General features: G+C 40.0%; 1 protein-coding gene across 20 annotated transcripts; it reads left to right on the top strand.

The window, feature by feature from the left end:
- Positions 1 to 395,780: 395,780 nt before the first annotated feature.
- On the top strand, positions 395,781 to 1,079,314 carry CELF4 (CUGBP Elav-like family member 4; the record flags this gene model as incomplete). 20 transcript variants are annotated; one of them, XM_080362002.1, is made up of 12 exons in its annotated part: positions 395,781 to 396,060; positions 486,930 to 487,012; positions 795,371 to 795,419; positions 1,000,683 to 1,000,808; positions 1,005,606 to 1,005,685; positions 1,021,283 to 1,021,426; positions 1,032,807 to 1,032,951; positions 1,038,119 to 1,038,268; positions 1,049,932 to 1,049,997; positions 1,051,630 to 1,051,710; positions 1,057,728 to 1,057,811; positions 1,079,187 to 1,079,314. In XM_080362002.1, 12 exons carry the CDS (start codon positions 395,781 to 395,783, stop codon positions 1,079,312 to 1,079,314), a joined length of 1,416 nt encoding a protein of 471 aa, XP_080218128.1. The 20 variants fall into 20 exon arrangements, with proteins under 20 accessions (XP_080218128.1, XP_080218139.1, XP_080218129.1 ...); XM_080362013.1 differs by having other exon boundaries at positions 1,057,728 to 1,057,871; XM_080362003.1 differs by having other exon boundaries at positions 1,032,804 to 1,032,951; positions 1,049,932 to 1,049,994.
- Positions 1,079,315 to 1,153,433: the final 74,119 nt, after the last annotated feature.

The following is a 1,153,433-nucleotide window of genomic DNA, read 5'->3' as shown; positions in this document are numbered from 1 at the left end:
TGCAGGTGTATGTTTAAATAAGCTTGACTGAGTTGTACCAAAAGGACATAGCAAAACTATATCAGCTCAAATATTTTCCTTATATCATATAGAATATCAAACTTTGCTTCAAAATGATTAACTTGTACATCCAAAACTAAACACTTCAGCAAGCAAACATGCCCTCTGCAAAACCCATAATAAGAAAGACTGAAATTTGTTTACTTAAAAAAAACAAAAAAACCTCCTGAAGATTAGAATACTCCCATGGGAAACTGTATTCAAAACCAAATATGTGTCCTAGCTCTTGGGTACTCTAGACTTGTGCTTCTGACCATAAATTATCCTGGGAATTAAAATATTTTTAGATTAAAATGTAATTGAAAACTGCATATCCTCGTGCAAAGTTTTGTATTTGACCAATTAGTTTATTCTGATTAAAACCAAACTAAAATGAAATAATTCTAAATAATTGTAGTCAGGTAGCTGTTAAACTAGGACAAAAAATAAATAAATAAATAAAAAGAAGGTGAAAAGCAGGAACAAATATGTGATCGCTTAGAACCAAATCAGAATGTTGAGAAACAAATTAATCAAGACACTGAAGGACATGAGGAGAAGAAATTATTTAATTGCCTGTACACCACTGCTTGGAGCCTGGATAATAAACACAGGGAATTGGAATTGCTCATTTATGAGCATAAATTTGACCTAGTTGGTATTGCTGAAACCTGGTGGGAAGAGTTACATGACTAGAATTTTTAAATAAGGAGATATAACCTTTTAAAAGAGGATACAGTGGACAAGGGAGAAAGGAGAAAGGCAACCTATTAAAAAAAAAAAAAAAAAGGGAATTGTAATTGGCTAGTACTTATGCAACACTGTATCACTGTATATATTTCTGCCCTATAGCTGTTGAAAAGGTAGAATTTGTTTCCAAATGGCTAAGTGATGGAACTGAAATACTTTTCATTCAAACAGTAATTACAGAGAAAGTGAAGCAGGAGATCCCCAGAATCCCAGGACTGACATTCAGGAGTTTCAAAAGAGCTGGATGAAGTTTCCTCTGGAATGTAATGGATAACAGGGGCTCTTGTGGCACAGAAAAATCCCCAAAGACCCGTAAAAATTCAAGGTACAGAAACATTTAGAAAGAAAAATTAGATGATCATGATAAATGCCCTTTTGTCAGTTTAAAGTTAACCTAAAGCAAACAATAAAATGGCTAATATGAGATTTAATTAACACAGAATTAAAGGAAGGTAATATAACCAATATATCATAAAATTGGTTTATAAAAATAGACCTACAGTAATTTGATTTTTTTCTTTTTTTTTTTTTCCTGGTGAAGGACAAATGAAGAGTGATGAAGCAAATTTTGATTATCTAATATTAAACATCCAAAATTTCAGTCTGATATCAGACACAGTTTTGTCAGGAAATGAAAACACTACAAAGTCAATGTTATCTTCCATATAGGCTAGGTTTCAAACTGAAATGAAGTCCAGGTACCTCCATACATCAGTCCTGCTTTTGAGTAAAACGTCATCACTATACACATTTTCTTCATAGGCAGCATTAAAACACAATGAGCGAAAGCCTTTGGAATTTGTCACTTGACAAATGAATTGCATCTCAATGCATTTAAATGTACATATATGTATAAATATACAATATGAAGCATAAAACTATACTTCTAGACATTAGGAACATGAACTATTATTAAAGAGCAGAAAACTCAACTTTGAGAATGAGTGATTCTGGAAAAGACTTAATCATAGTGGTCAAAAACGAAACATACAAAGAGGGAAAATTAGATCAAGCCAATTGCAATAGTTTTCTGTTTAACACTGGTATAACTGCAGTTGGAATACTGTACTCATTTCTCTTCAGATCAATAAGGAGATCTGCAAACTGGAAAGTAAAGAACCACAAAATTAAGTGAAAGGCTGTTTTGATTGCTAGACTTAAGGAGTTCCATCTGGTTAGGTGAACAGGAAAAGGATAAAGGTATGACTGGGCCTAAGACCTTTGATCTACACTTCTAACAGTTATCAAAGTCTAAGACTGTTTTCTTTATCATTGAGGTGTCTCCAGTAGTGATTCACTAGGCTCTACGACAGCTGAAATGAATCACCCTCCGGAGCATTTTCCTGACTGCACTGACTACAAAGGGAGCTGAGCCAATTAGCTTTGGCTAAGCCAACACTTAAAGTTAACTGAGATTAATCTTGTTTCAAATGTCCTTACGAGAACCAGAAGTTTGCTAATAGAAGACTCTTCAGCTTACTTAATAGAGCTATGAAATCCAGAAGCTGATTGCTGAGCATATGTATTTTCCATCCACCCGATACCTTAACCATTTTTGTTAGGTCTCTGCATTTTTCTTCCAACTAATGGGTAAAACTAAGGTAATTACACCTGGAAGTATATAGTTATGGCACTTGAAGTTAGGCCAGATCACTTTAAGCTATTTAGACTAGTAGTTGTGTAGGTTATTTCCTACCATTTTGTTCTATAAATGCATCTGTCCACCATTCAAGAAATTTACAGTGCATGGTTGTGTATGCTCCCTTTCTAAGAACTTCTAAGTGAAACCAGTAAGGTTTGGATTTGTTTGTCTTACCTAAAATAAATAATCTAATTTAAATGGCTATTGATTTAGTGAATTTCTATAGTTTATGTTTTTCAATTTGTGTTATTACACTACTCCCACTTGACTTTAGAGAGCATTATGAGACCATTTCTCTGGAGATACATACACCAGGCAGTGGAATGTGACACAAAAATATCCGATAATTTGGTGATCAGATCTGTTATCCTGACATAGCTCAGTGTCAGAGATCTACCAGCTTTAGCTCAGGTAAAGGCTAGCCACATCTGTCAAATTATTTTTTAACCTTCATGGGGCTCATTAGAGGAGACCTCACCCTAAAATAATCTCCACTTTTCTCACCCTGTTGTATCCTATGAATCAGGTCAACATGGAAGACTTCAGAGTTGTTTAATCCAACCTACTACACTACCCTTTCTTATTAAAGGGTAAAACGAGCTGCTGTAATTTGTAGACCTCTCCCAGAAGCAAAACGAAACAATGAATTACTTTTTTAGAGGAACTCCTCTAATGTCTTAACAGAGAACATGTAAACCTATTTGATATATCTCAATTAAATGCCAGAAGAGTAAATAAGACTAATTTCGTTCTAATGACAGGCCAGAAGCTCTTAGAGAAACCCCTCAGTTCCCCAATCTTGCTCCTCACTGGTAGGAAAACTGGCAAACTTTGTCACCAACTTACCATTTCCTTTCTTTAGACCATGTAACTGACTTGATTTACCTTTCCAATTCAGTCCAAAGAATGATATTTTTTTTTTTTTCCATATAAGAACTGTTCTATTTTGACATAGTATTTCTTGTATCAGATGTGTGGTCAAAAGTATTGCTGTGAAAACTGGTACTCAAAGTATTCATTTTGTGAACAAAAGATCAGGTGAGGGTGAGTTTTTTATGATCTTGTATCTCATAAATGGATTCATGAGAATTAGATGAGGAGTAAAGCGAAAAGAAGTTTGGTTGTTGTGGAGTTCATTTTTTCAGGACTGATGACACCTGTCTCCCCCTCCTTGTCTGTGTCTCACTCAGATTTCTAGGTGTTTTATATGGAGTGAACATTTTGTTCAGTAAATGTTAAGGAAAAAATGTTTTATATTCATTGCCTCTCCTCATGACATTTGTAGGATCTGAATTATCTCTCAGACATCTACATTTTCTGTCAAATTTGATTGAAATTGGACAGTGGCTTCAGTGATATTGTGGAGACATGGACCAACTCAGTATCAAACAGACAATGTGACCATGTCAACCATAGTGACTTAGGAAAGAAGTAAGAAAGGCATTAATCAGATGCAGAGTGAGGAAAATCATTGGGATAAATCCAAAACAGTAATTAGATATTCAAAATAAAGTTCACAGTGTTTTGTGCTATTTTAACTCTTTCACTGTCCATTTCAAATTTGGTGTGTGTCAGCTGGAACTTTTCACTAATTTAAAAGCAGCTTGAAGAAGGCTCCTAAAAAAAAAGCAAAATAAGAGCTTGGAAATTCAAATGTAAATTATAATGACATTGACTTACTGCACGTGCTGTATAAGTACCTGAGTAAAAACTGCATTTTCTTATTTTTCCGTCTACAGATTTTTCATCCTGGACCTAACAACATGTTATATCATAATGCAATTGTTTCTGATAGTGACTCAAAAATGATGTAGCAGCACAACGCAGCAGAAGATAATTAGCATGTGGCTTATTCAGTGATGAAGTAGCACTCCAGTTCTCCAAGGTTGAGAGCCACTGCTGTAGATATTATCTTTCTAGCATAAGAGTCACTTTTCAGTTTCACCTGCAGGAATGTTTTCTTGAATTACTCAAGGCCTCACTTCAAAAACATCTGTTTGCCCCATGTGCCAAAAGTCTTTCTTCAGGGTCTTAGCACCTGAGTTATTGATCAGGAAAACACACAAAAACAAAAACCAAAAACAAAAACAAAAAACCCAAAAAAAACAGCCCTAAATAGTTGATTTTTAATTACAGAAGTAAGGAAGGGAAGAACAAGGGATATTAGTGGAAGTAGACTGTAATGGGGAAGAATAAATGGTGAAAATACTGGAATTTTAGGATTTACTTTTTATATACAACTCAAGCTGCAGATATTAAATGGGAAAGAATGAGTTTTGTCATCAGCTGTCAATGAGATGAAGATGCTTGATTGGATCATAGTGTTTTAAAAAGTCTATGAATTTTAACTAGAAATGTTATTCTGAATGAGAAATAACTAGCCACATCCCTTCATGAGACAGTTATGCTTATTCCACAGAGAAGCACAGCTGCAACTGTAGTACATTAGGGCACTTTCAGTTTAATAGCCCTGTCTTCCTTAATAAAGTTCAAATACCTGTCCTTCATGGCTGCTGTTCACAGACCTTTTTGTGTATGTGAAAAGAACATCCTCACTAGTCTTTATATAAACTGCTATATGCTGCTATAGCAAATCTGTAGCAATTTTGGACTTCAGAGTCATCTCTATTGCACACCTGTAGCTGTTCAAACCTCCATACTGTGAGCAAGGATGCTATTACTGTGTTAAAGGGTAATATTTCTTCTTCTGTTATTTACATTGCAAGGGTTTTTTTGTTTTTTTTTTTTTTTGTTTTATTTTATTTTGTTTTGTTTTTGTTTTTGTTTTTGTTTTTCATTTTAGCAGAATACTAATAATATCACATACAGGAGCAATAAAATAAGGTGAGTAGTTTGTGGGTTGGTCATGGTTTAACCCCATGAACCAAGCACCACACAGCCACAGGTTCCCTCCTCACTGGTGGGATTGGTGAGTGAAGCTAAAGAGTTCAAGTGAGAAAACTCATGGGTTCAGATAAAGATAGTTCAACAAGACATAAAAGGAAAATAAGAATAGTAATAATAATGATAATAAAAACAAATGAATACACAAAACAAGTGATGCACAATGCAACCACTCACTGCTCACTGAACTGGCACCCAACCAGTTCCCAAGCAGTGATCCCATCAACCACTTTCTACCAAAATTAGTACTGAGCATGATACCATATAGCACGGAACACCTTTTTTGGTCAGTTGGGGTCAGCTGTTCCTGTAGTGTCTCCTTCCAGTCTTTTGTACTCTCCTCACCTTCTTATTGGCAGGCCAGTATGAGAACCTGGAAAGTCCTTTACTACCTGGCAACAACTAAAACATCAATGTATCAACATTATTCTCATACTAAATCCAAAACACAGCACTACACCGGCTGCCAGGAATAAAATTAACTTTGTCCCAGTTAAAACCAGGACAAGGTCAAGCATTGTGAGTGTTTGGGTGGCAGGTATGTATCTGACTATCTCCCTCAGTAAATATTAGGAAAATTGGATTGTTTTCTTGTAGTGCCTTCCTAAATAGATAAATATGTTCGGTCACACTGCTTAGCATTTCTGTGTTTCTCTCTGCTGTCTGTGCAATGCTGTCCAATTTTTTCTCAAATTATTGGTGAGCTTGAACCACAACTGACAGAACAGCAATCAAGTAAGAACCAGTTTCTATGAAGTTCAATTATATTATGAAATGACACTTTAAAGAAAAAACAGTCCAGTAAATGGAAATACTGCTTTTTATTTGTTTGTTTGCATCAAGACAAATAACATTATCACTGTAATAGATATTTTGAAAGGGCATCTTGAATTTTTACTGCAAATTTCTCTTAGTGTCTCAGGCTGTAATTAGTGCTAATCATCCTCTACTCCTGGTAAAATAACTGAGCAAAATTCCATTACCTTTCCAGCCAAAAAGGGTTTCTGCCTGCCAGCTTCTTTATACTAATGCTTTCAGCCTTGTAAATGGAATGGAAGCCACACAAATAAAGTGTAAATTTGAGGAGAGCACTTCTGGAAATTAAGGGTGGTTTGAAGCAGTTCCATAAATGTGGGGGCATGTCTCCATGGGCAGAGGACCTACTTGAAACTTAAAAGACACAAACCACCACAGGTACAGAAGCTATGTGGTTGCATTAACACATTGCAGTAACCAAGATAACATGTAATTTTCTAGGTACCAAGCTATTGCAGTGAGATGCTTTTGGGTCAGATTTGGCTGACAGTCAGTCAGGTGGGAACATTGCTAGCTACTGCACAAGACTGTCTCCAGGACACCATGGGGACATGACCTTTGTGGTTGTTTCTTTTCATGACAATATGCAGGAAAATTAAGGAAATCTAACAATGTGTGTGAAAGCAAAGAATGTAATTCATGTTAGAGCATTACTTGGTTTTGCAAAGATGCTTCATTTCACATGAAGCCTCCATTTGCAGTGGTAACTTATTCTGTTAATGGAGAGTTCTTTTAGCAAAGTAGAACCTTCTAAACTTGTTTCCATGTCTGTCTGCAGTTCAGTTCAACACAAGTTGCAACAATTATTAAGGCCACTGAAATGTCTGATGATCATCGCAGCTCTGAGTTCTGTATCTTAGTTTGATTCCTTCAATTTTAATCTCCCTTATAGCCTTTGATTTCTAGGAAATGCCATTATTTTAAAATGACAAAAAAAAAAGAGAGTGGAAAAGTTAAAGTGTCCTTGCATAACAGTTGGATTAGGTTCTTATTTTAAATTTAGGAGCAACATTCAGCAAGTTTACATTAGAGAATGAGAACATATCTCTTTGGGCAGCTCCAGCAACAGTACTGCAAACTTATCTGGATCAAAAATGTTAGATTTTGTCCCAGGCAAGTCTAGACAGCCATTGTTTCTAATGCAGTTGGCAAACTCCCGTGTTTCAAAGAGCTTGAAAAATTTCTTAAGTATACAATAAATAATTTCTATTTTCTTTTTTTTTTTTTCCCCTATAAATATTATCCTTCCTGAGATCAAATATTCACTTCTGCAGAAACATGAAAATCAAAATCTTCCTTGTTACCACTGTGCTCTTTTATAAACTCTCAATTAAAACTCTATTTTTTCTGTGATGCCTACAAATCACTGCCATCTAGTATTGTTTAGACATCAATAAAACTGTGGCAGATTAAGGAGTTACTGCTGGTCAACTGAGGAGAGTAACTGTTTGCTCATATATTCTTAGCCTACTGCAAATGAAAAGTAAGTTAACATAACTTTCTTTGGTGAAGTGAAAATTAAGCAGCATTACGTAGCAATTTGAGTACAGAGAGAATACAAGCTTTAGATACTTACAAGTAATAACCTTGTTACTTTACAGTGAGCAACCCAAGCTGCTAGTATAATTCTACCTATATTGAATTCCTAAATCTGGTGCTATTTACAACCACTTAGACAAGAAAAGAATTTAAATTAGGAAAATTCTTTTTCTTATTGTGATGTATTTTCCTCCGTCTGAACTTCATTTTATGCTTTACTTACCTGTCTGGTATTATTGAAATCTTCATTTGAGAGTTTTAATAGATCAAGGATTGGTTCTGTATCTGTATTTTGTTTGATAATTATGCTCCAAATTATCAGCAATTAAAAGGGAATCCCAAAGAAGAAAAGTCGCTATTTACCATCCAAAAAGAAAGAGATGGCCTCAGAAACAGAAGTAATAGAAATAACAGTGAATCAGAGATTGCATGCTGAAGGACTGAAAAAAAATACAACTTTACAAAAAGCCAGGAATTTATTTGGTTGGTAAATTCCAAAGGAAGAAAAAAACTTACTTGTCTTACTTGATTATAGCTTGACTTTGAAGCATCCATGTGGCTATGGAAAAAGGAAATGCAGTCCTAACAGATGTGAAATGAATTTTCTGTAGTAGTAGTAAGGAAGAGCTAATGTTGTTATACAAGTCATTTATGTGAATTCCTCTAGAATATTGAATTCCATCCTTGCCACTTCTACTGAGAACAGGACTTGGATACAGAAAGACAATTGCCACAGCAATAGAAAGACTGTTTAAACAAGGAGAGAGATTTTTGACATCAGAAAGGAAACCTGTGGATGATCCACAGAAAATTGTGGACATCTCTAAATGCTCTGTATATCTACTTCTAGTTTCTGGAATTAAAAATTGACATGCTAATTCATCCTGGGTATTCAGCACCCTGATAGGTGCTTAAGCTCACAGAAGATACTTAAGTCTGGGGGAGGATGCTTTGATGGACTCTACTAGGCAGATGGTTCTCCAGCAGACACTGCCCAAATATAATTCTCCTTTCATCTGGATTCTGGCTTCTATTCCAAAATACCATGCATCACAGCTGAATGATGTTTAGTTGTAATATTAACCTTTCACAAAACCCAGTCTATTCACTAAGTGGATGAAGACGTGCACACATGAACTGGAAATCTTTCCACAGAAAGCTATTAAACTACATCACTGCATCACCAGGAGAGAGACATGTTGAGGCTTTGCGCACACCCTTTGTATGCAGTATTGCAAATATGGACCAAAGTGAATGTGATGAATGTGGTGCTGTCATATAAACCTAGAAGCCAGGGCCTTAATCAGAAACTGACATTATTTGTGCCTGTATCCAGCTGAAACTTGGTGTAAGGGAAAGCTCCAGAAGTACTCTCCTGAGGTGCCAGGCTCCTCTTCCCCACAGCTGTGACAGTGTTAACAGCCATGCAGCTAATCCTTTCTTGGACTGCCACTTTACACTCTCCTATTTCTTCCTTTGTCTTTTTTAATTAATAATCATCAAAATGTGTCCGTATGGTTCTCCCCGCTCTTTGCCACTCTCCCAACACCCACACTCACTCAGCAAGGGGGAGACAAGAAAGGGGTGTGGGGTGGGGGAGATGCCAGCTTGAAATTAACAGAGACAATTGCAGTTGACATAATGATACCACATAATCCTAGCAATTAAGTCACAGAGCAGCACAGCAAGTTCATTCTCGATGTCTGCAGCGTTGCTTCCCTCTTCCCCTCTGTGCCTTGTGCTGCACATAGGAAATAAAGGATTACAGAAGGCACTGCTCTCTTTAAGGAGCCCATTCTCAAAGACTTTAGCTGTCTTGGCTGTCATGTATGGATATGCAAGCTAGGCACAGACATCTATCCATTCAGTCCATTGGCTGACAGCGGATAACTTTGCACAGGAGTGGCACTTGGATTTACCCCAGGGGGGAGGGCTGAGTCTGAGGCTGCACACAGCTGTGCCATCTGTTCCAATAATACCACATTACTCTCTAAACTCAGTAATGAAGGCTCTTGAGTAATCTTTCATCAGAATGACTTCACAGCATTAAAAATGCATTTCAATACATAGCTTGTTTAAATATTTAACCCTCTTTGGCTTTGAGAGATTGATTCAGATCCACGGTGTTTATATGTGTAGGAAACGTTGATTTCCATATGTAGGCCTGCATTAATTTATGGAGACATGAACATGCACTGAGAAAGAGTGACTTGTGATAAATAGTCTCTCAAACTTTGGAATGTGATTGGAGACAATTGGTCTTCTCGTTTTTATTTTCCTCTGTGTGAACTTTTCCTTCGTAAGAGATTTAGGTTGGACTAAATTAGCCAAGCACACCATGGACAGGTACCCAATTAGATTTAATGAGAGGTGTATTATTCTCATTTACCTGCCGCCCTCTTTTTCTTTCATTCACTGTCTGTCCCTTGTCCTGATTTTCAACCCTTCTGGCATTGTCAGTTGAAGCAGTCTGTTTTATTAATACTTTTTTCCTTTATTTTTTTTTCTTTTTTAGAAGTGCTTTCCTGAAAAGAAAGGCAGGTTTTGTGGCAATTTCCTTTAGGTTTCCGACATATTTAGCTAACAGAGATGCACACTGTTCTAAAACTGTCAGGCTGTATTACGGCACGGAGGACCTGATGCATACAGGGCTGTCAGCTCTGCTATTACTGTGGAAGGATCTGATGCTGCGCACAGTGTTAAGGCTTCCCCCACTTGTTGATAAGTCAAGGGTGAGAGCTCCTTGGTGCTGTCCAGGGCTAGCAGTGATTATGAATGGCATATCACTTTAATAATCCCCTTGGCTCTTTGGTAAAGAAGTTTTGGAAAGATAAAGCATGGATATTTGTGAGGAACCCCATAACAAAATCACAGGGGAAACATGACCTGTGACAAAGATGAGGTATTTTTCTCTAAGATATGCTCTTACTAAATAGTCATTATGAGAATAAGTGAAGAGAAAGCTGGTCAAAATCATTGAAGTGTTTGCCATATAGATACTTAGACTAAACATAAGGTACATAAAATAATTTTACTTAGATATCATCATCAGTGTCAGTTTTCATTTATCACTTAAAATTTTCTTGCATTTTAGTAGCAGTACATTGTGCAGGTTTTGACTCAAAGAGAGTTCATTTTCTCCATAGTATGTGGCTATGTTTTGAATTTCTGTTGATAACTTTTGATAATATAGACATGTTTTAGTTATTGCTGAGCAGTCCTTACAAAAACTCAAAGCTTTTGCTGCTCCTCACCCCACCCCATGAGTGAGTAGCATCAGTGGATTTGCACAAGAAGCTGGGAGGGGACACAGCTGGGACAGCTGATCCAACCTGGTGAAAAGGATATTCCATACCATACGATGTCATGCTCAGCAATAAAAGGTAGGGAAAGAAGGATGAAGTGAGGATGTTTGGAGTGATGGCATTTGTTTTCCCAAGTAACTGTTACACATGGTGGAGCATGGCTTTCTTGGAGATGGTTCTAAACACCTGCCTGCAAATGGGAAGTGGTGAATGAATTATTTGTTTTGCTTTGTGTGCATGTCTGGCTTTTGTTTTACCTTTTAAACTGTCTTTATCTCAACCCATGAGGTTCTTTTTTACTTTTACCCTTCTGATTCTCTTCCTCATGCCCCTCCAAGCAAGTGAGCGAGTAGTTATAGGATGTTTTACTGATGGCTGGGGTTAAACTACAGCATACATTCATCATGGAAACTCTGAATTATTTTGCTCCCAGAATCTGTGGACATGTTAGTCTGTATGAGTTTGTGTACCAATTATATACCAATATATTCTGCATTAACTCAAAGCAAAGCACTTGAGCTTTATGTTCCCTGCTTTTGCCAAACATGAGCCAGTTCCAGAAGGAAGTTGGCAGCTATGTTTTTTAACACTTTAAGTCCAAGATAAACACTAGAAGTCAGTTAAGAAGAGTCTGCAAAAGCCCACCTAGAGGGCAATGACAGTTTTGCAGAGGTAGACATATTTCTGTATTAGCTACGTCATTGTCTTGCAAGAACATCATCTACTTTATATACAGACATAATGATTGTGCAGACTTATCTTTTCATTGCTGTCCCATAAATGCTATCCTGCTATTCCCCCTTCCTGTGACACACAATGTGGAGTATTATCTTCTGGTGTGCAAGCTAGCAATATTCATTAAAGTTATTGTGAACAGTAGTAGGTCCATTCTTTTACTTCTTCGACTGAAACATAAATGATAAAAGACATTGAAAACATATGAATCATGGACCAGAAAGTTCAGATTGCAGATCAAAAAAGAGGTGGGAAATGACAAGGCAAAAGTGTGATATCGAAAGGTATTTCTGACAGAAACAGTGAGCTTGCTATTTAATACAGTACACTTATTCTTTAACAAATCTGAGCAGAGCTGTTCTTTCCTAAATATATATATCTCCTCTTCTGTGCTCACATACACACACAAACACATGTATATTTATACATATATTAACATATATATGCACTCAGAGACACACGTAGGAGATAGAGATAGATGCAAGTGTATCCATCTATCCATATATAAAAATTGAGATGTAACATCATCTGTCTCCATGAGCTGACTACCACAATTGCCTTATATCAGCAAGTGCCTGCTGACTCTCATTAAACATTGTTCAGTGGGCCACATAGAGTAGCTCCCAGCTACAAGGGGTTAAGGAGGCATTTGTGGGAAACTATGTTACTGTGTAATTTGGTGGACCAACACCAGTTTTTAGCAGATATTAAAGCAGAATCTGAAGGAGGTATCAAGGTTATCTGACATGCTGGTTTTTTCTTTTGTTTTTTTCCTCCCTTTTTTTAAGTGTACATTACATATATATTTATAATTACAAAATGATAGCAGTTTTTTCACATTATTTTCTGAACCGCCTTTTAATTTCCCTTTTGGTCTTGTGTAGTTATTTTACTCTTCTTTGCTCATCCATTTCCTATGTTGTACAAGTGCTAATAATAATAATTCAATTTAATAACATCAGTCCTTGCAAATCACTCGAGCCCATCCGCTCCTCAAGGGCACCTAACCCTTCATGTCCTCAACTTGCAGCTTCTTTATCACACTTGAACCACCCTCATAAACTACATCTTCTTCAGACCTTGTCAGGGAGGGCGAGTCCAACATCATGGAAATGAACTGAGAAAAATACAACCTTCAAATATGTCATCTCTCGATATTACAATTTCTCTTCCTTTTTACTGTGGAAACTGAAGCAGGTGTTCTTGTCTTTCCAGTCAGGCTTTTAGGATCTCAATTTCACTGTCACTCTTCTATCACAGTTTGAGCTAGAAAAAAATGTCTTTTCTTTCTGGAGTTAGTGGAATTCTTTAAAAGCATTTTACTTTGCACAAACTTCTGATATAAATACAATCAAATTTCTGATATAACTCTTATGACTTTAGTGATTTTTAGATCAACGAAGGCACTAAGAGGTTTTGTTGTTGTTTTTATTTCGAGTTTTGCCTCTATTTCCTCTTCACGTGAGAGAAGCTTGGGTGTAAGATCTGAGACTCTCCATGGGACAGATCTCCTAAGGGAATTAGATTTTGTGCCAAGTCTTACACTTTTTCCAGTTCATTCAATGAAAAATTGTAAGTACTTCACTAATGTAGATAATACATGAATTTACTAAGTTTAGAGAAGAACAAAACTGTCTGGATCCAACCTGTTCTGCATTTTTAGACTGTCTTGTTTAGTTTGGCTAATATGTGAAATAACCTTATAGTGTAAAGTTAAAGACAAAGGACGTGGAGTGTAGTAACAATTAGGGTAGCCTTCATTTTGCCTACAAGTATAGGCTGCCTGAAAATAAGCACTTACCCTCCCACTATCACTTTCACCTTCTAAAGAACCCCATTTTCTCCATTAATAAAAAATATCAGTGAAAGTCTTCAATTTATTTCCAAAATCCTGGTCTGAGGAAGATATTTATTATTTGTACCCAACTGGGATACTAAGGTATGGAAACTATGACTCAGGTTGTGTTGTACCATTATTAAAACCTTCTGCTACAGCATGGTTGGAATATTTCTGAGAATGGCAAGTGTGTAATCCCACAGTAAGTAACGTTCAGCCTGGAATATAGGACAAACAATTCTGAGAGTAAGGTGGAACATTAAAATCTGTTGCAGTAGCCACAGCAACCTAAAGGCAGAATGTTTATTTTAAATTATATATGGATCTACCTGACTGATGTATAAAAAGAAGGACGAGAACTTCTTCAAAAAATCAAAATTTCTCCATAATCTCTGATTGATAATGTTATGGATCATTCATTTCATCTGTTAGATGATATTCCAGCTACAGTCCTTGTGCAAATATCCTTTTTAAAATTTACAGACAGATCTATTGATCTAATTTAAATACCTGAAGTTAGATGTGTAAGTCTGACCAGAAGTCTATGTTCCTGTTGTATTCAATGGTGAAAAACCAGTACTTTTCAAGGATAATAGTGTCTCGATGCACCTGACAGCTGTCATCCACCCACGTTACAGAATAACCCAAAGTTATGCAAGTTCTTGTTGTAAGAGAGTGACTAGTTCAAAAATTGTGCATTGAATTAATGACAGAATAAAACCCAGGTTCCTTAAATTCTACATCTGTATCATAGTCATTAGGGTAGGCAGCCTAATGACTACTTAGTAGAATAGAATGCATTACCAAACAGTCTTATCCAGACAAATCTGTTGTTGAACTAAATTATTAAGATGTGTTAAAGAGTAGGGAACTGGAGCAGAAAATTCAAATAAAATTCATAAGACCCATTTTGCTTGCCTGAAGGAACTCAGGGTTCTGTTATATATAGTTGATTTAATCAGGTGGAAGGTACCTGAATGTTGTTAATGGTGTATATTTGAATAAATCTCACCTGCAAAATTTTCGAATGTATCTGCTACTTCAGAATATATAAACGTAATTCCACTTCATCAAGGATATGTTTGAGTTTGTTGTTATGGCTTGTAACACTATAATGCATAGGAATACACATGAAGTGAAGGGATCTCTATCATAGAATTCAGTCCCCTGTTGTCATAGGAAACTAAGGTATGTAATGTCATCAGCAAACTGGTCGCAATCTTGAAAAAATCACAAACAACAACAGCAAAAAAAATGAAGAAATTACAGATTACTTAGGACATTTGCACTCTATTATTCCTGTTTAAATGTTATTTCAGAATAATTCTTCTCTGATGGTTAGCAATTTCTTTAACTTCCAGCAGAAATAACTTTAGTTCGTTAATTTTATTAAATAACTCGTTCTACCAGGATATTAGTAAAACTAAGTGAACTACTATGATGGTGTTTATTTCTTTAACTAATAATAGTTTATTTCCTCTCTGCCTTCATTTTGCTTATCTAAACAAATAAAATTAATTTAATAAAATAGATTCTTCTTTCCTAGTTCATTACTGGATATTTGCAACAGCTTGATCAAATTTGGTATTTATTATCCTTGGACAAGTGTGGTCACATTTGTGAGCAGTGGTCCCAAATGCTGCATGAGTTGCATTAATATTGTCTCTACTTGGATTTCACTTTTTTGATTACAAATGTGTAAGCTCAGCCTTTCTCTTTCTCTTTTCAGAGTTTAATAGCATTGTTTTGGGATTGTCATAAACATCTTCTCATCTTCTTTATGGATTCAGCCTTAGACCATAGTAGTCCTTCCTTCTTTCTTAAAATAAGCCTGGTTTAGGCCGTATGTGATTGGATGCAATAAAAGAAAACCATTGAGATCTCAGTGAAAGAGGTAAGTTTATTGGGAATCTGGGGTAAAATTTTAAGCCTGGGTAGAAAGATATAAATGACTGGGCAGAAAGATATAAATGAGTTTCAGTAAGAGGGTGTGGGGATTCTCAGAATATGAGTTAAGGGCTAGAGAGAGAGCTGTGACTGGAAAGGCAGTTCTTCCAGCTCTAGTGCACCCGGTACAAAGTTCCTGATGCCACCTAAAACTTAGTGTCTATCACCACCATGGTTATCAATTTCTCCTTCAGTTTAAGTGTTTACACACTCTTGTGAGTGGAGGAAACATCGTGTGAGTGGAACCATTATCCTCCTGCTTTACCAAAAAAAAAAAAAAAAAAAAAAAAAGGAGAAAGTTTTGATTCCTCTATTAGAAACCAAGACACACAAACCTCACAGTTGGACGAAATAGTGAGGAAAAGAGATAAAGCAAACCCTTTAAAGTTTCCTCGTACCTTAGACAAGCTTGAAATCTTGACTAGCCTTCACTCCTGACTGCACAGGGAGGGAACACCTAAACACTATATGAGACCCTATGCATGTTGTTTTTTTCAGAGAATGTCTGAATTTCCAGCAGATGCCTAGCAGGTCATTTCAGTTGTCAAACCCAAGCAGGTAATGGGAATTTATCAGCTCCTCGTTCACATTCACATCTGATCTTTCACTAGTGCATTTCTATAAATACTGCTCTTATTTATCTGGATGTATTTTGAATTAGCAGCTTATTTTATTTTGTTTTATTTGTATTTATTTATTTACTTGGTTTACACAGGCTGGCTAAATAACAAGATAGTGTCTTTCACTCTGTCCTTACAAGTGACACCATTAATGAAGACCTCAACATAGCCAATGCTTCCATTGACGTCAACAATGATAATTGCATTAATAGCAAGTCATGGCAGTCTATCGGAAATTTGCCCAGGAAATATAGCATGGGAGCTGAGAGCTATTGTTTCATAAAAAATAAATAAACCTATAATTTTATTGAAAGTAGAAGGGCACAAAAATGATATTGTTTAGAAATTATTCAAAATAATAGCCATTATGTCACCAGGCTTGTCAACCTTTATGTCAGCTCAAGAAAGCTGCAAAGAAAAAAAAATCTATAAGTGCTCAGACAATTATAACATTCGACTTGAAAGGTTACACAGGGTTTTAGGAAGAATCTTAAAGCTTCTGTCTTTTTGTAACACTTCTCTCAACTAAGTTTAAATTCAGAGCTGGGGGAGACAGACGATAAGATTCTTAAAAGATACAGAATAGATTATATAATAAAATTACATAAAATTATATAAAATTAAAAATTTTAGATTAGTGTTTCTATGCTAAGGAATAATTTTAGTTCTCAAGTCTGCTATTCTGTTTCTTGGCCAATCTCGAATTATATTTGGTTTGCCAAAAAAATGATCATTTCACTTAATTCTGCTAAGCAAGAATTTGCTTCCTGTGAGAGTGGTGGGTTGTTTGAGTTATTTCACATGAAAAAAAAAAAAAAAATAGATTCTACACAACGGATTCTCCAAACATTTCAAAGGTCACATTTGATTCTGTTCTTCAGAGTATGATTTAAAAGGACTGGGATATGTAATAGATTTTTCCACTCTCCTGTATGCCACACTGATACAGTGATTCTAGAGATTAACAGAAGGGAAGCATGTACTTTCCAATAAGTGAAGAAATGGAAGAGGAAGAGAGGTACATACAAAGAATTAGAAGTATTTCTTGGTTTTAATGCAAATCTTATTGGAAATGAAGAAATTATGCCTTTTAGTCTTCATGCTCATTTGTTTTGTTTCTCTGTTGGCATTAAATATAATTCAATTAAGCTTTGGAATCTATATCTTTCCAAAATTTGTATTTTTCGTCCATTGACACGGGCACCAGCCACAATCTTTTTCAGTATCAACACAACCTGTACTGCTTTCTTAGCTGCTGTAATGGCTGGATGGGTGTTTACCTTGTGTTGGGGAAATGAAATGACTCTTTGTACACTTTCTATGTAAGCCTAAAGATTGGCTAAATCTCACTAGCTTACTCCAGATTCACCATGAACTTGGCCTTGAATTTCATCAAAAAAGTATTTTCTTGTGACTTAACCCAAATACGATGGATTTTATGGTTTGGGAGATTAAAACCAACAACTACAACTACAACAACAACAACAATAACAACAAAACAAACACATAAACCAAACCAAAACCAAACCAAACCAAAAAACTTAAACAAACAAGCAAAACAAAACAAAACAAAACCCACAGAATGACAGAAAAGTTGGGATTGGAAGGGACCTCTGGGGATCATCTTGACTAGATGATCCCCAGAAGTCCCTTCCAACCCTAACCATTCTGTGTGATTCTGTGTAATCCTGTCCAACCCCCTGCTAAAACAGGTTTACCTAGAGCAGATTGCACAGGAATGCATTCAGGCAGGTCTTGAATGTCTCCAGAGAAGGAGACTCCAGAACCTCTATGAGCAGCCTGTTCCAGGCTCTGGCACCTTCAAAGTAAAGAAGTTTCTCTCATATTCAGATGGAACCTCCTGTGTTTCAGTCTGGGCCTGTTGCACCTCAGCCCAGTGTTGGACACTACTGGAATGAGTCTGGTCTCATTCTCTTGGCACCCACCCTCAAGATATTGATTTAAAATAAATGCTTAAATAAGAGTCTAAGAGTTTGTCTTCAGCAAAACAAAAATGAAAGTATAATGTGTCTTTCTTTTCAGAAACAAAGGCACTTGAAGAGGACTAAGAGAATCATCAAGTGCTGTAGTTTCCCACTACAAATATAACATTGCACAAGCCATTTAAAATAAGTTTATTTTTCTTTAAAAAGTGTTTAGGGTTTTTTGTTTGTTTGTTTGTGTGTTTTCATTATTTTCTATCCTCACTTCTCCTGTTTGAAGACTGTCAAAAACCTTATTGTAATCTCCAATTTCACTGTGTTATTACCTTCCTTCACAAAATGATGGATCTTTCTCTGTGACCCACCAACACATCCCAAAGCCTTGGTAACACTTACATATCCAGAAATACTCACCAGGAAATCAGCATAAAACTGAGCGATCGCTGCCATGGAACTGTTTCATTGACGTAAATCAACAGTAGAACCAACAGTAATTGTGACATGTCATTCTCAGGCCTTGTTATTAGAGCAGTGTCACCATATCCACTGAAGCCACCCCCAGGCTACTGTGGCTCCATGATTTCCTGTTAATTCCATTTTTGTAATGATACTGGGACAAATTTAATCACTTCAGAGGCTGGGGATGGCAAAACTTTATTTAACCTAGAGGCACAGTGATCTGCATGTCTCAACTTCTAGCTCTCAAAAGAAGCTACACAGCTTTTTTTCTCAGCTTTGAAACATCCATCTGCCTGCATGCCTTGCTTTTGTGTGCAAACAAGAATTAGCACCCAAGGGTCCCACTCTTCTACTGCCCCCTCATCAGTGATGGTCAGTGTTCTATACTTGAGAGCAACAGACTTTGACATGCAGCCAGAAGAACCAATTGTTCAGTATTATACTTCAGGGAAAAAGTGGTGAAAATGACTTTCATCTTTCTTAAACAATTCATGCCCTGAAGCAGGAGGGTTGAGGTCCCCTGTTGTTTTATCCTTGCTAGTGTCACTCATTCATACCTACTGGATTTTTCATGATGCCTCATGCTGTGAGATTACACTTTGGCTTTCTAGAATACACATCCTACTCTTGCAGAGTGAGGTGTTTACTTTGAGCACCCAGGTGATGACTTTACTACAGCTGATCCAGGCTCTCACTCAAGTATTGATCCTAATAACCTTATTCCAATCACACACACACAGTTCCTATGTAACTTAAACTGAGTTTTGTTCTTTCAACTTAGTTCAGTCTATGCATGTTAACTTTCATGTTCAACTTGCATGTTAACACTCAGAAAATTCATGTGTTCTTACCTATCAGAATTGACCTGCAGTAGAATTGTTGCTTTGTGTATATTCTAGCCTACTTTTCTAAGTAAATTAACCTGATAAAATAACATTATGTATTTATGTCAGTGTGTGCATGTTTGTCTGTTTCTCTATGTATCAACTATCTCTCTTCAACAGCTTGTGAACCTGTTACTCAGTTTTGTGCACAAACAATAAAGAATAAATTTATAGCTATTAAATTTTAATATGTTCTATGAAAATAATGGTTAAAAAAAAAAATACACCTTATTAAATTATATCATCTTCTGAGGGGTAAAATCAGGAAATTTGTCCTTAATAGTCACATTAGAGCTCTCTCTCATGGGAAAGAGGAGTTATGAGACTTTTTCCAAATTTCAATAAAACCCATCAACAAGAAGCACTACAATCAGTGTCTATACTTTACAAGACATCAGTAAGTTTATCAATGAAACACGAAGATGTGACAGTGCACAAGGTTCCATTACTTATGGCACTCACATTTTTTTACTGTGTCAACCGATGCAGTATTCAACATCAGATCTTCACACCCTTCCTTCAGAGATCAAGAAACAGAAGTGTGGCGGGTGCTTTCATAACTGTAGAATGGGAGAGCAGCAAGTTATCTGAGCTGTCATCCTTCTTTAGCCTGGTGGGGATCAGATCCATTATAGTAATTCTTGGTCTTTATATAGCACTTTTCACTGTTAGATTTCACAGCACTTTTAAAGAAAGTAGAGTCATCTCTGAAAAAAAAAAACCAAGCCCTATTCCCATCAGGAATGAACAGTTCACTCAGAAATTAAACACTTTACAAAATTGGGTCAGCTTCAATGTAATATTGTTCTGAAGAAAAATGGAAGAGAAGCTATCACAATTCAAAATACTACATTTTGACATTGTTGAAATAAGCTATTTCTTTCTTTTTCTCTCTTTCTTCTGAAATTACTTTCCATTCTTGTTTTTTAAAATAGTATAACATACCATGCAATACCATTCCATAACATACTACATCATAATACAGATGATAAAAAGTCAATTGAAATGTTTCAAATATGTCATAATGATCTAAACCATATTTTTTTCTTGATGAGAAATTAACAATTTCAGTTCTCCTTTGAAGCCATATGCAGCTGAAATTGGCAATTCTATCAGTTTTCATTATATTGTAATTACATCTTCTGTATAACCAGAGCAAGTATACTTATTCCTGCTTTACAAATGAGAAATTTGAGTCAGGAAGGAAAAAAGAGCTCAAGCTGAGAAAATAGATTTTAGCAGAGCTGGAGGTAGAAGTTCTAGCTCTGAATAGAACTAAACATCTGTAGGTTTATCTGTGCAGACAGATTTTTTTTCCAAATATTTTTTGCAACCCATAACAATAAAAACAATATCTAATTATATATTTATTATTCACTTATTCACTAAATGGATCATATCTAGAACCTCTAGTAGCTTGAAATCTGGGGCTGATCTAAGAGGTCATAGGATGTAAGTCCATAGAAATTCTGTCTGGAACAAAGATGGTTTGCACAAAAGAATCTTTGCAAGACCTCCAAGATTTTCCAGCTGATGTATCAGCATTTTCAAGTGAAAAATAATGCAATATGAATATTTTCTTCTTTATTCCTAAGTCTTTGTTCCCTACAGAATTTAAAATCACTAATTGTCTACATATAAGTGGAAAGAAATAGGATCATTGAGTAAAATATGCAGTAGAAACTTATTTGAGGGTGGTATAGTAATTTCCAATAATGTAATTCTCATCCATGTAGATTAGATATAAGTCAATTGCATTTCAAGAAAATCCAGAAAGGCAAATCAAGAACAATTTAGTGGGGTCATCAAAGTTCAACAGGTGTTACTGAGAAGCCTGCTGCTTAGACTGTGGTGAACTTCTTGAGCTTTTATGTTTAGAAGAGAATTCAGACTCTCCATTGCCATCATTTCATTTAGCCTTTCTTGTTTTTTGGTTGTTTGTTTTTTGTTTTTTGTGGGTTTTTTTAGAAAATTAAATCAAAACATTTTTCTTTATTTTTGATTTTTAATACAAAAGTGTTGCACTTTCCCTTTTAAAAAACCTTTTCAAATTAAAAAAAACCCAAAATTTATTTGTTTAAAATTTTATCATTAAAAAGTGTTGAAACGGTAGATAAAAAGTAAAATTTACTTCAAATTAAAATATATCTTTAATATTTCAATCTGTTAATATTTTCAAATAAAAGCTATATCTAGATCACCAAAGGTATTTTGTTTTTCACAAGATTTGTGGATATATTATCCAAGCAAAAATTAAATCTTTTACTTCACTCTTTTTGTCAAGAAGTTCCTTCCATCCTTCTATTTTTACATGTCCTCTAGGATGTTTATACTGAAGAGTAAGAAGAGGAAGAAGTCTCTCTCTTTTTAAATTTGAAAAGAAATATGCTTTTTAAGTGCGTGTCTGTAATGTGTCTGTGCTGAATACATGCAGGAAAGTTATGTGCATGTTTTACTGAATGTCTCTGACTGTGTGTAGATCCCAGATGTAAAGGTGCAGATGTGGATTTCAGGTTGTTTTTTGTCCAGCATCTATCTAAGATACAGTTCCTAATGTGGAGGCTGCTATGGACAAAGAAGAATGACCTCCGAGAGGCTAAGGGTAGCGTCTCAACTTGTGTAATTTTGGGTGAATCGACTACTGTGGAGGGATTTGAGTTTGAGGCGTGAGGGAACATGTTTCATTTTGAATTTTGCGTATGGAAGTAGAAGATTTTCCAGCAATTATTTTTAATTCACGTACATGCAATGTATAAAGGCTCTTGGCAGAATATTGTTTGACACCTACATTTTTCATTGGAGCATAAAGAGAAGAAAAAAAAAATATATTGTCCTTTATCCTTTAGATGATATTAAACTCCCTATGTTAGAAAGGAGTGTTAAAGCTGTCCATTTCAAAACCTACTCTTACTCGTGATGTAAGTGGTATTTACAGATTAAAGAATGGTGACATTTACAGAAGAATGATGTTTTAGCCACACATAAAAGTCATAGGTTGGAAGACATTCTTCCATTCTGAAGTCACCATGAACCTTATCCAGACTGCCTAAATTCAGTTTCAGTCCCAGTCCTCTACTTTTCCCCACAATAAGCATGCTACATTGGAAAAAGTTGCAGTCTTCTGACTACTGAAAAGATGGTGGTGCCCATAGCGAAGACTTAATTAATATTCTAATTCAGACACTCCCAGGACTTAAGCATCTTCTTACATAGTGTTCAGGGTTCTAGAAGTGTCTGCAGGCCTTACAAAGTCAATAAAAAGAAGTAAATATCTCAGTCGAGTTCTGAATTGCCTGTGTCACAGTATCACAGTATGTTCTGGATTGGAAGGGACCTCAAAAGATCATCTAGTCCAATCCCCCTGCTGGAGCAGGAACGCCTAAGTGAGGTTGCACAGGAACATGTCCAGGTGGGTCTTGAATGTCTCCAGAGAAGGAGACTCCACAACCCCCCTGGGCAGCCTGTTCCAGTGCTCTGTCACCCTTACTGAGAAGAAGTTTTTTCTCAAATTTAAGTGGAACCTCTTGTGTTCCAGCTTGATCTCATTGCCCCTTGTCCTATCATTGTTTGCCAACGAGAAGAGCCTAGCTCCATCCTCATGGCACTCACCTTTTATATATTTATAAACATTAATAAGGTCACCCCTCAGTCTCCTCTTCTCCAAACTAAAGAGACCCAGCTCCCTCAGCCTTTCCTCATAAGGGAGATGCTCCACTCCCTTAATCATCTTGGTTGCCCTACACTGGACCCTCTCCAGCAGTTCCTTGTCCTTCTTGAACTGAGGGGCCCAGAACTGGACACAATATTCCAGATGGGGTCTCACCAGGGCAGAGTAGAGGGGAAGGAGGACCTCTCTTGATCTACTAACCACCCCCCTTCTAATACATCCCAGGATGCCATTGGCCTTCCTGGCCACAAGGGCACAGTGCTGGCTCATGGTCATCCTGTTGTCCACCAGGATCCCCAGGTCCCTTTCCCCTACACTGCTCTCTAATATGTAATTTCCCAGCCGATACTGGAACCTGGGGTTGTTCCTGCCCAGATGCAGGACTCTACACTTTTCCTTGTTAAATTTCATTAGGTTATTCCCCGCCCAACTCTCCAGCCTGTCTAGGTCTCGCTGGATGGCAGCACAGCCTTCTTTTTAAGGGCTGCAGAGTCTGAATAGGCTGCTAATATTTTTCCTCCTAAATACAGCTTATCTTGCAGACTCCCTGATGAAAACAATATTTTTTTCTTGTGAAAATGCCTATATGAAGTAAAATAGTCTCATATACTAAGCCAGTAATTACTTGTAACGCATGGTCTAGGAATAAGATTGAAATTTCATTTTTTGCATCTGACACATTTTTCTCTTTCTTCTTCCCAGTCCCTGGAATCAGATTTGATTCAAAACAAATTGATACAGATGATTAATTTTCAAGATTTCTTGCAATGCCTCCTCTAGTCTGTTTAGCTCATAAGAGCTGAGTAACATGTGGACTTCAGTTGGATCTACACAAAACTGAGAGTTGTTGAGTCCTCTGAAGTCTAAAAATCTCTGGGGCTGGTCATGATTAATAATGTGTTTAGGAGAAAACACTTGCTTTACAGTTTTATTAAGTGACTTCCTCCCATGGTCATGTTGCCATTCAGTAGCATGGGGCACTGCCTGTGCTGTCTGTCAAAGCAAAGGGCTGAGCTTGGGTAAGTTTCTCCTCTGAACGCTGTTCCAGCGCAATAAGAATCTCACTATAGAAAATCCGCTGCTGACTGGACCCTAAAGTTAAGTGTATTAAGAGGGAAGAATGGGATCAATCTGTGTGATTCTTTAAAACAATTCTAAAATTGTCCATAGAACAAGATGAAGCTCCACAATCTTTCACTAAGGTAATTCCTTATCATTGCTTTGTTACTTTATCATCTTTTCGTAGCTAGCCATATGGCCTCCTTGCAAAAGATTTGTCACATAAAACATTACAAACTGAAAGTCAGGTGAGTAGAAAAAGCCACAGGTATTTCAATTTTTGAAGGGGGGAGAGAATGACATGTAGAAAGTCATTTCTCTACTTTAAAATACATTTCAAAATTAAATCATTTTCTGAAGGAAACCAGTTAGCTCCATTGACCACATGTAGAAATTTTCTTCTATTTATTAATACTAGATATAGAACTCCAATGACTAAATTTATGTGAGATGATACATGCCTTCCAGAAACTCTATGATGATTCTGTAAACAGTATCCTTCTGTGCACCCTCTCTCCCCTGCTGTTTCTTTTGTTCACTTGTCAGTTCTTATTTCCATGTCATGTATCTAAACTTAGACAGTAAGCTCTTTGAAGCAGAAATCAGACCTGAATATTTGTCTCAACACTGAAAAACCAGCTCAATCAACTAGTAGGATAGCTAGAGTGCTTAAGACACTCTAAACAAATTAACCATGTATGATTAGGTTTTTATTAGAAAATCTGCTCCCCCTCTCCAGCATACCAGAAGAAATTCCACCAAAGTCAGTAGAATATAGTCTTTTAGTTTTTTAAACTGAGTATACCTCCTTTAATTGCCTAGGCTGGTGGGTTTTGGTGGTTTTTTGTTTGTTTTGGTTGTAATTTATTTATTTATGTATTTATTTATTTGTTTGTTTTAATTTGAGCTTAGCCATAAACCCATAGTTTTATATAGCTGATAATAATAAACAACAAAGGATTCCTGATCCTGACAGCTCTCTATAACACTCCACTACAACTGAATGAAGCCAGTGACCTTGGGACCAGGAAAAACAGTAGAAGAGTTAACTTTAACCACATGAAGAAGTAAAACCTAAGTGTCATCATTATTGAAAACTTTTCTGCACAAAAGTATTCTTTTTCTGTAATAATTAGATCTGAACTAATAATTATAAGACTGATAATATTTCAGATATGCTAACTAAATTCTTGATTTTATATAAAGATAGAAAGAAAACAGGACTTTCTCAGTGTTCAATTTTTCTTTAACTGAAAGTGTTGCTATAAACAAAACTGTGACTCTAACCCAGATAATCACTGGAGTATTTATCTGAAAATTCTTAGAACACCTAGCAAGTAATATCCAGAAAAACTGAAACTTGACCAAAGTGAAAGATCTCACAGTGTCTTTAGGGATTTTTTCGCCTCCTTCTAGTACTATTTTTATTGTAAGATTCGTCAGAGACTTGTAAAGACCTGTGCTTGGTTCAGGTAACATCTAAATGTGAATGTAAATATCTTTTTTTTTTTTTTATCAATAAGGTGTTTTATGTCAACATCTTGTGCCCAGAAAATACCTTTAGGATCTAGACTTTGTTTAAAGAGCAAACAAAATAACAACAGGACCTTTCTGCTCAAGGTTTTATAACTTTTTCACTGAATACAGGCTTCTAAATCATTAAGATCGTTGTTTCTCTGATAAACAGTTCTTGTACTTTTATTTGTGAGACAGAAGTCCTACAAAATTCTCCAAATCTACCCCCACATACCAGAATCTGGGCTAAACAATGTGTCTTATGGTGCAATTAGAAGAGGAGTCTGGAATGATTAGTTAAGCCTTAGCCACCCTGTTTTACATGCTTACATTTAGGTGAAAGAAACTCTCACATAAGTTTTGAGGGTTTTCCCCCTTGTTCCATCTTTCTTGAATTCTCAGTTGGACTCAGGGGTAAAGAAAGCTACCTCATCTGTAAACTGGTCCAGATAATAATGTCATCTCTAGGAATCAGGAAGACTATTGCCACCTGAGCACAGAAACTTTGCGGCCTTCTGACAGGTTTATATTCCAGACATACTTCAGATAAGAAGTTAAACTTTGTATTCTTATTGAAAATAGGTACGTGTTTCTTTTACCTACGAATATACTTTCTCTCTTAAAACATCCTCTTCCCATTTCTTGCTGCCAGAGACCACAGGCAAATGGTTAGATATGGACAGAATGTCATACAGAGGGACCTGGACAAGCTCAAGAAGTGGCCTCATGTGAGTCTGATGAGGTCAGGCCACCTGAGTTGGGGCAAGCCCTGATATCAATGAAGGCTGTGGCATGAAAAGATTGAGAGGAACCCTGCTGAGAAGGGCTTGGGGGTACTGGTGGGTGAAAGTTTGGACATTAACTGACATTTTGCATTCATAGCCCAGAAAGTGAATTGTATCTCGGTCTGCATCAAAAGAAGCATGGACAGAAGATTGAGGAAGGTGATTCTGCCCCTCTACTCTGCTCTCGTGTGACCCCACCTGCAGTTCTGTGTCCAGCTCTGGGGTCCTCAGCACAGGAAAGACATGGACCTGTTGGAGAGGGGCCAGAGGAGGGACAGAAATGATCAGAGGGCTGGAACAGCTCTGTTGTGAGGACAGGCTGAGAGAGTTGGAGTTGTTCAATCTGGAGAAGAAAAGGCTCTGGGGAGACCTTATTGTGTCCTTTTAGTACTTAAAAGAGCCCATAAGAAAGATGAGGACAGGCTTTTTAGTAGGACCTGTTGTGATAGGACAAGGGGTAATAGTTTTAGATTGAAAGATTCAGACTAGATATTATGAAGAAACTTCTCATGGTCTGGGAGATAGAACAAGATTCCCAGAGAAACAGTAGATGCCTCATCCCTGGAAACATTCAAGGTGAGGCTGGACGGGCCCCTGAGCAACCTGATTTGGTTGAAGATGTCCCTGTTCATTGCAGGTGGGTTGGACTAGATAACTTTTAAAGATTCCTTCCAACCCAAACTATTCTATGATTTTACGATTCTGTTTCGTCAAGGCTTAAAAAGCCCACAATAAACTTCTAATCTGACCTTCATAAGCCAAAACATTTTACCAAGTAATTCTAGTATCAGGCCTTATTCTTGGATATGCTAGAGGCAGTCTTTTGGAAAGACATCCAGGTTACATTGTCACCAGCGTTCCCTGAGGCTCCTCACATACCCAACTCCACAGGACATCAGCAACAGCTTTGGAAAATCATCAGAAAGTGCTTTCAAACCTAGATGCTTACAGTGTAATTATAGCTTCCAAAAACAATGATAAGGACAGCAAGCAAGGGTAGCAGATCCACCATTATCATCTGAAAGTCTTGCAACAGAAATATTAAGTCATACGAAGTCTCTTCACTGAAGAACAAGGGATGTAATTTTGCATGTAGCACTCACAGGAAGGCAAATGACTGAAAACTAATTGTTTTTCCCATTACAGAGAAAATCAGTGATTGCACCAGTGTCAGTCTCTTTCAGAAAACATTCTAGACAAATATTATTTGTAATGTGCCACAATAATAATTGTAATGATACATTGCATTTTTACAGTGACATCCATCTTGATGGTTACCAAAGTGCTCTAAAATCTTGGTGATTTGTTCCTTTCATGTGACTGACCCATACCTTGTGTATTTGGATTAAAAAAATGTGATAATAGATAACAAAGAACTGAGCAAACCTCCCTAAGTTTGCTGAATTATGTCCAAAAGCTTCTTGCTGAGGTTCACTTGTTTGTCTTCTTCTGTCAAGTATTTCCACTTTTTAATACTTTTTTTTAAAAAAAAAAAAAAACACAAAACAAAACAAAGCAAAACAAAACAAATCTGGATCTTCCATGACTAGAGAATATTTATTCAGTTCATTCAGTATTATCTTGGTTCAGCTCTAGGTTGTAGTATAGTCTGATTATTTTAATTACTACTATCAGTTGTTATTCACAGCATTGCTATCAAGATATACATGTGGATGAGTTTCTTAGGTACACATCTTAGAGGCTGACTTGTCAGTGCTAGGTTAACTTCATGACCTTAAAGTTCTTTTCCAACAAATATGATACTGTGATTCTATGACATACAATGATCATTGCTATTATTTCAACAATGTTTATTGCTGTTATTCAGCTCAAGTGTTTTAAATATTGTTTCTATAGTGTGAATGTTAAAATTATAAAACTATGAGTAAAATTAAAGATAATGATAATCATATTAATATTCTACAGAAGAGCATACTTCATTATAGAATCCTAATGTACTCTCTTACAATAAGTGTTCTCAACAATCTAAATGGTAAACATGCCCTCAACTTACAATAAAAAGATACCCAGGTTTGGGTAGGAATATAGTAAGTTTTCAAATCCCAGTGAGAAACTCCCATTAATTTTGATGATGTAACTCTATTATTTACTAAAGGAAATAATAATTTGGAAAACAAAAGGAATAAAAATTGATTTAATATAACATAATATATAAGCTGGTATGTACCTTCTGTAGGTAAACCAAAGAAGTCAATTATGTGTTTTATTTCACCTATTTAACTATGTAAATTCTAGATGTTGAGTCTCATTTGGTCACATATGCTCCCTATGTTTGCCATGGAGACATATCCTGAGAAAGCTGCTTAAGATACATAAGCTGAAGCATCTCTGAAAGTTTCTTCCTCTATTAATTTACTACAGAGCCTATGTATAGACACCTTATTTCTGCAGAAGAAACAACTTGAAAATCTTGTCAGTGACAGGTTTTCATGTGGATTTAACAAGTGTTGTCTGTATAATTCTCCTTTTTACCCCATGTTTTGTATTACTACATAGAGGCAAATTAATATGACAAGGTGTATGTTCCTTGTGCATCTCAGAAGTCCAAAGTATTTAAGGCAATGCAATGCAATGAAAGGTTTCCAGGTAAACCAATGGAGTCAGTAATCAAGAAAGAGGTCTCTAGGAGTGATTACCATCTGCAGCACCCATCTCCAATACCACCTGGGTCCTTATTTTTTTTTCCATTGAAGTACTAATCCAGCACATACTTGAAAGTGAGAAGGAACAGAGAATGGAGCAATGTGACCTCAGTTCAACAAATGAGAACATTTCAGACTTCATAACATTTGATCTTAGAGGATGTTATCAAGACAAGAACCTCTTCAACATGAATTTTGTATGTGCACATTGATATATCTGCATCAGACAACGTCAAACAGAACAGAAATTGTTGAGATAAAAGCCCGTAGGGCTCTCAGGTGTCTTGATGTGGGACAGAATTATATAGTTTCTCATGACCCAGTGCAGATGCAAAGCTGCTCCATTTATTTGATAGTGGAGTCTTTATTTTGGACTTTAAATGGTTCATAAAGACCAAGTATTGCTATGCCTTTGATGAGCTTTCAGATCCAGGAAGGGCTGTATGTAATTTTGTTACCTAATGCCTATGTCCAGCTTGCAGTTACATATAAACCTATCCTGCCAGCATTTACCAATCACCTTACCAGCACTCTACCTCTTGTTTCACCTTCTCTGTGTGCTTATATTTAAGAGATCTCAGGATCATAGTAGAAATCATCAGTTCTCAGATAGTCAAGAAGCTTGTAGTTGAAATTTGCCCTATATGTCATTCCAGTCACAATCTTTCTGTTAGAGCAAAATGGGCAAGAAAAAAGACACAAGGTGCAAAATGGGCAAATAAGAGGAATTCAGGATTAAAAAATTACAAAAATATGAAAGGCTAAGTGAAAAAATATTGTGGTTTTGTACCTATACTAACCTGGGTGTAGAAACACTGCAGAAAACAAAACAAAACAAAACAAAACAAAACTCTAAAAGCATTATGTTAAAAAAAAAAAAAGAAAAAAAATTAAAAAAAAGAAAAAAGACAGAACAAAAAAATCAACAACCAATAACCAAAAACCATGAGATAATCTTTGCTTTTATGCTAACATTTCTGAATTCTAAATTTTAGATAAATGTGTTATTGTTTCAATTTAAGTCTTGAATGTGAAATGTACAATTTAGGTTAGTTAAATGCACTGAAGCCTCTGAAACATCACTGCCAGAGCTTTAAATGGAATTAACAAGTGCATGTACAAATTACATCTTATTATTCAGTAGATGAATTTTTGCAAGGTTGAATTTTCAGTTATCAAGGTTATCCATCTTTCTGCCTAGACTATTTGTGAAGGAGATATAGAGCTCCTATTCTTCAGGGATTAAAACTTTTCTGATGAAAGGAACATCACCTCTAAACTCAGCTAACATAAGAATGTTGTGGTCTCAGGTTATCTTGATGCACAGATGAGACTGAGATTACGGAAGAGAATATGATTAGAAAAACCTTATTTCTGTCTGCACACAAGTGCAAGGAACAAACCAACGCTGTCTGAAACTCGCAACTCCATATTATTAAAAAAAAAAAAAAAAAAAAAAGTATGTGTGTGTTGGTTTGAAGGCAAAAAAATTCAGCACTTACTGCAGAAAGGACTCTCTTACTTTAGCAATCAATACACTGATGTCCTAAGGTGGATAGCTTAAAACCAGAAGTTTGAAAGTTTTGGGACCACTGGATAAATTTAAGGCTCCCAGACATGTAGTTACCCAATGGTAAGCCTTGAAAAACTGAAAAGCTGTCCAAAACTGCCAGTGAGAAACAACCGCAATACTTTATGCTTAATCTAGTTTCCTTTTATGTTTATGTCTCCTGAATTCTTACGGAGAAAATGAATTTAGTGATACTACTGTGACTTTTTGAAATAATTTTTAAACTACAGAGTGGTACAACTAGATCAGATGAACTGTGAATTGGCTTAGGATGCAACAGAGAGATGGAAGAATCCAAGACTTTCAATTAGAGATAAGAATCAGACAAAGGGACCAAGTGCAGATATTTGCACAGCCACTGAACTCTGTGAGTAAACAAGTGCCTTGGTTTTCTTTCACTACTAGTTTTAATTAGGTAAGTTTGAAATCAAACTACTGTGAGTTCCACTAAAGTGATGAGTTAAATAGAAAGCAGAGGATTTTTTTATTTTTTTGGATACTCAGCCCTGAAATGAAAGAAAGTCCCATGTTAGAAAGTCCTACTACACTAGGGTTCTGATGCATGTACACAGGGCTCTGAGGGGTATACTGACCACGATGCAGTTCAGAAAAGCATGCTTCTGCCAGAAGTAGCAGTTGTTAGCTTTGTCTTCAAATTTAGTACATGAAAGTCACTTTCAAGCAGCAGGCTCCATTGGTAGTCTCAAAACACAAATCTGTCCTGTGTAGTGTAACAAGAGTAATTGGGGAAGCTTTGTGACTGGTGCTTGTGTACTGTGTTGGGTGACACCTCAGTGAATGAGTTGGTCTCTAACAAAATCATTATGGAGATTGAGTCATTCCTCACTGAGGGCTGTGCAATGACTGTAATAATCAGATTTACTTTTGTGATAATCTCACCAAACATTAAAGTCTTCTTTCAACTTTTACTATGGATAGAATAAAATTAATTGATCATTTTGTTTACTATGCCTGGTGACAAACATGAAATTATACAAACCAGACACATGGCAACAGTTAGGTAATGGACAGTCTGATATGATACGTGAGTGCCTTCCCCACAGCAAAGTTCATTAGAATTGGGCAGACAGATGGAACCACATTTTTGGAGGACTAGTGGGACAAGAAGGATATTGGTACAGACTGGTGTTTACGAATGAATCATCTAATAGACTCTTGAATGGACACCAGGAAGAATATGAAATAGCCAGTAACAATTTTTATTTTTTTTTTTATCATACTAGAGTTCTCTGATCTCAGGAATGTTATTTAAGTTCATAACTAACAAAACAGGGCTACATGTAGTGGAAGTTTGATGAAGAGAAGTGTTTCCATGAAAAAGTATTGGGAACAATGTGATGCCAGAAATTGGTGCCCAGCATATTGATAGCTAAGAGCAATAGTCAACTTTAAACTGCCTCTAGACACTGGAGATAATCAAGATGAGTTGTACTCTGAAACATGTCACATAAACATGCAGTAATGTAGACAACTTCAAAAGAAACAAAACATAGGAAAGTTTTCAACCAAACATTTTAACTTTTTTGTTTGGTTGGTTGGTTGTGGTTTTTTTGTTTTGTTTTGTTTTCAGAGAGATCCAGAGCTGCCTGTTGCTCATCTAAGTAAAAAGGCAAAAATCCCTAGAAAATACAGAGAGAGCTCAGGTCTAAGGCACTGCTGCTTCTTCAGCAGCTTAGAGGAGGTTGTCAACAGAGGAAATTCATGCATTCTTTGTTGGACATGTCTGCACATCAGAAAGTAACTTGATGAAAATACCCTTAGCTTTTCTTTCAAAGAGGATTCAAATGCATACCCATCATGCTCCAGATTAATTTTTAGGCACATAATTTATATGTTTAGTAAAGTAAACAGTCATCTAAATTCCTTTAAAAATAAGATGTTTAAGGGGAAGATTAGTGTACTGAGTCATCTTCCACAGCTCCTTTCCTTTCTGTCTCTTTAGAAAGAGTTTAGATGACTTATTTAGATGAGTCATCATTAGACAGATCTTGCTCAGACTTGACTAAACAAAGTCATCAGTCTACAACATTAAATACAGATGGAGGCCAGAGTAACAGTGTGTCTCTGTTCAACACTCAAATTCAAACTCTGAATTTGATGTTGATTAAAAAAGTCAGCTTGGGGACCAAGGTAAAAATAGATATTCCCCTAACTGGCAAAACATGCCCATCAAAAATGCAATGCAAGTACCAGCATACAGGTATTCTCACTTATTAATATGCTTATACATATGTAGGTACTTAGATATGAGGGTTATGAGCATGAGATATAATCATACCCAAGTGCACTTACGTTATTCCTCCTAGTCAGTGAGCATACATATTGGTTAGAAATGTGACTTTTGTTTCTCCACTAAATTGCTAAAGTTTTGTCTGTATTTAAACAAATTAAACAGCTTTATAGATGCGACAGTGATGGTGGAAGCATGAGTCTGTGAAAAGACAAAGTACGTGTGTTGTACTGGGCATCTGCATGTGTCAATCACATCAAAAGTTGTAAAACAGACAAGGTTTCCGCATGACAGTGTAGGAGTGGGACAGGTAGTTCCTATAACTACATATGTGCAAGGAATTCTGTGATGAGCCAATGCATAAAACCTGAGAGGCAAGCTGTTTGTATATGATAGTTTGCTCATGCATTAAAAAACAGGTTTTTAGGGGATTTCTTGTAACAAAAAAAAAGCAAGCACATCTGGATTAGTCTGTGAGTGCAAGAGTGTGTGATCATACATGTGTGTTCTACAGAAGGAAGAAGCACTGCATGTGACAGAAGGAGATTCTGTGTATTTATTTCTGTGTGTGCACATGCACATCTTTGTTCTAGGCAAGTTCAGCTTTTAGTTGGAAACTTGAAAAATTGACTTTACTGGGATTTGAAAGAGATCTCAGGTGAACTAAATTTGCCTGCTTTCTTTTCCCACTAGTGCAGCCGAAATGGATTCTCAGTCTAATAAGGTTTGACAAGACCTGGCACTGGAGGCAGATGCCAAGGAATCCAACTAGTCGAAAGCATTAGAGACACCATGGGCACCAGAGGATAGAGGTGTTGCCATGGGAACAGAGTGAAAGATGCTCCATGGTGACTGGTTAGGAGGTTTGTTTAAGAGGGAGCCAAGCAGCTGCAGCCTTGCTATCACCCTATGCTTGAACAACAGTAGGTAAATTCCAGCCTCCTCCCTGCTCCACCAGGAGCTGAGGAATTTAATTCTACCTCCTTACGTGAATAATGCTGAAATTGCTGACATTGCTGACATCTCCCAAAAGGTATGTGATGCAAAAGAAGATGTCTGGCTGAGATCTGCAATGGGCTCTTGAGGGTATGGAAGATATTTTTTAAAGGATTTGAGGACATCGTTTTTACATTCAAACCTATCAGTCTCCCTTCCTTTGCTTTCCTCTCCCTCTCTCCTCTTCAATTTCTAGCCCCACTCCCTGCAATACGTGCAAACCCTTCTGAGGAGGAAGAAAGAAAAACTTATTACAAAATCAAATACTTCTTCAAGAGGAATTTATAAAAGTACTGTCCCTTCCAGAAAACAATCACAAATTTGATTGTTGTTTTCCTGTCTTCTTTACATCTGCAAATCTATAAAGATGGAAATAGGGTGTGAGGAGAGGAGAGGTGAACTTTTTTTTTTTTCCTCTCCAAACTAAAATACCAGTTGAGCAGCTGCAATACTGTAATTATCGTAATTTGTGTTTCAGTAATGTCTAGAATCCCATGATAATTCCACATCTCCATGGTGTTAAGTGCAGTACATAATGTAATAAGAGACAACGGGTAGCCTGCAGTGTTTGAAAGGAAGATTAAAAAGAAAATAGCAACATAAAACTAAATACTAAATCTGAAATAATGCATCCTTGTAAAACCTCAGAAAAGGAAAGGAAGGAATTAATAGGGAAGGGATTAAAATTATTTATTAAATATCACTTAAAGATCATGTAGTAATGTTAAGCAAAAAACAGGTTCTAGATACAAACTCTGATCCAAGTTGTCTCTGTCAGCAGCTAGAAGTGTCTCAGTTAATGATCGTGATACATGTATGTATATATCCATACTTCTCTCCCTCTGTGAACATATTTGTGTGTGTTTCTGCCTATCTGCTCATTTGGTTTCTGACAATTACTGCTTCAGCATTGACCACTATCAAAGACAAGATAACTTTTGTGCAAACCAGTGCAATTCTTTTTAATCAAATGGTTGTAGCTTTTGTTTATGAAGCCCTACTCTGTACATCATGTTGCTGTCTTCATTTAAACAGATGTTTGTAAGTGAGCGTAGGATCTAGAAAGGTATGACTTCAATAATGAGTAAACCATAGAGTAGAAGCATGATGCTGAACTGCCTATATGGTTAAACATAAAATTGAAGAGTTGCTCTGAAGAGAAAATGGTACACGTACTCAAAAATGAAAAGTCTTTCCTCCATGTACAGTTTATCTGGTTGAAATGTTTAAGCATGCTTTTAGCTTTTGTAACTATTTTTAGATCTTAAAGCCTTGTGTGATTTCTACCTCCTAGATCTTTTTAGATCTATATCACAGTTTAACTCCAGCCAGCAACTAAGCCCCACAGAGCCACTTGCTCACTCCCCTCTGGTGAGATGGGGGACAGAATCAGAAGAGTAAAAATGAGAAAACTTGTGGGTTGAGGTAAAGACAGTTTAACAAGTAAAGCGAAATTTATACACACAAAACAAAGAATTAATTCACTACTTCCCATGTGCAAGCAGGTGTTCAGTCATTGTCAGGAAAGCCAGGATCCATTGTGCAAAATGGGTACTTGGGAAGACAAACCTCATAAGTCATAACCCCCTTTCTCCTTCTTCCCCTGGTTTTTATTGTTGAGCATGACATTATATGGTATCAAATATACCTTTGGTCATTTGGGGTCAGCTGTCCCAGCTGTGTCTCCTCCTGATGTTTTTGTGCACTTGCCATCTTCTCATTGGCAGGACAGTATAAGAAGCTGAAGATTCCTTGACCAACTGTTCCCCCATCTTACTGCTTAGCAACAACTAAAACACCAGTGTGTTATCAATGTCATCCTCATACTAACTCTAAAACATGACACTATATCGGCTACCAGGAAGAAAATTAGCTCCATCCTAGCAAAAACCAGGATAATCTTTTTATCAATGGACTCATAACCTTAGCACTCTCATGAACTTCAACTGTTTAATCACAGTGACATTTTTTTTTTTAATTAATGTTATCTTTTGACATGACATTCCCAATATTGTTTAAGGCAGGTAAGTGTATAGTAACTCTTATATGGCAAAGAGAAATATATATATATATATTTTAGCCTAGATTACAAATTGTAAAATAATCTATTTTAGCATAGGCATCCAAACTTGCAAATGTCGGCCAGATCGAGCAAGTTGCCAGTGTAGTTCCAGTACATAAAATGTGGACTAAAAAAAACCCTGGGTAACACAGAGAAGGAGAATAGAAAAAAAAAAAAAACAACTCATAGTCTTTCCTAACTTATTACACCTTAAATTAAATTCTCTATTATATTTTACAAAATTGTGAATTTTTATACACATAATATGCATGTGAGAATGAATTAATGAATCATTAAATTTTACAGAGTTTAAAAAGACAAGTGAAGCAGAATGCAAGAATAAGATTTTTCAGAGTACTAACTACAAAGAAGCCACCTCTCTCAAAAGATCAGTTTCTAATATTTGGAGGCTGGAAGAATACTGTGGGAAAGTGCCATTCAATGACTGACCTATTCTTAGGGTTCTTATCAGCTACCTACTGTCGACTAGAGTTGGAGACAGTATGAATGAATGGTCTGACTTGGTAGAGTTGTTTTTAATGTTCATTTTGTTTGTATGACCCACTAATATACAACAATTCAGAGCTTAAATACAGTTACTGAGATTATGCATAGCTGCAAAGAATTAATGGATCTCACTACAGACCCTTCTTTATGAGTTTGGCAGTGGACAATAATTTCAGAATTTTCTGAAGATTAGCTCTTCTACAGGAATTGCAGAAGAATCATTCCCTTTTTATGTAAAGAGTCCGGGTTACAGTTCTTTTCTTGTAGACACCTAAATGTAGTCCATTTACTGGCATAGGATAGGGTCATTTTTGATCCTTGAAGTTTTCTTCATACGTGTTAAGAGATATGGCTCGTGAGGAGAAAATGGCTCAAGCTGTCTTTGAGTGAACTTGTTCAATTAAATTCAAAGCTAGCAAAATAAAGAAAAACTCCCTAGCATCAAAACTTGTAAAGGAGTTTGAAAGTAAAAGCAAGCTATTTGCAAGTCATTTCCTATATGTGTTTGGGGAGATGGGATGGGAAAAGTGATTCAGAATTAGGTTTATAATGAACCGCTAGTTGCACTTTGGTAGTGGAGTCACTACTTCAAGTCCATCCCAATGTGGTGACTCAATGTCTGGGTTATGTTATTACTGCTAAATAATGAATATGCCTGTGTTTGTGATAATATGGAAAGGGTTCAGTTTCCATTTGTGTATTTTTTTCTCATTTTGGAAGCCTGATTCATAAAAAATTAATGTGCCCTTTATGTAGACAGTATTCTATAAATAGTAGAGAATTCATATGTCTGAAAAAAAAAATTTAGGAAAAAAAAAAAAAAAAGTTGCACTAAAGTAACAATTTAAATTCAGTTTCGTTCCAAAACAAATTCCAGCTCATTCATACACTTCATTCTTTCCTCATTATTAATGGCTAAGGCTGAGCACAGGATGGTACAGGGCTACATGCAGGCTCTGAACTTCAGTGACAGGTACTTTTTAGTTGCCAGACTGGAGAGACTATGAAAGGGATTTAAGCATATCATTTGCAGGAATAAAACACAGGTAACGTTATCTACGAGTAGTTCAAACAGGTTGCCAAAAGACTCCAACTCTTAGAAAAGAGGTTAACGGATAACTCTAGGATTTTCATGAAGTTCTTGGCCAAATAGATAACTGTACAGTTACAGTTATTTGTGAAATATAACTATTGGCATCAGTATCTATTCTATTTATCCATTCTATCCAGTGTATTTGTTTCATATAAGTTAATAAAGAGGTAATTTAAATTAACCCACCACAAATATTTATTTAAATATATTCTCAAAATCTTTTTTCTGAGTATTTTTTTCCTTTTTAAAGGACTTATAATTTCTTATTTGTAAACCAGTATTGATAACATTTCTTTGCACAGCTAGATCTATTTATGATTACATAAGCACAGACTGTTTCAGGCTGAGTAGGTAGATATAATAATTGTCACTATTTCATCTCTCCTGGCTCTTCTGCTGCTTCAGTTACCACTACACTGGACACCATCTCAGATGCTCTCTCATCGGCATTTTTATGCATGACAAACCAGGGGATTTGTATTATTTTATGAAGCTGAGGTATGAAAAGATGAAAGATAATTGCTGCAGGACATAGAACGTCTGGAAAGAGATGGAAATTAGATTCCTATTATCAATGCTCACCTTCGTGCCTTTATCCTCATCAGAGAATCACAGAGAAGAACATGGCTCAAAGAGATGTCACAAGGTGAGACAGGCTCACTCTATGGCCCAGGCATGTACCAAATCTGACACTACCCTTATTGTTTTGAGTTAACAGTTGTCTAAACTATTCTGAAAGTCTTTCAAAGTTGGAAACCCCACAATTTCCCTGTGAAACTGTATTCCATCCCCAATCACCCTCGCCCTTGGAAAAGTTTCTTTACTCATAATTGGTATCTCCCTTGTAGCAATTTAAATGAGCAACTTTTTGTCCCATCTGTCATAACAGGAAGAAGGGATTATTTCCACCTTTCATAGAATTTGACAGTGCTATCACACATTAAAGACGTATTTCTAAGCTCTCCAATAATTCCTTCTTCCAAAATCTCTACAGATGGAGGACAAAATTCCTGGAGTTAACAAAAACAAGGTAAAAGATTCAGCTAAACTGCAACCTCTGGCCTTATAGAGAGAAAATCAGCGACCTATCTGATTTTTCCCTGACATATTGCATTATGAACAGGTACGGAAATCATGAGATTCACATATTTCCACAGTATCAGTGCAAGTGTTAATTCTAATGCATTTTCTATTTTTTTCGTATCTTTGTTCTTCATATTTCATATAATTTCCTTACATCTCCGTACATGAAACTCATAATGTGATTTGACTCTCCATTACGGGGGGAAAAAAAAAAAAAAAGAGGAAGATTTGGGGCAATCAAATCCCATTATTAAGTCATTGTTAAATTTTGATCGAAGTATAACAATAAGGTAGGTGAAAAGGACGGAAACCTCGTTAATATTCTGTTTAATTTTGGTTTCTTTTTTTTTTTTTTTTCCCAACTAGAAAAAGTGGTTCACTTAAAACATAACTGAAAACTCTCTAACTCTCTAAAACTAAAACAGAAAAGACCTATCTCATAACAGACAAAATGCTTCACTAAAACCTTCATTTTTTTAATGATTACCGTATCTTGCCTTACCATAAATGCATGCTCTAGGTAAAAAAAGTTTATCAGTTCCAATAGTATATTTGAAAATGTAATTAAAACATTTCTTAAAAATAGAGATTTCTAAAAATAAAGCTTGCAGCTGGCTTTCTTTGGCAATCTGCTTTATCTTGCTTATTTCTGTTCTTAAAGGAAAAACAACAAATAACAATGTTCCTGGTTTTCATTTTTATGTGTTTTAATGAAGCCCTGGGAGTGTTTTCAAGGAGCTTCTTTTGTAGGGTCCCAGGAGACATATTCATCTGAAAGTAAATTCTAGACATTCATTGACAGCAATATCATAAAATATACACAAGATTTCTTAGTCTTGTCCACCAGTCACCATTAATTCATTGCAGAGCTGGTCCATCAAATCCAGAAGGCTTCTTTGCCGGGGGAGCTGCACTGTAGGGACTGTTTGCAGAGGTTATTTCTGGAGCTTCACCCTGTGTTTTGTCTTTGTTTTCCGCATTCTTCATACAGAACAACTGGAGTGCTCTAGAGAAAGTGCAAGCTGAAGGAAGGCTCCTGGTTTACATGGTTGTCAGAGGAGGAGAGGAGGGAATGAGACACTGGGATCTTTTTTTCTTTCCAGAAGTCTGACATAGATTTTGCTCTTGCTATTGATTTTGGCTTGGACTCATTCTAGCTAGCTATGGGATCCTAAGTGAGATGCCTAAGTTAGAAACACAGCCACAGTAGACTCCCTCCATAATCAATGAAAAGAAATATGTGCCTCTGGAGGGTGGACTGTATCACCCAGGAACTGAGAAGTATTTATTTCTCTCCAGCAACAGTGGGAAGAACCTAAAATACTACTATTCTTAGTTTAAATAACTCAGATATTTAAAGTTATGTCAATGGAATTTGAGTCTTTATATTCAAGTTCCTTGGAGAGCAAAATAATGAAGAAAAAAAGAAAATAATGAATAAAATAAAATTAAATAAAAAATAATGAAAAAATAAAATAATGGAAGTGTTTGAAGCACATTTTAACACAGAACTGTGGAGTTTTGAGCTGCACTTGCTTTTTTGTTGTTTTTTGTTTGCAGGTTACGTTTCTCACCCAGAGATTATTAAGTTTTCACTGTTCCCTCATAGCTTAAGAAAAAGATTGCACAACATTTTAAATTGCGTTTGTATGCCAGTTGAAGTTAAATCTGTACACCTAACATGACCAACATCTCTTTGAGTCTATTGGGTTTGATTTGTCTGCTCTAGTACTTTTTAGGAGACAAATGAGAGTCAATGAAGCTGCACAGGCTCCTGGAAAAAACAAAACAAAACAAAACAAAACAAAACAAAATCTCATTGAACCAAAAAGAAACAAAAAAAGGTATAGTATTACAAATCTGACTTTTAGTAAAGACAAATCATTGTTTAATTCTGTGTCTTGAGACTTCTGCAGATTTCTGTGGGAAGCTTTTGAGTCTCTTATACTGGAAATTCAGCAGAATTGTGTCTGCAGATGTGTAGCCTTGACCCCAATGCGTTAGGAACCTTGAAATCATATCCTAAAGTAACTCCCCATAAATAAATGCAAGAAGAACTAGAAAACTGGAAACATCACTTCTTTTGTCTCAAATACCATTACAAGAAGCAAAGTATACCAAAGGCTTGTTTTCTTTGTGGAGAGCCACATGCTTTAGTACAAGCCATACTGTGCTGAGGCTGAATTAATATATTGCGATGCTGGGCTTAGTGCAAACTGAATAGACCAAGTAGCAGAAGAAGGGGAGAGAGAGGATCTCAAGGTGGAAGGGGGGGCTTTATCATTTGTTTCACATACTCTAGGCTCAATTAACACATTTTGAGGATTCTTATGATACTGCCAACAAGAATTAATGCAGAAGTTATGCATTTTACCTTTTATCTCAATTGTGTTGCATGAGTCTGGCAAAGTTGAAAAGCTGCTAATTTAGTAGTCAGCAGTGTCAAATAAAATTTCTAAACTGTATGTCTATAAAAGAACATCTTTGCAATAAGGCATTGCAAATATGCTTGCAAAACAGTTCAGTCAGCAAACCTGTTTTAGGTTTTGAAATATTTGGCAATGACATTTATTAGAATGAAACTATAATATATCAGTGATATAAAGAGCTGTCTCTTCATCACTGGCGCTTTATTATAGGCACTAATTTTGTGCAAAATCCTTTAGATTCTTTGCAAAACACCTGCTGAACTTAAAGAAATATGGTTACTGCTTGTGCTGAGACAGATGTAGCTTAATCACATAATACCGAATTTGACTTTTCAGTGCCTCACAATAAATGAACTGAACATACCAGCACAGGAGATTTAAATCTTTTTCCGATTTGAATATTGTGTTCACTGACTAGAGGGCCTGAGCTACAGCCAGCTTCCTCAGGTCTCCGATGATATAGAACAATTTTGTTTAAGCTACCGTATCTCTACTCCAGCGAAAAAAAAAAAAAAAAAAAAAAAAAGCTTTACTTTAGCCATATTGTTTCCTTTAGGCATTGATTTTCATCCTATTTTTATTTTTCTGGGATTTTTTAAGATTCCTTGTTTATTATAAAATGAATTTTGATCTAGAGGCAGCTATGGTGAACATCTTGAGCTGAGATGCAATAAGGGCATTTTCTTACTCTGTCATGAACTACACATGATTAGTTTTACATGCTGATTGGTTTTTGGTGGCAGGATAAGTTGATCTCTATGAATTTCAGTCAACAGGTAGTGCCCCGATTGAAATCCAAACTTGTTTAATCTTTTCTAATTCTGGGAATATGTGCCTATGTGCTTTTGAATGTGACAGTTTCACATGTGGTTACTCTGTACATGCTTGTAAAAGTGTCTAATAATCCAATTATACAATATCTATACATATTATAGAGAAGTACATAATACTGCATAAAGCACACAAATTTAAATGCACAAATACTCATAAACATATTCACTGAACATGCATGTTACATTTTCTTCTGCATATATTTTTATCTCTTTCTATTGAGTCTTATTTATACTATGATGTTAAATAATAGTACTTTAATTTTACTTCTTCAGATAAGCTGTGTGCTTCATAAAAACCATAAAACAATGAAACCTTATGAATATTTATATCAATGGCTACACAGCATTATAGTCATAATCTTTGGAACTGGTTCTTACCGGTTCAGAATTAATTATCAAATTCAGTTTTAATTGCATTCTTCTAAACTACCAAAAAAAAAAAAAAAAAAAAAAAAGAAAAAACACCCATAATTAATTCGATCACAAGTACTCTTGCTTTCTGCAATCTCATTCTTCATGTGTAATGATGAGTCAAAGACACGTGATTCAGAGGCTCCTCGTTAAACTAATTCACTTAAATGTTAATGCTTCACCCACTTAAAAGATAAAATAAAAATACTATTTCTAGCTCCTGCAGCAGATATGTTGAGATGACTATTCCTTTAGATAACCTGTTGTTTTGGTTTTTTTTTTCTCTTTGGCTAGTTTTCATATATGATTACATGCTACCTACACACAAAATATATTTCAGTAGTGTTGGTTGAAAAAATGTGGGGGAAAAGCATCTTTCTGGAAACAACCCTCTTGAGCTCTGTGCATCAGTTGTCTTCTGCATTAAACTACACTTGATCTCTTCACTCAAATATTCAAAATGCTTGATATCCTTCAAATTTAATCCATAATGAAACAGTGTGTAAAAATCTCTATCAAATCCTTTAGTACAAAAGACAAAATACACTGAGTTCCCAAGATTTTTGGAGGATTCCCAGATGAAGGAAGAATCTGTAACCATGCATCCCCCCAGCTCCTGCCCACCCCTCCAGGACATAGTCTATCTGATAAAGATGGTAGTCATGTGTCCTCACCATTACTTTTTCTTTCCCTCTCCTCATCCACCCACAACCAGTACTGGGGTCACTGATTATCCCATCCTCAAATAAGATGCTAAGCACTCTATAGCAATATCACACCCCGAATTAGCTGAATTTCAGCCCTGTACTTATCATCTTATCTTCTTCTTGTCTGGAGAAGGAATATAGAGCCTTTCTTCCTTTAATTTATCAGCTCCAGTGTGCACACAAGTAAGCATCAGTAAAAATCAAATGCTTTTTTAGTTCTCAGTCATCCGAAGATCTTGTGGCCTGTTCCCCAGCTGTGTAATCACAGAAAGTTTGCTACTCATTTCTTGCAGATGAAGGTCCTGACAGAACCTCAAGCTATTACCCTGTTCAGGCAGAGTGTGAAATGGAAGATTCAAGATTCATGTTCTCTGTATATCTGTATCCAAAAGTCTTGCAAATGATCTGAGCTCAAGTCCATCATTTAAAGAAAAGAAGACAGAAAAAAATTAAAAAAAAAAGTATAAAATAAAAACAGGAAACATTCTGCATCTTTCCCTCAAGTTTCTATTCACTTTCTGAAGTCAAATCCTATCCAAGAGGAGTCCCACTCCCCCTGACTGAATATAAGGAAATTGTATTTTTGAGGCATTAGCAACTATTCTGGAGATAAATCTGGATATTTGTTCTTCAGGCTGTTCACAAGCCATTTCACTCACTCAGCTGCTCACTAGGCAGACAGTGTAACCAGGTGCATAATTCTATGCTTATGAGTAACATGCTGATTTGATCAGGGCTGCTCTGGCACCCAGGATATACAATCAATCTCTGTGAGAAAAAAAAAAAACAAAACACACACACAAAAACCACACACACACACACACACACACACACACACACACACAAAATAACAGCAAAACAAAACAAAACACAAAAACCACAACTTGTAAATTATAAAGAGTGGAGCAAGCACTAGTCAGTTTTTACTTTTAAAAAAATTTGAAGGAAGCTGAACATGAGTTTACATAGTAAAATTTAAATCCATATAGGGATACCCAAAACAGTGTCAATTCTGAAAGCAGTAGCAGCACTGAATTTGTTAGAAATAAGGAAGGACAACAGTAAAACAGAGAAATAACTGAGTGGTTGCTGGCAGATTTTGATGATCAGAAAAAGAAACCTAGAGAAAAACACCAAACCATGAGTCTAAATATCTCGATTAAGTATCTTAAGAGGTAGCCAAATTACCTCTTATCCTGGAAGCAGTCTGGCAAAAGACAGGTAGAAACAGCATGGATATCTGCAATCTAATGACGTGGTATCGTTGTCCAATGACCTGAAAAAAAAAAATAAAATAAAAAAGACTATGAGCCTTATTTATCCGCATCAAAGACACAACAACACCTATTTAAAACTACTCTTTATTAAATTCACCTATTTAAAACTACCCTTTATTAAATTCAATTTTCCTCAGCAGAATAATTGCTATTTCTTTCCCTAATTTTAGATTACTCAGGCTGCTTATTTTTTTCAGATTTACTGGCTGTTATTATAAAGTAAGGTACTCTTTAGAGCAAGACAGAGGCATTATTTACATTCTTGAAGAAACACTTGTTAGACATATAGCATAACAAGACTTTTTTCTAACTGCCTGAAATCCCCAGACACTACCACAGTAAAAAGAACAATTGCAAAAAATGGTAGGATATGAAAAGAAAGTATTAGAGCAAGAGTGGAAGAACAGTCCAAAATAAAGCTCTATGTGAAGTTGCATACAGGGAAGTTGTGGCTCAGGAAGAATCAATCATGTACAATCAACACTTATGGGGATTTAAGTCACATGACTCTAAAGCTTAAAACAGAGATGCATTACAGCAGATGTCAGCCTGTGGAGGAAAAGCATTGGTGCAAGAAGTGCTGCCCTTTGAGGAGATTTCACAGAGGTGTTATTGGCAGGGAGAATACTTTTTTTTTTTTTTCCCCCCTCTTCCGGAAGTGAAAGAGGTAGGTTTCTGAGAAAATCATGGTCAGAGACGGAAGTAGTAGGGGTGGTATAAGCACAGTATTTCAGAGAAGTTTAAGTGCATTTATATATAGTATGTCTGAATGAGGAGGAAAAGAAAGAATAAGAAGTTTTAAGGCCTTCCTTCAAGCAGTTCTCCTTCCTTCATTTCTTCTTTTTTTTTTTTTTTTCCACCTTTCTTTCACAGTCAATTTGCTGCAAGTTGGATCTTGAAAAGAACATGCTGACATCTAGCAGCTTTGCTTACCTGTTAGGCAGCTTTTCAATATTTATGTACTGTAACCCCTGATCAGACTGCCTTCTTCTGAATAAAGTCCTGCATCTCTCCTTGGGGACATTTTAGAACCTTTTTATAACTTAAATCTGCATTTATCTCTACATTTTTGTTTCCCTTCAGTAGTCACTTTCTCTCACATTCTTTCTCTTTCTTTAATGCTTGATATTTCTTTCCCTCTGTGGAGTTTCATCTACACAAATAGATCAAGCCTGTTGTTCTCTTGCATTTTAAATGTGAAGAGAATAACAAAATAGCTTCATTATGATGGGGGAAACCTCATAGAAGTGGGTGTGCCTAGCAGCCACCTCCTCTTGGAGCTAAATGAGGGAACAAATAAATGGTCTTTTGTTTAGAGGCAGCTGAAACAACGGGAACCACTGCACCAAATACAGGTCACATATAAAATAAATAAGGGATCTGGACTATGTGGGCACAAAAATTCACAGTGTTCTGAAACGAAACACAGCAGTAGTGAGGAGGGAAGGAAAGTGGACTTTTTGCAGCTGTACAGAGAAGGGGTGGGAAGAAAAGGGTGAAGGGGCAGAAGCAGAAATAGAATAGAAAAAGGCCAGACAGCCAGAAAAGGCCTGCAAAAATGGCTATGAAAAAAAAAGAGAAAACAAAGGCAGAAGAGGGAGGAAGAATACAGCTATGCCGTGGTAAAAGAGAGGAATTACCAAAGTTTCTCCTGTGACTTAAGTTCAGAAGTCAAGCTTGTGCATGTGTTCAAGTCAATAACCAGGAAAAAAAAAATTAACATCTTATTCCTTCTCCTCTCTGGACTTAAGCAAGATTCAAACCTACTCTGTTCCATTCTGTGCATATCCTCATTAATTGTTCGGATGAGAGGAATTATCTTTTCGATCTCTTTACAGAGGATGGACATGTGGGTCTCTGTCTATAGCATATTTCAGTGACATGCAGAGACCTACTTTAGGCAGACAGGTTGGGCTTCTTCCATCCCTGAGATGGCTCTGAAGGAAAACCAAATGTCAGCATTAATGTAGTAAAATTCTCATCCTTGGTAGGTCTGTCCGAGTTTGTCTGTTAACAATGGATGTTGAAAAATTTACTCCAAACTGCTTTAACAAAGCAATTTTTATTCATTAAAGAAATAAAATTGGAGAGGACCTTCTTGGCCCCTAAGGTCAATTCCTTATTTTCCTTTGTTGTTTTCTTAATTAAATTGTTAAAAATCCTCACGACCTGCTGAACATGTTTGTCTGCACTTGTTTGCTGCACTGGTCTGACTGTAACACAATTTCTGAATTTTGATAGTTTGATACTATTCATTTTTTAATCTTGTTAATTTTTCAAGCTTTATCTGCAAAACAAACGGAACCATTATCTATTTGATTCTTTCAATTAGTTTTCCAGAGATTTCGAGTCCAAATATAATTTTGCCATTTTTGAATATCACTTTTCAGTCTTCTACCCTTAGATCCAAGAGTTTATTTTTTTTCCTCTTTTTTATGTTATGTGAGAAATTTCTTACTTTTGTCACTGGGAAAGTATATCTGTGTTAATTTCTCACAACCAGCTTTGTATTTAGTTTTGGCTGATATGTTCTGTATTCTTTTTTCTCTAGTGAAGTTTAAATTACATTAGAAACAAAGAAATATGAAGTAAAAAAAAAAAACAAAAAACAAACAATCAAACTCAAAAACTTTCCAACAAATTATAAATGAGAGTTTCAATATTACATAACACTATTGACAATACCTGAGAGTTACTCATAGTCTTCTTTTAAGCTGTTAGCCTTTGCTCTCAAAAAGTAAATGTCAACCCAGAACATTAAGAACAGAACAAAACTTCCTGCTTATCCTACCATTAACTTGAGTTTCTTGTTTTTTTCTGTGAAATTTTTAATAGAGATTTTTCTCCTCAAATTGAAAACAAACAAAAAACAATACAAAAAAACAAAAAACAAAAAAAAAACACCACAAAACAAAACAAACAAAAACCCCCAACCCACCTCTGTGCTTTCTTTCAGTCTTCTTTCTTTCAGCTTTTTTCTTCCTGTTACTCACTTTCCCCTTGCTGTGGGGGATGGAAAATGAGGAAGAGTAAATATTAAGCACAGGTGAAAAGAAATAAAGGACAGTAGTTCATATAATTATTTCTTTGTTTTTCAGTAACACCTCAAAGATGTCACACTCTTCACATCACATAGCTCAAAACCACAAGCAAGCTTCAAACTATACTTTTAAACACTAAAGACGGACCGAAGGTGAAGAATCAGAGGTAGTATTTCATTTAATCTTCACAAAGTGCTCAAATACCAGAGCCCTGTAGGTTAGTAACAGTATGGCTGGTAGAGGAGATACCACACACTGAGCACCATTTCAGGACAACCTCTGGCTGAGGAATTCAGATGCATGTGAGGAAGAGCCCTTACAGGAGAGTTGCTTCTTTGACATACAAACAGCTACAACTTAATATCCCCTTTGCATAATGTGGAATCAATGCCTCAGCCTCCTTTAAACTTTCAGGGAAGCACTTGCAGTGGTGCACTGGCCATTGTCTCCCTCACAGGAGCTGGAGCCGAGGGCACATGGAGTCCCCAGGGATGTGCTTTCTCTCCAAAGGAAGCATTTACCACAGCTAGCCCTTTGCAACAAGCAGGGGCTGTGTTTCCATTTCACTGCCTGTTTGACCAGACACTAAGTCATAGTGTGGTTCCCCCTGCCCAATCACCTCTTTATCCAAAGCATGATAGATTTATTGGGCCAGGTCTTCATCTGATGTAAATTGGCATTGCTGCATTGATTCCTGTGGGTCTGTGCCAATTGATATCAGCTGAGCATCTGGTCCATTTTTGTGATATTTGAACATCAGTCTTTGCATCCCCTATCTGTAGGCTTTTCCCGTTGTGCCTCTGAGGAGAAAACACAAATGAGTTAAGGGTCTGTCACTGGCCCAGGGAAGAATTTGCTTTTCTTTCTTTGTGACTAGGGTCTCTCCTGTTAATTTCCATGGCAGGTCCCTCACAAGTTTCTCCAAAACTTGTTACCATGTTCTCCTGAGGATGTCAGCTCCTGCTGCAGACTGAAACATTAACAGGGGAAGTTATTAGCTATTCTCTTTACATACTGTCTTTCTTTATATCTGAATTATTAGAAGGATGAATGCTCATCATCACAAGAAATAATGAGTTTTAGAAAGTGAAAATGAAACTGGCAAAAACAATAGAAATCTGATCTTGGCAGAGGGGTCCACAGAGAAGAAGAACAAAGAAGAAGAAGATAAAAAAGAAAACCTGAGAACCTAAAAGGAAAATAAAAGAAAGGAGGGGGAAAAAAGAAGAAAAGAGAAGAAAAGGGAGTTTTGAACTGAGAAAGAGCAAACTAGTTCCTCAGTAGAACTGGAAGTAGTCATGGTGCAGGCAGAAGGAAGAGAACTTGTCATCAGATTTGAAAGATATTTTTCTTTCTTCCCCTCTGACTGAATAATATTAATATCTGTCATTAAATCTCCATACTGAATGGTCTCTTTGCGTACATGACTTTGATGGTTCCAGGCTGGATGTAGGACTATGCACTCAGAGGCAAAACGACACAGAAGGACAATGTTCTACACCCACACAGAGCCTAGACAGCCCCCTGCCTTTCTTCCCACCCCCACCCCACCCAAAAAACATGCAGAGAGTAGCTGTCAAAATTGTCTAACCATGAAACAGTGCTGTACATCAGGTGTGCATTCACTGTAGCAGAACTGCTCCTAGTTGAGGAAGAAGCACAAGAACAAAGACAGTGAAAGAAGAACTAAGAGAGGGGGGAAAATATTAAAAACAAAACAAAACAAAAGCAAACAAACAAAAAAAAACAAAACAAAACAAAAAAACCCAACCAATCAAACAAACAAAAACAACAAAAAACAACCAAAAAAACCCCACAACAACCTGCCAAGTGTTCTTCTTGCCCCTGTCTTTATTGATTTATAATTGATGAAGCCTTGTTATAGCTTTTCTTGGAAAGAATCTTTTTGATCACTCTTAAGACAAAGATTTATTTTTCCCTTTTCCTTCATTCTGCTGATAAAATAAAAAGCTGAAAGGAGTTAATAATTAATGTGAAGACTTTACCTATACTTATCCATCTGCTTTCAGCAGTTTAAGTAATTGATTTCCTCAGCTTAAGACCACACATAATCCTCTTAATACATTGTGTTTGTAGTTTGCTTGGTTGATACCTGTCTGTCTGCTGTTTTAGGAAGCAGAAACAGTTAGATTACCAATGCTGTAATGGTGAGATCCTCATTCAGATTCCTGCTTTGCCACTTACCTTCTCTGTGGTCATGACTATGCCACTCAACTCTCTGGTTTGAGTTTCTTTTTATCAAAAACATCATGGGACTTTGCTCCGTTTGGTGAAGTCATATGAAAATGGTCTGAGGGTGCATGTATCACAGGGACATACAAGTTAAGACCACTTTATAGAACCAGCAATGACCATTCCACTTCTGAACAATAGGTATATTTTGATATTCCTCTGGCAGAATTTTTCTTTTTCTGCAATATGCAGAGAAGAAACCTCTAACCCATATCATAGTACATGACTAATAACATTGGAGTAGTTAATGTTGAGACCATACATGAAAATGTAAGAGTCTCAGTGAAAACAGCAAGGCAACACTAAAAAAAAATAAAAAAAAAATAAAAGTGTATTATTTTTGCATGAACTCGGGGCATTACACTCCCCATCTTAAATTTTTACACCATTGCCCACTTTAGATTGGTACTAGGGACATTTCAAGTGGTGGAGCATGAAATTTCTTGTTCTTACCTAATTTGGGATGATCAAAATTCCTCCTGAAGGGCTCTCCATTTGAGATTGCCTATGCAAACGTTCACTGCCTTTACTTGGTATTCAGCTTAGAATGTCTCATGTTTTTAAACTGTAAATCAGAGACTATATATTTTTAAGTCTTGGGAGGGTTGTTTGCCTTGGAGAGATAGGAATACGGTGTGCTTTTTCTAAATCTGTGAACATAGAAATAAGCTTGATTCACACCAGAGACATTCAGAGGCAGATGTAGTGTCTTTGACAGTCACGGTTCTTCATCACAGCTTCATAGTCCTGCAGGGTAATTCAAAGAGGACATCAATGAATCTTGAGGAGGGGTTATTTTGCGTGTGTTTTTTTTTTTTTTTACTTCTCCCCTTGACAAGCTACCAGATATTTCTGGTGTCTGAGTGTACTAATTGATGTAAATTTGTGTGACGTCCTCCTGGGAGTCACTTACCTTATACTACAGATGGTCTCCTGGGAGATGTGGATCTCAGCTGCAGTCCTGTGAAGAAAAGCTAAGTGATCCTCTACCTTAGATGAACTGTGATCAAGACACACTATAATACAAAGAGAAAGAATCTCAGGACACCTGATACAAGCTGCACAGAATAATGAAATATGGAATTGCAAAGTAACTAATGTAAATGATAAAAAATATACTCTTAAGACTGTTTGATACCTCCCTTTGAAGGTTTCAAATGAATAGAGATAAAAGCTTGTTAGGGAAGTCTGCATTTCCGTATGACTGATTTTGAAAAATAGATATTTTATTACACTTTTCATCAAAAATCTTCTTCAGAAATGTTGTCTGTAGTACATTATGGAAAAATCCATAAACTTATAGTCTTTTTGAATGATCAGGAACTGAAGAGGTAAAAATAGCTGGGTTTTTGGCAACAAAAAATAATTAATTTTGTAAAAAAAAAAGAACTAGTGGTCTTTTTATAATATTGAACTGGTAAGTAACATTTCAAAATTTTAATATTTTAGGAAAAATATTATTGATAGAAAGGAATTTTTCTTCATTAATTACATCCAAATAACGCTAAACAATATTGCAAACTAGAAGAAAAAAAACAAAACAAACAACTATCTCTTGTTGGATCTATTTCAAAATATAGCAAGTAGATTTACATAATCGTAGATCAGTTTGGTGACCTCCTTCCCCTGATAAAACAATGACCATCAGCCAATGAAAATTAAAGCTTTTTGACTCTTTGACCCTTTCCATTCCCAAATTAAATACAAAACCTACCATTGTACTTCAGAACAATATGTACTGCACAAAAAAGTATTATGTTGATGACTGTGTAGTTCTTTATTTCCTTGGTAGGGCTATTTCCATTTTATTTTAATTATTACTAGAGAAGCATTTCACTGGATGTCTTATTGAGATGTTGACCCTTAGCTTGCAAACAACGTGTCATGATTTTCATGTTTGGTAGGAGGTAAGATAATAAAATGAGGCCAGTACTGACTTCTGACTTGCTTCAAGATATATGATAAGTTATTATGAGGTGTCACTTACTTAATCATACTCAAGGATGTTAATATTTTGTGCCATGCCATGAATGATAAGGTACTGTAACTCAGAAGTTACTTTCTGTTACAACTGTCAAGCAGGACATGAAATCGCGTCCCACCAGTAAAATGTACTTATCTACTTAGGTAATTTAGGACTAAGACTACAATGTCATTGCTGCAGTATCACAGGGTAGTATCATGTTGATGGAGCTGAAGAGGAGAAAATTTGGTTCTATTTATTTACACATCACTTGTGAATTTAGCCACTGAATTTTATTGTATTGTTTCATGCACCAAATTATTTTCGTTCACCATTTAGAGGAAAAATATACTTATCAGAGCAAGAACATATACTCCTGTTGAAATCAATGAGTTACAGATTTCACTGACACCACCAATGTCAATCTGGCAAAGAAGTACAACCAAGCACAATAATATTAGATCTCCACAGATAAAAGGATAAGAATCGGAGGGCTTTAAAATAAAATTGCTACAAAGGGATATAAAGAAAATTATTATTCTTCTCCTCAATACAAGAACCATATGATAAACAATGAAATTTTTAGGCAGTGGGGTAAATATATATTTTTTTCCATTAATAATATAACTGTATTGTGTAACTCTTTGCCATAGAGTGTAATAGAAACCAAGAGTATATATTAGCTATAAAATAATTTTATTCATTTCTAAAAAATACGTTTGTTGATAGTGTTAAATTGTTTATGAATATAATTGTAAGTCCTGTTAACAAGACCTAATTTCTACACCATTTCAAGGCAACCAGACAATGCTAGTGATTGATCTAACCACTGGGTGCTACTCCAATAAGAGGAAGACAGAAGCTCCATTTCCTCTAAAATAATTACATTTGCTGTATGGGAGGACTGAGGGTACATGACATACTAGTGATCTGCATAAAGAGATTACCAAAGTTTCTGTGATTTCAGGGTCATGAGTATCTTCTGAATACAGGTTCTTTGGTTCAGCTCATGGCATTGGAAAATAACTTTAAATACATGTCAGTCTGTATGTAACAGAAATTTTAAACTCTGTAGGTGTGGCACTTGCATGCACCCCAATAATTTCCAGAGCTTTCAATGTGACAGTTGATGCCTCTTTAGCACCTTTTGTGTCCCACTGTGGGTGTTCTCACGTCCCCTTCCACCTGGGCATGGTGACTCCAGTCACATACAACCAGTCAGTTGGAGGAGCAGGAGGGATGGGACTCTTGGTCAACAGACAAAGTCCTTAGCCAACGAGGTTCCTCAGGCCCAGAGTAACTTCTTGACCATGTTCATAATGACCACAGCCAAGTTCGACTAGACTATAAAATGTGGTCCCTGTCAAAGATCCCTCTTGAGTGGTCTTCTTGGAGCAGCGGGACTGTGAACGGAGCCTTCCCCTTAGAGTAGAATGCCATCTAAGGAGACTTCGTCGGTCTGAGAGCCCTCACCTTCTCCTTGGTGAGTGCTTATTTCTCCTGGATATTTCTCCTTTAGTGAGCTCTTGTCCACACCTGAACAAAAGACTGTTTCTTCTGGCTACCCTTGAGTGAGAGACATTTCTCTTTTGAGTGGGTGTGTGTATGCTGTGGATCATCATTCTCGTGTGGTCGTATGGTAATAATATCCTCAACCTGTAGTTCATTAAATGTTTTTGGAGTGCTGATGGAGTTTGGGATTGCTCACCCTGTTTCTCTTTGGTTTTGATCCATCATTTTGTTTTGGTTCTGCATTAAAGTTGATTTAAGCCTATTTGCTTGGAGTTATTTTGGTGTGCCTTTGTGACATTTTGATTCCTAAATTCGACAGATAAGTTTTTCAGAGGGAGAGGAAAGGTGTGATTAGCATAATCATTTGTGTCTTACAGTGCCATGGATTCAACAGTTTCTCTGTCAAAACCAGTAAGAATAGCTCCTCAAATATCTTTGAGCATATAACCTAATCTTGTGTATTCTTCCTCCACAAATCCAAGCTTTCCTGGATGGATCTGCTAAGATTTAGCATTGAATTTCTGGCAAATTTCTCCTATGTAAACATCTGTACTTCTCTGAGCTACTAATGTCTCACTATTACCTTTGTCACTGAATAAGAGGTGACCTTGCTTGAGTCACCAGATAGTTGTGGCCAGGTAAGTTAAGTTCAGCAAACCCTTTTTGACTTTGATCAATTTGATCAACCTGCATAACAACTCTAGTAAAAGGAAGTTTCTTTAAAGTTTGAATGATGTTCTAACTTTTACACACGGCTTTTAACCTTACTGTAGGTCAAACAGAAGTCCCAAGACTGTATGTTTTCCTGAGGCTGTCAGGGCATTAGGATACGGTTCCACATTTTCTGGTCTACAACCACCTCTCTTCCAAATACATAAAGAATAATAGAAGGAGGTCAGGGGCCAATTATTCTAATTAGTCACCAAGGTCAGAACAAGAAGTAATGGGATGAAGCTGCAACAAAGGGGAAATTTAAGTTAATGATTAAGACAAACTTTATAACTATTAGGATAGCTAGAGTCATGGAACAAACTGCCAAGGGAGGTCACAGAATCACTTTCACTTAGAAGCTTTCAAGGGCGGACTTATAATCAGTCTAACAGTAATGGCTTAAGGAAAATGAATTCATTCTTGCTGTGAAGCACAAGCACAAGATATGCCACCCACTAGGGTCCCGATTCCAGCCCTAATGATTCAGTGCTGAACCTATGGAAAAAAAAAAAAACAACTCCCTGTTATTATAGAAAAGATGGTTGAGGAGAGAAAGGTGCTGATGTATATCTTGACTAATACTCTGCTAATGTTTTCAGCATGTATAACTGGGTGCCTCTACACCTGAGAGGTTTTAAATAATATTAACAATGATTTCACCCAATACCACTTTTATCCAAGCATCTCAAACCTTGTTGCAAGCTTTGTGAAGCCGAGTTAACCTATCAAGCTTCAAAACAGGAACATGTTGTGCTAAGGTGATTATTGTGACAAAAGCTGCTGCATTATGAGACTTCAGGATTTATTTCTAAATCATAATAAATAGCTTGAAGCAGTGCCAAATTCAGGATTGAGCTGAAAATTTTGAGTGTATCAGGGAAAAGAGGTGCAACCTTAAAGGACAGAGACAATTAATAGTGCACCCTTGATCCTTGGGTCATGTCTGCAGATGCAGCTGAATTGGGCTTGGTGTAAAATACATGTGGGTGAATACCTCACAGTCACTTTTCTAGTTGGTTAAATCTTGGGCTAAACAAGTCATTGCTGTCAGTGTAATTTCTTTAGATCTCTGGATAAAGGAAAACCTCTTTTCACAAAGCAAGCCGTGGGAGTTTCTCATATTAACTCCTACATTGAGCCCAAAATCAGTGCTTGAAGTAGGAAAAGAACAGCAAACCCATTTTAAGTACACCCAGAGATGGAAAATCTATCATCTTCTTTGGTAAACAGTTCCCATGGATAATCATGTTACTGTTTAAATCTAGGCTTTATTTTCAGTTTGAATTTCTATAACTTTAACAATCAGACTTCAAACATTGCTAAAACTTTGTCCACAATGTTCTTCATGTAGTTACTTACAGACTAAACAAATCCCCACATGTGTTTTACCTCTGTTAAGTCAAATCAAATGAAACACTGAATTCATGTGGGGACATATAAGACAAAAATATGTCTGAACACTAATGTAAAAAGATTTTACAAAGGAAATCTGGAAAAGTAGCATTTATAGCTGTGTTTAAAAATTGGGTCACTACCTCCTTGTATTATCCTTCTGTTTGTATAGTCAGCTTTAATTCTTTTTCCTGGATTTGTAATGATACACTTGGTCCCAATTGTTTGCTTACACTCAGCTTACCAAGCAATCCAGAGAGCTCCAAGTCAGTCATCTATTTTTGTCATTATTTATTACTATACCCAAATTTATGTCATCTGAAAATACCCTCAGTAATGATTTTTTTTTTTTTTCCCAAGTTCCTTGTTAAAACTATTTGATACATATGAACCATGACTTCTTTGGAATTCCACTGAAAGGAGTTTTTGAGGGCTGATTGCTCATTTTATGTGATATTTTGCAATATAATAGTCAGTATTTTTTTCATCTGTGCAAAGTAAGCTATATTAATTATTAAAAGCAGCACTACCAACTCCCTCTTCCACTTCTTCTTAGAAAACCATTCTAACTTATTTTTGTAAGAATGTTCTTATAGTCAGCCAACCCTTGTCCAGGACTTCAAAGTTCTGTTTGAGTACCACAACATCAGTCTTTTCAAGCCATAATGACTGATATATTAAAAATTAATTTAGTCTATTTTACAATGTCTTCTCATAAAATATCAGTTTTTAGGGTTTTTTACATGGAGAAGTAAAAAAAAAAATATATGTGTCCACCTTTTTATACAGTTTTTCAGCTTTTTTAAATGCCTTTATTTTTTCCAGAACAAGTCAAGTGCAGATAAGAATTATGGAAAGTATCAAAAGACAATTTTATCGCAGCTATTTCATAGCAGCAGCAAAAAAACAGGGAAGTAGCATCCAGAAACAAAAGTTCTGGTAAGCATCAAGGGTGGCCTATAAAAATAAAAGGTCTGGAAAATATAGACCATCCTTAGACCAGAAAAGGCAGAAGTTACATCCTTCCCTATCACTGTAAATTTTTTATCTTCCTATGGTCAGTTCAATTACATCAAAAACATGCTGCAGCTCCAGGTCAGGATGAAAAAAAAAAAAAAAAAAAAAAAAAAAAGAGAGAGAGAGAAATCACATTAAAAAGATAGGTATAGCAGGCCTTTCAACAGAACAATTATGTCAAACTTGAGAGACTGGACACCAATCAGCAATGTGACAATTGAATCCATTGCTGCAGACAAAATGCTGTAGTAAACGTTCAAGAGACAGGGAAGGGAGAAGGAAGGAGGAAAAGAAAGAGGGAGATATTCAATTTGATCACATTAGGATTGATTTAAAGATTGTTTGGGAGCTACTTTCATTTTCATTTTAATATTATTAGGAGATAGCAGCATGTAACAGGCTTTGACACTGAATGCTATGCTTTGCATCGGTTGCAAAAGTTGCCTGGGGAAGCAGGGGGGAATGGGCAGGAATTGATCAGATTCTTTCTTTTTTCATACAGGAGGGAAAAAGCTGTGTGACATTTACAAAGTCATCTGTCACCTGAACAATGGTCTGGAAGACAAGTTCCTTCATTTCATGCTTTATATCTTTTTTTAACCCATACATATCCATTTTTTTTTTGTTGGCCTGAAGTTAAAGGGAACACTCTGTTTACTTCCAGTGATGAAAATCAGATCTTTGTACTTATACACCCACTGTTTGTCTCTCTCACCATTAGTTAATTCATTTACCCCTCTAGTGTATTGTGTTCTCTACATCTCAAACCCACTGTCTGTAGGTTTTCCGATCAAAACATGTAGTTCATATCTGGACTATTACTAACCTACCAGCCCCTAATGAAACTTTTTCAATAGTTTCTAAAGCATTTTACAAATAATTCCAATAATGAGATTTGAGATTTATAACCTATCTTGTTTTGGGGTTTTGATTTTCCTTTTGATGAGGAATCTGACAGATAGAGACATGGAAGGTATCAACTGGTGTTAAATGGTGAAATAACAGTCAAACAGGAACTGCTATATTGTAATTCTGTGTTTTATATCAGAGATATGAACATATCTGTACAAGATATCTAACAGTATCATGATTTGACTTCATGCTTTTAAGGAGGCTTGCATTAAATTCCTTGTTCTGTTTTGTTTTGTTTTGTTTTGTTTTGTTTACAGTGATTCATCTTTAAAGGCTGATTAGGATTACACTGCTGGAGGAGGAAAGGAGGTGTCTAAGGATGCTGGTGGCTATCTGAGATGGTTCTATCAGAGCAGAATATTACATGAGAGCCTAAAACATTGGGGGATGAGACCAGGTGTGAGGTATGTGTCATTATGCAACACCTCAGGTTGTCCAGTATGTTTTAATCTGCTGGTTTTCATGTCTTCTTAATGTAGAAGGTTTTCAAACAGTATTTGGTGATTCACCTGTACATCAGCTTAGGCCTTACTATTTGCATTGGGGAGTGAAAAGTTTACTTCTTCCTCTATTTGGAGACTACAGAGAGTAAAGAGGAGGCGGAGGAGAGGGTCTGGGATGGAACAGCCCTTTCTCTTACATATTTTCATGATCATATTTTCATAACTAGAAGAGTGCATAGGATTGATGGACCTCCCAAAATGTTGAAATGAGTACAGTATAAGCAGCTGTAAGTTTCTGAAAGGCATTAGCTTCTCTCCTTTTCTCAAATATGACATCTAGGACATGAGATACATTTGTGACCTCCCCCACCAGAGCTGGTCTGTAGTGGCTTCTTGCTCTAAATGCAGAGCTACTGCTTTGGTGATAACACCGTGCATGGCAAGCAGGATAAGAAATCAGTCGGTTTACGGATCGATGGCACATTGCCAGTCGCATCCCAGCCTGGGGGAACATGCATGTTTCTGTTAAAGTCAAACACTTTCCCAGAGGGAGCCTACATGTCTCATTTTCTCGTGGAAATCATAGGTCTCATCAGTGCAGTAATTCAGTATGTCTCAAATATTTCAGATTAGACAAGACAGCTGTAATCTATTTTTTTCTTCTTTCCCAGAGGAGGAAAATTGCTTGATTTGCTGAGCTGTGTCTGTGACTGTTTCTCTATAGGTACTTATGTGAAGAAATTATCGAGGTAGAGTTGAGTTTGACACTTGGCTTTGAATGTGTTTTGTCTGAAAGTACTGGCCAACCTAGAAAACCAGCATAATTCGAAGGAACTCATTGGTCAGACAAGATGTGAATAGAGCAACTTCTTAAATTATTGTAATTAGTAGTGGACAGAAAGCTAATTTCTTAACTATTTCTGCATAAGCCAGGTGCCTGGGGTTCATGGAGAACAGAACAAAAGACCCAACCTATTGCTTTCATTGTCTGACAATTTAGAGTTTTCTTGGATGGATGATATTGTTACCAGGATGAATATACATGTTTAGTTTTAATCTTTCTCTCACTTGTCTTGGCTTAACTATGAATAGCCAACTATTTATCAGTCTGGTAAACACTGTCAAGTCTAGTATAGCAAATCAATTGATAGAGGTGGATTTCATATTAGTAGGATTTGTTTTGAAAGTATCATCTAAGAGGAAAGTATGGCTAGAGCTAAGTAGGTCTAACCACAAAAATAGAAGGGAGTGAAGCCTACTCTGTTTGACTTCTGAATAAATAGATTTTTCCCTTTCTGACTTTGATTAAGGAAAAAAAAAAAAAAAAAGAAAAAGAAAAAAGAAAAAAAAAAAGCAAAAGCAAAAGCAAAAGCAAAAGCAAAAGAAAAAGAAAAAAGAAAAAGGAAAAAGGTGTTGGTACCTTAGCTGCCTGACTACAGCAAATATTAAAACATTTAAGTCCTGGTTAAGTGGACCTCTGTCCTTAGCAGTTTTTTAAGTAGTTAATGTGTTTCTTATTCTGGATGATGGAGATACTTAGTTTTCTTTGCCAGGTCGAATACCTAGGATCATAGCTCTCAGCTGTACTTTCACTCTAAAGGGCAGGCACCTAATCCTAATTCCGCTGGATTGGTCAGGATAAACCATGTCGCCATGTTGGCTACTGCAACACTGCACTAGTTTGAAATCTCTGGTAACTTAAGTAATTAATTTTTAATTGTAGGGTCTTTAGAGCAGCTCTGTGATCAGTATTAAACTGAGTGAGTGGTAAGAATCATGCCCTGGGCTTGAATGAGATCTAGCATCTGGCTGAGCCACAATGAGCTCTGATTCAAGCTTCAGCAATGCAGAAATATTTACATCAAGTTTATGCTCTTGTTACCCAAACTGCAGTCTATCTGACTTTATTCTTACAAGACTCAATCCTCCTTACGTTTACAGTTCAGATGACATCTTTCCAATCTGATGCTTTTGTTTCTGCCTTGACTTATTGCTTTTCAATAGAGCAGAATTAGCTAAGACTCTCTCTGTCAAAGCTCATTACAATTGTTTTACAAACCTTATCTGCAGACACATCCAAGCAAATGTAATAATTTACGCTTCTAACACTTTGAATTTAGAACCACTATAAATAATTATCATTGTGTTAAATAACTAAAGGCAGTTCAAGCTCAGTTTTTACAGCTCTGGATCAAATCTGTTGCAGGTGTAAATTGAGGAAGAGAGTAAGAATTACGCTAGCTAAATAGTGGAGCCAACCATGCCAGTGAGTCTTGTTCCTGAGAGCAGCGACAAAAGCCTCAAGCCAGCTGTTCTGTCTGGTTTATCATGAACCACTGCCTTTGATCAGAAAGGAGAGGCTGAGATGTGCTGAGGTTTATTAACTGCAGGTGTAACATCCAAGTGTTCTGTCCCCTGAGGAACTTCACAGTCTGTGGTGACACCAGTGGGATTACAGCAGCAATATATGTGGCCCACCACCTTTCAAAGTCATCACTAAATACCAAATTTCATTGCTAAAATAGGTTACCCTCACAGAAAGACCAGGAAATGTTTATAGCTTCACATGTCTGTTTCTTGCCCATGTTTTTCATACCCTTTTATCATGGCTACACACTTTCCATTTGCTGCTTCTCCCTGTAGTACAAATCTTTTCCCTCAATTTACTCCCTTGAACCTCATTTTCTACTGTTTTAACTTCTACTCTTAGCTTTATCTATGCTTCATCAATAAATCTCTCCTACTCATTTATCTCCCTGAGAATCTCACTTCCTATTTCTATCATTTTTGCCTCTACCAAGAAGTCTTTTTCTAGTTTGACATCCCAGCCCACTTAATCACAGCATGGAACAGGGAGATGCCTTATTTCAGTGTGGTTGGCACAGCACAGCGAAATTTTTTTTGCCAAAAATGGCAGTGAATAAACCCTTCCAATGATTGTTATTCTGATAAAGTGGATATTTAACACATCCCAGAGGCCCTAACCCACTTCAGAAAATTATTAAGGAATTGTTGAAATTGGAGATGGCAGTTGGGTTGCCAGATTTAGGTTCTCTCTGGTCTGGAAGGACTTCTTTTGGAAAAGTTAAACCTGCAGACTTCTGCAAAGTGCCAAACCTGTCTTCTTCCTTTTCCGGATATTGCTTACCCTTTGGAATAATAGGGAACATGAAAATGCAGCTACGGAATGAATAGCTCCTGAAATAACCATGCCATTATATTCAATACATTGTGTAGGTTTCCCTCTTTTTTTAAAATATATGGTTATCTAGCTCAGGTACATAGTAATTCCATTTTATACACAATTTGAAATTCACTATGCATGGCTTACTAAGAAAAAGGCAGCAAAGACCTAGCCCTTACATTTGCGCACATAAAGAAAAACTAAACACTCACTGATCTGCATACACACATGCATACGTGTATTTTCCTTACAATCAACACTCTGGGCTGGAAAGGCTTGACCTATGACATCATGTACTTCATTTAGGAAAAAATACATTTTCTATCATCCTCTTAATCAAAAGATCCAGGATATTTTAGATGAGTAATGCATACTATGCCCTCAACTGAATTTGTCCAATATGACATTCCCAACTGTTTATTGCACATGCATGAAAACTATTTGGGCATTTTCAATGAACACAAATAGTATTTATTAAAAACATTTCACTCACTAGCTGACACATTTGTGTGGGCTTAGGGCAATGCAGTGATGTTTTCTGTTAAACTGATACAAGTGCTACCATGTGGAGTCTTAGACTTGTTTTCATTTACTGTAAAAAAAACAAAACAAAACAAAACAAACTTATTTACACAATATGGAAGTCACAACAAGGAGGACAGGTACACTTGCATCTTTTGTGATAAAAGGAAGTTCATCTATATGAAATTTTGATACTGCTGTAATATGCAGGACCATGGACATTTTAAAAGGAGGATATTTATCCAACAAAGCCAATATAAGCTGAGGTCTACATAAAAAGTCTTCCACACCTCTTTAAATCCACTTTTGTTTCCTTTGTTTACTAGAGATTGAATTGGCTTGAGACTGTGTGCAATAATCAGAGACATCTAGTGGCTGACTGATAAATTGCGAATAAGGGTATAATTGCATGCAGCTCTTTTTTAAAGTGCTCAAGATGCACAGCTTCAGCTGTCTTGACGTTTTAAGGGTCCCTTTCTCCCAGTCCTTTCAAGTGGGATACTAGGGATTCGTCTTGTCGCAAGAAACCTTTCCCCACTCACAAACCTGCCTGTGGTGTTTCAGAGTTCCCTTTCTATAATTCTATCCTTCAAAAAAGTTTAAGTTTCATCTTTTACCTTCTTGCTCTATGTTTTGCTTCATGTACTCCTGTCTAATCACTCACAATGCATTTCAGTGAACAAAAAATTAAAAATAAAAAGACAACACTGAAGCAAGTGATGCTTATTTTCTCTGACCCTTAAAATTTCTCTGAGATTTATTGATGAAGTTTCTTGCTGTAGAGAAGTCAGAGGGCTAAGGTTAGTCCCATAGCAATATCTTTGGTTTCCTGCTCTCTTTGACCTTGATTTCTAATACTTGGACACTTCCCTGTCATTGTACTGCCAATGAGAAGAGTAAACAGAAACAGTGTTTTTCTTAATTTTTCTTTCATATTTTTCTTTGCCACAACTACTTCTAAAAATTATCCAACTTATCTGTTCAGGTTTTGTTGGGTTTTGTTGGTTTTTTTTTGTTGTTGTTTTCTTTGTTTCTCTTTTTTGTTTATTTATTTTGTTTCTTTCTGCTTAAGTCAAAAAAAATAATAAATTAATATATCCAGTTTGTTTCTCTAGAGAAAACATCCAGGAGTTGTTTAGAAATTATCTCAAAGGAAATTTTCTCCTTCCTTCCTTCCTAAAGAATTCCTATTGCAGTGGACCTGAAATAATAGGGGAAAAAAGTGGTGACCCCTTTCTACGTGAGATACCTCTGCTTGCATAGAGGAAAAATGAGGACAAAGGCCCAGAGAAAGTGATGCCCCAGGGGAAGAGAAACTCCTCATGTGAAGCAGCTGGCACAGGCACACCACGTTTCAGTCTAGACAAATCCTCACTTTCCTTTAAAGCAAACAAACTTCAAAATCACTCAGAACAAACACACTCCAGTCCAAACCAAGTCAAGACAGCAAGCAAATACACTCCAGAAAACACCAGGCAATTAGACTCCTAAAGTCAGTTTAAACACAGGCACAGCGGATCAGCAAACACTCCCATCCCCTTATGGAAAACAAACCCAGGAGGCAGCCACTCTGCTCTTGCTGGCATCCTGGCCCCCGATTCCACAGAAGAAGGAGGACCATGTCTGTCCCCTGTTGTGTTGCTCTCGATATGTCTGGCTTCCTAAGTGGGAAAGAAAATATTGATGTAACTTTGCTTATGAGACGTCTCTGTATGCTTTTCACAGAATCACAGAATGGTTGAGTTTGGAAGGCATTTCTGGAGATTCTCCAATCCAACCCCTCTGCTAAAGCAGGATCACCAGAGCAGATCACATAGGTATGTGGCCAGGTAAGCCTTGAATATCTCCAGAGAAGGAGATTCCACAGCCTCTCTGGGCAGCCTGTTCCAGTGCTCTGCCACCCTCAAAGAAAAAAAAAAAAAAAAAAATTTATTCTTATATTTAGACAGAACCTCCTACATTTCATTTTGTGCCCTTTATCCCTTTATCCTGACCTACTGTTTCACCATACAACAACAATGTGCCCTTGCAGTAAAGAAGGCCAGCAGCCTCATGGGCTACATTTGGCAGAGTATTGCCAGTAGGTCAAGGGAGGTGATCCTTCCACTCAGGGCTGGTGAAACATATCTGGAATGCTGTGCTCCCCAGGACACAAGAGGCATGGATAGGTTGGAGAGAGTCAAGCAAAAGACGACTAGGATTGTCAAATTATGGAGAACAAGATGAATACAGAGAGGCTGATGGAGGCCAGTCTGTTCATCTTGGAGAAAAGATGATCGAGGGGATATTTTTTTTTTATGTCTGACTACCTCATAGGTACTAACAAAAATGTGGAGTCAGATGACTTTTGGAAGTGTCCAGTGAAAGAATGAGAGATAACAGACAGAATTTAAACATTGGTCTCTCAATTTCTTTATCAGGATAGAGTATTCAACTTTCCTTTCAGACTCTTTCCTTTGTCCATGCTGGAAAACTTTTGAGCTAAATAGATGAGGAAGGCAAAGGCCAGGATCAAAACAGAGGTCCCAAACTAGAAATGCAAAGTTAGCAATGTGTGTTTCCACCATCTGTCTAATATATTTTCTACTACAATTCCTTCTTTATGTTCCAGATTAAACTTTCTGAAGATAAACTGAGAGAAAAATGCATTGCTTTCAGATGCCACTATCAACATGAGAGCTTCAGTACTGGATGTAACAGGCGCACCTGCTTCATAGTAGCATGTCATGCACAACAGTACCATGTATTTGTAATGGCAGCCTCAAAACCTTGCATGGGCTAACTGAAATATTCCCACTGAGAAGCAAGAGTCTCTAAAACAGACAGGGCAGCACTCAATTTTACTTAACACATTACAGTCACAAACTTCTACTGAAGCTGCTAAAAAGCCTTTTCTCAGAATAAACATTGTAGTGTCAACCATTAAGGCTGAAGAAGAAACCTTGTGTCTTTATTTTCCAAATTCCTTTCCTCTGACCTTTTTACAGACTTCTGAAATCTGCACTGTGACAGAACTCAGTTAAGTGAACATTCACAGAGCTTTCATACTGGGTTTAGACCATAATTTTCTCATCTAAGGCTATTTCTAGGAATGATGTTGCTAATGTGAGTAAACATATAACAGTAGTTTGCATTAGCATGTCTACTTTTAGATATATTTCTTCATTATACTTTGGAAATCATACCTGAGCCAGAGGGCACAGGCATTCTCTAAACTAAGAGAAAACAAACCATCTTAGCTATTATGCTATAAAGGCTTTACGAACTCAAGCTCAGAAGTGTGCAGGTTTATATAGCTTCCTGCTGGCTCACCTTGCTTGTCCATAACTTCCAGTAGATAACTGTGTGGATAAACCTATGAAGTAGTTATGTCCAAATTCACCCAGGCAAGTTGCTTCACTATGTTCAGCATTAGGTGTGGAAGCAGACTTTGCATGTATGTTTTTCCTTCAACATTGGAAAATCCTACTTTCAGCAGAAGAAAATTCACATGCTAAATTTTACACATGAGCCAAGCATCTCTCTGAATGATATCTTCCTTTTTGTGTCCTGGATAGTGTAGTGATTCTCATGGTCACAGATAGCAAATAGAGAGACCCATATTGTAGTGAAAATAGTCTGGTTTCCTAGGAGTGCAAACTGATACCCACAAGGAATTTTCTGGTTCCTTCTTGTCCTTCTTTTTTTAATAGAAAAATTAATTTCTCCAACAAAATGTTCGAAAGAGTTATTCTGGTGTGATTTATGCAAGACTAAGCCTTTCATATTTGCCAGCTAAGGAGGGAAAAATGGTAGAAATTTGATTTGAAGTTATGATGCATGTTATTTCCTTAAACAAATTCAGATGACTTGTGTGTACTAATTACTCCCAGGTACTAGGATAACAGTGGCTTCCATTTAAATCAGTTAATGTTGAAGGTGCTGGGAAAAAACAAAACAAAACAAAACAAAACAAAACAAAACAAAACAAAACAACAAAAAACAAACAAAAACAAAACAAACAAACAAACAAAAAAAACACACAAAAAAACCCCAAAAAAACCAAAAAAACCCCACCAGGTGATAATTTAACAGTCCTTGCCTCAAAGAATAGACTATCAGCACCTCAGCTGTTCTGTGTGGTGAAATAAAGTATAAGGCACCTCAAAGAGTGTTTTCACAAAGAAAAGTCAAAGGAGGAGAAAGGAAGAAAAAAAAAAAAGCTTACTGAATACTGTCAGAAAATCTTGGCTATATATTGAGCTCAGACTCCTCATTGAGACTGCAGGTAGCTGCCTTCAAACATATAGTATTTGGTAGCCAGGACCACTCATCAGGGGCAGTCTCATACATCTCTTCTTTGAACTAAAAGCATATGGCTCACTTCTTTTAAGGGAGGTGAGAGGTGTTCTACCACACATCTCTCTTCTGATCTCTCACTGGCTATGACATTCTCCAGAAGCTTAAGGTCTCCATTCCTGTACCCTGACAGAGTGTATATCCCTTCCTCTTGGGCTGTGTAGGGTGGACTGTGAGGGTCCCCACATGTGAGGTGTGCAAATGAGGAACATGATATGCTTCTGAGGTGAGAGCTCTGGTGTCTAAGGCTATACATATAATTTGCCATTTGAATGACAAACTAAGGTAATTCTGGGGTAAAGATTAGAGCCAGGAACAAATAGATGGATTTATGCACATGAGCACCTCCAGGGGAGTGACGCTACAACTGTGTCCTTTGCAGGAGACCAGGATGTGGGAGAGGGGTTAGATATTTCCAGCATTGCTTCAGGAAAATGAAGGACTGTTGTGACAGAGGAGAGCACAACTATGGGTGAACCTCCTGATCAGACAGGAAGGTTCAATGATTTTATGCATTTGAAGAGTGTCTTCCACCAAGGCTTCTCTATCCCATCTGCACATGTTGCTTTATTTCAGTGAAGCTAATTCATAGTAACTTATGACCAGAAACTGGTAGTTCAGAGTCTGAGGCTAATGTCAGAGTTTTCAATGGTTTCAGGGATGTCTGGAGCAGAAACCAAGGTTGGATTCCCTCCTTTTTTCATCAGTCTGTTTTAGGGACCAATCCAGCATTCACTTAAGTCAATAGCAGACGTTTCATTCATTTCAGTAGGGAGTAGTTTACACTTCCCATTTTGCAAGAATATTAATTAGCTTTGTATCCATTATCCAATGAAGCAAATGGGGATGGTTTGGTGTTCTACTGAAAAGCTATTTGTATAGGAAACTTTCCCTTTAAGTGAAAATTCTCACTTTTATACAACTTTCTTGGTTTTCTGCTGGGTAAAGAAGATCCAAATAAAAATTATACTTTGAAATCCTAAGAACTTTAATGAAATTTAATGATTTAAAAAAAAAAAAAAAAAAAAAGCAATACACAAAAAATTAACTTGTTATCCCATTCCAAAATTTTTGTTTGTTCATTTTGAAAATTGTATATTATTTGTATTTTAGGGTTAGATGAAAGTAAAAGGGGGTTTTATCATATCGAACATTTTTACCAAAATCCAAAGACACAAAGGAAAAGGCCTTTATGTGATTTGATTTAGAAGTGAATGCCTATGTCAGGAATTTAGGGGAAAATTTTACACTAAATCCCATGATAATCAGTGGTGGTTTTGATTAGCTTTAGCAGTGAGACAGATGTGAATTTGTTTGTTTTGTTTTGTTTTGTTTTTTCTTTTTATTTAATATGGTTTACTAGTGAGCTGTGGCTTTTGTCTTTACTATTTGGGGGAATATTTGCTTAATGTTTCACTCTTCTTTTTCTACCTGCTATGTCTATGGTATGCAGTGTTAGTGACTTTCTGGGCTTGTCTGCAGTTGTTAGTGCTGTTACTGTAATATTTCCAAGTGACGTATCAGAACCCCACTGTGCTACATGATGTACAACTATTGAAACAGAATATGGGCCCTGAAATATGAGGCAGGAGAATACAGAGAGAGGGGCACAAAATGAACACACACAAAAAAAGCCGAACTGAAACAAAAACATACAGCATTGGTTGACATGATAGACTGCAGTCTCATTTAGTTCTCGTGGTAATACAGTCCCATTATTAAAAATATAATATAAAGCACTAAGTTCTAGGAGAAATGCTACACAGCATGATAAAAACAAGTTGAAATGCTGCTTGCAATGAACAGACACTTTTGCTACATTTCATGGGTTACATTCCTGCAAAGAATGGATTGGTGTGGCACTAATGTGACAGGATCCATTGATGCCTCAGTAGGATCTGGCTGTCAGGTGCTTCTATTAGAACATACATTAACCTTGTGGCACGCTATTTAACAACTCACACTCGGTATTTGACAATCAGAGTTGTAATGCCAGCAAAAGACATAAATTTGATTCTCAGTTCAAGCACCACTACCATAGTGGGCTCTAAGATAGATTTACACCAATCTATACCTAGTCCAACTTGCCTTCCTTCAGCAAAGGCTGTAGTTAACTCTCCATGCCAAATTCATGGGCTTACTGTTCTCCTTCTTTTTCATTCTGACATTAAAAAGGATTTGGAGAGGAATTTCTACCTTAAACTTACAAAACAAAAGAACATCTTACAAGGGACTCTGTGTTGATGTCTTTTATGTGTTACTGGGGAGGAAAAAGAAAGAAAGAAAGAAAGAAAGAAAGAAAGAAAGAAAGAAAGAAAGAAAAAATTGGCTCTCTTCTTGTTTCATTATTCTCTTACTTTATTTTGCTTTGAGTATCAGCCCAAACCAGTGACTGTGATTCCAGGGGCCAGAAGGGTTAAATCCCTCCTACTTTGCCCAGTCTCTCTTGAAGCTGGAGTTACACTCATCAAAGATCTAACATGGGGAGGGATGGATTTCTTAAGACAGCCTGAGGGCTCCAACAGCAGCCTTCGCTTTCAATCAATGTCGAGAAGCTTGAGTGGAAATTCATTCAGTGAACAGTCGGAGGTCTTCGCCTGTCCATACAGCCGCCTGGCACACAATCCCAAGCATAAACTGGTGGCGTCTCAGCTGGAGATCTGACATTTTGCCGAACCATCGTTTGTTTGAGAACTGATAATTAAACACTCCTTCTCCTTTAAAAAAAAAAAAAAAAAATAAAAGGGTAGATAAAAAACAGAGTCAATTCCACTGGTAACCTTGGAGGCTTCCTTTTGTCAAGGTCTCAATACATGTCAAAATGTATTCTATTCAGGATTGGTCCTGGCCATACAATTGCCTTTTCTGTTACCTTAGCATATTATTGCGAATGTTTTCATTTGACTTGCCTCTGGGATGCTGTGCTGCTCTGCCAGAGAAATCTGCACGCTGGCAGGGTTTGTGAACTTATGCTTGCAAACTGATCTTTGCCCTGTGTGTTTCTAAATATTTTGGTATGTAACATGACAGAATGTGACTTTGCACTGAAAAGCCAAAAAGACACAAAGAGGAAGAAACATCTCACATGCCCTCCTTTCCCATATCTTCCCCCTCCTCCAATCCTGTCAAGTTTTATTATACTCAGAAGGCAACCAGGTGAGTCATAATATTTAACCAATATTGGGGGAAGGGAGAGTTTTTAATTAATTTCATTACACATTAACAAAGTCCAGCTCATGACTCAGTGGAAGTCTATACAGTCTTTTGCAGACAGATGGGAGCTTACCCTCTCTGTCCTCTGAGCTTCCTGGATGAGGTGGAGATGCATTAACACAGCTTGTTAGCTGTTCTGCAATTCTGCTTTAAGTGCAAAGCCATTGTAAAACAACCAGGCAACCCATAGCTTGAAGTTGGCTTGGATTTGGTCAACTGATATTGAAGGTGCTGATTTTTTCATTTCTATCCACAGGGAGAGAAAAAAAAAAAAAAAAAAGTGTAGATGAAAATTGTGAGCATATCCAGAAACATCTCTGGTTGTACATCTGTACAAGCAGATGTCATCTGGTATCATTCAGCTATGGTCAGAGCATGAAGTCTGGTTTTGGTTCAGAAGAGTAGCCAGTCCTAGCTACTAAAAGGCAGGGAGCAACTGATATTCTCCATAGCTTCATGTCAGGAAAGGAATTTCACAGTCAGAGCAGAGGATGGGAGAAGAGATTCTGCACTCTGAGAACACCTCTCATTTGTGGCATATTGGACATCCTCACCTAATGGTGGTCCTGGTCCACTGATTCCAATTTTTGTTCCAACACTGGCTGCTATTTAGTTTTATGTTGTTCTTTGGTTTTTGTTGTTTTTGTTAGGTTGGAGTTTTTCTTCTTTTTTATTTTTATTTTTTTTTTAACTGCAAAAAATGAAAGGAAAAGGTCAAAAGATATATTCCCACCAAGGTCACCTCATAAGGAGCAGGCCTTATACCTGTACTCCAAGTTTCTTAGAGGTGTAAGGTGAGAGCTAGCTCAGATTTTCCTTCTCATGGTAAGAAATTTTTATACAGTGCACATTCAGTTGAATCTCAGTTTGTAAGAAGGAATTGCACTGATGATGCACTGGGATGCAAACAGAAGCAAGAAGAGTTCAGAATGTTTTGTAGCTAGGCAGAGGGGCCAAACTAAATGTTTTGACAGAACAGAATTTTAAAGTGTATGCCTCTTTCCTCCTCTTTTATTTGTAGGTAAATGAGCACTGAACTGATATTCCTATTACTGACTGCTCTTCTCACCTAATATTCCTCTGTCTTTCACTGTCTTCTGTTGCATGAACAAGCCCAACCTCAGGCTAAGCATTTCTGGAGCTCTGCACTACCTAAGCTAAACCCGCTGCACAAAAACATTCAGGGTCAAGCCATGAAGTCAAGCTTCACAGCCCAATCTCATGCCGGGAGTCATATTAAAATTAAAATAATAATAATAATAAAAAATAAAATAATAAAAAAAAATCCTGCTTAAAGGTTCCTTTCTCACTGTCTGTGCTCTGGACTGGCAGAGAAAAGAGGAAGGAGCATGGCTTCAGACCTGTCTGACCCTTTGACTCCATATGGCTGCAAAACTTCTGCTGTTGCTCTCCAAGGCATCCAGAGGCAGCAGTCAAACTGAGGGAGCAGAGAGAAATGAGAGTACTCATCTGCACTGCCATTTGGAGCTGAATCAGATGGGTGGTGGTCTTCACTTCTCCAGATAAGAAGTTTCTCCTTTTCCACTTGCTCCTCCACTTGGCAGATCAAGCAAGAAACATCAGAGAGACAGCCCTTCAGGGAAATGTCTCTGAGGGTCAGTGCCTCCTGGGTCAGGAAAGCTTGTGCACATACCATTTTCCAGAGCAGTGCCTGATGTATTACCTACTCAGCAGTCAAATCACCTCCCTTGGTAGTTCTTCAAGACTGTAATCTGTTTTCTAACCTGTTATTTGGGACTCCTGGAGGCTCTCCTTTAGGAAAAAGGGGATAATGAGGATGAGCAAATAGAGCCAAAGACACATCATTAAACAGCAAAATAAAGAGTAGTATTTATGAAAGATACAGTGGCCTCAGAAGTGACCATCTCTATTTATTTTTGTTTTAAATCAGCATTGGTTACCTCCAGTATTTCACAGAGTACTATGGGCAAGGGAGTCTTTTTTCACTTCACCACCCTGTTTCTCAGCCTGTTCTCTCTGCCCTTTGTGCATTTCAACAGGCTCCACCATTCAATATTCTTACCCCTCACATCCCTGTGTGACGCTGCACACAGAACAAATAGCAGCACTGCACTAAGCCAAACATATCTTGTCAAGTAAGTGCCATTACAATATAAGGATTAATTTGCTGATGAAGGTCTTGCATAAAAGCAGACACAGAAGCAGCGGCCAGGGTTAACAAGATTATACATGAAGAATGTATTAAGAGCACAATAACAAAAGGACAATCCTGTTGTTGCCTTTTAGGTCCCATATACTGCAGATTTGTGTTGGCCTCAAAACTTCTGGAGATGAAACAAGAAGTTATATCAACACAGGCATTCCTCTCAATCCCTGTGCCTCTTCCAGGCAAGGGATTCCAGCATGTAGCTGTCTCTTTTACATTAACACTCACATACCCTCATTCTTCTTGTCATCTTGGGCCTTTAGCAACCTGTGTCTGGTGATAACCTTGCTAGTACTCCCTGGATCATCTGGGAGGAGCATTTTTTGAATAGAAGATACAGTGACACCCCCCAATCTTATGGGAAATGTTGTTGGTGATGCACAAGTGGCATCCACTTCTCCCCTGCCCAGTATATCTGTCACCAGCACCAGAATCTTGAGCTTTGAAGAAACACTACCTTCCAGATAAGGCATTGAAAAGCAACAGGTTTTCTGGCTCTGGTAAAAGCAGAACGGAGTTATGCTTTGAACCAGCCTCTTTTAATTTCATCTGGATGCAAAACTGACTTGAGATCTTTGCCACATATTCCCTGTTTCTCAGCGTGGAGATCTCCTTTGTTTTTCCCTTTTCAGAAACAAGTGGAAGTTCACATGAGTATTTGACTAAGTGTGCACATGGTGTTGTGTAATGGGTTCTTATTGGATATTGACTGTACATTTGCACAGAGATGGATTGGATTGACATGAAAGATTATTTGCAGTTTTAATATCTATTATTCTAGAAGACCCCTTATGGTTAAATTGAAACTGAATTGACTCAACATGATGACAACCCAAAAATACATCATCATTTTTAATTAGTATTTTTTCAGAGTAAAAAAATGGATCTTGAATTATTATGTTTTCCTTTTTTAAAAAAAGTCACATGACCTTTGAATTCCATAGGGCCCCACAGCCTTGAGGAAACATTTCCAAATTGATATATTCAGTTTTAAACCAAAAACACAAAATAAAGATTTTGATTGATAGATATTGTCAGAAATGCTACTTCTTAGGAAAATATGGTATTAATAAACTACTTATTTTCCATTTGGTTCCTTTCAGATAGGAAGCTTTCATATTAATGCCAATATGTAAAGAAAGCAGCATTTCTGTGACACTAATCTCAGGGTTGTAAAAAAAGGATAGGAGTAAAACATCATAATGTAAGCCTTGCATTGGAGAAACAGGCACATTTTGTCATTGGTTGCCCAAAGAAATATTACTTTTTTCAATATAAAACGAGGATGTTAATTTTCTTGTCATGGCTACATTAATTTATTTGAGAATTCTGTACTTCTTAGGCAGAATTTCCCCCATAACTTCCATCTGTCTACAATCCTCTTTATCTACCTTTGCACAAACATGCTACATAGCCATGCTCTGAACTCTTTGGGTCAATATTTGTCACAGTCCATTTTAGAGCAGACTTAAAAGCAGAGACGAGTTAAACAGCATTATTCATTATGATCCAATTCTGTGAAATACTCAACACAAAGTAAACATCCTTCCCTATTCAATGAAGCATTTAAATCTGGCTTACAATTTTATAGGTGTTCAAGACTCTTGAGGCTACAGGCAGCCCAGCATTTTTTTTGAGCATAAACTTAGGTACTTTATTGAATAGGGAGCACAGAAGAATTGCCATCACAGTATAAGTCTTTGTGGAAACATTAAAAAATTGACAGTCATTACTTTGCAAACAAATTGTAGGTCAGTCATGGTGATTAAAGGCTATTTCAGAGAATATTATTTTTTCTCCATATTTATTTAGCATTGTCATTTTCCTGAAAGCTCAAACTAGCTAGACATCATTTAGTCTTCCAGGCCTGGAGGGAAATATTCACAGGACATCCCTTTCAAAATATTAAGAGCAAAATTGCATGAAACCACTTTAATTCAAGGGAAAAATAATCATTTTTGAGAGAAAGCAATGTTGAATGTTCAAAATTATAAGTGTTCATTATTCAGTTGGGTTTCAGAATGAGTAGCCCCTTTGCACATATTTGCCATTAAGAATGATATAACGATGTTGTTTGTTCTTTAATTAGTTTTCTAAACACATGACAAACTAAAATGAATAAATCAAAATGACCTTTAAATTCCCAGAATTACAGTCTATTTAAATAGCCATAATAAGGTAATAACAACACAAGCTAACAGTACTTCTACTTACCATACTCTAGGACTCTCCATGTGATATGCGACATTACTAACTTCAGTGTGGTTACGAATTATTCCCATAGTTCAGGTTTAATACAGTATTGATATTGTTATTAATATAGATTTGTCAATAAAGATACAAAGAAAAGCCAGTCCTACTTAATGTTGGTTGATGAAGTCAAAATAACTAAAATAAATAGTAACAATTAAAAAAAGAAAAGAAAAGAAAAGAAAAGAAAAGAAAAGAAAAGAAAAGAAAAGAAAAGAAAAGAAAAGAAAAGAAAAGAAAAGAAAAGAAAAGAAAAGAAAAGAAAAGAAAAGAAAAGAAAAGAAAGAAAAGAAAGCACCACCTTACAGCTTAATCCACACGTGGGAAAAGAAGTACAAGTGAAAATAGTTATTTAATTTCATTAAAGGTGTAGTTAATCTGAATTGGAGAAAATAAAGGGGAAGAAATGATACACACAGCAAGTATCTGCTATTACTGCCTTTCTGGAATTAAAGCAAGTATTTAGTGTTCCTGCTAAGTGCTTGTGACTGATGTTACACAATCAACCATTTCAGTGGTATGAAATCAGTAAAATTTAGTGTACTTCTCTAGATTTCTATCATCTACTTAAGAGCAGATTTTGATGTAGAGGTATTTAAGACAGTATGGTTACTTATTCTACTAATTATCTGGAAAAACATAACAGTTCTGCATAATTTGTGTTTATGCTGGGCTTGTGGCCCTTGGTGTAACTAGTTTTGCTATTTGCTGTATCTACAGCACACACATCTCTGAGCTGAAATACAGTAGGCACCATAATCACCGGAAAATTATGTTTTCAGTTGCTAGATCTCATCTGAACACCGTAGCTGGATGTAAAAGCTTGTCTCTCCTGTCCCATTCTAATTTGAAGACAAACAAGTTAATGCAAAGCACAGATAGTTTGAGATAACCTGCTTGACTTTGCTCTGGATCAGAAGATAAAAGAACAGACATCCATTTACCAGTGCAGAAAAAGGTAGTCACTGCACTGATTGTCCGTTCTTACTTTCCCAAATTTCTGCCCATGCCATTGACATTTAATTGATCAGAGAAAAAAACTCCTCTGGAGGAACTGAATTTCCTGCAATTTCCTTATCCCTGATGTATCCCAGAGGCAATAATAGACATTGCATAAACTAGGGTGAGGAGCTTTAATTATCCTCCAAAGTGAAGTATACTACAACTAACACTGTAACATTCCTTACCTTACTAAGAGCATTGTAGTGAAGTGTGTAAAGGCTCCAAGATGTAAACAAGAAGGGGTGACCCTGTGTCAGCTCATCTGTGACAACTCACATATATTTAGCCTGTAGCAAATATGAGGCAATATGCACTAGGCTTTTAAAAGAAAGAAAATTTACTCTACTTACCCTGTATTCACCCTGAACTAAGAGTGTCTACATGGATTTGTTATCACAGTTTAGCTCACGTTTTAACTAATTGCATAAATAAATGATTTGTGCACCTGGCACACTAGGCCAGATGTTGTTCATATGTATAATAAAGAATCCTGTCTTCTCTGCATAACTTGCTGTTTAAGCAAAGCAGGCAAAGGGTAGTTGTTATTCCCTATTTTGCAAGAGGGGGAACAGAGATGACATATGATTGGAGAGCAGCCTTGTCCCAAGTAACAGAATAAATCTGTGTAAAGAAGCAGGACTGAATTCAGGTATCAAATGAGCTAGCTATGAGCTAGCTATGAGCAAATGAGCTAGCATCTTTCTCATCAATAGGTAGCTTTTCCCACCAGAGCAACTGCCTGTAGTATTTTTCTCACTAACATATCCCTGAGCCCATCACAAGATTTCACTCCTGATGCCTCACAACAGTCCTATCTGACATGTATCTTTCAAACTCAGCTTTTGGATATAGTATTCAACATGGTTTATGGACAGTCTCTTGCAAATCATCGGACTTGGGTCAAAGGAGAAGAAAGCTCATTGCTAGCAGTGACCACAGCAGAGGTTGTGATCAATGCCTGCTAAGAAAGTATTTAAGGGACAACACACTGAAGTGGGTCCTCTCACATTAAGGCTTTTGCTTACACAGGATTCAGAAGAACTGAAAGAAAATGTCAAAAAGGGACCTTGTCCTTATTTAACATATGTGGCAGTTGCACACCACCTGAATGAGAGCCAGATCCTTCAATAGGGCAGTTGATGGATCTTTAGCAGCTTTTGTAGACCCATTGTGCCTGTCCCCATGTACACATCCAGGCTAGTGCCAAGATGTTGACTGCCACATCTTCCCCCACCCCAGGGCAGGGTGATTTCACCTCTGCCTGGCTGGGGGGTTAGGAAGGGTGAGACCCTCGGTCAATTGATAAGATCCTCAACAAAGGAGTTACCCAGTGAAGCTGAGAAACTTCTGGGCCATGCTCATAATCAACACAGCCAGTTCTGATCAGGCAATAAAATGGTGTCCTTACTGAAGATCCCCTTTTGCCTGGTCTTCTTGAAACAGTGGGTTTGTGAATAGAACCCTCCCCTTAGACTGGGATGCCATCTGCAGAGACTTCTCAAGATTGAGTGCATCTTGCTTCCTCTTCAGTGGGTGATTTTCCTTCTGGCTATACCCTTGAGTGAGCCCTTTCCCACCCTGGGCAAGGGATTATTTTCCACTGGGTACCCCTGAGTGAAGAAGGCCTCTAGTTCTGTTTTTGTGAGTGAATGCATGCACACTGTGAATGCTCATTGTTTTTGTGTGGTCATACAACAGTAATTTCTCCAGCTGGTATCCCAACCTGTATTTTATGTTGTCAGAGTGCTAAATAATCTGGATAAACCCCGTTTCTAGTGGCTTCATTTGCTATACTGTTCTGGCTAGAATAAATTCTGTTTGGAGCTTGTTTTCAATCTAAATTAACTTTTGAGGTTCCTCTGTGACAACAAATTAAAAATACCACCTTAAATGTCCTCTGTAAAGATCACTAACAAAGTCTTTTCCAGTGATGAGAATCCAAGAAATGTGATTTACAGCTCTCTGTGCTCACTACTGTAAAAGATCCCCAGTTTATAAAACAACCTGTGCATTAATGTGATTTTTATTTATACTCGTGTAGATCAATAAATAAGTAGTAAGGTTATGGCAGTTATGAGGAATGCCCAGTAGTCGACTATGTGCTGTGTGACCCAGAAATTCTACTTAAGGATCTTTGAATCTTCATCTCATTTTTGAAAATAAAATAAATTAATTAATTAAATCTGACAGGGATCAAGAGCAAAATCATATGATGGGGATACCATGCTAATTAGCTTTGAACTTAAGGGAAGTTCTTTGAATTGATATTGGGCATGCACTGGATTTAAAGCAAATAATGAAAAATATTGAAAAAACATTTATTTTTCTCCTCCTTCCACCCCAATGCCACACTGCCTTTATCCCACAGATTACAAGTTCCTAGTAAAGAGGCTTATGCATAAAATACAGGCCAAGCTGCCTGTCATCTTAAACTTACCACTCCTTCAAGGACTACATATAAAAATACATACAAATTCCCTATACAAATATTCCCTAGACAAACTCATGTACATTACTGTTACCTTATTCAAAGAGCACTGTAACAAATCTTTTGAAGGGGTGTTTTTCCATAGAGTTGGTCTTTGTGGATTTTGCCTCCCATCCTTAACTGAATATCTGTTTGCATATAGAAACCTGTGTTGATGAACTCTTTACAGTAAAGTGAAAAACTGGAGAATCAAGTGGAGGGAGCCAACATGGCCTAGTGAATAAACAACAGACTTGAGGGGATCAGGAGACCTAGATACTATTCCCAGCTCTTCCCTGCAGTGTGACTTAAGGCAAGTCTCTGAGCAAGCTTTCCCTCCCCACTCTGTTGTCTATTCATATTGTAAACTCTTCAGTGTAAGTGCCATGCCCTGCTGCATGTTTATACAGCCCCAAGTGCAAATGGGCTCTCTTCTCTGTTGGAGCATCCTACAAATAATAATTGAAACAAACTTCCAGGATCCATGTGTCAGAGATAATGTTAATCTACCTTTCTGCAGTCAGTGTGGCTACAGATGATTCTGGGTTATATGCAGTATCTAGATCATAGAAATAAACAAAACTATTCCCTGGCAACAAAGAATTTAAGTATCATCATCAATTCCGGTACAATGTAGTACTGCAAAAACCTGGATCCTGGTTAAAATATCAATTTAGATTTTCATAAGTCTACAAGCACATGGTGTTATATCTAAAGTACATAAAGTACACGTGACTTCTAAGAAAAAAAAAAAAAAGGAACATCCCGCATCCTGGTGTTCAAAAAACATGGTATGCCTGAAAGACGGATTTCTGGATTTCTTCTAGATTCTCCTGGATTTCTTCTCAGGAAAGGGAAGGAAGGGATCAAGGTCCCTTCTTCCCTTCTGTTAGCACTTCCTTGTGTATTGTGTGTGCATTTGCTTCAGATAATGCAGTGGTACCTGTATTCACCTTGACAATTCGTCCTTCCCTAAAAGAAATTACTATAGCCAGAGAGTGTGAAATTCTGTACTCTGTCCTTGGGAAAAAAAAAAAAAAAAAGAAAAAAAAAAAAGGTGGAACCTGGAAAGAAAAAGCTAGCTACATACCTCTAACATCCAGCACTATGAGGACAGGAAGTTAGATTCTTCTGGCACGGCACTTTAAGTTGAAATGTGAGAGTTTTTCTACATAGGACACAGTTGTGGATGCTCTCCTCTGAACCCTCAGAGAAGTACAGGGGTTGAACTACACGCTGCAACACAGAAAAAAAAAAAAGTTAAGTAATCCTGCAATATTGCCTTAAGGGCTTTTCTTTAATGCAGTCAATTCTGACATCTACCTGTGTAGACATTTCTAGTTTTAAATTAAAGGTTAAAACTACATTGTAATTGATGTACCAATCTGAGTTTATTCTTAATTCAGAGTTCAACTACCTTTGACATAGTGATTTTTCTCACCTCGGTGAGTGTGAGGCACCTCAGTATAACTTTTGGAACTTATGTGGAACAAATTCTAGACTTTCTGAAACCCTAAAATCAGACCCATGCATGCACCATGAACTCTGATCAGAGAAGGCATGAATGGAGCCTGACATATGACATCTTAGCCCTACATCAGTCATCACCATCTTTGCTCTTCCTAGGAGAAATCTGGGTTTATCAAGCACAGGCCCCAGACTGGTGACAGCCAGCATGTGTCAGAAAACAAAGGAGTCTTGAGACTCCATATATATAATTCGATGCTAATGCTGTAGATAGGCACGTCCCAGTGGACTTAACAGTACTTTTGCAACAGTGTTGAGCTCAGACCTGGCTAATCATCAAGCACTGACTACCTTCCCAGCTGGATTTCGCAGCCTTTGCTGCAAGTGATGAGCAGCTGTGGTGGGTGGATCACTGCCAGAAATGGAGCACCCACCTAGATTCTTGCTCACTCCTGTCCCCAGCAGGATGTGGGAGAAAATAGGAATGAGAAGAGCAATAAAACTCATGGTTCAAGAAAACAAAAGAGAGAAAGACACAATTGACACAAAAGCAACTGCCACTCCTACAATTAGATTGATACGCTGTCAGTGTCCAAGCAACAGCTAGCTTGGAAGACAACCCACAAAAACACTCCAGTTATTGCTGAACATGACATTATACGGTATGAAATATCCCTCTGGTTAGTTTGGATTGCTGTGCCAGCTATGTCCTTCCCAACTTATTTTCCAACTCCAGACTACTCAATGCAAATGAGTAGAATGAGAAACAAAGAAAACCTTAACACGGCAAACATTGTTCAGCAACAGCTAAAAGATTGGTATGTTACCAACTCTAAGTCACAAATCCAAAACACAGCACTATCCAGGCTGGTGTGAAGAAAGTTATTTCCATCCCAGTCAGATCAGTGCAACAGCTGAAATAAAATCTCAGTTTGATATATTTGCCCTCATCACTGATTGTGAGTGTAACCCTTCAAATACCTTGTGTATGAGAACGGGTAAAATACAATCTTTTGACTAGCTCATGGTGAGTTTATTATATTTGTTAAGTTTCTCTGAGATGCCTTTAACATAAGTGTAATTCAGTAAAATATGTAAAATAGTGACTTTCAATCGAGGATCTAAGAATGGATTTCAGAGGAGTCAACAAAATCTGAGGAAATTAAACTTGCATAAACTATACAAAAATCTAACCATGCACCAAAAAACTTTAATAGTCTGAAAATAGATAGTGGGGAGGGGGATAAACATTGATGTTAGGAATATTTCATGATCATGCTGATAATGAAAACTACTATGAATTAGAATAACAATTTCAATTTAATGTCAGAAAGAAAATAATCAAGGACATAAACAATGCAGATGTACAAAAGGTTTCTACATTCCCAGTGAAGTATCTTGCCAGCTTCATTTAAAATTATTTCTTTCCATTCTTTGACATATTTATTTGTCTTTGATTTTTATTTTTTTTCTTTTTTAATTTACTTGTTTAAAAGTTTTCTGCCTTCAATAGCAGCTGGAATCCCAAAATGAAATTAAAACCATGTAGGTGCCAATATATATATTCAATAGATGTGAGACTAAATTAAACTAATTGACATTTTATTAATATTCTGCTGTTTGTTCCCGCAGAGTTAAAACTGTACTCGAGATCCTATTACATGAAGATATACTCTGGACCATCTGGTAGGCAAACATTTCTGATTATAAATAAGTCATTTTTTGTTAATTATTTATTTGGGAGTTTTTGTTTATTATACTAAAATCTAGAAAGCAAGAAGAAATAGAAAAATGTGCTGGGTTTTATATTACATCTTTCATTAAAAAAAATATTTTTTTGCAGAAAAATCCAGCTGAGACAGGAACAAACACTGAATATTCATTTGAATTAGAAAGCAATTTCTAAAGTGATTTTTGTTTGCAGCACTTTTGTCTTGACTATGTGTGAGCATGCAAGCACTAGTTTCAGCAGAGAAAACACTCAGAAGTACTAAACGTTTAGCTGTAATTTTAAACTTTAAAAAGGGTGGAAATCATCTGTTCATCACTGAGACAACACAAGAGGACAGAGACATTTTAAGAAAAAAGAAAGGAAGAAGAGAAATCCCTGACATAACAATAGTGAAGTTCTGGGACTCTTAGTGAAGGAAAGCTGTAGGCTCTTCATCACTGGATGTCTTCAAGAAATTATTAACATTTATCAAGAATGATGTAGATAGAATTGATCTTTTCTTGAGGAAGTAGATTTGAATCCTTGAGGATGGACTACTTGCTTTCTCAACATATCTTCCAGCTGTGTTTTCTGTATTATTGATAACTGATAGAATTTTTAAGTTTAGCCTTCAAGCAAAATCCTTAACACTCTGAGATATAAAAAATCATGAGATTTGACTGGTGATTGGTTTCAAAAGAAATTAAGAAGTAACTATCAAATAAATAAACACCAAAGTTCCTTGAGTTCATTTAAAACCCTAAATTATTTGCTTTGTCTGGTATCCAATATTTCCACCATTTTCAATAATATCCATGCTGGAGGAAAAGAAAAGTCTACAATGTCCAAGAAGGCTTAATAAATTGCACAGTTATTTATCACTGGTCTTCGAAACAAAGGGAAAACCAGTTTCTGAGATTTTGACAAAACCTAGATGAACCATATGGATGTGTTTTAGGAACTAGTTAAATCCCCAACTGATTGCAAAGGGGACAACATGCTACAGGTTTAAAAATTGCCTAGTCATTGTAGCTGAGTCATCCAACTTTTTCTTCCAGAGACTTTTGAATAAAAAGCACAAGTTACAGTTATAAAACTGAAGAAGATCTTAGTAGATAGAGACAGAAAAGCTTAGCAGGAGTGCTATAAGAGTAATAAAGTTTGAAAGGTAATACTCGTCTTAGTGGATATGAACAGCAAGCAAATACAGAGAAGTAGAAATTCCTTCACAAAGGTTGCTACTCACTAGTTAACAAAACAAACTCTCAGAAGTAGCCCATGCTATCAGTGACAATCCTCAACAAAGTAGACTAGAGGAATAGAATATCATCTAAGTTGCTTCCAGTCCCTTGTCAGGGTGGAGTTCTTCCCCGTGGCTGTTCTGGTCTTGTTCCATACCAGTTTTGAGCTCCCTAGATGAGGAGGTTTTCATAGCATTTTTTGTCTGACTATTTTTAATCCTAATGGACCTTAATATCATGAAATTACCCTTCTTACTCCAAATGAAAAGATTTTTTTTCACTTCTCACATTGCTCATAGTTATGAATACAGGTGCTTTCTTTTGCTTCAGTGGGGGTAGGGCACAGTGTCTGATGAACTGAACAGTGTACTGTACTGCAGATGTACATCCATCTGATTCTGATGTATGACTGAAGTTCCCAAGAATTACTGAAATATAATGCTAAGTAGCATCTATCAAAAAATCATAACAATAAAAATGAAATGAAGTTTAGATATTAAGTTGTCCCATTGTTTGGGTTACCTGGGTTATCTTAGAAAACAAGGTACCATGATTAGTAAAAAATGGAAAGAGAAAGGGAAAGAGGTCTGTTTGGTTTTAGGTTGTTGTTTCGTTGTTGTTGTTGTTGTTATTCTTGTTGTTGTTTGTTTTGTTTGTTTGTTTGTTTGTTTGTTGTTTTTTGCTTTTTCCATTTGATCTAGCTTGTCAATGGACTTTGGGGAAAAGCTGCACTTTGGATGAGGGACACAAAGAATCTCACATCACTTTATTATTCCTACCAGCTTCAACAGTCTTGTAAAGTAAAATAAACCATTCACAACAGCCATTAATATCATCCTACATTATAAATATTTATACAATCTATAATGTAAGCAGGGTATCATAGCCATGCAACTTAATCTTCTATAGAACACAGAAGCAGCTCATGAAGCTTTCGAGTTAGTTCTTCATGGAATTAGAACAGATTTTAAGCAAAGAAGAAGAAAGAGAAGAAGAAAGAGAAGGGGAGGAGGAGGAAGAGGAGGAGTAGGAAGAAGAAAGAAAAAGTAGAAGGAAACTGTACCTTTTCAAATTGCCAACACTACAAAGCTTACCACTGACACCATAATTTTATTTTTAATGTTGGGGTTTTATTTGTTTTTTCACTGTTCATTGTTGTTTTTGTTTTGATTCATTACTGTTCAAGTGTTAGCCACTGGATATTTTCAGTCCTGTATCTATTAAATGGAAGAATCATCAATTTCCATTTTTCCTGCGAACATTTACAGAGTCAGTTTTATTCTTCTTCCTAGTATAATCTAAAAATGTTCATTATTTCCTGTAAAGTTTGAAAATCAATAAAAATTGTGGTGTGTACTGGAATAAAAGTAGGACTGCAAACATGGAGCAGTTTAAGGGCAATATGGATTGCTAGTGTGAGTATTAAGAAACTTGGTAGAGAAATAACTGTCCTCCTGAGGGATGTGAAAAAGGGAATGATATGTACATTTTCCCTGGGAAGAAGTAAAGGACAAGGGAGGAAAGTAAGAATGAGGGAACAGAGATTTGAAGTTGTTTGTGTGGCAGGCACAGAGCATCCCTACTTGACAGGAAAACCAGAAGAAGATAGACATGTGACAGTGGAGAATAAGGGACACATAAAGACTCTGATTCAGGCAGTAAGAAGGGTCTCCAGTGTACTAAAAGAGAGGAGCTGGTGCAGTGCCTTGGACTAAGCCAACAAGAGACAAGCCAAATGCAATGCTGGCTCTGATGGCAGAAACATCCCAGTGGGAAAAAGTGAGTTGTATGAAAAATGAAAAGAAACAAAAATCCTAAACAAAGGAAAAGCCTGTGGAAATGCTCATTGGTTTGCACCACTGCATGTTCCAAAAGTTTTTTAGAGCAGTGTTTACAACCTAGCTAACCCATTTCAAGACGAGTGTGTGCGTGGGTGTGTGTGTGCAGAAAATAAGCCGCTAGCTCTTCCTTACAGAGCTGCTAGTTTTCATAGCAAAATGTAAGAAACGCAGAAGGCAGACGGCCAGTATCACAGATCTCTCATAAACAGCTTTGAATAAAGTGACCTGCTCTTTATTCACCAACCTAGGAGTTTTTTCAGATAAAATTTCCACCTACTTCCTCTCACATTTTTTTCAAATTCTGAACTAGATCTTCTAGTCCAGCCAATATCACAGGGAGGTATTGTTTAGGATTTAAGAGTATTATCCTTCTTCTCCCACAGACTGCAAGGCTGGTTCCGCTTCCTCCCTACAGAGCTAAGAAACTAATTTGCATGATCTTGAAAAAGAGAAACTTTTTCTGATAGCTTTTCCCTTGAATGCTTGATGTGTAGAGCTGTGTTTCTTCCCTCCACAGGGGTGAAGATTCAGAAAATCTGAGCAACTAACTGTGCCTAAGTATTTACATTTCAATATTTTATTAAATGATCACTTAGTATTATCCACTCAGTACAACAGGAGCCAGCTACAAGACTCCCTGAAGACTACAAGAGACAAATCTGCAGAATGTTGCATTTCTTTCTTTAGGACCAAGTCTAACCATAAAAGTGCATAGCCCAACATGGACGAGTTGTGTTACATCCACCTTGGAGCAAATACAACCAACCTTCCTGCTTCAGCATAGTTGAAGCATAATGCTGCTGGCTTTTGGGTCTTGCAAAATTTTGAGAGGTGCTGTTGCTAAGCTAGAGAAAGGAGAAATAGCAGCTAGGAATTTGGAATAATTTCTGCTTCACCGTGTTCATTTTTTGTTCATCTGTTACACTGTGAGCACCTCACTGCACTGCTAGCTTATTTTTGTGTTATCGTGGTCACAGACAGCCAACAGGGACTGTGTGTCTCAGTTTTTCAAACATTGTATGAAGCCAAACACATTTCCATTGCCTTCCTTCAAAGATCTAATAGTTTATCTCATGGATTTTCTTATATTTGAGGTAGGTACAATGCCAAATATGCTAGGGGGCCGGCCTTTGCCTACAATATGTATTTTAGGATCCCTAAAACTCATTTCTCCTAATCTCACCCTGGTCAACAGGAAGAACTGTGCCTGTCCTTAACAGGGCTGGACAGGTTTGGTGAGTTATTCTGTGCTTTCAAAGAGCTGTGTGCATAGCAGATGTCGTTACAAAGCGTGTGTGCTTGATCATACAGAATAGGAAATAGTGACCAGAGCTAGACTGAAAACCTGGCCCTATCACTTCAAAGGAAAGAAGAAGAAAAGAAAAATAATGTTACCTTCTGAACAGCTTTTGTACTTGCACACACTAAGGTTAATCAAATCTTATGCTTCAGAGTATATATTTGATTACCTCGTGTGTCTGGAAGCACTTCCTCTTATTTGCCATTCTACTCTTAGCTGCAGAAAGAAGAGAGTTCATGTTGGTTCTAGGATATTTTTGATATTTTTTCTCTGTTACTCACCACAGAAACTTTGAAAACCAGTGGCAGTGCTGAGAAATGGTCTACACAGAAAAGCTCTGTTTCAACAGAGAGATTGGGAAGCCTGCAAGGTTTGATGTGTACCAGAAAATAAAATTATATTCTCCTTATTATGGTTAAGTGCCTGCCTTCTTCTGAATCTTTATGACTGAAATGGATTATTTTTCTATGAACTCTTGAGGTAGAGAGGATCTCACCCTCCTTCAAACTACAGAATGTGAATTAGAAGTTATTTTTGCATTGTGATTTAACTCATGGAGAAACTAAACTAAAGCAAGTGTTGTATTTTGTTTTGTTTCTTTAAACTCTCATAGATAAGTAAGAACAGTCAGAAGGAAATCTGGGTTCTCAGAACTCAAAATCCTCAGCCTTCTTCTCTCTCTCTCTTGTTTGCGAGATATTCTTCTTTCTGTTAATCTTCAAAGTCCTGTGTTGAACTATCTCTTTCTTTTGGAATTTATTTATTTTCTTTTTAGTTGTTATGACTTGTAGATTCTGAGAGGCACTAACTCTGTCCATTCAGTATAGCACTATCAACTTCATTAATTTTCTGGTAATTTACTCGTTGGGGTCTGTAAAAATTTATGATAGCAAGGTCATGGAACTACAGGCATTTGTAATTTCATGAAGAGTTTAAGGTGTGGGTAATTTGCAATGTAGTTATTAGGGACATAAGCACCTGTGTGCATACCTGGACTTACTGACTGTCACAGGTGTGAAGCACGTACCAGAGCTGCCCATCTTATCTAACAACATATTCAGCACTGTCAAGGAGGCACAATCTGTTGAGAACACTGCATTCCTTCCAACATTATGACCTGGGTTTGGCCTATTTCAGCTGATTCATGTTTTGAAGAATTTTGGAAAGTAGATTTTTCACTAAAAATAATAGCAAACAGAAGAGTGGGTTGGATGATAACCTTGGAAATTAAATGGGCAAAACTGTAACCTTGAATTGAGGGTATATGGAATGTGAGGTTAATGTATCAGAGAGACCATTAGGCTGTGTGTATTTTGTAGCTGTAGATATCATGCAATCTTGAATAGTACCATGGGTTAATTATTCTACCCTGGTAGAAGTCTCAAAGGAAACGTATTTTGGCTTTCTGAAGACCACTGTGGGAAACAGAGGGAGAAGCTTTAGGCAAGATACAGTTTTCATCACTTAGATAAACTTTCTCATTAAGCATCTTGGAGAAGTCAAGTTTTATGTTATGTCTGACCCTTGTTATTTTCTTCCTATCTGCTTAAAAAGAAGCAGCAATCAAATGTCACATTGCAAAGTCCAAATCCAACTGAATTTACATGGAATTATGACAAAGGATTGGTGGATTTGTACCTTAAACTACTTACCTCAAAGGATCTAAAAGTCTTGTAGCCCCAAATCACTTTGCATAAAAATTACACAGATCTGGTCCCTGTTGGGTGTACTGCCATCACATATAAAAATGACATTCAATAGCTGTATATTTCTTGATGAAATACCTAACCAAAACAAACAAACAAACAAACAAACAAGAACAAACCCAGAAAAAACCAAACAAACGAACAACTAAACAATGAAAGCAAACAAACAGTCTTGACTTTGTGAAGGAAAGTAGTCAATGTAAAGTAACTACTTAGATAGCAATACATCTGATCGTCTCAGACTGACCTTACTGTTTTAATAAAAAAAATATATATGGATCACAGGGCTTTTTCTAGTTACAGATGGGATGATTTTATAGGTTTAGTCCCGCTGCTCCTGCAGGGGGATTGGACTGGATGATCCTTTGAAGTCCCTCCCAATACCTAACAGTCTGCGATTCTGTGGTACCTTGTGCAAGAGAAAATGACTATTTCATCTAACTTGTATAAAGCAGCACAGAGAACCTTTCTAGTTCATTTTCCTTAGTAAAAATGTCAATAGCAATTCTCTCCATTATGAACTGTAGATTTATTTGGAATAAAGAATTTTCCTTAATTAAATTACATTTCCAGGTTTTAATATGTTTGTATTTTCATTGCAGTGATGAGAGCAGCAGTTTACTCTCAACTGTCTGCTCTCAACACTTTCTTAGCTACAAGAAATAAGATGAAATTTAGTGGAGCATAGACTTTTATTTTATGTTACATTGGATTTTCAGAATAGTTTTTGTATTTATTTATAAGGTTTATCAGAACTTGCTAATTTAATCTCTTTGAAAAAATGTGTCATCAGGCTTTTAATGAATGATACATTGGGAAATAGGGAATTGATAATGTTTTGCCATTTCAATACGGTCTGAAATTCTAGTTTAGATCTACACTTAGGAATTATTTATATCCTCTTATGTCATATCAATTTAAATAATATTCCACTCATTGAGGCATAAAGAATAATGTTAATATTAAAGTTTCTATTTAAAATTTGCTAATTGCACATGAAGGGGTTATATCTGCTGCATTCAGGGTTTTTTAAATTTAATTTTATTGTATTAGAAAATCTATGAGGTTAAATCTGCAGAAATTATTGCTTTTAAATGTTGTATAATAAGAATCTTGCTGCTGTTATGAGCACTGAAAAATGTGCCTTCATCTCAAATAAGCCTTGTTAAAGCTACAGTTCTGGAACTGCCAGGATTTAATACTAAATTTGGGCCCAATCCAGCCCAGCTTTACTCATGTGAGTATCTCCATCTCCTCTGAAGAAATTTGTGCCTGAGAATGGGTTACTGCAGATCTCTCTGCAAAGCTGTTGATGTGGGGAAAAGCTGAAAATGGGGAAGAGAAAAGGGTGAATGTACAATTGCCACCTATTTATATATTGAACCCCCAAAGTATTATGTCTCCAAAATGTCTCTTTTAGAGGTGATCTTGGCCAGGGATAGAATGACAAAATGAAGTCTCTGTCAAGGTATTGAAGGAGGCTGAAGACGTATTTTGTCCCTTCTCCACACACCTGGATCAAGTGGACAGTATCACAGACTTGCAAGAGGAACAAGAACTTGACAGCTTTATGCAGGTTTGAGGAGGCTCCTCTGCCCACTGCCCACTCTTATCTCCTGCTCTGTGATGCAAAGGGCCAAACCCAGGAAAGCATATTGTAAATAATGGCTTGCTTGATTTGAGCCCTTAGGAGAAGTCACCAGAAGCATTCTGGTCCCATGGGAAACAAAAATATTAATGCAAATACAAGCCTATTGACTACTGAAGTCAAGTGGAAAACATTCATTGACTTCAACCTCAGTAGGAAAAGACCTAATATTACTGTAAAACTTAGGGACTTAAGTGAGTGACACTTTGCGTGTTGCAATGACAGACAACAAATCAAATTATCTTGCTTTATGCTTTAAACACAGATACTGAACCTGATTATCTTCTTACATTCATGCAGTGACATAAATCTGGAAGAAATCTCTTGATGACAGCAGAATTACATCATCAGCAAACTGATCAGAGAGAAGACTTAGTCACATTTTTGTGACTAATATTTTAAAAATGCAGATATTTAAAAAATGTGGAACCTCAAATGTTTCAGGTTCACAGAACAGTGAATCTCCTTCTGCCAATGTGTGCTTTTAAATTTAGCCCTAGGTTAATCTGAACAAGTTTAATACTGCATTTTAGACAACATCAAAGAATGAGGATCCTTATCCTAGTTTGAAGCTGCTGAGTTTGAGGCATCTAGTTGGGAACCTTCCCAGGACAACCTACCTTATTAGATCAATTTTGCATCCTAATTGGTGCCATGAAAAGAAACAATAATCAATTAAGTTGTCAAATAACTAACAAAGGGCTCTTGAGTTTCCAGAAATTTTTTTTTCAAACATGAAGTGGGAACTTCTATATAATTTCCAAACAAAATAGCCATTTTTGTATATACATGAGTATGTGCGTGCACACACACATAATTAAGGTTCTTCTTAATATTATTGCAATTATTTCCCTCCAATATTTAGTACTCCTTTGGAAGGAACACTACTGAGTTCCAACGATGACACTGATAGCTGAGAGGCATTCATTTCACACTGGCTAATTAAGCATGTGAAGGCCACGTAAAGGATTGGTTCTATCAGCACAGATTCACCATCAACAACCTGTCCCCTGCAGGGTTAAGAAGAAGACATTAAACGATCATCTGTCCCATCCACCAAATGACAGTTTCAAGGTAGTAAATGAAGGCTGAGGTATTGAGGGATAAACTTCATTTTTAGCTTTACTACCAAAGGAAGAAAACTGTTGAGGAAAATCACCTTCTAAAAGCTTGGAGAGGTCTAAGCAGAATTTTGCATTGTCTCTTTTTTAATGTGTTTACCAGAGATGCTCCTTGGGAGAATTCTCATTTCGATGAATGTTCAGGCTATGCAAATCTTGAGCTCACAGCTGACACCCCTTGTAAGCCCCGCCTGCCCTCCTCTAGGGATGAATTACCCCTCCGGTACAAATTACACATGCACACCAGATGGGGTGAATTGAACACTCTAACTAGAAACAGAGGGAGGATGATCTTGTGTTTAATATGAAGGTCAGGGACTCAAGAGACTTTGATTCTATTCCTGGCTCTGCCCCAGACCTTGTATAACTTTGGGTGACTTGTTTAATCGTTCTGCCTTGGTTCTTCTCATCTATAAAAGGGGAATGGTAATATTGTACTACATTGCCAGGGTGTTACAAAACTAAATGACTGCTTATAAGACGTACTGCAATCTGTAACTGAAAGAGAATGCAGACAGGCCATTTATTTCTGTTAATAATAATTTGGGGCAGGAACTTTCTTTATGTCTTCTAAAAAAAATCTATCTATCCAGCTTTATGAGTTTGTTTTTAGGGACAGTTTGGGGTAATTTCTCTGTAAGAATCAAAATATGATGCAGAAAGAAAAACTGTGAGAATATATATGTGTGTAAGTGCATGGGTGTGCATATAAATATATATGAAGAAATACTAGTGGATTAGCTTTAAAAATGTAGGTGGGATAGTAAGGAAGGAAGAACTACTTTGTGGTGCTCACAGTTATTTTTCTTTTCAAACATTACCAAATAAAACAAACAGGAAGCAAATATTTTATCTTTTGGAATTTTTTTTTTTGTGATGGTAGTATAGTTTTTTATTTTTTTAATCTATGTTATGTGCATCTCAGCTCTGGAAAGAAATAACCTACTGATCAACTAAGTATGTTGCACACACACACACACACCCTTTTTCAGAGAAAAAGCAAAGTGTTTGACTGTTTCATGGTATTTATGTCACATTTCATATCCAGATAGACTCATTGATCAATTTTTTTTTACTAAATTCCCTCCCCTTTTCCCAGACTACTGCTTCTGTTGTTGATTAGACAATTAAAACCCTAAAAATATGTCTCTGCCCTAATAGAATGAAACAAACAGATTTACTAAATTTACATGGATGTATTCTGGTACCGATGAATGACAGCTCTCTAAACTTCTCTCTGGATTACTATGCTGTTTTGCCATTATATAGAATCTCTATATTAGAGAATCTGGAAGTATTTTCTGGAAAGTATTTCATTAATTAACCCTAACTCTCCTATCTTCCTTCTGCTGGAGTAAAAATGTATTTTTTTTTTTCCACTAATTTCAATGGCAGCTGGAGGTCGGGCTATAAGATTAGTACCCTTGTAATGTGTCCATGGTCAACTCTGCCCAGAACAAAGAAGCGACACAGCTCTCTTTTTTTGTAGACTCCTCTGTCTAACAGTCTTATCCAGGTAACTTTTTGCATACTGATGTGCTCCTGGATTGAGTAAGACAGGATCTGGCCCTGTGTAATCAAATGCCCTCTCTGATTTGCTCTTGTTGGTAAAGTTTCAATTATCAAATATTCTGATACAAATTCTCGCCTGGATTGAGAAGTGATTTATTTTAATGGAACAGTATCAAGCCCCCTCTTTGTTCCTGCCCTCGTACACCTAGGAAAGAAAGGACATCCTTTTTCTCCCTCAATGAGCCTGCAAATCACTATTCCCCCTGGAGTCTGAATATCTATTCAAAAAAAGTAGCTAACTCAGAATCTGTTCTCATCTTCTCGTTCCTATAATTAAAGTTTTAAATCCTCAACTGTAGAGGTCAAATAGCACATGTAGAACATTTGTACTCCAGCTTACTGACTGTCAGTATAGGGCCAAATCCTTAAGGTTTCTTTTGCAGCCAATGAAGCTGACAGAATTTTTCCTGGAGTTAGTGACAGAATCAGTCTATTCCCATTTTGAAGATCAGTAAACTAAGGAAAAGAATGATTATGTACCTACCTGTGGCATAAGAAGGAACTGTCTAGACAGACTCTTTGAAACATTTGCTTGTCAAATCTGGGGCTCCAAACATTAAAACCACCATCATTTTTACAAAACTGAAGAGTGCAAGACTAAAATAATCCATTTTGTGGAAGCAAAAAAATCGTGACTGAAGAGACCTGGGTTGACTCTGTTGATTGTATCAAAGATTTTTGATCCTGATGAATTCAGGTACTTGTCTGGTACGTTAGACTCCCGCTATGCAATAAGCTAAAAAATGGATTTCCATAATTATTTGCTGAAGACAGGGTCTTCAAGACAAAATTAACTTGCCATGAAGAATGCCATTTACATGCATGTGTACATAGATAAGTACCACGAGAATGGTCAGAGGGATGGAACACCTCTCCTACAGTTGTTCAACTTGGAAAAGAAAAGGCTCTGGGGAGACCTCATTGTGGCCTTTCAGTACTCAAAAGTACTAATACACTATAAGAAAAATAAAGACGGACTTTTTTATCAGGACCTGTTGCATTAGGACAATGGATGATTCAGTCTAGACATGAGTAAGAAATTTTTTACTATGAGAGTGATAAAACACTGGAACAGGTTGCCCAGAGAGTTGGCAGATGCCCCATCCCTGGAAACATTCAAGGCCAGGCTGGACGGGGCTTTCAACATCTTGATCTAGTTAAAGATGTCCCTGCTCATTATAGAGGGGGTGGACTAGAAGACCTTTGAAGGTCATAGAATCATAGAGTGTCCTGAGTTGGTAGGGACCCATGAGGATAATTGAGTCCAATTCCTGTCCCTTCATATGAAAACCCTGCAGTTCACATCATCACAGTATCACAGTATCACAGTATGTTTGGGATTGGAAGGGACCTCAAAAGATCATCCAGTCCAATCCCCCTGCTGGAGCAGGAATGTCTAGATGAGGTCACACAGGAACATGTCCAGGCGGGTTTGAATGTCTCCAGCGAAGGAGACTTCACAACCTCCCTGGACAGCCTGTTCCAGTGCTCTGTCAGCCTCACTGAGAAGAAGTTTCTTCTCAAATTTAAGTGGAAATCATGTGTCTGAGGGTGTTGTCCTGTCTCTGATTGAATACTGACAGTCTTGGGACTGTGACATCTCTTTGGGGAGCCTGTTCCAGTGCTCCACTACTCTCTGGGTAAAGAAGCTTTTCCTAACGTCCAGCATAAACTTCCCCTGGCACATCTTCCTGCCATTCTCTTGGCTCCTGTCCTTGCCCACTAAAGAGAAGAGTTTGGTACCTGCCCTTCCTCCTCTCCTTGTGAGGAAGCTGTAACCATGATGAGGTCTCCTCTCAGCCTCCTTTTCTCCAGGATGAACAAATCAAGTGACTTTAGCTGCTCCTCATACGACTTCTCCAAACCCTTCACCAACTTCGTAGCCTCTTCTGGACGCTCTCCAGTAACTTTGTATCTTTTGTATCCTGTGGCATCCAGACCTGCACACAGTGCTCCAGGTGAGGCTGCACCAGTGCAGAGCAGAGCGGGACAATCACCTCCCTCACCCAACTGGCAATGCTATGCTTGATGCACCCAGGACATGGTTCCCCTCTTGGCTGCCAAGGCACACTGTTGGCCCATGTTCAACTTGCTGTCAAACAGAACCCTTACATCCCTCTATGCAGAGCTCTTTTCCAGCATTTTGTCCCCCAGTCTGTATGTACAGCCAGGATTGCTGTGTCCCAGGTGCAAAATCCAGTGCTTGTTCTTGTTGAACTTCATGCAGTTGGTGAAGTTCAAACACAAACCATTCTGTGATTCTATGATTCTATATGTGAATTTGCATGCTTGAGTTAGTTCAGCAAATTGTGTCCCACTCATGACTGCCCAGGCATATATCCTGCAGGTTATGAGTCCACCACGTAGCTGGGAGATGGTGGGGGTTTGTGTATAAAACTGCTCCTACACTCTCACATCAGCTACAGTGTAGAGACACTTAGTCTTTTGTATCCTTTGATTATTGGCTATGCAGACCATAATATGTGAACAAGTTTTTCTTCTGTATATTTACAGCACAATGAGAGACAGAGGGTTTCTGAACACTAGGAGCCATTGTATATCATAAATTGCAGACAAAGTAGATTGAAACAGGATGAAGTGTGAACCTCAATGTCATTATAATCAAATATAACATGGGTTGGTCATTATTACTCTTAAACTTTCCCTTTTCAATCTAGAAGTTAAAAATCAGATGCAAACTTTTAGATTAAAGCCCCCCCAACACTTCAACTCTTGCCTCTACTGGAAGTGAGAACAACATATTTAGTTATTGCTGACATATATTAACTTGCTGCTAAATGAAATTTAATTTGAAGTGTTGTGTTGGATCATTTATTTTGTTTTCTTTTTCCTACCGTCTACATGGAGTTTCCGCGTCTCCATAAACTAACTCCTCTAAAAACTACTAGCGTGGCCTTGTGGTGAATCAGATGTTTTACCTGTTGCTCTATTATCATTAATGTTGCACCTACTGAGCATAATCTGCTAGTTGATGTTGAACCTCACATAATCTTGCCAACATTTCTTCTGCTGCTTCTCTCTCTTTCTTGACTAGGGATGTGTTTTCTGGGCTAACAGTCACTCCCTAAATATTTGCTGGGAACACTGGTCCGAATTAATTCCTCTTGTCTTCATTTGACTACCTAAGGACCTGAGTAAAGAATACCTACTCTGTGAAGTCAACAAAGAGGAAGACAGGCAGCTTTGCTGGTGCTGAAGATTTTAAGTGGCCATCACTGTCTTATTATAATTATGCTTGTGATGAAGCTCTCCTGTGAGCAGAGGAATAACACTGTATGTGATGAAGACAGGCAATTGCAACAAGAGAAGAAAGATAAACAATATACCATCATCTCAGCTGAGTAGTATAAGAGTAATTTAATTTTACTTACATGACAATGTGGGCCACATTTGGGTGTTTAGTTTCTTTTGCACTTCACTTTGTCCTTCCATATCATTATTAACAAATGCTGATGTGTTTGGTCAGCATAACACAATCTATTTAGCAAAATACTAAAATAAAAAAATAAAAAGGGGGGCTTGCATAGAGATGGTGTTTTTACTAGCATAGGTATGGATGAAAACAGTAATACAATTTCTGCAGACTTCAGAAGAATAGGCTTCAACAATTGTTCTACCTTTCATACTGCAGTTTATTTGACTGCAAAAATGCAGGCAGGTTTGTAGAGACACCTACAACAAACGAACACACAAAGCAAAACAAAAAAACCCAGCCCAGGATTACATTAAGTTTTATTATTAAAAAATGATTTTTAAAAAATCCACCTCTCCCTTCCCATAACTGGGAATCAGAACACAAATCTCTGAAAAATAAAAGCTTTTTGTTTGATTATTAAGTGAAATATTCAGTGACAAATTTCATTATATGTATCTTTTTTTTCAGGCAAGCGGTATCACTTATGTTATACAAACAAGGGGATTTGAAAGGAGAAGGTTTCAGTCCACACAATCAATATCCATAAGTAAAATTTACTTTAGACGTGTATTTTATTTGGTATTCATGTGGAATAATCTATTTATTTTCACACAGAAGCACAACAAACATCGTAAATAGGACAATCTTGTCACTTTTTTACTTTGTAGAACCCCTGGAAACAAAAAGAAATTTTGACTCATCGCACATTGACAACAGCACATTAGGTCACATTTTCCATTTCTTTTTCCTTCAGAGCTCTAGAGGTGCATAAAAAGTGATGGGCTCAGGCTACACTGTGATAAGCAAAGTCTGAGATGGAGTGAGAGGAAGAGTGAGTATGTGGCTCCATCCCACACAGATCTGCATCACATTAGGTAGATGCAGGAGCAGCTTGCAGACTGTGAGATACACTAACTGGACCAAGACTTAGGTATCATAACTCCCATTATACCTGCATTAAAGTCTGAGCTTCAAGAAAATGTATCTCCACTCCTCTTGTGGAAAGTAGTAGTAGAAACCCAGATTATATCACCAGATCAGGTAGCCTGTCTATCTTTTGACCCTCTGGTGCATTCAACATCTGATATGTGAATACAGCCCATTGAGGACAAGTCATTCATAAGCATTTTGGGAAAGTGCGCACCTGTAGTGACAGCTGAGTTGGATGAAAAGGGTGAAATTCCCTCATCAGTTATGTCAAGAGTGAGATCCCCACTGAGACACACTGGGTGGATGGTGGCAGTGTCTAAACTGTGATCCACCCAACCATCTTGCTCAAGGCTCTGTACTGGAGCACATAATGTCTCACATAATGTCTCACATAATGTCACACAAATATGAACAGATTCCAAATACCATACTGATCTCCAATTACCACAGAAGAACTGCTTACAATTAAGAAAAGTAATACATACCTACTTCTTTGAAGATTACATGGACAAATTGCAAAAAAGAACAGACAGCTAAAATTAACCCCATTTATATGTAGACAGTAGATCAGAACTCCTTCTCCAGAACAATTTGCCAAGTTATTACCAAAACACACCCAGATATTGAAATTAAACATTTTAACATAACACTGTCTCCTTGTATGCTTTTTTTTTCATAAAAAAGAGTATGCCTTTTTTTCATTTAAAAAAAAAAAATATATATATATATATTATATATATATGATCTCACAAGTGTTTACAGCAGGACAATGTTTCCTACCCTGTGATAGAACTGCATTACAGAGAGATCTGGCAACTTTTCCAAGGTCATTCATGAAATGCAAACTGTTTTCCCATTATCTATTATGACTTTTGAATTACTGTGAAAGCACAAAGGAGGACATAGCCCAAGACAAATTATTTTTCTTATTTGAAAAAGGTGTGTGCATATGTTTTTACTTTTATTATCTCATAAATCAGAGTAATCAATAAGGTTAAGTGTGTATTAGAGCCTGCGACTTCTGCTTACCAGAAACTTTGGTATTCTATGTTTTATTATCATAATCAATGGCCTGAAATCAGAATAGCACAGCACTAACATTCTGCCTTTTAATCAGTTAAACTTCTCTACTACAATAAGTAAATTGAAATATTTGGCTAAAAATGAATGCTGGTGCTGGGGATGTGAGAAAAGGAAGACATTTTTTCTTGTTTTTTAACCTCCTTGTCAAGGTTTCCACTGGTACCACACTTTACATTTTCAACTTTATTGCACCTCCAACTGACATGAGGACCGCTAAGTATTTCTGATAAAATCTTGTTCTCTGATGCTGCTGCTTTTCTGTTTGCATAGGAACCTTGCCTTGATGGATACATTTGCCATTCTGAGACTGTAAACACAGTCAGGTCCCTGCAGCTCATATTATAACCAAGCATCAGCTGAGATTCAGATGTGTTCTATGGGCACATAATGAGTCTGTAACAGAGGAGTCATAAGGAAAGTTATCTCAAAGTCCTTTCAGTATTTCACTTTTGCTAAGTACTTATGTAAGCAGAGATACAATGTGTGTTAATTTGTTAAACTTTGGTAATTTGATGATTGGTCTGAGTCTACCAATGTAACGGTCTCTTATACAGAGGATGCTTGAAGGCAAAACTGTTTTGAATATGGAAAATCGTATAGGACAATGAAGCTGGTGAAGGGCCTGAAGCACAAATCCTGTGAGGAGTGGTTGAGGGAACTGGGGCTGTTTAGCTTGTTGAAAAGAATTTTGAGGGGAGACTGTGTCACACTCTACAACTACCTGAAAGAAGGTTGCACGGAGGAGGGTGTTGATGTCTTCTCCCAGGTAACAAGTGATAGGACAAAAGGAAATGGCCTCAGGTTGCACCAGGGGAGGTTTTGCTGGGACATAAAGAGAAATTTCTTCATAGGAAGTGTTGTCAAGCACTGAAAAGGGCTGCCTAGGGAAGAGGTTGAGTCACTATCCCCTTACATGGGGTTTAGTGACAGACTTGGCAGTGCTAAGTAATGGTTGGGCTTGATGATTTTAAAGATCCTTTCCAACATAAACAATTCTATGATTCTACAGACAAAAAAGTTATTGGACTTTTTAAAGTGGAAGCTATTTCTCTATTACTAATCTTGCAAGTTATTAAAGTAAAATTGATATAGACAGAATTCATATAACAACAACTTAAAAAGATAAAAAGATGCCTATTTGCCTTTACCTTAACTCTGCACCAGCATTTCATAAGGGAAACAACCTTGCTTTATTTTATGGAACTTGTTCTTCTTGAGATTTTTAAGTTATAATCATTATTCAGTGAGAAGAAAAGATATTTCAGACTTGGTCTATCAATTTTTAATTCTTTTTCTTTAGTTAGGCACCTTCACCTTTTCAACAAATTAGTGCCTCGGAATTTAACCTTCGTCTCTAATCCTTCTGAGGTTTCTTCTCATAACTCACTTCTGGAAGAATATTAGTGGATGTGAGTTTTCTCCCAGGGAGGGATATGCCATCCTTCTATTTTAAATCAAAACCTGTTTTTTCAAATTAGCCAAAGGAGACTGACTTAAAGTGTCCTGCAAAAATTTTTCAGTACAGTCCCTGAATATTTTGCTCTGCTTGCTTTAAAGTATGTGGGTTAGAAGTGGACTTAAAGGGAAAGGAAGAAGCAAAAGGAACATAATACTTGAGTGTGTCAGACTTTTCACTTGCAACAGAGGTGGGCAAACACCATAGTCCACTCTTCATGAAATAATTATTTTGATCTTATAATAAAGTAAGCTGGATACAGATAGGAGCAAAATAAATTGACCAATCCAATATCCAGAATGGTCCAGCTAATTTTTTGTAATAATGAATACTTATACTACTACACATGGAAATATAAAAATGTCATCTTTCTAACAGACTGAAGTGAATTGACAGTTGTATTTTCTGATTGTACATCCAGATTAAGCCCATACAGACTGAGTTTTTGGTCCATTTTCAAAGTCTCAAAATTCTTCCTCAAAGAGAAAAAAGCAAAAAACCAACCAACCAAACAAATATATATATATATATAGAGAGAGAGAGAGAGAGAGAGTCTAGCTATGTGTAGGGAAAAAAAAAAGAAAGAGTTACAGACAGGAATGACTTGTCCACAGTTTAAAAAGTAAAGTGTGACAGAGTAGGTTGTGTGCACCATGCTTGGAACGTTTTCATGTCATGTCTGCAAGTCACCATTGCTAAACCATTATTGTCAAGTAAATATATCTTTCATTGTTATTACCAAGAAAGCGCATTGGGTATAAGTCACTTTTAGAAGAGCTGGAGAATCTACAAAAATGGAAGATGAGGATGGTTGGATGTCTGGTAGGACTTTCCAGATGGAGAGACTGAAACCATGTGGGAATCTTCAGGCTAAAGAGTGGACAGATGGAAGGACATATGTTTGTTCTTTTGCATTCATGCATAATCATGAATGCTAAAGAAACTGATATCAAGAAGATAATTTCTCACATGAAAAACATTAAAGGGCATTGAGTGTCAATTTGAAACTTTAAACCAAGTTAAAATATCTGAAAAAAAAATATAATGCAGATAAAGAATAAAAAGAAAAATCAAATAAAAAGAAAAGTCTAATAAAAAGTCACAAAACCTAGGAGATAGACGGAAATGGGGTGAAAAAAAAAATGCATGAAATTTTTTGATTCTTTATTTCTATTGATTAAAATTTAGGGAATGTCCACTGTATGCTATTGTGCATAAATGATTTCTTCCATTTCTACATTAAAATTAGAATTTTGTTACTTTTGGTAACTACGGCACACACAAAATAATAATAACAACTTTTTTTTTAAACCTTTTTTTTTCCTTTCCTTTTTTTTTTTTTTTTTTTTTTTCTCTCTCTATTTTAATACCATCCTGAATGTGAAATGAAGGCTTTTACTTCTAAGTAAGTTAACATATCCCCTAGGGCTGAAGGTTGGCTTGTTAACTTTGGCAATACTCAAACTCTTTTTTTGGTGTTTTACCATGGAAATAATCTTAGTGAACTTAACTGCTGAATTGCATATTTGGAATATCTGTTTTTCTATCTGAAGCTACCAACTGGATATTCAATTTTAAGGGGATACATTCTTCCATGTTGTCTCATCTATTCTATAGTGAAAGTTAACATAGATATATAGGCTGATGGATAGACTGATCACTAAATGAATATTTTAGGTGGATGAATTAAGGTATTGAGAGATAGATACTGCAGATAAATTTTTAGAATTTGTTTTAATTCTTTTTTTTTTTCCTACCCTCTATTAAATGTTTTAGTGATGATGAGAAGTGAACTTCTGTGAAATTTTATGAGTGAATGTATATGAGATCAATAGAGAAGAGGAGAAGGCCAGCTCTTTATACTTCAGAACTCTGTGAAATATTAGAATTGGAAAGGAAGGGCTAACCACAGTCCCAAGTGAAAGGTCCTGGATTTGATTAAATATTTAACAAAAAAAAGTCTTCATAAGAAAGTTATGGTAGAAAAATGAGGAGTGGTTTTGCCTTTTGACTTTCAGCTGGTAGTAATGTACTCCTTGGAAAGTGCTTTTCCAAGAACATCATTAGTTATCAAATTTCTGATTACTAAAGTGTCCTAAAAGAAAACTCTACATCAGGAATGAACATGAAGTGTAATAGTGGTGCTAAAGATAAAAAGAGTATTTACCTGTAGAGGATACAACATAGAGAAATTCAGGTAAGGAAATACAGTGGGAAAACCATCATGTCTGGAAGATTAGTTATTTTCTTGTCAGTTTCATAGGAGAAAAAATACCAAAGTTTGACCAAATTTGGTCAATGTCTATTCCCATTAAATAACTCTCAGTTTTGAATAAAGATTTTATTTGGTTCAGAATATGAACTGGGGTCATTTTCACCAGAAAAAGAGACTAGCAAAATTCTTCATCTACCAAAGTTACACCTTGCACTATTTGAAATCCCAGTATTCTTTCTTTTTCTAACTCACAAGCATGAAACTTATTCTTTCTGACCTCTTAATTACAAAGTATCTGCTCAAGACCAGGTCTAGTCTCTGCAGTACACCATGCTTCACAATGCTTCAAAACTTGATCAGCAGCAGTCATAGCCCCATGCAAAATGGAGTACAGTAATTTCTATTTTAAAATGTATGCATAAATAAATGGCAGTGGAAAGCTCAGATACATTTAGTTGTAACTTCTAAATGCTGTTCAGTTATAATCTCTAGCAATTGTTCTAGAAAAGCAATGCTAGACTCTATCTACAGTTTATTTCTGGTGACTTTGAACTAGCTGCCTTTCAGTTTCAAGTGTCCCTTACCCTTTTTTATTTTGTTTTCTTCTTAATAAGTATTTAATAAATTGAGGAAGGAATGAAAGAGAGAAAGAGGTGAGAAAATTAGATTTCATTTCTCTAACCAATACTCTTCCACTTTGCACAAACTGCTGGTGGCCATTCTATGTAGAGTCTTGTAGCAATTTTAATGGACAGTAGGTTCATGTTCAGAATTGTTCTATTTTATTGTGTATTGTCATTTATCCTTTGTCTAAAAATAGAAAGTATGCTTATCATGATGACTGTGGGGGGAAAAAAAAATTAAAAAGAGAGAAAATAGGAAGGTAATTAGTTCCAAGAAGTTAAATCTCTTATTTATTTTTGCCTGGATAAGTTTTTCACTTCCAACTTTCTACTGTGCTTCTGGTTAAGTAGAGCTTGATTATTGGTTCCAAGGCACCAATAAATAGGAAATTTTTAATCTATTGCAATAAACCCTGTTTGAATGTGTACCTATATCCTACCTAGATTCAAGGCCAAATGTCAGTATTAGATTACTTGAATACTCAGATACTCAAAAGAGAACACAGAGATACAATATGTTCTGCAAAAACCCAAAGACTTTTCAGCATATTTCTGAACATTTTGTCTTCAATAATCTCTTTACAAACATATATTAATTCAAAGCACACTTGCAATATTATTTTTTCTCTAGTCACAGTAGAAACCACATGGGAATGAGCAAAATCAGGAAGACATACTCAGGGTTGGTTTTTTTTTTTTTTCAGCTGAAAAATAAAAACATAGTATTAACTCAATAGGACAAAAACAGAAGAAAAGGAACACATGACACAGACCAAAGGGCTGATTATGAAAGATTTTTGTCCTTCATTCAATTACAGATTTCAGGATCTTAGGAAAGTTAGTTTATTTTTCCCCTAATTTACCACTCCCTAAACTGTACTCTATAACCTTTGATAGCCTAGGAGCTATGGTCAGGAATCTCTAGCCACTACTCAGCACGAGTGTTCTTAAAAGCACTGTAAATTGAATGTTCATTTGAATAAAGATGCACAGCCATTTACAGTGTCCAAAGTCTTTGGTAACCTATGTTGAAGGAATACAGTGTAGGCACTAATGTCCTGTTACTTCAGGGAGGAATTTAAAATGCAAACATATGTTTCAGTATTTTCACTCCAGGCAGATTAGCCTTAAGTGCCTTATACAATCCTTATTCCTGGATCCAATCTTAATTGAGTCCTATTTCTATTAAATAATGTTGTATCTTTCCTCTTTGGAAGGAAACTTGGGTGAAAGCATAAGAAAAAATAACGTAACAGTTCCTCTCACCAGGAGCTTTCACAGACCAGGACTTGAGTTCACCTCATGGGAAGATCCTGTCTCAAAGACAGACAAAGCCCATAGTTTTACACTAGGTTGAACTAATTTTCAGAGAATCTTAACTTTCATATACATAGCCCAAAATGGGATGTTGTTACATTTCATCTTTAGAATATAATTAAAGATACATGCAGAGCACAAAATTCCAAATCCTTCTCTTACCACTACATTATTTTGAGTGTCATTCAACCCATCCCTGAAGAACATGTTTGTATGATGGTTTTGTTCTGTGCAAGCATATTGTACATCAATTTTATTTCAGTATCACACTACAACCTGTACTGATTGTAAAGTTACAGATGCTTGTCTAATCATATCAAAATTTTTAATGTTCAGATTATGAGTAGTTTTCTAGCTTTTTCAATTTCTCCCCACTATCTAAGCCTCCTTTTTTATATAAAATTTGCCATTGTATTGCATATTACAGAAGTGTTTCTCTAATTTGATATCATATTTTTTTTTTTTTTCAGTTTAACTGTTGTGGCTAATTATAAGGCAGATTCAAATCTGCATGAATTTTGCAGGCTGCTGCTTGTCTCTCCAGTTCTTTGATTTTCTATTATCAGGCAAATTACTCTAGTGTTGATTGTTAGTCTCTTTCCCCTATGCCTTGCCCTCATATGCAGATTACAATCAGACAAGGTCCATCCACTGGGTCATTCTATAAATCCTTTCTCAAAAGATATTTCTTTGTGCTTGATGGCTTCCATTTAACTCTTCCTTCAATATCTACTGCACCCTATGCAACATAAATCATTAAAAACAGTCCAAATTCTTACATTAGCTATCATGCAAGTCTCAGCTTTCTGTAGCTTTTGAGTTACTCAGAAGTCTAAACTGGGGAGACTGGATCTGCTCAGTAGAATTTCAATATTGTCATGCAACTGAATCATTTGGTATCTGAATCACAGCCATATGATCTTCTATCTTTATAGTGTTATATATTTATATAGGGAGAGACAGGCTTGTCTGGTGGAGTGCAAATTTGTTGATCCACAAAATAACAAGAAAGCACTTCATCTTCTGGAGAAGTGACTCAGCCTTTCCATAAGCTCAGGCAAATATTAACACAAGCTATGACTATTTTATATTTCTAAGATTTTTGTAGAAAAAAGTCTTGTCAGTTCTGCAGTATTAGTATGCAACAAAACCTATATGATCTCTCTTTTACATTCTCCCTCTGCTATTACTGCTTGGATCATAACTTTCTTAAAAGAAAGACAAAGCAGGAAAGAAGCAACAGCACCTGGATCAATTTGAGCCCTGCATAAAGCTTTCTATAACCTATCTTCCTTTTACTTTTACTGTGGACTGCTGTTTGTGTCCAGTAGACTTGATTCCCCATAATCAAGAGCTCTTGGTGGACACCCAGCAAAGGACAAAGAACATTCTAACAGCTATTCCCATTGCTGTTCACTTTGCTCTGGCTGTGAATAGCAGATTTAATTCAAAGTAGATATATTGTCTTACATGTTCTTGGAAACCTGGCTTTCAGCTCTAGTGATGTCATGAGAACTGTGTGTGTCGATGTGCATGTTCAGTGTCACCTATTCACGTGGTCACCTTGTTACAACTGATAGAAACAACGGCTGATTCTTTGACAGATGCACCTATCCAGCAGCAACAGGATTGAGACCTACAAGTACAACTTGATAAAATATCTGAATACTCAGTTTTCTCATTCCAGTGAAGCAAATTCTCACATAACCAATTGTAGCTTCTGGATCAGTGCAAAGATCTTTTAAGGCAGACCAGTTACTTCCAGATAATAAATTTTGGAACCACTCAGAGCTCCAATTACTGAAAATTCTATGGAAAAAAAAAAAAAAGTGCTGGGGTTTTGCAGGTAATTCTGGGCTTGGCTATATAAAGTTTACAAAGGTTGAAATAAACCCAGTATACATAGTTGGGTCATGCAGTGGTTCATTTTTCTTCCAACCCAAAATATATTATTGTCAAAGAACTCAAATGTGTTTTGATGTGCACATGTTATACAGAGCCCTACAGGATGTAACTGCATCACACTGAGAAAAATAAGAAGCATGCTATTCCCCCCATAAAATCCTCACTGAAAGAAAATTGTCCAAAGTACATATAATCAACATGAAAGCACAATTTACCTTGGTTGTTTAACATGTCAAGCTCTATTAAAACTGATGCTTATTTCCCAAAGTTAAAAGAAAGAGCAATTCACTATGCCATTCTTGAAAGAAGGAAAAAATAATAAAATAAACAAATGTATTTAGTCAGACTCTTTCCAGACCTAACTTGCCTCAGAGTGGCATCAGACTCGTGGGACACTGTGGGTAGTTCTCTCCAGCATTAGGGAGTGTAGTGGAGGTGCTTTGCTAAGTGGGCTTGTGTTCCAGCAGTGTGCCTGCTTAGTTAAACTTTACTGTGTTTCAGTTTTGCCATAACTGACAGTAAGGCAAAAACATCTAGTGCTGGACAAATCTTGCTTGTTGCTGAGCTTATCAACTGAGAGTCCTTTGTATTCCATGGAGGGAAAGAGGCACTACTGGGAGGTGATTTGCTAACTTTGCATTTGGTGTCTAAAATTGCTTGTATCAGTTATGCCATAAAAGTGCTATTCATTTCCACTACTGTCATTGAATATAAGCTGTGATGTCCATGAACAGCCTGGTGCCTGTACTACCCAGGGAGGTGTCACAGCAGGCTGGTGCCTGACAATATTCAATAAGTAATTGGGCAACGCCCTCAGACACATAGTGTGAATTTCGGGGTTGTTCTATACAAGGACAGGAGTTGGAATTACTGATCCTTGTGGGACCCTTCCAACTCAGGACATTCTGTGATTTTATATTTTTATGATTGTACTCTTCGGGTATAACGTCTATGCTGTGCTAAAATAGTTTGAAGAGGCATCACTGGGCCAAACCTCTGCCTGGGGTAAACTGGATTGTTCACAAACTTCAGTGAATGCTATTGCTTTTTAGCAGAGGACAATCTGACTCATATTTGTCAAAGTCACTGACTTTACTTATCTGTTTCTCTTATTTTAACAGTAGAGATAGTTTGAAATGTAAAGATACCACTGGGCCTATGGTTATTTAAAGAGCACTCCAGACTGTTTTGAAATGATTTTGAGAGTTACTAGTTTATGGCTGGAATATAAACTCCTTGTTCCTGCACTTGGTGTAACATACAGATATAAGTCTCTCTCTTTGCTAGGTCTGTGGAAATTTAGCTTTTCATATCTACAGCCAGATATTGGAGAGGCTTAACCTGTAGCTCTACTTTTGAACATTTGAGTTTCTTCTTTCCAAGATTTGCCTGTTTCATTGTTCATTGCACTGACAATGACACTGACCACCTTAGCAGCACAAAAGCACATTATTCTTTGCTATAGCTGTTTTGAATGCTAAATTTCAACAAGGTACACATTTTCAAGGGAGACTGGGAAAGTTCCTGAGAGAGAAATCCTTCTCAGACCACTGAATACTGAGACACTGCCCCAGTTCAGGAATCTCTAGAGATCAAGAAGGATTTAGAGACACTTTATTTGATCTACTTGTCCTGATCTTTTTACCCTTCACAAGACATTTGCTTTACACCTCTGCCAGAGAGAGGAGACTGAGCTGGGCAAACCTCTAGTTTGATTTATTTTAGCTGCCCTGATGTTCGTAAGTATTCAGGTCACAGGTTGTGTTTGTGTGTAAGCACTAACAAACATGACTGTTGTCTCTGCAGTCTGGATAGAACATCCACAGACTTTCTGAGTAGCATTGTCTTTTTCAAAAGGTTATAATTCTGGGAACAAAGAGAGTATGCATGTCTACCTGCATTTTGACACTACAGAAATATTAAACAAATAGTTTGGTTACTACTATAAGAGTTATCTGCATGCTATCAACTCTGAATTTTAATCACAAGATTAAATGCAGGTATCCTGATGGTGCAAATCCATTTCACTAGTTTCTCCTCTCAATTGGCCTGGCTCAAACCTGATGAAAGCATAAAAAAAATACTTTCAAGGGTGGTTACATGCATAGAGATTCACAATTATAGGCAGAATGGAGGAAGAGAAGAAAGAAGGTAAAAATCAACTACCAATTACAGATATTTGATGGAAAATCAATACCAGAACACTGCTGTAAAATAATATTTTCACAATCAGTATCAAAAGTGGATATTGAAGACCACTGGATTAAGGAGGGCTAAATTTCCTTTTGTACACAATCTGGAGAAGAAAATTACTGTCTCTGATACTGAGGCTTCAAGAGTCAGAAGTAGACTGAAATCAAAGAGGCTTCTCGGTCTACTTCTGAGTAAGACTTCTTTCATCAGTGTTGAAAATTAGATTAATCTAGATATTTGTCCTGGTTTCAGCTGAGAAAGAATTCGTTTTTTGTCCTCATAGTTGGTATAGAGCTGAGTTTTGGATTTAGTATGAGAAGAATGTTGATAATACGCTGATATTTTGGTTGTTACCAAGCAATGTTTATACCGGGTCAAGGACTTTTCAGTAAGATATCTGGAGATGGCCAGGAAGCTTGGAGCAGGTACAGCCAGGATAGCTGACCAAACTGACCAAAGTGATATTCCATACCATATGACATCATGCTCAGTATAACAGATGGGTTTAGAAGAAAGAAGGGAGTGACATTTGGAGTGATGGTGTTTGTCCTCTCAAGTAACCATTACACATAGTGGAGCCTGGCTTTCCAGTCAATGGCTGGACACCTATTTGCTGATTGTTTTGCTTTGCTTGGGTGCATGGCTTTTATTTTACTTATTAAACTGCCTTTTTCTCAACCTGCACGTTTTCTTACTTTTACTAGTCTGATTCTCTTCCTCATCACACCAGAAGGGAGTGAGCAAATGGCTGCGTGGTGTTTGGTTGGCAGCTAGGATTAAACCACAACAATGTTGATTTTAAATAGCAAATTGCAAATAATTCTATGGGAAAATATTTCACCAGAGTGGCATGGAATTGGACTTACAGAAGGGATTTTAGTGTGTTCAGAGTACTAGGAGACTAGAATTACTAGACCCTCAGGGGTCTATTCAATGTCATGTTTCTGAAGTAAGGAAACATAAGAATGTATGTAATGCAATTCATGCAAAGTATCTATCCATATTTCTATGACCAACCCCTTTTCTCTCTGGAAAAAAAAAAAATCAAATCAATAGTGTTGTTTCAGCAACAAAACAGGTTTTATGCATATATGAGCAATACAAATGAATATTTACTCTAGATTATTTCTGTCTATTTCTGTCACCATTGCTTCCTTGTCTTTGATTACCCCTGCCTCTAGAGCCTTATTTCAGTTTTCATAAATCCCAGATTCTCATGATATCCATCGCCTTGCTTCATTTTTGCTGATGTGGTTTTAAAATTTATTTACAAACTCCTCTATGTAGTTTGTTTTTTGTTTGGTTGTTGGGTTTTTTGTTTGTTTTGTTTTTGTTTTTATTTTTTTTTTAATAAAGTAAAAGTTATATATTTGTAAATATAATAATCACTGAGAAACATTTCGTTTTTTCTTACTAACTTAAAGCAATTCTTTAAAGTGAAAATAATACCTTGGCACCAGAAATCATAAGAGTAAAGTTCATTGTAGAACATGACAAAGTATTCAGGCTGTTCCAATAACTGTTATTGTGAAAGAGATCCTTCTTTGGACATATAAAGGAAGATAATATCCTGGTACATTTACCCACATAGTCACATTTTCTCCTGCCCTTATGTTCATTCAGATATGGATCTGCCTTTGATTGCAAGATTTTTGGAATAACTTCTATCAAGTAGAAGTGCAATAATTTTTTTTTTATTGTATTTATTTATTTTTTTTTAATTAGAGTTTCTAATTGTCTCTTGATTGGGGAGGGGAGGGGCGTGACTCAATACATACCATCCTAGGTTTGCTTTTTATTTTCTCTTGTCTTTCTGTATCTTTGACTTCACTGGTGAGGGCAAGAAGTTGTGGTGGGCATACCATGTAATACAGCTAGTAATAAATTACATAATAGTAGACTTCATTTACATATAGCCGGAGTGAGGTCATTGTGATGACGTGACTGCTGCCCAGAATTTGTTTGCTTTTTTCTGACTCCTGAAATACAACACTACCAGTGAACAACAGCCAGTTCTGGAGAAATAAACCCCAAATGGAGAGATGTTCCTTATTGTTTCTACTGGAAATGAGACCTAAATCACTTTCTAGCATAATTGCTATAAAGTGTTGCAAATATTCCCTGTTTTAGAAACATTACTGTGATAAGTGAGGAACACTAAATTACTTCACCAAATCTGAGTCTGAACTATCTGTAACTCTCCTTGCAATTCACAGATAAAATAAAAATCTTTCCTTTGAGGTTTTTTAGATCTATATAAATCATCAGTTACTGGATAGCATTTATGCACATGATAACTGCAGTGAATGTACTTTGTAAGGCCTAATTTTAATTTTACCTGGAATCTTCTATCCAAAACAATTCATAGATGACTAGTATCTCTATTATGGTGCACTTCACTTCACCCTATGGATTTCTCTATGGAAAGCTATAGAGGTAAGCAGTATTTAAGTATTTCTCTGGCTTAAAAACACTTCAAGAAATAAGTATTTTCCAGGTGTTCAGCAATGAACTTTTTTTTGTTTCTTTTTTTTTTCTTTTTTTCTTCTTTTTTTTCACCTTTTTTCCTTCTTTTTTTTTCTTTATTTTTTCTGTTACTTTTTTCTTTTTCTTTTTTGTTAATATTTTATTATTTCTTTTCTATTATTTCTTCTCTTAATTCTTTTTTTTCCCTTTCATTTTTTCTTTTTTTCATTTTTTAATTTTCTGTTTTGTTTCTTATTTTTCTATTTTTTATTTTCCTTTTTTCTTCTTTCTTTTTTCCTTTTTTCTTTTTTTTCTTTTTTTCTTTTCTCTTTTCTCTTTTTCACTCTTTCTTTTATTTTCCTTCTTTTCTTTTCCTTTTTTTTTTTTTTTTTTTTTCTTTCTTCACAATGTGCCAATAGTTCCTCTTAGCAAGAAAGAACCTATTACCTAATGCTTTTACAACGACTTTGGATAGTATCACTCTACCCTATCTGGTACAGTTATCTCATCTTATACTTGCTGAAATTTTGCCTGTATTCTAATAAAGAGATAGTAAAACATACTCACTCATGTCTGTACTGTCTCAGGACCCAGAAGGTGAAAATCTACCTAGATCCTGAACAGTGTGAAGAAGACAGAGTGTTTAATTTCCTAGTGTCCCCTACACCAGTGACTGAACACTACAAAATGAACCTTTAAAGGTAATTAAGAGCATTAGTTTGATCACAGAAACTCATTCTCATGTCTATACTTAGTAGGAGGCATCTAGCAGACAAAACTACAGTGGTGGTTAATGGTTGCAGGGACATATTCATCCCACTTAAAACTCCTGTATCTAAAATTTTATGTTGCCTGGGTTTCTCACCTTGAGTAGAAGTTGTTTTTTATGAACCAGTGAGTGAACTGAATTTGGCTTCAGGTTCTGTTGACTCAATGTGAATTAGATACCAAAACGTTTTTTGAAAAAATGGATATACATAGTAAATGGACCATATCTTTAATTATATTTTTTCCCAAAGCAAAGGAAATATTGCTTTTACAAGCAAAAATGAAGTCCAAAGTGATCTTACTGAAAAATTAATTGTGCTACTCTGAGATGCATCGATCCATGTGTGATCACTGTGACTAGACTCCATACGGTTATACAGATTTGTAAAATTCAAAATGGGAACAACGTTTGAAGAAATATATATTTCTTACAGTTTATAAACAAGCACCCCCATGAATTTAAAACAAATAAGTAAAAATTACATGTGCTTTTCTGATCGTCGGCTTGTTTGAAGCCATCATTGAAATCTGAGTGCTTCTTTCTTCTGGTATCCCAGTAAAATCTTTTAAGCCCCATTCACTTTTACGTTGCCCACAATCATTTCCCTGTCTCCAAGGGATCTTGCTTTAATATTTGCATACGGTTGTTGTTCAGTCTTCATTTTATTAAGCTGATACATATTGACTTGTCACAGAGACAACAGCAATAAGATTTTATGCAAATAGTGTTCTTGGACCTTTCATGATAGCATCTATTAGCAGAAATGAAAGTTTTAGTCTTAAAGTAGGAAGGGACCTTTTCTCTCTGGTACTGTAACATCTCTGATTTGTCCTTGTGGCTTCTTAATTTCTTCTAAGGAAAACTGGGAAACGAACAAATAAGCACTTCCCTCAAACAAACAAAACCAATCACTACTTTTCAAAGTGCTGTATTTTTTTCATAAATGCAAATTTTGTATAATTTCCTTTATTCTGTTTTGCATTTCGCTCTTGACTTTGACTGCTGTGGCACAGGCTGCAGGAGCAAGGCCCTAGCTCCCACTTGTCTGGACCTGTTCATGACTTTGAACAGCATGGTTTTAAAATAGGAAGAAATTATGGCCCACTTGAGGCAGTAGAAATCTTGCGCGAGACCTGAGATATAGCACCGTTTTTGAAAATCGGCTTCGACAATCTTCCCCTTTCCCAGCTCCAGTGTCTTGAAGGGTGCATTTAAATTTTCAGACTGTCCTAAAATGACTTGTGCTATGTCTGCCTAATTTACTTCCTTCCATACACAAACAGACATATAGACATAAACACATCAGCTTTGCTTTTTTTTTTTTTTGTGCTCAGAGAAAACACACCACTGTAAGCTGTAATAGAACTGCTAATGAGCTGATGTTATCTACCAACCTATTTAAAATTCTGTACTCTTTCTGTTTTGCATTTGGTGGGGTTGTAATTTTAATTTTCAAGTGCATTCTCATTTCTTCTCTTTAGTCTTCAGCTTTCTCTTACCACCATACACAGTCCACACATCCACATAAGCACACAAATCATAGTGCCCTGACTGGAAAATAATTTATGCTTCAGTACTCTATCTGGAGTTGCTTCCATTTTGTGGTAGCTGGCCTATGTTTATTTTTCAGGGGACAGAGACCATAATGTCTTCCAGAAGCCTAGAGTTGGCACAGGGGTATGAAAAATCAAAACATTTGCTGAGTTGGTTGTTGTAAAGATAAGTTACATAGAGAAATACACTGTGAAAGGGACAGCTGAAATAACTTCTTTCTTGCACTTTGTGTATATATATATTTATAAAACATTCAGTATAAAGGTGATAGACACTAGTGAACTACGTAATAATCTGGACAGTGATTTCATCCTAGTATTAGTTTAATAATTCTTAGTTAAATATGCAAAAGACATCATTTACTGATAGATTTGAATTAAATCCACATTCCTAGTGTTTATTACATTTGGTAATGTCTTAAAAACATACAACCAAGTTACAAAGGATTGTAGGGTATGTTAGGATCATAGCAATCAAATATTTAATATTTAATAAGGCACACTGAATCAGTTCATTTGTTCTGTTAACAATCTAATCTATTTTTGAATAATTATTCACTGCATTTACTTTGCTATTGCTTTTCCTAATCTAGTTTTAAATGTCTGAACAATGAAACATCTGCTGGACAATATCCCAACATTCCCTGAGAGAATCATACAAGATAACCAGATATTTCCACAGTATATATTTCAGCTGATTTTTTTCTCTGTGTAATGCATTGTGTCTTCCATCATGACTACACTCCTTTATCTACCATAACTTTTTAGGGGTTTTTTGCATTGGCTTTATTTGGCCAAAGCTTTGTTCTTCAGTACTATTGGTAATGATTTTCTGTAAAGGCTACCTCTGGATTTGGACTGGAGTAAAAAAAAATATAATTTTCTATTATTTTTAATTCTTATAGCTAAAAACCAAAGCCAAAACAAAAAAATGAAAAATAATTTAAATAAAATGCTATTAGAAAGACTTTGGAAATATTCCTCACCTTTGTAGACATGCAGGCTGTTTTTCTAGACTTCAATAAAACAACTAGTAAAATGAATTCTCCCTGACATGGGATTTGTTTGTATTTTGCAATAACTCTAATTATAGATGTGCTTTCATGACAGCTACACACAAACAAACTATCATTTCAGTGCATTACAACCAAAGTCGATGACTTATGTCAGAATTCAGGAATCCGATAGAAAGCAGTGTGTAACTGTGAAAGAACTTATATTTGAGTAATGGATTTAACTTTATTTAAGTAACAGATTCTCTTCTGTAGGGTAACAAAAGGTGGCTATGATGAAGAGGCCATGAATATAATCTATTTTTGTGTGTGTATGTGTATATATATCACTTTTAAAAATTGTTCTGGATAGGTGGTTAACACAGAACCATAATCTCAATCTCACTTAAACCTTTGGATGAAATAATTGTAACTGTAAAGCAAAGCCTAGAAATGGAGAAGGTCAAGCTAAGAGGAGAAAAAAGCAGGTGAGTGATGGTGGTGAAATAATCAATTTGCAGTGAAGCATATGGAAAATTAAACAAAATGGCTTGACTAAATCTATCAAAAAGATAAATATGGAGTGCTTGGCATTCAATCTATAGGAACTTCAATAAGTCCTTATGGAAAAGACTTGTTTTCTAAAGGAGGTGGATGGAGATGAAAAGGAAGTCCATCTCATGATAATGACCTTAATGGTTAAATATTCTCTTAAGCTGACAAGCTTTCTGCTCTCAGCCTTGAGAACAGGAGGCTGAGGGAAGACCTTACTGCTGTCTACAACTACCGGAAAGGAGGTTGTAGCATGAAGGGTGTTATTCTCTTCTCTCAAGTAGCAAGTGATAGGACAAGAGGAAATGGCCTCAAGTTGCCCCAGGGAAGGTTTAGACTGGATATTATGAAAAAAATTATTCATGGACAGGGTTGGAAGAACTGAAACAGGCTCCCCAGGGAAGTGGTAGAATCACCATCCCTGGAGGTATTTAAAAGCCCTATAGATGAGGTTTTTAGAGACATGGTTTAGTGCCAGCATTAGGTTATGGCTGAACATGATGATGTCAAAGGTCTCTTCCAGCCAAAAGAATTCTATGCTTCTATGATTCTACGGTTCTTTCTTCAAAGAGCAAAGCTAGTCTGTACACAGGAGTCCCCTCAACAGTAACGCCTGTCACATGGAGATAATTCAAAATGTGGAACTATAACCTAGTCAGGGAAAAATAGTTTCATTTCTACCCTAAAACACTGGATGCAGCATCAAACACCTTGGTTCATGAGCAGGCCATTTGTTTCCACTTAATGGACAGCAAGGATGGTTAGAGCTCAGGAAGCGAAGGCCATAGTCAGGGTCAGTACCTTAACTGCTGATTTATTGAAGGACCTGTTGACCCTGAGAAGGCTCTTAGAACAGTAGGAATGAGTAAACTACCTTTCAGATAACAAAAGGATAAAAAAGAAAAGAGAATTCTCCAGCTGCAGAACATGAGGTAACCTGGTTGGCTGTTTTTATGGCCTTTCATTTTCTTATATTATTTTTATCAAGGAAACGTTTCTCCTGCACACATTCATTCCACGTTATCTTGAGTGAGATTTAACTCACCTTGGTATATTGGGTGAGATTGAACTCACAGACTGAAAACCTAAATGTAGATATTGAGATGTAAAGGTCTAACTGAACTATGTTTCTAAACTTCTGTTACAGTCAAAAGAAATCAGTCATTTGATTGAGCTGTTTAAAAGAGGTGTTCAATGTCATTCAATATGCTCTAGATAATTGCTTCTGGCTTCCAAATTCCAGTCCAGTGAGGTATGGTGTGTACACATGCCACGAATGCATTGCAGAGAGCAAATTTTATTTTAGTTACCTCTCTACTGGGGGATCTACGAAGTAGCACCTAAGCTCCCAGGCAGAGGTGACACAAGCGGGGACACAGACACTGGTAAGTTCAGCCCTGCTGGAAGATCGCCGGGCCTGCTGAGCTCATCTGTATTTCAAGGCTTCAAGCAGGCACAGTCTCCCACTCTTTCTCACAACTAAGTAGGAATCTCAGACATAGTGATGAGGTGCCTAGATTTTCTCACAGGCCTATCTTATCTAACACAGAGGTTCTACTCATCAAGCACGCAAGGTCAGTAAAACAATTAGTGGGATGTATGTGCTTTTTCTACAGATAGGTGCAAGTCACTTGAGCGTATTTACATTTAACTAACCTCCTCGCCAAATCTTTTGCTATATCCCCATAAATATGGGCATTGTGTAATCCTGCCAGACTGATATGGATGTTTCATACTTTCTCATCATCTCAAATGGCAGTAGATGTTTCATTTTAGACGGCTGAATCAAACTGCTAGTTCACAAACATAATTGAGCCTACTGAGCTATTCAGCTTACAAAATTTAGATGTATGTTTTAGGACCAGGTATATATCTTTCTGGACTACATGTATTTAGAATAATAAAATCATCTAGTTCCAACCCCCCTGCCATAGGCAGGGACACATTCTACTAGATCAGGTTGCTCAAAGCCCCATCCAACCTGATCTCAATACTAAATCCTGAGGAACACCACTCATCACTGGTCTCCACTTGGACATTCAGCCATTGAAAGCAACTTTTTGAGTGCAACCAGGCAGCCAATTCCTTATCCACTGAGTGCTCCATCCACCAAATCCATGTCTTTCCATTTTAGAAACAAGACTGTTGTGTGAGATAGTGTCAAATGCTTTGCACAAGCCCAAGTAGATGGCATCAACTGGTCTTCCCTTTACCACCAATGTTGCAACCGTGTCATAGAAGGCCATCAAACTTGCCAAGAACAACTTGCCCGTTATGAAGACATGTTGGATGTCACCAATCACCTCTGTATTTTCCATGTGTCTTAATGTTATTTCCAGGAGGATCTGCTCCATGATCATGCCAAGCACAGAGTTGAGACTGAGTGGCCCATAGTTCCTTGGGTCTTCCTTTTTTCTCTTTTTAAAAATGGGTGTTATGTTTCCTCTTTAGATCAACATCTGTTGACTACTACAAGAGCTTAAATTTATAGTCTCTGTGTGGACAGCTTAACACCAATATCTTTGCCATTTCTGGGGCTCTTCACTGAACTTGGTCCAGTACACTCGTATCTCTCTTGTGCTGCGTAGCCCAGAAACACAGACATTATTTCAGATGTCACAGCAGTGCCATGTAGAGGGGAAGGATCATCTCCCTTGATATGAAGGCAATGCTTTTCCTAATATAGTTGTTTTTATTTACTGCAAAGTCACATTACTGGCTCATATTCATTTTCTTGCCTACCAAGACCTAGGTTCTTCTCTGCCAGAGCTTCTTTCCAGCCAGCTGACCCCCAGCACTTATTGTTAACTGGAGTTATTTTTCCTCAAGCCTAAGAGTTCATATTTTCCTTTCTTGAACTCCTTAAGCGGTCTCATGATGCCTTCTTCATATTCTGGAAATATTTATTTGTCTGGACTTCAGAGTTACTATCTTCCAGACTTGAATACCTTAGTAAATAGACAATACTTCATCAGGCTTGTCTGATGGATCAGCATTCTTTTCATTGTGTGTGCCCAGAAATATATGACTCTGACATGTTCTTTAACTTCCTCATACTTCGTGCAAGGAATACTCCTTCCATAAGTCCTTCAAAGAGTCTAATGTGTGAAAAGTACTCTTGTAGTGTTTATTGAATACTAAAAGATAAAAATATCTGGAAGCATTCAATTACAGTTAGACAATGTCAGTTCTATGGTGGCATAATGACTCAGAAGAATCACTCAAGCTATTTTATCAAAGGAAAAACTGGGTGATGTGGCATCAAGTTACAGAGATTTTCATACTACACAAGATCTAGCCTGTTCATTCTCTGTCTTTGGAATAGCAAAAATTACTTAATAATGATGTATGCATTTCCTGTGTCCTGAACTGTGCATGTCTTCATCAATTATCTTGTGACAATCCACAGATGTAGTAGGTAGCCACTTAAAGCATATTATTTTCTCCTTTTCCCTGCATTCACTCTCACCTTCTTCTGCTGCCTCTGCAACTGCTTGTCTCCTTCCCCTTGGCTCATATCAAGGCATTAGAGCCAAGAAAGTCTCAGATTTATAACAACTGTGTGATACCTACTCTACCACCATGTCAATTTAATTTGAACCAATTTGACAACCCTGATAGTAACACAGGATTGGAACCACAACGATAGTACAACATCCATCTCTTGTTAAGCTTCCTGCACCTGCTATTGCTTCTCTCTGTAATTGCCCTAGATCAAGAGACCGATTGTAAATGCGTTAAGTTTTGCTGACAACACAGAGCTGGGGAGACGCAAGAACTCAGGCTTAAGAGGCAAAGAAAATTCAACAAGATTTGCTGGGCTCTGAGCTGTTATGCAGCAAATGAAATTCAGTATTGACAAACACACATTAATGTAATTGGCCAAGGGAAGTGTGGGACTAAAAGAGAAAAACTGCTGACTAGGAAAAGGAACGGTTTTAAAGGGATGCTAATATAATGTTCATCTCAAGAGTCCACACCAAAATCACTGTGCAAGTGCAGAGAAAGTCTTTGAATGTGGAATAGCTCTTTACCTGCCTAAGAGTTCTACACATTCCCCATTTCTGAAGTATTTAACAGTATTTCAGTAGGTGAAGCTCTGGCCTAAGTGGGAAACTAAGGCCACATCACCCAAACAATATAAAACTCTGAGAATGTTTGCAACAAGTAAGTTTAGTCACTTGCAACTAAAGCACCAATGTTTTCTGTGGGATTTATGCTTACTAAATCAATGTCTATATGTTAATTAAGTAATAGGTACTTTGTTGAGAAGCAAAACCTCTCCACATTTTTCTCTTTTTGATAGAGTGATTGCCATACCCTTGACTACCTAAATGTGTTGTGAGTGTCCCTTTCAGCTGGGTTATTCGAGGACTAGTTTATCACAAATAAGTACGTGATTCATCTCCACTGACTCTAGTTGTCTAAAATTTAGAGGCCTAAGTCTGATCTCATTACTTAAGATTTCCTTCATGAGAGTCCAGAATAGAGAGGAACAGAGAGATTGATTCATATTAATCTAGCTTTGATATATATCTTAAAGTGAGTCCATCACTTCTAGAAGCATTTATTGATCCATTCATCTATGTTTGGACAAATGAACCCCACCTATTAATCCAACCTGTTCTGTAATAAACATAGCTTTCTAATTATTTCTTTTTACATTCCTTCTTGTACTCTTTGCCAGCTTTCATTCACAGCAAACCACAATTTTTCTTCTGAAATGTATGTGTCAGATGAATTTCAGTGCCATGAATCCCTTGAACTGAAAACATGAAGTCATGCATATCTCTAAAAATGCAAGAAAAAGGACTTCTTTTGAATTGTGCTCTACAGTTCATAAGGATCAATGACTCTCATTCTCTTTTTGAGATTGTTAAATTTTCTTGCCAGTTTGGAAACTTCAAATTTTTTGCAGTGCTTTGCTACAGTATCACAAGCCCTGCCCTGTAGCTGTTTTCATTTCTTTTTTAGTCTAGAGGTTTCTTCATAAATCTTCTGCTTGCTGACATAGGTGTGTTGAGTTTACACTGTGTTTTGTTAGGGGCTTGTCTGTTTACCACAGTATCTCATGCTTGCTTGCAGTGATGGTCATGTTGTCTTTTACACATGTATTTGCAGCATTGGTCCTGAGATTCACATGTTATTTCTTTTCCCTCAGAGTCCTTGAATCTGGACATGAATATGAAATTTAAAGGAGATGATTATGTTAACTTCAGTACAGCACACAGATACAAGAATATTTTGAAAACTACAAAATTAGCTATGATTCTACAGTCTATGAAATAAATTTCTCTAAGTAGGGGAGGTTTTTGTTGTTTAAAATGAAATCTCAGTGACTGAAATTGGGCCATCATTAAAAGCTGGCTATGGAAACCTACTCCTGTTGCTTAATAGTGTTCTCATGCTCAGAGTGTAGCTCTGTTTTTACACTTGGTACTCAGACTCACGTTCCAGACTGTACTCATCTGCTATTCACACAGATGTTGACTTGATTCACATTTAGAATGGAGGTCAGCTAGGTAGGATAATTCAGGCACAAGAAGCAACTCAAACACATCTCTCTGTAGGAATCATGGACATGACTGATGAGAGCTGAGTTAGTGTGAAGATCAAGCTAAGCCTAGGACCAGCACTGTGGTAGGGTAAGCACAACCGAACCCAGTCCATCTCTCCACTAACATTAACACCATATCCTGAATCCTCTTGCACATCAGACCTTGTACATAAAGTGTGAACAAAGCCCTATGACGTGAATGACAGGAGGGCTTGAAAAGGCCTGGCAATTCTCCCCTTGTGTGAATAAGGGGGCACATAAAAATGATGTTAATAAAGGGAAAGTAAAGAAAATTTGTCTCCCTATCATCACTGCTCAAAATTGCTCCATAACCATAATACTTGTTTCAGACCTTCATGTTTTGTAAGGTCATGTCTAAGGGTGTGCAAAATAAGCTTTTGCCTACTTCAGAGAAAAATCAAAGGTAAGGGAAAAAAAAAAAAAAGTTATTTCAATAAACATGAAACATTCATTGTTCACTAATGGTCATTTTTTAATTGAAAATACCAGCAACGTATCAAGGCTGTAGACTGTCAGTTTCTTGGCATTTTAGATGAGAATGATGAAGTTAACAGGGGAAATGACAAAATATGCTTCTGTATGCCTCTAGCAATTAGAGTCAAGACTGATGGGTTGGTATCATTTGATGGTAAATTCCTATATCTTAATCTTTTTGAGGACTCTAATCCTCCCTGTTTTGTTAACCCTATCATGACTGAGAGAATAACTGAAAGGAAAACATAAAATTGATTATTACAAGGATTCCACATGCTTGCATAGTTTCTTCTGTTTGATATTCTCAAATCCTTTTATAAAAATAAACCTCAAAATCTCCACTCACTCCTAATCCCCTAATCAGTGCTTTTGCTTCACTTACTAATTTGATCAGTTTTGGTTTCAGAATAAATAGCAACAGCACAAGGAATGGTTTAGGATAGGAAATGTGCTCTTTGGAAGATGTCAGCAAGCTGTGAAAATCAACTTTTTGGCCTGGAGTAAGAGTTTACTTTTCTATTTCTCATTTTATATCACGGAGGGAGGTGAGGCAGCATTTCCCTTAGAACAGAAGAAGATAATTTATCAGCTGGATTTCTACTGACTCTTCAAACAGCCTATTGTGACCTTTGGTTATTAAACCTTTTGACTGTTAGTTAATTTTGGCAGTGGGGAGGCTATTAGCTGACCTGTTAGATTCCCTGCCTAGCATCTGCTAACCAATGACCTATGATCTGGGTAATAAAACTGAAATTACATCTGGACAATAAATATATTTTGGCTTCTAACACAATGAGATGTCTCATCCTGCCTCAATTTCTTGACTTTTTAAAGGCATGCCCGAAGACATTTTGCTGTGTCCTAATAAAATAACCTGATTTTGGTTTTTATCTATCCGTTAAATGTCTTTATACATAAGCAATTGATGCCAGGGATTTGTGGTGGTCCTGGGGATAGAAAGGAGGGAGATGGGAGGAAATAAATAGCAACAGTAACACAATGTGCAAGTCAACAGAATAAAAACTATAATTTCAATCCTGTTACTAAAAGGAGAAGAAAACTTACCTTTGGAAACAACAGCCATCTTAATAATTATACCCTGAATGTTCATGTGTGTATAAAAAAGTGAGTGAACTTGTTTATCAGAAGGGACTCAAACAATCTGTTCAATACTGAGAGAATAGTAATTTAGCAGTAGAACTAGAAATTATTCCAGTCAAATATAAGAAACTCAAAAACTGTCATTTCTAGCAATGATGGTGGCTATCAGAAAGAGTATGGGCTGAGATACAACTACTTCCTAGTTCTGTGGCAGAAGCATTCTTGTAGCAGGTTTCAAGTGGTTGCTCAGAAGGTCTTGGCTTCAAGATGTAAATGCTTATTCAGCAGTCTGACATATTCATAGATCTGTAGTGAGAGCTCAGAAATTTGTAGGAATCTGAAACCTTTTGAAATCCAAGGTGATTTAGCAACCCATATTCTTTAAACCTCTTCCCCCATGCTTAACTACTATAATTATCTCTAAGTACTCAAATCTTGGAAGCAACAATTTTGGTGGTGTCTGGATGATATTTCATGGAAATTTCATACATATAGATATTTAGGATTTTTTTTTTTTTTTTCTATGTAAACCTACTGATGCAATTGTGCTTGATTTTATTATATTTTTATGGGTTATTACATTTTCATGACAAACACTCCTCTGAATGAAATTATATGGCATATATATGTATTTGAATTATGTATTATATATTATCTATTATGTCACACATATGTATATATATAAATCATAAATTATTAGCAATAAAAAGTTCAACTTCTTAGAAAAGAGGAAGGGTTTTTTAACAGAAAATTGTTTCTAAGGGAAAAAAGCCTTGGTTGCCTTGTAATTCTTAAAATACTAAGGTTTTTTGGCTAAAGTTACAGTCTCAAACAACCAACCAAAACACTGAAACAAAAAAGACCCAAAGGAGAATTGATGTAGACAGAACTGAAATAGACTTTCTTTCTCTTTGCTTTGTAAGAAAAATGAAATATGCATACAGAAGATATTTAGATCAGCTTATCATTACCCCAAAACTAAGTATTCAGTTCTTCCTGCAATTATTTGGCCATTTTTTTTCCTGTCTCCTAATTTTGTATGGTTAATCAGAACTAAAAACTTGAGTTTTAAGACAGCTAAGAAGCCTACATTAAAAATTAAAAACAAACAAACAAACAAAAACCTTAAAATTTCAAGGATCTCCTGTCATTAAAACTTAACTCTAGTTTTATGAACATTTGAGGTTTTCAAACTGCACCTTTTTTTTTAACAAAAGGCAAGGTAAAAGCTGTTCTTAAGTATATTAATGTATTTGCTCAACCATCTTGAGTAAACGAAACTCTTATAAGATTCATTCACAAAGCAAATGCCACAGTGGAATAGAGCTCTAAATCAGGGCCCTCCAAAATCAGTCTGACTTCAGAAAAAGAAAAAAGTGATTGCAAGTTGCCAAGTTACATTTAATAATTCAGTGCTTAAAATTCTGCAGTCTGGTTCCTCTTGTCTAATCTATTTGTCAGAGTTATCCTGGCATTTAGAGAGCACAGATGGAGATGATAACCTTCAGTGTAGCAAGTTGGTGGTTAAATTAGTGGTAATGGATTACCTCTTCATTGTAGGAAGTAAGATTGGATTCAAACACTGTGACTACAACAGAGACAAACATGGGCACTATAGTCCAAAGTTTTTCTAATCCTTCACTTTTAAGATTTTGAGGAAGGAGGGAGGCGGGAGTGGGAAACGAAAATAAAAAACAACAACAAAACAACTGAAACCCAAACCAAATGGAAAGAGAAAGATAAAAAACCTTTACAATGCTTTATCTCTGCCCTTTATGATTCAGATATGCCAGCACTGTGGTTTAAAGTCAAGAGGTCTGTTATAAGAGGCAGGGTCTGAAGATGAGTAAGCTTTTACTTAGTTTTGATGTTTCTACAGAAACTAATGAGATCTTATAATATAGTTCTTTGTTTCTTGTACGTGCATAAAAATATGTCTTCCACTGAGACCTTCTTGTGGTATGTTTAAACTGTGATTATTCAGCCAGTTTCATTAGAGTTGACTCTTGTGCGTGCCAGAAGGATGAAGCTGTAATCTAAATCCAGTCCATGTAAATTCAGTCCATGTTTCAATTCATCAATTTAAACTCCTTCAATCCATGCTGTAAGAAGGTTGTGAGCTCAGAAAGTTCAGACAGCCTAAGATCTCTGTGATGCAGATTTGCTTCTCTTTATAGAGAGTCAAGATTGCTGGCAGTTCTCATTAAAGTCTTTCACACAAACAGATGAACCTCTGAAGTTAGGGGACAGGATATTGGGCCCTATGATAAAACCAAACCAAACCAAACTAAACCAAAACAAAGAAAGCCTCCAAAATTTGGAGTTGGATTTTATCTGTTTTATTTCTTATGGTGAACTTTTCCCTATTCCCTTCCCCATTTTTACTTTCATACCTTGCAGACTTTCCCCTAATTCAAGGTTGATGATGTAATTGTGACTGAAGTAAACCAGTATTTAACTTCTCTTTAGAGGTTTTTTTTTTATTGGTAACACACCACATTATATTTCTTGCTTGTCATTAGGTCCTGCCAGATTTTTGGCACCATTTTTTTTTTCTTACTTTGAATTTACTAGTATGCATTATTCATTGGGGAAAAAAAAAAAAAAAAAAAAAAAAAAAAAAAGAAGAAAAGGACAGAGAAGAATAATTTGCATTTCCTGATTGGAAGCCAGGGATTATTCATCATTGCCCTGTACATCTCTTATAAAGATGATAAATGAATGTATATTAACTGAACCCTAAAACAAAATAATGTGTTTTTCTAAAAGTTTTGCAGAGCTGCATTTCCATTGTAATTAGTTTACTTTTTTTAATCAAGTGCTGTTAAAACACTATCAAAATGAAAGCTGCATTCTGAACCTCTTAAAAGAGGTAGAAGAACATAATGGACTATTCAGTGAGCTTTTCCTTCCTCTTTTAGTGCTACAGAAAATAAATAATTTTAACTTCTACCTTTAAAATGAAAACAGACAAAAATACCCCCACACATACACACAAGCAAAGACACAAATCCGGAAAAATTCCAAACCAGAAATGAAATAAATAAAAAACAACAACAACAACACCAACACAAAAAAACGAGCCAAATAAACAAACAAACCAAAACAGATACAAAACAAACACAAGAACAAACAACAGAAAAAAAACTTATTCAAGGAAATAAAAAGCTTTGCTGATGAAGAGTTATGATAAAATGGCTTACTCTGGAGAAGTGGATGATGGCAATGGCTAGAAACTTGCTACACAGATTTCCCTCCCAGGGGACTTCATGGTCATTTATACACCTCAGAACAGAAATGGGGAAAAGATGGGCCTCTTCGTAATTTTTTTGCTGCCTTGATTTACTAAAACTGGTCAAGGTTTAAACAAGACATTTGGTGTCTGGCACAGCAGGAACTCACAACAGTATTGTGTCTAGCCATCCCCTTTCCTCGGCTCTGCCTCTCCTGACATGTTGTACAGCTGATTTTTGCTCTAAGATAAACAGGCAACTATCCCATATGAGCAACAATCTTTCAGTGAAATAGAACCCCTTTGTGAGGGCTGGGAATGACCTGTTGGAGAACAGTGCAGCGGAACAGGACCTGGGTGTCCTGGTGAACAGCAGGATGACCATGACCCAGCACTGGGCCCTTGTGGCCAGGAAGGCCAATGGTATCTGGGGTGTATTAGAAGGGGGGTGGTTAGTAGGTCGAGAGAGGTTCTTCTTCCACTCTACTCTGCCCTGGTGAGATCACATCTGGAATACTGTGTTCAGTTCTGGACCCCTCAGTTTCAGAAGGACAAGGGAACTGCTAGTGGGAGTCCAGCACAGGGCAACAAAGATGATTAAGGGAGTGGAGCATCTCCCTTATGAGGAAAGACTGAGGGAGCTGGGGCTCTATAGCTTGAAGAAGAGGAGACTCAAGGGTGATCTCATTAATATTTACAGATATATAAAGGGTGAGTGTCATGAGGGTGGAGCCAGGCTCTTCTCGGTGATAATCAGTGATAGGACAAGGGGCAATGGGTTCAGACTGGAACACAGGAGGTTCCACTTAAATATGAGAAGAAACTTATTCACAGTGAGGGTGGCAGACACTGGAACAGGCTGCCCAGGGAGGTTGTGGAGTCTCCTTCTCTGGAGACATTCAAACCTGCCTGGAAACCTTTCTGTGTAATCTCATGTTGGTGTTCCTGCTCTGGTGGGGGATTGGACTGGACTGGATGAACTTTCAAGATCCCTTCCAATCCCTAACATTCTGTGATTCTGTGAAATCATAATAAGGAGACAGCTGGACCAAGTGCAACCCTGGGGACAAAGAAATAATGAATGTTTTTTCTTTGTAAATATTTTGAAGTAAAGCCTAGTCTTTAGTTAGTTAGTTAGTTAGTTAGTTAAGTGTGCTTCACATATAAAACATTTTGTCCCCTAAATGATCTCAGTTTTAGCAAACAACAAATAATATCAATAAACCTAACCAAAACAGGACCATTGATTATTTTTTCTGTTTCTTTCTTGTTTGTTTTTGCGTTCACTTTTTTTTTTTTTCAAATGTTCCCTTATCTTTCCTTCCTTTTTCTGTACCATTTTTTTTTTAAAAAAAGGGGGAAAGTAAAGGAGAATACATAATAATAATAATAGATTTTTTTAATAATTGATTTTTTTACAAATATGATAAATATTTTTATTATAAAAACTAAGAGACATAAGTTTCATTAATATCATTTGTCAGTCAGGACCAAGCCTGAATTACTTTTTCTCAGATCTTGATGACGAACTGCTGTCATTTATTTTTCTTAAAATGATACAGCATTTCCATCCTTGAAAGGAAGAACTGCTGAGAACTTTCAGTGTCATTGACATAATCTCACTGTTTTCATTGTTTTTCAAAGAATAAAAAAAGAAACTCAAAGACTGTGTTCCCAGCACCCAAATGGAAAAAGCTCAGTTACTATAAATGGTTCCCTGGAGAAGCTCAGTTCAGTACTCTCACAAAGCAGGACATTTGCAGACTATTATTTCCCTTAAACACTGAAGTAACTGCCTGTAAACTTGTTCAGTTATTTGTTTTTACTGGCCTGTAAAAGCATAAAATATAAATGCATAAATAAATATTTATACTACACAGATAACGGTGCTAATATATGCCGTAAGCCACGCCACGAAAAAGGGAATAAAACAAGCTTATTAGTTGAGAGATGTCTCTTGACTTGATTTGTAATATCTTATCATTGTGCACCTTATTACTATATATTATTTTGTATTACAGTTTTACTCAGAACTTTCCATCGTACTAGCCACTCTTCAAGGGAAAATCATAATCTTTAAGGACTAGATCATGCCATCCTAATTTAGACACTTAGCTGTAGCACCTAAATCAGACTTTTTCTGTGGTCATTGCAAGTAATTTAAACAAGCCAAAGGCAGCTATGCTGCCGAAGCTGAGCCAAATTTGTACCTCAGTCAAATCTGGAGAAAAGTCTTGCCATTTAGATGAACAGGATGGCCAAACACAAACTTCATTAGCCTGAAGGTACACAAGAACCATCCTCTTGTCATGATAACACCAGAACTAATCCCCTCTTCAATTATTCAGAAATCCCACTGGTTTGGATAGATTGTACAGACCAGAAGACCTATTGAAACAGTTATGTTTCTCAAGATCAGCTTATTATTGTATCTCAAGTGTGCCAACTAGCCTACGTGTTGCCATGACTAAAGAAACTTTAACAAAATTAAACTTTTCTAAGTATACAAATGGAATTTTCTATTTACAACCCCTCATTTGAACATATTTGTACCCTCCTGAAGTAAAGACTTCCAGATTGCTTGAATCTTGCATTTTTCCAGAAACTGAATTTGAGATTTTTTTCCTCTTTTGGAAAATCTCCTTCAAATGTGAATTCTTCCGCAAAAGAAATGTAGTCACAATTCTGCCAAGGAAATACCTAGCCAAGAGAAAAACAGAATAACATCTCATGCCACTCTTAAGGGATAACAGGCTGGAATGCAATAAGCAGGGAGTGTCAGCTCAAGAAATGTGATATTGAGCTTGCTATTTTGAGAGGACTGTCTCTGGAGAACACCTAAGGGCACTCTGTGGAATGACGTTTGCAAAGCCATGTTCAGAGGAATGCTCAAAGGAAAGCAATTACCAAACCATTGAGATCTGATGCTAATTCATGGTGTAACCTCCACTATCTCCTCCTTCATTGTTGGCTTTATTTCATGTTTTCCCTCTTATTTTCCTAGTTCCCTGGGGTCCAGTTTGCCAAATACAACTTCTCTTACATCTGTAGTCAAGGAGTGGTCAAGGCATTGGAAGGCATTTCTTCTTCCTCCCAACCTTAAAGCCAGGAAAACCTGAGTCAGCCCTGGATTGTGATTGGTATGGCTGACAGTCACTGTAATTTAGCCTTTTTGTGCAGTAATGTTTCCTAGAGGTAGATACACTATTTTCCTGCAGGAGTGCTTGAAGTGATTCATTCCTTCTTATGTGTGGCACACTGGGTAATATAGCTTGAGTACTTTTATTATTACTTCCACGGGAAAAACACGAACTGATTTATCTGATTAAAATTTGAGGTGGCAGCCATAAATAAACAAAATACTCAATACAATCTCATTAATTTGGACACTTGTTTCTTGTGTTAATTTTAAAGCCTTTCTTGACATCGTGTAGCACCAGAGAGCTTTGAAAGAGGAAGTGGTTTTGTTTTTGTTTTCATTTTTGTTTTGGGTTTCTGCTACTGCTTAGCGCAGAATAATTTACTTCACCCCATAGCTAGCTAGTTTCATTCCACTATTATTCCACAAAATCTGCAGAGGTCTCTAAACATCATCTGTGGTCATTAGGTCATTTCTTCCACAGCTTTTCCCGTAGTTACTCACAAACTGATGATTGCTACCAAACAGATGCACTGCAGTGCTCAGCTGTCATTTGTTTGTACTTCCCTTTTGCTTACTGCCTTGTGGTCCTCTTTCAGGCTCTGTTTGCATGCCAGTATGCTGTAATGATAAATAATATTATTGACCTATAGGTATGCATAAAACATATTTTCAGGACTGCTTTCATGAACTGCATTTCAAGTTATTTTGAGCAGGTGCCTTAGCTCTGACATCATAGGTTTAGACTGAGTAGAGGAGTACCATAGACTCAGTAAACCAGCAACTCAGTAACTCAGTAAAACCAGATATATCTATATTCTCTCTTGTTATAACACATTATAAACAAAACACTTGTTTCAATTAATTTCTTAAACAGCTGTTAGAAAACTGAACTAAAACCTAGTTTTTTAAAAAATAAAACCACATATATTTTGATGAGCTTAAAATGTTTAAAACGTAATTTTTTCTTCTCTAAATTTCATTAAACAAGCATAGCAGAGCACTTAAGTTTAATAATGGAAGAGCTTCATTTTAACTCTTCTTAACTTGTCTAAATATATGTACACTTTAAACAATTGAAGAGTTTGGTTTCATTTGTTTTTCAAAATGCATAAATGATTTAGGAACCCAAATTCAATTTTCAGTGGTAGCCTAGTAATCAGAAGACTAAATCCTTTGCATTTCAACTAAAACAAGACTTTAAAGCATGAAAGATACAAATGAAAATTAAGTTGGTCTCTAAACCTTAGCTACTTGACTTTTTAAACATATAACTTCTTTGCACCTAAAAACTATTTGTTTTATCTCAGACTCGGTGTATCTATGTATTTGCATATGTGTGTGTGTATATGTATATGTAACACATATAGGCAAGGGTGTGTGTGTGTCTGTGTGTATAGCTTTGTTATAGGGAAAAAATATTCTTCATTTATTTGTTTTTGAGAGTAACAAAGTGCTAGATGTGCTTTAGTTTTACAAAATGTAGAAAATGTAATGTAAAATAAATGTCCAATTTATTTTTGTCTAGTTGCAACTCAAGTTTATTCTTCTCATGCAAAATTCACACATCATTCAAAATGTAACAACTCAGGATCAGGTGCTTATTAACTAAGTGAATGAAAAATAAATAATAAAATTAAATAAAGTAGGTGGAAAGTCTTTAGACAAAATAACTGCCAAACAAATAGAATAATTTGTGCTAGTGAAGTGCGAGGTCATCTGGCCCAGCCCTTCACTCACAGTAGGAACTTAACATAATGTGAATTCAATATAACACGTGGTCAGTAACATACTTTTGTATTAATTCCTTTTGAAAAATAAATTAGATGTGTCTAGGAAACAGTTCTGGACAGAGCAACTCTTGCATATGCAACAGCAGATAGCAAAATTTACTCCTAAGCTGACATAATAACTATTCAAAAATCAACCAAAAATCTTACATGTGCAGTTTCCTACCTTAAACAAATCATTAGATTAAAAGCTTATAGTCAATTACCATGGCAAAAACATTGTTAAGAGATAATTAAGGTGAAGAACTGACACATAATTTCTTATTTAAAATTTCAACACCAACCCCAGCAATATCTTTGAGTAAGAATTGAAAAGGGTTTGTTCATTAGAAATTCATTAAGGAACTCTTACTCAGCTACTCATTCTGTAGCAGTATATTCCCTACCCTTCATGCAGTAAAATAATTAAACATTTTTTTTTTTACATTTTTTACAACTCTGGAAGCATTTTGTGGGAAATCTGAGACCCTCTTCTCTAATCAAAGGCCTTTTTTTTTCCTTTTTTTTTTCCCAATAAGCCAGGAAAATTGTATAGCTCATGTTGAATTTGGAATTTATTCAAATACCACCTTATTCCTCTCTGTAGCCCCCTTACTAATAAAAAATACTGTATCACTCCTTTTCAACTGAAGAATCCATCAGATTATATAAATATTCAAGCCTAAATGAATGAAATGATACTTATGCCTCATATTTGTATATTAGGTAAATAGGAACAAATGTTGTTTTTTAGCTTTGTTGTTTTACTTCTCTTCCTCTCTCTCTCTCTTTCGCTGCCAAAGCCCCAGTAGAGTATGAATGCAGAATATCAGTCCATCTTCTAATATATGCAGCATAATCTTCTTAAAATGAGTTTTCACTTCAAGGAACAGAAGGGCTTAGAGATGAGCAGCATGGCTTTTCTTGTATTTGGCATCTCATTATACTTAGTACCATTTTTTTTTTTCTTAGAACAATTGAATATCATTAGTGAAGGAAAATTCTCTCTATATATTAATAGTTGTTTGTTTTGTTTCATTTTCATTTTGAGGGCATGGAGAAGGAAGTAAGAGGTAGAGTAAGACTTCTTTTTCATTCATGGAGGAGGGGAAGGTGGTTTTATATTACACATTCCTTCCTCCCAACATAATGTTTCCCCACTACTTGAAATCTACCCCTAAATAATTACATTTAAACATTAACACATGGAAGTAAAAATATTTTTGCCATAATTTGTTGTTGAAGTGAAATGGCTTGAAACACACAAATATATGAAGAAGAGAGAAAATCCTCAGAATGTTTGAGTATAGGTTTAATTCATCATGGCTCTTTGGCCAAACTCAAACACAGCATCAGTTTAAAATCCAACATCTTCCCTTGGGAAGCCTCAGCTGTGTTCTTTACTGATTAAAGCCAATGAAGCTGGACCAGTAGACAGTTTACCCAAATATCTATTTGCATGGATAGTTTGTACTATATTAGTACCTAGCAGAAATTCAGTAATTTAACATGTTTATTACATATTTTAATTATTTATTTTAAATAGGTTGGTTGGAGAAAGCAGGGAGCATACTCATGTTCAGCATGATATCGTTTGGTTGCAACCAGTATAAAAGTAAGGAGTCGATACTGATAGAGCCATAATAATTTTTTTCATCTTATCCAATATAGAGTGTCATAATCCACATCATGAGTTCTCCGGGCCACTGTGTTACAAATTATCACTATAAGAAAGGCCACAGAGGTCATCTTATTTTATGTTGTCTCTCTAATAAAGATGGCATTAAGATACAATGCTGAAAGACTTTATTGTCAACGTCTTTTAAAAATAAGATGACACTGGAAAGAATGGGACCACTGACACACTTGTAAAGATAAGCACAGAAAGATCTTAGCAACAGAGATTTAGCTGGTGGAACACACTATTTTTATGTTTAATCCCTTCAAACCAATGTATAACCTTCCTGTACTTTGGAGATCTGCAAGCTGTGTGAGATCTACTGCCACAAACCACCACCAGATGCTAGGTTACACTAGGTTCCAGTTCAGCTTAGCTTGTTTCAAACAGTCAACTAGCTAAAAATGGCATCAGATTAATTCCAGAGCTTGAACTGCTCTACTCACTGGTCTTGACACACGCTTTACAGTCAGGCAGCAGAGGCTCAACTGGTAATGAAAACCACCGCTGAACTAACTAGTTTCTGTTTTTTTCCCAGCCACACCTGCCTATATTCATTCTTCCAAAATGTAGACATCTAACAAGTTTGCTAAGCTAAATACCATCTAGGGAGCTTCCTAGAAAATATCACCTCCAGGAAATTATTTAGTCCTAGTTTTGATTCAACATTGAAATATATGTAAATTCTCCAGTGATTATAAGGATAGGATACTTGTTTTATAGAAGTGAGATTAAATTCACAGTTTAAAACAAATTAAGACACATGTAAGTGTCTACATGTGAGCTAGAGTTTTCAGTGCAGTTCTACATAATACATTTAGTGGAGCTTGCTTAAGCTTTTAAAGCACAAGGCATAGAAACAACCATGATACCCTAAGGCACCCTTACCTTGTCTCCAAATAATGACCTGGAAAGCCAAGGTTATCCCATAGTCCCACAACATATCTACGAGTCCTGTGTGCATAGTTCTGATACTCTAACACCTCTTAAATGCTGCCTGATACACATGTGGTTAGATATAAGTAATGCCTGTATTGACTAGATCTTCCAGGAACTGTAGCAAAATCTTAGACATCTAGCTTATGTAGACAACTGAGCTTGAATATCTGAGTCTGGAAGCCCAATCTCACTCTGAATAACAAATGTTTGGGGTTTTTTTATTCCTAATGGAAGAAAAATCTTACCTGAGAAATGTTTTTTTTTTTTTTTTCCCAATTCTTACATTATTTACAAGGTCAGATCAACAATGCACAGGCGTCTTGTTTCTTCATCTTGTGTGCTAAGCAAAGACCATCAGAAACAAACTACAGTGCTGCAGTCAGATATTCTTTATCTGATTTAATCCAGTCCACTGTAGGAGCCCGTTTCCGTCACGTGCCATTCACTGGAGTATGGCATGTTTGCATGGGGTAGAATGGGAGACCTCACTTTCTCTTTCACTAGGGAGTGGGAAAAGGCTGAAGAGGTTGATTACTGCAGTATATGGTAAAGAAGAGAATGTTTTAAAAATATCCACCTATCTCCAAGATTCTCTGCATGGAGCAAAAAGGAGGAAATTGCACTCAGGAGCTGACAGTCGGATTGCAGTAAAAACTCCAGTAATGATGCCTTTTTACATGGAGGTTTTACCAGCATTTTCTGTAACCGAATGTCCTGACCTTCTCAAGCCCCATTCTGCAAAACAAATAAAAAATAAAATAAATGAATAATAATTCCATTTTTACTTTAAAAACATATGGAAAGTTAGATCAGTTATAATAAAAAAAACGCATCCTTTAAATAATACAATAATTGGAGATTGTTTCTCTCTTACCATTTGAAATAAGCTGCACAAAAATAGGAGACAGAATAGAGCAAAAGTAGCAAAACAAGTTGACAATATGAAGCTCTCTCTTTTTTGTTTATTTTTTTGCCTTTTGGTGAAGTTCTAGGAGAAAACTGGCTACTTGTATGTGATTAATTTAACTGCTTACTCAAAATTGTTTGCCAGGTTTCGTAAAAGGTTATGAGAGTATCAGATTATATGGAAGCAGGACTAGAAAGAACAAAGAGAGAGAGTAGCACAGTGGTTTGTGTATGTAGTCTGTATAAAATCTTCCTGGACTTACTTCAGTCATTGCTTTATACCATAAAGAAAAAACAGCTTGAAAATACAGACCTCAAATACAAAGAACAACAAAAATAAGATGCATGCATCTTGAAGACAAAAATGAAGTAAGATCAGAATACCTGTTTGTCACGAAATACCATCATTTTAAGATATTTCTACCTTCTCTAGTTTAGGAAAACAAACAAACAAACAAACAAACCTTTTACTTGAAACATTTTTTCCTGCAATTAGTTTCAAAAATATTTAGTCTGCAGCCAAACTGAATGCTCTGTTTTCATTAAAGTGGTTCCTTTTGTGTTTATTTTTTTACTTTGAGTGAGCAATAAAAACAAACAAACAAAAAACCACAACAAAAAACCCTTAAGAAAACCCTGAACCTATAACGTGATATTTTCAGTTTGTTGAAACACTTCAGAGTCATATCCTTCTACATGTTTTGATAAAAACAGAAATTTTGTGTGAGAGAAATGCTCAGTATTGACATTTATTATATATGTTCATTGAACATTTTTACTGAAAGACAAAATCCAAACTGTGTTGATAACAGTAGTGATCTACCACTGCTTTCATGATATCAAATTATTCCAGATTAGAGCCATTCCAGCTAATAGTTTTACCTGTGTTTATGTCAGCTTGCTCTCAGATTGGAATCTGCAGAGAATTAGTTTCTCTTCAGTGCTAAACCTGCTCATTAGACTAAGGAATGGTGAGTAGCAGAGTCAACATTTGCTCAATGCCACCTGGCCCACCTAGGCTGGGAAGTCAGTCACTCTTTCTCTAGTTTAAAAATAATGTTAATGAAGTCTCTTTTTCTAAATTTATCCTTAAGTAGTCAGTTGTGGTCTTGGGCTGGAAGACTGTATTGATGAATGTAAACCTCTGTTTTCTCCTTGGTGGTTCCAAAGATTTTCTATGCAGCTGTGAGTATGCTTTCACTTTTTGCACTTTTTTTCATTCTGTTTGTTTGTTTGTTTTTTTGTTTTTCTGCTATGCAGACCTTAGAGTTTTCAGGATGAGTACTGTATTTTTATATGCCTTTCTACACTATGTAACATAATAGAGCCTCTGGGGCTTAGAGTAGAATGAACAATAATTGCTTTAATTCATTGTGCAAATAGAAAAGAGCTTCTCAAAATGGCTGTCTGAATAGGATGAAGTCTATTATGCATATTTATTTCTGCTAAGATTTGTAAATATTTTAATAGGCTTGGGTTTTATCTGGGCAACATTTAGTTATCAATTACTATAGTTCATGTGCAAAAATATTGTCCATAATACGTGTGCAGGGCAGTATTAAGCCCTCTTATGAAGAATGTAAGCAAATCAGTTGGAAAAAAAAGGATACATAGTAGTCAGGGTTATTCTGTTTTTATTTTTATGTATTATACAGTATATAATTTCTCCAGTTATATAGTTTGCAAATAGGACTGTGACCTAAAGTTAATCTTATTTTAGAAACATGGGTATTGGAAGATGAGCAAATTGGTTTGGCTAATAACAAAAATAATTCTTACTGCCTGTGCTCAGACAAGTAGGTTTGATAACACTGGTATTCTTTTGATTTGTAATTTTCAAAGTGTGTTTATTTTGTTAGGAAAAAAATACACAAAACTGCTCTTAAAAAAAAAAAAAATATTATGAATTGGCAAATAACAGCAAAACCTTATGTTTAAAAAATAAATAAATAAAATATGTTTTTGGTCTTTCTGAAAATTCTAGTCCAAACTGTAACTAGAATTGGGGAGAATTTTAAAAAATACCAATTCTAATGTTATTCAGACTTCAATAGATACATAAATAATATTAGCACTAAAATTTGGAGCCACTTTGCTTTTAATTTAATCCTAACTATTTCCTTTTCTGGTTTATAAGTTATGCAAATAGTTCACTTTTTTGTAACATTTATACATATTTTAAGGTTTATTTAATTTTACATTTTTTTTCATTGCATTTTAAGATCATGTAAGTATCTAAGAGTTGCTTCATGAGGTGTACACCTTGTGCATAAACCTGTCCAATTATTCAATGTACACCAAAGGTAAATTAAAAATTATTTTAGCAAGTCATGTGATTATATTAAAGTCTTTTTTAACATTCCAAATTTCTCTTCAGAATTTTATAGCAACTTTATTTATTTAATTTTAAGAATAAATTGTATTAGTTCAAATAGCATTTATGTGTGTTTGAAAATTCTATCATAACTATTTTTGATGAATACACCATGTCGGAATGATAAAAAACTATTTCAGAAATGAATGGGTACAGAACACTGATGTAGCTTTAGTTTTTTTTCAATTAAAACAAAATGTTTTGACAGGTTAATTTGAAACATTGAATCAAAACATTGATTTAAAATGAAATGTTTCTTTTTGAAAAGTTGATGTGAAGCATAAGTTCTGTATCAAATTGGCATCATAAATTGAAATGCCACTCAAAATCTACTTTAATTCAAATGCCAATTCAAAGGGAGAACTGTTCTCTGAACAGAGAACTTAAAATAAATATATTATTCTGTTCCAAACTATTGTTTCCCAAAATCAGAAAGATCATCAAAATGGACAGTCTTTACATACAAGTTTGAAAATAATGAAAACTCATTTTTCAAAGGAAAAACATCCAAGCAAGCAAACATTTTTCATCAGAACATTTTATCTTTAGCCTGATTCCTTACATATCCATCTTGGATGTGTCTGAACTAAAGTCTCTGGAGCAGAGATACATATTTACCAGAGTTCATATGTTAATAACACTCCAGAGAGCTCTGTTTCATAAACAGCTGCCTCGTTAAGTAGATTGTTCTTAGAATGTTATAAACAGGTTTAGACAACTTAATATCAGGAGGAAAAAAAAAAAAAAAAAGGAAAAAGGAGAAAAAATAAGGAAAATTGTACAATAAACAATTAAAGGAAAATGCTAGAAATTGTTCAGGTATTGATTAAAAAAAAAGGCTCCTTTGTGATAAGAATTTGCAAGTAAGTATACAAAAGAAGAATTATTAAACCGATCTTAAGCGATGACAAAGTGTTCATACAGAGGAAGGAATGTTTTGATTGCATTGCAGTTATATTATTTAGGTAGTTTTGAACATTCCAGAAACATCATTGTCTATTAAACATTTGATTAAACAACAAACTTGGATGACATTTGTAAATAGACTCTTTGTGTTTTGATGACAATGTATCAAGAAAGAAAAGGAAATAATGGTAGATTAGATTATATCTGGGAGTTACTGTATGCTGCTCTTGTAGAGTGCTTTCACTTGTTCTACATCTTCAAATGTGTAAGAGTGGTTTCCTGTGGAAATGTTCACAGTCAGCCATACTGCTACATTTTTTTAAAGATGTTACATATATAATCAGAAATATTTGTACTTTCTTAAATCTGTATCTGATTTAATATTATTCTAAATTCCAGAGCCATTGTGGATGAAGCTTAAAAAATAAAAATATTAAAAATAATAAAAAATAAAAATAAAAATGTAAACATCTTAAAATAAACTAAATACAATACAATAACATTAAAATAAATAAAATAAAATAAAATAAAATAAAATAAAATACGAAATAAAATAAAAGAGCACCCTTCAATGCCATAACAATAGAGACAGTATTTAGCCAATCTTTTCTTTCTCTAAGTGCTATAATGGTATGATAATCAGGAAATCTACTGCAATGAAGAGGAAAATGTGATCAGTAAAGGCTGGTATATTTGCCTATAGCATACATTGTCATTTTTCTGATGTGCAGTGCTCTGTTTTTATATAGTTCCAGTTATACGTAAGATTATTAGGCACAAATAAAGTATTTGTTCACCTAAGAGGAACATAGTTTCAGAGCTCTCTCTTCACATCAACTTAAATCTGTGATGGTTTCAAGTAAAGTTATGTGGGGAAATGCAAGGGAAATTATTTACTCATCACTAGCTCTGTTACAGAACGAGTAAGGTATGTGATGGTGGAGATAAGTGCCTAAATGGAGGTACAAGGCAGAAAACTTAGCCTCTTTCACTGATAGCTCTGCAGTTAATGACTATAATAAGTACCTTTTCCCAGGCACCCAATAGAAGTGATGTTAGAAGTAAAAGAAGATCTCTTGATCTCTAAGAACCCACCTGGAAATCAGTACAGAACTTACAGATTTTGGATTTACTTTTAAAGGTGCATTTACCTTTTAATTTTTGCTAGGGCCTTTTCTGGACATGATTACCAATGTGTAAATCAAGGCATTTTTTTTTTCTTCACCCCTTCCCTCCCTTTTTTTCCCACTGAAAGATAAGGATTTCCTCTCCAAGTATATCTATATTGTATTCTAATGAGGCAACACTCCCATGCAGATATACATAAACTACATAATGCAAACAGCAATCAGAAGACAGTCACAAAGACATGGAGGTGCTTGGCTTAAACACATTTACCTTCACTGCATTTTACAGTCTGCACTGAAAACTTCTCTCCTATGGGTTACTTTTTCAAAGTAATTAAGTGACTATATGTATGTATATCCTCCACTGCAACTTAGCTGGGCTGTTGCTGAAGATAAGTGTTTTCAGTGCACCAAGTTTGTCTTATATGTATTTGCAAGAACCTTTTATTCTCAAATGTGAGAGGAGTAGAGAGGAAATACTGCATTGTGAAAGAGAGAAACCCATGGATCACCCTGTACTGAAAGTTACCCAGAAGAAAATGCATCTAAGGCAGTCTCTTACATGTATTGGAAAGAAAGAACAAGAGTAAGAGAGGCAAAGGGAGAAATGGAATGACTTGGATTGCTAGTAGAAAGAGACACAAGCAATGTCTAAAATGTTATTGGAGAAACACTATTTTTAAGTACTAAAATATTAAAATTGATTGAGGTTGTGAAATAAGTGTATTACTTAGTCCTCTATGCAGTAGAATTAATTTTTCATCTTCTTATCTAAGCAGCTTCCCTATTGGTTTTTGCTGAGCATTCTTAATATTTTATATGCTTAAGGGAAAAAAGCTGCACTTTGACATCTCAACATTCCTGAAAATGTTTAACTTTATTTTTTCTGCTCTCCCATGCAAATGATTTTCAAATCATGCATGACCAAAGGAAAGGAGAAAAAAATATTCATAGTTTTGCTGCACCAGTCTTGGCTCTATTTCCCATACGATTGCATATGCAAGTGCTAAGAGCTCTATTCTTCTCTACATTATTATTTTTGTCTTATTTGTTTCCCTCTATCTCACTCATGTGGCTTGCATCATGCAGTGGCCTCAGCAATGTTGAGAACATCAATAATTTGATTGTAACTGAACAAAAATAAACGATGAAGCAACTTCATCTGAGCTGCAAGATCTGGACTTAACCTCTCTCTATTTACAGCTCTGGAAGGCTTGTATTCAGGAGAATTTAAAACAGCAGAGACATGCCAGTCCTTATGTATTACAATGCTGGCATAAACATAGCAAAACTGCTGCTATTAGGAGATAAGTTCTTGTTTTGTACCCCCACAAACAAAAGGGTTTAGTATATCATCATCGGTGCTAAAAGCAGTATAGGCAAATGGTCCTGGATAAGGCAAATGAGTGCTTAAATCACTGCAGCTTGGTCTTTGCCAGGAAATGAAATACGTAAAACCTTCAATATTATGGTCCTTATATTCACATGCTGAAGCTGTATCATTTGATACAGCAGGGTTTTATGCCCTAAGGGCCACTCTAGGCATTGCAGTTCTTCCAGTGATGCTATAATTTTGAACCATTCAGCATAAAGTTATAGGCAGATCTGTGTATTCTCCAGGAACTGTACCAGTCCCAGTGCCTTCATCCTTGCCTTTGAACTGATGTGGGTGAATCCTCACATGGATACTGATAACTAGATCTGGACTCAGAGGTATATGTGCATATTCATTTTTGCAAGTATTAATGGTCTTAGTATCACAGAATCATAGAATATTTTCGGTTGGAATGGACCTTCAAATGTCACCTAGGCCAATGCCCCCTGCAATGAGCATTTTTAACTAGATCAGGTTGCTCAGAGCCCCATCCAGCTTGGCCTTGAATGTCTCTAGGGATGGGGCATCTACCATCATTCTGGGCAACATGTTCTAGTGTTTCACTAACCCATTTTCCCTTTCCTCTGTTTTACAGCTATCTCATACAAAGTTAGATCTCTTTCCTCCTGCTGGAAAGACTGCTAAACCCCCTAGAACTAAAACAGACTGTAGAATTATGTAAGTTATTAACATGGTCTCCATTTGATTCCAAATAAATACCAAAATTACAGCAGGAAATGCAGAAGGAATAGAAGCCTCAGTGAGCGTATCAACTTAAATAAACTGATACCAGCCACATGCCTCCAACTATGGGTACTTGATGGGTAAAGTCATTTTTCCCCAGAGCCTTTCTGGGCTACATTGATTGTATCACTTTCAATATCTCTTCTTTGGTTACAGGAGACTCAAGAGATTTCTCTCTGTAAGTTGCCTAGCTTTGTCAATTCCAATTTATCTGGATATTCTTTTACCTTTTTCCTTGACAACAAAGGTTTGTGATCGATAGTAAGGCTCATAAAAGCCCCAGAAGGTATTGTTAACCCTTCTTTCTTGCATTACCAATTTCCCTCTCAGGTCTACAGAAGAGTGTTATCACACAGCTTGACTGGTTGGCAGTTACCATCTATACCCACCATTTCCTTCCTAGCAGTGGCTTTGTTTAATGTAGGTTTCCTGTCATGTTTCTTTCTCCTCCTTGTCCTTTTTATGTATTTGAGAAAAATTAAAGGTCTGTCTTGGTGTCTAGGCAGCAGTCCAGTGGCATTTTAACCTTTGGAGATACCTTTATATTTTATTCCCACAGAAAATCATATACGAACCCTGGTTGTTGCAACCATTTGGCTTCAAAAACTCCTCTCCTTTTGTTCCTTTATCACTGAAATACTCAAAAAACCTGATGGAGAATCAACAGGTAAATTATGCCCTTACATTCTGTCTGAATTTGGAATTGCTATGGTTAGCAAATCTTTTCATTAGCCACATTTATGTTCAGTGCTCCCTAGTGCATTCAGTAATTCAAAAAGTTCCAATTTTGGATCAGTTGTAATAAGCCAGGAAAATCAAAAATATGAACTCCCTGTGGTATATACTAGCTTTCATGCACAGAAATTCAATTGAGCAGCTCAAATAGTGTTCTGTAAAATTTGGTGCTCCAGAAGATATATGCAGGTTAAATGAAGTTAACACTTCTCAAATATATGAACTTTGGTTTACTTTAGATGACAACATCAGTATGCCAGAAAATCTTCTTTCTACTTTATGGCCTGAGAGAGATCAAAAATCTACGTTTGGAGTGAGCCAGAAAAAAGCATTTTAGACTAATTTACCCTTGTCAAGGGAAAAACAAAACAAAATAAATAAGTTATTTCAGATCAGATCAAGATGTCATAAAACTACTGAGATTGCTTCAAAATGTTGTTAATTTAACTTCTCAAAAGTGAACTAAATCAGAAGAGAGTAAGAAGTTTGTTCTGAAATGAATGGAAACGGAACAAGTATCACGTCTTTGTCTTCAACCAGGAAAAAAAAAAAAAAAAAAAAAAAGGATTTCTTATTTCACACCTAATTCTTATACATATGCTTATACTTCCAGTCCCATTCTCATTTCATATAAGGAAAACATTTAAGACAACAAAATTTGTTGAGTTTTATTACTGTTGCAGACAGATAATTGTGAAGCTAAGGGAGCAGTGAAAAAGAGAAGGTGTTACCACTGGCTGTGGTTTGGAGATCCAGTTCCTAGATTTCCTATGGGACATGTATAGTACTAAACCACATACAAGGCAACAAAGGAAATGCTAGTGAGAGGGAGCTTCTGTCCAGCACTGTTTGGTAGATTACTTAGTCTTCTCACATTTAAAATGGAAACTGTAAACCATGTCCTTTCTGTTGGCTTTAACCACTGATCAATACCAACAGCTTGTTATAAACAATGCAGTCATTGAAGAAATGCAGTCTTCCTTCTCCCAGAGCAGTTACATCTTAGGAAGAAAAAAGAAAAAAGAGTAAAGATATGTGTATGTGAATGAGTGTATGTAAGACAGGGAGACATTCACTGTGTTCCACTCATCCAAGGAGTGAGGTTATAGTAATTCTCCACCATAAATCCAGGGCTAATCAGCCTGTTTGTTCTCACTCGAGTCATTGTCAATCATTGCAATAAGTTGAGGTCTTCTCCCAGCTCTCTTCCAGTGACTGATGGGTCTGATCCTGTAAGATATTAGCTCCCCTCCAGTCAGAAATGACGGTCCTCTAAATCCCAGCAAAGATCTTAGCACCTGGAATGCTCAACTCACATTTACAAGCTTCTGCTTTATTACTGTGTCTGGGATTGGATCCTAAAAAGCAGCAAGCTCTGACACACTGTCAGCTAAGCATAGGCTGAAAGCCACCAATGACAACATGTGTGTACACATATGAACATATGCTTGTCATGATTTCCAAATCTGTTTTTGTTTTTATTTTTATTTCATGCAAACTGAGACACTTAGAATCTGTCCTTTAATGAAAAATCTTCAGAAAATGAGGTAGACAAGGTTTATCTGTAAGAGGGAATGCCAATAAGTTCAGCCCTGATTTGCTAAGGATAGCTCTGTATTAATAAACATGATTGTTTATTGTTTCATGATTGTCCATTCAGGTCAGCTGTCAGCATACTCTCTGGTATTTGGCCTACGAAGCCTAGGACTCTTCCAAACAGTCCTCAGGAACATTTCAGGGAGAACATGACAGTTGCTGGTACTAACACCACAAATGAAACTCAGAAGCCTGAACCTCTGTTTCTTGTATGTAGCTCTTCATGATACAACTATCTTGGAATCACATTTTTCTAAATGGTTTTCCCCGACTCCAGATATGACAAACTGTTTCAGTCAAAATTTACAAGTGATTTTGGTGAGTATTCTCAGCAGTCTGCAGCTAAAGTTACAAATGTCAGCCTCTGGTTATCGAGAAAGCATAACAAGTCAGATGCTTTCTGGAGCTCTGTAGCCATTTTGTGCATTTCTACATCCCTGGGCATTTTGGACAAAGGGTGGAAACTCTGGGATATCACTGGACAAATGTTCTTGAACAGAAGAAAGACAGATAGAAAAAATACATCAGTCTCTGGGACAGCCCTGAGTAAAACAAATGATAAATGACTTAAAGATTTTGTAGCCTTCAGAAAAGCACATATTGTGGTAAATGTTTTTGTTTAAGAAGTCTGTCACTGAATTTGCAAATTATGCTAGTGTTCATGCCTCTTTATTGCTGCTGTTTCAACTGAGATGACTCAGTGATCATTTTGCAAAAACGTAATTACACACCTTATAGCAGACTTAGGAAATAGGAATCCATTTTCAAGGTCTATATTGATTCTCATTTTTTAATTATACTATTAACTAAGGTTAAAATTATAAACCAAATGAGTGTAACTTTTGCTCTAGGAATTAGAAGTGGAGCACAGGAATCTGATATCTAAAGGTGATTATTTCTTTGCACCATCTATAGTAAAAGCCAGAGGGCAAGTGTGTTGATAATTTAGGTAGCTCAGTAAGCTGCCAGAAGTCAGATGGAGGAAATTGTTATTCAGCTGTGACAAGAGTCTGCTGGGAAAAGAGCATCTAATACCTTGCAGGGTCATTCTCCTAAGTCCTGAGAAGGGAGATGACGCCAAAGAAGCTAGGTTTCTTCACTCCAAGCCACTTTTACTGCTCCCCATTGGGAAAAAAGAAACTGCCTTTGCATGGCACTGAAGAGTCAGAGTCTAATTTATTATTTTTTATTTTTATACTCTCCAATTAAAGCATAAATATAATATCCAGGAAAACTGATTGGGTTCTGCTGTCAGTGAAATATTTCAAAAACTAGTTAGCTGTCCAGTGAAACATGAATTTTTGACAGGGGAAAGCTGCTGATCACTAACCAGCTACAGCTGTCCTTCAGCAAGTCCTCTAGAAGGATTCCAGTGAACTCTGAGCTAGTTTTGATTTTGTTAGGTTAATTTTCCCTTCTCGAATTTTAGTGAAGACTCAAATTTGAATTATATTCTTCCCCCTCAAACAACAGATAACTGGAGCAGATGCTTTAAGAACAAGAGGAATAGTATCCTTAAAAGTTAACACTACATCTTCACTGACTGCACTGTGTGTATATATCAGGACATCTCTTAGTCTGAACACTTGCAATGATGATAAAGGTTCCAGTTTTTGACACATTGCAGAAAGTGCAGTTCCAAACTGTGATTTCCTGCTTTTCCCCAAATAAAATTACATTGTTTCTGACCCAGATGTTCCTGTTGGTCTTTGAGTGAAGCCAGTTTCAGTAGCTATGTTTAGACAAATAGTTCTGGATCCAGATTCAGAGACAAAATTAGCAAGAAAAAATTCACCGTGAGGATCCTATCTTGCTTTAGGCTGGATATGAACATCAGGAAGCATCAGAAATTGTCTTGAGCTAGGTGTGGCAAACAAGAGTACTTAAAGCCATGAGATTCAAACCAGAAAAGACAGCTATTGGTCATTTAGCATCCCAATAAAAGCTAAAGACTACTGCGTACTTAAGTTTTACCTGGGAGTTAGTATGCTTTATATATGAAAGTCTTGGTGTTAGTATGCTTTATATATGAAAGTGCATGAAAAACAGTGAGATGAAAATAGACTGGAGAGTAGAGATCTAATGCAATAGGAAATGTGATTTACAGGAAAACTAATTATTTTTTGTCCTGATCAGAGGATGCCTGCTTGCCATTTGTGATTTGATCTTAATTTATTGTTATATCTAGACATAAAGACAACAGAAAAACATTTTTATTGTTTGTTAACAAAAGAAAAATACAATACAGTATAAAGTGGGTTCATTGTACTTTTGGATCAACCAGGACTTGCTTTTTTCTCTTTCCTTTCTTTCCTTCCTTTCTTTCTTTCTTTCTCTCTTTCTCTCTTTCTTTCTCTCTTTCTCTCTTTCTTCTCTTTCTTCTCTTTCTTCTCTTTCTTTCTTCTCTTTCTTTTCTTCCTTCCTTCCTTCCTTCCTTCCATCCATCCATCTTTCCTTCTCTCTTCCTTTCTCTCTTTCTTTCTCCCTTTCTCTTCTCTCTCTCTTTCTCTCTTTCTCTCTCTCTTTCTCTCTCTTTTCCTTCCTTCCTTCCTTCCTTCCTTCCTTGCTTCCTTCCTTCCTTCCTTCCTTCCTTCCTTCCTTCCTTCCTTCCTTGTAAAGAGCAATAATAGAGACAACTAGCTCAAGTATTCTTCAAAGTGTTAATGGTGATGTAAAAAAAAAAAAAATCATGAACCAGGGAAATCTTTTCTGTCTTGTTAGGTCCTCTGGAGAAATGGGGATTCTTGGATTCAAAATTGAATAAAATCATAAGTATGTTTTTCTTTGCTGGAAACCTTCAAATACCACCAGTGGATCCTCCTTCTAGGTCCCTGTTAGTGTTTTTCAGTAACAATGAAAAAAACCACAAAAACAAAACCAAACAACTTTAGCTTCCTTCAGATTTTTAGAAGTGAAGTACAACCCACAGATCTTATCCTTCTGCTATATTCTCATTGGAGGAAACTCACTGGTAGCATGAGGATTTGGGACTATGACTGTCCTGCAAAGAGGTACAAGGTTGCATGAAAGTGGTAGTATACCTTACATGCTATCTCAAGGCTCATCAACTTTCTGATAAAATTTCAAAATTGCCTAAATATCTCTGGAATGGGATTAACAGATTGGAAGAGGAGTTGCATACTCATCTTTTAAAGCTAGATAGTTTACATATTGCTCTGTTGGAACTAGTTGTCTAACATATGATACAGAAGCCCAAGTGCCTTTATGAGTCAGGATCTCAACTGAGCACTGAGTACTGAAGTACAATGCAGAACAAAGACTACTGAGTTCTGCTGCAGCTGTTTGCATGGATTTCTATGGCAATTCCCAATTTGTTACTCCATTTCTAAAATTTAAGGATTACATCTGGAAAAACATGCTCAAGGAACTTGCCTAGGGCACCATCCTCTTAAAAGTTAACTTTACTGTGTCCAATGAATGAAATACTGAACAGCAGGTATATTATTTTTAAAAGGGATATAAACCAGTAGTGAAGCACTGCCTGATTATATTACAGTATCTATCTTCTCATGTATCAGCAAAAACTAGCACTGAAGTATACCTAATTATCATATTTACAGTGGTACAGGTAGTAAAACAGTTATGTTTTGCATTGCTCAGGATGTTCAGGGCTGAAATAGATAAACTATGTGGGAGATTAGTAATAGGTAATTATTCTCTACTTACATATTCAGCTTCATATTTCTAAATTAAGGTAAGTGGAAAAAGCTTATAAAATATTCAGGGCTCTTTTATCTTTCCTCCTCCCTCTTATTAGAAACTGTGCATGCATTTGCATAGAATAAACTGAGCCCATAAATCATAGCAGAAACTGCAAGAATGCTCTTTGTAAGTTATAATTTAAGGTTAACTGTAGCACATTTTGCTTACTGTATTATTAATGACTTTAGTTCACTCATGACAAGATTACATATTAAAAATTGTTGGTAGACAAAACTCCAGTTCATAATCAATTTGCTTCCTAACCTTAGAAAGCCACTCACCATGTTTTCATACTTCCAAACAAGAAACCATTAGGGAGAAAGTTTAACATGTGATGTGTTATATTGGCCTTATTCTTCAATGGCTCTGATGAATCTGATCAAGAGGCTTATGTCCAAGGACTTGCATGGAATTTGAATTGTACCCACAAGTCACACAATAGGATAGGAAACTTCACCACTCTATTTTGCGGTCTGGAACTTATGGATACAGCCACAAAGCAAAATGTCAGCAGAAACACCTGGTGAACATCAGAAGATAAACTGTGATACCTGCAGAATATCTACATGATTCTCTACCTTGACTAATGTGAAGTATTGAATGATAACATGGCTACAGTGTGTTAGTATCCTTGTATGACTCTAAGCTACTATACATTTGCAGGGAATTTGAAGGGAATCCACATTTGCTGGGCACCAAGACTCCCAAAGGATGCTATGATTCCTCCCCTGCTTGCTACAGTCAGGTAACCAGGTAGTCCCCAGACCCTCAGTTCAGCCAGAAGCGAGGCTGAGAGTGTATGTGATCAAATGCAAACTAATCAACACAAACACAAGACCACCCTTACAGGCACCACATATGCACAAAGAACACTCACACCAAACATGAGTAACACAAATGAATTGTTCCTGTTTGTGCTTGCTAGCTAATCAGGCTCAAAGATTACTTTCAGATTTTGAAGGCATGCCTATTCAAACATGAAGGTATCTACACCATTTCTGTGGAAGAGATGTGTGGTGCCTTCAGTGGCCAAACCTCAGACCCCTGGTGTCTCTGGAAGCTGGCTCCCAGAACTCTTACTGTTCTAGCTATTTCATCTTGAAGTTCACTGTCCTCTCACACACAGAGAGCAAAGAACACCCCCCCTGGAGAAAACAGGTCAGACTAGAGTTGTATAAGAAGATATTAAAAGGAAGACCAGACTGGTCATTGGGCAGAGGGATTGGCTAGGCAAAAGCACACTGATTTGGACCCTCTTTACACTACAACTTTTATCCCACTTTGTCTTCATTTTCCACAGTTTCTCCCTGATCCACTTTGCTCATTCATTTGCCTGCTTTTTCCCTTTCTCTAAATATCGCACAATAAGTTTTGTGCAACGCCACAAGCTTTTTCAAATATCTCGCAATAAATTTGCTCTTTTCCCTGAAACACATGATAATCTTATTTCTCTCTTCATATCAGTTGCTGATGGTTCTGACTGGACTTCCTCAGGGCTTTGAGGGATGCCTTCAACCATCTATCAATTGATTAGTTACATGAGAGTGTTGGTTGTTGGTAATAACTTCTTTAACTACTTTTGTTAGGATTAGTGTCTTTGGGTGTTCAACATGCCACTTCTGTTTCTCAGCATATTTTTCTACGCTGAACTGGCATTCTCAGAAACCATGCACATTTACACTCCATATATTCTCACACTATCTTCTGTTCTGTCTGCTAAGGGAAATCACTGGTACCTGGACAATAACTAGTTCACTCCAGTATTCACCACTGTCTTACCATTACATGTCATGCTGAAATCCAGGTGCTTCTGCCATTGAATTCCATGCTGAAATCCAGGAGCTGCTGGGTTTAACACTTCTTATGCTTGAAATTTATTAACAACTGTCAGACATTCAGAAGACTTGGACCACCGGCTGCACATGCATTAAGTTTTAAGCCTACGTGACAGCATGATTTTCCTTTCTGGGTGTTGTAGAATCATGTTACAGGAATCCAGTAACAACAATTTGATAATTTAGTACATCATCATAGGTGTTCTTCAGGGCTTTCATTAGCTCATTACTTTGCTCATGACTGCTGATTCTAAAGATATTGGTTTTGATGTTCAGTGGTTCAAAGGAGTAGTTTCTAATGTCTAGAATGATTCAACTCCAAGTACATCGTCTTCCAGGATCCACAATGGAATGGCAGGGTGCCAGGTAGACTAAAAGAAAAAAATCCAATTAGCATAGACGGAGTTTACTATGTGTAATCCTATTATTCTTATTTAACACTACCTTTCTGATAACACCTTTGCCGTAGCACTCTTTGTTTTACTTTTTTTTGTTTGGTTTGTTTGTGGTGTTTTTGTTTTGTTTTGGTTGGGATTTCTTGTGTTTGTGTCTTCCTAATCAAACCTTTTATAGTGACTTAATATTTCAGTCATGGTAATAGTCTAAGCCGGTTCATGGCAATGCAAGAATTAGTCCTTGATATTGTCCAGAACAACAGCTTCTTGACATCAACAAAAGTACTGTTTTATCCTTTGAATTTTACAGGAACTAGCTAGTTCATTTGATAAACCTGAAAGAGAAGACTATATGCCATTTTCCCTTCAGAGATCCTTTCATTATCAAATAGATATTGACAGATTTTTGTCCTTGAAACCAGTATTTTGTTTGCCAAATTTATTTATTTGGAAAATACATACTTTATGTACTTTAATAATGATTTACTAAATACTTATCACATTAAGATAATTTTTAAAAAGTGTTTAAACTTTCTTTTTTTCTTTTTATTCTCCTTTTCATTTTTTTATAAAGAACAGTTAATATTCAGATGAAGTAAGTAAAGTTAAGTAAATTTTTTTAAATAAATGTTCCAAATGTCCCATTTTGATGTTACCAAATTGAAAAAATTCTTTGTTCCAGATAAGAAATTGCTTTTATTCAAAAATTAAGTGAAGTATTACAGAAAAGAACTGAAGGTCAAGGCAAAACATTAATGTTTAAATAGTTTGATAGACGCAAAGCCTTTTTGTCTGCACATTTTAAATTGGGAAAAGATCTCTCAAAATGTTGACTTCTTAGTAACACTCAAGACAATAAATGTTTCGATATTTTTCCCTTTTTATTGAATACAAAATAATGTTGATGATCACTTTGTAAGGAAGACTATTCTTTCTTTCAAAAAATCTCTTTGTATGTTTTGATTGTTTTAGTTTCTGAATGGCTTTAATCATAAATTCCTGCAATTTTCTGTGTCTTTCTCATGTTAGGAAAGCACAGAGTAACCTATCAAAGTCAGGTGTCTTCAAAAATCTTATTCCTTTGTAGTGATGTTAAGTCATGCATCGTAGTTTTAAGAAAATAAATAAGTAACTGAAAGCTTTCATCAATTACACACATATACACACACACAAAAAAATAATATAACCTTCCACTAAAATAAAAGTCATCACTGACCTGCAGACAAGTTGTTTAATGTTTGTAACACAGAAAATGGACATCAAAGAATCAATTACACTGCAAGTAGACTGGAAATTCTAATAACTTTAATGTGTATATTCCAGAGGAAAAAAATGATCTTGTGAATAAGTGCCCATCATACTACACAAATAATAGAGTTGCAAGGCTTATTTATTTATTTATTTATTTATTTTTTACTGTCACTTTTTTTCAGAAGACAGATTTATTTTACAGACGTGTACTTTGGTTACTTAAAAAGGCACCATATTTTATATGGATTTTTTTCACAACAAAAGGATGATTAAAGAGGATATTCAATAGCATTCTGATGGTAAATCATCATTGCTTTTATAACATGACACATTGTTTTACTTGTTCCTGATTAGCCCTTGTTGTATCTCACATTAATGGTAACCTCTTCTGCAATCACAGCTCTGTAGAGTCAAGCCAGGTAAAGAATCTTTCATATTGCTAATTAGAATGGAGAAGCTTCTAAAATATTCCAGATCTAATATACAGGCAATCACTGGTGTATTTTGAAATGCATATTAATCCCAGAATGTGGTATGTTCTTTACAGGCAGATACTGGTCTTTGTGGTTGAATTTGAACAAAATTAACATAAAGTGAGAGTAAGACAAACTGCATTATTTCATACAAAACATTACCCATTACTAAAGAGTAAAGTGAGAAAAGATTGCATTTATAACAGAACGTGCAGGTAAGATTAGTGTTGATTTATGTCAAATAAAAAACACAGAAAATGGTAAAAATTTGGTTTCCAGTCCTATTTATTAAATTTCTCCATAAACTGGGCTCTCCTGCATCTGTAGCAACACAACAAGATTATTACAGAACCAAATACATTGCCAAAGCTTTCTTAGTACTGTGAAGAATGTATTAGTTCTTTCTTTTTTTCCCTTTCCTGTATTTAGAGAAATTCCCATCTTAGACAGAGTTCTCAATATTTTAGTTAGTAATTCAAAAGTAATAGTGTATTGGATTTTTCTAAGATATTGCTGTTCTTTCAAATAAAAATAATTGTGGAAGATATTCTTTACTGAAAAATGTTGATAAGACAATAATAAAAATTGTTTCTAATGCACAAATGATATTTTGAAGCAGACCTGCTCAGAACTTCTCCAGTTCTCTATCTTCTTCACTGTAGTGACTATGATTAATTATGTAATAATAATACATGATAATATAAGCACAAATCGTACAGTGAATAATAAAGATGCTGTATTATTGACTAGTTTAGCTGAGGGCTTACAGTTTGGAAAAGAAGAAAGAGCTGTATTTTATTTCCTTAATAAAGTGTTCAAAGACTGAGGTTCTGGGTGCAGATCTAGATAGGCAGACATATAGAATGAAGTGTCTGAGCTTCAGCATTCCAAAAAGGCCACATTGTTTTATTCTTGCATTAATAATTAAAAAGTACAAGTGGACCTGACAGCTGAGGAAACTTTGGAACTAGGCATTACTAAATTAATTTCTTACTAAATTATTAAATTAATATAAGAAATATTTAAAATTTTCCTCCAGCATTGAATGTAACTTGCAATCCATCTTTTGATTATGAGGTGTGTCTCCCCACTATTCTTATGAATAGGGGCCTCTAAGTGTTTTAGTTTATAGGAAAAAAGCAATACAGAAATAAGGTAACAAAGTCAGTTGTCTTAAGTTACCAGTCAAACTTTGTGAAAGGTCCATGATGGGACACCAATAGGCTATACACACACCAACATTTATCTTGTATATGAGGAATATTTATTAAATCTATATTTCATGTACACACACTCGCTCCCTTGTTTGTCATAGTGAATTTACAAGTGATGGTTTATTCAGCCTGGAGGATTTAGGCTTTGGAAAGGAAAACTAGTTGAAAAACCTCTTTAGCATTACAGGAAAATATCAATTTAGGACCATTAGAGCTGTTGTAGTGGTATATATCCCGCCTTTGGTCTTCTTTTCTCAAGCGAATTTACTGTGGCCCATTACAATGACAGTTGTACCAACTAAATTACAATAGATCTCCATTAAATAACAAAGATATGATTGGTAGTGTACTTTGCATTCTCAAGGCAGTTTTCTAACCCCCTAAGTGGATAATTGTCAGATATTGCTTTTAAACTGTGAGTCTTGCATGACTTTATTAAAAGTTTCTGAGATCCAAAACATGACTAAGGTAATAGCAATTTATCTACAGGACTGATATTGATACCACTTCGGTACAGGGAGGAACAAAATCCAGAAAAGTTTGAAACAGGTGTCAGGCTTTTAGTAGGGTCATACACATGCCTTTTTTCAAGTGCCTCAGCCTTCAGATGTCTGTGGGATGAGAAGAATTTTAACTGAAAAATCCTGTTTGTATTACTCATCTCTTTCCTCACTAGATTCCTCCAAAAATGCTGACAATCAGCAAGTAATACCATCTATTCTTAAGAAGCTGTTTTGAATTTAATAACCATGGAGTTTATTGGAATACATGGCACCTGAAGACAACAAGCAAGGAGGGAAATTCATCAGATAACTTTATCTTAAATGGTAAATTATCAATGATATGGCCACAAATATAATTGCAACTAGAAATAGGTGCTCATATGCAGGAACACCTGATGTCACAGACTGGCTCCAGAGCCATTCACTAACCTTGAGTCCAAAACCCACTGTGTGATGTCTAAATCCATGAAGTGAAAGAGTATTTTACAGTAGTCATAAAAGAGTTCCTCTTTTTTAATTTCTCTCTCTCTTTTTTTTTTTTTTTAATTTTCATTCAAGATCCTAGCTGAAAATATATTCTGTAATTTTCTGTTTCATTCCCTTAATGTGGTATTGTTTCTGTAATAGGAACCATTCTCTTTTTAATCCCATTTTGTGCTCCCTTTTCTGCCCTTTGCCATATTTCACTGGCAGATCTGTTATACTTTGCAATCCTTTTTTGCAAAGTACTGTTCCAAATCATGGTCCCTTACAAGAGTACAGCTGACATTCTGTTGTAGGTGTTAGCCATTCAGGGATTCAATGAAACCAGAAGGACATAACCTGCTGCTGTAAATTGGGCTACTTAGATTAAAGGAGATTTCAAGTTGACTATTTATGTCAAGACTACTCTGAGCTATCCCTCTCTGTGTCTTAACCCACTCACTTGAATAAAATGAGCTGCTCTTTCCTCAATCCCTTTGTTACTTGTACTTTTTTTGGAAATCTGTGTTAAACTCTAATTACCTATGTTTATGCTATTCTTCTCCCAGGTGTAACGAGAAGAGGGAGTCTTGCTGAATCCTTTTACTTTTTGTTGTTGTTGTTGTTACAAGAAGCAGTCTGCTGTGCATTATATAAATTATCATTCCTCAACTGTAAGAAACTATCACCACCTGCTGTTACATATGAATATGTGGAACTTATTTATGGCTCAGCTATGAGCAGAAGTTGCATCAGGGACATGCGCCAAATCATAGAACAACATAATCATAGAGGCTGAAAGTGACCTGAGGAGGTCAGCTCAAAGCAAGTCCAATTGAAGAAGAGTATTCAAGGCATTATCTGTCAAAGTTTTGAGCATCTCCAAGGATAGAGACCTGTGAGCATCTCCTATGTTGGGAGGCAGGAGGAGGGGTGGGGAGTGGAAATTATCCTTACGTCTAGTTAGAGTTTCCCATACTTCAGTTTGTGTCAATTGCCTCTCATCCTTCCACTATGCATCTCCAATAAGAGTCTGGCTCAGTTCTCTCTACAGGCTCTCAATAGGCAGTTGTAGTCAACCTAGTCTACAAATCTCCTCTGCCTTCTCTGAAGGCTGGAAAAACACAGTTCTTTCAGCCTCTCATGCTCATGAGGTTACTATTCATCAGTAAAATTAGAATAGGCACAATGGGAGGGAGCCAGAAAGAGATGTAGGAGATAGGCTGGTTTTTTTTTGAAATCCAAGTTTCTTTCATGTAAGGTAGAGGTGATGATATATAACATTTGGCTTGTAGTGTTGCAATCAATACTTAACTATGAAAGAAAGTGACGAGAGGCAAATGTGATTATTTTGGAATAGTATGTAACAAATTCGAACTGTACAATGACCGCTTTCATTATTGCAATATCCTCAGTACTATAAATGTTTATTGAAGAAAAATGTTTTGGCATGACGAAATGATATAATTTTAGATAACTATTGTGAAACAATGGCTTCAGAACACCCACTCATGAAAACTACCTTTACAGACTTGAAAAGAACATGCTCTATTTGAGAAAAACAGTCAGCCTACAGAATTGATAGAGAGCTCATTTATCTCTGAAAATCATTATCTTAAGCTGTTAAAGGTCCAGACTTTGCCAATGTTTCTTTGGAAAATCTTCTAGACGAAGATATTTGTGTATAAAGGTATTTTGAAAGTTATTTGTCTGTCAGCTGAAAGAGCAAAAGAGAGGATGAAGAGAATCTGAATATTATAATGTAGGCAACCAGAAAACAATGATTCAGTGTTTCTCACAACGCAAAAATGAACCAATGAAATAATTATGAAGTCAAATGAAACCAAATATAAAGAAGCATGTCATTAGAGTATGAAATAAATTGCCATATGAAGCTGTGGTGGCTAAAGCCAAAAAAGTATGGAACCAATTTTTGAAAGGTAGAGACATTAGTGGCTATTAAATCAGTAAACTTGAGAAGTTTGTCAGAAGAATGGTAGAAGCTGAAGCAGGAAAATAATAATAATAATTCTGTACTTATCCTGTTTTTTATGTTATTTCCATTTATGCTGTTTCTGCTGGTAGCTTTCAGAGACCAAATACCAGGCTAGAAGAACCCATAATTGCAGGGTTGATAATTATTCCAGAGATATCATTGAAAGATTGCCAACTCCAGACTTTGGTAGGGCAATGTGTCCTGAGCTTGCAGTCTGTTGCCATGCTGGACAAGGACTACAATTTGTTCTTCTGCAGACCACTCAGGATGCTGAGGCATGGCAATCAACAGCAGGGCAAACTGGCAGGAGACACTGCCAGTTTTTCATCCAACTGTACTTTATGTGAGCTGTGTATCCAGGTAATGACAGGAAAAAAGAGGAATAAAAATGCCAAGCTCACCTTATGAAGAATGAGCATGCTGACATTAGAAAACTGTGACGTCTTTTACTTAATTACGTAATATATGTAACAGATTGATGAGTATTTTGTTCTCCCATCCTAAGCTTCATGAATGTATAAAACCTGGTGAGTCTAATGAAAACACACAGGAAACTCCGGAGAGTCATGATTTGATCCTTCATAGCCACCACATCCAAATGTGGCCTCAGTTGCCTTCATAGTAGCCAATATCAAGATAAGTACTACCTGACTTTGAATGCTACTGGTTTCCTATCTAAAATGTGGATTTCTAAAAAGGAAAATTAACCTTGCCAAGCATCATTACATGACAGAGTTACCAAGAACCTCTCCTGAATCCAACTTTCATGATTTATGAATCTAGCTGAGTTCAGACACCTGGAAAATAAAAACCACCGTAGTTAGGTCTTGTACAGTTTGCTAGTACATTAGTTATAATATTGTCATTGAGAAGCACATGTGTGGTTATGCTGTGGAAATGACACTTATTTCTATCAACCATTTTTATTTAAATTGTACATATCAAGAAAACCTCGTGAATTATATCACAAAGGTGTAACTATTTGGCTGGGAAAGATTGCCTATAAACATATGAAATTTAATTCAACAGCAAACTAGAAGGCTACCAAATGCAGAATACTGTCTTTTTCTATTGACTTTAATTGTTTATATGATTGTTATCACAGCTGTATTTAAGAACCTTCTATTAAAACATTACATAAATTTTGTCACCTTCATTGTCTCTTTTTATATGTGTGCAATATTTATGTTAAATTATATGATAGACTATGATTTGAGAAGTGGTGGACAACCTGTTATAAAGCTATGTCAAGGAGCAGGCTCACAACCAAATGGCCTGGACAAGTGTCTGATAGTGCTGCTGCTGTATCATGACCCTGAATTTACTGAAGACCATTTCTTGCAAAAAAACCCTAAAATCTTAGATTTTGCCTGTACACTACTTACCATATTACAGAAAGCCAGGCTCTACGTCAGGCCGTGTTTCTGGACAGACATGCTTCTGATATATGGGCAATGCAGAGTCTTCTGAACATTGATGTTGTCATTCCTGGGCACGTAATATTGTTATTTATAATATGTTTAAGAAAGAAAAGATTTTTAACTTCTAGAACAGGATGGAGTATTTTAAACAAACAAACAAAGAAACAAACAAACAAACAAATAGCAGATTAGAAGAAGCTATTAATAAATCCTGAAAATAAACCAGACTTTTGCATATCTGAAGGATCTGGCAGAAATACTAAACTATTGTCTTCCCTTACATGACTGTCTGCCAAAAGGAACTTACCTGGGACACTTCTCTCTTCCAAGTATTTTCTTCTGATGCCTACACGTGTTCTAGCACTCAGTCATCAGAGTAGCTGCATTTGAAACAGTGACCACAATGAACTCCAGTAGAGAAAAAACGTTTGAGCCAGCTTTTACAGGTCACTTCAGTACTCTAAGTTATGTGGGAGATCAAAATGGAAAATGGATAATGAGAACATTGTACCATCACAAAAAATGTTTACAGCTTTTTTTCACACAGACAAAAAAAACAAACAAACAAACAAACAAAAAAACTTTTTGATTAAGAGTATATTAAGAAGCCAGGTCTGGGTATTATTTAAAGCAATTTTTTTTTTCCAAGTTCTTTGTTTATTTACATTTGGAATTAAAGTGACATTCATTAAAATAATATTCTGCTACCTTTTCTGTGAAAAAGAAAAATTATCTGTAATACAAATAAACATCACTGACATTTTTTCTATAATTATTTTCAGTTTACATTGCCCTTGATTTGTCTGGTTGAAAAGGGTTTGTGAAAAATCTGTATATGTACCTTTTTTCGCAAAAATTTTAGAAATTGCACAAGATGTACCTTTGGAAATTTTATTAATTTACAGACTAGCTTCTGCTGTGCTTTTAATATACAGGTTGTGAGTTCCCAGTAAACTCCACGGAATTACTGAGTACTCCAACTTTTGAGTTTCATCAGAACACATAAGCACATAAATGATAATTGCTTTAAAATACCAATCTCAAAACATTGCAAAGGTGATTCATATTTTTGCAAAAGTAACACAGTCATTGATTATCCATCATTTGCATCACAATTGTGGTCACATTTCACACCTCCATTCACCTTTGACTTTTTGTTTAGTATTTTGCACAAGAAACATTAATGATAATAATTCTGATTTTCTGAAACAATTTTAATCTTTTTCTTATATCTATGTAAACCAATAGTAGCCTGTAGTATGTAAAATCATGCTCCAACAAAATTCATATTCAGAGGACCCACAGTACATTCGAGATTGTGTGCTACAGGCCTCCTTGTGTGTTCAGTTTGCAGATCCTCTGAGCCTATTCCAGTCCTAACAAAAGAACCCTGGAACTTACACTCCAGCTGTAACAGTTTACACTTTCAGTTTGCCTATATCTAGTTCAAGCATCAACTGTCAGCCAAGATGGCAGCTATTACGTAAGTGAGGATTGAAACAAAGGCCTTTACAATAAAAAGCATAGGCTTTACAATTTTGAATAAATCAAGCTTTTTAGGAGAGCCTTGAGTGTACATAATTATACAGTGATCCATGTAATTATTTGGCAACATGCTAAAGGAGAGAATTGCATTCCCAGTTGCACGATTCTACCTTTATAAAAAATTGGAGATGAATCTTTAAAAAAAAATGTATTCTTTTTCTTTTCTTCATTAAAGCTATAGTTTTTATGACTCACTTTGAATATTTCTCCACTTCTTTTTTTTACCAATTATCCTTTAAGAGCTTTCAGTCTTTTCAGAAAATATTTTTTTAATTTGATATGGAAAATTTTGTCCACGCATTTACCATTCCAAATGTCATTGTCTAGTGTATAACTAATTTTACCTGAAAAATACAATTCATAGTTTGAAATACAGCATTAAAAGACTGGGACCTTGCATTGTGATACGTTTCTTGCACAACAGAGCTCAGTTCTTAATAGAATGAGTCTCTGGATAAGGAGATCCATTTAAACTAGGTCTTAACAGAGCAACATAAGTTTATGCAAACAGATTCACTTACAATCAAATTACAAATCTTAGTCTAGGTCTGCAACCAAGGTTTGATTAATTAGTTGTTTCATTTTGGTTTTGTTTGTTTTTTTTTTGTTTGGTTGGTTGGTTTGTTTTGGTTATTTTTTTTTTGTTTGTTTTGGTTTTTAGGTTGTTTTTTTTTTTTTTTTAAGTTTTTTGGTTTTGTTTTCTTTTGCCTCTACCATAGAGATTCATTTAATTCTAAATGACTCATTTTGGGTGACATCACAATCCATATAAACATGTGGGTATTTTTTCCTATATAATATTCTCTGTAGATCTAAACAATTTCTGTACATATGTAGACAAATGAAGAGGCATCACAGAATTATAGAATAGTTTTGCTTGGAAGGGACCTTAAAGATCACCTGGTTCCAATCCCCCTGCCATGGTCAGGGACACCTTCCACAAGATCAGGTTGCTCAAAGCCCTATCCAGCCTGGCCTTGGACGCTTCCAGGGACGAGGCATCCAGAGCTTCTCTGGGCAGTCTGTTCTAGTGCCTCATCACCCTCATGGGGACTTATTTTTTCCTTGCATCTTGTTTAAATCTACCCTCTTTCAGATTAAAACCATCTACCCCTTGTCCTATCACTATATGTAAGAAGATCTTTAGATTTCTTGCAGGCCCCCTTTTGGTACTGGAAGGATGCTCTAAGGTCTGCTCAAAGCCTTCTCTTCTTCAGGCTGAATAAGTGCAACTTTCTCAACCTGTCTTCATTGGAGAGGTGCTCCAGCCATCTGGTCATCTTTGTAGTCCCCCTGTGGATCCACCACAACAGGTCTGTGTCTTTCTTATGTTGGGGACCCCAGAGCTGGACACAGTACTGCAGGTGGGGTCTCAAAAGAGTGGAGTAGAGTGGAAGAATCACCTCCATCTTCTGGGCATACTGCTTCTGTTGCAGCCCAGATGCTGGCTTTCTGGGCATCATGAGTTACAAATTGAAAGAAATGTTTACTCAGTGCTAATCATGAGTGTGCATCAATGACTGAGGTGCCCAAATAAATCAATAGCACTGGAATAGGCAAGCACCCCCTTCTGGGCCACACATACTTCAGGACAGTCAAAGCAAGGATGACGGAGCCCTTATTGGTTACCTTTCCAGCATGAAAAATCAAACCCAATTTGTCCATATTAGTAGGCCTAGTCTCTGATTATCTGGTGCCACAAAGATGTGACCCATGCCTATGCCTCTGATTTTTAATAAACACATTTGCTGGGTCTGATAGTTCAGCAATTTGTACAGAAAATTAGATCTAATTTGCCCTGAATGCCACTGATTTCCCAGATAGTTCAAAACAATACCAGGCAGCTCAGCAAATAACTTCAGCATCTCTGCAACAGAATCAGACTGGAGACTCAATTTCTTTGTTGGAGCCCTCTGCTGCCTGCTTCAAATCTGGGCTCTCCAACACCTCCAAATTCCATAGCATCCTACTCATACTCTTCAGCCTTCCACCACATTCCTCTTCTCTGTCCTCTTACTCCCATTCTCCCTTTCCCCTCTTCCTTTGAAAGGTTCAGTATAAAGGGTCTGATGCAGTGATAAATAAGCTTGTTTTTTGCATTGAAGTCAAAGATGTCGGTACAGACTCTCCAACAAGAAGCCTTGCCATGATGGCCTTCACCTGCTCTGTCAGACCTATCCTCCCCTGCCTCTCCCCTGGCATTTCCAGAGGTGCCAATGGATTTATGATACCTGTGACTTTTAATCACTCTGTCCTGAAATCCTAATATAGATATGGAAGTTGTGCTTTTTTTTTTTGTTCTTTGTCATTTGGCAGTCTCCTCCTCCCTCTTGCTGTCCAGTAAGGGACCCAGATGGCTGCTGCCTGTTCCAGTTAGCTTGAATAGCTGGTGGGAGATTTGGGGCTCTTAGATAGCTTCTTTCTAGGCTGTGCTCAGCCCCATCCCTAAATAAAATTAAATAAAACTTTGAGATATTTTATTGAAAGGTTTCTCTGAGGCATCCCAAGTTCATGCAGGATCTGTGTGATCATGCTCTCCCTCTCCTGTCTCTGTTCTTTTTCTTTATTTTCTTCCTCCTCCCTCCCAGTTTCATTTTTTTTTTCCCTTTCCTTTCTTTCAATTCCTCTTCTTCTGCCATCTGCTACCGGGTTTCATATTTTGGTTCCTCCTTCTCTAGCAGCAGGAATAACTCTCAGTCTCCTCCAAGAGCAATTCACTGCCATGTAAAATGGAGTTTATTTCTCTGGGCAGCATTGAAGCAGCTTTCTGCAACAGTTTAAAGAGAAATTATGACATCAATATAAATATTAAGATTAAAAAAAAATAAAAAGAGCACCTCACAGAACAGGCATCTTTTAATTTGAAATAATAGCGGTAAAGTTCACTTAAGTGACTCGTCATGTAATAGGAACCCCATGAGATATCTGTAGAACTGAATAGATGAAGAAATAAAAAAGACATCACACCCTTTTTTTCTAGGTTATTTTTTTCCTATAATTACCAATAACCTGCTATTAGGCTTCAAGGACAAAAATAACTCTTAGACTGTCTAGATATCAGATCAGAACTAGTCTTTTTCCCTCTGGCAGCAGTTTGGAAAGATGATTCCTCATGGCACCTGAAGTCTGTAATTGTCAGATCACTCATACCCATGGAGAAGTCCAGGCAGGTGGTATCTGCCATATGATTATTTCTCTTCTTTTTTTATCTGCTTTCCACACCATCCCCAAATGTCAGATGTGTTACAGTGGAATATCGGTATTTTTGAGAGGGAAGGAGAAAGGTGTTGGAAGGGGTTAACTCTAGCTACATTGGTGCAAGTAATGTCAACTTCTGTGTCTAAACTCTCATTTCCAAATGGTTGCTGTGTGGTTTTTCATGACATGCAGAGGCCCCAGGTGGGAGATGGGTCCCCGTGTGCGAGGTGCTGTACAAACACATTAAATTCCCCGACTTGAAGATCTTGCAGTGTAAGTAGAGAAGACCGGGGAGAGGCTGGAGGGTAGAGGCAGAATGAGCACAATCTTTGTTTTACAGCAAACAGCTAAATTAAAAGGTGTCCCCAGTGGGTTGAAAGAAAACTGAGGTAAAAATGGACATTGAACATCGATTACCTGAACCTCAGTGTTTTGCTCATAAAGCAGTTTGGTCTTCAGGCAAAATCTGGCCTCAGGTTTGATCTTTCAATAACATTCTTTACTTTCTTATCATTTTAAGAAGCAATGGGCTTTCACACTGATGCATTGTAAGGTAGACCAGGCAAAAAGGAAGAGCAATTCACTGCCCATTCATATGCAGCCATCTCTTGAGCAGAGCACAGCAGGTATATAACAGCTACCTAGCCATACTACTGAGAATAAAGAAGACAGTGTTTAGCAGATACCTGGGCAGAATGACTAGCAGGTGGGGTCTAACCTTCATTCTTGAACAGAAGTGTTATCAGATTTTTAATGATCACAGCATAGGCAAAGGACACGCGTTCTCTCTTTTTCTCTGTGTGCATCTGTATGTGGGTATAACATCAGGCCTGTCTCTTGCAGCTGGTCTATGCCTAGGAGAGTAGAATAAGTGATCTGTTAGTAGAAGATAGTAAAAAGCTCCTTAAGACCAAAAGATAACAGTCTGTGCCTTTTTTTTTTTTCCCCCAGTAAGGAGAAAAAAAAAAAAAAAAAAAAAAAAAAAAGACAAAAAACCCCAGGGTTCTATTCTCAGCTTTGCTGTTGAAGATGGATGATTTGTCTCGTAATTGTGTTCACTGACTGCAGTAGATGGATTCATTACTAGGGCTGGTCAGAAATCTTTCAACACAATGCGTTTTTTTGTGTGTGTGAAAATGATGAATCATCAAAACTGAAACTTTTCATGAAGATATGGCAGTACAGGGGAAACTTTTGTCATAGAAGTTTTCTCAGTTCACCACTAAGGCCTGTGATTAAAACCAGGGTAACCCAGAAGACAGTTATGTAGGCATTGAGGTTTTGAGCTTCTTTTCTACTTATTCTGAACTGTTTCCTTTCTCAAGTAATTGTGTTAGTTATTTTTCTATCAATTTTTTCAATACATTTCCTTATATATATATGTGTGTACACTGAGAAATGTAAACAGAGTAGAGGAGCTTTAATAAGAAGAATGGAGAGAATATGATGGTATGCTGAACACTGTTAAGTGAATGCAGGTCATGTCCCCTGTTAAAGCCACCATATGCCTTTTTGGAGTCAGAAAAGCATTTGTGATCTCCAGAGGGAAAAGCTTGCTCATTACAGATCCTTTCACCCAAATCCACCAGATCCCATTCCTTTTGTTTCAACAGAAATTACCAAAATAATCCAAAGCGACTAAAACTCAAAGGGAAAAGTCTTGAAGGAAAAGTCACTTAGTTCATAACCACAACTAAAGAGTAACGTTTTACAAGGAAAGGAGGTCATGAGCCTAGTTATCTTCTCATGTTTATACTCTGTAAAGCCTTTTCCCCTCTGAGTGTTTGTTTAACTTGTATGTAAACTATTGCTGATTGTACTGCTGCCTTTGGGATCCAATCTTATGCATGACTTACCCTGTGCATAAAGAAGTTTGTCTTGGACCTCCTTAGCAAATGTTCAGCCTAGGCTCTAATGAGCACAGAGAGAGACACTTCCAACAGGAGCTACAGCCAGCAAGAGGCCTATTTAAAAGACAGGCAGGACACCAAATGCCTTTTTTAAATAGGGCAAGGCAGCTTGCTAATGGGCAGGAATTTGGCCCTGAGGTTTCAGCGTATGACAGTTGTGTAAATGCAAATCCCACTGTAGTAATGGGAGAAGAAAACCAGTAAGATTGTCCTATCAGTTTGAACAATAATAAGGAACAAATAAAGGAAAACTGAGCAGTAAAACATCAGACTGGGATTTATGTAGAGCAGAGCAGAAAGGAAGAGAAGGGAAAGATGTCAAAAGTTCTTTCCTAAAAAATAACACAGGAGGCAATGAAAAGACATCTCAGTAATGGAAGAAGAGCAAGAAGACATAGATGAAGGTGGCAACAACAGTGAGATAAACCTCACTACGGCAAAAATAGGAATAGTCCCACATTATTACAAAGATCCATTCTATCTGTTATCAGCCCTACTCTTCCTTTGAGCTTTTCTTCCAGGCCAGTCCTAGCACAGTTGAAGATTTTTCATTTCTGGACTCTATCACTCCTTCTGCAGTGACTTGTTTCTGATTTAAAAATATTTTCTCTTTAAGGAAAAGTAACACTGGAATAGTCAGGAACTCTCCTTGAAGGACGTCTGACAGATAACATTTATTTTCTGGACAATTTGTAACATTCAAATTGTAGCAAGTTTATTGTCTATGTTCATTAACAAACTGCAACCCACAAAGGTCCTCATGTATGTAATGTTGTCTAAGGTGAACAGAATTCTATAAATATTTGTTAATTTTATTTGCAAGCAAGATTTGCATCCAGTTAAATTCTGCTCCTTCCTACTGGTTTCTTGAGACACTGAAGAAAAGTATATCCACTATCTCATGAAGATTATAGGTATACCTTTTAAGTCATTTATGCCAGTATTTTCAACCTTTCTTTTTTTTAGTTTAAAACCATTCATCCATCATGTGATACAAGTTATGCAGAGATGCTACAATGGTTTTCATCTTACAAATGAATAAAAAATAGACTAAATTGTGAATGCTTGATGATTGGTCACTCATAGCACATTGTTTTCTTGCTTATATGCATGTACAAGTTTATATAATACAATTATAAAAATGTGAGTTTTTTATGGCCCATCCTTTTGATGTTTTATGAATCAGCTCAGATCACAGAAAAACACAGATTTACTGTTGCTCTTTAGCTTTTACCATAAAGTCAGTACATGATTCCCTATCCCCCTGCCTTGTCCCCTAAGGTATATTTTTATAGCTATGTCCAAATTTAAATGTCACAAGGTATTTGGCTTTCATCCATATTATCTTTCTGCTAGCCCCTTTATAGTTAAGGGTGCCATCTAAAGTCTGATTCCTTTCCATCATTTTATGTATTTATTTTGGCAGAACTTTATTAGTATAGCCTGTCAGGACAAAACTTTGCACTCTTTGATCGCTCCTTATTTGCATTTTTAAAAGTCACCATTAGACAGAATCTGAAATAATTAGCCAAGCATCTGTAATAGAAAACTACTTTTTCCTATTATCAGAACTAAGAAACTAATAGATAAAGAACTACTAGAACAACTAAGTAATAAGAAAAATACTATGTGAAGACTGGCAATAGAACGACTACCATAAATCACTGAAGTAATGACATGCAAGTCAAAATTCTTAAGTAGATAAAAAATTAACCTACACACTCTTTCTGTGATCTACAAAATACAAAGGTCGCGGATTTATTAAAAAACAACAACAAAAAAATAATGTATATTAAGTTATTGCCTGTTTGGGTGGTTCTTTTGTTTTCTGTTGTTTTCTTTTGTTTGTTTTGGTTTTGGTTTTGTGTTAGTTTGTTTGTTTGGGAGACTTTTTAAGCTTTAATATGATGAAACTCTCCTGAGGACAAATACACCAAATTCCAGCTACCAAATTTTTACTATGTTTATATAACTTCTAAATGTATGGGTTAAGTATCAGTGAAAAATGATGAAATGTAGGCTCCTTACCCTAATCTGTAAAAGCCTCGAACTGCTTTATTCCCCTTGATTTCAACACAGACATTTGGTGCATAAGTAATTTCAAAGTCATGGATCTTAGAACTGTGATTCTATTCACCAAACGTTGATCACTTTCTTTGGATATCAGAAGTTATCCCACCTCTATCGAGCTACTACTGCAAAATGGATTAAAGAGCATTAGACACGCATTTTAAGGCATATTTTTGCCCCAAGTAATTTCTATTTCTTTTCAGATCTCAATTCAGCTTTTACTTTTAATTTTTCTATAATCTAGAATGACAGAAGTTGCCAAAAGAAGTTGTTGTTGTTGTTTTTTAAAGTATCACTATCACTTTTTTCTTCAACAAGTAGAATGTGGATACATTAATTGGCCAGTACAGTCTTTTGCAAATGTATCCAATCTGAGATATCAGCTCAGTAAGACAATCATTAGAATGGAGAGATTCCATATAATGGATTGAGGTATTAACGATGGCAAATATCCAAATAGAAAGACAGTGTTTTGTGGTGGTGGTTTTTTGTTGTTGTTGTTGTTTTGTTGTTGTTGTTGTTGGTTTTGTTTTTGTTTTTACAGGCATTTCAAAATTCTCAAAGAGTGAAAAATTAACAAAAATAAAGTCAACGTTTTCTATTGAACATTAACAGATGTTCTAAATTCCCAGTCAGTTTAGGAAAACTTTAATGGTTGAAATGGATTCTTTTGAATATAAAGGTTTCCTCAGGACTAATTTCCACAGAAGAATTAAAGTAACAACCTAACATTGGTAAGTAGGGATGAAAAATGTCCCTCTCTGAAACACTTTGTAAAATAAATGTTTTTTTTCATTTTTCAATCCACCCTTCAGAAGAGTCGTTTGTATCTTTCTTTATCTACTTTTTGTTACTATCTTTATGTCCTCCAGAATTCATTTCCAGTACCCAATGAAGTCAAATATTTACCTTATAATATTAAAATTTAAATCAAACTTCATATTTTTGTTCTCAGTTTTTAGAAAATACATTGAAAAAAAGCTTAAATTATCTTTCATCTGAAAAAAAAAAAAAGTGGAACAAAATAGTACTTTCTAAAAATCCATGACAATCTTTTAGGTTTTATTTTTAACTTCTAGTAACTGAGCTATTGACTTATCCAAGCCATTGAAGATTGGATTTTTGTACACTGAGCATGGGAATGGTAAAATTTAGTTCCTGAAAAAAAGCTTAACATCTTCCTTTACTTATGTCCGTTACTACTATGAATTTAGTTAACATTGTAACGAAACTAGTAATATGCTTAAAGCTATGGATCTAAATAATGATATATTTATAAAAATAACAGTACTACTTAATGATAAGAACAAGTGTTTGAAAATGTTATCCTATTATCCAGCTAAACACCTTCAAGAGATATAACATCTTTAAATATCTTTTACTCTAGAAGACATCATGTTAACTACATGTCTGTATTAGTTTGCCATTGAAAAAAGTATCTTAGGATTTATTTTGTACTTAAGTTTTCTTTATTTTGTTTTGTTTAACTTCCTTGGTGTCTTTGTAAATTACAAGATTCTTCAAAAGAAGCAAGCATGAAAAATCCTTTAAAGAAATTCAGGTTTGAGGGTACATAAAAACATAGCTGATCTTCAGAAAAGTTCCCTGCAGAACTGAACATAGCTCTGTGCTACAGAAATAATAATAATAATAATAATAATAATAATAATAATAATAATAATTTTATTTCGTAGTTAAGAAAGACTTGTTTCTGATCAAACTGTAAAACATTCTGCATGTTCTGAAAATCATACTGGAGACATAATACATTTCAGTCCTGTTTTATACCTTTCTGCTATGCCAGGTCTACACCCCTGCATATACATATTGTCTATACCCCAAACTTGCCTGATAGTCTCTGTCTTAACCTGACCTTGTCTCTTCACACACTGTGTTCTTAATATAACCCTGTCCCGGCCTTCAGTACATAGTTATTCCAGGACTTTTTTCGAGCACTTCAACAGTAACTTGAAGCAAACTTCACTTGAATGCACCAGTCATTGTCGCGCTGAAATGTGCATAAATGGGGATGTACTAAAATCATTCTGATGAGTGACTAGAGCCAGAATTTGAGCTTGGGTTTGGATATGAAAGGCTGGTGAACTAGCACATTGTGCTTGCCCATTACACCGCCTGCTAGGAGACAATAACTTTCCCAAAACTTGTTTGATGCAGCCAAAAAAACAATGACACAGAAGCAGTTGTGTTTGTTTCTTATCAGCAGGGATCCTATTGCTGCAAGCTCCACAGTGTTTTGTACTCCAGCTCTACTCATCAAACCATTCCTCTTGCTCTACTCGCCAAGCAGCTTATAGAAGGCAATTAACTATTGCATAGGCATTTGACTGTAAACAATTATGGAACTCAATGTCCTGTAACTTGGGGTTGCGGGGGACTGGGTGGGGGGAGGGAAGGGGGAAAGCCTCCAACATTGGCTGAGTTGATAATCAGTGACTTTGACGGTGGAAAACTCTGGCTCTGAAAAATGAATGAAGCTGTTTGAACAACTACCCCATCACCATATTCCACCACAAACTGTCGTCAATTGGGAGATTATTTCTTTTGCAGGGTCTGGCAGTCGATGAGACAGAAATGCCAGAAAAGAACTGGCATGCACTTTTCACTGTTCAGCTTGACCACTGCAGTCTAAGCAAATGCAAAAAAACATATCGTGCTGTGTGCTTTTTTGAAGCTGACGATGAGAGCTGAACCTCGGTGGGAGGCCAATGATTGAGCGATGCGGCATGATTCAGATAGCCCATGTGGTTGGATTGTACTACACAGTGTACAGAAGATGAGATCCAGGCATTTAAGCTTTGAGCAACATGGAAGCTGCATATCAAGAAACAGGAGTCCCAAAAAGCAGACCAGCAATCTGCAGAGTTTTGATAACAGCACAAAGTTTAGCTGAGAGCTTTAGGGGGGAAAAACAATGAATGCAGCATTTGATGCAAGATATCTGGGCAAAACTTAAAATTCTCTCCATTAAATGTCATCATGTTTTTGGAGCTCACACCAGACATTTCTCTGCTGTGACAAGAAGTGATCTCCTGGGTCAAAACAGCTGCATTATTTAGTTTCTTTCAAAAATCTGACATTGTTTATAGTTAGCAGATATGAATTTGTCATTTGCTTACTGAATTTCAAAAATTTTATTCTTATCACCCAGCCACAAACACCAATCCTTCACTTAAAGTAAGTGACCAAGTGCAAACTCTGAGGACAAAAGGAAGTTCTGAAATCACCTTAGTGGTGAAAAAACTTGTTTTGCTTTTACTTAGAAATCATAAATCAAGCCTCATTCCTTCAGATGAAAAAAGGAATACAATAATTGAATTACAGAATAGTTTGGGTTGGAAGGGACCTTCAAAGGTCATCTAGTCCAATGCCCTGCAAAAAGCAGGGACATCTTCACTGAGATCAGGTTGCTCAGAGCCCCATCCATCCTGGCCTTGAATGTCTCCAGGGGTGGAACATCCACCACCTCTCTGGGAAATCTGGGCCAGTGTCTTACCACCCTCATTGTAAAAAATATCTTCTGCATATCTAGCCTGAATTCATCCACTTTCAGTTTAAAATTGTTACCCCTTGTCATATCACTACAGGTCTATTAACAGGCCTGTCCAATATTTCTTATAAGACCACTTTAAGTACTGAAAGGCCACAATAAGGTCACCTTGGAGCCTTCTCCAGGCTGAACAATCCCAACTCTCTCAGCCTGTCCTCATAGGAGAGGTGTTCCACCCTTCTGAACATTTTTGTGGCCTCCTCGGGCCCCTCTCCAGCAGATCCATATCTTTTCTGTTCTGAGGGCTCCAGAGATGGACACAGGACTACAGGTGGGGTCTCACCAGAGTGGAATAGAGGAGAACAATCACCTCCTTCAACCTGCTGGCCATGCTTCTTTTTGTGAAGCCATGAATACAATTGGCTTTCAGGGTTGTGAGTGTACATTGCCAGCTAGTCTTTCATCCACCAGTACCCCTGAGTTGTTCTCTACAGGACTGCTGTCAATCTCTTTTTCCTACAGACTGTGTTTATATCAGGGATTGCCCCAATTCAGGTGCAGAACCTTGCACATGGCCTTTCTGAATCTCATGAGGTTCATATGGGTCCACTTCTCCAGCTTGTTCAGACCCCTCTTGATGGCATGCCATCCCTCAGGGTGCACTTGATCCCACTGTCCATGTCATTAATTAAGATAATAAACAGTACTGATTCCAGTATGGACCCCTGATGGACACCACTTGTTACTGCTGTCCATCCAGGCATTGTGCCATTGACCACCGCTCTCTGGGTGTGACCTTCCGATCATGTCTGGTTCATGTCCAGCTTTTCATCCGCCAGTACACCCGAGTCCTTCTTTGCAGAGCTGCTCTAAATCCCTTTATCCCCCAACTCTTAATGATACTGCGGGTTGCCTTGACCCAGATGCAGGACCTTGCATTTGGCCTCATTGAACCTCAGAAGGTTTCCATACACCCACTTCTCAACCTTGTCCAGATGCCTCTGGATGGTATCATGTCCCTCAGGCATGTCAGTTACATCACTCAACTTGGTATTGCCTGTAAACTTGCTGAGGGTGAACTCAGTCCCACTGCCTATATCATTGATGAAGAGACTAAGGGGTACTGGGCCCAATACAGACTCTTGAAAAACACCACTCACCACTGATCTCCATCTGGATTGACCACTATGCTCTGGACGCAACCATCCAAAAAAGTCCTCATCCACCAATCAATCCACCCATTAAATCCATACAATTTAGAGAAGGATGTTGTGGGAGACCTTGTCAAGGCTTTAGAGAAGTCCAGATAGATGACATCTGTAGCTCTTCCCTTGTGTATTGTTGCAGTTACTCCATCACAGAAGGTCACAAGGTTGGTCAAGCAATGTTTGTCCTTGATGAAGCAGTGCTGGCTGTCTCAAATCACCTCCCTGTGCTCCGTGTGCCTTAGCATACCTTCTAGAATAATTTGTTCCATGATCTTCCCAGGCACAGGGGTGAGGCTGAGAGGTTGGTAGTTCCCAGGGTTCTCCTTTCTACCCTTTTTAAAAAGGGTGCAATATTTCCCTTTTTCCAGTCATCAGGGACTTCACTTCTCTGCCACATCTTCTCATATATCATGGAAAGTGACGCACAGCTACATCAGCCGATTCCCTCAGGACTCTGGGATGTATCTCATCAGGTCCCATAGATTTATGCATGTTCACATTCCTCAAGTGGTCATGAACCTGATTTCCACTTACAGTGGGAGGGAGTTTGCTACCCCAGTTCCTGTCTTGCAGTTCATTTTCCACTTGAGAAGTGCAGGAAGAGAGCTTGCCCATGAAGACTGAGGCAAAAATGTTGTTCAGTACCTCAACCTTCTCATCATCCATTGTTATCAGTTTGCCAGTCTTGCTTATCAAGGGGGTACACTTTCTTTGACCTTCATTTGCTGGCTGACATACCTGTAGAAGTCCTTCATATTGTTATTTGCATCCCTTGCCAAGTTCAGCTCCAGCTGCACCTTGGCCTTCCTGACACCATCCCTACACAACTGGGCAGTGTCCTTAAACTCTTTTCAGGACACCTGTCCCTGCTTCTTCCACCTGTGCATTTCCTCCTTGAACTTTAGTTTAACCAAAAGGTCTTGACTCATTTTTCTTTCCTTGCCTGATTTCTTACACCTGGTGATGGAGAGCTCTTGTGCTCTATAGAAATTATTCTTAAAGATCCACCAGCTCTACTCTGCTCCCTTGTCCATGAGAGCTGTTTTCCAGGGGATCCCATTGACTAACTACTTGAACAGATGGAAATACACTTTCCTGAAATTCAAGGTCCTGACTTTACTCTTTGCATGACCCACATCCCTTAGGACTTCAAACTCCATTACCACATGATCACTACAGCCCAGGCTGCCTCCAATCTTGATGCCACTGTTTAGCTCTCTTGTGTTGGTGAGCATCAGCTCAAGTATAGCATGCCCTCAGGTCGTGCTGTCTATTACCTGTCTTAAGAAGTTATCCTCAATGCAACCCAGGGGTCTCCTGGATTGCCTACACTGTGCTACTTTTCCAGCAGATGTTGGTGTGATTGAAGACCCCAGCAGGAAAAGAACCTCTAGAGATGGTATCTCAGACTTTCATGTATTTCCAGATTTACCTTTAACCACCTGCATTTCATAGAATCATAGAACGTCCCGAGTTGGAAGGGACCAATGAAGACCATAGAGTCCAATTACTGTGTTTGCATACTACAACCCCAAAATTCACACCATGCATCTGAGGGGATTGTCCAATAGCTTCTTGTATATTGTCAGGCTTGGGGCTGTGACCACCTCCCTGGGGAGCCTGTTCCAGTGCTGATCAGCACCTGCCCCTCCTTCTCCCCTTCTGAGGAAGCTGTAGGCCGCAATGAGGTCTCCTCTCAGTCTGCTCTTCTCCAGGCTGAACAAATTAAGTGACTTAACTGCTCTTCATACAGCTTCTGCTCTAAACCCTTCACCAACTTCATGGCCCTCCCCTGGAGACTCTCCCATAGCTTTATATCCTTTTTCTCCTGTGGCACCCAGAACTGCACACAGTGCTCTGGATGAAGCCACACCAGTGCAGAGCAGAGCAGGACAATCACCTCCCTCACCCAGCTGGCAATGCTGTGTTTGATGCACCCAGGACATCGTTGCCTTCTTGGCTGCCAGGGACAGTGTTGGCTCATGTTCAACTTGCTGTCAATCAGAACCCCCAGATCCCTCTCCACAGAGCTCCTTTCCAGCCTTTCGCTCCCCAGTCTGTATGTACAGCCAGGGTTGCCATGTCCAAAGTGCAAAATCCAGCACTTGCCCTTGTTGAACTTTGTGTTGTTGATCATTGTCCAGTTCTCTAGTTTGTCCAGATGCCTCTGCAGGGCCTCTCTGCCTCTGAGAGTGTCAATGGCTCTTTCCAATTTAGTGTCATTGGTGAATTAACTTAGTATTCCATCTAGTCCTGCATCCAAGTCATTTATGAAGATATTAAGGAGTACTGGCCCTAAGATGGATCCCTGTGTAACCTTGCTAGTGACTGGTTGCCAGTCCAACATGAACGTGTTTACTAGAACCCTCTGAGTGTGGCCCTTTAGTCAATTGGTCACCCACTGCATTGCATGTTTATCCAGTTGTATGCTGGACGTCTTGTTCAGGAGGATAGGTCATGTCAACAGGTTTCCTTTGTCAAGTAGGTGGGTAACCTTGTCATATAAAGAAGTTAAGTAGATCAGGCAAGAGTTTCCCATCATGAACCCATGCTGTCTGGGACTCATAACTGTGTTGTATTTCAGGTGTTTTTCAATAACTCCGAGAACAATCTTCTCCATGATTTTGCCAGGCATGGAAGTGAGGCCAATGGGCTTGTAGTTGCCAGGGTTATCTCTGTTGCCCTTCTTGTACACTGAGACAACATTTGCCAGCTTCCAGTCAACTGTGACCTCCCCAGATTCCCAGGACTGTTAAAAAATCATGGAGAGAGGTGTTGCTATGACATCTTCAGATATTTAAGTATCCTTGTATGAATCCAATCAGGCCTCATCAACTTGTAGGGATCGAGCTGGAGTAGCAAATTCCACACAAGTTTCTGATTTATGGGGAGTTTATCATTCTTATAGCCATGGTTCTTCAGCCCAGGGCTCTGGGGGCCCCAGAGACCGTCTTCAGTGTTGAAGACCAAGTTGAAGAAAGCATTAAATGTCTCAGCTTTGCATATGTCCCTGTGATGAGACCATGCTCATCAAGTATTTCTATGGCTAATATGGTAATATAAACTCTTTCTGTGAAGAAAAGCTTCCACAGGGTGATCCATCCTATTCTAAGATAGAGATGTACCTAAAGGAGAATGAATCACCCTTTTGTCATTTATTTTCATTGTCTATAAAGGAATCTAAAATTAAATAAATAGATAAAGAGACTAGATGTTTGGAGCTAAGAGAGGCAAATATCTCCCATAGTGATTAATGCAAAGTCCTGTGAGATTATTGAAAAAATAAACATTAATGTCAGGGATCTGCAAACTGGCAGAAAATTAAGCCAATGTCAGTGCCTGAACAGAAGTTCAGGATGAGATATTTGCTCCTGATGTTATCTGAGATCCCCACAAGTCAGCAACATTCTGCCATTTACTTCAGTGAGGACAAGTTTTCACATAGACTTGTCATCTTTCCAGAGCTAATCTATTAAAAGTTAGACAGATAAGCACACCAAATCATGAAAGCAAGGGAAGGATGTCTTTGTGGGGTCACCTGGGAGCAGGGGGCAGGGCTTAGCAGAGGGAGAAGGTCTGGGCAAAAACAGGACATGATGTGGGGCACAGAGGATGGGCCTCAAAGGCAAGTAAGCCACATTGTGTGGGGAGGAACTCCAAACTCAAGTACCTAGCAATGGTCTTTCACAGCCTCACTCATCTTCTCCCATACACACAACGGGGTGTCTGTGTCACACATAGGTCCCTGTGATGAAACATCTCCCTTCAATGCCCCCTTCCTCTACAGAGCCACCAAGTGTCCTTCTCACAGCTTCAGCCCTGCCTGTCACCAAGCAAGGTAAGGACAAAGCAAGTTCTTTTGGGGAATATCCCTCATGAGAACTTTCCCTTGAAGGTGCTGAGTGGTTGTGCCACTTTCTCTCTTCCCTCCTGTGTTCATGATGTTTCAACTGACAGCTATTTATGGCCAGGAAAGACAGGAGGACTGTGTCTATGCACATAAGATTCACCTGGTAGTCTTCTCTGTGTTTGCCTCCTGTTTTACCCCGGAACCCAGCCCAGCAGCCCAGGCTCTCCAACCTCAGCCTCTCAGGGTAAGGGTGTAGGGGTACACTGAGTCCTGTGGGAAATCACATCCCCCAGAGCTCCATAGCTGCCAACTCCACAGAGCACCACCAGAACAACACCCTTAGAATACCTCTCCTGAGCTATGTTTTATTTCTTCTTGCCTATCCCAGCCTGATATCTGCTGAGCTGTGCCAAGATGGCCAGCTCTGCAGGAGCTGCAGATAAAAAACCTGAAAATAGTATAAACTGTTCCTGCAGATGTAGAAATGGTCTCGTAGGACAGTCTTCTGTATATAGTTAAGACAATCAGGCGAGATGTAGGTACTATGGGGAGTGACAGATCTTGCTGGAGTGATCACATAGCAGCACAGGTCAGATGGATATGTGAATTCACCTTAACAGTCTTTAATATTAGTAATAGAATTGTGAACAGTATATTATTTTAACAGATTATTTAAAGGCTTGTTTATAAATCAGTGAGTCTGTAATTTCTGGAGGCATGCAATGCCTAAAAATTGTTTTAAATGTCCTAGCCATTTCAGAACCTGTTTTGCCTTTTAGAGAAATGGTCCAGATACAAGTGCATAATGTTTACTGGTTTTAAGCAGAACTTAACATCACTGTGTCTTTGGAAAACACAGCATCACCCTGGGCCACCTTCTAGGACATGGCTGTAGCTCTCAGACATGTTCTAGCATGTTCATACCTCCCCTGCCAAATGACACTTACCCATACTTTTCCTCATCCCAAACATGCCAGGGTTTGTTTAGAAGACTTGCAAAACAGTTGGCCCCAAAACTGCCTTTTACTTTAGATCAATTAGTTTCTATTCACATTTAAACTTTGATTATCCATTTTGATATGTTTTATTAAAGAATGTTTTATACATTATATCACTACACTTTTATTAATTTATATTTAATTTAAAAATCTTTATGCGTATATTTACACAAATGTGCTATACATACATATACAAATACAAAATTATATAATGTGTATCTGTGTATAAATAAATGACATAGGTGTTCAAGCATATATGCACATACACACATAGTTATGTAAAATGTATATGTTTTATATATGAGGTCTTCTTCATCCAAAGGAAATTGGCAGCTAATCAAATGGTGTTCTGAGATTTTACAGGTATGGCATTGTCAAGACAGAGCAATCAGTCCACCACAATGCATTATAAAAAGAGATGGGACTATGACGCCAAAAAAAGGCAGGCTCCATACACGCAGCGGGCAGGAGCTTCCTGTTCTAATGTAGTTCCAGGAAAAGCTAGCCAATCACAAGGCAAGATGAAAACATGTGGGTCATGAAGCTGAAACAAAATGGTAGAAAGAGATGTTGTACACAGACCACATGACTGAAGGGTTGGGGGACACTTCTGGGACAAGCGTGATAAATGACTTCTGGAAGGGGAGGTACTTCTTCCCAAAATTGGGAAACAGGTACCTGTTTCCACCTATCAGATTAATATTCTTCTCATAGTACTGAAGAGCTACCACCAAAACCAGGTGAGGTCTGATACATTTAGAGATCCACCCCAAAGGATAGGAAGAGGCAAATGGAGACTGCAGAGAAATGAAGCTGGCTTTTTGATGAGAGATCTTCAAGTAGAGGCAATCACACTGAAGTGGACTAGAAAAGGGGAAGCAATAATAGCATTTCTTAGGAATACTAAGTCTTTAGTGGAGAATTACGATTTTCTGAAACCAGTAGTAGGTTAACGGCAAGACTGGGATTTCTGGATGTCAAAAGAGAAAACTGTTACCAAGAAGGAAATTCATCCTTTTTTAGGAGTTAGTAGAAAAATACTATTGTGATATTCTTGGTTCTGGATAATTATGACGTGTTCATGGGCTGAGAGGAGGTTGAGATAAAAAAATGTGATGTACTGGAAGTCTAATGGAGCAATAATAAAAGCAAGAAGAAACATGCTGTTTTCATTAATCCTTTATTAAGATTCACCTGGTATACCTGATAACATTAAGTAGCTGTCAATAAGATGTGAATTAGCATCCACATCACTGGAAACTGTAGTAGCTCCTCCAAGTGCTCCCTATTCAAAATGGAAGAAGAAACATGCATATCATTTTCAGAAAGCTGTAAATCTGTTAAAGCAGCTGCATAAGGCAGGTCTGGTGCTTGGAGATACTTTCTGCTTTGAATCACTGTGAATCCTTAGTCACTAGTTCCTAACTGATTTAGCACTCCAATCATGTGAAATGGGGAAGATATCATTAAAAAAAAAATGAAACTTAGAGAGACACCATGACACACATGGACATTTAAAATTGAATCTATGGTTAACTCCAGAAGATTGAAGCCTCATGAACTTCCTTTCCCCATCCTGTAGTCCAAGCAATTTACAAACAAACCAATCTTACCCACATTGTCATTCTTATTTGTAAAGTGGATCATACCTGGAAATTACTAGGTATTTTGGTGGGTTTTGTTGTTGTTTTATGTTTTTTTTTTCTTTGTTTGTTTGTTTTGTGTTAGTTTGGATTGGTTTTAGAAACAAATTGGAAAGCAGAGAACGGATCTAGAAGGGAAGGAAATTAGGGGTAGAAAATGTGTTATTGATGAAGGACTCTCTGCTTTCAGAGATTGCTGTGAATATGAAGGTCATAAGCACAGTTCAGACAGGGAAAAACTAGGAGAAATATGGGAACAGGACCAGCATAGTCAGAAGTGAAACAGAGTTTCCAAATTGTCATGGTTAGCTTCTGAAGATAAAATTGAACATATAGTTTAGATGTTCAGGAGGAGTGATTTTAGGACCACATTAAAGTGAGCTTTAATTCCTGGCATAAAATTAAGCTAAGGATTTTATCAAGTTCATATAACAAGTTCTTTAAATAAAATCCTTGCTCAGATCCTGATCTAGCAGAAAATCACATAGAACAGAATTACACTGACCTCAGTCAGCCACATTTCTGCCCCAATATCAGAAAATCAGTTACATTTACTAGATGGAAAATTCTATCTTGAGAAGCTCTGATCTTGTAAAAGACTTGAAGGAGAAAATGAGAATCAGTCGTAGCTCATCAGCAGAATATGGGATCCAATGAGATGTCATGCTCCAGAGGACCAATATGATCCCTAAACACATAAATTAAAATATATCAAATACAAAAATGGAATATTTTTATTAGTTTGTACTTGGCATTGATATGACCATTATAGGAAAACTGTCCAGTCTTGGTACCCGCAGCTGTGAAAAGATATTGAAAAAGATTGGAAAGAGTTCAGAAAAGTTCCATAGAAATTATTACAGGTTTGAAAACACTATGCAATGAAGTACTCCATGCACTATTTAATTTTTCAAAAGGAAGATAAAGGCATAACTAGACATGGTCTATAATTATCCACTGAAGGAATAAAAACGTGATAATAGAAGTTTCTTCAGTTTTAGAAGGAAAAACTTCAAAAGATCTAGTGGTCACGAACTAAAACTTGGCAAACTGCTTCTGCAAAGAAATATCATTTTTAGCAAAAATTATAGAAAACTGTAGGATGACTCGTCAAGAACTCTAGTAGGTTTTTTGTCATCTGGCACTTTCAAATAAGGGAATAGAGATTTTGTTTGTTTATAGAGTGTACTGTAAAAGCATACATTTTAGAATTAAAACTAGAATTTGTTCATGGAAGTCTTGCTTCTCTGAAATGTACTTAGGAGTTCAAATACAATTAACTTGTCTTAAAAAAATGAAAATTGGGCATTTTCTCTAAGATGGTTATATAAAAATAGTTTTCTGCATATTCAGTAGAGAAAAACTAACACCTTCACATGGCTATTGACTTTCCTTAGACATCGATCTTAGGTGGGATGAATTATCTTCTGAATGTACCTATTTCCATTGATTGTACAAGGAGTTTACAAGTAAGAGTTGTCTGAACATAAGCATCCACAGTAAGTCTTACCCTTAGTCCATCTGCTAGTCAAAACCAGAAATTTGTATTTCTAGGACATAATTAAGGTCATTCTAAAGTGAACTTCTGAGTAGACCCAAGGAATCATTCCCTAAAAATGCCTGTTTATTGTACTACACTGAAAGTGCTATTACCCCATTTGCAAATGTTGTCATCTTTTGAAACTGTATGAGATAAATCCCATCCTAAATTAATACAATGATTTATCATGGCCTTTAGGCTAACAGGAAATCCTGTGAATAATTAAATGTTCCGATATCACAATGATAGTCAATTTTACAATATCTGTGAAGATTCCTAGCTGGAACTGAAAGAAAGAGAGTTGGTCTCTCTGCCTCATTTAAATTTTGCTGAGTAACCGACATTTTCCTACAGCAGTTCTATTTTGTCATTGAGTGGAACCTTATTTTAAAGGACCAGGTCATGACTTTGGGTTATATTACTTTATAGTAGGCAATCTCAGTTCTACCCAGAATGCTTTATGTGTCTGAGGTCAGACTCATGGACACCTCATTAGCATTTTCTTAATTTAAAGACGCAAAAAACCCATAGGTAAGATGAGACTCTGCATGGGTTAAAGGTGGGAAATCAGGACACTTAATAAAGATTTAGAAATCATGTTACTGTCTCACGCCTTGCATTCTATTACCCTAGCAGCTGCCTTTGGTACCATAAATTATATACCTATTTTGACTAAAAGGAATCGCATGATGAGTTGTGAGGCTTATAAAAATCTAGTCAACATTAGAGAAAGTGTCTGAATGATAGACAGAGAGACAAAGTGTAATCTCTGTGATTCCCTGATGAAACATACACTGAGGCTTAACCTAATCCCTGAAGGAATGACAGCAAAAATAAGGTGAAAGACCAATTAGCCTTCTCCCATACTAATCCTGGTTAGAGCAGCTTATTCGATTTTATACTTGTAGAGACGTTCCTGGCACCATGGAAAATCAAAAATGTCCTGGCCATACCTTTTCTTCAGAATAATTTCACTGTGATAGCACATCATTCCTAGCTACCTACAGGCTTGTCACATGCCAGAATTGAAAGATTTTTGATCCTACTATAAGATTTGTTAGAAGTAAATCAAGAAGATGAGCCAGGCATGAAAATTAACCCTGGATAGAATGAGTTTAAGTCAATTCTATTCAAAAATTAAATTAAAGGATTAAAGTATGTTTGTAACTAAGGTTTTCAGTGATAAAGGACAAAACAAAATTAGGTGTAGAAATCAGCTGGATGAAACAGATCCAGAACATTAATATAAAGAAGGCCTGTATCTTTTCCTCTACCAACACAGGAAAACTACTGGAAAGTTCTATCTCAAACAAAAGTTAAATTTGAATAAAGTGTTGCTAAGCTATACTGAAGGAAAAAGAAAAATCAGTAAGGGAAGAAGTAAAACTAATAAGTGATGAAAGCCGAAATATGTATAAATATAACAAAATTGTATTAGACATTGAAAGGATAATAAAATAGATATTCTTGAAGTTGTTCAGAACTCGTTAGCATAAGAAAAATATATATAAAGTGAAAGAGGTAAAGATTAAGGAAAAAAAAATATCAGGCTTCAATAGTAAATATGTATTTTATTTTTCAAGAGAAATGAAAATGTTCAAGGAGTACTGAGAAAAAATAGAATAAATATAAAATCAGAATTGTTCAATTATATTTCAGCCATACATTCTATTAATTCAACCTAACTCTGAAGACAATAATATTTCCTGATTTCAAAAAAGAGTGATATAGCAGAAGATAAAAAATCAACAAACACAAAATCCACTTTAATAAATTCCAGCTGACATCAGTACAAAAAAATTGGAGAAAACAGGACAATTGACTGCATGTATTTGAATCTTCAAAAATTTGTGATGGATTTAAGTTTGATTAATGGTTGACATGAAGTCTGATAGAAGTAATTTTAATGAGTGGTTTGCTTATTTGTCAGGGAAATTCCATAAAATAGCTTGTAATATTTACATAATCTCTCGAAGTCTGACAGCCGTCTTTTTAACTGTATATTTGCCAAGTACCTCCTTGTAATTAAATGTTAACAGAAAAAAATCTGGTTTTATCAGAAATGTTTCTTAACAATGCCTCCTAGGAAGCTTGTCATTCAGAGTTTCAGCTTCAACTTCTACTCTGCTTGATGAGAAGCAATAATCTGCATTGGATTCTTTTTAACCTTTTGCATGTGTTGAATACTGACAAAACAATGAAATTGAAACTCTCTTGGTCAAACAGTGCAATATATTTCACTTAATAAATGCATCTAAATGAATTATATTGTTATAAATTATATTGTTCATTAATCCTCACAGGCCAAAATAAATAAGACATATCATAGCCTGCCCTTTTGTGTGAGAAGAACCAGTGCATCGTGACATTCACATGATCTCAAAAATGTCTTTGAGCTAGAGACAGAATAGAAAAGATGGAGAGTATGCAGCATCCAAACAACGTCTGTTGGAATTAAAATAATGCTACAGAATTTGATTGTTTAGGGATTAGAGTGAAAAATACCTCCATGAATGGCTGACATTTTTAGCATGAAATATTCGCTCTTATGAAAAATTTTGGGTAATCAAGATATTTGCAAGGGAATTTTTCAGCTGGAGCAGTTAATTATTCTGTCATCAAACAAGAAATCAGTATTATTTTGGAAGTGAAAATAAAATAGGAAACTCATCTAACTCTACAGCAGATGCATAAGACTGATAAAACAAGTCACCTCTCAAAATGAATATATCAGTCATTAACTGTACTCAGTCTAAAAGTGTGCACTAAACATTAAGCTTCCAGATGGATAGAGACAGTTGAGCTGAATACACCTCCCATCTTCCAATTCTGAGCAGTGAATCTATAAATATATATATATTTTTTTTAATTTAAAATGAAATAATTACGGCAACTGTTAAAGTCACAAGGAAACTAAACAAGCTGTGTAGAAAAATAGTTTGTCGTGTGTCATTGCTGCTTGAAAAATACTCTTCAGCCCCTGAAAAAGTTTCACATTTATTTGTGATATGAAAGTAGTGAGAAGAGACTGTCTTTTGGGTGCCCTGTGCTTGTTACTGCAGTAAATCTAAAGATCTGAGATATTTCTGTAATAAGAAGAATACGCTGAAAAATTCTTCCAGATTTGCTTCTTTAGGTTTCAACAACATATTTAAGCACATATGTAAATTTGGAGTACAAAAAAGTTTCACAAGCTTAGCATACAGTTTACTATCTTGCCTGAAGGTAAGACTCCATGAAGCAAATTTAGTAGGTGTTAAATTTGTTCGGTACTTCCCAAAATCCACAGCCTCTCTGCAGGGCTCACTGGTCTTGTTCAATGCACAGCAAAAAGCAGGCAACTGCATGAGTTTTAACACACTTTACTATTTGCCTTTGTTTTCCCACTGTAATCGCAACTATAGCGGAGTCACAGAATTGAGATGGCAGTGAGAAGATCAACACAGATAAGATACCAAATCACTGAGAGACAGCATATTTGTGAATACTTCAAAATAATGTGGATGAAATGGTGATCTCAGTGGCTGTAGCTGTGTACAGAATTACTGGCCCTGGTAGGAGTGGACTGGTGTGGATCCAGAGAGATAAGCTATGTAGAACTGGTTAAAGGGACATATACTAGACCCTTTCTCCAACCCCCTGCTCAAAGTCAAACAAACAAATCAGGTTGCTCAGCATCTTGTCTGGCAAAGTTTTTGATATCTACAAGGACAGAGATTTCCAAACCTCTTTGAGCTTCCACTGAGAAATTATTGGTAGGGGAAAAGAGGGGGAGGTTAGGAGAAAATTATTAGAAAATGGAAGAAAAAAAATGCATCATGAAGAGGAAGGCCATTAGAACCAAAGCAGAAAACGTAAGAAGGGTAAAAACATATTCAGTCTTAGTTATGCCACTCTTACTGGCTCTGGGGTTTAATATGCCATTTTATTTGAATTGAAGTGTGCAAGTTCAAACATCTAGAGATTCACTCCCCAGAGTAGATTTATCAATTTTGTCTCACTATATAGGTACTGTACTCAAAATGGGTCACTGTTCTGACAACAGCACTTATAATAGTGTACTGAGTCTGGCAGGAGTGGAGTTTTTCTTCATAGGAGTCCATATGATGCTGTGTTGTGGATTTGTGACCAACAGGGTTTTGATAATCCACCAACAATTTGTCTGTTGATGAACAGTGCTTGCATAACATTTCTGATTACTATTTCACACTCTTCCTTCCTGCAGCAAATAGGCTAGGGGTAGGCAAGAGGTTAAGAGGGGACACAGTCAGAACAGCTGACCTGAAGTGACCAAAAGGATATTCTATCTCATGTGATTTTGTGTTCCACAATTAAAAATTGAAGTGGGGCGGGAGGTGTTTTCCAAGGTCACTGTTGGTCAGAGACAGACAAGGAATCAGTCTGGTTGTGGGAAGGGGTGATTAGGAGGGGTAAGTCCTGTCTGACCAACCTGATCTCCTTTTATGATCAGGTGACTCACCTGGTGGATGAGGGGAAAGCCGTGGATGTGATCTATCTGGACTTCAGCAAGGCCTTTGACACTGTCTCCCATAATATACTCCTGCAAAAGCTGGTGGCCCACGGCTTGGACAAGTGCACTCTACGCTGCGTTAAGAACTGGCTGGAGGGCCGGGCCCAGAGAGTGCTGGTGAATGGGGCTGCATCCAGCTGGCAGCCAGTCACTAGTGGTGTTCCCCAGGGGTCAGTGTTGGGTCCAGTCCTGTTTAACATCTTTATTGACGATTTAGATGAGGGGATTGAGACCATCATCAGCAAATTTGCTGATGACACCAAGTTGGGAGGGTGTGTCAACCTGCTGGAAGGCAGGAGGGCTCTGCAGAGGGATCTGGATAGACTGGAAAAATGGGCTGATTCCGATGGGATGAAGTTCAATAAGGCCAAGTGCCAGATGCTGCACTTTGGTCACAACAACCTCCTGCAGCGCTACAGGCTGGGCGCAGAGTGGCTGGAGAGCAGCCAGGCAGAAAGGGACCTGGGGGGACTAATTGACAGGAAGCTCAACATGAGCCAACAGTGTGCCCAGGTGGCCAAGAAGGCCAATGGAATCCTGTCCTGTATCAAAAATAGCGTGGTCAGCAGGACAAGGGAAGTGATCCTTCCCCTGTACTCTGCATTGGTGAGGCCACACCTGGAGTATTGTGTTCAGTTCTGGGCCCCTCAGTTCAGTAAGGACATTGAGGTGCTGGAGCGGGTCCAGAGAAGGGCAACACGACTGGTGAAGGGACTTGAGCACAAGACCTATGCGGAGAGGCTGAGGGAGCTGGGGTTGTTTAGTCTGGAGAAGAGGAGGTTCAGAGGTGACCTCATCACTCTCTATAACTATCTGAAGGGAAGTTATAGCCAGGTGGGAATTGGTCTCTTCTCCCAGGCAGTCAGCAATAGGACAAGGGGGCATGGGCTTAAACTCTGCCAGAGGAAATTTAGGCTGGATATTAGGAAGAAATTCTTTACAGAGAGTGTGGTCAGGCATTGGAACGGCCTGCCCAGGGAGGTGGTGGACTCGCCGTCCCTGGAGGTTTTTAAAGTGAGATTGGATACGGCACTTAGTGCCATGATCTAGTAAACAGACTAGAGTTGGACCAAGGGTTGGACTCGATGATCTCTGAGGTCTTTTCCAACCCAGTCGATTCTGTGATTCTGTGATTCTGTGATTGCCTCAGTATCACGTGGGGTTGTGTCTTTGTTTCTGCTCTTTTCTTCACCTATTAATGTGTCTTTATGATGCACTACTTCTCCCCACAAACTTACTCTTCCTGTTTTCTCCACTGTCCCACTAAAGGCAAAGAAATGAGTGAGCAGCTGTGTGGATTCTTAGTTGCTATCTGGGTTCAGCCCACCACAAATGGCCAGAAAATAGGACAGACCAACAGCATGAAAAATTGTCTGTTTTGTTTTGTTTTGTTTTGTTTTCCTTCTATATAAATATTTCTGAACAATCATAACCTTGTTTTTGCATCTGAGTTTCACCACTCTCTCCATATAATATTATTTATTTTCCTTCACTAACACTCAGATACCTTAATTATAAGGTCTCAGACATAGACGTACTCTGTTTTATTCACATGTGTACTATTTGAGTTTATACATTTACTTCTTTGTGCCTAAGTCTTTCACAGCAATTTCTTTACAGGAGAAAAAGTGAAGTGCTGATGTTACATATGAAACAGACAGGTAGTGTTTCACTCAAGGGAACACCTCCTCTAACGATTATAATTTATAAACCAAAATATCCTGAGTATGACACTAGCCAATTTAGTCTGATATAAAACAGGGTCTTTGTTTTCTTTCATTTATACTTTTATGATACGTAATGTCTTTATAATTTCCACCACTCACATCAAAGCTGCCAACTGCTGAGTGTCTAAATAAGTAGCATGTGAAGAAAATGAATGAATTGCTAAATGTCCCATTACGTCCATGGAGAATACCCTTGCATTTGAAGTCAGAAATCTTAACATTGAGACGACAAATGAATGGTTTTCAGTCCAGTGGAGTGAGGGGTTTGGCAGTGGCAATTCTATTATGTTCTGTGTCTGAATGGAAAGAGAAAAACAGAGGGAGACAGAGGAATGAATAAAATACCAAACCAATACAAACCTATTGCAATATCTCAGCCCCAGGACTGAATGACAATTACTTCAAGAGAAAGAAAAAAAAATAAATCTGGTAGAACTTGATGCATCCAGAGGTATGTTATCTCAAAGGGCTGAAATTATTTTGGATATGCTGGGGTGAAGATATGAGTGGGGACATGGGAAGATGAGAATTTTTACCATTTCTGTTGTCTAAATTAGGAATGTTTATCTGTTAATGCCTACCCACATGGCTGGATTCCTAGGCACTTAAGCTATGGCTGTTAAACGAAATAATGCCCAGAAGGACCCTTGACCATGTCTGACCATACTAATGAGATACTGAAATTGTCTCTGGTTCAGTTTTGGTTCACAACAGCTAACACACTGCCAACACCTGGGGTCATTTTAGGAGTTAGAACCACCCACTTCAAATAACTACTCCAGGTGCACTCACCCTTTCTGGAAGCTTACAGAACTCACCAGCACAGACCCAAATGTATTTTGCTGTGTGACCCCAATGACCAGAAATGTTCCTGGTCTCATTTAATTTCTCAGTATAGATATATCCTTAATGATTGTCATAAATTAGCACTAAGAATAAAGTAAAATTGCCTAGACATAATTATCTAGTGTCATTTAATGTGCCCTTGGGTGTCCCTTTTGGTTGCCAATCCAAAGGAACAGAAGGATTTTACCCATCTATAGATTGTGTTACATCTGTCAACCTACACATATGTTTTAGGTACACTGTGACATCTCAAATGACATTACACACTTACATTTCAAGCCAACAAGATTGAGTAGTAAGGGTGGGTTTCAGCTCCAGATTCAGAAACCTATGTATGGTAATAACGATATGTTGATTCTCATTGCAGTCAATAGAAATTCAGTCAATGCCCTGAAAAATGCCACTTGGCTGAAACAAAACAAAACAAAACAAAACAAAACAAAACAAAACAAAAAAAAAAACAAACAAAAAACAAGAACAACAACAAAACAGTGGTTGTCTATTTAAAAGTAAGGTGTCCATATTGACCCTTTGACTATAGCAAGATATCAGATAGTCATCTCACATATGACATTTGCAATGAAAACACCTATCTTTAAGTAATGGAATCCTATGTAGCTAACACCATCTTGGCTTGCCCTGTAATGCTGTCACTACTAATAAAGAGCCAAACATGTACCAAAATAAATAGTTTGTATAACAGGAAAATAACATCAACAGTGTGCCCTGGCAACCAAGAAGGTCAGCCATATCCTGGGGTGCACCAAGCACAGCATTGCCAGCTGGGTGAGGAAGGTGATTGTCCCGCTCTTTTCTGCACTGGTGGCGCCTCACCTGGAGACAGTTTTGGGTGCCACAGGATAAAAAAGATGCAAAGCTACTGGACACTGTCCAGAAAAGTCTATGAGGTTGGTGAAGAGTTTGGAGAGGAAGCCATATAAGGAGCAGATAAAGTCACTTGGTTTGTTCACCCCAGAGAAGAGGAAACTGAGAGGAAACCTCATCATGGTCTACAGCTTCCTCACAAGGGGAGGATGAGGGGCAGGGACTGATCTCTTCTCTTTAGTGACCAGTGACAGAACATGAGGGAATGACAGGAAGATGTGCCAGGGGATGTTTAGGTTGGAAATTAGGAAAAGGTTCTTCACCCAGAGGGTGCTGGACACTGGAACAGGCTCCCCAGGGAGGTGTCACAGCCCCAAGCCTGACAGTGTTCAAGGAAAGACTGGACAACGACCTCTGACACATCGTGTGAGCTGTGGGGTTGTCATATGCAGGGACAGGAATTGGACTTGATGATCCTTGTGGGTCTCTTCCAACTCAGGACATTCTGTGATTTGATGAACACCAGAACTCCAGGAAGAGGAAAGCCTGACTTAATCTCTCAGAACTCTCCCATATTATGCTCTAGTTCAAGACACTTTCCTCCATAAGAGAAGAGGTCATCATTAAGCTGTCAGACTGTAATTGAAATTGCCTAGTCCTGTTGCACAGTGTCACTGTTGGAATGAATGCTGCCAAAAGAAGGCAAGAGGAAAGGTCTGGCTTTTCCCACAGGACATAGGTGAATATCTTAATACTAAACCTGGAAAAAAACCCTGAACATATTAGGTTATAGTAAGTAGCTATCCAGTGGGTGAGGAAAATCAAGTCTTAAATTGTAATTCATGAAGTAAAACCAGGATGTCATGTTGTGTTAGGATACTCTGGGTTATTATGTCTTGTACAGTGTATCTTAATGTGAATTGACACAAGAAAACACTCATTGATTTATGTCACTAATTTTAAGACATGATGATTTTTAGTTTTGCTGCTGCTCTTGTTTTTTACTATTATTGTTACTATTATCCTGATCTATTACTGCTTTATTTCACACCAGTATTTGACAGGTGGATTATGAATATTGTCTATTGTGCCATTACTATGATTAGAAGTGGATAGCAGTTGCTCTGCTATTGACTCATTTCAGCTATTGACAAGCTAATTGTGAATTGTTTTTAGCTTATCAAGATACATTGTCAGCTGAAGTGTATGTGTCTTGTGGTTAGCAAGCTGATGTTCACTAAAACTGTAGGATCCAGCCCATTAGTTCATCAGTCAATGTATATGATACTTTTTGTTCTATTCAATTATTTACCTATATTATGGCAACATTCTAAGTCATCAGTTGTGACCAAGGATGAGTGAGGCCCATACAAAGAAAACATCTTGGGATAATCATGTCATCCTCAACTAACCAGTAGTCTGTGTAGTCAAGGTGAAGTGCCTGGCAGTATAATTATTTTTAGCCATCTGTTAATTACCTAATCTAGGTTAATCTCCTGGGTCCCCACTGTAGTGGCTTTAGAGAGCATTTCTTCCCACTTGTAACTGACATTTATCTTTTGCTGAATGTGACCTAACTTCTGTAACTTTCTCTGTCTCTCCACTGAATAAAGAAAGAGACTGTGTAAACTTTTAGAGTGATTGAGCTTACAGGATCATAGAAGAATTCAGGTTGGAAGTGATCTCAAGTGGCCATCTTGACCAAATTCTTCATCAAAGTAGTCAGATCAGGTTTCTTAGGGCTTCCATGAAAAACTTTGAGGACTGTACAACCTTCCTGCACAACCTGTTCGGCTGCTTGGAGCAGGCAGAGTTAGCTGAGATAGTTCCTACATCAAGGGTCCCAATCCCTTACTAAGGATGCATAAATGAGTAGCAGTCAAATTAGGATTTAAAGTCCAACCTCAAAACTGCTGGCAATGTCATACAGCATGATAGATATGTAGGAGGTATCTTTTTGTGTCTGTACCTAAATGTGTTATTGACCAATTCTAAAATTAAGAAATTTTAGTGAGTCACTTAAGATCTTTTGTTGTTTGTTTTTTTTTTTTTTAGTGTCTGCTATGGTAACATAGGATATACTACTGCTGAAGTTACAGCTTCTATGTAAAGCACATTTAGGGCAAAAAAGCGTTATTAAAGTGCATAGTAAAAGATATAGTGAGCCTAGAGTTTTCAGTTTACAGGGCAAATTATTGTCCTGATACATGAAAAAGTAACCTCTAGTGGGCAATAATGCCTGAAGCTGAATTATATCCACTTTTTCATACCATAAGTCAATAGCTTTCCACTATAAACATCAGCTCTAGTCAATATGATATGCTGCATACTGATATATTGACTAATGGTACTATTAAAAGCTCACAAAATGTCAGCAGCTGGGAATTTCTCATGCATATACTTCTACATTTCAGTAAATAAGGGGGCTCTGTGTAGCTTACAAATCCATGCCCAGTTGGGAAGAGTCATTGTAATACTCCCCTTTTTGTATCCTAAACAATGCAAAAGTTCCCTTATGCCTCCACTCCACTGAGTATTTTGCTTCTTTTTGTAGAGCAGACTTTCACTCTTTGTAAAAGAACCCATCCAGAAAATTCCCTATTGCAAGGTAACCATAAGAGGTAACATATAATTGTTCTTCTTCACATAAAACATGCCATAGACTGAGGTTTTCCTTTTAATTTCTTTTACAGTGAAGACACTGACTCATATCTCCTTTGCTGACAGAATGTCACTGAAGAATGAATTTAGATGGTGGGGAAATAAAAAGCAACCTCATAAGTTTTCAAGGTGTGTTTGTTTAAGGAACCGTGATCACAATCAAAGGTAACTCGTGGGGATTAGTGAATTGCTGAGAGAAGCTGATGGCCTGGTGAGCACCTAGAGAGCATTATCACCAACTGGTCACTAATTCCAAACAGATGCCTTATGTCAAGGTGATCTCTTCTGTCTAAGGCAGAATAGAAAGGAAAGAGGTACTCATTATGGCTAAGTCACTTTCCTTTAGTTTGATTTGAACATTTCTAGAGAAGCAAAATTTTTGAGCATTGTTGGTTGATTGTTTAGATGGCTTTTTTAAAGGTTTACCAAACTAAGAAAAGTTATGGGTGCCTAGAAGCCAATTAAATTGATGGGAGAATTCACATATATATGTGAATCAGGTGTTTACGGCTCTTAGTACACTTCTGGCATGTGTCTTATTTGCACCTGCAGTTGTATTAACAACATGTGTAAATTAGGAATGAAAATGTACATGCATTTGTGAACCTGGTCTGAAGTGTCTGACAGTTTGTCAATCACTACTTCAACATCTTGCAGCCTTGTTAGTCAGACAGATCATTTGAATTTTGTTCAGCTATATAGATGTCACTTTCCATCCCACTAGCAGGTGCTCACCATGCATGTTATGTGACAACATTTGTTGACAGTCTAAAAAGTCCTTCAGGATCAGGAACAGCAAGCAAAAAAAAAAAAAAAAAAAAAAAAGGTGATGTTAGTTTTGTTATTAACTATATGCGTTTTTCAGATAAACAAATAAAGGGTGCAAACAAATAATGGCATTCTCATGAAAAAAAAAATGAGTTAATTTCTCTTTTTTATAGAATGTATTCATTTTCTCTAATCATTTCTATTGCAGGTTGGATAACATTTCTCTGTGTGTTTTTAGCTCTGTCACTTTTCCTGCAAGGAGGCCCTTTTTCCTTTTCATGGAAAACATTGTTTTTAATAGCATTTATTTATTAGAGTACAAGCTTTCATGCAAGCCTAGGACCTAATATCATGTACCATTTCAGAAACTTACGTGCACCATGTCAATTCTGACAAACCTATGTTAGAAGATCTTTATTCTGTGCTTCTTGTTCATTGACAAATTAACTTTAAAAGACACTCAAGAGGGAATAGCAGTTCACCACAGAAGTTTTAAATTGGATGATCAGTGTCTTGGAATGTTTAACAGAAGTAGCAGCAGTCAGGAAAAAAAAGGTTTTATCATCGTGACACATTCAGCATTTGTGATACCCCACTTACTGAGCATGATTCGGCACGGGAATGCATAGCCATGGGAGAATTGGGGAAATACCGTACATTATCAGTACTCAGATGTCAGAGAATAGTGAAAAAGTGAAGAATATGAACTATAAATCCTACTAGGTGACCTGCAGACTTTTTCTAAATTCAAATTATTTCAAGATTATCTGAATATTTTTGAAGCATTAATGTTTGCTTCTTTGTTTTTATTTGAAAATATTTTTTTCCTTTCTGAAAAGCTAATGTTTATGAAGAGAAATATCTCAATTTCTTATAAAAAACATCTTAATTATAAATCCAGTTTCTATCAAAAGGAGATTAAATATATTTTTTCAGTCTAACCTATAAATAGCCATGATTTATCCTGATGCATTTAACCTCACTTTATTAGTTGAGAAAATAGGCATAATGATAATTCTTATTATTCTCACAGGATCTTTGAGCATGAATGGACATTCTTTAAGTATACTAAGATGTGAAATGGCAGATAATGGATATGTCCAAAGTATCCTTGCTTTGGGTTATACCTGCCAGAGGCAAACGAAGCTGTGGGAATTATTATACACAATATCTCATTTTAGTATCAAATTTTCTTATCAGCATGGTTTATAAAATAATTATCATAGACTTTAATTTTATTACCCAAGAAATATATTAAAAATGTAGATCTTTTATAATTCCTTCAATTAACAGTAGACACTTCTTGATTACTTTCTAATTAAATCATTTCACTCCAAGACTTGGTAATTACAACAAGAAGTTATTAAAATTAGAAAACATTTGCTAACTCAGTACTTTTGATTATTAAGCCTTTATCGCTCAATATTGCCAAACAGTCTATGAAGATATATGAAGTTGGAAACTGATTTTAATGTATTCAGCTATGATAATTAACCACAGGTGTTCCAAACAATGCAATGCTTCTTTCCTGTCACATAGATTCCCATGAAATCCATTGTTCCTATCGTTGAACGGACTTCTCATCTTATTAAGGTATCTTTCTATTGACAATATATTATTGTCCCTACTAGAGGGATGAATGCTCTTGATGCTACTCTATCAATCCAGAAGAAACAGCAAGGAGCACTATAATCTAAATTAATGAGTCTATATATAGGAGAAGATGCTTCATACGCACTTACATACAGTATGTAAGGTGTGTCCCTGAATGTACATGAAAGGGACTAAAACCAGACCCTTTGAACAATATGCTTAATGAAAATAAGAGACAATTCTTTTCAGAGACAGTATCACAGAAAATTCTGTATTGAAGTAGTAGTACTATCTAGTATTCAGAGTGCTCAGAGAGCAGAAAGGTCAGCAGTTTTCCAAAACTTCACAGCAGAAAGAAAGGTAAGAAAAGATGACCTAGAAAATAAACTGCTGACGTGCAATTTAACAATATTTTGATTTGGGCTGAAGAGCTGAGGTGACCCAGGACTGTTTCAAATGGGTCTTCACTGATAAACAGGGTGAAGTCTTGGCTCTACAACAACTGATAAAGTTTCTTGCTGGAAATAGAGGCGCCAGGCTAACACCTTGGGCTTTTAAGGCTACTGTCATCTTTCCAGATAAATTTTGCTCTACCGAGCTTAGTTTCTATGGAGAGGACTCCATAGAACTCTGTAGATTTGACCATCACTCAAGTAATTTTCAGTTAGATGCATACACTCTTAAACAGGTTTTCTGATGGAAAACATTAGGTGAAAGATAATTTGTGGAGCAACAGAGAGCTTTTAAGTTGGAATATAAAGGGGCTGTTATGTTGGAATATAGTTACCTTCAGCTCCTTGTCTTGTCAATGAAGAGAGATAAGTCCCTTCACTAGTTAACTGAGATTGGAGGAAGGCTGAATTATCCTCTAGAGAAATTAAGCTCCTGCTTCTAACGCCATGGAGTATTTTGTGTGGTTATAACCCATGAGGTGCTTAGGGAACAATGAATATAGGCCTTTGATAATGTGCTCCTCAGTGTTTGGAGACATGATCCGATAAAGAAAACAGTTACAGAAATCAAGGAACAATATATATCTAAAGATTGCTTTAAAAAAGAGAGAAATTCATAGATACTTGAGTTAACTAGAATTTTGATGCAAACCTCTTAGTGAATGCTGTATGAATTAACACGACAAAATATTTGAAATTATGAAAAATATAAGACAAATCATTATATATGAATTTTCTTTAAAAGAGAATCCAGTGTTGCTTTTTTTAAATCTTTTTTTCCTCCCCCAAACATCCAATTTGCCATATATTCTGTATTTTCTTCATTATGAAGAAATGCAGAGCTTTCTTTGCCTCCCATGTTTTACAGGTTACCCACAGCAGCACAATATTGCCAAACAAACATGACAGTGTATAAATTCCTTATTTGCACCTCTCTGCCTACAAGACATGTAACCAGTTCCTTCTTTTTCAAACCAAAATATTGCTGAATTCCCAGGATATACTTTTTCTATTCTGACATCATTTAGCTGATAACATTTTTGTACTCTCTACTTGAAAATCCAGAATGGATTGATATTTCTGAAAGAAGCTACAGACTCCTGCTTGAAGGTGAATTCTCACTTGCCCGTATGTGGGCATCCAGGACTTCACATCCCTTTCCTCATTGATTTTTTTTTTTTTTTTTTTTTTTTTTTTTTTTTTTTTTTTTTTTTTTTTTTGTGGGAGACAAAGTTGGACAATCACACTCACTTTTAGTACGATCCAGTAATCTCATTGAGTCCCATGGCCCAGATTTCTACAGGTGCTTCAAAAGAACAGCTTCTAGATGAGTTAGTAGAGCACCAAATCTTGCCTCCTACTTCCCATCTCTTTGCTTTGACTAGTAGGCCACCTCTTTGAGAATGGCTTGAGGGGGCCATGATTGGAGTATTACTGAAATGCACCTTTGTTTTGCACACAGATTCCTCACAAAATCACAGAATCACAGAATGTCAGGGATTGGAAGGGACCTCGAAATATCATCTAGTCCAATCCCCCCACTGGAGCAGGAACACCCAGATGAGGTTACTCAGGAAGGTGTCCAGGTGGGTTTTGAATGTCTCCAGAGTTGGGGAATCCACAGCCACCTGAGCAGCCTGTTCCAGGCTCTGTTACCCTGACTGAGAAGAAGTTTCTTCTCAAATTTAAGTGGATTTTTTTGTTCCAGTTTGAATCCATTACTGTCCTACTGTTGGTTGTCACCAAGAAGAGCCTGGCTGCATCCTCATGACACTCACCCTTCACATATTTATAAACATTAATGAGGTCACCCCTCAGTCTCCTCCAAACTAAAGACACTCAGCTCCCTCAGCCTTTCCACTCCCTTAATCATCTTTGTTGCCCTGCACTGGACTCTCTCGAGCAGTTCCCTGTCCTTCTTGAACTGAGGGGCCCAGAGCTGGACACAATATTCCAGATCTGGTCTCATCAGGGCAGAGCAGAGGGGGAGAAGAACCTCTCACAACCTACTAACCATCCCTCTTCTAATACACCCCAGGATGTCATTCGTCTTCTTGCCCACAAGGGCACAGTGATGACTCATGGTCCTCAATTAATTTCAACATAACCAGCCATTTCGGAAGGCCTTGCTATACGTCCATAATGCTTATTTGAATTAGGGCTTTGTAATTTCACCAAAACGTTGATGTTTCAATCCAGGAAAAAGCACCAGACACTGATGAGCTGCTTTTTATATGCCACTGAACTTGTAGCAGCACTTAACACTGAATTATGAAGTTCTAGGGGGAAAAACAAAACAAAACAAACAAACCAAAACAAAACAAACAAAACAAAACAAAACAAAACAAACAAAACAAACCAAAACAATGAACTGAAACAAGATCTAGAACAGAGAAATATTTGGGTAGTTGTTTCTGTGACATCCATTCTCAAAAACTATCCATGTACACCAAACAACACACTGTTAAAATTGTTTCTAAGAAAATAATATACTTAAAAATCTAAAGTGCAGAATAAATTCCTCATTTTCTCAGTCCCATAACAGTCTCTTGCTTAAAAATGTCTAATCCCTGCTGAGATGCACTTAATGCTTCTCCCTGCTCTATAAAACATTCTGCCCTGGTCACCAGTCTTTTGCAGCCAGATACTCCCTTGCATGATTTTTGGAGCTGATAGGAAATTTTTCAGCATTTATTGTCATTGGTGTCAGAAAATACTGATTCATTGAAATGAAAACCTTACATGGGAACTCAGCATATTCAGTGAATCTTAGTTGTGTCAGAAAAGAGTTCCAGCTGCCCTGTAAAATTCAATATCCCAATAATGATGGAAGACTCAGGTGCAAATTCCTGCTCTCCTAATTTCCCAAAACAGACTGTTTCTCACACAACATAGGAGGCATTCACATGCAGTATGCTGTGCTTTGGAAATGGGAAATATTAATCAGCTAGGATAGCTAGTAGTTTCTTATCCTATCTTGTGACAAGTGACTCTCAGGACATAACTTCTAAATGTTTTATATTTTCCAGACAGTTGTTCTAATATGATATGCTGGAAAAAAAAAAAGAAAAAAAAAAAAAGAAATAATAAGTAAAATCATGGGCTAGATCCTGACCTCAGGCTGCATCTTAAACAACACCAGTAAAATCAATAGAATTTCTCCAAATTTACACGAATGTAATTGACAACAGAACTCAGCCTCTTATCTCTCTATGTACATCACTCTCAGCACCCCTGAAGTACTAGTGCCACCACACTGCTACTGAGGCTAGATCGTCATGGTGAAATGAATTTCCTTGTGATTTATTATGTGATCTCTGCTGAAATACAGCTCTCTGATAAAGAAACGAATCTTCCTTCCAGAGACGCAGATCTCAGCTGTGATGCTGTGGCCTCCAGACTTTCATCAGTATAAATTATTTGATACAATTTAATTAGTCCAATCAAAAGACCCATCAGTTCTTACAACTCTGGTCAGGAAAGAGGAGAGAAAAAAAAAAAAAAATCAGTGCTTTGTTTACTTACAGTGTTGCCCCTGACGCATGAAGATACACCAAAATAACTGCTGTTTATTTTACAAGATGGAAAAAATATTGAACGCCCTCTGGTCATAGAAGCCATTTTCTTTTGGGATTACAAGTGCAGAGATGAATTAGGTACACTTAGGATCAATATCTGTTTCTCTTCTTGGCTCAAGATGGGATTTGTCAAAATTCGAGAGCAGCTTCTATTGAGTGTCAGCTACAAATCCTTCCAGTACTGAGTCATATACTCATTGAAAGTTGAAATATAAATGGCAAAGGGCTTTTTCAGCTACAATATCCGAGGTCAGAATGGTAGATCACCTTTCTTCCTTCTTTTTAATGAGCTTTGGTTTGATGAAATGACCTTGTGGGTCTGGAATCTAAGGGTGTAAAGGGTCTTTACAAGCTCTAGCTATGTCAGGTTCTGTGTAGCACAGCTCTGGGAAGCAAAAAGCACCACACAGTATAATGAAGGTTTCAGGACCTGGTCATTAGTGTTGATAAGTGAAAGATCCAGCACATGCTGAGAAGATTTTAATTGAATCTTGAATGTGGTCTGAATACAAGGGAAAGAATTAGCTATGGATAACAGGTTTCAGTATGGTCAACAAGTGTTAATCAGCTGCATGCCATTCCTGGACATTGCATATGAAAAATGAGGGTCTGTGTTGGAGTGTTGAGAATGTTAATGTCTATAGGTATATTCACTTCTTTAGGTGAGGTGGGGCCCTAGTCCACAATACAGAAATCCAGGAGTCTCGAAAGCAGATCATGCTCTATCACCTATTTGGAAACTGAAACAAAAACTGAAGGCAGAACCAGGATGGAGAATTGAAGAGGTTACTCAAATATTGGATTTTTTGGTGCAATGTGGAAAAAAAATATATTTTTTCTAGAAGAACAAAGCACTGCCAGATACCAAATGAACATGGAAACTAGCTCTTGCCATTTGACTTCTTGGACAGGGCAAAAGCAATAAAAATATCTAGAGACAAGACCAAAACCAAACCAAACAAACAAGCAAAAAACAAACAAGCAAACAGAAACCTTAATTCCCTATGAATTTGAATAGTTTCTTATTTATTTTCTTTGGGAAGCATGTTCAGTACTGACTTTATAAGAACCCCTTCTGACTTCAAATGTCTTAGTTTGAGGGCAACTACATGCTATAGTGAGGGTGACCATACCAAACAACAGGTCATTACACAGATAGATGTGTAATGTAAACTGACAGTTTTTTAAGGGCACAAATGACTATCAGGTTGTGTGGTCTAATGTTCTGTGTAACACCATAAAATTCAACCAGTTCAGCCTGAAGATGAAGAGACAGAAAGATTCTTCCCTGTAGAGCACTTTGCATGATTGAAGAAATGTTGAATTACCTTTTCTGTGTAAGAAGATAGGATTCATACCCGGGCTATCTGTGTGTCATAAGGCACTCAGTTTTCAGAGGAGGTTAAATTTTCAGCAAGTGTGCTGGGCTGGCACACCTCTAATTGGCAAAAAAATTTAGTCTGTGTCTTTTGTATGCATTATTACCTTAAAGAAATTAACTAGGGAATTTGGGTTGAAGGAGCTGATTCTTTTTATTAAGTGGAAAAAAATACTGTATAATTAATATTGAAGCCAATAACAGAAAAACTAAGCTTCTCATCCTTGAAACTTCACTGACTGGAAAAATTAGACTACTCTCTCTCTCTCTGTCTTTTCCTTTCTCCTCCTCTTTTTCTTTTTTTTTTTTTTTTTTTTTTTTTTTTAATTATAGCTTGCTGAAGCACTCGATAATACCCTTTAATCTCCTTTAATAACTACCCTATCGTAGATTTTTTAAGCATCCTTTTGCATAGCATCCACAAATCCAAGAATGAATTGGTTTTAAGATTGACTGACTGACTTATCTCTGTGCTCTGCCAATTTACCAATCCATAGCTTGTTCCTGTAGTTCCTCAAGTTCAGTGTAGGCTAAAGAGTGGGATGGGAATGGGCAAAGGCAGTTGTCTCTCCTTAAGAGCTCCCTGTAGAGATGCTCTAAGTATTCAACTTATTGAACTCAGCCTCCTGAGCTGACAGTAGCACTTTAAGGAGTCCACTGAACTGAAAGGTAGGCTGACCTTGTAACGTCCAGAGGTAGCAGAGTCATTTTTGCATTTCAATAAAGGTGTAGAGTAAGATAATGGAGGCAGAAAGATGAAATAACTGACTTTATGGGCCTTAAGTCCTCTGATTGCAATTTATCTGATTACACAAGAGGGAGGAGGGAGGGAGGGAGGGAGGGAGGAAGGGAGGAAGGGAGGAAGGGAGGAAGGGAGGAAGGGAGGAAGGGAGGAAGGGAGGAAGGAAGGAAGGAAGGAAGGAAGGAAGGGAGAGAGAGAAGAGAGAAAAAGGGAAGGAAAGAGAGAAGGAAAGAGAAGGAAAGGGAAAGGGAAAGGGAAAGGGAAAGGGAAAGGGAAAGGGAAGGGAAGGGAAGGTGTGGGAAGGGAAGGTGCGAGAAGGTGCGGGAAGGGAAGGTGTGGGAAGGTGCAGGAAGGGAAGGTGCGGGAAGGTGCGGGAAGGTGCGGGAAGGTGCGGGAAGGGAAGGGAAGGGAAGGGAAGGGAAGGGAAGGGAAGGGAAGGGAAGGGAAGGGAAGGTGCGGGAAGGGAAGGGAAGGGAAGGGAAGGTGCGGGAAGGGAAGGGAAGGTGCGGGAAGGTGCGGGAAGGGAAGGGAAGGGAAGGGAAGGGAAGGGAAGGGAAGGGAAGGGAAGAGAAGGGAAGGGAAGGGAAGGGAAGGGAAGGGAAGGGAAGGGAAGGGAAGGGAAGGGAAGGGAAGGGAAGGGAAGGGAAGGGAAGGGAAGGGAAGGAAAGGAAAGGAAAGGAAAGGAAAGGAAAGGAAAGGAAAGGAAAGGAAAGGAAAGGAAAGGAAAGGAAAGGAAAGGAAAGGAAAGGAAAGGAAAGGAAAGGAAAGGAAAGGAAAGGAAAGGAAAGGAAAGGAAAGGAAAGGAAAATAAAAGCATTTATATTTTTCAATATTTTATGTCTTATCTCATCAAATAATACTCAGGTCAGCTTACTTAAACAGTCCTCAAATACCATTCCTGATGGCTTTCATTCTCTCAGGTTACTCATATTAGTTAAAACATCTCAGAGTAAGATACAAAATGTTGTTTTTGTTATATTTGTCTACATTTACATGATCAAGGGATGGCCATATTTATTGTTGGTCACATTTCCTTATCAGTTGTATTTCTTTTACCTATTTCTTAGTGTTTTTGTAAGAGAGACATTTTCCAGCAAGGACCTTACTGAGACACACTGGGTGGATGGTGGCAGTGTCTAAACTGTGATCCACCCAACCATCCTGCTCAAGGCTCTGTACTAGCAAATAACTCAGGATGGATGCTAAAACTGAGGATCTCAGCTGAAGATGCTGAAGGGAGTGGAGCATCTCCCTTATGAGGAAAGGCTGAAGGAGCTGGGGTTCTTTAGCCTGGAGAAGAGGAGACTGAGGGGTGACCTTATTAATGTTTACAGATATATAAAGGGTGAGTGTCATGAGGATAGAGCCAGGCTCTTCTCGGTGACAACCGATGGTAGGACAAGGAGTAATGGGTACAAACTGGAACACAAAAGGTTTCACTTAAATTTGAGAAGAAACTTCTTCTCAGTGAGTGTGCCAGAGCCTGGAACAGGCTGCCCAGGGGAGTTGTGGAGTCTCCTACTCTGGAGGCATTAAGACCTGCCTAGATGCCTTCCTGTGTAACTTCATCTAGGTGTTCCAGGCGGATTGGACTGGATGATCTTTTGAAGTCCCTTCCAATCCCTAACATTCTGTGATTCTGTGATTTTGTGGTTTGAGCTTGTCTGGGTTTTTAAAAGAGTGAGTTTAAGCCAGTCACACAGCTGACAAATAATTATGCTGTCCATTTAGAGATATTTAACAGAGATGCCAAGGTTAAGTTGTCCCTGTAGACAACAGAAGAGAAAGAGATAAATAAACAAAATAAAACAAAAACTCTCAGTGTCTTAAAAAAGAAATAAAATCCTGGAGACTAATTAAAGAACAATGCAGTACAACTAAGAGATGAGGAATTCATATGCAACATCTTCAAGGCTTTTCTGAAGTGATTGATTATATGGATAATTAAGGACAAACAAAACTGATGTTCAAATTCAAAACTTAAGTGTTATCTTGAATTTTACTCACAAGTGGCCAGTTTATTGCAGAGAAAAAAATCTTACCTTATCTATATATACTTGAGAATTCCAAGGAAGATTTTGGGATATTTACATATGTGAACCATAGTATAAGCAGATGTTCAGTGTCAAAGAAACACCATTTCAAACCAGAAAACTTAAAGAAAATTCTTAGCATAAAGAAAAAGAATTTTATTTTTTAAATAATTCTAAATTATCTTAATAAAAATGTCTAACAACCTATCTTGAAATGTTTACTTGTAACCAGTATAATATTACCTTATTGAACAGAACGCAAAAGAAGATTAGTCTTTAAGCATGCTTTCTAATCACAGCCCATTGAAATTTTCTAGCTCATTTTCTCAGTTCAGAGAAATTTCTTGTTCTGAACTTCCCTGTCTCAAAAAGCAGTCACTTTATTTTACATTATTATGACTACTAGGACAGGGCATATACTGCCTGTAGTTTTACTCTCACTTTACTAATCTATCATCTGCATTGTTGGCTTCTGATAGTTTTAGTATTTTCTACTATTGAATAATTTAATATTACTAACTAGAGTAAATGGCTTAAAACAAGAGTAGATCAATAATAACGATGAGTATTCCCTTAAAAAGTGTTAGGTCTAGCATGAAATATTTGAGAAACAGAGGAATTTTACATAGGTGGAGGGCATGGGATCCACTGACTTGCATCCTAGACTAAAAGAAAGGAGATAGATTTATTTTCTTACTTTTTATTGTTGAACGGTAATGGACAAGCTGCTTCACTGGGTCAGTTCTCTGTATGTTTGACTATATTCAGACTTGAATTCTTCAAGGACATGCATCAATTCTGTATCTGTACAATGGCACCCTGAAACCACTCATGGGCTTTCAGAAATGACTGAAATGCAGATAACAAGAGAAAAAAAAAAAAAAAAAAAAAAAAAAAAAGGAGACTTAGATCTTAGTGGAGTGGGTTTAGTGTTCTGCAATGCTTGGCTGCCTTATTATTAATTAACAAACAGCAGCACTGTGTTCCTTCTTTCTTTTCCCCTCCTTGATATGAGTTGCAGCTTGAAGGCAGCTCCTACCAATACCACTTTTTAATTTCATGGTATAAATTGGGGTATTTACGCTAGTTAGCAATAAATAAACAAAGACTTTCTGAATGATTGAAATGGAATTTCTGAAGGAAAGAGCAACAAATAATTAGACTTCTATATCACTAATTATTACTGGTGGCTTGAACAAAGTTATGTTTCTGGCCTATAGAATTTCTAATCAGTAAATTCAGAGCATCATAATGTGATCTCTTCAAACAGATTTATTTCTCAGATGACTGGTTCCTAATGCCATTTTGGCATTGCATAATTCTGCTATTGGTTATATTTGTCTCCTGCCTTTAAATATATTGTCTACTACCACTACAAATTATTATTTGTTGCATGATAATAACTAGAAACTATAGTCATGGATTAACGCTGCACTGTACCATGAATTGTACTAAAGTGGAGTCAAGGCTGTCCCTGATGCAGACATTACAATTTAAGAAAATTATATAACATATAGATATACTACAAGCCTTCATGTCTAGCCATGCTCACCTATTGCACTTCTTCCATTTATTTGTAAATGTCTATGGAAATTAATGAAAACAAGAAGCCTGGGCTTGATGACATTTTTGCACTCAACAGCAAAGTAAAGTAATTGCATCTAAGAGGTTTCAAACATAGTTAAAGGTGTAATCCTGGTTTAATCATGGTTGACTTTAGTCAGTTAGGACATCTAATTTAGAATCTTGGTTACCACAGGTGTTTAATCAACCTTGAGGAGGGTCCATGCATTGTCAGATCTTTTCCTAATGTGACAGATTCACCACTAAGGGAGCAGGTAACATTCTCACTTACGTCTTTTACATAGACGTAAACATGGAAAAACTTCAAAGATTCATATCAAAATCAACCGTCACATTAAAGATTAATGGCATTTATAAAGGTCAGTCAAAAAGCTAAATGTGGTTTGTCTCCCTTGATAATGTCGTTCAGCCCATTTTAGTTGCAACTGGAAACTCAGAGTTTTCTGCCTGGTAACTTAGTCTTCTCTTGACTCTGCTGAAACAGAAAGCTATATATCTTAAGTCTGTGCCTCTATTATGAATGTGGAGATCAGTGCAACCAGAGACCATTGAGACAAATAAATAAGAAAACATGGTAGTTAGATAATAGATTTTGAGGTGGCGCATGAGGCTATGTCTTGGGATGATAAATATTTTAAATGTGAAGCTTGTGTACTTAGACATGTATAAGAAATGGCATGAATGGCAATGAAAGATGGTACAAAGGCAAAAGAATGGCATGGATTGAAATATTCACTAATTATAGAAAATAAATAACTAAAAGCCATCAACTACAGGCCATGTCGGTGGATGAGGAATACCATCAAAATGCTGGAGTCTAGAAGACTTCTGAACAAGTTTTGCTACATGCTGGGAGAGTATTTGAGAGAGTATCCAATATAGTTGTCCTGCTTCTATGTTCTTCTCGATGCATTTGCTTTTATTCACTTTCAGAGATAATACACTGACCAAGCTGGATACAGGTTCTATCTGGTCTTGTCATTTCCATGTTTCTGTTGTCTGGTCTAAAGGTGCAAAATATACAACATGGAGCTTCATGCAGTGGAAGACTGGAGCGGAAGAAAGTTGAAGGCACATGAGGTCAAGAACAAATCCTTTTACTAGGAGGTTCTGGTAAGGAGGTAGAGACGGGGCCACATGGAAAAGCACTGCTGTGCCCCAGCACGCAACAGAGAAGGAATGGCAGAGGGTTTCATGTCTCAAAACCCATGACACAGAGGTCCCACTAGGCAGAAAAGCCAGCACTTGCACCAGTGTAGTAGGTGCTATAAATACAGATTGCAAACTCAAAAACCTTTCTAAGGAGCTTCCTAAAAATGCAAGCAAACACCACCAGCCCATTCCCATACAAATGACCATACCTGGCTGTGCTACAGTATACTAAATGGCAGAAAGCAACAAATCAGTCTGTTTGTGACAGGCCATCCCAGCTAAATCAAATTGTCATTTATTTTTGACTTGCTCTTGCCCCAGGATCAGTAGCTGTTTCTTTCAGGTTTAGAATGGAGCAATTTGAAAGTGCAAAAGCCTATTAGAAAAAAATGGCATGAAGGGTTAGTTATAGCAGTGACAGTTGCACTTTGTCATCTATAGTTAACCCTTTTGCCCCAGGGCATCAGAGAGTTTCTGTATGGTTCAGAGGTCACTCAGAAGCTTTGCTGCAAGTAAGCATTTAAAGGTGAAACCTGGGAGCAAAGTTTCCTTGAAGGCATGGGTATACATCTGTGTGGCAGGGAGGAACTGCTAATACAAAGAATATTTTTAAAGCAAAACAGCTCCCCCGGAAAAAAAAAAAAAAAAAAAAAAAAAAAAGGCAAATTTTCTTCTTGTGTTTGGTAGTAGCATATTGCAAGATAGGAAAGATAGACACTTTCACGCTGTGTTTCAGTAAGATTCTCTGCTCTGTTGCTGCCCTTCATAGTCTAATACAAACCAGAGACCTCTGCTGAATCCTGAACTCAGTTGTATCAGGGTCAATGGTTCAAAAAACCCCACAAAACTTATTTGTACGAAGCTCTCCCCATTTCTTCAGGGACAAGAGGAGGAAAGAGGAAGAGAAATGAATTGCTCTGTCAGAAAATGCAACAACTCTTCTATTCATCCAGATTCATGTGCAGAAAACCAGTACAGAATCAAGAGTTTAAGGGAAAGGTTACTAAAATTATGGCTGCACTATTTTGATTTAAACTAGGCTTTCTGCAGAAGATGATGTTTGCTATATTTCTAGTTCTGGTAACTACTTTGTAGCTTGACTATATTTGCCTCATACCAGTGGCAGAATTTTTTTCATTACTGTACTAAAGGATGGCCAGCCAAACTTGCTTGTGCACTTGGAAGGGTGTGGATGAAAAACAGGATTTAGGAAGGAAGGAATTAAGACTTTTCTTCGTGTGTTCTGTTAGCCACTGGACTAGCATAGATACGTGCGGCTGTAAGGCCAGCCTCCAGAAAAAAAAAAAAAAAAAAAAAAAAAAAAGGCACATTTTGTGCATTTACGTAAGGCCTGTCAAAATGATATGTGTATCTGAGATGCAAATTAAGGCTGAATAAAGCAGTTCCAACTACTACACTATTTGTTTACTCAAACATTTCTGCAAAAGCACATGTCAGAAGGGCTTACCTTAACAGTGCTAGTATGCTATTCTCTGTTAAGGGATGCAGTCATTCCAAAAGACTGCATGGTAGTAATCAGTAACAGTGTCAGAATAATTACAAATTTGCCCATGATTAGTGTTGTGTGTGTTTATGCTTTTCTTCTTTTTCCCAAGGCTTCTCTGGTCTGCATAAATGTGCAATTCTGCTTCTTACTCTTCTTGCCTGGGACATCAGTAATGTCTTGGATTTCCTAATGAGAGGAACTGAAATATTTCCCTTTCTCTCAACCACTATTCCTGAGATCATGAAGGCCTATTCTGTGACAGTCCAAGGGTCTATAGTGTTCCCTTCATGGTCTCCATGGAAGTTTACTATTACTTTTCTCATCCTTTTAAACTTGGCTTTCTAAAATTCCTTAGGCATCTTTACTTTCAAAATAAAACAAAGCTGACAGATTTGGACTAACCTCTGATATTGTAAGGAAGCATTAAGAAACAGAAAAGTCCCTTTGATTATTCAGAACAAAGACTTTTCGTTGCAAGCTTGGTAATGACGTGAGCGCAACTTCAGTCTCTGCTGAATATTTGAAATGTAAAAAGCAACTTACCTAAATGGGCAGTGAATGAGGAGAGCTGGATTCACTGTGCAAGCAAAGTGAAAACTATCAATCACCATCTATTACTCTACTCTGAGCAGTATTTCAAATGTTCTGGAGAGATTAGCTCATAATAAGTAAATGCCAAAATGGAAACTGTCTACACATATCCATCCAGTGTGTCACCCAGGCTAATCAGATTGAGCTTTATAGACTGACCAGTTCAGTCCCAGATCTAGCAGGGGTGTCTCAGATGTAAATTTATCAAGGTAGATGAATCTGACATGCCTTAGTAAGAAGTTTCTTATCTTTCAAGCAAGTTGTCATGCAAATACACAATGAAGATATCTGACTTGAACAGCTGAACTTCTAAATAGGCAAAGTAAATGAGAAGCTATGATGATTTCCTGCAATCATTCCCCAGATTATGCTTTGATTTCTAATACTTCATGGATCACAGACTGAGAAGAACTGGACTAGTTTAACATGATAGCTATCATCTATAAGCAAAACATTTTCTGAATTTCACATGTGATAAGAGGGGATATCCTCAGGCCATAAAGACAATTCCTAGTCATTTTACAGAACTTCTTTAGTAAACAATTCCTGATTCCTCATATTATACTACAATTTTGAAGAATATTTTGCTTAAGCAAGTGAGACATCTCTTCAGCATAGATGATCACAATGTTCCAACTCAACACAAAAGGTTCTCAACCCACCCAGGTCCAGAGAACTGAAAAGATACCTGGTTGCTCTGAGCTCTTCCAAAGCAATGCTCCTTTGAATCTCTTGTTCAATGAGGAAAGCCCAGCCACTATAATCACCTAAACATAAAAAAAGAAAAAGGCAGCATAAGAACTGTGAGTTCTGTTATCTTGAGGAAGGTGCAGTTGGCACATGAGTAGGCAGAGTAGTCGCAAAAGGTCAAAGGCAAATGTCACTTGTTAGGGCATGTTTTCTCGTGCTAAAGAGATACCATGTACAAGTAATCACAGTGACAACTCTTAGCACAGAAAGTGTCAGTGACTAAGCAGCATCCCCGGGAGTTCAGGAGAAACCCTCAGGGCCCAGGCGAGATTCACTTCTCATTGTGAAACAGAAAACAGCAGCAGTAGAAGAGAGACCATCAGTTGAAGCAGGTATTGTAAAAATAGTCCTGGAGGTAGAAAGAAAGAGTGATGGCTATGGAAGCTAAGACCTAAGAGGGTACCAGAGATACAAGAGAATAACAGAAGTATTAAAGAGTATGCAGAATCTGAGGACTAATAGAAGAATGGTGCATTTATAAGAGAAGGTGCGTAAGAGAAGCAGAAGTAAGGTAGATCTGGCTGTAAGTACTCAAAAGAAATAAAAAATTTTTAAACCATAGAAAGCAGCAAGCTACAGCCATGGAAAAGGGGGAGAATTTCTTCCTCAGAAAGAACAGAAAGTATTCTGACATTTAGAAGATGAAGGAACTCAACCAGAAGAGGAACAAAAGAAAAAAGTAGGCAGTGAAAAAGCAGGGCCAAGTCTGTACAGGCAGCCACTTCGGGGAATTGCTCATGTTCTTTTTCTCCAAATAATCATAACAACCACACTCATAATGTGAAGCGTGAGTTCATAATTGCTATCCAGAAACTCTTCTAAAGGAATATGTGACAGCTAGGAGAACCCCTTAGCTGCATTTTAGCAACACATGCACTTGAGTCTTGCAGCCTTTATCAAACTTCCTTGCAAATGACTTTGGCATCAGTCATGCCTTTAAAAGATGGGGAAGTGGAAGTATGAGAAGTAGGAATTAAACTTGCTTGAAGTCAGAAATTTTAGGGTAAAGACAAAAGAAACAAAGATAGACTAAGTCCAAACCTATATGCATCTCTCAAGAAGCAGCTACAAATAGAATACAAAGAGGAAAAAGTGTGTTCTTTGCTCACAGCCTATCCTTGTTTATGAATTAGTAGTATGTCAGTATTTCTTCACAGTGGGTTTTTGTTGTCTGAGCCTTTAAAATATGGAGCTTTGAAAAGTTAAGGGCAAGTAATGGCAGCACAAGCATAGCTGTGAAGTGTAACTGTAGATCTGAGGACATGATGAGGCCAGTCTCTGCTTGGGTATTCAGTGCACTGCAAAAATAATTTAGTGACTCCTTCCGTTTCAACTTGGTCTTACTCACTGAATGTTGACATTTGACAGTCACTCTGCATGATTTCTGCACTGCACCATTATGTGAAATATCACATTTCATTACCTTCCTACCAGCCAGTCACTCTCTGTTTTTACCAGGTGAATACCACTCCCGAGCAGTGTCCTTACCTTCACGGGGGCTGAGTGCATTTGCCACATGGAGGATTTTGAAGAACAGAGTGGGGGAGGTTCAAGGATGGGTGACTAAGTCCTGATGCATTGTAAAGACAGAGCTTTTCTTTGTGTCAGAGCAAAGTTTTTGTCTTTTTTGCTTTTTCCATTCCATGCCACTCTCTGATCTCAAAGACTCCAAACTGGTATTCACAGCATCATACACACATGTTACACATCCATGCACTCCCATATGCATGTGCAGACACACACACACACATATTCACATACACACAGATTCAAAGACCATCTGAATCAGCAGGATGAAGAACTGAATGTGTAACATGAGGCAACAAGAAATGAGGGGCTCTGCTTGCATGAGCATTGTACTGCTGAGCCAGCTGCCTTTTGTATTGCACTGGTTTTACATCTTAAATGCTATTTCTTATTGTAGTTGATTAGACAAAATGAGCAGGGAACCAGACACATTGGCATTAGAGCTGATAAAAGATATAAGGTAACAATTTTTTGAAGGAAAAGTTAAATTTAAATAAAACATTTATATTTTTTCCCCCATTGTTTTTTAAAGACGTTTTCACTTTCAGGTTTTTTTAATGCATTTTTCTTTAGTGTTGTTTACACTTCCTGGAAACAGTTTTTCTTACTGGTGTCATTTGTTTGCTGTTTGATCACTTCTCAGTAACAAAGCGAAAATATATTGAGTGGCAAATACATGCCTGTATTGTCAGCTTGCAGTGTCTCCTCCCTTGACCTGCTGGCCATGCTTCTTTTGATGCAGCCAAAGATACGATTGGCCTTCTGGGCTGTAAGCTCACATTGGTATCAGAGGTTGCCCTAACCCAACTGCAGGACCTTGCATTTGGCCTTGTTGAACCTCATCCTTTGGTCTAAATTGGAGATGCATGGATTTGATGAGTGGACTGTTTGGTGGATGAGGGGCTGGCTGGAAGGTCACACCCAGAGAGCAGTGGTCAATGGCACAATGCCTGGATGGATACCAGTAACAAGTGGTGTCCATCAGGGGTCCGTACTGGAACCAGTACTGTTTAATATCTTAACTAATGACATGGACAGTGGGATCAAGTGCACCCTGAGGGATGGCATGCCATCAAGAGGGGTCTGAACAAGCTGGAGAAGTGGACCCATATGAACCTCATGAGGTTCAGAAAGGCCATGTGCAAGGTCCTGCACCTGAATTGGGACACAGGACTCCAAGGCTGACCCAAAAGTAGCGTGACCAGGAGGCTGAGGGAGGGGATTGTGCTCCTCTGCTCCACTCTGGTGAGACCCCACCTGGAGTCCTGTGTCCAGCTCTGGAGCCCTCAGTACAGAAAAGACAAGGACCTGTTGGACAGGGTCCAGAGAAGGGCCACCAAGATGATCAGAGGGATGGAACACGTCTACTGTAAGAACAGGCTGAGAGCTGGGGTTATTCAGCCTGGAGAAGGCTCCGAGGTGATCTTATTGCAGACTTTAATTACTTAAAGGGGTCTTATAAGAAAGATGGGACAGGTTTTTTATTGTAATAGACCTCTAGCAAGAGGACAGGTAATGATTTTAAATTGAAAGTGGGTAGTTTCAGGCTAGGTATGCAGAATATATTTTTTACAATGAGGGTGGTAAAATGCTGGAACAGGTTGTCCAGAGAGGTGGTAGATACTTCACCCCTGGAGACATTCAAGGCCAGGCTGCATGGGGCTTCGAGCAACCTGATCTAGTTGAAGATGTCCCTGCTCATTTCAGGGAGGTTGGACTAGATGACCTGTGAAAGTTCCTTCCAACTGAAACTATTCTATAATTCTATTAGGTTCACACGGGCCTAATTTTTAAGCTTGTCCAAGTCCCTCTGAATGGCATCCTGTCCCTCAGGCATATCCACCACATCACTCAGCTTGGTGTCATCTGCAAACTTGCTGAGGGTGCACTCAATCCCAGCGTCCATGTCATTGATGAAGATACTAAGGAGTACCAATTCCTCATCCCCCCATCAGTCCACTCATCAAACGCATATCTTTCCAATTTAGAGAGAAGGATGTTGTGGGGGACAATGTCTCAGGCCTTACAGAAGCCCAGATAGACAAAATCCATAGCTCTTTCCTTGTCTATTTATGTCACTACATCATAGAAGGCGACTACATTGGCCAGGCAATACTTACGCTTGGTGGAACCATGCTGGCTGTTTAAATCACCTCCCTGTGCCTCATGTGCCTTAGCAGATCTTCTAGGAAGATCTGTTCCATGATCTTCCCAGGCAACTTACCTTGGAAACATACCACTTCAACAGAACTTCATGCTGGTCCAGGATGGAATCTGCAACAGTGAGTGGCAGCTCCTTGCATAGATGGTACAATAAATCACCCTTTTGGAGTTGATAAAATACATCTCAGGTCACTGATCCACTATATTCCGACACAGACTGGAATATGGCTTTCTTTCTTCTAAAAGAGACATAATACCTATTACGACATACAGGCTCTTTGCCACAATAAGAAAAAATATATTCTGAAGTCTAGGAGAATCAGAGATACAGTTGGGATGTAGAATATCTTCCTTTCAGATAGTGAGCTTGATGTCCCACTGCTAATCTACTGGCTGTACGAGAGAGAGAGAGGCACCCAAGCCTGTGCTATCTCCCTAGGCTCCCACTGGCATAATGAGTGAAAGCGCCTGTAGTACAAATGGGCACCGCTCAGGGTTCAACTATCCCACTTAATAGAGGTAACTGAAGAGCTAGCCTACTTATGAAGAGGTGTCTCATTTAGCTAATAATAGCCTAGATTGATCCTATCATCTGTTTTCCCTGTTCTGAAGAAAGTCACCACAAACCCTTGACTGAAGGTTCAGAAGTTTATAGATTTTTTTCCTTTTCTTCTTATCTTGTATCACCTCGTTTCCCAGCAGCAGTGAATATACAGGAAGACTTAGCACACCAGAAAGTGCAACTCAGTGCCTCTTGCTCCTCAGCACCCATCATGTTGCCCTACAAGATATAAATATGTGACCTTATTTTGAAAGGAAAATCCTTCCTAGCTGCTTTGCAGCTCCATCACTTATGCATTATAGACTTTCTACTCAATTGCAGCATAATCTCATAGGAATTTATTATGCATCCTGTATATAAAACAGTATGTACCCTCTACAGAGAACATCAAAAGGTAGTTAATAGAGATGTTAAATTATTATTGGTTGAAAGGAGCTGATGCCCTAGAGTAATCAGATTCTCTCTTTCTCCCTCTCGCTTCATATACTATATATAATATATACAATTAATAGTGCACATATATCAGTCTCTGAATAGATCTCTATAAAGCCTGCTTGAATTTTAGAGGAACTGATGTATAAAACATGTGGAACCAAGCAAAGATGTCACATTAGGGCGTATTACAAATACTAGTAAAAGAATTGATGGATAAGACAAAGGAGACACTGCTAGTCCCAAGGAAAAAAAAAATAAAAATCTCTGTGTTATTTCCTGCTCTCACCATTTATTTGTGGAGGAAGATAATCAAGGTAATACTGACTGGAATGAATAGCTGCACTGGTTTTTATTAATGGTCAGGAAAAAATGTCAGATGCTAATACTGAGCTAATTAGTTATTATTAAGGATCAGGAAAAGGTGTAATATGGAATTTACTATCCAATGATTAGATTAATTGAGATGAGATTGAATTAGGGTTGTGTTCTCTTGGAGAAGGATCTGAACCAGGAACCAGGAAATCTATTCCGTACTATGAGTTTATTATGAACTGTTGCCTAATTCCATTCATCCCAACTTATGATATTCTACTCAGAGTCTAGACTCTTCTTTTAGAGAGTTGACGCTTTCCATGTATTTATCCAAAACACAGTGACATCTCAAACAAGGCTAGTACCCTAAAATAGTATTTGCATTAGTAGTAAATATCACTAGTAATAATACTTAAACTTGGAGGAACTGGTGAAATCTAAATAATAAGTATGGAGTTTTAAGTGTTTCTCTAGGAGGTAGTTTAAAATTTGAGAAGTAGACCAGGTTAATCCAAAATGTGAAACGGGGGACAGTAGGGAATGGAAGATGATATTGTAAATACATATATGCCTATATAACCTTAATGTACAGAAAATACCGCAACTCAGTGAAACTTGTGTATCTGGCTCCCTTAATAATGCAGTGGTCTATAGAAAGATCTAAATTTGCCTGGGGTGTTACACTGTTCTCTTCTAAATTAACTGGGGCTATCTCATACCCCATAGGTTCATTGCCATGTAAACCACATTGCTAGAGAGATGAAACATGTCAACAAGAAAACAAAGCAAAAAACAAACAAACAATCTTGCAAAAGATTTTCTACCTGCTTCACTCAGGAGTTCCAGAAGGGAAACCCCAAATGTGTTCAAACTCAAACAGCAAGCTTGGAATCAAGTGACATCTGTGTGTTAACAAGTCTTACTCCAGGTTATTGTGATAAATGACCAGAAACTTTGTCCTACTTCAAGACTCGAAGTGGAAAAGGTGTGTTTGAAGGCAACTGTCTCAGCTCACAAACTGACTCACTGGCTCTTATTGAATCTCCAAAGCAGAAAACATTGAATATTAGAACATGAGCCAAAAATGGCTCACATACACACAATGACTCCTCTTACTAAAACATTCCAGCAATACAATTTCACGTTTGATTAGGACTGAAGGTCCTACTTTAAATCCTATTAATAATCTATGTTGACTGATAGAAGATGGATTGGTCTCATCTAGCTTGAGATGTATACAACATAGATATCTACGTTTGACTCCATCGAAAAAGGTTGACACACTAGGCAATAAGTTATTTGTCCTTTCTTTTTTTTTCCTTTTTTTTTTTTTTTTTCCCCTGAGTTAGAATGAAATGAAATACATTCAATAAAATCTTATATCTGACTTCTAAGATGATCAGTAAGGTTAGACAATAAACTCAGCTGCAGATATTTACCTTGCAGACTTTTGAATGAATCCTATCTTCTGTATCAAATGAGATGTTCAAATGGCTTTGTCCAAAAGCAACTGAAGTGTGTTTAATTGGTGTTAGTTACACTGACCTTCCTTTGATGTCATGTTAATTTATGAAGCAAAGCAAAAAGGACTCTTGAAGATCTAAGAATTGCTAAGATTTCTATATCAAGTTAGAATTCTTTTTCGTCGTGGTTTTGCTCTTGTATATGTAACATATGTTTGGTGTCTTTAAACACAATTACTTTTGTATAATAAAAGTGTTGATTTGATGATGCAACATTTTCTGCAAGTGTGTTTAAGACAGTTTGTGTTTTCATAAGTTGCAATGAAACTCAATTATGTATGTGTAATAAGGCTCTTGATTGTTACACTTCTACTTTTCTGTATAATGAAGTCAGCAATTAGAATTTGGTTGCTCTATGGCATAGGCAAACATGCTTGTTTTGTAGACAAAAGATCTTAATGAGCATCTTCTTAAAAAAAAAAAAAAAAAAAAAGAGTCAATAACTCAAACATATAATCAGATTTCTTGATAAAAGGATTCATTTCCTGGAAATACAACAACCTAACTTAAAGGGAAAAACAGTCCAAATTACATAAATATAAATGTAGTTTTTACTATGGACAGAGAAATGTATACGAAAAAGATTTCACCATTAAGCTTATGGCCTTTACATTGTTAAATTATATCTGCAAAATATGTCTTCTTGACTGCAGGTAACTGCACACAGCTAGTATGGTAATAAGTCCTAATCACACTTATTAGTGGATGCATCTACATCAGTGTTTTACTTTGGACCAGAAGTGTGATTCTAAAGCAAATTTCCCAATTGTCTTAATTTACCATGCCTTAGTTTGCATTATGTGGCAGTCTTGGAGCATGCAAAGTATATTCCTTTTAGATTAAATTAAACCAGAAGATATATTCCAGTTTTTCAGATGCATTACATCTGCTAATGAGACTGCAGTGTGTGGGTTCAGACCAGAGCTAGTCCCAAGCAAACACTCTTGAATTGTCAATAGCATAGCCATCAAGTATTTAGCACCAGCTGTTTTGCTTATACAGTTACATTTCACTCATATAGCCCTCTTAGACAGTTTAGATACAGATAAGGTCTCATCAAGGAGCAGATTTACCAATAAGTCTCCCCAGCAAAGGTTTATTTTTCCTTCTTAACCTTTTAGGTTTAGGGCTATAGAGTCAAAATGAGTCCAAACCAACAGGTTGAAATCACTAGGTTTCCTCGAACCTTAAGCCATACCTGAGCTCATTTATCAACACTGTGTGAAACAAAAACAACCAAGGCAGAGCAAGTTTCAGTCACTTCTGATGACTGGCACAGCTGAACCTGGGCTGGAAAAAGAGACTGGTCATGGTGTAGTGCAGTGACCGAGACAACAGAAGAGGTAGGACTCATCAAGTGTAATTATAGTTATCTGGGATTGATAAACACTGATCCAATTGCCCTTGTGTCTTTTAAAATCAAATAGAGAAATAAGCAATTTTAAGGTACAGTTCATCTGAGAAATTTTAGACATTTACTTTAGGGTGAGATGGACTGTGAACAAGAGTTTCTCTTTCTGTCCAATGAGTACAAGGGAGCATAGATTACTAGCTCAGATGGAAATATCTACATTTAGCCTTATGAATAATGAATTAGCCTTATGAATTTTCTGGTTCTAAGCAAACTAGAAAGAACAAATGAAGATTTCTACCTTCTCATGAAAGAAAGGGAAGCCTAAATGAAGAAGTCTGACAGGCAACTGTCCGCTTGAAAATCTGAAGACAGAAAGATTGAACAGCAAATTTTTCCCTTGATTTTAAAGGAATTTATGTTTTGCTATTAAAATTAACACAGAAAGCACAGGTAAAATGATGACAATGTGCATCATTAAGGCATCACAGTCACACACAGCAGCCAAAGTGTATTCATATGAACCTATGACAGGCTCTCAAGGGTTATACATAGTCATTCGAATCCATTCATGCCAGTTACAAAGGACTAGACATTTTTACAGGTGGAATGCTTATGTCAAAAATGTGCTTTAAAACGTTTTTATTTCTTCAAATAAAACAAAATTAGTGTTGCTGATATCATGAGAGTTTTTGTTTGATTGTTTCTTTATCCATATTTTCAAGACAAAAAAAAAAGAAATTACAGTATTGTAAATAAATTTCACTGCAGCTTAATTTCTCTTTGAAATACAACATTTTTAGAGCATAATAAAAATACCAATAAAAATATACCCCAGATTAGGGTTGTCTTTGAGAACTTTTTTTAGTCTGAAATGCAAATTACTTCCAAATCCTGAATTAGCTGGTTTAAAATAATTCTCCCTTTTTAAAGTAGTTTTGTAATTGTGCTTACATTTAATTATGATCCAAGAGGAAAAAAGCTTTTTTAATTATCTTATTTTTATTTTCTTAAAAACATTGCTGAACCTACTGTTTTTCTGTAAAGGCCAAGTGCTTTGATCTTCTTGGTTTTTGTTTTGTTTTGTTTTTTCCTGTCACACTGCAGTGCCTGACACAGCCATCCATCGTGGGAGTGAAACGTTGCACTCTGGTTCCTTTGTGCTTGGTTAAAGACTAAAAATAGTACAAAGGAAACCCCAAAGCCTGTAAATTATGATGTACTTACTCTTCTTTTTCAGGTTTTGTGAACATGCATGTGAGATTACATTGAGCACCACACTGCAAGTACTAGTAGAGTGGTATATCAGGATGGATGTAGAGGTGAGGCTGGAGGAGTGGAAAGTGATCTTTTTGCACCCAATCTTGCTACAATTTGTGTCAGCATGGGGTGTCCCTCAGGCATTTCCACAAAGGAAGATATTATTATGGCACCAGCAGGTAGCCCAAGATAAATGTAAGGTAGGCACCTCAGGGAAACATAGCTGGGAATTGTTTGGATTTCATGCACCAAAAACATGCTGTGGGTCCCAGATAGGTGTCTGCATTATTAGTACTTCAACTGACCAAATAAACTTGATCATGTCTGCCTGTGTGTAGCAACTGACCCACCATATGGTAGTGTCACCACAGCCTTAAACAGGTGTTTGGGCCTGACTAAATTTAATTTGGGTCCAATCCAAAAGATATTTTGGTTGCATAAGCATGTGTTAAACTGCTTAGTCTCTTTACATACATCCACATACATGAAGAATATAGTTTTCTTTGCTGTGGCTTTTATGTGATTAGCACAGAACATTATGCACTGGTTTTAAATACAGTTTCTGCCTGCTCTTTCTCAAATAAATGCAAGGAACATTTTTAGCTGTTGTTGTTTTGTTTCTCTTGTTTCATCTTTTTTACTTTTTTTTCCTCCCCTGCCATCTGGGTTTCCACAATTAGAGATAGGATTCATCTCAACTAACCTTCGCTGTCTGAAAGGTGAATGGCCTAAAATAATCACCTAGGGTCTCTCTGCAGTCAGCAGAGAAAAACAGACAACGCCAAATAGTGATTTGTCCCAACTTAAGCCAGATGTCTGACATAGGCAGGACAAATCAGTCTCTGAGGGTGCCCATTTTTCTCCACTGACTATAAAGAGAGTCCAGCTATCTAGTTTAGAACAAGTACCTAATATTTAGGCAACTAAAGGTAGGTGAGATGAATCCTGCCCTTAGTATCTTATGATACTCTTGCATGCTATTCTTTATACATCAGAGTAAAGTAAGTACTTATGTGAAATGTACTACTTACATGGGGACTATTCTAAGAAGGAAATATAATGTTCAGTAATAGAGAAAACGGAACAGTAAATGAAGAGATTTAGAATTAAATTGCAAGATGAATTATCAATGACTGTAAGACTGCCTGTTTGGCTTGGCAATACAATTATACAGCTGCAGATTAATACAGTTAAATACTTTACACCTGGAAACATACACGCTTTTTGTCAGCTTACAGAAAAATTCCATTTTCCATTTCTGTGCACTTGTCCAATTAGATATATAATGATAGTAACATGCAGTATAAATTTTGCATGCAGATTCTCATTAAAGAAACATCTTAACAATATATTTTAAAGAAATTGCATACATACTTTGTGGAAGTAATATTTTCTAAAGACATTTTGAGGTTAGGTCACATGAAAAAATAAAGTAATTATGCTTTTTCATACTGGAAGCGACATGGTCAAACAAGAATTAATATGAAAAATTATTCCTTTTAAAAATTGCTCTGTATTTCTGAGAATCAGCTTCTGAGGTACTGTAACAATAAATTACTGTTCAGAGAAGTATCTGTTTTAAAAAATATCTTTTAAATGTACAATACATGAATGCTGATGACATCATTAAAATTGCACACACATAATGGTAAAAGAATATTACCAAATTGTAAATTAAAAAGTTAGTACTCCAAAAAGTATCTGAACAACAAGGATTCAGCCCCCTTCTGGGGACTCTGAAAGCTAGATCTACCAACAAATTTACATTCCTAGGTAACAGAAACTCACTTCAGAGAACACTGAAACCAAAAGTTTAACTTCGGGAACATGTTCAGCTATCAGTAAATTAAATGGATTTTTATGATGTGTGGAAAAAACTTTAACATAATCTAAAAGATTTTTCTGATAAGAAACATACTGTCCTGAAACAGTGACAGACCTCATGACACTTATATCAGTATATAAACTGATCGATGAGGTGATACGAAACACAGCTGGTCAAAACGTTCATCGCAATCTTCTTTAAGATAAGAAATTTTCCCTTATAATAAGAAAGATCTTTTGAGGTGTCTATATGGGAGCGATGGGAGAGAAAGAAGGCTTAAGGGAAACATAATTTAGTTGTATTTCTTCTGCAGAAGAGTTTTCATCAAAAAACTGACCCTTTCCTTCCTTTCCTTCCTTTTTTTTTTGTCTTTTTTTGTTTGCTTGTTTGTTTGTTTGTTTTTGTAATGGCTTACATGAATTAATTTACAAAAGAGCACAATTCTCTTACAGCTTTTAATATACCTACAGAATCTAAATGTGTTTATTTCTGCCCATTGACTGTAAGGAAGTCTTGAACTGACCACCTCATATATAAACATCTACATTTTGTGAAATGAATTACATCTTCTCTGCTGGCACTAACAATATTGTGATGTAGGTATTTCATTCATTAATGGTTGCAAAGGACTCAGTCACTGCAGTGACATGGGAGTTATAAAAGTCTGCAGATGTTTCTAATACTGAGAGACAGCCTGAGGAGGATTTGCAAACTTTAACCAATATGTGGACATGTATGATCATCCATTTGCAGCTAACAACCTCAAATAAGACACCAGCTGCCTTGAACAGCTATCAGCAGCAGCTTCCTTTATGTAAGGTATAAAAATATATTGAGCTGCTGATGTAAGTTTCTATTTAATGAAAAGTTTTTGAAGTATCCTCCCCCAAACGTACATATAAATTGCCTCCTTATTGCATCTAGAAAAATGGCAAATGCTCCCCAATCCTCTATGTCCCTAGTGTAACCCCTCAGAAATTAAATAATTATACCATCCAATAAGTAAGTGAATGAATAAACAAACTTGCGAGTCTTATTGTAACAAGTGGTTGCATTAAGTAAAGGCCAAATGCTCCTTAAGGAACAATTTCAGGTAAAATTGTGTAGTATCATATGTATTTTACCTTTTCACCCATTATCCAGCATTATGGAGAAGCTGTTTTGTTTTCTGATGCCTTGATTTTCAGGACATGACAGAATCGTGTAATGTGTGTGCCTTCAGGGATTTTCAAGTCAGTTTAGGAGGTCTGTGTGCTAGCACCCAAAGCAGCCTCAGAACATGATAGCTCCTCAGGTTTTATCTCCACAGAGCATGCAGGCATGTGCTTCAGAGCCATTGGCTTCAATAAGAGCTGAAAATAAGTGGGCAGTTCTTATTGAAGTTGATGGCTCTGAAGCACATGCCTGCTTGTTTGGTGAATCAGTATCTCCTGGGAACCCAGCCCTGCCCCAGAGGTGTTGGGTATTTCACCTTCTACAGAGTCTAGTGGGAGCAGAATGATAATTTACTACAGGAAACATGCAGAAGTCGAAAGGACATTTTACTTCTCAAAGCCCTGTTAAACTCCTGTGGATTGTATCTCTGTCAGCTCCTGAAACTATGACTCCTTCAGACATCTGCCAGTTTGCAGTAACTGAATTTAATCTTCACATGCATTTACCTTATGGCCCCATGACCTGTAAAATATGACATGTGATGAAACCATCAAGAATACAAAGCCTTGGGAGAGCTTATTTATACTTGTCTGTGCATGGATGTTTATATGTGTAGATGCATGTGTACTTGTGTGGGTGTGTGGGTGAGTATATTTTTATACACATCTTTGTTTTAGTTTTCTTTAACACCTGCCTTCTTGGGCTGTTTTAATTAGTATCTTACTTTCAAGAACACTGAATGTATTGAAAATAATTGTTAAAGAAGAAAGCTGGAAAAATAGTCCTGAGAACATCAACAGCAGAAATGGCCTCGTCTCACTTAAGAATATAATGGCCGCAAGGAGCATTATTTTATAATTATTTCAGAATAATGTTAATGTTTAAAAGTTAATATTTTAATGGAAATGTTTGATCCTGATGAAGCACAGAAATTGGCTGCGGCTTTTAAGTTTCCTTGCTCATACACCTCACATACAGACAGTAGACAGAAGCATAATCCTCTCTGGGGCTTAGGAACAAAACAAATCATTATAGTTTTCCCATGTATGCCAAGGTTAAATAAACACCTGTAATGCTCAGTAACTTCAGCTCCTCCATACACTGTATTAGTGGCAACTTTCCTTAAGTATTTGACTAAGTATATGTCTACCAAGCAAAATGGAGACATGACTTCAGAACAGATTGCCTTTAGCCTACTTGATACAGGTAAAAAGAATAGCAATGACATGTTAACACAGGCTAGAAAAACTCAGATGCACCCACTAGAGGCCCTGGGTAAATACCCAAATGCCCAGTCCTCACAAATGGACAGGATGCCTATCAACAATGACTGACAGGTAACAGCTGACACAGCTTAGAGAAAGGCAATATAGTCAGTATTGCACTACAGGACCATGAAAGTTTGTGACCAAGTAACAACAGTGTCATTCAGCAGCTTTGATACTGACTTGCATTTGTTCCTCAATTTTGCCACGTAACCCCTTTATATCTTTTCACCCTTTCATTTGATGTGTCTGGAAGACCCACAAACTCCGCTGGGCAGTGGCTGCCTCTTAGGGTGCAGGGTCATGTTCACTTTGCAGCTATCATCAACAGGTCAGATCTATCTTAGAAATTAGTGGTAAAGGTTGATACATTTATTGACAATACTGCCTGTAAGCCTTTCGTGCTATACGAGGCTTGATATCATCTTATCTATTTTTACTATTTTATCTTCATTGCAAAATCCAAGGACCCTCTAATCACAGTCCAGACACACCATCTCACAACAGGCTGTCTGATTAGAGGCTAAAAAACCATAAGCAAGGCCTGCCTGGATTGTCCCTTTTCCTTTCCAAATCAATAGCAAAATTTTTGGTAATTTCTAGGAATCACCACCTCAAAATCACTGCCTTTTTCTTTGTATTCAACACTTTGTTCTTATGCCTTTTAGTCCCCTGTAGCCCCACACCAAACTGCCCTGCAGATTTGCATGTTTTAACGCTGGCAGAAAAAAAAAAAAAAAAAAAAACAAGCATGATGGGTGATCTTTTGCATAACACTGGTGGAAGATTTTTTACATTGAATTTTATACATCCAACACTTTTTTAAAAAAAAAAAAAAAAAATGAAATTATCTGTGGAAGGGCACAAAAGAGCACTACTATGTAAGTAAACTTCAGTTACTTGTTTACCTTTACAATGCCTATGGCAGTAGATTACTGATGGGGGTAGGTAGTAGGAGCAGTGATCATCAGTCTACAAAGGAACTAACATTCTGTAAAGAGAGAGCCACAACACAATTGTTGTACCAGGTATTTACTTTAGGAGAACAGATACAGCTCCAGTGACTTCATTAAAGCAATAATCATTTACATCACCTAAAGGTCTGGTCCCCAGGGAAACTAACCTATTTATTATCCAATGGTATCCTTCAGTCTCCCTTTCACTGTTCTAGCCTGCAAAGATCCGCCTGCACAGTGTATCTCTTTTTTATTTACCTTGGTTCTGGTAGTGCTGCCTAATTTAATGATCAAGTTGTTAAATTTTCCTGATTGGGCTGTATCTTCCCCTGATTTAGTGACGCCCTTCTTGAGTGCAGTTGTTGCACACTTTGTTGATTGAGATGCATAATTTAATTTAATAAATGGAGACAGTTTACTATCATTTTTACATATTTTATTATTAGGGAAGATTCATATTTTTCAGTCCCAGTTTATTCATTCCCCTTATTTATTTATTTTTGGCAAAGCCAGCTGCACAGACAACGCTTGTTCAGCTGCAAAACTCCGCTGACCAAGCTGTACAATTCAGGCGTTGAACTTTTGAATCTTTTCCTTTTTAAGGTGCATATTCTAGCAGCAGAAATTCCAGATGCTTTTTGCTTCAGCAGCTCTGGCTTATGTGTTAAGCTGTCAAAAAATCTGTTTGGGATATCATTTGTTTTATGACCACTAAAGTGCATTTTCTATAGTTTCAGCTATGATTTTAGATTCTTTGATAAAGCAAATAAAGATGCAATCAGTTTCTTTGTAAATCTCCCTATTTTGCATATAGTAAGTGGCACAAGCTTTCCATAACCAGCAGCTTCAATCTTTGGAGAAGCGTTTATCCCACTATTTGAAAGAAAACCTAAGCATTTTGCTATCTTAGATTCTGAAGACACAGCAGGTTGGAAATACTGTAATTCCTGTTCAGTTTATTTTGCATAATATATTGGGGGAAAAACAAGCTTGAAACTGGACTGGCAAATGCAGAATGTAATAGCTATATAAACAGTGATAATAGGTGGCTCAATCAGCAAAGAATGCAGCGTGATTATGTATAAAATTTCATCCACTAAAGTTCACAGCGTGATCAGGAAAGGAGGCAGCCAATCAACAGAGCATAGAGCTCTACTGGGAATGAATATGTTTTGAAAACTCAGCTACCCAGAATATTCAATGCGATCAGCAAAGTTCTAAAAGGGGCATTGGAAGATAATAATGGATATGGCATTATTAGTAAGTAGCATGACAACCCTTTGCCATGTCTCATTTCCAGCAGTGTGTTCAAAAGAACTTTAGTATTAGGTTCCTGGGAATGCAAGTTAATGTTGTGCACATCATTCATGGTGAGAGACCTTGGTAGAACTGGTATAAAAATCTGTTACTGTTACATGACAAAGAATTCACTTCTTTACATCCCTACTGTGTTTTTCCTCTGTTGATATTTGCAAAGGCTGCCATCTTGACCAGCACCCCGAGAATTAAGTGAAGAACTAAAAAAGGAGTATGTGAAACCTAAATTTTTCTCTGTGAAGCAATAAAAAGTTCATTGTCCTTGAGGAAAGGGCAGTCAGAAAAATTGCTAGCAGTTATCTGTATGCCACACAAGGTACATCAGTCCCACTTAATGCTCAAAGCCTTGGCTGGCTTGCAAAGCACATTCCTCACAGCATCAAAATGTCCGTCTATGTCTTCCCAGCCTTTAGTCTGTGTAGTTTGTTCAGTATACATGGCCAGATGACCTAGAGATGAATTGCTAGGATCACCAATCAGGATGTCATCTGGATGCATAACCCAATATCCTAAGAAACAGAGTGAAGAAACACACTTCATATGGGCCACTCAGTGAGTACTGGAATAATGGTTTTAAGATACTATTAAATTGAAAATCTCGTTCTTTTTCAGGTTTTGAAGACCCCTGACCTTTCACCTCTTACTTTTTAGTGTAAAAAGCAGGTATTAGAAACAAGTTTCTGAGTACCCTAGAACATTGCTAGTCAGTGCCATCAGGTTTTAGTCTGGAAAAACAAATTCACACGCTCTAGATATGTGTCTTCATGTATGAGATAAATGGAAGTATTCAGCTTCCTGTCTGTGGTACAGCAAAGGTGATGACATTGAAGCACTGTTGTCTGAAACTATGTATCATCTGAGGATAGAAAGGTACCACAGTAAAAATTCAGCTTTCATTTATTGATGAGATAATTATTCAGACTGAAGATAAACCATGCCCTCCAGCTGAATTCAAAGCAGGTTCCTCCCAGTGCAGGTTGAGACCAATGTGCCCTCTTGGCTTAGAGATAAAGCTGAAGGAGCGCTTCTGGATTGGGGCTGACTCTCACTGTTTACAAAGCAGTGTGCTTATCCTCAGAGCCATTGCACAGTGTGGGGTGATGTGGAGATATCTGAGGATGCACTTTCATTAGCAAGCAGGACAATGCAGCTTGAGTAGATATGCAGAATCACCTGCTCAGTATCTGCACTATACACCCTTCAGGTTTTGTTGTTGTTTTTTTTTTTTTTTATTCAGGCTGGCGCTTGGCTGGTCCTGTAAACACCAACTACAGGAGCACATAGCTGTTCTGTTAAAGTTCATTACTGGAATCAGTTTTGTCCAAAAAGGATCCTGTTCACATGCTCCAAGCTCACTCTGTGGTGTGAACTTAAGTACAATAATTGAGAAAGATCCAGAAGATCACTTCAGAAATACGCTTCTGATCCAAACTAAATTGTCAAGGTAGATATACCCTGAGCCATGTCAAGTCCTTAGGCTTTTCATTCAGCTAAAGCATGAAGCATGCTATCTCTCCAGAACACATTAATTTTAATTTATGAGACAAAAAAAACCAGAGACATATGAGAGATTTAAGTCTTAAACAATGGAAGTGTCCTGAGACAACAGAAACAAAGGGTCCAGTACAGAGCCCAGCCCAGTACAGGGTCTGTGTGGCTGGGGAGCAGCCTTGCTGAATGGGATACGGGGGTCCTGTGGACAACAATCTGAACAAGAGTCAGCAGTGTGCCAGTGCAGCAAAAAGAGCAAATTGAATGCTGGGCTGGATCTGCAGATCCGTTACTTGCAGAGATACAGATGTGATCATCTCACCCTAGTCAGCACTTGTAAGGCTGTATCTGGTCCTGTTTTAGTCCCCACAGTTAAAAGAATATATGGACAGACTGGAGAGGATCCAAAGAAGAGCCGTGAAGATGATGTAAAGGACTGGAGAAACTGCTCTGTGAGGAAAGACTGAAAGAGTTAAGTCTTTTCACCCTGGAGAAGTGAGAGTTCAGTGAGGACCTCATCACTGTATTGTTGTACTTAAAAGGGTAACTACAATGAAGACTGATGCTCTTTCTTCACAAGGAGCCCCATGGTAAAGACAAGGGGCAACAAGAACAAGTAATGTGAGGACTAGTTTCATCTCGGTACATGAAATAAATTTTTTACAGTGAGAACAACTATTCACTGGAACAGCCTCCCCAGGGATATATAAAATCACCATCATTAGAGGTTTTCAAGATGCAGTTCAACAGGATGCTAAATAAGCTTATCTAGGCTCTCGCTAGAGGTGGAACCAGATGATCTTTGGCAGTCTCTTCTAACCTGGGCCGTTATATGATTCCACAATTCTTTCAATCTATGTAACATATATATGCACATAAATGAATATGAAATATTCTACCTTCCCTTAAAAAATAAATGCTTAAACTATATATTATTTCACAACCATTTCCATAACCACGTACAAGTTAGCCCCAAACTAATACTGAAAACAATTGACTCTTATGTAGGTAGCACCAAAGAAGTCTGACACTTGCTTTAGTAATAGGCTGTTATGCATTACAGGATATTGAGCCTGAGGCAAGAATTACTGGCTAAAATTCCGTGACTGGCACTATGCAAGAGGTCAGAGCACATAATCATAATGTTCCCTTCCAGCCTTAAAGTCTATTAATCTAACGATTTCATTCTAGTGGGCACTAAGCACAATTTGCTATAACAAATGCCAGATTCAGTTCACTCAGGTCACACAGAAAAACAGTTGGGTTTAAGATCACAGTTAGAGTTTGCTTGTGGTATCAGATGAGTTAAAGTACCAGAGGAAGGATGACAACAACCTTCTCTTACCTTTTGCTTGAATCTGCCTAGTTTCCAAAATCTCTGACAAGTCCCAGTGACTTCAAAGGTTTGATGTTCTAGAAAGAAAAGCCACTTGATACAGCAAATAGATGTAGATGGAACCTCTTAGGTTGACAATTCTTTTTGGCTGAAAGGGCCAATAAAATGTAAGACTCCTTTCATCCTATCCTTTTAAAAAAATATGTTTAGATACATCTTAGTACTGAAAAACAGTCTAATTCAAAAATTATCACCATGCAATATGAATAAAACATATACTAAATGGATTAAGAACTGGCTGTCAGATCTCAAAATGTAGTACTTAATGTTACATGATTCTAGGATTTAGGAGGGAGCTGTTTCTAATGTGGCTTGGTAAACAGTGCAGCATTGTTCAATATTTTCATTAATGACCTGGAAGTAAATAAGGAATCTCTACAGCTAAACTTTCCAATGGCACAGAGATTGACAGGCTGATAAGTAACGATGGAGACAGGGCTGTCTCAAAAAATGGTAGCCATATAAAGATAAGTTTCATCGTAACACAATGACAAGGTCATACCTTGAAAAGGAAGGTCCAAAACCTCTTTGCATTCTTTAGAAAGAAGACTCTGAACACTTTTGAAAACGAGAAATTCATCATGGATTCCCAAGTTGATTTTTTATACATATATGTAATACGCCTATGTAAACTTTCATTCAGAGTCTAAACTGTAGAATGAGGAGTAGAGATTGGGAAATTATGATATTCCCTGTAAATGGCAATAATGAGACTAGAGTCATGACAGTCCTGGGAAATCAAGGTGCTGACATAAAGCAATGGATAAAAAAGCCTTAAAATTATCATGAGAAAAAAAAAATAAGAAAAATATTTAAAAATATTCTTATTAAACATTACAATAACTCAATTCACATAATTTTCTGGAATGAAAGCCAGGAGCTGACTTGATTACAATACAGGTAGGACAAGGCAGGTTATATAGTTCAATCTAATGCAATATGACAGAGCAAGCACAAACGATTTGCCACATTCAGACTGGCAGACAATCAAATTTGGAAGTAGGCACAACTTTAGAATAATAAGAGTAATAAACTATTGGAACAAATTACCCAAGTAAGTAATAGTTTCCCCACATTTTGATGTCTTCAGAAGTATTACAGTATGGATGCCTTTTGGGAAGGTATGTAATCAAGTACGTTGAATCCAATACTGAGTAACTCGGTGACATTTAATAGATTGTGATATGGAGCTATCCACAGTAGGAGTAAACGTGAGTGTCCCTTCTGGCTTTATCATCTCTTCATGTATTATTTCAGATTATAATGGACTTCCCACAGGATTATTGGTTACAATCCTACTCTTCATTTAATGAAAGAAGGACATGTTGCAGACTAACTTAAATAATAGAAACAAAAAAAGGAATCTAAGTTCTAGGATTGCTTTTACTACCACTTCCTTCATTCCCATCCCTCACAACCATAATGGGACACATCTAGGTGTGTGTTACCACAAGATAACTCTCTTCTTGGGTCATTGAAGGCACTCCTCTTTGCCTTCTGTTTCACACTTCCCCGAAGGTATGCGTTATCTCAGCATAACACACATCGTGTCGTGTCTTATTTCTCAGCTCCAGGAGAGACCTTGAAAATAAATAAATAAGTCACCAAACAGTATGGGAAGAATTGAAAGGTATTTTTCCCCCAGTGTTTCTTTGTGTTTATGTGTGCTCCTGCATATGTGTATGTGATGCATGCCTTTTGGAGTTCTTCAGTGGGAAGGAAGAGAAAAAGGACTGGGAGAAAGAGGGAGAGATAATTAAGAATTGAAAGAAGCACAAACATAAAGCAAAAAACAACCACAAAAAAAAGATGTTGAAAGAGCAGCACGGTTTTGTTACATAGCAACAACATAGGTTTGGGAGAATAGGTTCTGATGAAAGAGTCCCAGGAAAATTATAAACGCTTTTGCACATACACAGAAACTAACAAAAAATATTTTAAGATAACAAAATATTCACAAAGAGGGAAAAAAAGAACAAGAAAACAAAGGGATAATAACCAGCAGCCATGTAGAAAAACAGTGCATATAAAACCTAGAAGCAGAAGAAAATAGAGACATTGGAGAAAGCATGATTAAGAAACACAGGCAGAGAATACTGATGTCATATATTCTAGGAATGTTTTCTTTTCCCCTCTTTTCATATGCTGGGTTTCAATTGTGACAATAGGCAGCCTGGATCATACAAGTGAGCAAGAACAGGAGTAGAAGAGAGGCACTCCGGTGGCAGATTAATTTACATGGCTAAAAGAGTGAAGGCCAGAGGTATACTTGCAGCTCATTTCCTCACAGTCCTTATTTCTTAAACTAGTTAGAGATGCCTTCAAAGGTCCTGATATCCAAACATATTTGTCCTATCAAGAAATATAATCAGGTTTCAAAGATCACTGAGCTCAACTTTTGGATGCACAGTCCTGTTCTGTTCTTCAGAATGACAAACACAGGAGCCAGTCCCAAGTTTTCAGAGCATTTTAGCTGACCCCAGACTACCAGTCTGGAGCAAACCCCATTGTTTTGTTCCATGTTTGCAAAATGCCTAGAATGAAATGGTCCTGGCCCATGAGTATTATTCCTCGAGTACTGGTGATCACTTACATACATCTCTTTAAATCTAGTCTACTCAGAAACTATGTCTTCCATTTTACAAGCACAAACAGGAGATTAAGAAAGATTGATTAAGAAAAAAGGTCTATTCTCTGCTTGAAAGACTAATCCACATGTCAGACTGGTGGTAATGATGAAGACCTTTCTTCCTTGCTGCACTGAGAGCAAATGACAAGTATCTGTCAGGGTCCTGAGGCATCGAAGGGTCATAGTGTCCCTAACCAACCTCCGCTGCATGTCCTAGAGACAGATCTAGGTCACTTTTCCAAAAGGTCAATGCATGGCAAAGGTTATGAACAACCATTTGTGTGCTGGACCTCCAACCTTTTTGCTTACTTAACTCAGTGTGACTTGCTACAGCACTTAGGCATGATTTAAGTCAGCATAAGCTGCTGCTTTCGTAAAGAAGACCCATTGCATACTCATCCAGTCCCTTCTTGCATATCCTGTAGTATACCCTCCCCATCCTTTGTCTGGTCACACTGAGAATCAAGCCAAGTAGCTTTTTTTGTTTAAGATAGACAAGGAAAATACATGTATTTCACCTAGCAGTTCTATCTCTCCATAGCTCTATAGAAATGTTTTCTTCAGAGCCAAACAGGGGAAAACAAGGGAGCAGGAAAGAAAAGCTTAGAAGGGTGTGTCAGCTCTTTTTCCATGTCAATGTTGTCCTGATAGCATCTTAAATTATACATGAATCTGCAGCTGAAGTCAGTCCTGATGTCCACAGCTAACAGCAGCTTCATGTGTGACCAAAAACACAACAATGTGCCTATAGACTATTTGTATGTCTGTCAAAGCCGTGGTGAACAAGAACACGCTGAAGCCATGGGAAATGATAATAGTATTTGTCAGCTAGATCCACCAGAAAAACAGGATAGAAAATGGCTGTACTGGATGTAATATTTGGAGGTAGAAGGTGATAACAGATAATAAGATGCAATGCAAAGCTTATTAGAGATAAAAAGGTGTCTTTCCACACATCTCTGTTGGCTTTTGATTGTGAGTAAGCGTATCTCCTGGGTATTAACTGTTCTTTTCTAACTAGCACATAGCTGCACAGACCAGGTCACAGATGAGTCCATTTTCTGGGTCTTGAGAGCAGGTGCAGTACTTCTGGGGACAAATCACATGTTTCTTGCAGACAAAGGTTTCAGATGTTAAGGCTATAGAGGAAAATACCACTAGTTTTAGGCTTCTCACGGGTTGCCATAAGTGAAAGAACTGGAGGCTCAGAGAAAAAAAAAAACCAATGACTAGCAGTCTGGGAGATTTCCCAGCATTGGTGGAAAAGCACTCGCTTCGGGCCATTGTAGACCAATAAACAGTTCATTTTTTTCATTGTTCTAATTAATTTAATTAAGTTAACTTCCAAGGTGTGTTAAGAAGCAATGCCTTGGGTGATTAACTGTTCCCATATCAAGGTGTTTTCACAAACACATTTACCTTGATTAGTGTACACATTATTATGTAATTAAATACCTCACACAGAGGAATTTATTAGTGCCTCCTTGTCTCCTAACAAATAAAGCAGCCCTTGAAATTCTCTCTGAAAAGAGCTCTCCTAAGCTAGGTGAGAAGGACAAGCAGAAATGTGTGGAGAGAAAGATAATCATTGATTCATCATGCAAGCAGGTCCCTCATTGTCTCAGCAAGACTCTGTATCTCTGTTATTGCAAGGACTGCAAATGTCTGCCTGGGTCTCCTGGAAACTTGCTGGTTAATTAAATCACTTTTTACTGATCTAATGTTCATTTATTTGGCCAACAAAACCTCCTGATCACTTGCCTATCATCACTGTCTCAGTTCTGTGGGACAACTCTATTTATTCAAAACTTGATTCAGTACAATGGAAAATCTTAATTTAAAACATATGCTTAAGAACATTTCAAATCCAAAGAAATTTCTTACAGAGGAGACTTAAACAGTACTTAAAAGCACTTGCTACAGGAGTTAACGCATTGAGCGAAATGGCCCACCCTATCCAGTTACAGTGAGAATTTACTTCTAATTTCTTTCATTTGTAGCCTGTAGCCACTCTAACCACAGTTCTGCACTTAAGCATGTGCTTAAATATTTTGTTGAAATGAGGCCAAGTTTACTCCCATTGGCTTCAGTGAAGATTAGTGCATGAAGCTGAGATTAGTCTTTGCCCTATCTGCAGACTGTACCTGCTATTTTATTAGGCATGACCACAATATTTCAGCATTCTCTGCTGGGTTTGTCAGTAGATCATAAATTGCATTCACCATCTGATGAAGCAATAAGATTTGCTTTATGCCTCATTGGCCACTTTTCCAAGCATTAAAGCTTAGAATGAACAGAACTCAGTTGGTTCGGAGGTTCAGTTTAGAGACTCATTCAGGCTTTATATAAATGTATTTTGAAATCCTTGTGTTTGTAAATATAAATGATAAATTGTCATTAAATTCTGGTAGTACTAATTTTGTATTCTACATCAGCAAAGAGGCTGAAACAAAAATACTTCTAAGGAAGTGAAACATGATCATCACAATCCCTGTAGATTAGGAATTTTGTGCCAGAGTAAGAACATGCAAATTCACCAAAATTACCCCATTAACTTGCGAGAAGGGAATTTCAGACCTATATGAACTGCCCACAAAATTTCCCCATACTATGAAAATTGCACTTAAGCTAAATTTTGAAGGCTAAGTTGCTGCCATTATATTCTTTAGATGAATTTCATCTAGACTGAACATGATCCTTTTAATCCTAAATCCACCCCCAAAAAAATGGGGTATTATAATGTTATTTCAGAGTATCTTACCCTGAGAAATGACAGCAAGAGAATCTGGGCTCTTTACAGTGCTTAAATGCTTAATACATTTATTATTTATTTGAATTATTGCCAACATGCCTTTAAACATAAAAAAAAAAAGAAAAAAGTAAGTTGAAAATAAAAAAAAAACCTTTCTGCTTTGTAGGAAAAGGAAGAAATGGAAAAAATGAGAAACAGGGTTAGACATCTGGCAAACTGTCCAGTAAATGGACAAAATAACAACTTGGATGACTGTCAAAAAAAACTTTACAACACCTTGTACTTCCAGCAAACTTTGAAGTTCTCTAGACTTCTGAGGCCTCCCACATCATCTTACACAACCCACTTATAAAAGCATTAATTTGTTAGTCATGAACACATAGTAGTTCAAATGTGAGTATTGGGTCATTTCATGATCTAATGTAGGCTGTACCTGAAAGAAGTCAGCCATCTTTTCCCTCCATTCCATTCCTGACCTCATGTCAGATTTAGCACACTGGTGACTACAAGGTGAGTCTCATCAGTTTGCTTCTCTGACTGAAAATCAAACATTTAGTTGTTTTTGTTTTTTTTTTTTTCCTGAATTCATTTTCAGTGAAAGCATTGAACTGCATCACCTCACTCCATGGTTGCATGATTTCTGGAACTCATGTAAGGTAGCAGTAGGAGATCACAGTCAGAAGCATGGGATGGTTGAGAGAACCCTTTTAGCCTGTAGCATAATGTTAGATCGGTTCAGGCCAAGTGGAAAGCCATGTTTCAGGAGTGAAATGTAACCTCCTGAAGCACTGCAAACACTGGTGATTGAGACTGGTTTTCGTGGGGGAGGAGATGTGAGTTCGTATTCTCCACACATCGTAGGAACACTGAAAAAGATCTTCTGTTTCCTGGGAAAGTGTTCTTTCCAGCAGATTTTGAGTACCAGCACTTCTTCCAAAGACAGAAATGTGATGCATATTCTTAATTATTGGAGCACTTCTAAGCACCAAATACCAGCTTTAAAGAGGTCCCAGATTATGATAAGAGCCTATGCAAAAAAGAGCATCATAAATGGACTGTAAGGCCCAGCCTCCATTCAGTGGTTAGCACAGCTCATGGCTCCAGTGATGTCATAGTTCAGAATGATGCCTTTGAATTGCCATTGGAATAGAAATAATAAAAATGATTAACCTACCTGATGACAGACACAAAAAGTCTGACTGAGTTAAAAGCACTCAAAAGCTTTTAACAGCCATCCTCATGTGTCAACTACTCCCCCTTTTCAAATCACGTGCACGAAAAGCAACATGGGAGGCAACAGGATCTTGTTTTCCATTCAGCTCTTAGAGTGTAATATACTGCTGGGAAAACAAGTATTGGGATACTCTAACATACAAGCATCACCACCCCATTTAGAGAGGATGAATTAGGTGAGATTTTCTGGGAATCTGGAAAATACTCCTAAATGCCAAGTGAATCAATGTTGAAATAAGAACAAATACACTCCCTATAAATGGGACAGGAGCTATCAGGTCTGTGGCAGTGAGAGAGAATTATGTTTGCCTGGGGCCAGCTCCTCAGGGAGTGAAGATTGATTCTTTATGATTGATGACTCGGCACTTGAATGCCAAGTCATCAATTCCCTGTGTTCATGGCATTGACTGCATCAAGATAACTTTTCCCTTGTGCCTAAACGCGGATATGGTTCTCACCTAGAGTGTAGCCTCAGAGGACTCAAGTACACAACCTGAGTCAGATGCTTTAAATAAAAGACAGACTTAAACTTCAAGCCTGTGGCTGTGAGGAATAGACAACACTGAAAGATGAAGTGGGAATGGTGCATGGAAGGCTTGGCTTCCTCTTTGCTCTAACAGGTTCCAATTACATATCCTAAAATGCTTGGGCTTACATTGTGCAGTGATGTACTCTGAAACACCAAGTAAGTGTTTTTGTTTTTGTTGACTGTATGTTATGGCTTGAGCCTTTGTCTTGGAGAACTGGGTGACCAATCAACACCTCTCACTGTGACACTGTAAGGTGTGCAGCTCAAAGCATACGGAAAAGTAACAACTAGAAATATGTACCTTTATCTGTATATCTGATGGAGCATCATTAAAATGCACTTGTCCTATGGGTCTTGATGCCTACTTACAGGCTTTGAAAAACACGTGCAAAATGACCAACCAAAGAAGGGATTCTAATTTAATTGTCAAAAATAATCTAAAAACAAAACAGCCTGAAAAGCACACTTCATGCTTGGAAGAAAGTCCATTCCTTGTCCTATTTGCTCTGTCCCTAAAGATCAAGCAAATAAGTTAATTTTTCCAAGCAAAATTTAGGACGGTCGTGATTAACCCTCACTTTCCAACTGCTCTGGCATTTTAAAGGAAATCTCCAGTTGCCTTGAACTGTTCACTAAGGATTTAATCCTCAGGGAGAGATCCCCAACTGACATAAAGCCTCCCCAGGCTGAGGGATGTGTCAGTAGTATAGAAAGGAGGAGGAAGTAGAGCAGGACTGCAATGCCTCTCAGGTGAATCCAAACTGACAGAAATGTTCAATCGGAGTATGTTAGAGGAACTGTGTGGCTGTTCTCTCACAGGCTGCAAAATGGTTAAGCCTGGATAAGTCTCCACCAGTGCACGAGAAAGGAACACTCTGCTGTAAAGTCCATCTTTGGTCTTTTTTCAGGAGGAACCATTCTACTTTTTGTTGTTGTTGTTGTTTCTGTTTTGTTTTGTTATGGTTTGGTTTCATTTGGGTTTTCGAATTGTCTACCTTTAGTCCTGAAGGAACATAATGCATTTTCACTAGGTACATAGAAACCATTTTTTCTTAAACAACACAGATTTTGGTGAACTCAAACTTTGAAAACACTTAGCTCAAGTTCAGTTTGAGTTTCAGAAATGATAACATAAAAAACTAGGAAAATGTCCTTATTCAGATCATTCTTCTATCACTCCTTGTTCTTTATACTAGCAGGACATACATGATGCATTTAAAGAAGGTGTTAAAAAATTTGTCGAGAAATAATTACAAACTTCTAATCTTGAAAGATCTTACTAGTAATGTTTTTACTTTGCTCTAAAACAAAGTAAATTTTAATCAGAAAAGCAAATTCTCTCTTCCATTTCCCCCAACCAAAATTAAAAGAAGAAGCTCTCAGAATGCCCAGTGATGTAAGCCAGTCAGAAAGGCAAAGTAGTAACAATAATAAAGAAATATGCTTCAGATCCCAAGATTCCAGATCTCGTCACATGTGAGAACACATTGTTCCTTCCTGTGTTTACTAACAATCAATGATCACTATAGCTTAATGTTTATCTAGTGATTCTTCTTCCTTGATTAACATTTAATAGTACTGATGTCAAAACCAGTTACAGGGAGCATTTGTAATGCCAGCTTATTAATGTTTTGGGACATACAATATTAAAATCATCATTTTAATCACATCACATTGCACTTGTCCTATTCAAAAGCAAGGAGTTATTTCACACTTCATGCTAGAATCTTTTTGATTCAGAAGTTATGTGCCGTATACAAAAGGGTCTACCTATAGAAATAGATGTGGGCTATTTCCAGCCTTCCCTCAAGCTTGGGTTGTTTGATGTCTTCTCCTGGCTTATAAATATATGATGTGTTGTATGTTTAAGTTGCTTTCGAACTTGTTTTTCAGTGGCAAATACTTGAGGATGAAAGGCTGAGAGTTATACAGCGTGTTTTCCTCTATAATGGAATAAAAGGGGTGATACCTTTTAAAGGTTGTGAAACTGCTGCTAATGATTTTCCTTGAACTTTTGATGTAAATATAGAAGGAAAAAAAAAAATAGAATTATACTAAGAAGAGAGAACCTGATTCAGAAAACTGCAGCCCTGCAGCCCTTTGTAGTCATTCATAGCCTGGCCTTGCATACTAACCAAACCCAGTCCAATACCTTCTGAAATGTATCAGTTCCATTGTTTTTCCAGGATTGGACCTTTGATACAAATAGATTGCCTTTGTTTGTTTGTTTGTTTGTTTGTTTGTTTTAATTTAATTACCCTATTTTACAGAGCCTCTAGAAGACTTTGAGATCCTTTCTGCTACCATTGCTACCATCTTATACATGCACAATGTTAATGTTACACATCAGCTCTTCTGTTTGCTAAAGCAAATCATGTACATAACAAGCTTTGCATGGGTAGACTGAGATATGGAGGTGCTTAGATATGCATACAAGCATAGACGTAGGTATTTCAGCTCAGAAAAAAGTGGCCTTCCCATGTAGGTCTAAAAATATCCTGAAGTTTTAGGTGCTTGGAAATGTACAAAAAGTCTTGAAACTGTGTATGGCCAGGAGAAGCAAAGAGCCAAAGCATTACTCTGTGCTCGCCCGACTTACACACTTTCATAAAAAAGATGCAGTTGGCCTGAAGCAGACTTAATGCTTTAGGCTAACAGCGCCTCCAGCTTGATTCTGTCTATGGGAAATTTCCTAAGGAAAAGATCATCTTGAAACAAGGCAATACTTCAGCCAGTGGCCTTAGTGTATGGGCAGATACTCCCAGTTCCAGTTTCCTAGCAGTTTCAGTACAAGTCACTAAGAGTCTTTGTCAATTTGTTGACAATTTTAATTACAAGACCTGATTATAACTACTTTGCAGAGTCTATTCAGTGCTTCTCTTCATTAACATCTTATCAGCAGTATAATTGCAGGCAGGAGTGAACTCACATTGTTTTTTACCTTCTTCAAAGCTTCATTCAAAATGTGGAGACAACTTCCAAATCAGACTTGCGAGGCTCAAGCAGATACATTCCTTCAAACATTTCTTCAATCAACAAAGCAACAAAACTAGAGCAAGCATCCTTTTAACTGCCAAGATCATGTTAGAATTGTACTGGTGAAAGAACTGCCCTGATTTAAAGAATAAGAATTTTTCCAGCACTTTAGCAACTGTATTTGCAATAGAAAATGAGACTGAGTTCTGTTTCTGAAAGATGACACATTTCAAAATTTTACTGTTCCAATTTGAGTGGAGACCAAATAGAGCGAAGAATTACATATACAAAAGTTAATTTTCTTTTCTGAAAGTCAATAATAATTTTTGTAAAAATTCTGTGGGCCTGTCAGCTTGTTTGTTTTGTTTTTGGGTTTTTGTTTTGTTTTGTTTTTTTTTTCCTCTATGTATAGCAAATTTTTTCGCTCTTAATCACAATATGTATTACCCTGGTATCCTTGGAGCAAACACATCTTATTCTTCAGAACTACCTTGGAGGACACCAAGCCTAGCTTGTTCTGAGTGCATGAGACAGGATTGAGTCTCACAATCACCATTCTTCTCTGAATACCATGGTGTTTAGCTACAGCATAATCTGTAGCCCTAGTATTTAACAATTGTGATGGAAACATCTTCTATCCTGGTGTCTGGAGTTGTGTGCCATCCTGAAGGATATGGAAGAAGATAGCCCTTTAGTTTCTGTCAGCCACAAGGAAAAACCCAGTGAGAGAAGAAAATAAGTGGTTCTCCCCTGTCACAGCTTCGCTGAGAAGAGATACAAACCCACACTGATGAGTACCATACTGCCTCCAGTCAGTTAACCCCCTTGACTAGCAGGGAGATGTTGTGGTGATGAGAATTTAACAAATAGTGAAGTTCTGATCTGGGATTCTTCTATTGATATGCAAAGAGTGTTAGATAGAGCAAAAAGAACCAAGGCACACTCTCCCTTTTCCTTCATTATTTCAACCAGTTTGTCTACGCAGGTCTGCTATTCCTCTACCAAGAAATCTGATTCTCTGATTCTGAGTCAGGATATTTATTTATCATATAGTAATTAAGTATATGCCTAGCTAACTGCACTTTAGGTCACTTCTTAGAAATTTAATTACCAAAGAAAGTTAATCACATCTAGGCAGGCTTCCCTAAGCTTTTTTTTTTTTTCTTTTTTCATTTTTTTTTACTTAAAACATTTTTCCTCTGTGTTCAAAGTTAATTAGTGCTAGTAAAAAACAGAGGTACTAGACTGACACCACTGAGCCTGTTATTCTTCCTCTTTTCATTGAACAGGCACAGTGTGAGTAAGACAAACCTTTTCAGCCAGGCATTCATTGTTATTGACATTCTTTTGTGAAGTTTATTTGTAAAGGTATGTTTTATGTGTACAGATTTTGAGGTCATTAGATGTTGTTGTTCTTACTCATGCTGCTCCCAGAGTCAGGAATATGAATACCAAAACTCAGCCCTTCCTTCCAGCAAATCATGAAACGTTGAATATTGTGAGGATGTGCTAACAAACACTTCCCTGGTTCTCTCTGTTTGATTTTGCTGGTGGTTTTTTTTAGGATTATTCTTATGTCATGTCCATAAACTTAATTTTGCAGCCACAGAGAGTACAAATTACTTAAGAAAAGACAGATATAAAATCAGAAATTCTCCAAGAGACATACCTCCAAAAAGTAGGTATTTAAGGGAAAGAAAAATTTATCATGAGAAACAAACCGAAATTGCTGGAGTTAGCAATCAATTTGCAGAGTACAGCCAGTGGAATTTCATCCAGTAATTCATGTACAACATCCAATAACCTGTGGTAAACATGTCTTCTAAGACAAATGCCTTATTCTGGCTGAACAGCGGGTTTGCCCACAGATAAATCCGCTGGAATCCGTAGCCCTGATTCACACCAGTGCGCAACGAGGAGATCAGACCTTTCAGATCACTGCCATTTTTCACAGCTTCTGGGATTATTACTAAGGGTGACAGTCAGGTAAAGTTTTGTTTCTTGTTTCTGCTTGGGATTCTTTCCATCTAGAAAAACAGGCACTTGTAATCTGTTTTCATGCAGTTGTCTTGGCATGAAAGGAAATTTCCTGATGAGGTATTTTAGTTTTTTCATTTTGTTTTATGTTTCTGACACAATTATAATTTATTTTTATATTTATTTTCCACAATTATCTTAAACTCATGCCCAATTTCTTGTGCCAATTACCAGACACTTGAATCAAACTTTTTTTTGTTTGTTTGGTTTTTTGTTTGTTTTCCTCAGTAGAAATAATGTAGAAATATTGATGAAAATCCATTTAGAAGTCTTCCCCCCCCGCCTCCCCAGAAAGCTGTACTCAGTTTTCCTCCACTACAATGTATTGTGTGTGAAGGTGAGAAAACACCACTTTTAAGTCTGCCCTCCAGGGTCCTTTTGTCCTTTATATTCAAACAATAAAAACATAAGGGGGGAAAAAAAAAAAAAAAAAAAAAAAAGAGGAAAATCAAAGATGAATAAGAAAATCAAAACAAAAAATGGACTTAGAAAACATTCTCTAAAAGACCTTTAAATTGTATAAGGAGCTTCTGTTTCAGATAAGCTCTTCTGACACATGCACTGCATAGTCACTGATACCTTTTAAACACTCCACCTTTCTTAAGTAGATAAATTGTTCTGGCCAATATTGTCACGCTTGACAATTATCTGGGCAACAAAATAGCTGACTAATATTCACAGTTACATTTTTCAGTAGTAAAGTAACTTGACCAGTTGTCAGCTCCCTATTAGTCAGATAATAACGGTACTATGAAAATCCTTAGTTAATGTTCTACACAATTATGACAGTTCTGAATAAAATAGTTAAGAAAAAAAATCCAGTGAAAGGAATAAGAAAAACCAACAACACCAAAACGAACAAAGAAAACCAAAACCAACCAAACAAAAGCAGTTACTACATCCTGAGCCATGACTGTGTGCTGTGCATTTGAAACTTCACCAAAAAGCAACAGGCACAGATCCAGCAAAAGGAAAAAAAAAAAAAAATAAAAATATATATATATATATATAAAAGCTATAAGAAATATCAAAGGACACCTTTGTTGGTGGAAGATTTTTCATTACAGCTTGACATTACAGAAGGCAGGATGGTGATCAGTAAAAATGAGTACAAGTGTGAAACAAATAGAAAAGTCAATGAACACGTAGAATGCATCAGGTATATTCAATAGATCATCAGCAAAGGAAATCAAAACACATTCCAGAGTATTTTCAACTCTCTGTCACTCCATTTATGTATATATCTATCTATCCAAACATTATTCAACCAGAACAGGAAGGTCAAGAAACCCAACAGATTTAAAAAGAAACCTGTTGGATGTACAGGGATGTATTAGTCACATGTATTTCAACAGTGGTGGACAGAAAGGCTCAGTGACTCAGTCGGTCCCTTCATCTTCTTTGTTTCCTGTGCTACATACAAGATCCTGAGAAATGCTGGTAACACTAAACTCATTTTGCTGAAGAGATCCAAATGCATTAGTCCATATCGGGATGTAACATCCAATTACTCCAAGCAATAATTAGTTTCTTAGACTGTAGGCTCTTAAATGATCAGACACACCATTGACTGTAGAATTAACCAAATGGATAAAATCCCAGTGAATTCCCAAATGTCTCAAAAAAAAAAAAATTGTTTTAAAGTGGAAGAAAAAAAACCTAAATTTGTGAATTGTGGTAAAGCAGATGGGAAAACCAGTTTTCTATACTAAACAAAGGTCCTCAGAACCTTACAATTAATATTATTTTTTTGTAGATTAATTACTTCAAATCAGGAAAGTTTTCATTAGAAATCTTCTGGTTTACTTTGCTCTTTTGTGTTTGTGCCACAGACATCACAACGAATGGAGTAGGGCCTTGACCAACAACTAAGGGGTAAATATATTCTCTTAAGATAACCATTCACTTCTGAAAGCCATTCATGATAATTAAAGTCTATAAAGTGCACTGTAAGGTGAAAATCACTTATTTAATCACCAACCCTGCTCTAAACAACATTCTTGTTGTTGACATCAGTAAAGAGATATTAGAGAAAATTGAAAGGCATGAAGAACTTGAAAGTCTTTTTCAAGGTTCCTCAAATGCTTACTACTTTGCTCTGGATTAGTCTTTGCCTATTACTATAAAACTGGTTTAAAAAAAAAAAAAAAAAAAAGTGCTTGTTCTCTCATTTTCTGAACTTATTTTATGATGCCTATTTGCCTTTCCACTAACAAAATGTCCTGTCTTTATGCTGGAAGAGACAACATGAAAGTATAATCTGAAGTCATAACTATATAAATTCAAGTCAGTGATGAGGTTGAATCTATGCGTCGTTGAAGTGTCTCTACCTGTTTCTCTGCTGTCCTTGTAAATCACTACTTAGTGTAGGGTGAATTTTCTGTTACAGGTTTCCTAAGTCAGTGAAATCCATTTTTCCTGCATGGGAGTTAAGAGTTCAAACCATTCTCCATGTCCTCTTCTTCTTCTCTGCTTCATGTCTCTCTCCTGGAAAGCTTCCTTTTCCTCAATTCCCGCTTAGTATCAGAGCTGCAGCAGAATAATGTGACTTCAGTGACCATCCGTCAGTCCTGGTTAAAGCTGTAGCCCTGACATGACAGGCCTTGAGTTTTTTTTCTTATTCTCCTGATAGTTTACCATGCTGAGTACTGCCCAACCTCTTCTTCTGCTGGTTCCTTCTCCTTGTCCTCCTGCCACATCAGGGACCTTTTCTTATCAACCTGTCTCTAAAAAAATACTTGCAAACAGAAAAGCATCAGGTTGCACATGACCCAAAGAATGCTGTACAGTGGTGTGACTATGCTCTTCAAGCCATTCAGCACCCCAGCCAGAGATACTTGTGAGTGGGAGGAGAGTGTGCTAATTATTATTGTTTCCAACACCAGGGGTACCATCTAACCCAAGATGGAATGTGTTTTCACCGTTGGAGCAAAAGAAGCAGCCACTTGACGTGATGAGGGCTATATAATGCCTTCTGCACGATGGGAAATCTTAGTATATGTCACAGAACAATGCTAGTGTATGAGAAAAGAGGTTTAAAAAAACCCATCAACTTGTCTGATTTTACAAATAATGAAAAGTTGTTTTATTTCCAAAGCTTTCCAAGAATATTTATCAAAGAGATGATTAATAATATAAAAACTTTCCCATTTCCCACCTGATTCAGATCAAAACTTCAGGGTTTACAGTCAAGATAGTTCTGGTCAGTTTAAAACTATTAATCAGCTGAAGACTCTGACACCTTTGAAGAAAAACCAGCATCTTTAAAGAAAGAATCCATATACTCATGTACTGTCATTTTGACTTGTGTCTGAGATTGTGTTGGATTCAGCTCGGAACCATTCTTCTCAGGTACTTGCTCACCCACAACTTTAAGCTTCTGGATGGGACAGTCTGAGCCTGTAGGCAAAAGAGGAAACCAATAGGTAGACAGAATTGCAGGGGCCACAGATATGCTTATGCCAAACTTGACAGATTAAGAAGATAAGTTGGCAGTTTCATTTATTTTTATCAGACCTTTTTAGTATACAAAGTCTGCATGGATGTCCTAACAAGGCCAAAAGAGAGAATTTCTCTCTGGTTAGAGTCTTGATTTTGTTCAAGTCTATTGGTTAGACAAGATTGTGAAATTAAAATAAAAAAATTCCACCTCACCTGTTGCAAAAGGACCTACTGAGTTAAAAGACAAGACACTGACCTGTTTTGGAGATAGAGATTATACCCTGTGTGTGCTGCAAAAGAAGGTCTGAACTTCTCAGGTGTGGTCACTAACGACTTCTTCCTCATTTTCTGGTGCCTGACTTCAGGCCCTGGGGTCTGATTTTTGAAGCTGTGTGCTGGGTCACAGCAGTAATGAAAGGAAAGAGGGACTGTGCACTCAGCATGTGAAATGGTTATGTGAAGTAGTCTAAAAAAGAAGTCCTGGGTGAGAGAGTTATTCAGTTCACTTAACTTTAAGCACAGAATACATCCCCGTACCCTCTCTCATGAGCTGGTGGTGAATCGTTCTCTGGAGAGGACTCTCTCCTTCCATTGATTACCGATGGTGTGAGGTTAGATGGGCTCGATAGCTCTGCTAGCAAACACTGGCACTGAAAGCTGGGTCATTTGAACCCTCTTGCCTACAGTGAGAATGCGTTAGAGGATTCACCCAGGTGCTGTTACAAGGACCACCAAATTACCCATAGGGCTCATAATATCTCTTTGTTTGAAACAGGTTTTAAAGACTAAGTGCTAGGTAACAGCTGGGGTCACATGCATTGAGATGCATCAAGAGTGCAGAGGGCTCTATCTGAGCTAGTCAGAGTCTCTTTATAGTCAAGGGAGAGAAGTGCTTTTCCTTAGGGGGTGATTCATTTCACTCTAAAACACACATTTAAAATGGGTCAGCTCTTAAAACGCCTCTTTCTTCCCCTGTTTAGAGGGAGACCAGCTAGCTCAGATATAAACATCTACTTGTGGGATCTCTGTAAGGAGGTGAGGTGAATCCCATGGTTGGTAATCAACAGTGGGAAGGCACGTACAGGATCATTATGTACAAAATGAGGTCTGTTCAACCTGAGTGTTGAATGAGGCAGGACACCCATGGAGTGAACAACTTGTCTTCATGTAATTAAAAGTGGCTTCATAATCAACAGCCACAATGAGAGAAAAGGCAAATAGGACTGCAACCTTGCTTTCAGTGTTTACTGATGCCTGAGTGCTTGACTTTATAAACTCAATAAGCAGTGCCTAGGTGTACATTTATATGTATGTAAATAGATGCAAATATTTGAAATTTTTGTTCAGCTTTTTTTCTGTATTTATCATAACCCAGTCCTTTTGCTGATGTAAACAAGGGTAGTTCTATTTTCTTCCATATGTTTATGACAGATTCCCCTAACAGATGATCTGGTCTAGTTTATGCTGTATGTCTTCTGTTTTTAAGTACCACAGACATATAAAGTGAATCAATATTTCTGCAGTTATGCTGATGCACTAACACTTATAATTGCTGACAATACCCAAAAATTAGTGACAATCTCCTGGTGAATTAGAACATTTTTCTTTCTGTTTTGCCTAAACTTCTCTTAGCTGTGTGACTTAGAAATAAGTTCAGACTGAGTATAGTAAAACCAACTCTCACTTGTATTGGAGAGCTGACTGATTATAAGCAATGTAACTTCTGGATAGGAGAAATTGTAGTTAATACTGTTTTGAGAGGAAGGAAGGAATTTTCTTGCCAAAGGACTAGAAGAGTTGAATACCATTATGAAACAACTGTATGGTATATTTGTCTTGCTGGGTTTTAGAAAGTAAAAAACTGGAAGTTCTTTAAATTCCCCAAAAATGAAGAAATGTTATTTAATGCTTTCAAGCAGCCCTAGGCAGAAAATAGAGTTGAGCACTTAAATGTTTCCTTGGAGGACATTAGATGATGTATTTTATATGCTGTTTCTCAAAGTCATGAATCTCATGGACCTAGAGAGAGTTTGGTCCTCAGCTTTCGTTGGACTTCTGCACAAAAAGGACTACACAATACCAATATACATTACTTTTTGGTGGCTTAATTAAATATATTCTTGTACTCTTGAATGTGACAGAGAATAAGCCTTAGTCTAAACTAAACTGCCCTGTAGCTACAGACACTGGCTTTACGGTCCTATGCTTAATTTTGCCTCTAATATTTTTTAAGGGAGTTTACTCATTTCAGCCTAAAATCCAAATATTGTCATTGCTTAAGGGTGTTATACAAACAAATCAATGCTAGAGATTTCTTTGAAAGCCTCTGGCTGCAGAAAAGTAAAAACTCTAGAAGAACCAGGTCACAGCACTGATAATAGGCCTTGTATGGGTGAATATCTTACAGTGGATGAGAGAGGCAGGGAATACTGTCTCTCTCTTATGTCCTAAATATGGTTCCTAGTAAAGGGACAATGATGGACATTGTTGGTAGTGACTATACTGAAGTGCAAGCCTGATTCCCAAAGAAGCTCCAGTCTACCTTTTCTAGTCACAAGGTAATACTACTCATGAAGGATATGGTAGGAGAAATATTGACTCAACTTGGAAGATGAGGGGATATTATTATTAATGGTAGTCAGGGGAGTACTTTGCTTTCTCCAGTTCACACAGAGAAGGGAAGTCAAATCTTTAATAACAGTTGAAGTACATTGTCATCCTTCACCAGCAATGCTTGTAGAACACAGCAATAAGATCTTCTTGGAAATAGTACATAACCTTACTCTGCCTTTTCCACAGACAAATCATTGAAAGATAAACCCCCTTATACCTCAGCCTGGCCATGCTGGTTTTAATCACTGCAGCATTCCAATGAATTCAGTTTAGAGAGCTTCCTTCTTAAAGAATTAATGGGATTCTGTCCACTGACATCATATCTGCTGTAATATGAAATTTCACTCTTCCAAGTGCAGTCTTTAAAGGCAACTGATAGTATTTTTCCTGCTCAAAGAATGTGCTAGTGCTATACAAGACAAAAATTCTCCTAGATTCTTGGTCCACAGCCAATTTACTTCAAAGTGGCAATGTATTTCTTACCATATACTGTCCATTCAGCAGGTCCTTGCATTGTGTTACAGATAATTTCTCCAAATCCTCTGTTATGATTTATTTTCATTTTAAAAACCCCTGAAAAACAGAAAATGAAAATATAAAAAAAAACCCATGCAGTTTTCTTTCCCAGGGACTCCATTAAAGTTATATTTCCAAATGTGTTTTTTTTCTTGTTTTTTCTTTTTTTTTCTTTTTTTTCTTTTTTTTTTTTCCCTAATAAAAACAACGGTGTGGGTTTTTTTGTTTTTTTTTGTTTTTTTTGCTTTGATCTGAAGATTTAGCTCTTTTTAGTTTCTCCTGGGAAACTTTCTGCTGTGCTGGGAAAGTGCTATAAATTAATGAGGAATTCTAGGTTCAGTGTTGTTAAATATGGTCACATCTAGGTCTGTCTTATTCTGTACAAGAAAGAATTGGAAAACAGGAAGTTTAGGGGCTTTTGTAAAGGATTCCATTATAGAGCTGTGTTTCTTGATCTGGACTCTTCCTTCTCTGATGAATGGTGGATTATTTAGAGAAAGGAGCAAGAAAATCTGCAGTAGTAAGGCAGGGAAAGAAAAGGTCCTTAACAGCCTTCAGTTTAAAAAGGATAGTCTGACCATTTGCTCTTCTTTCCACTTTCATTCTTGCCAGGACTGCTGCCAGTGTATATCTATGGTATCTCATTAATGGTAATGAAAAATGACAAGTTTTGATCCCAGTAAGGTCCAGGGGAAAACCATTCATCTAATTCAATTAGCTCAGGAATTCAAGTTACACTTTGAGTGTGAAGTCCAAGACTATCTTTTGCTCTGAATATAGCTTTCTTAACAAAGCACAGTCTGGGTGAGTGAGGACAGGAGAAAATAAGCTTCATGCTGCCTGTTTTTAAAGTGATAGGTTAAATCCTCAAAGATGCTGCACGCCTGCAACTCCCATTGAGGTCTTGAAAGCGAAACATATCCTACCAAATACTTAGCTTCTGGTTTCCAGGGTTTGGACCTTTCCCTTAAGATAAATCTGTGCTGGTAACACTATCTTTAATTCTGCTGAAAGGAAGGCAATGTTTAAGCCTGGAGGCCTGAATACAAGATGTTTTTCTGTGCCTCAGTGTATGCAAAATAAGGATGATAATACCTGTGAGATGTTGTGAAGATGAGTTGATCTGAGAATGACGTATCATTTTATCTAATTTGGTTTTAATATGCATCTCTGGAGGTTTTAAGCTGCATCCAGTCTAATATACATTTGCCAGTGGATAATTTTCCCCTTTCTGTTAGGTGGTTTAGCATCAACTGCTGTGTTGGACATTTTTTGGTGTTATGGTTTTCATTTAAATTCTGTTAGAGTGCTCTCTTATTCCCTTATCTGGCATAGGATTTGCCCAAGAAGGACTCCTCTGAAGCATTTTTCAGTGGTTTAATCTCACATTCTATATCCACAATTTAAACATTTTCCAGAAATGTTGGGCAGAGAGTGGAACCATGAAAATTCACTAGTCGACAATTTGTTGCTGTTGCTGTTGTTATTTTTGCCTAAGATCCTATTAGAGTTAAATTTGCTATGACAGCTGGAGGTCTAATCTTTCAGCTAGAAACTGCCAGATTTGAATATAACTACTGTAAAGGAGGAGGTGAAAATACAAATCTGAGGGTTAAATCTCTGATGCTGAATCTCATCTCAGTGACAGAATGCATCCATATTAGCCTTGTGAAAATTGTTTCACCTTCCTTGTTCACCAAAAAAAAAAAAAAAACCCCAAAAAAACGCTCAACAACAACAACAAAAAAAAACACAACAAAACCAAACAAACAAACCAAGCAAACAAAAAAATCCCAAACCAACCAACCAAAAAAAAAAAAAAAAGGTGATGATGGGGCATTGAATGCCAAAATGGTCACCTTACAAAAGAATACTTAAAAAGTAAGCAAAAAAGGCTCCCAAGGTCCTATTAAAATCGTAGTTCCAAAACTGTGCTAGGAATTTATCAGGATAATTAGATCTGAAATTCCAGTTTGTGAATTGTATGCCACTATGACTATATCACTATTCAACGTACCTTCCTATCCTTAAATTCAACATGCTTAATTAGAAAGGTTTATCATGGCATCTAAAGAGTCTTATTAATTTGTAAAACACTCTAAGTAATGAAATTCCAACAGTTATGCACTTCTTTCCCAGAAAAACTTAAAGCAGAGAATATAGTTTCAGTATCCCATGTTTTTCAAGGACTTCAAATGGCTGTTTTTAAATAGCCATCCCAACTCATCACTGACATTAAGTACAATTAGAGGAAAGAAGAAGAAAAAAAAAAAGTAAATTTTCTCCTCTGTCTTTCCTTAAGGGCTTGGATAGATCACAATAGTGACTTCACCCCTCTATTTCTTCATGAATAAGGAAGGATGGAGGGATCTTTAAATTCTCTAACACCTGGAAGAAAAGAAGAAAGTCAAACAACAAGATAAATAGAAGCCACGTAAGATAAAATATCCAAAGAGTAAAAAGATTTTTTTTTCTATATTACATTTACCAAACATCAAACTAAAGTAACTGATGGATTGAAAATGTCAATATTTTACATCATGATACATCAAACTACTTAGCATGTGTGAGACCATTAAATGTAGCTATTTTTACAGAAGTCTATGGAACAGTCCTGCTAGTTTAGAGAGTTGAAACAATGTGCCACAGTGGTTTGTTAGACTGGGTGGTGCATGCCATGAGTAAGGGAACTAAATGTCTAGTCAGAGGAAAATATCAAGTAAGATGTAAATTGAAGATGTAAAAAAAAATAAAATACCTATACATATTTGAATTCTATCTGAGCTCAAATCTTCCTCTGCAGTTTTAGACAGTCATTTTATTTACTCTGCTTCTGATGTGGAAACAAAGATAATAATTTTCCCACAATCTTAAAGTGTTATCAGGATAAAATCCCATAATGTCCAGATGCTATATTGATAAAAGACCAGGTCTATTGTATCTGAGCTTTTATTTTCATTTGGCAATATTCTTTTTAATTTTATTTTTCCATTTAAAGTGAATCATTCCCAAAACAGTCAACATTACCTCATTTATATTTCTTTTTGACATTTTTAAAGTCCTTGACACTCAGAGGTATTTGTGAATTTAAAAAAAAAAAAAAAAAAAGAGAGAGAGATAGAGAAAAAAAAAGGTGATTTCCTTCACATTCTCTTTGTAAAATCCTCCCCTTTGCATCATGTTCAAAATATAATGAATGGTGCATTATGAGTTTCAAAGGTTCTGCTTTTAGATGTAGTACTTTAGGTTAGTAATCAGAGTCTATTTTGAATATGTAGTGCCTACAGTACATATGAATATGCTAATCAGTTAAACTTAATAGTTCTCATTTGTATTAATGCAAATTAGTTGGCTGTACTTTCCACCAAATATTTTCCTCGGTATTTATTAGAGAAATCAAAATCTCTTTCTGCCCATAATAAGTTCTAATATTTCATCTTAACACTTTAAAGGACGTGTTTTATTTTAGCTTAATTTGATTTCATTGAACAAAATTGCATTTAAAGGCAATATAAAGTTACAATTTGTTCCATGTCAAATAATAAAAATGGCCTTTAAATTTTACATGAATTTGACCTTTTAGTGTGTGCATTTCCATTAACACCCCCTTGTAAACCAAATATTATAATGTATCTTGTGTACATTTGGCCTTGTATGGATGTAGCCACCATACTTTTGTTGTCTCCTTTTACATAGCCGTTGGCCTTTCTTAACCCTCCATCTCATCCTGCTCTCTTTAAGAAAAGTAGGGAATTTTTTCTGTTTGCTACAAACAAATCTGCTATGCATCTTGCACTAACTGGAGCCAGAACTGAAACCTTGTGTGTTTGGATGTGTCCAGTTTTTCAAGAGGAGCAAGGAATGGTAAACACTTGAAAAAATCTCAGCTTGTTCTTCGCTAAGTGGCTGGTGGACCCTGAATCAGCAGCTGTTAATCTTTCGAGTTACCTTATTGGTATCTAAGAGAGCCCTAGAGTTGAGATGAAGCCCAAAAGGGCAATTCGTAAGAACTGTGTTCTGAGCACAGCAGTATGTCAGGCCATACCAAGGTCTCTTACAGTCTTTGGCCAGATAAATTGTGCTTATTATTAATGGTAAAAATATTTTTAATGTTAGTAACATTCATTTCTTCTTGGAAGAACTATAGAAAGGCAACTTACTACGTCATCCTTCAGAATTATACTCATTTCATTTCGTGATCATGCCACATGCATTCTCTTCTGAAGCAGAAAAGTGGAAGGAACTTCACCATCCAATATGTAGAATGTTTTCAGCATACTAATGCCCTGTATGATGAAGAGAAGGACCTCAGGATAGTTATCTACATTCTCAGCACAGATGAGATAGATAAAACTTTGATGGGGACACCACCACTGCCATATCCGACTCTCCCCATCCTCATATGTGACTTGCCTGATAAGATTAAAAAGCTCTCCAGGGTCAGGACCAGCTACTATTTGGTGTTTATTCAGTGCTTAATTGCACCGTGGAGCCCCTCATTTGATTGGCCCATAGGCACTGTTGTAATTGACATGATTAATAATTTGAGTTCTGTAGAGAAATAACTGAAGGTAGTTTTCAAGGCTTGAAGTCTCGAACTTCTTGTGCAGCTTTAAGTGTACTGTTAGACTCAATGGCTTAAAACCAACTCCTTCTGTGATCAGTGGAACTAACAAAGCCTGGTTTTCTCTGCCTTTGTGTCTTGTGGCTAGACTGTGCTGTGTCAGGCAAGGTGCTGGGATGTTCAAAACTGCATGATCCTGTGTGGGTTCTTTCGTGTTTAATGAGACTGGACTCATGCTGCAGCCTGCCTTTAACAGCCATGCTCATAGAGTGTTTCTCTGCTACTCAGATGTCTCTTCTCTGACACTCATAGTAATTTAATATCCTTGACACCTTCAACCCTCAGCTAAATTTGATTGAAATGAGCTAATCAGTCTGTAAAGTGAGACAGACAGACAGATAGGCAGAAGCGTGCGTGCTCTTTGACCATTATAAGGCTCATTTCCTTCACAAACCAGGATAAAAAGGAATAAAATCTGTGATGCTTTCACTTTAATTTTCCTTTGTTTTTCCCAGGACGAACTAACCCCAACATTAAAACCAGAGCAGTCTCTAAGTCAGACTTTGGGAAAAATGACAAGTTATTCCAGGAAAAATTCGTCTAATTTTTAACTGCAGTAGAATTCACACTCCAGAGCCGTAATGGAAAAAACTTACATTTTTCTGAGAAGAAGGATAAGACGGGTGGGAGGGGGGGCAGAAAAAAAATGCTAAGCACTGTCAGATCAGCTCAGGATCTCCATTAGAATGCAGAGTGCTCCAGAGTAATTACAAAACAGCTGTAATGGAAAATTGGTAGTCAAACCCATTTTCCACCAACTAGAACGGTGAATGGGCTCCATTATGTTCCTAATTCTCATTAACTTAATTTGCATAGGAAACAATGAAGGAATACCTAATGAGTTAGACTCCACTAGCAGCAGATCGATACCCCTGTGTACAGGGGTTCGACCCATAATTACAGGACATGTGGCAAAGTCAGAATATTTCTCTTCTTACATAGAGGAGACAGAAAGTTTGGCCTTGCTGCCATTATTTATTTAAAGGCTGGAAATGTGGTGGCTACACAGGTGGGGATTTGTTGCTGTTTGGAGGTGGTGTGGCAGGGAGTGTTATTTTTTTTCTTTCTCACTTTGTTCTGTGGCTTTTAGAGACAAATGTGCTGTATGACTTTCTACCTTAAAGAAGTAAATTCTTAAAAGCTGTTCTTGTGGGCAGAGTTTAAGAGCTAGGATGTGTGGCGCTGTATACTGAGGGCTGTGGCAAGCCCTCTCACTGCATATATTCCAGGCCAACTAAAACCTGTATAAATACACCTCATGTATCAGCATGCCCAAGCCTTTGAGCCCTGCCAAGAGGCACAGCCTGTTCACCTGGGCTCAGCTCTGTGCAAACACAATCACATGGTATTAGAGGACCAACAGATGTAAATGCCTCTGACTCAAAGTGTGTGTGTGTCTCTTCACAGTGTAATCCGGGGAAGGTCTGAGTTCAATTCCCATTCTTGGCAGCATGACTGTATTTGCAGTTTTGAACATCAGCTTTCAGTTCTCTGGACTTTAACTCCTGTCTGTGGAACAGGGCTAGCAAATGCCTGCTCTGGTTTAGACCCTAAGTTTTCCAGTAAAGAGTCTGAATGATCAAAAAATTAAGGTAATCTGAACAAGGAATATTTTCTCTGACAAGGAAAGACTCTGATGCTACCTCTTCTGTAAGTTAAGACAATTTTTCTGTTTTTCAGGATTTACCAGTCCTATACCACTGTAGCTAGGTCATGCAGATAGATATCAATACAGTTGCTTGAAATGGTTGAATCTCTCTCAATGGTCTTGCAGTTCAATTTAGTCTCTATTGTACTTTCTGAGTGAAATTTCCTCTATGAAGATTTAAAAAAGAATAAATAAAAAAATAAAGACAAAAATCCAAAACCAGCATTATTTGAGTTCTCAAAAGAGTTTTAAATTAATGTTACCATATTTTTATATGTACTGCAGCTGTGCATTCCTCAAAATTCCAGAGGGAACATGCTCTGGAAAATTCTGTAAGAAGTACATAAAAAGAAATAGTACCTGCCTTAGCAAGTTCACAATCACATATCAGGCAAATGGAGAAAATATTCTTGTCCCCGTTTTACAGGTAGAGACCTGAGTCACTAGATGTTTCAGTGAAAAGCCAAAGGTCATGTGAGCAACCTGTGGCAAAGCTAGGACATACAGAGCAGGTAGTTCAACTGCAGGTTGATACACTTAATGCTGTAACATCATTCATAAATTATGTAAGGAAAATTTAAAGGATGTATAGATTTTTGTGTCCCACTGTGCTATTTTTTTGCCATATGACATAAGAAGAAGACATAGTACTAGGAAGGCACTCAAGACAGAAAGTGTAGGTTGGATGTTGGAATAGGTATTAAAAAGCAATTTCAGCATAGAGTGGTACAAGATTGTGAGGTCTTAGGGGAAGACAATAATTGGTAATAACTGAAAAAGCAGCTGCCCTATGAATACATTAAATTATGGGGAAGGGTAACAGGTTTGCTCTCAATGTGGTGAGGAGCATTTGCAGGCCCAAAGAACAGTGAGGAGACCACTGGGTTTTGCTTCTTTTTCCCATGGCAGGGGTCAGCAGATGGCACTCACACACAGCCTCAGGAGTTGCCAACACTGCTGGAGTAGTGGAAAGTTTCTCTTTTTAGAAATGCTGCATCATCCTTAGATCTTTGTTGCAGTTTGTTTGTGGGGAGTTGTGGCAAACAACTCAGAAAGGTTTTTTTTCTGTCATAGCTTTTCTAATTTAACACAGAATTGCACTCAAGGAAGTGGGTTGAAGTTCCTGAAAGTGGTATTGTCCAAATTCCAATTTGATTTGTTCTGTTAGAGAACTAACATATGTAACATCAATAAGTTATGTGAGCTGAACCCTTTTATATGTAGTCACAGTTTTCTCCTTCAGCAGAAGACTAGCTGCAAGACCAAGATATCTGTCTACAAGGAGAAAGGAAGTGACACTGTTCAATGTTAATCAATCCCTTTAAAAATTCTTAATTTTATATTTGCAAATACTTATTACTGTCTAGTTTCTCAAATGTTTTAAAATTGAGAATCATCTTGGAAGTCAACAGTTTGTCCCATGAGATTATGATAAGTTTTTAGCTTAGTCAACAGTAGTCTGGGCCTCCAGAGAACTGAGGTCCATCTCCTCTGTAACTGACTTGGTGAGGGTCCTTGACCAACCTATTTTGTGATTCTTCGCTCCTCTTCTCCTTTCCAATTGTTTTTCATCTTTTCTGTTCAGATTTTTGCTTCACATTTTAATTCATTCTTACTTCATCTTATTTCATTGTTGCAAATAAAAATTAATAATGATATTTTTAAACAAATTATTCTAGGGTTTAACATAGGGAAAAAATATTTTATCTAGTTTTAGGTCATCAGCTTTGATGTGAAGAAACTCTAAGCAATAACTGCTGCTAAAAAGTTTACAGAAAGTGAAAGACCAAGCTTTCTGCAAAACTAATCCATGAATTGAGCCTTCAATGTTTAAACTAAAGGCAGATTCAATGGCCAGTACTTGAGAATTTTGTTCCAAATAAACATTGCTCTGTATGACTAGCAGCATTTGTTTAATTAAAGTAACACATCTGTACAGTAAATAGCCTGTGATCAGGCAGTAACATAATACTGTACAAGCACAGCAGTAATTGGATAATGTAATGAAATGCATGGTGAGTTTTTTAAAGAAAATATAATGAGATTTCATCATTTTATACACACAGGTAATTAGTTCTTAGAAATACTGTGAGAGTAAATTATCTGCAGATTTGAACTATCAGCAAGTATTTTAAATGGCCCAGCTGAAGAGGTAAAAATGTTCTAGTTTAAATCTCTTGAAATTCGAACTAAAATGAGGAAGGTACAAAAGTAAGGTATAGTAAGAACTGAAATGATTTTTGGAAATTAAGACCACCAAACCATCTGTCATAATGACTGCCAAGCTTGCAGGTGACTCTGAATAGATGAAAGCATGTTCCGCACTTGAGCAGTGCTGCCCACAACTGCAAGCTATCACCCATCCAGATCACTGTGTATGAGCTTCCTTTGCACTAGACTTTCCAGATTATCCTCTTTTTAAGCCCATTCATCTAATGTGCCACAATTTGGAGGAACTTCCCATGAACAGATTTTTTAAAATCTGGTGTATGTGGCAATATGAATATGGTGGAAGAACAAAACTATTTGAAACACTTGTGTTACCTAATCATAGGTTTATTTATGTGTTATCTAACACATGATAGCTAAGCTAAACCAAGTAATTAGAATAGTTAATGGGGGAGCTTCTTGTCACAGGGTACCACGTGAGTCAGAAGTTCATGTGCATTCAAAGAAAAAGAAGTTCACGCAAAATAAATCAGTTAAGAGTTACTAAATATATAGAAAACACCTTACATTCAGTATGTCATTCAGGAGGCTAGGAGACTGTACAGAAGAAATATATATATATATATATATACACACACACACACACACTTATTCTTTTCTTATACTTACACCTAGGCACCCATTATTGACAGCACTCAGAATTTGAGGCTGATGGATATTAACTCTGACCCAATAAGTTATTATTTTTAAGATTAGTTAAGTAAAGTATTCCAGTTCAGCCAGATTAGAGTCTTCTTCTTGGCTTTGACACAGGATTCCTTTGCCACACAGCAAATACAGGGTCCTCAGCAACTATTCAGTTGTTTGATTTGGACTCACTAAGACTTATTTTGTATGTCCCTTTTCTACATTGCAAAAAACACCTGACAGCTTGGGTGAAGACACTGCAGAAGAAAGGTGCCAGATTCTGGTCTGGAGCAACAGTCAACTTAAGTCTGCTTTTGAATTAATATTGGATGTCTCTCCCTCACTTTTGAAAAATTAATGTTTTCCTTTTCATTTGTCGCAATCATGTCCTGAAAGGGAATGGTGGGAAGGGAGGAAAGACATATTAGCATTGGTTAACATTCAGAGGGTTAAGTAGCAAGAAACAGAAGTCATGGTATGCAATTGCCTGCATTGTGTCCTGAAAACAATCCATTTCCCTGCTTAGACACTCCTGATGTTTAAATGAAACATTTCCACCTCCTCCCTTGAGTTAATATTTAAGCAGGTGAGCACAGCGGGCAGTGGGCTGCTCGCAGTAGCCAGGTGGCCCTGCCAGCACCCTGCCGCACTATACACCTCCCCTGAAATTTGCATTGCTTTTGTTCTTCTCCTCTGAACGTGCACAAACAGCCCCAATTTGAAAACGTAAACAAACATATATCTAAACTTTCTCTGAAGGAAACCTAACCCCCTTGAAGGAAGTTCCCCTGGGCCATTGCTAACTTCTTTTATTCTTTTTTTTTTTTTTTTTTTTTTTCCCTTCTGTCTTTTTGTTTGGTTTTCACTCTTATTCTCAGCATTGCTTTCTTTCCTTTGTACTTTGATGTTTCTTTGGGGACTTGAGGAAGAAAAGCAACAACAAAACAAAATAACAACAACAAAAATGAACAAACTCTAAGGCATTTACTGTTTGTTTTCGCATGGACTATACCTGCCAACAAACATGGGGAAGTGTAGAAAATGAGGTGAAGAAATATAACTGATTAATCTAGAGACAGGAAGACTGGGATGCAGGGAAGCATTATCCTCCCCTGGGGCCTGTGCCCTGGGAGCGCAGCTTTCCAGTCCATCCAGAGCAAAAGACTTAGTGCCTGGATCATTTGCTTTTCTCCCATCCCACTCTGGCTCTTTTCCAGAGCAGCAACCGGGTTGCAGGCAACTGATATATTTGCTCTTGTCTAAGGGACAGCTGGTTCAGGCTAAGAACCTTCAGCACTCAATGGTCAGCTGCTTGACGCAGAGTTAGATTAATGAAAGGAGTTTGTGGTTAGTCTTTGCCCAGTTATCACTTAAGTCACCTGGGTCCAGCTTCACTGTTGTACAGCACTTAGGCCCATTAATTAAGAATCTGTCCTATGCTTATCTCCTAAGGCTGTAGCCCAGTCACATGTCATTGGGTGTTCTGAACAGGTGTGAGCTCAAGTCTTCTGCTAGATACTGTTTCATTTTGTATATTAAAAATAAATAAATAAAAATATTAAAGGGGTTAAGCAGGTGCCAAAATGGGCACTTGGATTATTATTTATCTAAGGAATTTCACTAGTATCCCTTTTTGTTTGTTTGTTTTTTTCCCAGCATAGATAAAATGAAAATACTGGCCTGAAGCTTTCTCAGATCATTGTACTTTCTCAGCTCATTCATGAACACCTCTGAGAAATCTTGGGCACAAACATAACATCTCCACCCGTGCAACAATGTGTTATTTTGGAGTTAGTGCAGTCATTCACAGCTAAGCAGGTCTGAATTTAACTCATTATAAACACAGAGTTGAACTGTGATCCAACTGTGGTGATGGTAAACCAGCTAGACTAGACTTGAAAGAGCATTTTCAGCTATAAATGCCAAATGAAATGTGGTAATCATTCTGCCAACCCCGAGCTAGGCACTTGTCTTCCTGATATGGGCAACTTTAAGTCTACTGGCTAGTTTACATGCATTCTGCTCTGAGCACATGAACTCAAATATTCATCTTTCTTCAATTATTAATTTAAACTTATTAAACCCTGTAACCTCGATGCATGCTGCAGTTTCCAGTAAAAGCTATGTCCTGTTGTTCTCATCTCTCCAGTGATTGTATTCTTTGAAGGTCTAGAGCCCTGAAAGAAGCTAGAATCAGTTTTAAAGAGTCCCAGTGCCTGAAATCTTCTGTTTTGAGGACAAGGATCAACCAAAGACCAGAGTGTACCTTCAGTTGCAGACAGCTGAGTCTGTTTTCTGCTGTGGTATATCAAGTGTTCTGGTAGAATCCTTGTCGTGAATTATCTGTTGACGTGAAAGTCATTACCCTTGTGAATCTACTGGTTGGGGTTTTATTTGTGATGATATATAGCTTATTATTTAGGAAAAAAAAAAAAAAATCGCTTTTTTCCTGCCCTTGTTTCATGTAAGACACAATTGGTACAATATTTTCCTAACCAATTCTGTGGATCTACAAGGAGACAGAGAAAGTTACACTCACCCATGTCTCCCTGTGGCATGCCAGATCATGACAAAGAGGTTCCCATGAGTGTATTAAACTATATGAATCTGGAACAACAAAAGTGTGGGAGGTTTTGGCTTGAAACAGTCTCAGTTAGAAAAATCCCAAATTTTAATCTTCTACAGTATTTTTTTGCTTTGCAACATAGAACTCATAGTGTCATATAGTTTGGTGGTAGTAACAGAGGTACTCTGACCTCTGTGGTTCCCTTGATGGAGCCACAGGTGGTTGAAAAATAGATAGAAGAGGGTAGGAATCAATCTGTGGGTTAGAGAATGGACTAAATTGGGATAAAGGAGTATCCTTCTGTAATGATGAGCTTGAGGAAGTAACTTTCAGAAAAGACAGTTGATCAACCCACACACACTCACCCAAACACTTTTGAATTTTCTCATTGGGAATGAAAAATTGGAAACATTTCTATGAAAAGCAGACACTATGAATGTCCACTGAACTGGACATTCTCAGCCTGCTTACACCATAATCAATGATGATAACTGCCTCTCAAGCAACAATCATCATGATTTTATGTGTCTGCTGTGTTTAGAACAAAGAGCTTCACACCTGAACATCACTCTCACCACAGATCCAATTGCAATTCAGGCACTGGAGAATCAAAGTTTCTTTTGCATTCACATTATTGAATCTTTTGCATTCTGTAGTTTTTTTTGTATGATGGCAATTTTGCCTGTGCTTTGTCTACAATGAAGTATCTTCCCCTATTCTTATGTTGGGCTACATTTTAATGACCTGATTTCATCCACAAAGAAAGAAAAGAAGTAATAAGCAGGAAGTCATTTATTTGTATGGACAAAATGGTTTGATGTTGTTTCTTGTTGACAGACTGATCTGCCTAGAATTATGTTCTATTGATAAAATTGTGAAGGAATGCCATTCATTGACTACACGCAGTTAAGGGGTGGGGGGAAATGAATTTGTCCATAGAATTTTCTTTCCCAAGCTGTCAGTTGCTTCTAGAGATTTTAACAACCTCATACTCACAGTTGCACAAATCTCTATTTTATCTTTTCTTGATTATTTAATCATTTTGTTCTTGCTGGCCCACGTTTCTATAAATACAACAAAATTTAATTTTTTTTAGCAGCTAACAACCAAGGTCTAATATTTGAGGTTTTTTATCTCTGTGGCTCTCCAGCATATTTTGTACTTTTTCTACCACTAAATAAGTAAATACTTGTAGAATATAGTGATTTTTTGAAACTGCAGAATCTTTCCTTTTTCATACACCAGAATATACAATTCAGACTTCTGACCAGTGGCTTCTACAATAGATTTCGTCCATGTATACCATCATTCTCCATATCTCATGTGATTTTTAGGGTTATTTTGCTATTCTCCAAACAGGTAAAATACATCCTCATGAAGGACAAGAGGGACAGAAGCACTTCAAAAGGGTGGGAAAGTCAAACAAGACTTGGTATCTGAAATCATCCATTACATCTATCTGTTCCTTTTCTCTATTTCTCCCTTGGGTTCTGCTCATGATCCTTCAGTAACACACTTAATCTCACAAACACACACACACTGAGGGACCTGTCATCTTTAAATGAAGGGCCCGCAGGGAAAGGAAAGTAGTTTTAATTTAGACCTGTCTTAAACAGAATTAAACCAAGCTTTAGATCCCATGTGGTGGTGTAAGTTTGACATTTGCTTCTTGCTTTTTTCCAAGCTAGCGAGCACAAATGTGCTTCCTCTATAAAGTAACAGAAAAACTAAGATTGAATGTAATTAAAATAAAATACAACAATATTAAAATAATATTAAAGGAAGGAAATGTAGTGCATAAACTAGTCATTAACCCCAGCATCCTCAATAGATTTAAATCTGAGTAACTGCTGGTTGATTTGCCTACTTATAATTCCCACTCTAGTTTAGCTGGATATTACATTCTTTCTCATTCATTAAAGCTTTGCAGCTGCTTCCCACTCCAGTGAGGGGTGCACTGTCATGCCGAAGGGAATGATTCCTAGACATAAGAAGTTTTCAGTCCTTTGGGAATTTCTACATTGATTCTAAAGGGGTCTAGAATTTTACCCATAGGCTCATATCTATGCTATAGATTAACCTGGTGTATTGCATCTAAATTCTCCTGAATCCTAATGAAGTCGGTTAAGTGAACTGTTAGTGTAAATAAGTCCACAGAGTATCAGAATACCCTGAAGCTGGATCTTTTACAGCTGTGACCCAAATTTGGATCCAAACACTATACTACTGGTCTTTCTCCTCTTTCTAACTGTGTGTGTGCATGTACGTCAATGTATATATGTATATATGCATATACATAAAGCCTAGCAAGACTTCCTAAAATGGTTTAGGATGAAAGTTTCTGGATAACATGTAGTAATAAGATTTTATTTATTCAGTTTCCTCATTGGAAGATTACTTGGGCTGAAGTATGTACACTAGTGCATGAGTCATCTATGGTACCACCACTGCAGATACGTGGCTGATTCAGATGATTTAAAACATACAGCAATAGCACAAAACAGCTCAGAATGGGAAGTCAAGAATTATATCAAAGCCAGCAGATACTGCAAGAGAAATCTGAGCTGGTAGAATGTAATTACACCAGTCAGCATGTGGTCCAGACAAGTGAATGAGTATTCTCCTTTCTGTGTGAGAGCCAGAGTCTTCTTTCAAATATCCATAACTCCAAGTTTAGATGTGATTATGAGGATACTTTTTATTTAATATTGATTTAGAGAGCACAAGATACTTGATGGAGTCCTGCAAAGTAAATCTAAGCATCTGACAATCCTGATGAATGCTCTAGACACCTGAATGAGCTCTGAAAACTATTCCTGGAGCTGTCCTCTCGGTCTGTAGGCTCTGCAACTGTAGTTATGGTACTTGCCACACTTACAGCACTTCCAGAAACACATCTGTAGACCAGTAGCCTCCAGAAGCTCAAGAACAGAACCCTGTAAGACCTGTATGAAATGTTTCAACCACAACACTAATAGACAAGGCGGATAAAGAATCTGTAGTCCCTCCTTGAAGAATGAAGGTTGTGCAAAGTGACCATGCAGAACCATCAGTTATTTGAAAAGATGTTTCTGGATTCATCAGCCACTGGCAGAGCAGAGAGAAAACCTGGGGCTCCTGAATCTCCAGTGGTTTAGTCACAAAAATAAAAATAAAGATAATGATGATGATGATAATAATAATAATAACAAAACAAAAAACAATTTAAAAAACAAACCCCTCCTCCATGGCTTAATCAAGAATTACATTTATTGAATTCATGCTGAAAACTCCTTTTCACGAGTTCACAGTCTGGACAGGAGAAAATACCATGGGAGATGTGGGGACAGAGACACAGGAAGGGAGAACAGTTTGTGCAAGGGTGCAAAGTTTCTCAAGGAGACCAAAGCCCAGCCTAAGTACTCAGCCCTTTCAGATACTTGAACCAATAAAGTTGTTACATCCTTTTATTTAGTTAACAAGAAGGCACTTGTATTCTTCTCCCCTCCCATCACACACCTTGCTGGCAACCCCTTCTTGCTTCATTTCATACCCAATCAATATTATTTGACAACATACAGGTCAGCAAGGATGGCAGTTTTATCAGCAGCATGGAAATTACAAAAGAAGGTATTGTTTGTCTTGAAATTAAGGGCTGCTGAAATCAATAATACATTTGAAAATTGATATTGATCACTATGTGTGTGTGAGAGATTTTGTGTGTGTTTGCATGTGTTTGTGTGCATTTGCATGTTTATGTACAAGAAGAATTTTGGGGGTTAAGTCCTCTTTCAGCCACATAATTTCTGTTTCTTTTTGACAAAGCCAATGAAATCAACCTATAAATTATAAACATATGAGTCTTTTTGAAGCAATTGAAAGGAGAACAATATTGACATCTCATAATTGGATTTCCCCACTTACAATGGTAACAGCTTCTGGTTTTGTGATTGTTTTCAAGGGCTTGGATGTTGGCATATTGTTTTTGAGGTTTGCTCTGGCTTTTGTTTTATTTATTTAAAGGTTTCTATTCAAGTCATATCAAGGAGAGGGGAGGAATAATGTCTGCAAATGCCATTTGGATAAAACAAGACAAGAATAGTAATAGTTATTGTTTGACATGTTTGAGAGCTATTGTGAGACAAATAGATTTGAAGTCATCATTTGTTTAAAAAGGCAGTAAATGAAACTTTATGAGATGAGGACAGAGTAACGACACAAAATTACCCATCCAGAACTCCTGATGGTGATCAGTAAAATAAAATAGATTAACTGTTTGTTTTTTTCCCCCCCTCCAAGACACCAAGAAAATAAGATGCAATCAAAAATATTTATTATCCTTGACCCACAGGGAACCAAAAAATTGCATGGTAGTGGCTCATGACAGCAGAGTTTGATGGCTAATGACTGGATAACCAGAAGCAGATAAGAATGTAATAAAAGACCAACCAAGTATTGTCACAGTCAGAACAGCAAGGGTTTTTTTGATGAAGGAAATGATACTGACAGCAGTTATGGCAGTTGTCTCCTGGTATATGCTAATACCATGCTTCATGGTTTCTTCTCACTACCTGAATGGTCAAGGAAGTATTTCTCCCTTCAGCTTTTTCTACACCCTTGCCTGATGAATAATTTAGTTTGTTCACTTTCTCTGAACATCAGCTACAAATCACAAGTGAGAGCAATTGTAGGAAGCCTGTGGAGGGTGCTGAAGCACCTCTTAATTTACTTTTCTTACAAGTGGGGTATCAAACTCAACACCAGATCGGGAGCCAGGAACCTTTCCTCAGGAAGGTTGCCACGGGCAAAATAAATTCTGGTTTAATACTAATTAATACTAATTAAATACTAATTAATACTGGTACAATGATCTGTTAAATCTTATGAGAAATGTGTCTACTTATATCTTCATTATCAAGGTAATTATTTTCACAGATATTGTAAATATCATCATTTATTGATTACATAGCATGTATCACCTGGCTAGAAGCACTTTGTCCAGAATTGTAAGCTACCTGGCCAAATTTTGATCACTCTTACACCTTGATGTTATAGATCCCCAGATGGAAGACACTATAAAAAGGGTGTTAAGTTTGAAGAATATTCATTTGAACATTGACAGACAGTAAGAAGACTCTTTTCCAGGCTGTGGGCCAAACTGCTAAGAGACTCACTGCTCCAAGTCTGGTGTAACTCCACTGAGTCATCATCACTCTCAGTGTTTCAAGTCTTGAGTTTTTCCCCTTAAGGTCTATCTGCTGCTTTTGCCTAATGAATTATTTCCTAGCTTTTCTTTGCCTTCCTTGGTAATCCCAAATCTTCATACTTTCCCCTCAAATTAGAAGAAAACTATACAAAATGTTCCCTAATCTGAATAAACATCCATCCCCCAAAAGAAGGAGATCTTAATTTAATTATATAATTTTAAAAATATCAGATCACTAAAACTGATGTCACTATCTCAATTTGCACCTATAGGAAATCTGTCCCATAAATAACTTTAATAATGCTGAAAACCTATTTTGCAGAATCACCAAGGAAATTCTCTTTCAGTAATCTAACTCAAATACGTTTAGGCAACAGGTGCACCTGCCTATTTCAGCAATTCAGAATTTTCTTCTTTTTTTTTTTTTTTTTTTTCCTATTGCTGTACAGTTTTTCTACAAAAGAACCTTGTTCACCTTGATGCTACCTATTTATTGTAAAATTTCTGCTGAAAACATGTGGACATTCCTACAGTTCGTTTTCTAGTTACGTTGTGATTGAAATATGAAGATGTACCAATCAGTGAAAAGTTGGAATATTAAGTAGGAGATGAATTCTAAGAAAAACTTGTGTATCTGCAGGAATTAAAAGGTTTTTTTTCTTTCCTCTTCAGGATCTCTTTTTCTATACAGGACCTATTGTGTTTTTTGAAGGAAATCAAGGAAACTGAATATACATCTTGGAATACAGGCCACAATATTCAGGCTTTCTCCTTTCAAATCCCTGAACTAGAAGATTTAGGAACCTGGCACTCCTGATTTCATTTAGGAACAGATTTATCTGTTCTAGCATTTACAATCTAAAAGAGGGATCTCTACACCAAAATGGTTGTCTAAGTCCACCTGGTAGTCAGTGAGAAAGGATAAACTCTTCTTTTTTAGTGTCCTTCATTTGGAGCATACAATGGGGGCAAGAAACTCCCAAGTTAGGAGATCAGCTGAGAATTGATACCCACACAACACCCAGCTGGGCCAGCTGGGTTAAGTATAATAAATCCCATATCTAGGGCTTTCTATGACATATAGCAAGGGAATCCTGCCTTTTGGATTTGCAGTCATAACTTTTGACAGAGACATTTTCCTGCTACTTCCTGCAAAAATATACTTTCCCTAATAGGAGATATATCCCACTTACAGGAATTTCATATATATTGCCTTTTGGATTTTAACATAAGTAAAACATAATGTTACATTAATGTTCACTATGATGCATTTCATTTAATATTGTATCCTAAACGGTGGGTTGGTTAAGACTAATGACCTTAGAAAGTATACCTAAATGATATTAAAAAAAAAAAAAAAATAAAATCAAGACTAGTAATGGAGGCAGCCTAGGAATTTTTGGTGGATTGTTCTCTCTCTTTTGTGTGGTTTTTTGTTGTTTTTTTTTGTTGTTGTTGTTTTGTTTGGTTTGGTTTGGTTTGGTTTGGTTTTTTGGCTCGAAGAATTCAAGCTATAGAAAAATAATGGAACGTGATCCAACTTCCAAATAATAATAATAATGATAAAAATAAAAATTAGGTGGGAGAAATAGAGAACAAAAACGTTCGGCAGAAATGAACGAGCAGCAGATTGGAAGTATGAACAAACCTGTCCAATGTCATAGCATGCCAATTTCTTGAAGATGACAGATGGCAGAATTTTCTTTTGCTGCACTCTGCAGAAATACACAATAAAGCAAAACACACCTCCTTCTCCTCCATCTTCTAGCGGGTCATAACTAGTTTTCTTGAAACATTACACCCATTCTCCCTTAGTTTTCCCCGACTTACCTTTTTTAGCATAATTTCTCTTAACAATTATACTGTACTTTTTTTCTTCTCCTTCTTTCAATATCAAAATGTTGATGTTTTGATCCTGTCACCTTTCATTAGGGTTTTCTTTAAATATATATTTAAAATATTAGTTTTTTAATGAAAACTTTCATCAAAATGGTGAATGTCAATAGCTAAGGGAAAATGTTTTAATATTTAATGTGGTCCATACTAATATTTTTATATTCCAGAGGTTACAGAATCACTTTCACAATAACTACCTTAGTCACGTACCCACCCTAGCAATGTTTTATTATCTTTTTACTCAGATGATCTTCCTCCTATGCATTTAATATAACTCACCTGTATACTGATGCTCTTTCACTGGCCATCATGCAGATCCCCTGAGGGGTGACATAGGGAATGGCTAAGTGAATGAATAAAGTATGATCTGGGAACATTTGCAGGCACTAGAACATGATTACTGATACTAATAAATAGTTAGAACAGTTCCTGATATGGTTTTGGCTTATGACAATCATTAGTCTGCAAAGATGTTCCTTGATATGGTGTGGGCATCTTTTATGGGTCAGGCACCATTCTTAATAGGCAGTTAAAATCTTGTTTTAAAAGCTATGAAAGTGATATGGTATGGATGAGGGCCATTTAATGACATTCAGAGTTAGTATCAAGGAATGGACCAATAAATGTATAACCCGCTTGTATTGACATATCCAGAGTGTCTCCTCATGCTATTGGCTAAGAAGAGTTCTGGAGCACCTCCACACAGAACACTATGGGGTATAACCACAGACACACAGGGATCAGAGCAGAATGAGAAAATGGTTGCACATGTGGTCAGAATCAGTTCGTATCCTCAAATTTATGACAGTGATTTTATTGCATAGAAAACACACTTTATTTTTGCTCTTGGTGCTTTTTCTCAATTTTTGGCTACTTTCTGCTGTTTAAAAGTAAGTTGCTCAGGTCAGAGACTGTATTTCACTATGTTTATGATTAACTCTTAGCACAAAGCACCATATCTCTACTGCAGACCATGGTGTTATGACAATTCTCATTAAGTTACGGACCTTGATCTTGTCCTCTCATTGCCAAAATAATGCAAGTATTAATACAAATAAAACAATCCTTCTGAAGATATTTATGGAAAAGTCTACATTAAGAATCATCTTATTGTTCTTTGTTTCATTTAGTAAGAAAATACAGTTATTCTCAAAAATATTTCTTAGTTTTTACACAATGACTAATTTGAGAGCCTTATATCTCTTTCTAGTAACAAAATAGCTCTTCAAGATGGATTGCCAGCTCCTTCTTTCAGCAAAACAACAAGAGGTTAACAGAAATTCAGAGAAAAAGAGGGGAGAGAAAACTTTTGCTGAAGAATTTCCAAGAATATAATCCTGGTAAACTAATTTTAGGAGAAAGAATGAAGCATAGTGGTACGACACACATATTAGAAAGTTGCCACATAAAGAGAGATATTTTTTATTTGTTTGTTTCTCTCCTTCTTGTGTCATCCATGGTCTGTCCAGAGGCAAAGAGACTGACACTTGTAATATCCTCCCTCTCAAGCCGTCTGTCGGCTGGGAAATAATGAAGGGAATTGAGCTTGTTTCAGCAGAGATCAAGATTTCTAATGGGAAAGTGGTGATGGAGATTGTCTGAGTGCTTGTGCCCTGAGCACGGATGAGTTAGTCAATGTCAAAACATAAACCATCACTCAGAGAATGTGGTTAAGCTTGTTTGGCTCCACAGCTGCATGCTGTGTTGAGAAAACTCCATCATGTGTTGTGCTTTTTATTATTATTATTTGTTTTTAAAGACATCATTTTCTTTTCTAAACATGCAGAGACACAAAACTTTCATGACAGATAGAGAAGGCTTTGATACTATTTTGAGGTGTGAGAAATCTGGGTTATACAAGTAATGACATATGGACTCTTTTTCCTTTTATATATGTTCTCTGTGAAAACTGTAGTGCCTTTTGTTAACTCTAGTTGTGGTCAGCTGGAAGTTTACTAAAAGTCTTAAGAAAAGCTGGGTTGGGTTAATGCTAAGAAGTTAGAAATTCCATATTAAATAAGCATAATGATATACTATTTCTCTTTCCCTTGGCTGCTTTGTCTACTGGGACTGAAAGCTGTTTGGAACTGAAATTGCTGCTTCTTATGAGTTTGCAGTGTCAGCAAATGGGACTTTAATCTTACCTGTACTCTGCAAATTCTGGAGTAATACATATAAGTACATGGTTTGCAATACATCACTGGTCATTACTGAGAACAACAAACAGACAATCTTCTGCAAATAGCTTAAGTAGTTGATTCTTCTTTGGGGAAAGAACTACATGGATTACAGACCCTCTAAATATTCTTCATAATGATATTTTTATGTGATTGTGTCTAATAGCTACTCTGGTGGTATTAAGCAATTTTGAATTTAAAGTAGGACTCCTCTTTCAGCATACAGGGGATGTATATGTAGGTCCAGTTGAAAACAACAACAACAACAAAATCCACAATCCTCTGTTTCTGGATAGATTTATTAAAACAACAACAACAACAAAACAAACCTATTCCTGAGTCAGATGTTGTTCAGAAGCAGCCTTTCTGGATTGGATCTGTTTCCAAATGTACATCTGTTGTTCTTCATTCCATAGAAAATGTTTCAGAAATAAAAATCACTTGCTGTGAGTTTGGTTAGGAAGGCATGTGTCAGAAAGAAAAACACTGGGGAAACACACTCTTCCTTTGAAGGAAGTAATAATTCCTAAAAGCATCTGTAAGTCACTAGCGTCGCTGTCATAGTTACAGAGATGATTTTGTCTGTGTTCTCTCTCTGGTCTCCTCACGTGCTTGGCTTAGAGGTACTGCATGTGTTGTGTAGTTTCCAGGTAGCATTTTGTGTTTCTCCAGTTTTAGACCAAGCTGAATACACAATTTTTGATTTATATCAAGTACCTGTTGCTTCTGTGTGAAGATCAATAAATTTTCTCTTAAATTATCTAATCAAAGTTCTATAATGATGAACAGCTATCTGCTTAACAAATTGAAGGGGGAATTAGATAAATAAATATAAAACTTACAAGTATGTCTAGATCTGCTTAAGCTTTTATTTTACCACTCAAATAGAGTGCTTCCATTTTTAAGTTGCAGAATAAAACAGATGTCCTTCTCTGTTCCTTGGAAAAACAAACAAACAAACAAAACCAACCAAACAAATGAAACAACCACAATGACAATAACAAACAAACAAATAAACAAACAAACAAACAAACAAAACAACAGGAGATGTGGTGGGCTAGACTTTCAGAGAAGGCTTCTTACTTAACATCAGACTTCCTGGAGATAATGTTTCTCAAACCACCACCCTCTATTTCTGAGCTTTCATCATCCTACATAACAAAAGCCTTTTTTGCAAGTCTAAGATGTGAAATTTTGTTTTGGACTTGGACAGTCTGCTGTGCCAGTCAGACTATGCTATGACCTTGCATCATCTTGGGTCATTACTCTAAGTTGTTTGGTATTTGAACTCAGTGTCTCCTACTGGCTTGTGAGCTCTGATTCTGCATCTGTAGTTATAACATCTCTCTCTTATCTTCAGTCTAGCCTGAAAAACTTGCATAATAGTGTACACTATGAGCTATGGTTATTCATTCAGCACACCTGCATCTTTGTGACCAGGCATTTCTCTGTCCTCTGGAAGACATAAAGGACATCTCCTATGGAAAATTAAACTATACTTCGTCAACATCTTCAGATACTGATCTGTATTTTGGATTATTGTACCATCTACTGTACTTTTGTTTTTTTATCAGCCCACCCTGGTGTAACCTTCTGAGTAAGAAGTCCAGCCATGTATAAGGACTTCTTATTTTTTTACTACATCCATTTCACAGCTGCTCTTGCTAAGTACAGCTCTTCTCTGCCAAGGTCTTCTCACTACACAGGGGTCTGAAAGTTCAACCACAACTCCTGCAGGATAAGGCTTACATCCTCTTCTGTGCTCTGTGAATTGCTGGAAACTCTCATCCTTCATTTAATAATAAATAATTGTAATAATTAGTATTATTAATAATGCAAGACCTCAGAGGGCATAAGCACTGGTAAAACAGAGCATCCAAAAGGTTTCTGTGAGTGTAGAGATGCTCCCCCAAGGAAATAAAATAATCAGAGGGAAATATCTTGAAACCAATGTAACTTTGAGATAAATGTGGTGTTTCTAATATGTGTTTGGTGCTCTATGGAAGAAAAAAAACATCCCATTAATTACTATAATTGTTGATTATTTGTTAGGCACTAAAACCACAGCCAGGTTAATTAATGATTTTTAATTTTCAAAGCTTTAGGATACCTAGGTGAAAGGAGCTTGGTGAATTTCAGTCTTAGACTGGAGAGGTCACAAAACACCCAGCACAGTGAACACTTCTTTCCACAGTGCTATCTATAAACTGTAGACCAAACAAGACTCAGCAATTAATTTTCTCTATTTTGCTGCTTGCCAGGAATACTTCATCTTGGAACTCATTCTGTCCAGAATATCAGTGTCCACACTATTTTCAGCATCTGAGCATAATTGGTAAGGTTTGAGCATCTATTCCTTGAATAGATGAATTTCATCCAAGAGAAACAGGTACAAAATTTTACTTTCAAGGTCAAACCAATCATTTGTAGAAAATATTCCAGGAGAAAACTACCTCACTAGTCTAGAGATTGCTATGAAGTTCATGTTCACATGGCTTCCCAAGTCTTTCCAATGGTCACAGCCCTTCAATACTGTGTTTTATCTACCACACAGAATAAATCTTTCATCAATCAGGAATGCACACATCAGACCTAAGTAGATTTAACAAAGAGACTAAAGAATTCCAAAAGATTACCACATGTTAACTCTAATCTCATGAAACCATGGGGAGACAGGTAGAGACAGAGGGCCTGAATACATCTTGGAGCATACAGTAACACTGGAAGAAAGGATGAGAGATACAGGAACCCTCTGGATTTTGGTGAAGACCAAAAGTATGTTATTCCTCCTGTTGAATAAGTCACCAACATGGCTCACAAATCAAGGCTGGAATCAGGAAAACTGCACAACAAATGAAACTCCTGTGTTTTCAGTAAATATCTCAATTTCGTTACCTATTTATTGAATCACCTCTTCTGAACGGCACAATAACATTTTCATACACAAATGTGCATTTTCTGTTCAGTGATTAGTTGTACCCTTAATACCCATCCTCTTTATGCTTTGATCTCATGCTGCATGCATTAATTCTAACACCATGCTTCTTCTACCATCCTCTGAGCTCCTGGGAAGAGCTTTTTTACAGTAGAAACTCCTGTTTTAGCTGGCAAAGTGGTAATGCTGGGCCCGATTGTCAGCCTTTCTGGGCTGGTGAGGTTTTTATGAAATTAGACATATTTGTCTTGATGTTTAGTAGAGAGTATGAAATTCAAATCTGTGTGTTTGGCATTCCACAGGCCAACACTTTAATATTCAATGACATAACTTCATTGTGGTTTTGACAACACTATATAGGAGTTGTGCTTACCATTGAAAATTAAAGCTACTGAAAGAGTTGACAACAGCAGAATTGTGAGTGCTTCCAGGCTCCTGAAGTGATTGTTATTCCAGTTTGTCTAGAAGTGCTTATTGTGTTTGTAATACCGTCAGTTCCACTTAAGGGCTACTTGAAGTCAATGCAATACAGGTAAGTATTACAGAATTTTTTCTTTCTTCCTGAACATTTATATCTCTGTGGCTCATTTGCATTTTCATTTGCCCATATGTTTATTGATTAGACTATTGCTTGAAATCTTATCCAGGGTTAGTGTTTTTATCTGTCTGTCCTATCTACCAAGATTCTTATCTGGTCCTTGTCTCCCTCACAGTTTAGCGCCTCAGAATCACTCACAGGCTTTTGTCTTCATCTGTGATAGAAGGAAGTGCTGTCTGCATTCCAGAAATTGGAGATTTGTATGCAACCCCATGAATTATGAAAACTCTATATCCTAATTTTCTGTACATGATATTTAAACAGACTGATCTTGCTATGGTTTCTGCAGTGACAAGACATTGTGTACTAAGTATCCAAACTCCAATCTAAAACTAATAACAGTTTAAAACGTTATAAAATGCAACCTCCAAATCATTATAAATTCAAAGTAATATAACTGTAGAGTTATAAAACTGGTATGGGTAAAAGCTAAGAAATTAAGAATTTTGCTTTTCCCAGTGACTTTAACATGCACATCACAAAGTAAAATTGTTTGCTCAGATCTACTCTGCTGATCTCATTTCTTCATATTGTATCACGCAAGATCTCTGCACTGATATGTAGGACCAAGCTTAAATTTATCCTTAACCAATTTGAGGCATGTGAAACACCCCACCTTATCTCCATCATACCTTGCTGTTCAGTGCAGAGCTTTCCTGTCAGAGTTTATTTCTCAAGAGTGGTACTAATACATAACCCATGATCCTTTGTGTCATACAAGCCCAAAACCTTCTAGAAACGAATCTGCAACCTGATTTTCTTATTTTCAGTAAATATTCCTCCTGTAAGTCTGGAGACCCTCAAAAGCAATGGTCATGTGGCACAGAATAGGAAGGTTATCCAGATCCTTCTATTAGGAAAGATGGAACTTTCAATCGCCTTGGCACCCTGAAGGCTTTTACACACTGAGACTCCTGATTTTGAATGCTAAAGTTCTCACAAACTTAATTTAAACTCTTTAAAAATTCAGTGAATATTTTTACTTCACTTAATCTAATATGGTACTCTACCTGACTTTGTTGCAGTTATATAAACATTTAAACAGTGAAATAAAAGCAATATGTAATGAATATTCACACTAATGAGGAAAAAAAAGAGGATTAATTCCCATGAGATGTGTGAAATACATTGAAATAAATTTATATGAAATTAATTCTACTTGCACTGTCAGTGTCACGGGAAAGTAGGGACTTTCTGGTCACAAAGTGCAGGTACTGCCTCAGAAAATTACTTTCATTATATATTTAAATAAAAGATAATTCGTTTCCTTTTCCTGATTCTCATATAACAAAGCTTGAAGATCTGTATTCTGAACAGCATTTTTTCTTTTTTTTTTTAGATTCAGAATTTTCTTTCCCTTTCCATGCCACATTTACTCGTTGCCAATTTATCTCCAGATACTCTTGTGTCAATATTATCTCTTAAACAAATAATTTCTTCTTCCTCATTGGTACTTATTTCCCTTTCCACTCATTGCCAGGCATTTAAAAAAGCAACTAGATTTCTTATCACTCTCCAATATTAAATAATTCCTGGTTAGACAGTTATGCAAGTTTTGTGGTGGATTTAATATCACTAGCAATTTAGTCTATACTAATCACTAAAGCAGTCATGATATCAATGGAAGGAACAGGGCAAGAGTAACAGAGGATTCAGCCTAGGTTGGCATCACTATCCAAGACTGAACCTATAGATCACTGCCTATGTCTTTCTACTGAGTACTGACAGAAACTAGGTAAGCCATCTGAGACATGACATTTAAATTTGAAAAGGCTAGATAACCTGAATCCACCAAAAGAATATGACCTGTTCCATCTGCAGAGCACAGATAATTGCACACACTTTTCAATGGGTTTGTTTTATTTGGACAATCTATATGAACAAAACCAGATAACTTTGTAATAGAGGAACATGAGACTCATTCTTCTGGGTCAGAACAAGAGTTAATGAGTTCAAAATAAACCCAAACCAAAATTAATTAATTTAAAAAAAAAAAAAAAAAAGAAAAAAGTGCTGTTGCAGGTTACTGAATAACTTGCTCCCAAGCCAATATTCTTTCTTATACCCTTAAAGGTGGTAGTTGCCAAATACTTATAATTCTTGGTATTCTTCTTATCTTCGTATGTGTTTCATTCTTTGCATCATGACATCCTCTAGGAGAAACAGGCTATCCAGCCCTGTGGCTTCAATATTTCCTTTTTGTTATTTCTGCTCCTTTTATTCCTCTCTTTGAGAGGCTAGTCTCTTGCTCCTCACCCTAGATGATCTTCATACCAGGTTTTTGCTTTCCTAAACACTGAATTCTTTGTACACAGGCAAAGCATCTGAAATGGTCATCAGGCATGAAAAGTACTTACAGTTCCTCAGCTGCAGGTAACTCAAACCCAGAGATTTTGAAGTATTTTGTGAAAAAAAAAAAAAAAAAAATCTATTCAGCTCAGAGACTGAGATACATTTCAGCTTAGAGAAATCTTTCCCATCCCCAAAAGTTCTTTAAACTCCTAAAGGAGCTAAGGCTACCCTATAAGGGTCTTATTCAGAGTTTAGCCATACAATAGTCTCCTGAAAGGCACTGAAGCTCTTTGCAGCAAAATATCAAGTTCAGAGCAACTGAACCCCACGCTTACTGCTCACTAATATCCCTCTGCAAGATCTGAAAAACATGGAAGCCTCAGAAATTTTGTTTTCTCAACTAACTTCTTTCCAAAAACATTTTAACAGAAAGTGAACACTATTTTCCTTTGTTGATAGAAGAGCTGCTCACATGGCTTTCACTTTCTTTTTCTCTGTCAATATTTTCTCAGTGATTATATTGAATTATTTTAAATCATCCTGATAAAAGCCTATAAAATCTTGCTCTACAGGGTTTTTTTTTTTGCTGTTGTTGGTTTGCTTGTTTGCTGTTTTTTGGGTTTGTTTGTTTATTTGTTTGTTTTTTGTTTTGTTTTGTTTTCTATTCAGAGACCTATTGTGGTTCTAAAGCAAAAAATGAAGCAGGGCCATATCTGGAGGACTGGGTCCAGTTCTGGGCTCTCCAATCCAGAGACATGGACATGCTGGTGAAAGTCCAGCAAATGGCTACAAAGATGATGAGGGATCTGGAGTATTTGGCATATGAAGAGAAGCTGAGAGAGCTGGGACTGTTCAGTCTGGAGAAAGGAAGGCTCAGAGGGATCTTATATCAATGCATATAAATATTTTAGGAGGGGTAGTAAAGAAGGTCTGGTGTTAGGACAAGAGGCAATGGGCACAAATGGAAACACAGGAAGTTCTATTTAAACACAAAAAGTAACCTTTTAATGGTGAGGGTGGTCAAACACCACAACTAGTTTCCCACAGAGGTTGTAGAGTCTCCATCATTGAAGATAATCACATCCCAAATGGACATGATCCTGAGCAACCTACTCAATGTTACCCTGCTGTAAGCTGGAGGTTGTACTAGAGAGGCTCCAGAGGTGCCTTCCAGTCTCACCAGTTCTGTGATTTTATGATTATGCCCTGCTTCTAATCCTTAATATACATGCAGAGAAGAAATAGGTTTCAATCTGTTTTTCTTCCCTGGCATAATACTATTATTCCTCCAGAATGGTTGATTCTGTCCTTGGACATTCATCCCCATGCTCATACTCTTCAGAAATATGGTGGCCCCCAGCTGTTAAATCCTAACTAGAGAATTATTTTTATGTGACTTTGCTGACAGTTTCTCTTTCTCAAAATCACAGTGTCAACACATCTTTCTTGATTTTTGTTTTGTTTTGTTTTAATTCGTCTTTCAATAAGCTTGAGATTTCACTAATACTATCAAGATTTTAGTCTTAGTATTTGTGTAAGACTTGATCCTATCTGTGACCTTTAATCCCCTGAGTCTTTCTTTCAGCATTAATGATTCCTTCTCATTAGTTCACACAAGGTATGCAGGATTTGGTTCAATTGAAAGCTCAGAAATAAATCCTGAATTGTTTAGAAGAGAGTCCTTATGAATTAGCAGAATGTATTTCATGAGTAAAGGCTGAGTAAATGCTTAGTGAATACATGAGAAGTCTTTCAGGAATATGTGAGCTGTCTTACTGGTTTCAGATTGTTCTCACAGGAGCTACTTGTCATGAATTCTAGTCAGCAAGATTGTGTTTGTATTTCATGTTGGTACATGTATGGTGCTTATGGAAGAAAAAGATCCCTCTTCTGACACCAATCTCCAAGGCTTTGGTTTCCTGTCCAAACACTGACATGTTGACAGATATAAAGCTCCCCATTTCTCAGGTAATATTGTTCTGATCATGATGGTTTTGACGAAATTCCAGCTTTATCCTCAATCCATTTTATTTTTTATCATGGTGATTGCTTCCTAGTTTCCCTCAGATTACTTAGTAGCTCAGCATCAATAGACAGTGGTACTAAAGGGAATACACTTTAGTGCTTGTACAAAGACCATCCATCATGGAGAGATGGATTTGGGTATTTTTATAGGATTTTCCTCCATGGTTGGCTGAGTGCTGTTCTGCTGCTGTGTAACATGGGGGGATTATAGGTGTCTCACTGTCGTACCTGCTGCTTTCATATTGCAAAGCAGGGGGGTTATTAATAGCAATTGTTTTCAGATGGAGCTTTTAAAGCTTGTAATACCAAGATATAGGCTTGAAAGTTGTTAAATGAACTGCCAATTCTGCAGCAGAGATGACAGTGTCTAGCTCTGGGCATTTTTTTTTTTTGCCTCAGTTTCTTCTTTTTCCCTGGGTAAGCAGACTTTCTTTCTGTTGAATGCTTTTTCACCATAGTGCTCTTCTTTAGCACACTCTTTTCTAGACGTTTGTTTCCAATCAATGTTAATCTTTCTTTAATTATTTTTTTTACCTTTTCCCATCCTTTATTATCTGGCCATTTATAGCCTTGGCATTGCATTCTTCATCATCTTTTAGCTCATTCAACCTTTCTTGTAGATAACAGATTTCTATAACAGTCTTCACCCTGAGCCTGTTGCCTTGTATTATTATCTAGAGGTATTACTACATCCTAGGATGTCTTGTTCCTTTTTTCCTTTTTCCCTACCTAAAGAACTCAGTCCTAGGTTTCACTGATGAACATGGGAACAAAAATCTTCACTTTGTTTATGCCATGACGGTCTCAGAACTATTTAGAAATTGAGGTCTTGGATGACAAAAGATAGTGCTAAGAAAATACCAGCTCACCCATAGTTAAATTTAGGAATGCAAGAGAGATAAAAACATTGCAGGTCTGTGGTGTCCCTGCACATAGTGCTGTGTGCAGTTCTACTTTTTCACATCTCTTAAAACCAGCAAGAGAACTGGAGAAGATACAGAAAAAAAGCACCAAGAAAGATCATGGGTATAAATTAGCCTTCATGCATGAAACCCTGAAGCTTAAAAAAAAGGCATGACTGATAAACGATATGATAAGGGTCTATGAAAATAAAATATGTTCAAAAAATGAACTAATGTTTGAAATGAAACTGGCAAATGGGAATTGATAAATGACCAAAAGGAAGTAGTTCTTGGAACTCCTTGCCACAGGCTGTTGTGTATGATAAAATTCCTATGGATTTGAAAAAAAAGAAAGAATGAGATAAAAGCTGTTGAGTGTTTCTATGCCAAAGGATACTGATTTTGGACCAGGAACAGCCTGAAACAAGAAGTCCTTGGGGAATATTCTGGAAAATAGCACTACATGCTTATCCTCATCTCATGCAAGTTTCCTCACTTCGGTGGAACTGGTCAGAAAAAAAAAAAAAAAAAGAAAATGTTTGAAACTGATTTCCATAAGCAACAAATACTGTGTGTGTGTCTGTATGTATGCATTGCATATGCATGTACATCTGTATGAAATACTGCTGAATATTTTTTCTTGAAGTATTTTAGGAGAAACTTTGATCATTACATGTTCTCTTTAAACATCTTAATAGAATATTTAAATTTAACGTTTCAAAATATCACTGAACAAAAAATATTTTATTTCATATCAAATACATAAATATGCACATAAACAGAAATATATATATTCTTTTAAACAAAATGTTTTGACAGATTTGAAGCAAGAATGCATATGGATGTTTGTAGGGGGACATTCCTAGATTTTTTTTTCAGGTCTTGTATGGATATTATATGGCACTGTTTCTCCATCATAATATTTTGTACAGTAAAAACTTTCCACTTGTTTCTGCATCAAAAAATGTTATTAGCATATAATCATAGCAGCCGGAGATCGTAAGGGCCTCACATTACTAAAATATTACATTTTTCTCTCAGGGTAGGATTATTATTCACACTTACGTTATCTAGTGATTTTCTCCTATCCCTAGTTTTAAAAATCCAAGAAAATAGGTTTACTGAAAGAAAAAAAATAAAAATGCCAAAATGTCATACAAATGCTCAAACTATTTTTATATAACTTTTTTTTTTTTTTTTTCTTCTCTGCTTGGAATGCCATTTAAGCAAAACCAAAATGTTTCTGGAATGTGCTAATTTTGATAAAATTCTCCATGGAAATTTTTTAAACAGTTCCAGGTGGTTGTGATAGCTGTGTTTACTGTGCTTCTGACATTTCCCTCTGCAAATATTCTCTTTTGCATGATATTCCAGACTACATTTTGTTCTATACTAAAACGAAAAAAAAAAAAAAAAAAAAAAAAAAAAAGAAGTTTGAGACACGGAATCTTTCTGAAAATTCAGTTTTCTGGTGAGCTAAATATATCACTTAAAGAAGAAAGAATATTTGTGAATGCTTTCCTTTTCATTGATCATGAAGCATGGTGAGAAGATGAACTGCTCAACTGGCACAAATATGAGTGGCACCTCCACTTCACATGCATAAAAACTCTTTTCCAGAAGGTTTCATTCTTCATATTATCATTACCAACTTTGTGTAGAAGGCAAATCTTTTAATACTTATATTTCTATTTTTGTTCTTATTCTTTCTAAGCACATCCGTTCCACCTTTGCTACTCATGCAATCCAAGTTCACTGAAACTGAAGCTGTGCTGAGCCAGACTAGAGCCCCAAGTTAGAGGACATTACTTGGTGGAGTTCCCAGACAACACTCTAGCATCTCTTTGACCTCTGAGCCTTGAGTAGAAATACTCCTGTACTCAAGAGATATCAGGAAAAAAAATAAAACAAAGTGGCACAGGTTACATGGTACAGGCTATAGTCTGTTCAAAGAGAGGGGATACAGTCGTAGACTGAGACTTTTGAGTACCTGGCTCAATAGTGACTGCTGTTAGAGAGGAATACCTCCAGATGAATAGAGACTAAGCAAGCCTATAGTGTGAGCTGGCACTCTGCTCCTCTCCAAGTGAAATCTCTCTCATCTCAAGAAAAAAAAAAAAAAAATAAAAAAAATATATAAATATATATAGAAAGGGATGCAGAGAGAGGAAGCTAAAGCTTAAACAGAGAAGTAGCTGCAGCTACAGAATCATAGGACACAGACCTAGCTGCACCCAAGGGAGGATGAGGAATGCAGTCTGGTGCTGACACTGTCTAATCTCTTCTTCAAAAGCTCTAGAGCAACAAAGTTTCTCGACATTATGTCTCCATCACAATAAATAATGACCTGACATTCACTGAATGATTGTATCCCCATTCCCTATCCCTTCCGATCCTTCATGTGAGATGGTGAAGTGCTGTTGGCCTTGCTTCAGAGGGGACACTGGAAAAATAAATATCTTGTCCAACATCACACATGAAGGCAGAGCAGAAAGCTGAAGCCATTTTGCCTAAGTCCCAGACTCTGATCCTCCTGTCCCTTCACAGCTCTCCTTGCCTTTGAAACAAGACTATTATTATTATTACATTTTCTCCTTTCCTGCTGTTATCGGTCTCTGTCATGAAAGGAAGTGTTTCACTATTTTTCATTTGAGCATCCTCACCACGTTCCATGAGTGGCCTCCATAGCCCGGAGGGACCCAGCAAAGAAGGAGCTCAGTCCTGTCATCAGCTGGAAGACGCCAGCCACATACAATGTTCTTGGGTCTCAGGCAACGGCTTTAGAATTAACTCTAATTCCTCTCCTACCTTCAGCTGAGGCTTTCAGAGGGAGATGAAGTATCAGGGTAGGAGGAGGGGAAAGGTGAGGCATCTTGTCATTAACCATATAGCCTCACTTATTGCTTACAACTGGAAGTAGAGATAGGAGTTATTAAAAGATGTACCGTTAGTACAAAAGCTTATTACCATGCTGTAATCCTTGTAAGCATTTGTGACTGATACCAATGGAGTTGGCAGCATGTAGACTTTTTTTTTTTTTTTTGTTTGTTTGTTTGTTTGTTTTTGTTAAATATATCTGGGACTGAAAAATTAACCGGAGATTCAGGGATTGAAACAGTTTAGAGAAAATTCCTAACTAAAAAGGATGTTTATGTGTCTATTAAGGGTCTGAAGAGACTTGTATGAGCACTTTGCTTCGTCTTCACAAAAATAGAACTGAATTCCTCTTCTAATAAGAGATAACATCACCCAGAATGTTGTTTTGCAGATTTTTTTGTTTGTATTTGGCTTAATTTCTCCAATCACTTTTGAGTTTCCCTTAGGTCCAGGTTTTTCTCTCTTCCTATGTGTTTATGTGACAATTGCTCTCCACCCATTAGCCCATATTTTTCTAATCTGAAACAGAGATTTCTGGCTTAAAGAACAATTGCCAATAGACAATTGACAACAATAGACATTTGACAACCTTACTGGGCAAACTCCTAGTCTACCATATTGAAAACTGAACCATGCCTTATCAGAGCTATGGTTTATTTCCAGCCACACCAAGCTCCATTATAACTGTTGCCAAATGATTTCATTTTCCTGTGTATTTTAATGCCTCAGAAAAAACAAACTAAGAACATTTCCTTGTTTTATGAAGTTTTCTAAGAAATATACAAGAAAAATAGCTATAAAAAGCTAAATATTACTGCTGGTAGTAATAATAACAATCATAATGGAGCTAAAACAAGCCTGTGTTCCAAACTTTGATGTTTGTTTGGTTTTTTTTCCTTGAAAATATAATTACAGAAATGGAAGGAGAAATAATGGCAGAAAGGAAGATGAGAAATGGTCATAGAAATCTGTATTTTCTGCTCCTAAATCAGAAAAACAGATTTACGTAAGATCGGCTATTTAAAGTAATATTTTGTTCAGTTTGAAAGAGTGCAGGTGGCACTTGTGCTCTGTATTCAGACACCTAGATTTAGGTGTTACAAAATGGGGCTTATATCCAAGCGGGATGAGCATGTTTTTGTTATAGTCCTTACAGAAAATGGATCTTAGAGAATGATTCAGCTCACACAAAACAAACAAAAATTTGGTCAGCCCAATAGCCCTGTGTTAATGAGACTTCCACTGACCACAGGCATACAGAACCCAGGGATGAGTTGTTTTCCAAACACAGGCACCTACTACCATTTGAGATGTCCCAGGGTGTCCTGTGAGGCCTCCAGTAACCAACTGGTAAAACTGTGTGGATTTCCAGTAGGTATTACATTATGAAGTCCACGCTGAACACACTGCTAAGATACCTTGAAGACTCTCTGCTGCCTCTACCCATCTACATTTAAGATACTGAACTGAACCCTTGGCCACGTGTAGTCTCCTGCACTGGGAAAATTTGCATCTAGGTGTTCACCCTGGAGTCAAGAGCATCCTTGCCAGAGCCGAGTCCAACTATCTCACAGATTTATCAGAACAGTTACCTACAACAACAAGCAATGGCTACAGTGCTCATTAACTCTCAGGCCCAATTCTAAGCTGCCTAAGAGGATGCAACTCTGTCCAGCACTGTAAAAAGAGGATTGTAAGGTTGCCTAGAAGAGAAACATCTTATATGGAATTTTTATCTTCACATAAGTCACAAAGAAAATAGAAATCTCTTGATTTCAAAGAGTTCTCTGCCCTGCAATGTAAGATCAATGGGTTAATTGAGTAAAACCACCTTGATATGAAAAGAATGTATCTGTTTGTTTTTGTTTTGGTTTGGTTTTTTTCATTCTAAGGCCACAAATAGGATCAAAAAGAGAGAGGCTGTATGTCCAATACCCACCTGTTAGCTGCTGCTCATTTCTTTCCTATTCAGGAAAAAAAAATAAAAACAAAAGAGCACATTTTTCTTGGCTATACACAAGTCAACTCCAAAGCAATATTAAATTAATGCCATCTTAATGGGTAGAAACACTCTTGATGAGCTTGAATTTCAAAGAAATAGTGAAGACCGCAAGGCTACCAACATCTGACTGAAAGGCTGAAAGGCCACCATGGATGAATTTTGGATGCAGATATAAATCTCATTAAATGTACTGATGTATTAAAGCTAATGTTTTGGCTAAAAATATCCTTCAGGCTCAGCAAAAAGAGGAAACAAACTGTTCTTTACGTTATAGCAGCTGGATTGTCTCAAAGCCCTGAAACTACAATACTTGACAGGTTAGGAGTATGTAACACAGAGGCTTTCCTGTAGGTAAAAACAGAAACAGGAGTTGCACCCTATAGTGCTCTTGAAACAGAAAGAAGTAAGTGAGCCCAGGAAAAGGCAGAGGGGCAGTACTTTTTTCACAAAGAATTTCCCAGAATGCTGGACATACAGGTTTCACTTGGGTAACTGACTGTTATTTTTGGTCCTATACTGCTCTAGAAAAGCCTATGGGAGTTACATGTGAATAGTCTGCTCCAAGAGTTAACCTGGCTTGGATTCCTGAGACCTCAGATCAGCCCTGGAGGGCACTGCAAGGCCCCAAAGGCTTTGTAATTCCAAAGGCAGAGTATGAGAGGTGAGAAGCATGCTCTGCTCTGATGTGGGACTGACTGGTAGTAATGAGATGTTCACCTTAGAGACGGACCCACCATAGGGAAAAGACTCCAATACTCCAGTGACATCAGCATTGCTGAAGAAAACTGAGTGATTTCAAAGGAGACATCATCAGGCAGAGACTGAAATACCCCTTGACAGAGAGCAAAGCCCAGGGGCGAGCCACTGTGTGCTCCTCATCTCCCAGCTTGGTAGGTGTGCTCACAGATCCCCAAGAACTGTCACGTAGCATCCTAACTTCCTGACACAGATGGCTCAAAAGCTCTTTCTACCTTATCATCAGATCCTGCTGCTCACACTTCTAATAATTCTTATGAGAGTCCTTCTCTTTCCCTCCCCTCAGAATTTCCCCTCCTCCCCCCATTCCTTTGAATGATTCATGTTGAAGTTAGAAGAATTAAACAATATGTTATCTCAAATGCTGGTAATAGCTTCAGGTTAAAACCATGCAGTCTGCAAGAGGCACCTTGTTGCTTAAGTTATGCAGAGACCAGAGGCTGCAGAGCAATAGAATCTTTTTGCAGACTTTTATCATGCCCACTCTTATTATGTATTATAAATCATTACCTTCCCACTCAGCATCCTGAAGCCACCAATATTCAACAGCATGCTGTTCTTTTCCTAAAAATAAATTAATATATATTGGGAAAAAAAAAATCTGAGAGACTTTACTGCTCAGAAAAAAGACCATCTGAGAAATGGTGTGAAAGGATGTGTGTGTGCTCACACACACATCTATACAGTCACCTTACAGCCCTGATGCCTGCTACAACATACCTTCTTTGCTGTTTCTTGCTATTGGAGTCTGCGTCATTCACTCCAGTAATGCTTTATTTATTATTCTGCTCTTTTCCATCCTTTCCCTGCAGACCAGTCAAAGTACTTGAACACAAAGTGCAATTTGAAGACCACTGAAGTTAATAGGCAGGTTTTCCACTGACTTCTGTGGGCTTTTGATGAGGTCCTTGGTGCTGATTCCCCTAACTATTTTGCCAGCATCCCCTATAACCTATTTGTTTATACCTAAGGCTCCTTATCTCCTTGGAGCTACAACAGCTTTTAAAGTGGTAAAGAATTCTGTTTCCCATTGCTATTTCCAGTCATCATTTTTGTTAGTTCTTGATGCATCTGCACCGCATGGAATCTATTCAACATCCGTTTATGTTTTTATCATTAACTGAAATACTTAATGATTGTGCAAAAAACAAAAAAGCCTCTATCCATTTATCTTTTTAAACAATAAAAAAATATTATTTTAATTCAACCTCATAATAATTTGAAGACTATTGCCTGGCATTAGAGGCAATGTAGGCCCACTGATTAATAAGGTGGGTACCCTGGTAACAGAAGATACAGAGAAGGAAGAGTTACTGAATGCCTTCTTTGTCTCTGTCTACTCTGCCAGAAGCTGTCCTGAGGAGCCCCATACTCCTGAGGCCCCAGAGGAAGGCAGAACAATGGGGGAGTTTACCTTGGTTGATGAGGACTGGGTTAGGGAGCAATTAAGCAAACTGGATATCCATGGGTCCAGAGGGAATGCACCCACGGGTGCTGAAGGAGCTGGCTGAGGTCATTGCTAGGCCAGTCTCCATCATCTTTGCCAAGTCTTGGAAAATGGGAGAAGTGCCTGAGGACTGGAGGAAAGCAAATTTCACTCCAGTCTTCAAAAAGGGCAAGAAGGAGGACCCGGGTAACTATAGATGGGTCAGCCTCACCTCCATCCCTGGGAAACTGATGGAACAACTTATCCTTGGCACTATCTCAAGGCATATCAAGGATAAGAGGGTCATTAGGGGCAGCCAACATGGCTTCACCAAAGGGAAGTCATGCTTGACCAACCTCATAGCCTTTTATGAGAACATAACCAGGTGGATAGATGATGGTAAAGCAGTGGATGTGGTCTATCTTGGTTTTAGTAAAGCATTTGACACAATCTGCCACAGAATCCTTGCAGCTAAACAGAGGAAGTGTGGCCTGGATGATCGGGTAGTGAGTTGGACTGTGAACTGGCTGAAGGAAAGAAGCCAGAGAGCTTTGGTCAATAGGACTGAGTCTAGTTGGAGGCCTGTGTCTAGTTGAGTCCCTCAATGGTCAGTATGGGACCAGTATTATTAATATATTCAACAACTTGGTTGAGGGACTAGAGCGTATTATCAGCAAGTTTGCTGGTGACACCAAGCTGGGAGGAGTGGCTGACACGTCAGAAGGCTGTGCTGCCATCCAGAGACCTGAACAGGCTGGAGAGCTGGGCAGGGAAAAATTTCATGAAATATAACAAGGGCAAGTGTAGAGTCTTGTATCTTGGTAGGAACAACCCCAGGTGCCAGTATAAGTTGGGGAATGACCTATTAGAGAGCAGTGTACGGGAAACGGACCTGGGGTCCTGGTGGACAGCAGGATGACCATGAGTCAGCACTGTGCCCTTGTGGCCAGGAAGGCCAATGGCATCCTAGGGTGTATTAGAACCCATCCTAGGGGGTGGTTAGTAGGTTGAGAGAGGTTCTGCTTCCCCTCTACTCTGCCCTGTGAGACCACATCTGGAATACTGTGTTCAGTTCTGGGCCCCTCAGTTCAAGAAGGACAGAGAACTGCTGGAGAGAGTCCAGTGTAGTGCCACAAAGGTGATTAAGGGAGTGGAGCATCTCCCTTATGAGGAAAGGCTGATGGAGCTGGGGCTCTTTAGCTTGGAGAAGAGGAGACTGAGGGCTGGCCTCATTAATGTTTATAAATATGTAGAGGGTGAGCGTCACTAGGATGGAGCCAGGCTCTTCTCGGTGACAACCAGTGACAGGACATGGAGCAATGGGTACAAACTGTAACACAGGACATTCTGTGTAAATTTGAGAAGAATCTTCTCAGTGAGGGTGACAGACACTGGAACAGGCTGTCCAGGGGAGTTGCGGAGTCTCCTTCTCTGCAGACATTCAAAACCCACTTGGACACCTTCCTGTGTAACCTCATCTAAGTGTTCCTGTTCCGGTGGGGGGATCGGACTGGATGATCTTTTGAGGTCCCTTCCAATTCCTGACATTCTGTGATTACAATATCAATTTTTACTTCTTTTTTTTTTTTTTTTTTTTCCGTTATGGATCAAATTAGTTTTGTGATTTTTGGGTCATTCAAATAAGTCAGGCCAACTTATTTTTCTTTTTCTTTTCTTTTCTTTTCTTTTCTTTTCTTTTCTTTTCTTTTCTTTTCTTTTCTTTTCTTTTCTTTTCTTTTCTTTTCTTTTCTCTTTTCTTTTCTCTTTTCTTTTCTTTTCTTTTCTTTTCTTTTCTTTTCTTTTCTTTTCTTTTCTTTTCTTTTCTTTTCTTTTCTTTTCTTTTCTTTTCTTTTCACCAGACTTTTCTGTCAAAACTGAAAAAGAGAAATACTGGTAACAAACAAGGAAAATAATTATTAGAGCTTACATTCCTAGATAAATTATAAAACTCTCGAAAAACTCATGAGGTAGTAGTGTCAATAAACTGACAAAATTCAGTCCCAGTAAAGACAGTTAAGCATGTTTGTATACAGGTTGTTTAATAAACCCAAACTGTGAGACATTCTAAGCACTCACACAGACAATCTTACATATTTTGAAATACTGACTAGCATTTGCTGGTGCAGTCTTAGTCCATGACCAGTTTTTCTACCTGCTATGATCAGAGATGTAACACATCAATAGTGGATATGTTGAAAGTTCTGCACTAAGCATCAGTGAAAGAGCAAGGAACTGGAGGTTTTCTGTCTCAGGCAGATTCACTGGTGTGTGGGCTATCACAAAAGTCTTTTGGACACAGTGGCAGATTAGAAGAGCCTCTGAGCTCATCCTATTCATTCCAGACGAATTCAGCATACAAGGAGTATTTAATGAGACCCACATAGTAGAATAACCATAGTTTCTTAACCATTTCTCATTAATATCATTCCACTGTTTGAGATAGGTGTATCTATGAGGCATAAACCTAGCTCCAGTTGTCTTAGACTGCTTCAGGATTCCTTTACACAAAAAGCCTTTCCAGTCACCTTGCTATATCCCGAGATCCACTTACATTAATGGATTTTATGATACCTCTGTTACAAAACAGGAGAAAGAAAGGAGAAGACAAATGGCTGTAACCAAAAAATGAAGTAAAATCTACTCCAGAGACTGATAAACCGTGGCATAGTTTGAGGCCTATCATAATTTTACTTTTTAATTGTGGGTAATGCCCTTGGGCCTAAGTTATCCTCTTTAATTTTAGATATTTATCTTCTCTAAATTATTAACTACCTCATTTCCCCCAAAACCTAACACAGAGAGAAACCTCTGGAACATGGTCCAGATCTGAGCTAAACTCTCAAGTTCCACCTTTATCTCCAAAGAAGCCCATGGGCAATTCCACTTCTCACATGGCCATATCCTCAGCTAAGTGCATGGATCCTGGCCACTATCCTCAAATTCCTCCATTCCCCTTCTGTGAAGGGGACTGACCAGCTCCTGTGTGTGCTGCCTAGTGCTCCAGCACTCCACTGGTTCTGCCTTGCCCCAGTGTTTTCTACAGTGTTGTTTATTTTTTTTTTTTTTTTTAAGTGCTGTTGCACACAACTCTGAGAATGGATTGTTCCTTGTTAGGAATTTATACAACACTCTAAGGGTACCTTGATTTGTATTGTAGGACATCTCATTAACAGATCTCAGCTGGGACCTGAGAGCTACAGAGTGATGCTGAGCAGTTGACTTCTTCTAGATGAACTGTGAGCAGGGGACTTCAGTGATATACAGAGAGAAAGGCTCACTGCTAAGGGGAAGACTTGCAGGAGTCTCTTCTTAAGAGACCAGCAGAGAGAGTGTTCAAAAAATAATGTTCAGTTCTAAATGTTTCCTTTGAGGAAATAACACCTGTCCAAAAATACATAATTCTCTGTAAGCAAGCCTGTAAATTAAGGAAAAAAAGACGTACTTCACAGAGCTCAAATGACAGCCATTCCCTTTCCCTACATACATACTCACCAGCTTATGGCCAAGGAGCATGGCTGAGTGGGTACCCTCAGAGATCAGGGAGAACCTGTGGCTGAGGAGATGATGCAACAGCTGATAGTAGGGACTTGTGTCTGCTTCCCCTTCGTGTGACCATCCAAAAAGGAATAAACCCACTCTGCTGAGCCACAGCCTAACACTGTCTGCAAGCTAGAAAGCCTTGAAAAGTAAAGCTTATCTATTTGGACTCTTCCGCACAAAGTTTAAGTTGCACAGCTTCTGAATACAAACTAATGGAATTTTGTTCTCTGAAGACATGCCCTTAATGCTATGTGCAGAAGCAGTGTTGCACTGGGAGTCAGGCAACTGAGTTCTTCTGCCTGAGTCTACTTTGTGTGTAACATTATGTCCTTATTTACTCTCTATCTCCACTGTCTAACAGGTCTCTAAACTCCTCTTGAGGACATGGGCTGTCTGCCTCACAGCTGAGCTCGATTGTCTCCTTTGGATATTGATTTTCCTGTAGGCATTGCTTGCTAAAATCTCACAGAAAAGTGGAGATGCAGAAGACCAAAACTGGTATATAATTCCTTGAAAAATGACTGTTCAGTAAGACTAGAGTCATGCTTTCTTCAGCAGCTGCTAGACAGCATAGGAAAAGTGATGACACCTCTCAGCAAAGTGTTCCTAGTTACGGATTTTGTTACTTTAGAAAAGCTGGAACTTAGATTAACATATTGTAATCACCACGTCTGAATGCAAAAAGCTTTGTTAATAAAAGGACCAGGTTAACCAGGACAGATAACGAGACAAACAAATAGTGGATTTTCTTTTTTTTTTTTTTATTTGGTTGGTTGGTTGGGGTTTTTTTGGCTGTTTATTTATGTCATTTTTAATTATAGTAGAGGTTTTTGCCAAGTTTTGGAGGTAGATCATATTCCGTCATATTGATATCCAACATAGCTGGCATAGACCAAGTTCCCTCCTTCTCCAGGGAGAAATGAATTTAAAAAAGCAGGCTGGAGAAAGAACAAGAAGTTGAATTGAAGTCTCTGATATTTCAGATGCTACCAACTTATGCAAACGCTAATGCCCCTACATGGAAAAATAAAGGAGAAATGTCTCTCATCCTCCTCTCTAAAAGATGGCAGAAGAGTCACACAGGGTTTCTGCTTCTGAAAGGGCTTTTGATGAAAGCAAGAGAGGTTAAAGGGAAAAAAAAAAAAAAGAAATCTTGGTGATACATTAGAATGAAAGTGTCATGTCCATGTGTTGAATATATTCTCGCACAACTATTATCCTCACTAATGATATTTCCATGAGAACATAAAGATCAAGGAAAGGAAAAGGAATAACAACAACATCTTTCATTGTGTTGCTATGTATCTGATAAAGTCATTAGGGAAAACAAGAAAATGGCTTTTTGATGCTGATGCTGCATAAACATGCTTTCTGGAGGAAAATATTTTCACATTATCCTAAGAGATGAAAAACAGGAGAGATTAAACTCCCAGACCTCCCACACTGAGGGGTGATTTCTCCATTGCCAGAGGAGCAAAAGACTTGGATAAATGGTGATAAAGGTGAGTAAAGGGGTAAAATAATCCTCCCTGTCTGGAGGATGTACAGAACAGAGAGGGGAATGATTCACAGAGTCTGAGGAAAAGCAGAGTTTGTGAAAGGAGCTACAGAGAATCCAGTACTTCACCTGAAGTGATTACTTGAACCAGAAAGATTGTCTTGTCATCATGAGGCTGGTACATGAGAGAACTTGATTCAGTTCCTGGGACTCACACCTATAGTCCTCTGCTGAGAAAGGCTAGGTTCTAACACAGACTTTCCATTTTACAGATGGACTCCATGTGGGCCTGACTGAGGCCAAGATCTGCAGTTCCCACTTTAGAGAGCATCTAGCAATATTTTGTTCTCTCAAACCAAGCTCTCAGAAGTCACACTGTCTGATCAGAAAAGATGTAGCCAGGACCACATGCCCTGTAACCCATCCATTCTGTGCATGTCCTGAGTTCAAACCATTTTGGTCGGTTTATATGCTTTGAGCTCAAGCTACAGCCACAAACTAGTAGTGGAAAGACGAACTCTCCCAGTGATCAGCGTGCTGAAGGACACTGCTAAGACCACAGTTCTACATGAGACCAGTGTTAAAGGCTATGTAGACTCCTAGCTTTATATATCTGATCTTCTGTCATTCTGTGACAGACAGCCATATCATGACCTCTGGAACATGGAATAAATTGGCTGAATAGTTACTTTGTGCAGTTTTTCTGTGCAGAGACTCCTGGTTGATGCATGTGCTACAAAAGGACACAGCTCCAATCAATATGATCATCGTCTGTTTTGACTCCATAGCTTACATATTTAATGCATTGTAGACATAGTATTTAAGTCCCATAACACTGAAATGTATCTTTTACATACATAAATCATACCACATTGTGAAACAAATGTGTCACTTCTCATTTTATGTCTACTTTGCTTGAAGCTGCTATGGAGAAACTTTGTACCTCACTAGTAATGATGGGACTTCCTACTGAGAAAGCTGACATATGTAAAAGGTTTGCAATTTATGGAAATTTATTACCAAACCTAGATTTTCAATAGCACTTAAAATGTACATGCATCCTCAAACACAAAACAAAAAAATGGATGAAAATTGGCATTTGTATTTTAACAAGCTGGCCTAATTCTGCTACACTGAGTAACCCCAAGTGCAAGGTAAAAAAAACCCAAAAAACAGCTTTTAAAGCATTGGCTGGCCAATTAAACGGAACCAGGCACTTTTTGTTTGGCAGTAAGAATGAGATGTGGATGGGATCAGGTGAAGGAAGTCTCTTAGGGGATGCTAAAAGAGTTGATCTCATTAACTTTTCCATGGGGGACAGAAGTTTTCTGTGTTATGTTATCTGATGCCCACAGTCCATGCCAGAAGTACCCTCTTTGCCACCTGCAGCCAGTAGGCTCTTTAGATCTTTGAAGGCACAAATTAGGTCTCTCACATTATAGGGGGCTCTAGGAACAACTTTTCTTTAAAGGCATTTTACCTTTTACTTTTTTCTTTTTATTTTTTCACCAAACCAAGCTTTAATTTCCTTTCTTTTCTTCCTTTTTTTTTTTTCTTCATCTTTAACCCCTTTTCTCTGTCTCTCTTTTTTTTTTTTTTTTTTTTTTTTTCCCTTCAACCTCATTTCGAGGGTCTGGCAGCTCAGATCTGTAATGGGTTTTCCTGCTGAACAGCTTTATAATTGGGACTGCAGAGTTCTGAAAGTGTGCCAGATGTGTCGTCATCAAACAGCAAAGCCCTCATTAGAGTCCAAGTTGTAAGTGCATGTGTATGTTTTCAGAGGAACTTTCACATTAATGGCTAGCAGGTGTCCAGCAGTAAAGATCATTGTCTCCTTTATAGCTGGCCTTCAAATTTTACCTAGTGATGTGAAATATTTTGCTTTGTCCCACTGTGTTGTCCATTGTAACAGGGACCTCTCTATATCATTTGACTGCTGAAGTGGTGCTTGATACAACAAGAAACCACTCATCAAATTCTAATTATCCTTGGTTCGTGTTATTTATCCAGAAGAAGAAAAATTAGGATGTTCCATTATTTCTTTATCCGCATAAGTGTTTTTTTGACCCTTCAACATGGTAGGGCAATCTCTCCTTTCATACTGCACATGGCTGACCCGTAACATTTGTGCACAAAAGATGATTTTTTAAATTTTTTTTTATTTTATTTTTTTTTTAAGAGAGGAAGAAATGTCTAATGTGGCAAAACCTCAATCTAGATTCTGTATGAAACTCAAGTTTCATTTTTTCAAATCATTTAAAATCATTATATGTTAGCATCTGAATGGGAAAATAAGAACAACTGTATTAGACTACCTTTTGCATCTTATTTGAGAATAAAAGTTTGTATGCTAGTTAAATATCCATTAATTAAAAAATATTCTTTAGGTACAAAGTAATTAAATCTTTCTGTGGAAAAAACATATTAGGTAAGTCTCCAGAGAGAACCCAAGTGAACTGATTAGCCATTTTTTGGTGAGGTTGCTTTTTTATTTTTTATTTTGTTCCTTTAGTATGATATAAAGATTTTTAAATAAAGCTAGCAGGATGTCCTCTGCCAACCTTTCTTTCTTTTTTCTTTCAGAAATGCTTGTCAAAACTGCATGCTTGTGTGAAAACCTATCAATTCTAATAAAATTTCATTATGAAGAAATCTGAGAAGATTGTTCTGATGAGCTTGTAATGGAACAGAATGTTCAGATATTTCCATTTCAGTACAACCTTTTTTGTGTCATTACTAAGCTTCTTATAGTGTATAAAATCAAACATGAGTATTGCAATGAATCATTTAACTTCCTTTGAAAAAGCAAGTTTCAAATAAAAATCATTATTATTTTATTTCAGACCCTCATTCCCAGCTAAATTTCATATTTCTTCTATTATTATTATCTAGTTAAAAAGAGTGAAAACTATGGAAATAATGTAAGTTCTGTTAAACAGGAAATAAATTTGCAGCCAGGCTGAACTTTTACAGATAGATTGGTCAAAACGAGAGTGGACAATTTTGTAGATACATGAAGTGGGGTTCATGTCACCTACTGTTAGACATGAAGAGTTCTGAGAAAGTATCTAGACCATCTCTGTGGAGAATAATAAGTGCCACCAGAAGATTCACCTCAAGAATCTTAAAATAGGATGAAGTTCTGGTGAGAGGAAGCGCACTGTCCTACTACCATGTATATATTCTCTTTCTTCATCACAGAAATGAAAAGAAAGGATAAAACTAAGATTTATATTTTTATATCTATCCATATGTGTGTATATATGTACATATGCATATATATATGCAAGTGTATAGGTCAGGAAGGTTTCTGGATATTTTATTTTCATTCTTGTTATAATTCTTCTCAAAACTCAACAAGCTATACATTACTTGTATTCCTGAGTACCTAGTGCTGTTGTTTAGAACCAGACCCCACACTCTGCTTGATGCTGAATAACAGAAGTCAGACTGCAGTTACCCTGTCACTAAAAGCATACAATACTAGATGGCAGCTGTGTGAATTGCCAGGTAGCAATGTCAATTTCAGAAACCTTAGCTAGATTTAGTTTTACCATTTAGTACATATTAAATACAAATGAAAATGTCACTCCTATTCTCAGCCAACAGAGCAGGCAGAACAAGAAAGAGTCTCAGCGTACAAGAGGATGTGTGTCATTCATTCCTCCCACATGATCCTGATTCTGACCTCAGTTGTAATAACACAAAACTGCCCTATAATGATCTTGGATTCACACAACAGCAAATAGTACCAGAAACTTGTCTATATTTGTTAAGGAAAAGCATATGTATGATTCAAAACAGTGAAAGATACAGTCTATTGCTTATGTTATCATTGTCCTTTTACTTTTCTTTCTTCTGTCCTTTCTCCTTTCTCTTTCTCTTCCCTAATTCAGTTGTGTTTTAGATAATTATAGTTTTATGGTGTCTTCTGGATACTAATAATTCTAGTAACCTATCCAGCAATACAACAAAGATTGCTAGTTGTAAAATTTTGCTCAATACAAGGATAAACAGACTTTAACTGTATTTAAAAAAAAAGCTGTTTTTTGAAAGCTATCTTGGTAACAACATGTTCACCTCATCCCCTGAGGAAAATAAATTAAAATAAAAATTGTTTTTATTTTTTTTTAAAAGCCTATACAAATGAAGAATGAATATACAAAGAAGACGTATGTTAGCCTTTATGGTTTTCCTTTCATAAAAGGCACTTTATGAACCTGTACAGATATTTAGTCTCCAAATGTTCCTGAAGCATGGAGTTCAACAACTCATCAAGCTTTTAGCCCTTTCAATAAGAAGAATACCCTTCATTTTTAGTTTTGCATTTGCCTTTTACTAATTAAATTTGGTGTCCTCTGTTCTTTGTGTTGAAAAAAATGGTCATCAGATGTAATCTGTAGAGCATAAAGTCTGACAATCTTCTTGCTGGCCTTCATGTCCTTTGGACTGTGTTCATAATAATTTCTGCTATGGCATTTCAGAAGAGCTCTAGCATTAATATACAGGGGAAAGCTCACTACTCATCATTCATTGTATTTAAAACTGACTCTTCAATGAGACAGATTTGGACACTAGTGAGGAAGAGTACTATACAAACAGGTGAAGGTTAGAGGCAGATTGACTGCAGTGACTATGAGATGGTGGGGTTTGGGACCATGAGAGCAGGTAACACAATAAACACCAGGATCACAAGCCTAGACTTCAGTTCAGTGGACTTTGAACTGCTTTGGACTAGCTTGGAAGAATACCATAGGATACAGCCCTAGAGGGAATATGAGACCAGGAGAGCTGGTTGATTTTCAAAGGCCACCTCCACAAAACACCAGAGTAGTCCATCACAACTAGCAGAAAATCAAACAAAGGTGGCAGGAGGCCTCCATGGGTGGACAAGAACCTTCTGAAAAAACTCAAATATGAAAAGGAAATGTTCAAGATGTCGATGCAGGATCAGATGACCTGGGAGGAATCTAGAGACTGAGTGTGTAGTGCTATGTTTGGAAAGCCCACTTGGAGTTGACTCTGGTAAGAGACATGAAGGACAATGAGAAGGCTTTTTTATTCAACAAAGGAAATTTTATAGAATGGAGCAGAGAAGTTGCAACATGGTAAAGGGGGTTAGATACTCAATGCTTTATTTGCCTTGGTCTTTAGTGTTCTAACATCAGGAGTCCTAAGTCCCTTTAGGAATCACCCAGAGCAGTGGGAAAATCTGGACTAGAAATGTTTACTTTTGAAGGAAGTGGATCAGTTTAGAGAACATTTTAATAGACTGGACATACAGAAGAATATCAGACTTGATGGGATGCACGCACAAACATGGAGGGTCCTGGTAAATGTCATTGTGAGACCACTTCCCAATAGTTTTTGAAAAGCTGTGGCAACTGAGGAAGATTAGTGAGGAAGGAAGCATCACTCCTGTTCTTCAAGAGTGGCAATCAGGGAGATTTGGGCAACTGTAGGCTGGTAAATATTATGTCTGTCCCTGGGGAATGATGGAGAAAATAATCATAGAAACTAAACACATGAGTGATGGGAAGAAAAGTAGTCAGTATAGATTTACAAAGGGGAAATTGTGCCTGACAAACCTGATAACCTCCTATGATGAAAATACTAATATGATGGGCTAGGGAAGAGCTGTGGAACTTGTTTCTCTTGACTGTAGCAAGGCTTACGACAATGTGTCCCATTTACGAGAGGTTAAATAGACAGTGAGGTGGTCTGAAAACTGCCTAACTGCTGATCCATATTAATTAGTTCATATATGGGACAACATACCCTCAGCAAATTTACACATGATAGGGCAATGGGCACAAGTGGTAATGTCAGAAATCCCATTTAAAAATGAGAATAAATTTTTAACTATGAAGGTGACCAAACTCTACAATAAATTGCCCAGAGAGGCTGCATAGTGTCCACCCCTGGACATACTCAAAATCTCTCTGCATATGGTTCTAAGAAACTTGCTACGAGTCACCCTTATCTGATCAGGTGGGGTTGAACTGGGCAATCTCTAGAGATTCTTTCCAACCTCAGCTATTTTGTGATTCAGTTAACCTCCCAAGTGAGTAGGGGCTTGTGTTTCCTTTTTTTTTTCCACCTCTCTCACATGTAGGTTAAGGGGCTGAGCAGGGGATAAACAGACCACATAATATGCTCTGGAGTGTTATTAATCCCCAGTTCATAAATGTTAATGAATTTCCTGCTCATGACTAATCCAGACAGAGAAAAGTGGTTGTGAGATTAGAAGATAAATCCTTACCTTCATGGCAAGCCCAAAGGACTCTGAAGCATTTGGTAAAATGACATGTTAGCACCAACATCAATTCTGCATCAGGATGCACCAGCACAGATTTATGTTCCTGAGACACAAACCAGTGATCACATGATCTGTGCTGTAAGATCCCACTTTGCATACGTTTTTTCCACAAAAGTTAAAGACGCATTAAGGCTGAGAATATGAAGAGGAAAAATATCAAGAGAGATTCCGTAAGGTAAAATGACAGATACCTCCTGTAACTGTTCTTTCATCCCCATTTCAAATCCTTTCACTGGTTAGTTTGCCAATGTAGACCATGTTCTTGCAGTCCCTCAGACAGCCCTTCATATAGTTGTGACAGTTTGGAAGACACCTAGGTTTTATAGTCTTCCCTGAGCAGTCCAAGAAGCATAACTGATAAAAGTTTATTCAAGAAGACAGATGTGTATCTAATCGTACTTTAATTTACATTTAAATAATAAATAAATAAAGGTAATTCTAGCCAAGAAAAGTCAGAATTTCCCAATAATTCATGAGGAAGGAGAGAGAGAAGGAGAGAGACATCAGATCGATCCACATTCAAGCTGTACTTATATATGTGTACATATTTGTGTATGTATAACATACATACAAATATAGGCAGATACATATAAACATTACGTTTGAGCATTAAGGATAAGGATTTTATGCACTTTCATATCTAACCTTCTCTTGTCTCTGTCAAAAAAGATGAATGTTTTACTGGGACAAAGAAAGAAGTGTGAGAAATTACCACCGCAAAATTAAGGCATTCCAAACACCTTCAGTGCCCATGCCCAACAGCTGGTAACACAGGAATGGCTTTTGTCTGCACTGCAACTTTAGGGAAACGTATTGTGGTGATAATAGTAATAAGTGGGGTCAAATTCTTGTACAAATGGCCATATCTTCAACAGGCTTGTCCATACAATGTTCATGCAATGTTCAGAGTTGTTCATGCTTTGGGGTTTCCAGCTAATGCCAATATTTACTTTTCTTAATATTTATGCATGATTTTCAAGGGAAGAAGGATGATGAAGAGTAAGGATCAGGTAGGAATCTGGAGATATTTTCCAATTTAACCAAACTTACTTGATATCTGGGACAGAAACTGAGGCTGTTTTCTGAAAAATGTTATGAGTTGGTCAATTACAGGTTTCCAGATAACCTTACAAATGACTGTTTCTAGTAACCCAGGACCGTTTCACTCCATTAATAAAGGTTAATCCCCTGAATCTTTTGCCTTTGTTGTATTAATTAGGAAATGTCTGTCAGACATAAGATGAAAATTTGGTCAAAACAAATAAATAAAGTGTTGCTAGCCATAAAATATCCATGGCATTTTTTTTTTTTATTTTAGAACATATTTTGCAATTTAAAAACATCACAGTCAAAACCCCTATGCTTTTGCATGTTACAATATTTTTTCAAAATGATATATTAGCAATTGAAAAGCTTGAAAGCAGTATATCTGGAATGGCTTAATCCTGGAGACATTCCCAGTGCTTGTAGGAAACTGAATTTCATCTCAACCAGGTACAGCCAACACTAACATTATGTTAACTCAGTATCTCAATTGTGAGTATTCTGGTTTGCCTAGAATAGAAGTTAAAATGTAAAGAAAATCCATAAAGACCTCAAGGAAAAAATATGCTGCTTACAGGGCTTAGAACAACAACAACAACAACATAGTTTTTTCAAGTGTAGTAGGATTAAAAGAGTTCCTAGAAGTGGTGTATTTCCTTTACTAAAAAGTAATAGACAAAATTATAATAAGGAAGTACAAAAAAAGATATTTTCTACAAAAAATTAGCTTTCATATTTGAAAGAGGCAATATGAAGCACTTGTATCAGAAGAGGTCAATGAAGTACTTTCCAGTTTCATAGTAACTAATAGAACTAGAGAAATATTATTTCTAGGTAGAGACGTTTACAAATCAGGGAGGCTGAAATTCTCATCTCAAGAACCTGAGCATGGACCATAAGTACCTATCTTCTTGTTAATGTGAATTTGTTTTTTGGAAAAAAAAAAAGAAAAAAAAAAAAGAAAAAAAAAAAGCCCTAGCATTCTAGAAAGATAACACTATTGTTCCATTGTTTAGGAAAAAAAAAATAAATATGTCATTTCTTGGTAAGACAATGGAAAATTTTACAAGACTCTCAGTAAATAGAAAATTAAAGTGGGAGTATATAATCAAAACCAATGATGATGATGATGATGATGATGATAATAATAATAATGTTTGATGGAAAATAGGTACCATAAAGCAAACTTTATTTTATGTTTGGAGATACTTACAAGTTGCTTGGTAAAAGTAATTCTACTACTATGCTATACAAGACGATATTCCTTACCAGCACATCATTTTGATTAGAAGTACGTAATTCAGAGTATCAATAAAGCACACGGAGTTCTCTCTAATAGCCTGAGTGCTCATTAACTGACAGATGTGGAAAAAAAGTATTATCAGTATAGAATCACCAGTGCACAGGAGAAGTTTAGAGAAAGGCCTAAATCTCCTCAACATTTTAAGCAGGGAGCTGGAAGGAAATATAAAATCATTACTGATAAAATTTGTAGATGACACAATATTTATTCTTCCATTAGCTGGCACAGGGATAAATACTAACAATATCCAAGCAGTCATACAAAGGTATCTGGGCTGCTTGATAAACCAGTGTCTGCCACTCATGATGTTTAGTTTTGCTATGTTTGGTTCTCTAAATGCAATTATGTATATGGCAACAACACATGCACCCCAGTTAGAGAATGAAGCATAGGATGCTGGAAGCTGAAGACTTTGAAAGGATAAGTGTAATGACAGTTTTAAGAGTGACACTGAGAGAAGCAAAGCTTGTGTGATCCCAGGCTGCATGAACCGGGAAGAAGGGGGAAGAAGTGAAGAAAATATTTTATTTCAGCATTCAGCTTTCATAGGGCTGATACTAGAATGCAATTGTGACATCTGAATAATAATAAGGAGTTTATTTTAGAAAAAAAAATGGGCTGGGTGCAGAAAAGAGCCATGGAAATGATTTCAGGTCCAGAGAAAATGCTTCACAGAGAGAGACTTAAAGAGCTCAATCTGTTTAGCCTATTAAAATGAAGAGTGAGAGGTGACTGCAGTACAGAGTATCTGTACCTTCCTAGGGGAAGAATGCTGGGTATTAATGGGCTCTGTAATCTAGCGGGGAAAGGCACATCAAAAACTAATGCCTGGGAGCTGAAGCCAGACAAATTCAAATTAGAAATTAGACACAACGAAGGAGATGATTAACCAGCGGCACAAACTACTGAGGGAGTGTTTTCTCAATCACTTGATATCTTCAAAATCAGAAAATATTATTTCTTTTAGATGTATTTTAGTTGAAGTTTTCTTTCTTAAGTAAAAGGCATAACTAAGGACAGGTTTGTGCATGATTGAGATGGTACAGGTGGTTGGGGGATCTCTCTTGACACACATTGAGATGACCAAAAGCTGAGTGAATATGGTTTGCACAATGACAACTCTGAGCTAATGATTCTGGATGCTTTATTGCTGCTTCAGTCTCAATGGTCTCATTTTTGTGCTTTCCAGTTGGCACAAGGAAACACAACTTGTCTTTTTTTCTGTGAAGCACCTTACAGAAATACTCTTTCTTGTAAATGAGAAGATGTTTTATGCCCCTGAAGAGTTACAATAATAGCATAAGTTTGTCCTGATACAGCATGAGAAATTTTGTTTCAGGGTTTACATTTCACAGATTGCAGCCTGACAATTATAATGCAAATATTCTACTTAAATATATTATATATTTGTATACATTTGTGACATTAAGTTTTAAATCTGTTCTCTGAGATTTTTTTTTTGCTCTGTTTTGTTAGCTTTTAGTTTGGTTTTTTGTTTGACTTAAATGAAATTCAGAGTAAAGTGGGAGACAAAACACTAAGGAACCATAAAAAGTGTTACAGGTCAATGTTTTTCAAAATTCACCAGACTGTAAGAGACTGAGTGGACTCCTTTATGAAAAGCTTGACCAGATGAATAAAATGTTAGCTGTGTTGCCAGAATTTTGGATTTGTGAATCCCAGAGTCATTTAGACATCCTGAACAACATGACTACAACCATTACAGTTATTCTATAGGAAACATGTGTAGTCCTATGCACAAGTGTGGCATGAGTTTTAAAATGCTACTAGGCACATGTTAAACTTTCTTTACAAGCAGACATTTCCTAGAAGTTAAGACGTATTCAGCTAACCAGCCTGGAAGCTAACAGAGGCTACCAGCAGACTATACCAGGTGCAAGCTTAACCAGCAGTTGAGGAGAACTTCAATACAACACAAATCACATAGCAAACTCATCAATCACTGCTGTTCATTGCCAATAAATCAACCAAAGCTGGAATCCTTTTCTTGGAAACTAGTGCGCTATATGGACTGCATCTTGTGAGGTTTTATAGTTGCTGTAATGTCTCCTTCTTCTATTATTTCTAGGAGGTTGGTTTTTTTTGTTTTTTTGTCTTTTGTTTTTTTTTCTCAAAATGAGGATGGTGTTGAGGTCATTTACCATGCCAAATAAGAACAGTAGTCCAAATATATCAAGCACCACATACCTATCTTTTGGAATAAGTCCCTTATTCCAGGGATCCTGCAACTGATAGTGAAATACAATAGATTATAACAACAAAGAAGTGCAAAGCACAGAAGAAACGAATAGGATTGCTTTGATTAATCTAATGAAAAGTGCAAAAGCATTGTGTGGCTTTTGTTTAGGCCATTTCAAAATATCTTATTAGTAGTACGTGCTTTTTGGTTTGTGGGTTTTTTTGTTTGTTTGTTTGTTTTTCCTTTTATTAAGCACAACTCCCTTCTTCATATCTGGATTCAATATTTTCGGAGTTGAACACTATACTGCATCTTCCAGCAGATTTCATTTTTTTTTCTAAAAAAGGACAATATAAAGAAGTACAAGCGAAAAAAGAAGTATAAACAAATATATACATCAAGTTTACAAGCATTTCTTTGTGCAAATTTAAAGACAACACACACTCCCATTTGAAAGTGCCTTAAAAATCATTCAGTATATTTGTGATTTAGTCCAGTTGTTTAATTAGTTTTTTAGAACTGTTCACTCTTTATGGTTACCATTTCAATGAATGGCAGTATCGATGAAATTTCAGATTTGTGGGCAAGCAAAGTGTAAATGAATCTGACCTCTTTTCTCCCCTCCAACTGTATTGGAAGTAATCCTGTTTGCAGAATGACCTTCTAAGATAAATAATGTTTTTCATATTTTTTCTGGTATTCAAGGTAAACTGTTTGGGAAAAAAAAAAAAAAAAAAAAAAGTCAAGTTTAGACAGAAATGGTAAACATCAAATTATGAATATGATTATGTCTGGAGTCTCCAGTTTGGTCTCAGTCTCCTCTGTGCTATACTCAGACTAAACACACAATGCAATGGTGGTAAAAAAAAAAGAGTTCACAGATGAAATAGAATTTACTCTTGTTAGACCTTATCCAAAGACCAGCAGTTTCTACAAGAACAAATCTTAGTTATAAAAAGGATTGGATCAGAATTTCAGCAAAAATTTACAATTATAGGCTTTACTTCTGTGAAAAAGAGGAGTCTCTGTGCCATGTGGACCCTCAAGAACATATTTTCAAAGAACTAAAGCTTGAACACTTTCAAGACCAGGGTAGTAGATAAGCCATGCCTGACCTAATACAATATTGGCAATTAAAAATGGGCAGCTGGATTAGAAATGTCTGAAGATGTCTCCTCAATAATATTTTTATGATTTTTTGAGTAGGTAAATAATTACCACATGTAATGGATCATTTGATTTTTTAAACTAAATCTGTTAATCAAGACCCACTAAGTGATTAGAAATGTTACTGAAGAACTCCATAATTTGTACATTAAAGACTATCAGTCCTTCCAATACAGTACTCTGTCTCTTATTGCTTCATAGAAAGCATCAATATTTTTTTTTTAACTATTATTAAAGAATCTGGATATACAAGGAATTTCTAAAGCCAGTAAAAATCTTTTTGCATGTGCTTATGTTTTTTTTATTAAAAAACAACCAACCAACCAACAAAAAAAGAACCTAATGACAACAACACCAAAACCAAACAAAACACAGACATTAGTCTGAATAATAAATTTTTAGTGTCAATTTTATTATGATACCACATTTTGACATATTTGAGAATGAAACATTATACCTTCCTGTTTCCAAAATATCATTTTCTGTAATTCTTTCTGAAGATTAATCCTCTTATTCCTGCTGCATCTTCAAATGAAAGAAAAAGTTCACCTTTTTCTTTTGAATAATTTCTTCAATCTTCAGTTTGCATTTCATTTCATTTTATATATGTATATGTGAATGAAAAGAAATGAAAATAATGAAAACAGTTTCACACTGATACTTTTTCCTTCTTCACAACTTTGTACTTTCCATTTCAACCTGTAAGTAAAAACAAATCAAGAATAATGGGTATTCTTGCTCTTTTACCAGTAATTTACTGATTGCATTATTCCAAAATACTATTTATTGTCCTAGATTTCACAAAGAGTAGTTTCTTTACCAGACTGATTTGGAATGTGACTTCAAAGCACCTGAATCCATCTTAAAAAAAAAAAAAAAAAGTCCTTTTGCAGCACAATCTTTGAAAATTTATGTAGAGTGCTTAATACTATATTGAGTTATTTCTAATTTACATCAGTAAGAGTCTCCTAAATTCAATGGGTTTGCTAGTATTTACCCCACTGTTGCTGAGCTCGGGATCACAAGCATGCCTATACTTACATTTTACACAGTCTCTGTGGACGTATGTGATTTTTACAGTTGAATAAAAATAGCAGATCCCTACTTAAAGCACCTTATCATCATAGTTCCTTAAGTATAGCTATGTTAAAGTAACCTCCATGGTGGCCCATGAACCAAAGGAACAATAAATAAAAGGAACTGTGTATTGAGTAGCTTCTTCCAAAGGGAAATGTCAATCTGCCCATGGAAATGTCACCAGTGCAATAAAGTTTCTGGCTGCAGCACAGGACACTGAGTGTGAACCAAGCAGAAAGAAGAGCTGGTGTCTTTGTGAAGGGTGCACATGGCGAGAGGCTCTGGACAGACAGAGCTGGGCAAAAGAGGAGTCATCTGCCAGGTGGGTGATCAGAGCTGTCTGTGGAGGACATAGACTTCCAGAGTGAGCCAAACTACACACCTTGGGCTTGGCTGCTGGAATAAAGCTATTGCACCACTTTGACATCAGTACCCCTTTTAGGAGTTATTTATTTTAATTTAGACACTGCACATTCTTCTCTGAAAGAAGGAGAGATTTTCTTTCCCCAGATGAGTTTCCTATTTCTGCAGCCATTACCTCAGTACTGTCCATGGGGAGAGTGGACTTACTAGATTTTCACATTCCTCTATATTCTGGTTTAGATGGTCTCAGATGTTTTTGACTGTTAGGATGAGAACGTGGTGGCAGAAACCAGGTACCCTGTGGTGGAAGCCTTGTACAAATAAAAAAAAAATAAAAAAAGAGCAGTCATCTAGGTGTTCCTTTTCCGGCGGGGGAATTGGGGGATCGGACTCTATGATCTTTCGAGATCCCTTCCAATCCCTAACATTCTGTGATACTGTGAAACCTCATTTTCCTGCAAGCAGAGAATGTATCTGCAGGATTTTGTTTCTTTCTAAAACCCCTCTTGCATCTGCTGTAAATTTTAAATTGTGGTTTTGATTTTGCCCTGGATCCAGTTTGATTTTGCCCGGGTTCCAGCCACATGGGCTACATGCACAACCCTTTGGTCCTGGGTTTGCAGTGGAAGAAGCCCATGGTCCAGTCAGCTGCCCTCTTTTGCCTTTCATGCATTTGTCTCTTGGAACTTTAGATCTCTAATCTCGTGTTATTTTTATTGCAGAAAAAGGTCGTCTTGCTCCATTTGTTAAATATGGAGACCACGGCTAACACAGTGTATGGTTTTAATGAACTTGATGATTACCTCTGACCTGAGACCAGCTGTGAGAGCTCTTGGTATAGTGACACCAATATACAGACCACACAAACCTCAAAGAAAAAGGGAATCTGCTGATTGCAAACATTCATTAAACTTAGTACCTGCAAAAAGCAGTAACAAGGCAGGTGAAATTTAGGGAATCATCTGTGACAAGGACTGAAACATGCTCAGCCACAACCCTAGGAATGTCTGTTAGTTCAGGTAGTTTGAAGGAATGAGACTTACACAGGGATTTCCAGGGTGAATATATGAATCTACATAGTGAAACCTAAACAGTATTGTGTTATACAACTGTAAATTACAACATGTAAATGGCAAATAACACACCCCAACCTCTGAACAACTGCATAAGGCATGTCATTCCCTTTGCAGGTGGCTTTATCAGCAAGTGTGAAAAGGTTTGATGAGTGTTTCTTTCCTTTCCCTCCACTAGATGACCTTGTTCAAAGGTGCAGTGAGAATCAAACGCTGTGCTTAAAGGGAAATCAAAGGGGAAATCAAACCCAGCAAATGCCTCTGGCCCTACCCTCCAGTCTCCATCACATCATATTACTAAAAGTTCCCACATTATATCTGAGAACTAACCTTTTGATGTTGCTCACAGATGATATCTGTTACCAATGCCTTTTACCAATTTTAACTACCAGACTCATAACCCAAAAGAAAGAGCTGCATTTCCTAAGAAGATGTGAAACTTCTTTATTTCTTCTTCCTCCTCCACCAGCGCCTTTGCATCTTTTCAATTTACAAAATGCTTTGGGATCCTTCTGAGAGAAAAGCTTCACATAGTGTAATCACATTAGCTTGTAAAGAAAACACAGAAAAAAATGGCCTGTTGGTCATAAACAAGCTGTCTGCAAATTTGTCATCTGCAATCTCTGCACTGGATCTTGTTCAGGACTGCAAGATATGGTGGTTTGTTTTATACTGATGGGTACCGTTGCCAGGGATTCCAGCCCAATATAGATGTTTGTAATACACATAGTGTGTCAGTCTTTTCAATCAGTTGTTGATAATAGAGTTTGAAAGGCATATAGTGGCAGTATAAATGCATATGGTATATCTGAGTATTTTGCTAGAAGTCTAATGGGTCCTGGCTGCTTAGGGTGGTACAGAGACTCTCATGCAATCTGAATTTTTACAAATTCTGTTTCCCAAACTGGAACAGAGACTAGTCATACTAGGTTCCCTTTATTGTCAGCTTAGGAAATTCTGGAGGGCAATTCATCTGCCCTGGCTTTGACATTTATCTTAGAATGAGATGAACTTTGCTCTGTATTTCTCTCCATTGACTATGAAAACAAGCCTCAGGAGATTAGCTTAACTCTTAGAGCTCAATTCAATGGTTTAAACACAGACCTGGGCTATTCTGTCTGACCTCTAGCTTCTGGGTGCAGTGTCCCGTTCATCGTACAGGGTACCTGCCAGTCCTTTTTAGCTGTCTCAGATGGTTGAAGACATCTCAAGTGGCACTAGATACTTGTGCACGGGCAGCTGAAAGTCCTAGGGCTCATTTAGGGCAAGCTCAGTGGCTTGGGGACTTTTTCAGTAAACCACAAACAGGCAATTAATGTCATTTGAAATGTTGTAGGGCATGACATCTGGCCTCCAGTGGCTGATGCAAAAAAGCAGACATCACCCCAGAGTCCTGCGTCACACAGACCAGCCCTGTGTGGATGTCTCCAAAATACAAGGACACTTCAAGTGCTGTCAGACTTCTATTTTCAGGCAACTGACTCAAGCCACTATATGTCTAAATTTAGGTGTTTACATATGAGCTAGGTATCTGTGCTTGGAGAGCTATTGGTTGACCAGATATAGACATTTGCTTCATCTCTTTCTAAACCACTAATTGTATTGACTAGACCTCTACTCTCTATAATGGGAACCTGAGCATTTATCTTACATGCAGACATCTAAAATTAGATGTCTAAATCCTTGAGACAAATCACACCACTTTTAGATTCCTTATAAGGACAAATTAATTGAAACCTATAGGACTTTCATGCAATTTTTGAGCCTTCTTATTCTTCCATCTGCCCTTAGTTGGAAAAAGAAGATGACCATTCAGGTTCCTTTTGTACAGAACTTTGACAAATTGCAGGAATAATCAAAAATCAGGAACTCTTCCAGGGCTTCCTTGAAAAACGTATAATTTCATGTGCACGGAGACTTGCTTGGTCATTCTGAACGGTCGTTAAATACCAACCAAAACTTCAAAACATGGATTGTTCTGTGTTCCTCAGCAGTAGTGGCTAAGTAGTGGAAGTATTAAGAGATATATACACAATAAGTACGATGGTGGCTTATTTACTCCACCCGGCTCACAGCATTTGCCAGACCTGGCTGAGGATTTGGGTAACCTTACAGCCAGAGGTTCATGCTAACACTTGGAAATCCTGCTAAGCTTAAGAAATATCATCTGAATCAGACCTGCTTGGGCTAATCTGCAATAGAGTGTGAGCAAATGTAATTTTCAGCTCTTTGCAGTTGCCAATGTGGACTTCGCCTTCTTGAAAATGTTTGTTAATGTTTTTTGTTTTGGTTTGGTTTTGTAATAAAAAATACCAGGAGATCATTTATTTTCGCAATAAACAAAGGAGATAGAAAGGATTGATTACCAGCTACAAACAAGTCAGTTAAAGTTGAAAGACTGCAACTAAAATATTAGTACTAAAAATGTACAGGAAGCAGAACAAGCTTGAGACAATATAGGATGGAAGAGACAAAAATTTTTCAAAAAACTGTATGAGAACTGAAAATGCTCATTCTTGCCTAATTTGAGGTAAATTATGTCTTTTTCCAGAAAAAAATCACTCTGAATATTGGTGATGCCAAAACTAAGCAGTGTTTATCTATGTAAGTTTCTTATGTTCCCTGAAGTACGGGATATGACTTCTTCAAAATGTCACATATTTTCCATTTCAACAACTGTGGAAGGTAGTGAAAGTATGTCTGTCTCTATTTTACATCAAAGAAATTGAGACATAAAGGTCCAAATCAAAAAGGTATTTAACCTCCTACTTCCTTCTGAAATCATCATATAACAGTATCTTTGGAGATGTAGCTATAAAGTTCAAAAGCGAGACTCAGAGGACTCACTTTCCCATCATAATGGCCAAAAGGCAAATTCATTGATTCTGTGCTGGTTGTTAAGCAGGAAGAGCTCATGATTCTCATGTCAGAGGCTCTGTGGGAACCATTCAAGAGTCAACTACCACCTGTAGACTTTTTTGAGGATATGCCTTCATTGTAAAAAAGGTTCACTCCTTACATTGGGACCTAGCCCTACATTTATCACATCAAGTATGCAACCATTTGGTCCTACCTGGAGGGAGATGAAAAGTCTCTCTCCAACATATCAAGAAAGTTTCTGAGAGGACAGTCCATTCACAGGTACTGTTCTTAAAAGATGAATGATGTTAAATCTTCCAGGTTCCCTTCCAAGTGATAATGTGAATGGTCACAGACAGACCTCTCCAGAAAATACAGTCACAGACCAGTCTGTACCAATTAGCTAATTGCCTCAATTTGTTGTTGGTAGTGCATTTTGTTTGTTTGTTTGTTTTCCTTTGATATGGACAATAACTGCATTTCAAGTTGTACCTTAAATAACAGAGGGATGAGAGGGATTTCATGTTTAGAAATTGTTTGATGAAGTCTGTGTATGTGGTGGGCCTGACTGCACTCCAAAGCCTCAGGCTAGGCAACTTTCTGAGTTCAGGCATCATGGAAATTTGCAGTGAGATTTGTGAGACTCTAAGCTTAGACAATCCCTTGAAAACAGCTTCCTGGAATTTAAGGTTTTAAGTTCATTCAGAGCCCCATTTGGACACTGAAATAAACACTCTGGACCACATCATGAGTGCTTTGCTCAAGGTCATCTAAGAAGAGTTCAATGGAGCTTGGAAATGAGCCCAGATCTCTGCTTAACTCTAGCCATAGATCCATCCATTTTCATTCCACAGCAGCATAACAGGGATTTGGAAAACTATTCTAAAACCTTGAGAACAGAATAGATATCCAAATCCTTCTGTAAGTATTTGGAACCATCCCACAGATTGCAGTGGAGGAATATATTCTTTCTTATAACAAACTGAATTGTTAAAATCCTATAGAAATCCCTCATTACTTGTTAAAGTAAGTACAGCTTTCTCATAAATATTGTAGAGATACATGCAGAGGGTTAAAAGTGACAGCTCAGTGGTCTGGAATTAAATCTGTTGCAGGTATATAATTTAATGTGACGTTAATTGGGTAGTGGGGAAGCATAAATGAGGAACACAATGTGTATACATTGGAATTTTTTGTTGAAGAAGGAACACTGCAAATGCTAACCTCAGCAACCCAAAATCAAAGAGGTTGGGGAGGAGGGGAAGGAAAGGAAGGAGGGAAGGAGGGAAGGAGGGAAGGAGGGAAGGAGGGAAGGAGGGAAGGAGGGAAGGAGGGAAGGAAGGAAGGAAGGAAGGAAGGAAGGAAGGAAGGAAGGGAGGAAGGAAGGAAGGGAGGAAGGAAGGAAGGGAGGGAGGGAGGGAGGGAGGGAGGGAGGGAGAGAGAGAGGGAAGGAAGGAAGGAAGGAAGGAAGGAAGGAAGGAAGGAAGGAAGGAAGGAAGGGAAAAAGAACAACACACAAAACAGATGACAACCCAACAATTGTGTGTCATTTCTTCAGGAAGATGTTTAAGTTAGTTACCATTTTAATCTGAAAGAGATCAGTTTAGCTTTGAAGTTCTACGTTAATTCTAAGTTGCTGCAAATAAGCTCACCTTTATAACTGTCTGTGTGTTCTCTTGATCTGAGACAAGCCAAAGGCAACTGAATTTCATATGCATCAGTTGTGGTCTATGCTACTCACCAGCCAGGGAGTAAGACTGTGGGAAAACATGTGCAGACTGGTTGGTACTTACACAAGGTGAGAGAGGGAATCCGCACAACCAATATTCATATGGGTACTCCAGCCTACCATGACACTTCAAGAAACAAATAGTGACGCATGATGTCACAAGTTACACAGTCTGTGACTTTATTGCCAGTGTGACTTTATTATTAAAAACTACACGACGATGTGCTGAACTGTTACAGCATCTGTTGCAAAAAAGCAATAATACAGACTGTGAAGATGCAAGGAATGGTTTTCATGACATCTCAGGGGAGTCGAGGCCCTCCTGTCCTTTTTTCATGGTGTTCTGTCTGTTCTTTGATGATGTTGGGTTAGGGTCTTTTTTTTTTTTTTCTTTTTTTTCCACGCCCCTACTGCCATCAGTCATCCCTTATAGACTATGCATGCTAACCTAAGCTACTTCATTTCATATGTCACAGGTGTTATCAGGGTCAACACAGACAGAAAGCCTTCATTTCATATTTCTTCCTATTTGTTGCAGATTTCAGGCTTGCTCAATTTTGTTCTCATTACCAATGAATTAATTAAAATGCAAGTAACATTTTTTTTTGTTACAAGATCAGTTTATTTTTAATAGTTTGTTGCACATGAGCTCTCTGTTCAGGCTGTTTTGGGGCCTAGAAGTGCCTCCCATTGGTTATGCAAAGAACACTGCAATAAATGTGCTACAGAAGACCTGTGGGAAATGCTACATGCACAGTGGAGCTTAGGTTTCTGTACAAGTTTGCATCACTGATTCATATCTGCTTTCATTTACCATTGAGTAAGCTGATGTGGCAACAATCAATAAGAAAATTTAGGCATCATGTGGTTAAGTGTTAGCATTTTGACCATGAGACTGAATCCGTTGGTGATCAACATCAGTGATAGAGTTGTCTGTGCCAATTCACAGCCACTGAGAGTCCAGACACATCTTACTTAGCTCCATGAGGTGTTGCTGGTGCACCAGGAACATCTCTCATGATATTCAGTAATCAGCACTCTTTAAATTTTCCCATTCTCTATTTCACATTCACCGGCTAACCAATATTGACTTGCAGTAAGTATGAGATGCACAGGTAAGAGTAGAGTGGGTGAGATCTTATGACAACTGTGTCAATGGGAGCATAGTAACTGGAGAGTACAGACTACATGAGGACCATGAGGGACATATACTTCAGAATCCTTTTGTTTTGGAAAATTTTGTTCTACTCATTACATCAGAAGAATTAACAAAACATGTACTTCAAATGTTAAAATGAACAAAAATTTCACAACATCCTTATCTAGCTAAACAAATACTTCCAGTGTCATAAGTCTCTTTTGATGTAACTGTACGTGACTCCTGGGTTAGGATAGGCTTTGTTGTGTTGTTTATGATTCTCTCTCTCTTTCTCTCATAATTTCTTTTTTAAGGTGCTAGAGGTAGAATGCTCTGATTTGAGCGTTCAGTTGAGTATTCAGTCACTGACCTGGATGATTAAGTGATTTCACCTGTCTGATATGCCTCTGGGTTCTTTCTTGACTGTTACGTTTGGGGAAAGTTCTGTCTCATGTGTAAAAGCTACTGCTATGGGACCTTAGTCTCTGCTAGAGATATTAAATGCTGCTAAAATACAGTCATTTAGTGTGCCTGAAGTTAGGCATGGGTAATCTTACACTGAAAAGTAAGGAATAGAATAAATTTGATGCCTTACCATATTAATTTGCATAGTCACAATTTTGGAGATTAGTTCTAAATTGTTTTGAATTGCAAATCCAACTGTACTTTAATTATGATTATGACCTTTACTTCGTGGCACACAGTTCAATATATACAACCACAGCCTATGGTAAATTACTGTAATGCTGCTGTAGAAGATGCACCATTACACAGAACCTTGCCCTATATCTGTAGGCAAAGACATGCATGCACATGAACATTTTGACTTACAACAACCTCCTAATAATACAGATTTATTCTCCTCTGGTTTTGCTTTTTTTGGCTTCCCTTCCCTCTCCAGATAGGGTAGCAAGGACTCCGTGACATGCTGGATGAAATCTGTAGAGTATGTTAATTTCTGTGGAACTTAGGCGGCCTCATAAGTCTTAGAGATTAATAAGAATCTGGGAAGTATCTATCTTCTGGTGATGCTTTCATTTGTGCAGTAATAAAGCTCGCCTTTCTTGTTTAATAAAAACAATGAGGAAACAAATGGGTGTGCAGGCATTGGAACTTTTGAGGAATTAATTCAAAAGCACGAAGGAAAGTTTTTTATCATGCTCTAAGCACCAGAAAGGTGAAAATTACTCTTCCTTGGAGCTCTTACCCTCTGTGTGCCTTATCTCTAAGTTATACTAAACTTAAGGCAAAATCCTGAGAAGGTACTAAGTGTCTCTTGGAAAGTGCTGATCATTATCCTGAAAGGTGATGAGCAGTTTTCACCGAGACCATCAGGAGCTTGGGAGAGTTCTACATGATTCACTTTCTTACCTTTCCCATTGGAAATGTTTGCTGGTTGAACATGCTCTTTTAACCCAAATGAGATTTCTGTGGAAATTTTTAACTTCAATGACAATTTTTGAGACTTTTTCTCTCTCTCTCTCTCTTTTTTTTTTTTTTTTTTTCATTTTCCTTGGTTTTGGAGAGATGGCAGTGATTTTTTTCCTTTTCCTTGGTTTTGGAGAGATGGCAGTGATTTTCCCTGGCTGTTCCTTTTATCCTCCCCCCAGAAGGTTCTTGTCAATTTAACTTTCAGTGCACAGACAGGCAATTGACAAAAGCAGGAGCCTTGCAGCAGGCAAGGGGCCAGGGGCTGAGCACCCAGCTCCCGCCCAGCTCCCTACCTCCCTACAGCTCCAGCTGCCAGGGAGGCACAAGCCCAAGTTGCTTAGCATCCCCACATCTCCTGCAACTCTGGCTGCCAGAGAGCTGGAGCAGAGTGAGAACTTGTAAAAGCAATTTTCTTACCCCTCAAAAAAAAAATAAAAAAATGAACTTCAGAAGTTAGCACAATTTAATTTTGTTTAGGCATCAGGACTTGGAAAAAAACTGTTTCAAAACTTTGTTTTCCTTTGATATACATTAACACACTTATTATATTAAAAACGATTTTCAGCACTCTGCCTACAGAGCAAGGGGATTATGACACAGATCTTCATTCAGTGCTAGATTGCCTTTATACCTAGCCATCTACAGGCTCTATTCTCAGTTTTCTTGTCTTCCAGTAGATGTGTTCTTATGGCAGTCATAAGGACTGCACTCTTCAGACAACCAGGGATATGCATTGAGACAGTCCTCTGCCTATGGTGAAGAACTGCCCAAGTCTCTTTACAGCTACCAGTTCCTGTGCTCAGTTTCAGGATGAACACAGCTGCATACAAGGGCCATACACATTGCCAGCAATGAAAGGATGGTGCAGCAGTTACTGATGGTCCTGATTCTCCTTATATTAATGCAAAGGCACTTGGAAATCCACCTGCTTTTGGATTTCTACATGGGGAATTTCTCTTAGAGAATACAGACAAGTCTAATATTTACCTTCCTTCAAGAAGTCCATAATTTTTATCACTTGTAGCACACATAGATGAGACTATAATATACAGAAGGTTGTTGCTTGATTTGTGCTGCATGCAGATATTGCTGTCTTTCTGGTTCAGGATGGCCCACATGCTTCAGTTCTGCTTCTCTCAGTGGCAGGTCATCTGATATCGCTGTTCCTGAACTGAAATTTGTCTAAGTGGCAATAAAAGTTCCTGTTTATCTCTTTGTGGGTAACCCTTTGATAACCTGAGAAATAAATTCATTGGGACGTTATTTTTCCCTGCAGCAGCTTCATCCAGATTTGCTCTGTACACTTACAAGGTTTATCTAATGGCTAGGCCTGTCCTGTGAGTTACTGAGATTTGTTCTCATTTCTTTGTTTTCAGCAGCTGAATCCCGTATTACCTACAGTGTTTATCTTTCACATAGTTCTTGTGGTGCCTTTAAGGATGCTCCAGCTTTGTCAGTGTGGAGAATGTGCAGAAGCCTTTACGCTGGTAGGGACACAGTTACAATCAGGAAGTGTTGTCTTTTGTTCTGTTTTGGACTTGATACTGTGGCACAGGTCTGGGTCAGGATGTTTGTAAGTATATTAGAGTGGATCTGTTTTGGCCCAGACTTTAACCTTCACTTAATAAAAATATGTTCTAGCCACAGGCTATGAGTTCTCATGACTAGCAAAGGCAGGGACCTTTGCAATGCAATAAAACAGGAAGGAAATATTGTGACAAATATAGCATAGCTAGTGCTCTGCCCCCTAGTCTTCATACAGCCTGAAGTGAAACCTTTATTTTAGAAACAAGCACTTTGGAACCTTAAATCAGTTTTTCTTTAATCAAAGCCAGTTTTAAAATATTCTTAAATAAAACACTACTTTAAATGGGTAATTTTACATGAAGTGGGAGAGAGATAGTGCAAGAATCTACAGTATATCAGACTGAATTAGTTTTTCATGCTATGAGATGTAAACAAATCTATTTAATTAGAACACCTTGTTCTTATTGCATCCAGAGTCATTTTTTATAAAGGCAGAAGGAAAAAAAAAAAAAGTTTTGGCAGCAAATTTCTGCAATATAACAAAAAAATATCTAAACTGTGGATTTCCCTTACTAAAATGGACTTTGTTTTTTTTTTTTTTTTTCCCCTTTCATTCTTATTCTTGTTCGTATTAGGATGTCAAAGTCAAGCCCCCCATCACAAAGGTGATCCCTCAGCCAAGCACACACATTCCTAAAGATCAGCTTTGATTTGAAACCCTTCCATTCTACTTCAACAGAGGAGAGAACGTGTAGTCTTGCATGGGAAAACTGGTCCTTTAAGTGTCATACATACCAGGACCAGAAGTCCACCCCCAATATCTCTTGCCTGCACCAAGGCTGTGAGATCCCCATGCTTTCTCACCTCTGGTGCAATCTGTCAAACCTTCTCCATTATCCCATCTGTATGACCCATGGACATGAAAAGATTTCACCTCGTTGCTGTTGTTTTCTCTCCCTTATAGGGTAAAATGAAATCTGGAGCAGCAACAGGAGGAAAAAGTGAGGCCGTGTGCTCAAGGCCTTTATTCAACCCCATAAACTCTAAGATCACCTTTCTCTGTAGCTGTGCAGGGAGCCCACTTGGCTATACAGGCTCATTAGTCACAACAGAGAGGCAGCACAAGGTCCCACAGTGACAAGCTGCAGCCTAAATCTACGTAATGTGCCATGTTAAAATGCTGTACACTGGCTTGCAGCAAGGCCTTCATTCCTTGCTAAAGTGATGTTTCTTTCTGAATTCTAGACCTGGATTTACCACCCTTGTGGCCCATCCCTTCATGGATTTGCATTTTAAAATGTGTAGTTTCCTCACCGCACATATCTAAAGCCTCAAACAATCAGGAGAGGCACATAAATGGTATCTGGACCTCTAGATCCAGTGGCCACATGGATATTTTCAGGCGAACATTCAGGTATGTTGAGTTATTAAGTACTAGTGTAGGTGTCTTTTGTCTCCTCTCTACATGGCAACCAGTTCTGTCCCACCAGAGTACTGTTACAAGAAATACTTTTTTACCATGTTGTGGTGGAAAGGTCTTATGATAGGATATGGGCAAAGAAAGTGGAGAGTTTCACTTCCTGAAGAACATGAGCTCCAAAATAATGTTTATCTGGGAGTGTCCCTGAGCTACATGAATGGCAGATGTACCATGAATCTAGAATCATATTCCTAAGACAATGTTATTTTTTTTATGACAATCCAGCTGCCCAATAAAGACCCCAGATGCTGCACACTGTGGCTGTAGTTAGTGGTGGGCAACATTAATATTTTTCAAAAGGGAAGGTGATAATTTCAGATTCAGACAAGAACTGGCATGTCACATTGGTGAAGTGCTACCAGATCAGACCAGTGAAATAACCATTTTCACTGGAACTCTCTTCTCATTTTAATAAGATCCCTCACATCTTTCTTGTGCCCTGTATTTCCATATAAAGCATGATTGTTTTTGTTTTTGTTTTTGTTTTTGTTTTTGTTTTTGTTTTTTTCCCAGTCCTTCCTTCTCACATGACAATCATCCAAACTTACCCTCCATCAGAAGAACATGAAGAAAATAAATCATCTGAGTGTCTTCATGGAGCTGCACAATGCAGTCGAGGAAGTACATCTTCACTCCATAATGCAGTCCTGAATTTTTCCTAGTACACTAGGCAGTCCTATTACAGCCCAGTGCCAGAAGTCTGTAGAATCAGACTAAATATCAGTTTAGTTATCAGGAGATTTAAATATTGTTCCGCTCTTGGCCAGACACTCATTGTGACTCCTGGAACAAATCGCTTCTCTACATTTCTTTTTCTCCTCCCACCTTTCCTTTGCCCTGCCCATTTATAAGACCAGCTCTTCAAGGCAGTTTGTTTTGTTCCATACAGATCACCAGTGGACTTCAATCTCATCTGAGCTGTCTAGACACAATCGTTGCCGAAATAATAATAATCACACTGAAAGCAAAACGCCAATATTTTTGTACCAATGTGACGCCTGTTTTGTATTCCTCTGGCTTTCTCCCCTACATTAGTGATGCTTAGAGGCAAAACAAAAAGCTGATCATTTTACAACTGCTAAATGTTATTAATGACTTTTAAACAGTTGTCAGAGAACTTAAGTGCTTGTGTAAGTGAGGGATTAATAGTGTCGACCTAATAAATATCTCAGATGCTGGCATACCACTTATGGGCAAACTGTCAGTGACGCCTGGCCTCAAAAGTCTCCATCTGGAGAAGCAGCCAAGCAGTACACAATGACACTCTTGTCTCAGCCATCCTTCCCGCTTCCACTTAGGACCCACAGCTCACTTTGTCAGTCCTCCAGTCCACTCTCTGTAATGCAATCTTTTCTCCTCCTTCATTCCCATCCCACTAATGTTTTCTCCCTACTTGCCTCATATGCCTCCCAAAATATACTGTCCACATCCTGCCTAACACCTTCCCTTCTTTTCCTGTCTCCTCCATCAGATACATTTCCCAGGGAACACAGCCACAGCAGTGCTCTATGCATCAAGGACAGAAAAGATTTACAGGATCAGTATGATATCGTCAAACAGGACATTATGCTGAACTGCAGTTCTGATAGAAATCAGTGTGAGATTATGGTGAAATCTGGGGCCTGAACGACATCCTCTATTATTAAAGTGACTCAACATAATAGGACAATGACATCAATAGAAAAGTAGTGCACTTATACTGGATTGTCCCAGTTTGTGTGCCCTTTTCAAACTCTCTGGAAAGGTAAATAAGTGTTGTTATATCCATTTCACAGGACTCTACCTGTGAAACTTTGGTGTAGAAGTTTTGAGTTATTTTGTCTAGATGTATAAAAAACATGTCTATGGCAGAACAGACATTAATTCAAATCTTTTTGAATCCTGATCACTGGTCTCTGTAATTGCTAGTCTCTAAATTTTCATTCATTCCAGGAGGTGAGATTTTTTTGAGAACAAAGCTCTGTGTTTTTATTGGTTGTGTGAGGAATGTGACTTATCAGATGATTCTTAAATCCCAAGTGCCTTCTAGTGACTTATTACCCTCCCTATGGTCTTACTGATCTTCTGAGTATTTGCCTCAGAAAAAAACCACCCATTTGCTCTCTTCTCAGATATCTCCAATCCTTGCTCCATGCTGCCTATTCTGCTTGGACAACATCCAGGAAATCTTTTTATTGTCCCATAACTGTCTACCCATACAAACATAGACCTCACTTCTGTATTACCTCCAAGGATGAAAATTTCTTTTCTTACAAGCACAGCAAGAAATAAAACCCAAAACTGAACAAAAGCAAAGGTCCTTTCCTACTGTGATGTGCAAAATACTTTCCTGAGGCTGGTATTAACTTCCTCCATTTAAATGAAGCTCTTTTTCATGCCCTCATCTATTCATAGTGGATGGGCAGGGAGCAAAGCCAGAGCTGCCTGTCACCAGGATGAATGGACAGATGGCAGGGACTAAAATGGTCACATTTGGTCTGAACCAGAGATGCCATTTTTAAGGTCAAGCCTTCATCTTGTAGTGGCCAGGAGGAGGTCTGTGATGATGATGATGATGATGGCAGTACATTTGGAACAATACTATTTGTTTATTACAGCTTTTGCACAGGAGGCACCAATTTTAACAAGCACAGGAGGAAAGCAATTGAGCTAGCCCTGCAGCAGCATCTGAGGATCTTCTTATCTGCATGAATAACTCTCTTTTCACCCACTGCACATCAGAGTTTTGATACTGAAATAAAAGATGTTTTCTTTCCTGGAGAAACAACAAGTACTTCTTAGCGATGACTGAATTTCTCTTCATCTCTTGTTGGAAAGAAGAACTACATGTAACTCCATCACAGATTCACCTACGAGTTTAAGCCGTGCATCAATCAGAATACCTAGATCCTTCCCTGGTACTTATCCCAAAGTCATAAATCTTCCATGGAAGTGGTTTTGTTTGGCAGTTTGGCAAATATCACTGTCTCCAGATGACTTGACTTCGTTTTCTGTAGTTAAACTGCATACATTACAAAAATGGCCTCCTCCTTCTTCTTTAGCATTTCCAATCCTGTACAGACTGATGTTAGGGCACTAACACATTCTTCAGGTGGTAAAAATCGTTGCAGTTTCTCAAAACACAAGCACGATATGTTGATTTACCTTGAACAGAAACTCGAAGTGTAAACAAGTTCTAAACATCTCCAGCAAACGCAAAGACCAGAACATAATTAAATTTCACTTTATCAACAACCCTAGAACAGGGCATTAGAGTTCAATGCATTTTCTTCATTAACTGGAGACTAAAACTTGACTTGAACTAGAAAAATATTTTTATTTACAAGTTGGAGATATGCTTTAAATAGGAAATTAAAAGCAGATAGCTACACAATCTTAAGAGAATAAATGAGCAAAAAGGCTGATACAAAATGGAGAAAAACAAATTCTTGCAACTGTTTCACGTATTACCTTTTCAGAATGTGATTAAAAAATAAAAAACAAACAAAAAACCCCACCTTTCTTCTGGTATATGTGCTCATAAATAAAGAGTAATTTAGATTAGTGCTCATCAGGACATTGCAAAATGCAGTTCTGTGTGAGTGTGTGTTTGGTTTTGAATATTGGAAGTCAAGTGCAACAATGTGATGTCAGAAAAAGGGTCCCCTTCCAGAATGAGAAAAAAATCAAGTTGTTGTGGTTTTAACATTATCATAGTGCTATGGTAGCATAGAATTTAAGACTGGAAAGAACCAAAAGGTTGTGTGACCTTTTATACTTTATAACACAGGGTAAAGAACGGAAAAGAAAACATAGTCTACCTCATTGTCTGCATATCTATTCCAATGACTTGTTTAACTGGACAGGTACCTACAGTCTCTCTGTTTGTCTCTCTTAACTGAAAGAGGAACCAAGAACACCAGCCTGCACAGACAACACTTAGTCTCTTACTGTACCAGGGATCATTTCTGGAGTTCATAGGAAGTGAAATAAAAATAAGAACACACTTCTTGTGCCTTATGGTTATTCTGGCCTTCATTTCTCACTCTTCTGCTGACACAAAGAGTAAATGGAAGAGGGGACTGAGTCCATGTTTGCATCCTCCATGTGGAGCAGGGAAATTCAGTGCCCTTCTTCTAGTGCAAGTCTATTGCCTTTGGTAGTGAACTCCTTCACAGGACAACTCCCTTTACCTGTGCGATACTATGATTAGCTCAATGGACAGATACCAATGGAAACCCAGGGTGGCAGGGAGCAGGGGCACTCAGTCCCTGTTTAACTATTTGCTTCCCAGATCATTAGATGTTGCATTTACTTCCCCTCACCCTTCCTATCCAGTGAATAGCTTCTTCCAGTTCTTCCTACATTTTTGGGCTGCAGAGTTCATCATAGCAGCTTCTCCAAGGAAGCGTGAGACCCTCCGGCTGCATGTTGCCATGACAAAGGGAGGAACATCTCAAGGAAGCCATTTCCTCTGTCAGTTCACCTGACACCTGGTGGCACCCATTCTGATGTGCATCTTGGCTACCACCTCCTGGTGGGAAAATGTTTTTATACTGAGCATAAACCACTTCCTGGAGAGAGCATTATTGTCTCATTGGACAGAGTCCAGTACCGGAGGAGGCTGCAGTTTATCAGCTCTGTCCTCACCACTCCACTCAAAGTGTCTGTGCCATCAGGGGGATTGATGGAGTTGGGAAAGTCCCCAAAACCATATAACTTGACATTAAAAAGAGGCTGTGAAGCTCTCACAAGCAAAAGTAGCTTTCAGGGAGACGTGCAGAGAAGGTTGCTCTGTCTCTTTGGTGGATGACTTTTATTGTGAAGCTGCACAAAGCCATTACTGAAGAAAGGGAGAAATTTGCTGGACCTTGGACGCAGGGAGGAAAGGAGAAAGAATCAACAACAACAAAAATAAGACACTTGCTGCTCTTTTCTTTTTTTCCCTCAGTGGTTTTTGGAGAATCTCCTGAGGACTGGAGGCATCTGCAGAGGTGTTGTGAGGAGGGGACAGTGCATAGGATCCCCTGTAAACTGACGCATTGAGGTAGCATTGCAATGGGCAGTACTCCTGGACAGAACGACACATCCCACCTTGATAAATTCACCTTGATATTTCTTCCAAGAGTCTCTGCATTACAAAGTAGTTTATTCTGTGAGGCTTAAGGCAGATAGCAAGGAGTGGGGACAGCTGGGATCTGATGGCAGCACAGCTAGGGAGCTGCAGCATGAACTCCTGTCTGGCCTCTGAAATTATAAGCAGAGCAGAGCAGGAACCAGCTGTCCCTGCAGAGGTGACTGGTGTAGTGTGGGTAGAGCTGTACTGGCAGACTAGGTTGTTGCTCGATGAGACTGGCACTGTCATGGTCAGTTTGCTAACCATGCAGGACCTTGTAGCCCATTCAGGTGAATCTACATGGAACTGTTGCAACCAGCGCAGGTGGATCTTAGGTGGACCTTGTGGCTTTGTACAGCACCCCACACTCTGGGCAGCATCATATAGAAATATGCGCTGTCAGTAACATTGTGGTGCAGCAGTGTAGGTGAGTAAGGGGGACTGAAGGATTTTCTTTTTTTTTTTTACCCACTGCATAAATAGAATCAAGGAAAATATAATGTAATATAAATAAAAACAAATGGCTCAGTCAACTCATCTTTAATGCTTTGCAGCATCACATCTCTTTTGTCTAATAGAATACGACTTACATACACCAACTGGAAATTTAACCTTGGCCAAAAGTTATGATGTACATTACAATACACTTTTATTATGTTACACTGTATTGTTGTTGTTTCTTTAATCTATTGCTAAGCCCCTAACAGTATGTCTGTGTCGATGAAACCCATCTGTCAAAAGCACAGTAGGGACATTATTATGTAAATGTACTTGGGTCTTCCTTTTGTGGAATTGGGGGTGGGAATTTAATATACTGTCCTAATATTCCAGCCAGAGGGAAAAAAAATGTTTATGAAAATATCTTTTTTTTTTTTTTTTTAAGTGCGAAAAAAAGAAAGTCTAGCTGAATTTGGCTTTTAAAAAAGTCAGATCTTTCTCCTTGCCCTTCTCAGTAAGATCTTTTAGAGCTAATGATACAGTTTCTAATAAAAAATAAAATAAAATACATGAGAGACTTTTTTAAGTGCATCAGGAGACAGATAGGTCATTAATATCAGCACTGCTATCTTTTCTATATTACACTCATATTTCAATATCCTACATTTTGGGGTTATTCTTTTTTTAACAGGTGCCATTTTGGATTATTTCTTTATTAAGGTTTGTTATAAAATATGCACAAAGGTATGTAGATTTCTGGGAGAGGCGTGAGTGAGGAGGAGATTATTTATTGCAGTTCTTAAACATCAGCCAAAATCTATCCATCTAAATTGTCTTAGATGCATTCTGCCATTATTGGTAAAATTAAGCCATTTTTCCCAGTGTAGGAAAGATGCTAAAATTGAAATAGCCACTGTGTGAAATGAAGTATCTACACAGCCCTCCCCTGGGCAAGCTCCCAAGCTGAAGAACAGGCACCAGGAGGTTTGTCCCAATGTGATGCATGAAATGAAGTTCATGTCTCTCTCTAAATCCAGATTACCAGCTGATTTCCTCCCCTAAATTCCAAGGCACCATCTGTTGAAATCATGAAGGCCTCCACTATCAGGCTCTCTTAGATGGGAAAGTGTTGTCATCTCCATCTCTGCAGATGGGGTGCTGAGGAGCAGAACAGCTGAGGGTGTGTTTGCACGAAAAGTTTAAGGTATATTCACAGCATAAGGAAAGGCGCACACATGCTGGCTACATTTCCTTAGCACAGGTAATGGCAACAAGGAGCATATGACAGCAGAAGGTTTAGCATAGACAACAAGTATTTATGGCCCCCTCACAGTCTGGATCTTCCTCTGGATCCTGAGTCTTTCCTCTTGCTTCAGTGAAGTTTGATTAAAGTTCCTTTTTCATCCTCTTTCATTTCTTTGCAAGGGAAACCATACAAGTGGCATGATTTGATTGAGAGACCTTATCAAAGCCCATAGATAGCATTGTGCGCTATTACATTTCTAAGGAAGGAATAGCTGGCACCAGTAATAGGTCTGAGCATGTCCCATAGGATTTACAAGGAATTTAGGTGTCTAATTCCAAAACAGCAACTGAAAAACATGACTCCACAGCATCTTTCTTGTGAAAGCAGTTTCCTTTTTTTTATGGGATAGTTTTTGAAGTCTGTGAGGAAAAATCTTTTGTTTGGTGCAGTCACATGGGCTGTGGGAAACACCATGTTTTCTTCATACAGACTGGACTCAAGGCCTCAGCTACCACTCAAGACAAAAGCACCCTTAGCCCCAGGCAAGCTCAGCAGCGGAAACATCCATCCCTGGTCCCAGAGGAGTCACTGAAGAAAAAGAAATAAACACAGGTATGGTATTACCTATTTCCACTTTTGGTAGAAAAGGGAAAACATTTAGATTTGGAAACCCTTCTCTCAGTGTTGGAGATTTTGGAGGTCTTGAAAGAATCGGGTTTGCTAATACAAAGGGTCACTGGATGCCTACGTGTGTTCCTAGACCTTACCCAAAACATCTAGATCCTGGGAATACTGTAATAAACAGCTGAATGTCTGTTTCACATCTAAGTCACATTCTAGTTATCCTCAAAGCATTTGATGAATTCTTATGCTAGAGAAAGGTCTATTTTATCCAGAAGTTCAGAAAATAAAGTGTTCACACAAGAATGTAGTACAGTAACTAACTTTTCAATCGTCAGTCTTTTGAAGTGGTTTCAAGCAATATCTTTTCTTTCCCTGAAGCATGCACTAGAATAGGGCAATTGGAAATAGGTTGGATGCCTAGTGTCCATGGTGGAGATATTCTGTATCCTAGAGACTGAGAAAATCACTGAGAAAAACAGAAATCCTATTTTGTAGGCCTTATCCCTATCCTTTTTAATTAAGTTATTGTGTGGGCAGGAATTTTATCTCAGTATTTGCATATTATGGTACACAGAAATGGCAAAAACATTGTGTTTGGCTGGCTGTGCCCAGGTCTCAGGTCTTGAGTGTAAGTTCAGCCTTTCTCTCATTTAAAATGTATTATGGAGAAACAGCCTTCAGGTGAGTGACACCTTACACCTAATTTTCCTTATGTTGACAGTGTTGGCTAGCCTGACTGTATCTGATAATGAATACCAAGGTTCTGATTTAGACTGATGATGTCATAGATTCATAGAATGTTTTGGGTTGGAAGGGACCTTTAAAGCTCATCTAGTCCAACAAAATACCAACAAGGTGTTCCCTGTGAAATAGGCTTTCAAAAGCATTATCAGCCTGTCCTCTCTACTAGGTGCTTCTGCTGCATATTATATTCTCTTCCAAGGGAAGGTGAAGCACAGGGCTGAATTAGGATAAACATAATTACTGGGTTTAATTGGCAGCATACTGTAGAGTCAAACATAGTGACTTTTCCTCATCCATAGCTAAATCTTGCCACACTCAGATGGTAACATACTCAATTTGGTCTGTACATCAGCTGAGCTAATTTTTATTAGTTGATTGAGCAGACTTCAAATATCCCGCAGCTCCTATTGCTCTCAGCTCCCTGATAAGGGAGATGCAACAGTGTACAGGTCCCATCTCAGAAAGTTCAGCTCAGAGGGGAGCTACCTCAAGAGAAGATAACCAGAGTTATTCCTTGTGCATGCCTCTCTCTCCTGCTTTCCACAGACACTGCTTTTGCAGATATCTTGTAATTTAAAGTTTAATCAAATTTTCTTTTAACATCTAAACCCTTATGTGACATTAATATCTCTAAAGACTATAATCCAGATCTATAGATATCTCCAAGTCTAAAAATACTTACCCATTGTTAGTTCAAAAAGTTAAGTAACTATTAATTCTCCTTCAGGGCCACGTATTAAAGCAGGCTGTAGAGATGCATTGTGTAAAGGAGGATGTGAAATGCTGTCACATGTCACTCATGGGCATGGCACCAGACAGAGAAGACAAAGTATCATATTTAGTAGTGGTAAGACTCTGAACAATGACTTGCAAATCTTTTAAAACTCCCTACTAATCAATGGGGACCTATTTGGAAGGTGATAGTGAAAGAAATGGCAGGGATGGTAGAATCCCCTTAGTGCTACTGAAGCTAATAAGAAAAATAGATTATATGCTGTTCTTTGTGTATTGTGGTTTTTTTGGTTTTTGTTTTGTTTTGATTTGGTTTTTTTTCCGATTATTTTTATAACTTTTAAAAAATGAATATCTGAATAACTTTGATTCAGAATGTCCTTTGGGTGTTTCATGGGATTCACAGGCTTCACAGGTTTTACAAGTGTTCATTCTCCTTTACTGGCTGAATTGTCAGCTTGAAATACATTTCCCACTGTACCTTAGAGAATCTACATGCTAGGAGAGAACATACCATGGCAAAAAACTCTCTGAAAACTGCTAACCATGGCAGGCACAGTCCAAAAGAAAGATTTGTCAATTAAGATATTTATATTTCTTGATATAATAGTTTGAGGAGGAGGGGTTGTTCCAGATAACTATTGGTGAATTAAAATTCAATGTTTTCTTTGGAAAGAAGACTGCCTTTGTAAAGTATTATATTGTGATGCTCAATTAATAGATGTTTATTGTTACTATTAGTAGTATTTAGTAGTAATATATTTTTATAACCATTGCCAGATAGTAACTTTGCTGCTATCCCTGCATCTTAGATGGGAAATAAAATCTAAAGCCTTGCTTATGGAAGCTGGTAGAGATCCAGTAGCAAAATTCATTACCCTGGTGCCCACCTGAACTTTTCAGTAGGTCGTTTCTCTACCTAAGTGCCTTTTGCACACCCAGGTAAGTGGCACCCCATCCACCGGTCATAGCGCAGTGCTGTCCTGAGGAACCCAGCAATGCCTCCCCAATGATGATCAACAGAGAGGGATGGCCAAGCGGTTTCATCCTACATTTGCCTCCCCATCAGTAATTGATGGGCAGGGATGTCAGAGCAGCTTCATCCTACGGTGTATGAAGTTTTCTGGGATACAAAGAGTGCCTCAAAGACTTTAATGTTTACATGTGGGAGAGAAAGAATCATGCTGTCTCCGTCTGGAGAGAGGGGACAGCTGCTCTGGTTTGGCAATAGAGATGAGGCAGATTGAGAGGCGGATCGGTCCATGGGGGAAGGAACATCTCTCCAGTGGTCCTGCCTTTCGGGCCTTTGAAGATTTGTCTGTACCCGAGCAAGCTGCAACAGCCAACAGCTGCTGAATATCCTGAAATCCCCCTGTCAGAGCAGATCTTGAGCATCCATACATCTTTTTAAGCACTTCTGAGGCACATAGGCCATAAGGAGGTGGTACAGGGACAGTGCTAGAAGCAGGGATCAGCTTTCATATGGTCAGCTGTGCTCCGTGATCTGCAGCAGAGCAGTTTCTGATCAATAGCTGGAAGGGGTTATTGATTCATGCACTAATCTGAACTCTTAATTACTGATACTAAATGTCAGAAACTTTAAAAGTTTAAGTCATATGACTGTAATCTCTTATTCCAGAAGCTCTGCTGTGGAAAGCACTCATCAAACTTTGTATAGCAGGGGTCTGCTCTTGGCTTGGCTGCTATACATTGGGAATGACGTGGCTGGTTTTTGTCTGTCTCTTAGGGGTTGCTTTAGGGGAAGGAGATTGCAATCTGGCTTGTTGCATCTTTCTCCTTTGTGTCACTCAAAACTAAAGAAGAATAAAAAAAGAGCCCTTTTCTTCCACTAGCAGAAGCTGGAATCCTCTATCCAGTGCAATCTTTGTTTAAAGCACCTCAGAGGACTGCTGAAATTGGGAACTGAATCTTTCCTTGGTAGCCCCAATACGAATGTATGCATGAATAAACAGAAATGCCACGGGTGTACATTTCAACAGATATATATTTTTCTTATGTATGCATTATGGACACTTGTGCAGAAAAAGAAAATATGTCACCATCGTACTTTACATGGACAGGTACATGTTTGTTTGCATGAGTTAAATGCACACAACTGCTTTGCAGACACTGCTATATTTTCTAGTGACTGCTTAACTAAGTTGTGTTTCTTACTCTTAATAAAGGCTTGAATCTCTTTCCTAATTGTATAAGTTTTTGTCATGTAGGTCCAATACTGTGAGAAACTCTGAGAATTCACGTCCATTTTCCATTCTCCATGTCACCCACATTTTTTCACAGAATCATATAATTGTTTAGGTTGGAAAAGACCTTTAAAATCATCAAGTCCAAACACTATTTACCACTGTCAAGTCCACCTCTAAATCGTGTCCCTAAGCATTACATCTAAGCATCTTTTAAACATCTGCAGGGATGGTGACTCCACCACTTCCCTGGGCAGTCTGTTCCACTGCCTGGCAAGCACTGAAGAATTTTTTCCTAATATACAATCTAAATCTCCCTTGGCACAACTTGAGACAATATCTTCTTGTCGTGTCACTTGTTAATTGGGAAAAGAGACCATCACTCTCCATGCTACAGCCTCCTTTCAGGTAGTTGTAGAGTGAGAATGTCTCCTCTCAGTTTCCTTTTCTCCAGGCTGAACATCCCCAGTTCCCTCAACTGCTCCTCATCAAGCTTGTGCTCCAGACCCCTCACCAGCTTCGTTGTTCTTCTCTGAAATCTCTCCAGCACCTCAAGGCTTTTCTTGTAGTGAGGGACCCAACAGTGAACATAGGATTCAAGGTGTAGCCTCACTAGTGCCCAGCACAGGTGGATGATCACTGCCCTTGTCCTGCTGGCCACACTATTCCTGATACAAGCCAGGATACTGTTGGCCTTCTTGGCCACCTGGGCATACTGCTGGCTAATATTCAGCTGGCTGTCAACCAACACACACAGGTGCTTTTCCAGCTTTCCAGCCACTCTTCCCCAAGCTTGTAATGTTGCATGGGGTTGTTGTGACACAGCACGTGTTGAACTTCATACAGTTGGCCCCACCCCATTGATCCAGCAAGTCCAGGTCCTTCTGTAGAGCCTGTCTACCTACCAGCAGATTAACACTCCCACCCAATTCAGTTTCATCTGTAAACTTACTGAGGGTATGCTTGGTGACCTCATCCAGATAATTGTTAAAGATACCAAACAGAACTGTCTCTGATACTGACCTCTGGTGAACACCATTTGTAACCGGCCACCAACTGGATTTTACTATGTCACAATTCATTGTACACAGCCATCCAGCCAGTTCTCTACCGAGCGAAGAGTACATCTGTCCAAGCCATGAGCAGCCAGTTTCTCCAGGAGAATGCTGTGGGAAGTAGTGGCAAAGGCTTTACTAAAGTCTAGGTACACAACATCCACAGTCTTTCTCCCAGCTGCTAAGTGGGTCACCTTGTCATAGAAGGAGATCAGGTTAGTCAAGCAGGACCCTCATTTCATAAACTCATGCTGACTAGGCCTGACCACCTGGTTGTCCTGTATGTGCCACATGATGGCACTCAAGGAGATCTGCTCCATAAGCTTCTCTAGCACCAAGGTCATGCTGACAGTTCCCCAGATCCTCCTTCCAGCCCTTCTTGTAAATGGGCATCACACTTGCTAACTTCTGGTCAACTGTACCATATCTACCTTATCAGAAGGCAGAAAAACAAGTTTCTTTCACAGTTCTTACCCTTTCTAGTTGCCTTTATGCTTTCCTTTTTTATTTACTACATCCCTTTTTAGCTTGGAGTGGGGAGGAGACAGAAATGTACACAGGACTCATAACACAGGTGCACTTTATATAGATAATGACATAATTATGTTTTCATTTTGTTTACATTTTTTATCTCTGCTGAACAAAATGCTGATGTTCTGGTGATACTTTCTTCTGCACTTCCCAGATCACTCTCTAGAGAGATGACAACCTAGAACAGTGTCTGTATAGGTAGGGTTTTCTCCCTCTTTTTCATTAGTTTGCATTTAATGGAACTGAATTTCACCTGCCATTTTGTTGCCTGATCATTCAACATCACGAGTTTTGCGCTCCTGGCTCTCAGATTTGTTTGTTATTAACCTGCCTACTTCAATGGCATCAACAGCTTTTGTCTCCACCACAAAAGAAAGGATCTCTGTGGGACTCCCTTGATTACCATCCTTCATTAAGAAAACTGTTTACCCCTACACTTCAGATCTACTTGTTTACACAGTTATTAACCAAAGAAGTCTTTCCTATGTCTTCCTGTAACACGCTAATTTCAAAAATCCAAGTGAGCTTTTATCCATATGCTTGCTGACTCTTTAAAAGTACTCTAATAAATTTTATAAGGGATAACTACCTCCTATAAAAGTTGTTTTGCCTCTTTCACTTTACATCATACCCATCTACTTGTCTGCCAGCTCTATTCTTGATCACAGTTCTTTCCAGTTTTCTTGATATTGTGTCAGATATTCTGGTTTGCAGCTCTCTATTTCTCAAACTGAAAAGAAATCTCCAATAAAAAAAGCTTCTGTTTAACAAGAACTAGTAATCAAATTAAAGATGGTAATGAAGTACTCTTGATTGCTAATAATACTGTGAAGCTAGAAGGAGTTATTTCAAGTTGCCAGGTATCATTTAATTATATTTAAAAACTTGTAGGCTGTTTATTATCTGAAGAAATTGTAAAAGGTAGATGCTAAATCTTAATACCTGGCTCCTAGGATGGAGAATCATGGTTGATTCCCTTCATTTAGTCTATTGAACTGATTTCTTTATCATGTCATAATTAATGGCAAAAAAGAAGAAATGGATGATGCTTTGCTATGATAATTTTATTCTCAGAAAAAGGGACCTAAATTAAAAGCAAACCTGTACACAAACAGTGATTACTTCAGTCTCCTGCATATTTCTCTAAAAAGTGTTTTTGAAGGATATTACACCTTGGAGAGTCAGCTAACTCTTGAGGGAACCAAGTACTCTATTATCAAAATTAGTAACAGACAAGTAATACTATATTACAGGTAATTAAAATAATTTATAGATGGGCGAAATTCATTAAAGCATTGGTGAACCTTATTTGGTGTATCATGGAGAACCTAAGCAATTTATAAGTGGGCCAATGTGACTAATCTTAAATAAATCCTATGGAACCAAAGAAACTCTTTAAGTCAGTTAATCAAAAGAAGCCAGTCAAGCCGTTGTCTTGACACAAGCAAATCAATGAACATCAAGAAACCTTAAATCTGTATTAAATCCCATTACTTATCTTTGTTTACCAAATTTTAGCCTCGGTGTCCTCTCCAGGAATGTATATTCTAAAAAAGCTGGCATTCAAGAGTAGAAGCCCTCAGCCATTTACGTGACAATAGCATTTCAACACTCTGGTAAAATTCTTCAAAGAGAATTTAAATTAAGTTCTGTGGCGAAGATTCCCAGCTGCACATCACCACTTCCAATGTCATTTCAGTGATGTAATCACATAGTAGGAACAATCTGAGTTAGTGAATACTCCTGGTTTATGTTGAGTTGTATTGTTTTTTGTTCATAGTCCTTATTCTTAGACCTCTAATTGCTATAAACTCCCAAGAGTTACCTGGAAGAGTTTTTGGGCATGTTACAAAGCTGAGCAAAAAGAGACCTGCCTTTCTGTTTCAGAGGGTTTTGTAACTTCGTCTCTTATTCTAGGCAAAGAAAAATGTACATCTCTTTCAGTCTTGGGTGGATTGAAAATTGGCTCTTCTCATTCACTTTTCAACATCTCCATGGCCTTGAAATCTAGCTCAAGACTATGCTGTCAATTTCATGCATATGTAGTACTCTTCTAACTGGCTTTTGTATGTAGGTGTATCTTGTAGGAATAACAGAGTTCATTTCAAGGCAGCATTTTAACTTTTTGCATTTATTTGAGCCACTTCATTTCATAAGGCTTAATATGACCTAAAATTCTGTTTCAAATAAATTGCAGTGAACTTCCTTTTTATAAAAGAGTAAGGGAACAGTTTCTTACTTCTCAGAAAGTCTTTTTAAAGTGTTAGTCTTTAAGAAGGTTTTCCAAACTGAATGACCAGGAAAAGGAAAAAAAAAAAAACAAAAAACAAACACCATTTTTCTTTTCCCTTCCTTAGTAAGCTGTGTGTACAAGCTTTAGTTTTCCATTTATATAGTTTGTTTGTTTTTTATTGTTAGGAAATCTATAGCTAAAACATAAGTTGCAAAAATGAAGAAAGGTTTGATTTTTACACTAGGTTTGTTGGAACCTGTACGAATTTGGTTAAAAAACACTAAAAATCAGTACTAAAAAGAAATGCTAAATTTTGTTCAGTATAGAAACAGTTGCATCACTGTTCTGCTATGCCTCAACAATGGGCATAACAAACTCTGATCAGCCTAATCTTCAGCATAGATATACTTTAATTAGTATATCTAGTGCTAAGTATAAGTGGTCTTACTGTTATTTCATACTGTATACACTATATGTATATGGTCTTATATTCCAAAGGTTTGCTGTTAATAATGAGTCAGACTCCAAAATTACATGAGACAAGACAAAGCTTCTGTGATCTTCATAGGTAAAAAGGATTCAAATAAGCTCTACATTTTCCTAAATTTGCACACTGAACAGTCTCTCATTTCTCTGATTAAGTGAAAAATAAGGCTTTGAAGGCTGTCAGAGAAATATAAAGTCTATATAAGTTTAGGTGTTTAAGGTACCTGGACACAATCTCCCTTCAGAAAGAATCCTATGAATATATCAGCCTTTTCCTATTGACTTGCTGGAAGGTCCATGATATTTGTTTTCAGCTGTGTAAATTTCGCATCTCATTCAAACTGCTCAGGTAAGATGTCCCATTCGTCAGACAGGTCGCTGCAGAACATTGTGCTTTGGTTGGCTTAATTTCATTTGCCACACATTTTAAATGACAAATGTCATGAAGGATGAAAGCATCAATATTCCTGTACTCACTACAGGGGGAGCCGATGAAGCTGGTTTAGATTAGGTTTCTTTCTGCTAGGTAGCAAGAAGTAGCAAATTGAATCACATTTTTATTTTATGATGACTGCCTTAGTTACTGCTACAGGTTAGTCTCATATCACGCACAAACTAAAATCTAATATTTACAGATAGATATCTCAGAAGAATTTTACTATTTCATGGTTATCAGGAGATCAAAACAAAAAACATCTATAAGATTAAGAGAAAACACAAGTAGTACAGAAATAATCGCCTTCTCCTCTAGAGCCTTTTCAAGCCATAAATATGTTTCTTCAAGTTCAAAAACTTAAAGCACTTTTAGAAGAAAACACATCCAATAGGAATTTATCAGGAAGTTTTGATTTTATTTAAAAAATATCATTTTTTAGAGTGTGGAATGAGAGATGTTTAGGATATATTCTGTTAACATACCCCTACATTCCTCTTTGCTCTTTAAATTTTTGAAAGTCAGGATTCTTTATAAAGCATATTTTATAAAATCTGGTTTTTTGTGAGATTATGATAATGTCTATACCAGCTGGATGTCTAGCACAAGAAGTCTTGTTCATGTTAGTTGCTTGATTCTTGACCAAATGGTTCCTAGCTTTACAACTGCATTGCATTTACAAGTTTCCAATTACAGGCTCTTATGAAATACTCTATACAAAGCACAAAATGTAATACTTACATCATTTCTAGTTTAAATCCTAGTTTAAATCTACTAAAAAGATGTTAATTATTTTCTTATTGAAAGTGTTTTCTTCCATAAGTGCTATAAAATATTAAATATTTATAAATATATTACCACGTATAGCTGAAGATAGGGAAAGCTAAAACACATTATAATAATATAAGCTGACTTTTAGACTTCATATAATACAGTCTGTTCTATAGCCTGTCATATTATCTCCTTTAACGTGTACAGCTGATTCTTGCATGAAAGAAATAAGAACAGCGTGGACTATTTTTATTAGCTTGAATATCTGAATAGCCTGAATATTTTAGCAAAATACACACCCAGATACTTTTGAACCTACTTTAAATATATGAGATTTAAAACAATTACAAAGCTATCTTAAAATTTCCCAGCAAACTACTAACTACTTAGAGTAAATTCTTTTAAGAATATGTTTCAATGTTATCTACAGGTATACAAGGATCAGCAGTAATTTCACTCTCCTTCTAGCATTCTGCTGTAGGCTTCTGTGTCTCCATGTCCTTTAGTACTGGTTTCAAATTCATTAGGAACAGCTGGGAAAAACAAAACAACAAAACAACAACAACAAGAACAAAAGAACAACAACAACAACAAAGCCCACACCAAACAGAAAAAGAAATTATGTGCCAAACAGAGACCAGAGGCAAATCTAGAAATTTCCTCAAGAGTAGCTCCCTGTTTTGGTAACAAGCGTAGAAGAAACTGTTGGCATGGGGTCACAAAAGAAGTCCATACTGGTTCTGTGCAGTGCAGTACAAGTCTGTAGAAACATAGAAATAATGTCTCAAAAATGCTACTGTTGTTTTTCCCAGTGCAGGGTAAAGTATTGGAAGAGTTACTCAGGGTGGTGCAACAGCAACAGAACAGTGTCCCCAGCATGTAGTATCTAGGCATTTTGCTTATTTAAATATCTATTAAAAGGCCAGAAAAAGTTACATTTTATGTTTCCTGACAGATCGAAATTTTAATGCATTCCTCTTCTTGGATACAATTAAAAGTACACTAAAATTACTAGAGTACCTTGAAGAACTAAAGGTAATGATTTCATTTCTGGGGAGAAAGAAGGAAACATTGTAGCTGGCAGAGAGGAAGAATACTAAAAGTTTTAGCTTGTTTGTTTGATTGTTCATGTAGAAAAGTATGTCAGTTCAAGAAATCAAATGTACTTTTTGATGTTTTTAATGTCCGCCTTGAAGAAAGAGCCACCAATGCATGTGGAGACTTAAACAGATATGCCACCAATAATGCTATTCCTAGAAATACCTTTTCCTCTTGCATATATGTACCTGATATTATCTGAAGCATCCAAAAATGTGTTGGTGTACAGCAGCAGTATAATAGGATTTTGTGAATTGTTCTTATCTAAGTGTTATATATGCATCCAGTGGGAAAACTTTACTTTAACCAGGTACATTATCAGAAAATAACAATCTGGGGCATAAACATCCCAAGTGTGCACCTTTTTTATGGTGTCAAACAGAGCAAACAATACACATATTTTCTCATTATTTTATGTTTGATTTTTTTATTATTATTTTTATTATGTTAAGCTGCCTGTGTTGGATTTGTAAATGGGCTATGACTGTTACATTATGGCACATGCTTATCCAAACAAATCTCTGTCCTGATAATGGTGCCCATCGCTGCAGGCCAGGAAGCAGCAATGGGAGATGCAATAAAGGGTTTCTCTCTGACAGTGGCCACAGGTTTCATTTCTGACTAATACATAATAACCAGTTCAGGACAGAATAGTTTTTCAAAAAGCCATTTCCAGTGGGGGAGCACGAATAAAATCTCCCAAAACATCCAAAATTAAGATCAGAGAGAATACTGAACACTCTAAAAACAATGATCCCTGCTATTAACATTCACAGTCCTGTGAGAGCAATGCACTGCAAAAGACGAGAAACAGGAATCAGCAGTGCGAGTAGGCAAAGGTAACGTACTTATTCTTACTATGTTCAGGAAATTTTTATTTTTTTTCTTTGATTTCAGCACTTCTCCACTGCAGTGTTTACAAGTACGTTCCCAGCTGTAGAAGAAGCAGTTGAGATGAGCTTAGCAAATTTTCATTAAAGAAATTTACCAGAACTGCAGTTGCAAATGATGGAAAACTAGATCTAACTACTGAAAGAAAGACACATTTTTGTAGAGAATTTATGGATAATCTATTATCATTTTCTTGGCGACAATGTTTTTGCTTATCCATTTTCCATCTGACCTTGGATTAGAGGCAGACTAGTCAATAGTTTAACTAAAGAACCCTTCAAAAAAGTGATTTCTGTGAGGTCCAGTAATCAGATGCTTGAATCTGCTTAATCCAGATACTGACAGAAAAGAGATATAGAGATGTGTACATGCTCAAAAGTGGAAAGAAAACCCTGAAGATCATGATAAACATTGGTTTTCATTTAACACTCCTGCTAGAAAAACTTTATGCTTGGCTTGAACCATAGCTGGCAGAACCCTGCTATGATATTTCTTTTCATTAGTTGCAGAGGCAAGTTTCCCACTTTTCACAATGAAGGTAGGATGAAGCCTTCTCCAGCCCCAAGGGATATATTCAGTGTAAAATGAAAAAAAAAAAAAAAAAAAAATAGATTCTCCATGTTTAAGAAAGTGCCCTCTTTTCAGCCAGTTGAAGTAAGGAATACAGTAGAATAAGAAAAGACTTCATGCCATAGCTTCTAAAGGTACCTATTTCACTGTGTAAGAATGTTTATAGTCATTAACTCTTTACACTCAGGAAAATTAACAAACACCACTGGAAAATTCTACAATGCACCTATTTCTGAATTTGCAGAAAACCACACAGTGTAAAGATTGGCTACCGGGATTGAATTTTTTACCTCTGTCAAGTAATATTTCTGCATATAGCTACCACTAGGTCAAGTGTATAGGCATTTGCAGTGTAATGTTGCTTGGCAGATAACTTAGGCAATGCCATCAGCTATGATATAAGAACTTTACAATATCCTGATGTTCAAAGGTGTTGAGCTAACTCCCTTTCCTTGATGTTGATGTTCATTATGGCAATCAAAATCCTTTGAAAATCAATGCTCAGCTGCAGTAAGAACAGTGAAGATATAAGCAACAGGCTATTTGCAGAAACTAATGTTAGTAAAGCAGTCATGATAATTAGAACTCTCGCTGATGAAGCTGCCAAATTTTTCTCTATATTTTCATTTTTTTGTTTGTTTGTTTAATTGTTTCTTCGTTTTTACTCCTGAAATACTCTAAAAATGAGTAAACAACTAATTGAGGCAAACTTTAATTTTTTGCCCAACTCACTGTACAACCTCAGTTACAGCTGGTGTTTCCTGGAGAGTCCACTTGTCACAGCAAATTACTAGTAAACTCATCACCTTTTCATAGCAGAGCCTATGCTAGGAAGCATCACTTGGGAGAATAAGCTTAGTATTCCTCCTTCCCCTTTGCAGTGAAATGTTTAGAAAGTACCAAGAAGTGGCTGCACGTGGACCATTGAGCAGTAATTTGTCACCTCTGCACAACAGTATGGAGCAAAATAATAGTATGCAAATCCAAGTCTAGTTGTAGCTTGGTTCTTCAAGCTGCCATGATTGTTCAGTCCTGAGGCTGAGGAAAAACATGAAGGTAATTTGTTACTTCTCATTGCTTTTTTTTTTTTTCCTGAAGGGGAACTTTTACTCCCACAAACTGCTTTTAGGTACCTACCAGTTCTCTCTGTCCAAAAGAGGAGTTAAATCTTATGTGGTGCTATCCAGAAGTTAAATCCTTTTCATTTGATGAGATGGACCGTAGTTGAACTGCACTCAAAGCATGATGATAATACCTGGCATGAATCATTAGCTCTGGAGAGGAGAACCACCTTGAGAGCTTCCACTGCATGTTAATAAGTCCTCTGGAGTCAGTAAAGTAGTTTGGCTACCACAGGTTTTGATTCCACGACCCATGTTCATGTCACAGTAGCATTGATGCCTCTGTTCATTGACTTCAGTAACGCTACTTTCCCAAGTAATTGTTATCTAAGCTGGATGAATTCTGCAGAATATGATCAGTGGTTTGTGAAGCTACCAAGTGCTTTGCAGTGGAGTTTTAATATAGATAAGACAAATGATGTAACAAAGGTATCTATTTACATTTAAAAGTGATACAATAAATAGTTAATGTGTTGCAAACTTAGGGAACATGGAAAATAACCTGATAACAAGCAGGCCTTTAAATCCATTAAGTGTGATTGAATGTTGCATCCCAAATGTCCATCTCTGTTACAAGATTTTATGTGAAAGCATAAATATATAGGACTTTTAAAAAAATGTACACTGAATAAAAATATAGTAATAAAATAAAAGCTTACTGAGTTTCTTCTTTGACTACTCTTTCTTCCTTTTAATCTTTATTTGACACTTTATTAAAAGTCCGGAGCTCAGAATTTCAACCCCTGGTTAATCACCACTTAATCACTTGGCATACGTTAAATACACATCTCTGCTGCATTGCTTTTCCCCCTATAATACTCCTGATTAAGCATCAGGCATTACTGTTCATTAACATTGGCTAAATTGGTTCTTTGAGAGCAGTCCCGACAAGGTATCTATCTTGACTTTAATATATCTTAGCCATCTGAAGAACAGTTCATAACAAAACCTACTTTAAAATAAGTCATAGTAAAATTGTTTGGGGGACAATGATTTCTCCACAGCTCAGATACTGAAAAGGACACTGTTTTATTTCTGTTATGAAGGATAATACTTTTTGTTTCTTAGTTCCTAGATCCTTTGATATAAATTACCATCTTTTTTATTTGATGTCTCCTCTGCTACTCTACCTTTTCCCAATTGTGTCTCTAACTTAAATATGGTCAATCCACCTTCTAAATTAATGCCGAGCACAGATGCTAAAAAATTACATGGCAACATAGGTCAACCTTGAAACAGAAGTCATCCTAAATAGTTTTGTGATGCCTGGAGCATGTGTACAAGAATAATGCACACATGGATAACTGTCTAATCTTGCTCAAAACATCACTACATGACTAAGAGGCTAAACTTTAAGGAGCTCCTTTGTACCATGATCTATCTGGTGACTAAGCTAGAGAAATGGAGAAGCTCTCTGACACTATGTGGTATTTCAAAACTGCATGATTACATCTTGGAGTAATTGTTCAGAGATACATGTTTGGTGTTGACTACAATTAATAGTTGGATGTAAAGAACAATATTTTCCCCCAGCACTGCAGAATTAGTGCTGTAACAGTTTTCCTTCCACCTAAATTTTATTGCATCATCTACATGCCATTTTATCCTCCTATGAATTATAGAATTAAACACAGCAGCGATATACAGGCAAGGATGCATGAAATCTTTGAGCCAAGATGGATGCTTGATGTAACGAGTTGTACAGGGACACCACAGAACCCATCAACTGTGATCATCGCCTGGGCACTGACAGCAGCCTGGGAATTTGGGATATTTTCTGTAAACACACACGTCTTTATTTTTCCATGTGTTTTGCAAACCCGTATGTGGAAGGCTTTTCGCACTTTCAGTATTCAGACTTTTATTGAGTGTGGAAGCAGAGTTTATAAATGGCCTTCTTCTCTTTTTTTCTTTTAGTGCCACTTAGATCTCATTTTAACAGAGTTTATAAACAAGCTATATTTGTTTTGTTTATTGGCTCAAGAGGACAGCTGTCTATCAAGTGTTCCTGTTTACATGATCTTCTATGGTAAACCATGCTTAAAGACCTTCTGTGGGTTATCAGTAGCTTTTATATAAATAGTAGTGTTTTGGGTGGAATCTGTGATATTATTTCATGTGAATTTTCTTCACTTATACTGAAGTTCCCTGGTAGGCAGTGGTCCAGAACAAAATCCATTCACCTCTAAAATGTCTCCGAAGTCCTCTTTGAAGGCCCTATGTTATATGTGGCAGACAGTGCCCTAGGGTTACGTAGATCGTATGCTGGTAATCTGCAGAGTACTGCATTTCAGTCATAATGACTTAAGTGATTTCTTTCTTCAAAAAGCAGGAGACATTTGACAGAAAAGCTAAGAAACACAGTGCCAAAGAGGGAGGTCTGTGCTGTCAAGAGGTGTCAAACTGACAGAGCTGGAGAGCTAAACCTTCTGTTCCCCAACAGGGAAAAACAGATTTCAAACTACGTCACATTTGAGAAGCACTGGCAATGGAAGCATTCATGTATATTAGCCACGATATAGAGGCACCAGATGCAGAGATGTGAGGAGAGTTTATCTGCCATCCCAGTTCCAGCTTCAACTTTAGAGGTCTCGAATTTAGTTCCCCAGAACTTTGCCAAAGACTACACCATTTATTTCCATAACACTCCCCAACACTCATCCCCAGTGCTCATTAAATGCAAGATTTTGGTTCCAAAGCAGTTGAAGATTCACCTTTCCTTTGCCCAAACATCTCCCAATTATACCGATTAAGGAGAATTTTCAACACATATTTAACTCCATCTTTTAAAAGTAACAAATGCTCAAATTCTTACAGGTATGGACCAAGTTAAGTGTACGTTTCACCCCTGTCCTGACACAGTTATTGTGCTGCATGAAGGGTCTGAATGAAAAAAAAAAAAAAAATCCTGATTGCAATCCTGACTTTGGGTCAGGATTTAACTGCAAAATTTATAAATAAAGACATAATGCATTTAATTATTTAAGAAACAAACTCGCTGTGGAAATTTCAGAGAGTCCTTGGATTTGTACAAGAGTTTAAATCCATCCACTTTCCTGTGATTAATATACATAGTACAGAAAAAGAGAAGGCTGAAGGTACAACCATTTTTGTTCATAACAGGAACATACAATATTAAGGAAACCGAAAACTACATTTCTGAAATTGTTTCAATTTCAGAGTCCTTCTGCCTAGGTAGAATCAATACACCAGAAGAGCATAGCCTTAAACGTTAATATTACAGAATAAAATTCATTGTTGATGGATTGATGAGCACATTTTCTTAAGGCCAAGAAGTAATGAATACAAACTTTTTTTTCCTGGTAGTCTATCTTCGCTCAGTCCCTGCACAGAGGATGTTGAGAATAATAGGATACCACTTGCCTGTATATAGAAACATCCATTATTAGGCACCAAGAGATTTTACTAGGATGCGTGTCCTCACCCCCATATATCCATTTGTAACAGCAAGGGGAAATCAGGATAGAGAAAAACGCGCTGCTCTGCTGCAGCCTCAGAAACTCAGTGAATCAAGAAAAGGTTGGCTGATGTGATGTTGACTAATAATTCCTAGGGGATTTTCCTCTGCTCTAACTACATAGTCCCTAAACAGGCTGAGCTTAAAAGCAAATCCATGTACACCCTAATTTCAACATGCAGTTTTACATCATGTCACACTTGCTTTTCTTTCTGATGCAGCAATAACTAGCCAGTGCTTCCTGAGTAATTCTGATCTTAGATACGGACTGAGTTTAAAAAATACTCATTTAGTTGTTGTTCTGACATTTAGTGATTCTTTGCAAAGAGGCAGCATTGGCCTACTCGTTCTGAAGTATCTCTAAATTTCTATGGCTCAAAGAGATGTTTCCAAGATCACTGGGTAAGTATTTAAGGTGACTTTCAAATTATGTGTATTTCACTGTCAGGTAAGTTTTTATTCTCTTTTATTCTTACAGATGGGTAACTCTGGTTCCTCAAACTCTTCTTTTCCTTCCTGGTCTCTTTCCTACTTATTTATAACATATTTGATACTTGAGTCAAATCCTATAATCTTTTAAAGAAAGAAAGTGCCACTGGACCCAAGTAAAAAGAGATTGCCTTGAGATTGTTTGTCTATTCAAAAATATTTGTACAGAGGTGTTGATTATGTGGAAAAAACCAGTTGTGCTGTATTTTGGACAAGTCAAATATGTGTAAGATATGATGTTTGTATGCTTGATTATATCCAGCTTTACTCTGTCATGACACAATTTATGCAGAGTTTCAATAAAAGACTGACTTTTCTTTGAATGTCACATTGTAACAACCCATTTAATCAGATTTTTAAATGAAGAGAATGGAACAGTATCATCAGTCTGAAATATAGAGGCTCTATCACAAGTCCATCCAGCATCCTTAGTTTCACACAGACACTCTGACAAAGCCAAAGTCAGTGACAGAAAAAAAAGGATAACAAAAACCTTCTAAAATCAAAGGCTAAAGTGAGTATTAGAGTTCAGTTAGAAATCAGGATTGTATGAAGCCCATAGCAACTTGGCCATCCCCTGAGAGTCCTGACAGCTTATCTAACATCTCCCAGGATTCATGTTCGCAAGTACAGAGCAAAATACTGGAGTCATTGCACATTAGTGCAGCAGACAATGAAACCTGACTTATCCAAAACTTCTAATTTTCTTGGATGGAGCTGAAGTTATCACCATAAAACTGATTGTGTTACGTTGCTGCAGAAAAGCCCCAGGTCTTTGGCAAACTCCAGTGTTTTGGCTTGTGCATACAATAGAGAAGAAACTTATGAGTAAGTCCCAAAGAGCTTACAACCTAAAGCTTCCTTAAGAAGCCTACAAGCTAAAACTTAATGCCACAGTATTACGTGTTGATTTGTCATGATATCAGTATTTGGACACTGAAATATGACTTAGGGATATATTATTGAATTTCTTTCCTAAGCACTTAGTGATCAACATTTCTGCTAAGGCTCCTTCATCTTCCACATGCTGTACAGCAAGTCATTGTGCTTCTACAGAACTGATCTCATTTCTTTTTTAGGTTATTGCAGCCCCCACACTGTGTCAAGTGCTGCCCAAATAACAAAGCTTGGAAATAGCTTTGACATGTATACAAAACCTCATTAACATTATATATTCTTCAATCTTATTTATATTAAACTATGTCTATCAACTAATGTAAACTGGCAAAGTTAACAGCTTACACTGAAGAGTAGTCATTTGTTAAAATTTTTCAAGCTTTCTTCCTGTTTTGAGTAGAATGAGATAGAGGTTCATTGGTTGGTTGGTTAATGAGATTCTTTTCATTGTGCTATCTTTTCTGGTTTCTATTTTTTTTCCTGGAGAAGAAATGGATGTGTTTGTAGCTAAAAATATAATTAATGTGATGGTGTATAATATCATCACAGAACCACAGAATGTTAAAGATTGGAAGGGACCTCAAAAGATTATCTAGTCCAATCCCCCTGCTAGAGCAGGAATATCCAGATGAGGTTATACAGAAAGGTGTCCAGGAGAGTTTTGAATGTCTCCAGAGAAGGAGACTCCACAGCCTCCCTGGGCAGCCTGTTCCAGTGTCTGTTAGCCTCACTGAAAAGACATTTCTTGTTATATTTAAGTGGAACCACCTGTGTTCCAGTTTGTATCTATTACCCCTTGTCCTATCATTAGTTGTCACTGAGAAGATCCTGGCTCCATCCTTGTGACACTCACCCTTTACATATTTATAAACATTAGTGAGTTCACCTCTCAGTTTCCTCCAAACTAAAGAGAACCAGCTCCCTCAGCCTTCCCTCATAAAGGAGATTCTCCGCTCCCTTAACCATCTTTGTTGCCCTGCACTTGACTCTCTCCAGCAGTTCCCTGTCCTTCTTGAACTGAGGGGCCAGAACTGGACACAATATTCCACATGTGGTCTCACCAGGACAGAGTAGAGGGGCAGGAGAACTGCTCTCAACCTACTAACCACCCCCCGTCTAATAGACGCCATTGGCAATAGATGCCATTGGCCCTCTTGGTCACAAGGGCATAGTGCTGGCTCATGGTCATCCTGCTGTCCACCAGGACCCCCAGGTCCTTTTCTCCTAATAGGTCATTCCCCAACTTATACTGGAACCTGGGGTTGTTCTTGTCCACATGCAAGACTCCACACTTGCCCTAGCTATATTTCACAATTTTTTTTCCCTGCCCAACTCTCCATCTTGTTCAGATCTCGCTGGATGGCAGCACAGCATTCTGGCATGTCAACCATTCCTCTCAGTTTTGTGTCACCAGCAAACTTGCTGACAGTGCACTCCATTCCCTCATCCAAGTCATCAATGAATATATTAAATTATACTGGTCCCAGTACTGACCCTTGAGGCACTCCGCTAGATACAAGCCTCCAACTAGACTCTGCCCCATTGACCATGGCTCTCTGGCTTCTTCCCTTCAGCCAGTTCACAGTCCAGCTCACCACTTGATCATCCCGATCACACTTCCTCAGTTTAGCTGTAAGGATGCTGTGGGAGACTGTGTCAAATGCTTTACTGAAGTCAAGGTAGACCGCATCCATTGCTCTGCCATCCTATGTCCACCTGGTTATATCCTCATAAAAGGCTATGGTGTTGGTTAAGCATGACTTCCCTTTAGTGAAGCCATGTTGACTGCACCTAATGACCCTTCTGTCCATGATATGCCTTGAGATGCCACCAAGGATAAGTTGTTCTATCAGTTTCCCAGGGATGGAGGTGAGGCTGACCCATCTATAGTTACCCGGGTCCTCCTTCTTGCCCTTTTTGAAGACTGGAGTGACATTTGCTTTCCTCCACTCCTCAGGCACCTCTCCTGTTTATCATGACTTAGCAGTGGTCCAGCAATGACCTCAGCCAGCTCCCTCAGCACCTGCGGCTGCATTCCATCTGGACCCTTGGATTTATGGATGTCCAGATTGTTTAATTGCTCCCCAACCCAGTCCTCATCAACCAAGGAAGACTCCTCCATTGTCCTGCCTTCCTCTGGGGCCTCAGCGGTACGGGGCTCCTCAGGCCAGCCTCCGGCAGTATAGACAGAGACAAAGAAGGCATTCAATAACTCTGCCTTTTCTGTATCTACTGTCATCAGGACACTCACCTCATTCATCAGTGGGCCTACATTGCTTCTGGTGTTAGTTTTATCTGCCACATATTTGAAAAAGCTCTTTCTGTTGTCCTTGACCCCTCTCACCAGGTTTAATTCTAAGGAGGCCTTAGCTTTCCTAGTTGCCTCCCTACATCCTCTGACAACAGCCTTATATTCTTCCCAAGTGGCCAGCCCCTCTTTCCATGATCTGTAAATTCTCCTCTTCCACTTGAGCTTACCCAGCAATTCCCTGTTTAACCAAGCAGGTCTCCTAGCTCCCTTCCTTGACTTCCTACATGCCAGGATGCTCTGATCTTGAGCTTGGTAGAAGTAGTCCCTGAATGCTAACCAACTATCTTGGGCCCCTTTACCTTCAAGCAGCCTTGCCCATGGGATTTTCCCTAGCAGTAGTTTGAAAAGGCAGAAGTTCACCCTGTTAAAGTCCAGGGTTGCAATTCTGCTTGGTATTCCGTTCCTTTCACATGAGATCCTGAACTCCACCATTTCATTGTCGCTGCAACCAAGGCAGCCCTCAACCTTTACAGCTTCAACCAGACCCTCTTTGTTAGTAAGGATTAGGTCCAGCAGTGCACCTCTCCTAGTTGATTCCTCCACCATTTGAAGGAGGAAGTTAACGTCAGTGCACTGGAGGAACCTCCTGGACTGTTGGTGGCTGGCTGAGTAGTCCTTCCAGCAAATATCAGGGTAGTTAAAATCCTCCATGAACCATATCACATAATGTAAAACACCTCTGGTTCAAGTCTTCTGAAACACATTTTTTCTTATTTATTTCTCTACAAAACCATAAAGATCCTGAATATTTTACAGGAATAACAGCTGACTTACACCTGGAAAAAGGGAAAGTAAATGGATGTCTTTGTAGGTCTTTCTTTCTTTTTTTACCTATTTTGATTTTCAAGTTTGGAAACTCGAAGATAAAATCTCCATGAGCTCTTTCCTTTGGAGTCTTTGTTTCCAGATCTTTTAGCTAAATGGTTATTTATTTCATGAAATAATAACTTTGACTTTCAATGTCTTAGAAAAAAGAGTTTATTTACTGTTAGCAATCATTCAGTTTCTGTCTGGCTCCGTGATCCATTTTCTGCACCCCATAGGCCCATCACACACTGAAATGCAGGTAACCATCAAAGTGCAGTTTCTTATGACCCTGAAAATTAATTGAAAAGTAAATTATTACCTTTTTCTTTCTTACCCAAAACCACATAGGACCAGAAAAGTTGTTTTTTTGTTCAACTAAGTACATTCCTAGTGTTAGCCAGTTAACTTGGGTGGAAATAAAGCAGTAGAGAAATCTCTACGTTGGAATATATCATATGTTCATACATACAGCTAATTATTTATTTACTTCTCACTATATTTTTAAGAATCCTTGCATGTGCATAAGTTTCTTATTATGGGTATTGTTAATCCTATGTTTAAAGAAAGGGGTTAGAAATAATTTCATCTAGCTTCTGCAACAAGATTTATTCCATGACCTTTAATAAATCATTTCTTGATGGTCAGTTTCCCCATCTGTCAGATTTTGATTAATAATAACCATAAATATTAATAACACTTATAGTACAGAGAGGGATGGTGAAAGTGAGGACCCAGTCACCACTTTTACTTCAACAGGTAGCACTTACTCCTGAGAGTAGTTTTATCAACCTTAGTAGATTTACTCAGTTGAGTTTACATGGTTTAGGATGTCTTGTTTAATATCTGCAAAGTGTTTCAATTTCTGAGGTTTAGGATGGCATTTAAGTGAAAAAGTTTGTTTGTTTTTTTCTTTATGAAGGTGTCATTTTAGCCCAGACTTGCCAAACCAAATGATTAAGCACTCTCTATGAGATTAAAAGGGATGTGAAAGTTTTATGCAACTTGCCTATGGTTTAGGTATTCTTTCATTTGCAGGTGGAGTGGGGAAGGACTTATTGCATACATGTCATTTATGTCAGCACATGTCTATACCTCCAGGCAAAGACTCAAGTTGACTGATGACATTCTCAGCTAAGGTGAACAGCAAAAGCTTTTCTAAAATCTAGCTCCTATAGAGTCAGATAAATTCAATATTACTTATTCTTTATTGTAGTGGTGTGCAATAATAATACAAGGGCTATGGCATTGTCCCAAACAAGGGTTACCAATCAAATTCATTTCTTGGAGAGTACAAAACACAATTATGGCAAAAATTAAAAGGTCTGAGAAACATTCTTACCATCTCCTGGCTGTTTTCAGCACTTCAGAATATCTCCCTTTCCATACCAGGAACCAAAAACATTTTTCTTAGCATCTGAACAGTGACAGACCTCAGATAATGTGTCACGTTTCTGTTTCAAAAAATGCATGTTCAACTGCTTTATCAAAATGCACAGCAGAAGATTTTTTATGTAGGTTCCTCCACAGCTTCAGGACATCTCCTCTGGAAGGCTCTACAGACAATTGAGAGAAAACTCTTGACTTACTAGTGGCACAAATCTATTTTTCTATATCTTTGTATAGATACTGGAAGGTATATTGGGTGCAATACAGTAAGGATCCAAGCTATGAGTCTCTCCACTACTTTCCTTTTGTAAGCCCGCTGAGCTTATTGTGCTCATAACATTATCTAGAAGTTTTCTAATTATTATTTTGTAGTATTTGATCCATTATTTCAGTGTACTTTTCAGCTGAGTCTAGGAAATGATAACTACCATGCTCATTCTTTTAATTTTTCTTTTCAAAAAATCAATATTATACTCATTTTTCCCCTTTCTGTTACTTCCCCAGATTTTCAATTACTTTTCAAATGTATTTTTCTTGGTTAAAATTTGGCCAATTATTGCTGATCTTGACAAGCAATGACACATGCCCTATGAACTGGTGGTTCTTTTTGTTCTCTGAAAGCAGTCATTCACGGAACAACTGTGTTTAGTTGTTCTTTTAATACTTCTTTCTCCAGGAAATAGTAAGCTTAACTACCATGCCTTTTGACATGTCATAAACTTCCTCTTCTGCTGAGCTGTCAGTATTAATTGCTATCAGATTGTGTTCAGTGCTGTTGATTTGGACTACTAGATTTTTTTAAATCCACAAAACTTGGGGGTTTTTTGTTTTTTGTTTTTTGTTTTGTTTTGTTTTGTTTTGTTTTGTTTTGTTTTTTTTTGGTGTTTTTTTTTGTTTTTTTTTGTTTTTTTTTTTTTTACCCAGAAAAGCTCTTAAGCACTTACTTAAATCATATAAATACTACTGCTTCTAGTAATCCTGTCTCACAGACTTTGTATTCTACACATATATAGATGCTTTTTGAAGTTGAATTTGATATCCTTGCCGTGTTGCAATCAGCCCAATATATACCATCATAGAATCACATAACAGGTCTTCTTTTTTTTTTTTTTTTTATTTTTTCACCATGATCTGTCTGGTCTGTGGTGACAGGGCAGGGCTGAGCTCATGGGTTGGGGGAGTAACAAGTGTCAGACACAGCCCTAGGGTGGCCAGACAGGACCCTGAGGACAGTATGTGATGTCAGCCTATGGGCTGAGATGCTGCAGTACAAGAACTATTTGCACACCGAATCATAATAAACAAAACCAATTTCATGCCTCCAGAACAGGCAAAGTCACATTATTTCTGCTTCATATTTTCAAACAAAAATGAAACTTTCATTTTTTACAGATGTCCTTCAGTAATTTCAGACAAGTTAAGAGATACGAAAACAAAACAAAGTGGTCTTTTGTTTCTCTCCAAGGGGTTTTTGTTTGTGTGTTTTGTTTGCTTGGTTTTGTTTGGGTTTTTTTGTTTGTTTTCTGGATTTTTTTCAGTGAGGAAAACAAAAATCTTCTTGGCTCTACCAGCCAAGTGAAAAATCAATTAGTTACACAAGTCTGTCCATTTGTTAGGATTAGCTATCAAACAATGCATGCAATTTGGTAGTTATTTTTCCCTATAACAGGACATGCCATGGACTATAATATCATTGGATTTTTGTTTACACCTCTCCACTCAAGGTAACATTTTTAGAATGATTCTTCCATGTGCTGACAAAAAAAAATAAAAGAGAAGAAAAAGGAGAAGCAAGTCCATCAATATTTAAAGAATATATGTACAATTTTGGGGAAAAAAATTCCTATAAAATAACCCACAAAATCCAGAAGTTCTTTTTACATGAAACTTAAAAGTGAAACCCCATTTGACCTCCTCATTTAGTGGAGTCCTGTTTGGTCTCTATCAAATTCAACTGCCCACACCTATGTTGGCTGGGTTTTTTGTCTTTGTTTTATCTTTGTTATTGTTTGTTTGTTTGTTTCCTTCTGTTGTTGTTGTTGTGTTTTTTGTTGTTTTGTTTTGTTTTGTTTTCCTGCAAGAAGCTAATTAGAGGTCAAAGAATAACGTATTGTCTCCTAACAGGGCTTGGCTAAGTATTATGTATGATTTTTCTGTGTCCTTTTTTATAATAGCTACAAATCCCTTCTCAGAATACATTTCTTTTCTTGGACACTTCTAAGCTGCAGCCTATTAAGCATTCTAGTGTCAATATAGTCAAGTAACCCCTAAATAAGCAATTAGTCCTAGTTATACATGTGTCTGATAGGGGAAGAAATAATAACATGTGGCTAAACCATCAGCTGCTACGAATTACTCCAGGTCCACTGAGTCCAGTGTAAGAGTTTCTGTTGATAATAGAGAAGACCATGATGTAAAATCTTTGTTGGGAGGCACTCAAGAAGAGAGAGAGGGAGAAAAAAAATCCTGTTCAAGAGTAGCCTAAGGAAGACAACTTACAGGTAAATGTTCAGATAAGAAATACTTCATGTCAATGCTTCCACCTGAGCCATTCACTATGGAAAAAATAACAACTGGTGCACAGGAAAGTTGCCAAGGAAGATATGGAAGCACAGCTTCTTGTGAATACTGCATTGGACTAGTTAATATTCATCAGTAAAGGTCAAGTCCTTAAACAGAAAATGTATTTCAGGAAATTGTATGGAGTACCAAAAATCAGAATAGCCCAGAAGTGTTGAACTTAAAACTCAAGGGCTGAGGTTTCTAACACCTGAAATTTCACATGTGAGTGGATGTTCAGGTGTTAGATTGTTTTCTAATTATTCTAAATTTTCCATTTTTTTTAACCTGTTGTCTCTGAAAAGCATAATTATTAATTACCAGAAATCTCAAGTATTATTAATTTATTTAATACTGCTGGACTGAATTGTGTGATGGGTAAAGACAGTCAAGTAGCAGTGATTGTCAGAAATAAACCAGCTTCCCTGAATGAAGCCAGGAAGGATTGTACTCAAGGAAATGACAGTGAAACTCATCTTAATAAATAGCTGAGCTGAGTTGACTTAAGCACTTAGAATGCCAGTGTCTGTGATAAGCAAAGGAAACATTAATATAAAAACTTCACCATAAACAAATACAGTAGAATTCAGAATGATATATTGCTGCACAACCATCCCTAGCATGGCATGCTTTTAAAGTTATGTTTATAATCATTATTATTTTGGTAACAATAGGGGGAAAAATAACAGAACAGCAAAAAATTTATCTGCTGAAGGGGAACTGCAATAGCTAAGTTTCCTGATAAGAACCTACATAAGAATTTAACCAGAGTGAGAGAACAACTGTGCTCAGATACAAATGTAGTAACTAAGAACGCGGTTGTAGCTTGTTCATTTCTAATTCTAGCTGTATGTTACAGCAAGATGGTGAAAGCAGTCATTTCATGAAATAACTGAAATTTTCAGATATTTCATGAAATGACCGGCATTATGGCTGTTCTATTACACTCTTTGACTGTTTCACTCCATCATTAAGTTAAATGATTGGTGTTATTGTGAGAGTCACATTGGTGTGATTTTTATCGCTTACATTTAGGCATCTGAACTTAGAAGGATAGGTCAGTTTAGGCTCTTGTAGTTATTGAAGGAAAGGTGGCATGTCCATATGGCAATCCAGTTGATCTACCTGAGCTGCCTGGTTTTGGATAAGATCTTTTGGGTGTACTGATCTCTCTTTCCCTTAATTGTAAAACGGTCCTCAAGGGCAATTAAAAAAGACTTTGTGGTCTTGGAATGATTGATGAGGGAATTAGGTGCTCAGGTTATTTTCTCCTCCCTTCTTCCAGTCATGTGCTGTGACATTAGAAGAAACAGATGGGTGCACTCTATTAACACGTCTCTGTGGTTGGTGTCAACACCAAATTTTTTTTTTTTAATTGGTTTTTATAACGGGATGGCCTACATGGCACTGGGTTTACTGGCATCAGATAGAGTTCACCTTACACATAAAAAAAAGAAGGTCTTCACACAAAAGCTAGCAGGGCTCATTGACAGGACTTTAAAATAGATATGATGAGGGATGGGGATATAATCAGGCTCATCTGTGACATTCTGTGGGATGAGACAGCAAGCATGGAGTTGTGAGGTGAAGCAGGCTCTAAAATGATGAGCTTGGGGGGTGGGGTCAAAAATGGTGATGCTGATGCCATCACAGCCAAATGCGCAACATGCCATACCAACCAGAACAGCGACAAATATTCCTTAGCTGCCTCCCAAAATGAGAACCAGAAAGCCCTATGAGGAAGAAGAAAAGTAAAAGAAGTAAGAGGCCAGCATGGATGAGTAAGGAAGTCCAGTCAAAACTCAGGTGGAAGAAGGATGTTTATGCAATGTGGAAAAAGGGACAGACTGCCTGGGAGGAATACAAGGAGGCTGTTAGAGGATGCAGGCACATGGTGAGTAAGGCCAAGTTCCACTAGGAAGTAAATCTGAACCTGGATGTCAAGGACAAAAAGAAGGGTTTCTCCAAGTATATCAGCAGCAAAAAGAAGGTTAGGGAAAATGTAGGTCCACTGCTGAATTAGGAGGGTGCCTTGGTAATGGATGATACAGAGAAGGCAGAGTTACCGAATGCCTGCTTCGCTTCCATCTTTACTGCTAAAACTGGCCATCAGGCATCCCAGACTCTAGACACAGGAGACAAAGTCTGGCAAAAGGAAGACTTTCCCTTGGTTGAGGAAGACCAGGTTAGAGGTCATTTACACAAACTGGACACTCACAAATCCATGGACCCTGATGGGATGCACCCACGAGTGCTGAAAAAGTTGGCAAATGTTACTGTCAAGCCACTCTCCATCATCTTTGAAAGGTCTTGGAGAAAAGGAGAGGTGCCTGAGGACTGGAGGAAAGCCAACGTCTTCAAAAAGCGCAAGAAGGATGACCCAGGAAACTACAGGCCAGTCAGTCTCACCTCCATCCCTGGAGAGGTAATGGAACAACTCATTCTGGACATAACCTTCAAGCATGTGGAGGAAAAGAAGATTATCACGAGTAGTCAGCATGGGTTCACCAAAGTGAAATCATGTTTGACCAACTTGATAGGCTTCTATGATGGTATGACTGGCTGGGAACTAGGGAAGAGCAGTGGACGTTATTTACCTTGAATTCAGCAAGGCTTTTGAGACCGTCTCTCAGAACATCTTCATAGCTAAGCTCAGGAAATGTGGGCTGGATGAATGCACGATTAAATGAATCATGAACTGGCTGGATGGCAGAGCTCAGAAGGTTGTGATCAATGGTGCAAATTCTGGTTGGAGGCCTATAATTAGTGGGGTTCCCCAGGGGTCATTGTTAAACCCAGTCCTGTTCAATCTGTTCATCAGTGACCTAGATGAAGAGGCTGAGTGCACTATCAGCAAGTTTGCTGATGATATCAAACTGAGAGGAAAGGTTGACACACCAGAAGGCTGTGTTGCCATTCAGTGGGACCTGGACAGGCTGGAGGATTGAGCAGAGAAGAACCTGATGAAGTTCAACAAGAGCAAGTGTAGGGTGCTGCACCTGGGTAGGAATAACCCCAGGCACCAGTACAGGTTAGAGTTGGACCAGCTGGAAAGCAGCATCAGAGAAGTACTTGGGAGTTCTGGTTGACAACAGGTTGACCATGAGTCATCAGTTTGCCCTTGTGCCCAAGAAGACCACTGGTATTCTGGAGTGCATTAAGAAGCATGTGACCAGCAGGTCAAAAGAGGTTGTTCTCCCCTTCTACTCTGCCCTGGTGAGGCCTCATTGTGAGCACTGCATCCAGTTCTGAGCTCACCAGTTTAAGAAGGACGAGGAAATACTGGAGGTAGTCCAGCAGAGAATTACAAAGATGATTAGGGGGCTGGAGCATCTTTCTTATGAGGAGAGACAGAGAAAGCTGGGTCTGTTCAGCCGGGAGAAAAGAAGGCTGAGAGGGGATGTCATCAATGTTTATGAGTATCTCAAGCGTGGGTGTTAAAAGGATGGGACCAGACCCTTTTCAGTGGTGCCTAACGATAACATGAGAGGCAACGGGCACAGACTGAAGCACAGGAGGTTCCATCTGAATATGAGGAGAAAATGTTTTTGCCTTGAGGGTGCCAGCACCTTGGAACAGGCTGCCCAGAAAGGTTGTGGGGTCTCCTTCTTTGGAGACATTCAAAACACACCTGGACACATTCCTGTGTGATCTGCTCTGGTGAACCTGCTTTAGCAGGTGGACTGGACTAGATCATCTCCAGAGGTCCTTTCCAACCCTAATCATTCTGTGAGTCTGTGATTCTGTAATGTGATAGTTTCTGATAAAGATGCTTACCCATTGTTTAACCCTTATGTGGCTTAGCACTATGGAAGCTCATAACTGATGTTATAAGTATTTCTATTAATCCATACTTTTGGAGACAGTCTTATTCTATTCTCTGGGCTCTCTGCCACAGGACATTTAAATGCATTGGAGCAATTTATTCCTTCCTTTTAGCTTATATTTCCCTTTCCCAGTGTGCTATGTGGCCAAAAGGGTAGAATTAGTATTATATTCATTTTTTTTGTTTTGATCAGAACTAATAACTTGACACATCTTTCTTTACCCAGTCTGGGACATTTATTAAACCTCTCCACAGTCAGCTCTTTCCTTAAATCCCTAGGCTTAGAATTTTGCCTCTGTTGTGACAGTCAAATTCTAGTGACAGATGAATGTGTTAAATGCCTCTACTGCCTTGAAGAAATTCTGTCTCATATTCCTAGTAAATGCAGCATTTGTTGGGCCTTCCCCTTCCAGGCCAGAAAAGACTAAGAGCCTGTCTTTATAACTGCCTCTCTGGGAAGTAAAAAGTTCTGTCTTCAGACAGCCGTGATAAAGTGGTATCATTCAGAGGGAAGACAATATTAGTTGAAGTATGGATGTGGAGAATGTCCATGAAGTTATATGACAGGTTCACTCTTTCTTAACGAGAATCTGAGAAGTGCCAAGGGATTCTGCATATAAGATTAGGAAAGTCCAGTACAGTTCTGATAGAACTGAGAGGCTGGAAACTACATCTAAAAACAAGTTTCCTGGCTGTGAGCACATATCATAGCAGGGGAGGTACATATGTGGATTTTTATGGGTCCTAGGAGGAACACAAAGTAGGTCCCTGCAACTCAAAGGAGAGTCTGTATCTTCAGGAGATGTACCTTATCCCCTGAAATCATAAAAAAAAAAAAAAAAAAAAAAAAAAAAAAAAAAAAAAAAAAAAAAAAAAAAAAAATCCCTGGAAAAAGCATAATTTAAATGAATAGAGTTCAAACTCTGCATGGGATCAAAGTTCACCTGCCAGTCTTAGTCTTTCAGCCTTTCTAGTCTGCAACGTATGGATAATGTAAATATTAGTTCTTACTTCATCTGCATATAAAATCCAGAGCATGTCAGAAGGCACTCACTTTTACATCTGTTCACACAACCGGGTGCTCTGAATTTCTTAGGAACAGGCTTTTCAGTGTGTTCTCTTATCTGTGCTTTTGGCTCTGGACTACTACACAGAAGAACAGTTGAGAAGAAAAGCAAGACTCAGTTGTTGACATCTCTTGCCCTTCCTGTATAAAACTTTGCCACAAAGTGGCAAAGCGGGAGTGGGGAAGAGCTGTAATGACCTAATGAGAGCCCAAATGAGACTATTATAGCATTTCACAACTTCTAAATGGAAACTCTGGACACTGAGACCTAGGAATTAGTGGTCACTGCGTGGAATTTTTTCATTGACCTTACTTCACACTCTGTTTCGCAAGCTGCTGGTTGTTATCATGAATATGTGCAGATATCTCAGAACATTTTTGAACTGCTGGAATATGTATCCATGTCAGTAAATGTTGTACAAGTAGTAGAGCTTAGCAATCACCCCACTCAACACAATGCCCACTAGGAGGTGGAGAAACAATTTGAAGTCACCTGACAGAAGTCACATAATTCTGAGGCAAAACACAATTCCTTTTCATTCTTTTCTGGTCCTGGCCCCATAAATCTTCAGAAGTTTCCCCTTTCCATGCTCAAAATATATAAAAAGGAATTTTCTTCTCATTTGGGCCTTTTTTTCTTTTATAGTCTGCCTTGAGAGATAAATGATAGCTGAAACAACCCCTACAGGCTGCATGGCTATGAAGAAGTTGAGAGACTTGTCCTGAACTCCTGCAAAACTAGAAATTAGAGAGAAGTGAATTGCTGGGGAGGAAATAAGAATGTGATCTCAGACAAGAAATGCCAGTTGTCTTACTGGGTTTGCTCCAAAGGAGGTGAGAAACTTTTTGTTGCTGGTTTTGTTTTCAGATGTCATCCAGACATTTCAAAAATATTTGCTTTGTAATTATTTTTTTTTTTTTTAACTTGAGTTTTCTATGATTTTTTTTTAAGTCTTGACTAGTTTATTTACAAGTTAGTTCATTTAAAGATTAAACTGTATTTTTTTTTAATTATTTATTTAATGTAATATTTATAATCTTCTTCCTGAGAGGTTTTTTTAATGAAAATTTATTTAATTCTTTATTTTTTCTTTCTTTTTTTTTTTTTTTTTTTTTACTATTGCTTTAATTTTATTCTGATATGGAGAGAATTTAACCATATGGGGTTTATGGTTGTCATGGTTTCCAGTAGAACATCTACAATTAGACCTTTGAGTCAGTACCTGTGAGGCCAGATAACCTGATTTTTTAACAGCTTCCTACATTTAAGATCAGAGAATAATACAGTAATCTCAGTTTTGAAGAACTCCTGAAGGCTCAGCATGGCTCCAAGCTGGGCAAATTTAAAAGCCACATAATTTGACTGAGGTCCTTGTTCAGCCAAATTTTTGTGTATCGCCAGGAATGAAGATTTTACCTCCTGTCTAGGCCTCTGCTTTGATGTTTGACTGCCCTGATTGTGAGATTATTGTTTTCCTAATTTCTGATCAGAATTTCACTTTCTGTAACCTCTATCCATTACCTTCTGTCCATTCTATGTCTACCTCCAAGAGGACTATGACTCTACTATCTTTTTTACTACCTAATATGTATTTAATTACGTTTACTTATTTTGCTTTTCTTAAGACTGAATAAACTCAGCTCTCTCAGTTTCTCATTGTATGTCTTACACCCTAGGTACCCATACATCTTGATAGCTTTATGCTACACAAGCCTGAGTTTTCTTCAATATGTTTCTCATACAGAGGAAATTCAGTATTCCAGATTTGGTTTTGCTAGTGCTGAAGGGAATGTGTTAATCACTTCCCCCAACCTGCTGCCAGTGCACTTGCTAATGCAGCCCAGTATGTGGTTAGCCATCATCTCACAAAGGGTGCATTGCTGGCTCATGTTCAACTAAGTGTCTACCAGGACTCCCCAAGAACTCTTCTGCAAAGCTGTTCCCCAGGCAGCCAGTGCCCAGGTGCTGGGAGAATGCAGAGGTGCCTTCATTTTTGTTGTTAACAGTCACTAGGATCAAAAAACTCTTGACCTGCACGGAACCACTCCAGTCTTCATGGCATTCAGTGTTCTCTTCCAGAAACAAACTCCAGATAGAAATGGTTTCACCTCTTTCAGCCCAATGCACTTCCATCAGATCAGGGCCGAAGGTAAGGTAGTGGAAATTGTATTCCTTCAAGGAACAGCTGCCTTGAGATGAGATGAGATGAGTTGAGGGTGATGATTTTCTTGACAATAATTTAAAGCTTCAATACTGAGCTTCACTCACAGTTGGAGAGAAAGAGATTCAGTGAACTGGGATTGGGAGGATGACTTGCCTCAAAATAAACTGAATGTGTGACAAAACAATTGTGTATTTCCACATGGTAATGAAATGCAAATATATACTTTGACAGAACAGACATGTTATATAGGAATTGTTTCAAAACCATTAGAAATTGTCCAAGACGGTAAGAGTGTCTTAAGCTGCACCTTGTTTCATTTGACTGCTCAACAGCAACATAAAAAATAAAAACTTAGCTATACTTGAATATCCTCAATGGGTGAAAAAATAAACTTTCACTAGCAGGTAGTTAAATTATCTTGGGTAATAATTCCAAAATCAGGATGTATCTATTTTATGAATGTTAGTATAGTCTTGCTAACTTCCATGATAACCCAGGAGTTCCATGATAACACTCTCTGCAGCTAAATTGATGACCTTGAATACTGATCCAGAACTGAAATATATCACTAGAAATCTTTGAAACATAAGATAAGGTTCTTATATTATTCTTACCAAAGATTAAACCCTTAATACGATTTTAAATTAGGAGATTAGGTGGTCCAAGTTCCATGTGAAGTCAGCAGAGACAGATCTGACCCTCTCCAGTGGGTGATCTAACCTTGTGCCATGTGAATTGCTGAATGGTGGTCTTGGTCTGTCCAGTGAGAGAGCAAGCATGAGTGACAGAACATCTAAATGAGACATTGTTTATATGCAGTAATGTCAGATGAAGTAAAATCTTACCTTCTGTAGCTGATAGAAGCAGGACTTATCGAGTATGTATTATGACTGCATCTGGTCAGAAATATGTTGACAAATATTATAAAGTGAGGGTACAGGGTTTCATTGAAATGGAAAAGTTTTAGGAAGTAAGACTGATTTAATTTACAGTTCAATTTAAAGTAATACAGGAAGGACTCTGATGGAATTGTAATGTCTCTTTTCATTATTTGTGGAACAAAACCTTGATATTTGTCTTGTAATAAATTTTTTTTACATTGTTATAACATTCTGTCTTAGATTCTAATATATAGACAAGTTTTTAAGGACTTGAATAAAGATGGAAACACATTATTTTGTTAAAGGAAAGTATTTTGAAGTGAAATATTATTTATTCCTGATAAATATTTTTGGTATATTTTATCCAGTTGAGAAAAAAAACCCAAGTTCATCATCTCAGAAAATGTTCATAAAATTGAATTTTCTTTTTTGCACCTTTAGGTTAATATTATCCATTTATTCACTATCTTTCTTTCAGCATCTGGCACTCATTTTCAGTTGAAACTTTCATTGTTGTCATGGTTGATTACTCATACCAATTATTGCTGTTCTTCTGCTTGTACTCCATTTGACAGAATAGGCACAGCAAGAAAATGCATTCTTATCAATTACATTTGTTATTATTATTTATGTGTATAGGAAATATATGTAGATTATTATTCATATGGTAGGCAAATGGTTCCAGAATCTTGACAATTGCTATCTTTGAGAACAGGCTATACCAGTTCCCCTGTTTCATGTTTTAGAGATGAAAGGAAACAATGATTTAAAATCTTGCCCAAGATTAGGGACAGCAAATGAGTTGGAGCAGAGGCACAAGGTCTTCTGGCTCTAATTGTTGCTAGAGCAATATGTTTCACTGGATTAATGAAACTAAACAGAACTAAGAGTCACAGAAGAAAAAAAGTCCTAATAGTAGAAATTCAGTTTACTCTTGCAGCCATGTCACCAAAATAGGTCTTTTTTGAGATCACCACAGTCGATTTCAGTAATACTTGTCTGAAATCCAGAAAGCCTGAATACAGTAATAAATGCAGAATAAGCCAGTTCTCAGGGAAGCCAACAAGAGCTTTCCAGACAATTTATTTGGGTTGGAGGATTGCTGGTTTTGCCTTCTTTTCAAGTAAATTGACATGGTTGAATCTGAGGGCAATGAAAGAAGCTTGCCAATGTTGAAAATGAGGTGGAAAGACAGAGTAAACTGAAGCAACTATTTTCAGAAAAAAAAACAAAACCAAACAAACAAACAAACAAAAACCCCCACAAAACAAAAACAAAAACAAAAAACAAAAAAAAAACAAAACAAAAACAAAACAAAAAACAAACAAACAAAAAACTTCTCATATTTCCTTAAAAGTCTGGGATCTATATTACCATAATGAAAGCACAGGGAATTGGTGGGATAGTCATGCCATTATATGTTAAGCATTGCACTAAACTAAGAAGCATAAGCTCCTTCTGTAGCTGGTGCCAAAAGAAGGAGTTATAACTCTCATTAAGTGAGAAAGGCAAGAGCCTCCAGTATGTAATTCAATCTATACCATTTAGGCTGCTTTTTAGTCCTTTGGAAGTGCTTCTCTCTCTCAGTCAACAGGTAACCAATGGGGAAAGAAGTGAAGACTGTGAGCTCAGTGAAAACAGGTTTATGGAGAACAAAGACAGCAAAGACCAAGTATCTAACATATGTAGAACACATTATGTATAGTAAACTGAGATGTAATATGAAGCTGCAAATAAGGAAGAAAGACAAAGGTGCATAAGCATGTTAGAAAATACAAAAATAACCCATGCCAATCCCCCCAAAAAGGAGGAATGAGGAAGAAAGAATAAAGCCCATTAGCATCACTGTTTTCTCATTAAAAAACTTGGAACCTGGTCCATATGTTGTTTTTCTTGAGGAAAACTGATATTGTAGAATCCACAGGGACAGTGGAGGACTGAGCATCATGGTCTTAAAAAGCATAGGTACTAATGTGTGTGGAACAGTTATAACTGCTTTGCTATATTACTGACATTTTTTTTTCATGCTTAAAGTATTCTTTATTTGCTTATTCTGTAATACATAAATCCTAACTAATAATATTTGTCTAGTTATACTGTTAAGATTTCAATTTTATTAATAATAAATTCTTAACTTCATGTATTTGCTACATTTCCCTTTGGCCCATAACAGGATCTTAAGTATAATAAAAGGTTTACAATTTTAACAGAAAAACAAGTTCCCATTTGACTAGCTTTCATACAACAGCTTCAAGAAGCAGCTAGGACAAACAGCAATGTTTCTTTTGTCTCATTTTTATTTCTTAGTGGAATTTACTGCTAACTAGCATGAAGTTTCTGATCATAGACAGTTACTCTGGAAAATATGTTTTATTACTTTCAATTAAAAAAAATCCACTTAAATAAAGGGAATTTTAAAATCATTTTTACAGTAGTCTTCAGATAATAAATTGTCAAGTCTTAAGTATCAGCAGATTCTTTTATCTGAGTTTATCTTGTTGAGATGGATCAGAATGCTCTAATCAATCACTCAGCTTAGCCGTAAAATGGCTTCATCATACATGTGTATTCTCTTCAAAATCAAGTTGTAACATTTGCACATAATAACTTATTGGGTTGCAAGGTTAGTCGAAGCCTGCATTCAATATTATCTGACATTTTATTGGCTGCTACACAAACTTTTCCCTAATACAGTCATTTTACTCAGAAAAGTTAATTGAAAGGTTGCCTGTAATAAACCATTTTTCTAATGTAGGAAGAGTAAACTAGAAGTACTTGATACATGGCAGGAAGAGGTGAGAGAGTAAAATGTGGGACAGAATGAAAGAGAAAAAGGAAACATTTTAATGAGAAATGGCATTGAAAGAACAAGTTTCATAAGGGTGGATTCATTCCCTAAGGGAGCTTAGTCTGCATTTGGTGCCTGGATCAGCACAACTGAATGAAAGGTATAAATCACACAGATAGGTGATGGATGATGTTTATTTAGAATGAGGCTTGTTAAAGAGGTACTTAGCAGGAAGCAGGCATATTTTCTTCTTTCAAGGAATGAGGTCTTGATGCAGGCATTTAAAGAGTACAGAAGGGAAGGCAGAAAGTCTTGGACTGGTAGAGGAAAACCTCAGCATAGTGGATAAAAGGGCCGTCTTCAATTTGTGGGTATCACGGCTTTGTCAGAGGTGTATGAGAGCTACAGAGAGGCCTCCACAGGAGTCAGGGCATGGCTCTAGTTTTCATGTGGAACTTACACTGACCTGTTTCATTTTAAAGGAATGAAAATAAAGGTAAATAAAATAAAACAGTAAAATAAAAGCATTAGTCTGCCTGAGGCTGCTTAAAAATCTAATAGATGTGTTGGCTGATAGACATGCAAGAAGGAACAATCTAAACAGAAAAAACAATAATAACTAAAACTCATCTTTTGTTATGTAGGTGTATTTTTTCTATTTTTTTCTTCCCATGTCTTAGAGGTCTATTACTTTGTTGAAGAAACTTCCATTAAGCCTTATTTTCAGAAAGTTTTTTTCTGTCTATTCCCAGTTACACATCTAGCACAGAATGTGGAAATTAGCTTCTCAGTTCTGAAAAAAAAAAAATGTCTAAATTGACCTTGTATCTGACATCAAATGTGTATGCTAGTAAATGTATACCATAGTAAAATACTGTGAAAAACAAACTAAATTAGACTAAATAAGCATAGAAGTATTGCTAAAGATGGATCAAGATGGATCCCTGTACCTCAGGTGGCCTCTAAATTTGTGTTTAGGCAGCTTACATGGAACAGAAATAAATTAAAAAAAAAAAAAAAAAAAGAGTCTAACGTCTAGAAGTGCTGTATCCTCATTATTGCTCATTGGAAACTCCCTGAGGTAGGTTTTTCCTCTGGAGGTGATGATTCATAAAAACACAAATGTTTTATGACAGCTCTTGAATGTTGACAGAGTTGTGCTGGAATCTATTACTGGGTTCCATCAAAAAACTTGTCTTCTTATTGGTCAGTTACTCTCTCCATTTTCTCCTTAGTTGGCTATGGGGATTGCTGGAATCCCACTGTGCCTCTTTACATGGAAAAGGAGATAAAACCTTGGAAGCTGTCAGAGCTTCTGTTCTTAAACACCTTGGCCCCTCCTCATCTTGCTATTCATCAAAGTGGTTTCCAATTTGAATGCATAGATTAAAAGAAACAGAAAACTTGTGGAACCTCTGTACAGCCACCTTCCCAAGAGCTTCCAGTATTCATACCTTCAGGATGGCTCTTCTTGTGGATTTCCCAAGGACCATGACATTTTTTCTTTTACACAAAGAATTTGAAATGTGAGGTTCTCCTTCAGTTCATAACAAAGTCAGCTATTCTGAAATATCAAAGCCCTTTGTGAATTGGAATGACCTTTCCCTGGTTAGCTCCTGCCCTTTAGCAATGGGTGTTGCCGGTTCCTCGAAATTCACATACCTGACCACTTTTTGCAAAAAGGCTATGAGAGGGCAAACTTTCTCCAAAAGATCTTTAACTTAAAAAAGTCAACTCCAGTCATGAAAAAAAGAGAACAAGTTCTGCAGGCTATTCACCTCTTGGCCTCTTTACTGAAATTGCCAACAAGGAGAGGAGCTGCGATGGAGACTATTCATTTATCTCTGAAAATAATGTTGAATATCTGTCACTGCTTTGGGAAATGATTGACCTGATAATGATAGGTTTTATATCAGCACGTCCTCAAGTGTAATTCTCAAAGTCACTATATGGGGTTTGAAAATTGACTTCTTAATGGTGACAATCCTGTAGAGCAGAAAGGAATTGCATGACAGATGAATTTTCTGATGTAAATGTGTTGTCTTTCCTCTACCCAGACTGATGCCCATGTGCTAAGTATGTTGCCAAGAACAAAGCTTAAGGAAATTTTAGTGCTATGACATTACATTAAGTCATATACCTTTCATGTCATGCCATAATTTATTCTGGAATGTTTTATGATGGTGAAAATGATTCTCACTAAAAAAAAAAAATAAAATTAAAAAAAAAATAATAGAGGTGAGTTTTATTTAAACTTATAAGTATATAGCTTGGCCGTAAGAAAAAAAAATACCTTAATTTTCCTATTGTTTTCAAGTTTCATTACAGTAAAAGTTTCCTTCCAGAGAAACTTCTCACAAAGGTCAATAGAAATTATTGGAGATTAAGGATGGAATTTTCAAAAGTGATTACTGCTGGCCTAAGTCCGATCCCACTGGCTTCAATGAACTACAGTTGACTTTAGTGTGAACAGAGCTAGTCAAATGTCAAGAGCTTTTGGAAATCCACTCTGAGTGATGTGGTTATTCAGCTGACTGTAAGACAAGAATAGAATACAGGATCCTCAAAGAGGTTTATTTGCCTCTCGTGTCCTCTTTCTTTTCTATAAAATGTAAATATTCATTTTTTAGGAACACATAAATGCAATAATTCAAAATAAATAAGCAAATACAGAAAGAGGGTAAAAAACCCCCAAAATTAATGAAATTGAAATTCCAAGAAAAAAGGGGTTAACAAGGATAAATATAGATAAAAGTAAACAAATATAAATCCAATGAGATATAGCCTTGGAAAATTGCTACCTAATTTATTTCCTCATTAGCATTTTTGAAACTTAACTAGGCCCAATTTCATAATAAACAAGACAAATGAATTGCAGATCCCAACTCTGTTTATGTTCAATTTCTATGCTGTGTTTTGTTCCCCCTGAATTAAAGAAAAAAATCTATCTTGTTTACTCTTGAATTAATATTATAATCAATGCAACTTTCCATGGTGTTTGCAGTTCATCACTATTATTTATTAGATACAGTATGATAACACCTAAAGAACAACCAAGAGAGGTACTGCATTATGATAGGCAAGACTGAGACACTACCCATTCTGAGTTTTGCTTATTTAAAGAGTTCATTTTTAATGAGCAAAGCTGGCAATAGGTTTAAGGGGCAGTGGAAAAGAACACATATAACACACAAGTTAAGAAGTAAATGTAATGATTTGTAGACTTCAAACTATTCTTACATTTTTTGATAATTTTGAGCGGTAGTAGAAGTTTTTCATAAATTTTCAAAGGAAATCCAATCTCTGTTTCAGGAGTTTTTTAATCCACTAGCCAGTTTTAACCAATTTTGCCAGAGAGATAGAAATAACAAAAAAATACTAAGTTTCCCCATAAAAATGATTTTTTGACCCAAATACAAGGAGGCACTGCAAGTGAAAACTTAGTAGCACCACCACTCATTAAACACCGGGGAATCCACACCAGGCAACATATAGAACAGCAACCTTTGTCACAACTAATCCTCTTGAAACAACTCTGACAGACAAATGTATTTATTCAACGATGATAATTAAACAAACGTAAACTTTTTCAGTCAATGACTTTGTCACATATCACATATTGCAGAGAGATTCAATAGAAATGAAGGTGGAACTTCCCCATGGACAGATAGATACCTCCATCTCTATAGGTCATATGACCTCTCTCCACTGTCAGTGCACAGATATAGGCACTTATAGGGTGTTCCTAAGATCTAAAATATGGCAAAGCAATTGCATCTTCAGCATATTGCTCTCTATTGACTATACAGCCTATTCAGATAAGTAGTTCAGATGAAGAAGCCCATAGTGTAGATACTACAAGTTCAGTGAAATAAATCCCACTTGCTTACTCTTTTTTTTTTTTTTCCTATAAAGTATAGTTAGTATATGAACTTAGTGTGAATGGTTATGCTAATATATACATGTTGTACAAAAAAAAAATGTATGATTTTTTCTTAGCAAGTATACATTTTGTTGGTAGTATGTGCAGTTGTCATTGCACAGCAAGCCAGGTGAAGGAATGGCTGCATATTTATGCAGCAGGAGCTCCCTGTGAGAACCAGTTTAGCAATCAACCTGGAAAACTCAGACTGTGCTCTGTACCTATCCCAAATTTGTTTTGTTCCCCTATCGGCTGTATAAGTTTTTCATTTAGTTGGATACTTCACTTATGGATGATAGGATACAAACTGGAGTTTGTATAGTTCAGATAATCCTGTGACAGTTGGACTTTGTGTTCAAGTTAGGACAGCATGGAAGTCCGATCCTGTTCTTAAACAGGTGTTTGAGTCTATTACACCTATTTATGTTGTGGCCTTAGGTCACAGTCCTGTATAGGTGAGTACAAATGTATACACATAAATTATAAATTACACAATATTGTCTGATCGAATCAATTACATCAGCTCTTGATCCATAAATTCAAGCACCAGTCTAGAGTTTTCAGCATCAAATCTTTGGACTGAGATCTACTCCATCTATGCTCCTATATGATTAACTTAAACTGGCATTGGCCTGTTGTGCTGGTTTTATTAAGACTGACTTAATTTTCTCCATAGTAGTTAGGATTTTTTCTTTCTAGTAGCTAACACAGTCTTTTGTTTTGGATTTAGAAGTAGAATAATGTGATAAGACACTGAATTTCCCTGGGGCAGAGTTAATGTTTGCTTTCCAGTAGCTAGGCTACTGTTTTGAAGTTGGTATGAAAACAATATGAGAACTCAATGATGATTTGGCTGTAGCCAAGGTGACCAAGTATTTTTCAACTTTCCAGTTGCAGAAGCATATCACACTTGGGATGAGACACAGGCAGAACAGTACCTTGACTGACAACCAGGCTGGTTAATGTGATATTCCCTACCATTAACATCATGCTCTACATATAGCTTCAACCAGCTTTTCCACCTCACTAGTTTTCAGACTTTTGCCGTTTTGGCCTTTTGCCTTTTTGCTCTCTTTCTGGGATAGGCTGTTCAGGTCCAGGACTGGCTGTTTGATGTGATTGTGTTGGAGAGTGAACTGGTCTTTGGATTGCTCCTCTTCCGGGATCTGCTCTACAGGACTAGTGTTTGTGGACAATTGCATCGCACATAATTTATTTATTTATTCATTTATTTAGATTTTTATTATTATTATTGTTGCTGTTATTATTGATTTTGTTCTCTTATTAAACTCTTCTTTTCTCAACACATGAGTTTCTCCCTTCCCTTTCAATTCTCTTCCCACTCCACTGGGGAAGGTAGGGAGTGAGCAAGCAGCTGTCTGGCACTTATTTGCCAGCTGGAGTTAAACCACGACACATGTCTAGAGATGGCTATTCAAACATGTTAAAACACTGGAAAATATCAGGTAGTGACCTATAATTGCTAGTGCTGACTGGCTATAGATTTCCTATTATTCATTTTGTTTTTCCTTATCAACCTCACATCTTTATTAGGACAGTTTTGTCACATATTTTCTTTCGGGCTGCAAATTCTGTGGAATAGAAACCGTACCATTTGAATTATTAATACAGCATCTAACATAACATGATTTGAAATATGTTTGTGTATAATCAGTGCTATATTAGTGTTAATAATAAATAATAAAATCCATGTGAGATTATTATCTTCTGCTCAGGTAAAAAAACACTGAAACAAGTAAATAGGCAACTGCCTCAGGATCCTTTACAAACAAAGGCCAGAAACAACCCAAGAAATCAAAGGAGATTAAGATTAACTTTCAAAGCATGATGGAAGGATGTGTTTCCTTAAAGTACTATTACAATATTGACATCATCCCACATATGCAAACAAGGGTGGAATTCACAGAAGATCACTTAATCTGTCTTAAAATTTAGACATGTAAGTTTCCTTTATGCTGAAGAGTGAGCAATACTTACCTCTCAAAGACAATTCTTCCCCACTCTTCCTTCTGACTCCAGAGGGAACCAAGGCAGCTCAGAAATTTCTGGAGGTTTAGGGCTCAGCTCAGTTACAAACACTGACAACTGGCTATCCAAGACAGCCACGCTGGGCTGACAGATAGGATACAAGACTTCCAAGTGGTTTTTGTCCTGCAATATGAGCTTAGCACTTAGGATTATTTTCTGGGAACAGCCAAAGTATTCTGGAGAATAATCAAGTTCTGACTGAAGTAGGCACAGTGTTTGGTCAGAGGAATCCCTCTGTAGAGTTCCACAATCTTAGCAACTAGGGCTCAGAAAACAAGCTTGTATGTAGACACCCTGCAGATAACTAAAAATAGGTGAAATTAATCTCAAATTCATAATTTTTAAATAGCTGTAGTCATATTAAGTGCAAATGAGCCACTGAACTATGGTCTGCAGTAATTTCTGATCAATAATTCCAGAGCTGTCCTCGAAGATGATGGCTGCTGAAGTTCAGGAACCAGTTGTAAGACAACACTGGGAACCTCACATAGGACGTAAAATGGTACAAGCAGGCACTTTCAACAGACGTGCTTCAAATCCGTGTGACAGAAGGTATTAGGGGTATATAAAAATATTATCCTAGTACGAGGATTATGCAAACAGGACTGGTTGACATTTTGCATATTTTTGCCTTTTTTGAGAACTGTGTATCAAATTTCCACCCTTGAAAATGCTTTTACTAATTCTAGAAAGGAACTCTATGTACTTAAAAATCAAATATGTTCCTTACTCCAAAGAGCATAAGGCAGAGATCTAGATCAAGAAATACTTAAAGAGTTATTTTTAAAGAAAGCCTGACAGAGAAAGACTGTTAGACTGACAAACCCTTGCATGTGTTCCATCTGTATAGAATAAAGTACCGAGCAGTAAAAAATATAATGCACATACATGAGAAAAAAAAACATGTATATAATAAAAAGTCATAATGAGGAGCATTAGAAAGAAACATGAACACTAGACTGATGCAGCCAAATAAAGAGTAAAGAAAGACAGCATTTGGATGTACCTCAAGGAAGAAAGATAAACCTTTAAGCAAGTTCAGTCTTAGCAAAGATTTTTTTTTTCAGTTAAAACTGGCTGAAAAATGAATAAGCACTGTTCACAAGAAATTGAAAATGGGGTTTTTTGTTTGTTTTCTATTTTTTGTCCTTAAGCATAATGGAGATAAAAATGTTAGATATAGATGTGCAGGTAAATTGTTTCAGCAAATTAAAAAAAAATAATAATAATAATTTAAAAAAAACATTTATGGAAAAAAAAAAATGGGGCAATTTTCACCCCCAAAATATTTGTAGGTGTTGCTTGGTGTTGGTTTCGTTTTTTTGTTTTGTTTTTTGTTTGTTTGTTTTTTCATGTTTGGTTTGGTTGTTTTGGTTGGTTGAGGTGGGCTATTTTGTTTGTTTTGGTTTTGGTTGGTTGGTTTTGGTTGTGTTTTTTGGTGGTGGTGGGTTTTGGTCTCGTTTTGGTTTTGTTTCCCAAACAAAACTTGCCTGGAATTGCTAAGCACAAGAAATGGTGACTTGTGATTTCAATACAGACAATGAGAACTCCTGACTCTTGTGTTTTTCACTCTGACCATGAACACCTTGAAAAGGAACAATCACCTTAAAAAAAAAACTATAAAAGCTACAGGTCTAATTTTGTTACTTATGTAAATCACTGTGACATTTCCTGACTTTAATGGAGTTATGACAATCAACATCAGCTGAGAATTTAGCTAAACTGAATCTCTAGTTTATCTGCTTGGTAATCCAAAAATCTGACTCCCTTTCTGTGCATGTAAAGTTAAACAGCTTTCTGCTAAAAACTTCACTCTAAGCTCTGAAGCCTAGTTCAAACCTGGATAACTAAACATTTGAGTGTCTAGTGTACTGGACATGGCTGCTGTTGTTGTCCAATGTCAGTAAGGTAGTTGCCTGTAACTGTAAAACTAATTAATTACACACCTTAGGATTGCAGATAAAATATACACCTATAGGTGAACTTCTTTCAATATTTCCAAGATGCAGAGAGCAGGAAACTGCACTATACTTTACACTTGGCCTCATGTACTGCTGTGACTGTCGCTATACATATTAAAAAAAAAGGCAAATGAGAAATGAGATGAAGTCATAAGAACAGATGTAGCCAAAAAAAGACATTTTGCAAGCCTTAATTACAGTTAAAAATATTTCTATCATCCCTGAGTGAAGAATTTCTGCATCACTAAGATATAATTTTAGACATTTCATACCTACACTAACAGAACATCAGTTCCTGACTATCTAAAGGTAGCAGAAGCCATGTTTTCCTAATCCTGGGGTTGTTTTTTTTTTTTTTTTTCCCCCAACAAATACAATTGAAATAATAACAAAGCAGCTTCATTCCACCCCTAAAACCCAGCAGCAAATATAAATCCATCAGGATGACAATAGGATTAAACTGTGGGCACTGTGTGCTTGTTAGTCTTCTCCCTTAAATAACTTCCATGTGAGATGAGAAATTAATGTTGCAATAAGTTGGTTCCTGTGGTGGACCCAACAATAGAGCCGGCAATCCTCTTACTGTGGAGCATTACTTCCGCCTGTATGTCGGTTAGCTAAACTGTTCAGTCACTCTTTGTCTCCTTAGTACAATGTCCTTGTTGATTTGCCAAGTCCCAAATCCTGTATTTAATACAGTGCCTTGATGTCATGTGAAAAATAAAAAGTCTGATTCTTCCTGAATACCATTAAGAAAATTGAAGGGGAGATGGGAGAAATAGGGGATAGAGGTGATATATAGAGATTTCCAAGCCCAAATCACGGACAAATACCCAAGCCGTGCATTTAGGAAGGAGGCATGAACAAAAGGTAATGTATTGATTGCACTACCTCAGGAGGAGGTTTTAAGCTATCACGGCTCACCTTCTTCCACTGCTTTTTCCTCTCTTTAATGTGAGACCGTTTATTTGCTGCTTAGCTACATCAACCCTGAACACCAGTGAAGAAAGTGGACAGAGCCAACACTATATCTTTTCCTAACAGATATTCCTATAGCTAAACTCAATTGTACCAGTTTTCACTTTTTCCTAGCTATTGAATCCGAGCCTGAGTACATCCAACAGAATTAAGTCCATGACTAAAGACTATCTGTCTTAAGTCTTCATGAAGCAAAAGGCCACACTGACAAAGTACTCTAGTGTTTTCACTGTGACTTGTGCATCCATACCTTTGTTGGTCTTCACCTGGCTGGTCAAAACAGTTGTGGAGTTCATGTGGGCTCCACACGTCTACCTGATCTGATGGATGCATGTGTGATAACTGAAGCTTGTATTAGTATAGCTTGCTTTTTTGGAGGCATCTCTTTCCCCCTCTCTCCACTGAAAACAGAAGTCCACAATAACTGTATTCCTAGTTTAAATGTCTTAAATTAGGTATAGTGTTTTAGAGCCAGAATCACCACCATTTAAAGCTGTTCGAAGCAACGTTGTCAGACTGCCTGCCTGCTGATGAAAGTGACATCTTTCAAAATGCCTAAAAAAATGTATTATTTTCAAGCAAATTTCATGTGAGGGTAGAGAAACAAATGAAACAAAATGAGGAAGATGAAGTATTCTGTAGCAATACTTTCCACATGGAATACTTCTTTAAAAATTTCAAGAAACTTTAAAAAATCATTTGTTTAGTGCATTAAAAAAAGCCATATATAGTTTTACTCTGAATGAATGCTCTGAATTTATCGCAGCAAAACATTTGGACTGACCTTCACCTTCCTCATTTTTTTTTTTTCCCTCTAGGAAATCTTGCTTTGCAGTAAGAGGTTTATTTGTGTGTTCTAGGTTTTACTTGTATTTTGCAAATGAACAAAGGAAAAATCACAGTTGTAGACTTTCCTATCACACAATAAAATCTGTGTGTTCTCTCCCCAAGTCTACCAACACCTCACAGATTTTCTACAGGAAATGAATCTGGTGCCCTCAGTTTGGCTCCCATTGAACAAAAGTAATGCTCAGAACTGTCTCAGCATGCAACCATGAGGAAAAGGTGGCATTTTGAGTGGCATAATTGTGGGGTTTACCTGTGTTCCAATAAACTCCTTGAAATCGCTGTATAAAGAAGTGAGCTCTGTGGGTATGTCACTGCTCACACAAGTTACAAAAATTCCCCTGAATTTATAGTCTAGATGCACAAGAGAAAAGATCAGGGCAGGTGGACAAGGCAGGATCAAGGGTAATAGAGAAAAAGGTCAAACTTTGACTGGAAAATGATCAAGCTTTTATTGCTGACTGCACGGCCAGTGGAGTTACAGACACTATGTCCTCATCTGAGGCCATTCCTTCAAGTTAGAGCTCATGGGACAGGAGGGAATCTTGGGCTGTCACTGCCCTTTGCTAGAGGTAAACACATGAGTTCAATTACCAAGGCCATCAGTCTGCTGCATCTCATCAACACTAAATTTACTTTAAAGAGAGAGAGAAAAAAATCGTATGTAATTTATTATCCAGAGGGGGTGAGGAATGCAAGCAGCGTGACTCTCAGCCCAAAACACAGGAGATAATTTTCAATGTGAATAAACAGAAGGTTTCTGGAGCAGAGGTGCATTCTCAAAGTGAATTTATAAAAGCTTTCTTCTCACTCCAGCCTTCTCCCCTGCTCAGCAACCTCCATGAGATCTCATGTATCATTGTTTTGTGCACACCGCTTTCCATGAGATAGGTTTAATAGCATTATAAAAGTCACATTGTGCACAAATTGGGAACTTCAGCGCCTCGGTAACTGCTCTGATGCATACACACTTGCAAAGTTTTCAAAGCAGAAATGTTGAAGGCACTTCAAGGCACAAAAACATCCTTGGGTAAATTACTTCCTATTAGTATGTCACATATATCTTATATATGACTCTGGTTTCATGAAGTGACAGCCGCGTTTGACAATAAAACTTTGCACTCTTTTTTATTTATATTTTCCCTGATTTTTTTTATTTCTTCCAAGTATATAATGTCTGATACTAAACCACTCATCTTCTTGCTACCAGTGAGACCACTGCTGCCTACTTTGCTTACCAATAAGCTAAAGCATTTCCACCCCACTCCTCTGCCTGAAATATTAAGCAATTCTAATCACTGCTGGTTATCTCAGACTGCAGAAGGAATCATGAATTGTTTTAAAAGGTGAGTAGGTTGTAAATCCTCCAACCGATTTAGCATTAAAGGGGAAGAACATTAAAGTAAAGTTGAGAATCTAAAAAAGAGCTTTTTCCTTGTCTGGATAAATTCTACTTAGATCACAGAATCTCACCCTTTTTCCAGTATTATGAAGCTACGTAGACAGGGCAAAAATACTAAGCCTTCTCGGTCACCTATAAAGAGGAAGACACAAAAATAGTTTCTCCCTATATGAATCCCCTAAGTTGTCTATAACTTTCTCTCTTTCCAAACAGTGACTCCATTATGAGTAATTTGGTTCTCAATTTTTTAATGAAGAATCTGATCTCTTTTTTCTGTTGTGCTTTATGCTTCTGCATAATGAGACACTGAAACTGGAAAATCAGTTTCAGTTCAGGTTTACAATCTATTTCACTTCCTCATTTCCAGTGACAATTCTGGAATATTTTGTTGTTTGCATTTAAGACATCATATGGAGATATTTAACACTTCAGATCTAGTAGGTTAAATGACATTTTTAGGAAAGTTTAGAAATATATAAAAACTAGGGGGAAAAAAATGGTGTGGTGTGGTTTTTTTTTGTTTTTTGTTTTTTTTTGTTTGTTTGTTTGTTTGTTTGTTTTTTGTTCCACTATTCTGCCTCACACTTTATATATACATCACTTTGAAACAGGGACAACAGATCTTCTTAAAAAGTTCTGATCATTTTTATAGTGCCTGCTTAATTTGCACTACAGTATATTTGTCAAATGTTAAGACTGAGAGAAGGATGGAATGTATTAGCTAAATTACAAAAAATAGCAAATGTATCAAACCTACATATTAATCCTGAATTAAATTTACAGTGTCCATCTATCTGGGCTACAAACACCAGTTTTACAAGTATGAGGAAGGTTTTATAAATTGAACTGTTTACAATTAAACACCTACAAATAGTCACATCTAGTTAGAGGAAAATAAAAATAAAGAATAAGTAAAGTATATTATTTATATCTGTTTATATTTTGAACACACCATTTTAATATTTTAAAACACTAACAAAATTAGAGACCATTAGTACTCATTCAACTAAAAATTACAATGTAGAATTAATGTGTTACAACTGTTTGACTTTTTTTTCTCTTAATATTTTTTTTTTCTTTTTTTTTTCTTTTTTTTTTTAGGAAGTAGACAGCTTTTCAATCCCAGATCTTGATCTGTTGGCTTTTTATTTTTTTAAGACTATATGACATCATAAATCAGATAGAAACCAAATACCTGAAGCATAAATCTCCTGTTAGACATACTGGACAATATAACTTCCTTCACGTAAGCTTCAAAGACCTAATCAATAGTATTTTACCAGAATTTTAGTTCTGATTTAGGTAGCAGCTGTATAAATAAATCTCAAATAAATTGTTGAAGAAATCTGGGTTTAGGGAAAGGGAAGAAGACAGACAAAGAAGAAAGAGAGCAAGAAAGAGCAAAAGAGAAAGGAAGGAGGGAAGGAAGGAGGGAGAGAAGGAGGGAAGGAGGGAGGGAGGGAAGGAGGGAAGGAAGGAAGGAACGAACGAACAAACGAATGAAGGGAGAAGGAGAGAAAGAAAGAGAGATAAAGAGAGAGAAAGAAAGAGACAAAGAGAGAAAGAAAGAGAGAAAAAATTTTAGAGGCAAGACTGAATGAATCCATGGGGATTGCAGTGGCCTATAAGGCTAAAGCTCATCAGAGAAAACTTTAGTCCCAATGGGACTTGCATTGAAAGGGAATAATTGACTACAGAATAGAAAGAACTGATTCATATTCTTTGAAGTCAAATCAAATTCCTCATTCTAAAAACTTCCTTCCACAGATTAAGCGCCAAGTTTTCTTTTGCATTGTGTGAAGTACAATAAATTACCCCAGTATGAATGAGAGGAAAACCTGTCTACAGGCACTTGATTCTTTAATCAAAGAACTGAATATTTTTATATGCATTGATTATTCTACTCACTTTTTCACTGTAGCAAATCTCTATGTGGCAATTCCAAACCTATGTTTTGCAGTATATTTATACTTATATTCCCCCAAAAGCATTTTTGCTTATTCCAGTATCACCTCAAGGAATGTGGACACCAAGTTTAGTTATGTCTAGGTCTTTCTTCATGTCACTGCTGATAAGAAAATTCTAATTTTTATAATTCTCATATCAAGGCAGTGCAAGTTGTTTCTAAGAACAGCAGCAGGCATCCCAAAGTGCACTTGACACCCAGAGTGGAAAGTGTTATGATTTACACAATGGCTCTTTCTTCTTACAGATATTTTTCCTATAATCACAGTGTGGTTTCTAAAAAAAAGTCATGTTTTCAGTACAATAAACATCTTACCATACAATGTCTCTGTCTTCACTGAGAAAAGCTCCTTCTTTCACAAGGAGAAAAGGTTTTTTGCTAATTAGCTTATGGTATTTATTAGTGCCTGTTTTACCTTTCCAAAATTTATGAAGTAAAGTTCAGGACTCTGAACTCAACCTGATGTATGTAAGAATGGAGAGTGAAGAGACAGGACAGAACAGATTTCCTCCTAACAGCTAAGAGACAGATGGGGTAGTGGTCGCAAGCCTTCTTTATCAGTGTGGGTGGTAACTATCAAAAAGGAGTTGCTTATGTGTTCTGGAAATCAAGCAGAGTCTTACCCACTGTAATCTGGCACAATTTCCTGCACTGACTTCAGCTGGGCATCTCGTGGTATGGGACACTGCTCTGTGCCAGCATGTCAGAATCTGGGCCAGCACATAACAAGGAAAGAAATGGGAGACAGCTGTCTTCAGTAAAGCCAGAACAACATTTCCAGGCTTTGGTGTTTGGGAAAATCAGTCCTTTCCCTACTGTTTGTGTGGCCTTTGATGATACAGGCTCACCTTTGCAAAAGACATTTTGTGGCAGACACTTCAGATCACTGTCCTTTAAATCCAGACATTACAACCAGCTGGAAGTCTGCAGTGACCTCTTCCATGGCAGAGCAGAATAAATCAGTGACAAAGTGCTAGAATCATTGCAAGAACAAAAGAATTCCCTCTCTCCTGGAGCCTGTGAGTATTTTAACCTCTTTAGCTGAAATTCTTGTTTCCTTACATGGTCCTCTAAAAGTTAGACACCTAAGTCTAAGCTAGCCATTTAGGATTCCTTAAGAGTCAACAGAAAGAAACACATACCTCCAAAAGGGCAGTTCAACTCGCCTTCTGGAATGAATCAGCAGTACTGCCCTCTTCATTATCGATATCTGTTCTTTGACTATAATGGATAGTGAGGGTACCTCATACCTGTGAATTTTAGACACTTAATTCATATATGAGGACTCCCACTCTCTTTATGGTATTCCACTTTTTGTCCCTGCAGAATTATGCATCAAAAGTCTTACCTCTTATAAGTACTTGGCTAGGTAACATAACCACAATATGAGTTGAGAACTGATTTGAATGGAAAAAAAGACTTATGCTGGTCACCTTAGTTATTATGGAAAAAATGTACCATAAACATAAAGCAATAATATCAATCTCACTTTTATGTTCACACACACAAAGAAAAGGAAACAAGGTAAATTTGGTCTCAATTTACGTAGATGGATAATAAGACTTTCAATTATTGTTGCATTATTTGTTAGTATGTGGATGAAAGATTAGGTGACAATATGCAAAATATATTTTCTGCATATTATAATATTTAGTAATGTCATTTGATTTTTTATATGTTTCATTAAATTGTTTTGTGGCTTTATTATCTACCCAGATGCACAGCTCAGAAATACAATTATTCAGATTTAGAAGCAATAAAATTTGGCATGCATTTACTTGTATTCAGAATTCCTGCATGTTAAAGAGAAATTACTGCATTCTCCCCACATAGCTCTGTTCTCAAGCCTTCACCGAACCATTCATTAGATGGAGCACATTATAGAAAATACACCATTTATGTTAAGGAACTCTCTGATAACAGATGTATTTGTACAAAGCAAATATTTCAATATATCACAGCCTTTTGATCATGACTATAATAGAAGCAAACCTATACACATTTTCTGTAATGCATATCTCTGTTATATGGTTATTGGGGGGGGTGGGGGGACTGGAATGAGTGCTATAGATTACATGTTGTAAGAAAATGTACCTGCAGACAGAGGTTGACAATCCTTTGAAAACATTATTGAATACAATACAAATTGTTCTGTTTTATAATAAATGTTTTGAGATTGTAGTTAAAGGCATGTCTCCCAGCTGAAGCACAGGGAGTTTTCCTATGGACAATTTGTTCCAGCTTTAGTTTCCCTTTGCTGTGTTTCATAAATCAAGTACTCAAATATACGACACAATGTCCTGAAGTCGTCCCCTGTCCCCTGTAGTTGTGACTGAGTCTGCTGCTGATGGATAGCAGGGCAGAGAGTAAGTCAGTGGTCGTGTCCTAACAGGAGAGGTTTCAGTAATGGCATCCAGTGTGCTCTGTAAGGCCAACCACAGGACCTTGGTTGTCTGTGTGGACCTCAAACAATGATCCTGGACAAAAGCATCCCACATGGTGTGGTATAGACCTACTAGGTTGAACTGAGCCCTAGATATTTAAGAATGTACAAGTAAATACACTAAGAAGACAGCACTACTGCTCCACCTGCATCTCCTTCCTTTCCCTCCACCTTCCAGCAGGAACTGCAAGACCACCATTGAGTAAGTTCTTTGATTCATCAATGTTTTGCTTCTCACAACATGCCCACAACCCGGCAGAAGAGCATTACTGATCTCCCATTTACTGCTTCTTCATTGACACAGTCCCCCAGCACTAGCTCCATTCTGGATCAGGTCATGCTGTCTGCTTGCTCTCAGGGTTCAGCTTTGCTCTGAGGAGGAAAAAAACCCCACATTTTGCATTTTAGGGAGTCCCTAAAAGCACTCTTGTGGGCTACACTGGGGACCCTCAGCTTTTTGTTCCTTGCTTTATGACAGTAGGACACTAGCTGACAAAATGACTGGTGTTATGGCAGATGGATGCCTCAAAGTTACATGACTCTCATTGGTTCAGCTGTCTTCTATATCTACCTACTCATCAGATGCATAGAAAAACTATATCTTCCAAGTGTACCTATCAGTAGAGAGAAGGCCAACCTGTGAAAGTGTGATTTAGGCTTTGGGTAACTGAGCTCAACATGGACAGCTATCCCTAGCGATGTGAGAAATTTATGGAGCATCAGCAACTGAGGATACAGGAACTGCTTGTTTTTTCTACCACTTCCTCCTAAAATAAGAGGGGCCTGAAAACAACAAAATTGGTCTGAATATGTCTATTTTGCAAAAACCACAGAGCTGGTCCTTCATTTTTCTGCTAGAATTATTAAAATGTAGAATAGCATTTTTTTTAACTGAATAATTCCTGCTTGAAGGTTTCTGGTTAGGGTGTAAGAGCTTTATTACACAAATGAAATCAGTATTTGTTTGTTTGGTTTTTTGTTCGGTTTTGCCTAAATTTACACGCACATTACAGATCACTTTGCTTCTTATTTCTGTAGAGGTATAGAATTTTTATTCCTTTACCCTAATGGACAGAATTTCAGGCAATTATGTATTTTATATTTCATAGGTCAAACTCTATTTATTTTTTATGCTAATTTAGAATAACTCTATTGACTTCAACACAGTTGCACTGGATTTACATTACTATAAATGGCAGTACATGTTGGTCCTTAAATGACTGTGGGGATTTTGGATTACCCAATGGATTTGGAAAACCACATTCAATAATTCTGCTAAAAATGTCTTTATACCTGAGGCCATTTAATATTTATGTACTTGTTTCAAGCTTGTTTCTAAAGAGTACAATGATTTATTATCAACCAACCCTTACACAATAAACTATAATAAAGCAGCTATTTAGGTTTGCTCATGTTTACCACAGAATCAGTTCAAGGCAGCTGAGAATCTTCCTCAGTTAAAATCAACGGAGTCCAATACAATGGAGAAATCTGATTTGATACAACTCAAGCTGGAAGGACTGACAACAAGCTGCCCTGGTTTGACAGATGCCAGTGGATATTCTTTCTCCATCATATTTTCCCTTCCTATGACTTCCTTTTCTTTTTCTGCTTCCAAATACATTATCTTTTGAGGCTGGAGATAAATCTTACCAACAGCGAAGAGGAAGAGATCTCTATCTGTCTCTCTTGGCTCACATCTGACTTATTTTATAATACTCAGGGAGGAATGTTCTGGGTGTTGCTAAATCATAAGAGAAGCAGATGTCCATCATTTTCATAAACTTTTCAGTTTCTATATTATAGTCTTTTCATTACTAATTGGAAAAAAATAAATCCAAATAGCTCTCAACTTCTTCAAACCATGAATCACCTCTTCCAATGCAGCTTTTCTTGGGCAAGTACATTGTCTCAAGGGAGAAGAAGCCTTGTTATTCAGACATGCATCAACCCTCCACTTACATCTTTGAACATTCTTTCATTTACACTGGATAACTGAATGAAGGTTGAATGACACCCATAACCCAGAGACCACAAAGTTTTAAAACTTTTTTTTTTTTTTTTTTTTTTAAAAAAAAAAAAACCAGCACAGGCCTCTGAATCTAATTCTATAGATCCAGGAAAATATCATATTGATGTTTGACAGTTAAATTAAAATCTAGGAGCTCCCAGTTTCACAATGTATTTCCCTACTCATGAATGCTGTCTTTCAGTAACCACAGATGCCTTTGATTTAACTTTTCACTGTGTTTTACCCACTCTAGTTTGCTCTTCAACAAGAAAGAAACATTAGTCATCACTCTACCAACAACAGAAAAAGTGGCCAAAATAAATAGAGGCCTTGATATATATCAGCTGGTGTTATTCTTGTTGCAAATCAAAAGAATTCCATTTCCACAAGTTTGCTCAGACTAACATTATAACATCTCATGCTCAGAGATACAGCTGGGGTTTTCAAAGGCACATCATGGCAGAAGCTCCATCACTGCCATGAGATGAGAAACAGCACGAATCATCAGCACTTGCATCATGTATTCCTGCTTCCCTCACTTCAAATACAGCAACAAGATCAAAACTGGTTCAACTTTCAGAGAGGAGTATTGTGCTTCAGCCATAGGTGTTTAGGCCAAGTAGAGCAATCACAGGGAGAAACTTTCTAGCTTTCATTTACACAGTAAGGCCACATGGTCATAACTTAGTTTGCAACCTGTATATATAAAAATTAGTAATTCTGAATTTCTGTACTGCTGAGAGGGAAGAATTAGCTTGGGCTTAAATGTCATTAACCAACGACATTTGTGAGGTTTTTACTTTGCATTATGGGTATATACCTTGTGAACTACACTTTTTTGTTTTTCACCATATAAGCATTTATAACAATCAAGCAGGAACAAAAATAAAACAAACAAAAAACACCGAACAAACAAACAAACAAACAAAACTGAAGAAAAAAATGCAGTAAGAAGTAAGTATTAGTTCATCATTTCTTAAAAGGTTTCCACTTTCCATGAAGCCACACAAGCAAAAGATTTATCATTTAGCAAAAAAACCTGACAGCACACTCATAATTTGGATTAAAATTCAAGGTTTAAAAGTCATCAGGAAAGTACATGCAGCACAAAAGCAGGGGACTGAGAAAACTTTGGAAATGCAAGAAGGAACAGAGAAGCTTTTAGGACACAACTGAACTTCATGGCCACTACAGCCTTCAGGAAACAGAGTTATCTGTTAAAGAAGAGGCTAAAAGGAAAGCTAAGGCAGCCTTATTGCCATGAGACCTCTCAGGTGAGTACAAGGCTAACTGGGGAGAATGGAATTTTTCCTGTTCATAGGTGCTTCCAAACTGAACTAGAGACACAAAAAGAAAATGCCTCCTACGAGCCTTAAAGAGAAAATATAACAGTGCTTAAGATCAATGCTAAATACTCTTTTCTTTAGAAGTCAGAAAAGAGCCTGTATCTCTACAATAAATGCCATACATTTCTGCACATTCAGTATATTTTTTTGGAGGCACCATTCCCATACTCAGCTGTTTAGGTTGGTTCCAACACCTGAACCAGTTCAATAGAAACAAGCCACGTTCTAGACAGCAGAGAGATCTGCGCACCTGGCCGTCATAGTTATGGGGTGGGACATTAGAACAGCATAACCAAAGCCTTTGGGCAGCATTAAAAGACTGTGAACAAAAAGACAAATATATTATTTGATTCAACATGGTGTTCAAGTCAATCCCGTAAGACATCACTAGTCACCCTGTTGCAAAAGAAAGTAAAAATGTACAGATAAGCAATATAGAAAAGTAGCCAGCAGTCTAACTATCCAAACCAGCGCCAAACAGAGATGCCCACTGGATATGTCATGGATATATCAGTAAAGAAATGCAGTCACAACACATTCATTTAAAAGGACCCAGCTAAAAGGTGCTATTACTCTAAGTGTAAAAGGCAGTTGCTCAGGAAAGGCACCACTACATGCTACATAACATGGTAAAAAACAAAGGTAAGCAGCACAGAGTTCATCATACTGATGCACTTAAATGGAGAACAGGCTTTAGTCTTCGTGTACTGACGTAGTAAATAACATGTACTTATTTACAAGAGGTGGTTATTCTCCATCTTGACCATAAACCATATGTAAATATCTCATGGCCTCCCATCACTGTAGCATTTGCAAGCTAAAACCACACTTGAGAGAGCTAAAAACTTCAGTCCCTCTCTCTGAAACATCTCCTGGAAGTGCAAAGGAGCACGAGTTTTGTCTGGGCTTATTCTTTGATGTAACACAAACTAATTCCTCATAAAATTAATACTGTACTTGTTAAAGCAAAAACTCAGAAGGAGAACTTGCAAGTCTGGAGCTGTACAACATAATATCCCGGTTTTGAGAAGCCATCACCAAGATGGCCAAGGTGGATGAGATGCCTGATGACGAGCACGTAGGGCAAGAGTACCCAGCCTGTGCTGCTTTCCATTCATCCCAGTTCATGGCTGCACCTAGAGGCTGCAACTAATTCTGGGGATCTACTAAGGCCAGTTAAGAATTGAAAAATCTAAGAAAAACAACAACAACAAAAAAAGGCTCTCTGGAGTAAAGCCTACAAAGGTCTGATGCTGACAGGAAAAAAAATATACTTGTTCTAGAATATTATTCTCACTTCCCTGAGAGCTTACTAGGAGACACTATGGATTAACAGGTAATCAGGCATGCTAAATCTATTTTTGCTAAATATAGTACACCTGTCATCATACAGTCTGACAGTGGGCTACAGTTTAGTAATTTACTGATGGGAATTAGTTGTCTTAAACAGCAAAGATGCCCCGAGCATCCATCCTGTGGTTTAATGAAGCTGCCACCTTGGGAAGGCTGAGCAGGAGACATTTGTAGATGAAGGGGACAGGGGCTGGAGGAGAAATAAAAGGGACATTTTGCCAAGGAAGTCACATGAACCCAAAAAGGCAGCTCTCCCAGGGCAGCTGGGTCAGACACCTTTCAGCAGCAACGTCACTTGTTAAGGGAGTCAGTCCCAGATAGGATGGGAGACTGGCAAAAATAGCACTAGTGAACAAACACAATTTTTAACTCCTGATGAGAGTCCCGAAAGCACTGATATCTTGGGAGAAAATCAGTAATTTAGCAGCTAGAGAGAAATCAATTAATTTAAAATTGTTTATGTATTGAAAATGATGGTCACAGATTTTTATGACTGTATATTCAAGCATATTTTATGAAGTTATTCTTATTTTTTGGCTAGGAAGGGAAATCAGAATGAGTGTTGAAAGCTATGTCTTTCAATGGCATTCACGAATATTGAGTAGAGTTGAGGTCAAAATCTAAGCAAGTCAAAGATCTTTTTCTTGTCTGCAGAGAGAAACAGCCACCTTCACAGACTGCTTGGTTACACCTCAAGTCAGGAACCAAAGCTTGGGAAAAGTTTTTTCTCTCTCTTGAGGTCTCTGTCTGGCCATGAGAGATATGGGGAATGCAGATGAGAAGTCAAGCTTAGGTGCCTCACTGTTTGATGTGTAAAGTCAGGGGCACCATATCCTCTCCTCAGCTTCCAGGATGACATGTGACTAACAGTATCCATAGCAGAGGGCTGTTTCCAGTGACCTTAGGCCAGATCTTCAATAAGAAAGCTTTTTATCACTTCACCAAGGACTCCTACATGCTACAGGAGTCCGCTCTATCACCCTTCCACGAGATTGGATCGATTTCCCTGAGAGTCTCTACTACAGTGAGTTTCAAGGTCCCAAGTCAATTTTCTCGCTACTTTTATGTCTGCACCCCTTAGAGTCCTTCTTTGCAGCAAACCAAAACCTACTGAACAAAACCAGGGACAGGACATCTGCATTTCCCTTGGGTTTCATCTGTTCCCTCATGCATGTGGCTATTGGCTACAACTCTGTGCATATAAGATCAGATTGCTTTACATAGTGTCTACCTCAGCATTATAACTCAGATCTGCGGCTTTTGTGTCCTCTGAAATACTAACATGAGAGCACTCTCAGAAGGAGACTGGGTAGCTGCAGAGACTGGTGACAATGGCCTTGATTTCTGCATCCCAGTTTGAATCTAGTCCACAGTAGACAGCAAACAAGCATTGCTACCATCTGATGGTTGCTTGGGGAACTGAGTTTAGATGCTGCAAATGTTCATCTCGGAAAAAACACCATTCCCGCTGCATCAAGAAGCACTGTGCTGGCAGCTTTCTGGCTTGTAACAGAAAAGCTTCACAGACTTAGATTTTATTTCCAGCTCTTCTCACATGACTCTAAGGAAAACAGGCAGCATATATGAGTAGAACTGAAAACAAGAGTCTTTTATATAATGAAATACTTGTGTGAAGAACAGAGGTATGTTTTTAAATTGGTCAGATATTTTTCTCCCAGTGAATGTATAAAACCACTATATTAATTTAAAAAAAAAAAAAAAAAAAAGAGTATTATTTTCATAAAATAGCTTAACTGGGGCAGGGGAGGGAGCGAAGCCAACAACAAACCTTTCTTTTAAAAAGTTGGTTAAGAATTCTTCCTCGCTTTTCAGTGTGTGTGGGTAGAACAGGATTTACTTGATAACTCTTCAATGTTTTGATTGCTTGTCCTATACAGTGAGAAACTGAGGCACTGAGATATTAAAGTTTAAAACTGCTTTTACTGTACTAAGATGGCCAGTACATGATCTTTCAAAAGTAGGTCATTTTATACTGTGTTTTGCATGTTCAAAATCCAACTATAGTGAATTAACCTGTCACTGAAGACTCAGCATTTTTGTCAAGTAAAATAATTGCGCTCCTTACATATATTCTCTGCCCACAGTGGTTTCTGTCCCCAACATGGCATCCATCTTCAGACCCTTCTTGTCTTCTTGTCCCACAGCCCATTTTTTTTTTTTTAATTAGATCCATCTTCCTACTTCCTTCAGCTGTGCTGTGCAGTCCAGCTCAGTTCTAGTTTCCCTCTTCTCCCTCTCAAAAGCACCCAATTGCAGTTTCTTTCTCCTTTTTCACTCCTTCTTTTGCTCTCTTCCTCCTTCCTTGTCCTGGGCTGCTTCCACCTTTCTCAAGCTGAATCTTCTCTTTCGCACATTTGTACGAAGCAATTTACTCATCTTCCCCAGGAAGACTGGTCTAAAGAAAGGAGACAGGAGGGAAGACCAGACAAAGCACATTGCATTTGGGTATCAAAATGATGAAAGTGTCACAGCCAAAAATGCTGAACTGTAAATGGAGCCAAAATTGAATTTAACAGTCAAAATTTAAGATATCTCTTAGAGCTCAGTGAAATCCTAATCACAGCAAGGAGTCCATCTCCAAAGGCTACCATCTAGGTCTCAAATCTTTAATGCAGCTTATCAGAGCTTTAGAGCTTAATTAATAAAATATTACCAGAAATTTGTAGATAGGAGAAGCAATGTATTTTTCTCTAGTCTTGTTCCCCAAAAAAGCTAATGGTTTAGGGGGTCTGGGTTTTGTGTTGGTTTACTCTTTTTTTGTTTATTTATTTGGTTGGTTTGTTTCGGTTTTGGGGTTTGTTTGTTTGTTTGTTGTTGTTGTTTTTTTTTCTTTTTTTACTACAAAGACAAGCAAGCACCCAAGATGTCAAAGCTGGAAGAAAATGGATAAAAGGCCTTATAGTGGGAAGTGTCATGAACCTTAGGAGGAAACAGAGCAACCAGAGCTGCTTATCTGTGAGGAAATTACCTGCTTTTTAGAGGCGATAACATCTCACAACATCTAATGAATCCTTTATCTGGGACTATTATCTGCTTTACAAAATGCCAAACTCTCCACTTAAGGAACATTTAAAGTTGCAAATTGCCATCGTTTGCATAGTTAAAAATCACACAGTTTAAAAATTCTACCTATTGAAAGCACTGTGACTTCCACATTGTCCACAGAATAGACAAATATACGAGTAGATATCAGGAAATGGACATTTAAAGTCGTGCTACAATAAGAACTCAATTTTAAAATTTATTTCTCATACTGATTTTGATACCTAAGCTTGCTCTTTACAAAATAAAGAGCGTATACAGAGTAAATTCATCGTAAAATTAATATGTATGTGAAATCTCATTGAAGATAAAATGACGTGTATTTTTATACATATAACGATTTGTTCCTGGAGCAAATGTATTTTTTTATGAGTTAAACAGTAGAAAGGAGAGTCATTGTAATGTATTCCTTCGCTTTTATATGTCTAGATCTCTGTGCATAATCTGAAAGGTGTCACTGCTTCACAGTTTGTTACAGAGTGGTTGTTCTTGCCATAGTGGTACTTATGCATCTTATAATTTTTTAGTACTATTATACAGTTTTAAATTCTTTTCTCCTTATGAAGCCAAGAAAACTTTTTTTTTTTTTTTTTCCCCTAAGTTCCAGGGTGAGGAAATTTAGATAAGAGAAAACATAAAACACTTACCCATAGTCATACAGGTAGCACAGAAGATAACTGAACAGGATTTTCTGTGTATGCTGTCCATGGAAATGAGGACAATAATTGTTCTTTGCTCCGTAAGTACTAGAAATAAAGTGAAGTGTTTGCCCACTGACAGGGCTCAACGTTTTTTCAGGGATACAGTTATGTCCTCACTTACTGGGTGACATGGCTTGGGGTATTAAACAGCAGTTGTGTTATGGAAAAGTTACAGTCACTGTGCTGAAACCTGCCGTTATTACACACAGACTAAAGAAAAGTTCTTAAACTCCTCTCATCTGCTAGTACTGGAATTACAGAAAGAGCCACCACTAAAGATGCCATATGCAGTATCATTTTCTCTGAACTATGGTCAGATTGCAGAGGGTGACATACAGAGGCAAACAAGGTCAAATATAAAATCATTCCCATTCCTATTTGCATTGATATGTGAAACAGGAACTAATAAAAATATGATCCTAATGAGCAAAGAACAGAATGGAATATTAAAATCAGGTCCATGGACATAAATATGTTGCTACATCGTTAAGTTATACGAGTCTTATTTGTTTCCAAGAGAAAGACTGAAGGAACTGGTACAGTTTGTCTAGAAGAGAGAAGACTAGTGGGAGGCAAGGTAATTGTTCTTCAGTTCAAGAGCTGCCAAGACAAGTGTGATGAATTATTCTTCAGAGTCACTGTGGATAGGAAAAGAAGGCATGGACTTAAATTACAGCAAGGAAGATTTAAATTAAACACCAGGAAAATGTTCTTCTGATGGACAATAGTTAAGTAGCTGAGTAAATTGTTTGGAAAGTGTATAACATCTCTGTTGCTAGAAGTTCTTTAAGATACAGCCAACAAGTATTATATGAGACCTTCAATAGGCAGAAAATCTGCCTTAGAAGGACAAAGGAATAGTTTGATTATTCTACCTAAATTCGTTATACTGTAACCCTGAGTTAGTCTCATGCATTACTAAGCAAAGTCAACTTTTTGTTTCTTCCTAAACAGAAACTCTCCATAACATACAAAAACAGGAGATAAGTGTATTCCAGAAACCAAAAAGGATGACTGCACTTCATCAAACTTGCTTGTTTGTTCTGTCTCCAAACTATTGTTCTCCAAAGTGAAGACCAGCAAAAAGAATAAAAGAGCCAGTTCCAAGTAGTAAAATTATCCAGTAAAGTGAAGACCTAATTTGGAACCTACTCGTAAGACATAAAGGCTAGGATATTTGAGGCAAAAATAGAACCATTCTCTTCAATGATTTATAAGATTGCTTTAGAGAGACAGGGTAGAACATACACAGTGATGTAGTGAGTGAAAACATAAGTAATTGTTGACATGTTGCATTTTAAAGAGTAGTGGCACCATTTGCCCTCTTGAATTTTGTATCAGTACTTCCATGAGCACTTCTGATCAGCACAGATGTGACTTTGGTGGGCATGGAAAAGGCATGACCTCAGTTCTTCCCTTGACCTAGAAATGTCAGGGTTAATCTGATCTTCCACTTAATATCTAGGTTGCCTGCCCTCCTTCCTGGGAATACAGCTTTGAAGACAAATACTAAGCAACCATGATCTAACCACTAAGCTCTCAATTCAAAACTCTCAGCTGCTGTCTTATCCTCTATTTGCCAAACTCATGAGTTTTTTATGAATGTAAGTCTGACTTTGATTTTTACCTACTGCATTAAGCCCCTCAAATTAAGGGTTACTATTTCATGAAACTAAAATAGCCCTATAGGAAATAGGTTTGCAGTAGCACAGCACAATCAAAAGGGCAATGCTCTCCGTATGCCCAGTTGAAGGAATACAGTTTCCTGGTCACATTACTGTAAGATGGTTATGAACCACTAGGTAATAAAATTAGATGATGCCTCATGCTACCTAAGGCAGTAAAAAAAAATGGGGGGATTTTTTTAATCTTAAACTAATAGTCTTAACTTCCACCTAATTTGCTCCTTTCTCATTTGAACAGTACTTTAGTATTATCTCAAGTGAGAACACAAAGAGTTACTGGAAGTAAATAGCCTTGTGTTTTGTAAGCAATTGGAACCATCTGTATGTTCGAACAACTAGTAATTAAATTTCCTTATGGTAGATGCGCAGAGAAGACTTCTGTGATTTCTGAAACTCTGTGTTAAAGGTCCTTCAGCTTTTTGGGAGGACTTCAGGCCAGTGGTAAGTGCATGTGAACATTTCTTCCATAGCTCCCAGCAACATTACAAGAATCCCTGTTTCAAGTTTGGGATAGAAACATGTCTTCTCTCAAATGTTGCTTCAATTGGTTTGAAAAGCAAGACTGGAAGAAAATGGTTTTTACTGGTTATGCACCCCTAACATTCTGCAAGTTTCTTGTTGAGACTATTTTCTATGCAAAAATATATGACTTTCTAAGAGTCAGAATAGGCCCATTTCTAAACGGTTGTTCAAAAGAATTGTCGCTGAGGACTAGGAAACAGAGGAACATTGGTAGATATTGAGATACTTTCTTATAAATGTTAAATCTCACTGTCAGTCTGGACTCTGCAGCCCTCAGAGACTCTCATGTTTCCTCAGAGATCAGTTAGCTCTGTTGTTCCTTACCCTTTCCCTGAATTTTCTCATTTGCTCTACATGAGCCCTACAGTAGTATCCAGGACCTCAGATGGTTCAAAAAATTTGGAAAGTCTGCCTTGTGCTCCTCAAAACTCTCAGATATCTGTCTTGGGTCAGTAGTTCTTCACCACTGTGTTCCATCTCATTTCATCTTCTACAGTTTTGTAATTCATTAAATGTTATTGATTCCTTTCATTGCCATGGTGGGGTTCAACCAAGAGAAGAGCTTCACTGAACTTTATGAACAGTTTAGGAGAGTTTCTGTTGGTGAAAAAGTTTATAGGTGACAAGAGACAAATAGTGGAGGAAACAATATTTTTGTCATATTTTGCTGAGGCTGAGTGGGAACATCAAACTATTGCCTTCTGTTCAAACAAGAAATCTCTGGTATATTTAAAATACTCTAATTCTCTGCCTAGACTCTAAAATCACTTTCCATTTCATCAAGGTTTTGTACTATGCAAATTACATATATTTAGAAGACACTCATATTTTAGAAGTTCCATTTCATTCTCAACCTTTAACTTTAAACAGATTTAATTTTGGGGTGGTTTGTTTGTTTGTTTGTTTTTTTCCTACTTTCCAAAATGTTTTGCTTTGATTTCATGTTGTCGGAAAAAATTCCATGATCCCCTTTGCATAAAAATTGGTGTGTGCTCTTAAATTGGCTGTTTTCTTTGTGCTTTGGCCACTAGAGGGTAGCACAAACAGCCTCCTGGAGAGAAGGTCCAAGTACCCCCAGGACGCTTATGGAGGACGGACAGACTTAGCGGGGTGGTGAAGCAGCAGTGGGGGGCTGTGAACAGAAGATCAAAGTTAACTTCTTAACTCTGCTCAGCTCGACAGTGAAGCCACCTCTGAACTGACTTCATCTAGACATGCATGATCATGTCCATTAACCGAGTATAAGTGTGGTTTGCTGGAGCTGAGGAAGGGCACATAAACATTCATAGTAATGATCTGCAAAAGAAGTTGGTTTTGTTTACATAACTGTGTATGTTTAACCTGTTTAACCCTTTGAGCAACACACATGTGGACCTTCATGAGAGTCCACAGAACACCAATTGTAATATTTACAGGAACAGACTATGTATACATTCGAAGATTTTGGAATTAATCAGAGGTATATCGGGGAAAACAGACAGACAAAAAAAAAACCCAAACAACAACAAATAATTTAAAAAATCTCATTAAAAAGGTAGGTGTAAAAATGGTGTGCCTTTGTAAATTCAGGTGTACAATAGCCTGGATCCTCTCAATTTTTCAGAAACTTTACTTCCAGTGATAACCTTTTGGATTATAATTCACATAACTGTCACTTGACTTTGCCTTAAGAAGTTTTTTACATCTCAATCTGGATGAAAGGTTTACTAGCCTACCTAACCTAGGCCTGAAGCATAACCCAAGACCGAGAAGAAAGACTGGAGACAGATGCTCTGTAGATAGAATGAATTTAATGTGCAGATGCTTAAGAAATAGGTCAGATCTAGTGTAATAATTTTCTACTTCCTACTGAAAATGAAGGACAATAAACTGCAACATCCCAACTAAGATTCTAGCTGCCTTGGCTTTCCACAGGAGAAAACAGGGTGAAGAAGCCAAGTCCAAGAGGGTGAAAATGCAGCAGAGATACTGTGCACACTGACCTCAAGGTAACATGTAAACTGTAACTGCCGTATGGAAGTACAGAAGGCAGAAGCAAAATACTTAAGGAGAGATCCAGTACAGAACACGATGCAACAGCTGAGGAAGGCCTATTAAAAAGCAATTTTTATGAAGGCCTTACAGTAGGCCAAGGAACTGGAAAGAAAAAAAAAAAAAGAACATCAGACAGGAAAATTATATAACAGGTTGTAGATCATCAGTGATTTTTTTTTTTTCTCAGCAGCAATGAATCTGGTAGTAAAATCAGCAGAAAAGCAGTGTACAGGTCCACTGATGGCAGGAATAAAGCAGACCCAGGGGAAAGCCTAAATGGACAATAATTGCGAGTTATTATATACTGTGCTACAGTACAGTGGAAAGCTGGTCAGCTATTAGCAAGGTTGGAAGGAATAATCAAGAGGATAGAGAATAAAGTTTATAATCTTTCAGAAACAGTGAAACAGAGGCATGGCTCTGGAGCTGCAAGATGAGGAAAGAAGCCAGTGATAGAGAGGGAATGACATTATACACCAGGGTTATATCTCCACTGGTGAGGAAGGAATTTGTTGGAGTTTATATATATATATATATTTATATATATTTATATATTTATTTATATATTTTAAACCACTGTGGCCTGCACTACTCTAACTTAGATGGGGTACTTAGGTTGGGAGTAGAGGTATTCAAAGCCGATGGAGACAGAACCTCAGGAGAGCAATTCAGCCCACCTTAGATCTGAATCATGACTGGGGCTGTCTCTCCTCATTGACTTTACAGGGAGCTTATGGCAACTAAATAATTAATTTTAATTTCTTAAGACCTGCAACCATCTGAGATGAGGGGGATGTTCAGAAGCTAGAGCAACGAGGACCATGGGTAAACCCACAGGAAGACTATGATTATGAATTACATGCTTAGGAAATGTTGGTAAGGAACACCTCCATGGCATCCCTCCACCATCCCTGAAGTTGTTTAAAAGATGTATAGATGAGGTTCTTAGGGACATGGCTTAGTGCCAGAGTTAGGTTATGGTTGGACTTGATGTTCTTGAAAGTCTCTTCCAATCAATATAATTATGTGATTTTTCAGGGATGAACTAGATTTTTCTACACAGTGTCTTTACTGTCTCTTAACAGAGCTGCAAGAACACCCATACTTTCACAAGCACAGTGAAACCTCCTCAGAGACGAAGCAATGCCCATGTACACACAGAGCAACCTCCAGCCTGAGAACAGAGGTGTAGAAAACACTTCCTTGGAGGTTAGTTGGGAAACGTCACTGTTTTAACACCCCATTAAAAAAATCACATGCAATGTAACATAGTATTACTCATTATCCCTTTTACCTATTGTTATTCCTAGCAAAACCTATAGCTAACAAACAGTTTAGATGAAACTGAAAACTGAAAGAAGAGAAGAAATGGAACAGGGAAGGTACCTTTGAGGTTCAACACACTTTCCAAGGCAGCCACAATATACACTCAGCAGAAGTCTTCAGCTGGGTGTTTCTATATCTAATACAGTTTGCCTTTTTAATTCCTAAAAGGCTTTCACTAGAGTAGTCCTAGGGCCAAATTTATTTACTTATGTTAAATACTTCATGCAAAATTCAGTTTTTTCAACACAGACATCCAATGTCATGGGAAAAGCTGTGGGACATCTCACTCTGTCCTGGAAGTCCTATGTCATATCTATCTGCCCTAAGCACATGTCTTACCTACTGTAGGGTATTTGAGAGATCACTGGACACCCTTGTTCAGATAGCTACATCCTATCCCTAGGTACATAGTTGCTATGGGACAATAAAAAATGATAAACAGATCTTGAAGGTGACTCATATCTCCAGCAGGCTGAATTGCCTTCTGCAGATGTCCATCCTTCTGCCTCAAGTTTATATATACTTGAATAACTAAACTTCTTCTTGCTTTCCTCAGACAGGTGCCAGAGTTAAGTGGGATGAATCTGGACCTAAGCGTCTCCCAGTCCCCAATGTATTTATCCTATCAACGTTCCTGTGAAGGAAAGAGTTGCTGTAATTCTTCCCTGACATATGGGCAACAGAAACAGTCATGCAGAGAGCTGGTGCTTGAGGAGGAAGTTGACTTTCCATCTCCTAGATTGTAGCTGTTGAATCGTCCCCTCTTATGTTATTAGAATTAGTTGCCTCCACAACAGCCAAAGGTGTAAAAACAACATTATTATTAATTTGATTCTTCTGCATTCATTTAATTCAACATTGTAGCTTATTTGTATTTTTTTTTTTTTAAATGCATTTTTGTCAAGTCCTTCATTTTTCCCTGGCATATCTTGATTCAGTTATGACATTAGGAAAAAAAAAAAAAAAGAGAGAGACAAGAGCCCAACTTTTCTGCTGATTATTTCAACTCCCACTACACAGCAGATGACTGAGAAATCCTAAAGATGAGTCAGAGGGTGGAATAGGAAGTGTGGAAAGATTGTCTTAAATTAATGAGGGTGCTGAAAAAATATGTGGAGAAAAAAAAAAATCACATTTTTAGATAAGTTGTCTATAAAGGTTTTCTTAGTAAAAGTATATTTTAATGTGGAGGAGAAAAAAAAAAAAAAGTTAGAAAATGTATTTCTTTTCAGTGAATTTGTGCCAAAAATTGGAGAAAGAATTCAATCGCTAAAGTGTAATGAAGGAAAAATTTACATTATAAGGTATCACAAATCAGGTTTAATTATGGCATTGCCAGTAATGTAACCTTAGAATAATGCTTAGATGGAGACCTGCAAGGGAAACCCGAGTGACTCAGGAAATGGGAATGAGTCAGTAAAAGACTTCTTTCCTTTTCCACTTCATGCCAGTTACCGAGCTGGGCTCTGCTGAGGTCATGAAGGATATTGAAATCTTGCAGATGCCTTTCTTCAAACAAAACATCAAATCCAGTGATGCTTACTGATAGTTATTGAAGATCCCACAGCCTGTACACAAAGTCCAAACACAGTAACCTCATAGACATTCCATGGTTTAGTGCTGGATCTAGGTTATGGTTGGACTCGATGATCTTAAGGGTCTCTTCCAGTCAAAATTATTCTATGACTCTATGTATTGATGCTGCATTATCAGTGAAGGAGGGATTTTTCCTTCACTTCCAGATCTAAAACCTTACCTGGTTCCTAGCTGTTGTTAAGCAGACACTGTTCTCAGCAATCTCTGGCCTCTTAGGACCAGTTTCACATCCCATCTGAGAAAGACATGTCTAACACTGTACTGCCATCTAACACTCTTCTGGGCTATTGATCCAACACAGACAGCTGCTGAGGAGATTTTCCAAAAGACCTGGCATGTGAAAGGTGGTATTTTGCACACAAAATTCAAACATTTCAAGATGTTCATTTTAGAATCAGAAGCAACAGTTTAGTACAAGATTTTAGTTTGTACTCAGGTGGACGTAACAGTGAATGAGGGTGGATGAGAAATCTTATGTGATTCATGGGATACAGTGTGTAGTTTGCCAGAATGCACTCTGCCAAGAGAGTGTTTTTCATCAGTGAGTACCTGGAAGGGTCTGGGAGACACTAGGCAGTGGGCAAGTACAGAGATACGCTGCTGCCAGTTGTGAGAGGAGTGGAGGATGTTGTTGGCTTTGTAGTATGTTGTTTTGGAGCCAAGTCTTGAAGATCTTACTCTGAGGTGATTGCTTGTTGCATAGCTTGGATGAAATCACAGGCTGGTTAGGGCTGGAAAGGACCTCTGGAAATGATCTAGTCCAACCCACCTGCAAAAGCAGGTTCACCCAGAGCAGATCACACGGGAATGTGTTCAGGAGGGTTTTGAATGTCTGCAGAGGAGGAGACTCCATAACCTTTTTTGGCAGTGTATTCCAGTGCTCTGTCACTCTCAAAGTAAAGAATTTTCTCCTCATATTCAGATGAAACCTCCTGTGATTCAGTCTGTGCCTGTTGCTCTTCATCCTGTCATTGGGCATCACTGAAAACAGTCTGGTCTCATCCTTTTGACACCCATCCTTGAGATATTTGTAAACCTTCTCTTCTCCAGGCTGAACAGATGCAGTTATCTCAGTCTCTCTTCATAAGAAAGATGTTCCAGACTTGTAGCCCAGCCCTGGACTCTCTACAATAGTTCGTTGTCCTTCTTAAATTGGGAAGCCCAGAACTGGACACGGGACTTCAGATCTAGCCTCACCAGGGAAGAGTAAATGGGGGATAAAACCTCCTTAACTTACTGGTCACACTCTTCCTAATGCACCCCAGGTACCATTGACATTCTTGGCCTCAGGGGCATATGGCTGACTCATGGTCAACTTGTTGTCCACCAGGACTCCCAGGTCTTTCTCTGTAATACTGCTTTCCAGAAGGTCAAGCCCTAACCTGTACTAGTGCCTGGGGTTATTCCTCCCTAGGTACAAGGTCCTACACTTGCTTTTGTTAAATTTCATTTGGTTTCTCTCTGAAAGGTCCATCATTTAGCCTACACGACTTCTGAGACGGATCATTGTCCTGAGTTTTTTGCATGGGTCTTATTTTGCTTATTTTGCTTATTTTGCTTATTTTACTTATTTTGCATAAAGTCTTATTTTAGATCTGCCTTGTCACGTGCTTTGATTTTTTGAATTACCGCCTCCAAAGAGGACAGAAGAACCTTTGTCTTCGCCTGCTGCTGGATTCAAAGGAGTTTTGCTTGGTTGGACACTGGGAAGATAAGCTGATAAAAGACTAGTTAACTGGTTTACAACAAATAGGATAGAGCTGATAATGACAGCAAGTGAGAAGGCTGGCAACTGGGCAGGGATAACAGGATTTATTGGGAAAGTCAAACATGAGTTGAAATGCTTTTAGGCTACCAAATGAGCTACAATGATAAAACAAGGGACACCAAACTATGCCAAACCAAACTCCTGGGCTGAAGATTACAGAAGAGAGGAGAAAGAGAAGAAAGATTGTAAAGAGACTTAACAAAACAAAAAAACTATCCAAACCAACCAACCAACCACCCAAACAAACAAACAAACAAACAAAACCAACAAAACAAAAAAACCCCAACAAAACAAACAAAACAAACAAACAAAAAAAACCCTCTACAACTTAGCAAGGGAGTAGAATGATGACATGAAATGATGAATGCTGAGCAGGAAGGGAAGAAGTGGAGCAAGTCCTTTTACTTGGGTTTTGAGCCAGGCTATGGGAAACAGCTAAACATCACATTGCTTAAACTTGAACTGGCCTTGTTTCATTATCTGCATTTTTTTTTGACCACAGTCATGCTGAAAGTAAGGCACATGTATGAGAATACTACTCATGTATTCATATAATGAATAAAATCTAGCTTTGTTCTTCAGCTCTGCACAAGCGCTTCTTCCTTGCAGGTCATCTGGGTCCACTGTTTCTGCAGCAAGAACAGCTGATATCAGCTTCCTTAGCATAGACAGAAAATGGCAGGCTGCAACACATACTTTGTCTGCATTTGTAGTTTTGTAGGTTGAGAAAAGTTCATTTTCTTACAAACTGTTATACAGATCTGAGGATTACTAGCTTCTTTTTCCAGAGGTGCAATACAAAAACAGTGGTACTGCTTTTGTAACGAGGGCAATTTAAGCATAGGAATCTGAGGAGTTGGAGTATTAGCCATATTGCTAAGGAAAACAAAACAAAACATTAAAAATAGATACTTCCTCACCCAGCAAATTTCTTCAAGGTCTTCTTCAAGCTCACACAACTAATTTATTTTGGCTTTAGGTTTTGGTGGTTGGTTTGTAGTTTTTATTCCAGCTGCATCTGTTGATCTAACATGACTTCCTCTGGTTCTAACGTTACAGAGAAGACCTCAAAACTGAAATCCAGAATGAGCTACACAATCAGAGGAAGATTTTTCATACTTGAGGAGTGTGGCATAGGATCACAGTCTGGAGACCACCAGTAATATTGTATGAGCAAGTATTTGTCCTTGAAAAAGACAATCGTTTCCTGTTAAGTTTCCTTCAAAGATGCTGTGTGTGGGAACAAGGTAAAAGGACAATAGTGCCATTCCCATTTTAGAACTCATGAAACACAGAGCAAATTGGCCCACAGCCACGCCAGAGATTAGAACTAAGGAGTTAGTCCAAACCATCAGACTCCAGGTGTGAGACAACAGGCTGCATTGCCTTGTCCTTTTCCTAAGACTGTTTCACTGGTGTCTCTCACCAGTGCTAAATGCATAAGGAGAAGGATAATAAAGAGCCTAAGTGGAAGGAAATAATGAAGAATTGTGAGGTTTTGTTCAGTTGTAACAATCTCACATGTTTATTAATAGAAGGTTGCCATGTATAAATATATAATTTTGGCTGGATATGGGCAGCATCTCTTTAATTATCTGAAGAAAGAGGGTACTCATTATGTAGATAGTACAGGAACATCATTCAGCAGAAAAGCAAGAGAAAATTTCAAGGAAAGAAAGACATGAACGGATATTTTTTTCCCATCTCTTGCATTTCATTATGAGTCATTTCTACAGTCTGTGTGTATATATTTTTACATATAAACCCCATAATATCTGTATGACTTATATAAAATCATGCGTGTGCTTTCTCAGTTACTCTGAAGGCAGGCAGAAGCTGTAAATTCTGTGGAAAAAAAAAAAAAGAAGTGAAATGTATGCAGAGCTGACCCAGCTCAGTGTGCAGTGACTGAGGGTAGAATAGAATTTGGTTTCACAAATTGAACTTCCTTTCATAGCAAATGTGTCCCAAAGTGCTTTACATACAGTACAATGAGAGTGATGCTGGGAGTGGAGGCAAACACAGCAGTCATTGTAGGCACAAAAATAGCTCACATGTAGCCTTCTATATTAGAATCTGTTTCAGCAGGAGAATGCTGGCCTTGGAAACGTTATTAACTCTATATTTATCTGTTTCCTTGTTGCCAAGGGATGCTGAACTCTCCCCTGGACAGCCTCTGAGGATGGTTTCAAGAGTATCACACCTTCCATCCTCTTGAAAAAACTCTGCTATTATCATCCCCAAGTCTTCATATTGCACACTTCATTTCTGACTGTATTGGTCTTTCTTTTCCTCCATCTTGAACCTTGGCTCATTGGGTATCTACTGGATTCCAGACTGTTGTCAGTCAAAAAACAGGATAAGAGCCAACAACAGCATTACATTCAGTCCTTTATATTCATTTCAACTACAAGGACTGAGTTGTATTGCAGAAGAGTGTTTCATTGTTGCTAAGATTCCCAGGCACCTCTTCCATTATCACACAAATTATCTCCCAAGAAATTATTATGTCAAGGAAAACTGCCATGTGTCGTATGGTATTTATGCACCACAGTGACCTTTCCTCTGTGCACTCATTGTCCACTTATGAACTTAGGACTGAATCTTTCCCACTCAGTTTTAGAAGTTCACTTGAGTTAGTGGTTAGTTGTGCGTCTCGTCCTGTTATACTGTGTGTTTGTTGAATAGACAAAAGTATGTCCACCAGTTAATTTTGACTAGTCAGGAATGAAAATGTCATCCAGAGATTCAGGTGGACATTCACCTCTTGTTTTCTGGGGTCTTGCATTAGCCAAAATCAAAATTTGTTGATATGAAAAGCACAGAATGACTCTTCATTACCGAGTCCGCTACTCATTATAAATGAGAAACTGGAGGTCAGCACAGATACATGATGTCCCTACTGACAGCACTGTTAGACTCAGGAAAGAAACTGTTCTTATCATTGACATTCCTCAATTCCAGCACAACGCAAATAAGGGGAACCCTGGAAAGTCTACTGAGTGCTTTAGCATTCAGATTAGGCTAACATGTACAAAGACCGTGTCCAAAGTGACCAATAAATACTTTTTTGTTGCTGTTTTGGGGGGTTTTTTGCTTGTTGTTGTTGTTGTTGTTGTTGTTGATTTTTGGTTTTTGTTTGTTTTGGTTTGGTTTGGTTTGGTTTTTTGTTAAATCATTGTTGTTCCAGTCCCCTGATTGTCCAAATGAGAGGGATGTGAAAAAAGCATGAAATAGTTCCCATTCAGACTGCATGTCTCACTTTTCCTTCAATGGAAATCATAGCACAGGAGTCTTGACATGGTCCTGAATCTCACCCTGAAATAAGCTCAGGGACACAGAAACACTGTTAGGTCTACAAGCTGTTCTGTACTCAGTTAAGTTTGGGAACTAATACTGCTCAGCCTGGCCTCAACTTGCATGTAAATTCATTGATAACAGTGTCTTCCAGTTTACACAAGCTTAAGTACAAGAAATATCTGTTGAGATTATTCAGCTGAGGAGCTGGTTTATCAGAAGGCACATCGTCCTCCTGAGCTCACCTGACATTATTGAGTTCTGATTTTCAAACCTTCAATATGCTCTGTGGCAGGTATAGCAAAATCAATGAGATATGATAACAGGGGATGATTTGGTATATAATCTGCTGCTGGCCAAGTTGAGTGTTTTCAAAGAAGGGAAAGGGAATATGACAGCCAAAAGAGTTATTTAAAAATGTATACTTATATTTGAAGTGTATATTTGAGAAGTAATAATAAAGAATTCCTTGCAACCATCAATGCTTAGAAACATTTGAAATGAATCTTAGTGTTTTGAAACCAAGGAGTATGCTTGGGGCTATGGTAGTTTTGGGTCTTATGTACCTAGGCAGAGGTTTTTCCTTCACACAGTTCTTATTTTCATAAAAAATAGAATAGAGGAACTGAACAACAGCAAATTTTTCTATTGAATTGTTTGTCATGAAAGAGCAGGTCCTCACCCAATATAGACAAAAGTTATTTTCTACCAATCATTGGGACAGAATTTACATTTCCTTGAAAGAGTCCTTGCTTTCAGATTGAAAAGTTGATGTTTTCTGGAATAGGGTGTGAAACCTGATCTAGGCTTTCTGTAAAGCTCGCAAGAGTCGAAACTAGAGGGAACTGATGGCCTTCAGACAGCAGCACTTGCTCCCTTGTGAAGAAAATTCCCTGCAGAATACAGTCACCAAACATTGTACTTGCATCTTCAAGTTAAGCACAAACTCCTATGTGTTCTGAAACCCAGACCAGTCCACTTTCTGTAATGGAAACTCACAAGCCACCAACAAGGCTCTTGCCTTAATTTGACCTCTCGAGATGACTGTGGAAGCTTTCAGGCTCCTACACATGGATCACATGTCCGTAACACAAGTTTGCTCACATCTGAGGCTCTCAGGCCATGTGGAGTTGTACAAATGCAACTGACTCAGCTGTGAGTTGTCATTTCGTGACAACTGAACCCCAAAGATCATGAATATGTTGATATATGCAGGGGTGTAATCTCATTAAATGAGGTTTTTCAGCCATGTAAAATCTTTAAGCTAGCTGATTTCCAAATGGCCTGATTCTGGTTCTTCAAGGGAGCAGAATTGTCTCTCAGGTGCATTGCTAAGGAAGCCCATTAATTTCATAGACAATAGTAAGGACACACATGGCTGCTGTTTGCCATGCATTTCTCTCTGATGAAAGGACGGTATAGCCTCACCATCATGTCCCACTCTGTACAGTCTTGATTCTGTTCAAGCTGTGTTACAGGCAGACACCATGCAACCCTCTGATTAGCCAGTTGAACATTGCCAATGGTTAAAACGAAGAAGAAAAATAATACTGTATTTCTTTCCCTCTGCACAGACCAGGAAGAATAGAACACTGGAACAGGCTGCCCAGGGAGGGTTGTGGAGTCTCCTTCTCTGGAGACATTCAAAACCCACCTGGACACCTTCCTGTGTAACCTCATCTGGGTGTTCCTGCTCCAGTTGGGGGATTAGACTAGATGGTCTTCCGAGGTCCCTTCCAATCCCTAACGTTCTGTGATTCTGTGAAGAAGAACAGGCCTTTTCTGTTCAAAATCAACTGCCTCTGGAAAACAAGGTCTGATTCTGTCAGTCTGGGATTTTGCAGGGCTCTCCTAGGCCTCTTCTTAGCACCTCTCTGGCTGTGCATGAGCAGAAGCATAGCATGAACCAATGTGCATGGAAGCAGACCTATGGTATAGTAACTCTCCCATTTTGACTCTGAGTCTTCAGTTGATCCTACTTTGGATACCAGTACTTCATTTGACTCTTTCCATGTGCTTAAGGTGACTTGTCATTTACATTGATGGGAGATCTTCCAGTCAGTCCAGTGTAAGGAAGCTTACACTCATATTTAAACTTGCCTCATGATTTCACACAAGAAAGCTGACTTCTAATTGTACGTGAAACTAATACTGGCATATGCTAAGTTTCAGTGTTAAAATACATCTGTAAAAGCATGTACAAAATTCTCTGTTCACCTTATGTACTTTTTGATTTTGGTGTAGGTAATTTCACAAAGGTCAAGACATCTTTACACTCATTACATTATTTCCTGTCACAACACCATAGCTGATAATGATAGGTTTCCAGCCTCCACAAGAAGCCACTGTGGATGGAGCTGGAACATTTTGCCAATCTCCTAGATGAATCTGAAAACTGTGGAAGTATGGTGAGATTCAGAGACCTTTTATTCCACTACGGGCCCTGGAAGACCCTACTTTTATTTTGCCATTTCTTCACACACTTGACCCCTTTGACTTTAAGTTTTTACCCCTTCAAACCATTGCATCCAGTTTCCTTAAGTGTGTATTCAGAGCTTCCTCAGAAAGACCTCAGTTTCCTTACCTACCTAGTTATTTTCTGATTACTTCTGGATTTCTTATCCTAACTCGTTTCCTCACCAAGACATTTCTAGTTTTTCCAGGACTCTGTACCTCTCCTGCCTTCCCTGTGAATCACTGTTCTCAGTTTTCTCTTCATTTCTGAATTCCCTCTCAATTCCTCTTTCCCCTTTTTCCAGCCTCTCTTTTGACCTCTTCTATGTGTTTTTTCTCATCTGCTGCCTCCTCCTAGAGATCTGGCACTTCTGCTTTCTAAATTCAAATCTACCATTTCCTCTTTAGCTAAAGGTCTGGAGGGATGAACAGCTCTCAATAACACCTATATTTCAGCATCACCCACAGAGGTAATGTGGCTCCAAAATTGAATGGATACATGCAGAAAGCACAAAGGATTAAAAATTGTCTGTTCTAATTTCAGGGCTAGCACAACCCACCAGCTGGAAATACAGGAAAAGACCTCTTCACCCTTCTACTGCAGTCAACAGAACAAATGGAGTCTGAATCTTTGTATTACAGTCACTTGTACTATAACTATTACTTTAAGATCACAGGAAGGTACATGCAAAGTGCAGTTTTCCTGAGACGCTGGAAGGGTGTCAGAGACAAAAACAGCTCCCAGGTAGAAAAGTAATTTTGAAGTGACCAAGACCCCATGCTTTCTTAGAGAATACACACTTGTGTGCACACACAGCAGCCAACTGCGCTCTGGTATTTGTTCTATAAGCTTATTAATGTTGGGTTGGCTAAACAGTTAGCTGGAATCATGAATAGTCTCTCCTTTTGCTGTCAAAGCCCTGGACTGTTTGTTTATCCTTGCTTATTTCCTTTACAGTCCCATCTGCGTGTCTGGCCTTTAGAAGACAGCCCACAGTATAGGTGATTTACTAGCCTGGGCAGAAATAGACAAAAATAATAAGAAATAGAAATTTAAAAAGGTATAAGACCAGATCTGAAGCTTATTACATTCATAAATTCTAGGATGGATTTAGAAAATTGGCCATTAAGGAAACTGAGCATATTTGCAACACCAGTAACAAATAATGCATGTAGAGATATCATCTATCAGACAGCAGAGAACTGATAGATTAGTAGATATATAGACAGACAAATAGAAATATAGTAAAATAGGCAGAGAGATAGACAAAGAGATGTAATACAAAATCAGAAAAATATATTTTCTTTAGGTATACTATGAAATTCTAACAGAAAGCTGATTAGAAGCTTTTTTTTCAAATTTGGCTGTAGAGCCCCCTCCTTCTCCATCTACGGTATTTCCATACGTGTATATGTTTGCATACACACATACACGCATGCACACACACATACACTGCCAACACTCGGTCATCTGCCATGCATCCTTATTAGAATGAGGTATATGAAATCGGCAGTGTTGATGCCGGACCCTGACTGACATTCCCTCTGGCTACTTGGAGAATAAAATAGGAGCAGGAATGGGTTTTGTAAAACAAGCATTCATTCATGCAAACAAATCCAATATTGAGACTGTGCCCACAACACACATCGTTCAAAGGGAGACTGGGCATGCCTTCAAAAGTAAAACATGCCACAGGATATCAGAGAGTTCTGAATCTGAGCACTGACTTTGTCATTGTTTCCCCTAAGGCTGTAAACCTCAACTTGAAAAGTGACCACTGACTTGGGATGATAACGTTACACACCTAATCTCTACACTTAGTTCTCTCTAAAGTTCAGCAAGCAGCTGGGTGCCCAAATATGAATTAGCTGCCCTAAGTCCTTTTCAGAATTAGGCTTGGTTTTCAAGAATATGCACTGACTGTGACTACAGTTATGGAAGGACAGCACTCCCAAAAAGCTGGTTTAAAATACGTCTTTAACTTAAATTAGGTTCAATAGCCCTAATGCCAAATTTGAGAGACAAAAAAAACCGAGAAAAAGTAGTGATTTTTTTTTTTCCTTACAGCTCTTTGCATCATGTTTATCATCATAATTAGCAAATATAATTGTGAACACACATATGCACACACATATATGCAAGCACACATGCACACACAAACATGCACAGAGGCCCTAATTAAAAGGAAATTGTTCTAGTTGTGAAGACAGGCACTTAAATATTAAGAGCCCCCAGAATTGAGGTTACGTGCACAACCTGGATTTTCCTTTGTTGTACAGATGCATTCTAATTCAGCTTTTAATTACATGATCATTCACAGAGTAGATGGCATGTGCAGTGCCATTTGTTGACTACGGAGAACTGGAGGATTCTGCTTCCCATTTCAAGCACACAGGAGGGGCAAATATTCTCCTCCAGGCATGTCCTTTTGTTCTTTTAACTCATTCCTCTCTCAGACCCATCCCTTCTCACTCTGTATTCCCCCTCTCAGTTCCAGTCCCATATCTAGTTTCCTTTTTTTGTCTCTCTCTCAATGTCTTTTTCCTGCCTTAGCTTTTCATTGCCAGCGTCACAAGCTCTCAGATCCACTATGCTTTCCACAGTTTATTTTCCAATGTTTTCTTACCTTCCTTCTATTAATTCCTCCTTTTTTTCCCATTATTCTACCACAAATGGTTTCCTGTAGATTCATCTCCCCTACCATTTCTCACCATTTTCCCAGATTCTTCCTACCGAGAGGCAGACTACTGTATCTCAGCACAATCTTTCCTCCCAAGTTCTCCCTAGCTAAGTGTATCAATGCAAATAAATAACTGGGGAATTCTTTAAACCTGGGTCCAAATGACATGGCACCATGTAGCTATAATGCTAACCTCTGTTTTTTAAAAAAAATACACCATTATTGTCTGTAGTGCCTCCTGGAAACACCCAACTGGTCTGGGACAACTTCTGAACTGCAAACAGGAGGTGCCTGGGGAGCTGATATGAGCCAAATCCATCCCAAAGACTGTGCTAAGATTAAGGCAATTAATAAAAACCTTAAGCCCATGTTCAGGACCCAGTTCAGTTGCTAGTAAAGACACTATACTTGACTGTGAATCCCAGTCTGTTCCCCATTCTTGTCTCTTCTCAATCCATCCCAGTTTACTCTGACCTCCTTTGTCCTTCCAGGTCTCATAAATTCCCCCTAGCTGCATCTTTTCAGTTTCTGCTCTGGCCACACTTTTGGATCTCCCTGTCAGTCCCCAAAAGCACAGGAAAGACAGAATCCCTGCTTTTGTCTCAGGTATCCAGGCTCCAATTTTTCCTAGTCTGTCCCAGGGCAGTGCTGCAATGACAGGTATAACCATTGTCTCTGCTGGGGCATACCTGGTGAGAGCCAAGTCACTGGGGAATCTGGTTTTGGAAATCTGCATCTCTAGTGAGTGTGTCAGAACTACCATTTTCCCAAGGCTTTTAATTGGCCACTTTGGGGCAGATTTTCCCCAACATAACAAAAAGACTTGAGAAAGAGCTTCACCTCCTGTCAGCTCTTAGTGTCATGCTGTAAAGCACTGGGACAGGAGAGCTTTACAAAGCATCTCATTTGACTGAGTTCAAACTAGTCCAGTTCTCCTCTGGGCTGTTCTTGTGGACAGATAAATATCTCTAGCTGAAATTTTCAATAAATAAAAAATTTGAACTGAATGCAGGCACCCAACTTGGAGAATTTCAGCCAAAATGTGTGCAGTTTATCAAAGCTGAACAGGATTTTATTATAGGGAGTCTCAGGCAACCTTTGTAATTGGCGGTGCTACCAGATCCTATTAAGCTGAAATCTCCCTTCCTCACAGGGGCGCTGTGAGCATTAATTTGTTAATGATCGCACAATGATTTGATTATGAAAAGAACCACATTAACATGAAGCATTATTGTCCCTACAATACAAGCTTGCCTGCTTTCATTACTCATTATGTACAGAGGCATACGTATTATGGAAAAGGTATGAGGAGATAATAAACTTGGTATTCTTTTCAAAGGACTAATAGAACATGTTTACAGTGTTCACAGCACGGGCAACAGGAATATTCTGGAGAGCTCTGTTTAAATAGCAGAAGCCATTGGGTGGAATGTAATTATGTGTATGTATGTGTCTGCACAAATCCTGTGTCTAAATAGACATGCAAACACACACATACAAACACTCTTTTCTATTTTTCTGTCCTCTATTAACCCCCAGTTTCTATGCAGCCTTGACTTGACCACCTGAAACTCACCAGTCCTACTTTAATAACAAAAGGCCTCCATAAACAAAGCACCCTTTTTTATTACAGTGATACCTTTTGTTGCCTACACTAACTACAATCCTCTGCTAAGCTGCTTTGGATGCGAATAGTTTTTCATTTTTCTCCTCAGCCAACCTTTCTGATTCTAAGATAGAGGAAGGGAAAAAAAAATAAAAGAACAAAACAAAACAAAAATCCCCACACTGATTCACGCATTAATTCAGGGACCAATCTTTCAAATGTTCACATGAGTAATCCTTCCTCAAATGAATAATCCCTCTGACCACAGCAGACTGATTAATAACAATGCAGATTAAGGTTTTCAGGATTGGGCCCATGCCCTGATGCTTGGGTTCTCACCCGAAGTTTAGTGGATGATGGTCCCTCTCCTTTTGTTAGATGTATTAGAGGCCCACATGCAGCTCTCAATTATTTTATTTGATTATATATCTAATAGGGCCTGATCCTGTCAGCGCTCTCTGGAAAGCCTAACAAGCTGAAATAAACAATCCCAGCCGAGTTAGAAGTCTCGGCAGGACCAGGCCCTTTAGTAGTAGCTGAGAACTGTGTCTTTGAATTGTGATCAGAAAGTGTTATCTTTGCTATTAAAACATCGTATGTTTTATTTGGAAAATCTCAGCAAAATCAGCTAGCAGAGAATCTGGGAGTATATGGGCTGATTTGGCTACCTAGGTCTAAAGAAGGATAAATTACTATTTAAAACCCAAATTCACACAAACTGGTGGGGTTTTGGTGGTTTTTTGTTTGTTTGTTTGTTTGTTTGTTGTTTTTTTTGTTTTTTTGGAACAAAACTAGCATGCAATTTATTTTATCTATTTAAAAACAAAATTCACATGTATTGCTTATTTATTTGGAACAAAACTTGCCTGCAATTTTTTTCGCATCATTCAGTGAAGGATGGTTCTGTGCGCTAGGTCCAGGGTTTTGAAGTTCAGCAGAAGAATCTCCCTCCAGCAACCTTTCGGCCTATTCCTGCCTTTCTTCTTTACTTGCTCGTTTCCTGGAAAATGAAGATATTCAGGACTGATGTATCACTACGCCCCCCTTCCCTGCACCAAATGGTGTTCATTAAAAACTTGCTGCTAGCAAGGGCCTGATCCAGCCCTCCTAGAAGTCATTGGAAAGCTGTCTATTGACGTCGTGGGGACGAGGAGCATACTAATGCATGCAAGTACCTTTACTAATGCGGGCAGTCCTGTTAACAACACCGAAGTTGTTCACAGGATTAACAGCAATCAATCAAGCCCTTTGAAAGGCACATTAAAAGCCAAAGCCTGGTGCTGCAAACCCTCTCTCACATGAGGTGTGTGTATACCTGTGGCTGGTCCTGCTGCATCTCTCTGCTCCTGGTCCAGCAATGTCAGTGCATTCTTCCAGCTATGCTGATTTGAGGAAGCATTTCATCTGAGGAGATAAGAATTACTGGAAGAATTACTGGTGATCTACCCCAAAATATTGTTTGTGTTTCCAAAAAAGGATGCTAACTTAAGTAAGGAGCAGGAGCAAATGAGGCTGTAAAAGGGCTTGGAAGGGGGGTATTTTGTTTTGGGGGCTGGTTTTTTTTTGTTTTTTTCTTTTGCAGGTAGACACAAAGTGAGGGGGGGAAAGGTGAAGGGAAGAGAAATTCAAAGTGCTTTATTTTGATTCCAAGCTGATAAATAATTTTCACTGTCCAGAAGAAACTGAAGCCTGTTACAACAGACTTTATTCTTATAAAATTCCTGTGGACTCCCTCACTTATGGATTGCTGAACTGGACCCATTGTGATTACACTGGGAACATTTCTCACTTGGGAACTGTTCGGCAAAGGCTGGTTTATAGATAACAATTTCATTCCTCCTTTGCCTGTATCTGTTTAAAATCTAGTACAGCCCCTTGTACATGTGTAAAGGTGCTTATGGGGTACAGCTTATTTCCATCCACTGCAGCAGCTGTGTTCATCTCAGAGCCCTTGTAGCAGTATTTGTGTCCATATTATTTCATCCTGCCACCCCTCACAGCTGTGCCTGTGCACCAGGGGGCTGTACTTGAACAGCATCCATTTCTAAATGACTATACTTAACAGCACTGTGAAAATGGGGCGTGGACCAGCTCAAAGTTTTTTTTTTAAATATATGTTATTATAAAAAGGACTCCCTCTCAGCAACAAAATTACTCTTTTCACTGCCCTGTTCTTCTAATTGTCTTTCATTTAGGATAAACCATGATTGCAAGCAGAGTGGCCTGCTCATGGACAAGGTGTTAACAGAGCTATCCCTAGGATGGATCAGTGCCGGATGATGTTTCACTTTTCACTACAGTAGATATTCCTTCTCTAAAAAAGGTTTAACAAGTCTCCAGCACGGATGCATTTTTAAGGTTCAGAAGGAGCAAATACTAAGGTTTTTAATGTCCTGGTTCAGGGTGAGGGGTACCAGAAGATTTTGTTTCATGCAGATTTTGTTGTTGTTGTCATTCTTTTATCACAGTCCAAGGCACAAGGCAAGATTTGAAAGCGGGTGAGTCACGGGGCTGGGAATTCGTGAGAGGGACTGTCTGAGGGTTTTACCCACCCGCAGCTTCTGCGCTGTCAGATCTCCGTGTCTTTAGCCTTTAAACGTTGTAAGTGTGTGCCTGGGAAGGGAAGACAGACAGATCCCCCCCTTAGACCCCAATAATAGCTTGCCTGGTCAGACAGCAGACAATGCGCGGTGCCTGCCACCATCCCGGCATTAGGTGTCTGACAGCAGCTGCCTCACCATTAGCGGCAAAAAGATATTTAAAGAGCCGTAATAGGCGGTGAGGGCTGCCGCGAACCGGACTCGGCTGTCCCTCCAGGTGCGGGCCCCGGGGGAAGCGGGGCGGGGGGGTGATCCGGAGGGGCCGGGCCCGTCCCCGCCCCGCCGCCCGCAGCGCTCCCCCCGCGGGGACCGTCGGTCGCTCAGGGGAGGGGCGCAGCCCTGCCGCACCCCCGCCCCCCCCTCCGCCCAGGACCGCCCCCCCGCGCCCCACTATCGGACCCCTCCGCTCTCGTCTCTTGACAGGGGCGCCCGTTTAAGGTTCGGAGGGACTCGCAGTCACAGTAGTTGTAATAGCTGAGACACCTGCATTGGGTTATTATTTTTTTTTTAATTATTTTTTATTTTTTTTAAGAGCTGGGGTAGGACACTGCCTTGCTACTCTGTTATTAAAACAAAAGCCAAATAAAGTGAAAACTGCTACACAGGTGCTGTGGTTTTGTTTCTTTTATTTGTTTGTTTGTTTTTAAAACATAAATAAATTCCGGTCAATAAAACATGCAGGAACATTGCAAATCTAAGCTAATAATCTCCCTTCTCTACGGCTGCCCCTTCCGTTTACCGTCACACGTGTTCCCGGCGCCCTGCCCGGCGCTCCCGGGGGACGGGCTGCCGGAGGGGTCCCGCTCCCAGCCCACCCCTCCCGGGTCCGCCGCCGCCGCCGCCTCCGCCCCGGGGAGCAGCCAGTGGCGCCGGGAACAATGGTTGGGAGCCCCCGCGGTGCTTGGGGGCGGCCCGGGCCGGGCGTGCGGGCCGGCGGGGACTGCGCGCACCCATGGGGTAGAGGAGGTATTCGGGTGCCGTGTGGCTTCAGCCTGGCCGGAGCGGGGGAAGGTTCCGAACAGGTAACTCGCAGGCTGCTCCGAGCTCGCCTGCTGGAGCTTCTGCGAGGTTCATCCCCGCACAGCTCGCACGGAAGCCGGGGGAAAGAGGGGGGAAAAAAAATCAGAAAATTTGTTCCGAGCGCACGCAGAGTCTTGTTTTGTTACTGTCCGGATTGTTGTTATTATTATTTGGGGGACAAGGGGGAGTTTTGTCCTTAATCCGAGCCTCCCTGCCCTCCCCACCCCCAGATGCTATGAAAGGAGAGCTGACTTCATTTCCACCATACAGTACACTTTGTCTAGAGAGCATTGTTCGGACAAGCAACTCCCGATCCCTGATGACTACAAAATACGATTTATGTTTCCATCAGAGAGGGACAGAATATCCTGATGGCTTGAAAGTCGGGCAAGAAAATCTTATCTGATCAATCCTTTCCCAATACACACACACACACGCACACACAGCTAGTAATAGGAGATAACGCCCGCACTGATCGTACGTAAAATAAATATCGGCAGCATGAACATTAACAACAATCATCTCGATATTTTTCGTCTCCCTCCAAAGAGCTACAATAATATAGTTTGTGCCTTTCCTAGCTTGATGTGATCAGCAACAACATATTTTTTGTTAAAAAAAAAGGAGCTTAAAGAGCATGCATTTTTTTAGATGCAACAAGAACATATATAGTAAAGAGAGCTTGTAACATCACGACCACAACAACAACACCAAAAGCAACCTCTGAGCTCGAGGATTCGTCCGTATCTGAACTGCTTTTATTATCAATTGCGAAATCATAAGAGTAAATAAGAGACATCATAATAGGAAGAAATAAGAACACCTTGGGTTTGGTTTTTTTTTTCCCCTCTCAAATAAAAAGGCAGATTTCCCGATGATCACTGAAATTATAACGACAGCGATTGATCGGAGGGCTTGCAAAGGAAAAGGAAAAAAAAAATCATCATCATTGGTCCTAAAAACGCAACCGTTCCCCTTTGCTCACTTGGCACAATAGAAATTGACTGTGTCTCAAAGAGCCATGCGCCTAGTGCTATTTATAGCCAGGGGCTGTGTTGGAAGATACCATTAAGCTTCTCCCAGGCAGACAGACAGGGGGGTGGTTGGATAGGAGGAGGGGGTTTAGCCAGAGTAGAGGCACAAGCAATCCCCCACCCCCAGCCTCCCTTCCCCGCACAGACACACATCCACGCACTCACACCCCACCCCCTAGTCTGGCTGGGAATTTGAACCGATCCAGCCTGTTTAAACGGAAAGGACACAGATCTTCAATGTAAAAAAAAAAATCAGATCAGACCCAGAGAGAGAGAGAGAGAGAGAGAGAGACACGGAGAGGGAGGAGTGTGTGTGTGAGTGTGTGTGTGTGTGTGTGAAAGAGGGAGAGGGAGCGAGAGAGCGAGAGAGAGGGAGAGAGGGAGAGAGAGAGAGAGGGAGGGAGAGAGAAAAGAAGAGGGGGAAAAAAAGGAAAGAAGATTTTCTCTATGTATATAAAGATGGCCACGTTAGCAAACGGACAACCAGACAATACCAGCCTGAGTAGCAATCACAGCAACCCCAGCACCAACGGGCATATGAACGGATTAAACCATAGTCCCGGAAACCCATCCACCATCCCAATGAAGGACCACGATGCCATTAAGCTCTTTATTGGGCAGATCCCCCGTAACCTGGACGAGAAAGACCTCAAACCGCTCTTCGAGGAGTTCGGGAAGATCTATGAACTGACGGTGCTGAAGGACAGGTTCACTGGCATGCACAAAGGTGAGTTACCTCCTGAACTTTCCCGGGAGAGATCGGGAGAGGAAGGCAGGCTCCCGCTCCCTCTCTGGGTCTCTTTTTCTCTCTTTCCTTTCGATTTCATTTCATTTTATTTCATTTTCAGTTGGCCCGGGGGTGGAGGCAGCAGGCTAGGAGGGCAGGGAAAGAAATAATAGAATCTCCTGTAAAGAGAAGAGAGAGAAGGAAGGGGGTCAGCTCCGTTTGGTTTATTCATTAGTATTTTTATTTCTTTCCTCCCCTTTTTTTGGGGGGTGCGACGAAGCCACTTGCGAGCGCCGGGCGGGCGGCGGGGCTGGCAGGCAGCTGTCCGCGCGCTGGTGGTGCTGAAACCGGGATTTCTTTATTTATCTTTGGGAGCCGCACATTTTCCACCCGGGGGTGTGTGTGTCCGTGTGCTTGCGCGGAGCTGGGGAGCCCCTATTTTACAACTGTTGTGTAGCTGGCACCGACGCCTTTTCTTTTTCTTTCCTTTTTTTAAAAAAAAAAAAAAAATTTTTTTTTTAATATATATATCTATATATATATTTTTTTTTACTGCTGTTACAATAATTATCTGTAGCCTACTCCAATGCCAGAGGTGGAGGAGAGTGAGTTGCTCCGGGGGTATTTAATTTTCCTTTCCTTCAACATGGGAACAGGGATATAAACAACAATAAAAAGAGCCTATCTATCTTAAGCGGGGCTGGGGGGGGATGTCTGTACGAAATCACAGCATGAGTGTGAGTGTTGGAGAAGATGATCCAGGAGAGACGGGTTGCAGTTTAGTTATAGAGCGGAGAAGTCTCTGAGCAGGCATATACTAAGCACTACTTTAATGTGCCTAAAGTCCATCCCGGGAACTTTTTAGATTTTCTTTAAAGGCAGTGAAGACATACTCCTCATGCGATGCCTCACTCACTCCATCTCTGCCTGCTCCTTTCCCTGCTTAGGTTAGGCTCTCCAGAGGTGCATTTCAGATTAGACGATGCTACATTTTGGAGGTGGGGGAGGGTGTGTGTAGTGGGGGAGAGATGCTCAGATCCTCGGATAGGAAAGTAGGACTCACAGGAAAGAAGTTGAATATAATTTGCATGGTAGCCCTGTTTAGGAGCACACGAGACCCAGGAGTGAAGCAAGCCACTTTATTAACTCAGGTTCTGTATATATGTGTGTGCTTATTTCATTAGATATGTAGCTATTAAAAATAACAGCAAAAATCAGATCAGAAGTGATTGGGGTGTGACTCCGAATCTAGTGCAGAAGAAGAAAGGGTTTTGCAGGGGGCCACAGGGGGAGTGGAAGTTGCATGTGTTATAGGAGAGGTTCAGTAGCAGTGTCTACTCCAGCTAGGTGAACTGCTGGCAAGGAGAGCCACTGGTAATAGCATTACTGTCTTCCCATCTTTCCAGATGCCTTGGCGAGTTGTAAATCTTAAACTTAATGGCATGTTCAGCAGGCATTTCTTCCCCCTTCCCACTCACTCTCCTCTTTTCCACCCTCAGGAAATGCAAATGAAAATGTACCCTGATAGTGCAAAGTAGCAGTTTCAACACGAGCTAGAGAAAATGTTCAGAGCTCGGGGACCAGGGACTCAGTCGAACTTATAGGGTATTTCTTCCTTCCTTTCTTGTCAGTCGCTCCAAACACCCTTCTCATATTTACAATGATCAGCGTAGCCCGTTCGAACCTTGCTTTATTTTCAGACAAGCTTCCTAGAAGCCACATCAAGGTCTGATGGGCATCATTTAAACATGACATCTGTATTGTAATAGTTATTAATAATAATAAAAATAATAGTAAGAAGCACAAGGAAAGAAAGGTCCTGGGAGATTTCATCTAATAGATGAGGCATAGTGAGAGTAGCCACTGAGCTTGTGTGTGCGCACATGTGATTGCAAAAATTATCTAAGGTTTCTGTAAAATAAAAATTATAGCAGTTAAAAGCTACACTGAAGAGAATCACTCAACATAATGTAGAGGAAACCTTTGAGCTAACACCTTGCGAAAGGATTTTTGTGGTGGAGAGAGGTTATTTTTATTTGTTGATGAGATTTTGTTCTTTTGTTATGTTCTATCAAACCTGTAATTAATCGATCTATATGCTAACTTGAATTTCTGTTTCATAGAAGTGAATCCATCCTCTTTCAGTTCAGTTTTGCTTTTACTGCATGCCTGTATTCACAGAGACAAACTCAAGAAGGAGGGGAGGGAGGCAGAGAGAGAGAGATCATTTATCTTGCTTGGATGTGTTTAACACATATTCCTGAATTAAGCAAGATACTAACTTCATTTCCCTTCATTTCATTTCTGTTCTAAAGCTGCAACCTAGGAAAAAAGCCAGATGGGAAATCTTGTCACCTCATCAAACTAAATTGCATGAGTTCATCTTGAAAGAAACAGTCATTTTAAACCTCCTAGAAGTTTTGGACTTTGGAAGGAAAAATGATGACGATTATTGTTATTTTGCAGGCTAGGGTTTGAGAGAGGCTTCAATAGACACCGAGTTGCCAGCATTTCAGAGATCGGTTTTATTTAGTACATCTGAGAAGAGTTTGAACTCCTTTCTAGCGATGCTGCTGATTTATTAGCTAATCCTGATAAAAATGTGCCTCTGGCTACCTGGAAAAAAATTACTTTCTTGCCAGTAGTGATTAATTACTATTAAGTCAAAAAGCATGATGGGGCTCTGAAGAATGAGGATTGCATCTGGCTTTTTTATTATTTTATTTAATTTTATTTCATTTTGAGTCTTTTTTTTTTTTTCCCTTTCCCTTCTCTATATGCTGTCATGTGAAGAATAGTATTCACTCAGATCTCCTTATTTTGGCTCTGCTTTGCAGGCATAGATGAAGAATTGCACAAAGATAGTCCAACTTGGCTCTCTGTGTTAGGATGGCAATATGAAGCCCCAAGATGTTTTCCATAAGTGATGCATAATGCTTATACATTAATTGATCCATCACTCTCAGTTGATTTCATTCCTAATCCAGGGGATGAGGCTGTGACAGTAGTATACCCTGAAGGGTTAATAGTGGGCTGTAGTTTATTTAAGTGTACGGAGAGCAAACCTTGGGTGTGGAGAGGGAGAAGGCAGTTTTGTGTTGGGAGGAGGGAAGAGAGAGGCATTAGCTTAAAGTAAAAAATGTAGCAATCAGAATAATTTCAGGTGTAAATCTGTTGAAATGAGAGTGCAGGGTGTATATACCTGAAAATATTATTAAGAAAATATATTGTGATACTCCCCTGTAGCGGGAAGAAATTGAAAATTAGCAACCTGACGGTAAAGTACATGACTATGTCCCCCTCCCAGAAAAACTATCACCAAAGGAGTGAGAAGTCCCAGGTTCTCCCACCAGCAGCCCTGGATGATACCAGGTCAGATGCCAGGGAAGAGGCAGGGGAGCATGATTCTTTTGCAGACACGCAAAGAGAGAAAAGGGTAGGGGGGTATCAGTGTGTGAGGAAAGGTAGAAAAGGCTTGCCAGATCCCTGAGAGATGCTTTTGTGGCATGAGCGTAGCTGCAGCATCTCTCCCCCATCCTCGCTTCTCTCCACACGGGGCAGGAACACACTCCTGCCATGGTACTTTGCTCTAGGGTTGGGAAGAGGCTGTGTGCTGAGATCCGTGGGTAGAAACCTACCGAGGCTGAGCTGACCCACCCACGCGCTCACACATACACACACATATGCACAGAGTTAACTAATCACACTTGAACAATTTAGCAAGCCATTCATTCATAACTTCCCCCCTTCTTATCTAACAGTGGAGTATGCTTAAAGGCTGAGTTACTGGGAGACATAAAGGTTAGTGCTCTCAGGACAGCCATATTATAATGCATTATCTTTGAAGTCATTTAAGGCCAATTTAAGTGGTATTTAGTATAATATTTATGAATTAATGTAATCTAAATATAGGACTGTTCCCATAGGTTTAAACAGCCTTTTCTATTGAAGCATGCTTGTACCCAAGGCCTGGAATGTGTTTTAATTTAAAACACACAGGTCTCCATAATATTCTATTTAGGAAGTCAGAAGAAATCAGCATTCCACACTTAACTGAGATTTACTGAAACGCACGCGGGTGAGTGCACTTAAAGAGTGGAGATAGTGTGCAGTGGGAAAGCAAGAGTCTTCCACAGACGCGAGAGCTACAACATTCTTTCAGCCCACATGTAGGGAGGGGAAAAAACACTAAACCCACCAAAACTCCTTGAAATCCACCATTGTAGTCCCCTGGTTTAGACTGTGTACCTACCTGACCCGAACCTCACTCAGTAAGCATTTGATGCAGCTAGAAAAATGCAGCATGGAAAGAATAGTTTAGTTCTTTTACTGCTGTATCTTCTCAAAAGTATAAATAATTTTTAAATTTAAGACACCTCGAGGGTAGGTAAACGCCGCTTCCATTCATTATATTCTGTTCCATTTGATTACAAAGGTTGATGATAGGAAAATTAAAATCTTTTTAAGTCTAAGAATGTTTGTTAAGGTTTTGGATGTCTCAGAAATTCAAAGGTGCAGTGAAAACGATCATTCAATCAAGATGATATATTTGTATATAAGTATAAATGCATAGATTCATGTGTATGAATACATACAGAAAAAAAAATATACACATTCATGCATATAGCCTTTGGGAAATGGAAATTTAGTTGAAAAGAAGCACAATGCAATACAGGTGCTAAATGAACTCCTCCATAATTGAAACATAAGGCTTGCCTGGCTGAAAGAAACACATACAGCATTTAGTATGGTAGTAAAACAAACAAGTTTTAGGGAGGTAAATGCGCAAATAAACTGGAATAAAACAGAGGTGGCTTTATGCCTTAGGTCTAAAGAGTAACCCCTTAAAACAATCAAAATGCAATTGGATAGCCTGATCGAAGAGAAAGGAAAAAAAACAACCCCCTGTACTTTATAATCTCCCGTACAGATGAGCATGCATATGTATTTGATAATGTCAAAAAGATAGCTCAAATTGCTTCATAAATTAGAGGGATATATATTAACTCTTTTTCAAGGGGTCTGGACATGGATTCTGGTTTCTAAAAGCAGCTGCAGCCAGTTATGAAGCTGTTGTTACGGTTGTGTCAGCATTTCCAATACAAACTCCAATTTTCTGGGATCTCTCGCTTGGCTGTTAAGTTTTGCACTGAAAGCTGTTCTCCAGCTAGCCCCACTACCATATCAACTAATCATCCTTACAAGAATAGGTTTGTTTTAAAGTTACATAATGTGGATGAAAGAAATTAAAGTTTGTGTTTCTAGATCTTTTATTTCTTCTCCTACCTATCTCCAGGTTAGACTCATATTTCCTACACATTTATAGATTATGATCGCTTTTGTCCCTCGGTATCTACATATACTGGTGTCCTTGGGCATCTTAGGGAAGGAAAAAAAGTACTTATTATTTTCTTAAAAAAAGAAAAATAGTGAGAATAACCGCATTTCATAGTATCTGATTGGCCAAAATAAGGTTTTAATTCAAGCGTGAATCAGGAACTTACTAATTTCTGAAGTATAACAACAGAAACAGGGGATAGATTGTTTTCATTTTATTTTATTTTTCCCCGTATTCAGCCAGAAGAAATTGGGAACGTCAGCACTGAAATAGGGGGAAAAATGGAGGATCCTTGTCACCTTGGATGAAAAGCGTGGTTCATCTGGTCCCGCATTGTACATTGGCCAGTGGCCCGTGTCACAGACGGGCTTTTCTTTAGTAGAGAATTCAAATTGCAGAGTATAATAAAAGCCAGGCAGCTGATAGAATAGTCTTTTGAAGGAAGTTGTCAGAGAGTATCTGGAAATTTTATCTGGGTAAAGAGTGAGTGAGATTGCAGAAAATGTTTTGTGCTCAAACAAAAAGTGGATTGTACCTGTGAAGGAGGGCAGGCAGAGGAGTCTTTATGCACAGTGGTCAAAAGCAAGGGGCAGAAGAGGCTGGATGACCAAGAAGGGTCTCCCTGAACCTTAAGAGCTGAAAATAGGCAGCCACATTTTTCAGCAAGACGTCAGGGTGCTTTTCATCATGCATACCCCGTGCGTATGCATACCAGTCGTACTGACCCGACAGACCATAACGACACTAAAGGAGCTGTTACCATCCCTCCCGTCAATCAAGTGTGAACTGAGGCGGGTTTATGCGACAGGCGGTAATGATTCCAAGGGCGCAAAAGTGGGGGAGACGATCAAGGCTTTTGGGCCAGTTACCTGCATTTAAAATAGAGAAAAATGATCAGATGCCCAAAGACTCACATGAATGTCGGCTATAGCTTTACAATGAAATCCCACAAAAGCAGATTCCTGCAGGGGTCTCCATGACGTGTCCACCAAGCACTATCTGGTTTCTGCCCTGTAACACTTTGCACTAAACAGGTGAGGTGTTAAGCGAGCTAAATTTGGTCCCAGTCTTAACAAACAGGTTGGTGTTTCATTAATCCCAGCATCATCTTTACTTAGGGATCAAAGGCTGGTTGCCTGTTTGCTGGGCAGAAGTCAGCGAGATTTTTGCCATCACTTCGGTGGGTTCGTGTTTGGAAATGCTGGTGTAGGCTTGCACTTATTCAGCATTTCACATTCCCTTTAAAATTGTGAATTTACATAGCAAATCACAACACTTACAATTAATGCTACGGGCTTCTAGTCTTGCTGAATTGTCCCTTAACTTAGCTTTCCGTCTGTAAGTGAAATTAAAATTAAAACAGAGCTGAGGAACTGAGAAAAGTTTACCCCTGCCACATTTCTCACTCATTTAACTGCTTCACTGATGCCCGTATGACTGTTGCTGAGGTTTGTCATGGTGGACTGACCCTTATGTATTAAAATCTGCAGAGGAAAAAGGGAAAAATAATAACTATGGCAAGTTAAAGTTATGGCTTCCTTCCATCACTGCTTCACTGGCTGAACTGGGGTATATATTATAGGGGCCTTTGTCTCTCCGTAACTCCTCGAGATGCATCATCACATTTTGGGGACCGCGCAACCTATTGAATCACTTTTTGTGCTGCAGCACTTGGTGTGGGCTGGAGTCAAAATGTCACCACACATATTGCATTTATTTGCTTTTGTCACCATGAGACACAGAGTGAATGCACGCACAGGTGAATGCAGCTTTTAATGTGCATTCATTATATCCAGCTGACATCCCCTCGAAGGAAGAGAGGGCTTATTATTGTCACTTCTTAAAATAAAAATGGATGAGAGCTCTAAACCTCTCAAATAAAGTACCTGACCATACGTAGTATCTAAAAATAAATCATACATGGCCATCTATTCCATGTAAATGAATGGCAAGACATATAGATATAGACATTGTGTTAAGTTTGTCAAGCAGAAGCAGCCAAAAATATTGATCAAGGTAAGGGGGAAAAATTGATAATGAACTGGACTCCAATAAGACTTTAATTGACAGTGACATCTGTGAACCAACTTAGGACAGTATATATAAACTGACCACGATGTAACTTTATTGCAATGCACTCTCCTTTAATTAATTGTCACCTTTGTTAAGACTGGCTACAGATCAAAGGTTTAAAGATACTTAACAGGTTCTTAGTAACAAAGCCTTCAGATGCATTAGAAATATCCGACAGCTCAGCCAATGAGGCATGCAGATTTCGATCTACCTCACCCTTATCTGTTTATTTCTCCCTCCTTTGTTGAACATGGACAATCATTGTTTAACATTAACTACTTCATAGACAGCTTTGTTGGCTATGCTGATGCCCCCAGGGATATATTGTTGCTGGTTAAATGGTAAGACAGGACTTCACTGTTCGGTCTCTCAAAGTATTTTGGCACCAGAAAGTTGCTTACAGTTTGACAGACCAAGGTGCAGTGCAGACACAGTTTGTAATGCAGGACATTCTTTTCCCTGTTCATAATTGAGATCTTTAATGCCCTTATTTAAATCTGGAAATCATGAAAAGACATCGTTTACGTGAAAGGTGCAACTGAGAATGAACTTTTACATGAAAAGTGCGTATGCAGAGAGATAGAAGTGTGACTGCCACATTTGTATATCACACACATACGCAACCATTTATTATATATGCATATTAATGAAAACATGCATTCAGTACAGACAGGCTGATATAGGTCTCTAAATAATTACTTTCTAAAAGACAGTACGGGGATCATACTCTTTGCATGAAAGTGTCAGGTGACTTAACAGGCTATTCCTGAAATTATATGCAGAGTTTAATATGATACATAGTGGTTTGTTCATTATACTAATTTAATGATACAGTCACACTTAATTAATCCATCTCTGGTTTATTTGTACATTGTGTCTGAGTCTCCAAAATATCTTAAAGGCAACCCAGCTGACTTCCCAGTGCACTAGGGCAGATAGCTGTGGACATGAAGATTCTTCAAACAGAATAAAAATGGAGCTTTGCAGACAGAGTGGGTGTGATGGGGTCTGACTGCATATTTGGTATGTTTCTAATCCAAATACTTGTCTATATAACACACAGAGACTGCATATGCACACATGTATTGAAAGGGCAGACTTACATTTGCACATAGTTCCTCTCCTTTTCAGTCCCTAAGGGTAGATTCGCATCACATAATATGCATCACTCACTGCAAACGCACACAAATATCTTTGTCGGATTCAGTAGCTTCTTGCAGGTAGATGTATAAAGCAGCATCAGCCTAATAATATCCCTATAAAACAGTGCTTCCTTCCTAGGATCCAGGGGGATGAAGGTTGTCAGAAGATCAAAAGATATATCACAGTGTGCTTGTAGAAATCCCCTGATTATGTTTCCTCTCTATAATGCTCTAATTCACTATTTGATCAATTGTAAAAGGGCCAATGCTTTAGGAGGAAAAAAAAAATAGTATTAGGTTACTAGACGCTTCAGGGTGAGTGAAAATCACACCTAAAATTATATGTAGCGATACAGTAATGAGCTTATCAATACTTCTTTAAAGAATCTGACAACCCTATAGGAGAGATTCAGTTCTGTGAGCAAAGGTCACAATATAGATACTGCTTATTAAGACTATCAATAGCCTGGTTGACCAATCTAACCAGAGACTGTATAATGTACCTGCTGTTAACAGGCAGGGAGGAGAACTATGAAGAATTTACAGAATTGCCCACATGTAATATTAATAATATTGATTGATTCTAATAATAAAATAAGGTAAAGATGCACTTCTTTGAAATGGTGCATGAGCCAGGGGGAGGAAGGGAGGGAGGTACCTCTGCTGAGTAGATTGAACTGGCTTGCACCTCTCTGAATGCTAACCCCGAGAAAACTCTGTTTCTTTACTCTTACAGGCAGGGCTCTGCTTATTGCCCATTATTTCACCTGGTTCAGACTGAAACGGGATACTTCTTTCTCTAGGATCGGATCTTTGCTTGGCAGCTGCCGAGAAGCCAGGGGTCAGAGAAATTCGGAGCAGCCAGGACCATTTTAGTCAACCAGTTCATCCCCTGTCAGAACACAATTAATCCCTGAAAGCCCTTTTTCAATGCAGCAATGCAATGGAAGTGCTTGATTTGTTTTAGTATTTTCCACACCTTTAGCAGCATTTAAGAAATGTTGTGTGTATGGGGGGGAGAGTGTGGAAGTAACATATATTCTATGATATGCATAAGCTATAACTGACGAGAAAGGACTTTGCAGAGCAGTGACAGACCCGCTCCAAAGCCTACTGAAGTCTTCAGGAAAGCTTTGCCTTGCCTGCAGCAATGTTTGGATTGGGCCCTAAGTTACGGGCAGTTCTGCAAGATACCGCTCCTTGAGACAAGAACGACGATAATATGCAGCAGTGTGACTGCCTTAAGGTTGTTACTCGTCTAAATCCAGATACATAGACCTGCTTGCTTCTGGATTTCCTAACTACTCCCTCTTAAGCTTCCTTATCTAGGTACACTGGTTCACTCCTTCCACTATACCATTCAGCTTGAAGTGCCTCCTTCCAGTTTCTGTATGTTAGTTTCAAGATGGTTTGCATTTCATTACGCATTTTCTCAGTTTACGGGGCAAATGTTTTTCTTTTGTGCACATTTAATTGCTTTTAAAAGCGATTTATTTGATCGTATTCCATCTTCAATAATACATGGATGAGGATGCAATTTTTCACCCTCTTTTATAAAGATCTATTGTTATTCAGTTATGCTGTTCTGTGGGTTTTGTTCTGTTTCATGCATTCGAAGGGAGTCTGGTCATATTTTTGCTTTGTTTTCATTCTTCCTATCTTTTTTTTTTTTGGATTATGGATTTTTTTTTTTGTTGTTTTTCTTTTAAGAAAAAGAAATCTCATTCAAGATACTGGCAATAAATGAGAAAAGTAGGAGTGGAAGTGAGAAATGGGCAAGACAACCAACAAAAATCCTTTGGCAAAGTCTTTAAAAGCGTAATATTGCTGCATATTTATTTTCAAGAGTCTGGTTCTAGCCAATTTTGATACCAAAAAAAAAAAGAGTATCTTGCAAATTATTTAACTCCAAGTTTAGCCATTGACAGAGAAGGGAAAGGAAGAAAAAAACACAAAACAAAACAAGGCAAACCAACCATAGACACACTGGAAGGAAATGCACGTAAAGATCTTGCAGAAGATAAGGGTGATAAAGTGGAGCTAGGTTTTACATTCTACTATTGTGTTAATAAAAGTTAACACCAAATTAAATAAGCAAATAAATAAATAGGATAAGCAAGCATTGCCTTCCTTCAGGATTATTTACTAGTGGCTAATACACTTCAGAGATGCCCCTTTTAAATTGCTGCTTGTGCCTGCAGCTTCATTCAAAGGGCATTATCTGGTGGGTGAGGGCGTCAGTGAGGATGCCTGGGTTCTAATCACTGCCTGGATAATTACTTACCAACACTCTCTGATGGAGTCACTTAAGCTCGGTGCCTTCAGGCCTGATCTGAAACCTGTTGAGTCAATGGAAAGATTCCCATTGGCTCCACTGAGCTATTGATCTTTCGTTTCCTCATCTGCAATATTAGGCTGGTCAGATTTATTTTATTTTAATTATTTTAGGAGGGAGAAGTTAATGGTAAAAATTTGACATTTACGTTTTTTTTCAGCGTAGGTTTTGGTGCATCCCTGATGACAAATGTGTTACATCAGAGCCCCTTTCAGTGCAGATCAGGAAAACATGCTTTCAAAAAACATGTGGTGGGGAGGTGGAAAATTAACTTTGCTCACTTCACTTGTAAATACGTATTTGTCCCTGCTTTGCCAAGAAAGGGTCAATGGCAATTTTGCCAGTTTTCTTTGTATGAGTAGGATACAGTTATTGTAACTTCTCTGTCTACAGGAATATCATCATTCACTGATTCAGGATCTTTTTTTTTTTTTTTTTTTTTCCTTCTTTTAGTGATTCATATATATACTCTTCATTGTTATGGCAACTGAGGGAGCTGCAAAGCTCAAGGATTTGATGAAGGGTTGCATCCCACCTTTCTTTTCTAAGGGTCTGATCCAAACCTATTGTTTGCAATACGGTTTGGACCAAGCTGAAGGTATCTGCCTTCCCTGGCTCAGTAAAATCAGCAAGTTCCCTCTAGACAAGCATACTCTTGCCCTCGGTACGGACAGATGGAATCGGCAGTCGTCATCCATTTGCTGAGGACCGACCCAACACTCTCTGAAGTCAATAGTTAGACTCTGACCCAGCCTCACAAACAACAGACAGACGCCGTGTGAATCCTTAAGCAGGGACTTGAACGTTCCTGACTTTGGCAAAGCAAGGTAGTCCAGACGGAGTTTTTGCTGCTGCTACCCAAGAAGTAGCATATTGTGAGGAATAAACAAGATTCCAGTGACCTCGAGTATATAGCCACAGCAAAATTAATTTAGAAAGGGCTTTTTTCTACAGCAAAGATCTGACAAGCAAATGAAGCACGCTTCTTATTTTTTTTTTTTTTATTATTTCAGTCGCAGTTTTAGTCAGTTCATCAGTAGCAATGTATGTGTGTGGGGGGGGGGTGTTTGTGCTTCCATCCCATCTGTGCTTGTGTCTTTTGTGAAATAAACGGAGGAGCTGGAGTGTGCATGTGTGTACATGTGTGTGTGGAGTTGATTACCTAACCCCCAGTCTATTTGAAATCATCACAGTGCCCTCAAGTCAATGATATTCTGTCAAAGGTGGAGAGGAAACGTGCATGCAGTGTGAGTGTGAGAACGTGATGCTGTTTGATTGCCTGAAATCCAACTAAGTCTCAGTTTCAAAGGCCCAGGGGCAGCAGGGAAAGTATTTGTTTGTTTAATTATTTATATATTTACTCAGCTTTACTGACTGTGTTTGCAGATGGGGGAAAAAAATTGGAAGAAAGAATGTTGGGTTCTTGTTTGGAGGAGAACGTGTGTTGTATTAGCCTCAATCTGTTCTCCTATATAATGGCTGCTTTGTGCTGTTAAATGACCATTTGTTACTGACCGGCTCATTGAAAAAGGCCAGAGAGGTGCTGGTAGAATTAGATTTTACAAGTTTATTCATAAAAGGAATTGCACAATAGGTATGGCATTCCCTTGTCTTCTGCCCTACGCTGATCCAGGGACAGGACTTCCAGCAGCAGCTTCTTAATCCAAAAAGAAATAGCTGAGCCACAGCAAGGCAGATGACCCTGCTCCGTGTTACCTGGCAAAAGACATCGGTCTGATTGCCGGGCCAGCAGCTTTCTCCCCAGGCTCGGTTCTCCACTCCTGGCACCTGTGTTTGCTGGGTTTGCATCTAAGATCAGCTCCTCATCCTCCCCCCACTCCAAACTTCCTCCCCTGGTTGCGAGGGCAAGTGTGGGTGTGTGGACCACAAGCTCAGACCAGTCCCCAGGGTCAGGTCCCTTTCCCAGGTGCTGCTCCAGGATCACTGCCTGTTTCCCACAATGTGCTTGCAAGTTGTTTGTTTCTTATAGCCAACCTCTGCCACCACAGACCGGTTTCCCCGGCTCTCGCCATCACTGTTCACACTTCTCTTCCCTCGCTTCGGCTCTGCACCGACATTTTGCCCTTGCGCTGTTGCTGGCTGTCACCCCTGTAGAGAGCACTTCACTGGTTCATGTTGCGAGTCGCCGCTCAGATTCTCTCAGACCATGTTAATGATCTCTCCTCTCCATTCTCAGCTCTTCCCTGAACACGGTTTGGGAAAAGGGAGCCATACCAAACAAATATTTTTGAAAACAAAAAAAGCTATGGGTAGTAGGAGAAAGACCCACGAAGTATACAAACACAGATACGCAAACATACATATTTCTGTATGTAAGCTACTGAGAGAGTAGACAGAAAAGTTTTGTGTTTTTTTTTTTCTTTGAGGTTCAAAGCTTAACATCCTCTTTCAAAGATTAAAAAAAAAAAATAAAACAGTGCAGTAAGTCTATAATTTCACCAACGCAATTGCACCTTTTTTATTTTTTTTAACTTTTCTTGTTTCATTAAATCAGCAGCAGATTTCTCACACCTGAACAAAAATCCTGCATATATTTTCCTTTGAATTCTCAAAATCGTGATCTTATTCTTAACTATTCCTGGCAGTCTCTTCTGGGACTACAGTTCACCTTCTTGCAAAAATATTTTTCCCTGCTGTTTTGAAACATAACTACCCTTCAGCTCCAGGACCCTTCTCTTCCAACCTCAAATTCAAGCAAGAAGGCAAAATAAGCCTTTGATGTAGTGCTGCATCAGAGTATTCTTCATTCAGAGGAAGGTAGGCAGGGATTAGGAGCCTATTTCTAGTCCAGCCCTCTTACTAACCTTCTCTGTCCCACCAGATCCCATTCCTAGACCTTGCTCTTCCTCAGTTTGCCATGTGTAAAGAGGAATTTGTGATATCCAGCTTTGCAAAGAGCTTTGTGTGTACTTAAGGTAAATGTCGTGCTGTAGCTTTAGCGGTGATGGTCTAAGGTTATAAATGAGACAACATTTGTAAGGAGAGGTAATATCTTTTATTAGTCCAGCTGATATAGCTCGGGAAAAAACGACAAGACTTCCCTGAGTACCTGAAAGCTTGTCTATTTTTTTCAACTGTATCAGTTGGCCTAATAAAAGATATTACCTCTCCCAGCAAGCCTTGTCTCATTTGAGGTTTAAAGGATGTAGGCTGATTATTTAGACCTGTTTTTTGTCTATGTTGAGGGATTAGACATTTCCTCACCTAGGTGGCCAAGGGAAAGCAGCTCGGGTTGGTGTTCCCTTCTCTCTCCTTCTGTGATCAGCAGCAGTGGCCATCTCACAGGCGTTAAGAGGCACAGAGAAACTCTGACAGCTCCTATTTTCTGATCCTGGAGATGTCCTTTCTCTTTTGCTGCTCTGCTCCCTCGCGGAGCACCACATGCCCTCTCCTCACCCCTGTGACTGTGATTTATTTATAAAATTGCTGTATGTATGTGTGTGTGTGCGTGTGTGTGGGCAACCACACAAACGTCCCCAAGCTGCCGAGCAAGCTGATGAGCATTTTCTCATTTATTTAGCAAGTAATAATGCAAACCACGGGCAAAAAGTAGAGTGAGGAGAACAGGTAAAACACTTAAGACAGAGAAGACTTCGGAAAGAAAGGATTTTTTTCCCTCAGCTACAAAATAATTGCAGCCTGCTCCTTGTCTGGAAGAAGCATTTTATTGGGTATTTTTTTGTTTGCTTGATTTCATAAGACACAACTGAAAATACCAAGCAGCTGAAAAGAATCGAGAAGCAGGTAGCAGGTTTTCAAACGCAGCAAAATCCTAGTCGTATGCATAAGGCAGCAGTAGTCAGAGGACAGCTATTACTTCTGCTCTGCTTTACTACCAGAGAGAGCATTGGATCATCTATTCAGATCAGGATAGTCAGCTATGCCAAAGGTTTAATCAAATATTAAACATGGTCAGTAAACGTAAACCAATGTTGGATGTGCAGGAGTTCTGCTCCTTTTCAAGCAAGCACTCTAACAGGAGAAAGTTTTCTCCTGTCTCTCTCTGATTGGGATTTTTTGTGGCTAGAGATAACCCTTTTTCAGACAGGGACCCATCCTGGTGTATGTTTAGGTAAATACAAGTGCATGCAGGGATTTGTATGTGTGTCTCTAACTCCATTAAGTAAACTCTCAGTCGTTTTTTTCCTGCAAGTTCACATCTTTCTCGCTCAGATCATTTCCCGTACGCTTCTAATTGTTTACCCCACACGCTTTTCTGTGTCCATCTGTCCCTCTACAAATACAATGCTTTCTCCCTCTCTCTCCCTCTCATCATCTGTTTGAATTAAAAAGGTGAGTGCGTGTAAATGTGTATGTGTGTGTATTTGCAAACCCACACAAGTAGATACACATATCTAGCTGTTTATTGATAAATAATACACATGCAAAGCCACATCTGCCTCCTTCCTATTTACATTTGAGCTGTATTTACACCCTCCAGCCCTTATTTATTCGGACTGAGGGCACTCAGAGGCAGAACATTTTGCAGGGAGTTACAGTTTACGATGTTACGTCTCCCTTCTATTATTCATTCTCTCTGATTTTTATCTAATCTCTCTTTGATTGTCCTGGTGCAGCTTAAGAGACAAAGTGAATTTTTATTACATCATCAATATAATCTCCAGCTAATCAGCATCTGTGTGCATTACCATGCCCCCTTTGGCTTTTCATCTGTGTCCATAAATAATACGAATAAAAATCAGGGCCATTTTTGTGTGTGTGAGTGTGTTTGTGTGTGTGTGTGTTGGTATCAGGCAGAGTCACAGCTGCACTTTTTCATTTCAGCCAGCTTGTTTTAGCAACACTGGACCCAGCTTTGTGCAGATTGTCTTGACTGTTGCCCAGATTAATTTCCTCATGCCTAACGCTTAAATCATGGAAACAATTAAAGTGAACAAATCCATACGCATCTTCTCGCAGAGACTGAACTTTGCTGTTAACTTCTACACACATTTCCGTGGTGTTGCAGGCAACATGCTCGGTGCCAGTGGAGTGTGGAGCAGTTGACATACCTCCCTATACAGGTGCTTAAACTCCAAATCTGTAATGCATACTTGCTATTCTTTCTTGGGCAGAAGGATAGTACATTGCGTGTCTTTGACTGGGAAGCTCAGAGACCAGATTTTTGGCCTTCGATTGCTGATACTTTTCCACAGCTTGCTGTGTAGTGTTTAGCCTGTCACTCAGGTCCACAAATTCTTCAGAGTTGAGCTCCTAGGCATTTTCCATCCTCCCTTTTCAGTTCTGGAAAAACAATGAAAATAACACTTCCCCATAAATTAAGACTAGTGCCTTACTTCGAAATTTTCATCCTCTGTACATATGTCTTGTGGATTTTAAACAGAATCACACTGCTTTTTCTTTAAAATACCCTGATTTGGCAGAGCAAGGCAACGGCAGTGCCTCTCTGTTAAGCAGGCAGATTTCAGATTGGCTTCCTAGGGGTTTAGGGTGAGACTCACATCCAATACACAAACTGTAACGCTCCTGTCCTGTCCTGCAGTGCCAGAATTAGTCCTTTCTGAGTTGTCCAAGACTGATCACAAATACTATGGCAGAGTTCAATCAGGTACAACAAAGTCTTCAATATAAAAGGCAAATACATTCGCGGACAAATTTTAGACCAATGTACTAAACAGCAGTGAACCCCTTGGGAAAGGGCTTGTATCTCTTCCAGATGAAATGTAGTTATGGTATAGAGCCATGCATCCAGCAAAGTGTGCACTTAATTCATATTGTGGAAAGCCTCCCAGAACGCAATAGGTTCTTAAAGTTGAGCAGGTGCTTAAATGCTTTGCTGGATCCATGGAAATCTGCAGTTCAGATGAAATAATTAAGCGTAGGGGTGAAAAGCAGAGTTCTGTGACTCAGAAATAACACTCCTTCATAGCTATGGCAGAAGACTGAAATAATGAAAGAAACACCTTGTACTTTGCACACTTTGCAGCATGGATCAGGCTTAGACCCTTCCTATATTTCAAAATATTTCCTTCCTGACTTTTTTTAAGGACAGATTCTGATTAGATTTGGCCAGGAAATGGGATTTGCTCTGAGCAAAGAGAAACACAGAATGTTTTCAGTTCTCATCTTCAGTTTTCTTTTTTTATACCAAAGCCTTCTCCCTGGCCCCTCCAGCTCCACTCCCTGTTTTGACAAACCAGCTAATTTATCAGATGAGAAAAGAGGAAGGAGGGAACAGGAATATTTTTTGGTTACTTCTGTTTTGCATGATATAATCCCCCTCTCCACTTAGCACCTCCGTAAATAGGAGCTCCGATCTGAAATTGGTCACAGTTTATCACACTCAGGGCTAGACCAGATTTGGTCCTAAGTCTCTGTCAACCATGTAATAAAGAGACCAGAGTTTTACAATTTGGACAGATAAAGCTGGCACTTTGTGTAACATGTCTTGATTTTTCTGGAACTGTCATTGTTTTGCATTTAGATTTTGGAGTTTTATTTGCATGCGTATTGCTAGGCCTCTCTTTATTGTTTCACTATTTATTTATGCCCTTTTTCCCCTCCTTACACCCCTTCTTGCCTAGCTTCCCCAAACCCAGCAGCTAAATCCCCTGGGCAAGTATGAAACCAACATCATTCCTGGATAAATTCTACCTTGAAGGATGAAGAGCATCCCCCGTTTGTAACTGGAAGGCATGAAAAAGAACACATCACTTATCTGAATTTGCTGTTCATCCAAGCACTGTTTATGGAGATTTACAGTACCTTGCCTGTGCAAAGAGCTCTATTGCATGGTGACTGCTGGAGGATTTTAGGTGGCGGTATTAGCTGTGGTATTAAAAATGCATCGGAAGGCACGGGGTGGGAGATTAGTTGGATAGAAAGACCCATGAATGAAGGGTTAATTACATTCAAAGAGGCCATCGTATGGAGCAGAAGAGGCAATAGGTTTCTTTTCTTCAAAATTTACTAAATAGCTGGAAACACGGTTTAATGAATTTTAATGGGATCTTTCTGAATCCTATGCATATTGCATCTGCTGACTGTAGGAAGTCAAAGTATTGTTGAAAGGAAGGGTATTGCCCTACTTTAGGTTTCACAGTTCAGTATTTAAAAAAAATATTCTGCAACAAGCACTTTATTCAATATATATTTTTCTCCTTATTTAATTCCCCCCCTCTTGCAAGCGGAAAATACTTTCAGGATCCATGAGACCTCAATACCATAGATTATTCTGCTGTTATATAACACGTGCTTTACATTTATTGAGCCATCTTGTGCCGTCAAGATAAAGGAGGCCTTAGTATTTTTCTCTGCTTAGGAGCCATCTATGAAGACGTGGTGATGAATTCTGCTCTCCGTTATACCCATGTAAATCTAGAGGCACTGACTCCTGTGAATTTCTTCCAGGATTACTGTGATATAAAAGAGATCAGGATTTGGCCCAGTCTGGTGGGAGGAAGAAATAAAAGTATTGAAGTTCTCTTTTTTCCTTTGCAGTGTGCATGGGCTGGGACCATGTGCCACACAACCCATCTCTGTGCGGGCTCCAGCAAGGGCAGCAGAAAAGTTATTTGACTCCGACACAGCAAAAACAAGATATGCATATTAGAGAGAGCGGGCCATTTAACAGCATATTAGAAGATGTGACAGCAACATCTTCATCATGCTGACTTGTGGAAAGTTAGCAACATCTTTCACTTCAAAATGAAAGGGAAACTGAGGCAGGGCAGATAGTAAGCCTGTCTCAAAGCAGCTGTGTCTGGCTCCTGCCTGTATTTTTGCATCTATCTTCACTATGTTGAGGTAGCCCATTGCCTTGGTAACTTGAATTTTTCTGTCGCTGTTTCTCAAAATGCCAGGCACCCTCTCAGACAGCTGACAGTATAAGGCTGCCCTACTTTTCATCAGCCTGGGGCTCAGTTCTCCTTTGGGGTGCAGAGACAGCTACTGAGACCCTCTCAAAAGAGGCTTTGAGGTTCACTCAAAGCCAGCAAGAACTGACAGGGCTTAAGACTTTGCAGGACTCTGTTAAGGTCTGTTGAAGGAGAAAAACTGCACCGTTTTAACTACAGCAGCATGATCAAGATGACAAAACTTCTCTAATAGAGGCATTACAATACTTATTTAGAAATTGTTACAGTGACATATAAATACACACATAAAAATAGCAGAAAGAAGGTAAAAGCATGGCCGTATCAGGCATTTTTACACCAGTATGGCTGTGCCCACCCTCCACAGTCTACTGGTATAATATTTTCCATAACAAGGTGTGTTACGCTGGCTCAGGGCTGTGGACACAGAGGGTATCTTAATGCAGGAGACAGAGCTTCCTGAGAGGGGAGACAACTTCAGATCTGGATCTGGAGTCAGACTATCCAGACTGAGAACAGCAGGAGGACTTTGTACCTGGACTTTTGTAAAGAAAATGGGTATTTAAATGCAGTTCTGCAGGACTCGAGGCTACACTGCTCCCCAGTATGGAGTTGTTGCTTTTCCCCCTTGTCTCCCCATCCTTCCCTCATGTGTTTCAGATCTGTCTCTCCTTACAAGCAGACGTGATGCCTTGCTTGAATGGCACAGATGAGTTAGCCATGCAGCTTGGAGCGCCAGCCCTAAACCATCTAGCCTCCCTTTGATCTAAAATCAAAACAAAAGACTTCGGCATCAAAACGATCCTTTGCCAGGTAACGGTTACTTTGTGCGTGTTGCCTTAATTCAGCTGCAAGGAACTCTCATCTCTTTGTATCGTGCCCAGATCTGCGCTCGTCTTAATACTTTATCAATGTGCCAGCATGCTGCTTCTATCGTGGATACAGCTGTGCAGGAGCTGTCAGCGTTTTTAAGTAAAGTGTTAAACAATACTTTAGGTGACAGCAAATTGTTATTTCCTTACTCCCCCCTCCAATTCTTCCCTCTTGCCCTCCCTCACCAATCCCAGATGCTGAAGCCCTTATTTTTATGTCAGCTTCGTGCTCAAATTATACAATTCAAGTGTTGGATTTTTTTTTGCCTGATGGTAGATGTTCTCTCTCTAAGAGGTGGAGAAATAGAGGCACAGAAATCCTTCCAAGGAGCTGCAAAAAAATTGAACCTCATGAGCAAGAAGCCTGTCTTGGTGGTTCATTCCCTCTGTTTCAGATGAGCTGCTGGGGTGAGCAGAGAAAAGCCACCTACCTTGCCCAGGTCCTGCAAGGAGGACACTCGTTGATTCACAGCCCTATCTAGACTTTTAACGCACCATTATGGTGTTGAGAGCTGGGAGTTAGGAGAGATGGCTTTTTTTTTTCCTAGCTCAGCTGTTGGTTTACGCTGTAGACGCTGAGCAAGTCATTTCTAGAGAAAAATTAAAACTGGCTGTCACTTTTTTTAGTGCCGACTTGTTTTGTATGCTTGTTGTGTACACACTTTGGAGAGGGGGGTCCATACTGCAGTTGGTGTTTCGAGACGAACACTTTAAATTAGGGATTGATTTGAAAAACTCAAGATATGTAACTTGTCAACATTGCGTTTCTGATTCTTTCTCTACCAAACTGGATTAATAAAACTTCCTCATGGAGAACTTTGAGATTTTCCAGAAAGTTAACAAATTGACATTCACTTGAAGTATCAGGCATCAGACCTTGTTGGACTTACACATACTGTGTTAACAGATATTTCCTAACAGGCAGAGCTTTGCCAGATTCTTACTCAGGGGAATCCAGCCTGTTTTGGTGAATAACAATCAAGCCACCCTGTTGTTTGCGTTGTTTATTTTTTTTTTTTTCCTTCTTTTCCCTCTTCTTCAGAGAAAGGTAGTTACCCAGGCACCAGTACCTGAGAACAAACTTTACTCCTTGTATGTCTCCTTCAGCACTGACCTGCTCCTAATAAATCAGCTCAAATTTGATATAGGCAAGACCAAGGTCAGCCGAGCTTGACTCTCGCTGTCTCCTCAACACACCAGATACAATGCTGCCACGATGTGGCTCCTTCCGATCTCTTCTGCCTCACACACTCGCCCGGCACTCGGATCTTGCAAGAGAGCTTCCTGGTTTTCTCTCCAGGGAGGGCTCATGGCACTTCAGCTCAAACGCTGTGCAATCGGGGATGCTGCCCAGCCCCACTTGCCTCCACAGAGACCAAAAAAAGATGCCCTTGCCGGTGGTCATAAATTATAAGTCATTTGCACCCTCTCATAGTTTGTCTTGCATGGCTGCTGGTGCTTTGTACAAGATGCTCTGAGATGAAAGGGAAGGTGTAGAACTGCCAAACTTCATTTATCTGATAGACACCCTTGCTTTAGGTTTTAGCCCCCTCTCCAGATCCTTATGGAGGTGGCTCATCCTTTTGTTGCAAGGAGAATATACTCGTGGAAATGCAAGCAGGATCAGGCCACTCTTTTCCTGAACATCCTTCTCTTTATTGGCTGTCAAGTTCTTGATGCTCTTTATTTTTTCTCTCATTAGTTTTTTCTTTATTTCCTTTCCTCCTTTGGGGAAAAGAACAACACACACACACACAAGAACACAGCAAGGCAGGATATTAAACTTTTCTACAAAGATGCTTGGTAAGATGTCAGCTTTTCACTATTTTATTTTGCACTGTTTACTTTTATACAGGAAAAAGGAAGGAGTGAGTGTGCAGGATGTGACAGAGAGTAAAGTCCGTTCCTTTAATTTATTTGGAGAGCTCTGTCATTGGTTGTTGCTGTTTTTTCCTCACACATATGAGGAAACCAGAACAGCTTTAAACCCGTCAATAGCACTCACATGTTGCAAATGCCAGGTGGAACTACTGCCATTTTCATGGAAGTGATAAGGATAATGGTCTCCTCCTGGTGTGATTCTCCCCATTTCCTCCTGATTAGGCAAGTTTTAGGTGTACTGCAACACCACTAGGCATTCCAAGGCTCCTTTTAATTCAGGAAATGAATTAATTTCTTTATACTGAAAGGTTGTTTAAAAGTAAAGCCACAACATTCCCCTCAAATCCCTCTTGCTCTTTTAGGATGATATGAACTACTGCAGCCAGGAAGCCCTGGATCACTTGGGTTCCTCATTCATTCTCACTGCTCCCAAGATCTGCCTCCATGAGGGGAAACCTCAGAGAAGATCTGACCCTTGGGTATATTGAACTTCAAAGAGCAGGAAGACATTGCCATGAGTCTAGGAATTTTCACTTTAAAAAAAATACAGGACTATCAAGGATAGCTATTATTTTGTGCGAAAATGTATCCCAGACAAGAATAATCTAGTGCTCATCAGTGGAAGTGTCTTATCCTTCCTGGAAGCAGGGTTAGATTTTGAGGTTGGCTTTTCATGTTCAAATGCGATAACATCCAGCTGTGCTTGAGTCCCTGCAAACCCCAATCACTGACTGCAGGAGGGGAATTTCCCCACGTCTCATTTGCAATGTCGGGTAGCCTGGGGGAATGAGAATGGAGAAAACTGTTGTTTCTCCATCTCTCTCTGGTGTCTACTAGCAAAGGATACACTTGCAGTCCTCATGCTGTGCAAATACTGCCAGACACCTGATGATGTATCTGGTACAAGGTTTAAACAGTTTTCATTTAGAAAGGCTCCACAAACCTGAAAACAGTGGTTTCTCTGTGGTTGCTTGGTATTATGTTCTCATTGGCATAAAATCACATGAAGGACCACATTGCTCACTCTTGCTGAAGGAGAGGGACAACCTTAGAGTAAAGAATGCTCTTATTAGAAGAACAAACCTAGTGAGGGAGAGGAAGCAGAAAATAGTGGTTAATAATGAGAGGAGTGGAGCTGGGACTCCCATTCCCAGAGATCTGGTTAAAGTTGGGATACTCATAACTCTGGTTGAAACAAGGGAATTGTGGGTGTGTTCCAGGGCAACATTCAATGGGATGTTTTGCTGTTTCAAGACCTAAATGCTTATTTATGTACATTTCGTTTAAGGCAAAGCTCTGTGACTCAGTTTCCTGAACCACAAAGTAAGCAAGATAATATCTCCATGTCTGGAAGGGTAGGATGCAAAGCCTAATTCACACTTATAAAATAATTGAGTCGTTTTGAGGAAGGGTTGCTAGAAGGGCTGAATAATTTAAAAGGCCACAGGATATCAATGTATAGCAAAAGACATGAGTTTTGTTAACACTTTTTAAAGTACAAGAGGACATTTTAAAATAGACTGTAATAGTAAGGTCCTTAGATTATTTTCCTATAGTGTAGGTCTTGGGTTTGTTTGTATTTGTGATCACATTTGTATTATATTTTTTCCAGCAACAGCCGAGATCAGGACCCCTTTGTGGTAGATGTTGTACAGGCACATACAGACCTACCGTATTCCAGATGGACACAAACAAGCACCTATCCCGTAGGAGAAAAGAAGAACCAGATCGTGATCTAATAGATTTGGTTCCTAACCCTCAGTTGCACTGAGATTAAGATTCAGATCCTTAAAGGCACTTAGAGCCCAAGTCCTATTGAAATCAATGGGTGTTAGATACCTAAATAGCTTTATGGATCTGAGCATAAGTGACTTATCCAAGGGCAGAACAGCAATCTACAGCTGGGTTGGGAATTAAACACAGATTATACAAGTCCCAGTTTGATTTCTTAATCACAAAATCATCTTTCCTCTCCATATTTCATGCAATAAATCCCTGGTATTCGCATCACAACACGGATATATAATGCCCATCCCATAAAGTCACTGAAACCTGCAGTGACAAAAATAGTTTTCCTCAAATCAAGCCCAGCTACAGACATACCAATACACTTTGTCTGCACTTGGGGTTGGCTTCTGCTTTCTCTTACACCATAGAAACTGCATGGCCTTCAGGGTTGCCTCCCTATGTTTACACCCAGGTGACAGAGAGCAGAATCCAACCCTAGTGCTACAAGTTCAAACATTTTTCACCTGACTCTAGGGAAGGGATGGATTAGACAAACTGAACTTTCTGAAAAGATCAATATGGAACATCTCTTTCAATTACTCTCCAAGGTACTAAGCCTGTGAAGTCGGTTATGGTGCATTTATAAATCTTTCCAGGAGGGGCTGTCTGACATCCTCCTCTTCAACCTTTACTTCTCGCAGCAATCCCCTATTACCTGGGATGGGCTGGCAGGGCAGTGTTACAACTGGCAGAGAAGGATCAGGCCCAAGTGTCTCAGAATTAGGAGAGGTGGAGACCTTTTTGATGTCCCTTCCCCAGACAATAACATTCACATAATCACACACAAATACACTGAATAACAGGAGGGGATGGATCCAAACCTTGTGAAAGCCACTGCAAAGTCACCAGGGCCAGAAGGCATTTCAGAAGCTGAACACATGTATTATACACTCCAGAATGATCACAGCACTAATGGATAACTAGTTTAGATGCAGTTATAGAGGGGGATAGGGTGGGGGAGCCCTTATGCCGATACAGCTTGTTCAATTCATGGAACAGGTTAAAAGCATACCCAAAAAATTATGCTGAAGATGTTAATTTACGTTCAGTCATCTCCTACAAGCTGCTGTCTCCTTTCTGATACTGCGGGGTTGAAGTGAGGGTTTGGCGCAGGCAGGAAGAGTTTTCTAGAGGAGCATGAGTCACTATACCATAGCTATGGTTTTCTGTGCATTTACCTGCCAGGATGATAGGAAACCTGCCAGTTAAAAGAGCATCTGGGTCACTTGAGGTGTAATCTGCAGCCCTCACTCTCCCTCTCTAAGCTCCTCTGCTTAAGATCAGGCTGTCTGAAGTTTTGTTTTGTTTTCTGTCTTGGTGTCTGGTTAGGACCTTCCCTAGAGGCATTAGCTGAAAGTCTTGGCCAGCAAAGTCTGTGAGTGTTTAATACGTATAAGCTATTTAGATGTTGCTTCAACAAGGCTTAAGGATAAATGCATGCTAATTCCCATCTTCCAAATCCTACTGCAGACCAGGACTGAAGACACCACTGCTAGGGGAACTGGCTCCATTTCTGCGAGGCTGTTTGTTTCCCACAGGGTGTAGACAACCAGATTTTGGGATGCACCCCAACACCCAGGATGAGTCTGCAACTCCTCTTAGGGTGAAAGAAAATCCACACAATGGTGTAGAGAACAAATACAGACATGGCAGTCCAGCATTAAATGCACCTTCTTGCTTCACACAGCGTGGTCACATTCTGTGGTTGCCTTGGCTCTGGGCTAGAGCTGTGCCCCATGTCACCTTCGATGGGGTCCCCTGTGCTGGGTGCTGCACAGATGGGGACAAAAACACACGTCCTGCCTCAGGGCACTGTGATGCTGAGCAGGAGACGGGAGACAGCAGATGGATACCAGCAGACGGGGGAAGTGTGAGGAGATGCTGAGACATTATTCGGCAACCTGGCTGGCAGCCGTCTCAGTGGCCTAACCACTCCAGGTGCCCAGGCAAGAGCCAGGAGTGAGAAGGTGCTCAGTGGCAGCTGAGGGGATGGCTTTTGGTTTTGGTTAATTAGCCCAGCCATTGTGACAGCCACCCTCATATGTCCCTCCGCTGATCCCTTCTTGCCACTCCAGCACTTTTTTATCTCAGCCTGAGAAAGGGCAGGAGGAAGGGATGTCCTTGGACCTAAGGACACTCTGACCACTCAGACAGGAGTGCTGGGGACACACCTGGCCTGGGAGGGTCTGCTTTACCTGTGTATCTTCACGCAGTGGATTCCTCTACAGCCCTTCACACTTGTTTTTAAAGAATCAGGAGCTGCGGGATGGGGCAGGGAAGAAGGAGGAGCTGACAGTGTGTGAGAAAGGTTGCAAATACAGCCAGGGAAAGCATTTTCCTCCATTTCTTTGCTTCAAGATGACCAAACCCTCAGCAGGTAGGAGAGCGGTGATCTCAATTTTTCACCCACTGAGGATTTAGCTCTGTGAGGATGGCCAGAAGGGACGTTTAGGCACCAGTGTGACATCCTTTCCCCACCAGCCCAGAAGACCTCGTCACTGCCGCTGGGTGGAAATAATGTTGCAGGGCGGCAGTGAGGAAAGGCGCTTGAGGAGTAGCTGCTGATTATGGCAAGTAAAACTGTCCATAACCTGATCCTAACTGCAGGATCAGGCTGCAGAGAGGCTGAAAAGGATCTGGCATCCCCCGTGACAGCATTCGGTATAAGTGCCAGCCTTATTTTAACTCAATTGCTGCTGTTAATGAGGGGATGTATAGGCACCAAGGAATATTTGCATGCAGTGACTGCAGAAGGATTGAATCTTTCAGAGTGAAATTCCTAGTGTGAGACAGCCTTGGTATATGTTATGAAGAATTAATATTTATAGACAGTCTTAGGTGGGAATTTCTGTACAGAGGTACATTTGCATTTTTGGAAAAGAACTTTTTAAGAACTTTTTTTTTTTTTTTTCTTTCTCACTAAGTAGAAATAACTTGTTGATATACAGCCTATAATATGAAAGGGTGATTACTGTCACATTTGCAGATATTCAAGCAAAGTGCACATAATAGATGTATTATTACGTTGTAGTGGTTACATTATCTAGAAAAAAAAGACATGCACATGACTACATTAAAGATTTAAGGCTCTATCCTGCACCATTTAAGTCAATGGGAGTTTGTCACTGATTTTAATGGAAGCTAGATAGGGGCTTATGTGCCAATGTAATGCAGCTTCTAAGGAATAAAAATCGACACAAATGGGTCAATATTGGTGTCTTTTAAGTGCTAAAACTGTACTTTGTGATACCTATTGCAATTTTCTGCATGTTCATTGTAACTGCAGTGCAGCCATCCTGCTGAGAAAGAACAGGAGGTGGAGGGTACCAGTATTCATTGTGTAGTAGTGACACCTTCAGGTCACTGCCAAAACCAGTCCCCTTTGTGCAAGGTGCTGCACATGCGTGTGTGGAGAAATAAATCTTAAGTGAGAGATTTGATGACTTGACCAAGGACACAGGGCACATCAGTGACAGAGGTGGCAATGAAAGTCAGGGACTGCAGCTGCAGGGAGAAATCAGAACTACAGACCTGCAAACAGTTAACAAAATCTGGCTTGGAAGTTTTGAGATATTTTTTACTAATGGGGGAAGAAAAAAATAAAGTTTAAGCTAAAAAAATAGTTTGTTTTCTTTTCTAAGGAAAAAAAAAATCCCAACATGTTTTGCTTTTGAGCACTTTCATGTTGGGCCATCTTGCATCTATACCTTTCTCAGAAATATTAGCAAAACCAAATCCTGGCTACTTAAGAAAATAAATTATTCCCATGGATATATAAATATTTTTTTTAGATAATCAAAGAAAGCGCTTTGACTTTATCCTTTTTATGTCCTGCTTGAAACAACTTGCCAAATTTTCTCCAAATCTGCAAACAGCTTTCCTTCCTGCTAAGCTATTTTTCCTCTACAAATATCAGCTGACAAAAAAATCATGCAAGTCTAGTCATCAAGCTAACAGTCTGTTCTCAGACTCTCCAAACTAAGCAAAAAGTAGACAAAATAGAAGAGAAATTAAGAAAGAGCCAAAGAGACCCAAACAAAAGCAGAAAGGATTTCTTCTTCTCTTAAAGCAGCAGCCTAGAGTACAGGGATATTACTCTAGGATGCACAAGAACCACTAGAAACAGTCACCTCCATATGAACAGAGAGAGTGCTGTACTCTGCCTCCATCTAATACGTGAGATTTATATGTGCTTCAGCTCCCCAGAGGCACTCAGGCATATTGCTATATATAGGACTGTTCCCAGATTACAGAACACCCTCCCTTGACTGTAGCATTATGAGACCACAGAGGTTTTATTCTTATTTTTCTTATTTAAAAACAAAAACAAAAAACAAAACACAACACCAAAAAACAAAACTAAAAAAATCCCCACAGCTCACTCCAAGCTATTTCCTTTTGTTTGCTGTGCCACCAGTGTTAATCATTGCATGGAAACGGGTTCAATGTCCAGTTCAAAAGCAATCCTAGGCAAATACAGATAAATAGCTCCTCCTGGGAAGCGACAATATTTGTGTGACACATAAGGCGGACAATAGATTTATTTTCTGAATGAGTTAGCTGGAAAATCAGCTAGAGCCCTGCCTTGCATTGAGCTGTGCCTCCAGTGGGACCAGGGCTGGGCAGCAGCAGGGTTTGTGGATGCTGAGCTGGGAGATGGTGGAGGTTCCCACAGGTGGCCATTGTCACCCATGGCTTGCGGTATGCAGTAAGTGTCCTGTCCACAGCTCCCACCTCTGGCTCAAGCTATTTAGCTGGGAAGTCTGTGTTTCAATCTGAAGCATTTATGGGGACAGCAACCATTGCCCCAGCAGGAACAGTGAAGAGGAGGATTGAACATGTCCTGCTACCGTTCCCGCATAGGATGTGAGTTTATACTTTTTGGGGAAGGCAAGGATGGATCCTGCAAGGGTGCTGAGTTCTCCCTGCACAGAACTGGTTTCCCTTTCCCATTGACTTGTGTGGAAATTAGGCTCTTTGCCTTCCTGCACTTTTAGATTGGTGAGTGATTTCATATGTGTCTGCTTCTACCATCACTGCCCCCTCCTTCATTTCTTACATTTTTTTCACGCTTCCCTTCCCTGTCATTATTTTTGTCCAACAGCTATTTGTTCAGTAATCTCCCCCAAGAGATTAGCACACTAATAGGCAGTCAACAAAACAAGAAAGAAAGAAAGACACAGTACTTAAAAGATGAATACTTAGGAGAGAGCATCAGTCTTTTGATGTCCTGATTCTAGCCTGGTTTATTTGCTATATATATGTCTATAATAACTATACATCTTCGTACAGCTGTCCTACCACTCAAACAGAGATTTCTAACTGCTTTGCAAACCTTATACCTCCCCTTTGCTTGCAGGGAGGAGGAAAACAGCAGCATTCCCAGTACCCAAACAGGTATCTGGGGGCTCAGAGCGACCCACGTATTTCAGGCAGTAGGACGGCTCACCTGCAGAGTCAGTCCACCCATTGCACATGTTTTCCTGCCCTCTACACCAGCAGCCCTCATCCTGAAAACATCTCCACACCTTCCACTTTAACCCTATGGTTGTTTCCATTCAAGGCAACAGGAGTCCGTGTCTCCTGATGGTTGGATAAATAACACGGTGCAGAACTCGGGCCCCATCTCCAAACATAGATACTGTATTTCGCTCAGTCATGGCTGGCTAAAAGAATATCATCCGATATTTAGTGACCCTACCGCGCTGAGTGGATAACAGCCAAGCATTTAATACACACATAGAAAAAGGCAGGGGAATTCAAGGGAGAAAAGATGGCTGTAACTGTGTCGCATTTTGCAGCGTGGTCTGACATGGGCTGCAAGGAAGCTTTTTAGAGAAATTTGGTTTTGCAGCCGTTCTCTTTCTTTGGTGGCTGCTTTTGCTTTGCTTTTCCTCAGACAAATTCTTCTTTTAAACTGGCAGTGAAGACTTACTTAGGACTGCATTAGGTGCTCTTGAAAACACCCTTTTTTTCTTCCCTGAAAATTGATACCACACACTTGGGCGATTTTATTTTTTTTTAACAGATTGGTAGGCATTCTTTTCATTTCCCCCTTGTGATTTTATACAGAACACTTTTTCAGGCAGATCTTTTTGCACCCCTCCAAAGCAGTCAATGAAACCATTCACATGCATACAATTAAGCACAAAGGGGGAGGAAAAAATAAGCTACAACAGCTTAATAATTTCATCTGAAAAGTCCTCCAGATTGTTAATATTCTGAAATAACAAATCCTTTTGAACAGAATTTCAAAAAGTCATGCATGCCTTTAACAGTCATTTTAAATACCCACAAATTTGGGAACATATGGAAGCTAATAATTTTAAAGTGATAATAACATCATACATTCTGCCCCCAGTTCGTCCCCAATTCTGCATAGTTGAAGTCAGTAAGAGCTTTATTATTGACTGTGTTGAGCATTTGATGAAGTGCTTAATGGGGTACAGCCTCACTCAAGTCAAATGGATTGCTAGGATCTAGCAAAATTTACCCCCGCATTTCTGATAATTTGTAACACAAAAAATGCTGAATAGCCAGAATCCATAGACAGACAAGAGGGGGACCTCTACTTGAGGAATGAAAATGCAGGAGGGTGGATCAGCAGGAGTAAACATCAAATCTTCACAGTGATATAAGTATCTTGTGTGTCCAATATCTGAGGACTCCTCCCTAAAGACCAGTGTAGCACAGCTAGACCCTGTGATTCCCAGTGTACACAGAAGAGGGAGTTGCTACTGGAGTTTGGAAGGCAGTGAAGTTACTACTTTGGATTTCAAGGAAAATGAGAAATTGGAGTTTAAAGGTTAATAGAGCTTTATTCCCAGCTCTGATGCATTCATAAAAATGAAGGAGACTCTCCAAATTATAATGTTGGATTAAAAATCTTGAGACAAAAGACATTCAATCATTTTGGCTCAAAACAGTACATTTTGAGATTTCTAATTGTTGGTTTGCAATATTTCAGTCTTTAAGATGCAGATTTTCTCAGTTAACACACAGGATGGAAAATGTACCTTAAAAAAAAAAAAAATATGAGATTTTCATACATACTCACACATTCTGGAGCTGGTTTTAAGGATGCACAGCAGAACACACCAGGCTTGTAGAAACTGTAAGAGATAGCAATACCAAAAGAAAAGAATGGCAAAGTAGTTCTTTGAGTATGCACATGGTTCATTCAGTTATTTTGAGGTTCAGGTCTAAAAATTATCCTTCAGATTTTGCTTTACTTGCTCCTAATTCCCATTCACCTTCTCCTAGAGTCCACTGAACACAGGTACCAGCTTTTTAAAAAACACTTATGTCTTTGAAGGTTGTTGGAAAAGCTTTTAAACATGAAAGATGAAAAGAGAAAAAGAAAGAAAAAGGAAAGAAAAATGTTGCGTTCTTAAGAACATAAGTACAGCCATACTAATTCAGACTGCTCTGTAGCCAGCAGTAGCCATAAGCAAATGCCCAGAGAACAGTAAGAACAGGGCAAATATATAAAATACCTCCCTCAAACATTCTCCCAGTCTCTCACCATTTTCAACTCAAGAGATTTTCAAAGCCTGATACAGTTTCATTTTTTTATCTAATAAAATATAATGAGCAATTTCATCATTGTGTGATTTGATCCACAATTCTTGAAAACTTAGTACTGTATGCACAGTGCACCTTCCAAATGAGTTTGTGCATCTTGTCAACAGAGAGAAGAAAATTAATTTAGAAGGCACAATGAAGCCTTGAGAAGAGTCTTTTATGAGCAACCAAAAGGAAATACCAGTCCAGAGACCTAGCTGGAACATACGAGATTTGAATATGTCTTTTAGGACTGACTGTAAGGATATATACCCCTAGTATAAGAAAAAGAACTATCATGTAATTCTTTTGAAGAAAGGTAGATCTGGAATCAGATCAAATGTCTGCAATAAAAGTTGAATCCATGTAAAATTCACCCCAGTTTAATGTTTCACCCTAAGCTTCTGGCTCGGCTAGATTAGATTTAAAGTCCATCCAACCTTTCAGATGAGTCTGGAATTTAAGAGAAACAGGAGGACTTGTGCTTTTGCAACATTATCCTCTGTATGAAATACTGGTGAGCCTTTCACTTGGAAAGAGCTATCAGTGTTCAAACCAAAATTTGAGTAAGTGAAGAGAAAGGAAAAAGATTTCTTTTGTTACTATTTTTATCATGCCTGTACAACATTTCCCCAACGAAAAGTTGGGGTATTAAAAGTAGTGACCAAATTTATGAGCACTTCTGTAACAAGATCTTTACACAAACCAGCATCCTACAAAGACAGAATCATTTCTATCTTTACCTTCCACAAACTGCTTGTTTAAAAGTTTAATTCCCACTTTGTGCCTATGAACAATGCAATAACATCCTCTTGCTATTTGTGTTTTTCTGGCTCAGGCCAACATCAAAGGCAGCAGCACAAAACTAAGGAATGCTTTAGATTTCTGTTCAAACCACTCTGTATTCTAAACCTGAGCCCCTGCCTCCCCTCATCCCAGGTAGACATTTGCATCCTTTAAATGATCTTGTTTATTCTATGTGTCGGAATATAGTTATCTGAATATTAATTATGGTTTTAGTGAAGTTCATCGGTTGAGTGCAGGAATTGAGAATTCTTCCTTCAGTCTCAGCCACCTGCTTAGATTTCTGTGTTTATCTGCTTCACTGAGTTTAAATCAGTTTCTGTAAGTGAAAGTCTGTTGCTTAGAGCAGATGTTAATGCTCAGAAATAGTGTACAGTCTGCCATTAGCATATGTAGCATAATGCTAATAAATAGAGGCATGTACCACCCTTGAAGGTGATTCTGATTTCAATGGAAAATCTCCCCCCCACCCTGCCAGCCCCTTTCCTTAGGGAAGCCTCTGGCATATGCAGCTGTTATAAGTGGGGGACCTTCCTCCCACCCCCGGCAAGACCTTAGCAAATGGTCCATTCTGTTTATGCTACATTTGGATGATTAATGATATTGTATATTGTAACTAAATTGTACTGCTATTATCATCAGGTCACTGCTGACAACTAGATATATCATCTCTGGGGTTCATATACAGATAACAGTTTTAACTATGTGGATAAGTAAAGGCTTGATGGTGTCCTAATGCTAATGTAAATATTACCACATATTGGAAGTCAGTAATGCACCATATATGAGGATTGCATTACACAACAGCAGCCATCGAGTAGCTGAAGCTGGTGTGATGGTTGCTACAGTGGTTTTCTACTTTACCCTCCTTGTTAATTTTTTCCCCCCTCCCTAAGGATTTGAAATAATCCCTCTGTGAAACATCACAATCATTTAGGCTCAAGGGAATCCAGCATATTTCAAGCAAAACTGTAATCAAACTAATTTGAGATGTCTTGGGTGTTAGGATGGAGTTAGGAGTTGAGCTGCCTCCATACTCTCCCAGCTCCCTGATCAATGTGGCACTCTTAGCTCCAACACTAAAGCAGAGTCACTGGAAGAAAAGTTGTTACTAGAGCATGGCCAGCTTAGCCAAAAGGAGGAGAGCTGGAAATCTTAGAAAACCAGGTCATGAAAGCATCTTCATGTATTGTCTAGAGAGGAGATCAATGCTCCTAGTCCTGACAGCTGTAGGTAAACATTTGAGAGAGGTATCATACTGAGTCAAGATGAAAAATTTGAGAAAGGACTTATTGCAGAAGTGTGACATTGCAGTTCCTGGCTAAAGTTGAGAGTATACTGAAAAGGTTTCAAGGAGTGAGAATTCAAATCGAGAAAGGGCTCTGCCCCTTTTACTGTTCATCCATCAATAACTGGCATATGTCATGTTAGGGCTCAGACTAGAAATTAATTATTCTCGCTAATATTGAGGAACATTATTGCAACAACCTTTATCTTCATAAATCCCGATATATACCAGGAGCAAAGAACGCGGAAGTCATTGCAATAATACCAGCAGAAAACTGGAGCGTGATAAGAATCAGCTTTACATGCCTTGCATTTCCATTAGTCTAATTCCCATTTCATAGGGAGGAAAATGTAGCAATCTCCACTCAAAAAGAGGAGAGAATAGCTGGATCAGAGCCCCCAACTGATTTATACTCACAATTTCCTTCTGAGATAGCAGCAGCGGATGTGAAAAACAAAGTCGACCAATAATTCTGTTCTTCCACTAGCACGCAAAGGGGAAGATTTTCTTAAAACCAAGAAATTACTTGAGTCAGATTTCCTTGTACAGTGGTTATTTATAAGTTGTTTGAGCTCCCCACTTCCATAATTTCAGGTAGGTGATGTTTTCCATTTTCCACAGATGAAGGCATTAAGAAGTTTTTGCACAGAAATAAAGGTACAAGCCTATCTTCCCAGGTCAGTAATTATAGCACATCTTGTCTGTTTTTTGAAAGAAACAAACAAACATACAACACAAACAAAAAAGAAACAATTAAAAATGCAAGTTCATCTTCATAGAGATCTAAATTCATGCTTCAGGAACAGATCTCTTGTTGCTACATTTTTACACATTCTCAGAATCTGAACAAATAAAAACAAAACAACAACAACAACAAAACCCAACCAACTAACCAAAGATGACAAAAAACAGAGCAGATGCTGAAGTACCCAGGACTATTCTATGTGAAGACAGGGGTAGTGGCAATTGGAGCCTTGTGATATTAGCTCTCTACTAATCACAGACCAGTGGATCATTTCACTCAATTGCCTGCACCTCCTGGGCAAGGAATTCATCTTCAAGACAGTGTTTGGGTCTCTGAGCAGGAGCACCCGATATCTGCAGGCCTCAGAGCAAAAAGCAGAATTGCTGCTTCCTCTCCAAGCACACCTCTGCTGTAAAATCAGCCCATTCAACAATTTAAGAGACATAAAATAGGGACTGAGCTGTATCAATTCATTTTTATTCCACTGATGTTCCCTTGCCCACTGTTTGCACTTATTGATCCACAACTAAGGGAGAAGGCCAGAAACAGGAAAGAATAAAGGTAAGCCCAAAAAACGCTGCTGTTCTAGAGCGACGTAAAACAAAACTTGAAGCTGGAGGGCAGAGGAGGGACAAGGAAGCAGAGCAGCAAGAGAAAAGGAGAAGAGAGAAAGGAAGAGAGAATTAGAGACAGAGCAAACAAGATTAAGTTTCGTCTGGCTTATTGGATGTACACTCAAAAAGCAAAAGGAAGGGGGAGAGGAAGGGTAGAGGGAGAGAACATGAACTGCAGCAAGTTCTTTCCTGAGGCTCCATGCAATGGTTTTGTCGGAGACTCTCTGAGGCTGATGCCACTTTGTATGATGTGCAGCTTTAATGAAAGAAGGAGGGGGGCAGGAGCAAAGGGAAAAAGAAAAAGCAGCTGAGACTCTCTGTCTCTTCCTCGGTCTCCGTTTGCAGAGACCTATTGGCCATAACTCTTGCAGGGCAAATAACAAGTGTTCCCCATCCAAATGTAAGCACATTGGCACTTAATCCTATTTTATAAAGGTTATAGTTTTACATAAATCACTCGCTCTAAATGCACTTTAGTCATCCTCCTCGTGTTAAGTTTCCCTTTAAGCCTAACTAGGCAAGGAGGATTTCTCCCACTGGTCCCCTGGACATGACGCCACCAAGATTGAACTATGCTCTCCATCTTTAATATCCCTGGTGGGATTCGTCTATAATGATGTCAGGGGCTAAGCATATTCCCTTGTCAGGGCGGGGGAATTAAATCTGTCCTTCCCCTGTCTCACTCAGGTCCAGCAGAGCTAAAAACAAGTTGTTCGGAGAGCAGAGAAAACTGGTGATGCTTCACTTTTGATGTCTCGCTCTCCATGCAGATTCCCTAATGTCTACTAAAGGGTGAGCTTAGTAGCCTTTTCTTCAGTGATTTCACTATCAGTCATTTTGTTAATGAAGTTTATAATAGTCTTCGAGACCTCTCCTCTCTATCATATTGTGCTGAATTTGCCCAGTGAATTTCAGGGTTATAGAGGAAGGACAGACTGACAGAAAAAGCCACTTCTAGGTAGGCAGACAGCATAGGTGCTTGAAAAAACACATTTCCTTAAGAAATAAGCTTAAAAGATAGCCACTGGCATAATTGTTGCAAGGCATCTTTTTCCTGTTTTCATACCAATGCATCCCCGATGAAGAAAACACATTCCAGATCTTGTACATTTTATTAACAAGTTCAGAGCTTATTTCCTTTCAGGAAATCATCAAGCACCCAAGGAACTTCATGAGCTTGGACTAAGTTAGATACAATGATTTTATGAACCTCAGAGCAGAGGTAGAGTACTCTGGCTGCTGCCTTTGCTTTTTTAGAGAGTCCATCAGTAAGAACTGTCCTGCCGTGGACACTGGAATGTCATGCAGTAATTTGGAGTCAGAGGAAGAATTTGAAACAATAGTCATGAGAGAGTAATGGAACTGAAAGCAGGGCTTGTGTTAGGCAGGGGGCAATAGTGAAGCATTCATACACTCAGAAGGAGACTGCAGGACATAGGGTGTTTCTTGTTTCTGTAGATGAAATCCGTGCTGGTCTGTCCAAGCCCACATATGACCTCATCTGGCCATCAGATGAGCCCTTCCCAGAAATTCCTAAGTTAAGATTGAGACCACAACTCTTGTGTAAGATGGTACTTGAAACAGAATGAACTGAAGCCATGTAAGAGCACACAGAAGACCATGATGTAGACAATCCCTACCCATGCCTGGAGATTAAGTTGACCCTTGAGTATGCAGTACAGAGAGCTATGGGCCTGGTGGACAGCGTGGCTGGCTTCACTAACTTGTCTTTGGAGTCACCCAAGAGAACCAAACTGTCTCCTTTCTTATTCCTCAGTTCTTTTGGTATGAAATACCTCACTAAGATAGTTTCTTCAACAGGTGCCATCTGAGACAGATAAATGTGCCGGGAAATGCAGAAAATCTGAAAGGTTTTTTGACCAATAGAACTTGAATTCCTTCAGCTAATATGGTTGAGCAATCCCTGTGGTCTCTCTCTAGAGCATCTTTAATTTAAATGTTTCTTCTCTACCCAGACACTCATTTTCATAAAATTCTTCCAGTTTAGTTACTCAGGTATTTGACCTAGTCAAGTTATCTGAGGCTGGGTAATAGGTTTAGAAATCATTGGAATGGAGAAGTGGAGAGTCAGAGCCAGTGATATCACCATTACATAGACCTTGTCTTCTGAAAACTAAACTAAAAATATACCTGCTTTCCATGGAGAAAAGGTTAGTAACACCAGCTGCCAATCAGGCTGCCCACTCAAGCTGTCTTGATCCCTCTCCATAGAATATTTTTTGGTAGTCTGCAAAGATACACACCACCCTGAATTTCCTGTGAACAATGCAGAAATCTTCTTCAGTTTTGCACTAGCACAGAGTTAATCTAGCCTTTGAGTTCAATATATGATTAGAGAGGTCTGGGTCTAAATGAATGTCTCCACCTAGAATTAGAAGAGAAGCTGATATGCAAAGGGAAGCAGATCTTTTGGTCTTTCTGGCCTTACAGCAAGCAGGAAACAGTACATGACTTCAGTCAAATGATGTAAAACCGAGTCATACAGCTTAATTACCAGTGTCTGATTCAGGACACTGCTGCAAATAGATGGTGCTCTGCTGAAATCAGTGTTGTTTAACTCTTCACCTCTAATTCTCACTCCAAATTCCAGATGATTTGAAGAGACTTCCAACATTGCCAACACACAGCCCATCTTGAAGGAAAGCTAAGAGCAGATAGGAGATTAAAAGCTTGAACTCCTCTGTAGAGAGCAATTGCACATGTGTGCAATCCTTAAGCCCTCCACATCAGCCTCTGCTTAAATAACTATATAAGCCTAAACACAGAGGAATGAGTTTCAGCCACAAACAAGTATGAAGGAAAATTCTACTTGCCAGTGAGTGATGATTCGTGCATTAGCAAATTCAAGGGAAGTTAAAAACTTCCTACTTCTGTCACCAGCTTTGCACAGCTGGGAGAAACTTCATTTCCTTGCAATAGTAATGACATTCCACTACAAGAGTAAGAATAAATTTGTTTTCTATCAGACAACCAATAGAAATAATTCATAAGTTTGCCTTATACGATATGGTTGTGTTTGGAAAGCTCAGCTGCAATCAGTGTCCCACAGTGCAAGGTGATGTTCATGCTTCAACATAAATGCAAACCAAAAGAAACAGGAGAAGAAGTCATACATTCATGGCCGTACAACAACACAGCAGCCAAGGGAAAAAATGAACATAAGTTTTTTGACCACCAGCTCAGTGTTCCTTATGCTGCACCCTGCACTGTGCCATGTGAGGTCTGCAAGAGTTTTGTATACTTATATGCTTTACATCATCGTGATGCAAGAAAACCTCATAAACTATATTCCTACCTTGCCCCTAGAAAGTAAAAAACAAAAACAAACACCTGTTTCTTTTCCCAGTTACATAACAGGAATTGAGATATAGGAAAAAGTTGGAGCTACACCCACAAATAAATAAATAAAGCAAAATGCCTAGACCATAATTTGTAGTGCTTATGTCTCAACCTCAAATGCCCTACTCAGCTTCTACTGAACCCCAAAAGCACCTATTCCATCAGCATAAATACACCTTCCCTAACAAATCCATATTTTGGAACAGGGCCCAGATCTGAGGTCTCCTCTGAGCCACATAAATTCCCTTACCAGAGCATCATTCTCTTAAATTCTCTGTGGTCCAGAATTAAGATACAAGAGGCAACAAAACATCTTTATCCCCTGCTAATGCAGCATCCAGTGCACCATCTTGATTCTTTTTGGTAAACAGTGTTTGCTTTGGGAACAGAAGCAGCTGTTATATCAAATCACTGCCATGTACTTGGTGGCATATTTACTCACCTGTATCTTTCCAGAGAGCCATCTCCAGCACCAGCATCCACTAGCTATGCTTAGGGGCTCCAGGTAAGCTGCCTACCCTTCTCTGTACCTAAGATCCCCAAATAAAACCATTCTCTCTGCACATACACACGAGACAATTGTTTGCCTGAAACCTTTAGGGCACTGGGTTTTTCAGGATTTCCTGTTAAAATCTCCTTGGCACTAAAAAACAGGCTAGGTCATGGAAACACAAAGCTTGTAGTTTCTTAACAGTTGACAGAAAAAACATTGCTTCTTTGCAGAGAAAAAACAGACTGGTGTCAAGGACAGAGAATTAAGGTGCTATTTTCTAAAACATTGATTTGAACCTGCCTTACACTTAAGCAAAAAAAAAAGAATGACAATAAATCCTAAGAAGGAATCAGCAAAAAACACACCCATCATCTTAAAACTTATAGAGTTTTACAGTAAATCTTAACTGCTGGCATTAAGGTCCTCCAGCTGAACCAGTCTACAAGGGCTTTTCTCCTCAAGGGGATTCCAGTGTCACCAAGGTTATTTTATCTCCTTCCTGCAGACATCTCTGGAAAGTATCACAGCTGGAAGGTTGACTTAAATTTAAGACATACAGATACGTTCATGCAAAACACCCAGGTAGTTATAGTGACATGTCACACCTGCTCCATCTTTGTATGCACAAGTCCCAGACTGCATCTGAGCTACATGGAGACACTTCCATGTTCTGGTCCCCTGTTTGACTGTACAACCACAGCTCAGAGCCATGAGGCATGGAAGACAAGTCCATATGACATTTAGAAAACAAAGCAACAAACCACATCATCAATGAAAAGCAGGAGATTCTTCAACACTGCTGAAAGGTAAGTGACAAGAAAGTTCTTCCTTCTCCCTGTGTCAAAAGAGCACTGGTGCCCTCCACTGCCACCACAGCAACCCAAGAACAGGAAATACCAGTTTTATGCGGTCACAGAGTAAATACCAGGTTTAGAAGACATTGTCCAAATGTTGTCAACAGTTGTTTCTTGTTCATGCTCCTTAACACTAAACACCTTCATAGGCCTCTCTCATCAGATACCTCCACCAAGCCAGGTGTACTCAGCTTTTAAAGTCACCTCTTTCATTTTTTTCCTTCTTCTTCTGTTTTTTTTTTTTTTTTTTTTTTTTTTTTTTTTTTTTTTTAAATCATCAGGTAACTTCATCTCACTTCTGGGAAGGCAATTGCTGTCTTTGCTACTCAAGCACTTTCTACTCTTTCCTCTAAAAAACAACAAGTTAGTTTCTGAAAATTGCTCTTCTTCTGATAAGGATTACCAAAAAAAAAAAAGGGGCAGCAGTACAGAATTAGGACAAATGGGGTTTCTCTCACATTGTTATGAGAGGGGATGCACCTATTTCGCTGAGAAATGAAGGCAGACCTTGCAGGCTCCTTTACAAACTTCTGCTCCTCTCCATAGTGGCTCTCCAGGTCAAAGTGGTTCCATGTGGGGCAGGAGCTCCTTGCAATATCAGACCTGGTTCCCACTCACCGAATTTATCATGCAGGTTCCCAGCTGGTGTAAATTAGCATTACTTTACCAAAGTCAATAAAGCTACACAGACCTCCTACAACTGAGAGTTGTAAGGCCATTTTATTTTTGGGGCTTTTCTATGTGAGTGGATGACCTATGCACAATGAGAGTGATGCACATAGTAAATCTGTTACTGAAATCTCTTTGGAGATTTGTATCTGACTCTGGTTTTGAATTTAGCTCTTAGTCACTTAGAAGTGAGTACTTCCTGGTTTTTACTTATGACTGTAAGATTTTACCCTAAACATGCTACCTAGAACATAGTACTCTAACTTCTTTCTTTGAGGAAAATTTTGAACTTCCCTTAAAAAGTCAGAGTTATCAGGTAGTAATTGTTTTAACTGCTAAAGAATGTATAAGCTTTGAAATTCACTTTCAACAGAAATAAACAACATATCAGAAAACTGAGCAAGTGGAAAACATATTTGCTGTTTTACTGGGAGTAGTGTTTAAAAAGCATGATTCTTAGAGTAGCCCCAACCTGCTTATAACCCTTTAACCTCTGTTTATGTAAGAAGTTAACAAAAGCTTTACAAAACTATACCAAACAATCTATTGCAGTAAGTCCAACTTATAAGCTTAACAGACTTTCTTGTTGTTTGAGTTTTTTTTTAGCTTTGTCACTACACAAGTATCTATTTGTGTTTCATTGGGGAAAAAAAAAATAGCAAACCTCAATTAGGAAAAAAACTCTTAAACCCATCCCCTTTATTTCTTTTATTAGAAATAATATCAATCATAGCAAATGCCTTCTGAGAACACTTAAAAATAATCTTTCCAATGCTTATTAATTGTTTATATTTAATTTCCCCTAAAGACACTTGGAAAAGCAATTTGCTCAAAAAGCAGGAGCACATAAGTTCAGGACAACCCGAGAAGCATCACATAATAGCGTCTAAACAAGCCCCCAATGTCCTCTCTTTTTATAATTTCTTTCCCCCAAGCTGTATCTTGTTAAAGTTTCCCTTCAATGAGAGCAATTACTAGCCTGCTTTTTTGAGGGGATGACCCTTTAAAATAAGGAGCAGAAGCATTGGAAAGGCCTTAAAGGGTCCATTTTGCAGTAGGCAGTAGACTGCTAAATCTTTTTGTTCCAGATGGCAAGTATCCTTAATTCTTGTTTGTGAGCTTTGAGTTGGATTGTGTGTTCTCAAACAAAGCTAGTTATGTCTTTTTTTTTTTTTTTTCCTTTTTAAAGCTTAGAAGTTCTGTTTTTCTTTCCTAGCTGATTTTTTTTCCTCCTGAAAATTGTTACAACCCACCTCCCTAACAAATCATCTCTGAGCAGACTTCAAACATGGAGGGTGTTTTTTTTGTTTTCTGAAAGCTATAGATAGACCTGTTCTTGCACAGTCGCTTGAAAGTAATTCTCATTAATACAGTATGTTAAATCCTGATCTTGAGAAGACTTTGATGTGCGGGCTTAGGAGCTCTTCAGGATGGGATCTATCCATTAAGAAGGGCTTGCTTGGACAATGAGTTTGTGTATTAGGGCCTAGAGCTGTTAGTTTAAACACAAGTAATAAGATGAGGTTATTCACATACATAAGTCTATATATAGGACCACATTTCCAGGCTGATGCTTTTACCTGTGCAGCTGTTTTATTCCTAAATCCCTACGCCCCGTTCCTGAACAGTTCTGGGGCACTGTTGTATCCTTCTAGGATGTTAATAAGCCTCACTGGCAAGGAACAGAGCATTAGTCTTTGATGGGTAGATAGATTAAATATGCACGCATAATAGTAAATATTTATTTAGGTACCTGAGGTATTCTGATTAATGGCTGCATTTTTCTTTTAAACGATTTGAGTACTTTTTAATGGCAATTAATTAGTATTTATGGCATGATTATTTAATTTATTTCACTCTTCTGCTGCTAGTACTGTCAGAGAAGCTGGAAACTCCAGGATTTTACAGTTTTTTTCAGGTTGGTAAATATTAGAGTTTGCTTCTGTCTTCCGTATGCCTGGGGATGCACAAACCAGCATGTCTCTGCTCTATTTCCTGGCACTTATTTACCAGCAGCAGAACTACCATCCAGGGAAATAGGACTCTGATCCTGCAAGCACTTCATGAAGTTTTTTAACTTTAAGTACACAAATAAACTTGTTGTGGTCAGCAGTGGCATAAGGATTACATGTATAAGTTTCCAGAATTGGGACCTCTAGATCTCTCTAGTGACCTGTTTAGCTCACAGTAATAATGGTGTAGCTCTCAATGGACTATGCACAGAGATACCTCATTCCATAATCTGGCTTTGTGGGCCTTGTGTAAATAATGGCAATACAATTTATTTTTGTCCCTGATTGTTGAATTGCAGGGAGAATAAGCAAGGCTTTCATGAAAAAGAAGGCAAACAAACCCCTCTCTGTCAGCTGTGGTAGATGTGTCCACTGCTGAAACTATGAGCAAAGATGATATCGCAATATATATCTCCTTTCTTTGGCCTGAAAGTTCCTTTGTGATGACTGCAGTCATCCATCTCTTGGTCCTGCACTGTTGTGCCACTTACCTTGACTGTTGAGGCTGGAAAGAATCTCCAGTGTTGTTATCCTCACAAAAACATACTGAGTTCAAAAAACATTATCATTTCTACTTTGGGTGGGAGTTTGCAAGTCAAATGGGATTCGCTGTCGGTCACAAAAGCAGTTGGAGTTCTCCCTTGCCTTTGAGGCATGTTTTGGCAGTTTAATTTTTTTTCTTTTTTTTCTTTTTTTTTTTTCCCCGAAGCATGTGCGTTTAAATGAGACCAATATAGTAGGAAGTTAAAACTTTGGAGAGCCCAGTTCTGTTCCAGATTTATCTGAGACAACTTCAGAGATGTAGGGTTGATCATATTACAGAAACTGCTAGCAGCTGTGGGAGAATATTTTCTCTCTATGAACAGTAAGGAAAGACTCACCTTAGCACCTTGCCTGTATTCGGCAGAGTTGGAGTCTATCAACTGGGAAAGAGCTGATGGGAGAGGTCCTAATGAAGGAGTGGGTGAGCCAATTAATGCCAAGGGATAAATCTTATACAGACAGATCTCTTATTCTCTCATCCCCTACACCCCCTTCCCTTGACAGCCCCTAGTCAAAGCAGAGTAAACAGATGGGGAAAAATACGATTAGTTGCAGAGATACCAGAAATCCAAACAATATTCCATCACGGGTTCTAGGCCAACACACTAATTTATCGAGAGTGCAGTGCTATTGGAAGTGGCCTGGTGTGCTAACTTGGCAATAGATCATGATAAAAAATGTAAGTGATCCGTTATTGTCAGGTTAATGCGCTTTACTATGCAACTCTGCCAGCTCGACAGAAACATCATTACATAATGATAATGATGCTCTGCAAGGAAAAGCTGGAGGAGGGAAGGAGATCTCAGGCTCTGGGATATTTTAGAAATTCCTGGGCAAAAAGGGCTGGGTTTTCAATTAATTTGAAAATAAAAATAGGAAACTGAAGAGAGTCAAGTCTCAAAAAGCAGAGACGTTAAGGAATCATTAGTTCAAAGTAATGAATGCTTTTTTTTTTTCCCAGTTTGTCTGCCTGATTAGAGTGTTGATAACCATGAAATTCACCAGATACCTGCTATTGTTTCATTTCTCAAGAGCTGACAGGGCTATTCAGATCTGGATGCATTTTGCTGATAATGTGAATGAATTAAAAAAAAAAAAATAATAAAAACGAAAACCAAAAACCAAAACCAAAACAAAAACAAACAGACAAACAAACAAAAAACACAAAGGAAAAAACGCAAGAAAACACAAAAAAAATCCCCCCAAATTAATGTCTTCCTGCTTGGCTCTTTTAAGCTTGGAAGAGAGGCTGATGTCAGGAGGAAGGGAGAAGATGCACACATTGCACACAAATTTGGGGACACAGGGGGAACACATCAGTGTGTGCAAGTGTGATTGGCAAGGTCATGCAGGATGTTGGACACTAAGTCGGTGACACAAACAGGGAGAGAGGCAAAAATAGAGTAGGAAAGTGAGGTACTGATGGAGTGTGTGTGGGCTGAGGGTGAGGCAGGACACAGAGGCAGTGGCCTGGGTGAGACAAACTGCTTCTGTACGGAGTCCCTGCAAGTGAGGAGGAATACGTGCGTGACAGCAAGCGAGCACATCTCCTGCTCCAAGGGATTGCACAGGCGTAGTCTAGTGAGTGATGCGGGGGATGCTCACGTGAGAGGTGGCACAACCATGGTGCCAGGAGAAGGGAGTGTGAAAAATCATTTCATTAGCAGAGGCAAAGAGGGAAGTTCTCCTGTCTCTGTCTTCTCCTTTGTTAGGCTCTGGGTGCAAGATAGAGGCCGTGCTCTCTTGTAAGCTGCATTGCTTTACTCCTGTCTTGCTTTGTATCTTCTGGGTGTGACATGTTTGTCTCCGGCACTGTGGAGAGCTCTTGCAGTTGGTATGCTCGCTTGGGTATTTTTAGCAGGTGCTTTGCATTATAAATCCTGCTGGCTTTAACATTGCTGGGTAGGCTTGGTATAATTTACCTTTGGTTTAACAAGAAATAGGAGCTGACTCAGGGATTAAGGCATGTCAAGTCAACACAAATAAAAAATAAAGCAGGGGAGGATTACCCAGAGATGAGTGCAACGCAAGAGCTGAGTGTTAATTGTGAGAATGGTGCAGGGGAAGAAGAAATAAAGAAAACTCTTTTATTAGCCCTCTCCTTCTCTGAAGACACAACCTGTCTTGGGATCTGTCCTGTTGATAGGTGCCTCTGTAGTTTGCAGAAATTGCAGCTCTTCTCACAGAACGCACTTTCTATGTAGCTCAGGCTTTGGAGTTTCATCTCTTAACCTAGGAAGTTCCTGCTTTGGTTCCTAGATGGCAGGCAAAGTGGCAGCCCTCAAACACATCTCGTGGCGTGCAGCTGCTGTGCGCTGTGGCTGAGAGCAGATGTTGACTGCTGACAGGATGAGTTGGGAGATGACTTATTTGACACAGATTTGCTTCTCCAGGAGCAGGATTCCCCTTACAGGTTCCAAGTAATTTGGCCATACTGGGAAATTGAGCTTTTTAAAGCAGTAAAACACTCCATGCAGGGCTGTCCGGGGAAGATGTTGTTAAGTAAGCCTAGATGTCTTTTAAATACAGGCTCCTGTGACTTTAGTGAAAGTCAAATAGCAGTATCTACAAGGCAACAGCACTGAAAAATCTATGGAAAAAGAGACTGGTCTTTCCTGGACAACTCCTACCCCTTTTTATTTTTAGGGAATAAAAGTCCCTGAAGCTTTCAACATCCGAACAAATAAAAAAATATTTTGTCTTCCCTGAGGATGAAGGTGGTTATTCTGTGCAAACTGATGGGGTTCATGCTTTTGCTATAGGTTCAGCGTTTAATCCTTCAATATATGTAGGGTGAGCTACCTTGCATTATTATCTTCTGTTCAGCACAACTGTCCATATACACATATGGACTCTACGGTGAAGCCCTTTTTGGTCACTTCAGGCTTTCATGTTGCCCTGTTTATATCCTACACTTCATGGCCAGTGCAAGGTTTTGTCCAGAAGATGATGGAAGTAAAGATGGGTCACTGTTTCTTGATCTTTTTGTTCCAGTTCTACCTGTGCCCTGCCCTTGTCAGAAATAAACAGTTATAATAGACCTTGAAACAATAAATTTCATAGCCTCGGGTTGTTTTCTCATGGATTATTGTCCTCATTGAAAATCTCTTTATATTTTCCTTCAATTCTCTTTTCTACTGACAAGAAGATGCAAGGACTAATTTAGAAGGAGATAATGACAGCAGTTGTATGTGCACATGGACATGTAGGCATCCTCTCTCAAGGTAGTGTAAAAATTGCGATTAGTTGTTTGAATTAGTTATGCTTCAAATTCCCAATCAAAATTAGATGTTTGTTGTGCTAGTCACAGCAATTTCACATAAAAAACCCCACTTTTCCTTACACTGTTGTTTGGCAGCAGCCTCTGATAAGGAGAGTGGAGGTAGAAAAGGGCTGAAGACTGCAAAATGCATTAAAGTCAGCACAGGACAGCTGGGTTGGATCTCTTCACTGCAAGTGTTTTCTTGCAGCCCAGAACTGGCATTGCCTCACACTGCATGTGCAGAGCCCTAGCAAGCAACAGAGTGGAAATGAAGAAAGATCATGTTGCTGGACTTCTGAACTTCCGTGATCAGAGAAGCATGAGATGCTGTGTACCAAGTTATGTGTTGGAGTTGGGTATCTGTGGGTTGGCATTGCGTGACTGTTGGTCAGGAACAGGCATAGTACTGCTCCAAAATACTGCTTCCATGAGGGCTGGGCTTCTAAACTCCCAGTGCTGCCTGTCTGAGTGGGGTGGAACTGTACAGGACTGAGGTTCCCTCACAGGTAGTGACAGCTGGCATCTTGTCTATTAACTCATTGAATTCTTCTCTTGGGCTAAAGTAAATTTTACTGTGTTGAACTATGTCCTCTGGTAATATACGTGACCCCAAGTGAAGACGTTGCTGAGATGCTTTCAGATAGTGTGTTTATTTTAAAATTCATTTGCTGCAAGAAGGGCAAAAAAAGAGTGGAAAAAATTCGTATTTTTTTCCCTACCATGATGTGAACAGTAGAGAGGAGGAGGGGTGCTGCTGGTGCCAATGGAATATGAAGCTCCTATCATTGTGCTTGAAGACTAAACCAATGAAAATCTCAGTCATACAAAATGCTTTATATCTGATCTTTCACTGTAAATGTCATATAAAGAAAGGATCTCTCTGATATTTCAAGGAGCAGCAAAGTCTGTGATGACATGCTGGTATCAAGATTTGCATATTTATTATAGATAAGCTGTCAAAATGTATGTTGTCAATTTCACCTTATACTCAGAATTTAATGATGCACATAAAGGACAGAAAATCTTTAATATTAATATGATTTTAGATTATAAGACTTCATTGTGGATATCAATCACCTAACCCTTAAGGACATGTCACTCAAGTTGATATAGTTAATAGAAAATTAATGTAGTCCATTCTGTATGATCTATTGCAGAATTGGGGGGCTTGGGAAGTGGTACCAGATATAGGCAGGGGGTTGGAAATTACTAGCTTGAAATACTTTCTTAGACAGGTTAAGTTCCTGGAATAGATTAACTCTCACTGACCTGGGGCTTGTTTGCTGTCTTTCATGTAACTGTTGAGATGTTGTGCAAACTCTAACCTGGAGGAGAGTTTGCAGCTTTGCTGATGGTGCTGTATTGTGTCAGTGTTTGCGTAGGCAGATTGTATTTTGTCAAAAGTCTTACTCGTGGAGAAATATTTTGCTTCCACTGGCTACTTAATGGCTTTAAAGGGAATGGGCATTGTATCTTTCAGGTTTCTGAAGGGAAGAGAACACAGGGAAGTAGTTGAGAAGTGTAAGCAGCAACTGTGATTGGTATGGCTAGAGGTAGCTGCAGGGGTGAGAGCTGGAAAAAGAGGGCCGAGGCCACCAAGTTTCTTCAACTTGATCATTGCTATATTATGAAAAATCATCCTGATGATGGAGGAAAGCTTTAAAAAACAATTATAGGTAGGCCTTGTCTTTTTTTCATATCTTGTTCCTCATGTTAAAAAAGGTTCATTCATTCAAGGCAATACTAAATCAATCTCTCTCACCTCCTTTGCATGGACAGAAGTTGCTAGATAGTATTCAAAGAGGATAACCAAGGTCTGGATCTCTTACTAGTGTGTGAGGTATTTCTTGTGGTCTGTTACCTACTGCAGTTGACACCAGCAGCTCCAGTAGAGTTCACATTCAGGAACCTTAGGAGAAGATAAAACATGGACCAGGTTGCAACAACTAAATCTATTGTCCTTTGAGCAGGGAGGCAGAACAAAATCATTGCAAGTTCTCCTCTGCAACTCTTCTATAACTAGAATAAATAATTTGTGGGTGAACAGTTCTAGCATCAGTTTCAAGGTCCAACACAGATGGGGTAGAAGTTAAATACCATAACAATGGTGTTCCTCCTTGTGTGAAACTCTGCCATCCTGTCCTTTCTTTGCAAGACTTGTGTTCAGACTATAACTGTTCTGGGACATAGCTATCTGTGCAAGTATGCACAACATTTAAGTGTAACCACTTGATCTTATTTTAACTTGCTAGTGATTGCATAGGATGTCTGATCATCTCCCATTCCAGTTCTGTTTCATTTTGGTTGTGGTCTCTTCAGGAGTTCTTTTAGTTCAGCCTTTTGCCGTTCTGCCGTTTTGTAGAAGGCCTCTGGGCCTTTCAGCCCTTTCAGCCGTTTCTCTCTTTCTGGGACTGGCTGTTCAGGACCAGCATGTTCTCCTTCTTCCTGGGACTGGCTGCGTGGCACGAATAGAGCTCATGAGGAATTGCATTTGAGTATCTCTTATATTCTATTTTCCATTTTTACATACATTATTGTTATGGGTATGTTAGTATTACCTTGTTATTTTATTAAAATGTGTTTATCTCAAGCCACATGTTTCTCACTTCCATTTTGATTCTCTTCCCTCTTTGCCAGGGATGGAAAGACAAGGAGTTGAGCAAGCAGCCATTGCGGTGATTGCTAACTTGGGCTAAACCGTGACACTATGAAAAAGACAGCATACACAGGCTCAATAACTCAAAAAAAAAGGCACGTGGGAATGAGGAGGGAGCAAGGATGGCCTGAAAACTGCAGCAGCAGGGCTTTAAAAACATCTTCCTTTCATTGTGTCTTTTAATGGAGCTTAATTTCCAGAGATCTTGTGTTAGTATCTTGGTTTTTGTCTGATATTGAGGTGGTAATTGAGAGATTGCATTGCATCTTGTTTATATAAATCAGTTGATGGATGAACACCCTGAGCATGTTTCCTTCTTTTAAATAGTACCAAAACTTCACTAGTACAATCTTCTAAGCACGTTAGCAAAATGCTGAATAGGGGGATCTTTCTCAATGTGTTCATGCCTCTAGAGCAACTGTGAAAACAATAAATTCCAAATTCTGTCCTATTTTGACTGCTGTTTATCTTTTCTTTCTTTTTCCCTTCCCCCTCTCTACCTCTATTCTCTTGCTTGCGTATTTAGGACACTTACTCATCTGTGTAACTGTCTCATCTATTTCCTGTAGGCCTCCTGCATAGTAGTATAAGCAATGAAATAACCTAATCAGCCAAGCACGTGTGCTCTTTCTTGCCTTGTGCATTTTCTCCTAGTTGTATCTGTTTATCTCCTTGTCTCCAATATCTGCTTTTATCTATTAGTATGTCTTCTTTCCCATGTTTTATCCGTTAATACCTCTTATTCAGCTGAGGATAAACTCAGTAATAATTGCACTATAAAATGAAGAGTACACTACATGTCTCTTATTGCTCAGGGGTCTGTTAATTGGAATTTATAAAGTTCAATAAACAGTAATCCAATAAGACCTAAACTCTTATTCATTTATCTTAGAGGTAATATCCAGGCTGCCAGCAGCAAGCTGGAAGTGGCTGAGGCACAAACCTCGGTCGCACATGCAGAATAGATTTGTCTTTTTACCTCTCTGTAGTAGGTATCTGCAACTGTGAGTCTCCCAGCAACCATGTAACCTTGGTGGAGCCTGATAGTGGGAGATGTTTTTCTCTCTCTCTGGGAGGCTTTGAAGGAACGTGGTAATAAGCAACTCAAGTAAAGCAGAAGATAATAATGTTTTCCCTCAAATCTGGGCCTGGCTAGCAGATCGATGCAGAGGTAGTCCCGTGACTCCAGGCATTTTCCCTTTTTTCATCTGGACACTGCTAACTTTGAGCTAATTTAAAAAACTATTTCCGACCCCCATTGTACAAGTACTAGGTTTTCTGCAATCCACTATTGTTGTACCCAGTACTGGAATTCAGAAGACACAGATCAGGTACTGTCCCTAAAGCTGTCCAGGTAAGCAATGCAGATGTAGGGTGAGATTGGGTCATGTTTTGAGGCCTCTTGTTGACTAGTGTGGAGCCGATTGAATAGCCCCACATTTTGGTAGCAAACAATTAAGTGTTTTACAATTCAGTCCCTGTGGATGTTGTACCCAATATATCTTGGTGATAATGCAATTTAAATAGCAAAATATTGACTGGACAGGCTAAACAGATAACATGATACCTGATTATTGGATTGGTATATGAGTTTGGGAGCAAACAGCGATAGAACCTGAAAGTGTTTTACATGGGATGGTGGGAACTGTAGCCAGCAAATGGAGATATAGAGATGTCCAGCTGACTCAATACAAGCTTTTTTGGGAGTGGTACAACTGTGTGCTTGCTGCTAGCTGAAAGACAGTGTGGAAAAACAATTTGTCAAATTGTTTTTCTGAAAGTCTTCCATGGTATCTGTGGTGTGTTTTGTTTGTTTGTTGTTTTTTCACACCCTATAATATTTGGGGCTTTTAAGCTGACTTTATGAGTTTATAAAGCTAAATATATTGATTAGAAACCCCCTTTGAAAATAGCACTTCAATATCCAAGTGTTTCCCAGGAAGCCCGACAGAAACCTTTTGAGTGTGCAGCAGTGTCTTTGCTTCTTTCCATAAATAGTTGCTGTAGATCTGACAGAAGATTCCTGGACTGGGAATTACACAGCTCAGCTGAGGGTCTCATTGTTTCCTAACTCTTCTGCAACTTGAAGAAAGACACTCTGTCATCACCCCTCCAGCAAAACAAGATGAATGGTGGTGGCTCCTCTTACTAGAAGTGACCATAGCACTTCTCCTTTATTAGGCTACCTGGATGCTTGAAAAGTAACTTGATCTTGGTTCTGTGTCATTGCTACCTCTACTTCCAGATGCTGCAGTTCCCCTGATTGTTTTTACTGATGCCTACTTGTATCTTGCATTGGGATAAGAGCATCCTCCTCAGATTTTGAAGCAGCAATATTATGGCAGTGGTTTCTACATCATTGCCTGTGCACTGATGAGCTATTTGCAGCATGATGGGGTTGGCAGAAGTTCCCCAACTCAAAGTGACTAGGCAAATGTTCAGATAGCTCCATTCAAGTGTTTTTTAGTCTAAGGTTGCTACTTGGGTTCAGCAAGTATTTGAGATGCACATAGCAGATGTTAAGGGAGTATACTAGGAAAAGAGCATACATATTTGTCCTGTTCTTATGCTTTTTCACTTAATAGCCATTACTGACCACTGCCAGAGACAGGATACTGAGAGAAATGGACATTGGGCCTAATCCAGTGGGCTGTGGTTGTAAACAGCCCCCCCTGAGGCCCCTCTCTCTGCATTCTCCGGCTTCATAAATAGCTTTGGGCCATCACACTCTTTTCTGAGAGCCTCAGCCATATACCTGAAGTGAGGTGGGAGGAATCTCTGTCTCCAGGTCTGTTCTAGTCAAATAAAAACTAAAACCATATTGGTGAATGGCAAATGCTTTCCGACACCCAGAAGTGATGTTGGGAAAGGCAGTATGTTTGGTGTTCTTTTCCTTTGCCAAGTTTGGTAATGAAAAAAACATTTACTGAAGAAAACTGGACTTGTGTAAACCCTTAGTTCATCAGTGTGGTAACTACAGCAGTATATTTGATCCTTTCATACTTCAGTGTTGTAACAACTTAATATTAGGTGTTAGAACAACATATGTCCCTGATTTAAGAGTATTCACTTTATTTAAGGCTGTGAAAAAAAAAAAAAATGCAGGCTCTGTGCTGAGGAGCAATAGAAGAACTCAATTTTAGCAGCTTGAGTACAGAAATGGACAAAAATCCTACCCTTGATTCAAAGCTTCAAAGGCGTAAAGTGAAAGCTCATTATGACCTGTTCTGTCAAATGAAGCACGGTAGTTGTTCAGAGGTAATATCCTCATATATTATCATGCTTAAAAACAGGCTATGTCATAAACTTTTTGAAGCACCTAACATACTACAGAAGCTGTGCAGGCTGGTAAAATCACTAGTTAGCATCTCTAAATCATGTAAAGCTGACAGTGCTATATTCTTTTCTGATGTTTTTTAAGGTGACCTGTCATTCTCACTATAGACTGGATTTTTTGTTTTTGTTTTGTTCTTTTTTTGTTTGTTTGTTTTTTAAATTTTTTTAAGAAGTGAAATTTACCGGTTCTGGAGCATAGCAGCTTTTTAACCATGTTGGGGCACTGTTCCTTAGCTAGTAGCTAGGGCCATGTGGCCTAGCTAGGGCCATGTGGACTGAAGACTTGTGTTGACCATCCTCAAAATATTGACTTATTTTTTTAGTAATCCAGGCAGGGATCTTTATTTCCACACACTTTAAAACCATGAGGCATTGGTTCAACCAGAACACATGTAGGCCCATGGTATCTTCCTGCAGGGTTTTTACAGTCACAGCAACACATTGAATGCTACTGTTCTGTGGAGGGAAAAAGGACTTGAAATGCCAGAGGCAATGCTTTGCCCCACTGTGGGCTTCACTTTTTTTCTCAAAAACAGTACTTTCAGGAATGAAAGTTGAGATTTCTGTAACTTATTTTTGAACAGGTACCTAAAGTTATTGTTTTAAGGCTATATACAGGCACCTAAGTGTGGGCCCAGGCTTTCAGAGATACCAAATACACACTGAAATCAATGGGGGCCTCTCTGTGTTCAGCATTTCTGAAAAATCATGACAATGTTTTAGTGGGAACATTGATTTCTAGTTCCAATAATGTGTCATGGTAAGATATACCTGGGCTAGGGCCACATGGAGCTCTGTGTTTTAAACAGGAGCTTCTCTCCTGCTTATTTTACTCTGAGTACACTATGGTTTGCACCAATCCATCCCCCAAACCTCCCTCCCTTTCTGAATTGCAGTACTGCTTCACTGACCATGTCAAAGATTCACTTTGTTCTTGTAGAAGTCTTTTACAGCCTGGTTAACGTCATTTAGCATTTGGCCACAGTGTTTGTTTTGAATCAGATTAATTAGGTTTTCCATGACTGGTGTTTTAAGAGCTTCTTGATACATGTGCTCTGAATATTTTCTCTGGATGTGTTTGCTGGACAGTCCTTAGAAATTTTTGTGCTGTGATGGTGTTTGGTGCTAATTGCCATGATTTGCTGAGGCATAGGACAGCTTACTGATTTCACTAGGAGCTAGAGTAGGCAGAAAAATAATAACTTTTATTCTGAGGAGAAAAAAAGAAGTAGGAGACAAATTCAAATCTCTAATGAGATTTTCTTTGTTAAGTAATAAATAATTAGTTTGAAAGGCAACTAAACAAAACAAAATTTTTGGAAACTGGACAGAAATCATGTCATGTTTTAGAAATAATAAAAGAACTTACTAAGAAACTTAGTTATCCCCTGCAGCTGTGTTAAAGGTGAAGGGTGCCTTTAGATGGAACTTAAAATGTTTAAATGTGGGTGTCAAATTTTTGACAACACCATTGTCTTCAAAACTCACTAAAAAAAAAAAAAAATCTTGTTAACAATTTATTTTTACTAAGTACGTCATTTCTATCATTTCTAAAAACCCCAATGTTTCCCAAAGAGCTTTAAAACCGTATAGCTACAAATGTAGATTGTGGCAGCCCTGTTGGCCTTTGCTAAACTTAAATGAATCTGTAAGAAGTTGCCTATTCCTTCTACTATTGAGAATGCCTTCCCTTAAAGATCCTTCATGTACTTAGTGACGACATTTCCTTGTACTAATCAGACTGTCAAAACTGTGCCTGAAGCTGAGGTTTATCTCCAAAAATGTGCTTATTCCATCAGTGAAAAGGATCTGGTTCTCTGACATGTTTTCTCTCCATGGATCAGTATTCTCCTTAACATCTGAAAGCTGATGCCTTCTGACTGAAGGTTTGGGATATAATCTGGATTACAGTGCAGAGAAACTGGTGGGAAAAGTGCTATTTATGGAGCACTGGGATAAAGAGTGAGGCCTTCTTCCAAAAAAAAACCTTGCACGTTCCAGCTGCTGACAGTCATAGAGATTATGTTCATAGCATAATAGATACAGACATGGAGCTGGATATCCAAAAAGTCCAGAATTTCAATTTGGCAGATTGCTATGTATTAGTAGCTTTTTAATTTGGTCATATTGTTGTCTGCTTGATGTATGTAAATTTGATAGCATGCATCTTTCACACTCTCTGCTAGCTTAGGGCTGCTGCCAGTGTGGTTAGGGTGATATACTGCGATGATGTTCTGGGATAGACACTATTGTGAAGTTGGTGCTTTTTTAGCCTGTCAGCAATTCTTGGGGTTCCTGGTCTTGGCATCTTGCCCAGGTTCCATCATTTTGACTGCTGAAATACCAACTTTGTTCAGGGATGTGTTCATACACCAGCTGTTGTTTGGAGACTGTTTCATCTGAATTGTGTTGCATGAGCGTTGCTCAATTTCAGGTAAGCCTGAACTGTTGTGTGGATGTCCCCTTACACAATGTGGAAGAGACTTTTCTAATAGGTAGCAATAACAAAATATGTGGAGACTTCCACACCAACTAAGACACATCAAGAGATGGGGTGGAAAGCAGGAATCCTGTCCTTATGGGGTTTTTTCCATATTATAGAAGTTACACTAGCTTGCAAATTTACTGCTTTCAACAAAAATGTAACTGCTTTTCTTCCTCCTCTTCTACATGCTCCCTCTAGTGTTATCAGGTACATATGGCATATCTGCCACTCAGGTAAGAGTTGTTACACTGGAACGAGTGTTAAATGTCACCAATGCTTTGTGGGGTTTTGACTCTGGAAGAAATTCCAGTGGTAGGATTTGCAAGTGTGCTGGGAATACGATACTAGCCTTCTTTCCCTTGCCTTTGCTGCACACCTGCATGAAACTCACCCTACCCAGATAATCTGCAACTCAAATCTCTTTTGTGTATCTGGAACAAATTGTTCTGGCCGTTTGCCATGCAGTGAAATCACACAGTTTTTCATTACACTCTCAGAAGCCTTAATTAGTGAATAAGGCAGCTGTATGCTCTCAAAAATACATCTATCAGTACAAACTGCTGCCTGATGGTCCAAACTAAAGCATGCCAAAATTTCTTTCATGCTTTCTGTTCTCTTAGAGCTCCTGGGCAGGTAATTGAGGGGGAGGGGGAGTGTCGAGGATTTTGTTACCTTTGTGATTTATGTTCATTACCAATAGAGAAAAAAAGACAAAACACATATTCAAATTGTCTGGTTAGAATGATCTGTCTTTGTATGAAATTACTCTCCTTTCTGTCTCTTATAGTTGTTCACCTCGTACCTCGTAACTCCTGGTTTCATGGGCCCTGCCTGTTTAGAGAAAAAGTTTTCTGGTCTCCACCCCTTTCTCAGTGCTGTTTGTCAGCAGAGTGGAAAAAGAATACTGTTCTTGAGATATCTCTAAAGAGAGTGAGGCTTTGGCCTAGGGAATGGACCAAAATGTACTGTTGTTCTATTAAAAAAGGTGTTAGTATGTATCTCTTCAAATGCCTCATGATCTTTTTTGTTGAATAAATTTGCTTGGAGTGAGACAGTTGGGTGATAATGTTTTTTTTTTTTGCTTGAAACTTTTGATGGAACACTTACTTCCCTCTCACAGCAACCTTAGAAATGAGTGTGTGGAGGTTTTTTGTGACTTTGGGGGGCAAAATAGCTCCCTTCTCCCAGTTCCAAAGTATTTCTAATAGAAAATTTCTATCAGCTTTGAATCTGAAGTGCTGAAACATCACTGGGGTTTTATTCCCCCAAAGTCCCTGTGGGGTGATGAAATACAATGCTTGTTTTATAGAGGGAAAATAAAACCAACCTGCCACCTAGGATGCTTGTGGTGAAGATGGGAATTGAACGCACATCTTCCACATCAGCAGGCAGCATGGTGTTGATCTTGTGCAATGTTTGATTGGCACGGATTTGAGGATGAAGAGGATTGGTTTAAGATGGCATCAAGGGGATGCAAATTTAGATTGTTTCCCCTCACCTCCGTTAACTAGGAAATTACCGAATGATGCAGGCTCACAGAAAGTGACAATAAGCCCAGGGAAGAGGTCTAGAATTGGTACAAATATTTCAAACTTTCTTGTAAAGTACTGGAAGGGTTGGGAGACATCGGTTATGCTGTGAGTATTTTGTCTTATTTGTACTGTTTTCTACAGCAGAGGCTGAAATATTCTGCTTGAGAGGCAAGGGGAGAAAGTTGTTTCTTTGGGAGACAGGGAGTGATGTGTAGTGTAGTGGAATGGTGGAATCTGACCTTTCTGCTTGGATGCATCCAACATGTACTTGTTCACTGTCTGTCTTTCTCCACTCTGCATCCTCAGAACATCCATGCACCTTTGCTTCCTTGCTCATCCAGAGCACTTCTGATCCTTCGCCAGCAAAGTTCTAGTAAAAATCTTGGCCTTCTGTGACAGTGTAAGATTCAAGGGTGAGACATAGATCCATCTGGGCACTGTCTAGGTCATCTGCAGAAGACTCAAGGTTCAGCCTATGAGTCTTGCTAGCCTGAGTTGTTGGTATTTCCCTTGGCTAGTTTACACCTCAAATCTTTTGTTCTTTTTGGAGATTTGTGGTTAGAAAAATGTTTTCTGAGTGTTAACAACAAAAGAAAGCTCAGCCTTTTTCTTTCTTTTCACCTATATTAAGTGTATATTTCTAGCAGCTTCTAACTCAGTTGCAGATCATGGGAAATCTAATGTTCCTTTTGAGTACAGTGCAGGTAAAAGTCATCAGATATCTTCAAGTGAACAAAACATACCAAACAAGACTAGACCTTAACTTCCCCCCTACCCTATCCACTTGTCATCCTTCTGCTTTCTCAACAATACTGTGAGGTTTTAGCTGTGGTTATATGATATGAACAAAGACCTGTGGTAGTCAACAGGGCTGATAAATAGAGGACATTGATAATTGTAATGTTCTTACCATTGAATTAAATAGTAAATTAAATTTAACTCATCTGAACTTCTCAATGTGAAAGAAATACAGCCTTCTGCTCTTGTTTTCGGTCCCTTGGCAGCCTGGTAACATCTCTCGAGTGTTATGTTCCTGCTCAGAGGTCTTCAGTGGTGCTGGGAGGAAAGACACAAGTAGACTTTTCAGACTTTTATTTTGGCTGCAAATTTGATCTTCGTCATGCCTGAAGAAGAAGCAATGTATAAAATTGAGGTTATTCACAGTGGCAGTAATAATATTAATTGCTGCCTTAATAGCCTATGGGAAATGAGTGGGTGTATTTATGGTGAGCAGAGGGACACCATGAAGAAGCCTTTGACAGCTCCAGTGGTTTCTGCGGTTTACGTGGTCTGGGGTGTGCTCATCTGACCTCAAAATGCACTTTGGCTGGGTTAAGAGCTGAAGGAAATATGTTACCTTCTACAATGGAAGGTTGGGTGGGTGAGTTGAACAGAGGACTGAACCTGAGGGAGGTGGATTGCATATGCAGCTTTGCTACACCTCTCTTGGTTGACCTTGGGCAAGTAATTTCGTATTCTTCCAAGGCTCTGTTGTCTCCTTGGCAAACGGAATAAAGATACAGACCTCCTTTAGTGCATTGAGATTTATCCATTAAAAAATCCTTTCCAGGAACATAGTAGGATTAACACAGTAGGTAGAGAGCTATGTTTTCCTCTACTCCTTTTCTGGATAAACAGGATGTCATTCTCTCAGGGTGTCAATCCAGTAGTTGTCACTTGTCAGAAGCACTAAATTCAGATGCAAAATGTGTAATTGCAGAAAAAGTTAAATGTACGAGGGTCAAAAGAAGAGGGTGGTAGGAAAATGAAAGAAGTTGTATATGTGGAGAGGGAAGGTGTGTGTGTGGAGAGAAGTGCTTGGTGAACTTTGTAGACCACTTTTTCCCTCTTTCTGAGGGATAGAATTGCTTTGCATGAAGATTTCAACTGCTAGCTCCTAGCAAAAAGCATTAGCTGCAAGAGAAGCAAAAAAAGATATATTATGGAGCAGCACTTTCTGTATTTTTTTTTGAGGCACACATTTGTAAACACATCTAAAATTAGAGTTCAGCATCAGAACAATGAGTACTAGCTCTTCATATTCTCTACTCTCAGAGATTTTGATGTTTTTTCCCCTCTCTGGATCATAATATAAGTGTGTGTATATAATTTATTTATATTTTTAAAAGGAACTTTCTGTATTTCCATCTGTTCCAATTAAACTGAATGGAACAGCTTTTGTAAGTAAATGGAGGGAGGAAGAGAAAGAAGAGAAGGGAGTAAAGAGGAGAAAATGGCTTAAAAGACAAACCTTGAATGGAAGAGGAGGAAACATTTGTTGCTTAGCACCAAGATGCTTCTCTGAACTAAAATCAGAAATAAAAATTCTTGTTCCTCCCCCTCCACTTTCCTTACTCCCTCAAAGCACTTCTAGTCATTAGCAAGGAATTTGGGTTAAGCGACTTTAGTACACAGTGTCACATAGGAACTGGACATAGCACTGCTTCTGTGGCAGACGGGATTTTCCTAAATGGAGGATGTCTTTGGGCTTAGCGTAAACCTTACATCAACTGTCCACTTTTTGAATGAACTGTTACAAGTGAAAGAGAGGGAAGATCTTGCTCATCCTGGAAAAGATGACCTCCAGAGGTCCCTTCCCACTTCAAGGATTCTGTGATTCTGTGAACATGGTCATCAGCATGAGTACTTTGGTTTTGAGAGGGTTTAGTTTTGCCTCCTGTCTTGGTGACTTGCTAAATCCCCTATATCCTGTGGAAATTCCTGGCCAGAATGGTGTTGAGAGCAGGCCAACACTACTATTTTTTGTTTGGTTGGTTGGTTTTTTTGTGTTTTATTTGTTTGTTTTTCTCCCTCCCTCTCCTCTAAATTGAATGCTTTTGAGTAGTTCTAATTAAAAACTTGTACTTCTTTGCCCCCAGCCTTCTGGCTGCTTTATAACTCCACTTGAAGGTGAACCGATGTTTCTAGATGTGGTAGTATCTTCTCTGCATTTGTGCCTTTTTAATCTTTGTTTGAAGGCTTTGTCAGAAAGCTGAGCAATGAGCAGGGATGGAGAGCGTTCTCATCCTGTTTCTCTCCTGGAGTCGTGACTCGCAACATGGTACTCCAAAGGTGCGCTCATGCTAGATACCCCATTCAGCCAAAGGAGAAGCCGAGGGCTGTCCAAGGTCTTGTGACTCCAGGAGAGTGACCCAGGCCTCCTTAATGGCTGGAAGTTGTATGTAGGTGGGAACTCGTGTGTTTTAGGTCCATAACCTCCTTCTTCCTTCCCCCCATGTTCCCATGTCAGTGTTTTGTTGCCATGGAGACAGTAATTACTCCAGGAGGTTTCTAGACTCTGCTGAAGCTCCCATCAGTCTTGACTCCCACCTGGGGAGCTTCTGACATTGAGTTAAAGGTCAAGTCCTCATGTAAATGTTTTCCTTTCTGAAATGAAATATTTTACCTATTTTGGGTGACTGTGGCGGCAGCACAGAAAACAATTTGTCAAATCACTTAGGAAGCCAGAGCTGGGACACTTAAATTCTATTCCCTTCAGGTACATGGGAGTAAGAGTGGAAATGAACAGGCTTGTAAGTCATATTTTAGTCCAAGTTGAATGCTTGCTTTCCCTGCACCAAACATTGCACATGTACTTTGTCGTTCTCTTCCATCCCCCTCCCTCCAGTTTTTCTGAGCTTCTTGTTCTCATTAATTTGATGTTTGCTCTACTGCCTACACATAAAAGCTGGAATGAAATCATTTTTATTGACATTAGTCATAGGCTGACAAAGCCCTAGAAAGGACTCCCTGGGTCACTGAGTCTGTCCCCCTACTATTACAGGAGACCAGGTTATTTAATTCCTTTCATAAAATACCTGTTAAAATCCAGAACAATCTCTTTTTAAGTGATTGTGAGGAAGGTGGGGGAGGGAAAAAAACCCTCAACCCCTGATGTTTCTTATAGAGAGTAAAAAGAAATGGAGATGTGTTGTTATAGCACTTAGAATAAGAAGATGGAAGATGTGACTCTCTTTGTTTTATTTCCTCAAATAACCCATGCAGTCACCTGCTTGGAGATGTTATCTATGTGTGTCAAAATAGGCAGGACCTAACAAAGGAATACTGAAATACCAGCCCTTTCACAAGAGAAGGACAGTGTTACAGTCTAAGATAGTGCACTGAGATTCATGTGACCAAGTTCTGTTTCTGACTTTCTAAGTAACCCCAGACACAGCGTTCTCTTGTTAAGGTCTACACTGTCAGTCCATCCATGCTGCAGATTACCTTCAGAAGGATAAGGTCTGCCGAGCAATCCTGCATCCAAGCTGCTGCCTGCGCTCTGCGCCACTGGCACGAGTGACACTGAGGTCACCTGCGCTCTCATCAGGGGCAGACTGGAAAGCAGCAAGTGTAATTTATGAAGGCTTGGCATGCAGTTAAGTGTAAAGTGATGGAAAGTGTGGTGGATCACTGCACTGGTGCACTTGACTTGTGCATCAGGCACATATCTGTGCAAGTTCATGCCCAGTTCAAAGCCAGTCCTGAAAACATAAAAAATGGAAGCACTCCCAGCTACAGTATTGTCAGTGTCAGATGATGCCATGGGGTTTTGCTCTTGATACCTTTCAGAGGTTCTCAGCAAAGCATACAACCATAATTAGTTGACAAGCTGGCTGTGAGGAAACTCTGGGCTTTTATAATACGCTTGCGTTCTACTGGCACCTTTGATCCTGAAGTGCTTTGCAAAACTCTGCATACACACAGAGGAAACCTTTAGCCTTGGCATTGACATTCAGCTACTGCTGGGGAGGCGTGCAGTGGGTGGGTAGGCAAACAACAGTGCTGCCCAGCAGCTGCAGTGAGTGATGGAGAAAGAAGCAGCAGTGCACTGAAGTGGTGGAAGGGTTTTGAGTAGGCAGCTCAGGTGAGTCTGAGTAGCATGCCTGAGTGACTGCCTTTCAGAAAAATTGAAAGAGGCTTTCAAAGTATGTCAGTGTGTTGTTTTTAAACCAGTGCATTGAGCTAGGAAGCTTACGATCAGGAAAGGTAATTCTAGAGGATCAAGTGTACTTGGCTAGTTTCTTTGAGATGGTGACTCAAGGAACAGAGGGCTCTTTTTCAACAGCTAAAGCTCAGGATATAGTGTAAGCTCAGCCAGTGAAGTTCAGATGCTGGAGAAAACAGTCTGCAAGCAGATCTAGGCTGGGCTGTATAGATAGTCAGCTTTAGCACTGGCTGAGTTTAAAGAGCATAGGACTGGACCCCTAAAAGGCTAGCTGTTTAAGTTAATTTTTTGTGTGTGTGTGAAACTAGTGCCTCACTTGCTGTCTCTGTTGTGGTTTTGTTTTTTTGTTTATTTTTTTTTTAATGTGTGTGTGGTTTTCTTAGTTTTGTTTTGTTTTGTTTGTGTTTTATTTTTGTTTTGATTTTTTTGTTGTTGTTTTATTTTGTTGCAGCTCACCTCTCTAAAGAAAGCCTGCTCATGGGATAGTGTTTACCTTGGAACGTAGCAGCTTCCAGAATGATTGTGATCAGTTTAGACCCCTGTTCCCACCTGCAAATCCACATATTGCATCTGGTTGTTCTGGCCACACATAGGCATGTTACAAAACAATGTTAAAGGGAGTGTAAATGTCTGTCTTGAAGTCAAAATATAGTCTGACCTACAGATGACCTCCTGTCAAGAGGAGCTTGCATTGCCAGAGGTCAAGGTTTGCTGGTCCAGTCAAGCAGACTTCATGCTCATCAGTCAGAGACAAACTATCTGACCCTACGTATCTTTCTGCCTAGTTTTTTAAGACCTTTGAGCTGTCAAGGTGGGGAATGGATGCAATAGTTACAGAATCACTTTCCCACAACCTCAGCCTTTTGTGTAACAATCAGTGTGCTGTCCAGTTAATACCTACCGTACCTTGGTTTCCCATTTAGCAAGCTAAAATAACCTCTTGTCTTGCCAGCATGCTCTGAGGAAAGAAAAAGGGACTTAGGTATGAACAAATGTTTGTATTGACTTGTATTGTTGACAGGGAGCATCCTTTAGCTCTATTGAGAAGGTTTGCATTTTGAAGCAGAAAGATGAGTTTAGTCCCTGAAGGTTGAGCCACAGCATTAGTTAAAAGCTTGAGTTGTGTTGGTGCGGAGTAAAGACATTTATTGGTAGGCAGATCTAACACTCTGGGGAGGTGGGCACTGAGGTGGATTGTGACTTGCCTGGATCCAGAGAATATAATCATCAGCATTGCTGGCTTGGAGATTTTTGAGTTCCCAGAGCTGCATTCTGAAACCTTGGTCTCTCCCTAAACACAGTGTAAAGTCATTGGACTGGACACAATATTAAACTCTCCTGCTTCACAAACCATGATCTTCTCTGTGGTATGGAGCCACAGTGCACCACAGCAGCATGCTGCTGTGTAGTAAATTCATTGTGTATTGTGCAAGGGACCATTAGTTAGCTTATTATTAATACATGTGTGGGCTTTAATATACCGGTACTGTATCTGTCAGCATCTCTACCAGGTTTGCTTTTGTCCTTTGTGTTTTCCCCAAACAAGCTTATACAATTAGTTTCTTCTTGTTTCCTAAATTATTTTTGCTGTTCCTAATTATTTCACACTCCATATAAAAGAATTATTGGGGTGGGTAATGGGAGGCGAGGGATCACCTCACCATTGCATTGCAGGCAGTGTGATGTTAAGGCAATTTGGATTTGTTTTTATACTTGTTTTTATTTGGTTGGCTGCTTAGGAAATAGGGGCTATCTGGGATCTGATTTTGGAGGTCAGGGTGTGGGCTTTTCAAAAGAGAACTTCAGAAGAGTTCTATCAGGTTCCTATTGGTCTTTATGCCCAAGGAGGATGTTTGTTGAAATAGGCTTAGGCCAAATCATTGGAAGTTCATTCAGAGAAGAATATTCTTGCCTGAGAATTCGTTATTTACCAAATTTCTATTCCTGTATAGCCCATCCTTCTCTTTTCCCATCTTCAGATACTTGTAAGTAGCATCTCCAAACATCTGTGTCTCTTTTCATCAATGACAGAAGAAAAGACATGTTTCTGTTGAAGATCATCTTCTCAGCCTCATGCAGATATTTAATGGAGAAGAAATGTGTGAGGAGGGTGTAGGTAGGAAGAAGTTTACAGCTGGGCATAAAAAACACATCCACATCCCTGGTTTCAGAGAAGATAATCAGCCCCTCAAGTACTGGTTGGCAGAGCTTGTATAGGCCAAATATTTCTTATTCCTCAGATGCTGATGTACATATAAGCTATCCTGGTTAGGATTCAGTGTTCAAATCAGCAATAGAGAGTGTCCAGAGAGCTTATGCACAGAGTGCACTACTGAATTTGAGACAGTGCCTCTTGCCCATCTAGAGGAGTGATCCTAGCCTCTCACCAAGAATACCTGTGCTTGAAAATTTCTACCAGAACTGGAGCAGCAGCTGCACTGTCCAAAGCTCTAGGGTAAACAAGGCCTCTGGTATATTCATTGCCAAGTCATGCTTGGATGACAGTGGTTAAATGCTCAAACACCATCTGCTTAAATACTCTTGCTGCCTTCCACAGAGCAGCACCCTTGCTAACGTTTGCTTTCTGGTAGAGATGAAGCTATGAACTGCAGCATGTTTGCCTGTTCTTCCCAGGTTTAGTTGGATCAAATACATCCACTTATTTTCCAAAAGCCATTGGCATCACAAAGATTCTTGCTTAAAATTTGAGGAGTTCTTCTCCTCTCTATGGACCCTTTTCTTCTAGTGATCACATCTTGGCTTCCTCCTGCCTAAACTTATGCAGCAAAACCTTTGAAAAAATCCAGCTACTGAGAGGTGGGCTCTGATCTGGGGTTCATAAAGAACTAGGGGAAATCTTTGATGAACATTACAGAAGTCAAGAACATACTATTTAAATCTGACAAATACATTTCTCTTACAGAAAAAAAATGGCAAGTTTTGTTTTGTTTTCTTTTATTTTCTTTTTTGGTTGGTAGGGAGGTCTTGAAAAGGGGGGATATGAATTTACTTGTCTATCCATACCACAGTTGAGAATTGTGGGGCACAGTTCTGCACTAGCAAGGTGATAGTTTGTGTTGGGTGGCAGGGCCACCCAATAAAACTCTCGTGTCCCCAATGTGAATGAGCCCTTGCCACTAGGAAAGGGAACACAACAGGAAAAACAAGAACATAAGCAAAGTCTCTCTAAATAGAATATTTGTCAGATTTCCATGAGACACTGGTGGGTTTTTAAGCTCTTCCAAGCTTTGAACAAATTAAGACTGAGTGTAAAGTGTAGATATATTTATATCTGTTCCATCTCTTTTGGGTAAGTTAAGGGGCTGGAGGAAGACTCATCAATTCAGTGCATGTTCCATTAGAAACTTCTTGGGATTAGATCAGGTTAATGAAAGGAATAAATAGGGCTTTGACATGTTGTTTGGTTTTACAGGACTGTATTGTTTTATGATGTTTTATGAGAAGCTCTTATACTACTTTTCAGGTGAGAGATTATTGTGTCTTTTATAAAAAATAAAAGAAAACCCACTTGTCTTTCTTTTTCTTTCTGTTGCTAAGTAGATGCTGTTTGCTTGCAGTCGTCATTTCCTAGTAGAAATGCTATGTTCTGGAGCACTGCCTAGAATGAAATGGCTTCAGAGCAGAGATTTTGGAAGCAAAAGTGGTAGTGTGGTGGAAGGTACCCAAATCATGAACACCCAACAAAATTTTGGAGTAAATAAGTTGTCTTGGAGAGATGATGAATGACCAGAGTCCCAGAGGAATGCACCTAAATCCCTAAAAACCCTCAGACACAGTTCTGATATATTGCTCTGATAGTACTCTCTGCTTCTTTAGAACTTTAATATCTCAACAAACAATAGAAAATGTTATTCTAGCACCTCTAATGAAAACATCTGTAGTGATGTCAGTGTTCAGTTTGAATAGGTTAAGCTTAAGCACCAAAATGTTATAAAGCCTACTTTCAGAGCTGGTCCTTTAGTCTTTCAGCATCCTGGTTAAAATAGGACAGTTGATCTTTTAATTTGTTTTAAGGGTTCGGAGATCATCATCCCAAATCAACAGGGAGTACTTGTTAAGCTGCTTTGCCTCTGACAGCGTACTGTTCTGCTAGGGTTTTAATCTTTTCTGTTAGCATTTAAAATGAAAACAGAGTAGAAGTGTAAAACTGTATCCTAAGCTCTATCCTCTCTTGCTGCTTTACTCTCTAGCTCAGCTGCTACATCCCAGTTTTCACCCACAGTGACACCAGTATTTTAGATCGTGTCTTTTCCACTTCTAATATCTTCTCCCTTCCCCCATAATGACAACCCCCAAGCATTTGGTTTAACTTGCTAATCTTTCCAGACTATGGTAATGCACAGGAGTTACTACTCCCTTGCAGATGAGAGGCAGAGCTAAAGAAGCAGAACAGTGTGCTCAGTACCATACGCAGCTTGGGGATGCACAGAATTGAACAGGGTCCTCTCATAACCTCAGCTTCATCTAAGGCTGTAGGTTGTACTTGCCAACTGTCACTGGTTTTGTGATATGGACAAATGTCTGTTAGGCCTGTATGACCCACTTATACTTGTAACCTAATGAAGCTTTGAGAACAGACCTTTCCTCAGAGGCAAAAGGCCAATGCAGTCGCCCATGAAGTCTCTTCTCATTCTCCCATTCACCTTTAATATTTTGTTGTTAATGGGTCATGCTAAAAAGGATTAGCCCTTTCAATTTACATTCTGCTGCTTTCTGCATTTAACATTCTCAATGTAAGAGATGAATTATTGACTATTTAAATGTGACTACAAACAGCCTGAAAAAGAAGGTCTGCTTTACTGTTTGCAATGATGAACTTGTACAGCACAGGTCAAGGTTTTCCTTTCTCTTTTTGGTTACCCATCAATGGGCTGCATTCCCAGTTTTCACTTCCTATCCCAGTAGCATGGCTGGTGCACTGACTGGTGTTTAACAGCCCAAGAAGAGGCCCCAGGGTTAAATATTGTTAAGCATGTGAAATTTAACCTATATTATTGATATTGGGTTCAGACCAAAGTGTCTGCAAAGTGGCTTAAAAGGAAGAGTTCATTATAGAATAAAGCACTTTGGCAGAAGACCAGATCTACATGGACTTAAAATTGCTCTTGATTCCTCCTTCATATTTAAATGTACATAATTACAGAATCTGCCCCTGTTCTGAAACCAAAATTTGTCCTTTGAAAACAAGTCAAAAGAGATTTGGGTGTGAGGTGGACTGCCATTATTTAGGACTTGATACCCTGCCATCTGGGCAGCCATGGAAATGCACTAGGGCTCAGAGATTATTGTTTCTCTAGAGCTGGAGTGGTCTTGTAGTGACAAAGAGGGTACCCCTGAAAGCAATGATGATACCAGAGGCTTCATGTAACAATTTTATAAACTGTAGAGAGGTTCTAGATTTCCCCTGGAGAAGTTAAGGAGTCATCCTTACCTTGTTCTCTGCAAATCTCCTGAATGAGACACAACAATCAGCTCTTCATGGCCATCTCAGAGGTTAGAGCTGAATCATACAACTCCAAGGAGAAATACTTGTTTCTGTTTGTTTGGTTTAGGTTTTTGTTTTTGTTTTTGTTTTTGTTTTTGTTTTGTTTTGTTTTGTTTTGGGATAGGGGGGAGAAGGAATTGGGAGACCTGGATTTAGCTTCCACATTACCAGATCTGGAGAACAGCAAAACTTTCTGATAACTGTTTAGTTCCTACCTGTACATCATGAAGTTGGAGGAGCTGGGCAACCTCCTCTTGCTGTGGATATTTAGTATATTTGACATCAGATAGCTAGTTTTTCTAACTTTGTTATGTGTAACTTCTGTAGCATGTTTCTTCAGCTGGAGGTGGGGAGAGAAAAGGGACAATCTTTCAAGCTATCAAACTGAGAAAGCTCTAAACTCCCTTCTGTCAGGCCACTTGAAATTAAAATTTTGCCTTCCCAAGTTCTGCTTCCATAATTTTCCTCTAGGCTCTGAACCATGGGAGACTGCTCATATCTGGAAAGCAGCCACTGAGAGGAAGCACAACTCAGGCGGGCAGAAAACTGAAATATTTTTATAAAATAAGCTGCAGAAGCCCCAAGATAACACTAAGATGGAGGCGTGTGTTGGTGGCGTAGGCAAGCTTTTACCCTCCGATGTATTCAGTCATTTAAAAATAAAACAACTTTCCCAGAGCAGATCCCCATGTCGCATTATGGCACTTGTGCATCTGCTGCTTTTGGAAGATCTGTGTAAGGAATGGGAGGAGTATGGAAAGAAGCCACACATCAGTATGTCAATTCAACTTATTTTTTTCACTTCTTCATGGTCTTGGAAAAGGAGCAGTGCATAAATGATTCTTCGGTTTTGTAGATTGATTTTGTAAGACCCTTTCCAAGTGATTTGGGCAGGTTGAGGATGTGAGAATAAAGGGAGGGATGAAGGAAAAAAGATATTTGTGTCTGTCAGAAGACAGTGAAATGGTTAGGTATTGATAGGAGAAGGGCAATTGTTTTTAACTAAAAAAGGGAAGATTCAGGCTAGACAAGAGGAGGAAATTTTTTACAATGAGGGTGGTAAAATACCGGATCAGGTTGCCCAGAGAGGTGGTTGATTCCCCATTCCTGGAGACATTCCAGGCCAGGCTGGATGGCACTCTGAGCAACCTGATCTAGTTGAAGATGTCCCTGCTCATTGCTGAGGGGCTGGACTGGATGAGCTTTGAAGATCCTTTCCAACCCAAACTATTCTATGATTCCATGGTTTGATGAACTCTTTAAGCACTCACTCTGGTGTGTTCTCATCTTCCCACATGTACCTGAGAAACAGAACTCTTGGTTAGAGGAGAAGGTGGCTGGTGGACTAGTGTGGACACAACCATAACCACCACATGGCTGAGTACAGCCTAGCAGTTGTCACTGAGTGTGGGACTTTTGGCTCCTCCTTCTACCTGTGGTATTTATGCTCTGAGGCTTCCTTTAGCTTTGCAAAGTTTTTCCAATTTTTTTTACTAAAAGGCACCATTTAAGTGGTGTGTTAATGATAATCATGCAGATTCGTGCAGGGTCTTTTGTCTAAGGAGATCAAAACACTTAAAGATTCTCTCACTCACATAGAAAGCTGACATAGGAAGTTAGAAAAGTGTTGACACAGTTTGAAATAACTGGATTTCGTTTCTGGAAAGGTTTATTTTAAATTAAAGAAATAATCTCCAATGAAAGCTGATAACGTTTCTTGAAACCGAATGCAATCAGGTGTTCTGAGTACAACAAAATATAAGAAAGGATTTGAGAAAGCGTGCTTTAATGTTGGCTTTCTTTTAGTGTTTTAACATATCAGTTGATGTCAGTGTACTATCTGAAATCAGTGGGCCCATGGCACTAGCTACTAAACAAAATTAATTCTAAAATAGTTGTTTAAATGGAAGAGGTGAGGAAAGACTGGTCAGAGACTTTGCTTAAAATGTAAAATGATGTGGGAGTGTTTTTGTAATAGATTCATGGCAAAAACTGCTCTTGTTGCTGCGGGTTTGTGTTTACTTCCAGCTGTAAGCAATAGTTAAAAATGAAGGTGAGAATTATCTACATGGGTACTTTTTGGGTGGGTTTTTGTTTGTTTGTTTGTTTGTTTCTTTGTTTTTGTTGTGTTTGTTTGTTTGTTTGTTTGGTTTTTGTTTTTTTATTTTTTGTTTTTTTTTTTTCCTGGAAGAGGAATTGGATCTGATGGAGGAGGTAGATCATTATTTTCAAGAAACATGCTGGCAGAAATGACTCAGTTCTGCAAAATCCCCTTTATTGCTTGCTTTTCAAAAATCTAAGTTCTTTTAGTAATGGGAACTTATTTTAAGAATTTTTACAGTTGTAAGAAAGGAAAAATGACAGACCTTCAAATCAATCTGGGCTTTTCAGAGTATGAAGCGTAATTTTTTAGCATATGGCTACAGGAAGAGGGTCTGGGTGTGTTCTGCAAAATAATTTTTCACAAGCGATTGCCAGCTCTGCAGAAGGACTTCCTGAGTGGAGACTGAAAAGATGCTTCTGATTCCACTCAGTGTGTTCTCTTTAATGGAAATGTCTAACTTGCTGCAGTAAACCTTGAAGTTCCCATGAAAAATTCATGCAGGAGAGAAAGAAAGCCTAAAGACCTGCGTAGTGCTGATGGAAAAGACTGGCACTAAGGTTAGGTGACATGAGAAGTTCTCCGGTTCTGCCAGGTGGTGCCCTGGAAACAATGAGGAATCCAACTCCCATCATGCACTTGAGCACTGCTGAGTTGGGAGCAGTGTGTTTGATGGTGAGCCCAACCAGGCCTTGTAATTTAACTGCCTTCCTCTCAGCATTGCTTTCTGTCTCGAGGAAGTCCAACAATGGGTAGATCTCTGACATTTGTTGTGAATAGTTTATTCTCCTTTTGGAAGGAAGACGGACAAGAGTAATTCCTAGCTTCTAACCACCGACAATCTCTGTGCCTTGGAAAGAAAATTGTCTCTCATCTCTTCTGGACAAAATCTCAGTTCCAGATGAGCATGCAGTTGAATCTACTCCTCACAGAGGTGAATGAGAGTCTTTTCTGTTGGAGAATAAGACAGGCAGTAGTTTAATTTAGCTGATCCTTTCCTTATGCAAAGTGACTATGGCTTGCTCTTTTTCTTAGAGATGGAGTCTTGAGAGCAAAGTAATGATGCTGCAAGGACCAGTGGGTAATAGTATGCAAACAGCAATAAGGCAATAAAATTACTGGAGTAGCAATTTGAGGAGTATGACCCTTACATTAAGGAATCTGCCTTTAAAACTTAACCCAAAGAAAATAAATCTAACTGTTAGAGGAGGACTGGAGTAAGATTTGAAAATAAGTTTAAAATAAGTAAAATATTTGTCTTCTGTCTTCATTTATGAGCAGTTGTGGGGACTGTGTAGGGCTTGCTTAGTAACAAAACAGTTGGTGTGGTCACTGGCATCCAGAAGCAGGAGAAGACAGGTTTCATTTGTGGTGTTCTGGCACATGAGAAGTTAAGAATATCCCTGAGGTCCAGTGATTGACATCATCAAACGCACTTGCTGTTCCTAAGCTCTTGTCTATCTCAGGCCTGTTTGACAGCACAGCCAAAGGTCAGAGGGAAATTAATCTGCTGTAAATGAAACTAAATGGATTGCAGAGTGCTGTTTGTGACAAGAGTAAGTGGTGGAAGACTTCAGCATGCGAAGGGCTGCAGTTTAGACCTTGCCAGTGGACTGGGTCATTCATCTTTCCCATGTAAAATGAGATGAACCTAATCCTTCCAACAAAATGAGGATAACAAGCAAGAAGCGTGTTTTTGGCAATTTCACCCTGGGACAGCTACTATCTAAATAACTATTAATGTGTCTCCCCTACTCCCTATAAGAAGGAAGAAGAATAATAATGCTCATGTTAAAAAAAAAAAAAAAAAAAAAAAAATAGCTGAGGGGTACTGTGGATCAGTGCTGGGTGACAGAAAATTTTTAGTGCAGTTCCCTGGTGGGTGATTTTGGCTGATGAATCCTGTTTCTCTTGTAACATTAGAGGACCTAGTGCAGGGATCTCTCAACAATTTGGCCATGGTCTGATTTCATATCCTTCTCGACTCAATCCTTCTGGCATTGCAAGTGCTCCTTATACACTGTCTTCATAATCTTATTTGGTCCTCTGAAAAGCAATTGAGACACACAATGTACGAAAAAGCTTTGTGTTCAGCCTATCTGAATGTGGTCCCAAGTATACATACACCTCTTAACCTGAAGAAAGTACTGAGTTTGGTTGGGATTTCTAGCTATTATAAGGTATAACTAATTCCTCTTGCAATGAAATAAATGGGTGTACTTGCAGGGGAGCTAGCTTTCTATTGAGAAACATATATTGATCCCAGCTTCTGTGGCAGCTGAGCCAAAATGTGTGTGTGTATAAATGAATGTATATCTCAGTGTTTAGATACTGGTGTGATGAATGCTCCAGGAGAAGGTAAACTAGCATAAAGGTATGAATAAATGTCTTGCCAGTGCCTATCAATAGGCAGCGACTGCTGCTGACATGCTATGTCTCAGTGGGCAAACTGTAAGGGCTTTAAGTAAAAACAATTATTGAATGTATGATGTCTAAGTCTATTAGTTGTATACTATTATTGACTGACGTTAGATTAAAAAGCATGTCCTTATTACTCTCTCCTGTCATTAACTTGCCAGGAAAGGTCAGTCAAGAAGTATATTATTACTAAATTGTAGACTCACACATTTGTAGCTGCAGCAGGAATAAAGCCACGGAGGACTAGAGCCAAACTTTGGGCAGGCCCAGAGCCTAGTTTTGTTCTCACTCCCCACACTTTGTAACAAGGCCAACTGCTCCCCATCCAGATCTGCTGTCATTTTGTCTATATTCTGTTCTGGAAGCAAGAGGATTTTTCTTACTGTAGGTTTTCCTCAAATGCCTCAGGGTACCTCTGTGCTATGTAAGGAATCTGGATCTAAGCCTGCACTCAAGTTCCAACCCACTGGCCATCAATACAAGGCGTATTCAAGCGCATGGTGTGCTTGATCTAAGGGATAGAGGGAAGAGAGAGGGAGCAAATGCTTTCTACTCAAAGTGTATATTTACCTGTGTAATAGAGGGATTAGTGTGCTTGTTTCTGGCCTCTCTGTTATTTAATGTTTCCTGCAGCCATGCTAGTTGATCATCACCAAACAGTGGACAAGATGCTGCCAAATCCTTCCTGAAAGACTCTGACACTGCTGCTGCAAAGCAGATGGGATCTGTAAGCAACCTGTCCTAAAGTGAATCTGTCAGTGGACATCAGGAATCAAACCCCAAGCAAGAACTTGGAATGATAGAGAACGGGCAGGGAAGGAATCAAACTTTTTGCTGATCCAGACATTATAGAGGCAAACCCATAGTTTCAGTGACAGAAGGTCCTTGTATCTTCACTGATTTCATTGATTCCTGAAAATCCTAAATTTAAGTGTATTAACTCCTTTCATAGAGATATTGTTGAAGTACAGAGAATGCCACTGTGCAGTGACTTAAGAATTTTGGGAGCCTTTGCTTGATATTTCATGTCATTGGCATAAAATCGTAAGAGTGGGGTTGGGTTTGACTCAACTTATTCCTTTTCCAGAGCTTTGTTGGAATGGTCCTTCAGCTGCTCTAAACTTAACACTAAGATTTCAGCATGAATCCGTCTCAGAGGTGAAAATGAGAATTATTCTTGGTCCCAACATTGTGGACTTACAGATGCAGCAGTAGGTTACTGACAAAGACAGAAAAAAGCAACTCTTGCTAAATCAAAGCTGTATTTAGTTTTTGGTCCCTCTGCTTCCTGCTTTAGACAAAAAGATTTATTACATTTTTTGATTTAGAATAAAGCTCCTTACAAACTTCAAAACTGGGACTTTCAGGAATAATGTCATTGTTCTGGCCTGACACCCTCTTCCCCTTTCTTCCCCATTCCCAAATAACCTCCCTGAAATTGTCTGTGTTACTGTATGTTTTTATTCTTTGACCCTTGCATGCCTAAGGGAATTGATTCACAAATGGCTTGTGTTCACAAAATTGGTGGAATGAAACCCACACTTTAGAGATGCGACTTGGAAGCTTTTAAAAGGGCATAAGTGAAGGAATAAAACATTGGGTGAAGTTTCCAGAGTGATTTGAGAAAGTGATTCCTAAGTGAGTTAGGAGAATATAAAGAAGATTCTGACATTTATTGTTCATCTCTTAAAGATACAGAATGATGGGCCATTACACATACATTTAAGCATCTTTGTAAGTGTGCTTCAGGATATATGTTATTCTACTTTTGCAAGAATGGTAGGAGGCAGGTAGGGTGTGTGTGACTCCAGAACCAGCTCATCTTTAAAGTAAATCTCAGGAGTACTGTGTGGCAGAAGTAAGAGGAAGGTAGAAAGAGACATTGACATTGCAGTGGGAGGGATGGAAGGAAGGAACGAGCTGTTTGCCCTTCAAGAAGGGGTTTAAATATTCAATAACCATTTAGGTATTTGGAAGTATCATCCCTTTCCACAGACAAAAATAAGAGATACTTGGGTGATACGGTGAATGAAGAGTGAACATGCAAGCTGAAAGTGAGCTGGAGAGGAACCCAATTCTCTTAATGTGCAAAACCAAAGCAGGGGAGACAAGGTGGGAAGATATTAGTATCTGCCACTGGGTCATTCTGGCTGCTTTACATCCTTCCTACTGACTGTGCTTTTTTCCAGCACATCTGTATTTATTTTGGTCTCAAAATCCTCCTTCCTAGCAACTATCCTATCTCTAGTCTGCTGTGTTTCAGAGGTGTCGCACCAGATCCTGAAGCAAAGAGTGAGAACACCAAGCTCTGCATAATGCAGGTGCCCAGGAGAGCAGTAGGCAGGCTGGTTGCTATAACAGCTTGTAGCTGTGGAACATCTTCAATTCCAGAAAAGATCCCAAATCTCTTTATGGACAAAGTTGAGAGAAGGTAAAATGCACTATGAACAAGTTGGGAAAAGCTGAAAGAGGTAAAATACTGGTTTTAATGTGGTATCTAGGATAAACAGCACTGACCTACTAAGTACTCTGTGTGCATAGATGGGAAAGGTAGTGAGACTTTTTCTCCTTTATTTTTAAATATTCTTTCAACATCTGTGAAATGGGGATGGCAACTTCTCCCTTTTTTCTAGCACTGGTTCAGAAGAAGAATCAAAATTGCAAGAGACTCTTGCAACATGGCTAGAAAACCCTGTGGTTTAGGAAGTTTACTACATTGTACTCATCAGCTGTATGTTTCTTTATAGAGGACAGTTATGTTAGATGAAGGCTGAAATGAGAACTGACACTGGACTGTGTCTGTGCAGCCCGGTCTCCTTCTGCTAATGATAGAAATGAGGAGGTCTATCCTTGTGGCCTTAATAGCCATGATTGTGGTGATCTAATTCAGGAAACATTTAAGTGTTGGAGCGGTCAGGCAAAACCCCCCTGTGAATTGTTTGGTGAATCTAAGACATGCTTAAGATCTCTCAAGAGTCCAAAGGTATTTGCTCTATATTCTTATCAGAAAAAAATTCCCCTTGCAGTGTGACACTGCTTTGCATATCAAGACTGATCTTTCCTGGTAAATTTATCAGTTATCTTAAGGAAAAAATAATGGCTAGTATCAAGACTACTGTTATGGTAATCCTGGGACAGCTTTAACTTTGCAGAAGTAGAGCATAAGTTGTTTTTTGTTGGTTTTTGTTTGTTTGTTTGTTTGTTTGCTTGATTTGTTTGGGTTTTTTTGCTTGTTTGTTTTTGTTTTGTTTTACTGAAAAAGGAGAAATGGTTATATTCTAAATCTCCACCACCTGCCACCGTAATGTTCAACAGCATTCAAACAAGGCAATGTGTATTAAGTTATGACTCCAAAATACAGATTTTTTTTTTTTTTTTTTTCTGAAGGTTTCTGGGAAAGGATTGGGCAAAAAAAGGTTAAATGGCTTACGTATGCCATGCATTTTGATAGCTGGTTGAATAGGCTGACCTCCCAAGCTCCATTTCATAATAACTGGTGTGAATTGATAGTTCTGTGATTCACTTACTGCTTCTATGCAGGCAAGAGTGTTGCTCTCAATTTGTAGAGTTGAACAGAAAATATAGTTTACATGACTAATGTGCTTATCTATATATGCTAACTCTTGCAACAAAAGTTAAAAATATATGGATTTATTTTTAGCAAATATCAAAATAGTATTTTGCTTATATGATTATTTCTCAAAATAATGGAGTACTTTGCCCAAGTTTCCAATAGAAATAATCTTTCCCTTCTTCGCCCTCCTTAATTTCAAAGATAAATTTTTAAATTTATCATTTCACTCCTTCTATAAAGTTTTCTAGTTTTTGTTTGTTTGCTTGCTTGCTTTTTTCTCTCCTACTTATTTCTTGCATTTTAAGCCTAGAAGGAAATATTTCCTTTCAATGTAAGTTGAAACCTTTTTGGAAAACAGAAGCCAGTCCTATTTTAGAATAGGGTTTCTTGTGATGCAGGGTAAATCACTGCACTGCAGCTGAGAATTTAGGTTGACAGGATGCATCCTGGAACACAGGACTGGGGGGAAATCCTGCATCATCAGGATCTGTTCCCTACTACTGCAGACAACCACATCACATAATCCCTTTCATAAGTTTATCGAGCCTCATCTTTAAACTAATTAGGTCGTTTGCTCTCACTATCCTTGTTGGAAAGCAGTTCCAGAGCATCACTCCTCTGATGGTTAGAAACCTTTTTCTAATTCCCAAATCAAATTTATTCATGGTCAATTTATACTTATTTGTCCTTGTGCAATATTGTCCTTTATTTTAAATGCTGCTTCTTTCCTCCTTGATATTTACTGTGGGGATGTAGCTAGCAATCTTATCTATGCTGAGCTTCTTTTCCATTTTGCTAGACAGACAGAGCAAGCTCTTAATTCTTTCATAAAACACTAACTTGGTAATATCTCTTTGGCTCAAGGTTTTGTATTCCACCTTGTGGAACACAGATGTGGGGAATGATACCCCCTGTACATGCTGAGGCTTCACAACAGCCTTGTTAATGACAATGGTACTCTTTTCCCTGATCTTGAACATTCTTCTTGGCATGAGCTTTGTTTTAACTGCTGGAGGCAGCATTAGAGCAACACACTGATATGAAGCCACTGTCCTTTCCTTTTTGCACTTGAAGGAAGAAATGTTATGAGATCTTTAATGACTGGTTTGGGATGCTGACATCCCTGGACATGCATTTCAATGTGTCATAAGATGTCCTGTCATGTAATGCTCACAGGATGACCACTGACTTGCTACCTTTCCAGGCATTCTCTGACCTCTCAAAGACCTCCATGGACCTTGAATGCAGAACAAAACCAGAAGAGTAGCTGCAAGTCACTGTGACTTGCTCCCTCATTCACAAAGTAATATACAGTGCAAAACCATGTGTGAGGGAAAAGACTGATGGCATGTAGTCCTTACTGGTGTGGGATGTGAGCTGCGAGGAAAGCCTTTGCAAACAGAGTCGTTTTGGGGAAACAGAGTTTCATGAGTTCTGCAGGAATTGTAGCCAAAGGGGTGGTGGTATGACTGCAGGGCATTTGCTGAAGAACTGTGAAAGTCTTAGACATGGTAATGCAGAGCAGATGAGAGACTTTGTAGATATCTGACTGTATTCCATGGAGGGCAAAGACAAGAGGTAGAGTAACACGGTCATTATCTATAAAGATAAGCCACCAGTCCAGTGTGTCAGGGGACTGTCACTGAGGAATGCTTTTCAGTTGGACAGACCTGAGCATGAATCATCAAATGTCATGCTATCACACTGCCATGTTAAATCATAATATATGGATATCAAAGCAATAAATTGATGTTGCATAAGCTCTGGATGCAAAATTGTGTCCATTTATTGGTTAAATTCAGTAAGACACTTAAAACTGAAGCACCTGTCTACAAAACATGTCCTTATAGTCTCAGAGTATGAAATTCTTACAGGATGCATCCTGGATAGTGCATCACTGAAATCTCATTGTAGAGAGAAGAGAGGGAAAAAAAAATGAAAAAGTACTGCATGAGTGGAGTCTGAGTGGTGTGAAGAAGGGTTGGATGCATGTCTGGGGTTGAAAAGAACAGAAGGGCCTTCCAGAGGCATCTAATATTGGGGCTGTTTAATAAGAGCTAGGACAAGAGATTTCTGCTTTTCACTATTTTACCACTTTTCCAAGGTAAAGTATCCTGCCTTCTTAGCTATAGGATGACATTCTGTGTATCCTGATAAACCTAATCTGTTGCAATTAAATCATATGGTGATCATATCACATGTTTGAATTCAGGCAGTGAATTACTTCACGTATACTGGAGAAAGGAACTGCATGCATTTATTTTTATGAGGATGCTGATTTGCTACGATCCATACAGGTACAGAACAAAGACAGTCCAGTGACAGAAGCCAGAGCACAGGCAGTGGAGAAATAGTGTGTAATGATATAACTGACAACTCCTATAAAGCATACATATATTAAGGTAGTTTTATTATAGGCGCAATTTAAATTCTAATCTTTTGTGCATTCTCATTTTCGTTAAAACCAGAACCAAACACATACAAACAAAAAACTCAGATAATCTTGTATTTTCACTCTTAAAAATGACTATGCATAGATTTTGTAGTCTTTGGAGGGTGGGTGTATATGTAATCTTTTTCTTGCAGTTGGGGAAATATTATTTAGTATTCCTATTGGCATTCTCTTATTATCATGCAGAAGGTATCATCACAAGAAATCTGGTTTATCAGCAGAGGTAGAACTATAGAAGAAATCCTGTGATAAATTAGTTCCATATCGAGCAATGTTGATTTACTGGAACCAAAATATTTAACAAACGCTTCTACTCAAAGCTTCTGTCAGCTGATGTATTTGGATCTTGAAAGGTTCCCTGTATTTCTGTAAATGAGATGGTAAGATACTTGGAGCCCTGTGGGTCACACTTCTAAAGCTGTAACCTCTTGATTCACCCTTTGGACTCAGTGAAATCAGATTACAGATGATCCTGGAAGCAGGCTTTTATGGTGTATGTTCGCTAGTCAGGAGCGTATTACTTTTCCTGGAAAACTTATTCACAATAAATCATAAAAAAACTGCCATAAAACAGACAAAGCCCCTTAAGTCTGTTTACAGGAAAAACAATAACTTAAATGTTAAAATGTAAGGAATGGCTGTGAAAAACGGAAGATTCAGTTTCATCAAGTAATTACTATATACACAGAGATTGCATTTGGCCCAGAAGTCCCTGAGCCACAAGGCTGGAGACTGAGAAGAATACCCAGAGGAGGCATTATGCACATCCTCTCCTGATATTCTTCTTGGGGCATCTGCTTCTGGCCACTGTTGGAGACAGGATATCGTATGAGATGGACTTTCTCTGACCTAGTACCATCATCCTTACATAATGTCCTAATCCACTCCATTTAAAAACAACACTATTTGTTGTTTGGTTTTTTTTAAACTCATTAAACTCTACTCTCCTACTTTCTGACATCAGCAGGGATTCTCCAGTGAGTTTCAGCCTCCCAGAGATTCTCAGCAGCTGGCTCACTATTTTTAGCATTCGTGATGGAAAAAATAATTAAGTGAAATCACATCATTGATGTGTGTTTGTTTCCAGGCATCCACTAGCCAGCGACTCATATACTGGTAACAGGAAAAGTTTTGGTAGGCCACTGTATTCAGAAGATATCCTAGAAAGTCTCCTTCATCCATCTTTTAATGTCTTGGGCAAAATGGCTTCCACTAGTCTCTTTTGAGGAGTCTGCTCTACAGTCTGAATGCTTTCCCATTGGGAAATATTTGCTGCTACTGTGTTAGTACAGACATGGCTTTGTGTTCATTCTTGGTTTGAGATTCTCTCATCTGTATTAAATCAGTAGAGAAATAAATATAAAGCAACATGTCATATTAAACCTAAAAAAAAAAAAAAAAACAAAACAAAACAAAAAAAACCAACAAAACAAAACAAAACCTAGTAGAATTACACTTGCTTTTTTACAACTGACTGTCATTTTTCCCCTGAAATTGATCTTTATAAAATAAGTATACTACTTAGAAAAACTTAGTGGGTGGCTGGCTGCTCAGCTCTGTGCAACACCTTAAAAATTGTAGACAATTGCCCAGCTGACTGCAGATGTATTGCATTTTAATATAACTTTCCATGTCAGTCAGTGGACGTTCTGACTTGTTTTCTTAAAAGAATTGTCTTTCTCTTCTGTTAGACAAAGTGTTAAACTGTTGGATAGAATTGTAAAAGTTAGAAATAGGGAGAGGAGGGGGAATGGAGGCCCACTGAATGCATTTGTTCTTGGATCAGTATTAACTTTTGTTTATGGTTTCAAGTGACTTGAGTAATAAAAGTTCCATGAAAGACTGATTTACTCTAATGGCTGGGAGAGACATTTAGTTATGTCTACTTTTACCTTCTGTAGGGTCATAAACTTCCATCTTATAATTTGCAATTGTGCTATATTGTGTGAGAATCCGTGGTCATTATTCTGCTCTAAGGTTGCAAGCATCTCTCTCTCCTTATGCCTCACAGTGGAATAAGAGGACAAAAATCTTACAGAACTGTCATATAAACAGTGACATTCAAGATGTTGGAATATTGCTGGGTTAAAAGTCTGTACTTGTGGTCGCCCCCACCCCATGTTGATTTAACTCTTCTTTCTGCCTTTTTCCTGCCTCCCTCCAATACACACACACTTATAGACAGTCCTTAACCATGTTTAAGGGCTTATTCCCCTATTGTCTATAAACTTACAGGATCTGGCAAAGCTCAGGTTGTGTGGTCATGAACTGCACTCATACATGTAAACTTAAATAAAAATGAAATTAAATACACAAAAATGGACACAATTTCGAAGCAATATACTTCACAATGGCAATATGTTACAATTACACAAAATGTACACCTGGTTTAATGAGTCATTTAGCAGTAATTATTTGAAACTTTATGTCCTGCCTTTTCAAGTGGTAAGAGTTTAATTCATGGGTGGCTCATGGATACAGATATAGAGTGGTTTCAAATTGGGTCCATCTTTTCAAAACACCCTGCATATTCTTGACGAACAGATCAATTAGATGCAAAAGCCACCTTGGAGGCTGTGTGGGGGTAGCAAACACCAATATTCTCAACAGTTAGGAAGCATTGCTGATGCTTAGCCTAAATGTTCTGTTGTTGAATTTTGTGTTATTATTTTCTGGAATCTACCCTGAACAACCTTACTCCATACTTTGTGTTTGCACCTTCAAGGCTTGTAGCTGGTTATCATTTATCCTCCTGAGTCATCATTTACCCAAGTTGTACATATGTAGTTCTCTTAATCTTCATTCTTAAAGTCAGTTTTTCCAGACAATTAAGAATTTCTATTACTCATCTCTGAACTCCACCTTTTCTCTTCCCTTCCCCTTCCCCTTTCCCTTCTTTCTCTTCTTTCTCTGTTTTCCTTTCTCTTTTTTTTTTTTCTCTTTATTGTTTTTTGTTGGGTTTTTTTTGTTTATTTGTTTGTTTGTTTATTTTCCCCTTCCATGTGTTTCTTAATACTTACAGGTGATTATAGCTGGCAGGATAATTGTAGATGTGGGGTTTCTATTGATGTCAAAGAAAGGAAGTGTCTTTGATCTGGAAGTGACATACACATCATTGTATGTGATGTTGTCCATTAGCATCTGAAAGTGTCTTTTGACATTATTGCATTTCAGCTTCCTATGTCCTGCTGAACATTCAGACATTTGCCTCTGTGCCTATTCTTTGCCTGTATTTTAAGAGCTGAATCATGCAGGATGCTAGGCATGGCTAATCCTCCCCAGCAGGGATTCAGGTGACTGGGCACACTATTAAGGGGCTCAGCACCCTCTAGGATCTGTTGTGATTTATTCTCCATCCCTCTTCATGTGTGAAATCTTCGTTGCTGTGCTGTTTAAATTTAAGATCAGATCTCCTGCTTTGCTAGATAGCTCTTCCATCTTGATGAAACTGACATTTATCACACATATTCCTCCTGCCAGTCCTCAGTGCTTTGGGAGCTACACTGTTCATCCAATCTAATTTCCTTTCTCAGAGCAAAAATTTCTGTTAGAAGCCTTATCAAATTTTTTACTGAAAGAATCTACTTTATAATCATTGTTCACTAATTTTTAAGTTGATCAACAACAACGAAAAAAAAAGTGATCAAAATACCTCTCTGGTTGTGATTACTACACACTTCACCTTGTGTTCTCTATTCATCAGGAAATTGTACTTCCTTCACTTCACACTGACAAGAGCTCTTTTAAACCTTGTGCACTGAACCTTTTAAAATTACACAGATCTTGTTGTAATTAATTGCTCTGTTTCTTTTTCACTTCAAAGATTACATCCTTTTACCTTTTGTAAAAACTGGAACTTTTAGACTTAAATTCACACACTGTTTGTTTTTAACTTCTTAACCAGGAACTCATTTCCAAAATAATGGATGGGAACATATACCTGGATGCAAGGGACGCAAAGGATGTGTTTCCAGTTTGGTTTTGAGACAACCTACTTGGGACATAACATCTTAGTGAATTTATGCAGGAATTTGTCCAGGTTTATGGAATGCAGCCTGATAGGTGTTCGTAACTCTGAGTAGAGTCTTTGGAGGTTTTGGTTCAAGGCTGGTCTTCAGTACAAACCATTTGCGTGGCTTTGGACAGATGGTTAAATCTTCTTCCAGTCTGTACATGCCTGATCATGTTCCTAAATGTACACTTGAGCCAAGCTCTTAAAGAAAGCTTGTGTAATGCAACAATGGGTGAACTTAGAGCTTTTTGACAGAGAAGCAGTGGAAGCCCATATTCTTGGGACCTACCTCTCTTGCTCTGTGCTATAATAGATGCGACCTTTGAGAAGCCTTTACCATCTTTCTTGGCCATGTTCTCAGAGCAACTAATTTCACCTTGCTTTCTCTCTTATGCACACATGGAGTATGTGTCTTGTTGTTCTCAGCCATAAGCAGATAGAGGTCCATTAATTAAGAAGATTACTTCATCTCTGGCTGCTTGTAGAAGGTGATCCTACTCCATGCTATTCTATGGCCTATAGTTAATGAAGAAATCAGATTGAGAAAGAAGGGTAAGGAGAAATAGGAGATAAGAGACAATACTTGTTTGCTCCTAGCATCACTTAGAGGATAGAAGAAACTATTCAAAGTCAAAACATATGGAAAACAGCATCTGGTTATGGGAGCCTGGATGTTAATTGCCCTGACAGCTGAAATTTGTCTCCAGAAATCTTATGAAGCCAGCTGGTATTGTAGAGTTTTCTCTGGCTCATATTGTGACTCTTACAAGTTTCTGGAGACTTCCAGTCTCAGGATGATAATCTTGCAGGAGCAGCTGCTGCTTAAAGATTTTAATTTCTATATCAGCTGGAATCAGAAAATACATTCGTTGTGGATTAGGATTTGATTTCTAATATAAAAGTGGCTTCAGATGCACTTACTTGAATCTAAACAAAACCTTCTAGAACTTAGCAAAGAGATTCTAATGTTGTCCTGTTTACAGCTCTTGCATACAAAGTGAGGAGAAAAACTTGATCATAAGTAACAGCAATGTATTGACGTTGATTTTGAGAGGTGTCTTAAAGGTTTCATTCTGAATCAGAGTTCTTCAATTGGAAAAGCATGGACTTGCAAACTTGGTAAGAACAATAACTCCAGAGAGATAATTACAATAGTCTGCTTCTGAATGGGCTAGAAGTTGTCTAACAATAGCTCTTTCCTGAAGTCATTTTAATGCCTTTTGCTTTCAACCTTGAGCTGGAAATGTCAGAAGTCTATGTTGATACATGTGCCCTGTCTCAAGAGAAGAAAGAATATGAGGCTTTTTGGAGCATATGGAAGTTTGTACTTAGAACAGTTTACTTGCATGTACCTGGACAAAACTATAAATAACTAAACATTTGATGATGCTATCAACACGACATTCACTGCATGGCCCTGACATTTTTTTAAGGGTAGAAAATATTGACTTTTCTTATGTTTTTAAGTACAAACACATTTCTTGCAAACAGAGTTGATTTTATGTTACAAGAAATTTTTATTCCTCACCCTGGTGAAAGATAATGATCAGTAAGGAAAAAAAAAAAAAAATCAACTCTATGTGGATGCAGAAAGGCAAGTCTTTGAAAATGTTGTATGTGGTAGAACAGTGTAATTTATTTAGAGATGGTTTTTCTTTATGTTTGCTAAGATTCAAGGTGTGAAAGTGAATATTGTTTAACAGTAGCCTAACCTCTGGGTAATAGTTGAGAATACCTGAAGAAGGGTCCTCAAAAGAAGTGAATCCAAAAGTCAAAATAAAATTAAGAAGAGGAGGAAAAGTTTTTGAAATAGCTAAGTGTTTCAGAAAATCCACTGAGTTATTGATATGTTGCTAACAATAGAAATAACTTGAAAGGCAAGACCCACAACAGCAGGTACAGAGTCTAATTAATGCACATACTCTAAGGAGGTTTAACCCATAACTGTTTCAACAGCATGATTTTTAAATTCCTGACTTTCACTAGTGAATCACAGGCAAAAAACCCACACCTTTTTTTTTTTTTTCCCTGAGGCTGTCATGTAAAGTGATAACATAAATATGATTGAAGTAATAGGTAGGTTGAAGTGAGCCAATCTGAGAGGTGATCAGGATTTTAACTTAAACTTGATGATTCGTTACTGAGTAAAAGCTAGAACCTACTTATTCATCCTCACTTGAGTGATTGCTACAGTTTGGCTATGACTTTGTCATCAGTGTCTGAGTTCTGAAATACCAGGAACAGTGTTGCTTGGTCCAGAATACTAGTTGATCATGAGTTTCACTTTAATGTCAGGCTTTTTATACTTTAAGATCAAAAGCATGCCCTAATTATTTGATGAATAGCACCTGAGATCATGGATCTCTCCTTACAACATGGAGTCCGCAGTTATTAGGCAACAAATGAGAAGCTGAAGGGAGACTGGTCTGTATAAAAATAAGTTGTTTACTGTAATTCAAAGCATTGACTGTTTGCAGTCTCTATTAGGCACACCAGCAATCTTTTTCGGAAGACAACTACCTTAATCAGTAATGTACGTTCTTATTTCTCTAATGGGGAGTCCATTCATTGGAGATTTGCTGTCTGTATGGAAAACAGACACTTGTTCTAGGAAGTAAAATGTTCTGGCTAGCTACACTTGCAGAAACCTGAGCAGTGAATGTTGGATTGATATGGGCTCAGATGATCAAAAGTATCTCAGAAGTTTCACTATGAAATTTAAAGCTAAAACGTAGGCAGTTATGGGAAAACAAGAACTAGTATATGCTATGTCAAATCAATTGTTCATTCTGTACCGTACTTTGAGTGTGCCAGTCAGCAAACAACAGTTCAAAGCAACTTGCAAGGAACTTTCAAGACCCCAGGAGAAACTTGTCCTTGTGTGAATCAGAGCCGGAAACTGTTCCCCTTGTCCTGAAAAATAAAAAATAATAATAAAAAAAAAAATATAAAAAAAAAAGGAAAAGGGGGAGATCAAAAGCTTTCCAGTTCTGCAGTGGGATGGAGGTGAGGTAGCTGTGGAGTTACTTAGAAGAAAAATAGATGGACCCTCAGACATCTGCCAGTGACAGTGCACTCTGTTCTGATGTGCAGAAGTCCTGGGCTCAAGACCCTGCTTGCCTGATATAGATTGAGAGTCTGGACTACTGACTATCCTGGAATGAGATTCTCTTGCTGTAGGCTTTGATCAGAAATTGTGTCATGGGGCTGAGAAACACTTATTGATGAAGTATTTCATTGAAATTTCCTATGAGAAATTTTTGCTCTTTAAAATTGGTATTTTCATTAAAAACCCATTTGTTATAAAAAATCGAGATTAAACCATTGTCTGTGTTTTGTTAAAATGCTTATATACACCGACAGTTACTCAAGTCTCTCTGTTGTCTGCCTGGACAAAGCTAAATGTAATTAAGTACTGCTTAGTCTGAGGAGAGACTCTGATTTGGATTATGTATATCTATGTCTCATTTTGAAATATCATAACTGCATTTTAAGTGAGCTAATATTCTGGAAATATGGTTAACTGCATTTCTAGATTTGGACTCTTAACTTGTTATTTTTGTTGGTTTTGTTTGTTTGTTTTTAATATTGGTTTATGGGTGTATATGAGTGTGCCTTATGTATGCTTTTACATACAGATCCTTGTCGAGTTATCTATAGTAGGAAAACAACAACGTCATAATAGTTAATGAAAATAACATGAGAGGTAAAAGAAAATTAGCATTCCACACAGCAGGGCTTTTAGGATGTTAATCTGCCTTGCAATGTAATTGACAGGGAAGCTGATATCTGGGAAGATTTTTATTCCTATCTTTTTCTCTAAACAGTTAGCATTCAGTAGTTGTGCAGCAGGGGAGATGATGAAAAAAAAAAAAAAAAAAAGAAAAAGAAAAAAGAAAAAAAAAAAGTTCTAGCCAAGTGAGTGTTCTTTACCAGCAAAGATGTTAACTTTCATCAGAAGGTAGTTAATCACTGGGAGAGCAACAGATGAAGAAATTGGATAAAACATTTCCAGTTCCAAAAGTCTTTATTGATTGTGTCCCCCTCAAGAAAATTCAGCTCAATCTCTGAAACCCTCAAGTGATTAAACCTTGGGCAGTTCACTGTAGACAGAGCAAATGAGAATTGTTTCAAAACCAGACATGTAGAGCTAGGATAGTTAAAGTGAAAAAAGATTTCTTTCTCACTTTGAAATCCTAGCTGGGAGATGTAATCTGAGATGTTGATTTTAAGGTAAGAGTTTTCTTGAGTGTTACAGTCTTTCTCTATGTAAGAGATCCCTGAGTCTTGGAGCAAGGAACTGTTTTATTTTCAGAGGAAGAGCTCTCTCAGACACAAACCTGGAGCTTGGAAGATGTGGGATAGATCTGTGGTCCACCATAGATAATTTGTACACCTTGATCTGAATGTTTCAAAGAAAATTAAGGTACAGAGAGACTGAAGCACCTCTAAGCAAGATGTTCAGACCTGTGACCAGTTGAGAGTTCTTATTTCCCAGAGATGTAAGTGTTTTGCTCTCAAAGCATCTCCTCTACAAGTCTATAGCTATTCTGAAGTTGGAGCATGACCACTAGCATGTGGTCTAAGGTATGCAGTAGTATTACTCTTCTCTATTTTCTGTAAACAGCGTGAATGTCTTGGAGAGCTGTGCCTGAATTGCACTTTGCTTTCTTGAACTCCACTGTGTTCTACTGGAGTAAAGCTCTTAGTTTCTCTGTCTTGGGGTTTTGGGAAGTCAGATACATTGAAGCTCGTAGGTGAAAAGGTTCCATACTAGCAGATATTATAAATTGGTTTCTTTGTTTTTTCTTGTGTAACTGTTAACCGAAGGGTATCTTGTTCACCAGTTCATGTGGTATCCAGGTGTCTAACATAAAACATGGGAAGGCCAATTTAGGAAACCTCATTGTTAAAGTCAATTATTATTATTTTAACTAAAAACATGAAGCCAATTGACTCAATGAAAAACAAGGAAACAACTGATAGCATTGCAATATTCTCATCTTTTCTTCAGCAATGATTCTGGATTTAGTCTTACAGGTATCAGAAGGGCTGTAGTTTTGGAACTTATCACCTGTCAGCTGAGCTGCAGCAACTGGTGGATGCATACTCTACAGTCACAAATACTTGTGAACCAAAAACTGACTTAGACCACTTGAGACAAGTTTCACTAAACTTATGGTTATCCTAACTGTTCTAGATTATCACCAATTTAGCTGAGGTCAGTGTCTGAGCCAAGGATTCTTCCAAGAGAGGCAATAGATTATGGGTCAAATAATGAACCTAATTTTATGTTGGTGTAATTGCATACCTCTGCTGAGTTACAGGCAAGCTCTCCCCTTGACTGGATTTACACTCCTGAATTCAGAATCTGCTTTACTTCATGGCTTTCATCCAAGACTCTTAAAGTACCTAACAAACATTTTAATTTTCCCTCAGAATACCAAAGAACAAATATAGGCCCAGAAAGATTAAGGGTCCCTTTCCCATAATCTGTTGAAGTGTGTAAGTATTTTGTCATCAGTTTTAGATCGGACCTTTAATGCCTTGTTCGGACAGATAGTAAATACCTGGAAATGATCATGATTATAGTCTAGCTCTTAAACAACATCAACATCTCTGGATCTAGATGTACGGGAAAGCTAAAGGCATATGTTCTATGAGGTTATGTAATTCTAATAAAATCAGAGGATGTCACCAAAATACATCACACAAGTTGTAGATATTTGATCTAAACAGTGGGTAAAGGGGAGATACTGCCATGATACCTGTGGCTGTCTGCCAAAATAAGACAAGAAAGAGGGAAAAAAACCCTTAAACTTATTAATAGACAGCCAGTATGCATCAACTTCATCTCCTACCATGGATAACAAGGATTGATTATGGTACAGGTAATGAATATACTTGAGGTAACTGGGAGGTTAGAGGGGACAGGTGGAATGTGATGATGTAAACGTGCAACCCTGAAGCTAAAAGCCTGCACCTGAGGTGGCTGTGCATGGCTCTTACACCCCATATAGAAGGTAGGCATCTCCAGAGGTTTATTCTTCTCCTGTATGCTAGATCAAATGAATGTCTTGCCATTAACGAATTTTAAATAGCTAAATTTGAGTTAGGTGACCAGTGTTTTTATCTGGCCAGAACAACTTAACTGGTTTAAAGTAACTGAGAGTCAACTGATTCACTGAAGTGATAAGCACTGAGACGTCAAGTGAAAAGTTTGCTTTCCTCTGTCCCAGGATGAACTAAGTACTGGTGGGGTGAAATAATTCTTGGTTTTCAGAATTATTCTGTTCAGCTCAGACTGTGTCCCCTGACTCTTTTACCTCCCAGGCTTGTGCAAAATCTTCAGGAGACTTCCTGGTATGTTGAAGTTGCCATAGGTGCAATCATTATCCATCTGTATTCCATGCAATTATTATTTACGTTATTGAATTCCCTGGAGGTAAAATTAAAATAGAGCTTTTATTTTTTATTTTATTTTTTTTTTTCCCCCTTCTCAAGCTCTTGTTTTTGTTTCCCACTTCTCTTTAACAACCTTGTTTCCCAGGAGACCACTTGATACATCCTCATGTTTCCAAGAGACTGCAGTTCAATAGGTTGAGAGTTAATTGCCATCTGGGAGTTTCCAGATGTTTATGCACTAGCCCAAAGACCTGTCCACTGGTAGCAAATGAACAGCTGGAAAGATACAATCCAAACAAAGGATCTTTTAGATGATTGACACATTTGAAAATCTTGGCATGTTTGAGAGAAATGGAATTTAAATTAGGAGCAGTTAGGAGCAAGTCCTTCATTATCAATAATTAGTCAATTAGATTTTTTTGTTTAAATTCAGATATAATTCTCAAGCACTGTACTCAGTCAGTCACAGTCACACATACAAATAGATGACAGAAATAATGCATAGCCTTCACTCTATCTTTCCTTAAGTGAGACGTGTTCAGAAATATTAATTGTACTAATGAACATAGGCTGTTCCAGGAGGCTGGATGGTGCAAATAATTAGTAATGGAATATGAAGCTTTTCACCCAGAAGTCAGATTCACATCCAGCCCAAAGAGCTATTGGTAACTGAGTTGAGCTTAAGTTGATCTACTTAAGCATTTACTATCAAAATGGGTTTTTCTTTTTCGTGTGTTTGGTTTTTTTTTTTCCTTTGTTCCAGTGAAATAAGTAGTTCTGTACACAATCAAAAGTTTTAATGGGGAAAATTGGTTGTTCTGAAATTGTTTTGCATCTGAGTAATCAAAATTTTTAAAAATAACTTTTTTCATTGGTTTGCCTTTTCTCTGTGAAACCTAGTATAGCTGCTTCATATGACATTATTTCAAGACTCAGCTGTTTAGGGTGCTGTATCCTGTAGCACTAACCGAAGTGTTCAGTGTTCTGTTCTTTAAACAGCATTCATCAGAAACTAAGAAAATGAAGAATCCTTTGGAGGGGTCATATGGACATTGAAAGAGGTAGCCTAGGAGAAGTAACACCTGAAAGAGGTGCTACACTTGTAGTTCCATTAAGCATCACAATACAAAGGACAGATTAAGTATTTTGGTGTTTCTAAGTAGGGATGGGGCAATAAATCTTTCTACCTTTCATTCTAATGCACAAGGAACTGAAATATATAAATAATTGCAGGATGGAATAATATGTATGTGTTGTTTTATCACAAGCCACATATTAATGTTTTCGAAGAAATACTGCTCTAGTTGATGGCTGATGCTGAGTCTTATAGAGAAATCCAGTGATAAGTAAAAGGGAAACAAAAAAACTCCATGCACTGGACTTTTCAAGTTCAGGTTTGGGGCCTACTATGAACGATTAACTCTGGTTTATTCCAGTTTGCTGTTGCTAGGATGGAACTTCTTACTGTCTCTAAGCAATCAGGATTTACTTGAAGTAAATAAGGTATTATTTTACCTAAATAAATTACTTTTTTGCCCAACAGGAACAGTGTAGACTGTAATTCATGTGCATGGTCTATTTTTAAGGAGAAACAGGAAAATAAATACCTCAACAAAACACTCTTTTGTCCCTGAATAACATGTTTTTTTCTTTATCTGACCATATGAGAGACTAGATTTCTTCTTTTCCATTCCAAAACCTTTCTGTTCTTAACACCTTGTTTGGGAAACCATTGAGTTTGGATGCATTCTACTAAATACTGTTTCTGGGAGATTGTTGCTTCTACCACTTTCACAAATGTTTTTGGAGAGGACTTAATGAAGGTTTCTTCCTGATGAGAACTTGCCTCCACATGCATTTTGTGTGGATCTTGGAAGGAAACTTTGTTCCTTCAGAGAGAAGTAGACTTCTGTCTATTTAGTCTGAATTACAGTCATGATACGGTAGGAATTGCAGGACATTGTTACCCTGAACTGTCGTCATGGTCATCACAATGAGGAGAAAAATATAGCTATCATTATGGGAGCTTTACACTGCATAGTTTATCTCCAGAACAGTGCACTATGATGTGCCTAATTAGAGTGTATCAGCTGCTCCAAGTCTGCTACTAAAAGGAGACTTTCTTATTGTGTCTAGTCAACAGAGAGTTCTCAGCCTGTGATTTAGCACTGAAATTAAATTTAAGCATAGTTTCCCATTTGATTAGCAAGCTATGGGTGACTTTTAAGGGTCCTTTTCAATCCATTACTTCCACTAGCTGTAAACTCTTTGCCACAGTTTCTTCCTCTTCTCTAGTAGGTGCAGACTAACTGAAAACTCTTTCATTCAAAGTTAGAGGGGAATGAATCCAAATAATTCCAGTTAGAATATGAAAACTTATGTTCTTGTTCAGTCTCCTTTCTTGATTGTCAACTTCTGATTCCGATTCTTAGTTATAAAGACATAATAAACATGATTGGCTTGAATAAACCTTCAGAAAGCAATATAGGGTAAGAAACAGAGCAAAAAAAAATTATTTTCCATGCCAAATTGAAATATTCATCTAGCTTGTAGCTTCATCATGAGAGGAGTGGAGTGACTTTCACAAGACAATCTCTAAGAAAATATATAAATTTATGTTTATAGGAAAAAATAAAATCTCCCTAGTCTCTTGTGTGTATTAATCTATTTAAAACATTGTAAAGAAGAAAAGAACAAGTGCATGTTTCTTCAGTAATATTGTCTAAAGAGCCAGTTTGGACAAAACAGTGAACATTTTGTAGACAAAAACATCACAGTGGTGATTAGAGCTGAAAAAAGTGTTCACAGTCTGCTGTTTACTCACCTGTTGCATACTTTTTTGCATGCATGGGAAGAAGGTGGGTGGGTCAAGATGAGATTATGGGACAAGTTTGTTTCCTTGGCAGTCTCTCTTTGTTCTTATGCTGCTCTTGGAAGATGCCCACAGTTTAATAGACATGCTGCCTGAACCTTGAAAGATGAGATACCTCAATTTCAAGGAGCTGATGAGGTTGCAGACATTCTGTAGTAACTTCAGAGAAAATGTCCTTTGCATAACAAGCACTTCTTTTGCTGCAGGAACTGGCAGGTTTTCAGTATACTGCAGTAAGAAGGAATAACCTGATCACATCACACACACACATAAATGGTGTAAGAGTTTGTAACATCGGCAAATTTTACCAAAAAGTGAGTATGAAAGTGGAGAGAGAAAGCAGAGCAGGGTTTTTGCTCTCCTCTGCCATGACAGGGCATGTAGCAGCCTTTGTAGCTGATGAGACAACTTTTTGGAAGAATCAAACACATGATCCATTGAAGCATCTCTGAAGTTCTAATGATCTGCAAAACAACATGGATGTTTTGGATTGAATGTTTGGTACTTGCTGTGATTATCTTTGTATGTATGGCTGGAAGCCAAAGTGCTCTTGCAGCAGCAAGTGCAGGGTGGTGGCTTTCTGATGTGTTGCAATCAGGGAGACTACTTGTGGATGCAAGTCAGGCTAAACAATAGCCGTAGTCCTCTGCAGTAGGAAGTCCCAAGTCCTTGGATAACCTTTACTTGAAGTACTTGGTACGAAAGAAGGTCACAAGACCTTCAATATGGTGGTAGGGTCCTTGTTACCAGTGCTGTTGCTGTAGCAGGAGTGAGATCTCATGCCCTTCCTTGACACCATGTAGGTTCTTCGAGATCCTTAATCTTGTACAGTCCTCTGTATCTGATACTTAAGCATGTGTTCAAATGAAAATAAGGAGTCATAGACACGTTGTTGCTCACATTTCATCAAGGCTTGGAGGAAGTGGTGATAGCTTCATTTCTTGACTCTTTACTACTGACCTACTAAGGAGAGGTTTTCATGGCTGATGACTGATTTACTAGGCATGGGGTGATGGTGGGCTGTCTCAATTTAAAACTCTGAAGGACTGCTTTTACTGAGGTTTTGCCTTTTGTTTACAGGCTGTGCCTTCCTAACGTACTGCGAAAGGGAGTCTGCTCTAAAGGCCCAGAGTGCACTGCATGAGCAGAAGACTCTGCCGGGGGTGAGTCCAGATTGATTTTTTTTCTTTTAATTTTTTTTTAAATAAATTAATTACATGTGGTGTTCTTGTCTTGGGCTTAGAAGCATAATGTTTCCAGATGATTGGATGATTCACTATTTGCATTGTATTAATAAAATCAAGATACCACCAACCCACCCAAATGTGTTCTATGCAAAAATAAACAAATAAATAAATAAATAAATAAAATAAACAACCTAAAATCCTCTTTACTCTTACCAGAAGTCAGGAAAACAGTGATTAACTGATTATGGGCTGGCTTCTACCAGCCTTACTCAGCTGAGGAAAGGTTCTGACCACTACAATGAAATATTAGAAACATTCAGTATATGCTATCTCTACTATTTTTCCTCTTTGAAGCAGGGTGTGGCAGCAAGAAATCAAGAAACAGATCGCATTATTGAGTTATCACAGAATGAAAACATATTACTGATGACAAAGTGGTTTGACTCAGTTACTTTAGTATTCAAGCAGCTGTAGCAGATTGGAAAGGCAGTGAGACAAGGAGAAAAGAGAGAGAGACGAACACAAGATAATGAGGAAAATTATTCACATGCACAAGATCTAAGGTTCAGACAACACAAGCAGAACTAAAAATAGAATCAGGATTATGTGGGGAAGACCTGCCCTGCTGGGACATGTTTCCAGTTTAGCAATAACCAGGAGGAGGGATTGAGATACTGTTTAGATTCAGCGAGGGTATGTGGATTGGAAACAGCAGAGTGCAGTACTCCTGTGGCCAGAATAGGGTTGGTTTTACAATGACACAGAAGTCAGTGATCAAGTAATTAAGAGTGAGATCCTGATGTCTCCAACTGCATATAAACTAAGATGAAATTGATCCAAGTTCTGTCTTTATTAGTTGGTGTAGAATGACTGAGTCCTGTGTACCCATAACCTACCTTTCCAAAAAGCTTGAAACACTTCAGTTGCTCTGTGTTCATGAAGAAAGTTTTGATTCTACTCTGCTTTTTTCCATCATCCTGGGTCTATTTACCTATCTCTATGACACCTTGCGAGTATGGAGATGCCCACGCACTTGCTCATCTACATCCATCTTTGCTTTAAAAGCCATACCTTATGTAAATATATACACATACTTCATTCTCTAAAAATATGTATCTGGTAGCTGACAACTCCCTCTGATTTATCTTTTTTTTTTTTTTTTTTTTTTTTTTAATATATGTATTTTTTATATTCTAGAAACTTGGTAGCTGCAGATGTTTTCCTTTTACTTCTTTCTCCTCTAAATAGTAAAATTGAATGTACAGAAAATGAAATATTTTGAACAGGGATGTTTTACCTGAAATTTTCTGAAATATGTTTGAAATTACATATGTATTTATCAAAAATAGAGATATGCTTGTGTTTAATAGATTGTTGTGTATTTAAAAGATACTAACTGGAATTCCAATTGTTTTACTGATGCTGTTTGTTCTCCTTATTAGGATCCAGACCACTCACTCATATATGGAGCTCATATCTTACCCTGAAGTTTTATAACGGTAGTATCTTCTAGAAGACAGTGGATCAGTGAGACTAAGGGCTCAGAGTTGGGGACAGAGAGCAGCTGAAGAGTTAGTTTAGTTTAGTTTTGTTTTATTATTTTTTAATCTTAAATTGCTTCTTCATATGAGTGTAGTTGTGAATCTCGATCCATATTTTAGGGATTTTGATCACAAAACTCTTAACTCAAAACTGTTGTCTTGGACAGTGGCAAAATACAACCAGTGTTACAATCCAGACTTCCTTCAGAGGTTATACTGACTGATTCTAGACTACAAGCAAAATATTTCTTCCTTGATTTATGTCATTTCTATCACATATAGGCTATACTGACCACACTGACTTCAGAAGGCTTTTTTGTTTTGTTTTACACTTTGAGGTGATCCATCAGGAGCTGATTGAATCGGGAAGAGTGAAATAGTAAAATAGTAAAATAACAACCAGGTTTCTGAGAGTTCTGAACAGTGACTTCTTCCATCCCTTTTGATTCCAGTTCTGTTTATTTCTGGCTAAAGTTTTATTTTCCTCCAGAAAACCCTCTGCATATAGCTTTCTGCCAAGTTTCTGAACTCATCTTCTGAATGATGTCACTGCAGTTTATTTAGGGAAACCAGCTTTGTCTCTTGATAAACTATCATGCCTGGATACTATTTTATGGTTCTGATGTGAGTAACAGAGAATTATTTATGACTTACCTGACTGTTCTTGATAACATGCACCAACAATATCAAGCATAGTTCATCACCATAAAATAAAAAGCACTTGTAAGGTCAGGGGTCTAAGTCCTCATTCACATGAGTTCACAAATGACACATACATAACACCTTCTCTTGAACGTCTACTGTCTGTGACACAAACAGCACTGTTGGGGAGATATGAAAAATAATTAACAAGCCTGGTATAGTAAAAAAGAAAACAGTGCTACATTGGACCATTGAATCAAGACATCTCTTTCCCATCCCCCAGCAAATAGTGTATTTGCCTGCTCTTGCAATATTGCTGCTTGTGTTCTTTGTACTATAAAACACAGAACTGAGTCATTTTTAATAATATGCACATGGATGCTAATCTATGTAAATGGTGAGGCATGAGGAGTTTGTGTCCAGATTCAAATGCCTTGCCTCTTAGCTATGTATCACTTTGTTTTTAGTGGAGTGGCTACATGCACATATTTTACAGTAATTACTTTCTGGATGTGCTTTGTAAGATGACAGGAATATGTTTCACATATTTATGTATTATATGTGGGACATAAAGTCATCTTGTGGAATAATCAAAAGACTTCCAAGCAGGTATGTGTTGATTAATAAAGTCTTTATGGCACTTTCTTTTTGGGCGGGAAGGAATCATGATAGATATTTTGAAGCAACTAGAATGGAATGTAAAACATAAAATTATTAGTTGAATCCTCTTCATCTAGATGAATTAGGCTGTTTTGGGCAGTTTGAAATTGTCTTGCTTAAAAGGGAAGGTTAACGTAACTGGGTTTGTATGTAAAGAGCACTTTGCAAGTGTCGGACAATTCAAATTCTAGCGTTTACTTGTGATTGTTTATTTTACATATAATAGAGTAGCTGGATGATGAAGTATATTAGTTCTTTAATAATTTATAGAAATGCTTTGATGTTGCAGTAATTACATTAAAGGTCACATATCAAAGGTAATTTGGTTGAGCAGCTGTGATGGTTTCTCAGAAGCAATCAATATTGCTGTCCGTGGCGCTGATTTCACCAAGGGGACTGCCAGATTAAAGGAGGCTTATTACCAGCCAGGCAGACACGGGGGAAATCAAGAACAGATTGGAGAGATGCACTATTCTCTTTCCCTACCTATAATTAACACTTTTCACCATAATCTGCGCTAATCCTTCATAGTGGGAAACCACTGTTGGTTGTTTTTTTTTTTCTTTCCTCTCCAACATTATAAAAAGCAAATTAAGCAAGGGAAGAGTAAATGGGGGAAGCAAGAAAGTTGAGAAAGTTTGAGGTCATTCACCTTTGGGATTTCTGATGCCAATATATCTCTGAATGATAAAGTGCCATATCAAAAACAGAGTCCATGGTCTTGGGGAAAGCATGGGGAGGAGGGAGAGTGATCTAGACAATGACAGTGCAGGCGATGTGAGAATTATCTGCCTGCAAATTTGGTACAATATTATCTATTTGCCCCACAAAGCACCACAGGAAATGAAATCAGTGAAATAAAATTATGCTTTAAGTGTAGTCATTTTGATTACAAATTATAGTGAGGCCAACTTTTTCTCCCCTTTCTCTTTTTCTCTCTGAAGTGAATGGCGGAGGATAACGTTGAAAAATGTAATTACGCTATCAAGATCTACTTTTATTTATAGCACAAATAAACTGAGCTCATGTATGATAAGCACAGCAGCATTTTTTTCCTCTAATTCTTTGTGACTCTCTCAGGCAATGGGAGTGAATAGTCCACGTATACTGGATGGAGGCACTGCCTCTTTGCATAATGTTGGAAAACTCCTTGTAAGACTTGCAAAGAATAACTATGAAATTAAGTAACTAAGAAACTGTTAACCTCAGCAATCTGCAGGGCTTATTCAGGCTGGGAAATAGACTGGATTTTCTTACTATATCTGTTCCTATTAAAAGGGAGAGTGGTGCTACTGGTATGCTAAATTTCTCAGTCCATAACATAATTAGTTTTCTTCCTAACTGCTCTGACATCCTTTGTTTCTTCTGCTATCTAGAAAAAAATGTATTCTGCTTTATTCATTATATGCAAAAATATGCATCTTTAACATTGGAAGACAGGTGAGCTCATAAAACTCATATTAAACCCAGTTTTAAACAAACAAACTGAAAAACCTCTCTAATGAAACTGAAGTTGTGCTTAGGTTTTTAGGGTGTTTTTTTTTGTTGTTCTGTTTTTGTTGTTGGTTGTTTGGTTGGTGGGTTTTTTTGGTGGTGTTTTGTTTTTGGTTTTTTTTTGTTGTTGTTGGTGGTTTTTTTTGTTGTTTTTGTTGTTGTTGTTTTTCAGTTTTTCAATGTTATTGATCTTCTCTGGCTTAAATTCTTATGTATATATGAGAAAAGACACCTGAGCATGGGGAAGCGTGGAGGAAAGAATGTCTCGCAAAATCTAGCCCCTATTGAATCCTCTAATGACTCTTAAAAGAGACATAAATGTCATGTGGGCTTCAGAAGTCCTTGCACACATCAGACCACCAAGCTGATCTACTGGAAGGTGTCCTTGCCCATGGCAGGGGGGTCGGAACTAGATGATTGTTAAGGTCCTTTACAATCCAAACCATTTTATGATTCTATGTAGCATGGATTTCACTGTTCAAGCAGACTGCACTGTAATTTTACAGTCTTGTAGTCTGTAATTTTACAGTCTTTAAAAAAAAAAAAAAAAAGTTTCAAGGATTTTCCCAAAAGCTTGTTAAAATACAATTAAACCACATATCACCCTGCATATTATGTTATGCCAGAAATGGTATTATATTCCTGCGCCTTCCCATTTCAAAAATTTTCTCTACCAATGTAAATTGCAATTTGGTCAGCAGTGGCAGGCTGGATAGGTTCCATTGATTTAAGTAGCCTGCTGAACACACAGCCTGCTCACCATGCCCTTTAGATTTTGAAAGAAAACACATTTAATTGTTCCCTTGGGAGAAACATGTCTGTTTTCTGAAGTTAAAAATGAAGATGAAAAGGAATAAAACCAGATTTGAGGTAAGAGGCTTGTGAAAACCAGTCCTGTAGAAATTCTCTAGTTCTTAAAATCTTTGGGTGTCAATGTCATGGTCAAAAAGATTTATTCTTTTTCTTTCACCTCTTGTTTCCTCCTTCTGACTGACCAGCTAGTAAAAGGACTTTTGGATCTTGCTTTGGGGAAAGGAGGGGACAAGAGAGGGAGGAGAAACCACATGCACTTTCCATTTGCTAAAAACCCCTGTAGTTTGAGTGCGCTGTTGTATTCACCAGATGAGATGAAACACCTGGGTCCTATCTGCTTGGTAAACATTAAAGTTCCATTTCACTAGTTAAAGATTGGCTTCTGTATCCTTACACAACAGCCTCTAAAATACAAAGGAAACTGTCTTTCTGCCACCCAGTCCAAAGAGCTTTGGAGGAAAAGGACACAGTGCAAGTGTTCTGACAGAACCAGTGTGTTGGACATGTGGTGTTATCTCAGCTGAGACTGCTGTATTCATCACATTTGTGGTGGCTAACCAAGCTTAGCTTGATATGCAAAATGGGAACAAGGCTCCTCAGTTGTGTTTGAAATTTGATGGTGATTGAAAAATGGTGTGCAAAAAATAAATTCTAAAGGTAGCATTGTCTTACTTTCAATTTGACACTTTTTGGTTCTCGAAGGATGATTTCCAAGTTATTCAACAAAAGCTTCTGGACCTTCATTCGCTTTATGTGTTATTCAATGACAACTTTTCTCTCTGACGTGTCTGCCATAGGAGGATCAATCTAATTTTATGTACAACTGTAAAGATGAATGATAAGTAGAAAGGATTCAGGCAAGTACAAGCTGAATAAATTATAAAGGGCAAATGATGACAGGACTGGGGGTCCCAGGAGACAGTGATATGATAACAGAAACTAAAGACGAATTTATGATGGATGTAGTTAGCATGTACTGAGGCTGTTAATTCTTCAGGGTAGTTTTACAACTTCTTGTGATTGGAGCAATCAAAGTATTTCATTTTAAAGAGATGTTGTATATTTTCACTTGTCTGTTCTGCATATTTGTATGTATGGCCTCATTTATATGCGTAGCAGTAAACTCCCATAGGCTAGTCAAGCTTACCCCCCATCAAAGGGCCCCTGTTCTCCAAACCATAATGCCACTGTTTATGCATAAATAAATAGATAATGTGTAACGATTTGAGGGCAAACCTGGATCTCAGAAAAAAAAAAAAAAAAGTTTCCATTGTCATGGAACACAGCAGTCAAATCTTCAGATCTTGCAAGTAGCTGAGCACCTTCAGCTACCTTCAAAGCCAAGCCTAGGGATTGAGTTAGTTCACAGATCCCTGATGAAAAATTATATATAACAAGTTTCAGGTAGGTCAAATTTTGGGCTTAAGCCACTTTAAGAGCAGCTGATGCAGCATCATAAAGTGAGAAGCAAATCTGATCTCTGAGCAGTTCTTGATTGCATTTCATTCATACTCTTATTTCTATCTCTTGTTCCTTATTATTAAGGATATTTGCATGAAAATGATCTTTTTTCCTTCCTCTGAAGGGTTGTCTCTTGTCTGTGAGTAATGCTTACTCTGGCCTACATTTGTGAATGCCATGGGTTTGATTCTGACTTCATTTACACAAGTGTAAATCAGCAGTGATCTGATTGAGGTCAGGGGATTTATATGGCATAGGAAAGAGCAGACTCAGCTATATTTGTCACTGCTGAAATGATGTCATCGTGAACAGTACCATAGCTCTAAATGAGGAAACATATTTCTACCAAGAATCTTTGCATCCAAATATCTGATCTCACAAAACACTGAGCATCTCTGACACCTGCTGGGCCATTCAGTAGCTCCTGTGGGCTTTTTACTGGAGAGACATCCCAGCTACAAACTACAGGAATTAAAGATGGTTAGTGTCTTGGTGTCTCAACTATCTTAGCCATTAGGTACTAATGAACGCTAAACACTGGGGTTTCCATTTGCGTCACTCTACCGATTCAAGCCTATATGGGATCTACCCAGGAATAACTTGCAAGTGACAAACTTTCACTTCCCATCCCATGTTCTCAGTCACAGGGAGACAGAGGAAGAGAAGAAGAGGCACCCTTTAACACTCAATTCATTTTTAATCTGTTCAGTCATATGAATGATATCTTGTGACATTACCTAGTCCAGTGGTCATTGTTCATAGGCTAGCCTTTCCATAAACACCCACTTCCCGTACTTGCACTATAGAGTGATAGAGAAACCTGTGCCAACTGTGATCTGTAATGAAAGGCCAATGTAGTCTTTCAAATAAAACACTTAGATGAGGTTGCTGTATAATTATGTGATTTGGATTTCCATCTGTGGCAATAAGCCCATCTATACCATAGGTTTACCAGTGGCAACTGTAGTACTCATAGCTTACATTGATGCAAGCTATCTTCCATGCATTTCTTGATGCAGAGTATATGTTTTTAAATCCTTCTATACTGAGTGAAACAAAAGTAATTTTTTTTTTTTTTAAGTACAGATGTTGAACACCACCTAAGAGTTGAACACCACATAAGAGTGTATTTGATCTGTAAAGATCAAATACATATGTCTACCACCAAAATTGTTATCATTGAGGTGTGTCTTGCTCTAGTTTAATTTAAATAGCACGTATAATATCAATGAAAACATGAAACCACAGACTTGGATTCTGTCTAGCAACTACATTCCTTAACTGTAATTCCTGGATGATTTTACAATAAGGACTTGAATCTTACCTGAAACGTTATTTCTCTTAGTGCTACTTGTGCTATGTAAGGTAGGAACATCTATGGATGAAAACAGACTTTAATTTGCAATGTAGACAGATTGCAAGTCTTGCCATGTGAAATCCAGCCACTGACTGCAGATCTTTTAGTAAGCTGTGTATCCTGTATTAAATAGTCTAAGAACATGAGTCGTGCATTAGGTTTAAAACTATGCTTAAAGTTAAGAACACCTTTTAAATAACTAGCTGAGCTGGAATGCTTTGGGGATTGTCACAAACGGTCCCATCTTTCCACTTACAGATGACTTTTGATAGGACTTGACATGATGTAACTCACTTAGCTTCTGTGCTTCACTTCTGCTGTGCTTTTACCTTGGCAGAGAGAAAGTGGTGGGAAATAACTGACCATGAGATTGCACTATCAGTTCAGGCAAGTAGATATCTGAAGTGACTTTGCTCTGTTGAGGAGCTGCAGTGAGAGACTTACATGCAGTGACACTGCATGTACAAGTTGCTGCACTTGGCAGATTCCCAGCAATGTCAAATCTCTCTGATTAGTTTCTGTAAGTACAAGGACAAAATTAAGCCTAACCTATTTTTCAAAGAAGAAATGTGCATTTCCATTTTTTTCTCTTTAATGGGAGCTTCTTATATATTGTTTCCCATACTTTTTCTTCCCTTCCATTCCCACCATTAAAAAAAAAAAAAAAAATCCCACTTTTTTTTAAAAAAATAATCTTTTAAAAGTAAAATTCCTTTTAAAAAGCGTGTCTTCAAATTTGAGTTCTGTAGTATCTTTTAACCTCAATATGCATGCATTTTCAGCACCAAATGAATCTTATGGTGCTCGAATGAAGTTGTTTCCTTCCTTTCCCCTTAGGCATGGTAAGTTGCAATCCTCAAAGCCTCTGCTACTTTCTAGTGCATATTTCCTTTGACATGTTGCAAAAGATTACTGTTTTGATCACTGGCTTTGTAGGCAGGCTTTGGCACAGCAAGCCTTGTCCAGCTATAACTAACCCATTCCAAGCTCAGGTTGCTCCTTCAAACAGATGGAGTGAATTTATTTTTCTCTTGTTCTGTGAATGGCTCAGTCATTTCTGTGCTACTATGAGGACTTTGTGTGGTGAATAAGTAACTTATAAGACATTCTGGCATGCATTTCTGATTTCATTTATAACTTTGATTAATGGAGTGGCATTTTGTTGCCAGGGTGGTAAATTCAGAATCAGATTTTCTGGATCTTTTTATTTATTAGTGACATCCTGTCAGGATCTTCCTTGGTAAAAATCAGAGACATAGCTTCTCTCTTATGTATTACTTTGTGGTGTCCTTTCTCAATAAAGTTACACTAGCTCCTCGTGTCTGGCTGAACAGCATTTTGTCTTTCTTTTTCTCCTCTGTCCCATCTCTTCCTGCATGTCTGTCCTTGCCATCTCTTATCTCCTTTGTAGATTTACTGGAAACATTACCCTGTGTTGACATAATGCCTGCTTAGTGAAATGAGGTGCGATTACAGCTGCTGAGGAGGAACACTGTGCTTCCCAACTACTTCTGCCTGGGAGATCACCTATTTTTTATCCAGACAAAGGGAGAGACTTAAGTTACTGATCTTTTTCACATTTTGTGACGTTACACGTATAAAGATAGTAGAGCTGGCTTGTTGTAAATCTGATGTTTCTTGCAATCTTTAGGCTTGGTGTGTGTGAGCTTTTCAGTGTATACATTCATGTTGCCCAAGAGAAACAAGGCAGCCAAGAGAGGTTTGTTCATGCTGTGTCCTTTTGCCTGTTCTTTGTTAGAGCAACTGGGGAGTGACTAGGGAGGGATATCTGTGCCCCAGCTTACCCTGCACAGGGGAAGGGAGGTGGGATGTCTGCCATGGGGGATGAAGAGGAGTTTGCAGGCTATCTGTTTTGGTGGGAGCAGCCTGCTGCTCCCAGCTTGTTTTTCTACAACTGCACTTTCACGTTGCTTGATACTACACAGAGTTTCACCTGAGTGTGTGGAGGGTAAGGCATTCCTGGGGAAGCTGGGCAAAACTTGTCATTGACATCCAACAAGCAGCTTGCTGCTGAGAGTATCCTGAGAAAATGTTGCGGGCTCTATATGGTTTTTGGAAACTATAGTACAGGTTCTACAAATGTGGATAAACTACAAAGAGTAAAATACAGATGTGACACCCTTTGTGGACAGCATCTCATGTCCCAGTGAAAGTCCCAAATTTATCTATATTGCTATGTGTTTCTCATTTATTTTTATTCTATTAAGCCTTAAACCTTTTCCATCAACACTCTGAACCCAAACTTCCGTAGCACAATGGTAATGCTTCTAAAGGGAGCCTGTCCAAACAGATTTCATTGCCCTTATTGAGTGAAGTGCAACAATTAAGAAGACAGCACAAATGGGTCCAGATAAATTGGGTATTTACAATTATTTTACTTTAGATAATCTAATGTGATGTTCATTGTGCATCTAAGCAATATGCTTCCCAGTGAGGGGGATGTCTCATTCTCTACTCTTGTCTGCTGAGTGTAAATTCAGAGTAACTCCATGAACTCTTGCAAAGTTTAAGCTTTTTCACATCAGTGCAGATCAAGTGAGAATCTTATCCTCTTTCTTTAGATGCCCTGTAAAGCTGCCTCCCTTCAGCTGTGCTTGCACTTTAGAGATACAGCCAGGGGAGCTGGAAGGGTTTTTTTGTTTGCTTGTTTGTTTGTTTTCCCTGGACCAGGGTTGCGTTGTTGAACTCGCTTACTTTGGGGAATCCAGCTTTCTTTGAGCACCTTTTTGCTCTTCAGCACTGAAACTCTGACTGACAACCCAAGTTACTCTCCAGATCTGGCACTGCTGCTGACTTTCTGGGTAACATTGCAATCAGATCCCCTCATTACCAATGCCTCTTTTTCTCAGTATTAGCACTTTGGGGCTGTAGTCTGGCTTTCCACCAATTCCAGCTGAAAACTCATAGCAACCCCAGTTGAAAGGCAGGGGATTTATACCAGCAGATTTATGCTAAATGGCAGATCACTGCTACTTTCTGCTTCATTTCTTTGCAGACACAGTGCTTCTCTTTCCCTCCTCCTGGTAGCCCCCCCACCCTGGCTCGAGCAACACACTGCGTTGCTGGGCAATCTTCACCAACTTAATCACATTTGGGCCCAGTGTTTTTCCTGCAGACCCTGGAGTGTGCAGTGCTTAGGCCTTGGTTATTAGTTTACACAATAAATGAAGCCCATTAGAAGAGGATAATCAGGGCTCGGAGAAGGCCACCTCACTCGTTATCTGAGGAGGTTATGTTAAGCCTCTGTAGTTATTAATCATACTTTCCCATGCAGATAGCTGAAGATTAAGAGTCACATTTATCCTCTTTGCTCCTCATTCTTTCGCACTGATGTGCAAAAGCTCTTAATAATTGCTGTTATGGTTATTCATAGCCCATCCAGTCAGCCACAACTGCTCCTGAGATGTTGCTTGAAGTCTTGCACCTATCTGTGGTGGCTTGATGATGCAGACCAGAGCCACTGGAGGTCTCTCCATTTATATCTCAGAATACATCCTTGAGAGTCCTAGAAAGTCTCTGCTAGCTGTTATTGAATTCCAGTATCTTGTCCAGAGGCCAAGAGAGTTCTTAACAGAAGCTGACACTATTATAAGAGCCAAGTTTAACAGCAACCCTCTTGATTTCACTTGCCTTGCCTTTTAATACTAGCTCTAACCTTGAACGTAGACTAAGATGATATGCTACCCTGTGGCTTTTTGAAATCTACCCTAATGCCCTTTTAATCAAAGTGAATGATCCTTTTTTACTTACTTCATTTTTAAGGCACTTAAATCAACTAGGAAAAAAATCAAATCTGTACCAGGTGGACTCAATGGTGTTTAAAATTAAAAAAAAAAAAAAAAAAAAGTGTAAAAATTGAAGCATTTATTCCTTCAGAGAAAAATATCTTTTCAGTTGTGTGAGGTTTGTTTTTGTTTTGTTTTGGTTTTGTTTTGTTTTGTTTTTCTCTAGGCATAATTCTATTTTCTGTCATTCTCTTTCTGGTAGCCTGTGCAAACACACACACACATATGATCTACCCAGAAAACCTTCAACAAAACCCAGGTACTCGGGGAAGACAGCTGGAATCTTTTGTCCCTAGAAAGATTTTAGTCATGGAGCATTTACTTAAATAAAATTACAGTTAAAGCAACAGTTAACAACTAATTACATTCAGCATATAGTGACAGCACAACCATCCAGTTGCAGACCACATCAAGGCACAACTACTTTAATCTGCTTGAACACCAGTTTCTTTTCTTTGTGTCCACTATCAGCTTTATAGAAGATGTGCTCTAATTTTCTTCTTGTTCCACTTAAAGAAAACTGCTTTTCTGTAAGTGGGTTTAGCTTCTGAAGCAGGGGTCAGGTCAGTGATATACAGAAATCCTGAGCCAGTAAGTCCATAGTATTTATCATGCAAACTTAAAATCACCAGTTCATCCGGTTGCTAAAACCTGGATTCATTCTTTTGAACCTGGAGTCTAAGTTACCATTTATGTCAGTTTTTCCATCCTAAAGTTACTTTTTAACATGTGAGTAAAGGCACATTTACAGAATGAACAGTTCATACCATTTCTCCTTTGACTGTAGGAAATAAAACTCTTAACCCTGATTTCTGCTTAAGAAGCCTAAGTACAAGTGGGTCTGTTTTCTTCACACTTGCAATAATCATAATTTGCAATGGTTATGCATCCCAAATGCTTTGCTTAGATACTGATTTTGCCTATCTAGAGGAAATCAGCCTTGCTGTTTTGGTTTGGAGGTCTGCTAGTCTCTGTGATCTTGTGATCTGGACCCTCATTTCTTAAATATTTTCTCTAGAAAATGTCAATCCAAGACTTTTCCATTTGAATCATTATGATGGTTTTGGTCATGCATTTATTTGAGACTGAGTTTTTGGATCTGTTAAAAAATTCTCATTCAAATGAAAGTGCCAGAAACGCAGAAATCAGCCCAAACAGGCAGGCATGACATTTGCTTGACATATGGAGCTTCTCTGATAAAAATCCCTGCCTTACCTAATTCAAATTAAGAAGTTAACAGACACTGGCTTTCCTCTGCCCACCTCAATTAAGCTTCCTACTCGCCTGATTTTTGGGTATTTGAAGAAAGCTTTTGCACATGTGCTTTCTTTATGTTCTCCTCTCTTTTACAGAACTTATTTAGTAATTTACCTGAAATACTAAGCATTTTTTTTTTTTGAGTGGATGAAACCTTTTGTATGGATCACTGAGGCACAATACCAGATCTGGTTGATTATAAGAAGAATATATAGGATCTTGGCATGGTATAATGAGAGGGCACTAGGAATACAGACTTGGGATTTACTGTAGCTGACCTCAGATTTCATTAAGATGTTGGCAGCTCCTCTGTTGTCTATCATCTCAAAGCTAGTCTCCTTTGTCTTCTCTTAGGTGGGAAAGTGAAGTCATGGGAAAGTGTAGGGAGAAAATACCTATCATGAGTCTGGCTTTGAGGGCTGAAACAGAACCAGCATTAAATAAATCTAGATTCAATACCTACCTGTGTAACAGTAGTCAATGAATGCACCTTTGTCTTGATACCCTGATACCTTTCCTACAAAACAGAACTCATGAACCTAGTCCCACTGTTACCTCTTTGATTAGTAGGCATTCTCCAAAGCAGGATTTTTCCTTTCATATGCATCTATGTTTGTGTACAACTTAGCAGTGACAGCTCCTTTTTTTGACTACAGTGCCCTAGACATTCCTGTGATGCTGACAAAGGATGATAACTGTTGGGAGGGAAAAGCTTTCTTCCAATATAAGGTGATGGCTCAGGATGATTCTTGCCTTTCAGAAATGGACTGTCTCTTTCCTCTTTCTCGTGATTGACCTGAAAATAAATAAGGGAAGAGTGACATTCTTACTATTGCTTTTTTTTTTTTTTTTTTTGCCTTTTTTTTTTTTTTTTTTTTTGAAGAAGAAGAAGAAGAAAGAAGAAAGGAGAATTTCTCTTCGACTCATGCTGTATTTGTCCATACTGTATTTGACATCTGTAATAAAATTTGGGTCAGATATACTCTTCAATAAAAAGAGGCATCCTACAAACAGCCCCATGCTTGTATTAGGGTCATGTCAAGAATAATAGAAACTATTGTCACTGCACTGAACCTCTGCATTGTATTAAGTATTCCTCACTTCTCTACTTCTCTCTAAAACATAATACAAGATGTCTATCATGTTCTACCACGTCTCACCAAAGGGCACAGAAAGGGAAACTATTTAGCAGGGACCAAGGCTCCTCAAATTACTCTGCCATCAATGAATACAGGGAAAATATGGAGCATTTGCATTGTCTTGCTTGACCATATGTGTTCTCTCCCAGTATCTGGGTGGGAATTTCAGGAGGGAAGGAGTGCTTTTGTCAAGGGGAATTTTGATGTTTTTTTCTTGCTTTTCCTTTGTGGGGAGGTTGCATGTTGGTTTTTTTGTGAATGAAGTGTCCTTGGGAGAGAGGAGGGCATGAAACACTTGCACACAGAAAAGGTGGTCCTAGGTAGCTTCCTTTCAGTGTTGTATGTGCAAGGCCTCAGTGCTGCTCACAGGTGCACAAACTTTAGGCAACTGCTTTTATGCAGAATAGGTCCTATTTATATTGTCTTGGCACTGAAATTCCATGCCATAGCTGTGTACTGTCCACCCAACACCAGAAAAGATTGTGTTATTACAGACCTGCACACACCTTTGACCTGTTCATGTCTAGGGATGGCTCTTGGCATTGATTGCCTCATACATCTTGCCCTACCAGTTCTGGATCAGCACCCATAGAAGTGTGGTGGCCCAAGAGTCCTGATCTGCTTACCTTTTTGTATATCAGCATTTGTTTCTAGCCCTCAGAATACTTTCAGCACCGAGCCTCAGTCAAGCCTCATTCACTTCTGGTGAGATAACTGGAAACAAGGAGGAAAGATTACTGAATTTCATTTCACTCATGTCTCACAAAAGGCTTTAAAGTCAGGTCATGTAGGCAGAGGAATTATTTGTATCAAATTCCATGCCCATACTCTGAGATGCTTTCGATGAATCATTTCTATTTCTGAATGGTATTTCATGGGGTAGATGGTGAAATCTAATTCCATCCAGAGTTGCGATACCTGATGTCCTACGTCCAAAGCCTGGTTTCACTTGACCAATGCATCAAGGATTCAATGTCACCTGCCTAGTGACACATACCCACACTTTCGTTCCCTTTCCTTCTCTTCCCTCCATTCTCTTTCCAAAGCCTCGTGACATCCTTTGCTATATTTGAGGTGCTAGCATATATCAAAGTCCTCCCAGGATCAAACAACATGCTGCATGCAATCCTTATGGTTACAAACAAGGTCTTTCACTGACAAAACCACGTTTCTATGCTGCATTTTCAGCAGCCTATCAGACTTGATTCAAGGGTAACTTTTGATTTCACAAGGAAACTCTCTTCTGCCTTCTCCCCCAATTCTTCGGAAGAAGAGGGAGGGTAAAAAAGGCTGAAAGAAAAAGGAGAACAATTTTGAAGAAACTTTGGAGAGATATTTACTATATCCATGCTATGAGTTTTGTTTGTTATATCAAGTAGGAGATGGAGAACTTTAACAGGAGATAAATGCATCTAATGTAGAAAACAAGAAAGACTGAGAATCTTGCCTGAATGTTTGTTACATCATTCTGATGTTATTTTTTACTATCTTGTGATTCTCACTTCCCTGTAAGATTCTTGCTGTTTAAATAGCCCTTCAATACAACATGTGTTGTTTGAACCAATAGGTGGGTCCAGAATATGTTTTGAAAGTTGGATAAATGGTTTTCAGTACAGGATACTAATTACAATGGGCAACTATTTCCTATGAGTCTTTTCTTCGTACAGCTTCAAGCAAACCTTCAAAGGAGATGTGTTGAAGATATAAGTATTAATGTACGGTTTTCTGACTAGCTTGGATCTTTTGTATTCTATCTCTTGAGGTTTCTGAAAAGCTTTCTGAAAATTTAAGTGACATAGATACTGAAAATTGAATGCAAATAATAATTTTGCAAATCCCATTAGCAGAGTTTGTAGTACTCCAAAAACATTTTGGTGTGTTGTATTTTTCAGAACATTAGATAAAAATCTTTTTAAAATTATTTTCAAAAGACAATTCTGCCTGAACCTTGGAAAACAAACCAAACCAAACCAAAAACTTTTTTTTTTTTTTTTTTTTTTTTTTTTTTTTTTTTTACCACTTCCTATACAGTCAGGAAAATGTGAAAGTAAGAAGTGTAAACAATAAGTAATGCCCCTCTCTACAGCAATGCAAGAAAAATCCATATTTTTGCTAGAGAAAATAATTGCTTATTAATATTTCTGAACAAATCATCCTCATACACCATATTTCACATTCTATAATTAAAAATTAATCCATAAAAAGCTCTTTTTAATAATTAAGTTCAGGGATGTCACTATTTACTCATAGTGTTACTGGGTTTGGTACTATTCTGGTTCATCCTGATACACAGAGACAGAAAGAAGCACTTACTTGTAAGTGGCATACAGATGAAACATATTGATTTCAAGAAGAAAATTAGAAATCCTCCCTTGATGCCCACTTCATCAGGGTCTGTTTATTTGCCAGAAGAGTCTTAGTTTCACTCCTAACTGGTATTTCTTCTCTAATTTTGAGCATCAACTCTTCTTAGGGTACAAGTAGTTGACACACAGGTCCTCAAAAAGATAAGAAAAAATGCAGATGATACACTCTGAAAAATAGTCAGGAAGTAAGAGACATGAACCAATTTTGGTCTGTGATTACTCGTTAGGGGATAACACACTTACTGGTTTGCCTCAATGGCCTCTCTCCTAGAGTGCATGCAGGGTAAACAACTGTTAATTTATTTGTAGCATAAAGTGTATTTTCTATCTTGTCTGAAGTGAGGGGGTGCTAGTCCCCCTCTGAAGAGTTGTTTTGTTTATTGGTTTGGATGAGACATTCAGGAGACAAAGTTCTCTAATCAGCCCACAGAAGTGAGAGGACAGCCTGCCTTTCTCTCCCACAGTTAATTCCATCAAAATATTTCCTCCTGTACCTTTCAAAGTAAATTATGTTAGATTCTAGGTTTCTTTCACAAAAAAAATCCCCACTGGTCATCACAGATAGCTGATGTGGTAACTCAGATGCACAGCAACACAGGATAAAAAAAATAAATAAAATAATTATGAATTCACATTCTTGACTGAAAGTCCAAACCACAAGGCGTGAAATGATTACACAGAACAAATAGTAGTGTTTACATATGCACTCTAATATGAGAAAATGTGAGTAACACTTAGAAGGCACAGAGAGATTTGATGTGAACTCCAAAAAGTTTATAAAAATTTTAACAATTTTTCAAACTTATTCTATGGATGACTATCCACCTCTGGATCACAATCTCACCTCCTTGCCTACCTCCAAATAAATGCATTCAACAAGAAATCTAGGAAAACAGTTTTATAGGAAATATGAAAGCTGGTGTGGTTCAATTAAGTTAAAATTTTACTTTTTTTGAAAGAAATGCAGTCATTGTTTTTCAGATTTTCTAAGAAAATTAGCATTATAGAAACTTCCTTCAAAGGTACACTGAAGCAATTTCATGTAATGAAAACAGGGTCATTTAAATGAAAATACTGCCTCTAATTTTGTTTAAGGTTTAAATTTATGAAAAATAAATAAAAGAATGATTTAAAAGATAATGACAACCCTTGTGAAAGTGGAATGCATCAAAAAGAGCTGAAAAATCTCACAGGGGGGAAAAGGAAGACTCTTAACAGGAAGAGATTGATAAAATCCTGTTATATTAAGCTTTCTAGATTATGACCTGGGCTCTGTGGACCAGCTCAGCATAGTCCTCAAAAGGCTGGCACAGAAGCACTGACAACTTTCCACCACGTGTTTATTCATCATCACAGGCAAATCTTTCCACCAACCAGGTCTAAAATGCTCTGCGCAACTGAGATTGCTGAGGCAACTTTCCCATTAGCTGCCAGTTTTCTTGCTGAAACTCAGGATGCTGGGCTGGGTGAACTGTTTCATAATATTTGGCACTGGTCTCTGGGTTTCAGGTAATTCAGGACTGAGATTGCTCTGCTTGGTCTGGTAGTGAAACCAGCCTTGGGTATGGCTGTAATAATGTGAGGTACCGCTTCTCTCTGGGATAGGTGGGGAGCGCCATGAACATGTGAGATCTACCACAGAAAAATGACACATCCAATAGCATATGGCCTGTGCGTACATGTAGTATGTCTGCTCACTGATGACTCACTGATGCCCGCACAACCAACACTCATGTGTTTAAGAGAGGTCATCTGTCCATGTGGTCAAGTCCAACTGATGTCTTTTTGTGTTGACTCAAGAGTCCATGGTATTAAACAGTTGTGTAGAAAAACTAGAGGCTTTCTGAAGTTGGAATTGAATCACAATGTTACTTTTCCAGAGTGAAGACAATAAGGAGGATCTTCAGGCTTTGTCTTTTACTGGTTTTGCTATCTATCTTTGGATTAGTCAGTTGCAAATGACTCCTTCCTATGTAGAGAACCCAGCTTAGTACTTGGTTGAGAGATGAAGTAGATTGGATTTTCTGGCAATAGCTAAGTAGATTTTTCTTAAACATAAGTTCAGTACCTGTTTTGATCTGCTTTCATTGGAACCAGTGAAAAAACTTCATCTGGTTTCCCTGGAAGTAGATCTATCTCAATGGGATGATGAACCCCTGTTGTTGTCTGAGCCATCTCTAGTGTCCATTCTCTGTGCATGTGGGAGGAAGTGGAACAAGGCTATAGAGCTCTTCTGTTTCTGAGGAAGCACTCTTATATGTGGAAGCTGGTGGGAGCTGTGCAGTGAATAGGTGAATACAGTTCTCAGAAGCTGGCTTGGTGGTGGCAGACATACAAGTTAAACTGGAAAACTCAATCATGTGATTTGACTTCTAGATGAAGCTAAGGCAGGTGTGATATTCTGGCATTGCAGTGCTTTTGTGTGAGCTCACTGATCTCAGTCTCTTTCTCCAGCTATTACCATTCCCTCTTTCAAAACCTCTCTCCTTGGGATTTAGTGCTTTAACTCTTGGCTAGCCCGGTTTGGCTGTCAAAGGCCAGAGAAAGTGCAAAGTAAACTACAGGCATCCCTATAGACATCCAAGGCCACCCTACAGTTTCCTGGGTGTATTCAGCATTGTTGTTGTTTTTTTTTTTTTTTTCCTCTGGTTCACTGACTCTTTTATAAAGTAGAAAGCCCTGATTCATGATCTTACAGGCTATGGACAGTTGTCCTCTGTTGGAATTGAGTGGGAAGAGTGAATGAGATTATTACCAATTGGTTTTGCAATGTCACCTGAATGTTCCCAAACTGGCTTTGTGCACAATCAGCTGGGTGATTGAAGCTATTTGAATTGCTGATCTGTACAAACCTGATTAATTTGAGCCTGAAAGCAAGAATACTGCCTCCCTGTACTGTAAAGAGACATACAGGTGACTGTGGCATTGCTGCCATGAGCTGGGTAGGGCTTTGTAGTTTAGATGCTCACCTGTAGCTAGGCTGGCTGGATGCTGCACACCTCAGGTACTGCAGGCATCTGGGTAGGCTTTTATTATTCTTTACATCTGCAAAGCAAGTATTAACACTTTGAACTCTGTTCTCACACCTAGTAGTCCATGTTGACAGATGATAGAGTTTCTTTTGTCTGTGCTTGTCTGTATTTTCCCAGGTGGCCTTCTGTGGGGAGGGAAAAGTAGGGAGCAATGTGGATGTAGTATCCATTTCAAGCACCTATACACAGGCTGCTCTATGCTATATGGAAGTGAAAAATTCAAGCCAGACTTTTGCGGCAAGCACTTCATTGGAGAAGGAAATAAAGCACTGAGACTTCAACATTTCTCCTTGTGCTTAGCAACTTAAAAGTCTTATCATTCCTTTTCTGTAATAAATAGAAGTAATAAACCCACCTGCCTATTTGCTACCCAGTGATCATGGGAGGAAATACAGCCCTATCCCAGGACTTGACATTTCATGTTTGTTCCTAGGTTTAACTATTAGAAATATGAATGATACTGGGCAAATCACTTTGCCTCCCTGAGGCTTGGGCTTCCACCTGTAAAAGGAAGACAAAGCTCTTGAAGTCTTTTTAAAGAGGCATAGAGAGATTAAGTATTTATTACCAGGTCCACTGCCCTCCTCTACCCTACACAAGAGAAATGATTTTTTTCTTAAGCTTTCCACTATTGTCAGATGCTGGCAAGGATTACTAAAACACCAACTGTTTCACCACCTCTTGGCTTTTAAAAACTGTAAGCCCTTAAAATACATTTGAAAAAACACTAACCAAGCAAAAACCTGAATTTATCATCACCTGGTAGGTCTGGAGAGGGCTATTCATGAGAACAATCTAAAGGCCTTCACCTTGACTTCCCAACATAGTTTGATGTGATTTTAATCTGATTATTAGGCTCTCAGTACATCTTGCAAGCTTGTAAAAGATACATTGCTGGCAGAAACATTTTCGTTACTGGGGAAACTTTTTGTTGTTGTTGATGTATGTGTTGCCTGCCATAAATACTCATCTGAGAGGCAAAGGTCATTTGCTGGCTGCTTAGCAGCTTTACTTTCTAAAATGAAACTCGAGTGTGTTGGATCTTCAGCAGAAAGCAGGGAGTGTGAAATAGATGAGGGGAGATCTGTTCCTTAGCACTGCAGCAGACAGATTATTTTCTGGTTTTTTCTTTCTTTTTTTTTTTTTTTTTTTAAATATTGCTGTTGTGTTTTGTTGTTTTCCACCTTTTTTTTTTTTTTTTCCCCCTCTTAATGTTCACGTTCCAGTCAGAGGTACAGAAGGGATAGCCTTGGTAACTAAGCCCCTTGTGTTTACTTACAGGGCTGCATGGTACAGCCTGTGGCATTAAGGGATGCACTCCCAATGCCATGACCTTCTCCTTTGCCAGCCCAGGGGATTTATCTGCAGAGCAGCAGATGCAAATTTGGACTTGTTTGCTAGACTAACCAGAACAGTTTGGTAACCAAGGGCAGTGGGCAATCAGGCCTTGACTTAGGAATTTCATTATGTGTACAGAAACAACCCTGAAGATCAAACTGAGTTTCTGGCATATGCTTAGTGTGCAACCTAGATGCACCCTGAGCAAAAACAAACAAACAGTTAAACCCTCATGATTCATTCAGTTTTCAGTCGTATTCCGGAAAGTCTGTCTGTGTTGGTATCAATTTTTGCTAGGGCTTGTAATATCTGTAGAAACCTCAGTGGCCTGCGTGACACAGTAAGTCAGATTAGGTGATACAGCAGCAATTGTTCACTCCAAAATTCTTTATTTATTTTATTTGGGTGTCTCCTAACTAGACTCAGTATGGAATCATCTTGTTTCTGAATCTTCCACGAACTTATTTTGGGGTAAATAACATGGCAAAAAAAGTCGCCACTGTTATAGTCAACAGACTTCTTTCATCGTTGGTGCTTAAATGGCATTCACTTTAACTGTAAGGAAATTCATTAATATATTTCTGTATACACATTCAAACAAAGAAGCAACAATGATAAAAAAACAAACCAAACCAAAACACAGAAGATCATTAAATCTGTCATTTAGAGCAGGTTTCCACAAAACAATTTTGTAAAGTTAGCAGTTTTGGTTGTGAAAATAGGTGCAATGTGACAGAACTGCCAAAGTAAGAGCAGCTTTTGGCTACACAACCAATCACATACTGCCTTCTAGAAGTGAGCAGAAAGTGGCCTATAGCACATACTTTTATGAAGGATCTGTAGCGCAGCCCAGTTTACTGCTAAAATTTTGACTATTTTCTTTCTCGTTTAAACATAAGATGCTACCAAATCTTATGAGCAGAGATGATGGAAAAATAAGCAAACAAAACTTTTTCTTCTCCTGAAGGCACGGAAATGTTTTCTGAAATATTATTTCTTTCAGTGTATTTCTTATTGTGATGGTGTCTCAGATCCAGGACAGTATTTTGACCAAGATGTTCTGTTTATCCTGTTTTGATGACATCTGGGATTAAAAACCAATAAGTAAACCTGCTCTGAAGCTAGTAGAAAACTCTTCTCTAAAATCACTTCTGAGCACTGGATAATGTGCAGTGATATTTCTTCTCTTAAAATGTTGGTCTCTTCACAAGAAAGAAATACTCTTCAAGGCCTTGAAATGTTTGTTAAATAGAGTGATGTTTTTCTGGCAGGCCCCGTTCATGGGTGGTCACACAGATGATCTCTAGCAGACTGACACTGGGAGGCAATTGTTGGTGGAGCTTGTGTGCTGCACAGCTAAGCTGCTGACCACAAGGAAATCTTCTCTTCATCTAGGTGACCTATCATGACCCAAGCTGGCACAGCAATGCTCATGGACAATTGATGTCACCCAGCTGCTAAAGCATTTCTCAATCGGGACTTTTTTCTCTGTAGCATAACTAATGAGCTGCGCTCAGCTTTCTGGTTGTGTAAGGAAGTGTATCCCAACTGCAATTATTGCTTTATGAAAAGAAAGTCAATGCGTGAGTCATAAAGTTGCATTTTGTGACCATGGATATGGTTCATCTGCCATAACTTCAGACTAATGACAGTTAAGTGTCTGGCTTTCTTCTACAGCTTTTGGAGAGCAGTTGTTGAATGTGGCCAGTCATCCCACCTATTCTTTTCCATTGAACAGAGAGCAACCCAAGACCAATAGCTTAGGCTACCTGAGCAATGTTAGGTGAAATTGCTCTGACAATCTGGCTTGTGAATTAAATCTGATCCCCTCGTCCTGTGCAAAGCAGTAGCCAGTTCTCCAAAATGAAGGTAGTCAGAAAATAGGTTTTCACCCTGTTAGCTCACATGCTTAGAAGATTTAGCACTATGCAGTTTGTGTAAGCTCTTCACTGTCTTTATTAAACTATTTATCGGAGGCAACTTCATATTTTCTTTTAGGATAAACTGGAGATAATGCAATGTGCTTGTTTTAATTTGCAAGGTTAACTGATCTAATTATCTGTGTGTGTTTATTTAAATCCTTTTGAGCACTAGGCAATTGCAGGTTGCTGCTTTGTATTCCACCAACAGGAAATCTCTTAAAATGAGATGATATAGCTCAGTGGGTCTTCTTGTATAAAGAATTTTCTAATAATGTATGAATTTATTAAAGACAAAGATAAATAGAGGGTTTATTTACATTAAACAAATTCACAAGAAACTATTTTTTCCTTAAACTGAGAAGGCCAAATGACATCTAGTTTTACTATGTTAAAAGATTGTCCATATTCTACAAAGATGTTAGACATCAGGATGTTGGGTCAGAGCTTTTGACAGATGTTTCTGTTTTCATGTTAGGCAAGTTTTTTTAGTGTTTATGAGCTGATATTTTTGCAAAGCCTCTGAACTGTGAAAACTTGGAGACTTCAGTGGTACAAGAAGCTGCATCGCAGTACCCAACTTCTGCTTCCAGTGGAATGACTGCAAGTTTTGTGTTGTTCTGTTGCTATATGTCTAGTTATTTGAAGAAAAGAAACAAGATTTCTAGATAACATTTAAGCAAAATTGAAAGAAGAGGGATGTATTTTCTTCTCCATTCGTTACTCAGATAGGTATGACAATGTCCTCTTCTAGCTTTTACATGGATTTAGCAGAAGTGCAAGCCTAGTGTCTAAGTCCACTTCTTGTTTTCTTGCTTTCTACACACGTGAGTTCTTCATTGCTGAAGATTCTCCTACAATAGTTAACCTAGATGTTTTACTTACAAAAGCTCTTTTACTATCTGGTATTTACATCATACGGTTGCAAAATAGAATATGACAGAGTGATCCAGCTATCTAGCTGATGGAGTTAAGATGCATGGAGTGCTATCTGGAGAGAAGGGGACTTGTTAGCTCAGGTGCTGTGTGAACATGGCCAGACAGCCTCCAAATCAGAGCAGGGTCACATCCACGCTTCTACTTTGGCATCCCTTGATCCTTCAGCTCTGGGATTACCTTGAACAGAGCTTGCTCCTGCCTATCTGCTCCTGACATTAAAGAGCCATTCAGGTCCCCAGATTTTACAGGGCCAGAAAATTTATTTTGTTTGTGCTGCAAAAGGCTTTCTCCTAGTAACTGTACACTTAATCTCAATACCCTCCATATTAATGAATTATCATGTTCCTCCAATCAATTCACAAAGCCACATTTGCTAAACAGACAGGGACTCATTTTCTGTGTTTCCTGAGCCAATGTTAGCTCAGTGGTTCAGCACATCCATCTTATCTTTTGGGAGCTTTGTGCGCTTTAGCAGAGCTGATATCTTACTTCACTTAAGCACCTGCCGGTGATAAACAGAAGAGAGACAGGTGGTAATCTCCCTGGGTGTGCCACTCCCCAGGGAAAGAGCCCATTTGGTCATAGACATGAGTTGATGATGGATCACCCTATTGATGGCACATCTCAGCATAAAGGGAACTGGCAAAAGCCTTTCCCTAATTTAGGGTGTTTTTAAAGCTTGACTGGTTGGGACACTGCAAAATATGCTGCAGTGAATGGTCATGTTTTGGCTAGCATGTAAAACAGAACTGGTTTCCGTCATAGTTGTGTATTTGGAAGGGCTTACTTTTGCTGATCCTGCTTACACTCCAGCCGGTGTTCTATAGGCTGTCAAAACACAGAGCCAAACTCTGAAGTCGTTCCTTGGATTATATGTGGTCTTTACTTGAGCAGAGCCTGCACTAAGTGAGCAAAATCTAAATAAGGCTGTCAAGGCTTTGACCTAGAGTATTTACTCACACGAGTCCCGGTGAGAATTGCAGACTTAATACTACGTTGCAAATGTAAGCGTTTCAGCGCATTCTCCTGTGCTCTGACAAAGTTAATTGTCTAATCTTGACACCAAGTGCCCTGTACTTTTTTAAGAGGTTTATGCATGAGACTAATTATGTGCTGTTAATTTGGCTGCTAGCAGCTTTCTGCTTTTAACATCCATTGGATTCGGGAAACGAACAGGGTGGCATTTTCATGTAACTAGCACAAGAGCTGTGAACTGGATGCTAAAAGACAAAGACAGCAAATACCAGTGGAATACTCTGAAAGACGAGGAAAATGTTGATGCCCTCAACCTTTGTCCTGATGACCAGAAATACCAGGATGCATAATCTACAAGTTTGCTGCATAGAGAAGTTCTGCAAGTATGTAGATGCTCTCTTCATCTATATAGAGTATACAAGTGAAGATTGACATTTCCGGGAACAAAGTGTAAGTGCAAGAAATGAGTACCTGGGCGTAAGCCAGGGGCAGGAAGGCATAGGTTGGGACAGGCTAGTCCCATCAGCATACTTTAAATTGCAGTTCTCTCTAATGCATTGGAAGCACCTTTAAAATTACTGATATCTTGGCATTTAGGCTTTGAAATGAGGCAGGCTTGCAAGTTATTTAAATTCTTGAGGAAGTACTAGTCTGTTATAGCGAAAGTGCCTCAAAATCTGAGCAAAGCCCTTGCACAGCTTCTGGAGATGCTCAGCCTTATTATTTCCCCTCCCAGTTTTCATCAGACCATCCAGTGCCTGTGACTGGCAGGGATAAAAGGGGCTTTGCACAGAGTGTGCTTTTGTTGTCCCTCTAGAAAGTGCTGTGGAAAGCTAATCAACTTCGTACTAGAGGACCTTTACTGTTCTGTTTCCCAAAGCAGCAGTTTCCGAATGATATAATGAAGAGATGATTGAGCACTTACCTGTATTTCCTAAATTGAAAAAAAAAAAAGAAAAAAAGAAAGGTGTAGGGGGTGGACAGGCAGAAGCAGTAAAATGTGCTGGGAATCAGATTATTATGACAGTAATATAGGTTTTTGGGGTGGAGGATTGTCAGATGTCCTACTGTGTTTATCGTGTCATACCTATCTTACATGAAATGCACATCATAGATTTTAAGATGACGTTGAACTATTGTGATGCTACATGCGTAGAGGAAGGTGGCTGTCCAGATGCTTTTATTTCAAAAGAGTTTAAGTAGATCAGAGTGTCTGTAGTTGTTATGAATTAGTAGCCACACAAATATACATTAGGATTTTGCCAGGGCAGTCTCAGACTTGCAGTTTGAAGACTGGCAGACTGTGGGCTGCCTCATCATGTAGCACTGATGGGATGTTTAATTCTGGGTGTGGGAATAATGAATCCTGATCTTGGGTTTCCAGCTGAAGTTCCCTGGGACTTAAATTTCAGCTTGAAACCAGTGTTAATCTCAGTGTGATGTAGCTCTGAGGCAGCTGGTCTTTGTTATCAGCCTCAGACCTTCAGAGAGCAGGACAAGACCTTTCTAAAACCCAAAGCAACCAAAAGAAAGCAGACTCCTCTGCAAAGAAAAGTGCAAAACAAGTTTCTTAGAAGCTCCTCTGAAGCTGTAGGTCTGATTGTTGTGAGAATCTGTGACTGTGGAGTCTCCAAAATGACTGCTCTTTACATGGCAATTTCCCAGATGGCATAGAAATCAGGCTGTCAACAGACCTGTTTTGATTAGAAGGAAAGAAAAAAAAGAAATCCAGGTGCTATTAGTAAGGTATTAGGATCCCATTTTTTTAATTAAAATCTAGGGGCTGAGATGAAGACTTTTTTCTTCCCTCTGAGACAGTATAGTGTCTGAAGTCTGATGGGTTATCACCAAGCATCTGTGAGCTCCTTAGAGGCTGTAGGTGCAGCTTTACCTAAGTAAGGAGGTAAAATAAATGCATATGTTGATGGATGCATAGCCAATGAGGTGGGGGTTTTTTATTATTATTATTTTTTTTAAAGGACCCAGGTGGTGCATGAAGTTGGAAAGCAACAAAATGAGGAGGTTTGGTTTGTGAATATAGCTCTTCTGGGCAGCCAAGAAGTGTAAGCATGGGGGCGGCTGGTACCCTATGCTGAGAGGAAGAAAAGAGAGAAGCCTCCGATGAGGACGGGGAGTAAGCGAGCCCGCTTGAGCTGAGCAGGAGACAGCAGGAGGAGGAAAGTTCACTGCCTGCTTAATCGCAGGGGGTGCCACAGTCCCACTGTGTACACAAAACCCTGTCAATAGCACTGAGACGCCAGTGTGTTAATTAATGATTTACTTACACTGACCCTTGACCTTGAGGCAAATAAAGGGGATTTGTTTTGCTTCTATTAACTCCTCAGCTTGCTGAGCACAGGCCCTGTAGTCCCCAGCATCACGTGGCCACAGAGGAGCTACATGTGTCCTTTCTTGTACAGTGGTCCAGCTTTTGACTGAGGAGAATTGAATGACCCTACCAGCTTCTGTTCCTTCTCCTCATCTTTTTTTCCTATGGAGTGGTGACTCCACCCATTTGGCAAGAATTGATCCTGGGTTATGACACAAGAAGGGAATCAGGCTTCTTCTGAAGTTGTGATTTAAGGTTGAATGTCTTCTTTGCTCCACCTATCTCCTTGCACAATTACATATGCCTACAGGCTTCCATCGGTCAATTGTTCCGTGTGAGATCAAAATCTGTCTCTTAGTTTCCACACACTCCCAAGCACCTCCTGAACTTCTTCTGCTAACGGAATCTGAACTGCCCGTACTGTCCAAAAAAGCAAGCCTGAATTTGTATCTGTGCCTGCTGTCCTTGTCCTTGTTTTGAAACATGCCCTGTGAGCATAAAGGCAGGTCTACAGAGAATGTGAGAAGGATGTGGAATAGGAGGGAATCACCAAGGTTCCTCCCCAGGCACCTTTTAGGGGCAGAAACTCCTAGGTCTAAGCCTAAACACTGGAAGAGGGGGACAATGAGAGGGTAAGGGAATTCTCATGGGGTTCAGCATGAGGGCAGGGGACTTTGGACCTTCTTTTCTCCATATTTAGCCTAAAAGTGGATGCTGATGTTTCATTGGGGGAGTTGGTAAAGGAGATGTGTACAGCCATGTCTATGGAGAGCTGGATGTCATTTCCTCGCAGTAGAAATGGAGATAGAAATCCTGATACATCCTTAGGGAGACCTGCTGTAATTATCAAACTCAGTTTGACCAAATGGCTTCCAGCAGAGCCTGGAATCTGACCTGTGACTGGTGTCAAAACCAGCTCTTAGCCACAGCAATATCTTCCCACATGACCATAACCAAGGCTCTTAGCCTCAAGCCCACACCAAGGTTCAGGTCTCCAATGCTCATGTAATAGAAAATTAAGATCTAAGTAAGTGCTGGGAAAGTCAGGGGAGCAGCACTGACCTTTCCTTCCCCTGGGTATTAGGAGGATAAATACATTTCAGAATGTAAAGAGCTTGATACTATGGAAATAGGAACTCTATAAGTTACTTAGTTCACACACATGCAACTCCCAGAGGGTGTAACTAGTGTTGTTCTGGTTTTTTAGTATTATTGCTTCAGGCATTACACCTGAAAATGCCAGATGTACTTAAATCAAGTGCAATGGTGTCACTGCATAGTAATAGTGTTTTATCAGGGGGATGGACTGGTCTGCTTTCCCTCTCAAGAGCGTTTGGAAGAGTATAATGCAGAGTGGATTGGAAGGCAGATGGGTTCCTCTCTACTGGAGGATTACATTTTTATTAAACTAGCTGGTTGTTGCTTCAGTGGAGGGCCAGTGGCGGCTGCTGTGATCAATAGAACCGTGCTTTTTATGTAAGATTTACTCTTGCTCGTCCCAGTTTTGCCAAGAATGTTCAGCTTGCAATCAATAATGAGCTGTGATGACAAAGTAGCTCATTTCAATTGAATTTGATATCATTAAAAATGTTAAAAAAAATGTTGTCTCTTTCACCTTCTTATAGAGAAAAGCTTTTTGATGAGAAAATTTGGTGCTGCCCTAGCAACCCAGCAGGGTGAGTACAACTGTTTGTCTCACTCCTGCCAAGGCTGGTCTAGGGTTAACATGTGTGAATTTAGCATCTTGTAGCACTGTGTTTAAGCTGGTCATCAGGCTGGATTGTGGGTGTAATTTCACAGGATCTGCTATATCCCAAGCACTGATCTATGCAGCAGCCTCCCTGTATTGCTCAAATTTCCCTCCCAGAAGAAAAGACATTTTCTTTTGAAATGAAAAAATATTTCTAGAAGCAGATGGGGGGGGGGAGTAGGAGAGGTCGTGGAGAGGTAAATAATCTCTCCTTGGTTTCAGATATTCTTCCTCTGTCCACATAGATTTTGTCATGGAAAATTATTTTCAAGTTTTATAACTTGAAAAAGTATTTTGTACTTTGAAAGAGGAGCCTGATGGTAATGGGAGAGGATTCCTGATGGTGGTTTGGGATGTGGTACAGGTAGCTCCCAAGGTAAGCTTACCTGTTAAATACAGCTTTTACCTCTGGAATCTGGCTCCTTTTGGTCCTTGCTCTTAAAAGTCTTATTTGTAATTAGAAGAATGGCATTATGATTACTTAAAATCTGAAAGGTAGCTGCTGCCATATATCTCATAATTTTCCATTTTTGAAGTCAGAACACACTAAGTAAATATCCTTCTGGTGCCTGAAATGGGCGATTATCTTCCATTCTGATATGAAGCAACTCTGATGCAGGAACTAACTTGCTTCAAATTTTGGAGACCAGCCAGACCTTCTGATGCTGACTGGAGCACAATTGTGTTTACTGGGCTTGTCTTGTGCATTTTAGCTTGTTTAATTTCCTAATAAGTTCCTTTCTTGGGCAAGGAGGTGAAATGACTTCTTGCTATTCCAGGAAGCAGTACCATCCCTGGCTCGTTGTGGTTCAGGTCAGAGTGACACAGCGTGGCAGGATCCCGGCAGTAACTTTCAGCATCAAAATAAATGGCTGCAGAATTTAATTTAACCATGAAGTGTTCTGAGTTGTATATTTGACTTTTCCTCTCCAATCTGCAGAATCATTTTTGCATTTGCAGCACCTGATGTATACCAGGAAGAGCAGTCCTTAGAAATTAGCTTCCAACTATCTTTTTTTTTTTTTCCTTTTACTTTGTCCCACATCCTGCTTTAACATCCTTACACCCAGAATGTGTTTTCAGCAGCAGAAATGGACATTTTAACACTACAGCCAGGCAGGAATGGATGCATGTGTTTACAGGAGTGTCTAGCACTGCCTCCTAGGTGAATCTGTTAGGTTAAGCATCTCCTCAAAGCAGGTGGTTCCTCCTCTGAGAGCTTCCCAATGAGGGGCTGCAAAGGCAGAATAAGATGGAGATGGGATGAACTACTCAAAGCTGCAAACCATCATGCTGCCTACAGTTAATATAGGAGCAACAGGTACTTTGGATGTGCTTTGAGGTGGATGGAGAAGTCTGACAAAGGAGCTTGGAGACCCTGAACCATGCATGAAGAAGGGGGAAAGGTAGGATGAAGCAACTGTAGGCCAAGCAGACAGACGGACTTTGTGCCAGTTGCTAGGCAAAGGCAACTTGTGCCTGAGCCAGCAGTCCTTAGCTTTTCCTGAGAAGTGCGAGGGCTGGAGGTGAAGGCTGCTGCTATTCCAGTGTCAAGGAGCAATGCTTTCTTTTGTTAGGAGCGTGGTCCTGCTTATTTGCTTCCCCTACAACTGCTGGGCAGCAGTAGCAAGGTTAACTCCACCATGCATGGAAAGAATTCCTCACCATGCCCTGCTTCACATCTTTTGTTTTTTTCTGTTATAATTTCATAACCTCAGCAGCAAACTTCTCCCCCTCTCCCCTTCTTATTCCCCCTTCCCCCTCCCCTTACTCTGGTAGTTTATGAGTTTTGTGCTCTGTGGCCTATTAAGGTTCAGTTCCCAGCCAGTAAAAATGAGGAATTGGTTCCTGCCATTCCACGCAAGGAGTTTTAATGCACTCGGTCGCCTGGAAGCTTAAACGCAATACTTTTGTATCGGTGATAGTTGTGTAACATAAAGCCTTAATAAAGGTTTATAAGGGAAGGGATATGAAATGGAGCATACGGAGTTCAGCTCCATCTGCAGCTCTGTTGGGGAGTTAAACACAGGAGAATGTATTTCTAGAGGAGTCCAGAGAGCTGTGATGCACAGGAATGTCCACCACTGTGATACCCCCACCCCAGCTGTATCGCCTCCTCTATGTGAGAAAAAAAAAAAAACTCCCCGACCTCCAGACCCTGCACAAGGGACCTGCAAAGCATTGCACTGAAGGGTGACAGTTGTGTCAGTCAGCTGGGTTTCCAGGGAGGATGCCTGTGGGTCTCATCTTCAAGATGGAGAACAGTCTTCTGCTGCTCATGCCTCCAAATTACCCAGGGCAGCACTTCCCTTTGCAGGTTCTCCTCAAACCTGCGTATTCAGGGAAGCTGCCCACATGTAGAAGTACCAGGTAGAGAGGCACCATGTCTCTCTACACCTTACTCAAGGGCTACCTTGGGCTTAAGAGTTGGCTTTTGCTTCCATTTAATCTTTTCCTTGACCTTCTGTCTGTGATCCTTGCAAAGTCACTTGCCGTCACCTTCTTTTGCTGTCTTAACTCTTTGAGTCGTAAGCTCTTAAAGATGATGTCTGCCTCTATGCAGCACCTACCACAATCTTTCTCCAGTGGACAGTGAAGCATTTAATATGCATTTAATAATCCTGGGGGACTCAGATGAGAAATACAGAGCCAACCTCATGCCTATCCCTTGTCCTTTCTCTTGTTTGAGGGATGGTGACACATGCAGTTATAACTGCCCCCTCTCTATCAACTGATACTGTGCAACATTTTTATAAGTTCTTCCATCAAAAGTCTTGAAAGTAGGTACAATGGTGTGATGGGATTTGAGGGGTACTCTTTAGCTTCCTTATGGTATACATACCTGTAGGTATTTTTTGTGGTTTTGTTCTTCAGCAAAGCATCAAATCTTTTCCTCTTGGTTTTATCAAAATGCCTCATAAACAGGAGGTTTTAAAGGGGTAGGGATGACAAGTTTCTGACATACAGGGAGCTTGGAGGTTTTCCACCCAGATCTTTAAACAAATGGAAACAAAAACATGTGAATCTACTTCCTTCTCAGTCAGACCGCTGTTCTTAGTATTTTAAGATTTAGCTTTCCAGAAGACTTACTGGAAGGAGAAATCACAGAAATGCATTTTGTTGTTTCTATTGCTTTCTATCTCCTGACCTCTAGACACAGTCCCTGTCCCAGACACCCCCAAATTCAAATCTCTGTATGGGTTCTGTTCTCTAAAATGAAGACGACACAGGTAGCTTACTTGAAAGACAGACAAGAAAAGTTTTGATGGTTTTGGAGAAAGTTTATTGTCTGATCCTAGGTTTGGTTTCTTTTTTCCTCAATATTGTTATTGCAAAGACTTCACAACTTCAGAAATTTAAGTTCAGATTTAATTACAACTGCTTTTATTGTCAATTTTTAATATGCATATTTTGAGACTTAGATTGCAAAACAAAGAAGGTTTAAATATATGTATGATGATTTTACTTTTTTTTTTCTCTTTTACAGGGTGGGCAAAATAAATATCACAAAACTGTTCATAAGGGATCTGCACTCTCTCAAGTCTGGTTCTTAATATTGCAAGAAAAATGCAGAGAGAGTTTAACCAAGAAAGACAGTGAACTGTCCTAAGTAATTAGAAATGGTGCTTCTGCAAGGTGTGAATTCCCCATAAATGTATTAAAGGATATTAACCATAAAGCCTAAAAATGATGTATGAATATTGCAATGAACTTTTTCATTGCTGATCAGGTTAATAGATGGGGTGAAGAAGAAGGCTAGTATGAGGCCTTCTAAAGGTCCTCAGGAATTACTGCAGAGGACAAAAAGTAGAGAGATGAAATAGAGAAAATAGATATGGATAATAACTGTGCTTCTGAACAGGTGCAGTTTTCTCCTGTGCTACAGAGGTGACAGAGTAATAGCAAGTGATAACTAAATTGGTGTTTCAGTAATTGCAAAGTCTTGGTCCATGTCTTAGCATCCTGCTGCTGTCCTTGGGTTACTCTGATGAGAGGACAAAGTAGTCTTAAATGAATATACTTGTCTAACAATGAAACTCAGGAAAAGAACCTAGATTTTTTAAATGTTGATAGAATGGATCATGTGTTGTCCACCTGCAACCAGCACAGGACATTTTTAGCTAAACTAGTTCCATCTCTGGAGGTGTCTTAAGTTATGCAACTCTTCTTACTTAGAATCATAGAATCATTTTGGTTGGAAGAGACCCTCAAGATCATTGAGTCCAAATATAACCTAACTCTGGCACTGAACCATGTCCCTAAGAACCTCATCTATACGCCCTTTAAACACCCTCAAGGATGGTGACTCCACCACTTCCCTGGGCAGCCTGTTTAAGTGCTTTCAACCTTTTCCATGAAGCAATGTTTCCTAATATCCAATCTGTACCTTCCCTGGCACAACTTGAGGCCATTTCCTCTCGTCCTATCACTTGTTACTTGGGAGAAGAGCCAAACACCCTCAATATTACAATCTCCCTCCAGGTAGTTGTAGACATCTATAACATCTCCCTTCAGTCTCCTTTTCTCCAGGCTAAACAGCCTCAGACTTGTGCTTTAGGTCCCTGACCAGCCTTGTCACACTCCTCTGAACTCGGTCCAGCACCTCAAGGCCTTTCTAGTCATGAGAATCCAAGGTGTGGCCTTACCAGTGCTGAGTACAGTGGCACAATCACTAGCCCTGCTGGTCACACTATTTTTGATGCATGCTAGGGTGGCAGTGTTGAGGTTGACATCTGTAACAGTTTCAACTGTTGATTGACTGATTTTCTCTGATGGACATGTTTCTTAGTCTTGCCACAGACGATGCTTCTGTGGTCACCATATCTAAGTTCATTTCCACTCCTTCAGCAAACTTCCTTTTTGATCTTGAGTGAATCACTTAAGGTTAAATTCAGGAGAGTATTATAGATGTGCTAGCTCATATTGAAATCAATACAGATCAATTGTAGATATGAGCTCCAGTTCCCTCCTTGCTTAATTTTGGTGTGTGTAAAATGGTGAGAATAGCAACCTCAACATCAGAGAGAAGGAGGACAAAATACATTAAATAGTGAAAGGAGCTCAAATGCCATGGGAAGGCATATAAGTACCAGGTTGCAAATGGTTTAGACTCAAATGCCAACAGGAAGAACAACTTCAGCTTGGGAAGTAAGTCATCAGGGTATCTGCAAAGGGGAAAAAAAAAAAGTGCTTGAAAGAATCTCCTGAACAAATTAAATCTCGAGGCCTAAAGACAAAGGGAGAGAGAATTAATTTTTCTACAGATATGAAATGTTCTGAATCAGATAAGTCTTGTCATTAGAAAAGGCACTAAGCAGCAAACGTCTGGATAATACCGCCAGCTCCAAGCTTCTCTTGGAACCTCTAAATACATTAAATCCATAAAACTAAATGAAAGCAGCTGCAGTTTTATAGAAATAAAAGGCTCTCATATTAAAAAGCTGAGAGCTTATGAAATGAAAGAAAAAAAATAATAATAAAATTAAAGTGGGGGGAGGAGACAGAGGAGTGGAAGTTAGAAACATAGGTTCCTAGGAAAAGATGATGCAAAAAGCTCTTGGTTAATATGTGAGAAGCCTTTAGAGACAGAATAACACAGTTTCTGCGCCTAGTGAAAAAAAAGAATAATATCTTTTTTCTCAAAATATTTTTTGGTTTTAAAGAGAGGTTTTAATGCAAAAATGTCATCCTGTAACAAAACCTTTTGGAGCATTGTGCCCTTGGAAATTTTGGGGGAGGCCCAGAGGGATTATCCCTTTTCTCATTTCTGTTTCAGTTTTCTGAAATGAAGCATTTTGACTTTCCACTTTGAAACACTATTCTTCCCCTTTTCAAGTTACAAAAAAAAAAAAAGATAAAAATTTTTATCCCTCTTTTACTTAAATGCATCAATGCATAGAAATAACCAAGTATGTATTGCGAGAAATTTTGCCATTTCTTCTCTTTGTGGGAAATGGAAACAAGGTTTCTGTCCAGCAGTAATTCTTCGTGTCTTATTCATCCTTGAGGTTCTGGGAAGAGAATGAAACTGAAGGTGGGAGAATAGTGCATGTAAAAATAACTTTCATTTGCATGCAAATTTGCTTTCATTAGGACTTTCAGTTCTTTCTTAGATGTATTACAGTAGTGCTGGGAGGCCTGCTGTACAAACACACAAATTCTGCGTTGCTAACATCCTTGGCAAGAGCAAAATCAGACTGTTGAGCCACATCTGTGAGTGAAGCAGAGTTGCCACTGACACATCCACTTGTTGTGTGTTTGTCGACATTCCTAAAGCTGTTGGAGGAAATTCATCTTACGCAGTCTCTAGTTTCTGAAAGTCAGATATCCATGCCTGAGTGGGCCATCCTGGACCCATTTTAGAGCCAGGAAAGGAACAGGCACCTTCAGAAACATATTCCTCTGTGTTTGTTGATCTGCATTGCCTATGAAGGAGTTTTAGGTTGACTAACTCAAACTTGAAGTCCTCTTATCTTTAAAAGTCAATGTTCAGGTCATTTATTCCCACTCTGGGCTTCCTGAACCTGTTGAAAACATTCTTACCAGCTGGACATGTACTGCTGAAGTAGCACATCATGGTGCTGCTTTTTTGTCAGCTATGCATGAAAATGTGCATGTGAGCCAGATGAATTAAAGCAGTCTTCATGTGTGGTGCTTTAAGTATATGGTATTTTCTCTTGTTTGGCTCTTTGGGTTGTTGTTTTGTTTTGTTTTGTTTATGTTTAAGACATGGGAAGGAAGGAGGTGGGGAAGCTTTTTGAACATCTTATTCATATGAAGAATTACTTTTGCAAAAGCATTTGAAGGGAAAAACAAGAATTAGTTGATTCTGACAGAGAAAGGAAGTTTTGCTTTGCCGCCTCTTTTCCAAGTTGCTGCTCCAAAAGGTTTTATCCTTACTGTTTAGTACTTTTTCAGCAAGCTACTACTGAAATAAACAGTCCAAGTAATTTTGTCTATTTTGTTTTTGTTTTTTTCTAGTTTTGAATGCTTTCTAATGCTGAAAGGCAGAATTTATTCAGAAGTGCTGTGTGACATCAAGAAATGCGTATTAAATCAGCTACTCTTAAGCAGAGAGTATGGACTTGTAGTTAGAACAGACCTAAGTTCCCTTCCTGGCTGTGTCACTGGTTTGAAATGAGATAATGGGTGAAATGGGTAATGTCCTTCTCCCATCAGTGTTCTTACTTGAATAATAGCAGTAAAACTTCAGATGTAACCACTGATGATTTCATCTACCAGACTGATTGACATTAATGATTCCTTACATATGTTAAAAAATAAAAATGATAGTGCTTTGAGATGTTAGGCTGGATGATAGTTCTCAGCAAAACAAAGTATTTTAAGTGCCAACGTCCTTTAAATTCCTGTACCATTTCACTCTTGCCTTGTTCTGATGTGTCAGGCCTGTGGAGCAATACTGTTTCACAGTCCTTTTGTCTTGGCAGGAAGACACAAAGGCCAGGGAAAGTTGTGTGATTTATTCTAATTTTCCTTAGAACATCTCTCTTGGTATGCTGAAACTCCAAGAGGGCACACGTTCCCATCCAGGAAGGCAAAGCTTGTCAGACGTTACCATGACAACCTGAGTGTAATTAAGGCCCACTTCAGCTGCTAACAGCTGTGTGCATTTTATCTGTCTTGAAGATTTTATATATACATACATAGATAAATATATTTCTATATGCAAGCATACTGTGAGGATATCTGTATCTATCCAGCCATATATAAACCAATCCCACACCTAACTTACTGCCCCGATGTACATCCATATTAATTGAGTTGGATATAGCTATTTTCAAAGCCCTTGCTGTTCTGAAGGGTGCGGAAGCATCAGAGCTTCTCTACTGCTTTTTCTTTCAAACCATCCATTCTAATGAAGTATGGAAAAAAACATCCATAGCCAGAAAAGGAACCCCTGCTCTAAGGTTAGAGCTTCCAGCATATTTTTTTTGGTTACTTTTAGAGACTGTAGTTTTCCTTCTTATCAAGGAGGTAATAGGAACTGTTTCCTAGCATTAAATGTCTCTTGCAAATTTGTCAAGTTCTGAAATAAGTCACTTAACCCTTTAGGTAACTATTTGTTACCCTGCACATAGCCATCCTCACACACACTGGACTCAAAGCAATAAGTGTGCACTATGGTGAGTCTCGACACAGTGTCCCTTGGAATGTGACCTCTTTAGGCTCAACGTGGGCCTTCCGCATATTGGAGCAAAGTCAGTGCTGGTCTGTTTGGTAAAAAAACAAGGTCCTTGGTGCAGTGGACGAGAGAGCCCATAAATTGCTGCAGATAGCTCACTGGAGAGGGAATGGAAGCTGGGTGAATGGATACTCAGACTACTCACATATGCTGATGCTCTGTTGTTGATGTCCCTTGGTAGTCAACAGGGACAGGACCCTTTGGAGAGTTATTTGGAGTAGATGTGTTCACTGTCAGCTTTGAAATCACTCTATTGAGCTAACTGGTTTTCTCTGCCTATGCAAGAAGTTGCATTTGGTCTACTTGGGTGGTGTGAAGACCTTCAATTGTGTCCTTGTGGGTTACAGAATTATCACTTAATAAACAATGCTTTGGTTTAGTTGGTTGTGCTGAAAATAAGTATGTTTGCTGCAAGTTTAGCTCTTAAAGAATATGAGATTTTTTTGAGATACCACACGTAACTTGTCTGAAGCTGTGACTATACTAGATTTCTACACTGGTTTAGCTACGCTAAAAGGAGTTTAACTCTTCATAGAGCCTGTAGTAATGCTGTGAAGTATGGAATACATCATCATTAATACAGTTCTTATCTGATATCTGTATAAAGTGTCACAGATAACACTAGTTTTGGGGGAAACCAATGCCTGTGGAAAAAAAGAAGAATGATGAAGTGGGAAAAATGAAGAACTGCTTTTGGGAAAGATGATCCACAAAATAAATGCAGTCCAAAGAAGGTGATGTTGTTCTAAAAAAGATACTAAGCTGTGGACATGTTGTCTAAAAGCTAGAGGTTGTGGGTTTTTTGTTTTGTTTTGTTTTGTTTTGTTTTGTTTTTTTGGTTTTTTTTTTTTTGTTAATGGCCTCTAGGTTTGCACCTGCAATAAACTATACAAAAGTGGATGTCCAGAGAGTGTTTGGTTAGCTTTTATTTCTTTTTTTTTTTCTTTTTTCTTTTTTTTTTTTAAATTGAAATTATAATAATTCGCACTGGTAAATACAGCTGTGTTATCTTGCTCTTTCCCTTTGTGTGTGTAAAATTATAGGTGCCAGGGGAACCTGTGAACTTTCTGTTTTTGGGAAGGAGTCTCATTGTGATCTGCATTTTTGGGAATTCAGAATTTCTCCTGAGTAACTGAATGGGGTTACATCTTTGAGCTCTTTTTGCCTGAGGGACAGGGTAGATGGAGGCTGCAGGCAGAGCAACCAGCAGTATGTGATTGCATCCACAAGGTCCTATGTCTAAGGCATGGTTCTCAGAGGTCAGAACACTCTCTGCAGCTCTTTTTTTCTGACTGCCTGGCTGCTGATAGGCATCACTTTGCCTGAAATTCATTATTTCAGTCCTGTGCTCTCTACTTGTCTCCTTGGTCATAGTGTTTCTGTTCCCACTCTAAGCAATCTTGTCAGGGCACCCCATTCTTTCTATAGCAAGATATTTTGGAGTGATAATGAGACTGCATAGAATAAGCTGGGGACTTTGATTAAAAGATGTTTAATAGTCTACTGAGAACGTGTTTCGTGTGTGTGTACACATGCACATACACCCACAGGCATATGTAACTTGGTACCTGTTCAGGCTTATATATGATACTGTGTGTACCCTGGGTGCAGGTATCCTGCACTGAACGCTGATGGGACTCCAGCTAAAGCCATCAGGTAAATTTGGGAAAGGCATATCTTCAGTTAGCCTGAATCCAAAGAAACTAAAACCACCCAAACGCAATGCTGTACCTTTAGCTATGGTCTGAAGGATTCCTTGGAGAAAAATATGCTCAGCACTTCATGGTATTTATGTGAGGGAAGAACTGTTTGGGGGCACAGGTGAGGTGAAGGTTTTGAAAAGAATAAGAATTTCCTTCAGTCATTTAAGAAAAAGAAGAAAAAAAGGCATGATTGTGGAAAGATAGGGTGACAGGGAATAGGAAATCTTTGCAGAAGGTGGAGCTTGCTCTTAGGGAGATTAATTTTGTTTGTGTTTTAAGAGTTCTGTGAATGACCAAAACATACTCCCCCCACCCTCCCCAAAAACAACAACAACAACAAACAAACAAAACCCAACAAAACAACAAAAAAAGCTGATTATGAAAACATTTTCCTTGAAATTATTCCAGCCTCAAGGTGTTAAAGAATAATTTTCAGCTCCAGTTCTCACACATGAATAGCTCCAATTCCTAATTTCAAATTGGCATATGCTTTATCAGACTGGAAAATCCAACTCTGAATGGAAGCAGAAGGAATAATAAACCAGTAATTGGGATGATATGATACCAAGATTAGCTTCCTACGTAGCTGCGATGCCTCAAGTAATTTACTTGGGACTGTGGTATAGCCAGTTATAGCCAAGATAATTTTGTCTTGATATATATATGTACGATGCACTTAAATTCCTCACTGATGTTTTTATAGCTGGGTAGCCATTTTGTGAACTGTAAAGTGAATACCCTCAGAGGAAAAAAATCAGCACTGCTGTTTTTTGCGTGCAGTTTTTGGTTTTGTGCTACCCTTCTACCCTGCGAGAGATGACTCCATCAGGAAGGTTCCTTGTTCATAGTTTTTGTGGGGGAACGGAGGAAGGTGAGGATAGGATGTGCAAGGGATAGGGAGGTCAAACATTTACAGAACTAGGTCAGTTTTTCCAAGCTCAACTTCTAGATAGTAATCACAAAGTAAAAACGTATTCCCTCAGAAAGTCTGATGTGCCCTGAATAAGGAGGAGTTGGTAAGAAAATGAAAAACATGCTCATCACACAGTCAAAGGATCTACTTGGAACTGGGAGATTCAGCAGTTTAAATGTGTCCTTGGACTGTAAATAGACCCCAAAACCTATCCACCAGTCAAACAGACCTGAGTGCTTTTTAACATAAGATTTGCTTTAATTATGAAACTAAATTATCATTTATCATCGCACTCTAATCCCTAACCATACACTTCCTTAGCCTCCCTTATCCAGTATCTTTACTTAGCCTGTCTTAACTGATATAAACCTATATCTACATATCAAACATATTCATTAATGTCTGTCAAAGAAAAAAAATGAAACGGCAAACACCTCCAACCCCCTCAAGCGTAGGCTTAAGCTAGTAGCCCTGTGTCTCTGCTTTTAATGTTCAGCCTTGTCCTGCTGCAGCTATAGCTCACCAAAGGTGCCTCCATCCCACAATAAGGGACAGTCTCACTGCCAGTCTTGCATGCTTGCCCATAAATCTTTTTCCATTTTTTTTTTTTTTCATTTTCTTTTCAGTGTTTAGGTGTTTGGTGTCACGATGCTTTACGCATCTCTTCAGTTGCTGCTGAAGCTGCCTGAGGTGTGCCGCGATGGATCAGGGTTTTGATGTTGGTTTGCCTGTCTGTACACTTTGCTAATTAGAATAACAAAACTGATAGCAAATCTTCAGGCATCAGCCAAGCATTGCATCAATTAAAAACATCAAAACCGAAGTCTCTGCTGGTTCCTCTCCTTTCCACTTGATCTCTTACTCCATGGGATGGTGTAACTGTTTCCCGAAGTCCTTCTCCTAATTACTGTGTTTCTTCTTTTCTCTCTGAGCTTCCTTGCAGCCCTAATTCTCTTATGACATTTTATTTGCTTGCCCTTTCTTTCACTGCTAGGGGACACCGCTACTCTAATAGGGGAAAACAAGCATTTGTTGAGTTTATGTACTCTGGCAGAAATATAAGAGTATGATTTTTAACTAAATTTATCTCCTTGTTTATTTCAATGCTGACTTCTTTTATTTTCTTTAAAGTACTGATTTTTTGCAGCATTTCTTCCAAAGGATAGAAAAGTATTGTTTTCTCAGTTGCATGTGAGGTAATTGAGACACATGAGTTTGAGTTGAATGAGCTTGTGTGTTCTATTGCATAAACCCTAAGCCACTGAGCAAGTAGGTTTACATCTTAGGTCATTGACAAAACATGGTTCTATGAAATCTGGATAAAAAGCCCTGGATATGAATTTTGACAGAGTTTGGATTCAGTTTTGAACTGTGTGCATCTAAATTCACTTCTCATGTTTAACTGATGCAGAAATACAAAATGCTTGGAGGAAGACAGATACGCTGCCCTAAATTTCTTCTTAGGCAGTTTAGTATGTCCAAAACAGAAAGCAGAGGAAGATGTCTCACTCTAAAGATAATTGTGTGCAGAGTCTGAAAAATGAGATCATGATATAAAGAGGCTACTTCCATACTGATGTAATTTCCTTATGCCCTTCTAATATAATTGCTTATTTTTCTTAGATTAATGCTAAAATAGACTGTACTTAATATTCCAGGTAATCCACAATACACACCATGGCTATTTTGATCTTGTCACCTCATTTTGTCCAGTTTGAATTATATTGTGTCATGTGGCAGAAAAAAAATCCTTCAGTGGGATTCAACAACCAGTGCGCAGTCATGAATATAATTCTTCACACACCCTGATACATGATGACCCAAAATTCACACTGTCCATATTTTGTCCTTTTTTCCCCTCTTCATTTAATCTCTCTTTTGTTTTTATTTTCATATATGAGTTTATGTTCTTGGCAATGCAAACCAGGATGGAAAATATCATGATAGAGGCCACTGCTTCCTCATCATCATCATCTCCTTTTTGCTGACTCAGGCAGTACAGAGAAGCATCTCAAGCATTGGGATGTTTCTGAACCTGAAATCTCAGACTTTTTTTGCCTCCCCTTTCAGTCTCCTTGCTTCACTTCCACAATGTTTGCTTGACATCACCTTAAAACCTTCCTTCAGTGAGATTTCTTTTTAAATCTCTCTGTGTAGTGATACTGATGTGCCTGTTTTCCTTTCCTCATTCCTCTCCTTGTCTTCATTTGCAAATACTCAGAGCTGCTGTTGGGGGAGTGACTTGTACCAGGGCAAACTGCATTTAATTCAAGTCACTCCTTACACCTACAGAGCTGCCTTCCTGCTGTTCAGCATATGTTAAGCGTCCCCTCTCTGTGCCTGGTTTGTCCGCCTTGGCAATTTAATTCAAGTTGCACAACGTCATGCTTAGAGTCTCCGGTTTAGTCTCAAGTGTCAGCCAAGATGGCTGCTGTCATATTCACTTAAACAACCTATGTAGATGAGCTCTTCGTATGACAGGAGAAGGGATTTGGTGGGTGAAAACCAGCACAGACCAGGAGACACAACATTTCCTCTTTCTAACTGAGCTATCCTGACATTTATGACTGGGCTTCACGTGTCACAAAGGACTGACTGCAACATGCACTTTCATGATAAGTGTCTTTCTCCTTTTAATGAATTATTTCTCTTCAAAGAAGTTGTGGGGTTTGGGTATATTGACACATGGTACATGCAGTCATCCTGAAGTAGAGGTCTGTCCTGAAAATTTTGGAGAATGAGTTATACAAAATATCTGGAAGCAAAGGAAAAAACCCCAAAGATTGCAGGCCCCATAAACAAAGCACTTGGAACCAGAAAGAGCAAAATGTGAGCAGTGTTAGCGCATCTGACAATGTATGTGGCAGGATGCCCATTTTTTGCACTGCTTTGGTTAAATCCACCCAAAGTTACGATCTAGAAAGAGGAGAAAGAAGGTGTGTGTGAGGGAATGTTAAGGGTGAGTAGGGGAAGATAAAGGATGAAGGTGGATGTGGAACAGGGGGAAAGAAAGAAAAAGAAAAATCAATTGAAGCTGAACGAGATTTTGTTTGCCAAGTTTCCAGCTGCTGCTCAGAGTGAATTTTTATGGCCAAGTTATAAACCTTTGAAAATAGGAGTTTCTAATGGAAATGCTGACAGACCCTTTATATGGTGACATTAACACTGGCTGCTCTGCAATTGTCCTTGCCTGCTTTTATTTATTTATTTTCCTTCCTTTGTCCGTAAGGTCCTATCACACTTACTGTGATCCTGGTGAGGAAGAAAAGGGAGTGAGGTCAAAATCCCCTTAGAAACAGGAACTCTTTCTAAGCTTATGGAACAATTTGGGGAAGGGTGGTTTGAGTATGGGGGGACAGAAATGCTCAAAATTAATGTACCCTTTCACCTGCAAGCCTCTTGTGACACAAAACAGTATTCAAGCTCTGAGTATATATTGCTTTATCTTCTTTATTTTTTCCTACCCCTAGTCACTAAATGTCTTGTGAATGGTGCTCCTCCTTGCAGCCAATTAATGAGCTAATTTTTTAAGCTAATAACAAAAGTTAGCTTGAGAGGAGGAAAAAAAAAAAAAAAATATAAATTGTACATTGAGTTTTCCCTTTGGCATTTTGTGTGTGTTTCAAGTATTCAGATCTCTTTCTGAGCTGAAATATAAGTGGTCTTGTAGGGGAAAATCAGTCTTTCCTACCTGTTTCTTGAGAGACTTGAATAAATTCTTAGAGGCTTTGGATTTACTTGGAAATTTTAGATTTTCTTGTATTTGAATGGACTTAAAATGAGTCTCAAGCTGTATTATTGAAGAAAGCAGTCACCTCCATCTTGCTGAAATCAGACTGCTCCAGAATATGACCTTGTCCATATTTGTTGCCACAAGATTTTCCTTTGAGCGTACAGGTTGGGACATGGAGAATCCAGTGACCTGCAGGAAGCACAGTGAGCTCTGCTTGGAGCCAGCAAAGAGGTTAATGGCACTGAGGGCACTTAGAGGGTCTGCAAAAGATTTAAAACTCTTCTGCAAGAAAGGGATGAGGCCATGTGCTAGGAGGGAAATGAGAGAGCCAGTCTTGGCCCTCTCATTGCCTCTTTCTGCACCTTTGACTTGCTGGACAAAAAAAAAAAAAAAGTTTCTACATCACGTGAAATTTCACCTGGTCTTGTCATTCTTAGAGAATTCAAACACAAACAAAGGTCTTTAAGTAGAGAGGAGAAAAAGCGTCCCTATTCTTAGCTTTTAAATCTTGAAATCACTTTCTGTGAGCCTCACTGATTGCATTTCTCCATCAGCAAGCTGCTGTACACACCAACGCGTTAGAGGCTATGAGGAAGTAAGTAGTATGTCACATTGGTGAGGAGGGGTTTCTTACAAGCTTCAGGTCTTATGTGTCTTCTTTGCATGCAAAGGCACACTGTGGTGGATGGGACCTAGGCTGGCCACAGAGTGAGAGAAACAAAAGCATCTGGTCAAAGGATGAGGACATGTAGCATCTCTAAGCAACGTCACTGAGTAAGTTTATGACACACTCTCCCGAGAGATGTCAGATACTTCTCTCCAGAGGAAAGAAAGACAGTGTGCTTGCCTGGTGGGATGACCCTTCAAAATCTGTATGTTTGGACTTCAGGGTCTGTGCCCTGACTGGAGCCGCATGCACCTGTGGAGTGTTTGGCCATCACTGGATTTAATAGATCTCAGTCATGCCTCCCTGAACTCCCCAGAAGGTGGAAATCAAATACATGCCGCATGCTTCAGTGCTCCTCAAACACATGTTTAGCATCTTAACTTTATTTCTTGGTTTCTGTTTTGATGGTACACTAAGGGTTTGATGTTTTCATTGTTATACACAGTAGCTTAATTTTTTTCTTTGTAGCCTCTGGGCTGTTGCACCACTGTTACAAGATCCCTCCTAGGAACACCAGGGCAGAAATGTTCTTTATTATGTACTTGACATTACCTTCCCCCCGCCCCGCCCTTCCCTCCCCCCATTCTAACCCCCCCACCAGTTTCTTTTGCTTCTCTAGTTTTAATTAGCCTTCCTTTTCCAATTAGCATCCTGGTCTGTTGCAATGAGGCCAAAGGAGGGAACCAGAAAAGCATGACAAGAACCCCGCTTTTCTGAGAAAGACTCATGGCTGAGGCTTGGAGACTGATTTGTACTTAGGTGGAGCTGCATTGACTGATTCTTAATAAAAGGAGAATTTGGGGCCCAGCGGCACTGTGGGTTGGTAATGGGCATTGTTCCTTGAAAATATTAAGCTTGCTAAGAAGCACGTTCCCCCTTGGCCTCTCCGAGTCTGAAGTAGTGATATGGAAACTATCATCACATTTGGACCCCTCACAACCTGTCCCTAGGTGGTAATGCTTTATGAATATCACTGACCAAGCAAAAAGAAGAAAAGGAAAGGAGAAAAAAAAGAATGAAGGAAAAGTAAAATAAAAGGAAGACTTTTTGGCTTGTCCACCAGCACAAACACCTTGGCATTTTCAATAAACTAAAAAAAATAATTTGGAGCAAAAAACATTGTTTTATTGGGACGTAAAGATTGTTTTTAGACATTTGTAAAAGGCATCAGGTTGCTGTTTAGTACATCACCTAAAGTGATATTTTTATCATCTCTAGTCTGGTACTGGCTTTGTATGAAGTCTGGAATCAGCTCCCTGCTGTCTCTCTCTTGCACATGTCCAGGAAATAAATAATGGGACACAAGCATGGTTGCAGTGTGGTCCCTTGCCCAGCAGGATCCTCGAAGTACTGGTTCTACTGATCTCAAAACTTCCATAATGGGCCACAGTAGGTCACAGGCAGGGTAAAAGGAACCTGGATCAGGCTTGTTCCCTGGAATGAAGAGAAATACAACGATGATGACCTCCAGCAAGTTATCTTCTGTCCAGCTTTCCTTTCTCTGTCCAGCTTGACTCCCTAGCTGTAACAGAACAGCTCTCTCAGGAAGAAGGAGAACTGAGGGCAGATGTGCTGTCACAAAGTCACAAAGATCCTAGTGCAGTGTGGCAGGAATCAAAGTTACTGGTGGCCATTTTTCAGAAAATAATTGTAAGCAGAAATTATATACGCGTGTGTTTGTATTTGGATTGGGTAAGTTTGTGTGCATGTGCTACTTCTAGATCAATACCTTCTTGAAATAGTATCCCTTTCTGGAGAATATTTTTGGTCTGATTAAACCAATATCTACTCATTGGCACAACCAAAGTGATGAAAAATGACCTTGATCAAGATGGAAAATCTACCTAAATAAGGACAAATTAACATTGCAGAGAACATTTCTACACTGGTGTTCCTGGGCAATCTAAACTATCAGAGCTTTAATTTTTTTCTCTCTGTCTCTGCTCATATTGGTAGCTGTGATCATGCATCCTTAATTCCATTCAGATTTCTTTCCTCTGAGAAAATGAGATGTTAAATAGCTTTGCTGGAAATACAAAAAAAAAAAAAAAAAAAAAAAAGTAGCCAATAGGTAAGGTACCTGGAGATTTAACACTTTACTGAAGAAATTAATAATTACAACAATGTGAATCTCATTGCTTTGCCCAACCCACCAAGAAATTAACAAGTCTTTTCCCCTCTAGAGATAAAAATCTTATTTTCATCGGTCAGGAATATACTTCTGTTGCTCTTGCAATATCATTTTCAATGTGGGGGGTGGGGAGGGGGGCGGAAAAAAAGGCCCTACTTAATGTAATGGATTTTGAATCTAAATCTTTGATCACATAATTCTCTGCTGGGATTTTTTTTTTTTTTTTTTTTTTGTATTTTATTTTATTTTATGTTACTTCTAACAGTTTATTTTTTGCTCTTCCTGCTAGGATGGTGCAGCTTTAGTCACACTTCCAAAACAGCTCTGTGCTAGATCCTGGATTTAGCCCTAGAAGGGTTATTATTGATAGCAATGTTTCTCGGTAAACTTGCCTCCCAAGGTTGCTCTGGCCAAGATTGTTTAGAAAACTCCAGTGGGATACTTGTAAGGGACACCTTGGGTCTAATGTACTAGCATTTAATGGACAAACCTATTTAGGTCCCTGTGTTAATATAAAACTGTTTTGTTAGTTGTGAAGCAGGCACAAAGCACTACTAATGACAGCTGTGAGACAGAGCTAATTTGGGCATCAGTGGCCACCTGAATACTGGAAATTCAGGGCACTCTTAAAACTTCTCTGTTCTTGATGAGTAAAATTGAAATGATGTACATTTCGTTATTAAAACAGAAATGCCAGCTTCCCATGAAATTTCTCGTTCACTTCTTTGAAAGTAAAAATTACATTTTGCTTGAGAGAAGAGCACAATTTGACAGCTAGAGAGAAGTATATTCCCTGCTTTTCCATGACTTTTTTGAGAAGGTTAGTCTTGTAATTCAAAAGGATTTGGAGCCTGTGCTAATGTGATAATAACAGTATCGGTGGTATTAATTTTGTGTTTCACTCTGCCTTGTCCTGCCATGTCCTGGTTGTAGGACTGTACAGACTTGGCTCCTGCTCTGTGGGGAGAAGGAGATGACAGCAAGATGCTCTCCCCAGCTGATGGTGGTTCTCATTTTCCCTAGCAAAATGCTGCAGTGAGCAGAGCTGCAACAGAAGTGGGGAGTTAATGGAGATTTCTGAGTCGAGGGAGGCATTTTGTACTTTCAGTGCTACAGCTCCCAATGCGGGATGAAATTGTCTCAGACTGCAGCCAGATCCCCATCTTACCTCAGTGTGACAGAGAGAAAAGAGTTTACAGAGAGCAGGGACAAAGGAAAATGAGACATCCTAGCCCATGGCCCAGCTACTTCCTTCATATCCCCAATCTCCTGATTTTATTTCTATCTGTCCTGCTCCTTTTAAAATCCCCTTTCCCACAACAGGTCACAAAGGTGGCCTTTGTATCTATATTTTTATTACCATGTTGAACAGTGTGGCAGTTCTAGATTTCCTATTTCCAAAACTAAAACCTCAAATGCTGTAGTTGGTTCTGTATCAGGATCTGTCCCAGGAGTTGGTTGGCGTTCACTATTGGAGAGGAAATAGTGACCCTATTTGGAGATAAAATAGGAAAAAAAAATAGGGCCTGATAAGTTTCTAAAAGAAACCTTTTGGAAGGGTAGTAAGTTTCAGATGGTTTAGTATCTTTCTCTGGGACAACTGTTTGGGGAAACATTTTTGGGTAACAGGGAGCCAGAGATTATTAGGATGTTGATAATGTATAAGTGTTAGATAGCAACACAGCAAGAAACAACAGAAGGAGTAAAAGGTCAGCTGACCAGTGCGTCTCTTGTTTCTGCACTGCTGTGCTTTTAAATGATGCATTGCTTTGGCTTTTGTTTCTGGGGTCTGTGGTGGATAATACCTATTGGTTGAGTGCTGCCCCGGTAACTTGCGTGCATCAGCGCAGCTCGCTCTCGCCGTGACCCTGTGAATATCACTTTCAGTGGCACAGATCTGTCCTGTTGCTTTTGCCTCTGCCATGCCATGTAGGCTCTCCTGTAACTGACAGGTGCATTTCTCCGGGGACCTATTTGTCAACCTGGAATTCCCCTTCCTTTGCTTTAGCAAAATCTGTCGACACGATTAGCATGGGGACTGCTGATTCACCAAGAGGGAAACAAGAGGAGATTGTCTATTTGCTAATGTCAGGCATCAGTTCAAGGTAATTGTTGACCCTTGGTCAGGTCTCAGGTTATGAAGCTAAGTGATACCTCAGCCAGTTTACTTTGACAGAAGAAGCAAAAAATGATTATAAATTATATAGAGGTTTTAAAAAAAATATGGAAAATCCTCCCACCTAGGGACAGTTGTTAGTGAGGAATATCCAGTGTATTATCTCTTTGAAAGTATCTTCATCCATCTTTGTGTCTTTTCACTTAAAACACTAACCTAATCCTAACCTAATCCATTTCAGTTTTCAAGGAGAATTGGAAGAGGATATATTTTAAAAAAAAGAAAAAGTCCACTGAAACAAGAGAATGTGTTAATGCTAACAGATTGGTAAAAAGTATGTATAAATTACACGTCCAAAAGACCTTACTGACGGCAAGTTGGTATTTTCCTGACAAAATAATATGAAAGGTGTTTCATTTGTGGGAGAAATTAATTGTTGGCAGCATTAAAAATCCATACTGTATATAGTATCCACCAACCCTTTCCTCTGTTGCATTTGATATCTCATATTGATAATGAAAAAAGTGTTGTGGGCTTTTAACAGTGCCTAATACTAAGCTTTTACTGAGCTGATTACATTTTTCATGATGTCTGATCTTTACATAAACTGGATAGGACTGGATATATTCTCAAGTCTGAGCCAGAAGGTGACCGAAGTATCCCTTAAAACCCTCTGACTTTTGTGAATGCATTAATTTTTTTTTTTTTTTCTAACATAGGGTCTAAATAAGTCATTCGTGCAAATGCTTAATGAGCAGCTGCCAGCCTGATCCAAACCTCACTGATGTCAACAGAAATCTTTCTATTACCTTCTCTATTACGTAGGTTTGGATCGAGATCCCATGTTTTTTCTTCCCAAAGATGTTTTTGGAGGATCTGGACAGCTCCCTTCATGGTCTGATGACAGTTTACCAGGACAAAATCTATTTGGCCCCAACTGATTTTCTTCTTAAAGTTTTTGAAATATTGCTGGTCTTGTGAGTTGTATTTTGCCTTCCGCTTCCACTCTTATCTCCCTGAATACCTGGAATCTGCAAATAGCTGTGGATGGCCCATGAAAGCAAGTTGACTGGGATTTTCCTTCCCAGCCTGAAACTCACAGGAAGGACCTAGTGAAAAAGATCTTAGAGTGAGTTCCCTATTGAGAGCAGTGTTCCTCTCTTAGAGAAAGTTACTCCCATCTCACTTTTCATGTCTTTGGTCATCCATGTATAAACCATCCTTGTTGCCTTCCTATACTACCCATGAATGCGCAGCTCCTTATAGAAACTTGGTAACGACACTCTAAGAGAAGAATCTGTCATGGTAGCACGTGGTACAGATACAGTGCAAACTGAATCCTTGTCCACTACAGTTGTCCCTGAATTTCCTTACTAAGCATCCTGGTGACATGAGGCTCCATTTCTGGTCTGATGATAGAAACATGTGATCTTTTAATAGTTCCAGTGGTACGAATGCTGTTACCTTGTCTTCCCGATAAGGAGTTTAGAAACCGACAGGTAATTAGCAGGAGCAGTGGTTCATATGAATAGGCCTGTATCCAGGTTTCCTGTCTTCAACTGTCATGCTCTGCGGAAACAGCGAAAATGATATATTGGTGCAAGAACAACTTCATGTTCTTTTTTTTCTCCCTCACCGTTTACAGTAGGCCTAAATCTGATGATACCACTGTCATGGCCCTACTATTTAAAGCTAAAAGCTGAAAAAGGATGAGATCTTTGACATCTGTGTCAATGGACAGAGAATTTGCCCTTTTGTTGTACTATATGGTACCTAAATGCTTTTTGATCTATTACTTGAAATCTAGAACTATAAAATTTTAGTTTGAGATGGTGTTTTAGTTGAGAAAGTGCAACTAAATGGGTTAAAACCATCTGTTTTGAAGACAGCTCCAAAAGAAGATGAAAGGAAACCTTCAAGAATTTTTTGGGGACATTTTCTGCTTTGGTGTCTTCCATGTCAACGTTTTGTGAAGCGGGTGGAAAAGGCAAGAAATACACTAGAGGCTTCAGTGTAAATTAAGACATGCTTTCCAAATCGTTAAGGGGAACTGTTAATATTCACAGACACTTCCAGGGGTCAGTTCATCCTACCTAGGATCTGAATTGCCATCTGGCTGTGCCAGTCTCTGTTCATTCAATATATAGTGAACTTAGGGACTAGGCTGTTAATACTAAGGTGCTGCTTCCAATTCTACATTAATATTCTACTCAGATGTAGAAGAATGTACTTCCATTAGAATCATCTAATTCAGAGGGTGTTTTTCTAATATGTACTGTTGCCTTGTCAAAATGAATTCTGCTGGTGATGTAGTAATTCAGATTGTAAAGTTATACATCAGTAGTTGCTGTAGGCTTCAGTGGAAGTCAGGACCCTACAGGGTTTAGTGTCTCACAAATGTACAAAGATGTCCTATGCCTTTGGGAGCTTTCTAGTTTAGGGAAGAAGCAGAAAGGGATGGCAGAGAAGTGATGCAAAGGAAGGTTTGTTCACAAGTAGCCAGCAGTACAGCTGTGAAGAGAATGGGTGATACACTCTTGTATCTTTGACTACGGGTCTCTGATTCACTTCAGCAGAGGTGTCAGTTTAGGAGCTCATCTCCTCCACTCTGCCGTCAATGAAATCTCTTGAAGCGTTTCTGAAGGACAAGTTATTTGAGAGCCTTGGTACCCCTCTAAGTTGCTGTCAATTTTGCCAGCTGAAATCTCCAACATGTATTTGATGTTCCTACATGACAAATCCTGAGCAATGGAGATGATGACTTTAGTCTCTCCAATACCAGTTAGCCAATATAATATAAACATATTAGTTCTATGTGTTGTATTTTGGGTTAGATATGCTATTTCTCTAGCTGGGTGAAGTGCTCCATGCAGAGCCTCATCAATAGCTCTGGAAACCCTGCTCGATGTTGCTAACTGGATCCTCTGCATTTCCTAAATTGAGGCAGAAATGCTGGAGCTGAAGAAGAGTCTGGAGCACTTTTTTTCCCTATTCACCCTGCGCCACTTCTGCAGCTGCACACCATTGTTTTTCCAAGTAATTTCCAGGAACCCAGACAAATGAGATTATGTGAGCACTACAGTGGCCCCTCTGAAGAGGCACTATGATTAAATGTGTTAATTAGAAATTTGCTGCTCATGTCCGGTAGCAGTCGCATGGACCAAAAAAAAAAAAAAAAAAAAAAAAAAAAGCCACATAGGTGAAAAAAGCTACCTTTTAAGTAGAACTTTAAGTACATTTCTGTCAATTCCTTAAAAGAATACAGCATAACTAAAAAAATAAAACAATGAGTTAATAAGTTGTCTAGAGAAGATATTTAACCTGTAAAAACCATGTGTATGTATTTATATGTTCTGTGTCTATCCTGTGCCTGGACATTGTGGTAGCCACTGCCAACTGTGCTGCTGGCTACAGATGCTTAGATACATCAGCTGTCCTAGCCGTGAGCAAATTTTTGACCTTCATCTCTTCTACCCCACCTAGCAATATGGTCATTCTGGCAAAGTGCAAAGTAGCTTAGTTTTCCCTTAAAGAGGAAGGTCTTCTTTACACTAAAGTCCATATCTAGTGTTTCTTACTGTCTAGTGCAGGAACATGGATCAGGAGTGACAGAGAATTGAGATGAAGAACTAAAGTTCCCTGCAGCATCTGCAGAACACAAGAACTAGATATCCAAGACAGAAGGGATACACTTTTTGCAGCATATAAAAGATGATGGAGTAAGAAGACTGACCAGTGTGTTTAAAGCTTGTACCTTTGCTCCTATGATGCACAATACTTTGTGCGTTTTACAGAATTTGCAAAATCTAGAAACAGATACATATTTTCAAAGACCTCATTGGTGAGAGTTGAAACTATTTGTATTTCTTAGGTGTTGTGATCTGTTGTGCTTGTGGCTCTGTAAGCATTCAGTATAAGATAAAGCCTTCTCTGAAGCCTTTTTTTTTTAATGTGTAGATAAAATCTACAGCAGCATGGGAAGAGAAGTGAACTCTTCTGGCACTGTCTCATTGTTTTTTCTTCCTGCTTATCTTCTCTTGGTTTTGTATGTTGGACTTAAACTGTAAACTGTTCAGGGATCACCAGTGTTTTCATAGTGAGGTTCCAGAATGAGCCAAAGGGCTGGACAAGCTAGCATATTATGAACAATTCATTTCCTCACATTATTTACAGAAAATTTGTTATAAAGCCAAGATTTTGAACCTTATTTTCCCGTGTACCAGTGATTTAAAGCAAGAGTTGAACAATTTTGTATTGTAACAATATGTGAGATGTGATAAAAGGCTGCACTTGGAAGGTGACAAAATGATTGTCTTCTCCCCTTTTAGAAAGTTAAGGTTATAATTTTATTTTCAGAAAGGTTCTTTTTCATTATTAACAAAAAAAAAAAAAAAAAAAAAAAAAGGTTAAAATTACAAGATAACCTGAAAATAAGTCAATACTTTATATTTCTGGGTGAATTAAAATGAGTAATTTCATTTCAACAGAAGGGTCTATCTAAAAGAATAATTTTACTTTTTCTGTTATTGTAATCTACTTTTCTTCCCACACTACCTGGAAGCCCTCAGCCTGGTGCTAGGGTGTCCATCTTGCAGAATACCATACTTTTTTGGCACTAGGTGGCCTCTGTCTCAATAGAAACTTTATTCTTCAGCTACCTGTGAATAAAAGAGTCTTCTCTAGATCAGCAGCTCAGACCTTGAGCTTTTGAACAAGACCAGACTAAGCTTGGTCCCTTGGGCCACTGAATAATTGAGAAGACAGGAGATGTCACAAAAAGTGACAAAACACAACTTTTGAGGCAGCTGTCTTTTTTTTGTTTTGTTTTGTTTTGGTTTTTTGTTATGCTGCACAGGAAAACAGTGTTTTACTTTTGAAGAGATTTACTGAAAGATGACAGGTACAGAAAATTTTTATTTCTCCACATGCTGCATTAGAAACAGTGTTTTTAGCTTCCGATTCAGTGTGAAGCATATACAGGCTCAATCTTTTCCCTAACATCTCACCACTAAAACTGGGAATTAAGCTGCCCTCCACAAGTTAAACTCTGTTTGGAATGGCAAGTCTGTACATGGTGCTTTGAACTTCTCGTGTATGGCCAGAGGCTCTTCTGTCTTGAAAGGAGCTGAATTTCCATCCTAGGCATACAGACCCTTTTTCATCCTAGGCAGGACTCAGACCTCCTTGCTTTAGTGGTACCTTATTTTTTCCTGTTGCTTTGTGTCTGCACTCCTGATGCTGCTCCCTAGTGCTTCACGATCAAGGACAGGAACAGCCATGGTTACCTATAATAACACCAATGGTTGCAACCAAGACTCGAAGAACTTCAAAGGTGTTTAGAAAGCATGCCAGACCCAGAAGATCAGTGTGCACCATAATGAAAGAGGTAGACAAATATACAAGAAAGGGTATAGGCGAGAGAAGACTTCAGTGTCAGGATTCAGGAGCTGGCAGTACATGCAGTTTAACCAGCTAACCAGTATAATCAGATTTTTTGTTCAAACTTGTCATCCATTTTTCTTGACGATGATTTTAATCTATTTGTTTTCTCTATTGTTTATTTTTTAATCAAGTTAATAAAATGAGAGCTGGTATTAGCAGTAACTAGGCCAAAAAGCTACATCTCTGAAATCACTAGAATACTTTTTGATTCTTTCTTAAGTCTGGATTTGTGAGAACATAAGTTTTAAATATCTTTTTATTGTAGCTCTATTTTCCATTCTTGACTTTTTTTTTTTTTTCCAAACTTTTGAACTGAATGGCCAAGTTCTTATCTTTCTCTCTGTTGTTGTTGTCTGGAACAAACCCTCTCAAAGGTATTCAGTTCCTAAAATTTTAATGAAAATAAGACTGTGGATAGAAGAAGGAAAGCCTAATTTCTACTGAGTGAAAAGCCTCAGTTGAGATTAAGCATATTATTTTGATACTAGAGAATCCAAACTGGAGAGAAGACTAGTAAAATGAATGTCCATTAGTTCTACCATTTTTGAACCCATTTGCAGAATTGCTAGCAATCTGCTACTTTAGAGAGTTATTATTATATAAATAAATAATAAATTTAAAAGCCAATATGAAGAAGAAAGATGAGTAAAAGAACCGTATGCTGATTATAGACAAAATCTCGCACTGTTCGACTCGGTGTCCAGTTTGGTCTGGCAAGCATCACAAGGGGGATTTAAACCAGGACTTTGTGCAAGCACTTCTACCAGGGTAGGTCACAACACCGTTCCTCAAAACTCTCTGGGGTTCAATGAAATGGAGAGCAAGGGCAAGCAGTTTACTGGTACATAACTCCATATGAAATGTTTTCCTCCAGTTTAAACAAATCGAGTCTCTGTCGCTGACTTGAGAGTTGTTGCCATAGAGTTTCCAAGAGGAGCTGACTCTGAAGTGGAATGTGGCAGCTCTGAGACCAGCACCTGGTAATTCTTCACAGAAGTGTAGGACAGATGTCCATGAGCCTACCCAAAACTGTGAGTGAGGGACCTTTTGGAGACACGATGAATCTATCCATTAAGTGGACAAACATATATAACGCAAACGCAGTTCAGTGAGGCTCCATGCAACCAGTGTAGCCTTGTCAGACAACCCCCATCTAAATAAAAATTCAGCTTTTCTGTGGGAGCTGCTTGGCCCTCTTGTATCCCAGACCTTCACAGAAAGCTAATCTGCTGATCTGACCTTAGTACAAGATACCCTTCATTGCTGCTGCAGCAGGGCTTCCAGGATATAGCTGCCTTCAACAGAGCCAACTATCCAATCCTTACTGGTAAACTGGAGCATGGATCACAGTTTTTTTCAGGCTAATGATGATATGAGGGAGTACGATCTGTGGGTTGCCACTGCTGCAGGCCCAGGCAAGCACAGCTTTTGCTATTCGAACAGGAGGGAGGAGAGAATTTTCCAAAGCTCACCTAGTCTTTGCCCATCACAAGTGATCTATCTCCTACTGTGGCTTCAGAACCAGGTACTACAGTCAACAAGACTTAGTAAAACTGGTGTAGTACCTCTCAGCTTTCATTTAGTTGCTTGGAACTCTCACTGGTGTAGAAAAAGGTGGGAAACTGTCTCACATTGGTCTGGATGCCTCTTTGTCCTTCAGCTCTCTTTCCAAGAAATGTATCATCAACCTATCTGGACAGGGAAAAGATGATCCAGGATTTTGTGACTGTTTGAGAGAGAGGGTAGATAATGAATTTGAGTCCCTTTTGTGCTCCTGTTGAAGAGGATGGGAGTTTTGCCTGTCATGGAAAATAGAATCAGGGCACTGCTTGATAGAAAATTGGCCTTTTAAACAAAAAGGTGTAAAATGTGAAGAGGGATTTCTTTTTAGCAGTGTTCTTACAACCTGGATAAAAAGTATTGACCTGAATTACAGAACCAAAAGTCACCTTTTCAAAGAGTTCTCTAAATAGATTTGTGTTTTTCTTTCAAAAGATAATTGCTGAAAGTTAAGAAATCCCCAATAGACATTAAAATTTATTTACTAAGTTACAGGTGTTAATGTGAAGCATAAAATGAATATTTAATGTACAAGAGCCCTTACTTAACGTATGTGCAATTGATCCTTTTTTTATTATTCTTGTCATACTAATCATTGTTTATTTCACATTAAAGTGTGTTTCTGATGATCAGTTCTAAACAGATACTTTTTCTCTGATTAGCATCATTGGACATCTCATTACAGGCAATCAAAGATTTTGATCTTAAATACTTTTTGATAATTAATTTGATGTTTTATTGAGTATTATTGGCAATGTGATAGATGCAGGAGACAAATTCTGCATTGTACGACACCAGGGAAAACTTAGACTAAATTACTTAGTACAAAGAATATTTACTATTCAGAAAAAAAACCCAAAAAAACAACAACTGTCTTTAGAGGAAAAGTCTCTCTCCCCAAAGGTTCTTGGATAAAGTGCAATTTAGGATTGACATGCCATCTAATCCACAAGAGTGGATTACACCACCTTTCTTACTGCTGCATTCAAATATAGAACCTAGTTTGAAGTATTGATTCATCTGCCTTCAGTCACTAGAAATACAGTTTGCACCAGCTATCTGGTTAGTAATATCTCCATAAAATCAGAAATTTAAAAAAATACACACTTAAAAGTAGTACTTTAATTTTTGCTTGCTTCTTAAAAAGACTATCATAGTTATCATTAAGTGAAAATCAAGTGTTCTAGTCCTGAAGGACAACATTTATAATTTTTTCCACTGTAGTCAATTGGGTCAGATGTAGAGTCCTTGTGCAGCTGATACTCTTATTACAACAAGCGTTATGGACATCTTCATTTAATTTTGATTTTTAAACAATTTTGCTCAGGGAAGCTTTGCATAATTAGACCTATATCCCATCACTGTGCTAGTTCAGATTTGGGCTCTCGCATCCAAGGGGCTGATCTGTTTAAAAGCTCCTGTGTGTCAAAGCAGAGGAAAGAAATAGAACCATTAAGAATTATTCATACAGTGACAATGAGATTTCAAGGCAAAAAAAAAATTCTATCTTAATTTTTGTACTGTGAGGTAGAGGCCAAACTGACCTTCCCGCCAACAGACATGCTGCCTGCTCATGTCTCGTTTCTGCTCTAGTTCTTCTGGCATCATGTCTTGCTTCAAGCTTTGCTCCATCCCACCCCACAGAAGATTACCCGGAGGATATTCCATCACTGAAGGGAAAATCTCCTGGGGCTGACACTATGCTAATACCAAATAAATAACAAAATCAAACCCAAAGTTGTTAGTGGGTAGGTCACCCAGCCAACCCTTTTAAGATGACTTCTTGATGCTAGGGGGAACAGAAAATGAATCAACAGGCAGGACAGAGACCTTGCTGCTGCTGAATGACTCATCCTGAGAGTGAATTGTCTTCATTAGCATAGTGTCACCCATTTATTTTCCTCTGTGGAGGGAAAGGGCTCCAGTTTCCTCTTTTCTTCACATGACCTTCTCCAAAGTTATTGTAGAAAACCTTTTGGAGATTGAGTACCAGCTCTGTTGCTTGGCTGCTTTTCTCTCTTTTTTCTTTTTTTTTTTTTCTTTTCTTTTTTTTCTTTCTTTTTTCTTCTTTTTTTTTTTTTTTGGGTGACAATAAATATTATTTGAAAGCAAAAGCTTTGTATGCTGCTTACTCTATTCTGTTTAGCTTCCTATATCATGGCTACATTATGACATTCTAATCAGGTTCCCACATCACACCCATCACTGCTGAATCCAAGCGATTTTTATTTATTGTTTTTTCCCTTCTGTCTTGTGCCCTCCTTCATAAGAAGGACGTAGAGGCTATCTGGGAAATGAAATGACTCACTCAGCGAGAAATCCATTTGTATTGCACAGGAAGGGCAAAGCAGATTTGCTCTGTTCCTCAGAGAACGTGAGGGTAAACCTTCTTGGTGGCTTTCCACTGTCTTTTCTTGTGTTTTTAGCCTGTGAAACATATAATCTCAGAAACTGGCTTTTCTAATTCTTTTGGGGTGTGTTTCCTCATATCTGTTTCAAGGAGGTTACTTTCTAGGCAGGGAGCAGAGGGAGAAGGAGGAAAGCAAGCAAGGGGGAGATGATAGAAGAGTAAGAGGTAGCCCTGGGCAGAACCTGCTGAGGTTTTCCAGCCCACCTTGCTTGTGCCAAAGAGGGATCAACTGTTCTTTTCCAACTAAAGACTTCGAAAAACAGGTTTTGCTGAATTCTGTGGAGCTGAATTTCTGGCTTGATTATTATCTAATCCCGACACGTGAGGTTAAAATTGATAGTTCTAAAGCTGAGAAATACATATGTGAGGAATGAAGCTTTTAGCTGTATTGATCAAACTACCAGTTTTATATGAGAATTAGTTGGTATTTAATCTATCTAGCAACATATATCAAAATTACAACCCAAGGTTTGTAGTACTTACAAAAAATTGGGAGGGGAGGCTTGGGGAGAAGTAAATCAATGGAATAAACTGTAATTAGCTTTTTTCTGATAGATTACAGTTCCTTTCCCAAATGAGAACTCAGTACAGTCACTATATATATTTAAATTGCATTAACTATCCTAAGAGCTGTAAAATACCTGGAGCATGGGAGATGTCTAATATAATAAAGTAAATAGTAAGTAACAATATACAACTAGAAGCTACTGTTGAATTTTTATGGGTCAGGTTGTTTATAGGTTTATAACACTGGCACTTGGTTGGAGCACGCACTAAGGAATACCTAACTAACACTTAGGAAAAGTACTCTGTCAGAAGATTTGCGTAAGTCCTTTTCTTTCATAAACTCTGTGTACTAAGCATGTACTAATATGGCAGCCTGCTCATGGAATTTCAAGATTTTTTTTTTTTTTTTTAAAGGAATTTTGTCAAAATATAGATAAATATTATTTGTATTTGTTTTAATAGCATTCATTACCAAGTTATACAAAAATTTGAGATAATTGTTCTAATAAAAAGTAAACATTCCAGAAGCTTTGAATTTTAAATTTTCATGATTATTCTGCAGAACATGCAAGTTCTCACTGCTGAACTTTGTTATAGAAACATAGAATCATTTCAGTTGGAAGACATACTCAGGATCATTGAGTACAACCTTAACCTAACTCTAGCACTAAACCTGTCCCTAATGATTGTTAATCCCCTTGAATTATTGGGGCTTAATTCTACTCTTCATCCCTGTCTTCTGGCTCAGGTTGCTGGCTACCTGGAGCACAAAATTTCTGACTATTAGAGATGGAGGCAAAGATGGCATTTAGTAGCTCAGGCTTTCTCTCATCTTCTGTCACTGTGTTTACCCCGCATCCATCAGGCAATGGAGATTCTCCTTAGCGCTCCTCTCATTGCTAATATATTTACAGAAAAAATTATTCTTGCCTGTACAAAGTAGCCAGGCTCCAGACCCAGTTGGGTTTTGGCCCTTCTAATTTTCTCCCTCTATACGTTCACAGAATTCCTGTATTCCTCTTGAGTAGCCTGCCCCTCCTTACAAAGGTTATAAGTTCTGTTTTTATTCCTAAACACCAGCCGCAGGTTTCTATTCATCCAGGCTGACCTTCTTCCCCACCGGCTCACCTTCCGGCACATGGGGACAGCCTGTTCCTGTGCCTCTAAGATTTTCTTCTTGAAGAGACACCAGCCTTCCTGGACTCCTTTGTCCTTCAGGATTGCTTCACCAGGGACTCTGCCAAACAGCCTTCCGAGCAGGTCCAAGTCTGCCCTTCGGAAGTGCAAGGTGGCAGTTTTGCTGAGCACTCTTCTAACTTCCCCAAGGGTAGGAAACTCAGCTATTTTATGATAACTGTGCCCAAGGCAACCTCCAGTTGACATGTTGCCCATAAGTCCTTCTCTGCTTAAAAACAACAGTTTTGTTGTTGCCTTCTCCACTAATGTTCTCAAGGCTGTGCTGGAGGCACAGGCTAGTTCAATAAAACTGGTCAATAGTGATCACCTACATCATACACTGCACCAAGCTTGGTAGTGTTGTGACTGGTGGTTGACTTACCAGGTTGTCCCTCCTCTTCATTGCCTTGTTTATTTGGCTTCTGATCCCAAAGTCCTTTTTCCACAGTTCAAAGTGACTCTGTCAGAGTACTTATACGTGACTTGGTCTCCCACCTGGACCTATTTGAGGTGCATTTAGTAGAACCTTTTTAAATCCTGATGCAGTCATAAAACCTTCCAGGAAGATTGCAGTTAGCTCATCACCTTCTAATGGATGTCTTATCCTACCGCTGAAGCAAAGAAATTGTACATACTGTTCTGAAATACACCTTGGTTTTCTGTACTTCTAGTCATCAAACATTAACACCAAATGTTTGCAATTAGACTGCCTATTGTAGAAACTCAGGAGTTCTTTGAATATAGAGCAGCAAATTGCTCTGAGATGATGGTAGGCATTATCCTCCACAGGTGAGATCTTATTTTCAGTGACGTGCTAACTTAATTCTGTTTTACAGCTGCAATGTAGAAAAAAATCATGATGTGTTTCAGTGGAACTCTGGGCATTTGGCTTTTCATCTGCACCATGGTGAAGTTTTCTTTTCCCCTATTGCAGCCTCCTTTTCTTGTAACGGTGCATCTAACAGGATTCTTTAGCTAATTTAGGGATCTGTCTGCTTACTTGTTTGTTATGAGTCTCAATCAAGACATCAAGTTTGCTTCAGCTGTAGTGAAAGCTTGGAACTATTTAGGATGTAATGAAAATAAACAGCTTTGTGACCATGAAGGAGTAGGAAAGGGGTGGATGACAGGTAAAAACAGGTGGGGAGAAGTTACATCTTCATACTTTCCTTGGAGTCCAATAGGCATAATATTAAATCCACAAAGACTTGTGTCAGCTCTGTTGAATTTCCTGGCTACATACTCCATGACTCATGAATTTATGTAGTGTCTCTCTGCCTCAGTTCCCCTTGTTTCTTATTTGTATTTAGGCTGCACATTCCTGATAGTAAAATTCTCATCATTAAAGTAATTGTAATGAAAATGGATAGGAATTACACAGAGATTCTGAGAATGGTGACTTACACCAGGACCACATGCCAAGGCTTGGCCAGGACAGGAATATAGTCCCAGTCATGTGAAGGCTGGTGTCTTCATTGTGAATCTTTCCATTTGCTGACTGGCAGGAGAAAGAGGATGTATCAGTTTTTATGCTTCTGAAACTCGCTTCAAGATGTACATATACTCCCTCAGACAAAAAAAAATTAATTTAAAATATATCTTGTTATTTTAATAACTTGGGTCTTGATCCAAGATTGGATGAAGACATTGATTAAAACATTGGATTAAGAGAGTTGGGTCAGAATTACTGCTCTGAAAACTGACCTTGGTCTCGGAGGCTGATCCTGTTTGGTGCTGAGTATGTTCATCTCCCCACCAGCTTCACCAGAATCTGGGCAAGCTGTGTACCTTGAAGGATCAGTCTCTTTTAGTTTGTATTTTAACCTTTGACAATGCATTAATTAAATGAGGATAATGCTTACTTTCCCCTTGAGGATATTGTGAGACTTGATGTAGAGAGATATTTTGAGCCCTTCTCATGAAAGACACTACACAGAGTAAATGCCAACTGTTATACACATCTTGAGAATCAAAAGGTCACTCACTGAAGACCAGGCTTAATTCCATTTGATTTTGATGGAAAGAAAGGGAGGAGCCCAGGAAAACAATCCCAAGGGCATAGACTGATCTTTCTAGCCTAGTCGATGTTGGGCTCATGTAAGCTCTGATACTTTCTGGAATTAAAGAATTCACTTTTTCCTTAGTTTTGTCATCATTAATTTAGCCTATCATGGAGGGAAGCAATAGGTCAGTTGGGTAAGGGTTGAGTAAGCCACATGGAACAGGCAAGAAGGAATTAATTAGGTATGCTGCTGGCAAGGCACTGCTACCCCCTGTGGACACCACAATGCTTAGAGCTATGGAACGATAAGGCAATGAAAAATAAAATAAAATAAAAGGCTTTATATTTATGATTCCTGCTCTTATGTGTTCTTGCCGTCGTTCATATGGATTAGGAGATAAGTTCAAACATTCCCTGTGGAAACTAGGGCTTGCTGACTTAGAACAAACAGCATTAGAAATACAGGTTAGGCAAATCCAGAAATATTCAGGTTCAACTTAACACTTCAGCCCAGCTTCAGCTGAAACTTATGTTTAATTTTTGACTTTGGTGCAGCAATATTTGTACGATAAACAGACACTATGTTATCTACATCAGCCAGTGTTTTTCAAATTTGAGCTAGTTGTAAGACTGAATACTTTTATAATCGTCCTTTCTTGCCTGTTTTTGTTTGTTTGTTTGTTTTGTTTTTCTAGTTTATTCCAAGATCTCTCCTTTCTACTATCTCCTTTTGGTGCTGACTGTCTGCAGGTTATTTTATGATCACCCACTGGCCAGAACTGACAATAAGAATTCCAGATGTACCAGAGTGACAGATTCCTTTTTGAACATCCATCTGACTTAGATGAATGTATCCAGTAGTGAGGTCGTGCACAGAAGTAAGGAAATGAGCCATCCTCATGCAAATTAGACTTTGCGTAAACACAGAAAGTGACAGTAGAAATTTTATCAGTTACATTAGTCAGATGAGGGAAAACAGAATCATTAAATATAAAGCTAGAGTTAAGGACTAGGAAAAAATGAGAGTGACAGAGAAAAGGACTGTTGGCTCCTGTAACATAGAAGTCAGGCAGATCAGTTCTGAAGAGCTGGTTAACTTCTGAGTTTGGACAGTCTACAGTTGCCACTGTGAACAGTTTCAATATATGTAAAAGTTGCAGAAAGCTGACGTGATGTAGAACTGGGCAGCAGAGGTGTTAAGAACAAGTATATTGTTTAGAGTTTTGTGCTGTCTCAGTCTGTAGAGGCCATGAAGATGAAATCAGACAAGAATCTGTGAAGAAGGACTGGATCTTAATCTCTCATTTTGGATCAGCTGATTCTTTAGGGTCCCTCACAGCTTTGTTTACTTGCTTGAGAAACAGCAACACTGATTTGGGATTTCAACTTTGAAGAAGAGAGAGAAGGAAATCTCCTGTACCTAGTAACAGTATTATGCTTTTTGAGCTGGACTGGAACCAAAGTCCAGACTTAAAACCCTGTAACAGCTGAAAACTTGACCCTTAGCTTAGGTGCAGAGTTCAAATCTGTTTCTTGTCTGAGGCTGAGATTGTCCACAGGGATGTTCAGTTTTGTTCTGTTTGATCCTGAGCACCTCTTCCACATTTTGCATAAATCCAGAAGGCAGAAGAAGAGATTGTAATGAATTTGAGACCCATGTTCCAAATAGCCAAAGTAGTAGAGGGACCATAAATTGTAAAACCACCCTCTAGTTGCTCCACTACTTAAGTGGTGGCTCCTTTGCTCTTCTGGCTCTGCCTTGCACCTATTCTGACCATGCATTTTGAGCTAGCACCAACCTGTGTTGATACCAAGTCAGCAGGAACCGATTTCTTTTTCTCCAGATCAGGAGAAACATTCACTGGTGTCATTAAACAGGGAGCCTCTTTCTACAGCTTTGCTCCTCTGGAAAGAGCCCTCTGATTTCTGTGTTGGGAATGCATTAATGATGCCGATAGGGAACTCACTTGCAGGTTGTTTCTTGCAGCGTATCAGGATTTTACTCTATCAAAGGGTTTCTGGCTGTCTCTGAGGGCCCAGGCAGCATTGCTGCTCTAATTCCTGGGCCTGGTTTTCATCTAGTTTTATACTGCTTCTACCCTAGTGTGACTCCACTGACCTGCAAAGCCTTTTCTCTGATTCAAACTGATGTAGCAGATTGTAGGTAACTCAGAGGTTCAGAATTCACTCTTTCCCATCCTTCCTCTCTGTTTTAGTCACAATGGCCAGATCCTGATCTTAGTTTCATCAATACAGGTCTGAAATAACTTTGTTCATGTACGCCTGTTGAATATACTTGGAGAGAAGCCACCTTGGAGCCTGTCTTTGTGAAGGGGCTTAGACATTCACCCTCAAGTGGGTCTGATTGACAGAACTCCTACCTAAATTTTCAGTGCTGGTTTAAAAGGTTCTACTACAAAAAAGGGTAAAAGGGTGAATTGTGCCTGTGTGCACCAGATTTTGGGTGAGAATTATGATTACAGGGACATCATTTAAAACAAATTCCTCTTTTGTGCAAGATTCTTAATCCCTCTCTTACCTGACAATTCATAGCCAAACTTTTTCTACTAGCACATGTCACATTATGTGAGGAACTCCATCCCAAGCACTCCTTTGCTCAAATTATGATTTAGAAGTTGTAAGACCTGCAGCCTAATCCCACCTCCCAAGTTCTGTCAGCTGAATCAGGTTATTTGAACTCTGTGCCTCAGTTTCACTGGTTATAAAAGGGGAATATTTACAATTTTTCTATGTAAAATACATTGAGGATTAGGCAAATTACATAAAACAAAAACCCTGAAACCCAAATGCTGTTAATAAGAGTTAATGTGTAATGCTTCAAACTCTCATAAGCTGAAGCAATAGGTGGATTTTGTGTGTGTGTTTTGAGAAAAGAAGTAGTAAGAACATTAATGAAAAAGATGAGCAGGCTTAAGGTGACTTTACCTGAAAGGCTGTCGTAAGCATAAGGGGTGGCTTGAATTGAATGACAGAACTGTGAGTATGCTTATTTGTAGAAGTAAATGTAAAACATCTGTTGGACCTGTGTATTTAATCCTCCTGGGAGCAGCTTTGAAGCTATATCCCTCTGTGTCTACATATTTCCTCTTTCCAGGTTGGTGACTAAAGATGAAAAGGAATCAAAATGTGCCTAAAACAATCTCAGGTGCCGATCAGACTGTGGTGTTTCAGGCTTGTACAGATTGTAAGACTTATTTATGGTTTATGTTGTCACCAGTGATCTCAAATAAAAACCCTGGCCTTTTATCATACATTTGGTTCTTGTTATATCTTAGGTAATTAGACAGCAGATCCAGATATTGAACACACATTCCTTCACTAGCTATCTAAAATTAAAGATAATCATAAAGACATTACTGAACACATTGAGATTTCCTTTATTATGACATTAATGTGACATTATGCATCGCACCCCATTTGATTAGCATATGGTGCCTCAGAGCAAATCAGTTAACACTGATGCATCTATTTAAGTGTCCAAGCAATATTCTGCATCTCCTAAGTGATGCACAATAAATATTCTGCTGTGTGGCTGCCCTCACCCAGCCTCTTTTAGTCTGACACAGCTGTAAATCTGTCATGATGAGCTGGGTGTGTTGCTGATGCAACACTGTGATGCCATCATTGGGGCTGGAGGTCCCTTACCAGAAAGAGGGGACAGAATCCTAGGGGCAGATTTAAAGCCTGTCTTACCTAGCTAAGCTCTACCAGTTTTCAGAGCAAGGTTCATTTAAACTGTGTTATGGAGTGATGGAGGCATTATTCCCCCCAAGACACAGTTGTTATATTGCCTGATCCTGCTGCATCCCAGTAACTATATAAGTATAGTTCCCTCATGGAGTTATCAATGTAACTTGTACCTCCCTCTGCTACTGTTCAAGGGAACCAGTTGCTAACCATTCCTAATATCCTTTGTTAGGGAAAGAGGGAAGACTTAGAAGTGCACTTTTTGTCCTCGCCCTTGTTGCAGGCTCTGAAGTTTGGAATAAATATATTCATTTCATGGTTTGATAAACTTGAGTTTTGCTTTGTGGTTCAGTGGTCAGGTTTCCATCTGAGATTTGGACTCACTTTTTCTCCTGCTCTTGGAGTAGAATTATTATTGCCAAATTCTGTCCTTTTACATTTTTAATTATGCCTTTATTTAGAATTTATTTCTGTTTTGCAATTCAGAACTTCTGTTATTAATTCTGTGCAACATTGGGGACATTCACAGGAAGTACTATACAAAATTCAATTTTCCTTTTAAAATATACATTATTATGGTAATAGAAGAAACAAGAAAAATAGTCTTCATTTTTAGAGTTCAACGCATTTAGAGGTACTTAAGAATCAGAATAAAAGCTGTTTGTTTTTTTGTTGTTTTTTTTTTTTTTTTTAGAAATTCAACCACAATTTCCAGCAAATTCTAGTGGATTGTGTCCACATAATTTTACTTTGAGATTAAATAAAAAATAAATATATTAGTCCTGTTTCCAGGATGGGAAACTGCATCACAGGATAAATTAGATGACAAAACAGTAATAACCTGGATATTAAATACATAGCCTTGTTTTCTGTATATAAGATCCCTATATATCTCTTTTTAGAGATTGTCTCTTACTGAGCAGCTCCCATTGTTCACATGAATATTCTGCCTTCAAGACACTTCAACTTATTGTTGCTTACTCTAGATAGTAAAGTAGGAACTAAACACTTAAAATGTTTGCTCTGTTCGTGTGGGTCAGGTACTTTGGGAACCTAAAGGACCAATTATAAGTGTGGCACATCCTATTTCTCTACAAAAAAAATAAAAAACCAAATATATATATATCCTGTGCTCTTGAACTTTTCCAAATTTCATGCTATGTTTTCTTTTCTTGATGATTCCTATATTCTGACAAGTCAGGGGAAAGTTGCCTGAAGTCAGCTGAATCAGACAAAAATAAGCAAAACTATTCATTGGCTAGTCTATGGAGAGATATCAATGCAATAAGAGGGTGTGTTAGATGTGTGTGACCACTGGGCTATTCTGTTCTGAGCTGACAACTGCCTGTCTTCCTCAAAATCAGCTGGTGTGTATATATATACACTAAGCAACAGTAACATTTCCTGCAATGCTAACATGAATAGCTTGTGGGGTTTTTTTAATGAAATGCTCATTAGCACGCAAGAAGGATTGTCTGGGAGAAGTCCAGTAAAGTGTGAATGCTGTGAATACTAGAGATGATCTATAAGTGTGGAGGGCACAGACAGATGGGGAAGAAAGAGGAAGGTGGAAGTGGAGAACAGAGGAAGAAAAAGTGGGTACTTCAGTTTGATGAGAAAGATCTGAGTTTCTCTTGATGTCCCTGCGGTTCTCCCTTCCACTGGTATCTTTCATCTGTGTAGCTCCAAGTTGTTCCTCTTGTGCTCTCCTTGAATTTCAAGCATGTACCAAAGTGTTTAGAGCAGGGACGATCTCAGTATGTGGCACATGCTGTACGTGCATTTTTCTTAAACTCAGTCTAAAATGCACATATTCAGACACACATACAGGCAGCACATTCTCGGGCTTAACAAACTTCTTGTTGTTTTACAACACAAAGCTTGTATGTAGCTCAAAGAAAGATGTGGAAAAGAAAGTATCTTTTTTTTTATAGAAAGCTGTAAAACTGCAAAGTATTTATTCAAGAGACAAGAGCTGTTCCCAAGAGTTATTCCAGTTGCTTTTAGAGCTCTATCTTTTTATTTGTGTGGAAGTATTTTAATAGTTGTCCCCTTCTTTTTACTTTTAAATATAATGCAAGGGGATCTATAGACATTTTGAACCCTCTGCTTGCATTTTCCCTGATGGAAAGGGTTGCAGGAAGACAGGATAAAATTTAGAGGCATGGGTCATGATTTTGATAAACATACTTCAAAAATTGCTGCTACAGGAATGCTATCTGTTACAGCTAAAATTTTCACAGCTAGTAAAATCTCAGCTCAAATGTTTTTGCTTACTTGCTTGCTCCAATATTAAATTAACCAAAACAGAGTGAGATCTTAATTTAAAAACAAGCAAAAAAAAAGTTTATTGTCAGAAGTGTGTACAAGTTCTGTTATTTCACCACCCCACAAACTCTTCTGTAACATCTATAACATGAGACCAGGTGGCCACCTCAGTTACCCATTCCTCTCCCCCTGGTCCTGCTGCCACATCATAGCCCTTGGTAAAGCTGTGTATTAATCCCCTCATACTCTTTATAATTTTATTTCTCTGCAGGTCATAACCCATTTGCACCTATTAGTTTTGGGGGTTTTAGTGATGGTACTGTGCATGACGAACCATGAACAGCAGCAAGCACCTTTTTTACTGTGTCCTTTTAAACAGTCAGGGTCTCTTCTGATGAGGTTATTTATGTTTGTGTGTAACTACTCAAGCTACAGAGGTTTTCCTGCCATCAAGATTGCAAAATGCACACTAGTGGTGAGGAATAATACTCTAATGGTGGGGAATAGTAGCCAAGACTTTAGCCGCAGGGTGGTTTATTATACAGGAAGCAAGCTTGGACCTCTGATTCTTTGCTCTGGCACTGATTTCTCTGAAACTATGAGCAATTTGTTTTACCTCTGAATCTTTCTTCCTCTGTATCACAGTGCTTACCTGCATTGAGGTTTAATCAAGGAAGTTGTGTGAGTGCCAGATACTGTATAAAAGCAAGAGGCAATTATTAAAAGTGGGGTTTGACTTTTAGGATAACAGATGCTGGGTAATAAATCTCATTAACGATGATAGGGAAATTATCTTATTTTTGAACTCTGACAGTATTTTTTCCCTAACTTTTGTTGCTGTTTAGTAGTTATTCTGGTTTTACGGTTTGTTTTCCAAAAGTACTGGAAACAATTAGATGACACAATGAGCTTTTTTTTTCCCTAGGATGTCCCACCACTTTTAGATCTGTGCTTATGTTTAGAAATTATTGAAACATATTGTTTTGATATGGCTTTAAGCAAAACACTTGGCTTTCAGATTTTAAACAATATTGCAATTTGAAACCTGCTAAATGAGTAAAGTTGAACAGTTTTAAACACTATTTATGTTTTGAAATTTATGTGAGAGATTTTGTTTCACTGACCTAACGTTTGTCATTATATGTATGTGTTTGTATTATACATTTCTACTGACATAAAAATTATTGACTTAATAGATTCTGATATCTATCTCTCAATTTGGGAAGGGGAAAAAATGTCTCCTGTTCACTCATGGTGGGAAATCTGCTACCTGTCCACATGTATCAACAGCTCTGAATTGCAAATCCATTCTGAACTTGATTGCTGTCAGAAGTGCTTCTGCAGTTAAGAAGCTGCAGTGTAGCACTCAGTTCCACATGAGGAGAATCAGATGTGCTTTAGGATTTACTTTGCTCTTGAATGCGCCTCAATTCTGCAAGTTCAAAATGATGATACATTTAAAGTTACCTGCTACATTTTACTCACCTGCTGTTCTTGAATGAAACCTGTCTTGCCACAAGCAAAGGCACAGAAAATAAAGATCAAAGTTTGGGTCATTATTTGTCTTGGGATGATGGGTGAAACATTTACCTTAAAGTTTTCAGAAAACTAGAGCAAAAAACACTTGTTTGAGTAGAAGGACCCCAAAGTCTCCTTGATAAATTAAGTCACTAACTCAGTTTCCCTTTCCTGCACCATCAGAAGATTTTCATAGAAATACCTTCATGACATGTTCAAAACAAAGAAGACAGCTCTGTACAGAAGGGAAATACCCTTTAATAAGTGTCAAGAGAAATAGTAATAATGAGAACTACTGAAAGTCCAGTGAAACAGAGGTTTGGTAGCACCTTTTTTTTGTTGTTGTTTTGTTTTGTTTTGTTTTGTTTTCTTTGTTTTTTGTTTTTCAAAACAAATGTTGCCATTTCTTTCAGAGGGAAAACTGTGATAAATATATGTGCAGGTGGTGTACTTGTGTAGTCCTGGGCTTGCTGGAGATGCTGATCCACCTAGACATGGGCACATTATCTATCAGGCAGCTCCTCTGTGAGAAGCGTCCTGTGCAGATTCCCTGACTCATATTGTAAAGAGAAAGAGAGACCAGCCTCGTGCTTAGGATTTTATGATGGAGCGTAAATCAGGTCTGCCTGTACTTGACCAAGGTTGAAACCCACAGTGCTGCATGGTAATTAGATTTTTAAAAGATTTTTTTTTCCTCTGGTTTATTTATATAGCAGTAATTACCTCCAGCACACAGTCGGAGTGACTGCTTGTCTTTCATGACCATACTTTTACCCTTTCATTTGACTGTCCTGTGCTTCTGTGGCTAATATAGAGCTTCATTCATTATCCCTGAGCCCCTTCCCCTGCCAGCCCTTGCACAGTGGCACAGCGGGGAGCACAAGGTTATTCTGTGGAAGCTTAAGTGCGAGTGGACGTGAAGAGCTGAGCAGGAGACATGTCCCTCAGCCCTGAGCTGGTGAGATTGCACCCACACCTTCCTCATGGTGCACATGGTGGGAACAGGGATTGTCTGGGGCCTTTGAGACTGTATTTCTTCTTCTTACTGAAGTTTTCATCTTCCAGTGATTCTTTGAGCCCTGTCTCTTTATGGGGTAACTTAACAATTATGAAGAAATGATCCTTAATAAACACCTCATTTTGCAGCAGTCCTTATCATAGTCCTTATCTTTTTCTTTGCCTCTCCTTTCCTTCCACCTCTTCCCACCTCCCCTTCTCATGCAATAGCTTTTGAACTTGCTGCTGGGTTTGAAATGATTTTAACAGCACTTGCTTAATTGGTTTAAAAGATTTTCAGTTTTTACACATTTCATCTTGGCATGAGAAAAGGACCGTCAGTGAGCTTCCTGCAGAAAAATCAAGCCCCAGCCTGACATTGTTTCAGACATGTAGGAAAGAAACTTTCTACATTATTCGACTCCTGGATCTTTGGTTACTGCTTTATCTTTGATAGACATAAGAAATCCAGTGACTAAATACTCAGGTTCCAGTAATCAGTATTTCTTAGTTCAAATATGACAGAGATATTTGTTTGTACGCCAAGGCCATCATGCAAAGACTAACTCTTTTGGCCTTGCATTTGAGCCATGGAGAGTGCAAGTTGCGCTGCATGGTCAGAACCATGCAAGATTCACTGGTCAAAGAGTGGTTAGTGACCCAATGGAAATGAAGCCAGGTTTTGGGGCTAGATGTTTGTGAATAGTCTTGTTGAGATAAAGTTGTGACAGCAATTAAGACAAGCCCAAGATCTTTGCCCCGTTGTCCTTCGGCCTCATGTAGACATTGAGTTGGGGGAGAGAACTAGGTGTGGTATCCAGGGTTTCTGTATTTATTTATCCTTCACGTTACTCCTATCACGTTACATTTTCACGTTCACATTACGCAGGCAGCTTTACAAGGTTTTTGGGAGGTGTTTTCATAGTATCCTTTCCTTTAGCTCTAGCAGTAATTTCTTGTGTCTGCCATAGACACCTATCCACCTTTCTTTTCTAACATCAAAGGATCTCAGTTTCAGGACTACATTTTCACTACGTTGACTAAACTGAAGCAGGATTGTGGAAATAACAGCTCTGTGAGTGGGGAAGTGAGGCACAGAGACCAGGGGTGCAAGATTCATGTCCTTGAGCTCTTAACCCCTAAAAGCTGAGATGATATCTAGTCTAAGTTAATCAACTAGTCTGCAACACTTGGAGTGGGGCAAAACGTCTCTTGAGGTGGCTGTCTGCCTTTATTAACTTCTGAAAACAGTTAGACGACTGCCTCAGAGCAGAGCCTAACTTCTAGCTGGCTGTAGTTAGGGAAGGTAATTCCCATGTGAGTTAATTTGCCTGAGGTCACACAAGGATCTTAAGCTGGGAGTCACTCTGTCATTCTGCTAGACCAGTTTTGAGGTAGGAAGGGCTTAGTAGATGTCTGCTGCAGCTTTCTGTGGCTGTGCTCAGCAAGACAGACAGGAGGGGAGACACTGTCTACCTTCTGGAGGCTGCCAAGATCTCTGTGTCTTCCCAGGTAGCATTGCTTAATGCGCAGTGGTCTGCTACTAGACCAGCAGAACCACAGGGTTTTTAGGAGTCTTTATAGACAACGTCAGAAGGCTTCAGGTAAAACAGATGTAAGAAAGGGAGAATTTTCAGTAACAGGGTAAGGGAGAAGGAGCATACATAGACACATGAGGTGGTGATGTTGGCTGCATCAGCTCAGCGCAGCCAGACAAACAAAAGCAACTCCCTTTACAGTGTGAAGAAAAATAGGTTTTAAAAGCGTCAACAGCCTCCCCAAAAGCAAACAATGTTGGTGAGTCAATAAATGATGGAGTTCATAAAGTGTCATTTACTTCTCCCTCCGTCTGCAGCAGTAAATTCAGATCAGACTCTCAGTAGCTGTCTGGGCTAACAGGGGTCTTTATTTCCTTTTGAAAATCATGGGTGATAGTCACTTCTCTTCCCCAAGTTGTCAAGAAGAGTTGATATGACTTTCAGAGGCACAGTGCAGCTGACGTAAGCAGCAGTTCTGTTTCTACCTCACAACCGTAGATGTAGTTGCCAACGTTTGATTTCAGCTCATTTCTAATTATTAGAGTAACAATGAGCTGGTTTTCCCATTTTATAGAAAATGCTGCTACATTTAATTATTTACAGAGTTTTCTGTCAGGATCTTGAGTGAACAGGATCTGTCTGTAGATATGGCAGAAGTCCTAGCTTATTGGTAGAGAAGACCAATAAAGAAGGAGGAAAGATACTGATGTTTGATATCTAGGGGTAGGAGGCAGAGAAATCACTACAGCAAAGTTCCTGTCAGCATCTAGACCCATGATCTTCAAACATGCTGCCCAGCTGCTGCCAAATCTTGATGTCACCTGTTTGATCCATGAGGCTGGCTGCTTCAAAACCATCACAGTGAACCACCTGGACCTTTCAAGGCTTGTGGCTCTTGTGTCTGCTGGCACTTGGAGCTCAAGAGGAGCCAGGTCCAGATCCTTCTCTTTCTTACTCAAACTTCTCTCATTCACAACCGTCTTATGGGCCTGACCAACACACAATGTATGCACAGCTCAGCAGAGGCTGATCTTGGTCTGGGCAGAGATACACAACTTCTAACCATGGTATCGCTGTCAGGTTATCTGAGGAGCAGACACATGGCTCTCAGCACACCACAGAACTATGCCAATGTTACTTTCTGATAGTGATTACAGGCTGTGCTTGGTTTTTTTGTCTTGCTTTGTTTTTTAAGGTGCTAAAAGTATATGCAATTTGAGTTCCCAGTGTTATTTTTTTACCCTCTGTAAGACTGCACTTCACATCACCATTCATCTGCAAAAAGCCATTTTTAACAACTGCAGGTCAGGAGTCTGTTTTTCCTTTCCAGCTTCAGCCTACAGGGATTTTCATGATAACATTTTGTTTCAGAGCAGTGTGCTCTGTGCAGAAATGTGATTCAACAGCTGCCCTTCCTGAACCATGTCCTTAAAGTAGAAGAAATCTTTCATAAAGGCAGGGGTAGAAGTGAAAGGGTTTGTATGTATGTGGATGGGTTTATGTGTATGTATAGGTGCCGTACATATGAACAAAGTTTTCCTCTGTTTCCTTAGCTGGCTTCTGATTTCCAAGTACCACACAAATCTTGGTCTCTGGTCCTTTTTCTGCAGGACCAAGGTATGAGCAGTGAGGGGAAGTAATGTCACTTGGATAGCTGGAGGTACTGAGAGACAGGGTGTACATGAGGAGTGGGGTGAAGCATGTCCAGTTCTACATGAGACTAGAGGTCATTTCATGTTCCCACACCCCCCGTCAACTTCTGCCTGTTTCAAAGCCAGGGTCTAACCTGGTCCCTGCCCTAGCAAGTCTATGTAAGTGTGAAGGGACTGATGATGGAAAGCAGGTGGCTCCTAGATACACTGAGGTACTGCCTGAGTCATGCAACCTGGGCTGCTTTTCAGCCAGTTTTCTTTGTTTCTTTATTCTCTTAGTGCAAATGCATGCTGTCCCTCTTCTATTTTTTTTATTCCCCCCTTTCTTTCTCCTCTTTTTCCACCCCCCCTTTTAGCCTCCTCTGTTTCATAGACATTCCTCGTATGTGCTTTTTTAAATATTATGTTTTTCCTGTGCATCCTTTGTCTGCCCCCATAGAGACAAGTTGTACCTATTCCCTCTTCACCCACAGACTCCACTTCCCCTCGTCATTTAGTGTGCGAGCGTGTTTTAGTGTTCTTTTTAATTATGGTTATTGTCCTGAAATGACCTACACGCAAAAGCTGCTTTGCATTAGTGAAGGCTGGAGTGCAGTAATGCCTGTTCAGCTCCTCTTGGGCTGGGTGGGAGCTCAGTGACTGCAGCTCAGCTCCTCGCCTCCCTCTCTGCCCAGCACCCATATGCCTGCACCCTGTGGAGCCTGCACAGAGCCGCCCTCTCCTGTTTCCCCACAGCTGATTGAAAACATTGCTCCATGGATTAAGACACAAAAGTCCTAAGTGAATTAAATTGCTCAGTCTCAGCTTTTTCCTTCCATGAGAGATTCTGGAGGACAAAAGCCTCTGTAGTTTTTGGGGGGGTTGTTTGTTTTTTGGTTTTTGGTTTTTTTTGTGTTTTTTTCACACAGTTCAGCACAATTGGAGCATCTTGCTCTGAACAAAAGAGAAGTGAGGTTGAGGGGAAATTGCAGGGTTGACTGTAAGACCCTGTCCTCCATTGTCTCCTCCCTCTTCCCCACTAAGTTTAAAGAGATGAGGAGATGCTTCAGCAGCAGAGATGGCACAAATCTTTGTGGGAGCCTTTTTTTCCTGCACCTTGACCTGAGTTTACAGAGGAACCAGAACTACCCTGGCCCCACATATGTATTCCTTGTGTCAACTGTCACTTGCATTAAAGACAGATGATTTTTGCATCATTCCTGCCCTGGCAACGTTAATCTGATGTGGCTTTCACAGCTTTAGTTGCAAATCCAATCGCTTGATGGATGGGAATGTTTACCCACCCCAAATCTCAACTTTCCTGCCTTCCCCGCCTCCTAGCTAGTGTCAGCCAAGTCAGCAAGATCTCTGTCTATAAAATATACCAAGCAAGCTGCAACTTTGCAGTCTTACTGAGATTTATGGGTAGGTTTAAATGATAGAGAGTTTTTTTGTTTGTTGTTGTCTTTTTTTTTTTTTCTTTTAGTTTTTGTCCTTTTAGACTTTTATAAACAAACATTTTCCACGACTAGCTTTGTTTTTCTGAGCTTCATGTTAAGCCAGCTCAGCTGATGCAGAGACCTTGCCTGTCTTTCACAGCCACTTTAATTATAATGAGAATTGTGGAAAACTGAGAGGTGAATTTCAGTTTTTGAAACATGGAATAAAACTCTTGCATATGACTTTGAAGAATTGCATCTCCTTTTCTTTGTCAAAATGAGAATGAACTAGAATACTGGATAATATTGAGGCAGGTGTTGGGAGACCAAGCATGAGGCAAAAGTTTGACAAAAGAGTTGACAAAATAAGCATCCAGATCTTGACCAGTTTTGGCTGGAATAGGACTGTAGATAGCTGAGCATTTTTTCTTTTACCATTGACTTCCTCATGTGACTGTAGCAAATACCTCTTTTTCCAAGTGAGGCAGGCAATGCAATGTGTATCTGTGTTTGCATGTAAATTTTAATTGGTACCACCCTGCGTGACTGCAGGATGTGTGAGGCAACAGTCATTGGTTGTGACTGCCTTTGAAGGTTTATGCCACATAGAGTAATTAATCAAGGCCCATTTTAACCCCTCTTAGTAGACAGAATGGGTCATTTTGTCATGACTGGTCCCTTTCTCTGCCCACTATAGGGACTAGATGGCATCTTCCCTTTGCTGTCAACCCATTAACCATAAACCATTTGCTTTTCAATACATTAGTACCCTCTTCATAATCTCTGTCTGTTCCTCTCTTTGACTCTCCTTGAAAGGACAATGTCAAGATAAAAATCAAATATTTACTCTTGCTCATGTAGACAAATCCTTTCTGTGTTACTTATAACACTTCAGATTATGAAATCGGACATGTTTTCAATCCTTTAATTGACCTGTCATCATTTAGGATATTTGCTTTAGTTCTTGTAGTGCTCCCAGCCTGGACAGTGAAGTTGGAAGGAGGGTGGGGGAAGAGAGATTTTGTTCAGAAGTTAGATACCTTTAGTTCTTTTATGATAGTAGAAACCTTTTTATTAGATGATAGCACTGAAAGGAATAACCTGACACCATCAGGTACCAGCTGTGAGTAAGCATAATGTAGAATCACCTCCTTAAAAATGTTATCTTGTTTCTCTGGTCTCTCATTAAAGAACTATAAAGCATAATTCGAGGAAATTTTCCACTTCAGTATTATCCTTGCAAATCTGGTGGGTAAGGTTTCATACTGACCCTTGATGTACATCGTATTATGAAAGAAACACTATTTGATAGTAAGGATGTGTCATATGCCCTGAAGGCTTCATTTGTGGTAGCCATAAATTGGAAGATCTCAGTTTATTTTAGTGTTGTCACTCTAGCTTTAGACTGATATATGTTACCAGGTAATTCTGCTAATCCAAAGGATGCCAGTCGAAATTTTTACTAACCAGAGACAGAGTCTCTCTTTGAAAGATATTGGAAGCCCCTCTATTTTCAGCCACCACTGGCAGAAGATGACCTTATGCACATGTACTTCAAAGGTGTGATATGGAAGCTACCATTTTTCTGCCTTCTAAAAAAAAGTTCGAATAAAGACACACAAGTCCCTTTGAGAGATTTTGGTTTAGGTTTTACATCAAATAATTTTTCTTTGTCTTGACAGGCAGAGCCTTCTCCAGTGGACTACAGGAGACATTCACATAACATAGCTTGCATTCTTCTATCATCATACACATCAGGTTTAAGCACAGCTTAGAGCTTAATCACAACATATTTCATTGACAGTAGTTAAAATGATTGCTTTTACCTTCTACTTAATGACCATTGATAGTTAGGCTGTGCTGTGCGCATGGCAAGGAGTAAGTAATGACTGCTTTTTCAATTGCTTGTAATGGCTGTTGTGAAGATTTTAGTGTGTTTCCTTTTCTTTCTACTGTGTTTTTTTTTTTTTTATTGTTGCTGTTGTTTGTTTGGGGTTTGTTTGTTTGTTTGTTTTCTTTTCAAAGGCAGTGGAGGTGACAAAATTCAGATGTGACCATCACTACCTATGGCAGTAAATCAGTGATGGAGCCTTGATTACAATCCAGCTCCTCACATTTGTTGCCTGGCTCTCTAACTAGCTGACAGACAGAGGTGTGTTAACTGCAAGCATGAGATGAGATGGTGTGGATATTACTTGTATATTGGCTTCTGCTTTGTTTGTTAGCCCTGATTGAGTTCATGAGATCATCTGCTTCTGTATCCCACAGCTGGAGAATAAAACCTGTCATCTGCCTGTTTTACTGTACCATGCTCTATGCCCTGGTGACCAAACACCTCCAACCATTTAAAAGTCTTGCTACTGCAGCTTCAGTGGTGGGAACCTAAGAAGCTTTTGAGGGAAGATGTCTTAATTTGACTGATCTTTTTAACCAGTTGCTTTCACAGATCAAGTCTTACCCAACCAGTATCTGAGTCTGTCCCCTTGGCCACTTGGGTACAAATCTGGTGTGTTAAAAAAGGACTTTTGTAAGAGAGAGACTCACAATTAGAAGGAAAACAAGTGGCTTTTCCCAAATGGATTTCTGAAATGGAAATCGTCATTTTGTTTGACTATCGTTGTGAAGGGAGGGTAAAGACAAGGAGAGAAAACAGTTAAAAATCACAATCAGTATAGAACGGCTACAGCCAGCTGAAGAGTTAAGTGACAGAGCCTTATTCACTCATATGAATTAATAATTGATTCAGTAACAAATCACTAATGTTGCAGTAGTCATGGTGAATAAGATAATAAATGTGTCCTGTCCAGGGAATGCAATGTTGTTAGAATTCAGCTGAAATTATTCATAAATGTGCTACTTTTCCTCATCTCCAACTACTGCTAGTTTAGCTTTTCTTTTTAATCTTCCTAAGCTGTCACATTAGATGGTGGAGCTAGTCACATTCTATATACAGTGGAATATTAAGGGGAACTGTGGAGACATTATGTCAAATTTCAATAGATAATAGACACAAATTGAGAAACAAAGTACCTCCATCCCTTTTTGCACTCCTCATCTAGCTTAATAAATAAATAAAATAGAAGCCTAAAGGCTATTTAATAGCATTCACATGTGACCCCAGTAGATTTTCTGCCTCCTTCTTTTCATTCTATTTGCACATGAGGCCTCGGAGCTGGGTGGGATATGGAAGGAACTCCATGGACTTCTGTAGCCTTTTCCTAAGATATGTAGGCTCCTGTCTGATGAAGCTCTGAGGTATCTGGTACCTGGCTGGCAGAGAAGATTCACAGCCCCTGCACACCAGTCTGGAAAGCCACTGTAGGTCCTCATGTATGTAAACTACACTGTACCAGGGCACCTGGGTGACAAGAGACAACAAGTGAAGGCATGTGGTGGTGTCTGGGACATCAGAAAAAAGGGTGTTACGAATGGAGAATCACTCAGTGAGCCATAAAGGAGAAGGTGAAGTGAATGGAACAGGCCTGCAGCAGAAAAGTGCTGAAGAGTGTCATAACTTAGATGATGTGAGCAAAATTTCTCTAGCTGAGCAGGGAAAGTGACACCAAGAACTAACACCTGTGAAAGGAAGCCAGAGAAAAATTATAAATAAGGCATGCTTCTTTTTTTTTTTTTTTTTTTTTTGGTAATCAAGGAGTGTAATTGAACTTCGTCATAACTTCAAATTGGTGAATTTTTCATTGCTTGAAGTTTTCAAATCAACATTTGGATGACTTCCTAGAAAAGATGCTTTAGCCAAGAGCAAGGTGTTCAGTAAGTGGGTGGAAATTGTGGTATGCGATATCAAGAAGGCAAGATAGAGAAATCTGGCCTTCAGCTCCTTGAACACAATCTTTGAATACATCTGGAAAACTACAACAGTACAAAACAAAAACCATCAGTGTCAGACTGAAAAATATTGGGGAAATTATCAAAGTGGTCAAAGACTGCAAAAAAAGGAAGAGAGGAAAGGCAGTGAAGAACTCAGTGCTAATATAAGCAGTCTAGAACAAAAGATAGGAGAAGAGTTTTCAGGACAACAGAGGGATAAGCTATAAAACATAGGAGATCTCCTGTTACAGTGAGCAAAACCTGAGGAATCCACATGCCTACAATGTTTAGGTCTTAGTTAGAACTGCAGTGGACATCTTTGAACAGCAATGTAGGTCAGGAAGGCTTCAGTCCTGTTTTGTTGAGGTTCTTGGCACACAGACAAGCATGTCCCTCTGAGCCAGACAGTTGACTAGGGCTGAGCTACAGACCAGAGACATCACCAGAGGACTGCTAAATACTCTAGGAACGCTGTGCTGAGCAAGTGTAAGGAGCACAGGAGAAACAACTGAGCTCTTTTTAAACTGATTTCAGCTCTCCCTTGTTAGACAAGCATACTTTGCTGCTCTGTAGCAGTTGATCCAAAGATCTCAAAGCTTGTTACAAATCTGTGTTTTTGTGCTCCCACCAAAAATGGCTAGTCTTGATTTTCACCTCCTGCTGAGATGTAGTTTGCACCAGGAGCTTCTTGCTACTGTGCAGCAGTGCAGCAACCCATCTCCATCTGGAGATGCAGCGGCCAGAGTGGGTTTATCTGTGCAGCGTGTGATTTCCTCAGCTGGATGCCAGCCAAGATGACATTTTCAGATTGCTTGCTTTCAAAAAAAAAACCCACTCCCATGGGGTCCACGGTGATCACACAATAAGAGGACCTCCCACCTTCACCTCCCCTTCTCTGTCTCCCTGGGTGCTAGTAGAGAACACTGAAGCCCTGCAGAATGAGCATCTCTCTGTCTGTAATCACAGAGAAGACATGCTCTCTCTGCCTCCCCCCTGGGTTATGTAGCCAGCATGGTAGAAGGAGCAAGGGAGCTGTATGTGCCTCTCTGACTGGGAATAATGTCAAAGTGAGGTGTAGGGGGCTGGGGATGGTGCCACATGGCAAATCACATGCAGCATGGCTGTCTTCACATCCTCCTCCAAAAGGCTCTGTGTTTACTCACACTCTTCAGCACACTGCTTCTCTGGACAAGTAAACCACATCTCGCTGAAATGCTTGGGGCTCAGGGACCAGGGTTCACACGTGGATGGGTATGTATGGATACGTACAGGCTGCATTAGACAATGCTTCTCTCCCTCCCTCACTGTTTTAGTATCGTGTAATGGACATATTCTGCTGCTGAAGCTATGAGGTCCCTTTAAGCAAAGGCTGAGCTCTTTTCCATGCAGCAAGAAGGACAAATAAAGTGAGAATTGAGCTGGAGGGAAGTGGAGAGGACTAGAGTCCTTGGCTGGCTATTTGCCCTATGCACTTGTCCTCCCTTTACTTCTACGTTCCCTCTTTCTTCTACCACCCAGCCCTCCCCCTTCCCCCATGCACATACACTCCTTTTATTCTCAGTAAGTTATTAAAAATGTAGACATCACTGGCTCCCAGGGTCAATATGTTGTTTTTAAATTTAAACATGAATTTCCATTTCATTGAGCCTTCAGGCCTAATGAGATGTGCTTTGACAGGAGCAGCTAGCTGGAAAAGGCATGATTGAGGGGCGAGCCAATAATATTAACTCACAGCAGAGTGTGCACACACAGCGTTGGAGCCACGAGCCTTGATTTGCTACTATCCAGGGCTCCGGCTACAGCAGGCAAGTATTTCTGCTGCAGGCCCTGCAGTGAAATGTCAAATGCATTTAACCATCTGTGAGCTCTGCTTGCTCGGGCTGGCCCAAGTTGGACAGCCTGAATGGAGTTTCTTTCAGCTGGGATGACAGACGGGGCCAGGAGGGCTCTGGAAGTTGGGCTTGTCAGTTTAGAGGGCATCAGATAAAACAAAGGGAAGAGCATAAAGCTGTGGAGAAGGCACTGGGATGACACTCAGAAGATGTAGGCTTCCACTGACTTACGATGTGACCCAGGAAGATCTCTTCACCTTTCAAGGGAGGATCAGGAAGGGGTGTTTGCATAGCCTAGTGTTAGAATCATAGAATCATAGAATAGTTTGGATTGGAAGGGACCCCAAAGGTCATCTCACTCAATGGCCCTGCAATGAACAGGGACATCTTCAAATAGAACATGTTGCTCAGAGTCCCATTCAGCCTGGCCTTGAATGTCTCCATGTCTCTACTTTCCCTGTATGGTCAGTGGAGAGAAAGAAGCTGTCTTAGGGAAAAGCTTTCAGTGCAGAAACTTGATGATCTTTCCTGTGGAGAACACAGTTCATCCAACTGAGTTTGTATAAAGCACGTGTGGGAGTATCTGTCCATATTGCACACTGTGAAGAGGCAGAAACCCCAACTGTTTGTCCACAGAGAAGACCCACTCCTTGTTGATTACAGACAGCCTATCTCATCAGCATGAGGAGCGTAGGATCTTCAGCCTGGCTGTGGCAGCAGGCATGTTTGTCCCTGAAAATCACATTTTCCCATATTTCTGAAAGAAGGCTCATTTGAGAATATCCATTACAGACGGTATCCTTTACTCCAACCTCCCTCCAAAAAAGTGTTCAACTGTTACTAAGCGTTGTAAACTCATAGATCAGCTGTGGTAGGGCAGTGAGGCAAACTTGAGAAAACGGTGAGCATTCATGCAAAGTAAACGAGGTAGGTCTGATTTTTCCATTTTCCTACCAAAAAAGGCATCACTTGGAAAGGGTGAGAAGAAGCCCTCCAAAAGGAATCCGGAGAAATATTTGTATGTTGTGTCAAAATACGGATCAGTAAAAATGTTCTATCAAAGCTGTGTTTGGGAGTAACTAAGTATTTGACCTAGCAAGGTTTTTATGGAAAGACATTTTTCCCCCTGTCCCCCTGAAAATAGTGATTTAGCATTCATTGATAAATTAAAAGGAAAAGTAGAGAAGAAAATGAAGTTTTGGCAAAAAAATTAGTTTGATTTTCAATTAATAATTGATGTTTCCCCTAGACTGAATCCAACTAAAATGTTATTTTTTCAGTTTTTCTTTTTTCTTTATCTGAGTATGTAAGAAAATCCATTTTCCAGCCAGGCCTAATCCAGACCCCTGATGACTAAAAGTCACTCAAAAGGTCTCTCTCAGGTGTGATTTGCAGGGTTTCCAGCGTTTTGTTGATGCAGAATTAAAATTGAGTAGAGTCTCATGATACTTTGTTGGGTTTGCTGCTGCTGAAATCCACAACGGCAGATGCTGATCTCTGTGTGCATGTTTATAAAATATGAAGAAGAAATGCAGCATGATATTAAATGAAAAGTAAATCAGAGTGATAATTAATAATAAAGGCTGCTGAATATTCTGAATCTTTGAAAAGGGTTGCTTTTTTCCCCCCTGGATCCAGTGAGCACTCACTCGTATGAATAACATTACATGCATGAGTAATCCCTTTGAACTCAACGAAACCCAAGTTAAGTATGTGCAGGAGGCCCATGCAGGATTGGGACCAGGAGCTTTAGCACTGAGTTAAGGGAAGCTGTTGTATTATGTTTGTACTGTTGCTTAATTGTAAAGTAGATGTAAATAGTAAGTTGTCCCTATTCTAGTCTGTCTAGGCTTGGCTGGAAGAGATACCCTCTTGGTGCCTAAACCCTTCTGGAATCATGCATTTCTGGCCTTTAAAATGTGATATTTATCTTTCAGAAAGCAAATAACAACCATTGTACGCTTTTTCACACTTTTCTCCTGAGATTCTTCCGAAGGACTTTTGACAACATTAACTGTAGAGACCTGACAACTCCTTTGCTGAGGACAGGCTTTCAAATTTGCCATTTCTCCTTCTCCTTCTCTCTGATTCTCTATATATTTTTCACCTGAATGATGATACTTCGACCTTCCATAAAGCTTCACCTGCTAGAAACATGATTATACAAAAAGCCAGGTTTCCATTTCACATCTCTTCTAGAAATAAATTTCTAACCTGTACAGTCTTTAAGAAAAAAAATATAATTTATAAAAATCCTCTGTTTTTCGAGGGAAGCAATTCAGTATGTCTTAATGTTTGTTTTTGAGAATACTAGGCCCTCAATTCTCATTTTATGGACAACTCGGTAGATAAAGGGGAAGTCTAATTTAGAGTATTGTGCCCAATATCACATAAATCATCAGTGTTAGAAGCAAAAATAAGAACCGAGAGTACCAAATCCCTTGCTTTATGTCCTGGCTGACACTTGTAGTAGAAGAGACAAGAACCGCAGCAGCAGAGATGGTATGAGGATTTGCTGCCTTAACATATAGAACGTTTTCCATAAGCTGGGTTTCATGAGTCAGCATTTCGGAGGGCAATAACTTACAGTAATAAACAGGGAAAGAACACCAAGTTTGTGTGGGTAAATTTGGTTCTAAAGTGAGTGATGTACTTCGTGGTAATCAGGTATAGTTGTGATTTGAACACTTGAAAGCCCATGAAATATGTTCCCTATTGGATGATTCCAGTTCTTTTCCTATCATTTTTTTTTTTCTTCTTCTTTCCTGCTCCCCTTCCTTCTAGCTTTATCTGCCTTTAAGGACAGGTACCTCAGTGGGGTATTTTGCATTGCCACTACAGAAAAAGAGAATAGAGAGTGCAGCATAGAGAGGAAGAATATAAATTTACCCGTTCACTATTGATTTTTGTGAGATGCAGAAAGAAACTCCTGTGGCCTCTGTATGGAGGCTGTAGGTGGGGAAGAGGGGCAAAATGATAAAGCAGATTCAGGAACAGCAGTTCCATGTAAATTTTTTCCCATCCTCGTATTTTTCTTCTCAGTGGAGTCTTGGAGCAGATTCAGGCTTTTCATGTTCACAGAGAATTGGAAGCTTAGATCTCTGACCTTTTTAAAATCCATTTTGAGTCTCATCTTTCAGAGATTTAAACAAAAGATTTTGACCTAAAGGGCCATTGTTTTACACTTTCTGATAGAGGGGATAAGAATGAGTGAGAGGAAGGAGGGCAGAAACAGAGATTATCTGAAATCAGACCTGCTGATGCTGGTGGTAATTTTGCAAGTGGTAGAGGGAGAGAAAGACCTGTAAAGGACGCAAGCTGCTGCTTTAAACCTGTAGTGTGAAATGAGGCAAGAAGATCTGGGGTACAAACAGAACCACTGTTGAGATAACACTTGTTATAGTCAAGCTCAGTGTTAGAAGAAAGGATCCTCCTGATTCTTCATTGCCACCATAATTGACTGCTTTTAGTGCTTTCATATTTAGACCCTGAAGAAATGTCTCACACAGCAGAACCTCAGAGAGGGACAAGTTGTTTGATCCTACCATTGGGTATGGTGGGACCTGAAACCACTCAATATCTTAGCTTGAAATCCCCATTCTTGACTGTGATTTCTTTTTTTTTCTTGCAGTCCTTTTAACTTGAACATTAGTGGTAGCTATAGAGAAGATCCTTCCCCAAGTCTTCTTTACATACCTTCTCTCTCATTTTTCGTTCAAATGAGTCTGTTTCTGTTTGGAGCAGATTTTGTGTTGCTTTTTGGCAAACAGACAGGATTAAGTGCTTCACATCCCTTCTTTTTCCTACTGACCCACCCAAATATCAACCCACTCAAAAAATTAAAGATGGAAATATACTGATAGGGAATCCTCTATAGTTGGAAATGCTGGAAGAGGATTTGTCCTTTAACTGCCCACTCTAGACAGACCTTTGTGATAAGGAAATATGCTATCATTGGGTTTTCATCTCCGTTCTTCTTCTTCAGTAGGAAACATTAGTGGGTGTAAAGGAGACATCTTGCACACCAGACGCATAAGGGGGAGGAATAATTTGCTCCTCAGCGAGGCTGTATGTGAGGGACTCACCCCAGACTGTAGAAGAGACTAGAGTTCTGCTCTCTCTTGTTCTCACTTGCCCAACTGCTGTAGTCTGTAGCACGTGTGAGTGCATTCAGTAAACACCCAGGCTGGCTCCAGTTGGAATGGTCTGGTGGGAGGAATGGAGTGAGGTAAACCTTCATTTTGCTTGGATTTGAGTTTTTGGTCTTGTTTCAAAAGAAAACACAGCTTATTCAGTCACACAGTCCACCCACATCTGTTTGCTCACCTGCTTCCGTGCTACCCCCATTTCCATCTACATCCCCCCATGATACTTTTTAACCTATCAATTGGTTTCAACCACACTTTTTAAAAAAACCCAAAAAACCAAAAAAACTTCCATTTTTTAATGATAGTTGCAGTTCTGCTGGTTGTACAAAAACTGGCAGAGATAAATTTCCCTGCTGATGAGATGGTGGGCAGAGTTCAACCCGGGCAGCAGCTGTCAAATCTGCACCCACGTACCGGCCAATGCAACTGGTGTTCACTATGCCCTGCTTTAGCTACAGAGCTCACAGGCTTTTGGACACAGTAGAACTCATGGAAGAGGCTGGATTATCGAGATGGAAGAGCATGGGAGACCTAGGATACAAACCCGTAGCAAGCTGAGCTTCATTAGTTTGGCTTCACACTTTGAGAAAGCAAATAATATTTCCAAAGCTTTCACAGTATAAGGAAGATGTGCCACTTAACTTAGAAAAATGCTATGTCCCTGAATAACACCAGTACCATTGAAAGACACAGGATATGTACAGTCAGTCCTGAGTGCATGGAGTCAAACAGAAGAAAAGTTAGCCAGACTCCACTAAAGCAGCAACTTTGGGGTAGTTTGGAGTAGACACATTAACATCTAAATATAAGGTGCAAATTGTTCCAATGAGAAGTAGAAATCTTCTCCAAACAATACCAAAATGTGGAACCAGTTGTTGCATTGTGAAAATCAAAAAAGTATTCCTGAAATGGGATGCATAAATAAATAAATAAATAAAAGTATGAGGCAAATTTGTACTAGGCACATTTCCATAGAAGGAATCTGTGGTGACCCTCAGATATGATTACCCACATAAACTATTTCTGAGAAATTTCCATAATTGCTGATATCCAGAGGATAAGAGGCTCTGGCTAGGAGGGATTGACTTGTGTTCTTTCTTATCCTTCATCCATAAAGATCACCCGATTACTGTCTGAAATATGTGCTGGGCTAGAGGAATCATTAGTTTGGTCTGGCACTGCTGTTTTCATTATTTCATCCTCATTTGTTGGGTATTCTGAGTGCTACTAAGGCAAGGAGTGAATCTTGAGCCAGGATTCATTTGGAAGGAGTCATGGACAGATTGACAATGCTGCTGTGGGATGAGAAACTGATAATTGTGGCCGATTTATTATGACCTTTCTGAACAGATATTGAAACTTTATATTCAAGGGTGAAGCCTTTAACCCTTTAGCAGAGATTAGAAATAGGGTATTCTGAAGTACACAGAAAATTTCCTCCTGGTAACATGCTTTCCTTTGGGTCTGATCTGAAAACTGTGCGTTCTCCCAGGGGTTAAGCTTCAAATAACAGAGAAATGTGCAGGGAAAGAAGGTACTTTCACACTTCAAAAAAGCAGGACAACTTTCCACCAGAGAGCCAGCGAGTGGGTCCCTGCAGGACCTGCAGAGGTGTGTTTAAAACAAGTGAGGCAGGTTAAGATAAAACTGCAGTGATTACATCCAAGGAGCCAGGTGTTCCTTGTGTATAATAATCTGATCATTACAACAGTGACATCAGAAGAATTTCACTGTCTCTGGGTCCACACAGTTGTTTCTTTGAGAAAACAAGAAAACCTTGATAATAAGGTATTCTCATACCATAAAATATTTCAGTACTGCAAAGCTATCTGAAAATCTCAAATTATTTGGAAAATCTGGAGTGATTTGCTTAAGAAAGGCAAAAATATGTAACTTGATAAGAACAGTAACAGATTTCCTTAGCATCTGATGGCAATTGTAGTATTTTATGTACAGATGCTGCTGAGATTTTGGAGAGAGAGTGGAAATTGTTACTTCCTTAGCATGTGAATGGGGAAACTGAGGCATGTAAAGTTTAAACGACCTCCTGGAAGAAGTTTTTGATGAAAATGAACAGTATTTCACTGTGTTTAGAGTCTCCGCTCTCCCTGTTTTGGTTAAATATATTTTTCTTTCCAAATTCGAGATGGAGTTATTTTGATAAGAACTCAGTAGGAGAGACTTACCACTTGCAGCGCACAATGACAAGGACCTACAAAGTAACTCATCAGTGGTGTCCTGAGAGGCTTTGCATTGCTCATGGGAAAGGTTTTGCCCATTTTGTCACCTTTATTCCAGATACTGGTCACAGTTCCCTACAAGCTTTGAACTGATGCCTCACTTGTAATCCAGTGGCCGCAGCCCACAGCTTTTCCATGTACTGTTTGTAGTCAGGATTGCCTTTGTTCCTGCAGTGCAGGATACTTGATCCTGCCCTGCAGAACACAAAACTGGTGTAAAAAGTGCAGCTATTGCCTGGCCAAGATCAAGGAAGAATGGTAAACCTGGTGCCAGACAACATGGATTGCATGACCTAACATGAACAGTTTTTCCCTTCTTCTAGGATAGATAGATACGCCTGCTGTCAGTGTCTGTGTTGGTCAGATATCTAACAGGAGGAAAAGAAACTGGCTCATCTCCATGGTTCTTCTGAGCAACAACTTCTTCTTGACTGCAATGGCCATAATGTTCTGTCTGATTTCAGCATCCAGGGCGCAAAAATTGCACTCTGCCCTTGCAGGCAGGAGCAGGAGGGATGATTTTCCCCATTAAGATTCTGAAATCTGCATTATTGCTTTACCCTGTAATGGCAAAACAGTCAATGGGATATTCTTTTCACCCACAGCTGCCAACAGAGGTGGTAGGGAAAGAGGGAAGGACAGCAGAGAGTAGGTGTCTTCCAGCTCCCTTTCCTTTCCTTGCTTTCCCCAGATGCCACCGCAGGCACCTCCATGTAGCTGCTAGGACACTTGCAGAGGGACAGTGAGGGGCCTGTGCACAAACGGGGTTGCCCAGAGCACCCCGAGAGCATGTCAGAGAAGCCATGTCTTTTCTTGTCTCAGTCTTAGATTCAAACACAGCTCATCCACAGAAAGTGGGATGTTCCAACAGGGATGTATTTTGACAAATCTTGCATTCCAGAAAGAGGGGATTTTGACAACAATACCTTTTTCTGGGGTTAAATCAAAAAAACAAGTCAGTAGTGTGGGACACTGGAATTTGAAACAGGAGCTTATCATGAACACAAAATGAAAGCAGATGACAGTTACTTTTATCTATTTGTCTTCATTTCAGTGGATTCCCCCTTCACCCACTCCCACCCTCCTCCCATCCTTTTCTTTTGGGTGAATAGCAGTTTTTGAACAATCTCTTTATAGTTGCCAGCTCAGCTCTTTTGCTTTTGAGCCATATTTATCACTCGTTTCCTGATTTCTTACAAAAGAGTTCTGCTGCCTTTGAGTTTTAGAGAGGGGTCTATCTTTTCTGCAAGAAAAGGAAGAAAAAACACAGGAAAGCTGTTTGCTCAAAACCTGGAAGAGGAAAGAGCTTCCCCTCACCTTGTTGCTCTCATGGATGTTTTCCCAGCTCTCATTCAAATCAAAATATTTCTTTCTGTCTGTCCATCCCTTCTTGCTCTATATATCAGCTTTACATTACAGATAATCATTATTGAGAAAATCCTAGTACAGTGCACAAGTTGGAAGGGGTCTTGAGAGAGCATCTGTTCAGCTGTACAGCAGGACCAGGCGTATCTAGTTGATGGATAATTAGAATCCAGCAGTCTATGAGAAGATCCATCAGAAGACTTAGATCTCCAAACTGCTGCTGATGACACTGTCCTTAAGATGGCCTTGGGTTCAGCTACCGCAGCTGCCACCTCAGAAATGCCTTGCCCAGACCCACAGTCTCTCTGGCTCAGGCTAATAGATGTTAACCCAGTTGCTCGGGGTTTTATTTCCAAATCATGCCACATTTGTTGCTGGCAGTTGGCTTGCCCCGAGAGGAGCAGGCAGTGCCCATTAGTGGAGAGAGCCCTGGGACTCAACATAGCACAGAGCACAGTGGGTTTCTCCACTGGCTGTTGTGGTATGGAGGCTTTTATCTACCCTGACACAAATGCTGGAGCAGCAGTTCCCAAAGGACAGTTTTGGGAACTGCAGCTAAGGAGCACATCAGTGGAAATGTGTGGGAATTTTTGATCTGAAGAGCAGCATGAATTGTGGTCTTAAGCCTGCAGTGGCATCCTGGGAGACAGCAGAAACTTGTAGACCCCTAAAGAGACCTGGCCATCCCTATCAGTGAGAAATGACACTTAGCTGCAGAAATAAACCATCTCCTTGTGTTGTGGTGTGTTTCTGAATGCATCTGAAGCCCTGTAAGACCCCCATTTGGGCCAAAAATGAAGAGAGAGAGGCAGGGAAACACATGTATTTCATTTTCCATTCAGCCCACCTTCTCTAATATGTATGATTTACCTCCCAAATTTTCTATGGAGGCTTTTTAGCTGCAGAAAAGCTGAGTCCCGAAGATGATAAATCACTTAGTATCATACAGTGAGTGAGACATAGAAATAGCCCACGTGTCCTGACTTTTCCAAACTTTTCATGCTTTTCGCCCTGTTCTCTCAATTTCTGCAAAGCGGTTGTGCACTAATGTGCATGGGAACTGCAACACTTTACACTCACTGAATGCAGCTTTTAAATTTGGGCCTGCCTGGTAGACCTTCCTCTTGAGTCCCTGCAGTTTACAATCCCTCCTCTCCACATTTAATTGTGTTTGTAAATAACCAGTATATCTTTTGGTGGAAAAAAAATAAAAGTGCAAAGGATCTGCTACAGGATAGATTTGTAAACTAAATCTTTCTTCTGCAAAAAAGGGATAGAGGGGAGGAGTCATTTGGTAGTTTATTTCCTGCACAATTAAAAAGCTCTCATACTGCTGTAAATAAAACTCCAGTAATCATAGTCAGCTACCACCATGCAGAAATCACTGATTTTGAGTCTGACCAAAACTGTCCTTTTGCAGAACTCAGTCATTTATTGGCACTGCACCAAAACAGAGCGTGTGGGGTGGAAGCTGGCTGTTTGCTTTGTGCCTTGCCTGTACAGCACCCAGCACAGAGATTTTCTAATTCAAAAGGAACATTTTGAGGATGTTGTAATGGTAAAATATGCAATTATGTGTTGGGTGGTAGGTCATTACTGTGTTGACTGTATTTGTTCTTTAAGCAGCCGGAGAGAAGCCAGTATATCCCAATAGCTAAGAAAGGATTTGCACGCCTGGCTGGGGATCTCAGTGCTTTATCTGCTCTAGTGAACCAAGCCTCCAACTCCCTAAAATGCAGAGAAATGCAGTCACTCAGGACTTTTTTCTTTGTCACTGAGTTGCATGGTCCTGGACCAGAAGGGAATTTAAGGGGAGAAGGGAGGGACAGAGCCTAGGTCTAGTTGTTCCCTAGGGTAATATGCTCAGTAGTTCCTCTTCCTAACATTAAATCACTTTTTTTTTTTTTTTTTTAAATTGAGTCAGATACTGATGAAAATACTATGTTCTCTGTTACATTTCCCCACCACCACCCCTCACCCCCCCACCCACCCCGCTCCCAGCTGCTTTTTGTGGCTGAAAACAGGAAAAAAATGAGAGGGAAAAGCAAATATCTGTAACTGGTATGAGGCTAGGATATCTTCATTTTCATATGAAGTTTCAGAGTGCTAGTTCCTGTCAGATAAATATCATGATGGAGGAACCAACCTGCAGGATACCTACCCCGTGAGCTATGGAGGGATCCTTACACAGTACCAGTAGCAAGTTTACGATACGTGTAGCAGAAAGTGTCTCATCCTAATTTTTTCTATTTTGGAATCTTCTCAACAGTGAGATGTGCACAAATTGGAGGGAGTTCAGACAAGAGCCACAAAAATGATGAAGGGCCTGTGGAGAGTTGACTTATGAGGACAGATTAAAAGAACCAAATACGTGTAGCTTGGCTAAGGGATGACTGAGGGGAGGATGAGGAAAGGAAGGTGATATTTATCTCCATATATTTGCAAGAATGTAAATTCCAAGGCAGGAGATGAACTGCTTATGATGGTACAAAGGGAGATTTACTAGAAGTTGTAGTAGCAAATTAAGCAAATGAAATTTTCAGCTGAATGTCAGGACAAATTTTTTAAGGGTAATTTTTTAAGGTAAGGTAGGATAATGATGATAAATATTTATATAGAATATTGATAGCGAGAAGGGGCAAATGGTACCAAATTGCCTCCTGCATCTAGTGTTTCTAGGCAATAGGAAATTATTACTTTCTACCTTGTCTTGTTATTTGAAAAAAGGCTTAGTATAGAGAAGGGAAAGTTCTCCCTCCAATGTGTGAAGTAGAGATGGGTAAAAATCCTTGTCTAAGCATAAGTGGCCTTAGCACTCTAGCAATAGCACAGCTAGACCTTGATCATGTTGCCTGGTCAAGTACTCCTTAAGTCAGTTGTTTTTCACCTATTGCTGATAGTTCTAAAGAGAAACAGATTGGTGGAGACTTTTCTTAGGCAACTCAAGCGCAAGATGTGTCTGTCTTCTCATGGCAGGGATTGTAAAACTCAACATTTAGTTGGTATATGAAACCAGCATCTATGCTTTCCAGCCTGCGATCAACTCACTACATGGCTCTGGATTAGTGTTCACTGAACTTAACAGGAATTTTCCAAGAGCAGCCCAAGGAAAGATTTCTTCTTACCTGGGTGGTATAAAGCCAGTGATTGAGGACCTGGAGGCCTGAGGTAGGAATGCCACTATTCTGGTGACAGTACCAGAATGTGCTTTGTAATGGACAATCTGATACAAGTCTGATGGGACTAAGTAGGACAGGAAGCACTAGTGTCTTCTGTCTCTCATATCAATTACAGTGACCCTCATCTGATGCCCACCAAAGCCACACTGGAGTCTTTCACTTGACTTTGTCAAGTAAGGGGGAATCCCAAAGGTCTTCTGATCTTTATGCACTCTGCCAGAGAAATATTTCACACAACTCAAGACAAAAGCAGGGTGGGTTTCTCTTTATCTTTTTTCTTTTTCTTTCTTTTTTTTTTTTTTTTTTTTTTAATGCACTGTTCAGTGTCTGGGACCAAAAAAAAAAAAAAAAAAAAGTATTGTCAGATGTGTAAATGCAAATTTAATGAGCGCTTAAAAAAATCCCTTCAAATCAATGCAAAAATATTCCACCATGGAGTCATTTTGATTAAAAAAAAAAGAAGTGGGGGGGGAGGAGGTTGCCTGAAATAAGCAAAATTTCTAGCTAATGGGAATCTCATTCATTATTTAATCCACTCCTTATCTGAAATGTACAAAAAATGGAATCTAATATGGCGTATGTATGTTGTTGTCTTAGCAAAAAGACGGGGGCAAAGGCCTGCAATTTCACTTAATATATTAAATCCTACTGCAGGCTTTGAGCCAGATTAATAACTCTAGCGAGCTAGAAAATCCCAATATATATATTTTCTAGCTCCATGCATGATGCGGCTTGATTCATAAGCAGCTCTACCGCTGGGCTTTATTAAATACAAATAAAATATCTCTTCTATTGCAAAAGCCCACAAGGTGACAGAAAGAGGAGAAGCGACTGTCCTTGCTAGTTAAAATGCATTTTCTTTGGCTTCCTCCTCCTTACCTCAGCCCCAAAGTCCCAAGTCCCTAGAATATTTATACAGACATAACCCTGTGCATAGAAACCAGGGGGATAGACTGAAAGGAAAAAATTTGTTCCCAATCACTGGGGCATGCTTGTGGAAAAGACCCTGCAGTATTCCTACCCTCTGGTGGGCACGACTCAATTTTATGCCCACTCAGGAGAAGTGTTGCAGCAGCCCAGTGAGGTCTCTTGCAGTCTGGGACAGCTGTTTTGTGTTTGATTTAAGTGATGAGCTACCAAACAGCTCGCTGGCAGCTCTGCCACAAAATTTGGGCTGCTGCTTTGTTTGCCAGGCATCGTTTTTGAAGCCCAGGCTTGGAAAGCAAGAATAGTGTCAGGGAACTCAAAATCACCAGGCTGGTTTAAAGATCATGAGACTGAAACTGGGATGTACAAGAGGGAGATTATGTGTATTTTAAGGTTGGTTTGCAAGCCTTTCTTTGTGTATGCAGTGACAGTAAAACAAAGGACTTAGGAGAAGAAAAAAACCTAATATCACACTGGCAGCACAAGTCCTGCCTAAAACTTGCAGCACCAGTTTGGACAATCAGCCCTGTTTCAGAAAATACTTGAAACACATGCAGTACATCTAGCTGAGGATGTGCTTAAATGCTGTCCTGAAGAGGGAAGGATTTACTCATGTACTTACCTCCTTTGCTTAAATCTGGGCCTCTGTGTGCACAATATGTAAGACCAAATTCTTGGGGTCCATAAAGCAGTAAGTGGACAGAGCTTCTCAGAGGATCAAATTCGATCCTTCTGCAACCCATTGTTTCAGTATCTCACAATGCCACAAAAAAAAACAAAAAACACCATTAATATGGCTGGAGTTTAACAATGGTAAACCACTGCATAGGACACCAGCAAAAGTCTGGGAACACCAAACGTTTTTGTGGAAGTAGATCTGGTGAGGTAGATACAGTAAAATATGTAGGAGGTGGATCCTGCCCTGTAGATATTAGGATCAAGCCAGATAAGTGAAGTGGTGAAGAGAAGTATTATCTGTTCTGCAGTGGACAAGCAGAGCTGACCTGATATAGGGCAGGGAAGAGGATATGAGTTAAAGCACTTTGGGGGAAGATGGTGCTCTCTTAAGGTCTAATTAAAGCCATTGCTTCATCTTTCTAAAGCAAACTGAAAAATTATATCTTATTTAATTTATTTCTCTGGAGAAAATGGAGCTTTAAGTGTACTGAAACAGGATAAAATAACATCCCAAATGTAATTTCCCAGCTTTTTTGTTTTGTTTCCTTCGGTTTTTCTTTTTTTTAAAAACAAAAACAAAAACCAAACCAAACCAAACCAAAACAAACAAAACAAAAAACCAAAAACAAACAAACAAAACAAAACAAAACATGGATGACCAAAGAGGGTTGTCTTGTTTTGTTTTGATTAAAGGAAGAAGAAAAATGGGGACTTAAGCTAGTGCTGCAGGTTATCAAATATCTGGCAGTGAAATAAGAAAGTAGGAGGGTTTATTGGCTCTGTTGATTTTGCGTAGTTTTGGGGGGAACAGGAAATATGTGTAAAGTTATTTTTAAATCCACATTAGTAACACAATGGATTTTTCCACTCACTCCTGGCATAGGCCCAAGGATCCCAGTCCTAACTGCACTGAGAGGATGGCAGCAGAGTCCAAAATGACCAGGACGAGGGCATGGTGCAGGAGGGAGGGTTTTCTGTCCAAGTTTGTAAGGCATGTGTCTTGCTTCTGGTTGGGGGTGGTCCATGAAGCTGCCCTGGTGTGACTGCAGCATCTCTGCTGTGCTGTCAGCAACAAGTCAGGAGTGGACAACATGAAGAGGTTTGAGGCTGACATGGGCTGCTCCAGTTCTACTCCATAGTTGGGCGAGTCCTGAGGACTGTTGTTGCTGGTGATTTATTATAGCCTGCATTGCCACGGGAAGAGGAGGTCCTGTTTGAAGGTAAAAGACCTGGAGCACTTAGTGCTTACCACAGGCAAAATGAAAAGATGGTCCTTGACTTAAACTGCTCTGAGATGTGAACGCCGGAGAGAGGCCACAGCAAACAGATGGAAGGGAGAGCAAGGTAATATAGAGCAGATTATGATTTGGTTGGGAAGTTGCAGTGATAGCAGACCAGCTGCCTCATGGGTGTTGAGCAGTTTGGAAGTGTCACTGCAAAGGTGAGTTTCAAGGAGGGATGGCGAGGCGGACTCTGCAGTAGAGGCTTCTGATGTTGGCAGGACTTTCACATCCCTGGTACACAAAGGTCTCTGGACAGTAGAAACAGCTGACATAGCTCTGGGGTTAAGCCAACACCATCGTGCTGTTAGGATGTTTATCTGAACCAACAGTCGCAAAAGTCTCTCCCATGCTTACCTCAATATTAAGGACTCAGAGGCTTTTGAGGGCAGAAGGCATCATTTCTCCTGACCTTCTGGATATAATAGAAGCCATGGGACTACAGTGATTCCTGCACCAGGCCCCCATCACTTGGGCTGAATCCCAGCAGCTCTCAGAAAAGCATGCAAGCCTAATAAAGAGCCTTCAGAGGACCTGGTGTCTCACTTTTATAGGGCCTGTGTACATGGTTGCATGGCATGTGAAATATAGTAAGGATATATTCTTGCACTGCTTTTTGATTGTTAAAATGGGTATAAAGGCCTTTCTAAAAAGCTCAGGGTTTTTGAGCACAATCATGTGTACTGCAGAGGCAGCATCTGAAGGCTAATTTTAAAAATTCACACTGGACACTGGGCTGAGATGTGCCCTTTAAATGATGGTCAGTGACCCAGGAAGAATTTCCTGAGTGCAGAAGGACCTCGGCACAATGATTTCATGTCTGCAAGTGTGTAGCTAAGCAGTTTAAATGGAAATAGTACAAAGGCTATATTGCTTTCCTTTGGATTGCATTTAAAATGCTTATGCTGTGCTTCAAATGCTCACGATTTTACACAAACTTAGGTTCAGCAGAAGCATTTCCAAACTTTAAAAATAAAAGGTCAGTAAAATTCCAAATCCTTATTTTAATTTATGGTGTCTGTTTTGTTTTTTTTTAGTTTGTTGTTGTGTTTAAAAAGCCATGCTACCTCTTCCTCTTTGATTTCCCTTATATAGTCCACTACACTCAAAAGATTCCACTGTTGTCACAGTTGGCTGGGAGCATAAGCAATAGCTTTAGCTAAATGAAGACGATTCAGGAGCTGGGCTTTGTCTGTGCCACAGAGTTGCTTTGGGAGTCCTGAATGGGACATGAGAAATTCATGAAAAGGAGGAGTTAGGGAAAGGGGTGTTATTTGGTTTCACAAATTCATTAGCTATCTTGTCTATCTACATGCATGTGAATAGAAGAATATGTTTTCTCCTGGGAACAGTGTTGAATGCAGCAGATTCCTCATCAATTTTGGACACTCTGAATGGATCTGGAAAATAGAAAATAACTACAAATCATAGGAAAGTTTAAATTATCCCCAGAAATGATGGAATTAACTGAGACTGATGTTGTCAACATTCTTCTAAACTTCCTCATCCATTACAAACCCTTTTCTCTGTTGAGATCATGTCTGTCTAGTTTGTAAGCTCTGAGTACACAGTCCAAAACCACATTGTTTCAGGCACTGCTAAGAAATTGTTCTGGAACTAGGACAGAAAATTGATCAGTCCGTTTTCTCTGTTCCAACTTAAGGGAAGAGTGAAGCAGTAAATAGCGTTAATGCTGAAAAGTGAATTAGATTTCTAACACTGTTTCTGGTTTAATAGTTTTTTCCATTTGCTAATAGCCCAGATAATAGCAACTGCCCTTCAATAACATGTGTTGTTTTGTTTGTATCTTTCTTCTGACAGCATCTTTTTAAAACAACATGTTACAGCTCATTCATGAAATAGTTATTAATTCTGTGCTTGTTTGTTTCTTCAGGCAAGCTAAGTATGTCCTTGTTAACACTGGCTGTCAGGCATTGTGTACCTGCAGGCTGTGCTTAGCTACCTTCATTTAAAGACCTCTCAGACAATTAAAATTGCAGATAGATATTTCTGGTGTTTTGGGATAGGGGTTTCAAATCCAAATGCCGATTTCACTTTTTTGATTGGAAATCAGAGCTCCATGAGACTGGTGGCAATGTCTGCTCTTTCCATGCACTGGCTGAGCTATAGGCAGGAACAGGAATGTCCCTTGAATGCTGAGGACGCTGAGCCAGATTGGAGTCTGAGCTCTACAAGCGGGATTATTTTGGTATCACCTTTTCCAAAGCTGCTAATTTATTCATCTCACAAATTCCTCCTTAAGTATGCTTTTACCCTCTACACTGTTCTTGTCAATTCTAGCTTTCTTATCTCCTCATTGCTGTATCTGAACACTTTCCAATAGTGTCCTAACCAGCTGGGCTGTTATGTCACCTGTAGATAATTTTCTTTATCGTCATCTCCTCAGCAGAGTGAGTGGGCTTGTGTTTTGATAGGGTTTGTTTTGTTTCTGCCTTTGCAATCCATGTGCTGCTCTGTTTGAGCATTTGAGGCAGGAGCTTAAATTGGCAACGAGAAATTGGTGTGTCCAGAATGCTCCTTTGTTCCTGCATTTGTTCCAAAATACTATATTTGTCTTGAAAATTATGGTTCCCTGTTAATTTACCCATACGGAGAAAAAGTCTGTCGGGTTTTCATAGCTTGTCAAATACAGTCCATAATGTACAGCATTAGGTCTTTTCCACGTGCATAGTCAGTGTCTTTGAGGTGTTTCCCATGTGTATTTTGATGATTAAGTGACAATCTGTGATTTGGGGCAGCCTAGCAAACTCGTTTTCTTCCATTGCACCAGTCTTTCCAGCCCACTCCAACAGTCTGTTTTATCCAGGCACTTCAATGCCTAAATTATTAGCAAACTAGGGCAGCCATCATTTACTTTGGGGTGTCTATTCAGTACTTTTCCCAAGTATTTAATCTTAGATTGGTGACTGCAAAGCTACAGTAATTTGTAATTGCAATTACTGAGTGGTGACAGTTAAATGGTATGTAATAAGAGCCTTTTAGCTACATACTGAGTTTTATCCTAGTTTATCACTGACATTTCATTCAAAGAATAAATCTCATAAAGTTTTGGTTTTGTAGATATAGCCAGCTAGACCAGAAATGTTTGCAGAAGAGTGCTACTCAGTCATTTCTGACACGGTATCCTTGACAAGATACATGTTTAATTATAATATTTTCTTTTAATGTATTTGGATAATTCGAAGACCTATGAACTTTTTTTTAAAGCTGCTTAAATTCATTTAAGGTAAGTGAATGTAACTTGGAATTGTTACTTATTTGGATCTCAGAATATCCATCTAGCTTTTTTGTTAAACAAAATATCCTCGTTTGTAACTTTAAAAAAGAAACTGATGAAAATGACATGCAATAATGATTTCTTAAGTGTGTCCTCAAATCCATTTGAAGAGCCAAATTCCTTTTTCTATGACAATGTGCAAAGCTTGTACCCAGTCCCTGGATGGCAGAACACACAATTATCTAGGTAGAAAAGAACCCTCGCTATATATCACTGGGCATCACTCCTCTCCCCTCCTCTGTTAGGACAGTTGTGTCTGTTCAACATTTTGTAAGACTGGCTTACAATCCCAGTGCACACAATTCTCATTTAACAGATGTTTTGACTTGATGGTACTTTTACCCTTTTCAGGTCTGTATCTCTTCCTTTGGTTTGAAAATTTTCTGAGTTGGGAAGCAAAGACTCCTGCTGCAGGGATGCCTGTGTCCCCCATCCCCAAGTGAGCCATCCCTTCCATGTTCTGCAGGGAAGTGAATAGAACTTGGCAAGGAGATGAGTGTGGGAGAAAGTTTATGAAGAGCAAGTGGGATGTTTGATAAATTACTGGTGAGCACATTATTTGTTGTACCATGATTGTGATTAGTCCAGACATCACCATGTTTTGTGGTTGTTTTTTTTTGTTTGTTTTGGTTTGTTTGTTTGTTTGTTTATTTTTGTTTTTGTTTTTGTTTTGTTTTGTTTTGTTTTGTTTTGTTTTCAGGAGGTTATTTCCTCAAGATTAAGCAAAGCATAATAGTGTGATGGAGTTGAAGTTTATAGGGAAAGAGGTTAGAACATTCATTAAACTTTTCTGTATTTATCTCACTCTTCTTGCAAGACAATTTCTTTTAAAGCCAAAGCCAGATACTTGAATGAAAAATGACCGCTCTCCTTAGCTCTCCTATCCACCACATCTCATGAAAATTGACCTCTCCATTAGATCAACTGATCAGTGGAGCATAACCCAGGTTTAATGGCCGTCAAAGAGAAAACCAATTTAGTTTCAGCTGCTTTGACAGGAGTACATCTGCAAGACTTTGAGGAGACCGATCAGATGAGTTTTTTTCTGGTTGTTGTGCCAAGCCTTTACTAAACTTCAAGTAATGATCTCTCACAACTGTCCCTTTGCTACTGGTTCTTTGTGCTAAAAATAAGTTACTGGGTTTTTCACAGGAGGTGCTGTCAAAGCCTGGACTTATGTGTATGCATGAGGACTATCATGTTGCCCTTTTGTGGTACAGATAAGGGATCTATCCTTTCTTCAACCTGCTGAAAGCCTTGCATTTGTTTTCAAGTGTCAAAGAGGCATCACTGAGCTGAAATACCACAATTTTCTCAAACTGTTGTCTTCTAGATGTATAATTCCTTTCCATCACAGAGTGAGTTTGGAGTTAAATAAAATATTTCACATACAGTAACTATTTTTTTTTTCTTAACTAGTACCATAGACTTCTGCTTCTTTCTGAAACTGATCTTTACTAATGGAATCTAGTTTTGTCTACTGCAAGAGCTGCAGTAGTATGTTAGGGAAGCTGACAGGCTTGTTCATTTTTGGTAGAACAGAGTTAAATACTTAGATGAGGAACCATATAGAAGTTTTGGGAACCTCAAGACTAGTATAATATGGATAGCCTAAGTAGATGGGGACTGTGTTTTCCTGTGGGTTTATGATCAGCATTCCTCACGAGTAACCTGAATGTATCCTAACCTAGATCTCCATGACATTGTAGGGTTTCAATGCAAAGTACTTGTTAATCCACACTGGTATTAATTCATAAGAACTCCTGGTTATTGGTGTGGGGGGTGTGTGTTTGTTTGTTTATTCTGCATTGTTCCTTCTACTGTTGCATCTCTTTCCAGTGTTCTGATGTAGTCTGCAACTCCCATGGTTTTAGGACAGGGTACAGGTTAAAGAAAAAAAATAAAAAGAAGATATAATTCATTTGAGATCTAGCGTAAACATTCACCATTCTTGTTCCAGGGTTATTTGTGTGTCTCCAGACTCTAATCCAGTCAAACTCATTGCCATACAAGTACAGTTGATAATAAGTTTACAGGCTTTAAACACAAAAGAGAAAATTGCATGAAGAAACTAGTAAATAAAATAAAGAAAAATGTAAAGAGAGAGTAATGCGAAGCTTCTAACTGCATGACTTAAACCAACCTTTTAATGATTAGGTGTTAGAAGGAAAGTTTCCATGGGAACGTATTATCTCATCAGTCTCTACTTCAGTGTTCCTAGTGTCCTCAATTGAAACAACTGGAACTAGATTAATTACGTTATTATATTTGCTTTTCATTTTATGAAACTTTTTGCTGCGTATGTTTCAACCGCAACACCAAAAAGTCAGCCTCTCTTTCTCTCCTCCTCCTTCTTTCTTGGCCCAATGAATGTTTAATTATTTATACAAGTGGAATACCTCCAAGAGAGGGAGAGAAGGAGGGAAGGAATAAAATGGAGATACATTATTTTAGCTTTGCTGGTGTGGAGTTGATCCCAGTCTTATAATGAATATCAGCCTTTTTGTACTTGATTATTTACCAGTTAGGGAAAAAAAAAAAAAAGAGAGAGAGAGAAACCATGAACCTCTGGTAAATAATTCAGGCTCCTCCATCTGTGAAAATGTTGGATTTGGCCTAATTTTCCTTATAAACAAAGACCATCATCTGCTCCAGAAAAAAAAAGTCTGCAGAATTTAGGTTCTAAAGGGGCATTTTTTCCCTTCTAAGATCTGATATATTTTTCCCCACATGCACACAATTAAAAAGCCCAACCAGGAAATTATAACAGAAAATCAGGCAAGCTACCTTTTGTCCTTGTTTCTGGTAAGATTTCAGCCACTTAGGGCTATGTTGTTGAAACACAGGTCAACAGGAAAGGAGCTGTTGAGTTTTGCCAGGTTCTGTCAGTGCCTAAATCTTTTTGACAGCAGATTTCAGATACCTGATACTGACCCAGGAAGGACACTCTATCATCGAGGGTTGTGATGGTGATTTCAGAAGGAAAAGAAATAACTCCACTTTGGTCTGTACCCTGTGTTGCACAGAATGGCCAACTCTTTCAAATTTAAAAACCTCATAATGAATAGCTTTTGCAGTCCCAGTCCTTTCTGCAGATTTAGTCTTCAGAACTGTAGAGAGATGCCTGGGTGCAAGTATATGTTGTTATTTGCAGTTCACCTGAAATTAAAGGATTCATAGAGGCTAGCTGCAGGCCTGAGAAGTTTATGAGATGGAGGTGTCAGATGGTAGTAAAGGGCTAAGGATTAGGACAGCCTGAGGTTGAAGCGAAATGGGACCTCACCATAGGTCAGTTTATGACCATGAAATAGCTAAAGTCTCATCTTCTGTCTTCTGCATCTGAAGTAGAAGTGGGACGGCAGTGCGTTCAGCTGACTTCTCAAGGTTTTAAGAGATTACATGCTCAGGGTGGTTAAATGCCCTTGGAAATGCCTGTGAGAAGCTGAGTTGAGACTGAAAGCTGTGCTAGGCTGTAGAACTTGGTGTGTGGTCTAGGAAATAGTGTTCAGACCTAATTTTATAGATTTCAGAAGGACATTAAAGTTGCAAGGAAGGGAGAGTTGATCCACAACTTAGCAAAATACAGCATGAAAAAAAATGGTTGACAGAACTCTGAGAGAATTTGGGTAGAAAATGTAGTGTGATGTTGGTAAGCACATCAGACTCATAGCAGATGCTTCTTTGCATTTGGCTTCTTTGATTTCACAGAGGTTCGGGCCAGGGCAGGGAGAAAGGAAAATCCAAATTTGATCACAGCTGGTTTGGTAATTGTTGTATTTATGTACGTTTGAAATTTCTGATGGAAACTTCTCAGAGAGAGTTTGTGGATAAATTATTATCACTTCTCTCCTAAAAGTCTAAAACTATTAGTGAGGGTTGGTGCAAAAACTTGGTTTTATGTAACTTTAACATTAGATTAGTCTGACAGAAATTTTCTGAAAGTTAAGCCTTTCTGAAAAACAAACCAAAAAGCTCATGAGAGCGGAATAGCAATTTTCCTTCAGCAGTTACAGTGACGAACACAGTTTTGCAACATCTGAATCAAATCCAGCTATCCAGCTTTGTCAGGTAGGACATCTGTCTGGCTGTCACACATATACATGTTTCTACTCAACAGTAAACAAAAAAAGTTGTAGAGGAAGAATTTATCATAAAGCATTTAGGAAAAAGAAACCCAAACACAACACTAAGGTGTTTCTCTTCTGGATTCAAACCCAGCAGCATTTCCAAGGCTGATGTGGTTAGATGGAGTAAAGTGGTTGTGACTGAACACCGGGGTGCTTGAACACATGCACGTCGTGTGGCTCACCCAGGGCAGCAATTTCAGGGCTGAGGTGGATGCAGTGAAGCCAAGAAGTGGAGATATAGAAGATAAGCAGGGTTTTTGGTGGAGTTCAGCCAGTCCTGCAGCTTGACAGCTCTCCCTCACTGACAGGTTACCTCTGCACTCCCCTCCTGCTTTGTGGAGGTACCACGAGCTCTGTCTGGAGCTGTTGTACCGTGAGAGGAAAGTGTTTGTATCGTGTGGGTTAGAGCAACAAACCTGACCGAATTACCCAAAGGGAATTGTGCTTTTTGAAGGCTTTCAATCCTCTGTTTGTAGGATTCTTTTTCTTTTTTTCTTTCTCTTTCCTTCCAATGTTCCTCACAATCTGAACAGCATTTTAAAGAGCATTGCACAGACTGCAGAGAAAAGAGGAGAGCTTTGCTTGAGGTGCCTGTTCCACCACAGCAGGACAGCCACTGTGCTGATTTCTTAAATGGGATGAGAGTGGTGGCTGGAGACCCGACTTTCCCCTTCCCTCAGCAAGCCTGACCTGGTCTTGCAGGGAAGAAAGAAAAAAAAAGAAACTTGCTTTTGGGATCAGGATAGTGAGATGGGAATAACTCCTCTTCACAGTTATTTCCAGCCCGTGATGAGCTAATTTCTGAGCAATGACTCTCCATTAAGCATTGGGGAATTGGGCTGTCCAGCCCCGCACTGCCAGAAAATCATCCCTTTTGCAAGCATCAACCTATTTTTATTTCATCAGCAGCTAGATCCTGTGGAACAGCTCTGTGTGTGCATATATACGTGTGTACAAGATAGTTATGAAAGACCTGTCTTTGACCTCCTCATTTTCAGCAGAAGGTTATTGTCTTAAATAGCACATCCAGCTCACAATTCCCTTTGATCTTCTGAAACTTCAGCTCAGCCACCTGATATAATTTTCATCCCCCTCTCCAGCTCCTTGCAATCCCTCCTCCCCATCCGCCTCCCCCCAAACATTTGAAGACATTATAGCAGGAACTAATTTTGTCTGGACTATTATTAGATCATGAGATCAGGGCAACATAGAGGTCGTAAAATGTTTCATTCTCTCTGAATGGCCATCGTGCCCCTATCAGGTACCATAACGTTAGGTTTGCTTATTGTGCAGATTGCTTGAGTTGCAAATTGCACATTATCCAGCTTAAACACCTGGCATTTACATTCATTATAACCCTGACACCCCCCCTTTATGGCCTCCCGTGAGGGCCTTCCAATTGGTCAGAAGCGCAAATGAATGTTTTATGATTATGATGAATAATGTGAGGGGCTGTGGAGGGGAAAAAAAAAAAAAAGACAGAGAAAGAGAAAAACAAGGAAGAGATGGAGACAGAAGGAAGACTTTACAGAGCACTTTCATGTTGTAAAGTTTTGTGCTGGAGCAGTGCAGTGATCTCTGTGGCTGGAGTAGAACTCAACATAGCTGAATGGAACTAAACTGGAAAAAATAACATTCAGGAAGGGATAAAGGTCCGTCGTGGTTGAAGAAAGGGGAGGGTCTTGGGTTCCAGGCACTGAACAAAGAGTTGGAGAGAAGAGTTAGGTTCCTGGTGGTGTTTCATGTTTCTCAATGCTTTCAGGCTAATAGCTTTGTGTATTTCCATGCCTTAGTTTCCCTCTAAGAATACATCATGAATGGATTTGGGACCCACTGCTCCTTCTCCTCTGCCAGGCTGAATTCAGGGGCTTTACACTGAGACAGTTCTTCTCTCAGCCCTGCCAGACCTCACTCTTTCCCTGAGATAAGAGACTCAGAGACTAGCTGGTAACTTGAGGTAGAGCTAGATGCAGTTTTGGGGCAGGTAACTGTAACATTGAAATCAAGAGCTATTCTTTCAGTGTTTTCCTGCCTCATCTGCTGGCATGGAAAAGGTCATCGCTTTGAACTAGGAAGCTGCAAACTAAATGTATGAAGCCATTTACTGCACTAGTTCTTGGGTCTTCGGCTTTTTATTGGCCCCTTTGTTTCTCCTGTCAGGAGCTGCTGGGACAACTATCTAAAGAAGTCACAGTGTATTTTGAAGCCAGGTGTTATATTTTCTGTTTTATTTCCCAGCCAAGACCTAGTTCCACTACCCTAATGCTGATATGCCTTAAGATTGTTTTTCAAGGGGCAGCAGAAGGTGGATAGTGTTTATCTTTTTCTTCTGAGGCCACCGTCGAAGCTGAGGAGCCCTGACTATAATTTTGTTTTCAGGGAAGCTGTAGCTGTTTTGCCATTGTCTTCAGCAGAGCCAGAACTTCAGAGCTCATTTCATAGGCTGTGGTCAGACAGAAAAGTTTAAAAGAACAGGCTTTCTTGTGTGGATCTTCCGCGGTCTAACAAGAGACTGAAAATTGCCTCTGGCTTTGCTAGTGCCACGTCTCCCCTCCAGAGCCGTGCAGAGCTCATTCTATGATGCTCCAAGCAAGCAGGGAGGAGAAAAAAAAGTCAAACTGAGATTCCACTTCTCCAGAAATTGTTTCCATGGCTTAAATGATTTTAATTAATAAATAAATAAATGGGATTGAAAGTTGCCTGGGAGAGAGGCTGAGGTTCTGAGATATATTTAACCCCCCACACCTCCCTCCCCTGATTTTGTTTTGCTTCATCTCTGAGCAGGATCTGCTGGTTGCTGGGTGCTGTTGTATGCATCTCCGTCTGGACTAATGAGACTTTACCATGATGGAAAGCGAGGGCAGAGATGGATTTGGCTGTTGCATTCATGGCTTGTGCGTGTCTTAGTGTACCAGCTGGGCAAGGAAGGGTGATTTTAAAGGCCAGTTTTGTTACAGCCTCACAATTTAGAAATAATCAAGTAGCATACTGATAATGAGAGCTTTTAAACGCAGTCTTGGGGGCCACGCAAAACTGAGCTGGTCGAACGGCAGACTGTTCTATGTTGCTTTTGCTCACTTTGTCTGCTACGGTTCGCTTGTTTATGATGTGCTCTGAGCTCAGGGAAGCCACACACCCACAATACCAGGCCCTACCTAAATCCATAAAGCAGAAATCAAGTCAGTCTCAGAATACCCAAGGAGAAAGGACAGGAATATATATACCAAAGACTAGCATGATATTCAGTATGGATAGAAAAGATGTTGCTGGGGGGGTATTCTGCCTGAGCTCTTTAAAGCAGCATAGCAGAGAGCAACACTTAGGATGGGAATAGATGTGGTTTATTGTCCCACACAAAGGACATGTATCTGTCAGAAGTCTTGTAATCTCTTGGTATGTAACCTAGGATCTCTCCGTCTAAAAGCATAAATCTTGCTTGATTACAGTGGAAGATTTATTTTGTTAACAGAATCAGAAGTGGATTTATAAGCCTAGTGGCTGGTCCTCAAAGAAAAGAAGGTGAATGGATCAGCAGGGAAGCCCAGAGCAGTCTTAGATGGTTCTTAGTATATTGCAGCCTTCAAATCTGTGCATTGCTTGTTTTTTCAGAATAATCTGTTAATTGAATTGTCAACCATTGTTGAAAATATACCCTTTGCCTACCACAGGCATAATGAGACCAATTCAATGGTACTCTTTACGTATCAGTTTCTTATGGCAAAGTCCTACAAAACTCAACAGAAATTAAATCACCAGTATTTTATAGAAACAACTCAGAGAGGGCATATATAATCTATTTGATAATGTTTTGATCTCATGGTTGGATAGCTATGAGTATTTTGATGCATGCTGAAGATTCTTCTAAGATCATACTCGATTCAATCCTACAGATGTGTGTACATCAAAGTTTCTTCTCTCATGTAGTTGTAGACAGTATGGATATGTCATACGCAAGACATATATATATATATATCTAAGTGAAAAAGATTAATCCAAGTGAAGAGTGGACTTTGTGCATTCACTAGTGACTTGAAAATTATACTTGTATAACTGAAGCTTGCTAGAACTGCTCGACTGAACCAACGGTCTGTTTCTACCTCCAGAAAATGCTCAGCTTTGGGTGTTACAGAACAAGAGCTAAAATCCACATAAGCATAAGTACAGAATTAACTGAGTTTCTTCTCAGCTTTATTCCTATGTGGTTGACTTATGCCTAGAAGCATGAGGGTTATTTCCCTTGCATTTCTTATCTGAGGCAGTGTAACTGTGGATATTCTTATGCATATATATATAAAATCCTGTTCAAAATTATGGGAAGGTCTTGGCTTTCATGGGACCTTGTGGCAATTTGTTGCACAGGGCAATTATGTGGTGTAGTTAAAAAATAAGTAAAAATCTTTTGTCTGTTTCAAATGCATTCTCACTTTCAGTTTACTGACACTGTCCCTCAAAACGGTAATATATTCAGATGTATTTCATGCAGGATTTTCACAGAAAGCCTGCTGATCAGGATAATGGTTTCCTGGAAGAACTAGGGCTGTGCTTTCTGATATGAAGACTTTCTTTCTGCGCACCTGTTTCTGCAAATTTTGAGCATATGTGTCTGGTGGAGGATTGCTACCACATGAAAAAAATAGATTTAGGTACACTTCTCATTTATGTAACATGATTCTGGAGTTGCAGGTTGTACTTAGACCAAAAAAAAAGTGTTTGAAAGAATATACAGAAAGGGATGCTGCTGGCCAGTGTATCTGGGAACAAGATGAATCTTCCATCAGTAGGAGATCTTCAAATGAAAATGGGATTTTTTTTTTAAGATGTGCAGTATCCTATACAAAATAGAAGGACCTACTAAAGAAACTGTTGTGTGACATTCTACGAGAATGTTTTTTTTTAAGAGGGTCAGACTCAAATTTAGTATTTCCTTGTATTTCTAGAGCCTGTGAATCTAGAAGAAATGGTGAAATAACTTTGTTAATGTTGTTAATTAATTTTGTTAGAACAATTGTATGTTTATCTCTTGTTCCAAGTTGTTGGGTTCATTTTGTCCCAGTTGTTATTAGCTCAGAAATGTATTGGTTGATTTATTTTGGTCATTTAGTGATATTTTAAATAAAAGTGTGATTGCAGATGTTGTTGTTCAGAATAAATTCCCTTTGAACTGAGTAGGATATTATTGAATTTTAAGTGTTATACAGAAAATGAGTCAATAAACCTGATGCCATAAAACAGAAAGTAAGATCTTTTCAGGAGGAGTTTTTGCCATTCTTATAGGACATGAGAAACTGGGAGTGAATCTATCTTGAATTTTACTACGTGGTTCAAAATGTTTAGGGATGGCTGATAGTTTCCTGTTAAATTCTAATGGCTGAGAAATGAGACAAAGATGGGGGCAGTGGAAGGAAGTGAATGTCTATTGCCCATGGTGGTTTATACTAGCTGATGTTTTGGTCTAGCGTCTTTAATTCTAATTAAATTTTGCAGTTTTCTCTTAATTGTTTTATAGAATGCTTGACTACAGAATACCTCTTGCATGTTTATATGTAGGGCTGTTCTCAGACTTAAATACTCTTTATAAAGTTTGCTCTTCCTTAGATATTTTTTTCCTCTACTTCACCCAATTTCTTGGTATCTGCCAGGGGCTAACATTGTGTGAATCTATAGGAACAGCACAAAGTTGCCACACATAAAATGTTTTTCAAACATGAGAAACAGAATCTTAACTTTTCCTGTCCAGAGTTGCATCCTTAAGCTGGAATTGATAAATCTGCTCTTTATTTGGTGTCACAAAAGCCAAGTCTGGAAAGATTTCCTGTTGCTTCTGGATCTCTCCCTTTCCATCTGCATGGTGACCAGATCCCTTCATTCCATGAACCATGGAAGGGCTGTGCTGCAGATGCTGGGGTTTGGCACACAGCTGGCAATAAGGTCTCAGGGGACACCTTATCACATTCTACAACCACCTGAAAGGAGGCTGTAGTATGGAGAGCGTTGGTTTCTTCTCCCAGGTTGAGTGAAAGGATGAGAGGAAAAGACCTGAAGCTGTGCCAAGGGAAGTTTAGATTGGATATTAGCAAAAAAAATTATTCACAGAAAGGGTTTTCAAGCACTGGAACAGGCTGCCCAAGGAAGTGATTGAATCACCATGCCTGGAGGTGTTCAAGAGGTAGATGAGGTTCTTAGGGACATGGTTTAGTGCCAGTGTTAGGTTAATGGCTAGACTAGATGATCCTGAGGGTCTCTTCCAACCAAAATGATTCTACGTTTCTACGGTTCAATTCTGTGATTCTATTCTGTGACGTAAACCCACTCAAGCTGGTGGAGCCCTGCCAATTTAGGCCCATTGAGGGTCAGCTGAGGATGATGGCCTCTTGATGGGACTTGCACTTTGGGTATACTGAGCTCTTCTCTCCCATAATTTCTTGGCATCCTTTTATTTCCTTCTCCCTTACAAAAAAAAAAAAAAAAAAAAGTATCCCAGACTACCAGAGTGATGGTCCCTCTCACTACTCTGTCCTCCTCCTCTTCCTTCCCCAACTAGATCATGCTGTGAGTCTGCAAAAGTTTAGCAATAATTAGTGCTGACCTCTAGCTGCTCACTGTTTGCCAGGAATCTGGGTTGTCAGCTCCGCCTGTCAGAGGGCTGCGAGGAAATGAAGCGTTCGGAGGCACAGAGATGTGGGAAGGAGGAGGAGAGATGTCCCTGCTCTACAAAGCACATTGCTATTAAAGTGTCAGTTTTTTGGTTTACTGTTGCAGTTTGTGTGAAGAGTTTATGGATCAGCAGATAACAGTAATTATCACGGGGACTTTTCTGCTAAAGTCTAATCTAACCTTTTATAGTTTTGTAACCACAGGGCCTCCTTCTTCTTCTCTCCACCCCCCCCCCCCCCCCTCTTATTTTTTAAGGGTTTATTGGGTGATTTTATTATTTTATTTTTATTTTTTATGGCCACTAAATCATCAAAGTTGACATCAGACACCTTCACACACACACACAAAAGGTTGCATAGATTAATTGAATGAGTGGGTGGACGGTAGGGTTTTATTAATAATACTAATCTAGAGAGTTTATTGTAGCAAAACCCAGGAACAGATTAGCTGTATTAAAAGGAAAGGGAGAGGGGAGGAGGGAAGAGTGAAAAAACTCAGAAATGTTAGCCAAGGTGAGATACTGTCCTCAAGTTTAAAGCACTTGAAAATTTATTGAATCACATTCAGGCCTCACAAATGCTGGTCCCAATCCAGAGTCTTTGTGTCAAACGCAATGCCTTTACTCTCATTGGGGAACAAATTGGGAGGACTTATCCAGAAAGTGACACAGTGAAGAAAAATTAAATATTATCACCATCACTACTAGAAAGGATTGAAAAAGTGCCACAGGGCAACTTTTTAAAAGTTATTTTTTGTTAAAAAAAAAAAAGGAAAGTGTTTGGTATGGAAGTGCTGTGAACCTTGTTGAGGTGTCTTGCTTTTCTTTTGCTGAAATACAATATTTCAGTGAAAAGGTTTGAAATGCTTATAAAACATGGTGTACCATTTCAACAGAGAGACAAAGCCTTTCATTATTTTTATTGCTGCTGCCACAGACTTTGCTGTACAAGCATTATAAAGAGGTCCTGATGGGGTTAAACTCTCACTTTTTAATACTTCTTTTCCCCTTTCTCTTTGTCCCCCCTCCTGCAGGAGTAGGAAAAAAAAAAATAAAAAAGGAAAGAAGGAAAGGAGAAGTAGTTCTAGAAACTAATAATGCAAGAGAGCAAGGGTGTGTTTTTCTTCTCCCGCACCTTGTGTTTTCCATCAAAACACTTCAGAACTGTCAGCATGAGATTTTTTTTTCTTTGTCCACAATTTCATAATATGGTAAAAATTATACCAAAAAGGAGGATTTATTTCTATTTGTTACAAGTATATGTGTATATTTTTGACAATTTCCTGATTCACAATTATAACGGTATAGTTTGCAGAGAATATTTCAATAATCAGTGCCCCAGTACAGTAGGCACTATTCAGACATCTAGGATGAGCTGAGAACTGCTCTAACAAGCTTTCAGATTGAATGATGAAGACTGCAAAAGCTTTGTTTCCAGGTGGAAAGTTGAGGCACAATGGCTGACACATCTGATCAAGTGTTGATTCTTGCAGCATGGATCACACTGACCATCTTAAAGATGGCAAATACACAGCATGGTTGTAACTATCTGAAGAGCTTCAGATGTCAGTGTAAACCACAGTCCAGCTCAACCGATTCTTTGGGACACTTGAGTCTCTGGACTTTTGGAAAACCATATGATCCAGTTTCATTTCTGACCACATTTCCAAAAAGGCAGTTAATGATCTGAAGGATGAATGGGGTAGGAATTGGAGTAGGATCTTTTGCATGTAGGGTTTTGAGGTCCTCTAGTCATATGCAAGTTTTCTTGCAGTGATGCTGCCAATGTAGCCCACTGGGGTTGGGGGCAGTTGCTTGCTATTTCAGTGGGGAAAAGGAGATGTAACCCAGTATGAGGCACAGAGTTATCATACCCCTTTAAGAAGAAGCTGTAATTAATGAATTATACAGTGGGAACTAAGAGTGCAGGCGAGCTCGGTGTGACAGCAAAGAAGTCTTTGATAGCTAACACCTTCCACATGCAACAGAAATAAATAAATCTCTTATCCATCCCCATCCACCAACACAAATACTGGGAGTGAGGTTGGTTAGAAGAGAATCTAAAGCCAAACCAAAGTGTAACTAAGACATCTGTGTGTCTAATGAAAGGTTACTAGGCAGTAGAGAGGCACAAATCATTACAAATCAGTTTAACCTCAACCAAAATTATGCGGTGTAATTCATACCAGAGTTTGAGTTAAACATGGGTGTTTTAAATATAGTGAAGTGTCAGTGCTGTCCTCTCACCAGGTTAGATTTAAAGAGTTACTGTATTTCCTCTGCCAGTCCAAGAAGCATTCATAACAGAGGATCCATGCAGTCTCTATCTCTATATCTTCAGATTTACCACGGATGACTGAGGCAGTAGTGAAATACACAAATAGTTTTTTTTTTTTTTTTTGTCTTCACCTGAATCTGTATTTCTGCTAGTGATGAAAGACATGGTTGGGTGAGCTCCTGTCTCTGTTGTGCCATGTGTTTCTATCATAGCTGACTTAACTTAGGGTTTTACTATTCTAAATCAAGTTTCAAGAGCTTTCCTCTGTATAAATGTCGAAAGTCCCATGAGGGTTAAGTTGTTTTGTGGTTAAGGCACCAACCTGAGATTTGAGGGATCTGGTCCCATTTCACCTTTGTGCTTGGTTCTTATTTATAAAGTGAGGACATGTTTCACCACAGACATATTTTGATGTTAATACACTGAAGAGCAAGATTTGCTCAGACTCAACAAGCCCATACAGTCAGCTCAGGCAGCTTCCCTATTTTGTGTTTCATCTTGTCTCCATGCTGGGCAGGTAGAATTTCAGGTCTCCAAAGTTGTTGAGGTACAAAGTACCAACTGAAGTGTAATTACCAGGAGGGACATCAAGAGTCATGAAAAGGAAAAATGTGGTTAAGCAACACTGAGTCAAACTATAGCCTCTGGAAAACCATGTAGGAAAAAACATTTATTTTTTAAAGAATCCTAATGGCATTGGACAGCAGTCACTTTTCAGGCTATAAAACATATCAGGGGAACACAGTGGGTGTTATTGTTCCTGGTGAGTTGCAGTGTGGGTACATACAGCCTTAGTGCAGAAACCCTTTTCTGGTGCAATCCGCCTGTCATGCCCTGCTCACAACCTAATTGATGGGAAATGTCCTCAACATACAGGCCTGTTCCTGGTGACCTGCACAGGGATGAGCTTGGCTTGGAGGAGTATTAGATACTCAAGTGTAGTATCTTCCTGGATACCAGGCATATAGCTTCTTTACCTTTTCTTATCCTGCCATCCAGAAAGTTCTCGTTTAGCAAAAATGAAACGAACAAACAAACAAAAAAAAACCACAACAAAAGGTCCTCCAAAGTTTAACATTCTTCCTTAAAGTCCACCCTCTTCAACCTAAAATGACAAAGGAATGGCATGAGCAGTGAACATGAAATGCGACAGTTCACTTAGCAGGAGAGCAGGCTCTTGGTGTTTGAAGTCTCTGAGAAGCCTGCATCAAATGGCAGATGTGGCACCAGTGATCAGGCTTTGCTCTTGTTGGATTTAGCACAGTTAGAGCATTTGGACTCTTCTAGTCAACTGTGAAAAAAAGTTTCTGTTTTGTTTTGTTCTGAATCTGAGAGAGAGAGGAAAATAAAATGCCTATCTCTCAGATGCACTCATGGGTGGTTTTACTTATGTCATAGTAGGAAATACTTTTCATCTTGCAGAAAAAAAAAATAACAAAAATGACTTCTCCTCTTCCCCAGACACTTAAAATTATTTCTCTTTTCCCTTTTCTGAGCGCCTCAAATTTTGACATTATTTTTGTAATCTCTGGCCCTTTTCTTTGACCTGTAACAATATTCACGATTGTTTATCTAAGCCTTCCTCGCTCACCTGAATAAATTTTTTAAAGATTGAATTTCTTTGCAAGAAATACCCCTATTCTATTTTCAAAAAAAAAAAAAAAAAAAAAACCTGAAAGGAAATTGTTTCTGAGAGACTATATGGCAGCTTGGATTGCAAAGGCTACCGGCATCTTCTTTCCTGAGCTCCACACCATGCAGGCAGCAATGCTGTTATTGCTACTGGTCTTTTCATTTCTGAAATTAAGCATGTAACCAAAGGCAGCAGCTCATTTCATGGCTTTGCTTGAAAGCAAAAGAGCCAGGGACAGATATCCAGGCCTTTTTACTTTGGCTGCAAATTGATTTCAGCTCTTGCTGTGGAGTTTGAAGCTGGCCTTTGGCACCTGGAATAGCATTTGACGAGGAGCATCCAGCACAAATTAAGGCCTCTAAAAATTTTGCTATGGACCCTTATTTGCAGGAGTGAATTTTATTTCCAGGCAGTGCGAAGGAAGGGAGGGAAGTTGACTTCTCAGACCTCTTGGCACTTCCTCCGAAGCCCCTTGCAAGCATCTCAGCTCCACGCAGTAGCCCTTTGGGGGTATGTACTTTTATCCTTCTTTTAGAAGTGGGGAAGACAGAGCTGCTCAGAGGTGATATGAGAGACATGGCATAAATGCCTTTATTCATGGTTTGACACTCACAGGGCACCTGAAGGCCTTACATTTGATGATTTCAGAACTCAGAAGACCTATGGAGGTGTCTGAGTTTAAGCACTCCGATTTTGGAAGTTTTGTTCTAAGAGATTTGACAAAGTTGGTGTTGCCATGTTGGTGATGGAAGCAAACACAAAACCTGGAAGTCTGGCTCTCCAGATGCCTTCCTTAAATGCCGGTTACATTCCCTCTTCTGTAGTACAGCAGAATATGGCACTCTACAGGGTTATGGAGAAATGCTGGGATTTCTGCTGAATTTGACTAAGAGAAATTACACCTTGGAAAGTCCAATACATGAAGTAGGTCTTTTTTTCCTGTTTTAAAGTTCATGATATCTACTAACATCCTGCCTCGCTTCCACCACCTGACCACAAATTAACATTTTTCCCAGGGAAACTGGTTCCTTTCAATGTCAAGATGAGACAGTGAAAACAAAAGTAGAATAAAATAAAGGAGAAAAACTGAAAGTCTGAAGACTTCGCTCCAGAAATATTTTTAAATAAGAAAATACGTCACCAAAATGTCCACATCATCTGTGTTTTCCCCTTCTCTGGGGGATCTGTGGAGGGAGCTCAGCTGGGTGATGTTAAAAGCAGGGAGATGTCAGCCTCTGTACTCTACTCTACTCTACTCTACTCTACTCTACTCTACTCTACTCTACTCTACTGTATATAGAGTGCGTATCTCCTCTCCATCAACTCCTTTCTTTTGCGGAAGCGGAAAGCCATGCAGCATCTTTCTGGGGAGGAGGGAGTACACTATATATAAACATAGTGGTTCAGGAGCCTGCCTCTGCAGTGACACTTAGGAACTGGAAGCACCTTTAAAGACCAGTGCCTCCGAAAACCATTCAGACTACAAGCATCAGACAAACTAATTAACTCTTTGGTTTTTATTCACAGGCATCCTATTTTACATCCTTCTTTGCACGTGCAGCAGTGAAAGCACTGAGAAATGGCTACTTTCACCCTTCTTTTTTCTGGCCATTGCTCATACACCCATAATCTCTCCTAAATCTGATGTGAATCATAATTTAGGCACAGTGTCCAGAACCTCACAGCATCCTCCAAGACTGGTCATTTTGCTGACCCTAGGGCAAATTCATTCTGGTGTTATTGCCCCATATGGGTGCAGACTCAATGTTTCTCACCTGGCTACACCTTACAGGTTTTATCTAACTCCAAGGTCACCCTTCTGCCACTATATCCACTAGTTCATTCTGCAAGTTTCCACTGAAAAAAAGATAATTCTTGCTATTAAACTTATTTACTGTTTAGGTCAATAGGCTAGTTAATTAACTTCTAGCTGCAGGTCCTTTTTTCAGTTTGAAGACCACTGGAAAATACTACAGAATCTGGGAAAGTTCTGGAAGAAAAACAGGACTGTTCCAGTTTGCTTAGATAAACAAAGATCTTTTAATTATTCTCTGTCACACTAAAATTTTCTGGAGACAGATTTCATTCAATAAAACAAGAAAAAAAAAAAGAGGAAAAATCTTGTTTGATTCTTTCAAAATTGTATTGTGTAACAATACTACACTGAGGAAAAAGGCTTTTCTATCTCTCCACAGCTCTTGATTAGTTTGGATTATCAATACATCATGATTATTTACATGGAATTGCTTCAAGAATTATCAGAGGTGACATTAAATTGATTAATCTAGTAAACCTTTTCTTGCAATTACATTTATCCCCTTTCAAATTGCCAAAGCACTTGGCCACTCTTTCCTGTGGTGGAAAAGGAATCACTGAGATGGTCTCATGTGCTGGGGGGGCACTTTGCAAAGGAGTTTATATCAGAAATGGAAAATCTCAATTCAGTTCTGTGTCTCCAACAGTGAGAGGTCACCACTTCCAGACCTTTCAATTAGAGGGGCAGGGAGCTGAAAAAAGTACCGGCTTCAAGTTGAAGTTGTAGAACACAGTCAAAGTAATCTTTTGATAAATCTGATTAAGTTATTCTGGTAAAGCTGGTCTTTATCTTGGGTGGGTTTGTTACTGTGGTATGTAGTTTGAAGACTTTTTTTGCAGGGAAATTTACCTATGGTCTTTTTGGTAATTTCTTCCTGGAAAACCAGACCAGGCTCTGGGCTTTTCTGAGCACTATTTATAAGATGGTCACTGCTACTTTATACCAGAGAGATTCTGTGTCTGACTCACTGGTTTACAATGCAGGAGATTTCTGCCTGCTCCCAGGACAGAAATTCCATGTGAATCACCCTTTTCTGACTCCGCTGTGCCATCTATAAAATATGGATAACAACTTCTCCAATGTTTGCATGCTTTAATCTGGTCCCTCTTGACAGTAAGTTGTTTGACTTCAGAGGAGATATACTATTTTACATAGACAGAAAGTCTGCCTTAGAGATGTTATTAACCTGTTCTCCAACTCTGTGGGTGAAGAACCTGCTAAATTTCCCTGAAATTAGAGATGAGAGTGACTAGTTGGCTTGGTATAAGCAGACTTCTTGTGGGATGCCCGTCCCTAAGGGAGAAGAGCAAGCGTTTTTGCCACAACCCCATGTGGTGTGTCTTGTGTATAAAACAGGACCTGATGGAGTGAGATGCTTATCAGCTGTGGTGAAAGAAGAGGAAGAGCAGTGGAAGCAGTAGGAGGGAATCTTCACAACAGCTTTAAAAGAAATGTTTGAAATATAATGAAAGGTCTCATTGGGCTGTGTGTGTGTGAGAGGGAGAGAGAGGAAGAGAAAACAGCAACCAACCCTGGCTGTTGTATTGTCTTGTTAACAGTGTGTCACTGAATTTAGCAGAAAGAAGCTTCTCCCACACATCTCCCCTCTCACAAATGCAACTGTCACAACCTCCTGAGCTCTGAAGCACGGCTTTGATCCTGCGAAGCTCTGCCCCAGTTCTGCAACGCACACACGAAGGAGAGGAAAGGGGAATTACCTAGCAGATTTTCTGGGGGAACAAAGGACACCGTTGCCAAGGCAGGGTTAATTGCCATGACGACAGCACTTCCCCAGCATCTTTTCTTTCTCTGTTAGAAGGGCCCCCTCTCCTCGTGTCCTCCTCCCCTCTCTGCATGTGTTGTGTTAATCTAATTTGCTCAGCTCAGTGGCTAAACAAATAACCTCAAACCCAGTGCTTATTCAGATGCATGGCAAAAGGGGGCAGCTCTCTGAAATGATATTTACTTGGTTATCTGATGATACAGAAGTTGTGTAAGAAAAGACAAGGCCTGGGAAAGGAGCAGACAGAGAGCAAGGTGAGATAAAAGAGCAGGGACTCCTTAAGTGCTGACTGATTTTTGACTGTGTCCTGCTGCAGCTGGGCAAATGGGACTGAGTGAAGTTGGTCACTGAAGCGTGATGTGGAAAGGCTGTAGAGAAAATCTGCTTCTAAGTATTTCCACCAAAGTCCCAAGAATGACTGGAAAAATTGTTAGAGAATAGCAGAAAGGTTTCCTGGGACCACTGGGACCCCAAACAAGATCTTATAACAAAATCTGCTCCTGGAAAGACCTGGGCCTCTAAGAAACTTTGTGAGATATCTGACCCAAGGAGGTGTTTGGCTTTAGTAATTCCACTTTTGCCCATGAATTCTGTTTTTGTCTTTTCATGTGATTTTTGGGTTCTTAGAAATTCTCTGGGGTGCTCAGTCTTTCACAGCTAGCTCATTTGGTTGGCCTAAAATTTTAGAATTTTCAGTGAAAGGAAAATGTAATTTCTTTCCATAAACTATTCCTTACCTTGATTTCCAGAGAACATATACTCTCAGATTTAGCTCAGAAAAAACAGAAGTAAGCTGTTGGAGCCCAGTTTACACATTGTCCAAACTGTCTGGCCATATGCCTTCCCCTATGTGCATCTTTTCTAAAGTGTTAATGTTGCCTTTTGAATAAGACAGATTCCTCCTGGTAAGCAAGACAGAGAGGGTACACATGGGGAGTACTGGGCACAGAATGGGGCACCTACATGCAAAAATTGTCTTGCAAGTTGCTGAGCACCCTGAGCATCTGATGCCAGCATGGAGTGTACAGGTAGCTTCTCATGTCTTAAAGTCATTTTTTGGTACTTATTTGATACAAAGATTTTCACAATAAACATGAATTTCCTTGTAGGTTCAATAAATAGTACCAGTTCTATTTTCAACCAGACTGATGAGCCATAATTATAACCAATCCATCCTCAGCATTCAAATAAGTCTTCCAGTATGTTTGTACTCCCTGGTTGCAGTGTGATCTGAGGGACAGGGCATAAAATCCTGTGAGTGACCTACTCTACAGCCTCAGCCTCCCCTACCTGCATTTTCTGTGCATCTATATCTCCTTCTAGCAATGCTGTTATGCTCAGGATATGAATACATGGTGGTCCCAACAGGTGTTACAGCACAGCGTTGCGTATTCTAGCAATAAGTGGCATATCACTGCTACAAAATGCCAAATATGCTTTGTTTCCCTTAGCTTCACTGAGCAGAAGGAACACTTATCAGCTCAGGATGGTTCGGATTTGTAAGCAATGACTTTCTTAATTTTATGTTAAAAAGGCTGTCTTGTTAGAAATACTGCACATGCAAGTAAGATTCGATGCCTCTCTGAGGACCAGCATGTCTGCACCATAACCACAGTCACACTAGTCTTACATTTTAACAAGATCATCCCCTCTGTATCATTTTTTAGGGAAATTAACAAGGTGTGAAACTTTTGGCCTTGAGATACTTGTTTATGTTTGGTGTTGTGTTTGTTTGTTTGTTTGCTTCCTGCCAGAATTACAACTGTGCTTCCCGAGACCCTACTTCATTTGGAGCTAGGATTCTTTCCTGGGGTTAGAACCCTGAGATGATACTTTAGCAGTCCTCCTTCCTTCCTTTCAGCTCTGTATCACATTGCGTTTTCATTCTTTCCTCTTCCAGTGTTTCTCCAATTATGACATATTTTGGGAAGATACAAAAACTTCCTCTTCAAGCCTCCTGTTTCCCATCCTCCTTTGCAGTATGGGATTCTGTCATCTCTGACTTCATGAAGACAGTGGTGACCAAAACATCAACATGCTACTGTCAGAGCCCCATGCCATTTTTCCTACTGTTGCTAAAGAACACAGCCCCACTGGCTGTTCCCTGAAGCTCTTGTAGCAAGGAACTGAATTCTGGTACTCTCTTTCCTTCTCTTGCCCTTTTTTTTTCCTGCGCCTTATTTTACAATTATATTTATTTGAAACTGAATTTTAAAGGTTCAGTCCCTAAAGGCAATGAGATGTAATTTCTGATAGATATTAAAACTGTATAAAACTGCTCATATATTCCCCCATGAAGAACAGCTTGTACTCAGACAGGAGGAGAAAGAGACTGACTAACCTTCTTGCCAGCTATGGAAAAAATAAAGGAATAATAATAAATAAAAATTTATCATTTTCTCTTGAAAAAAGTAAAGCTGAAGTTAGATGAAGCATAAATGTTTGCTGTATAGATTGTAAACAAGCATTCAACCATATAATTTAAAAGTAGTGACATTGATTTCTGTGCCATGACACTGTTTTGTGCTGGTAAAAAGTCTGGCATGGAACATCTCAAGCTGTTATCATCTGAGTGTGTAGGCTAAGGGACAGCCATAGACACAGGGACCTCTCTGTATTTTGTACAGTGAAATGAAAGAACACATTTCTATCCAGGGTCCAGAATCTGATGCCTGTAATTTTAGTTCATCTTCTTTCTTAAAGAAGCACTGAAACCAAGGAAGCAGATAAAATTGTACTGTGTCAACCTGCATGGATGTGGCAATAAGGCCTGAAGATTTACATACAACCATCAAGACAAAATAGAGAAAAGCGTGAAACACTGGGTACCATTTGTGTTTGGACAACTGGGACATAGATCAGTAGTGGTATTCGTTTGATCTTCCTTTGCATCCATACAGTGTAGACTTCCATTTCTCAGCTCTCTTTGTAGTTAATGTAGAGGTAGAAGAGACCAGATGGTGAGTTCTAGGCCATGACTCAGGTTTGTCTTAAGCAGATACTTGTGTTTAGTTGGATGAATTGCACTCTTGGTGGAGTTTGTGGTCCCATCCCTGATGGTTATGAAGAGAGTCATGGATGAGACCTGCACAGGCTGTACACTCTCATTGCTGACAGTTAATTAGATTGGCTAATACAGTCAGTGACCTGTTCAGTGTTTCAGTGGCAGAGAAAGGAAGGAGCTCAAGTCTCCTAAATTTGAGTCTTGTGTTTATCCTTCACCAACTTCAACAACAGGGACAATATTTTTCTGGTTTAGAGCAGTGGATATAACATTTATTCTCTACAGATGCATAGCTTTGGCTTTTTTCCTCATTTCTGTTGTTTTCCACGTAAATTAATGAGGTTTAATTTACAGGCAGGCACTGAGAAAACAATAGAAAAACAACAGTGGCCTCAGTAGCCAGGTACCCCATTAGTGTAAGGGCTAAAACGTCTCCACTGGCCTTACTGGGCTGGGGGATGTGAACGTGACTTGAAAAGGGCAGATTCCTAGAGAACTGTGCAGAGGGCTACTCAACTGATCAATAATTCATTAGGTATAATTTGTAAATAACTGAGTGGAAAATATCCTTTCTTTTCTTGTAATCACTCCAACTAATCTGCTGATCCAGAGAACAGACAGCTTGCCAGGGAATGTTATCTCACATTCCTCATGTGTAGGAGGAAGAGGTCAGGCTTCTTTTTCAAGTCTCACCTCACAGACTTTGGATGGATTTTGGTCCAGGAGGTGTTGCCTGAGCCATTTTTCTCCAGCCACAGCCTGATCTCCTTGACAAACTGCTCCCAAATCACTGTCTTGAGTATTTTTATACCTCAGTTCTTAAATCTTATATAGAGACCTGTAGATACATGATATTCAATTCAATGCAACCACAGGTGAGGTGTTAACAGGTGGGAAATTCAAATATAATGTAACGGTCTGTTCAGTAGAGTGGATGAGGGTCTACACTGCCACCAATCCACTCTACAGCCATAGTCACATCTCTCAGATCCTGTTTCACCTTTGCCTTGCCTCATCTATTTCAGCTATATGTTCTTGGACAGCAAAGCTCAGCTACCACTACCAGCATGATACTGAAAACACGATCTGCCCCATATTACCCAGAAATAGTATGAGTCCCTTCCGCCTCCACATATGTATGCATTTCCTGCTTAAAATGTCAATATTCTGCAGAAACCCATCTGTTTTCAGACCAGTCTTGTATGACTTCATCACTGCAGGACAAAAGAGAGGGGGAAAAAGGAACCTCTTGACTCATCAGCAAACAAGCTCTAGAAGGAAGGTAGGAGTGGGGATTTTGTAGCTCAGCATTGAAGACAAATTCTCAGCTTTTGGCCATTAAGTTGGTAGTCCAAACTTAGGCCAGAGGAGAGCAGTATAGTTTTCTGGGGAAGATGTCCTTCCTGACATTTATGTGGTTAATTTTTGCCAGAAAAGCTCTACAGCAGAACACAACCCAGGGTTTTTGGCATGCCAATACTTGTGGCCCATCAATGTTTCTTCCTACCCTGCCTTATAAGGAGGAAGATTATTTAAGTTTGTGTGTGGTAGTGTCTCTCTAACCTGACATAACCATAAACAGCAGCCTGTGGCATCTTTCACCCCTTCCTGGCTACCCCCTCCATCACTGAGGTCAGACTGGGAGATGTGAGGCAGTGTGAAATCTCACATCTCATCCTCTGCTACCAAACAGTAAGACTGAACAGTGTTTGTGTGTAAATATCTGTGTGTATTTCCATACACATGAGCAAGTGTATAGTGAGACAGATGAGGCACCGTTTGCCCTTTGGATTCTGGTCTCCTGACTTTCTTTTCCATTCCATTGACCTATTTAACACATAATATTATTTAATTAGAGATACACAGGGAAAAGAACGTTTTCAGAATCAGCAATAATACTAACAATATCAACTTGCTTCTTCACTCCCTTTGTTTTCTTGGAGAAGTTTAACTGTAAATTAAGTCTCATTTAGCTTTTCTGGGAAATCTTGCCGTGATGCAGATCTTGTAGTGACCTAAAGCAGCTCACATTGGTTTGAACTCTGCAGCCACTGGTAGAAAATGTTTAATTACCTTTATTTTGCCAAAAACTGATCGGTTTTTCCTGCAGTTCTTGGGGGTCTCTTGGACTCCCTCTGGTGGCCCATCTACCACAGTGTGAAAGGAAAGGAAAAAAAGAGTTTACTCGGTGCATTATATCTGGATGCTGTTTGTGCTGCCGTTGTGGTTAGCATTAATCTCTCTTACTATTTTCTAGGGCCATGTGATCCTCTTTCTGCCTAGTGCTTTTCGGCTGAAACTCACCAAGAGTGTAATGGGCTCAAAGTGTTTTAATACCTGGTTAGTGGAAGTAATAAACCTAATCCTCAGTTCTCCATGGCATAAAAAAAATAAAGAAATAGATGTCAACATGCACATAAACACCCAGATGTTTGCATCAGTGCCTGGGGAAACCAGCTGGGTAGTAAAGCTGTAAGGTGGGACTCCAGGTTAGTCTTGCACTACACAATCTTTAACTCACTGTTTTCCATAGCAAGATAATTTCTGTGGCTCTAGCTGGGAATTTGTCTTGAGTAAGGATACAGACAAATACTCTTTTTTCCTTGTTTTTATTTTAGTGAAAGTTTCTGCATGAAAACAAGAAAAACACTGTGTTATTTGCAGCACAGCTGTTTTGCTTTGTTTGATATTTTTCCTTCCTAGTTTTTTTAAGTCAGCTCTTTTTTTTTTTTCCATGTGTTTTCTTTGTTCATTGTTTTTCTGATTTTTTTTCTTTTTTTTTTTTTTTTTCTTCTGGTTAGTTTTTCATGAAACTAAATGCAGTTTTCTCTCAAACCTATCCTGCATTGTGTGACTGAGCTCAAATGCTGGAAAACCTGGCTTGACCTGGACTCAAAGCCAGTGTGTTCAGAGAGAGATTAAAACATTCTGGTGATAACTTACTTTCTTCCAGTCCATGAATGTCAGTTCAGTTTCATCCATGATAGGAGCCGTTACACACCTCAGAAACTAGGGTAAGTTTTCATGCTGCACACATAGATGAAACAGTAAGTCTGTTTGTGGTACAGGGACATCCAAGGACTGTCTCCATGAGCACAGTGAGCTCTCACGCTGGCTGGAGCAGCTTCATCTGCATCACAGTGAGGACTGGGAATCTACTAGTATTGCTGACCACAGAAGTCTCCAGCAAAAAACAAGCCTTTTCCACTTGCAGTGTATGGGTCTCCCATCAGTTTGAGTTTCAGGGACGGAATTTAGCTAAATGTCTAAAAAATAGATGTTTAAGTCTGAGCTGATCTGACCACACCCTTTCTGTCATCAATGGGCAGAGTGAATGGGCTGTCTGTCCTTAAAATAATCATCTTAAATGCTTGACACCAATAACAATTCATTCAAAATGAATTTTCTGTAATGGAGTGACTATCACAAATTCAGATGCCAAAGGTTTGGATGTCTACAGTAGAGTTTCTCAGAGGTGCCCGATATTTGTATTTAGGAACAAAGTGTCTTTTGCCTTTTGTTTCAGGATGAAATGAAAAGTGTAAAATGCTTTTTTCATGAAATCTGCTCTATATTGCCAGAATTTGGCATTATGTGATCCATGATCCATTCTTGCTTGACAGCATGAGCTAATAAAATAGCATGTATTCCTGTATGACAGAGTGGAGGAACAGGCCTGCTCAGAATTCAGCTTCCTCAATGGTCCATTTAGCAAGTCTGTGATAACACCTCAAATGCTGAGGAAGGATAGCAACGTGATATAAGGGACACCACAGTGAACCCTACAGGAGACTTGGGTCTCAGGCCCCAGAGTAACTCACCTAGTAACTTACACTTGCAGCACCTCATGTAATTATGCAAATTTTCATCAATACCTTTTAAAATCAAAACTGCACAAAGACCTTCCTGCTTTCCTGGAAGGTATTGGGAGATACAGCAATGTCTCAACAGAACTTGCAGTCCAGGCACTTCAGTTTTGTTGCATTGTTACAGAGAATCCTGTTTTCCTCCATTAGTGAGACTCCTGAAATAGGTATCCATTAACATACTTTGGCCTCACTTTGTGCAAATTGGTGCCATTGCACTGATTCATAGAATCATATAATATCTCAATTTGGAAGGGACCCATAAGGATCATCAATACCATCTAATGATCTGGTCTAGTGGCTGTGCTGAAGAGGACTCCTTATGGGCCTGATACAAAGTTCCTGAAGACAGAGGAAGTCTCTCTGTTGTCTTCAGTGGGCTTTGAATTAGGCCCTCCTTAAGGTGTAGCTCATGATAAGCAAAGCTAGAAATACCCAGCCAGGATCTGTTCTCGCCTAACATGAGCAGGAGCATGTGTATGGTGGGAGGCTGGGTCAAGTGTTGAGGTTCATGCTCTTGATTACTAACACTGATGATCTGGTGTCCCTTTCTGCTGTCACAACAAACTCTATAACTGGGTGTCTCCTCTCAGGGTGAATAACCTCTCCCAGGTCAAGGAAAAAATGCTGAAAGGGAGGGTGGAGAGGCAAGCTTCACGTTTGTAATCTCTAGACAGAGAAATGCATTTCTGTTTAACACAGAGTGAATAAGTGTTGGAGTCAGCTGGAAATGCTGCTTGCAGCGGTTTCTGGTCACTGACCAGTTGGTGGATTACTAATAGCCGGGCAGCATGCTGTTTACCACGCATAAGACTCCCTCCCTCGCAGAGGGAGGGCTGAGGAGGGCCAGGGAACAAACTCAGCTCCCCATACCAAAGATCTGCATAACAATCATCCAGATATATGGAAATGCCAGGATTGCACATGCAGATGAAATCCCTGGGAGCAGGCCTTGGGAGCAGAGGAAGCCGTATGGAGCAGCCACCCTCTCTGCCGCACTGTCTGCTACATGGCAGACCTTGCCTGGTGAATTTTAAAGCATCTGCTGCCTTTGGAAAGGGAGACGTGAGGGGATTATTTTTGCCCATTTTCATTTTTTTTTTGTTTCTCTAGAAGGAAATGAAAAAGTTTGCCTTGATACTCACTGTCAAGGCTTTCCCAGTGGATTTCCCCCATGGCATATGCCAGCATGTGAGGTGATTTTACATATTTCCCTATTAGCCCAATGCCAGGCATCTCTTTGATGGGCTGAGGCTAAATCGAGAATAAGGTATCCATTTTTTTCCTACATAGTTATCAGAAAAAAAGTTGGTGGGCAAAATATCTCTATATCTGCTGAGGCATCGGGTAATGCTTAGCCTGTTCTGCTGACTGAGGGATACAAAGCACATTTATTCAGTTTGGGAATTACTGACTTAAATTCTGCAATCAGGGAGTCAATTCTGGCTTGAAACACAACAACCAGGATCCAGAGCTAGTGGACATTAGAGATATAAGATCACAGCATACTCTTTGTGCAAGGCTCTTAAGACGATTCTTTATCAGAATTTCTTTGTGAAGTTTTGCATTTTTACTCCTACTGAGGTTGAAATGATCCCTCCACCACTTCTCTTTTCTGTCAACAAAAGTCTTACATTTTCCCCATTGCGGTCGAGTCTCACTGGAAATACTTGTCAGTCTTTTAACAGATCTGACTTAATTACAAAACTTTTAGAAGCTCTACCCTCTCCACCCAAAATGAGAGGGTCATTGCCTTAAACTATCTTGCATGAATTTCGTTACACCTCCTACTATGGAGAGAATTACAAGGCTCTTTAGGTACTTTTAGGATAAGCATCAGTACTGATTCAGGCATGCAATTAATGTGCAATATTTAGGCATATTTGATTGTATCTTTGGAGAACTGTCTATGCACCTCCCATATACTCCTGCATAAATCAGGATTCGCCAGCTTCAGCCAACCTTCTAGTTCCTCTGAGTTGTGTTCATGTGCCAAGAGCCACAAGCCATCTAGTATCTCAGATAGTTCAGGTGAATGAAGCTACAAGTGTTATTCAGCTTTGGAGATGGAAGTGACAGGGCCTTTGCAAGGATCCCTGTACACTGGTAAATTATGGGCACAGGCTAGAACATTGACAAATAGGTGAAGCTGCTTCAGCAGAGGATTTGGACAGGATGGCCTCCACAGGAAGCTTCCAACCCCAAGGCTTCTATGATTATGTGACAAGGATCTCTATCCATACTATTTTTCTGGCAGCACACTCCCTGCCAAGTTTTGACCCATGTTAATTAGCACACTGCCACAGTCCCTAGGTACAGTCTAGGGGATAGCACAGACTGTTTCAGGCAACTGGGACTCAACCCATCGAGTTTTGAGGAGAAGGTAAAGACTTCAACTACACATGCCCACAGGTTCAAAGAACAGGCCATGGCCTCATTTAGTTTATTAACATAGGTATATGGGACCCCAGAAAAGTAGGTTTGAGTGGTTTCTGCTGGCTCATTTCTTCCTAAAGCCAAGAATTCAGATTGCAAAGAAGTACAGGTCAGGGCACAGCCTCAAGTTAGGGAGCATGAAGTCGCATAATCTGGCCCTTGGCTTGTATGTGGCCTGTGTCATCTCGAGAGATGTGGAGAAACTCACCTCAAGACAGATAGTTTATCACCAATGTTAAAGCCCATTTCAGGGGATCTGGAGAAAAAGAGATTGTCCTGTAACATACCTTGCAAGGGCAGTAGGAAGCTGGAGACTTCCCATGTTCCTCTACACAGAGAAGGGCAAAGGAGAGGTTTATCATGTGCTTAGATTTCTGCTCCTGAAGGGTGTCTCCATAAATCAGCTCCTCTCTACTGTGCAACTCTGTCACTCTATAGATGCAGATAGAAGCTTGTTTACCCACTGTGTGCCCTTCTCTCCCTTGTTCTGGGGCAAACATATGTGCATTTAGATGCTCTGCTTTCCTGCATCCTCCTCACATCCCCTGCCCTCTCTCACACCCACACACTATAAAAATCTGCCTCAGATCCAGTTAGTAAAAGGTGACTTTTTCCTGCCATCTGGGTGTTTGGTGGCACAGATTCTCTTGGCCTGCCTACACACACTCGCGGGCACGTTACGCCCTCCTCTTTCCCCTTCCTCCTTCTCTCCCCCTCCCATGAGCTGGCAGCAAAAACAAAAGGGAAATCTTCAAAACCACAATGTCAGCTGCCTGTGTCAGTGTGGGTTGAGAGGACGGATCACAGCGCACTCGTCTCCCAGTAGGCAAAAGGGACTGCATTTCAATAAATTTACATACTACAGAAGACTGTGTAAGGGATTGCTTTGGGGACCTCTCTGTCGAGTTGCTTTGGGGACGCTGAGCCCTTGACTTGCTCAGGAAGGGTTTGATGCCACCTGCTCTAAAACTCTTATGTTCTCTGTATCCTTTTCATTTCAATACTGATGTCCGTTGCTTGCTTCGCAGCATGGTTTTGTTTTCTTCCAGTTTGAATGAAAGGCTGTTGATTAATAGATCTGGAAATCCTGGATGTGGACTTACTCTCAGGGAAGAGCATTGCTAGCTTTCCTCTGAGTAGCTCCTGTACACACCTTGCTCTTGACCTGCTTGGGTCTCTCTTACATATTGTGACCTGTCTTGAGTGGGTCACTGAATATCTCTGCCTTTCTTTACTCTTTTGCTTCTTTCTGATTAAACCCAGTGGAAACATTCTAACTTACAAAAACAACCTGCAAAAAAATATAAGGTTTCACTGTAAACAGCATTTATGTGTTCATTTAACTTTTGTTGAACGTTTCATGTAATTTTTTCCCGTGAAAAGATAATATTGAAACACTTCTTGCAACTGGCTGTTCAGTACAGATTACATCTATTTGTTCAGAAGAAAAGTAGAATTTTCCTTAGAATTTCTGCATTTAAATACTTCTGAATTGCATATTTCCACAAGACATGAGTTGTTGCTTTGTTTTTGTTTGTTTGGTTGGTTTTTTTGGCTTCAAGAGAAAAGGCAGCCATAGAAACAGGAGAATGTCCTGTATTTTTTGAATCCTTGCACTCCTCATGAAAGGTTGCATCTGCTAGAAACTTAGCTGGACTGATCATTGACCAAAGTCCAAGACCAGAGCAGTGCAAAGCATAGGTGCTGCTTTCTAATTGCCTGTTGCTGTTGCTTATTGGAGGGGCTCAGTGTGGTTCACAGAGCTATTGCAGTTAACACCTCCAGATCAGAAAAGACCATGACTATGCAGTCTGCTAAGTGTCAGTTACCTCTAGGGATAAGATAGTCCTTTTCAGGATTGCTATGAGTTTAGACTGATATCATGGAAAAGCCATCCTGCCATACTTTTAAAAGAGATGAAGAGATCTTTTTCACCTATTGACTGTCTTGGAATTTAGAGCTGAGAGAAGGTTGGTTTGAGGAACACAAGAAAAGAGGAGCTAGTGAGCATTTCATACACCTGCTGTTGACACGAAAGAAGCGACTTCAAACTCCTTCTTACTCATGATCTTTCTGTGTGCCAAATCAATTAGCCTGCCCATGGCTTCATTCCCAGTCTATATGATGAAGATATAGCACACGCAGCAGCCGGGTGAAGCAAAAGTACATGAATGCTGGTGGGATGTTCCATGGGAAATGGGATGGATGCATTGCTAAGAGCAAGTAAAACAGGGATGAGTGGCAAAGAAACATGTGAAATCCAAACAGAAGTAATGACTTCAGAGTTTTACGTGGCTCTGTAAGTGTGCCTAATCCATGGGAGGGCAAGGCCTAGAGCAGAAGGCTCTGAACCAGGTCATTTTAACACTTCCTGATGGGGGAACATTCATTTAATGCAGAGAGGGAACAGCTGAGCAGCTGCGTTCAGAGAGAAACACCATAATCTATTATGAGGCTTGGGCCACCATTGATCAATATGGCAAAGTCAATAATAGCTTTTGATTCCAGCATATTAGGCTGACTGTCAGATTCATGTTTATTGGAAGTTTTTACAAATAAGTCAGGCATATGACTTGAAGGAAAGATAATATGAGTCAAAACTCCAGGTGGAAGGCTGATTTTTTTTTTCCCTTAGAGTTATGTTTAAAGAATTGTATCACTTTTTAAGGAGGGAAAAAACCAAAAACAGAAAAAAACAAACTTTTCCATATGCAACATGAAATGCAAATAAAATCCATTCAATTTGTTTTTGTTTTATTTTTTTCTGTTAAGAAGAATAAGGATTATCTGAAGGTTAAACTTGTAATGACCAGTGCCTCATAATGTATCTATTTTTTTTTCCCAAGAAGCTTCCATCTCTAAAGCAGCTGATTGCATTATTTTCTCAAACTTCACTTGAAAAGAAAGAGATACTAATCCAAAATACTTATGGCATTCTGCATAACATCAAATAAATCTTGTAACATTCATACGAACATGCCATAAATGTACAGAAAACATGAGAAATGTTGTATAAATAATAATCAAATTTAAAAAGCAAACAAACAAACAAAGAATTAGAACCCTTTTTAGATCACTCATATAAGTTTCTATCTCTTAGTTTTAAAACAGTGAAGTTATAATATTTTGACTGAAAAAAATATTATTAAATTTCTAAATATATAAATACTTCAAGTAGTACAGATATTATACTAATGGGGGAAAGTGGAAGTACTAAAATAAATAAATAAATAAATAAACCCAACTGAACTGCTTGGATTTAATCTCCTCTATCTTTTTTAATCAAGTATGTCCCAAAATACTTCCTGAGAGTTAAGTGACACCAATATAGAGCCGGTGAATTAAAGAGAAAGGGGAATTGAAAGGTATAAGGAAAAGAAAGAAAAAAAAAAACTATAATAGAAACTAATTGGAGTAGACAAGAAAAAAGGGAGATTTTGTCTGATGTCAGGAAATATAGAATTGTGCTTGGTTAGCTGAAATTGAGTTAATTTTCTTCATGCAGCTAGAAACTTTTCTTTTTAGTAGCTAGCACAGTCTTTTTGTTTTGGATTTAGTGTGAGAATAATATGATAGCACCCTGGAATAGAGTTAATGTTTTCTTTCCAATAGCTAGGCTATGGTTTTGAGTTGGTAAGACAAGAATGTAAGGACTCACCGATATTTTGGCTGTTGCCAGGGAGACCAAGGACATTTTTAACTTTCCAGCTGCAGGTGCATAGCAGCTAGGAGTGGGGCACAGATAGGACAGAACCTATACTGACATCCAGGTTGGACAATGAAATATTCCATACCATTAGCGTCATGCTCCATATATAAATAGAGTCAGCTTTTCCAGCTCGTTAGTTCTGTTCAGGTCCATTCACTGAGTTCAGTTCCATTCCACTGGAATTCAGCTTTTTACTGTTCTGCCATTTTGCAGTTAGCCTTTGGTCTGTTTGTCTTTTTTCTCTGTCTCTGGGATCAACTGTTTGAGATCAAGAGCTCTCTCCTTTCCAAGGCTGACTGTTCGTCATGACCAGAGTTTGTAAGGAATTGCACTGAGTATCACTTATTTTATATTTATATATGATTAGTACTAGTAGAAGGGTATTAGTATTAATATTGGTACTATTTTTTTCTTTTTAAACTGTTCTTATATCAACCCATGGGTTTCTCTCTTCCCCATTCCACTTGGGAAGTGGAAAGAGTGAGCGAGCAGCTCTTATGGTCCTGATTGTGGTTTGGAGTTAAACCACAACAAGAATATAGAGACAAGGTCTGAACATACCAGTGGCAAGATTGTTTTTGGAAACACACACAAAAGATCTATCCTGGGTTATACTAGAGTAATAAGAGAAAACAGAGGTAAGTGAGATTCATGTGATTGCTGGAAAATAAACACAGCAGAATTTTAATTTTTAGTTCTTATTTTTTAATAATCAATGGAGCTCAGCAGAATTGAATCTCTCTGTTAGAAGAGACAGACTCTTGAACAAAGAAAGAGGTGACCAGACCTGATGGAGAATTGCTGAGGGTGTACATCAAAGTTCAGCCTCAAAGAAATATGTAAGAAGAGTTACTTGTGTCCTTATCTGAATCTCCTCTGCAATGTTAGTGCATCCAATGCATTTTAAAATTTGATGGATTTCTGTGGGCCTTATCTTCTTTCTTCCGCTGGCACTTTGCCCTTCTGCTTTTCTTTGATCACTGCTTAAGATCAGTTTTGTGTAGCGCTACTAGGGCAGGGAGCATTGGCCAGCTTGCTGGTCGATGACCCAGCAAGAGCGGTACAAGGACAATTACATAGACAAGAGGTTTTCAGGAGATGCTGGGTGAACAGGTTTATCATAATTTATGAACTTTTGAAATCTTCCTGCTCCAGCACTGTAACCAGCCTTTCAGGATGTAAGCTATTAAGTTCGTGTATTTTGGTATGATCTGGTGGACATGGAGTTTGAACGGCATCCCAGAGAAAAAACTACATTCTCTCTCTATATGCCAAAGACAGTTTTAGACAAGGACCTAAGTGTCCTTGTCAAGCTGTCCACAATTCAGTCATTCTTATGAGAAAGAATGGTTTTCACCCCCACACATCAGAAATGTCTGACTTTACCAATGGATTTTATTTTAACTTTTTACATGCTAACCTTCTGAAAGCTGCAGAAACAAAAACCCAGGAAGTTTCTAAACTGCTGATTGCAGAAATGAGAGTACAGCAAGGGGAAAGATCACTCTGTAATTGCCATGGTTTGTATAGACTTTCCCCAAACATCTGTTCCGGGTCATTGTCAGAAACAGGTTACTTTGTTACAGACCTTTAGTCTGACCCAGGATGACAGTTTTTACATTCTGATTAATAGCATTAATCCAACATCACCCACACAGCTCCTATAAATCATCCCACCTGTTCAGCTCTTACCTTCCAGAACCACAAAATTCTTTCACTTGCAATGGGTATCTGCAAATTCAACCCAGTCTATCAGGTTTCTCATTCATTCTCCTTTAAGCCTAGGCTTGTCTATTGTCATTCACTCTTTCTGATCCAGAGAATTTTGCTGAAAGGATAGCTGGTTGAAACCTAGAGTAGGGGCCAAGATGGTTGTCACTGATTCAACAGAGGAGTACAGAGAGGCCAGCATAACATCACAACACACACTCTTTTCATGCCCATGTTGTCATAATAGTACTATTCAACAGAAGGTAATTTTTTTCTTTTTTTTCTTTTTTCTTTTTCTTTTTTTTTTTTTTTTTTTTTTTTAATGGAAACACAGAAATGTATTCTTTTTCAGCCTGCCAAACACATGTACTGAAGACAGGAAAGAGAACATATTCATAACCTTACAATGCTTACATGGGTATAAAATGTATTTTCATATGGGAATAAAAGATAAGTTTACATCCAAGGCTTATTTCTGAGTCTCTGTAAGGATGTTTGAAGCACATGTCTTGTGGGCATAAAACTGTTCTGTAAAATTGGTGAGGCAAAGCGGTTTAGTGCATTTTTGTCTCTTGTGATTCAAAAAAAAAATTGTTCTCTACATTTGACGTATATGCATGCACTTGAAGCCCAATCCTTCCTGTGTTAGTCTTTCAAAATGATGAACAGGAATTGCCTAGGTTCCATGCTGTGCTGTAAAACAAAACTATGTTTCTTTTGTTTGTCTTAGTTGCAATTCTTCTCTATCTAATATTTGAGTAGAAAAAAGGAATATGAAGTTCTTGATGGTTTTCTTCATGACGATGATGAGTTTGATTGGTATATGTCCATATGTCTGTTCTTCTTTTCTCCAAGTTCTATAAATGTCTACATGCAGAATGGTTTTTTTAAGTACTCTTTTATGTGTTTAGCATGATCGAGTCTCTGTTTAAGCTCCCCAACCACCAGCCTACAAGCAAGAATATGAGAAAGAGAGAGTCCTTCTTTGTGGCAACTAACTCTCTATATAATAAGCCCCTGCAAATTCTCCTTGAATACTTACCGACACCCCCGCAGTTACTTAAATGGGCATTATTGGTCACTGGGTCCCAAGGTCATCCAACAGAATGGGGTTGTTAAAAATAGGAATGAACATTCAAGGCATAGGGTCAAGAGGGATTAATTGAAAAATCTTTCGCAGGCCTGACATCTTCTGTGGAATGGCAGTGCCCAGACACCTCCAGCTGCTGTTGGGTTCCTTGCGAATGTAAATGAATGGCTTCCTTTGTGCCAGTGGGGTGGTTTCCAGACTGCATTGTTGATTTTCTTTATGTTCTGTTCATTTTTTCTTTTTTTTCTTCCCTCCAGTTCATCTTCTTCAGAATTTTTTCTCAGTGTCTGTAAGTCTTCCTTTCTGTCTTGTCCCCAGCTGTAACCTTTGAACTTGTTGGACAGTTTCAATTAAATATGAAGTTCTGACAAGCTTTGTGAAACCAGGCTCCTGAGTAGAGGAAATGGTGTTTCTTTGTGAAAGGGATGCCTTAGTAGAGTGGAGTGGAGAATGACCACCATCACTCACACAAGATTTCACAAGAAGTCAAAGTGCATTGCTTCCCTTGCAGACAGAATTACATTTCAGTGTCAGTAGGTGTTGCTTTTCTTTATCCTACTGCAGATATTTAAAGTTGTTGCCTAAAAGCCTCCATAAATCTACTCCTTGATTCATCAGCACTCATTTACTCTAACCCCTCAGCACCAGCAGATCATGGCAAAAACTTTGTTCTCAGGGGAGTCTCCATAGGTTAGTAAGGATCCCACAGCCGAGAACTAACCACAAGATCAGTCAGGGAAAGTCTAAATGGAGGGTGTCTTCTGAAGGGGGTCACAACTTGGGATTCATTCATAAATGTGTATAATGTATACGCATCTGACCTAATTGCTTAGACTATATATACAGTCAGTGGAGAGAAACAGGCAATTCCAGAGAGTGATTCTCCTGACATCTACATTTGAATTAAATGGATCGTGCTCTAGAATTGACTATTTCTTGTGGGCTGTGAAGGTGACCTAGATGACTATCTCAGATGTAAATGCCAATACTGTAGATGACTAAATCCGTACTGATGAATCTACTCCCAGTGTTCTGATAAAGATATGCCAGTACGGAATTGCTTCTGGGTATTTATGCTTTAGAAGAGCCTGAGATCAAGGACTCACATGTCTGGAGAACCACCCCCTTCCCAAAGTTGTTTTTGTCTGAAGAAACAAGACAACCAAAAGAACATACCCGTTCAACAAATGTGGATTAGGTTATATGCCTTGCCCACTGTGACATTGAAATTTCTGTTCAGAATTGGTAAGAAGACTGAAGTGTCCTGAATCTTGCTCCACTACCTTACCCTTAAGACTGTTTTCTGTAGTTGAGAACATGTTATTTTAGGAGTTTGAATTCTGGCTAATTTAAATTTGAGGCTGTTCACAGAGCTGGACAGATTTTAGACCATGATGGCTTTAAGAGGTGCTGAATTTATTCCCTTTTCCAGTCAGAGAATAGGCAGGGCAGAAGTCATCCTGCAAATGCCAAGTTCCCATCTAATTAAGGTATGGTGCTGAATCTGCCAGTCCCAACTTTTATCAGTCACCTCCTCCTGCTCCGATCTGCTGTGGAGGATCACTTCTCTCACTCTCTTTCTCTTTCTTCTTTAAAGGAAAAATATTATTAGGCTTTGAGAGCCTAAAACTGTTGCTGCCTGCATATCGCTAAAAATAATATAAATCAGTGCCGAGGGACCACTTGTATTTTGGCTGCATGAGGAAGTTTAGCAGCAAAAGAAAAAAGGAGAAAACTCATCAGAGCATAGATCTCAAAAACTAGGATGCTGTGTCTGCAGCCTCTCAGAAAGTTCAGAAACCCATTAAAAACTTTATTTTTCATTTTCTTTCCTTTGGCTTTTCCTCTCTGGTAAATTATTCTGCCTTAACACAGCTCTCATTCACACTTTTCTCCAAGCTTGTAATACAGCAAACAGGAACACCTCATTTCTGATTGCTCTAGAAATAAGTATGAGGCAATGGTAGGAACACAGATGCAGGATTTTAATTCTTCTTTGAACTCTGATTTCACACTTATAGCTCACAATCTTGGGTATAGATGGTAGTGGTTCACCAGCCAGCAAGAGGTGCGGGAGGGCTTAGTTGTGGTTATCAGCATATAACAAGGAATACCAGAGAGCTGTGTTGGGGAGTGGTGGAGAGGCAGAAGGAAGTCAGCCAGCATCAGTAGGAAATGAAGAGTTAAACAGAAATCCACTCATTTCAGGCTTGACCTCATCAACCTTCTGCATTTTATCCATAGCTGATGTGGACATTGAAATTCATCTGGAAGAGCTGGAAGGCTCTTTCAGGCGTCTTCTTTACAGAATCATTTGTAAACACACATTTAAAAATTTCACACTGTTAATGATTCCCTTGATGAGATGCTTGCTGAGGCAGCAGAGGATATTTAAAGAATTAGAAATATCCCTCTGTCCAACTCCGTCCGCATCCTCAGGTGAAATGATTGGCATTCAGGACCAAATACGATCCATGATCAGGGTCTATTAGAGCCAACTGTTGAACCAGGTTCTCCACTGCTGGTATACCAACTGAATCAAATTAATAAATATGTTTAGCATGTACATGTCCATCTAGCTATTAAAGCACAGAAGATGCTCTCTCACACACACAAGCTGGAGATGTAGATAGGGATACTGAAAAGCTAAATAATTCCTGAAGGTCAGATAGCCAAAAAGTGGAAGGAGCATGAACAATATTCCCTTCCCTGTGTATTACCTACAAGACAGACTTACTGACTTGATATCAAGAGCAAAGCCACTCACAGAGCTTCTTAGGGTTGTCTTAACCACATTTCTTGCATATCTTTTCTCATGGCTCCTTGAACATTCCCCGTTTGTCCTTTTTTTATTCAAACACACAGACCGTAAATCTGTTTAAGTAACATGATAATGACCAATGGAATGGTTATGATGTCACTAAAATGAGCTATATATAACCAACCTAGTGTATTAGTGGCAGCAGACAAGGCAAGGAGATGGTGAAAAGAGAAGGAGCAAAAGTGCTTGGAGTTAAATACAGATGTTTATTAGCTACCTGCTCAGAGGTACTACTTGAAACACAGCTGATCTGTCCCCTTGCAGTTTTGCTGCCCCTTCACCTTCTGTTACTGTATTAGAAGTTTAATTTTTAGAGCAGAAGTATTCCCCCACCCCACCTTTTGGGCTTACACTAGAGACCTACACTCTCTGATCTGTTTCACTGACTTAGCACAATCGAGGTGCTACTAAGAGATATTAAAGTCAAGTATTATCAGCTCAGTAGTGTAATATTATTTCCATCTCATCCTCAATAGATTGTCCACATAGTGATATGCTGTCAAAGTGAAATGAATGAATGAACCTGGAGAGGTTCATTGCACACTGAGTAGAGGAAATGAAATAAATAAGGGGGAGAGAGAGAGAACCAATGTCAAATAGGAACAGACACATGGGATTTAGGAGGTTTGCATTTTCTCTTCTGCTGGATATTGACCCAGTGACTTCTTGGAGTTGTGATTTTTTGTTTATTTGTTTGTTTGTTTGTCTGTTTGTCTGGAGAGCATAGGGCAGGAATTGAAATTTTTGTCACATGGTCAAAGTGGTCCTGTTACTTGCGTGACTTAATGAGAGAAAAATAGTAGCCCTCCTCCTGTTATAAGCCATTCCTTGAGTGATGCTAATTTGGTTCAAGAGCAACAAAACCATAGCAAATCCTAGACACAACCATCCAAGTACTGCAGAATTGTACAAAACACCAAATACCCAATTTTCGAAAGATGGGACATCATTGAAAGTACTAAACTGACATGTGGGACACAGGTAGTTTTATGCCACAGCTTTTCTCCATTCCTCAAACAACTCATGTAAACCTTTTTTCCCTTTTCCATCAGTTCGCTATTTGTTAATTGGGGTTAAACCCCTTTTCCTTCCCTGGTCAGATTGTGAAATGCCAGACACTTCCAAATATGACAGGGGACTATTTCCTTCAATAATACATATGGGAAGGGCCTGCCTGCGTGGTGGGATCAGACCCTTGGAGAGGGGCAGTTGTGGGGAAGGCACGGGCTAATCAGCTTAGCTGAGGAGTGGTCATGATAATTCTGTCTCAATATACTCACTGGACAAATGACTTTGTACTGCCATGTAGATCCATAAGGAGCTCTGACAATCTAAATTCATACATCTGGCTCCGAGAGGAAGGAAGACTATATTATCACAGTTTGTGTCTGTCCTTCAACTTTGGAACTCTGAGCTGATTTCTGATAAATTAAGCAGTGGGCCTAAAAAAGTCCAGATATATTCTTTTGTAACATGAATTTTGGAAACAGGTAGAATGGTGAGGTAAAGGCACTATCAGGTGTTTCACTGAAGGAACAGATCATTGGTCTTATCCTTTATTAGACATCAGAGAATCCAGACATGAGAAAGTCATTGTCAAACGGGCCCTATGAATTTTACAAAGTCTGAAATTATTTGCTCTTGCTTAGGAATTAAGTTAAAATATTGAGGGATGGGCTTCCTTCTCTGTCTCTCATATCAGTAAACTGAAGAACACTACAGAAAACTGACAGCATTAACAGTCAGTCTTTTCTAATGACCGGCACTGCAAACAACTGATTTTATGCACCTCCAAGCAGCACCTCAAGATTGACTTTGCATGCATATTTTATTATGTGTTGTGATGGATTTAGGCTGAAGACTCTCACTTCAAAGCATTTACAATCTTCCCTCTGCCTACTGCACTCTTCATCACCCTTGATACAACTCCCACAGCCCATTAGAGTGAGCTGTCCCTGGTTCAGATTGCTGTGGTCAGCCAGCATCAATGCAAGTCAGTCCCATTTTCCTCTAGTTTACGCGGTCCAGTCTGTGCAACTGCTATTCTCAGCTGCAAAAACCCATCTCTCTGAAGACTCTAGTCTTGCTGCTTCAACTGAAACCTGGCAGGAGTAAACCATTGAAGATGCACCAGTGGAACATGTATCCAGAGAGGTGCCAACTGGTGCTTCCTCCTTTGCCTACAGGTCTTGAACTCCAACAGCCAGGCATGAAAACCAGCAGAGAAAGAACTCACCTGATTAAGTCTTCATGAGCTCCTCTGCATGGTTCAGACATGAAAGTCTTGCTCTTGTAATCAATCCAAAACAAAGTGAACAAACTGTTCACACACACATACACATACAAATACACAAATGTTTTTGTGTCCTGGGTTCCACTGAGATAATTCAGATTTATATTTTCATTTTGTCACAAAAGTAGAACCAGTGAGTATCTCAGACTGCTTCCCAGGTCCCATGAGAAACTGGTCTCTGCATCATTTTCATTTGATTGTTGGAGATGGAGCAGAGACAAAAGCAAATCTGTCTGTGTTTTGTAGCATGTGTGATGGTCCTGGGTTGTAAACATCTCAGCTTGTTAAAGTAGCAGTTAGATGTAAAACGTTCTTTTGTCTTATAATGACCTCTTACTGTTGCTTTCAAATTAAGTGTTTTCAGGAAGTGAAACAAGACTCCTTTTAAACAGGAGTCTGCAGATAGGTAGAGGATCCATTAGCAGTCACATATAGGTGTTTATTTCTATCTTGGTCAACTAATCCTATATTCCTCTAGCAGTTCGGGGTTGTTTCTTACATCCTAATTTTTACTGTAAAGAAAGAGTTCTACCTAATGACAGATTTTTGAGGATTCAACGTCTTTTAAGTATTGTTTAGAATAATGTTATGATCTCTCATATTTAATGGCTATGAGAGCTGGAGGGGGAAGATAAATCCACCCACATGAAAGACTCCAGATGTAGCCCAGTGGCTTACCACATTTGTCTGGGTGATAGGAAAGTCTTTTACCTGCTCTTTTCTTTGTTTGTTTAAGAGGGATTTGAATCTGTGACTTCACTCTTCCTAAATGAGTCCCCCAATGACAGAGCTTTCATGCCTGCACCCCCTTTCCCTACAAACGTTTCATTATTCATACAAGATGAAACTCTTTCAACTATAAGGACTGACAGGTTAAGGTACATAGGATGTTAAAGCCTCAGGCAAAAGTTTCTGTTTTGTCTGCTATTGAGGCTTGAACCCGGGGATATCATGTGAGTATCTCAACCGTGTGCCTATTCAAAGTCGCTCTGACTGCCGTCCATTTATTCTGAAATGAATAAAAGCAAACTAGACAAAATACAAAAATCCCAGAGGATTTAAAAACAAAACAATACCTGACTAGTTTTAGACATTGGTGTTTTTCTTCTTCACGTTATTGAGGGGGGTGGAAGGAGGACCTGTTTGCTTTTTAATCAATCCTATTGATCATGACAGAAAATTAAAACTGCTGCTGAGTTCTGTAACGAAGCATTTAAAATACATGCATGTGTCTTGCCTCATATAATACACACTGTCTTTAATTATTTGTGTCTCTAGAATTGTTTTTTATTTGTGCTAAACTCTTGAAATCCTGAAAAGGCTATTTCCTTAAATCAAATGGCTGAAACTGTGAGATTGTATAGATATTTTCCATAAGGTTAAAGGACAGATTTCAGGGGTTTAAACCTCTCAAGTCTATGGAGACTTGCCAATGGCAGCTACTCTTTTGCCACTAGAGCGTGTTCTAGAATAAGAAGGACTAGAATAAGAGTCTGTGACTTCATTCATTTTCTTTGTCTGCTGTATTATTGATGCAGGGATGGGAAATAATAAGGAAGAAGTGGTGAGTTAAATAGGGATATATTAATTGATCCTGGTCTCTCACATCCTGTCTTTCTGCTTAGGACTTTCCTCATCAGACACATACTTTCAAAGGGTTTCAGTGTTCTTTTCAAGGACAACCTAACAGTAGATAATTAAAAAAAAAATACTACCACTATTCAGCACTTTTAGTAGACTTCTGGATTCATGATACTTCTAGGAAGTCATTGGATAAATTGAATTATGTTTCTTCTTGCAGACGAAGCAAATACATATTTTCATGCTGACAAGACCAGTTACAATTTGTGATCTGCTGGTGCCCGAAGAAGTACCTCTTTCTCCAGAGTGAGAACTCTTCTAGGGCTTGGGAAACCTCAGAGGAGTTAGTGATTGCAAATACTTTGCCCTTGATCCCAGTAATGAGAGATGTCCAGATAACTGGCTTGGGAAAATTGAGGATCATTACTTGGGGCCATGCTATGCAGAAACAGGAGAGATTCCCACATTTTACAGGTCTTGAAGAATCAAATTCAGTGTGACTCTGAAAGAAAATGCCAACAGAGAAATGAATAAAAATTTGAAACAAAACAAACAAAATGCAGAACCCACTCAAACATCATCAGTTCTCCAGTAAGACTTTGCTGACAAGGTGAGTTAGATGTTAGTAGACCAAAAGAGAGTGATTTGAAGAAGAGTCTGCTGCCAGTTGTTGATCATCTGATGGAGCTGATGGGGGCATTGGCTGAGCCTCTGCCCTCATTGTGTTCATCAGCATTCACACCATTCACTGGCCACCCTCTTGCACCAAAGACATTTTCTGAGCTTGCTAATTTTCATGAAAGCAAGTGGGGTCACTTTCCACCTTTTTTCCTCATCTCAACAAGGCTCGTCCCCTAGAGAGCTGAGAAGAAAGGCTCTTTCTTGTTGTCATCTGTGCAATTATCAGCTTTGAACACGATGGCAATTTGTTGTTGTTGTTGATTTCCTTTGTTATGCAAATGTACCAGCTCATTCTCTGAGTGCTTTTTTTCCTCACACAGCATAAAAAGGAATATTACACATTTAATTTCATGTTGTCATTTGTTTCCCTCTGAGATTTCCTCCAGCCATATTTTGGTCTTCTTCAGGCTAGTGGGAGCTAAGCAGTGGCATTTTGAATTCTGACTTTGTCAATTCTATTTACTTTTTATCATAAAGGGGTATTGTCAATAGGTCTTATGTGGCTCCTATAAAACCCATTTAGGAATTTAAATCTCCACTAAAACACAGAATTTATGCTTCCTTTTATGATTTATGAGTCTAGAAGCCTAAATTCTGCTTTTAATAGTCTACCCATTTATATTCAAAGCAATCAGCTTACATTCTTCACAAGCCTTAAAGTTGTTAGTGCACAACTAGAGGGAATAAAAGCAGAAGAATGTAGACAGAGGCCTAAGCCAGGACGCTCAGAATAGAATTCAAATGAGGACTTCTCCAGGGCTTTAAGATACCTTATCTCTCTGGCTTTTATTATGGTCCATCTTCCCCTATGCATCCTATATTTCACCCTTTGGGAAGAAAAGCAATACCTGAAATCAAGAAGAAGAAACTTCTTTGTTTGATCACATAACCAAACCTCAACTGGTTCACTGACAAGTCTAAAACGCTCAGGAAGTTGAACACTTCTGTGACTGAATTATTCAAAACTTACTAGTCTGTACAGCTGAGGTGGAAACTGGTCAAAACCAGGTCACTTACAGTTTTGGTTCTTATCCATTTTCAGCGAAACTTAATGGTGCAAATTTTTATTTATTTATTTATTTATTTTAGTAAAAATTAATAATAACATTAGTAAAACTTGTCTGTAATAATGCTTAGGATAAATGAAAGAAATGTATGAGTAGTTAGGTGTTTTCTGTTTTGTTGTGGGGTGGTTTTTTTGTTCTTTGCATTTCTTTCCTCTAAATTTTGACAAAGAATCAGGGCAACAGGCAACAGGAAAAAACTCTTACCTTGTCTGGCCAATTACTGGTAATTTGTACTTTTCAATAACTGCAGATTCATATCTCTTGACTTACATATTTGAAAGGCTATTTGTTGGATGTCAGTTTAATTTGTCTTTCTTTTTATCTCACTGGAATAAATCTAAAAGTCTTCAGATAAATGAGTGGCTCTGGAGCCACACTATCATAACAATTAGAATGTGTGTAAGACATTGATAAAATAACCCATATACCTAAAGGGTTAAAGTATTAACCCACATTTTTCCCACAACCTGACATCGTCTACTCTGATGCTATTAACGGTGCAGGCAGAGGCAATCTTACAGATTGTACATCAAAAATGGGACTGAGAATTTATCTATTTATTACAGAATACTTTTTTTGCTGACAAAATATGTTGCAAATGATGTTATGCCTGATAGGTTTTAAAGGAGTTCTCACAGATCATTATTGAGGTTGTTAGGAATGAATGTGAGAGAAGATGCATCAGAACGTGGCCAGTTTAAAAATATATTCTACTATAGGAATTAGTACTGCTATTGATGAGCATTGTAGTGTGTATAGCAAGCTATATCCTCACTACAGACTGAGCAACGTGCTATGATGGAGTTGAAACAGGTTTCTTGGTGTAACTGTGGTGTATTCAGCTGGCATGCATAATAGTCTGGTCTGTCTTCTAATCTTAAATATGTAGAGTAGAAGCATGTAGTAAGCTAGTCCTCTAAATTCCTTTCAAACTCTGTGTTTCAGGCACTTAGAAACTAGTGAAAAGCTGCATATGGAACTACTATGTGAGCAGTCATGTATCCTTGTGCTATTTACTGCTTATTGCACCATCCTATTTGTGTTTTGTTCTTAGGAGTGAGCAACAAAGTCTATAAGAAAACAAATTATTGGTTTCATTCATGCCCTTTAATGCCTTTGTTTAATGTTCTGCAAGTTTAGTAATGATGCCTGGACGCAGTGAAAAGCTTGTGCTTCTGTAGAGACAAATGCACTGCACAGAAGGAGCATCAGTGGCCAGTCTAAATCCTTGAGGTTGTCTCATAAAAAGAGGGTAATGGGCAGCCCACCTATAGTTTGGCTAGTAGAAGCTCAAAGCAGTTCTTGTTTCCAGTGGATTACAAGGCTGCAGCTGTAGTCAGGCTTCCGCTTGAAGGACAGGTGTGTTAGGCCACTCAGCCTTTCATTAGCAGTAACAGATGGCAGAGTCTGCCCCCTTTCTGGATTTAAAAGGGAGTTGGAGTTACTACATACAGCCAAATGGTCTGAATGTATAATTCTGTTGTCTGCTGAATGTCTTTCACTGGGATCATGCCAAGAATGACTTTCACCGAAGTGCAAAGCTTGAATAGGTCCTAACTTATTGTGTCCATTGCTCTGGAGACCTAAGCCAGGCCAACAGAACAAGGATGGGGTTCACTATTTCCAAGACTCATGAAGAAGTAGATGAGGTCAAGATTTTACCCATTCCTCATTCCCACTCGTGTGCTGGTTACCAAAAATAGGTCATAACTGCTACCCTATGTTTAGAAAGAGGATTTTTCTAACAGCATAACCAGAACTTCCCTGGTGTATCCCTGCTTTGGATCTGCACACTCACTCTTCCAATTATGAGTACTATGATAAAATGTCTTCACAAAGGACAAGTTATTTCCATAGCATCAGTCACTATCATTTAGACTCCAGTGCCCTTGCTGACTAGGTTTATAAAAATGACAGCTACAGGTCACCCCAGACTCTTGGATCAGAAGAAGCAGCTGCATCTGAGAAGGGCCATTTTTTTTCTTATATTATGTTCAGACTGATAAATAAAGCGTCTTTTGAAATATTCATGCCACTGGCCCACCTGGGGTATAAAATAACCAGCAGATAAATAATGAGCTAATGTTTCACAAATAATATCCTCAGTCAGAAGCCAGTATGGATCATAGTGATTTCTTACAAAGTCCCAGAAAAATAACTCCCTTAAATGTCCTTCTGCCATGGATAACATGGTGTTTACAGGAGCAGGGGACATGACTCAGTGTATCAGGAGATAGTTGGTAGACATCTGACCCTAGAAATATCAGACTGCAATGAGATTATATATCCATGAAATATTTTCCATATAGACCTTAGTTAGTCTTCACACCACTTTCAGTTGACCAAGTACAAGTCATCTCTAGGCTGTGTCATTCAGTTACGTTAGCATGGTTCTGAGTTTAGTCACATATTCCCTATTTTTCAGTATAGCTATTTAGCTTGGACTCATCAACCTCATCAACCATTGCTACACGAATTTTGATTCAGGACTGATGTGTAGGCCCTGCTTTAGAATATGGGCATGGAAATCTTGTCTGCCATCAAAGCAGCACAAAGAAGTAAGACAACAAGAAATGCCCCTTTAATTAGACCAATTGCTCATCTCTCCCAGTGTTCAGTCTGCAGCAGAAGCAGTTAGAGATGTCATTCAGGGAGGGACAACATGCAAAACCAGCCACTTTCCCACTTTCTGCAGACTATTCATTTCGTACTCCCATCCCTCCTCCAATTGGTCTCCATTTTACAGACATACTGTCTATGAATGTCCAGTCCTTTTATAAACCAGACCCTATTGTTCTTCCACACAATTTTCCATGATAGCAAGTTCCAGAGGTTCACCACTTATTTTATAAACAACATTTTCTTTTGTCTGTTTTAAACTGACCTGCTGCTACTTTCCTTGATCCCTTACTTCTTTTATTTGGTGATGTATTGAACAAATTTTCCACATTCAGCTCATCCAGTGCTTTCACCTTTGATAAATCTTAGTGATATCTCTCCTCAGATTCCTGAATTGTCCCAGTCTTTCAATTTACCCTCAGAATGCAGCTTCCCCATCACCCTGATCATTATATTTGCCTTTAATTGTGCCTTACCTAACTTAAGTATGTCTATCTTGAGGTGTAGAAGCCAGAAAAGCATACAGTCCTCACAATGTGGGTGCATCGCACCTTTTAGGGAGAGGAAAAATGATATATCCTGTCTCATTATCAACACCTTCATGATGGTCCCCATTATTTCATTGGCTTTTTCAGCTGCCACTGCACATTGAACCAAAGACTTCAGACACCTGTCAACTTGAAGCTGAGATTTCTTACCTGCCAGTTTGGTGTTCTCCATTGTGAACCATCAGTGATGGTTTAGGTATTTTTTTCTTAGTTGTATTAGCTTAAGTTTATCCACATTGGAGTTAAATTGTCAATCATTTGTACAGTTTTATGAGATCTGTTGTCAATTCCTTGCCAACAAGAAAGTGTTTTTACTTTCTAGAAGTGAAAATCATATGTACAAAGTTGGTTATTCCTCTGCCTGTTTCTTCTCCATGTCATGGACAAAGGCATTGAACAGGATTGCTTCCAGGACCAATTCCTATTTACTTCTCTCTTGAAAAGCCTTCTCTCTTCAAAAGCCTCCTCTGTTGAATCTTGCTTTCCTCTTATCCACATGTTTACTGTCACCCTGCTAGATCTCCAGGAGGTTACTAAGGTCATGTTTCCCTTTGCAGGAGGGAAGTACCAACAGAAAGTACAATTAATGTACTGCATTGTTTTATTGTTTATTATAGACTCTGTCATCTTAATCGTGACAGAAGTGAGACTCACCAGTCTGTAGTTCCCAGTGTTCTCCCTAGAGTCCTATACAATCTGAGTGAGGTCAATCTTTGATTACAAGTTATAGCCTGTCAGTATTGGTTTTGATGGCCAGGTTAGGAATCTCCTCCCATGGACTTTCTCGCACAGTTAGCAACAGAAGTAGAGCGAGAGAAACGTGCTTACATTTGGAGATAACTGACATTTCACTCTTCCCCAGTTTTTCTGAATGAGTGAAATAATTTACTAGCACTGATTTTATCATTCAAATAGAGCGAAACAAATGTAGCTTTGTGCCATGCAAAAGGCATGGGGTGGGAGATACCACAAAAAATGTGCAAAAATTTTCCCTCTCTTGTTACTGTAGAATATCAGGCAAGAATTTTCTCCCAAGTTTGATTTTTTGGTAACCTTTTTTTTTTTTTTTTTTTTTTTTGGGGGGGGTGCTTTGTAGAATAAGGGTGTCATTCCTTATTCTGTTTCTGCTTTAGAAATAGCATATCTAGGACTTCCAGACTCTTAAAACAAAAACAATCTCTGTAATAAGCAGATGCAAAATATGAATGAGTTCTTTCAATTGACTATTACTACAGGAATGAAGAGTTAGGACAGTCCAGCAAGACTGAGATGTATCAGCCCCTTGCTAAGTATCTCATTTTGCTGATTCAAATGTCTCTGTAGTCAGGGTTGTTTGAACAGAATCAAATTTACTTGTAATGAGCCATATAGTGATTCTCTTGTCTTTTTTTTTTTTTTCCTTTTCTTTTCCTCTTGTCTTCACATTAATTTCCGCAAAAAAGCACATCTGATTTTGTAATGAGCTAAGCAACTGATTCTCAATTACGCCAAATTTTACTGCTCCTCAGTTGAAGTTTAAAGGCATGGCAACTTCAGTATTATCAAAGGTTCTTCTCACAATAAATTCTTCAGTAATTCTTCACCAGTTTCATAAACCATTCAGTACCAATTTACTCAAGGAATACTTGAGTGAGGAATACTTTCTACCAAATTCCTGGAGTTGTTTCTAGAACATCATAGACCTGTGGCAATGAAACCCAAATTACAGGCAATGGTAAGCTGGTGATTGCTGCACACATATAAATTCTGTTTTATAAGCTGCTCTTTCTGATGCATCTTTGTTAATATATACCTTGAAAAGTATGTTGTAACTGTAAAGTGGTGCATGTATCTTGGGACTTAACTAGATCAATAGTAGGAACTGGGAGGTCCAAGAATGCTGAAATAGGAACTACTTCATTGCCAAATGTTAACTTTTTTAATTCTTTCATTTTTCCTGCAACTTGTGTGCTTTCTAAAGCAGCCTTTTTGGGTCTCTCCTTTTCTTAGCCCCTCTCTGTCTGTCCATCACTGTCCATCACACATATATGTCTTTTCCATTCAGGTCATTCTGGCTTCTGAGTTTCTCTCTCTTCTGTCCTTAACACCCTGCTGTGATATTTCCATATGTATGAAGGACAGAAGTTTATTCCTATATTTTCTCTCTTTCTTATGCTTTTTGAGAATCTGGACTGGGAACTTTTTTCTTGCTGAGGGACAAAGAAGTCTTTAAAGCACTGTGAGATGCCTGTATATGAACCAACAATTTTGTCCTCAGATACTTGAGAAATGTGTATGTGAGGGAAGATGGGAGGAAATGCTATATGGTCATAGACCAGAAAGAAAACATCATTGTTTGCGAATACATGTCTTGATTCATGAAAAGGTCAGCAGAGACATCTGGTATTATCTAGTAAGATTTCGGTACATGAGAAGCTATAGAGATTGACTTTCTGGTTCCTGGTTCCTGCAGCAGGTGGACAATACACACAGAGCAGTTTGTACATTTAGGAACTGTTCCTTCACTGTACTGATGACCATCAATGGTAACAGTCACAGATTACTTTCTTCTCCTCTCTTCAGAAGGTATCTCTATCCTGAGTAAAAAGTTTTTTCTCTAAGTCAAAGTGTGAGATGTGTTACTTACAGACAGAGTTGTCTTGCACCTTTGAATTTCCTGTTTATATGAAAGAGAAAATTGCTAGCAAGCCTGGAACCTTATGCTTGTAATTTTTCATAGCCACCCACCTTCAAACCTTACACTTTCCTTCCCTTCTGCTTGTCCTAATATTAAAACTCTCTTTGCTATTATAAAAAGAAGAGATATAAGAACCAGACATTCTCATTATTGTTAGTGGTGTGATGACCTGTTCTCTGACATTCAAGATCAAGGCAATATGCTCTGCACTGCAGAATCTTCCCAAACACCACCAGCCATTCATCATCTGTCCTGTGCCAGAAGCACTGGCATGAATCTCCACAGCTGGATGAATGTGGTGCCCTATTCAGTTATGCTGGGTCTTAAATTGGTTTTCAACATATCTCCGTGAATCATGGGCAGCTGGAGAATCAAAAGTCTCTGTTGGAAACACCAAGGCAAAGAAACCTGAGTTTCACATCATTTTTGTTTATTTATTGGAGGACTAAATTCAGCAGAGACCTGAGTTCTCTAAATTACAGCCCGAGACATGTTTGGAAATAGTTTACCTCCCTCATGGCCTCTCTTCTTTCTGGGACTAAAGGAACTTGGTGGCCAACATCAGTACAGGTTTTGCCCTAGGCAGAAATTAAAATCCTTTGAAGCTGCCACAGTGGGAGACATTTGTCAGTAGAAACACAGTATAAGATTACAGCATTTTGCTGTTCCTGCACACAAAGCCCCACTCAGCTGTCATAGAACTAACCAATGTAATGTTGTGAAATTGATATTTCTCAGCATAATTTAAATAATGAAAGAGCAGATTCCTGTGAATTGTTTAAATTAAGAGTTAAGTATGACCTACCAGAGCTCAGATGGTACTTCCAGTGCATCTGAGTTTCACCTAGTTTTCAGTGCTGAGACACTTTCCAGAATATGAGAGGAACTTTCACCAACACACCCCAGCTTCAGACCTTCTCTGTGGATGTCTGTCATATCCCTCCATGGCCATGCAGTCATAACAGTGTTGATGACCATTTTGACCTTTCTTAAGTTATTCATTCTTTCTTTCAGAGTTCCTTTTTTCCAGTTTGCTGGACTGGTTTAATTATATTAATGTTGTGTAGTGCATCAGTTCTACAGAGATAGGTCCTTTTGAGAACAATACAGGAACAAGATTGTGTAGCAAATCCTTCATGGTAGAAATAGAGCCATAACTCCATAACTCCAAACTTTGCCCAGAGAAATTGTCAATGTGACAATTTTCACTTCCCCTAAAACTCATGAAGAAGGTGTCTTCTTGATGCAGTTGATGGATAGAGGAACTGTGATCTTTGTGTGCATTTTCTCTGCCAAATACATGGAGAAAGACAGTCTTTATAGCAAAAAAAACCTCTGTGTAGATTATAACAAATGCAGTAAGGGAGGTGATTGGGAAGTGACAGGAGTGTGGACCTTTCTTAAGTTCCCATTCCAATTGTCAAAATGTGGGAGAAGAAATGAGATGCAGTTATGGCTGAGCCTTGACTAACACAGGGGGAGAAGATGGTAGCACCTCCAAGCATTCTTTTTTTATTATTATTATAATTATTTATTTATTTATTTACAGTTGAGATGGAGACACAGGACAAAGTTTCTGAGGAGATTTTCCATATTTTAAACTCATCACCAAGCTGAAAGCAATGTGAAAGCAGGGAATTCTCTTGGTGATCTGGTGCTTGGATGCCAAGAATATTTAGGAGAGGAAAAGCTGATCCCCCCAAAAATAACATGTAATGGAAGACAAGAGGAGAACTTGAGAAGTCAGTGCTAGTAAAGGAGCCTCAGACCTGAGTATGAAAGTGGAAAGTGCTTGTTGTGAGTGTGAAGTAAAGGTCTTCACTAATGTTCTTTAGTCTAAGACTTCTTCTTTCTTAATCCAGCCCCAGATCTGTCTACTCTGCTCCTGCTTACTGCTTGTTACAGGAAATACTGAGTCTCACACTTCTCAGCCTCCTGTCCTTATCCTGTCAAAGCATAAAGTAAATAATAAAAGGGTAATGATGACCAACTTGGATTGGGATATATGGGATGGGGCATAGAATTGAATCTTCTGTTAATTTGAGGAAAAATTTCAATGCCTCACCTGGCAAAGTTCCCATTTGTTTCACTGACTCCAGCAGGTACTTCCCCACATTTGAATCTTAGATCTTCTATGAAGACCAGACACCTTTCAAGCCTTAAAACAATCTTCTTCATGTAGCAAAAAATTGTATGGTAAGTTAAAGCATCCACATGTACCCTGAGAATGCCCCCATGTTTTCTGACAACTGACAAAATAAAAAGGACAAGGCTGTCAAATGCAAAGAATGGGTCCCCTCCGTTTGGCTACTGTCCCTCTGGTCTATTCAATTAGGATTGATCAAGCTGTGTCAAAGGTCTCTCCTCTGTTTCAGTGGTCACTGAGAGCTTTCATGATGACTAATGATAGGCTATCCTTAAAAAGAAAGAGGGAAGAAGTGGAAAGGATATTACAAGGGTTTCTTTTTTCCTTTATTTCTTCTATCCTTATGTTCCAATCAGGCACATTAACTTTATGACCTACTAAATGAAATTCATTTAATTGTCTTGCTTCAATGATACATCAGCCCTCTCTGCCTTCCAGCATCTGCCCCTCAAACAAAAAACACCACTTACTCAAGCAAAAAAGACATAATTGTGTTTTGGTGAAAGACTAGATGGAGTAGGAATGTTTTTCTTCCTCTGGAAAATATCTAAAATATTTGAATTCAAATATGGATAGTGAAGGGAAACTGGGTAATAATGCTGATAAGAAACATATACACTTCTTGGGTATCTTGCATACCTTTTGAAACTGATGGACTGTTCTATCTCTGGTACTAGAATTGAGCTAGGAGTAGAAGATGACCAAATTACCCTCTAGCAGCTCCCAGACCTGTTCAGATCACTCCTAAAGACAATATTTCTGCCTGTATGTCAGTTTAATAGTAACATTTACCCACCATTTACACTTGAAGGTATACGCCTTAATTTTCTTTGAGAGTATATGTCAAGTTTTTGGACCATGGCAGCCATTTCTAAATTTTTGTGATCTATCAGTCCTAAAACTGGGTGTGAGGTGTAATGCATATTCCCCAGATATTAAATCAGACCACCACCAGAAAGACAGAATGATCTTTGCCAAAGAGTTTTGATGAAGTTAATAGGATTACAACATGAGCAGAAGATAAGTTTATTACTATTATTATTATTATTATTATTATTATTATTATTGCACTAGCGATGTAAAAATTGTATTTGTATCATTATCCCAGAAACTAGACAAGAACTGCCAAAGGCTTCAAGTAAACATCAGTTACACACAGAATTTACACCTCAATCTAATTATAAATCCTTAACTCATTTTTAAGGGTTAATTTTCTCCTAAAGCAATAATATATTAAAAAAAGAATGGGGAGATCTTGAGAAATTTGAAAAGCAAATATAGCCTTTCAGCTAGAATCTGTTAGTGTAACACAGATCCAGGGATTTTCCTTTCAACATCACACAGAACTTTCTGATTTTCCCAACCATGACTCCTACCTAGGACAGATCCTTGGCAATTTTGGCTTAGTTTAAGAACAAATTATTAGCCTGGGAATCTGAGTGGGTTTTAGTCACAACATGTCAGAAGTTAATCGGGAATGAGTACCACTGCTCTAAAAATGCCTGAGCCAGTGTTTGCACCTTGCCATTCAAATCTTCAAATCATTCCTTGGGACTGGATAAACAATTTAATTCCTTAATATGGTAATGTTTAGATGGTAGTGATGGAAATTTTGTGAAATTCAGCTGCCTCATTTCACAGAGGGTTATGACACTTGGTGTTAGGATTTTGTCCCTTCTTTGACCTGAAAGAAGAATCACTCATTTATTGCCAGAAAATTTTATCTGATTTACCAGTCCTTTTGTAATACTTAATAGCTTTCTGAAAGGACAAAAGGTGATTGACTTCCCTTCTTCCAGTGAATCTGAGTTGCAGCCCCCTCTCTATCTTTACTTGGAGCCATTGAAAATATGCTTCTAGATGTAAAAAAAAAAAAAAAAAAAAAAGTCCACTAATGTTGGAAACATAAATGAAATTAAAATAATGAATAATGAGGTTGTACAGTATTCTCATTTTGTAACAACACAACATTGCATTTATCCTAAGACTTTTCTCTGAAGAATGTTAAAGCATGATGTAAACACTACAACTTTAATCCTCATAGCCTGGAAGCATGAACTGTTATTATTGTTCAACCCACAAGCAACTCAGGCAAACACAGACTGAACTAATCCAAGTTCACAGACAGTCAAGAAAGGTCCTGACAATTTTGATAATCAAAGACTACATAGCTCATGTGCAGAGAGGTCCCAGGAAGGCTAGGGGAAGAGACAGCTGCCTAATTACTTACAGAGAAATCACTTAAATCTGCTATAATTGTTACTAGGCCCCCAGAAGTCAAAAGAACTATCATCAATGGGAAGATGTCATTACTGTGCATAACCAGAGTAGAGACCCTGTCCCACAGAGCTTGCAGTCTAAATCACTGGCTCCTGATATTGAAATGTAGCTCCCTGACATCAAAATGAAGTTACAGAATCCAAGCTAATGAGATTTTTCTGCCATTATTAACATTGAGTCCTCAAGGAAACAGAACTGCCAGCACCACCAGCAGGAGTTGAGGAGGTGGTGTTGCAATGCAAGCAGGTTTTGGGAGCAGCAAGAAGTCAGGGAGTAAGGGAAAGGAGGAGGAGGAGAAGACAGTGGCAGGGAGGTCCAACTCAGAAAGAGGGGAACACAAATCCAAATGCACAAACAGATGAGGAGTGGGAGTGGGAGCAGAGACAGAGTGGAAGGAGTTGGGCACAATTACATGATCACAAACAATATTTTTGCCACTGATGAAGTTAGCACCACCCTGGTGAGATGCAGCAGCCAGCCATGCTATTATTGCACAGCAGTTACCAAGTAGAAGGTCTGAGCTGAAGTCACGTGCACAAGCCAGTCATGACTTGATACATGATACTCTGATGTGTTAGCTCACGAGTGTGTGGCCATCCTTCAGAAAGAAAAAAGTACCAGATAATAAAAGACTCTTCAGTCTAAGGGAGCAAACATTGCAAGAAACAAAGATCAGAAGTTAAAATTAGACAAACGGACTTTTTAATTTATTTTTTTATTATTATTATTTAAGCAGTGAGTACAACTGGCTGTTGGAAAACAAGTGTATATTTTCTATTATTTCTTCAAAAAGATACAGAGTTCTTTTGGAAGACAAATTTCAACTTAGAAAGTCTTTGTGTTTAATAAAGACCTAATGGGAAAATTCAGTGCCCTGTGCTATGTAAAAGGTCAGAGAAAAGTAGTGATGGAGAACTGTTGGCACTGGTGCTATGCCTGGCACTGTTGGAGACCTGGGCTGACACCAGCTGGTCTGCGCTGCCATGTTTTAAGTAAATTTGGCAAGAGAAGTCTGAAAGATTTGCAGTTACTGTTGAAAGATCTACAAGTCTTCAGAATTTCTGAATGAATGCGCTTACTTTCTGGAAACAATTTGTAGACCATATATTCAAACCCAATTAATTTACAATAAGAGAGGAGACATCCCATCTGAAGGTTTAAGCTATATTTATGCACAACCCTCTAGAAAGATTGATTTCTAGTTACAGCCAGAATTGTGGGGTAACTCTGGGGTTCCCCTTTCCTAAATAAACAAAGAAAGAATGCTCACTAGCTTTTGTGGTAGCTAACACTTCTTGGCTGGATTTTGCTTTCCATTTCTATGTGTCGTGGATTTGCATTCTGAATGATGTCAAATGCCTTTAAAATATATATCAGAAAACTGCAGATCTGTTTTCTAATCTTTACTGGTGAGAATCAACTTTTAATCACACACAGAGAAAAGAATTCCCGTCTCCTTTCCCTCCAGAAATTAGACTGTATAGTGGAAAAGCTCCAAGTCTCCGCTGCTTAATGGCAAATTGGCTTGGGGCACCAGCAGTACTAGTTCTAAAATCATTAAGTGAGCTGCCACCAATACATCTTTCACAGTCAAGTTGTAGATAAATGGATGGTAAGATTGTCAAAGATGGGGTTCAAATTTACCAATGAGTCCTATACTCAGCTTTTTTTTTTTTTTTTTTTTTAAATAATACTATTTCTTTCAAGTTTGATGTATATTTTCCACGTGGAAAATAAAGTGCTATAATAGGAGAAAGCAGAGAACAATTTTTCTCTCTAAAACAATTAACTTTTCTACCTATCCTCTTTTTTTCCAAGACCAAACTCCATTAGGAGTTGGCTTTGATAGGGAGGGGTAACTTTTGTAAAAGCTTCTGGGATGAGCAGGAAGGAGACCTGAAAGGAAGAAAGATGATGTGTGTTTTTGTTGAGAGGAAGGCAGGATGGCAGAGGTGTTTGTGGTACCAGCAATATTGATCCTGAGGCAAAGGTACCCCTCAGAATTCCCAGGTTACAAATGAACATGTCTTTCCCCATCCTCATACCCCATTAATCGAAATAGAGTCTCTCCTTGAATCAGAGGCTTGCATCTGCTGCAGGTCAGTAAAATAACACTGACAGAGGGTTGCAAAAACAAAACAAAACAAAACTTTCCAAAGGAAGTGTGTCATACACTCACCTCTCTGCAGCTGCTGTGGATCACAGTCCAAGTGAGAAAGATGAGCAGATTTTGTGAATGGATGATGCGTGAACTGATGAATCTCCATGTCTATGATGGCAATGGCTATTAGAGAGTTTTCCTGCAAATTGTTTGCTTGATGTTGTGCAAATCACATTAAAAGCTATCTCTGACCCCGAAAAGGTTGTTTCCTACAAGACACATAGTGGAATAGAAGAAAGAGATTCAGGGAAAGCATTACTGAAGGTGTCTTTCTGTTTCTGGGTGGGAACTAAGCTAGGTTTTCTTCTTACTAACGAGGTCAAGATGATAACATTCAGATTCTGTACTGTGAGTGCCTAACATAAACTCTAAGGCCTATGCAACATCTGAGTTCAGAGGAACATTGAATAGTGGAAACTTTAAATATTAGACTGCTAGATTCAAGCTGCCTCTAACCATTTGAAAGTTATATACTTAGTATTACTTATATTTCTAAGATGCCATCAATTTTAGGATGGAATGAGTGTCCTTTGTAGAGGTACAGATCACTCTTTATTGATTACAGTATTGGCTTAAATGACTAGCTTAGAATCTAGGCTTAAAATCCAGATAGCTTAGATGAGATATTCTTCCCTGTCTTCTCTGAATCTTGTAAGAGAAAAAAAAATTGTCTCAGTTTATTTGCCCCCAGGGAACTTCATAGCAAGAGAGTCATTGATGATTTTATTCAAAAAATAACTGTACCTATGGTATTTTGTTACTCAATGGGGAAATTTTGTAACCAAACATACGGGTGAAATTGCCACCATGCATGAGTCACATGTGTAGAAGATAAATATCTGAATCTGTCAACAGAGTGGTCATTTTGTGTCCTTACAGATATTAACTCCAACTATAGTTAAAACCACTGCCTCTACAGAAACACTGTTTGTTGGTGGGAAGCATGTGGAAAATCTGAGTCATTGTGCAGACTCCCAACACACGTAGGGTCCATAAGGGATAGCACAGTTATAAAAGATTATGCACCTCCATCAAGAGACATTTTTTATACCATGCATTGCATATCACAGGTTCTCAGCACCATCCAGAAGTCTTTGATGGTGATTTGTGGTTTTTTTGAAAGGGTTTCTCACTTACTGCAACAAAAAGTTTTTCACCCTTCTTTAAACTCTGATACATTTTTGTTCTAAAATGTTCCAAAGAGGTACCCAGCTTTTCAGGAATATGACATTAAACTATCAGGGGGCTTTTTGCATGATCTTTTCTTATACACCTTTGGGATATTTAACATTTATTCCACATGGTTTTATTTGAGTTTATTCTATTGTTAATGGTTGAACTCAATGATCCTAAGGGTCTTTTCCAACCCAAATGATTCTAGTATTCTATGATTTTACTTTAATATTGCCCTTACAGTTAGAGTTCAGATTCACCCCTTCCTTCTTTAGGCAACTCTACCTATGTGAGGAAAACAGGAACTTTTGTTTTACAAGAAGATAAAATTATGATGGATGTAAGATAAGGAATAATTGTATTAGAGTCATAAAAGCAGCGTAAATTTCAATTAGAAAAAAATATTTCCATTGTAATAAAGTTGTAGCCATAAATTTCAGAAATCATACAGTTTTGTAGCGTTATATTTCTTTGCTTGTGGAATATCTGTCACTGAGGACCTGAATATAACTGTAGAAATGAAAGGTATCTGTTTATAAAAGAGTAAAGAGAGGAAAAAAAAAACCTGTCCTGTAAGTGGGATACCATTTTTAGTGACCGTGTTAAAAGGTAAATGATACCTTACTTCCCAAACATGTGACTGTTAAGTCAAGGTGGTTATTTTGACATGACAAAGAATGAAGTATAATTCTATAGATCTGTCCTACCTGGAGGACATCCATGCCATCCTAATTAGATTAAAGTGTTTTCTCCCATAATCCAAAAATGAGGAAGAGGCCACAGATTAACAAATTTGGAAAGGACCAGATAGTGTAGGATCTGAACTTGCTTAGATCACTGCTTAAAGTTTAATAAAGCACTGGGTATGGGTTTTTGCAGAAGGTTACCAGTATCATATAGTACACTTTTCAGCAGGGTCCCTATAATTACCAGATTTTAGCTGAGAAATAAAAAGAAGAATGAGCTTTTCTGATGTCACTGTGGTGTTTTACACATAATCCAAAGTCCAGTAGAAATTGGCATAAGAGGGGACTAAGCTGCAGTGGACCAGAGTTATGTTCAGTGAAGTCTTAAAACAACTTTTGCAAATGTGCATTTTGGGATCAGATAGTCCCAGTGGCCAGTTACAGTGTCAGCTGGCAGACATGAACCTCTGGGTTTGTACTGAGAGAGGACCTGGAAGGACTGTACCCCCTTTTTGTCACACCATTGGCACTGTACAAGCACACCACACAGCCCTGGTACTGCTAGGAATAAGTGTCGCTAGTACCTCTTATTAGTGTTTATTATCATAACTGCTCATTGTATTGCCCATTATGTTAATGAATTAGAACAACAGACCTAAATGTTTGTTGTTGTATAAAGCTCATTAGTCTCTGAGAGGAACTCAATGCAACATGAAGGTTGAGGAGCTGGGTTGCAGGAATATTACCAATTAAGTCCTATATGAACATGCAATTAGGTAGGATGACATGCTTGATTTACGTTGCTTTATGGCTAAGCTGGATAAACAGCATATCGCTGAAGACTAGCAACCTGCTCCCCCTTTGCTCATCCCCACCCTGCTGGAACCTTTTTTAATGTTTCCAGTGGGAGCACAGCTCACAGGAACGGCTGGGCAAGGTTATTGGTAGCATCCTGAAGCACATTTAACTCTCCGCTGAGCTAAAAGGATGGAGGCAGCATGTGTTCATGTTATTGCACTTGTTAGTTTGGTTGCTCACCCCTTTCTCACTGATTTTTGGTATTCATGGGGCACCTTTCTTCAGTACCTCATGCAAGTCTGTAGTAATAGTCAGTTCACAAAAGACTTTGCATTGTATCATATGTCTTCAAATAGAGAATCGGACTTGATCTAGGTTTGTCCATGGGTCCTTTTCTTTTCTGAGAATATACGCAATTATTTCACTCTATCATGCTACACATAATACAGCACACACTATTGTACATCAGCATGCTCTGTTGGTGGATACTTGTTGTGTAACATCACTCTTTTGTAACTTTTTTTTTCCCCTAAATAGGTGATTAAATCGTTACATACATTTATCACAACTGAGGGGAGACACAATTGAAAGGCACTTTCACAAGTTGCCACCTCGTGCTTCTCAGTCACAAATTGTTACCTCCCAACTGAGACTTGATGACTGATCATATGAACGCTCCTTAGTGTTTCAGAGCAAGGTGAAACTTCAGTCATGAATTAAACTATGGAATCAACAACCATGAAATAGAGAAATGTTTGGAATTTTTTTTTCCTTTTTTTTTTTTTTTTTTTTTTTCCATGCAAAGCATTTAATTTCCAAAATTAGAGGTTACATGTGCAGAGAGAAACTCAACAGGAGCCAGGAGACTGCCACTGAAAGACACACACAGCTGATCAGCGATATCTTGCTTCTGTGTGAGGCACCTGTCACTCACAAATGTGTCTTTCGAAAAGCCACATCTCGTCATTCTTCTAGCTTACTCCATGCCATCTTTGGCACCTGCACAATCAATTGTTGACCTCTGTTTTCAATGACGCTGGCTTGGCACTGAAATAAAGCAGGAGAGATGGTGAGGTACAACTGAGAGACAGTTTAAGATGCTGTCTCTTAACTACCTGAAATGCTGGACAAGTAAATCCTATACAGAGCTATACAGAGGAGCTATACAGAGGGCTTGAGTTTGCAGCACTTTTTTTCTAGCTGATCTAAGCAAATACATACATCCTACATACTAGGATGTTCTTTGTGTGGATATCCAGTGGCTCAGAAATCTAGTTTGCTCTTGGCATGTAAACATGCCGTAAGGCAGCTTAGGATATGAGAATATGTGACTATGCACTTTTTGCCCCTAACTGTTCCTGTGTACGCAGTAATAATGCACCATTTGCTGTTTCAGCTGTGTGGTGGGTTTTCCCATCCCATCTTTTTGCTCAAATTGGGATAGAAGACTCAAAGACCTGTCCTATTCTAAATTGCTGGTTAATATTATTGTTATCTCATAGTCTTTTCTTCTATTAAGCATGAAGAACTGTTCAGCTTCCCCCATTGCATTGTTTTAAAGTTTTGACATTTCTGCTGAAAAAAATGTTTAAAATAACAACAAGAAACTTGGATTAATAAAGGGAGAAAATGGTCTGCTTTAGAAATAAAGGTAGCAACAAGCTTGGACAACACGTCAATTTTTTATTTTTTTTTTTTGTAGAAGGGAGAAGTGGGTGTTAAGGGGAGATCAGAAATGTTTTATTTTTGAAAAACAAACCAAACAACAATGGCAACAACAAGGTCTCCAAAACAAAAGCAAACCAACCAGCCAACCAAAAAATACAAGCAAAAGCACACAAAACCAAACAAGCACACACACAAAAACCAAAGAGCAACAACAACAAAAAGACAAATAAACCCAACACCTTAAAGGTACAAGAGAGGAGGGACCTGTATTTGGAGTACAGGGTTGAAGATAAGTAGAGAGTGACAGGCAGACCTGATGTGATGGTGTGTTCAGACAGCGCTTTCCAGAATATTTCATGGTGGCAGCCTGGAATCAGGGGAGGAGGGTCTGAGAGGAGTTAGCTATGCAGACTTCACCTGCATTTGTTGCTAAGAGTATTGCTGGGGGGGGGGGGGGGTTGTTACAATCCCACCTTTTGCTTTCACAAATATCCTACCTGAGCATGTCCTTGCTGATGAATGGTTTGAGATCATCAGCTTTGGAGGCTGGTGTTCTAACCAGGCTGGATTTCTCCAGTCAGCCTCATTCAGGACATCTGAGTCCCATCCTGAAGGACCTATCTTTAAAATTATTATTACCTTGTTGTCTTCTTTCTCCAGTCCTCATGCAGCTCTAACAAGAGTGCAAAGTGATGTGAATTGTTAGGAGTAGAGGTCAAGAGCTCTCCATTAGAAACTTCTTCCCACTTTACTCTATATGGGTCACCTCAGACATTCCTCTAGGGTCTCTTGGTCATCTGAAGCTGGATTCAAACTAGTAATGCATGATTGTAAGCTTCATAAGAAGTATGAAACATTCTAAGATCACCTGCACTTTCTTCCATTTTACAAAGAAATTTTCTAATGCAAGAAGACAAAAACGGAGACACTGTCTCCATGCAAAGGTGGTGATGAAAAGTGAGAGGGAGGGTGATTAGTGAGAATGAAGAAAGAGCTCTTTTTCATTTTATTCTCCATCTCCAATTAGGATTTTCTGGAAGGAATGTTCCAATTTGGCACTTTAGATGCTAGATCAGCTGTCCTATTCCATCTACCTGCACCCTTTTCACTTGATTGAATGGACTGAAGATGAGAAACTTCTACTGTGCGCTGATGAAGGTGGAGCTGACACTCCACAGTGATGGGATAAAGCTGGCAGGTCTGATTTTTCAAACTTGTCTGAGAACATCATTCGACTTTATCTCATTTTTAACCTTCAGTTTCAAAAATGGGGAAAAGGCAAAAAAGAAGGCTTAAAGATGCTTAAGTGCTAATTCTGCAACAGTGATATTGACAAGCATAAACTCTGTGAAGGTCTTTTACTGTTAGGCAAGTTAAAAAGTTAAAATTTGTCTTCTACACACTTGCATGCTGATCAAGAAAGAGGAAATCTTAAAAAGGAAAAAAAAAAAATAAAATTGATGTTCTCCACCCCTGGTGCTTGTGACACATATCACACCATGGCTCTGTGAAAGGAGAGATATTTACCTGTTGTAGCTCATCTAGGTTTGAGATCAGCGTATCTGTCACATACTTTTGATTTCAGCACCATTCATGGGAACTTGCTGTGAAATATTTTGAAACAAACTTTTGTCAGCTGTAAGTTTTTCTCACCTTTTTTATTGAGGTTGTCAGTTGTTTAATGCTTCTTCAAAGTTTAGGTCTTACTTTTTTGTTTTGCTAAAGGTCCTAACCAATAGCGGATCCACCAGGATGTCCCTATTGAGGAAGTTGTCCCCACTTTTCTAGCACAAGGACTATAAGGAAAGTATGAGAAAGACCAATTTGGACGGGAGTCAATATGTTTACAAAGTCTGGTTAATTATCATGGGAAGGGAGGAGCAAGGTAATCATTGCCATGTGCTTCCTACCAAATTTGATCTAAAAGAGAACTGAATGAATGAGAGTGTCAAGAGAGTCCTGAATACTAAAACTGGTGCTGTAGCCTTTGAACTCTAGCATTTCCTATTTTCTGGAGATCAGGATCATTTGAGCTGAAGATTGATCCCAGACAGATAGCTTAGGTTCTACCCCCCTAGCTTTAGACAATTACCTGAGAAATTTACACTTGTTTTCTAATAACTATAGTCTGTTAAAGGTGGGAGGAGATATTTTGCAGAGGGAATATAACCACTTAATATTTGAATTGCTTATATTTTTCTTCACTGACTACAATGAAAGCTTAGGGTGGCTGAACTCTGAGCTTTAGTATCTTAGTTAAATTCCTGAAGTTACATAGCAGGAGCTGAACCACTGTGCCCAATTAAATCCCTCTTGAACCTAGATGGATTGTAATTCAGAATTCCAAATCACGAATCTGTATGAACTACATGGCAAAGCACGGAGCGTTACTCATGAGCTGAGCTGAATGGCAGGATCTTCTCTGATATCTACCAGTGAGGCGAAAATACCTCTTGGTCACGGGACAAATACACTGGTGGTGAAGTAGAACAGCTTAGAAAGGAAAGGTCATCCTCTTCAAAACCAAACTAATGGCAAACAAACTCACTGCCTTAATGCATACCGATTAAAAGGAAATCAGGATGTGTAATTAACTCATCTCTTAAGTGTTTGTACAATTCACTTTCCCCCTGCTACATTTCCTGAACACTCTTGGTGCTAAGCTCTGAAGATGTTGAATAATGACTTACACCACTGAGTTAAAAGTTTATTTTCTTAAAAGATCTGTTCTCCCATTCAATCCATTTCACACACTGCCCTACACCAAGCAGTACAATAAAAAGAAGCATAACCATAAATCCATGGGTGTTCTGAGGTATCCCGTTCATAGTTTCTCAGAATAACGATTTGAGTTTGCCTGCAGCACCAGGGGAGATCTTAAATTTATGTTGCTACATTTTCAGTCTTACCTCTACGGCTTCTCTAAATCCTCCATTTTCTATATAATACAGCCTGCTAATCTGTTTTGTGTTTATTTTTCAAACACGGTCCTTCTGTCTCCCACACCGTTCAGCATCCCGCCCACCTCCCCTCCTCCTCTGACTTTCCCAAAGCAAATAGCGCATTCAGATCGAACCAGATTGACAGGTGTGTGACAGATGGATAGACAGAAAACTGGATAGGTCCAAACTCCTTGGCACTTGAAAAATTGACAACACAACCAAAGCAGCGTAACGGGGAGAGATAGATTGGCAAATGGAATAAATGGTCCCCGGAAAGTTTGCGATTAATCTTTGCCCTGTCAAGTAATGGTCTGATAATGCAGGAATGTAATCGGAATGACTTCTGCTAGTTCAGAGGCATCCGTTAGTGTATAGTAAATCAGGAGACAGTAATAGGCATTGTTCCTTTTCTTAGCCTTTGCAAATGAGAGAAGACTACTAAAGTTGTACCATCTGCACCCCAGCTCCGTTCTCCCAAATGACAAGTTCACACCTTTCTACTCTTCTGTTCAGAAGGGGTAACACTCTTGAGTTTGAAGCTTTCCTCCTAGAAATATGCAGTAATGTTTGATATGCTGCACACTTGTCCTCTCCAACATGAACTCTGAGCTACCCAATGAAGTTGGCACTAGAAGAAAGAGATTGTGTTAACTGAAAGGCTCACACTTTTCAGAAAGTAATGTGCTCTCATTCCTACTTTGAAAAAAAATAAGGTTTTCATATCTTTGTGTATCATTTAACTCTGTCTCAGTTTCCCTATGTACAATAGAGCTGTTCTCCAGCAATAGGGCATAGTGGAGGATTCTGCTAGGCAAGTATTGAAGGAATCTTCAGGTGCAGAACAAATGATGGTGTTGTCTCAGGCCTAAATTATGGCTTGCATGCTGTGGGTGTTAGTCTGTTCCATGCTAGCTAAAGAGTAGGTCTTATTTAGGTGAGATCAGAGGTCTATCTATCTTAGTATTTCATTTTTAAAACAGCTGGTTGTGTGTGACTGGGGGCATAATATAAGAATAGACAATTATTTTCTTCCCTAAGATTAATGCTGTAAGGACTTCCTGCTCTAAAGTCATTGTGCTCAGTAGATACTCATAGACCTGTGAATTTGTTCCATCTGTCTTTCTGAAGTTTATTTCGTTGTTGGTTACTTCAACAAGTGATTTAATTCTATGCTACTTGAGAAAAACAAATTAACAAAACCAAACCAAAACAAAAAAAAAAAAAAAATAAAAAACACCAAAAAAAACCAAACAAAAACAAACAAACAAAAAAACCCACACTTATTTTCAACATGCTTGTCTGCTCTCTTCATTAGCTTCAAGCTTTTAGAACAGGTGGTGTCACTTTTATCTTCAGCCCTCCAATTCCAGCCAGGGGCTTATTGCACAAGACGTCAATAGGGTGGAAAAAGGAGCTGTTGGCCTAAGGAGCCCAAGGAAAGAGCAGGTAGATGTGTTGCATCGATGGGATGGTGTTTACTCTCCAAGCAGCCTGGTACAGAGATATCCCTGTCCCTAGCTGACAGGAATAACTGAATCATCTTCAGATGGGGAAGGAGGGGACTGACTGGACGGTGGAGAGGGAAGACCAAGTGCTCAGTCTCACCAGTGCAGCTGCAGCTTTGGGGGAGGAAGGATGATGGTGGATGTAAGAAGCTCATTATGACTGATAAACACAGGGCTCCTGTTGTCAGCAATGTCATTGTATTCACTTTTTTTTTTACAGTCCCCTCTTTCCAGCTGTGTAATTAATTAATGGATTGGAAGTACTTAGTTTCCAGTGATCTACAGGTTGACCTTGCACCTTCCCTTGCCTATCTGGGATTGTTGTCAGTGGGTCCAGCTTTCACCAAAGGCATCTCCCTCTCTAACCATCTCCTCATCAACCCCTGTGATAGCAATACTGGATCATACACTTTTCCTCCACATACTTGTTTTCATAGTGCTAAGTATAATAAAAACAAGCACCATCCTTCTCTTTTGCTAGCATTTTTATACTGATTTTGCACTAGGATAAGTATTGACACAAGGTGCAGGTTCCCACAGACATGGGCCCAGAATGGGTGAAAGGATAGAATTAAGATCACAGCCACTTTATCTCCTGGAAGGAGAGATTACAATATCATTGGATTTCAGACTGCTCAAAATTGTGCATGTAATCCAAACAAGCTGTTCTGCTTCTTCTGCAGACAATGATAAGAAAGGTGTATCCACTCTCACACCTACTACAGGTAACTGTCTCAGAAATGGATAAATCTCCAGGAGAGATGTCTGTCATATAAGGTGGCAGGTGTATGAACAAATAGGTTAAAGTAGGCATTTCATGTTCAAGGTAGCTAAAAATAAGTATGTTTCATCTTCATTAACTCTGCTTTGCACTTATAAATGAGATGAGTAGATCCATTTTTCTACCTCTCGTTTATATCTTTATGCATATGTGTAAAATAAAGGTAGATGATGTTGCATCAGTTTACCAGGAAATTACAGTTGGTTAGGGGGACTGAAGAATCTATGCCAATAAGGACTTCATGGCTTGAGCCTGTAACAGAACTCTCTTTTTGCAGTGTAAATTAAATATCTTTAGCTTTACAATCAACATCATGAGTGAAAGTCTGGGTAGGTACACTTGGTGACCCAGCTGGTAAATCTGCCTGACAATTTTGCTAAACAGACTTAGGCTATTGATCAAGTTGGCTGGAGATGATCCTTTCACCTCAGGGTCACTGGACTCCATTTGACTTAGGGCAGTCAGGAGCAAAAGCGGCTGTTATCAAATGATAAGAGCAAGTTGAAGGTCTCAACCTAGTCTCTAGAGAAAGAAGTCCAGGGTATGGAGATCTCAATCAATTTAAGTTACACTAGGGATAGCTGGCTAGGTTCACATCTCAAAATCACTCTTGGTTTTAGGACTGAATATATAACAATACAATTATTTTATCTACCAGTCTGACATAAGATCAGAAGGGACAGTTCTGAAAGACCATTAGAGAATCTGCCAGTCTCTTGCTTCAGTGTTTCAGTTTCCCTGTAAAAAACGAAAAACGTTTTTTAATGAACCATTCCCCCAACCCTGCTGGTCTAGAGCATTCAGCTGCCTTAATATAATACCTAATTCCAGGCTATTCCCCAACTTCACCTTCCCCAAGACAAAATACAACATAGATAGGAGCAGAATTTATCTAAGCAGGTTGCAGGAATGTGCCCATAATTACGGGGTCAGCCCCTTTATTACTCCAGTGTTCAGCTCTCATGATTACTTACAGGTTTTGTCTCATATTTATTCACCTAAATGAAAGCCCAGCTTTTCTAAGAAGATCTTTACTGACTCAAACCAAAAATCCATCTCATCCAGTAGCTTCTCCTCCAAGCTGTCTGTAAAGAGGTGTTCAAATAAAGGTATAAGAGGATGGCAAAAGTATTTTGCTAGGTCCTGACCAATCTTTCAGCAAATTCTCCTCTCCTCTCCTCTCCTCTCCTCTCCTCTCCTCTCCTCTCCTCTCCTCTCCTCTCCTCTCCTCTCCTCTCCTCTCCTCTCCTCTCCTCTCCTCTCCTCCCCTCTCCTCTCCTCTCCTTTTGTCCCCTCCTCCTTTTTTTTTGTCCGTACAGAGATGGCTATTCTTTCATTCTTTCTTTCCTCTTGCCACCCCACCCCCAGTCTGTGAGCTACAGGGAAATCGGACCCAGGAAGCACCACAGCCATAGAAAACACAAATCAGTCCATAAGAAAAACAATCAGAACTCTAAAGCCAGTTTCTGAGACCAGTTTCATTATGGTGCTGCCTTCTTTGCAGCCTGCAATTATGGTGCAATTATGGGATTTGCAGGGAAAGCATCTGGCATAGCTTTCTCTCATACCCACACCATTCTCTCTGCCCTGTATTCTGCATCTGAGTTAGATGCTGTTTGTATTTCTCCTCTTCAAACGTGCATCAGCATTTCAAATGAAACTTTGGACCACCGCCGTGGCAGCCTTTTAAAAGGATACAGCACTAGATTCCTCTGTCTCTTCTCCTCCGTTGGAGAGCAAAGGCAAACTAGAAGAGGGATATTAATGTGCAAATTAGCACAACCTGACTGGCTCCAGATTGCTACTTAGAATTTGCATATTAATAAATGTTTTTGTGACAGCATTTAGTAGATCAAGAAGGGCAGAGATTTTAAAAAGTCAACAAGATTTTTAAGCTTTTCCCCATATTTCCTTCACCTCATACTCCCAGTCTCCCATATATATCTGTATCTCCTGATACCACATCCATATGTGCTTAGGTTGTGTGCCTATAGGTCATTGCATATAATCTGCCCAGCTCTTGACAGATGTGAGATTTACAGAGCTGCCCTACGTGAAGACAGACAAACAGTTCTGTGCTGGTAGGAATGCAGGCAGCTTGGATTGTGTGTGTGTTTGAATAAGTGTGTTTTATACGCACACACATGCACAAAGTCAGAAAGACAGATAGATGTAGGAACCGGACAGTCTCCCTCCCCCACCCCTCTTTCAAATCTTTTTCCAACAGGCGCTTTTATCCCATTCAGCTGAATAAATTTGGACTCTTGAAACTGTGATCTTGACAGATGTGAGCTTTTTTTTTGCGAGCTGCATTGGAAAAAGATAGATAGTGAAAACCTCCAGGGCATTTGGGCTTAGTGGAGCCAGTGAAAAGGGTTATTTCCAAGCATGCTGAATAATGCATCCCTCTCAATTCCTTAGTTCTCTCTTTCTGTCCTCCTTTCTGTCTTCCTCTCTCTCTTCCTTTAAACACTTTGAGGATGAAATGCTGAATGCCCTCCCAAAGTTCTTCCACCACCGCAGGAAAGTTGCGATCAAAATCTTACCAAGCAATGGGCTTTCAAAGTGTCTCGTGCAAGTAGCTTGGTGGTCAGAAAAAGAGCAGGGAAAAGAGAAACAGAAACATAAACAGAGCAACTTATACATAACTGCTGCATTAAAGATATATTCCCCATCTCAGTTAATTACTTGTCACATCAGTCTTAAGCAGAGAAACTGGCTGATAGCCAGACTATTTTATTTCAGAAATCTCTATGTCAAGAACATATGTTCAAAGAGACTCTCACCCCTATTAGATTTGTCTTCCTGGCTTACTGTATTTTTAATCTAGGATTGAAAACGCAGCTACAAAACAAGAAGCAACTTGAAATTATCTCATTGTCAACTCTTTCCTTTGTTCTCCTCGATTTGCTTTATACATTACCAGTTGGAGCTTTAATTTTGTGTAGGACAGTCAAAGCAGAATTACAATTTGAACTGGGGAGAAACCCACTTTCAGTCTGAGTTGGATCAAAATGTACTTTTTTTGTCTGAAACAAATTAAAAAATGTAAACTTTTTCAGAGGAAGCCTGAAATGTTTTGGTTTTGCCTTGCTTTATGTGGGGCAGATGAAATTGATGTAATTATTGTGTGGTTTTTTTCTAAATGCCCCAATTTTTGCCACCCATTTGAAATGTTGTTTGTTTGTTTGTTTTTTAGTTAAAAAAAAAAAAGAAAAGAAAAGAAAATAAAAAAGAAAATAAAAACCCTATTTCCAAACAGAAGGTTTTGGTTTGGGTTTGTTTTTCCTTTGGCATTTCCACCATGAAACACTTTGTCTCTGACTGCGTTGAAATGCAGTGTTTTGACATTTTCCTGTGTGGATGTTGGGCTAAGTTTCTTGCCTGAAACCACAGAGGGAATTATAACCACATCTCTTGAGCCTTCGGTTAGCTCTTAACCACTGGACCATTTGTCCTCCTAGCAACCTTTAGGAGTTTTTGAGCAAAATTGAACCTATGGACAGCAACACGGAGAGGGATGTCCTTTTACGAGAGGCTTATGAGCAGAGAGCACCCACGTGATTTGCAGAAGAGAGAGGGGCAGGCACCTACCCACGTGCTGGAGTTGGCATCATCTGTCTTTTTGATATGCCTCCACTAAAAAACACAAAGATTTAAGAGAAGCACAACAGTGGCACACACAACCTTGGGCCACACATCAATGAGTTTGCTGGCGAGAGCAAAGCTGCCGTGTCTGTGCAATGTTTTTGTCAGGATTATCTGAATCCCAGTCAAGGTGCAAACAAACCTGAGGTCTTCTGTCAATAGCAGAGTGTGAGCTGAGAATCTCAATGTCTCTGAAAGAAAGTTTGGGAGCTCTTCCAGAAAACAAAAAGGTGGGAAATGAAGCTGCTTTCTACACCTACAGTAAGAAAGTTGATAGGACAGTCACAGTCAAGTGAGGACAATGTTAGAGTATCTCTTGATGTATGTTTCCTAGTGTTTTCTTTAGCTTGGTTTTTAACGTCTTAAGTAGCCTTCTTCGCTTCACTCAGGAGCCTACTGCACCATGTCATTGCCATGAGTCTTCCCCCAGGTATTCAGCCTGCATTTTTCCCTTTTTTAGTGCCACCCCATTATTCCTTGCAATAATCAATTATTGTTGTAAATTACTTAAGAACATCCTAGTTCTAGATCTCTTTCTGAGTGATGTTTGTGTGGCTGTGCTCTACCACCCCAGTGCTCCTCTCCTCCAGTTCAAAATTTCTCTCCACCTATCTGACAGTTATGTGTTGTTTCCATGTCCTCAGCTCCTGAGTGATGAGGAAATTGGACACAACATTCCAGAGTAAACCTGTGACAGAACTGCAGGTTCAGGTGTCCTAATGTCAGCCCTGATTTCACTGATCCAGCAGTCCATTTATTTAACCCACACAGAATTCCCTTAGAAACCTTGCTAACTAATCACTTACATATTGCCTGTTTCTTGCTTTACTCTCATTTCTACCTTCCTTTCTGTATTTCCTCTTTCCAGAGCATCTTAGAGTGTTTTATCCCAGCTGCCCTTCATCAGCCCATCTTCTTCAACAGCAAGCCACAAAAAAACATTTACCATAAAATCTTCAGAGCGAAGTCTTTGCTGTTGACACATGCTTCTCCCTCGGGTGGAGGAGGTAGAAGAGAGAGGGCACAAAACATTTTTGACAGACATGAGTTATGTCACTTTATTTATGGTTGGAAGGCAGTTAAGTGCTGGTAACAAAAATAACTTATCTTTGTGCAGCAGAAGGAATGGAGCCCAGTTTCCAGTGTTATCCAATCTCCCTCCTTTTTCTCATCACACCCCTTTTTTTGGGGTGGATTCTCCAATGTCTAATATAAAGACATGAACGTACTTCAACTTTCTCCCAAAAGAGGTTTTAAAAGCTTTCCTTCACTCAGTTGTCTAGTCTCATAAATGTCTATGGAAAGCAATGTCTTTTTTTGTCTTGAAGAATTCTTACTCTCACTGTCAAATTTGGTTAAAATTGCCCAATTGCTATAAGAAATATTGACAGACAAAGAATGGGGCGAGGACATAGGTAGTAAACACAGCATGGTTCTGTAAGCCCTGTTTCCTTAGGAAAAATGGATAGATGAGGATGCTCAGGATTCAACCTGGTTGTGTGATAGGCTTCTTCACTGCCTCTGTGATCCCTTGTGTGCAGTGCAGATGGCAGAGGTTGTCCTTGGAAGCGATCCTGGTGACTGTATGTCCGGGACAGGTTGATTCTATCTTGATGTGCTGGGGCCAGCAGCACAGAACATTGTAGACTTTCTCTTCAGGTCCATTTTTAAAGTCAAGCATTTCAGTTGTCCTGCCTAGAGTAAGGTCTTGGTAAGGAACAGTTATTCGCTGCCCTTCCTTTGTTCCGTTGACATCATATAGTGCCTCACTTTAGCAGGAGAGAGACCAGTCAGGGCCATCTATAAAAAGAACAGCTGTTTAATATTTCCACTCCCACTTTACCAATCACACTTTCACCTCTTTTTGCCTTGTTCCATCCCCACTCAGTCAGCCTCTCTTTCTCACCTCTCTCTGTTGTTTGTCAATAAATATTCAATTAATGTTTTCCTATGATAAAGATCTAGGGTGTCAGATAAGAACATCTTCACAGGATGAATGGTGCTGCTAAGTCTTGCGGCTAATTCTATGCAGATGCAAAAAGTCTTCTGGAAGTGACTTTACAAAATGGACTGCTCAAGCATTACTGTTTTATTTTTTAATGCAGATGAGAATTTAAAAGCATGTGTTTTCTGCAATTAATTTTATGTACTATTCTTTTCAATTATTTATGTTCCTTGAATGATAAATGGGCAGGTGGAGACAGAAAGCAAACTAAAGGTAGTGGGAATCTGGAGAAATAATCCTTTTTCCTCATTAGTTATTTATTTATTTTAGACTGGAATATGAGCTCAGCTGATAATTAAGAGAATGCAGACCCTAGATCAGCTGGTGGTAGATCAGCTTATCACCTAGCAAGGCTCAGATAAAAAAGACAATAACAGAAGATGGAGGTTTAGTCCTAATTTTACCACAGATTTGCATAATGCATTTTGGCAAATTCTTTAACTTTACCACTGGCAAATAGGAGGATGTGGCTTCTTTTTGTAAAATAACAATGGATAGCACAAGTAAGCATAAATTCTGTAGCTGATGTAAAAGCAAAACTTCTTTGGATTCAGCTAAACTTTTCTCACATATATCAGTGTTGATCCTGGCCCAGGTGAAAGCTGCATTCATTAGAGTCATGCTCATCCAAAGGTAGAAAAGTAACCTATTTTTTAGAGTTGGAGGCAGAAGAGAAGTATTATATTTTATGCCTTCCTGCAACTTCTTGGGGTAGCACTTGAGCAGAAATACGAATGTGCTGAGGAGAGCAGCCTACCTCAATAAAGTAATGCCTGCTTGAATCAGTGGGCGTTTGAAACCTCTGGAGACAAAGCCTGACCCTTTCTGGTTTCCAGTCCATTTCTGAAGGTTTTGGAGAAGCAACAGGATGGCATTTGGGCCCTTTGAGAAATTGATTCTAAAGATGTAAGGGGATTATTTTAGAGCAGAAGGGAGGAGACCCCATTAAAATAGCACTGAAATGGAAAGGAAGCTGAACAAATGGAGATGCGTTAGGCTGAGTATTGTTTGAAGTGAGACATTTTCCTTGAGATATTGATTGTTTTTTTTATACAGTACTTAACCTAAATCAGATCCTTAAAAACAAATAAAATCAACTCCTCAAAAAAAAATCCTAATAAAAATATATAAGGGGTTATTTTAGGACTGAGAATAACAACCAGGATTTTCCTTCCACACGTTCTGCTTCCCCAAAATAGTAGTTCTTGCTTGTAAGAGAGACATCTTGGCAGTAATGGATATTATTTTCTTTCAAGTTCATTTATAAGGTTAAAATCAGAAAGTCTGTGAGTTTTGTTTTGTTTAGTTTTGGGTTTTTTTAATCTTCTAAATTTGTTTTAGCACAAAATAGACCAGTTGGGAAGAAAACAATAGAGGTAAAAATTTCATGTTGGAAAGGTTTAGGGAAGTAGCTAGGTGAAAAATTGCCAACTTTCAGAAACAAATTCATACTAATTTTAGAAATCTCAAACACTTGCATGAATATATTTTTATTCACAGTCGTCCCATTGTGCTTTCATGGCCCTCCAAGGAAGTGGGGCCAACGGGTGGGGGAATGGTGGATCAGATGCCTTCTCTCAGTTTGAGAAAAATAGGGTAAATTAGTTTAATTTTGTAGAGATTAGAGCTTATGAAACTCAAAAACAGAAAAATCAGTTATCAGTTGAGAATCATAATATAAATATAAACTAGGTAGTCCTTTTCAGGTTGTAGCCACAAAAGCTGTTTCTACAGGGTCACCTGGAGTAATCCTTCCTACTCCTTCAGAGGTGCAAGACCTCAACCATGACCTTCAAAGATGACTGAAATTATCATCTTTGGTATAGCAGAACAGTCCCTTTAGTGAAAAAAAAAAAAAAAAAAATCCATCAGACTTAGAGAATAAATGTTTGTCTTTGTCATAGAGGCTGTTAGATTAGTTCAGCTTCCATAATCTATTTAATTATTGTCTTTAATGGGACAGCCATTAAGTGAACTAGTTACTCTCTGTAAACATGATGAGAAGGATCTGCATTGTTTGCATCAGCCTGCCACCTTCTGAAGCAAAATCATGTACCTATGTCTGTGATGTTCCTCTCTTTGCAGAACAGGTGCTGTCATGAGGTCAAGGAGGGGAATGATTCCACCATTACTATTTGTTCCACTATTGTGCTTCTTTATCAGTGAGAGATAACAGCTGGAAAGAAAACAGTGTCTTTGCCCCATTTTTCCCTCTTTATGAGCTTACTGGCACCATTGTCAGTGCAATTTGTGGGTTCTGGGATAAGGAACACTTGAAATGTTGGGATCAAGCTGAAGTTGTAGGTTCATTTTTATAATGGCAAACCAGATGTGTTAACAAAGTGCTATTCCCTGCTTGTCCCTGTGGCTGAAGAGGAACCTATTACACTGAACTGCCCAAAATGCTAATGTTGTTTGGAGGTGCTGTCACTTTCTAGTGAAATAGTAATTCAGCAAAGTAAAATACTACTGAAAGGAAGCTGGGAAATATAACCAACTTGTGAATCAAGAAATAAATCCATAAAGCTCCTTTGAAATATTTTTTGCTCAAAATTGCTTTTTCAATAAATATCTTGAACTTTAAGGAAAGGGAGATTCTAGATCTCAACAGAACCTAGACCTGACCTAAATCCCAGTATGTCTCTCAACTGACTTATGACTTGTAGCATTTGATTTTTCCCTCACTCCAAGTGTTCTGTCTTGTTATTTGTGTTCTTCTTTTTTCCTGGAGAATTTTTTTTTTCCATTTATTATGCTCCTAGAACAAGAAGGAATGAAAAAATGTTCAACTCCTAGAAAGGGTTTTGACCCAGTGGTTGCTAGGTGATTTGATGTTTTAATGATGGGAAGTCACATAAACAGATAGCAAAAGCAGTATCCAAAATACAGCACAAGCAGGTGTGAAAATATGTGGGTGGTCAGCCTCTAATTTTATTCTCTTCATCTTTCCACATGAGGCTGTGAGTTTACAGCTAGCATGGATACTATCTAGATCCTCGTTGTATGAGGATAAGAGGTGCTGGAAAAATGTAAGACTAACTTCAAAAATAATTCCTTAAATTCCCCTTAGCTGCTGGTTATAGCAAGAAACCAACCATTAGAGCTCCTATGGGGGTGGTGAAAACTGGAGGAAATGAGCTTCTTGAAATGATGGCCAATGCCCCAAAGTGGTTTCAACATGCTTGTAGAAAACAACTTTCCAGAAATGTCTCTCTTGTTTTTTTTTTCCATGTGTGGTATCTTCATCCTTAACTCACCTTTTAGGAAGCAGGAAGCCATGAGGCAGAAGAAACACTACAATGCAAGTCTGCTGTTTCCTGCTGAGTAGCAACAGGCTGGGGAGTGGACATACAGCTTTTTCTGGATGTGGCAAAAGGTTTCTTTCAGCCCCTAATTTGCAGTGTCAGAGTAACCCATTATCAAGACGATTAAATTTAAAGAGACTGCAGTAAATGCTAGCATACAGAAGACATCAAGCATCATTAAAATGTAATTGGAAGCAAAGCTTAATGAGGTAAAAGGAAAAAAAATACCCAGAATTCTTTTGGGTTTTCTGCCTGCCCTCCCCCCCTCCTTACTTGCTTTGCCTGAGCCAGCAACTAGTGTATTGAAAATTATAATTTGCAAGCTGCATTATTATTTGGTGTTCTTTGCAGCAGCTAAAAAGACATGATGCTTTAGTGTAGCTTTGCAATGAGTGTGTAAAGTTATACTTGCTGTAATTTTAGACTGAAGGCGGGAATGCTTTTCTTTCTCAAAGTCTGCCATTTCTGGTAGGAGTAAAGCTAATCTTGTTTTGCTTATCCAGAGCAGACAATAAGGGCGAAATGGAAACACGTGTCTACAGCTTTGCACTGATCAGTAGACAGCAGTGGGCTTTGAAGCATCAATGTCCCAGATTCCCTCCTTCCTGAGGACAGCAAGGACAATGAAGAAGGAAAACAGAAAAAGGAAAAGGACTGATTGGGGAGCAGCAGCCTTTGTGCCTGGGAAGCCAGGATGAAACCACAATGCCTCTGTTAGGGATATGGATAGTAAATGTCATGTTTGTATAGGAGGAAATAGCTCAATAAGACAGTGGGCTGGCTTCCCAAGTCCTTAAAGGCTACCTGCTACAAAGCATCTGCAGTTCAGCTGGTACCATTGTGATACGTGTTGGTAGAGACCCCTGGAGAGGGATCAGTTCTATTCACATCTGTCTTGCAGCGAGGTTGAGGACAAGTCTGGGTTTTGCAAAGGCTGAGCTGTTGTGAATCCGGTTTCCTTTTCCTTTTATTTTTTTCTTCTCTCTGAATTATCTAGTCAACATATTTTTTTTTTCTGCAGGAGGAAACAGACCAGAACAGTTCATTGTATATCACTATCCTGGGCATGAGTTAGTGATTCCTCCCCTTGCACACAGCTGCAGCTTTTCTGGAAGCACTATCATTCCAACTCAAGGCCCACACAGGAGTGGGCAAATAGTACAAATATTTTTGTCCAAGCCATCTGATCCAGCTAAGATGCCAGGATCTGGTCCTCAAACTAGCCAAAGATATTAGTCTCAGTTGGATCCATGAGGGATTTTTGTTTTGGTTCTGTTATTTAAAATCAGAAGTTGTTGGTCTCCAGTGGTGGCTCTGGATGTGAATTTGTACCTTTTCTAGAAAAAGTAAAAAATCAACCCCTAGAGAAAGCTGTCTGAGCTACAAACATAGCTCCAGAATTGCAGTGCATATTGCAGTTCAGCCCTACCTAACATTCACCATCCATAGTTTTAGTGACAAAAATCACATCTAAAGAAACTGCAATGATTTTAGAGGGTTTTTCACCTTTCTCTCTCCTCTGATGTGGACCTTGGCTTATCACGCTGGAAGCCTCTATTCGGATCTTGGTTCTGGTGGGATTTTGATAGCCAACCTTGTTGGCATTAATTTCTTAATAAGGCTTTCAAAAGCAATGAAGTGACCTCAGAGCTTCAGAGTGATTTCCAAGCAATGTCTGCATTAGAGGGGAGCTTTGAGGTACAAATACCTGAGCACATTTGGAGCCAGGAGACGTGCCCACGCAGCAGCAAATGCAGCTGTCCTGTTCCATCATCCAGAACTGGTGTTTGCACCAGGCTCCACTGTATTCTGCCTGACAATCAAAAGAACTCAGCTTTGAAAGCTTCTAGTATCTGATCCCTCTCTGAAAATAATGCCCTTCAACTTTTGTCTTTGCTTTTATTACGGTTCCTATTTCCTGTCATGTCTGTTTTAATTTAAGTCCTCTAGGGACCAGACTCTTCCTTATTAGGAGCTTGTACAATGTATGAAATAGCAGGGCTCTGATCTTGTGCACTCTAGGATCAAGCAAACAATGTAAAGAAAGGAATTTTGTCAAAACATGGCAACAGAAGCTTGAGTAGCACCTTTCACTGCTCTAAAGGTAGTGTGTCTGATATATGAGATTACAAATGAATCTTGTTGTTGTTGTTGTTGAATAGGTTTCCCCTGTTTCCTTGCTCTCTCTCATTCATTTTTAATTGCAGATATAGTGTTAATTTAGTTCAATATGATGAAGGATTATTTGAGTATAACTTGCAACAACCAGGCAGGTAGAGCGCTCTTAAGGATCATTAGCTGGGTTGAAGTTAAATGGAGGCCAAGGATTTGAATAAGCTTCAGATTGAATTTTCCTTTCACCTTTAGATTTGTTTTCATTGGAAAACTATTCTACACTGTCTAAACATGTAAATCTTCAAGTCTCCAGCTGCTCAAACAAGACCTTTTACTGACACAATGTTGTCTTTAGATCGAGAAAAATGCAAAGCTGCAGGATACTGGTCATTCAATTTCTCATTTTTCTGTTTTCACCTGAACAATATTTGCCTTAAAATACAGAACTACAGGGGAAAAAAAAATATAGTAAAAATATACATTGCTACATGGTTGTGCTGTAACAGTGAATATAAATTTCCTTGTAACCCAAAAGCATTTGAGTAAGAACTTCAAACTGTTTTTCAGTGAACATAAGTGAATTGCCATCGACCTTTTTAGACCAAATGTACTTGTGAGAGACTTGAGTCAACTTTTCCATTATCTAACCCTTCTGTGACAACATCATCTAAATAAATACCAGGGGGTGGAGAGAAGGTAGAGCAATCTTCCCTTTTATAACATGGTGGAGAACAAAAAAGAAACAGCTTGATTTTTCACTATGTTCTGGCCACACCCTTCACAAAGTTTAAGACTGTGATGCCAACATTTACAAAAAGTTTGTGGTTTAGATGATTTGGCTTTAGACAGTATTAAAAAGAGGAAGAGTTGAGTGCTTCTTCATTGCCTGCCCAGGTCTCTCTGGTTTTAGCAGAGTTATAAGGGAAATGTTATATGCTACAGTCTTCAAATTGAATGTGCTTTTGATGCATATAACCAAAGGAATTCTCTCCTTTCTTATACAAATGAGATCCACATTATATGGGAAAAGTTCTGTGTCTTGACGTACTGATTATTTTTACGTGTCATGTTTAGCTTTGTAGGGCAATCCTCACTCTACTACACTTCTTGCTAAAAATAGGAATATTGTGTACTAGAAAACTGTAGCTAATGTATTTTTTTTTCCAACCAAAAATGTGTTTTGCCTCTTAAAGGGGGAAATTGAGGGATGGGGCTGCCAGTTCGTTGCCTGTGAGGGGCATCTGAGATATTTTGCAATATTTCAGATCTTTGTTTCATCTTAATTTTTATAAGTTTCATCAGAAAGATGACCAACCCATATGGCAAGGAAATGAGCACTAAATTAATCTATTATTATAATAAGTTTCCATGCAGTATTACAACATGTAGATGCCTCAAACACGGATGCTGGCAGCTTTGGATGGAGTCTGCAAAATTATTTGGTTTCATGTTGTAACTTTTCACAATTTTACAGGGTGAAACTCCAGATTTCAATTTCAATCATTGTGTATCTATGGGAACTCTTGAAGGGTGAAATCATTTTACTCCTGGAATTCAGAACCACAGGTTTTGCTGCAGTTTGAAAGCACTTTGGAATAGCTTGGGATTTTCATTTTACCAGCCTAGTTCTTTATAGAGATTAACCATTGTGCAGTCATGATTTTGCAGTAGCAACACTGAGCTGTATACAAGTCAGATATAGATAAAGTCTCAGCCCATAACCGTGGCCTATCAAAATTGAAGTTGTATAGTAACACCTGGGGCTCTGGGTAGACCCTCTGGAAATATTTAGGAGAAAGATCAGAGGTGAAGGAGAGGAAAGGGGATAACAGTTAAGCATCACTTTCCTCTTTCCTCTCTCACTCCCCCCATCCCCCTTGAAAAAAAAAAAAAAAAAGATAAAAGCTCTGTATACACATTATCATAGAAATAGGTTGCCCTGCAGCTGCTCCACTCCAGATATATTAACAGCTCTGGGATTCAAGAAACCATTGGACAAGCATAAGCTTAAAGCCCGCAGAATGACCGCATGGACTTTTTCATTAACAACAGGATCACAGAGGAAGGATTTACTCAGGCAGAACAATTAAAAAGCATGGGGCTGCAATAAAAGGGAATGAGACTTCAACTCTTTCTCTGTCTCTGTCTTTAGGTCTCTTTCTCCCTTTCTATCTCTCTTTTTTTCCCCTCCTTCTCTCTTTTGTGTTGTTGTTCTAATCCAGGGGTCCCAACGGGCCAGCATTACATCTTCCCTTGAATTAGCATTCCCATTCCCCCGGGGAGGTCTGCTGTGGTGATGACTAAGGGAAGGGGTGATAAATGTCAACAGAAACACTTTTGCAGAGTGCTGATTTTTCTGTTTGTAAAGCACACACCTGCACAAAAGATGCCGAGTGAGAGAAAATAGCTCCATCTCGATGGGAGACAAGCACACCCGGAGACACACACTTACTTAACATACATTACAGGGATGCCCATAGTAGTATCACACTGGGAGTTGTATGGCAGAGCAAGAAGGGAGAGCGGAGAAACAGTGTAGGGTGGATAGGATGTTTGATTTGGGGTTAAGGCTATAGATCATGTTTTGGAGCACTGGCACACAGCACCATGACCACTTCCTTTCATGACCTTGCGCATCTCACTTTGTGCCTCAGTTTGCCAGTGTCAGTGTGGTTCATCAAGTGAGGATAAACAGCTGAGCAAAGGGAGTTTGTGTGCCTGAATATCAGTCACACTCGAACGGTGCACTCACCTTTACAGGGCAGCTCAGCTCATTTCTGAATCTCCAAATCGTTACAAATGGGATTTAAGGAGATGCAGGGTGCCCATCGATGATAAATTAGAAGCTAGAGTGGTGCCAGTGCTGTGGGGTCTATATATGCAGATTAATATAAGCAAACTAGAACCTCTTCCCATCCAAACCTTCACAAAATATTCCTGCATCACACCATGAGCCCTAGCACAGAGTTGTATCAGGACGTGTATCACGAAACCTGAGTGGGGAAGGCAAGGAGAGTGGGATCTTGGCCTCCCATGGGGGTGTGCTGATCTTCAGGTAACTATTTTGCTGCAGCGGCTGTTACTTTTTTAATAAATACAGTAGATTTTGCTTTGGTATTGGAATAAAAATGATAAATATGAGCAAGGCGTCCACATTTGATGAATTGCAGGGCTAAATGTTCTCATGCATATGTCTGAACCACTTCCCGAGTCACCCATTCTTGGCAACATCAACTTTTGGGCTCTCTATTATTCATGGCCATACTGTATTTGCAGCATTTTTAGCTGAATGGACAAAGTAAAGCCATGGACATTTTCTGGGAGAAAGGTCAGTGCACTCCCCATATTGTAGATTCAGAAAAGAATAACAAACACGTTCATGCCAGTGATGGATGTGCAGAAACTTGTGAGAGGTCTAGTTTGCTTATGTTTATAACTACACTAAGGATTTGATCTATGTATATTGCCTTACAAGAGCATACCAGGCTGCCACAAACTTTCGATTAGTTTGAAAGCCTGTGACCAATTTTTTTTATGATAGTACTGAATTTTTGGTCCCTTCCTGGAACTACTATTGTAAACCAAGTATTATATAATGGGGAAAAAAATCTCTTCAGGCAATCAGGTGGTTCTTCAGTAGAGATGGGCACAGAGCAACATGGAGAGGACAGGACAACCAAGACCCAATCTCCTGCTACCTAACTAGGCAGGCTTATCACTCAGTTTGGATTGTACAGTTACAGCTGGGTTTTCTGACTCTTCTTTATGTGAAAAGGTGGATTGAAAGAACAAATTCAGATCAAGTATTATACCATTGAAATGTCCCAGTGAGCAAGTTTGCTGTAGAATCCTTAGTGGGTCATGCAGCACATTTCTTCAGAGGTTCTTGGAGAACATTGCACAGACAGGTGTTTGAAAGGAGATGGATATGTCTGAGAACCAAAGAGCCCCCTGTATTTCAAGGTGTTCTGAAAAGAGAAGCTACGGTGCCAGTCTCTGGGCTTCAAACTGCAGATCACAGTGTTGTGAGATGCTTTAGAAAATTCTAAACACCCTGCTCAGAAGGAGTTTCAACCCTTGACAAATGGCAAGCACTCCGAGCCAGCAAAGTCACTGACTTCATCCAGAGAGGGGAGGGGAAGAGAAGCAAAGGCAATGTTTAATTAGGAAGCTAATTTCATGACATCATGCCTCCTGGCCTTTATTCCATTAATGAAGCTGAAAGTAGGCCACAAACTACAGGGATTTATTCTTCCCTGTTGGGACCATGTTATATCTGTCTGTCTGCTTGCATGGAAAATGCAACATCATTCCCAGTTGTTAACTTATTCTATAAACATTCAGCATCCACTCTACTCTTCCTGTAGCCTCATTTGTACTGCATGCCTAATGCCCTGTATAAATTGGCTTTCTCTGCATACCAATGTGGGCATATTTTTATTATGTTTTGTTTTGGTTTGGTTTTTTTTTAAAGCAATGGACATAGAAAGAGTAGGTACTATCACCTCTGAGGATTTACCTGTGGGCTAAACTCAGAGCGTAAGGGCTGCATCCCAAGGTACCAAGAGCTCCTGAAATAGAAATGGTGGAATAGAAAAGCAAATATTCAATGTTGTTTTCACCTGTACCATAGGTTTAATACTGACATCCTGATAACTCAGTCCTTATGTGGAGGGTGAGGAGCGAGAAGAGGAACCTGAAATTAGCTGGACCAGTGCTTGGAAGAGTGCAGATTAAAACGCCTCAAGACCTGGCCCCTGCTTTGACTCAGGGTTCCTGGTGCTTTATGATAAGGAATGTGTGGCAGTGCCTGCTTCCCTCTCTCCCCAGTGTCTGCTGCTCCCCACAGACACGGCGGCGGAGCAGAAGGCATGTCTGCTCCATGCTGCTACAGCTCACAGCCCGGGGTCCTAACGCAATGTGCAACAGATGCCAGGTCTGGTTCCTGCCGGAGCCGTCCTCTGCCGAGACGCTGGGGAAGGAGGTGGCTTCGGTTCTTCTGCTGCCGGTATTGAGGCACTTAGCTGGCTTAGAGGAATGATGTCTGAAGTCAGCCCCGAATAAATCATCACAACTCCTAAATCAGGACAGCAAAGGACGTGTTTTGATGATATAAATAAATAGCTCCTATGGCAAGCTGCCACAAAAAGGGGCAGTGTCGTTTCCTGCCCTTAGCTGTGTGTTTATGTTCTCTCTACTGCACCAGCGTAGCACGCATTAGGCTTGAGATGAAGCAGCTCATGCAGCTGGTCTGTCCAGGCCTGGTGTAGGACCCATGTGGAGTCAGACAAGCACCAGTGCCATCATGAGAAAAAGGTAGCAAAAGGGATTTTAACTCCTGCTGTCAAGAAAATCTGTCTTATGGATCTGAAATAACGGCTGAAGTCCCATATCCTTTTACCATACTACACAGAAAGTGAAGCCTAGGAAACTAAATGAACTTGGATGTGAATCCAGCATCTGTGCACTGAAAATGGTGAGTTATAACTGAAAAATACAGTCCTCTTAGCTGAGACACGCACCCACCCTCTGCATCTGAACAGTATCAGCACATGTTACGTTGAACCACTCCAAAGGCCTGCTCAGCAATCAGCTGGGTATATTCATAGATGTTAAAGCCCTGAGGACTACTGTGATAATCTGCTTTGACCTACATAACATGGGCTGGAGAAATTCACCCAGTAATTCCTGGAGTGAAAGGAATTGTTCTTCCTGGAGTAATTCCATTCAAACTAGGCCTGAGTTGATTGTGTGTGTGTGTGTGTTTGTGTATGCTTGTGTTTAGCTATGCATTATGTTGTGGCTTCTTTTAATTCTTTCTCCATCTCCCATTAGTGGCCTTTTCCCTTCTTCTGAATGCTTAAGCCCTTGAGGATTTACCAGTATTCAGAAAATGCAAAATTCAAAGCTGTGAGCATGACAACTTGAAATATCACCACAAAAATCTATTTCGTTCACCCCAGAACACAGAAGCATAATAGCATATGTTATACTCCGACCAACCATGGTGAAAAGCTGTGGTTCAGGTTTCAGATCTGCACCTTTAAAACTGTTTGTATAAACATTGTTGTTGTCTGGTGCTTTCCTGCCCAGAAACATCAGCTAACACTGGTGAAGTCAGCACTGATGCTCCCTGGCATGGACCCCCTTTATGCAGCAAAAAGGTACGGTCCCAGATAGCTTCTGAACACCAGCAGTGCAATCATTTTTTATCACAACGTTTATTTCTGACTGGCATTTATGTATCCAAAACAAGACACTGTTCTCCATCTGTCCTGCTCTGATTGTGGGATCAGCTGTCCCACATCTGCATGCAGGATGCAATCCAGTGGCCCCAGATTTGGGAAACCTCTGTGTCTTCTGAGCTATCAGGCACCAAAGGATGGATTTTGGCTGTGATGGAAAATGTATCAGTTTGTTCAGGCTGTGGCCACAGAAATTGTGTGAGGGATATTTGCAAATTGTACTTCATGTTTATGCGGAGAATGCTCCCTTCTTTTCAGGGACATATGTTGTCTTGAGAGATGATGAGCTGGGGCATCATTTGCTGCAGGCCATAAATAAAATCCCAATGAGATGGAAACCTTTGGGTAGGAGGATTAACTCCTCAGTGCCAACGTATCTCCTTCCATTGTCTATTTCAGGGTAAAGTCCTCTTTACTCTGTAGTGTAAGGTTCTATTTTTCTTTCTTTCAGAAGGTCTAAGTTACCTGTTAGCTCATGTTTACAAACAGTCTTTCATGTATATACTGCTCTGCTGCTTCCTTGACCAAGTATATCTGCAAGACAGTGCTGTTGCTTCTCCCTTGTCTCTGGACTTTCTCCATCAGATGGAGGTGTCTGATGAGCATGTGGTCCACTGAAGAGCAACTATAGTCCCAGAGCAGGAAATTTGACATGGTGTTGGGTAGGGTTTCTAGTGAGAGCTCTTGAGCTGAAGAATACTTTTTACCTGGTCCCTACCTCACACCAGCCCTGAGACAGAGGTCCTTCCTCTTGTGTGAACCCAGGGATGCCTTCTACCAAAAACCAGGTGCAGAATTCAATGTGTACCTCACATGCATCTTTCCTCCTTCTCCTTATAGACTTTCATCCCACAGCAAATGTGCACCACTGAGTGTCGGCCCCCTTTCCAGCCCCAACTCCAAGATCTGCAGCAGCCTCATCTTGCCCTACTGCTGCCTTTGGGTGAGAGCAGTGAGAACCAGGAATCCAGCACAAGCCCTTCTGCTCAGCAATGCAGAGCGTTACAATGAGGTCAACCAGGCTGGCCCTTGTGTGTTGTTTTATAAATACATCCTCCAGTCACCAGGTCAGCCAGAGAAAGCCTTCTCTCTGAAATATGGGAGCCTGACAAGTGCTTAGCAGACGGCCCGACATCCTGAATCCGGTCTCTGTGAGATTCTCCTCTCAGCAGCGCCGGCACACGCTGTTCTGATGGTGCGGTGCCAAGTGACTTCTGGGTCAGTGCTGATCTTTGGAAATAAGTCTCAGTGGGGGACTGATGACAGAGTTCTTCTGACCTGAGGGAAATCGGTAGGAGGAAGGCATGAGACATGGAGTTGGTCTGCAGGGGGTTGGGCGGGGGAAGGGGAAAAGGGAGTGGGGAAGGGTGGAAGACAAGCGACTTGAATATTAAATCCTCTTGAGTCAGGGAGCACGGTGAGGCAGCCGAGCCTTTAGCTCTCTTCCTTATAGTCTGTTTTCCAGGGAAGGAAAGCAGCTTTATTCTGCTAGAAGAATCCCAATTTGTGTTTGAAAGCATGTGTTTGCCCTGGGAATCCAGCAAATGGCACTGCAGTGCTTAACTAGTAGGTCAATGCTGTGGACTGGGAATTCAGCTCTGCCTTCAATGTGGAGAGTTTATCTACACAGATTTATGCTGTTGTGGTGGTACCAAGGAGTAGGATTTGCACGGGGAAGGCCTGGAGATTGCTGGTTCTTCATGAGGCTTACCAGGACCTGCCTTTTTTTCTGAAAGCTGGTGAGGTTTGTGGGAACCACTCTGCCTCATGCTGCTTTTACTGGGGAACTGCTCTTGCCCTTAACAAGGGACTCTCCTTCTTCATGACCTGAGGACACTGGCTGGATTCAGCTCTAACATTAAAAATTGTTGGTTAAAGACGTGAAAGCAAAGCAGCCCAATAGCAATATTAGCAGCTGTGCCCTAGGCAGGAGTCTACATTCCCTTTTCCCAAAATTACTGAGGGTGTGCAGATGGAAGTCTCAGGGGTCCTGTTATGATAGATGTAGATCTTGCACAGTTTTTGTTGCTTAAGACCTGTGGTGTCCTCTGGAAGTAATGGCACACCATGGCTTCTGTGATAGTACTCTGTGTGTGTGCTATAGGTAGACAAGTGTAATCATGATGCACACAGCAAATTCTTCCTTCATTCCACTGCTCGTTCCCTGCCTTTGATGTGGTCACTGAAGAATTGCAATTCTTTACCCCAATTTCTCTTTTGGATCAGAATGGTTCTACAAATGGTTTCTTCAAACGGAGAAACAAGAAATGGAAGGGTTTAATCTAAAGTGTGAATTATGTTAGGCCAACCAACAATGCAACATCTTGACCTTATTTTTTTTTTTCAACTATTTTCATTTTGATTTAGTCACTTGAGGACAGCCTCATTTGTGATGATAAGCAAATGTTTACATAGGGTATTTATGACAAGCAGGCAAAAACTAGGTTTTGGGGGTGTTTTTTGTTGTTTGTTTTTACGTTGGTTTTTTTCTTTTTTTTGTGGTTTTGTTTTGTTTTGTTTTGTTTAAAAAAAAAAATCCCAAATAATATGAACTGTATCATTGTATCTTTACTCTTGAAAAAAAACAGCTGAAGTTATGCTTCCTCACATTCTATGTGAGAACACAGTAAAACACTGTATGCAGAAGCACAGTAAAATAGTCTCTTTATTACTCCTCTACTCTCCAAATTATCTGTAACTTTGTTCTATAATACCATCCCCTATATTTGAAAGTGTGGGTACAGGAGCAGATTCTCTGCATTTCCATAAATATTGTATAGACAGGTACAATCTGCTGCAGGCAAGACAAGGAATAGGTTGTTCTCTCATTCTTTGTCTGATTTGCGCAGCTACTTCTCTGCATAAGATGAGATAAGGTCTTTTCACCTCTCATAGTATGGAGCAAACATACACTGTGTAAAGAAGAGTTTGTGGTCATTTCCAAATTTTTCTCTCTTGAACACTCCCTGAGTACATGCTGGACAAGACCTTTGGAGGAAACATCATCCATTGGCAGAAGGAAGATTTGCGCTGTTGCTTGGTTGCTTCAGCAAAGACAGAAAGCAGAACATCAGAGATGGAGTAAGATGTTATGTCTGAAATCTAAAGTGATGCTGTTGCATCTCTCTTGGCAAGATTTCTCTACAGACATCAGGGCAGGTGTATTACTTTTGGATACTTGGAAGCCAAAACTGTAGCTGAGGCTTCAAGTAATTGATGATTTCACATCTAGCATACTATATCTCCTTTACTGTGTGGTGGCTTTTAGAGAGTCCAAGACATGTTCCGTGATGTCATGGGAATGCATCGGTTTACAGCTAGGGAGAGAGAATTCATCTCAAAACTTGAAGTCATGGTGATGTCTACTTGGAGTTACTTGTGTTTGACATTAGGAAAGATGCACCAACACCTAATCAGCTTCTTCTTGTTCCATCCCATAATGGAAGAACAAGGGGTGACTTGGTGAAATTAATGGCTGGTAAATTTAGAATAAATAAAAGAACCACTATGCCATGTGCCGGTCCCCTATGGGATTTACAGCCACAGGAGGTCATCGAGACAAATACTGTGGCTGTATTATTAAAACAGGCTAGCTAATTTTATTACCATTAATAACGTTTACAGTTATGTAAGCTGAGATAATGAGGCTAATCAAATCTCATGCTTCAGGGCGTAAACTGACTGCCTGCAGGGGTCAGAAAGAAGTTTCTTTTTCCCCACATGCAGCACTGCACAATTGGCTAAGTGCCATGAGTGGGGGGATTGCTTTGGCTGGGACGCCGGCACATCGGCTACTGCTGGAGTGGGTGACTAAGCCCATCATCATGGCAGTCCCCCAGTGTTGCCTTGCTGCCACATCTTCTTCCATGTGCTCCTACTGCCTTGGTGCTGACCCCATCTCCTGGTGCATCTCTCCTCCTGATTCCCTGAGCATCCTCTGCATCTCCACCCTGCAGCCCAGGTTCCTGCCACTGCCTCCACCTGCCTCTTCCCATGCTATCTGCACTTCCCCACCTCCCACATCACCCGCACCTTGCCTTTACACCCTGCCACAAGCTCCAACATGCTGGCTGGGAGCCCAGGCTGATAAGCCTGGCTGAATTTGTGTTAGTCTGTCCAAAGCTGACCCTCGTGGAACAAGAAAATGTGTTTGTGTGGGGTCTGGGGTTCACGGTACAGGTTGTGAACCCATGATATTTCCTGCAGTTTCTTTGCAGCTTTATTTTAATGACTTAGTGCATTCCCTGGGAACATTCAACATCCTCTGCTAAAAAGTTTTTCATAAGCAACCTCACAAAAGAGAGGGCAGATTCACTGACTGTCCAGTAAGAATCATTTCTTCCTTGGTGCATAGAGAGATTCTGAGGAGAAAGGAGGGGTGATAAGTAGACAGAGAAGTGTTTTTTGATGTCTCTTCTGTGGAACAGGTGAAAATAACAGTCATCTCATTGTTATTTTGGGTGAGATGGGGAAAGGAGAAGCGAGGGAGAAAGTAGCGTCTCAGTCACATGCAGTGTTTCGGATCTGCAGTGATTACTCATGCAGATATCTGGGCTAGTGTCTGACAGGCAGATGAACAGGCTTTGGGCTTGCAGAGCTGTGAACAGATAAGATCAAACTCCAGGTGAAGAGGTCTGAGGTCTTCACTTCTCTGTTATCAATTTTGCTAAACTACCTCAGTGCCTAAGAGCCCCAGGGGCAGCTCTTCCTCCCCTGTTGCAGAAAAGATGGGTGTGATGGACCTGAATCTGTGGCCAGGGCTGCCTCTTACACCACAGTGGTCCAGAGTCTTCAGCTACACAACACCACAAGTAGTTATCAAGCCCATCTTCTCATAAATTCAGTGACAGTCACTTAATCCTCTGATTTCCAATTTAAATGTATAAACAATTCAGATGAGAACTTGAAAGACTGCTAGGAAAGGACTTTTATAAAGTACATTTTCTCCTGTTGCCTGAGTTGAGATAGCTCCAGGGCATAGACAGAGCTGTGAGCAGAGCTGATACACATTTTCCTCAGCCAGAACCATGATGATACATTTTCTTCCTTAAGCATCCTTCTCAATTAACTCAATTTGGTGGAGAAGCCACCCCACGCTAAATCTCTCACTCAGATTTTGCCCCTGAAAGTACTCAAGGGATGAGAGTGAGAAGCACATTCTCCTTCTTAGCCATGGGCACACCAAAATCACCTCCAGGATTCGTATTCACCTCAAACAAATTGGGAAGCTGCCAGGCTTCGTTGAACCTTGTCCTTGACGTAGCAGTACAACCTGTCATGTGCACTTTGAAAGGGTCTCTAATATAGGCACAACTTGGGGGTGACCTCGTCACTGAAAAAGTCTCTTACTGAACCGCTATTTATTGATGTAGACAGATGCAGAATGCACCTTCCAATACCCCTTTCTAGCTGAATGCACTGAAAATTACTAATGCTTTATGTAACTCCATTGGGGGCCACTGAGATTTCAGTTATGCAATTAGCTACTATAATATATACGAATAAAAAAATATTATGGTGATGGATTTTTTTTTTCCCCTCCTCCTCTTTAATTAATCCAAGTTCCCTTAGATTTTCACCTGCCTCCACTGCTTCCATAGCACATTTCCCTTGTCTCTAGGCTCACCTGAGCTGTGCATCTCCCAGGAGCAGTACTAGCAGTCCCAAAAGTTGTGAATTTAAAGAATAATTTACTGGTACTGTAGATGTAAAACACCTTCTTCTGAAAGGGAATGACAGTCCTAGGCACTATTATCATATACTTGGTAGCATGCTTTTATTTTTCCTGTCCAGATGCATCCTTGGGATAGAGATCGTTCTGACAGCTGGTATACCTTGGAGGATTTTGGTGAAGATCACCCCATGAGAAACTACTATTAGATTTTATATCTAAAATTTCCCAATTAACAGAGATATGAGGTTCAATCTTGATGTAGTGGGGCTAGTTCTTAAATATTTTAAAACCAAGTTTGGTTGTAAGAGGCCTTGATTTAAATTTTGTGGTCCCCTTTCACACATAAAGTGGTGGATATGGGATTTTATATGTTAAAAAGTTGGGCTGAAAAGCAGAGGGGCTTTCTTTAGAATTAGGAACTGAGAGTGAGCTGGAGGAGAATGCTATCCTCTCTTTAAAAAAGAAGAAAAAAAATTGTTTCATGGAGCCATGGTACACTAGAGACTTACCATAGGCAGCAGTGAGGTGTAATTGCCCCACTGCAGCCCCTAGGTAGGCAGGCTAAACTGCTCTTCACACCAGCAGTGTCTACTCCAATTTTCAGCTCCAATGGTGCAAATACACTAGAGGTTGCACTGTTACAGCTATCCTGGTGGCTGCTGAACAGATAACCTTCCTTCTCCTGTCCTCCCCAGGATGGAAAATACTCTTCACATCCAACTGCACTGAAAGCCCTTTTTCTTACAAAACTATCTTCTGAGAAGTTCACTGGAAGATTAAGTACCTCCTTCTGCTCCCACCCTCCTCCCCTCTTTATATTTTTATCGCTCTGGATGGCCCAACCTTTCCCTCTTAAAGCTGTGCTCAGTGGTAATATAAAACCCAGACGCAAGCACAGAAGCACCGAAGACAGCAGCCAAGTTAGAATTTAGGTTGTGTCCTCTGAGCTCTTTTTCGGAATACTGCAGGCTTAATTTGTTGTTTGAGCATCTCCCATATTTATCATAATACCCTCTATTAAACAACATGCCGTTAGCCATAATTTCCTGTGTGATTTACATATTTATTATTTTTATTTTTATATATATGCAGAGGGTGATTTTGTCTCAGAATCTACCGCTCTCAGATGGCTGTGGTTGTTGCATTCTTATTTTTTTCTATCCTTTACCAAGTGATTAGAGACAGATTGCAGTGGTTTTGTTGCTATTTTTTTAATAGAGTGGCCTGGCTAAAGATGGGTAGAGTGAAAATGGGTGCAATGCAGTAAACCTGGAATCGACACAAGGAACCCAGAAGGTCTGCTAGGTTCTTGCCTCATTAAGAACTCCATATCTGCTCACTGACTAACCTTGCAAATGAGTTCACGCTCAGTAAAGGAAATTGATTACTTTCCATTGCAATTAACATCTGGTCCTGGGTCAGATCATTAGGATAATTTGTTATAGAAAAAACCAAAGAAGCTACCTACAGGGTAATAAAGTTTCTTCTGGACCCAATTAAAGATGCATTCTCTGGTTATTTTGCAGGACATCAGCCATCTCTTGGGGGTATTAACAGGGAGACAGAAGTATACAGAGTGGACAATAGGTGGTGGAACGCCATATATGAGAAAGAGATGTCAGGGGAATCATTTACTCCTGCCTTTAGGAAATGCACATTCTCAACTCCCATTTGCTGTCCGAGTTTCAGAAATGATGTATGGCATCTATATGATGAGGAATGCAAGGCTGAAGGGTTAGCAGGGACTGTGAATCTTTAGGGATTCTATTCAGAGGAGGCTATGTTCCAGTTTCAGACAGTTTCATAGATTTAAAAGAGAAAATAAAAAATATCTTTTTGAATGTCACATCCCTATTTACTCTGAGACTCACAAAGATATTGGCTTTCCCTGGCAAAGTTGCCCCAGTTTGAAAGAAAACTCTGAATCTTGCTCAAGAACTAATAAATGGTTTCCTTGGATCTGAGACCAGTTTGTGGGTTTTTTTGGTTTTTGTTTTTGTTTTTGTTTGTTTTTTAATCAAACTCAGAAGATGCTGAACATACAGGAGCCATATTTCAGTCCCATGTGTAGATCAGATGGGAAAAAAAAACAAAAACAAACAAGCAAACAACAACAACAAAAGCCACATAAGAAACCTAGTTTCCATTCATTTTCTTGCAACAACAGGTTTGCATGGCTCCAGGGAAAACATTTTAGGAACTGTGCTGCACCTAGAAATAGAAAGAATGCTGTTCACATTCCTAGCAGCAAATGCTTTTGTAAACAACCCATTGGTGTCTGGGATTTTGTGGCATTTTTTATGCTTCTTTCTGTGGCCACTTAGAATTTCATTATGACAGGGGGCTTGTAAAACAGGCCCTCATGCTGCACAAGTGTGAGCCCCTACCACTGAGTGCAAGGAGAATCTTCATTAGCAGTGGAATGCCTAAATAATGTTATTCTAACTATATATGAAAAACAGGACCGCGGCACATCAGAGCTGGACAGGAGTTGTTTCTTCCCACTGGAGAAGAGTTCTTGAGATTGCTTTTTACATAATATTTCCTGTTCCAGTTCTGATGGAAAGTAAAATTGGGAAAAATGTGGAAAGAGACACTGTAGAAGATCAGATTAAATCAGGTGAATACATTTTAAGATCATTATTTAAACTGTTTAATTTGCTTTTTAGCTTACTATGTTTATGAGTCCTTTAGGTATAATCTGCAATTTCAAAGCAAAAAGTAATTTTCTAGTGACATTTAGCCAACAATTCCTGTCTTAAAATTATTGAATCATGATTATTTTAAAATTATAGACATGTGTGCAGTTTACCTTTCCTTTCCTTTCCTTTCCTTTCCTTTCCTTTCCTTTCCTTTCCTTTCCTTTCCTTTCCTTTCCTTTCCTTTCCTTTCCTTTCCTTTCCTTTCCTTTCCTTTCCTTTTCCTTTTCCTTTTCCTTTCCTCTCCTTTCCTTCTCCTTCTCCTTCTCCTTCTCCTTCTCCTTCTCCTTCTCCTTCTCCTTCTCCTTCTCCTTCTCCTTCTCCTTCTCCTTCTCCTTCTCCTTCTCCTTGCAGTTTTCTCTGCACAGCTTAGGACACCAAATTTTTTCTGCAAGTATTTTCAGCCCTTTCTGACCAACAAAAACCAAAAAAGATTATGGGAGAAATAACCTAATATTTATCCAATGAGAGAATACAATATTGGGGTATAAGACTCTGTTATATGCTACCCTCCTTATTTACTTAGTTGTCATAAGAAATAAGCAAACTCTCAACTGAAAAAAATAAGAACCAATCTTCAAATTCTTACTGAAAATTTAAGCCACACATCACTGATGGTTACAATAGTTTGGGTGATCTCATTGCAGCACAGGATGTGGGAGAGCACAGCCCAGCTGAGTGCTTAGGTAGGACTCAAGTGATACATAGACTTCATGATGGCTCTGTGCAGGAGATGTAACTATTGGACTCCAGTAGATTTGAAGCATCTTGCTGATAATTCATACGGCTACAGATCGATAAACCTGCTGGTTCTCATGTACCTTTGCCACAGCTATCCATGTTAATGGGAATGGGAAATGAAGCATATATTTTTCTAGTAATGGATAAACATCAGGAGGTCCAGGGAGTTTGAATTCTTATTAGAGAAGACTACTCTACTTGTGAAAAGCCCTTCCAAATCCAGAGGAGTATAGATCTAGATTCACTGAATTCTTTATAGATTGTACCTGTTTTTCTGATGGGTTGGATCTCAGATTTCTAAGCCTCTGGAACTCAATATTGCAGTCTGACATCAGCTACTGTCATGATTCCATTATATTTCAGATATTGTGCTAAGACCAGCCTAAGCCTGTTGTCATTCATGATGAGAACTCAGCCTCAACACAGGGAAAGAAACTGTGGCTTTGGGGCAGACAGTAGCCAGACTATCTAGGCTGGCTTTCATCTGAGCTAAGACAGATATTATATGGTATAACCACCTATACCTCTAAATAACCTCTGTGGTCCATGAAGAAAAGTTAGCCATTTCAAGATGATTCTCACACTGAAGCAGACATCTAAAAGTTGGTACCCTTCCAATCCTGGAAGGTGCCTGTTTTCCTCTATTGCCTCTAAAGGAAGTCTAATGCTAGCTGCACAGCAGAAAAAGTTCAGATATAGAATAATATAATCATTTTGGTTGGAAAAGATCTTTAAGGTCATCAGGTCCAACCATTAACCCAGCACTGCCAAGTTTGTCTTTAAAGCATGTCCCTAAGAACCTCATGTACTTGTCTTTTGAAGACCTCCAGGGACAGTGACTCAATTACTTCCCTGGGCAGCCTGTTCCAGTGTCTGACAACTCTTTCTATGAAGAATTTTTTTTTCCTAATATCCAATCTAAACCTGTCCTGGCACAACCTGATGCCATCTCCTCTTGTCTTACTACTTCTTATTTGGAAATTGAGACAACTTCCTTTCAGGTAGTTGTAGAGAGCAATACAGTCTCCTCTCAGCCTCCTTTTCTCCAGGCTAAACAGCCCCAGTTCCCTCAGTCGCTCCTCATCAGACTTGCACTCCAGACCCTTCACCAGCTTTGTTGCCCTTCTCTGAACTCACTAGAGGACCTCAAGGTCTTTCTTGCAGTGAGGCTCCAAAAGCTGTGCACACTATTTGAGGAGAGGCCTCATCAGAGCTGAATACAAGGGGACAATCAATGCCCTAGTCCTGCTGGCCAATATGGTACAAGGGTCAAGTTGAATGGTATTCAGAAAGAGGGGTCTGCCTAGAATATGCATGTCATCATCTGCACAAGTGACCAAAGGTTGTTTTTGGGCTCAATGGTTAGGTAAACGGGACAGTTACTGAAATTTAGACCACAATTCATCTCACTCCAAAGTGTACACTCTCATTTCATTACATTAATAGACTGCAGAGATTTCTACTGATTACAGGAAGACCCTAAACATCTACATTCTGGATACCTTAAGTGACAGGAATCCAACCCAAAATAATTCAAAAGCTTTGCTAATTTCATTAGAGAGTAACCTAGGTTGCATTTAAATCTCCCACAAGAAATAAAAGTGGGTGAAGTTTCTGTTTCAGAGGAATTCGAACATAGGTGGGCTAAGAAGGATTGTAAATGGAGTTAGAACAGTTTTATCACTATCACAGTAATTCTGCAATAAAGAAAATTAATGAGTTCTGTTGTCATCTACATCACTATTGAAGAGGATTCAGACAATTCTCCTATCTCTGGAACTGCTCTGGCAGTCTTGTTCCTCATCTGGTTTCTGATGATATTTCTTTTAAAGAAAGGTCCATTTAATATGTTCCTCCTCAAAAAGTATTTGCAATTAATTCTTATCAAGGCCAACAGCTGATTGTAAGATTACTTCTAAATTGGTAATTAATTAACCTATTACCAAAGAAGGGAGGGGTACCCTTATTGTCAAGAGGTTAGAGCTGATAAATGATGAATGGTAGGGTTATATCAGGACCTTGGCTCCCCTCTCTCATCAGTTTGGATGTTACCTAACCATGCATTATATTTGAACATGAATCACAGCTCCTCGGTCTTTATATTTCCTAAGCCAAAGCCCGACACACAGAACTATGGGTAGATCTCATTTGTTATTGCTTAATTAAAGGCTCAATGCACAAAGAGATGCCTCTTACTTCACTTTAGCTAGCCAGCAAGATCATAACTGTACCGATCTTAGGACCAGCTTTCTAAGTAGCTATTGGAAGTCACAGTGAGGAGGATCTGAGCTACTCTGTAGGGAATTCTACATAACAAAAGTTACATTCATAATTTTTAATTAAGTAATTACTTTTTTTTTTCCCCACTGAACTGTAATGTTGCTTCCTTCTTATTCCTCATATGATTCCAAACTCGAGCATTACAAGTAGCAAGGAATAATTAGTTATTATTTCTTGGTTTTATTTTTTTCTAAGAAAATATGTATGTTTGTTTGTTTGTTTGTTTTAAATGGCACAAATTACATCTTTTAGCCCTGTCAGCATGACAGCTGTATGTTCTTTCAGTACAATAAAATGAGTATTTCAGTTTACCTGTGATATATTCATACAGTTTTCAGATTTAAATATTTTTAGATACTGTATTAGAGAGTTGTTTATAATAAAAATAAAAAAGGTGAGTTTCTGTGACTCAACTGTAAAACATCTGCAAAAAAGTTCCAGTTCTTCTGTTTCATTATCTACCTTTGTAGTTAAAATAATTTTCTCCAGGTGAAGTAGATTCAAAGGAGTATTGGTGTATTTAGCCTCCCAATGCTCTCTGAAAGAAATTCCACAGGTTTGCAAGGTGACAGGCAAGGTGTAAGGATGAAAATTATCAAACTGTACTTTTTTAGAAGAATCTTTCTCCTCCAAGATGATGTAAGAGCTGGGTAACACATGACCCATCCTTAGGGGAGTGTGCCAGAGCTGGGAGCTGGAAGCAAAAAAAAATTATTTTTGACTTAACAAACTCAACCTGAAAACATTATGAGAGAGAGAATAAAATATAGAAAACCCAGATGGCACTTTATACAGAGTCACTTTCCTGACTGTGAGTGTGTTTTAAGGAATTGTCCTGCACTCTGGGACATTGTAAATCCAGCTTGATAGAGTCCTGCACTACTCAGCTGCTGTCTGAAAACTTGCATCCTTGGCTTGTTTTTCTGCGAAGGAGTTTGGGGCTTAGGGTTTGATATTTTTTCTTTCCCCCACCAAGCAGGAGCATTTTATGTGCAAACTCACTGCTTGGGGTGTGAACCTGTGCACAACTCAGAGAGCTGCTGGGAGGAAAAGGTAGAAATTTCCTTGAGTTTATAATTTTCTTCTATCCTCCTGCCTACCATAGGGAAGGCTCTCACTATTTACAAACAATTCTCCAAATCACCAAAGCCTTGTCATGAAATATAAAATGGTAGAAATATGCTTCTTTCTATGTTTGAGTGTCTATGTATATGAGTGGATGAATATGGATGCATACAGAGATACAGCTCCATACATTTGCCTACAGAAATATGTGTAAACATATTGAAAGGTAACAACTCAGTTTAATGATTTCTCTTTCGCTACCCAAAGACAAGACATTAAGAAGAATATGTACTTAATATAAATAAATTGATGTAGTGCTTGAAAGAAAAAACACGAGCTGTCTGTGAGGCGCAGTGGATCTTAGTCAGAAGCTGAGACATGAAACAGGAGTCCTAGTCAATGCCTAATAAAAGTAATAGTAATAATAGAAGGGAAATTATTAACTAGATGGAAATGAAAGGTTGCCTATTGTACTTAAATGTTATAACAGCTGTATCTGCAGTATTCTAGAGGTCTCCCCAAGATGTAGGAGTATCTCTAGAGAAGTGAGTCCTTGCACTGTTTCTCAGGGTGCAAACAGACTTAGCCTTGCACATTCCTGTGCTAATTCACAAATCCTAAAGGATATGAACCAAATTTTTATCAACCTATCTTCTATCCAAACAGGGCCTGCGACTCTGTGTGGTTGCTGTTGAACCAAGTGCCATAAAACAGCGCAGCATCAGCTGGGTTGGCAAATTTTAAAGGCATGCTTCTCAGGATAATTAACTGGTAATCAGTGGAAGACTAAGACTTATGAGCATTCCCACATTTAAGAAACTACTGTCTACCCCCGAAGTAATGAACCATGTATCTTCCAACTCCGTGCTTTCAAAGTACTACCAGAAATCACCCATATATGATAGAAGGTAGCAGCAGCCAGGAGCACCAAACTAGAGCTTGGATCTCTGCTTCCTTGATCAAATCAAACACTTATGCCAAAGCTGTAACATGAGCTCAGCCTGTGATAAACTACCTTGTGCAAGGCCATGGCAAAAGGGTTTGTCTACATTGGGAAACTTCATAACCAAGTGCCTCTAAATAACTGCATGATTATAAAATATTACTTTCCTGTATACACATGAGGTTTAAACTAAAAAAGCATTTCTGTCTGAAGGATTGTTTTTTGTAAGTTGCCACAAATTCAAGTGCCAACTGAAACTCCTTTTGGCTCTTCCAAAAGAGATCCTAGTGTAGCACAGGAGGACAACAGCCTTTGTTTTCCAACTGTGACTCCCCAGCAGTACACAGCACACTGTCCTAGGACCTTGATTTAGTTTTAGGCAAAATTTTAAGTTTTTAGTAAATCTGGCATACTTAAACTGTGTCTGTGGTCACAAACATGCTGTCTCTTTCATTTTCTGAAACTTGGGATAACTAACTTTATGACAGTGATGTTGAGTAGCCATTAATTCTCATTTCTTTCAGCTATTCCTCAACTCCAGCTCATGAGTTCTTCAATAAAAATCTCCCAAAGTTACCTTGGCGACTCATACGTTTGCCAAGCTGACAGATTTATGACAGTTACATATATAAATATTTATATGCTGCGGCAATGCAATTTTTAAAGGCAGATATATACACTCTCACAGAGACTTTCAAACAAGACAAAACGTACTCTCACAATGTGACATAACCATATACAAGTCAGCGTGTATCAATACGTGCCTGAATACACAGATACTCACGCTAATGATCATACAGACTTTCTGACAAGTATGTAGCCTTTCTATACATAGGCAGCATTCAATGACTTTACAGGAAGTCAGAACATGCTAACATACGTGTAGCTGTAATACACATTCATACGTTCTTCAGATGCTAGAACAAAACCTCCTACCCCTTGTACATCATTGGACAAGACAGCATGAGAACACACCTCCTACAGGAACTGTGTACAGTTTGTATACTTAAATCTGTTTTTTACATGCAGGCAGATTTGTTACTGCAGAAGAAAGTTTGATATAGGACATGAAAGAATCTCCTACTCAACAAACCCAAATTCAGCTGTATATGCATCACCATACACATACAAGCCATATATCTTCTAATGACTATAGAAGAATTATCACTGGAAATAATTCTCTTCATTTTTTCTCTGTTACATGCTCCTGTACACATGCTACTTCTTCCCTTTAGACCTGACTGAACTGCTTTGTGTTTCATTGCCCTAGGCTGGTGACCAGAGCAAATCCTTAGCCTATAAATTCTGGTGATGAGTTCAGCTGTTTTATTGTCTAGTAGAATAGATGAAGATGATACAAAGTCCAAAGGAAAAAAAAAAAAAAAAAGGAGGGGGCTAAATAGAGGGGAGTCATTCATATGTAAACGACACAGCAATCTATAGGAGAAGCCAGGGATCTTTTACTTTTGTAAGGCTAAGGACTTGTGTTATCAGTATCCCATTAACCCAAAACATACTCTGAAGGTACTATTTTACTAACTCCCATCTTTCCTTTCTTTGTCTGAAAGTATAAATATAAAGTAACTCTTTTCCTTCTTCTCTTGCTTTAAAAATAGAATTGAGATGAAGTCTTTCTCCTCCCCTTCTTTCCATGGGAAAATCTCAATGGCTGTTTATATTTTCTTTTACATTAATAAAACATTACAGGGAAGTAGTAGGAGAGAGACCAAAATCTTTCCTGTGACAACAAAATGCCTTTCTGTTCTGCAATTTCCAGTTGAGTTCATTCTTGCTTCTTCTGATCTCCAAAACTTTGGCTTAGTGAGGAATGTGCAACAAAGGGAGTGGTTGTATACATGCAAATACATAGGGTATGTGTTGTGTCTCCCAGACCCTTACATGCATGAGTGATGTGATGAAGGATTCAGGGGAGCCTGTACTTGTATCAGGTCTCATCTTGCCATGTCTGTCATATCTAGGTAGCTGTGGAGAGCAGAGCACTGAAAGTTGACAAGTTCCTAATTCAAATCCCAGACCTGGAGCTTTTTCCCTGTTTTTTGTCAGACTCAAGACTTCGAGCAATATCTGTCAGGGTGGGCTCTGATTTTGTGTGCCTTAAAGTGGGATGGTGGAGGTGAAAGGAGCAGAACACAAACCACTGCAGAGTGAAGACAACATGAGATTCTGAGAAGCAACAAGAATCTGAGCTAAGAGAGAAGTCAGGACAACCAGTGGCAAAACCTACAATCTCTTTGCAGAAGAAAACCTGGAAAACTATGTGGGCCTCATCTTCCCATCTGCAATCTCAAAAGCAGATTTCTGAAATGCTCATATATACCATTGCTTTCATTCTGTGAGCATGAGCAGTGCTGGTAAAATGTGCTACTCACTTACTTACTATCCTGACTAGTGACAACAAAAGCCATGGCAGTCTGACTGCAAGTTCGATTACCTGTCTAATCCTCAACCTAAACCAAATCACACAGGGTAAGAGCTGGACCATGCTGACATTAACTGTTTGTGCCATTTCGTTCTCACCTGCATGCACCTCTGTAGATATTACAGCACTTCCAAAAGTCATGGGCAAAACTGTTGTGGCCAGATAATAAAAACTTCTGTGCAATATTTAACTTGCCTTTTCCTTTATTTTTCTTCTTCTTCTTTTTTTTTTTAAATCATCCAGGCCTTCAGGTATGCAAAGTTAGCTAGCTCCTCACTCTCAGTCTTTTGAAGGTCTGAGGTTCATTCATCAGTCTTCCAGCTTGTTTCCCAGTTCTGCAGCCATAGTTTTCTTTAGGAACTGATCCAAAGACCCTTTAATCCCAAGGAATCGCTTCATATAAGTAGTACACTCTATCCAAATATCTAAGTAAGCTCTCCAGTTCTTCTTCCTTATCTATATAACGTTAGAAAGTATAACACTGTATCTCTTCTTTCATATTTCCCTTTTTTATTTAAGGGAAACAATATTCATCACTTACCTTTTTCATTACTCCAGTATTATACAGCATGCATGTGTATATGTATGTATATGTATATGCATATATGTGGTCATAGATTTACAGTTCGGTGACTAACTTTTCCTGACTTCATAGCAAAGAATAGCTTTAAAAGTTTAATTCTACTTCATATTAAATATGAAGCATCAATAAGGCCAAAACCCTTACCAGAGTGTTCAAATCTAGGAACAGGGCCATGTTTGAATTGTTTGTTGGAAGTCATCATTAGGAATGTTCCCAACTTAAATCACTTTCTAGGAATTAAAAATGATCATGTACCGTAAGTGCCCATTGTGCTTTTGAGGTTTGGATATTAAGGCGGTACAATAAATTCGCTGAATGGGATCTACTGTTTCTTGTCTTATTTTCTTCAGGGTAGTGAATCTTAAAATATACTGCCATGTTTGCTGAATCTGTTTGTATGTGTGTGCATAGCCATTTTGAAGTAGAAACAGGAGTACAGAGAATCCTTTAGGAATTTACTGTAAGTCAGTAATGGATTTTGCTTGTTTTCAGCCCTGGTTTTAAAACATCTTGTAAAAAAATAATATCCCCAATGCATGTTGTGCAGGAATTAATGTGGAACTAGAGCAAAATTACTCTGACTCTTATGCATTTAAAAATCCCAGTGACACTAGGTTCAAAACGTTGCAAAAATGTGTTTCTCCCTCCTTCTCTCTTTCTAATATTTTAGCAACTCAGTATAATTCTTCATTATTATGATGTTTGATACGTAGGAAAGGGGACCTTGAACATAGCTTCTGGTGCTGTAAGATATGTGATCTCCAAAACATAATATTACGTAAGTCTTATAAAGCAGAATGTTTTTAAGCTATTAGCAAAAGTGGGTTTTGTAAGAACAGGGGTTTAACTCGGTGTACCGTTAGTTTATACTGGTTTAGCACCATCACTCATATAAGGAAAAACCATAGATAAACCTCATCTTTGTAGCTAGACAAGATTTTTACTTTTGCAGGCTTTAATTTTTCATATTTTGGCATGGAATGATTGCTTAAGAAAAATAAGCATTCTGTACTTACAGAAAACACATTTATCAAGGGATTGAAAATATATGAAAACATCTTTATGTTATATAAATATGTACATATTGAGGGACCCTGATCTAAGCTGGCACTACTTCATGTGGAGCTTGGACCAGATGACCCCCTTTCACACTAAATGACTCAGTGATTTTGCAACCATGAGGGCTGAATTGCACTATATTAAGGACTCCTGGACTGAATCTGGAGATTAGTCCACCGTTTCTGAACACAACCTAAGCTTGTGATGACCCACCAGGGTATGTTTAGTTGAAGATCCTGGCTTTTGGATATGATTTTTTTGAAAAGTCTTCCACTCACTGTATTTTGTTGCTGGCCTTTGTCTCAGAATAACTAAATTTTGTGTTTGCTTTGTTACTGATTTACAATGAGACATCATGGAAATTGTTTTCTTCTCTCTGCTTTACTTTCTCAATCCACAGAAAGGGCTTACCTGAGCCTAGATTTGAGATGAACTGAAGAAAAGCATAGGACATTATTATACAAGGTCTACTGAGTACTACTCAATGATTACTTTTAGTAGAATGGGACACTATCAATACTTGTCAAAATAAGCTACTGTCACCAACAAGACCCATAGAAGAGGACCCTCCTTCTATGTCCATTGATCTCGTTTCTTCATACAAACATAATTCATTTCCCAGAAATATTGTAAACTAGTTTAGCAACATAACAGCCACTTTATGATTCTGTGGGAGATGGTGTTTAGAGTGGGAGGATGAATAAAGAAAGTAAGATTAAATGAGAAAAAATTTGACTGAACATCAGGAGAAATGTTTTTCCCATGTTAAGGTTTAATAGGCTATGATTGTGATTTCACAATGCAGGAAGTAATGTGGGGATCATAGTGTCTTTGAACAACATAGAATACCAGAAAATATGTTTTTGTTTCTGTTTACTGGACTCCCAAGTACATTGTGATCTGGCCTGGCTTGAATTACATAGTCTAATTAAAACAGACCCTGATTTAATGGGCTAGATACACAGAACATTTAGGTACACAAATGTTGGTGTAAGCTTTCCATGCAGTTGCATTAATTTGCATGCCCAGTTACAAGAGTTCTGCGTATAAATTGGTTAATTGCAACAATTGAATAAATGATTCAGTATAATACCCTGCACAATAGCCCAATTTACATATGCATCAATGCAGACTTGCATATATAGTTATGTGTGCAACAGTGCTCATATTTTGTATATATAAGAACGCATTTAAATTGCTTGAAAATCTGTCCCAGTAGATCTCTTCCATCTCTGCTTTAGATCATTCTGTTTGCTAAGTAATAGATCATCCCACTCTGAGACTAAAATGCATCAGCTTGGAGAGTGAATATCAATTAAGCGAGTAAATAAAATGCTGCCAAAGGTGTATTTTTGTCTTTTACCTGAAAAAAAGAAAAACCTTTTTTTGTGGCTATCATAACTAAAATTCTGGATTGTTTTAAGGCCCCTTTCTGGCTGTGAAAGGCAGCTTGTTCTTTCAGCAATTTTCTTATTTATTAGCCCCTTTTCACCAGCTTTATTTGTTAAACACCCATGCAATTCCCACTAAATTCCATAGGATATGGGTTTAACTGAGGTCAAGGCCTCATAGTATTGGAAGCTATTGAACTGATGATATACACCTCAAGACTAGGATCTGGTTTGAGGCAGTTATGTTGTCCAGTAAGCAAGTTTCAAACTGTAGGCTCTAAGGGAAGTCAATATTATTTTTTCTTGAAGCAGCAAAAACATCTCAGTTTATCTTTGCTTTGATTTTTTTTTTTTTCTTAGGTGGGTTAACTGAGTCACAAAATGCAAAAGTCACCTAGAATACTACTAACTAAACCAGATCTGCTGGTGACCTCAATCTTGGTTCACTGATGAGTCTCTTAGCCCTTCTTGCCCTCTCCTGTCTCCAGACACCAGCCAGCTTGGTCTCATCTGTTCAGCTCTTCTCTGGCAGTAGAAAGCAATGAGCCCTCTTTCAGCTTTTTGCTCTTGGGTCTCATTCTACTTAGGCAAATAAAAGATGCTGTCCAGTAAAAAGGGATGGGAAGAGTGATCCAAAACTTTCAACTTAACACAGAAGGTGTACAGGATAATCTAACAGTATAATGGAACATTCACCCATTCATTCTCCTTTGTGATTAGGGGTATAGCCAGGTCTTTGGGAAAGACCTGAGGAAAACAGAGTTGAAGCTTTCAGACAAGTAGTTCCCAAAGGTTTGGTACTATGCATGGGCTTTAGTCTCAGCCACACAAACTGAAGGCCCTGGTTCTTGTTTTTTTCCCTATTTCCATGTTAAGAAGAGATGTCATAGAGAAGGACTATAGGACAAAAGCTATCTATCTTTCTGTGCCCAGCTGCTTGGTACTAGCTTTGAACATGCCCGGGCAAGTCTAAAAAAACTTCCTGTTGTTTGTAACTTTGGTTCTACTTCTTATATCTCCATCAGGAGCTACATGACCACACTATATTCCTCCTCTTATAAGAGGGCTGAGGGATTTCTCCAGCAAGGATTTCCACCAGTTCTGAAGTTATTTCAGACTGCTAGAGTGATTCAATAGGAACAGCAAGAGTTGTAACCAATGGACTTACTGCAGTAAAATGAGATTGCTGTTCTTAGGAGTGGAATGATCACATTTAGTGTCCTGATGCTCTTACAAGAGAAATATTAATCTGCATTTCAAAATACAAAACACTTTGCAGAATGGCTTCCATGCAATCAATGTCCTAGAATACCTAAAAGTTGTCACACATCATGTGAATGAAATATCAGCTCCCTCGAGATGGGAGTAGTGAGAGTGCAGAGCATCTTTGAGAGGCATAAACTAAGTTTCAGTATCTCCAGATATAGTCCCATTATTGTAGGGAAAAACAGGAATTCAAGTGCAATCTGGAGATAGTCCATGGGGCTGAAAGTGAGAGAACAGAGAACAAAAGCCAAAGTGAGAAAAGCTCCCTGACCAGTATTGAATACCAGTTCAAGTTTGATTAATAGACAAGTGAAATAAATAAATAAATAAATAAATAGATAAATAAATAAATAAATAAAGGAGGGAGTAGACTGGGGCCCAGACCTTGGTACATAATTAAGGCAAATAAAGCTCTTTAAAAGGAATCCGAGGTCCAAGGAATATGGGGAAAAAGCATCTGGGTAAGGACTGGTATCACCAAAAAAACAAAAGAGTTGCCACCATTTTCTTTTCATTGGAGGTAGTGTGTCTAAGACGAGAAACACCATTTCCCACTAGTGTTTCATATGTTTCCTGTCATGAAAAACAAATCTACATCAGAACTGGCCCTCTGTCCTATAAAAAGTCAACTCCTGCCATCCAAGCACATGTCTTTGAATAATGAATCCTGCGAGCAGCCAAGAAAGAATTCTTATCAAAGCCTACCCAGCTTTCCCAGATGCCAGGCTGCCAAGTTCAGATTTAGTCAAGGGTTTTGAGAAGTTCAGGTAAAGAAATAAGAAGTGGAAAGCATCATTATTATTGCTTGTGGTGGCTAGAGGTACAGAGAACTAGTCAGCTAGCAACAGAAAATTGACAGCTTTTCAAATTCCCACTAAAAAATTGAAAGTGCATTGCAGAATTTTTTTGTTCATTCCAGTGTTGGTTTTGTTTCTCTTTGTGTTTTGCTATTTCCACTTTGGCTAGTGCTGTAGTAATAGGAATGATTTTTTCTTGAAGATCAAACTTTTAAATAATAGCAAAAAGTAGTGGAAAGAATATTTCCATCAAGAAAACAGGAAAAAAGGAACTACCTTCCTCTCCCAAGATAATGCTATACATGATGAATGCATCTCTTGATCACATTAAAGTGTTCAATTCATGTAAAATTACAAAGGCATGAAAATGAGCAGGATTCCTTTTGAAGTTAAGACTGTTGGTGTCATCTTGGTGGTCATTTCTGAGGGAGGCAACTCTGGGTTTATTAATAATGAAACTGAGAACTCGAAGGAAAGGTGCTTTTGTAATTTTGTTTTGTTGTTGTTGTTGTTGTTGTTGTTTTGGTTTGGTTTGGTTTGGTTTGGTTTGGGGGTGGGAGGTTGTTTTGGTTTTCGTTTCTTAGGAGAAACAACCTAAGTCGCTCAGACTACAGAGTATTCTGGCATCTAGAAGCACTGGCGTCCCTTGAAATAGCCCTAGAATTTGTGTTTGCTCAGAGAAATTAATGTCTCAGTTGTTTGCTGTAATCACCAGAATAATTTGCTCTTAGTCTACAACACTCTTTCTTTTAAGTGAACAGGCACAAGGTCATAAGCGTGTCCCTTCTGTGGTCCAGGTGTTTCCACATTGCCTTTACTCACTGTCAGCAACAGTAGTCATATACACCACTAAAAGTTTGGGCAACTCTGTTGTAGACTATTCCATGCTATTGTGTCTTTTCCGAGACAATATTGTAGCAATAGTAGGATGTGTGTGTCTGAGACACCAAACACTGCGATCTCAGTCTGTGCCCTGCGTGTCTACAGGAGGTTTTGATTTCAATGTAGGGCAGCTTGACTTGGCAAGAGTGGTGTCAAGGTGAGAATTACATTAAGAGAGATGACAGTATATAGTATGAGAGATGACAGTATATGGTATGCTCTTTAAAGACATTAAAAGTAAATGGGAAGATCATTCACTGAAAAGAGGACTCAGACAGAGTTTACTTGGAATTTGGACATCTGTTCTCACCTTGCTTTGCTCAAGGAATGTATGTCAGATGATGAAAGGTAGTTCACAAGTATAAAATAGTATCCAATATGTGGTTTAAAGGATATTAGACTCAATTCCTCCACTAATAATATGGTGACCTGAGCAACAGTGGTCCAGTGGTTAAATTAATGAAGCTTTTCTTTTGGAAGTCTTCAGTGGCTTTCAGCAGGCCCCACTGGTAAAGTAGGAAATTGATGGATATATTTCGAAATAACTCAATGATTTCAGTGCCTAAGTTGAGTGAACAAGGTTCCATATAATTCTTATAAGTTTACAGAAGACCATTCCAGAGCTTCATTAAAGGACTAGGAAGAAATTACAGGATCCTTTTGTCCCATACTCTCCTTTCTACCCTATATTAAATATCTATAATCTTTCCCTACTAAAGAAAAAATAGAACCTGGGGTGAGATCTATCTGTCCTAATCTTGAAGGCCAAAATAGAGACATGAAAGTCTGGACTAGTTATGCTAGACTCCCTTTATGGTCAGCAGAGAAAAATAGTCCTCTCCTAGAATGATTAATCACATCCTGAGATACATATCTGAGATAACTCAACTGCATATTTCCAGGGCTTGCATGTTTCTTTCTATTGACTACAAACAAAAAGTCCTGACAGCCTGACTGAAGAGATCTAAATGTGAGATTCTTGTTATCTTGCACCTGCTTCAGAAGTCCCAAAACTTGACCCTTTCAGACACTGTATAGTTTTAGTAATTTTAATCTTTTCCACCAAGCACCCATCCCAAATAGTATCAGCATTTTTGCTTGGAAAAAGCATTTGAGTTAGAAAACCTATATATAAGATGAACCATATTTAAAAGTGTCTCACCCACCAACACAGGACTTTTGAGGAGTCTGAGCAACAGATGTTCTTTGAAGGAATTTCACACTGGATATTTAGGTGAAGTTAATTCTAATTTCTCTGTGTGTGTGTGAGTGTGTGTATAACAGCACCTATGACAATGTAGTGTGTATGGGAAGAATAAGTGAACTTTACCATTTCATCCAAGCATTGTATGCTACAGTAAATATCAGAGTTAATGATATTGACTTTAAGGTATTGCAGCTTCAAATGTCAGTTCTACTCTACCTAACACTCCAATGGATTTGAGTTACATCCCTTCCTCCCTTTCCAAAAGCTGCAAAAGGAGGATGTTGGCAAGATGGACTCAACACAAACACACTTGGTCTCTGCTTTCTGCCTCCTCTGTTGATAATTTTTGTGTTGCAGATTTTTGAGCAGGGCTGAAGAACTAAGTCAGCAGCCGTTGTCCCATGCTTTAATTCTGATTGTAAATAAATGTACTTCAGCCACAGGGGTAAATCAAATGGATGAATTACCAGCAGCCTCGAAAGGAAGTTCTCTTGCCAAAGGTGCTGCAGCTGAATCAAAAGGTCAAGGAAGTATTAGTGACAGTTTTAACAGAAATTAAACCAGCCCCAAAACCCAGAGAGCTCATAAGAATAACATTTAAACAGCACTTCCTGGCCCTTTACAGACCTTAAGTAAGTAATCCTCATTGCACCCTGGTGATATAAGAAGTTTGATGGTGGTATTGATACTGAAGTCTGGCACTAACATGCACTTTGAAACCATATCTTCACCCTATAATTTAATTGAAGTCTTGTATTTTAGAATGCTAGAAATTGCAAAACACAGACTTAAAACTCGAAGTAGGAAGGAAACAGATTTTTTATCCATCAATAACTTTATTTCTTTCTGAATCTATGAAAGAGAAACTTATGAACTGCTAATGTGCAGGAGAGAGACGATAGAAAAAGCTAAACCACATGATTTAGTCCAGGTGTTTTGCTTTTATAGTCCTGAAATGCTGCATTTTCTTTTCAAGTTTTTGTTTTTATTGTCTTGCAGCATATCATTCACCATGCAGGATAAAGTAAAGATAACTAAGGAGGCAAATTCAATGTGGTTCACTTTTCATAAGTTCATACAAGTCAACAGTACCAGAGAACTCCCCTGGTTATAGATTGAAGATTACCACATGGATTTGATCACTGTAATGTAAATCTTCTTTCAGCTTTTTCTTTTAACACTATTACACTTCCACTATATGGCAAAGTTTATCTGTTTTCTCTTAACTATCTTTTATATTTGTAGGCAGAGGAAATTACCTAGATATCTTTCTGATTTTCAGAACAGGAAAAATGACCATAGCCAGTTGAGGTAGAGACATCTCCTCTGTATCTCATGGATGAAGGTGCTAGAAGGTTGTATTTTGCTTAAAGGATGATTAACAGGTTGAGAAATAAATACACAAACTTGAAGGGGAAAGATGCCAATGATGGAAGGAATTATTTAAGATGGTCCATGGGGATATAACTAAGAGTAATGTGATACAATTAAGCAAAGAAAAACTCACAATAAATATCAGGAATAAAACACTTACTGGCAGTGAAGTATATCAAGCCATGCTCTCCCAAAGGAAAGGGTGCAAAATCCATTGCTGAGGCGACTTAACAGACACATTGGGTAAAACAGGGGAACATATGCAGGAAGGAACATTCAGACACTGGCAAGGGAGATGGCTGGATGACCTACAAAAAAATAGGTCTTTTTTCTGTTTCTTACTTCTGATCCTGGCAATTACCATCCTATAAATCTAACTTCTCTCCCCATTAAAATAATGGAATGTAAAGACAGAGAAAATATCATGAAACTTCTAGAGGACAATGGGATCGTGAGCCGTGAGCAAGATGGGGTTGAAAATAATTTACATCAGACTATAAAGATAAACCAGGGGGAAGGTTGTGCGATAAGATTTTAGTAATAAGTTTGATATGGTGCATCTAAAAATCTTGGACCCAAAAGGTCATTTAGATGTCTAAGATACCACCACTTCCTTGTTAGGCTGTTTGAAGGAAGGTGATGATAAATAGCAGGGTTTCTAGTGATGTAGACTGCTCTGAAAGTATGTTGCAGTGCCTTTTACCTTGTGGTGTCTTCATTCCTAATGCAGAAAAGAACCAACATGTTAATGTTTCCAACTAAGAAGAAGTTAATCTTAGTCCTAAATGCCTGTCATGGCAAAGAAATGTTTCCAAGGGATGTACCCAGATTTGCAGTACCATTTGCTTGAAGGAATGTTATTTCAAAATTGTTCATTTTCAAGCTTCTCACACTTTTGATTATTCTAGACAGTGCTAGTCATAGCTGATAGTAATATACCACTGTAATTTAGAGGAACGTAGTTTTTCATATTATTGTTACACTGTCTTCTTTTTTTATTAGAAAAAATGAAGCACAAAAAGGTCATTTTACTTGAATATACTGATGTTGATTTATCTGAGAACAGACAGTCTGACTTTCAGGGCCCAAAAGGACCTTTGAGATCCCTTTATTTCACTACAGTGGTGCTCACTGGTTGTGTGTGTAAATTAAGAAGTTAAGGTGGGATTTCTCTGACTGATCTTTGTATATCTAAATGCTGAAACCTCTGCCTAGAGTAGCTGTCCAGGCTGCTTAATGTGTGGAATTTTCAGTTTCCCTTCTTTGACTATAAAGTAAAACTAGAAAACTTGTTCAAATGTAGATAGAGATTAATCAAGATAGGTGAGTTGACTCACAGTCTTGTAACCAAGTCCCATGCAACAGCTACATGCTCCTATAGCCCTTCCAGAATGGTATCTGCAGTCCCCAAAGAATGACTTTAGATACCCAGCATTGCCATACAGTGTAATCTTTTCAAAGCAGCTGTGTTTCTACAAATAACCCTTTCATCATCATAAAATTGCATTTTCCAACAGCTTCCTGCAAGTGGAAGTCCTGCTTTTGAAGCAAACTCCTATAGACAAGAGGAAGTTCTTGTAGTTAATTCTGAGACTCTTAATCTGGCCATTCCCTGTGTTCTCCCACATTCATGACCCAGACCTATTATGCTCTCTGATAGATGACACTGCCCAGGGCAGCAACAACACCTGTAACCTTGTAAGGGCCCTACTGTGAAGAGTCTTTATCTTTCCAAAGGTGGTTGTTCAGATCAGGAACTCCTTAGAGAAGGACCTGCTCTTCCCACGTATTTAGGGTTTTGTCCATTGGATTCTCAACATGGCTGTCACCTGGAGGTATCTTGTGCCCAAAGGGTAGCTGAAGGATTACTGAGAAGCAAAGCTGCCTTCCTACTCTCCCGCCATGACTTCTGCTCCTGACTCAACATGGAACATGCAGTGTAATGCAGACTCTGCCAGCCCAAGAGGAGGGGGAGGCAAGGAGTGTGTTTTAATTTCAGCAGACATGCCTTGCTTTATTCTGCCACACTCCAATACTAACCATTTCCCAGCCTTGGTGGTCTATGCCGGATTCAATCTGAAAGGTCAACCGGAGAGGCGAGGCCAGGCGGCCACAGAGGCCCGGTGTGTCAGAACACTATGTTTAATTACGTACAAATTTACCGCAGCATGTCAGAAGGGAGGCAGGGAGCTTGTCCCATGGAAAGGTCAGGCATTGTGTGGTGGCTTTACCTAAATTACACTAGGAGGAATGGAAGTGAGACCCTGACCTTGTATAATGAATATACAGCCAGACCCAAGCGGGCACAGTGCATTCATGTGTTAGGTTCATCTTAACTTTAACTCCTTCTCTTGCTTCTCTAGGCAAAGTAAAAGTATTTTTTTTTTCCACACTTACTGAAATGTCTGAGATTTTCCTTTTCCCAAGAAGTGATATTATAATATTCCAGCCTACAAGACACTATATACCTTAGGATACTCAAAAAACACCAGGGAAGTTTTTGGCCACACAAAGCAATTTTTCTATGTATAAGAAGTGGGCATCTGAAAGAAGTCTGAAAACCAAGTCCAGAGAATAACTTAATAGTTCATGATATAAAATTCCTTCTGTCAGGGTAATTTGGTGGGTTATGTCCCTCTTTCAATTTTATATTCTCCAACCTTAGTTTCTGAAGAGTTCCCATAATCGTTTGTTTTTTGGTTTTTTTTTTGATCCTTTTATTGATATAATAATGTGAAGAAGGAATGAAGTTACTTCTCTTACTTACACATTGATTTAGCCTGATTTGATGTATGTTCATTTGCTTGTTTCTGGTGGAGAGGAATGTGGAACAAGAGAGAGGGGGTAGATGCTTTGACTATTATAAGTGATTTACATTTCAGTAGCAACCAGTGATCACCATGAAGATCAAGATCCCATTGTTCCAAGTCCTGTGCATGAACTCTTTCAAGTATAGTCCCCACTGTAAAGACTGTCCTACTGTAACTAAAACTAATTAGGACTGAGAGAGGGGATAAAAGCAAAAGCTGGCAGAAATGAAATTATTTTCCCAAGATTACAGCTGATAACTGATAAACTGGACAGGAACTTAGTTCTCCTGATTACCAGTCTAGTTCTAAGCCTAGTTCTAGTCTTGACATAGACTTGTTCAAAGACATGATAGTGATGTGAACACTTATCTGGAGAAGGTGCCGATTGGAAATTCTCATAGGTAACTCACAGTGGTTAGTTTGCAGATTACATTAATAGCTTGACATGACTTAACTGCTTCCATAATTAGTCAAATCTGATGGAGCCTATAGATTTCCATTTCCTTGGACTGGAAAATCATAAATTGATCTCATTTTAATCAAAACAGTTGTTCTACCACTGCCTTAAACACTGAGTTTTATATTATTGCTTGGAACTTGGACTCCTGGGATATTATTTTAGTTTCCTTAAATGAGAAATGGAAAAAAGATAGCACTGGTGGCACTTACTAGTGACGTATTTCTGTATCCTAGCACCATACTAGTATTTACACTGCAGAATAAGTAAGTGATCTGTCACTTATAAATGAAAATATTCAGGACCAGTAAGGAATTTATTTCTGCGTGTTTGAACTTACTCATTCTATGAACAAATGCAAAGATAACTCATTTAATCAATCTCTTTTCTGATTAACTATAAGAGTTTAGGTAACCCCATAAAGAGAAGTGACGGTATAAGAAGGAAAAATTACGCAAGGACTTCAGAATTAATTACACAGTAAGAAAAAATAAAACAAATAGTAATAAATAAATAAATAAACCCCAATAATTAGGACTATATGTCCATAGAAAGTTCTCCCTAAGCACCATCACATAGGCCAGGAACTGTCAAAGCTGAGACTCTTAGCTTTTTGGTTGCTTTGAAGTAACAGCAAATTAAGCAATGAAGTTTTGGGGAATAATACTACATTAGCTGAAGATTAGACTATGTGACTTCATAAGGTGGATCTATTTCTTTTTCTTGAGATTACTTCTGACTCAACCTTGTTTAGTTTTATATGGTTTTAGCATTCTCTTGCCCTGCAGATTTTAAGAGACCTGGGAGATTGTCAGCAACTCAATTCAATGCAATTGCATGCCAATTCAGTGAGAGAAAGTACATTTTCCAGTGTAATCACAAAGAGCGTATGTGTCTATGGTGATGGCATAAGAATGAGCCAGCCATGTGTATTATGGGGTTGTGGAACGGACACTACAGTTATCAAAACATGTAGAGGTCAAGATTACTGCTCTTTGTTGGAGACTATATATGTATATAATGGACAGATAGTTCCAACACTATAATATTTTTTAATTTCTGGATTCATTCCACCTAACAAAGAGTCTTGACAGTTTTAAACGTCAGTTCAGACCCTAGACTGAATAGCTCCCTGAAGAGGCCTAGTTGTCTTCCATTTCTCTCCATTTTCTATAAAGTCAAATGGCAGAGACTTCTCTTTTTTTGATTAGGTGGGGCAAAACCTGTCAAAACCCTTCAGTTGTCAAATAAAACAATGTTATTGTTGCTTAATAGAAGCATCTCAACATAACTAAATGTTCTGGTGAGTCATGGAAATGCTCTTCATCTATTTTATAAGTATGGCGAAGAGAATGAAGTAGACAGACTGGTCCACAAAGGTTCAGACAGCGGTAGGTATCCAGATTTTTGAGTTCTGCAGATACGTAGCCATACATTAACAACATACATTCCAGCAGAGCACACATGACTCTCCAGTTTAACCACAGGAAAGAGTAAAAGTTAGTTTTACTGCTGTAAGAAGTGATCAAAGTAATCTCCTTCTTGCTAATCCTATCAATAGATAGTATGGAATTCATTTTGGCTAACTTGTCAGTCTATGTGTTTGAGTTAGTTATATGGAAGACCTTGTCAACAGAGAGAAAAAAGTAATTTTGAGTGATGTTTGTATGAACTCTTTCATTTATGAGATCCATGTGTCCTCCTGTGTCTACCACTGCGTGCAGTGTACCCTAGAAACTCTATTTCTCTCCTGAACACAAACAGGGTTGAGCTTCACTCTCTTTCTGTAGGGTGTATGCAAAACATTTGGTGTCTCAGTGATTAAACTGATCACCCATAGCCCTTCTCATTCCCTTCCAGATTTGCTCCTCTCAGCAAGGAAATCAGCAGAAATAGTTCTTCTTTGTTCTTAACTGGCTCAGGTTACAAGTTTGAGTTTGTGGCAATCTGAATGTATCACCATCTCTTCAAGGTTGCCTGGGATATTTGACAGTCTGTCATGTACCTGTGCAGTGGTGGTGAGAACTGCATGAAAGGGGCATCAGTCCCAGCCACATCTTGCAACAGCCAGGGCTACATACAGTGAAGTTGTGTAACTCATTTTGGTGGCTGACACATCTGGAAAACAGAGTGAGAACTCATAAAGTTATACTATTTAAAAGTTACACTCTGAAGGTTAAAAACCAAGTCAGACCAAAACCAAAAACCCCAAACCTATCAAAGAATGTAAAGCACAGAAGCAACAAAACCAAACATGTGCACAGATATGCACACAAAATGTTCCTCCAGCAGAGAGTCAAAGCTGAATTTAATATCAAGAACTTTTTTTTTCCTTTTAAACTGAAACCTCCAATAATTGCCTAGTGTTCATAGGAATGTAAATTACTGTTTTAGGTCTCTATGTGGGGAGCAAGGAGATGAATGGGAGTCTAAATTGGTTTTGCTTCCTGTCCCCTGTAGTGGATGCAGGATTAGTCCACTGTGCCTCTTTGCCCTTCCATTTCCTTGAAGACATGGGGAAACCTTCATTTTGCCAGGAGTTACTTACTCATTAAAACGAATCAAACAAGCCAGATTGTAGAAGGCATTTGAAAACTTAGTATCTGTCAAGAATTTTAAATTTAAAATTAACATTGAGTCCTCCTTTAAGACAAAAACCTTGACCTTAAGTTGCGTAGTGATTGGCAAGCACTCCCCATCCCCTGACTCGATTAACATTTAAATGCCATTTTGTGTGAATATGAGTGGTGCCTTTGGAACAAACAAATTACTAATGTCTTCCTGCAGGAATAGAGCATCAGAAGTGCCTTATTAATTTGATGTCTAATTGAAAATCCCTTCCTTATTCCGGAGAGTTCTATGGGCCTTTGGGAAAGTAGCCAAGGGGTACCTCTTGACCGATACAGGTGATATCCCAGTTAGCCTGTTCTTCTTTTATTTGTGTTTCTGGGCAAACTCTGCAGTGGAAGAAAGAGGAAGATGGGGAAAGCTTGTCTTAGATGTGTAAATATACATGTTTTGTGTTTGATTCTTCTAGGAATGCACAGTAAGGAACAAGTTGTGACCATTAAGCTTTACAGCCTGTAGTACAGTACACAACTGCCTTACTAACGAATAAACAGAGCTATTGAGAAATTCAGGACTTTCATGCAAATAAACAGAACAGGTCAAAGCTAGAAGCAGATCTCAGAAGATATGACTGAGCCATTGATGTTGTAGGAGATTAACAGTTTGCAGCGCTGGGCACTATCCGTATCACACGTTCTGTTCATTCTAAATAGTGTTTCCCAGATCCCGCACATCTTTTTGTAGCTCATATAGGCTATAGTCTATATATATACACCTATTGGTGAGTACACGTTGGAAGTACCCCACTCTATGTGACCCACAGAGAGTAGTTTCACACTCAATTATGATCCAGAATTTACAGGTTAGCCTATCAGTGCTTTGTATTTCAACAAGACATCTGAGGGCCAGCCCACCTGGCAGGGGAAAGGATAGAAGAGGATGCTTCACCAGCCAGCACATTTATCTACCAGCACTAATTGCGCAAATGGGGAGAAATCTGTAAGATGCAAAGGTGCCGCTCAGAGAACAGCAGAATTTGCTGCTATATTGAATAAATAAATATGCATATGCAAATTACAAAGGGGCTGCTTTTTTTTTTTTTTTCCCTTTCCCTAGAATAATTCCTGCCATCTCCTTCAAATTATGTCAATTTGACATTGTAAATTTGTAAGGTACTGGCAGGAATCCTCATACACCAAACCTGATGCTCATTCTGTTTGGAGTGTTTTTCCCCCCATCTCATTAATTCTGTCAGTTAATTGTTGTTCAGCCACTTCACCATATTCTATATTTAAATTTTGAATAAGAAAAGATGAGATTTTACTTAATTACTCCCTTATCCCACCTTGTCTTACTAGAACTCCCACTACAATCTATCCATACAGGCATGCTACACTTCAGCTCTAGCTACAGAGATTTTTAGGTTATATACATATGAGCTAATAAACATGGGCTTCAGTTACAGTCAGTAGAGAGAAGAACACTATTTTATGATGTAATTCCTCTCATCCTAATGCTGAAATTTGAAATCAGCCAAATTAATTGTGTCCCAAACGCACCTATTTCTCTTTGTTGATATAGAGAAAATCAGAAGTTGCTAGCTCAGGTGGAGTCATCTGTGTCCAACAACTACATCTGGCTGAGTAAACTTAAACTCGCACTGGTCTCCTGGAGGAGAAATGTCCTAGAGGCAACAAACACAGACTACAATCCCCTACTCCACAGCAGGACTATCTAGCTCACTGCAGCACTGTGGTATCCATGATGTTAAAAGTTCCTGTGTGCTTAGAGGTTAGGGACGGTGCAGTTGCATCTGCATATAAACAGTCATGTAGACATGTCCTAGATACTTCTCTGGCTTCAGCTTTACCAAAAGGGGTTGAAGATGTTTTGTTTGAGAGTGGTTCCCTCTTGAAAAGATATGAATCAGACTGTGTGGTGACAGTGTGACCTTCGTTTCAGTGTTCAGCTCTCCACCCCCCTGCCAGGTCAAGGATACTTCCTTCAAAGAATATTTAATCTCCAGCTATATTCTTTGTGCCTTTGAGTGGTAGTGTGATGAAAAACTCCTCCTGACCTGAGTGTTATGTAAAATACTTAGGGTAAATAGATTCTTACAAGATTTCTAGCTCGGTCAGGGTGAAACATTTATTTTTGTACAAAATAAGCATTGCAGTTTTACAGGTGTTCAGCCTTTCAAGCTGTCTCAGATTTTTACCCATGTTAAAAAAAAAGAAATTAAAATAAATAAGAAAAAAGAAAAAGCGTGAATGCTGTGTGTTGATCCATGCCCAGCTGGACCACATGATGTCGAAGTGCAATAAGAGTTCATCTGCCTGACTTCAGCATTTTACTCTTATTCACAAGTGCTGAAGAAAATAGTAGTATCTGAGCACTTTGGGGGCTGACCTGTCAGGAGTTCTACTGCTTTGTTGAAATCTTGGGTTTGATTTTCTCACACAGATGTGATAAATCAGGGGAAAGAGTGCAGGTGACCTGGTCAAAGGTGTGTGGTTAATGCAGTTAATCACCTGTTCTGCTCTTTGTCATGTGGTTGTGTAGTTTAGAAGATCACTGCTGTAAATCTATTGACAAACATGCATGCTGTTGATGCTAAAGATCCACTCAAGGCAGGTAACAGAAACCTAAAAGAGGTGTTCCTACAGAGCTGGCTTTTCGTAAGTTATATATACATTATATAGCTATCATGCTAAGGGATGCTGAGTTAGCCTTTTAAATAAAATAAAACGGGAGTCATGTGGGGGTGCTCATCAGGAGTAAACATCCAATAACATGGCTGTGGACTGCTACATTCAGGAAATATCAGCAATCTCAAAATTCCTGTAAAAGGAGGACAGATTAGATGATATAGGTTGTGATTTTGCCAGTTGTTTTCTGTTATGTATTTCCTCTATATCTGTCTGATTGAGTATTCAAGATCCCAAATAAAAGGCCTTTCTTTATTTCCCATGGTGGTTACAATCTAATATACTTTTCATTTAAGAAAATTCTCCTTGTTACTCATCTTTCTATATTCGTGTGTAACTCTATCAGCAGATGTTCTGTTCAAAAATGATGGCATTTTGGAACCTGGGGCAGAGTTTTCCTCCTGCAACATGGTCAGCCAGTAGTAAAAAGCTCTTGAACAGATCACTGGTTTCCTTTATGATTTTATCTTTCATCAGTTTCCAAAGGAAAGTGGGAGCTGGCCAGAAGTCTGAATGGGAAATATCTTTATGGACTTGGATGCTGTGACTTCATCTGTCTGTGGAATAACCCATTTTGAAGGATTGCCAGTATATGGGAAACAGCACAGGAAATACAAAGCAAATCAGAAAACAGCAGATACTGTTCTTTCATTCTCTTTTCAAGAAAAATCTATTTTTCACGCACACACAATAATGGTAAAAATATTAAGAATTCCTATTTAAAAAAGAAAGTAGAAAGAATGAACTCAAAACTATTTTCTTTAACAAGTTTCCAAAAAACCTTTACGTGATATTTAACTTTATTTTTCACAAAATGTTTTTCAGAAGCAGAAGCCTGATGGGGGAAAAAAAAATCCTGAGCCTTTAGGAAAAAAAAAAAAAGAAGGCTTCTCTGTTTGTGAAGGTTTATTTAAAAATAAATAAACTTACAGCAGTTTCTACCACATCTGTTATCATTTTGATGCTGGTTGTTCTGAGAAATAGCACAAATTGTTTAGGTTTTCATAGAAGAGGAAAATAAAAGAAAGTAATGGTGTGTGATATGAAATAGAGAACAGAAGTCTGGGTGTGCACATATCTGCAGTAGGAAGAGGCAGAAAGATCAAGGAAGGGTTTTGAAATGAGTTTGCTTTTATTCAATCACTTGCCCAGCATTTTTCTTAGTGCTTCAGAAAGCTTTCAATAAAAAACAAATAAAATGCATAATAAAATATGGACTCACAACAAAAATTCAAATGACCATCCCAGTACAAGCCCATAAATAAAAGATTCAGCTTGTGAGACACCCACAAAATACATTTTCAAAAGGCTTTTAAACTGATTAAGGAAGTTGAATTCATGTATATTGATAGTGGACAGCACATTTTCCTACAAAGAACAGGCAGGCAAGGAACAGTATAGCAAGAGTAACCCAGACTGTAGTTTTGTGAGGCTATAAAACCAACCCTCTCAACAGGTTGTTCTTAGAAGTAGACTGTCATTAAATCTTAAAGAAAGATTTAGGTATGTGTTCTTTTTCCTTCTTCCTCCTCTATCTATTTTAATTCCAAAAAGTTTTACAATCCTCTGTGTAATAGCTCATCTATCTGCAAAATAAAATAGAATTTATTCTGTAAGCCATGCACGTGTGAACCTGAAATTGCTCTGACTCTGTGTCTGATGATTAGATTTTCAGATGTCTAAAACAGTGCATGTAGGGGCTGAATCTTTGCTTGTGGCCAAGATGTTGATGATGACTTTAACTATTGTGGATTCTCTGCTGTCTAATAAGAGTGAGCTACTATTACAATTCTTCCGCTCCATGACAGTACTAACTTGTGTTTTATTGTTTCAGTCTTTATTTTTTTCTATCCTAATGTACATGCAGCTGAACCATGCTATAATATAATCAGGAAAGAGTCATAGCATAACACACACACAGCAGCTTCATTTCTTTGGAAAACCAAACTCTACTTGCTAAAAAAGGACTCTAGCACTCATTTCAAACTACAGTCGAGTCCAGGAACCAAAGATTTTATTCTGTCTTGGCTTTAAATCTGTCTCATGTTTTAGGGAAGATTGATTAGACATTTTAAAATCCTTTAAAATGAAAATGTTGCATTTTTAATGAAGAATAGAGATAGCATTAGAGTATTTCTTGATACTATTATCAAAAAGTGTCACAATACTGCCAAACATAATAGATTCATACAACCAGGATAAAAGTTTTACTTGTATGTGAAAGTGGGGAGGGATTAACTAAACTGTCATTCCCTATCTTTATCCCCCTTGTTAAATTCTGGTTCCTCTCCCATCTGATCTTGCTGTGGTGACAAGAGTATGCTCCATATTACTCAAAATTAGATTTTTGGCAATCACATGGCTATAGCACAAGATAGGGTTTTCTTTTTTTTTTTTTTTTTTTAAATGGGTCTAGCATGCAGGATGGATATGATAATGCAGTGAATGTTACTGACTATACAGATATCACATGTCAGGAATCCCCTGAACTGAAAATGACTGAAGTTCAGGAGAGTATTCAGGATAAACTTCACCTTTGTTACCTACATTTGCCCTAAACACCAATTGTTGGAGAGGATTGATCAGAGGATCTTGAGCTGGATGGACCTGTTCTCTGATCCAGTAGAGCTGTTCTTATTCCTTAAAAATATCTAACAACATTTAGTATCAGTAGGGTTGTGTGCAGTTCATATGTCCAGGACTGCTGAATGCCCCAAAATAAATAGCCCACGTCCTCTAATCCAGTGTGTCTACGATAATGTGGTAGAAACAGTTGTATGCTGAAGATGTGATAGCCCTTCAAAATCACCTATCTACATCACCATATATTTACTGGCTTTTGCTAATTCAATCAAAGGGTGTGCTTTTGTTACATGATGCAGCAAGATCCAGCTCTTTTCCAATGGCAGTATAACACACAACATACTTGCACCCCAAAGCACTGAGAATATGAAATAAGACAGGCACAGAATGGAGAATTTAAGCACAGGAAGATTAAGTGTCTTGCCCACAAGCAGCCCAGGAGTCTGTAGCAGAGCCACGGACTAACCTCTGCTTTCCAGCCCTACCTCTTGCCTCAGTCCAGCACTTGCTTTGTTTTCATGTTTTCATCTGGCCCTTCTTTCCCTAAAGGCAGAGAAATTTTCCAAGTCACTGGATCATTTTGTCAAGGGAGACAGATAACTTTCCAGTTCCTCCTTCTCCCCACCCTCTTCCCCCCATTAGCCAATCCAATTATAGAAAATCAAATATCTTGCTCGAGCCAGCCAAATTCAATTACACAGGTACTTCTGGGTAAATTTTGGCAGTGAATAGTTTGCTGGCTTTACCCAGACTTTTCTCTTTAATAAAAGGCTCCCAGTTAGTCAATACATCTTGTTATAAAATAAAACAAAAACCCATATATACATGCAAGCATAGATAAGCGGAGATGTATTCTTCAAACTCTTTCTGGATATAGATTTTTTTTTTTTTGAGCTATCTCACAGGACCTTTATACCACTTTGGATTTGAACTGTGAAACCCTGTCTAGCCCCTGATGACTGGATCGCAGGACAGGAAGTCCTGATTTTCAAAGATGAGACTGAGCAGGCAAATACTGAAATTGCATCTGCTCAAAATGTGTTCTCCTTTCACTTGGAAAAAATATAACATTTCTTGTATAAGTAAAATTTAAAATTAAGGTATTTCATCTGAAAGCTGCGTTTTTTTATTAAAGAATGTTGGACATAACCTGGTGGGAGTTGGAATGACTCAGACTCTCATTTACCTCAGCAGGCTCAACTGTCTTCAGGTTGCATCTCACCTCCTTTGCTTTAAAAGGAGCAGTTCATCACCAGATATGAAGCCTTCTGGGCATCACTGCCCACAGAGGAGAAAGAAGACCTCTGACAATTGCCCACTAGCTCATAGGGCCACATGGGAACAGGCCTTTATTGCAATATTTGGGTTCTTCTGTAAAAATTCTGGGGTTCAAAAATAAAATAATATTTTTCTTAAGAGAGAAATCGTTGTTCACAAGGTTTTATAGATGGCCAAATTAATGGCTGGACAAATTAAAGCACATAACACAATAACAGAGTGAACCTCATATGATTTCTTTAGAGATCTCTGCACTGATAGTCAGACCTGCATACACACTTCAAAGATTTTGAGAAATGCAAACAGGCAACATTGACCAAACTAACAAAACCTCCAGTGTCTGGCAGTTATAAGACATTGCCTAAAAAATTTTTCATTGTGTTTTTAAACCTTTTTGAAGCTTCATGCAGAAACATACTACCACCATCCTCTCTCTCTGAGCCCTGTAGTTGTATTCTTGACATTACACAACTCATCCAGTAAAATGACACACTGCGCTGGCACATGAAATAAGGCAAAGCTGATATTTCTTCTTATTCTCTTGGATAATACTTCCTCTCAGTAAAATCTTGCATTATTCAAATGGGGTGTAAAGACAGTGGCCCAGCCAAGAAACATGCACTTAAGATGTCTAAAATACAGGATGCTAACCATGTTCCCTGGATCGCTTCCAAGTGAGTTTAGTTACTAGATTTGTTTCATAAAGGAAATAGGTGCTAAATGTGAAAAGTTAAAATACGTGAAAGGGTATTTTTCAGACTGCCTTAATGATTACAATGAGATAACACAAAATTGGTCGTCTCTGATATCTCTGATTCCAGTGACTGAAGTCATTCTCTCTTGTTTCTGCAAGTCTGGGCAGAGTTGCTGCGAGTAACCTAGGTTTATCAATCCTGCCTAAACAGAAGCTGAAATTCATTTTGGGGGGTATTTTGTTTGTTTGTTTTCTTTTGTGTGGATTTGTGGTTTTTTTTGTTTTGTTTTGTTTTTAAATATTGTCTATGAAACCAAAATTTCGACAATTTATGAGGAGGAGGGGAAGGGAGAGAATGGGATTAAACTTCTATTAGGTAGCAAGAACATCTAGATTTACAATTGTGAGTATTAAAAAAAAATATCCCAGAGCTTTAGAGTGGATAAAAGCTTTCTTGCTTCAGTGCCTAAACCAACTTCTAATTAATGGGGTTTAGGAAGACATTGTCCTTATGAGTATGTTATCCCCACAGCTGCCTACTGAAGGGTGCTCTGCCTATTACAGAGGAGAAGATGGTATTGACCACTGTCTGAGACAGGCTATTGAACTAAGACTGACTTGATCTGGTCCACTATGTCTCTGCTTTATTAATCTCATCTCATCTCATCTTAGTGCATTTTTCCTGTGTGCATCAAAAACTCGCAGGTATGCACGTGAAATTTTTTCTTGATAAACTCCTCAATCCCATTTGAAAGTGGCCTTCTGGATTGAGACACCCTTCTACCGTATCAATCCTGCTATAAATCTTCACCCTGAACAGTGACGTCATCCATTACGGGCATGACATTCCCATTCAGAATTGTGGCTGTCCAACGTAGGGATCAATTACAAACGCTTCAGTTTGGGAACAAACCCTTTGGTGGGTTGAGGGCCAAAAGGGGGTGGTTTATCCAGGAAAGGTGCAAGGTGACACAGAAGCATGTTTCAATGTTATAGAGGCAAGATGAGCCATCTGTGATGAGCTGTTTGAGGACACTGCAGACTGTAGTTGAGCAATCATTCTTTGGACACAAGATATAGAGAGTCTGTGACTCGCACAGCTGCGTATAAATCATGCCATGATTTTTTTTTTTCTCTCACCAGTCAGTCAGTGTTTTAAAGAAGACTTTGTCATATTTAATAGTGCTGTCAACCTTGCAGTTTTTCTGGCCTGTTAATAAGAAATTCCAAAATGACACTATTAACCACTCTTCTCCCAGAACTGAGCAAAGCCAAGCAATACAGAATCTTAGCTGAGGTGGGATGAAAGCCTTCATGGCGCAAAAGTCATAAGCTAAAGTCACCCCCAGGGTAATTATGAGATTTGAGGAGCCACTCTACCACCTAGCTTGACAACAGTAGTTACAGAGGAGCGAATTTTAACCTTTGTGAGCTCATATGGATGTTGAGGCAAACACAGGTTGAAGTCCTTCTCAAAGTAAATAATTTATATTCTGTATATTACAGCTGCTGGGGTTTTTTTTGTTTGTTTTTGGTTTTTGTTTTGTTTTGTTTTGTTGTTTTTTGGGTTAGGTTTTTTTTGCTCCTCTGGGTGTCATCACTGTGTGAAGTTACACCAAGCTGGCAGGAAATATTCTCTAAAAACAGGGCAAGAAAAGCCTTGAGGAACTTGATAGGTAAAACTGTACTTATTTTCCTCCATTCTCCTGAGAGATTTACCCTGCAATAAGAGGTATGGCAGGAGCTCAGACCGACAAGTCCAAACTAATGCCAGACTCCTACCAGAATAACAAAGTGATCTGCATAGTCAGTATCTACTTCTTATTTTGTGAGAGATAACTGCTGTAACAGATAACTTACCTTTAATATTTGCTTTTAAGAAGCTATAACAATGAGATAGAGGGTATTTGCCCTGTGCATACAGTCAGTTTCTATTGTGTTTGTGTATGCACTTTTGTGCTGTTCACCAGGCTGTCTTGCAATCAAGAAAAAAGGAAAAATAAAAAATTTTTCTCTGTCCAGATGGTACAAAACACAACTCACAGCTGGTTGTAGTCAAAAGGGTTGGGGCTGTTGTTTTTGTTAAACCATTCACTTTCAAACATAGATTCCTCTCTTTCAAACTCTTGTGCTTCAGTCTTTTGATGCAGGTGATTTGATCTTACATGGAAATTGTCTGTTGAGAGATAAGGATGTTTTGGGAGTCATAAGCACCTAAGCAACTGATTTCAACTTCCATGGGGTCCTCCCTGATGTCAGCTTTATTTTTTATTCATCACGGTGTTGACCTGGTTAATTGTGCATTGAAAACAGCACCGTTTGCACCATTAACATTGGGCTCATCTGTTCCTCAACAGAGGAACATAGCTGAAATGGATATAAAATGCCTTTCAGTTGAAACTTGCCATGTGAGATCTGGTTCCAAAATAGATTATCCTCCCCGTAGTTTGAAGAATAAAGGGGTGAAAAAGAAAAGAATGGTTTCCCTTTTGTGAAAACATAGAGCAACTCACAATATCAATAATAAGTAGAAGAAAGGGAGAGAATGAAATTTTGCTTCTGTTCAGATAATTCAACAAATGTTTGATCCAGCATTCACTGAAGTCAGCAGGATTCTTTCCAGTCCCTCCCTTGTCCAATTGCAGCATCATTAGCCACATTACTTCTAACTGTTGGGCATCTACATCTAGTATTTCCCTCTCAATTGCAGCAAATAAAAATAGAAAATTAGATAACTCAGCTTTCCACATCAGCACCTGAGGAAGGGGACTGAGTAAAATTTCCATCTCACTCACCAAATTACCTTCATGCCCAGATGCACAAGATTTTGAGCACCTTTCCTTCATTTCGGGAAGTATTATTTGCTACACAGTATTTGTCAGGTCATGATGTGAATGGGAGACTTTCATAGACAAGATACACGGCATAATGTTCCTGAAGATGTAACCTTTGCATTTTCTGTCTTTTTGTTGCTTCAAGTTGGCAACATTAACATAAGGATGGGGTGTTTAATATGGGTATGCGGTCATTTGCAAATCACTTTGCAAAGCACTTTGGGATTCTTCTGGATGAAAGGTACTATATAAGTGTCAGTCATTATTACAATCATTATTATCATTAGAAGTTCACAAGGAGACAAACAGCTGCATTAGAATAACACTGGGGTTATTCTAGGATTATTCAAAGATTATTCTAAGATTTTCCAAAGGCACAATGGAGATTTGAGCAGCATATGAGTGCCATGAATACACAGGTAGTGGCAGTCCTGCTGGAATGCTCATCACCAAGTGCTTTGGCCTTGTGCAAAAGGAGAGCACTTTCAGAACTACAACTCAGTCCTTAAACTCCTGTACATAGGTACTGCCAGATAATTTCAACATTTTCCTTTCCTACTGTGAAGGATGATTCATATCAAGTCATGTGGTAGGGAATGCTGGGGGAAGTGATGGGAGGAAGATTTGTGGAAATTCTAGAAGGCTGCAGCTACATGAGGATTTGCAGCAGGTTTTGACCCTGTTGCATGGCATGCATATTCCAGAATAACACTGGATATGATCACCTTCTACATAATTCTGTACAAATTCATCACAGGGCAGAACCTTTTCTCTGGGTAGGTGAAAAAAAGGAAATCAAGAAGTCATCTCTCTGGCATTTTGAGAGATAGGGTGAGTGTCAGCATAGACAATCATTCGCTGGCCTCCCTGAAAGAGGTTATGTACATCACTATTTTACATTACCAGTCTTCTGTGTTAGAGACTCCCATCCTCACTGCTGTTATACAGGGGTTACCACCCTTCTCTTCTGTAACAACAAAATTGTTTGGATGAACTTTCAACTAAATCCATAGTTGGTGACATTCTTATTTAGGATTGGGGGTTTTAGAGGTGGAGGGGAGGGGAGTGTTTGTTTTGGTGTGTTTAGGTGGAGTTTTTTAATACTTATTATTTTGCCAATGTATCATTTCAGTCAGGCTGAAACCTTTTATGAGGGCTCTAAGATGGAAGGATGTCTGTTGCGGAACCATGCCCCAAGTTATGCATAGAAATGCAGCCCTAAATTGTGAGCACCTCTATAGATGGCACAGTTTTTTTCTTATAATATTGCAATTTCATGCCACAGTCTTTCTTTCTCTTGGCAAGGTTAAAAGCTAAGTGTTTGACTCAAATCAGACATGATATTTTAAAACATAATTATAAAGTAATTGACTGAAACCAGAAGTTCTTATTTGAAGTTTGCATGGCTGAAGTGGAAATGACCACAGATCTTACTTACCTACCTACCTCGATATGCGTGGGTCTAGGGCTCATTTTATGACATATCAGTCTGTAAAGAAACACAAGAACTAAATTTGGTCTATCAGAACCTGGTTTTCACAACAGTAACGGAAAGAGCTACTGTCCTAGCCACATGCATCAGTATTCAGGCACCTACTTCCAAACAAAATTAACCCTCGATCTCGATTTTGAAATACCTAATTTTAGTCTAGTTTCTTCAGAAAAAAAAAGGATTTATGCAATCAAATTCTTCGTGTTCCTGTCCATCTGTTCCTCCTCCTCAGGAACTGTGGAACCACTGAAATTTGACTGATTTGTGCAATATTTGGGGTCTCCAGTTACACTTTGGATTTCTAAGTCAGTGGAGCTAAATTGGCATGAAATTTGGCCCTTCTGAGTGACTTGGCTTGTTGCTTAGTTCGAAAGAGAGACAGCTCAAGTTATATTCTATGTGCTAATAAGAAGGCAGTTGCTACCAAGATCCTGCTGCTTTGCTGGGCAAGAACACCCCAGACTACATTCTTCATAGCCTACTCTAAAGGAAGACAATTTGGGGTGTGTGATGCTTGTCGCATTAGCCACATTGAAGCAAATCAAGGCTAAACATAGGGCATACACCCATTTCCTCAGTTTACCTGGAAATTCCTGCCCAGGAAAGATTAAGACCCACATGGTTACCATACAGTTAAAAGAGGGGGAAAGAACAAAGTTTTACTCTTGTTATTTTTTGTGATAATCCACCTGTCCGCACACTAGGGTGAAAGCTACTTGAGACAGGAATTCTCTTTTCTTTGTTTTCTTTACAATTCTAATTATAAAGGGGATTTGTTTAATGTCTGGAGCTCTATGTGTTCTTTTGATAAAAATAATTTAGATTTTTTTTTTTTTTTTTTTAACTAGGCTTAATTAACACTCTATCCCTTAGTTTTCCAATTTGTAAGACAGAGCTAACAAATATCTCCCACTTACAGAACTGCTATTCAAAATTAACATTTGTACCACTATGTAAAGAGAAAAGGCCGTTGCAAGTGCAAAGCAATTACTGAAGATGCATTTACAGATGTATGATGATAGATTACTGTAGGTGAAAATCCAGCTGCAAATCCTAAACGCAACTATTTAGCAATAACGTACTTCTTTAGTAAGATTTATGAATCAAGGGAACAAAAAAAGTTTGGATTTCAAACGGATCAAGTCTCTCCAAGGTTCCTATTGACCACATATATTCAATATAATCCTGCTATCATCACTGTATTTTCATGCTCAGCTTAAAAAAACCCACTTATTTTCCCATCTCTTCAAAGACTCCTAGAAAGTAAAGATGATGATTACAACTCAGATGTTAATTCCGGAATTGGAGGATGAGTGTGGGGGGTTTTGCCGTTGAATTTTTTGCTGGGGAAAAGAGGTGGTAATAGATGTTTTTGACAAATAGATGCCAATTTAATGCTGCTACATAGACTATTCCCACTCTGCCCTGCAGGGGCTTCCTTTTACTGTCCCACAATGTGCTGGTTTCCAGAGGCTATGCCTCTGATTATCTCAAAGTTGACAGCATTTCAAACAGTCAGCAACCCTGTTTTAAACTAAGCTGTGGTGGTTGGTTGAAAAAGACAGCCTGAAGGCCTCCTGATCCCCGAATCCACTTACACATATAACATCTTACACATACCCTCACTTCTTCAGATCCACGCAATATCAGTTTCTACCATGATAATGCCCTCAGAAAATCAAGCAGTTAATAATGGTTGAGAAAAATGCAAAGTTAATTGATGTTTGTTTTATTATTCAATGAAAACTGTAGTTGCTTATGATAGATCTGCAATAGTATATCTGTTACTGGGTCTTCCCATTTGACACTGCAAGATCTTTGGGCCAAAGAAAGTGTTCTCACATGTTTGGTAAGTCTCTGGTCTGAGTTAATACTTCTGTTGAGAAAATAAGAGCTTTCCCCTTAGTACAAAATTATTTTTTTCTTCATGTCTTGAACAGGCTTTGTAGAAAACTAAAGTTGATGTAAAGCTTTTATGACTTAGAAATTTGAGTCACAGTTAAAATAAGCTGTACTGTAACTTGAGACTTAGTTTGTCTAGTGTGATATTATGTGGTGTCTTTACCTCCTAAACTAGAATGACTTCTGCCATCAGAATGTCTGTTGTCTAATAGGTAATAATAAAGGGCAGCAGACATTTCCTAACCTTCCTTTGTAGAAGTACATATGCAGAATGCCTAAATCCATTCCTGAAATAAGTATTTCAAGTCCTCAACTTCTCTAGAGTCATCATTTTTTATCGATATTCAGTCTGGAAACTTGGCAGTAGGAAAATAGACTGTTTCAAGGTAATACCCGCAGTAAAGCCACATGGATAAGTCACATTTGTTGTTTTTTCCTCATTAAGCCTTCACTTCTGCAACTCACAATCCTCTTGGTCTGGCGAATCACAGAGGGAATTTGTCATGCTGGAAGTACAACTTGAATTCTTTGGGTGTGTTGCTGCTCTTGCATTCTGAATATATAGTCTTGCTTTCTTTCTGTTATAATTGTGAGATTGTACTTGGGGAAGAAAGGTGAAAGCAGGACCTTCAGGAAGAAAGGAGGATTTGAAGGAGCAGAATGTGGGGACAGGATGTTCCAAACATAACAGGGACGTAAAAAGGAATGAAACATCATTTTGGACAAGCAGAAAGAGGGAGAGAAGACAAAAAGGTCGAGTCGTTGGCAAGCACTAAATCAAGGAGGGGGGCCTTGAAGTCAAGGGCAATGCCTTCCATTATATCAATACAATTAATGGCATCCTTATGTTCAGTTATTTGCATTAACAGCAAAGTTAATGCCGGCAGAGATCAATGCTGAGATTAGTGATGTCCAAATCAACATGCTTTTAAGCAAATTATTTCCACTGTCTGGGTCCCTCCCCTAGTTAGTAGCATGAATCTTTGGTGGTGTCTGCAGCTCCATCAGCAGATGCCTCTTAAGGGCTTCTGTCTCTTAAATATAGTCATCCTAACATTAGTAACTCTTGCACAGTGAGCAGGAAAATCAGGTCAATAGATCCACTCACTGTGCATGTCTTGGACATCCGCAATGATGGCCAGAAGTAAAATCTTCCTTTTTCTTTAGTTGCTAATATTACTATTTAGGATATTTTCATTTCCTTCTCTCTTCTTTCCTCTGTCACACAAACTGATCTGCTTATTTCTTCTACCAAAATGACATTTCTGTCTTGGAGAATCAAACCTAAATAAACAAATCACACAAAACCCCATGAGCCACCTCTGTGTGGTGGATGCACTTGCCCCCCCATCCATTACCTAAGCTTACATACCTAGCAACTGTGGGGATATAACAAAGATACCAAATAGATGTCCAGAGTCCTGGGCTTGCATATGAATGGAGAAGCAGTTACATCAGAACACTTTCTGATGGCTGAATAGGCAGGTTCGACAATAGGATATCAGGAAGTATTGGATAAGAATTTCACAAGGAAATCTCTACTATAAATAATTACTGTGTATTTGGCACCTTGACTAACTATATGACCTACTTGGATTCTAATTTCTCTAATTTCTAGAAACCTTGTAACCTCCCTCACAACACTGAAAACTTTTCCCCCTACACATGATGTTTCATGATGCCAAGACGTAGTGTCAGAGAAGCGAGTACTTTCTTGCAACCCTTTTCTTTCCTGATATCCCCTAGTCCTTATTAGACTATTTGGGAAAGCCAGGGGAAGGTGAAGAGAAAGTCTTTGGGTTCTGGTTTAATTCAGAGCACCTACTGTCTTCCTGGGTGCCAGAATTGTATAGCCTTGTTGGAAGCCAGGTTGTAATAGCCTTGTGTCTGATAAATAGCAGCACTAAACGTGCTACAGCAAAGGTTTTCTGTACTATAATAATTGTAGGTGCTGACTTAGTGCAATATATCTTTGCCAACATGTAGTGATAGAATAAATAGCTGGTTTTAACTATAGGATCAGGACAAGCTAATGCAGTGATTGAGGGAAAGTATCCAGCTAAATGTAGTCTGTCTTTCATGTGCTGTCCTTCCAGCCCAATCTTGCCTGTGCTGGGGGGCTGAATAAGGGGCTCCAGCCACAGGGGCATCCTGTGCTTCTCCTGCACCCCTGTGGAGTAGGTTTGCCATGGGGTGCATAGTCAGGGCTGTATCTGCCCCTGTGATGGGTCCTGGGCAAGGAGGAGGAAAGAGAGAGGAGGCTGAGAAACAAAACATTCCAAGGAGCTGTTGGAAGGGAAACAAATCAAGGTCATGAGTTCAAAGTCTTTGCAATCTGGTCCGTCTTTGTTGGCCAAGAGAAAATTAATGTGAGCCCAGCCCCGCTCCTGGCAGGATTCCTCTTCCACAGAAGGGTGCCAGAATGATTGGTCACCATGTTGACAGTCCTGCAGGGACCAGGATTGAGAGTGGTCTGATATCTAAGCTAATGTCAACCAGTTTTTTCATGCCCACACCTTGGATATTTCATCTTGCTCAGGTGGTTGCAAGATACTTCACACCGTCACTTTCTTCCCTACTGTATTTTTTTCTGGAAACAAGCACAAACCTGGAGAAGAGCTGACATTAACACCATGCTTTGAGGGACAATCATCAGGAAAATATCAGGCTTTGCAAAGTGGTGTCAGGGAAGAAGCTCCCTTTTGGAGGGTCTGCTTGGGATATAAGAGTTAAAAGATTCCCATCTTGGGCTCTAGAGTTTTACATCTTTTACTCCCAGCCAGGTGCTGACCCAGGATAAGGGTTCCCTCCCACCACTCCCAATCCTGTGTTCCATTTACTCTGCCCTGTTTTGCAGACTATTTTTTCCTTCCATATCTCTCTTTTCTATGGCTTTATCAGCTCTTGCTGCTTGTACTGAGAGTACACATTGCATAATTTATCACTTTCCTAATGAGGAAATGAAGGCCTGACTGCAGCTAATGGCACTGAATTAGCTCACCTGCAGCCTGGGCACTGGATCTTATTTACCAAATCTGCTCTGAGTGTGTGGCAGCTCCTGCCAGCCTTCGAGGTACATGCCTTGGAGATGTATCTGGGTGGTTGAGAAAGTGTCAAGGAGGGAAAAGTCTTCAATCAGCTGAGAGTTAGGCTGTTTGAAGTTGGTTTCTGCACTACGGTGAATATCGTAGTCTTCTGGGTTGGACTCAGGTGGAATTAAAAACAAACTACCCTCATCCAGGAAAAGCAGGCCTATAGAGAAAAGGTCTACTTGAACAGAAGATCTGCTAATCACTGTACATATGTCCTTCTCATGAACACAATCAAGATGTTTCAGGCAGGCCAAGGAAACCAGTCATTTGCTAGAGCTTTAGCTGATTTTAATGACTTGTAAATGTGTTTCTCATGAAGCAAGGAAAAAGAAGTAAACAAAACATTCTCACTGAGAAGTGGGAGTTTGGAACTTTCATGGGGAAAAAAAAATAATATTCATAAAATGCAACCAGTGCAACCAAGGCCTTCCAACAGAGCTTCCTCTGTAAGGCATCAAAGTCTATGGATGATCCTAGGAACATTTTAAATGTAGGAAGTGACTCCTTGTCAGACTTAGGCACTGTCACCTTATGCAAGAAGTCACACTTTTCATGAATTTGATGAAATGTCAGGGTTGATTTTGATTTGATAAAATGTGGCTGTTGAATTTGTTGAATTTGATAAAATCTGGCTGTTGATTCTTGGGTATGATTTCCATTCTTACATATGCCCTGTGGGGCAAGGGATCTCAAATGAAATATAGTTTTATGTTCACACTGCACACATCAGTCCAAAGTAAATTCAGTGTAATTCTGGCAGAGATTTTTTATGTAAGAACATATGTACTATCCTGTTGAGTTGAATTAAGGATTCACAGATTAGTGTCCTCTCTAACCATGGCAAGTGGCTCACACTCAGAAAAAAAGGTATTGAAAAGAAAGAGTAGTCTGCCAGGGATGGCACTGATTTAGGAAATGTCTGTGTTTCAGACAGTGCAGTCACACCTGGAAAAGGTTTTCATCATCACACACAAAAATTAGGCAAGTTGGCTGGGCTTGTTCCACATGTGGTGGGGAGAAAGTGACATCTCAGGGAGATAGGAGCTATCTTACCCTGAGATATGTAACTTTTCCAGGCAAAAAGCATCTTATACTTTAATTGAAACCTCTTCATAACTGTTTTCTTAGAAAAGTGATTTACATATCCTACTACAGTTTTCATATCCTTACTCATTCTTCTGTACTCTAAGCTGACACAATTCTTTTGACTGTTTCTTGTGGCTGGTGTTCTCTCAGGCTCTAACCCTTCCTCCTCTGAATTCACTGAACAATCCCCATAATTCTTCAAGTACAGTGCCCAAACCTTTGTTCAGCTGAGACTTTTTCAGTGCAAAAGGGCTGCAAAAAATGTTCTCCACTCTTTATCTATCATATTAGACTTCTAGCTGCTTGAGTTAAGAAGCATAGGCAATAGTGTTAATGTACTGCCCTGTGCTTAAAAACTGTGTTATTGCCACTAGAGGATATTAAATATTTTATTGTTTGTTTTTGTTGCTTTTCTCATCGTACTGTAAGATTTTAGTGTGTTCCATAGTCTAACAGAACTTGCTTTAGATAATAAAGATGGGTTAATGTAAAGCAGAACCTCTTGGATTGTTCTAGTGGTCTTTTCTGGCCTTAAATTTTTTGAATCTTTTAAAGTATTTACTTGCTTTTCTGATCCATACGTGTCCACCTATATGATGCATGTTAATGTACACACTTGGCTGTATATTTGTCCTTATAGCAATCATTTACAGATATTTATCTGTTAGTATTTACACATAAATCTCTATGTGTCTAGGTGTATGAAAAACACCTAGGGACAACACTTTGAAGTATCTAAGTGTTTTCTACTCCTAGGATGAATGGCTGGGTTTGACCAAGGTGCTTCTTTTATGTGAGAGAAGGAGTAAAGCTAGAGGCAGAGCCCTGAAATTATGATCTTTACCTTTAGAGTCAGCAGACAGAGAGTGGTGGCTGCAGGATGAGTGTGACATCTTAACACACCCAGCACCTCCTGAAATAAGACCAGGAAAGCTGGAGCCACTTTGCTGCCCCAAGCAATGTGCTGCTCTGGGCCAGCAACCAGGTTATGGCTGAAGCCGTCCCTACATATACCTGCATGTGTTTAGGTATGAATTTCAACACACCATATCAGCAAGAACAATGCTCCAGGACAAACGTGCAAGAGAGAAGCAGTTCCCAAAAGCAGCCTAAATAGAGGGAAAATAGCCAGGGCCTGCTGCATACTGACCATATGCTGAAAGCATTTCTAGCCCATGGCAAGACCCATAAATCCCTAAACTGCATTTACTTCCACGCCCCCTGTTCCTACTCATGAGTTCGGCGGCTTTTAGGATAGGTCTAGTTCTCCCTCTTCTGTTCCCGTTTTGAAGGCTAGCTAACCACAGGTGTTCTGAAATCACAGATTTATTTTTATGCATGAACTTGAAAGAAAATTTTGGAAGACAAAAGCTGCCTCTGGCTCTGGATGGTCTTTCTGGTTGCTTGTTTTTCTGGAATCTACTATCACCACCTCCACCCTGCTACTCCTCCCTTCCTTCCCTCGTTGGGAGTAAAATCTCTAAACATGGAACATGGAGACAGAAAATATACTAGAAATCAGCAACTGGGCACTTTCTCTATGAATTTCACATGCTGATGCAGTTCTGTGTTAGCCAAAAATAGCAACAAAAACAACAACAACAGAAAGAAAAAAAAGAAAAAAAAAAAAAAAAAAGACTGTTTAATGCAAATCACTTGCCACTGATTCTTTTCCAAAGCAGTAGCATTTACTCTATAGTGTAGTGCAGCTGGCTGCTGGTCCCCTGTGGAGATCTCTGACTAAGGTACCATTTAGAAACAATTTGGCTGATCCATCATATATATTTTTGGCAGATCTTTTCCCTCATTTCTTCTTCACTAAGAAATTATGACAGATGAGCCTCAGATACAGAGATCTGCTGCTAGTAATCATCTCCTAGAGGATTATTTGAAGCCCAGAACACCTGTAGGTGTGCTATTCATCCTTTGGATGCCTGTCCCAAGCTCAGACAACCTGTGGCCATCCTATCTATAAACTGAGCTCCTCCTCTGGGTTTCTGCAATATGGTTAAAAATCAGGCTTTGCTGAAAGCCATGGCAAAGCTGTATCAAAACTTTATGCCCAATGTCAAACCCTGTTCATCCAGAGTATGATGCTCAAATTATGCAGATCCATGTTATAAGATTTTTTCATCCGTTCATCTGATCTTCACAGGTACTTTTTTTTTTCCCCTACCAAATTTGAGACACTATATTTTAATATTAAGTTTCCTTACAGTTCATACACAAAAAGGGCACTCCAGGTGGCAATTCAGTCTCTTGGCAATTTTACTCTTTCTGAAGAGGTGCTGTTATTTTCTCAGATGACTACAGAAGGAACCTGATACAACAAACTTAGATGCCTTGCCTAGTGAAAACAGGGATTAAATTCAAATCCTTATGGAAACACAAGGTTGTGTCCAACATTCTTCATTTCGACTCCAGCTTCTCATTGCTGTACTGTCTCTATCTATATCTTCATAGTACCAAGGTGGAAAAAGTCCGTATCTGAAGAAACATGTGTTTCTGACTTAGGAGCTGATGCCTTTCCCATTTGAGGAGCTTTTCTTGTTTTGATTTCACTTTCAGCCTTGTGGGTTCACTGTGGGTCTCAACCACAATCCGATTGATACTTTTTAGGCTTTAGATCATGCTTGTAAGTGTTCTGATGCCACTCGTTCATAATTCATACATGAAGATCTGTCTTTCTACCTTAAGTAGTTTAGTATGGTTTTGACAGGGAGGAAGACTTTTGCAGTTAGATCTCTGAGCAGAGTTTCAAGAAATACAGCTCCAGTTCCTATCTTTTCCATAGACAAAATGGCTGTTAAGACCTTCAGGAAGCCAAGTAATCTCTGTGCTAAAGTTCCTGTAAATTTCCATCCTTTCCTATCCATCATCTCTGCTTACACTGTAAAGTCTTTAAGCAGTTTAAGCTTCCTGGTAGCACTAAAATACAAATCATAAATTATAATCAGGTCATCTGTGTTCTCTAATATTACATTTAAACAAAAACATGTACGTTTTTTCAGTGGCTTCTCAACCACGGTTGTCTTAGCCACTTCAGGCTGAAATGAGAGATCTTACTGGGTTGGATTCAACACACACAACCAAGATGTCTGAAAGTCAGGTACTGTGGCTAGTTTGGTCATCTAGAACCTTTCTATAGTCAATGGAGGAATAGGACCATTGCAAAAGTAAGTTTATTCTGTGTATCCTCAAGATATGCCTAAACACAAAATAAATCTCTCTTTGGAAGTATATGCTTCTCTTTATTTGATCATGGAATGAGCTGGAATGATTGTGTCATTGCTATACTGTTAAATTTAGGATTGATTGAAATGAAATGAATCATATGCTAAACATATATTCTTCTTACTGAATATATTGTGCATTCTTTTTACTTTTTTCCAATGCCCGGTGTAAGCATGATACTGCTGATTTTGGTTGGGTCTTTTTTGTTTGTTTCTTTGTTTTTTTCCAGTTTAGAAGGATGTATTTTTCTTATTGATCATCTTCTCTTTCCCATAAAATCACAGGACAGCATTGTTGGGAGTATAGTTTTTAAAATGAGAACCTCTGTACAGATGTTATGAGAATAAACCCTAAGATACAAAGTGCAGCATTAAGGGTGTCATGTAAGGGTGGGACTGCCCGTGATTGTGCAATCATGAAACATTTCTTCTCATCCTGAGCCTACCATATATTCCAGGTGTGGCGAAAGCCCAAAATTTCTTTGTGCAAACTTTTCTATTAAGCAAAAATGGGCCACTTGTACGTCTCTGTTTCCCCCTCCAAGATTATTTTTTTCTGAGGTATTTGAAACTTTAAGATTACATTGATGGTTCTGGAGGCTGAGAAATTAGCACTGATATACTTAAGTCAGTCTAACGATATCTACTATTTTTGCTTCATTTCACACATCATGTGGTGATTCTTGAAGGTGTAGTCTGTGAAATATAGCAACGTGATTATGCAAAGATTGCAGAATATGTTTTAGACAAAGATTCGTTACCTAGAAGCTTAAATAACCTTCCATGATAGAAAGTAAGATAAATTATTTGTAAGATTTTGATTTCAAATAATTCTATTCTAAAGATGGCTGCTTATATATATATACATATACACATACATCATTTTTATACAATTCTTTCAGTGAACTCAGAAAGAACATGAAATGTGTTTTCCAAAAACCACTGACATTAAGAGAAACCATCTTACTTGAAGCCTACCTGCCTCAATAAGAATAATTTCAGACTTATCAGTTTAACATTTAACTGTGCTTCTTTCTTTCTTCTCATATGTGCTCTTTCTCTCTCATATTCTAGTTAAAACCAGTACAGTCTTATAAGATTTACAATGATGGGGTTTTGTTTCTTCTTCTGTTAACTTATTGGCTGGCTATAAACTCATGATAAATTCAAGACATAAAATGTGCCAAAGTCTACAAACCCAGTGGATCACCACATGGGACAAATAAAAAGCAGAACTGTTATTTATCTGCCCTTGGAAATAATTAGTAACTGCAGCTCATGGCTCCCTTGTACTCCAGGTACTCATGCACAATCAGAAGCCAGTTACATTTCAGAATGTCTAGTTATGTCTCACTTATTATTAATTTCTTTTTAAAAAGCTTCTCTTTGCTCCAAGCTGTAGATCAAAGTGATTCAGATGTTACGTGGATGCTCCTAAGTTCCAGATAGCTAATATGGGAAAATTTACCTGCACACCAATACAACATACATACCAATCTCCTCATGCAAAACATGTACATTTATCAACTTATCTTGAGTTGATCTTGCCTTGTAGTGGGAGAAACTGTGACTTTTAGAGTTCCATTCCAGCCCTGTTCTCTCTGATTTCCTTCAGGAAAAGGAAATTATCCAAAGCAATTTAGGGTGGGGTCTCTAGAAAATGTGGTATACTTTCTGCAAAGGGCAAAGCAAAGAAGAACTCATTCTGCTAAAGTTATTCAATGCTATCCCCTGCCAACATTTACTTAATTATCTTTCTGTTCTATAATGGCAATTGAGTTACGGCTCTTTCCTGGAACTTCTATATCCTTCCCCGGTGAATGTGTTTGTGTGTGTGTGTGTGTTTTAAAGAAGAATAAATTGAGTCTAATCAGTTCTGCTTTGCTCGAGGCAGAATTTATGATGGCCTTGCTGGAAAAAGAAGCCATGAGGCAGGACAGGACAGTACTGCCGCTATATTTCAGCTGTTAAATATGCATCATAAACTGAAGGCTCTTCTCTCCATACTCTTCAAATTCTGTCTCAGGGATATTGTTGCCACTTGTTAGGATCATGTGCTGCCTAAATGTTTTGTTCCTCTGCACTTATTCAGCTTTTCCAGATTATCTTAGTGTTTGCGTACTGCATTCATCCAGATATCAAGTGCATAGATTTGGTGTTTCAGCTCCATCTCCTCACTGCAGAGATGGTTTGATGGCCATATGAAAAGGAAGGGTAACCCCCTGCACAGTATGTATGCCTGGTGAACTGACCATAATTTACTCTGCCATCCACTTTCCCTCATGTTTCTTGGGAGAAGACAGCTAGATGAGAATCTTCTCAGCTAATTTTAGCTCCATAAAAGTATGCAGCCTAAGCTACTATTCTTAACTCTATAGTCAGTAGGGAGAGACAGGCACCTTTGTAAGGCAATAGGTGCCACCTCTTGCAGTACAGGATGATTCACTGCATGGGGCACTTGAGTCCTTGTTGACAATGCAGCAAGCGGAGATGTCTGGAATGAACCTGATGTCCAACTTTGCATGGTTAAATTTAAGTGAGACGAATTTATCTCTCGGCTTCAGTTATATACCTGGCAAATGAGAACAAGTTGACTTCCGCAAAGATCTTTCAAGGATAGGTAAACTCGAAGTTGTTGTACAGTTGGTATTTCAATGGGGCCATAGAAGATACTGAGGAATCATACCTTTTTTTCCTCCAAGAGCTTTTCCCAAGGCCTCCCAGTTAGCAGTGCAAGTTGCCATCAATGTCAGCTTACTCCTTAGTTTCTTAGCCTACACTGATGTAATTACAGAAATACTGCTCCTGAATCAACCCCAGGAATGCCAGGAGCCATCAGCTGAATGTGCAATTAATGGCATAAAGGAACAAAAACTAGAGGCTCTTTCCTTGCAAGAGATTTTTTACACTTATGACACATGGGCACCTTAAGTTTCAAGATTTAGGGGGTTCTCTCTCTGCTAATTTTTCAATTCAATTTTCATTTATTATTGTTATACTTCTCTGCATCATGAGGAGACCCCGCATTGGTATCAAGGTCTCCTGTGTTGCTCTTTACCAAAAGAGAATACAGTCATGGCAACATGATGGAAGTAGGTAGAGAAAAAATGATGAAATATTTTGCCAGTGACTGATCATGTAATCAGGAAAAAAACCTGTAACTGAAAGAAACTCTTGAAAAGCTTTTCTCCAGTTCCCTAGTAGTGAATACTTTCCAGCTCCCAAACAAGAAGAGACAGAACAGAGTGTGACTAAGTGGAGGCCCAAGGTGCCATTGCACTAATCCTCATGTCCTAGGGTTATTTGACTTTAGTTGTATTTAGTATCAAGTTTTACTGCTATAAAGAGAAAAGAAGAAAAAGAAAAGAAAAAGGAAAAAAAAAAAAAAAAAGAGCTGATGAATTTTCCCCTTCCTATGGAATGAAATGCCAGCACTTGTTGAGTTGCATCTTCATTGCTGCCTTGGGGGTATTTGATTTCATGAATCTGATTAAATTATTCTGCTCTCAGTATTTCTTTAATATTGCTTTATAAAATATACTCCTAGTGGCTTCAGTAGTGAGAGCACTTGCTGTACTTTCTTTAAAGCTTGCACGGTCCCTCCTGGGGCTGGGGGGAAGAGACCTTATTAAAGAGTTCAGTGATAAAAGCTTCTTCCTCTAGGAGAATTACTTTGAAACAACTGAAACCCACACATACTTTTTCATAATGATTATGGAGGGGGGAAACTATGCCTTTCAGCATAAGATATGGCCATCTCTGATTTTAGTGGGAGAAAACCTCTATCTGCAGAAATTTCAGAACATTGTCGTCTGATCAGAGATACTATCTGATGGGAGCTGATGCTAAGCCCATTTTCCACCACAGAGGTGAATATCTGGAATTTACTCTGTGGTGAAACATATTTTTATATAACAAGGGTTTCTGAGGTTCTGACCTTAGGCTGGGTAAAACACTGCTTAAACATTGAGGGAAGGACTGTCCTTGTGGCAAAGACTGCGTAGACCTCATGAGCAGTGTGGATAAAATCAAAGTGAATGGAAAAAAGCAGAGAGGAGGTTAAGTAAGGCCACACCAAAGGTGAGTGGCAGGGCTGAGGGAAAAATAGATGCTCTTACCTCTCCACTCCTTGCCCAGTACTACTGCACTGTCACTCATCAAGGGTCCTGTTTTAATAATAAATCAGCTGCCCTGCTGCTGTACTGTGTCCCTTGATAGGCTATCAGGTCTGGCCACCAGAGCTTAAGATGCTAGGCATTCCAAATCTCATGAGACTTTTAGAAGCATAAATCCCAAGGCAAGTCTTTGAAACTGAAACAAGAACCCAGCCAATTTTTTCTGTGCATTACCTATGGAGCATGTAAAGCATGAGCATAGGTACTACATACCAGACCAACGTACTGAAAGGCGTATGCAGACAGTAGACGAAAGTCAAAAAGACAGACTCTAAGGCTTCTAATCAGGTTCTTTCCTCCTCAGTCTGATCACAGGTTCTCAGAAATTTCTGTACATTGTATCACTTGGATGCATGGAAGTGGATGTGCATGGGAACTTGTCCTCCACCTGGTTTCTAATGGAAAAATCATGCATCTTGTTGCAGATGATGGAAGCTCTTTATTTGTTATTAAACATTTGCAAACAACTTTTAAGTTGTATTGCTTCTCTGAAAGTGACACACAAATGTATATAAACGTATATAATAATTGTTAAGAGCAATTCAGCCATCCACTGCTGGTTTGCAAGATAAATGACATTAATCAACAGGATGCCTACAGAACTTTTGGTGAGTCATTTGTTATGCTAATTGAGCCACTTAAAGCAAACTGTCAATGAATAGAGATTTTTGACAGCTGAAATGAGATGTGGAGCTAATTAGTCAGCTGCCATAAAAACCCCTGCCCGGTTTTAATAATGTAATATTTAAGAAAGAAGATAATGTTAATCATCTGACCAGACCTCTGTCCCAGAGGATATAGCAGCAAAAGGCATAGCCGAGTTTCCGAGTTTCTCTTGGAAGAAAGGAAAACAAATGGCTGCCTGTGCAGAGATGACAACCTTTACAAGAGAGTTGATATGTCCCATAGGTTACAACAAACTTTTTAATTAATACACAAAAGCCCAACTTTTGCTTTAAATTACCTGTGTCCTTTTAGATCAATCCCCTTGTTTTCACTCAAAGTATTTTACATTCACGCTGGCAGCAATGAGATCATTGGGTCTGCCTGTAAGACTTAGTCCTGACCTACAAATCAAATGGATTGATCGGATACACATGCTGCGTGCCTAGAAGACATGCGCACTATTTTGGCAAGCCCTTTGGCGTGGGGTTGTAGAAGATGTAATGGTGTGAAGTTATCACTGAGCTCACAGGAGAAACTTCAGGATGTTACATCTCTCTTTTAGTAATAGTTTAGAGAGCTTGTAATTAATTCAATTGCTTTACTGCCACTTTTACTCCTGAAATCGGGCCAGCAAGGGGGAATGAGCTTGGTCTTGAGACTATCCAACACAGTAGCTGAAGGCTTTTGGAGTGGAAGCTTTCTGGTCTTACAGCATTCCAGGAACTCTCTAAGACTAGCAGACTTAGAAATACTTTAAAAGAAATTGCTGTTCCTTCTGTACTCAGCTGTTGTGTTGTCTAAGTAGCTAATCTTGATTGCACTGAGGACATGCCAAAACTCTTGTTGTCCTAAAAGACTGGGACTTAGAGCTGTTAGTGTGTTTCACCTCAAGGTGGTTGCAATTCTGTAGCAGGTGAGCAACGACTCCACTAATACAGCAAGTGTCAGTACCCATCACCAGTCACCAGCTTCCCACTGAAAACCTCCCTTTTATACTTGCAGAAAATTTCCTCAAAACAATTTCTCTTTTTCTGCAAATTTCCATTCTTAATGTCAGCCAGAAAGATCATGTGGAATCAGACCTGCCTCATTTGCTCGATACAAGCTTTGGAAGGGAAATAAAATGAACAAACCAGCCACTCTTCCTAAATGTTGCCATCCAAATTTTCCTTAAAACTGAAATAAGGGCAGATTCTTGAATATGGTGACTAAAATAATTTCCATTGTTGTTGGTGCTACCTTCTGTAAAACCAGGTGTAAGCCAGAAACTGTAACCTTGACTTCATTCTAGTTTCCCTTTTTTGGAACTTTATAGACTTCACAAAGATCATTTAGAAGAAAACAGATTTTTCTAATTTTAAATTTTCTAACATTTAAAGGTAGCAGCATAGTACGGATACCTGAAACTAATAATTATCAAAAACCTAGGGAAAATGTTCAAAGCAGCCTTTCAAAGTGCTCAGAAACAAGAAAGATACCAGTTAATGTATCACTTAAAAATGTCAGCACTGCTGGTCAATGGCCACATCTCTATAACTAGTCTTTTTTCTTAGTCTATGTATTTATAGGCACCTATGTCTCTACCATGATAATTGCTTATATTTTCAAGTTCCATAACAGTATTAACAGGTTAAAACATTTGTTTCTGTGAGCTGACTTTAACCTTTATTTCTTCTGTCACTCTGACATCTTCCTTTGACACACTCACACACAAAGTCATGCACATGCATGTTATTCAATAGACTTTGAAGAAAATCTACACAATGAACTGAAGTTCCAGGAGTACTAGAAACAACAATACCCATTTTTAGCAGGTACCCAGGTTAACTTGAAAGTCTGGCATAGATGTGACAAATTAGGAGCTGGTGTTGTCACAAGCCCAAAGTGCCAAGACATTTTTTGCTGATGCTTATAGGAGGAGTTCAGGTGAAACAGACATCACCATGAAGGAAAAAACAAGCATGGTAAGGACAGAGGGAGAAATAGGCTTTCCCTTTGGTAAAAGAGGCTGTCTCGGTGAGCCTGTATCTGACTTCTGTGCTAAGCAGCAAAGGGATATCTCCAGCTGCCAGCTAGCTCACAGCAGACCAGATGGTCTGAAAAACTGCCTTGTATGACTTGTAAACGGTACTAATAATTGAGGAGGGAGAAGGATTCAGAGAGGCTGACCTAACTTGGTCCCACCAAATTCTTTCCATCAACCACAGAGAAAGCTCAACTTTTTCCAAGGCAATTCAGCTTAAGCAAGCATGAAGCACAAGTGCCATCACCCAGGCTTCCAAACCTGCTTAATCTGACAGGTCTGAAATCGATCAAAGCTCTTGCAGCACTTTTCTTTCTCTCTGCTTTCTGGTGTCCTGACGCTTAGTCCCTTGCCCTGTCTTGAGCCGTGTCTGAGTTGGAGTGGGTAATGTCCCATAAATTGAAGAGTTAGTAAGTGCTGGAAAAGGTGAAGTGAACATGGTGAATCTTTAGACAGAGTTAACAAACTGAACAATCTGTGAAGCAAAGAAAACCAAAGTGAAAGTTTCAGAAGCTACACAGCCTCTGCCTCATGTTGTGAGCCACTAGAAAGCCTATTTCCCATCTTTGTCCAAGCTAAAGAGATGAGAAACCACCATTTGAGGGGGCTCAGGAAGACAGACACAGGGTCAAAATCTGTCCCAGGTCCAGCTGATTTGTCAAGTAAGTCCTATACTGGGGCTCACTCAGAACTCAGACATGGGCTTCAATTGCTCAGGACAAATTTCTTGCCCAGAACTCAGCTGATTTCTCAACGACCTTTCAAATCCAATTTTACATGATCCTATGCAGAAGATTTATCTCAGTGAGCGGTCAGTGACTCTCCTGCATTCCCCTTTTAATCAACAGAAGATACAAATCTTTCAAGGCCTCCTCTGGCCATTTGTCTCTGGTTTTAGGAACATCTATTTTCGGCTTCAGACATCTGCATTGTGCTTTTCCAAATTAGAACTATTGGAAGAACAAAGACAAAATGTTTTAAGCTCTCCTTAAAGACATGCTTCCTTTATGCTACAGCAACTTTATGGAGTATTGGCTCTTGAACAATTTGTTGTTTCAAAGAGAGACCAAAATTCACACTTTTCTATTTAAATAAAAGGAACACACATACACACTTTTGGTGCAGAAATTTGATTCAGAAATCTACTAATCTCAAAAAAAAAAAAATCTAAACATCTAAATCTAATCTAAAAAAACCCAACAACTATTTGGGTGGTCCTTGTTCAGAACCAAAAACCTAAACTCCCATCTACAATTCCAGTTTTCTTCCTTTTCCACTAATGCTGAGCAACTTTAAAATAGATTCCTTAATAGAGAGTGCTGATGATAAGAAACCCCGGGCAGAAGGCAGAGGTGCTTATGTGTGGAGTAGGAAATGAGCTTTCCTTCACTTTTACCAAGTACTAGAATTTTACATCCAGAGGTTGACATCTAATACATGTTGAGGGGATCCTGCCTAAGAATATTATCCCAGAAAACTCAAAATACTTCTTTAGCTGGACCCCAGACTGATAATGCATGCATCAGAAGTGAGTGTACACCTCAAATTCTGGGCGGGGTTGAAATCTGAACACACTGCCATTGTCCTTCATTTCTATAATGACCTAAACCTTCCCAAATTTTGATGAGAAAAAAGGGGGTGTGAAGAAAAGATCCAACTTTACAACCTTGACTTATTTCTAACCCTGTTCTGATTGCTAGATACTGGGCTCCCTTCCAAATATACTGTTTACTTTAGGGCTGATTTTTCTCCATCCAGATTAAAATTCCAGTGAGTTTCTTTCATTCCTTTAGACTGTAAACCCAAATGGGTCATAGTATTTTATTCAGAATATAGTAGCTGAATAATGATGCTCTAACCACCCACAGAAACCAGACAGTTTGTATATGAGGAGCCTGTATGTGCACAGAAAATGCAGGAGCTCATGGATATGATCCTGCACGTTGTTTCCTATACACACATACAGATAAATGTGTTCCATGAACATGCTCACAGCTACTTCTGTGCTATGCACATATGGACTAAACAATTACACTCACCTATGAGCCTGTCATAAGGCAACAGAAATGCCAGCTGCCTTTGAAGTTTCCTGAAGAGGAGGAAAACGAGTCAACAGAGCTGGCCAACATCACATCATTAATCATCTATTAGCCGAGGTTGTGTGTTCCTGTCACCTGTCACTTTGTAATGCATGCAAATCACTCCAAGAGTAACATTTTCAGCCTGACATTTCCAGGGCCAGAGCTGGGATCAACCTGCTCTTTGTATTCAAGATGAAAAGGAAGTAAAGAAACAAGTAGTCAGATTGTTGGAAAGAGGCAGGGAAAATGAAAGAAATAAGAAAAGTAATGAAAAATTGGTCAGGAGAGTTGAATTTAAAGGAAAAACAAACAAACAAGAAAACAAACAAACAAAACAAAACAAAACAAAAGCTAACATTGTGTTTTTTCCTACTACCAGAGAAAATTCAGTTTAAAATAATAATTCTGCTCTATAGATCTTAAAGAAAGAGAACCATAGAGATGACACTATTTTCCTGCTGAAGTCTGTAGAAAGGCAGAATGTTATTTTTTTTTTAATTTGAAATTTACAAATTAGAAATCCCATCTATCTTTAGAAATCTGCATCTGCACTCTTTACTGTATGTTCCCACTATGGTCAGTGAATGGAAATAAATTGTTGGCTTGTTTTTTTGTTTGTTATTGTTGTTGTTTTAATAAAATCCTCTGATCTCTGGTTTATATATGTGCCTTAGGAGGAAATAAATCGCTGAAGTGCATGGAATTGTCTAACTCTCTCTTTTGATTAACAAGTGAGTCGAGGGTGACTAACTCACATGTATGCAGCTACTGTAGGTAACTATGTTTAATGAGTTGAATCTCATCCCCATGAATTCTTAACTCATTTTGAATTCTAATGATTCAGAAGAGACAGGAAGTGTGATACCAAACTAATTTCCTCTATTATTTTTATCATGACTATTGAAAGGGTAGGCTAATATAAACTCCTCATAGCCTATATCTGGCCAGCCTAATAAAGCAAGATTAAGTTTTTAGTATTTTTATTGTACATTGTGTTTATTAACCAGGCAACTTTTCAGTAAATTAGTGTTGCATGACCAGATTCTCCAGGAAGACACACTCTATACTTGCATGATATAGTGAAGACTCAGTTTAAATTATATTTGTGTAGGTTAGATCTGACCATACTACAGTCCATACTACAGCAGTATCCTTTTGATCCACAATAAGCTGTGAAGAGAAACAGTCTACTTTAGAGTTAAATGTACCTCACTGTTAAAAAATACATAGAACAAATCAGCTGGAGATGTCTAGGAGTTCAAGTGGAGATGTCCACACCTGCATCTCTTCAGAGATGTTCCCATCCTTCATACTTGTGTTTCAGAAGATATTCATGTTAGATTTCTGTCCAACCCCCTCCTTTGTTGTTGTCTTTCCTTTCCTTTTCACTCTTTTCACTTTTCCTCCCTTTATGCCGTTTCCATGTTCATCCTTAACTGGATGAACTTTGCTTCAGCAAAGTACCCTCTCTGACTGAAGACAGAAGGGGCCACGCACTTCTTTCTTGGGGCTCCCCTTTGGCTAGGATGGCAGTGTTCTGTGCCACACCACAAATGAATCTTGCTTATACTGGAGGGGAAGCAGTACTGAAAAACCAGAATATGCCATCAGCAGCCCTCACCAAGATTCCGTTCCCTGTCTCTGTCTTCAGGGGAAGCTGAGTATAGAAATGTTCTTTCTCATTTAGAGCCTGGATTTCCTTTATTTTCTCTACTGAGATAAATCAGCTTTATTCTTTAATTCCTTTGCTATTAGAGGATATGAAAGGGACTATATTTCTGCAGGGATCAGCAGGGAGACAACCCCTCTGTGGAGTCTAAATTAGGGTGCAGCACTCCAGGGATGGAGGGGCAATATCCTCAGGCAGCCCACAGGATTTGTATTTGCAGGAGATTTTGAGGCTTATTTCTTTAGATAGATAAACTGCAGATCATGAAGGCAATTAATCATGGAGTCATGGATGAGTACATCTGGAAGGGACCTCAAGAGGTCATCTCGTCCATCCCCCAGCACGGAGGCAGGATAAATGTACACAGACCATCCCTGACAGATGTGTGGCTGCTTCTCTCTGCTTCCACTCTGGATGTTCTCACACCATTATCCATCTAGTGGGGAAGCTGAATTGAGGTTATGAGGAGATGCAGAAAATATCACTTTTTAAGCCTGAAGATTTCCCCTTACTGTCTCTCGAGGCCTGAATCCAGTTTTTGGCAAATGGAAGATCCAATCCTTGCTGTAAAATCTTATGAAGGGAAGATGATGTGGGCAATTTGTTCATTTTTGTAGCTCAGGTTCTGTTCTGAGATATAAGACCTTTTTGATTGCTTGTTCAGTAGTAAAGCTCAAAATTAAATATTATCTGGATGTGTGCATGTGTGAAAAACGACAGCAAAAGAGGAGGAGGACAAATTAAGTAAAAGAAGAGTCAAGAGAAAAAAAGAGAGAGAAGGGACGGGGAAGAAGATAAAATTTATAAAAGGAAGGAGGAAAGGCAGAGAGCAGAGACTGACTTGAAAGGAGAAATAAAGAAACAGGAGGAAGAGAAGGAAGAGTAGCTGTTTCTTAAGCTGGCCATTACTAAGAGAGAGATCTGAAAGACTTTATGTTGTTGTTGTCCTCAAGTGACTTCTCCCACTGGCTAACATCTCATTTTATGGCAGGTAAATAAGCCTGCCTAATTGGTCCCTTGTTCAAGAATGGGAGTATCGAGCTAAGCCTGCTCCTTCTGAAGTGGGATCTTGTCCAATTTATGGCCTTAGCAGATGTGATCTCTTCAGGGTTCCACTGTAATGATAAATTGAAACATTTGAATGCTGCGTTCCTAGGTCTGGGCATCTAGCTCTGTGAGTGGGGAGAGAGGATCTGATCAAGTTTCCTTCTGAAATGACAAATTGTGATTTCCAGAAACATGACTTAGTCCCATTTGCAAGCCTAACAGTTGTGGAGGCCTACAGTGGGCTCAGTGAGGAAGGATGTACCAAGGTCACTTGAGCTTGAAGGACTTGGGTCTGGGAGTCAAGTTCTCCTTCAAGAACGAAAGCCTGGAAGTGCACCTTGAGTCAGAAGCACTTTAAATTAAGGTGACACTTACAAACACTTTATTAATAATTAATAAGTGATTAATGAAAATTACTTTTTAGCTGATAAATTGCTCGAAGACACATTAGAGCATGTTTCAGAAAGACGTGGATAAATATTTTTATGCATTCCCGTTTATAAATGCTTAGTAATGGGCTCTCAACTTTCAGGTGCCTCAGCATCATTTATCCCCATCATCCTAGTGGCATGCTATAGAGACATCTTATAATCATTTATTTTCAGAATTTGTTCCTATTAATCACGTATTAATTATTATTAAGAAAACATTTGTGCACACTCCTTTTAATCTGAATTCTTGCCTGACGGGTTTTCCTAGGAATGTGGAGGAGCACTTAGCTTACACAGCTCATCATATTACTCCAGAGCCAGGCAGGTGGCATTCTAGCTCGTGCAAAATGGCAATTCATTAAACGACCTCAATATACTCTAGCTAAGGATTGAGCCTAGTCTGCTCCATCCTTGCTGAATTTTGTCCTATGGAGCAAAGAGAAAAATCTACACGGATGCACATGTCTTGCCACTAGTGCTAAATACTTTTTCTGTAATGTCTGAGCACTACAGGGTGGGAATTCATTACCAAAATCTGTTCTCCTGTGAAACAGACCAATGTTTTTTCCTTCTGTCTGGGAGGTGGCAAACCAAGGCAGAGATGCACAGAAGTCTGGATCTTGGAAATTTTTTAGGTACCTATGGAAATTAATGAGCTTGCAGCTGAAAATGGCTAATTACTTGCCTGCAGCTCAGTCCCATGCTGGTTCTTTACCCACTGGGTCTTTCTGTTACAAGTTCAGGCTTGACCTGTCAGTGAACTATATACAGAGGCAGAGAGGAGATGGGGTGTGTAGATCCTTTACACCGGGCTTTTGGCTGAATCTGTTCCTCCATAAAAGTCAGAACAGCATGAAGGTAACTGTTATTTATATTAGCCTTAAGGATTGACAAGACAGGGAAGCCTAAGGAAGTTATGAAGATAGCTGCAAAACTGGCCTTAAATCACAGAATTACTTTCTGGACCTAGACTGGTTTTTTAACTGACTGGCAATAGAGTAGTAGACACAACTGCCTAAACTGGTGATTTTCAGATGAGTTTAGGCCAGTGGTCCCTAAGCCTGAGCTCAGTTTGTTGCATTTAAGACCCCTCAACATCAGTCTGAGCAACAGAAGATTAAAGATTAAAGAAATAACCTGTTAAGACCAAGTACTGGAGACAACACTTGCCCAGTACTTTGGTTTTCTGGTCAGCAAAGGGCTGGATGATCTCTACTCTGTCTTATGTAAACAGGGATAGTTGCTGTCTAAGCTTAGAAATTACTTCAAATAAGGTTGTCAATTTATTGATGACATTTTTAATGGTGAAGAAGGACAATATTCCAAAACATCTTCACTTTTCTAGGAAAGTTTTTCAGAAACATGTATTCCTTGGAGAGTGAAAAAATAACAGAGCCTATTTCTCTACAGCGTTTCATTTCATGATTACTTTCTCTCATATCTCTGAAGCTGCAAATGAAACCTCCTGTGCCAATTGGTTCAGTTATTGAGAGGGGAGGAAAAGAGAGACTTATGTAAATAGACATTAAGATATAGAATAATCACAAAATCCCTCATTTCTTTAGGAACTCAAACTAAAAATTATTTGAAAATTGAGTCAAAGTTTCCTACATCGGTCCCTGGATCCTGTGCAGAGCTCTGTGACAACAGACCATTGTGCAGGACACAATAGCCCTGTGACTCCCAAATTGAATTTGTTCTGCTTGTTCATGGCCAGTTTGCACTCAATTTTTATGCCTGTTGCAGCACACATGTTAACCAGAAGCATTTCTCACAGACAATGATTTCTTCATGAGCAGCTGTGGACCATGCACAGCACACTGACTTGCTGAATTCATAATTATGAATGCTCCTACTGGAAACACACAACTGCAGAAGTTATGCTCTTCCAGGCAGAGAACAGAAACCATTTTTCTGCCTGCGTAAGTTCTTGTCCTCTCTGTGTCGGGCTGTGGAATGCCTCCCGATCATTACTTGACTTACTATCTCAAAAACTTTGGAAAAGCAGGAAAAATAGTAACTCAGTGGCCTAGATGAGGGGAATTAGAGACACGACAGCAAACTGGCTGAGCTAGGGATTGAACTAAGGTCTGAAATCAAGTATCCATCCTTCCAGCTAAACTCCTTGTCTGATCAAAACCATCCACTACAACCTGGTATTAAGTGTCTTGCTTTGCTGCCAAACAACTGTAAACCAGCTATAGTGCAAGAAATGTCTCTCACACGCACCCTGATGAATAACTTTTTTAAAAAATAGAGCCAGTAGCTAGTCAAAAATAATTTTCAAGAGCGTATATATCAGACAAAAAAAAAAAAATCTCAAAAAGCCTCTCAGTCCTTTTCTCAACCCCACAGTTATGACTGATTTTTAAAATACCAGTGTTATAGAACATGGTGTTGCCTAGAGAGTAGAGAAAAAATCTAAGGAAAAACAAATGTGGATTCTGTTCCCATATTTTTTCTGTTGGTTGTGCTGCATGACTTCAGTTATTCATTTTCCCTCTGCCTACCTGTAAAATTAAGGCAATTTGGGGAAATTTGCTGAAAACTACTTCCCACGGAAGGTGTGTAAGGCCTATGTGCTGTTAATCACACCCATCTGGAGCTGTTATGAAAGGATGAGGAAAAGGCGGGTGAGCAGAGTTAAAGAAATCCACGTGGCACATACACGTGGGAAGCTTGGAAGACACATGAGACTGGGGTTTGTCTCAGTGCAGGACCTGCAAAGAGCAAGTGTGGATGATGAGACTAGAGCTGGAGATTTAGAGGTCTTGTACAGTCACCCAGCTCAGTCCAAACAGGGATGCTGACACTGTGATCCCTCCCATGGAGCAGCCATCACACGTTCCCTCTCCGGGTAAATGCTGCAAGCACCTGGTCTGAACTGATCTCTTCCTTCCTGCCTTATCAGGGCTGACACGTGCTCCAGTCCAACACCACCTGAATATCAGACACTGGAAAACCCTTGCATTCTTTATAAGATGCTCCAGGGGTAGCTAGCAGTGTGTCATGTCTCTGCAGGTATTATGAGAAAAGAAGCAGAGACACAGGTGATTACGAGTAGACACAGAGATATAACTTTCCATCCGATTCCATCAGCTCTGGCCCTCTTTAATATTTAGCTGTTTCTCAATAAACTAAAATGACAGCAGAGTCTCTCCCGCTGTCTTTAAAATATATATGTACACATTATACCCAGATCGCTCCTTATTTCTTTCCCTCTTTATATCATTAAACTGGTGTTGTGTCTACTGCTCTGTAAATGTGTAAATGGCAGCTTCTCTTACTGATAGCGGAAAAGTTTGAATAGCGTGGTTTTGCTGTAGATGAAGGAAGGGAGAGGGAAGAGGGAGACTGTCTACATGTCTACTGGGTGATGAATGCGTGGTTGGTGGTGTTAAAGCAGAAACTACTTCCTCGGAGTCTTGGAGGTATGTTCCTTGACAGACTCCTACACCCATGAAAATGTTTACATGTTTGAATTCTTCTTTAGAACCTTGATCTTCCTTTCTTATATTGGACATAAAACATCTAAACATGGGTTTTTGGTGGTTTTGCAGATCGCTCAAGTTTCTCCATTTCCAATGCATTAATTTTTATGCATGGAGTCTTATCATGGGTCAGGGTGCAGAACTGCCTGAGAAACACACAAAAGTGCAGAGGGATATGTCGTTGTTCTGCTAAGGCACCTCACAAGAGCAATAGCCTGGGCACAGCATCATTACACCCTGGAGGTGTTTAAAAGACATGTAGATGAGGCTCTTAGGGACAAGCTTTAGTGACAGTGTTAAGTTAACTGTTGGACTTGATGATCTTGAGGGTCTCTTCCAAACAAAATATTTCTATGACTACCAGGCAACACGCCTATCACAAGAGCTCCTCCAAGCAAGGAGTCAGGTGAGGAGGTACACCATCTTGCAATGGGTCTGTGGGACATAACAGACAAACATACAGACAAAAACGCTCTCCCAGGATCCACCTGAGGTCAGTTTACCACAGAGCACATGGGCATACTGAGCAGAAAAGTGTTTGTGTCACTTAAGTGTACATGCACAGAGTCATATGCAACAAGAGAGCACTCATTGCAAGTGACATGGATGAGTTACTTGGGAAGTGATTGAGAATAGATTTGTCTACCCTTTGGGAGTCTGGGCATGGTTCTGCTTCATTAAAACTGCAGGACCCTCCTAAATCAAGGGGGCATTGCCTGTGCACCAGGGGTGCTCTAATTCCCTGTGTATAGATGTGTATATCTAATGGAGAGAAAACAGCATACACATGAAAGCTTCTCAAATAATTAAGTCCACAATAAGTTATTACCTAATAGAGAAAACCATACCTGTTCATCTTCCTTGGGAGAGATATACTCAGGACCTGCCTGTTCAATGATCTAAAAGGGAATGCCTAGAAGAAGCCTTGAAGAAACAAATGTAGCATGAAGTGACACTTGCCTCCATTCACAACTCAAAGGTTCTGCCAATCACTAAGCCAAAGGGCTTCCAAAGCCTGTTCTTTCTAAGGTGTCCCAGAAAGCAAAACACTTCTTGTGAGATCATCAAGAAAGACTACAAACACCTTTTGAGCTTCATAGCATTCATTCTTTAACCTTTGAGCATGGACTAAAGCTTGCATTTAAAATTGGACCTGAAATAGGTGTGATTTGCCTATGCTAGTGTATACTCAGGGACATGACAAAGCTTCTTGGCTTCTACTAAAAGCCTATAGTAGGCAAGGAAAGTGAGTAGCATTCAAGTGGTAGAAAGAGGTTTTGTAGAGGGAGGTGCTTTAAAGAGAACCTGGAGCAAACCACTCTATCCCGAGGCCAGATTCCAAGGCTGTAGTGACCCTCACTTCATCTGCACTTTGATGGTGCGTTTCTGCTTCCAGGAGACTTGCCTAATGTTCCACCTTCACTTGTTCCGTATGGTAGCTCTGGTTATAATTAAACTCTTCCTTTAATGAGACGCCAAATCCAGCCTGCAAGAAATGTTCATCGAGGTTTTCCATCTGTGTTATGAGACATTTCCATTCACTTTGACTCCTGCCTTACCCCTTTCCCTCTGGACAAAAGGTGTCTTTCAGTAGCCTTCAGTGTATTCATGAGGAGATTTCATCTTCCTCTGGCTAGATGTACTTTTATCCTCACAGCAGTTGGGAATCATGAAGATTGAAGGGGCTGGGGTTGTTCTGGGACTGGTGTTGAGGCAGAAGCCTGATGTTGGCCAGAGCAGAGCTGTGTGTCCAGCGATCTCATGGCTTAACCCTTCCACATGCTAAATCATTAGGTGTTTGGAAAGTCTTTCAGACCAAGTGGCCTCTGGCACTGCTCTTTTGTTTTTGCTAAAGGCAAAGCTGAGGGGCAGCCTCACTGACTAGTTTTTTAGTCATGAGAAGCCTGGTTGCAGTTGGGAAGGTGTCCAGAGATGCTGTGGAAGTGTAAATAAGACGACTATTAGCCCTTTCTCCTGGAAGCCAAGTAAGTTCATGGTTGTGTCAGCCTTGTCTATCACATAGTTGGCAGTAAATTTCCCAAAGACTTGCATTCAAAACACCTGATCCTCAGCTGGGGACAAAAACAGAGTAACTCCACTGACTTCAACAGAGCTGTGCCATTTTACACCAAGGGAGCATCTGCATCAAGGCATTTTAGAATACCTTGAGAAGCTGGAAAATCACAAGCTCTAATCCTTCCTGAAGAGTTCACTGACCCAAGAGGGAGGCTGGATGTCTTTGTCTTCAGGGTCAGGATATTTACTCATTTCCAAGGATAAGCAGCACTGTCTGTATCAGGACAAACGCATCATTGCACGGTAACATCATCATTTATTGTAAGAGACATGAGTCTTCTTACTTTAACTATGGTAGGTTAGACAGACAGCTATGTGTTAGTGTTCCAGGCTATATGATGGGAGTCATACTCAATGCACACATGGCCTATACCTGCACACCCCCGCTCTGTGTGTGTAGAGACTTTCTCTCTGAAAATGGGGTACTCCTCATACCCAGTAGAAAGCAGGGGTAATAATGAGAGAAATCAAGTCCTTTGTAAATAAATTATGTTTCAAACTCCACTGTGAAATAGCTATAGGACAGGTTTAATCTGCCTCTCTTCTTCTAGCAATCTGCAATTTTTTGTTCCCACATTATTGTGCTTAAAAGCACTTTTACACTGTTTTCATAAATTTGTTTAGGTTTTCTTGGATCTATTTACAATTTTGCTCTATGTCAAAGAGTTCTTTCAATAAAATATACATTGCATAAAAAACCAAACAGAATTCTTACTTTGATTTCAGACCTGTCCCTAGGTAGTTAAACTTTTTTTTTTTCTTTTTACTACAATAAATGATTGTAAACTGTACGTTCAAAAATTCCTTTCATTCTTTTTTTTTTTTTTTTTTTTTTAATATATGTAAATGTGGTTTCCACTCTGCTGTCTCATTTCAGCTGGGGTGTCCAGACAACTTCATCTTTCCCATCTTATGGAAATCATTAATTCCCTCTGATCTTTACAGCCATCCTTTGCCCTGCCCTTTCTAATTCTACTTTATTCTTTCTCCAGCTTTCTGGTGAAATCCATGAGCCATCATAGGAGACAAAGCTAAATTCATTTAAGGATATGGACTTTGGAATATAATTTTGTTGCCTTTTAAATTCTGCTAAAGGACTCTGTGCTCAGAGTTTACCTTCCAGAAGGAGGGGGAAAAGATTATTTGCTTTTTGTTTTTAATTAATTTTTTTAAAAGAAACAAAAATACCCACAATCTAACTCAAACTTCTGCCTTGGATGGATGGGTGTTTTTGCTGTCAGGCTAAAGCTGAATGCACAGCTCCAGGGCATTGCTCCAATATTTCAGTTCTTCAACTAGGTGATACTTCTCGAGTGTTTGCACAAGAGATGCATCACGGAGTGGGGGAAGGAGGGGTGGAGAGGGAAGAGTCTGTCAGCAAGAGGCCCCATGCTAATCTTCTCCTTCAAGATGGGGCCCTTTTGGAAACCTGTTTTAATATTCATGGTCTTTTAGGTAAATAGTCTCTGAGTCAGGCTGTCAGTTTCTGCAAATGTGGCTGTCTTGCTGAAGCTACTGCACATTTATCAGTGAGTAAACAGTGACAGGAGTAGGGGGATTAGAGAATTAAATTAGTGTGTAACCACTCTCCTTCTCAAGTTTTTGGCATTGCCTCATGTGTGTTTTGTTCCAATAAGTTTTTTGTGTGTTTTTTTTTTCGTTCATTGTTTTAGGATTTTTGTTGTACTTTGGGTTTTTTGGTGTTCTTTTTGGTTTTGTTTTGGCTTTTTTTTGTTTGGTTTGGTTTGGTTTGGTTTGGGGTTTTTTTGTGTTGTTTTTGTTTGTTTGTTTGTTTTTTATATCTGTCTCTCTCTTGCTCTCTTTCTTGCTCTTACACACACCCATGTCACATACTTATTTGAAATCTCTGATATTTTCCTAATTTTCCATTTTTATTTATTTTCCTATTGAAATTAGATCTTTAAAATAGCAATGAAGCAGGCTGTCGGAAAGAATGGATCAGGAGATGCTTTCTGACACTGACCAGCTCTCTGCTGTTTCCTTCCTGATCCTTTAAAGTTTCTCTGGCTGAGTTTCCCAACTGAACAGCTCTGTTCCAGTGAGAAACACTGGCACTTCCCATCTGCACCAGTCTTATGTTTTTCATCCTTTTCTTTCCCTTCCCTCCCCACTCCCCACAGGGCATGACATAGACTCTGCCACCTGCCTTGCACTCATCAGGTTATAAGCCAAATATGCAAGCGCCTTGGCAGTGCCATGTTCTTGACATCCTTTGTTGCCATCCCCTGACACCGACACACAGACACGCGGTCGTCACCCCTTCCCCCATCCCATCTGTGAAAGGAGGAGACGATTTACTCTCTTCTGGCAACCAAAGCCAGACCGATTGCAGAGGATGCCAATTAGGCCTCAGAGACACTAACCAGGTCATGTCCAGTGAATTTCCCACCAGCCATAGCAGGGATGTTGGTCCTGGTGTGGGTGCTGGGGGCTACTGGGGACACTGCTGCCGTTTAAACAGTGAGGGCCATATTAATCAGTCTTAAGGCTTGGCGAACAATTCGGGGTGCCAGCATCACAGGTAGCCTTTCCATCGGTCCCACAACTTATGTCCCTGTGTTGTGGCACAAACGGAGCATATGTTGAGCATCCTCTTCTGTTTGCCGTATCAAAGCCAGCTTATTGGGAACACCACGGATATGGCAGGAAGTTCCAGTCTCCCTTTCCAGCCCAGAACAGAAATAAAAAAAAAAAAAAGAAACTGGGAAGAAAGGAGGAAAGCAAACGCTTCCCTCTGTATCTCCTTGACTTGTGTGAGACTGATATCCACTGGCATGTATACTGCTACAGATGGGACAACAGTATCTTGTTGTGTATCCAGCCTACAGAGTTTGACTTGTATTTGCGTCTGCTAGGTTCTGTCGGGTTCGCCAAGGTGGGTGGCGAGGAGCCAGTACTGTAGCTCTTCGGATTTGTTAATAACACCCAGCTCAAATCGATGCAGGTTTCTCTTACAAACCTCAAAGTAAGCTTTCTCAGGCAAAGATTTCTTTACAAACTAGAAACTCTTCCCCATCCTCTGACAGCAGTTACTTCAATTTTGAGAACTGACCATGGTAGGACTGCTCTTGCATGCAAGTTATTTGGACTAAACCCTATAAAAGCCACTGCATATGGTAGTTTGTGTATGATCTGTCCTTTAGTTTTAAGGGCTGGGCTGGGTTATGTTCTGTTGGAAGGCTGGAGTGGCAGCTAAATTTGCTGCTGATGGGCAGAGGAGAGAGGCTGCTGTTGGTTTCCATGGGGCCCCTGAAGTCCTTTACAAGGGGTAGAATGGGATGAACTTATCCATCTGCCACACCTACTGTATAAATGTCAGCCTTTTAAAAATTGCTGGTGAACATTTCCTCAGAGGAAGGGCATAGATGGAATAAGGAGAACACAGGGCAAATAAATAGGGTTCTTTTGGCATTTCCATCTCTGTGCACCTATCAAAGTGTTAAGAGCTGTGTAACAAGCCTCTGAACTAGACAGAAATACCATTTTGGCAAATTTGCTATTGACCATGTGGGCATCCCTGTTACATTTCCTACACTCTTCCTCAATCACCATCAGTCTCCTGCAGGGCAGGTCATCACTGAGAGGGAGGAAAAGATGGTCCCACAGATGGCCTGAGTTCAGAGGGTCTGTAGGAGTGACATGGATTTCATTTCCAGATGTCCATGAAATAAATAAGATAAAATAAAGTGAAATAAAATAAAGTAAAATAAAATGAGTTAAAGTGGAAGTCACCCATGAAGCCCCCTCCCTCCACACCCTCAATTGCACACACATTATCCTGATAATGACATCCACCCTTGGGGGCTCTACCATTTGGAAATTCCACAGTAGATGGAGAATGCAGCTGCTGCCCCCGAGCAAGTGCCCAGGCCAAACAAATGGACCTGCTACCGTGGTGTAAAGGCCTCTGAATTGTGCATGTGCTCCGTGTCCAGGATACGCTCCTCCTCATGACACATGGCACATCTTGCTAACAGCAAACACGCATAGATGCCATCCAGCTGGGATGGGAACAAGAGCAGATGCTCCTATTAAAAAGGCCGTACGACTCAGTGCCCCTGTGCCCTGTTCAAAGGAAAAGTCCAAAGTGGCTTGTACAAACAGAGGCTCTTTTCCTTCTGTCGTCTCCTCCTCCCTGGGGTTGAGTGCAATAATCAGCCATCTCCAAAGACATTTCTGCTTAGTTTCATGCTTTGTGGGACATCATTTATTGTCACGGGTCTTGTCTATGTGTTTGTAATGGTTGAAGCTGCTGACAGGACTTTTCATGCTGGTTGTGGGGTTTTTTTTTATTTGGTTGTTGGATCTCTGAAAATGTCCTAGCTGGGGAAGGGCAGGATTTTTTAAGTTAGGGGTTTTTTCTGCTCTTCCAGGAGATCGGTCATGGGTGCAAATTCAAACCTCAGCTATGGGCTAAACAGAGAACAAAAACTTCCAGTGGTATCAGAAGGAAATCCTTTTTCCTTGGCACAGGGAACTGTCTCTCTGTGGGTGTTCTGGGAGAGGAAACTGAGATCAGGTGCATGATGTGTCATCTCAAAAGACATCTGCACTTCTCTCACACTCCCTTGGGCTTCCTGCAGAGGGTCCGTGTCAACAAGACAGTGTTTTTTCTTTTGCCGTCCACTCCCATCATGGCCCTAGGGAGGAATTACAGACTTCCAAAATCTCCCAAGTGAGCATGGTCTCAGAGAGTTTGTTTTCCTCTCCTTAATGACCAGCCTCACTGCACTGGGAGGGAATGTGCTTGAGAGGATGCCCTGTCAGCTAGCACACGTAATCAGGATTGAACTGTGTCCTCGAAAAGGGCTGAAGGTGCAGATAGCAGTCCTGTCTGTGAAATTCTTATCTTTCTTCAGGTCAGAGTGGAAGAGCAGAGGAGGAGACAGAACATCACTTCTCCTCCTGCATGTAGCATTAGCTCTTCAACTGTCCTGGTTTTGGAGCAAGCAGCAAAGAGAGATTAGGAGCAAGGGTCTTCTTTGCAAATCAATATTTCTCTTGGAGATGGGAGGTGATAAAATCCCATCTTCCTCTCCCCTCAAAAACTTCCTCGCTGCTTGTGGTTATCTGAAGGTTAACCACAGCCCAGCCAGTCAGCCACTTAAACAAAACCAGAACGAAAAAGCCTGTGTGTAGTGCTGCAACCTGAAAAATAGCCTGGGGTAGTGCTGTAGCCCACGGATGGCTCTTAATGTGACGCACTTGAGAGAAAACAGACCTCTGGCATAACCAGCAATATGATTAAGGGGTTTCTTTGCTTCCAGTAATGCAATATTCTAGCCTAACACATGCAGGATTAATCAGCCTCTTCCTGTAGACTGGGAGTGGGACACGTGTGAGAAGTTACAGCCCTCGTTTAAACCCAACTGCAGAGGATTTTGCAGGGCTTTTGCTCGTTCTTCTCATCCACAAAATGCCACTTTGGTGGTTTATATCAGTCGTAACAGCACCACATAATGTTTTCTTAGCCCAGCTGGCCCTTATTTAGAGATCAGGAGGTAATGAAGGTACAGTGGAATGATACTGATGCAGCTGCTGAAAAATTTCAGTGCTGGATTGCTAGAGTGGGGGCCTTGAAGGAGGGAGGGGGATAAAGTTGGGTTAAACCTGTTCTTCTCCTTCCCCTCCTCACCCCAGCCAGCCTCCAGTCCCCAGCACTCAAAATGAACTAGTGAGAAGCTTGTTTGTGATACTGCAAAGAGACTGTAAGGGGTGCCTTGACTTTTGGCTTGTCAGGTTTTTTTCCATGTGGATCCAAGGCCAGTTTGCAGGCGATGCCCCCAGCACCAGGGCTGAACCTGCTGGGTGCACTGGGCCACCTTGGCTTGACTTTAGTCCTCGCTTAACTTCCTGGGGTATTTGAGAGAACAAAATGACCACCCTCGCAAAGCAACGACTCCATCTACTCAGGCTGATTGGATTAGCAGGAGCGATTGGATTAGCTGCTAATGAGTAGTTGTCACTTGAGCTGCTGCATCCCTCACCGCATTACTAAAGCAACATCAACTGCCCTCTGCACACCTTCCCCTGCCTGAGCTCCCTTTGTATCTTAAAGCACAACTTATCTAAAGCTAGTGATTTTTTAGTGTGCAGGGGGCATAAATGTAGATGCAAAAGTCATTGCAACCTTAGAGGGGTGCAGAAGACTGTACAGAAGACTGCAGGCAGAATGAAAGCCTTAGTAAGAAAAGGTAAACCAGAACATGCCATTGCATATTGCTGCATATTGGACATTAATATGATAGGAAGGAAACAATGTAATACACAGGAACTAGCATATTTCCTAGAGTTCTGGGGTTTGGGGAATCCTTTGGATTTTTTTTTATTGGATTTCTCAAAAGCTACATGAGCTGCCTAACCTCATCTTTCCTGTAATTCAGCTCATTCTGTGGTTATTCAATCGAAAAAAAAAAATAAAAAAAATCTTTCCTCTAGCTAAAGGGGGAAATCAGCAGGTTGTATGTGTGAATTGTCAGAAGCCACGCACATGCGCTCACACACACCCTCGTCTTTGCATAACGTACAAACACCTAAATCTGGTGATTAGCATGACAGATAAGATTAGGGGGAACTGTTAGGTAGATGCAGTAGAAAGCTTTTATTTTTTCTTCTGTAACTTTTTCCTCTTTCTTCATTTCTAATGCCTTTTTTTTTGTCTTTTCACAGTTAAAATATATTTTTCACTCTGTCTCATTTTTCGCTGTGCTAGTTTTTACTCTTTTACCTCCTTCCCTCATATGCTCTCTACTCCTTTGTTCACTGCCTCTCTTAATCAGAACATGAACTCAATAGCTTTGGAGATTGAACTGAAATGTTCAAACCCATGATGTTTTAGTGGCTTTGAAATTAAGCAAAAAAAAAAAAAAAATGCCTCCACCTCCCTCGCTCATGAGCAGGTTTGGTAGATTTCATAGCATAACAAGCCAAAAAGCTCTTTCCCCAGCAACATTTTTAGTCAATATTTCTGAGGAAAATCGTTGCTTTTATTGTTTATGTTTGGCTCCACCCATAAGACAGAAATTCCGGTATCCTTTTCTTCTTCTCACAGTGAATGTTGTACGTAGAGAACTCTTGGTTTTGTAGGTGTCCAGATGCAAAGTGATCAGGAGAAATTCTGTGATAGGCAAATGGAGAGAGATTCCATCAGCTTCCAGAAAACACCCTGTCCTCTCACCTCCTTTCTGAAAGGAAGCACTACAGCTATAGCAAAGAATCTTCCAGGGCAAAGAGGTGGTCAATGTGTTGGCTGGACTAAAAAGGAGCATAGGAATTGTTGCAAGCCTGCTTATAGTTATTTCCCTGCTGTTTCCTATTTACCCTCTTTCACTTATGTATGGTTTAATTCTCCAACCCTCCCTCTACCTGCTCAGCCCTTTACAGTTATTTGGACCTGAGATGCAGAGCTGATAACACAATTCTGCTTATAAACATATGCCCCCTAGAAAGTGCAGGACCTGCTCTATGGGGATCTGGGTCCTCAGTTGCTTTGTCGTCTTGCACCACCAATCTCTCCTACTATTCATCAAACTAAAGGAAAAAAAATCACATTTCAGTCATCCCTTTTCCTTATCGGATTCATAAATAAATTCCAGGTTTGTGATTGCAGTGTTGGGAAGAGACCTTTGGTGCAAAGTGATAAAGGTTTGGCCTATATTGAGGGGAGCAAAAGAGGCAAGATAAGGTCAGGAGGGGGAACTGAGCATAAACACCATGGTTACTGTTTCTGAAGCACTATTTGCCCAGATTAATACAATTTGTGAAATGACAATCCCTGCGGTGGCTTTGTCCCTGCAAACGTTTGCTTTTCGGATTAAGCCTCATTTGATTTTATTTTCTATTTCCTTCCCTGAGAGCCCTGTGCCCGTCTCCGAGTCATGTCGATGGACACGGGAACTCTTTGTACTGCTTCCTCCTCACTGAGGTGGAACGGGGAGAATTGCATTTCTTTGCTTTTCCTCCTGCTGTCCTGGAAGAGAAGAGCAGATGGGGGTGTGGGGACAGGCCTTTTCTCACACAGATATCAGAGGTTTTAATGGTCCTTTCTAGGTTGCGGTAATATGAAGAAAATAGCCTTATACCTTTCAATTCTCTTTTTACTGTATACATACACATGTACACTGCATATATGCATTTAAATGAAGTACCTCTATGAACGATAACTATATAAATATAAACACATTTTAATGTCAGCCTGATAAAGTGAGGCATGGCAATTTCTTCTTACAAAGTGTGCTGTTTTTTGCCGGGGACAGAGTTAATTTTCTTCACAGCAGCTATATGGGGCTATATTTTGGATTTCTGCTGGAAACGGTGTTGATAATACAGGGAAGTTTTGGTTACTGCTGAGCAGAGCTTACACAGAGTCAAGACTTCTCCTGCTCCTCACACCGCCCTACCAGTGAGTAGACTGGGGGTGCACAAAAAACTGAGAGGGGGCACAGCCAGAAGCCAAACTGACCAAAAGGATATAAATATATGCAATATCAAAGCTGGAGGAAGGAGAAGGAAGAGGGGGAGGTTTGGAGTGATGGTGTTTGTCTTCCCACGTAACCATTAGGCCTGAAGGAGCCCGACTTTCCTGGAGATGGCTGAACACTTGCCTGCCGATAGAAATTAGTGAATGAATACCTTATTTTGCCTTGCTTGCATGCATAGCTTTTGATTTACTTATTAAACTGCCTTTCTCCCAAACTATGTGTGTTTTCAATTTTAGCCTTCTGATTCTTCTTCCCATCTTACTGGTGGGGACTAGCAAGCGGCTGCTTGTTGCTTATTTGCCGGCTGGGGTTAAACCACAATAGAAAGCAGCAGCCCAGATAAATTCTTTCAAACTGTAAAAATATTCCCATGCTCCTCTCACATATCACTGTCCTTGTAAGATCTCTCTTCCCTTCTCCCTTCCCTATATAAATTCCTAGCCTGGAGATACCAAATCTTGAGAAACGAGTTAATCCTTCTATGCGTATGCCTCCCATCCATCCCTATGCATTTTCTTCTGCTTCATCTTTTGGGTGTCCCAAGTCTGACACACCATTTAGGACCAAGCCTTATATCATTATTTCTATCTTATTCCCCTGGCTAGCTAGATTCATCTTAGCTCAGATCTCTTCCCATCAGACTGCCTTGCTTTCAGGCTGGAAGCCCTACACTAGTAGATAGTTGGAGAATCACAGAGGATGACAGGGAAAGAAAAGGGGGGTTGCAGTCCTAGTGAGGCTGTGCTGTGGAATGAATCAAGGGGGAGGCGATGCATAATGAAACTTCTCATCCTTCCCCAAGCAGATCTCTTTTTCTCTAGGAAGGACTTCAGGGACACTCATTCCTCTTGCTGTGGCTTTACCCATGCCTGGGGGCTGATGCCACTTCCCTACAGCAAGCACCGTTTTCGCAGAGCTGTCTCAGGGAGGGCATTGTGCTGCTGTGCCAGAGGGACCGCTCACCCCAAAACTCTGCCCCAGCAAGGCTGCCACGAGCTGCTGGCCAGGGCACAGGACTCAGAGGCTGAGAGGAGAGAGCCGGGCGGTGATTTCTGCCCCATTAACTCCCCTCACCCCATGGTGAGGGTTTGCGTAAGAAGGGACGCCGCGTGCCTGCACAGGATGGGAGGACATCTGGACTCCTCTGCCTCTCGAGTGGTATTGTTTTGAACAATGTAACCAGGTAAATGCCTTGATAGGCTAGACCACATTGCCAAGATAGCATTACTAATTTGATTATGTCGCTGTGACATTATTAACCCACTCAACCATCCTTTGGATGCTTCGCTGCATCCTAAACTTGTGCTACTTTTCCTTCCCAATGACAGGATAAGGGCTCTTTCTCCCTAATCTATTGTTCTACACGACTCCTACCTTACACAATAATTTCTCGTAATACTCATCTTTCCTAACAGCTAGCTAGCTCTCTGGCTTTTTCTTTCATATTTCTGCCCGTCTACTCCTTTCTATCTTTCTCTGCCTGTCTAATCATACTGTCTTCTATAATAATTTCATAAAACATTTCTTTCTTATTATTGTAACCATATACATAGTGTACATTCTTGAAGAATAGTCCAGCCTCTCTTCCACTCTTTTTAAAAAGAACTCTGAATCTATTTTACATGAAATCAGCATTGGATAAAAGGCAACGCATTAACTTTCCCACTCAAAGGTGTGCTTTCTAATCTCTGAGCTGTGGAGATATAGCCCTGTCGCTCCCCTTTCTTCTGCTCTATATATTCTTTCTGTCTTTCTCACCAATTTCACAGTGTTAGGGGATAGAGGGTGAAATTCTCTCCCCTTTCTTGTAGTGTAGCTTATGAGCTGGTGGAAAGGAACTTTTCCTAAGAGTAGAGTTTGAGTCCCTTTGAGCTAAGAAAGGGACTCAGCAAAAATCTCCCATACAAGGGTGATCATCTCATCCTCGTAATGGCTAAGCTGTTTCAGCCCGAAGCAGATGATACCCTGCCAGAAAAGTCTCCCCATGTTGTGTGCAGCAAAGGGATAGCCACTAAAGTCTCTCCTGCAGCATGAATCCGCAGCCTCAGTAATTGTGTTGTGCCTATGTCTGCTTTCTCTTCGGGTGTAAGCTGTTACGTGCCCTGGTGCAGTTTTGAAAGCCGTGGTGTACACACAGAAGTAAGCGTCACTTGAGATAGTGAGACTCAAATGCATTTTTAAGTCTGTGCTAAATCAGGACCTCAGAGTGTTCCTGGGAGGGGATTTCTTCTCTAAGGCGTTGTGCAGAGCTGTCTCTTCGTATCACATGAATAACCGTGATATTGGGCTCTTAGTGTTAGAGATGCCTTCCTCTTTTAGTTATGCCGAGGAATCATTTTACTGGGATCTCAGCTCCCCAGACATCTCTCTTTTGCTCTGTTTCTCTGCCTCACATCTATATTTTGCAGCAGCAGTAGCAATACTGTAGCAATAGCAGTAGTAGCACAGGGTCAGACATTCCGCATAAGGACCTGGATCCTCTTGCATTTGGATGGGGTGGTCACAGACTAAACAAACCTCTCCATCTGCAGTAGTTCCCTATGGTTTTTTACATTGCAGCTTGGTCTTCTGGTGTTCTGCAATATGTTTTCCCTGTGTTTGAGTATTTGCCTTCTCTTGCCCATCCTGTGTTGACTCTCCAGTGCCCAAATGCCCTCGTGCCCAAGGGATGAGATCTCAGGGCCTTTCCCTTGGTAGGGGCATTGCCTCCCTCCCATACTCAGCCTCAGCCACCTGTTCTCACATCCCATTTCAGAAACTGATGTCTTGGAAGCTGGTGCCACTTTGCTGCATCTGGTTGAGGTTGGGCAGGAGGTTTGAGGCAGACTGAGGGGAATGCGACAGGGCAGGGCACGCTCACACACAGAGCAGGTGGGCAGAAAATCCTGCTTTTCTGTATGGACTAAGGATAACCTCACCCTAAAGTGGGTATATTTTTCCTGTAGGGGCAAAACTGTGTGTTACTGCTTAGAGCACAGAAGCGTAGCATAGTTGAAAGGTGGTAGAGTCTAGGTCCTCTATGGGGACACAGAGAGTGTCCCCTCCATGACGTTATCTCTGCTATTCATTTGGGCAAAACATTCAGTTCATAGAATTGTCAGAAATTAACAAGACAACTGAAAAATAAATAAATAAATAAATAAATAAATAAATAAATAAATAGGGATAGCTTTATTTTAAGCATCTCTGTATCTTACAAGCAGCGAAACTGCTTTAGAGGACAGTGGCCAGACCACAAGTCTGGGCTGGATGGGACTCTGAGCAACCTGATCTGGGTGAAGATGTCCCTGCTCATTGCAGGGGGGTTGGATTGGATGAGCTTTGAAGGTTCCTTCCAACCCAAACTATTCTATGATTCTGTGATTCTGTTGTCACCGGGGGGCTGACAGGGGCCAGGGATGGGCTGAGTCCCATCGTGCAGCTGCAATCTGAAATAGAGAGGTTCAAGCATGAGAAGAAAAGCGAAGAAACACCACTGTGGCACAGTCTACCATGAAAAATAGCACTTTAGTGCACAGAGAGACTCACTCCTGTGCTCTTTAAGCTTTTGGGAGCTTTATTTTTAAGGAAATGCAGCACTGAAATGATCCCTGACTGGAGCACAATGCAAATATGAAACAATGATGACTAATATTAAAATGAAGCTGGACAAAGCACGGAGAAAATAATCCAAGAGGGAATAATCTCGCATCAATTCCTTGGAGCCCTAATGCGGCAACTTATTAGATCTTTTATAGCTAAAAAAAAAATAAAAGGAAAGGAAAAAAAGTCAAATATTCCTTTAGCCAATTTGACTAGAGCAATAATTTAATAATAGCAACAATTATAAACATAGTAGTAGGAGTAATAAAAATAAAAATACTAAGATGACTTCTAATAAAAAGGGAAATAGTTTCTTTACACGCTCCTTCAAACAGCACTGCATACAAAAAGAAACATTTGTACCTTTGCATCTCTTTGTTCACTAGCAGCCACTAAGAAAAGTACCTGCCCTCACTGGCCATAAGAAAGAGAAAAAAGATGCTGGAGAGGTCTGGTGATCCCAGCTTTTATTTCAAATGGCTGATTTCTGAAGCGTGTTCAGCCTGAGCTCTGTCTCATTTGCAGGATGCTCTGAGGAATCAGCCCTAGTGCATTTCTTGGCCTGGCTGGTAACAATGCACCATGTGAAATAAAGGGAACTTATATTATTTACAAAAATAAGCCAGTCTGTGTCAGGTATTGGTGAGCAGCTCAGTTGTTTCTACGAGTGCTGCATTCTCCACTGATCTGCAGGGGAAGTCAGCAATGGGGTTACATTTTTTTCACCCTTATTTTCCCCCCTCAATGCTGAAAAGTGCTACAGGATGAAGCTGAATGTTGTCAGTTCCCCCTCCCCACTCTCACTGCTGCAACTGTCCAAACCCAGCTGTACGTGCCCCCACAGCATGTAAATCACACGCTCCACAGAAAAATGAGATATGGGAGAGCAATGCACAGACACTGCCCGCTGCACCCAGCATCCTGCCAGCAGGGCTGTGTCCAGGCTGGCCGTGCAGCCATCCTGTGCTAGAATAATTCACACCCCACTGCAATACACACTCCTGCTTTGTGCTATGGACCCCACGGGATGTCCGCACACTTGCAACATGCTTTGGTAGCTATGTAGCTTGCCACAGCACAACAAAAATAATACGCACTGCATACACAGCCGTTTCCCAAGACAACTTTCCACTGAAAATGTTTGCTATTTCATGGACAGTCCACCACACTACAGACATACCACCATGCCATGCACACATGTAATTCAGCTGGGTAACCTCGAGAAGTTCATGTGTGCATGCTGTTCACACAACTTGTACATGCATGTACACCCTATACACTGGTTCTCTTACCCTTTCCTTCAGACCCCATGCTAATCCACAATGTGCCAGCACATACTTAAATCTGCAGCACATACTGTAGTTAAACAGGGACTTTATATCATATCCACACTCTCAAGGGACAAGGCACTGATGTACCACCTCCCCCCAAAAACCCAAAACAAGCACAAACACAAGGAAAAAACCCTTGATTCAAAAAAAAAGAGCAGTACATTAATAGGAAAATAACACTAAAAGGCTAGATGAAGAGGCATGTACTCTCCTCTGCTTCCTGAAGGGCTTTCATCTGAAATCTTGGAAATGTTAATAAGAGTTAACCAGGTGAGACCGTCAACAGAAGGGACAGTGCCTGTGTTGGAAGCTGCTCCGAAACACCTGTCCCCTCTTACAGGGAGCGCCGTTTCGGATGCTCGAAATTCCTCCTCCACCAGAGGGGAAAAACAGATTCCAACACAGATTTTCTGTTTAATTGCTCTATAATGCCATCTTGTGGCTCTTTGACTCACGAACTTGGTTGTTTGTTCCACTGTTCTTCAAATGAGGTAATTACTCTGTAAAAACGGGGGTGGGGAGAGAACGAAGGGAAGGGAAAAGGAAGAAGAATGAGTTCTGAGCATCGACCCTTGTGTCAGGACCAATGCTATCATGGGGGTTTCAAAACATGCAGGAGTCAGAGAGGAACCACACTCAGAGCACGCCGGCTGCCTTTGCAAAAGATGAAAGAGTTTTAGGGGAGCCTGCAGGAGATCTGAAACACTGGACAAGCCAGATAGTACACACAGATTTCTTTGTTAACGCTAGATCCGCAGAGAATTGAGGGAGATAAAAAAAGTAAGAAAATGAACATGGCAAAAAAATCACATCACTCCAGTCATTGGCTACAGGATCTGTTTGCTGGAGTGATGAGGCCAAACTGAAAAGAAACCACTCACCTGTAGGTTCAAACCTTGTGTTCTGGGGAGTTTCAGCTGAGGGTTCCCTGAGTGTGACTGTGGTTTGATTTGTGAATCAAGGTACAGCAACCCCAGAATTACATTTCTCACGCTGTTTCAAAAATTCACTCCTCACTTCCAAACTAAAAGCAAGAACCAGAGTCCATTATTATCAGATTCAGCACAAAGACACCAAGAAAGGAATATGCTTGTCAGATTTGAGATACTTCTTTATTCTAAAAAAATATCCCTCTAATGTCAGAAGTGTGATTTAATCCTGCTAAGTCCTGGCGTAAGCAGGAAGGCAGGACTTTATCCTGCATTGGAGAAGGTATTGATAACTTTGGGACAATGTGTGCTGGCTCCCTTTATGGCTCAATTAACTTTTGTGTGTGCTGGGATGCATGAACCCACCCTGTGTCAAAGGCACACATGGGTGTTTGTAAAAACAGTCCCTGTGCTTTGTTAAAGAGACGTATCCAGAACACAAAAACTTCTCCATCCTTCCTCTCCACCTCCTACCAATATTTCCCATTAGTTCTGGCAAGTGAAACCTCACTTAAGCATTTTTTTATTTTTTTTTAAATGAGATTTGAGGCAGCAGCAGTAGCAGAAATAACAATGTGGAAAGCTGGCTTTATTCAAGGGAAAAGGAGTCTTGAAAGGTGACATTTGAGACAAATTTCATGAAAAGTGTATCAAGAGAACCCTCACTTCTGAATAAGTCTCTGCTTCTTCCTTATTTAAACAACCCCTTGATTCAAATCTGTTAAGTACAGACTATTGGATGAAAATAGATTAATTAGAGAGAAGAGAAATGCTGTAGTCTTTAGGTCTTAAATTCTAATTAACAGGGAAGACTCAGTTCTTCACTATCCTGACATGAACCAAGAAGTGCTGCATTATTTTCAAATTAATGTATCTAGATTTTTATGTCAGTGGTTGTAAGTTGTTTCCATTAAGGTAATTTTAGTAACTGATTGTTGAAAGAATTGTCCTGTTTGACCTGCAGTAGACTCCTTGCCTCATTTCATCCAGCCTTATCCATTTGTGTCAGATGATCTTCATACAAGTGTCCTGTTGCACCTAAAGAGAGTTAGGGTTTTGTTGTCAATTATTTATTTATTTATATATATATATATATTTATTAATCTAATCTAACTTTAACCTTCTACAGTTTGTCTCTGTCTCAGACAGTTATCTGGGCTTTTACAGTGATGACAGAAAAATAGGTGGTTTTGGACTGTGATGCATTTGGTCTATTTTGGATGCCTCGTTAGGGTGAGGCGATTTGGATATGATGCTTAATTCTCTCCATTGAGTAGAAGGGCCCTGAGTCAGCTATAGACATCTGTGTTTGCTCAGATCACTCCCATTCTTCATTCTTCCAAAAGGAAGGCTCTTACACATCTCTGTCTTCATTTCTAGCCTAAATTTAGCCATGTCAAATCCATACCTGTTAGTTTAAGCAGAGGCACCCTCAGTCATTCCGAGCAGCCAAGAAGCTCCAGGCTGCTGTCACCCTTTGTCAGCTTTGGGGCAGGTCGAGAGAGAAATGTTGGCAAGTACTTGTAAGAGGCAATGGTAAAGGATAGGTGTGGTTCCTTGTGTGCTACATGTCAACATAACCTCATGCAATGCTTTCTTGTCCAGGTTAGGTGCTTTGCTGTAAAAAATACCATGAGGTGTGTCTAAATACCACCACTGTGTCTAAATAGAGAAGAAATGTGATGGGGCTCATACCAAAGTGTTAACCTCAGGACACATTTTATTTTTTTTTAAAGACAGTTCTGTTGTCTCATTAGGTGTAAACCTGGCTTTCCTTACCTGTGAGTTATCTATGAACCAACCAAAAAGCCTATTTACCACCGATACCTAAACATGTGGCAGAGAGTTTGGCACCTCTCCAGTGAGAACAAACATCAAGGACAAAATCATTTATAGAGTAGCTCTAGTCAGAGCTGTTTTGGTCTCTTATTTGCAGCTGAGAGATTATATGGTGTTGAAACCAAACACAGGCTGCGAAGTAATAGGCCTTGTTATCAGCAGCAGCAGAAGAAAGGGTTGTTTTGTTGTTCTTCTTGTTGTTGTTGGGTTGGGGTTTTTTTAAGTGTATTTCTCATGTAGATCTTACTATGGGATTTATTGGGAAACTGCTCAGTCCTTCAAATTCAATGCAAGATAAACCAAAACACTGTTCAAATGGAATAAAATAAAATAAAATAAAAACCAGCCATGAAATAGTCCAAATCTAGTTTAGAATTTCTTTTCATTCAAACCAGGTCTAGCATCACGGCCCAGCAGACTGAAGCTGTCTGGTACAGCCACAGTAACTATAAATGCTCTATCGCACCAGGTTATAAATACACCTTTACAGGGTGGAAGATGGGGTTGTTCTCTGTGCTTTATCTAATCCTTCTCCCTGTGGTGTGCCTGCCAGTAGCAATACTGGTTGTTAGTAAATGTGAGAGTGACTTTGTCCTCTTAGGTACCTTGTCTGTGAGAGCCTAGGAATAGCTATCAAACCCCTGCTTTTGCTACTGCAGAGTTGTCAGGCAATGCAAAAATGGTGCCTTTATTTTTGGCTGTTTTGTGGAGGCAGAAGAAGGAGAACTATGCAGAAGCCCTTCTTGGCACATGAAGCTTCTGGATACCTGTCTCCAGGCTCTTGACTGCTTTGGGATGGTCACTCCTGGCATCTGCAGGTGCATAGTTTTATGCCCTGAAATCTAAGTGCTGCTTGCCTTTATGGCTGCTTCAGTTTGCATGACTACAGCATCACCTGCTATGCAGTTCCCTGGCTGCATTGTCCACCTTGCTGGTCTCCTATGTGGTCACTGCATTCACTGAAAAGAGTCCTGCATTGTAACCTGTGCGTTACTGCACTTAAATTCCACATTTCCGTTGTGGTTCCTCTTTTCATGCAATGAGCATGGTGGAAAAAGGGGCACTCCACATGTTAAAGGACATACATAAAGCCTTTGCTGATTTTTTTAAATGTGGGACAGAAATAGATAGAGGAAAATGCATCATTTAGCCCTGTCCTATGTATTGTCATCCTGCGGCATTCTTAGAGAGTTTTGGAGTCGATTCTAGGAATATAGATTGAAAGTGGAGGTCTAACTTGATTAGTCAGCACTACCAGGCAACATTTAGCCCTGAGGAATGATGGAAGACATCACAGATTTCTGATGGGTCTGGTTGCAGCAGCAGGGTATTAGGTAGGTTTTTATTGCAGGGTGCTGGTAGGATGGCCAGACAATCTGAATGAGTCAGACTGATCCCAATTTGATTCGTCCAGGTGAGCAAGTAAAACAGTTAAGCCCAGTTTTAAGGACATCTCATCTGGCACTCTTAGACCAGGACATGCTGTTTGTGACAACCTGTACTTGCTGCAGGGACATGGTGGGGCTGCTGGCTTTCCTGGGTGACTCATGTCCTCAGAGATCACCTCTTTAGGGGCTGATATGAATCATAAAGACCTGGACCCTGAGAATGCAACATCCTGAAGGTATTTTCCTTTTTTGAGACTGCCCTGGGAGGGCACGGTGTTCCTTTCATACCCTGAAGAACACTGATTGCTTCACCCCCTCCTTCTTCCCTCTTAAATTTGTTCTTATCCCCACTTACTGCATTTAGCATCCCATGAAGTAGGTACTCCAGTACTGCCAATGAAATAAACTGCCTGCCACCTGCCTACCTATCTACAGGTCCATTTTTTTCCCTTCTCTCTGCTGTAAATATGTTGGCCAGAACCAGAGCTGGCCCTTACCATCTGCATCGGATTGTATTTCAGCATTGCAAAGGCATGTTGCAGCAAGTGCTTCTGACTTAGGGCTCAGAAGAACAATAATTCTGAGCTTTAGAGGAAGAAACATGAAGGAGGATATCAGATATTCCTCTTCTTTTCTGGAACCTGGGGTAAGAAGAAAAATGTTTGCAGGAGGCAGGTGGCTTAACTGGACAGGATGAGTAAAGCAACAGCTACACAGCTAAATCAAACAGGCCAGGACCTGTTCTCTGCACCCAAGGGCAAGTGGCACAGAACAAAACTCACCCATGTGGCTAAACTCTCTGCCTCATAAAACAGAACGGCCTCATCCAGACTTCATCTGGAACCATTTCCAGTCTGAGCTATCTCCCATATCAAAGCATTCTGTGGGAGAGAACTAGTTGGCATCAAATAAAATCAAGCGAAGAATGATGCTAACAATAAAACTGGTTGGGTGCTCTCAGCATAGTGCCTAAACCCATGCCCAGGCTAATTTAGTCTGCTACTGGAGCTGTGGTGTCAGATACTAGAAATCTCAAGAGAGACTTTGTCTTAGAACCAACATGACAAACTTTGCTTCTGTTCTGTGGAGACTAAAGTTCAGACTACTTAAATGTCTGTGCAGACCTAGAATGCCAGAACAAAAATCTTGTGAGTCTAACATTTCCACTTAGCTCATTAGATTGTTTTGAAATGTTTGTGTGGGCTCAGAGCAAAGAGCTATTGGGGTAAAATTTGAAGACCCATCAACTTGTCCAAGACTGAGAGGAAACATCTGCAGGGAGCTGTGACTCCTCACCTTTCTGGAGCTCAAAACCATGGGATCTACTCTGCCTCTTTGAGGAGAATTTAACCCGGAGACTTGTCAAGCTAAGTCAGCCTTTGTGAGATCATGCCTTCTTTTAGAGCACAACAAGAAATATCTTTAGCAAACCACGTTGGATTCACTTTTTCCTCCACCTTCATTTCTTATTCTGGCACTATGATTAGACTAATTTTCTTATGATAGACACCTCTTTGCTTCTTCTATGCAGTATACCTATTTCATCATGCAGCAGTATTATTTGCCAGCTTTAATCACACTTGGGAAGCTTATGTAAGACACACAAATACAGCAAGAGTCATTTGCCTCTTTATAAGCAGCTAGGCCAGTAAGAATTAAGGTACAACTGCATGCAACTCATCTGATCTCAGATGCAGGCTACTATATTTAAGTAAGTCACCCCAGATTCCCTTTAGAGCTAATGGGGGATTCATCTGACTGACTTAATGTCCACCATAAGATGAGAAAATCTCACACTAAGACAGTGTGTTTGCCTCCATTGACTCTAAAGGGAGTCTGGGGTGGCTCTGTCTGATGGAGATGTCCTTGTCACAGGTACTTGCTTTAATTCAGATGAATCCCACTGTCACAGTGTGAGCTAAAGAGATGCTATTTTACAGCTCAAGATGAGCCAAGGTTCTGAAACTCTTCTTCCTTTACATGCAAAATGGTGGCAGATGCTAAGCAGCTTCCTCAGAAAGTCTCACCTGGCAGGACAAATCGTGGTAAAAATTGAGTAGGAATCGAGGTGTACTTTTTTTCCCATAGGAGTGTCTGTGTGTGTAGCTGATTTCCCCAGCCAGAGCCCCTCAGGACTCCTGTGCTGCTCTGAGCCAGCCTGATTTCTAAGGGCTGCCTGCTGCTGAAGCAGACATGCTGCCTGTGCTCCCCCATGGGTGACTTCACTCATTCAGTAGAGTAACAAACAAAACACACTCAGGCAGCTGTGGTCTGGTGAATGTGAGGAGCAGAGCAGAGCAGAGAGGGACTTAGGTGCTTACAAGCCACACAGGGAGCACAGGATTTATTGAGCCGTGCTCCAAATTAAGGGTGGAGCACCAGTGAGGGCTATCAAGGTTATGCAGGGTTGCCCCTGTAAGATATCACAGTGACATGGTGAATTCCCTTCCTTTGTAGTGACTGAAGAACAAGTAATGGATTTGGCCTCCCTCAGCTGCTGTACTGAAGGTCACCATGCCCAGAATCTGCATGTTACTGAGCATGGGACACTGTCCTTCAGGCCTGATTACGCAGACCGAATTACCCTCAGATGAAAACTGGAAGATGACCTGCTTTGCAGTAGCTTCACAAAAACAAGAATAACCTTAGATCAGTAAGACACCACCTTAGACTGAGGCCATAGTACAGATATTATTATAAGGTCAGTCTTAGCTCAGTTTCATCCTAGTCCATTGTGAGAACAGCTGGGGTTTTGCAGGAATATTACATTAGTCTGTCCGAGGCCTTTCTGAGATGAGATGCCAGGGAATGGTCTTTCAGACAGGCAGGGGTGAAGCCTGAAACATAGAGCTGTGGCTCTGCATGCTTGTGTGGCACTCATGCTTGTCTGTAGGGCCAGCTTTTCTCATTCCCAGAGACACAGACACAGCTAACAACAGGCTTGCTTGTACTTTGCTGCGTGCATTACCTCATTTTTCTCCTTACTTACTTTGCCCCTATTGTTATTTCTTCTTTCCCTTTATTTCTTTTTTTATCTTCTTCCTTTCTCCTTTTTTTTACCCCCCTTTCCTTCTCTGCTTTTTCTCCTCCTCCGTGTTGATCCTCCCTCTCCATTCCTTCATTCATTCTTTACTCTCTTATTTATTTGTTTAGAGCACATTTTCAAATCTATAAACCCATTACAGCAAAGCGACTGTGTTAAGGAAGCCTCTGAGCCTGCAGATGTGGTGGGTCCTGGATTCCAATAACAGAACTTATTTGGAAAAAAACATTATCTGTAATGTGGAAATGGTTTGGCTTGAGGGTAAAATTTATCATCATTACCCTAATATCATCTCAAGCCTCAGCTCTGGCAGCAGCTAAAGAAGACACCAAGGCTTAATTCAGTCAGTGCAAGGAAAGAGAGACAGAGGATGGAAAATATGATTTATGATGGAAATCAATGCAATCATAATACTTTATGCTTGTAAAATTGGGCTGTTCCAACAGTGCTCACGGATTGCACAGGCAGCTTTCCACCAAAAAGATCATGGCAAGACAGAACGCAGTAGTATGATGGTGCAGCTGGAACAAAGGGACCATATTCAGGGTTTGGGGTGTGAATGAGAAAAGGTTTTGTTTTTCTGGTGTTTTGTTTTCCTTCCTTCTAAAGGGATCAGGCAACATCAAACACCCAAGGTCTGTTTTCATAGGATGATAGAAAGTTGCTCTCCTGCAGCTCCCAGACGGTGGAGGAAGGGGGAAAGGGAAGGTAAGGATGACAATCTGGAGTACGAAAGGAGCGCTGACTAGTTCTCCGAGTAAATGGCAAAATCCTGGCAGGAGCAGTATCCCCAGTGTAAAACTGAGAGCAACAACGTGACTCATTCCTCTGCAGTGCGGAGTACCTCTCAGAAACCAGCTAGAGTATATTTACAAAAATTTGAATCAGGCTATTCACCTCAGCTAAAGACAGGCGAAAGTGATAAGGCTTGGAAGGTTTGTTCGTAATGCAGAAAACTAGAAATCATCCGAACTTTCAAATTTGTCTAAATCGTGATTATTTTCTTTCAGTAAACAAAACAAAAAATGCAGAGAACATGAACAAACTGCTGATGTAAAGTTGAGTTAGTTCATCGGTAGTGTAAAGAACATGCCTTGTCAAAATGCTATATGCAATTTCCCTTAACAATGCTTGAAGGATGTTTTGCACTTTGGTTATTTGGGTGGGAACATACCCCTGCAGCATTGCCTGTGTCCAGAGAAGCAGGACAGCTCAGCATCCCCAGCAGCCGGGATAAGGAAATACAGTTATTCTTAGGGAAAAAATAGAAACTGCTTATTTATTCATATCATTCTGTCAAAGGTGAAGCACTTGATAACTAGGACTTCTAATTCCATGTAAACTGTGTCCAAAACATGGTCAAAAATGAACATTTGAAATGTGATTTTTTTTTTTTTTTTTTTTTTTGTTTGCTCGTTTGTTTTACTGGAAAATATCTTTCCAAACAAACCCATCTTTAGTAAGATGTTTTTGAAATTCTTTTGATACATCCTGATTTCTGAGAAAGTTCAGCGTTTAAAAGCTGGACAAGTATTTTCTGTAGATTCCTCCTTAAAAACAATCAAAATTTCCAGATATCAGCTTTATGACTCTTACCCTCTTCTTTTCACTCTCCTCAGGGAGAGTGGATACACACAGTGATTTAGATCTATAGCTAATGCACATTATGAACCAATAACATGACAGATTTTGACCCCATCAAGCCTGAGCTGCAGAACTGTACCCCACAATGCTGATATCCACTGAAAAGTGAGCAGATATGCCAAGCAAGCTCCTTCTTTCTCTTAGCCCAGCTACCCTGTTTCCCAAAGATGATGGTGCTGAAGGCTGACACAGAGGAACATGTTGTAATGCGCAGTTCTGTACACCACATGTGTTAAGAAGAAAAAAAGAGGGGACATGCTGGAGCATACCCTAACTAGACACCAGAAAATCTAAATGAGGTCAGAGCTCATGGTACAAACCCTTAGGAAGCCAGGTTTCACTGGCTTCAGAGCTCACAGAAAGGTTTTTATTTTTCTGTAAACGCTGTGGGTGGTCAGAGAAGACAGAGTCTACCTGTGCTTTTCCGAGTATGAGTAACTCCATGAGGGTTACATGGTGCCTACCAATATTTCTAACCTAGAAGCAATGGAGAGGAAATGTTGCTTGGATTACTCCATCCCTGAACTTCCTTCAAGCAAGCTGAAGTGTAGCTATTGTCACAGAGGGCTCCCAAAATATTAATACACAGGCAGGCTTACATTCTCAACAGGATCATAGTAATGAAAGGTGAGCAATGCACAAAAGAAATATGGTGCATTTTCCATTCCCAGCCCCTGCGCTAAGCTTACCAAGGACTTTGCCTGGTGCTGGTGGAGATATCCCTATCTAAAACTTGAAATGCTTAAAGCCTCCAAACATTGCATTCTTTGGAGGAACAGATAAATAAATAAAAGTACATCTCCACCTCATCCCACTCATCCCTACAAGAACATTGACAGATGAGGCTGTCTCGTGCAAGAGAACTTGTGTCCCCCCCTGAGCTGAGGTTTTCGAATGACACTGATAAAAGGCTGTTATATGTCAAACATTGTGTCTTACTCTTTTGGACGCCCTGTTGTACCCCCTCGGGATCTGGCTGTCATATTCCTCTCCTCTCACCCTAAAGCTTGCTAGCTATTCTTCTTCTATGTCGTCTCCCACAGCTTTCCACCATTACCACACATGCACACACACACCTCCAGTACACACCTGTTTCCCAGAGATCTAGTTTGTGAAGAAGGGTTATTGCCTGATGGACTTATTTCCTTGATGGATTGTCTGTACCACGTTCTCTAATTCTATCACATTGTCTCCACATTCTTCCTTACTTCTACAAAAGTTTGACAGTGGTAGCAAGGGACTGGGGAGCAAAAGGTCCACTGAATGAAAACAAATTAAAAGTCTCGGACAGCTGTTTTGTCAGTGTTGGGCAGCCATCTGTCCCTCATTTGAAAGCGCTGTTACTGTCTGCCATACCTAATGTAGCTCGTCTCAGACAAATGGGAGGATGGTGCATGGACTAGGTTGATGTACAGGGCCTTGCTTTGCAAACCTTTATTTTAAAATCAGAAAGATCTTGCACAGATAAGTCTTCCAGTGCATTGCTGAGTTCAGAAGACTTACACCATACATTGACTCCTTTTGCTGCCTCACACGGTTACGACAACGTAAACCTTCTTCTTTAACTCACGCCATTCTCTATCTGCACACTGCCTAAAGTACACAGACATCCAGACCAGAAATGACAGTACTCCCTCTTCACACATACACAATCTCTCTACAAATATGTATATATATACATATGTATATAAAATGACTTAAAATATGCTAGACTGATACATATGCATACCCTCACACATGCACACACATTCTTCATATGCATAAGGGATAAAATTTTTCATGCGACCAATGTACTAGGACCAAAAAATAGCAAGAAAAAGCTGTTTTGATGCTGAATTCATAGCCATACTCTCCATCCAAGAGTGGAAGAAATGGGTCTTTAAGGACCTGAAAGGTCTGGAAATTTCCTCCACTAACAATGAAATATCAGCTTAGCAAGATAAAATATTCAAGGGGCAGTAAAGGTAGCACAAAGGGATTTCACTTAGGCTAATACCTTCCTTATTAAAAAACAAACAAAAGAACAAAACCAAAACATTATCCATGTCCTCCCAGACTTATTTGCATGCATGATAGTTTTGAATTAAATTAATAATTGAGAGAAGAACCACAGTTTTTGTGTAGGAGACACAGAAAAGCAGATTATCTTCACCCATGTGCTTGAGAAATGTCTCCTTTTACTCAAACTGGTAATGTTTCTTGGTATATGACGATATGAAAACTAGGAGGTATCAAAAGCTAGGAGAAACAGTTGTAACAAACCCAGCTGGAAATACCATAGGGCTCTTACTGGAAGCTGGAAAATTCATTCAGTAAAATCACACTCTTTGGTGGTAAAGAAATGGTCGCATCATACAACCATCACCATATTCAGCCTGCAACAGCAAGTCTTGTTTACATCTAAGCACAATGGTTAAGACTGAATGCTCAGAGAAGCTGTTATATCTTTACGTCCTTGGACGTTCATGTTCAGTTATGCCAGAAAGGGAAGAAACATTAAGGTGTCATTGGTCAATAGAAAACCACGGATGCTGTCAATCTAATATCTTTCTCTACTGAAGTCATGAAAATAGAGCTGATTTGAGTGGTTCATATTTTGGTTTATATTACCATGTGGCTTTAAATTTCAGTATTTAAAATCACTTTACAGCAGCTCAGGAATGGTTATCAGTAAAACCAGAGATAAGATGCCTCTTGCTACAACCACTGCTCACAGAGGGATGTCTTGGGGAGGAAGCAGCAGAGGCGACATGGCTGAGTAAAGTGGGGAGTGACAATGTTTGGAGGAGATTTTCTCGGGAGGGGGTGTTTGTTTTTTTGTTGGTATAGATAGGAAGCTTAAGATTTTATCTGCAGGCTACATTGTGTGCCATTTTAAACACAGTGCTCTTAATAAATACCGACAGCAAATCAGAACAAGAACAGACGCAAGTTGTTTCAGGCGACTTCTGTCAAGTGAACAGTAATGCGCCAGGATTAGTGGCAATCCTCTCCATATTGCAGAGAGCAAGTCGCCTGCAGATGAAGTGCTCCAGGCATTGCAATGGGTTTATCAAGGGGCCCTTGATATTCCAGAGCAGACGTGCAGGCTGCAACATTATCAGTAGCTTTTCAATTCAGCCATCTCCTGCTGAAAATTGGGTGCCAGTAGTGGTGGGAGCGAGAGGCAGTTGATTTTAATTCCAGAAACCTCCTAAGGAACCCACATTCCAGTGGTTCCCTGACTTTTTCCTTTGCCCCTGTGACACTGATATTGCAACTGGACTTCTAATAGTCAAAGTGTTAATAGCACAGCATTGGCAGGACAAGTTTAAGCCAAGGAACCATTAACTTCCATTCATGGGGTGCAATTAAAGAGAAAGTTCAATGAGGCTCAAAAGGGCAATGGCAACCATCCCCAGTGTCAACATCCTCTCTTATACTGGATGTTCTTTGAAAAAGCCAGCTCAGAAGAGAACCCTCCCCTGTCAGTGTGAACATCTTTAGGTACATTATTCTTCTCTCCATCCTGAGAAAGCAAGTAGATGTGTAACTGAGCGTGGGTTAGTTCTTTATATATAAAATGACACTTCTTGTATGTTCCTGAATAAGGATCTCTTTGGACTGACAAATGCCAAAGTTCTACCAAACCTATTCTTCCTTTAACCTTCAGAAGCTTTATGCCATCCCACTAGTTCAAGACTGACAAAAAGCTACTATTAACAAATATTATTGAGTTACCAAGTTCAGGGAACCCTTATTACAGAAACAGCTGTGCTTTTCTTCTAATAGCACCATCAAGGCTGGTTGCCAGAAGAACCTATCTGGTCATTGGTATCTGGTTTGAATTACTTTGCACATTAACACTGAGAGCTGACTCAGTCCCTGGGCACCTCAAAGGTTTCTTTCAGGCACAGATTGGATTGCTTGCTATATCATTGTCCATAGATGAGCATTCAAATTTGTTCTTCTGATTCAATTTAAATAAAACATCCTGAGAAAAGTCCATCCTTGTAAGACCCATAGGCTGCGAAATACCAAAAAGGCAGGAAATTAAGTTAAAAGCAGCATCTCACCTTCCTTGTGGAAGATATTTCTGAAAAAAAAATCACCAGTTCTGGGGTTTAGCTGTGCAACACTTCTTGCTAAGAGTTTTAAAAGAGGTAATTAGCCAAATACTTATTATTATATTTTTGAAGCTGCATGGTGGGGTCTTTCTCTGATAACTTTGCTGTGGAGCTCCTGTCTTGCCCCATCTCCATCTTGAGCTCAGGAAACATAAGTAACAGGAAACCAGTTTGGAAGTCCTCCCTAAGTGAACTTCTAGCACAGTGAAAGGGTTCCCATACACTTGTAAGATTCCCTTCTGCTCCTTCTGAATGTATACCTTACAGGAACTTTCCTTGCTTTTTTTATTACCTCCTTTTTGGCCTCGCTAGCCATCCAGCAAATATGCTGCATTACACATGATTCTGAAACAATCTGTGTTCTCCACACATTGTTTATGCAATATATGAAATAGGTTAATCAGACACATACCGAAAGAGGCATATAAACACAGAGTGAGAGACAGCAGGCATACCTGAGACTGAAGTGCATCCTGTTCATAAAGGGAGATATAGTGCTGATGGCATTTCACACTGAGGTATCCAGAGACCATCACATGGCTTGATGAGACCAAGGAAACTCAATAGACTTTCCAAACCTAATTAGTACTTAATGATCTGGAGAGACACGGATGTCCATCACCTCTGCTTCAGCCCCTCTGTTCTTCCTCAAATTCTTAATTAACCTTTAAGGAGATGATGTGCTGATGAGTTTCCTAGGATATTGCATTGATTTTTTTCACACACGTACACATACACGCTCATGCACACGCTCACCCACACCACACACTCCAGCACATATATTAAAGAAGCTCTGGTACAAATTCTCAGCTCCAATGCACTCCACACAAGGGCTCTGCTGATCAATGTTTATTAATGAAGCGCTGCCTTGAAAATTGTTAATTGATGGCAATGTACAGAACGTTGTCTGGAATTTAACCTTATTCATCATTTAAGTATGTTGGAAACTAAAGCGTGGTGTTAATTAATAGCATAAGAACAAAGTTGGATCATTCTGCTGTGGATTTGAAAAACAAAATCATATGTGCAAAGAGAAGGAGAAAAAAGATGTGATTAAATATAAAACCAGAGCAAAAATGTGAGAAAAAATGGAGCCAAAGCCAGTGTCATACTCAAGATGACTCACTTTGTGCCGATAATGAAATAAAAATTTTCTTGTGCGCTTATGTAATATTTTACTGTTGTGTCATATTTAATCAACTCTGAGTTTTAACAAGCTAAGTAGAAGATGGGGGTAAGCTGCTACCAATAGAGTGAAAACAGATTAATAAGTTTTGAAAAGTTAATAGCCAAGTTTTCAGATTAAAAAAAAAAAAAAAAAAATCAATGCTGGTAGCTGAATTCACCAGGGGGAAAACGACAAATGGAGAATGCCTTACTTAAATTTCACTTAATAACAACCTAAATATGTGGTGATAATGTAGTATGCAATGCTAACAGCTGCAGTCTTCCAGGCTTGTCTAGATGTTTTCAATGACTGTTTGTTCTCCAAGTCATATATTTGATTAATGAAAACCTATCTACACAGATATTCATTTAACTGATTTATTGCCACGGGGTCAACACCTGCAGTTTGAATGCATACAGCCCCTTAGTGACATTGCCTGCTACAGGACTGTTGCCCTTGGTGAGCAGAAGCACTTGGAGCACTTGAGTTTGGGCTCAAAATTTCAGTGTACGGCCTTCAGCCAGTTGTATCCAGGTAAACAGACCACAGCTATGGACCTGTCTTCTGGTCCATGCATGAGTTTGTCTGCCTGGAAAGACATTTGGTATGTCCCAGATCACACCCAACATGCAGGATAACAGGCAGACAGCATGGACGTCCCTGGTTGTGCTGAAGAGCCATAGTACTGTGTGCCCTGGAAGACTTGAGCCCAGTTTCTGTCCGTGATCAAAGAAAAGGTCTGTGTAGAGCAGAGACTCAAGCCATGAATCTCACTGGACCCGCCTATTGTGCAATTCCTGTGTTTACACCACTGTGGAGACTTATCTCAAAATAGTCGTTTCAGTGACTTTTGGGTTCAAAAATGCTGAAGATGGTGTGAACAGACAGTGTGCTCCCTACTCCAGTAACCTGTTATCTAAAAAGCAATGTTGGTCTGGGGAAACAGAGGAAATACAGGATAAAAACTCTCTTTTTCTTTTTTATTTTTTTATCTTTCCTTTCAAAGAAAAAAATGTACCAAGGGATAAGCAGAGAAAGATGTTTTCCTGAATTTCAGTGTCATGTTCTTCAGGGTTAATCCAGTCATCTTCTTTCGGTTTAAAATTAAAAAAATAAAAAATTAAAAAAAAAAAAAAAGGCGCCATTTTGAAATAAGGAAAAATTCCATTAATTTTCTGTATTTCAAAAGCTCTTTTCTCTCTTAATTTCACATAAAATATTCTGGATATTGACCAACTTTCTGACTCTTTCAGATCTCCTTAAAACTTAGGTTTCAATTAACTTTTCTATTTATTTAGAACGTATTCCTTCATTTCTGTTTGGGAGGATAAGGCATGAAATCATAAAATGTGGAGCCACCCAGAGGGTGTCTAACCTATCTTCAAGCCCCAAGGCAAGATTAGTTCTGCCTATGTTGTTCCTTGAGCCTGTAACCCTTGCATCACTCAGCTATTGATGTGATGGAGCTGGATAAACATATAAAAGCCCAGAGGAGAATGGTGAGTGGACAGCACAGAAGGTACAGCACAAGAGAGGACAATTCAAAGCATAGCATCAGGGAACACAGAGGACGACAGTGACTAGCAGATGCCATAAGGAGTTGCAGATACTGGCTTTCAGAGATCTCTGAAGATGAAAAGAAAGGACTTGGGGTTGCAGGAGCAATTTGAACTAAGCTCAGATTTTTCTCTGATGCAATTAGTGACTGAGCGTGCACAACACACCCTGGTGGTTGGTTGTGGGAAGGTATTCAAAGGGCACAGAACTACTCTGAGGTATCTAGGTGATGTCAGCAGCAGGATGGTGTTTTGCAGAAAACACACAAGAAAATTCCCTGTTCTGCACTTCATGATCTCAAGCTGAGGTCTGGTTTTCCTGATATCACTCTGCTCTATGGTTTTCCTGAAAACTGATTCTTGCTTTATCCCCTCTTCTTCTATCACATGCTTGGGGAGAAAGCGAAGTGTAAAGGACCCTCCACTAATCATGAAAGCTGACACATAAATGAAGCTATACAAGAGCAAATACCATGGCTCTCAGTCAGGAAAGCTTTGGTGTGGGTTCAAGACTGGTCTCTTCTTATTGTCTGTTAAGTGAACCATTCATTTCAAAATCGTATGACTTAATTTTTCTTCTGAGAGGAAAAAGCAAAAAAATGTCCAAGAGACCAAGCTGCTTTCATTCCCCATCTTATGGGAAACCTTAACTACAGAACCTGGCAGCATCTTGACAAGTAGAGGAGAGTTATTTTCCCTGTCTCTCTCAATTCCCTTTCTTCTACTACTTACTGAGAACAAGAAAGTTTTCTTTTCCAAGGGCTATGAAAATTTGTTTAGATGGGCAACAAAAGGGAAAAAATATTGCCTAAATCTAGGACTATAAGTGACTAATAAAAATGAACAATGACCTTATATTTGGGAAGACTGCTCAATAGCTGACCAGAGCAGATTTAAGTCTGGAAAATTAAATAGATAAATATATATATTTTAAGTAAAACTAAAAATAAAAGGAAAGAAACTCACTTCCCCACTGTCTAGAGGTTCATGGCTATTACAGAGTCTGGGATGGCCATCTAGATCACCAAAAGCAACTCAAAGCTGGCAGCCTATTGACTGTGTTCTTAGCAATGCGTTCACCCAGGCCTGGACATTAGAATCTGTTTAACTGAGGAAAATAAACATGTTAATCATGATCCTGGGGATTAACTTGTAGTCTGCTCGAAAATCGCTGCGGCATTTTTGGCCACCAGAGTTGCTTTTTATCAGAGCTGGTTTCATGCAGAGATTAGGCACCAGCAGGGCTCTCTGAAGTGTACCCAGCATGCTCCCGAGGGCTTTTGGGGTCAGTGGTGAAGTATCTTGCAAACAAGCTCCTGATGTGAGTGTCTCAAAGAGGCCCATCTTGATCTAGCAAGGAAAGTGTTAGCTTGCAGATTGGTGCACTTGGTTCAGTTCCTTTGTTCACCCTGATGAGTTATACAACTGTAAAGGGGTCTGTTATATTCCCCATGCTTCTTCCCCTTCTCCCACCCATTATCTATGTAGGTTATAGACTCTGTGCATCAACATTTGTCTCTCATTGTGTTTGACACACAGGTCTTGGCATTGAGAAAGCACTGTCTTGGAGAGAGTTTGTTCCTGGGGCACAAGCGTAATGCAGAGGCAGGCTATGGTCTTACCTCCAGTGTGGGTCAGTTCCACCGGAAAAGCCCTAAATAAGACAGTGTTCAGTATCTACTGGAAACCAGAGGGCTATAGGTTAGTTCAGTGGGATATCCCTTGTTTTCTTAACTCTGAGAAGTCTCCCCTATCTTTCTCAGTTAACATCCGCATTACGAATCCCCGCTTTACATCGGGGAGAACAAGAAGCGCCTTTCAATTCTGAAACCAGGTGAACTATGAATGATATCAACAGTTAGCCTACACTACCTTGAATAGGGATCAAGTCTTCACATGATACAAGGTCAACAACCCTTCCCAAGTCACTTGAAGTGACTGCACTCCATCCTTCCTGTTCATTGGTGTCTCTCTCCAGTGACTAAACTTCTTTACACCTATTAGCAAACAGCCTTAACATCCCATTGTGCTATTTGAATGATGCCCTCTGGGGAAAAAAAAAAATAAAAAATGACCCAAACCTTACTGGGGAACCTGTATCTTTAGGAAGTATTTCTCAGTCTTCTGCCTTGACATGTGATATGATGTGTTGATTTCATTCCTTTCTTCCTCCTGCCGTTTCCATGCCTGTTTCCCGCTTTCTCTCTCCTTCCCTCCTCACTCATCTCTATAGGTATAAATAACCAAAAAAACATGTAGCTAACCATGTTGCATCAGTCCCTGCTGTGCCAATTTCCCATCTTCTGCCTCCTTGCCCCATGCTGCAGGTTGAACACACATTCCTGTCATGCTGAGTTGAATAGGTTGTATGCCTGTGTTTGAAATTAAGCACATGCTGAAGCTCTCTGCTGAATCTGGGACCTGGGGTGTGACATTGATGATGTACAGGCAATTGCCTCTTTACAAGTGGGGACAGAATCCATTTCACAATGCAAATGCTGAGCATTAATGAGACTAATAGACACAGGTGTGAAAGTCATTGAAATAGCAATGCTGAGAGCTGGCTGGTGACAATGGAGAGGTCTCTGCTTGATCTTCCTGTGACCAAGCTAAAGGCTGCTGGCTTGTTTGAGCCCAAAATGCATGTTGATTCAATTCCCCATCCTTACCTTGGGCGTCCTTTGGGAATGGAGTATTTGCTGAAATGGAATAAAGCAGTCATTACAAATGCTAGTCATTAACAGCGTGAACCTTCATATTCACCTGCCAAGACATTGGTAGGGACTCAGCAATGTCATTTCCTGAGCACTGACTGTCGGGTTTTAATGACATTGTTCTATTAGAGCTGTTCAAATCAACCATTTGAGAGCTGTCTGGCTGCTGTAGTCAAAAAAATAATAATAATTTGACCCTGACATCCTCTTCCATCTCTTTGTCCTAGTCCTCTTTGAAGGCAATTATTCATACGGTATATATCCTGTATATTGTCTGTCACTCTTTGTCCTGCATTTATTGTGGGATCAATGTAATTTTCCTGGGTGCACAAACTCCTTTATGCTGCACTGACTAGTAACTTTACTCAGCACATAAATGCTGTTGTTATTATGGGTGCTTTGTAAATGCTTACATGATGGTGGTTCCTACTGTGGCTCTACATCTGTGAGCATTGGGCCATCATCTGTATTACCTCCTTCATGCTTTATTACCTTGACTAGGTATGTCTTTGTTACCACGTGGCTAATAACAATTAAAATCTGTCTGCTCACCCAATTACATGCTTGCAATACAGTCTCCTAGTTGTCAAATGTAAAGACCTTCAGAAATGTCAGGATTACTCCAACAGGAATGAGTAGCTCTCCTGTTATTAGAAGACATCTGCTTTTCGGCTTTCCATCCCTAAATCAGGACAATAAAAGGCAGATGGGCAGGATTTTAGAATTCAAAATTGAAGTTCATGCTGGTCTCTTATGGCAGACCTTTATAAGAAGTTAACATCTTCCTCTTGGTTGACCATCATCTGGACAGTTGGTGATAGTGTCAAAGTTTTGTAAAAGAAATGAAGATTTTTGTGAGCTGATCCCCAAGCAAAAAAAAGATTGTTTTTTTGTAAATAGGGACCAATCCTGTCATCAGTCTTGCAGTATACTGTAACTGGAAATTAAACTCACGTAAAAGAAAAGTTATTCCAATGTTGTCTCTTAACAAGGGTTTAAATACTATGTCAGAAGCAGCAAAAATAGAGAGAAATTTGATCAAAATAGAGAGAAATATTGTCAAAAAGTTGACTAAAACAATTACATGAGGTCATTAAAATTGTCCCTGGAAAATTTTGATTCCATGGACAAATAATAAGTGAATGCATAAATAAATATTTATTTTTTAAAGGGCCATTATGCTGTGAGTAGCAATTTTGGTAATTCATGCTTACTTCTTCTTCCATAAACCATAATCCTAAATTAAACTACATGCATATGGTTCATACAATAGTCTCTACTTTTAATGGAAAAAGACAGTTCACCATGGGAACTTTTTCCTGCAAAGTATCCTGAGAGGTTGGGTACATTTGGGGAAGCCATCTCACAGCACAGAATGGTGGCAGCATAGGAAATTAAAACACACTTCTTCTGAAAGCATCCCCAGACTGAAATCTATGGGGTGTTCAGAATTTGAAGGAAAAAAAAATAATAATTCTCCATAGACACCACATTTGTTTCATGAAAAAAACATAGAACCCTTTTTTTTTATTTTTTTTGTCTGAAAATACTGCCTACTTTCAAACTAAATGGTGATTAAGACCCAAGAGGACAGGCTTCCTCCAGAGTGCTGCCAGCCCTCCTCCTCCCAGATTTCTTTAACCAAAGAAGTGCTATGAGGAGTGATTGTCTCAACCTTGTGAAGGAGTCTCAGTGAGATCCCTGGGATCCTTCTGTTGCTCTCCAAGTCATATCCAGCAGCAATATCTTCCCAGTTCCTTCCCCAGCTATATTCCCAAGGACTGTCAGGGAGACCACAGGGAAAGTGAGCATTTTGTACAACTTCTGCTGATGCCCAGCATTCACATGTCACCAGAATCCCTTTTGTCACCACATTCCCTTTATCACCAGAAATGTGATCTATCTTTTCAATCATTAACAATTTGAATTTAATTCTGGGCAGTGCCCCTGAGGGGAGGGTAAAACAAAACAAAATGAAATTAAACAATACAAAACAAAACAAAACAAAACACCACTCAAACCAGAACAGCAAAAAAACCCTATGCCTCTTCCAACACTATCCTTTTAGTTATCCTGTCCCCTACTGCAGCAAGAGACCTGCCACTAGCAAATTCTGAAACCACTCATTTATTTCCAGGGCTGTGCTGTGAAGCTTCATTGTTCAAACATAAAAAATCCAGCAACTTCATGAGTTGAGCTATTGCGGATTTTTCCCCATGACTGCAAATGGGAATGGTCTGAACAAATGAAAGCCCAGATCTCTGCTATTGCAAGTAAAAGAGTCTGGGTGAAATATCTACTGAGGAATATATTTTATGTGTTTTCTTTAACTGTCCATCCAAAAAGTGCTGAGTGATAGTTGGGTGCTGTTAGGCACTGATAACAGCCTTACATTTATAAAGTACCATCCGTCCAGATGGACTCACAAAGTACTTTATAAACTTTACTAACTGGTTGTTCCAGCTCCACACATCACCTTATATCTATCCATCTGTTTACAGTTATAGCCATACAGAAAGCATTTCTCTCACTACTAAAGAAAGGGTGGCTATTTTGGATTTGGGATGTAACAGATGTTTAGGAGCTCACGTGAACGTGGAGTTCACAACTTCATGGTTTATCCCTGCTTCCCTTCCATAGGTCTGTTGACTTCGGCGTGAATTAAAACTAGGGAGCATTTTAAAAAGCTTCTGAAGAATCAGGTCAAAAAAAAAAAAAAAAAAAAAGGAAAAAAGACAAGGAGCTGATTTTCACATAGCAAAGTATAGTTAGGCATCTCAGAGCTAGACATCTCATTGCCACCAGCTGCTTTAGACATTAAAAGTTTACATTGACATATGAGGAAGTTCACGGAAAATCTTGGTTCTTCTCACACCTCTGCCATGGAGATTTGCAATGGCTCTGGGGGAATATTTTCAGCAGATCCAGTCCCTCCTAGGTCACAGCTGGATTTTGGATGTCTGTGGAGGTTTTTCCATTGCATTGTCCACACAGAAGACTCAACAGAAGGGCTTCTTGGTTGGGTAGTGGGATGCAATTGAACATAGGGGGATGTGAGGTCTGTAATCTCTCACTGGTTTATCACAAGGCTAATTTGCCCAGTTTTCTAATCCCTCTTCACTACCTGCACTGCTGTAAAGTCCTCAGTTGAAGTTACACTTGCAGTGGCACAGAATCAGGACGCATTAGTTGGGCCAACAAGTTTGCAGTTAAAATACCTAAGCAGGAACTAGTGAAGATAAAGACATGCCAGAGGGACAAGGAAGTGTCCAGGGACATGCTGTGAGCCCCAGGGGATGGACACACTGCTCCTCTCCCCAGGTGAAATAGAAATTCCTCATCCCAGGAATTTTTTAAACAAAAAGCACGTGTCACTTTAAACAGTAATTTGATGGTTCAGTTCACATTCGTTTTGGGTTTAGATCAAAATTAGAATCTCTTAGGCTCCAGTTTGTATTTCACTGTAGGAAGCATTTAGAATAGACAGCCCCTGCTCTCCTGAAATACACACAATGACTGTGTGTGGTCAGACCATGACTTTTTTTTTTCATTTTTGTCCAGAGAATATGTCCAGACACCAAGCTATATTTGTCTAAAATTAGAATCCATTCAGCATCCTGCAAAAAATCTAAACTAAAAGATTAATTGTTAGCCATGATTACCATATTATTTATTATTATTGTGTGATGTTAAGACTATGTTTGGAACAGATGGGAATCCAATTAGCTTAGTTCTGCCTTTGTCCGTTGGATGAGACATTAATTTCAGGGCCACTCTCCACCTTGTCTGAATAGCTACAAGGAAAGAAATATGCTAGGGAACTTTGTGTTTTTGAGACAGTTTGTCACATATATTTTGTTGTCTCATGAAAAGACCCTACTGGCTGCTAAGCAACAGAGTAGCTGTGTTTACGTGTACATTTATCTATATATATGCACATATATATGCAGATGCACAGAGTATTTATTCAAGGACAAGAGTCCTCATCAGACTGGTTTTCAACAGAGAGTAATTCTATTAATTAGGGCTGCAGTTACCCTCCCCCTTCAGCTTCCTTCACCTTACCCCTCCTCCTCTTTCTTCTGTTACAGCTATTACTATTTTTAATTAACGTGCCAAAATGTTCGCTTCTAACTATAACAAGAAAAGAGAAAGACAAAAGGGCAGAAGTGAGGAGAGGAGCTGTGGCAAGAAAGACAATTTATTTGGCTAACCCTTTTAGAAAAAGGCAGACTTGTCAATGATTTCTCTTCAGGATGGTGTCCCATAACCAGGGGAAGGAGCAGAAATGCTTTTTAATGGGACTTTTCTCCCAGCCAGAAATAATCAAGCCTACAGAGAAGTCTTGGGGCAGCCTTCTGCTTGGAGGCAGTTCTATTACACTTCTGAGTGTAGGTATTTCTTTTTTGCCTTTTTAATGTCTCTCTTTTTTTTTTTTAAGGTGCAAGGGATCCTTAGACTAGGAATTACCTCTCAATCTATCCATATTTTTTGTACAGTATTGATCATTAAGTTATTTCTCCACCACAAATCTCTATGCCTGGATTTAAAATGTTACTTACAATATTTAGTGTAATCCACATGCTTCAAAACTGACATCCAGACACCAAAATTAATAGATGTAAATATTCAGGGTTCAAGGTTGTCTCTCTGTTCTTCATCTTTAAAGCAGTATAAAACCTCAAATCTAATACCCATGAAGGGGGAAGGTGATTAAGGTGTTCATTGTAGGGCAACTGAGGTGTAAAAGAAAATACTGGGACTGAGATATAAACAGAGGAGCAGCACTGGCAAAAACATTGATTGAAGTTGTGCATGTGTGGGTATGAAAACTGGCTTTTCAGCCAAAATAAATATTATGAAATGCATGCCTTTGTTGTTGCTGTTTTATTTAAGTTGAAGTTGTCTGGGTGTTGATGAAATATCAGTGAAGGGAAGTTCAGGAAAGAAAATCAGCTTTCAACTAAAAGAATAATGGCTTTGCATTTTCAAATGCTATAATTCTTTACAGATAATAATAATTTAAATATTTACCAGACACTGGAAAAAAAGTAATTTGCACATTTTAGTTTTTTGTTGAATCCTCTTTCTTCTCAGGCTCCTCCCTGTCCCTTCCCAAAATATGTCCAAGAAATTAAAAGCATCAGAAACTCGTGTCTGACGAGTGCCATACTTTCTGGCTCTGAGAAGATAGGAGTTTTTAAAGCCTCCAGCTGGCATCTACCAGCTTTTCGAGACAAGCTGTGGATCTCAAACCCACTGTTCCAGAGGTCCCTGATCCAAACTCAGTGGCTTTGTCAAGAGGGTGATGACTACTTCTACAGGCACACAAATTGGCAGTTTTCTAAACTACTCTGCACAGAAATCCTTGACTCCCATTCACATGCGTCAGGCAGTGTCTCTCATTTCAAATGACATTGGCTTATTTGACTTTCAAATGAGAAAACTAAGTATCGTGAACAGATGAAGAGATAATCAAAACATCTTTGTCCAGGTTTTTGGAAACTGATTTTGAAAACTGAAACTCCTGAGCAGTTCTGCCAGTTCTCACAATATTTTTATCATTAAAAAACAACAACAACAACATTTGCTAATCTGTTTGCTAAATCTCCTGCCTTTGGAGGTATGTGAATTGGTACTGATTCACATTAATAATAATTAAATAGAATTTAAGTTTGTATCTAACAGTGTTTGTAGAAAAACTTGAGCAACATTTACTTTCAAATGAAGAAAAATTCAAAATCCAAGCCTCAGAACTGATAACAGTATCACAGGAGGCACCCTTGCTTTGATAACACTGTCATAAAATCACAGCTAAAATAAAAAAGACAAACTACATGGTAGTGAAAGACATTCTTGGATCACCATGTCTGATCCCTTGCCACTGCATGAACTTGTAAAGGTACATCTTGAACTTGTTCTTGTAGCTTGCTTCCCATTTTTCCTGCTATACTACAGGTCTAGGTCTTTACACTGTTGATGGGAGGTGATAATTTCTTAATTTCTGAACTAAAGGTATTCATAGCTGGTTGATATAGTTTCTCATGCCAAAGAATTTATATTAATGACTGGCTAATTGTTAATTCACCCTTTGTAATATTCTTAACTATAAGTTGCATTTTCTCTCCCTTTTTGCATATTTGGATTGTTATCTATGCATATTCAGTCTTCATGCTCTATTGGTGAATTGTGATTGATCAGCAAAATCATATGGTGTTGTTTCATATTCTTGATTGAATAAGAAGGCACTAATCTGTGTGAAAATGGAGCACTCAGCATCCTTCACTATTTGTATATACATTCTAGAAATGAGGATGAGGGCTTGAATATACATTGCTATAAAACACAACTGTTTGAATGCTCATAGGAAGTACACAAAATAGGTGAAGAACAAATTATAAGTAATTTACTCCTGTCCTTGGAAGAGGGAATTTGTCTTCTCCAATCGTTTTTACTATCTTGCACAGTTGAGTGGTGCATGGTTAAACAGTGTCTATTTTACGTTCCAGAAATGGCTTCATTTCAGCAATGTCATGAAGGAATTTCTGCATTAATTCAGTGTACTGTAAAGTACCACAGGACATTTTGGGATGTGGCTGTGGGTGTAGTGTGATTGTGTCTAGACTGGTATTTTTTAGACAGACACCAAGGAAGAGAATATCCCTAGGTACCGGTATTTCACAAGGATGGGGGGATGCTATCAAGATGAGAAGGTCTAGCAGCATATCTTAGGGGATTTCAGGGACTTTGCTAGGCAATTCCAGAACTTCAGACCCTGTTTGCTTATGTTCGTGGTTTAATTATGTGGAGCAGAAGGACATCCTTGCTTTGTATTTGAACAGCAACTCATCACCTGCCCTCCCTAACCTTAGCTAACAGCATTATCTCCTCAGGTCAAGTGAGAAAGGCCAGTGCTCTTGTTGCTGTAGGTGACAGGTTCAAACCCCTATAATCATCCATGACAGCACTTGTTATACTTCTTTTTAATCAGACTTTTTCCATGTCTTGCTTTCAGCTCCTTTTTGTAGCATGCCTTTGGCTTTTACTGTTCACCACTTCCAGTTTTTACCTCACTTCCACCATCCTCCATCAGCAGTTTTGCACTTCCATTTGTTTGCCTGCCTTAACAGTTTTCCTTAAGTATTTAACTCACATGTTGATGGTCAGACTTTCAAATCCACAGTGTTAATCTGTATTCGAAGCCAGAAGCATGTTATAATCAAGTGTGAACACACACACACACAGAGATCTCTCCTTCTTGAACTCTTTTTCTCCAGCCTGGGAGCTGGGGACACATACACACACACACCTCTGGAGGGCACAGCCATATTCTGTTCCGTCAGCTCAATAAGTATCATCTGCACTGTTAAAATTAACAAGAAGCCACCTTAATCCTTCTCCCTCCTCACTAAGCCCTCTTCTTTCCTGTGGATCGGCAGTTACTGGCCTCTTATCTTAGAGGAGAAGTAAATAAAAGAAAGGAAAAGGAAAAAAAGACAACTTTCACCACTGCAAAAGCTGCACACCAGTCTTCTTGTTGTTGATATATGGCTTAAAGCACTGTCTGGCAATGAAAAAGTCACAGTGATAATAAGATAACCTCTGGCTTTGGCAATTCCTGCCAAATTATTGTGCATCTCTGGCTGGACACAGCTTTTCTCTCTTTTTGCTCAGGCTGGGGCATGCTAACACCCTGGATTACAGGGTGAGGTACCCTTGGGTAATCCCTTGCCCTCACTAGTAGTGTTTTATGAGTTAATCCTGGGCCTTCTACCCCACTTTATCTTCTGCACTCACCTCTGCTTTGACTGGGATTTGCTCCACAAGGAGCAGATGGAGGCATAAGGAAGAATAAACTGTGACATTTGACATTTTCTGGCCAAGAAAGGAAGAATGTCATCAGGAGGTGCACTGGCTGACAGGGAGTTCCGCTTGCTGGTACCTGATCTGAGCTGCTGGGTGGAGGCGCATGAGGGAGGGTGGCAATGCAGGACAGATGGGTGATGCTAGAGGGGTGGAAAGCAGTGAAGAGATGGCATGTTTTGGTGGGGACAGGCTTTCCATTGTTTGCATACACTCACATGCTCATTACTGTTCAGGCTCTACTCTACATCAGTATTGTGCTTGCTACTGTTCACTCAGCTGTGTTTGGTGTCTTTGAGCAAACCCAAGCCCTTGTTCCTGTGGGGTGGATTGGAAAGAGGTGAGAACTACCGACAAATAGACCAGAGCACCAGAAGATGGGTGCGGTGGATCACAACACCCAGAGGGCATCAACCCATGTTGGAGCCTCTTTTTCATCACATAGAAGTGCAGTCGCAACTTCTGTGCCCTGTCCCACGTCTCCTGGATCTTGCGAAAAAATGCAATGTCATTTGATAAAGTATACATTGGCTTTTCCCAGGACAGGGGTGATAGGCTTGGTCCTCTTGGGGATGAATGTGATCCAGCCTTCCTGTTGAACGAGAAGTGTGGCCACATGAGTTAAGTCTGCCACTTTTCAGTGGGTGATGAGATTTTGTTGCCTGTGCCACTTCATTGTTTTTCTCAAGAAGTAGTTTGTTGCATTACTGTTGTTCCTACTGCTGTGGTTTTAATCCTTCATTGAAGATTATACAAAACAGCCCCTCCATGAACCAGAACACATCTCTGGGGAGCGTAGTGACAGCATCCCTATCTTAAAAAGCCATAAAGTAGAGAGGCACTGTAGAAAGTAGTTGTTCCCAGTGATAAGTGCAGTGTGACATCCAGGAAAGAATCTCTGTTGTGACAAGCTTGCACACTAGTGCAAATCTGAAGAAAAGTACATTTAAAACCACCCATTTTGCCATGTTTGTTATTTTAAAGAATTTTATTTCACTAAATTACTTCTACAAAGCCCCTTAACCCTTGACAGACTGTAGTTGGTTCCTTATGTTCCACAGCTGTGAATCTTAAACTGTTTTCTCTGGAAATCTTCATCACAGAGAACCTCTGCTAAAACATCAGCTCCCTTGGTGTACTCCAGCCCAGGTGGACCCTGATCTTGATGGGTAAATAAGCTGTTGAGGGGTTTTCTTCCCCCCGATCTCATGCAGAGATTACTTTCTGGACCATATATAGCAGATGGGAGGCCTGATAACAATGTTCTTTTCAGGTCTGGCAAGAGCTGAGACAGGAAGGGAGGCTGACCAGAGCTCTGTGACTGCTCAGTCACACAGGGACAGAAACAATCTCCAGTCATGTATTTGCAAATCATACTGCACCATGGAGCAGGACGTGCATTAGAAATAGCTGTATTTGTACCTGGAGCAAAGAGTACTGAGGACCATCTCATTGCATCATCCATGCTGCAGCCCAGGAGATGGAAAGGGAAAGAATTTATTTTCTCTGCCTCTCCACTAACCTACTAGGAGAATTCAGGCCACTGAGTTGTAAGCACCTTGGGCCACACTGAGAGAATTGAAATGTCACCTACACCTGCAGCTAGTTAGTGAAAGAACAAGAGACTCTCAAGTGTGATTGGGAGTGCCTGAGCAAGGTCACGTACAGGGTCCTGTTTAAAGCCAGTGAATGGAAAGCCCTTGGCACAATGTAGGTCACACTTTCCAAGCATCTGTGCCTCAGTTTCTCCACTCTGACCAGTGGGCAAATGATGCCAGCAGCCACTGCATTCAGTTAGGTTTTATTAATGAACTGTGGGATCATTAAGTCAATACATCCTGGAGAAGCATCACTATTACAACCATCCACAGCAAGGGAAAGCACATTCCCAGGCAGGGAGTGTGTGGAAGGCCTAATGAACATTGAGCAGAGCACTTGCTCCGCACTCGCTTTGTCACTGTTGGGCAGCCTTGCCCTGACAGAGCTCCTGTCCAACCAGGGACATACATCCATTCATCATTAGTCCTAATGCAAGCTTGGGAGTTTTAAAGCCAGGGCTAAATCAGACCATCTTAATTTGCAGGCTTAATGCATTGCATATTATCCATATCCTTCCTATGGGATTTATCTTGATTAAGTGCTAATTTGTAACTGGTGGTATACCCAGTGAAGTGACTGATGAGAAGGGTGCCTGGGCAGAGAGGCTGTGTTTCTGCAGCGGTGCAGGCTGGGGATGGGAACTGCTGTCCCCACCGCAGACACACAGGCAGACAGCACACTTTGTGCACATCTGCATCAGCCAAACTGTCCAAAAAGGTTTGGGTTGGGTTACTCTTCAGCTGCAATGGAAGCCAGGGTTCTACTGTGAGAGGTAGGACCACACTTACGAAGGGTTTTGACCATACTTAAGTCTACCCCTGCTTTGCCATATAGGTCAGTCTGCAGAACAGCATGAATCATAAAAGATGTAGCTGCTTCAGATAACCAAGTGTATGGCAGCTGTTTAAACGTCCCAGCTTGCACAGCTTCAGTCTTGCATTGAATCCCTCCTCTACATGCCCGTAGCTGAGCTGCCTACTCCATGCCCTGCAGCAACACCAGCCCAGACCTTCCCTTCATCTCACTGCTACTACTCTGTGACCACCAAGAACCAGCGGGGGTAAACATTGAGTGGAAGAGACTATTTTATACATGGTCACAATCCTGATTTGACCACAAAACAACTGGGAGAGCCTATCAGCAGTGTGAAAGGGCCTCTTTGGGATGGGCAGGGCTTTTTCAAGGAGCTAGGAAACTGTATTTCAGGATGCTTTCACTCTGCTGACCTTCACTTTAGAATGAGAAACAAACCTTCCACCTCCACCACTAGATGCACCAAATCTTGGATCAATCTACATGAGCATGTAGATTTTACAACGTTTGAGAAGAAGCGACCTTTAAAGAGAAATAGGTTCTCAGCTTTTGCTGTCGCAGTGCTGGCATTTCACTGAAATAAAAGCCTTTATTTCAGCTGCTGCTTTGGTATCTGAAACTGTCTTGTTCTGTAACCACCTGTCCCCCACAATTCGTAAAAGCACACTGAATATATGCATTAAGCAAGTTCTACACCCAGAAACACACACACACAGAAGTCAAGTCAAGCTATTCTGTAGCCCAGTTTTACAGGAGGGTGAAATGAAACTTTACTCAACTTTGTCTGGCATGATAATAGTAAACCCAAGAAAGGCATCCAAGAGTCTTAATTTCTATCTTATGCTGCACAGAGTTGTTCTGCATTAACAACATTTCTCTTTTTGACTCTTTTTCCTGACACTGAAAATAGTGGACAGTTTCTCAGCTGATGGGTACTGCTTCCTTTTACTTGGGTAACTAATGACAGCAGTTGAGGAGGAAGGGGGGTGTTGGTAGAAGGAAGTTAATTAATTTCAGGGTTTTTAATCTCTTTTCTTTTGTACCAAACCATAAAACAAAAATTCTTTGGGAGCCAGAACATGTACCTCCAGTAATCGAAAGAGACGCAAGGATCTGACTAATAGATATTACGTTCCATTATATGGTCTTGAAGTCAATAAACATTAGGTTACCTTCATGCAGTGAAAAAAGACCAGATTTATTAAAAAATCTTATCTGGAGGGTTTGCATTTCAATAGGATGTGAATTTGCATATTTTAACAATAACCTCCCATCATTCTGTCTGATCTGTGCTCAGTTGGCCATACAGATCACTTTATCTTGAATAGATTATCACCGGTTTAATAAACCCTTCATAATATGCAGGTATAACAATGGTACTTCATTGGATAAAGGAGGTATTAAAGTTCTTTTTCTGGAAATAGGGGTGGCCCAGCTAGTGATTAACTTTATACCTCTGTACATCCCTGTGCTGAATACACGATTGAAGGAGAGTATTCCCATTATTCACATTCAAAACAGACCAACTCTTCAGAGCTCCTGTTAACTCCTCATTGCCCATGGCAGTTGTACAGAACTGGGAGTCAGCAAAGCCAAGGCTGCCAGGGATGTTACCTGGAGCAGCGGCCACTGCCTGAGATGTCAGGAAAAGGTGACACTTTTCCCCCAAGCTGAGTCCCTCTCTATGTACAGAGAGTGATAGGTTCTGAGCTGTTTAACAAAGAAGGCACCCTCCCAGTGCCAGATGGAAGTAGGGTCAATGCACTACCAAGCAAAGACCTAAAAGGGCTTCTAGGCAGATAGCTTAGTTGCCCCATTTTCAATGAAAAAGCAGAATAATTCTTCCATGTCTCCCCTTCCAGGCTTTAACTGATTTTCTGCTTCCTATTTCCACACAGAAGCTCATTTTGCACTGCTTGCCCTTTACACGAGACGAGTCCATCCCATAACTCCTGCATCCTGTCTTGTCATGTCAAAATATTTGGTTGGAAGCCACACGTTCAGACCCTCCGCAGGAGCAAAACAAGTCACTCCCAAATCACAGAGATGTCTTTGCCTCTTGCAGTCTCAACTGGGACAAACTCTCATATACACATGACTGCTGTTTGAGGCTTCTGACCACTTTCTCATGAGACATAGGACACAGCCTTAGTGCCAGTGCAGTAGTGACATGGGCAAATACAATTTTCATCTTGTACTGCAATTTTTGAGTTCTTCAGTTTTCTTTCTTTATTGATATTTATACCCTGATTTGGAGGAAAAAAAAAAAAAAAAAAAGAAAAGTAAAGAAAAGAAAAGAAAAAAAGAAAAAATCATGATGTTCTTCTCCTTTTGGATACCCAATACAGCAGGCAGCTGTGAGGATTAACTGTCCAAGTACAAAGCCTGGACAACATGCAGACTAGTGTGACATCAAGCCCGAGCTTGTAGACCTTAATGAGACATAACACTCCCTCAGGACCAGCTCTGTGGTCATGCAGCCCTGGGATCTGTGCTGTCTCACATCTGACCAGCTGGGAGCACAGGAATAATGAATTTTGAGGCTGAATATGCACGCATGCATGGGAGAGAGTATGTCACACACACATTCCCTAAGATACTCTTGAGAGCAACTAGAACTTTTCACACTCTTTCCCTCCTCTGATTTCTTTTTCTCTGCTCAAGCTGTGCTCTTGCTTGCTTTTCCAAAGCTCCCATCGTGAGCTTTTTGCTTCTCAAGAGCCGACATGCTGGTGTGCTGCCTGACAGTAGGAGCACAGCAAGGCTAGTGAATAATTGAAAGTTATTGACCTATAATAACCTGGCATTATTGACCATAAATTATTTAGTTAAAGCACACTCACACACCCACACACACCATCTCACGTGAAGGAGATGAATTTTGAATTCCCTTTGTATAACAGTGGCTCAATGGAGCTTGTCACAGGGGGGAGAGGGGCATTTTGCCCCAGCATGAAATCAATGCTAATCAAAACAACATTTCTGATGATGTTCTAATAGCATTCTTGTGGGTAATGAGCACAGCACCTGGAGCCACAAGGAAATTGTTCTGAGTCTTCACTCACAAAACTTTCCTGAACATCAGCAAACTTCACAGATTTTAAGGCTGAGAAAGACAATTTTCATCAAGTAGCCCAACTGATGCTGTAAGGTAGACCAGAAACTAACAAATACCAGGACCAATAACCTGTAATCTAACTGGAGCACAACATTTAAGGAGTAGAAAAAACATCCAGTTTTGATGTCAGACTTCCCACTCTCCTATTATTTTTCATTTCTGCTGAGCCAGCTCTTCCACCCCAAAGTGGAAGCGCTGACATCAGCTTCTTTGAAGCCACAAAATGCTGGTTGCCATGCTGGAAAGCCTGCTCAGGGCTTATGTCTGGCTTCAGGTCCCCATCATCTGGTTGGATCTGTGGGGCCAGGCATCTCCATCTCCACATGAAACCCCACCAGCTTCCCGTGTCTGAACAGAGCCCTGTAGAAATGCAGATGTCTGGGCTGCTGAGCTTGGCTGGGTCAGACAAAGATGTGAGCAAGTAACTGTTTAATTGGGACAGATTGCCGAATGAGATATAATCCCAGCCACTAGCACAACTGCCATATGCCTTCCTAAACTGGCTGTTTATGTCAGGATCTGAATTTTGTGGCTGGCTCCTATTATGGAAAGTTTCTGCCCAGTTTTCAACAGATGAAACTTTGCAGCTTGGATGCGTTCCTGATTATCTATCAGTGTTCAACAAACAGCCATGAAAGCTTCTTATTATTTTGTGGGTGCTGCACTTTATATACAAAATAGTCAGGCTAGCTGTATCTGGCTTACTTCATTTTTTGGGGTCAGTTGAACAAAATAAAAGATCACTTTGGTTTCAAATTTACCTGATTTGGAGAGATGATGCAAGAACAAAACTTTTAACTTCCAGTGGTACGGACCTATAGCACAGAAGCAGCTCTGAATTAATATTTACAACATAGAAAAACATCAATATTGAAGGATTAATTTCCTTGATTTTCCAGGTTCACAGTAGATTTTTCCTACTAATTCCAGCAGGCAGTGGAAGAACCTGGAGCTGCTCTTGCAGTCCAGAATCACAGCAGACAGGCAATCACTGGAGTCAAAGGTGCAATACAGCCTGTGTAGTGAAGTAACTAACTTCTGAGTACATTTTAAGTACCTAATGAAGCAGGCCTCCCGAAGTAAATCCTTAATTTCTCCATCTAGGAAATTGGGTCTGCATAATTTAGTTGGCTAAATTTAGGCAGCTAAGAGCTCCCTCTGGAGGTCTCCAAGCATTCAGTTTCTCTGCGTGGGCAAGGCCAGGTGCTTACTTAAGGAAGGCACTTCATGAGATATCTGTGATTTAAGTACAAGCTAAGCCTTTTCTTTAAGCAAATAGGACCTCTCTCAAAACTTCTGATTTTCCTTCCAGTATAAGAGCTAAACTAGGGGGTAAGGCCAGCTGGAAAAACATAATTGACTTTCTCTCTAAAGTCAGGCAAGGGGCATGACAACTTAGGATATAACTTCATTGTCTCTAAAAAAATCACTGGGAGCAGTGAGAGAAGCTCAGTGTCTCATCTGTTATGTGCACATCATTGCTTAAATGTGCATACTCCTGAGACCAGCCCAAAATATCTGACTACAGCGGTACATGACACTGATGTCCAAGATGGCTTCCAGATCTGTCCTTCCTTCCTCTCTGTATAATTGACTATTATAGTGGCATTATCTGATATCTTGATACCTTGGATTTATGAAGCCTCTAACAAATATAAATTCCCCTTTGCACACACCCCATTTAATCAAAACCTTGCTGGTTTAAGCAGTCTTTTTTATTAAATTACCAACCCATGAAGCCATTAACTCGATTAGAAGCAGCAGTTTTGTAGTCTTGAACAACCAAGGGGTACTACTGAAACAGTATACGTTATGCAGAGTATGGCACATTATAATAACACTGAGAGCTTATATAGCATTTTAGAACTTTACAGTTTTGTAGGACTAATATTTAATTAATCCTCACAATTGGCCCTGAAGGTAAAGATTACTGTCTAACCCCTTTTTCCATGGAGGAAACTGACTGGGAAAGAAGATGATAGGTAATAGACTTCGTAAAAGACTTCAAGGCCATATTTTTCCACACTCTGCATTCACTGTAAGTAGACTTCAGACTTTCCAAATTGATCCTTTCCTTCTGAGAAAAACAACATCAAGTGAATGTTATCTCCCTTTGCTGTCTCGGTATTGTAATGTGTAATGGGCTGACTTAATCTTAAAACATTTATTCCTTTTTGGGCGTGGGAGGAACAGTGAGGAAGACTCCAAAGGGGCATAGAAAACTTGCAGGAGTAGGTTACACCCATTACACAAAAGCAGATTTGGTAACCGCCTTTACGATTTACTGTGGTTGTCTTGTGCTTCTGAGGGCTTTTGGAAATAAAATAGGCATGTTTTTTCATTCATTGCCATCATTTTCCAAAACTGTGTTAGCCTAAGAAATTTTACTTAGAAACACCCATAAGTCCACCTGTGTCACTTCACTTATGTGATCTGACAGCAGATAACAAAGATGCTCACAGAAGCTCAACTAGACCTGGGTCTCATCATCCTTCATGAAGAGACTGTAAGAATGAAAGGGCTCGGCTGGGAAAAGTCATTGTATATAGGGCACAAGAATTATGGTTAGAAGTATCTTGTTAACAAAGTAAATTGCAAAGATCTTCTTGAAAAACAATATCCAACTCTAAAACAGATATGTTGATCTCGAATGATTTTTACCACAAGGTATTATATTTCCTTGCTAAGTAAGCTAAATTAAGTGCCAAGTCCATCACACAGAAATAACAGTGAGCTTCTGACAATAAGAGCAGATCCTAAAAGTAAGGATTTTGCCTAAAGATTTATGTATGTATATTTTAATTCTATAAAATGAGTCAAAATATTTTTTTCTTTCATTTTCAGCAGAAAAAGTTTTTTGGGACAGTGTTATGTCTTTTTACTAGGTTTGGAAAAGCAAATAATGCAGAAGTAGACACAATGAATAAGGAACACAAACTGGATTTGATTTCAATTTGAAAAAGAAAGTGGCAGATTTATGATCAATATCTGTTTTCAGCAAAGCACAGAGAGGAAAGAAACAGCTTAAAAGAGTGAAAAGCAAATAATGCTTCTAGTAATTAACATTGCCTATTGTAAAGATGTATCAACCATAAATTATCTCAAGCAATCATGCATGATATGATAATACAAATAAAAAGATTTATTTTTTTCACATGTTCATTTTCTTTGAGCCATATTCTAAGCATTAAGAATTTTATTTTGGAATTAAAATTCTCTTTAAAAAGTTTTTCGGGTCCAGAAGTTGATTTTAAGGAAAGTACTGTATGTCAGGACACTGATGCTAAACCATCAAAAGCTAGAAATATTGGCAGTACTTGTAAGCAGGCCTAGATCAGCATCATCTTTAAATACAGAGAGGTGTGCATTATACTCTCAGTCAAAGAATCAATGAGTAGTTTATTTAAAGTCGATGGTCAAACAAAAAACAACAAAGTTTGTTCTCAGTGGTCATGGTCCAATTTATTTAATTTCATATTTACACCACGTAGCACCCAATTCATACTGCAGAGAAAGTGCAATATGGCCCAAATTTTCAAATATGCTTAGCACCCAGTGAACTAAAATGCTTTAATTATCTGTCTGTGTCTTTGAGAACATCCTGAGTTTGATGCAGAAGTTTCCTTAAGTATTGCTATTACTTGCTCAGTTTCCATCTCTGTGTTTTTTTATATGCCCAGCATCACATCTTCGAAATATTTCTCTGCTGTGATTTTGGAAGGATGCTGCTAGAAAGCAGCAAGACTTGCTCTGCTCCAGAGCAGTTCAAACATGTCAATGCTGCATGGGCTTGCTACTCTTCTACACAGAAGACTCAGTCCCCAGGAGTTCAGAAACATATTGTAAAAAGGTTAATGGCTAAAACCACCAGAAAGTTTATAGCTGAACTTCTAGTCACTCTGAACAAGGCTCCATCTTTAATCAAGTGCTACAGCACAAGAAGAGGAAGGAGGGAGGAAAATGCACATGAATGAGTGTTTTTGTTCTCAGTGAGGCTGCTCTGGTTTGCCTCTTCCAACCTTATCCAAGCTGCACAGGCTATGAAAGCAAGCGAGCGGTTCAAGCTCGCAAGCAATCAAAAAGCAAATGAGGGTGAGGAGGAAGGGAGTAAATAACTTGGAGCTATCAGCTGTGATGCCAGAGGTGGCATGCTGCTTCTGGCCACTAACAGATGTGGACAGGTGAACCTTTACACCAAATCAATCATCATATTTATTCTAATTGTATCGTAATAGTCCCCCAGGAGCTCAGTTCAAATGAGCTTGACATTATTAAAATTTTAATGCCCAGTTTTCATAGCTGAATGAATATTTAAAGGGTATGTCCCAAGCTTAAGTTATGATGATGAAGAAATTAATGGAATGTCTTGTTTAATGCTTTGGTACATGTTGATGCAAAAAAAAAAAAAAAAAAGTGATTGTTCAGGAAGGAAAAGAAAGAAAGGCAATGTTTAGGCATAATTAGAAGAGGAAAGTATCAGACATTGCTCTTGTTGGATAGCTCTCAGTGGAGAGGAAATATTTATCATTTGGGAGGGAGGAAACCAAGGTGCAGTCAGAGAAAACAGAAGCAGCAGCCTCACATGAATGACAGATCAAAACCAAATAGAATCACGGAATCCTAGGATGTCTGGGAGTCTCCAGCGACATCTCTACATGGTAGAATGAGACTACCAGCTTATGCTGACTGCAACAGACACAGAAAATCACCTTTGTTATCCAACCGGGGTGTTTGTTTATTGTAAGTACCCAGATCAACTTTGAAGGATGGCATAATTAATCAGTGATACTCATCAGTCTTGTAATTATGTTATAGATAATTGTCAAAACGCAGGACCAGATGATACCAGTTATATATAGATGGGCATGAGTGGGGCCTTTGCACTGATGGGCCCGATTCTGTACAGGCTCAAACCAGCAGAGGGATCCTCTGAGGATCTGGAATCTGGAAAGATTGTGGGGTTTGTTTTTGTTTTTTAAACCTTCTGTGCTTTTCCCAATTCAGTAAATACTTGGAAAGCTAAAGATTTTTGTTTTCTCCTCATTTTGAACACTGTACTAATATTCCCAAGATTCCTGCTTGTGCTTATTCATTTGTTGTTAAGAACAGAGGACTAATTTGCGTGGCTGGATAGGTCTAAAATTCCCCCTAATATGCATTTCCTAGCTGTGAAAGAGGACTGAAGAAAAAGTTAATTCTCTAAGTCCTCTCACAGAGGATTTTCTTTACAGGGGCACTGCCAAGATTAAGATAATCTTATTCTTTCCCTGACTCTTTCCTTTTCTGTTTGTTTGGTTGGGTAGTTTTTGTTTTGTTTGCTTGTTTCTTTTTGGTTTAAAACAAAAAAAAAATAAAAAAATTCCTTTTGACATCTCCTTCAGGAGCTGCAGCCTTGATCCAGTGTATAGCTAAGGGGCTTATCTTTAGGCAAGGTTTTCACACATCTAATTTGAGGTGTTATTTCAAATCAGTTTAGACAAACCAATGGAGAAGGTAGAATGGCTGCTGTTTGGCGTTTTGTTTTGTTTTGTTCTGTTCTGTACTGTTCTGTTCTGTTCTGTTTTTTCCTGCTCTAACAGGGCTTATTTCTTCTTGTCTTAAAATAATTAGACTATATTTGTTTATTAGTGAAACGGAAAATAGAGCACAACCATACCACTTTTATCATGATAGGGAAATGCCCTGAGATGGAAGCCCCTGTGCTTCAGAAATGCCACAGCATCCTACTCTGATTAGGTTCAGGTCTGGTCCTCCTGAGGTGCAGGACTGAGGTAAGGGAGTGTTCTCTGTTATCCTGCAGCATATCCTTACCCCACAGATGACCTTAACCCCTGGTAGAATGGATATTAGGGTGGGAGGAAGAGAGTGAACACGTCACCCTTGAAAGCAGGACCAGTGTTGGGGCAAAATCACTTTCTGCCTCACAGTGGAGCTAACCCAGTACCAAGGAAAACATTGCTTGCAACCTTAACCCTGAAATAGCCTCTTCCAGTTCCTGAGGAGGTTATGCTTTAATTCAGGCCCTGAGGCTACCTACACATTTGTATTAGTGAGAGAGCCTTTATTTCATGTTTCTGGCAGTAAGTGAAAGCAGCTAGTTAATTTACACTGCTTAGTTGTTTGTTAAATGGCAGTGCTGTGGAAAGCATTTCTCCATGGGCAAAAGGGTTGGCTGTGGTTCTTATCTTTGTGGCCAGATATACAAAGCCACAAGCACAGAAGGTCTAATCTTCTTGGATGGATGGTGGCCAAGCTCCTTTTGCACTCAAAGCACTGAAGTCAATGGGATCTTGGCCTTGCCTAAAGTCTGCAGAGTCAAGCCAAGCAACCATTAGTGGCAAAGGCAGCATTTGGGTCTTGCTTCAGAAGAAGAGATAAAGCTTAGAGAGGGAAGAGCACAGCAGGGAAGTGCCAACAGCCAGAGGTCTTGGGCTCAGGATATGGAAAAGATGACAACAGATGTTCATCTCTAAGTGAGGGGCAGGGGTTATGTCTATAATGCCTGGAGTAGTACATCTGTCTCTTTGGCCTGCTCACCTGACCTGCTCATATCCATGTTGAAGAAGCCTCTGGCCTCTGTGAAGCGTGCCCAACACGCACGAAATCATGACATTTCCCATATGCAGAGAGCACCCTACCTTCCCCCTTATCTGCAATTCCTCACCAAGGCAGCTCCCAAGCACACTCCAAACTGTGCTTCTGCCTGGATGGGCATCAGCTGTGGGCAGTGCTGGGCAACCTCAGAGCATCCAACACAGAGATCATCTGTGAGACAACCTAAATACTAGGTTGCTCTCAGACCTAGGCAGTGCAGACGCAGATAAACATAGAACTGCAAACACCCGAGCTGAGTACACACTGCAAACCTGATCTAGGACCTTTGGCACATGGTCACATCACACATTTAAGTTCTATGTTGTCACCTGGATACAGTTATTCATTAGCGATGCTGTGTAGTTTAATGTTATCATGGTTGTAGTCACATTAACTACCTTCATATGTGTGGATTGTGCTGTTGCTCTGCCCTGAAAGTGTTTGGGATCACAGTATTTAGGCTAAAAGAGAAGGTATTTGCCTTTCACTAAATGCATGCAGAGTTGGCTAATAGAAAATGCCAGTGATAGAGAAGAACTAATTCAGATAAAATGTGTTTTGTGCACATTTTAAAATTGGATGTAAATTATCTTGAAATAAACTCAAGTAGGAAATTAGAAAAGGGTTGAGACTGGGGAAAAGCTTATCCCTACTGATATTAGGGAAGAAGGGAGGAAAGGGCAATAAAAGACTTACTTAGTTTTCTATTAGAATTTGCTGTGTTTATGAGTAGAATATCACATTGTGATTGCTCATGGTAGCAACAGTGAAGTAGATTTAATGAGTAGGCTATCCCTTAAAAACCTATACCTCTGCTGTCAGGATACACAGACAAGTAAACCCTTTCTATACCTTAGCATTACCAGTGGGCTGATCCTGAGATTCTTTACATGCTTGAGTCCAGAGACTTCTCACATATGCAAGAGGTCTGGGACTACAGCCACACTTCCCAGGCTGAAGTCAACATCCACCCAGCCCCCTTCTTTCCCAGCAAAGAAAGGTCAAGTGCACAAACCAGTCAAGATCCATGAGTGCAAACAAATAAACACCCATCTGGATGATAAGGGCACCAGTACCTGGGGCACACTGTGAGTGGGATGGCATAGTCCGGCAGGTGATTATAGACCTATCGAACACCATTTTTACTGTGTGACTAACCAAAGCTTTAAGAGGATCTCCTGCTGTCTCTTTCACATGCAGAGTTGCATGTGAAACAGTACTTCTAAGATACAAATAGTCAAAAAACAAACCTAGTGCTGTCTCTCTTGTTTTGGCTTTGTTATTGCAAACATCCTGTGTGTTGTTCTTCTTATTGTCCTCAACACTATGGAGGACTGAGTTCCCTTTTGCCTCTCCGCACTTTGTTGAATACAACAGGCACCCTGAGGTTGAGCACTACATGCTCACCCTCCCCAACTACAAACCAAAGGATTTGCTGTATGAGAAATGTTCAATTTTGCTATTAATAAGATCAGCAGTTTCCTCAAATTCAGCCCAAACCATTTTGTGGGTAGAAAGTTTTGGATTTGAAGCCATAGGCACATGAACCTGATCTGAACTTAAACCCCATCTAGGTTCATCTATATACACGAGACAAGTGGAAAGATGAATCGATAGTTAGACGGATGGATTATAAGGTATTTTATATGATATATAGAAAATATTCTCAGAGTGCAGAGATGGCCGGTAGCAATCATTCTCAGGGGTAGGCACCAGAGCATTGACTGATTTGTAAAGGTCAGACCCTTCAAGATTTTTTTTTCATATCTCATACATTCCCATTTCAGGTCTTCTCATCTATTTGTGTATGTGTCTATGACATGGATCTCGTCAGGCAGGGAGGAGGGTCGTGGGGAGGAATTGAGAGTCCACTATTCAGATAAGGTTTGGGACAGAGTCATTTCAGATGCAATGCATTACCCATGAGTGCTTCTCACCAGGCAGGCCAATGTGATTTTTTTCACCACACTTTCTAAAACATTTCCTCTCCTTACTCTTTCATTAATCCAACATTGTATCAGTTTGCACTGCCCACACAAAAGTACGCTTAATGTGTAGTCACGCAGCAATTCATGCAACCACAGCACTTACCTCTATTCCCATCGGGGCAGGTTTTACTCTATGCCTTATGGCTGCAATATACAAATAGAGAAGGCTGACTGTGCAACTGACCTATGTAGAAGCAGCTTTCCTGATTCTCTGACACTCACAGAGCTGAGGACCTGGGCCCTGAATTTGCATTTGGTTGGGCTTTTTTTCAGAGAGAGATTGCTTTGGATTCACTCTTATGTCTATCTAGTTAAGATCACCGTAATTCAATCACGTCACTCAGAACCAGATACAGAGTGATTTACTTGAACTTTGCAATTACACACACACAATTCAATTGTAGGTGATTTTCTTGGCCTTTCCAACTTCAACACTAATACACTTTGCATTTCCTTAGGGCTTTCAGTCACTGCAGATTTTGCTCAAAGCTTTAAAAGTTATGACCCACTCCTACAAACACATTCCTGCCAATACCTTTACTCACGTAAATAGCTGTGTTGACTTCAGGGAGATTACTATTATGTATATTGCAGAACCCCAAAAGTTGGCAGAAGTGGTAAAATGAAATTCGTTTTAGTATTTCATGGGGAGATTTTGAACAGAGAAACCTTTTCTGTTGAAGAACTAAGGAGTAGCAATATTTTCTGGAAATTTCAGGACAGTTACTAAACTATTCATCCCCCCAATTAACTTCTGAGGTCTGTCATGAGATCACCAAGAACTACCTGGCATCTTTAGGATATACGTTGTTCTGGGATGGGATTTTCTTCCATGAGGCTAGTCAGCAACTACAGAGATGCAGCAGTGCCCAATAAGCATTTGCTGAGACCTGCTATCTTACACCAGCATCCTATCCTTTGTGATTAGGTCAAAGCAGTATTTTATCATTGGTTTAGAGGGCTGATGTCTGAACAACACCAAACACAAGAGAACATGACTGAGCAAGAAGAGTTTCTTATTTGCCATTATATCTGTGCACATGATTCTGGTACAGAAATGACTTAACTTTTGCTTGTTTATTTAACACCAGAATTTAGGCATATTTTTTTCATCATACACCTTCATGGAACATGAAAATGTCTTTATCTTCATATTACAGAGAGAAAGCTGAGAAAGACACAGATGAGAAAGTTGAGAAAGAAATAGATGTAATGATATGATCAAATTCATCTAGAAGGCCAGTGTAGAGCTGGAAACAGGTCTTGTCAGAGGTTAACACACCTGTTTTCTACACTGTGCCAGACTAGATTTTTGGGAACATCAGGAAACTTGAACAATAGAATACCTTTCCTCACAATTTTTGATAGAAAGCTTTAATCAAATCCTCCTGTCTATTCTCAGGGAGTATTCAAATTTCTTAAGCCATTTAAAGAGGGGTAGAAAAGTTATTATTAAATAGATGATTGCTGTTGTATACTTCCAGTGTCTCATAGATCATACGAGCTTTAGAATCGGGTATTGACTCCTGAAGTGACTTCTTCCTTAAGCACAACCATCAGGTTATCTCCAACACAGGTCTCTTCTGCACTGGACATCATCTTCCTAACCACTGACAGCATTTCTGTGATCTTCAGCAGTCTCCTCCTCTTCTCACTTTTTCTTTCTGTCTCAGATTGTGTTTGAAGCTATCCTACATCATTTAGTTTGTGGTTTGTTTTTTTTTCCTCATTTTTTTCTCCTCCATTTTTTTTTTCTTCTTTTCACATTTGCATTTGTACGTTCTCAAGCCTGGTAGAAACTTAGTCCTGGCTAGAAGCCCCAGGTATATTAATGACTAATGAAAGAGTGAGACAATAAAGGAAAGGGTAGTAGGAATAGCGAGAGAAAGAAAGATGGAGACAGTGAGAAATCAGCTCTCTCTGCTTCGTAGTCTTCTTTCCCAGGTGATCCTTCCACCTGCTCTAAATTAATATCAAAGCCAGAGGGAACAAAAAAAGGTTCGTGGGGGAGAAATCGACAACCTTAGGAAAAAAAAAATCATGATGCAGGAAAGCGTCTGTCCCCTGTCTAATTCCTGCAGTGGCCTGTAGCTGATGGTGCTGAGAAAAATACAGCACCAAGCTCTGACATTTCATTTCTGCAGAGAATTGAAAAAGGGCTTGCTGTAATTCATCGCTTCTTGTAACTCAAACCCTTTTTGACAGCAGTACCTGCGCTGTTTTTTAACAGTGGCACCACGGTGGCTGTAATTGGACATGAAAAATGATGTCGTGTTTCTACTTGCACGGCCAAATTGGGGTGGGGGTAGGTGGGGCAAGTGGCAAGCTGGTGTGAAAGGATGACATCTGGCATTATTTGAATGGGTTGGTTTTAGGCAAAAGGAAGAAAAAGCCAAAATGAAGGGTCTGAAGTGTTACAAGTACGATCATCTTGTCCAAGGTGTGCAAAGGTGATAGTAAATGTGGTTTTCAGCAGAGATGAATGTCCAAAGGATCAAAGGAAAATGAGAAATGTGGTGCAACTGGAGTTCTAAGTCCTTTATCAACCCAAGTGCTTATGAGATTTGTGGAAAAGGACGTGTAACCCCTCTTGCTGACACGGGGCCGATTCCAACTGTAGTGGTACCTAGTGTACACACTTTGTGATTCAGACAGGGAAGCTGAGACACAAACTTTGCTTGAGGCACATTGGGAACACAGTTGTCAATAAAACTCTGGTTTGCCATCCTCTTGCCACCTGTTTGAAAATTAGGTCTGTGATATGTAACCAGAAACATAATTTTTTAGCTCTTGCCTAGGGCACTTTGTGCCTCAACATTGTTGAGCACACCTCTGTTATGGCATTGCTGTTGAGTGAGACACTTCAAAGTGAGTTTGTGTCCGAATGAGACTCTGGATTGTTAATGAGGACAAGTATGTTGTCCTAATTTACAATGGTGTTACGACTATTAGACATTCTGGTACCGTAGTGTCAGGAATCTTTGCAGTTTATACAGAGAATAAAAATTTTTAGTCAGGTCCTTCATGTACGTTGGACTAGATTACCTCCAGAGGTCCCTTCCAAACCCAACCATTTGATGATTCTGTGATTCTCTGCTATGAGGGAGGCTAAAGAGGAGATAAACCCTTACTGGGTTAACTCATGGTGAAACGGTATACTTCTTTCTCTGTGGCAGCCCAACAGGGATAATCTAGAATAAAGAAACGTGATCATATTTCAAAGGAGAGCACAAGGAGCTTCCATGGGCAAAGAAGGACCATTGCAATGGATGGAATTATAGCACATCGTAGAGGAGAGCCTAAGAGAGTCTATTCAGTTCATTTGTCAGTTTGAATTCTGGATCACCATTTCTAGGTCTTTTCCAGTGTTGCCAAAACTCCTTTGAAGACTTCTGGTGATAGAGACAAATAAAACCTCACAGCCACATCTGTAGTTCCTATGATCTCATGTGGATACCAATGGTATTTACTGATTGGTAAATCTTGTTTCTCCTGTCACACTGTCAGAGTCCGCAAAGACTAAACATGCCTGTACCAATACTCCCCCAACCATTATTCGGAAGACTGCAGTTTGGAGTACAAACTTTGATTTCTTGGCGTTAAACCCATGACAATTTCCAGCTGAAGTATAAGAAGAGCACCTGAGCCTCTGAATTCCCTTCTCCCTAAGAAGGCATTTCCTCAAACCAGGGAAGGTACACCTTTCTGCCGTTTCATTTCCCTACTTAGCCCTTTTCTGGTCCCCAGGCCAGCTCCTTGCTCCCATAACGTCTCTGAAAAAAAAAATGTTACATAGATGGAGAGAGGAAACTTAATTACTTTCCTCTCAGTGTTTCTCCCTGTAATTGGTGTCTTTCATGTCAAGATGATCTCAATTTGTATTAGGGGCTCCGTGAAGGCAGCACTTTCTCTTTGGTCTATAAAGAAATTGTCAAGTGTATAAATCATAGTGTACATTAAATTACACTAGCCTTTTACTTATTAATTTCCCCACTTTTTTCTTCCTCTGTTGGACACTCATTCCATCACTTCTTTTTTTTTTTTTCCTTTCTTCTTTCTTGGAGATTGTCTTCTTTTTCTAAAAAAAAAAATAAAAAAAAAAATAAAAAAAAAAATAAATTCAACAACCCAAACCACAAACAAATGTTAGTCTCCTTTCATTTTTGCTAAAGGGTCTGATGATCTCTCCTGCCTTTTGCAAACTGGCCACATTGAACTAAAAAACAACTAAGAAGAATTCTCTCTGTTTTTCCTAAAAGCTGAATCCGAAGCTTACTCAAGCTCAGTGGGGATTTTCACGGCCTTTAGCAGGCTTCGGATCAGCACCTATGTTGGTAGATTTGTGGAGCATTCTGCTTTGCAAGGCTGTGTCCATTTTTAGACTCCAGTCATTGCTTCTGAGGACTGTATGCAGCACACCTCCTATAAATTCCTGGCTACTGTGACTGTTTCTCTTACTGATATCCTGGGATACAGGATCTGCCTATCTTGGACTGAGCACCAGGGACCTCTGACCATGCTCCCTTAGCCACTGGAGTTAGGTTAGCCATTGTGTCCACATGAGGAACCCAGTTTTGTGAGTGTAACTGTGAAATTTAACAGCTCTCAAGTCAGACCAGCCTACTGTAAACACAAACCAGTCTCAGTGGTTGAGCTGCTGGAGGTAGTTAAAGCACAGTAACTGAGTAGTTTGGCTTCATCGTCCTGTGCATGAGAACCAAGTTGAGGTTCATCCCACCTGACTTTAACTGCATAGACTACCTTTATGTTCAGTAGAGAGAAACAGGCACTGCAGAAGATCATTCATCCTTCTCATCTCAGACACCAATTTTAAGAGAGGCTTGAAATGACACTTTTTAGACATTTGGAATTACATGACATAAACTACCCTTCTCACCTGTGTGATGTCAGATCTCTGAATGTAACAGCTGACTGCTCACAGGTGGTTACAGGAGACCTACGGCAGGATGTCCATCCTGCTGCTGCTAAATATATCTCCTCCAGTCCTGCTAGTATCTTGTGATATGTGTGTGACAAGTCTTTACAGTTGCAGAATCAGGGGTTGATACAAGGCTTATCCAGTACCAGATTTCTTTCTGGTTTTAACACTTCAGCCGCATGGAGTTTGTTGGATGATACAGGCATATGAGAGAGCAAGAGTTGCTCAGGAGCCTCTGGAGCCATTGATCCTTTTCTTCCTGAGTTCAAGTCTAACTGTAGTCAGTTTATGGCTAAGTACATTTTCCTCTTGAGACAACAATGCAGCAGGATCTGCTGGGCTCTCCATCATCTTAACCTACTTGTCAGCCAGCTTGATAACTTTTTATTGCTAAATATGTGTGCAAAGCAATTAGAATAAATCTAAATTATTATGAACTACTTTCAGGGAAATTAAAAAAAAAAAAAAAAAAAAAAAAAAGGAAATTAACCAAAAAAAAAAAAGAAGAACTAAAAGAAAGAAAACTAGCAGCTTTGTTGCCCAACTGTGATTAGTGACAAATAAGGGAGGGACAGTATCACCTGAAGGCATCTTGTGACACTCATCAGCCAATTTGTGGTCTGACTTTATCAGAGAAGCAATGTGTTGGGAGATTCCCATTTGCTCCTGATTTTCGGCTCCTTGTGATGCTTGTTTGAACTTGCACTCTCTATAGTTGCAAAATATAAAGGATAATTTTGTTCCAATTGGGGGTAGACACATACAGAAAAATATTTTGACTAATCCATCTGCATAGTGCATGGATTGCTTTAAATGACATGGGACAACAGGTAGGGAAGGGCTTTCAGATAGAAAAAATCTCAGCTGGTTCTGATCCAGTCTGCATCTCCAACTATTAATGGGAGGAGTGTATTCTATCCCTGCTCATCAGACAACCACATCATGATAGGCACCACCAGTGAAGATGATAATGGGCATCTGTTGTCCTCTCTCCTGAGGGTGAGCAAATCCAGGAGTACTGATAGTCTTTGTTCAGAGAAAGAGAAGTTGGAGAACAGAAATCCTAGTCACAGTGTAAAGACAATGTTTTCATATTTGCTTATATTCTGATGTGAAAAGATACTAGAAAAAGCAATAGAAGAAGAGGTTTTGACTCATTTTCTATCCAGTGCCGCAAAAAAACCTCTCAATAGCCAGCATTCCTCTACCATGTGGACAAACCATATCTAAATCCCATTCCATATGTATGAAATAAAGTCTGCTATGTTACAGGTAACTGTCCTACTGAGCTGACAGTGGAGGTGGAATTCAGTTTTCCATTCTCTTTTCATCGTGTCAATCTCAAGGAATCTTTGCAATTAAAGTTTCACTTATTCTGAGCATTTCTGCTCTGACACAGTAGTGTTTCTTGAGGAAACTATTAGAAATTTAAAAAGTGATGTTTAAAATTTCATGACCTATGTGAAATGAGTCAGATCTCTTTCCCAAAGCGATCCAACAGAGCACCTGTGAGGTAAATCGCGTAACACTGATTTACCTCGGACGAAGAAGTAACCTGTGTTTTGCAGTTCTTTGTTTACTGATTGCCTTTTATCCCCTTCCTCGTGAAGCAAATTCTGGTACTAACTATGATGCATGGTTAAAAAACAAAGCAAACCTCTGTATATGAATGTTTGATTCCACCATTAATTATGCATCTCTCTTTGGTTTTTCTTACAGATGAATAGACCGATCCAGGTGAAACCAGCGGACAGCGAAAGCCGAGGAGGTAGTTGACTGCATTGCTTTCAGCCACAGTGCTAAGTATAATTGTTGTCTCTGGCTTCTCTCAGGCAATGTGCTGATCAATTAGTAACGTAATCACTGCCAAAGAAATTCCCTCTGCAGCAAAGATTCTCTTTATTAAATCTCCTTTACTTCGTCTCGCTTTCCTCATATTCAATTATTATTTGATTTTAAAAGGCAGGCAGGTGCCAGCAATTGCCTGGGAAACAAATAACTGCCTCGTTAAGAAGTGAAGCATCAGGCGCTGACTTAACAAAGTTTATCAGTGGTGACGGCAATGTAGGTTTTTCAGATCTATGTTAGGCTGAGCTGCAGAGTTGTTTAATTTGGTTAGGATAAAGCGGATATTTTATGGCTTCCCTGACCATGTTGTTTCTGTATGGAGTGAAGCAACTCTGCTTTTGGAAAAAGCAGACTCTGAGGTAGTAGAGTTTTCTGCACCTGTATCAGCTTATCTGGATAAACCTGTTGTGGGAAGTGTAGTCTTCTCTCAGTCCAAGGGAGTTATTCAGGATTTGCACAGGTGTAGCTGAAATCAGGAGTCGGTCTTTTCGCTTTTCCAGCCTGCACAGTGGATTTGGAAGGCTTTGCTAAGTGACCGTTCAATAGATCACCAGTGATAAGGTGTTCCTTGTAAAAGGTTTTTTACCAGACCTGATGTAGAGATGCTTCACCGTACTGTTCTAACAGGGGCCTGTTTGTCAGATCAAATAGTAGAGCCCACTGAGAAACTGTGAGCGGGTCGTACGGTATGCTGGGTAAATTACCATTCCACTTTTTTTCTTATGTCTGTACATTTATATGTATATTTGTGTATATATAATACCATGCTCCTTCTTTCATCTCTATCCCTATCTCTTTGTGGGGAAAAAAGGATATTCTTTTGCCTAGTTATGCATAAAAGCTCTAGTGCTTATGTATCGTATGACTGTGGGAATAGATTTTGTCCTTTAGTAATGATGTGGCTCTTAGATGTGTGAAAGCTCTCTAATTTCCACCATGGACATAAACTCTTTCTCATTTATGGGACAACTATCTTTGCGCCTGCATTAGTAGAAATCCCCAGCAACAATTACTTAGCAGAAGTAAAATGCCTCACAGACAAAAGACCCTGAAATCGTATTCTTTTTCTTCAGTTAAAAGCTTTGGATTCCAGAGGCTTTGACTGCGTCAGCGTGAGGCTGAAACTCTCCAGTGACTCAAGTCATTGGAAGACTCTGTGTGCAGCTTGTAGTTGTAGGGCTGGTGTTACGGAGTGGTGAAACCGGCAGGTCAACAGAGGCTCTGTAAGGAAGGGCTGTGGTGCAGTGTAATTGCAGAGCAAGAGAAGAGCTGAGTGCTGGAAAAACACCAGAAAGCTCAGGGATAAATATTGCACTTTCAGAGTCCCTCTAAAGTAAATTCGTGGGAATTTGGCCAACACTAGGCAGAAAGTATTCGATGGGCTCTGCAACGGCAAGTTCTGCTATCAAGGGTCATGGTACGTTTCTAACCTGCAACAAAGGCATGTCAAATCATACAGCATTGTCCGGTGGTTTTTAACAGAACCAGGTCAATTTACCCCGTTTCCCTTCCCGCCTGACGATCCGTCTCCCCGTCTGAGCAGGAGTGGGTAAGCCATGGGCAGTTGTCAACGTTGATCTCCCAAGGGAGAAGGGAAAGGCTCAGCTGCATGGGCAAATGAGGGGACATTATGCACATTCCAACGGAGCTCGTGCTGACAGCAAGAGTGAAGGGAGGGCCTTTTGTCTATTTAATTAGACATACCAAAAAATAATTAGGCTGGCCAATTTGGTTAGTGCGCCTACAGGGTATATAGCTCCCAATCATTCTTTTTTTTTTTTTTTTTTTTAATGCAAATCACTAATGGAGAACACATGCCTGACTTTCTGGGAAGGGTTTTGAAACTCTTTTGCTAAGAGCAGCTGCTTTCAGGGGGGTGGTTTGAACTGCAAAGGGTTCTGGTGGCAGTTTAATTCCACATTATCCATCACACTAGTGGTTCCCTCCCCATTGTATTTTAGCTAATTATCTCCCCAACACACACAAACCTCATCTTTTTCTCACTGCTCCCATATTGCTCCTATCGGAGGTGATCATAATGCAGGGGCCAAGCTGGTGCACTCATCATTGGTGTGAAAGACATGTCGTCCTAATTCCCCACCGACTAGCAGCTTCTGGGCTGGTGATGTTTCAGGATGACATGACTCAAGGGCAACTATGGGAGAAAAGAAAAATTGGCACTCAAGGGAGATATTGTATGAAAACACGTTCTTCTCAAGCCCACTGGTTAAAGCCAGCATGGCAAACAGAATGCTGAAAAGGAGGCCGTGTATTTTAGGAGCACATCAAAGGACTTCATTAGGGCTGCAAGATAAAGGTCAACTTCAACAACAAAGAAACTAAGTTGTGGCTTATTATGCCCCATCAGTGTATTGGGAAAGGATGTGAGGGAAGAGGAGGGCTTGGAAGATGAAGCAGCTCTTCTGCACAGCACAAGACCTTGGTCTGCCCAAAGCCCACTCTCTGAATACACCTCTACCATCTGGCTTATGGGGACATTTGGTGTCAGGTCATGGTATTAAAGAAAGAGGCAGTGCTCTTTGAAACTGTAGTTTACAAGGAGACTTCTACTGGAAATGGTGAGCAGTATTCTTGAGGAAGTGGGATTGTGTTTTAGGTAGGGACAAATACCTGCATTTTGCTAAAACACAAATCTTTGACTTTTGCATTAAGTTCTCCCACAACCCAAAGTTAATAGGAGTCCAGAATTAACTCTTCCCCCAAATAGATCCTGCTTATCATTTTTTCCTGTTGTTCTGGAATCTGGATTTTGTGGGTCTTTAACCCTTCACGTGTCTTTATTCTCAGTTGAACTGAAAGCATGTGTTAGCTTTTAGTGTGTGTTAGTGGGAATTTAGATTGTCAGACCGTCTCGGCTTGGGGAAGAATTCAAAATGTTGCCTGGCACAAATTATCTAAACCCAACAAAATGGAAATCCTGAGTGCCCGTTATTAGTTTTGCTGATTTTATTATTTTGTTTGTTAATCCTCATATTGGACTAGGAACAAGACAAAGAGTGTAATCCTTTTCAATAAAAACTGGCATTATTTACATTTGCTAATTCTCACAGGAACTAGAAATGAATGTATTCTCGGTATTTTTCTCTGGGGAAACAGTCTAAATTAATGGGAAAATTTTGCATTTTGCATTTCTGCCTGTTTGTGCATGCACGTGTCTGTATAGTCAAGCTAGAAAATGTTATATAGGGTTGCTCTTTCTATAAAAAGCTCATGAAGCTTCACATACCTGATTGGAAGGTCATAGTCCATTGGCATTTTATAGAGACTTTAGCAGTGGTGGAATTGATAGAATGTGATAAAAAGGCAACAATTCTGTATTTCATTCTGAAAAATCACCCTGTAAATCTAGCTCTATTAAAGGTACCTTAAAAACTCTCATTGGTCTTTGCATTGTCCAAATTTTAGCTTGACTATACAGAAACTAATTTGCCATCAACTAGGTAGTCCAATATGGTTTTAGAGATGCAAGCTATAACTCCACATTAAACTCTGAATGTGACAAATCCCAATTAAACTGTTAGAATTTTCTATTTTTTCATCCTGTTGTTAGTGATTTTTCTTGGTTCCTTGTCTCATATTCAGATCTAAAAATAGTCTGAAGATATCAGTGACTTAAAGTTTTGCAAACTTAGGGAGAGATTTCAAATCTGTTTTGTGGTTTGGGGCAAAAGTTCGGAGCCATTTCTTATTTCATCCACAATAACTCTAGCTCTCACTAGACAACTCTCGCTGCTGCTGGCAGGGTTAACCTATGATAAACGCAGCCCCGAGGTCCCACTAGGTTGTACGGGGAGTAACATTTTTTAAAAGGAAAGGGCTCTCCTGCTACTGTATTTGCACTCTGTTAGTGATGCTTAGATGCTTCATTGCTCCCACATTCCTCTCAAAGGACAGAGGAAGGTCCATGAAGAAAAGCGTGCAAAGATGCACACAGTGTGCTACCCAGGCCCAGTGTTAATGTCTCTACCGAGAAATACTTGACGGTTTTGGGGTCCTCCTGCTTTTTATGAAAGAGATATGGGAGATTCCTGGACTAAAGAAAACAAAAAGGCAAAGTCCAAAGTGGTTTACAGTTGAAAGGCTGCAATGTTCCGCAGAGTGGGTGTCGAGAGATTTACAGGAGAGCCTGCAGTTCATCACATTGCAATGTTTTCTGCATGCAAGACTTCACAAATCTACTAAAGCTTCTCCCTGTGTTTGTGATTTTAAGCAAATTTGTTAGTGTGTGTTTGGGGGAGCCATGTGCAGTGTGTCTTTTTTTGTTTGTTGTTTCTGGGGTCGTGATAGCAGCAGCTGGAATGTTTGAACTTTATATTTCAACTGACTTGCATCATTTCTCTACCGGATACTGAGTATGCAGGCTTTGAATTTATCTGCTCAGTTATGCTTTATTCCAACTTCAGAGCAAAATGTCCAAGCACTCATTTACAGTAAATACCAAATCAGTGGTGCCTCGATCATGCACTATGGTCTGGTTCTTCTTATTCCCTTCCATCAGCTCAGTGGTGATGATGGGGGCAGAATGGCCTTTCCACAGTTTCTAAGCCCTATATTCCTTTGGGACAAAATGCTGGACCTATTTTTCATTTAATCCAGGACATTTCTAACTCTCACTAGCTCTCTGCTATAGCTGGTAGGATTTATGTGTGACAAACACAGCCCAGGGTCCCAGTAGTCATTTGGCATTTAGCTGTTTTCCATTTAGCTGATCAGAATTCTGTGGCTTGTGATGATGACCAAAACCTAGCAGGAAGCTTCCCATCCAGGTACTAGCCAGATCTCAGCCTGTTTAGACATTGAAATCAAGCAAGACTGGTTGCCTTCAGCTTGGCTTGGCTTCATACTGCTATAACAATGCTACATGAAATTATTTCCTTCTTTCTTGGAAGATCTTTGCAAGTAATAGGTTTGGTTGCTCAGACCTTCAGTCCTGAAGGCTCTGAAGAAGAACATTAAGGGTAACTAAGAACATGGAAATCTTGAGAAAGCTCAGCATCTCATCTCCTGTACTGCTGGAAGTTAGGCTTTGTGTTTGTGCAAGAAGTCCTGAACTCTAGGACTCTGTACACATGAGGGTTGTACCTTTGTAGTTCTTGTATCTTCCTTGTCTGTGAGCAATATGAACTGCTTGACACATCAAGCTCTGTGGAAACCATTTCACCAGTAATTCCTGTCTTGTATGCTTTGTGGCCTTCTTCAAAAGAATTCCCACCCCAGAAGCTGGAAAGCAGACTGAAGAAATGTTCTGTTTCCAGGTGTTGATCCATACTGTCTACCTCTATGTGGCCTGACATAGCTTTTTCTTCATCTCTCTTTCTTTTATGGTCCTCACATTCAGCAGAAACAGGCAGATGGCACTGGAAAACACCCCAGGGAGACAGATAATGTTCTCCCTTCTCACACTTGGGAGAAAAGCTCCAAGCTTACTTCTCCATGAGTACATCTCCATTAACACTTTCAGCATCACCATGAGCCCGGTATGACTCACCCTAATCTTCTGTAGCTTGGGTAGGCAAGGCACAAAGAAGGACCCACAAGGACCACACAACACAGGTTTGTCAGCCTTTGTTGTGACCATTGCACTTACAAGGTTAAGACTACCAGCTGGACAGTAACAGGTCCTGTCCACACATTTTCTGAGGTCTGGACTGAAGACCTCTGGATAAACCATTTACCACACCCAGGGCTTCTTCTTCTCCCTTCTTTTGGTGCACACAACAGTTTAAAAAACATCTCTCTTCCTCTTTATCTTGCCTTGTGGTTTGAAGGAATACTTCCAACTCCATGATAAATCCTCCTCTTAAGTCTCATACATCTCATCTTCCTGAGATTTATCCCAAATGTGAATAATCAGCTGGTTTTGACTCTTCTTGTAGGCAGAATTAAAAATAAATAAATAAAAATACCTCCACACCCAAATCTAAATATCTTCTCTCTTTAAATTACATATCCAATATTAAACAGCACACTGGTGGTGAGTTGCAATATCTCTGTGTGAAGGGTAAAGAAAAAGAATGACTGCTTAAAAATAATCTAATATTCTGTTAAAAATCCAGTGGGAGAGGATATGAAGAGTCAAGGAAAAAAGAGAAAAATCAGGAACCTAAACAAAAGATCTTGACATTAAACTACGAGTCAGCTTTCTTATCTCAAAGGCTGAGGAAGTGTCAGGACCAACAAAAACTTGGTGTCATTGACAGGCTGGGCTCATGAGGAAAGGCTGTCAGAGATGCTGTTAGTACTGGGAGGGAGAGATGCCAGTGCCTTGTAGCGTGTTCAGCTCTCTATCTACCTAGTCAAGGGCTGTGGAAGGATCTGGGCCTAGGACCACAAAGGTCACCTTATATATCCCACAGTACTGAACACTGCTCTGGACCCTTCTGGCCTGTGTGTCCTGTTTTAATGCCCATGTGAACAGGGATGCATCAAGTCCATGGCAGAATCAATAAAATCACCCAGATTTGGGCGTTCTTCCTTTCTCTCGGGTCAGTTGGATCCAGAGACTTTGAAAAGTAAAGCCGAGCTTTAGACCCCACGATGTGTGATGGAGCCTCCTATAGCAACACTCAAAGCTGCTGCTTTCAAAGGGAACCTGTCCATTAGATTTTATTACAGGTCTGAATATTGGTTAAAATCTCTAGTGTTTTTCCTTTAGCCTTAAAATAAACGTGATATTGCAAGAACATTCTAGTACCCACGGAAATCTTCTCTTTCTAGCTCTGTCTTGTGGTAGGACTGATTACAGTCAATGGGAAAGGCAAATCTCCTAGTTTATTGTGGAAATTCAGAATTGCATGACCCTACTGACAGCTGACACCTTCTTGTCCTCGCAGGGCTGTATTTTCTAGCAGACAGAATGTACCGACATGCAAATGGTTCAGTTAACTCAAAGTGGCCCTGGACGACTTCATTCATGCTCTCTACTGTCTGGTAAAACTTAATCCTGGGCGAGAAAAAAGGCTCTGGCAGATCCTCATGTGCAGTGGTTTATATCTGATGAACACTGAAGGCTGATGTGCTCCATCCCATGCTCACCTGCTGAAAGAATATAAGGGACATCAAACTTTTGTTCACGTCTGCCCTTTCCATCGTGATTGAAATCGATGGAAGTGTGCCCATCAATAGGAACTGGAAAAGATCCACAGGACATTGTGTTCTAGCACATGTCCTGAGGACAACCTTTTAAAATCAAATATTAAGGGAATAAAAGGAAAAAAAAACCCAAACATATTGCACATTTTTCATAAAGCATCTGCAACCTGATAGTGTACAGACAAGAAGGAGGAGAACCTAGAGCAGAGCCTGGGGAGAGGCTGAGGAGCTCATCACCTTGAGGTTTTGATATCAGGCCTTTTCTCTGCTACTATGCAACTTTTGATCAATTATGTAACTTCAATTCCTTTCTCCTTCTCACCCTTCCTGCATTGCCTGCTTGGGTTTTAATATGCTTTTATTTGCTTGTTTCTTGCAGCTAGTGCCTTTGGCATCTATGTATATCAGGCTGCCAGTGTCATAGGGTTAAGATACCAGTAAACGCCTATAGCTGTGCCCAAAATGATGTGTGGCCAAAAATCAAGCGTGGTAGATGACCCAGGGCCTTCACACTGCAGAGTGATATTTGGAGGTTTTTCAACAACAGGGCAAAAAAGGAAGAAGACATGGAAGGAGGAGAGTGGAGGAAATAAAAAATGTAGTCCTATAAAAATTTCTGCCTTTGTAAATACAGCTCAGCCTCCTAGGTGAACTCAGGGACACATTACAATCCTAGTATTTTTTTTTAATGTAAAGGTTGCTTGTCAATGGGTTTTTATACAGCATTAATAATACATTTATAGATACGCTCCACAATTAATTGTAAAGCATTTATGGCACTGAACAGTTAGAATGCATTATGATAATCACTCCTCATGCATTGACTTTATTGTAAAGGTTTTGCTGATCATTATAATTGGCTTGTTATTACACAAGGATATAATAACACCTCTCTGTATAGTAGTTTATAGCACATCAATAGCAAATGCATTCCCTTTATTGGAAGCAATGTGCATTTTATTAGAATATAGCTGAATAAGTGCAATCCATGTAGACAAATGAAGTTTCTAATGAACTGTCTCACAAAAGAGTCGAAATAACAAGCCATTTATGATGTATTTTTCTATTGATGAACTTGTAGTTATGGTTACATGGGCATTTCTTTAAAAAATGGAAGGCAGAAGGCATGTTTTGCTGTTCTTTCAGAGAAGGATTTGGGGGAAGGGGACATATAGGCCGTTTTTCTGCTGCATGTTGACTAATGTAAGGGTAACTGATGCTCACACATTACAGATTTCATTTGCTTGTTGAAATTTTCCAAGCTTCTTCCTTGTGTGTTTGGTCTGACATCCACAAAGGATCAAAATGTTCTCACACTGAGTCCAAGCTGAGCTCCTGGAATGGTGATGCACCAACATCCCCTATACAGTCAGCAGCGAGTTTAGTATGAGGGGCTTGGTGTTGTCCTTGCTCCTGTTCTGTGGGGGCTTTTTTTCTGTATTTTACCAAAAGGTATTTTAATGAAAATTCACAAACAATCCCTGGGCAAGGCCTGTCATGCTTAACATCAAGTCTCCCATTGCTGCTGATCGCTGTAGCAGGAACGCAGAGGTCTTAGAAGAGATCTGGTACAAAATGTGATGTGAGGAGGAATGGCAAAGAGAATAATTAGTATAAAGGAAACTGAGGCATCTGGAAGAATAAGTATCCAAAGTTATTCCCCTGCCTGCCATCATTACTCCATGTCTGAATTTCAGTTCTTTCTGGTAACTTAGTGTTGCACGCATCTGACATACACATGTAGTTGGTGTGTATTTGTTTATTCATCTAACCTCAATTCTAATCAATGTTAACCAAGTAGCTAAACAGTTATACCCGTGGATCTAGATAAATAAGTGTGTTGTTTCCACATCTGGTACAGTTCATACAGTCACATTGCTGTGGGTATAGTCTGAGTACAGTGTTCAGCACATAATGCTGTGTGCCTGTTTCTTCATGATTGTCACTAGTTTCTTGCACACTTGCAGAGATCTTTGACTCTAGAGTAATCCAGGATCTTTCTGGAAAGCAAATGTTAGTGTGATGTAGGAGCTAAGAAATGTCTGGACTACCGTCAGTATTCTCAGCTGTTGGTACACAGAGGTTACAGTTGAGCAATTTAAAATAAGACTGGCTCAAACCTACAGATTCTATGCAGTCTGAACTCTATTTTCTCTGAGTGGGAATTTCAGTGAGAGAGATTTGCCCCTTGCCTGTTGAGATCCCAGATTACAGTATCACAGTTTGCAAGAAGTTTTGAGACTCAGGAGATACTGGAGGTCAATAAAACTTTTCTCCATGGCATAGAGAGCATTTTCCAATTACTGTATATATATATATATGTTTTTTCAGTGTGTATGTGAAATCAGATTGGGAGGTAGAAAATCCTTATGTAAATAATTTAGGTCTCTGACTAAACTGCATGTAGTGCTTTTACCCAGAAATTGGGCCTCTGAGGAACCTTGGACTTAGGGACAGAAGAAATTTTAAACAGGGCTTCTGTGCCACTGTCCTTAAAATGTTATTTCAGGCAGAATTCACTTTGTGTATCTTAAATGCCTAAATATTAGGCATATAGTTTATATTTAGTCATGTAGACACCTCCTGTGGACAGTGGAGAAGGAGACAGTTCCAACCTGTGCTTCACCACATCCTAAGACGGATGGGTTAAATGGTGCTCAGAAGTTTCCTTTCTCTCTCTCTCCACTGAATCTGGAATGAACCTATAGCAATTAACTCAGATCTAGATATCTCACTTTTAGACACCTGAAGAGAGGTAAGATAAATCGCAACTCTCACCTTTGCATGCCACAGTTTTCCATCTGTATCATATGAATGATGATACTTGACTTTTCTGAAACCCTAGTTAAGATCTATGAATAAAAATTGCTACACAAAACCTATGGATTGTAGGACGTACTGGGATTTTTTTCTAAGAAGGGAAGACATCTTTCTCCATTAATGTGTTTGCTTCATAATGTCAGGGGAAGAATAGGAGGGGTTGCATCCTGATCAGCCTGAGCAATGGAGATAATCTGATCAATTTTAATTCCTCTTTCAAGTCAATTTCCATTCTTATTTTTGTATTTGGGTTTGCTACCACTCCCATTCTCATGTGATAGAGTGAAATTAAAAAAAAAAAAAAAAAAGAAAAAAGAAAGAAAAAAACCCCTTCAAATTAAAAGCAGTGCGTAACATCTACATCTTTAAAATGTATATTCGTAATTAAGAAAAAAATAGTTCTATCTTCAAAACCAGCTTGTTTTGGAATCTGTGATGGAAAATGAATATGGCCCCTTGTAATATCATTTGTAAAGAGGTAATTTTCAAGGCAGCACTGCACTGAAACATTTTCCCTCAGGGAGGATAAACAGTTGGCTTCAATTAGTGAGGGACTGTTTCCTTTCTTTTCAATTTTAAGGGCAGTCTTGCAGCCTCATCCTGCACAGAGGAACAGAAAGCTCTATACAGGCCAATAGGCTGCATCATGGAAGACTGAGGTTTAACTCAGTGCCCTGCCACAGATTTTCTCCTTGACCTTGAAGAAGTTACTTAAGTGTCAGGATATTATTGTCACTCCATATCTGGTGACTAATATTATCTTTGACTGTCTGAATATACACATAAAATTGGCCTAACATCTTGCTCTGATTCCAGTTTCCTTCTATAAAATAGTGTTTGTGCTTCAAGGATACTTGCATTAAAGATTATTAGGTGCTCAGGTTCTGTAATCATTAGTTCCACAGAAGTAACTTGGTTAGATAAATAGAGATGTTTAAAAGTGTCAAATGTGTTTCACTGCTCAAATCTCACATAAAGTCAATGGGCCTTGGGTATCTAAGTATTCCCTTTGAAAATCTCCCCAAATAATGATGTTCTTCCAAATATCTGGAGCCAACTTTGTGGGGCTGATTCTTCTCAGTTTTGCAGTAAAGTCAAGTCACCCTTGTTCCTGTAGGAGACACCACCTGATCATGACTGTAGGAACTACAGTAGGACCTGTCCCATGCCAGAGCAGATTTGTTTCATAACACAAGTTGAGACTCCTCAGTGAACAGGACTAGAGGAGTGTTAAAAGTAAAGTATATGTGACTCAAATATATTAGGACTGGTATTAGTGGAGGGTTCTTTCTTGTAGCACTAAACCTAGTAGGCAGGAATTCGTACCTAGTAAAATACTTCTTGCCTATGTACTGCCATATGAATAGAAATTAATTCTCTCAAACATTTATTTTATCCATCTCTTGAGTCACTGATAAATGGCCAGATGTATTGATTGTAAACCACAAAATACCAACACTTCCAAGGAGTCATCCAATTAACTTGAAATTATGCTGCCACAAAGTAAGGTACATTGGATGAGGTGCTTTTTTTCTATTTTTTTTTTTTTCCAAAATGACTATGACTATTATGATTACAAATAGCTAATGAAGAAGAGATGTGGGAGAATGGGCCAGAACCTCAGGCAAGAGGGAATGAAGATAGTATGAGTTTAATGACTTTAGAGATTGGACTGAACCAAAGCAGTCTCTCCACTCCCTAGATCAGAAATCTAATTATTTACTATCTATCTTGCGGCAGTGCCTAGGAGACCAGTTATGATCCATGACACCAGGTTCATTGTACAATACAGAACAGATGGAGACCTTCTTTTCCTTAAGAGCTTGCTCTCTAAAGATAAGACGTGTTGCAATGTCTGAATGCAGACCTGTCATATAGTGTCTTCCCAGATGTGAGAAAAAGCATTGTGCTGGGTTGCACAACTGGGAGTTAAACTAATATGTCAGGATAGGGGCTGTGAAGTTAGGGTCTACCTGGGGAAAGGAGACATTAGGGATGGCCTTCAAGCAAAGCTCCTTTTGGGGACACATCCTCTGAGACAAAGCAAGTGAGATCCTGAATAATATGCTCAAGACCTTAAGCTAATAACATGGCCTCCTTCTTGACAAGGACCCTCCTCCTGCACATTCAGTAGTCCTAGTTGGCATATTTGGCCACAGCTAGGAGTACAAGTTTGCTGGTGGAAAAGAAACTGAAGTTCAGCAGATTGCTGAGGGACACACCACACTGACAGGGAGTCCGTTCCACCATACCACTCACTATAGGGGAGGCAGGTCCATGGGTGCTGTCAGAGGAACAAGGCGGTATGAGAAAACTTGGGATATAGTGCTCCCTGAATACCAACTGTCTCTGTACAGGCAACTCTTCAAAGGGACCAGAACCACCTAGAACAAAGCAAGGGTCAAAGATCATGTCTCATAACAGAAATTCAAATCTTGATGTAAGTAATTCTCCAGTGTTTGCAATGGGCTGAATTTGTCTCTCCTTGATCTCAGCGTGTGATCCAGCACTCTTCCCTGCTATTACAGGCAATGTGGTTTTTATTAGAGCCTGTAATGTTCCCTTATTGAAGTTTGGACTTTGAGAGGAAAGGCCAAAACACTGGAGCACTAGCCATTCTTCCGGTGTTTCTATCTAGATTAAAAGGAAATGAATAGGTTTTAGATCTAGAAGGAATCCTTAGATCTCATTTAACCTCTTGCATAAACTGACTGTAAAATTTCACCCAGACATTCTGTGCTGAGACTTCTGACTTGCATTTGACCAAAGAATAAGGAAATTGAGCCAGAGAATTACTCTTTTGAGCCTTCAGCACAACTTTGATATCAAACAGGTTGGAATTGCTTAGATGAACTTTCTGAAAAGCTTTTAATCATTTTGAAAACCAGTTCAATTAGTAATGATACATTTTTGCAATAAATTATGTGTAGCAACTAGAGACAGTAAGATATATTTTCCAATCAAAATAATTTGGATAGAAAGTTTCTTTTTGACCTAAATACACATACTTCCTCCACCCTGTATCCTGCACACAAACGCAGGAGGGGCAATGTTTTCCTGGGGCAAAGTTTTCCAGATTTTTCTGAAGAAAGCCCAGAAAAGCACAGCAGGGTGATAATCCTGAAACTGAACTGAAGGTGAAAATCTTCATTGTGTCTATGAACACAATGAAGTTCATTCAGAGCACTGAGAGGGAAGCTCCTGGAAAGTCGATATTCACATGCAAAGGAAGCAATTTGCATTACACCTTCTATATGGTCCCCAATGAGCAGTGCTGTCATTTTCCCCACACCACATTTCCATAACAACAAAAATGTTTCTTCTCCTTGAGTTTCTAGCTTCCTAGTCTCACTGTGTGCCAAACTGATGAGATATTTCCAGTGCTTTTCAGAAAGTTATGCTGTCCCCATCTCTATAGGAGTATCTCACCTGCCTTAGCCAGTGCCCACAGAAATGAGTGTTACTGCATGTCGACAGACATTGTAGAGCAATAGAATTTCCATGGGCAAATAATCAGGGGAAAAAAATCCTCCATTTTGTAGATGTTAGTAACATGCTGACCTTTAACAATATCGCAAACCTTCACTCTCTCTTTAAAGTATTACATCCGTCCTTAGAGGGAAAAACTTGTAGCTAAGGATTGAAATCAGCAGTGGATCATAATGCTGGCTGTGCTATTCAATTGCCCTGCTGTATTTAGGATCCATTTATTTCTAGCTATTTTTTTTCTGTCTTGAATCTAAAAAAAGAAGTGACCAGGCTGGCAGTGACATGTGATTAATAGATTGCACCTTTAGAAAAGAGTTAGCAGAAGGAGATTAGCATTGCAGCCTATTATTTATTAATTAAATGCAGACACCCTATTTATACCAATGCTGATGACATTAGTTCATGTCCATGCTTTGGGACCGCATTATCCATCCGGCCTCCTAGCATAGTAATGATTGTTATTAAGCTGGTGGATGTTGCTGGTCTCCTCCTGTCACTTGCTTCTGTTATGAGTAGAAAAAGAAAGCCCATAAGTTAAAGGGCCAACATGAACTTTTTATTGAAGTGTCTGCTCTGTCACTGACAGACTGGGTTACCTTGGCCATGTCTCTTCACTTCTTTGGAACATCACTACTTTGAAGAAAGGGAGATCTGTACCTCCCTATAGGTCAGGGTCCTGTGAATATTAAGTGTATAAGGCAATATGCTGTGTGAGACCTTTTCCATTACTTACGAGAGAGAATTATATTAGTGGGCATATATGTACCTGCTGCTGCTATTTCAATTAGCAGAATGAGAAAGAGCTATAACAATTGTTGTCATTTAGCAGTGCCAGGGTGTAAGACTAAACTTCACATGACTCTTGTTTTGGTAAGCTGGTTCTCCAACTTGCAAAGTGTTCAAAGGAAAGTCCTAAAGCAAATCTGATTCTGAGGTTTCCATTATTCCTAGTAGCTGTTTCCAAGATCCTGTCATGGATCAGGCTGCAGGACTCTGATTCTCCCTCACAGTGACTCGGGAAAACCTGTGAGCTGCTCTACCAGGCATGATGGTTGGGACAAGCATATTGCTTTAAGATGGAAATCTAGGGAAATCCCCACATTCATTGGTTGCTGTCCTTGGAAAACTCCTGTTCGGGTATCCACAATCCAAATGTTCAATTGACATGAACGCTTTGACTTGGTACGGTTTATTGAAAGGGTGTAATGTGCATTCTCTTCTGTGACAGTGTCTGGCTCTTTTACTACCCATTAAAGAAGAGGTAAAATGCATGATCTAGTCTCTTAATGGTATCTTCTCCATGTAATCAACTCCTTTTACTGTCAGCTGGACTTTCTACAGCCAGGGAAGCCAGTCTGGTCCTAAATGGGGTAAGGTTTTCTCTCAATGAAAATTAGTAAGTCTCTAGAAGTGCAAAGATAAGGTCTGAAATCAATGTGTACACACAAAACTATTTAAGATTTGTTCCAAAACCTACTCAGTCTCCAGTGGCCTTTGGATCATGACCTCCAGGGAAGGTTTCCTCAAGAACAGCCCAAGTACCATAGCTTTAAAGATCCCTCCGATCATCAATTTGTTGTGTGTTTATTTGGATTTTCTTCAGCAATCACATTCCCTCTCTGAAAGCTGAACATAGTAACAGACAACAATAAAAAGCAAATATTGAAGAGTCTTTCGGCATTGTTTACACCATGATACAATCTGAACACATGCAAAAGACATTCAAAAGATGAATGAAGAGAGTGAATGGCCTGATTTATCCTAGGCTGTTTCTCACACTGCAAAGTCTGCCTTTCACAGCGTGATGAAGTGCAAAGACAGTTAGTGGATTTGCTACCAGGAAGGGCACACATTCATTTCCCCTCCTGCAAAAGTATTTAGAGCTGAGGTGTGAGCATAAAAAAATTACAGCCAAGGAAGCAACCACTGAAAACACGAAGTACAGTTTATTTTGGCAAGCTACTGTTGAAAAGAATAGGCTGAGGGTTTCAGAAACTGGTACAGAAAATTTGCAGAAGGATTTCTCCTTATATGCATATGCTTCTGACTGGTTTTGTTTGTTTGTTTGTTTATCTCCTTTTATATTTTCTATGTTCTAGTTCTTGTAGCTTTCCACAGTTAGACATTGCTTCCTATAGCCAAGCCTCCAATATTAAGCCAGTTGTACACACATCCATTCCTGACCATAGACAAGAACAGAGTTGGTTGTGAAGTCCCCATTGCTGGATCAGAATGTCAAACTCCTCACCTTTACCCACGAAGTGAATAAGGGCAGAAGGATGCTTACAAAATGGATGCTGCTCTACTGGGTGATGTAGATAATATTTAGCCCTTCTGCAAATCTGTCAGTGGCTTTCAGAGCCTCTTTCAGATTAAATCAGCCTCTTTGCCTTGCTCGGTGTATGGACAAGGAAACTGAGGAATGGTGAGTCATTGTGGTTTGGGAACAGCACCTCACTTCACAGCATGGAGCAAAAGTCACCTCTTCTAAATCCTGTTCAATGCCTTACTTAGATTTGGCCTTCTTCTTTATTCTTTTTGTCCTGTTTCTCCACCTCAGCTTTGCATAAGTCTTCTGGCTTTTGTAAACATGCTAGAAAGTGCATCAGAGAGCATAGGGATGCATATCAGGGGAGTTTCCTCTGGGCCCAGCCTGTCAGGACCTTGGCACCCACCCATGTGTATCTGTGGATGGGTACCTCTTGCTGCTGGAATTCCAGGAGAAAAAGCAAAAGCCAGTGCTGGCATACTTGTGAGATGTAGCCCCACTTCTGACCTCCCTGCATCCTCTGTGCTGCAGGAATCCGTCATCCCTAGGCTGTCAGTTATATTATCTCCTGCGTGCAGCCGTGCAAACATGCAGTAAAACACGTACAAATGCTTGGTCACAAAAGCCTCAGCACCAGCTCTGTCCAAATAATATCCCCCAAACAGACAGTGGGTTAGGATATTGTCCTTTTAAAGCTCCTTTAAAGGTTTGATTTTTTTTTTTTTCTCCCCCCTTTTTACGTAAATCTGTTCTACTTACACCATTCAAATGCTAGGAGATCTTAGAACAGTAAATACCCCTGCAGCACAAACAAAATCGTGCTTCAGAGAAATTGTTCGGTTTCTCAAAGTCACAGCCTTGCCCTTTAAAATGAAGGGCAAGCTTCTGAAAAGCTCTCTTTCTCTTCTAGACCTTTGCTTTCGGCACACTTGCAGGTGTAACACCTTCACCAGTGACGGTATTACAGCTGCTCAAGCTCAGCAAGGACACTTGGCCCAGGGTGTCACATTAAAGTGACATCTTCAAAATCCAGAAAGTGCTTTTTCATTGAGTTGTCACTAAAGCAACATCTTAAGAAGGCAATATGAGGCAATTCACCATTAGTTATCCCATCTATTGGTTGGGGCCAGTAAGATTTTTGCTTCTTCTTACTGAAGGAAATCAGACTTGTACAATCAAGCTGTTTCTAAGCATGTGCCTGGGCCCATCTATCAGTCAATCTGTCAAGGGGTCCTTCTTTGAGCTTTGAACCCACTGGGTAATTTAACCTATTGCTGATGGGGTAGAAGAGATCCCAAAGCTATTGTGTTCCTATAAATGTCATGAAAATAGGCAGCCAGGCAGAGCAGAGAGTTCTCATTAGTGCTCATAAGCCCATATTTTATTAGACATCAATGAACTCATGGGGGTAGGGACATTGGAAGAGGGTTTACACATTCGGCTGCCCATGAAGCAACTTGTTTCAGTGTGTGCACTCTGATACCCTGTCAAGAGGCCTCCTGTAGTAACAGCTTCTTGGTTTTAACAGGATGTCAGACAGATTTCTTAGCTCCTTTCTGCTCATTTCAACAGTGCTTCCCACAGCAGAAAAGTCAGCCTGCTTGTTGCATTTCCCTTCCCTCCCCAGCCAAAGCCACGGGGGAGAGTTCCTGCACATTGTTTAACAACTAGCACAACATCAGAGGTGGCTGCTTTTCAAGCGAGGAGTACCTAGAGGTAGCAGGAAAAACAGCACAGGCTTACAAAATGGTTCTGGTGTATCTGGTATCTGTTATTCAATCACATCTTCAGGTTGTCTAGATGGACTTCTGGGTTAAGAAGATTTGTATGAACAAATCTTATTTTCTTTTGACATATCCCAGGCTTTATTAATTCTTCTCCCAAACCCTTCTGCATTAGTAGTGTTGAATTTTGTCAGTTTGTCATGTGGAATAGACAGATCTGAGCTGGTGCTCAAAGTGTTTCTGTTCATCACAAAGTGCAGCAAAGCACAGTCTGAAGCAGACCTCCAAAGCCCCAGATGTGTGACAGCGTATCCAGCTACCATACACACGGTGCTTCAGCTTAAGTTCTGAAATCCCTGTACTTTCCTAGATCGAAGTAAAATCTCTGTGCATTACCCAAGCGTACCTTTGGACATAGGTGTGCAAATGGAGGCTTTCACTGCATATGGTTTCCTGTACTACAGGCAACTTATAGGCAAAGCTCTCCAGCAAAGACTTTTGAAACAGAGCTGATACACCTTGGCTACAAAATGCAAGGAATCAGTGGAATTAAAAACATATATATATATATATGTGTGTGTGTGTATGTGTGTATATATGTATATAAAATTTTCATTGCAAGGACAACATCAAACAACAATGAGAATATATCCCCAGCTGGTATCAGTCATATGGCAACCTGTATTTCAAAGAAAGGTTACTTGAAATCGATGTCATGTCAGAGTTACCGGTTTTTGTGAGCATCAGAAAGTTCTCCTTCCTTTTATTTCTTTAGACTGAGATTTTTAAATGTATACTTACATTGTTTGTTGTCATTGTAATGCTCTGGGTAAAATCTTTTAAAAACTCAGTTTGATTCCTCCTTTCAAAGAAAATCACTCTAATTTGAGTATGTAGATTTGCACATAGCTAGGTACTATGTGGGCTGTGCATGCACACAAATTGTTAAAATCCTATGTCCTTTTAGATTTTTAAAAAATCAGTAGCAAATTAACAGAAAAAAAGAAAAAAAATTAAATTTATTTTCAATTTGTCCAAGTATTTTTTTTACAATTCATTCCTATATTCTTTTAACTGGAAGTAAGAATGTCTTGTTTTATTTATTTCTTTCTTACCTTCTTCATTTCTTTCCTTTTTTTTTTCTTCCTTTCTTCCACCTGCTTGCCTGCCTCTTTCTTAAGTAATGTCACTGTAATTTCTAGAAGCTAGAACAAGCAACTGAAAGAATAAGACCACATTTTCTTCTTTTTAAATGGGAGTGACTAAGCAGTAACTCCACAAAAGTTCTTAAAAGTCAGTTTGATTTACTGTGGGATACATTAGAGCAGGCTTTGGAATACATTATCCTGCCAGAGAAGTTGTTTATGTGTATGGAAGACCAACAGGATGAAACTTGAAAAGAAAGAAAAAAAAAAAAAGCTGCTTTCTATCCCTTCTCAATTAATGGAAATAGTAAAGAGGTGAAGCAAGGAGACAAGGAAGCAGAAGCGAGGCAATTCCAACTGGTGACAAGGAGGGCATTCCTTGTGGCAAGAGTGCTCTTGCATACCATGAACCACCCTTTTTACAGCTGGATGTGTGCAAAGTGATGAACCAGAAAGAGCAGGTATTTTGTCAGTGAGAGGTGTTGCCAACGTGGCCTTTTGCAGAAACTGAGGTCTATTTGCTGAAGGTAAGCAACTTTCTGTGGCCATCACTCACCCCTGCTCTCACAATTAGATTATTTGGTCCAGATAATCTCTTTGTTTTCACTTGAAACATCAAGCTGGGAATTAGGTGAGGAATGTCTGTCTCAAGTATCTCTAGTGCTTCCTGACTGCATGAAGAAGTGAGTCAGGAGGAGGAGAGAGGTGTGCAGAATTACCTCTAGTTACCTAAACATTATGGTTACAGTTTTAGCTTAGCTCCTCTGGACAGCAAACAATCCAGCAGGACTGGATTATAGCCTTTGCCATCTAGCAGCACAGCCAGCAAAAGGGAGAATGACCTTTCCACTCACTTGATGTTAAAACAGTAATATTACTTGTCTTGTTCTTCGATATGCTGCAAGGATAATGTCCAGCACCCCCTGTGAGATGTTCTGTGGTGAAGGGACAGAACTATAAAGGCACCTGGACCCATACAACAGATATAATTTATGCTGTCCAGTACACAGCAGAGCTCTCTTAAATAACAGGGAAAAAAAAGGCTGGGAACTTGGAAGAGTTTTGTGGGGCTTCTCTCCACATTTCATGCAAGTCCCTCTTCCCAGTTCCCAAACTTACAGTGAGCTTTTGACAACACCACTGAGCTGAGAAACCAAGAGCAATACTCTAGCAACCAAATTTCCTTAGGCCACACCTGGGTATACCTATGCTGAAGATGGACAAGGACATCATCATTTAATGGGAATACATATTTTGCAAGACTGATTGCCTGGACTAGATATCTACAGGTCAGACTTAAACTCAAACATGGTCTTAGTTTCCAAGAACTATTGTTGAGACGGCTTGAACAACTCCCCATAGTTATTATTTTTCACTCCTGGTAGCAGCCCTGCAGAAGTGGTTTGTTCTTTGACTGGAGTGGTAGAAGTCCTGGCTTGCAGTCCCAGAGCCCTTGTGCTGCTTCATAGTGACCTGTACCAGGCATCTTTGTACTTCAATACCATGTCCATCTCGAGGTCTCTGGCTTCATTAAGGATGGAATTCAGCTGTGATTTGGAAGTGATTCTTTCTCTCGACTCTTGTTAGGTTTTCTCACACACACTAGTAAGGTCTGGAGCCACTGAGCACTTTGAGTCTGGGATAGGGAACATTTCTTGATTATGATGGCTCATTTGCTTTTTAGCTTCTGGAGATTTAAACCATGAGTTAAACAGACACAGAAATGTATGGAATGAGGCATCCTAATGATGAGCTTTAATTTCTTATTTTTGAATGTAAAAAGCATACTTCCTTCCTTCCCTCAAATTGAACAGATTCCTTTTGTAAGCTGAGGATTTTTCCCACTTGCCAGAAGCAGGCTTCAATGTTTAATATTCTTTTCTTTTTTAGTAAGTGAGGATGTCAAAACTAACCTGAAGACCTCACTCAACACTCAGTACAGTTCACATTAACACCACTGTTGATATCTGTGAGCTCTGTATCAAGCCCAAAAAGTTTTATAAAATGACTGGCTGGACACATTGCTTGTTGGAGTTGAAGGGATAATCCTGGGAAATTTTGATCCTGTTATCGATAAAATGCAATAAATTCTTATTACTGAAGTTGAACCCTCTCAGCTGTCAGAGAAGTTGTTAGTAAAGAGGTTGCTAAGGATTAATGCCTATGTGTGTGTGTGAGTGTGGATCAAGGTGAATAATAATAACCATTTTAGTCAGGTGCTCTTTTCAGTCTTTTTCTTTGTGTCAGCTGTTCTGTGGGTTTTAATATTTTTTCCCTTCAGGGGATATTTAAGTATGAGGCACTGTTAGCTAAAAAGAAGGAAAACAAATGCAAAACCAAATATAACTTGAAAACGACATTAATTCCCAATGGACTGCTGTTCTTGGAATTTATCTATCTTTTCTGTATGTCTTCAATTATTATTATTTTGTAGAATTTAAACAGGGTCATTTGCTCCAAGAAAAAAAAAAAGTAACAAGGATTATATTCTGACTCAGCTCTTCATGGGAAAGAACATCATCAGAAATAAGTATTTCCATTTTCTGCAGACTTTTCTGCCTCTACATCCCCAACTCTACTTTCTTTTTGTTTTAAACAAAATAGCTGTGAGAAAACAATTTTCCAACAATATGAATGACAGTTTTATCTCTGTGGTTCACCAGAAGTTGCATCTCAGATCTAGAAGTGTTGGCTGGACATAAAACATGCACCATGAGCAAAATAGAGACTGCTGGCCAAGATATAATTTCTGGCTATAGGGTTAACCCATGACCAAGGGAGCAGTCTGGTGAATGCTCTGCAAGTGGAGTGTTTCAGTTTCACCTCTTCCCCAAATGAATTTTATTCTTTTATTTATAGGAAGTAATCAATCTGAGACAGAGACATTAGTCAATGAAACAGCTTTCTGTAAGAATTTTCATTGTAAGAGTTTAAAAATTGGCTGGGCAATGAACTGCATGAATATAGGAATTCATTTCCCTCTGTCCAAGAAGACCGAGCATGCGGGATAGGTGAACTAATATGTCTTTTCTGTTGCTAATTGCTGTAATTCTGAGAAAGAAAATGGGATGAGACCACTGCAGCAGGAGAGCTGGGAGACCCCTGGACCGGAGGGGTTAACACTTGTCATTCTTAATCATATAGTTAGCATCTTGTGACAGGAGGACTGTGCGGGGTAGGAACACAGGCAGCTCACACAGCTCCATTTTCCCCATTGGCACCATCTCTTTATGACTTATTGTGTTAATTAGCTCGCCTGCTCCGTTCCATGGTGGAGCTAAATGCACAGTGGTTGTCACCAGAGGAAGAGAGAGGGGACTTTGTGCCCAGCTTCTGCTGTTCTGCAGAAGAGTGATTTTCAAAGAGGCAGGTTTCTAGTGATCCCCAGGGGAGCAGAGTATTCATGGCTGGCAAACAGGAGGGTCCTCCCCTTCCATCTGCTTTTCTGGGGCTACTCCTGGGGCTTGCTGGGCTCCACTGAAGTCTAGAGAGCTGCAGTCCAGTCTGGGAACTTGGCCCTTCAATCACCTGGGCTCTGCTTTCACAGAGACACTGCCGTCATCTTCAAACTGATGTGCCAGTGACCTGGAGGATGGGGATTGTTTATTTAGTTAGCTTTTAAGTAAAGCCAATTTCATGAAAGTAAGTGCTCCCTCATTTATTTTAATAAGGGGAAAAAAATATCCCCTCATTGCTTTTCCAGAAAAAGCATATGAGATTCAACCAAACTAAGTCCTGTCCTAAGGAGCAAGGATATGTCAGTGTAGGACAGGAATAAGTGTGACTCAGGGGAAGGAGTGTCCCAGCCAGAGGATTGAAGGTTGTTATACAAATTAATGTGGTAATTACAGTATCATCTGGAGAAAGCAACTGTGACTGTGTCCCTGTTCTGCTAAGTACTGTATGCACTGTAATAAAAATGAAGTTGGGGCACAGTTATAATCTCAGCAGACAATTCAGAGAAAAGGGTCCATTATTAATGTGTCATAGATGAGGAGCCAAGTATGTCCAAGTTACTGTTTGGACATACAATGTGCAGGAGTTAATTGAAATTCTTGACAGAGGAAATGGACATCTGCAAATGCTATCGACTGAAGCTATGAAATTTTTATAAATGCAGATTTTTTCAAAATTACTTTTCTATTTAAAAAAAAAAAAAGAACAACAAACTAATAATCAATTAAAAGGAAAATGGAAAAGATGGAAGAGAAAAGCTCTACATTCTTCATTTATCCTTTATTTTGGAGAGGAAGGATTTTGTCTTGAATGTCAGGAGACAGTGAGAATGGATAGGAAGGATTCTTTCTGAAGGCAAACACAAATCACAATGGAAAAATAATGAGGGCTAAGGAAAGACCAAAAAAAATTCATATTTTTTGTTAGTGAACTACAAGTGTTGTTCAGGTTCAAACATGCCTCTCCAAAACATCTGTCTAAAAGTAATTGTCACAAGGTCACAGAAAGAGGCTTTGGCAGAATAATCTTCTTTAAACTCTGTTTTAATAAAGGAAGTAATGTTAATAAGATATTAAATGAGCAGCCATTAAAAAAGGAAAAGTAGGAAGAAAAAAAGTGTAAGTATGTGAGGAAGGGGAGCATCAAAAGCAACTTCCCATTCCAAAATAGCCCTATTACAAGTGAAAAGGACATTAGGCAGAGATTATTAAAAAATAATCCATTGTTCAGTTATGGCAAACATTTCACACCTCACATGGTAGAAGCAATAAATCTCATTGATTCCTCCAAGGCGATTTACAATTAAACACTGATTTGCAAATAAATAAATAAATAAATAAAGGCAGAATTCATTGTGGCACCTTATGCCGCCAAATCAAAGCAATTGGAGTGGAATTGAGAATAATTACCAGATGTGTTGCTTTGTGCTCAAAACGGCATCCGTTATTTACAACTACCAATGATGCTCCTTATTTATTCCTCCTGCTGGTCTAATGACTATTGCCATTCAGCATTCTTTTATTTAATCATCAACATCCAAAAAAAGAAGAATCTTTTTTTCTCTCTCTTTTTTTTTCATTTTCCCTTTTGGCAGCAGCGGGGAAGGAGAAGTTTTCTAAACCCCAACAATAGCAAATTGCTCTAGAGGAATGCATCATTTTTTCAGCCTGCCCTGCAATGTAATTATGAGCATTGCCTTCAATTTATTGGCCTTTTACAGATGTGCAATCCAAATGAATGTTACTTTAACTCCTGAAGTAATGAATATTTGTTTTCTCCTTGCCTATTTCACATCTTTTCTATGGAGGATATTTCTGGATGGAAATTGACTGGCGGTCATAAGCATTAAGAGAGTTTGAAGCTCCCCCGGGGAACCCAGCTCAGTCATAAAGTTGCAGTACATGTAGCCATGCACGCACAGAAATGAAAGTGTTTGCAGGTGAAGAGACTCCGGGGACAGGGATTATTTTTTTCTTTATTTTCTGTTGGTTTCAATCCCATTTGCAGGCAGGGTGCTCCCCAGGCTTGTTATAGATAAGGACAAAGGGAGAATATTCCTTGAGGAATGAATAAATGAATAGGTAGATATTAGTAGATGATTATATAATCTGAACCCTCATATAGTATGTCCTGAATTGGACATTGCATGGGTGTTCCCATTCATTTTCTAGGGCATATTTGTGTGGAACACTTTATTGACATAGAAAAGGAATTCTGAAGGAACAGATGAAGCTATGCTGAATTGCCCCAACTGCAGACTGTCCCATAAAAAGTCCCTCTTCTATGTCATCTTAGCATTTCTAGAGATAAAACTTTTAGGGCACTCCTCTCCTTCTCACAATTTACTGACTGAACATTCTTTCTTCACATACACTTTTTCCTCCTTTTCTTACTTTTCAAAATGGATTCTAGTGATTGTACAGGGGTTGGCTCATTTGCTGGCCCTTATACACATTTGGATCAAATCGCATCTTATATGAAAGCACAGGGCAGGGACATTGAGGGTGTTTTTATCATTGTTAGTTATCTCCAGAGAGTTCAATAGGGGAAGCAAGTCCAGGCAGGTCTGAATCAACAGGGAGAGTGAATGAATACATGGCACAAGGGAACACAAGAAAAAGCTTTTGTCCTTCATTTCAGGTGGAATCTGATAGGTTCTTCCTTCTCTGTCTACCGCTGGGATCAGTCACTGCACTTCCACTCTGAGGAAGGTATTACCACAAAACATCTGCAATGGCTTTCACCTCCAGTAAAAATGTTACTCTAGTACAGGGTAAACTGGAGGCCAGAAAATACTGGGAGAAGAAACCGGGCTGTGGAAACTGATGGTACTCCTGACACTGCCAGTTTTATTCAAGGAACATGGAAAGTGGAAAGAGCATGAAAGGCATTTTATAGGTACTAGAAGGGCCACATCACAGAAGGGCCACAGAGAAGCACACACTCCAGTAACAGTGGTACCTCCCTATTAGTGTCCAAATAATGGCTTCTCTGAAGAGCTAAGGGTGAAGACCATGAGGTCTGTGTTCTTTGATGGTCTGTTATACATGTAAAAGGTGATAGAAGCATAGCAGTCACTGTCTAAGAAATGTACAGCATGTTTCAGCTTACACACACACACACATAGTCGCAAATTCCTGAGTGGCTCAAAATTTCTTATCAGTTGAGTACTCTCAGTGAAGACAGACATCTTTGCTCCTAGTTCTATGCCTTTAATCTTCCGTTTTGCTCATTCTGCTCTTTAATCATCAGACAACTTTTGACAGTAATTGTGGATCTCCCTGGATAGCTCAGTAATAAATGTATCCTGAACAAACATGCCTGTCAGACTCTATTTAGCCTAGAGCATCAAGTTTATGACCTTATGAAAGAGAATCATTCTTAAGTTCTCTAAACCACTCTCAAAGTTAATCTCCACTTGTTCTAAACTTTAACTATTTTTTTTACTATTTTCGTTAAGAATTCATGATAGGGCCCTGAAAATTACATAGTGACCAAATTCTCTAGTTTTAAGTAGAACTTTGGACCCCAGATGACACCTTTGGGTCCAAGTCTTAATTCAGTACCATTGTTTTTTGACTTTTCAAATCCACCTTTTGGGTAGAAAAATAGCAGCAGAACAATATTGCAGGTTATTGTTAATAAAAGCATACTTCTCCTCCCAAAGATTGCTGCAGTAGCATGGCTGAAAAGTTCTATTTCTTTATTCAGCTTTGAGCATAGTAGATTTGTTGTGAGAGTTTCCTGGAGTAAAGAAGTGGAGTAGGATAGGGGTTTCTTTCATTGATAATTATTTATGCTTCTGGTCTAGTGACCCAAACTATTTTTAGCTCCCCATCAAAACTAAAACCTGAAAATTAAATGGACTGGAATGGAAAGGTGGTCTCTATGTCAGTCTCTGGATTCTGTTTCACAAGATGCAATCTCCCTCGATTTCCAAAACCAATTTTCTCCCATCATCTTACGAAAGTAGAGGTCATCCTGTGAAATGTGATATCATCGGTTTTTATAAAGAGATATGCCTTTCCCCACAAAAAAAGGGTCATTAAATCATGCAGCTGATCAGATAGCTGAAGCCTTGATTGGCTGACAGCCAGAATGAAGACATCCATGGGGAACAGGCATATGGCACCATCAAAATAGGTCGGACCCAAACTAGGGTATTTTAATCACACTGTTATATGGAGGAAAGGGGAATCTCAAAGGGCAGTATGGGAGCTTTACTGACTTTTGGGGTCAACAGAAGATGGGAAATAATTATCCAGCCACATCTGAATTCCATAGTCTACTGCTAAAAAATAATTCATGACCCACCTCTGCCCTTGCTGTATGCCCTGCCTCCACACTGTCCTCACAGAAGCTGTCAAATTGCTCTTTGTAGCCAGTACCAAAAGGCAGGTACTTCTGGAGTAGGTCATAGCAACAATGCAAAACTTCTACTGAAGGACAGGAAGCCCAGTAAATTCTGAGAGCAGGTCCATGGTCTGAGAAAAGCTTCAGGCAAAATGATGCCTTGGAATAGCAGATGAGACAAAAACTCTATGTGTGCTAGGTAGAGCTTGAAAAAATGTTCAACAACAAGTGTAACTGGGAAGTTCTAGCTTTTGTTCAAACCAGACATCAGGTGTTTTTACAGACTTAGAACAAGTGTTGTCTTGAGTTACGGGGTTCACTTGTTCCCCAGACTTCATGCAGAATGGAAATGGATTGGATTTAGGCAATATCCTATCTCCCTTTGAAAGGTGGTTAAACTCTTCTGACAGTCATGCTTTAAAGAATCACAAGGCTCCAGGTTCTCCAAATGTAGGTAGCACTTTATGACGGCAAACACTTCACTGGGAACAGGCAAGTTAAGTTGGTGCAGTACAAGCACAAACTACTTTAGGAGTTTCACTGGGAGGGTTATAACCTTGCCTACCACACCGGGACTTTCCAATGAGACTTGCACTGCAGATCTTGCAAATAGAAGTGGATGGATTGATTTCTACCTTTCTTATCATTAATGTACGTGTCCACCCCAGGCTTTACAGGAAAAATGTGCTTGCAGAATTGCAGCTAACATATTTCCAATGGCAAAGATCTCCACAATAAGGTTACAAAAGCTCACTTTTGTATTTCATCTCAAAGTTGTTGAGAGTGATCTGAAAAAACAGGTGGTAGAGACCACATCTGGTAAAACCTTGAGGGCAGAGCCCTCAGTTTCGTGTGTTTGTGAAGTCGGCACTTTTATCTGTCTGACGTGTTGTTAGGTGGATGTACACTTGTATTATGGTCTTTCTGCAGAAAGTGCCAATGAAATGCACTATAGCTGGTGACTCCGAAAGTAGTCAGGTAGAGCAGAAGAGCCTACCTGGTTTGGATTTATGAGATGTAGATAATGTTCATCTAGGAAATTATAAGGAAAGCAAAAGGAAGTGTCCCACTATTCATCACAGCTGTCCATGGCTCTGAGACAAAATATGCTGGGAGCTTCTTTTATATCAGCCTAGAAGAGAGGAGCTGACAGGGCATCCTCGATTCACATGCCTGTTCTTCAGGCTTGAGGTTTTTGCATAGTTCAGATGAGTAACCCCACCTCTGGCTTTTGATCACAGTCAAACCTTTTGATCTGAATCAATCCCCCTCTGGTCTGGCTGTCCTGCCCACTTTTCCTTCCCAGAGTGTTGTTAGAAACAGCCCCAGGCTGAGTAGGCTTGCAGGTGCCTCCAGCTTCCCCTGGCAGGAGTGAAGGAATAGCTCCCCATACCTAACAGGGGGGACCTGATTTAATGGTGTTTGGAGACAGAGAGGTGCTTTGCATCTCAGCCATGTTAAACTTCTCAGGAGAAAAATAGCCTTTCCTAGGTGCTTGCCTCTCTCTCTTGTGTTCCTAGACAAGCCAAACACCTTCAACCAACCCCAAGAGTGCAGCAAAAGCCTCCAGCAGTGGCTGCAATGCAGTGGTAACTTCCCTAGCTGAAGCACTGCTCTGGTGCTGAGGGCTTCAACACCAACACTAAATTTTGTAGGGAAGCTATTACATACTCTTAGTGCTTTGAGGGTTTGCCATTATTGGAAGATGCTTCCCTTTGATTTCTTGGGAAAAGTGGTTGTGCAGACCCTCTGAAAATCACACCATTCATTCTGAGACTTAAAATTTGAATATATATATGTTTTTATCAACTGGTATCTGTAACAAAGCAGTGCATTGTTTTACATGCACCCTATGTTAGAAGAAGGAAACTGAGGCATAAGACCTGACCTCAGATGTTCTGCTGTAGTAGGACTGAAAAATAACACCATCAGAATTGACCAAGGTTTTCTTCTCATGTGGCTGTGGAGCATCAAGCTACATGAAGGAGGGGATGAATTATTCACCTTTTCCCAAAGGGAGTACTGAGCAATATTTCCTGCTCATCCTTGCTTTCTCAGGTGCTCCCAGGAACAGAAATATCAGTCAACAGCAGTCGGGTGACCAGAAAGTTGTGGTAGAAGCCAAAAAGTGTCTGGATTTGCAGAGGGAAGATCACAGTGGGGCTCCTTTACAGAATATTTTATGATTTCACAAATACTCCCTGTCAGCTGGCAAAAGTGAATTCTGCCAAATAGTCCAGTTCAACTAAGCAAGCTGAGAACTGTAAATTAGTGCATGAGTAGCTGACCCTTCACTTATGGTAATCAGCACACTTCTATCCCAGGGTGAGACATTCACAGGCCACGTGCCTTGCTCAACAGCTGTTTGACCAATTTTTCAACTCTTTGGAGAATATTAACACTGATTCTGGAAAACAAGAGTTAATGTGGAGAGACAGGCAAACACGCAAAAAATAAAGTGCATTTGAGTTTAAAGAAAAAAATAAGCGTCATGCCATTGAACTATTGACAAGGCTGTCACAAATATCATCTTGTCTCAGTGTAAATAAACAAGCTTAGTGCTGTTATTTTAGAATAAAAGGCCGGAATAGGTTTTGTATTGACTTTCTAATACCCACTCAAGAGTTGGAAGAAGAAAATTAAAGATAATAAAGTAAAAGTGCAAACCATAAAAGTGGAGACAGCCAGTCAGTAAACTGTGAATCTGAGTCCTCTTCAGTGCGGAAAACCAATTGTGTAACTCAGTAAAGGTCAGCAGCAAAGATAAGAAGTTGAGGTTGTCAGTGAATCCCCTTCTATATTTGGAAGGATGATGGCTGCAGGATGATACAATCTCTGTCTGCAGTGAATCAAAGGCTAGTGCTCATGTCCTACCTTTTCTGCATGTACTTGAGAGCTGGGTGGTGTTTCTGGGCCCTGTCACATTTGTTTGAAGTTGGTCTACTCCTGGATAGCTTATCCAGTCACTGGGCAATGATGGTAACATAAACTGATAATCCTATCTTAACTTTATTCAGTGGCAGAGACATTTATAACTCCCTACAGTAGGTTCAGGTACGATTCCAAGATCTCTGCATTTGCTTTTCTAACACAAAATATGCACTGGTGTTACAGAAATTACTGGTATCTTTTCTGGCACAGATCCCTCTGTCTCTTGACCAACTTTAACCCTTACTTTAGGTGGTTTTTCTAGATTACACCAAATATCCTTATCAGCCTCTTCTTAGAGGTCCTTTCCCTGGGAACTTTCCAAGTTTCTCTGCTACTTTTGTGGATTTTCTCACTTGCTTTTGTCATCTTAAGTGGAAAAGAATAGAAAGATTTTAATAGTTGGAAAATAACTGGAAAGAGAAATGTGTTCCCCTTGGACCAGCAGCCCTCTCAGAAAGGACAACTGGTTTATCCATTGTCTCTTCTCAGCATGTTTTCAGAAAACTATGGATGAGACTTTAGACCTGCAAGCCCAAGGTGCTTCCCTTAAGAACAGCAAATGATGTGTGGGAGCCCACACATCCCATTTGACGAGTAATGTGCTGCCAAATGAGCTGAGGTGCTTGCAGAATGGGTGCTACCAAATGCCTCTGTTGTTTCACAACCTCCTGTGAAAAAAATGAACATATACGTGCTCTGGAGTAAACTTTGAGCAGCTGCAGATAAGAGGAAAAATGTCTCTCATGAAAAGATTGAGGGAGATTTTGGAGACTGCAAAAAAGCATGGACAGAGATGAGGAGCTAAAGGGAAGTTTCAAGATGAGGGAAAGCAGGTTGATAGTGAAGTTAAAGAGGAGGAAGGGATCATAGGAAAAGACACTATGTGAGGGACTGACAAGATAATGAGGATTTGGAGCGTGGTGTCTAAAGACGGGACGGATAAGAGAGACAGTGGGGAGATTTGTTCTGTCCCGTTGCAAACAGCAGAAGTGGAAGACATTGACTGAAATCAAACATCAATAATGACCATGGACTGCTGCTCCAATGGCACAAAACCCATCTCTGCCTGAATATACCTTCATCCATGTGACCAAGGGATGATCAAGGCTTTCTCTGAAGTAGACTGGTATGCACGATTTTGAATCAAATCAAAACATCCTCCAGATCTGAAGTATTTCAGACCTCAGGTTCTGCCTTGTTCAGCTCCATGGGTTTTCACTGATGTTGCCTCATCACATCCAGCATGCGAAGCTCATACAATTAGAGGGTGTGATGGCCCAGGAGTTGTTGAATACATGCAAAGTGTTCATGCAATTATTTAATCAAATTGTTTACCATGTCCAAATAATGCCATTTAAATATGAGGTTTTGACATTCCTGTGTGAATTCCTTTGAGATGGAGGTTCTAACGTGAGGCAAGCAGAGCAGAGTTATTTGGGGTTTTTGCTATTTTAAGGGAGAGATTTTGGATGGAAAACTCAGAAATATCAGATTTGTGTAGAAGCTGCAAGCCCTTAGTCAGAGAAAAGGTGGAACTACAATTGCATGGCTAAGCTCTGGATTCTCTTATGGGAAGTATAAGGCAAAGGGCTGGTACAGATAATGACAGCACTTTCAACTTTTGCACTACTTCCGTGGAGGTTTGAAGGCCAGGGGTAGCCTTTGACACTTCTGCCTGGCCTCACACATACTGCACAATTTCAGTGACTCTTGCATCTGTACCACAGCCTCTTGCTCAGCCAGAGATATCTAATTGCCTTGAAAATTCTCAGATTAATAGAGAGATTGCCACATCTCTAGTCTCAATGGTTAATTACCCTCACTGGTTAATTATGCTCAGCAATTTCCTTCAGTTTTAACAAGACAGCTATGAGTTTTTTCCTACTGAATTTAGTTTATCTGGGCCTCAGTTTTACCTTAGTTAAAATGGAAGTGATAAACAAAGAGCCAGATCATCCACTGATGTAAATTAACACTATCAAGCAGAAAACCTCTTTTCTTACCTTCTTATGGACAGCCTTTGCACAATGAATTTAATTCCCATGTTGAGTTTTCCAACCCCTACTTAAATCTGTGTGGTTTGGGGTTAGATTCCTTTGAAAATCCTGCCTGTGTCCCTCTGTACTTTTGGTAGATGGGATGCAAAAGTCCTGAACATGACATTGCCTGTGAAATGATGCAAGCCCACAATCTCTGCAGCATTGTTCTTACAAGCGTGCATCATATCAATAAAAGATTATCTGAGTGCAGGAATGAAAAAATAAAAATGAAGGAGAAAAGGATTGGGAATCATTTACAGCAGGTCATTTTGATTGGGCTGCAATCAACATGCCAGGCTTGATAAGACAGGCATTTGAGAGAGTATTGATCTCAGATCTTTTTTCTTTTTCATTTCATTTTTGTATTTGTTTATAGTTAACACTTAATAGGCTTCTCACATCTTGCTTGCTGGTACGCACAGCCCCTGGCTTCTGTATTTGTTGCTCCTTTAAAGTTGTGTAAAATTTCTGTAGCTATTGGGCCAACTTTCATTTTCATATGGGAGGTGGGAGCTTGGATATTATAAGTTACTCTTTCTCCCTCTTTCCAGTTGTTTTTGGCTTTTGCTTGATGAAGTAAACCCTGGTGTTCCCTCACTTCATTGTCATTGCACAATACCTTCCCATGAGAAGCTTGCCTTCATACTGTGGTTTCTCTGACTGCAAATGCATGTATGGGCTCAGCATCACCTTTTGCTTTCTGGTAGCAGCTTCAGGTGTCCTCTGCAAGTGGTTTGAGGGTCCTGAATGACATATTTACACCTAATAAGATGCAGTAGTTCTTGACCTGCAGATTTTGTGAGGCCATACAGGGAAGATAAGAGGGGAAACAAAGACACAGAGGTGAAAATTACTTTTCCAAGGTCATATTGCTGTCCGTGTCAGAGCCTCCTTAGACCCCAGCTCTCGCAGTCTCTCTCTAGTGAGTTATCCCCTGCACCAGAAAACCTCTCCAGGGTGATTTAGAAGGGTGTGATTTTAACCAAGCTCAAGGGCCAGTAGTCTAATGAATCTTCTCCCAACGACTGGCATGCACATAATTCATCTCGTTCTTCAGGCTTTTGTGAGTAATACAAGAGCTGTTCACCCTAACCTGCCGGCATGATTCATCTGTGTTTTGTACAGCCTTTGTTACTTGAACTGTAACTCTCAAGTGCAAGAGGTAAAAACAAAATTAAAGAGTGATATCTGACAGCAGATGGAGATTTAATAATATGAAGAGCAAAGGTTGTTCCAGGATCTTGTACCAAGTTATTCTAGTGTTTAGGATGGTTAGATTTGGGCCAAAAATAGCAAAAAGATTGAAATGAGAACTCCAATCTGAACTTTTTTTGCTGGCTTTGTATCCAGTGTTTTTCTTCCAGGGCCAATCTCTCTTGGTGTGGTATCGTGTTAGCATAGGAGGCAGAAGGTTCATTTACACTGTGAGTTAAACCTTGTTTCATTTGCAGATCTGGTGTCTATTCACAATCATGGGCTATAGGTGAGCTGGGAAACAGGTAGTCCAAAGGAAAGTCTGTCTTAGAGCTGTACCTCCTTCTCCACCTGACTTCTGCTTTGGCACCGTATCTGATCCTTGAATATATTCAAAGTTTCCTTGTCACCTTCTTCCCTTAGTCAAATAAATCTCCACTTTCTTTGTTTATTTAATCAGCTTGATAGGACAATTAAAAGTTAAAATATATTACAAGTCTGTTCTACTTTAATGCTTCGGGTTTTTTTATTCATAGCCTGCTTAAGAAGGTGTTGTTTTAAAGGCATGTAATAGCTTCTGCATGAAATTAGGTGCTTCAATTTGTTAAGATGACCATGAATGCTGTTTTTTGTTGGTTTGGTTTTTTTTTCATTGTTATTACTATTAGCCAAAGAAGGATACTTTGGTTTTGAATCAGCTCTTTCACTCTAGAGGAGAGTCAAACTCATCAGACTGCATGCTAAGGGGTGTAGGAAAACAGAGTTTAAACATTCAGTGACTTTTTTCATTATTAAGTACAAAGCTGTCTGTTCCAAATAGCAGCACTGAGCTCAGCTTTGCTGTCCTCAACCAGCTGCCCTTTCCAATAATGACTCCATGACTGGTAGTTATCAAAAGGAATTTTATTCAAGACTCCTGTTTTGATAAGATTTAAGACTATTTAAAAAAACAAAATCCCAAATGACAAGCACTGCTAAGTAGGTGGTTAACTGATTACAAAGCACAGATCTAAAGTAATACACATTTTCAGAGAAGCTGCACAACGTAGGCCCCTGGGGGACAGGCTTGAGTAAAACGAAATGAGGTTTGCAAATTCATTGAAATTAGGTGAAGCATTCGAGAGCCATCACCATTTAAAGAAATTGATGAGCCCTTGTCTGTATGTGCAAGGCCATAGCATTAATCATTCACATAGACAGGAATGGACTACAGTTTTCAAACAGGATTTGCTGAGGGGTGTTGGAAGATCTGTTGTTACAGCTGTTGTTACAGCTGGTGTTGCATATAGCTAGGCAAAGGTACACATATACAGCTCCCACAGCTCACCCCACACCAAGTTTCTGCAATGCATCTGTCTCATCCCATAGTCAGTCCTGCTTTCAGCTGACAATGACCAGCTCTTGACACTTCAGTCAGTTCATCTGGCACCTTCCTGAGACAAGGCTGAGCTTAAGGCTCCAGTCTGAATCCAAGCTCTCCAGAGCTTCCTGCCTATGCCTTAGTTTTATCATCTACACAAAGCACAAAAGGTATGTATAGATCTGTCTTGTAGAGTTGTCATGAGAGAGAGGCAAGGAAACATTTGCAAGATGAAACGAAAGAAAAGTCTCATTGGATTTCATTTACTATTGGATTTGGGGGAAGTCCAGGCTAGTTGCTATTTTTGTAGCTTTCAACTCCAGCACGCATTTCTTGGCTCTTTCCTCTCCCACAGTCAGGGTCTGATCCTTCCATCTTTTACTGGCAAGAGTAAATGCTACTGTTGGAAACTCTGTCATTGATTGCCATGCAAAAAACTCACATTACATAGTGTATTGGGAGTGAATAAGAATTTCAGGCCCAGATTTACAAAGACTATAGTTAACATGGCTCAGAGGTGTCTGTTCCCATAACCCACCCCTGGGCTGCCCCAGAATGCGGGTCTGCATGTTCAGGAGTGGTGTCCTTCAGAAAAGCTGTTCACCAGAGCTCTCTTTTCCTGCCCGTCTCTAGTGGCTGCTGTCCAAAAAGAGCTTAAAAAGATCTCAGTTTGACTTTCCCAGAAGAGATCACCTCGATGTCTTTGCCGATGTTTCCCTCTCCTAGTAACACAAGAGCCATGTGTGAGCTGGGTGCATGATGACTTCCAGAGTTTAACCATGCAGGGCCAGATTGTTCCCTTGGTTTAAGTACTCTGCAGAGATAATCGTCCCCACTGCCACCACTGTCATCAAGCACCACTTCACCCAGCATCTGGGGGGTGGTTCATGGACCAAACTTCAAGTGTTGTGATTTTTGTTTGAACACAACCACAATAGTACCCCTAGGAATGTCCCTCATCCCCTTTCATGTCTTACCACAAAGCTTTCTGTTCTCACTCTCCTCAGCTGTTGTCAGCTACTGACCATGATACACCACAGCATCTTCTGTTTCCCACCCTAGACTCCATATCAGACAGTACCCTACTCATCTCTGCAGGATTGAGTTTCATCCATCAGAGATGTGCTGTGGAGCAAACTACAATCCCTACATCTCAGCATTGGTCCTAGTTCTGCTAAGGTTCCGCTTGGTCAAGGGACACTTAGTCCAAGAGGCATTTTCACTTTCCTTACCCTAAGAAATACTTATGAAGATGTGACATCATAGGTCTTTTATGAGACTCACTTGACTAAGATCTGTTAATGCAGTATGTGGGACAAAAGAAACCTCGAACAAAATCTGCTATTGAATGTTCTTATAAAGTGAGACTCTGGTTCAAACAAGCAGCACGCAGAAACTGATGGGTGAAATACATCAGTTTAGTGTATTCAGGAAACTGGACTACATGAAAGATGTTCAGATTCTTGGTTTTGTGGTAACTGTCAAATGTGGTTGGGAACTCTCCTAGTCACTGACATCAACCAAGACAGAGCATCTTGTGTTATCGAAGTCTCTTAGCTTCTAAAACAGGGTGTTTCCATGCACACTACACATTAAGAATGGTCTCTGGCTCATCTTAATTTCTTAACCATCCAGGAGATTGTTTAGTTCCATAATACATAATGCAGACAAAAATACACCTAACGGGAGAGTGTAAAAGTATAAGCACAAGAATCACCACGTTCCAGTGGCAAGGACAGTTCCTGGTCACTATTTAACATAATGCAATAGACCAGGAACACTTTGATCCCAAGTCAGGCATTCAGGCCGCCAGACTAAGGCATTAAGATATTTGCACAGCCCTCGACTTGACCTGATACATCCCACAGGAACAGGATATGGGCCATGCCCCCTCCTCAGACACAACCTGTCCTAGCACATTGCATTTTGGTTGGTCTGCAAGCCAGTTTGCCTGCACAGCTGCAAATAAACCTGACTGTTAGCCAGGCCCCAGGATCAGACTGTCCATCCTTACTGTAAGTGGTTTTTTGGAGCCTCTCTGAACCTCCTAACTGCTTGCAAGTCCTCAGCTTCCTACCCCAGCCCCCATGCATGGCTTTCCAAATGCCTATTATAGGACCCTGCATGGTCATATGCAGTTAGCAAGGCTTTGTCTGTGAGATGTCATTTATTAATATGAGGATTTGATTATACAGTACAGCTGCAGAAAAATGAAAGCTGCTTATACGCTGCACCACCTCAATGCCATATCATTGTCTGTCAGGGTTTCCACCTGTTTTTCTCTCCTTTTCCCCTTTCCTTATTGCAATTTCTTTCACCTAGGCAGTCCAAGGTGTTTTTCAGACATGTTGCAGGAGAGATCCCCACACTCAGTGAGGTGCAATAACCATTTCACAGAAGGAACCACTGAGACATGAATAATTTTGGGTCAAAAAGTTCATAATCAGGTGCTTGAACACATCAACCTTTTTCAGCATTTTGGGACCAGAGGAGTGACCTGCTTGTTGGAGATGGTACTGCTGTGTGTCTAGAGATCCCATTGGCTCCAGTGTGAGCAATGGTTGCTTAGCAACTTTGAGATGAAGGCCAGATATTTTGGTGTCTGAATAAGGTTGCAGGCATTTAATTTCAGGGACCCACATTCAAAAACACTGCCATAAGAAAGTAGATGAAGTTTGTACACAGAGATGGAAACTGAGCAGTAGTGGTAGAATCAGCCTTGGTCCTAAATGTCCATCCAAACCAGCAGCACCCACTTGCTCCCTCTCTAAAGATATGTTGGACCTTTGGAATTAGGAATCACCCTTTCTGTCCATGCCAGGACAGGTCAGGTATTTCCACAAGGGTGTTTGAAATAGCTGTCCACCTCAACTGCTGCAGCCAAAGCCGGTTTCCCCACTGATGCCTTTGTTGAGATGTACAACAGGAGGGACCATGGGCCAGTGTTGGGATACTGAGATGCTCATTAAGTGTCTCCAGATTGACTCCCAGACCCTTCTTGGGGGTTCCTCCTTTGCCCAGTCTGCAAAATGGGGATAGTGATGCCTCAACCGCTTTTGCCAAGAGCTTTGCAAGGCTTGTTTCCCTCCTACAAATGCTACATGAGATCTAAATAGCGGTGTTATTTCTAGTGTGTTATCTTGATAGCGTGAGAGGCATAAACAACATCCGCATTTGCTGATGGTGACTCACTGTGAGCCTTTGAGGGTTGTGTGGAAGGGCTTGCTCTAATGTTTTTGCTGCTCTGAGATAGATTATTGATTCTCTTTATCTGGTGTTCGTCTTACAAACCCAAGGTGATGAGCATCCTGTTAGTTTCAAGAGCACTGGTGCTATTTTTCTACTGCTTCAAGGGACACAGAATATGATCCAAGTACCTTCAAATGAGAAAAAAAAAAGGTCAACCTGGTTCGTATCAATTAAACTGCCAACTCCAGGGAAAGGCTAAAAAGTAAGATTGGATAACAAAAGCAGACCTTGTCCAGTGAGAGGGTCAGGAATTTTCCAATAAACTGTATATTGCTTGGCTTGGATGGCTTCTTTTGTTTCTAAGTTTGTTATGAAAAGCAAAATCATTGAAAATAGTGTCTTTCAACTGAAAAAAAAAAAAAAAAATCAGAGAGAAATCTCAAGAAATTGTCAAAATGTTGTATTTTGATATTGCTGCCAAGAAAAAAAATATCTGATATTTCCAGTTGAAAAATAATTTGTTATTTTAGAAATGGTGGCTTACTCCCAGGTAATTAATTTAGGAAAATGTTTGCACTCTAACATCTCTCTCCATATATATAGCTATCAAGATACAAAAATAAGGATTTGGCTTTACTACAATAGGCATTTCACCATTCTTCTCAATCTGTAGCAGAAAAAGGTCTCTCCAGAAGCAGCTGCAACATCAACATTTCTTTCTTTGTAGCTAACTCTACAGCCAAAAAATGTTAGATTCAAAATTTACCACACCCCTTTACAAAAAGCCTGGCTCAGCTCTTCCCCTCACCCCACCTTCTGCCTGTCTCAAAAGCCATAAATATGAAGAGGCCAGCTGAAGTTAACTGCAAAATACCCTCTTGCAAACAGGTGTAACAAAAGAGCAAGTGTGAAATAAGCATTCTGCAGAAAGGAGAGGGAGAGAGGAGGTGGGGTAGGGGTGGGAAGGGGGAAAAGAAAGAAAAATAGAAAACCCACATGATTGAAGGCCTTATAAATGTAAATGGCTTGGCAGAAAGGGTTTAGCAGCCCTGGGTAGAAGATTGCACTTGGTGTTCCAAGGCCCTTATTTTCAAAATCACAGCACTGGAGCCCTTTCGAAGCTAGTCCCTGGGTTTACTTTTTCAATCAGAGAACATCAGGTTGTGAGTTTTTGTTGTCGTTGTTTTGGGGTTTTTTTGGTTTTGTTTTTTATTTTGTTTTTTTTTCCTAATCTCTGCACTCAAATGTGCCAGGCTTAAATGAAACCTCAGAGAGAGAGAGAGAGGGAATATGAGCTGTGCTCTGGACCTTTGAAAGAGCTCATCCCCTCTGCCTTTATCACTACTTATTTATGAATCTCTCCCTCCCAATCCCCCTTGCTCACCAAGCCCCATCTCTTGTTTTCCTGAAGCAAATCCCACCTTCCCTTTTGGATATTTTTTTTTTTTTTTTTTTCCTCTACATTTATCTATATATTTTACACCCAGTAAGTCAATCAGTTTCAAATTATTGGTCCCTGAGACAGATGTTTGGTGAGTCATTTAGCTGCGCGAAGTTCTTCAGACAGTTTGCTCTTCCACCTCCTGTTCATTTAAAGCATCTTTTGAGGCTGATTTTTCCTTTTCAAAATGTCTTTAACTGCTGAACGTTTGCTCCCACCGGGCAGTCTAATGATGTTGGACACAATATGTGTGAACATCTCTTTAGAGGCCATCTCCCCTAGGCTACATTCTTGCCTATAAAATCATTGTTTATTTAGTCCTTAGGCCTAGGAACCATCTGCAGTCCCCATGGCTCCTGTTGTTTTTAAAGTCCTATTAAGTTTCTGCACTTCTCCTCAGAGCATTATTTTATTTCTAAACAACCACAGACAACTTCCTGTCAACGCGTCTTCTGCCAGGCAAATTAGAGATGACAGTTTCATTCTTCTGACTATGGCAAGCTCTCATCTGATGCTATTTAATGTGAAAAACAACTGTTATATAAAGAATGATTTAAAAACAGTGAGGAGAAAAATAATAATAATAATTTTAAAAAAGAAGATGGGAGAGGGTGTCCCAGAGACTCTGGGTTAAGGTGCTCAGACAACATTTGCCAGTCAGGAAAATGTGAGGGATTCGAAGGCTCTATATAATGGTCATAACAAAAGAAAATCAATGAGTGTTGACTTGATGTCATTTCCAATATTTCTTTTCCTGACAGGAGCTGAAAACATTTTCATTTGGTTTGGTAGGGTATATTTTTCTTCCCCTTCTCCTTGTCTTCCCCCACCTCTCATTCCCCCACTTTGCTGAGTAAGCACTCAGAGCCAGGGAAGGTGGCTGAGCCCTGTCCCCCAAAGGAGAATCCCTCCTGCTCAGCTAGTCTTGTCCTCAGCACCCAGGAGCTATGAGCTGACATCAGGGACACCAGAATCAATCCTCAGTTGACCAGCCTCTCAGAGCAGGATGTTCTCAGCATCCAGAGGCACCTACCACTTGCAAAGTGCTCTGTGTAGGACTTTGTCCCTGTGTCTTAGTAGAGGTGCCTCACTTAAACAGCTCTGGGTGGAAAAAGGTGGAGTCAGTGTGCAGATGTTAGTGCCAGGAGAGGGATCTCTGAGCAGCTACCTCTGCTCTAGCCCCAGACTTCCTCTTCTTCTGCAGTCAAGTGAACTAGTATAACTCATGCCCATGCGTCTAGAAATACTCTTCTCCCTAAAACCAGATGGCAACATCCATTCTCCCTACTGGGAAAGATCCCTGGTTTGTGGTACTTCCCCAGCTGTGCCCAGCTATTGCTTATGAGAGTGCTAGCTGGCCAGAGATAGCACCATGCCAGTCTGTACACTAGTAGCAAAACAATAGGGTTGGCTAGAGCGTAAGACCTGAGCCCAAGTCCCCTCCTTGGACAATGACATGACCCTCCCCAGCTCATAGAACAGCCTCTAGAAAGAATAAGGTGCTGGCCATGGCTTCCTCTTTACTGCTGATGATAAAAGTGTAATCAGGTAGAAAGCGAAAAATCAGTAAGAAAAAGAGGAGGCCAGTGTGACCTCTCTGAACCAGCCAACACCTTGCAGCATCAGTTTTGCCACCTGCAGATCAGCTGTGATAACTGAGTAGGGAAGCTGCATTTGACTGCATTTATAATGCTCTTCAAGACATGCAGGGAAAGCAGTCTAAATGGAAGTGGTTAGAAGGGGCTGATGTGTTTTGGGAGCAAACCACACTGCAGCAATGCTGTGGCTCTGCAATTGAGCACTCAGGCATCAGGAAAGGAGGTTATTGTTGCTTCTGTAATCTTAACTCTGCCTTTTTTTGAATATGCATCATAATAAGGTTGTCAACCAAACCCTCACTTGGTGGAAGCCTGCATAACTTTATTGAAGTTTAAAAAAGTGTGAAATTATATTGCATTATATTAGCAAAAACAGCCCATTACACTACCGAGAAGAGAGTCTGACATCAATGGAGCTATGCTGATTGACACAAGATGAATAGCTGCCTTTTCCAGCAATCACAGGTTGGTTTTTCAGATAGTACGATATTGCTTCAGGTGGGTGTTTCTGCAGTCTTAGCTGTAACACTGCCACATTTCCACAACGTGTTTGTCTTCTTGAATGCTCATGTTTTTGCTCTGTCAGAGCAATCCATACTGTCTTTATCAACTTAGATGGTTTATCTTCTCCCTATGGCTTGTATTCTAATCACCTGGGCTCCAACCATCTAGACTGAATTTGTTTTTGAAACAGCAGGATAACCTTAGTGAGATACAATTCAGGGGGATATGGAAATTCCATTACTATGAAGCTCATTTGGCTGCACAGTTGGGTGGTCTATATACTTCAGTAAATTTTCACTGTTTATGCTGTGGCTGTGAATAATCTCTTGAGTGCTGTTCTGTTTCTCATAGGTTTTCATCCCATCCTCAGCACTAGCATAGTAGAGTGCCTTCCAGTCATGCATTAAGCAATTCGACCAGTTTCTCCCCAGTGCAGCCTCTTCTCTCATTTTCTGCTCGTGGGTGGCAAACTTAGGTATGTGGTCATTTTTATTTTTGTTGGTTTTGAAGTCTGCCTCAATGACAACATTTGAGGTGTGCAGCATAGAAGGCAAGCTGAGAAAGCATCTCTAGTTTGGCAGCCGAAAGATGGACACAGTCTGTGATGGCTGTAGTTTCTGTGGGAGACCTTGAGAAACCTCTGACTGTGCTGCAAGCCTTTGGTGTTTCAGGGCTGATAATGTCGTTCAGAACCTCTAGCAGGAAGTTGTTCATATGGATCTAGGAGAATATGAGAGATATTTAGAGAGGCCAAATGCTTATAGGCTAAGGAGTACAATAATTGGTCAATTCTCCAGTGCTACTCAGAAGACTTGGGGACTTCTGGCCCAAGGGGACAAGCTCATAAAAGCTGGTCATTCCACAGGAAAGGATAGCAGAATGGAGGGGATGTGCAGAATAAGTCCATCTCCACTTCTTATTCCTCCATCTCAAAGGTGCAGGAACTTTTTGAAGATACAGAGTGGGCTCACATGCAGTCCTCTCTGCAACAGCCTCATCAAATGACACTGACAGGTCTTTCAGGGTGGAGTTACCTGGTTCAATTTAGGTATCTGAAAAGTTTACCTGTGATTGAGTTAGTCATCTGTGTCTCCCTGTAGAGCCAGCAGAGAGGAAAAGGCAATTCCAGATGGTAATTGATCTCCTCCTAAAGAAAAAAAAAACCACGCCCAACAACAACAACCAAACAACAAACAAACAACCAAACAAACACACAACCAAAAAACAACACCAGGGAAATTGACTTCTGGCCTACTTCACACAGGGTTAATGAAGAGAAATCCTTTTGAGAGGAAGTGCATTCCCATCCTGGGAAGAAGCTGTGGAGGGGAAGACTTGGTGCATTAATATTCAAGAGAAATGGTGTATGTTGTGAGGATGGGGTGGAAATGCTGTGGTGAGAAGTAGTCCCATGGATCTGTTCCACTGCACAGCTACATGATGGATGTGTCCTCAAACAAGCTTCTCCAGATGTCAGTGATGTCTCCACGTGTGACATCCAGTTGGTCCCATTATTTAGGGGAGAATAGAAGGGGAAAGAAAGGGAGATATGAGGGGGAAGGAAATTAGTTTGAACCATTACAATTGAATCAAGACAGTATTTGGATGTGACTGTAATTAAAACGGAAGGTCTTTCAGATATAGGGAAGAAATTCTGGCTCATAGAGTCTGTGGAGAATGCAGTATTCTGTAACCACCAAGGCAGGCATACATTATAGATACATCTGTAACTACTGGGATAGGTGTGAAAATGTAATTAACTGGAAACCTACTGAGTTTAAATGGACTTCTAGTTGTTTCAGGTTTTTTTTTCTTCTTCTTTAGCCCTTTCCCCTCCCACTCTTAACTTAAGTTTAGACTTGTGGGTCGTCTAACTCCCACTGGCACAGTGTAATTTAGCAAAGGTTGTTCCAGCCGAATTTGAAATTAATAATTTCAAATAGGCAAATCAATGATATTTAAAAGCTCCCTCCTGTGTGTTTGTACAATCTGCACAGGTATAAAAGCTAATCACATCTTGCTGTGGAAGAACATTTGTTATCGGTTTTAAGTAGAGCTTGGCAGTTTGGGGGGATCAAACACCGTGTTTCTTTCTGAAGTGTTTGTGTGCCTCTGTAATTTAATATTTCTCATTAACTTAGTGCTGGGGAAAGGTGTCAGTTCTGACAGGGAGGAACCAGCCAGCCCCCTTAGACACCATCCGTTTTGTATCACCATGAGATCTGGAAATAGAAGGAAGAGGACATAAGAATCATGTGGGATCAGAAACAGACTGTGTAAAATAAGATTTTTGAGGGTATTTCTTGGTTGGACCATCAAGGGCTAGGTTTGGCTTGCCCAGCAGCCATCCAGGAGGGTGCCAAAACACAGACTTCCTTCAAATATCGCTGGAAATGCCATGTTAGATCAGATCCAGCAGTTCTTGTTGTCCTTTGTCATGTTCATACCATTTTCAAATATCACATGCCTCGTGAAAAAACATCAGAAAAATTATGAACTCTACTTTTTTCACGAGAGCATCTCTTTCTAATGCCATTAATGTATTTTTAGTATTTACCTGGAACTAAGATATCGTAAAACCACTATCCACATTTGTTCTGTTTAATACTATTTTTGAATGGTATTGCTATTTGCAAATACTCTCCCCTTTCTAACTTCTTAAAAACTTCAGCTGCAATAATTTCTTGCAGCAAGGAGTTCCATAGGTCAACTCTGCAGGAGGCAAAATATATTCTATTTCTATGCCAACTCCAATGTATAATTTATTTTCTGGATTAGTATTTTGCCTGTGATTCTACATGAAAAGATCCCATTCAGCCCAGTGCTGTCTCATATGGAGAAGAAAAGCCAGCTGGCAGAGCTGAAATACTCTTTCAAAAAGTTCCAGGAAGGAGGAAGACTCTCACATTTGTATTCTCCTTGCAACATCTCTTAATAATTTAATTCCCATTAGAAGTGCCTGTGTTGTAGCGGGGGGGGGAAAGATTTATAGAGAGATTTCACTCCAGGTTGGGTTTTTGTCTTTCTGTGTTTTCTTGGCATTTATCATGCATGTTTTAATTTGGATCTGAGTCTTGCTACCATCTGGTCATTATTGCAAAGAAATATTCATTTTCTCTGAGTGACATGGGCTTCATTCATCATGGAACTAGCTGATTGCCCCTCAGTTTTTTTTCCCATTACTTGGAATGGAGTCTGAAGATACTTAGCACCAGACACAGCAGCAGTCAATAAAGTTTACAAAGTTAGTGGCAGCTGGTAACTGGGCACAGGAAAAATTAGGAGACACTTTTTAGGCCCCGGTCCTTCCACTTTTCAAAATTCCATGCATGAGAAGTGCAACATTGGAGGCCAAGGCAGCATTGCAAAGGACGGAAAACGAACTAACGACTCCATTCCCCTTCTACTATCCAGCTGTAAAGTGCTGTCAATGTCAGAGTGAAACCTGGAGGTTTTTGCTCCCACCTAAACACAGGAAAGACAAAAGGGAGAGATAATTCCCCAGGGGAATGTTGGGAGAGCTCAGCTCTGTTTCTCCCACAAAGGGAACAAGCCTTCAAGCAAGATAGCCTCAGAAGCAGTGGGAGTTCTTCATGAAGAGGTCTCAAAACCCATACTTTAAGCTTTTGGGGGGAAACTAGATGCAATCACTTTTAGCGTCCTGTCATACAAGAGCCTTCCCTGGATGCCTCTCACTACAGACAATGGGTGAAGGGCAGTAGGGAGCAAACAGAGAGACTCTTAACTAGTCTTAGGCTTATTCCACTTGTGCAGTGACCCACAACTGCGTCCACACATCCTTTGCAAAAAAATTGCTTGTGAGTATTTTTTCCCTTCTTTAGTACTTCCCACATCCTGGACTAATCCATCTTTGACTGCCTTTGTTTGCAAAGAATCTTTTGTAGCACTTGGTGCAAAGCAAAAGGCTGCATATTTGAGTGCTTTAGGGAGGTGGATCAAGAATGTGTCCCTCAGTCTTTGAATCTTGTGAAATCTGGATGTCAGTTAGAGGCTTGGACTAGGCAGTCTGAAGGACCGACCCCTGAGCATCAGTGTTTATGTACCTCTCAAAATGGGGTATAGCTAAAAAAAGATGGCCAGGGGCAGATGGCAACTTGGGATCAAGCAGGAGCAGAGATAGATGGCAATATACAACTGGTTGGAAGAGAAGTTATTGCATGAGATTAGCTGGGAAGGGATGGGAACTGTAAAATGGGGCTGGTTGGGAATGTTAGTCTGTACAGTCATTTGTTAATTGCTGAAAATTAGACCAACACCCCAGCTCCCTTGGCAGTCTTGGACCTACCCACCTTTCCAAGCAGTGCAGAACTACACAGATCTGCAGAAAGCAAAGTGGCCTCCCAGGGATAAGATCTGGACAACACAATCTCACTATGACCTCTGGATTTGATCCTAGATGTTGGCTTTTTTTTTTGGAGAGATGAAGTCCACTGGTAGCAAGCATTGCAGTTTAGTGTTCATCAAGAGTTGTCACTGTGCCCAAGGAAATACGTTTAACAGTTTTTGGACACACACCACATTCTGTTGCACCATCTCTAGGATGGTTTCAAATGAAGTGGCCAACAACTGGAGAAGATGATAGAACAGCTTGCTTTAATTTGAAGTGTCTGTGCCAATGAGATTTTGGGGTTATGAATACCCAGTCTTCCTCCAACCCAGCAAGACTTAGAGACAGAGAGAGAGAGAACATCTGTGAATTTGCTGGATGGTAAAATTGAGTGCCATATTGGGTAGAGCAGCCTCAAACCATTGAAATGACTAGAGGAATTGTTCTGGATCAAAATTAATTTCTATTCTTCCTAATAGATAACTTGTTTGGAGGCCCTTCTCCTGCTCAAAATTATTTGAAGTTGGTCAGATCCTATTACTCCCAGTGAAATCAGTTGTGAGATATATTTTAACACAAGCAGGAGATGGAACTTTATTTATGTACTTACTTGACACCAAAGAAAAAGAGCAGCAGAATCATCCAGTGGTGGTGGTGGTGGATGGGTAGGAGATAACCAGGGGAGAGAGGGACAATAAAAATAGAAGACAGTCCAGATGTTGACTGCACACTAAAATACTGTCTTTCCTCTCTACTGATGGCACTGAATGTTATTTTGTTTCTTTGGAATTCATTTTCTGAAAGTGTCTGCATGAGCAACACCTGCTCCCTCAAATCCAGACCTACAATTTGAATAAATTATCAATATCTGGCAGCAGCCTGTTATTAATGGCTAGAGTTTTATAAGATTCTCCAGTAAAATAATAGCAGAGCTAGTGGCTGGCATTCCTCCCAGAGAGACTCATATTTGTCCTATTTAATTCTGTTCTGTTTTCTTTTCTATTTTTTGCTCTGAATCTGAACATCATCAGTTGATTTTTACCATGGCTCATGGCTCAAAAATGAAAAAAAAAAAAAAAAAAAAAGAGAGAAAAGCCATTAGTATCCTATAAATCACAAAGAAAAATGCCATCCTCAAACGTAAAAGACTCCCCTGAGTGTTTTGCTATTATTACCTTTACAAGGTTGCACATGTGGCTTCAGAAACATCTTCTTCCATCAGGAATCATCAGGTAGTAAGATTTCTCACTTCCATGCAGGAGACAAGTTTTATTAACTTCCTTTTCAGCATATACCCTGGTAATTAATGATGCAGTGCACCTTTGAGGTGTCCTAATGTAGGCCGTTTATCAAAAACTGCAACTGCGTAGAAAGAGGACTATGTTCTTTCAATATGATAAATCCAGCCATTCACTGGGATGTTCTACATCTCTCTTTTAAGTACAGCCGCTCCTTCTAATTGCAGGGTTTGACTTTCATTGCGAGTTCTGACAAATCACCTTCTGGCAGAGAGCCCCTCCCATGCACATGCGAATGGCCACGCACCAAGAAGGAAGCTAATTGCTTCCCACATCCAGCACAGCACGTGCCTAAACCCGTGGGAAGATCGCGCAGCCTAATTTTTGGTGACACACTAGGGAGCCTGTGACAAAAGTCGTTTATCTCTGAGCTTTTCTGTATCAATGGGGAATAAGCAGAAAGAAGCGGGGTGCCTGCATGGGCTTTCTACTGTGTGTTGCTTCCTCAAACTATCTTCTGCCGCTTTGTTCTGTTTATTCCCCAGAGCTTGGCACTGGGAGATGACTCTTACGGTCTCTAGTACAGGATCAGGACCTGTGCCACTGAAGTCATCATTGCATATCTGGGCCTCTGGCAGAATTAAAACAGTTCATAGAGTCATAGAATATCCTGAATTGGAAGGGACGCACAAGGATCACTGAGTCCAACACCTGTCCCTGCATGTGACAATCCCAAAATTCACACCATGTGTCTGAGCGCACTGTCCAATCACTTCTTGAACACTGTCAGGCTTGGGGCTGTGACACCTCCCTGGGGAGCCTGTTCCAGTGTCCAGCACCCTCTGGGTGAAGAACCTTTTCCTAATGTTTAACCTAAGCCTTCTCTGGCACAAGCTGTTTACAGATAGGGTGGAAGTTATCTCTATTTGACCCACAAATATGATCAGACCATAGAGAAAAAGGCAGAAAAGCAGATCTCAAGATGCTTTGGATTGGGTCCTGATGCAAAAATTCTGTCATCCTATAGGGAAAAGAAATATAGATAAAAATAATACAATCATGTCAGCAAATATAGTCGCTGAGGAAGGAGCCTCAAGCCAAGTCCACAGGGTGCCCTTTGTCACTGCTGTGATTTTTTTAGAAATGCTGGTGCCAATCTAAACTGGAGGAAAGGCAGATTCTGCTAGAAACCTCCTCGCATGTGAGTTCTGCCAGTAAACCTGGACCAAGGCAGCACCCTGTGTCCACCAGCTCCCTCTGAAGGCCGAGGATGTTTCTGAATGGATATATAGGTCCTATGGGTGTGGAGACACTGATGACACTGGCAACCATCCCCAGTGCCCTGTAAGTACCCAGAGGGCCAGGGAATCACCAGGACACAGGGACAGCCCTGGAGAGGGGCATCACTAGGACAGGCACTGCACAGCATCTCTCCCTGCACGGGTACGCAGAACTTTGGGGTGAGTAATGGGGAGCCACGTGCCAACATTTTCAAAGTAAATACTCCTTTAGCACATATCTGTGCAAAATGTCCTAAGGCAGCCCTGTCCTTAGGACAGGTCAGCTGTTTTTCAACCAGAAGTGGTCCCTGGGTAGCCTGATTGCTCTATGAACAGTGTCAGTCCTGAATGTATGAGCTCCTGTGCTGCCTCAGTGGAAAGCTCCATCTCATGCAGGGATGGGGAAGACGAATTAGTTAATTATGTAAAGTGCTTTGGAGATGAAAAGTGACATGTGAGTGCCAAGTATTACTATTAATAACAAAATATATACTACCTACCAGGTATTATTTCTCCCTTTTTTCCCTAAATAATATAGTTCTGAAGTTCTTATAATACCAGCACAAGTCAGTATGAAAGCATAAGACTTCCAGCAAAGTAGTATTTCGATCAAAACAATCCAAAATTTCAGGGAAGCCTGTTTTCTCTATGCCTGCCTGTATTTTACACTTTCTATATCACAGTGTCCCAGTACCAATATTAAATCCTAACAGACTGCAAGTCTTGCATAAAAATCTGCTCTTCCTTCTTCTGGTCTTTTGTGGAGGCACCTGAAGCATCTCTGTTCAAAGTCAAAGACATTTCTGTAAGGTTAACCGTATGTTTGATTCCTCTTTAACAAATCACTTATGCATGTACTTAAATTAAAGAACATGCTTTAGGCTTGAGAAAATTGGGTGCCAAATTCTCAGTGGAGCCCCAGTTTTGCTGGAAGCCAGCAGGGATGGGAAGGAGAAGGAAAGGAGACATTTTATCCAAATATTCAGGCTCACAAGAAGTGTGGGATAGTGGCATACGAAGTGAGAGGAAAAGATTGCAAAACAGTAATTTTCGTACTGTACCAAGCAGGGTGTAAACTACATTTCAGATCTGTGATGATATTTAAACCCATTTGGTGTCTTCTTGCTGGGTCACTTCAAAGCTGGACCTCAGTGGCAAAAGCAACTGATCCTTATTGATTTTGGTCTATTACAGTATTTCAACAGAAAGACTACAAAAGCGTTTTGTGGGACAACAGATGAGCTACAAACTCTGCTGTAGCAATGTGTCTTATTAAAAAGGATGCATATAATCCAGTCATTTATGAATATCAAGGCCAACATTAATTAAACAACTACAAACAATGCAGTGTATTTTTGCAAGGTGGAGGAGTCTACTCTACATGCTCCATACAGCAAGACAAATTTAATATATTTCGAGAATGAAGCAATTTGTTGAATACACATCTTTGTCCTCTTCCCCCTCCCACCCTTTTCCTCTCTACTTGCACAAAATTTGAAGGCATTCATGTAAAATGTCTCTTAGGAATATCATATACAGTTTTATTTATGGTAAATTTATTATAATAAGGATGTTCTCTGTCATTGTCTGAGAGATTTATTTATTGTATCACACTTTTGAAACTGCTGATATTGATTGTTTCAAGAGGTTGCCTTAAAGCAAGAAGGGGAGAAAAACAACAAAAAACCCTCACAAATTAAAAGAAATGGCCATGTTGCTATCAATTATTTCATAATGAGATATGAGGGGAGAATTTTAAACATTATCTCTAGCATTACAGTTGAACAAACAATATATTTACTGGAAATTATACTCTGATGATGAATGGCTTGTTTTAAAATAGAGGCTTCTCTAATGGGGGCCTTTCTGAGCAGCAGTGACACACAGTCCAACTCTCAATTATTACTGCATTTTAATCGAAACTGAATTCCGTATTTCTGCCAAGGAGTGAGAAGAGTGAATCCCATTTGCAAATATCTCTATCCTGATGGTCCCCAAACAATAACAAATTCTGAGCTGTCCAAAATTGCACTAGTGATAATGCCATTTGCTAGTAATTCATCCTTTTCCTCCTGCTAAAACCTCCCTTTTGCTTCCTTTCTCAGTGTCCGGGTACATTTTCAATTGCAAGGATTCAATAAAAAGAAATGTAACAATATCTTTTACCACCACCACCAAACGAGTGCACCCTCCCCTCACCCCACCTTATCTTATGTAGAATAGGGAATTGGATATTAGTCACTGCAGTTTCTACTATGACAGACAGTAATTTACCATTTTATTGTGATTCAGTGCCTTGGACAGAGGCACACATTGCCTGTCATGCTGTGTTCATCACCGACTGTAGAGACAAGCGTTGCTTGTCAAATAGTAGAGCCCTTATAATGAGGACACCTAGGTGTAACATAAAAGATTCGCAGGCAAAAAGACTTCTTATGGAGGTCTTAAAACCTCCAAAACAGTGTGAGCTAGTTAGATAATACACAAACTTTAGAAGTGATACAGGCAGATATTTCCCAGTTACACCTATTAAGCATACCAAAACCATTATCAACAGGACAATATGTAAACCTCTGCACAAGGTAGGCATAGCAATTTATTTGCATTATCTCGCCGTCCCATAGAAGGGAAGAAGGAGGCGTGTGTGTGCACGTGTGTATGACACGCACAACAGAACCCCACAACCTAAAACAAGTGTGTGCAAAGGAAAGCAAAAACCTTATACCTTTCAGCGAAGCTGTTGGATGGTCACTAATGAGATTTCCAATGATTTTCATTTGTCTTCATTTCTAGCGAGCTTGACTCTGCATGGCATTTTTTCACAAAGGGAAAGGTAAGGTGGGCTAGCAGGTTACAGCATGCTCCTCGTGCCGTAAGCAGCTGTCAGGGGGCAGAAAACTGACACTTGAGATTGGATTAATCCTCCATCAAGCCTAATTGGAAATAATGGACTGGATCCTCAGCTGGAGTAAATGGACACAAAAGCATTTTTTTTAGCGAAGCTGTCTCCGTTTACCTCCATGGAGGATCTGCTCGGCCCATACTTCGGTGGTGTGATTGCCTGCCTGTTGGTGCATGTGTCCTTCCCAGAGTTGTTGCTGGTTCTCCAAAGCTGCATCCCATTGGGGTGTCAGCATCATTTTGAGCAGTTAGGAAAGGGTCTAAACCAAACAGAGGGAAGATTTGTAGAGCATGCAGGCAACACCTCGCCTCATCTGCCGGGTGTTGTTCAGGCCACAGCTTTGCTCAGAGATGTGGGCACCTATGCTCATAAGAAAGAGCTGAGACTCTGTAAGTGGCCTGAGAAGTTAAGCGTAAAGCCAGAGTTACACTTGTTTTCAGACACACACATGGCACTGCTGGGTGCTCAGAGCAACTTCTGAAGGGCAGCATGTGCCTCACAGGTACCATTGCTTCTCACTTTCTATTCCTCTCCCTCCTGACACAGCCTAAGTGGGTGTTGTTAGTGTGAGATTTCAAAGCGTCCTTTGAGCATATACTTCCAAGGGTGAGTCAAGTCATACATGCATAAGCATTCCCTGCAGGCAGACCATACACTTGCCTGTGTAGAAGACAGAGAGGTCCATGAACAATTTTTCTCCAGTTGGGCTTTGCCTACAATAGCCCATGTGGATAAGCATGACAGCTTTTCACCAGCCAAAGAGACAGCACCCTTCCTCAGCAATCTTTCCTCTGGGTGCCCCAAACGATTGCAGGGACACACCATGGCAGTGGAAAGCAGCCGTGGAGTATGGGAGCTCCTTTCCCTCTCCTCCAAGTCCTCTGCCATCCCTTTCCTGGGGGTGGTGAGATGAAAGGAATGAAGCTGGATGCAAATTATGCAGGATGGAATTTGTATCATGTGCTTTTACATCTTCTTATTTGCACAATAATGTAAGTATATGCAAGCTCATCGGTGCATTGTAATATGCACTTTTTCAGTCTTAGATGTGTTACAGAAATCTATCTCTACACACAGTTTTAGTATCTGATTTGTAGGCAAGGTTATGTTTTCCTTTAAGGATAGTTAGAACCACAACCAATTTTAGGTACTAATACAAATTTAGGAAAGTGCATGTTCTAATAAAGGTAGTTTAAATATATTTAGAAGCTGAGGAGTACTTGAACTTTTATATTGCCAGTATCAGATATACATTTGAATATTAGTGAAGCTAAACTGATTCACTGAATTACTTTAGGGAAGGGTGAGACACAAATGCAACATTTTAGTTAGTCTTATTACATTTTCATTTACCTTAAGGGAAATTGTAACTGCTTGAAGACTGGATATTAAAAATGAGCAGGTAAATTTTCTCAAGATTTTATCACTACATGCATGTGTTACATGCTGACATTCATTTGCTAATCCTCTTTCCCATCTTTTGTCCCACCTCTCCTAAAAAAGAAAACAATATGTGAAATTGAAAAATGGTGCTCACTGAGGGGTTTAAAGACATTTGAAATTTGGTATATATTTTAAAGGTCAATTTCAGCAGTAATTATGTTATAATAGTGAAGCTTTTAGGGAATGTGAAACACAAGATTAATATATTGCCAGATAGAAAGTGGCAGAAGACTCTATCTTGTGTGTGTGTGTGAGTGAGTGAGTACGTGTGTGAGTGCATATGTTGCATGTGTTGCATGGAGCTCATGGGCTCCACCAATACATCAGAACAGCTTCCAGAAATTTAAGGAACACTGATACACTTTGCACATGTATAAAACCTCCCCTGATATCAAGGACACTTGCACTGAAAACAGGCTCATATTTTTAGCCCCAGAAAGAGATTTCTGATTATAAATTTGCTATTCCAGTTAATGGTGACTGTAGCATCATCTGATCCTCACCAAACTGAGAGCCCAGTGTGCAAGGTACTGTATGGTCAGATAATAAAACCCATAAAACTACTTGTGCACATTTACTTAGTCAAGACAAAGTGAGCCTTTTCATGCACTTTGAGGAGAACTAAAGATGAGATTAGATCAAATTAAATACTCTGTTTTATAATGGGGGTCTGTGTAAAAAAATGTATTTCATCCTTTTTTAATTCTTGGATAGGTGCTCTAAGCACAGGACTATCTATGTGACTTTATATTGACAGATGAGTTATTGGCTCACTGTGCGCTCCTCGTTGTCTAATAATTTCGAGCACCTCATGTTACTCAAGCAAAAAAAGTAAAACCCCACATCATGACAATTTCAAACATCATATGAGTTTTGAGCTCTTCTAGAATGAGTTGTGTAACATGTTTCAGGTTCTCTGTTGGAAGTCACTGCACAAAGCATGTTGAGAACTTGCTCGAAGTAACCAACAAACTTTTTTTCTTACAAAAAATGCACTGTTGGAGGCCATTCTACCACTCCATGAATGGCATTATTCTGAAAACTCAGTCTAGGCTTTTTATTGGGCCACTTTTATCCCATCAAAGTTTCTTAGTCCTCTGGCTTCTTTTTGGAAATCCAAGCCTGACAGTACATTTCTAAGATGGAAACAGCTACAGGGGTGGATCAGAGCCCGAGCACAGAGGGGAGTGTTAATACTGTCTAGCTATAGCTATATGAAGCAAATCCTGCAAAATCTGGAAGCCCTTGTATGTCTCTCCTCGTTATATAGGGGTGGGATTTGTCTCCTTCATTTTTAGCATTTAGAAGTCAGGGGAAGAAGTCTGAGCTCATTTTCTTTCAGGGCCAGTAGAGAAAAATGGGCAGGCAAAGGGTGTGGATCACGCAGCTGGTCTGGGCAGGTACCCAGATTTTTGTTGCTCTCCCCCTACTACGTAGGGAGGGTAAGTGTCAAGTTCAGAGTAGGCATCTAACTCTCAGACACTTAGTCCTTAGATGAATTTCATCTGTATTCTCCGCACTGCAGATGCTCCCATTTGCATTTAAGTTAGATTCCTGAAGACTCCAAGAAGATGGTGAGTTCCCATCTCCCCAGAAAATAAGTGAATATGAAGGCAGAGCCCCCGTTGCACAGACTGTGATTGCTTGGGATCCTGCAAGGCACCTGGCCACTGCAGCAAGGCAAAGTGAAACAATAAACCAAAATATGATGTATACCAAGAGAACTAGTCATTTCCCAAAGCCCATCATACATAGCATATTTATAACATTAATTAAATGTCTGCAACTAAAATTATTTATAATAGAGACGTGAGAACTCACTAGACTATTAGTGAAGTCAGCTTGTTTCATTCCAGAAGCACTGGACAAAGACTTATTACACTGTATATGAGAGTCTTAAACACTTACTGACTTAGAAAACTTTCTTTCCGAGATGTCTGCATAACACTAATGAATGTGCTATAGAGTATAGCTTATGAGAGAAAATCCTGTTTGTCTTGACTCCTCTCTGACATATTTCCCATATAAACAAGAAGAAAAATCCTTACTTGTATCCTAATGAAATAACAATAAACAATGTTAAAGAGAGATCCAGAAAACCTACACCTTAATATCATTTGAGGCTGGGACTCTCAACAAGAGTGTGAAGGAAAGAGCAACTGCAGGATTGAAGGCCAACTGCTGTCTTTATGGGCTACAAGACCTACATTTCTGCAGTCCAGAATCTTAGCTTGAGCCCTGCCCTACAGTTTCCCACACTACTGAACCATTAGCCCACCCCCTAACAGTTTTGCTCACCATACCATAGTTGAGAGCAAACATCTTGCCAAGGACCTTTCCCAAAAGTAGCGTAAATGAATTTCTCACAGATTTATCTCCTTCCCCTTATATGGGGCTTCTCTCTCATTATTCTGAGCAGAGCCCACATGAAATAACACACCTGTTTACTGTGACTGTTGTCAGACTGAGTTAGCCTTAGGGCTAGAGAATGGTCCCTTACCCTTTTTTATTTAACAGTGTATACATACCCAGTGACTCTGCTACTTGCAGGGAGGAAAAGCTATTTTCCAGCAGTTGACTATCTGTATCTTTGAGCCGAAGGAATCTTCTCCATTCCTTCTCCAACCATGATCTTGAGCCTGGAGGCTCAAAAGCTGTTTACCCAGAGATCATTCTCTTCTCATACAGCAATGATTTGCTCCTGGGCCACTCAACTGGATCAGCCAACAAATGACTGGTGAAAGAATGAGGAGCTGGTAAGAGTAGTTATTATAGTGCAGTTAATTTTGTGGCTTGGATACCATTTTATAAGGCTACAAAGACTCACTAGTCAATCAAAATCAACAATCATTGAATAGCTTGAGTTGGAAGAGACTTTTAAATGTCATCTAATCCAACAAAGCAGGGACATCTTCAACCACATCAGGTTGCTCAGAGCTCTGTCCAGCCTGGCCTGGAATGTTTGCAGGGATGGGGCATCCACCACCTCTCTGAGCAACCGGTTCCAGTGTTTCACTGTCCTCACCATAAAAAAATTTCTTCCTTGTACCTAGGCTAAATCTACCCTCTTCTAGTTTGAAACCATTACCTATTGTCCTATTGCAACAGGCTTTGCTAAGAATTTTGTCCACATATTTCTTATAAACCCCCTTTAAGTACTGAAAGGTGGCAATAAGGTCTCCCCAGAGCCTCTTCTCCCTCTCCCTCTCCCTCTTCCTCTCCCTCTTCCTCTCGCTTTCCTCCCCTCTCCTCCTCTCCTTCTGTTCTCCTCTTCTCTTCTTCTTCTCCTCTCCAAACAACCCCAACTTTCTCAGCCTGTCCTCATAGCAGAGCTGTTCCATCCGTCTAATCATTTTTGTGGCTCTTCTGGCCCCCCTCCAACAGGTCCATGTCTTTCCTGTACCAAGGGCTCCCAAGCTGGACGCAGGACTCCAGGTGGGGTCTTGCCAGAGCAGAGCAGAGGGGCAGAATCACCTCCCTTGACCTTCTGGACATGCTGCTTTTGGTGCAGCCTCAGATACGATTGGCCTTCTGGGCTGCAGGTGCACCTTGCCAGCTCATGTCCAGCTTTTCATCTATTAGCACACCCAAGGCCTTCTCTGCAGGGCTGTTCTCTATCTCTTCATCCCCCAGCCTGTATTGATACCAGGGGTTGCCCCAACCCTGCTGCAGGACCTTGCACTTGGCATTTTTGGATCTCATGATGTTTGCATGGGCCCATTTCTCAAGCTTGTCCAGGTCCCTCTGGATGGCATCCCATCCCTCAGGCGTGTCAACTGCACCACTGAGCTTGGTGTCATCCACAAACTTGCTGAGGATGCAACCAATGCCATTGTGTGTGTCATTGTTCAAAAGAACATGTTCCCGTACAGATCTCTGAGGAACACCACTTGTCACTGATCTCCATCTGGACCTTGAGCCATTGACCACTACCCTCTGGATGCAGACATCCATAATATAACAGATGACTGCCAAACCCGATTATGATTATGTTTAACTTTTTTTTTTTTTCCTCTTCTTTTACTCTCCTTTCTGAGTTTTCTTTGAGATGAATATGCCCACCCTTTGTTGTTTCTTTGTCCTCAAGGTCATGTATCATGAAGATTTCTTTTCACCCAATAGACTGAAGGGTAAATAAATCAGGTGAAATTAAGTCCCTTCATTCCTTTCAAGTAAGGAATCTGCCCCCTGCAATTTCTCCTGGTCCTCTTAGTAGCTGCTGTCCATTTAATAAACGTTGTAGCAAGGCAGTGTCTCTTTATCATTTCCCTTTAGATTCCAAGACTCTGTGTTGTGCATTAAAGGTCTGGAGCCACAGGGTGTGCCAAGAGCTAGGTCATATGTTTTGCTGTGATGTTCCTGCTATTTCAGCTTTGTCTATAAAGGCCAAATGCTAAATTATCTTCCTGAGAGTTAATGGAGCATTTCTACAGCAAGAGGAAAAAGTGAAAAAGTTTCAAAAGAGTGGCTTGTCATCTCAACATCCAAAATTTGCCTTGCCCATCACCTGCCTAGGTAGTCTTCATTTTGCTTTCTTTGCTCAAGATTTTTTTGTGTGTGTGTGGTTTTTTTTTTTCCCTTAGCTTTCCTTCACTTTATAATCTTTCCTGTAATTCTGTAGCTTCAGTTCCAGACCCACACTCCTTTTCAGCTCTCCAATTATATTATTTTGAACTTTAACATTAAAACCAGGGTACTTGTCTGGCATCTTTCCTATATATGATTCTAAGCTCTTTGCAGATAATAATTAACCAAACCTGACAACAATCCTGGAAGTTTGAGTTAGTGGTGGCACAGAGTGCCTGAATGGTCACATATTTAATTAGTGGAAGAGCTAGGGAGAGAGCCTGGGAGTCCTGACTCCACAATATTTGATTTGACCATCTGATGTTGTCTCACAAAAAGAGCAGGAAAATATGGATCAAGCTATCCCTCTTGATATTTCACTTCATCTTACTGTAATTATGCATACATATTTAATTTACTTAATCAAGGCCAGATATCCCACCTGTCTTTTCCACCTACTACTCTTTGTTACTCTGATCACTCTGTAATTCTCTGTCTTCTGGTGCTATCCTTTCCTTTGAGATGTACACCTCTGACTGCTGTAAGGAGGTGGAAAACAAGAGTGTGCTATGGATGATTATTAAAGACTCACCTTCAGCTACCCCAGTCAGCAGGTCCAGCCAGGTAACTCAATAGTTTGCCTTTCCACCATTTTAAGTTATTCACCAACATGGACACCTTTGCCTGGGAGTTAGTTTGTTGACCATTGCAGGACTCCCTGTTTGTGGTGAGGTGGACAAGCACATCTGAGCTAATTTTTCCTCCAACATTTGAACAAGGTTGTGACATCAGGTAGGGACAATACCTTATGATAGGGAACATATACATCCCTTGCCAACCTATCCCACACATTTGTGTGAGCTCTAACATGCTGGTATATGAATTTAGCTCCTCTGCTTCCTTTAGTGTGCTCCAGATAGACTGGGTGCCGGTTGGAGGGCTGGGAAGATGGTGCTTGGGAAGAGCACAGGTCAGTGGATTCAGGACATTTGCATATGTTCTTCACCTCTTCATATAGACATATTTCAAATTACCGTGTCCACAGTGGCAAAGGAAGCTGTGGCAGAGCTCATGACTGTTCCTCTGGTATCACTTCATGAGGTGTCCCCTTATCAGTGGAACCAATGTCCACCACCCCATGCAGATACCTCGGTACAGCTAGGGGCACCAACCCTCTCGCATACCAGACCCGATTCTCTCAGTTTCTGCATTGTTTCTAGTGTTCGTCATCTCCCCTCGTGCTGCCGTCTCCCTGACTAATTAATAAGTGAGTCATCTTCTCCTGTGGCCTAGAAATGCATTCAAACTGTCAGTGGGGCATTTATTTATTTATTTAGTTGTGGTTAAAGGCCTACTCTTCTAAACAATGAAAGGATAAATAAAATCAACTCAGACAAGGTTATTTCACATTCCTAATTTCCAACACCTTTTTTTTTTACTAAAGCCTCACGGTGCTTGTTCATGTTCTCCCCCCTTCACTCTCCCACCCGCTAACAAAAAACAAAATACATTTTCGAATCAAGATAAAGCCATCAAAGAACTAACTAAACATGATTAGAAAGGACCTCTCCTTAATGGGAAAAAAATCATGATTTAGACCTGGCTGCTTTCCAAATATCCCTGTGCAATCAACCAAAGAAACACATTTTAGAAAACAGAATTGTAAAAGTAACTTTGAAGAATTGGTTACCATGGAAACAGATCTGTAAATACTTAACTGCAAACATTAAGTGACACAGTGATATTCCAGAGCCCAGGATGCCTTAAAAGGATGGCAAATTTCACCCAGCTCTTTAAATAATCAACTCGGCTGTGCTTTGATTTTTCTTCTTTTTTTTCCCCTTTCTTTTCTATTTTTTTTTCACACTATTCAGTGCAATCGCATCCCTGTTCTCAGGCATGTGCGATAATAGAAGTGCCAGAACTATTTTATAAAAGAGAGTCCTGATCTTTTGTAACATGGAGGCAGAGAGGAATGAGGGGGCACCAAATACAGAGTCAGAGCAACCTGTGGAGTCTGAAAATATAGCTCAGAGTCGTTCTGTTTCCCTGCAACTGCAGGATAAAAAGAAAGCATGATTGATTGTGGCTTTTCACTGCATGAAAAAAACACCAACGACCAACAATTTCTTGTCATCTGCCAGGGAAGAATCAGATGCAAAGAAATAAAAGGGTTATGAGCAATTTTAATTTAAACAAGTGTGTGCATTTATGTTGTGCCCTAGCCTTAAATCTTTGCTCAGAGTTAACTCACTCATGGGTTCCCCAATACATTTCAGGACCTCACTTCTGTTGCCTTTGGTAGAGTAAGAATGCCTCCTCCCTCTGGGAGTCCAGACCCATCTCCTTTCTTGTCGTGGTACATCCATGCCCTGTGGGCTCCTCCGATTCAGTTAAGAGGGTGGCTTCACCTGAAGGCTTCATATGTGTGGAGGCCAAAACCTCTCTCCCCATGCTAAGATCAGAAATGTCAACAGCACTCATGTTTCCTCCTGGCAGAACAGCGAGAGGTGGATGCTGATAGACCTTTCTTGACTGCAGGCACTGATTACAGAAGACTGCAAGCCTGCTTTTCTGAGATTTTGAACATGCTGAATTTTCAGACACACTTCAAAAGGCATATGTGCTACCCCTGGCCTAGAGGGAGGTGAGATGCGTCATTAGTACCATAGTGTGAAGGACAGCTTAAAAAATGGCCGTGACCCAGTGCATGACAGCACAGCAGACTGTGGTTAGATATCTAGTCCCATTAGCTGCATCTTAATGACCTTGCTCACCTATTTGAAGTTTGGGCAATATAGGTTTTACTGCAGTTTTAAGCCTAACGTGGACAGAAGCTGACAGCAGGTTAATTTAACTTGTAGAAACATTTTGGGCAAGGTGATCCCTCTTTGGCTTCTAACAGATCATTCTCAGAACCCATGAGCACCCCTACACTGCTAAAGTAGTGTATATTTTTTTCCAGAGTAAGGGTCTAGGAGAGAGGAGAGGATTTTTTTTCCTACTAGAACGCTGCTATTGGCAAGCACTTGGATTTGAACCAGAGATCCTCACTGCTGAGCAACAGCCTGTGAGTATCTGCAAACATGAGTTGAGCTGTCGCTTTAGGAGGACCTTTAGTAACCCGCTTGTTTTCATCGTTCTGGTTGGGTTTGAGGTTTTCTCTTCCCTGTGGACTGGCTGTGTTATCCTACTGAAAGCTGAGCAGTATTATCCTTTAAGCTGGTTTTTCTGCCCAGCTTAGAAAAGAAGGGACAGGGAGAGGAAGGAAAAAAAAAACGTAGAGGCCAAGGATGCCAGAAAAAGCAGGAAGGGACAGAGAAATGCAGTTTGAAAGGAGCCCTGATCTCTAGAGTGATCACCTTTTACTTAGACTTTTTTTTTTGCTGAAAGTCTGTACAGCTGTAAGAGGTTCATCTTTCCTCTATCTAGTCTTGGGAGTTACTGGAATGAACAGCGAAACACAGAGAGAGGGATAAACCTAGATCTAGATAAGTTAGCAATCGATTTATATAAATGGATATATATATATATATATATATATATATTTTTTTTTTTTTAAGAGTTGTCTCTATCTCAGCTGAAAAGTTCCCACCTGGATCTCTCCTCTGCCCAGCCTGCATATCTCTGTTTCTCACACACTTGCCATCTGTCTGGGAACCTCTGAGAGAAATCCATGTGATCTTTGTGGAAGGAAAGTGAGGAAAAGCACATTTCCTTTGCCTTCCTCCACTCCCACCTGCCCCCTCCTGTGGGTGCGTGTTTGAAGGAGATGTGTGTGTGGCAGGCAGAGCCCAGCACAGAGCAGGGAGAGGAGAGGTGGCTCTCATTTGCAAAATCCATGGTGTTTTCATCCTTGGCATGGTGGTGATGGGGTGGGGGAGACGAAGGGGGTATGGCATGTCACTTCACTTTATCACTGCCTGGGCTCTCGCCTTGTCATTCGGCACTTGCCATGAATCTAAAGAGGGTTTGGCCTTAATAACTTCACACAAGTGCTGCATTGCCAGTGACTTTAGAGATGGGTGACAGCAAGCAAGGAATTATAATGAATTGCTGCAAATGCCTTCTTCACACAAATTACAGTTATTTTCCTCTGAGCCTGCATGCCTTCCAACATCAGGGTTTTGGTTCAGAAGATAGCGCTGGGTGTTTATGTGTCTAGGGAGAGAGACCTACATTTTACCATCACACTTGAACCCATTCACCCCATTTTTTTTCACTGTCACCTCCATGTTCTTTTTGTTTGTTTGTTTGTTTGTTTGTTTGTTTCAGATCTTTTTCCTTAAATGTTGTTGGAAACTTGGTTTTCCTAATGAAAGCAATATACTGCTCACAAGCTACCCTGCACTTTGGCGTGGAAAGAAAGGAAATTTGGCCACTGTTATGACTGCAATGATTTATTTTGGGATTAACATGTTGCTCTGTCATAACACTTACCAAGACTGGACTGTGAAGGTCCCATTCTCCACTGAGGACCACACCACATGGCTGTTTAGCCATCCTGATGAGGGTGCCTTGGTGAAGGTGCCCTTAAACACCATGTCTGCCTTCATCAGAGCAGCTGTTTTGTCAACTGTTCCTGCAAACATAGTCCAGCTGCTCAGCACCCAGAGCACCCATGTAGAGGAGGTTCAGGTCAACCCTGACTGTTGGCCATAGGCAGAGTGAGTTTAGTCAAGCTGTAGTGCATTATTGCAGGAAAGACCATATTTAAAATAATCCTCCAACTACAGCATGGCTTCCTTTAAACTGGTGCCAGTACAAAGGCATTTCTCACTTCTGCATTACTGTCTCTATCGTTTTCTTTAGCTTTGAGAGGTAACGAAGCTAAGCAGTTCTCATCATTTCTAAGAAGGAGTAGCCAAAATTCTTCACCAATAGGTAAAACTGCCCTAAAATCTCCTTGCTGCTAACACATAGCTAAGCTCTCCATCTTAATGTTAATTCCAGATGAGAAGAGAACTCTTTGCTAGGGTTCAGTGCATAGTTATCCTTGGGGTGAAGTGTCCTGGGTTGGGAACAGGAGAGCACTTTGCTTTGTCACTCTCTGCACTGAACACTGGAGGTGGTACTGTATCAGTGCCTTCTTCCCTGTGCATGGGTTCAGGTGATTTTAGGGGTGGTCTGCAGACAGCAGAGGACATGTGAGACAAAAAATCGAGGATTACTTTCAGTGAGGTGTCAAAGGAGAACTCAGGAAGTCATTTTGTGTAGTTCTGCACAAGGTCATTTCTGTTCTTGCTGAACATCTTCCAAAGGCACTGCAGCAAATGGGAAAGTTTATTTTGACTGCCCTGGTTTTTGTGGCAATTTGGGAACATGAGCTAGTTTCTCCATGTGAGTCAGAAGTATAACTCTAAGTAAACACTAACCTCATCAAGTCTAGGTATTCAAAAGAATCACTGAAGAGTTTTGATTGAGACCACAGGTCAGTGGATCTTTTGAATAGTTTAAGCTGCTCCTACCTGGTTCACTCTGCCTCAGTGTAATCATCCATACGACAAGAGATGCTTCAAATGTTTAATTCCTAGATTGGTCTTAAAATACATTGTGCTATTGCCCATGTTACTTGTTTAGTTAGCAGCTGTCGTATGTCAGGATTAACTAAGTGATGATATTGCATGGCAGAATTATTTAAATTATAAATGGGGTTATTCTTAAGTGGTTAAAAACAGGATGTGTCTGCCATTCAAGCCCATGTTATCCTGGAGGTGTACACCTGCTGCTGCTGGGTCTCAGGTGCATTCAGGACAGGCATTTGATCTCCTTCTGCTTTCATTCCTCTGCATGGAAATGGGTTAGTCATTGGCTGTTGTTAGGCCAGACGAAGGCTACTTACAGAGCATCCTGAGAAACAGGGAACTGAAGAGGAATATTATTAAATAGTAAGCTATTTCAGTAGAGGCACTGAAAGCATCATGCTTGCGTTTGTGGTAGTCTGGTGTGTCTTTGCGCTGCCACTGACTTGGTTACTGGCAGGGAGTATCTGTTGCTGCTGCTGGCTCTGCAGTGTGAATGCAGTTAAAGGGACACTGCCAACATGCGCTACCTCCTCAGGAACAAAATGTGAATTACAAGTAGTTTCAGGTCCTGTGTTTGCCCTTGAGTATCCTTTGCTGATTTCTGTTGTCTCACAAACATGTTTTGAAATGCCTTTCCTTCCCTTGCTGCAATGTGAAAGCCGTATGACTGACTGTCAGTCACCAGATGAGTGTTGCGAAGTCCATCGCTGGTGAAAGGGTGATAGTTTCATTTCATCAGTCTCTCTGTAAGAAAGTGCACAACGATAGTATTCTGCATCATGCACCTTGTCAATACATTTATCAATTAAGTTTCAAGGCGAGGAAGACATCCTCAGGCAGTACCAGCACCTGCTTTTACAGAGCTTTTCCACACATCCACTGCTGGCCTGTGTCAGAGATGGGATGTGCTAGTCTGAGTCTGTGGTCTCTCTCTGTGCAGCCATTTGCAGGTTATGAATTCTGGCATCTTTATTTCTTTACAGTTATCTCAAAAACTGAGCGGGGTACTTCAATGTTCACTTCACAATGGGATTGGGCAGGGTTAGACGTTAAAAAAATCTATACTTAATTTGGAGGTGACTAAGCATTGCTGGTGCCATCTCACAGGTGTATTATATTGCAGTTACTTTTGTCCAAGGCTCTAAATTCAGGAATGAACCTCAATTTTCATCTGCAACTGTTTTGTACTAGTGTAACTGCACTGGACTGAAGTGTGGCCACATGGTCTACGGTTATTGAGCTACTGGTACCTATGAGTTGCCACCCACCATTTGGCCTTCTTGTGGGGTTTTTTGCATGTGAGGATGGCAGAGCTACACACTCTTATTTGGTGAGTTAGGTCAGATGACAGAGGGTAATTGATTACGTACAGCACCAAAATCTCTAACATAGGAGTTATGCACTAAATACTGCAATGTTAATTTATCCAGATCAGGTGTGAGCACACAGTCACATTTACATTAGTGAGCTAGCTAGAACTGCTACAAAGTTCAAGTTTTAAAGTTGGTTTTATGTAGAAGAACAGAAAACAGATTTTCTACAACTGGGCATTAATCCCAGATTCTATCTGAACCTCAGGTTCAATCTGGAACTTTTTGAAACACAGTTAAAGCATCAAAAACATCAAAGACATTTGAACCAGCAGTATATAAGATCAGCACTTTGTTTCATGTGCCTTATGCTTTTGTAATCCTTTATCTATTTCCATATACCTGGATTACTGTACCATTTAACCAGGGCCTTACTTAAAATAGTTAAACTATATTCCTTTAAAAGGTCAACAGATTCTACCTTATTATAAAACTTCCTAAATGAACTAAGCAGAAGTAGAAATGTCCTCACAGACTTCTGCCTTGCTCTAACAAAATGAACCTAAATAGGAAAACTGACTTAAGCAATTACAGTTTTGTCAACATTTGGTTTTGTCCTGAATTGGAATGAAAAGGAGGAATGTCAAAACCTGTCTTGGCACAAGGAATTCCAGAAACGCTGAAACTTTTTAGTCTGACATCTTTGATTGAAGAAGAACATTTAGACTTTTCTCAAATTGAAATTCAGTTTCCAGGCGGCCAGACCTGAGCTGTCGCAGTGCCTCAGGCAAATGCTGTGGATGGGGAGCACCAAGGGATTTGTAGCCTGGCAGGGGAGCCCAGCCCTGTGAAGGATGGGGATGTGAGACAGCTAAACTATTGCTCTCACAAGAAATGGCTCTCAGCACTGTTATTTGAATTGTGGGAAGATTCTACTTTCATCATAAGTCCTTCAATTATCTTTTTTTCAAACAATAGAAAATTATCTCTCATTTAAAGGAGAAAATAGTCCATGGGCTTAGCAGAGAAAAAGAGACATATGACCAAAAACACACTCTTGAAAGGTAGAATTAAGTGTTTTGTGCATACTTTTGAAGCAGGAAAAAACAAACAAACAAAGGAATCACAAAAAAAAAAAAAAGCCACAAAACACAGTTGTTTGCTGTATTTGATGAGGCACTTGTGTTTTCAGACAGTTTGACCAGTGCTCATCCATAAAGCATCTTGTCTACTAGATTTTGAGACATTAATGGCATGGAACACAATGTATTTTCTGTTGCATAATTTATGATGATATGTTATTACTAATTAAATGCAATAATATTAATGAATGCAGTCCTCAGGCATGAGCAAACTCAGTGACTTGAGCAGTTCAGGTTGCTTTGTTTAGATTCCTCATGTAAGTCTTTATCTTTTAAAAAAAAAAAAAAAAACAAAGAAAAGGAAAAAAAAATACAATAGCCTGATGTTTCACAGATTTCTTTTCCAAAGCATTTTGAGGTACATCTCACCAGTAAACTGGGCAGAACTGGTCCAGGAAAGGAAAGTGATGACTATTCTTTACGAAGTGAGAATCTTCACAGTTGCAGATGTACATCATACACAATTATATGTCTTAAATACATTAGTCCTGGAGAAGGGAAAGAGCTGTGTTTCATGTCTGTGAGGTTCTCAAATCTAACAAAAGAGCAGTAACTGCAAGTGGATTACACCAGCTAAACACCTGTCTAAACGTCTGTCTTCTTTATAGAGGAACCTTTCTCTTTACCTTCTTTTAATTCCTTCTCTATTTCTTTTTCATTTGCTATTTCAAATTTTGAGAACAAAGTAAAAAACAAAAACCTACGTCTATGACTTTGAGCTGCACATTGTCTTCTTCTGCCTTCTCTATGCTGACACAGACAAGATTTCAACACCACAGAGCCAGACTGGGGATGCTAGTGGTGGTGGGAAATGTGGTAAGAAGGAACGAAAAGAATTAAACATATAACTTGGTGAACTCAACCACATTCCCCTAGTACCACAGAGCAAGTAAGGGAAAAGATACTGTGTGAAGGGATTTTAAGCAAATGGGAAAAACAAGAAGACGAACAGCTAGGTGGGATGGAAAACAATTTAAAGATGTGTGGAAACACAGATTTGCAAAATAAAAAGAAAGGTACATTGTAAGGTGCCATGTGAATTTTCAATGGAGAGATGCACATGATCAACTTCGCCTCCATCTTCCATTTCCACTGATGAAGTCCCATCATCAGTGAGGAACGGAGAAGGATCCCTGCTGTTGGAGGGCAGAGCAAGGATGCTCAGCCCTAGATGGAAATCAGGCAAAAGGAATGTTTGGTCAGTTTAGCTTTGAATGAGAAGTAAAGGAGTCAAGAGGCAGAGAGAGGAGGAGAGGGAGAAGGAGGGACAATCTTGGCTGTTTTGTTAATTTAAAAGTGCAGTGGCACAGCAGACCCTGTATTTGATGTCACTGATATGAATTTCAGGCCTTTCCTTCCCAGAGAGCAACAGGGAAGGAAATAAGAAAGGCAGAGGTCACATTTAACCTTTCCCTCCCTAAAGAGCAGAGGTAAAGGGCTGTCAGATGCAAGGAGGTCAAAGGAGCTCTGACCGTTACCACCCACCACTAGGAGAAAGGCTTATGCCTGCTTGTGTTTTGAACAAGACAAGGAGACTTTGATGGAGAGGAAACCCATTACATATCTTGCTGTAATGGATTTTAAATGCCTTTATTTACCAGCAGTGGCAATAACTTCCTGTTGATATCACAGCATCACCAGCTAACAATAAAGGAATCTCTCAACTGACAGTGCATGAGGTCAGGAAATAATTCTCCTGCTCTCTCTTTGCATAATTGACCCAGTGAATTATGGGGTGAAATGGGGAGATCACCATCTTCCAAGGCAGCAAGAACCATCCGGGCAGAAGACAAGTACCAACACTGTACTGCTCAGTACAGCAAATTCTGTTGTCTCTTTTAATACCCACATTATTTCACCTGCAGAGATATCAGCGAAAACCAAAATGTTTAATACTAATGTTGGTAAGTCTACTGTTCTTTTCCAGGCTTTATATCATCCTTGGCTAAGCTGAAATCTGATCAGTAGTGTAAATCCAGAACCTCTGTCTTGAGAATGCTTGCTGACAAATTGGAGAAGAAATAAACTCGGTGGAATAAGTTTTATTTCTAGCCACCTCTACATGCTGAAATGCTGTGAAACATACCTAGCATAGCCATTTCCTGGTTCTCCCTCTCCCCTATTAGTTTCTAAAGATAGTTCAGCTAAATTCAGTTTATCACAGAATAGCTGAGGTTGGAAACGATCTCTCGAGATCATCTAGTTCAGTACCAGGAGGGGCTGGAGCTATTTTTTATGTAAAAGATAAACTATGAGAACTAAGGAGGCAGTAGCCAGCTACACTTTACTGCATTTGTTTGTGTTTAGTAAAGAGCAGGTTTTCTTGTCACATATCCCACAGTATATTTAGAAAAGAAAACTGCTGCCTTTACCAAAGTAAAATTTCTTCCTTATTCCTGATAAATGTGGGATTTCAAAACTCAGTGGCAGACAGAGTTGGAATTATTGCTCTGGATACTGAGTACATCATATTTCAAGCAAAGGGTAGAGGGTTCAATGAGAAAGACTAGGTGTGGACTGCAGGAGCTCATCTCTGAGTACGTGCTCTCCGTTTTGGTTTTGCTTAAGCAGAGTACTGACTGAGATAAGAGAAGATACACATCTTTGCAGTTAGCAAAGCCTGGTCCCTGAGACAATGACCCTAGATTCCCAAAGCCTCTTCTGCTTTTAGGAATGCAGTTCAGTCCTTTGCCTGGGTAGCTATTCTCACAGCTCTGTCTTCTGTACTTGTAGGATCTTTCCCAAATCAACATGTGGGGCACAAAGAGAGCCTGAGGTCCCTTTGTCTTCCTCAGCAGTCTGAGGAGGAGGGTGACCTCTGGACTAGCTCATATTAAATTTTTGTCTTTAACACCCTAGGGACCCCAGAAAACCCATGAAACAAGTTCTGTGCTCCACCATCAGTATTTTTTCACTGGGTATGTGAATTCTCTAACTGTCATACAAGTGACAAGAGGAAACAACACAAAACTTGGCATTTTATAAGAAAAAGCTCCAAAGCCTTTCACAGCTTCATAACTGTGACAACCTGCAGATGTTCAAAAGTGGTGAATAAGACTCCTTAAAAATCACAACACTGATCAGCTTAAAAAACATTACTTTTTTTTTTCAGTGCTTAAATTAGTGGCTTTTTTTCATTTATCATGTTGTTTTCAAGTGTGCAGGGCTCAGGACTTGGTTCACATTTTCAAGGTTTTGTTGTTCACAGCAATTTATGTCTGGAAAGTTATTTGTTTTTTAACTGAAAGCTGTGATTTGCACACATAACAGCAGAACTCTGTGAGGAGTCATGGATCAACACAAAATATCCTGACATTCAAAGCAATTGCTGGAGTTGATAATATGGATTCCTTACTGCTGTTCAGTGGCTTCTTTGAAACCAGTAAGTGTGTTTTTAAGGATGTTAGAAATTCAAACAGAAAAAAATCTTGATAAAAGAATCCAGTAACAAATAACTGGTCCGCTATGACAAAGATGGTTCTTAAACTGTGTAAGAACTTGTGGGAAATTATTTTTTATGAGGTATGTGGTAGTGATCTCTTTGATGCTTGCATCCCTGAGGAGAATATGTACATCGTTTAAAGTGTATTCACTGTGAATTCATGCAAGAATTCACAAAGTTTAGCATCAATTTTCTTTAGCTCTAAGCAGCCTCTCAGATGGATTTCACTTGCATTGCAAGTGTAAAAGGCAGTGGCCACTCAATGAACCTGGACAGCAGAGGGGCTTGGAGACATATGTATGTATATATTTTGTTTTTTCCCTCCCCACTGCTAAAGAGAAGGGCTTCCTCATGTAAAAGTGCCAAAAAACAGTTGAAGAAGAAAAGACAAAGCCTATGAGACATGCAGCTGAAAGTCCCTTGAGAGGACCCAGTGGCTTAAGAAAGACCCTTTGAATGATCAATTCCCTTATGTTGTTCATTGATTTTCTCCTGGTTTTCCCTTATCTTTCTTTTCCTGTTGATATCTCTTTAATTGATTCCTGATTACAGATTACAGCAGTTACAAACTGCTATTTGTCAAACAATGGAGAAAGGCTTCTCTCTGTGGCTTGGAGAAATGCATGCAGCTCTTGATAATTTCAGAAGGTTCAAACTGAACAAGCTGTAGAGAATGTAAGATGATCTGGTGGTAATTGGTAAAGAAGGAGTCTGTACAGACTCTTCTTCAAGCAACTACCCTGTTTACACTCCCCAGCCTTTATACTGCTAGGAAATCCTGTGTCCTGCCAGAATTACAATGCAGTAGAATCTGCAACTGAGTTCAAAATGTGCTTCTCAGACTCATTATCAACTCCAGCTCTGTTTGCAATGCTTAGCATATAAATTATTTAAATTTAACTAACTACATAAATTATTCAAGTTCCGCCCCTCCCTCGCCCCAGTCTTTAACAGACACTGCAGAAAGTCCAGTGCTAGTGGTGTCAGACTCTACTGCCAATCAGATAGGAGTGTTAAAGGTATCTCACAGCATTGACAGTGCCCAAACAACCACGAGAGTCTTAAAAGGGCAGCTACCAAAAGATGAGCGATAGTGACATTGTAATGTTCACCACCAGTGGTGGGCTTTATTCTGCTTACTAGGATAAACAAAGAGGGAGTTACAGAAGGGGTGTTTGTTCTGGAATCAGTACAAGATAATCCTGTTAAATGCTTTCTGTTTTGCTTTTGGATGAACTCAGGGCTTGTTGGTCCTGCTATGGGGAAAGTGAGGTGGTCAACAGCCTTGCTGTGAGCAAGCCTAGTGCAGTGTCAAGGGACTCTCGCCTTATGAGGCATCATCCTGACCTGCATCCCCTCTCTACTGGTGCAGTACTTACAAGGATGAATAGGAGTGTGGTCTTGATCTCCACTGTCTTCTCCTTTTCTTTCATCTGCTGTATCAGCTCCATAACCAAAGTCCACAGTGGCTAGAATGAAACTCTGACTTGAAGGCATGTGCAAGCAGGTTGTTTCTTTAGGGTCTCAGTCAGACATCTGGTTGAGATGCCTGAAGTAGACAGGTATGGCTCCAAACTCCAAGAGAGCAGTAAACTAGAGAGCCTGCTTTAGAGGGAGGGCTGTCAAAGTCTTGTTCTGAAGCAGTCATCAGAGAGAAGCAGTAACAAAGTATAATTATAGCAGGAAACCTGAACAGGGCCCTTGGTTTCAATGGAGCCTGTCTGAATTATTCTTTATATACAGATCTTTTCTTACATGTTTTATTCTTGCTGTTCTCTTAATTTCACATTTCAAATATGATTTAAGAAAGCAGCCTCTGCCAGGGTTCCTGACTTTGCTCTGATTGATTTGTAAATCTGTGAGGACATGGTTGAGTTAGATTTCTGACTATGTCCAGACATTGCGATACATCACAGCTGTGGGGTTTGCAGGCCATATTTCAGCTGTAGGGAAACAAATGAATTATTTTGTTTTTCACAGTCCCCATGGACCATCCATGTGGTGGTTCAACACTGGTCTAAACAATACAGGACAAAATCCAAGATACTGAGGGCTACCGGTTTAGTGTGGAGTTAGTGTAGCTATCAAGGACTGATACCAGTCCAGGGTACAGAAAAATATATAATAAATATATTAACTCATTTGAAGAACATACGGATGGCCAGGGCGTGATCTTTGTTGAAGGGAGAAGGGAGTACAGATCATATAGCAGAAGGACATGAAGATAAAAGAGACCTGCTAAGACATGTTGTGAAGTCTCATAGCAGCATCCCCTTCATCGTATGGCTCAGAGCATCCTATAGATGAGACAGTGGTATTGCAGGGGTAGTGGTATGGCCTCTTTTGCCACTTCAGTGAATTTGCACCTGTGAGAAAGGCAGGTCTGAGGCTCAAATGACTTGAGTGTGATGGAGGAACCAGGCTGCCACCTTTGTGATTTCACAGTGAGTCTCATGATACTTGGTGTTTTCCAGTTTACACATATAAAAGCCTGTTTTACTTTCGTTTAAAAAGTAAAAGATTACAACTTGATTACAGAGTTGCGGAGTATGGCTGGCAAACCTGAACCCTTAAAGCACAAAAGAGCAGAAAGAAAACAAAATTACCCAAAGTAACCCTTAGAAAAAGACAAATCAGAATAAAAACCATTTTAATCTATCCTAATGATTCAGGGCAAAGAGGGAGAACAAACTCTCCTATCTCATTTTCAGCAGTTTGGGGTTGCTGCAATACAAGCGGTTGAGAGATATGCCATATTCATTAAATATGGATGTGGCATGCTTCTTTCTTTTTAGGCCACCAAGAAATGACATTCTGTGTGTGGTGATAACTAAGAGGATAAGGCGGTGTTTCTATTGGTTTCATGCTTGCCTGTATTGGACTAGATAGACGTAATCACCCTGGAGATACTGTATTTACTTCCCCTTCCTTATTTACTTTGTTTCTTTTATTTCACTTTAGGGGACTAGGCTGGAATTGACATTTCTTTCTCTTCAGCAGCTGCCTTCTCTCTCAATGCCGGGTCTCTGGGCACTGAGTTAAGCCAGACAGTGGAATGGACCTGCTGTAAATAGTGTTGATAAATTGGGTAGATAACAAAGTGTGGCCTGGTTTACCCCAGTGCACAGAGTAATAAAAAAGAGCTTCTGCCTCTGAAAGGTCATCGTATCAACAAGGGGAACGATTGTGGGAATGGCAGTTGAGAGACGCTTGTCGCTAAAGTCACTTTTTCACAGGAGATGCTGAAGGGATGATGCCAAGGCCTTTTCCTCCCTACTCTCACCCCTGAGGTCATCTGATTTTAATTGTGCTGTGTGGGACCATGGCGATGAAGATCCCTGGTCCAAACAGAGGTGAGCAACAAGGGTCCCAAAAACTCTCATGAACCAGATGAGTCCAAAATGGTCAACCATATGGGAGCTTTTCCAGCTTGATGAAATGAGGTAGACCCTCAAGGACTAAGTGGTCCTTAAATGCTTTATCACCTCATCCTGTGTAACTGGTAGGCCTTAGTGAGAGGCATGGATGCTACCATTAAGCCACAATTCTCTCAAATAGTTCAGTGCTTTCATGTGATAATTAAAAAATGGTCCCTTTTTATTCTGTGTTTCCATATGTCAGTTCATGCAGGAGAAAGAAGTGTAATAGCCAACAGGCAATCTACTCAATAGACATCACCAAAATGCCATTTTGGAGGTTCCAGATCTCTTGTGGGTCACCAACATTGAGAACAACTTATACCACATGCATCCATCACACAGTAGGCACAATGGAAATGAGCCAAAGGAATAGCTCCAATGGATAATTAGGAGTCCTAGGCCACTTTGAGGAAACTTAAACCCAAAAAGCTGGTCCTGAAAAATCATTCCTTCCCTTTTGAGCAGTCAAAGCAAATGTTGTATATTCAAAAGCACCAAATCAGAGATGATAGAACTGAGAATACAGTGTGTTCGACATGTGTCCACAAATACTGGCAAATGGAATAACCCCTGAGGCCTTGCCTAGACTTGCAGTGTTTTCCATGTAAGAACATGAAAAGTGTTCATGTAAGAACATGAAAAGTGCCTGTACAATGATTTTTGCCTCAGTTCCTCTTCCAGCCTTCAGCACTCCAGAGCTTGTGGGATTCCTAAACCAAATTTGTACATAAAGCACTTTGTACATCAATGAGAAAGTATCCATAAAGCGAAGGCATTGCCACTTGGTGGGGAAAACTTTTGTTCTCCCCAAAGAAGCTAAACAACTATGAAAAAGTATTGATTCTATCATTTTATTTCAAGAGTGATGCCCATGGTGTATTACAAAAGGAAGCATTTCTACAGTAGAGTGAGTTTCTTAGCTCTATAATGTATTGTGCTGCCCTAATGATATTACACCAGAGGTGGTTTTCTAAATGGGGGGAGAAATAGGTTTTGCCACTTTCTCTGTCGTTTGATTCTTTACTTGGCTACAATATTGGCTTATAGTAGATTCCAGCAGCACTCATGGCCTGCTCCCAGATAAATATTGAACTCTCTGATGAGTTTTTTATAAATGAGATTGAGGTTTTGGGGACATTCCTATTTTGCATTGAGAATTGGCCCATACAGAAGACTAGATTTTGATGGATCATCAATTTGTGTCATTTACTACCATTCCAAATGAAAAGTGATGTGGATTTGGAAACCTCAGCTAGATAGGGAACTGTGGAGAAGGAGTCGAGTTTGGCCAGAGTGGGAAATTATGATGCCTTGGGAAGATGACAGCAAACAGGCTCAGGGCATGTCTAAGCAAGACCCAAGTAATGCCCTTTGAAAAAGCAATCTAATAATTTAATACTCGTTGCTGGATAGTAGTGTCATGAAGCCCAGAAAAGCAATTCTTGCTTTGGCCACACTCACAGTCTTCCAGGGAACCAAGACCAGCTCATTAGATGGCAAGATTTGTGCTCCTTGCAAGAAGCTGGTCCCCGTCCAGTTCTGACAGTCTCAGCCAGCCTGTGCCATCTGGCTGGGACATCTCCCCAAACACAGAGCAAAGCTTTTCTCAGAGCTCCAGACACATGGAGGGAATATTTTAGAGGTCTGGAAACAGTGGTCAGACTCAAGTGTTGCAGCTTTTGGCTCCAGTGGCCACTTCATTACAGATGTTGTTGAGGTCCCTTGTGATTTCCAGGCACTTTTGGAAAGCACAGAATGATTCAGTAATCACAAAATAAGAGCAGAAGTAGAAAACTATAATTGCTAACTACCCCCCTAATGATTACTATTCTACTTCTTCCCTGCCTCTGAATGAGAAAAAAACTCCCATGTATCTGCAGGATGACCTGGACCTGAGTTCCTCTGAAGTGAAGTTGGTTTGGTTCAGTCTTGCAGGAGGCTCTGGGCTCTGATTGACGATGGGAAGTGAGATAATAGGGCCCTTAGCAACTCACCCTCACCTCAGCCTCATCCACTGGGCAGGTACGGGCTAATGCATTCGGCTCCTATTGCTAAGCAAGTCGGGGTTATAAACATGATTTTCATAATTGGGTTTTAACACACATAGAAACCACCCAGCAGCGATAATAGTTTTGCACCAGCAGAGCCTTAAGACAGAGGAGAACAGCTTCTCTGAAGTGTTAAGAATCCCAGCACATTTATCTTAATAAGTTTTATTACAGCCTGCCAGTTTAAACCTAATGACTAATTTATCGTATAAAATACCAGCAATATATTTTTTGATTTTGCTAATTAATTATCTCAAACAAAGGTGATATTTATAAAACTGTCCAGAAATGGTATGTGCATTAAAATTGCCTTGCAGCAGGAGATGAAATTATTACTAATATGGGATCAAATTATTACTGTATTGACTTAGTTACTTTATTACCTCATAATGGATTTCTTCATTATTTTCCCCGGGATTGTAGCATTCATGATTGCATTAAAGTCTGTTAATCTATGCAAATATCATTAGGAACTACTAATAAGCACAGCAACTTTCTTCAATTTCAAGGAATGTGGTAAGTACTCTCAACACATTGTTATGTTCTGTTAGTGTGATGGGATTAACTCAGCCTTTGAGTCTTTGGGACAGTGGGTGGGCAGCAGATCCCTTTGAGCCTTTTCTTCCTTAATGGTAGATGAGGTAGAAAGGGGGGATCTGTTCTATTTAGGAGGTGGGATGAGGGTCACCATTCTTGGCTCCACCACTCACACCCTGCCTGAGGTCAACCTAGTCACCTGTCAGTTTGCAAAAGGGCCATGTCACACAAAGCTTCCCTCTTTTTTTTTCCAGCCTTGCTATTTATCCTCAAAAGCAATATCCCCCACATGTATTTTCAAACTACAGTGGGAACCAGTTATTCTCTAAAGGTTAACTAATGGGGTGATGTCTTTTTTACATGTACGACGAGGCAGAAGCAAATAGGGTAGGTGGGTTTTCAACATAAGCCACAGCTTTTGAGTATCCCATGTGTGATCTAATGCCTTCACACTGACATTTCAGAGGTACTCAATGAATCATTTTCAAGAGATCGGAGTCTGCTGAAGAGCTGTGAGTCGGTGTGTTTGTATTGACCACTTAAAAAAAAAAATGCAGACAAACGTTGAGCCTTGAATGTTTCATTTTCCAACAGCACCAAAATCTGAAAGATGCATGCCTAAGTAGAAGAATAGGTAAGGGGAGTTAGGCATGCACTAATAAGTACACGTCTGTTGAACAGTGTAACTATCTATCTCTATTACCGATTACTCCAATTTCACATTTTCCATGCTTAGATAACAAGGTTACAGACATCTTTGTAATAAGGTATGCAAAATGAAATAGAAGAAAATAAAGTTAAACTGGATGGCTGAGTGACAAGGAAGGAATCTCACCTCCTTACCCATATCTGTCTGTCTGTCTATCTGTCTGTCTAAATGATCTAGATCTATAGCTTATGTGCAAGACAATCCAGACTTTAACTTTCCAGCAATGATTTCTAACTGATCAGTGCTATATTATTCCTGCAGTGTTAGGGCTTACACCAGGCTCTCCTGTCATTTCTGAATGGCACCTGAAGCCTCCTCTTCAAATTGACCTTAGACTGAAATCAGTTTAGGTCCAATTATGAGAGCTACTGAACTCTGGGTGCCCTTGTTTTGCTCCATCAGCATGTGCACCACAGCTGAGAAGAAGACAAGTTTTGAAAATGTTAAAGGCTTCAGTTTTTGACACAAAAGCTGCACTCTGAACTATAAACAAGCGAAGCAGGCTTGAGATGGTGGTGAGCAATCCCACAGCCCCAAAGGGTTCCTAGGATCCCTCTCTTCTCCCTTAAATAGTTACAAGAGTCTCTTTTGCAAAATCTTTGTTTGAAAAAAAAAAAAAAAAAAAAAAAGGAAAGAAAAAAAAAGAGAGAAAACCCCACAACACTGCTGTGAGGTTGGAGCAAACCGGTGTTGGATTAGGCATTTGCACTTCTGTAAATGGATTAACAAAATGTGATTGTTTGGTCTTTGGCTGTCAATCTGCATTTGGCTCAGAGGGGATAATTTTAACTCAGAACGTGTTAAAAAGTAATTCTGTAGATGGAAGCAATCTTGGACCCCATGAAACTTTCAGCTTTTGTGCTGATGAGCTGACCTTGTTTTGTTAAAGAAAAGAGCCCATACACAGTGTCCAGGATGGAAAAAGCAGAGTGAATCCGGGAAAAAAAAAATGTTATTTCTTGTGTATTCTTTCTTTTTTTCCTTTTTTTTTTTCCCCTTTTTTTTTTTTGGTTTGTTTGTTTTTAAAAATGAGTAGCTATCCTTCATGGTAAGAAGAAATAAAAAAAAAAAAAGGGGAAACCAAGCCCAGGAGAAATACAGGCAATAAATTAGATGGATTGGTTAAAGCTGTTATGCATTAATTGCATGTCAGGATCACCTGGGCCCCCTCTCCACCAGGCAGCAGAGCCTCTGTCTGCTGGGCACTATACAAGTGCTGAACAAAGGACGGTATCAAAGCAGCGTTAATGGTCGTATCAAGGGTCTCTCTGGCTGGTTTCCTTTCCCAGCCCGTTGCAGAACACAAGCTCATTAATTCTCTGAGTTTAGACAGATTCTGTCAGTCAAGTCTCTTTCACAAAACCGCTGAGCCAACACCTCCCAGCTCGAACTGGTTGGGAGTTTTGAGGCTAGAAACAAAGGGAGTTTATTTACCTGTTTGTTTTTTGTTTGTTTCTTTGTTTGTTTACCAGACAAGGGTCTTAACTTGACAAAAAACTTAGCTCAGCCCTGCTAAGGGTTTACAGTAGATCCAGAAATGAGGAGCCAGACGTGGTAGATGGATGAATATGTACCAGGTGCTACCTGAAGCTTTAGTTTGAAGGGAGATGGGTCCCACCAGAGAGTAGTCTGACTCTCCTGTGCTCAGTGCTCCTTGTATGCCAGGCAGAAAGTACAATAGTTTAACTCAAAATGGGATTAAAAAAAAAAAAAAAAAAAAAAGCCTTGAACTGATGGGAAAGTGGGAGGCAAGGCTTTCTCCTTATTACTTAAATCAGACTTGTTTGCAGTTGCTGACGTTGGTTTTGAATAGCTTGATACCGGTTAATAAAAGGCTTGCTTGGATGTCTAGATCTCAGTCTAACTGGTTGGCTTTAATGTAATTTGGAACTTCAAAAAAAGTCTTTATTCTAGTGATGATCCTAATGCTGTAATCTTGACCCCATCTCAAATAGCAGTGGGGGGACATAATTATCCAGTGTAAATCAGAGTGGTTCTATTGGCTATGCTGATTTACACCATCTGAGGACCTGGCTTAGCTGTGTTATGGCAGTGATCTACATTGTCTAACCTCCCTGAATCCCTTGCTTGGATTGTACACATCAGTTAACTTCAGGCAAGACTTTCTCATATTGCCAGAATGCTAATTGCACTTCTATACTGCAGCTTATATTAAAATTAATATACAGTTCCAAAAAAAATAGAGATAATTGAACTGACCCAAAATATAACCCCTTTCCTTATTTCTTAAGCACTTGAGTTTTAGCACAAATCTCTTTTACTGCATAGGCTTATGTTGTGCCATCAGCAAATGCAAAGAGCAATTAAACATTTAACATGATCACAAGGAGGAGAGAAAAGCTGCTGTTTAAATGCATCAAGAAAAAAAAAAAAAGAAAAAGAAAAAGGAAAAAAAAAGCTCAAGAAAACAGCCCATTGGCTCTAATGTAAGATTAAAAAAATTCGTGCTACGGTCAGTTCAATTCAACATGGTGTTTTCTTTTGAAATCTAGGATATTATTTTTAAAAGCAAAATACCTACTTTGCTGAGCTCCCTAGAAGGAATTTCAAACAATCCTCATACAACAGACGTGCCAGGTAGATGCAAATGCTTTCTAGAGAGTGAGCATTACGATTTTCACCTTCTCTTTGTTGTCCTTACTTGGGAGGGTTACCTGGATCTGCAGAATATTTTTTTCTGGAAAGGCCTGTACTGCATTTCCTCAAAAAGAAAAAAAAGAAGCAACAAACTTCAAAGCTCTGCATCCTTACTGACATTCTTCGTTTTTCTGTTTCACACATTTTCCTTTTCTGCTAAAAACACGTAATCCAACCTATGAGTCATCATGGTCAGCATTGCTGCCTATACACAAAGTATTAATAAGAGGAATTAGTCCTATTTGTCAGTCTGTCTGTGAATGAGAGACATGGGATTAAGTCACTGGGTGATATTTGTTTTCTGTAGCTTATACAGAATGTTTATTCGGTTACCATAAGGACATCAGGGTCATGCAGTCCAGTACGCAGCCTGAGCAGACAATGGTCCCAAGCATTATGTGGGATCCTGAGGGCATTGAGTCCCTGTCACAAAAAGGAATCCTGTTTGGGCATTCTGATTGTCCTAGGAGCCTACTGTAAATGTGCCCTTGGAGTCTGTTTCACCAGTATGAATGCAGGGATAGCAGCAGAAGTTCTAAGAGGTCTCGCTCCCTGATAAGGGGTGACTGTGGGGAACAGATCGGTGATGGGACTCCAGGACTGATGTCAATCAGGCAGACTTGCAAAGATACAGAGAGATTTTGGGATCCTTGATTTAATAGGATTTTTCGGGTCTTTTAATAGGACTCTGCCATTTTCATTTAAGTTTTTCTCAGGACAGCCTTCTCAATTCTTTTGGGAGGTATAGAAAGAGGGTCAGTGCCTGAAAAACAAGTCAACATGTAGTTAGGCCACTCATCCACATTGTGGGGTATCAGAGTACAAGCTGCTGAGATGAACTTTTTGGTAGCATCTGACATAAGGAAGCTCTGCAAGGTGATGCTGGTCACCAGAGAGGCCACCAGATCCCCAGAGCAGACGTTCTCCTAAATGTGAACAAGTGGGAGAGAAATGCTCTGAACTCAGTTCCCTACATTTTAGGAGGGCATCTGAATGCTAGAAGAGGGATTCTTTTTCCTCCTGTTCTGAGATTCTTGAGGGTTTAGGATTTAAAGTGCTGATTTTTTTTTTTTTTTTGTATTTTAATGGAAACAGCCTGAAAAGTTTTTAGGTTGAATTTAGAGAAAGTAGGAAAACTGCTCAAATATCAACTGCTTTCTGCCTGCAAAAGCATTTTCTTCTCAGTCCTTGCTTTAACACCTAGACTCAGTCATGCTTGTGACATGGAGAGGCTCTCTATTAGCCATCTCAATTTTGTCTTCGATTGCAATATCAGACACAAAGCAATATTTTCTCTGGTAGATTGTGCCACTAATACAATAAGGCTCTAATATATTAATGAATAAGGATCTGTAATATGCTAATATTTCTGCATCACATTAATATTCTATTAGACTAATGTATTATTATGCTAATAAGTCTATTAAAAATGCAAAATATAATTATACATTCTGTATGGCTCCACTGTTGAAATCTGATTCTTGCCCTAGACACACTTGTGTGTGTATTTCTAGAAATTGTATTACCTGCTGTGAAAAGTTAACTTGATCTACACCTGATGTATTTCATCACACTCACCAAGCAGCCCAGCCAGGATTTCCACAGCTCCAAATACCATCACCACGTGAAACAGATTAAGTGCTTTAGTAAGTCCGCATTTCAGGTGTGAGAGAGACAGGCTTACAGCCGTATTTTATGCACACCTCTTTATTTCTTGCTTTAGTATTTACCTTTCAGAGAGCAACTGGTTGAGAGGGGACCCTCGCCTGGGTGGGCATGTTGCACAAGAAGGGTCTCATGCGCCTAAATCCTGGCAAGTCAATCCCCTAATGAAGGGTGATGTCTCAGACCTGTTGAGGGCTGGAGTTTAAGAGATGTCTTTCTCTATAGTGCTTCATTTTGGAAATGTTTAGACATTTCTCTGTTCAGTGTGCTGTTTATACAGTTTATTCTTTAATGCTTGATTTCCTCTGACACCATCAAGAGAGCCTAAGCCTCCATAGGTCTCAGCCCTGGGCACCCTCCTGCTCTTCTGTCACTGTTAGAGAGAATTTGCAGAGTCCCTCCCACTCTTCATAAACATATCCACATTCCTGTGCATTCCTGAATAATGGCATTTGGAGGAGAGGTCTCCTGCGGTTCTTTCTACCACAGCTAAATGTTCACTTGATTGCTTTTAGATGGGCCAATTAAGAATGAAAAGGGAAAGTGAACAGCATGGTTTTATTTTGTTTTAAAAATGTCAGGTTTGCCAAGTTTATTAAGCTGGAGCTCAGAATGTATATTGAATTTTCAAATATTGGCTCTGATAAAGTTTGGGAAAAGAAAGTGGAAGGACATGTCCTTCCCCTTGTCCCTGTCAGGATAACTTGCTGCTCTGTATCAATGTCTGCATCTGGTGGCACCAGTCATTTAAAGGCCATTAGAACAGATGTCTTTAGTGAAAGAACAGGGTTTCTGTTGTTTGTCTGAAGATCTATTCACTTCCTTATTGCCACTGGAAAGAGGGAGGAAATTGAATGGAGAAAGATTCAGACTAGAAGAAATCCTTCCTAATGGTGAGGAAATAAAAATATAGAAGTGGTTGTCTGGGGAGACCAAGGCTCTCCGTCACTAGGGGTAAATTAAAAATGAGAGAAATGCAACTGTCAGTAATAGTGTAGTTGAAGCGGGTCCTGCATTGTGTTAGTTGAGCTAGACAGCTTCTCCAGGGTCCTGCCAACCCTTTTCTATAGTTCTGACCCTCTTTTCATATGCAACAGACCCAAGGATTTGTGAAGAGTTTCTTAACCTCGTAGCTCTCAGGGTTTGTTTGTATCTAAAGAGCAAAGAGGTTGGGACAGCATGAAATTATTCTTAAAGGAAGTAAAAAATAGGAGGAAGAGTTTACAAGTGCTTCATAAGACTAGGAAATGTGCTCAATTTCGTAAGATTTATTGCTACCATAACCATCTACATGCTTCATACAGCCCACTTGTATTGCATTGCCTCGGGTGTGAGTAACCTTGTTCGGTGGTGGCTATCCTTCCTTTGCAGTAAAGACCCTGCTGTCATGAACAGTGACTGGTTTCCCCTCTTAGGATGAGGAGAAGAAATCTAGGTCTGGGGAAGTGAAAATCCAACCACTTCATCATTGTTTTCTATGGTCACTCAGTATGATGTATATGCATGAGTGATATTTTATATATATGACTCCTCAATTTACATTTGTTACAGCAAATATGGTGAATAAGTTTGGGACTCAATTGTACAACATTTTAAATGGTCTTATTTTCACCATATCATCTAACTCATCTTACTTCCAAATTTCTCTGTTTTTAAAACAACAGTGGAACTATTTTTTTATTCGATGAAGATACACAAAGCATTTAATTCCCATGTTTTGTCTACAGAACAGGAAGTTTACTCTCAAATGTTTATAGTGTCTGTATTTTCAACTTGCTGTTGGTATTCCAGCAGCCCAACAGCAAATTCCATTTATGTCATTGTCATTATTACCATTATTATTTTAATACATAGCCTGTACATCAACACCTCCTGTGGATACTCCAAGATGAAAATCAGGTGGTTTCAAGCTGCTTCATTAACTTGAGGTTCAGTGAAGCTACATTGATTCACATTAGCTGAGAATTTAACCCAAAGTCCCTATTGAAAGTGACAGAAAGCTTTTTGCTGGGCTGTCTCTCCCTTGGAAAGATAATGCTTTTCACAGGAAAGCTGTTGTTTGGTATGTTTCCTTATGTAACAGCACTGTTAGCAAAGCAGAGAGACCAAAAAAGATGAGGACGCTAATATACATGGAAAGGTTCAGGGTGCTGAAGTGAGCAACCTCTCTGCAGCATGATGTTGTGCTGTTGCTGAACAAGTCCACAGAAATAATGAGTTCTTAGGGAAATACATTGTTTGGTTTCTGTAAATATCTTCCATCTAAATTTGTGTGGAATTAAGTTTCAAATTTAAATTATTACTCCAGCCTTCCAATATACCTGTGTTAATCTGCCTAGCAAAAATCTCCCTGTCCTGCCCCAAACCCATATTTCTGTTTCAATACATCTCTGAAATATTCATTTTCTTCTGTAATGACAGTCAGACTAGGAGTTAGTCAAGTTGGTTGTCTTCCTTGTTAAAGTGGCATGTTGGATATTTTACACTTTTCCTTGACCTCTAGTTGGTTCATCGACAAACTGGCATTTCCCTAGATGCAGAAAGTAACTCCACTGGCATGTCCATGACTGGAAATCTAGAGCTCAGCTCACTCTTGGGGGTTAAGGCTTATGAAATCTAAAATGCAATTGTGCTTCTCTTCCCCAGTGATCCTGGGTACTTCTGTCTAGACAATTCAGTGAAGACAGTGACTCTCCCTTTCCTAAAGTATTTTTTGCAGTAATGTGCTGCTTCTCCACTGCCATTACCCTGTGAAATATCTTGACCCTCCTGCTACCTTAGGACCTCTCATGAAATTCTGGATATCTTCTCATGCTGTCTTGTCCCAGGGCATGAGCATAGACAGACAAAAGTACCCCTATGCTTCAGATATAACCATAGATCTGTTGTATTAGTTCACAGCTGTTTCAGTATTGGTATTTGTTGAACCATCACCATCTCTAAGAAGTGTACAGACTAAAGAGCAAGAAAAACCTTTGGTCAGAGGGCAAGGGGAGTGGTGAGCGTGTATCAGGTGATGTTGCACACCGGTATCTTAAAGAATGGCCTGGATATTCCTTTGCAAGCTCCTGATATTAGAGTTTTCTGCAGGAATGCTGAGCTGCAGAAGCCTGCTAGCTTCACTATCAATCTCTGAGAGGTTGTGGGTTTTTTTTTTTCCTCTTGGGCTTGCTTCACACTAGGATTAATAAACAAAAATTGGCCTGCAAAGCTTACACAGTTTGCAATTCCCTCTTCATATAATGCTCTTCCTTTGGATGCAGAAGCATTTTTTCCCCTCTAACTTTCTCAATTTTTCTCTCTCTAGATCTAACTTTTCTGCAGTCTGAATGCAAGCATGTGTAAAAAATCAGGGTGAGAGGATTTGCTCTCTAGGCAAAGAAAACACCGGAGGTTAATTAAAAACAAAAGGAAGCACAACAAACATCCCCCACTCTCTCCTCATCTCTACCCACATGGACCCTTCAAACCCAGGGGTTCATGCAGGAGTGGTGTTAGCTAGAACCAGGATGGAGGCAAGAGCCCTGGAGGAGAAAAACGGTTTGTAATCTTTGAACGAAGCAAAGAGTGGAGGGAGACCATCCCATCAGTGTAATCCCAGTGGCAATTTCATCTAGGCCTGTTGTTTCTTAATGAGTTTTTATCCATCTTTAATTTGATGGGTCTTCTTTCCCAAATGAGGGCTAAGATGGCAAGGGGGAGGGGAAACAGAATAGTAGGGCAGAAAGCCAGCCCTCTGACAACACTTCTTTCTTTTTCTTTGTTTATTTCTCCCTTCACTGCTAAAAATCTCTTTCTCACACTTTCCTCTGTTCTTTTTGCTAATTTTTTTTTTTTTTTTTCAAAATATGTGTTCTACATGAACACAGGGAAGTAAGAACAGCTGCATCAAGCCAGACTATCTAGCTCAGGACTTCCTTGTGGTTAGTTTCCCAGGGTGGATTTTTCACCCATTAATTTGTCCAGTTATTTTTTTGCACTCATGTAACCTTGTAGTGTTTGTGATTCCCTTCAGCAAGAAGTTCCATGGATCAATAACACTTTGTGTTTTCCAGGTGTTCATTAGTATGCCTGCATGCCACCAGCCATTTAAGGGTTAATGTAGAGATTACTACAGTTACTAGGCAACGAGCAATCACAGATATGTTTTGGGCATGGAGAGACAAATTAATAACTATTTTTATGTCATATTGTCACTTTCTGTTGTTTAATCTTTTCTTTGTAGGGTTGTTTGGGCTTGATTTTTTCACTTGCCCCTAGTTTCCATTTGTGTTTGACCTCTCACATTTCATGTGAGCAGCAGATCAGAGTCTTGAATGGGAAGCGATAATTTAGCAGAAGTCTCCAAATACCAAATGAAATTAAGAAAGTGTATTACAAAGATTTTATACAGTACCCAATGTCAAGTTTTTTTGTGTGTAAGGAAGGCAAGAAGCCCAGAGCTGGCCAGTCCATCCCAGGTAGCAAGCAACTTCAGAACATTGTTTAAATAAAAATCTTAGAAAAGAGAGAGAGAAAGCAGAGAGGAAGGGAAGGGAGAGGGAAGGGAGGAGGGAAAGGAGGAAGGAAGGAAGGGAGGAAGGAAGGGAGGGAGGAAGGGAGGGAGGGAGGAAGGGAGGGAGGAAGGGAGGAAGGAAGGAAGGGAGGAAGAAAGGAAGGGGAGAAAGAAAGGAAGAAGAATATTTTTTTTTATTTTTTTATTTTTTTATTGCTGGGAAGTTCGGCAAGCATAGAAAACTATCTTGTTTTTCTGCCTTATATCTCTTGGGCTGCACCTAACTGGTTGCATCAAGCCATAATAATATTTAAACTGAAGAGTCACTGAGTTCTTACATTGAGAAACAGGCTTATAAGGGGCAGGATGAGTTTGGGGCACATAACTCGTAGTGACATGTTTTAGATATGATCCAGTCCTTATGATAAAAAATGGGGGCATTTGTCCGCCAAAGTGTTCACCACAGATTGAAGTCCAGGCCAAGATGAAGAGCAGGCTTGTTCATTTTGGCTGCTGGGGTTTCACACCTCTCCTCCTCTCCATCTCTCAGCCACACACATTCCTCCCATTAGAGGAGTAAACTTTGAATGAAATATTTTGCACATCTCTACCACTGCATTACATCCTGCTGGCCATGTCTTGACAGGCTGCATCAGTCAATAACAATACAATATTAAAGGGTAATGACACAGCCATACAGAGTAATGAGGGAAAGCAATTTCTCTCACTATTTAGCCATTTACCAATCGATCGAATTCAAAACCATCCAGTCAAAAACACAGGGAGTGGGGTAAATCCAAGAGGGGCCAACATGCAACCCTGTGATGTAGTGGTTCTACTCAGCTGGCTGACAAAGAATATCTAAGCAAATACATTGAGTTAAATTCTGCTCGGGGTCTGAAATAGAGCATAGCAAAGGAAATTACCTCAGATATAGCCTTATAAAGTAAACAACAAGAAAAAAATATATTAATAAAGAATAAGGAGTTGGAAGAATGTAAGAGAGTGCTGTTTGGGTCCATATAGTCAGCCTCAGCTGAGGCATGTGTGTGGTTTCAGCAGAGTAATTAATACAGGTGTGTCTATTTCTGTAGACTCTATCTCCAGAATGCAAGTCCATTTTGCAATCTTTCCTCTGAGAATCTCTACAGGCTAAGAAAACATCTGTGGTTCTCGTGAGTGGTCCCCAGAGAAGATTAGGACGGACAACTTTTTTTACAATGAGGCAGAAAGTGAAACCCAGATAAATCCTCAGTTTAAGCAGCAGAATGAGAACAGGAGCTTACCTGTATTCCCTCCCTATGAACAGAGGAAAGGCTTGGATCTGTCCCAGGCAAAGCCTGAAGACCAAATGTGGTCAGGAAAATGGCACTTGGAAAAAGTGGGAGACAGATTTTGTGCATTCCTTTTTTAAATTTGAAATAAGGGTGAAATTTCTAAATTGCTGCTCAAAAAGGAACAGGATAAAGTTGGTGAGGAATTCCCAGGAAGCAGAGAGGCTTTCAGCAGTGGGGTGATTATTTTGGCTTCTTCCACCAGGCAACTTCAGCCTGATGTTATAGGACCTTTCCTCACCTTCATTGCTTCTTATTTCCAACACAGGTGTTGATAATACCCCCTCTAAAAAGCAGTGAGGATGTGCTTTCTAACACAGCTCCTAGGCTCTTGCAGTTTTGCAAAGATGTTTTAAAAATGAACCCTGCAAAAGCTATATAGACCTTGGAGCAGCCCTCAGAAAGAAAGGTGGAAAACTCTGGCTGTCACATAGTGAAGTGTTCAGCTTTACTAAGCCACAGGCATCCTGCACAAGTTGCACCTTGCGGGGAAAAGGCAAATACATACGCTGTCCCAAAAGCAGTCGTATGTGAGGTGCTGCCCTAAAAGACTGTGCTCAAGTAGCTGAGCAAGGCTGTGGGAGAAGGATGGAGTGGAATGAGGAAGGAAAGTCACTGGGACTGCAGCAGAGATGGGTGGTCACAGGTGTTGGCCCAGGGAGGTATGGAACTCAGAGCAGGAAAAAAGGAAAGGAATGAGGAGATTGTGAAGTATCTTTTCTTTTATTTTCTTAGAGCTGTTTATAGGTGTCCTTCTACAACTGCAGAGTATGAATCCTGCAGAAGCCCTAGAAATTATTGCAGCTGGAGGGCTCTGGGTGGTTTTGTAACCTCTCTGTTCTGCTTTAGCTGCTGAAAACCAGGAGGGGAGGGAAGAGAAGTGAGAGAAGGGGAGAGAGATGGCCTTTGGCAAAAGTCCTGATCCAAAAGCCCAAAGATTTGAGCTTTTGGTGCCTCATGAGTGATATCCAAACTAGGGGGTAAGGAGGCACTGGCTTCCTCCTCTCATGATGTCTCCCTGTGATCCAGCACCCAAAGCTGGTGAAATGGCCCAGGCTGTAGTGAGCAGGAGCTGGCTACCATTTTTAACTCCAGTTGTCCTAGCTGGCAAGCAGGCCCACATAGCACAGCAGCCACAGGCAAGGCTGAGACCAGCTTGTGCCTTAGCGTGCAGCACTCAGTGGTTTGGTGATCTGCCTTAGGGCCCGCATAAGGAGTTTGCTCAGGGAGATGGAACAGTTTGTCAGATACAGGAGGTCATATTCAAGGGTCAAATGATCCTTTATAACAAAATAGTGCAAGCCTCAGTAAAACCCCAAACTATGCATGTTTAGAAATATTTTATTTCCATTTTCCTTTTCTTTTTTTTTTTTTCTCTCTCTCTATTGAGACCACCTAATGATGGCAGAGCAGAGATCTGTCCTTTCATTTTGGAGCTTGGGGCTTGCTTGTAGGGTGTCTCCAAATGCTTGACCACACCAGGGCATCATCTCCGCTGCTCTCTCTGTCTGCTTTGGTGGAGGTTCCGAAAGGAGACAAGGGACGTGTGAGCAAGGCATTTTTTAGCTGGTGAAGCGTGATGATTTCTGCAAGTGATGCAAATGAAGAATGTAGAAGTCTTCTGCCAGCATTGCTGCATGCAGGGCATGGTTTTGCCTGTGGAGCAGTGCCAGCTCAGAGATGAGGGGACATCAACACATCCCTGCAGTCCTCTTAGCTAAACGGGCTGTTCACGCCTTGGGATGCATCTGTGCAGCACCTAACCCAATGAGGCTTCTAACTGCAACCATAATAGAAATAACATATAGTAATAAAGTAAATAGACAGTAAAACTGTCTTCTGTAATGTTATTCTCCAGGCTAAATGAGATGCCAAAAATGAACAAACAGCCTCCAAGTGATATTAAAATGCCTTTCACTTTTAATAATTTAAGGGACATACTAGTGAGGAAGATAAGGAAACTTTAAAATACATTATTTTTCAGGCTGATGGTCTCTTCCTCAGACTCTCTCGTGTCTGATCCACCGAGGACACATTGATATTTCCCAGGCTGAAGCAGAGCATTTTAATAAGATATTGGGACAAAAAATTGTCCTCTTTATTTTATTTTATTTAGTAAGTTTGCCTTTAGAAAAACTGGTTTCATTTTGGGGACTTTTGCTTCTGTAAATAAATGTCCTTTCTCCCTCCCTCTTTCCTTCCTTTCTTCATCTTTCCTTTCCCTCCCTCCTTCTCTCCTTCTATTTCTCTTTAACCCTCTCTCTCTTTCTTTCTCTCATTCTTTTTCCTGGTTCAGAAAGCCCTAGACTGTCTCCTTGAATGTTAAGGACAAACTTGCAATAATTTATGTTACAGTGTGATATGAAAAAAAATACATTACACTATAAATTATAATATGAAGGGTGAAATGCCAGGAAGGATGCCAAATGCCGGTGGAAGTCCCATTAGACAACAGAGTTCTATTGCCTACCACTCCCCACAGAAATCTTAGAAGGTTTACATGAAACTGTTTGCTGGGGGGCGGGGGAGAGACTGGAGGGGGGAGAAAGAAGAAATATAACAGATAAAATGTATAATCAGTCAACTGCAGATAGGAAATTTTTACGAATGCCTAAAAAGAAAGGTGACTTCTGTATAGAGCTATAGCAATTTCGAATTTGGCCACCTGGGATATTGTAATGCTGCCTCAAGCTGGAACATGGATTGTGTTGTGTCTAGTGCTGTTGTTTCAGAGGCTCTTGGATTTTATCCCCCCAGAGAAGTCCCTGTGGGAGCCACAGAGGTTCCTCAGGGTGCCAGGTAGCCCTGCTCATTGTTGTAGACCCAGGGGGCTGGTGGAGGTTATGCCAGGGGCTGTCTGAAGCCATGGCACAGTCTCGCGTTTTTTCTCTGGGAACAGGAATAATTAGACGTGGACATTAAGAAGGCCTCTCTCAGAGGAAAATGGCCACAAGGGGCAGATGTGAGTCGGGGGGATATTTTTGACCTTGTGGCGTGGTTTATTGTTTATGAAGTCAGATGGCTGGAAGGGCACAGAAAAAGGGTCATTTCGTATTTGCTGCCCCACAATTTTATGAAGACTCACCACTAGTCAGCAACTGAGATCGTGGGGACTTGTGGGCCATGAGGCAGACATGTTCAGTCATCCTCATCTACCAGTGCTGTGTCTGACATGCTTGTATTGTCTGTCCTCTGACTATTATTTAATTCAGGATGTGTAAAAATCTTCACATGCGCTCCCTTCCACCCAATCCAGCCTATGTGCCCTTTTATTCTTTAGATGTGATGACACCAAGAATAGAAGTTGGGACAGATAAACTATTTTATGCAACAGGCTATAGATTGTTCTTACAGAGAGAGTCAATTTACCTTGGACTGGAACAGCTGATGAATCTGCTCTTTCATTCCTATCTCATGTCTGGTGAAATAACTGCTTGAATCCAAAACTGTGAGCCAAATTTTTTGACATTGCAGTGCTAATGGAGGAGCCAGAGTCCTTTCTAGATAGCAAGTAATGAAATGGGAAGAGGTCGTTTTAAGAAAGTGAATATTTTTGTGATGAACGAAGAATGAGAATATGTCTATTTTCCTTTAAAGATGAAAGAAGTAAAAGACAGAAAAATGGATTATTATTTTACTTTAAAAAAAAAAAAAAAAAAAGAACTAAAAAACCCCCAACCATACCCAACATCCCAATCAATGGAGAGAAAAGCAGCTTTGAGTGCCTTATTGAACTGACCTACAGAAAAAGCTTCAGAGCTTCAAGCCCAAACAAGTCCCTGATAAGATGTGAAATGCAATGGAAAAATCATTTAGAGAGAACAACAGAGAAGCTGATTTTGCTCTAGTTTTACAGGTCGGTTCAATAAAGGTTCTTGAACTCTCTTTTCTGTGTAATTCTAAAGAAGGGTCATTTAATTAATATATTTATCTAGAGGAAGAAAAAAGAAGTGCAAGGGGGGAGGAAAACAAACTTAAAACAAAGATTTTATTTCACATTGAGCATTGCAGGTCTTGGTCGAGTCTTTCTAGCACATGAGCTCTCTGGGTGCCCACAACCCTTCTTTCTATGCAGTTGCTCTCCTATCTCATCCTTTAATTTAGTGTGTAAAGTATCACAAGAATGATGGAATCCAGAGAAGGAAAACACATCCGAGCACATTTTTTTTTCATGCTTTCCTGCTTTAGCTCTTCATGATTCATTTACTGTATTCTCAGCCAGCCCTCTGGTTTTATGAGATGCTGAAAGACAGTGTAAACCTTTTGTTATCGTGCTGCCAGTGTCCAGAAGAGTATGTGGTAGCGTTCAGGATTATCCCCTGCTGTGAGACTTGTTGATGTAAAACTGTGGGGCTCAGTCCTCATCTCTGCAGTATCACTCATCCCTACTCCCATTCCTGCCTTTGCCACGTGTCCCCCCAGGCAGGGCACAGCTGTGCAAACCTCAGCACAACACAGATATTCGGAGGCCAGAGCATCTCCAGGGCCTCTGGTAGAGGGACCTGGGGCTGGAGCTGTCTCTGCATCTCTTGACAGCTCTATTTCTGATGCAGGCAGGGCTGCTAAGGGGACATGCAGGAAAAAAGTTCATCTGGCCCTAGGTTTGAGCAAGAGAGAATATGCCTATCTCTCTGTGCCCAGCCTGGGACACTAAACAACCTAATTTGGTGATAAAGACCTGGAATCTCTGCAAGACTCTTTTTAGCCTGGGCACTAAAGCCTTTTCACACCATTGTGGGTCTAGTCCTGCCTCAAAGAGACAAAAGCTTTCTGTAAACACAAATAACCTGAGAGAGTATCCTGTGCAGCACCCTGTGAGATATCTAGACCACTGTTTAGGAACTATAGTAATAACCATACTAGAAAGCTTTTGTGTGCAAGAATAGGGTAAAACCCCTTTACATGGTATGTGGGCCCTTTGGTGGTGCTTCTCATTTAAAAGCCACTCTGGTGAAGGCAGCAGTGCATCTGGAGCTGGGCCTGGCATGTTTGCATGCGTGTTATAAATGGAGTTACTGGTGCCAACTGTGTTGTTATAGATTTTCCGTGTTATTTCTGTATCACTGAAAGATGGAGAACATTCCCCCTGCCCCCTTCCTAACAAAATGTTTATAAAAAGGGTGTTCTGCACAGAGGGAGGAGAAGGGTTAACAGAACAACTTTTCAAGGTGAGAGGGAGGGCTAAGCCCTCATACTCTTGGGGAAATTGAACTAAGAAGTGGGGAAAAAGGCTTTCTTCTCCCGCCCCACCACAATGCGGTCTTGTCTCAAAAAAACTGAAAGATTTTTTTTTTTTTCATGTTCTTCCAAATATCACTTCTGCTTGTCACAATATTTATAAAAACCCTCTTGCTATCTCGAGCTGCACAGCCTTTGGCTCAGGTTCCTGCTTATGCAAAACAGGGTCATAAACATGTCACTGTGTATTTGATAAATCCATCTTCCTCTTGTCATTGTCACCAAGAAGCTGAGATGACGGGAGATTACTCCGTCAAATCGCCGTGGAAACGCCTGCAGAGTTTATGAATTTTCATAGGATGTAAGTCCTCTTTAATGGGAAAGGGACCCAGTGAAAGCTTACTATTTGTAAGGAAAAGTGCATGCATCTGCGTGTCTACATCTCTGTGTGGGAATATACTGTATGGTCGAATATTTACCTAATGTAGATTAGGAGTTACACCAATGCATCCCAGTTTAGAGCATCTCTGTGAGTTTGTGCCCATTTCCTTGTGTCTGTTTCTCTCTCTATGAGCCCAATTCACATTCATATCAAGGCTCCCTTAATCCATACTGGATGTGTAAAAGGGATGTTAAATAAGTGCCAATGATATTAGAATGTATTTACTGATCTAACACACTTCCTGTGAGCATTTTCATTACCACATCTCGAAATGCTCGCCTCTGTCCCACCCTCCTCCTTTTTCTGCAATCTACTGAAGATACCAACCCATCTTCAGTGAGAATTGCCTCTATGTCAGGGTTCAAAGTTCAGCTGGCTTTCTCTTTCTGTAGCAAAGCTTAACAGCAAACACGATTCACAGTTTTCCAAATAGGAGAAGAATCCTTTTCTCACTCCTCACTAAAGTAAAATATGGCTGAAGGGATTATGCTTGAACTTTAGCAAAACAGGAGAAAGTAGATAAATATGGATGTTAACCTCCAGGTATGAAAGTAGTTGTGCCAGGCACTGAACATGGCTGAGGAACTGAGATGTGCTTTGTTGTGTCAGCACGATGCTCAAGTGCAGGACCAAGCTCCTCTCTGGAGGGTCATTGCATCAGAATGGCCAGTTCATGGAGGCAAGTTGGAATACATCTGTCCACCATTTTGCAGGACAAGGAGATACCAGCTAAAATACAGTAGTGAAATCACTGGGATGTTGGTGAGAAGGGACCTCCACAGGTTTCTGTTCCAGCCTCTCCTTCAAAGCAGGGCTATCACCCATATATGGTCAGCTTAGCAGGACTTTGGTCTAGCTGTGTGTGTCTCAAGAGCAGATAGATGTGATTTACAGAGTTCCTGAGGGTCTTACAGAATTACAGTAAGGTCAGGTGCCTGAGACCTCTTCTTCTTGCCTCTCTTGGTAAGCTGGAAATGGGGACAGTGTCTGCTTATAGGGCCCAGGGCATCTCCAGCCTTAGGATCATGCCATGAAGCCATGATCAAAGCATCACAGACCAGGCATAAGCTGAGACATTGCCTGCAAGGCAGGAGTGCAGCCTGTGTGGACACACCTGAGCTATCCATCCATGACCTCACACAGGTACCACTAGCAGCTGAGATCTGCAGCAACACTGAGCTCAGGACAGACTAAGGGCTGGTGACTTCTTCAGCATTTCAGTGGCACTTTTTTGCAGCTTGCCACTGCCACCTGTGCTGCTGCAATTGTACAGCTTACACCCAGCCTGGGGAGTTTAGAGCTATGTAGACTCCTCTTTTGGAGTTTAATTTTTATTTATGATCTGTGTTAACGTGTCCTGTGATCCCAGAGCCTTCTCTTTGCACAAAAGTTTTTTTGCCTGCATTTTCCAGCATGCTCAAGTAGTGCAACTTCCTGCTGGGGCAAGAATATGGAAGGCTTTTGAGCCTGTACCTCTATGTTACACTGCTATTACTGCAGTACTAACAAAATCAGAACATCCCCAAATAGCTGTCCAAGTGTGAAACTGTAAAAAGAGGAGGACACAGCTGGTTTTTAGCACCCCCGGGCTTATAGGGAGCTAACCATATACCTTCGACCCTCATTGCAGCAGTTACTGCAGGAGGTACAGTATGTACTCTGCTGCACACACTGGATGAGATCCCTTCCCTGGTACCTTAACACAGTGTCACGCATTTCAGCAGTCCTCAAAGTGCTTTAGAGATCATACACACTGAACTGCATCAGGAAGCCATTTGGAAATGGAGCAAGACTAAGAGGGAAAAAAAGGGAACTCTGGCAAAACATTGCCTAATATAACAATTCCATACACTTCCTAGAAGTTTTTGGCAGCCTTATATTTTTAATTTGGGGTGAAGACGTCCAACATAAGGAAGTCTAACAAAATCAGGAATATATTCTTTACTTGGTACTTAAAAAAAAAAATCTGCTTTGCTGTGAAGGCTGGGATTCTGTGTCTTTGTTTTGCAAGCAAACATCCAGTTTATCCTCCTCAAACTGAGAACTGTTACTTTTGGAGGATGGAAGTAATTTTCAAGATTTTCAATACAAGAGAAATCTATTCATTAGCTTATAAGTTAAAATTAATTAAAAATTGAATTCTTTAAGAAATGCAACATCTGTGCTCACATTCTCTTCATCCAAATGATGTCAATAAGAGAATAGCTCAGCCTTCAAACTTTCTGTATAGTTGCAGTTAATTGAATTCTTATGCTTGGTGTATTCTTGAAGAAATTAAGAAGTAATTAGACTGTGCTATTAACAATTGTATCTGATTGATCTGATGGTGTAGCCAACAAACAGGTCAAGGTCAACAGCTTATTCAGCTCTTAAACTTGATGTGATCTCTGAGATCATGAATTTTCTCACTGGAGTTCTGCTGGCTGTACTGGGAGTTATGTTACTTTATTTGGGCAAAATATACCTTATACGATACAAGTCCACCACAGCATGACAGACTGGGCATCTGCGCTTGGGAGACTTTGCATGGCCTTGCACCTCATACCTCTGGGCCTCTACCCACAACAGGGTATTTGTCCTACAGCCCCTGAGGCAGCTCTGAACCAGGTCTTTACTTGCCCAAGTGGGCAACTCACTGCATAAACCAACAGTATGAGTGGAAGGGGATGTCCCAGACCTTCACTCGCCACTAAACCACATTATCCAGTCACTAAAAAGGCAGTCAAAAAGTAAAAGCTAAATTCAGCAGTACAGTTTGGCTGCTTGCATGGTTGTAGCTCTGAGCAGCAGTTACAAATCCAGTTTAACAGGCCAGCGCTCTGACTCTTTGCATTGATCCAGCACACCAGTGGATTTGATCTTAAAGAATGAAGTCAAAACTCCCTTTGGCTTTGCCAGGGTCTGGCTTTCACCCTGCAGAGCTGCAAATCAATAGAAGCATTGGAAGGCAGAATGCACTGTAAATGCCTCTGAAGGGGGGAGGTATGGAAAATGCAATTACCCAGAGAAGGAAATAACAAGACAATCTTTTTTTATTTGCCCTTTTTTTTTCTTTTTTTCATTTTTCTTTTCGGCCCCTGGTGGAGCATAGTATCCCAGGAATAGACAAGAAAAGCATTTGAATCATTTTAGAATTCTTCCAAACTGAAGCAGTAAGAATGAAGGAAATTTTCTTACAGGCAGCACTAGAAAGATACAGATGTGTGACACTTCAGTATTTTTCAATCTCTTCAACAATGCCATCATTAGAAAAAAAAAAAAAACAGGTGTCTGTAAAAACTGTCCTAGTGTGAATTAGAAGAACATGACTCAGTTACTTCATGGTGTCACTGATAAGCAAGCAGCAGTGTTAGAAGTGTTAGTGGTGAGTATGGTATACTAATTGTGCCTTAAAAATGAATTGCTATTAGGATTATGAAGGAACCCCTTCAGGCACATTAATATTAAGTTTCTGTTATATATTCTTAACCCTTAATATCATTTTAATAGTGAACTTTTTTTCTTGGATGCTGTTCTGTTTTGCCTTTATATGCCTGTTGCAGTGAGCTGCTTTGCTGTTGCTGTTGTTCACTCAAAAGTAGCCTTACTTTGGTCCCTCTTGAAACGGAAGAAGCACGTGACATGGTTTTCTGTATACACATAGCTTGGTTCCCGTGTTTTAAATGCAGCTACCTCTGGGGTTAAACACGTCAGCTTTTTAACAACTTTCAGTAGTGAAGGATAGCTTCTACAACTCAAACTGATTGAGAGCTACCTGACAAGGGGAAGGGGGAAGAAAATACCATGAATTATAGATGCCAGTCTGTCTGTTTTACCATTATATATCCACAGTTGGGGCAGAATCATTCCTCTTGTACCTCCTATTGTGCAGTTGTCCCCATTGTACATTCATATCCATTGTTTCTACTTCCATGTATTGTACATTCAAACCCTGTCTCAACTGTACATTCAGGCTCCGTTTGCAGGAGATCCATCCATGGGCTCAGCTGTTTCACAAACAGATCTAATAGCTGTAGTGTGCTCAGATGAGCATGATGGGTAATAGCAGAGCAGATTGAACTATATTGTCCCAGGAGTTCATATATTTTTATACACTCGTAGGGTACACATCATCTTGCTATGACAATGAGGCTAAGTCAAGCATCTCGGGAATGCAATAAAGCAGATTACAATACCGTTCTTTCACTCGTTTTCAGTATACTTCCCTCCCACTTTCTTTTAACAACGTTAATCAACGCCAGGCTACTTTACACCCAATTCCCAAATGGTAGCTTGCTCTATACTCTCCCCCTACCACACACACACACACACACACACACACACACACAGACATTTAGCTCTTAGCCCTTCTGAAACAGGCTTCCATGGAGATAAAACTAGGAATGTGTTAAATATCAAAGAACGTTAAGGCCATGAATTTCAGCAGAAAAACTAACAGCAATTCAGGCTTAAAAATGGCAAGGTTAATAATTTTTTCCCTCCCCAAGCCATGTCACATTATTAAGTGAAATCAAGCTGACAAAGGATGTCATATTCAAATCGCCATCTTTCTCATTTACTACATTATTATTAGGATACAACTTTCTCATGCAGCCATGCTAGGCAATTAAGAGCCAAATTCTCCCCTCAGACATAGTTGAAGTGTTCCCCAGCATGTTGGTATGAGCTATGGATGTTCCTCCAGAAAGTGAAGATGTGACCCAAAATGGGTAAATCACAGACTTAGCCAGAAGCTGGAGGAGAATACTTGTGTCATCTCCCCAGTCTGTGCCTGGTTAACCAAGTGACAGCTACATTCACCTGTCATAATCTGATGCTTCGTGCAGCTTGTCCACTTCCCATTTGGGCAGAGTAACACTCAGTTATCATGTACATCATGCAGGTAAATTGGGCTATGCTCTTCTTTGTGGGTTTCCACTGTAATGTTCTGAAATCCCAAATCTTTAGAATCAGGAGTCAAGCTTTACAGAAGCATAAAAGCTGTTTAAGCTCTTGTGGTATTTTTTTAAAAGATACACATGGCATGCTTTGAGTCTATATCATGTTTTGCTTTATTTGTTATATTTTAATTCCTCCAATAGATGAGGAATAGGGAGAGAGGGAAGTCCAGTGATTATGATGCTCTGGAACTGTAAAAATAAGCCTATAATGTTGACTTCATTACAGGACTGCAGGTGCTAGTTTTATAAAATTTCAATAAAAATGATAAAATTTGTGATAAGGTAAAATTTACTACTGCAAATGACACACTGTGTAATGGTAGAGTCAATGAAAACCTGAAACCCTTTGTTCGTGCAGGGCACAGACTCTCCGGAACTACAGACCTACAAAAGCAGGATAGACAAACTTTTGTCCGGAACACAAATATAACTGACCCTGTCTTCACATGAGAAAAATGAGCTCTTTCTAGGTGCCTTCTAGCCCAACAGTTGTGATAGTCTGTGCACTCAATTCCAGTTTGCATTCAGATAGTCTTTCCCACCTTGAAGGATCCCACAGAGTGCAGCAAACTATATATAAGGAAACACATCTTCCCCACACTGACATCCGCCCGTCCCGAGGTAGCCACAAGCATCTATCTTAATGACCCGCAACACCACCAGACAACAAATATCAGAGAGTCTGAGATGATGGGCTGGTGTAAAATGAGTCGGAGCAGGCTCTGTATAGATTTACACTAGTGGAAATTTGGGACCAGGGACAGAAAATCGTTACTACGTGCGATGGAAAGTAAATGTTTACCTTGGAAGGCCAAACACTGGATTGAAACTGGAGATTAATTGTAACATAGATGGAGCTTTAGAAAATGTATCGTAACATACAATCATCCTTAATGATATTGACTCCTCTCACAAGGGTGCTGTGAAGCTTTGTGCGGTCGTATCAGTGGGGCATTCAGAGATACTTGGCAAGCAGGAGCCATAGGAGTGCAACTCAGAAAGGACACCGCTTTCATCTTAATGCCACGAGTAATAAAGAAAAAAGAGAGCAAAAGATAAATCTGGGAATGCTGAAGAAATAGGCTAGTTTAACACATTGCCTGTGATTTCCTGCTTTCTTTCCCACCCTCTCTCTACTCCACCACACACCTTTTACCTTCTGGCCTCCATAAGACAAACACAGAGGTATCAATTCCCCTGTTAAATCTGTCTTTTCCTCCCTTTATTAAAAAGAGGTTATTGCGTTCAGGGTAAAACATAAGTGAAATAGACACCAGCTAGGAATTAAACCACATCCAGATTCAGAAGGACTCAGGGTCCTTTGTGACAGAAAGATATGACAGGGGAGATTCAGGCTGGACATTTGGGAAAGGTTCTTCACCCAGAGGGTGCTGGAGCTCTGGAATAGGCTCCCCAGGGAGGTGTCACAGCCCCAGGCCCGACAGTGTTCAAGAAGAGACTGGACTATGACCTCAGACACATGGTGTGAACTGTGGGGTTGTCCTGTGCAGGGACAGGAGTTGGACTCAATGATCCCTTCCAACTCAGGACATTCTATGATACTAGGGTGAAAGCTGAGCCTGAACTTAGCAAATATGCTCCTGAGAAGGACACTCCACTACCAAAACCTTATAAATCAGGCTCCAAAGTAACAGAAACTTTCCAGCATCATTCTGGCAAACAGATGAGTTTAAGATTTTTTGTGAGGTTTTTACTTTATATAGGTCAAGAGGATACAAATCAACAGACCATTGCTCCTTTGCACATCTCTGATTACAGGCCACATATTTTTAACACTCATAATGGACTTGGAGTGTTTCTTTATCCCAACCACCAGGGTGAGTCACTTTGAGATATATGAAGATAAATACTTTTCAGTTTCATTTCCTTCTTCTTCCCTTCCCTTTAGCAAACTCTCCCCATATGTTATTGTAGTTAATTTTATTAGCAGTAATCATAGAATCATAGCATAATTTGGATTGAAATCGACATTCAAAGGTCACCTAGTCCAACCTCCTTGCAATGAGCAGGGACATAATCAACTAGATCAGGTTGCTCAGAGCCCCATTCTATGAATCTATGATTCTATGATTCATTTACTAGTAAATTCAGTGTATGTTCAAGAAGACTTGCATATCCTAATCTTTTGTGCCTAACTCAGCTAAGCCAGTCCTGAATCCCAGCCCTGGTCAGCGCTATATTTGTCACCCTCTGTACACTGGATTTATGACCCCAGTTCCATGTGTACCTCACCAGCTTCCCTGTAATCAGGCTGAGCCTATCTCACCAACACAAAGGTATTTAGGCTTCTTGTATCTATTGGCCATGGATTTCCGTTTGATTTGATGTGCCTAAGATGGATATGCTGGCTGCATTGCTTCAATACGGTCCTCTGATTGTTAATGTTTCAGTTCCAATGCAGAAGCATTGGTTATGCATATTTTGTTTGTTTTTTGGTTTTTGGTTTTTTTTGTAAGACTATCTCACTTTGTTTGCTAAATCAGATGTGACAGGCAGGGATTGCATCACAGTTTTACAACCGCTTGTTCACTCGCTGTGCTGCATTAGGTTGGAGCAGAGGCAGCTCTGAATATATCTAAGTCCCACAGTTCCTATAAGCAGAGAACCTGGCTCTTTTCAAACTCATTTCCAGGCATCCAGCAAGAAATTAGATAGTGCGTGTTGGCTGGGTTTTGGGAAGGGGGAAAGATAGGGCAAAGAACTAAGAAAATGAACAGTAAGATACAGAAGAGTCACAGTGAGCTGTTAGCAGGACTGAGAAAGATACTGTTATCTTTAAACTTTCATGTCTCGCTGTCCTGTTATCATTACCACATGATGCAATCTTAAACCATAGATCTACACTAGTAAATTAAACCAGCCAAGGCCTATTTTCTGGCCCAAGGAACAAGTGACACAGTACGGCTTTTATCCACCTACTTAAAATCTCTTCCACCCAGCAGAGGGTAAGTGAATCTAAATTTCTTCCTCGAAAGGATGCCTGGCCCATAAAAATCTACATGGCCATGACACAGTGCCTGGGTCCATGCCTTGATTTGGTTTAGCTGATAGATATAGACATAGCCACAGTGTTAAGCCTTTGTCCTCATTTCAAAATATGGGGAAGGAGGAAAAGCCCATCCAACTACATTTCATATCTGCAAAATCCCCTCCAACTTATTATCCAGTGCCTAGCTGTAAATTCAAGAAAAATCCAAAGACATTTCCAAGAGGATGAAATTGTCATGGAAGGAAAGGATTCATATTGTCCTTGAATCCTGATTAATTAAAGGAGAATGGACCCTACATCATATCCAGGTAGAAGTCCCTACATATGAGTATCATGGACTTTATGGTTTTTGCTGTTAAAAAGAACTAAGTGCAGAGTGGGACTGCAGCCCAGAAATATGCATATCTAGGAAATATTAGAGTCATTTGAGCAGGAAAAAAGAAAAACACCAAACCAAAACACCAAACCAAAACAGAACAAAAAACCAACAACAACAAAACCTGTATGTGAATATCAGTCTACATCTCACTGCTGAGCAGAAGAGTGAGAAGAGTGTCAAAAAAAGGGCAGACACCCATGAACTTGTCAGTGGACAGAAAAGTATGAATGGTAGCAAAGAACTGAGGTAACTCTGAATCCAGAACAAGGGAAAACATTGTTATGGTAAAAGCAATTCGGGTAATGAAATAAAGTATGTGGGAATGGGGCAACCTCTTGGCAGAGATACTGCTCAAGGCTGGACAAGACACCAGTTCATCAGCAGGGGCTGGTGATGTCTATGTGAATCCTGCTGCCGCAGAGAAGTGAGGTGCTGTGCTGCTGCCTAATCCTGCAAGCCCCGAACTTTGCCTAAGCTCTTCCCAGGTGCCGGATCTTTGCATCTTTGTGAAGCTGTCCATTTCCAAAAAATTGCAGAATTTACTACAGAGAGAAAAAAATTGAGCCCGAGTGCCATTAATAGGATCTATGGCAGCATTCTGTAATACATCAGTCCTACTTATAACATAATAGCCATATAACTCATACAAGGCTCTGGTTCATATGAGGCATGGAGGTCTACATTACACAGGGGAGGAATAAGCAACACAGTCACATATCCTGTAGCTGGGTAAGATTACAACACAAACAGCTAGTTTTCCAGGCCTTAAATGATGGAGGAAGGGACAAGACATAGGAACAGTTTGATCTCTGATTTTTATGAAAGATAGAGCATTTTCTTTGCAGGAGAACTGCAACAATTTTCTGCAAAGCTCTGTATGTGTATGTGTGTGATCAGCAATAATTGTTAGTTGCCTTACCAGTGAAAGCAAGGAATGAATCGGGGATAGGAATTAAATTTGCCTTTTCCTTCTCTCAAGAGGTTATGCCATCAGTGAATGGAGAGGTGAAATGAGACTTACTCTCAGGTGTGGTAAATTGCTACAGTTTGACTGAAGTTAAGAGAGTTCTGTTCCTTTGTAACAGCTGAGCATATATTAGAGAATAAAAATATGAGGAAAACTTTATTGTTACAGACCAGGTTTCTTTAAGGAAATAGAAGCTCTGAACTTGCAGTATGCCAGCTTTTTTTCAGCCTTCAATTCACATGGTTAGGCGTAATGGGGTGACCAACTTTAGATCAGCCACAAAACACGTACAGTCTCAATCCAGACCTTGATTTTTTTGTTGTTTTTTTTACTTTAAGACCTGAATTCAAAGCTTTGGACTTCCACTACAGCAGGTAATGAACATTACAAGTAGCTGCAAGTGAACCTTTAAAGGCTTGAGCCTTTCAGAGAAAGCAAGCTTTGCCATTGAGACTCAGTATCAGACCTCAATAATTCATGCATTTTCAACCCAGAAGAGACTGGTGTGACAATCTAAGTTAGCCTGCTACACAAAACAGGTCTTCAGACTTCTCTGAATTATTTCCCATTTCAAGTCCAAGAGCTGTTGTCAAAGTAAAATACATATTTCAGAAAAACTTCCGATCCATTTTAAAGTAGGTAAAGACAGGCTATCTCCTGTAATCCTTGGTAAAGACTTTTAATAGTTAATTATTCTTAAAAAAAGGCACATTATTTCCTCTTTGCATATCAGGCTTCTTCTAGTATTCGGTTCTTTCTATAGCTCCATCTGCTAAAATAAAAAGCCCTGTATTCTCACATTTCTGTTCAACAGAAAGTGATTAAATGAACTCGTAATTTTCTCTTTGAGAAGCTAACTGGTACCTCTGGTCTCTCATGATAAAACTGGCATATAACAGACGTATGTAAAACTGAGTGGCTCAGTGAAGATGAACAAAGAATAGTCATTCACTGTTTCTCCCAGTGTAACAACCAGCAGCCATCAAACAAAATTGTCAGGCAGCACACTTAAAATCGATCCCATTTTTAATGGGACCCAGTCAGGTAGTGAAACACCCTTCTGCAGAACACATAAATAGAGTCAAAAAGTCATTAGATGTGTTTTCTTTGCCCTGTTTTCTTCCCTTTCCCCAAGTATCTGTTCCTGTCACATGTGCCTCCATTTATCTGTAGGTTTAGATATTTTGTGGGTTAGGTCCAAGCTTTGAATTAGGAAATGTTTCAATAATAGATAATGAAGAAAAAGATATATGTTTTTAAGAGGATTAGTTCTAGTATTTTCCAAATGTTCAAAGTAGCACAAACAGCTGTGAGGAGGCTTCTTTCCATGCTCAAAATTTCATGGCTCAGGTCCAGTCCCCAATATCTGAGCAGAGGCTGCTTCAGAGGGAAGTTCGGGGTCCTGAGTAGAAGGTGAGAATTATGTGCTTTCGTGGACATGAGCTGTAGAGACTATCCAAAAAGATGGTACTCATGGATTGTCTTCTGTGGCATGCAGTTTCCCCTGAGTGTCCTCACTGGCATCCTGGATCTGTGCATGTGGATGCAGGTGTGAATACACCATACACCTGCTTCGCAACTGGCCAGAGTGAACATGCACAAGAGGAGAAGAATTAGTCTTATCATTATCCATCCCCAGCCTGGATCATGGAGAAGATGGCTTAGAGCAATAGAGGTTAAAATCTAGAAATCTTACCCTGGAATTAAGCCATAAATTCTGGCTGGACAGAGATGGGAAGAGGGGGTTATGGATAATTGCACCCATAGGGCAATTAGAGTTACAAGGAGCAGAGGAGCTCCTCTTCAGTCCCAAGAGTGTGATTAATTGGCAATAACAACCCCCCTGGAGTTGCCTTATTGCTATTATGAATCCAAGTCTTTATTTTTTATTTTATTATTTTTTATTTATAAATGAAATATTTAAGTGCATGACTTTGATCGCCAGGATCTGCTAGTTAGTGCCAGCTTCAGCCACAACTGCCAAGATTAAAGATTCATCAAAGGCAAAGGATTAGTTCACCCTGTTGGAATGCCAAGTAGCTTGTCGGGAAGAGGATGCTGTGCTAAAGGCCTGAGTGAGTGTCTCTTTGCTTATCTTGTTCTCTAGGGCTGTGAATTTGGTGTCTCCCCCTTTGCTCCACCACTGCCTAGATCATTTACCTTTCTTTACCTGTAACTTGTCTAAGAGGAAGAGGCTGATAAAAACATTTAAAAAATACAAACATCCAGCTAGAGTGGAGTGTTGTCCTCTCAAAGTGATATGGTTTCAAAGATAACATCTCCAGCATCTAGGGTTGGGGACACAACTTCATCTGTTTAACTTCGTCTTATGGAGAATTTGCCCAGATGCCACCTCACACACAAACCACCCAGGTCTGGATTTCCAAAGAGAGAGAAAATCCTAACAAAGAGCATAAATGTCTGATGGCCTTTTCAAAAGCAGGCAAAACAAGAAAGCAGAAACCTCATCATCCCTCTTTAGGCAGCATTATCATACATCCACATTTTCCTTTTGAAATCGCCTTTATTTCTGTGTGGAAATAGAATTGGAGGCTGCTGGATATTTCTCTGAGATTTCCAGGTGTTTGGTTGTATGGACATGTAGTTATATGGTCACATCAATTTCCTCTGTGTATCAACCCTGAAGTTAACACTTAAGCTCTATGGTTGTCCAGCAATCCATGACAAGGGAATAGTGATCTTGTCAGCAGTCTAAATTTCTTTGAAATTTCTCTTCCAAACAGAACACACATTTACCTGCCAAGTTTCACAAAAGTGGTCAGTAGCTTTTTATTCCTTTTGGTTCTCAGACATATCAAAGTGGCATCACTGTTTGGGGAGCATGCTTTGTGGCTTCTGGAAGTCTAAAACCATTGCCAGGGTCTAAAGCTGCAAATCTGAAATTGTTCTCCTTCCTTTAAATTTCCACCTGTTAAGTCCTTACAAAAACTAAATTTTTTCAACAACTTCTCCTTCCCCTCCCACCCTCTAAGAAGTGACCACAGGAAAGCACAGCTGTGTAAACATCCACTCCCTTGCAACAGCCCACAGGCCTCTGCAAACCGGTCAGTTCACTGTTCAGCTTAATGGGATCTGTCAAGAGATGGAACAAATGGGGCAGGAGAGGAGCTGCCTTGGATGTGCAAAAGTTCATTCCAATAATCTCTGTCTATTTGAGTGCTGCCTGCCTGTCCCCTCACACTACTGAGGCTTCTCACGTGACACTGCTTCTTTTCTTTATTTTCTTTTCTCTTTTCCTTTCTTTTCTTCTTTTCTTTTCTTTTCTTTTCTTTTCTTTTCTTTTCTTTTCTTTTCTTTTCTTTTCTTTTCTTTTCTTTTCTTTTCTTTTCTTTTTTTTCTTTTTTCTTTTCTTTTCTTTTCTTTTCTTTTTTCTTTCTTTTCTTTTCTTTTCTTTTCTTTTCTTTTCTTTTCTTTTCTTTTCTTTTCTTTTCTTTTCTTTTCTTTTCTTTTCTTTTCTTTTCTTTTTTCTTTCTTTTCTTTTCTTTTCTTTTCTTTTCTTTCCTTTCCTTTCCTTTCCTTTCCTTTCCTTTCCTTTCCTTTCCTTTCCTTTCCTTTCCTTTTCTTTTCTTTTTTCTTCTCCTTTCATTTTTCATTCCTTTTCCTTTTCCTTTTCCTTTTCCTTTTCCTTTTCCTTTCCTTTTCCATTTCTTTTCTCTTCTTTTCCTTCTTCTCCTCTCCTCTCCTCTCCTCTCCTCTCCTCTCCTCTCCTCTCCTCTCCTCTCCTCTCCTCTCCTCTCCTCTCCTCTCCTCTCTCTTCTGTTTTCCCACTTTGTTACTGTCAAAATAAAATAATTGGCAGGAATTTGGGAAGACTTGAAATTTTGCTGGCATCTGATTAGATGAGGTTTCATTCTCTGTTGCTCTTCCCATGTCTCTTCTGTGATGTAGCTAAGGAGCCCAACAATCTGCCTTCCCTGCCAGATACCATCATGCAATTGGAAATACTATTGTTTTCTTTAAGCAGATGGTGATTCTCATCCTTTGATCCTTTCACTAAACTCATTAGAAAACCTGGCCCCAGATCAAACCTTAAAAACAAGAAAAAATCAGAGAGAGAAATAAATGCCACGGTGATGAAGGTAGTGTGTAAGATGCTGGAAGAACAGATTTGAAGCACCTATTTTCTCTCTGCTTTTGTAACCGGGATTTTTATTATCTGAGGTCTGCAACTTTATTCTACTATTAATCAGGTTGCACTGGTATTTGTACACACACGCATACACAGATATACATATATGCATGTGAACATGTGTATGTGTTTATGTGTGTAAAATGAATAAAAGGCATCTCCTTTTGCTTCAACCCATGGGTGGAATATAGAAGCCTGATATGGGACACACTGCACTGAAGTGTGTGCTCCTCTGATAGACTTTGCTGTATGTTGATAAGGGCTCTGTTGTATTTGTTGTTTTGAAAATAAAGGGTATTTTCAGTGGTTTGGGCCATAACAAGTAGGATGAATCACAGCAAAGTGACGGCTGACATGGCCTCTGTGCTTATCAACTGGAGTCCAACCTCCCTACACTTGGCAAAGCAAAGTGAGCACAAAGAGTGTCCCCAGCCATGAGTTATCAGCATAGCTCAATGCCCCTCCCTTGTGTAGAGGCAAATTTATAATGTTGTTCAGAGAAAAGGTCCCAGGTGTGTATTTGAGAGAGGATGGAGACAGGAGGAAGTCAAACAGCATGCTCCTGCTCTCCATTTTGCCTGCTGGAACAAATCCAAAGATCCACCCATAAAACAGGACCACTGCAAGGTGTCAGTAATGCACAACAGTCTTTCTTTAGTGCCTGAATTAGGGTGGCACAAAGGGCCACAGACATGGCCAAGCATGAGTTGTTGCAACACAACCTGCTTTGAACAAAGCCCATTGGCACAAAGCAAAGTGGATTTCTGTGACTTAAAATGTTTGAGATACATGAGAGTGGTGGTCTCTACATCCTGCATTTTCTGCTGGCCTAAGGAGAGGAATGTCAAGTAATATCCTCAAGTCCCCTAAAAGCAAACAAAATCATTTCTCCCAGAGGTAATGAGTGGCTACCTTTATGATACTTCATCTCCCAGGCTGAATTAGGAAGTGCTGGACACCTAAAGATCCCATCAGTGGGGGCACAGGTGTGTCATTCATCCCCAATACCAACCTCAGGGGGGTTTTCTCTGCAGCACAGGGCTAGAGTCAAATACTGTGGCCGGACTTTTTTTCTTTTTTAATGGATTGTATAATTTTATGATTGTCAAGATGAACAAATAATTTGCATTTAATAATTTATCCAACAGATTTTGATTCTTTTGCAGCTTACTGAATATCCATGAGCAGACCCCTATTTCAGCTGGCTTATTTATTGTTTGAATTTATTTTATGTGTTCCCCCCCTTTTTTTTTTTATTTTAAAACACTATCAACTGATCAGAGACAGCTCCTGAAAAAGTCTGATAGGCTGCAGTTGAAATTAGTTGTAGCTGCCATGAATCAGGAGGTGAGAAGTCCAATGTGTAGAAATTTCACTTGAGTAATTTGGAAATAATTCTCAGACATTTTGCAGATTCTTAATGTAACCTTGTTCAAGGAGGTTGGGTACAACATTGCCACTGAAAAGTTGTCCCTAAGTGATTAATCCAAAGTCTGAGATAGGAAGTAAGACAAGAACATCAAGGCTGGGGCAGCCCAAAGATCTGCCTTGCCTGGTAGCCTGTCTTTGATTATGGCCAAGAGTATATGTGTAGGAAAAAAAAAGTTAAAATCAAGGCAAGCAGGCAGTGATTAAAATAGTCATCCTACCTCCCGTGATTTGTAGTTCAAAAGATCTCTGAGCCAAAGGTGGTGTCTTTCTATTTAGTATCCCTTAATGTATTTTTATTTCACATTAAGAGCATGAACCTGAGGCTGGGGAGGACATTGGCCTCTAGTGTAAATTCTGTGTTCAGTTCCATCCCAGGCTACCTGCCTTACCTTGATCCCATCGATAAGAATGAGATTTATTTACCTTACCTAACATGAGCTATTTAAAAGACAGAGGTCAGTGTGAGCTAGCTGGCTAGCTGAAGATGGGGAGGTGTTCAGACGCTGTGGTTTGAAGACCACCGCGAACCCATTAGCCAGATGAGACTGCCTGGGAGCACCAGGATGCAGGTAGTTCCACTCATTACAGCAGGGAGGATTCTTCCCTCCTCCAGAGATTTTTATTATCTTCAAGTCAGGGCTACACACCAAGTAAGTGGAACAAACAAACAAGGCAAGATAACAAACTGAACAGTACTGAGAAGGAACCCTGAATCCAGGATTATGTCTGGCTTTGCCCATGAGAGGCAGCAGTGTTTTGAAGACACCAAAGCAAAAGGTAGATTTTAATTCAGGTTCTTTCCTTACACGGGCTCTCTACTGAGATGAAGGAGGTATTTTAATCCCCTGGGAGCAGAGCTATCAAATTGACTGGATGGCTCCCTCTGTCACAAACAGCATATTTTATGCAATGTATCCACACTCTGATCTGTTAGGGTAAACCAGCTTTTCCTTCTCTGATGTTGTATGTGGTTTTGCATAGTCAGATAGACGGAAGGAGGGAGGAATGACCCAGGTGGGCATAGATGTAAAATGCTTTCTTGTCCAAAAGAGGGAAAGAACTGCTTGTGAACAGGTGGAATTGAATAACGCTTGATGTTAGACATCTACACTGGCTGTTAAGAGTAGCCCTGAGAGCTCAAGACCAGGAAATCACCCTCTGTGCAGATAATGAGCCTGCAAGAATGGCCTAAGGTGTGTCAAGCAGACTCCGCTCGCACTGCATGAGACCTCCCATGCCCAGGGATACCTGGAGGGTGAGTGCGATACCAGGCAGATCCAAACAAACCCTCCACAGGCAGGCAGTCCGCAGGAGGTGGGGTACGCCATGTGTCCTGCTGCTCCAGATGGTGCCCTTTCAGACTAATGCAGATGTAGCCACAGAGGTCCTGCTGAGACAGCCCTCTCCTGCTGGGCAGCTGTACATAAGTTCGGCAATGCTTTCCAAAAATGCTTGCATGCTGGCCAGCCTGTCCTCGCTCCACTCAGGAGGGATTGTTATCAGCCCTCTCCCTGGGAGCAGGGTCAGGTCTGCACAGGGTGCTTTTGGGGAATAAAATGGCCCTGTAGGTCTCAAAGCATGAGATCCTTTCCTTCAGGTGTCTGTTTTCACAAGGTCACTCCTCCCTTTCTGCAGAAGGAGGAGGGAAATAGCACATCTTATTGTCATCTTGGGGCAGAAGTGTTGTTTTGTTGGTTTTTTTGAGTTTTGTTTAAGGAGTAAATGCAGGGGTGGAAATTCCAGACGTTCTTTCTGTCCTTTCTCCACTGACAGCAAGAGGGACCATCTGTGCCAGAGTCTCAGCTGGAGATCTCCAGCCTGAAGTCTTTCAGACTCACTCTGGACTGAGCTGAGATCAGAGGCGTCAAACTCACTGTATTTTCTGCTCTCCTCCCTCATCTTTCTGGACTCCCATTTAGATCTCAACAGGCTAGAATAACTCAAGTGTCCTCAGAACTTCCCTCTACACCCTTCTTCTTCCTAAGACATGTAAGATTTCCCTTGTTATCCTTCCTCTTACGTTTTTCTATCTATAATGAGTACTGCTATGCTCAGTGACCCAGTCATCCCTCCAGTACAAGAAGGCTCTTTTCTTCCAGGCTGGTGTATTTGTTTTGGAGGTTGCCTTGATTCAGGTGAAAGTGTTTGTGGCCTGAATCTATCAGCTACTCAGAGTTGCTCAAATTACTTTCAAAAAGTAATTTGTTGCTGATTCCCACATCCAAAAACTTATTGTCAATCTATCTCATGTTCTTGGTGACCGTCTCAGTAAAAGATAGTCACGTATCCAAAATTAGAACTCGGCTGTTGCAAACTCTGGGGAAATAAACCTGAGGTGCAAATGAAAAAGAGGTTTTTAGAGACAAATATAGTCTGTTTCCAATGCTCTCTTTGATGACTTGGTAGAAATCAGTCTCCAAACTTTCTGGCCCTTCAGCAGCACTTCTCAGCAAGTTATGCACTGCAGGTGACATCCTATGGTTTTCTTCCCACTGCTATTAGATATAAAGACATGGTCACATTTGCCCATCAACAATGTCCAGGAGTCAGCAAATACCAGGGTGTCTGACACAGGGCTGATCATAGATGTGCCAATAGCAGGGCTTGGGGGCATTTTCTGCCCATCCACTTGGGGCAGGGCTCATTTTCCCTGATTTAGGTTTCCTAAAAGCCTAATGTCTAATCTAGGTTAGTCATGCCAGTCTTTCATTATAATCAATACAGAAGAACAGGCAACTCCAGAGATCATTTCCTTGCAACCAAAGACAAGTGTGTAAGAAAAGCCAGATGAATTTCCTCATGAGGTATTGTCATCCAAAATGACAATAAAGAAACCCTAGGATGACCACCTTAGACATTTAACTTTAAACATCCTCACTTGGAGAAGATGGATTCCTCACATAGTTGGAAACACTAGTTTCTTGATTCAACATTTAAGTATATGTCTATTTATGTTTGAACTGGCCTCAGTTGTTGAAGAAAGCCTAGGCTATTGCTCTAGAATTGTACTAGAAGCACGTGAAATGCAAGAAATGTTGCAGGGAAGAAAGGGTTACCATAAAAAAGGTAAAATATGTAAACGGTTAAAATCACAGCACAGCATTCTAGTATTCACAGAGTTATGGAGAAGGAAGGTCTCAGTGAGCCTGAGAAAGAGTTCTTTATTGTTCCTCAGTTCTGTTCTTAGAGAAGCAGTTTAACAAAAACATTGCAACTTTGACCCCAGTTCAGAAAAAGGAAATATTTTTGACATGTCTAGAATTCACGTAATTCCTAATTTTCCTGATTTCCTTTGAAAGTTACTAATATTCATACAGGGTAGCAAACTCACTGACTTATAGAACATTTCTGGATACATAGCTTAGTTGGGCATTACAGATAGAAGATGAGTATTACGCTTTCCATTGGTGATACCAATTTTCAATTAAATCAAGGTCTTTTTGACAGCGTGAGATTAAGGAGTTTTTTTCTTAAAAACGTACTTATTTTCTGAAGGAAGGGAAATGTCTCTTCAATAACAGTCACATTCAGGTACCTTTCTGGAAAACCTTGCCCATTAAAAGGACTGGCTTTAATTGAAAAAACATGAGTGAAAATAGCAAAAACATGTACATAGAGTGTGAGCAGTGGGAATTGCAATGGCAAACTGTAGAGCTGAAGCAATGTAGACTCAAGGTCCATGACTTACACTTAGCTTGTGATGCTGGCATGCTGCAGGTATTTAAATATATCACAGGAGCCAATATGGATCCAATATAAATGCCTTCCCACCTTCCCTTCTTTCATTTTAAAAACCAACAGGTAGTTATTGCTCCTGCTGACATTAGTCCTGGGAGGAGGCAGAGTGAAAACCCCGCTCAAGGGCACTGTCCTGACAGTGAAGATCCTTCTCATTGTTTAAAAATCATGAGTATTTAAATGCACCCGTGGCATTTACAGTACCATAAGGCCATTGATAGTACTGATTGGCTTAATCTCTCTGATAATGCAGAGCAGAGCTGTGAGCTGGTACCAAAAATAAAGATGGTTCTCATTTACAGGGAAACTATTAAACTTGCAGGGTGAAAAGTGAACTGGGTGAAAAGCGGAGCAGGCTTCTTCATTGAGGAATCATCTAGTTTGACATCAGATGTCCAAAGATATTGAATGTAGGCAGAACATGCAGGGTTTTGCCCTGATCCAATATACTGACATAAACTTACTGTTGCTGTTTTCATTTTCCAGAGGCTTCTTGCCCCAGAAAAAGCCCCAGTCCCTACAGCCCTAGCTCTGTGGTTACACATCTCTGCTGCCAGCCTACATTCAACAGGCAAGCAAAGAGGTGCAGCACTTGGGAGGGAACCAAAGTAGTTTTGAGAATAAAGAGGATTTATGTGAGTCAAATTAAACAGCAGTAGGAAACTGTGCCACTTCCTGACCTCTTACAAATTCTCCGATAGCAAAAAACTGCCCTTGGTTTTCTTCTTACTGATCAGAAAAGTTGGTACCTTTCTCAGACAGGACAATTTTGTCAGCCTCACAAGAAAATCATTATTCCTCTGAGTTGTGCTTTACTTACACACTTAAGGAAATATTCTATTTATGTTTCTAAAAATGTGGAATTATGTACATATATGTACCTTGTGCAGTATCATCTCCCCTGTATAGGAAAAAGCATAAGATTGGCCTTGTTCCAAATCATGTTGAACACACCACCTGGAAGGAACAGAGACATCTGGAAAATCATTCCACAATCTCTGAGGAAATTACAGGAGAAATACTGGATGATTGGAAGAACAGCCCTTTGTGGGATTCTTACTTTATCAGCCAATTTCACTTAGGTTTTTTTTTCCTAAGTAGCATATGTTCAGAACTTTAATAAGAAATCTTTGAGTTCTGAGGTTTTATTTATTTGTTTATTTAATTTTCCTTGTAAATGAAAAAAGTTTTAGAAATTTCACAGGTGGCAGGGCAGGGGGTGGGGGGAAAAAAAGAGAAGAAATATCCCATAGTTCATGTTACAGTGAGACAGTGGGAAGAATTGCTCCCTCACCTGGCATGTGGAGCAGATACACTGAGCCCACAACAAGGCTCAGTGTATCTAGACTGCAGCAGGTCTGGCTGCAGAAGGAAAACTCCTGGGTCAGTGCTTCCCAAAGTCCTCCTGCAGACAAGTAGGGTTGTTTCAAAAACCAAGAATCATAGAATGTCCTGAGTTGGAAGGGACTCATAAGGATCACTGAGTCCCTGTCCCTGCACAGGACAACCCCACAGTTCACACCGTGTGTCTGAGGACGTTGTCCAGTCTCTCCTTGAACACTGTCAGGCTTGGGGCCGTGACACCTCCCTGGGGAGCCTGTTCCAGTGTCCAGCACCCTCTGGGTGGAGAAACTTTTCCAAATGTCCAACCTGAACTTTGCCTGGCACACCTTCCTGCCATTCCCTCGGGTTCTGTTGTTGGTCACTAAAGAGAAGAGTTTGATGCCTACCCTTCCTCCTCCACTTGTGAGGAAGCTGTAGACCGTGATGAGGTCTTCTCTTAGTCTACTTTTCTCCAAGTTGAACAAACCAGGTGACTTTAGCCGTTCATCATACAGCTTCTTCTCCAAACCCTTAAGAGATACCTCTGGTACAAACAAAGGTGTAGGTAAAGCTGAGCTTCTGTGTGACCATGCAGAGCACTGACTGTAGTGTCCACTGGATATGGGGGAATGAGAGGAAGAGAGTGTCACTACATGAACTGTACGTGTAATTCCTGTGCAATGCCTGTGAGGAAGAGCTGCTCTGTAATCTTCTGTTGTGTTCTAGTTCTTATACTTTGGGCTATAAGCCCAGCATTAGAGTTATTTACTCCTATGTGCTCAATTTCCCCTCTAAATCACCTTCTAAAACATAAAAATTGCCACAAAGTACACATGGGCAGCACAGAAGGAGACCCCAGACTCTGTCAGCCCGAACTGCTCTCTCATATCAACAGATTTGATAGCATAGCAGGAGGTGAGGAGGGACAAATGCAGAGCCCCAGCTTCATCTGAATGTACTCACTATTCATTGTTTCATTTTTTTGTAATTAGAGGAGGTGTGCAGGAGTGTAGAGGGTGGAGGATGACAAGAGATAGATCCCAGTTCATAAACATCTTGAGCATTTGGAAGCCTTTAAGCAGCTGCTAGGCTGGCAAAGTATTTCTGAACCAGCCACCTGCATATGTTTTCTGTTTTTATTAAACTAAGCTCTGAAGATGAGAAGATACAGGTGGAAGCTTTGAGCTCTATCTTTTTCCCCACCTCCCCTTGTGTGTTTTAATCCTAATCTGTATCAACAAAGATGATTTGCTTCTTTAACACATGCAGAAATTACATTGAGGCCCATTGAGGACAGACAATGAGCTTTGATTCCATAATTAATCGCTAAGAAATTCATTAGTGCCAGCACAGATCTTTTGTGCAGGAGGAGGTCTCCCAATGGACCTGCCTGCATCAGAAGAGCTTGTGAGCGATCGTTCTCTTCCATTTCACTGGGCTCATTCCCATGCCAGGGAATAGCCCCTTCCCTGCCTTCATCTCAAGTAAGAAAAGCTCAGGAGCTCAAAGACAGAAAACTTGTCTTCACTACTGACTGCCCTTCACAGCCCTTCTCTTTCTTGCTGTCTTTCAGCTTGAACATGAACAGACATCTCGACTGTTCTGGATTCATTAGAGACCTGTAAAACAAGTGTAAAGATGCTTAAGAATAAGTGCCATTACGGACAAAATACTCAAAAAGAAGTACCTACTATTCTCTATTTGCATTTAGGGCCAAAAGAAATTGACAAATTTTCAGAGTGTGGCAACCACCCATCAGTTTCCAGGGATTTCTTTCAAGATAGATGGGGACGTAGCATTGTTAAAAATCAGGGACAAGCCTTTCAGAAGTAACTCTGATTTAAATATATGCACCCTTGGTTTACCTATAAGATTTTTGTTATTTTTATGTTGCTTGCCATCTCCCTTTGGTTGTGTGGATTTTATGGAACAAACCATAAACGGAAAGAGTGAGCACACATCCCACCAAAACTCACCCAAGACTTATCTGTTTAAATCGCTTAAGCATTTTAACCTAAATTTCTCTAATGGAATTAGGTATACTCTCTGTTAAAAATATTAGTAAAAGTAGATGTGTTATCCTTCCTCAGCTGCTTGGTTAAATATGTGGAATTGCACAGTATTTCCCTTAAATGTTCCCTGGCAATAACAGTTGAACTCTACTCTTCCCATTGTTGTTCTGTGGGGAATAGCAGAGGAAACATTACTTAGGGTGCTGGAGACATATAAGGAAGCCAAGCCATATCAAATGTTAGAAGTTCACAGAGATCTAAACCTGAGAGGCCTTGGTTTTAGATTTCATCCTGCACTTAACAGTAATACTTAAAATTTAGAAGACTTTCTGCATTACACCTATTCAGCTCCCCTCAAGTTTTACCTGAATATTCTGGTGTCTGCTGGTGTTGTTTCTGGTAGACTCACGCTGATGTTCTGTTTTATGCATTTCCTCCAGTAACCTGAATAAATTTCTGGCATGAAGTTCATGTTATACCTTCATATCTGAGACAGGAGTCACACTCTGGGGTGAGGAGTCTAGATCTTTCTGTTGGTAATAGAGAGAGCTTGCATGGTTCAGTTTGCCTTTACTCCAGATTTTCAGATATTTGATGCCAGGTGAAATAAGTTCCAGAGATTCTCATCTAAAGAGCTTGGAAATTTTTTAAAAACCAGTGAGGATGAGGGAAAGTATCTATTAACTACATCATCCTTTGATCTAAGCCCTCAGCAAATTCAAGATTTGGTTTTCTTTTACAAGTTGTCAGTCACTCTCAAAAACACCTTATCAAACCTGAACCATGTTCATGGTACAGAAAAACAACCTGGTTTCATATGCATCGCCAGTGTTTTCAGGGAACACATTTGTACCAGCAGCAAGCAGAGACACCTACTCTAAGAGAAGAGAGGATCCCTTAGTTTGCTGCTCTTCTCACTGGTGTGCCCATGTTTTTCTTGCAAATTCTGAAACCTGGAAGAGCAGTGTGTAGATTGGGACAAATTCTAGTTTCCGTGTGTCATGTAGCTGCCCACACATAGCACTGGAGAGCCAAACCAGCTGTGTGGAACTAGGGAATGATGGCACAGTGGTAGGGCCAAGTCATTTGGACAAGGAAAATGCAGTGAGATCTTAAATCCTCTGTCAGGAAAGCCAAGAGAAGCAAGAAAAAGGTAGCTAGCTGAACAACTCATCCAAAGGACAGGCTTTCTCAGTGCGCAAGGACTCCTTCACTGCCATAGGTATGAGCCTATATGAGATAACCCTGGCCACTGAGATACACACTGCTTTTGACAAAGCTCTTTTCTTCCTTTCCTTTTCCTTGACCTTGTCATTCAGTTCCTTGTGAAGTAATGTGAAAGCATCTGTTGTTTCTTTCATTTAATTTGTAAACATACTCCCGAAGGGCTGGCAGAGCACATGCAAGCCTGAGAGGCTACCACAGTGTCAGTCATCACTACCAAAGGCAGGAATGCAGGCTCCTGTCCTCCAGGAGATGTCCTCCGTCCTCACAGGACCCTGCCCATTGTATATCTACCAGAAAGACCTGTTAAAAGGAGCTTGGGGTTTTTTTTTGCACATAGTTGGTATTTGGGGGTGGCCAAGAGGCAGTGGGCAGCTGCAGAAATGCCTCAGATATCCCTTGCACAGTTGGACAGGGTGGCTAAAATGGATCTCTCCTGTGGACAAATGCATTACTTCAGAGTTTTCTCTAAAGCACAGACATATCTCTGTTTCAGAAAAAGTTAGTAAGCAAAAATAAAAGAATAAAAAAAAAAGAAACAAAACACATCCCCTCTTGTCAAGCTGCATCCTAAGGTTTGCTAAGTATAGGGGGAGAGGAGAAGACAAAAAATATACAAATATACAAAAGCCCTTCCTCAGGTTATTACCTAAAGCAAGGAGGGTCTTTGCATTCCCTTTGCTGCATTATTACTGAGACAGTCCTTGGGCTGCAGTTCAGTCATTTACTCAGTCCTTGAGACAGCAAACTTGTCACCAGCTTATGTGGTCGTTCTGCCCCACAAAAGACTGTTAAAGGCCTCAAGGTTTCACCCGTGATTGTTATGATTACTATAAATTACCTTTTTATTGCACATTGAAATTCTCAGACACCGAGCACCTACAAAATCATGTTTCTTTCAGCAGCAGTTTCAGGCTTTCAGTTCTTAAACTGCCTCTTACGGCAGCAGAGACAGCTGAGACAGCCATCCGGAGACACGGGAAGGAGCGTACCTGGTTCTCCAGCTCCTCGGCTCTCTCGCTGTCTTCACGCCTGACAGAAACAAGTCTTTCCTCTGCCTGGCAGCACACAGACTCGCAGGTGACATTGCCTGTTCTGCGGGGTGCATCCCCCTCCAGAAATACAGAGGCAGCACCTTTCCCGCATGCACCAAACCAACAAAAAAGGAACCCAGAAGTCTTGTTTCCCAGACGGACAAATGGGGAACACTAATTAGCAAATACTTATAAAATATGCTTCTTTCTTTGTAAGTGGGGAAAATATCAAATCAGCATAAGCTCTGTCAGTTAGCTCTTGATCATTTTTCTTGGTTGTAATTGCATTTAATTGAGAGTATGTAGTGCTGATAGGGCATTTTAAAAAAAGCATTTTCATCCCCTATGTGACAATGCTGTAACATGTTTCATGTCATCTTGATGTGTTCGGTCTGTTGTGGGATTAATCTTCATTCCTCAAGCCAAGCACTGCCTTCTCCTGCCAATATTACAAAGTGGGAAACTGAGGCACAGAAGCATGAGGCATCTTGCCCAGGCTGAGACAGCAGAAAGGCGGCAGAGCTAGTTTTAAACTCAGGAGTTCAAATGCCTGAACTTGGTCTAGCATTTTGGTCCCACTGGCTCTCTCTTTGGGGTGTTTCTTTTAATTTCTCTCCAGATGCAACCCATCTGCCAGCCCCACCACAACCAGAAGCCCTGTGGAGGCAGGAGGAAACTCTCGCAGGTAGCATGTTCACTGCCCTCTCCCCTCTTGCACCCACCAAACTTACTGTAATAAATACACAGAGGCAATTAACACCTTTATAGATGGGTGTCCATACTGAGATGTGTTCCTTCCTTGCCTGCTGCTCTAGACTGGACTGCTTGCAAAGGCAGGTAAATCCAAATCCTTTGTTTTAACAAGATGTGAGAATGATGAGGAAAGCAAGAAACACCCACAACCCTCTCAAGTACAAATGCTCAGACTGATTCAAGCCCTTTCAAGCAATTTGCACTTTCCTTCCTCCCAGCTCTTCCCCACATTCCCATTTCTGCCCCCAACTTCTTCTTGCCAAGTCCTCCTGTCGCTGTTATTATTTGTGAAGCGTGAGGAAGAGCCATGACAAGGGAGGGATGTCATTAAACCATGCCGGGAGGAGATGTCAGCCGCCATGCAAACATCTTCCTGACACTCCACTTTCAAACGATTTTCAGAAACCGCACTCAGATGATTTCAGGTTGGGTAGGCCTGTCAACTCGGATGGACACCACGTGTTGCTTTGGTGCCGGAGACAGCTCCGGAGCCTCTCAGCCAGCTGTTGCGCACAAGCGTGTGCAGCCCCGTCCCCACACACACACAACTGCATATCATTATTTTTGTGCTGCTCCGCGACAGATATCCTTGAATGCCGTCGGAAGCGTCAAACTTTTGCTGCGAGTGAAAGCTTTAACATTTAGAGGGTTCTTGTGTAATGCAAATGAACCAGAAAGGTAGGAAGGCATCCCAAATGCCACTCAATGCATTTATAAAAAGATAAGGTGACTGTGTCCTACCCTACGATATCACTTCATTACCGAATGTCAGCGAAGAGCCTGGCAGCTTGATTGGTTGATGAAATCACATGACCTAAGTGTTATCTTGCAAAAACACATGAAATTATTAAGCTTGAACAGTAAAGAAGTATAAATACCCCCACAGTTTATTCTCATCAGCCAATCAAAGACTATGTATCTCTTTATTTCCTTTTTTTTTTCTGCCCAGTGGGGGAAAAAAAATCCTCATCTAATTTATAATTCAAGATATTTTACTATCTAATATATTTATATTATTTTCTTCAATATCTAATTGAAGTGCTTTGTTTATGCATTATTCATTTGATCTTTGTTTTCTGTCCTCATTGTTATCTTCCAATGCAATTTTAATAGGCTCATGGTCAGAGATCAAGGTGGCAGACACTTTGATGCCATGTTAATTCACTGACAAAAGGGCAGGAAGAAAGTGTGAGTAAGGAAGTCTTTAAAGCCATTGTTTCTGATGCAGATTTGTACTGTCCCATGATGGGGTGTGCCTAATTTTCAGAGGGGCAGGTTTCCCAGCTTTGCTGTGGTCGTTAGTTAGGTGTCTGGGTGTCATGCAAGCAGCAAGCAAGGAGAAACATGTTATTGCTTGAGTTTCTGCAGATGTGGGACACTCGCCAGTGCCTGCTGAGGTCTGTGGAAATAACACACTCTGCTGCTTTTCACCCTTTCAACATCTCTGCTGAGCTGCTCACACAAGTAAACAGAGGTGAAGGTGATGGATGTGGCATGTCAGATGGGAAAATGGGTTGGTTTCCAAGATTTTCTAGTACATGGGGCAGTGTTGCACAACCAGGAGTGTATGCTAAACTGGAGTAACACACTGCTCTGTAGGCTGTGACTCGACCACTAGACAACATAGTCTGCCATGTGCCTAACCAGTCTTTTAACTCACAGTATTGAGGTCTCAATGGCTCTCCACATCTTGAATGTCTTATAGGCAGGAATTTTGTTATGCAGTCACTCACTGCTAAGCTGTTTTCTACAAGTAAAAATTCAGAACTTCTCTTTTAGATGAAATATATCAGCTCAGCCCAGCTAAGATATGAAAGGTGCAGGCTCAGTGCTCACTCCAGCCAAAAGCTTACTTTCAGTTTTATTCTTTTCTTCCCAGTTCATCTCAACAAAGACATTTTTCAGTAGCCAAAGAGTTAATAACAGTGTAGGAACTATAATTCAGCCTAGAAAAATCATTTATGGATATTCTTGGCATTTCTGGATATCAGCACAGCTGTAGCTCTGCCTTACCAATGAACAAATATTCTTGGCCAAGACACCAGCTCACACAGCCCATTAAAGGCGGCTTCTGTAGGAAGGAGTGCACACAGCAAGCAATGCTAACTTGAGTTTACAACTGCTGCCCACTGAAAGTTGGCATGGACTGGTAGTGGAAGTATTAAGTGATAAAAAGCATAGAGCATTGAAAGTGACAGGCAGCAGATGTAAATAGAGGTAATTTTGTGCAATAACCCACCAAATTCCATTTTAATGAACTTAGCTCTTCAGTCTCCATGAGACAAGACATTGCTAGACAAGAGAGAGTGAGAGGGAGGTCCAAAAATAGTGTCATGAAGACAGAGGGTGCTGAGAAGTTGCAGCAGCAGTCCCGCAGAGTGCACACTTGTATACGTAAACCCACCAGCCAGCTTCAGTTTGCACCAGTGACAGGAACGGCAGTAACACCAAGGATGCCTATGGAAGAATCTGTACTCACAGGATGATGAAAGGAAAGACATGAGGAGTAAATTATGCATTGCACATTCTAACAAGAATCCTGGCAGCGGATGGTGGAAATAAGGGAGATTTGTGGGAGCGGTGTTTGTCTGCTACCAGTGTGCCTTTGCCTTCCTTCTTTCCTTTGTTTTGCACATTTATTCCCCTTGAATTAACTCATGGAAGAGAAACAGATGCCATCAGGTTTTAAAACAACATTTTCAGTAGCTTGAAACTAGTACTTGAATGGAGGATGTCAGCATTTCCTCTGAATTGTACAAATAAGTGACATTGTAACAGTGTTATTGTTTATAGATGATGCTTTTTTATTAGAGATTCTTCAGGTCAATTGCTCACAAATATTTTTCACAAAGATCTGAGACCAATTTTAGAAATTCTCTCTGTCTAATGATACATCATTTTCAAAAGTTGGAAATAAGATATTTCAGGTATTCTGGAGTTTCTCACTGAAACAAAGCACTATATTTTCTGGAGTAAAAATTATTGACTTTGATTCCCTTTTCCTCATGTTTGACTGACAGGCATTGACATACAGTTATGAATGAAGATTCACTGTCTAGCTGAACTCAATCACCTCAGATTTTCCTCTAGATGAATATTCAAATGATCAGAAATTTATAAATCTCAGAATGTAAAAGTGGAGAAATGGCCTTTTCATTATTATTCTGGTTCTTTTTTCTAATCAAGGATATAAATGTCAGATTTTCCTACGTAGTTGCTGTTTCAGACTCAGCATTCTCATCCTTAGTGGTTGAAATTATGTCACTTTAGTCTTTTTGTGTGGTTGGAAGAGATGACCATAAAATCTCTATTAGAAACTACTTTTTGTTCAGAACACATCAAATGTACATAAAATATTCTCATATAAGCTGTTGCTAGATACTTTAGAAACACATTGGCAAGTTGGGTTCTGAACACATGAAGGAAGTACAGTATAGCTGATGGGCTTACCATGGGGAAAAAATGAAAGAATATTAAAACATCAGTGAAAACATTACCCTTCTCTGTGGAAAATGTAATTTTTAGTCAGCTGCAGTTGTCTTATATTTGTTGTAAAATCAACTGCCTTAAGAAAGCCATGTCGTTCCGAAACCTAGATACAACTGGAAATTTAATTTTCTATCTCAAAAAATTTTAACTGGAAATTTTAAACCTGTCCTGAAACAGTAAATGTGATGCAACAGTTGTCTTAGTCAAGCCCCTGGTTGCACTTGGTCATTCTTAAATGCTGTTACTGGGAATGAAAAACAGTCATATTCTTGACATGTAAAAAGGGAAAAATCATCAGACACATCATGTGTGAACAGGAAAAGAATCCTTTCCCCATGAATCTGGTCCTTTCCCAGGGTTCAAAAGAATTTGACTGCATGGTGGGGAACCATCCTTCTAGCATGAGAGAATGAGTAAAGTGAGGAACAAAAAGAGAGAAAAAAGGAAAAGAAAATTCTACTTGATTAGCTTCTTAGCATCAGTTGGATGTGACAACTCTTTGAATATGGATGAAGTCTACAAGAGGGATCATCTGCCAGCAGTAGTTGTTACCAAGGAAGTAAGTGATGCTGGAGGTCGAAGGGCACCTGTCTCGCCAGCTAATGAAAGAATTGTGGGAGACAGAGCTTTTCTATCTGATTAATATAAGGGCTGTAATTCCTGCCCTTCCCACCCCCACACCTTCTCCGCTCTCTCCTTTAAAATGATACCAAGGCTATTGTTGTTACTGTAAGTGGGATGTGAAAGAGACTGTCCTAGGAAGAGCTTTGCCACTCATAAGTGATATTTTGGCCAATAACTTGTGCCAATCTCATCCTCCCACACAGATTCTGGAAGGGAAAAGCAACTCTTTGCTTTATTCTCTGCCAGACTTTTTTTCCAGTCATGCTGGGAGCTGAAAGTCACCCTTGATTTTCAAGGGGGAGAAATGTAGTGGTTAGAATGGGCTGATTAAATGGGAACATATGTATGGGGACAAGAGAGTGAGAAGAAATAACTCAGGAATGCTTTATATTTAAAGGCAACAAAGACAGTTTAGGATATAGATGTTGTTATAATGCCTCTGATCAAAGAGAAAGGCAGTCCAGTTCCCTATCTCAAGCAGTGGCCAGTACTAGCTGTTTAGCAAAAATACGTAACAATCAGGGAAAATATAATGACTGTTCTGAGGTGTGTCTTCTTTGCTTAGGGAGTTTTTAATATGAATAGTGCATTCATACAACAGAGAAAGTTTGAGTGCCCAGCTAATATGTATCAGTGTAGGCAAGAGCTACATTCGCGTCACTGTAGGTGTATTCCCTGTACAGAAGGCCAAATGGTTGTATGCTCACACTTGCAGTGCTAAGCTCTCCTTCATCACCACAAAGGGTGCCCATATCCATAATGCAGCTTGGGCAGAGTTGATGGCTTGTGTTGTCTCCTGAACCATAACTGAATGAGGTTCAGAAGGGCAGTGGCCAACACTGTGCTAGCAACAACAAATTTTTGGCAATCATGGGACATTACCTCAGTCCATTTCATGGCCCAATTTATGACACAGGTAACCTAAATAATCATAAAGTTAGTTCTCCTCTTAGTTACTGTAAGACCTCCATCCTCATCCCTACAAAATCCACATAGGCAAAAGCAGACCTTTAGGCAACACCAAGGAGACAGGCTAAGAACTGGCAATTTGAGGGTAAAGTCTCTGAACATCTGACTTGAAAGCAGATTTAGGCATGTAACATTGTACACCATCCAGTGCATGGTAATCACTGCGAGAGGAAGGCAGAACATGTAAAGAAAAAAGTGCAGAGAACATAATAGACCTAGAACTCATAAGGATCAGTCCATGTCTTCCAAAGCAAGGTATAAACCAGAGCCTTCTGGTCCCCAGACAGAAGGTCCCTCTGTTTATCTCAATAGTAGTCACTCCTTGACTCAGACTTTTTCTATCTGCAAATCCTTTACAGAAACTTATCCTTTCATGGTATAAATCAGTAAGCTTTAGTACAACTTTGGTGGTTTTCAAAAGCAGATTACTTGATCCTTGTATTTCACAGACAGACCAAAGATTTTACTTGACCTTTCTACAGTAGTGGTGTGTTGGTCCTCTTATTTATTTACTTAGTAAATGCCAGTCAGTGAATTTAAGATATTGTTAGAGAATCTGAATTTGCACACAGGTCTTCCATAGCAGGGTCAGATTTTGCAAAGTTTAATTAATGCTGAAGATAAGACATTTTCCTCTCCACTGACAGAGGAAGAGAGAGAGGGACTCTGGAACTTGTCCATTGTGGAGCTATCACTCAAAAACTTTGTTATACCATCAATCGATATAATGCAATAGAGAAAATATGCCTATAGCATGGCAGCTACTCCCATGATAACACCCCAACATGGATAGTTACAAGGGGTTGTAGTGAAAGATACATCTATGTCACGGTACCGTGAATTAAGTGTCTTTCTTTAGCTCCCTTTGGAAGGTACAGAGAGATGCTTAAAAACCTGTTACCCCAAGCCAGGTTCACCAAAAAGATGTCACTGCTGTTTCATCAAGGCTGGATGTAGTTTAACCTTCAGCTATAACATTTGATTGGCTCACACTTTTTAAAGATATTGTAGCAGAATCTATTAAGAGAATTTACACTCCGTTGGTGTGAAAGTCTTTACTTACCACCTGATAAAGGTAAAAGCTGGAAAAGGGTTACAGATTGCATTTTTAAGTGGATTTTATCTTTTGCAGGTACATATATAATTTACCTCTTTTGCATGTATGTGCTTATGTAAGTGTGGGCGATGGGGGAAGGGGAGCTGTTTCTCTCTTTTTCTAATTTTTCTGTGCCTTTTAAGGTCTTGATAATATTAAGAAAAAGGAGTATTCAGTAGAGAAGGGATACAGCTGATAGTATTTCCTCTACAGAGCGAATATTTGCACTTGGAAATAACAAATTGCGCACTGTTGTGCGCATTTGGTGCTTCTGCCCATAGGCACTCAATCTGAAATTAGAAGCATTTATTTCCATGTGCTATTGCACATCCAGCTTTAGGGAAACCATAGCCCTGTTAGGTTCTGCATAATCCTGTTAGTGTCCTGAACAGCTTTAAAGAAGGAACTCACTTTCAAAGCACTTGGGCAGGTGTAATGTTCCCTAAATTTACCCACATCTAAGACATCCAATTAAAATGTAGATCATTCAATCTGAGCAAGTCAGTTGAGACTTGCAATACACAACACAAAAAGTGCTTTTTTAAGGGAAAGTGCGATTTGGCTGAAAGTAGATGTCTATCTTAGGATGAGAGTTGTGCCCTTGACTTTTCAGACGAGATCCCTGTTGACTACAGAAGAAAGCTGAAGGTGATAATCTCAGATGGAGGCATGTCTTCTTGTAAACCTGTTCCTCCAAATGGATCTCACCCTTTCATAAGCAAATATCTAAATCTACAGATTCTTGAAGTCAATATTTAATTTACTTCATAGATTTAACATGAGATGCTATTGCAGATTACAAGAGAGAAAGAAGAAAGGAAGGTTTTTGGTCAAATATTTTATTAACTTGGAAAAAAATAGCTAAGCATTGAATGGAAATATATGCATGTTTCTATCAAATAATAAGATACCACAATCAATTCACTTGAGTGAAAATATGAAACTTTCCTTTTGCTGATGAGGCATTTTTTTAAAAAAGAAAGCTTTTTCTTTTCCTTCTTCTCAGTTTCCTTTATTGACCTACTCGCTTTTAATGAAAAGAGAACAAAATAACAAAATTCCATTTTGGGTCAGGACTGTCATTGTCAGGGTTTGTTTTTTTTTTTTAAATTGTTTTCTTGATGTGCATTTTGGACAGTGAAGTAAACACTTAGGTATTCAAACATCTCTCAATCCATGTGTATGACTGTCAGTGTCCATCCTCAGACCTGAGCAGGACCTGCATGTCCAGGGTACCCTTTAAAACCAGTGAAGGTCAGGGTTGTGCATGGTCTAGGAAGTCAGGATCAAATGGATATATAGGTGTGATGTGGATATGTAGATGAAAAGATGAAAAGGAAAAGCATTCTCTGGGCAGTTTTAAGTATCAGCTTCCTTGCACATGCAAAGGTGTAGTTTGCCCAACAGATGGGACCAGCGATCCATCCAGTCAGGTACCATGCCTCCAGCATGTCTGTGCTTGGTGTGTGTGAAGCCTTCTCTCTCATCAGCACCTGGCCAACGTCGCGGTGGGGGACAAAAAAGACAAATTTATCCCAAGGCCCTGAAGTGCTGATCTTATGTCCTATTGACATACATAAAGACAAATGTTCTGGCCAAATCTTTGGCTGATGCAGGTCACCTTTGCGCCTGAAATGTCAAAAGAGCCCCTTAGGTTATATCTAGGCCTAACTCATGAATGCAGACAGGGACTCCCATAGGCAGGAGGCATCTGTGGGGACTGAAATATGGCCTTCAGGAATGCCTTGCAGGAGAGGACAGCCCAGGCCCAGAACATGTCCCTCCATCATGGCCTGATAGCAAGAGCTCTTGAAGTGGACGACAAACTTATCCTTGATTTAGGTTCTCTGAGGCTTCAACACTCTGTTTAGATTTTAGGATTATTAAAACAGCCAGGCACTGCCAGTTGTTTTCAGCGAATGTAGTCCTACCTCTATGCATTTTCTTGAATTTGAAGAGCGAAATACCAGGGATCCTTGTAGACATCAGGCAGAGCAACAGTGAGGGAGAGGAGATGCACCATGTGCTTGGTCCTGCCCAGCCCCACCAAGCCCAGTGCTAGGTCCAACTGCAGCACACTGGGAGCAAACATGTTTATCTTGGACATTCACTAAGAAAACCTCATTGAGAACCCTTCCACCTCACATGTAACAGGATCCATTGAAGGAGAGTTCAAAGGACAGAGGAAGGAAACTGGAGATTCAGATCTGTTGGGTGGGGAAGATGGACAAATGCTTTAGGAGTTGGATTTCTTGGTAATTTTATCAGAGCCCTAAATTGATGTTTACTTATGAAAAAAGAAAAAAAAAAAGAAAAATCCAGCCGTTCAGCAGTTCAGCTCCAGATTTCCATAACACTTTCAAATGAAGGCATTTCCACAGAGCACATTTTATTCCCGGAAACACTCTTGAGCTTGAGCAGAGGGGATTTGCATCTGTAAAAAGGACGGAGAGAAGGAGACAGCAAGGCTTAGCCTCTGTATCCCTTGAGGAGGGGCAAGCCCAGGGAAGGGGGTGTGTGACCCTTACCTGGGTAGCACAGAGACTGGAAGGCAGAACAAAAAGCGTTTTTGTCTGACAGACCCACCTCCCTTCTGTTCCCCCACGTCTAACAGGGAAATCAGAGCTACAATCTCCTATTGTCAGGGGCTAATAAATAAATAAATAAATAAAGGCCTAGATTAGATAACAGCAGCCACAACAACAACAAAACATGTAGCAGCGTCAGGGGCAGGAAGGATCAGCATCTACTTTAATTAAAAACTCTGCCTCTATTGATTTTTTTTAAAAGGAACATATTTGTAGGAAGATGAAGAAAATGCTTCCCCCCCACCATCTCAGTTCAATGAATGGTGTATGTCCGCTGTTAGCTACAAATAAGCCTTTGATCATTTTATTACTGTCTGTAAAACTAAAATAATTTTGCTGTGTATTTTCTTCTTTTTTTTTTTTTTTTCTTTAAATTGGGAATGTTAGGAAGGGAGTGGCAGTAGACATATCTACTTGGGAAACATCCGAACGGGGGGCACAGAGAGTCCAGGGAGAGGAAAAATGGGAATAAATCCACAGTATTGCAGCTAGCAGTCAGTGCTCAGGGGCTGAAACAACCAAGTCTACCAACCCCAGTGAAGAAAAACCAAAATACTGTGCCTACTGCTCCCAGCTGTGTACATTCCTCTCCAAACATTTATAACAATTAGGAGTATGTTGGTGTATTAAAATTGCAGAAAAGCATGTGTTTGAGCTCAGATTCAGGTGGAGTGCTTCTTCATGCCCATCCTCACAGGAGGAGAGGCGGATGAGGGAGGCAGTGTGGAAATTGCTGGTCCCTGAGGAGGGGGGACAAGGAGGACAGAGTTTTCCTCGCATGAGCTGGCACCTGGCAGTGCAAAGCTGAGCACTCGGAGATGGAGGTGGGAGGTAGAGAGCTGCCCCCCTGCCCAGAGCAAGAGCCTTGGTAGATGCAATGCTGAGTCTTACCTCTACTGCCAACTTGCTTAGTATTTGTATGGAAATCACTTGTGTTTCCTGCTGTAAAATGAGCTTAACACCACTTTGCCCGCCTCCCAGGGCCTCCTGAAGGTAAGGAGATTAAAGGTTTGGAAGCGTGTGGGCACTGTGGCAGCGGGGACCAGAGGCCAGTGCAGCACAGCCTGGGCTCAGGGGGACACAGAGCTTATTGCAGCCATGCGGGTTGGGTCCTGCTGCCTCCAAAGTGGCTGGTTTCACATCAGCGTGAGAAGCACTTTGCAGGTGGTGGCACTGAGGCAAAGTAGGCTTGTTGCCTAGCCAAGGAGGGGATTTTAATACAGCCTCCATCTACCTGCCTCCTCCCTCCCCCGCAATAGCAGCTGGCTTGGCATGCTGGGGTTGTCTCTGATTCTCTGTGCAAAATCCTTCCCCATCCTCCTCATACTGCTAGTAACTCATCTTGGGGTTGTGTTCACTTCTTTGCCTTATGGAGAGGACATAAAAAAATTAGTTTGCCCTACAGGGCTGAGGAATCTGGAGCTGGCCTGGGAAGGCATGGGAGATATAGGGAGGTGGGAGATGCCCAAGAGAGTTGTTTCTGCTGGGAACTCTGGGGTGGAATAAGATCCTCCAAGATCCCCATGAGTAGATGTCTTGTGCCCCTTTGCCTGTGGGTGGTTTTCAAACAGCTTCTGAGAGATACCATAACAAATGCAGCTCCCTAACACAAAATGCCAACCAACATCACCCTTAATCTCTGCATCATATAGCACAGGTTTTCCTCGTGGTTCCTGCCCATGAAAATAGCAGGGAGGCTTTTCTTTCCCAAGGGACACCTCCTCATAGGACACACAACACAGGGCCAGAGCACCAGATCTTACTCCCAAGTGGCTTCATCTCTGTTAGCTCCACATCTCCCATGCACAGGCAGCAAGGACAGCATGAGAGAGTATGTGCATGTGTACCCACTATATTAATACATATGTATGTGTATTTTTACATATCAGTTCTATAGGGCTCAGCAACATCAAAAGAAACCTGGATAATCAGAGCAGAAGATATAAAAGATCAAACAGAATATCTTTTAAACAGATCTGAGAAGCTTAATTTTCATCCAATGTTACTGCAGGAGCTTTTCCTTCTTTTTTTTTTTTTTTTCCTCTCTCTATGTTTTTTCCCACTTCCATGAATTTCTTTGATCTGTTTTGATGTCTTTTTCAGCTCCTCTTTCAAAAAACTTCTTTTAAAACCTCTTTTTTTTTTTCTTTTCCTTTCCCCCAAAGTCACGAAGGCTTCTAAGAGTAAGAAACTAGCTACATGCAGCATCTCCCCACACACTTTCCTCCCCACAATGCACATGCACTCCACAGTCTCTCTTCTGCTCAGAAACCTCTGACTCCAGGGCAAAGGGATGAAATTAAAACTGCACCAAGTGAAATGTTATTTCCTTCATGTCAAGGGTTTTCAACTCGGTCACTTTTGAGTCCTGTTCAGGGTTTGAATCGGACTACAATTGTGGCAAAAGCTGTTCCCTCAGTTGTATGTCTAGCAAAAGGCCAACTTCACAGAGAGAAACCCGGCAGGCTTCATTTCAGCCCTGTGCTATCAGTTCGCATTGACAAGGATGTGAGCGTAGGGTCAGGTCACCTGGGTTTTTTCTTTGATTTCCTTAAGGCTTGGACAAAGTTATTTAACTTCCCAGCCTAACTGCCGAAGAAGTCACTAACTTCTACAAATCTGATATGCCTATAGGCAGCAAGGAAAAATTAAATTTCATCCACGGGTGAAAGTCACCTGAGAGGAAATGCTCTTTCTTCACAGCTGTGTGGTGTATTTCCTGTTCCATTCAGGGGCACCTCAGAACTTTCCCTTGGTTCTCCCAGGTGGCTTGAGGTCTGGTTCCGTCTTAGCTCACATCCCCCAGCACCCTGCAGTACCAAACTCCCACGCACACCACGCTCAGAGATACCACTTCAATCTTGATGCCCCAGCATTACCTCTCAACATTTCTCCACATGTCCCCCCAGCCACATGTGGGGGAACTGTCACTCCCCACATGTCCCAACAACCTCTCCTCTCCTGGCTGCCTCTTCCATTCCGCTCCACAGCTGACATCTTCACAGAAAGCCCTTCTCTAGTGAAGGGAGCGCTCACCAGCACTTCAGAGCTGGCTTTCTGCAGCAGGCACCAAGCACAAACAAGAGCTAGAGAATATAATTTGAGTGAAGCCAGGCTGAATTTATGTGGCAGGCCACTGCAGAGGATGGCTGTCTGCTGGGGACAGGGCAGATAAAGCCAAAACCCTTTTTACACTGGCCCTAAGCAGGCTGTAAGCAAAGTCTCCTGGATGCCAAGGCTCGTGCTTCCTGCATTAATGCTCTCCCTCCCTCTACAGATAGTGCCAGAGCAGTAGGAGTGCTGGTCCTGTGCTTCTAATTAATATGATTCCAGTCTCCCGGAATGTCCTCAGAGCCCTGATAAAATGTGGAAAGTGTAAATACTGTACACAGACACACAGACTCACCAGACTGCCTCGTCTTTCAAGCTGAGTTAGTCTTTCTTGCAGCAAGCAGATGAGTTCAGAGGAACTGGGAAAAAGAGATCGAGCTATTACAGCGTAAGTTTTGTGCAAAACTAAAACTGCCCTGCAGATTGGAAATCTATTTTCAGTCATTCCAATTCCTTCCAAAATACTAATAATAATAATTGAAGTTCTGAGGCTTTTCAAGTAATTTTTATCCACCAGCCGCCTCTGAAGTACAAAGCCAGCTCATGCCTGTCAGGCCAGCTGGGCTGTGCTCAATCCGAGACACAGGGTGCCAGAAATTTAATCCTGAATTTCCCAAATCTAATCGAAATGGCACAAGCCGTGATTAATAATTCACTACTTTATTACTGATACGATGCCTCGGACTATCACAGCGTCTGAATAATTGATTTGCCAAGAGGGGCGACATGTCCTTTCCTAAAGCAGAGAAAGTTTGACAGAAGAGTTGCTGTGTAAAGCAGGCTAAATGCTTTTAAACAGTTTGAGTCTAGATCTCTGACATTCACTTGGTATCTAAGGACAAGCTGAGAAGTGGCAGCCGCACAAGTCTTATACCATCTACTATGGTACAGGTCATACATCTAGAAACACATTCCAAGAGGTAGCATATAAAGTACTGCTTTATGCTTGGGGGGAAAGAAAAAGAAAGTGAGAAAAGACTAGAAGATAAAGAAATGAAGTTACTAGAAGGAAAAAACCTTACCTTTAGAAGCCTATACATAGTAGGAATATTAACTTCCTTTAGACTTGATTAATTAGGTCTATGTCCCCTTCTTCCCACCCTGATCCCTGATTTGACTCACACTGGCTCAGATTTGTTGAGTCTAATGGATGGTGAATGCCAGTAGAAGAGCTGAGAAAGACTTGGTGTAACACAGCCAGACGTATTTTCTCAGCCTGGAAAGCTGACAAAAATCTGGGTGACAGTCCTACTGTGCCTTAGGATTAGAGGCAAATTTGGGCTAGAAATGGTGTTTCAAAGCTCTCTGGAACTGACAGCCCCAGATCTGAGCCTTGAGAAACCGTAGAGGTGAACAGTCAGTATTTCAGCGTGAACAGTGAACAAATTTTCCATCGCCCATCAAAACAAGACCTTAGTTTTGACAGGTTTCCCCATTTGTAAAATAGAGATATTGAGAGCAGGTGCACTGACTTTCCACCCATTCTTCTGGATGGAGAAGACTTCAGAGTACTTCAAACCATTATTTTCATCTCAATTGATAGGGAATGATGACACAACCAAGGAGGTACAATTCTGAAGTGTCACAGGGACCATGGTGAGGGCCCCATCAAGGTACACCATGACCTCACATTTAGAAAAGTAAGATTTTAACTGTTTATATCCCGCTACATATTCAAGATGACAGCAGTTTTGCTGAAATTTTCAGAGTAAAATGGCAATATCTGAGACCTTCAGGGAGCAAAATACAACAACAAAAACAAAAAGCATTTTAGCTGCCAGTTGGAAAAGCACTCCCTTGCCTTTCTTCTCAGTTTATTTTAATACAGAATTTGTGAAGCAAGTCACCAACTGAGCTAGTAACAAAAGGGTTAAGGTAATTGCGGCTGTTTTCTCCCCCTCTCCACTTTGCCTTTGGTAGTTAAATCGAAAGCAAGTGGTACTGCCTTATTACTATCATTGTGCTGAGATATTGCATTAAAGGAGTTTAGGGTTTCAAATTAAATGTCAAATATAATATCACAGTGGAAACTTGAAGTGCACAGCTGAGCTGCTCCGCTCCAGAGGGTTAACGCCGCCAGCCGATCTGCCCAATAGCACTGCGAGCAAGTCATCTCCATTTCAGCCTACTGAGCTATCTTCAGATGCTCACCAGGACTTGCAGGCAGGAGAAGGGGGCCCTGATGGATGTCAGGCAGCTGCAGATGGAGGGAGAGTTCAGTGTAACGAATTGATTGCTGGGGAATTGATTGGAGTTCTGTATCGCCTCAGCTGTAGAAGCAGATCATAACTAATCAACCCTTTGTCACTTCAAACTGGGGCAGTGTCATGTGTGGACCGCGGACAGAGAGAATGTCTTTCATTTTCCTTGGTAGAAAAGTTCCTTGTTGGAAAAGAACCGTGGCTTTCGTAGTATTATTTTTCTACCTCAGTGCTCAGAAGCTGAATAGTTTCAGGTTTGGAGTAATTTTCTGGGGACATAGACACAATATTGCCAACGCCATCCCCTAGATCTTAATTTTGGTTTTTCTTTCTTTGTTTGATTTATCTTTTTTTTTTCTGCAGAGAACACTAATGATGAATTCTAGATTATGGAAAAAGCACACAGTACCACATACAGGCTTAATACCCCATACATGTTTTTGTCATCTTGTAAACATGAGCTTAACTTTATTAAATAAAATCACTAAGAAAAGCAGATAAGGCCTATTCGAAGTTTGGAGGTATCTGTATGTAGCTCAGAGAAAAAATTCTTGTAGAGCGAATTTTCATTCAGTGCAATGAGTTGTCACAGTAAAGACTTTCTCTGGTAAATCCTTTATTCTGGTACATTTTCTTAAGTGGTTGGATGACTGCCAGTGTTGTTCATCTTCCCCAGCCACATTGATATCAGTGCAGTTGTGTCCTTCTTATACCAAAACTAGACTTGTTTAGAAAACTCACCTGACACAGCAAAACTGTCCTTCAAGTGCTGTGATAATCCTAGGTTTAGCCTATGCTTTTAGTGTGCTCAAATTATTTGAAAGTGCCCTAGAAATGTTGTTCATAGCCTCTGGGTATGGTCGATTTGAGAATCAAGAAAACTCTTCTTACCTCCTTCTCTCCGTTCTTTCCTCATAAGTCTTCTCTGAATATGACCCGTGTAGGACTACAAGGTGCCTCACCTTCCCCCTCACTAGAGAACTGTGTCCTGGGATGTCTGGGACAGTCCCAAACTGCCACCTCAAACTGCCTAGAGGGAGTGATCCACATTTCATGTAGATAGGAGCTCACCAGCTGCCTTGTCCTGAAAGCTGAGACAATTAACATCCATCTACCATCTAATTCTGGTGTATGTAAACTGCTTAACTGCCTGCTGTGCATGGCCATGGATTTGCAGACAGGACAGGGAAGACTTCAGCTCTCCAAATTCACTGTTCAGCAAAGAAGATGCACGTGTCCCTAAGACCATCTCGGTTCCACAGAGAACTTGAACACTTGAACGTAAAGTGTATGTTACTACACAATCAGCTTTAAGACCGACTTCAAGTCACCCATTGTGTCTCACTGCTTTGTTGAAAAAGAATGGATCAAGTCAGGCATCCTATGGAAAGAAACACGGTTAATTACTAAAGAGTGCTTTTGCACTTGGCATTATCTTTTGATTATAAAAAGTTCTATAGCAAGCAATTACCAAAATATAGTCCACTCAGCACATGAATTGTGGTACACACTGTTAACCAATTGCAAATGAGAAGAAAATGTTATTAATGCAGACTTCTGAAAGAGATATACCATACCCAAAACAGGTGGAAATTTATAGATATAGTACAAGTCCACTGAGAGTGAGAACACCTCATGTAGGAAAGTCTTGGATCAATTCCACAAGTGTAGTATCATTTTTTTTGTTTACTACTCTGTGTCCTTGGAGTACAATGAAGAAAGATGGTAACTTTAGTTGATGCTGTGTCTTTGTGTTTGTTTACCGTGATGCACATTATACTGTAAAAGATTAAAAACAAAAGAAACCTAAAAACCTGCAGGGTTAAGTTAGAATTTTATAGCCCTTTTGGGAAATAACATGGCAGGAGCAGCAGGCTCGTCCTACAGATACATTATATTTTGTGACAAACTCTGGTGCATGCAGAACATCCATCAATCATCGAGATAATTTTCCATCTCATCAATTATGCAAATTAAACCACAAAAACTATGTTCAAATAACGCTAAGGGCCTGACATAAACCCAGGAAAGCGAGGCAACTTAGAGCGAAGGTTGAAATCCTACCCTCCCTTCGTGCTGCTGTGCATTGGCTTTTCAGGAGATGCTATGCACGACTGTTGTGGCAAAGCAGTCTTTTTGTTCCTGTCACCAGCTCAAGCATCAACCTACCATGGTATGGCTGCTAACAGGAACTTGAGGGACAGAGCTTTAGACTTCTCTGCTATTCACTGTCCACTCTTTCAAGTCAGATTGAAGCCAGGCCCTTCATCACATGTTTGTGAGGCTATACTATAGCCTTTAGCACCGTGACCCTAAATACTCTGGTGCCGATGGACAGACTGAGCCATGATCCACTCACTAGGTGTTTGGGGTCAGAGTCAAGCCCAACTTGAATGAAACTCCTCCTAGTATGGTGGTTCCCCACCTCTCATATGACTTCTACTTTTCTTCTTTTCCTCTACCATGACATGACTTAATAAATGGAGTCACACCTGGGGAGAGAAATTTCATCCGTTTTGTGGTGGTGTGGGTCTCACACAGGTGGCAGCCATTGCCCATGTGAAGATATTGTCAGTCTCCTAGAAGATCTCCTGCAAAGGCTGAACAGCATAGTGGGAGTTAACTATCTCAAAGCTCAAGCTCAAAGTGACAAGAATGACAGTGGATAAGACTTTTGTTAGCTTTTCAGGGCTTTGGAGCAGTCTTGCAATCAAAGCTGCTGTCTTCTCACTGATGCTGTGTTGTCACCATGAGGCCCCAAGGAACTACAAACACTGATGCAGACAGTGATAAGCAACTGCTAAGTCATGGAATAAGAAAGACTCCCCAGTATGCTGGTTATTTAATAATTATGACAACAGTAACAACAAGAACAATCACCACATAGTAAGGTTTCATCTTCTTCATTTTTTTTAACCTCAAAATCAGGGTCGTGATTCATCTGTTCGAATATGTGTATCCACAGTGTCTGTGTCTGTATTTGAGCAAATCTCTCTTGGCTGCCTCTGTAGTCGACAGTGAGCTAGGCAATATCGTCAGTGGAATCTGAGCAAGATTCATTCCAGCTCCAAGTAGATTTCATCTTTTGGTCACATGAATTATATCCTAGATAATACTGACTATATTAATGAGATCTCAGTTTCATCTGGACATCTAGCACAAACATTCACACCTCAACTGTAAAATTTGCTGTCAGTTGGCATCCATTTCATGATTGTCTTACATCTGGAGCATCTGGTTTTAAGAACTCTCAGTGTTATTTCAGATTACAGAGAGAGCAAATTGGTGATTGTAGGATTCTTTTGGTTTCGTAGCATGTTGATCTTGGAAACCTGGAATCTCTTCCAGTTTCCAGAGAACTTATCTGTTTTCATCAATAGCAGAATTATACCATCTCAAACAGTATATAGAGCAGTTTTACTGCAAGAGTAGTCCAAAGAAAATGTACAGAGGATTAATTGTTACCCAGTCAAAATGGAAAATATTTGCAGACAGAAGGAAAAAAGTGTACTTTTTTTGTCAAAGGACAAGTTGTTTTTTAATTCCAAATACAAGCATCATAAGACAAAAATCCCATTTAAAAAAAAAAAAAAATAGTCTATCTATCTATCTAACTATCTATGCACCAGAAATTTTGAGAAAAAAAAAAATATAGAAATTCAGAAAGGTTGCTTTTATCGGTACACCCACAGGACAAAACTGATTTTCTCCTCCAAATTATTACTAGTGAAGCTGTTTGTTTGTTTGTTTGTTTGTCTGTTTTTCCTTCTGCCCTTCTAGTTCTGATCACAAATGTATTGCTTGTAATCCCTGTTGGTCAAACTCCACATTTGGTATGCGACCACCAGCTCTTAAATGTAAGTGAAGAACTATTCTCCACTGATTTGTGTCAGTGAAGCTGTATTTGGGAGATAATTGTTCACTGGGTTTATTTATTACAGTCACTCTCGCAGGATCTGCATCACAGTATGGTCACAGCATGTCTCTGGAAATAAAGCAAAATGAATTGTATAAATAAATCGGGTACATTAACTCAACATGAGTTTTGCAAGCAGCAATATAGTCAATAGAACATACTAGTGAAAGTGACAGGACATTATATATTCAATGACACATGCTAACAAAGGTAACAAGAAGCATTTATTCCATAAAGCATACAAATATCATGTAGAGACAGAGGAAGTTTGAGTCACTTCCAACTGAAATGGCTTGTTTCTGGCAGGTGAACTGCACTTGACAGATGTCCTTATATGCAGCAGCACCTTGCAATGATCTTTGTACCCAGCCCAACTCATCTCTCATTAGCAAGACATTTCATTACCAGTCTGTGGGACCATCCTCTCAGCATTGCTGATTTCTGTCTGCCCAGCAGAAATGCTGTCTTCGCCAAGAGCTTCCTGTAGGTGACTGTCTAGCCAGAGAGAACTTGGCACTCAATAAAACCCACCAGCTCAGGAGGCACCTGAGGCACCTGCAGTCACATTTCCTGAATGTTCCTCACTGCTCTCTTTTTCTGAGAAGGTAACTCTATACCTTGTAAGAGAATAATTTTTCTTATCTATTCTTCACTTTTTGTCCCTCCTTCCCCTACTCTTCACCTTAGGAAAACCTCTTAGCAACACCCTGATAACTATTTCTCCTTGTGGAGAGTATCCACTGAGAGTGAGATCTTCTGGGCTGAATGGAGAGCCTGAGAATAGGGAAAGGAAGATATTATAAAAGTCCTGCTCGTCTCTGTGTGAAACAATCCCTCTCATAATAAGAATTTACCACAGGAACAAGGAGAACTTCTCAATTGTTTGTCTGCCAAGTAGAAGTGAACATTACCCCTGCAATGACCTGTGACTACATTCAAAAATACAGGCAGTCCCATACTGGAACCTGCCTTTAATTAGAGAAAATGATCTTTGATCACTTTGAATATGTTGCCCTTCAGTCCATTGCTGATCTGTCACACAGCATCACACTTCACACTGTGTTGGCATCTGGGTAAACTCAGTCATGCCGTTTGACTTGGCTTTTCTACTCAACTTGTTTGAGACAGGAAAAGACACCTTCAAGACAGCTTGTCAAAGTAGCTTCTGCACTGGACCAATGTTTCCTGTTTTTCATCTCCAGCACCACAGTATATGAAGCAAAGTCCATTGAAATTAATGGTCAACCTCACACAGACCCATCCTAGGCATAGGTCAAGCCTCATCTGCATAAAATCTTAACCCACCACCTTAACCCACAGCCTAGACTCCAGCATCAGTACAAATCAGCTGGAAGTGTCCTTCTCAGGACATTGCAGCATGCAGAACAGATCTGCTTGAGAAATGAGTTTGATGAGGCTCAGGCAACAGAAGAATCAGGTGAGGTCCACAACTTGGAGAACATTATGCACTGATATTTGTTCCTGTCTCAGGAGAGAGATTAACATTGGAATGGTCATAGAGAACGATGTCATTTCTTCATATTTGTATTCTAATATACCAAGAGCAGAACAGTCAATTTATTTATGTCTCTCTGCCTTCTGACCTTGTTCCCTGCCTCTAGTTTGTGTTCATGAACTAAGCCTGACACTGTGGCATACTGAGGTGGTTCTCTGCCTCTACAGGACTTATTCAGAGAACTTAGTAGTTCTAGGAGAACTGCCAGTGACCACAGTAGCATCCCCACATGCATCAGTGAGTTAAATAAGAAAAGAGCTGATCTGTGCATTGGTTTTGCCAGAATGCTGGAGGGACAGTGCCGTTGAGCTAGTAGACCATAAAAGGTGCTTTACATTTTTTTCTTTCCCTTTCTTCATACTCAGCGTGATTCCCTCAGCCATGGGTTCTAATTAAAAGAAAAAAAAAAAAAGCAAACCAACTTTGTTTTAACCATTTTTGGGCCATGAAAATTTTGTAGATGTAGGACAGAAGTGATTATGCACACGGTGAAGGAATGATTTTTTGTAGAAAAAAAAGGGAGTGTGTGTGTACATGCACATATGTACTAATGTAGTTGACATACTCGGAAACAAAAACATCAGAAACATCCTGTTGCAGGTCCAGCCTACCAGGAAACAGAATAATTTTATGTCATTTAGAAAACACACAAGTTGTGCATAACATGGTTTAGTAATACTAATACCTCCTTTTCCCATATTCTCATACTTACTTTTAAGAAGTAGTTTACCTTTGAACAATTTTCAAGATCCACATACTGGTGAACAAAGACATTGGTTCAATGATTACATTTCCACTGTTATTTAATATAAGACATAGAATTAAGACAAGGAAGTCTTTATCCAATGGCTCAGTTAGGCAATTTTTAGGTAGAAGACCATGACTATGCTAGAGACAGTACAGTTCATACTGGCTAAAACAGACTGAAATCAGTGCATTCAAAGTTTCCAAAGTCAAAGACAGTTCCTAAATCTCTTATTAGCGCTTGCTGTCCTCTTGTTCTGTCCCATGTACCTGCTACCCTTGCACCTCAGCTCAGCACATTCCCCATTCAGAAGGTTGATTCCTATTTTCTGTGTCCTCTGAACCAAATGATTCCAAAAGCACAACCCATCCCTTCAGCTAACTGAAGCCCTCTCAGACATACTACAGTTGCCCAAATTGCCCTGTGATTTATATTCATTAACATCATGAACATTACAGTGAAATTTTTCACCCTGGCACTGTCTTCTTCAAGCAATAAAAAGTGAATGACTTCCACCAAAACCTCTTCTGTCACAGCAACAGGAAAGCCATTTTCTGAAAATGTGGTTAATCTGCCTCAGCTTGGAGCAGAAGTCAATGAGTGCAGCTCTCTAGATTTATAAACATTTCTTAGAATTAATTTATCTGTGAAGTCTAACATCTTCCATTTAGTTGTACCTGTCAGATACAAATGATTCAGCTATGCAAGATGAAATCCCAATATGTCGATATGATCTACTGTAGAAACAGGTTATTTTTCTTTCCCCTTTTTCCAATATTAGATAACTAAGTCTCCATTCAGAAACAAAGAAACAAAAGAAACCACACAATGTACCAAATAGCATTCAAACACAATGTTTAATAGTAGTCTAACCAATGGGACAATAAATTCTTGATGAAAGCATGTTGTTTTACAGCATCTCAGCTCTACAGGCTTTTCCAGATAACCATAAGTTTATTTCTTTCTGGCATGGGTTTTTTCAAGAGATTATTGTCCTGGCAATGTTTGTATTTCTGTGGCCCAAACTGAGTTAAGTTCATGCTGGGGTTCTCTTTCTTTGTCACACTTTTCATTTGGGGTGTTTTTTTTCACAGTACGGCTGTGGTTACCGGAGGATTATAAAAGATATAGCTTGATCTTACAGGGCTTTTTTATCAATTTACAGCAGCAAAGTTAAGATCTCATATTCCGATTTGTGGGAGGTAATCTTCAAAAATGAAATTTATTGAAGGTTCATTTTGTATCCCTCTTATGTCAGATGCAAGAAGGAGATGAAGCACCTTGTTTCCACTTCTGTAAGAGTCTAAGATTAGAAGGAAAAGTACTTCTCATATTTCATTTTCATGCGGTCCAGCCTTTGAGGTCAGTTTGTCTCCTGTCGTTCCAGAAACACATCAGCTGTGAACCATGGAGCAATGAAATGCTTTTGAAAAAGCTGCCCTCACATTTTAGCATTGTCATAGTAAATATGTGGTGTATGCAGAGTAAAGGCCCAGCTCCATGTAGTTGCGATAGGACTATGTGTAGAAGATTGTGCTCTTTTGGGGGCCGGGGGAAAAAAAAAAAGAAGTGTAACTGAACAGATGGGTCAGAAAAAGGCATAACAAAAATATTCAAGGAGAAGTACTTATCACTTCAAGCAGTGAAGACATGATAACTCTACATGAATGTGAGGGGCAAATTGAAGCTGTGGTGTTCATGTGAGGTCCAAACAAATTGCAATTAAGAAAAGGCTGAAAATGAAGAAAACCTCAGAGAGAATATAAGAATGATGAGGGTTTTTGATAGTGGAAGTACCATCCTTCCAGTGAAGTGGCAGAAGCTCTTCTGATTATGTTGTCTAATTTGAAATTGGATGGGACAAAGTAGCTCATTTCCAGTTAACAACAAGCTGTGCTGAAACTTGAGGTGAGTTAAATTATTCTAATGGGCTTTGGGAACAGAAAGAGAGTAGACTTTACTGTGATGATCAAAGAGTTTTACTTTGGGCATCACTGTGAAACAAATTGTTCATTAAAACAGTAATAACTTCTGTCTCATGATTATACTTAAACATTTCTGAGCACCAACAAGAAAAAGTCTTGCTAGCAGCATTAACTTACCTCTGTTCTTTGCATTTTACACTCTGACCACCTACAAAGGCAAGAGAACTCTGATCTCAATAGCTGCATTATCCACCTTAAAATTAGCCCTTACTGCTTACTCTTGGTTTTTACACAATCATACACTCTCTGAGAAAGTCTGATGCCATCACCAGCCCATCACTTTCTGTGTAAATAATGAGGAAAGTGAGAGAAAAACACACGGTTAGTGGAGTTGAAGCCATAATAATAATGTCAATTCCCTTGCACATAATTTTTTTTAGATCAAAAAGTACTTTACAAACATCCAGCTATTAAAGCCTGCACAGGCTTTGATAACATGTTCCCAGGACTTACATTCTGAACTGCTTATTACTAACATGATTAATAATATTGTTTTGCATTAGAGCAGCAAATAGAGATCTTAATCAAGGTCTGGAGGCCTCTTTCACTAGATCCCACAAACCCAAATAATTAAAACAATTACTAGTTTCAGACCTACAGCTTTACAGGTTTTGGGTGAGATTTACCTCATCTAACTTTCACTATCTGAAAGCAGGGCTCATAAGGTTGTAAAAGGACCATCTCTGGCAGAGTTAAAGGCAGACAAGCTGTGTTTCAGTCAGACATAACTTATGGGGTCCTGCAAGAAATGTGCATGCAGTTTGGGGTATGCAGGGAATGGGAGAATAGACTCTTACAGGTCTACAGATTTTAAATGTTGCACATCCTTGAAATAAGGCAGTCTGGTGTGTGTGTGTGTGTGTGTGTGTGTGTGTGTACTTGAAATGGATTGTGTGTCCGTCTACACAGACAGAAATATATATACAGATAGATGAATATTTTTATATGACTCATTCCTGCATTGCCATTCCTTAATGGATGCTATTTGCTTCTTTTGAAACCATCCCTGACTAGCGTATCAATCTATATTATGTAGACACCATTGAGAGAGGCATAACAAGAAGCAATGGCTTGAATCCTAAAAAGGAAATATTTAGCTTAGACATTAGTTAAAAAAAATCTTAATGATAAGGCCAATTAGGCACTAGAATGAGGCACTAGAGGTGTTTTCAGAGGACGTTAAAAAAAGGCCTTGCGTCAGGGTTAAGGAAGAAAATTATGCTTGCAATACAAGTGTTTCAGGGAGATAGATAGATAGATAGATAGATAGATAGATAGATAGATAGATGATGAGTGTGTGTGTATATATATATGTAACATATGTAAACATCATTCTGTACTTCGTATATGTTCTTACATACAGATATGCATATATGATAAGGCTCAGTGTGTGTATAATATTTACAAAAGCAAAAATGCATCTATATGTAGGTATAACGGACATGAAATGTCCCACTATATACTTATAAAATGCAACCTATGAAATCAAGTAGAAAGTTTTATCTGTCTGCCAATCTGACTGTTCCAAAGATTTTTTACACTTGATGAGAAGTATTTAGAGTTTGAATGAAGTGTGGGGAAGCAGCATCTGTATCTCTCAGGTCCCAGATGATGACTTCTTCAGTGGTTAATGTTGTCTTTAAGGCCACTCACCATCCATAACTACCAAATAACTATGTTAGAAATCCCTCAGCTTGACCTTCAGCACTTCTCCACATCGATACTGTAAGTCCTGCTTGTTTGCCAGCTCTGAGATAGGCCTCTGTTACCCAGCTTCCTAGTCCAGATCCTCTGTATGTTTACCCTCTCTAAGAACTGGATAATCTTCAAGAACTACACTCTCTGTCTTCTCTGCCCTCTTTCCTCTTTCTGTGATAGAGGCAACTATAGACAGAGAAACAGTTTATCTGCAATTCAGAAGTGCTTTTTGGATGTCTAGCTCAGAGGTATGATGAAGCACACCACACTGCTTGACTTTACAGTAGAAAGCAACTTTCATATAGATTTTATGTATCTGTGAAGACCATCACCCTTTAGGTCCAAATTTTGCTGTCGTCTTTAGGAAACCATTTTGTTAATCTTGGCATGTTTAGTGATACCAAGATCGGGAGGAAAGGTGTTGCAAGGTGTGAAGGAGATGCTTTTGTGCACCCACTTCAGCACAACTTCCATCTGAAACAGTTACATCTAAATGGGACCTATTCCAAAATCATCTGCTTCTAGCTCAGCTTCCTGGCTAAAGGATGCTGAAACAATCTCCCTTGGTCTAACCAAGCATGTACACACGTGCTTCTCTTCAGGGCTGATGTAAATCCTGTTGATTTAAGGAAAAGAAAGCAAAGCTTGTCACAAAAATTTTATTGTTGAAGAAAAACGTTACTTACTTCAGGCCACAGAAATTTATGGCAGAGGCAGAGACTAATTCTAGATCTCCCAAATCTCAAAATATTGCCATAACTGCTTCAAAGCACAAATTATGCAAAAGAGAGGGCCATGCTGTTTGGCTGTGACCAATACCAAATGTGTCCAGAAGTCCCAGATTGCCATAGCCTAGGAGGAAGGTATAAGAAGAAAGTTGTGCTCTGCTCACTCTAAATCAACCCTTTTCCCTGGATATTAGGTGAGCTATGTAGATGCTCATGGCATTGCTAGACATCTTTCCCAAGCAGCCAGCCCTTCCATGCCAGGGGAGTCTGACATGCAGCACTGGCTCATTCTTTCACTCTGGTTTTCTTGGAGAGGGAAAGCCAAAAGAAATCTCTGAATGGCAGCCTCTGGCACTCAGCTCTTCATATTTCCCTCACTTACTCTTCTCATCTCTCTCTGGAAAGGACCAAAATGTAGCTGTCGGATATACACAGGAAAAGCCACCATTGTGGAGGAAAAAAAGCCATGCAGAAATAGCTACACACCTTTGGACTCTGCCAAACTAAGCACTGGAGCTGTTTCTGCATGCATTTGCATACAGAAGATGCGTATACATGCGCATGTGTGCACAGATGCCATTTAATTTCCCAAAGCAGAAACAAACAGGCTTCCAATTGCCCTTCCCTGTCTGAGGAATAGCCAGGCTGTGAACACTGGTGTCCTCCATCAATACAATGAACGAGCAGTGACAAAGTGTCTCCTTTACACTATTTCCCACCAATTTACCTGAACTTCTTGGTGGTACAGAGGAATAAGAGACATGGACAAAGTCAAATCTTAGCTCTTGGCCTCTTTGTTGGGTCTGACAAAAAGGATGATAATGTGGTGGGAAATTTTGGGAGTACTATTCATTTGAAAGTTAAATGCTTAGGGTTACAGGTGTGCAAGCTTAGTGCCGTCTTTGGTTTAACACAAGTTCTCCATCAGGCCACTTTGTGCCACCTAGTCCAAGCAGTGGGTGCTCTTCCAAAGAACAGAGCTGTGTATTCTTGATCCTTGAGCTGCCTCACATCAAAGCAGTCTGAGAACCTGGCAGATCCATCTACCCTGAACAATCATCACTCATCTAATTGCCTAGAAAATATGATGGAAAAATTTTATTTTCGATAGCATAAAGTGCCTCTGAAAGCTATGTTCTTCCTTGAACACTTTTTTTAGGCTGGTATAGATCCAGTCAAGCTATTCTGAAATCAACTGTGTTGTTTCAGATTTAAAACAGTGTAACTCCCAGCACCACTTGGTCCTGTCATGGGAAAGTAAATTCAGGATGGGTTTTAAATAATGTATGTGTGGACTAGGAAGCCTTGAAAAGGATGGGTTGGGCCAGGCAGACGGTTTTGTCTGTGCATGCACCTTACCTGTATGTAATACTTAGACAACAAATGCATTTCAGAGGGAAGCTGTAGGATTAACTTCACTACCACATTTTCTATGATTCCCTGATGGGCTGAACAGTTCTATATATTTATGAGTAAAAGTCGTAGAGGCAGGTGACTTTGGAGCAGCATGAAAGTTAGGTGCAGGGGTAGGATAAACCTTTGAATGGTGAGATCATTCCATAGTTTGGTCCTGTGAACCACTCTTCTGGTTCAAGAAGTCCCAGCTTACAAGACACTATCTCTGCTGCAGTCAGACTGTAACCCACAGGAGGTTAGCTCCAGCATGATACTCATTTTTTACCTTCTCCAAAATCACATAGTATGAAATCCATGAGAAACCACAGTGAAAGCTGCAAAGCTGACTGGTGCTTTCCTATGCAGGCAGCAGTTCAACTTAAAGTCTCTGTTTTCAGCATAAAGTGAGATTTCTTAGTCACCTAAACCTAAAATGACCTAAAAATATATTTTAATCCCCTCCTTGCCCATTTGGGTTTCAGTAGGCTCAAAGGAGGAGCACTTCTCTGTGATGGAGCTTTGCCATTAACCAGTTACAACCCATTACCTAGCACTGTAGTCCTTTTGGTGCAGGTCTGTTTTCCATGTGTGTAGATTAATAGGCAAACCCTGTCTCAGTTGGGCTCTTTGCTTTGGCTTTCTTCTATCTTTAATGTTATTTTCTGTAATAGATATTATAAATGATTTGGAGACTTGGTAAATTAGCTTCATTTCTAGTGCCATTTAAAGTGACTAAATAAATGTACCTAAGACTGCTTAAGAAAGAGCTAGACCATGTCTTCCCAACCTCTGACAGTGTTAAGCCCTGTGAAACTCAAATGAGATCATGTTTCAGTTAATGGCAGAGCTGGGGTTTCTAGATAAAGAATTTTTCAAATAATAGTTACGATACCCTACATTTACCTAGTCATTTCCACTCCAGAATTCTGTATAGCACATCCTGAATGTCTTGTCAACCTCCAAAGCACAGATTTTTTTATTCCTATCAAACTAAATCTTTCTCTCCTGCCATGGGGTTTTGCTTGAGTTAGGACTTCAAACCATACTCCTATGTACACTCTGTTTTTGCTTTGTAAGGTACTCAGAGGCAATTTCCTCTGGGATGAAACACATCAGCTGTTTCATCAAGGGAAAGCTACACATCTGCCCAGGGGTCTGCTCTCCAGCTGCTATGAGTCAATGGACGTGCTCCACTGGGAAGAAGAGGGATCCCTTAAACATGATGTGAAGAGCAAAGCATGGAAGCTTTTGCAAAGTAAAGGCATTTTCTTGTTAGCTGTTTGGTTTTTTGTTTTTGTTTTTTCCTGGCCAAAGAGCCACCTGCCTAGCAGACCAGCCAAGAGGCCTGAGGGGATTTGTGTGATTCAATTTGGACAGTATCTCCCTCCTTGGCTAGAGCTGACAGGAAAACTTTCACAATTTTGATTAGTTTTTTTCCCCTCTCAAAAGCTTGTGTTCTGATTAGAAATTGTAGAAACATTCTCACAGAAGTTTTTGCAAGCATAAACTTGGCTTGTTCTTTCATCTCCCTGCTTACAACCTGAGAAACAGTATCACTCAGTCTTTCCCCCTCCCTCAGCCAGCTTAAGACCCTTTGTTTAAGGGCAAGTGTCCTCCAAGGAGAGAGTGCAAAGCCCAATAAGACTAACGAGCAGTATGTGGCTGTTTGCAGAACAGCATCAGGCATCAATAGGATCTGCAAGGGAGAACTGGGAAGAGCAGTGCCAAAAGAAGCTCACTGTCTGTCTCATTCCCATGTCTCACTCCTCTGCCTCCAGCTTTCACCCATCTCTCAGTAAAACCTCTTTTCTAACACAAATTAATTGCTACTGCAGAAAGCACTGAAGGAGACAGTTAGTTGACCCCATGTGCAAATCAGCCTCCGTGGCATGGAAAGGGAATAAAAAAATAACAGCTTTATAAGGGTGATCTGACATGGTGTCTGCCAGCAAGTCCCTGGGACAGCAGCTTGTTGGCACGTCCCTATTGCACCAAGGGCCTACACCAGTTTGGAAAGGAGGGCAGGCTGTTCTGTATCTACATCTGCACAGTGAGCGGGTGAGGATGTGACACCATGGGTGGAAGAACAAAATAAAATTCTGTTGCTTGTCTTTCTCTTTCTATCCTCACTCTAACAGACAACAAGAAAATCCTGTGACAGGTGCAGTAGAAAAGCTTCTCTGCATTTTTTTCAGGTGTTAGGATGGGCATCCTCTTCTGAAAATATTCCCCCGAATGGGCCTGTCCATCGCCCCAATAAGAGGTGTCACATTGCCTGTCCTGTCCCTGGTTTCTTAAGGGCCAATATAGCTACAAACATTTCCTGCTGTCATGTCACCTCAAATTGTCACCCTGCTCAGCTCAGAAATGCAAATCACTGCAAACCAAAGTGCTGGCCTGTCATTCCCCTGATATACTGGGGAGCAAATGACACAGACATCTGCATTCTTGTCTGCTGCCTCCTCTGCCACAGTTTGCTGCAGAGGGGAAAAAAAATAGATATATATCTTGTTTATAGCCCTCCTTCTAACCCTCCTTTCATCTTGCAGCTTGGGTGAATCTGGAGCTTCTCAGAAGCTCTCTGATTACTAGCTGAACTGAGCAAACTTCAGAGGGGAAAAGAGGGGCCACGCACATCTTTGCTGAACCAAAGCTCACCCTTCCCACTATACACTGGATCTTAGGTTTTGATGAAGCTTTGCACAGACAGCCAAGCAATTTAGTCTCAGATTCAAAGTTTAGGGCATTTCTGAAGGTATAAGAAACCAGTAGAGGAACTTAAATACACAGACAGATAGACCCTTGTGCAAATAAAACTAGCTTACAGCTAGTGAAATAATATCTCTGACTGCCTGTGCTTCCCTTAGGTTTCCTTTGTGCTGCTGGGAATATGTAACATATTAGTTATGTTCTCATTAGTGTAGCTCGGAGATGTGTTTGTGTTCTCCATTTAGCTCAGTCCTTTTTATCTGCTCTTCTGTAGCTCCACACTCATGCTGAGCAGGCTCAAACCCTGCTTTGTTGGGCAGGAGTCAGGGAGAGGAATTATGACTGCCTTTTGTAGGAGTTCAGCTGTCCTCATCAGGAATCCCGATGCTGGGGAAGCAAATGAAAGGACCAGGGTATATGCTCCACTTGCTTATGTCTTTGCCCTCATTTGCCCTTTCCCATGTGCTGATGTGGTACTGTGGGAATCCAGCAATGCTTGTTTCTAATTTAGGGCCCAACAGAAGCACCCGTTTAAGTTCCTCCAAGACATAGCTTGACACTTCTGATCTGTCCACATCTTGTTAGCAAAGCAGTGTTAAATTTGGCCAAGGCAGGACTGGGAGAGCTCCAGGGGAAGAATGCGAGTTGGTGGATGATGGGACACCACTTCCCCAGCACACTTCTCCAGTGCAGTGCTGGGAACACTGCCAGGGTGTAGAACAGAAGTCTATGGCAGTTCTTCAACAGCTTCTCTTTTCACATGTACAGGCATTTATTTATGACCTGAGCTATATTCCAGATTGCACTACTGTGTTTTGCCAATCATAGGTGCAATTGGATTGAAGATTTTTCTTTACTTTCCTGCAAAACCATGCAGAACTGCAGTACTGCTTAGTGCATCCCCTTATGCCTTGCCACAGACACAATCACATTTTGCAGGGGGTGGTGAAACATGTCTTCTGAGTGAAGGGCTACAGTCTGAAGGAAAGAAATAGTTTGGAGGCTGCCTTGACCCATCTAATACATGAGTGCAGTCACGAGGAGCTCTTGCACCTCAGTAATGCTGCAAGTTGGATCCATGCCAGGAGTGTGCATGTGTCTGTCTCCACTAATAAACATTTTGAGGTTTGGAAGTTTATTTCTGCTCAAAAGATGTTTGCTCAGAGCTCTGTGCAGGCAGCCTGCACACCATCAAGGCCATAACGCCATGCTACAAACATGGGGAAAGAGAGAAGCCAGCACTTGAGGTCAGCAGGACAAAGTGGCCCATTTTCTTCACTTTTCTCTGGACTTGGCAACCTCATATGCCATCCTAAGTTTTCCATTACTATCCTGAGATCAGCCTCTGTGGCTGCTCCAGTTTTTATTGTTTAGTGAAGGAAACAGTGGAAAATGATGCCCAAGAGTAAGTTCCTCTTCTTAATGCAAAAGTGGCAGAAAGACTGTCCCACCTTTGCTCCTTCTGAGCCCTGTGCAAAAAAAAATAAAAAATAAATAAATGACACTGTGAAGTGTAAACTTCTTTTTCTCCAACATCAAGGTGGCAACTGCAAGGTCTAAGCATTTATTTGTCAAAATCACTGTAGATTTTTTCTTCACTGGGAGTCTCAGTACTTCAGGCTGAAATCATCCATCACAACTGGGTAAAGAGGGAAAAAAAAGGCTCTTCACCTTCATGGATTTTCCCCCTCCCTTCACCTCACCTTATTCATGTTTAAATGTGTAGAAATTCATCTTTTTCTCCTAAGATCCAGCTAGCTGCAATACGATCTGTGCTTAAACAAGCCGCCTGCATTGGAAGCATTTTTCAGGCTCTCTGTCTTCCTCTCCCCGTCCTCATGGGCCCCGATTGACGTCTCATCTCATTTTTATGTTTGGCACCTCAAAAAACAGCTTAAATGAATAGCCCCTATTTGTAAAAGGAAAATAACTTTTCACAAAGACAAAATAGGCTTCTCACTAAGAGGTATGCAAACTTCTCATTAAATGGTCTTTGCTACCAGCTTTGCCAAGGTAGACAGCGTACATGTGTGTATGTGCAGCTATTTTTGCATGCAACGTGTGTGTGTTTGAGCATGCCTTCATGTTTGTAGCTTGTGTAATGTTTAATTCTGCTTTTCCTTAAAGGTGATGTGGAAAAGCAAACATGCCTCAAAGTTGTATAACAGGCTGCTCTGCAGCTTAGAGGGTGGGATGTCTCTTTCACGGTAACACTTTGATATAGCTGCCGGCAGTTTCTCCTGTAGTGGCCATAAATGCACCTGTGTGCTTAGAACCAGCCACGTTGTTTTCAGGACAGGTCATATCAAATACACTCAGATCATCTGATGAACCACTCTAAACAGGGAAGCATGAGGTTTTCTCAGCTCGTTTCAGTTATAGAGTGAGCAGAAACCACTGAGGGATGTGGTTTTATACTGACAAGCCTGATGGTGCGATGGGACCACCGAGGATTCAGCTGTCTGCAGGGAGAGAGGGGCAGAGCAATGCCACTGTTTTTACTTCAGCAGCCATGAAATGGAGCCTGTAGACTTGATCGGTTATGAAAGGTGATTGCATCCACATTTACTGCACTAGGAGGGAAATTATCACTCGCTAAGGGAAAAGGAGAAGAAAAGGGCTCACATCCTCCCAGGGAACATGGGATGTGCACTCAGAAGGGAGTCTATTGCAAAGAATCTCTGTACCCACCTTTCCCCATGCCTGCTTCTGTTTTGAAGGGTTAGTCAGCTTGGAGTGAGATTGTCTTCCTCACGTTTGTGTAGATCCTGGGGAAATGAGTTCTGGGATCCTCGCAGCTTCCCCAAACAACCAAGTTCTTCCTTAAAGATCTGGGATCAGTTGAGTTTTAAAAGCTTTGGTTGGAGCAGGGAGGTTTTGACTCCCATGGATCCATGTGAACAAGTGTTGTATCTCCTCTTCCATCCCAAGTCCACTATCTGTGAGAGAGGTGCTGGAGCTGGAATAGTGATATGCAGACACACTGGCCTTTCTCACCCTGGCAGAAGTTCCCTGTATCATTCCACAGTGTAGTTTTGATGAGCTATTTACACATCAGCAGAGACAGACAAATCAGCCTATCTGAATAAAATCCCAGGACTCTCCAAGAAACCAAGAAGCAAGGACAAACCCATCTTCTCTGTCTTTTATCTCAGATGGTTACAATGCGGCTTCCAACTTGGTAGAAAGCATTCCTCATAGCTCCAGTGAAACAGCTCAGTGCCTAATTCCTTGGCACAGCCTACAGCCTATAACCATAAACGTGTGGCCATTATAGATAACATGGCACTTTGGGGAAGGCTGCAACACTTAACATCTTTTTCAAGAGCCAAATTCCAATTTGAAGAGTCCGTTATGCCTATCTGCATACCCATTCGTCACCACAAAATCACAGCATCCAAGCTTTGCATCTTACCCTAGACACTTGGTTATGTTGGTGCAAAGCACTGCCACAAGTTCCCCAGAAGGAACTGAGTTTTTAGGCAAGAGCAGTTAATTCTGAAAGAATAAGCCATCCACTGCATAGGTAGCAAAGTGACCTACAGCTTTTTGGGGTATAGACATCTTCTCTGCTTTCCTCCAGTGCAATTCTGCACAAATTCATGTGATCCCAGCAGCCCTATGGGGAACATCACATTAGATGGAGCAAATAATGAGGAGAAGAGGTGGGACCTCAGACAACCATGTACTAATCACTATCAAACGTATAGTCTTTAATGGGGCATTTCAGGGGATTTTACACTTTGAGGCACTGATCTCTGCTGGATATATAATAATGCTGGATCAGAAGACCTGAAAGTCTTTGTGGTTTGCATTTCTCTGCTTACTTCTGCTAAAATGATAAGAATCACCTCAACATTAGAGAGTGCTCTCTAGAGCAAGTCTGTCTTTTTTTTTTTTTTGTAATTTTGAGTCAACCCCAAACGTACTTTTTACATGACACATACATTTGCCTAATGTGGGGGTTATTAAAATCTTTTATGTCCTTTTAGAAATCAGGTCAAGCTTTAGATAAAAATGTAAATACTGCTTTGAAACAAGAATTCACCAGCTATTACACTTTGACCCAGGATCAAACATTTGCTCCAAGAAGAGCTATATTTTTAGCTAAGACTAGTCAGTGTTCCTTGATTCAAATTCACACATAATTTAAATTCTCATACGAAGTTCTCCTTTCTATTGAATGTAGTAACTGACAGAAAACTCTACAAACTTTCAGCGAGATGTCTTCCATGTAACCTTAGGGTTGCTGGTCATTAAAGTGTTCAGTACGTTGAGTACCAAGAAGAAACTGAGTCCAACTTCACAATGTTCTCAGACCTAGGTTATCTCCCATATTTGAATGTTCTGGTAAACTCTGTGCACTGAAGTGTGCGGGATATTTTGCACAAAGACCTGAGGATACATGCAGCGATCATGGTGAATGCTTCACAGAAACTCAGTTTAATAACCTAAGATCAGGGCATCATTTTTTGTTGGTGTAACCTTTAAGTGTGCAAGATTTCCACAGATTCAAATCAACTGAGAATCTTGACTTTGAATCTGGTTTAACTGCTTGGTCATTTAAAATTATGAGCTTTCCAACCGGGATGCAACTTGTGTATGCAGCAGTAATCCCTATTCATTCATACAGGCCATCCGAGCTCTCTGACTTCAAAAGGAATCTCACGCAAACAGCACTGTGAAATGCCCAAATTGCTCTATGTAAATTCTGTAAACTGAGAGCAAATGTCTTTGTTAAGTCCATGAGGAAGTGCAAGAAAATCCTATTTGCTGATGTGCAAAGGCTTTGTAAGGCAGAGCCCCCAGCCTGAAATCGCTTGATTTGTGGATCCTTGCGATTAAGTTGAACTGAATGACATGCAAAGCTGGCAATTGAGATAAAGAATCACTCCAGGCTAGGGAATGAAGGCAGCTAAGATCTGAAAACAAAGACTGTTAATCTCACGCTCATCATCTTTAAACAACGCACGATAAAAGTGCAGGTAAGGCTCAGCCGATGCCTTCAGATTACTGGACAGGATATTGTCTTTTGTCTTCACAAAACTCATTTTGATTCAGATGCTGACAACTCGCCCTTCCTCTTTCCTCCCCCGACTTCCATCCCCTCAGGCAGAACATCTCATCCCAGCGGAGCCTCTGCCTCAGCCCCGCTCCCCGGCTCAGGGCGGGAGATAAATCCTGCCCACATCACGGGAAGTTTTCTCACATCTCTCAGCCTCTCCCAGGAGTGCTGCTTCTTTGTCTTTTTTTTTTTTTCTGCCCTTTCCCTTTGCCACTGCATCCTCTGCCTGGGCTCAGGGCGTCCTGTCCAGACAGTAGTTTGCAGATGAACATGACACTTTACTCTAGGACATGTGGCTAATCTGTCTGTCAAAACCTGGAGACAGCCGCTGAATCCCATGACCAGAGTTAGGCGAGTCAAGTCTTATTTCTGAGAGTCAAAGACCTGAAATCGTGTTGCGGGTCCATAATTAAGCATCCCTACCAAATATCCAGGATCTCAGGGACCAGCACTTAGCACATGTTGCCACAGGTGGTTCCTGAAGTCTGTGGACAGCAAGCATTGTCCATGTGCAAATTAACGCGGTAGTAGGCTTCGGCAGCATTCAGCCACAGCAGGGTAATCGGCAAAGGGAGATGCGTTTAAGCAGTATTGGAAACATCAGAAACATTCCAGTGCTGCAGGTTAAAAACTGCTCCAGGATTGCAAGTTCGGCATTTTAGGGATCAGTGGGAGATTTCTCTGGAGATTAAGAGCAATTGAAAAGATCGACTTCTTCTCTATAGAGAAGTTTTAATAAGGCTGGAAATAAAATGCTGTCTCCCTCAGCCTTCCTGGCAGAAGAGATCCAAAGTGCCCCCCTGTTGTTTCAATAATTCAAACTTCAGCTTTAGCCAGCCAAATAGGCCTGAAATTCACCTGTGAAAGTTCACGAGGCTAAGTGGGATTCAGAACAAACTTGTCTTGTTTCCAAACTCATGTATAATGCAGTGAGGAACTTTGCTCAAAAGCAGCTCCAGCTTGCTGTTATATTTACGATGCTCCAAAAGAAAGAACAGGAGGCAAACTGATAACACCACATCACAGGCAGCAGAGTGGGAGGGGAAGGAAGGAGCACAACCACCAATTTATTATAATTTGACATTCCTCCATAGCTGGGCAGCACCTAAATCTGCCTCTTCTCCCTCCTCGAATTGTGATCACAGCATTGCCCAAATACAACAAAGAGGTCTGTGTCTTCCAGCAGAGGACAAAATGAATAGATAAGGCAAGCACTGAAGAAGCAACACAGTAAAGAGGGTTGTTTCATTAGCCAGTTGGAAGGGAAAACTGAAGCTGAACATGACCAAGCCTATCGTTTTTGTTTGAAACATTTTTGTTTACACAGATGTAGACTCAAAGGTGCACTAAGTCAAGCTCTCCATCTGTCAGTGCTGTCGGTCTGTTGGAGAGTCCCAGGGCTGGCTCTGGGGTGACCCAGTTACCCCTGGCAGAAGGCAAATGCTGACTGTGCCCATAGAGCACCACTGGCAGATGGTGCTGGGCTGGCAATGCCACTGGACCGCACAAGGTGGAAATTTCAGCTTCAGCAAGCTCCGTTGGTTTGTTTCACAAAGAGCTATTCAGGTAGTCCAACATGTACCTCGCTGCTTTTTCCTGCCATAAACCCCATCCAGCAGACTGGGAGTAGGAGCTCTGCCAGCTCTTTGTAGCTCAAGACCAAACAGTTGGCCACCATGGTCTAGGGATCACCCAAGTTCACCAGAGACTTTGAAAGCTTTTCTGTTGACATCAGCAGCCATGCATTCAGGGCTGTGACATTTTAAAATGTTCACAGCAGGTTGCCGCAGCTACCTACCTTAGGAAAGCAGCTTTCTTACAACATTAGCTATGCTTTGCTTCTTTGCACAAAAAGGTCACATCTAAATTCACTTCTCTGCTGGCTAGCCTGGGTGGCTCACCCTGTTTGTTTTAAAACCCTGTCCTCAGATTGTAAATAGATTTCTGGAAACCTACAGCTATCGCCTATAGACAGAATAGACGTGTGAGGTTTAGGTGGCTGCTGTTAGATGAGGTAAATCCGTGACATGGTATTAGGAATCAGATTCTCACATCTAGTTGGTTTATCATTGTTTTACTGAGGGAATGTATACAATGGTTACGTCTCATCATGAATTCCAGTGATGATCCAAGATCTTCCTTCCTTCCTTCCTTCCTTCCTTCCTTCCTTCCTTCCTTCCTTCCTTCCTTCCTTCCTTCCTTCCTTCCCTTTTCTCTTTAATTACCTCACTAACATGGTAAGATGTCTGTTGTTTTTTTCTTTCATGGGTATGATTTTTGCGGTTTTCTGGGACTGGAGTAACTGAAGTGAAATGAGTGATTCATTTGAAATAGTAAATATTTTAAAACTAAATGGCACCCCTCATTTCCAGATCCCTAGGTTCTTTCTAGCTTTATTTGTACTGAATATAATACTATGGTATCTCTGCGTATATACTATACCATATATATGTTGGACATTATTTGTATTTGTCTTGAAGTACAAAGTGACATTAAAATAAGGTACATACTACAAAATTGTCTCTGAAGACTTTTGACAATGCCAATGTTGGGCTGATCCAGGCAACTTTAATTCTGCTCAATTGTAGTTCTATGTCATGATTTCATCATGATTTCATGACTCACTTTTTAATTGTATAATAGCACTTTTTTTTTTTTTTTTTTTTTTTTTTTTGAGGCTTACTTAATTTGAGAGTACAAAAGCCAAATCTGGAGTGAATCACAGAATCACACACAGAATCACAGCATGTTTGGGGTTGGAAGGGACCTCTGGAGATCATCTAGTCCAATCCACCTGCTAAAGCAGGTTCACCAGAACAGATCACACGGGAACATGTCCAGGCAGGTTTGAATGTCTCCAGAGAAGGAGACTCCACAACCTCTCTGGGCAGCCTGTTCCGGGGCTCTGACACCCTCAAAGTAAAGCATTTTGTCATTGCATTCAGATAGAACCTCCTGTGTTTCAGTCTGTGCCCATTGCCCCTCATCCTGTCATTGGGGGCCACTGAAAAGAGTCTGGTCCCATCCTCTTGACACACACTCGTGAGATATTTATCAGTATTGATGAGATCCCCTTTCAGCTTCTCTTCTCCAGGCTGAATAGACCCAGCTCTCTCAGCTTCTCCTCACAAGAAAGATGCTCCAGACCCCTGATCATCTTCATGGCCCTCTGCTCAACTCCCTCCAGTAATTCCTTGTCCTTCTTAAACTGGGGAGCTCATAAATGGACACAGAACTCCAGATGTGGCCCCACCAGGGCAGAGTAGAGGGGGAGGACAACCTCCCTCTACCGATTGTTCACACTTTCCTAATGCCAGGTGCCTTTCACTTTCTTGGCCACAAGGGCACATTGCTGGCTCATGGTCAGCCTGTTGTCCACCAGAACTCCCAGGTCTCTCTCTGCAATACTGCTTTCCATCAGGTCAACCCCCAACCTGTACTGGTGCCTGGGGTTATTCCTCCCTAGTTGTGCTTATTCCGAATGTCACAAGCATCCCAGGTTGTGCTGGACACCCTCTCCTGAATAAAAACAGCAATCACTTTTGAAAATTACACTATTATTTGTGCCTTGTAGGCTGCAATACATCAGCATAACAACCTCTGCAGGCCTAGGGACCATGATCAGCTGATGGGCTTAGGGATCTGTTTACCTCCTTTGCACCAGGCTGTTTGTTGCTACTTAAGGACTTGGCTGGGTGTTTTGAATGCTGATCATATTTGCAGGTCTGTTAAGTGTATCAGGGAGAGTAAAAAACTATACTTCATAATATATAGCAGCTAAAACCTGAAGACATACTGCACAACTAGTTTTGGTGCAAAATTGCGAGAAGTAGCAATGTTGCATTTACGTTTCTTGATGAAACTGTTTCCTGCAACATTCGCTGCATTACAGTTAATGGAATTTATGAGATGACTTGTAATTCTCCAAAACTGCCTGGTGCGGGCATTTCAGCCAGTGCAATGTGAATTATGCAATAAGCCATCTTCTTAATTAAAACAAATTGCATGTACTGTATCAGTCCATACTATAAATCACTCCCTAGGGCCCCTCTTCAAGGTTTGCACTTGGCCTATTCTTGAGAAATGTTGACAGCAGCCTCCATTACCAAAACATTTTTGACCATTTTTTCTAATATCCTCCTCCAGAATCCAGCCTTTGAGCTCACTACCTTGATATACAAAACAAATCTTATCCAAAAAGTAAGACAGAAGTCATGTGAAAAAAACAGAATGCCTCATTTCTCTTTTCTCTCCTTTTTTGAAATATGCACTTTGGTAGACTGTAGTAGTGAAAGATGAAGTTTATTAATTGCAATGATGATAATAATAAAAGCCAAAAAAAGAAACCTGCAGACTAATTGTTTTCATCCAAAGTTAGGAGGCACATGGGATTCCTCACACTCCCTACTATAATTAGACTGAACAACAAGACAACCAGATTATTAGTCCTTTGTGTAGCTCCAGTTTAATAAAGAGAATGACCATTGGGTATTTATACTCATTTGAGCTCAACGCAGCTTAAAATGAAGCGTTAAATACAGCATATCATACTGCAGGATGAAGTAACTTGCCTTTTAAAGAGAAACCATCAACTTATTTGTGACCTCTAATGTGGGGAGGAAGATTTTTGCTTCATTCAGTTTAGATCTGGCTGCTGAGACCATTGAACTCTACCTAATATTAAGCAAGTGTGGCTGCTCAGGTTTCCTTGTATTGAAAGCTAAAATGAGGTAGTTAGGTACTTTGCTCAAAAGGGGTATAGTTAAGAGTTCCATGAATTAAAATATTAGACTCAAAGTGGTGATTTCTGGTTTTAGTTGTATTAGAGAGATACTATAGCAAGTCTGCGGGGGATGCTGTTTAAGACAGTCCTGCACAGGTTAAAATGTGCAGAGGAATCAAAACAGAAGGCTAATGCAAATTTAAAAAGCTCAAGCAAATATTCATAGCCCCTTTTGTAGGAGCTGCTTAACTCCTGTTAATTTTGGGGATCCTGTAGGTGGAACTGCTTTTGTAAAATTTATGAGGGAAGTGAACCATTTAGATATAAAACTCTTTGGCAACTCCAGTTACTTTGAAATAGCTGAAACCTCATCATGAAGAACTGGGTCATTGAACATAAAATCAGACCCTAGAGCCTGATTGGAAAACAATTAAAGCCAATGAAAAGGGACCCACTGTCTTGAGCCAACATTGGAGCAGATCCACGGAGAATAATCTAAACTGAATCTGTCTCCATATTTATTTTCCTCTTGACATATACCTAAAAGGAGCCCAGGTAGATTTGCGGTAGCCATAACAAGATCTACCTGTTTGTTGTGAAGATTATTTCACTTTACATCAAAGTAGATGTCCATCTCACCCAGCTGCCTCACTCTGATGGTGTTTAGGTCTTCAGATGAAAGCCTCTGTCACACAAATAAGCAAACATATCCAAAGAACAGATTTAAGTACTGAGAAGGAAACAAGACAATATGCATTTTCTTTCCCTGAAAAGGAAAGTAGACACAACTCAAAGCAGCATGTGCCCAAACCGTGACTACTGTTCTTCAGCCAAAAAAAAGTCTGAGAATAACTAGCATCAAGAACCAGCTGGAACACACATGTGAGAGAATGCCTTCAGAACAGTTGATAAATACCTTAGTTGCATTTGCTTATATATTTGTTGAGTACCTACGAGTGTTTGGCTTATGAATTCAAAGGAATTTATTGATGCTGTAGTAAGGGCCCATTGCACAAAGCTCAGGAAAGTCAAAATGCTGAAGCCAGCAAAAAGGTCCTTCAACATCCGATAGCCATAAGTACATTTTACATCTCTTTCTATTAGGATTGAAGTGTATATGAGCGGTTTGCAATTTCTCATTGTGTTTAATTTTTATTTTTTGCCCAGTTTTAATCACTACAAGGAGGTGTCTTATGGAGCCTGCATTTGCTATAGGTTTTTTTGGTGCTATAGAAGGTAGAAAATACATGCCTATTTTTTCTTGTTAATAGTCAAAAATATGAAACTTTTTTGGTGGGTTTTTTTTTTGTTGTTGTGTTGTGGGTTTCTGGTTTGTTTTGGTTTTTTTTTGGTTTGGTTTGGTTTTGTTTCATTTTTTTTCCCTAAGTTCTGATAACTCCAAAGTAGCTATGGAGATTATCTTCCAACTTTCTAAATAAATTCACTGCTGGCCTGTGAATAAGAAAGCGTGAGAAAATTTTAACCCCCAAAGGTAATTTGGGGGGAAAGTTATAAACCACTGAAACAGCAGCTTGTAATGAAAGTGTCATCTCAACCATAAAAGGTACCTCAATGCACTGAACAGGCACCGTAAAACATGATTGAAAGGGAGTTTAGAGATATTGCTAATGGCTCCGACATAAGGAGTGTAGCTATAAAAGATGAAAAGATGCATGGCTAAAACTGCCCACTGCAAATCTTTGAAGAGCATCTAACTACCCAGGCGTGCCAGAGATGCGCAATTGCTAACAGAACTGGTCATGCAAATCTGCCCAGACAGAGAGACCTTCAAACACTTCATGCTTTTACTTCCTCTGAAAGTAATGCAATTGTTCAACAGAGAGACAGCTCGTGTCCCCAGGCTCATGTCGGGGGCACTGTCTGGCATTTGAACGATGGAGATGGCCGACAGCAAGGCAGGACTATGGAGCTCAGCCTCCAGCTCTTGAGGAATGAGGTGGCCTCCGCTTAGAAAATTCTGATGTCTCTTCCTTTCTCTGCAGCCAGCTTTCCAGGTTACAATAGTTTTGTGCCATTTTCATGAAGATGTGTAATTTTGTTTGGAATAGACCTCTAGAGGACATGCAGTCTAGCCTTCTGCTCACAGCAGGCAAACTTCAAAGTTAGTTTTGAAGTAGTTCTGCTATTCTGATTTAAGCCAGGTGATCTAAAGTTTAATTAATATGTGCAAAGTACTTCAACAAGCTGCAAGTCATTTCATGGACTTTCAGAGTTTGCATTTGGCCATGATATACTTTACAACATGATCCCTATGATATCTGTAGTTAAGCTACAGATATCATAAGATGTTGGTCTGTGTTGAGGTTTGGTCAGGAGGACTACTTGCTTAAATTTATTCTGCCCTTCAGGGAGCACATTCTGACTAGGAGCTACATTTTTAATATCTGTTGGTCAATGTCATATATGACCACGACTATGCATTTTGTTTAAGCCATTTCCACAAGTGGATTGCAAGGTAAAGAAGTGTTGAAGACTGTGAGAAGTAATATTTTATTTTTTTTTTAATCATTGGTAAACAGCTGAAGTGAAAAGAATAAGGAGAGCTGTGTTTTAGGGAAGAGCTACTCTCTTACTTCAATGAGAACTTTTCACCTAAGGCTCCTCTGTTTCTTTTTCTGACTCAGTGTTAGAGATGTGAGAAACAACATGTGCCTCTAAGCCTGTGTTGGGTTGACCTTGGCTGGTTGATTGGTGTCCACCAAGCTGCTGTATCACTCCCCTTCTCAACTGGACAGGTGGGGAGAAAAAATATGATGAAAGGCTCATGGGTTGAGATAAGGACAGGGAGAGATGACTCACCAATTACTGTCATGGGCAAAACAGACTCAACTTGGGGAAATTAGCTTAATTTATCATCAGTCAAATCAAAGTAGGATAATAAAAACAAATCTTAGAAGGACTTTCCCCCTCCCTTCTTCCCAAGCTCAGTTTCACTGTTTGTTTTCTCTAACCTCTCCCCCTGAGCAGCACAGACTGGCAAGGTGTGGGCATTGTGGTCAGTTCATCAAACGTCTCTGCTGCTCCTTCCTTCTCACCCTCTTCTGCTCCAGCGTGGGGTTCCTCTCACAGGAGACTGTTCCTCACAATTTCTCCAATGCGTGTTCTTCCCATGGGCTGCCATTCTTTATGAACAACCCCAGTGTGGGCTCCTTCCATGGGGTGCAGCCCTTCAGGAACAGACTGCTCCAGCCTGGCTTCCCCATCAGGTCACAGCCTCCTTCAGGCACATCCACCTGCTCAGGCTGCAAGTGGACATCTGATCCACCATGGACCTCCATGGCAGCAGGGGCACAGCCGGCGTCACCATGGTCTGCACCACAGGCTGCCAAGAAATCTCTGCTCTGACACTTAGAGCACCTCTTCTCCTTCTTCTTCACTGACCTTGGTGTCTGCAGGGCTGTTTCTCTCGCATATTCTCATTACTCTCCCCTGGCTGCTGTTGAACAGCACGTTTTTTCCCCTTCTTACATATGTTATCACAGAGGTGTTACTGTCACTGATGGGCTTGGTCTTGGCCAGCAGCAGGTCCATCTTGGAGCCGGCAGCCACTGGGGGAAGTTTCTGGCTTCTTCTTACAGGAGCCACCCCTGTAGCTCCTCCACTACCAAGACCTGGACACACAAACCAAATACAGCCTGACTTTGGAAAACCCTGTATACAAGCTTGCCCAAACTCGAAAATGTGGAGAATTTTTGCTGATTCTCTAAATGTTGACAAGTATATTTCTGAACATTTTCCCAAGTGTAATCACAGGTGAGGATCAAAGCTTCAGCCATTTGCTTGGTGTTTATTAGCAACTTCAAGGACTCAGAAAATGTAAGTCAAACCTAAAGATGTCGTGAGGTTTTACTTATTTAATAATAGATTTGAGGTTCCTTTATTTGTCTCCTGCTGAGCCTTTAGCTTGAACTTGGGTCACTTTCAAACTTTGATACACTCCTGAGGTCTAGAAAACCAGAGATTTATCGAACAAGAAAGACAAAAAAGATCTCAAGTGTGCACATGACAGCAGAGGGCAAGGCCTCAAACAGCTTGAGATTGCTGTGAAAATCCTGACTGGTTTCTAAGCCCTGTCATTGCCACAACTCTCTAGCAGGCACTAAGACACTACCCCTCATAGCTGGTTATGTTCCTCGCAGGAGGCTGCAGAGCACACAGGCTTTCCCCAGGACCAAGTGGTGAGAGTCTGAGGGAAGATTCTAGCTCAACTTTTTTTTTTTTTAGAACAATTTCATATAAATTCTTTAAAGACCAAAAGAACTAAAGAAAACTAACTAAATATAAAAGTAATTCTAATTTTCAAATAATTTCAGAGTTTACTCTAGCTCCCCATTTCTGCAGCTAGTATCTCCTCTTCTTCCTTTCTCTCCTGGGAGAGGATGGTTCTGATCGTGGAAGGTGATCTACAGTACCTTCCCTCACCCTACTGAAAGAGGTGGAGGAGTAGGGCAGGGAGAAGACTCTTGCTTCAGTAACAAGAGCACCTATCAATAACTGTGGAAGTGGTTTCACTTTTTAGGTAATGGTGTGCTTCTCGTGTTGCGCTGTGTACTTTTAAGAGGACTTCCAGGTCACAAGGATATCATAAGGCTGAGTACTCCTTGAAATAAGCATGCCCATCAAGAGGTGCTCAGCTCTTATGTGTCATCTTCTGCCCTCCCAACTGCTTCCCATCTTCTCTGCAGCAGCAGAAGGTGCTGGGGGTCCAGATTAGCTTCTGCCCACCTCCACACCTTTAGCCTGATGAATGTGTGCTGGGAAAGTGTTGCCTAGGATCTGGAGCAGGATAACTGGGAGATGTGTCTTTCCTACAGACCTTGTAAGAATGTTCTTCACTTCTGCAGGGTCACCTCCTCCCCAGCCCCAGGACTGAGCTGCTCACAGAGGTGACCTTGTCATTGCAACAGCCATGCTGCACCCTGAACTGAGTTATCCACAGTTTCTAGAACTGGGTGATACAGAGGCAAGAAACACTTTGCCTTTCCAACACTGCTTCCTCTTCACAGTGTCTTTCACCCCTCTGTGCCATCCCCAAGTCCTTCTCCTGGGAGAACTCACTGCAAAGATGTCAGGATGTATTTTGCTAGTATGCAACAAGTTTGTGTCAGTATGACCAGTGTGAAGGGGTAGTGATGCACTTTGAGCACACTCTGTGCTCCTCCATTAGACAAAGGAGGACAGCAGAACCACTGATCGCTTGCCAGGTGCCTGGAGGTGCTCAGGAGGAACAGGCAGCTTAGTGCAACTATTTTTTTCCATGTGTTAAGACTCAAAAGGAAACTCACGAATCCTCCTTGAAAGCCTCCTCTGCAAACCCGTGTGTCTCTCTAATTGAAACAAGGCAGGGGCTGAAACCATAGGAGTCCACAGCTGCTATTTCTATTGTGCATGTCTGAGTCGAGGTGAAGAGAAAAGTCAGCAAAGTATCCCGCAGGGTGAATCCTCCATGTGCCAAGAAAGCTGACTCCACATTAAAGGTGAGAACCAGAGCTCGCAAAGCAGCAATGGCCTGGGAAGACAAGAGGCCTTGATTCCCTCCAGCAGCCTCCAAGTGTTATTCCCATTAACACTGGCACTAGCCATCGCCCTGAACACCCCATGCGCCAGAGGAGGAGTGAGAGGAGCAGGAGGGAGGGAGGTGATAAAGTTGTCAGGCTGCAGGCAAGGCTGCGGCCACTGAGATCTGACAGGGACTGTGTTGTTTAGAGATATGTCCTGGGTTGTATTTTAAGGGCAGATCAGAGCCACTCAGGATAAGGCGGGTTTGCTCATCTTGCAGAGACTTCATCTTGGCTCAGCTTCAGCCCATAGTGCCAGATAGTCAGGGATCTACATTTCTCTTATCCTTCATCTGCATTACCAAGGGAAGAAATTCTTTACGTGGCACAAAGACTTTTGAGATGGCAGAGCCACTTACATTAACTTCCTACACCTGACAGATTTTGGCACTCGGTGATTGCTGCTAACCCTGCAGCTGATTTTCGGTTCGCAAGACATCTGCCATGCATGACACCATGGTCCAAAACCACTTTCAGGCTCCCTCCAGTAAACAATGTTTTTTCTTAAAGAGCACAGAAGGGAGAATTGCTTTTGGACCTCTATTTTGGTGTTGAAAGAGCTGCACTTAAATAAATCCCAAAGCAGCAGACAAGATCATGTGTTTCTCCAGCAAACAAGTCTGCAAGCCACACAGAAATCAAAAGTATTCTTGTTACCAAAGACATGATCTGTCCTCTTTTAAGAGTAGTGTGGCCTGTCTGCAGAAAGCTTAGCAACTGATGCAGAACTGACAAGCAAGCCATTCCTCTTCTCCTCCTTTTTCTTTTCTTCCTCCCTCCTTGACACCAAAATGCAATGAGAAAACAAGACATCTGGAAGACGTCTCCTGGATCACTGCTGCTCCTGCAGCACCTTGTCTGCCCTCAGGCTCTGGCGTTGAGTAGTGATCATCCTTCTTCCTCTAGCCCCCTACCCTGGAGTAGCAGTTTTTAGACACAACCTTCCACCTCTTCACAGCTCCCCATGTCTCTGAAACGTCCAGAGGTCAACCCCTCGCCGCCTCCGCAAGGAGACTCATTGTGGAAATTCCTGCCTCGCATCAGTCCCATCTCATGTCCCTGTCATTTCCCATCATGTTACTGAACTGAAGGGGATACCAGGAGTTTAGATGATGTCTTCCACCGTGACATAGACTCATCATTTCACTATTTGTTGGGGAATGGTAGCTGTGCACTGCTCATGGAAAGGTAGCCTTGACTGACTAGCTAAAAAACAGAGGTGACCTATCTGTACAACTTACTGCTCGGGAACAATGTGACAAACTTCATCTTTCTTCACTGTCAACCTCTAAGGTTAGAGAGGGCCATTAGCTGTCATGGTAGGGAGGAGAGAGACAGGTCTATGGATGTGTCTGTCTGTGCGTGCAGAGGGGGGAGATGAGTGGATGTGCTCTTATTCTTTCTTTCCTACTTCGTTATATTGATTTTCAGTGGTTTGCACGCTTGGAATGCAATAAGGGAGCAATTCCCTTCTATGCTGGCTAGTAAACATTGCCTGTAACTTTATTCTGGGTCAGGAAAGTCAGCACTTAAAATTAAAAGTGGTTTCAGACAAGGAAAGCCATATTTTAGGAAATTCCAGCTGGGGGTTCCTTGCTACTGTACTTAAATTTAGAATCCAGTGTGTCGTGTCATGTCATATTATGCCTTTTAAAAAGCATTTAACTGATATATATTCTCATCTGCTCTTTACTTGCAATATTTCAAGCAGAAAGTATTTTTAAAAAATCAGTTCCCTGGTTCTCTGAATTTACAGCAGAGGCCACATACTATAAAGTGGAAGGAGTTGAAATTAAGCCCCGGGGAGTAAAAAGAGCACCAGAGAGAAAGGGTTGTATGCCAGGTGCTTAAACACATGCATAGTTTAATTCCTGTGCAGTTTTCCCGAAGCCAATGGAGCTGCTCTTGTATTGTATTTAAGACTAATACACCTGGCTTAGGTGCTGGGACCTTAGTGTCTAAAGGAAAGTGTATAATGCTGGGGTACAGACTACGATCCCCGTAAGCTGCTCTAGGTCCCAAGTACGATCTGCTGCAGCAGTTCCTTTCGTCTGTGCAGGGCTCCTGTGCTCAGGTCTTGAAAAGCCAAAAGGGTTCTCTGAGACAGGAGAACATCTGTCCCAGACAATCAGTTTGGCAAATGGCTGCCCTTGCTGACGTGTAGCTTCCAGATGTAGATCCAAATCAGGATCTGGCTGCTTTGGATGAGCCTTTTGCTGATGAAGTTCCACCCAGCAAAGGCTCATTTCTTGAGTGCCAGGGATTTTAGCTTGAAAGTTTCCTTCTCGTGGAGCAGGCACTCACCGCACATGTTTCACACGTAGTTAGACATCAGCACAGAACACACAGTGCATTACTTTTTAGATGGATAGACAGGTTATTTTACAGAGCTGTGCTCCTGGCACTATAAAAGCAAAACACTGTTGGAAAACCCCTAGTGTGGGAAGCAGGACCAGTGGCCCAGGGTGCTGCTCTATGGGGTGCCACCTGCTTTGCCAAAGCAAGGCCATGCCAGCACCCTCAATCCCCTGTTTCCATCCTGTCCTGCTACAAAAACATCCCTGCAAAGCCCCTCTCTGCTCTGCCATGCATCCACCTGCCCTGCAGCAGAGCTGTCACCACTTTGTCAGGTCTCAGAGACATCTGTGGCTGGAAATCCCACTGGGGAGATGAAGGAAGCCTGGACAGTTTACAAGACAGCAGGAGGCAAAGTACATCTACCTGGCCCTGAACCCTGACGCATGGCCTCCCTGCTCCCTGCTTGACATTTACAAACAGTGAGAAGCCCCGTCACCTGTCACCCCATGCGACCATCCTGAAAGCCAGGAAAGCCAGACGTGCTATTAACAACTCCAACTTCCCAAAAGAAAACCCCGGAGACATAAGGCAGGGAGCTGCCGTGACTCAGGCCAAACACATTCATGTTAGGAAAACCTCCACAGCTGTCTCCCTGGGTGGAACAGGCTGATGAAAGGAAAGCAGAAAGGCATTCAGACACACAAAGGGAAAAGACAGAGGGTGCTGGTTTCCCATCCCAGCTCTCATTCTCCCTTCTCTTCCTATGAAAGGAGAAGCCCCTGGCTGAGAGACCTTCAACAGTGGTAGCAGCATGAGGTGCTGCAATTCCTTCCACCATTTCTGACTGTGGTTCCCTTTGTGCTGTTTCTCCTGCTTTCTCCTGGCCCATCTCCTCTAACCACGAGGACCTGTGGAAACACAAGCATCAGCACAAGTGGATCATCTGAGCATCTCCCTCGGGCCCCAGCCTGCAGGGCCTTCCTTGTCCTTGGTTACCCAAATTACTATTTCCTTCTGATAAATCACAAACTGGAATTCAGGGGCTAGAGAAGGTTGCGTGTTGCATTCTCTAAGAAAGCAAATCTGTAGATTTGCAAACCTTTGCCATCAGCAAAAGGGCCTCCTAAATCTCCTAGATTTCATGGTTCCCAAATGATTCTCGTGGAGTAGCTTCTTTCAGGATGCAACATTTTGGGGCTGCTGCCGTTACTCGAGTCTCCATCTAAGCAGTCATGCAACAAGCAACACTTTCAAAGAATGGGCTATTGATTACTTGCTTCGTTAACAATGATGCAGTTCCCTAGAGAGGTTTATTACTCTTGTTTTGTATTATTTTGTGCCTTATGATTTGGTCATTAACGGCTACGCTTGCATTTCATTTCATTGTGACTGACTTTCCTGAGAGGAATTCTCAATGCAGTTCAAAAATATTAATTAAAAAAATGTTTACTAGCAGGAGGTATGAGTGTGTTGCAGGGCTGTATGGATGTTTTCATCCTGATGGTGCAGGGATAAATCAATTAAAATCATGATTGATTGTAAAATTGGGTCAAATTTCCTTTTGCCTCTGGATTTCACATTACTTAAGTTAGGCTGTATAAATCTAACGATATGTTGCTCATGCAATGGTTGTCTTGCCGATATCTATAGTGAGAACTGTTATGCACACAGCTAAGGCAAGAGCAAGGGCTAACCCAGGCACCAGCATATCCTGCAGCTCTTCTCCCACGCAGAGCACAGAGCCCATGTCCCACTGGTGATTTAACTCCTTTTGGCAACATTTGACTAGAATTCCCTTTACTAGAGGATAAAATAAATTGAAAGGCCTCTCTACACAGATACGTTCATTCAGATTAAGGTATAGTGTACACTGAACATGGAACAGCTTTTCTTAATTAATTCTCTGTCTGAGTGTTCTTTTTTTCAGTCAAACTGCAGCAGCCCAAATTAGATTAATCGACTTTGGATATTCTTGCTATGGCTTTCTCTTATTATTAAGCACTATTAATATTAGTTATGAGAAATGAATGATTCCAGAATAACTCCCAACATTTAGCTACATGTCAAAGTCTCCAGTGGTGTATGATGGCCAATGTGCTCTGACTTCAGTGGAGACAGAATCACAGAATGTTAGGGATTGGAAGGGACCTCAAAAGATCATCTAGTCCAATCCCCCTGCTGGAGCAGGAACACCCAGATGAGGTTACGCAGGAATGTGTTCAGGCGGGTTTGAATGTCTCCAGAGAAGGAGACTCCACAACCTCCCTGGGCAGCCTGGGCCAGTGTCTGTCACCCTCACCATGAAGAAGTTTCTTCTCAAAGTTAAGTGGAACCTCTTGTGTTCCAGTTTGTACCCATTGCCTCTTGTGCTATCATTGGTTGTCCCCGAGAAGAGTCTGGCTGCATCCTTGTGACACCCAACTATCACATATTTATAAACATTAACCCCTCAGTCTCCTCTTCTCCAAGCTAAAGAGACCCAGCTCCCTCAGCCTTTCCTCGTAAGGGAGATGCTTCTCTCCCTTAATCATCTTTGTTGCCCTGCACTGGACTCTCTCCAGCAGTTCCCTGTCCTTCTGGAACTGAGGGGCCCAGAACCAGACACAGTATTCCAGATGTGCTCTCACCAGGGCAGAGTAGAGGGGAAGGAGGACCTCTCTCAACCCACTAACCACCCCCCTTCTAATACACCCCAGGATGCCATTGGCCTTCCTGGCCACAAGGGCACAGTGCTGGCTCATGGTCATCCTGTTGTCCACAAGGACCCCCAGGTCCCTTTCCCCTACACTGCTCTCTAATATGTAATTTCTCAACCTATACTGGAACCTGGGGTTGTTCCTGCCCAGACATAAGAATCTACACTTGCCCTTGTTATATTTCATTAAGTTTATCCCTGCCCAACTCTCCAGCCTGTCCAGGTCTCTGGATGGCAGCACAGCCTTCTGGCTTGTCAGCCACTCCTCCTAGTTTGGTGTCATCAGCAAACTTGCTGACAGTGCGCTACGTTCCCTCATCCAAGTCATTAATGAATATACTGAATAGTCCTGGTTCCAGTACCGACACTTGAGGCACTCCACTAGATAGAGGCCTCCAACTGGACTGTGCCCCACTGACCACAACTCTCTTGCTTCTTTCCTTCAGCCAGTTCTCAGTCCACCTCACTACGCAATCATCCAGTCTACACTTCCTCAGTTTAGCTGCGAGGATGCTGTGGGAGACTGCATCAAATGCTTTACTGAAATCAAGATAGACCACGTCTACTGCTTTACCATCATCTAGCCACCTGGTTATGTCCTCATAAAAGTCTATGAGGTTGGTTAAGCATGACTTCCCCTTGGTGAAGCCATGTTGACTGCCCTGAATGACCCTCTTATCCTTGATATGCCGTGAGATGGCACCAAGGATAAGTCGTTCCATCACCTTCCCAGGGATGGAGGTGAGGCTGACGGGTCTCTAGTTACCCAGTTCCTCTTCCTTTCCCTTTTTAAAGACTGGAGTGACATTTGCTTTCCTCCAGTCCTCAGGCACCTCTTCCATTTCCCACAGCTTAGCAAAGATGATGGAGAATGGCCTAGCAATGACATAAGCCAGCTCCCACACACCCAGTTTAAAAAGGTTACCAACAGCACTGGGTTGTGTCTGCTTGGAAGAGGTAATAATTTCAGTGTTAAAATAATTTGTTTTAATCTTCTGTCAGTTTAAAAGACTCCTGTAGTTAAACCTCTTTTGAACAGGACAGCTACCTGAAAGGAGGTTGTAGCATGGAGGGTGTTGGTCTCTTCTCCCAAGTAGCAAGTGATAGACAAGAGGAAATGGCCTCAAGTTGCACCAGGTGAGGTTTAGATTGGATATTAGGAAAAAATTATTCACAGAAAAGCTTGTCAGGCATTGGAACAGGCTGCTCAGGAAGTAGTGGAGTCACCATCCCTGGAGGTGTTTAAAAGACACATAGACGAGGTTCTTAGGGACATGGTCTAGTGTTAGAGTTGGGTTATGGTTGGACTCGATGATCTTGAGGGTCTCTCCCAACCAAAATGATTCTATGATTCTAAGACATTATCCAGAATCCACTGCTCAGCACAGAGCAGTGCAGGGGAAATGTGGTACAAAGAATCAGAGAGCCTGAAAAGACACATGCTAAGGACAGAAAGCCACATCCATTTCTCTCACATACCCATCCAGGGCTTCATCCAAAACCCAGAAATGTCGATATAAGCCCTTCTTGGAGCTCTGAGCACAGATCAGGGGAAATGCACTTTGTCGTCCCAAGGATGCTGCCACATCTCCATGAGTGCAAGTCTGCAGATACAGCAGAAAAACAATGTACATGACTGTGCTTGAATATAGATTTACAGAGGCAGTGTGCATAAATCTAGATAATTTATACAGTGCCACAAATACAAACAACAACTGCCACCCCTTTCCCTTCACAAACTCATATTACACAAATGCACCTCGAGTATGAATAATGCAATCACAAAGTGAGATGCATTTGTATGGACATCATTGGTATCAGCAGTTAGGAATAATAGTTGTCTAATTGTAGTCTTTCATTGTGTACTATGTCAAAGCGTGGGTGAGTAATTGCAATCATCAAAACCCTTTCAGAGTGTGTGCAAAGCCCCGACCCCCATCACCTGCCGTCAAGCCTATCTGATCCATCACACACCAGCACTTACTGGGCAGATGAAGTAGCTAGATGGGCTGTTCTCTTTTTTAAAAATTTTTGTTATTATTATTATTATTTTCTCTTCTATTTTGTGTTTTCTTTCCCTCAAGGTTGTGTCTGGGTTCTGAAGGGTTGTTAGACTTTTTTTTAATTATTATTGTTATTCTTATTTTTCGACATGTGTGTGATCGCTTTTTGGGTGAGATAATTTAGACGACAGACATCAACAATTATACAAAATAATATGGTAACCAGCAACTGAAAAAAATAATAATTGATTCTCATGGGCTGCTGAGTGTTACAATTTGAATGTCTTTCTATTAAAATCCTTGTAATAGACACAGGGAGAAAGCAGGGAGGAGGGGGAGAGAGAAAGAGAAAGAGAGAGAGAGAAATCAGTTCTTTTTCAAATATTATAAGATGGTAGAGAACATACTTGCAGAATGCAAGTGGGACTGATTTCCATTAGCATAATCCCATTTCTAGTATTATTTTATTAATATAAACATCTTGGCTCTGGGAATGCCTCCTGGATCATATATACTTACTGTATTTTGCACTGGGTTTAAGGAAAAATCAAGGAGAATGCTAAAAAAAAAAAAAAACAAAAAACAAAAAACCTATTTGTTATATTCATTCTGAATTGCCAGCTATACAGTACCTGAGTGGAGCAGCAGATTTGATTATCAAATACAATTAAGGCCTGTTATTGTTGAAGTGGAGTACCATGTAAGTGCATATTGTAAATATCTGTCTAGAAGACAGCAACAGCACAATCATGGGCTGCATACTCTGTCTTGCTGCTGGAGAGGACTTGCAGTGATTTTCTCTGGTTCAGCCTCCAACAGTAAGGCAACCATCTCAGCACTTTAATAACAACTATTTCAGAAACCACATCTTGTTCAAGGAGCACATAGGTTCATGGGTACATGCCTGCTTTAAACCTTTAGAGGGTCGCAGCTCTAAGATTTCTTATGTCTGCCTTTGTGAGATAGATCGTATCTATTTATTAGTAGTGCATAGTACCTTCAGAAACTCAGCAGGGTATATCCTTTTCGCTGCAAGCATTTTCTGTTGCTTAAGGACATATGTGGTTTTCATGGCTGGCAAACACAAGATTGGATGGGATGTGTGTGTGAGCTCCGACTTCTGCAATAAGATAATTTAGAGGTCTGTGTAATTAATCTCTCCCAGGAAGCAGTAGAGGCTACATTGTGTGCACAAAATTCAAGAAAAGGGAAATTTCTACAGGGTACAAGGAAATGAAATTTTTACAAGGTGAATTTTCTTAGACTGTGGATGAGGGCCCCAAGGGCAGATGTTACTTTTTATTAAGACTACTTAGAATTAGAATAGGTAAAACATTTTTGAATATTAATCAGAAAATATCCCGTGTCATCAGAGGGTCACATAACCATTTCTAATTACTTTAAATCATCTTCATAGTGCTGTGTGATGCTACTGTCATCATCGTGCTCACTTTGAATTTGTTTCTGTGTCTGGACAAAACAGATATGGATGTACTAAAATACACTTATTTTTAAGGCCTCAAAGCAATCAGAAATGGTGATGGAACTGAAAAGAAGATGCTGTAAAATATGTGATTGAAAATGTTATAGGCTCTGGATTTTTTCTCAGTGAAATATTGCCATTGCAGAGGTCATCACTGGTCAAGCAGCAGAACATGGGTCTGGAAATAAGAAGAGCAGAATTCTGGATTTATTCTTGCTGTATGGTTTGAGGCAAGTCATTGAAAGGGCATTCATCTTCCATAACTTCTGTCTTCTAAAGGTTGGGTTGTTATTCCTAGCTGGTGATCTGAGATGCTTCAACAGTCAATTAAGAAGCAAAGAGATATTCCCACATGGTCATTCATTCACTCCTCAGACAGGTGAGGATCAATCACTTTACAGAAGTTTATCTGCATCTCTCCACATTTCTTGTAGAGTCTGGGCAGCTAGTTTTAAGTAAATTCCCAGACGACAAAAGTTAGAGGAGAAAAATACCTCCATTAATACTTGTTTCCACTCCATGTTGAAGAAATGGAGAAATTCTCTTTAACAGAAATGTTGGATTTGAAGGCCTATAACTAGCTTTTCTCTCATCTGTAAATGCTTAGAATTATTCTTCCTGCCACCACATGTAGGTTCTTCTCTTCTGAAGCTGTTTCATAATGACCTTACAGAAAGGATTTGTCCCCTTATTATAATGCTTCTTAAGAGTTAACTGGACTATACCTTCATCTTAACAAATTTGGAAATGCTTTTTTATTAATAAGAGAGAGATGTTACTGATCTGCTGTTCCATTACCCACTATTCTCCACCAGCAAAATTTGGTCTAAATGTATTGAAACATCCTACTAAAAAGCTGCTTTCTTAAATACTTATTATTCACATGATAATTAGTGTTGAGGGAGATAACTCTTCAGACAAAAGTGTTAATTTTTCAGGATCCAGACTTTGGGGATAAAAATAGTGGATTTGATGAAGCTTTTATTGGGCAGGTTTCTGAGGTCCAGGAGGAACTTCTTCTGGGAGCAAGTACTCCAATGTATACGTTATACTCTGATGTTGTGGGAGACACCTGTGCTTCTGAGTTATCCTGATGTCTATGTTTGTTGGTGTTTGAGGAGGAAGGGTGATGATATCAACCCAAGCATTTCTGAAAGGTCATGGTCCAGAACAAAAATTATGTATGAAAACTTGACATTTTCTGCTAAATGGAATTCATGTTTCCCACCTCACTTCATTTAAGATAATGCTGGGTAATGCTTGTCTGTGGGGAGGACTGTACCCTCCTAGTGCCTTTACGGAGACCAGTAAAGAGCACACCCAAGTCCAAACATTCTATAACATCAGGATAGTAAGAGAGAAAATAAGGACAAAACTAGAAAACAGAGTAGAGGAAACAGTGAGAGAGGTTTCAGAGCAAGATGAGGATTGGTTTCAACACACTCATGGTCTCAATGTTGTCAAAGCCAAGAGGAGAGGCTCTGGAGAAATTTCGGGGAACATCCTGAAATGGGATTGCAGCTCTCCATAAGGAGATCCTACTATGAATGAAGGGCCAGCATTAGAAGAAACCAATGAAATATTTGTCTAAAAAATTCAATTACTGACTGATACAGGATGTTATCACAGGATAACCAAAGACAGGAGCTGACATTTCAATACCAAATGAGAGACATTAGGTAGGGGGTAGAGCCTTTCAGAGGTCCTTGTATGGATATTGAACCATAATGGCCACTCATTGGTGTTATAAAACTACCAGGAGCAGTATCCTCAGGCTGAGAAACAGTCTTCTTGGCAAGCTTCTGTACCACACCATGCCATCGGGTAGAGCCGTCCTATTGAAAACTGAATCCCTTCGAGTTCCCCGGAACAGCAGCAGCTGGAGGGGAAATAACAGTAAAATTCTATGACCATAATAAAACGCATTAGCCATCTGAACACTCATTTCAATCAAATAATGCAGCCTATTCATATTTAAACAGGAAATATTGTTTAATGTTTATGGTAATGATCAAATCAAATTTTAAAAATTAAACACGAAATTAAACATTAAAGTGAGGTTCCAACATTTGGCACTTGGGACACTGTTTTCAACCCACAGCTGATGGTTGCAATGAGCAGAGTCTACCCTCTTACTTTCACTCAGTACAACTTCTTGAGGAGGATGGTAGAACTAGGCTTTGGTGCTACACAATGACCACAGCTGCTGTAGGGTAGCTGATTTGGAACTTATTGTTCCACCCAGCCTCCCCTTCCACCCATTCAGCTTTCCATGACAATGAGAGTTTAATGGCTGTCAAGAGGGAAGTGGAAACTCAAAGGAAAGGTACTTTCATTTGGAAGAAGGGAAATGGGAGTTGTTTTTCATCCAAGCAGAAGGCAGTCATGTGTCCCTGTTGAAATATTTTGTAACTGTAACTTTTTCCCAAGAAGAAGAGGAAGAAGAAAAGTTTCAGAGGTTTTTCCAAAGCACCATTGAAGCAAGAGTAAAAGCTACCAGAATGAAACAGCAAGTCCTCAGATGTAGGTAATGGTCATTCTCCCACAGGAAACAAAAATGCAAAATAACACCTAATTACTCTTCAAATATTACCCATTTGGGGCAGAGCAGAGCAACTGCCACTCACCAGTCACACGCAGCCATGTCTGTGGTGTTAGGAATTGGTGTAGACCTCCTGACTTGGAAAACATAAATGCTACTTTACACCAGTGGAGCCATGACTTCAGCTAATTAATTTAAAGTTTTGACAAAGTTGGCCAAGTTTATTCTTAATGAAGACTTTGGAGTGACAACTGGCAGTTACAATATTGCTTTTAGACCACATCATGTGTCAGAGTGAACTCAGAGCCAAGAAACAGCTCCTTTCTCCCACACCAAATCTGAATTGATTCTATTGATACTAAGCCTAGTAGTTCTTTCCCAACTTTCTCTGCCTGAGGTCAGCAGAAAAGCAAGGTTTGAAACAAAAAGAGGTTTGAAACAAACCCATTACTCCAATGCATTGCAAACTCCAATGCAAACCCTATGCATTTAGGCCATGGACCTTCTCTGTGCTTTGAGCCTGTGCTTCAGTTTCTCGAGCTGTGCAGTGAGGTTAACCTTTTACTCTAACAGTTGCATCTTTCAAGCGAGTGTATCCTCAGTGTAAATTAATATCAAATTAGTATAAATTAATATCAAATTAGCAATGCTTCATACTACCAGTGAATTGCATGTTGTTCCTTAGAGTAAAAAAAGCTCATCACACAAAGCAGAATCAATCTGTCAATCCCCATTCTTACGTTGAGTGCTTGCCCAAATTTGTTATTGAAGGAGCATGCAAAGAAATTTCCATAGAATGAAAAAATAAATAAAAAGACTGAATATATTATCCAGGAAAGCACAGCAAAATGGCAAGATTTATCTTAACCTGTGTCTACTGCTCTCATCCCTGTACCATGCACTTTAAATTGGATTGGTATCCTATAAGAGACTGTCAAGGATTTCATTTGTTCTGCTTGACATACAGATGTAGAATTGGTAAAACTGCATCTTATCTTAGTAATTGTCTACAGTACTAAGTCTGTACCTAGTTATTGACTTCAAAGTCAGGTTTCATCTATGCAGTTCCCTGATCCAACATCAGTCCAGCCACCTTCAGCTCTATCTGTTCATCTTTTGGCTCACCTTCCTGAGCTAAACCACCTTCCTCTTTGCAAATGCTGGGTTTCAGCTTTTTGTAATCAAAACACTGGATTTGGGGGCTAGAGGAGGGAACAAGATAGCTCCCTGTTTCTGGTAGCATCCTTTTATCCAGTATGTCTAAAAAAAATTCACTGTGAGCTGGTGCTTGAGAACTGAGGGTTTTTAAAGCAAGCAGTGCTTTTGTAGGTTTGGGGGAGTGTTGTTAACTAGCTTGAATAATATTTTCATTCACTAACAAAATTGTAGCATTCAATGATCATACAGAGAAATTTCTGTCTGTCTGATGGTTTCTGAGCACATTCTATTACAAATCCAGATTAGCAAGCTGACACTCAAATAATTCAATAAAGTGCTTTTCCAAACTTGCAGCAACCTTTCCTGTTCACAGACACATGCTGCAAATAGACTAGTTTGTAAAATGATGTACTTTTTCCTGTGAATTCCTGTAAAATTAGTTGATTTCCACGTCTAGCTGAAAAGAGCTTTGGCTTTTGAGTTTTCATTTTTTAAAACCAAGTAAACCTCCAGATACTTTCTGGGAAGTAGACACTTCTGTGATGTATGTGTGTTAGTCTAAATGCCTGGTACTTCTTCTGCAAATATTATTACTGGAAACTTTTTGAGCAGCTGTTGGGAGGAGTTCAGAAAGAAACCATGGTTTTCTTCCATTTATTCCCCCCTCTCCCCAGCTCCAGAGTGTCATCCTGGGACCTGCACCTGACTTAGCCCAGCAAGTGGATGGCTCATTCCCATTTCTTCTTCCTGGCAATGTGAGAAATTATAGTTGTAGGAGGAGGTTACAAATTTGCCATGGTGAAACGCTCTGCTGGGGACAGTTATCCATGGGGTGCAGCAGTAATTCCCCATTCCCAGAAGTGCTAATTCACTTTTCCCAGGGAATATAGGAATATAATATTAGAACATTAGAATAATTATAGCCAGTCAGAACAACAATCATTCTCACACATGTCCCATCTCCTAGAGCAGTCAATCATAAAGCAGAGGGAAAATTACAGGACCAATACTTTCCTATCTTCCTGCAATTGGCAGCTCAGGGATTTCCCGAGCCAGAGATACTTTCTTTGTATCAGTGGTTTTCAATGGGTTTTGCTTCCATGAGTCGTCCTGTTGTTTTTGAGTTCATGGGGATGTTTTGGATGCTGGTTTTGCATGACTGGCATTTCTCATTGTTTAAGCAGGACAGTTTGTCCCTGGAGAAGGCAGGACTGAGTCAAAGAACCTCAAGACTGGCAACTTGTACAATCATAAAATAATGCACTGAAGTCTCCTTTCTGTTTTTAAAATTCTGGAAGCTAAAGGGTAGATGTATAGCATGGCAGTTCCAGAAAGAAGAGCCGTGGATCCTGGCTGCACAGGGTGATGACACTTGCCAGATGTCATTACCCAAGGTGGAATCCCAAATCAGTGGTGGTTTAAACTGAGAGAGAGAGCTGTAAATCACAGGAGTTCCGCAGCTGTTGTTACTTGAACCAGCGTAACAGCCTTGCAGCAGGAGGGGAGCTCCAAGGCAAGGTTGGGTGGATGTACAGATGAACTGGTTTCATCCTAAAGAGTTAAAGTCACCTCCAGTCACAAGTGAGAGACACAAGCACAAAGGTTTGAGAAGGTCCCGTGCCACCTTTGCCATGCACAAGCAATCCAGAAGCAGCGTTTTCTAACACTTGGTGAGCAATGCTGGTTATACGGATTGCAGACTGTGCCTCTGGTACCTGAACAATGTGCCAGATCATACTGAGGAAATTGCTCTGCTCTTAAGAAGGGGTGCATAATTGTCATGTTTTCCTGGGAGACGAGGTGGGTTTTTTCCCTATTTCTCTTCACTTGTTCAGTTTTCAAGCTGATTTATATGATTGGTGCTTGCATTAAAATGAAGCTATGCTGAGGCAGTTGGAAGGATCTGCATAAGCAGATACACTTGTAAACAAAGATGGTAATTAGAAGAGGATGCAGGCCTGGGGTTGTCTGTTACATCAAGAACTGTGTTTGTGTGTCAGCTTTACTCCTGTGCCTTCTCTCAAAGGCATTCTTATTTCAGGGTTTCCTGGGAAATGCAATATGGATTATGTTGTTTGCAATTTTTCTACTTTTCAAAAAATTGTTATTATTATTTGCTTTTCTTTATGGACTCCTCAGGTACCCATGACAATGTTGCAATCAACAGGGATAGGAGCAGTAGCAGAATTTTCCCTTTACAAGTAAATCCATGCAAATATGGCAGCCTACATCAGGGCATCTTTCATATTTGGGGAAGAAATGGCACAGAAAGAATAACATGGTGCTTCAGACAGAGCTTGCAGACATCTCTCTCCTGACTCTGAAGGCTTCTCTTGGTTTTTATTTTCCTTTCTGTCTTCTGTCTTACCTTCTCCTCTAAATATACTTTCAGAAAGATACATGAGTAAAAATGGCATGTGCTGTCTTTAGGGAGCCTATGTGATGCCCAGCAATTGAGGTCCATTCCCTGAGGGATGGTGTACAGGAGGGAGCTCAGGGACGTGTCCTGCTTTCAGATGTGCCCACACACCTGCTACTGGCATCAGCTGGGAAATCCCTGCAGGCACAGCTGAAAGGTGGATTTGAAACTAAAACTATATTAAAATGAAAGAGGAAACATGGCATCTTTGGGAAGACGGAGAGCCCAGGACTGCACTAATTCCAGAGGGCTAAAGGGTGCAGAGCTCAAGGTGTGATTTGGGTTTGAATGACTCTCACAACCTTCTGTCCTCAAGGCTTGCCACCCACACAACCGATTTCCTCTGCCAAGAATTTGTAAGGACGGAGGACATATCCTAACCTTCACAGCAAAACTGTCCACTCAGTTAGACTTAGATGTCCAGGAGGAAAAGCAGGCAGATAGGTTCTTCCCCACTAACTTCCCACAATAAGGTACAAGTGTCTGCATGGGGGTGAGGGTGAGCAGGTCATCACAGGCTCCTATAGATATGGCCTTGGAGAACACCTGGAGTCCAGCCATCTCTGAGCTGCAGGGGAGATGCCTTCCCAGAGTGAAGTGGGAGCTAAATGTGACCTTCGACGTCATCCCAAAGTGGCTTGGGGAATGCTTTTATTTTTTTCTTTTTCTCTGTCACATCAGAAAGGAGAATATTAAACCATTCTCGTGGATGTTGAGGGAACTGAGCTAAATAGGTGAAGTCTAGTACCATTTGATATGAATATACTGGAAATAGTTAGAAAGAGTGTGAACCCTCAGGGTTCCCAGACAGACACCCAGATCCAGCACAGCTCTGCAGGGACACAGCTGGGACCTTACCTGCTGAAAATACTTTTCCAAATCCCAAGGCACTAGAGCATAATGTTATGATATATAAATATAAATAATTTTCACCAAAAAGAAGAATGGAGCCCAGATTGCTGTAAATAAAAGTAGCCCATGGAGATGGGGTCCATGTAAGGAACAAAGCAGCACAGACCAGAATAAAATGGAATAAACTAAAGGAACTTAGTTCAGATGTAAACATCAAATCAGTTCCCCTTTAAATGCTTTCAAAATATGTCACCCACCCTGTGAAGTACCTATATTACTTAAAGGAGGGAGGAAGACACCAGGCAACCTACAGAAGGCCCTTGGCTCTGACAGCCCAAGTGCCTGCACCATACGCAAGTATTACCACTGACTGCTGTCTGGGTTTGCCCTATGTCATCCCTTCTTGTTCACTGCCATTTACATGCTGGCAGGTTGACTTTTTGTTAAGGTAAGAGCAGGTTGAAGACTGCAGATGTGGGCATATGAGAGACCCTCCCCTCCACAGCAAGCTCAGCTTTCTCAGTTTCAGCTCAGATTGACATTATATCAAACTCTGTTTCTCCCCAGTGGGGACAACCACAGATTATTTGCAAGATAGAAGAAGAATGTCACACTAAATGAAGACGAAAGATGTGCAGGAAGCGTGATTGCTGTCTGAGCCTTCTTAAGAACTGCTTATTAAGGAAATGGCCCTTTTAAGCAGCAAACAGCCACCAGAATTGGCCACGTTCAATACTGGGGATAGGATCAGACCTCCTGACCAACACCATCTATTGATAGCATTCCCCCAGTGGTAATGATGCAGATGCTAATGAGCATATTAATAATAAATAATACCATGCACATTTATCCTGTCCCCTATTCGAAGGGTGGAAAATGTTTACCAGCAAGAAGATGCAAATTCCCAGAGCAGCTCTATTCTCCCTGTTGAGCCTATTGTTACCGTAAGCAAAGGGACTTTGTCATCTGGGTTAGCAAAGAGAAGTGACAGTGGAACCACTGGATTCCAGTCGCTTTGGTGCTGCTGATTCACAGTGTTAACTTGAGGGAGTTATTTCAGTGCTCTGAGTCTCAAGTTCACCATCTGCAAAATCAAGATAATTATATTTACAGTGCTTACCTCATAGAGCTGCTGTGAAGATTAATTAACGCATATATATTTACAAAGTGCTTTGAGATCTTCAGATGAAACCTGCTGCATATGTGCAAAATATTATTCCTCTAAAATATCTTGAAATCTCAGGAGCTGCGGAGTCCTACCAGCTATCACCACATTTTTGAATGGTTTTATTCCTTCTTTAAGCAAGTTGTTTTGCAGGTGACAGTTATATATTGTGTTAACAGTGGAATACTTTGCAAATAACAGTTTTTCCTGATTCCTTTTGACTTGTTTTTCTCCTCATGCACTATGTGCGGGCAGATTATGGTTTCAACAAACAGTAATTTTAGATCGTGATTAAGACACATATTTTGAGCTTTTTTTTTTTGCCTCTATAGATCTTATCACAAAGAAAATCCCTGTGTTTATTTGATATTGGCTATTCCAGCTGTGTTGGCCGGTTATGATCAGTCAGATAAGCTATGATATATATCTGTACCACTTCCAGCAAGAACATACCTGGAGGCACCGTTAGGGACCGAAGATTACGTGTGTTTAATTGATGCGCTATGGGCAGGATTGATCTCGCCTATATTTAGCCATCTGAATACTAACCGTTAAGTATAAAGTAGTTGTTTGAACTTACTTCACACTCAGTTGAAAGAGAGGGGCAGTTGCCAGAGCAGTTTGCCAAACCTTTCTTTAGATAACAGTGTTGATAGGATGAATCAGCCTTTGGAGGCACAAATACCTCTGTTGACTGTGAAGGGACGTAGGAGTGATGTACTCAGATTTAGATGTCTGATGTAATATTAAAAGGCTGAATTCTGTTCTGCAGACCCTAGTGACACTCCTTGCCCTGGCAGAAGAAGCAGCATTACATCGAAATAGAGGATAGCTTGTTTGGGTGATAACACAGCTCCAGATTTCAACACCTACATTTAGGTTTGCAAATGTGGGTGTCTCCCTACATGAGGGTAAGGAGCCAAGGTTTCCATTGCAGTCAATTGAGATCTTGACAGTGCAGCATGTGGTCTAGAGATCAATGCACCTAACCAAATGCAGGTGTCTCCCATAGCATAAGTGGAATAGCATACTAAGCTCCCCAAAGTGTACAACTATCACTCTGCTGCCTACAGCAATCTAAATGGCCAGTTTATCTGTAGGAACAAAATGTGGGTATTTTAACCTGCAATTTAAATCTCGATCCAGAAGCACATCTTCATTAAGAGAATGAATACTGAGTCATTTGATTCAGGCAGATATGCTGAGGGTGCTGCACTTTTTACAGCTAAACAATGATGGCTTCTGCAGCACTGAGTAATCTTTAAGTATCTCCGTGTTTGTAAATTGACTTCAAAGAACAGTGGGATTTGATAATATGAAACCCATATACATTTACCAGTTCTCACCTCAGCCTACTTTAGCCATTCCATAATTGTGCATTTTAGTTGTATTGTGTCTAAAGTTCTCAAACTGTGGAATTTCCATCCCCTTTCTTCTACAACAACTCTTTAGCTTTAGAAATTCAGTGCCAAGAAGCCATTCATTTGAAGTTTTCTTCCTTAATTTCTCTCTCTTACATGCAATCAAAGCCCTCTGAATCACATCATTCAATTCTTCTGTCTCTTGATGCTTATGGATATGTCTCCAGATAGCTGTCACATACATACACACAATCTTTCTTCCTAATCTTTGGCCATTCTAGTCGCCTTTGAAAAATTCCTGTATCCAAGATCAACGGAAAAGTGAAAAGAATATTTCACATGCACACACCTATATACACAGAGGACTTGTAGTCAGTGTCTTCAACCCACACATGCAGGAAGCAAACAGGTAAAGTATGTTCAAGCATCTTCATATACCTTTCCTATTCAGTGGAATTATACCATTGAGTACCAGCTGACAATCTGCCTCTATATTCACATGCACACACAGATGTATGTATGTATGTTTAGATATAGATAGATATATATAAATTTATACTGGGAAAATTCTTTTGATTTTCTCTGGACATCTGATGTTCCTTAAGGCGGTTGTCATCCTACATTAATTTGTCTTGTTCTGCCTCAGCTCACTCCTTTTTGTCTTAAATGCCATATTAGAAAATGTTACAAGCCCGCCGCCTCCTTTGGTTTACCCACAACCCACCTGGGCATGTAGGGAAGCATGCCATGATCCTTCCTGACACATGTCAGCAAACATCTCATCAGGGGCTCAGCTGTGTCGCCCCCAATGATACGGCGTGGCAAGATCAGTCCTTGGCTACATTACACCCTCTCCTGGCCCCAGGGGAGGCAGGAAGGACTATGCTAATTGGTTCTGACCCTCCAAAATTGTAGGGGGGGAAATTGTTTTCATCTAGTGCAACATGCCAGATCTGTTCAATAAAAACCAGGGTGCTGCAGTGCACAGAGATCCTTCCAGTGCCTTTACAAGATGGCAGGACATCATGTCTGCGTGTGCGACAAGATGATACAGTGCAAAAGATATACGAGCAGCTCGCCAGAATTTATCGTCAATAAATATAAGAGCATCTTCCAACGTACAGCACTGGAGAATTTCTCAGCCTGGCTGTGGGGTCAGAAAAACATGCCCTAAGTCCTCGCTGCATAGCTGTTGCCTCTGATCTCTTTAAGGCCTCCTGGAAAGGCCTGGCTTCTTTGCAGGCTGCTGCTCCCCAGGGACCCCAGGAGTCAATGGGGCTCACTATGAAAAACACATTTTGAAATACCCTGCCTATTCTTTACTTTCTTGAAAGAAGAGAGGTTTTCTAATTTGCTAGAAGGTATTGCCTATTCTGCACAGGCAGCAGAATACTAAATGTAGGGAGACCCAGGAGTTCCTGCTCTTGCCCAGGACTTAGCCTCAGCCTGCGCAGAGCCTGACCCTGGATCGGTGGACCAGCAGACCAGCAAGGGAATTAAAGAACCAGTTGTTCTCTGACCTAGCAATGTACATCCACTTTATCAGACACCTCCATGCTGCTTGTCACTGTGCTAAAAGAGAATTACATGAGTGAGCATCACAAACTTTCTCCCATCACATTCATTCTTTCGGGCTTTTCTTTCCTCTCTCTCTCTTTCTTTCTTTTCAGTACTCCTTTTCCTGCTTTAATCACACCTCACTAAACTCTGTGTTTGTGTGCACCTGATGCCAAATGATGTGCATAGGTTTGCGACTTCAGGTTTCACTTACACGCAAATATTGCTGCCTTGTCCTTCTCTGAGCCAGGACCACTAGGTCATAATCTCCAACAGAATCAGACTCCTTTTCAGATCTCGTGTGCTTAGTTAGGTTGCAGGAACATCTCAGAGGAGAAATGAAGTTGGGCACATTGCACAAAACAGTTAAAGCAATACTGGATAAAGAAGATAGCAATTGAATCTGGTAGCCTGTTTTCGATCAAGATTTTCAGAAGCACCAGGTGCTCTAGAAGAAGCAGAAGGCAGTTTTAAGATAGCCTTATACCAAAAAAGTTCCTTGCCAGTTTTCCTGAATTAGATGTTGGCTTTCATCCTGTGTGATAGATATTTTGTCTCTTCCCAAGTCTCAGAAACAGCTAGTCCTCATGGAACAAAATCTAGCAGAGAAAATTCCTTTCTACTGCATACCAAGGCCAATAACATGTTCTGCAATGCAGAGTGGGGGGTTAAGGGTTTAGTAGGACCTTAATATAAGTTGGGGGGTGTTGCTGGGTTTTTTATTTGGTTATCAAAGGGATGCTGAGTAGGTGGTGCCAGATTTTGCTTGAACTGCTTGGGTTTAAATGCACACTCAAATACACAGACAAACACATAAAATTGAGTGCTGCAGTGCTGGGGGAGTGAGGAGCTGTCAGGACTATGTCATGGCAAAGACATCCCATCAGCTAGAGGGGTAGATTTTCTGGGTCTTGGTTTGAGAAGCAGACAGCTGACTGACAAGGGTTAAAAGCTTCCTGCTTTCTTTTCCACATTGCCTCCTTGATGGTAAAGAGTTCCCTGTCCCTCACACAGAAGGTGTTCTATGATTTCAAAGCATTTTTCTGGAAATACTGTACAGACTATAATAAGCTATTGTAGCCCTTGGCAGAGATGCCCAGCTGAGCCTAATTCCCCATATCCTTAACTCATCAACCTCTGATCATAATGCAGGTTCAGTGTCCTAGAGGACCATTAAATGAAAAAATACACACACAAAAACCCAATTAGTACATTTCATGATGGTGAGAGATGTCAGACTGAGCACACTGGGCATAACAATCTTCTGCTTAGTCACAAGACAGGCAGTGTAATCTAGCCCCCTCAGTCTCCTGTGGGCCTGACCCATAGGATCTCAAACCAAAGGGTAAAATGGAGCTCAGACTTCTTCACTCTTTCACTTCCCAGCTGCTTGGCTGGGGCCATCACTGGTGAACGTGGTCAGCTGTGACACTCCAGGTGTCTGTGCACACTGGTGTGCAAGAAACACAGCAATCAGGACCTCAAATGTTGGCAACAAGAGGGGAAAATGCACTAATTGTCCAGGTTACCAAGGGAAATTAGGAGAAAGATTTCCAAACAAAAAGAAAAAGAAGAATGATTCTAGGTGGCTGTGGCTCTTCTTAAGATCACTGTTGGAGGTGATGAAAAAGTGGTGACATTCGGTTCTGGGACTGTGATCAATATTACACAAAAATAATAATAGAAAGCACCTGAGATTTTCCACACAGCCTGAGAGAGTTTGGTACTCAACTGTTCCCGAAACAGCCCACATTTCCTATAGGCTCTTTTGCAAATCCTCCAGGGTGAAATAAATTGCCTCACATTCAACAATTTCCCTTTCCAGAAGAGTTGTGAGCTTGATCCATCCATTCCTCATTTTAGCACAGAGTTGTAACCTCTAATGAGCAGAAGTTGGGACCTATGGTCCTGTGGTCCAAAGCACCACTTTCCTTAGAAGAGACTGCATCAAACTTTCTAGAAGAAGATGCAGGAAATGTCACAGATTTCACAAACATGTGAGACTATGACCTCTTAAAGGTCTCATTGGTTCATTGAGCCTGAAACTGAGACATCATCATGACACGTGCTGCAAACACCTAAACAGATGAGATCTCAGCTCAAAAATCACGCCTTCTGAGCTTCATTATTTAAATGTTTCTACGCCTGAAAATAATTACACCAGACAACTAGCAGGAAAACAATTTCTCCTTAGCCAGGAAAAATACTAATGGACAGCTACTACTAAATTAGCAGCTGTGACTTCTTAGCTTCAAAGTCTAGTTGTAAGGTTCCTGCCCAGTTGTTCCTCTAACTATTGCCATTTCCAGGCAAGGGTAGAGTGGTTCATACATGCTGCTTGGTCTTCAGCAACATCAGGATGAGCTTTGCCAGCTAATGATGCCTTTGCCAGGGGAATACATCTGCAGTTTAACAGCACACGGCTTAATGTAGACTCTGACCCATTGAGTGTGATTGATTAAATGGGTCTCACTTGGCTACAGCATAATATTAGACCCATTTTTTTTTCACTTTGCAAAGCCAAACATTCAATTAAAAAGAAAACAAACAAACAAACAAACAAACAAAAACCCACCCAAAACAACACACCAGAAAAAGGAAATGAATAAACATTAAATTTCTGTCATTTTCTTCTGTCAGTTAAATCCATTTGCTCTTCCTAATAAACAAGATCTATCCAGGATCAACAGGTCTCAGGACCGATTTTCTCTTATTATCATCAAGGGGAGTCAGCTTTGTTGTTAACCTTTCCATTTATTTAAAATGCCCTGGATTTCATATTCAATTTTTATGCTCTATGTTTCTGATTGTTTCCTTGAAATGGGAACCTCAAGGACTTTGATAAATGGATTGAAAGGTTGCCTTATTTCTCTGTCACTTCTGCCTTCGCATCCTTTGCAAAATGTTGTTTTGCAAATCATAAAGCTGGGGATTGCAGTAAGTATTCATCAGAGTAAGGCACAGAGGTCTGTAGGGGCATAACAGATTAGATAGACCCAGTGAGGGGCCAGGAGCAAGAGCTGATGGGAAATAGTCGTGAGCTAAAATTAAGACAAAAGGACATAGGCGGGATATCAGTGCAGTCTTTTTGGAGGTGGCATCTATAAGCTGAAAATATTTTTCCACTGCTGTAGTCTGTGGTGGGCTGGAAGCCATGGAAAAGGACCTTCAGTGGGCTTGTAAAACTGATGAAGAATTCACTTACTTATTTGGAACTCACTTGCACTGTTTTTATAGTAACTCGAACAGAAAGTGTGTTGATACAGGTACATGCAAGGCTGTGAAAGAGGCTGATAGTTATCCATCGCTGCACAAATTGCCATCTAAAATGCAAATGGCAACTCACACCCCCCAGGATAGGGTCACTCTTTCTGGGGTATTCAGGACTTCTTTGAATGGTGCATTGCAAGTAAGTGTCTTCCCCAAACCATGTTTTCACTAAATGAGTCACAGCTAATAGATTTAAGCACTTAGAGCCCCTCTACATACCAAGTCAACAGAGTCCTGTTTTGGGAGATGTAGGTTTCTACCAGCCCTGGATAAAACTCGTGTAGCCTGCATCTGTGTGGGTGCTGCACCCCTTGGAGCAGCTGGCAGGAGGGTTTTCCCCTTCGCCAGAGCTGTCACGGCTTCATCCACACACTGTTCCTTCTCCCTCATACAGGAAATCTCCCCCATTCTCTCAGTACTTTCCCATTCAAGGCACCAGCATACCCAAACCATAGCTCCCTCTAAACAGTCAAACACAGGGCTTATTGAGAAGCCTTAAGCACTAAATAGGTTATTTCCCTTCTGGATGAGCTTAAATTGGGTTTCCATCTCTCCTGCGTCAATGCAGTCTTTACACCCGAGCCCACACAGAGACCACCTTGAGATGAACGCCAGAGAAGCTGCTCATTCCACAGCAGACCTGGTGGATGCAAAACATTCCTGTGTCCCCACGTGGGATGCCTCCCTGCAGGGCAAACACCTGGGGCTGCCGTCCCTCCTGCTCCTCCCATGCTCCACTTGAGCAAGACTCCAAGAGCCCCTTTCTCCCCTTCACTTTCTGAGCTTTCTAAGCCCCACGGTGAAGGGCATCTCATGGGGGCCGCTGAGCCAAGAGGTGACTAAATCCACAGCCCACAGCATTTCACAGGGAGCTGCTTTCTCAGAGGGACATGACCGTCCTTCATCGCCAGCGCTAATGCAGCCACTAGTGAGTGCGCAAAGACGTTTCTGATGATTCAAATGTGTGATTGTCACACTCGTCCCTTCACACACCTCCATAAGGGCAGCCGGGACCCGTGTTCCTTCTGGCTCTGCGCTTTTCACTCCCTTTCACTGTGTTACTATGGCAAACGAGAGAAACGTTCAGCTCCCAGCTCTGAGTCATTGCCTCCCTCCCAAAAACAAACATGTCCTAGACTGCTCTTTCACAGAAGCTGCCAAGTACGTAGCCCAATACTCAGTCTAGTTTCTTAGGCAGATAGAGACTACAACTTGTAGCAGGAACTATTAATGCTATTAATAACCCCTTTTTACATGAGACCTTTTCAAACTGCAGGACCCAAAAGCACTTGACGCATTTTACTACCTACGTGTTGCAAATCCAGAGTCTCCTAGGAATTTTGCAGCCGTCACTGGTGCAGGCTGAGCTCCTCGTAACTGTAGAGCAACAGCACAGACAGACCTCAGGTTGTCCTGTCCCACACTCATAAGTGCGTCACCATACAAAAGAGCAACAGATCTTGTCCAGCACCCCAGCTACCTATCATGCTTTGATGCACCACCAAACAATCCAGACCCATGCAGACAGTGTGGTGCAGAGCACTCCTGTTCACATGGTGTGCAAACTTCCATCTTCTCGGATCCTTCCTCCTAGATGCAAAGTACTGGAAGCTGTTCAGCTGAGGGTGACACACTCATCATGCAGGCTAACATTGCATCTGAATGGAAGTATCTGCAAGAGACTTCAGCAGGCAGAGTGAAATCCGTTACTAGCTTCTAGAATCCATCTCCTCTCCAGTCTGCTTGCCATTGTATACAATTGTCTTTCTATCCACCTAAAAATCCCTTCATTCGCATAGTCACCTTTATTTTCACTATAGGTGAGCACCTGCAGTTCTATGGAAAGGGCAACACACCTTTGCTCATTAGCGGTCATCTCATCCTATTTTGATTAACTTAGAAAACAAGACTACTCTTTTTGCTTGCTTTCACTTTGGATGCCTCAGCCACCACCAACTTACCTGAGCATCTCTGACTTTTACTTGCCTATGACCATTTTCTGCCAAATACCCTCTCTAAAACGGCTTGGTTTTATAAAGGCACCATCAGCTACAGACAACAGTGAATTTCTTTGCCATTGTTTTCCCCACTTGTGTGCTGGGGAGAGGTGGTGTCAGGAGAGCCGCTCTACCACACCCTGGGGTTTGAGAGTCAGTTAAGCTGATGTGCATCAGGTTGAGACTGTTTGAAAGGGAGGGAAAGAGGAGATGGAGATGCGAGAAACTGCGTCACTTCCACAACTGCTACTGCTCAGGAGAAAGGAGCAAAAGAAATATATATCTGCCTGCCTATTAATTTAAATCTAGACCCAGGAAGAAGTCAACGAACTGTAATTTATGAGCTGTCAAAGCCTGAAAAATTCCTTTTGACACTGTATTTTCAGTTATTACATGCTTTCCTGCAAGACGACAGCGTAATTCTGTAGGGAGCCTTCTAGTGAACAGCACAATGGCAGAGGGCAGTGGGGGCTTTCTTATTATCTTTTCTTCTCCTTTTCTTCTTCTCTCCCTGCTCCTTTCAATCATCCCCCCTTTCCTACCGTGCCGCTCACCCAAACAGCAGTGAGGCAGTAAATCAGCAGCTGTCCCCAACCCGCCAGCCCTTCAGCACCTCCGAGGCACTGCTCAGTGCCGGCCTGGATCCGGCACCAAGCAGAGATTTCTGAGAACTCACTGGGTGATGGAAATGGAGATGAGGCAGTGACCCCAGCTCCACTAAAGATAAAGGAAAATACCCCTCACACTCTTCCTGGCATTTTAAATACTACAGTTGTTTTCCGTCTGCCCATGGTTGGCAACCACCACTTTCACTGGTGCACCTTGCAGTTGCGTCTCTCTCACTTGTATTAATGTTGATTGACATCTACCAGCTACCCCAGATCATCAGATGTTGGCAGCACTGCCTGCCTGCTCCTACATAAAGTCAACCAGAGCACTGGAGAATCCTGGCAGGATCCTGAGTCACCAGTGCTCTCCTGGGGGAGAGCACTTTCTTCTCTTTCACAAGCACTGCTGGAGGTTTCCTCCCTGGAGAGCAGTGACAGGTTTTTGGGATGGAGATGCCATCACACACCAGGACCTCATGTAAAGCAGAAGGTGGGGTGACATTTTGGTGGTAGTATTTGCTGGAGAGGAAACCATGAAGGAGATACCTGTTCATGGGTGCCTGCCCAAATCTCCCTTGAGCTGTTGTGAGAACATAAGTGGTTGGAGAGTCATGGCAAGGGCACCATTGTCCAGTTCCAGTTAATGGGGGAACTCAAGCTAACACCAAATTAAGCTTGGCCTGAAAATGTTTCTGTTGCCTGAATCCAACCTGAAGTTACCCTGGCAATCTAGCTCATTTTCTTATCACTTGGGGACAGGAGTGGGGGAGGCATTTCACAACAAATGTCATTCATCCCTGTATTTCCAAAGCTTTATTTTTCTCTCACACACAATTGCTTTTTAATTTGAGTTGCTGGTGGTAGTGGGAAGGTTGCCTTTTTGCTTTATTTTTTTCTTCCCAGCTTTGATTTCTCACTTAAAGCTCAGAAACCCCTTTTAAGGTCTATTCTCTGTGATAGGCACTTCGCCTTGTATTTAGGGAATCACACCCACACGCTGCACGCATCCATATGCAAACACACAGACATACACATGAGTTTTCTGAGTGAACTGATCTCCAAATCTTGTACTTTAATATAATTTAGGCAGCCTGTGAAGAGCTCTCTGGAGTCAGGATTGTGGATTAGTGTTCTGAAAGTGCCATAGAAAAGTACAGACCTAGAGAAAAGGATCGTGCTTTCTGCTGGATTGTGCTGCAAGACAAACAGTCACAACTCCCAGAGTCTAATCCAGGCTATGGTCATCTTTAATTTCATAGGACCTCAGTTTTCTCAAACCTGAATTGGGGCCAACACCATCACCTAATGCTACTTGGGCAATATTTGAATGAATATGTCAGAGCAGCATTGCAGCTCTGCTATCATTACTGTGACAGCTTTTTCTTTCAGAACTGGATATCAAAACAACCAAGGGCAAAATTCCCCTGGACGAAGAGATGAAAAAATGGAGGCAAAGAGATTTGCCTAGAACTACTCTCACATTTAGTAGGAGAAACAGGGAGATAAACATCTTCTCTTGAGTGAAGGACCACTGCCTAGGGACCTGGGGACAAACTGATGTGTCTTACTCATGAGTGGGTTATCAACAGGCAAACTTTCAGTGTTTTTGTTAAAATTCCTGAAAGCCTTCACCAATTCCTTCAAGCCCTGTTCTCTAGGTCCTAGCTTCTGCTCAGACAAGGTGCACGCTGCTGCCCGAACGACAGGGCCAGTAGCTGGCTGTAAGACCAGGGAGCACCTATAACCCAGGGACAGATCTTCCTCAGTCTGGGACACAGTGTCTGGAACTGACCAAAAATGATTCTAGGCAACCCAATAGTTAAACAGTGAAAGAGTCAAAGTAGGGTTGAGTGCATGTTTCTCGACTTTCTTTTGGTTAACTTTACCTATGCTAAATAAATGTCATCCCAACTGGGAGCTGGGCTTTGTTTCTAGCTCAGAGAAATGTTCAGGGAAGCTGAATGATAAGAATCCTATCGACTTACATTGCTTCACTGTGCAGGGAAATCTCTGAGTGCATTCAATACAATTACTTCTGCTCCCAGGAAAAAAAAAAAAAATGTTGAGGTGGCAAAAGTAAAATTTGTCCTGCATTTCCCCTTGAATGAAAAACTCTTCAGAATTGTGACTTTGTTTTCCCCTAGTTGCTGGTCTCTCCAACTCTCACACACTCTGTGAGACTGGCTTATAGACCCTATTTTATCCCAGGGTCCTGCAGACATAATGGTGAGGACATTACAAGGAAAAATAGGGTCCTTCTTGTGGTAGTTGAGTCACTGTATTTGCAAAGATTATGTCTGCACCTGTATAGCAAACACAACCTGTGAACAAAAGAGCCATCAGCAATAATCTGTAATAACTGAGAGAGAAGAACAGACTTACCTGAGAACCATGACCATCTTTTGTGACAGTATGTGGAGAACATGGCCCATACTTAGGGAAATACAATATTCCTTAAAATGCCAGTGTTAGAGAACTGTGCTGCAACAGAGGTGAAGGCTTGCTGTTCAAGTCAGGGAGAAGGAACAATGCCAGAGGCAAGGAAAGGGAGAAGAGGGGCTATGTGTATTTGAGATCCTATCTTCCCCTTAGCAAAACTGACTGATTGAGTTTTCCTTATCAGTAGATGCTATTGTGAGCTGCAAAGGTTGGCTCTCTAGAATTGGAGCTTCCTTGTAGTTCCTGCTGAGCACAGTGTTCAAAAGGGCAGGCATTAAATGAATTAAGAAGTGGGTAATGGACAAATCTCAAAATGCAGTTGTCAAAGAGAAGGCATGATAGAGTGAGGGTATTTGTAGCAGGGTTCTGCACAGATCAGTACCAGCTCTGATGCTAGTCAGCATTGTCATGAATGATGTGGAATTAAATATCCCCGCTGATTAAATCTGTGGATAGCACAAAATGGAAAATTGTAAGGACAGACAGGACTCTGATACAGAGTCATCTGAGTCACGTAGGTCACTCTGAATGAGCTTTGGCTGGCAGAGGCATTATGTGCGTGTTTCTGCAGGACCAAGTCTAAGCTGACTCATGCAGGAATAAAGCTAAAAGCCAGACCTAAAGAATGAGGGGCTGTATTTCATAAGACAGTGACCTAGAAAACTACCTAGGCAATGACCTAGAAAAGTGGTTAGCATGACTGACGAAGTCAACATTATCTCCCAGCGTGGTGGTGGACACAACCATCTAATGGGACCTCTTGCTGTATAAACAAGGAAACTGAAGGACAAAGATGATTTTCTAGTAGGTAGCGTTGGAGGGGCTGCACTCTGGCAAGCTGATCCCAGCCTGGCATTCACCTTTTAAAAGCTGTACAAGATTTTGAAAAGATCTGTATAAATGAAACAGATGCCTCAAAGTGTCAGGTTGAAAGAGTTGTGCACATCGTCGCCCGAGAGAGCTCCAAGAGAGTTGTGCCTTTATGGCAGTATCTTTTCTGGGAAAAAAAAAAAAAAACAAAAAACAAAACTATGTACTAGAGAGCACTTTAATCAGCTAGAGAGACGCCAAACTTTTCTCCAAAACTTTTCTAATTTGAACACGATGCCAAACACATTGAAGCGGGAAGTCAAAGACAGGCTCTTGTCACAGGAGAATATGCATCAAAGCAGACTATGATGCTGACAATTGCTCTGACTGGTGTCCTCATAGTAAGGCTTGACCCCTCTCCAGGACACACATTTTATCCAAAAACACAACCTATAGGGATAGCTGGGGGCAGCAGCAGAATGACTTAGCCATGGTGGTTCAGCCATGGGATGGGTGGCACCTGGGGGCAGCTCTGTGAGCATCTCCAGTACACAGAGGGACAGACCAGATCAGTGAAAATCCCTTTTTAACAACAAGCCCTGTGAGCCTCTGACTAGCCCTGGGTTAAGGGGATTTTGAAAGGAAGAAGGGGTCGTCACTAATAGTTGGGGTCTTTTTTTCCTGCACGATGCCCATCTTTGCTTCCTGACTGATGCTGCAGGTCACTGGAGAGGGTCTTTAGCATAGGGAGGATGCTGAGACCAGGAGCTGGCTCTCTGTGTCAATGTTATCACTCGCTGTCACATTTCGAAAGAGGAAGCGAGTCTGTGCAACGCACGCAGAGAACAAAGCCCTTGTGGAGCCGAGTGAGAGTTACAACTTGTCAGCACGTCTCTCAGCCTGCCGAGGGCCAAACATGAAACACAAAAAAAAGGTCTGAAATGAGGGAAAAAGGGGGAAATAATAGCACAGCGAGCTCTCAAGTTCAGAAAAGTCTTGCTATAAAACAGCACCTTCGCTCTCTGTCTCTCTCGGTCTCTGAGTCCTGGCTACTGATGAAGGGAAGAGATGACTCCCCTTAGCACAGTTACAGTACTGTTGCAGTAATAGGGACCGGAGCCAGGCTTAGATCTGGCTTGCACAGCCCTGCTTTCTCCACACACCCCAAGAAACACTGTTAGCCAAAAAGTATTATTAGTGGTGATGAAATCTGAGGTGGAAAGAGCATACTGAGGGTTATGTTTTTCCACGTGGATAGTGAAGTTCTAGTAGCTGGAAATTTGCCTTTCTGAGACTCAGATTTTACCTTGAATCAGGGAAAAAGATTCTCCAGGTATTAACCTTGGATAGGAATGGTATAACTAATTTTTATATTTGGTGATCTGGCCGCAGCTGTGTTGGTGGGAGAAATAATTCTATAATTGCATGGTATAAGTCTGTATTGATGATTTTTACCAACTAAAGACCTTGTTTCAGGAAGATTTGTAGATTTGTGTTTACTGATCATTTGGTCCAGGTGTATAATTTTCTGTTCCAAGAACTTTTGGCAAGAATAATATTTTATGGCAAGAGAAAGATAACAGTATGGTCAGCACTGTGTGGGGGTAATATGAAGGACCAGCCTCAGTCTAGTCCTATAGAAACAGAGACACATCTGTATAAAGTGAGTTAAGAAAATGTACTAAAAACAGACCAACATCCCATCTTCATACGGACTCAGTCTTATACTGCCAGTTGTTAATGTAGTTAGTAACGTACGCATCCTTCGGGCTCTCCAGTCTAATTAAAAATAGATGAAGCAGAGCACTGACAACAGAATATTACTTAACAAATATGTGTCTTGTTCCCGCTATGACATTGTGCAGCATCTCCTTTTTCTGCTACCTGAACTGGTAAGGTATTGAATCCTCTCCTGTAAGACTCACCTGCTGTTAGTATTCTGTGTAGACTGAGAGGTGCCTCTCCTTGTGCAGTTGTTGTATGGAAGTGCATGGTCTGTGCTTCCCAGCCCTTCCAGTTCTCTTTCCTTCATGAGTTGTATAGCACAGAGTCTCGAGTATGAGATGGGGAATGGCACATGTAGGATCAAGTTGTTGTTTAAAGCCAAGATTTTACCTAACTCTTGGATGAGAATGGAGATGAGTTCATCAAGCCTGAAGCAAAACAGAAGGACAGTAACAGTCCTTCAGAGAGAGCAAGGCCACCCAGCTATACCATTTTTACAGAAGTAGAGCCCTAGGTCAGTCAGTAAGTTAACTGGTAGTATTGGGCTGAGCTGTGAAAGGTTTAAAAAGACCAATGAAAAGAAGGAACTTAGCAAGGAGGTGGGTGAAGCAGTATTTGGCACCGAGCACTCCCATCTCTCTGCATGCCAGGGAAGAAAACTGGAGAAAATCTCTGCAGGTGCAAGCCACCGATGTGTCATGCTACAGCCAACACGTTTGCTGTGAGTTCAAATGACAGCAGCCAAAATCAGAGCTCTGAGACCATCCCCACAGACCTGCCAGCAAAGGCTGACTAAATTGTGTGAGAAGAGAGGTACCATGCCTTCTTCTGGCCAAGCTCACCCTTGAAACCCACCGGTGAACGGAGTTACCAGCAATGCCAGCCCCTGGAGTAAACTGCCTCTGCAGCAGGAGGCTGTTTATGAACTATTCTTTACTGCTGGCATAGCACCCAGCTCATTTTCACCTTTCTTAAAGGTTAACCTCATTTCCCTCTATTAGTTGGTTTTAGCGAATGCCATTCAGCACGGCAGTTAAAGAGCTCTGTCAGCGGATGGAAATGACAGTGGCATTTAGAGCCAGGCGGAGCTGAGAGCTGGGGGGGTGGGAGGGTGGGTGGAAGAAATAATCTTCAATAAAACGTTTGCAGGGGTATGCTAAGTGACATCAAAGGAGTCTCATTTTCCACAGTGAGAGGAGACATACTCGGTTTAGTCCGCTGCGTGGGATGGGTGTCCCATGAGTTTGAAACCAGGGAGAGAAAGTGCCTGAGGGGCTCCAGACCAAAGCATGGGATAGCCGACATCACAGAATCATAGAATAGTTTGAGTGGGAATGGACCTTCCAAACTCATCTAGTCTAGCCCCCTTGCCATGAGCAGGGACATCTTCAACTAGATCAGGTTGCTCAGAGCCCCATCCAGCCTGGCCTGGAATGTCTCCAGGGATGGGGCATCGACCACCTCTCTGGGCAACCTGGGCCAGTGTGTCACCACCCTCAGTGTAAAAAATTCCTTCCTCGTGTCCAGCTTGAATGTCAATATGTATGAGTAACTTCTTGCTGAGTCCAGTAGGCCTTGCTTTCAGGTCAAGTGTGCGCTGAATATTGCTTTCACTAAAGGAAAATTCCTCTGTGACTGTGTTTGTTATAAATTTTATTGCGACCCTGCCTCACATGCCGCCTTAGCTGCCAAATACTTCAGGCCACAGCATCTGGTCACAGCTTTCTCGAGTTTCCTCACTGCTCTGCACTTCTGTTTTAAAACCTGGGGTCAGACTTGCAGAGAAGTCTTTCCCTCAGAGGAAGGATGAGTTCTGCCTGTGCTGGAGATTTCACAGGATTTTGTTTTGTATTTGTTTTGGGTTTTTTTTCCTTATTGCAAGAAAGTTGTGAAAGAAGGGTGAGAAAAGAGGGCAAACCAGGGAAATACAAATAGACCCCCAAACCCTAGCATACAAAAGGTGTCATCTGCATCATTCAAGCTCTGCTGTCCTGTTCTTTCCTCACCCGGCACAGGTGTAATAGGCTGTTTTGCATCAGGGAGGGTCTGCAGTACCCAGCAGCAGTAGGGACATACTGAGCAGCCAAACAGTAAATCAAGGGTCTGATCCGACCCCTATAAGGCTCCATGGCACTCTCTTTCATTAACTTCAATAAGCTTCAGCTCTAACCCTGGATCCTCAGTGTTTATTTCAAGCACTGGTGTAGCATCACTGGAATATAATACCACTTCACATATGCAACTTGGGGTAATGGTCTAAATGAGTGTGTGGATAAGTCAAGTGAGATAATGCCAGCTGGTATCCTGAAGCAGACCCATTCCTTTCCTGGGTCATTTGTTGAGCTAGCCAAAGCATTTCAAAGGAACTTTTATCTAGCCAAATGTGTAGTTTTGTAAAAGACAAAGCATTCCCTTTGAACAGGTCTGTTTCAATGAGATTTTTGCAAGGGGACTTCTTTTCTTTTTTTTTAATTAATGTTTTGAGTTCTCATTTCAGTAGCTACAAACCTGTCATTTAAACAGGATCTTTTTGATTAATTTTGTCTGTATTGTGTTAGACCACTAAGAACATAAGAGCTTCCATTTTGGGTTAGAACAAAGGTTTGTCTAGCCCAGCATCCTCTGCTCCAGCAGTGCTCATTAGAAAGAGTAAGAACAGGGCTTTTATAGAGTGTTACCCTTCCCTTAATATCCTTCGGCTCCCAGCAGACAGAGGTGTAGTGACTAAGATTTTGCATCTAGATCACCATGTTTAATAGCAATGAGTGGACACAACCGCCACTAATGCGTGTCATTCTCCTTGGAGCTAATTTATGACTTTTGCATTGAGCAACATCCCATGGCAGAAACATCTTTCATTTATTCATATAGTGTGTGAAAATGTACTCTCTTTTGTCTGTCTGAAAACCACAGCCATTCTGCTTATATATTTTATGTTTTGAGGTTATTAAGACAAAGTCTTTTTATTCTTCTGAGACAATACCCTGTAACATTTCACAACTGAAGAATTTCCATTTCACAAGAACTTTGGCCTCTCCAATTCAAAGTGGAAACACATTTTTTGAGTTGTCAGTATTTCCTATAGAAAAAAAAAATTCCATTTTTCATCCAGCTTCAGCCATTTCCTTATATCAGTGTAATTGAGGTTGACAGCAACAAAAAAACAAAAAAAAAAAAAAAAAAAGAAAAAGATAATAACAAAAAGAAAAATAAATTGGAGACAATGAATGAAAGTTTCATAACAGTAGCTTCTTCTTCCCAGCTGGGCTGGGAGAGTCGCAAAGACAAGTCAGGGGGATCAGTCACCCCAATTCATCACACTGGCACTATGTCGTACCTTGTAGTTTAAATTCCTGTAAGGCAGATGGTACCCCATAGAGAAGAGGAATCCAGTTCTCACCTTCCTTTTCATCTATAAAATCCCGAGACTGGGACTTCCACTTAGATAAAGAAGGACTGGTTTAAGGAAAGATACACTTTCTTTTTAAGTGATCTTGCTTGTGGGGGAAAAAACATCACTTTTAAGGTCTTCTTGCAGTTAGTGAGATGTCTGAAGGATTAAATGGGTGGATCCCATTTAGGTTCAGATCTTGAACTAATCACCTGAAGATGGGCATTTGCACTACATGCCCAGCTCAGCTGCTCACATCCATTGGCAAATCCTTGCAGAACTTTAGCTCTTGCTCCATAAAGCAGAGTCAAATTATATTTTGATTTCCAACCTCTTGATTTTTCTCCTTATAGTCACAGGGCAGGACTGTCTCTTTCCATGCTTACATAGACAGCCTGGCACACTCCACTTTTGATTTTAGCTGCATATCCCAGGTACAAGCGTCAAATAAATAATCCACAAAACTTCTGTGTGAAATATGACTTCATAACCAAAGTGAGCATTAGGCCCAGAGCTGTGTGATGTAGGAAAGGTGTTATTGAGACCTATGAGACATACTGCTTGGATTCCTTTATTATTATTGTATTCTTTTGCCTCTGTTTCATTTTCTTTGTTTGTAGACGAGGGGATGGAGAGGAAGAAAGCCAGCAAGTTTATAAAAGCAAGGGAGAAAGGAGTTGAGGCATTTTGTGGAGATCTTTAATGACACTCTGTATAATTTGAAAGTGGGGAGGGAAGGGGGGAGAGAAAAAGGGAATTAGCAAAAAAACTGGCAAAAGAAAAGTGGAATGTGGAGAGAAGCGTGTGGATGAATTTTAATGCAATCAGAAAGCTGTAATAATGGTAATAAAGGAATATATTCAGACGTCAAGAGAGGGAGAAGGGAACAGGACCCGCGACGCCAGAATTTAAATTAGACATAGGCGTATAATTCTCTTTTCTCCCCCCTCCTTTCTTCAAATGAAGGAAATGGAATTTTTAAGCACAGCGAAAGAGGGATTAACAATTGGCAGGTTTTCAGCCCTTTGTCTTTTGGCGAATCCCATTTAATCACCGTCTTTAATATTAAGGAGGCTGTGGCTGAGCAGGGCTGTCTCAGGCTTGGGGGAAAAGGGATGATATACAGAGGAAAAGAGAGATAACACTCAGGTTCAGGCAATTGTGAGGAAGTGTTTCAATTACCTCCACTGAAGTCTTTAAAAACTGAAGTTTAATTTGATCTGAAATGTCGTCACAGCTCCTGCAAGAGAAAATATGTCTTTCCCAGCCCCCTTCCTGCCCATGCCTTTGCTGTTCCAACAGTCCCCAGTGCTCAAGGCTGGAGTGCTAGCATGGATTAATGTCCTGGCCTTCTAGGCTTCTAGACAGGGTTTCAAAGCCCCGACAGGTCACCAGTGAGATGAGTTTAGGAACTGAAACTTATTTTCCTGACATACCAGCCTTGACACCACTGACCCTGCGGAGTTTGTCAAGAAGCTTCTAAGCTTTGCTCTGAAGGAGCGTGAAAACCAAATGGCCCTTCAGGCTCAGCTTCATCCTTGTGTGGCCACAGAGTGAAAAGGGGATGTTACACATAGGAATTAAGATGTGTTAAATTCCCCAGAACCAAAGGCTGTAGGAGTCGTATTCAAATCTGAGCCGCCTCTGAAAGAGGAGTGTAAAAGCATGATTCAGTGTTCATTTGAGGTGTCATTTGATAGTACAAGACAGTCTTCTGCTTCATGTCCTTCTTCAGTAAATCCAGCAAGCTGGGCCATGGAGATACCCATAGATTTGCAGGAGGAAGAAGCCCAAACAGTCATGGAAAATCCTGCAAAGTTTAGTTACAGCAAAACTGCACACCTCCGCACTTCGATGCTGGGTCTCCTTGGGTGTTTTTCTCCCATTAACATTTCCGGGGTTATTCCCAGGAAACAGGAACTGCAAGCACAGGCTGCTAATATTTAGGGAAAGAGGCATGATTTTTTTTTCATGATTGGAAGGCTGATTTAAATTCAGATATTCTTCCTGTTGTGAAGGGATGGTGAAGAGAAAGTGGGTGTTTGGGCTGTGCATTGAATTTAGAAAGATCAGATTTTGACTCCTGAGTCTTTTTCTAAAAAGCATCACCTCATGAACCTTTCTAAGAAATATTTCAGATGGATGTTTCAGATAATGAACAAATTCAGAAGAATGATGATCTGCCAGGCACAAATCATGCAGAGTGTTTGTGCTTTGCATGACACTAGGTTTTTGACTGCTCTCACCACCAGCTTTCCAAAGCAAGGGCTACTAATAAAGTGGGTCATTGCGAGTTGTTTTCCCAGCTCAATATCAAACACCATAAAACCTGTCATTTAAGATCTGCACAGGGAATAGCATCTCTTGGCAATGGACAGTTGTGATGGTGCTGTTCAGCAAGTCAGAACTACTGATGTTTGTCTTGGGGTTATAATATTCTCGGCTGTACGAAAACAGTCTGCTGTTAAAAGAATCATTCAGACTATGTCTTCATGGCAGGGTTTGCTTGGCCTGTTGCCCAAGTCTTGTCCATAACCTATCCGCACAGAGGAAGCCTGAGTGTGCTTTCATATGAAATGTCCAAGTGGTGCTATAGGTTTAAGGTTGGATTTCACTTCAGTGCAGGTAGACAGCAGGTTCTGCCACAGGAGCACAGGCCAGCAAAGCTCAAACTGCGTTCATCTCCCTGGTCTGAACCATCTTCTCCATTTCCTTCTACTTTTTCTCCTAGTTCTCCACTTTATCCATCCTACTCATACGTTTGCTCTTCCAAAATACTTCTGGACACAGTTTAGCAGCTGGCACAGACCGAGGACCTCTTCCAGTTTCCTGTCAAGCAGGTCTCTCTGCTCAGCAAGATAGGACTGTAGCATGGATGCGGACCCCACAGGCAGATAATAGAACCAGACACATCTAGTTTAAAAACATAATCTTAGACTTTGGGGTTGACCCATTGGCAACATGTTAAATTTCTTTCCAGTTGCTCATAAGGCCAACAGCAGCCAACATCTGTGTTCTCTTGGACACATGCACCTAGATCACTGTAGCACTATCTTTAAGGACCACACCACTGCAGGACATGCAAATCTCTCCCTGGAAGATGACTCCAAGATCTACAGCTGCCATTTGCAAAAGCAAGGCTTTCCATTCAGAACTAAACCCTGCCTTTGCTTACACCTACCATGGACCCCTTTTACATGAACAAGGAGCTGGAGAAGCTCCAGCCACTTAAATCTGATAGAAACCATCAGAGGGTTAAGCCAGTTCTGACCACCAGCCTGCCAGGTGCCTTTCATTATTACTGCCAAAGCTCCCTGTATTCCTGGCTTTGGCAAACACTGCCTGAGGAACCTCAGCAATGCCCAATTTTGCCTGGTGCAAGCACAACTTCTTCATTTTTGCAGATGGGGAAGCTGAGGCTGTCTTTTGTGTTGAGTAATTCATGTAGCTCATATTACCACTGATGCAGCTGTCCTTCACAAACATATATTGTAAGTATTTAGAAACAGTAACTACGTGGTCATCATCTCTCTGGTACCAGGAATACGGGACCACTCTAAGGGAAAAGTGATTTTTCCTTCCACAATATCCAAAGCGCAGCTTGAGAAGGGACTCAGGAGTCCCAAATACCAGTCTGAAATGTACAGAAAAGAGTTTTGTCGAAGCTCTTGTATGACCTCATGAGTCCACTCTTCCATAACTGAATCAGGAGTGGTTTCCATGCTTTTCCAAAACAAGATCTAGGGCCTGTCTATTGAAAATAGTTGGTGGCATGCTCGAAATAAACAAAAGGAAGAGGCTTCTATCACAATACATGATTAAGCTGCAGAACATCTTGCTGCAGGATGTGGTCCATGTTTGCAGTTCACATCGGTTCAAAAACCCACTGAACGATTATGTGATAGACACTTCAAAAACTATTATATATGAAAAAACCTACTACAGACTTCAGAGTTCTCTGAACTGCAGAGCACTGGAGTCTAGGAGAATATGTGGAGAGATTTGCCTGTTATTGTACTCTTTCATAGATATCCACAACTGGCTATTGCCAGAGGCAGAAGACTAGTCAGACAGACCCACTGTCTCTCTTACAGCTGTTCTTTCAGTCTCCATACAGGATCCATGTCCAAGTCCAGGTTTAGAGTGCAGCCAAGCAATTAAACAAGATAAATCCTTCAAACTAAGTTTTTCAGATGCAACAGTGGAGAGTAACGCACCTGTGGGATGAAGCTTCCTTCTTCATGTGGGAGAATTATGCTCCCACACCTGGGTTTATATTCAGTTGCGCTTGTCCCCATCACACAGCTGTTCAGATTAGCTGTTATTCTCCCTAGCCTGGGTGTCTCAAAGCCTCTGTCTCCAGCAGTTGGAGATCGGCAGCTGTGCAATCATATCTGCTAACGTATGGGATATAAAGAATCTGTTAAGTAAAACCAAACCAGGGAGGGAGGAGGGGAAGAGATCAGCACAAAGAAATCTCTCCTGCTAAGATGTGATTAGGGATGCCCCACAACACCCAGCTGCAAGGAACAGGTGAACTCAGCAAACATTTTAAAGCCTGCAGCAGAATTAGCCCCTTGTGAGTGTTGTTTGATATGGGGAGGGGGGAGTGAAGAGGGGAAAAAGGAGCCCAGGCAGGTGAAAGGAGGATTCGGTTGCTATTTTTTGGACTTAGGTAGCAGTAGGATTCTGTTGTTTCCAGAATGTGTTGGGTTTTTGGTCATCGTTGTTTTTTTTTTTTTCCCTTGTCCTAATTTTTAAAACACCTCCATTTTACAAGGTTCATGTATTTTCCAGCAAGGTACCACGGAGAAGATAATTAGCTAATTTACAATTAGCTACAACAGAATTCGTAATCGCTTTCCCTGTGGAAAGGGCTGTAATCATCATCACGGAGCTGTAGGACCGCTGTGAAAATGGCAATCGGAGTGTGCAGCCCGGGCCCCAGGAAATGCCCTGCTTTTAGCCTATTGATCCGCCTGATTAGCAGGGGCTGAGGGAGCGACGGGGCACTCTGGCTCGAACAGGGAGCCGGTTTCAGCTTGCACATTTGAGTTCAGAGCTCAGCCCAAACTTCCATAATGTTCGGAACACCTGTGGCTCAGCACTCTGCTCTATAGATTCTCCTTTAGTCTTTGGCCTGAGGGGCATACCTTGTCCATGACCGAAAAAAAATCCAGGTTTATAGCTTTCTTTTTTACAAGACTGACTTTGGCAGATTCTTGATCCCAGTGGCTAATCACACCTTGGGCTGCATCAAAAACAGGGTGCCCAGCACCCTGTCCCTCTGCTCCACTCTGGTGATTCTGTCCCTCTGCTCCACTCTGGTGAGACCCCACCTGGAGTCCTGTGTCCAGCTGTGGAGCCCTCAGTACAGGACAGACATGGGCCTGTCGGAGAGAGTCAAGAAGAGGGCCATGACAATGATCAGAGGTCTGGAACATCTCTGCTGTGAGGACAGGTTGAGAGAGCTGGGGATGCTCAGACTCCAGGGAGACCTAGAGTATCGCTGCCTTTCAGTAGTTAAAAGGGGCCTATGAGAAAGATGGAGACAGACTTTCTAGAAGGACCTAATTAGGGAAGAAAGAGTAATTATTCTAAACTGCAAGAAGGTACATTCAGATTAGATTTAAGGAAGAGAGAGGTTGTCGATGCCCCATCCCTGGAAACCTCCCAGGCCAGGCTGAACGGAGCTCTGAGCAACCTGATCTAGTTGAAGACGTCCCTGCTCATGTCAGAGGGCTTGGACTAGAGGACCTTTAGAGCTCTCTTCCACCAAAACAATTCTATGATGGACAACCTCAGAGCTGCCTCCTTTCCCCTCTCCTCCAAGGACCAGTCAGGAGAGTGGTCAAGGAATATCTGCTCTGCCTCTTGCAACCTCTCTGGTAGATGTGCCACTTGGTCTTATGCACCATCATTTTCTCTTTACCCACATCTGCCCAGAAAACTTCTCAAAGCTGCTTGTTTTTTCTGTCATGGTGCCAGGGAGATAAGCTTAAAGGCCTTCCTAGTGCCTGGACCAAGGCTCTGCAGCTGCTCCTTCACTGTGTGTACAAGCAATGTTTGGGGAGGAGGGGAATAGCAGCAAGGACAAATAATTATTAGCTATATAAACAATGGAATTAATTAGCATCTGGTTTCTGAAATGAATCCATACAGCAACCTGGTCCTGATGCTCAGAAAGCCAACAGCTTCGAGTAACATCAGAGAGCTGCTCTGGTGAATACCAGGCGCATACAGAAGATGCTTGTTCTTATGCAGAAATACACAAATGCCAGTTCTGTTCACGCACAAGGAAGCAGACAAATTATCAATGTATGATGCCCTGGCAATGAACTTAAGAATGAAACAGGGAGGCTCATACGTTTTAGAATAAGGGGTTTTGTGGCTAGAAGGGACTATAGTGATCTTCTGTTTCACCCTTCTGACCAACCTGGGTCATGAAGGTGGTAGATCTGTCCCTCTTTATTTCCAAGGCTTTGGATGCAATCTTCTAGATGGCAAAGCTGGCTTACAGTTTCCTGATACAAGATTCAACTTCTTTGTTTCGCATGAGGAATACGAGAACACAAGTGTATTTATATAGTCTTATCTAAATGTACCCCCATGCACACACATACATTAGCGAGAGCTATCTGGATAAACACAAACCTGTGTCATGTCTCTCTGTGAGTGACCCTAATTTTCCCCCAGTCCCTCCACAATTGCTGTGATTCTTGTTCTTGTCCTCTTGCTCCGCAGAGGGTCAAACATCTTGCATCTCATTGTGCCTTCTGTCTCCTTAATTAGTGCCCGTCCTCCCCCTCCTTTCCCATGTCCCCCCTTCCCATCTCCTCTCAGCACTTGTTTTGCAATGCTCTATTATTTCACCTTTCACGCATTCCGTCTCATTCGCCCGGGCCCGTCTGACACCTCTGCCTTATGCTTATCATAGAAACATAACATTTAAATACAAATAGAACAGGGAATAATTTAACCCCTATTTGCACTGGGGAATGTGCCAAGGCTCCGCATAAACACAGCCAGGGAGATTTATAGACACTGTATATTTATCTGACAAGTTACATTTCTTCACCACTGCACCTTGCAGCCAGCTTTTCCTGACAGGCACAAGCCTCCATCACTGGCTGAGTGGTCAAGTGGTTTCCTGGGCATATTGGAAATGTCAGCAAGGGGACATCTCTGGGAACTCTGTTTTGCCATTGCTGTGGCCTTTATCCATCCATCCATCCATCCATCCATCCATCCATCCATCCATCCTTCTCGGAGGAACGGGGAGTGCTGGGTCTTATTGTTACCGTGGTTTGTTTATGGGAAAACAGGGTAGACTTTGGAAGGGAGTGCCTCAAGTCACTCATGGTACACCAGCCAAAAACCTCCTTGGCTCTTCTAGGCACCATAGCATAGAGAAATACCCATCCATGGTTATTTCCATTGGCCAAGCAGGCGTAGTGGACTCAAGTTGTGACAAAAGTCTTATAATGGGGTGAATACTAATGAGGAAAAACAAAAAAGCGTGGAGAAGGGGCTTACATGGACACCACACTCAACCCCCCAAACTGCAGGACAGTCTTACTGCTCAGATTGCTGTTGTTGAGGGATGCCTCTACAGCAAGGGTAGTGATATTTCTCCACTAACATGTAAGATATGGGCATGAGATGAAAACCAGAACTGTCACTTTGGTGTGTGTAATAGACAGAAATTTGAACAGGCCCTTCCCTGAAAAAAGCAAAAGGGATATGCTCAGGTATGCATTGTTGCCTGACACGTGGTTGTGTGTGGCATTGAGGAAGCTGCATAGAACATGTTTTCATCATATCTGCCCTTGGGCACATTGCATAATCATTGTCTCATTTTCCCTCATAGGCAGGACATAACAGCTGTTCCTCATGGCTGCCCACCTCTGTTGTCTTAGACAGGATGGCACTGTGAGGTCCCACTCCCTCTCCCTTGGCCATGGGCCAGCTAAGGCTAGTCATAGTACCGTAGAATCATAGAATGTCCTGAGCTGGAAGATCATCGAGTCCAACTCCTGTCCCTGCACAGGACAATCCCACAGTTCACACCATGCATCTGAGGGTGTTGTCCAGTCTCCCCTTGAACACTGTCAGGCTTGGGGCCATGACACCTCCCTGGTGAGCCTGTTCCAGTGTCCAGCACCCTCTGAGTAAAGAGGGCGTCCTACCTAATGTGCAACCTAAACCTCCCCTGGCACATCTTCCTGACATTCCCTTGGGTTCTGTCACTGGTCACTAAACAGAAGAGTTTGGTGCCTGCCCTTCCTCCTCCCCTTGTGAGGAATCTGTAGCTGTGATGAGATCTTCTCTCAGTCTCCTCCTCTCCAGGGTGGTCATATCCACTGTTCACCTTGGAGACATCCCAGATCATGCACTTTTGCCTGGCTTCTTTATGTGCTTCTCTTCTGCCCCCGGACAGTGGTGTTTCTGTTCTCCTTGACAGTGTGTTCACTTTGCCCTGGGACTGAGGTCTTGGTGGGCATAGTCTGAAGGTTTTTTACATAATCTGAAATGGAAATGATAGCATTGAGCTTGGACATAGAGGCAGGGCATAAGCTCTGAGTCTGTTCAGTTCTCTGGAGTTCAGATGTGGATCCTAAGACACGCAGATTTAGGATGGTCCCTCACTGAAAGAAAAGGAAGCATGGAACTCAGCAGGGTTGTATGGGTGGAACATAGGTGGTAGGGGAAGGCCTTACACCCTACAAACAGAAAGAGATCAGGGACATCTTGATCAAGGGACTGCCCCAGGCAGACTATACCTCTGGTTTCTATAGGATGTAGAGTGGCCTGAGTGATGTATAGCAAGGTACTGCCCTCTGTTCTCACTCAAGGACACTGGAGAAGTCTGGTAGGGAGCACCTCTGGTGTGCATACATGCTCAGACACATCCCACTGATGCCAGCATGTCCTCTCTTCATTCTATTCTGGCAAATCTCGTGGATTTGTCTGGACATTCTTACAAAGGACTTGCCCCACTGCATGGCATGTTGGCTTTTTGTTTGGAACCTGGAAGAGCATCATGTGGGGGGACTCAGCATGTCAGAGTCATATACAAGCCCATTAGAGAATAAAATCATTAGCCAAGACCAGGAACGTGCTGAATAGTCTCAGCTGCTGGACTTCTCCCTCTTTCTTCCCACCTGAGATGTGTGAAGGGCATTGTTAGAACACAGTACCGATGCCCCTGGCAGAGCTGGGATGTGAAAGGTAAATGCAGCACTTTGTTAGAAGAAAAAAGCTTGTTAAACTGACTCATTTTTTATCTGCCGAGTGTGTGATTTGTGTAAATTTCTGAGACAGCAGATGTGACAAATGATTCCCCTGGCAACCCAAGGCACAGCTTTTCAGGGGAGAGAGATAGGGCACTGGCTTGGAGACAGGGCTGGAGGTGATGACCAGGCAGTGCTGGACCCTGGCTGGCCATGGAGACCCCCTTCATGCCACTTGCCCTGGAGCAACTAAACCAGCAGACCCTGGGGAAGGTGGTTCTCACTCTTGGCAGAGCCTGTTCCTGGTGGGCTGATGGCCACCTTGTGGGCAGCTCACAAAAGCACCACGTCTTCTACCAGTCAGTTCAGGGGACAGGCATCACCACTCCTGTTGTCCTGCAGAGATGCAGAAAAGCTGGCTAAAATTAAAAAAAATAATAATAATAAAAAAAAAAATAATAATAATTTCTAAAACGTGCTTCCTAAAACACCTGGTTTAAGCTTTGCATAAACTCAACCAGATAAGGTAGTTTCAGGCCAGTTCCACACTAGGGAGTTTTGCTGACAGAGGAGGGATGTGATTTTTTTTAAATGATACTTTCACATTAGCAAAAAGCCTGGTGAAAATACAGCTACACAGCTATAGGAGTGCTTTTGCTGATGCAGCTTATTTGAAACAGGGGAAACTGTATAAAGTACAATTTAACAGACACTTCTTCTGTGCTGGAAGTATTTACTAGACACGAACTTCCTAGGGAAAGGCTTTTGCTGGTAGTGTTCTCAGTTTGTCCCACTTCTCTGCTGCCTTCCTAAAACATCTGCCAGTACAGCTGGTCTCATTCACTGGGTGGGTTTTGCTCCAATGTCTGCACAGCTGCTGGAGCTTAGACTGGACTCTTTCTCCAAGGCTTTGTTTGGCCCTAGACTGAAAGATGCCCCAGAGAGCACACAATCAATTGCTTCTCTAAGGCTTATACCTCACCTCTGAGAGTTTCTTTTGCACATCAGTTTGGCCATCAAGAAAACAAACCTTTCGGATGTCCAAAGCAGCTGCTCTTGAGGTGGGGACAGCTCACACAGTGTTAGGGCTTTGTGCATCCTTAAAAACTGAACTTTGTGTTGCCAGCAAAGACCCCAAAAAGTCCCTTTGTTTGGTCAAGTTCAACATAAAGTAGACATATTTCTTTTAATGTGTCTATCAGAAGGCTATCTCTGTTTTGTCCCTCTTGTCAGAAACGTGTATATACCCTCCTCAACTCATTTTTCCTACCATTTCAGCTGCCTAACTGAAGGCAACGTAAGTCCTCATTTTCTGTGGACAGTACATGTGGATAACTCCACTGCAGGATTGAAAGCTCTTAATATCCTCACTCGATATCCGCTGCATGAAAAATTATCCTCATCCAAGGCTGTAAAGTAATTTGCCAATTTGCAGGTGCATCTTGGAGAGGGAAATTTTGATCAAACATTGGTTGAAGCAGAACAGATTGCCTACACCAATGATTTCTTAGTGAACAAAAGTGACATAAATTGCCCAATTAGTCAGCCAGAAAAGGATTGTTGCAAACCAATGTTTTGTTCAGCTTTAGGTTAACATGTGCATTTAAAAAAATAAATTAAAAAAATCAAACTATTTATTTATTTATTTACATATATTTATTCAAATTGGTTACATCTGCTCTGTAAACTGCTCTGAAAAAAAAAAACTTGGTTCACACATTTACATAGTGTTTAATGAATGATAAATAAGACATTTATGAATCATGTGCAAATGGCCTGTTTACATACACGATGTAAACTATGTAAATTTCTTTTTTTTTTTTTCTGGTGTAATGGTATTAGTCTCTGAACACAAACCTAGTCTAAAGGCATCACTCAGTGCTCTCTGAAATCTTTCTGCCAACTCAGCAAGCATTAGTTTGGTCTGTTTTCACCAAAATTTTCTGAAAGTGTTTTGTTGTAGATTGAAAATCTCAATACTTGTTACAAATCTAGGTATAAATAGTCTCTCTCATTCAAAATACAATTATCTATTAGCAGACCATGACCTACTTTGACATGAAATGCCACCTGCTTGAGCTCCCTCACATAATAGTAATCAAATAAGTTAACTTTATCTTTCAAAAATCAATATATGTTTCAAAAAACAATATATGTTTCAAAAACTTAGGGCTTATTTCACATGAGCCTTCAATATATATTAAAAAACTCATCCAAACTTTAAGGATGTGTCTGCGAGTGGGTATGAATGACAAATCTCCATTTACAGGCTGTGGCTTCTGTTATATCCTGATTTAAAACAGCTTTTGTTAAACATTTTTTTCCTGCAACTTATTTAGTATTGCGATGGCTACTAACTTATGTTATTTTTCATATGGACTTTGTTTCTATATGCTATCTTTATCTGCATTCCTCTTGGATCACAGTTTGAGCACTGTTGTCATTTCAGTTATTGCAAGCTGACTGCAAAAAATGATCATAAAAAGCTGATTTGGAAGATTTTGGTGCCTAGATTTTGAGAAGCAGTTGAAAGTTTTGATATTTCTGTGGTTTTGGACCTTTATTTTTTAAAAAATGCCAAATTATTTTCAAGTACTCCTTGAAAGTCAGATGCTATTAAGGTTTTTCGAGCCAGCTACCTGAAATGACTAACAGCTTCTGAAATATGTCACCTCAATGAAATCACCATTTGTTTTGCATGTGATACTGAGCCATCTTGGCTTTCACATCCCTCCTGAAATATGGTAAGCATCTCTTTATTTTGTTCCAGAAGACAGAAAACTCTTTGTGGGCATGCTCAATAAGCAGCAGTCAGAAGATGACGTGCGCAGGCTATTCGAGGCCTTTGGCAACATCGAGGAGTGCACAATCCTTCGGGGACCCGATGGCAACAGCAAAGGTAAGGTGATGGCTAGTGGCACACTCTGTCTTTAGTGTCAGACTAGAACCGGTCTCAGCATATGTATAATTTTCTGGTGTAATAAAGTCATCAGGTATCCTCCAGGACAACATCTCTTACATTTGCCAAGGGAGGCCATTCCTTTGCTGGTCACTGTCTGCTTGTGCATGAGAGGAAAAAGATGATCGCACTTAACATCACATGCCCCTTGATGAGCTATGGCTCATTGAGTACAAACTGGTGTCTAATGCTGTTTGCTTACAGGGCAGAGCCTCCCCTACAAACACAAGGCCTTCACATTCACTCAGGATGTGCTCTCCTCAACCCATTGAACAAGTCAACTCTTTCTTTAAGCAGAGCCAAGATTGCTACTTTACATCTTGACTTTCCAGCTCTATTGCTTCCACTTATTTATCACCCAACAGCCCCAGGTTTTCCACTTCTTCAGCTGGTCTTTCCATAGATACACACCAGACAACGATCATAATTGCAAGGGTACAGGTGCTGATTTAAATATTACACTCAGCAGATATCTACTGTCTGAAACATGCAAATGCTTCATTGCAAAACTGGTTGCCTTACCTCCTTCTGCTACTTTTTGGCATCACTTGTTACCTGGATAGGACAAAAGATCCTTTGCTATAGCTCAGGTGCAAGAATGAGGTTTGTCTTTTGAATCGAAAGGTCATTTTTTTCCCTGTCAGTCTCTAGATAAAGTAACTTCAATTTGAATAGGAAACCCTCTTCTCTTGACAGTATAATGTGTCCATTAAATATTGATCTGCGTATAATATATCATAAACTGTGCTGGAATGTGCAGCACCAGACAGGAGACCAGTCTTACTGATACAGTTCATATCTCACTGGATATTTTGACATGTGACAATATCAACCAGCATATTTTTACAACAGGGAGGCAAAAAATTCAAATCACAGTGATACACTGGAGAAAGATATTGCTATTCCATAAAATCACTGGTGGCCAAAAAAGGCCTCGCAACAGCATTAAAGGACTGCTGTTTGATATAAGTCAGCAAAGCTCAGACTTCGTGATATAAATGGTTGAAAATAAACTGTGGGTGCCTTTCTTCATTTGTATGGCTGCTTTAGTATCATGACACCCAAAGGTTGGGGCTGCCCTACTAGAAAGCAGTAGGCTAGCTTAGCCTAGAAGAGGTCCAGCCACCATAATGGTTGGCAGTTAAGGACTCTGTTCACTGAAAAAATCAGTAAATTGTGGGAAAAAAAAATAAGTCTGTCTGCATCCACCTGGAATTGTACTGAATAAAATCTAATGACAAAGGATTTAAACAGAGTAATAATAGAGGCAATAAGATCTGACATCTGTAAGAAACAGGGTCCAAAGGAGATCCAACCCACAGACTTGTATTCATATTTTCTCCATCTTTTTCTCTTTTTTCTTTTTTTTTATTTTTTTACTTTAAACATTTTCATTATAAGTCTGAGTCTGAGTGGCAGCTCCATATTGCTAACCAGTTTAATTATTAGTGCTAGCGGGCTGTAGTCTCAGGCTTGCATTTCACTGAGCTGTTCAGGATCAATACTGAGCCTTGACAGAGTTAATATTACCAGCTTCCATTTGCTGCTGCTATTTACTCAGAATGTGAAGCTCCTAATTTACACACACACAGCTACATACACGCACACACGCACACAGAGCAGTCAATCCAACAGAAAACTTGAGGCTGGTGCCCTTATCTTAGGAGACAGTCAGGCGAGCCACAACTCCCACAAAGTTATTCCCAGTCTGCAATGTTTTCCATCTGCCAGAAACCAATATGTGACACACATTGCTTGTGAGCTACTTATTTTGGGTAAAACCCATAAGGCTTAAATTCCACCTAAAATGAGATTTAAGCAGATTGTCTAAGTGCCGTATAGCAACCAGATCCCATACACTTCAATCCTACCCAACCCATTACACAAAGTCCCACCAGGCATCCCTGTGGTGAGTCCTCTGGGTACTTCAGTGCAAGCACTGCTCTGAGAAGGTAGGTCCCGTCCTCCAACCTGAATGCCACCACAGTCCAGCCACAGACAGAAAGCTGCCTGAGCCTTTCCAGAAGCCATGGGTGATGTCCTGAGCCATGGGGCTGCAGAAGTGTCCCCTACATGAGTCACGCAAGGGTAGGCGTGGTGGCTGGACCATGCAACCAGGTAGCAGAAGAGCTGGGATTGAGGCATTTCCCTGTCTGAAGGTGAACGTAGGATAAGATGGGAGGGGAAGGAGCCCTCCCATACCCCAGTGGGTAAAGCTGACCTGTGTGCGGCCAGCAGTGCAGGAATCCTCAGATGAAGAAGCTGAAGTGGATCGCGTTCAGCAAACCAGCAGGACCCACAGGGTCTGCACTGATGCTCTCTGGACAGCCTTTTTTCTCACCCGCCCGCCCCCACTCTATATTTTCTCCGTTCAGCAGTTGTCTACTTCAGTAACTCAGAAAGATTTCCCACAGCACCAGAAGTTCCACAAGAGGAGTCTTAACACTCTCTGCAATTATAACCTCAGGCCCTGACTCTGCATTCTCCTCTAAGCTGACAAGACAGTCAGGGCAGCACTTTCAGCTCTGTAATCTGGACACAGGGAAAGAAAAAACATTTGAACACATGTATCTCCCTGTTCAGCACAGGTTATATATCTCTCTGTGTGTCAAAATCCCTTCAAAGTCCAGATCTGCTCGTGTCAAAGGCACACCATTGTTCTGAGGAGGGTGGCATGACTTGTATCCTCAGCTAATGAGGTCCTGGAGTCAGCTTTGTTGAAAATAGGAGGGAAGAAGACTATATTCACATTTGCTATTGTGTACAGAAGCCATCCTGTTGAACACACAAACAGAAGGGCCAAAATATTAGGATCTCTGCTATCACCTTACTACCATATACCAGTAAAAGCTGAGTTGTCACTTGTCTGACTACCTCAAAACTTACTGGAAGCAGTAGGAGGGATCCCATTAGCATCTTAGGCATTAAACAAGATAAATACCTGCTGCTCCCTTCATTCCCACCTTTATCCAGCTCCACCGATCCATCAGGTTCCTCATCACAGGGGTGAATTTCACCTGAAGAGAGTGAAGCCTTCAACATGACAGCAACACTGCAGCCAAAAATCCTGCTCTAAATGCAATGGTTGACTGGAGCTGGAAAGCTTTTGTATATTTGCTAATCAGCATCTTCTTTTTAGAGGCAGAAAGTACAAAAGAATCTCTGCAAATAATTAAACACCCTAATTCTGGATTATCTCTGATTAATGAAGAGGAAGGCGCAGTATCTCAGGAGCCTGGGAATGCTGGGCTGCGATTATGTCATAATTGATCCCTATTGTTTCCAGCTGAAGTTTATCTATCTCATTTTCTCGTGATTGTCTCCTCTCAGCTCCTTATAAATTAGATCCAACTATTAGCAACAATTGTTAGGTTTTTTCCTGAAATACAGTCTGAGCATAGTGTTGAGGGGGTAATATAAAGTGAAGGTTCCTAACTGTACTCTAATTTCATATGTGTGTATTATTTTTAGAATGGGGTGTCACTGCTTTCTTCAGTCTCACTTCTGTCAGTCTGCAGGAATTATTCTGAGGACTTTTGGGGCTCATTCTTCTACCTTGCAAGTGGGGTGTTCTAATGATGCAGTTTTCAGCCTGCACTGCAGGGTTCATAAGGGTGTGTGGACCTTATAAAGATTCTGCAAAGGGGATAAAGGCAAGCCGTCCCATTGTCAGGACTGGTGACCCCTGTGCAGTGATCTGCACCCCTTTAAGGAAACAGATAGGGCTTTGCAAATTGATTAAAAGCTCAAAAGTCTTTGGTAGTAATAGAAGGGGATGGAAGCCAGAACTTCTCAGATCTCTCCCAATCTGTTCCAAAAAACGCCTTAGCATATGGAAATTACTCTTCCTCTCTCTGAGTCAGTGTGCTTGTAGCTAAGAGTGTTAGCAATGTTTTCCCCTACTCTCGTGGTGCATGTGACCCTTTGAAGTGTTGATCATTTCTGCACTCCAGCACATATTCATAAATGCACCTTTCTGCCCTAAACCCTTATGTAAGAGTTTTGTGTGGGATTTTTCACATGGCAATGCAGGCCAGGGAAGCACTCCCTACATTTCTCTGATGTCCAGCAGAGAACACCTGTGAAGTCACTGACCCTGCAGCTGTGAAAGACCAAGATTCATATTTTGGTTGTGGTAAGATTGCAAACAACACAAGCAGATCTCTTTCATCCCAGCTTCTTCATCAGAAGCTATCTTATCCTTTCTCAGACCAGGGCTGCTTGGAGCCCAGACAAGCTCTGAGCACTATATCATGGAGCTCTCTATTAGACAGTGATATGATAAGGTAGCTGTGTTTTGAAGTAACCTGAATAACCTCTGTGCAGTTGACATTTGGTTGCTTGTAATAAGCATGTGTAGCTTTCTTACAGACTTCCTTACTGTTTCTCATAACACAAAGAAAAGGAAACTAATTTTCACCCAATAAATTATAAAACTGTGAACTATTCTGCCATGGGCAGATGTGGAGGTCAAAACATAAGAGGACTCAAAATGTAGTTGCTAAGTTTGTGTTCATCAGTGCCCGTTACAAGCAGGGTGGGAATTCTGGATGCAGCTTCACCTTCAGAGGTGCTCAGGCTGATGAGGACCGGACTTTGCGAAAGAATAACCGACGGCACATTTTTGTACTTTCTCTTCCAGCATCTTTATTTGCCAATTCTGAGGACACAGTACCCAGCTAGATGGACTTTCATGGTACCTATGCAACCTTTCTTATGTTCTTTTTCCTCTTCCAGGGTGTGCATTTGTGAAATACTCTTCACACGCGGAGGCCCAAGCAGCCATCAATGCCCTGCATGGCAGCCAGACAATGCCGGTGAGTAGCTCTGTGACACGGGCAAGTCAGGATCAGACCAGCCTTCTGCTGCCCTGTGGGCTGATAGGATAATTTATCTGTGCTCTGCAACTCATCTTCCAGGAAGGATGGATCACAGCTCAGGCATGCAGGGCCCTGGGTGTGCTTAACTCATCAGTGGAAAGGCCAGGATGACACTGTCATTGCACCCAGGTGCAGAGCCCCAAGGGGTCTTGTGTTCTGTCACCAGCAGCTTAGATGACTTGAAAAAAAAAAGACATACAGTTCACAGGAGCCAAAAACATTGGGTCAAACTCACCATGAGAGTGACCTTTCAAGTTTCAGAGACATAAAACAAGCAGAAATTTGTGTCTAAGGGCTTCTTTGTTTTTCCTCCCCAAAGAGTCCCTGCCTCTAGATTAAGGATAAAGAACTTTTTGTCAGCATTCAGCAGAGAACAGCGTGTTCACATGATGGTACTAGAAGCCAGAGACAATTCACATGGTGAGGAGCATAAATATGATCCCCTACATCCAACTTTTGAAAGATAGACCAACTACTAGGTCTTCTAGGAAACACTGGAGGGATCATTCCACTTGGACAAATATCTAGTAATACGAGGTTTCAAGCCTGCTAGTTGAAGAAAGTAGAAATTGAATTGTGTTTTTTATGCAAAATAATATTTATACTCTATCACACAGACCCAGAGGAAGGTGAGGCATTCCACTGCCAGAAAGGAAAGATAATCTAGTCCAGCATGTTTTGGTATATTATTTGGTACATTATTTTTATTACTAATTATTCACAGTGTAAATCATGAAAGGCTAAGAAGCATGCCAACAACTTGGAAAGGATACAGGAAAGCTCAATAAAAATATTTAAGAGTGTAAAATCTTCCTTTCAGTAAGAGACTCTAATGTAAATTCATGAATTTGTCCAAATAAGTTTAAAGTAGGACTGGCAGATTGTCTCTAGGTCTTTGCAGGGATGAAAATGGAAAATTCTTTACAGGGGAAGAGGTTTCTTAAAGTAGCAAATCATCAAGATCTCGTTTTTGGAACCCTATCTTAGAAAAATAAGACTAAAAATAGTGCATACTTACCAGTGATGCTATTGAATAAAATCTCCTTATAGATGGGGGTCTCAACTATTACAGTACTTTTAGAAGTCTCTCCCTAAAAGACTCCTTCTAACAAAACTAGATGCTGGGCTTGATGCTGACATCCTGTACTGATCCTTTCCTGAGACTGGTCAAAGCAGTACTTTTAATGACTTTCTTTCATATTTTGACCCAAAGTGACAATGTGTCTAAACTGAAATCGGGAATTGCAGTTCCACAGGCTGTGATACCACCAAAAATATGTAACAGAAAGCCAGTTCCTGTCCCAAAAAAGCTTGCAAACTCAGGTGACAGAGGTGAGAGAGAAGTGAGAGAAAACAGACAAAACCAGAAGAGAGCTGAGGTTTTTATCTAGATCTACTATACCCAAAATATCCTTATCTTTCCCCAGTCCTTATCCTTCCTATTTTCAGCACAATTTAGATAAGAAAAAATACTCATGTCTTGACCACTTGGGAGCAAATTTCTGTTCCATCCTGCTCATATCAACTGAACTTAAGACGTGCAAAGAATGAAGAATTTGGCCATTTCATCAGTCAGGGTTTTATTCTCCCTGTTGACTTATTTGACTTCTAGAAATGTTCTTGAATAACCAAATCTGGGCATCCGAGAAAGTGTCACATTTTAACCCTTCCTAGATGTTCATCCCAGATTCACAATTGCATTTCCATGGCTTGACTAGTTTCCATGAACTGGCTGAATCTCAGCAGCAGTTCATGTACCAACTCTTAGCTCGCAGGAACAGCAAGTGGAAAATAATGAATTTAGCCCTCTTCGTTATAAGCTAAGTTACATAGCATTTCCTTGTATCTCCCATGAGCTATGAGCAGGTACAGGGGCTACCATAGCTCAGCAGACTAGCAAGGACTGCTCAAGTGACCACCACTTGTTCAAGACATTGTCCTCAAAACGCTTAACGCGCTGAGATGAGATGGGCCAAATCCTGCAGGTGATCTTTGTTCCCGTTCTCATTTTCATGATGCTTCAAGGTGTGCAGCTTCTTTCAGGGCTTGGATGTTCACAGAGAAATGCAGCCACCTCGTGGTGAGATGGCGATGCAGCCCTCGTCCTTGGAAAGGAGGAGTGCACTGCTGCCATCTTCCTTCAGTCCCCCCTCCCATTTCTCTCACCATTAGGACTGGCCTCATTTGTCCGGCTGCGATGCCAACTCAAAGTTGTTCCTGTGGTTCAGCCAATTTAAACGTCTCTTGCCTTGTCCTCGTGTACTACCAACGGGGCATCCATCATCATTCTTGTCAGGTCTCGAGCCATTCGTTCCTGCGGCAGACTCCTGTTTCTCCACAGCTGTCAGGATTATTGCTCTACTGTGACTTCCTGTTCACACAACATATGTTGCCTAATAGTTTCAAAAGGCAACTTTCTTTTATGAAAGTTTTTGTCCTTTTTTTTTTTTTAGATTTTTTTATTAACCTTTCCTTGGACAGGTGCCTGACCGTCACTCGTCACAAGCCCACTTCTCTGTGCAAGGCCCCTTGTTTCTCCTAAGCGTCCATCAAACAGGTCTACAACTTTCCAATTTTCACACAATCAATTGCTTTGAGAAATAACTTTCCCAAAATCCCTTACTTTTGAGGAGGCCAGAAGTTCTTTCTGTATCTACCTGCCAAGAGAGCTTTTTTGAGTCTTTTCAAATCTCCTTTCCTATCACTTCATCAGCTTTAGGGTAGTGTTTTACTTGACCTTCATGTCCTCATTTATGAGAGATGATAATTTTCATGTACTTTTACACGTATTTATAATGATTATATGCCCTACTCCTTCAGCTTTGATTACACTGTGGTCTCCTGTCTCTCTTTCCCATGAATATGGAGACAAAAACAGTTCTCTCACTTTGTTTCTCTTCCCTTCCTCAAGCGAGCCTTGTCCCTAGCAGCCCTACCCACCAACACAATTTCAGCTACTATTGCTATAGTGATAGCTTGCAGATCTAACTTCTCCACTGCAGAACTGACTCCTGTCCAAACTAAAAAATCATGGCCTGTCCTCCCAGCATCTCCTGGTGGATGTCTAGCTGTCAGATCAAGCTCATTATGTATAAAACAGAGCTCTTGAACTTTTCCTCCCAAACTCTGTCTCCTCTTCTCCTCCGTCTCCATTCTTAATCACTGTGGAAAACATTATCATCCTTCCTGCCAGTCATGCTCTTACCTAGGGATCATCTTCAGCTTGGTTGTCTCCTTCTCTCCGTGTCTTCATATCCAGGCAACTGCCAAATGTTGGAGAGTCATTCTGCACAACACATCTAACATATCTAAAATACAGCCTTGTCCATCCACCCATGCAGAATAAACTCTCCTCCACACTTTATCACACATACCTAAATCACTGTAGCCTCTATCCTACCCAGAAAGTACACAGGCTTAAAATCTATACTACCGTTGCACCTTTTTCACCATCTCACCCACCACGGCACCTCAGTATTTCTTTTGTTATGAATTAATTCCTGGAAGGAGTAGCACAGTGTTGTTATCTACATTTTCTGCACAGAGGTGAGAAGAAGTGAGAGTATAAATAATTTGATCTAGCTTTAACAGTCTAAATTTTTGTAATCTATTCTAAACATCTTCTAGAATTCCTATGAAAAGGAGAGAGAGAGACATTTCTAGAGATTTGTGCATTCTTCCCTTTATCTATCTATGCTAGAATGGGCAAAATCACCTTCTGGGCATGTCTGTCCCTTTCATTAATTATAATGGAGATTTCCATAACAATATTAGACTGAATACCTGAGGTGGGACTCGTCTCACCTAATTTGAGACATCCAGAAGCTAAGGAACTATGTCTGAGGTTGTCATCTAAGTGTTTGTCATCTAAAAGTTTCTATTATAATCAACAGAGAGAAACAGATACTTCTGGAGGAATTTTATTTTACACAAATAGATTTTGAAACCTGTCAAACCAAAACCCGAATAGAAGTGTGCTTTTTAGCTAATTTTAGGTGTCAGATTCTTATGGTCTGCCAGCTCCAAAATAGTGGTTCTTCACCTGGAGTGCAACTTATAATGAAAAAGGACGCATATCACTCAAAAATAAAAGGTAAAAATGCTTGCTGCCTGCAGATGTCTCAGAATCTGCAATTGCCTTTGCTCACCAGTGATGCGCCCTTGACGCCCTGACATCCTTACACTGCACTTGTTGCTACCACAGTAATGCCACTGAAACTAAAGATGCAGGATGACTCTACCCCAGCTGATGCTGGTCACCTACCAGTCAGAAGTGTTCACTTGGCCTTTTGTCTGATGGTGATTCCTCTGACATAACTCAGACATGTATTTTAAGATTGCTTGACTGAACCATGGAGGCATCTGCCTCCCTGCTGAGCATGCAAGGAGCTGCATTGAGTGTGCCCCTTAGAGTGGACATCTAGCTTCACATCCAGCGCAAGGGGAGCTCGATCCTGTTCTCATATTTGCTGCCCAAATAAAGCAATTTGGCATTCAGGAACCAGGCATCCCACATCTAAGTCCACTGACTCCTAGTCCATTACATGTAACATGAATTTGCCTAACAGAGTGATGGTCAGCACTTTGTTCGCTCTATATCTTTCATTAATTAATGACATTTAAGGTCATTAAGACCTCCAGAAGGCTCTAAGTTAGCTTCCCCCATCACGTGGGCCAAGTCCTCTTTTGTTTTACTATAAAAGTCTGCATCAGCTTGGCCAAACCACAACATATCTTCTGCATCCAGGCAATAGCATCCTAAGTCTATGTATGCCTGGCTTCATGAACATCTTCCTTGAAAGTTACTTTTTCAGGTGGAATCTTTGGTTTTGTGAAAAGAAAAGAAAAGAAAAGAAAATGTGAGACTTGGATACAAGCACTGAACAGATGTCTGTCTTTCAGAGGAAGATTCAATGTAGTTGAACTTCAAAAAAGAAAAACCACATAGTACTGCAACCCCAAACTTTGTTGACTTCAGAGCTTTCATTTTAACAATTTCTGTGCAGCTCTTGTCTACACCAATGACAAAAACAGCTTCAAATCTCTGCCTAGGAGCCACCTATACCAAAGTACACAATTATTGATCAATGTCATTAGGTGGCAGACTGATTAGTTCTCTGATGGTTGTATTTACCATTTTTTTTAATTAATCAAGAAAATATGAATGATACAACACCTTAAACAAGGTTGACTTTCGGCCTTCATCTACCATGTTGCTTGGAAGTCCACCCACAGCACCAAAGTTCCCAACCTAACACAATTAGTAGTCAGATTAAGGGATTCTTTCCTTGCCTTACACAATGTGCTATCTACCGTCTTATACTGCAAGAGATTGTCATTAATTAAGATAGAGGACTTTTTTACTTGTTTAGTTTGCCGAGTGAGAGTGACTTAAATATGAGATTATAAAAAACTGCTCTGAGAAACGAGTTTCATTGTCAATACATCATGTTCAGTGGCACTCTTTCAAATTCAGGGCAAATGGGGCACTGGTTCTCATCTTCCTGGCTTTGGCTGCTCATGTACCCCATTAAAGAAACCAACCCCAGCTCGTGTTTATGACTGCTATTATTATTGCTGTGCATTCCTACAGTGCAGTTACGACTTTGCAAAGCACTGTAAAGTTGCCTTCAGACACAATCCCATTACAGAAACTGGCTGAGCAGCTGTTCTCACCCCCTGTCAACACAGCAGAGGAATATTTAGGTGAATTAGGGATGGAAGGGAAAGCAGTGAGAGTCTGCGGAAGGAGTTCTGAGCAGGTGGAGGGAAGAAGGAAAATAGGTCTTTGTGGGAATGATGAAGTTGTAGCCCGGGTGCCTCGCTCACGGAGCGGCGGGGAAGCGGCTGTTATTATGTGTGCACGCTGGCACCAAAGCGCTGAGTCGGCAGAAACTCCCTGGGAGGAGCAGCGTGGCGGCTCCGGTGAGTGGGGGGCCACAATGCTGTAGATCAGCTGAGGTATTTTTAACAATTATTTTGATATAAACAGCTCTGAACTTGAGGAGCTCCGTGTAAATGGGAAGCAGTGGGGCTTGTAATTAGATTTGTGTACACTTTCATAAATTGCTGGGAAACATCAAAGCCATGATAGAAGGCTGTGGTGCACTTTATTTCCTTCTTCTGTTCTTCTGTTAATTGAATGGTTGATGTGTGGATAGGAAGTGTTGGCTTCGCAGAGTACTATTTACAGACCCGCTGACAGCTGCACTGTGAAAATTAACAGGAACAGAGCAGCCTCTGTCACAGCCCTTCCCATGAGGGACTTGCTTCAAATTGGATCATTTCTTTCATAGGAGAAACTTTCCTTGTCTCTCCTCCCTTCTTCGGAAATACGCACACACATCCAGCTGCACATTCCCCTTCTCCCTTCAGACTCGTGGCAGCTCCAAAAGAAGGTTTGTCATTTCCACAAAGTTGAGGGAGCTCGACTGCAGTTCAAAACTGGTAGTGTATTCCTCTTCCAGCAAGACTCATCTTCAGGAAGTGAACCAGATCTGTGAGCCAGGTGTGTGGATCCACAGCTTCACCTTTGCTGGTCTCGCCTCAATGGGATCATGCTCTTCACTCTCTTAGAAACTGTAACAGTTTCCCCCTCAGACTCCTACTGTTGGAAATGCGGTTATGGCTGGTCTTCCATGGAAATGCTGTGTGTTAAACACCATGCAAATCTCTTACAGGAAAGTTTCCACATTCAGCAGCTTGTCAACCAAAGGCCAGAGTTGACCTGGCTGAATTACGTCAATGTGTTTGACAAAATACAAAATTTCATGGTCATCTGTAATCTTATCATCTACACTTCTCTTACAGTTGATGGAGAGAGACTAGCCCCTCAGAGAGACATCTCTCTGTCCTAAGTAATTGATGGTTTAGAACAGATACCCAAAATGCTGCAGTTAGGTCATCTGAATGTCCCTCTAAGGGACAAGACACAAGAGATAAGCAAAAGAAGCAGCGATACAATGTCTGGCAATATGTTGGTCTTATACACAATCAGTATATTCAGCCAGTTCATAAACAAAGTCACAGCAATTCTTGTTCCTGGTCCCAGCAGAGAAGTAGCAACCAGTAGATACTTGAGCATCTAAATCTTAATTTTTATTTAAGTCTGGAAAACATAGAATTAAGAAGGTCACACTTGAAGCCATCAGTCCACCACCTGTCTTCCCAAGAGAGTCTTCAAAATATCCAGGTAGCATAAACAGGACCTTAGACAAACCTGTAGTACAAATAGATAACAATTAAACAGACCATGATTCAGAGTATCAATTAACTCACAAAATTTACTCTCATTTAGATTCCAGCATGGGCTCAAGTCCTCAGTTAATAAAAGCTGCCTTGTGACAGTCAGTAGAGAGCTAGAGAGTCACTGACCCCCTCAGGCTGTCAGGGCAAATAGGAAATGGGAAAGTCATTAGACTTCAGTATTACATGAACACAGAAATGTAAAGGGGGGATTTTTCAAAGGTAAAAGGTGAAAGTTGATGAAAGTGCAGCATCTAAGTGTCCCTCATGTCTAACAGCTGAGTTTGCCTTAAAGTTACTTGCCCAAAGTCAAAAAAATTAGGGTGAAGTGGGGTATCATCAGTGCAAGTCTATCTGCTCATATTGATGCAGAAGTCCGAGTCCTCATTTTACTATTTTTGGTGTTGAGAAGCTGATAGAAGACAATGGAGATGCCAGCTAGGACTCATTTTCTTCCTCTTCTCTATTGATCTTCTGCTCTCTTAAGAACACGCACTCCATGCCATGTCTCTCTACAACACACAGACTGGCTTCTTTAACTCAAGGCAAGACATGGCACACCCATTTCATCTATTAAAATATAATAATATGTTAGGAACATTTTTTCTGAATATGCTACACCGTCTATAAAGTCATGTGTTGCTCTTTGGATGAAAGAAGCAATGGATTTGTAACACTTAGCTGTTAATTAGCAGTCGCTTCTTCCATCAAAATCCAACAGCTCTTGATAACTCAGACCCACTTTCCTTTGAGCAGGGTGTTCTGACTGGAGGGGAACTAAAGACCCATAGACCATCCTACCCCACTGCTGCCTCCAAGACATCTGATTCTACAGCCTTTGGGCCAGCAGTTTCCCAGTATTACCATAATTTCCCTCAATTCTTTCTATTAAAAAAAAAAATCCCAGGGCCATGTTCCCTGACTCTGCCTCATTCCATAAATGAACTAATAAATCACATGTTTCTGGGTCCCAGAATAGAAATCCAGGCAGTCAAGGGGTATGAGACGTATTGGTGCCGAAGGTGCCTTCTCTAGTCACATCTCCGTAGCCACAGAGGCATCTGGCAGAACAGCAAGAGACTCAGGGGATGTGACCAGCTCGATTTGCGGTCTTCCACAGGCTACCTCGCTCCCTCCAAACCATGGCATTCATTGTTTCCAAATGGGATAAGAGGGGTAACTGCTCATGAGCCGCATAGACTCGCTCTAGACAAAAATGGATTTATTTGTACCATAATGTCTCTTTACAGATCCAAGGGGAGCTGGGAACTAAATCAACAGCTGTGGGGTGGCTAGGGAAAAGTGAGAGTGGAACTGTGCTGCTGCTGAGCATTGCCCAAGCCCTGGGGCCGACAGCAGCCCCTGTGAGGTTCATTGCACTCAAAACTTGTCCCATCTGAATGAGATTAGGACTTGCATGGTCTGAAATCATCCACAGGCACCAACATTTCTGGTATATCAGACACATGGATCAGCCTCTAGCCCAGGAGGCATAAAATCCTCTGTGCCTAGCAGGGCAGTTCCCAGCCTGCTGGAAGAAGCTCCACTGGGCATCACCACCTCCATCTGATAATCACAGAATTGTAGAATCATAGAACTGTTTTGGTGGAAAGGACCTTAAAAAGTCACTTAGTCTAAACCCCCTTTCATCAAGCAGGAACATCTTCAACTAGATCAGGTTGCTTAGAGCCCCAACCAGCCTGGCCTTGAATGTCTCTGGGGATGGCGCATCCACCACCTCTATGGGCAACCTGGGCCAGTGTGTTACCATCCTTATCGTGTTGAACCTCATGAGGGTTAGTGTTAGGATTGGGAAGTATTCTTCTCACTGCAGAGAAGAATTAAGATGTCAGCATTAGGTTGGACCAGATGATCCTGGAGGTCATTTCCTACATGCTATTCTGTGATTCTATGATTCTGTAATCAATTAATGACCCTGCAGTTGTACACTGCTTGGAGATCTTTAATTTACATATGCTGCAAAAATGCAGATGCTTCTTACTATCACAGTCAAGCAATGTGCTTTAGACCATGATAGCCTAGAGTCATACAGCATGACAGTGATCTGGGATGCCCAGTCATGTGCAGCATGTTTGCAACTCAGTGCTGCGGAAATGTTCTTTTATGTCACATGCGCAGCTGAAATGTATCTCCCCAGCTTGCTAGTCCTTCCTCAACATCTGTTTCTTTATGAGTCATCTCAAGTTGTTCATGTCCTCATCCTGAAGAGCCAAGGAGGAGTGGAGCTCACACAAGCAGAGTCCTGAAGCATCAGGAGCTCCACACCTGAGTGTGGTGCTGCCTTGCTGGGACAATAGACAATTCATTCCATGGCTCTGGAATTATACCACTTCTCTTATTTTCATCTTTGTCTATTTAACTATAAGGAGATATTATTCAGATACCAGCTTTCATGGGGCTCTATGATACAGCCACCAAACATTCTCTTAATAGTAATAATAATTTATAAAAATATGACATCAAGTCATTATTTGTTGCTCTAAGAATGTGTTCTCGAAAATTATACTTTTAGTAAATATAGAACTAAAGATACTTTATCTTCCAAAATATGTTCCTCTTATTGGGAAAGGGAAATCTGTAACATTTGCTTTTGAATTCTGGACTTTAAGTTTTTCTTCAAATAGACCAAAAAAAAAAAAAAAATTATTTTTTTCACATTCCTAAACAGCAGGTAAGAATTTCCAGTCTACCAGAATAACAACACTTTCCACTTCATAATGCATTAAGGAAGGCAAAAGATTCTGAGAGAACTTTTATCATTCATAGGCTGAGCTAGAAACTGCAGAGCTGCTTGAAGAACTCTGCTTTGAAGTTTAGGTTGTTTAGATATCTGGCTTTGATTTGAGGGGCATACTAATACCCAGATTGTATATCAAGTTCTTTCTAATTAGAATCGGGTACAATGCCACTAGGAGTGGCATTGACTCTCTTGCCCTGTGGAAAGCAACAGCTTCAGCTCAGAGAGACACCTGCAAAGTGTTGTATGGCAAGTAAAACCTAAATCAAGTTTCCATTCCAGATAAATTACAGCTCCAGAGACCTGTGAGCAGCTCCTGTACCTGCAGCAGCTCCTTCTGCTTAGACACTGCATGAAGAATCCCCTCTACTGAGGGAGCAGCATCATCAAAGGGTCTGTCACTCCAGCCCTGGAGGAATGCCTCCTGTCCCTGCTCCCTCTCTGTCACTCTCATCTCAAGTGTGTCTAAACCAGCTCTCAGGACTGTATAGTGGAAATCGCTCCTAGTGACTGCCATCCTGCTCATCTTCCAGATGAGACATGAAATTGAAGCCCTGAGTACAGAAAAACATAGCGTACTTCACGAGAGGGGAGGGATGTTAGTTCTCATCTTCTGGCCATCTTCCAGCATGGTTAATTACATTTCTACCCAACCAAAATTCCCTCTGGTCTACAGTTTTAATTGGACAGTAGTTTCCTACTTGCTTGTCTAAAATCTCAGGTTGGGGTCACACCCTCACTGGCTAATTCAGCAGCCCTATTTTCAGTAGAGTTACACAGGCATTAAAAAAAAGAAAATCTCGTTTTGTTTTCAAAATTAGGAGGCATCATAATATGTGGCTTGATCAGGGAAAGCCCAAAGAAATCCTCTTTTGGCTTTCAGGCCCTAACGTCAAGGATGCCTCTGTGGAAATACTGCCCTGACTGTATTGCTGAGGATCAGCATCCTCCCAGCTCTGCTTTGCAGCTGCAAAGCGAGTGCCCAGGAAAAATTTTCAACATAGGCAACCCCATTGACATGGTGACACTTAGGAAGGTAGTCTGATTGCCCAAATGAGAAGTATCCAGCAGCACCTATTCTTTTAAGCATCTTGGATCCTATATATGTCTGACATTTTCAAAAGTACTTAATAGGATCTGCACCTTCAGGTGTCTTATACTCAAGAGCATTTGTTACTGGAAGTTTCATGTAACAAGCCTTTTAAAAATATTGTTTGGCCTCAAACTTCCAACTGGTTCCATTTGAGCTAACCAAGATGTAAAATTCCACCTCTATGGCAGAGACACTCTTGCAGTAAAGTACTTAAGTAAATGCTTACCTCCCATGGTACCTTCACTAAGGTTAAAGTGGAACATGATTTAATGGCTTTGCCAAATCAGGCCCAAATTCATCAGTTTTTCAAGAAAAATATATTTAACCATCTGTGGAGACTGGTAACATGCTGGGTCAGGGAAGAGCTACAGAGTTGTCAGGAAAATAAAATTCAAGCATATATTCTGCAAAGAAACGTCTTCACAACACTTCTCCTGTGAATGCTGTTCTAGGGAGAAGTAGTTTTCCCTGATGCTGTAGAATATTATTTGCTCTCCTGAAAATCCTTTGCTTAAATTGTGTATACACAACTAATAACATAACTAATGGGAAACAGTCCCATCAACCAGGCAAAAGATTTGTTTTCCTTTCCCTTTAAGTGAAATATCAATGGATGGATATTTTATTTTTAGTTGAATATGAAATTTCACAAGTGACCTGTCAAGCTCCTCTTTTCAAGAATGGCTTTATTTCACACGTCAAGACAGGCTGGGAAATTAGTTTTTCCCACAGAGGACTCTGATTAGGGATTACAAAGTGAGTGCGGCGCAGGGTGATTTTTCCTCCATCTTTTCCCTTGCCCTGCCAGCCTAGGGAGCATCTGACCTTGCTGACTAAGGGGAGCAATTCATACTGCACATGGGAAGGGGGACGGGAAGTGAGACAGTCATGTTAAGTAGAGTTGCTGGCCCAAGAGAGAATAGGGAAGGCATAATAATACTTAGCCCTTATATTATTCTTTTCATCAGTGGATATCCAAGCACTTGAAAAAAGGAGGTTGATTTGATGGGAAAGGAGATAAATGCCAATTCCAAGTAGCCTATTGCAGAGGCACCAGCAGGAATGCTCACTTTTGTGATAGTCTCATTTGACTGTGGATTTGCAAGGTAGAGAAATGAACAGGTCCTTCCCTCAGTAAAATGCAGAATTAACGCACAGATCTCAAAGTACATTTCAAACATTATTGACTTACCCACTGTAACTTTCTTGGGGGCTGGAGAAATATAAGGTCCACTCCAACAACCAGGGAGAGCAAGAGGGAGATTATGTATTACTAATAAATGACTGAGCAGACAGGACCTATTGCCTCTGTCAGCAGACAACAGCTGATTTACACCGTGGTTTAACTGCTCGCAGAAGCAATAAATAGTCCAGATGAAGGGCTCTGCAGTTTTTACCCCATGGAAATTCTGGCCCATTATGGGGCATTTCTAATGTCATCCAGTGGATTAGTAGGAGTCACTGAAATAGAAAGTAGTCTTATTCTGCTGTAGATGAGCTGCACTGTTTGGCTCCTTCGTTAAAAATCGTGCAGTGGGTGATCTAATAGAGTTTACTCCCTGATTTTCTTTGGGCCATGTGGAAGGGCTGCACATGAGGAACTGTGTATAGAAAGAATCAGTTCCAAGGTCAAGCTTCATATTCAAAAGCGATGCAGCATCTTTACTGGCTACTTATCTTTAACCACTTACAGGCACATCTCATTGCAAAACACTCTTAAAAAAAAAAAAACCAACTTTTCCTCCTCTTTCTTTGCAGTGTGTGCTCTAACTTGTTTCTATTTGCCAATGGCCTTTCTGCCCCGTGTTTATGATACTGATGTTCAAAGAGGCCCAAAGTCCTGCTGTGACAGGCAACCCAGAAAAACAGCTCATAAGAGGCAGTCTTAGATTCCATTGGGTTAAACGGCTGCTGTGCAGTCACTACGACTCACATCAGGAGAGAAGAACACTCCAGGGGCAAGAACTTCATGTGGAGGTTACCCATGTTTTCATGATGCCAACTACAATAATAGCTTGTTTTTCAGCAGTGTGAGGCATCAGCAATTTCCTGAGGCAGTTCTCTGGCCCTAAGACTTCCAGGGCAAACAGATAGAAAGAAAGGAGGAAGGAAGAAGACACTAACTTATTTACAGTTCTCTGTCCTGCTAACTAGAGCAGGTCACATCTCCAAAATCCATATGCAGAAATGAATACTTATTCACTTCATTCTTCCGTGCTGCATTGTACCCACCACACTGCAGCCTCTGCTCTGCAAATCACAACACCAGCTCTGAGCAGCCCAATCTGCTGTGGACCAGTGCCTCCCTCCAATACAGCTGCAAATAGGTTTAAATCATTAGATTCAGGTTACCAAACAGTCTCTTGGATCAGGGTTAATTAAATGAATGTTGAAATCTAATTAAGGACTGGCCCAGGTGATAATTAGCAGGAAATGTATGCATTAAAATATTCATTTGTCGATGAGGTGCAATTAAGAGTGTGATTTGGGGAAGGATCAATAACTACATCACGTGATTTAAAAAAATGAAAAGTCGCCCAGCCTTGAGCAGAAATGCATGAGAATTTTGGCTGTTTTTCTTTAATTCCAGCCCGCCTGTGAGCTTTCAGTTTTGCTCTTATAATAACTTCTGAAGACTGCTCTCCACCCTTGAATAGAACATTCATCTCTCCAGTCCTTTGTTTTCCTGAAGCACTTCTTTCAACCCCTTGCTCTTCACCACATTGTTCGAGTGTGTTATAGATTTATTAGAGAGAGACTAACAGGTCAAAAAGAAATATTCTTTGCCAATGAATATCACTTCCCCCAGAACAGGCTGCTAATCCAGGGGAACATCACTCATTGTGTGGCCTTAGATTGTTTTGTTTTGTTTTGTTTTTAGCAAGTTAATTCCTCAAGTCTTTATTCATAACTGAGGATCTGGAGAGGCTGTTGAATATGCATAGCTTGGACTTATATATTTGTACATCCACAGCTGTGGTTTACTCCGCTATTCCCAATTTATAGCAGAGCAACTCTTCTTTCACCGAGATGACTTTTTTCAGGTTACAGGTACATGGCGGGGAGTGTGTAAGCCAGTTAATGACGCTCCCCCTTTGCAATCCCAGGCAATCCTAACTCTGCTAGGAAAATGAGGGCCCCGCAACAGCCCAGCTCCCCTGACATAGAGCTGATTTTCCGCTGTCGCTGTGGTCAGAGGTTGAGCTGGCGATTTCCCCACTGATGGTATTTCCATCTGAAAATACCAGTGTGTCAGAAGGGAAGCGCACCATGAGAGTGTGATGATTTCAGCTGCTCTCTGTCCGCCCTGACAGCTCACCTGCCCATCTCCCCAGGCTGGGTGGCAGCCCAGCTCTCAAGGCAATTATTTTTATACTACTGGGGCTGCCGCTGATCCCCCCTCCCCTGCACCCTCTTCCCCTGGGGAGACAGCGCTGTGGGGAATCAACCAACCCATGAAGTTAGGGCATCCTTGGAGCCAGCCAAAAATCTATCAGTGCCTGCCTTCCTAAGTGGATATATTTCTTCCCATCCCTGCTTCCTCTCAGAAATTTAAGAATGACAGTTACTGACCTTTCATCTCATTTTGGGGAGGAGAAGTATTTCTTTCATTCCCAAAAGCTCTACATTTTTCACAGACCGCTGCTGCCAGCTCCAACCATCGTCTGTACTTCTGTACCAGTGCTGACTGCAGACACAACCCAAACATTGTAAAGTTTTCCTGGAAAAGTATAACATTAAAAGTGGGCTTTTTTTTCTGGTAGCCTCTATTTCCTACTACTCATGGACAGGAAACTCAGGTCAATTAGGTACTATTTTTGCTCCCTTAGTTTAACAGTGCTGAAGAAATGCTTCTTTGTGATAAAACATAGACTCTGCTGAGCCCTATCTCCAAGGCTGTGCAGGGATTTCTCACTGGACGTGGGAGTTACAAAACATGGCAGTGTGTTAGGGTGATCCAGCTCAGGGCACCTGGCATGCACAGAGCTAACACATTCCATCAAAACAAATCAGTTCACAAACCCTACCATATTCACCCAGCAAAAGCTCCTACACATTACTGCACTGAGTCCAAATCTTTGCCCTCTGATAAAGACAACCTGCCACTCCAGAAGGTCTTCTATATGTTTAAAGCATAAGGCTTTTGCAGGAAGAACATTAATGACATCCTGGAAGTTTGAATTTTGGGTGAAACTGGGAATCAGGGTGCTGACCACAGTCATTCGCCCTCCAGGGTACTTTCCTTCCCTCCTGATACTCTCCTGATATACTCAGTGTATTGCAAAGGTCCAATTCAAAAGGCCTGAGAAGCTGTGTAGGAAAAATCAGGATCAGCTGAATCCCATGCTACCAAATCTGTGTTAGATGTATTGATTGCATGAGCCACTGTTTACTGGTTCATTCCCTCATGTGTGTCCTTTTATGTCTTGTCCTGCAGGGAGCCTCTTCCAGCCTGGTGGTGAAGTTTGCAGATACTGACAAGGAGCGTACAATGAGACGCATGCAGCAAATGGCAGGACAAATGGGCATGTTCAACCCCATGGCCATCCAGTTTGGAGCATACGGCGCCTATGCACAGGCAGTAAGTATAGACATTTGCTCTATGCCATGTTCACGGGTACATAGGCAGCAACCAGAATGACACAAAAGCACATGTGGGCAGAGGAAAAAATGACAAGAGCAGAGGGGGAACTAGTGGTTTCTCTGTTAAATCATTTACACGATGGGAGCAAACCAAGGCATACCATCCAGGGTAGGTGAGGGTATCTCCTAGGCAAGCCTCGGAGGTGCATTACCAGCTTCTAGCAGTAACCAAACCATGATCAGGTGTGCAGCCATACAAGACACTTCCTATGGGGTCTAAACCATTACTGTCAAATCCAAACACAACTGGTTTGTGAGGATTTGGATAAAAGAGACTTGAATTCAGCTTGTCCTAGTTCTCTGTCCCATGCCAGCACCACCTGGTGCCAAAGAAGTCTTGTGAGGGCACAAATACTTTTCTGGCCCTCCTCTGTAACCAGACCACACAGAATGAGCTGAATGGGGTGGATAGCTCTCTGCTTCATTTGGCTAGGCCTCTGCTGCACCACACATAGTTGTGGGTGTCTTTGGAGTGACCATAAGATAAAACAGAAGTGGGCTGTTGACAGACGTGGGCTTTTTTTATCTAGCATGCTAGGTAATATTAAAATGAACAAGCAGACATATGCACACATAGAGTCCTGGCTCCTCAAAGCAGTATGATTTAAGCACACTGGGAAAATGCATCAGCTATTTAAAGCAGAGTTGCATGGTCTAACTTCAGGTACTCTACCTGCATAGCAAACCTGGACCCTGGGACCCAGAGAAAATGTGACTGTACAGGGATCTGGACCCCTGACAAAGCCCTGAAATTGATGCCTCTGGCATAAATGCCTTTCCTTAGGCTACAATTAACAAGGACCTGCAAGACAAGATCAAGTTCAGGTAACTTGGTCTCTCTGCCAGATATTTCAGAGGAAGGCAGCAGTGATCCCTGCAGCAGGCAGACAAAATACTGCCAGGTGACTTTGGCCCCCTTCTCTGGAGCAGATTTGCAGGTGGTGACAGTGCATCTAGATGCTTCATCCATTTGGTGGTAAAATGTGGCCCTCTTGTACCCTGTGCTAGATTCACATGTAGGAGGGAAGCATCATTAATCTCATTTTCCAGAGTAACATCTTGCTGAATGAGAGACTGAATATCTTGCCTTGGGTAATATAGGGCAAGCTCAGGAATCACACTCCAGCAGACCTGTACTCCCCCCAGCATGCTGACTGCAAGGCTCTCCTTTCTCCCTTGCTTGTTTCCTTCTCAATCCTTGGCACCACAGATTTCCCATCACATCCATATATTATATTTTTTAGCTTGAGGGGCTAGAAATTTCTGTCATCTGCTAAGCGTCATGTGCCTGACTGGACACTTGGTACAACCAAGCATACCCCTTGTATGGACCATGTAGGACTCTCTGTAGAGCTACACAGAATTTCCCTCTTTCATCACAGATACACACATCGGTTCTAAACTTTTAAAATTCTCTCCCCACTAGATAAATTCCATTCTTCACTCCATTTTGCCCTCTTCATTTTTATTCCCAGGCAAAGACAATCTTTGCCTCTTCCTTTGTCCCCTGTTCCCCTTCTCACACGATTAAAGAGCTGTGTCCTCCCTAGCCAGGCTGTGTTTAACTGTCCTTCTGGCCAGGGAAGGCTGCAGGAAGGGGAAAATGACAGTAAATCACAGCTGAGCCTGGGCCAGTGGCCAGCAGGCTGGCAGGGAGATGCAGCGCCTGTGCCCCCACAGAGCAGAGGAGTGAACAGGAGGCAACCCATGGGCAGCTGAGACCAAACATCTGCAGAGGTTGTCAGGCAGGAGATGTGACTCCAGTGTTACGCTACAGGCACTGATCAGGCAGCTGGAGTGGTGGTGAAAACAGAATCACAGAATCCCAGAATGTGAGGGATTGGAAGGGATCTCAAAAGCTCATCCAGTCCAATCCCCCCACCGGCACAGGAACAGCCAGATGAGGTTACACAGGAAGGTGTCCAGGTGGGTTTGAATGTCTCCAGAGAAGGAGACTCCACAACCTCCCTGGGCAGCCTGTTCCAGAGTCTGTCACCCTCACTGAGAAGAAGTTTCTTCTCAAATGTAAGTGGAACCTTTTGTGTTCCAGTTTGTACCCTTTACCCCTTATCCTATCATTGGTTGTCACCCAGAAGAGCCTGGCTCCATCCTCGTGACACTCACCCTTTATATATTTGTAAACATTTATAAGGTCACCCCTCAGTCTCCTCCAAACTAAAGAGACCCACTGTCCCGATGCTCTGGTCCAAAAACTTTCCTCACACTTTGGTTTATCTGGAGTAATTCTTCTAATTGCCAGCTAAGGCTTTTACTGGTATCAAAGAAGATGCAGTCTGCACCTTTACACCACAAAAGTTCCCTCCATCTATTTCTCACCAGATAATACAGAACATTATGAAGGTAGGTGATCGAGGGAGGATTTATCATTGAAGGAAGAGTGAAAACAATTTCTCAGTCCACTTCTGCTCCACTTGAAACCAATAAATATATTTCCTATTGATTTCTGTTTAAGCAGAATTGGACCCATTCTATTTTTTTTTTTTCTCTTAAATATGCTAATAAGGCGGGGGGAAGAATACGTTTTAGATCTCGACCCATTGGATATGACAAGCTGGTGACACCAATTACCCTGGGGACTTCAGAGCTGTCTAAATGATGGGATCACATTTCTGTGTGGTGCTTGTACACCCAGAGTGTGCTCAGATGCTGTCTCTCAATCAGCCTCCCTATCTGTGTCTCTCCCTATCTGCTTCATCTCACAGTCTCACACAAAAGGGAAGGAAGGGAGCACCGAGGCTCTGTGACGTTCCCTCGGTCCTGATTAATACACCTCGGACTGCTGGCTCTTAGATATCATAGTGATTGGCATCTCGTAAATGCCAGTGGGAGATGGAGGGATTGATAGGGGGAGAAAGAAAAGGGGGGCAGTTTTATTCAGCTCAAACTGAAGTTGAAGAGCTAAAGCAAGTCAAGAGGAGGGAAGGTGAAATAGTGAAAATACAAGAGCAGGATGGCGGTGACAGCTGATGCCACTGCCACTAGCAACTTGTGTGACCTTGGGTGAATCGTTTGATCCCCTGGTCTCAGTTCCCCATGTACAAAGAAAGCTGATCATCAGAGTTATTTATTTTCCTTTCTCCCTCAGGGATATGTCTCTGTCTTGTGCTGTCTCTTCATGGGTTTTCACACAGGGTTATGATGGTAACACAAGTTTAAGTACTGCCTCGGTGCTCACTAGTAAGGCCAGAACTGGCACAAGACACTAGGTTCTCTGATTTGTGCTCATAACCTGTCCTCACAGCTACTCCACCACAGTCCAAGATTGACTGATGTCTCCACATAAGAATTCCCAAGCAATCCCATGAGAGGTGGTTAATCAATAGTTTTTAATGGTATGTCCCCATGGAGGAGTTTGCCAAGTCCCCTACACAATGGTTTCTTGGTGAATCTCCTCCAGTGAGGCACCATGCACAGGACTCGATTAGCTCCTGCATCAAGGTGGCCAGCACAGCAGAAATCCACACAGTACAGCTGTTTGAGAGATTGGTGGGCAGCCACGGCTTTGCAAACCGAGCAGCACCACTGAGGAGAGGCAGTAGAGGTCTCAGTCTATCAGCTTGACTGATAATCATTAGTGTTGCCACCAGGACCACTTTGGGTCTCAGCTTCTCTTTAAGTTACCTCCTTTGCAGCTCAGCAAATGGCCGTGTCACAGTTCACTCCCTGCTGCTGCTCACTGCCAAGCCACTCAACCTCAGCTTAAGCAACTTTAACCTTGATCACAGCAACAGCCTCATATCAGCTAAGCAACTAGTCCTTGGGTTCAGCAGGCACAGGGCCTCAGCTCTGGAAGCAAAAAAGTCAGGAAGCAAAGGAGGTTCTCTGTGTCTGTTTTTTGCCTGCACTCCTTTTGGGCCACCAGACAAAGCTTGGCACTAACTCTGTGTGCTGTTCTGGTGACAGAGAAAACCACGTCAGACTCACCTCACCTCTTTTGTATGCAGCTCAAAGCAAGTCAGGTTTCATGGCTCCCTAAAGCTCCTAGAGCCCCTGTACTAATTTATTTCAGGTTTTTTGGATTGTTTTAGGTTTTTTCTTTTCAACAATATCTTCCCATACTCATTTAACTTCCCCTTTTATGGGGCAATTACTTATTTCAGTTCACTCATGTATAGGGCTCCAGCCCTGTTTGTTTTCAGGTTACTGTGGATCTACATCAGCTGGGTATTGATAGCTCAGTTAAGGCCAGTTTGAGGTATAGATCTGAACTCAGCCTGGAGAGAAGGAAACTGATGCTAGGTGGCACCACCTTTGATTTGCTGCCAGTTGAGAACAAACCTGAGGGCACACACTCCAGCTCAGAGCCGCGCAGCACACCTTTTTTGTCCCTGGTAGGCAATGGGGTGGCTGAGTCCAAAATTGTAAACAGTAAAAATCAAAACAGACTATGAATGGTGGTAGTATAGTCCTGGCTCAAATAAGCAGCAGTGGCAAAAGTTCCTGCAAGTCTTCTTTCTGTGAAGAAAGAGGCAAGTAGTTAGTGGCTGAATCATGTCACTGCTGCTCCACCATGCAGAAAAGGAAATGTGCACAGATTGAAAAGAGTTGGGGAGATGGGAAAATGCAGAAGAGCAGAGCAAGAACAAAGGAAGGAGCCTTGCAAAGTGACAGATACAGTATAAATTATTTAATTTTTAAATTATTTAAAATAAGATCAAAGTCATAAATCAAGTTTGCATAAAAAATGGAGTGGGAGTGTTAGCCACGGTCTCCTGGCCAAATTCCAGCCATGGGACTGATTGCATCCTGCAGCAGAGGACAGATATAGAGGTAGTGAATAAAAACAGATGGGGACTGGGGCAACATAGGCAGTGGTAACATTTGCTCTCCAGCCTGGAGCAAGTCCTTTTCCATCAGAAAATCCCTTCTCCTCTACTCTGAAATTCAAAGTACAAATGTCTGCAGCTCCAGAACTGCAGACAATAACCGCAACGAATCTGGGAACATCCAGCACAGCAAAGCTCTCAGCCGTCACCATAAGTGGTCACCTTGAGAAGCTAGGGCAACAGTGACTGCCCTGCTGGCCACAAAAAGCGTAGGTGTCCCCCTGTGCATCCCTGCCCCAGCGCCAGTGGAGATGAAAGGTTATTTCTGCTAAATGATCTGAGGTAGTGCTGAAGGGAAGAATCACTTCTTCCAATATTTATTCAATTCGTACTGTGAAATTATTTTGGAAAGATACTTAAAAAATTCAGCTAGCCCTATGAAATCAGGGAAAATTTACTGAATATAGAGTATCTTCTGCATATAATAGCTATTGTATTTAAGTGACCAAAATGGGACAGCATATTTGGTAAATACTACCTGTTATGCAAATCACTTTTTCTGATCTGTTCCAGAAGAGGAAGCTATTTTGAATCCATAATGCTTTGTAGCAGGACTAATACTATATTTTTGATTGTCTGCTCCCTGGTAATTCAGAAATAATGAACACTCAGATTTGGGCTCTATATACATGGGGTTTTTTTAGGTTTGGGGTTTTTTCCACTGTTCTCAGGAAGTTAGAAATCCAAACTATGGTGTACCAGGCTTCTGAAAGACACTGAAAAACATGAATCCAGGTGTTGCACATTTGTTTAGCTTTCTTAAAATATTTTCAAAGTACAAATTTCTGTTTCCACGAAGACGTTAAAAATGTCTGAAGGACTATTCTAATTTTTTTTACAAAATATCTTCTGCTTGTTTGAATGCTTATGAGATATATCTTGTTTGATTTCCCAATGGCCAGTTAGATAATACAGACATGAATTTGTCAGTTCTGTGATTTTACCAAATATGAGTCTTCTTACTGCTTGATTGATCACTTTACTTACCTCTTTCTATCACAGGGATACCATGAGGATTAATTAGCTAAGTGTTTGTGTAGATCGTTAGAGGTGGGAAGCGTGGGATGCTGTTATTACTTTTATTATTATTACTGAATGAAGAATTTGAAAAGTCAAACAAAATATCATGTGGTTCAAAGACAAGGATATAAAATAACATTGAATAAAAGGAGAAGGTCATCAGATCGTTCAGAGTAAGCCGTTTTGCAAGGACAATGATCACATTATTTCAAAAAGCGTGCATCAGAAATAATCCTTCTCTCTTCTCTTCCCCTTCTTTGGTTTCATGTGCATTTCTTTTGGGGGCTGGGGAAGGCAGGTTGTAGCATCCTTGTCCTATTTCTAGCAGGAGTTTTTGGCCTTGAGAAAGTCACTTCATCTCTCCATGCATCTGTTCCTCCTGTAAGAAAAGGACAATATTTCCTTTTGTTGAGCGCAGTTGCACAACCCTGACATCTAACAGCCACCTGATACCAGAGCTGGCTGTCCCATTCCCAACCCCACCTCTGGCTAGCCCCCAACCTGTCCCTACCCCATGCCAATAGTCTGACAGTGACCACATGGGTACATACTTCTGGGAGAAAAACTGTCAGTAACTGCCATGTTTTTTACTGTATGGTTAACACTATGCTGGTGGTGTTCCTGACCTGGTGCTTGGCCATGTGGGGCATGAATCTGTCCTGGTGCAAAGGTAGAGGCAAGTCACAGAGAGGGAGCTTTGCATCAGCAAGCACTTGTTTTGGTGCAGCTGTGCTGTACAACTTCACCCTTGGTTGCTTTCTCTCTTAATCTCCCATGCTAGGATAGGATGGATAAGCTGTGGAAATGCCCATCCATACATTGATGACAAAGCTGGGTGAAGTTTAGGCACCTCAACTTGAGGCAACAAAAAAGTGTGTGAGATAAATCTTTCCATCTCTCTGTTGACCAGCCATCACTACCACCCTTACCGTGCTTTGGATGGCCTCACCAGTGCCTCTCCAGCTGCTCCGTCGGTTCGCAAGCCCTGGGACAGGGGACCGCAGGCTCATAGTTGTTGAGGTGTTGTCCATGGGCATGAATCAGTTTCATAGCAACTCCTGGTCTCATCAGAATACCAATATTTGAGCCAGGTTGGAGGAAAGAGGGAATGAATCTATAAAATTGGATGGTAAAAAGCTTTAAATGCTGAGGCAAAGATCATGCCAAGGAAGTAGAAAAAGTAAAAAGAAATACATCCTTTCAGCTGAGGAAAGGAAAAGCTCCTCTCCATCCCCTTGGATCAGTCTGAGATAACAAGGCTGCTGCCTTTCTGATTAGTGCTCTGTGGCCCCAACCCAGGCAGGAAAAATCTGCATTTCAAATGGCATATTTTAAAGTACACAGTACCCAGGGGCCCAGCTGCTATTGATTTGCCTCTGGTGGGGTCACTGCCTCACTTTCTACAGCTTTATTAACTGGGACCATATACTGGGCCTCTTTCAAAGTGAAAGGGGAGTGGATGGGACATTTGTCTTCAGCGGGAACTGGGGAAGGAGTGGGGTGACATTTATTGGGAATGCCCCAGAGGTTCTATGAGGGAGGCTGGTGACCCTTTCAGGACTTGCCCTCCTTTTGTGGATTTCCATGAGGCCACCCTGAGAGGAAAGAGTTAGGCCTGTGCTGTCAGATTCCTTCAAGGTGACTGAGTTTCCATTCTCCCAGCACTGTGATACCACTGCACTCATCCAGGCTGTGGCCACCAGCTGCTGGGCTGGGAAGGACCCACCTCCTCCTCCCCCTTAACCTTTACCTCTGAGCATCTCTGACCAAGGAGGGAAGGGCATGAATGGGACACAGACCTTAGAAGGGTGGCAAGAGTGTTAACAAGGGTAGAAACGTCCTGACGTGGTTGGATATGGCTGGACTTCGCTTTACAGCCAAGGAATCAAAGTTGGGGTACGTGACTGTTTTCACGTATGGAATACTATACTTCTTCTAGCCTCATGGGTTGGCTTGGAAGGCTGTAGCCCCATGTACATCCTCTGGGTCATGAGATACAGTGCTCCAGCTCAGTTCACCATGCCAGGGAGGTTTTCAGTTATTCAGGACATCCTGAGCATCCACAGAGCAACTGAGCATACCAAAAAGGGGGTGACGATTCTCTGCAGGATGCCTTCTGTAGCAGAAGCAACTGAACCTAGTTTCCCAAATCGCAGGCTAGGGCCTTATTTTTACTGCATGAGCTTTTTAACCCTAGGATTAATTTAACCTCTTTGCTCCTCAAGCTCTTAATTAAGTGTCTGTGGGAGTGTGGCCAGTTTAAAGCAGCTGTTTCACCAAAACCCACCAAGCTTTAAGCTGCAGACCCTGCACCTTCAATACTAATTAACAGATTAGGAACATCTTACTGTTCTCATAGAAAATACCTTCTTTCTGAAGATCTATGACAGAAAAGCATGAATGACATCACACTGCAAAAAGACGCATGCTTGTAGCCAAGGCACTTTCTACAAACATGCATCTTGCAGTGCAAAATTATAAGCTCTCTGAATAACCAAGAAGCTGCATACTCAAGTCACCCTGTTTGCAAACCAGGAGGAGCACCTGTCATTGTGAAGTTAACTCTGAACAGCCTAGAAGCATCCACAGGCAGAAGAAGTTGCATAAGACATAATGTCACAAGTGATTGTCTAGCTCTGCTGAGTGCAAAATGGAGATTTTCTTTGGAGCAGCACAATCATTTGTACTACCACTGGAAATGTAGTATCTTTTAGGCAGAGCCCTGTTTCTCTTGCAGTATAGGTGAAACACAAAAGAAAGGGGGAAAAAAAAATCAACACTTTTCCTTTAAATAATTGGGAAACAAGGTCTAAAAATATTTGCTGATGGCAAAGTAAGGAGTGGGAATGATTTCAGCTGACTGTTGCTACATGCAGCTGATCTGGTCACCTGGGATTCCAGATAGAGTCAATGGGGAGAAACAAAGGTGTAATTCATCTGCCCAGAGGCATTCGTCTACAGAAGGGGGAGATGAATCTTGGCCTAGGCTCCTCTGCCTTTTATCACATAGCTCGGAAGAAAGCCCATCTCTATTTAGTTTACTGAATCTGACAAAGGGAAATGCCTAAAGCATTGTCTCCTGCCTGCCCTAGAATGTCTCTGGTACAAATACCAGGCTCTTATCTGCCAGTCAGAGTGACCACGGCACACACATGACCAGCCAAATGTCACTCTGTGTTTTGGGGTGAGCTTGTTCATACAAGTCTGGTCAGCTTTGGAGAAACATGGAAAAAAGCAAAGGCTAAACTGGGGCTGTACCCAGCCCTTGCACCTGTGTCCATCTCAGTGAAGCGCTATTTCAATCAGCAGCACTAAACAGATCCTATAGGCACAGATCATGGCATTTCTGTAACTGGGCAGTTATATCTTCAGTTGTCCCCAGGTGAAAATATCCAGCACAGAAAATAAGACATGGGTCAGCACACGCAGCACTGGAGTCAATCCAACATTAAAGATGGATGGATTCCCCCTTCCTCATTCACTTCATTGGCATACTTACTAAAATCACCTGCTCAGTGTCTCCTCTGGAGAACAAACCCAAACAATGCCTAGAAAAAAATACACTCCTTAAAGGGAAATTAGCACTGTGCTATAATAGAAAAGATTGCCTAATCACTCCATCAATAGTTACAAAGAACAGGATATCACTAGTTAAAATGTGAAAGTGTCTTAGGCAGTGTGTAATAAAAAAAGGGTAATTAACAATCAAAGGGAAAGCCATCACCTTGCCACCAATCTGCATCAGGCTGCAAAAAATAATAGTACTCATCTCTAGTACAGCACTTTTTATCTGTAGATCTGCAGGCACTCCTACCTGGGGAAGCAAATATCCTGTGCCTCGTTTTATCACTGGAGAAACCAGGACAAGTTTACACAATTTGTCCATGGTTATGCTGCAGATCAGCAGCAGAGCATTTTTGCTTTTGTCTCTTCACAGATGGTGACAAGTTTCAACATCTGAATGAGAGTGGTGATTTCAAGGTTTTGGTTTAGTGTATACGAACAGCTAATTTAGCCAATATTTCAATATTAAACTGAACAGTAGGGAACTGGCTGTTCCCTGCCATGGCCTTTGAGGTCTGTTTAATGCTGAGAAGCATGTTCCGTCTGCTTAAACAACAGCATCAGAGGGTGGTTTCCTGGTGGGAGAGAGTGCAATCACAAAAAGCAGCAAAACAGAGGTACGCCAATTCTGGAGACAGCAAAGACATGGGTCACTTCTAAAATCACTACAGAAAAAGTTTCCTTCTCCACTATTATCCTCAAGTCATGCATTACCAGGGGCTGGGGAGAGAACACAGTGAGGTTTTGCTCTCTGCTCTTCTTTCCCACACAATTTCTCTAAACATCCACCGCTGGTCACTCATGGGGGTTGGATATGGAGTCAGATGTACCTCATCTGGCTCTTCCTACAGCTCCAGTGAAAGGGACAAGAAGCAGCTCCATCCAAACTGCCTTCTCCTTCACACCAGGAGCATTTTACAAGCCCACTGCAGCGATACTGTGCACAGGAACTGCAACAACTGTGTGCTAGGGTCAGGGTGTAAAATAATGATGGGAAAGTCGAGTTTTAATGTAAGAAGCATTTCCAGGATACATAAACATTCATCACCCTTCTGATCCAAAATTTTTACCCCCAAATGCCTGAAAATGTAGCCTGTCTTCCTCATTTATGAGTTTTGTAGGTGCCCTGAAAGAAGCAGCACTTTGATCACTTTCAGGAAAAAAAAAAAAAAAAAAAGTAAAATTAAGGAAATCATCCCAGATCAGAACTACAGGGAGGGTTTTTCTCGCACACTGCATGAATGTTGCCAAAGTAGGGAAGCTCCTTTCCCATGTACAACTCTTCGGAGAGTGTCTGTTTGGTTGTGTTTGTCTGTTTAGGAGGTTTGGTCATTTGCTCAGTCCCCACCACAGGCCTCCCATCAGTGTAAGAAAAAAACACATTTTTCGCTGACAGATGTAAACAAATCAGTTTATCCCCTAGAGAACTAGCTAAGCTTGCTGCTCTGGAGAGGGGATCCCCTCTCCCCACCACTTGACATACACTGATCTCCTATCAGCAGCCACTGGTGCGTTCCCAGACCTTTGATATAAGCAACCCAAGCCATGAAACCTCTCTGCTCAGGAATGTATAAAGCCTTTTTTCTGCCTTACTGACCAAGGGAGGGCCAGAGAATCAAAGGGTTGAGTCTAGCTCATAGGAGACCTCCACACTGAGGGAGGACACATTATGGGGGTGGGCACCATAAAGACCCCAAGATGCAAAGATGCATTTTGCCTCTGGCCTCTGTAGCAAGAAGGAAGGTCAAGGATGGGAGGTACCACAGACATGGCAAGCAGATGCCTCCAAATAGACCAGTCAGACCTTCACTGTCCTGGTGCTGGTGCCAGGGGCTGCCTTGCTGTTGACTGCGTGATATTTTTTCCCTGCTCTCTTTGTTCCAGCTGATGCAGCAGCAAGCCGCGATCATGGCGTCGGTGGCGCAGGGCGGCTACCTGAACCCCATGGCAGCCTTTGCCGCGGCCCAGATGCAGCAGATGGCGGCTCTGAACATGAACGGCCTGGCAGCCGCCCCCATGACACCAACCTCAGGTAAGGGGCTGCAGGGGTGGAGAGGGTGGAGGGCAAGAGAATCTGGCCACATCTCAGGGGAGATTTGGCAGGACATGTTAGCTGACCGGTTCTCCCTCAGCAAGGGTTTACTGAAATGCTGGTCTTGCTGCTGAAGGCCACCAGAAGTGAGGAGTGGAGTCAGCCAGATCATTTTGTGGTCTGGGAAAAGAGGGAAGGGGCAAAGAAAGGGTGTTACTGCCTCTTCCAGAGTGAGGGACGGCTGAAGGTCAGCTTCTGTATCATTAAATAGCTGTAAAGGCAAAGTTAAAGGATTTGTCAGCAGTCTGCTGTTGGGCTACTCGTGCCCCACACTGAGTGGCGCACACTGGTGGGTGAGGAGACCAAGAGAGTTGAGACCCACTAGAGCTGAGATGCAATGGACTTGTTGGTGAGAAGGAAGGTTGCTGACAAGGAAGGCACTGGAAAGGGCTCTCAGCTATGACCCTTCCTTCTCAGCCATGTCCCTTACACAGCTTTCCTTTAGCTCGGAGACAAATGGTACAAAACATCCCCTAGTGACCTACACTTGTTCATTGGTGGTGCATATAGATGTCCAAGGAGTGAGTGGTGGTGTTGCCACAGCCAGGCTGGTGCACGAGCCGGGACATCTTCAACTAGATCAGGTTGCTCAGAGTCCTGACCAGCCTGGACTTAAAGGTCTCCAGGGATGGGGCATCGACCACCTCTCCAGGCGATCTGGGCCAGTGTTTCACCACCCTCATTGTAAAAATTTTCTTCCTCATGTCTAGTGTGAATCTCCCACCTTTTAGTTTAAAACCATCATCCCTTGTCCTGTTCCTACAGGCCCTGCTAACAAGTCTGTCCCCTAGGACTTCAAGTGCAAGGAAATAATTTGGGCAGGAACAGGTCAAGGAACAGGTCAAGGAATCAATGGGACTGGTAGTCACAAAATAGCATGTGGCCTAACAGTGAGGAAGTAGCATAGCAGGGAAAGTGGGGCCCAGCCATAAGAGAAACAAGAATTTGGGGAGCTTTGTAATATACCACTGGGTCTGGTAGAGGAGAGGAGTACTCAAAGTACATCTTCAGAGGACCAGGTTGGGATAAATGGGTCCCTGGGGTGATGCAGGTGGCTCCTATGCGAGGCACTGGGGATGGAACTATGTTCAGAAAAACATGGCTTGTCTGAACCTTGAAGCATTGACCTGTCCTGGAGGGGACCAAATTACCAACTTGACCAAGGTTTGGGATGCAAGATGGGAGGAGTGAGCTATGCCAGAGCCAGCTGTGGTGCAGACAGCTCTGGGCAGAGATAGATCTGGGACTCTAGAGCAGAACAGTAAGATACGAAAGGAGCAGCTTTCATTGCCAGACATGTAGAGGTCTGCACCAGCCTTGGAGCTGACAAAGCAGCCAGGAAAGCCATTCCTCATGGCTGAGGAATGCTGGATGTCAGGGAGATAAGGCACTGCAGCAGTGCAGGCTTGGGGGCTGTTCCTAATGAACTGATTTCTGTCAAGGAAAACCTCCCCGTTCACACACAGTTTGGTGTCTCTTTCAAATCCGTAGCTGGGAGCAATGTTAGTGGCTACTGGATCAGATACCTATATTTTTCTTTGCTTGCACTGGAATATGAGGCGGAGGGGAATAAAAGGGAAAGAAAGACAGATCCCATTCTACGTGAACTTATGGACACTCAAGGAAAAGTGCTTGACTCCAAAATCTTATACCACACATTTTGAAATAGATGTTTACACAACGATAAATGTATAAACGACGAGTTGATGGAGCTACTGCAAATCCAAATAGAAAAGTGGCTTAATTATATGTGGACCCTTTAAACCCACTGCTGGAAAGATTATCATATTTGCATTAGCTAGATTTGTTTTGTGTTGGTGGGAGCAGAGAGAACGTCAAACAAAGACTGCCTGGAATTCAAATGTTCTCAGGGCCTGGAAAGCGGAATCCAAGCAGTAGTTTGTGATGATCCCATCACAAAAGAGCACAGACTCTTTTGCACACAAGTAAGTCTTGAGCAGGAGCGAGTTCTCTGACATAGGTGTGTAAATACCAGTACATTAGCCAAATTCTGTGCCTGCCATGATATCCAGCACATGAAAAATATCACAGTGCTTCTTCAGTGTGAGCTCTGCTTCTCTTCTGGTGTGCCTGGTGCCTTTTGGGGACTGGTAAACTCTTATTGTCAGAATACAGGCAAGGAAAGCTCATGTTTTTTTACATGCTTTCCAGAGCACCCATGACTGGTCATTATTGAAAATAAGATGCCGGTATAGACGATCCCTTGATCTCTTTCAAGGTGGCAGATTTTGCATTTGCCTTACAATATGTTTTCAATCATGGAGCCAATGCACTTTGGCATTATTGTAGATTTACCTTGAATGGGCAGCTTCCTTTATGAAAAACTTCCATAATGGGTTGTGGAAATGTCCATTGACAATTATTCACTGGTGAAATGTTTAGACTTTGAAGTGACTCCTTGTATTACTACAACAGCCACAAAGCTTGTGATAAGATGCATGGGAAATGTTTCACATAATGTCTGAGAAACAAGGCTACAACACTAGCAGCAACTTCTGAGTAGCCAGGAGATATCTAAAGCCTAACATGAATTCTCCTGCTGGCTTTTGTTAGCATTCAGAAAGCCAAATGGAAAATGATCATTCTGCTTCATAGCAGGATTTCCAGTCATTGAAGTATATCTTTGTTCTGACTTGGAATGAAAATGAAATATTTCAAAGTTCTCTGAAAAACAGGAACTAGAAAAAGTGTTTGGAACATTGAAAAAAAAAAAAAAGTGTTTTCATCTTTTCTAAGCAAGAGAAAAATTGTGCTAGAAAAAGAGCACTGGTAACCCAGGAGTCCTAGAGCCTTTGGACACATTGGCTGAGCACAGTGCCTCTGTGCTGGTATCTTCAGACCTCCCAGTCCTGCTGGTTTTCTGTACATCTTGCCTTCAGGAGAGCAGGCTCCTTGGGACATGGCCACGAGTTCATTCAGGCTCACGGTTTCCCATAGGACCTAAGAACTTAGAGAGCTTTGAATCCTGGAAAATCTAACAGAATAGAGGCAGGATCCATCTCACCTGCTTTTAATGATACAAAAGTTAGATATCCACTTTAAACTGGCTTGCCTGCAGTCAATGGCAGTTCCAGTGGGTAATACAGACCATAAAAATTTTATTCTGTTTGATGTCAAGTTGATGGTTCACCATCAAGAGTCAGGCTGATCTCACACAACTATCCATAATTGTGAGGCAGTTAAATAAACATCTCTGAAAGTCTGGTTCAAGTTTTGCATTTCTGCCTCCATTGGTATAGTCTGGGTGCAAAGTGGGTCTGCAGTGGGTCTGCCATTCTGTTAACCGCACAGAGGAGCTAGAAATGAAATTTCATTTCAGTTTCCTTCCTTCTCTTCTCCTTCTGTATCTGGTGCAGCTGCAGCAAGATGTCTCAAACCAGGGATGAAATCCACAACTGGCATGCACCACCACCTTTTGTTCTATGCGGTGGCGTTATGCCAGTTTTACTCCAACTACAGATCTAACCTCTCCAGAGGGGTTCTTTATGAGAAGAAAATTAAAGAATTGCAATGAATATGCCTAAACATCCTCAGACATGGACAAAATAGCAAGCACAAATCCCTTGCTGAAGTTTTAGAAAAAAAATACTTACACTGTCTATGCAAATAGAGGACAGATACAGAAAATCAACTGAAATTTTAACTAGCCTTTGTGATTTGCAAGCTGATGGCATATGCTAAGAGCATTGCCTTTGGACTTCAGTTGCCACTGCTGGCTCCTGTACCTCCACAGAGGACATTTTTAAAGGCCAACACCATTTAAATAAGCAAAGGAGAAGCAGACGCTTCTCTGCTCAGGGTATAAGAAAAGAGATGAAATATTGCCTCCTTTTTGGGTGACTCAAATCAGAACATATTAAAACACCTCATGTGTCTGTATTGGCTTTCTTAAAGCACCAACACAGATTTAAGTAGTTGTTAAAATGTGTTGTTGGACTAACCCATCACGAAATGCTGCTATGGTGAAGAAAATTCTGCAATTGGTTTAAAAAAGAGGTTGCTGCAAAAATGGTGCTTTCAATCAGTAATACACCCTGACACAGAAAGATATTGCTGAAGATAAGATAGTTTAACTTCCCACTCACAGCTGGCAAGAGAAAAATATTATTTCATACTCACTGAAAACTCATTTTGCTCCCCAGAAACGTCCTGAATATGTTGCAAGAAGCACAGACTTCCCAGTCCTTTTAAACATACAAGGAGCAGACAAAGAGGTAGCAGGAGGATTTAATTGTCCTCTCAGAATTTAAGAATTATGTCAGTGTGTGACAGGATCCCACCCAAAATGTAAAGACTAAATTAGTCTTCTGAAACAGCAACATTACAGTGTCCCACAGGATGCATCTGGGAAGAAGTGGAGGAGTATGATTTCTTGAAAGAAACAAATCTAACCCAAATATTTCCCCTGTTGAGTGGGAGATCTCTAATAAAACTCTGCAAAGTAAAGTTTGGGCTAAACATTGACACTAAAAAGAAAGTATCACTGGCTACCTTTAAGCTACAAATCAACGTGACAAACCTTTTAGGGATCCCTGGTGCTGCGAAAGTTCAAAATGAGTTTGTACACAAAATATGTATTCACAAGAGAGTGCGGACAGAGTAGTCCTGGAAATCAGTATGCCCACAAAGCTGACATCTCCAAAGAGAAACTGAGAGGAATTGCTGTAGGAAGGTGGAACTGAAAATTTAATTCTGCCTCTAAATGATTTCTAGGAAAGACATGTCTTCTTATTTAGCAATTTAAACAGGTAATACTCCAGGGAGAAAGCTGAGGAGGAAGGGTGATATTTCTATAGTATTCACCTCCTTGATGTTAGCCATGGATCTAGTCTAGAGACCCTGATGACCAAGCAAAAGCTTCCTTCTGTTGAAGAAAGTTTTGCAAGCCTTTCTTAAGTGCTTTCCAAATAGAGGACCAATGGTAGCCCATCCCTTTCTTTGTCCGACACCTTGGAGGATTTTTCATTTATTGGATTTCCAGATGGTTTCAGTGCGGTGGTCACAGCTGTCATGTCAGCAGTTTTCTCTGTGTAGTTATTGCTTCCAGTACTCACCAGCTCTGATTTTGTGTCCTCTCCACTTGCAGGTGGAAGCACACCTCCTGGCATAACTGCACCAGCTGTGCCTAGCATCCCATCTCCAATCGGGGTGAATGGTTTCACTGGCCTCCCGCCGCAGGCTAATGGGCAGCCCGCCGCAGAAGCCGTGTTTGCTAATGGCATCCACCCTTACCCAGGTAAGCCAGGCCAATGCTGTGCCCACAACCTGCTCCCTCAGTCTTAGGGAGGTTGTCCACATCCACGGGCTTTGTCTAGCAGGAGCCACCTCAGGAGGATTATGCCCCACAGCATCAGTGGTGACTGTAGCATTGGTGTAGTTAGGTCTCACACAGCTACAGTTGTTACACAATTAAATCTGGATGGTAGACATAAAGGGCATGTTGGAGGTGGAAAATTTTTATGCTGAAGAATTGAGTCCTCTTCTGCTGGACAACTCATCTGGTGAATACAATAAGGACATCCAGCATGATTTGCTTTAGATAAAATTTCATCTGAGGCCTGACCAATTAGTGCTGGCAAATCTCCTAGTAGTACTTCCAAGGGTGTTGTTCCTGCCTATCGTTGAGGCAGCTGTGCTAAGCCTGTTTGCATCTCCTAACACACACTGTAGGTATCTACTGACTGGGATTCCTTTGCAGATGGATGGCTCTGGAAGGACAAATCCAGAGGGTCCACATGGCTGGTGACCCAAACTGCTCCATGTCTCAGACTATGTACACAGGCAACAGGTGCTGGTCTCCAGATCTCTCACTGCATCCTAATCCTGTTGCCTTACCAGGCATGGAGACAGTAGCTCCTTTAATACAGCCACAGAACGGGCTCAGCTTCATCCTTTTGTGCTGCAGCACCACAGAACTGCTGCTGAGATTCATAGACTGTTACTAGCTCAAAAGATGTCAGCACTGAAGGGGTGATTTTGCAAGACCTAGTAGTCAGAAATGAATGAAGTTAAAGGACATGTACCTGCCTCTATACCTCCATGAACAAACTTATGGACACTCTGAGAGTGTAACCATCAAGAACTTAGGAATTTACAAGTCCTTAAATGTGTACCTTCATTTTCCAACATCCTCAGGACTACTCCCGCAAGCTGTACTTCTGCTAAGAAGACATTCCTTACCATTGCTGTACATATACTAATAATAACAGTCATAAAAATAAAAACTTCAGTAAATGTTGCTAATTGATCCTAGCCACCAGCTGTCGAAGGAGTAGTTTACCCTGGGGGACTCATAGGTTTATCTAGTCTGTTAGGAAATCAAATATTGAGTGAGATGCTCCAGCCAAAAAGGCCACAAAAGCCCTGAGAAAAAAATTCTTTCAATGTCAGTCGGTCCTGAAAACTCAGAAAATTCAACATCACAGTGGACTTTATGATCCACAAGAAAAAATATCAGATAATGTAGAAATACAAAAGTCTCACCTGGTTACTGGTCAGACAATTTCACCAAAACAAACAAACAAACAAGCCTGTGAATGTAGCAAAGAAAAGCCCAGAAATATCAAGAGTATTGACAAAATAATTTTATTTCCCACTTCCTCACCTAGCAAACATTTAGCCATGAGTTCAACTTCAAGCAGAATTGAAACCAAGGGTCTTACTGTGCTAAAAGTTAGGCATGTATATACATGTTTGTAGCAGCTTAGAGGGGTTGAGAGGTCTTGGAGTGTTACAGAGGCATCAGAAGATTGGAGGGAGCCCTCAGTGTACTCAGTGAGCTCAGTCACAGCAGCAAGAAGGCACCCTACCTTTAAGGTTATATAAATATAGCCATCTGTTCAACTATCCATCTAAGTATCTACCTGTTTGCCAGTCTATTATCTCTGTTTATTCATCCGTTTCTATATCTATCTTTTTTTCTGGTTTATCTAGCTCCTTTTAGTTAATCTTCCATGATCCATTACTGCAGATATCAGAGAAAATATGTTCTTTCTAGGTGAATCTTAATGACTTGAGCTTTTGTTACTATCTCCAAATACCCCCATAATTAAAGCGAGCTTTCAGTTGGGTACTTCATCCATGATTATATAAAAGTCAATGGTCTTAATCTGATTCTCTCTGAGTTCTGGAGAGGCTCGCTCAGTCACCAATTCACCGTAAGTCCCTGCACAAACACCAACAGCCTGATACTCTGAAAGGTGACAATCATCCTCGCTCCACTTTGCTACAGGCAGGGAGGCTCCTTTCTGCTGGTAAAGCTGATGTCCAAACAGCTCGCTTTATGTAAAGTTTGGATTTATCTCTGTGTGTCTTCAGCAACACATAGGTCTTTCTCAGTGCTCAGCTTCTGCATAACTTAGTGACATCCTAAGTCATAGCAGAGGGGCAAAGGGAACAGTGGCAGGCCAAACCCTCACCTCTCATTTTACTTCTGCCTATCTCCACTAGCGAGAAAAGCCTGACAGTAAGTTCCTTTGTGGCAGTTTGAGTGTAGGACACATCATGCGTTTGCTCCGTATTATCTTCCTTCTAATGAGCATTTATACACTCTCCAAAACTTTACACCTCGCCACAGGCTTTATTGAGGCCTAAAGATTAACAGCATTAAAAAAAAAACCCAAACAACTATTAGACATCTATATGGGTAATGAGAACATCCACAGTCACATTAGACTGGATAAAAATGTAGAAAGGACACAAATCTTCATGCTTTATGATATAAGGCAGCCACTAATTGCTTGGGGTTAGAAAGAAATTTTCATCACTGGACAGCTTATTCCATCATTGTTCATTATGGGATTTTTTTCACTTTCCTCTGTAGCATGTTACTGGCACTGCCCTGTGGTTCTACATGTCTGCATTTCTAAATGCAAGGTAGAAATAAAATATTAAAGCTGAGCATGCAATTGCGCTAACATTATAGAAAAGAAAAGAACATGCTAGTCACCATCCAAAGTCAGCAGCTTCCAAACAACTTTCTTTTATGGTATATCTCTCATTCTGAAAGTGGCCAAGAGTGCTGCAGTATTATGTACATAACCATAGGCTTGCTGTGGTTATGACTTGCCATATATTGTTTAAAGCCCGAATTTTACTCTCAGATAGTCTTTCATACTCCACAAAAAAACTCAAATGTGGGTTCACACCATTATATCCTGCAGCAGAATGTTCTTTGTTGCCTGAAAACAGAAAACCGGGACAATCGAAATCTATACAGGCATGACATCCACATCATTCAGACCCAAATAAATCCCATTAATTGTGCAGTTTCTCTACATGTCCACATTTGTGTCTAGCTATAATATTTTTGATGCTGCATCTTAAGGAATCCAGAACTTCACAGTCTTTGCACTACAAAAACAGGTCCATATGATGTAGTTACATTTACTCTGTAGTTTCACCCCTTTTATTTTTTTTATTCTTTCTTTCTGTTGCTCTTTGTTTTAAGATTCACTTTGTCTGGAACACGGACACACAGGGTATCATTTGAATCAGACTACTGAACCATCCACAGCTTTGGGGCAAAGACAAGAGTAGGTCTAATGTCCCTGCTCACCAAATCTCTGATCACATCCTCAGTCCCTGCAGGAATTAACTTTTTCTGTGGCTCTGGCCAGGCTCTGGATCCATGCAGCTGCACTAGAAAACCATTCCTTGCAGGCATACTCTTTATAAACCATGCTTTCACCTTCTCCAAGCTCAACCAGCACATAATGCCTCACAGTGCACTTCTTGGCATCGACAGAATAACAAGGGAGTAAATTTTTCCACTAGTCTGAGCCCCTTTGGAGATTTGGTCTTTTTGTGTGCTAAGGCCTGCCCTTTAGTCTTTCTGCTTGCAGAGCTATTGAACATGGCAATGTGTCACAACACATAGTGGGGACAAAGAGCGTAATTTGTTGTGCTATGATCTTGTGAGTCACTCTGCAGCAGCACACGAGCATTTGCCATTTCCACAACAGCCATAGTAACAGGGATTACACTCTTCAGCCAAAGCTTATTAGACACCCAGAGCCCAGTGCCTCTCTTGTAACAGCATGTGATGTAAAATAACAGTGGAGACCATCTGCACCAGTTTCTGCTGTGTCTCACGGCCATCAGCACTCTGCTCTCTGGTGTCAGGTCCTGCTCTACTGGAATCCATTGTGAGGGACTGGAAAAAAGGCTTGCTACAAAAACAGAGCCTCCTTGGGAAGAGAAAAGGAGGGAGAGATAAGGAAGTTGGGAGAGCAAAGGGTAGTAAACCAGAGAGACAAAGGATTGTCTGTCAAAGATCAGTAAAATGAGGGAACTGGATGAGGTGCAGAGCATAGCCACCAGGAAAGAGTGAGGTCTGCTATGTAATCTTCTGCTCAGTGATGTGCCCAGGAAGAAAGAGAAATATACCCCATGGCATCCAACAGCTCCCAAACAAACTTCTTCCTCCTGGGCCAAGGGATGTCCAGCCTGACCAAAGCCAGGGATGGATCCAGTGACACAGCAGCTTTGTGGAGCCTCAGATGGGGAATGCTTTTCAGGATGATGAGTTCTTCAGTGCTTTTGGTCTTCATTTAGATCACTGAGGAAAACAAAAATGAAGTTCCCCCAGTTGCTCATAATACCTTAAAAACGTGCTGCCTCCTTTGCTGTTCTCAGGCACACGGTGGTTCTGTTTCTGACTGCCCTCACTGCCAGGACTAGCTCTACCTCCTCTCCCTGCAGATACTGCAGATGTCTCCCCACTTCCCTCTGGTTACCCTGTGGGTACATCTGGGCTGGCAGGGCAGCAAGCTCCACTTCAGACCTTCTTTGGGCTCTAGCCCTCCGCGGAGAGGACTAGCTGTCAGTACAAAAGGGCAGCCAAGGCTTTATGCCTACATGTTTCCAAGCCACTGCTGACACTGGCAGTAGAGATGTCCCCCACGGGTGAATTCCTGTACCATAGAAATCCATGTCTTACGAACTGAACCAAGACCATCAATTCATTTTGCTTGGCTCAACAAAGAACTATCAGGCAGTAATGAATTTCGCCCATTGCCAGCAGAGACAGAATTCAAGCTCCATCTGTAATTATTATCATTACCCAAGCTAATTTTGTAGGGGAGGAGTTGCTGGCATGTTAATACGACAGCCTTATCTATTAGCTTGTCAATTAGCTAGCAGCACTGCTGATGGGCAGACTGCTGCTCTGGGACAGTCAGTCCCAGGATCAGTCCTGATCATGACAGACACCATCCAGTGACACTGGGCATGATCAGGGCTTCGCTTGTGCTGGCAGAGAAAGAGACTAACCTACCCCACACCTGACATTTCAGCCCTGAACGATGTCAGGCAAAAGGAGTTTAGGAGGAGATTAATCAGGAGAAAAGAAAAAGAGTGACTTGCATGCACCTGTAGAAGGTCCAGAATGACAGCAAAGCCCCACAGCCTTTGGTCCAGACATGCTCCATGCCCTAGAAACATACCTGGCTTGGTGGCCCTGAGACGCAGTTACTTACTGCAGGAAATCTTTGAATGTATTTGTTTGTCCACCCTAAATCTCTGAGTAAGAGCTTTCCCATTCATATTTTGTATCAGCATTTCCAAAAAATGCAACAGTGAGCACCTGAAACATCATTATGACTAGGAAGCATTTATTTGACCCGTTTGTAACAATCTGCCACGTGCCATAAACCACACTTTACTGGTAAAATAAATAAGTGGAGGAATGCACTCATTAAAAGTATAATAACAAGTTGCCATCTTCAATTGTAGTCTAAGCTACTTTAATGATGCCATGTACTTCCAACAATCCTGCTGCAACCATAATGAATGAGGTTGTTTAAGACAGTTGTGGGAGCCTTTTAGAGTCAAAGTATTTTCTGATCTGGAATAAGGTGTAAATGTAAATCAGGCTTTGTGCTGATGTTTTCAGAGACATCTAAGTGAGTTAAGACCTTGAGCTTTATTTTTAAAGGTGACTTAAACTAAGCTCCCCAAAAACATGGAGTTAAGTGCCTTAATAGCTTTTAAAACTTGATCCAGACTTCAGTGTTCATGGTCTTAGGCAAAGGGGGAGAAATCAGGTCCTGACTCTGCTGTTGAATTAATTTCTCACCTTGGCCAGCCGCCTCTACCTCTCTGCATTTCTGAGTCTTCTGCCTCTTTCTTGCTTTGTCCACTGGAAACTCCTCACAGCCAGCAAATTTGCTATTGCGTGTTTGCACAGCATTCTTCTCACCCAGGCTGCTGTTAGGAATGGGTCTTGGAGCTGGAACTACTAAGAAAATTATAAAGACAGTCTTGATTTCCAGCAATAAACTATATGAATTTCATAGTAGGCTCATTTATTGTCCTAAACAAGTATCTACAATACCTGGGGATGCTACCAAAAGGCCTTCTCCAATTAACAGGATGGTGCAGGGGCCATGAACACCCAGGATTTTTTGGCTCCTTTGGTGTGTAGGGGAAGAGACAGTGGCACAACATGTCTTTGACTGAGTGGTGTCCAGCCCCTAAATGGCAAAATGAGAGTACAAAACACAGGATAGGTCTCTGGTTTATGCTGGATCAGCACATTCTTTCTGTTATTGCAGTTATTGTTGTGTCTGAATACCTAATTAATTACAACAGTAAACGCTGGCTTCTTTAATCACAGCATCAGCTGTCCTAATCAATCTTAATAATATGGAATCTGTACTATGGTACCCATGAATTTTAATCTACATAAATTTCTTAAGACCTCTAGCAAGCTTGTTGTACGAAATGATATAATTATGGATATAGATTAGGGCTGTAGAGAGTGATTTAAATTGGATTTAAGGAGAAGGTGAATAGAGCCCTCCCACTCATTTATTTATTTATTTATTTATTTATTTTAATCCTGGCCTTCACTTAGATTTTTTTTTGCTGTCATCACTGTATGCCCCTCCTCCCCCCAGAACCACTGAACACTGCTGCCTCCCTTTGATTGCTCTTCTCTCCCATCCACCCTCCCAGAGGTAACAGTGGTCAAGCTGCAGCTCCTGGGAGAGGTGTAAAATACCTCTGGGACCAGGGACTTTATCTTACACTGATCTGGGACAGGGACAAGGACACTGTAGACAGAGTTTCAATCCATGCCCCACCAAGGGCATATGTTTTGATCTCTTTTGATGGCTCAAGCAGTGACCATCATCCTTTTTCCTCACCACCTCCACTGGCTTCAGTGCAGCTCCTCCTGATTTATACCCTTGACCATCACAGCAGACTCCAACTCCCTGTCTCCTACAACTGTTTTCCCCTGGGGCACTCATATAACAGCTCATCTTGGCCAGAGACTGTAGCCGGGTTACTGGCATCTCAGAAGGGATTCTTTACAAAGCGTCGCTCAAATCGATTTTATTTATTTTTAACAATGTGCTTCATTCTGCCACCTCTGTCCTTTCATTGTCTGACAAAAGTTAAATGTCGGGCCTAACATTAATGGAATGCCCCTTTAAAAAGCTGGATTTCAATCTAGATATCAGTAGTAAGAAAGCTTCCTGGTGTTAATTTTAAAGCACTGGTATTTCATGCTGACTTGAGAAATCATCCTTGGTTTTTGGCATCAGGCAGAGGATTTGGAAAGTGACATTAACGAATCTACTTTCTTTGAAGGTCTTGGGAGTCATTTCTTGACTTCTGCCTAATGAGTAAGTGCTGCCTTCGTTAAATTTATATTTATGGCCATATAGTAGGTCATTGGCTTGTTTTATGTCTCCAGGTTTATGGAAAGTTATCTGCCATGGTCACCTTGTGGCATCTTGGCCAGGATTGTCTTGCAAAGACACAATTGTATCTGAGCAGGATTTTTCCCATGGAGATACGGAAATGATCAAATTAATATAAAGGTGATGTCCAGGGATAAGACTCTTGCCCTGAGCTGCCAAATGAAGTTAATATTAGCATCTTTTTTCACAGTACACCTTTAGTTTACCCTGGGAAAGCCAGATATTCAGCTTCTGCAAAGCAGCAAGGCTACATGGACTTCAGCAAGGCTGACACGGTTGATGGTTTTCCTTTGGTCTCTAAGGAGCCTCTCTATTTCTTTCACTTCACCACCACTTCACGAGTGTGTACATTACATCACATTTAATCTCTTAAATGTCTGTACGTTGGATGTACAGTTTCTATGAGTCTGACCACAAAGAAAGCTATTTGAAATGTTATCTATGAACACATTTGCACAGATAGTCACTTACACATTCAAGGTCTTTTGATGATGTTACAACTTAGAGCCGTGCAAGTTCTGGTCCAGAAGCCCCTGTAAAGTTATTTATGGTATCCACATCCCTCCTCTAGTGTCTCCTATGTCCCTAGAGCTCTTACCAGCCCTTAATCAGCCACAATGGGCTTCTGCCTTGGCACAGACCATATGCTGAGGAGCTGAGGTCTCCCTGTGCTGAGACACAGAAATGATTAATGTCTCCCCATCACTTTGAATTTTAGCACATGGTGTGCTCTAGCCTACAGTCACACGTAGCCCCTCAGGCAGGCTAGCTCTGTATCACGAGCCCCTCCTGCATCTGAGCACTTGCTGAACTTCTCGGGGGTCATTAGTATGTAGGAGGGCAGTCACTTTGCTGATGACAGCGTGGCCATGACTTCCTCAAATGTCCAATCTGTTTCTTGAGATTTCTGGATTGATACCAGCCATTGGCTTCATCCACACTACAGCTGGGAGCACAGGCAGTTATGCCCTTTGCTAGGTTTAATTCATCTGGCAGAGTAAGCAGCAGCCTGAAGATAGGCTCATGGCTGTCCAAGCTACCTTGGCTTTGTGCCGCGGCACCCAACCAGCCTTGGAGTCTGTGTCCCTCCATCTTCACAGGCTGTGTTGGCCAGCATGGACACATCCGCTGTACTGAAGTCACATCTTCATTCGCTGAGTAAAAACACTCTTCAAGCTAAGGAAGATGATTTCTTCAGTGATCAAAGGTCATCACTTTTGTTTTTGAGAGGCGACAAGTTAAATTCCTGCAGGTGGTGACTCGCCACAACTGCTTTTGCCAAACAGCCAAGGGAGGGTATGAGACTACAAATAAAACACAGAGCCTCAAGCTGATGGCTGCTGCCTCCCTATGCTGTCTAGTCCTTCAGCTCAGGGATGCTTTCAACTCACTCTATTTGAAGAACATCCAGGGACAGCTGGATCAGAGTTAGGGTTCTGTGTGTTAGACCAGCTACCTTGTGTCTGCCGTATGTATGAGTAAATGATTCCCAGCTTGGAGCAAAGCTGACTGGAACCAAGGAATAGTCTTCCCATGGGTTTGCATGTTCTGTGAGTTGGGAAGAAATTCCCTGTGTGATCTGAGGCACAAGGCAGCCTCCTGAGAAACAAACACATGGTTAGGCACTACGCTTGTTGACAAGTCATTGTGACTCAAGAAAATAATGAACTCTGAAAGCTTTGTGTGGGAGGGAAAAAGGCTGCATTTAAAGGCTGGTTGTCCCAAACCCTTTAAAGAAAATATTTGCCCAGTTTTAATATTTACTCTTAAAGGTGAACCATGATTTTCAATGTCTATTTCCTAAGCAGAATAGCTTAGTTATGATGGCCAGAGTATGGCTCCAAAGGCAGGTGAGATATCCACAGACGGGATAAGGAGAGGAGTTCTGCAGTGGTCCAGGTGGTCTGGCTAAGGACATAGACTCAGCTATAGCTGGGAGAGTGGCCAGTTCCCACGTGTGCCCACTTAAGGCAAGGAATAAAGAGAGGACCAGAGTCAGACAGATACTGCTCAGTGATTTCTCTCATACCAACAAAGAGGCAGTCTCTGCTAATTGTCAGCATGACAGAGAGGGAATGAGCATGCCTGAGTGCAGCCTCAACTGGAGAGGAAGGAAATGCTGTGAGTGTATCTCCTGAGCAGCAGAGACAATTTCTTCTTCTAGCTCTGTAAACAGATGAGTGTAACCAAGGAAGGGCAGTTGCCTTTTGGGCAGACAAGGTAGATCATCTCCTTTACCATAGACTGCAAAACCACAGTTGTCTTAGAAAGATTTGCTCCCTTTATTGCGTGTCCCCTCAACTTCCCCAGGAGATACCTTCTACCTGACAGGACCTGGTCATTTTGAGCAAATCCATGTTATTATGATCCAATCTCCCAATGGGGTGTGGGAACTGATGTACCACTCAAACTTTCATAGCCGTTCAGTTTTCTTTTGGAGCAATATGCCTAACTTTCTGATTTTAGATGAAACTAGTTTTGAGTAGAGGTTAAAAAGAATATTTAGCTGCTTCCTTCTTCAGCAAGGCAGAAATAAGTGGAAACACCTTTTATATTTTCCAAACACTCTTTCCAGTTTCCTGGAACATCTACTCTTTAAAAATACAGCTTTGCATCTCTATTGTGCTTTCCACTGATCTCTTACAGTAGGGCAGTGCTTTCCATTTCGCATACACACATACTGAGGGACCTGGCAAAAGTCAGCTAGTAAATCAAACAGACAAATTTCCAACCTAAGACTGCAATCCCACTTATTTCTTCCTCTTACTATCCCGACCTCAAAGTCCTTGTGATCCAGTAATGGCAACAAAGAACAGGAGTTTCCAAGCCTTAGCCAGCTAATTGAGTTTGTCCCTTCTAAGTTTTTTCTTCTCAACATTCCTCCTTGTATTTTGGGAGAAAAGTGCAAGACCTTGCAAGCTTCCATCATGATCCATGGTGAACTTTGAAATTAAGGTTCAAGCTGGTACTTGCATCTGTAAGAAAACACTCTGCCCATGTTCCTTGGGTTTGTAATACAATGTTTGCCAAGCTCCCCCACACTTTGGCCTACAGTCAGTGTCTCTCCTTGGATAGGTCAATGACACCAGATTTCCTTCCAAGAGACCCAAACCTTTGCATGCTCCTAGCCCTTGCCTCCAGCCACACCTCTGTGCTTGTAGGAAAGAAGAAGGTGGGATGGAGTCAGGAAAGTGGCAGCTCCCTGAATGATCATCCTATAAGTAAGAAGCTGGAGAGACTGCATAAATGTAGAACTGTGCAGAACCAATAAATACAAATTAAACTCATAACAAGAAGTGAAATATTAGGGCCAAGGTGACATTTGGACTGGAGGTTCAGCCAAGCTTTGCTTTAAATATTTTATTGCTGCAGATAAAGAAAGAGCTTATCCAACACGTTTCTCTCTCACTCGCTCTCTTTTTTTCTCTGCCTACCAACCAAAGGGGAAAAAGAAAAAAAAACTAGCTTTTGGTTGTATTTGAGCTAGACTTCAAAGTTTCACAAAAATAAACAGTTTTAGGGGGGAGGAATGCACACTTGTAAAGAGAGAAAACGCACTTTGAAGCCAGCAAGGGACAGCATGCCTTACGCAGAGATTCACAGCATCCTCCCTGGAGCAGACAAGTGACGTCCCCCTCCCCTCCAAGCAGCATCTCCTCTCTCACAGGGGGCTGCCTGGCAGCATCACAGTCCTTCGAAGAGATGTCGCGATGGCAGGAGCCACTTCTTTGTTCTCTTCTCCTTACTCCTGCTATGCGCCTGTTGTTTTCTGCTCTGATTGAAAGTTTCATGCGACTGTAGCTGTCACTGAGATCTGAGTTTGCACAGCACCTAGCACAATGTCACTTCTGGCTTAGGATGAGGCCTCTTTGGGGTTGATTACAGAAGTGCCAAAAATCTGCACGATCAGAGGTGAGCTCCATAATTTAAGCTTGGGAAACGAGGGGAGAGGTTTGCTTGCCCTTTGCTCAAAAGTCCCACAGCGTGATGGCTGGAGGACAGAGCCCTCCTGGCCATCATGGGGGGCTCTGTGCAGTTCTGTTCATGGGGTGAGCAAGCTTCTTCTCTTTGGGGACCTTCAGCCCCTGGGTCTGTCTGTCTCACACCACATATTGATGAGGGAAGGGCAAGGAAGAGTGCCTGTCATGTTTTAACCCATTTATTCCCTCTCTCTCTTGTGTCTCCACAGCACAAAGCCCCACTGCAGCAGACCCCTTGCAGCAAGCCTACGCTGGAGTGCAGCAGTACGCAGGTCGTTAGTATTAACACTTTCTCCCAATAAACCTTTCTCTTCTCTGAAGCCTTTAATCTCTGAATGCACTTAAGGGGGCTGGGGAAAGGGAGGTGTTTGCTGATACTGGGGTGAGCTGGGGGCCACAGACTCTCAGATTAAATTTACATTTCTCAAGAAAACAAAACATAGAGCCCAGGGTCTTCTCTCCCCTCTCTCCCTAAGGAGGCAATCTCCTCCCTTTCCCCAGGGAAAGTCTTACACTCACCTGTACCTCGATGCAGCTTCATTGGCAGGACCTGGTCCATTCTGCTTATCACAAGGGCAAAATCAGGCCACCGATTTGGAGGCCAGTTTCTGTAACAGGTCTCCTGAGTGCTGCAGTGAGGAGGGGAGATGAGCAACCAGACCCAGCAGAGCCACTGCTGCTGTGCCTGGCAGGGTACAATGTGTCCGCACCTATCTGTATTTTAGGGTATGTCTATGGCCATACTCGAGCTAGTTAGTTTGAGGCTTGCTTAGGAGCTATGCAGACATACTCCTGTCTTCTCAGCAGCTTTCCCCATGGCTCCCAATGGGTCAGCCTCCACTTGCCTCACCCTGCATGCTGAGCAGCTCCTTTGCAGTTGATGGACTGACACCAGCCAAAGTGACCTGGTGCGGACCACGACCCCACCGTGTTCAGCCTCCCCTCATGAGGTGTCCATGGCCAACGTTGTGCGGAAGCTGCCACCCCAAAGTCATTATTTCCTGTGGTAACTGGAGCAATCATGGGCTCCCGCTGAGGAATGGCTATTATCTCATGTCAGCACTGTATCTGGAAACTTAATTTAATTCTTCATGTAGGGCTTCATTTGCCAGTGTTTTAGTTATTGTCATTTATTGCTCGTGAGGTTTGATAGATGGGAAGCAGCTCAACCCTTTGAGCTGTTAATTAACCCCTTTGCACACACATGACCCCTATCCCCCTCTCTCTGGGCTTGCAGGCGACCCGTACTCTGTATTTTTAGCAGCAAGGCACATCATCTACCATCTGTGGTACTGAATGACTCCCCTTGTCTGCTTGGTGGGGAAGCTGAGGTGGGGAAGATTGTTTAATTGCTGCGCACTCTTTCCACTGTGTTTGTGTGAGAAAGAGGAAATCTCTACAGACATGAAAGAAAATGTATATCCAAGACTGTATGTGCAACTGTGCCTATGCAGGGAGGAAATAGACGTGCGAACTGTTTTTATGAGCATGTGAATAAATCAGGGTCCAAAAGAGATTTCAAAGGGAAATGTGTGCATGCATTCTGCACATGGCTGTCAGCATGGGCATCAGCATGCTGGGCTGGTGAATAAACGTGTGGTGCCATCTGGGATCATTACACATCTCTGCTGGGAGAGATCTCAGCAAAGACCCCCCATTTGCACCAAGTAGCTGTCCCCAGCACTATTGCTGACAAAGCTGAAGGGAGGATGGGTGCTCAGGGCTATGTGGTGCTACCTGGAGCACTACTGTGGTGCTCCTGCCACATCTCAGGCTGTGTGAGATGGCCCTTCGCAGAGCCAAACTGCAGGGGGAAAGCCCACCTCTAGCTTGGTGTGATGGTATGGAGTGAAAACTCCTTGCTTCCCAGCACTGAAGTCTGTCCCTCTTTTTCCTTTCTCCTATAGCTGCTTATCCTGCTGCTTATGGCCAGATTAGCCAAGCGTTCCCACAGCCACCTCCCATGATCCCACAGCAACAGCGAGAAGGTGAGTAAACAGGCTGTCCTTTCTGGCCCCAGCACGCCATCCCCACCACATTGGTTCCCCTCCTCATACACCTAGACACTATACATTAAATGCACGCTTGCCTTGAATCCTTGGTCCACTGAGTCCTTCCTCAATTACCATATGTGCTACGGCATCACTGGCACTAACAGGAATATGCAGGAACACCCTTGTGGGGAATAGCTGCTGAGATCTCAGTCCCGAGGGAAGAGAGCGCACTGATGTGCATGGGCCATGGAAATACCTGCTAGCAACAGAGGCAATCATGTCCAGTGGGGGTCTGTGTTAGAGATAAGCAACAAGAATGTGGATAAAATGCATTTGCATTGGAATTAAGAATGTAATAGGAAACAAAGCACTGGTGGGCCTTCATTTGAAGCCGGCAATATGATTTCAGACATTCGCTATTTAGAGAATGGGGACCTGATATTTCAAGGAGCTGATTGAGTCCTTTCAGGTTCCTTTGATAACCCGGAGACAGAAATCAGCACTTTTAGAGTAAAATCTCTGTATCAGGATGAGATGAATCGGATAGTAAAGCTACCTCTTTTTTCACATTGTCTTTGAGAGGAGACTGGGTTATCTACTCCACAGGACAGGATGGATGGAAACATGAAAAATAAAGAGAGGTGGATGTCCCACTATCACGTGTAAATGTTTTGGAAGGTATCCTTGACATGTAATGTTTTGGACCCAAAGACTTGCCTGAATGAAGAGGCAAGTTCCTTATGTTCCCTTTAGAGTCAGTGGGGAGCAGTGGGATCCTCAGAGACAACCGACTCAGGTAGTTCCAACCATCATCCAGGGAGTCCACTGGTCTCTTTTGACTAGAAGAGGAGACTGCTTGCCTAAATGATGTGTTCATGTCAGGTGCTCCAGCTCAGGGAGGAGACCCTCATTTTAAATAATTACATTTCAACTTTTGTCCTCTATTAGATCACTAACTCAGATATATTCTATGTTATACATGTTATTATATATATATAATGACATTTAATATTTTAATATAGTGTAACAGTCAGAATGAAATGAAACAAGATTACACTATCAAACTAAAACATTCTTATGGCCTAGAACTACTTTGGGGAAGAAATCTCATTTTGTAAGAAAATTAGAAATGTTGGCATTTCAATCTAATTTGGAATTAATTTTTTCCAATGTCAGAATTTCCTGGGGAACACAACTTCCAGCTCCTGATTAGCTCTAGTACATGTCCCTGCTGTGAGAACAGATGCACAGACCTAACGTATCATTACAGAGATATTTCCCCCATGCTGAAGGACTTTGCTTTTTATTACTTACTGGGGTTAGATTAAGCACAGGACAAAATGGCGAGCAGATTATTGCTCAGCACAGCATTGTGCCAGGAACCATCAGAAGCAAGGGGTAGCTGTTGTACTCACTTTGAAGACCCACTGCCCAAAGACCCCTGTGTTTCCAAGGCTCGGTGTGTGCCTGCAGATTGAGGGTGAGCATCACCCAGTGAACAATTCATCTCATAACTCCTCACTCCTTCCTGTAAGCAGCTGGTATTAAGCATGACTCGGGGTCAGATGTACAAGATGAACCAACAGTGTGATGCAGCTTGACATTCCCAGTGTCCTCCATTTTCTTGCAGTTTTTAGATGTTGTGGCTCTCTCTGCTGCTTGTTAGAGGGAGAATCTTTAAGGCACAGCACTCCCTTTCAGCAGAGGGTCAAGACCTTTAAGCATCCCTAACCTTTATACAGGAAGACACAGCAAGAGGGAACTCTAATAATAGTAATGCTCAGTATCGAGAAGAGTACTTAGCAAGGATGTACACAAACATTGATTCATTAATGAACCAACCCTACCACAATAACATCGATGATCACATTGTTAATAACAATGTTGACTCTCTGCTCTTGGATCCCAGTTGGATAACAACTCTAGAGCTGCTTTGCTGCTGCAACATTCCTATAGAGATTATTTATTACTTCCACATGAGCGCTAAGGTTGCCAACAGCTGACAGGGTGCATAGGGTGGAATAAACCCAAACCGATCAAAGCCAGAGATGAAGTCTTGATTCAGGCCATGTCAATCAGGCTAAACTTGGGGGTAATTTAAAATGTGTATGGTATTACTCATCTTGACGTAGTTTCTGAAACTCAGAAGTACACTTAGATATAAAAATAAAGTGGTGCAGGCTTGTGACTCTCATCTGCCCTGTGGTCAAATATGCTGGGGACTGAACTGGAAGCAGATGAAGAAGAGGCAATGAAATTCCAGCCTCTGAGTATATGCTGTAGAGGTGAAGTGTGCAGCTGACCAAGGGGCTGCAGGGTAACTTCATACATCCTTAAGGAACAGCCCATTTTTAATTACTGTTGGACGATCAGTCTAGTCATAGCCTTTCTTTATGACACTGATTCCCGATATTGGGGATGCAATGATAGATAGTTGATGTCAGCACAGATATATAGAATTTATTCACGTTGACAATGGACAACCAGGGATAGATTTGGTCTGCAGCTGTCCCCATGCTAAAAAACTAACAGTGAGCTGGAGGGTGAGGAGCATGGACAGAGGAATGGCTTAGCAGCTCAGGTCCAACCAAGCCAAATCAACATGGACCCACCAGACAGTTCTCTACCACGTGCTTCTGTGAGATAAATAATGAGGTTTTCCATTATCCAGCATAATTTGCCTATAATTTACAGTACATTAATAAACTGTGCATTCCTTAAAACTTTTCTTTCTTTTTTGTCCAATTCAAGGCTATCTGTGCTTCTTGTGTATTAATAAACAGAAATATCTATAACTTAAAGCCATAAAACCAAGAGCCATGGTGAATGTCAGGATAGAAATGAACCTTGATTCTCTTAATGTGTCATGAGGGTTAGATTTCAAGATGACTTACAACCCTTTTGGAAACCAAGGTAAAGTGTGTGGTAAATAATATTAGTACTGTATTCAGCCCTGAACTTCCCAGTATACTGATCTCCAATAACCCAGTAACTCAGTCCGAAACAAGACCTTTCTCTCCAGCAGGATATTTGGAGTCTTAACTAAGGTTTTGCCATACTTTCTGTGATCTTCCTCTTGCTCCAGCAATCCTGACTGAGTCCATTAAAACTTATTGCATGTGTGCACTGAGAACTAACTTAGCTCTTTATAGCCTTTTGAGCTGCATAACTACTGCCTTTGATTTCTTAAAAATATACACATATATACGAAGAGGTGGCCATACACACAAACATATAATCTTCCAGTGCCCAGGCAAGAAAACCCCAATGAGACAGAGAGGCAGACAGATCATGTTTGTGAAAAATGTACTGAGGAGTGTATGATAGGTAACTTACAGATGGATGGATTTAACAAGAAATTGTTTGTTAAATTCTAATGGCAGGATTTTCATATGTGAGAATGGTAAAACAAATCAAACTATCCTAGGTAGCAGATGGATCTTTCAGAATGGGAAATTATCAAAAACTCTCTGTAGTTGGGAATGGAGCGAGTTTGGCCTTGAATGCCTGAGTTGGTATGGAAAGCCACAGCACGGGTTTCCCGGACACATTTCAGAGCTGGACTGGGCTTTGAGGACGGTCTCTTCTTTTTTGCATCCTTCCTAGTCTCCTTCTCTTGGTCTCTGAGCTGTGTGAGGTAAAACTGACTTCAAGGTGAAATAAGGGTTGTTCTCATTTGAGCTCAACCTCTAAACCTGATGTAGATGAAGTTGTGTGCCTCCTGGTCTGCCTTATGCCTTAGTAGATGTTTCTCAGCACACACAGGCAGAATCCCTACTCATGCACAACACATCCAAGACCCCAGGAAATGCAGCTGGTATTTTTGACAGAATCTGCCAGTTTTACAGAGCAAACTGCTGGCTCTGGTGATGTCAGTAGGAATTTTGCCACTAATTGCAGCAAAGCCAAGATTTTACCCATTCTATTATAATGAGGATCTCAAATCCCACAGTAGTGGTGCTCTGGGGCATGTTCAGATGAAGGAATGAATTTTTGTCTGCTATTCTGGACCACGATCTTCTCCTGGGCAGAATTTTCTCAATTCTAACAGACACCTAAGGGGGTCGGCTTTTGTTTAACATTTTCAAACTGTTTCATATTTAGTTTATCATGCCAATAACTCCACATTGTGTGGAAATGAACCACAGCAAGGACTGGAGTGGGGATGGTTGCTCAGTGAAAAGACTAAGGAAAAGGCAGACAGGAGGTGGAGGGAAGATGGAAATGCTTCGCATAAAACAGAGGAGCCTGATTGTGGGCCACTGAGGTTCAAAAGTAATTTAGCTAAGCAGATGACCGGGTGTCTAATTAGTTAATTATCCCACTGTACCACTAGCCCCCCCATTTGGAAGAAACCCTGTTACCATCCTCATGACCTCTAGGAAATGCACAAGATGCAAAGGATCAGCTGTTCCTTCGTGACAGTCCTTTTAGCAAATTAGTGGGGAAAATTGTGCTTAGCAAATATTCATTAGGGCTTCATTTTCCATTAATCCAAAAGGAAATGCGGAGAGCCTGTGACTTCAATCATGCTGAGGCCCAGGAATTTTAATGAGCTTTAAATGGGCATCTGTCAGAATCCTGACTTTGCCGTACTTCTCCTGCCAGCCGGGGGGATGAGTAATGGCTAATAAAATGTGGGAGCATCTACACGAACTCCTCTCCCTAACAGGAAAGGCAAAGTTGTAATTTGCTGTGTTATGACACTGTAATTATGCCCTGATGAAGAAAATGAGAGTATTAAAAAACCCTTTCCTTCCCCACACTGCACCCCAAACATAAATGGCAGAAAGTTGCCTGAGTCAGGTCAAAAGGTTGTAGGCACATGGGTCTGGGGAAGGAGGAAACCTTCCTCCCCTCTGTCCTCTTACCCTTGTGGAAAGGAGCTCATACTGTATTCCCTTCATCTCGACGCCCCCCAAGCAAAGTAGAGTTGGAGTTACCCGTCGAGGTCAGTGAAGACCTGAGCAATAGCTGGAAGTACCTTTGGAAATAAGACAATGAACAAAACAATCCCTGCCTCCTTGAACTACAGTTTTCTGCTAGTGAACACTGCAAGGAGTTTTAATGTTTATTTTTTTCAACAAAACCAGCTGGACATGCCTGTTCCCTTTTGACTTTTGCTCAAGTGCAGCATGCTTAAAAATAAAAGTCACATCGAAAAGTTTCATTCTAGCCTATATGACTAAAGGCAGATTGTCCCTCTTCTGCCCCAAAATACAGTTTCAACAGAAATATTTCTGAGGGTCTCTAACAAAACTGCGTATTCCAACTACAGACTTTTCTCTAGGTATTTTTCCAGACACCCTATGAAGTCTGTAAGAGTATATGTTATAGCACCGAGGGAAAAAAAAAAAAAAAAAAAAGAAAAAGACTATTCCTCTGGTCTAGTAATTTGGATTTAAATCCACCTGTAATCTCTCTTGCAGAATCCTCTGCAATGAGGCATGTGGCCAAACTGTCCAAATCATGGGGAGTCTTCAGGCTGAGTTGAGCTGAGGCGTTGAATGCAAATTTTTACAAAACAAAATAGAGCCTGTGGGTTTGTGCATACTTGTTGTCACAGTCTTCACTGAGATACCAGAAGAGTAATGAAACTTCCGCATGCAGACACTGAGAAGAGCCAAGGATTAGCATAGGTCACCCAAAACCCTACAGATTAAATGAGATTATGAGGAGCAAAGAAAAACTATGAACCGCATTCTTTAATTCTTTTTGTTCTTCTTCTTTCATTCTGTCTTTCCATGGCCACATGTGCTGGTGCATGCCTGTGTCTCTAGATTTTTTTCCTGGTGTCTGTCCTGGGAAGGTTAATGAAGTTAGCATAGCCTCTAGGTGACTTTCCGAGTTCCTGGTCTTCTGCTTTGTCTGTTCCCCTGAGAGTCTACAGACTGTTTCCTAGAGGTGACCCCTCACCATTCAGAGAGAGGGGATGCCAAAGTAAATCTCAACAATGTGCTTTTTCGTATCCTATTTCTCTCTATTCATGGGTCTTCTTTTTCTCTTGATAGGACCAGAGGGCTGTAACCTGTTTATCTACCATCTGCCCCAGGAGTTTGGGGATGCTGAGCTGATGCAGATGTTCCTGCCTTTCGGTAATGTCATCTCCTCGAAAGTGTTTGTGGATCGGGCGACAAACCAAAGTAAATGCTTTGGTGGGTAAAGATAACAAAACAATTAGATTCATCCAGGAGAGGGCTTTCTCTGAATACTTTACCTTTCAAACTGCTTTCTTTCTGCTTAAGCTTTATGATTTCTCTCAACTTACTCCTGTCAATACTTTCCCCCTTCCCTCTTTCTCTCCTAATTGTCTCATGCTCAGAGTTGTGTGCACTGCTTAGAGGTGAAGGTTTGGCATCTCACCAGCAGCAGGGTGCTGTGGCTGCTGGTGGTGGGGTGGAAAATACCCCCCTTTGGAAAGGGAGGTGGGGAGGGCACAGAAAACACTAGAGCACTTGGAGCTAAATGGAAGGGGCCAGGGGGAAGGTGAAATGCTGACGGGATCAGCAGTGGGAGCATGTGGCAGAAGGGGAATTTCTGTACCCAAAGAAAAGGAAAACCAGGTCATGGGGTCGAAGGAAAAACAGAGTTGTGGGGGCAGCTTCCCAGCAGCTGTAATGCATTAAATTGTAAGGGGACAAGGGCTGAACATCAGCTGAAAGCCTGGTCTCCTGTGGGGGTGGCTGCTCAGTGGACTGCAGGCAGCTGTGCTCTGAGCCCTCTGGACATGAGCCAGCCCCAGAGCAGATGCAGATAGACCGAGCCAACCCTATGCCTCAGCTGCCAGGCCATGCTAAGAGGGTGATTTTTAAAGCTGCACCACACTCACCCAGCTCTGGCCTCGCTGGGAGCTCAGCCCCAACATCTAGAGCATGGAAAGAGCACAGACCATGAGCCACCAGCCAGGGACACCACGAGCTGCATTCATAAATGGAGGACTCAGCCAGCCTACAGCCATGTGGTGTGTGCACAGTGTCTCAGTACGATCCTGCTGCTTGCAAAGGTGTTAACGTGAAGGGTCGCTTCTATCAGTGAGGCAGCATGGGCAGCCTGCCACACTTGATCCCACCGCAGCTGGTGAAAAGGGGATCTCCCCCATACATGTGCCCACCACTGGGATGTGCAAGTTCTGGTTCTCCACCATCCCTTGCTGTTTGTAGACCTTTCCTGAGAAATGCAACGGGACAAACTATTGCTTTTCTTTTCCTGTTACTTGCAGATGTTGTGGACTGTCTCTCAGGCAAATTTCCAGAGCTAAGACTTGCTGGAGTTTGATTTGATTTAAAGCCACTCTCAGTCTCCACACTATGCTTCCCTTCCGTGCTGCCTTCCTCTTCCCCCTCCTGGACAGCCCACCTCCCAAAACTGTTACCTCATCCCTTGCTAGCTATGGTGCATGTCAGACAGTACTTCCAAGAGTTTCATGGCCTTTCTCTGTACACAGAGATCCACAGAGGGTCTGAATGGGATATTTTCTGCTTTGATTGAAGGAAACCTGTCCCCTGATGTAAGAGAACACGGCATTCCCCTTTGCAAGTACCCATTGGGTTTCTGCACTCTCAAGCCCTAGAGGAATGAAGGACAAAAGAGTTTGGTGTGAACAGGCAGTTGGGAAATTTAAATGAGAAATTATGAATTAGCCCCATTGTCTCCAGAGCCCACCTGCTTTTTAGAGCTTTAACCATATAAAAGCTCATAAGAAGATGAGCAGAACAGCATAGCTCTAGGTGACATTGATAACTAGTGCTTCAAGGATATCCACATGTTAGAAATGGACCTTCGGCAATGAAATTGCCATTCCTAGCATAAATATACAGCGGACTACTGAACCTGGTTGTCCACATATTGACAAGTGGGAAGCCAAAGGTAAATAGAGAATTAAGGTGAGAGCCAAGTCCAGTAAGGGAAAGTATCTTGTGGGCAGGTACTCACATTTTTTCCCCATAGCTCAAAGGTTTTCTGGCTACAAGGCTTCATGAGGATAGCAGCACACACCTAGCTTGTGGGGCAGATTGTGGACTGGCTTTATTGCTGCTTCTAAGGCACTGTGAAATTGTCATTGATAGCTGAGCAGGAACTGAGGGATCTTAGTGGAAACTTTTCTTAACATTGAGTCTTACTGGGAGAAACAAAACTTCAGCTTGTTTGATGAAGTAACCTCCAAAACTCGTGGTGAGATATTCCAGCCTGAAAGCAGGAAGGTGTCCTTCGGATGTATCAAACACACAAGCAAGAAAACGCAGGAACTAGACATTGCTAATGGATCTTAGCCCCCATATAGTAGCTTGTGAGACACAAATATCCAAGTCCAGTCAGTTTTGGGTCCTGGGGGTTAAGTCCCAGTTTTCTCTGGCTTGCTTTTCCATGGAGCTGAGTTCCTGCTGTGACTTTTAGTCTCAGGCAAACATGTTGACTATGCTGCCATGTGCATCAGCTCCAGAAGGACAGAAATAGCAAAAGTACAGGTAGCTAATTATCACAAGTATGTCACGCTGCTCTTCAAAGCCTCACACCCTGCTGACCTTCAACTTTAAATCAGGCCTTTCTTTTGTTTTGCTAAGTCCACTGAAGCTGACGCTGATTATAATTTTTTGTTCAGAAAGTCAATTAAAAAAAACCCCCATTTTTCCTAAAGGAAAATAAAGGATTTTGTCAACTTTGAAAGTAAGAAAACTCTTTCCTTTTCTGCTTAAACATTTCCCAAAACTTGACATGTAAAAACATAGCATTTACATTCTGTTTTGCTTTTTTTTAACCCAGCTAGAGCTCTCCAACTGGTAGCCTGGGGGGACAATTCTGTCTGGCCCCAGAAAGATATTTCACTATTATATGACCTTTTAAAATGTATCTGCTATGCAGATCCCAAGTAAATTGCTGTAACAGAGTCTAGCCCCAGGTTGTCGAGAAATTGTCAAAAGTCCTGCTTTAGACAAACTTTAAAAATTCTATGGAGAAAAATGTCACCATGATTTTTTTTCCATGGGAACAGAAAATACTTCATTTGCTGCTCTTGTCTGACTGTCGAACTACCTGTATGTTGCCCCAAAGTGAATGAGTCAGTAGAACAGCATCTCAAAATAGGATTTTTATTCCTTCCCATTTGAATCTTAATACTGCCCTGCATTTCCAGCACAAAGGTATCTCCTTTGGCAAGTACTGCATGGATAGTGTAGGAGCAGCCACTGGAGTGTTAATAAGAAGGCAAGATCAGCCACAAGCCTTTCTTCTGGTCTCGGGAGTCCATGACCCTGCCACTATCACCTGCACATTCTGAAGAAACCACTCTGTGGTCAGGAAGCCTTTGAATTTCCCAGTTCAGAGTCTGCTGCCTCCTGGCTGACAAGGAGCAGCAAGGAATGGAAGCTACAACAAAGACCAATCTCAAAATATGTCTATTGTTTTCCATAGCAGGACTGCTTGCTGTAGTGTGTAAGACTGCCTGAGAAACAACCCTGACTTCTCACTCAATAAAAAAAAGGTCATTTAAATTGGGATGTTTCTTTACCTTCAACTTTTCTTCTGTTGCACACATCCAGGCTAGACCCAAATCCTCCATTTTCTCTCACAATTTTTCAAACCTCTGGCTTTTATTTTCCCCCTATCCCTTTGCAGTTGTAACATGGCCAATTGCAGACCATACTTCTCCCTCCCATTCACCAACACCCTGTTTATCTCCATGGCCTGAGCCTTCATCGCACCAACCAGATCAGTGTCTCCTTGGGTTTCCCCTCAGGCGCTGCCCTGTCCACCCTCTCGCATTCAGACTTACTGATTTCAACTTCAGAGCTCTTCACCGTCCTGTCTTTCTCTCTCCTGTCTCACTAGTCCTTCCCTTAATGCCCAGCTGATTCCTGTAGCATCCTCCCACACACTCCTCTGACAACCAGCACCTTTCTCCTACTGGGCCATGCTGTTCATTCCCAGTGAAATGGCAAGGCCACAGCAGGAATCATTGCCTCACTTGGGGAAAAATTACATTTAGTCAGGTACTCCCTGAATGCAGTGACTTACATTCTCATGGCAGGCTGGTCTAGGAGGCACAGAGGCACGGTGTGCCAAAGCCTGAACATCAGCTTCTGCAGGATGCTGTTGCTTGTGTTTGTGCCTTCACTGGGTTTCTCACCTTCACACTGCATATGTGTAAGTTCTTCTGTGTGTAGATATCCTAAATGTCAGAGAACATGCAATACGTTTATGTGCTGGTCTCAATGGTACTGGTGATAATTCCCATCTCAGTTACACAAATAATTTAAATGTGACCCATTTGTGTATAAGACAAAAAGAAAACTCCAGTAAAATGGCACTGCTAAGGCCACTAAGGCAAGTAGACAATGTGAGAAGAGCCATTTTTCACACTGCCCACACAGGGCTACCTCTGCTTCTGTTGTAGGGTGACACTACTATATAGTCTTAATTTCAGAAGCACTCACTGTTGTCACAGAAGACACATTTTAAGAAGGCATTTGGAGATGTTAAACCAGTCAAATGCAGAGACAGACGTGTTCTAGGAAAATGTTTTAACAGAGAAGAGAGAAAAAAGGCTAGGTTTGGGCAATATTAATTAGGAAGACATGACAGAAATTAGAAAAACGAGGACATGGATGGAGCAGCAGAGGCCAAATGATTACCCCAAGGTGTCAAATAAGATGTAGATAAATTAAAGCTGGAGGAATTGCTTTACGGGTGCACTTGAAAATTCATTCCTTCAGTCACCTCTTTCTGAGAGCAGTGGGCACGTGAATCTGCCAGCTCTTTGCACACCACTGAGCAGACGACAGTGTCAGGCCAGTTCTGCTCTATGCGTCCCTCTAGTCCCCCACATGTGTCTGCTTGGCATGTGCTTGCTCCCCATACCTGCTGGTGTGGCAGCTTTGTTTTCTCCCCATGGGACAGCAGCTCCAGGATGCTGCGAAGAACCTCTCCTGTGCCCACAGAGACACCACTCAGCTTGGCATGGTCTGACACCACAGGTGTGAGCAACCACAACTGCTCGATATTTTCCTCCCTTTCTGTGCGTTCCAGATGGACTTTCACACTAGCAGAAGGGATGTTCCAACCCTTTTAGAAACATCCCACATTAAACGTAGCAAGGAGCAATCTAGCTTTGACTACAAACTGTGAGGGCTTCTTCAGACCATACATTTATATGGTCTGAAGGAAATATCTTGTTTGACTCCTGGTACAATATGGACATTGAGTTTCATTCCAGATTCCTGCAGGGAGTCCACTTGAAAGTTGCTAGTGGGCATCCCCGTTTGGAAAAAACACACAGTCTTTCCTGAAGCTGAGAAAAAGAGAGAAAGTAACATCACTTGATGAGGGCCATAGTAGTTAATTACATTTGTCTTCCCTACTAAACAACTTCTGGCTGTTAGCTTATGAAAAGAAACAGGGGAGCCAAAGGAGAGAGATTAAAGGTGAGACAAGCAATGAACATTGGACACAGGAGGGGGTGAAGCTCAGGAGAAGGGCTGAGGGTTGGGTAGAGCTTTTATCATGTTATTATAAACACATTGTGGCCATTCAAGACTGCAGTGTGGTGGCAGGAAGGTGGGGCGGGAGATGCAAGGCAGCAGGCAGGTAGTGATGGTCTACAGAGTTTCAACTTGATAGCTGAAATAGAAAGAAGCATCAAGGAACTACGGCACTGGCAAAGCTATGCGGGGCCCTGGGACCAGGGGCATTGCAGATCAGGTCTGAAGTGCATTGGCAACACTCCATAAGGCATAGGAGTGGAACAATGGAGCCTGAGGTACATCAGAAAAATATTGTTCAGCACCTACTTAAAATGTGCCTCCAGCACACCCTGCCAAATCTGGCAGTTTCTTATTTAATTAAAAAAAATAACAAAAAAAAATCAACACTCCTTAAGTTCATCCAGGGAAATGAGCAGGTCCAGAAGTGAGGTGGCGCAATGGTATGAAATACCAGTCATGTGTTCCCGCACCATATGGGTGATCATGGATCATCCTAGCTGTGTGCTTTGGGTTCCCCTTCTTGTAACAGGACACTGAGTCCTTTGTACAGGGCTTCAGGATCCATTGATGAGAAGAGTGATATATCAGCTCAAAGGTTTTGGAGGGGTTCTTTTCTGATACTTCTTTTCTTAAAGAGGAAGATTCTCACCAGATAGAGGAACTGTTAGAAAGCACTTGAGAGATAGTTGCAACTCTGCTTGATGCTGTTACTAGTACTATGATTAAATCTGATTTTTTTTCTTTTCACTTTTAACCAGATTCCAAATGTTGTGAGAGAAGTTTCTACCCAAGCCTTTCTCCCTGTAGTCCATGGAATTAGGCTATGTCCTTTACTTCGTGTGATCTAGTGTCAATACAGTCTGTTTCAGATCCCTGAACAGTATCAGATTGTCATTCCCATATAGCTACAGGCTACAGACCAAAGCTCAGAGGGTAATGGAAGAAGTCACTAATTTGAGTGCCTGAGTTGAGACAACATGGGAATGACTTTCCAGGCACGTTAACCGTGCCTGACCTGTGAGATGTTCCAGTTCAGATCAACCCTGGTTCGTTGTGGTCCTCCCCACTCTGAAGGACTTGTCACAGACAGACAGACAAGGAGAGATTCATGAGGGGTCCAGTTTAGTTGGAAAGTAAGCCAAGGGGAGGAAAACACTGTAGAGGGGTGTTTAGGGCTCCTAGAGAAGAGAGGAAGAAGACACAAAAGTTTATTATTTTCTCGCTATTCTCTGTTATACTCCAAAGCTGCCAGGCTCTGAGACTTCAGGTCCACAGAGTACGGATGGAACTCTTTTCCAGCTGATAAGGAAAGAGTTGTGTGACTGAGAAAGAGAAGAAGCTGTTTATGAAACTCACAGCACAGCACCTCCAGCCATTGCAGTTGGTTGGGGGAGGCTTTAGGGGGAGGAGGAGGAGCGGGAGAAGTATTAGGGCTGTGAGCCACTATTCATTTACAAACTATAATTAATTTGATGTTTAGATTAATTTCTGATGCACTCTCAAAGGTGCACTGAAAGCATTTTTCCTTTATTATAATGTTGATTGCTTATTGGGGAGATAAATCTAACTGTCAGTTATGCACTGACTTACCAAAACTTTCAGACCAAGCAAGCATGTATGCATAAGGAACAGCTGTTTGCAGCTCTCCAGTTAAAGGAACAGTTCTGTCTTTTCCCAATACTTTACATTAAAGAAAATCTATACATTGTACACAGAGATTTCTGCTTTCTTTTGTAGCTTAACAATTTATTAGACAAGAATATGTTAGCAGAATCTATCTTCTATTTATCTGTCTGTTCATGTGTCTATCACTATTCTATCTGTCTCTCCACACAAGTGACAGACGTAGTCCATCCAGAGTATGTTTAAAGGTTATGGACATACTTGTACGTATGTACTCACATGTACACTTACACAATCATTTTAAGTGTTTCTACTCAAAGTGTAATTAGATGGAGGAACTCATTATTGCAGGGTATTTGTGCCTGCTCATTTAATGACCTTCAAGAGGGGGACAGGCATTTATGTGACTAAGAAATGACTGAAGTTAAGAGTTAATGCCATAAGAAAGAAGAGAGAAAAAAAGAGAGTTTTTAAGGAGATTAAAAACTTAGTGGTCTGGGCTTCAAATCAATCCATCAGCACTGGGACCCAAGGAAAGAACCTGACTGGGCTCTGGTGTGGTATCTACTGCCACCTCCTCTAAAAAACTTTTAACATTAGACAGAGTAGATGAACTCAGAACGTATATGGCTGGTCCTACATGTGCGCCAAGGACATTCTAGTTTCAAACGTGAACACCCCCGTGTGTAGAAATGCCAGAGTAGGGTCTCCAGTGCTACTTTCATTCAGCGCATGAGTTTCTATTCAGAAGCCAGAAGTAATGACCACTCCCAACAAGCAGGCCCATTTTTGAACTCAAGGTGACATATCTGCAGAGCACAAACCACATCCCTCTCTTGTGGGATTGCAGATCCATCACAGCATTTTGGCTACCGATTACATCTAGTTTTGTTTTCCCAAGATCTCTCTCATGCAAGGTAAATTTGAGACGTAAAATGGATGAGTCTCTATCAATTCATTCATCCAACCACCCATCCGATCCCCTGCAATTTCTTTATATTTGTCTCCTCTGTCTCATTCACTGCACAGGACCGCTCTTCTAGCATTTTGAAGTCTGTCAGCTAGCTAGTTACTGAGCAGCTGTTCAAGAGATCCTCACATCTCTGTGCTTGGCCTCAGGCCTTCCTTCCTGCACAATATTCAAACCCTGCTATGAATATGAATTTATTATTACTTCCTCATCTGTTTTCCTAAGGCCTTTCCCAGCAGAGCATTTGAGAGTCTCACAGAGCTAAGTAATGGCATTTTCACAGTGCTCGTGGTGTCCTCATTTCACCAAGGGGATGATGAGGCATAGAAAGATATTCAAAACTGTTTATTAATCTTGAATGCCTAATCTGAGATGCCACGAGCCTGATCAGTCTGTTTGCTTGTTTTCCCGAAACTCAGTGTTTCCCATTCAGCTCAATGCAGGGCGTGCTATCTTTATGTTCACTTCAGATGCAGGTACAGGCAGCAGCCTTTCTACCAGGGAAATCTCAGGTCACACACTGAGCACCAAGGGAAGAGGAACACATCTAAATCTTCATCTTCACTGGCAAAGTTAAGAGCTCTTGCACATCAGGTCAAACACTGTGTCATAACTATCCATATCCTTTTAACGTTTGTGTGCCATTGGCTCTGTTTGGGCCATGAATATTAACTCATGGCTGGACACTGCTCGGACATGGCTCGGACATGGCTCAGCAGTAACAAGGACCAGGCACTGTCCCTAGACAGCAGTACAGACAAGGCCGCCCTATATTGAAGGGTAAGTTTAGTCATGTAGATACAAGCCATGATGTGCCAGTTGCATGCAGAGCCTGCCCTGTTTTATTTACTCTTATAGTAAAAAAGTAACCTTGGAGATATTATTAAGGATTTTTTTTAGATATGATTTACCCAGAATAGCTAGGATGTCATGGCAGAAACAGGGATTGATTCCTGTTTCTCCAAGGCAGCATTTGGTTGTTCAACTACAAAACCATCCTTTCCCTGCCTTATTTACTGCCTAAATTCCAACACTTGCAATAATGTGTCTGATACATTGCCATTTTCCTCACCCTGTTGTGTTATTCATTCTCTACAGTAATTAAAACAAGGATGCCATGAAAAAGAAAAATACAGAAATGTGTAGTTAGAAGCAATGCCTTGATGCATGTACAAAACAATACAGAATTAAAATTTTATAGGTAACATCATTTCTCGCATTTCTAACTCAAGTGCTTAATTTTGCAACCTTATCATTGTTTTACTGTATTGTTGCATGTGATATCTTCCCTTTTCAAATAAGCAAACCAAAACAAACAAAACAAAGATCCTCAGATGAGATGAATATCTTCAAATGTTCCCATCACGGTAACAACTTTCATATCTATGTAAAAACGGGTATACTTTTCTTGACCTTTTCTGGTTTCATCTTACTCAAATCTCCAAACAAATTCAACCTCACCTCCACTGTCCCCAGTCCTTGGTCTGTAATATATCACATGTGTATAGGTATGTGCATTATGTATGCATTTATACATGTATATGTCTGCAGCAGCAAATATATCTGCAAATTATTAAAAAAAAAAAAAATGAAAACCACTGAACAAGTGGTTTGAATTTGGGCAACCTGCTCCAATGCTTTCTGGCCTTCAAGGTGAAAAAAAAGCTTTTCCTTATATCCAGTCTAGATCTCTCTTATTTCAATTTATGCCCCTTGTCTCTTTCTGTGCCACCATGCGCCACTGTCATCTTGCTCTCACAGGGCAAGTCCTCCAACCCTTGTCCATCCTGATGGCCATATGTTGAACCCACTCCACTTTGTCACTGTCTTTCCTATAATTATGAGAGTGGGTGCCCAAACATAGACATCCAGGTGTGGACTAATCAGTGCTGAGTAGAGAAGGGTAATGGCTTCCCTAATTGACTGGCTGTGCTCATGTTAGTAGAGCTCAGGACGCTGTTGGGCTTCCTTGCAGGTTATGGCACATCTCTAATGAGAGCTTCAGTGCTGTAACCCATGGAAAACACAGAGACAATGGGACTGTGCCCCTTCCACTAGCTGAGCTTCAGTCCGCTTGATATTTAGCTATAAATATTTTATCGTTATAAAAGGGAGGAGATACATCTGACATCTAACAGCAGCTGCTGTCTTTGGCTGCTTCACAGACAATGGCTTCTCTCCCATTTTGGCAACATGACCTACAAATCTGATTGTGTTCTGACCATTTAAAGGTGAAATTATATGTTTGTTCTAAAGATGCGTCTCTAACGACCTTTCAACATCCTTCTCTAGAAGGGTTTCCAGTAAATGTTAAGTATGTAGCCTGGTCATTGTGCATTTCCTGACACGGCTGAACAAGCTCCAGAAGTATTATTGTGGTTTTGAGCTTTTAAAAATACTTGTGAGGGAAGAATTTTTGCTACATGATTTTAGGAGTCAATGCAAGAGTCATTTCTTTAGGGGTGACTCACATTTTAGCCCACTCTTACAAACTAAGATCCCCCTCCAAACTATCAAAACTCTCCTGCCTTTCTCAGGTCTCCAGTTTTTCTAATCAAATGCATTTTCATAAATGTGTTTTCCAGCAATATTTTTACTCCCCTTATTTCAGTAATTAAAACACAAGCATATTTTGCCATCTCTCACTCAAGGGTGGATCAAGAGTTCAGACAGGTCACTGTGCAGGGGCCCTGGAAGGCAGAATTAGATCAGGCTTTAGGCAATACGATTCAGTTCCCACAGACTGACTATTACTGTTCCAAGGGACTGAAGAAGGCTCTTCACAGAGATCTTCAGGATTCGGGATATTCTTTTGAAGGCCATTAATGGTGAATGCTCTGCTGGTAGACCCACAGCAATTTATCAGCATCTACACTATAATAGGAAAGTGGTTTTTTCTCATTGATGTTGATGGCAAAAGAAGTCAGCTGATCATCTCCCTGTATGTTGTGGGAGCTGAAACACAGAGGTCCTACATTTGCACTGAAAAGACCACAGACGTAACAGCTGCCTGGACCTGGAACCATGTGTCGTCTTTCAGCATAAAATGCACTTACACAACTCTTTCCTTTCTCCTCTTGGTACCCAGCATAGTTTTGTGCCAGTTCATACACTCACGATCAAGATATTAAGAGATTTTGTCTTTTTTTTTTTTTTTTTTCTCTTCCAAGTGGCTCACTGTGTATGAGAAGGTTTTTTCAGTTTATTTGACTTTTAGTTTTGTTAGCTGTTTTTCACACAGTGGCCTCCATAGAAAGTAAAGTATCGGTTTGGAAAGCGTGGGCATAAAACTATGGATCACTTTTTCTGGCTTCGAAGGGAAACTTCCAGACTGTCCCACAAGAGAAGCTTCAGGTCTTCCTCTATCTACCGGGTTGCCTCAACCTATCTATAATGAGGTACCAGGTGTGCAGTGATGCTAAGGGGAGAGACTGTTAGTTGTCCATCTAAGTAATGATCAGCAGGAGCAAGGTGGGGAGGTTCTGTAAATTGCCACACCAAGAATGGATCTGTTCTGAGACTCCCTGGATTATGAGAGGACTGAACTGTCACTAGCACAATTCACAGTGCACCTTCCTGCTTAGTTTTCCTATTTTGGATTTTGATTTTTGTTGTTTGTTGGTTTGATTTGTTTGTGTGGTTTTGGTTTGGTTTGGTTTGGTCTGTTGTTTTTTTTGGGTTTGCACAGGTTTTTTTCTTAATTAGCCCAGGAAGGAATTTACTTGCCCACTACGAAACATTATCAAAAGGAAGGTCACCTTTTTTGATGTGTGTATCCTATAGACTAAGGACAACTGGTGATTTCAGTAGCTGCACTCTTCAGAAATTACTTCTTTACCAAGAAGCCACAAATTGAGTGGGATCCAAGAGACAGCCTGAGAGCAAAGAAATAAAGATAAGGAATGTATTGTGGCATGGCTTCAGCAGTTATTTTTGTCTGGTTTATATTGTAAAACTACAACAAAACTAATATAAAAATAGCCTTCATCCTCATTCAACAACACTCTTGATGCATCCTTAACTAAGCACCTACTTAGATCCTACTCATAACTTGTGTAAAACCTACACTAAGCTCATTCTTTCCTTCTGGTTTTACTCTAGCAGAATAATTTGTCTCCTTAAAAGTTCATCTGCTTTTTCCAGCCATGTACTTTCCCCATAAACCTTATATTGACACATCATGACATCAAACATTTACAAGGAAGGCTCAGAAAACAAGTCAAGAAGAGTTGCTTACATTTCTGAAAGCAGTTAGGAAATTTCTTCGGTTCTAATCATAATGAAAAAAATGACCAAATACCATTCACTTATCTATGAGTGATTCGTCACTGCCTAGTTTTTCACTTGTGAGGAAGATCATCATCACCTGGGTTGGAACATTATGCTTCTTCTAGAAAAAACATAATGCTTCTTGTTCACAGAAGATGTGTGTGCATACTGGTCCAATATTTGATCCATGGCATCTCCAAAGACTGTCTGAAGCCTAAATCCTTCACCTTTTCCATCCATTCGTTGGATGACTTCAGCTCCTACTTAGCAGAACAGGTAAAACCACAGTCCACAGCATCAAACAGTTGCTCACCCTTTAGACAGGCTTTGTTGACAGGGGAAAAAAAAGATTTTAGTGTTGGTTCCATTCTTAGGATGAGAAATCTGCTGTGGTTTTCTAGATGAGATTTTTACTTCTTCTTTTTCTCTTTTTAGAAAAAGTTGGTCCCGATATAGTGCCCTGGATCTAGATGTACATATAAGTCAAAAGCCCAGATCTGCCCATGTAGTATCTTGAATTGTTCAAATTCTAGTCTAATCCTGAATCTTAAATGTGTGCTTTTAGTGTGAGTCAAAAAAAAATAAATAAAATAAAATAAAATAAAATAAAATAAAATAAAATAAAATAAAATAAAACAAAATAATCAAACGGATTGTGAAAGAGAAGAATCATGGGAGGAACAGGAAGTAAAGTCCTTCTTGATTTGAATCACTGCATTCAGGGTCAGCATCTACATTCCTCGACCTCCTTCAGAGATGAAACTACTTCTTTGAGGCATTAATGCGGAGACCATCCGACTGACAATGCACTATAACAGGGACCACTTCTCTGTACATTACAGCTCACACTGCCACAATGTATAGAAGTAGTTTCATGCACAGGAAGATGGGAAGGTGACATAAGGAAGATGCTCATGTATATCAAGCTACCTTCTGCACTGGGTGTTCTGACCTTTAGAGAGAGTTAATCATGCCATCTACTTTCACTCTTCATTTAATCTCCCCTTCCCATCTGTTCAGTTTCTCTCAGCTGGAAGCAAGATGAAGAACGAGTACCAGTCAGCTGTCTCAGTGGTCCGCAGCCCACACTTTGGGGCCATTTATTATAAGGCATTAACATCAATTGTCACCTTTATCATGACTGTTACCGCAGTTCATGACATATCAGTAGGCAAGAGTGATTTTCTAAATATCTGAAATGTGAAATGAACAATAGAGAGACAGACAGACAGATGGACAGATAGGTAGTATCAGAAGGGACTGTTCTGATCCTTTGGACTGAACTCTGAAGTAACATTTGACAGACACCTCAGCTCATGTGACAGGTTCAATACTCCTTCTTGAGTCATAGCATCCCTTTTAGAAAATATCCTAATCAAGATTTCATGTGATAGGTGCTCCACCCCTATTGCTAAACAAGATGTTCCAAAATAGTTAATTACCTTCACTATTTAAAAAATGCAGACTCAGTGTCTTATTTCCATGTTAAATTTCTCAAACGTCTGCTTCCATACAAAAAAAAAAAATCATCAAGCTCTATTTTTTTCCTATATTAAAAAAACTCACATTCTATTAGAAATTATTTATAGACTATGGTCAGAAGACTGTTTAACTATCTCTTTGATAAACTATGGCAACTCTCATTACATTTTCAGACACAGAGTTATTCTTGCACTTCTGAATAATTCTTAAAACTTGTTTTCTGTAGAGAAATAATCAGAACTAAATGCAGAATTCCAATAAGGATCTTTCCTGAGTTATCTCAGAGATAGCATCACATTGCTAATTCTAGAGGATATTCTCCAGAGACTGGCTTCATCCTGAGATGGTACGGAGTCTTGGGACTTCGAGTATTTCAACATAATCCTTAGTCCTCATGTATTTATCTGTTATCATTACATGCATATTCTTCTTATAAACACTGTTCTCTAGTGAGGATTTCCACTTTTTGAGTGACTCATTTTTTCCTGTGGATACTTAAATTTGAATTTGGTCGGATTAAAATGGACACTCTTTAACCGAGACCAGCTTACTTGGTGAGCCAGGTCAATATGACTTACTTCTGTCATTACTTACCACTTCACCATTTTTATATGATTGGCAAATTTTAGCAGTAATTACTTCAGATGTCTTTCAGGTAATGTTAGAGAAACTGAATAGCACAGAGCTTTCAGCACGCTCCAGGAGGAGCCTACTAGAAACGCTTCAATATTATAAGTCACAATTTACAATTTTTTTAGTGGTCTATATATTCTCTAATTTTTAAAAAGTTTGATGTGGGCTGATTTCATTTTCTATAAAGAAGGGCTCTCTCAAATGTTCTAGAAAAGTTTAGATATACTCTATGAGAACTTAGATTATGAAGCAAACTTATAATTTTATGAAATCAGATTCATTTGATAGTTGCTATTTTCCATGAAACCATGATTATTGGTATAAATTGTAATCCCTTTAATTCTTTGCCATATCACCTCATAGCAAAATTTTCATAGTTTTTCATAGACTTACGAGAGATCATCTAAGTTTACCAGGTCATCTGGTTTACAGTCTTTAAAATTAATAATAGGGGTTTTTTTCTGAAACATTTTGAAAGTTTTCTAATATTCCATAAATTACTAAAATGAACATTAATGGTTCAGCAAGTTTCTGAGCCAATTCTTTGGAAACTCTGAATTTCCAATTATCTTGTCCCACAGATATCAAATACTGAATAGTAGTTGTTTAGCATAGTAGTCTGTTACTGGCTGTCCATACATTAAAAAAAATGGGTGCATGGGTGGCTGGATGGATGATTGCTTGGATGGGTGGATGGATGGATGGATGGATGGATGGATGGATGGATGGATGGGTGGAATGCGTAGACATTTCACACTTGGACATGATTAAACATCAATGGGAGGTTAAAAGTCACCCAACCCTATGAGACACCGGGAAACAGCTGACGTGCTATGCCCTTGATCGGTTAACGTACTACTTTATTGAGTATTCGAGCACCCATAAATCACCGTACAATACAATAGCTTCCAATGTACACATACATTACAGAGCTACTTACATACAGACTGTATCCTGAAATTCTTTACAGCACTAGAAATTGTGAGACAGCAGCTAGTACATTGTGTAAAGAACATAGCAAGGTAAAGACCTTGCAAGCCAATTAAAGGAAAGCCTCCATTCTCTGATAAGGCTAATAAATGTGGAGAAAGAGAAACTGAGCAGTCTGAGGAAAGAAATGGACTGAAGAAACAGGGAAGTGATGAGGTGTAGACAGTTAGGTCCCAATGAGAGAAAGGTGGGAGCTCCTCCCATCATCCTTCCTGCAGAGAAGACTCCCGTGATTTGAACAATTCATCATTGCCTTCCCAGTAGAACATGTCTCCCTGACATTACTAGATCTCACCCTTCACTGGTTAGTAGCAGAAGCAAGGAAGCCGTGTACTAAGGGGACAGTTATATTAATAACCAATTATATTAATAACTAATTCCTTAACTACTAACACAAATGTTTGGGAGTAGGAAAGGAGCGGGGCCCCTGGTCTAACCCATTGCCAGTGCTTCCTGCAGCTTCCTCCATCTTAGTAGCCTGGTTGAGCCACCTTCTTTTGTCGTAGGTAGTAACACTTTGGATGCAAAGGAAGCAGGGGGCCTGGACTTCTTCTGCACTAGTACCCAGCCCACGTGCATGGCGCTTCTTCTCTTTCACCCCATGGGAATTTGCCTTCCACAGGCTGAGAGGCAAATCCTTGCTCTTTTGTTATTCTCATTACCCTCTTGTGAGATGGACATGGGTTGAATGACAAGAGGAAAAAGTTCAGAAGAATGAAGTCCTCTCCTTAGTGACTTTCAAGGAGGAACAAGAAGTTCCAAGAAAGATCCTTCATTGCAATCAGACAAATACACTGACAATCAGAACCACAAAAATGTACCTATGGCCTAAAAAAAGCTAATAAGCATCAACGTCTATTTGTTCCTTTTGCAATCTCCTGCAAAATGCATCTCTGAGATTGCAGTTTTGTGCAGCAAGTATTTGGAATATGGATAAAATAAGTCTTCTTAGTTTTAAGACAAGTTTAATATTTGCTTCTTTGAGGTTTCTCTCTTCCTTTCCATTGCCTGTAATCAGCCTAGTTACATGTGTGGACCTGCTGTAGGACCATCTGCCCCAGTTCAGGAGTCTGGATCAAAAGCTTGCATCTGGACCTGTCATTCACTGTGGTCCTCACTTCAGATTTAAGGGATGCTCAGTGTAGTCACCAAACACTGGGCTCCATCCAGAGGAAAGCTTCTGCTGAAGAGAGGCAACATGTTGTTCCAACCTGGTAGCAGATCATCAAAAGGCTGTTTTGCACATTAACCGCTAATTCTCCTTGCAGCATGAAAAGAGAAATGGAAAACTCAGAAAGACCAATTAGGGATCCATAGGAACCTAACGACGTGCTCATTCAGGACTGCACTTACTGCACAAACTAATTCATGGCCATGCAGAGACTCTACTCACTGTGAATTAAAAGTTTGCAGTTGCGAAACCGTCTAGAATAGATTGCTAATTTCCTTCTTTATCATCTCAGCTGATTAAAACAGAAATATAGCCCTTGAGTAACATCAGTTACGTAAAGCTATTGGTGATCATGTTGGTGCCATGAGAAGGGCATGAAGATCCCTCAGCATGACCCAGTACCAAAACTTCCTATGGCAGAGACGAGGAGAAACCAAAGCACACCCAAATTGCTACCACGGTTTCTGCCCAATAATCATTTACACAGACATACAGGAAAAGAGCAGGTCAGGAGAAGTCATGGACTTCAATGTCAGTACCTTCCTGGAAGATGCTGTGCAGAATCAGGAAGATTAGATGCCCTGAAATGCAGTCCTAGCAGATTTCTTCATTCCTTGCTGCTTTGATAAATCATGTATTAGAACAGCTTTTTTACATAATCCCTGGGAAGAAAAAAAAAAAAAAAATATCCCCCCCATAAAATAGATTTATCACAAAATCCTGTCCTCCTACCAACCATCTTCAGACCAGAACATATATTTCTCTGATTATTAATTAACTGATGCACAGAAACAGCTTCAAGCTTTTTAACCTCTCCCTTTCTCTTTTGTCCTTCAAGAGTGTAGATGACAATGCAGGGGCAGTGTTCAAAACACAGATAGCTTCTTGAGCAACTGTAGTACTACCATCACGCTTTGAGCCCTATAGTCATGGGCTCAAAAATTAAAGAGATTCAGAAAGCAAGTATTTAAGCTATTTTCCCAGTACATACATTCTGTTTCTAGTCATATAGGTTTAAATCTGACATAGTGCCATTAACGCTGCTGACATCGACAAGGAGAAACAAAGACAGTCAGCTGCCAATAGTGCATGTAACAACAACAAAAAATTCACATAATCTACCACTAGGTATTTGATCTGAAAAGAGAAAGGAATACAATATTGTCAGCACAGTTTGTCTGTCTGTCTATCCATATATCCCTTATCACTGTGACATCTCAACTTTCAAGATAAACCATAGCTTTTCTTCCTTTTGAAGCCCATCCAAATACATTCAACAGCATGAAATACAACTCCACGTAAATAACAGGAAGGAGAAGAGATGAATGCATCAACAACTTCTGAGCTTATCAAGCCCCCTGAAACTAAAACAGTGAAATAAAGCCAGAGGAATCAGCTGCTCTGTCCCAAGGATGTGCTCACAACGAAAATGCACGATTAGTGGCATTTGCTCTCCTCCTTTCCTCTCTCCAAACCTCCTGCCCCACATCTAGCCATTGGAGATTTTTTTATTACAGCAGTGGATATCAGGACAATTAAGGAGGAAAAGAATAAACAATCCAAATCTGGTCCAAATCTGTAGACAACTAATACCAATAGCATCAGAGTGCAACTCTCAGCTTCATTATCTGGTCTAAATGAAATATAGTGAGCAAATGCACTTCTGATCTCTCTTATTAGTCCCATTTGTTAAAATGCTGTATTATTTGCAGCTTTGCACAGAATGAGGAAATGGCCTAAGAATTCCATCTCGAAAGCAAATTGATGATAAAAAGTAGTGTAGCTTTGTGAGCTTATCTGAAGGCAACGTTCTTTCAGAGGTGCACTGTATCAGCATCCCAGCACCAAGGCTTATCACCCAAATAAAGGTCTACCCTTGGCAAAAATAGACAAATAATACACTGCCATCACACTTGGCACCATTTTCAGTGGGGTTTGTGTGCATTAGGTGTTTCATTCAACAATTAACATCGCTCTGGGGACTGACTCGCTCAAGCACTAGCCAGTTAACAACATTTTACCTTGAGGTGTCAGTCCCAACTGTGGAACTAAGTAGGTGCCAACCTTCATTGCAGTCAGCACTGGTCCCTGCTAAACAGCCAGCAGGACTTGATTCATTTGAGCGCATCTTGGAGTGTCCTGAAAAAAAGGAGAGAGATATCATGTCCTGCACTCAACCATATCAGCTAGACCTCCACTGATTATTTTAAGATCTCAAGGGAGTTTGCTCACAAATGGGTGCATGTCTAGACACACTCTAGATGTGCACATTTAGTCAGTAGGTACATTGCAACAGGACCAGTTACAAGAGTAGAAATCAAAGTTCACAGGCAACCTAGATTCTCTAAAGACATGATACAGGCAATTATCCAGCTGCAGCCAAGTCAGCTTTGATATTTGGTAGCTGTGTATACATTAGTAAAGTAAACATACCTGGCACTTGCCCCTAGCACTGGGACCAGCTGGCACAGAATGGCCTACACCCAGGCTATTAAATTCTCTTACTTTCCAGAATATCATGGCCACATCCAAGCTAACTACTGAAAATGGCCTCTATTCTGTGCTAATACTCCGACTTTGTCCAGCAATTGTTGGAGTTAAGCACAAGCCAAATCTATGTCAAGGACCTTTCTGAAAATTCAGTGGTACAGATGATTGGTTTCCAGTTTCTCTGAACTTCCTTGGCACAGTTTTAGTTTACTGTTATAGTTGTAGCTGACGGGTCTTGGACAGTAGTACTAGCAATCCAGAGGTGATTTTAAAAAGAACAGTCTCTCACCACATCCTATATTCAAAGACGTGAAGTAGCTAGGCAGCAAATTCCAAGTTGATGCTCAAGGGAGCCTGCAGCAGTATTTAAAGACTAAGTCAACTCAGATGAAATCAGGAGGTGTTTAATTTGCTCCTTTCCTGAAATCAGATCATAGGACCTTGTTGACTGATAGATTATTCAGCTAGCCAAATGTAAACTGGGAACGTTACCAGGTGCTCACTGGCTAATAAGTGATTGCAAGAGAAATCCATTGCCATTGAACAATACCCCAGCTCATTACTCACCACAACTCTTCAGCTTTCTGTCTAGAGATTGATGACTGCTGTGAGGCCTGAGCAACACTTTTGCTCACATGTTCAGAGCTGCAGTGTTGGTACCTCCTCATCCAAGTGGTTGGCAGGAAACCTGCATGGACATTCAGCTAATTGTAGCCTTGGCTTCAAGAGGAGAGGAAGAACAAGGATGTCTCTTTATCCCATTGGCCTCTCTCTTAAAACCACACCTGCCATACTCAGTAAACCTGTTGTCTCACTTTGAGACTAAGACCATAGGTTTTCGGACCTCTCATAAACTTATGTTATTAGCCAAAGGTAGGGAGTACAGCTTTAATGCAAGAGTGACAAGGTGTGCTTGCATATATGTGCATGTGTATGCATGTCTTTTTCAAATATAAGCCACCCAGCATCATCTGTGAGACCTACTTTCAAGGAGGAACTAGACCAGAGAGGAGATACTGCTGAATGCAGTAAGCCATGCCTGGCAGCAAACGCTCAGCCTTAGCTTTTTGAGGGGCTCTCAAACTGTGTCTTCATTTCGGCCCGTCTATTGAGAGACAGTGGCTTCCTAGAGCTGATTTGTGTTGCCAGAGCTTTGCAGGAGTGGGAAAACAGATAGCTTTGTCTGGAGTGCAGGCTGGTCCAGGCAAGTCATACTTAGGGTTCATGCTCAGAAATGTTGTAGGCACACAGGGACGTTTCTGACAAAGGTAGAGGAGGTAATTCTTATACAATATGATGACCTTCTGCCTCACTAATGTCTCAGACCCACAGTCACTCCAGCTAAAGTCATATACAGCCTGGACAAATTAAGCTTTTTTTCTGGAGCTAACATTAAAAAAAAATAAAAATAAAAAAGAGAGAGAGAGAAGAATAGAAAATAAACCCACACCAAAAACCCTCCCCAAAGCTGAATGTGTTAGATGCCTTGCATCCTGCGTGGTTCTGACCTTTCTTGGCCCTTCTGCTCCCCAGAGACCAAGTCTTCCATTGAGACAAAGCATGTCATTTTAGGTGGCCTGTAGATACAATATTCAGTCACTAAGGGTGTTTCTACTTCTGGATGTGCTCCATGGCTGATTGGATGATTTGTTGGCAAGGTATGAAACTACTTACAGAAACCATGTTAGGAGAGCAGCAGTGTTCATCTTTCTCGACTGCAGAGTCGACATAAAGTCTACAGTAATTGCCAGTTAATAAAGCTCTTCATACTGCCTAAGTGGCCAACAGTAAACTATTCATGCCAGTGAATACCATAATAGAGAACTTATTAAATTCATATTTTACTTATATTCTCATAATAAGGAAGTAGCAGTAGGTATATCAGGTTCCCTTCATCCTGAACGTTGGAAGGCAAAGGAAAGGTTATGTCAGCGAGAGAAGGAGGGCCGAAAGATTTACTCCAGTCAGCGTGAAGGGAAAAAGAGCCAGACAGTGTGCCTTGAGACTATGCATCCCATTTCCTGACACCCAGCTCAAAGGTGGCCCAAATTTTGTATGTGCTGGTACTGCAGCACGAACATTTGGATCCCCGTGCTTCACATAGTCTTGTGTCCAAACTGACACTCAGACCAGACACTGCATCCTGGGACACTGATCTGTAACAACCCTTCCTACCCTTTGTCCCTCATTGGCAACCATCCTCTCCTCACTCTCCTGCTTGCCCGCCCACCCTCCTACCTGCTAATTACCCACCACCCACTGCCCTCACCCTCTTCCCCATGTTCATTCTCAGTGGTCGTTGCATGTACGTGCCTTGGCCCCCTTCAGCTCATTAAATCCCCCACCTTGCCTCATGTTTTGACAGGTTTTGTGAGTTTTGACAATCCAGCCAGTGCCCAAGCTGCTATCCAGGCTATGAATGGATTCCAGATTGGCATGAAGAGGCTGAAGGTGCAGCTGAAGAGGCCAAAGGATGCTAATCGTCCCTACTGAGGAGTTATGGGAACCACTGGATACAAAGCACTAGCACAGGTAACTGCATGGGGGAGGAGGTGTCAGCTGTGGTTGTAGCCTCTCTTTGTGTTGTAGACCCTCAAAAAGATTCAGCTCTGCAACTCTCTAGCTTCTGCCTTTTTCACTTAGGCCTCTGGCTAGAGCCACACCGCACAGATACACACCCACACATAAACCGGGAACCATTTGTGTGTGTGTCTCTTTAGAAAAAGAGGTGGAAGGATGCTTAACAAGGATAAGCCAAGTTCCCCACCCCAAGGGCATCCTGCATCTCTAGAAAGTCTTCCTGGTCACTAGAGGAGAGCCAGCAGCTGCCCTGATCCCACTTGCTCAGTCAAAGAGAGCATTTCTGGTGGCTGAAGAAAATCTGCAATTAACAGATGGGACTGGGCTGCAGTTTAATCCCAGGTGACTGGACTGGGATAATGTCTGTCTCAATAGCTCTGTGTTGCAAAGTTTCAAAGCATTCTTCATTCTTCATGCGGTATTAGTCTGTATCCAATTTCATCCCAGCATAATAACTTTATGTAAATATGTCTCCCTGAACAACTAAATAACCCCCAATTTCTTTCTTCCGAAGCCCAAGAAATTAATAGAAGGATTCACGCTCACTTCTTGCTCAGTTACAGTTAACTTCTCTGTGTAGATAAAACCCAACCAAAGCCAAGGAAGCTTTGCTTGAATGAGGACCTAGACAAATCTGAACGAAGGTCTCATTGTTAGACTCATGTACTTTGTGTTTTTGGAAAGGAGCCAGCTTGATGCTCCAAGGGAAGTTCTCATACATGTAACAGTCTCAAAAATATCAGAAGCAGCAGCTTGTTTCATTGGAATCCCAGCCTATTACCAATAACAAAAATGGAGATATTTCTAAAAATGGAAATATTTTCCACTACTGGCTGGCTTTTCCATTAGATAGTTCTTTGAGAAAAAGAAATATAAAACTGTAAGTGTTTGTTACAGAGACAAGAAGTGTCCCTGTTGTTAAAACTGTTTCACACCAGAGATTTCCCAATAAACCCAAAACCCAGGGTGGCCCTAAGCTGTAGCAAGTGGTTTGCACTCCTGAATTAGTGACAAAGAGATGGGGTAGGTCACCTTTCTAGGACGTTATAGTGCTAATGTCTAAGATTCAGTGATTTTGATCCAGGCCTTTTTTGCCCCATCTAAGGTACAGGCAGGAAATCTTCAACCTTCCTGAAGAACTATGAAGTGTACTTAATTTTTCACTGGTATCTCTAATATCTTTGAAAAATTCTTTCTTCTGGTCTTCAGAGCAGTATCCTTTCCACTGAAAATTAAGGAATGGGATCAAATTGTCTTTGAAAGAGGTGCTGCACTGAAGACAACATGAAGTGTATTAAGAAACCTTTCAATAAATATGTTAGGTGTACGTGCAAAATACAGCCTCCATAGTTTAGACTCTCCTTTATATGTGACTGTATGAAGACAGCAGTCAATGTATTTTCCCTCTTCAAACACCTCTTTTCTTTTCCTTACTTATGACAAGGCCTCTTGGAAGCTTGAAACCAAAATATTTTTCCATATCCAAACGCTTTTTGCTTCATCACACTGGCTTTTAATGGCAGGTTTTGTTGGGGGAGAGCAGGAGATGCATGCACGCTATTTTGCCAAAGCAGGGACTGTCTGTTGGGGAGATTTTCAATGACAACCTGCAATGGCATCAAAGAACACAAGCGTGTCCCTGGTTTGGCACCCAGCAATAGCTATATGTCATAGCATAGCTGTGCTCACTGAGGATATGCTTGTTTCTTGTGGTCATGTGAGAAGGTGCAGGGCTGCAGGTTTTGTTAAAGATTCACTGGTTTGAGTCTATGATGTTTTCACTATCATGGATCTTTATGAAGTGCTCTGCCTCATGATCAGGTTGATTGTTGAGGTCCTGGCTTGTTTCTTGTAAAAAGACAACTCAGTAGTAGGACTAATATTTGTTGTTTGGTTGGGTTTTGGTTTTGTTTATGTTTTCCCAATAAATTATATAAAAACAAATCAGCTGGTAAAATGGCATTAAAATTCCATATCTCTCTCTTAGACCATTTTTTTCTTTGCGTTGCTTCTGCAAAGCAGGACAACAGTCTTGAATTGTCACCTCTAAATAGGAAATCCTTTAGCCTTTGTGGATTTTAATTTGATTTTAATGTTCTGCTGTGCAGCAAATTCAGGTTAGTTGTTACCATCAGATCACTTCAATCCTCTTCTTACAGAAGACTTTATTGGAGGTACAGACAGTCCCTATTAAAATGGAGTAAATATAGATCAAGGTTGTTATTTTCTTGTAGACTCCCACCTTGGTGAGCTCACTGAAGCAGGTGAAGGTGTACTCGTCTTTTAGCAGGAGAGAGTTTTCTAGGAAGAAGGTTTTGCATGGGAGTTTTTTTTGCACCTAACAAAAGGAATTGGCTGAGTGCATGTGGCCCCAGGAGGACACTGGAGGATCTGATTTAAACTGGAGAGGACACTTTGTGACAGCAAGGATGCCCAGAAGCTCAGACGGGCTTAGACCCAGCTCTTTCTTCACTTCATCTTCTTTCCAGTGCTTGGAAACATCCACACCAGCACCCTAGAAGCAGACAGAGGATTTTTAGTCGTGACAGCCACAAGTCAGCTTCCAGACAGGGCTGTGTGACTGGAGCCAGTACAGGGCTTAAGCCCTCAGTAATAAGTCCGACTTAGAGACAGGTCACTTGTTCCTGGCTCAGCAGAGTGTTACTGTACCCCCGTGGCTGGTCTGATGTGAAACTTCCAGTCAGCCTCCAAAACATCACTGGAAGTCTCTGACTTGCCCACCCAGTCGACAGTGCCATTACTACAACAACAACTATGACAGAAGCCAGATGGACCCACGGGTACAGCACAGATAGCTATTGCAAAGCTTGAGAGCAGGCAGGTCCCTTAACTGGCAGAAACACTATAACTCCTGTATGTTTTTTATCTAGTTTTACTTTGGTCACAGCTCTTCAGAGTTCTTAATTCCAATTTGAAGCATGTGCATAACTATATTGACATCAGGGCAATTACTCATGTGCTTCAAGAGGATGCTCAAGAAACTTTTTAATTGGGATTTTTCTAAGGAAGAGCTTTGTTTTATTGAACTCCTTTCCAAAAATAAGAGGCTGCCAACAAAAGAACACAAGCAGCACCCAGTTTGATGTAATCCACCAGAGTGCTTTTTGCTAACCAAGAAAGAACTCAATTCACTCAATTTTAATTCTGGACGCACTTTTTTTAACTTATAAATCTCCCTTTTGGGACACAAGCAGCCTAGGCCACAGTGATTTGAAGTTCTTTGTTTTCCTTGCAAGTGCTCTAACATTGCTGTCAAAAACTGAAAGGGTCTCTGTGATGTGGCAGATAAGCCCATAAGCTGTGGCAGGCAAAGCCCTGAAGAATTCAGATGGCAAAATGTTTCCAAAATGGCTGCATCTCTTCTCTTTTTTCTTTATAATTAAAGAGGAAGTTGTAGGGGGGAAAAAAAAAAAAAGAAAAAAAAATTAAAAAGGGGGGGAGGTAGAGGTAGAGAGAAAGCAAGAGAGGAGGATCATTTGAGGCAACTCTGCCAAAATCAATATATTCTATTAAAAATCTCCCCTCAGGACCAGGAAGCAAGGATTCAGAGGCACCTCATGAGTCTTTCAGATGGCAAATGCATAAAATCATGAAGACAAAAAACACCCTGAAACCCACAACTCCCTTGGGTGGTCGTTCCTAGGAGCCCTTAAGTACCTTGAGATATGGCAAAGTTGAGGTTCCGCCTGCAGTGCCTGGGGGTGCATGTGAGCCCTCTGCACGGCCAGCACCACCAGGACTGACGTACTGGGACAGACAGAAAGACGAGCTCCTGAGCTCCTCCAATCCTCCCCATAGGAACAGAAGTGATCAGCGAGATTCCAGCTCTCTGCACTGGACCTCAAAGCTACTTCCCCAGTGCCCCATCCATGCTAAGCCTGTAATACCCAAGATAGGACAATATTGCCTACAAAACCCCATAATTCATGTCTTTTCCAGTATTAAGAACTTGACAGAGCACCACAGAAGCATCAAGCTGATAGATCAATAAAAGGCATTGCAGGGGAGAGCAGTGAAAATCCTGTCCATTCCCCTTCTGTGGCTTCATTGCTATGACTAATCATTAGCAAAGTGTTATTTACCACCTCAGATAAATAGCCAGCTGTTGAAGTTTTATTTAAAGATAAAGATAGAGAGACATTTGGGTGGGACTGACCTAGAGCACTGACCGGCATGAAACTGAGAGAGACAAAGTGAGTGTGAGTGAGAAAAACTGAGAGAGGCAAAAGTGAGGCAAAAGTGAAGCAGAAGAGGAAAAAAAATTATCAACAGTAGGATTTATTTTATTTTTTTTAACCGTGCTTCTAAGAGAGTGGCAAAACATTAAAAGAATGCATTGTCCAGGAAATCTGCTTCTCAAAAATGTTGGGGGAACTAACACAGGCCAAAGCTCAAATATGACAAAAAGTTGTTCTAGTCCTCCTTTACAGCTTCTAGAATGTGTGCTGATGTGTGGTTCATTGTAGAAGATGTCAGACGCTTGTTTTTGCAGCTGGCTGGAATAGGTGATTTATTTCTAAGAGGAAGCTTTTTTCTTTTTTTAATTGGAATATATAGGGTACCAAACTGGAAAGCTTTACATTTTCCTTTTTCTGTCCTATGACAGGAGAAAAAACAAACAAACAAACAAACAAACAAACAAAACTCATTTGAAAGTAAGCAGACATTATCAGTCAAAACCAAAACAAGCAAGCACAATTCCAATTGCCCACAAACAAAAAGATGTGCATGGAAAATTGCTGGCTGTCTCGTGTCATTTCAGATCACTTCAATGCAAAGTCTAATGAAAGTGGGGTGTTTTACTGAATTCTGGGTTGCTTACCCCTCTCAGATAGAATTGTATCACCTTCAATGAGAGACTATTCTACAGTTGCATTGATCTCACTGTTATCTATTAATCTGTTCATCTTGAGATTTGGACTACATATCCTTTATCAAGATCTAATCTCATTTTTGTAGTTATGCCTCCTACAATTAGCTAACCAATTCCTCTTCCTCCTGCACAGATTATTGTCATTTCCCCCTTTTAGTCAAGACTTCGATCATTTAGGACTTGCTTACATTATGGAAATTTGCACTAGTGTAATTAAAGCAAAACAGTACTCCAGCACAAGCTTTAATATGAATGAATGAAGCAAGAACAAAATCAGGCCAGATTCACTTGGGAAAGTCTGTTTAGGTACTGGAAAAACATCAGCTCAGCCAATATATTTTTTTTTTCATTTGGATTACTTTTGCTTTTAATTTCCACTGACAATTGCAATTAAATTAAACGTCCCTCACTGTGTTTGTAACCTAAACTTTGCATTGTAGTGTTCATACATGAGAGAATGGAAGTGAATGTCATGGGGGAGGCTGAGACAGAAGGTGTCTGCAAAACTGACAAGGAAAGCCTTTTATTTTCTGGCTGATCATTTTTAACCTGTCTGCCCATTAAAATTACTAATAACTTTATTCTGATAAAATTCTCATGCCGGTTCTATAAACCACAGTTTCGATACCAGAGCATGCAAAATCCCTTTTGCTAATTATTGTAGTTATTCTAAGATTGGCACACAATATAATGCACTGATGGAAAACGACAATAATTAATTACTGCATTTACTCCAAAATTACAATCAGTAATTACTGCTCTGAGACTGAATCCCATTCAGCAATATTTGGAACTTGTTCTTTCTCAAAGCAGGACAGCTTTTCAGGAGTATTGCTGTGTTTGCATCTAAATGAGTCCATGTAGGTCACTAACAGATCTGCACTATTTGTCATGGGAGTGATAGAGCAGCACAATGCAATGCCATACCACTTTACTTCAGTTCGGAGCATGAATTCTTCATTAAAACCCATGCATCCTTTTTTATTATTATTTTTAATTATTATTTTAATGTTAGATAATGAAATTATTTCAGAATTAAATAATAGATAGAAAAGCAGCCTCCCATTTCTCAAGCCACCATGATGCAGTTGGTCCTGCTGCTCTAAAGTAAACTTTCTGGAGGCTTGTGAGAACCTGTCCCAAAGATTCAGCCAGCAAAGAACCTACTGAGTTGTCCCTACTGTGGAAAGACCAAGAGCTTGGTATGGTTATGCCGTGTTCAAAGGCATCCAACAGCAAACCCCCCAAACCTCCAGGGTTGACTGGAGGGCAGTGGTGTTACATTCAGCCGCTTGACCATAAGATTACTATGGGATCTTATATGGACCATGTCATGCAACTTAACTGAGTAGGTCAGGTTTAGAGCCTTTCTGAGCTAAGCAGTGTGAGCTTTGATTTCTTCAGTTAATGGGCAGCTGCAGTAACCTGAAGGCAATAACATTTGAAGGAAATTTTTTATTAAGTTCACCCAACACAGAGCTTTGCTGGGCCAGCTCACAACGCACAGCAACTTGAGGAAAAACCAGAAAATGTAGGCAAAGGGAAGGATAGATGTTTTAACCAGCAGTGATTTTAAACAAGAACTAAAGAGATGGAAAAAGCCAGGAGACACTCAGAGCCAAAATGGTTGTTCCAACAGAAGCAAAATAGGTTTAAAGAGAAAGAGGGAATGAGAAACCCACAATGAAAGAGGCTTGTGAAAATCCAGGATGAGGTTTAAAAACAAATGTGGTAATTTTCTTACAGGACCTTCAAATAAGTGACAACTCAGAAAAATCTTTTGATACTGGGGCACTAGGGAGAATAGTACCCCCTAATGAGTGGACAGGAAAGAAGCATGCTGTCAATTTGCAAATGCAAATACGTGGGGAGAGAGCAAAGGGCAAGTCATTTGCAGCTCTATATATGAGACTATAAAGGTCTAGGACTTCAGGCAAGAAATGTTCTTCTTAGACGGCCCTATATGTCGTGTGCTTGAAGACTGATAGATCTGGCTCTGGTGTGTTTAGGAAAAAGAAAACATCAGCATGACAAACATAATTTCATATTCAGGCAGAGACGAGATGGACGGCACAGGTCAAAGGCAGAGCAGAGTCTTCTGGCCCCACGGAAAAGTGAATTAGCAGAGAAGGTTAACATGGGAAACTGCAAATTCCCAATAAAGCTAAAGTTGCAAGTCAGTTCCAACATATGGTTCATAGGACTCAGGTCACCTGTGTAGCATTGATCAGCAGGCTGAGAATGGTCTGATCTTTTTGCCACTGACCTTTGTGAGCTGCTGCAGAACCATGAATTGAAGCTGTATGGGGTAGTGTTTGGCACTTACACTGTAGGTATAAAGAAAAGGGAGGCTAAAAAACTCCATGAAATTTACTCTGCAGGGGAAAACTGCTACCGGAGTTGGCAAGAATCTTAATAAGGGGTTGCAGAGTGCTCCATCAATGTGAGCACCTTAAATTGATGTCCTTATGGTTTGGAAGGCATATACAATCAGCTGCACTAGAACACTGTTTCTCATTCCCACCGTTATACCCAGTGATACATCAAATGCAATAATTGCATATTTGAATAATTCATGGGTACCGTAACTTTGGCCAGATACAAGTGAATATCAAAACTCCAGTCTCTGAAGTGTTTGATTCAGCTGTAGCAGAGAATTGAAGGTTTACGGTGAAAACCCTGTTTCTCAGATGTCTTTCCTCCTGCCCTGTGACTGCAGTTAGAGAAAAGACAACATTTATTTCAAATGGATCATTTTTCCACTTAGCTGAGCTTCATCCAACCTTTTTGAAATACTGGCTAGAAGGCTGAGCTGGAGGGGAAAGGAGAACAGCAGTCAAGTCATTTCCCAACCAAGCAGCACAGTGAATGAAAACTCAGTTCTCAGCCTGCAAAGGTACTAACCACAACCATGATCGGGTGAAGTTCTCAGGCAGCATCAGTCACCAGCTCCTCTGAAGCCAGTGAAGTGACACTGATTTACAGCAGCCAAGGATTCAGGCCCACTGTCACTTATTTAATTCTAAATGTTCTCCTAGCAGAGATGTTTCAATTATTTGCAATTCTAGAGGGAGATGTTATGTCACCATTTTGGCTGCTCTGGTCTTCTTTGAGCAGAGTGACTAGGGAATGAACTTGCCTTTCTCCAAACACGTCCCTGTAGCTTATTTTAAAAATCTATTTATACAACAATAACTCACAAACAGAAGAAATTCTCTTGCATCCCTGGAAAGCTGCAGTTGAACACTCAAATGACCCTTTCTTTAGAAAGCAGATTTCCTCCATTATTGGGAGAGATATTGTCCCTCCTTGTCTCTTCAGATGTCCCATTTTTCCTGTTCAGGACAGATTCAAGAGCTGGTCTGTCTGAAGCACCCATTCTATGCAGAGCAGGTTAGCTCTTTAAAACACCCACAGGAACAAGTTGTCTGTTTTTGAGATTCTGGCTATATGAGGCCCAGTCCTTGAAGCCAACAGACTTTGGTTGGTTTGGATGTGCTGTGGACAAGGATCCTGGTTGACATGCTAGAATGCTCTAATACAGTCTCTGTCTTAAAAGTAAGTTGTTCCAAAAGAAAATAGGTTTTCATTAGCCTAATTTCTGAGAATTTGGAAATGACTGGGCAATGAAACCTACGGGTTGTACAGTCAGCTACAAATTTGTCTTTGCTGGAAAAGATTGTCTTTTTTGTCCCCTCTTGAAATATCTCCACTCATCAGTAGAGGCTGCATCTCATCTGCTGTGACATATGACAAGTGAATCTCTCCCATGCTCTTTATTTTCTCCTGTGCATTCTCCCTGCATGGCACATATTGCTCTACCATGGCAGACTGAGTGCTGGGGAAAGGAATCAGGCAGGCAGCCCAACAACTGCTCTGGCAAACTGGGCTATTACATGTCAATTCTTAAGAGATTTGATGTTTTTTAAAGGGGTATATTTGAGGGTTTTCTGGCTTCTGCTGTTAGCTTGCAAGGGCATTATTTTGTACAGACCACACCAACCTTGTTAGGAAAAATCCCATCAGGAATTTCTATGGGTCTTTTTCCCGTTCTGCATGAACACCAGGGCAGTGCAATTTAGAGAAAGGTGCACAGATCCTCATCATTAATAAAGGAATACCTTGCTCCTTGAGAAGCATTTCTAAACTTAAACCTGAACGTAGGAATTAACTTCTCAGTAAACACCTTTGTTGAGGAGTATGCTCAGGGGCTGTTAATAAAGGCACATGGACTGGCACCATGGCTGGCTTTGGGGTGCTGTCTCTTTCAGTACAGCCCCACTGTCTGACAGTCTGATTCCTGGTACTCACCGGTGATTCTTAGAAGTAACTCCAGGGTGCTGCTTAAGATTAAAAGCAAAATAATTTCTTCCTTCAGAAATTCTCCAGAATGAGTTGTCCTGAGGATCACAGGTAGCTGGAGAAACACTGAGCCTGCCCTTCACCTGGGAAAAAAAAATAGCCTTTAATGAAGTGATGATGATTTGTGCCAGCTAAAGACTTGTTGTGGGATTTGGCCACTTACGCTCAGGGAGCAGAAATCTTCTGCTTTTTCTCTTCTGATCTTTCAAATTGCCTCTGTAATTTTTCCCCAAGTTATGTGTGCTCAGTGTGTTCTGTCGATGTGAGAAGTGGTAATGTCACTCTGCCAGGAGTTTTATGGTTCACAGAAGGTAGGATTTGTATTGAGACAGACAGATAGATGGATGTCTGATGCCTGAACGCAACGTATTACAGAGATTGACCCAAAATTTTCAACACTAAAATCCCAAATGATAGACTGAGGGGATCTCTGTCTGGGAGATTTCAGATGGATTTTATCTCTTTTCTCTGATTAATACAAGCCTTTAAAAGCAGCTCATCCCTGTCTCTTTGCCCAAATAATTGGAGAAGATCAGAGTAAAGAAAGATCAATAGCAAATAAGTAGACTACATTTTCTCAGGTGTCAATGTAAAGGGGGTCAGATGTGGCACACTGGGAGGACAAAGTGCACACTTAGGGGGGTCCCTCCTGCATTCAGAAAAGGACCATCCATCGTGACATGGAAGAAGGTGAATCCTCTTGCCTGTACAACTGGTAAACACGGGAAAAGAGATAGTGATGCTCATGTCCCACCACCAAGCCAGGCTCAGAGCCACACTGAGATCTGGTCTCTCCCTTTATGTGAGGGAAAAAATGGAAAGGAGCCGAAGCCCCCGGATGGGAGGGAGCAGTGGGGACACCACCCTGCCAAGCTGCCTGCGGAGCCTGGAGCTGCCTCCTAATGAACGTGAGCGGCTGGTCACAGCCGGAGGCGAGCTGTTCCCCATTTGTTTGTGCTCCTCAGAATGGCGGGGATCCGCTCTCCATCAGAATAATCCAATTGAATAAAATGATTCATATTAGCAGGCACATCTGTCTGAGGCCGGAGCAGAACCCTGGTGTTAGTTTAATAAATGGCGTTCATTAAACTCGGCTGAAAATATAATCTGGAGAGACTGATGGGGTGAACAGAGCAAAGAATAAGCAAAAGAAGTTAGCAATTATCAGATGTCATTTGTTCTACTGGTACCACGGAATTGGGCCTTGTTTGCTGAAATCTTAATTTCATTTTGCTGAGGCAGAATCCATCAGACAAGCTTGTGCTGCAGCTATGATTCCTGTTTGTCAGATCTTGGTAGGGAATGGGGTGCTTTTCTTTTCCTCTTTTCCACCAAACAGAGCAACCATTTACACTGAAGGAGCACAAAGCCCAACAAAGAGCCGAAGGACATAAAAGATGGAGGGAGCAGCCTTGCCTTTGCCATGAAAAGACTGCTGAGTAAAGTTCACTGTGCTGCAGTGCAAAGAGTATGGGCAGCAACCTTAGCACAGGGACCCTCAGAATTTCCAATGCAGCACCAGTCATAGCTGTTCCCAGATCCTCCGTCATTTTCTTTCAATACCAAGCAGGGATATTAATACTCCTCATTTGGCTTCAGGAGCATTTTACACTCTACAGGTGCCAGCAGAAAGGACTCTGAAAAGGCAGGCGTCTTCTTGGTGGCCAGGTCAGGGCAACTCCTGGCAGTGCACTGATGGCTGCCCAAGATGGCTCAGCAGCATTTCATGGAGCACATGGGAGGATGCACAGGCAGCCCACATGTTCAGAAATCAACCCTGATGATCCCAGGATGCCTTTTTCAGGCTGCCAGCTCCGCCAGTTTCCTGTTGTTAGCATTCCCAGCTGTAAGTCTTCACGTGAAACACTGAATCCAGAGGGTTTGCTCTCAGGAGGGAGAGCTGCCTTTCCCATTTCACACTGAGCAGAGACAAGCTTCTTGGGCGTGACTTACAGCAATTTGTGGTCAGCACTTGAAGACTAGCTGGGCAAGTTATTTTTTGTAAGTTCCTTTGGTTTGGTTTAGTTTTAACTTCTCCCCACAGGTATTCAAATGGTATTTTGTGTTCTCCAGAGGAAGGCAGGAAAGACTCTTATATTTATAGACTTGCTAGGGCAGTGCTCAAGTCCCAGACAGTCAGAAAAAATCAAAAGAATAATGGAGGAGAAGGGAAACATTGACCTCATAAGCTTTCAGCGTTGATTAGTTCGTTGGTGTCAGGGACCTTTTCTTGTTCGGGGCACACTAGCTGTGAAATGATTTTTTTTTCCCCTTCTTTTTAATCTATCTCCTGCATTCCCATGGGGAAGGAGGAGCCAGTACCTGCATTCCTGAAGTTCTGCTCAGAGGAAGCAATTGAATGGACTTGCACACCAGCAGCTAGCAGCTGGGTTGTTTGGTTGTTTTCTTAGGGACTTATCTTCTCAATGTGCTCTTTGACAAGAGGATGAGCACCTTCAGTTTCCCTTGAAATTGTGTAAGAACCAGTTGTAGACATTAGTTGCTCCAGAAATGGTCAGAGATTGTTCTTGCCCTGGAGAGTACGAGAGAGGGAGACTGCAGAGATGGGCAGCATCCTTCTGACATCTGCCATGGACTCCACCATCCCTATCAGGCTTCACTGAAGCCGTGCAAGGGGGAGAGATGTGCACTCAATCCCACCTTTACTCCACCACCATTCCCCACTCAGGTAAATTCCTAGCCCTTAGACACAGCATAAATGCTTAGGCTAGCACAAGCCTGTCTTTTGTACTAGACTGGTGAGAAACTTGCTGAATTCATTGCAGCACAGAAAGCCTCACTTGACCTCTCACTGACGGCCCCTGTGAAATGAGCTTGTGGGTCTCACCTTGATTCTTCCTAAACACGTTTCAGTAACAAGCAAGCCCTGATTTTCACCCAACTTGACAAGTGCATTTGAGAGCTAAGGACTAGAAGGGGAAAAGAGCTGAGAAACCTGTTGCACCCCTGCAGGTAGCCTCTCTAGACACGCTGACCAGTGAAAGCTCTCACTGCTGAAGTCTGTTTGTGGTCACTTTTCACAATGTCTTTGTCATGTTGGTACTAAAAATGTAAAACAAAATAAAATAAAACGAAACAAAATTTTATATAAAGGTGGTAGTCTTAAAAATAACAAGTATAGACACTAATCCTCTCTGCCGTTCTTTTGAGGTCGTTTGACAAAATTTTAGAACCTCTGATGACAGCAGTATTTTTCTAAATCTCAGACCAATGACATAATTAATATTAGCATTAGGGAATGAATTTATGGAGGTAAGATATGAGGCTGGAACATGAGACACCCCTTTACAGCTCAGGATCATAGCCACACTTCAGCTTCAAGCTGCAGCAGGATCATCTGACAAGGCTTCCATTTCCAGATGCTCAGTGTCTCCCCCATCACCTCACTTGTGAGCTGAACAGCTCGTGTGTTGGCTTCCTGGCATGTCTAAAGTCAGCTAGACCAGAAGTGACCTGCTGCCTCAGTCCTTTAAGGTGTACAGGTTGTTTCAGAATAAAATGGGTTTAAAAGGAAAGCTCAGAGGCAAAGCCAAAGGTGTCCAGACTTGGGGTTCAGCTCTGTGGGATCAGGGGATGACAGCACCCCCAGCCAGCAGAGCTGGAGGCATAAGGGGACAGGCTTAGTAAGCACAGGCTGGCTGAGGTGGCAATGAACCAGAATCCAAAAGGACTGAGGCTGATCAGACTCTTCACTGGGTCTGAATAGAATTTGGCATATATTTTCAAAATTTTTTCGAAGGACATTCAAGTAATCTTATGAACCTACCATCATGGGAATGAAGAAATCAGCACATTGGTTTTCAGCGCTTTCAAAAAAAAATTGTTTTGTTTTGGATTTCTTTTTAAACTCTCAGACAAAAAGTTCTGACTATTTTTTAAGCAATCATAACATTTGACTGATCACCTGCATTTTCCACCATGAAAGGCTTTGAACAAAAATGTGATGCAGCTCTAAATTAGAACCATATAAATACTTCAGCTATGGCAGTGAAATGAGTCACATACATAAGTCACATACAGAAGTGTTTTCAGAATCAGATTCTGAGATACTAAAATTTGCCAAGAGCTGTGAATTCTTCAGATGGAAACTGCTCCAACTATATGGAGAAATTCTTGTCTTATCTCACTCAAACTCAGAAAGAGTTATCATCTCCTTAGCAAAAGTATCTTGTTTCAGAAACAACATACAGAATATGGCTTCAGGAAGTTTTTTTTCTAACAAAAAATTAATAACATTTAATAATTAATAGTACTATGTAAGCTTATTGAGTCATCCTGGGCTTTAATCAATTTGAAATATTTGGGGCACCAATTTCCACCTTACTGCTCCTCGCTGGAGGTACATTAGAGTTTTAGTGCAATTAAAACGAAGCAGGAAATATTTTTAGCTAATTGCACTGTGCACCTTGAAGGTAATTTAAAGCTGCAGGCAAAAAAAATAAAATATCAGAAGGAGTAATTGAGTGTTGCAAGCTGGGAGTATGTGTTCCTGGCTGCATTCTGATTTAGAGGGATACAGAGTCTAGGCGAGGTACTGAACAGGCTTGGCAGAGGAAGGGCGAAGACTCACCTGTGAAGAATGGTCCCATTATATATCACAGGGAAGGAGACTCACAAGTGCAAGGCTTCACATGGGGATGCTGCAAGGTACAAGTCCTGACATACAGGGCCATGAGACACATGGATGAGTATTTGTGTGCTCAGGACATCTTTGCATGGTCGTGGGGCACAGGGTGACCCTGTCACCCCAGCTGTGGGCAAGTCAGGTAGCTCCCAAGTCCAGCCCTGCCTCCTGCCACTGGAATAGGACCAAGCTTGGAGGAGTCACTGGAGTCCCCTGTCAGGGGTTTCAGCTGGGCAGAGAGGGTTTCCTCTGTTGCTGGACACAACACCACACAAGCACCACCTCAACAACTCCTTCCAGCTCCTGGTGAGCAATTACAGACAAAACTCCTCATCACCATTCTGGCAGACAGCTGTGGGCTATCGTGTCTCCTGGCAGACACTTCAGCCCTGGGTTAGAGTCTATCAGACAACCTGTTTGGAGGTCAGAGGCAGCATAACCCTACTTGCTAAGATCCAGAAATTGGGCCTGGTTAGGGGTCTTGAGATCATCCTAGGAGATGCCTTTGTCTAGTGGGGAAAAGGAAGCAGTGAATGGGCATAGCGTCTCTATCTAACCCTCAACAAGAAGAACAGCAGAGTGAAGTATCGGGTTAATCAGCATTTCAGTAAGCTATAGTCAATCTACAGAGGAAAAAAAGCAGAACCAGCGGAGACTGGGCACAGAGGCTCAATCACAGCTTCCCAATTAGACTTGGTTCTCAACCATGCACATTTTTTTAATTAAACTGTTGGTACAATGCTCAGGAGATAGCAAACTCCTTGAGGCCCCCTTGTAATAAAGAACCTTTCATTATGTGCAAAAACGTAGCTACCACACAGCTTAATTTCCTCTCCCACCTAATGTTCACGAGCAGCAAAAGCAGGAGTGAGCACTCCGTATGAGGCAGGATGAATGCTCCTCGGGGCACAGGACCCACTGAGCTGGCCAACAGGCATGGAAGAGACTTTTCTGGAAAAGTAGCCACATAAGCATATATTTGACCCTTACTGTTACTAGCACCCTGCTTCCCAAAATGGCCTGAGTTTATTATACAGACTTTTGCCTGCCAAGCTCTTGGTTGGTGAGACACAGCTGAGACAGGATTAGGGAGCCACAGCTATGTTTGCATGAGCAAGTAAATTCTGAATGTTGCTGAGGAGGGTGACCAGGGCTGTGACTGTCCAGCCCTTACCTGTTGCTCCCACCACAACCCCAGTGCCTCACAGACTGGAGCTCCCTCCCACAACAGCCCACCTTGCACCCCCTTTCTGTACCACCCCAGCCCCTCTCATCCTCCCACCACACACCTTCACATCTCCTTTGGGGTGTCTCCACCACCCTGTGATCCCCTTCATGCTGTGCCCACCAAGATGTCACTGCTTGGGCACAGGAGATGTCACCTCTTGAGGAGGGGAGACGTCACCACCTAGGGATGTGAGATGTCACCACCTGGGGACAGGAGATGTCACCACTTGGGGACAGGAGGTGTCAGCACTTGGGGATAAGATGAGAAAAGGCAACACCGCACAGGGAAACAGTGACATTTTTTCTGACCATCCGGGTTGTCTTTCCCAGGAGCGGCCGCTCCATTGCAGTGCTTTTTCATCTCCTGCTTGAGACTAATGGCTCTAGAAAAATAGATAAATCAGGGGTGACACAGCTATTGCTGCTTGACATTTTTTCATCAAATCGGCTGGGGGAGGAGGGGGTGACAAAAAAAGTGACATTTTGACCAAACAGGATGTTTCCACAGCAAATTTTCATTCTAGTAGATTAAAAAAGAAATGCCAACAGCACAAAAACAAAACTGTCTTGATTAAAAATGTTGGCCTTCAAAACACTAAATTCCTGTTAAAAAATGGACTGGTTTTCAGATTGATTAAAAAAAGACAAAAATTAATCTCTTCCCCTGATCACCTTCCCCACCCCAGATTTGTTTTGGTTTTTAACTAAAATATTCACAGGAAAGAAAGCCAAAATAATGACAATTTTCCCCTGGAAAATAATTGTCATTTTTCAACCAGCTCTTAATGTAACATAGTTAAATGAGAACAATCCTAGTAACAACACTGCACAGCAAGTAAGTCATACAATTATTTGAAAGAAGGGCATTACAATTTAAGAGCTAATTTTTATCGTCACCTTTAATTTATAAATGGGAAAAATGAGGCAGGGCCATCAAGCACGTTAAAAGAAAAGAAAAAAAAAACACACAGAAAACATTAGCATTTGAAATGCTGGACTCCCATCTCCCTGTTAGATCACATTAGCTTCTCTGTCTGTATATGTGTAATTGTCTCTGATGATATGTATGTATATATAGTACCTTTGTACATATACATACGTATGATATGTATGTGTGCATATTCATGTGTATAAAGATTCATATAAACTGTCTCCTTCTTAACCTTCAGATGTTAGAACTGAAGCATCTGACAAAGCATCTTACAGAAACATCCTTTTTTTCCTCTTTTCATTTGTTTCTTTTTGTTTTGTTTTGTTTTGTTCCTAAAAAAAGCACCCCAAGTGTCCAGGTAAACGCACTGATTTCTAGTGTAAATGATCTGGCTTCATTTAATCCTAGCATGGGTGTAACGTCCCCTTCACTGTTCCGCTCTTCCCACTCTAAGATATTTGGTCTTCTAATCTTGGACCCCCCCAACAACCTCTTTGTCACAGGGATGGAGCCCATTTTGGAGACTCCTGCATCTTTCCTCCCCCTCCACCAGGTGGAAGCTGGGGAAGGGGAGGTCCGTGTGGGTTGGTATCAGGGTATGGTGAAGAAGAGGGCTGAGAGGGAAAGTAGAGCCATCCAGCATTGGAAAAAGTTGGTGCAGAGGCATAAAACAGAGAGAGAAATTGCTATAGAAACAAGAAGAAAGGCAAGGGAGAAAACAGGGGTTGGAATTTTAATAATATTGATCAGGCTCAAAGGCAATAGTTCTAAAGATCCGTCAACCGTAGGAAAAATATCTCCACTGCCTTGCTATAGGTGTGCTCAGGCACAGGCTCCAGCAGATAGAAGGACAGGATCCTGACTGCAGTTTTGGATGGGCTCACAAATACACGTGTATGTGTGCAAAGAGAGACTAATGTGCATTGCATAAAGGTAAAGAAACCTACGTATGTGATGGGCACGTGAGCAGTGTTCAGCCATGACCAGAGTTTTAGGTCTGAGCACAGGAGGCTGCCACATTGGTGTTGAAAGAAGTGATGGCTTTTGAGTTTCTTCGAAGGGGTGTTCCTTGCCTCTCAGACAGCACAGAAGAAGGGATAGAGAAGATGATCCATGGAGACTAGGCTAGGAAAGACTAGAGGGAAGGACACTGTAAAGATAATAAGGAATAGGAGACAGTAGATTTATGCAGTGGATGAAGAACTTCAATCTGGTAGTCTACCATGATGGGAGGTAGCATTGGGCAAATTTGATGGTCCTGTGAAGACACGGAGCAATCTTGCCCATGTAACTGGTTGCATTTGCAAGCTTAGCAGATACATTCATACCCTGACAGCAGGCAGATGCCCTGAGAGGTGTGTACAAGGTGCTGCACAAGCATAGCCATTCCTATACCATACGGTGAATGTCACAAAGCACAGGAGCTGTGTACTTTTAAAGATCATCTGCACTTCCTTGGTTCACAAAGTCTTCGGGAAAGGCCTGTCCTTCTCTTGCTTTCAATACTTTGTTGTACAGATGGACACAAGTCTTGTTCCAGGTAACAGGCTGACTTTGTCACAGAAATATTCACTAGCAAGAGTAGCAATCCTTCTCCAACTGAAGCCAGGATAGCTTGCCATTAGCACCAACAGCAGACAGGGCAGAATCCTTCCTTCTATCCGCAGACCTGGATTCAAGCCATAACTAACTACCAGTCTGGTGGTGTACATGAGACCCAAGCCGTCTCAGCATCTTCTTCTTGGTCCTATGGTAAATCTGCCCTTGGAAAATGATTCAGTTGTCTTGGTGATACAGCCAAGTCTATCTTGAGGACCGTAGGTCTCAGAAATTACTCAGTCCTACGTGGAGCCAAACAAATATACATGAAGAGCTGAAAACTTAGAATCAGTTGTGAGGGACATAATTGGTCTTTAGCAGGACCCTGTGCATAAAAAGTGGGGGTGGAAGGTATGAACAAATGGCCCATTAAATGACTCAGTCATCTTTTGGGGTAACCACTCATGCAGTTACTCATGTAGAAACAGTGAAAGAAAGCAGCCAGAGATAAGTTTTCCATGGTTTGTTCACTTAGCCTAGGTGACTGAGTGGCCCTAGATTTCCTTTCTACTCTTCAGAGAGTAAAAGAGACACCTTCAAGTCCCATTCATACCACGGCTAAGCAGAGTCATGGTTCCTCTTCAGCCCCACAGATTTTGTAGAGTTTAGGGTAAATGGACCATAAGTTGAGTCTCCCACAATGCAGAGCTGATCCCTACACTCTGGTCAGAAGCTGCTATTGAAAGCTTCCCTGTGAGAGAGCTGTCAGGACACCTAGGACTAGCATACTGACAGCATAGGTTGCAAGGACATGACTAAAGTTATCTTTGCTCTAACTGAGGCATTGACTGAGATTCATTTTCCCCCCTGTTATAAAGCCACAGGGTAACTATCTCCTTCACAGACAGACCACGAGGAAAAAATAGGCTCCTTCTGGTCATGGTTCAAAGTCTCATCCTGAGTGGTCCTTCAGGCCAAGTGAACAGAGGCCTACAAGCCCTGTCTGTCTCCACTAAAACTAGTATGAAATAATTTGCTTATATGGAGATGTTCACATCTTCAATCTTATCGTTAGGACCTTAAGACGTCATCAATGTTCAATATTCAAAGAGAAGAGTCTCAGGTTCTATTTAGATGCTCCAAAGAACAAGCTGATTTGGAGGAATATTGGCATTTACCAGATGAATTTGGCTATGGTTTGGTCAGTGGAGCAAGTTCTTGGTCACTATTACCTGCAGCAAAGATACCTTGTGTAATCTGTCTTTGTGCACAGACCCCAACTGCTCAGGAATTATGCTCCTTCTTTATCTTGAAGGCACCACTTCTGAACCAGGCTATATATACTTGTCTTCATAACCTTAATACTTTCACTCTCAGATTTACTTGAGCAATACCCAAATTCATAACTGCTCTCAGCAAAGTGAATTAATTTTCTTAAAGAAATGTTTTTGGCTGGTGTCCAGTCTATCTAACCCAGATGCCTAACTTGCCTCTCGATTTCAGGCTGCTGATGAAGCAGTCCTCATAAGATAGGATCTAAACCCTCTGCCTACTCAACAGAGAAAGGCATTTGCCTCTGTAGACCCGCAAAGGGAAAATCTGTCTGCCCAGGTTTAAGACTAGAAAAAGAGGTTGTGCACTTGAAAGTCTCTTTCATCTAGCTCACTCAATTGATTTCAACATGTTTCAACTACTTATTACAAACCTTGCCTAAACTCAGGTACACCAGCTGTGTGGGCAGGATATGTCCCTAGAGGCTATGAAATGGTCTTGTCCTTTCCACTGACTGGGTAGATGTGGTAGACCCCTGCTTTAGAAGGACAGCTTGATTTGATTCTTGAAATATAGACCCAAGTCAGGTAGACAGGATGGTCACTTGTGACTTCCATGTGAGAGTACATTTTCAAGGGGGTTTTGGTCTTTTAGCCTCAACAAATCCTAATCCTTCACCTGTACATATAAATGTTTGTGTGTACGTGTTTGTGTCACATCCACAGTGTCTAAAGATCTGTGTGGAGTACAGGCAGAGGGATGGTAGAACCCACGCCAAAGCCAGTGTTTGCTGGCAGATCAACTTGGTACTTCCTGCTCCACCCATAAGGCAAAATGTTTGCCCCCGTCAAGGTTATGTCCAAGAACCTCTCCTCAGGTTCAAGGTTGCCTGGGACTAGCCTAATAGGGGTGTGCCAGTGCCTATAGTCACCCAGATGCATACATATTGCCCTTGGTTCTGACACCTGTGACTTTGCAGTCGGTGCTGTCCCATACTCCAACCTCAGAGAAGAGACGTGTGTTGCTGCCACTTCCCAGGGATATAGCAGAGTATTATTTGTTCCATCACATCTCCCCTCGCCTGCCATTCCTGTGGCCTTCTTGCCCCATTCAGGGGAGAAAAGCCTGCTAGCTCTTTTCCTGGCAAAGCCTAACCCGTGCTGGTGGCACAGCTGAGGTAAGGAAAGAGTCAGGTCTTCCTGTGGTGGTGCTGCCAGCTGTCCTTCCTCCCACACCTGCTCTTTTTCATGTGATATGCCATAGCCAGAAAGCCTTGAGGGATATGAGGGATGCTAGAGGCCTTTTCCTCTTCCTCATGCACAGTCTGGACCTGGACAGCTGATGCTACTTGTCTTTGGGTACCTAGGGACACAAGTGACAACAGCTCTAAGCTGGGCCATCTTTGAAAAGACAGTTTCCTCCCTCTTGGCTTGTGAAATTATTGTAGACCCAGATCTTGCGTCTGCCTAGGGGGTGGTACCAGTCTATTGCTTTCACTCAAACTCCAAGAAGTTCAAGGTGACACTTCCAGCTCATGAAAGGACTGCACACTGGGGTCAGGCCATCAAGAAAGAGTCAGCTCCAGCCAAGACAGAAGCCAACTTTGGGAAAAGTGTGGAGCTAAATCATTGCTCAGACCGGGGGCTTAGTTCAGCATCGTCTCTTGTCAGCTAAGCATAACTGCTCTAGTCAGAAAGCATGTTTCAGCTCAGAAAAAAATAAAATTTAAAAAAAAAAAGGCAGAGGAAGAATTGAAAATATTTTCTCTAGCCAGCATGCATGACTTCATGATGAGAACTGCCAACGACTCTTGTGACACCCAAACACAAGGTGAAATTTCAGTCGTGTGCAGTGACTTTTCAGAAATAGGCTGGGAGGAGAGATACGAGCCTTGCCAAGGGGATAGAAAGGCAATACCTAAAGAACAGGGCGCAGAGCTGCTGGCTGAGACAAGTGTATCACTGTGTGCAGTCATTTTTGGTGTTTACTGAGGCTAATAAAGGGACCCTGGGCCAATAAAGGGACATTTTCCATTGTAGGAAAGAAACAGGGTGGTTCTGGAGATAGTAGCAACCAGCCCCTGGCAGTTTCTTTTTTCCTTTTCCTTTCCTTTTCCCTTTCCCTTTCCCTTTCCCCTTTCTTCTTCTTCTCCTTTTCCTTTTCCCTCTTACTTTTTCTTTTCTTCTTTTTCCTTTTCCTTTTCCTTTTCCTTTTTCTTTTCCTTTTCCTTTTTCTTTTTCTTTTTCTTTTTCTTTTTCTTTTTCTTTTTCTTTTTCTTTTTCTTTTCCATTTCTTTTTCTTTTCCTTTTCCTTTTCCTTTTCCTTTTCCTTTTCCTTTTCCTTTTCCTTTTCTTTTTTCTTTCTCTTTTTCTTTTCCTTTTCCTCTTCCTTTTTCTTTTCCTTTTCCTTTTTCTTTCCCTTTTTCTTTTTCTTTTTCTTTTTCTTTTTCTTTTTCTTTTTCTTTTTCTTTTTCTTTTTCTTTTTCTTTTTCTTTTTCTTTTTCTTTTTCTTTTTCTTTTCTTTCCTTTTCTTTTTCCTTTTCCTTTTCCTTTTCCTTTCTCTTTTCTTTTTCTTTTCCTTTTCCTTTTTATTTTTCTTTTCTTTTTCTTTTTCTCTTCCTTTTCCTTTTCCTTTTCCTTTTTTCTTTTTTTTTTCTTTCTCTTTCTCTTTCTCTTTCTCTTTCTCTTTTCCTTTTCCTTTTTTCTTTCCCTCTTCATCTTCTTTCTCTTCTCTCCTTTTTCTTCCATTATTTTTTTTTTAATTCAGGGCAGAGCCAAACAACAAAGGAGTAAATATCCTTCTTTTAATGATGCTGATTTAGGGACCATCGTATCATCCAAGTCCTCCTACAAGTCTGCTTCCCACGCCATACCAGCATTGCTGTGTTTTGGAGCCCACCGTCCTGTGAACTGCTAAACGGACATGCAGCAAACAGCAGTAGTTGCTTTTATTTTTGGTTTTGTTTTATTTTATTTTATTTTATTTGGGTTTTCTTTTTGTTTGTTTGTTTTATTCTCAGTAGCTAAAGCAGCTTTTGGTCTATTACTCCCCCATGATTTTAAATTTGGGATGTAATCGAATTAGACCGGTACCTGCTCCAGAGTCCATCCGAGGAAATGGGAAGGCTCCCAGGGGACTTTGGCTAGCCATGGAGCGAAGCCCAGGATGCTGGGGGTGGTGCGGGAAAGGCTGGTGCTAACAAAAGCATTCTGGTTGGCAGCAAATGTATTTATTTTCCAGACTTTGCAAACCGATCTGTGTCTGCGCTCATTCATTCAATGCATGCTCTTCTCAACAGCCACTGCATAACGTTCTGTTACTGTTCGCTGTTGACCGTGTGTCTACATTTAAGTGTGTGTTTTACGTGTGTGTTTCTGCCTAGGCCTACTCCATCCTTTTTTTTTTTTAGTTCCTTTCTTTCTTTTCTTCTTCTTTACTTTCTTTTCTTTCCATTCAGTTAGTTTGTTTTGCTCTCCTTCTCGTTTCATTTTCTATAGTTTAAAGGCAAGTATTTCCATTAGATCTTTTTGATTGATGCTGTGTTTGTAACTTTTTTTTTATTATTATTTTTATATATATCTTCTTTCCCCACCTTTCCCTTTTTCCACACTATATATAAATATATATATATAAAAAAAATCTTTTCTTCTTTTGTCATTCAATCAAATTCCAACAAAACCAACCAAGAGCCAGTCAAATCCACCACAGTCTCGCGCTGAGCTAGGAAAAAAGTTCACGTAATGACATGAAAGTGGAGAATACAGTCCCCCAGGCCGTAAGTTCAAATCAACTCAAAGTTGAAAGTGTGACATGATGGCGTCATGTAACAAGCTAAGAATTGGTTGCATGACATGCCGTCAAGTTTCGTGCAGGTGCCGTGATTGAAGCATTTTTCTTGGATGTTGTATCAGTTGATGATTGGCCAGTCATGATCACATGTGCCTTTTTTGACTTTGTGCTGCCACAATTTTTGCTGTGCTCATTTTCGTTTCGTTTTGGTGCTTGCAGTGGTTTCTTTATTTGTTGTTTGATTTCTCGTCAGCGTTTTATGCTTCTTTAGATGTCACATAGAAGGAAAAAAAAAAAAGATGGATTCCTAATTCTTTAGAAAAAAAGGGGAATTGTTATAATTAGAGATAAATTGGGGGAAAAAAAAAAAAAGAGGGAAAAAAATGTGTGGTTAATTTTTTGCACTGAAAATCTTGTGATTTTATTTTTTTTTCTGGAGAATTGGGGGCCTTTTTCAATTGACACCTTTTTTTCCCCTTAGGATATTTCAAATCACTCTCTAAAAAATTTAAAAGAAATTAAAAAAAAAAAAAAAAGAAAAAAAGAGTAATGATAGTAACAGTAGTTTGAAAACTATAGTAATCCAAAAAGCAACCCCAAGAAAAACCTTATTGTATGCCTTTTCAAGAATTCCTAATTCTAAGGTTCCATATTACAGCAACTCCAGCCAAAATTAATTGCTCAGGGGGAGGGAGGGATTGTTTTGAGTGGGAAAAAAACCCATCCAGATCAAAAAGCAAAATGCATCTTTTTGTTTACAACTGAAAAAGGGTCCTTGACGAGTGTTTTTTATTTTTTTATTCTATTATTATTTTTGGTGTTGTAATTGTTTAGACTGCTGTGTACGGTTTGCTGTTTGTTGAACCAACAGTGTGAAAACCTGCCAGCATGGATTGATATTCCGCATGACACTTTTCCACCAGAGTGGACCTTTTGCAGTTTCTAAGTTTCTTGATGTAATAAATCACCGAGTGTATAAGAAGAACCTGCTTGCTAGAAAGAGATAAGAGCTAATCCTTAATGATTAAGCATCCTACTTAAATGTCAAGCCTAGTCGGATCATGATTACATTTTTAAATAACTTTTTTTTTAAGAAATGTTAGCTTTACATTTTTTTTGAAAAAAAAAAGTTTACTCCAACAGTCTTTTTTTTTTTTTTTTATTTTAACCTCCTGTAAATTGCCCATTCAAAGTCCTACTTTCTGACATTCACAAAGGAGTAGATGTTATTGGCAGCTATGACTTCACAGAAAGCTCATACACTGTCATAGACGGCACCTGATTAAAATGTAGAGCAATTCTTTCTCAATGCCTTTCACACCACAAAAACCCACCAAGCAAGATTGTGATCTGGCATTGTAAAGTGGCACTTAAAACTAATTAAAATGCAGCTATCTGCACATACGTAGTGATACAGATTTACGTAGACATGCCCTAATATTATTTTGATTCATTATTATTATTATTACTATTATTACTATTAGGAACAATTGTATTTTTCTCTATCATGATCGTGACTACCTTGCTCACTTTGGATTTGATCCGGTTCTCACTGAAGTCAAGGGGAATCTTTCTATTGACGTTGAGTGGGAGCAGAATCAGAGCCAATTGCCTCCAAAAGCAAAACACCCAACCAGAAGCCCCATCCTGTCCCAATTGAAGGGAGAAGAAAACACCCATTACTTTCAACAGGAGCAGGATTGGGCCCAAAAGGACAGGCTTGTTTCGAATTTCATTTTCATTTTTTTTTTTAGGTCTTTGCCCCACCCTGTCCCAAATACTCCCCCACCTTCCCTACTTCCCCCTCCCCTTTATGATTTAATTTGCAATGATCTTCTTCATTTTTTTAGGGCAGCAGCTGAATGGGCCACATTTAGGAAAAAAAAAAAAAATTATATATATTAAAAAAAAAAAAACGGGAACTGTTGGATTACACCTTTGACATATCAGCAAATATCAGTCAAGCTGAAGACTTCAGACTTATTCTCTCTTTGATTGTTTAGACTGTAACATTTCTTCAAGAAAAGTATCACATCTGCTGACTCCGAAGGACATGCGCTTGAAAACAAACAAACAAACACATAAGTAAAATCAGAACAGGAACAAGATCAACCAGGATTTCTGAAGAGACACTGATATCACCACAGCGGCTTTTCTTCAAACAGGAGATGCAAACCTGGATGCTGACAAAGGAGTGCCTGTTTGCCACCAAGGATGCGGTTACCATGCGTGACCCATGGTAACAGTCACTGAGCATCTTTATCTGTCATTCCTTAGCTATATAGGGACCAAAGGACAAAACTTTTTACCGCAGACTTGTAGCTGTATGTAAAATACGGAAGTTCTTTCCTTTTCTCTGAGCTGTTCCTAAAACAGTTTTTGAGAGCAATTATATGAAATATGTAAAAATTAAAAAAAAAAAAAATGCTTAAATGCTTTTAAAACGGCAAGATAATAGTTCTTTGATACTTTGGGAGGTTCTTTGGTTATACATTAATTAGAGTCTATGAAGCTTTCATATGGTTTTCTGTATAATACGTAAGGATTGCGCTGTTAAAGGCAAGTAAGATGGATATCTATGAAAAGCAAAAAAAAAAAAAAAATAAATAAATACATAAATAAATACATTAAAAGGCTTAGAGAAGAGAAAGGAAAGATGGTAGATACTGAATGGAAAGCAAAAAAAGGTTTGTAAATGCTTCTAACTCTCCCCATTTAAAATCCTAATAGTTGTACAGAGTTTAAAAAAAAAAAAAAAAAAAAAAAAGAAAGTTTAAATTACCTATATAATAGAAAAAATTAGACAACATAAAAAATAAAAAAATAAAAAAAATATAAAAAATAAAACAAAACAAAAAAATATTACATAGAAGTTAGCGTTAATGCTAAAAACAAAGATGTTGTAGAACTGTAATTTTTGTAGAGTTTAGATTGAGCATAAATTCCTACTCTGCCAATTGCTGTTGAATGCTGTTATTTATCAAGGAGATAAAGGAGATAAATGGCTATTTTGCCAGCTTTTTTAACTGCAAGCATTCCATCTATTTAAAAAATAAAAACAAAACTTCATTCTGTAGACAATGCAACAAAACAGCTGTCTTTTTATCAGATGTTAGTTCTAACTTGAACAACAAAACACAGCTAAACGCTTCATGTCTTCATGATCTGCTGTCTGCAAAATTCCCATCATCCTATGCTTCAGTAGCTTCCATATTTGCTCTAGAAACTTTCAGGGCAAGGTGTTAGCCTAGAACCTTAAACTTAAAAATAAATAAAAAAAAAAATAAAAAAAAAAATAAAAAAAAAGAAAAAAAGAGAAAAACCATAATAATAAAAAAAAGTAACACAAAGAAAAAGAAACCAAACAAGAAAATAAGATAAAAACACAATCTCTTTGAAGAATTTCTGAAACTGTTTACAAGGAATTTTGAAAAACAGGGGGATGTTTAAAAAAAAAAAAAAAGATGCTGGCTCTGTTCTTCTGTAAATAAATTTGCATATTTTGTAGGACTTTTAATTGTAATGATAGAGAAAAACAAGGAAAACTATTTAATGAAAGCACGATATTTATCTTTGCTAAATGACTTTAGAGCAGTTAAAAAATAAGACATTGCTTTAAAAAATCTGACTCAGAAAAAACAATGAATTATTTAAGAACACATATATTTTAAAGTATATCATATTTATTATAATTTATTTTCACAGTCTTAAAACTTGATTTACATCATTCTCACACTTGTTTGCATTGATTGAGCAGTGTGATAATTGTTTCTGATTCTTTATTTGGTTTTACTCTGTTTTAATGTTCTTGTTTGTTCTTAGCATTTTTTATCTCGATCTCAAACTTTCTTCCTTCCTCTTTCTTGTTCTTTTTAAATTTTATTTTGATTTTAATTACCTACTGGGCCTGATCTTACAGTCCTTACTCCATCAGAACTCCCACCGGGATATAGCGGGTATTTTGCTGGCGTAAGGACAGCCAGACTGAGCCCACAGCTAGTAAGTACAGATGTGTAACGCAGCTGCAGTTCCATACAACTGCTCTTTCACTCTCAATTCCCTAAAACTCCTTGTAATCTTCTGTAATTATTGAATGACGCTTTCCAGCTTAGCCCTAAATAAAGCACAGTTTAAAAAAAAAAAAAAAAAAAAAAAAAAAAGCCGTGTTCTTTACTTCTTGATGGCTTTCCTTAATGTGTTTGCTTTGAGAACAAAATGAATCTATTTCAACTCTTTCATTAATATACATTGTTTGAGTATCAGAACAAATCCCTTTGTTATATAAAACATATCTCATTGGATTGAATTAATGACACTGTTTCATTTAATGTCTGCTTGATATTCCACTGTGGTTTACCTTAAACCTAGTAGGTTAGAAGATCAAATAATGGAACATACAAATTAGAGTCATTGTAGCTCCCATTTGAAGCCTGTTGTTTGACTTCACGCTCATGGTTTTTTCATGCTGATAACTATAGAGGCCAAAGCTCAGGACATTGCTCCTTTTGTTGCTTTGGGACAACCTTGTGAAATTCAGCAGTCCCCAGAGACAAGGTTCAATTTCTGCCTGAGTATCCCTCACATCTTGTCCTTTGAATGATTATGTTTCCCACCCTCATCACCCCGCCATAATGGCTGTACCAGACCAGCCGAGCTGAGTCTGGGGCTGAAATCAGGAGCCTTTGCGTTTTCTTCCTGATTCTTACATCTGCATTTGAACAAGTTGCACCAGCTAAATCCATCTCTAAATGGGACTAATGGTGCTTGTCCATGATTTGAACTCCACAGATGGCAGGAGTTCTATTAGTAGAAACTCCTATTATTACTATTATGAGTTACTAATGTCTGTTCAGGGCTATAGAAATAAATGAAATGTAAATCAGGTGATGAATACAAGGAGGGAATGTGGTCAGTATTTTCTTTTCATCTGAAGGTACAGGTAAATACAGAAGAGCACATAAAACAACTCCATCTCTGCCTTCAGCAGAGAAGATGCTCTGTAGAGGGCTGAGTGGTCTAAAGATGAAGGAACTGGCCTCAAATGTCACGGAGCCGAAAAATGAAGGAAAACCCACAACAAATAGGCTCAGATTCCCACAGTGTCACAGCAAAGGCGACACTAAAAGGTGTTGCCTAATGCTCTCCCCATTTCTCAGGCTGCCCTCCCCATTCTCACTTATGACCCCCAAGCTCCCCAAAGCCCTTCCTTTTCACTCTGTCCCTGCAGTGGACTGTGAGGTGCACCTTGGTGTATCTGCAAGGAGATCACCACAGAGTCTGGGTAGGACAGGCTGCATCCCTGGGACATCCAGCTGGGGACACTTCTGGCCACTGGGACAGAGCTGGGGGCTGTTGTCTGATGATTGTGAGACAAGATTTCACAGTCTGGTTTCAGGTACCCTGCAACACACAGAAGATAGTATAATCAGTACTGGGAAACAACCACCTCCCAAGGGGAGGACAGAAAACACTATTAAAGCTACTTCTATCGCCCAGGTCAGTACCCCTAAAAATATTTGACTTCACAGAGACACCATTTGGGTTACTGAATTGGGGAATCTGAATTGAGGAATCTGGCTAGGAGGACCAGCAGGGACAACCAGTGAAACAGAAGGGACCTCACCTTTTCTCAACACTTTCCACATATGTTTATCCTGCAAGCACTAAAAATGGGCAATTCTCCAAGCACAGTCCCCAAAAATGAAGGAGGCACCACAACACTACGAGCCCGCTAGAGGTTCGTTTACATGGGTGTGCTGGGGAACAAAGCACTGCTGTGACCACACTGCTGCTTGAACTCAGTGACGTTTGCTTGCCACGTTCAACGGTCTGGCTATGGTGGAGGCACAGACTGAAGTAGGATGGCCTGAAACACAAATGTATATATGGCCTTATGGCTGATTTAAACACTCTTCCCTGAGCTGTCCAAACATACCGGTCTTGTTTTAAGGTTTAACTGCTGGTCATACAGAGATTCCATGCTTCTTTCCATAGGAAGTTCACCCCTTTACATTGTAGGCGTTACAAATTAAAACAAATAAAGCTTTGTAGCATGGGCCTGTTTCACTATCAGACTATATTCTTGGGCAGGCAAATAGCCAAATTAAAACCCTGGTATGAACCAATGAAACTGAAGAGGCCAAGTCAACCCAAAAGCCTGTAGCTGCCTGCCCACCTGCACTAGGGTTCAGCAGACCAGGAATGCTCTATTACAGAGGTTCAAAAAGCCACTGGCTGTTTGATGCTGACTCCTCTCTCTTATATGTAGCTGCTAAATCACATCACATGAAACCAAAGGTTTATTAAAAGTCAAGCATCCATCCTTCACCAAGGTGCTCCATGACACCAGCATGATTACAGTAAACTGCAATCCCATCCCTATGAATAGCCACGGGCAGCCTTTGGTACAAGTACAAGGCATGGTTTGTAGTCATTTTTTCTGCAGTCCCACAGAGACACCTCAACCATCCATCACATTTCTGTGTCTTTAAGAAAGCAGCAAATCCCTTCCTGGAGTGGTTTTTCCATATCAGCATTTCCTGACATAGCCACAAAAACATTTTCCTTGCAGACACAAGAGGAAACATTTCCTCTTCCCACTTCCACTTCATCCTCACTCCAGGCAGATGTCCATTAGACAATTTTCTATTATTAAGAGATGTTCTGGGCTTTGAATAAGACTACAGAGCTCTACCTGTTTCCCCTTCATGTAACTATTAATAACATTGTCACACAACTTGGAAATGTCCTTGTAAAGCAAAGTGAGGGCTCTAACAGCTCGAATATTCCAGTTTCCAACAGCACATCTCTCTTGGTCCTGAATACACCAGGGCAGTGACCCCTGGCATGGGTCTAGAAGCACGCAAGGTGTTTGCATTTGTGGTCCCAGGAAGATCTCACACATCACAGGGCCCAGCAGATGGGGAAATACATGTCACTGGGTGCTTCAGTGCAAGGTGCAAATGCTGCCCGAGCTGATTGCAGAAGCCCGTGCACACCACCACTTGGAGAAGGAAGTAGCTGATGGGATTGCCTAGCAAGGTTCCTTAGTCTTTTGAAACTTGTCCTACCACTTTTGAGCCCAAGAAACAGGAAAAGGCCACAGTCTCAAGTTAGCCAGCTGTGCAGTCTGAAAATGCCTTTTGGAATGGCACTGCTGTCCTAATTATTGAGGAAACCCACCCTTAGAAGAGGTTGCAATCCTATAGCTTCTCTCTCACTACAGTAAGGACTCACAATAGAGCAAACACATCCCCAAAAAACCTTCACAATGTACCAAATCAGAGCCTTTGTTCTCCATCTATTAAATGAATTAGGTCACTCTGATGTCACATAGAATCATAGAATAGTTTGGGTTGGAAGGGACCTCTAAAGGTCATCCAGTCCAACCACCCTGTAGTGAGCAGGGACATCTTCAACTAGATCAGGTTGCTCAGACACCCGTCTCTTTGCAAACTTGCACTCACCACTGGTATTGTACAAGCTTTTTTTAGTGTCCACCCAACCTCGAATGTTCCCACATTGCTGCTGAGGAACCAGTATAGCACTATTACTGGTAAACACACAACGGGTTCTCGTGGCAAGAAACACCTTGGTAACACACATACTGTCACCCTGGCATTCATAAACCATCCTGAATTCTGGGTCTTGATCTGATAAGTTCTGAACTTGGCATGGACCACCTCAAGCAAGCTCAGACTGGAGAAGGAGGTTACTTGCACATATAGAGGTAAAATATGCCTTTCTTCTGTAAGCAGCAGCCTCGAGCTGCACAGCGCATTCACATGAGATACAATAAGCACGGGTTCAGATTCCTCATCTGTCCAGCTGAAAGCTGGGATTTGTGCCCTGAGCCTCTCATGAGACAGAAGATGGCCCTGATTATACAAACATTGAGCAACACCTCTCCTTGATCTGCCTCATATTGTGAAAAGGTGGAAACAGGAAGGGAAATGGGGAGTGAACGACTCCATTACCACTCCTAGGAGACCCAGGCTGCTAAGACTGCTCCCAGGAACGTGACTTACATTGTACAGCACACAGGACACCTCGATGGGAGAAGGGGACACAGAGTCCCCTCTTGGTACACCTTAGTCTGCTGCTCAGGGCACTCTCCTGGGGCATAGGCATTGCTGAGTTGCAGCTATTGCTTTCAGCTCTTAAGAAGAAGAGATACAAACACACAAATTTGCTGGCAGCTGGTGAGTGGGTGGGTTAACTCTCCCCAGTGTGGAGCCACAGCATGACATCCCAAAAATGGGTGCCTCTCCTCCTTAGAGAGACAGTGGCCCAAAATTTCTCCTCACCTTTTAAGGCAGATCAGATCACACATTTTGCGTTTCCCATAAAGAGAAAGAAAATGCAATTGCCTAATTCAGTATTGTAAGTCCTAGCAGATATCAAAGCACCCACAAATTAGTCATCATGGCTGTGATTCCTCCTTTGTGAGGGTAAGGGAGACGATTCCGCTTCAGTAGCTACAGAACAGACTCCAAAACTGGAACGGTTGTCAGAAGGCACATTGCACACAGATCCTCCTACCAGCTCCTACAAGAAAAGATTACCTTCTTTCAGCTAGAACAAAGAGCTATTAAATGAGACAATAGGCCTAGGCAGTATTAGTGAACCATCTGCCGTCACATGTTAGACATTAGCAATATCTTTTTTAAGCCAAGCCAACGGAAGCCCCCAGCCATGGTTACAATGGCATGTAAGCAAGTGTCAGCCCAGTTTTTTCTTTGTTTTTCTCCTTTCGCTTGGTCTGTTCTTTTATTGCTGCTTTCTGTAGCACACCGGAGCACATGAATGTCACACAATAATCATCAAACTAATGCTTTGCATCATATTTCATACAAATGCACTGGAGTTGGCTCTGGGTAGCAGCCTGGTTCGGTTTGAGGGCAGGCAATCAGGGGACTGATGACAGACACTGGTCCCTCCGCACTCAGCTCTCCCAACCTCAAGGGCCAGCTATTCAGAACATCTGCATTATTGTTCCACAGCACAAATGCCAAAAACAAAGGGGATCCGAGTCCCTCTGTTAACAGGCAGCAAGCAGTCAAATTTAGGATACGAGAAGAAACGCGAGATTAGACTGAGACATGCAGCAACCTGAGAAGACCAGCCCAGCCCTATGTGTGGGACCAGTTATTAACCTTGTCTGTCCAGTCAGTCAGGAGGGGTCTGATGGGTCGATGTCAAAAACCCCTGTTCTGATGATCATGTTGCTCAGAGCAGTCCAAGCCAAAAAAAAAAAAAAAGGATAAAGAGCTAGAGAGATACCTGGCTCTGCAGATTAAGCTCTGCAGTTTAAGCAGAAGTTGTCCTATATGTGGCTTATTTATACCTTCCAGTTTCCAGCCCAAAAGCCTGATCTTAAAGCTTTACTAAGTAAATATTTTCTCTCCTTGACTACCAAGCTTTTGCAGTGCCAGGAGAGAGCTGAGTTTGGGTGAAATACTGGACATTTAAGGTGTTTTATTCTCCTTGAGGCAGGGAATCCATGTGAAGCAACACACTTGCCTGCAAGACTTACAGTCCATATCCAGTTTAATTCGAGACTGGGGAATTTTTCCTTCCATAAAGGGGCTGATACCACCAAATGCTGAATTTTAGGAAGGGTTTTCATCACCAGACTTAAAGAAGCCCTCCCTCCGCACTAACTGTAAATGGTGAAGAAACGTGTAGAGATCTGAGTAGCTAAGGTGAGAGGACAAACTTGGCCTGACTGGATCTTGCTTTGCCACTATACCAGGTCACTAGTGGTAGCTGCTTGCCCTCCAGCTGGTCAGAAAGCCTTCCAACATTAAATCTTTTGATGGTCCTAGATCAGAGAGGTCTATATCACTGCTCATTAGCCCCACTGGTGTTTTTGTTGCATTTTTAGCAGAGATGCCAGGAAAAGAGTGAGACCTCTAACATCAGGGAGGCTGAGAAGGAGTTAGCTAGCTGGTTCCAACTGCATCCCATGGTGGACCCACAGCCCATAGCCAAACAGCTGAAAGCTCCCTCACTGGCACACACAGAAAGGAGGGGGATTAATAATGTAGAAGAATGAAAGCTTGCAACAGCAAGGACCAGCAGGAGGATGAGACTTCTCCTGAGGCCTGAGGTGTCCTTGCAGAGCCACTTCATTGCTCTACAGACTCAAGAGGAAAGGTCTGTCACATCAGTAGAGATGCTGGAGCTGAGCTAGGCAGCTGACCTCCCTGTGTAACAACCAGAACAAATGGGAAAATGCAATGGGTGTTGGTGGTAGGTGACTCTCTTCTGAGAGGCTTAGAAGCACCATTTGACAAGTTGACATACTGATACACTCTCTAGAGATGTGTGGGGCTCACTGGGGGCTTATCTCAGGTTTGTCACCAAGAGACTATCAACAGTCATACAGCCCAGTGACTATTCTCCACTGCTGTTGTATCACACAGACACCTGTGATACAGCCAGGAGCAGTCTGGGGAGTATCAAGGACTACAGAGCCCTGGGAGCAGTGGTAGGGGATTCTGGAGTGTAGGTATTTTTCGTCAGTCCTTCTGGTCAACGGGAAAGAGTTTGAAAGGGCCAGTCAAATGTGGAGAATTACCAAATGGTTACAGCACTGGTGCCACAGCCAGGAGTTCAGATACTTATACCATAGGATTCACTTTGAGAAACCTGGTCTACTGGGTGCTGATAGAGTCCGTTTGCCAGAGAAGGGGAAGAGAATCTTCAGTCATAGGCTTGCCAAGCTGGTGAAGAGGGCTTTAAGCTAAAGTTGCCAAGGGAGGGGAACCTCAATCCATCCCATTTCTACCAGTTTGATGCCAGTGCCAGTAACAGAGGTCCAGGGCCTGGAGAAGGATCACAGGTCAGCCAGCGGGAAAGCACCTGAAGAGCGGCACAAAGTGATTCCAACCACTCCAGCCAGTAGGTTAGCTTCTTCAGGGACACAACTTAAATGCCTCTGTGCAAACACACACAGCATGGGGAATAAACCAGAGGAGTTAGAGATATGCGCATGCCAGCATGGCTGTGATCTTGTTGGCATCGTGGAGACACCGTGAGATTGCTCCTGTGACTGGAGTGTTGGAAAGGATGGACACAGGTCCTTTAGGAAGGACAGGCAGAGGAGATAAGAGGATGTTTTGGACTTCAACCACCCCAATATCTGTTGGAGGGATAACACGTTGAGCCATAAGCAATTTAGGAGGTTCCCAGAATGTGTCGATGATTCAGCGCTGCAGCCTCCAATATATAAGCAACATGGACATGCTGGAGCAAGTCCAGAGGAGGGCCAAGAAGAAGATCAGAGTCATGACCAAACACTACACCTGGCTTAATTAGCAAACAATTCACTTTGGTGGGGATGGAAACCACTAAGTCTCAGCTGGGAGGTAACAACTGAGAGAAGCCAAGTGCAGCAGAAACTAAAACAGATTGGCCATGGTTTGCACCTACCATAGGAAATGGCCTCTTAGAGTCCACATGTGGTCAGATTCTGTATACTGAGGAGAAGTGCTGGAGTTTCTGTGCACCTCTTCCCTGAGCTGAGCTGTAGCAATTTCCAGCCAAGAAGGTTGAGGTGCTTTAAGACAAAGAGACCACATGTTCACAGAGAACAGGTTTCAGGGCTGTCATTCTGGCTTCTCTCCTTGTCCAGAAAAGTTATTTCAAAGACGAAGACAAATATAGACCAGTTCAATAAAACAAAACTGGAATATGAACCAGAGGGGCAGTTATTGCTTGTTCTCACCTGGCAGGAACAGAAATTATATGGAACAGAGACTCTGAGAGCTTCAGCCATTTGACTGCATGACTAAACTGTACAAAGTGACTGATGTGGAGGCAGAGCAGGTGTGACAGTGGCATGGATAACTGGGTGTGTAAAATAGCTAACGAAGCTCCTCTATGACCTGCCCTGGTCACTGTGAAGTTGCACAATTTTCATGGTAACTAGAAATGCAAATGAAAGAGGCACTCTGCTCCCCAAATTTTTCCAGTAGCTGATGTGAAGCTCCACCCGGGTTTTTGTAGGTGGTGTTGTCAAAGGTGTCCAGCAATGGCATCTTTCTGCAGGAAAAAAAGTTAATAGGAACATTTACAACTGCTTTCAGTGAACACCTTACAAAAGTCAACATGAAACTGCAATTTTGTTCCAACATAAAGGTCATTTAGCATTGGATACAGGCATTTTAGTGTGTCAAAAGAATATCCTGTCCCAACATGCCCATCTTTTACCCAAGAAAAATCATTATTAGTGTGACAAGTCGTAATAGACAAACAGCTATGCTCTGCCATTCTTCTGTGTGAAAAAACCCTTTAGCCCCTTACTTTATCAGGTCTGAAGTCATTCCTTTGGCAATAAGATCAACAGAAAACTCTGCATTTTTCTTCGAAGAGTTAAATTATTTATGAGCTTTGAAAATAATCCCACTTTGTCTTCTCGCCCTGGTTTTGCATATATACATGTCTTTTTTCCATGTCGACCCCTGTGAATTCTTCAGCTAAAATATGCATTCATTAGAAAAACATTTCAGGGTATTTTTTTCTCTCCTCTTTATCTACTAGTTTGAATATGTTGTAAACTTGATTAATGTTGCCTTCTAATCTCTCTTTTTTTTTTTTTCTTTTTTTTTTTTTTTCTAGAGAGAACACCTGGAGCTATTTTAACCTGCCTCAAATAAAAAATAAAGCCCAAAAGCCAAACAACCCAAGTTGCAATGTCACACACCTTCACAACCATTTCCTTTCCCTGGTGCTCCATTTCTCCTCTTATAAAAGGGTGGACACATGGGCAAAATTTGTGTCAATGAACCTACAGAGCCATGGATTTCTTCTAAAGCCCCCTTCCTTATGTTCCTAGTAACCCGCTTAGTTTCTAGCCTCTCTCTGACTAGAATAGTTTAGGGAGATTTATGACAGTAATTCTTCCGGTTCCTTTCACAATGTGTTTTCCGCTATTCCCATCTATCGCTCTGCCAACATGCATCATTTATTTAATACCAGTCAGTAGCCACATTAAACCTTTTTAGGTTTTTTTTTTTTGAGGACACTTCCTCCTGTACCTGGGGAAATTGTGCAGGTAAATAAAGCCTGAGCCAACAGTCTTGGACCTGCCTTTTCTGCCTCCATCCAAAGCTTTCCATGGGCATCAATCATCCTTGAACTAGGATTCTTCTCATTTTAATTATGCTAATACCACCATAATTTCATTCTCGTTAACAGCAATTGAGTTTCAGTCTCCGTAGATGCTGGAGCTGGACAGTTACCAAACCACATGCCATCTTGAGAGGAGTGTATGGACCAGTGCTTAGCCTATGGCAGTGTTACTCAGCACTGTTCCTGGGTTGCATCACTTCCCTTTATCCATTTGTGAAATGACATATGCCTTTGCCTCATATTGATTTTGAGGTTTACAAAGAAGGTTTTAAGAAATGCAATAACAAGTTCATTGCCCAACTAGTTCATTTTTGTTAAAATATGACCTTGCCTGCTTTGGTGCCTTCAGGTGAAGGCTATAGAGGAAATATGTTGTTGATTTAAAGTGCTCTCTCTTCACAAGGAGACACGTGGAGAAGACAGGGGCTGAATACAATTTGTACTAGGAGATGTTTCATTTCGATACAAGAAAGAATTTTTTTACAGTGAGAACAATCAATCACTGGAACAACCTCCCCAAGGATATGGTAAAGTCCCCGTCACTGAAGGCTTTCAAGGTTTTTCAATTGGACAGGGTGTTAGATAATTTCATCTAGGCTCCTTTTCCCGTGAAAGGTTGCACCAGTTGATCCTTCAAGGTCCCTTCCAATGTGGGATGTTCCCTTACGCTATGATTCTGTGATCGCTGTAGATGTGCAGAGGTCTATGGGTATGTTACTGCTATAGACACTACTACTCTGAATTTCCACAACAGGGCAAGTACAGAACCCAAATCACAGCAGTGTTGAAGGGAAAGGACCTCAGTGGTTTTCTCATTCAGACTTCTATGGAAAGCTTGTCTGCCTATCAGCCATGCCTCTCTTTATCTCATGTTAAAAAAAGCAAACAAACAAACAAACAAACACTATGAAAGTCTATACAGGTAGATTTGCACAACTGCAACTCTATCTATATCGGGAGACAAGCACGCAATCCAGCTTTCTCCTCACCATTGTCCAGCCTGGTAGATCTACCAGGATTTATCTCCTTTCTGGATTGGATTTCTTTTCAAGGAAAACCAGTGTCGGTAAGGAGGCTGGTGAGCACAAAGGCATTTACCCAAAGAAATATTAGGGTGTACAGAGGAACAAAGACTTCAGTGTAAACTGTGGGGAACTATTCTGCCATTCCACCCAGTGCAGGAGAGGTTTCCCACCTGTACAATAGATATCTTATTATCGCCTGCCCTCATCAGGCCAAGTCCAGCCATACTACCTGTGAATGGAAGTCAGGACATGTTGCCTGCACAGCCGTGATACTAGGACTCATCTGTAAGCTGAGAGAAGGGTGACTTGAGGAACTGTTGCTTCCCCTTGGCTGATACACAGAGCTTCAACTTAGACCTGTCAACAGGTCAAAAATCAGTACAGCATAAACCAACTGTGCAAGTCCTGCAGGAAGGGCCTGACATTGTGACTTCAAGTGTGAAGAATGATACTACATAGTTTCAATGAGGGTTTTTTATGCTGAGTACAAAGTCTGGTACAGCTTCTGGAAATTATTATATACTATTGAAGATTCTGGGCTGGAGAACACATTAAAATCTCTTCAGTAGATGATATCTGACCAAGTTCTGATGCAACTGTTGCCTCCTCCTACTACATTTGACAGCTGATCTCTCTGAAAATACAGTAAGACACAGATGGTGGCTGCACAGCTGAGGTGCACATGAAATGGTCTCTGACAGCCCAGAAGACTCATTGTTTCCTCATCCCTCCATGCTTAGAACTCCCTAAATCAAATGGCAGTCTAGGATCTCAGCCAGACCTATATTCCCCTCAAGCATTTAAAGCACGCATGGAATGAAGAGGCACCAGAGTTGGAAGAGTGAGAAACAGTTTCACTCAGATTTTGTGTTGCAGCAGGTCTTCTGCAGACACCCTTAGGATATATATTTCAATCCATGGCAGGTATTTTTACTTTCTTTAACCATTTCTTATATTTTGTAAATGGAAAAAAACTAATTCAGATACAACCATATGCAACAATAGCAAATAAATGATCTCCCAGTGCTCAAAAGATGGGAAAGGTGTGACCTAAATACCAGCACAAAACCAGCCATCTTTGTCTCAGGTATAAACCAGTGGAATGTGTGTCTACGCTTTGGGGTAGATAATTTGGTAGGAAATGAATTAAAACATGAGAGAGAGTCATCTTTTAAGGGCAAAAGGTCTTGAATTCTGCTTGCTGATCAGGATGACATCAATATTTATGCTGATGGCCGATAAGGGCATTTCTAACTCCAATTTCATTTCCAGAAAACATTGATGTTACCTCACAATGTGTTATTTGAATCAGCACACATTGCCAGAGGTTGAATAAGATGGTTTCTCCACACTCCGCGATGGAGTACCGACACTTACTAAATTATGCTGTTAAATACTGTAGTATGGCTATAAAATACAATGAAGGCCCAGGGAAAGATGCCAGCCCTTTTCTGAGAAAGAGAGAGCACTTTTTGGAACCCTGCCTGTGGCCCGTAATTTTCACTTCCTCCCACTACAGTGTGAAGTGACATGAAAGGACTTGTAAAGTCAAGTCCAGGAGACTGGTAGGGATTTGAAGGAGTAAAGCTAAAGTTAGATCATCGATGGTAGCATTTGACCTACTTGAACTTTGTGAGGAAAGTAGAAGCTAAATCTCCTACATATCTCCCTAGCAGCCATCACTGGAAAAAAAATGAATTTCAGCCTGCAAAACATACATTTCTTCACCCAGATGGGGCCAAAAAGTTCAACATACAGAAACTTTTAATGGAGAAAAGTGTTAATCCACGAGCAGTAAAACTTTCCAGAAAAGTTGCCAAGTAGCAAGATATTTCAGCGTTTCATGGGAAATAATGTTCAGTGAAGAACAAGGACCAGTGGCAGAGGATGGAAGCATGGCTTACGCACACTGAGGGTCTTGTCACGTACTGCAGCAATTCACATGGACCCTGACACATGCAACCAACACTGAAGTAATTTAAGTCCATCAAGCTCAAAATTATCTTTTTTTTTTTTTTTTCTTAGTAATTACTAAAGAGGTGAAAGATGGAGGAGGATTCGAGACTGACCTTTCTTTGTGGAAAATATTTCAGCAGGAAAGATTTGTCCTTCTCCAGTGGCCATAATCTGATTTATCACACCATGTGGTTGCCTAAAACCCTTCATTGCAGGAACACAGACGAAATGATGGTGCCTGACCCATAAAGCTTAAAATTTGTCTGAGGAACAACAACAAGAACAAAAACAGTAGATGGAAACTATTCAGGTCAACAGAGAAAAACTCTATGACAGTTCCCAACAAATAGATATAATATGCTGCCAGCCTATTTGCTACTACATTTCTACAGAGGATAGTTTATTAGAGGAAGAATGAATTAGAGGAACAGAATTATGATGTGGACATGGAAGAGCAAAATTCCAAGAGACTTGTCTTCCTAGGTCCATGAGATATCTTCTTGTATTTCTTATATTGCTGCACCTATAAATCTATACACAAATCCAGCATCCAGTCAATCTCTGGGAACAGAACAACCACACAGCTTAAAATGTGCGTCCTTAGCTGTCTTGGGTGCAACCTTCCTGCAGATGGTCAAAACTGGAGAGCAGCAGAATTTTCTTAGTGACAATGTTTAAACAGAGGAGAACTTGGACTTCTCAAAAATGCCCTATATTCATTTTCTGGCCCTGGTGTTAGCTGCAGTTGAAGCTTTCTCAACTGTCTCTAGAGCAGACTAAGCTTGAGAGATGACTTTCAAATTCATTACAAATTCAGAACAACTCTGATGGCTGCAGAAGCTCTTCACAGGGTTCCTAAGGAATGTTCAGAGCTATCTTATTCCAGCCAACCTGCTTCTTAAAACTCTGTCCAGTCCATGCACATGTGGACAGTGATTGACAGAAGTACTTCTTAGGAAAAGAATTTGAAAGGAGTTATTAAGGTTACTGATACAGCGCAGCATGAAGACTCATGACCAGCCCCTCCTGCCATTGCAATGGAGGAAAAATAGTACAGTAAAGTGTTTTGCCTTGGTTCCAGGATGCCTGATGCATTCTCAAAATATGCACATACCATGCAGGGAAACACCACCAGCTTCCAGAGAGTGCAGGTCTGATGGGTGGACCCAAAGCGTAGAAAACAGCGTCAAGGAAGATGCTAAGCCCTATCACCCAAAATAAAGGTTATGTTAGACAAAATCCCCCATGCTAACAGTATTAGAGTCACTTTTTTTTTTTTCACTCTCTTTAGTTTTTTTCTCATCAGCACCGCACTCGTGGAGCAAAACTCTCAGTGCAATTGGTCACAGCAGTTCAACCAGGGACAGAGGCGAGTGTCAGGAGAAGAACAAAGTATGCAGGAGGGTCTCTTTTACATTTCCAGAGACAGAGACTGTATATTCCCCTTTCCCTCAGGCTCTGTCACTTCACTTTCAACTCCTACAAGTAACACTTGGAGAGCAAAGGAAGTGGGGGAGAAGTGTGAGAAAGCTGAGCCGTGTGCCTGGAGGACAGCCAGGATTTTGGGCACTAGCAGATGAGCTCTGAAAACACTGACATGGTGTCCCCAGGTCCTGCCACATGCTCCTGTGTCCTCGGACCCCACCACAGTCTCCCTCACACTTCAAGGTCAGTGAGGAAGGGTCCTGGCGTGCTGACCAATGCAAATCGATAAGATGTCAGACTGCCAGAATCAGGCGGAGGTTTCCCTCTCCGCTGCGGGAATGGAGGGTTTGTAATAAACCACTGGGAATAAATGGCAGCACCTTCCATCATCACTGCTGTCTACTCCATGAGCAGCTGTTGGACCGTGACAGCAAGGGCAGAGAGAGGGATTTAGTGAACAGCTATGGCCTCCCTGAGAGCATGCATCAAAAACTCACTCTCCTAACCCAGCATTCTCCAGACAGGACTGGTCTTGGTCCGCAGTTTGTCTGACTGCAGGATGCCATTTATTCTCAACCTCATACTTCCCAACTGGACAATTTCCTTTTAGCATGAATCTCTTTCTTCCACCTCCTTCTCCACATTACAAATATATGAGTATGTGTGTTTCTTTTTTTTTTTTTTAAATGTGATCTCTCATAACTGCCAAAAAATATATAAATCTCTTGACGTAAATCCTTTTGGCTCGGGTTTCTTGACAAATATGTGCTAGTTTTTCTTTATCCTTCACACTTCTCGCCACAAATTCTCAGCGAGAATTCCTGCAAACTCTCAGCTCTCAAATCCTCTTCACGAAGCATCTCAGCAGAACTCACGATGCTGAAGCTAGGGCAGGAGAAGGCTTCCTCTGCCTGCGGACATCTGCCCAGGGCAGTGCTGCATATGCTGCAGGTATTTTGCTTTCCTTTAGTGCATAAATCCCTTCAAGCACAGTTATGGTGGGAATGGCCCCATGGAGCTACCAATGCCTAAATCTGAGCTTGAAGTCTACACCACTATTTGAGTCAGCAGAGGTCTAGTCAATGGACCTTCCTGCCTCATCTGATGGCACACACAAAACCTGTGGCGAAGAGCAGAACTGAGCTGCAAACCCTAAACCTTTGCATGGAGTCCTGCAGTCATGAAGCTGCTCCTTTCTGCTCTTCTCGGCTGCAGGCCAAGATACAGCACTGAACTGTCCATCTGAACCGACCCTTTCTCGAAGGATTTGACATGCTAGAGTTGGTAATAGAGGGAAGGCCAAGCAAGTACAGCATACGGACAGAGGAAAGGAGGTCCTTGCCCCTGGCATCAAGGCCTCAACAGACTTGTTTGGGGATCAAGGGGATCCAGCCAACAGTTTCAAATCCCCTACACAAATTCAGACTGAACTTACAGACCTCATGGGCACAGAGGAAGGAAGCAGAGGAGGGGACTCATCTGTACCTAAGTTCTGGGTGGTGAATGAAGGAAATACCTAAATTTCCACTCTAGTCTTTGCGAGGGACAAGTGTTTTTCAAGACTTCAGAGAGTTTTCTGTTACTTAAGCTGTCAGAGAGGATCTTGAAAAAACAAACTCTAAGATGGCTGGCTAGCAAATGCCAATGGCTCTGCCAGGGCAATAGCTTCACTGGCTACCTAAAACACGGATGCAAGCCTGGTGTCTAAGCTAGGCAGACCTGTCAACACTCAGCTTTTGTATTTTAACCTCACCAGAAACTCCAGTTATGGTGAAATATATGGGGCAACAGACCACGGCAGCAGAGCCAAAGCCCATAGATCATGGAGTTAAATATTCTACTGTGGGCTTATAGTGTGCACAGTTTCTGCCCACATGTTGGCTGAAGTTATGAGCACATGAAAAAAAAGGGGATTTATAATGAGAATGGCAATTCAACCTCAATTATAGTGCACAACTGTCCGCACACTATAAACTGGAGGTTTAATAATGAGGCAAGTAGGCTGAAGGAGAGAATTTCATTGTGTCTTTTTCACAGTCTGGAATTCTTACTAAATTCATCAGATCACTTGAGTTCTCCTGACAGCTGTAGAAGTATAACTAATTTTAAAGGGGGTTATTGTATATTAAGACTGCAACAAAAGATACAGGCAGAGAAAACCTCATAGCAAAAGAAAACTCCAGATTGAGGACTATAATGTATATGAGATTTGAAAGAAGTAAGTGCTAAAAGATGTAGACAGCAGTTTTTCAAGGTCCTTAACCTTGATGAATAAATGAATAAAATCCCTTAAAAAATTGCAGTGTTTCTTTCAAGTGATTTCCAGCATGTTAATGATCAAGAGAAGCTGAGAAAATTGCTGGGAAAGGAGATGACTTTCCTCAATGTGCTCTTACCACAGAGACTATGAGACAGACCTGAATTGTAAGCAAATAATATGCATTGCAAAATATGACAGAGGAAGCAAAGAACAGAGGCTCTTTAGCTGTCCATAATGTATTTGCATACAGGTGTGTTGACTGTAGGACTTTGTGATATTGCCAAATCAAATCTTTAATGGAGACTTAGAGCCTTCCAGTTCTTCAGTTTCCAGTTATTTAGACATGGCTCTCTTGTATCATATTTACTTACTTTACTACCCCAAAAGAAAGAGAAAAGAACTCAGATTGCAGCAGAGCACAGGGAATACACAGAAGACTTTATCTACCACCATAAGCATCCCACCCACCACATACAACACCCCACCAGCTACCACTGAATGCCAAAGGGGCCTGAGCTGCCCACCTCTCTCATTCCTGTCAGCAAAGTCTCCTAAGTACTGCTGGAAAAGTCAAAGATACACTGACAGAAAGCACGACATCTCACTTTCCAATGCAGCCCACAAAGGAGGCATCTCCCCACCTTCTGCAAGACACGGAGGGAACGTCTTGGTGTCCTGGCATGGCCTTGCCCCAGAAGGTGCTGAGGGCTGGAGGAAGGTGCAGCTGAGACAGGGAGCATCAGGCACCCGTGGGCAAGTTGGCTGATGAAAATGTGAGTGTTCCCAGACTTAACAAGCTGCCAAAGGAAATGGCAAATGAGAAAGGGGTGCTGAAGACTGAAATTTTGAAGGTATCGTCTCCAGCAATATTTTCACCTCTCAATTTTGTTGGCTGACAGTGCATTCAGATGCTACTCTTGTCTCTCCCCATCTTTGAACCCTCCCCAGCACCCACATCACCCACACACCCCTTTTCCCTCCTGGCCTCGCCAACCACTGGCTAATAATGTAGTTGATTAGATATTTCATCATTTTTATTGTTATCCACCCGCAGATTAATAAAACAGCACTCTGGCTGTTTCTGGCTGACCACATTCCCTAATTTATCATAAAGGCTTCGCCTGAAATACTCCTGTGTGACATGCAGGGAGAGTTGCAGTCCCTCCCAGCCAGGCATATCTGCAAGACAGCGCAGCACAATGGTCCGTGGTGATATCGCTCGTATTCGCACCACACAGAGCAGAAGTTAACACTCCGCAACCAAGCTGCTAAAGTAAAATTACCAGAGATTGGTACCAGGGGCACGGAGGTGGAAAAATGGGGAGTTAACTCCAGCTCACTGGAGCACATTGCTTCATACCTGTACCGTCTCTTAATACAAGGGAATCTGCTTTTAAAGCACTCCAAATTTTCTTTTTAAAGACACTAATTACAAGGGTGACTTAACATGGCCTCAGGGACTATCCTACAAGAATTGGAAGACTTGATCCCTTGAAAGTCAAGAAGCTGGAGGAATCATGAGAACGACAATAGACTTTTTTATTCCTAACTTTCTTCTTCTTCTCCTCTCCCATCCCCACTTTTCAAGGTAGTGAATTAAACCCAGAAGAAATAAAAAGCTCAAATGTCTTGCAGTCCAGAGGAAGATTTGAACCCACCAATTCAAAAGCAATCCCCCCAAAATCACACAGAGCTCTGTTGAACTGATGACATCATCCATCTGCTTTGAGCACATGACATTCACTAGATGATGAGTTCATCTTCGCGTGTCCAGTGTTATATAAGAAGTAACTGAGAACGATTCACCATTTTCCAACCCAAAGCAAGAAAAGAGCGAAAAACTTCCATCAGCTACAGATTTCTGTAGGTTTTTTCCTGGTTTAAACTGGAAAACATAAACAATTTTCAAAATACCAAAGGAGGAAACAAAATCAAAACGGTGAACAACTTTTCATTCAATAAAAAATTGAAAAATTCTACAGAACTGATAATGTTTTATAGAAATATCCCATTATTTAATGGAAAAGTCCATTTTCTGCTGAGAAATATTTCCAGGGGATACATTTCAGTCAGGATTGTCAGCTGTTTCTCGGCTTTCAATCACCGACTGATGCCCCAGCTCACATCTCTCATGCTAGATGCTGTGCGAAGACACGATAAGCAAAGTTCAGCTTACAAAGCTGGGCTCTGATTTTGGGAAGGGCTAAGCATAACAATGCATGGAATGGAGGTGCAATTAGAAGATCTCACAGATACAGCAGCCAACATGAGAGAATAACCCAAAGGTAAAGCATTGTTTGGAAATAAATAGCTGTCTCCTAGCCAGCTATGCCTTGGCTGACTCCATGCAGGTAAATCAAAGATGTCTGGCACAGTCTTCAAGGGAATCTTGAGAAAAGACTGAACCAAGGAAGGCTCTATGACTTTTCAAGGCAGTGTCAGGGCCAGTGATGCAGATAAGGATGCAGCAGGAAACAGGCAGATAGGGGAGATGTGAACTGCCTCCTCCCAGACCCACATCCAGTTGACTTGCATTGGTCCTTGCTAGAGGCAAGCATTCTCATCCCCTGTAATGCAAGGCCACGGACAACTGCTACGGTTGCTGATCTCATTAGGAAAAGGTGAATATATATAAAGGGTGAGTGTCACAACGATGGAGCCAGGCTCTTCTGGGTGATAATCAATGGTAGGACAAGGGGTAATGGGTTCAAACTGGAACACAAGAGGTTCCACTTAAATTTGAGAAGAAACTTCTCCTCAGTGAGGGTGACAGACACTGGACCAGGCTGCCCAGAGAGGTTGTGGAGTCTCCTCCTCTGGAGACATTCAAACCCACCTGGACACCTTTCTGTGTAACCTCATCTGGGTGTTCCTGCTCCGGCAGGGAGACTGGACTGGATGAGCTTTTGAGGTCCCTTCTAATCCCTGACATTGATTCTGTGATTCTGTGATTCTGTGAATGCACCGTTGTATGAACTGAGAACAAGAAGGAAAAACTCACAGCTGTCAGTCCCTCCCAAGGAAAAACATTGCAAAATATCATATTCTGCTCACTTGGATCTGTTTCTGATGCAGCTACACATTTCTTCCTTCTCTCTTTCATTTTTCCCTATTCCTGTGTCTCCTCCTCATTTTGATCTGCATCACTCAAAACGAGATTTTCTGTGAACTGAAGAACCAAGACTTATTTCCCACGAGTCAAGTCAAAGCTCTCGTGTGTGTGTATGTGTGTGTGTATTTGTGCATGCGTGTGTCTTTCATTGTCTTACAGGTATTCTGCGCCTACCATGACCAGGACAAGACAAAGCAAATAATACTTGTGAACATCAGTAGCAGTTTAGACGAGACCTTTCCTCCATGCAGATGCCTGTATTCACAAAACCTGCAGAAGGCTAATAATTTTGAGACTTCTTTCTCCTCTACTTGAAACTCCTTCAAAGAGGTTAAGGGTTAAAATGAGAGGGGCACCAACCAGCAGACTGGCACGTGCAGTACAATCGCATTAACGCTTCCAGCCTTAAGAAACCAGACCTTGGTGACACACATCCCTTCCTCCATCTGCCTGATAATCAGTTCACGTGTCTTGCCTGGATTCCTTCAGACCTGAGTTATCTTATATCCTCTGTCAGCCTCACCTCTTCCTACTTTCCCCTTTAACCCTCAAAAAGCCACCTGAGACAGAAAACAGCGTTTAAAAATAATATCAGAAGACTGTTTCTGGAAGAGAGACCTCAGCAACAAGTTCCTCATGAACAAGCGTTACTCTGCCCAACAAAGACCAAAGGAAACCCTGACAAAGTCAGCCTGCATTGAAGCAAATGCAGCTTTGCTCAGCTTCTGCAGGCCAGGGAGGACATGGGTCTAATTTGAAGCTCACAGCCCAGCTCTGCAGTGACAGATGCTGCCTGGAACTGAAGGAGAAATGATGATGCAGGGCCGTTTCCTTCAAGACGCTCTTCTGTCACCATGGAGGCAGACAGCATGCTCTCAACAAGTTTATCTGCAAAGTAACATGAAAATTCCTCACAGCAGGAGAGATTTGACAGGACGTGCCTAGCAGAGCTTTATAAAAAGGTTTCTTCAAATGCTTCCAAATCCCATGCATCTTTTTCTTGCTTTATCATCCTTTTCAACATCCTTCTTCCTCCTGCTTTTTCTTTTTTCTAACGCCTCCACAAGGCACGTTTATCAACATCAAAGCACATTCTCATACAGCTCAGTTTTTTCCTCTGAATCCACTCCCGCAAAGTCCAAACCTACTAGTACTCTCCACACCCAGAAACTTCTTCAGGAGCAAAACTTACTTCTGTGCATGCAATCTCCTTCAAAGTCTGGGCAGTAGCGACATCTTAATGTAGGGACCAAGATCCTTTACATTTAGGTGAATATATTTGAACCAGTGCATTTAATTTTTATACTCCTGCAGACCCAGCTGTGCCTGGGCTGAATTTTGGTGGCTGCCCCCGTATGCAGATTTTTCTCCCCGCGCAGCCAAGTCAGAGGTGGACACAAGATCATATTTGTAGGCTTCATTCAGAATGCTCAACCAAATAAGTGCTCTAGCTCTGTGCTGTTATCACCAAAAAGATGCCCAGGGCTTAGTCCTATGGCCACTACACTGCCCTATAGGCAGCTTGAGCTTGGATAGCCTGTGGGTCTCCTCTGTCGTAATAGTCAATGCTCAGGCCCTTGCAGACCAGACCCATGAGCAAGCACAGCACACACAGCCCATCCACATGACAGAGCATGGCTGAGTGTGTGCTGAAGATGTTGTTTCCATATTTTTCCTTCCCATGTGGTCCTCAGGTTTCCTTGGGTGACAATCACTCTAGTCTGCACAGCCTGATGTGAAGGTAGCTTGGACCCCCAGGACAGGCCTAATCCCATCAAAGCCGAGTCTCTGCTTCTGAAACTACCCTGCCTTTTTCTCCCTGATTTCTTCCATCTTAAGGAAGAGCTCAGCTATGCTCCATCAAGCTTTAAAGTGTGAGTGTGTTTGAATGGCATAGGTAGGATACTTTCTGAAGCTCAGTCACTGATCTGCAATTGTGTTCTAGACAAAACTGCTTCATTCAGGTCTGTTTTACTGGTGTGTTGTTAAAAACACCAAGGCAAGACCTACAGGATCTTTTCACTGTCTTTAAAGTCTGAACATGGAACTCTACCTGATGGCAAGAGCAACTTCATCTCCAAACCCTTCTCCACCATCCTGCTCAATGCACATGAGTTGGGTTTGTTGCTGTGAAGCCTTCATCCCAGGAAAACAGGTTTCTCTTCCTCACCCAGCAGAGCCTTATGTCTCCTCTCCTTGGCACTGGCACTGCTGGATCCAAACTCTGTTTCTTCAGGCCACCTGATGTCATATTTTGAGAGAAATGCACAACATGAGACTTAATTGTATCTAGGAGTAATTGGCCCAGAACAACTGGCCAGGAGAAACTTGGAAAATGAATTTAAGGATGTGCGTGTTAGGGTGGTGATGGGAGGGGAGAAGGTGAAAGGGGAGTTGGAACTGTGAAGTTTGAAGGTGAAAAAAGTCTTTATATCTGGATTAGTGGAGTCCTGGGGCCTTCAAAAATAGTTAAAATTCCCTTTTTTGAGTAATGGAGAAGTAGTTTGCATTGATCTTAAGAATTTGCTTATAGTTTTCCCTGGAGTTCAATGTACTGGGGAGTGCAAAGCTGACACAGCTCAAAAGTTTTATGAACCTCAGGTAACAGCGTGAAAGGAAATTTTAATAAATATTACATTTATTTAAATTTAATTTTTTTCCTTGTTAATAATAAAAGCCAACCTTGGTCTTCTGGGCTTTTCTCATATGCCTGCTTAATACAGCAGCCGAATCGTGGAATTATTTATATTTTAACTTCGTTTTCAGTAAATCGTCAATCATTCACCTTTCAAAAGCTTTAAATTCAGAGATGAACAGCAGGGGAGAGGGAGGCAGAAAAATAAATATTGACTTTCAGGGTTTTTTGGGTTTTTTGTTTGTTTGTTTGTTTTGCTTTGCTTTGCTTTGGTGGGGTTGTTTGTTTGTTTGTTTGTTTTTTAAACACAGGGTTGGAAATAGAAGCTGTTGTGGGTGATGAGCAAAAGCAAAGAAAAAGGAATATACATTTGTGCCTATAGATTTCTTCCCATCATAGACCTGCAGCTCTGTTTCTCTTCATTTGCAGGAAGCCACAGCAATACCAAGGGGTAGTGGTCCTTGCTGGCTTAAAGAGACACTTGGCTGAAAATCTGAGGTCTGGTCATCAATGGGTGAATGACCTTCCTTACAGAGGACACCTGCTACTAGCCATGGGTACTCGTGTTGTGAGCAGTAGCTGAGAATCCAAGGAAAATGCAGGCAAAAGATCCATGGTAGAGCTGAGAAATCCATCAAGATTGTCATGTAGCAACCCTTATGCTATGCAAAGATTTTGTCTTGATTTAAAGACATCAAGAGATGAAATTTATGCCAAGATTTTTGGCATTTTTTCCCCAGAGACAATGAATGACCAGCAAAACAGGCACCTGATTCCTGCTCATATCTCTTTATGTTCAGATTGTAGGCATAGGTTTGTCTTGTGTCTTCCTTTCACTTTTAAAGAATTCTTTTATAGCAGGTGCAAACTGAAATGCAGGAAATTCCATTTAAATGTAAGGAAAAGGGTGGTTTTTTTACTGTGAGGCTGGTAACACTGTGACAAGTTGCCCAGAGAGGTTGTAAACTTTCCATCCTTTGAGATATTCAAAACTCAGACAGATATGGTCCCGAGACACGTGCTTTGGTTGACCCTACTCTGAGCAAGAGGGGTTGCACTAGATGATCTCCAGAAGTGCCTTCCAGCTTCAACTCTTCTGTGATTCTGTTGTTCAGCACTCTATAAGCTCAACCTTTCCTCCTGTTTCCTATTCTGTCTCCCAGTTTGATGCTGTGAAAATACGTGCCCAGACTAGAGATGGACTCAGAGTCCTTCCCCTACCTTCTAAAGCCGTATTAAGCACTCCTCCAGACTTTGGGTTACCTGCACATTTTAGTCAGTAGCGCTGGTTTTATTTATTTCCAGACCATTGATGTAAACATTAAATTGCACCTAAGCTATGACTGCCTTCTCAGGAACACCATAGAAAAGTGCTCATTAAACGGATTTCCTGCTTATAATTTGTGTCCAAGATCTGTCAACTACCCCTTGCTTAATCTATTGAATATTGGTGCATAAAAAAACCCATAGATTTCCAGTCCATATAGTATCTATGTCCTTTTCCTATCAATTAATAGTAACAGACACCTAGAAAATGGCTGCAAGAACTGTGACACATCCACCCACCCTCCATGAATTCTCCAGGTGTAGGAGTTCTTGCAGCAGTGGTAGCAACCAAACCATTGTGTCCTATGGCCAGCAGGGGACCTGAATTAGTGTATTTCTTTTTTAACCTGTTTGCTCTTGAGTTGTTCACTGCCTTGATGATTTCTCTAATAGGACTGTATGCCCTGAGGAAAACTGCTTCCTGTCTTTTGTTTTAAACTTGTGTGATATTTTTTGCTGGATGTCCTCTTCTCTCTGTGGCGTGAGAAGCAGAGTAATCATGCCTTCTTCAAGTAACCTCTAGCACTCAAGATTTCATAGCCTTCCATTCAGAGCACCTTGTTGAGACTTGCTGAGACTAGCCCTAACCCTATCACTATGTGATAGACTTGTTCCCAGGGAAGGCAACCTGTTCTTCCCACCAGTTTCTCAGAGCTGGCATTAGACCTCTGCAGGTAGACAAGCAGGGCTCTGTTCTTCACAGCCAAGTGCCTTTCCAGCTCCAACTGGACTGAAACGACTTATCCAGTTGGAACAGGACACTTGCTTTGGACATGGGACAAGGAACTTCCCTGGTTCACAAAGAAACAGGAGCTGGAGCCCTCGCAAGCTTCTGCCCTTTGCAGAAAAGCATTCTCCAGGCAGGCAGCAGCTCACTGTGTGAGCAAGCAAGCTAAAGGGGACACAAAAGTTAAACAGAGGTTAAAGGAATAGGAGAAGAAAAACAGATGACCCCCCGGAGTCTGGGGCTGAGCAGCAGGAACAGTAGGAGCCCCTGGAAGTCAGCTCATCCGTGCGTGCTGCCCTTGCTGCCTTCCAGTTCCCAGGAGGAGACCTAATAAATTTTACAAAAGAGCAAACAGCTGAAAAATGCTCGTATTTAAAAATATATTGAGAGAATTTGCATGTTGTTCCCTTTTGTGTGGGGATGGCATTTATACACCCGGCGTTTCAGCAGCACCACATCTCAGAGCACTTTACATAGCAATTAATTACACACTGGTAGTGGAGTGACTGTCTACAGGCAACCTCATCAGCCATTATCCACTCAGCAACATCCAGCATACAGCTGTGAACATTTGCATTAGCAGAAAGTCATCTCAGCTGCCATTAGCAGGGTGCGGGAATGTCAGGGAGGATGCTAGGGGTCGGCTCACTCTCAGTTCCTTCCCAAAAAGCCTTTAACAGCTAGCATCACAAATTTCACAGTCAAGCTTGTGACCCTTCCCTCGTTTCACCCCAGCTCTGGACCAGGGAGATGTCATCAACCTACAGCACACTGCAGTCCAGATCCTTCACCATAATGCCTTCTTTTCCTATAGCACGGGAAACACTATTGGATGGGAGACTTCTGAGATTGCACATGAAAGTGCAAACATCAAATCTGCACAAGGAACAGCTTCATGGTACTAACTTTGGCCATAGCCTGTACAAGTTTCTGTTTGATATTGCTGGTGTATCTAAGCACAGTGCAGCCCCTGTGTCCCAGGATTACGTTCAGCATTTCACAGGTCTCTCCATAAACCAGCCTGCAAAGACACTGAACACCTTCATGACCAACTTCTGCTAACTTCCATGGCCTCAATGTTACTGTGAAGTACTTTGCAATGCCATGTTCTTTCCTGAAACCCTTCTTGCCTCTGCTTTGCCAATGCCATGGCAAAACCATGCATGTGACTGCCATCAGGAGATTAGAGGTAGCCTGTTTGCCTTGGGCAACTGGAAGAATCACAGGAGTGCACTGACCTTCGGAGGGGACCTGACGACAGGAGCCTGATCAGCAAAGGACCTGGAGGTATTCTTGCTAGAGCTATAACATAAACTCCCAGATTACATCTTTACCACCAGAATGAACAGTTGCAAAAACATCCCTTGACATTAGAACTTGATCTTCTGTAAGTTGTTAAAACACTACCTGGCATGGTTTTGGCACAATCTACCTAGCATTTTCCCAAATGATGCCTGGACGCAGCCTGGGAATTAGCACAGACTAGTGCCCATTCTCAGTAGGCAATTTGGATGCAACCCCCCTTTTTTGGAGAGTGAGAGAATTTAATAGTACAGATGCAGGATATCCTGTGCCAGCTGGCCTCTGCGCAAGAGAGCAGACCCAGCTACAGTTAATTTACAGGTATAGACGCTGCCTCAGAGTCCTGGACAACATCCAGCCGATGATTGCATCCTCTTCCTTTCAGTTCCACCAATCTGAAATGCAAAACAAAGCCACAATGCTTCTAATCTTTAATTGCTGCTGTGTACTGTTGGAATGTTTCTGTCTTTTGATCCTGGATAAGGCAATCTTTGAATTTCTGCAAGTTACTGAGTGTATGAACTCTTTGGGGTTCCTTTGAAGGGTCACAGGAGATATGATTGCAGCAAAAAACACTTGGGTCTCTTTTCTTTCTGTCTTCTTTTTGTTTCATGTGTGCTAAAATATTCAAAACAGTACTTCATTTTGCAAGACTGGCATGTCTTTCTTGCTGAGCCCACCAAGCCAGCTCTTGTCACCAGAAGACCACACAGAACCAGCAATCAGAATCATTATTGTCATTTGGCAGATAAGAAATCTTATCCAAGCTGGAGATACAAGAACAACCTACAAACTTGTGCAATGGCAGCACAGATCTATTTCTAGTTTATGATTTATAAAAACACAAGTTGGATGGATGGGAAAAACACTGATGGACTTGTGAGGATAAATATGGTCTTCTTACAAGTGCTGTCTTCGGTGTGCAAACTCAGCTCTCCAGCTTTGGGCTTCTTCTCACCAAAAGATCAATAAACGAGGGTGGGGGTGGCATGGGACCATTGCCTGAATGCAGAACAGGTCTGAATGCTCAAGCCTCCTGTCTACCCAGTCCCCAGCCTGCACTTGCTGTTCAGAGCTGCAGGATCTGTGCCACCAAACGTGAGCAGACACAAACTTATCCCACACCCCTTTGAAAAGAGAAGGAAACCAATGTGTTTCAGCAACTGAAGAGTGGGGAAATTCTTCCAAGCAGCTGGTTTACAGTAAAAGAACAAAGTCTTTGGAAATAGAATCAGATAATCTCTTCGGGCTTTCCTTTATCATGTCTTTGCTGCCAGAGGTAATTTCCTCATTTCTAACCCCTCCTTGAGATAGGCACAGACACAATTTAATGAAGTTTTGGGAGACAAGGTGCTTATCTCACTCTTTAGGGCAGTCTGCATCGCATTCTGCACCTGCCTGCTATTAGGTTCATTTGCCTCTAATTATTCACTGGTTTCCTGTACGACTTCCCAACTTCTTTCTCAAACACACCCCAAACCCTAAACTCTATTAGAACCCGGGCAACCCACAGAAACTGCTGACTGCCATTTGAGGTTTCAGTGGTTCAGGGACCTCAATACATGTAGTCGAACCGGGCAGGAAAATCAAAAGGATTTTCCAGAAGAGATGGAAGAAATGGTAACAGTATAGCCCACAGCTATTTATCCTCAAATCAGATATCCATGCAGAGGTCTCCTGAGCCACCAGCCACCAAAGGTTGGCTTGGCAGGACTCACCTTGGCTTGGGGGGTTCATTTCCCACAGGCTCCTGGAACAGTTTCCATAACCAAACAAATGTTTGTAATGACAGCATTATATAATGGAAGTTTATATTAGACCGGGGTATTTTTCCTGCCCAAGTATTTATATAAGAAAACCCTGGATCCCACAGCTGTAGGGAAGTGTGGCTGATCCCCTGTCCCTCACCTGCTGGTGGTAGCCCTCTCCACAGTTGTCTTGCAGATAGAGGAGAAGAGCTGAAGATGCATTTTCTCTGATGCATGGCAGAGCTGCAAACCACAGGGCAGTTTCACAGATTCCGCTAGAGACCATTTCAGACAAGTCACTGGGCTTGATAATGTTGATTTACATAGCGGTAAATCTTCCCTCCACCGCAGGAATTGCCGGGTGGCATTCTCTGGCCTGCGTGATGGCGGAGGTCAGGCTGCTGATCAGAACAGTCCCATCTGGCCTGAAAATCTATAAATTCAGATCTGGATGAAATTGGGCAATTTTGGATTTGGATAAGCATTCATGAATTTAAATGAATAAATAATAATATAATAATAAATCATTCATCTCGCTGTCTAGCATGCGAGTCCCCTCGAAGACCTGCAGTTCAGCTGCAGCCAAAGTTTGACTACCTCTGCAATTAGAGCCAATGAATTTCAAATGAGGGGTAGGGAGGGAGGAAAAACAACAGAAATGAAATGTTTGGGGGGAACATTTATCCAAAGTGGCTTCTGCATCCCTGCAGGCCATGCAAGCACTGGATGCTAACAAACTCATCCCACTGCTGGCTCAGAGTAGTGGTACCAAGCGAACGCTTCCATTTCCCATGACAAATATTCAAGACAAGCAGGACCCATAAGCCCGGCTAGTCCCAGATCTGCCGTGCCAGCAGAAAGCTTGCTGTCTTCATGGCTGTGTTCACAGGGCTGAACTCAAGAGTCCCTGATCGAATCCCAGGCAACAATGTTGGGCAAGTACTTTTTCTTCTGGTTAGTTATTACTGGAAAGAGCTTTGGGCAGTGATTTATGCTGCTGCTCTCATCACCAGGCTAGAGCAATGCTATACACTGCTGAGATTCAGGCTCTTTTCCATGAGCCAGAGGTAAATTTATGGGCAGTTACCATAATGGAGAAGAGACAACAGACTGGGCTACATTTGTCACAAGCAGCCTCCACACCTGATCTCTCTCTACCAAGAGCTGAATCTTCTTTCCTACTGATGGGGACTTCACCAGCCACTCATGCACTGCAAAGTCTGGCACTGTTTAACCTCCTTCTCCTCACCCCACCACCGCTATATCCCCTTGAATCATCCCAAAACCAATTCTGCCCTGATTCTCCCTGGTGTGTCTCTGCCCACCATCCCACACCCCGCCCTGCTTTGTATTCTATTTCCTTTCTAAACCGGCTCTTGCAGCTTTCCCCAGTTTAGCCTCCTCCACTCATTTCATTAACATGCTGTTTACTTCTGCTTGTAGATCATTAGCAACAATATTAAACAACTGGCAATTTGCCTAGGAGGCTGCTATCTCTGGGGTTGATGACTTGTTTTATTTTCCCTCCCTGAGAGAGCAGCAGAAGCAGCAGAGAAGGGTGGAAAGTGGAAAGTCTTGAGCCGCGAGCAGAGATGAGAGAGGTGGCTTGCTTGCCTTTACTCGCCAATTTCCCGCTCTGCTTTGTCTTTAAACTCCTCACTTAGGTCTCCCTCTCATCAACATGCTTCTGACACCTCCATGTGGCCCTTTCACTTGAAATAAGTCCCTGCCACCCCTTCAGCCCCTTAAAATCCCTTGGTTTGGAGTCAATGAGGACATATCTAGGACTGAATTTTAGGGGGATCAGCTTCCAGGCTCCCGGTAGCACGAATCCCTCCTTCTTTCCAGCTGAAAGCTGAGACAACAAACTTATTGACTAATTTCAGCCCATCGTCTAACCTGCTCTGGCTCAAAGATTTAACTCCTTGCAGGAAAACCCACCTCCACGTCTCAGACTCTTGAGGTTTTCATACCTCTCTCTCAGGATGAGATGCAGCGAAAGTTTAGGTTCAACTCATGAACTCAGAAAATCTCTTTAGCAGCCCAGACTGAATATGAAAGGAACCCCAGGCAATCTGTCGAGTGAGGATGAAACTCAGACAAGGGTGAGGGGACTTGTTGTCCTGCCATGGGGCTTTTCTGTTGTCAACAAAGAACTAGCTGCACGTTTTCATTAAATACTCATCCCTTTTCTTTCTAATATGTATTTTTGGTTGTTTGCTTGGTTGGTCGATTTGTTTTGGTTTTGTGGATTTTATTTGTTTTGGGGGGGGGGGGTTCAGCCAGGAAAAGCTGGAGGGAAGGGGGATGGAGTGGAAACTGACACATTCAGAATATTCCAACATCTGGCAGAAACGTCAACAGAAAAGCCGCTGGAAAATTGTAATTCAGATGATTTTAACCATCTCTGATCATGATATTTCCAGTGCTGCCACAGTGGCTACTTAGGCTCACAGCCATCTTCCCTTTGCACACCTAGACTAAAAGTATTATCCAAAGATGACTTGCAGGGACCTGGTTCTTGAACCCATTCAGCCCCTGTTATCACCATAATAATTTCAAATGCTAATTCTGAGCCATCTTCAGAACATGCTCCTTCTTCACTCCTTCTCTTTTCAAGCTGAGGCTGTTGCCAGCCGTCACCACAAAAGGGTTGCAAAACTACACCTGCGTTCCTCACTCAACTGAAGACCAGTTTACACCTGCTTGTTTCTGCCCTAGCATCGTCATCAACCTTTTCTTCTCCCCTTTGCCCACAAGGGTACTTATGGGGAACCACTGGCTTGCCTTTCAGCACCGGGTTAGCTAAGTTAAGCAAGTCAAACCCTCCCTACCTGAAGTACCGTGACATTCCTAACAGCTCACAGTTCAGCACATTCTGCCATTAGGAACCACTGTGGCTCATGCAAGTAAAATGCCTCGTTTCCTGACTTCATGTGGCTGTTTCTATATGTCCCTGTTCTATTCAAGTAACTCTCTCCATGATAGAGCAATTTCAAATACACTGCAATTTCAAATATGTTTGGTGGTGTTTTTCACTCAAAGGCCTTCCATCAAAAGCCAGTCATGTGGGGCACAGACCTTTTTTGCAGTGTTTTTGGGCACTACATATGATTTTTCTTCTCTTCCATCTTGCTACCAGCCTTCGCAACACCTTTGTGGCCCAAGGTATCATGCGCTATTCCAGATGTGTGCTCTATGGACACAGATTGCTGCATCTCTGCTTCCAGCAGTTTGTTGGCTGAACCGTATGACAGATAGAAGTTGAGTTTGCTCTTCACATCCACCCCTGGGGCACCTGATGTCCTAGTGTGGCCTTTTATCTCTGCTGCCCTGCCCACTTGTGTTCCTGCAAATTGTTACCAAGCCGAACATCAAGCTGCTTGTCTTCCCAGCCTCCCCAAATGTTTTTATTTCCTCTGTCCAAACCAGCCCCTCTAGCTCCTCCTGGTTTAGCTTCACCCACACATTTCATATAACATGCTGCTTACTTCCACTTCTAGATGATTAGCGAAGATATGAAATTACTGGCAACCTGCCCAGGGAGGCCATTACCTTTGGGGTTGATGACTTGTTTTATGTTTTTCTCAGAGTGGTGAGAGCAGCTGAGATGGGAAGGTCTAGAAGGTCCTGAATCATGGGGGAAAGATGCAGAGGAAGCTCCACATCTCTATATATTCACATTTTTAATGCACGGGTGGGTTGGTGGTTTCACTCACCACCATGCGGAGCCATCACATGCGCTGGGAAAGACGCAGGCAGGTGAGTTTTCAAGTGGGGGACAGCAGACATGAGGAAGAGAGCTGGGAGAGAGTGCTACTATGTGTCAGAGATCTCTCTGCTCCCCAAAACTGGGGGAAGAGGAGGGTGGCAGCTGAAGAGAAGAATATAGGACAACCTCTAGCGATGGCGCACTGTGCTCTTATCACCTGTAACAGGTGGGGAGTGATGTGACAGCACGACATTTGTAAAAACAGTAAAACTCCACGTTTCCTCCTGGACACACGTGAGAGTGGCAGGTTCCCGTAGGCTGTGAGCAAGGAGGGTGTTTTAACTCTGACTGAGCTGAAGTCGCTTCTTTTGACAAAACAACAACAGAGCGCTAACGCCTACCTAAGAACTGGAGAGGTGGGTAAAATGTCTTCATAGGGTCTATCAGCCTTCACGAGTCCTGGTTTCAGCAGGACCAAGAGTTTTCACATACACATTGTGGTTTCACCAAGCACCCTGGTGGGTGCAAGGACAAGCGTGGAAGTCAACACTTTGACCATTTCCAGGCTGCAACCTGGGATCTCTGCTTCCAGGTCACTTCTCCTCCAGAGGGAAAGACACTTTCCACTAGAAAAGCTCACCTTGCCAAAGATGAAAACTCTCCAGAAGGCAACTTAGAGCTGGGAAACTTGTTTCCTGATGATCATCTCACTTGATTCAGCAGTCTTGGGAGCCTCTCAGCCTTCAGGATTAGTCTGGATGGTCACCACACTGTCTCAGAGCAATGATTTTGATCAGCAGCTCAGAGTACAACAGTGGTTCCAAGCCAGAGCCCTTCCACACATGAGGAGTCACATTTCCACTGGCCAGGCTGCTCCAGTGCAACGAAGATGCTGGTCACCCTTCCAGAAAAGCCCTCTCTTTGGGAGCTTTTAGAAATACAGACCTTACCTGCCTTTTACACTCCTTTAAAGAGTGAGATGGTGAGATGCAAAGTGATCTCTTCCCCAATGAATAAAATCACTGAATTGAGAAAGCAAATGTACCAGGTGGCTCTCACTCTTTTGCACCTTTTTAAATTAAAAAAAAAAAAGAAAAAGAAAAAAAAAGGCTTTGAGCTGTTCTTCAAAGGCTGTCTGATTTGCTTTGAATAATACAAAATGATGATGGAGGGAAAAAAGAGAATACTAAACTCCAGGCTGTAAAAGCTCTGCACTCAGCTTCAGCCACTGAAAAAGATGAACGTACGCTTTTCATAAAATAACCACAATGATCCCTTCTTTTCTCTGTAACAGCTGGGGCATCAGCAGCAATGCGGAGCTGGGTCCAAACACGGTGTGAATAACAAAAGCCAGGGTGCCTCTTCCCAGGAGATGTTTCCTCTCGCAGTTACATCCGAGCGCCCCACATCTCGCTGGGGGTTTCTCCACCAGCCTCCCCAACACGGACCTGTACTGGGGCAGAGCTCGCAGGGATGGGAAGCCAGATGTGCAGCAGAGGGAAAGGAGAAACATACAGAGAGAAGAGGAAAATGAATGAAAAAGTATTTTCTTTTGAGCTTCCCCGAGAAACTTAGAGGGAAGCAGGAAGGAGCTGATTGCTGTCAGAGCCTGCCAGAGCCCAGATAGCTGGCTGCAGTCCCCATGTGCAAATGTGACAATAGCCAACAAGCTAAAATCATTAACAGTAACGATCGCCTCTGAAAAGACCCCAACACCTAAAAGGAAAAACCAGTGACAGCAGAGGAAGAAAGAAAAAATTAAAAGGGAAGAGAACAATGGTATTTCCCTCTTAGCATTCCTGCACTCTGCTTTCCATAACCCTCTGTTCCCCATAAATGCTGCCTCATCCAATTACGGCTCAGTCCGGCTTTCTCCAGCCACCACTCCTATGAGCATTTCTTCTCCCTTTATTTGCTGGTGGAAGAGAAGAAGGAATGGAGGTGAGGGAGGAGAGGAAAATATTTGGTGAACACAACCATCAGCATTAGCTGGCTTTTAAGCATGCTAACTGGTTTTAAAAAAAAAATAATCTAATTCTTGGCTGGATAAGCCCAGCCCATGATAAACATCTGTATTGTCCCACAGCCCATGGCGTGTGACACAAAGAGAGGGGAAAAACTAGTTTCTCCAGCAGATCTCTAAGATTGCTTTGGAGGCCTTGTAGGTGGTTCTGCACAAGCCCAGATCTGCCCGCCTGGAGAGCAGATGAGCTCAACACTCAGTGTATCTCCCCTTACCAACACTAAGCTCCACCAGCCAAAGAGCAGTAGATGCCATTTAGGTCAATACTCTTGGATACAAGATAGGACATACAGTCTGGATGGGTGCACAACCAGACAGCTAAAAAGATGGTTGAGCAGCTGGGCTTAGAATGTCACGGTGAATGGGTCATGTTGTATGTGGAAGCCAGTGATAAATGGAGTACTGACGTAGTGTATCCTGGGACCTGTCCTGTTACATTTCTTCAGCAATTACTTGGGGGAGGCAAAAGACTTTGAAGATGATGCCAGATTCAGGCTGGATATAAGGAAAACTTCACTACGAAGACAGTCAAGCATTGGAGAAGGCTGCCCAAACAGTCTTTCCATCCCAGAGTCTATGTCATCTCCATCCCTCAAGGTTTACAAGACTCAACTGGACAAAGCACTGAGAAGCCTGGTCCAGCCTCAGAGCTGATCCTGCTTTTAGCAGGAGGTGGGACTAGACACCTCCTGAGGTCACTCCCAACCTAAATTATCCTGTGATCCTGATCAGATGCCTCCCCACTCTGGTAGCCCCCTGGGTCACATAGCCAGCTTTACCGCCCTTCCTCAGCCATGGCATCTCTGTCCACTCCAACATCCTGATGCTCCCAGGAATGGCTCTTTCCTACTGAGGAATTCTTCTGTGATATCCAAAACTGGGAAGGAGGCCATAATGAGCCTGTATGCTCCTCCTGTTCTGTGTCAAAATGAAATATCTCCAGATTAGCCCCTTGTTTGCATAGTCCCCTTAAATCTTTAGCAATTTATGTACCAATCCGCAGAAGCTCAAAAATCTCTTCTTGCTTCTCAACTCTTTACCCTGTCCAGGCCTTCTCTTTTTTCGTTCTTCTCTCAGAGCAAACTCTGTGTGAGCAGCCATTGGTCAATCAGCTGCTTCTATGAGGAAAGTAAAATAGCATTAGCTTTTACAAGCAAAACCAGCAGACTTTGGCTCCAGTTTAATTTGTGAGAACATTTATCTGGCACTGAAGTATGAGATTTCATGCTTTATCTTGGTACAGTCCCATGTACCAAGCAGTTGTATCCCATCCAGGGGTAGATGTGCCTGGTGATGGGAAGAGAGAAAATTACGAGGCTGCTCTTAAAGCATATGGCCAAAAACACACTCTACACAAGGGGGAGGGGAGTACATTCACCCTAAAAATCCCCAGTATAGAGAAAGGCTACATTTACTATGTTCTCTTTGGACCCATTTGTCTTTTCGCAAAAAATTCTCTGCAAAGCTGTGGACAACATTCAGGAAAGAGCAATGAAGTGGAGCACCAGGAGCTTTTTGCACTAGCCAGTGAGCCCATTGCTAAGCTGCTTTGTGCAGAAGTTGTAGAAATCGCATCCCACGCTGATGCCCACCTTCTCGGGGAGCTGGCGGGGAGGACTGCGTTCCCTTCCAAAGATTGTCAGGGCTCAGAAAAGCATTTAGCAAAGCCACACTGAACCTGTTTGGATGCAGCTGGAGTCTGTGAAATGGGGAACCCTTCTTCCAAAATTAATTCCTGGCTTTGGATTCGTCTGATGTAAAGAGTTTAATTTTCCAGCTCAGAAAACTCTGTGCTGTTCCTTTAGGGAAGGGATAAGAAAGGTCCACAGTCTCCCTGCCCAGGACCAGCACCACCACTGATTCCCACATCACGCCAATGAACTCAGCACCCCCAGCCCCTCACAGAGCTTGTCAGTTCAGCACACCCCCTCAGGGCTGTCAGAGACCCTTCCAGCCCCCACAACTCACATGGTTGCCAGGGGCCTTGCTGCAGGTGGCCAAGCTCGCAAAAAGACCACAAAGGCCAGCCCAGATCTGCTCCTGCAATTCTGCGGTGGCCTCATAAGGGGCTTAGGCAGCTCCTCCCCAAGGAACTTCATCTGGTGTCTCACACTGACTTCTGCACAGGAGAAGTCCGAGTGGGTTTTGGGGTAATGTGGTGCTTTGTGGAATCTGTCCTTCCCCAGCTGGACTTCACACTGAGGTTCCAAAGGCCTGCTGGCAGGTTCCTGGAGCTTGAGCTCCATTCCTCAGACACCCCAAATGCACTCAAACTCACGAACTTCACAGCTTTGTTTGGAAATTAGGAAAGTCTTGCGTAGATGGCTTGGACTAGATGATCTCCTGAGGTCCCTTCCAACTCTAACCACTCTGTGATTCTGTGAATATGCATTGGCACGGTGCTTGAAGGAACAATCTCCTCCTACCTTCACTACACCCTGAACCCTTCTGCCCCAGAAAGGCGGGTTGGCCAGTTCTCCTCTTAAAAAGAAGCATCCATGGATATTTACAGATTGTCTCCATGACCTTGAGAATCACTTGCATCATATCTCATGTTTGAAGGCATCTGATTTCCAGAATAAAACAGAAAAAGATAAAAGTAAACAGAAAACTTCTTGTATCTTGAAATGGGAACCAAAAGGAGGAGAAATCCCACACCACCAACTTTGTTCAGAAATCTTGGCAAGGTTTCAGACATCAGACTTCACAGCCAAGTAACTGATGGCAGGGATAAGAATCTGTCAGAAGTGTATATAGTGCACACATCACCTTGGTGTCTAATTAGGTAAATGATTCTTAGTGTTCACTCAAAAGTACACTTTTCCCAATGTTCAAAAAACCTGATTAAACTCCAAAAAATAATAAAATTAACAAAGAAGAAAACTCAGTCGAAGGGATCTAGGACAATACTTGGTCAGAAGAGCAAACATTTGGGGTTATTATCTCCAGTTTGTCTTCTCCGTTGAGATTTCCCACTCCTGATGAAAGGTCTGCAGTTTTGATTTTTTAAGAGTACATCCAGCTATCTGCTCACCCTGTGGAACCTCCCTGGCATCACTGTGCTCCATACAGACCAAGACTGACTGCCTCATTTTATAGAGCATCCTGCTTCCCGCACCCCTTCTGTCCCCTGACAAAACAGCTGGGAAGGCAAATATTCGTGGTATGATCACACCCAGTCTCAACATCTCAGGGCTCGTCTACGCTAGGTCATTCAGTCTGATTTAAATAAGGTATAATGTAAAATGGATTAGTTAAACCACACCAGCAGCTCCTCACAGACTTTCATTTGATGTCAAAGAGGTCTCTCATCTCTTTCAGTTCATTCCCTAAAATGTAAATTAAGAGGGTCTTACTTCAGCTTATCTTAATTCTGAGTCTTGAAACAGGGTCTTGATGCAGTTTAATTAATCCCCTTTAAAAAGTGAATTTGAGTTAATTCCCCTATGGGTCTCAAAGTATACAAGTGCCCAGACATCACCACATGGCTTTATGTTTAGCATGAGATGAAATTCTTTCAAGGTGAGCTAAAAAGCCCTACCTGAGGATGTTGTTTTCCTTATTGCTCGATGTTGGAGGAAATGTTTTAATTTAGAGAGCATTTATAGGTAGTACTGCCATGCTCATGGTTTGATCATAAGCTTGATGTTGAAGAGGAAAACTCACAGTTCTTGGAGTCAAGCGGCAGTATGATATTCCCACCTGCCCTGTAAGTTTACAGCTCTAACAAATATTGAAAAAAAGCTTAAATTGTGGTCATAAAAGAAAAAAAACCCACTTCAAATACATTAGATTTTTCTAAATCACTCATTTTTTTTCATACTTCTTGTTGGCAATATAACACACAACAGCATCTGCAATACACTAAGTACCAGCTGACTAGACCTAATGCTTAGAAAGAGAGCCAGAAAAATGTTCATAGCAAAATTTACCAGCCCTTAAATTTAATTACAAATCCAGAACTAAAACTGTGTTCAATGAAAATTTCACTGTGGTGGGTATAGTAGAGATGGGCCTGAGCCAAAAGGTAGAAAAACTGCAAACCCAGACCTCAGAGATGTGTCTCAGGCTGAGAGCCTGGACATTGCTCTGAACTTCATACCTGTGCAGCAAGACTCCAGCACCCAGACCTGAGACCGTCCAGTCTGGAGAACATAAAATCTGCCAGTATTAAAGCTCCTCGACTGAATAAACCTGACTTGCTTTCCCATGAAGTGGGGCCATCCTATGAGAAAGTCAGATGAGACCCATCAACTCTGGTTGCATTTCATGTCATCTGTCTGCTTTCCAGAAGAACCAGTGAAACACCAACAACTATTCTGTCACCCAAATTCACGATACATCAAATCCATTTATCATGTGTCTCGATGCAAGTCCATACCATAAAATATTAACTCACCTCTGATGGGTAAAGTTCTTTGTATGCTCAATCACAGAATCACAGAACGTCAGGGATTGAAGGGACCTCAAAAGCTCATCCAGTGCAATCCCCCCATGGAGCAGGAACACCCAGATGAGGTTACACAGGAAGGTGTCCAGGCGGGTTTGAATGTCTGCACAGAAGGAGACTCCACAACCCCCCTGGGCAGCCTGTTCCAGTGTCTGTCACCCTCACTGAGAAGAAGTTTCTTCTCAAATTTAAGTGGAATCTCTTGTGTTCCAGTTTGAACCCATTACCCCTTGTCCTACCATTGATTATCACCCAGAAGAGCCTGGCTCCATCGTCGTGACACTCACCCTTTATATATTTGTAAATGTTAATGAGGTCACCCCTTCATCTCCTCTTCTCCAAACTGAAGAGCCCCAGCTCCCTCAGCCTTTCCTCACACAGGAGATGCTCCACTCCATCATCTTTGTTGCCCTGCGCTGGACTCTCTCCAGCAATGGAGGCAAACAGGCATCTGCTCTGTTGGAGTCCCAGCGTTGCCTGTGTTTGGTCACTAAGGGTGGCCAAAGAGCATTTTCAGAGCTGCCGGACCCACCGCAAGCCCAAGGGTGCTGCCGGCACCCCTTCCCTCCTACCCATGCCACCACCAGCTCCCATGGGGTTTGCCAGGGCCCCTGCAAACTTGAAATTCAGCAGTACAGAGTAGGCGGACAAGCGAGATCTGGCACGTACCAACAAATCCACTCTGACAAACATTTTTGAATCAGTCCCTGCTAGCCAAAAATCTGACTTTTCCTGGCTCCTTCTTTTTCCATTTCTTCATTATGTGCCTACCTCCCACCCAGTGGCCAAATCCACACAGCCCTTGGTGACCTCTTCTCTTTTTTCTCCCTCTTTTCTCTTTCTCCCTCTACCAGATTTTGTGGGGGTTTGGCTGCCCATTGTCTCTGCTCAGGGAAATCAAAACAAGAAAATGGAAAGGCAGAGACAGGCCCCTCGCCCATGGCAGCTGATGAGCCTCAGCTGTAGATAACACCGGGCTCTGGGTCACACGCGATCCTGTTATGCAGATGTTGTCTAGTGGAATAGACGGTCTTGCAGCTCCAGAAGACCATCTACATTTATTAAGTAAAATCACTGCCTGCTTTCTGCAGCATTAAAAGTGAGCTGCAGCAAAACACATTTATTGATTGCTGCTAAACACACCCTGGATCTTCCTCCAGATCCCCCTCTCCTGTTTATTCAGGCAGAGCCCGGAGTGTATGCAGACACCTGCACTCCCACAATGGGCTGTCCCCTGTCCATGGAGCAGGAGACCCAAAACTGCTCCCCAGACCTCTTGTGTTTCATCTCTCAGCGATGGTGGACATCCACAGACAGGAGCTTGGGAGATGGAGCCACAGAGGGAGAGCTGAGCTGCTGATGAGGCCACTGGGTGGGCAGGACACATCTCCTGGAAGCGGCAAGGAGAAGACAATGTGTATTAGACCCCTGGGACTGAAAGAAGTAGCACGAATGAGGAGGAACCAACGGAGAGGCTGATGGAGGTATCTCCGCAGCTGTCCCTGGCTGGGTGTCAGGAGCAAGAGCAGGGCTGGACTGAGCCAGCAGCAGAAGCAGGTGCCAGGAAGGACACCCAGCATTGCACAGGGTGGAGGGGACAGAGCAGAGAACCCCAGGTCCAGGCACAGATCGCAAGGCAGTGACTCCTGCTTTGTTACGGCTCCTGGACACCCTAGGGACGCACGGCAGAGAAATGAGCCCCTGGATTTATCCCCCTTTTCTGATTAGCCTCATTCCCCCTCCTCCCCTCCCCCCGCCCTGCTAGAATCAATCCTCGTCCTGGCATTTTAAAGGGCAATGTGCACGTTTTATGGCCATCCCCTATAAAACCATTCTAACTGATAACACATCCAGCCCTTTATTAGGGACGTTTGGCAAGTTTATTGGTCAGACATTTTTCTGTGCTGACAGATGAGGTCCTGCCATCACTTCTGTGAGCACACGGGGCCCTCTCCCATCCCCTCCTCCCCTCTCCCGAGCCGTCCATCCTCGTGGTGTGGGCAGACCGTGGCCATCTGTGTTTCGCCAGTCCCAACCCTGGGCAGCTGAAGTGCTTGAGTGTCCCACATCTCACCTGCAGCCAGGTGAGCGGCAGCAGCAGGGCTCTCCCCCCACCTCAGCCCCAGAGAACCAACAACATTTCATTACCCCCTCTGCAGCCACATCCAACAAAAACTATTAACTCTTTAGAGCCAGGAAAACGCTCTTCTCTCTGGGCACAGGCATCCTGGGGTGAAGATTTTCACATCACGGCAGGAATGGCTCTTCATAACTTCTCATTTCTCTACAGCAAGGCTGTGCACTGGGGAGATGGAAGGCTTTTAGGCAACTTCAGGGGGTAATCACTCTCTTTAGACGCTACAGAACCAACTGGCCTTTGCCGTTTTGGGCACTACGATGCTCTGCCTCACTCAGCCCTGTTCCCAAGATCACCATAGACATGATACCCCATTCCTGCAGCACTCTATGAAGTGATGAAGCGGGCTGGGGCAGAAGTGCCCAGCAGACATTTAAATGGTGCAGAGGGGCTCTGCTTTCCAAGAAAACCACAACCACACTGCCAAAGCGGATTTGTCTCCGACCTCCGCTGCTGGCGTCTCCAAGGCTGTCTTTGTGCCCAGCTCCTCCTCCACCCGCCCGTAAGGGCCCCGTGAAGACAGGAGGACTCAATGTAAAGCCAGCCACGGGTTTTACCATCTTGCATTCACAGCCATTCGTGTGCATAATGGAGAGTGGCAGGGCCAGCAGAGGTTTAATGAGGGGTCAAGGATTAAAAACGGTGACCAAAATTTATCTAAGTGCTTAGCTGGTGCCTCCTTGCTGCTCTTCAGGGGCAGACACTGAGGGATCTGCTACCCACGCACCATAACAGCCTGGGTGGACGAGGTCCCTGGGAAGAGAGAGATGCAGGTGAGCAAGGTCAGGAAGGGATGAGGACTCGGGCTGGGGAGGAAACTTCTGCCTCAGGTCCTGCGGTGGTTCAGCAGCTGCCCTCCCAAGTCACAGCAGGTGGTTCAAGTCACCTTCTGGTTGTTTCCCTTGCACGTCACACAGTAAAACAGAAGTGAACATAAGGCTGTGCTGTGATCCACACCCTGCAGGGAGCTTTTCACCCAGCCATGGGTTTTGCTCGCTGATGCTGACCCATTGTCACTCATTTGACTCTCGGCCATGCCTGTGGAGCGATGGTGGGCTCCTCGCATTTGCCATTCCCCTGCCCGGTGTTGGTTCACATGTCATATTCCCAGGCTGTGTTATTCTTAAGTACTGTAAATCTCTCACTATTATTCTCCCACTTGATATAGTAAGCTGTGTCATTTTGAAAGGAAATACATAACAGTATATTAAAGAAATCATGGATCTCCTCATTCATGTTTAAAACAAATTTATTACAATGTAAGAAACCCTGAATAGCATGAATTTATTATAATGATTTAAGGCTCCTGGCACTTGAGTTAAAAATGTCTCTCAATAAATAACTTTCCCTTGAAAACACAGCAAATTAATATAGTTTACCATTTCCAAAGTTATATAAATCCAAGAGGCTTAAATCAACAGTATGCTGGATAAGATTACTGTTGCCCAGCCCAGAGCCTGGTATCGCAGCTCAGAAGCATGGAAAATGTAGTAAAAAATGGATAGGTTCTTTTTGGTCACCCTTCTCTCCGCTCTACCACCCTAGGCTATGTCTGTTCTGTGAAAGTCAGACTAATGTGAGATGGATGAAAGCAGCTGTGGCCTTTGCACACAGGTATCATTAAAACAGAGCGACTACTACGCCATTGGACTCAACAAACGTCGCTCTAATATTTCCCCAAAGCATCTCTAACGCGCACGGCCTCGCTGCTTTTGGTAGCACCGTTTTAATTTGACTGAAAACCTGGGCAAGGAGACGTCTCCGGTTTGGCTGCCTCCAACTTTGCTGTGGTCTCTCAAGTCCAGAACAAACCCAGAACTGTCTCCTCTGCAGCACTGGGGAGCACCTGAGACAGCCCTGGTCTCTGTTGAGGTTTTAAATAACGCCTGCTGTAAGGCTGCTGTGTGATTATTTGGATGGGACAGCACGTCCACCTACCCACTTCCCAGGGGTCTCCAACTCAGGAAAACCAGAATGCAACCACAATACATGTGTGGTAGGATATATGTTAAAACACATATTTAGTGGTTTTGTGCAAAACTGTAAGGGAATTAAATGCACAGAAAACCTGTGTGCATGAACACCTACCTACCCCCAGGTGCAGGAATGCCCAGAGGTGAGACAGAGAGTCAGGCCATGGCAAGGGGACAGTGCACCTGTCCCCCAGGGCTGGACCCTGCTGCAAAGAAGCAGTAGGAATCATAGAATCATAGAACAGTTTGTTTTGGAAGGGACCTTCCAGGGTCATCTGGTCCAACCCCTGCAATGAGCAGGGACATTTGCAACTAGATCAGGTTGCTCAGAGCCCCATCCAGCCTGGCCTGGGATGTCTCCAGGGATGGGGCATCCACCACCTCTCTGGCCAACCTGGGCCAATGTGTCACCACCTTCAAGTGTAAAAAATGCTTTCCACGTGTCCATCCTGAATGTCCCCTCCTTTAGTTTAAAATCATCACCCCTTGTCCTATCACAACAGGCCCTGCTAAAAAGTCTGTCCCCATCTTTCTCATAGGCCCCATTTAAGTACTGAAAGGCCTCCCAGATCCTTCTCTTCTCCAAGCTGAACAACCCCAGCTCTCCCACCCTGTCTTCCCAGGAGAGGTGTTCCAGCCCTTTCATCATCTTGGTGGCCTCCTCTGGAAGAAGCAAAGAGAAAACCCACACTTGGCTGTAGCCATTGGTGGGACCATTAGGTTGTGGCTGACACAGAGCTTGTCCCAGGAGCCATCCGTGGAGCTCAGCTCTCGGGGACAACAGCCTGTGCACACCTGTGTGCATGGGAGAGCAGTAGTTTTGCTCATCTCACACTTGCTCCCTCCGCATGGACCTTCCTGCTTGACAGGTCACCATGTGGGCAGCAAGTAGAGCTCAGCATCACTGGTGACCAACCAGGGAGCCCTTCCCAATCAGCTCTGCTCTCAGCAAAGTCTTCAGTGGCTTTTTACTTTATGAAGGTCTAATTTTTTTTCCCTTTACTGTCAGTGTGTCATTTTTTTTTTTCCACAACATGGCTGATGACTGTTTTTTTAAACAAAGTACCGTACCGGTGACATTCTGACAATGTCAATCCAGCCAGAGTCCGCCCACCTGAGCTTTTCAACTTGGTAAGCTGGGGCTGTTAAGGGTCAGATTGACAGCCTTGGTAAATTCAGGTCCTCTGTAGAGCAGACAATGAGAAGTTATTAGATACAGACAAGGCTTTCAGGTCACCCAGTCCATCTCCCATCCCACCTTTTAATTGTCTCTCTCACCCAGGCTATAAATATCTAACTCTTCTCATCTTGTTTCCTCATTATGTCAATTCTAGCAGTCCCTGATCATTTTTATTACTCCTCACTGAAATCCCTCCAATCTGCCAGTAAACTCTCTGGTAATGAGATCCCTGTGCTGAAGGCACTAGGTGCAAATAGAGGGGCACTAGACCCACTGACAAGGAGCTATTTCCTCTGCAATTTGGAGGTGTCATCGCCTCCTCACCCGCAGCTCAAAAGTCTTCTCATCTGTTTTTGTTGCTATTTTGATGCTTTGTCCACTCTTCCCCTTCTGCAGGTTTCTGCTGTTTGGGTCTCCCCTATCCTATCAAGCATGTGTCTTCTGGGCTGTTTCCAATGTGGCGGAGTTCACAGGTGCTGCACCCCCAGGTCCATGCTCCACCCCAAACTGAAGCCCACGATCTGCATTTTTCTTTCTGCTTGGTATTTCTACTTCAAATTATTTCTTCCTCCTCCACTCCTCTAAACTTAGCAGGGTCTCCTGGTTTCACTCACAGACTTTCTGCTTCCAAGGAGCAGAGCCATGACCTGAAGTGAAACCAGACCAGGTGTCCAGCCCAACACCTCCATACACTGTGCGGATGAGCTCACACTGTCATCATTCACAGCACCTACTCCAGTGTAAACCCTTCAAAACGCATAAATACTGGAGAAAATCCAAAAATAGGGACCCCAGGTCATCCAGAGGCTGGGAAACATGAGGACACATGATGTAAAGGAGCCCATCTCATCAGAGAGAAGCTGAACCAGGAGTTTATTGCTGCGTTTTGGGTATTTACTGTCCAACAACAGGGGAACATTGCAATCTTGCCTCCGAAGGCACAACTAAGTGCAGCAACTAGAAATGAAAGTTAGACAAACTCAACCTCAAAGTAAGGCAGTTTCGTAGCAGCAAGGACAGTTAAACACCGGAATATTTTCACAAGATGCTTTTAAAATTTCAATGCCAATTCCTTGCAGGCAACTCTAATTTGAGAAAGAACCAGATTTTTGTGTCTGTGAATACATCTTGTCCTTTCCTTCCTTATCAGGTCTAGCAGACGAGTTCTCACATTGTCCTTAATGCTCACGACACAAGACACTTTCAGTTTGCTTATTCAAATCCGCCCTTCAAGGTTTTAAGGTAGTTGTCAGTAAGGAACCAGGAAAGACAACTTTTTCTGATTTTTCACTTTCCTCTGGTCGGCACACAGGAGACCAGAAAGAAAAACTTACACTCTAAGACTGGTTATTGAATGCTATGAGTAAATAAAGTGTTTGTTTGTTTTTTCAAATACTCAGAATTACTCCTGAATTATGGAAACTATGAACTTATGGCTCTAATTGCAGCTTGTGGATTGTCTGCTGGGACCGTCTGGGCATCTCTCATCTCATGTATGTCAGGGCCTTACCTGTCAGTGACATCTGATTTTCTCCAGTTTAGTTCCCCAGTGACTGAAATGACCCCTTAAGGCTTCAAAATATGTGAAGTCTGAGAGCTTTGGCTTCTGTTAGATGGGAACAACTGGCTGATATGCTTCTGCTCTAATGGTTTACGGTTCACAGACAAATTGCTGGTGGATACGTCCAGAGCCTTCTGCTGGGGGTGCCAATACAGGTCACAGCTCCTCAGAGGTGTGGTAGTAAACACGCCTCACCTGCAGAACCTGAAGCACGATGAGGAGAAAGGCAAAGTGGCTTCCCCCAGAGCTGGGAATCAAATCCAGCTCCCCCACGTCCCCATCGTCTTGCAGGGATCCCTTTGGGAAGCAGTGTTGAATCATTTTCATAGAATCATTTTGGTCAGAAGTGACCATTAAGATCATCAAGTCCAACCCGTATCCCCTGTGAACAACTGTGGGAGTTGCCAAGTGCCAACACTGAGCAGACCAAGTTTGGTTCACAGAATCACAGAATGTCAGGGATTGGAAGGGACCTCAAAAGCTCATCCAGTGCAATCCCCCCATGGAGCAGGAACACCCAGATGAGGTTACACAGGAAGGTGTCCAGGCGGGTTGGAATGTCTGCAGAGAAGGAGACTCCACAACCCCGCCTGGGCAGCCTGGTTCAGTGTCTGTCACCCTCACTGAGAAGAAGCTTCTTCTCAAATTTAAGTGGAACCTCTTGTGTTCCAGTTTGAACCCACTACCCCTTGTCCTACTATTGGCTGTCACCGAGAAGAGCCTGGCTCCATCCTCGTGACACTCAGCCTTTATATATTTATAAACATTAATGAGGTCACCCCTCAGTCTCCTCTTCTTCAAGCCAAAGAGCCCCAGCTCCCTCAGCCTTTCCTCACACGGGAGATGCTCCACTCTGTTCATCATCTTGGTTGCCCTACGATGGACTCTCTCCAGCAGTTCCCTGTCCTTCTGGAATTGAGGGGCCCAGAACTGGACACAATATTCCAGATGTGGTCTCACCAGGGCAGAGTAGAGGGGCAGGAGAACCTCTCTTGATCTTTCTTGATCTTTTTTAGCTGACTTCTGCTCCCAAACACCAACCCCAAAAATCATGGTGAAAACTCTGCTACAGCCATGCCGAAGATGCTCAAGGTAGCCTGTTCTCTCACAGCTGCATGGAACTGCGATATAGTAAAACATCTATTGTCATTGTGAGCAAATGAGCCTTCGAGAGATGCAGGGAGCAGCTATGGATCGGGAGAGGCATTTTCCAGAGGAGAGCCACCCAGTGAGAGCAGACTTCTCTGCTGCCAGTTTAAATCACCTCATTCAATATTCTATGTTGTCTTATGTAGCATGCAGTTATGTAAATTTATAAATCATAGACTAATTAGCACACAATTTCATAAAATTAGTTACAGTGAAAAAGGAGGATTCTAACTAACCAGGCTGTGCTCTCTCCCCCTCAGATGATACAAATTCAAATACCGCCTGGAGGTTGTATTTCAGAAAATCTCTGCTGCAACTTTTAGAGTTTAACCCTGGGCTCATGTGCTCTTTCAAGGGATATGTTTTAGGTATTTCAGGCTCAATCTCTCTCAAGCAGAGCTAAGCCTTTTCCTCTCCTTCCTTAACACCAACCCTCCATAGCTCATTGGATCACTACAAATTTTGTTTTGCTTGTTTCTCGCTCTATTCAGTCTCATTATTCTTCTGTCATCTCAGTCCACACCACCATCCCTGACAAGCAATTAAATTCAGTCCATGCCTGAGTTATACCTGGGTTCTGCCCTATTACTCTCCTTGTGCTCTGCCCTCCCTGTCTAGCCAACGTAAAGGGGAGCAGCTGAAGTCTGGTCATTTACTTCTTTTTCTCATTTGCCAGGTGTCCTTTGGACAGTAACTCCCCAAACGCGGGAACATGATGTAGAAAAGGAATGGGAAATCATAAACCTCTTATTGGAACTGGTGCTTGAAGACATTTCACACTCCAGGATATAAGCACAAAATTCTGCTTCATCAACTTACTGTATTTTAACAACTTGTCTCCACCGCCTGGCTCAACTCCATTCAACCTATCCCTTCTGTTATCCTTTGGTACAGTTCTCTGACTTGCAAACTTGTCCTGCCTTGCTTTTGCCTCCATCCTTTTTTCTTACTCTTTAATTCCACTATTTTGCCCCAAAGCATGGTGCTGGCTCTCCTATTGTCTTCTCTTTTGTATTCTGAGACCTCTCTTTCCCACTCAAGCTCCAGAAGAGGTCTTGCTTCTTCTCACAGCAAAGACCATGCCCTGGAGAGGAAGAGAAGGCTTAAAATGAGTTCCTCATCTACCTCAGCAAACTGGAGATTCACAATCTATATGACAAGATGTGGAAAGTAGAACATATTGTCAATGGCAGAACTTACATCTGAGCCGGACAAGACAAACCAGGAGATAAGTCAAATCAAAGTCTGGAAGAATAAATGAAATCCCCAGATAATTTATTAGATTAAGACATCACATACGTATATAAATATATGCTCAGGATGAGATTCAACAGCGAGAATGGAGACACTAGAAGTGGAAAGGGTGTGACTGCTACACGTCCATGGCATGCGAGGTGCACAAAAGTAACGACTACACAAAGCTCAGTGATTGAATGTGTATGAGCCACTTGGGAAGGACACAAAGTGAAGGCACGGGTGGAAGCCTTAGCAGATGTCACGTTACTCGACAAAGCCTCATGTGAAACACAGTCTGATGTGTAGCTGAAGCATATTAACTGGGAACACTGTGGACAAACAACCTACAGCTGGACAAACTCCCCAGCAGCAGCTTCCTAATATAGGAGCTTAAACTTAAAAGGACACTGTCAAATGATTTCCTCTACTGTTTTAGCAGATGGGAACAATTCCCTTCCCAGTCCCAGCTACTGATTCTGTCCTTTCCTATTTGACAACCATTGATTTTTTTTTTCCTAAGGCTATAAATGTTTTAATAACTTCAACTTTGTAGTGCCTCATGGCAAAATATCTTTGCTTGCACTGACTGCTAAACACTATTCCTAATGTACTGCTGATAACTAGAGCAAGAGCCAGCATTATAAATAATGATTTTTCAGAGGGTCTACCAGATTAATAGCTTTTGTTTCTTTGTCCACATCTCACAGACAGTTAAAATGGGCAGGTCTTTACCCATCAGACATTTATCTCTAGAATTCCTGGCTTTGTAAATGTTTGCCTTCCCAAGTAGCTCTGACTGATGGACAGAACCTTGAGCGTGGAGCCCACAACCCTGACACTGCCCTTTTAAAAATAACTACTACCAAAATACAGATTCAAGTCAAAAATCATCATTAGAATCGTTAATGAACAAAACGGATCATAAGGAATTCTGAAGCAGTTAAATATTGGCACCCACAAAGAACCAAAGAACAGAATGCACCCACGCAGTGTTCTCAATTGGGTACACAAAGGCACCTTTCAAGAGATATACATGTATTTGTTGCTGTTTCAAAAGGTCAGTTAGGACTTATTAGAAAAGGCAATTAAAGTTTCAGTCAAACTGGAAAAGAGAAGAGAAGCAATTGGACTGAACTCAGAGAACCGTTTCTCTATAAATGCCAAACCTTAACAATAAAAAATATCCCCAACAAAACTAAAAACCACCAAAAACCAACCTAAAACCCTAAGATCTACGTGATGGTCATCTCTTCATGGTTTTCCAGAGATTTCCTGCTGCTCCTTGTACCTTTTTCTCTT

Source organism: Nesoenas mayeri, assembly GCF_963082525.1.
Source record: "Nesoenas mayeri genome assembly, chromosome: Z".
Taxonomy (NCBI): Eukaryota; Metazoa; Chordata; class Aves; order Columbiformes; family Columbidae; genus Nesoenas; species Nesoenas mayeri.
This window is presented reverse-complemented; position numbering and strand designations above follow the sequence as displayed.